Here is a 1148347-nt window from a genome sequence, read left to right on the forward strand (position 1 = left end):
AGAGAATTGAGTGTCTTTGGAACTCTCTTTCTCAAAAGCAGGGGAAGCAGAGTCTTTGAATATTTTTAAGGCAGAGCTAGATAGATTCTTGATTAACAAGGGGTGAAAGGCTATCAGCCATGATCTTATTGAATAATGAAGCAGGCTCGAGGGCCGAGTGGCCTACTCCTGCTCCTAATTCATATGTTTGTATGTAAACTAATCGGTCCCGCAGCATGTCATTTAATGTGTCCCTGAAGTCGCAGTGTTCTGTCAACTGCTTAAGGTTCGCTACATAGATTGTGATGGACTCTCCTGGAGCCCTAACTCTGGAATTAAATTTAAAACCCTGCATTATTACGGATGGCTTCGTCTGGAAGTATGTTTTCACAAGGTCCACTAATTCATTGTAGGACTTAGGTGCGCTCGGGGCCGTCAGGATGTGAATAAGATTGTATGTTTAACTGCCACAAACACTCAAAAGGATGGCTTTCTGCTTTTCCTCAGTGGTACATTCGTTCGCTACGAAATAAAATCCGAGGCGCTCTACATACTGGCTCCAGTCTTCCATAGTTGCATCATAAGGATCGATTATGCTGAAGAGTGGCATGACTGGTGAGTATATTTTTCTTTCTCTTAAGATTCAATGTACTCATGGTAACAAGGCGAGGTACAGCATTGGAGCTATTTTACCCTCATCGCCAAATGTAATGACCTGACGGAGCGGACAGCTTTCAACAAGAAACAGATAAACTTTATTACAGAGAGCTTTTCAGGTGCTACATGCTCGATCAAGACTCTCATAAGGAAGCCCCAAACCCCGGATTGTTCATGCTTCAAGCCCATTGATTACAGCCTCCCAGAACATCACATGTCGCCTGATAAGACAGGAGAAGCTATGCCTTCAACTACTACAACTTGCTTTGAGTTAAGACACAGGCAGCAGAGTTTTGGATGCCCTCCAGTTCACGGAAGGTAGAATGTGGGAGACCAAACAGGAGTGAGTTAGAGTAGTAAAGTCTAGAGGTAACAAAGGCATGAGGGTTTCAGCAGCAGATGAGTTGAGATAGGGGTGAAGTTGGATGATGTGACTGAGGCGGTCTTAGTGATAACTTGAATAACAGATTGGAAGCTCAACTTGGGTTCATATGTGACACCTAAATTGCCAACAGACTGATTTAATCTCAGGTTGTAGGCAAGGAGAGAGGGATGAAGTTAGTAACTTGAAAGCTGAGTTTGGAGTTTGGTCTGACAACAATGGCTACAGTCTTCCCAATATTTAATTGAAGGAAATTTTCATTGAGGATTAGAGAAGCAGACAGTTCAGGGTTCAATTATAAGAGCCAGAGGACAAGTTGATAAAAGTTATTTTATAAAAACACATGGGGGAAGGGGACGGGGAATGATGTTTCTCATCTGAAAAACTGGCAGTCTATAATTGAAAATTATTGAGGCACCTCAGCAACAACCTTGATATGGCATAGTGTGCACTTCGATTTACGCTTGGTCCAGTTGTACAAGGTGTTGAATAGCTTAATCAGCAATCCATAAAGAAACCACAAATGCTCACTCAAATAAATAGCCCAATAAGTTTATCAAGTGGAGCAGGGTGCTTATCCTGTTCTCCCAGGCAAACTCCAGCAGCTTAAGACCCCATCTAGATGCGACCTCCCATCTGGCTCAGCATGGGAGTTGGACAATTTCCTGCCCTCCAAAAACCAGTGAATAGTGTTGGGTGCACAATGTGGCATCCACAGCATTTAAAAAAGGCCCACTCCTCAAATAAATGACATGAGCAGGTGGGTGGAAAGGGTGGGTAGATCAGACTGCCTCCTCTTCTGCTGACTTTGCGCACTACTTAAAAGATAACAAATACAACTTGCATTTATATAGCAATTTTGACATTAGAAAGCCAGCCCAAAGCAATTTCACAGGAGTGTAAGATAAAAACTGATACTGAGCCAAAAAAAGAATTAGGAGGAGGGAAGACTAGAAGCTTGGTCAAAAAGGTAGCTTTTAAGTAGTGTCTGAAAAGGCAAAAGAATGGTAGAGAGATGGAGAGCTTTATGGAAGGAATTCCAGAATTTAGATTCTATTTGACTGAAGGGATGGCTGCTCTTAAACCTACCAAAGGAGTGAGGATCACATAAGATGGAGTTGGAAGAATGCAGAAACCTCAGAATTCTGGGGCTGAATGAGGTCATAGGGATGACAAGATGTGAGGCTATGAAGAGCTTTGAACATGATGGTGAGACTTTTAAGTTGGAAGCACTGACATTCTGTGAGCCAATGTAGGTCAGTGATTGTGAGGGGAGGGGCAGGGGAATGATGGATGAGTAGGACTTGGTATGGGGGTGTAGAATATTAGCAGAGTTTCAATGAGCTAATTGAAACAAGCTTGTTTCCAGATCAATTGCTCATGATATTTTCTGCTGGCTGCCCAAATGCATATAATGGTCCAATGGGGAGTCTTTCTCCCCTTTCTCCAGAGTCTGGTATGTGCTGCGCCTCTTCAAATGATGTAGATCAAATCAAGAGCTGAATAAAAGAGGGAGCAAACTTTCCTGTCCCTTTATTGTCCTACATATTGATTTTCTCAATTGCTCTACTACCATGTTCATCCTCCATGAGTGCTCATTTATCCAAGGACTATTACCCATAATTCTCAATGGATTCCTTCTATGTTGCCAAGATAGCTTTATGGGGCCATAGCTTCCGACTAGCCTCGGAAAGTGCTGGCCCACAGAAATTAGAAGTAATAAATACCTACTTACCTGGTCTTGAAAATTACGTTGCCACTTCCATTTGCTGAAGTTGGTGGGGCCTACGTCAAAAGACTCCTTGCAGGCCCCAGTGAAGTGTAGCTCCAGTGTATTCAAGGAGGCCATGCCACCTTTTTTGTGGCACTAACTACTGTAAAGCAGGTAAGTTTAAAGGGCCAGGGAAATTGACAGGCCAAGGAAGTATAAGTGTCTAAGGTAAGTGGATAGGGTTTGGGGGTTGGGTGTGTCCGAGGGCAGTCCGGGGAGGTCAGAGGTCCAGGCGGATGGGAAGTCCGGGGGCGGGATGGCATTGTCGGGAGACGGAGGGGGGGGTCCAAGGTCGGGGGTTGGGGAGGGTGGGTGATGGTCCTGAGGTCTGGAGGAGTGGGTAGTAGTCAGAGGTCCGAGAGGTGTCAGAGTTCGGGAGGGGTGCAGGGGGTCGGGCGTTGGGGGTGGGGGGGTTTGGGAGTCCTGTTGGGCGGTGTGAGGGGGAAGATCAGGGGTGTGAGGGTGTCCCATGGGGTCGGTCTGGGTCTTTACAATAGTTTTTTTTTTGTAAAAATATACTTTATTCATAAAAAATCTTCAATCACATTCAAAACCATTTCAAAAACAACATTACAAGGGTACAATCCAGGTTAAACTTTTACAAAATGTATCACCAGGTGCATCAGTACAAACAATATTACAATCATTTACAGCCTTTCATTTTGATCTGTACAGCCCGAGGGGCTCTAAACAGTTCCCAGTCTCTCGGTGCGCTGTGGTAGAAAGGTCTTAGACAGCGACCCTTCCCCATTGCGCCTTTGCGGCAGCTGCCCCAAGCTTTAGTGCGTCCCTCAGCACGTAGTCCTGGACTTTGGATTGTGCCAGTCCGCAACAATCGGTCGGGTACAACTCTTTGTGCTGGAAGACCAACAAGTTTCGGGCAGACCAAAGCGCGTCTTTCACCGAGTTGATGATCCTCCAGCTGCAGTCGATGTTTGTCTCGGTGTGTGTCCCTGGGAACAGCCCGTAGAGCACAGAGTCCTGTGTCACAGAACTGCTCGGGATGAACCTCGACAGCAACCACTGCATCTCTCTCCAGACTTTCTTTGCAAAGGCACAATCCACAAGGAGGTGAACAACGGTCTCTTCCCCACCACAGCCACCTCGAGGGCATCGTGCAGAGGGGGTGAGACTCCTGGCGTGTAGGAAGGATCTGACGGGGAGGGCCTTTCTCACCACCAGCCAAGCTACGTCTTGGTGCTTGTTGGAAAGTTCTGGCGATGAGGCATTCTGCCAAATGACTTTGACAGTCTGCTCGGGGAACCATCCCACAGGGTCCACCCTCTCCTTATCCCTCAGGGCCTCTAGGACGTTACGTGCTGACCACTGCCTGATGGACTTGTGGTCAAAGGTGTTTTTCTGCATAAATTTTTCCACCAGGGACAGGTGGTACGGCACGGTCCAACTACTTGGAGCGTTCCGCGGCAGCGTGGCCAGACCCATCCTTCGCAACACCGGGGACAGGTAGAACCTCAGCACGTAGTGACACTTGGTGTTTGCGTACTGAGGGTCTACGCACCGCTTGATGCAGCCACACACAAAGGTGGCCATCAGTATGAGGGCGATGTTGGGCACGTTTTTTCCCCCTTTATCTAGAGGCTTGTACATCGCGTCCCTGCAGACACGATCCATTTTCGACCTCCAGATAAAGCGGAAGATGGCTCGAGTGATCGCCATCGCGCAGGAGTGTGGAATGGGCCAGACCTGCGCCACGTACAGCAACAGCGAGAGTACCTCACACCTGATGACCAGGTTCTTACCCGCAATGGAGAGGGAGCGTCGCTCCCACATGCCCAGTTTCCTTTTCACCATAGCCACTCGCTCCTTCCAGTTTCTAACGCATGCCCCGGTCCCTCCGAACCATATCCCCAGCACCTTCAGGCCGTCAGCCCTGACAGTGAAGGGGACAAAGGATCGGTCAGCCCAGTTCCCAAAGAACATGGCCTCGCTCTTCCCACGATTTACCTTGGCTCCCGAGGCCAGTTCGAACTGGTCGCAGACGTGCATCAGTCTGCGCACCGACAGCGGATCCGAGCAGAAGACGGCGACGTCGTCCATGTACAGGGAGGCTTTTACCTGAGTGCCTCCACTGCCTGGGATCGTCACTCCTCTTATGCCCGGATCCTTCCTGATGGACTCGGCAAAGGGTTCTATGCAGCACACGAAAAGGACAGGCGAGAGAGGACAGCCCTGCCTGACTCCAGATTTAATCGGAAAGCTATCTGTTTCCCACCCATTGATTGAGACTGCGCTACTGATGTTAGTGTAGAGCAGTTGGATCCAATTTCGAATTCCCTCCCCAAACCCCATTTTGGAGAGCACATCCCCCATGTAGGTGTGCGATATTCTGTCAAAGGCCTTCTCCTGATCCAAGCTGATGAGGCAGGTATCCACACCCCTGTCCTGTACATAGGCAATCACATATATTACCCAGAAGTTAGAAGAGGTTTTAATTCTTCTAACTTTATCTGGGTAACTATTGGTATAACCCTGGTGGAAGTTTGTGATTTAAACCACACTTTTGGATGATTCCCATCACAGCACAATTATCCAGAGGAAGTCTGCAGTCCTGGATAATTGCCGTGCAAACTCTTACCTGAGAACTTCCCAGAGGGATTCCGCAGAGCATCTTTCGGGTAGCCCCCAAATCTGACGCTGGGGATCGTGGAAGTTGCGGGCCATTATTTAAATAAAGTGCATAATGCCCATTATTCTAAATTTCACAAACGCAAGATTAGAGTATCAGCTTCCATCAGATTTTACTTCTGTCCACCTACACCAATAGACAGAGACGATCATGAAGTGGTTTAACAAATCGTCCACCCAATGTATTTTGACACTTCCGAATTCTCCCCCAACCTCAACCCTTAATGAATTCAAATGATAGCTTCTCACCACTGATGCTTGAATGAAGATGGTAACAAGCTTGGCAGTAATCCTCTATCTAGACTACAACAGTAAATGCTGAACTACAAGTAAAAATTGGGTGCTTAGATAGAGAGGCCTTTTATCATACTTTTAAAAAAAATTTGAAGCCAACTCTGTCTAATTTCTAAAATAAGGCTGAACGGGCTGAAAATGACTTTAGAACAGAGTTCACCATGCAGACATTTGCAAAGAGACATGCAGCTACCCAAGACCTTTAAATTCACCTTATCACTCTTGTAACAGTATGACTCAAGTTATTTTCTATAAAGCACCAACTGAAATGCTCCAAAGTCATTCACAGTATCACATTATTTTAAATATTGTGGTACTCATCAAATCCTATGTCATATTGAATTGTTTTGAAGTTACATTTTCAATCATGGATTCATGCCTCAAAAATCCAAGTATCTGGGATCTTAACGCATTGCAGAACTGTTAATACATTAAGGAAGCATTTTTTAAAATCCATGTATGCCACACATTCATAATATATAGTATAATAATATAATATATATTAAAATTAATTATGATATGAATATGGAGTGCTGAAAAAAACATTTTTTTACCCCTAAAAATGAGAAGTTTTACGCGGGTTTCAAACAGAATAAAAGCATTGAGAATTGTTTACTTAATTACTATTACATTGCCAACACAAACTCGCAAGTGGTCTATGCTCCTCGTATTGATATACTCAGCATTGTTGCTATGGGAGATCCAATGTTCTATTACTGCTGAAGTCAGTTGCTATGCAACACAAAGAATGTGCTGCAGAGCTAAATATTACTGATAGGTCCTTGTGTCTCCATCGTTCCTCAAACATTACAGGGTAGAGTTTCCACTCAGTTGCGTTGGTTTTTCCCAGGCATTTCACCCCAAATTGGTATAATTCATGCAAAACATCATGGAATTTTAAGTGCAAATTACATTCAGCACAAATCAAGTTTCTGCAATCTCTTACACATTTAAAAAGTCACACCAGAAACCAGCTCCACCTACAAATCTGGCCACACCGTTGTGCTGTTATCAACGTTGGAAGTTACCACTAATTTTTCTTGTTTCCAGATCTTCGAGGAGGCTCTAAAATTAAGCTGTTCTTTTGGGTGCAGGAACATTTAAATTTTTTGGGATTTTTCTTTTAGTAAGTTAAGAAACAGGTTACTATACTGCAATGCATCTAGCAAATGGTTTTGTATATATTTTAAAAGTCATTCATTTTCAATAGTTTAAAATCAGGTTGCTCGCAAGTATAGGATTACCAGTAATTAATTATTTTTGTAATAAACGCAGTTTCAGCTGTACTAATCAAACTGCATAAGCTACTACTGTTTATTTTATATTGCGGGGCTATGCAGAGATGACACACCAGCTGTGTGTGTGTAAGAGCTTTGTTTACCAGAGTTTTTTTAAATGTCTGCTCTGTGCTTACAGGTCTCTCATGCTTCTAGCAACTTCAACAGTTTGTTTGCTTATTCTTTGAGTTCACACCAGGCTTCACTAATCAAGCACAGTGAGCATTAGTAGTAAACAGACTCAATCAAACACAGAACAACTGAACAGCTACAATTACTACTAAGTTATGTTTTGATATTCTGCCCAATTGTGCTGGTGCATAGCAGATTTTGCATTTGGCAATATGCAAGTAAAGTGTAAGTGGAAACTCAAGAGAAAATAAAATTTCTCAAAATGGGCACACTTTGTACCTGGACTGTCAATTGCACCCACAAAGCAAAAACTCTACACCATTTCTTAAGGTTTAAGTAAAGAATTTATTATATCTACTGGTCAATTTCTCATCATATCCAATTCTGTGATCATGTTCTTTGAAACAATTTTGCATTTATATAGTGCCTTTAATGAAGCCAGAGATTCAAAAGCATTCAGCAAAAAAAACATTTTTACAGAGTCACAGAAGGAGATATCATGATGGATGGCCAAAAGCTTGGCCAAAGACACGGGTTTTAAGGAGCACTGTAAAGGAGGAGAGAGAGGTAAAGTGGCAGAAAGGCTTAAGGAGGGAGTTCCAGAGCTTAAGGGCAGGAAGCACAGCCGCCAATGGTGGAGCAATTAAAGTTTAGGATGAACAAGAAGATAGAATTGGAGGAGGGCAGAGATGGTAAAGGCTCGCAGGGTTGAAGGAGGCTACACAGGTAGGGAGGGGAGAGCTCAATGAGCAGCCAGAAAGCAAAAATGAAGATTTTAAAAGTTGAGACATTCTCGGATCAGGGCCAATGTAGATCAGCAAGCACAAGGGTGAGCAAGACTTAGACTAGGTTGAGATATGGGCTGCAGATGTTTGGGTGAGTACAAGTTTATGTAGGGGTGAAGGTGGGAGTTCAACCAGGAGAACATTGGAATAGTCAAGTCTAGCGATAACAAAGGCATGGATGAAGGTTTCAGCAGATGAGGCAAGGCAGGGTCAGAGTCAAGCAATGTTACAAAGGTGAAATAAGTAGTCCTGGTGATGGAACGGATATGTGACCAGAAATTCATTGCAGGGACAAGCAGAACAAAATGTGAATGAAAGCAAAATATTGCGGATGCAGGAAATCTGAAATAAAAGCAGAAAAAGCTGGAAATATTCAGCAGGTCTGGCAGCATCTGTAGAAAAAGAAACAGTTAATTTTTCAAATCCAATATGACTCTTATTCAGACTAATAGGAATGGGAAGTTGGAGATGGGGTGCAATTTTGCAAGGACAGAGGGGTTAACAGTAAATTTGAAGGAATGGGGCCATAACTGGAGAAAGGAAACCAGTAACAATATCAGATTTACTTCATAAGATTTACACATGATAGTTTGTTTAAATCTTGAAATGGCATTTAGACACCAGGATTATAGGTCAACTGAGCACAGTATTTAGTTTTTATTTTAGTGAGCAAATGTTATATTCATTTTTCTTAATATCTTTTTTATTATGAAGTGTTCCTCAGGACACTTAATGGCCAACTAGCTCTTGGGGCTCAGCGATTAGTGCTCTAAAACAAGCTATTTTTGGGATGTTTTAACAAAAGCCAAAGTTTGTTCTACTGACTTCTGCTAGGTTATCTTTCCTGCCCCATTTCCCATGGCTCTACCCTAACTAGCCATGACTCATACCAGAGGAATTTCTAATCTTCATAAACCAGAAGGGACCGCGTTATCTTTAAAGAGGTGCTAATGCTCTCTGAGACAGCCGACAATTAAATTCCAAAGAAATGCACTAGCCCCCTTTGCATTTCCAAGGCAGAGCTCTGGCTAAAGGAGACGGTATATCTGCAAAGGACAAAAAGGGCCCTGACTCCTCTATTAAACACCTCAAGATTCCAGGCCTGGGAAAATACATCTTTTGTCCAACACCCAGGAGAAGAGTGGGAGGTACGTCACATGACCTCCCCCCAAGCATTTGGAACCTATAATATTGCCGTGTGGAACTGAACCCAGGCAGTCTACCATTTTTCCATCCAGCAGGTAGCAGCAGACAGAGCTTTGTCCAGGTCAATGGCCTGGCCCTCATCTATACTGAACTACTAGAACATTGAAGCTTCTGTATCTGTGCCTTCAAGACTAATTCATCTCCCATCATGGAAGTCCTCGCTTCTGCAAAGTCTGATTACCCTGCAACAGTTTTAGACTGCTAAGCTCTGAAGGAATACGCCACAGGACTTTTGGTTCTGGACTCTGGGACTCACATGAAACTATAACTCTTATTTTTATCATGGTCTTGCCTGTGCCCCTTTCTTTCCCTTATCCCTCTTTTATTGTTTGAGCGCAAAAAAATGGGCGGAGATTGCAAAACCCCTTTCCCGCGTTTTGTGTGTGTGTGAAATAAACCAACCCTCATATTTTACCTTATCTCGACTTTGCTGTGGGACTATTAATAGAGAATTGGATCATTCCGAACTGAAGGGTTGGGGAAAACACGCCACCACTTATAAAGAGGGAAATCAGAAATCAAAAACACCTTTCTGTTTACGGACAGGTAGTGAGAGGAGAAAAATCAGGGCTATTTAAATTAATTCCCCTCTGGTCCATAACAACAATTTAACACTAGAACTATATTACACAGTTAAGATCAATTCTGGTGTTGAAGTGAACTTTGGGCATAAGAATTGAAAACCACCCACAGTGGATCAGGTGTACATTTTGGTTACTTCAGACCACAAGTATGGTAAATGAAATGAAATAGTATTTTGTTTATACAGCAACAAGTTACATTTACATAGATTATAAATATTTAAAAAAAACAAGGAGCTACAGACAGATATATGGAAAACAGGCACAGCCAAAATAAAGCAGAGGTTAGAATAAATGGCCAAAATCTTGGTCAAAAAGATAAGAGGAGAAAGTCATCATGAGGTGGAGGCGCGGAGGGGTTTCTGTAGGTAACTATATCCACAGAGTCTAACTATGGTGGTACAAACATTAGCCCCAATGGTGGGGCAAAACAAAGCGGACAAAGAAAGCAGAACAAGAGGAATGGAGTGTGGGGTAAGGGGGGGCTTGGTTTCTTTAACTATCACATATACGTGATCCCCTTTAAGTGTTTTCTTTCAAGAAAAGCGAAGTTCCTCCAATCTTCCTCATAACTCAGACATTTAATGCTAGTAATCAACATATGAGTCTTCCCCAATCACTAAATGCATCTCTTGCACAGTACTCATCATCTCATGGTTGTTTATAGGACTTTACTGTGTGCAAATTGGTTGCTGTGCTTTCCTACATTAAAACAATATCTACACTTCAAAGCAAAACAGTACTGCAAAAGTACTGACTGCAAAGTGCTTTGGGATGTCCTCTAGTCATGAAAGGTGCTGTGTAAATTCAAATTCCTTCATATAGTTCACTATTCCTTTGGCTTCTTGACTGCTACTCTGCATTAGTTGGACATCTTATGCCAACAAATTCTTACCTTTCTTTCAGCTTCAGCATTAGCTATTTCAACACAATTCATGGAGTGTGTATATTGCCCATTGTCACTCCTTTGTGAGGTTAGTGGATCTGTCATTGCCTGTTTGATTTATCCCCCTTCTTTAGCATCACCTTTTCCCAATAATATTGGTACCTTTCCAGTGCCCCTGACTTTCTCATAATAGCTGTTAATATTTCACAATTCTTCTCCTAAGTCTCTCGGCACTCAGAAAAATACCATTTATCCTTTGGGACTGACTGTCTTTGAGAATCTTGGCCTGTCTAAGGCCTATTTACATTGCAGTCATTAATTTTGCCTGTTCACTAATGATGTATTTCCAATGACGTCTTCCCATGTCAATACTTGTAAAAAGTAATTGCTTGTTGTGCTCATTCTGTTTCGACCCCCACGCACCACACCTTTATGCATTTCACCTCTTCTCTGACTACCGTCTTACTGCTGAAGTACATAAGCATGTGATACTGTTTTGTTCAGCCTATACTTTATTTCCAGGTCTCTCTTTGTCTCTTTGATAATAAGACTAATGTACAGCAGCATGTTTCTATATTATTCTAGTAAACCACTTCCCCTGTATTCCAGAAGATTTTGTAGAGGCACATGTTTTTCTTTATTTCATTTTTGATTTGTCTATTACTACAAATTCAGGATCATGCTTGTTTAGTCTGGGCTTGTTGATTCTTGGTATGTATTCATCCTGCATGCTCAACATTATGCCTTCAAGGATGTTTAACTTATTGACTCCAAAATTACCACTGAACGACTTTTCCCAATCAACTTGGTCAAGTTGCCCCCTTATTTCTTTGAAGTTGGCTAATTATAAATCCCAGAGGATTTTGAACTTAATCATGCTGGTGTCACTATTCCCAAAGGATACCATAATATCCATTTTCTGTACACTGCCCAAGTCATTACCAAATACCAGGTCAAGATGAGAAATGCTTCTTTCTTGGCACACTATTACAATTGTCAACCCTTGACCCTAATCACTTGAGTTTTCCAATTTTTAGTTGATTGATTGAAGTCCCACATCAAAACAACTTTCCAGTACTAGCATACCCTTCCTATCTCATATAATCGCAGAATTTTTACACCGCAGAAACAGCCCATCATGTCTGCACCAGCCCTCCAAATGAGCAATTCACTTAGTACCATTCTCCCACCTTCTCAACATAACCCTACACATTAATTCTTTTCAAATAATAGTCTAATTCCCTTCTGAATGTCTCAATTGAACTTGCCTCCACCACTCTTACAGCCCCCAACCACACTCTGCATGAAAAAGTTTTTTTCTCATATCACGTTTGCTCCCTTTGCAAATTACTTTAAATCCGTGCCTTCCCGTTCTCAATCTTTTCACAAGTGGGAACAATCTCTTCCTATCTGTCCATACCCCTCAATTTTGAATACCTCGATCAAACCTCCTCCCAGCCTTCCCTTCTCCAAGGAAAACAGTCCAAACTCTCCAATCTACCTTCATACCAGAAATTCCTCATCCCTGGAACCATTCTCGTGAATCTTTCCGCACTCTCTCCAATGCCTTCACATCCCTCCTAAAGTGCGTTGCACAGAACTGGGCACAATACTCCAGCTGAGGCTGAACTAGTGCTTTATACAAGTTCAATGTAACCTCCTTGCTCTTGTACTCAATGCCCTATTAAAGCCTAGGGTACTGTATGCTTTATTAGCTGTGCTGTCAACCCGTCCTGCCACCTTGAATGACATGCAGATATACACCCAGATCCCTCTGCTCCTGCATCCCCTTTACAGTTGTACCCTATATTTTGTTTTGTCTCTCATATTTTTCCTACCAAGACGAATCAGTTCACATTTCTTCACGTTGAACTTCATTTGCCACCTGTCCAGTCCTTTCCACCAACTTGCCTATGTCTGTTTGAAGTTCTACTATCCACCACACAGTTCACAATGCTTCCACATTTTGAATCACCTGCAAACTTTGAAATTGTGACCAATACACCAAGGTCTAGGTCATTAGCATATATCAGTATAAACAAGGATCCCAACACTGACCCCTGGGGAACTCCACTACGAACCTTCCCCCAGCCTGAAAAACATCCAAAAACCACTACTTTCTGTTTCCTGTCACTCACCCAATTTTGTATCCATGCTGTTACTTTCCCTTTTATTCCATGAGTTATAACTTTGCTCACAAATCTATTATACGGCACTGTATCAAATGCCTTTTGGAAGTTCATGTACACCACATCAACAGCATTGCCCTCATCAACCCTCTCTACCTTTTCAAGAAACTCCAGCAAGTTAGTTAAACACTATTTTCCCTTAAGAAGTCCATGCTAACGTTCCTTAATTAACCTACATTTGTTCATGTGACTATTAATTTTGTCTCAAATTATTGTTTCTAGAAGTTTCCCCACCACCAAAATTAAACTGACTGGCCTGTAGTTGCTGGGCTTATCTTTACACCCTTTTTGAACAAGGGTGTAACGTTTGTATCTTCCAGCCCTCTGGCACCACTAGAGTCTAAGGAAGACTGAATAATTATGGCCAGTGCCTCTGCAATTTCCAGTCTTACTTCCCTCAGTATCCTTGGATGCCTCTCATGCGGTCCTGGTGCCCTATCAACTTTAAAAACAGGCTAAAATCTAATACCTCCTCCTTATCATTGTTAAACCCTTCTAGTGTTTGAGTTACCTCCTCTTTCACCATGACCTGGGTAGCATCTTTTCCCTTGGTAAAGATAGATGCAAAGCATTCGTTTAATACCTCACTTATGCCCTTTGCCTTAATGCATAAAATTCCTTTTTGGCCCCTAATCGACCCTACTCCTCCTTTTACCACCCTTTTACTGTTTACATGCCTATAGAAGATTTTGGATTCCCTTTTATGTTATCTGCCAGTCTCGTTTGAAAAGTAAATTGTCTTCCTACTTATGCTGATCTGGTAATCTGGAGGTTTACTGGGGTTAACCTGGGTTCATGCACAGTAGAGATGCCTAATGAGATTAGTTCATTGTGTAGCTTTCTTCCCCATAAGATGGACTTCATTAAAATCCACAGTGCCCCTAATATTGGGCTATGCCATCTCCTCCTTTTTCCTCATTCAATCTTCACTGAGCCCTCTATACCCTGAATGTTATACACATTCCCATCCTGTGAAGTTAGGAGCGAAATTAATCAGCCTTTTACTAAACAAGTATATAATAACATTACTGAACTTTTCTTAAACCCAATTAGTGAAAACATTCTCTAGGTATCAAGCAGCGCTAGCAGGTGCTCAGTACCAAGTGACATTTTTAGTTCCTCAGTGCGATCTGCATCAGTAAATCCTTGACATTATCCAATGCAAAAAGGCCCTGCTGTTCACTGTTGCTGTCAAGCCCTCAGCAGCATTTGATGGTAGGGTGTGTATAGCAACGCCTGATTGGGCCTGGTGGAATTCTTTAGGCTTACGTGCTTATAGCCCAAGCCTGAAACAAGCACTCCTTACACAGGCATTTTGTGAAGTCAAAGTAATAAGAGCAGTGTTAAGTTTTGTTGATCAACATTTTACAAAACTTTTCTGAGTTTCGTTACATTATGCAGTTTTAAAGCACTTGGCAGATTTTTATACAGGCATGGTGACCCAATTCATGGTGGCATCTCAGACATGTCTAATGTTGTATTTCAGAGGACTGGAATTGTGACTTATCTCTCAATGTTTATACTGCTAGATTCAATTCACCTTTACCAGTGGAAAACTTGCAAACTCAAAGCGGCTTAATATAGTGGTGTGAATGTTAAGAGTGGACCCACAGACAGGGCCAATATAAAATTAGTTTGTTTATTTTAGTACGGGCCAATTATTATAGGGTCACAAGCATACCTTCTAATGGTAGAACTTCAATTTTTATGCTAATGTGCTTGATTTTGTCTGTTTTATTTGCTCACAGCATGGTTTAAAGAACATGTGATTAGTCAATGGTGTTGCTGTAGCAAAGCATATAGCTTTGCTATATTTTGGGTAGTTGAGCTTATGGTCAAGCTAACATAATAAAATTTATTTTACTATTGTGTACCCTGCCTAATAAGGGCAGTCCCATACATTGATATTTATCCAGAGGTTTGTCAACTGCTACCAATTAACCAGCTAACATTGATGAAGTTCAGTTCCCAGGAAGCTCAAAAAGAAAACTCCTGGACTGGCTTGTTTTAAGAGTAGAATGTTTTGATGCTTGAGGGCTGTCTACTCTAACCTATTCTTGTGGAAAGACTGAAACTTGTTCCAATTTCAGTAATGAGATGTCTGAGGCAAGGAACAATAAATGCAATTTTTAGTTAACGAAAAAGTAAATAGCAGCATGGCGCTTTATATGGCATGAGCATAGGAGACCATTCGTAGTATTTCAATTTGCATCATCATGACATTTCACATGCAGGCAATTTCTCAAATAAATGAAACCAGGCTTTACTGCTTTGCAAGATGGAAATGAAGTGTACATACACAGCAATGTTATTTCTCAGCAATCCAGTCCAGTTGAAAGTCTGATTAATCTTGCAGCAATTACTTCACAAATATAATTTTTTTTAGTGATCATGTACGCATTACAAAAGCATATTTTCAAAAAATAATTATATACTATGGGTGTGTTGGCATAATTATAATTGTTCCTGTGGTTTGGATGATGATGAAACGTTCTATTTCTGGATCTCTCCATAGAATTATGTTCTTGAATGCCTAAGTGCCTACCTATCTTTCTAATCTTATTTGATTTTGAAGTTACCAATCTGAAGGAAATCAATATTACAATATTACTGCAGTTTAATTGTAATATGAAAAGAGACAGTAAAATGCTTTAAATAGTGCTAATCTGTTCATACAGACTGATATCATATACCTTTAAATGTTGTATCATAGAAATGTGAAAAAATGGTTTCATGGCTGGAAAGGATCTTGGGTACATCCAACCCACCTTCCTGCTGTCCTAGTAGGTGTAAATAACAAATATAGGAACAGGAGTAGTCTATTTAGCTCCTCAAGCCGGTTCCTCCACCATTTAATGAGATCATAGTTGATCTGTGACCTAACACCATATACCTGACTTTGGCCCATATCCTTTAATACCTTTGGTTAACAAAAAAAAATCTATTAATCTCAGCATTAAAATTAACAACGTCAATTGTCATTTACGGAACGAGTTTCAAATTTCTACCATCCTTTGCATGAATAGGTATTTCCTAACTTGATTCCTGGAAGGTCTGGCTTCAATTTTTAGACTATCCCCAAGAACCAGCAGAAATAGTATCTCTCCATCTCCCAATCAATTCCCTTAATATCCTGATCAAATTGCCGTTCCGCCTTATAAATTCCAGGCATTACAACCCGAGCATGAGCAATATTTCCTCATAATTTAATCCTTGGAGTCCAGGTAGGATTTGGGTAAATCTGTACTTTCCCCAAGCCCAATATATTCTTCCTCAGATGTGGTGCCCAATTCTGCTCACAGTACTCCAGTTACCAGGGCTTTGTATAGCTGTAACATAATTTCTAAACCCTTGTATTCTAATCCTCTAGAAAGGGCATTAGACATGTTGATTATTTCTGCACTTGTACATTTTAATGGCCTATGTACATAGACCCACAAGTTTCTTTGAACATCCACTGTTCTCCTTTTTCACCATTTAGAAAGTATCATGTACTATCCTTTTTTATGTCAAATGTCAGTAACATTACATTGCCTATATTGCAATCCATTTTCCACGGTTTTGCTGGGGAATTTGTTGCATGGGGATTGAAGTACAAGAATAAGGAAGTCTTTCTTACAGGGCTTTGGTGAGTGCACACATTATACAGTGTGCAGCTTCAGTCTCCATATTTAAAGCATTGGAGGCAGTGAAGATTCACTAGATTGGTTCCTGGGATGAGGGGCTGAATAAATGGGATCTATACTCTTTGGAGTTTCAATAAGGTGCCACCTAAAAGGTTACTGTACAAGATAAGAGCTCATGGTTTTGGGGTAATATATTAGCATGGATAGAGCACAGGCTACCTAACAGAACTGGGATAAATGGGTAATTTTCAGGTTGACAAACTAACTAGTGGGGTACCATAGGGATCAGTGTTGGAGTGTCAACTTTTCAGAATCTATATTAATGACGTGGATGAAGGGTATTGCAGTCAAATTTTCTCTCCTACAAAGATAAGTCGGAAAGCAAGTTGTGACGAGGATACAGAGTCTGTAAAGGGATATAGATAAGTTAAGAGCATGGGTAAAACTTTGACAGGAGTATCAGGTGGGAAAATGAGAGATTGTCCACTTTGGTGGGAAGAATATAAAAGCAGAATATTTTTTTCAATGGGAAGAGACATGGGTAGTATAGAGTGATCTGGATGTCCTTGTATATGAATCACAAAAAGGTAGCATGCAGGTGCAGCAATTAATTAGGAAGGCAAATGGAATGCTTGAAGAAAAACAAAATAAAGCAGATACTGGAAATCTGAAATAAAAACAAAGGGCAGGAAAAACTCAGCAAATCTGGCAGCATCTGTGGAGAGAGAAACCGAGTTAATGCTTTGAGTCTGATAGGACTCTTCATCGGAACTGAAGGGAGGTAGAAATGTCATGTGTTTCATGCTGTTGAAAGAGGAAAGGTAGAACAAAAGAAAGACCTGGGGCATAGGTTAGAGGACGGGAGAGATGAAACATCAAAGATGTAATCGAACATAAGACAAAATTGATGGAGGGTGATGGTTATAGTAAAGGAACAAAGTAATGGCCCAGAGTAAGTGATAATGGCAGAATAATGAACATCACTGTCTGAAAGCAAAAACATGTAAACAAGGTACAGACTGGCACTTGGCAAAAAAATATTACAAATCAAAATGGAGAGCAGATTTTATGGTCTGAGGTGTTGAACTCAGTCCAGAAGGCTGTAAAGTGGCTAATCTGAAAATGAGACGCTGGCTTCACTGGAATGTTGCAACAGGTCGAGGACAGAAGTACGAGCATGTGAGAAAGGTGGTGAATTAAAATGGCAAGAAACCAGAAAGTCAGGGTCATGCTTGTGGATTGAATAGAGATATTCCACAAAGAAGATGTTATACCTCCTGCAATTGCATGGAAAGGTGCTGCGGCATTGAATATGCGTCCTCAATGCATTGAGAGAGTTTGGTGAGCTGAGGGAGTTCGGTGAGGAGGGGAGGGTGGTGCTCCTTTGTTATTTCTAACTTTTTCACCCTGTAGGAACTGGTTCTTGCTCTACTACAGAGTAAAAGCTAGCTGTTTGGTGAGTATCTGGCAAATGGTCAAGGTCTATTCTATTCCTAAGGTTTAAAATAGTACAGGAATTCATGATAAGATTAATAAATGTATAAAAGAAAATAACTAAATGAATTAAATAATTAAGTATTTAAAGCATATTATGGCAGGACAGGTGATGTGTCATGGCTGCAGTATGTGGGAGCTCCTGAATACCAGTTTTACCCAGGGCAAGCACAACTGCAGTAAGTGTATGCGGCTTGAGGAGTTTCGGCTCACAGACAGTCATTGAGCTGGAGGCTGAGCTGCGGAAACCGCAACACATCAGGGAGGGAGGAAGTTACCCGGACATTTTGTACCAAGAGGTGGTCACACCCATTAGGATAGAGTCTGCTGATTTGGAAGGTGGTCAGGGACAGGAGGGTGTGACTGTAGCTGAGGCAGTAAGGTGACCCAGAGGGCAGGAATGTAGGAGTGTCAGCTTCTGCAACTGTCCAACAGGTGTGAGGTTCTTTCAGCTTGTTTGGATGAGAGTGGGGGCAGCAGGGTGGATGAGCTGACTGACCATGGCACTGTGGTACAGGAAGCCATTCAAGTGGAGGGAACAAAGGATTGAAGTGTTACTAGGGGACCATAATAGGAAGGAGCTTTGATATTGTTCTCTGTAGCAAGGAGCAAGAGTCCAGATGGCTATGTTGCCTGCAAGGTGCCAGAGTTCGGGACATTTGTTCAGGGCAGTAGAGGAACTGGCAATGGGAGGGGGTGGGTCCAGTGGTTGTGGTCCATGTAGGTACCAACAACATAAACAGGATGAGGAAGGGGGTTCTGCATAGTCAGTATGAGGAGCTAGGCACCAAATTAAGCAGCAGAACCTCAAAAATAATAATTTCTGGATTATTAACTCAGCCACGTGCAAATTGGCATAGGTCAAATAAGATTAGAGAAATTCATGCATGGCTCAAAGGCTGGTGTGGGAGAAGTGGGTTCTGGTTCGTGGGGCACTGGCACCCGTATTCGGGAAAGTGGGATCTGTACCATTGGGACGGTCGACACCTGAACCATGCTGGGGCTGGTGTCCTTATGAGCCGCATAACTAGAGAAGTAGAGAGGGTTTTAAACTGAATAGTGGGGGCAAGGGATCAAATTTGGGAAGATGTGGTAAACCAAAGGGACAAGGCAAGAGAGAAAGGTACTAATATGGGAAATGACAAACAGATTGTGACAGGAAGGGACAGAGAGTGCGAATCTAGGAGTAAATCAACAGATAAGGCTAATAAGAGGACAAAACTAAAAGCTCTGTATCTAAATGTACATAGCATTCGAAACAAACCAGATGAAATGGTAGCGCAGTAGAATAAGTAGATCTGATAGCCATTAGAGACATGGCTGAAGGATGACATAGATTGGTACCCGATTATGAAGGATGCATGACATTTAGGAAAGACAAAGTTAGGAAAAGGGGTGGTTCTGTTAATTAATGATGATATTAGCACGTAAGAGGGGGATGACCTTAACTCAGGAAACCAGGATGTAGAAGCAGTTTGGGTTGAGATGAGGAATGAGAAAAGCAAGGTCACTTGTGGGAGTGGTGTACAGACCCCCTAATTGTAACTACACTGTAAGACAGAGTATTAAAGAGATAATGGAAGCTTGTCAGAAAGGTATGGCAATAATCAGGAGGTATTTTAATCTACATATAGACTGGAAAAATCGGATGGGTAAAGGTAGCATAGATGAGGAGTTCATAAAATGTTTTCAGGATAGTTTCTTTTTTTAATTCATTTATGGGATGTGGGCGTTGCTGGCTAGGCCAGCATTAACTGCCCGTCCCTAATTGCCCTTGAGAAGATGATGATGAACTGCCTTCTTGAACCGCTGCAGTCCCTGTGGTGTAGGTACAACCACAATACTGTTAGGGAGGGAGGTCCAGGGTTTTGACCGAGCGACAGTGAAGGAACGGCGAAATATTTCCATTCAGAATGGTGAGCGGTTTAGAGGGGATAATGCCATTGAATGTCAAGGGGAGGTTGTTAGATTCTCTTTTGTTGGAGATGGTCATTCATGCCACACAAGTGCCAGGCAATGTTAGTTGCCACTTGTCATCCCAAGCCTGGATATTGTCCAGGTCTTGCTGGCTTTGGACACAGGCTGCTTCAATATCTGAGTCGTCGCAAATCCCCACTTCTGACCTTAAGTTGGAGGGAAGGTCATTGATGAAGCAGCTGAAGATGGCTGGGACCTAGGACACTACCCTGAGGAACTCCTGCAGCGATGTCCTGGAACTGAGATAATTGACCTCCAAAAACCACAACCATCTTCCTTTGTGCTAGGTATGACTTCAACCAGCAGAGGGTTTTCCCGCGATTTTCACTGACTCCAATTTTGCAAGGGCTTCTTGATGCCACACTCGGTCAAATGCTGCCTTGATGTCAAGGGCAGTCACTCTCACCTAACCTCTGGAGTTCAGCTCTTTTGTCCATGTTTGAACCAGCAAGTTAGAACAGCACCTTCTGAAGCCAACCAGAGAGCAGTCCATACTAGACCTAGTTTTGTGCAACGAGATAGGATTAATTGGTAACCTCACAGTGAAGACACCCCTAGGTTGCAGCAATCATAATATAATTGAATTTTACATTCATTTTGAGGGAGAAAGGAGTGCATCCAAGGCTAGTATTTTAAACTTTAATAAGGGCAATTATGAGAGCATGAAAGCGGAGCTAGCTAAAGTGAACTGGCAAATGAGGTTAAGGGATAGGTCAACAGAGGTTCAGTGACAGACATTTCAAGGGATATTTCAAAATACACAGAATATATACATTCCAATGAGAAATAAAAATTCCAATGGCAGGCCCCACCATCCGTGGTTAACTAAAAAAGTTAAAGACAGTATCAAACTTAAAGAAGAAGCATATAGTTGCACAAAGATTGGTGGCAGGTCAGAAGATTGGAAAGGATATAAAAAACAGCAAAGAATGACCAAAAAGATTAATAAGGAGGCAAAAATTAGAGTGCGCGAGAAAACTGGCTAGTAATATAAGCACGGATATTGAGAGTTTCTGTAGATATTTTGCAAGAAAAGAATTAAAGTGAGCATTAGTTCTATAGAGAATGCATCTGGGGAATTGATAATGGAGAGCAGTGGGATGGCAGATGAATTAAACAGGTATTTTGCATCAGTCTTCACTATAAAGGACACAAGTAACATCCCAGAAATAACTGCAAATCAGGAAATGGAAGGGAGGAAGGAACTCGGGAAAATTACAATCACCAGGGAAGTGGTATTGAGCAAATTGTTGGGGCTGCGGACTGACAAATCTTTGGGTCTGGATGGACTTCATCCTAAGGCCTTGAAAGAAGTGGCTAGTGAGATTGTTGATGCATTGGTCTTAATTTTCCAAAATTCTCTAGATTCTGGGATAGTTCCATTAGATTGGAAAATAGGAAATGTAACTCCTTTATTCAAAAAGGTAGGGAGACAGGAAGCAGATAACTACTGGTCAGTTAGCCTAACATCTGTCATAGGGAAAATATTAGAAGCTATTGTTGGAAGATGTTATAGCAGGGAACTTGTAAATTCAAGGCAAAAATGCAGAGTCAACATGCTTTTGTGAAAGGGAAATCATGTTTAAAAAATTTTTTGGAGTTCTTTGAAGCAATCACGTTCTGTGGATAAAGGGAAACCTGTGGATGTACTACACTTAGATTTCCAGAAGACATTTGATAAGGTGCCACATCAAAGGTTATTGCAGAAAATAAAAGCTCATGTTGTAGAGGTAACATATTGGCATGGATAGAAGATTGGCTAGCTAACAAGAAGCAGAAAGTTGACATAAATGGGTCTTTTCTGGTTGACAGGATGTGATGAGTGGTGTGCCACAGGGATCAGTGCTGGGGCCTCAACGTTTTACAACTTACACAAATGACTTGGATGAAGGGGCCAAAGGTATGGTTGCTAAATTTGGTGACAAAGATCGGGAGGAAAGTAAGTTCTGAAGAGGACATAAGGAGACTACAAAGAGACATAGATAGGTTAAGTGACCAAGCAAAGATCTGGCAAATGGAGTATAATGTGAGCAAATATGAAATTGTCCACTTTGGCAGGAAGAAGAAAAAAGCTTATTTTCTAAATGGTGAGAGATTGCAGAGCTCTGAGATGCAGAGGGATCTGGGTGTCCTAGCGCATGAATCATAAAAGGCTAGTATGTAGGTAGACCAAGTAATTAGGAAGGCTAATAGAATGTTATCATTTATTGTGAGGGGAATTGATTACAAAAGTAGGAAGGTTTTGCTTCAGTTGTAAAGGGCATTGGTGAAGCCACATCTGGAGTACTGTGTGCAGTACTGGTCTCCTTAGTTAAGAAAAGATGTAAATGCATTAGCAGTTCAGATAAGGTTTACCACACTAATACTAGGAATGGGTGGGTTGTCTTCTGAGGAAAGGTTGGACAGTTTAGGCTTGTATCCACTGGAGTTTAGAAGAGTAAGAGGCAACTTGATTGAAACCTTTAAGATCCTGAGTGGTCTTGACAGGGCGTATGTGGAAAGGATGTTTCCTTTTGCGAGAGAATCTAGAACCAGGTGTCACTGTTTAAAAATAAGGGGTCACTCGTTTAAGACAGAGATGAAGGGAAATTTTTTTCTCTCAGACGATCGTGAGTCTTTAGAGCTCTCTTCCTCAAAAGGCAGTGGAAGCAAAGTCTTAGGATATTTTTAAGGCAAAGCTAGATAGATTCTTGATTGCCAAGAGGGTGAAAGGTTATCAGGGTATGCAGGAATGTGGGGTTGAGGTTACTATCAGATCAGCCACGATCCTATTGAATGGCGAAGTAGGCTCAAGGAGCTGAGTGGCCTACTCCTGTTCCTGATTCGTGTGTTCGTATGGAAGGGGATAAGGTGTTGGGGTTGATAGAGGGGTGGGCCAGGATGTCACAGAGGGAACAGTCTCCTTGGAATGCAGACGGGGGAGGGGAGGGGAATGGAAGATGTATTTGGTGGTGGAAAAAGCAGAGGATGATCCTTTGAACATGGAGGCTGGTGGGGTGGAAAGTGAGGACAAGGGGAGCCCTATCATACTTCTGGAAGGGAAGGGAAGGGGTGAGAACAGAGGTGCAGCCAATGGGCTGGATACAGTTGAGTGCCCTGTCAACCACAGTGGGAGAGAATCCTTGGTTGAGGAAAAAGGAAAACATAACAGAAGTGCCGTTGTGAAAGGTTGCGTCTTCAGAACAGATCTGGCTGAGACGGAGAAACTGGGGGAATGGAATAGAATCCTTACAGGAAGCAGGGTGCAAGGAAGTGAGGTCGAGGTAGCTATAGGGGTCGGTGGGCTTGTGATAATTATTAGTAGACAGCCTATCCCCAGAAATGATGACAAAGAAGTTGAGGAAGGGAAGGGCAGTGTCAGAGATGGACCATGTGATTTTGAGAGAAGAGTGGATACTGGAAGTTGGAGAGGGGGCCTGAGTAGGACTGGAACAAGGGGTCTTCCACATACACCACAAATAGACAGGCATGACTAGGGCCCATGCAGGTACCCATAACAACCCCTTTAAATTGTCTCACTTCCTCCAAATAAAGGGAGAAAATGCCAAGTTCAGCCAGGAGGAGGAGGAGGGTGATGATGGATGGGACTGTTTGGGCGTCAGTTGAAAGAAGAAGCGGGGAACCCTCAGATCGACCAGGGTGGGGTAGCGGGGTAAATGGAGATGTAGACAGGTTGTTGTCCATGGTGAAGGAGACAGTTAAGTCTGGGAAATTGTTGAAATGATGTAGGATGTCAGAAGAATCATGAATGCAGGTGGGAAGAGACTGGACAAGGGGAGAAAAAATAAAGTCAAGATAGGAAGAAATAAGTTCACTGGGGCAAGAACAGGCTGAAACAATGGGTCGATCAGGACAGTCCTGTTTATGGATTTTGGGAAGGAGGTAGGAGCAGACTGTTCGGGATTGGGGACTATGAGAAGGAAAGGTCTCCATAGGAGATTAGATCAGTTACAGTCGTGGAAACATTTGCTTAATATTCTGTGGTGGGGTCATGGTTCAGGGGGAGGTTGGAAGAAGTGTCTGAGAGTTGGCACTCAGCCTCTGCAACAGGAGAGGACCACTCTTGTCAGTAGGTTTGATGATAATGTTGGGGTTTGAGAACAGGATGCAGCAAGTTCAGAGGGAGGCAGGTTAAGGGGAATGAGGGAGCAGTGTAAGACAGCCAATGCCGTGCTAACAGTTCACAATGAAAAGGTCAAGAGTTGGTAACAGAGCAGAGGGAGGGGTTCAGGTGGAGGGAGAATATTGAAGGGGGTTGAAAAGGTTCGCTGGTCAGGGTGAGGGGCCAACAAGGAGAACAGAAGAAGAGTTTAACATCATGCCGAGCCTGGGGGATAAAACTGAGTCCGATGCTAAGCACAGATTGTTCAGCATCAGGGAGGGGAAGGTCAGAGTGAATACATGGGAAAAGGTGGGTTTAGAAGGAGGGATGGAATCAGAGGAAAGGGAAAGGGGAGAAGGAGTTGAAGGGGCATCGGTACCCGTCAGTTGTTGGAGCTATGGGTTGTTGGCCTTTACTGCAAGGGGGATGGAGGATAAAAATAGGAAAGTCTTATTTCCTAAGACTTTCTGTACAGGGCATCAGTGACACCACACCTAGAGTACTGCATACAGTTGTGGTCTCCTTATTTAAGGGGAGACATACTTGCATTTGAGGTAGGTTGACTAGGCTCTCTTATGTGGAAAGATTGAGCAGGTTGGACCTATACTCATTGGAGTTTAGAAGAATGAGACGTGATCTTATTGAAACAGAAGATTCTGAGGGGACTTGACAGGGTAGATGCTGAGAGGATGATTCCTCTTATGAGGGAATCTAGAACTAGGAGGCACAGTCCAAATTAAGGGGTCTCTCATTTAAGATGGAGATGAGGAGGAATCTCTTCTCTTAGAGGGTTGCTAATCTTTCAAATGCACTACACCAGAGAACAGTGGAGGCTGGGGGCTAGGTCACTGAATATATTTATGGGCAAGTTAGACCGGTTTTTTATCTACAAAGGAGTCAAATGTTATGGGAGCAGGCAGGAGAGTGGATGCAGTTAAGGCCACAATCAGATTAGCCATGATTTTATTGAAAAGCAGAGCAGGCTCGAGGGACGAAGTGGCCTACACCTGCTTCTATTTCTTAAATTCTTCTGTTCTAAGTTTCTCTAATTCTTTTCCTCTGCTGAGATTAATTACCTTAAATTCCTCACTCTTTTTAGCCCCTTGCTTACCCTCTATTTCTGGTATGCAATTTGTTTCTTCTATCATATAGACAGACATAAAATATTTGTTCAATGTCTCTGCCAATTCCTCATTCACCATGATAAGTTCTCATCTCTGTCTCTAAAGGGACTAAATTCTTTTAGCTACTCTCCTCCTTTTTATATGCCCAGACAAGCTCTTACAATCTGTTTTTCTATTATTCCTGGCTAATTTATTTTCATTCTTTTCATTTTTTTTCCCATTTGTTTCACTTTTTGGTGGCCCTTTGCTGTCTTCTAAAACATTTCCAATTCTCAGGCTTCCTACTATTCTCTGCCACATTGTAAATCTCTTCTTTTAATCTAATACCATCCTTAACTAGTAAGCTATTCATGGATCTTTCTTGACAGTTTTTGCTTTAAATGGAATTTGTGAACATTTTGAATTGTTTCTTTAAAGGTTTATTTACTACCATTACTTTTAATCTATTGACCAAACCAAACTTAGCTAGCTCCCCCTTCAGACTTATGTAATCGGTTTTATTTAAGTTTAAGATTCTTGTTTGGGACTTAAATATGTCACTTTCAAATTTAATATGGAATTCAATTGAACTACGACCACATTTTCCCAGTGAACTATTTGTGATGTGATTACTAATGAACCCTGTCTCATTGCATAACATTGGATCTAAATAGTTTTATCCCTAGTAGGTCCCACAACATATTGTTCCAGGAACTGTCCCAAAAGCATTCTACAAACTCATTGTCCAGAGCACCTAATCATTGAAGTGATTTCATCCTTAATCATGAAGACTACTCCTGCCCCTTTATTGTTTTGCTCACATCACAGACAAAATTCACGTTTTTTTTTTATTGCCTGGGATCAGTATGTTTGTATGTAAAAGGTGTGCATTTTCTTACCCTCAGAGTGATAGTCCCAATTTAAATAACACCAGCAGCAAGCTTTGAGAGTTTTTTAAAAATGAGGTTATTTGTTGTCTCACACTTTCCCCAGAGGTTTAAAACGCGACGTCTCATTCACTCAACTCACACAAAGATTAAGATATGAAGAGGATGAAATCATACAATTACAATTTATGATTGTCTCAGTCTCTTTTGTGGCAGGCCTGTAGCTTCTTAGATGTGTTGATGCTTTAGTTGAAGTGAAGGTCTTGTACAGCAGAGGATTCTCAGTAAGCTGCAAGGCTTCTTGTCATTGAATACCCAGGAAGTTAGTTGTCAAGTGAACTCAAAGTTGGAACAGGCTGGGGAGAATCCTTCTCCCACTTGCTATTTATTACTTTGGCTGCTAACATGACTCACAGCTGGTCCAATGGCTTTCTGATGGAACTAAGTCTCTGCAGTCCAACTTTTTGTAGTTATTTTAAAAGCAGGCAGCAGCCTTCTTCCAAAAAAGGGGTGGTGGGTTGATTACACATCCTGTGTTGTTGTTTGACGCCTTAAAGTTCACATTCATCTAACATGCATTGAATTTTGATGTTTCTTTTGTCCATGGTGAAACAGAAGGCAAAGCCAGTTGGAATACTATAGTTCCATTGATAATGGTTCATCTTTAAACAATGCAATGTGTGAATTCCCCAGATGGCTGTGAATGTCCATTTTTAATTAGATATTTGTATGAGGCTCAGGACTGTCCAGAGTTCAAAATACCAAAGGGTACATGATTTGCAACAGCCATTTTAATAGTCTGTTTGTGTTCAAAATGTTTAAGTATTGGCTAAAGGTTCATAATATACTGGAACATGATATTTACTTTTCCTTAGACCTTATAATCTGGCACTTCAGGTTCCCTGTCCTGATTGTCTTGCAGCTACTTCTTGGAAATGGCTACCCATGTCATAGCCTCCAAATTGAATTTGTGCCTGCAGTTTATTTAATTTTTCCTGACTTGCTTACTCCTGTACACTCTTTCAATCCACACACAAGTTACAAGTGCTCACTCAGCTTCCTGCTCAAAGTAATTACCTACTATTCAGGCAATCATACAGCTGTTCTTCTCTTCAAGTACTGGCCAACTTGATCTTGAAGAGATCCAAGCTATTTGGTTCGATAATACTCCTTAATAAACTGGACTGTTCTGACCAAGTCTGGAGGCATGAATAAATTCCTCTTTCCCACATCTAATAGTTATAACAGAGTTGGTTATAACAGAGTTTGAGTTTTAAAAAGGATGCAATTTTTTCCAGTCCAATACATACTTGTCCGTATATAAAGCTATATGAAGAAATAAGCCAGCCAGATCTCTAGTTAACAAAGTAAGGAGTTAGTTTTATTGTTAAAAACTCACTCCGTTAAAAATAACACTTATTGAAAGGTAAAAACATGTCCCAAATCCTGCAACTAACACACATACACATATATCTATAAACATATATAGTTAGATGCATCACTTCAACTGCCATAACATTGCTTTTCTGCATGCTTACCTCATCTCACCTATCACCAAATCCCCCATCCATAAGTTCGTCACCTCTGAATTCAACAAGTCCAATCTTGTCCTGGCTGGTCTCCCACGCCTACCCTCCATAAATTTTAACTCCCCTCTTGAACTTTTAGAAAGCAAGTACTTTTCAAACTTGAAAGACTGTTCTTTCCTGTCCATTCTCAGCCTTGTATTGACTCGCCACTTGTTCATTTGCCTTCCTAACTCGTAGACATGTATGATAACAGGGAAGATAGGCCAAGCACATATTTTTGTCTAGATCTAACAATTTTCCATTGCAGCATTACAGTAGCCCAACTTGGAGTTGTCATCACTGCATCTTTTGCTCTCAATGTAGTCAATTATGTTTAAGTTTTACACCAAATTCTGATGTTGTTTGCTTAAAGAATCAAAAATCAAGAAAAGTCCACTTTGAGGGCATGAGAAATGGAACTAACTATCCAGGTCCACTGTAATAGTTATAACACGTTGGAAGGTATAATACATTGTGATTTAGAAGGGCTGTTTTGCAATCTGTCACAGACTTGAGTAGCTCTGCCAGTTCTGACGTGCTTCTTATAACTTACAAGGAATCCTGGATTGTAAATAAAAAACACCTGCCACAAAATGGACCTTTATATGGTCCCCGGAAGGTCATACGACAATATGTATTAGGTATGGAAATAAAGGTCTTGATGTATCCAGTTATGATGGAGATATTTAAATAGTGAAGGGAACTAATCTCCTGAGTACTTTTAAGAATTGGAATGCAGCACTTCCATTTAATTTTCCTCCATCTGTTGATTTATATGTCAGAATGTGTAAATAGTTCTGATATGAGCGCAAGAAGACAATTTCCTCTCCTGCAATACACAGGGGAAAAATGGGTTAAAAAGCTAGCTGCAGAGCAGTGCAGTGCGTGCTGTGAGAGTGACAGCACAAGTAGACCAATTAGTCACCTCTGCAGGTGCAGGTGCAGATGAAGTCTCTCCCTTTCCCTGTTGCTGGAGGCAAGGATCAACAGAAGCCCCTTCAGCTACCCTGCAGGACCAAGTACCTCCAAACCAACTGCAAAACTGCCAAAGTCAGCTCTACGGAATCACCCAACTTAGCGGCCACAACATACCACCATCTACATCTCTCAGACAAGCTAAAGGCTGATTTGTATATCTTTTTCAACTTTTATTTTTGGACTCAACTTCTCATTTCTGATCTATGCATATGTGTTCCTCTCCGCAGATGCTGCCAGACCTGCTGAGTTTTTCCAGGTATTTTTATTTTTGTTTTGGATTTCCAGCATCCGCAGTTTTTTGCTTTTATCTTAGTGTTTAATTGACTGCCACTTCTCTTCAAGGAATGCCTACCTTGAAGAAGTATTGCTCTTCTCTCCAACAGGATTTCCGTATCTCTCTTTTGCCTTGTTATGACATCTTTTGGCTATCTCCACCTATCACTGGCCCTCTATCCAGCTCTACCCTCCCCCCACCCCCCCTTAAACCAGCTTATATTTCACCTCTTTTCTATTTTTACTTAGTTCTGTTGAAGTCATACGGACTCGAAACGTTAACTGTGTTCCTCTCCGCAGATGCTGCCAGACTTGCTGAGTTTTTCCAGGTATTTTTATTTTTGCTATGTATATGTGTGTTGTGTTTTTATTATTTTTCTCACATTTTAGTAACTAATAAACTTTACTCTTTCTTTGACTCAAGAAAGCCTGGTTAAATTGGCTCCTTCTAAAAAATAAATACATTTGGACTGGGAAAAGGTATTCACAGAGGGTTGGGGGAGGGGGGGGGGATTCCTTTTAAATGAACCTTGTTGCAAGCAACCGAGGGGGCTGAATAAAGAAGGGGAGCCAGCTCATTCCTCCTCACCCAGGGGCATAACAAAATTGGGGTCCCATTTGGGAAGGTAACAAATTGGGGGACCTTGCCCAGGGACCAGTGGTAACAATTTACGTCACCATTTTTGATTGTACATCATCTGCACTCTGGCCCTGACTCCCCCCATGCACTGAACTCTGGGCCAGCCGCTGCCACGTTCTGATGCTGGAGCCACCGCTGCAGTCACCAGAGGCCCAGGCTTCAGAGAGAAAATGAGGCCCATTATCCAGAATCGGGGTGCAGGGCAGGGACGGAAAGCTGCTGGTCAGGTGATCAAATGTGAGTAAGTTAGTTGAGGGACGGGGGGGTAGGAGAGGGAGGAAGTGGGGCCTCTAGTTCCCTCTGCAGCCCGGCTCCATGAGCAGGCCCCTCACCCCCCCACCCTCCCCGGGTACTTGCACAGCATCCCATGGGACAGAGGCTCAGCCCTTGCAAACAGTCAGGGAAGGGACCAGGCTCTGGAGACTGAAAGACAGAGACAAGAATAGGAAAGGACAGAGAGAGGGAGAGAGAGACAGATACACACATTGGCAAAGGTGTTGGTGGGGGGGGAAGAGAGAGAAAGAGAGAGAGAGAGAGACAGAGAGAGAGAGAGAGAGAGAGAGAGAGAGACAGACAGATACACACACAGACAGACAGACAGAGTGAGAAAGGAAAGAGAAAGAGATTGGGAAAGGAAAGCAAGCAAGAAGTTAAGCTGAGTTTCAGGAGGGCTGTGGGTGAGACACAGAAGATGTGCTACTCAGGGCTTGTTTGGGTGATTCAGATCTAATTTGAGTTTATACAACATTTCTGTTATATTCGGTGGTGTATTTTATTTTGTAAGTTATTCCAGCTAAAAATGCACAGTGCTGCACATGTACGGTACAGTATTTCAACTTGTACATTGCTTTTTCAGGGCAAGAAATGTCCGAAGGAACCTAACTCAGACTTATACGGTGATTCCTATGGGAACCAATGATGCACAAAGCTATTTCATTTAAAGTTACAATTTTCAGCAATGCAACCACAACTTTAAAGTGAGGCCTTACTATATTCTGAAGAGCTTTAAAGTAACCCTACCAACACACTGAACCACATGATCTTAAGTGCGTTTTCTTTTGGTCAACATAATACACATATGTTTTTATGTTCCAAGGTCATGCACATTTTTTCCTCCAAATGGATGACCTAGCCTCTATACTGTTGATTATAGTAGACTAGGACAAAGCAAACTCCCCTTAAAAGCAATGTAGTATGCTGCAACTCAGTAACGTACATTTCGCCATCATCTCACCCTGGCAATCTGGCCCTCAAACCACAGAATATTACTTATTTGTATTTAAATTTCATACTCACTGGGCAGTCCTTTTTAAATTTTGTATTCCCAGCATTTGGAAAATTAATTTCTTAGTTGCTGCCGCTTTGGCAACTAAATTAGAAAAACAAGATTGGTTAACAACTGCAACACGGTTAGCAACTGCAAGACGAGAAACTTGGATTAATATAGCACCTTACATGTCGGTAAATGTCCCAAGTCACTGTAATTTATCTCTGGAGTACAAATATCCAAAGTAGTCAAATTATATTAAACTTACAAGGACCCCCTTATCCCCTCTCTCTGCCTCCTGCCAGACAGCCAATCTTCTATCCATGCTAGTACCTTGCCTCTAACACCATGGGCTCTTATTTTACTGAGCAGCCTCCTGTGTGGCACCTTGTCAAAGGCCTTCTGGAAGTCCAAGTAGATAACATCCATTGGCTCTCCTTTCTCTAACCTACTCGTTACCTCCTCAAAGAATTCTAACAGATTGGTCAGGCATGACCTCCTCTTGATGAAACCATGCTGACTTTGCCCGATTTTACCATGCACTTCCAAGTATTCTGAAATCTCATCCTTAATAATGGACTCTAAAATCTTACCAATGACCGAGGTCAGGCTAATCGGCCTGTAATTTCCCGTCTTTTGCCTCACTCCCTTCTTAAACAGGGGGGTTACATTAGCGATTTTCCAGTCCTCTGGGACCCTCCCTGACTCCAGTGATTCCTGAAAGATCACCACTAACGCCTCCACTATCTCTTCAGCTATCTCATTCAGAACTCTGGGTGTAATCCATCTGGTCCAGGTGATTTATCCACCTTCAGACCTTTCAGTTTTCCTAGCACCTTCTCCTTGGTAATGGCCACCATACTCACCTCTGCCCCCGACTCCCTTGAACTTTGGGGATGTTACTCGTGTCTCCCACCGTGAAGACTGACGCAAAGTACCTGTTCAGTTCCTCCGCCATTTCTTTGTTCCCCACTACTACTTCTGCAGCGTCATTTTCCAGAGGCGTTATGAAAAGAATGTGGAAACTTTGAAGAAACTGCAAAAATGATTTACAAGGATGATCCCAGAATTTACAGATCACAGCTTTCAGGAAATATTGAAGGGTTGGGGTGGGGGTTTACTTTAGAAAAGAGAAAACTCAGGGGTAACCTAACCTTTAAAACTATAAATGAGTTGAACAGGGTGGGTATGGAGATGTTCCCATGTATGGGACAATTAATGGGCATAAATAGTTACTATTAAATCCAATAGGTAAATGAAGAGAAATTTCCTTACTCAAAGTGGTTAGAATATGGACCTCACTACCACAGAAGTTGTCAATGCAAATAGCATAAATGCTTTCAAAAACAAAACTAGAGGGCATGAGAGAAATAGGAAAAGAAAGACTGAGATGAGGTAGATGTAATGTAAGATGACTCGTGCAGAGAACAAACATCAGTAAAAGCAAAATACTACGGATGCTGAAAATCTTAAAAACAAAAATTGCTGGAAAAACTCAGCAGGTCTGACAGCATCTGTGGAGAGGAAGACAGAGCCAACGTTTCGAGTCCGTATGACTCTTCATCAGAACATCAGTACAGACTAGTTGAGCAAATTGGCCTGTTTCTATGCTGCATATTCAACATATTTCTATGAATTACAATCAGACAAATATGACACCAAGCCAAAGGGGAAGTGTTAGGAAGGGTGGAAAAAAAAAACTTGGTCGAAGACATAGGTTTTAAACAACTTGAGGAATGCAAAGTAAATGAAACAGGGGTTTAAATTTTTTCATCTGTACTTTGCAGCTCTGGGGCAGAACTTAATTCCTCTCCCCCAACTCCCCCACCCCAGAACAGGTTGAGGCAGTAGTAGGCAGGGATCTGTCATCTTCCCAACAACCCTCCAATTAAGTCAGGGGTGTGGAAAGTTGAAGACAGCCTTCCCATTCACAGGCCAATTAATAGTCCACTTAAGGGCCTCATATTCTACCAGCAGTGGTGGATAATGGAGGGGGCGGGGGTAGTGCCATTCGCCACAAGGTAGGCTGCCTAGTAAAAGCTGGCAGCCTCCCTGCAGGCTCAGGCAAGGGGTGGCGCACCCTTCTGATTGGACACCCTGGTGCCCAAGGAGGCAGCCCCGATAGTGAGGGCAGCCTCTACTACAAGAGCCCCCCTACTCTTCTGAACAATTGCCCTGGCCCGCCCCCAAAATGCCAGGGCCTGCCTGACCTGCCTAACTGGCCCCTGCATGCCCGACCAACTTACCTGCACTCCAGTGCCTACTGCAGTCCCAGCAGTGGCCACCACTCCTAGTAACAACTGCTGGGACTGCAAAGCTGTCAACTTGCTGATTATCCAGCCGCTTTTGGATGCGAGACCTGCACCCTTAAAGAAAAAAAAACCCGGATACAAGCAGTTAACTGCTTGATTGACGTCAAATTCTGTCAGGGCTTTCGAAAATAATCTCAGTGGTGTTGCACACAGCTTTCTGGTCAGTGGATGGGGCCACTGCCAAACCATTAAATTCAGCCCATGGTGTGCATGTATGCAGCCCACAAAATCATTCTGTCTCTAACGCTGTCAGTTAAGGAACAGTTGTCCAAATTTTGTCAAATACTTTGTGGGGAAGAGTGGCATAGTGGTAATGTTGCTGGACTAGTAACCCAGAGGCCCAGGCTAATGGTTTGGGGACAAGGGTTCAAATCCCACCAGGGTGACTGTTGAAATTTAAATTCATAGGAACGCAGGAGTAGGCCATTCAGTCCATTGAGCCTACTCCACCATTTAATACAATCATGGCTGATCATCCATTTCAATGCCTTTTTTGCACACTATCCCCATATCCCTTTGTCATTGATAGGTTTCTAAATTCCAATCTCTGTTTTAAACATACTCAATGACTGAGCTTTCACAGCCCTCTGGGGTAAAGAATTCCAAAGATTCACAACCCTCCGAGTAAAATAATTAATATTCTCCTCATCTCGGTCCCAAGTGGATTCCCCCTTACTTTGAAATTGTGTCCCCTGGTTCTAGACTCCCCAGTCAGGGGAAACATCTTACCTGCATCGACCCTGTCTATCCCTTTTAAGTATTTTGTAGGTTTAATTAATACATCTGGAATTGAAACTTCATCTCAGTCAAAGTGACCATGAAACTATCATTGATTGTCTTAAAAACCCATCTGGTTCACTCATTTCCTTTAGGGAAGGAAATCTGCCATCTTTACCCTGTCTGGCTGACATGTGACTCCAAACCCACAGCAATGTGGTTGACTCATAACTAACCTCTGAAATGGCCTCACAAGCCACTCAGTTTAATGGCAATTAGGAGTGTCAACAAATGCTGGCCTTGCTAGTGACACCCACCTCCCATGAAAGAATTTGTTAAAAAACTTACATTTATCAAAATATTATCCAATAGTATTGCTCTCCATACACTTAACAATACTGTAAATCTGCCTGTGCTCTGTCGGGAACAACCACAGATTTACTAGTGCTTTGGGGAGTGAACTTTATGGCTCTCTCCAATATTTTGTGAAAACCATAAATGAGTGCTTTGTTTTATCAACTTCTTATTTTGTTCCCTTAAAGCTGAGAATACGCAGTAAAGTTGTGTGCAAACTGAATTGCCTGAAGTTATATTGGATATTCAGCAGTATTAGATGGTGAAGTGGAATTCACTGGACTCAGGGCAATTTCAAACCTTGGTAGCAGTAAAGCCAGAGCTAGGCTTTGGTTAGAACTGGGGCAGAAGTCCTGGAGTTTAAGAGTGCTTAGGGATCCTTTAGGATTGCATCACTTTGGTCAACAAACCTGGGATTTGGTGGAACCATGGTAAAGCTGTGTTTTTCCAGAATTGTTTGTTGGAAGGGTCAAGGGAATGGGATAGAGAGATGTTGAAATGTGGAATGAGAGTTCTTTATATATGAACCATGAGGAGAAGACCAGGGCAAGGGTCTGACAGAACTGGGGATTGGGTGGCCAGCAGAATTCATCTGTAACTTACAGATCTTTACAAACATTAAATTTGGTGATTTGGAAGGGCACATAAGTGTCTGTGTCTTTCACTGCTTTTTTTTCTCTCTGTCATATGATGCAATGATTTGAATGCTTAGATTTTCTAACTGAATCCAGGTGATAATTAAAGGTTTTGTTTGTTTTCAAAATTCACTGAATATTTTTAGTACTCAAATTAACTGAATTCCTTCTTTCAGTTACCCTGTGTGTCTCCCTCTCTGTCTCACAGGTGTCAGAAACAGAATGTTCACATTTTCTAACTATCAGCCAAACACAGATAATATGCAGGTAATGGAAAGTTTGGGGGTAAATTTGACCTTGTGCAATGATGTAAAATTTGACAAAGAACATCAATGCATCGGAAGATCAGAGTGGGTTAATTCGTCTCATTCCTGGGAATGAAAGGCTCATCTTATGAAGAAAGTTTGAGCAGTTGGGCCTATACCCATTGGAACTTAGAGGAATGAGGGGTGATCTTATTGACACATATAAAATCTTGAGGAGACTTGATAGAGTGGATACTGGGAGATGTTTCCTCTTGTGGGGGAGACTAGAACTAGGACACAGTTTAAAAATAAGAGGTTTCCCTTTTAAGACCGAGATAAGGAGAAATATTTTCACTGAGGGTCATTAGTCTGTGGGATTCTCTTCCCTAGAGAGTAGTAGAGGCTGGGTCACTGAATTTATTCAAGGCTAAGTTGGATAGATTTTTGATTGACAAGGGAGTCAAGGGTTATGGGGGGGGGAAGATCACAATCTGATTAGCCATGATCTTATTGATTGGCATGAGCAGCCATGAAGGTTTAAATGGCCTACTCCTGCTCCCAAGTCCTATGTTCCTATGTGATTGTGATTCAACAGCTCATTTTTAGGGCTAAGTTATATGGGAAACCATGGTCGTTGCCCAACCATCCCCATCCCAGCTAAAAAGTTCACAAGGGAGCCCGCCCAGATGAAGAACCGCTGCCCTACAGTCATTTGCCATTAATAGGCTGGAGGTGGGATTTCAGCCCCTTGGGGATAGGAAGCCCTGTCTCAGAGAGCTGTCAGCCAATCTGAGGCTGGCAGCTGCCCATGTACCAGTGGCGCCAACAGGGGCAGTGGCCACGGCCAGCACTGCATATTGGCGATGAGGAAGCAAGCTGCAATGGATCAGAACTCTGTGTTTGGGGGTTGCCAGGGAAGTCAACGAGGTGGTGTAGAGGCCGGGTTTCAGAGGCCATGAGGGGAAAGCAACCTCAGGGGGCGTTACATCTCAAGGAAGCCCTCTAATACGCCCAGGGAGCGAATTAAGGAGGGGACCCAACCCCCGCTCAGCACCAGCCTATAAGGGGAAACCTGCTGGGCTGGCTGCTTGATGTGGACCTCTGCCACCACCAGTTAAATGCCGGTGGCAGTGGAATGAGGCTCTTAAGTGGGCATTAATTGTGGGGCTAGAGGCAGGTGGGTAAGCAGGAGACAGCCGCCTGCTAGATTTAACGTGCCCCCCTGCCTTCAAACCCGCTGGCAGGGAAGCATTAAATCTAGCCCCAAATCTTTCTGGATTGAATTTAATGGAAATAAAAATCAGGAGAGATGCAAAACATGCTGTCAATTCACCATCACCATTTTATATCATTGTACAAAATCTAAATTACCCCTTTCTGTTTTATTTCAAATGTTAACCTCTTTTTTAAAGAAAATTCAAATTAAGATATGAAAACACACTGTGTCTCGCATTCTCTCTCAGCTTTATAACTTTCTAAAGTTTATACATATTAGCCTTGGTTCAGTGGTAGCACACTCACTTAAGAATCAGTAGGTCCTAGGTTCAGGTACCATTCCAGAAACTTGAGCACATAACCCTTGTTGACTCTTCTGTGGGATTGATACACTGCCAGAAACGCCATCTCACAGATAGGATGCTACAAGCCAACTGCATTATTTAAAGAAAAGCAGGGACGATTTTCTGGTGTCCTGTCAATATTTATCTCTCGACCAACTTTACTAAAACAGATTATCTGGTCATTATCGCATTGCCATTTGTGGTATCCTACTGTACACAAATTCAGTACCATGTTTCCTTACATTACAACAGTCACTACTTTTCAAAGTACTTCATTGGCTATAAAGCACTTTGGAACAATTCCGAGGCCATGAAAGTCACTACATAAATGCAAGTGTATTCTTTCTATATAGGTGTTTACAAACTACAAACCATTATTATACAATTGATAGCTTTTCGTTCTCGCATACACCTGCAGAGAAACACACATTTTATCAAAAACTCAATATAAATGTTATCTGAATAAAGCTTATTCTCTAGTTTTTCTTCAAATAATTTTCAAGAATGACCAAGTAGCATTTTGCTAGAGGCAGAGAAAAGCATTCTAGCATTTGGCTAGTTGTTGGTGGGGGGGGTTGAGGTGCAGTTGTTATAGCAGCAGATTAGATGCTTGTCTCAGATTTTGGATATTTAAGCTACAACAGGTATTTTCTTGAGTTCAGCCATCACCAATTTGCAACCGCTACCATCACCTTTTCTGCCAAACATGCAAATGAATAATAGCAAAGATAGTAAGAGTATCCTTATTCCGTAAAGCAGCTGCTTATATGCATTGTGTGACACCATCTGAATTATCCTCACTTTACAGATGGCTGAATAAAAATTCTCTCAAGTCAAGTCCCAGGCTTCAAACTCAAAAGTATTTTTATCTACAACAGCTATATGAATGAACAATAGCATTTTCACATTGAGACATATTTACCCTACGCTCTTCAATGCTTTAAACAAATATATAATTTGCTTTCTACCTAAATATAAGGACCAAAATTCAGTGATACTAAATTGTAATCTCCTCATGACCTGTGCTCCTGACCGCATCAATGGCCCAGATTTTGTGGTCAGCAGTGAAGTGACAGACTTCACTGACCTTGAAGAAAGCTGCTCACAAAGATCTAGCAAGCTCCGTGGCATGGATTTCACTTTTACCCATGTGAATTTCATTCTGGTGCCAGCTATAGGGATCTCTGGCATCCAGGGAAAATGATGTCATCAAATATGCTAAACAACCAATTGCACAGAACCCTGGCAGACAGCAAACCAGGAAGTAACAAGCAGGTTTAATCATTCACATTTTATAGTTTTCCACAAAACAAATTGAAGATTGGCACAGGCACATGGAACTAAGGTAGAAGGTGAAATATTATAACAAATTAAAATATTATTTTAAAAATCTATGAAATTTATAATCATGGAATGGAGAAATGTGGCATTCCACAAATATAAAATTACTTTTTCAGGGCCAGAGATGTAGTTTAACAGTAATTATGACTTAGTATACCATTTAAAAACAGTTACACCTCAATCAACAAGAGGTAACTTCTTCATGGGCTTTTACAGTGAAAATAATAGCACAAAAAGAGTAAGCTCATGCCAATTCAATTATTTCTAGATGATTTCCAGCCACACAAACTTCAACAGCACACCCTGTGGAGCATCACAGAGTTGCTGACAGTAGCTTCCTGAATGCATTTAACTGTGCATATGCGGATGGCAGAGGTTGCTGTCAATTTCATAAAATAATGACGGCGAACACTGACAGTTTTGTGCTCATTACAACTGCAAAATCTGGGCCAGTAAATCCAAATGGCAGTATCAATGCATACTGGAGCACTAGTTAGAAGGCAGAGAAAAAAATGGTGATGGGAAGTCACACTCATTTCAATGTCCGCAAAACCAGCTACTAAATGTTAATATCTTTGATTGGTCAAGTTTAGCAGAAGGCCAATTTCACTGTAGCTTTTAAATCTTTTGGAGTATTCCAAGCCACAATCCAGGCCTTCGTAAACACTGCTTTCGCTGCTCCACTGACTTGAATGTGGATATTTTGCCAGCTGTCAGGCTACTCAAGATAAAGGAAGCAGGTTTAGGGATAATTCCAGTAGATGACATCATCTGGCTGTAGACACCTTAAATATATAAATTAGGGACCTAATGTCTGTTGAAGGACCCCACCCATAAATTAATCGGTGATAATCAAGGGCCCTCAAAATTCTTCCACAGCCCTCGACAAAAGGCAGGTTAAAAACATCCCTGTGAACCCAGGAGAGCTGACTCCAAAGGAGTCACGATCATCAATCCCTGCAACTCTCTCCAATCTCCCCTGCTGGATCATGCCCGAGGGCTGCAGCAACGTGGCAGGTGGTCCAAAATATATGCCTTTGCTCAAAGGCACGAATAGCGTTAGCAACTTTGATGAGGCCCGACAATCGAATTCTATTGATCTTCGACCCTCTAAGAACAAGCCCAGACCAAAATTCACCCCTTCCTGAGGCAGCATGTGGTAATCCAAGACAGCATGTGGTATAATGAAAAACAAAAGTGTGATCTGCAGGAAGCAGGATCATGATGCGTTCAACTATAGATAGTTTTCCACTTAATACTGGATAGATATTTTATTCCTATTTTAAAGCAATGAAGTGGAAAAAGAAGCACGTTGTTTCCTTTATAAATACCCTCAAGAAGAAAAAATCAAACAATAAAGTTGGAAGCAAATAATTTCATTTGTTTATTCGAGTTGTCACTGTACCAAACAGTAAAGGTCATTAGTTTCAGATTAGCACATGATCTTCACTCAACCTGTGTATACAAGAGCAATTCCCACTGAACAAAATTGCACAACCTTTATTATTAGCTACTTGTTTGGGCAAGTCTAAACCTGTATGATAAGGTGAATTGATATGGCTTTTGTTGTTTAAGGTGACAATAGCTGAATCTACACAAAAATGCAATTATATTTAGATTCATTTCCATGAAAGGAGGTAAAATACAGCACAAGAGCAAATAAACACCTGAAAGAAAAACCTATAATACTTTCTATCAATATACTTCAGGGCAGACAATGGAAAAACAACGATAAATGTAGTTTAATTTATGCTTTTCAATACCGTTCACAATAATATCCAGGGACTTCCCCAATTGTTCGACACCGCAATATCCACATTTCATTGGTGCCTTGATAATGTTTTATAAGTACCTTGACGGATCTAGAGCTGGACAGTTTTTATACAAGTACAAAGGTAAAAATTTACTTTTACATCTATAGGCGTGGTGTTGCCTAGCCACTAATTCTTCATTTCTGACTTTCCTTCCCAAGAATATATTTTCTTTGTTGAGAAATAAGTAGTAGCATTATCCCATTTCCATTCATTGGTAGCATCTGTCAAGATGCTGAGTACCCAAGGTTTGTGAATCATGAATTCAATAATCTTTCTGCGAGAAAATAGGCAGTCACCACTGAGTCATTTTCAAACAGCTAATAAGTTGCTTAAACATAATTTCTTGCAAAACATATGCCAATGCAACTGTGCAGGCAGGAAATCAAAAGTCTTCATGGGAAGGTATTGCATCAAAAGCGGACTGTGGAGGAGACACATTTAAGGAGGAGGCAGATCAGGAAAGGACAGCAAGCCACAGCTATAGTCAGTCACGCAAGGTTGATGATTTGGTCAGATGCAAGTTTGATTGGCGAACCTCAAACAGAATGTGATGGAAACATAATTCTGAGGCAATGATCATTCCAAGGCTTCACAGGGGTTAGAAATGGGCAGTATTTGAATATGAAGAAGTAGCTCGGAAAAGATTTCTTTCTGGAGGAATGAGTAATGACAGCAGTTTTGTAGAATATAAGAAACGTTCTCCAGTATAGGAATAGGCTACTGTTATCAGCACATAAGCGATCTAAGAAAAAAGATAATAATCAGGGATTGGGGTGGTAAAGGGCCATCGAGAAGATAGTGGGCTTTGTAGACAACATTTTTTTTTATGATATTGGTGGGTAAATCATGAAGAAACTATAGAATTAGGATGAATGGAGGCTTGGACTAGAGGAAGTCAAATGTAAGACTGGAGTATGCAGTGCTGGGAGGGTCAGGGTAGGTGAGCACAGCACAATAGATGTCCTTAATTTGGGGCAAAAAAATTAAATTTTCTCAAGTTTGGAATCCAAGGTGAGAATGGAGGGTGCAGTTTGGAAAAGACACTTTGTAATAAAGGAGAGAAGTTGTAAGTAATATGATGACTCGGCCAAAAAGAGAAGTAGTAAAGCTTACAGCAGTTGAGCCATCAGAAGAGGAGGCAATAAAATTGTGAAGGAGATCAACATGGATCTGACGTCATCGAACTGGCAAACCAAAGCTGAATGGGGTTGGATTGTTGCAGGATACATGTAAATGGATTGAAATATTTTTATTCCATGATAGAATTTGGAACAAGCAGGGAATTCAGCAAAGAAAAGATGACAAAGTCAGTTGAGAGTCCCATCGATAACAGAAACCTTGGAAATTTGATACTACATGTAAGGAGAATGGTGGTCAAGTGTCTGGCAAAGCTGTGTTTATTTTATAGCTTTAATAAAATGTAGGAAGAGCAAGATGTTATGGGTACAATCCTTAAAACAAATAATCAAAAATTAATCCACAAAAGGTTAAAATAAACTTGTTTTGAAACATTTTACTTACACAGCTCAATAAATAACATTTTTCAATAAAATAGTTTTATAATGTAATCCAGCATGTGGGCTCACAGTTCACCCAATATCTCCAGTCTGGAGGCTGATCTCCAGTCAGAACTGAAGACATAAGCAATTTATGCCATGGAAATTCTTTTATGCTAATAATGCACCATTGAAGTTAACCAACAGACTAAAAATATAAAGCTCTCACGCCTAATAAGGTGGAGTGTTTATATCTACATATCACTATCATCCTCCAAACATTTTCCTTGCTTGTTTCACATTCAAGGAAATTTGTACTGTACATCAATTTTCAAACACCAATATTTCAAATGGTTTGGCAGTAAGACAATAATTGAAAGTGCAAACCCATTGTAATGCAATCAACCTATGTACTAGTCCTGACCTGTAGCTTGTTTAAAATCTTTGGTATTTTTGGATCGTACGGAAATGGTACTTTAGTCAGAACTGAATTGTTGGTTCACAGTTCAGACACCGAGCTTAGTATTTTAGTTTGCAGTTTACACGTAGTACAACCAAAATAAACTAAATAGCAACAATGCTCTGTTATTTGGTAGTCCAACCATTATGTGCAACACACAAAGTTTCTTTAAAGTGGAACTTACCCATTTTTTGTACTATTCTATAATGAAATAGGTTTCATAGTTATAGATCAATGTAGCAGAGACATTTAGCTCATCAAACTTGTGCCAGTGTTTTACTCCATGTGAGCCACCAAAACTAATTTCGCTCTCCTGGTCACTCCCTATACCATTCAATGTATTTTCCATGTACAAAGATAAAATTGGATATAGACTATTATACTTATCCTAAAAAGTTACTTTTCATGATCATAGATCTGCTTACATACAAGAGGATACATATTTATGTATTTCACTCAGCCTTGAAAAATTTATAGCTTTTTATAGATTATTATACTCTTAACTGATTTTTCGTTTACTATTTTTGTTGCCACCAACAGAGTCTCAGCAGTCTTTCTGCTATGTCATTTCAGTAACATGAATTTTGGGGAACATTCCCTAAATGCTAGAATAGCTCCAACAGCAATGGAATGAAATACAACACAATTTATATTATGGCTTCCCAGGGCTGGGCAACTCCCAAGAATTCGTAAAGCCAGTTTGATAGACTCTTCCCTCCACCAACTATTTCTAATGGTTCAATGGAGCTGCCTGGGAGCAGATGTGTGATATATTGTTGACTTACTGCAGCAGAGAAGGTTAGAGGAAATTTAATACAGGGTCTTAAAATTATGAAAGATTTTGATAGGGTGAATGGGGAAGGGCAATTTCCTTTTGGTTGGGGTATCAATGATGAGAGATCATCAACTTAAAATGGTCACTGAGTGAGGAGAAGAGTTAGGATAAATGTCTTCATGTGGGGAACGACTGAGGTCTTTGTACCTCTTTAGGAAGTTAGGCAGCGATGAGAGAAAGCAGAACAATGGGTTAAGTTTTGAATTGCTGCAGCAAAGACCCAGCACACACACATAAGCCAAATGGCCTCATGTGTTCTAAGGTTCTGTGGTTCCACGATACACATTTCACTATTGGTATTATTAGAAAAACTTAGCAAAGTGGGTGATCCTACTTGAGGTGCAACACAAGTCAAGTAACTTCACATAAGCTCTACTTTCTATCACCAAAGGAAATATCTGGAATCATATACAATTTCCTTCACTTCTGAAAATGATCATTGTAGCATCCATTACCACATCACAAGGAAGCCCAGACAATATAAATAAAGGGCATATGAATGTCAACATTTGGGATATGAATTATATCTTGAGTGGGTTAACTTAATTCACGGTGGAGTTGCAAACAAGTAGCAGCATACAAATCATGTCTTGTAGACTTTCAAATGTGCTTAGTTTATATATTAATTAGGTAGGTAATTAAAAATTCTAAGAATTAGATGAAAATATTAATTTCAGTGTGCAAACTAGATTGAATGCTAGCTCTAATAGCAATAATTTGCAATTATACGGCAGGTTTAACATGGTAAAATGTTGCAAGGTGATTCACAGGAGAGCTACAGACAAAATTTAAAACTAAACTACAAACGGTGGGCTGAATCTTCCAAAAAGTGTCAATTACCGTCAGATTGCCACTCCGCTCCTACTTTCTTACCGAATGCTGGAGCTCCACGTTTCTGACCTGGACTTTTGATCCAGGCCTCTTCAGAAATGTGGAGTGTTCTTGGAGTCCTTACTCAGTGCAGAATTGTCAGGGGAGGCTATGCCTCGCCTACTTTTTACGGCACAAGCTGCCGTGTTCTGGTAAGTCTTTATTCACTAACACACTGAAAAGATTTGGGACAGTTAAATAATTTTTCAGTGTGTTAGTGAATGAGTGAGTGGGTCAGGGGCGAGTCGGAGGGTCAGGGAAGTTGATAAGTCAAGGGGGTCAGAGAGGGGTCAGAAGGGCGGGAGAGGAGTCGGAAGATTGAGGTGGCAGTCGGGGGAAGCCGCAGCGGGTGGGTTCAGTGGAGAGCTGGGGGGGGATGTCAGTTCTATAGTTACCCTGGAGTTAGATCTATTTTCTTTTCAGTCTAACATTTCCTGGGTAACTATCCTTCCAAAGTCTCCGACTCTAACTCAGAGTTGGAGAAAACTTCCCGGGCAATTCCCGCAGAGTCCGTGCATTGGGACTTCTGAGGGGGCCCCAGCGCATCTTCTGTGGTATGTCTGGTCCCCAACTATCCGGTGACTGGAAGATCTGGGCCATCGAGTTGTGTACAAGGAAAGCTTAAGTACAGTGTGTTTCCCAATGCTTTAATTTATTTTCCCCTGTCTTTCTTGCTCGACAGCCATTCTGATTTGCAGCCTGCAGCAAAAGGGTACAACAAAGGACTGAGGTCTCAGGATGAGGATGAGGGAATAGATCACCAGGGTGGTGAGAGGTGACGGCGTTGTTGAGTAGAATATGATTTTAGGGTAGTTGCAATGGGGTGAGATCAGAGTTGTGTTCCTGGGAAAACAGAGTTCAGACAGATCAGAAGGAAGGGAGTTGACAGGATAGCTTGTTGAACCCAGAGGAAATACTCCTACTCCTCCTGGCCTACAAGCAGTGCTGTAAAGACATGTAACTTATGAATCCAGCCTTTCTCACCTTCTTTTACCAGCCAGGATTCCTGAGGCCCAAGAAACTCATCTGATAATAGTTAAAAATAGAAGGCATGTTAAAATGGAGGCACACAATGTCCTTAAAGTCTTTCCATAACTGATCCATCCCCTAAGAATGGATTGGTCACTTGCCCTCCGATCCACCTCTGTTAAAACGATAAAGTGGTTGGGGTTCAAGACTTATTAGGTTCAGGTTTGAAATGTTAAAAATTTTTACTTTCCTCCTGACCCAAATCCACCGGTTTTGAAGGGGGTTAAAGTTACCCTCACTAGGAAAGGTGACCAAAAGCTTGGTCAAAGGGTAGTTTTTTTTTAAGAAAGGAGCATCTAATAGAAGGAGAGGTGGAGAACAGAAAGGTTTAGGGATGCAACTCTAGAGCTCAGGGTGTCAGTTATTGAAAGTTTTAAGGCAGAGCCACCAGTTGCGAGATGAAGGAAATCAAAACGCCAGAATTAGAACACAAGGGATCTCAGAGGGTTGTGAGGCTGGAGGAGACTACAGAAATAGGGAGGGGCAATGCCATAGAGGAATTTGAACACAAGGATGAGAATTCTAAATCTGAGGTGATATTGGTCTGGGAGCCAATTGAGAAGCATTGTAGTGATGGGTGAAAGGGCCTTGGCTCGAGTCAGCATATAGTCAGCAGTATTTTGGGTGAGCTTGAGTTTATGGTGGGTAAAAGAGCGGAGGTCAGCACGGACAGCATTGGAGTCGTTGTGTCTGGAGGTAGCAATAGTATGCATAAGGACTTCAGCAGCAAATGAGCTAAGGTATGGACAGAGAGGGGAAACATTAAGAAATAGGCACTCTTGGTGAAGAGAATATGGAATCAGAAATTCAGTTCAAGCTTGAATAGGGTACCAAAAGGTAACTGTATGAGAACAGAAACAGAAGCCATTGCAAGTGACACTCGAGCTATAATTAAATAGATAAAAATGGAGCCAGGTGAAGTCCCATCCAACTGGACAGCAATGAAGAGGCATTGAAGAAGGATGGTGTAGCCAACTGTGCCAAAGGCTGCAGACGAGTGAAGGAGCATGAGGAGGGGTAGTTTACCTTAATCACAGTCACAAAGGATGCAATTGTGATTCTGATGAGAGCCATTTTGCTACTGCGAGAGAGGTAGAAACCTCATTTGAGGGGATTCAAATATAGAGTTCAGGTAAAGATCAGCACAAATTTGGGAGACGACAATACATTCAAGGACTTTGGAGTGGAAAGAAAGGTGGGGATGGGGTGGTTGTTTGCAAGGACAGTTGGTTTTTAAAGAGAGGGGTGATGACAGCATATTTAAAAGGAAAGAGGGACAACAGCTAAAGAGACAGAACCATTAACAATTTTGGCTAACACGGGACCAGGAGGGGACATTAGGTGGCCAGCAGTTTAGTGGGAATCAGGTCAAAGGAACACGACGTGGATCTCATGGATAGGATAAGCTCGAAGAGCATGATGGGAGACAAGAGAGAACTAGAGAAAGATTTGGATTCAGGGCTAGAGCATAGGGGGAAGCTTTAGAGAAAGTTTGGCCTGGTGGGCTAGTGGAGGATGTGGAAAAAGCAGCTGATTGGATGGTCTCAATCTTAGCTATTAAGAAATTCATGAGCTCCTCACACTCATTGGAGGTGAAAATGGTGGAGGCCATGGTAAAGTTATTATTCAGCATGTCCACCATTTCCTTATTAACATTGACAATAACACCATTATCAGTTTTTAAAGGGCCCTCTTTATCCCTCACCATGCGAGCAGCATGACAAATCATAGGCAATGTAGAGATCAAGAGATGGTGGTGAGGTAGAGCTCTGCATCCTTAGTGTACATGTGGAATCTGACGTTGTGTTTAAGATGATGTCACTGAGGAGCAGCATGAAATGAGAAATAAGAGAGGACCAAGGATGCTATTAGGGAGGGAGTTCCAGGATTTTGACCCAGTGACAGTGAAGGAAGGCTGGTGAGTGGCTTGGAGGGGAACTTCCAGGTAGTGGAGTTCCCACCTGTCTGCTGCCCTTGTAGATGGTAGTGGTCGTGCGTTTGGAAGGTGCTGTCTAAGGAGGTTTGGTGAAGACCTGCAGTGCATCTTGCAGATGGTACACACTGGTAGATGGATGGGTGTTTCTCAGACTGAGAGGTGATTTGTAGTGGTGTTACCCAAGTGTCAGTTTTGGGTCAATTACTCCTTGAAATCTGTATAATCTACTTAGACTTGGGAGTAGGGAACAGCATTATAAAACTTGCAGGTGTTACGAAACTTGGCAAAGTAGTAGACAGTGATGAGGATACTTCTAGGTTTCAGGGTGACAGGCAAGAATGGGGAGAAGAATGAAATGTGTAGATGAGCAGAGAGACCTTGATATCCATATGCAAATCCTTGAACTACACGTTCATAAAATGGTGAAACATCATATGGTTTACTAGGGTTTATAAATAGAAGAATAAAATATAAAAGCAAAGAGATCATGATACATCATTATAAGTCACTGCTTAGGCCTCAGCTCAAGTAAATGTGGACAATTCTGGGGGCCACATTTCAGGAAAGGTGCGAAAGCCTTAGCAAGGTTGGAGAGGAGATTTTCCATGATGTTACCTGGGATGACGGACTTCAATTTGCGGAGAGATTGTAAAAGTTCGGACTGTTCTCCTTGGAACAGACAAAGTTAAGAGGTGACCTAATAGTGATTAAGATGATGAAAAATGTTAATAGAGTAGGGAGAGAAAAAAAATTCTCTCTGATGAACGCATCAATAACTGGTGTTCACTGATTCAAAATCACTGACAAACAATCAGAGGGGAGACAAGGAGAAATTTCTTTACTCAGGTGTCAGGATCTGGAAATGCTCTACCTTGAAAAGATAATGAAAGCTGATTTCATAACTAATTTTAAAAAGGGAATTGGAAAGATATTTGATGATTAGGAATTTACAGGGCTATGGACAAAAAGCAGAATGTGGGACTAAGCACAACTGCTCTTTCAAAGAGCCAAGCACAGGCACAACATGTCAAATCAAAATTTATAGCACAGAAGGGGACTATGTTTCTATGAACCTAAAGAATAGCTTAAGACAGATAATAGTGAACCACGTCCCTGTTAAAGTGTATCATGCCACACAATGTTGACCAGTGTTTCAACCTCATATCCTTAAGAGCCCAGTGATAACTGAGCAATAAAGAATAATTTCTGTTAAATTATACAAGTGCAGTGAAACAATTATATAAATTTAACAAGCGTAGTTTGCTTTGTGAACCAGTATTTTTACTGCAGATGCTAGAAATCTAAAATAAAAACAGAAAATACTGGAATACTCAGCAGGTTTGGCAACATCTGTGGAGAGAGAAACAGAGTTAACATTCCAGTTCGTGACTCCATCAAAATCCAATTCTGTTTTTACCTGTGAAGTTGATGAGATCTTATTGACAATTCTGAAACGCACACATGATGGTCAACATAAAATGGCTGTTTGCATTGTCTTAGCATCTACAAATCAGAAAAACTATCCCTGCACTAACTTCTGGACTTGTTTTTAAGATTTCCAGCCTTTCAATACACAGATTATTGATATTCTTATCATTTCTCTATCTGCCGACAAATCATCAACTACAAAATTAATGTTTTATAATTAAGTTGTATAAGAGGGCAGGGGGCGGAGTGAATTTGGGAAGAAGCATGTGCGACTGTTCTGTACTGGACCATTACTAAGTAGCAAGCAGGCAGACAATCACCCTACCTTTCAACTCTGGTATCATCCATGTGAATCCTTTTTGCACTTTCTCCAGTGCCTCTATATTCTTGATATAATATGGAAACCAGAACTGTACACAGTGGTCTAACCATGCTTCAATATAAGTTTAACACAACTTATGTTTTTCAATTCTATTCCCTCTAGCATCATTTCTTTTCATGATTTGTGCATTTGTACCTCTAGATCCCTTTGCTCCTCTAGCCCATTTAGACTATTATTCAAGTAGTATGTGCTAGCAGTATTCTGCTCCCTGTTAGCAACTGTGGTCACTTTCATTTCCACTGTTACAGCTCTGCAGCAGGTACTTCAAGTCATTTTGGATGAAGTCACACAGCCCTTCAGACATCTCCTGGAGTGTCAGTTAAGGCCTGTATACAATTTCCTCCTGTGGCACTTCACCCTTTGAGCCTGCTGACTCTGGTTCTCTTGTTCTTCTTCCTCCATATCACAAAAAGCAGAAGAACAGCCATAAAATGAGTCAGCTTCCTCATTTTTTTCAAATAGCCTGTATAATGACTTCCTACGGCAGCAAGAGATGATGGCGGTTTCAATTCTCTCCTGGTCGGCTGATTTTCACTTGCTTCAGGTAACCAAGTGTCTGTGCGGTTCAAAATCTGGATCCAACGTAAAGTCATCCCAGAAACAAGTGCAATTGGAAGATAATCATATTGAAATCCAGGGACATGATCAGTTTTTTGGGTGGAGATTCATTCAGGGTTTGATGTACCGGCATAAAAGATAGAGTGTACTTGGGCGAATTGAATTTTTACATGCAACTCACTTAACAAAATTCCACTATCTTGTAAGCTGTATGTCATTTGTTTATGCCTATATTGTACATCTCTCTGGGCACCAAAGACAAGGAAACTCCAGGCCTGTATATATTTAAACACAGTATTTGGAATTTTTTGTTCGATAATACAAGGGCTTTAAATAATTTTTGAGCCTTTCTTGCCTTTCTTTTTCTTTTCTACACCTCCAGTTTTCCCACCAAAGGCAATTTCTGGGTAAACATCCTGGGTGCTTGCACAGTCTGAAAATCTGAAAGGCAGAAATAAAACTCAGCAAAATCTTTGTAACTAACTGAACATTAATCGAAAGGTACATTTGTTAACAAGGTTGACAAATAAGGCATCAGTGGTCCAGTTCTGAACAAAACAAATCCCAGCATTCCCTTGTAATTTGTAATTGTTTACAGTAAGTGCGCGTTCCCTTTTTAATTGAAGTAGGAATTCATCAGAGTGCATTTTATCATGCAGAAGATTAAATCTTAATAAAAAGAGAAGCTCCTGCTTGCAAACACAGCAAGTGAAGCTTAGGTGTGCTACACTGAGCCCTACTACTCACTCCAAAACATTGTACACTCTAGTAATATCTTTCATATGCTAACACGTTTACTGCAGCTTTAGCAACAATAAAAAGGCAACCTTCTTTAAAACAAAGTCAGAAAAACTGCAAATGTTGGAAACATGAAATAAAAACAGAAAATACTGACAATATACATCAAAGCTGTGGATTCAGGAATTGCGCCTTTAGAATGGAAAATGGCAAACATTGCATCATTATTTAAGAAGGGACAGAGGAAAAAACCAAATATCTACACACTTATCATGTTTAACATTTATTCTGGGGAACAGGGCTCAGAATAATTTTTTTTTGAGGGCTCTTACTGAGGTTTTCTCAAGGCCTTTTTTTATTTCCAGTGGCTCCTTTTTACGTTCTATGGGTTTTTTTTGTGTTTCAGGGGCTCTTTGAAGGTAAAGCAGGTCTAAAGATTGAAGTTAGAAACAAAACTGTTTTCAAATCAAGAATGTGCAAACTCAACCTACCCCTCCATTGAAGGATATTAAACAAGAGAATTGGTGCTGGGCAGGCTGCCAAGAATCTAATAACAATTAAATAGTTTTGCTTCATTCACCCCCCTCTACATCCCCCTTCCTCCACCACCAGTCCGTCATCCACCTCCAGTGGCTGATATTAAAGCAAACCCAAGGCTTGGAATGTCAGGCTCCTCTGGATCAACAATTTCCTCACATCAAAAACTATTTTTTTTAAAAAGAAAACAAGTGCAAAATGCCAGCAAAAGCTTGTATACAGACAAAACTTCTATAGCAGAGACATGTAAAGAAAAACCTAAGGGGGAAACACAAAAAAAAAATCCCCCCACTCCCACAATAATTTTTTCTCCTTCTACCCCAGATCTCTCTACTTTAAACTTTACTCAAAATAATTTACTGGACAATATGAGAGAGGATGAAAGCCACTGGAAAGGATTTCACTGTTATTTTGTTTGGTTATTGTTGTTCCAGCCAGTAATTTGGAAACTTGAAAGTCAGGCCCAGGAGGAAGGTTTTACAAGATAATGATTTTTTTTAAAAAGTTGGGAAATCATATATATAAATAAAATAAGGTGCAAATGTGAAAGTGAGCAACATTACCTGTTGTCCACACCCTTTCTCTCTCTCCCTCACCCAGAGAGGCCTCCTTCTCTCCACAATCCATTTTGGTAGGAAAAGCAAGCAGGATATGTTTTGAAAGGTGAGACTGGAAAGTGTGTGCAGAGGGACCTCCTGTCTTTGTACATGAATCACAGAAATTTAACATGCAGGCACAGCAAAAAATTAGAAGGCAAATGGTGTGAGCATTTGTCACAAAGGGATTGGAGTACAAGAGTAAGGCAGTCTGACTACAATTATTCAGGGCACTGGTGAGGCTGCACCTAGAGTACTCTGTACAGTTTTGGGCTCCTTACCTAAGAATGGACATACTTGCCCTAGAAGGACTGCAACAAAAATTCACTAGACTGGCTCCTAGGACGAGAGAGAGGCCTAACCTACTCTCTCTCTATCCTCTGAGGAGAAAGAGAGTAGGTTAGGCCTATTTTCCCACAGTCTAGAAGAATGAAAGTGACCTAACTGAAACACAAAATTCTTAGCATCTACTCTGTCAAAACCCCCGAGAAAATATTTTCCTGGCTGGGCAATCTAGAATATGGTGTCATTGTCTCATAATTAGGGGTCAGCCATTTAGGAGTGGGGCGAGGAGGAATTTCTTCACTCAAAGGGTCGTGCACCTTTCTTGCCCAACCTTCCCACTTGGGCCAGGTGAGAAAGGTGCAGTGCAGCGGGTTCTCGAGGCTCTCTGTTGAGGGTAGCTGAGTCAAAGGTAGGGAAGACACACCCTTTCTCTTCAGCACTAGCTAAAAAGCAGGTAAGTTTAAAGGTCCAGCCACTTTGAGAAGCCAGGGTGTAAGGTAAGTGGAATGGGTATTACATGGGACAGGAGGATGGAAGAGAAATGACAAAATGGATAACAAGGCTAGAAGAGGAAGTGAGGAAAGGCTCAGAGCACGATGGGGAATGAAAGATGCAGTAAGTCCCTGTTTAACATTGTTTTGCTATAATGTTGGTTAAGTTAATGGGGCCTGTAATCTCGTTGAGCATTGCAACATTAGTTTTAATGCATTTTCCCAGGTGGCCTGATTGACACCATTTTGAAGCAGCCTCTGCCCCTTCCTGACCTCTGACATGTGGCCTCTTTCCCTTCCTGACCTCCGACTTGTGGCGTCTCTCCGTGCCTGACCCACCCTCTCGCTGAAGCTCCCGCTCCCTGGCTCACCCTCTCACCACTTCCCTCTCCTGAACCTGCATTCCCATTCAAGATCCAGATCTGATCCAATACTGGAGCTCCTGAAAGTGTGAATCCCTACGGTGCAGAAGTGCCAAGCTGGGGCTGTGATAATCAAAGTTTTTAAATAGCTTGAAGCTGCTCCTGCTGCTTCACCACTCATCTCCAGAGCCTTCGCTCACAGCAAAGGGTCAGGAGAGGAAAGCAGTGAGCAAGAGCACACTGATGGTAAATTAAGAAAAAAATGAATTTGCAATAAAACACTGGAAAAGTGGCTTTAGTGTTATGCCTGGAAAACTGCCCATAATTTTAAAATCAGCTCTGAATTTAAGTGGCGCTATGTAATTTATAGGCATGCTCAGTTTTATGGGTGGAGATACATTCAGGTTGTCAGGAATCGATAGTCAGCCATATACATAAAAAAGTCAGGAGTATGCATATTGCAGCTAAATGTATATACTCATTCACCAAAATTCCATGATTATTTGAGCCAGATAATTGGCTTCCACCCTGGTTATGCATGCCTCTGAACACAAACACAGAGGAAATGCAAAGCCTTAGGATAGAACCGTCCAGTCCCCTTCGCGGCCGGCGTCATGGCGGGTGGCAGCGGACAATACGGTGAGAAGGCCAAAAATCGGTTTCACACCGTCATGAAAACAGTTTGTGATTATCCGCTCCACCCTTCATTGGCAGGCCATGTTTTCCACCACCTCACATCAGGAACCTAATTTCAATACTTTAGCATCTCATTATAAGCCCTGCTCTCCAGAATCATCCCCCCATGTCAAATTTACAGCCCACATCGGGCCACTTCGGAACGGCATGCTTCAAGACTGCCTTTAAAAGACGTACACCTGGCAAGCTGAACTTCAAATGGAACTTGGAGGTGAGTGCACACAACCTTGTGCAGCACTCGCAAGCATCGCCCATTGGACATCAAGGAAGGGGTGCTGCGCATTTGGCAGGGGGCACAGGGAAGTTGCTTTTGCCTGCTTGGAAAAGCTGGTCAAAAGTGAACATTCTTCCGTTGCTGACACCATTCAGTTGCAGCTCCATTGTCATGCTTGGAGTCGGGCCGCAAACATTTCTGCCCACTCAAGCGATGCAAAAGCATAAATGTGCCATCAAATGCTTCCACCCCTTTGGCACAGACTGCAAATTAATGTGTGTTTTAGGGGCAGCAGAGGAATTGGCCAACCGGGAATGCTGTACAATCCCCTTACAAAAGATGGCCATTGCACAGTCATAGGTGGAGGCGCTCAGAGCCCATTATCTTTAATAAGGTTTGGATCAGTATCCTTCATGGTTCAAACAGCGCAGTTTTGCAGTGTGGGTTAGGAGAATGCCTGTGCCTGAGCTGACAGCACAGCATGCAGTCCAATGGCTGAAGCTACTGCCACTGGTCAAGTGGTGTGGGGGGAGGAGCATGAGATTTCAGACAGCAATGAAGAAGTAAACTACACCCAGGCCTTCCAAGCGGTGGCCAGCGCTCTCCTGCATGCGTGAAGGGGTCTTCAGAGTTAACCAAGAGAGGTTCTTAGGACACATATGCTAACCCACACGTCTAACTCTTTGATCCTGCAGGAGGGGAACATCAAGATCATGGAGCCTGGTGATTTAGTGGTCTGCCTCATGGCTTAGAGGGAGCAGAAAAGAAGAAGAGTGCGGCAGAGGCACTTGGATTGGCAAAGGGAAATGCAACTCCCTAAAGATGAAGGGGCGGCAGAGCCTGCTGCACACTCAACTGAAAATGCACAGAGACACAGCGCTCATAGGCTAGACCCAGAATCTATGGACAGTGCCCATCATTCCTGCAGATGACTGATAACCAGTGTCACCAAAGTCTGTAGATGTCTAGGGAACTGGTCACTCGCATATGCCTCCTGCTGCAGGACTTGGCACCAGAGGAACATGGAGGGCATCCACTGCCAGTCACAGAATCACAGAATTGTTACAGTGAAGGAGGCAGCCATTCAGCCCATCATGTCTGCACAGGCTTTGAGCATTTTAACTTAGTGCCAATCTCCTGCCTTTTCCCCGTGACCCTGCAAATTTTTTCTATTTAAATAATCATCCAATGCCCTCTTGAATGCCTCAATTGAACCTGCCTCCACGACACTTCCAGGCAGTACATTCCAAACCCTAACTACTCGCTGTGTGAAAATGTTTTTCTCACCTCCCATTTGCTTCTTTTGCAAAACACTAAAACGTGCCTTCTGGCTCTCGATCTGTTTACGAGTGGGAACAGTTTCTCTCTATCTACTCTGTCCAGATTCCTCATGATTTTGAAAACTTCTATCAAATCTCCTCTTAGCCTTCTCCTCTCCAGGGAAAACAGTCCCGGTCTCTCCAAATATTTCCTCATAACTGGAGCGTTTCATCCCTGGGACCGTTCTCGTAAACCTCTTCTACGCTCTCTCCAGTGCATTCACATCCTTCCTATAGTGTGGCACCCAAAACTGTACACAGTACTCCGAGGTCTAACCAGTGTCTTATAGAAGTTCATCATAACCTCCCTGCTCTTGTACTCTATGCCCCTATCAATGAAGCCTAGAATACTGTATGTTTTAGAAACAGCTCTCTACCAGCCCTGCACCTTTAATGACTTATGTACATATACACCCAGGTCTCTCTGCTCCTTCACAGCCTATAGAATATAACGGGTGTGCTAAAGGTGTCCATGAAAGTGACCACGGCACTCAATTTCTACGCCAGTGGCTCCTTTCAGGACTCCACAGGTGACTTGTGCAGGATCTTGCAAGCCTCCGTACACAACTGCACCCAGGAGGTCACGGACACCAGTGTCACTAAGGCACAGAACTTTGTACATTTCGACCGGGAAAGCCAGGAAGCAAAAGCACTGGGGATTTGCGCAGATCTCTGGTTTTCCACAGGTGCAGGGTGCCATCGACTGCACTCACGTAGCGCTCAAGTCTCCGTGGCAACAAGCAGTCAACTATGTCAACTGCGAGGGCTTCCACTCACTGAATGTTCAGCTGATGTGCGACGACCACAAAAGCATCCTACAGGTCTGCGTACGATTCCCAGGGAGTGCCCACGACTCCTACAGCCTTAGCAGGTCTCAGATCCCTGACTTCTTCCAAAGTCCACAGAGGCATCACGGTTTGCTCCTTGGCGACAAAGGCTACCCTCAGAGGACGTGGCTGATGATACCCATGCGGCGGCCTCAGACTGAGGCAGAACGACGGTATAACAAGGCTTAAGTCGTGACCCCAACTTTCATGAAGTAAACAATAGGCATATTGAAAATAAGGTTCTGGTGGAGCACTGCAACACAGTCCACCAAGGGTGTCATGCATCATCATAGCTTGCTGCATGCTACACAACCTGGCACTGCAATGGGGGAGGACCTGACTGAGGAGGAGACGGAAGAGCTACACATCTACTCCAATGAGGAGGACATCGAAGGGGATGACGATGATGATGAGGTTCTTGAAGGCAAGAATGCCGATGATGAGGCAATAGCATTGACGAGATGAGGCAGGCACGCTTGGGAGACCTTCAGAGCTGCAAAATGCGTGGAGGATGATGACAAGATACAGTGATGACAGTCCTGACATCCTCACCTTACATCTGTGAGCATTTGACTCCTGTGTGGCTGATGGCAGTGCACATAACCTTAGTGCTCAGGCTCAGGGGACGCAGCGGAGGCCCTAATCATCACTAGATTCCAGGAGGATGATGATGATAAGCATTGAGGACACTCCATAGATCTTCACATTGCTTCTGTGAACGTCTGACTCCTGTCTGGCTGAGGGCAGCTCGCTTGCATTCTGTGATCAGGGTCATATCATGGAGACGTGTTTGTGAAACTTTAAATGCACCTGATCCTTTGTCAACTTTCAGCACCTGTCCCCTTCAGGAGCTCAGCATCACTGGTCACACATGCTGAAGAGATGGGGGCCAGCCCCATCTCAAAAGATGCTGAGAACACACAGACAGAACGACGGAACTCTGTGATGTCTGCCCACGACATTCTGGCAGCAATGACAAAGCACCATTGAGATGCAGGCATCACTGATGTATCCAGTGAGTATGAAGCCGGACCATCACTTTGATCTGAAGGTTACACACTGCACAGGGAAGAGGCCCTGGACTGAGACAATTGCCCTTATCTTGTGCAGGAACCAAGGTTTCACATCGGAGCGACATGAACACTGCTCATCGTAACAAAGAACCAAAGGCAAGGAGACATTCTTGGAAGTTTATTTACAACAGTGAACATTATGTACAAGTGATTGACATCCATGCCCATGCTGTGCAACTATATCCTTTTAAACTTCCTACCCTGCCGCTCCCCCAACATCCACAGAGGAGGTGGAGGTAGAGGTCTGCAATGACCTTGACGGGTGTCTTCTGGAGAGTCCCGGCCTGCTTTGGGTGTCCTGCTGTGGGCCAGCTGCACCCTGCTCAGATTGTGGAGCTGGAGCTGTGGGGATGATAGGAAAAGGGGGGCTTTGGATTGGTCGAACATTCCCAGAGTCACCTGGGTGGATGGCCCCAGGGTGTCAAGCTGCTGGTCCTCCTTCCTATGCGTGCGCGACGAACCCAGGCTGACTCCTTAGGGAGAAGGGCAAGTTGGAGTGAGATGGAGCTGCCCCATACCCCTCTCATGTTGACACCATCGGAGCCCAAACTATAGCACCAAAGATGAAGTTCATCCTGTGCGGCAGTGCAGAACCAAGGTCCTGGACCAAGGACTCCATGGCAGCCGCTATCCTACCAGTGTTGACCTCGGTGCGTCAGCATACCGGTGCTATCACCTCCGACTGAAGGCAGACAGATTCCTCCATCATCCTTGCAATCTGAGGAGTGCACCAGACATCCTTTCCTGGGGTTCCTGTGATTGTCTTTGCAGCTCTACCAACGGATTGAGGACCGAGTCCACAGGCTCATCATCTGACTCGGACACACTAGATTCCTTGGCTCCAGTCGTTCTCGGAGAGCTGGTGACCAAGGATGTCCCTGTCTCCACCTGATGTGGAACAGACTGTATGCTGCGTTCATCAGATTGTGATCCCAAGGCTACTCTACATCTAGATCCCAGGAAGGTGTGTGTCGCTGCGCTGGTGGAGGGTGTGGGTGAGCGCAGCGACATACACCTTGGTGGGACCTAGATGTAGAGTGACAGGTCTTCAATGGTGCTGCTCTCAGGGTCTTCAACCAAGGTGCTCATGACGCTGGGGTTGGCCTCAAGGTTGCCTGAGGGTGATGTGGCAGATGTATCTGGGAGAGAAAGTGGAGTTTATTAATACTTAGCAGCCAACTAACAATGGACTCAGTAGCATTGAGAGGGATCATGTGGTGCAGGATCCTCATGTAGGTGTTCACCGCCGACTGCACCGTCGCCACAGGAATGGTCAACGTTCTCTCCGGCCAACAACAATGCGTGACTCCTAAACTGAATGAGGACCTCGATGTCCGGCACTCCACCCCAAGTCTGGGACCTCCCCTGGCGATTGTGAGCACTATCTTGTCCTGCATAAAAACAGATGGAGAGAGTATGAGCAAGGCACATGCCAGGTCAAGATCGAAGGATGCCAGGCATGCGTGCGCGCTGATTGGAGCCATGGAGGGGATGAGGAGGCAGTCTCCAGAGGAGATGAGGCAAGATGGAGATTGTGAGTGAGTGAGTGAGTGAGTGAGTGAGTGAGTGAGTGAGTGAGTGAGTGAGTGAGTGAGTGAGTGAGTGAGTGAGTGAGTGAGAGTGTGAGAGGTGATGTCCCTTGAGCAGTGAAGGTGTGATGGGCTTGAGAGTGAGAGTTGAGATTGATGAGATCGCTGACTTATCCTCGCAGCAAGGATGAAATCATTCATCCGTTTTCTGTGCTGGATGGCCGACCTCTTGTGTGTAACATTGGCACAGACCACCTCTGCCACCACCTCCCAAGCCAGACTGGTGAGACTGATGGACCTCCTGCGGCCAGAGCGGGGGTAGAGGACATCATGACAAGCCTCCAAGGTGTCCAGAAGGCATCCCAGGGACACGTCACTGAATTGAAGGCTGCAATCTTCCTGGCTTTCGGAGCCATGTCATGACCAGAGCAGTTCTGGGATGTAAGCATTGAGAAGTGTGCGCGCAGCTCCATTTTAAATATGGTGCCCAGCGTGAGGAAGCAGCAAGATAATGGCATGGTGGGCCAATCGGAGGACACCCACCAATGATCTGGCATGGTTCCTGCAACTGCAAAATTTGAGGCAGGAAGATGATACAGTGTCAAAACCTGCCATTGCGGCTGGCAGGTAAAACGCCTTTTTTCACGCCCACTACCACACTTCGTGCAAATCTGGGACGATTAGTTTCCAGATCAGCACATGAACAACGGTCATAAGGACAAGATACCCAGAACATAGCACCATTCAAAATAAGGAGAGAAAATTGGGGAAAAATACAAACTCATAAAAAGGGAAAAATAAAATAATTGCGACAGTGCTGAGCAGACAAGGACATTACAAATTTTTAAACACTATTGATCTTTAAGATGGCTGACAGAAGTCACCTGACATTTGGAACTGCAAGTTGGCCAAGCTTCTGGAAGCTTCTAAAAGGTGGATTACAATGAACACACCTAGACCACATCCTTGCAGAATGTCAACCTGCCTTTCTCAGCACTTAAGCAAAACAGCAAGGACAGTAAGGCCACAAACAATCTGTCTCCAGGAATACCAGGTATCAAAGGAGAGCTAACAAAAATGATTATGCACAAGGTAAGTGCTAAGGACCCCTATCTGTAAGTTGATGGGTTAGACCAGGGAGGTAGAGGTTACTTTGTTAATATGGACAGACTATTGATTGCTTCCCATCTTGTATCAATGGCCAGTCGTCACATGACTAAAAGTTTGATTTTGCAAAGTCTTTTATTTTAAAATCCCGTTTATTTTGCAGACGGAAGAATGCAGAAAAATACATTACTGCAGAAACCAGGATATAACATTGGGCGTTTACAAAGATTCAAGGTTTAAAGTTTAAAGCAGGCTTGTCCAACCTTTTCACTTGTGGGGTGGGGGGGAAAGAGGGGGCATATTTCCATTTTCTTCTCACTCAAGGGGCCAATGAGCAAATTTCAGAAAGGTAAGATTTGGCACAACATTAAACATGAATTTCAAAATAAAGTTGGAGGTATTAAAATTAAAAGAAGAGTAAATAATAAAGATCACCATTAAAGTGTGAGAGGAATAGAGTCTGTTTGTCTGGCTCACTCCTAATCTCTTGGCACTCACCCTCACCCACCATGTGAGTGGGTGTGATTGTATGTTGATGTGTGTGGGGGCGAGAATGTGGGAATCCTGAGTCTGCGAGTGAGCCAGACACACCCACTTCCCACACTCACTCACTCTCTCTCTTCCACTCACTATCTCCCACACCACTGGGCAGCGAGTCTTTTCATCTTCACCATGCACCCCACCCACACCATCGCATCCAACCTCTTCCAGCCCAGCAGTGAGTCTCTCCCTCCTCCACCTGGCCCAGCACAGAGCAAGTCTCTTCCTCCCCTACCTGGCCCAACATGGAGCAAGTCTCTCCTGGCCCAGCATGGAGCGAGTCCCTCCCTCTTCCACCCAGCCCAGCACGGAAGCCTCTCTCTTCTTACACCATCACCCCACCCCCCCCAACCCCCCAACTTCTCCAGTGCCCACTTGCTATCGCCAGTGTTACTGCTCCTCTAATCACAGACTGCTTCTCTCCCACATTTGCTGCTGATGGGCTCACAGTATAGATACATTCCAATGAGAAAGAAAAATTCCAAGGGGAGGACCCACCATGCATGGTTAACTTAAAAAAATTTAAAGGTAGTATCAAACTTAAAGAAAAAGCATATAATTGCACAAAGATGGGTGGCAGGTCAGAAGGCTGGACAGAATACAAAAATCAAAGAATGACCACAAGATTGGTAAGGAAGGAAAATTAGAGTATGAGAGAAAGCTAGCTCAAAATATAAAGGCACATAGTAAGAGTATCTATAGACATTTTTAAAAGAAAAGAACTAACAAAGTGAGCATTGGTCCTATAGAAAGTGAGTCTGAGGAATTAATAATGGAAAATAAGAAGGTGGCAGATGAATTAAACAGGTATTTTGCATCAGTCTTCACTATAGAGGATGCAAGTAACATCCCAGAAATAGCTACAAATCAGGAAACGGAAGGGGGAAAATTACAATCACCAGGAAAGTGGTACTGAGAAAATTGTTGGGGGCTGCGGGCTGACAAATCCCCAGGTCCTGATGGGCTTCATCCTACGGTCTTAAAAGTGGTTAGTGAGATAGTTGATGCATCGGTCTTAATTTTCCAAAACTCCCTAAATTCGGGGAATGTATCTCCTTTATTCAAAAATGGAGGCAGGCAGAAAGCAGGAAACTATAGGCTAATTATCCTAAGATCTGTCATAGGGAAAATGTTAGAAGCTATTATTCAAGTTGTTATAGCAGGGAACTTGGAAAAGTTCAGGGTAATCAGGTTACTCAATTTATTGGAGCTCTTGAAAGAAGTCCAATATGTGGATAACGGAGAACCAGTGGATGAACTGCATTTCGATTTCCAGAAGGCATTTGATAAGGTGGCACATCAAAGGTTATTGCCAAAAATAAAAGCTCATGATGTGGGGGGGGTAACATATTGGCATGGATAGAAGATTAGCTAGCTAACAGGAAACAGCGGGTAGGCATTATTGGGTCTTCTTCTGGTTGGCAAGATGTAACGAGTGGGGTGCCACAGGGATCAGTGCTGGGGCCTCAACTTTTACAATTTATACAAATGACTTGAATGGAGGGGCCAAAGGTATGGCTGCTAAATTTGTTGATAATACAAAGTTGGATATTAAGATGCAAAGAGGACATAAGGAGGCTACAAAGGAATATAGATAAAGTGAGTAGCAAAGACCTGGCAAATGGAGTATAACGTGGGAAAGTGTAAAATTGTCCATTTAGGCAGGAAAAATAAAAAAAGGAGCATATTATCTAAATGGTGAGAGATTGCAGAGCTCTGGGATTCTGAGACCTACTGCATGAATCGAAAAAGGCTCGTATGCAAGTATAGCAAGTAATTAGGAAAGCGAATAGAATTTTATCATTCATCGCCAGAGGAATTGAATACAAAAATGGGGAAGTTACGCTTCAGTTAAATAGTGCATTGGCAAGGCCACATCTGGGAGTACTGTGTACATTATTTAAGGAACGATGTAAGTGCGTTGCAAGCAGTTCAGAGAATGTTTATTAGACTAATACCTGAAATGGGAGGGTTTTCTCATGAGGAAATGTTGGACTGGCTAGGCTTGTATCTGCTGGAGTTCAGAAGAGTAAGAGGCAACTTGACTGAAATATACAAGATCCTGAGGGGTCCTGAGGGATACAAATCCCTCTTACTCTTGACAGGGTCGATGTGGAGAAGACGTTTCCTCTTGTGGGAGAATCTAGTACTAGAAGCCACTGTTTAAAAATAAGGGGTACCCTATCTAGGACTGAGATGAGGAGAATTATTTCCTCTGAGGGTCATGAGTCTTTGGAACAGTCTTCCTCAAAAGGCAGTAGAAGCTGTGTCTTTGAATTTTCTAAGGCAGAGATAGATAGACTCTTGGTAAGTACAGGGTGAAAGGTTATCGGGGTAGGTGGGAATGTGGAGTTGAGGTTACAATCAGATCAGCCATGATCTCATTGAATGGTGGAGCAGGATCGAAGAGCTGAGTGGTCTAGCCCTGCTCCTAATTCATATGTTCATATCATCACCTATAGAGCTCGCACCATCTTCATGCCCACTTCATTTTGTGGCATCAATGCCACCTGAAAAAGCGAATCTTACAATACCAGTCTCCAGCCAGCCGACCATCAAATGCCTACGTGAAAGACTTCCCCATTGGGTTCTGACTTTGGAGCTCTCATGAACCAATATTCAGTTTTTCTGTGGTCCTCCTTTCCTCTATCCTTTCCCTTACTGTGTGAATGCAGAGTGGGAAGTTGCGAACTCTCCTTTATGCGAGTTAACTCTAACTCGCATTTGCTGTGAGGTTATTAGTAAAATTAGATCACACAAAACCAAAGGGTTGGGAAAATACACCACCACTTATTCTTAAAAGAAGTCCTGTTCAAACTGATCCCCTCCTGTCCATAATACAGGAGATGCAACACCTGCCCTTTTACCTCCTCTCTCCTCGCCATCCAAGGCCTCAAACACTCCTTCCAGGTGAAGCAGTGTTTTGAGTGTATTTCTTTCAATCTCGACTACTTTGTTCGCTGCTTACAATGTGGTTTTCTCTACATTGTGGAAACCAAATACAGATTGGGGTGATCGCTTTGCGGAACATCTCCATTCTGTCTGCAAGCATGACCCTGGGCTTCCAGTGGCCTGCCATTTTAATTCACCACCTTGCTCTCAGGCTGACACTTCTGTCCTCGGCCTCCTGCACTATTCTAGTGAAGCTCAACAAGCTTGAGGAACAGCACCTCATCTTTCAATTAGGCACTTTACAGCCTTCCAGAGTCAATGTTGTCTCTGACTGTAAACTAGTTTATTATCTTTCAGTCAGCAGCACACCTGCTCCAAGCATATCTTTTGTTTCTTTGGTTCTTTTCTTGCCCCATCACCATTCTCTCTTGCCCTGGAAGGCTAACTCTTCTGTTATTCAATCCTCCCTTTCATCTGATCACAGACCTTCCTTTTATTCTCGTCCCACCCATTCCTTGCTCAAAACCTATTATATTTTTAACTTTTCCCAGTTCTGATGAAAGATCACAAACCTGCTATGTTAACTGTTTCTCTCTCTATAGATGCTGCCAAGCCTGCTGAGTTTTTTTTTCAGCATTTTGTGTTTTTAATTCAGATTAGTTTCAGGAGAGTTGTGTCTGATGACTCTACCACCAATTCTGGGTGAAATGAGGGAGTATGCATAAAATACCAGAAACAGAGGAACAGAGTGCTCAAGAGAGATTATAAAACTTGTAGAGGTAGGGTGGCTGATCATCCTGGAAAGACATATAAATGAGTACTTGCATTTTTAAATGTAATATGTTTAGGTTGGGGAGTTAGTATAGGCCAGCAAGAATGGGGGTGGTGGAGCAAAGGGACAGTGTGGAATAAGACACGATCAGTGGAATTCTTAGCAATTTAAGTGTGCAACAAATTCAATTTCTTCCTGTAAACAAAGACTTTTTCCAACATGTCCTAGAAACAAATATATTTTCGTTATATACTCTTTAGCCACACCTACAAACGTTGTAGCAAGTGCAAAAAGTGCCTGCTAATTTCAGGCATCAAAATATCACATTAAAGTCATGCAGTTTCCAGCTGTTTGTGCCAACTAGAGATTTTGGCCAGAATCGTTCCTGCTTTGCACCAAATGCGGCAGCAGGCCTGAAAAACGATGTTTCATCCGCCGGCCGGAATGGCAGATTTTTAGGCCATATCGTCCCCTCACTGCAGTGTCCCGCCTCATTAATAATGCATTCAAGGGAAACACACCAGATTGCTGGTGGGCGGCCTTGGATTTGTCCGCCACGGTGTGACCTCAGCGTTTCCTTGCTCTGGGCACCATATTTAAAGCACACCACAGTGCAGCCTGCTTCATGTCTACAGGCCAGGACCGTTCCTGGCGACAGATGGCTCCAAAAACAAAGGTGACGCAGCCTCCAAATTTAGCAACGCCTCTCTGGGGCGCCTGCTGGATGCTGTGGAAGGCCACCGTGATGTCCTCTACCCCACTCTGGCCGCAGGAGGTCCAGAGTCACCAATCCGGCCTGGGAGGCAGTGACAACGGCGGTGAGCGCCAGTGAAGCACAAAGGAGGTCAGCCATCCAATGCAGGAAGATAATGAATGCTCTCATACATTCCACCAGATTAAGTCAACCACCTCATGACTCTCAACTCTCACACTCACAAACCCATCACACAACCACAGGGATCTCATACCTCAAGGGACACCACTAACTCACACACACCTTCACGTCTCCATCATGCTCATAACCTCTGGAGTTCAAGTCCTCATCCCATCCATGGCTCCACTCACTACACAAACATTCCAGTGGTGCCATTTATCCTGCTCACACACTCTCCATCTGTTTTCATGCAGGAGAAGCTGACTCACAGCAAGAGGGAGAGATCCCAGACTAGGGGTGGAGTGGCCCACATTAGGCCCCTCACTCACTTTGAGGAGTGTGCCATCACGCTGACTGAAGAGGATATGGACCTTGCCTGCGGTGTCGGTGAGGTCGGTGGCGAACACCCATGTGAGATTCCTGTACCACATCATCCCTCTCAACACAACTGTGAGTACTCTCTCTCCTGCTTTTGACTGCTGCCATACATTAATTATTTCTACTTTGGTTCACAGGGAGTTCTGCCAAGTGACCAATGCCCTCAGCCAGCCAGTCCCTCAGCTCCATCCAGGTCCTCTCCCCCAGCGGAGAGGACACATCCTCCATAGAAGAGCTGGAAATAAGCATCTTGGAAGACCCGTCACAGCACTCACCCAGACCCTCCACCAGCGCAGAGACACACACCTCGGTGGGATCTAGATCTAGAGCAGGATTGGGTTCGCAATCTGGTGCCCACCACACAGACAGGTGTCCGCAGCAGGAAGAGGCAGGTTCAGCCAGAAAAGGCATCTGTGAGGTCAGAGTCAGATGACAAGCCTCTGGTTTCGGCCTTCCAACTCACTTGTGGAGAGTTGGGGGAAGGTGAGGCAATGTCATGCACAACTGTTGGAATCCCTCAACAGAGTGGCACGCGAGTTGGAGGAGTGCATCCACCTACTCTCTGATGAAATGGTGTCCACACGTGCACATATATAGATCTCCATGGGAAGGATTGCAGATGCCATGGAGACCCTAGTCCAGCAGAACGTGGAGAGGCACGCAGACCTGTACTCCATTGCGGTAGCCATGGGTAAGTTCCTGTAGTGGCAAGGAGAGGGAGAAATGGGCACCTCAACATCCTTCCAGGTGCTCCTTCCCCTCAAGGAGTCAGGCCGGGGCCCTCGGGCACCCGAAGGGAGTAATGGCAGCTGGACATCCCTGGGTCATCTGCTCCTCAGGAATCTCAGATGCTGTCCACTCTCTTAGAGTCCTCTTTGCCTGTGCCCCCTCAACCTCATGCTCTGTCACTACAGAGGGAGCAGCTGGCCCACAGGGGAACAGCCAAAGCAAACCGGGACCCTCAAGGTTTTGGCTTTCCAGAGGACCCACACTGAAGTCATGAGAGGCAACAGGGCCAAACATTGCATAAGCTGTCCCTAACTCTGCTACGGATGTCAGGGCAGCACCTGGAAGAAGTGGTAGGCCTAGAAAAATTAAGAAATTCTGATCACAAGTGATTGCACAGGTGAACGCAGTTTGTCACTTTATAATCTGAAAATATATTCACTTTCACTGAATAATGTGTAATGTTGTCTTTCAGCTTCATTTACAGGCTTCGTGAGTCCTCCACCTGCATCTGTCTATCCCCTCCCCCCCCGCCTTTCAGAGCCTCGTGCAAGCACTCTCTCATGCCCAAGGAGCCTTCATCCAACTCATCTTACTGTCCCAAGCATGTTCAATGGTGCCTGTTGTGGCTCTCTTTCAGTTGTCCATCTGAGTTGACCTGCATCTCCGCCCACCCACTGATTGCACTCCCATGCGTGACCTGTGCCCATCCAACACAAGGCTCCGCTCACTTTCGATTTGAAAACTATGATCGTAGTCAAGTTGCTGATCAACTCCCCCATCCTATCCTCTCCAAGTCACCCATGCTCTTTCCCCCATCATAGTCACCTCCCCAACATTACTCTACAGCCCGAACCCATGTCATTCCAGGGTGTTCAAGTTCACCTTCCTGAAAATCCCACCCCCACCCACATTGACCTCCCCCTTCCCACCCCAGGGTCCATGTTTGCCTCCGAGTCTCCAGCAATCACCCTATCATCCTCGCTGCCCCTTCTAACGGTACCGACACACCCTCACTCTCCCACCCTACTGGTTCCCTCTGCCTCCTTACACATACACTATTCCCTCCGAGCATGCCCACCTTGAGCTCGCTCCCCAGGAAGCGTTCATTGACTCCCTTCCCTTGCACCTGGACATTCAATCCTCCCCCTTTACTCCTTCCTCCACCCCTACTCCATTCTCACACCTTCCCCCCTCCTTCTCCCAGACACCTTTCTCTTCCGAACGCCTTCCCTTACACCTTCCTCCCTACTTGCAGCATTCTTCCCCATTTTACCTTCCTCTGCCCCCAAACACCCACGTTCCCTCCACCCCCTCATTCCCCCACCCCAGGTACACCTTCCTTCCTCTCCCACTCATACCTAGACCTTCCTCCTCTACTCCCGCTATCCCACCCCTCCCCCTCCCCAAGGTCATCTATACCAGCCCATGGCAAAGTCCGTGAAGTTCCAAAGCAGACCCAAAGCATGAACGGAGACCATGAAAGATGGTGCAAGTCCATGGCAAAATCCGTGAAGGTCCAAAGGCTCAGTGAAGTCGAAGCTGCTGTGTGAAGACCTCCCACCTTCCAAGAGCTGCTTTGTGGTGCAGCCATACACAGGAGGAACCACTCAGCATGCAATGTACGTGTTCTCCAGGGTCCAGTAGCTGTAGGGCTCCAACATCATCTTCTCAGATGTCCTTGATTTGAGTAAGGCCCTAAAGCAAAGTCCAAACTTCTGTCACATCCCACTTGTCCAGGCCTGTTCTTGGTAGGCACGTTTTCCCTTTGGCGTAACTGTAAATTGGATGTGGGAGTAGATTCCAGTCGGGCCTTACTTTGCATCCCATTACCAGGATGCAAATTGGGTTCACACTGGCCTACAGCGGGATTCGCAATCCGCCATGTTGGACACCATCGGATGATCCTGCTGTCATTTCATGCTAGCATGAAACCAATTTCCAGTGAACAATTCCAGCCTTTGTTTTATCAGTTTATAATTTAGACAGTTCTTGAACTATCTGAGGCAATTCCTAAGTCAAGCTTTCAGTTCATTACATGGCACAAATATTAACTTCGATGTGAACGCCAGTAACATTTAAGATCTCAATAGTTGGTATCTGGAGGACAGCTGAGGAGAAAAAAAAATAAGCAAAAAGCCTTTCTTGTGAAAACTTGTGTTGATGTTCTTAATAAACTCTTCAGAATTGGGAATAAGCAGATTTAGTGATAATTAGGAATGGGATTCAAAGCTCAACTCAGAGTTAAACAGGATACTAAAGTTACTCAGCTAGATTCAGCCTGATCATGCAGCCTGGAGGAGAATGGAATTTGGTAGTTGGTGGTGAAGTTTTAAACTGGGCAGAATAAATTAATTAAAAACTCAGTGGCAGAAGAACACTATTTTACAAAGCAGGAATGTAAAACAAGCATTCACCGATTGCAGTGCAGTTTCAGATGCCACATTGTACTCGGTAAGCCTTGTCCAACACAAGAGCTTGAAACACAGTGGAACCCAGCTGTGAACATCCCTGTTTTACGCCTCTGTGCTTTATAATACTGGGTTTGATTTTGCAGTCAGTGGCAAAGGAACAGAGTCTGTCTTTTATCGCGCTCACAGCTGCCCATAGACTTTTCACAAGTTTTTTTTAGTGGCAACTTAAGGTATCTGGAGATTGTGTCAGCTTGGCATCCTTTACAGGTATGTGTGCACAGGGCACGCAATAACATATCTCTTCAACCAATGAGATTGAATAATCCTCAGAAACATGCAGAGTCTAAACCAGAAAGTATAAATTAGAATATTTAATTTGATGTAAAATCATGTACTGAAAGCAGAAAGGAAAAAAAATTGGGAGAGACACAGAGAGAGAGGAAAAAGTAAAAAAAAAATTCTGAAGGAATTGGACTCCATGCTTGTAAAATTAACTTAATAGTGATTCTGACTTACCATACCATTAAAAATTCACTTACACCTGAATACAGCATCTTTAACATTTTCTGCCATGTCTAGTGAGCAACTAGCAGGCAAGTACCTCAACTTCAAGCCTTGATGTGTTGGAATGCAAATTTTGTGAAGTACCAGTATAGCGAAGCTTGTAGAAAAGCAGAGAAAAATTTGACAGGAACTTACAGATTTCCACATTTAACAGCATATGTGCAGATGCCAAGAGCCGCTGACCAATTTATTCCATGATAACAGAGTGCCGATAGCCTCACAATTATTTCTATTACAGCATCTGCACTGTTATTTACAAGAATTTGAGTAAAATAAGTGTTGTGCGGATGGTTTTGTAGAATGGATCTAATTTAAGTCCAATAGCATCTACTAGAGGTTGTTACATTATTACAATAATTTTAACTTGACAGCTGAAATAAAGGAATTTTGAAATTAACAATAAGACAGGTAGTACTTCACAACAGCAACAACATTCCTATATATAGTGCTTTTAATGTAGAAAGAAATATCCCATAGCAATTGACGTGTATAGGAAAAAGGTGAACAACAAAACCTGCATTGATTCAGCACTTTTAACATAGAAAATTGTCCTTAGATGCTTCACAAAAACATAATCAAGACAAAAATGTACACAAAGATATGAAACAAAAAGATATTAGTAAGGGTGATCAAAATCTTGGCCAGAAAGGTAGTTTTTAAGGAGGGTCTTAAAGAAATCAAGGTATAGAGGTTTAGGGAATGAATTCCAGAGCAAAGAGCCTAAGTGACTGACAGCATGTTTATCAACAATGGTAGAAGTGAGGGATGCACAAAAGAGGCCATAATTGGAGGGGTGCAGAGTTCTGAGTGTTGTAGAGACGAAGGAGGTTACACAGATAGGGTGGGTGGGCTATGCTATAAAGGATTTAAGCAGAAAGCTGAGAATTTTAAATTTGAAATATTGAGGAAACTGGGAGCCTATTATGAGTCAGTGAGCAAAGAATGAATGTAGTGTAACTCACTTGCACTCAAAGTTATACAATCTTTTAGGCTGGATATTTGATCAGCACCAAGATTGTGCACATCAGTCCGTGTGACCCTGGGCTCCCGGTCACTTAGCGGTTTGATTCTTCACTCCACTCCCAGTCAGATCTCTGTTCCATTGAAGCTCAATATGAGCTTGAGGAACGCTATTGTATCTTTCAATTTGGCATTTTCCAGCCACCTGGACTAAATACTGATTCAACAATTCCAAACCATAAATTCTGTCCCCATTTTTAGTCATTTCTTTGGATAGCGATTGTTGGTGATGATTCTGTCTTCCTCACTTACAACTCCTCTCGACCCATCTTCTGATTCATTACTTATTCCATTACTTTCACTTTGTACCATCATCCCTTTAATCATTTAGTCTCTCCTGCATTCCACCCTATAAAGACCTTCTCTTTGGTCCTTTCTCCCACAGCCCCTCATTCCCCCCCTTTCCCTGCCTCTTAAAACTTGTTAGATATCTATTTTTTTCTAATTCTGACAAAAGTTGACCTTAAACAGTAACTCTGTTCCTCTCTTCACTGTTGTTCCCTGATCTCCTGAGCACTTCAGCCAATTTTTTTGTTTTTAATACAGATTTCCAGCATCTGCAGTACTTTGCCTTTATGTTGTGTCCTCAGAGGATATCAGACAGAGATTCTTGCACCACGTTAGTTCTGTCTTTCTCTCCACAGATGCTGTTAGACCTGCTGAGTTTTTCCAGCATTTTCTGTTTTTTATTTCAGATTTTCAGCATCCACAGTATTTTGCTTTAATGTTATAATCTTGTGCCACTGTTAGCTTACAAATTTAGATCAGGGTAGCCACTGCTGAGAGTCCTAAATACCAGTGGCCACCCCCAACCATGCAAATGGAACCTGTCCCACAATTTGGGGCAGGATCTACATCCTTGTGTGTGGACAGAGAGAGGCTTCAGTTTAAAATCTCATCCTCAAGATGGCACCTCTGACAGTATAGCACTCCCTCAGTACTACACTGGAATGTCAGCCTAGATTTTGTCTTCAAATCTCTGGACTGGGGCATGAACCACTTAAATACAGATATGCACAATTTAAGCATGCCAGGCAGGTATGTCAATTACAGAAGATAAAAATTATGACTTCCTGGAAGCAAAGAAGGCCAATGGCTGATACATAAATCAGAACTACCCTCTTCATTCCATTTCTGAGGCTAAAACATGATGTAACAGCGCTCAGCCTTGGAGAACGGACACATATTCTCATTTAAGTGAAAAAAATATGCTAGAAATCGGAGACAAAAACAGAAAATGCTGGAAACACAGAAGTCAGTTATCATCTGTGAAGGAATAGACAAGTTAACACTTAGGGCTGCAATCCAATAAAGGACTAATTAAGGACTCTAGACCAAAACATGAACTGATTTGTTCTCTCCACAGATGCTGACAGATCTATTATCCAGCTTCATTTTTTTGAAATAAAGTGTCAATAAACATTTAAGATTAAAGCTCTTACTAGACTATATACGTATAGAACAGTGCATTTCAAAAAAAGTAATCTATTGTTTATAAAGAGCTTTGATACGTACCGAGGACACGATAAGACTCCATATAAAGGTACAATCTTTCTTTGAGTATTTGGTCAATGTAGGTAACACTTCACACACAAGCTTCTCAGTTATTGTGACATTTTAGATTCTTAGACTATGTGTTAAATGCAATGTGAAATCAGGACCCAATGTTTTTGGAAATTCACCACAGCATGGATCTCTTTAGTAATAGCAAAGTACATGGCTGGAATTTTTTACATTGGCAGTGGCCCCACCCCCAGCCGAAAAGTCAGGGGCCAGTCCACTCCACAGGCCGAAGAAGCCAGGACCTGATTTTACAGCCATCAGGCTAAAAAATGGCTCAGGTCATGGCCTCCACCCCCAATTAGGTGGATATTCCACTTCCGAGAACTGCAGGCCAATCAGATGGCTGACGTCACTCCAATCCCACTCCCCACCGGGAGTGGTGGCCAGTGGGTGGGGGGGTCACATTCAGGACACCCCCTCTACCCCAAATCTGCAGCCAGGCCACCAAGGATATGGGTCACTTGAGGGCCTCAATTGGCCCAAGGGCAGTCCACTCCCACAACGCTCAGCAGTAAAATTCCAGTGGAGGTGAGTTAAACAATGAGCATGGTGCCCTCGCCATGCCAACCAATTTACAACCCCTCCCCACCACCCGCACTGCCAGCCCACTCCCAGGGTGGTGCATAAAATTACAGCCCTACATTTTCAAATAATGCAGCAGTTCTCATGGTACCACGTAAATTAGAAATCATGATTTACATTAAATAATGCAGTATCGGGGGTCTAAGTTATTTTACAGTAACACAATACCAGATAATATTATCCTCAAATTTTCACAATTGCCCGTGAAAGAAACTGAGCACAACACTCAGACCCTGAACCTAGGCTTATATTGTCTAACTTAACATACCATTTCACACAAACAAAATTGCAAATATAGAATTGGCAGTTATAATCCTAAACTTGATATGTTGTCTACTGAATTTCATAACTCACTGTTTACTATGTGAATGATGCAGGAAGGCTGAAAATATTGACCTTGAAATTATGTTCTAGGATGATACTGTGTAAGTGCTTAACTTATTTGCATGAAATTCCACATCCATTATTTTGGCAAAAGTATTCATACATTTAATTTAAAGAGGTTAATGTTTGCACTACAACAAAAAAAATTCAATCATCCCTATGCTATTATCCCATAGTGTAATTTCAAGGCCACTGGCTTCACAGCAGCACTTTACAATCTAAAAATAAGTTTGAATAAAGTGTTGAAATCCATGATCAATAGGCCAAGATAATTAGTGATTTAGCCTGTGTAACTAAATTAATTTTCAGATCTGTACCAAGCTAAGGTAAAACTTAAATTTAAATTGAATGGTGAAATTCTAAAACATCAAAGACACTGCACATTAAAAGCCAAAAGAATTTCAGAAAATCATGCTAGCACATTACAATGGGTGGAAATTTGATTTGAAATACATAATTGCTCAGCTCATATACTGTAAGCAAAGAAAAAAATCCAATTGTTTTTAAACTTTAACTTCACTAATGCATCCACCCTGACCATTAAGCCGAAAATGTATTCACACTAAATATAATTGTATCATCTACGAGTATATATGTTTGAAAACAATGCTCCCATTCTCTCCTCGAGACTTTAGATTGCTAAATTTCAATTGTTATTTTTCAGTAGAATCAGCAATTTATACTAATCCCAAATATAATGGGCTACTTAATTTCTCATTTTTCTAGACAAAAAGAAAGAGCATGTCCAATTAGGCTTCTTCCTATGCTGTTCTTAAGCCAGCTGCTAGGAGGTAGACAGGAACAATCTAATGAAACTCTCCACTTTTTTTTAACCTCCTTGTGGAAAGATGTTCAGTATCAATTCAGAACTTTCCAGATGAATCTGGCATCCAATTGCCGCCACAGAACAAACTTTCCTCCCTAAACCTCTGTCACTTTTTCCTCCTCAAAGAGGCTGCTTAAAATCTGCCTCTTTCATCAAGCTTTTGGCTATCTGCTCTAATATTGCTTTATGTGGCTCGATCTCAAATGTTGTTTGATAACACTCCTGTGAAGCACCTTGGGACATTTTACTGCATTAATAAGGTGCTGTACAAATACAAATTATTTTTAAAAAATACTTATTTATTACATTCCTTCTCACATTGTTGCAATAGTTTGCTAATTAATCATCTATTTACTCTACCTATAGTACAATAGCTTTGACATTTTTGTACTAACTGAGTTTTTAAACATTAAATGAACTGTTACCTGTGAACACAGCACTAATGTTCTGGAATCTTAAACAAAAACATCATTCACAAAATGTCAGTCTGGTTCAATGGTAGCATTCGTGTCTGAGTCTAAAGACTGCGGTTCAAGATTTATACAGGATTTACCCTAATCCAGGACTTCAGCACATAATTTAGGCTGGCACTGCAGTGCAATACTGAGGGAACCAACATTGTCCGAAATACCATCTTTCTGATGACAGATTAAATCAATACTCCATATTCAGGTGGATGGAAGAGATCCTGTGATGCAATTTGAAAAGGAGGGAGTGCATCCTGTTCAACATCTATCTTTTAAACAACATCAGCAAAACAGATTAACAGTTTAATTACCTCTTTTGTTTGTGAAAACTTGCTGTGCGCAGGATTTGTCTACCCAACAATAGCTGCTAAACTTCAAAGGCGGAATGCTCAGGATGTTCTGAGGGTGCAAAGGCTACTCAAGAAAAGTAAGGTCTCGCTTTAATTAAGATCCCAATAAATTGTTTACCTGTGTATTAGTGACAATATTTTAGTACGAGATTAAAGTGTCAAAATTTGTAGCAGATGGAATCTATTGTAATGGAGCAACTCATTTCTCTTATCTCCTGTGTCCAAGACTTATCATTTACTACTGCATATATTAAGAACAGTCTATGCTAATAGAAAGACAAGAATTGAGGCAACTTTTGATTTTATTTACAATAAACAAGTTATGAACCTGCATTTAATAATCCTTAGTGCAACACATAATACTCAGAATACAAGTGCAGCCTTGTAGTACAACAGTAGACTGCAAAACAACTCCTAACTACCCACAACCTATTCAGAAAGTATATATAATTTCAAACTCGCGGCACTGCAACTCCTTATGTTAAAACTGCAATACATATTGTACATTTTGACATCAGAAGATGGCTACTTGTTAAAGTTTTTGTCTGTCTAATGCTATCCATTCTAATATATCCAAGATTCATAAAGGAACTCAATTTCAATGACCCAAAATTTGTGTATTCACTTTGTTGATTTTCACACTTTCTGCATGGCTTCCGATTAATTATTGTACAGTGCATACATGTAGACCTTTGAAGCTTTGAAAAATACTTCCATAAACAGGGTTCGACTTATGTGCAAGGTAGAAAACATGAACCGCCAGTGTTGGTGTAGTTGGTCACTGTTTGGAAATGCGAAAAAATTTGTTCATTGATCACCATGCGCGGTATGCTCTGTTTTTTCAAAATTCTTTCATGGGATATGGGCTAGGCCAGCATTTATATTGTCCATCCCTAACTGCCCCTGAGAAGGTGGTGAACCGCCTTCTTGAACCGCTGCAGTTCATGTGGTGTGGGGAGGGAGTTCCAGGATTTTGACCTGAAGGAATGGTGATATTGTTCCAAGTCAGGATGGTATGTAGCTTGGAGGGGAACTTGCAGGCAGTGGTGTTTCTATACATTGGTTGCCCTTGTCCTTTTAGGTGGTAGAGGTCGCAGGTTTGGAAGGTTGCCTGTTGAAGGGGCCTTGGTGAGTTGCTGCAGTGCATCTTAAAGATGGTACACTGCTGCAACTGTGCGTCGGTGGGGGAGGGAGTGGATGTTGAAGCTGTTGGATGGTGTGTCAATCAAGCGGGCTGCTTTGCACTGGATGGTGTCAAGCTTTTCAAGTCTTGTTGGAGCTGCACTCATCCAGGCAAGTGGACAGCATTCCATCACACTCCTGACTTCTGCATTGTAGATGGTAGACAGACTTTGGGGAGGCAGAAGGCAAGTTACTCTGCGCAGAATTCCCAGCCTCTGACCTGCTTTTGTAGCTACAGTATTTATATGGCTGATCCGGTTCAGTTTCTAGTCAATGGTAACCCCCAGGATGTTGATAGTGGGGAATTAAGTGATGGTAGTGACATTGAATGTCAAGGAGAGATGATTGGATTCTCTCTTTTTGGAGATGGTTATTGCCTGGCATTTGTGTGTCCCGAATGTTACTTGCCACTTATCAGCCCAAGCCTGGATGTTATCCAGGTCTTGCTGCAAATGGACATGGAGTGCTTCAGTATCCGAGAAGGGAACATTGTACAGTCATCAGTAAACATTTCCACTTCTGACCTTATGATGGAGGGAAGGTCATTGCTGAAGCAGCTGAAGATGATTGGGCCTAGGACACTACCTTGAGGTACTCCTGCAGTGGTGTCCTGAGATGATTGACCTCCAACAACCACAATGATTTTCCTTTATGCTAGGTATGACTCCAACCAGTGGAGAGTTTTCCCGCCCCGCTGATTCCCATTGACTCCAGCTTTGCTAGGGTACCTTGATGCCACAGTCAGTCAAATGCTGCCTTGATATCAAGGGCAGTCACTTAAACTCCCATGCATCTGCTTGACTACACTGTCCATTTCGCCTGCTTGATCTCATGTGCCGACTTTTAAGGCGAGTAGAACCCTAAACCTCTATTTCTGAGCCGAAAAATTGAGGCCGACTACTAATGAGAGTATAGCCCTAAACATGCATTTATTAGCTGAAAAATAGGGTGTCAACTTATTTACCTAGTACAGGCCTAGTACATCCAAAAACCGGGATTGTTTTATATGCCAGGCTGGTTTATATGCTGAGAACTATGGCATGTAGCAGGAATCCACAGCAAAGATCATTTGCCAAGAGAGAAAAAGTTGAGTGTGTAAGAATGTGTTAACTGCAAGGCACAATGACCCAAAACCCAGGAAACTGACTTCACTCACAACAACAGTAATTATTTGAAACCTCCCTACAATATCGTTCATTCAGCTGAAAACATTGCTATTTGCAACAAGAAGGCAACAATTAACCCTTCAACTAGAAGGATGTTTCAATTCTAACACTGTACACCAGATGCAATGAACCAGTATTAGTGTTTGCAGAAATAGATTACTGTTTAAATGCAAAGTTAATATTTACCATTTATGTTAATCAAATGAATGCAATTCGTTCAGTAAAATTTTAAACTAATTTTAAAAACTTAATTAACAACCAAAAATGGATTCATACTGGATGATAAAACAACACACTTTAAATTGATTTCTGTTTCCGATTCGAACAATGCTAACAAAATAATTTATCCAAGATGATGGAACATGGTGCTTCCTTCACAGCTATAAAAGATTTATAAAATCATGACTGCACACATCATGTAGGTCTTTGGTGCAAACAAAGGAATGTTATATTTAATTATGTATGGAATGAGAAAAGTCGATTGGTAACAAGAACAATAACCTGTATACAGCTACTTTAACATAATAGAACATCACAGGAGGGTTATAAAACAAAATTTAACACCAAGCAACACATGGAAATATTAGGGCAGATGACCAGAGGTTGGTGTTAAGGAGCATCCTAAAGGAGGAAAGCAAGCTAAAGAGGCAAGGTGGTTTGAAGGCAAGAATGCCAAAGCGAAGGACCTCAGCAGCTGAAGGCACAACCACCAACAGTAGTGGAGCAATTGAAATTGGGGCCAGAATTGGAGGGGTGCAGTTATTCAGACAGTTGTGGGGCTGGAGGAGATTAGAGGAATGAGAGGCAAGGACAGTGAGGGATTTAAAAATAAAATTTAAAAATTTTAAATTGAAGCTTTGCTTAACCAGAAGCCAACCAGCAAGCACAGCAGTGATAGGTGAACAGGTCTTATTGTGAATTAGGACATGGGCAGCAGAAACTTGGATGACCTCAAGTTTACAGAAAATGAGAAAAGCTAGTAAAGACTGCATCGGAATCAGAAAGTCTAGAGATCAGAAGTCTAGAGATAACAATGGCATGGATGAGGGCTTCAGCAGAGTGAGCTGAGGCAGGGATAGTGTCAGACAATGTTACAAAGGTGCAAATAAGCAATCTTGGTGATCAAGGACTCGATTCAAAAGACCATGTTAAACTCTCATTTTCATGAACCCTCTTCATGTCTTGTGATGAATAACCATGATTAAAGCTTCCACAGTAAAACCCCAATATTTCTCCTTGTACATGGATGATGATGAAGCAAAAGTATAGGATCTTGCTTTAACCAGTCTTGAGCAACTTGCTCCAACTATTTGATGAAATTTCATCTCGAATTATACAAAGTCAATTAATGTTATTAGGCTACAATCGCATTAAAAAAGCTCATAGAGACACATTTGAGTTTACTCTCACTAAATCTAAGTCACAGTTCATTTAAGTCATAAATTATCCATCTGATCCAGAACTCCAAGCAATCTAAGCAGGCTCTAACAACTCTCTTGGGCAGGATAAGAGGGAAAAAAACCATCTGGTATGCAATCTTTACCCTCCCCACACTGCTACCATGACTTTTCATGCCTTTCAGTATCAATATCAATACTAATACGGTCCTCTTTTGTTCCTCCCAATCTGCAAATAAGCTGTCAAACATACTTGCACCCTGATGTTATCACTGCTGACACTCCAGTGCAGTACTGAGGGAGTACTACACTGTCAGAGGTGCCAACTTTCAGTTAAGATGTGAAAACAAGGCTCTATCACCCTCTGAGGTGGACATAAAAGGTTCAATGGCACTCCACAAAGAGAAGGGGCGTTCTCCCTGGTGTTCTGGCCAAGATGTATCCCTCAACCAATATCACTAAAACTGATCTGGTCATTGTCACATCGCTGTTCGTAGGCATTTGCTGTGCACTTCCGACGTTACAGTAATGACTACACTTCAAAAGTGTTTAATTAGCTGAAAAGCACTTTAGGACATCCTGATGTTGTGAAAGGTGCTACGGAAATGCAAGTCTTTCCTTTTTCCTTATGCCAACAGTTGCAGCTGAAAAAAAAATTCATGCCGTCAGTTAAACTGTGTTGACTTAACGATCAAAAGTACATCTGAATAAAGGAAGAGAGCCAGAAGGACAAAATGCACTACAGGGTTTTTAGTCTTCATCCTCATGATAGCAAAGAACTTCATAAAAACACACCAATAACAAACTCCAAGGATGAAACAAAGCATGAAAATTCTTCAACATTACTGGCTTCTAATGAAGCCCACGGACTGCTCAATTTTTACATTTTCTTTTCAAAGGAGCAAGGAATCTAAAGCAGAATATCAATTTGGGGTAACACGGGAAGAACACAACTGGATATTTGAAGAAATCTAATTTCCATCAAAAACCTTTAAGGACTGAAAGGAAAAAAATTGAATATAAAACCAGCATAACTTTAGGGGAAATTTCAAAGTATTTAAAAAGCTACCACTATGCCACTGCAGTGACTATAACTGAGGCTACAATGTTCAGATTAAAGTTGAAAGACAAAGCCCCATGAAAATTGAATTCACATACAATACTGAATTTAACCCCAGTACTGACAGCACAGTGTAGTATTAAAGGACACTTAAATGTTGGAAGTTCCATCCTTTTGCCATTTCATCTATCAAGTCTAGCAAGTGATGTTTTTTAATAGAACTGACCACAAATAGCAGAGTGTACCCAAAGCATCTTGACTGATAGCTTTCTGCACTTTCCCAAATGAAAACATAAGGGGCAGCTGTGTAAAGAAGATTATTGGAAATGAAATGTGTGCCATGTGGGCTATCCTTGTTAACCTGTTTCCTTCACCATACGGAAACAATTTTTATAAATTTTGTTTCGAAAGTAAACTGAATAAAACTAAACAGCAAAATTAAATTGCAAAAACAAGCTACATTTCCAAAGTCAAAGCAGGAAGAGATAAGAAATGCAAGACTCATAGCAATATTTAGGTGCTGCATATTCATACTCTTACAATTCAGAAAACTCCACAACAAAATGCTCGTGTACCTTTGAACTACCATGTCCATACCATATATTGTTTCATAAAAATGTAAATTTATATTAATCATAAATTTAGACCTTTAATGAAGAACCCAAGCTGCTTTGCAAGTGGAAATAGACAGCAAAGCACAAACCAAACCTTAGTAACTAAAAGCCCGTCAAAGAGTGGTTTTCAGAAGGTTTTAAAAAAGGAAAGAAAAGTAGAGAGAAAATGGGTTTAGAAAGGGGGTTCCAGTGCTAGAGGCAAGTTAGCTTCAGTTTAGAATGAAGACGGCAGGGAGGAGCTGTATTTCAACTCAGACCGGAGTGAAGTGCAAACAGAATATGAGCGGTTGCAGTTTAGGACAATTTGCAGTTGGTGGGCAGGAAATCAGAAATGAGGGAACTGGAACAGTCAAACCCAGGAGGTTGACAAAATCATGCACAAGGGTTTCAGTGATAGAGCGACTGATAAAGAAGCAGAGGTACATGATGTTGCGCTGGAGTAAATGCAGTTTAGGACAAGATATCAAGATTTTGTGTTGCCTGGTTTTATAACTCTTAAGACTACCTTTATGCAAGTAAGCATCCATGCTAAAACAATGTGAGAATCAGTTCCTCAGTACAAGTATTTAAATGTTTGTAATTTGCTACTATTTCTAAAAAATGTCTGGAAAGCAGCAGAAGGTCCTACAATAATGACGTACCTCAGTTTATTATTTTGATTATTAGCATAGAAAGATGGAATTTTCTGCTCAATGCATCTCAGAGGAAATTTTCATTTGGGCTAGTTCAATCAGGAAACCAAACTGTGATATGAAACATAAATAAGCAAGTGGAAACCAATCCAAAGACCAGACGATTATACAAATGCATGCTTTACACAAATAAACATATTATGTGAGATTTGTTTACATTAACAAGTGAGCAATCAGTACCTTACTTTCTAGCACAATTAAGAGCAGTTTCAGTGTGAAGTTCTTCCCCCATCTAGGTATTGTCAGCATTCTGGAAAATGGCATAAATATGTCCAAGCAATAGGAGCTACTTTTTTTTGGTTTAACCTTCATTTCCTTCCATTTTGAGTCTTACCTTCTATTCAAGGACAGACTCCATATATAGAGTCCCAGTAGGTCAACACCAGAGTCAGTCTTGGGTGCCAACCAGAGGGCATTTCAACCAGTACTTAACAGGTATTAAATTTTACCAATTGGGATGTCTATCAACTGGCATTCAAGCCAATCTACAGTATCCCTACAATCCCTTTACTCAATCCCCGTTGCTGGTATCAAAGCATCAGCTCAGTGAAGGGTCACAAAGACAACGAAATAGAAAATTAAAACTCAGGCCATCTCCTACCTTCTAGATAGGAGTTATTTCTAAGTATATTGTCTAGATACTACAAATGGATAGGTGGGGGTGTTTCATGTTGAAAGTACTCCCTTCAAAATTCTCTTTGAAACAGAAGGTACTGCACAAGAATATATTTTATCAAAATTATATCTTTTGCATGGGAAAGGTGGATAAGATCAAAACAGTTCACTATTACTCAATTTAATACAGAACCATTTGCTTTATTTATCCTTTAAGCAATATGGTAATATTGTCAGGCGAAGTTTTTTTCACTTAATTATTTTTGGAGAATTGAAGTGTGTGTTATAACTTCAAAACACTAAAAATATCTAATACTTAACTGGATGAGTGAAATCTGCAGCAGTACAACAGAGCTTCACATTACTAACCAAATGCAGATTACTTTCTACAAATATTTCTAATCATATACATTCCTATGTTCCCAAGTTAAAAAAGAGTTCCTCTTGAAACAAATGATCCCAACACTAATGGTTGGAAGTAGGTGGCAATGTCCTACAGTGGTCCATTCTAGGAAAGATTCTGTTTACTGTGTTTTTTTCATTCATTCATTCATGAATTCCTTCGTGGGAAAAGAACAGCGCTGGCAATGTCAGTATTTGTTGCCCATCCCTAATTGTCCTTGAGAAGGTGGCCTTCTTAAACTGCTGCGGTTCATGTTTTGTAGGTACACCCGTAGTGCTGTTAGGGAATACCAGGATTTTGACATAGCAACAGTGAGGGAACAGAGATGTAATTCCAAGTCAGGATGTAGTCTGGGAGGGAACTTGCAGGTGGTGGTGTTTCCATGTGTCTGCTGTCCTTGTCTTTCTAAGTGGTAGAAGTTGCAAGTTTGGAAAGTGCTAAGCCACCTTTGGCAGCAAGTTGCTGCAATGCATCTTGTAGATGGTAGTCTACTGCCAATGTGCGGCAGCGGTTGAGAGAGTGAATGCTTAAGGTGATGGATGGGGTGTCAATCAAGCAGACTGCTTTGTCCTGGATGGTGTTGAGCTTCCAGAGTGTTGTTGGAGCAGCACTCATCCAGGCAAGTGCAGGGTATTCCATCACACTCTTGACTTGTGCCTTGTAGACAGGCTTTGGGGACTCAGGAAATGATTTACTTGCCATAGAATTCCCAGCGTCTCTTCTGTTCTGTTCTTGCAGCCACAGTATTTGCATGGCTTGTCCAGTTCAGTTTCTAGTCAATGGCAGTCCCAGGATATTGATGTTTACCATGTGCATCAGCGATTTGAATATGCAACTATAGGGAGTGATGTGAAAATTTGCAGAGAATACTAAAATAGTTAGCATAGTAAATTCTGAGGACCAAAAGAATCTGCAAGAAGAAGCTGATAAGATGGTGTAGTAGGCAAAAGGATGGCAGATGGAATTCAATAGCAGCAAAGGCAAGGTAGCACATGTTGATTTAAAAAAAGTAAGGCTTATACTCAGAATGGAAAAAAGCAGAGATTTTGGAATTTACTTTTCTAAGAGATTATGGTGGGACGAGAAGCCATTGCAATACCCTGGTAATGATTAGATAAGTAAGAATGGAACCAGGTGACAGCAGTTCCATCCTGCAGAACAACATTAGAGGTACTGGAGGAAGGTGGTGTAGTTAACTGAATCAAAGACTGCAGAAAGGTCGAGAAGGACAAAGAGGGATAAGTTTACCTTTGTCACAGTCACAAAGAGTGTCATTTGTGACTTTGACAAGAGCTGTTTCGGTCTTTCAAATAAGTGATTCCAGAATAAAAATGGCACTGATTTAGGAGACGACAATACATTCAAGGCCTTGGAAGGGGAGAGGAAGATATGACAGTTGTTTGCAAGGACGGTGGAATTAAGAATTGTTTTATTTCGAGGAGGAAACAAAGACAGCAGATTTAAAGGAGAAGGACAGTGCCTGAAGAGAGACAACCATTAACAATATCAACTAACATCGGGACCATGAAGGAAAGTTGCATGGTCAACAGTTTAGTGGAAATAAGCACAAGGCAATAAGAGATATGTCTCATGGATTAGGTGATCTCACAGAGGGCATGGGGGGGATCATAGAAGAAAAATTAGATAAAGATGCAAGTTCAGGACTAGGGCAGGGGAAACATCAGAGTTCAACCCGGTGGGTTCATGGAAGGGAGTGATGCAGCAGAGTCAGCTAATCAGTTGGTCTCAAGTTTAGTGAAAAAGAAGTTTGTGAGCTCTTCACATTTACTGTTGAAGTTGAGGGTGGAGAAAACAGGGGAAGAGAGGTTTAAGAAGTCAGTTTTCAGCAGAGAAAAGAAGTCAGAAATGCCTTTGCATTCCAGAAGGATCCTGGAATAGTAAGCCATTTTAGCAGACAAAAGCAAGACCTGATATTGCTTTGTTATGCCCAGTGAGATATGGCAGTGAAAGGCTAAACCGGTTGTCCGCCATATCTGTTCAAGTCTGCAGCGACTGGACTTCAAGGAGCTAGATAAGGGGCATTCCCATAGGGGAACAGCCAGGGTGAGAAAAATTAATGGTTTTATTTGGGTGTTTGGATGGGAGGATAAATAAGGTAATGAACTCAGGGGAGTTGAGATGGAGGTTAAATCAACAAGGGTGAGAAGTCATTTGGTGCAGCGGCTGAGGGAAAAAAGCAGTCAAGATATCTTGGTGAGAACATCTTTATCATACTTGGCTGGGCAGTAGAGAACGACGATTTTAAATAAGGTGGAACAGGTGGGATTTCCAAGGGAGGAGAAAATGCCAAGGGATTGGTGGTGGTGGGAGGGGTTCAGGCCAAGGTATGATTTGAAGATAAGCACCACACTGACACCGTGATGATGTGACAGGGTAAATGGTGGAATGTATAGCCGGGCAGGGAGACTGCATTTAGGGAGAAGGTGCCATCATCTCTCATGTTTCATCATGTTCTGATAAAAGAGCATTGGCCTAAAAAAAGTGTTTCTCTGCCTGACCTGCTGAGTATTTCTAGCGTTTTCTGCTTTTATTTTAGTCTTCCAGCATCTGCAGTATTTTGTTTTTGTATTAGTGGAATGAGTGACTTAGATGGGAAGGAGATATGCAAGATTAGCCTCCAGCGAATGTGCGAGAGAGTAGAATGGTGCAACTGGAGTTGCTGCTCATAAAGAGTCTGCATCGCAACTTGATGAATCTTTTGGAGAATGCCAAGAGAGAGACACACAGAAGGAAGCTGTTGGTTTATCCAAGAAGGAGTCAAGCCTGGATCAACAGCAAAAAAGCAGGAAGGGTGAGGAGTACCAAAGGCTTGGTGTGGGGATTTGGGAGGGCAGAGTACCTGAGATAGGAGAAGAGAAGAAGGCATGACATGGCTAGGAGGGGTAACGAAAAGAAAGTTTAAAAAGGGAGAAAAAAGTGGAAATTAGAAGTGATGGGCTCAGGTCCAGAGAGGCAATTAAAACATGTACGCAAATCAACACAGGGAAGACTCAAGCTACATAGACCTGATTACATAGTTATTAGGATACAATAAAATCTGATAGCAAACAGGACATAGATAGGAGATCATAGGAGGGAGCCAGAATTAAACTCAGAGGTCCCATTGTGGGATTATGTTGGCATAGGGAGGATGGAGTCAGCATGGTGCATCAACAACTGTTGACCGAGTTCAAAGATAGGTGACATGAGTGAAATCCAGAAACTGGGCGAGATAGAGTATCAGCGGATGCACAGATGAAGATATTTCTGTGAGAACGAGGATCCAAGAGGTTTACAGAATCGGTTGCAGGGCAGAAAGATGATAGCGAAGTTAGAGATCTTCAAAATCCGGAAGGGGCAAGGATGTGTACTTTGACCTGAGCGAGTTACTGAGCAGGAACAGAAGCTGAAGAACCAGTATAACCAGTGGCCAGTCACAGGCTCAGCAGCAGATTGAAGAACAGGCTAGACAGGTAGGTGGTTGATGGAAAGGGATGGATGGATATTGTGACAGGACGTGGGCACATGGAAGTAAGGCAGAGGATAAACACCAACACAGACTTATTAAGGCAACTGGTCCGCTTCTAGACTGTAATTTCTATGGAACCACAAGGATTCCCAATCCTAAAACAGCACAATATGAGAAAGCACCATTACAGCTATGCAGAGAGGAGTGGTTTAGTTATGGAAAGTTAAACAGCCACTTTAGTACAAAGGATCCCCAAAATACCTTCAAAACTTAGCCGAAATTACACGTATACTTTGTCCAACACAACAAAATCCAAAAGCTTGACATAAGAATTTACTGATTGGAATCCTGTCTCTGACACAGCAGTAATCCAGGGATGTACTTTGAACTTTTTAAGAGGCAAAAAAATTGACCAACTGTGACAATTTTCAACTTCAATATGTCCAAGTGTGCCTATGAAATTCGAATGCATGTCAAACCAGTAATTACTGTAATGTGGGAAATAAAGTTTTTTTGCTCCCTCACTATAAAGCCAAAGCTTCTGCACACACCTACGCAAATATATTTTTGTGGTTGTGCACAAACTTCACATTGATGGAATGGAAGCCTCTGAGATTAACAAATACTCCTGGTTGAACATGGATGTACATGGATTACCATGCTTATATAAACAATGATGCCCTACGCCCGTGAGAAGCCAGCCAGAGACACAAACTTGAGTTCCCTCTCATTCTGACAGGTATCATCACAGGCGGAGTTCACACACTTCCCAGCCCTGGTAAACAACCCATCAGCCACCTAACCTCTGCATTTGTGGACCACCAACTGGGAGATCCTGAATGTGTATCTATCAGAGTCCTGGAAGGATCCAGGGGCAAAAAAAAGTGGAGGGTAGCTACTATTAATATACTAGGTCTAACAGGTTGCAGGTCTTCTTCTAGGAAGTGCAGATCTGCCACCAGCTGACATGATAACCGGAGCCTCCTGAAACATGCTGTTCCAACATGTCAAGGAAATTCAGCCTCTGCCTATATGGCCTGTGTTGTGGGTAGCGCATCTGACAAGCTGCATCCTTCTGCTGTCCAGATGCAGGTCACTCAACAGCAGGCTGCTGCCAGTCATAATGCTGCTCATCCATGGTCCAACTTCGGTCAGAAAAGGTTCCAACCATTCAAAAACCTCTAAAGGGTACAGAATGTACTCTAAACAAAAGCACCCATCCACTAGTGAGAAAGCAACTGAGAGTTCTAGGTATTTATTGCAGTATTTTTGTGTTTTAAATCAGCTTCCTCAATTGCCATTGCAGTTCTCACCATGCTTTTAATGGCATGTTTCAGGAAGCGCAAAATACCTGTGAATGTGGTATTAAGATTAAAAGTATGTTCAAATATCGCTCGAATTGCGTGACTACCATATGTTAATAAGCAATCCATCTCTCCAGAGGTGGTTGCGTGCAAACAGCCTAATGTACTCAAGTTAAACACAAGAATGCCAAATTCCAAACAATCACAACAATTTGTATAAGTTGTTGTGATCATTTAAAATTTGGTATTTTTGGGCTTTTCCTGATGAGTGCAAGACAAAAGCTTTTGTAACTTGTCTCTCTTTTCAGCATTATTTAAGAATATTCTAATAAACATAATGGAAAAAGTGAGATTTTTTTTGCCAATAGAATATCGGTATCAGTTCACAACTTACCATAGGGTTTCCCCAACAATACATTAAGCATGTGTTCCCCATCCTTATTATTTTAAAACAGCCTTTGATTTATTTTACTTAAAAAGAAAAATTGCCTGAATGAATGTTTCATATTTTTACGACCTGTTACAACTTACAGATGCCAAGGTTAATGCACTCTCTTTAGTTGCTTTTTTAATGTTGACACATTTCAAGCCCAGACCCATCATTTTAAATGCTATAATTCTCCCAAACCCAGCTACAATTAACATCTTGTCCACGTCCTTGCCTTTTTAAAAAAACTTTTAATTCTGCTGGCTACAATGGAGCAAAAGTTGAACCAGCAAAAACTGTGCCAATCACAAGCGCCAAACAGAGAATGCCCACATTACTAAAACATTTTGTTTCAATTAATCCTCCAATTAAAAAAACTGAATGCTCATTTATACAAGTTGACTCTTTAATTTCATAACTGTACTTACCTTTATCAATAACATAAAAGCTATAATAATATTTGGATTTTTTTCCCCCAATGTCATTGCTTTACTTCGCATATTTACACGTGATTGATGTTTCTTCTTCAGTTTTGTGGAACAATGTAATTCAGGCTAAAAACAGGTCATTTCACTTGAGACTTCAATGAAAGGCCACTGTGATGTACATACAACAGTATTTATGAACACCAAGTATAGTTCTGCCCACACACACTCAATTGAGCTTTTACAGCTTACTAAGATTCAATTATGCATTTGTATTTCAACCATCAATGTTTTGTGTGAATCAAAAAAAGCGTATTAAACACCTGAACCCAAACAAAGCTAGCAACAGTAATTAAATGTTCAACTGAATATATCCACGAATTCAACATAACTATAGTGTTAAGTAAATCAAAACATAAATAAATATCATAGAATCCACCACAAGCAACATTACTCGTTTCCTCTTGGCAAGTGTATTTAAAATAGTTTAAACAGAAAACGTAGCTTTCAAAGCACAAGCCACAACATTTAAACAAACACATGCACAGAAAACAACACTAGGCAAAAGTTAAAGTGCTGATAATGTTTCGATATAGCTCTGAATATTTTTAAAGCAAATGTGTCAGCTTAAAATAATTACTCGATCTTGCATTGATTACATTCCACATATATGTTAAGATAAAACCTTTACGTTCTTACATTTAAAATTAATTCCTTTTGGAATAGCAAAGACATCGTAAACCTTTCCCTCCACCCCTTGAAGCACAAAGAAACAAATCACCTATTAAAAGTCAAAGTTAAACACCACAGCCCTCGTAAATAAAATAAAACTGAATACTCTCTGCTGAAGACGTCTCGGTAGTAGACCAATCGATACCAATCTGTTGTCAAAAAGCCACGTAAAACAAATAAAATCAATCTCATCCCCTTCCCCGAAGAAGCCGGCATCAAACCGATCTTCACCCAGTGCCCAGAGTTGAACCAAATCTCAAACGTTATCATTTTCTAAAAGGAAATGAAATATTGATGTTATTTAAAATAAAACAGAAAATCCTTTTTCATTTCGCATATGAGAAGGGATATCTGGCTTTAAAAAGTGGGCGAACATACGCTCTAAAAATCAGTGATGTTAAACCAATAAATAAGCACACCATTAAAATCTCTCTCTCTTTATTAACTCACCGCCATTTTGCCCGGTTTTAATTAAAATAAACTCAAGAGAAATGCCTCCAAAATCCATGCCCACTAAAACGATCCGGGCAGAGACACAGGGGGAAATAAACCCACCCCAAGGAGATCCAATACCATCAAATGTTACACAAGGCCAGGGGGCAAACACCTGATCAACCACACTCACCAACACTTCACAGCTATGTACACTCCAAGTATTAACTCTTTGTTAAAACATCTTTTCAAATAAGGCAAGTAAAATCACGATCAGATCAGCAATCCGGGAAACATGTAACCAACAAATAAGAAATAAACGTACAACAGTGGGAATGGGGGGGAAAGGCAACAAATACCACCTGCACCCTCTACAAACACAGAGCTGAGGATTAATCCAAAAGCTAACAACCTTTTACAAATACAGTTTCCACATTTGATCTATATATGTATTATATATATACACACATACATACACACACACACACACATGTATAACATACACAAACACACACACCTAATACAATATGTTATATAATAAAGACAATGCAAAGAGGGGGAAACACCATTATCAACAACCTGCAAAACAATACAGACCAGGATAATTAATAATGTAAGGAAACAAAAAAAGGCATCAGGAAAGATCCACACAAGGCCCTAAATCGTGCGAAACCAGAGATGAGACAGAACATATATTTGGATCAGAAACCTATCATTATTTTAAATCATCTTTTTCTTTCAATCTTCCCCAGTAAATATAAATTAAAACCAGAAATAAATTAGCAGCAACCTGGAAAAAAAAATGCTGCAAACCCAGAGAGATAGAGGAGAGGTGGAGAACAGAGCGGTCCACGCTGCACAGTTTAAATATTAACAGCTTATTATTCAGATCCACCATTTCTAGGATGTGAGAAAAAAAGACGGTAAAAGAAAGAGAGCGAGGGGTTTGCAGAGAGAGAGCTGTCGGTGCTACAGGCTGGAAGAGCAGTTTGGGGCTGAGAGTAACTACAGATATATAATAATACTAATAATATTCACCTCGGTTGCTGTTGTTGTGAGGAGTTGTTGGTGGGTAACAGTCGCCAGGACTACGGCGCTTTATTCACAAGGCAACAGTTGCTATAACTGAAGCCGCCGCTGAAACCGCGCCTGATGGCAGGAAGCGGGCCCCGAGCGTCATCAGGGACACAAGTGCGGCTGCGCGAGAGGGAGAGGAGAGAGAGACACACGCACAGAGAGAGGGGATAAACCAGAGGAAGGAGCAAAGCAGAGGAGGGTAACCCAGGGGAGGGCAAACCAGGGGAACCAGAGGGAGGATGACCCAGGGGAGGGCAAACCAGGGGAACCAGAGGGAGGATGACCCAGGGAAGGGCAAACCAGGGGAATGGAAAAACCAGGAGAGTGGCATATCAGGAGGAGGGGCAAACCAGGGAAACAGAAGCCAACCCGGGGATGGAATCCAGGAAGTGGGGCAACCAGGGAAGGGAAAGCCAGGAGGCAGAGGCAAACTGAGGACATAGGGGATAGGAGAAAACTAAAGGGTGGAGCAAACCCATGGAGAGGGAAGGGATGGGACAAACCAAGAGGGCAGGGACAAACCAGGAGGGAGGGGAAACTGAGGGAAAGGGGCAAACTAGAGAAAGAGAAAACCAGGGCAGGGGCCAAACAGGAGGGAGGGACAGATATACAGGAGCAACCTGAGTGCAGGGGAGGGGTCAGGTGGACAGGAGCAACTTGAGGGGATGGGGCAGTTGGAGCCTGGCATTGGAGCAAGGGTAGTTAGAAGAGCACCAAACAAGCAGAGGAGCAGTTAAACAGGCAGTGCAAAGGTGAGGAGCTGTTACCAAGGGCCTGACATGAAGAGAGGAGAAGTTAGAGAAGCAAGATTCACACAGTTGCAAAAAAAGGGGTGTTCCTCTGAGGCTGGGGTTAAGGCATTCTTAGGGAAAGTAGATGGAGTGTTTCTCTCCATATGGCAATATTATATGTGACCTTTCTCTGCATTACAGTATGTTACATACAAACATATAAAATAGGAGCAGAAGTAGTCCATTTGACCACTCGAGCGTGCTTCACCATTCAATAAGATCATGGCTGATCAGTATGTATTTTTAATTCCACATTCCCATCTACTCCTGATAACCTTTGATTCCCTTGCCTAATAAGAATCTATCTACCTCTGCCTTAAAGATATTAAATCATCCCCCAACTCCACCGCCTTCTGAGGCAGAGTTCCAAAGTCGCACAACCCTCAAAGAGGAAAAAACTCCCCTTGTCTCTGCCCTAAATGGGCACCCCCTAATTTTAAAACAGTGCCCCCTAGTTCTGGATTCACCCACATGAGGAAGCATCATTTCCATATCCATCTTGTCAAGACTATTCAGGATCTTATATACTTCAATCAAGTAACCCCTCAATCTTCTAAACTCCAATCCCAGCCTGTCCAACCTATCCTCATAAGACAACCCACTCATTCCAGGTATCAATCTAAAAACCTCTTCTGAAGCACCTCTAATGCATTTACATCCTTCATTAAATAAGGGAACCAAAACTGCAAACAGTATTCAAGACCTAGTCTCACCAATGCCTCATATAACTGAGGCATAATATCCTTACTTTATGTTCAATTTCTTTCATAATGAAGGATAGCATTCCATTAGCCTTCTTAATTACTTGTTAAGTAACTTAGTTACTGCATACTAACTTTTTATGACTCATGCACTAGAACACCCAAGTCCCTCTGCACCTCGGAACTCTGCATTCATTCTTCACCTAACTAATACTCTCCTTTTTTATTCTTCCTGCTAAAGTGAACAACTACACATTCTCCCACGTTATACTCCATCTACCAGATTTTTTCCCACTTACTCAAACTATCTACATCCACCTGCAACCTCCTTATGTCCTCTTCACAACATACTTTCCTACCTATCTTTGTGTAATCTGCAAATTTAGCTACCGTGCCTTCTCTCCCCTCATCAAAGCCATTGATATAAATTGTAAAATGTTGAGGCCCGAGCACAGACTCCTGCCAGACTCCACTTATTACATTCTGCCAATCAGAAAATGACCCATGTATGCATACTGCCTGTTTTCAGCCAATCTTCCATCCGTGCTCATATGTCACCCCCTATACCATGAGCTTTTATTTTCTGCAATAACCTTTGATGTGACACCTTATCAAATACCTTCTGGAAATCCATCTACAGGCTCCTCTTTATGCAAGACGCAAGTTGCTCACGAGTATTCAATGTTAACATTGCTTGGCAAAAGTGCAAAGATTTTCTATTCCCTAGCACTTACATATTTTATTTTGACAATCTTCCATTGGCCTGAAAAAGGCAAACAAAGGAACAAAGAGGTTGCTACTGGCACTTTGGACAGATTCTAATCTGCAATGAGATGGAAAAAGTTTTAAAAACATTAGAGGAAGATAAATTACTTAAGATGGTAACAACAGTCATCATTTAATAATTTAAATAGGGTTAAATTTTCATGCTTAGGCCTCCCAGCACAGGAATTTGCATACTGAGAACAAATACAAAAAAAGGGCATATTCTACACACTACTTTTGATTTATTATAATTCATGGATAGTAAATTGGGGCATGCAATTCACAATGCACAAACCTCCATGCCTAGTGTAATAAAGGTCAAAACATTATCAAAAAGGAAAGAAAATTATTACAAAGTGAACTGCAACTTTGAAGTTAATAACCCAGGCTGAAAAAACTGCATTTTAGATTCATACAGCACAGAAGGAGACCATTCAGCCCATTAAGCCAATGCTGGCTGTTTTAAAGAGCTTTCTAATTAGTCTCACCCCTCTGCTCTTACCCCATAGCCCTGTAAAATCTTCCTTTTCTACTATATAACCAATTCCCTTTTGAAAGTTACTACTGAATCTGCTTCCAGCACCCATTCAAGCAATGCATTTGGGATCACTGAATAAAATTTCTCATTTCCCCTTTGGGTCTTTTGTCAATTATCTTAAAAATGTATGCCTTGGTTATTTATCCTGCAGCCAGTGGAAACAGTTTGTCCAGTTATTAGAAACACTTGGCAAATTTTGATCACCTACTTTTAAACAGAACCAAATGCAGTTAGGTAGGCACTAATGGAGGAAGGATGACAGAACTAAACAACATAAGAACCAGTGGCACACGAGAGATGTAATATCCTAAGTTGGAATCGCTACTTCTGATTTTTTTTTATTTGTTCATGGGATGTGAGCATCAGTGGCAAGACCAGCATTTATTGCCTATCCCTAATTGCCCTTGAGAAGGTATTGGTGAGTCATTTTCTTGAACCACTGCAGTCCATGTGGTGTACACCCACAGTGCTGATACGAAAGGAGTTCCAAGTTTTTGACCCAGCGACAGTGAAGGAACAGCGATATAGTTCCAGGGTAGGAACACTCACAGGTGTTGGTATTCCCATGTGTCTGTTAACCTTATCCTTCAAGATGATAGATTTTGAGGGTTTGGAATGTGTTAATGGAGGCTTGGAGAGTTGTCACAGTACATCTTTTAAATGGTACAATTGCTGCCACTGTGCAGGTGGAGAGAGTGGATATTTAAGATTGTGTATAGATGCCGATCATTCTGACTGCTTTGTCCTGGAGGGTGTTGAGCTTCTAGAGCATTGTTGGAGCTGCACACATCCAGGCAAGTGGACAGTATTCCATCACACTCCTGACTTGTGCTTTGTAGATGGAGGATAGGCTTTGGGAAGTCAGAAGGAATTACTCACTGCAGTATTCCCAGCCTCTAGCCTGTTCTTGTAGCCACAGTATGGCCGGTTTAGTTCAGTTTCTGGTTAGCCTCTAGGGTATTGATTGTGGTGAATTCAGCAATGGTAATGTCAAGGAGATTCTTTTTTGTTGGAAACGGTCATTGCTTGCATTGTGTGACGCAAATGATACATGTTGCTTATCAGCCCAAGCTTGAATGTTGCTCAGGCCTTGCTGCACGTGGTCATGGACTGCTTCAGATTCTGAGAAATCAATGAATGGGGGAGGCCATTTGGCCTATTGTGTCATGCCTGCTTTCTGTGAGAGTAATTCAGCTGGTCACGAACAGCATTGAACACTGTGTAAACATCCCCATTTCTGACCTTATGATGGACCTATTAAACTGACCTTATTTAAAGTACAGGTAGATCCAGAATAACGCAGGATGGAGCAGCAAAGCAGAAACCTGATGGAAGAGGGGGGCAAGCATTTGAGCAACAAACAAGGGGGAGCAGCAGTTGAACCAGCATTATGCTAGGGTGGAGTGCCTATTGGTTGTCCTATTTCCAGTTGCGCCCAAGTTCAAATTTGCTTCAGGCCGCTAAAATGAAAAATCTACTCTTTACCAGCTGTTAAAAGTCCTGAGGAACAATTTTATCTAGGCAATCTCATTCTAGTTTCTAATCAACAGAGCCCTAAACAGAATAACTAATCTCCAATTAGTACCATGTTGGATTCTAATAGAGAAAAGCCAAAAAAATGGCTGATAATAGGACAACCAATACAACCCAGTGAAAAGTAGGGTTGCTGTATTTCTTTTCTTCCCAAAGTTATCCTGCTTCTGTTTTCTCCTTATACAGTATTGTAATCAATGCAGTATTGCCAGTATGGCAAAAAAAAGTCCACAGTTTGATCATTTTTTACACAAAAACATTTTTTCTAAGCCCTGCCTTTCTCTATCTTGTCCTTATCTCGAGATCATGGCCTCTTGCCTTTGCTTAACGTACAAATGGAAATAATCTTTCACGTTTTATCTTAACTATTCCTTTTACCACTTCGAACACTTCTGAAAATTCCTCTACTCTCTTCACAGTTTGTTTGTTCTAACCTCTTCATATAATTCAGTTGCTTCATTTGGTATCATTCTGGTAACTGAATTGCACTTTCTCCAGGGCTAATATCACAAGATAATAATGGATGAAGAAAGTTATTTGGCCCATTTTAATTCATCCATCAGAAAATAATTAAAATCCCTCAATGTCACATCGGATTACATACGAACATATGAATTAGGAGCAGGAGTAGGCCACTCAGCCCCTTGAGCCTACTCCACCATTCAATAAGATCATGGCTGATCTGATTGTAACCTCAACTCCATAGTCCCGGATACCCCAAATAACCTTTCACCCACTTGCTTATCAAGAATCTATCTAACACTGCCTTAAAAATATTCAAAGATACTGCTTCTACCACCTTTTGAGGAAGAGAATTCCAAAGACTCACGACCCTCTGAGAGAACAAATTTCTCCTCATATCTGCCTTAAATGGCCGACCCCTTATTTTTAAATGGTGACCCCTAGTATTAGATTCTCCCACAAGAAGAAACATCCTCTTCACGTCCACCCTGTCATGATCCCTCAGCATCTTATATGTTTCAATCAAGTCGCCTATTTCTCTTCTAAGCTCCAGTGGATTCAACCCATTGGTTCTTAAACAACTACAGGATTTTTGACTCCACGACAATGTAATTTTATTCCATATAATAATCACATTTTGTGTGAATAAGTATTTCATGATATCAGTCCTAAATTCCCCTTTTACTTCTTTAAATTCATGTGCCCTGCTCTACTGTCACAATTCAAATTAAATTGAAATTCCAGGACTCATTTTTCCATTCTCTTAAATGTGCTATATACCTCTGTAAATTCACCTCTCAGGCACATCTTTACTGAGCTAAGAAGTGCAGATTCCTTTAGTCTTATCTCAGAATTCAAAATGTTGACTCTAGGAATCAGCCCTTTGGTACTTCTCTTCAGTGTCTCCATGCTTGAATACCTCCCCTGTGCCTTCACAATTAAACTGATTAAAGCATTCAAGGTGCAGACTGAGCAAAGCACTATAACATTTATTACAATTTCCTGTAAATTGTATTCAACTTCCTATTGGCTATTGGTCACTGTTCCTTATTGGTTGGACATTTATAGCATTGAGTCCAATAAAAATCTGAGGTCCCTTTCAATTATATCAAACGTATGTTTGTGCTCTATTTGCCTTCCTATTTGCATACTATACACTTGGTCTAATTAATCTCCACCTACTATTGTTTGATCCATTTATACGATTAACCCAACTCATGCTATGATTTTTGAGTTGTGTATTCCAATTCCAATACCCTTTCCATTATCTACAAATTTAACTACATTGTATTGAGTTTCAGATTCCAGTTCATTTATGTAAATTAGTGATTCCAACATTAAGTTCAGGGGCTGTCCATCTAATTCCTCTATTAATACTTGCTTTCTACTTTTTTTTATCCATTCTTATCCACTTCTTATCCATTCTCGAGAGTTAGCCTGACTCACCATAAAATCCCTTTTGTGAGTCTAGGTGCAACACTTTGTCGGACTTTCCACTGGCTCAGGATATACAGCTTCGGTTACAGAGATTTATTGGTTTTGAGCCACTTGAGCCTCTTTATGGTTTAATCTCGTTTATATTGCAGTCTTTAGTTTTGCCTAAGTTACTTTTGTTCAGGTATAGTATGTTGCTCATACCTTCTATTGTGAATACTTGGAGGAACTAATCATTCAAAATTATTACCACCTTGAGCGCATTCTCTGTTTTGAGCCCTTTTCCTGGTATTCAGCTCTTCAATAGTTGTAAAACTGAATTTTATTTTTACTAATATGTTCAGCTTCTGTTGCTAAACTTTTTTCAAGGCCTCTCTTTGCTCTTGCAATCACCCTTTTGCTAAGTTTTTGCATTTTTGTGATGAATTCCTTCCCCTTTCTCCCTGAAGGATTTGTAGAAGTTATTCTTCCACTTTCTTTCTCTAGAATATGTTTGTTAATCTATGTAGGGTCAAATTTGTTTAGACTTAGGTTGTTGATTTTAAACATGTGTTTATCCAGCATATCCAGTCAGCATGATAGCTTTAAAGGTTTTCAAGTAGACATCATCTAGTGTTCTAGAATGGCCTCATCAGTCTGTTTGCTTTATTTGATCTCTCACATCTTTGTGGTTAGACCTCAATCCTATGTTAGATATTTCTGGCCCTGATAGTATTAGACTTGAGTCATTCTGTGGTTGCCATCTGCCAAGGATACCACTCAGATCCTTGAGGCACAGCAAGACACCACCTAACTACTAATGAACCACGTGGCTCAGAGTCCTATAGAGATCACTGAATTGAGACAGCAACAGGGCCAAGAATGCCCCATCCAACCTCTCCAAGAAAATCTCATACTAAAGAAAATGACTGACATTGTGGAGGCATTTCTCTTGGCCTTCAAAAGATGTGCTGAGCAGTACAGATAGCAGCAAGATGAATGGGTTGGCATTGTGACTTCCTTCTTCGTGGCTGATGCTCAGAAGGCTTACTTTAACCTGGAGGCACAAACGGTGGCTAATGATTCAGAGTTGAATGTGGAGATCCTCGCCAGGCTGGCCTCAACTTAAATGTGTGGACTCATGAGTCAAATGCCTGGCCCTACCAAGGGCGCAAAGCACCCTGCTTTCAAATGTTTGACTGCAAAGATATGACCAAGAGGTGGCTTCAGCCTGACTGCAACTCCTCTGCAAGGATCATGAAGTTGCTGGTGATAGACCACTTTCTATGAGTCCTTCCACCTGTTACAGCCATGTGAAGAGGGATAAAAATGACTCCACTGTCCTACCACTCCAAATCTGACCATAACAGGTTTTTTTTGTGAATTTGTAAGGAGGAAGGTATTTACTCAAGACGGGATTTTCCACACCTGCCCGCCGCCGGTATCTTCTGGTCCTGTCGTAATTCAATGGACTTCTGGCTGGGGAGCTGCCTCGCCCGCGGTGGGTCCCACCCGCAACAGGGCCGGAAAATCCCGGCCTCAGTGTCTGTGCTTTGCAATGTCATTACATACTGATTGCAAAAAAACTAGCCTGGCAGGCTTTCTTGAGTTTAAAACAAAAAGAGTTAGTTTTCATTGAATTAAAAACCCATGCAAATAGAGATATGAAAAATATTTTAAAGTGTAATCCCACATGTCTTAAGCTTCGCAACACACCTGTGCACACACTCAAGCATGCAGAATTACAAGCTATACAGTAGGTAGTCACTTTCTTATCCAAATTAAAGTTCAATGCTGTAAGGTAAAAAAAAGAGAATTCACTGTTTATGAGCTGTGGAAGATTTTTCTCCATGGTGATCTAGAGATTTCAGGAGTTGAAGCCCGTGTAAAACTGCAACTGCTGGAGACAATTTTTAAAAAAAACGTAACCTGTATTTTCCAGAAGTCAATGATTTTTGAACCTGAGGTTCCTTTCGATGAAAACTTCTCTATCTCTGTGCTGGTTTTTAAACTGGACTAGAGATAGGGTCTTGACTTGGGAGAGAAGAGATGGGTATTTGTTATTGCTTTATTGGCAGCTTTTCCAGACTCCTGCTTTAACATCTTTGCATGCTGTATTAAAAGAAATTTCATAAATGGCTACTCTAGTCACACGACCTCTCTCCCCATAATGATTTCACAAGGTATTGACTTAGCTGATATCTGGACAGAATGTGAATTTTGATTTTTGGCTGAGGTGATTAGATTCTGTAATGTCCCAGCTATTAACTCCTTACTATCTATTGTACAACTTGATGAGATAGAAAGAACACATTTCCATGCAGCTATTGTCCTAGTAGACTTTCTGCCTCTGATTGAGAGGTACCCTTATAGAAATGCAAATATGAGGTCCAGTGCAGCTTCAGTAAATCTTTTGGAGTAGTTCTTGACCTCAGCAGGTGTGAAATTCCATGAGGATGTCACGGCATGTCTGAATTGTAATTCACATTGGAATTTTCCAGAAACTGGTCAACTTGCAATACCGGACATCAGGTGACTTGTGGCAGCCATCTTAAATGGGTGTCTTTTCTTGCTTTTAAAAAGTCCTTTCTACACAGTTTAATTTGTGTTTGATCAGACGGTGAAATTAGAGATTAATATCACTCATGCAAAAGTCACATCATCTTAACATCTCCACTCCAGAGGAATGAATTGTGAATTTCAATGTATGTTTCATTACAGCTTGCCAAATATTAGGAGAATTAAAAATAACATATGCACACCCATTCACACTTTTAATCTAATTGCATCCATTCTGCTCCACTGTGGTTTTGATACCCAGATGATCCTAAACTGAGTTAGAATCTGGATAACATGCTCTTACATTGCTTTGCCTTCCAGGGTGTTGGTTACAAACAGAACCTGGTTTCATTTGAAAAGATTAGGCTTGTATCAGTGTTCTAAATTTGCTTTATTCCTTTGGTATGACAGATACTTTTGTCAGAAACCATGTGCCTTTTCCTTGCTGTAACTCCAGATTAAGTATCATCTGAAGTGTTTGGTACTTTTAAATGGTAGTTAGCTCCCAGCTTTCTGGTAGTAGTCAAGTTGCTCTTGGTTACCTGTAAGGGTAGGGGTATTCTGTACCTCCCATTGGCTTTGCCTTTAAGACGCTTAGCACAGAAGCTATTATGCAAATTTTCCTGATTTCTAGCCCAGCCTGCTCTGATCAGCTTCAACCGCTTCCTGTCCACCTCTGTAACCTGTGAATTTATTAGCTCAAACTCAGGCACCTTTACAAAGCTGATTTCTAAGAGCTTGTAATTTATGGGCTGTAATTTAATTTTTGCATCCTGCAGGAATTCTGGACTAGTGTTTGGCACTTCACTTATAGTGAATTTTCCATCAACCCTACTGGCCTGGTTAAGGTTTAAAAATTGGTCTTAGTCATTTCGCTTACCAGTGGTTAACCCTACATGCACAACTATTCCATTTGTGGTGTCCACAAGTATGGTTTGGTTTGGAGCATATTCCCTTCCTTTCCTCCTTTATCTTGGGAATGGGCCTCCACCTAATCTGTTCCATGTCCCCTGGAGTACTAACGCCCCCAAGTGGATGTTCAGCTCCTGCTGTTGTCCCCTGTGGCTATTCAACTGAATGGTGCATCACCCTCACTCTTTCTTGGTCTATTTGGGAACTTCCCTGGTCCCCATTTAAAACTGCCACGAAGGTGTCAGTAAAACAGATCACTGGCTCTCTTCCTTCATCCTTTTTAACCTTTGCAGGTCTTCAGTGGACCTCTTTAACTTCTGTTGGCCTGGCTTCAGCCGTTTTAACTTCAAATAGTTGTTCCTTAGCTGCCACAACTCTCACAGATTCTATCCTAACCCATTTTATTTCGACTGGCCTGGCTTTGGCCTTTTTGGCAAATCCTCATGGGTTCTATCGCCCCTTGTAGGGCTTCCGAAACTCTCTCTGTTCCCTAACCTCAGCAGATCCCTGTTCTATCGCTACTTGTAGGGCTTCCGAAACTCTCCCAGTTCCCTGCACTTCGGCAGATTCCTGCTGGCTTTCTCCAGGCTTTTCAGCTTCTCTGAACTGTTCATGACTTTGCAGGAGTATTTTCCTCCAACCTTCCCTGGCTGCCTCTACCTCCTTACACTGTTCACACAGTCTTATCTCCCTTTCTTGCTGTCTTCTTTTGAAAGATTCCTCTCTCTCCCTTTCTTCTCTCTCTTTTCTTTCCTCTTTCCTCTCTTTTCAATGCTTGGAGTTCTAGCTCCATTCATTTCTGTTCTAGCTGTACTTCCGCTAAAGCAATTTTTTTCTTTTCACTTTTTTCAGGTTTACGATGCAATCCTCTGGTCATTCCAGTTACATGACCACTAGTGTTAACATTTTGCATTTTCTGGCTTTTGGGCACAACTCTAACTCCAACTTCTTCGCTACACTTTTTAACACCTCAACAAACAGAACCTTTAAATCCTCAAATGTAATTTCCAGCAGATCTATGAAGGGATTGACATCAAATGTGGACATTTCTGTTTGTACTATAGCACTGTACACAAGACTTTTAAAATTTATGCCTAGGGATTAATTTATTTCCTACTTCCAATTGACCTTAAATTCTAGATGTTAGCATCCAAATTTCTGTTATGGCCACATGAGGAGGGGTAAAAATGACTCCCACGTCCTACCACTCCAAGTCGAACTATTACATGTTTTTTTGTGAATTTGTAAGGATGAAGGTATTTTCTCAGTGCCTGTGCTTAACCATTTACATGCTGATTGCAGAGAAACTAGTCTGCAGGCTTTCTTTAGTTTAAAACAAAAAGCGGTTAGTTTTTATTGACTTAAAAACCCACCCAGGTAGAGATATAAAAGATATTTAAAAGGGTAATCCCACGTGTCTCAGCCTTTGCAACACACACACAAGCATTCAGAATTACAAGCTGTACAGTAGGTATTTACTTTCTTAGCCAAATTAAAGTTCAATGATGAAAGGCAAAAGAAAATGAGAGTTCACTGTTTGCAAGTCCTTGGGTGTGGCAGATTTTACTCCATGGTAACCTTGAAATTTCAGGAGTTGAAGCACGTGTAAAACTGCAATTGCTGGAGACAATTTAAAAAGAAAATGTAATTCAACTTTTCCAAAAGTCAATGATTTTTGAACCTAATGTTCTTTTTGATGAAAAGTTCTCTAACTCTATGCTGGATTTTAAACTGGAATAGAGATAGGATCTTGACTTGGGAGAGAAGAGAAGAGAGTTTGTTACTGCTTCATTGGCAGCTTTTCCAGGATCCTGTTTTAGCAGCTTGCATGCAGTATTAAAAGAGATTTCATAATTGGTTATTCCAGTCACATGACCTCTCTCCCTGTAATGATTTCACAAGGTATTTGCTTTGCTGATATCTGGACAGACGGCGACTTTTGTTTCTTGGCCGAGAAGGTTAGATTCTGTAATGTCCCAGCCATTAACTCCTGAATATTTATTGTCCAACTTGATAAGATAGGAAGAACACCTTTCCATGTAACTATTGTCCTATTAGACTTTCTGACTCTGCTTGAGAGGTAGCCTTATAGAAATGCAAATATCAAGTTCAGTGCAGTTTCAGTAAATCTTTTGAAGTCGTTCTTGACATCTGGACAATGTTAGGAAGCTTATTTGCATGCATTTGCATGTTATGAATGCTCATTAAAAGGCCAGCTTACCAGAAGCAAGTTCCCTCTCCAAATTAAATTCCCCACCAGTGGGTAATTAGAACGTTCAGTTCCACGGCTGTATATAAGTGTTGTGCAATTGGTGAGCTTCACTTCTTCCATGACTTTGAGATCACTTTCATGGGGATGTCACTTAACTTCACTCATATCGAGTGCTGGTAGCTAAAGCTGCACCAAGGCTGCACACGGGAGGCAGACTAAGTGGCGAAAGGGGGATGAGGGACAATGTCCAGGGAAGGAAGGGAAAGGGCCCGGGAAAGTGGGAGAAGAGAGTGTCTTAGAGGATGGGGTCAGTGGTGTTGACGGTGTGGTCCTGTGAGGTGAACTCAGGGTACTGTTGTTAGGAGGGAACAGTCACAGTCAGAGGTGGGAATGTGATGCGGTAGGGTGGCAGGTCTAGGGTGAGTGTTTAGTAGGTGAAAATGTCATTGGGATTGTCACTGAGAGGTAGGTGGCAGGTAGTCCGGATAACAGGAGGGGGCATAGTCAGGGTGGGCATGGGGGTGATAATGGGTATTGACTCTGAAGGGAGGGAAGGCATGTGGAGGTGAATCATAATAGGGTCCAGGGTAATGGGGGAGGGTTCAAGGGTAACAGAGGGGAGAGGAATGCTGATATTGGGTCGGTCAAGAGTGATGGGGAAGTTGGTCAATGACAAGGGGAGGGTAGAAGGTTGTGGAGCAATCCTGGAAGGTGACATGCACCATTTTTCAAATCTGACCTTGACTACGTTTTATTAAAGTGATACAATAACATCCTGACTGGGTAAACTGCAGACCCACTGACTTTCCAAAAATAATTGCCACATCATGCTCCATGTTAAGTTTAATTTGTGTCTTTACTAAGGGCCAGTTTCTGAATAAGGGGTCTCTCATTTAACCCAGAGATGAGCAGGAATTTTTCTTCACAGGGGCCATTAATCTTTGGAATTCTCTACCCCAGAGAGCAGTGGAGCTGGATCATTGAATATATTCAAGACTGAGTTACACAGATTTTGGATCTACAAGGAAAACAAAGGTTATGGGGGCAGCCAGGAAAGTGGAGGTGAGGCCATGATCAGATCAGCCATGATCTTATTGAATGGTGGATCAGGCTTAAAGGACCGAATGGCCTACTCATGCTCCTATTTCTTATGTTCTTTTTCATAGAGGTTTTCCTCAACAGCAGTGGTATCTCAGTAGCTCTCATAAAGTGTATTACTCCAGCTATTTCATGTGAAATTACACTCTCCTTAGTGACCTCAATGTGTTGTCATCACCAATGCTAAAGCAAACAGTATTCCTTAATCTTGTGTTGATCCTCACTATAGACTGAATCAAGATAACATTTCAGCCAATCTGTTTCACAATCTGTCAAAGTGCAAGCACTATCTAGCACAGCACAGTTAAACAACTAACAACTAAGCAACTAACATTCCCCAAAGACTAAAAGTTTGTGATCATTATAATTTGTTTGGATTCATCATTATTTTTTCCATTTCCTCAGAATTCTCTTTGTCATGTCATTTTGAGGACCCTGCCTCTCTGCAGGGCAGTTTGGGCAGTTCATTGCACACTTAAACCACATATTAACTGTTCCTTAGGAATTCCTAGCATTCATTTGCCCATTGTTGCTGTTCCAATTCTGTCTTTAGCTGTAACAGCGAAATCTGCTAAGGGTGCTTTCATCTGTATTCTGCCTATTTTTAATCCTTCCATTGTATTAGAGCCTGCATCCATATCTGGACCATTCCAAAATTTGGCAATCATTGAGCCCTCTATTCTTTGTGTCACCACCGAATGTCCCATTTGTTTTACAAAGGTTGAAGGAAATGACTGTTTCCCAGGAATTTTTTCAAGGCAGCAAATCTCTGTCCAACAGGGTCTCCATCTACAAGAACCGAACATCAATTAGAGCCAGGAGCCTACACATATGAGACAGCTAAGCACAATCCAGCAATTTAAATATGAATACTGATCCAGGTAACCCAAATTTAATGTTGTCAATCTTTTATACAATCTGTTAAAGTCCATGCTTTGTCCTTCTGTGCATTTACCATTGGAGCTTGGGTTATTAGACTTGTTAAAGAGACGTGTAAAATCATAACACTGCAATGAGTTTGTATTATTGTATCTGATTAGTTGTTTAATGCGTTTGTATTTACATGTCATGTGTGTCTCCTGTTTTTCTTTTGTTTTTAGGTAAATGTGACACATCACCAACTCCCCTCCAGTGTGGGTGCAATAAAATGGTAGTGGTGGAGAGTGGTAGGTTCTTAGGTTCTAAGGTGATAAGGCTGTGGGTGAGTGGGGTCAGTGGCAGAGTACAAAGGGACCCCCTCAAATCAGACTGGACATTGGAAACCAGGGGATCAGACAACCCTACATGCCATTGCCAATTCACTATTAGAGATCTACCAAAAGTCATTACTCTAAAGTCATGAGGATCCAGAGGAATTGCTTTGAGTATGTCGGCACCTTGAGTTCCCCGATGATGAAAATGCTTAGGGACAGGTGTTGGTAAGGAGGATCATTCAGCATCTTAATGGAGAAGAGATGGGGAAAAGGAAAGATCAGGGACTTCTGGTTTTCAAGAAACTGATGGATTTGTTGGCTGAACTTGAAATTGAGAAGCAACCATCTGGAAAAGTAGAAGGGAATCCTTAACTTATTCCTCCCCAACCAGCTCTAGCCCAAGCAAACTTATTCCAAATCTCTTAATGAGACCTCAAGATCTTAGGACTGATGGGGAACCTGGACAGAGAGAGACAGGCTGACATTCGCCAGCCTTGTCCACCACTGGCTGGCAGAAAGCAGAGAGTATGCATAAATGGGTCTTTTTTCTGATGAGCAGGATGTGACGAGTGGAGTCCCACAGGGGTCTGTACTGGGGCCTCAACTTTTTACAGTTTACATCAATGACTTAGATGAGGGGAGTGAAGACATGCTAGCTAAATTTGCAGATGACACAAAGATAGGTAGGAAAGTATGTTGTGAAGAGGACAGATGGATATAGATAAGTTGAGTGAATGGGCAAAGATCTGGCAAATGGAGTTTAATGTGGGAAAATGTGAAGTTGTTCACTTTGGCAGGAAGAACAAAAAAGCAGAGTACTACTTAAATGGAGAACTGCTGCATAATTCTGAGGTGCAGAGGAATCTAGATGTTCTAGTACATGAGTCACAAAAAGTTAGCATGCAGGTACAGCAAGTAATTAAGAAGGCTAATGGAATGCTAATTTTTATTATGAGAGGGATTGAACATAAAAGTAAGGATGTTATGCTTCAGTTATACAGGGCATTGGTGAGACTGCACCTCAAATACTCTGTGCAGTTTTGGTCTCCTTATTTAAGGAAGGATGTAAATGCATTGGAGGCAGTTCAAAGGAGGTTTACCAGATTGATAGCTGGAATGAGTGGGCTGCCTTATGAGGAAAGGTTGGACAGGCTGGGCTTGTTTCCACTGGAGTTTGGAAGAGTGAGGGGTGATTTGATTGAAGGATACAAGATCCTGAACGGCCTTGACAAGATGGACATCGAAAAGAAGTTTTCTCTTGTAGGTGAGTCCAGAACTAAGGGTTACTGTTTTAAAATTAGAGGTTGCCTTTTTAGGACAGAGATGAGGAGAATTTTTTTCCTCTCAGAGGGGTGTGCAACTTTGTAATTCTTTGCCTCAAAAGACGATGGAGGTGGGCGTCATTGAAAATTTAAAGATAGATTTCTATCTATCAAAGGTTATAGGGGTTAGATGGGCGTGTGGAAATCAAAACACAAGAAGATCAGCCATGATCTTATTGAATGGCAGAGTAGGCTCGAGGGGCTGAAGGGTCTACTCCTGTTTCTATTTCTTATGTTCTTATGAAAGCAGCATCAACGAGGGTCACTTTGACCAAGAAATCCTAGAGGCATTGCTATGTGCCATAGTCCCCAGTTCTTCTCTCAGAAGCTACCTTGAAGGTTGAGTTGGACTGACCCTACCTAGCCTACTTTGCATGTTGAAGTCCCACTTCAAGGGGAAAAGTGCAACAGAAGGTCAATTTTACCAGTCATGAGACATGATCTGGGCTTAAGCACGACCCCACTCTCATACAAAGCATGTTTCTGCATGCTCTCTTGACATGACTAAAGAATGAACCAGTTAAAAATGACCTTAGCCACTATTTAGGATATCCCAGAACAATCAATGAAGTACTGGTTGAGAAACTGAATGCTGCAGCTAGTCACGAGGCAGAGCGACATGAGAAGCTGGAAAGAGCAAACAGTGCTATGATCCATGAGATCCAAGAAATGAATCATAGCCAAGAGAAACAAAAATATCAAGAATAAAGGAAACTTTGTGAGGACACATCGATGTCTCAGATTATGGAGTTGAAAGCAGGTATGGCATGCTTGCCATTATGAAGAGGCACAGACTTACTGGAGGTGCTTGTCCCAGGAAAGAATAACCACAATCATCAATCTCAGAGACCAGCAACTACTATAAGGTGAAGAGGATGTCCTGGCTGCCAGCATTGAAATAATGGTAATAGTGACCACTGCTTTGTGTGCATCTCAGCTGAGCATTATGCTAGGGGGTGCTGACCAAAAAAGTTTAAGTCATCCCAAGGGAAATGGGGTAGGTTTGTTGCAACAGGACAGGCAGTAACTATGAGTGTTTCGCTACTGAAGTCTCAGATTTGTAGCATCTCTCCAACAAGGCAGGCAAGCATCTCCAGTTAGCTGGGCAGAGATCTATGACAAGCTGTACCATTGGGGAAGTGAAGGCAAGAGCACTATAGGATACAGGAGCCCAAGTCTCCATTATACTGAGAGAATGGAAAGAAATGCACTTAGCAAATGTCCCTGGAGACCATTGAGGGAACTCATGGGACCAAGCAATCTCAACCTTTCTGCAGCAAATGGGTTAGATATCCCTTTTGACAGATGGATTGAAGTTGTCTTCCAGCTGCCATTGAACCCAAATATCAAGATCACTGTACCATTTGGGGAGTATAGAATTAGGTGACTTAGTTTAAAAAGTATTGGTCTCCCAACTAAAACTGAGATGAAGAGAAATATTTTCCCTGACGGTTGTTAGTCTGTGGAATTCTCTTCCCCAGAGGTCGGTGAATATATTCAAGGCTGAGGTAGGTAGATTTTTGATCGATATTAGAGTCAAGGGTTATCGGGGGCAGACAGGAAAGTGGAGTTAGATCACATTCAAGTCAGCCATGACCTTATTGAATGCCAGATCAAGCTCAAGGGGCTGAATGGCCTACTCCTGTTCCTAATTCTATTGTTCTTCTGTCCCAATTCTTGTGATCCAAATCCTCAAAGACATCCCCATTATCTGCTACATGTAATAGAAGAGGTGGTAAGGAGAGATTCCAGCGAGTTACAACCAGATCAAGTAGTCCAAGCAGCATTTTTTGAGATGAGAAATAAAGTAGCGAATGCCTTCATCCACGAAGAGCTTTCTATGGATCTTGGATGCGCATCAGTTGGGAGGAAAGATGTCACCATTCCAAAATGCAGTGCTGTTGCTGTGCCCTGTAGAGTTCACTCATCCCTCTCAATTCAAGACCTCAGAACCATGTTCGAGCCAACTGGGTCTATGCAGTTAGCTGAAGATCTACATGCTGACCCTTAAATTGTGCGATTTCAGCAAAGGGAAGGTCCCTTTGCATACCTCCCTGTCCTTGAGTCCAACACAGCCAATTGTGTTCTGGTTCTTAAGATAAAAACCTCAATAGGCTCCCTACAAATGCTTGGTGCAGCTAAAGCTTTGCAGCGCACAACAGTGCTACATAAGATGATTTATAACACTGCCTCTCTAAAACCAGTACAGGAGGACAGGGCAGCAAGTTGGGTTAGTTCTTAAACAGAAGACCAACATCAGGCTGCCACCTGTTGTTGAGAGGAGACAGTAGAATTTGCAAGAGATGAGAATGATCTAGGATGCATCAATGACTTTCAGATGCATATTCGTCTCAAAGATGATCAGCCTGTGCAGAAGACGTACATGAGTATCTCCCCGCCACTGTACAGAGGGGGGTCAGAGCTTACCTTTAAGACTTGATAAATTGAGCTAGATTACTAAGCCCGAATCATCCTATTCATCCCCATTCACATGTGTCTGGAAGAAAGATGGGATCCTTCGCCTCTATACCAGACCCTAAAGAAATGTCATCTCTGACATTTATCCGTCTAAGCCTTTCTCAAGGGGGTATAGCAATGTTTATTACAGGAGGTATTATATCAGGATACAATTAATGTAACTTATTGCAAAGGACCCAGTAACAACTGGTTAGGCATTACAAATATTAATGCATTTGACATTAACCTTCAGCATTATCTGTACTTCTTTCATTGCATACATGTACATGATACAATCAAGAACAGCTTCAGTTTTGAGAAGCAACTATAAATGGTACCCCTACAACGTCTTTCTATTTCCACAACCTCTTCAAAATTGATCAAAATTGATCAAATGTCCGTTTTCCCACAAGGGAACTATAATCCCTGTTCGACAATAAGTCTACCTATAGAGAAAGCATACTAAGAGAATATCAATAATACCAACTGTGATAGGCAGTAGCCTACATTTATAATGAAGCAAACTTTCTCCATTTGCTTCTGAGCATGGTGAATATACTTTCTAGGGCTGCACGCATTTTACGAAAAAATTGGTATCCTGTGTCTCCAGATCATCTTACGAACTTGAGCTGCGTGGGTGATGACAACATGATTGTCCACAACATTTTTCTTCACTATGTATGCGTTTTGTTTTTTTTTTTAAAAGAGCAATGTTCAAGCAATACGTGGGGTTCCTGCTAGATCAGCAGTCAGCCATAAGGATTCTTCGGGTACGTATTTTGAGTTCCTGTTGACAAGCTCCCACATGAAACAAAACTGCTTGTACATGTAGATGATTTTCCTAGAATGTTGCCCTCTTTGCTGTTGTTCACAACTGGACTGGCTGATGGAGCAGTTGTGACTCTACAAAATGTTGACTGCTGGATATTGCATCTGTTGGGTTGCAGGCAGGTAATGAGGTTCCAGCTGGATAGGTGGTGTGGGCACTGGTGGCTTGATAGGTGGCTTGAACGGAGACTGGGGTGTAGGCAGAGAGGGATGAAGATGCGGTGGACTGTGTGCAGACAGATTCATACCAACTTACAGATAGGGAGGAGTAAGAATGGAGTTTATGTCTGTCTTCCCAAACTCCCAAGTTGGCTGACCTAAATCATTGCATGTGAATGTCTGAGGATGTCTCTTTATCGTTGATGAGTTCCTCCAGCCTTCTGTGAAATGGTTGCCCCTTCCATTGGGAAAGTGGTCTTGATTCCTATTTGGGTTTGAAGGGTGGGCATTCTCTTCCCTGTATTGTTGATCATTGCCACCTCCAATGAGGTCAGACATGTCACTATTGTTTTGCACCAGTGTTGCTTTGTCAGGTATCTCCTGCATACCAGCTTCAATTTGACCCACTTCACCTGCAGACAAGGCTTGGTGATGTCGTCTGGGCTTGAGTGTTCAATTTCCTCTGCCATTTGCTGTCCCAGATATTACTCTCTTTCCAACTGGGCATCAACGGAGTCATAATTCATCATAAGGGTAGATTTTCTGACTGGTTCTTTGCATTTGGTTAATCATTGAGCTGGTGTCTTTCTTGCAGGTGGCATGTAGCTGTCATCAACAAAAATCACATAGAAGTAGTATATGTCTGTGTCAAACTTTAAACCAGTCCCTTGCCTATGTTTACGTCATGTGCCAGCATTGACTTATCCTTTTATGAGATTACCTGATGAATTGCATGCTGTGAGTATGACTGCAAATTGCCGGGTACCCCAGGAGGAATGATGTTTTGACTAGTACTCAATCTCCTGTACTAAGTGGAGCACATGGAGCCTTCTTATCATGCTGCTTTTTGCCTCTTGCAGATGATTTAGCTACATTGTCAGACGCTATCTCATATGCCTGATGCATCTGCTCCCTCCATTTGTGTGTGTTACAAACAGAGGAAAGAGGCAAACCTGAACTCCTTTATTTTCTCACCATCTGTCTGTAAGCAGAGGTATTTTAATTTTTAACTTAAGCTGTGGTGTGTTTCCCAACACCCCTGGTTTATGAGGTCAATTTTTAAAGTGGCTCGCAGCAAACTCTCTTTTGAGTTAAATTGGAAGGATAGATTATTCATACATTCAAACCTGGTGGATGGTCGCAACTACATACACATGCACACAAGCACACGATAGGAAAGAAGAGTTTTTACAACTATGAAAAGCTTAAAAGAGAAAGAACCACAGATATGGATATCAATTCACGTGATTGCCAGAGTCCAGAAAGTCAGAGCCCAGTGAGGGTTCCTTCACCGAGGAGTTACAATTCAGGCGAGTTCAGCTAGCTGAAGCAGGAGTTACAGAACTCCTTTAAAGTTGATGGTGACGCAGTGAGATGAGGTTTGGATACAGAGACTTTGTCTGTTTAGCAGGTGATTGCAGGAATCTTCCAGAGAAACAGGCTTTGAGGAGGCTTAGACTTGATGCAGGCTGTTGGTCAGCCTGGAGTCCTACTGTAGTATTTTCAGGCTGGAGGTTAAACAGCAGATTGAATTGTGAGTCTAGAAATGTAATATTAAAACTTTACAAAGGCCAGAAGCTTAGGTCATGTGATGTGGCCCATTAATGAGTCAGCTGCAGGCTAACAAGCTCTTTCTATGCCTCTGGTTAAAATCCATTATTTACTTTAGGAGATAGATGGTGACGTTCAGTGCCTCTGCAGGTATAACATGTTTTGACAGCTCTCCCTTTGTTATAGGACCAGGCTGGGCAGATAGATCATCTGCTGGTGCCTAGTTTCGTTGATTAAAATGTGTCCTCACAATGAGAAGTGTGAAATTCCACAAGGATGAGAGTTGAGCTTTTGACCTGTAACAGCTGTTGGAAATTTCCAGAAACTGTAGCCAACTTGTGAATCATTGTGAACTTGTGACCTGTAGCAGCAATCTTTTTGTTCAGCCAAGTCCACTTTTTAATTAAGCAAAAAGGTAAGGTTTGATTTAAACAGTTTATGATCTCTTTCATGTCTTAGGGACATGACATGTGCATATTCATTGTGGCTCACTGTGGCTGACCCAAGCTTGGCGTTGCGAAGACCAACAGCCACGTCCACTGGTAGCCATAGTTATCTACCACAAAGAAGATAAAATGGAGAGTAACCGGTTAAGAGCCTGCTGGGTGCAGTTGTATGCATGCATAACTTTGTTGACATGACCTTTCCATCTGGACTTCTTGTGAGGAGAAGAATATGATGCATCCCCAACAGTGTCCTGTTAAAACCCTCTATTTTACCATTACCCGCTGTGTGGTACGGCATGTGTGGGATTTTTGGATTTTGCTGTACAGGTAGAGCTGGTGGAACAACTGCTTCTCAAATTCTTGTCCATGGTCGTGGTTTATTTTCTTGGGAAATCCAAACCTTAGTATAAAGTCGATGAACAAGTTGTCAGCTGCTGCCTTGGCTGATTTATTGGTAGTCAGGTAACCTTGTACAAGTATCATGTAATGATCCATGATCACCAATATGTACTCTCATCCCCCTGTATTCTTCTCAAGATGGAGAAAGTCTAAAGAGACTATGTCTGATGGGCTCAGTGGTGATGATTGGGTTGAAGGGTGCTTTGGGAGAGTTATTTGGTTTCTGTTGTTTCAGACAGGTACAAGATCGAATGGCAAAATGTTCAATATGTTGTTAAATATGTGGCCAGTAACAACGGTCTCTAACCAAACTAGTCACATGGTTGGCTCCAAGGTGTCCCATTTTATCATGCAGTTGTTGAAGGATCAAGTTATGGCACTCAGCTGGAAGTACTAGCTGTAGATGATTTGCAGATTTCCTGTGCAAGATGCCATTATTATCAACTTGTAAGCACTTCCATTCATGAAGGAGGTTGATAGTCTTTCCATGTAATCCGCATCTCACATTTCTACTGATGGATGAACTCTGCTGTTTTGCCTTGAGTATAAAGGTGATAGTTGGGTCTTGCTCATGGGCATCCCTTATCTCCATCTTGGTCCGTGGCTATGAGGGAGTGAAGGGAGCTGCCCTTTCATCTGGTAGATTTGATGATTGGGAAGTCAGGGCACTCAACCAGCCTACAGTACTATTGGATTGCACTTGTATTGCCCTTTCCATTGTTTGGATCATAGGTGGCGACATTTCCATGGTGCAATCTTCCTGGTATTTGCCAAAGTCTACAGGATTTCTAGGAAGAGCATCTGCCACACTGTTCTTCTTACCAGGGAGGTACCAGTTGGTAACATTGTAATCTGCCAGCTGAGCTACCCTTTGCTGACCCATTGCATTAAGCTTTGCTGTGGAGAGGTTGTAAGTAAGCGGATTATTGTCAGTGTAAACGGTGAAGACGAGTGCATGATAGAGGTAGTCTTTAAATTTTTCAATCACTGCCCACTTCAAAACTAAAAATTCTTAGCTTTCCTGAGTGTAGGTTGTGGCTGTTCTCTGAAAAGCTGAGTGTTTAGCATCTGTAGCCTATGACTTGCCTCTTTCCCTTCTGCTCTTGGTATAGAACAGCACCAAAGCCCTTGTTTGAAGCATTTGTGTACAGGTTGAAAGGCGCATTATAGTTTGGAACACCCATAACGGAAGAGTTATAAAATAGTTCATCAACATCCCTAGGACTTTCTGAGGGTCCTCCATTCGACTGATGCACTGGCGTGTTGGGACTTGACCATTGTTTTTGCTTACTGCCTTGCCCCAAGATTTCTTTGTCGACATTGATGGGAGTTCTTCTTCAGTGTTCTCACTAGGCTTTTGTAGTAGTTGAGACAGGGGCTTAGCAATGCTTGTGAAGTTAGGGATATATTGATGGTAGTATCCTAATATGCAAGAAGCTTCCTTATATCTCCCACAGTTGTTTATGATGGAGGCCTCCAACTGCAGCTACCTCTGCAGGATTCATCTTATAGCCCTTGCTTGAGATGATCCTACCCAAGTACCTTTGAACAAAGACCATTTGCTGGGTTTTAGCTTAATTCCACATTCCTGAAAGCATCTCAGTACTTGCTTGAGATCCATGATATGTGCCTCAAAGGAGTTACTGTACACTAGAATGTTATCCAGATAAACAATGACAATTTTCCCTGTCAAGTCACCAAGGTATGACCCCATGCCTCTTTGAAAAACTATGGTTGCATTTGCTAAACCAAGGGGATTGCAGTGCCATTCACATAAGCCCCATGGGGTGATGGTGGCAGTTGTTGCTTGACTTTCTTCTGCAGCAAATCCTCGGTGATAGGTTTTCCCAGGTCCACAGTGGCAAACCATGAACTTCTCCCAAGGTTGTCGAGGACATCCTGAATCTGACAAATTGGTTTGGGATTGTTCTGTTATTGAGTTTCTGATACAGAGGTGAAGGGTCCCATCTGGGGTGCCAGAATTTTTTTCAACCAGAGGGAGGCGTGTAGGGAAGGGGTAATGTGCCATATTAGCCTAAAACAAAAGAAGTAACAGGAGACATATGTGTATAGGTGAAGGAGAATAAGGGAGTGGCCTTTGATTTAATACACAATAGTACAATCCCTCAGTTAAGTACAAGCACATGAAACAACTAATCAGATGCAATAATACGAATTTATTGCAGTGTAATGATTTTACACGTCTCTCTAATGAGTCAAATAATCCAGGATCCAATACTAAGCCTAGCTTCACATAATCTAATCACAATAAACTTCTGTTGATACTGAAATAATCATAGTCATGGCTTATTGAACTTTGAATCTATGGACGGAATTTTACATCCCCGTTGGTGTCAGGCATCATGGTGGGCATGAGCAGACAGTATTGCAAAAAGGCCAAAAATCGGTTTCACGACATTGTGAAACCAGTTTGCGATCGTCTGCTCCACTCATCGATGGTGGGCCGTGTTTCCCGCCGCCGGACATTGGGAACGTCATTTTGATACATCTGCATATCAGAATCACTGCTTGCCAGAATCATCCCCCCACGCTGGATCATCTGGGCACATCAGCATGATGGTACACCAACGTGTTTCACAACAGCATTTAAAAGGCGTGCACCGGGCGAGCTGAACTTCGAGGGGAACTCAGAGATGACTGCATACTAACATTGTGCAGTGCTCACGAGGGTCGCCTGCTGGACTTCAACGTTGAGGCGCCGCGCATTCAGGCGCTTTTACCCGGCTGGCTGACAGCGCGGTGCCAGGCCAAGGGCTGCACTGCGGTTGGGGCAAGTTGGGGGGTGCAAGGGCTGCACTGTGTCTGCAAAGCAGCCCAGTCTGATGGTAGTGCAAATCACATGCGGGGAGCAGGGAGATGGGAAGCGACCATACATTAGGGAAACCTTGTATAAAGCGACCATTCCTCCGCAGCTGAGACAGCTCAGACGCAGCCACATTGACATGCTTGGAGTTGGGTCTCTAGCTTATCTGCCTATTCAAGCAACACAGAGGTGTGAAAGTGCCACCAAATACTCCAGAGCTTTTCACCCCTCCTGCACAGACTGCAAACTAATGAGTGTTTTAGTTGACCGCAGAACTGTTGGATGACTGGGCAAGTTGTATAATTTCCTTGCAAAAGCTGGCTATGGAGCAGTCATTGGTGGAGGCACTCACAGCCCCTTGCAATGTCATCATCCTGGTTTGGACAGTCTCCGCCATGGTTGAAGCTAACAATGCAGCCTTGCATTGCGGGTTAGGAGAATGCCTGCGCCAAAGCTGAGAGCACAGCATGCTGTCCAGTGGGCAAAGCTGGCGCCAATTGGTCAGGTGGAGTGGGGCGGATGTAGGTGTGGTTTCGGGCAGCCATGCAGCGCACTAAACTCTGGCCATCCAAGTGGTGGCTAGCACTCTCTGGGATGTGTTAAGGGGCCTTCAGACTTAACCAAGATAGATTCTCAGTACACCCATGCTAACCCACGTGTCTCTCACTTGCATCCTGCAGGAGGAGTACATCAGGAGCATGGAGCCTGGTGACCCAACTGTATGCCTCATGGCTTACAGGGAGCGGAGACAAAGGAGAAGAGAGTGACAGAGGTGCCTGGCTGGACAACAGGAGGTGTAGCATCCTCAAGAAGAAAGGGCGTCTGGAGCTCCTGCGCACACCACTGTAGAGCCACAGCAAGCTGTCGTTGGTTGGCGCTAGCTAGAGTCAGGGTCTATAGATGGCGCTTGTCATTCCTGCAGTTGATCAAGAACCAGTGTCGTCAAAGACTGCACATTCAGGAAACTAGTCAGTCACATCTGCCAGCTACTGCAGGATTTTATGCCATGGGGACATGGAGGGCATCCACTGCTAGTGGCCGTGAAAGTGAACGTGGTGCTCAATTTCTACACCAGTGGCTCCTTTCAGGGCTCCACAGGTGACCTCAGTGGGATATCGCAAGCCTCCACCCACAAATGCATCCAGGAGGTCACGGACACCATCTTTGTGAAGCATACAACTTTGTGAATTTTTCCAGGACCAGAAAAGCCAGTGAGAGCACTGGGATTTGCCCAGACCTCAGGTTTCCCACAGATGCAGGGTGCTATTGACTGCACTTATGTGGCGTTCAGTTATCCATGGCAACAAGCGGTCAACTATGTCAACCACAAGGGCTCCTACTTGCTGAATGTTCAGCTGGTGTATGACCACCATAAATGCATCCTACAGGTCTGCGCACAGTTCCCAGGGAGTGTCCATGACTCCTACATTCTCATTAGGTCTCAGATACCTGATGTCTTCCAGGGTACACAGAGGACAAGGGCTACCTGCAAGGATGTGGCTGATGACCCGTGCAGCGGCCTCAGAATGCAGCAAAGAGAAGGTAAAATGAGGCTCATGCTGCAACTTGCACTTTGGTGGAGGAAACCATCAGAATGTTGAAAATGAGGTTACGATGCCTGACTGGTCTGGTGGAGCCCTGCAATACAGTCCACAAATGGTATCACGCATCATTGTTGCCTGCTGCACCCTTTATAACCTGGCGCTGCAATGGTGAAAGGAGCTGGCTATCTCCTCCAAAGAAGAGGACATCGACGAGGATGAGAGTGACGAAGCCCTTGAAGGTGAGGATGACAGCGATGAGGCCATCGCACTGGCCAGACGTGACAGGCGCGCTCGGGAGGCTCTCATAGCTGCTAGATTCGTGGAGAATGATGATGACATGCAGTGTGGAGACATCATAGATCCTCACATTCTATCTGTGAGCATTTGACTCCTGCCTGGCTGTTGGCAGTGCACATACCCTCTGTGATAAGGCTCCTGTCACGGAGATGCAGCAGATGCCCATAGTCCCTACATTCCAGGCGGATGATAATGATGACATGGACTGGGAACACTCCATAGATCCTCAAATTGCTTATGTGAATCAAAAACAGAAAATGCTAGAAAAACTCAGCATGTCTGGCAGCATCTGTGGAGAGAGAAACAGAGTTAATGTTTCAAGTCCATAAGACCCTTCTACAGAGCTGAAGAGAAGTGGAAATGTGATGAAATTTATACTGTTTAAGGTGGGTGGAGCAGGTGGAGCTGGATAGAAGGCCAGCGATAGGTGGGGACAAAGGAGAGATTGACAAATATGTCATGAACTAAAGGACAAAGGGAGGGGGATGGGGTGGGGGGAGGGGGCAGTGGTGGGGACAAAAAGGGATAGAAAATGGGATCGAAGGGGGATAAATAGGTGGTAAAACCATAGATAAATGAATTAAAAAAATAAAAATAAGTGGATAAAAAATAAAAATGAATGTAGAAACAAAGGGGATTAGAAAAAAGGGGTGAGGATGGAGGAGAGAGTTCATGATCTGAAGTTGTTGAACTCAATGTTAAGTTCAGAAGGCTGTGAAGTGCCTAATTGGAAAATGAGGTGCTGTTCCTCCAGTTTGCATTGGGCTTCACTGGAACATTGCAGCAGGCCAAGGACGGACATGTGGGTACGAGCGCAGGGTGGTGTGTTGAAATGGCAAGCGTTTGGAAGGTCTGAGTCATGCTTGTGGACAGACCGGAGATGTCACACAAAGCGGTCACCCAGTCTGCGTTTGGACTCCCCGATGTAGAGGAGACCGCATTGGGAGCAGCGGATGCAGTAGACCAAATTAGACCAAATTTTCTAACCTTTTTTTCCCTCCGCCGCCCCCTCCCCCCATCCCATCCCCTACAGGGCCATCTGTTACTTGTTCCATGTTGTTCTTTCACACAATGCTACTGCTGTTCTACTATTATCACATTCTGCTTTCTTACCTTTATGCCGCTATCAGCACCTTTTTTTTAGCACTAACCACTGCCATTAACACTCCCTTTGTCCTTTAGTTCATGACATCTTTTTCAATCCCTCCTTTGCCCCCACCTATCGCTGGCCTTCTTTCCAGCTCCACTTGCCCCACCTCCCTTAGACAGTATAAATTTCATCATATTTCCACTTCCCTTCAGCTCTGAAGAAGGGTCATACGGACTCAAAACATTAACTCTGCTTCAATCTCCACAGATGCTTCCAGACCTGCTGAGTTTTTCCAGCATTTTCTGTTTTTGTTTCAGGTTTCCAGCATCTGCAGTATTTTGCTTTTAGCTTATGTGAATGTCTGACTCCTACCTGGCTGATGGCAGCTCGCTTGCACTCTGTGAACAGGGTCATATCATAGAGATGTAACGTGGAAACTTTAACGTCTCCTAGCCCTATGGCATCCTTCATGAGCTGAACCCTTCAGGACCACACTGTCACTGGACACAGATGCTGTTGAGATGGGAGCCAGCCACACCTCAAAGGTGCTGAGAGCACACAGAGAGAATGATGGAACTTTGTGCTACCAGCCCAGGACATTCTGGCAGCAATGGTAAGACCCATCGAGGGACAGGCATGACTGATCTGTCCAGTGACTGTGAAGGCTCATCAGTGTGTTGAGAAGGAAGAGGCCCTGGATGAAGACCTGCCTTTATCTTGTGCAGGGACCAAGGTTTCACATCTGAGTGACAAGAACACTGCTGATCGGCACAAGGAGCCATTGGCAAGGAGACATTTTGGGAGTTTATTTACAATAGTGAATTATGTACAAGTGGTTAACACCCATGCCCAGGCTGTGCAACTACATCTTCCTAAATACTTTATCCCTTATTTTGTTAATTTGTTTAATTGTTTGGCTCTGAAAGAGTTACATCTTCCTAAACCTTCCTAACCCTGCCGCTATGTCTTGGTGCTCCCCTGACATCCACAGCAGAGGTGGAGGCAGCCTGCTGACTGTGATGACCTTGACGGACATCCTTGGGAGGGCCGAGACCTGGAGGGCCCTGGCCTGCTTTTGGGGTCCTGTTGCGTGGCAGTGGCACCCTCCTCGGTCTGTGGTGTTGGAGCTGCTGGGTTCACAGGAAGAATTTGGACAGGCCGGACACTCCTGGAGTCACCTGGGTGAATGACCCGGGGTGTGCACCTGCTGATCCTCCTCCCTATGGGTGCCCAAGGGCCCCTGGCTGACTCTTTGAGGAGAAGGGGAAGATGGAGTGAGATCGAGCTACCCCGCACCCCTCTTGTGTTGACACTGTTGGAGGCCAACTAAGAGAGAGAGAGAGAGAGAGAGAGACAGATAGAGAGAGAGAGAGAGAGACAGAGAAAGAGAGACGATAGAGTTCAGCCTGTGCATGAGTGCAGGAGCGATGTCCTGGACCAAGGTCTCCACAGCGGCTGACATCCTACCAATGTTGACCTCGGTGCGTTGGCATGCCGGCATGATCATGTTAGCCTGAAGGCAGACGGACTCCTCTATCATGCCTTGCAATCTGAGGTGTGCAGTGGAATCCCTTCCTGATGTTCTCGAGTTTGCCTTTGCAGCTCCAGCAACTGTGACATGACCGAGTCCAGAGGCTCCTCATCTGACTCGGACACGGCAGATTTCTGGTCTCCAGCCGTCCTCCGACTGCCGGACACCTGGGAAATCCCTGCTGCCACCTGCTGTGAATCGGACAGTGCGATGTGCTCACCAGATTGTGATCATGAGGCTACACTAAAGCCAGGTCCCACCAAGGTGTGAGTCTTTGTGCTGGTGGAGGGTGTGGGTGAGCACTGTGACGGGTCTTCAATGAGACTGTCATCAGGTTCTTCTTCTGAGGTTTCTTTGGGGCTTGAGTCGAGGACCTGGGTTGTGGACCCCCTCGGCAGTTTACCAGATGTGCCTGTGTGAAAGCAAGGAGAGATAATTAGTGCATGGCAGGGGACTGCGGAACAGTGGAAGTTACTCACAGCATGGTTGTCTGATGGATGTTCCACTGCTGGATCCTCACTTGGTTGAACACCGCTGGCCTCACCGTCAGCACAGGAATGGCCCAGATTGTCACTGGCCAGCTGGAGGACTCTATTTTCAAAGTCTGTGAAGACCTTTATTTCAGGCATTCCTCCACCAGTCTGCAACCTCTCCCTTTTGTTGTGTGCCAGCTTGTCCTGCATGAAAACAGATGGAGAGAATATAAGCAGGATGTCTGCCAGGCCAGATGATAAGGATGCCTGGCACGTGTGGTTGGTGAGTGTTGCCATGGACAGGATGAGGACACTATCCACAGGGCAGATGAAGGTGTGTGTTGTCCCTTGAACTGGTAGTGAATGAGATCCCTGTGGATGTGTGATGGGTTTGTGAGTGCGTGAGTTGAGAGTAATGAGAATAGTGACTTATCCTGGTGGAATGGAGATCATTCATCCTCATTCAGCACTGGGTAGCTGTCACCTTTGCAGGACATTGGCACTGACTACCGTTGCTGCTGCCGCAGCCTCTGCCTCCCATGCAGGATTGGTGACCTTGCTTGCTGGCCTTTGCCCAGAGTGGGGATAGAGGACATTGCGGCGGGCATCCACTGCATCCAGTAGGTGCTCCAGGGAGGCTTCGCTAAATCAGGGGCCAACATGTTTCCTCCTTTCGGCAGCCATCAGTTCCCAGCAACTTCCTATCCCTTGAAGAGTGCTGGCTCTGTGCAGGGGCAGCCTTTAAATATGGCGCCCAGTTTACTGAAGGCCTGAGGTAACAGCGAGTTGGGCGAATCAGAGGCCCTGGCACGTTTCCCGCAAATGCATAATTAATGAGGTGGTTATGGGACAATATGGCGTGAAAACCCGCCATTGTGGCCAGTGGGCAAAAAGTCCTTTTTCACGCCCACTGCCACGCTAAGCGCAAATCTGGGACAATTCTGCCTTATGTCCCATGGATCATAAGGATTTAACTATAATAAACAAAGTGCTAAACATGTATTCTAGTATTGAACTCTATCTTCACTATATCTGTTATGGCTATCTAGCCATTGGAAATAATGAAATTGTAACTCGGTTCAATGCATGGTGTAATGCCAGCTTGTCTAAGTAAAATCAATGTGAATCATAGTTAACAACTCTCCAGAATATCTTAAACTAGGCTGGAATTGTCTATTTGTGTCATGGCGTGCGGGGATGGGGAACAATATGGCGAGAAGGCCATAAATTGGTTTCACGCCGTTGTGAAACTAGTTTGTGACCGTCCACTCCACCGGTCAATGGCGGGTCACTTTTCCCGCCACCTCACATCGGGAACCTAACTTCAATACTTTAGCATCTCATTATAAGCCCTGCTCTCCAGAATCATCTGCCCCATGCTGGATCATCCGTGCATGTTGACGTTATTGCACGCCGACGTGTTTCACACGTGCACTTGGCGAGCTGCACTTCACTCGGGACTTGAGATTTGTTTGCCTACCTTGCTTTGGGCAGCACTCGTGATCATCAGCGCCAGGCTTCACAGACAGCACTGCATCACTTTTAGGGAGGCTCACGGGCAGGTGTCTACCTACTGGACTAGTAGTAAGGGGGGGGTGGCTTTTCAACAGCTGTATGGCTATGGCTTGCTAGGGTAAGAGGGAGAAGTGGCCTCAGGCAAGGGAAGAGGCTGCATGGTGAGGGCTGTACTGGGGAAGGGTTGTATCCTAGGGTGTGTGTGGGGGCACATGTTGATCTGTGCACATGGGCTCAAGATGGTGAGGGCTGAGGAGGCAGTCTCCAGAGGAGATGAAGCCAGATGGAGATGCGAGGGTGTACGTGAGAGAGTAAATGGTGATGTCCCTTGAGCTGGCCGTGAGTGTGTGATGGCTTTGTGAATGTGTGAGTTTAGAGTGATAAGATGGTTGCCTTATCCTGGCGGCACAGATGAGATCATTCATCCATTTTCTGCACTGGATGGCTGACCTCTTGTATGCAGCATTGGCACTCACCACCTTAACCGGAGTGGTGAGACTGATGGGGCTCTTGTGGCCAGAGTTGGGGTAGAGGACATTGCGGCAGGCCTCCACAACATCCAGAATGCATCCCAGGGATGTGTTACTGAGTCGGGGCATGCACCTTTCTTGGCTTTTGGGACTATGTTTTCACCGGAGCAGTCCTGGGCTGCAAGCATTGAGAAGTGTGCGCGCGGCTGCACTGTAAATATGGCACCCTGCGTGAGGAAGTGGCGAGGTAATGGCATGGTGGGGAAATTGGAAGCCGCCCACCAGCAAGACGGTGTGTTTCCTGTGGCTGCATAATTAATGAGGCGGGAATGGGACGATATGGCAAGATAAAATGACTGCGCAAATCTGGACGACTCCACCCATAGTCAAACTTATACCTCTTGTAAGCATCTTTCATTATTTGGTTATCATATACAACAATTTATAAATAGAAATATATCACCTTATCTAGAACAAAAGAAAGAACAGGACATGTGTATAGTTTGAAGTAGCATATGGGAGTGGCAGGATGACTACTTCAGAGCACAGTATCTCTGACTCCTGGGCAGACTGGTCCATTGTCTTTATGAGGGTGTTTGGTTGTGGACCAGTCCATTGTCTGTATGGGGGTGTTTAGCTGGGAATTAACTTTTAAGGTAAAAAGCTAACAGAAGGTAGATTTGCAGCCAATTATGTATTAAGCACAGAATGTTGAATAAACAGTGATATACAAAAGAAAGGCAGGTGATTTCTTGAGGGTCCCACATGGAATGACCATCTGTTTTCTATTTATCCAAGTCTGATTATGCCTTGTTGGTACTTAATAGCTTGTAAATTTCATCCAAGAAACTCTTAACAGTCGGCCCAAACTTTCATCACTATCCAACTGATGAGCATTCAGCTCACAAAATACCTTACTTCTGATTTTACTTCTTGTAGGAAGCAACAAAGCTTGTCCACATAATCACTTCATTATTTCACTTGCATTACAATTCATACTCTTTGACACTCTTCACTCACTTTTCCAGAACCACTTTATCCAATTCAGGGTCATAGGGAGTCAGAGCCTATCCTGATAGGCAATGGCTGCTAGGCAGGCGCACCCAGGACAGGGAGTGAGTCATTCACAGGGCTCAACACTCACATGCACAAAGGGCCAATTTAACCATAGCCAATCCACCTAACCACATCTTTGGAAGGTGGGAGGAAACCAGAGCACCTGGCAGAAACCCACGCAGACACGGGGAGGATGTGCAAACTCCTCACAGACACCCGAGGTCAGAATCAAACCTGATCCCTGGAGCTGTGAGGCAGCAGCACTCACCACTGTGCCACCATGGCCCCCTTGCTCCTAGATATTGGAGGGTAATCATACCCCAACAATTTACATTTGCTTTCTGCCATTTATCACAATGGTTACAGGCATTCTAGTGTTTTGCCTGAATTCTTTTTTCTTAGTTTCCAACCTTCGCATTTGGGTAACTGTCATCTGCTATGATGTTCTAATCGAGAAAGAAGGATAGAACTGGAGCCAATCTGTATACACTTTTATGTTTATTTTGATTTACACATTATAAGCATACATTTCCTAGCCCAACCATGAACTATTTATAAAGGTTCAAGTGAATCACTAGTTAATGCCCACCATCTGCATAGAATTAAACACAATTAATATACAGTTAACACAGGTGACCTGGGAACATTTGTCATTCAAGCCCTGTTGTTTTGAGATGGAACACTAGGCATGAGAATGGGCAAGCTTATGCGAACAGCAGTGGCCTCTCCTAAGTGTGCTACCTCATGATGACTTGAAGCTGGGGGTGGGAGGAGGGAGGTTGGTCGAGGTGGGGCTATGTAGCAGGAGGATTAAGGGCTGACATATCAGCCACAGATTGATGAAAGCCCTGATCCCAGACAAAGGGTATGAACTGAAAGATGCACTGTGTGGTCCTTGCTTTATGTTGATTGGAACTTGGATTGTTTAAGGCTCTAGGACAATAGGACTTTGTTACAATATATGCACAAAAGTGTCCCCACAGTGATCTTTGGGTCACCCTAGTAGACATCACTTGCTTGTGCGAGAAATATCCACTTTGGAGTCAGTCATGGCTCAGTGGTTGCGCAGTCACCTCTGAGGAACCCACTCCAGGAACTTGAGCACAAAACTTGGGCTGACAATTCAGTGCAGTATTGGGCAAGCACTGCACTGTCAGAAGTGTTGCCTTTCTGACGAACTTTGACTCGGGTACCTGTAATTGTTTTTAAGAATGTTTGGAAAGGACCTTAAGAGCTTGCATCAATTGTAAATGAATCAATTGTAATTTTCTTGTATAATAAAAATTAATAGTCCATTAGGCCTGGCGATCCTTGACCTGGAAGCAGTTTCAACAGGAGGAAGTTAAGATGCGGATGCCATATGGTCAGATACAAAGGAGAGCTGCAGACACAAAAGAGAGCTCCAAGCAGACAAGCTGGACAGTGAAGACCCAAATGCAGACACAAAGTGAAAGCAAACAGAGACAGAAAGAGGGACACACTGAAGCCTTGTGAGGAGAAGAAACAAATCACTCTCAGGGAAATATCAGTTTTTCTGTTTGGCAGAAAAGGAGACAGGAGTTCTTGCAGGCAAATTGCAAGCTGCTAAAAATTTCTAAAACCTGGAAAGCTGTGCGAATATTTCAGGAACCCCAATGAGCTAGGTGTTTTACCAGAAGTGACCAAATCACGAACCAGGATGTTATTAGTTGGTCGGTGAAAAGGAAATCTGCATCGTGACACAATCAGGACTGTCAACTTTCAAGCATCAGTATCCTCCGATAACTTACAAACATCAGAACTCTACTCCCTTCACGTTAAAACAATATTTACAAACACTGTTCTTGTAACTTCCAAACTGCCCCCTCCTTGTCAATCACTCAAAGATGTATGTTCCCATATGATCAATTCCGCCCATTGTTAACTTTGAAAATCGCTACTCTGCCCTAAACACACATTTTTTATAGTACAAAAATCACATCTGTGGCAATGATTGCCACAAATCCTTTCTGCTTTTGATTGTACCTTCTTACATTTTGCAACAATCCCACATCCTGCATTCGTGAATAGACCATTAGCATATGAAAGTGTTTCAAAGGGGATGATTCTGGTTTATCTGCATCATCAGATTGGTGAATGAATTTCATTCTAATGAACCAGTTTTTCGAATTAGCAGTTCCAAGGGATGTGGGTGCGTACCTAGAGATCTTGGAACCTACATATCGTTAGCTTGTAAGTACTATTTACAGTTCTACAGCTTGGCCATAGGAGTTCAATGGTCGGGACAAATCATTTAACTCTTGGATAGGCGCATATCATTGTGTGGTCTGATGGCCTCTGCTGTCTCTTGACTAATATATGCAAGAAGTGTCATTGTGTCTGTGTTTCATTTCAAGGTTTATTTTTTAAGTTCAGCTCCAAAGTTCCATGGAATGCTGGAAAGCAAAACTTGGCCAATTTCTGAAAATTGTCCATACAAATGGCCTTTTCCTTTGCAGTACCGTATCTTGAATTTTAAATGTTGGCTTCTTTTAAGTTGAATATGTTCCTGCTGAAGGACTGACTACAGCCCTTTGGATGAGAAGTTAAACTAAGCGCCTGCCTCCCTATTCAGTGAAAGATCCTTTTGCACAATTCAGAGAATCATGGAAGAGAGACCAAGTCAGAATACATCCAATTCCTATCACCAGAAGTGACAAAAAGAAAAGCCCAAGGTGAAGGTCATGTCCAATTAGGTCTCAGAGGAAAGCCTAACCTAGCAAGGGAAGACTTGGGGTGGAATCGTCTCAGATTTGCACTAAGTGCAGTAGCTGTGGGTAAAATGATGTTTCACCTGCTGGCTGCAATGGTGGGTTTTCACAGCGTATCATCCCAAAATCGCTGCATTACTTATCCATTCCCGAGAAACACGTTTCCATGGCGGGCAGGCTCTCATTCGTCCACCATGCCATCACCTTGCCGCTTCATCACTCTGGGCGCCATATTTGAAGTCCAGCCACATGCATACATCTCAGTGCTTCCAGCCCATGACTACTACAGGGAAGATGTCCACGAAAGGCGAAAGTACTGCAGTCCCCAGGTTTAATGACGCATCACTGGAAGACTGTTTGGATGCTGTGGAGGCCTGCCATGATGTCCTCTACCCTACTTTGTCCTCAGGATGGGCAGTGGCATCACTAATCCAGCATGGCAGCGGTGGTCAATGTCAATGCTGCACAGAAGAAGCCATCCAATGCAGAAAGAGGATGAATGGATCCATTCGTTCAGTCAGGATATGACACCCATCTCATCACTCTAAACTCACACACTCAAGCCATCACACATTCACAGGCATCTCACTCACTGCCAGCTCAAGGGACATCACCACCCATTCTCACACACATATTCTCACATGTCCATCTGGCCTCATCTCCTCTGGAGACTGCCTCCTCAGTTCTCACCATCTTGAGACCACTTGCACAGCACAACATGTGCCCCAACACACACCCTGGGATACCCTCCTTCCCCAGTACAGTTCTCATCCTGCAACCTCTTCCATTGCCTGAGGCCACTTCTTCCCCTTCCTCAAGCAAGACCTTGCCCTGCAGCCATTGAAAAGCCACCCCTGCCTTATGGCTGGTTTGATAGGTAGAGATCTGCCCGTGAGCCCCTCTAAAAATGATAAGGTGCTGCCTGTGAAGCCTGGCGCTGATGACCATGAGTGTTGAGCAAAGCAAGGTAGGCAAACAAACCTTGAAGTCCCGAGCGAAGTGCAGCCTGCCAGGTGCATGTTGCTTATGTGCTATTATGAAACACGTAAGCGTGTTTTCCCGCCGACGTGGGCAGACAATCCAGCCGGGGGTGGGGGGGGGTGCGGTGATGAAGTCCGGAGTCCGGTGGGTTGGCCTTATAATGATATGCTGATGTATTACAATGAGGTTCCCGATGGCGGGAAACGCGGCCCACCATCGGTGGGCTGAGCGGACAATTGCAAGCCAGTTTCACACCATCTTGAAACTGATCACGCCATATTGTCCACTTACGCCATTGAACACGCCCGACGCTGGTAGGCATGGAAAATCCCAGTCTTGGTCATCTTAAGCTCAGAGTTGTTCAGAATCAGAAAGTTAAGTTAGCTCAATGATATGGAATTTTGTTGCATGGATTATTTTTATTATTCTTGAAGATGGGTTTAAAATGAAGTGAATTGAATTTTAATTGTAACTGCCAATCAATTGTCTATAAATTAAAACGTATATATAAGCTTTAATTATATAAATTAAAGCTTACCAACTTACTGGCCTTGTCTCTCAAACATTTTCATTTCTGCTGCTTAAGATTGGAGAAGCATTCCCAGTACACATTATATATGATTATATATTGGGCAATTCAGGCAAGTTTCTAAATTCACCCAAACTTGTCACCTAGAATTGATGGATTCAGCATAAAAAATCCCAGTGTCCTTGGGAGCTGTGGCTTTATACCCCTTTCTGACCCTGGACTCTCGGCATATAAGGTAATGTCTTAAATCGAGTCATCTGATTGGATTATCAACCCCACCCTGGCCATGCAAAGACAACCTGCATGTGGTCATTTCCTGCTTGTATGCCTTTAAAAGAAGGAAAAGAAAATAATGTGAAACTCCAATTGACTGGCAACCCTGACCCAAAGAGAATAGAACATCAGAAATTTGTTCAACTTCCTTCTATGCATGACCTCTGTAAGACTCTTAACCGGTGGATCTCACTACCCTCTAAGGTCCTCACCCCGTACTTGGTATCAATGACATGAAACAAACTATGGATACAATTTCCACTTAATGTGAAATGCCTTTATTAGCCCACTAAGCAATAGTATATACTTAGAACACCAGTTGCTTAGTAAGACCAGCGTGCAGGAGCTCACTCCCGGGTGGTCAGACTGCTGAATGAATTCCTCCGCACGGCTTCAAGTGGCTGACCAAATCACACTTCCTGATTGCAGTCCCAGTATCCTTGGGAGCTGTGGCTTTATACCCCTTTCTGACTCTGGACTCTCGGCATATAAAGTAATGTCTTAAATCGAGTCATCTGATTGGATTATCAACCCCACCCTGGCCATGCAAAGACAACCTGCATGTGGTCATTTCCTGCTCTCAGCAGAGGGTGTCTCCAGGTATCTGCCAGCAATGGATGTGATTTCTGTATCTTGGTAAGGCAGGAAGAAAGCCATTCACATATACCCGAGAGACCATTGTCTAGGTCAGTTTCTGCATTCAGGGTGTCTGGAGGTTATAGCCACCGCCCCAATGGCATGTTCTGACACGTCTGTGTCTGTGTATCCTTGTCCAGTACTTGAGTTGACGTCTTCGGTCAAAAACCTTCTCCCTTCATTCGATGTCCTCTGCACGCCATGTTCCTGCCACCTAGTCCTGAGCTCAGGACATTGGTCCACCTCACAACTGGTTACATTTCGACACAAGTATGAAGAGAATACATATTAAAAAGAAACAAAGGAAGGCCTTACAGTATCACAGAAATACACAAAATATCAAAATGCTTTAGAGCATCCACCCTTTATTTTATAATTTCGCCTTTGAACTTTACTACACTTGTGAATCTAATCCAACATTTTTATCTGCTCTTCTGCTCTCCTACGTTTGCATTGATGACAAAAATCATGCAGCAAATATACAACAATTAACGACTGTACAACAACCAGTACATGAGATATAATTTGTACCCAAGGATGTATTTCGTGGCTAAGACCAAGGTCCCACCAGGGGCTATCATCACCAATGTCTGGCATTTCTATCTTAATTTCCCTGTTCTTTTGTTGAAGGGTATAGAAATGTTTGTTGGAAGTTTTACTCCTCTGTAATAGTTCTATAAGATGTTTGGGTAACGGGGGTAAATCATACCCAAAACGGGCAACATACTCATGTAGCTGTCCTATCAAGTTATCCCTTACAGTAATATTCACTTGAGCATAAACATTCAATAATGCCCGTGCACCCAGTCTAACAGGTTGAGCTGGGGTAAGCCCTGTCCGGAATAGGACAGATCAGGTCCCCGTACTGATATTCCCGGTGTGTAGTTGTGACACAATATTCCCCCTTTCCTTTATATGTCACATATGTAGGGAACTCTGCTCCTTGGGTCACCATGATTGTGCAATTGGGCCCTTCCTGATCCCAAGTGAACCCGCAGGTTGGTGCTGCATTTTCGGTTACAGCGTACTGGCAAACAAAAGTATCCCTTCTCCGAACACACCCAGACAAATCCAGGGCTACCCAAGTAATCGCATCCACTTGTGTCAAGTACTTGGGGTATTGGTCATAACGTGATAGATCGCCCTGACTTGCTACCCAATATTTTCGACTCTAAAAAGAGGATTAGGTTCCTCCCCTTCCTTTAGGACAGGATAATACAGAACTAACCCTAGCATGCCCATAATAAAAACAGAAAATGCTGGAAAAGCTCAGCAGGTCTGACAGCATCTGTGGAAAGAGGAACAGAATTAATGTTTTGAGTCCGAAATACTTCTTCAGAGTTAAAGACAAGTAGAAATGTGATGGAATTTATACTGTTTAAGGGGGTTGGAACAGGTAAAGCAGGATAGGAGGTCAGCGATAGATGGGGGCTGAGGAGAGGTTGACAAAGGTGTCATGGACACAAGACAAAGGGAATGTTAATGGTGGTGGTAAGGGCTAAAGAAGGTGCTGATGGTGGCATAAAGGTAAGAAAGCAAAATATGTGATTAGCAGAACAAGGGTCCACACTCTGTGAAAGAATAACATAGAACAAATGACAGATGGCCCTTTTGGGGGTGGGATGGGTGGAGGGGATGGTGGTTGGGGAAAAAGGATACAGAAAGACCCTTGCTTTTATTTTACCCTTTCTTGACCAGACTGCCATGAGGTACCTTATCAAAAACCTTGCTAAAGACCTTGTAGACCACATCAAATACATTTACCCTCATCAACACTCCTGGGTTACATCGTCAAAAAATTCAATCAAATTTGTCAAACACGACCTGCCCCTAACAAATCCATGCTGACTGTGCCTGATTAATCTGTGTCTCTCCAAGTGGAGATATATTCTGTCCCTCAGAATTCTTTCTAGTAACTTCCTCACCACCGAGGTTAGACTGACTGTCCTGTAATTTCCTGGTCCACCCCTTCCTCCATTTTTTAATAATGGGACAACGTTAGCAGTCCTCCAGTCCTCTTGCACCTCACCTGTGGCCAGAAAGGATTTGAAAATTACTGCCAGGACCCCTGATATCTTTTTCCTTGCCTCCCTCAAAAGCCTGGGATACAGCTCGTCTAGGCTTGCCGATTTATCTACTTTTAAGGCCGCTAAACCCACTAGTACCTCCTTTCTCTCTATGTTAATTTCCCCTAATATTTCACAGTCCTCCACCCTGATGTCTATACCTGCATCATTTGATTTCCATTGTGAAGACCAATGCAAAGTATTCATTGAGGATTGTACCCATGTCTTCCAGGTCCACACACAGATTACGTCTATGGTCCTTAATTGGCCTTACACTTTCCCTAGTTATTCTCTTGCTCTTTATATATTTAAAAAACCCCTTTGGGTTTTCCTTTATTCTACTCACCAATGCTTTCTCATGCACTCTCTTAGCTTTCCTAATTTCCTTTTTAAGTTTCTCCCCTGCGCTTTTTATACTCCTCTAGGGACTCTGCCATATTGAGCCCTCAGTATCTGCCATAAACTTCTCTTTTTTAATCCTAACCTTTATGTCCCTTGACATCCAGGGTTCTCCGGACTTGGTTCCGCCCTTTGTCTTTAAGGAACATTTTTTCCTGCACTCTCGCTATTATCTGCTTGAATGCCTCCCACTGCTGACATAGTTTTATCTGCAAGGAGCTGAATCCAGTCCACTTGGGCCAAATCGTAATTCACCTTAGTAAAATTAGCCTTTCTCCAGTTTAGAACTTTTATTCCTGGCCCAAACTTATCCTTTTCCATAACTATCCTAAATCTAACTGAGTTATGGTCACTATCCCCAAAATGCTCCCCTACTGATATGCCTTCCATTTGCCCAGGCTCATTTCCGAATATTAGGTCCAGAACTGCCCCCTCCCTTGTTGGGCTTTCTATATACTGGATAAAAAAATTCTCCTGGATCCAACTTAAGAATTTTGCTCCCTCCCTATCTTGTACACAAGAAGTATCCCAGTTAATAATTGGGTAGTTAAAATCCCTACTATTACTGCCTTATTATTCTTACACTTCTCTGAAATTTGATTACATTTTTAACCTCCATCTCTCCTTGACTGTTTGGGGGGCATTAGTGTACACCCAACAGCATGTTTGCCCCTTTTGTGTTTTTTACTTCTACCCATATGGCCTCATTTGATGATCCTTAAAAAACACCATTCCTCCTCACAGCTATAAGTGATTCCTTGATCAATATTGCAACCCCCCCTCCTCTTCTATCCCCCTCTCTATCTCACCTGAATACCATATAACCAGGAATGTTGAACTGCCAATCCTGCCCTTCTTTTAGCCAAGTCTCGGCCATAGCTATGATATCATACTGCCATGTGCCTATCTGTGCCCTCAGCTCACCTGTCTTATTCCTCAGGATCCTTGCATTAAAATATATTCCACTTAGCTTTGCTAAACTCACTTCTTTCTTATCTAGCCTATGTTTCCTCTGCCTTCCAGACTCACGTACTACCATTTTAACTTATAATTCCATCTTAGCTTCTCCCCACTCTGAACTACTTTTCAGGATCCCACTCCCCTGCCAATTCAGTTTAAATCCGCCACAACAAACCTCCCTGTGAGGGTATTGGTCCCGTTCCTGTTCAGATGTAACCCGTCCAATTTGTACAGGTCCCACCTCCCCCAGAAATAGTCCCAATGCCCTAGGAATCTAAAGCCCTCCTTCCTGCACCATCTCTCCAGCCATGCATTCATCTGCTCTATCCTTCTGTTCCTACACTCACTACTGCGTGGCACCAGGAGTAATCCAGAGATTACTACCTTTGAAGTCCGGCTTTTCAATTTCCTACCTAACTCCCTAAAGTCTGCTTACAGGACCTAATTTCTCTTTCTTCCTATGCCATTGGTCCCACCATGGAACACAACCTCTGGCTGTTCACCCTCCCACTTCAGAATGCCTTGCAGCCGTTCTGTGATATCCTTGACCTAGGAGGCAACATACCATCCTGAAGCCACGACTATGGCTGCAGAAGCACCTGTGTACTCCCCTCACTAATGAATCCCCTACCACTATTGCCCTTCCACACTTCTTCCTCCCGCCCTGAGCAGCTGGACCACCCACAGTGCCATGGCCTTAGCTCTGGTTGGCCTCCACAGAGGAATCATCACTCTCACCATTTTCCAAGGCTGAAAAACGGTTTGCGAGTGAGATGCACTCGGGGGATTCCCCTACTACCTGCCTGGTCCCCTTCTTCTGTTTGATGATCACCCATTCCCTCTCTTCCTGCACTTCCTTAAGCAGTGGGGTGACCACGTCCTGAAAAGTGCTATCCATGAACCTCTCAGCCTCGTGAATGCACCGTAGTGCCCCCAGCTGCCGCTGAAGCTTCAAAACCTGGAGCTCAAGTTGCTCCAGTTGGAGGGACCTCCTGCACACATGGTCACCTAGACTGTCAGGAGCGCCTAGGATTTCCCACATAGTGCAAGATGTGCAAATCACAGGACTAAGCTCCCCAGACATATCTTAACAAAATAGAATATGGACCCTTGATTTTATTTTATCCTTACTCCTACTTGAGTATAGACTAGATGCTAGATCCTCTAGATAAACTAGATCCTCTAGGTGCTGCTGACTGCCTATCCCAGGGTCCTCCTCTCGCACTCTCCTCTAGGTGTTGCTGACTGTCTGTCACAAGGGTCCTCCTCTCACTCATCTTCTTTCATCAAAGTTCATTTCTTCATGTTTAATAAATGTTTTATTCTTTTGTTAAAAGTTCATCAGCTGATTCCTGTGACTCGCTTCAGTAGCTACTCTCTGTGTATCTAAACAAACAAAAATAAAAGTTAGGATCTATCAATCTGGGTTCCACCCTGGGATCAGGCTTGTTCAGAGATAATCTCAGCTGGGCATTGTAACTATTATTTATATCCTAGGGTTATTATTGACCAGAAACTGAACTGGATCAGCCATATAAATACTATGGCTACAAGAGCAGGTCAGAGGCTGGGAATTTTGTGCAGATTAACTCACCTCCTGACTCCCCAAAGCCTGCCCAGCATCTACTAGACACAAATCAGGAGTGCGATGGAATACTCCCCACTTGTCTGGATGAGTGCAACTCCAACAACACTCGAGAAGCTGAACACTATCCAGGACAAAACAGCCCACTTGATTGGCACCCCATTCACAAACATTCCCTCCCTCCACCACCATGCACAGTGGCAGCAGTGTGTACCATGTAGAAGATGCACTGCAGTAACTCACCAAGGCTCCTTCGACAGCACCTTCCAAACCTGTGAACTCTACCACTCAAAGGACAAGGACAGCATGGGAACCACCACCACCTGCAACTTCCCCTCCAAGTCACACTGCATCCTGAAATATATCGCCGTTCCTTCACTGTTGCTGAAAGTCCCTCCCTAACAGGACTGTGGATGTACCTACACCACATGGACTGCAGCGGTTCAAGAAGGCAACTCACGATCACCTTCTCAAGGGCAATTAGGGATGGGCAATAAATGCTGGCCTAGCTGCACAAACCCCATGAAAGAATTAAAAAATTGGAACTGTCCCGGTGTATGTGTTGAGTGGGTTTAATAATTATATCAGCAGATCAGGTAGCCCTTAGCATCCACTGTAGAAATTCCTGTGTCTGCACATATAAATGGTGGGTGAGGCGTGAGCCGGGGGCCGTGGTTTGTGTTTGGTATTTCTGACCTTTGCCTGTAACCATTGTAGAAGGGAGGGAAATGGGGGAAGAAGGTGGAAAGATAGCTGAGCTGCCAATGCTGGCACCACAATATGGCCCATCTCATTGTGTTTTTAGAATACAATGTATCAATAAACGGCATCTCTTTAAAATCCAGGAAAACTTTAGTTGTTTCTTTTAAAGGAAAAAATCGTGACCGAATTATCAATTTAAAGGAGCAGTAACCATTATTCATGGTTAAAGGCAGACTACTGCAACCTGGTCCAGGGCTTTCAGTGGGAGATGGCACAAAGTCCAGCCACTAATGCAAAGTGTGATTCTTCTAGAGATGAAATGGAAGTCTGTAATCTGTTTCAAAATGAATCTTTGCAGCGAGAAGCAGAAATGGAGAAAACCTTTGTCACTCCGCCAAGGACAGGAGCAAAAGCGTAATATCACGCAGCTTCCCACTTTGCATAACTCCTAAAACACATGATCTGGAGTGAGGAATGACTATTGATTAGGAGACTGGAAGAACTCTGCTCTTTTAACTCGGGCTATGCAACCTTTAGTGCCCACTTATACATTCAAAGTGAGCAGCAGTTCAATGTCTTATTTCGAAGGCAGACAGTGGAATCTTCCGCTCTGGAACCTAAGCCTGGTGGCAGGCGGGAAATTCAATGTGATTCCTGCTGAGCGGCAGGACAGCTGAACACCTAATTAATTATGCATCTGCGAGGAACACGGTGAATTTTGTAGCGGGGCGGGCAGGAAGTTGCTCACCTGACTGTTACCACATTGGGTTGAAGGTCCAGGCATCATATTGAAATGGCACCTGAACAGACATTCGCTCACTGCAGGCCAGGAGCTTCACGTTACTGCTCTGGAGTCCTGGCAGCTGCAGTTTGTACTGGAGAAGCTGGCAGATGTCCTGCCACTTTGAAGTATCTTAGTTACTGACTAACTGTGTGGTCAAGGTCAGACTTGAAAAATGGTGCATATCACCTTCCAGGCTCACTTCACCACTTTCTACCCTCCCCCTGTCACCCACCAATTCCCCCATCACTCTTGACCCGACCAATATCACCATTCTTCTCCCTCTGTCACCCTTGAACCTTCCCCCATTAACCTGGACCCTGTGACGATCCACCTCCACATGCCTTTCCTCCCCTCAGAGCTGACACCCGTTACCGTCCCCAAGCCCACCCTGACCCTTCCCCCTCCCATTATTCAAGTCACCTGTCTAGTACCCCTCAATGACACCCTCTATGAGACCTTGACCTACCAAGCTCTCACCCTAGATCTGCCACCCTACCTCATTCCACTCTCCCTTCTGACTGTGACTGTTCCATCCTATCACCAGTACCCTGAGATCACAACCTCAGGGCTCCACCATCGACACCACTGGAGTAGGGTCTTTTCGAGTGGGTGGAGTTTAAGGTCAGCACAAGTAGCTGACTAAAGGGATAGCCTAATAATTATTAGGCAACTGGTTGTTAACCATGCTGAGTTTTGTTTTCCTCTCTATGGTGAAACCCACACAGCAGCAGGTTTGTTCCCGACTCATGGGTCTCATAAAGTCAAGATCCCAACAAGGTCTGGAGCTGCCGTTCATTCTGTGCCATTTGCCATTGGCTGCAGTCAAAGGTAGGGATTAAGGAAGGGAGGGAGATGGAAGCCTCCAAGGGGAGCAGCTGGTGGATGGCAGCCAACTCCCGACTCCAAACCTCCATCCTCCCGGGTGAATGGTCATGGCTGACAAGGGCTCATGTGGTTAGTCTTTCTACGGTGCCAAGGCAATGGTGAGTCTAAGACTCCCGACGGTAGTGGAAGCAAGCAGAATAATGTCAGAGGGAGGCTTCTTGCACATGACTGTCATCGTCTTGGTCAAAGAGCAATGTTTCCATGCGCAGTCATTTCTGAATGGGAGTAAAACCCATCTCCAAGTCCTCCAGAATGTCCTTCAACTGGAAGGGGTGGGGTGGGAATGCAATGTCTAGATGGAGGCCAGGCAAAGGCTTCCCTGAACACTCTCCCCCAGTTGCCTGGATACTCTTCCCCCACCTTCCCCACTTAGCCTGATTCCTGTGTCCAGCCTTGGCACAGCCTTAGATATCAGCATTCAATGTGAGTGAAGCTATGTGAGGTACCTAAGAAGGCTACCTCAAAGTCATGGAAGTGGTGAAGCTCACCAGATGCACACCATTTATATACAGTTGTAACACTGAATGTTCTAATTACCCACTGGTGGGTAACTTATTTTGGAGAGGGAACTTAATCCCGGTGACATGGTCTTTTAGTGAGCATTCATGAAATGCTAATGCATGCAAATGAGGTTCCTGACATTGTTCATTGGGAGGCTCGACCCCCCTTGAAATTCGGAAGAACAAAATTCCAGCAGTTTATCCCACCGTTGGGAAACAGAATTTTTGTCTCCTGCCAAATTAAGTGCCCTTGCCCGCCCGACTCCTGATTCTGGCGGGACCGGAAGATTCCACCCAGAATGTCCAACAATGCAGCGCTCCGTCAATGTCACATTATGTTGCCGCTGATAATATGCTAAAATCCTGGAATAGGTCATGAATCCATTCATTTTTTATTCAGATATGAGTAATGTCAGTGAGTCAAATTAGCCTTTGATTCACTGTGAACAAATTTCACAAGAGGGCTATATGTATTTGAAGGCTGAGAAATCTGCAGGTACAATGGTATTTATTAGCATTATCATGCCACCTACTATAATCTGAAACGCTCCCTACATGCTTACATACAAGGAATGTTTCTGCATAGCCAGGTTATATTTTCCTTTGAGGCAAGCTTAAGTTAGAAGCAAGAATTCAGAGGGCCAAATCTTTCAGATTGTGGATGGAATCTATATTTCACATTCCCTCAAAAAGTACTTCTGCTGGTCGGGGAATGTAAAATGTGGGGGCACAGTCTCAGGATAAGGGGCCAATCATTTACAACTGAGATGAGGGGAAATTACTTCACTCAAAGGGTTGTGAATCTTTGGAATTCTCTGCCCCAGAGCATTGTGGGTACTCCATCATTGAATAAATTTAAGGCAGTGATAGGCAGATTTTTGGTCTCTCAGGAAATCAAGGGACATGTGGAACAGGCAGGGAAGTGGAATTGAAGCCCGGGATCAGTCATGATTATATTGAATGATGGAGCAGGCTCAAAGGGCCTCTACTCTCACTCCTGTTTCTTTTGTTCTTGTGTTCTTGCATTCCATGAAACCTTTTCAGCCAATCATCCAGAATTCAGTTAAAAAAATCAGCCTACTACCTTGTGCTATTTATAATGATGACAACTACTTTGTACATTTTCATAACACCTTTAATACAAAGAACGTACCTATGTACCTCACATTAATGAATGCCACAGCAAGTAGTGAAAGATTAGGTGGGAATGGCCACAGGCAGGGTGAAGAGATAGATTTTGAGAAAGTTTTCAAACAAAGGAGGGAAATGGATTTACAGAGGAAAGTCCAGACAGGAGCATCTAGACAGTTGAAGGTTCTGCTACCAATGCAGAAATGCAAGGGTGTGAGAGGAGAGCAGAAAGACCAGAGTTAGAGTGAGGTGGAGGAGATTAGGTGGGTAATAATTATAGAGCGATGTAAAGACAAGCAGCGGAATTTTCCATGTCCGCTGGTGTTGGGCGTGTTCAGCAGTGTGAGCGGACAATATGGCAAGAAGGCCAAAAATCAGTTTCACAATGTTGTGAATCTGGTTTGTGATCGTCCGCTCAGCCCATCGATGGCGGCTGCATTTCCCACCATCAGATGTCAGGAGCCTCATTGTAATACATCCGCATACCATTATAAGGCCAGCCCGCCAGAATCATACCCTCCCACCACACCCCTCCCCCACTGCAGGATCGTCCGCCCACATCGACTTGATTGCAGTTGTCGTGTTTCAAAACAGTATATGAAAGGTGTGCACTTGGCGAGCTGCACTTTGAGGGGAACTTGGAGGTGAGTGAACAGTAACGTTGTGCAGTGCTCACAAGGGTTGCCTGTTGGACTTCAAGGTTGAGGCAATTTGGTGGGGACGGGGAAAAGGGCTGCCCTGCAGTTGAGGTGCGTTGCAGGGGGCAAGGGCTGCCATGCAGTTGAGTCGTGTTGCATGGGGGTGGGGGTCAAGGGCTGCCCTACGATTGAAGGTAGTGCATGAGCACATGCAAGGTTAGCGGGGAAAGAAGTGGCTACACATTAGGGAATAATTTTACAAAGCAACCATTCCTCCGCTGCAGAGACTGTTCAGGCGCAGCCACATTGACGTGCATGGAGTCGGGTCTCTAGCTTGCCTGCCCACTCAAGCAACGCTGAAGCATGAAAGTGCCACCAAATGCTCCAGAGCTTTTCACCCCTTGGGCACAGGCTGCAAACTAATGAATGTTTTAGTAGACTGCAGAACAGTTGGACGACTGTGCATGTTGTACAATTTCCTCACTAAAGCTGGTCGTGGAGTAGTCACTGGTGGAGGCATTCACAGCCCCTTGCAAATGTCATGATCCTGTTTGGACCAGTCTCTCCCATGGCTCAAGCTATAACAGTGCAGCCTTGCAGTGTGGCTTAGGAGAATGCCTGTGCCTGAGCTGAGAGCACAGCATGCAGTCCAATGGGCAAAGCTGCTGCCAATCAGTCAAATGGAGTGGGGCAGAGGTGGGTGGGGTTTCGGGCAGCCATGCAGTGCACTAATCTCTGGCCATCCAAGTGGTGGCCAGCACTGTCTGGGATGCATTAAGGGGCCTTCAGACTTAACCAAGAGAGGTTCTGAGAACACCTAAGCTAACGCACGCATCTCTCTATTTCATCCTGTAGGAGGAGTACATCAGGAGCATGGAGCCTGGTGAACTATCTGTATGCCCCGTGGCGGACAGGGAGTGAAGACGACGGAAAAGAGAGCTACAGAGTTGACGGGCTTCACAGAGGGAGGAGTAGCACCGTCAGGAAGAGGAGGCGACTGGGGCTCCCGCACACACCACTGAAGAGCCACAGCGAGCCGTTGCTGGTCAGCGCCTAGCTAGACCCAGGGTCTATAGCCATCACATTTCATCTCTGCAGATGACCGATAATCAAGGTCGCTGAAGACTGTACATGTCTTGGGAACTGGTTGGTCACATCTGCCAGCTTCTACAGGATTAAGCGCCACGGAGACATGGATGGGATCCACTGCCAGTGGCCGTCAAAGTGATAGTGGGTTTCCCACAGGTGCAGGGTGCAGTGGACTGCGCTCACGTGGCGCTTAGATCTCCGTCGCCACAAGCAGTCAACTACGTCAACCACAAGGGATTCCACTCACTGAATGTTCAGCTGGTGTGTAACCACCACAAATGCATCTTCAGCCTTGCACACTGTTTCCAGGGAGTGTTCACGACTCCTACATTCTCAGTCGGTCGCAGATCCCTGATGTCTCTCAGCGTCAACAGAGGTGCAGGGATGGCTCCTCGGGGACAAGGGCAACACACAGAGGACATAGCTGATGACAGCCATGCAGCGGCCTCAGACTGCAGCAGGCTCATGTTGCAAATTGCAACCTGGTAGAGCAGACCATCAGGATGCTGAAAATGAGGTTCCGGTGCCTGGACTGGTCTGGTGAAGCCCTGCAATATAGTCCACAGAGGATACCACACATCATCGTTGCCTGCTGAGCCCTTTACAACCTAGTGCTGCAATGGGGAGAGTAGCTGGCTGAGGAGGAGATGGAGGAGCTGCAGGTCCCCTCCGATGAGGAAGATGTCGATGGGGATGAGGATGAGGAGGTCCTTGAAGGCAACAATGACAGTGATGAGGTCCTTGGACAGGCCAAACAAGGCCAACGTGCTTGAGAGGCCATCATAGCTGCTAAATTTGTGGAGGATGCTGACATGCAGTGAGGGGATACCATAGATCCTCACACTGCATCTATGAACATTTGACTCCAGTTTGGCTTATGGCACTGCACATATCCTCTGTGATGAGGCTCCTGTCATGGAGACATAGTGGAGGCCCTGACAGTAGCTCGATTGCAGGAGGATGATGACGACATGCAGTGAGGACGCTCCATAGATCTTCACACAGCCTCTAAGAATGTCTGACCCCTGTCTGGCCGAGGGCAGTTCGCTTGTGCTCTGTGATCAGGGTCATATCATGGAGACGCAGCCATGAAGCTTTAAAAGCATCTGATCCTTTGTCTGCCTTCAGCACCTGAGCCCTTCAGGAGCACAGCATCACTGGTCACAGATGCTGAAGAGATGGGGGGCCAGCCCCACCTTGAAGGCTCTGAGAGCACATAGAGAGGATGATGGAACTCTGTGACACCTGCCCACAACATTCTGGCAACAATGACAAGCACCATCCAGGTGCATCACTAATATGTCCAGGGAATGTGAGGCTGGACCATCACTTTGTCCTGAAGGCTGCACAAAGCACAGGGAAGAGGCCCTGGACTGAGACAGCTGCCTTTATCTTGCGCAGAAAGATTCCACATCTGAGTGACACGAACACTGCTGATCAGAACAAGAAGCCATAGGCAGGGAGACATTGTTAAGAGTGTATTTACAGTAGTGAACATTGTGTACAAGTGATTCATATCTGTGCCCAGGCGTTGCAGCTACATCTTCTTAACCTTCCTAACCCTGCGCTATGTCTTCGTGCTCCCCGGACATCCACAACAGAGATGGAGGCAGCCTGCTGACTGCAATACCCTGTCGGTGATGAACTTGGCAGGTGTCATCTGGTGGGCCGAGAACTGGAGGGCCCCAGCCTGCTTTCGAGGTCCTGCTGTGTGGCAGTGACACCCTCCTTGACCTGTGGAGCTGGAGCTGTTGGGGTCACAGGAAGAGGGGATTCGGATGGGCCAGACACTCCCAGAGTCACCTGGGCAGATGGCCCTGTGCACCTGCTGATCCTCCTTCCTACGGGTGCCTGAGGGCTCCTGGCTGACTCCTTGAAGAGAAGGGGAAGCTGGAGTGAGATTGAGCTGCCCCACACCCCTCTCGCGTTCACACTGTTGGAGGCCAACTATGACATCAGAGATGGAGTTCAGCCCGTGCAGGGGTGACGTCCTGGACCAAGGCCTCCATGGCGGCTGCCATCCTACCAGTGTTGACCTTGGTGCGTTGACATGCCAGTGCTATCGCCTCAGACTGAAGGCATGTCAGGTAAGTGAGCACAAGGGTGATAGGTGAACAGAACTTGGTATAAGGAAGGAGACAGGCAGGGAAGTTTTCAATAACCTTAAGCTTATGGAGGGTAGAATACTAGGCCAGAGAGCAGTGTGTTCGAATAGTCAAGTCTAGAGGTAACAAAGGCCTGAATGAGGGTTTTGGCAGCAGAAGAACTGAGGCTGGGGTGAAGTTATGGAAATAGAAGTAGGTGCTCTGAATGATGGTGTGGATATATGGCCAGAAACTCATCTCATATGACATGAAGGTTACAAACAGCCTCGTGTTAATTGCAAGGGAGAGGGATGGATAGGGAATGATGTTTGGAGTGGGGAACAAAGGCAATGTCTTTGGTCTTCCCAATATTTAATTGGAGGATTGTCTGCTCATCCTGTATTGGAATCCAGGTAATCAGTCCGATAACTTAACATCAGTGGGAGAGGCGAGAGAAGTAATGTGGTGAAGTCGGGTGTTGTCAATGTACATACGAAAACTAATGCTGTGTCTTGGATGATGCTGCTAAGGGTAGCATAATGAGAAGCCATTGCAAGGGATACTCTGGCTATGGTTAGATAGATAAGAATGGAACCAGGTGAGAGCAGTCCCACCCAGCTAGACAGCAGTGGGGTGGCATTGGAGGAGGATGGTGTGGTCAACCATGTCAACGGCTACAGACAGGTCGAGATGGATGAGGGAGGATAGTTTACTTTTGTCACAGTCATACAGGATGTAATTTGTGACTTTAATAAGCGTTGTTTTGGCACTCTATCAGGGGCAGAAGCCAGATCAGAGGAATTCATTCAAGCCTGGAATTCCTGGAAATGTGGGCACGGATTTGGGAGGCAACAACATGCTCAAAGTCTTTGGAGCCGAAAGGGAATTGGAATTGGAGCTGCAGTTTGCAAGGATGGTGGAATCAAGGGTTGATTTTTTGAGAGGGGTGATGATTGCAGATTTTAAAGTAGAAAGGGACAACACCTAAAGAGAACGAACCATTAACAATAACAGCTAACATGGGAGGGCAAGGGGCAGGGAAGAGGAGGTGCATCTCATAGAAAGGATGAGCTCAGAGAGGCATGGGGAGAGATAGAAGAGAACAAACAAACATATGAATTAGGAGCAGGAATAGGCCACTCACCCCCTCGAGTCTACTCCACCATTCAACAAGATCATGGCTGATCTGATTGTAACTTCAACTCCACATTCCCACCTATCCCCTTTTATATCTTGGGAAAATGAGTTTGTTGGCCAACCGAACTCTAACTGCACGCCTTCCTATGTTCTATCAATTGCTGCTTGTAATCAATAACCGGGAGAGACTGATGTAAGAATAAACAGTGATGGTTTATTGAGACATAGGACAGAGCACCAGATCATATGTGCTCACCCAGAAACCTCCAGAACTAGACTTACAGTTTCCAGTTGACCGTGCTGTACAGTGATTCATCAGTGCTCAAATGATCAGTACACTTGCTGCATTCTCTTAAAGGGACAGGGTACCTCACTTTACCACACCCCTGATAACCTTTCACTCCTTGCTTATCAAGAATCTATCTAGCTCTGCCTTAAAAATATTTAAAGACTCTGTTTCCACAATCCTTTGAGGAAAAGAGTTCCAAAGACTCATGACCCTCTAAGAGAAAGAATTTCTCTTCATCTCTGTCTTAAATGGGCGACCCCTTACTTTTAAACAGTGAGCCCTAGTTCTAGATTTTCCCACAACAGGAAACATCCTTTCCACATCCACCCTGTCAAGACCCCTCAGGATCTTATATGTTTCAAATATGTTGCCCCTGACTCTTCTAAGCTTCAGAAACGGGAGAAAGGTGTGAATTCAGGGCTTGGGCAGGGGGGGACCTTAAGAGGAAGTTTGGCTCAGACAGTCAGCAGAAGGGGAACATGGCAAAGGAAGCTGATTGGCTGACCTTGATTTTAGCGAAGAAGATGTCCATGATCCCCTTACATTTATTGTTCAAGGTGATGGTGGGGGAGACAAGGCAGAGGAATTTAAAACAACAGGGTTTTTTTATCTTTCATGGGTTGTGGGTGTCACAGGCAAGGCCAGCATTTGTTGTCCATCCCTAATTGCTCTTGAACTGAATGGCTTGCTAGACCATTTCAGAGGGCAGTTAAGAGTTAACCATATTACTGTGGATCTCGAGTCACATGTAGGCCAGGCAAAGATTGCAGATTTCCTTCTCTAAGGACATTAGTGAACCAGATGGGTTTTTATGACAATCACTGTTCGTTTCATGGTCACTGTTACCAAGACTAGCTTTTCAATTCCAGATTTTATTAACTAAAACATGGCCAGCTGCCATGGTGAGATTTGGATCCCAGTATACAGAGCATTAACCTAGGCCTCAGGATTGTTAACCCAGTGACATTACCATGACACCACGATCTCTCCTGAAGTGTGAAAAGAAGCCAGGGGTTAGCATTGGATTTGAGGATGATCCTGGAATAGTGAGCAGTTTACAGACAAGACCAAAACCTAATAATACTAGTGGTCCAGTCACACCTGGCGATGGATGGCTAAACCAGATGTCCATCGTATCCTTTCAATTCTGTACCCTTTGAACTTACTGGAGTGGAGATAAGGGAGGAATGGCCAGGGTGAAACAGAGTACAGATGCTATTTAAACTATAGGCAGAATTTTATGCCTCGTGGGCGAGCGCGCGCCTGACCCAATCAGGCATGAAATAGCATGAGGAGACATCAAGCGAGTGTCCTGACGTCATCCTGCACGCACGCAACCTTCAGGTCAGAGCCGAGCCCGCCATCAAGTAAGAGGCCATTTAAAGCCATTAAAAACCCAAGTAAACCCGCTTTTACATTGCCCATGCGATATCGCGCTCATCGTCCAGGCAAAATGGGCAGGCGGACAGCCCGCATTTCGCAAAACCTCATCCAAGGACGGAATAAAAAGAGTCAGCAGCATTGCCAGTGTGAGTAGTGAGGAGTTTAGGAGATAGTTTGCTAGCTGCTTATTTGAATTTGACAGCTTCAACTTTGTTCTGAGCTTCATTTTTAGCATTTCTAGGCTTCATTCCAGGACTCCATGCTGACTCCAAGGACCCCGTATGATTTTGACCATGTGGACCCTTCCAGGTATCAGACGGCCTTCTGTTACCCTGGTAATGCGGATCTGCTCTCTACTGGAGGCACCTCCTCTGAGGAGGAAGAGAGAGGAAAAAGGGAGAGGAGGCCAGGTGTCCCAATGCAGCTTCCAGAGGAGCAACCTATGGGAGGAGAGGCACAGGCACAAGGGGCGCAGGGCCAGCAAGTAGTCCAAGGCAGAAGATGCGACTATGCTGCTGCCAGGGTGTACAGGCGGTGATGCAGCTACCTCAATATGTCCGAGGTGCAATGCCGAAGGAGGCTCTGCCTCTCCAGGAGACAGTGACCTCCATTTGTCAGATGATTGGGCCTTAGACCACCTCCAACTGTGGGGATGGACACCCCATGTCAGTGGCTTTGAAGGTCACAGTGGCCCTCAACTTCTATGCCTCCGGCACTTTCCAGGGGTCAATGCGGGATCTTTGTGGAGTTTCCCAGTCAGCTGTTGTGTCAAACTGGTCACAGAAGCTCTGTCCAGTTGGGTAATGACATTTATTCATTTTCATATGGACGAGGCCAGCCAGGCTGAGTGAGCCAGAGGGTTTGCAGCGATTGCTGGGTTTCCCCACATTCAGGGTGCATTCGACTGCACACATGTGGCCATCAAGATGCCAGCGGGTCAGCCGGGTGCCTTCATCAACAGGAAGGGCTTCCACTCCATGAACGCCCAGATAGTTTGTGACCATAGGAGGCAAATTCTGCAAGTCTGTACAAGGTACCCTGACAGCTTCCATGACGTTTATATCCTCAGACACTCCCAGGTGCTGAGGTTATTCAGTGCTCCAGCCTGACTGGATGGATAGCTGCTGGGTGACAAGGGCGATCCATTGAAAAGGTGGTTTGTGACACCTCTCCGCCACCCAAGAACAGAGGCAGAGCAGTGTTATAATAGGAGACATACTTCCATAAGGGCGGTGATGGAGAGGACCAGAGGTTTTCTGAAGATGCACTTCTGATTACTGGACTGTTCAGGGGGAGCACTACAATACCTCCCCAGAGCGGGTGTCACTAAAAGTGGTCGCATGCTGCGCTTTCCACAATCTGGCACTGGCAAGTGGGGACCCACTGGAGGAAGAGGATGTTGACGCAGCTGCACAGGGCACAGAGGATGAATCCAGTAGTGAATCAGAAGAGGAGCACGGTGAGGAGAATGCTGAGGCATGGAGGCAGACTTCTGTATACTTCAGGGAGGCAGGGACACCAGGGACACCTTGATCCAATGCTCCTTCAGCTAGGCTGCCAAAGATCTGCTTCGACCTCATCCCAGGGTTACCTTCTCCATCCCGGATGTCTGAAATGACCCTTTCATTTGAAACCAATGTCCACTCAGTGCCTGCACAATAACGTTTAGAGTCACTCACATCCAGCATTACATATGGGCATACCCTGCACCAAAAAAATAAAAAGGTGAAGCATACTCAGGCCATTACAACAAAAATAAAATTTATCTCATTTTGACAATTCCAAACAAATTAACATAACCTTCTCTGATCTTCATTCCAGACCAGTTGGCGTACAAGCTGCCTATTGTCTCTGTGGGCTACTCTCAGGGCACTCTGGATAAACATTACAGAACAGAAGATCACCCAGGACCAGTTCCTCCTGTGCTCATGGTGCCTTAAACTTAGGTTTGTGAGTGCTACATCTTGACTACCCATCGCTGGCAATGGCATTGGAGGCAGCCTGCTGACTGTGCTGTCTTGTTGGCCTTGATGACCTTGGTGGTCGTCCTCTGGCCAGTGGAGCCTGTGCTGGCCCTGCCTGGGAGGGAGCAGTCAGTGCCACGGCTGGCATCTCTCCAGTCATCGCAGCCTCACTAGATGCCCCGGTCACTGGCAGAGGGGCGGAGGAGTTGCTGCCATCATCCAGAGTGCCCTGAGAGCAGCCCACAGAGACGATAGGCAGCTTGTACGCCAACGTGAGGTCGCTCTGGACCTTCCTGCTCGCCATTGATGGACGGGCACCTAGCTGGGATGCTGGGTGCCTCATCCATCTCCCACACTGGCACTGACCACCTGAAGGCATTGCCTATGTGACGGCTTGCAGGTCCGAGCACAACCCCAGGAACCCCTGATTCTATCCCTGGAGCTGCCTCTCCATGAGAGTCGGCACACTCTCAATGGAGGAGGCAGTGTGCTCGGCCATGACGGTCAACTCAGTGCTTATGCTCAGCAAGGACTCCTCCATCACGGAGACCATGGCATGCACACCCTCATGGATCTCTGCCGGATCCTCCTGCACATCTCGCTGGACATCCAGCATCTGCTGCCTAATGGACAACTCCAGAGGTTCATCATCTGCCTTCGACTGAGTATCGTCCTGGTTTCCAGTAGTCCTTCAAATGCCGGCATCCTGGGCACGCTCTGACTTTGCCTGCTCCTCAAGCATGTGTGAAGTGCCCTCACCGCTGTGCTCCGACCTTCTTGCCAAAGATCTAACGCCCACCGAGGTGCTGGTATCTGCGCTGGTGCCTGGTTCAGAGAGCAGGTGTGACTCAGGTGCATGTGAAGCCCGGTGGTCCTCTGGCATCAGGGGTGGCTCTTCAGACTCCTGCAATTGAGTGCGTGCTGGCAAATCTAAGGGAGAACAACAACATGACATTAGTTAAAGTCATCACACTGTCACTGTGCATGCCAGGCTCCCCGGTTAAACAATGGAGATCTGCATCATGGTGCCATCATCTTTCAATGATCAATGGAGACTCAAGTTTTGAGGCTTCCATCAATGATGAGACGACACAAGAATGTTTGCACCATCCGAAACTCTGACCTGTGCACTGCACTCTTACCTTCATCTGGCACTCCAGCCTCTCTGTGACTGGTTGATCGAGGTGCATGATGCCTCTCCAGCTCCAAGCTGTCCTGCTCAAATCTGGTTCTGATTAGGAAGTTTGGGGGGCCTCCACCTGTCCGCGACCTTTCAATGTTGTTGTGGGTTGTCTTCTCCTGAAAGGACAGAGCAGCATGGATCAGTCCACTCTCTACCTGCAGCGCTATTGCAGCCTGGCCAACCCCACCTGAGGAACGCCTTGCAGGGCTCGCCGATTCGTGACCCTGGAACCGCAAGGCACTCAGTCCAAGCAGCCAGAGCTCACCCACTAAGCCACCTCCGGCGTCATTGACAGTTGGCACTCAGACTCTAACACCTCTGAGCTCCACGGGGGGACATCCAGACCTGAACACTTCAATACACTGCTCCATGCCAACATGGTACTGACCCTTCCTGAGCACAGTAGGTCATTTAACCTTTTGCGGCATTGCACCCATGTGCGCCGCACAACATCGTAGCTGCTGACCTGGGCTGCCACCTCCTCCCAAGCTCTTTTTGTCATGTGCAGTGGCCTCCTCCTTTCATTTCTGGGGTTGAGGATGTCCCTCCAGGAGGACTGCGAGGCACTCATCCGAAAACCGGAGGGCCGACCTGCCCTCCTGCCTGGCATCTCCAGCCACACTTGAGACCATAGCTTCGGTCTTCAGAACACTGCAAATATGTTCTCCCCTGGCAGCCTTCAAGGAGTTGCCTGTGCCATTTTTAAACTGCCCGTTGGGTTTCCATTGGGTCTGTTAGCCTACAGGCCCCCGCCCGGCCCTTCTGGACCTTTGGGAAGATGCATTTCATGCTGGTCGGGCCTCAATTGGCCAGCCAGGGTGAAATTGCAGTCGGGGGCTGTTTGCGGGCACACTAATCGCGCATGCCCGCCAAGAGGAAAGTTCAGGCCTATGGCGTCAAAGATGGAAAGATGGAGGTGAAGGTATGGTTGAATAAACCAGTAGCTTCAGAAATGTTGTGGCAAATGGAAGGCCAAAACCTAGACAATTGGAAGTTTGAAAGTGCAGTTGTAAGTGAGTTGGGGGATAGCATTTGAAAAAAAAGAATAAAGTAATAGATTGAATAAAGCTGAGGGGATGAGAATGGAACTATGGAAGATTTACCAGGAAAAATTCTCCCAAAGAGAGATAACAGAGTTTAAATTAATATTTTAAAAGTTGATCAATAGTTGATTAAAAATCTAGCCCGTAATGAAATATCATAGATGAATAAATAGAAAAGATCAACATTAAAACTAAAAAGAGGTCGATTATAAACAAAAAAAGGGGAGAACAAATGGGAATGTGAAGAAATGAGGAAAGAAGTCAAAAAAAATTAAGAAAGCGAAGAGGAACTGCAAAATATATTATTAATGAATACGAAAATAAATAATACTGTTCTCCAGACACCTAAATAAGAAAAGAAAAATCATGATGGGATTAGGGGCACGAGATAAATACATTGGTAATGATAATTAAATGGTAAAAATACTTTTGAGACTAATAGGGTGGAGCTAACATTGGAAGAGATCTAAATAGATATAAAGGTATTTAAAACAGAAACGAGGCAGTTAATTGATAAACCAATTCAATTCAGAGGCAATCAGATCCCTGGTCTGGATGGATTCCATCCATGCATTGTAAAACAAGATCAGGAAAAGACAGCAAAAGCACTATTATAAATTCATTAGAAAAGGGAATAGTGCTATATCTGATTTCCTGTGGCGTCCCTTTGATTATTGACGTTCCTTCCTCGGTAGCTTTCAACTCAACCTGTCGCTTTTAAACAGCACCAGACATTTTCAACAAACAATGAGCAGAATTTTTCCGGCCCTTGGGAAACGGGGTGATTAGGGTGTGGCGGGGAGGAGCTGGAAAATAGTAGGCAGCTGTGCTGTGTCAGCTTCCTGAGGCAGTCCCGCCACTGGGGAGGCTTTCCAGTAGAGGGACTGGAACAGAGGCAGGCAACCAATTTAATTAATTAAAGGCCCTCCTTAGGCATTTTTGTTGGCAGCGGAAGGGCTTCTGGCAGATGGGGAATCCACCAACTTCATGGGGTCAACCTCCCTGCAGGAATTGGGGGCAATGGGGGGAGGTGGGGGGGGGGGGGGGGGGGGCTGGTGGTTGGTGGGGAAATCAGGTAGCCTCTGAGAGGAAGCCACAGGCAGGGAAGGCCCCAATGGGCCAATCGGAGGGACCTGACTGAAAGGCCCCTCTTGTTTTTAATTTTTGACTTACCTGTCCCAGGATGCCTCAAAATTGAGGCACCCTCTTGGATCCTGACCCACCTCAGCACCACCCATCTCTAGAGGGGATGCTGGAGGCTACTGAGCTGCCAGCCCTCTGATTGGGCCAGCAGCACCTACATCCTGCCCACTGTCCTTAATTGGACTGTGAGCCCGGACGCAGCAGTTAGGAAGCTGACTCTAGGTATATTGTTGAGCTACTCCTGCTGCTGGCAACGTACAAACATACGAACTTGTGAATTAGGAGCAGGAGTAGGCCACTCACCCCCTCGAGCCTGCTCCGCCATTCAATAAGTTCATGGCTGATATGATTGCAACCTCCTGCCTACCTCCGATAACCTTTCACTCCCCTTGTTTATCAAGAATCCATCTACCCCTGCCTTAAAAATATTCAAAATACTGCTTCCAATGCCTTTTGAGGAAGAGAGTTCCAAAGACTCATTACCCTCTGAGAGAAACAATTTCTCCTGACCTCTTGTCTTAAATTGGCGACCCCTTATATTTAAACAGTGACCCCTAGTTCTAGAAGTGTCAGCTCAGGACACCGACTTAATGTCAGGGTCCTGAAACCTGTGGTAAAATCCTGCTCAATAATTCAAAGGGCATAATTTTACGGTCCACGCTGGTGGGTTTGCAGGCAGGGGACCTGTAAAGTTCCATGGGCTGCCTTCTGTGTTAAGCATCAGTGTGGTGGCTCAATCGCCCCACTTTGCATAGCAGGCTCTGCTGCATTTTCTGCGGAGGAAGACAGTGGGCTGAGAAAGTGCACGATTCACCAGCCCCTGTTTTCTCCGGACCCTCTTGGCGGTAGCTGAGTTTTTTGTTTCTGCTTGCCTCTCCAATGCCCTTCCAAACAGTCATGGCCTCAGCGACTGTTTCCCAGTTGTCAGTGTCAATGTCCACCATCTTCATATCTTACTTGCAGGCGACTTTCTCTGGACACCCAGGATGTCGTGACCTAGTGGCCGATTCATTGTACATAAGGGCTTTGCTTATATGGCCATCGTCCATCTAATGAACATGGCTGAGCCGGCGCAGATGTGTGTATCCTGATGGAATTAGAATGCTCCAAGACCTCTGAGTTGGTGACCTTGTCCTGCCAAGAGATGCCGAGGATACGTCTGAGACAGCGAAAGTGGAAACTATTCAGCCTTTTCTCCTGCCTAGCATGTGTTGTCCAGGTCTCACTACTGCAGAGGAGCGTTCTAAGAGTGCAGGATTGGTAGACTTGCAGTTTGGTGTTCTCAGTCAGGTTGTTGTTGTTCCACACTCTCTTACTCAGCTGGGATAGAACAGCTGCAGCTTTTGCAATGCATGTGTTGATTTCAGCATCAAGTGACAGATTGCTGGTGATTGTGGAGCATAGATATGTGAAGCTATCAACAACTTCTAGTGTCACATTGTCAATGCTGATAGATGATAGTACAGCAACATCTTGGACCATGTCATTTCTCTTCCTAATGCTGATGATCAAAAAAACACTTTACAGGCCTGAGAGAGTCTGTCCATTTGCCGCTGCAGGTGTTCCTTAATATGGAATGTTAGTGCAACATTGTCAGCGTAGAGCAACTCTCTGATGAGGACTTGGTATATCCTTGTCTTGGATCTTAGGTGGGAAAGATTAAACAGCTTTCCATCAGTTCTGTTTTTTAAGCAGACACCCTTTGCAGGTGGCATGAAGGCACATGACAGCAGCAAAGTGAAGAATATGCCAAAGCTTGTTGGTGCTAGAACACAACCCTGTTTGATCCCTCTGCGGATCTCAAAGGGTTCTGATGTTGCTCTGTTGTAACTGATCTTATTCATCATGTTGTCAAGAGGGGATCACATTGAACAGCTTCAGAGGCAGTCAATTTTCACCAGCAGCTTAAATAGGCAGCCTCTGCTCACATGGTCGAATGCCTTGGTGTGATCGATGAAGGTAATATACAGTGGTCTTCTTTGTTCACAGCATTTCTCTTGCAGCTGCCAGACTGAGAAGATTATGTCAGTTGTAGATCTTCCAGTTCTGGAACCACACTGGGATTCAGGACAGAAGCATTCAGCCAGGATCTGCAGTCTGACAAGGACAACACATACAAATACTTTTCCCAAGATGCTCAACAGGGAGCTGCCTTGATAGTTGTTGCAATCACTGAGATTACTCTTGTTATTAGACATGGTCATAATCTTTGCACCACGCATATCCTGGGCACTTCCTCCTCCCTCTAACAGAGACAGAGTAGTTCATGCAAATGCTGCAGGAGTGTAGGTTTCTCATGCTTGATGAGTTCAAGTGGTATAGCAACAGCATTGGAGCATAGGAGCATAGGAACATAGGAGCAGGAGTAGGGCATTCAGCCTGTCGAGCCTGCTGCCGCCATTCAATACAATCATGGCTGATCATCCACTTCAATGCCTTTTTCCCACATTATCCCCTTATCTCTTTATGTCATTGGTATTTAGAAATCTGTCAATCTCTACTTTAAACATACTCAATGACTGAGCTTCCACAGCCCTCTGGGGTAGAGAATTCCAAAGATTCACAACCCTCTGAGTAAAGAAATTTCTCCCCATCTCGATCCTAAGTGGCTCCCCCCTTACTTTGAAACTGAGTCCCCTGGATCTAGGCCACCGAACCAGGGGAAATATCATACCTGCATCTGCCCTTTCTATACCTTTAAATTTTTTTGTGGGTTTCAATGAGACCGCCTCTCATTCTTTGAAACTCTAGAGAACACAGGTCCCGTCTCCTCAATCTCTCTTCAGAGGACAGCCCCACCATCGCAGGAACAAGTCTGGTGAACTTTTGTTGCACTGCCTCTGTGGCAATAATATCTTTCTAAGGTAAGAAGACCAAAACTATACACAGTGCTCCGGGGCACAGTTTTTGGGTCGTTGGGCCAGCCAGCGTGAAACATGCGCTGAGAACCTCATCAGCAAAAAGTGGGGGTGGGAGGAGTGCGGGCACTGAAGTGGGCACTGAAGTGGGCACAGAAGCCCGCGCATGCACAGGGGAGCATGCACTGAAAGTTCCCTGAAAGCAGGGAGCTGCTTCAGGGAGCTGAAGAATTGTAAAATCAAAAATAAAGAGCTTTAAAATCTGAAAAAAATGTCTCGACATGGGACTCACTCACAATAACATTAACAGAATAAAAATGCTGCGGTCTATGGCAAGCAAGTCAACAGTTTTACTAAACTCTTCCACTGTGAGTAGCCCGGCTCTGCCATGACAGGGAGGCTTTCTATGGTGCCCAGAGTTTCCTCGGTGACAATGTTCTCCCCAGGGTACAAGATAGTATTCCATCCATCTCACCAGCTGTTTATTGCAGTCAGTGATGATTTCTCCTGCCTTTCTTTTCAATTAAGCCATTTTCTTTGCTGATGAACCTGTTGCCTTTTTGATCCCTTCACATGTCCCTGACATTCCCTGTGTTGAAGGTCATCGGGATATTCCGGCACACTTGTAAGCAGTAATCATTAGCGCACCAGCTAGCAGTCTGTTGGACTTTGAGAGGTTCTTGATGCGTGCAGAGTTTGTCACTCAGATCTCTCTTGTAATTAATGAGAACAGACTGCCTGGCATCAATGACAAGTTCCATCACAGTGATGTTAACCTCGAACCACTCGAGATTTTTCCATTCTTGCTTCCCATATGTGGAGAGTGTGGTATTGTAGATGGTGTGTCGAAGTATGTTCCATTTTGCTTCTGCACTCTGTATGGGAATGCCAGAGGGTGCATGTTCAATCGAGTTGTGGAACTGTTGATTTGTTTCTGGGTAGGTAAAATGGCTGACATTGATAAGAGGACAGCATTTTTGCTTTAAATGAAACAGCTTCAAGTGTTGCATTCTCATTCTGGTGCACACCAGGGAGTGATCTGTATCACCGTCAGCGCTGTGGTAGCTTTGTGTGTTGAGAATGCTGTTCAGAGAGTAACATCTGGTGATGATTAGATCTGGCTGGTGCCAATGGCCATTTCTTGGATGTCTCCAGGACATCTTGTGACATGGCTCGTTTTGAAAAAAGGTATTAGTTACACAAAGCTCATAGTAGCACCAAAGCTCAAGTAATCCCTGTTGGTCCTCATTTATCTTTGACAGTCCATGATGTCTGAGGAAGGAGGGTGACGCCTCATTGTGTTGAAACCTCCAGTGGGTAAGATGTTCTGACTTATGGATTCTGCTGATAACAGTGTCAAGCTCCTCAAAGGGCTGGTCTTTTGCTTCTGTAGTTGAGCACAGTGTTGGAGCTTAGATACTTATGTGGTTAACTGGCCCTGTTTGAGTTGAGAGGGGGGTTGAAGAGAACACATTCTGAACCATTTGTGGTGGTGGTGGGGGGAGGGGGGGTGGGGCAGGGCGGGGGTTCTATTATCAAGAGTAGTGAGTTCCTTACAGTGAAGTCTAAACCTTGCCCACGTGTTTCCTCTGAACCCTTCCCCTGCCTGATGAACATGTAATGTTTTTCTTTCAGTGATCTGCTCCCGGCAAGCCTGGCCTCTTGTAGGGAAGCTATGTCCATGTTCAGTCTATCAAGTTGCATGTTGATCACGGCTATCTTGTGTGCTTTATCAGCCAGCTGCAAATTGTCTGTCAGTCCCGTACACATGGCCCTGACATTCCAGCTTGCCAATAAAAGAGTTGGCATCTTCTTTCCTTTTGTTTGTTTCATTTGTTTGCCTGGTGTGATGGATTCTGTCCACTTGGGATCTGATTGTAACCTCAACTTCACATTCCCACCTACCCCCAGTAACCTTTCACCCCCTTGCTTATCAAGAATCTACCTACTTTGCCTTAAAAATATTCAGAGACTCTGCTTTCCCCACTGTTGAATAGAGACTCAGTTCCAAGCACCCATTGAAGCAGATGGCGAGTCTGCACTTTACTAGTTGGGGGTTGCCTGACTTGAGGTAGGCGGTTGCTGATGAGTCAGACATGATGGTCCCGCCCATCAGCGACAGCCCATAGCACCTATTTCCTATGCCAATCGAGTTGGAATTATTACTCATAACTCCTGCCTCCCATGTTGTATTAACACTCTGCAACAAAACTGGAGCGTCCTCTCCAGGGTGCAAGCCTGAGCTAAATTTATGGAGACCCTGGGCTGCCCAAACATCAGGGTGTCCCTCTTGACCTTCCTAGTTGAGTCCAAAGGAATGCAAAGCACTGCGTTTGGCACTGGTTGGTTGGCGGTGCTGCTGGAAAGATGACATATTTAGACACCAGTCTGCCTTTGGGCTCCACTCCAGATTTTTTGTCAGGGTTTACTCCCTTAGTCTTCGACTTTCTCAAGGTATCCACAAGGCTGAGCTATTTGCCCATAGCTGGGAATTTGGTTCATGAGTGTCTGGTGTGTCCACAAACCAATGGGGCTTCACCCTGCCTGTCTGGGGGCCAAACCTCCTCCGGGTTCCTCTGGAATTTTAGCCAGTGGTCGCAAGGGACCCAATTTCCGTGTGTCATCACAAGGAGGCCTAGCTGAGGACTTGCCGAGGGAGAGGGCCTCCACATTTGGGTCTCTTTTTTTCGCATTGCTGCTGGCAGCGGTGTGGGCTGAAAATGAGAAACTAGCACTGAAAGCAGAAAGCTCTCTTCACCCAGACACTAAACGAACCACATCGACCTTTTGGACACACAAGTGACCAATTATAAGACCAGCAGGTCACCCTACTCAGGCCTTGGGTAGGAAGTAGGTTAGGTGGCGCCTGACTCAAGGGCCTCTTTTCTACATTGGGTGCCCCTCCCTTCCGAGGTCTTCCTCTCATGGTGCTCCCTCCACCCCTTGCCTCTCCATCAAGACCCCACCCCACAATCCCTCCGGGGCCTCAACTCCCCTCGCCGCCATGAGACCTCCCTAAATTTATCTGGTCTTGGATTACCTGGCAATTACTTGTAGTTCCAGTCCTGGCCACTGCTGCCACTGGCGGTGCTGGGACTACAGAGCTGTCGAACAATCATTGGAGGCAGATCTCTGGGGCGGGACTTCCGTCTGAGCAAGAGGCAGAAGTACCGTCTCTAGCCTATTAAATGGTTGTGTGGCTGCTATGATCAATGGGGATGCATTCCCCACCGACCCTGCCATCTGAAAATTTCTGCCCTAAATGCCTGCTTTACAATTGAACAATATTTACAGAAAAAAGTTGATCTTCCCACATCTCTGCCCCCTTGAACACAGTTTTCTCCCTTTTCTTGAAAACAGTGACTCTTGTTCAAGACAGTTTCACAGTTGCAGGCAGCCCTGATATCTCACACAAAGTGCTATTCTTCATGTGTTAGCCTAGGCAGAAAGTATTGGCAGTCTATTCAACCTTGTGGGGCATTACAGCATTTTGTCCTAAATCAATGTTCACAACAGTGCCCTTCTCCAAAATAGGGATCAACAGTGAGAATCTTGACTAGTTTTCCTCACCTTTATCCCAGGATATTATTGCCAGCTCTGAGGTCTTCACCATTATCTTAACTGAAATGGATTAAGTTAATACTGAACATAATCCAACATTTTTGTATTTTTTAAAATTTGAGTTGCATCATATAGATCATGGAGGATCCAAGAAATATGATAGAATTTTACTAAATTATTAACTTCAGATTTTATCTCTCCTGTGGTATCAGTCAAGTCCACCTCCTGAATTATTTAGTTTTTCTCCCCACTTTCAGGTTCCCACCTGTATGCCATGGAAGATTGTTGTCAATGCCATTCTGCAATCACACTCACTGGGTGGGAACCTGGAAACCAGGGAAGCAGCCTGGGTGGAGTTGACCATCATATTTTTTCTCACCTTTACTGATCCCTGTGCATCATTTTCTAAAGATGTTGGAAACTCTTCGTGCTCTGGGGACCGGGGTTCGAATCCCACCATGGTAGATGGCAAAATTTGAATTCAATAAAAAATATGGAATTAAAAACCTAATGATGACCAAGAAGCCATTGTCAATTGTCGTCAAAACCCAGCTGGTTCACTAATGTCCTTTACGGAAGGAAATCTGCTATCCTTACCTGGTCTGGCCTACATGTGACTCCAGACCCACAGCAATGTGGTTGACTCTTAAATGCTCTCTGAAATGGCCTAGCAAGCCACTCAGTTCTCAAGGGCAATTAGGGGTGGGCTATAAATGCTAGCCTAGCCAGCAACATCCACATTCCATGAACGATTAAAATAAAATAAATAAAAGGAACAAACTTGTGGCTTAACAACATGCGTTGCAGCACATACCAATACTATAACATCCTTTCCATCATCTTTTCTTGATCTATCTTTGTACTGTATTATTCTACATATTGTTTTACCAGCTTTAGACATGAAACCTCTGATTAAAAGTTGAATTATGCATGATCACTTATATATTCTTGAGCCAGCCGGCACCGTCAAGCCTCCCGTTTTCAGCAGTACTTCATTTCCTTCAACAGGTGTCACTGATGTTCTATTTCTTACCTTACATTGACCGCTTACTAACATTAAAGGTTAAACAGGAAACACCATTCATTTCAGAAGATTAACATTTCTCTGTAATGTTTGCTGCAGTTTTATAGTAGAGATTAACCAGGGAATGTGTCTCCTAGTTTCAGTTACAGCAGAAACATTTACATGCCTATTGTATGCTGAACTGCCCCATTAGCTGATTACAATCCGGTGTACCTGACAGTGATTAAATTGTGGATTTCCAGTAATTGATTTGTTTGTTCATTGTGAAATATGCAGCTTCTCTCAGCAGGATACATTTCAATATATTACACATAGAATGCATATTAATTTCAGGGAAACTCACTTTCTCTATTTTACGTCAGTTTATTTGTGTATAAACTTTATGAATGCATTTAGTTTTAGTTTAGTTTTCACTCGCAGATTACATCTGAATTGCCTGAGCATTCTTGACTAAAAATTTACATTTGCTCGTTGACTTTGCTGCACTGGCTTAACTAATGGAATGCATTGGGTGCACTCATGTTAAGTGAGGACACTTTTTGCAACCAGTAATTAAGGATTACTTACTTAAACTTTGGAGCCAGATAATCATTCAATAAATTTAATACATTGAACCTCATTTACTCAAGAGATTTTTTTTATTGGATTGAGTTTGGACTGAGAACTGATTACATTGAAGTGAAATCAAGCAGGCAACATTCATCTTAAATGAGCAAAATTGCCCTATGATTATCATTAACCAAAAATTTTATGGAATGCATTTGAAAAATACAAAAAATAAGCACATCATCATGTTTGCTAAATCAGTTGGGTTAACCATTGCAAAATGCTACTTGCCTTGCCACTCAAGTAACCGGTCATTCCATATTTTGTTGTAGGTTGTTATAAATTACCAAATGTTACCATATTATTTATTTAGTGGCCTTGTTGCAATCTTGGAAAGTCCCACTTTCCCCTTGCTTGAGTGGATTGTTTTTCAAATCTTTTTTGTAGAGCTACACGGAAACACTTAAAACTTTATTTGGATAGCATAAAGCCTCAGTTTTTACTGGCATCATAGTGTTTCATTTTTAAAAATCTTTCATGGGATTTGGGGTAGTGTTCAATTGCTTGGTGTTTGATTATGTGTGTCTATTAACTCTTCACTGTGTGTGTGTGTGTGTGCTATTAGTCAAGCCTGGGTGTGGTTACAGAGTGGGTCAAAATCCTGGGACTCCCTTCCTAACAGCACTGTGGGTATACCTACTCCACATGGATTGCAGCAGTTCAAGAAGTGGCTCACCATCACTTTCTCAAGGGCAATTAGGGATGGGCAATGAAATGCTAGCATAGCCAGCCATGCTTATATCCCATGAACAAATACATAAAAAACAGAAACAGAAGCTAAACTGAAGCAGGAAGCTGTAAGCATGAGTGCAGACATAAAAGTACAGTAAATAAAGCTCCTGTTTAGGAACTGGTGTGTCATCTCTACATCTTCGAGGCAATGCTAGCATTTATTTCCCATGCCTAGACCCAACACTTTGATTTACATGGTCTAAATGTTGTCAGCATTAATACAACAATAGCAATTTGTTGGTTATTTTATATTAAAATGAAATCAGTAGATTGTGGATATTTATACAATGAAATTTTAAAAAACTGTTTGTTGTCCAATTGAATAGCTAGACAGCATACGTGCCAAATGTAAAAAACATCTTCAAATAATTCTGATAACTGCTCATAATGTAGTTGGAACACACTGGGCTGCAAATGAATGTAACAGGTTCTACATTTGTGCTTGAATCCAAAGAACACACAGTTAAAATAATGTATGTGGTTACTGTTTTGCTTCTACCTGAGCTGGGGCCCCATGTATCTGACAGTTCAATCAGTTCAATCTTTTTTGTGTGGCTCAAATAGATTAGAAGGCTCCTGTGAACCAAAACTATTACCAAATTGCCGGGTTTCAAAGGAAACATCGGAAGAGGACGAGAACATTTGAAGCGCTTAGACCTTAGTTTGATCAGAGCTCCACTCAACAAACAAACAATGATTCCGAATCCTTACTCCCTAAATTCTTTGACTGGTTTATGTTGAAAGATACAATTTGTGTCTTTTGTACGGAATCCCTATATAATGTATAATTGGAGAGATTTTGAATATTTTAAAATGTATTTATTTTGAAAACAAATATAGTACAGGGATTTAATTAAGTTTAAAAAAAAGACAGATTTACCACTCCATCAAAGTGAGGAGAAGCAATTTAGGCCTCTGTATAGAAGAACATCAAGCTGGCTACTCATGAAATTGGATAGTGCACCAAGCCTCTTGATAGCCCATATCTTCAGTGATAATTCACAAAAATCCATTCAGATACACTGTAGGGTGAGACTTCATTTTCTACCATGATTTTCAGTCAAATGAATCTTAATTACTTAAATTACACATCACAACAAAACACCCTCCACATGAAATGCTGAATCCCAGCGGGAGCATTTTGAACAGGGTGGTCATTATGATTTGTCAGCTTGGCTTCCTTTTGCAGTTTTTTTTAGAAATCTTACTTTTGCTTTAGCTGGGTTAATTTATTTTAAAAAGCATGCTTACAAATGAAAGCTAAAGTGACATATTATAATTTGACAGTTTGGGATTGTACTGGGAAATTGTTGCAAGGTCGTACCCCATGGACTCAGACAATATTCTCTGATTCCACTGGAATTATTAAAATGTAAACAGCGTAAATGAGAAAGCCAGATCAGAGCACACTCAGTTGTCGAGGTCTGCATTGCTTTTGTCAATTGAGTTGTCTCTGTGTTTGCAATGACATTTCAAAGAACAGGATCAAACTTTAAAACGCTGATGCAAAAACAAAAATCACCATCAACAAGCTGTGCTTCCCTTTGAAAGTTTTATCTCAGAAAGCAAAGCAGAAAAAACTGTATTTTAGTCATCCCATAAGAATAGATAGTAGCAAAATGTAGCTCCTGCTCCAAAGATCGTCCTCCCTGAACAGTTCTCTTCAGAGTCCAGCAGACAGCATGCTTTCCAAATGGTTAATTTTTGTTGTGAACTGACCATCTTACAAAGACCCAGTGGGCACATTTTAATTCATACCCTTGAGTGGAAGTTTCACAGCCTTCCACAGCGACAGATACCAATTTGCAGGCTGACCAGCAAGGACACATCATCATTGGTGATTCTGGCAAAAACTTACAAAAGAATGCATCTGTGAATGAAGCTCATAGTTTCAGATTTGCCAGTCCTTTAGGGAGATTTTATCATTTCATACTTGTTCTTATGTTCTCAACATTCTCTTTATAATAGCGGGTCATGGACAACTTATGCAAGCCAAGAACAGGGATTGAACAACTTCTACCTCCACTGCCTCAGGCGAATATTGGGCATCTCCTGGCAAGGCAGAGTTCTGAATATGGAAGTACACCGGCATGCAGGGCATGCCAGCATGTCTGACCTTTTCAGTAAGCGGCCACTCTGTTGGCTGCGTCATGTGAGCCGAATGGGTGACAACCACATCCCCAAAGACATGCTCTCTGGCCAGCTTGCTATCGGCACGAGACACCTCTATGATACGAGGATGCCTGCAAGCAAGATCTTGCAAGCGGGATCGGAGCCAATGCATTGGAAGTTCTGACAGCTGACCCAAGTGCCTGGAGACAAGAAGGGCGTGGAAAAAGCAGTGGACAAAACAAGTGACCAAATAGCAGAAAAGAGATTTGGCGGGAAGGAAAAAATCATCAGTCAACCTCGGGCCAACACTATTCATCTGTACCAGCTGCAGAAGGGAGTGCCACTCATGAATCAGCCTCTACAGCTACATGAGGTGATGTTCAATCCGGATGTGACATACACTATGGGCACAGTCCATCGTCACCTGAGCTATGTTTATATAACTTGCACCAGTTTCTATTTTCTTCCTTTTACAGACTAAACATAACCCTATATACATTGCTTTTTAAAACATACTACAAATGGTCCTATCATCTTTCTTTCAATCTATTTGTCTACTTATCTCAGGTTTCTCTGTGACTGACTTACCTGCATACCAAGGAGCACATATAGAAATGTTTAAATCATTGTTCCTATGACAAATATAGGCTGGATTTTGCTGAGCAGCAAACAAATAGTGCCACTTATCCATAGGCTTACCATGGGGTTTTGCATAGTGAGACATCCAGATGGTGCACCACATCTACAGGGTACCTGAAACCTGTTTGAAAAGGGAAAGCAACTGTGAATTTCCTTAACCAATCAGACTGAAGAATCATTAATAATTGGCGCAATGCCTGAACCAGAAAGTGCCTGTTGGAATAATGAGTTCAATGTCAAATTAGGTCCAGAAAGTGAAAAAGAGAGGGAAGGAAAGAATTTAAAAAAGAGAAGAAAAATGGACAGATTTTTAAAATTGTAATATATCAATTTAAAATATCTCTAATGATTAAAATCTGAAGGAATTAAACTACACATTTGTAAAAGTTAATTTTCAGTACCAGAGAGGTTGCTTAGCAACAATTAACACTTTCTACATTGTTAAAGAATACTTGGACTAGGATGGGCCAGCCATACATTTTAGTGACAAACTTAGCCCATATCTACAAAATCAGTACAGGAACTTCATGATGTTGAACACTTTTGAATGGAGAGCCATACAATGCCTTTTCCACACAGTTTATGGAGGAGCTGCACATATTGGACAGCAACTTCCAGATTGTCATGTTTAACTGCCTATCTGTGTTCTCCGGAATTTGCTGCCAATTTGTGTATGGATAATTGTGAGCACTATTAGTCTCACTATTATTTTCACTGTAAAATCCAGTGGACATTGTCTTTTTCTCAGTCTTATTTTGTGGCTCTTTCTTTAAAACCTAGCCATTGTACTTACTTGTTTTAACAACAAATTAAAATAAAAGGTATATGCCAAGCTATCCTGATGTGATAAGAGAAAGACTTGCATTTATATTATAAAGTTTGTTAGCATCTACTAGATAATAATCTTATGAGGCAGCCCAATGAACATTTTTCAATTATGTATGGACACTATAATTGGTTCAGATTGTATTTGACAGTCCCTTTTTTGAATCTGCGTGACTAATCTTCAAGCCCATCAAGCCCCATTAACTATTCTGCTCAAAGTAGTAATCTCAGGAGAAACACTTTGGCCTGAATTTTTCCCTTGTCGGGTAGGCTCAGTGGGAAAGGGGTGGGGTGGTTGGGGAGCCGACTGCTGCCCGTGTTCGGCTCCGCACTGCGATTTCATGTGGGTGGGCCAATTAACTTCTTAGAGTTGTAATCTCTTATTTTGTTTGCCACCATTTACTTGCAGCTCACAACCATCTTTGCAAAGGCAAGTAGGGAAGTGCAATAAATGCTGGTGTTGCCAGCGATGTTCACATCTCAAGGACAAATATGAAAAAAGATGAAAGATGCTGCACTGTTAATGTGTCATTGTATTTTGCCGCCGTGACATTGCTAATTCATGTATTGTTCATTTAATAAATTTGATTTTACTTTAGATTTTAAATTAAGGCTGCTAGGATGCTTTATAATGTTGGAACATTGAAGTAAAATTTTATGACCTCCAAGGTAGTCCCAAAAATCTACCTTAAAACTGATTAACAAATAGGGTTTTGTTTTGTTTTACAGTGGCATGTTACCTGAATCTCAAGTTAAAGATCAACCTGCTTGGATGTATGGAAAGTTGGGACTCATCCATGAGATTGAGCTAAGATATGAGAGCCAAAGTAATTCATGATATGAAGATTCAAAGCAGTTCCTATTAATTTTTATATAATTCAAGCTAGAGGTATTAACCAATTTAGATATTCTGATTTAGAATTTATCTGGCAACGAGGTAACAGGAATCAGACAAGCTCTTTTCAAATGCCAGGTACAGAAAATTCAAACAGTGCATCGACAGGCAGAGGGATCTGGGTGTACAGGTCCACAGGTCACTGAAAGTGGCACCGCGGGTGGATAAGGTAGTCAGGAAGGCATATGGCATGCTTGCCTTCATCGGCAGGGGTATTGAGTATAAAAGCTGGGAAGTCATGCTGCAACTGTATAGAACCTTGGTTAGGCCACACTTGGAATATTGCGTGCAATTCTGGTCACCACATTATCAGAAGGATATGGAGGCATTGGAGAGGGTGCAGAGGAGGTTTACCAGGATGCTGCCTGGTCTGGAGGTTATTAGCTATGAGGAGAGTTGGAGAAACTCAGATTGTTCTCACTAGAGAGACGGAGATTGAGGGGCGACTTGATAGAAGTTTACAAAATTATGAGTGGCATGGACAGAGTAGATAGTCAGAAGCTTTTTCCCATTGTGGCAGAGTCAATTACTAGGGGAGATAGATTTAAGGTGAGAGGAGAAAACTTTAGAGGAGATGTGCGGGGCAAGTTTTTTACGCAGAGGGTAGTCAGTGTCTGGAATTCGCTGCCAGAGGAGGTGGTGGAAGCAGGTACGATAGTGGTGTTTAAGAGGCAGCTTGACAAATACATGAATAGGAAGGGAATAGAGGGATACGGACCCCGGAAGTGCAAAATGTTTTAGTATGACAGGCAATATGATTGGCGCAGGCTTGGAGGGCCGAAGGGCCTGTTCCTGTGCTGTACTTTTCTTTGTTCTTTCTTTGTTCTTTGAGAAGCCATGAGTAAAAATATAAACAGAATTAGAGCTGAGTTGCCTGGACTTTATTGGCACAATTGCTAGCATTGAGAGTCTGCAGTGGCTCACCAATGTAGATTGGACACTTCGGAATTAGCAGTTAATGTCTTATTCAAAGCATGCCTTTCTATTCTAGGAGTTTTGTAAACTAAGTCAATACAAATGCTTAGGAATTAAACTCAGCAATGCTTGGAAAATTTCAACAGGAGCTGTGTTGTTCTGGGTCCTAGTATGCACATACTGTTCAGTATAATGAGTGAGTTTTGTTTGTGGAAGCAACAAAATTATCTATTACTTTATAGTATCTCACCGTGAGTTGTGAGAATTGATTGGACTTTTAAAAATCTATGATTGAGCTTATGAAAAAAATACAATCCATTTTCTTCTATTTCCCCAAATTCCCCATAACTCCTTAAAAAAGGTTTGAAGGTTGCAAGGTTGGAACATTTTAAAATTCAGGAATTCCATTCTGAAGTGAAGACAGTGAAAGAAGGCTGAAATTGATACAGGCATTAGGAATGTGCTAAAAGAAATTGGGATGGGATACGTGGAATCTTTTCTTGTGTGCTTTCTGTTAACATTTTCAATCTGACTAGTCTTGGTGTTACAATTGTGAGGTTTATAAGAATAATATATTTTGCGAACGTAGCTTCAAATTTAGGCTAAAGGAAGGGGGTCATATGACTTGTTCTGAAGTCTGCCTGACAGTAAGCCGGGTGGTTTGATTGCTCGAAATCAAATGGAGGCTTAGATTGTTTTTATTCAATGAAGGTGCAAGGTGTTTACATTTGGAGACAAAGGCAGCCATCTCTGAATTTACAATGAGTAGACTGAGTCTCCCAAAGTCTCAGAAATGTATTGTAGGTATCAGGTTGTAAACAATTGTGCTGTACGCTGTCCATGTACTTCTAAGATGAAAGAAAGAATAGTTAATGTATTTCACATTGCCGGGGAAGAGGGCAGAGGAGGTCATTCTTCAGATCAGATTGCAGGCTTCCCTTACAAAACAATGGATATCAAAGACAGACAGCAGATTGTTGTGGTCAGCAGAGAAAAGAGGTTGCTTGACTTCGCGAGCTGCCACAGCTAGATGCGGGAGAGAGACAGTCTCTAGTCGAAGAGATGCATCCTGCATCCATTTAAGGATTCCGGGAGATTTGTCCCGGCATGGCCAGGGAGAAGGAGAATCATTGGAACAGGCTTTTCTGCTACTGGTGGATTTAAGGAACTCTCCAAAAACTGAGGAAAGTGTCTGGAGATGGTCACTCAAAGTTACTACTCAGCAAAATGAGTGTATGGGAACCCATTAGAAGCTGGAAGCAACTGTGGACTGTTTGCTAATTCCATGGAGGCGCTGAAATCTGCTGTCTATTGCACCTTCCTGATTCAATTGATAGGCCTCTTTTAATATATATCATGATCTTATGCTATAAAAAGATTTGGTAGGAAATGGTTGGAGCATGCACAGCATAAAATGGAGGAGTATCACTGCACCTCTCAACCTTATAAACTTAATATGGGCCACAGCTGCCCTGGAAATCTCACACTTCACGATCGAGCTGGTGGCATAGTGGTATTGTCGCTGGACTAGTAATCCAGAGACCCAGCACAAGGCTCTGCGAACCTGGGTTTAATCCCTCCATGGCAGATGGTGAAATTTGAATTCAATAAAAATCTGGAATTAAAAATCTAATGATGACCATGAAACATTGTCAATTGTAGTAAAAACCCATCTGGTTCACTAATGTCTTTTGGGGACGGAAATCTGATGTACTTACCTGGTCTGGCCTACATGTAACTTCAGACCCACAGCAATGTGTTTGGCTCTGAACTGCTCTCTGAAATGGTCTAGCAAGCCACTCAGTTGCATGAATCTGCTAAAAGATCAAAAAGGAATGGAACTAGATGGAGAACCCAGCAGTGACCTAGGCACCAGAAAAAACAATGGCAAACTCAGCCCTGTTGATCCTGCAAAGTCCGCCTGACTAGCATCTGGGGGCTAGTGCCAAAATTGGGAGAGCTGTCGCACAGACTAGTCAAGCAACAGCCCGACATAGTCATACTCACTGCCGTATAGACAATGTCCCAGACGCAACCATCACCATCTCTAGGTATGCCCTGTCCCACCGGCAGGACATAGCCACCAGAGGTGGCAGCACAGTGGGATACAGTTGGGAGGGAGTTGCCCTGGGAGTCCTCAACATCGACTCCGGACCCCATGAAGTCTCATGGCATCAGGTCAATCAAGGGGAAGGAAACCTCCTGCTGAATATGACGTACCGCCAGCCCCCCCCACACCCACCCGCAACCCCTCCCACCCACACCCCCTCAGCTGATGAATCAGTACTCCTCCATGTTGAAAAGAGTGGAGGATGCACTGAGGGTGGCAAGGGCTCAGAATGTACTCTAGGTGGGGGACTTCGATGTCCATCACCAAGAGTGGCTCGGTGGCACCACTACCGAACGAGCTGGCCGAATCCCAAAGGACATAGCTGCAAGGCTAGGTCTGCGGCAGCTGGTGAGGGAACCAACAAGAGGGAAGAACACATTTGACCTCACCCTCACCAAGCTGCCTGCCGCAGTTGCACCTATCAATGACAATATTGGTAGGAGTGACCACCTCACAGTCCTTGTGGAGATGAAGTCCTGTCTTCAATTGAACATACCCTCCATCGTGCTGTGTGGCACTACCACTGTGCTAACTGGAATAGATTTTGAACAGATCTAACAACTTAAGCCTGGGCAACCATGAGGCGCTGCGGGCCATCAGCAGCAGCAGAATTATACTCAACCACAATCTGTAACCTCATGGCCCAGCATATCCCCCACTCTACCATTACCATCAAGCCAGGGGATCAGCCCTGCTTCAATGAAGAGTGCAGGAGGCCATGCCAGGAGCAGTACCAGGTATACTTAAAAATGAAGTGTCCACCTGGTGAAGCTACAACACAGGACTATTTGCGTGCCAAACAGCATGAGCAGTAAGTGACAGACAGAGCTAAGTGATTCCACAACCAACGGATCAGATCTAAGCTTGGTAGTCCTGCTACATTCAGTCGTGAATGGTGGTGGACAATTAAGCAGCTCACTGGAGGAGGAGGCTCCACAAATATCCCCATCCTCAATGATGAAGGAGGCCAGCATATCAGTGCAAAGATAAGGCTGAAGCATTTGCAAGAATCTTCAGCCAGAAGGGTCGGGTGGATGATCCATCTTGGCCTGCTCTGGAGGTCCCCAGCATCACAGATGCCAGTCTTCAGCCAATTCGATTCACTCCACATGATATCAAGAAGCATCTGAAGGCACTGGATACTGCAAAGGCTATGGGCCCTGACAATACTCCAGCAATAGTACTGAAGACTTGTGCTCCAGAACTTGCTGCGCCCCAAGCCAAGCTGCTCCAGTACAGCTACAGCACTGGCATCTACGCGGATATGTGGAAAATTACCCAGGTATGTCCTGTACACAAAAGCAGGACAAATCTAACCCGGCCAGTTACTGCCCCATCAGTCTACTCTCCATCATCAGTAAAGTGATGGGAGGGGTCATCAGCAGTGCTATCAAGCAGCGCTTGCTTAGCAATAACCTGCTCACTGACGCCCAGTTTGGGTTCCACCAGGGCCACTCAGCTCCTGACTTCATTACAGCCTTGGTTCAAACATGGACAAAAGAGCTGAACTCCCGAGGTGAGGTAACAGTGACTGCCCTTGGCATCAAGGCAAGCATTTGACAGAATGTGGCATCAAGGAGACCTAGCAAAACTGGAGTCAATGGGAATCAGGAGGAAAGCTCTCTGCTGGTTGGATTCATAACTAGCACAAAGGAATATGGTTGTGGTTATTGGAGGTCAATCATCTCAGTTCCAGGACATCACTGCAGGAGTTCCTCAGGGTAGTCTCCAAGGCCCAACTATTTTCAGATGCTTCATTAATGACCTTCCTTCCATCATAAAGTCAGAAGTGAGGATGTTTGCTGATGATTGCACAACGTTCAGCACCATTCACAAAACCTCAGATACTGAGGTAGTCCATGTCTGAATGCAGCAAGACCTGGACAATCTCCAGGTTTGGGCTGACAAGTGGCAGGTAACATTCACATCACACAAGAGCCAGGCAATAACCATCTCCAACAAGAAAGAATCTAACTATCTCCCCTTGACATTCAATGACATTACCAACACTGAATTCCCCACTATCAGCATCCTAGGAGTTACCATTGACCAGAAACTGAATTGGACTAGCCATATAATTACTGTTGCTACAAGAGAAGGTCAGTGGCTAGGAATCCTGCGGTGAGTAACTCACCTCCTGGTTCCCCAAAGCTTGTCCATCACTACAAGGCACAAGTTAGGAGTGTGATGGAATACTCTCCACTTGCCTGGATGAAATCAGCTCCAAAAACACTCAAGAAGCTTGACACCATCCAGGACAAAGCAGTCCGCTTAATTGGCATCCCGTCCACAAACATTCAATCCCTCCACCACCGACGCACAGTGGCAGGAGTGTATACCATTTACAAGATGCACTGCAGGAACTCCTTAGGCAGCGCCTTCAAATTCCACAACCACTACCATCTAGAAGGACAAGGGCAGCAGGTTCACGGAAGTACCACCACTTGGAAGTTCCCCTCCAAGCCACTCACCATCCTGACCAGGAAATATATCGCTGTTCCTTCATTGTCTCTGGGTCAAAATCCTGGAACTCACTCCCTAATAGCATTGTAGGTGTACCTACACCACCTGGACTGTAGCAGCTCAAGAAGGCAACTCACCACCATCTTCTAAATGGCAATTAGGGTTGGGCAATAAATGCTGACCTAGCCCACGTTTTATGTCTTGGGTAAATGAGTTCGTTGGCCAACCAAACTCTAACTGCATGCCTTCCTATGTTCTATCAATTGCTGCTTGTAATCAATAATGGGAAAAGACTGAAGTAAGAATAAACAGTGGTGGCTTATTGAGACATAGGGCACAGCACCAGATCATACGTGCTCTCTCAGGAACCTCCAGAACTAGACTTACAGTTTCCAGTTGCCTGTGCTGTACAGTGATTCGTCAGTGCTGTCACATGATCAGTGCACTTGCAGTCTCTTAGGGGGACAGGGTATCTCACTTTACCACATCCCTTCCCTTTTACTTAAAAGTACAGCAACAAGCTTAAAAAACATTAAGGGAAAAATTACCCCCCGTTGGGGGGGAAGTGTGGGAGTGGTCGCGGGCGGATGCACCTCCGATGCACCCAGTCGGGAGTGCACCACCATTTTATGTGGGCGGGCCAATTAAGACCTGCTCGGAAGTGCTATGCGGTCCCTGTGCGGGTGGGGGGTGGGGGATTTCCCTCAGCTGGGAGTGCGCTCTTTCGCGCACGTGTGCGAAAGAGCGCACAGATCTCCCTGAGGCTAACCGCTGCTTTAGGGAGATCGGCTCATAATTAAAATTTGTAATACAAATGATAAAAAAATTTCCCTGATGTGTCCCCTCATTTGACACTGTTACATGAGTTGGGACATGTCCATAAAGTTTATTGAAACCTTTAATAAAACTTTAAATACCCTCATGAAATCTCATCCTGCCCGTGGATGAGATTTCCCGCTTTTTCCAAAGCCTGCCAGACCTCCCGGCCTGCCCGCCAATCTTAAGGTAGGACGGGCAGGCCCATTAATGACTTTAATTAGTTTTCAATGGCCTCACTAGGCCGTTGACAGGTCAGCGGGTGCGCAGCTGACTCGGCTGCCCCCTCCCCCCGTCAAACTGAAAATGGAAATGATGCGGGTTGACGTCGGCAGTTCCACCCAATGTCATCCCGCATCATTTTACGTGTCAGCGAGCAGGCCCTGCCCCTGCTCACTAACCGGAAGATCCTGCCCTAACTATTTACACAATAACTATTTACAGGTGAAGTCTCTCAGGAGGCCTTCTTTGAAGCGCTGAGCGTCGTAGCCCAACAACTTCGGCTGGTGTTTCCAAGACCTCCTCCTCAGGAGCAGTTGCCCACTATGTCCCTCAGTAGATGATTTCACCATTTTCCGGGTGGCAGTCACGTTGAGTCCTGCTGCCCCTCCCCTCCAAGCTGAAACAGATAAAGGGCAACAAGCACAAAGCAATACAGTGATGCTTTACATGATGTGTGAGGAGAGAGGGGAAAAGGAAAAAAAAAAATCTTTTGGCTTTCTTTTCGAGGACTGTCAATAATTTCTCTTTTTCCTCCTGCTTGTCCTTTTCTTGGGAGCACCGACCCGTATCTCTGTCTTCTCTAGTTTCGCTGTTGGCTGGACTAGACTCACATGCGAGCTGAACGTGAATGAGCTCAGTCGCTGGGTTTTCCGACAGCTCTTCTGAGAATTCAGGGCCTTCCAGCTTTAAAACTTCAGGGCTTTTACGCAGCTGCTGCTTAAGCTCTTTCCATTCTTTCCTATCCTCATTAATAGTTTCCTGGAGAATCACATATCGTTGCCCCTTCTCAGCTAATTCATTCCTTAACTCAACCTTAACAAGCTTAACTCTTCCTTTTCTTCTTCATATCTTTCTCATCACACAAATTGGGAGCTGATTGAATTTTGTAGCACACGAAAGTCCTTTAATAGATTTTCCATTTCCTTTTGAAGAATGCTGACTTCAGTTTGAACTCTGTCCCAGTGTAACACTTCTATGGGCTTCTCCCGTTGGGTCTTTGTGTACTTATTTTTTCTTGCAGCAACACTTTTGGTTTCGAATTGGGAACTTAGCAGGCTCTCAAGATTTATCTCTCCCAGCCAGTTCCTTCCGAGGAGGCTCGGTCCCATGCCTGACGTTACAAATAGGGGTAATTTTGCAGACTCTTCCTCATACTGCACCTTGAATCGACATACCCCTTTCACAGTTAATTCTTCGCCTGTGTATGTCCTCGGCTTTGTGTCCGAAACTTCTAACTTCAAAGGATGAGTTCCTTTACTCAGATTTCTAAATGTATGCTCTCCAATGATGGACATTGACCCTCCTGTATAAACTTCCATCTTAATGGGTTGTCCGTTAACTGTAATGACTACTTGGATTGACTCAGTTCTGCCCACTTTGAGGTTATATAATGAATGGATGTCTGATTCTATTTCTCCTGACTCTTCCATGAGGCATTTTTCATGATTTTTCCTTCTGCCTTTATAGTGTTGTTTTAGCCTTTCTCTGCAGTGCCACCTTATGTGGCCATATCAGTGGCAGAAAAAACACTCGACTTGTTTGAGTTGTTGTTTGCTTACTGGAGGCCTGGATGTATTTCTCTCATTCATTTGTGGGTTTTTACTGCAGTACCATTGTTTTTCAATGGTCTGGAGCTAAAGAGCGTTTCTCACCCTTCCATGGAGTCTGAAGTTTTCGCGTCTTTTGTTGCCAGATTGTCCCGCTCGGCCAGATACATGGTGCCATTTCCTGTATCTCTTATGACTTCAGAATTTCTAACAGCGCTCTTCATCGCGGTAGCTAATTCTAATGCCTTATTGAAGTCTAGACTAGGTTCGGCTAGCAAATGCCTTTGGAGAGTATCTCCAATCCCGCACATCAGCTAGTCTCTTAACATATCACTAATGGACATTCCGAATTTGCAATGCTCAGTTAATGCCTTTCAAATGGCCACATAGTCAGCTATTCTCTCCTCTGGAAACCTGTCCCTTGAATTGAACTTGAAGCGCAGCATAGTGACTGAGGGCTTTGGTCTCAGGTGGCTCTGTGCAATTTTTATTAACTTGTCAAAAGTCTTTGGGTCTGAGGCGCTAGGTGACGTAAGGCTGTGGATCAGCCCATACATTTTGCTCCCGCATGAGGACAAAAGAATCGCCCTCTTCTTCTCCTCCCCAACAATGTTGTTATCAGTAAAAAAGAACACTAGGCGTTTGACATACTGAGACCAGTCATCTGAAATGGGGTTAAATGGATTGACACCACCTGAACTGCAGCATTGTGAATGATTGCAAGGGGACTGCACTTTCCATAGGCTTTCCAGGTAATGACAAATTTAGGTGTTTGGCTTACCATGGAGTCTGGGGTCTCTTATAATTTTCTGCCCATAGCCATTTTTCATGTATTTATCAGTTTAAATACATTGCTGCTTTAAGAGCAGTGACCGTTTTTTAAAAACTCTGTCTCTGCAACTGTCAGCTTTTCTCTGCTGGGTTTTGCGTTCTTTTTCAGTTTTTGGTGGGATCCCAGTGATCGCGATTCTGCAGGGTTTTTATTTTAAATTTTAAACTGCAGCACTGCTTTCTGCTCTGATTGCCGGCTGTCACTTATTTTATAAGCTAAGTACAGATGCTCTTTCCAATGCTTTGCTCACCCATCTTGAAATTTATTTTCTTTTGTTCTTTGTCCTCTTCACCACTTTTATGTCTTGGGTAAATGAGTTCGTTGGCCAACCAAACTCTAACTGCATGCTTTCCTATGTTCTCATCAGTTGCTGCTTGCAATCAATAATGGGGAGAGACTGATGTAAGAATAAACAGTGATGGTTTATTGAGACATAGGGCAGAGCACCAGATCATATGTGCTCAATCAGGAACCTCCAAAACTAGACTTACAGTTCCCAGTTGCCCGTGCTGTACAGTGATTCGTTAGTGCTGTCACATGATCAGTACACTTGCATTCTCTTAAAGGGACAGGGTACTTCACTTTACCACACCGTGACACTCTCATCCTGTGAATGAATTAAAAAAAAAACCCTCCCATCCCTTTCTTCCCTTGTTACTTATCTTGTTGGCAGTGGCTCTATCATATTTAGCGCCCTGCAAGTCAACTGACAAATTTAATTGAGGCTGCACTCTCAGAATTATGGGGAAGGCACTATTTCACCACTGCAATAGATGGTCCACCAGCGCACTCTGCCTATAGGCTGACTTAAAGTCAAAATCATCCCCCCTTTAATCTCCATGTAGCTTCTAGAATCTCACCCAAGTAGCATTCTTCATACATGGGTGTATGCAATAAAGGTCAGCAGCTAATCAATAGCCAAAGCTGTTCCTGTCCTCAGCCGAGATTTTCACATACACCTCTCTAGTGGGGGTCACTGTACATAGTGATCAGGAGTCAGAACTCCCCACTTTCCCATTCTAATGATTGTTCAATGGTCACCTGGCAAAATGCTCTCTTAATGAAGCCAGGCTGTAATATCTCATTAATATTTCTCCCTTGGACCAGTGTTTCAGAAATGTAATAATGCCAGTGTCCAGTTCAATTCAGCATAACGTGAGTATGCTGTTTCAGAAATAAAGTGGGCACTGGACCAACAAAGCCAATTTAATGGTGGTAAAATTGCCAGTCAAGACTAGAACTGGTATTTGGTTTTCCTAGTTGAGAGTCCAGTGCTGTAATAAAATCATAGTATTGTATATATTGGAGCTGACTGTTAGAATTCCTTTATTTGAGGTAATTTATTATACCTCAGAGGAATTTTAAAACTGAAATAAAATGGGCATAAATTTACTATTAAAATTCAAAGCATGTAGATAATTTGATTATATTTGTACACAATGAAAGCCATTTTTCCAACCTTCATTTACCTGAACTGACATGTTATTGAAGCTGGCTGCATTCCCATTATCCCCTGTGTAATAGATTATTTCATTATGCTATATAAAAGTAGATGTAATGAATATGCTTTAATATAGTTCCACATTGGAAATGATATGTAATTCATTATGCAAATAATTCCCTGATCAAAACGACCTGAATAAATGGTGGCCCACTGTTTTAGCTTCGATGACTTTAAATATTTTGGAACTAACTACATCTTTATAGAATAAATCTGCGGAAGAGAAATAAATTTAATTAAAAATATATACTTGTACTTATACTCAAGTAGGCTAGTAAATAAACTTCTTTTTACCTCTGCAATTTAGTCTTACATCCGGCCCGAGACAATTAACATACATATGAACATATGAATTAGAAGCAAGAGTAGGCCATTTGGCCCCTTAAGTCTGCTCTGCTATTCAATAAGATCATGGCTGATCTGACTGTGGCATCAACTCCACATTCCCACCTACCCCAATAACCTTTGTTAGTCGAGAATCTATGTAGCTCAGCCTTAAAAATATTCAACGACCCAGGCTCCACCACTCTCTGGGGAAGAGAGTTCCAAAGATTCATGGCCCTCCAAGAGAAAAAAATTCTCAACTTCATCTTAAATGGGAGATCCCTTATTTTTAAACTGTGCCCCCTCATTCTAGTCTATCCCACAAGGGGAAACATCATTTCAGCATCCACCCTGTCAAGTTCCCTCAGGATATTATATGTTTTATTAAGGTCACCTCTCATTCTTCTAAACTCCAATGGACACAGGCTCATCCTACCCAACCTTTCCTCATAAAAAAAAACCCATCCCAGGTATCAGTCGAATGAACCATCTCTGAACTGCTTCTAATGCATTCATATCCTTTCTTAAATAAAGAGACCAAAACTGCATACATTACTTTAGATGTGATCTTCCAAGGCCTTTTACAACTGCAGTAAAACATCCCTACTTTTATATTCCATTCCCCTTGCAATAAACGACAACATTCTATTTGCCTTCCTAATCATTTGCTGTACCTGCATACTAACTTTTTGTGATTCATGTACCAGGACACCCAGATTCCTCTGTACCTCTGGGTTCCGTAATCTCTCTCCATTTAAATAATATGCTGTTTTTCTATTCTTCCTGTCAAAGTGGACAATTTTACATTTTCCCACATTAAACTCCATCTGCCAAATTTTTGCCCACTCACGGAACCTGTCTATATCCCTTTGCAGATTCCTTGCATCCTCTTCACAAAATATCTTCCTTTCTATCTTTGTGTCATCAGCAAATTTAGTAACCATGCATACGGTCCCTTCATCCAAGTCATTGATATAAATTGTAAATAGTTGAGGCCCCAAAACTGATCCCTGTGACACTCCACTTGACACATCTTGCCAACCAGAAAATGACCCATTTATGCCTACTCTCTGTTTACTATTAGCTAACCAATCCTCTATCCATGCTAATATATTACCCCCTACACCATGAGCTCTTAATTTGTGTAGATTTGAAGAGGCACCCTGTCAAATTCCTTCTGGAAATCTAAGTACAGCACATTCACAGGTTCCCCTTTTCCCATGTTGCTTGTTACTTCCTCAAAGCATCCAATAAATTAGTGAAACACTATTTCCCTTTTACAAAGCAATGTTGACTCTGCCTGATTGAACTGAGATTTCCTAAGTGCCCTGCACAACCTCCTTAATAATAGATTCCATCATTTTCCCAATGACAGATGTTAAGCTAACTGGCCTGTTGTTTCCTGCTTTCTGTTTCCCTCCTTCCTTGAATAGAGGAGTTACATTTGCTATTTTCCAATCTGACAGGACCTTTCCAGAATCTAGGGAATTTTGTAAAATTAAAACCAATGCATCTACAATCCCAGCAGCCACTTCTTTTAAGGCCCTAGGATGGAGTCCATCAGGACCTGGGGACTTGACAGCTTTTAGTCCTAACAATTTTCTTAGAACCTTTTCCCTTGTGATTATAATTGTTTTGAATTCCTTCAATCCTTTCACCTCTTGATTCACAATTATTTTTGGGATGTTACTACTATTTTCTACAGTGAAGAAAGACACAACATATCTATTCAATTCATGCCCCATTTCCTTATTTTCCATTATTAATTTTCCTCTCTCTAGAGGACCAACACTCACGTTGCTTACTCATTTCCTTTTCAAATACCCATATAAACTCTTACTACCTTATTCATATTTCTAGCTATCTTTCTCTCGTACTTTAATTTCTCCCTGATTATTAATCTTTTAGTCACTCTTTCCTGATCTTTGTATTCTGTCCAATCTTCTGACCTGCCACTCATCTATACTTTTTCTTTCAATTTGGTATTATCTTTAGCTTCCATTAAACACACATGGTGCATCCTTCCTTTCGAGTCTTTCTTTCTCACTGGAATGTATCCATTCAGAATACTCTGAAATATCTTCTTAAATGTCTGCCGTTGCATCTCGACTGACCTATCCCTTAACCTAATTTCTCAATTCACTTTAGCTGAGGTGAATGAGGTGAAAACCTTACAGTACAGTCTGTAAGAATCCTAGATGAGATATGTTTGGGCTGTTTTAACTCAAGTTTGAACAGGTAAAAATAAATAACATATAATTGTTGATCATTTACAACAAATTGGCAAACTAGGAGAAATCATCAGCATTGTTTGTGTGAGAATGGCAGTATTTCATTGATGCTCCAGGAAGTGCACTTCTAAGGATGTGCACAAACTACTCTGCTGGGACAAGTTAGAGAATATATTCTCTGAACTTAATAAACATGACACTTGGGGCAGAATTTTCCCCCTGTCAGAGGGGAAGTTTAGGAGCAGGTGCGTGGAAGCGCGCTTCCGACTGGCGCCCCCAATCAGGGCTGCGCCACCATTTTATGAGGGCGGGCCAATTAAGGCCCGCCCAGCGTGATGTCTGCCAGGAAGCGGGCGGGGGGGATTCCCTGAGCCGAGAGTGCGCTCTTTCGCGCATGCGCACGAAAGAGCGCACTTATCTCCCTGAGCCTAAGTACTGCCTCAGGGAGATCGGCTCCACAGTGAAAAATCATAAAAATAGAAAAAAAAAAATTTCCCTGACATATTCCCTCATGTGACACTGTCACATGAATTGGGACATGTCCATCACTTCCAAAGACACTTTTATTACATTTTTAAAAACCTACATGAAACCTCATCTCGCCCGTGGATGAGGTTTCACGCTTTTTCTAATGCCTGCCAGGGCTCCTGGCCTGCCTGCCAACCTTATGGTTGGATGGGCAGGTCCACTAATTACATTAATGAATTTGCCAATGGCCTCAATTGGCCATTGACAGGTTGGCAGGCGCACAGCTGATTCTGCTGAGCCCCCGGCTACCTGAAAATTTAAATGGGACGTGGTGACATGGGGAGTTCCGCCCGACGTCATCTCGCATCATTTTACACGTGGCGAGCGGGAAATCCTGGCCTAGATCTGGGAGAGATTGACACTGAGACTGGTGGAAGGATGTTCCATTAAATCACAAGCATTTGTAGAAATAAATATGAAAATTGAACATGGTTTGGTTTTCTAATAATTACTTCCATATTCAGAAACTATGCTAATTGTATTTTCTTAACCATGCCGTGTAAAATGTATAATTAGCACAAATATTTTTATGGATGTACGTCCAACCCTTATTTCTGACTATGGTTTCTTAATGGTCTCCTGCTTAATTTATTACACTCCTTGATTTAGGGAACAAATTGTACCAACTTTAACCACTTGATTTGGTGATGTGACAATACCAATAAAATTATGTGAATGAACCTTTAAAAACCGAGAAGTATTTCAGAATTTGTTCAAAGGTTGCTTATATTGGCAATTTTAAATTTACATCTGTGACAGGCCTCATTCTAAAGTAAGTTGTTTTAGTCTCAGTGATAGAGAGGATTACTTTTAGGTGCACATATTTCAAATATATGATTAAACTGTCAACTTTAATCTTAATTACTTTTTGGATCCCAAATTTATTCAGGTTTTGAAGACTTCTGTCATGTTTCAAGGTGTCTGATAAGATGCTCATCCTTGAAACATTGTGCAAAAGTGCTGTATGGTTTGAAACAAAATTGTTTTTAAAGTATTTGCACTGGAAAATCTGTTGTCACAATATTGAATAACAAGGAGACTATTTATCCCTTAAGTGCTGTCTCAAACGGGCACCTAGTGAGAGTGACATGGGGCTAGCATGCATTCATTATGCTGCCTGCTTTAACATTAATATCAGCCAACACAACAGATGAACTCCATTCACTGGCATCCAAGTGATGGTTACATGTTGACATTAGGAAACAGCTTGATCCACTCTATGTTGACTTTAAAATGAAGCTTGTCAAGTTTTTGAACTTAACCTTGCAGCAAACCATAGGTATAAAGAAATTACTCTTGAATTTGCAACATGCGCACAGGTGTGAAGGCTGCCCCCTAGAAATGGTCTCCTATCACTTGTCATAATATGGTCAGAAGTGGCTTGACTCCCAAATTATTGGCTGGAAATTGGATATCCCCACTTTGTGCCTTGCGATGCTCTAACACTGCACAATGCACCACACTACCATCACTTGCCCAGCAGTACTCTCTGGCACTCAAGGATCAAGCCTAATATCCAGAAATTTCACCTCAGCCTCTCACATGTATCTATGCTAGCAGCGTCACGCACACTTTTCATTGTCTCGATGTACATTCAGCTATTCAGCTATGGCAGGCACATCACCGAATCACTGTGCTATGCAACCACTGATGTTCTTCCCTCTCTTCTGCAGGACCATGTGATAAAGGAAGGAAGTAGAGCAGAACTGATGCGGGACAAGGATGCCTGCATCGCCTAAGCCCTACGGAGGAGATAATTGTCTGCATCATGGAGCCAGCTGCATTGGGTCCTGTGACATCCATTGCTGGCAGCATTGAGAATGATGGTATGTCCTGTTTTATGTCCCTTCTCAACTCCCATCTCACCCTCATTCATGATAAGCAAGCTCCCGATGATCTGACTTCTTCCTTTGCACACAACCAACTTTTCCTCAAACCAACCCCCCACTTCTGAATTCTTGCTGTGAGACACCCAAGAATTGCTGCCTGCCCAGACACAACTGCCCCAGGGGTAAAATTTTGCCCTTGGCAGGGGTGCTCGGTGGGGGTGGGCAGGGATGGTGGAGAAACTGACTGCCACCCGTGATTGGCTCCGCACTGCGATTTCACGCACACCGAGTGTAATATTCTGCCCCAGGAGTTCCAAGTGAGCAACACCACAACACAAATGAAGAAGTCTCTATCACTTGATCTGGCATTCACAACCACCGGTTCAGATACTGACAGTAGATGTACCTTGGAGGCTCGCATCAATCTGAGATCAGCATGTGGTGAGTCACTGAGGTACGAAGGGGCCAGTAGCCAGGCAGTGTAAAAGATGGTCCATTTGCCAGCTCACTGGAAGGCAAGGTTGCAAATGAGTTGCACTGCAGAGGGCTCAGCTAAGGACTTCAATGGCGCAACATGCAGGAAACCACTGAGGAGAATGCACACTATGTTTCCTGGGTGCATTGACTGGTCTGCCAGACAAACTCTTGCTACTGTTAGGGGTCATGGAGGAGTTTGGCTCCAACTTGGCAGATGGGATGGTGCAGAACTTTCCCTCTCCTCAGCCTCTGTGCCATCCCCCTGTCAAGTTTCATCTCCATAGACACAGCCACTGCTGCTCCATAGCTGTTGCAGTCTTTGTGTGGGCAGGTCACCTACTTCTCTGGCCACGCAAGTGAGGATGAAGCAACACTCTCTGGAAAATCCAGGGACTTACCAAAACATCTCCAAAAGCACTTCAGAGTAATTCCAGGCACTTTGCAATAGGTTTATTTTAAAACAATGACCTTACCTGCAAGTTAGGTTCCGGCCCATCCTGCAGCTTCACGGTTGTTTCTTTTTGAAGAGTGAATGATGGAGAGACTCCCTGCACATTCATCAACTAAATTTGGAATTGTGATGTCACATCAGCTGATTTGGCTGTGCAGCGTCAAGGTCTTCTCGTGCATGCAGCAGACGCACTTGTGTGTGGCCTCCATATCCAACAACATTGTATGGGCCACTCAGGAATCAGCTAACTGTGTGGGGAAGAGAGAGAGAGTAATGTATGGCCTCTTCAGCGCTGCTATAATCAGTGCTATATGAGGAAATTTTGCACCCCATATATCTACTTATGTTACCACAGCTACTGAGGGTGGGCGGAGGTAAATTTTTTTCCTCTATTTGTTTGTTGGTTTGTCCAAGGCCAGGATTTTTAGGATGGCGGGGTTTCCCTTCCTGCCATCTGAGGAGTCAGCGGAAAACACATCCGCACTGATACTGCCACCCCCTGCCTACAAACCTGCTGTGGGGGAAGGTAAAATTCTGCCCCTTTTGTCTGCAAACAATATATCTCAAAAACCTGTGTATGGATTTCAACAAAACTTGGTACACAGATTGACCCAAGGAAGAACTGATTAGGTTTTTGGTGAGGGTATGGACCTGGATCCGGCTTCTAGAATTTTTTAAATGTTATATTACTATTGGGAGATAATGCAAATTGACTTTGTTTAGAATGTTATGGGTTGATTTATTTAGAATGTCGTTGATTGTTTTAGAATGTTGTGGATTCTCTCAGCTGCTGTGATGCAATTTGTCACAGTTCTGAAAATGTGAGCAGAATTTTCAGATCAGGTTGTTCGATATGGATTAGCCGGAAGCCTCCTCACTGAGATGGCAACTCTTAATAAAGTGATTTATTTTTTCAGCTTTATAATTGCTGAGCATTAATCAAGCAGGGAAAAAACTTAAGGAAGAGCTGCATGATTGTAGTAACATTAACACAGCGTGGCATAGATGTGCACTCTACTGACTGCCCTCTTCATTTGTTTTAATATGTACCTGAAACTGTTTTGCTTTGGTGCAGAGCTGACAATCGAACATGCAGTTTAAGTATCATTAGGCTCTATGTCGGTTTACAAAGACAGAAATGTAGCACCAGTTTAGGAAGAAAAATGATATTGAAAGATTCTCAATGTTATAAATATTGTGAATGTAAAATTAATTCTTGGTGGATATAAGATAGAACTATCATCAGAGCTCCGACAAACAACATAAGCTGCTCAAACTTTGAGTTTGTTGTTTAAGACATGATGTGGGTCTTCATTTGAATTATTGGTTTGTATTTCACAGGTGGGTAACCATTAGCCTCGGATAATTTCGGTCAGTTCATGTACTGCATCTAATATCTTGAATTTATTCTGAATATATTTTATATATGGTGGAGTCACTGAACAAGTCACGCCACCAAGTATGTGTCTGCTCAGCATTATTATACTTGCATTTTTGTTTTGTTAAAAAATCAGGCATTAAGAGAAAGGAGCAGATCTTATTTAGTTAATTGATAATAACTTATGTATGGATTCCAAATCAAACATTGCGACCCAGTCTCTATATGTTCCAAGATTTCACAATGGCCTTGGTGATCACTTTTGTTTTTCTCTTGCCTTTGTATTTTATTGAAATTCAATGATCGTTATTTTACTGCTTGACATTCTTGGATACATTTTTCCCCTTCCATGATTAATTATTTCAACTAACATGACTCAATGAAGCAGCTAACCCAGTATGACTTCAGGGTACATACCATGCAGCATTGGTAAATTATCTTGCACAGACTATGAAAAAGAAAAAAAAATGGAGCAAGTTGGACACCTATTAACTTTCTGTGTAGCACCATGTGTGAATAGTGTGACTAGTGATAATACCCTAGTGAAAGTAAAAGTTGATTAGAGTACTTCTAGAACCTTGCTGTGTACAGCATCTGTCTTTACTTAACAAAGACATCTGGGTAAATTATTAACATTTCATCTGTCAGGTGTCCTTTGTCCTACCTCCTCTCTCCTTTCTGATAATTGGTCATTACCCAATAATACTGCCTTTGTTAAATACTTGCTGGGTGAAGTAACTCTAGGATAGTTGCCAGAATTTCTAAATTCACCCACAAGCAGCAAAAAGAGAATGTTTAGCCAGGAATCTTAATAGCATAAATGTATTTTCCTTTGTTTTGTGATAAGTCAGCACATTTCCTGCTTATTCTTGATGATGTAGAACAAAACATTTTGTTAATGAAAGTAATTCTTACTTTTTTTCAGGCTGTTTAATGTTATAAGGACTAGACTAGTCTGTCACTGGAAATTAACAATTAATGCACTCATACATGATATTGGTATTTTCTGGTCACTTTCAAAAGTCTGTTGTAGTACTTTCAAAAGAACATACAAGAAGGATCTTTGTCATACTTTAGCAAACTGGTCATCTACTTTGTGAATCATTAATTTTTTACCTTGGCAGATCAATTTAAAGTAGTTCACTGTAAATTTGCAAGTGACATGAAAGGATACGGTACACTGATTTTCATGAGTAGCTTTAAGCTAACTTTAATTAAAGATGCATTTACAATGATCAACAGGGGGACAGCTATGAAGCTGTCTGTTCCCATTTTGGTTTATTTATGGTGCAGTTAACTAATAATGACATTGTTCTGATGCGCCAAGTTTCTACTGAGCTTCCATTTTGCTTGGCAACTTAACTAGTTGGTTAAAAGCAGAAACTATTGAAAATGTATGATGGGTTTAATCAGTATCTGAAAAAGATAATTTGGCTGGAACACATATCAAACTTAGTTTGTGTGGGAGTCTTTGCCAGTCTTCTATGATATTGCATAGGTTGCTGAGTAGTATGTAAAGACATAAAGGATAGAGTAATGTTAACATGAAGCTTTTACTTTAATTTTGACAGATCACAAAAAATGTTATCCCAATAGGCAGGACATGCAGGACTAAAGATATTTTCATTGAGATTTCAGTCAGCCTTACATCTTCTTGGTTTGCGATCACCTCAATGACAAATGTGCCTACTACTCAGAATGAAGATAGATCAGTTAAGGAAGTATGAGTGTGAAAAGCTCAGATAACATTGAAGAGTCTCACTCTTTTCACAATGCCATTATCCCCATGCCTGAAAATCCATGGGAGTGGTAATGTTGTGTATAAATGCTGCGATGCCTCCATCTGGGACCTCATGTTGGCTTGCACCATCATCCCTATGGTTATTCAATCACTCTGCCCTCTATCCTATCATAGATTTATCCTTTTGTTCTTTTCTGTCTCTCCCTTTCCTTACCTTTGTACTTGTTTAAAACCTGTTGCATCTCTAACATTTTCAGTTTTGATGAAAGTCATCAATCTGAACTAACTGAAGCTAACTCTGTTTCTCCACAGATTCAGCCTGACCTGCTGAGTATTTCTAGAATTTTCAGTTTTTATTTCAGATTTCTAGCATTCGCGGTATTTCTCTTTTGTATCTACCATTGTATACATACAAGAAAGTTTGTGTATGTGGCCTGCCTGGGGAAGGGAATTTGCCAGGATTACCCCTGGAAAATTGATTTGATATTTTCTGCATGTCTTTTTTATTTAAGAAAAGTAATTTGGCACCTAGGCCTCAATCCTGATCAAATAGATCCTACTCTAAACCATGGTCATGAAGTTCACTTGGGGCAGAGCAGGCATGCTGTTGCTCACCACACACTAAGTCCAATGGAAAGCGTAAGAACTCACAATGTCGGGAATCCCTGCCCTGGCCCAACTGATTATTAATAGACTTATAACATGTAGGTAGAGGTACTGTTTTCACAAGACCAAACTTTGTTGGAAAGTCGGGACCCATCGTATTCTGCTTGTGGCTGAGTGTATGACTTGAAACAGTACGGTCCCATTAAAATTACATGAGGAGTATGCTGGAAAGACAATGGATTTTTGGGGCCTGTGCCTTTATTCAAAAGCCATTTCTTGATCCAAATATACCACCTAATCAGCACTTAAATGAAATCTTCATGCAATGGTGTCAATAGAAAAATTCCAAATTTTCAAAAATTTTGCTTTGGTGCTGTCTCTGCCTTCATAAAACATAACTTTGAACATAGAATAGTCCTTGATCCATGAAGAATTGTTCCAAATGCGTTTGTTTGAAAAAGCTATGACTTTAAAATCCTCTGTATAGTTGAAGACAATGTATGTAATTATACCAGAAGCTTGTGCACAGGTTATTGGCTGAAGTTATAGGCCTGAATTTCACGACCGTCATGTGCACGTGATCAGTGGGACTGGAAGCTGATGTGTTTTCTGCTCCTGCCTGTGATCACAAGCCAGAAGCGATTTCACACTGGCTGGCCAATTTATGGCTGGCCAATGTGAAACACGGCCGGACGTAGGCTCAATGCTACCGGCGGGGGTGGAAACTTGTCGGGTACCAGGTCCCTGAAGGCTGCCAGGAATTTCAAAGAACCCTGAGGAAACTGTCCAGTAAAGAGCTGAAAACATTGCATTTGCAAGGTGTCATGGCCTTAGCACCCGCTGGGCACGCCAGACGGGAGGGCAATGCTGCTGGGCACTCTGCTCCCCATTTCTCGGATGAGTGCCTGCGCACTCTAGTGGAGGCAGTGAGTGCCAGGCGTGATGTACTCATGCCGTGGGATGGCAAGAGGAGGCTACTGCACTAGATGAAGAAGGTGTGGATGGAGGTGGCAGATCAGGTGAGCGGGCATGACATGGTGTGGCACTTGCGGATCCAGTGTAGCAAAAACTTCAATGGTCTTCTGCACTCTGTAAGGGTGAGTACCATGTTGGCATGGAACTGTGTATAAATGTCTTGAAGGATGCCTGTTCTTCATGGCTCTCAGGTGTGTGAGATTTAGAGTGCCAAATGGCACATATACCTGTGCTGGCCAAGGCTGAGAGATCTTCCCGCTAACGTTGGGAGCATGGAAGAGTGAGGCTTGCTAATCTGATTGGCACCTCAACCTGGTTCTCCAGGGTTGGGGAGGGGGTAGGTGGGGGAGGCTGGTATGGTGTTGCAGGTAGAGCGTGGACAAATTAATGCACTTTAATCCATACAGGAGAAGAGATGCCATGATGCTGTGGAGCACACATGAACGGGTGGTGGGGTGGCCAACCTTCTCATACTCAGCAAGGTCGAGATTTACGCCCTGAAGTTGGAATGTGAGCATGGAGCAAAGTCCAGAGGTCGCGGAGAGGTAGGAGTCTTGGAGGAAGGTACGAGTCTAGTAGACAGGTGATGGACTAGGGGAGCTGCAAGAAATGTACGGTCATGTCAATGAGATGTTCAAACCATGAGTCCCCAGTGCTCGCCCAATCACAATGCCTTGGTGAGGCATTTGTCCATTGTGTCAACAAATCATTCTGCATGCAGAGTCACTTTGTAACGATGATATCTACTGACATGTTGCTTTCCTCCCTCAGATGTGCCATCTTCAAGATGCAGCAGAGATATCGAGGATCCTCCATTGACACCTGAGGAGGAGGAGCCTCTGATAGAAGCTCCCGCGTCACATCCTGTTTCATAACCAGGCACCAGCACAGATACATGCACGTCGGTGGGCATTAGGGTGTTGGCTCCGATGGTAGTGCACAGCGGGGAGGGCACTGGTAAAGCTGGTAGAGGGAGAGAGTGCAGAGGGTGCCGGCAGTCAGAAGGCTGATGGAAACCAGGAAAATGCTGAATCCGAGGCAGCTGATGAGCCTCTGGAGTCAGCAATCAGGCCGCAGATGCTGGATGTCCAGCTGGATGCACAGAAGGATCTGGCGGTGATCCCTGAGGGTCTATGTGCCATGGTCTCTGTCATGGAGGAGTCCATGTGGAGCATGAGCACTGCGTTGAACTGGAGCTCCAAGCACACTGCCTCCTCCATTGAGAAAGTGGCGACTCTCATGGAGAGGCAGCTCCGGGAACAACATTAGGAGTTTCTGAGATTGTGTTCGGACCTGCAAGCCTGAGAGATGGACGAGGCACCTAGTCTCTCTGCCAGGTGTCTGTCCATTAATAGTCAGCAGGGAGGTTCAAATGGACCTCATGCTGGCGGACTAGTTGCTTGTCGTCTCTGCAGGCTCCTCTCAGGGCACTCTGGACAACGGCAGCAGCTCCTCCGCCTTTATGCCAGTGACTGTGGTATCTGATGAGGCAGTGACGACTGAGGTGTGCTCATCCATGGCACTGGGCACACCCTTGCAGGCGGTGCCTTCACAGGATCCACCGGCCAGAGAATAAAGGCCAAGGCCATCAGATATAGCACTTGCAAATGGTAGTTGAAGTCACCATGAGCACAAGAAGGGGTTTTCATGGGTGAGATTATTTTATTTGATCAGTTTTATACATCATTTCTGTGTGACTGTTGACACTATATAATGTTATGTTCCTTTGTTTAAACCCTTGAGATGATATAAATATTGATTTTGTTTTCATGGCCAAGTGTTTCATAAGCGCTCGGACGGCAGTAGCTTATGATAGATAACTTTATTTAACTTAATTTATATAACTGCAAACTTTATTTCAGAGGTTGTGATTCAACAGTGGGGTCATAGTATGGCCTCATCAGGAATATTTAGTAAGAAGGAGGCACCCTTGGCTTGAGTTTTAAGCCATGCCTTGGATGCCTAGCTGAACATGTGGAGGATCAAAGCTTCCCTTGTGTCCCTGCCTCTCTGAAGGTTCCTCCTGCCTGCCTTCATGCCCTCATCCTGTGCCTCCCCTGGCTCCTCATCAGAACCATCAGTTGAGTCATCCTCAGTGGCCTGTGGAGCTGCTTCTCTATCCTCATCCTCCAATGGGTCCCCCCCTTTGCCAGAGCCAGGTCATGCAGAGCACAGCAGACAACAACTATAAGAGGCACACACTCTGGAGGATATTGCAGTGCACCCCTTGATTGGTCCAGGCATCTGAACCTCATCTTCAGAAGCCCAATGGTCCTCCCAATCACCGCCCTTCTGGAGGCATGACTTCGATTGTACCTTTCCTCCGCTTCTGTTCTTGGGTGCCAGGGTGGCATCATGAGCCACCTTTTGAAGTGATAGTCTTTTTCACCCAAGAGCCAACCATCCAGCCGAGCTGAAGCCACGAAAGGTCTTGGCACCTGGGAATGTCACAGGATGTAGGTATCATGGGAGCTGCCAGGGTACCTTGCACAGACTTGCAGAATCTAGCTCTTGTGGTCGCATACTATCTGCATGCTCATGGAATGGAACGTCTTTCTATTCATGAAGGCACCCGGCTCATCCGCTGGCATCTTGATGGCCACATGAGTACGGTCAATGGCACCCTGGATGCAGGGGAACCCAGCAATAGCTGCGAAGCCTCTGGCTTGCTCAGCCTGGCTGACCTCGTTGGTCCAGAATTTAATGAAGCTCATGGCCTGCCTGAAGACAGCATCAGTGACCAGCTTGATGCAACTGTAGGCAGCAGATTGGCACACACCACATAGTTCCCTCACTGACTCCTGGAAAGAGCCGGAGCCAAAAAAATTGAGGCCCACTGTGACCTTTAGAGCCACTGGCATAGGGTGCTCACCCACATAGTTGGAGGCCATCTTCGGACCAATCATCTGACATATGGAGGTTACAGTCTCCCTGGAGAGGCAGAGCCTCCTTTGGCACTGGACCTCAGCCATATTGAGGTAGCTGGAGTGCTGCTTGTATACTCTGGATACAGGATAGTGGCATCTTCTGCAGACCTTTCCACCTTAATTCCCTGCTGGCCCAGCACCCCATGTGGCTGTGCCTCTCCTCCCATAGTTCACTCTCTGCCTGTGGACACCTGGCCTCCTCTGCCTTCTGCCCCTCTCACCCTCTTCAGAGGAGATGCCACCAGTGGAGTATACTATACCCATTTGCTGCAATGCAACTGGCACTGTCTTGTACACTGAAGCGTGCATTCGGCACAAAGCCTCCGAGAAAGTTGGAGAGACAAAAGAGTTCTCAAAAAAAAAGCTAGCAAAGCAAGGAGTCCAGCAGAAAACACAGAAAAACGTTTTTAATTAGAAATAAACTAGCAGCAAATTCTCACCTAAACTCCTAACTACTAACACTGCAAGGCTTCACTCCTCTTTTATCCTGCCCTGGAATGAGAAATCCATCAAATCGGATTGGCCGCCTGCCCGTATTGCCCATGCGATGAGCACGAAATCACATGGACATCGTAAAATTCAATGCAATTGGCTTTTTGATGGGCTTAATTGTCCCATTAATTGCCAGCAGGCGCACTTTTGACTCATGCACATGCCCGCCGACCATAATATGGCACAAGCGCACGATAACATCGGGACATTCACCCAACGTGTTCTTGCATGATTTCACGCGAGTTTGGATCAGGTGTGTGCCCGCTACTAGCGCCTAAAATTCTGGCCATAAAATTGAAAATGGCACTGATCTATTTTTGACTGCATCACTGTAAAGGTTAAATTCTTCTGTTTTATAATGGACATTTTAAAATTGAAATATTGAACATTGTTGCATGAGGTCTAAAAGACTGATGAACTTTGACACCTTAAAAATTTGATGCTGTCAGGTTTAATCAAGGCTATGTGAGGGTCACATCATTCCACCTCAATATAGTACACCATGATGCATGGGTACAGTAGAAGAAGGGGAAAATAATTGCAGAGCTGTGAAGACAATGATTTCACAGCTCCCTTTGTGCCCTTTTTTATTGTAGGTGATTGGCGAGGCTGAAACATGTATTGATATGATTTTGTTTACTCAGATAACCGTATTTCCTTGACGAGAACGTAGGAGCTCTGCAATTTTAGCTGCTTTTAGAAGTCAGATAACTGAATTGGTTTACAAGGTGATGTAGGACGAATCAGGTTGGTCTGATGCCAAGCCTATGGTAAATAAATGGTGGCCTAGCCAGGACACCCACATCCCATGAACGAATAAAATAAAGTCTAGGGTAAGGACTGTATGGCCTTGCATGACCTCAATTTGCAGGCACACTGTGGTTCAAATGGCTGCTGACTTAAGCATTTGTCGGGACAGCTTGTGTGTTTATGGTTCACCATTATCATGTGGACAAATTGCTAATTCATTTCTTTTGTAGCCACCACTGATTTTGATTAAACTATTTAGATTTGACTTTTGCTTTATGTTAATCTCACAATTCTAAAATATTAATGATGCAGGTAAGAGTTAAAGAATGATAAATGGAAAACTGTAGAATGAGGAAATAATAAAGAAGGTGCAATGTGTAAATGTGCTTCCTCCATAGGTTGAATTATTAACTATCTCACATTGCTTAAAAACAATGACACAATAAATAAATGGAACTGTAAAACCATTTAAAATTATGGATACCAGCGATGGCATAATCCAAGGTTATATTACATCATTGGCAGTAATTTAGGTAAAAATAATTAGAGATGAGCCACTATCCACAAATATGGTTTTGTACACGGCTAGAATTGGGTAGTTCACCAAGCTAGAACAATCTCTTTCCTACATTAAAATCAAGTTGATATGATAGCAGTCTAATCTCTGCATTGAATGTAAATATTCTATGTAAAATAAACTCAGACAATCTCAAATTGTTTCAGGATGGACACGGATCCAAAACAGAATCAGTAAAATTGGCCATGTTTTGGCACTAAATTAATAATTGGATTAAAAAGTAATATTTTTAAACAATGGGAAATAGCTAGTAATTCTAACCAAGATACTGATGAAGCACACTTACACATTTCTAGGGGCAGAATTTTGCCCTTGTCGGGCGGGCTCGGCGGGGACGGGAGGGGCCGGTTGGGAAGCCGACTGCCGCCCGCGAAAGGGGCTGGACCGCAATTTTACGCTGGTGGGCCAATTGAGGCCCGCCCAGTGTGAAATGCGAGGAGCAGTGTTCAGCGCTGCCTGTGTGGGCGGGGGAGGAGGGCAAGTGGGAACTTCATGCATGCGCGCGAGTGCGTGCTTGAAAATCTCCCTGAGGCACAGAACTGCCTCAGGAAGATGAACAGTTTCAAAAATTAGAAGTAAAGATTTTACAAATGTTATAAAACATGCCCCCTCATGTGACTCTGTCACATCAGTAGTGATATGTTATAAATGAAATTTTAAAAAAGTTATTTTATTTTTATTTGATGTTGAAAGCCTCGTCGCGCCCGTGGCTGAGGTTTCCAAAAAAATGCCAAGACCGCCTGGTCTTTTTGCCTGCCCACCAACTGTAAAGGTGACAGAGGGAGAGGAATAGTTATATTGGCAGGGTCAATGGTGATGAGTGACTGGGGGGTAGAGCTTGGTGGAGCGAGCCTCGAATGTGACACACGCCATTTTGGTAATCTCAGCTATGCTTCGCTGTCCCTCTGAAACTGTGATCTTTCGAAGTGGGAGGAGGGTCTCTTCAGCTGGGTGGAGTTCAAGGTCAGCACAATTGGCCGACTAAAGGGACAACCTCATAATCAGGATGCAACTGGTTGTTGACCGTGCTCAGTTGTGCTCTCTCTATGGAGAAGCCCACATGGCAGCAGATTTGTTCCAAACTCATGGGACAACATCGAGATCTCAGCAAGGTGTGGAGCTGCCATTCATTCTGTGCCATTTGCCACCTGCTGCTGACAGAGGCAGGGGTGAAGGGAGGGAGGGTGGTGGAAGCCTCTAAGGACAATGGCTGGTGGACAGCAGCAAACTCCCCATTCCAAACCTCCATCATTCCGGGTGAATGGTCATGGCTAACAAGGGCTCATATTGTTAGTCTTTCTATGCTGTCAAGGCAATGGCCTCACTATAGAGCTTCGAGGATAATGGAGGAAAGCTGAATAGTGCCTGAGGGAGGGTTCATCACCCCAGTCAAAGAGCAATGCACAGTCATGTATGAACGGGAGGAGCACTGTTCCTCTAGGATGTCCTTCACCTGGAAGGGATGAAGTGGGGATGCCATGTCAAGACGGAAGCCAAGCATGTGGTTTAGCACTGGCTTGGTGGCTCTGAGATGGAGGCAAACCTGAAAAGAATATGCTCACTTATATTGCGATCCCAGCTGATGTTAATACTGCACAAGTCAGATCCCAGAGTGAAACCTGGCTTCATAGATCCTAACTTTTTTTTTAGAAACTGTGGACGGAAGTTACTGAACAAATTCATAGGAGGCTGCTGATGAACTTTGGATACAAAGAACAAAAATATTTACTAAACAAGAAAAAAATTAACTATATTAAACCAGACAAGAAGGCTTGAAAGATCTCAATACAAATACAAAGTATTTCAAATTCTCACTATTCCTTTACCCCAGCAATATCTTTACAGACATATAAACCAGTGAAGAATTACCACTAGCTTGACACAAAGTCTTCTCTGCTTGGAACTGGCCCAGTTGCAAACAGTTTTCTTCCAGTGAATTCTTGGGCATTCACTCGGTGCTTTTCATCCAACTTGTATCTCTCCAGGAGGCACGCAGAAAAATCAGACTCTAAACGCAATCTTCCAGTAGCACCTCTGCTAAACTGATCACTTTACTCAGTTCTACAACAGATTATTCAGTCAACTACTATCCCAATAGCCTTGTAATGTTTTCTTCTCAGAGAGCTAAAAATCCCTGTCTTCACTTTGACACACACTGAACTCTCTCTTCTGTCATTTTTCTGTATCTGTGTCCCTGGACTACTGTCGTTAGGCAACTGTAAAGTTTTTTTTTACTTTGTGTTTTCCTCCCCACAACTACTAAAGTTTTATCCCATCTGTTTACCTTCAGGGATTGGTATTGGTAAGACCTCATTAAAAATGTATACATGCAGAGACGCCCAAAAGACCTGACCTTTCAGTTAGGAGTCCATCCAGACTTCCTGCCGTCAAGGTTCACAGACAAAACCTAAATTAAACTGGAATCCTTTTTACCTTACTTAGCACACAAAAAAAATACATTCAACTCAAAAATTATACATTGTTCCTAACACTAGATTGATTGCTGCAATTTGTTCACAGGTCCACTGAGGCCTTGATGATGCGGGTACAGGCAACCATGTCTTTCTACCGGCTTTGTCCAGATGACAATGAGGAGGAACCAGTGCAGGTTGGCACAGGGCCAAGAGGAGCAATGGCCTGAACAGTAAGAGGCAGCAGGGCCTCTGCAGGATGCTGGTGACCAGGGGCCAGTGCATGGCGAGCATTGGCCTGACCACAGGTGTATTGCAGGTGGTGCAGCTATCTACAGATGAGCGAAAAGCAATGCCAAAGGCACTTAGAATGTCCTGGAATGCGGTTGCTTACATCTGCCAGCTTCTCCACAACAACTGTGGCTGCAAGCACTTAGAGGCAATCCCATCTGGGTGGCGTTGAAGGTCACTGCTGCCTTAAACTTCTTTGCTAATGGCTCCTTCCAGAGCTCCACTGAGGACCTATGTGGCACATCCCAGTCAGCGACACACATGTACATCCGGGAGGTGACAGATGCCATGTTCAGGAAAGCACACCAATTTTTCCCATCCTGCCTACACCCTAAAAACCAGGCTGCAAGTGCGTTGGGATTTGCAGCAATCGCAGGATTCCTGTAACTACAAGGGGCTATTGACTGCACACATGCGGCAACAGCCAGTCATATTCATCAGTAGGAAGGGTTTCCAGTCTTTGAATGTGCAGCATATACATGACCACACAAGACTAATCTTGCATGCTTGTGCTCTGTTCCCAGGGAGCTCTCAAGATTCCTACATTCTGAATCACTCCCAGGTGCCGCAAGTTTTTGAAGACCTCAACGATTGCAGTACTGGCTCCTCGGGGACAAGGGATATCCCCAGAAGACCTGGCTGATGATGCCAGTTCACCATCCGCAGAGATGCTGCTGAGGAGAGGTACAATGTTGCTCATGCCTCCACCAGGTCCACAATTGAGCAGATGTTAGGCTTCCTAAAAATTAGGTTCAGATGTTTGGACCGCTCAGTCAGACTTTCCAATACTCATCACAAAGAGTGTCCCGGAACATCATTGTCTGTGTGCCCTGCCCAACCTCGCACAACAACGGGGGAATGTCTTGCCTGAGGGAACATGGGTGACCGAGATGTCTCCTCTGATGATGAGGCGGTGAAGGGGATGGTGCTGACGAGTGCCAGGATGTCACGGAGCCACATGCAGAGGCCATTGCAAGGTTACGATGTTACAGATAGTCCCGTGATAAACTGATAGGTAAAAGGTTTCAGACAGAGTGGGCTGCTAGGACATTTCCTTGACTATTTTGTTTTCTATCCTCTCCTAACTGGAAGGCTCCAGCTCCTTTTTGGTTATAGACCTTACACTTTGCTCTAATGTAACTTGATTTATGATAGCTGAATTAAATTGCACTACTTAACATCTGCTCTGTGGCGGTTTGATCCTTTGCATGTGCCAAACTGTACTGATATATAGAGCCCTGGTGCTAAATTTATGGATTAGAACCTGCAATCTCTCCAGTCACCTGTGGCCTCAGGCACCTGTAATTAGAATTGAGATTTTTCTCATGTCCTCACAAAGTCCTTGTGCATGGCACCATGGGAGCAATATCAAATCTAACCTCAGCAGGGATGCACTCATATCACCTTCACACCTGTTCCCAATGGGGGAACAGACCTTGCAGAGAGCTCTTTCAGGCAGAACCAGATAGATAGGTACACAGGGAGGAGCAGCATAAGTGCACCATTTGGCCCTTCGGGATTGCTCCTCCATACAGATTGATCAGGGAAGATCATGTTCCTGTTCCCTGATCACCACTCGCCCATCATAAACCCATATCTCATGATACCTTTATCATGCTGAAGAGTTTCAAGGTTACTTTGGGGTCCACTCACTGAGAGTGCCTCACCTGCACTATGGGTTGCTGAGTAGCAACTACTCTGGGTCTTCCAATTACAGAGGCTCCTCAAAGTCTCAATCCTAGATAGCCTTAGTATTTGTATGAGACTGATCCACCATTGTGGACACCCCACCAAGTTAAACATCCTTCCTGCATGGACCCTGCAGATCCCGGTTAGAGCTGCTGAAGCTTCACATGGATAGCCTCACAATGCTAGGCACGGTTCAGCACACAGGCTCATTCTACTCTCTCTCACCTCATGGACTAAGACCCTGGTCCTTCAATGAGGTCCAGTGCACTTTGGTTGCAGACCCTTTATGTGAGGTTTACTGCAACCCTTGATAGGGAGACGAGCAGGCCAAACAAATCTTCGTGTGAGGTCTCACAAAGGCTTTAGTCAACTGCACTCACACCTCTTTAATCCTTCACTCAATCCCTCTTGCAGCCAAGGCTAAATTGCTTCCTTACTTGCAGCCTTCACCTGCATGTTACTCAAAATGACAAATCAACAAGGAAGCCCATTAATGATTGGATGTGCTCACCACAGCTTTCTCCACATATAGGGAAGCATCTGGCTTTCTTCTGTTAAGAAGACAATGTAGTGCTTCACTTTTTCAACCCTGAAACTGCATCTACAGTGTTCCTTGCCACTCACATAGCATGCTTAATTCTCCTTGAATACTCCATGCATCCACCCATGTACCAGATCAGGGCAACAGCAGCAGGAGATGCAATGACCTCACTGCTCACTCTGCACAGACGTCATTTTCAGAGGTCAGAACATGGTGAGTTGCAAGTAATAACTTACATGATGTGTGTCCAGGTTAAACACTCACAAATGATGGCTAGTGCTTAATCATGCACATGTGGGATTATAGAGTAATCACTATGTTGATAATGTGAAAGAGATGAATCTATAGGAGTTGATTATTAGACTATGATGTGGTCCCAAATTCCACACCCTTAAATGTCTGCATCCATCGAAGCAACTAGCAGCAAGATGGAATCCAGGACTCTTACAAATTGTGCAAGTGAACGTATACTTACAAGCACCAAAACTATATACAATAGTTGTACACCTGTGCCAGATGCTCCTCCTCCCTGTGGGTGCTCGATGGCATTGCTCTGACTCTTTGAGGAGAGGGGACACTTGAAGGGAGGTCAAGTGCCTCATCTCCCTTTCACCTAGGCATTGCTGCACTGCACATGTGACTAGACCAGGTCCCAGCACACATCCGGCAATCACTGTGTATTCTCCTGGACCTGGATCTCTTAGGCGGCCAAGGAGGCCATCAAGCACTAGCATGTCAGAGACACGCCAGCAGACAGAACATGGACAGAATCCTCCAGCCTTTGGTCCAGTCTGCGCATGGGCTCTGGCATCTCTGCCTGATGTTTCTCTGCCTGTCTTTGCACCTCCAACATATCTCTTATGGCTGAGTCCAAAGGCTCGTCATCTGCATGGGGCCGAGCAGGGTCTGGATCTCCAACAGTGCTCTGAGTATCAGAGCCATCAGTGTCAATTCCTTCACCAGCTGTGGGCCCATGATGACTTCTGCTGAGCTGAACAGAACAGTGTCTCCACTGGTTGAGGATACTGGTGAATGCCGTGCCAGTGCATCGTCTGAGGCTTCTGAGGCATCCTCCCCAGAGGTGAGATTGGAAATGCAGCTGTGGCTGGTCTCCGTTGTGGACCTGCCCCTTTTCTTGCAGGTACCTGGAATGGAGAAGTGAAAGATTTAGTGGTTGCCCAATCAGGATCCTTAATTAAAGCAGTGTGTTACTCTGAAGGCGCAGCTGGCAACTGCAGACTGGAGGCATCCTCACAGGATTCCTGGGGCAGTCCTATGCCGCCTTCAGCACAGGCACAGTCCTACTCCTCCCTGGCTACCTCAACGGCCTGCTCCTAGAAAGGGATGAGGACTCGAAGGTCTGGAATGCTGTCTCTGGTCTTGGTCTGGTCCCTCTTATCATGGGTGTTCGTGTCCTGCAGAAAGACAGAAGGGTTGATTGTCATCCCAATGGATGAATGAGTAGTTTAGGAGCATGCAAACCTATGCCAGCTCCAAGCCCTCTCCAGCAAGCGATTAAAAGGCAGGATGTCCTGCAACTGATAGAGAATTGAGGGCATGAAGTGGCTGCCACACATTGAGTGCACATGTCCCATCTGCTGCTGAGCCCTACAACCCAAACTCCTGTCTGACATCCCTATGCACTCACACACTTACACTGCCTGCTGCCCTTATGGGTGTCAGTTTGCTGTGTGTAGATGGTGCCATTTACCCTGGTGGAGCACAGCAGATCATTCATTCACTTCCAGCACTGCTGGGCAGTTCTGTGGTGGGGACTGCGGGCGCTAACCTCCACTGCGACCTCCGTCCAGGCTGCTGTGGTCAGATGGGAGGGCTTCCTGCTGCTATCCCTGGGAAACAGGACGTCCTGCCTTTCCCGGATGGCCTGGAGGACAATCTTCAGGGAGGCTTCGCGGAACTGTGGAGCCACATGTTGTCTGGTCTGTGACATCCTGGTCTTGGCAGAATCTGGAGCTCCTGGCTTGCAGTGAATGAATGGCTGCTCGGTTACCCTTTAAATATGGCGCCTGGACTTTCGACCCATGAGGTAATGGCGGGGACGGCGACTTACTGCTCATCCCCATCACGAGATTCAACGAATTCCGCACGGTTGCGTACGTAATGAGCTGAGCAGCGCAAGATCGCGCGTGGTCGGCCGTCCCACCCTCCCCCCCGCCCCAATGGAAATCACTCCCATTTCCGCCACCGAACTTAGACCCCAGGTAGAAGATTGCAGCCACTGTTTCTCATTTAATCTCTTGAAGGAAAGCTCTGCAATTTTTTTTCCTCATCTCTAAAGACATTTAATTTAATTGAAGATCTTATCTACCCTTATCATTTGCATTATATTCAACCCTGATCATTTTCAGTCTACTGGCACTTTCGTAGCTCCATTAAACCTGCACCCTTATGGACCATTGATGTAAGACATGATCCAGATCTCTAAAATGCTGAAAGGCTGGTCAATTTATCAGTACTATAATGATATTGTCACCTAATTGGATACAGTCCAAAAATTCAAACTCGGTTCATGCAGAAAACAAGCTGATTCATCTTTTCTTGTTTCATGTTTGATGTTAGTATAAAGCTGGATATGTTTCCTTCGAAAATAAAATCTGTTTTTTGTTTAGTTTGTGTAGCATAAAGGGTTAACAGGTGGATATGCTAATGTATGATACAGATGGTGATGTACCACTGACACCCGTCAGTCATGTGTTAGATTCTCTCTCAAGAGGTTGGAATCATGGCTCAGAGCAAGATGCCTACCCTGTAACCTGTTTAGATGTTGCACTAATGAACAAGTGTTAAGCAGATACCAGAGTATGTCTACATTCTGTCTACTAACCAAGTCACATGCTGAGAGTCCAAAATAGAAGGACCACCTCAGAACAGTTTGTTTCAAGTATAACAGTTTTAATAACATTATGTGGATATTCTCACATTCCCTGCATTTTAATTTATTGATAAGTTTTGGAAGAGAAGAAGTTTCTGTTGAAAGTGAAAGGAAAATACTGGGTTCACGCGTTTTTTTTATTCGTTCAAGGAATGTGGGTGTCGCTGGCTAGGGCAGCATTTATTGTCCATCCCTAGTTGCCCTTGAGAAGGTGGTGTTGAGCTGCCTTCTTGAACCGCTGCAGTCCATGTGGTGTAGGTACACCCACAGTGCTGTTAGGGAGGGAGTTCCAGGATTTTGACCCAGCGACAGTGAAGGAACGGCGATATATTTCCAAGTCAGGATGGTGAGCGGCTTGGAGGGGAACTTCCAGGTGGTGGTGTAACACAGGTTTTGGTATATTGTTTAAATTATTTTAAAAAACGGTTACTTTGAATTTCGTAAGGAGTCGTTCAAAAGAATCAGAGCATAAAATGAGTCAAAATACGGGTTTGTTCAATAAATTAAAGCAGGTATTGTGAATCATTGGACAGAACATCCAATGAGTGGCAATCACAGTCGGGCTGCCACTCCGTTCCCTTTTACATAACCAGGTCGGAAGCTGCACATTTCTCGCCTGCTCTTCCGACCAGGGCCTGGTGGAGATAGTGCAGCATACCTGGTGCCCGAGTCCTTCCAGTGCAGTGCAGCAGTGTCAAGGGATGTGAAGCCACACCCCCTTTTTATGGCACTGGCTGCTGTTCATCAAGTAAGATTAAAGGTCCCTGTGTTTAAATTCACTTTGAGAAGCCAAGGACAAAGTAAATGGATAGGATAGTTGGTTGGGGGTGGAAGGTTGTGGGGGGGAGGGGCGGAAGTGGAGAGGGGTGGTGGTAGGATGGATCAAGGGGTTGGGTGAAGTGTGGGACGAATCGGGTGGGTAGGATGGGTCAGGCGGGTAGTTTGAGTCGGGGAGGGCTTTGGATGGATCCCGGGGGGTGGGGGGGGTCGGTGGGGGTGGGGGTGCAGTCAGGGGGTGGTGGAATATTTTGGGGGGAATGGGGTTTAGTTGCATGGTAGTTGAGGAGTCAGGAGGGTAGTCGGGGTGGTTGGGGGCTGTCAGGAGGTCAGGGGGTGGGTGTTAGTGGGGTGGTCGGGGGTAGTCGTGGATTTGGGAGGGTACTCAGGTGGCCAGGGTGGAATTGGGGGCTGGGGGGTAGTTGAGGGCTTGAGGGATAGTCGGGGGAGGTCAGGGTTAGTCGGCGGGTGGGGGTTTGTCAGAGGTTGTGAGGATAGTTGGGAGGGTGGGGAAGTAGTCAGGTGGTGGGGAGGGTAATTTGACAGGTGAGAGGTAGTCAGGGTGTGGGGGATAGTTGGATGGCTGTGGGGGTGTGGTCAGTGGTTGGTGGAGGTCAGGGGTGTTGCGGGTGGTTGGGGTGGTGGGGAGGCTTGGTGGCTGTTGTCGAGTAGTTGGGGGTGTGGGGAGGGGTGAAGGAGTGATTTTAATCCTTCCAACTTTACCTGGATAACTCTGCTACTAGGAGAGTCAGAGCCATCTGAAGTGTCTGATTTAAATCAGAGTTTTGGATGGTTACCAGTGCAGGGTAATCGCCCAATGGAAGTTTAAATCTCTCAGGCAATTCCCGTGCAGTCCATGTGTGTGGACTTCTGGGAGGTACCCCAGTGCATCTTTTGGGTTAGCTCCGGGCTATGACTCCCACCCCAGGAGATCAGAAATTCTGGGCAATTTAATTTTTTTTCAGTATTGTTGAGCCAATCTTTCTCACTCTCTGTCATGCTTTCTGATAAAGAAAATAGTTTGATGCCAAAAGAAATATATTTCTTTCATATTGTACAAAAACACCTGAATTTTCAAAAAGACATTACGAAAATGGCTGCGGAGGCCTCGGTCTAGGGGTGCCGCCCCCAAAAACAGCAGGTTCCAGATTGCACACACGGTTCACAGAGGCAGCCCATGTAAAGCAGCAGCTGCCACCAATTGTGTCAAATTTTTGTCAGCTAGGAGTGGGACTATGAATCCTAATGCTTGTTGTTATAAGGGATTAAAAGGAGTTAAGTGTAGTGAAAGGTTTTCAATCAATGAGAGTGCTTTTTTAGAAATAGTGAATTCTTCAATAGACACTTAAGAACTATTTTATTTAATCTCAGCATTGGTCCTGAGGTCTGCCCCTGATGTATACTGGGTGAGTACGCATGGTAGGTGTAAGGGCAAAGGATGGTGGCTCGGGGCATTGGGGGGTGCATGAGTAGGCACTAAGTTCCATTGGGGCTGTAAAGGGCCATGGGTTTGGGTGGAGCAGCATAGGATGGCATGGAGGGGATTGAGGAGTCATGGGGGTGGGTGTGGGGCATGAGGTGGCATGTGGGTGATGACGGACTGTGAGTAGGAGGGATGGAATGCTGTTTCATGTTTTATTGTAAAGCTTTGACACAGTGCCGATGCACCAAGGCAGGCCTTCTGCCCAGCCTGCCTCCACACCCGTCAGTCCCTGCGCTCATTCTGGGGTCGCCCGCCGCAACTCCCATTTTCACCCGCCACCCACCCCCCTGGTCTAAAAATCTGATCTTTTGGAGCACTTTCTCCCGGCTCTGGTTTGCAGAGCCTTGAATTTCCCCAACTCTGCGCTGCCAACCCAGGAGCGAAAATTCAGGCCAAAGTTTCTAAATGATCAATTATAGATTAAGTTGAAAAGATAAATAATAATTGTACTGCACATTACTACAGAGGTGGGCACCACAATTTTAAAAATAATTTTAGCTGAAAAAATGATTGTAGTAACAGACTGGAAGATTGTTTAATTGATGAGGTTGCTACTTTAGAACTGGTTAATATTTTTAATTAGTTCTTTGCTCGTTCCTGGTGCTTCAGCTCATCTATTTCCAGGTTGACTAACTTGTAGACATATGGCCACATACAACTTCCAAAATTGACAATCTGGACCTTGAAGCCCAAGCAACTTCATCCTATTTCCGATTATTATCTATTTGTCGCTTTGCCTGTTTTGGATTTTGTGAGCTTGGCCACTTGAAAAAGGATGTTATTCCATTGCCTCATAAGTGGATATATCCTAAATCAGAACACTGAGGTTTTGATATCAGTGACTTTAAATATGTGCAAATATGTGCAAAACACTGATTTAAACTTCATCTGAAGCGGCTCATGAAGACAAAAACTTGGCTTTCTCCAATCCATTGTGTAACTAACCACAATGCCACACTTATATTGTAGGAACATTTGAATTGCTAAAAAGATGGAATATTTGAGGTAAATATTCCAGACAAATCTTGAATACCATAAACACACTTTGCTTTCATTGTGGAACCTTACATGATTATGATCTGAGTGTTGCATCTGCCTAAAGAATAACCTTAATTGCTTAAGCTTCCCTGCTCTACTCGCTAAACTATTTATCAGACATGCTTCCAGTATAGAAATCTCAAACATAACAGATTTTCAAGCTAAGTGAACTATTGGCAAATTTTCACCTGGGTGCATATCATTGACTTGACTTACTGAGGAAGGCCAAGTCAAGAATTGGGTGAAAAGAGTTGAATTTAGCAAAAAAAGAACTAACTTTAATCACTTTTATCCATTTCAAAAGTTTTATTTGGGGTAACTCCCATAGGAAAAAAGTACAAAAATGTTCACTCCAGGTGCTGCAGTTTTATGACAGTTATTTCACAGCAATATAATCTACATTTCTAATCAATTCCAGTCCTAGAACTTTGGCCAAGAATTATAAAAAACCTCATTAGCAAAGACTTTAAAGCATTTTCCTGTTTTTGATTATATAAAGAAGTAGCACAAGTACTCAGCAATAATAGTAAAACAAGTGGAAAAACTGCTTTATTTTTCAGTACATCCTTTACTGGTGCATTTCAGTTGTTTAAGTGCTGACAGATTTCCAGTTTCAATCTTGTACCATTTTCAGGGAAACAATTCTGCAATTTATTTTGTGCCCAAAGTAGTGAACTATTATAGCAAAAGAATAATATAAACTTAAGGAAAAATAATTTATCAAAATAGTAATAAACCACAAGACTACATTATATGTGTAAATGAAGATGTAGCCATTAATCTATCCTGTTGCGAATTCAAGCTCTAGCCACACAATTTACAGGATGTCATAAGTGTAGTATTGGACAAGAAAATCAACCAAATATACAACCAAAATTGTCGTTAAAAATCTACATATGCAGATCAATGAAATATATACAAGCTCTACAAAACCATGCAAAAACATGATACATTTTCACATCATTTCCTATCAAAAGTGCTTCCAGAACTATATTATGCAGAAAGCTCTAACATATGTACAAAATTGTTTTATTTAAAAATGTTTTTAACATGCATAATTACTATATTTATTATACCATTAGTATCCTCAATGGGAAAACACCATTATCTTGCCAGTGAGGACAATGCAATGTCATCTAGGAGAAACACAGCAAAAGAACCATTTATCATGAAATATATAAAATAATAATCAAAGCTAGAAAGAAGAGCAAAGCAGCATGTGAGCTAAACTGAATTGCAACATGGAGTTTACAGGGGACAGAAATCTCATCAGAGGAGAGTCACTCATGTTACAGAAATCAGGTTATATCTGACAAACATCGGCTGTTGTAATTATGGAAATGTGGCACACGATTCCTCATTTTTGATGCAACTTACAAAATATTTTATGTTGGCTACTGTCACAACTGATGTAAGAGACTACTTAATCTCAAGAAATGTAGGTGAATGGTTAATGTCCTTACAGTAGGGCATGACAAAGATTGAAAATAATGCAAAAGAAGATGCAATAGATTAATAGTGGTTAAGTGATATCAAGTTTGCATTTCAAAAGCTTGCCAATTGTGGAAGCAAGGGAAAATTGAGGGGAGTAAAGACTTCTATGGTTTTGAGGCCATGCCAAAGAATGAGTTGGAGAAGGAGACAATGTGATAATTCTTGATTTCAAAAGTCAGATAGTTTGAGGCAACACAGCTGTTGTGAGTACCAGGGGAGTAAAGTTCTGTGACAAGGAGTGAAGGTTTAATCTACATTCAATCCTTGCTCTGCTCAGTCCCTGATCTAGGCCAGCATTAAGCAGTGTCTCCAACTTGAATGATGACGAATCAGCAGGGACAGTCATGCCTGGAAGTCTTAACTGATCAACAACAGGAAGATTGCAGGGAAAGTAACAGGGTGAGTGCCTGATTAGCAGAGGTGTGAAGTCCAAGAGGACCTGAAGCTAAAGAATAGTTTACAACAAAATCATTTGTAAAAGGGAACCCAAGAATGACAAACGGCTAGTGCTGAAATAATTTTTAAAACTACAGAAATTGCTCATTAGTGGGTGGTGCACAAAACATTGGGTTGAATTTAACGGTAGTGGTGGCCCCAATGGCAGGCCAGAAAGCTGGTTGCGTGGGAGGTGAGGGGGGGTGGTGGTGGTGGGGGGGAGGGTGTTGTTGGTGGGGTGGGGGTGGGTGGAACTGTGATTCTATGATCATTGGGCAACTAACTGCTTGGCATTGCGGTTTCCATCCTTTCAAGGGTGAAGATCCGGCCTCAAAGACCTGCTGGCCAATCAGAGGGTCAGCAACACTGCAGTTCCAGCAGTACGACTGGGTGCTGTGGCCAATGCTGGGACTGGAGTGGGCCAGGGGCAGACACCAGGGAGGAGGCCTGGCAACCCAGATAAGTGGGTCAGCCTCCCCAGTGCCACAGGCAGGTGCAGAGGAGGGTTCTTGAAGACGGGGTGGGTATTTCTGAGGGAGCTGCCTTGCCTCTAATGGGCCCCTCCATGGATTACATGGTGCCTGATCAGGAGGGCCCCCCAAATTCACCAAGAGGCTCCCAGCTTTTATTGGGAAACCTCCCCAAGTTGTGTAGGACCCCCTCCCTCCTCGCTGCTGGTGGGATGAGGCCACTTAACAGGTTCAGTTGGCCTTTGGATAGGAAGACCATCTTTAACCTTCCCTGACCCTGACTGAATTGCAGGGAATCAGGAAAGCATAGGCACTCTAACCATGCCTACCCTCCTAATTCGATGGCCTCCTTGCCTCCCAGCCCTCCACTCCCCCCACAACACCCAAGGGCTAGATTAAATTTTGTCGTTGTGTACAAGATAAAATATGAAAAGATTGTGATATTTAGGTTTGATTGTGAGTAAGCCAAGGGCTAAAATGCCCCCACTTTCTTCCTCCTACAAAAATAGTCATCCATTTCAAATGCGTGCATGATTTCAGGCTGTGTAAATAAAAGTCATATTTTCACATTGATGAATGGCTCAGTGAAGTGGTGTCATCACTGCATGCTGAAGAATAGCTTTCAATACTTTACTTCAACTCTGGGCATCCACTTCAGCCAACTCTGGGCATCCACTTCAGCCAACTCTGGTGTCTGATTTCAAGCTTTAGGCTTCTCAATTAATTCAGACTGTCAATGGCAAAATTCTCACTAAAGTCAAAATCAGCACTGAAATCCCCAAGGCTTAGCTTTATTATAGGGTTTATGATCCTTGCATCTACCCTCCCCTTCATTCTGTGTGCCATCATAAAACAGAGAACTCACAATGCAAACTTGTTATGCATATTTTATTCAGTTACTTCTTATGAAACTGAAAATCCTTTCATATTGATCTGGCCCCATTCCATTAAATATTATCTAAGCCCAACAAGATCGGAGACATTATCCAATTTCTGTAAACCAAGCAATTTTCTCGAAATTAAACAATGCCCCTTGTAGGTTTTTTATGGCAGTTTCCTTTAGTTCTGTTTGGATGTTGAGTCATTTATCCAAAAGGAGAAACATATTTTACTGAATTGTCACACAATCATAAGCGTTATGAAGGGAGAGTTACTTATTTCTTCTAGTGATCCTATTGATTATATTTTATGCTTTTAGGCTGCTTGTTACTGGCAGCCTAGGTACAGGCCTTTTGTGTAAAGCCTTCTCTGAGGTGATACCAAAAATTCTGCTCCATTACAAATGGGGACAACAGGCTGTAAGAATAAATTCCTGTATTGTCACTGAAGCAGAATTTTGTGATGGTACACCAGTGGACATGTTACACAAAATGGCTGCTCCTAGACCATCTTGAACAGGTGGTTTCAGATCATAAAATATAATAATCAAGGGAAAGAGACTTTGGTCAGGATACATGTGATCCTATGATCAGAATACTGTTCCCCTCTAAACACATGTAGTAATTTGCATAAATTGTTGTGAATATTCAAGTGAACAAGTCCTTGAGAGGTATAAAGGGAAAAACTCTGAATATTGTTCTATGCTAATACATTTTGATTTCTAAGAGTGGAAGTGGCAACGTTTGGCCCACTAGGAACAGGCTAGAATAATCTGTACACTACGCGCATTCAGGGTGTGGAAAATTAGAGTGTTGTGGTACTATTCTGAGCACAGGATTAGTTTAAGAGGATAGAACAACACCAAAAGTGGATTAGATCATATGGGTAAACTGAAGTTACCTCATTCCTCTGGACAATCTTCTTCATGCATTTTGTGATCTCTGCATTATACCCCAACAGACAAGGTACTTCATTAATATAGTGCAGTGTGTGGGATGCTGTGTTACACCTCATTTCTTATTTTCATTTCAGAAATAGAACAATATAATTAAAAATAAATAGATAATGTGCAATTTTGTCCTCTGCACAACATAATGGACTGGAACTTGCTGGACTGGGGATTCTCGCGGCATGCACCGCTAGGTTGTTTACTGCTCCTTGCAGCTCAAAAATGTTTGCACTGCTGCACTTAGTGAAATATAGGACCAAAAGTCTCTTTCCTTAACCAATGAGATTTAAGGACAGAGAAAGAAACAAAGGAATGATGGAGAACAAGAGCGGATTATAGTCAAATTAGGAACAGGAAGAGGAATAAAAAGAGGAAAAGAAAAATTGATTGAGGTAGGGAGAGAAAAGAGAGAAAAGGAAAAGTAGTTTTTTTTTGCATTTTCATAATCTATACCAATAACTTGCAACATGCAGGAATGGAATTGAATAGTTTAAATTGATCACTTTCTGGGACAATACGGTTGATTGGCATTGCATTAACAATTATCACGTGGTTAAAAAGGTGCTTGTGCAGTTCAGTTCCAGTCCTAACTTTTGATGGCAAGTTTAATGGGCAATTAATGTGCATATCCAGCAAGTTCTTAATAATAACAGGGAGGTTATGAGAGTAGCGTAAATCAAGCAACAAGTTCTGGGGATTCGTAACTCATGGCATAATCTCCTATTTTTCTGAACCTGGTGGCCAATTTGCACATTAATAACAGCATGTGTTGTTAACATGCCATTATTTTTCCAGCAAGATCCGGCCCAATATCTTTATTAGTCTAAGTTGGACAGTGATTTGCAGGTGTGTGTACATTACTGTACATATATTGGAGCAATAAAGGTATTAGGCTTTAGTTAGGTTACAATTTCCATCGTGTATCTGTAAAAGCCATAGCATTCAACTCACACACTGCAAATCTAAGGATGTTAGTTTTTATTTTATTTGCTTGTTCTGTTTTTAATAAAACAAACTTGCAAAAGTATTTTGCGACACGTCTTTGAATAGAGAGGAACGGGAGTATAACCGTTGCTGAAACCTAGGGCTGTTTAATGCCAAAAATCAGGGAAAAACCCACATTCTTGTTCCTTCTAAGTTTTGTTACTGTGCTTGGAAAAAAACCTTGCCTGAAAAATGTAAATTTACACACTAATGATTTGAAAAGTGAGGAAATTTTTAAAAATCAGAAAAATACATAAAAAGTGTGAGATATGTAATACATGTGTAAATAGAAGATAGTGTAAAAACAAAACAAAAAAAAAAGATAACAGATCTGTTCTGGAAGCTTCTCTCCACATGCAATGCTACCTGTTTGAAGTAGTCTACTTCACTGTTTTTAAATGTTCAGGTTGCTTCAACACTAGGTGGTGCTATCATCCATTTTTACGGCATCCACTGTAAAAAGAAATGGGTGGTTGGGGTGCACATTATACACAGTTCCCATTGTACCATGGCCTTAGCTTTGGAAGCACTGTAGCACCATTTCTATAAGACTGGTTGTGAAAGCTCATCATTTTTTAAAAATGTTCAAGTTTGAGGAAAGAACAGATTAATTAAAGATAAACAATGACTCTATAAAGCAATGTACGACCATTCATATAAATCGTGATTCCCTTTTCTTTTCGAGTAGTTTTAATGTGGCTATGGGTGGATTAGCAGTACCTTGATTCCACGGCTACTTCACTTCCATGACATATTTTACACAGCTTTTGGGTTTCACTTTTCTCCTTTTCTCCTCAGGTGCTGGGCTTTGTGTGCAAAGGGAAACTAGGGGTGAACACTGTGCTTCTCTCAACTGGGAGAGGTAGGGACGCAGAGTTTGAATTCACCAGAATAACTTCATTCAGAATCAAAACTTTTAAGAATTGGTTCAAAACAAAACAAAAAAAAGAATGTGAGGAGACGCCTCCTTGTAGTTCGGCCCTGTTTTCAACCTTCTGTGTAAATGGAAGACAGCTGGCTGGGGCAACGATCAATTGCATTAATCTGGAGAAAACCACTGTCCTCAGGACAATTCCGTACAGAGTCACCAAAAACCCCAGGGGAAGTTGCTTGAAAGTCATAAGCTGCAAATTAGAAAAAAAATATTGTTAATGCTTTGCATAGAATAAGGACACACTAATTCCAAACTTTGGTATCTGGGGATCAAGGACCCACAGCTCCAAGTAGATCCCAGTTGAGTTCTTATGCAGAAGGTCCAGTAAAGTCCAAAACGTTGATGGGCCCTAAAACACCAGGGGCTAGACTTTCATGTCTCCGCGCGTGGTGGGCTGGCAAAAAATATGGCGAACTGGACCCAATCCAGGATTCACGCCCCATTCCTGTCACTGGCAATTTTAAGCGGCGTGGGATGATGGTGCAGGTAGAGAGCCCGCACGCAGTGGTCCTGACCGTACTGACTCCATTGCAGAGGTGGGCATTTTCGCAATTTTGATGGAGTCGGGCTCGCTTCTGAGGTGATGTGGTTCACATCAGCTCAGAGATGTCGTGAACCATGGGGAAACATTAGTCTGGAGTCGGGAGCCATTTGACAGGCAAGTTCAAACGGTGTTGCTGACATCACATGTCATAATGTAATATTGTATGTTAAGTTAAATATATTTTTAATGCAGTGATATATGATAGGGCTTTGTTCTTAAAAGGTAAGTGACCATTAAATTCACCAACATTTTGAAAATAGAAAAGTCTTCAGATGCATTAGAGTACATTATCAATTGGATAATATGCTCTTCTGTATTGAGCAACATTGATATTCAGATTTGATTATGTCAATTGTCCTCTGTTATTTAATCTTTTCATTGAAAGACAGCGCAGACATCTGTTTTCCTGCTTCAAAGTTTGGACAGATGGCTAACTTTTTTCAAAGGCTTTAATGTATTCAGCTCTGGAGATTTTTTTGACAATGAGAGAAAAATCAATGTTGTGATTATGGTGGCCCCAGTCTCTCTATTAACCAATGACCTGCTTGCTGTGATGAGCATAGTGATTATGTCTATGGTGGAAGTAGGGCCTAGTTTCGATTTTATATCAGCCCACTCATAAAGGTGTCTTTTTGGGCTATATTCTGAAGATGTTCTTAGCTGGTTGCGCCTACAGACAGTGTTACTTTTTATGTTTCCCTCCTCTGTTGGACGCTCAAAATGTTTGTCTGCTCATCCTATGTACAGGTGATCCTGTCCTGAATATGGATATTCTGGCACTTCTAGTGTCTGAGAGGGGTTGTGGATTTTTGTTCTAGATACCAGTGTCGTATGGAACAGAGGAATCTTTTCAATGTTTTAAATACAAGAGTCTGCACTTTCATTTGGTGTGTGTGAATGTTCTGCAAGTTGCTAGCAGTCTATTTCAAAACAGGAAGGCACAGAACTGTAGAAAGCTTATGGCAGAAGAAGAGGCCACTTGGCCCATTGTGTCTGTGCTGGCCGAAAGACGAGCCACGCAGCCTAATTCCACCTTCCAGCAACTGGTCCATAGCCCTGCAGGTTAAGGTACTTGAGGTGCATATCCAGACACTTTTTAAATGAGTTGAGGGTTTCTGCCTCTACTACTCCTTCAGGCAGTGAGTTCCAGACCCCTACAACCCTCTGAGTGAAAAAAAACTTTCCTCATATCCTCTCTAATCTTTCTACCAATCGCTTTAAGTCTATGCTCCCTAGTCACTGACCTCACTTCTGAAGTAAATAGGTCCTTCCTATCCATTCTATCCAGGCCCTTCACACTTTTGTACATCTCAATCAAATCTTCCCTCGGTCTCCTCTGTTCAAAGGAGACCAACCCCAGTCTATCCAATTTTTTCTCATGGTTACAATTTTCCAGCCCTGGCAACATCCTTGCAAATCTCCTCGGTACCCACTCTAGTGTAATTACATCCTTTCTGTAATGAGGTGACCAGAACTGCATGCAGTACTCAAGCTGTGGCCTAACTAATGTTTTATATAGTTCTAGCATAACCTCCACTGCTCTTATATTCTATGCTTCTGCTAATAAATGAAAGGATTCCATGTGCTTTCTTAACCACCCTAACATCCTGTCCTGCTACCTTCAGGGATCTGTGGACATTCACTCCAAGGTCTCTCACTTTCTCTACATCTCTCACTATTCTCCCATTTATTGTGTAATCCTTTACCTTGTTTGACCTCCCCAAATGCATCACATCACGTTTCTCTGGGTTGAATTGCATTTACCACTTGTCTGCCACCTGTCTAGTCACTGATATCTTCCTGCAGTCTACAGCAATCCTATTCGCTAACAACCATGCGGCTAATTGTGTTGTCTGCAAACTTCTTGATCATTCTCCCTACATTTATGGCCAAATCATTACCATATTCCTCAAAAAGCAGAGGGCCTAGTCCGAGCCCTATGGAACCCCACTGAAAACAGCCTTACAGTCACAGAACATCCATCAACACTTACCCTTTGTTTCCTGCCACTGAGCCAATTTTGTATCCAGCTTGCTATATTCCCCTGGATCCCATAGGTTTCTATTTTCATAACTAGCCTGCCATGTGGGACCTTATCAAAAGCCTTGCTAAAATCCATGTAGACCACGCCAACTGCACTACCCTCATCAATCCTCCTTGTTACTTACTCAAAAAATTCAATCAAATTAGTTAGACACTGCTTTCACTTAACAAATCCATGCTGACTGTCCTTGATTAATCTGTGCCTTACTAACTGACAGTGTATCCTGTCCCTTGGAATTGATTCCAATAACTTGCCCTCTACCAAGGTCAGACTGACTGGCCTTTAATTATTCGGTGTATCCCTCGCTCCCTTTTTACACAAAGATACAACATTAGCAGACATCCAATCCTCTGGCACCTCACCTGTATCCAGTGAGGATTGGACAATGATGGTCAGACCCTCTGTAAGTTCCTCCCTGGCTTCTTTTAACAGTCTGGGGCACATTTCATCCATCCCTGGTGAACTATCCACTTTCGAGGATACTAACCTCCTTAATTCTTCCTCTCTCCCTATGTTTATCACATCCAATACTTCACATTCCTCCTCAACTACAATGTCTGTATTGTCCCCCTCTTTTGTGAAGACAGGCACAAATTATTCATTAAGAACCATACGCACACCCTCTGCCTTGGTCTTTTATGGACCCTACTCTTTCCTTAATTATCCGCTTACTCTTAGGGCAGAACTTTACATCTCGTAGATGGGCGCGCACCCGACCTGATTGAGCATAAAATTGCACATGATATTTCGACCGGTGAGTGCACGCGGGTGCCGGAGCTGTGCCCGCCATTAATTGAGAGGCCACTTAAGGCCCTTAATAGTCCAATTGACGGTGATATTTCCTCGCCCGTGCACTTTCGCGCTTGTCGCACGGGCAAAACAGGCAGGCGGTCAGCCGGCTTTTTCAAAAACCTCATCCAAGGGCGGGATAAAAGGGGTCAGCAGCGTTGCCAGTGTGAGTAGTGAGGAGTTTTGGAGATAGTTTGCTGCTGGTTGCTTATTGGTACTTGGCAGCTTCATCTCTGTTCAGGGCTTCATTCTTAGCATTTCCAGGCTTCATTTCAGAACTTATTGGTATCTGCAAGGCCCCCGGAGGATTCAGACCCTTCCAGGTTTTAGACAGCTTTCCTTTACCCTGGTAATGGGGATTGTGGTCTCCCCTGGAGGCACCTCCTCTAAGGAGGGAGGGGCAGAAGGGAGAGGAGGCCAGGTGCCCCAATGCAGCTTCCAGGGGAGGGACCTGTGGAAGGAGGGGCACAGGGACAAGGGGCGCAGGGGAAGCAGGGAGTCCAAGGCGAAAGGGGCCATAGATGACGCCACTATCCAGCTGCCAGTGTTTACAGGCAGTGATGCAGCTACCTCAATATGTCTGAGGTGCAATGCTGAAGGAAGCTCCGCCTCTCAAGCGAGACCATGACCTTCATTTGCCAGATGATTGGGCCTGAGATCAGCTCCAACTGTGTGGGTGGACACCTCATGCCTGTGGCTTTGAAGGTCACAGTGGCCCTCAATCTCTATGCCCCCGGCTCTTTCCAGGGCTCAGTGGGGGATCTGTGTGGAGTCTCCCAATCAGCTGTCCACAGTTGCGCCAAGCTGGTGACAGAAGCTCTGTTCAGGCAGGTTCTGACCTTTATTCTTTACCGTATGGATGAGGCCAGCCAGGCTGAGCGAGCCAGAGACTTTGCAGCGATTGCAGGGTTCCCCCATGTCCAGGGTGCAATCGACTGTACACGTGGCCATCAAGGCACCAGGGGGTCAGCCGGGTGCCTTCGTCAACAGGAAGGGATTCCACTCCATGAACGTGCAGATAGTGTGTGACCACAGGATGCAGATTCTGCAACTCTGTGCAAGGCACCCTGGTAGCTCCCATGACGCTTACATCCTGAGACACTCCCAGGTGCCGAGGCTCTTCAGTCCGACTGGATGGGTGGCTTCTCGGTGACAAGGGCTATCCATTGAAGAGGTGGCTCAGAACGCCTCTCAGCCACCCAAGAACAGAGGCAGATAAGCGTCACAGTACAAGTCATGCCTCCTCAAGGGCGGGGTCGTAGAGAGGACCATAGGTCTTCTCAAATTGCACCTCCGATGCCTGGACCGTTCAGCGGGTGCACTACAATACGCCCCAGAGCAGGTGTCACTGATAGTGGTTGCATGCTGCGCTCTCCACAATCTGGCACTGGCAAGGAGGTACCCACTGGAGGAAGAGGATCTTGACGCAGCTGTACAGGCCACACATGATGAATCCAGTAGTGAGTCCAAAGATGAGCACAGTGAGGAGAATGCTGAATGCTTGGAGGCAGACCTCAGTAACCTGCAGGGAGGCAGGGACACCAGGGACGCTTTGATCCAATGCTCCTTCAGCTAGGCTAGATCAGCTTCAACCACATGCCAGGGCTGCCGCCTCCATCCCAGATGTCTGAAAGGACACTTTCATTGGAATACAAAGAACACTTAGTGCCTGTGCAATAAAGTTCAGAGCCACCTACATCCACCATTGCTACTGGTGTTCCCAGCACCAATAAAATAAAAAGGTGAAGCATACTCAGGCCATGATGACAAAAACACAATTTATCTCATTCTGACAGTTCAATAATATTTACATAAACATTTTTGGCCTTCAACCCCAGGTCAGTATACATAAAGTCAACATAAATTAACATAAAATCACTTGTGACCTGTCCCTCATGGTGCCTTTAATTTACCTTTTTGAGTGCTACATCTTGGTGCTCCCTCCTCGCTGGCACTGGCATTGGAGACATCCTGCTGACTCTGCTGTCTTGTTGGCCTTGATGGTCTTGGTGATCATCCCCTGGACAGTGGAGCCTGTGCTGGCCCTGCCTGGGAGGGAGCAGCCAGTGCCATGGCTGGCATCTCCCCAGTCGCCGCAGCCTCACCAGATGCCACAGTCACTGGCAGAGGGGCGGAGGAGCTGCTGCCATCATCTGGAGCACCCTGAGAGGAGCCTGCAGAGACAAAGGCAGCTCGTGCGCCAATGTGAGGTCGCTCTGGACCTCCCTGCTCACCATTGATGGACGGGCACCTAGCTGGGATACTGGGTGCCTCATCCATCTCCCACATGGACACTGACCACCTGAGGTCATTGCCTGTGTGAGGGCTTGCAGGTTTGAGCACAACCCCAGGAACCCCTGATTCTGTTCCTGGAGCTGCCTCTCCATGAGAGTCGCCACTCTCTCAATGGAGGAGGCAGTGCGCTCGGCCATGAGGGTCAACACGGTGCTGATGCTCCAGATGGACTCTTCCATCACAGAGACCATGGCACGCAGACCCTCAAGAATCTCTGCCAGATCCTCCCGCACATCTCGCTGGACATCCAGCATCTGCCGCCTAATGCTCATTATTTGCCTTCGACTCAGCACTGTCCTGGTCCCCAGCAGTCCTCCAACTGCTGCCGCCCTGGGCACTCTGCTTTCACCTGCACCTCAAGCGAGTGTGAAATCCCTCACCAATGTGCACCGAGATACTAGCTGCCGACCTAATGCCCACCAAGGTGCTGGTATCTGCGCTGGTGCCTGCTTCAGAGAGCGGGTGTGACGCAGGTGCAACAGAAGCTCGGTGGTCCTCCGGTGTCAGGAATGGCCCTTCGAGGTCCACAGAGAGCAAGCCTGATGGTGAACCTAAAAGGGAGAACAAGGACATATCATTAGCTGAAGACATCACACTGTCACCGTGCATGCCAGGCACCCTGGTGAGACCATAGAGGTCTGCATCATGGTGCCCTCGTCTTCCAATGATCAATGGGAACTCCAGGTTCGAGGCTCACATCAATGAAGGGACTACATTAGTCTGGTAGCACAATCTGAAATTCTCACCTCCGTGCACTACACTCTTACCTTCATCTGGCATTCCAGCCTCACCATGCCCGATTGCAGGGTCGTGTGCCAGCTCTCAGGGTCCAGGGCATCTTGCTCGTATTTGGAAAGGATTAAGAGGCTAGCGGGTCTGCGAACTTTCAATATTGTTGTGGGCCTCTTCTCCTGAAGCAACAGAGGAGGCATTGATTAGTCTACTGCAGTGCCATTGCAGCCTGACCAATCCCAGCTGAGGAGTACCTGGCAGGGCATATCCGAGTCGTGGCCCTTGAGCCGCATGGCACTCAGTCCAAGCAGCCAGGGCTTACCCCCTTGGCCAGCTCTGGCATCATTGACTGTTGGCACTCAGACGCTAGCACCCCTGAGCTCCACAGGGGTGGCGGGGTGGGGGGGGGGGGGGGCGGAGCCTGCGTGGATACACTTCAACACTTTCACACGCTGACTCATGCCAACATGGTACTCACCCTTCTTGAGCTCAGCAGGTCGTTGAAGCGCTTCTGGCACTGGACCCAGGTGCGCTGCACCACATCATGGCTGCTCACCGTTGCTGCAACCTCCCCCCATGCCCTCTTGGTGAGGTGAGGTGGCCTCTTCCTCCCATCCCTGGGGACAAGGGTGTCCATTCTGGCAGCCACCACCTCCAGGAGGACGGCAAGGCACTCATCAGAAAAGCAGGACCCAAGTGCTCACCGGACCTGCCCTCCCACCTGCTGTGTCCAGCCGCACTCGACTCCATAGCGAAAAGTACAGGAGACATCCTTCCATGGCAGCCTTCCAGGGGCTGCTGGGCCGCTTTTAAACTGGCCGCCGGATCAACATTGGATCTGGCGCCCGAAAGGCACCCACCCCCACTCGGCCCTTCCTGGCCAGTGTGGAGCTGTGTTTCACACCGGGGGGGCCTTAACTGGCCCGCCAGCATGAAATCGCAGCCGGGGCCTGGTCGCGGGTGGCAGGCCATTTCCCGGCCACTCCCGGGCTCACCCACCTGATGAGCTCCAAATTCTGGCCTTAATGTATTAATAAAACAATTTTGGGTTCTCCTTGATTTTGTTGCCAATATTCTTTCATGCCCTCTCTTTGCTTTCCTAATTTCCTTTTTGATTTCACCCCTCCTCTTTCTATACTCTTCTCGGCTTTCTGTAGTATTGAGTTCTCAGTGTCTGACATAAGCTTTCCTTTCCTGCCTTATCTTACCCTGTAAGCTCCTTGATATCATAAGACCATAAGACGTAGGAGCAGAAATTAGGCCATTCGGCCCATCGTGTCTGCTCCGCCATTCAATCATGGCTGATAAGTTTCTCAACTCCATTCTCCCGCCTTCTCCCAGTAACCTTTGATCCCTTTACCAATCAAGAACCTATCTATCTCGGGCTTAAATACACTCAATGACCTGTCCTCCACAGCCATCTGTGGCAATGAATTCCATAGATTCACCACTCTCTGGCTAAAGAAGTTTCTCCTCATCTCTGTTCTAATAGGTCTTCCCTTTACTCTGAGGCTGTGCCCACGGGTCCTAGTCTCTCCTACTAATGGAAACATCTTCCCCACGTCCACGCTATCCAGGCCTTTCAGTATTCTGTAAGTTTCAATCAGATCCCCCCTCATCCTTCTAAACTCCATCGAGTAAAGACCCAGAGTCCTCAAACGTTCCTCATATGTTAAGCCTTTCATTCCAGAGATCATTCTCGTGAACCTCCTCTGGACCCTCTCCAGGGCCAGCACATCCTTCCTGAGATACGGGGCCCAAAATTGCTCACAATATTCTAAATGTGGTCTGACCAGAGCCTTATAAAGCTTCAGCAGCACATTCCTGCTTTTATATTCTAGTCCTCTCGAAATAAATGCCAACATTGCATTTGCCTTCCTAACTACTGACTCAACCTGCAAGTTAACCTTAAGAGAATCCTGGACTAGGACTCCCAAGTCCCTTTGCACTCCAGATTTCTGAATTCTCTCCCCATTTAGAATATAGTCTATGCCTCTATTCTTCCTACCAAAGTGCATGACCTCACACTTGCCCAAGTTGTATCCCATCTGCCACTTCTTTGCCCATTCTCCTAACCTGTCCAAATCCTTCTGCAGCCTCCCCGCCTCTTCAATACTACCTGTCCCTCCACCTATCTTTGTATCATCTGCAAACTTAGCCAGGATGCCCTCAGTTCCTTCATCTAGATCATGAATGTATAAAGTGAAAAGTTGTGGTCCCAACACTGACCCCTGCGGAACTCCACTAGTCACCGGCCGCCATCCTGAGAAGGACCCCCTTATCCTCACTCTCTGCCTCCTGCCAGACAGCCAATCTTCTATCCATGCTAGTACCTTGCCTCTAACACCATGGGCTCTTATCTTACTGAGCAGCCTCCTGTGCGGCACCTTGTCAAAGGCCTTCTGGAAGTCCAAGTAGATAACATCCATTGGCTCTCCTTTGTCTAACCTACTCGTTACCTCCTCAAAGAATTCTAACAGATTTGTCAGGCATGACCTCCCCTTGATGAAACCATGCTGACTTTGCCCGATTTTACCATGCACTTCCAAGTATTCTGAAATCTCATCCTTAATAATGGACTCTAAAATCTTACCAACGACTGAGGTCAGGCTAATCGGCCTGACTTTTGTCTTTTGCCTCACTCCCTTCTTAAACAGGGGGGTTACATTAGTGATTTTCCAGTCCTCTGGGACCCTCCCTGACTCCAGTGATTCCTGAAAGATCACCACTATCTCTTCAGCTATCTCCTTCAGAACTCTGGGGTGTAATCCATCTGGTCCAGGCGATTTATCCACCTTCAGACCTTTCAGTTTTCCTAGCACCTTCTCCTTAGTAATGGCCACCATACTCACCTCTGCCCCCCGACTCTCTTGAACTTTGGGGGTGTCACTCGTGTCTTCCACTGTGAAGACTGACGCAAAGTACCTATTCAGTTCCTCCGCCATTTCTTTGTTCCCCAGGAGACTCTAGATTTGGCTGCCCTGCCCTTTTCCTTTGAGGGAGCATGCTTACTCTGAACCTCTTGAATCTCCCTTCTGAATGCCTCCTACTGCTCTGACACTGATTTACCCTCAAGTCGCTGTTTTCAGTCCACTTTTGCTAAATCACTCCTCAGCCTAGTAAAATTGGCCTGACCCTAAATTAGAACTAACTCCTGTTCTACCTATGTCCTTTTCCAAAATTATGTTCAAACTATCTGAATGATAATCACTACCACCAAAATACTCCCCCATTGTCACCCCTTCCATCTGCCCAGCATCAGTTCCTAAAACTAAGTCCAGAACTGTGCCCTCTCTTGTTGGACTTGCTACATACTGGCTAAAAAGGTTCTTCTGAATGCACCTTAAGAATCTGTTCCCTCCATTCCTTTCACACTAAAACTATCCCAGTTAATATTAGGGTAATAAAAATCCCACACTCTTACTGCCCTGCTGTTATTTGCATTTCTCAGAAATTTGCCTACATATTTGCTCTTCTATCTCCCACTGACTGTTTGGGGGGTTTATAATACACTCCCTGTAGTGTGACTGCCCCCTTTTTGTTCCTATGCTCAATCTGTGTGGCCTCAACTTATGATCTTTGTAACATATTCTCCCTCCTCATGCTGCAATTGCTTCTCTAACCAAAATTGCCACCCTCCCTCGCTTTTTATCCCCCTCTCTATCTCGTCTGAAATCTCTGTAACCAGGAATGTTGAGCTGCCATTCCCGTCCCTCTTTAAGCCTTGTTTCTCTAATAGTTATGATATTAAACTGCCATGTTTCTATCTGGGCCTTCAGCTCATCTGCTTTATTTGCTGCACTCTTTGCATTGAAGTATATACCCTTGCGCACTGCCAAACTCTCTTTTTTATTTTGTATATTTTGTTTCCTCTGCCTTCCAGACTCACTCACTGATTTTCTGCCTTGCATTATAATTTCTGATTTTGCCCCATCTGAGTCTATCCTTAGGTTCCCACCCCGCTGCCCAACTAGTTTAAACCTTCCCGAACAGCACTAGCAAACCTCTCAGCAAGGATATTAGTCCTGGCCCCAATGAGGTGCAAACCGTCCGGCTTGTACAGGTTCCACCAACCACCGAACTGGTCCCCATGCCCCAGGGATCTGAATCCTTCCCTCCTATACCATCTCTCCAGCCATGCATTCAACAGCTCTAACCTCCTATTTCTATGCTCACTAGTGCATATCACTGATAGTAATCTGGAGATTATGACTCCTGAGGTCCGTTTTTTTTAATGTCTTACCTAGCTCCCTAAGATCAGCCTTGAGGACCTCACCCCTGTTTCTACCTATGTCATTAGTACCAATGTGAACCATGACCTCTGGCTGTTTACCCTCCCCCCTAAGAATGTCCTGCAGCCGCTCTGTGATATCCTTGGCACTGGCACCACGGAGGCAACATATCATTCTGGAGTCACGTCTATGGCTTCAGAAACGCCAGTCTGTTTCTCTAATTATCGAATCCCCTACCACTATTCCTCTTCCACTCTTCTTCCTTCCTGCCCATGCAGATGAGCCGAACTTGGCTCTTGCTGCACTCCCCTGGGGAACCAGTGTCCAAAATGGAAAACCGGTTTGTGAGCGAATTAGACACAGAGGACTCCTGCACTATCTTCCTGGTCATCCTAGACTTTCTGGTGGTCACCCATTCCTTCTCTGCCTGCATGCTCCTAACCTGTGGTGTGACCATCTCCCTAAGTGTGCTATCCACGTAGTCCTCAGCGTCACGGGTGCACCACAGTGACCCCAACTGCCGTTCGAGTTCCAAAGCCTGGAGCTCAAGTTTCTGCAGCCAGTGACACTTCCTGCACACGTGCTCATCCAGGCCACGTGAAGTGTCTGTGACTCCCCACATGCCACAGTGCTGTGGAGCAAGTCTTAATTTCCAACTAGTACTGTGATGATAAAAAAGAAAGCAAAAGCAACTGAAAATGTTGACAATTTGAAATAGAAACACAAAATGCTGAAATTATATAACAGGTCAATGAGCACCTGAAAAACAAAAAGGCAACTTAATGTTTAAGGTGTAAGTCCTTTGTCAGAACTGGAAAGAAAAAGTTAAGCACGCTCTGAAGAGAACTGCATGAAGGGGCAGGAGAGAAACAACAACTAAGAAACCAAGAAAAAGGCAAAATACTGCAGATGCTGGAAATCTGAAACAAAAACAAAAAATACTGGTAAAACTCAGTAGGTCTGACAGCATCTGTGGAGAGAAAGACAGAATTAACATTTTGAGTCGGTATGGCTCTTCTTCAGAGCTTCTGAAGAAACCAAGAATGCTGCCTTCTGTCATAGATATTTACGCATTATAATATAGTACACAGTACAGAAACAGGCCATTCATCTAACAGACCCATGCTGGTGTTTATGCTGCATACAAGTTTCCTCCCATTCAATTTACCTCATATCAGCCTTTCAGCATATCATTCTGTTCCCTTTTCTCAAATTGACATATCTGGTTTCCTTTTGAAAACATCTAATGTCTTTCAGATGAAATTTTAAACCAAGGTACCATCTGCCTGCTTGGGTGGATGTAATGGCACGTTTGAAGAAGAGCAGGGGAGTAATCCCTGGCAATCAGGTCAATGTTTATCCCTCAGTCAATATCACACTAGGCAGACTATCTGTTCATTATCACATTGCTGTTTGTGGGAGTTCGCTTAGCACAAATTAGCTGCCACATTTCCTACATTACAACAGTGGCTACACTACAAAAAGTGCTTAATTGGCTGTAAAGCACTTTGAGGCATCTGGTGGTTGTGGAAAGCACTTTATAAGTGCAAGTCTTTCTTTTTTTCTAAGCTCTTTGACTCAACCATTTCCTGTGGTAGTGCGTTCCAAATTCTAACCACTCTCCGAGTGAAGACATTTTCCCTTATTTCTCTATTTCCTATCTACTATTTTATATTTAGGGCCCCTGGTTGTTGATTCTCCCACAACTGGAAACATTCTCTCCACATCTACTCTGTCCAATCCATTCATAATTTTCAAGATCCCTATCAGGTCACCTCTAAGTTTTCTCTTTTCTGTAGAAAAAAACACCCAACCTGTTCAATTTTTCCCAATAGCTGTAATCTCTCAGTTCTGGTATCATCTGGTACTTTTATGCATGTTCTCTGATGTTTCAATGTTTTTTTATGGTATAGAGGGCCAGAAATGTGGACAGTATTGGTCACAGTCACCATGGTCCTATGCAAGTTTATCAAACTTTACTACTTTTGAATTGTATACCCCTAGAAAAAAAGCCTCAGTGATTTGCTAGCATGTTTAATTGCTTTGCTGACTTGTGATGCTGCTTTTAATGATTTGTTTACCTGTATCGCTAGATCCCTTTGCTCTTCTACCCCATTTCTGTTGTTTTTATTTTGAAGATATAGGTGTTGTTTCTATATTTCCAACCAAAGTGCATCACCTCACATTTCCCATTTAGCTAGCCAGACTGCATGCTATCTAATGTCTTCTTGTCAAATATTGGCTTTCCCATGGCTTTGTTTGAGTAGTCCAGAACCTGCAGTGCAGTTCCTGATCTTTAGCATATTCCTACTGGAGCCTAAGTGGAACAAAAATCACTGACTGCTATAATATGGAAAATGTACTGAGGTAATACAGCACATAACCGACACATAGACCTGTGTCCACTTCGGGCACAGAGGCCGGAATTGTCCGACCCCGCTGGCGTCGGGAGTGTTTGGCAGCATGAGCAGACAATATGGCGAGAAGGCCAAAAATCGGTTTCAAGCCGTTGTGAAGCCAGTTTGTGATTGTCCGCTCCGCCCGTCAATGGCGGGCAGCGGTTCCGACCATCCAACATCGGGAACTTAATTTTAATGCGTTTGCATCTCACCATTGTGCCCACATGACAGAATCAACCCCCCCACATCAAATTTACCTCCCAGGTCAGCATGACTTCAAAATGATATGACTTACGACTGCCTTTAAAAGTGTGTACCAAGCGAGCTGAACTGCGAGGGGAACTTGGAGGTGAGTGCATACAACCTTGCGCAGTGTTTGGGAGGATCACCTGTAGGATATCAAGGAAGAGGTGCTGTGCATTCAGGAGGGGCACAGGCAAGCTTCTTTCTTGCAGCTGGCTTTCAGTGTAGTGCTGGGGCAAGGGCTCCAGTGCGGGTGGGAAAGCAGCACAGACTAATGGAAGTACACAAGTACATTTCGGGTGTTGGGGGGGAGGGTGAGGGGAGCATGAGGGAAGTGGCCATGCACTTGGAAAAGCTTGCCCAAGGTGAGCATTCTTTCACAGCTGAGACTGTTCAGCAGCAGCTCCACTGACATGCTTGGAGTTGGGCCTCTGAAACATTTCTGCCCACTCAAGCAACACAAAAGCATGAATGTGCCACCAAATACTCCAGAACCTTTCACTCCACGGGCACAGACTGCAAATTAATGTGTGTTTAGGGGGCTGTAGAACAATTGGCTGACTGGGCAACTTGTAGAATCCCCTTGTGTAAGGTGGCCATGGCACAGTCACTGGTGGAGGCGCTCACAGCCCCTTGTGATGTCTTTATTCAGGTTTGGAACAGTATTGCTCATTGTGCCAGCTAACAGCGCAGCCTTGCAGTGCAGGTTAAGAGAATGCCTGTGCCTGAGCTGAGAGCACAGCATGCAGTCCAGTGGCTGAAGCTGCCGTCAATCGATCAAGTGGAGTGGGGTGGAGGTGAGTTGGAGGCGGTCAGACACCCATGAAGCACACTACACACTGGCCATCCAAGTGGTGGCCAGCACTCTCTAGCAGGCGTGAAGGGCTATTGAGATGCAGCCGGAGACGGAGACTTAACCAAGAGAGGTCCTTAGGAGACATATGCAAATCCACACATCTCTCTCTTTGATCCTGCAGGAGGAGAACATCAGGATTATGGAGTCTGGTGATTTAGCAGTATGCCTCATGGCTTACAGGGAGCAGAGAAGAAAAAGAAAATGTGATGGAGGTGCCTGGCTCACCAATGGGAGGAGCATCACCCTCAAGATGAAGGTGCATGTGGGTCTCCTGCGCACACAGCTGAAGATCCACAGCAACCCATCGCTCATAGGCACCTCGCCAGCCGCAGGGTCTACAGGCAGCATGTGTCATTCCTGCAGATGGTTGAGAACCAGTGTCGCCAAAGATTGTGCATGTCTAGGGAACTGGTTAGTCGCATATGCCACCTGCCACAGGATTTGGCGCCATGGAGGGCATCCACTGTCAGTGGCTGTGAAAGTGACCGTGGCGCTCAATTTTTACGCCAGTAGCTCCTTCCAGGGCTCCACAGGTGACCTGTGTGGGCTCTCACAAGCCTCCACCCACAAGTGATTCCAGGAGGTCACAGACACCACCTTTGCAAAGGCACAGAGGTTTGTGCATTTCGAATGGGAAAGGCAGGAAGCAAGAGCACTGGGATTTGTGCAGGTCTCAGGCTTTCCACAGGTGCAGGGTGCCATCGACTGCGCTCACGTGGCGCTTAGATCTCTATGGCAACAAACAGTCAATTACGTCAACCACAAGGGCTTCCACTCACTGAATGTTCAGCTGGTGTGCGACCATCATAAGCACATCCTGCAGGTCTGCGCATGATTTCCAGGGAGTATCCACGACTTCTACATCCTCTGCCGGTCTCAGATCCCTGACATCTTCCAGAGGCTGCAGGATTGGCTCCTCGGAGACAAGGGCCCCACAGAGGACATGTCAATGATGCCCGTGTGCCCTCAGACTGTATCAGAGTGATGATATAATGAGGCTCATGCTGCAACACGGACTTTGGTGGAGCAATCGAGAGGCATATTGAAAATGAGGTTTCGGTGCCTTGAGAGGTCCGGTAGATCACTGTAATACAGTCCTCAGACGGTGTTGTACATCATGGTAGCTTGCTGAGATACGAGTGAATGTGTGATGGGCTTGTGAGTGTGTGAGTCGAGAGTAATGGGATGGTTGACCTACCCTGGCAGCAAGGATGAGATCATTCATTCTTTTTCTGCACTGGATAGCCGACCGCTTGTGTGCAGCATTGGCATTGACCACCTCTGCCACTACCTCCCAAGCCGGAGTGGTGAGATTGATGTGCCTCCTGCGGCCAGAGCAAGGGTGGAGGACATCATGGCAGGCTTCCATGGTGTCCAAAAGATGTCCCAGGGATGTGTAACTGAATTGGGGGGCTGCACTCTTCTTGGCTTTTGGGTCCACTTCTTCATTGGAGCAGCCCTGGGCTGCAAGCATCGAGAACTATGTGCGCAGCAACAGTTTAAATATGGTGCCCAGAGTGAGGAAGCGGTGAGGTAACGGCTTAGAGGTAACAAATTGGAGGCTGGCTGCCAGCGAGATGGCGTATTTCCCACGACTGCATAACTTATGAGGCGGGAAGGTAACATGGGCGAAAATCCACCATTGCGGCCGGTGGTAAAACATCATTTTTCACGCCCAATAACGCACTTACTGCAAATCTGGGACCATTCCACCCTCTTCAGCCAGTTTAGCCATACTCCCTGATTGCTTAGTCTTGCTGGTTCTCTACCTTCTCTCTTCCCTTGAGACCTTTTTAGAACTTTCTTCTTAGATCAACCTTTTGGTCACCCATTGTGATCTTTCTTTCTTAGTCTTTCCACACATTTGTCTGTGAGTTAACATGCGATAATTTTTACTTTGAAGGCATTGTCCTTCTGATAGTCTCTTGTTATATACCCTGGCACTGATCTGGTCATACCAACAACCGCCAAAATCCAGTGCAAAAAGATGAACTTCCTTATGAAACACTGACAACACGATACTTGACTGTCAGCTTAAAAAAGCTGATTATTGCCATGTATGTTGAAGCTGTCATGAGTATACAATTACATTTGGGACAAACCCACTATTGAATCTCCAGCAGCTAGTACTTCGAAGAATAATTTTTGTTGTTGTCCACTGACTGACTCTGGCTCCAATGCTCAAGTTAACATCAAAGTACATTATAAACACCCACCCAACTGATCCCTGTGCCAACAGTAGACAATTTTTATTTAATAGCTTAGAATTCCTGTATACCTATAGATTTCTATGGACCAGGAGTGAATACTTTAATTCCCATCTCTTTCCTCTTTCTCTTAGAGAAGGTGCAGAGGAGATTATCTAGAGTGATACCAGGGAGTGGGGTCTTTAGTTATGCATTGCAACTAAAGAAATTGGATTGCTCTCCTTGGAGCAGGGAGGTGTTAAAGGGAGATTTAATAGAGGCCTTCAAATTTATGAATGATTTTAATAGGATAGATAAGGAGAAAATGTTCCCATTGGTAGGAAGGCCGATAAATAGAGAACACAGATTTATGAAAATTAGCAAAATGACCAGGAAGCGGGGTGGGGGGTGGGGGTAGCATAGATGAGGATTTTTTTGAACAGTGAGTTGTTGTGATCGGGGATACAAGGCCTGAAAGGGTGGTGGAAGCAGATTCAATAGTAACTTTTAAAAGGAAAATATTTGCAAATGAAAATTTCACAGGGCAGTGGGATTAATTGGATAGCTTCTTCAGAGTTGGTACAGGCACGATGGGTCGAATGGCCTCCTCTGTGCATTTTCTATGATTCTGGCACATACAAACATATCAGAGAATTGGTCAACAGGGACTATAACTCCCTCAACCTTTTCCAATTGTTTGCCTTGTGATGTGGATTATGGTGATGCACTCTGGGTGTTGTAGCTCTACAAGGGTGAAAACTTTAACTCTCAAAGTGCATCTCTCTATATAGCAAGTGGAAGTCCACAGCATCCAAAGCTCAGGTAAACTTTATGGATAACTTTAGTGGTGTCTTTTTTTCAGTTTTTCTCATGTAACTGTGGCAATTGAATGCTTTATTGTCCCACTGACTGATGAAATTAGTTTGTTGTTTTCCATTTTCCAACACAAAAAGTGCTTTTTCTAAAAATAATTAGATTTTAAATGATATAGGGTGGCTACAGATTCCCCTCAACTACTTCCAGCCATTAGTAATCTAAACCATCAACTTTTTCCTTCATTATTTTTAATATAAAAATGTAAGAATTCTGTAGGTCATTATTATATTTTTCCTATAGGACCTATAAAATATTTATAGGTTTTTGGAACACATCCTATAGGATTGTATAAATCTATATATGTTCCTGTTACTGTTAGAGGGTGTACTAGGGCTCATTCAAATCCAATAGGCTAGATGATAAATTCTGCAGGATTTCTCCCCAGGGTCCTAACACAGAATCTCTAGTGGTCTGTGGACGTTTTGTAATGATGTTAACATTCAGGCCTTTGTACGTCCTTCTACAGTCATATACAAGGATAGTTGGACTTGAGATAAATATTTGTATAACACAAAAATCGAATGCCATGGTGGGATGTGGGATCCATGCTCCAAGACTTTGTGCAAGTTCATACCCATGGTACTCAGCCTGCTTATTTCCTAAATTAGAAGAGTTAGGTGCCAAGTGCTGTGATACTATATGCATGCCAATGCAAACAATGACATGTATCTTTAAGAAGTGGCTGGTGACATCACTGTGACATCACCATGCGTGAGGCTGAGGAAAAAGTACATCCTTCATGTTAGATGCTCACTCTTGCCTGTGCTCTCTATTGCAGATGTTCACTACTGTCTGTGACCCTGTATCAGCAAGACTCTATGTACATCTTATGAATCAGGCATATAGTCAAGTAATCATCCCATGTAACTGTTAGGACCAGGCCACATCAAGGCCTGTGCAGAGCTGTACATTGTTGTTGCTATAAATAAACTTCAGATCCTTGTGTTCGACCAGAACCCTCATCAGTCTCAATATCTTACTGAGTACAGATAGCGTAGAAACAGATCCATTGAGGTCTACATCGAGATCCTCTACATTTACGGTGGCAGCAGATTGCAACAGACCACATCATGGCTGGCAGTGGTGGTCACTTCCTAAAAGATATCACATCAGCAGAGGTAACTTCTGAAGATACCAGAATACAAGGCAGAAGACTACTTCAGCAGCAACATAAACTGCAGTGATTCCACTTACCCAGCTCCAATCCAGACACCTCGAGGGAAAGAGAGTCTGTAAGTACAGCATTTTAAGGGAAGTCACTCACAGGAAATCTTAGTTCAGGTGCTTTGTTTAAAAAAAAGTCCAGTTCTTCAACTGCATGGACTTGGAATCCAAAATTAGGCACAGAGACTAGTTGCAGAAGACATCCGAGTTCAGGAGCAAGTGAAGACCTCACTCCAAACTCAGTGATTCAGGTAGAAGGCTTCGATTTATCTGAACATCGAGATCAGCTATTTATAAGCCACTCATCCTAATAGTAAAGGCTAGAGTGTTGAATTTGTTTTTTAAAAAAGATAACCAGGCTGAGGGGACCAGGAGGGGCAAGTTCGAACAGCTCTTGGCAGAGTTCAGCATGACTGTTGGTCGGTTCCGCCATTTTGTTTTTCAGTTTAGGGGCCAAAACCAGCTTTCCTGCCCTGTCAATCAAGGTGTGGTAGCAACTCAGCAGAATAAAACTGTACAGTTTCAATACTGCAACAGAAACAGCAGGCAAAGCAAACGTTTCTGCAATCTAAAGATCTGCAACTTAAAATTCTTTCTCCCTATCTGCAGCCAGATTAAATGAAGCCAAGAATCTAAAGTGTTACTTTTAAAATATACAGCACAGCAAAAAAAACAAGGCTCATTTCTCCTTAGCAGCACCAACGTTATAAGCCAATTATAATATATTGTTGCAGAATTTGTTCGCCAAAGCACGGACAACAGAAAAGCAACAGGTGCAGATTGATGTTCAAAGTGATACAGCATACAGCAACTACATTTGTGTAGCACTCAGTGTAGCCAATAATCAAGAACACGACAATGACAAATAAAGGTTTGACTATGGAGATCTTGCAGAATTTCAACTTTTTAGACAGAAGATGTGCTTACATTTTGAAGTGCATCAGCTACAGGAACAAGAGAAAAAGCCGTCAAATTACTAATTGCTCTTGACAACAAGGGGCTAATGTGTGTAAAATCATCAAGTCTATCTAATGAAGACAAAAGGGACCCCGATAAAATCTTCAAACTCATCGAAGATCAATTAAAGGTCCACGTTAAACTCTAACATGTGAATTTAAAGTTATGTGGTACAGACAGCAGCCAAGTGAAAGTATTGATCAGGTGCCGGCACCAAGGAGCTGAATGCAACTTCAATGCCGATGACCTTGCGGAGAGATTGATAGAGCTTGTCATCACTTCAATGCCCATCAAGTCCTTCAGGAAAGCGCTGCTAGACAAAGCCAAAGGTTACTCAATAGATGCACTACTGGACAAAGGGAGAAAATTTGAGGCATTATTGACTGGCAAGCAGCATCTTCAAGCCCTCGATCACAAATCTACCATTTCCCCAGTAACCAAAACATCAAAGACATCCAATACCTTCATGCAGTGTGATCTTACACACTTACCCAGACAGTGTCCAGCTTTCCACATGTGCAAACTATGTTCCATCAAGGGACATTGAGCAAAAATGTATCACAAACGCAACAAACTAGACAAACCCAGAGTACAAAACTTACGACAAAAAAGGATTCCACAGAAATCCGACATAAACAACAGTTCTAAGGCTCATCCTGCAAAACGTAAACATATCAATGAAGTGAAACACACCCCCCCATACACCACAATGTACAGATCCAAGCCAAGCTCTACATGCTGTCAACCTCACTCATCACATGGACGGAGTCAGAAGAGCTGAAGCATTCACAACTGTAAACGTTAAGTAGCCACAAAACTATGGACAGTACACAATACAATCGATACTGGTGCAAGTGCAAACATCTTACCATTGCACATTCTCAACACTATATATACAGGAAAAGAGCACGGCACAGTCCAGTCAACATCTGACAGGCTTACTGCCTACAACGGGTCTGACATCCCATGCATTGAAACCATCACAATACAATGCCAATATGGAAGATCTAGGTGGACACTGGAGATTTTTGATGTTGTGGAAACCAGTGGCCCAACAATCATTGGTCTGCCAGCTTGCAGTGACATGCACATAGTTACTTTCCATGGTATGGCAGAGGCCACTATCGTGGCACTCAACAGTACCAAAGGAAGAATTGACTCCATAAGGGACCTTACAGCTATGTATCCAGATCGCTTCGATACCATCGGAGATTTCAGGACGATCTGAAGGCCGATGCTCAGCATCGATCCACCTAGAAAGTGTAGCATCCATATCCATGAAAAGTTGAATGCAGAATTGGACACAATGGTATGTAATAAAATCATCCAAAACGTCAAGCACCATACAGACTGGTGCAATTCAATTCCCTGGATACTAAAGAAGGATGGTTCACCACGTTTATGACTGGACCCGTGACGACTCAACATGGCATGAAAGCGATGTCCTTACAAAATCCCCACGCTTGAGGAACTGAATCCCAAGTTTGCGGGAGCAAGGTACTTCTTGAAGTTGGATGCAAAGAATGACTACTGGTCCATCCAATCGGCACCAACATCACAAGAACTCACTACTTTTCATATCCCATTTAGAAGGTATTGTTTCTTGCACTTGCGGTTTGGGCTCTCAGTGAGTCAAGACGTGTTTCAATAACACATGGACCACAATCATTAAAGACGTGCCCAGTTGCCTGCGCATTGCAGATGACATAGCAGTCCTTCGTAAAACGAAAGCAGAACATGATAACAACCTACACATGCTCAGGAAGGCAGCCAGAGAGCATGACCTTGTATTTAATAATGCCAAATGCCAAATCAATGTGAGCCAGATCAACTTTTTCAGTTCTATCTACTCCTCTCAAGGCATTCAACAGGAGCCAGTAAAAATAGACAGTGTACAAAAGATACCTACCCCACAACACAGAGACACAAAGGTGTCTTGGGTTTTTCAACTTTCTATCTCCATACATCGCGGGCTCTGCAGCCAAAGCTTCCCCACTCAGGGACCTGCTCAAGAAAGATATGCCATATGTAGGGCAAGAAGACCACCAGCACATTTTTCAGAGTTTGAAGGATGCCCTGTCTTTGAGCTCATGTGTCTTGCAATACTATGACCCCTCCAAACCCACTGTGCTCGGGATTGATGTGTCACAAAAGAATCACAGAATCTTTAAGGTGCAGAAGTAGGCCATTCAGACCATCGAGTCTGCACCAGCACTCTGAAAGAGCATTCTACCTTGTCCCACTCCCCTGCATTATCCCCGTAACCTTGCACATTCTTTTTCAGATAGCAATCCAATTCCCTTTTGAATACCTTGATTGAACCTGCCGCCACCGCCCTCTCAGAAAGTTTGTTCCAGACTCCAACCACCCTCTGAGTGAAATTTTTTTTTCCTCACATCACTTATACTCCTTTTGGCAATTATTTTGAATCTGTGGCCTCTCGTTCTTGATGCTCCCTTGAATGGGAACAGTTTCTCGCTATTTACCCTGTCCATACCCCTCAGGATCTTGAATACTTCTATCAAGTCTCCTCTCAATCTTCTTTTCTCCAAGGAAAACAATTCCAATCTCTCCAATCTATCCTCATAGCTACAGTTCTTCATCTCTGGAATTATTCTTGTGAATCTTCTCTGTACTCTTTCCAATGCCTTCACATCCTTCCTTAAGTATGGCGCCCAGAACTGGACCCAGTACTCCAAATGAGGCCTCACTAGTGTCTTATACAAGTTCAACATGACCTCTTTACTCTTGTACTCAATGCCTCTAATAATAAAGCCTAAGATACTATATGCTTTATTAACTGCTCGCTCAACATGCCCTATAATCTTCAATGACTTATGTACATGTACACTGAGGTCCCTTTGTTCATGCACCTCATTTAGAGTTTCTTCCTTTATTTTACACTGTCTTTCCATATTCTTCCTGACAAAATTAATCACCTCACACTTCTCTGGTTTGAACTTCATCTGCCACTTGTCTGCCCAATTCACCAACATGTCTATGTCCTTTTGAAGTTCAAGACTATCCTTATCACAGTTGACAACGTTTCCAATCTTTGTATCATCTGCAAATTTTGAAATCATGCCCTGAAAACCACGGCCTTGTCATTAATATGTATTAGGAAGAGCAATTCAAAGGGTCCCAACATTGACCCCTGGGGAACTCTACTACAAACCTTCCCCCAATCTGAAAAACATCCATTAACCACTACTCTTTGTTTCCTGTCACTCAGCCAATTTCTTCATTTTCCAAGTGCCTACTCTATTTTTATTCCATGAGCTAGAATTTTGCTTACAAGTTTGTTTTGTGGCATCGAATACCTTTTGAAAATCCATGTACACTACATCAGCAACGTTTCCCTTATCAACCTTCTCTGTTACCTCCTCAAAAAACTCCAGCAAGTTAGTTGAACATGATTTTCCCTTCATGAATCCATGCTGGCTTTCCTTAACTATCCTGCACTCATCTATGTGACTACTGATTTTGTCCCGAACTGTAGTTTCTAGAAGTTTCCCTACCACTGAAGTCAAATTGACTGGTCTTTAGTTGCTGGCTTTATCCTTGCACTACTTTTTGAACGAGGGTGTAACATTCGCAATTCTTCAGTCCTCTGACACTACCCTTGTGTCTAAGGAAGACTGGAAGGTTATCGCTAGTGCCTCTGCAATTTCAACTCTCACTTCCCTCAGTACCCCTTGGATGCATCTCACCGGTCCTGGTACCATATCAATTTTAAGTAATGATAGCCTTTTTAACACCTCCTTCTCAATTGTAAATTCTTTGAGTGTACCAGTTACTTCCTCTCTCACCTCGGCCTGGGTAGCACCTTCTTCCTTTGTAAAGACAGGCAAAGTACTCATTCAACACCTCTGCTATTTCTCCAGCCTCCACGTGCAAGTTCCCTTTTATATCAGCCCTACTCTTTCTTTTACCACCTTTTTATTATTTATATGCTTATAGAAGACATTGGGATTCCCTTATACATTAGCTGCCAGTCTCTTTTCATGCTCTCACCTTGCTTTTATTATTAGTTTTTTTCACTTCCCCTCTGGTCCTTCTATATTCAACCTGATTCTCCATTGTATTTTCTACCTGACATCTGTCGTACACGCACTTCTTCATTTTCATCCTCGCCTCTATCTCTCTTGGCAGCTAGGGCACCCTGGATTTATTTGTTTTACCTTTATCTTTCACGGGAATATACCTTGACATTGCCTGCAATACTTTTTCTTTGAAGGCAGACCATTGATCAGCCACTGTCTTTTCTGCCAACACTTGATTCCAACTCACATGGTTCAGATGCATTCTCATCCCATCAAAGTTGGCTTTCCCCCAGTTAATTGTCCCTGCTCTGGATTGTTCCTTGTCCTTTTCTGTGGCCAACTGTGTTGTCGCACTGCCCCACTGATATGTGATCCACTTGGTCCAACTCATTCCCCAGAACCAGGTCCAAAAGTGCATGTCCTCTCATTGGACTGGAAGCATACTGCTGCAGAAAATGATCTTGAACACATTCCAGGAACTCTTTCTCCTCTTGTCCCTTTGCACTATTCTGATCCCAGTCTATATTTGGATAATTGAAGTCCTCCATTGTAATTACTCTATAATTCTTGCACCTCTCTATAATTTCTTTGCAGATTGGTTTCTCTACATCCCTTACACTAGTTGGTGGTCTATATACTACACTGATCAATGTTATTGCACCTTTTTCATTCCTTATCTCTGCCCAGAGAGATTCCATCCTTGACCCCTCTGGAACATTCTCTCTCTCCAGGGTCTTGATGCGTGCTCACTACAGGATGACAAGCCTGTTGCTTTTGGCTCAAAGACTCTCACCACTGCATGAGCCAATTACTCTAACAGTGAATGTGAAACTCTTATGTTAGTATTTGGTATCCAACATTTCCATATCTGTTTGGAAAATACTTCACAGTCCAAACACACCACAAGCTGCTGGAGATGATTTGCCAGAAATCCCTCACCAGTGTGCCACCATGGCTCCAGCGTCTACTCATGAAGATTCCGGGTTACGACCTTGATGTCCAATATAAACCAGGCTCTAAAATGGAAATCTCTGACACCCTGAGTCAGTTACTCAGCCAGGCCAACAACACAGATGTGCTTCTAGACCTCCAAGTGGACAATATCGAATATGAGGTGGAAGACAAACTCCATGTTGACTTGATGCACTCCGGCCAAGGTCAAGCCGGAATGATACAACATGCCACCTAAGAAGACCCAAAGCTACAACAGCTGAAGCAAGTCATTATTGCTGGCTGGCCCGATCAATCAAGGATGTTCATGAAAGTATCAGGTCATTCTGGCACTACAAAGATGATCTTGGCATCTCCAGAAGCATTATATTTAAAGGCAAACAAGTCCTCATACCTCAGGCAACGCGTCAAACCATGTTAAATCACCCACATGCCAGACACATGGGCGCAGAATGAACAAAACGTCTTGCCAGAGAATTGGTTTATTGGCCAGGAGTTAACAAGGACATTGACAAATTGACACAGACATGCCATACCTGCCAGGTGCACCAACCACAGCAGGGCAGAGAACCATTGTTACCACATGAAATTCCCTCTGTCCCATGGTCGAAAATAGCCACTGATTTATTCCGTCTTGACGGTGAAGATTACATCTTGGTGACTGAGTATTTTATGAAATTCCCTTTCGTTTCCAGATCAAGGACACAACCAGCTTTATGGTTGCTGACACACTCACTGCGATTTTCAGCATGTTTGGTGTGCCTCAAACCATCATCTCAGACAATGGTCTTTAATATACAGGACAACCCTTCCAGGACATGTGCACAAAATGGGGTGTAAAACACGTCACATTTTCCCCGCACTACCCTCAGTCCAACAGGTTAGCAGAATGGGCCATCAAGATGGTCAAAGTGACACTTCTAAAGTGTGAGGCAACCAAGCAGGACTTCAGGTTTGCCATTCTCAACCTTCGTGCTGCACCACAGGCAGACAGTCTGCCCTCACCCGCCAATTTAATGTTTGGGAGACAAGTCTGTACCACTCTCCCGTCCCATTTACTCCCAATCCAGATGGAAGCTCATGATATTCTATTGGAACAGAGGGAGAGGATGTCCCAGCAGCACGACCAGAGGGCAACACCGTTAACACAGTCAAATGTAAGTCAAAGTATGCGCATACCGGATCACCACACAAAGACGTGTGTACAAGGAATGGTACTGCAAAAGTGCACACAGGTTGAGATGCCAAACGGACAGATCCTTGGAAGGAATTGTCAGCACATTCGCATGGCGCATGCTGAACCACAGAGGGATCAGACTGATGATGACTCACACACGCAGAGTGTTATTTCAGTCACAAGGGACCACACAAGTACCAACACTATAAGACGAGATGATCCCACAGTGAACAACTAAGAAACATAAACTGGGAATTCCCAACCATAGGACATAACACAACAGCTTGAAAACTACACAAGAACAAGATATGGTCATGTTGTACGCTCACCAAAGTGTTATCTTCATGTGTAAAGACTCTATACATGACTCAATCTTGTTATGCCTGATATTCACTGTTATGTTTGTTCTAATGAAGTTTTTCTTTTATCAAAAGGGAAAAGAGGGATGTTGTGATAAGCCTGCCAATGCAGACAATGACATGTACCTTTAAGAAGCTGCATAGTGGCAACACTGTGACATCACTGTATGTGAGGCTGGAAGATAAAAGTACAGCCTCCATGTTAGATGCTGACTATTGCCTGTGCTCTCTATTGCAGATGCTCACTACTGCCTGTGACCCTGTATCAGCAAGACTCTATGTACACCTTAAGAGTCAGGCATGTAGTCAAATGATCAGTCTGTGTAACTGTTAGGACCCAGGCCAGATCAAGGCCTGCGCAGAGCTGTACATTGTTGTTGCTAGTAATAAACTTCAGATACTTGTATTCGAACAGAACCCTTGTCGTCTCAATATCTTACTTAGTATAGATAGTACAGAGCCAGATCCCTTGAGGTCTACATCGAGATCCTCAACATATACAGTGGCAGCAGACTGCAATATACTATGTCGCCAAGCAAAAATCGGTAGCTGAGTTGCCCTCAGATGCTTTTTTAAAATTCATCCTCAGCAGCTGGTTCCAGAGAGCCACAGTCAGCGGCTTGGGAGCTGGTCAGCTGTGTCTATGGAATAGTTTAAGAATTTAAAACAAAAACTGAAAATTGAAAATATATCAGAATGTGGGAGGGAAGAGGAATTACACAATGGTTTTAATGTACCCAATCCCTTCCAATATATTGTTATTAAATAGCATTTTCATTTAGTCATTTATTTTATCTTTGTCTTTTTTATCTCTTTCTTTCTTTGTGTCTCCTCAAATTGTTTCTCCCTCAGTTGAGAAGATGAGCAAAAGAGTTGCTTCCAGGATTCCATGACCCCAGAGCAAACTGTTAGGATTACAGGAATGACTGAGGGTGGAATTTTCGGTGCCCACTGGCATCGGGCATCATGGCGGGCGTGAGCAGACAATATGGCGGGAATGTCAAAAAATTGATTTCATGACATCGTGAAACCAGTTTGCAGTCATCTGTTCCATCCGTCAATGGCGTGCCACGTTTCCCACTGTCGGAGGTCGGGAGCTTCATTTTAATACATCTGCATGTCATTAAAAGCCGAGGTAACTGGAATCATCGGCCCACGTCAAATTTACAGCTCACGTCGGCGGGAAAACATGCCAATGCAGAACACGTCTTGACAAGCGTGACCTGCAGAAGTCGGGACTTACCATCAGGGCCTTGCTCACATCGCGAAAATCCGAGGAGCAGAGGATGATGGAGCCCAACAGCAATGACCCTGGAGGAACGTCCGTCGCATGCTGGGTGGATTCTGATGGGCATGGCTCCACTGCGAAGCAGCTCACAGAAGGTGGAAAGTCGTTACTGAGGGTCTGCTTTGGGATTTCAGTGCCTTAGTCATGGTCTGTTATGGGTAGTCCTTAAAGGGGTGGAGAGGAAGAGGTTATGGGGTGGGAGAGGAAGGTGTGTTGGGGAGTGGGTGAAGTTGTGAGGTGGGGAATGAAGGTGTTGTGGGGGAGACGTTGGTGGAGGGGAAACAAAGGTATCTGGGGGGTGAGTTTGGGGGAGAACAAAAATGTTGGGGGGGTGAGGTTGGGGGAGAGGGAGTGCGAGGGAGGAGGGGATGATGGGGAGAATACGGCGGCTGGGGAGGTAGGTGTAAGGGGGAAGGAAGGTGTAATTGAAGGAGTTCGGAGGGAGGAAGGAGTGCAGAGAGGGGAAGGAGTCCAGGGGGAGGAAAGAGTCCAGGGGGAGGAAGGAGTCCAGAGAGGGGAAGGAGTAAGGGCAGGGGAAGCAATAAGGGTGGAAGAAGGAGTAAGGGTCGAGGAAGGAGTAAGGCTGGAGGAAAGAGTCTGGAGAGCAGAAAGAGTAAGGGTGGAAGAAGAAGTAAGACTGGGGGAAGGAGTCAGGAAGGGGGAAGGAATAAGCAGGGGAAGGAGTAAGCGGGGGAAGGAGTCTGGGTGTGGAGGAGTCCGGGGTGGGAAAGGAGTTCCAAGGACTGAAGGAGTTTCAAGGAGGGGGGGGGGATGAAGTCCGGAGTGGGGATGTCCAGATGAACATGCAAAGATGGGGTCTGTGGAGTTGATGACTGCCTCCTGGGGAGAAAACTGAGGGTAGGTGTGGTAGGAGGGAATGGTGAGAATGACAGGGCGGAATGAGGCGGTAGGGTGGGATGGTGAGTCTCCAACGGTATCAGTTGAAGGGATGGCGAGGGTGGTTGATGGGGATTTGGAGGCAGCCTCGGACCCTGGGGTTGGGAAGGAGGAGGTCAGGGAGGTTAATGTGGAGGGGGTTGGATTTTCAGGAAGGTAGGAAACGTGCACATTCACCTGGACATCTCTGAAAGAAAAGTGGCTAGTAGGTGATGGTGGGGAGGTAGAAGATGATGCCAGGGGGTTCGACAGTGATGGGGGAAAGGACATGGGTGACTGGGGGAGGGAAAAGTACGGGGAAACCTGAAGAAGAATGTTAAATGCACCATGCTTGCAAATCAGAAAGTGAAAGAAGACTCCTGGTGGGTGGGCACAGGTGCTGCAAGGGAGTGTGGTCATTGGGTGGGCCGAGATGCAGGTCAGTTCAGATGGACAACTGAAAATGAACCCCAGCAGGCAGCATTGAAAATGCTCGGGACATTGAGTGAGTATGATGGGGGAAGGATCCACATGCGTGGGAGAGTGCTTGTATGAGGCTCTGAAAGGCCCTGCCACACACACACTTCTCCCTCCAGGATCACCTGTGGGCTGGCTGCGTGCAGCTGAACTGCTATTGGTGGGGTGGGGGTGGTGGTGTTGGTGGGGAATGCAGGGGGATGACTTGCGACGCCTATAAATGAAGCTGAAAGACACCATTGCACATTATTCAGTGAAAGTTAATATATTTTCAGACTACAAAGTGAAAAAATGTGTTCACCCGTGTAACCACTTGTGATCAGAAATTCTTAACTTTTCTAGGCCTACCACTTCTTTTCAGTCATGCCCTGAATCTACAGCAGGGGTGGAGACAGACTGTGCAATGGTTGGCCCTGTTGTCTCTGATGACCTTGGCCTTGGTCCTCTGGAGGGCCATAACCTTAAGGGCCCCAGTTTGCTTTGGCTGTTCTCCTGTGGTCCAGCTGCTCCCTCTGCGGTGACAGAGGACAAGGTTGAGGGGGGTCACAGGCAAAGGGTACTTGGAGGGATAGGACTGCCTCTGAGGTTCCTGAATAGATGTCCCAGGGGTGTCCAGCTGCTGCTCCTCCTCCCATTGGGTGCCCAAGGGCCCCAGCCTGACTTCTTGAGGGGAAGGAGCACTTGGAGGGAAGTTGAGCTGACCCATTTCCCTCTCGCGTTGCCACTACAGGAACTCAGCCATGGCTACCACGATGGGGTGCAGGTCTCCGCGCATCTCTACGTTCTGCTGGACCAGGATCTCCATGGTGTTTGCCATCCTTCCCATGGAGGCCTCCATATGTGTACATGTGGGCAGCACTTCAGAGAGCAGGCGGCGCACTCCTCTGACTCGTGTGCCACTCTGTTGAGGGCTTCCAACAACTCTGCATGATGTTTCCCCGCTTTCTGCTGACTCTCCAGGATGAGCTGGAAGGCAGAGTCCAGAGACTCGTCATCTGACTCGGACCTCACAGATGCCTCTTCCCCAGCAGTCCTCTGAGAGCCGGGAGCTTGGCTGAACTTGCCTCCTCCTGCTGCGGACATGTGTCCATGCGGTGACCATCAAATTGTGAACTCGAGCCTGCTCTAGGTCTAGGCCCCACAGAGGTGTGTGTCACTGCGCTTGTGCAGGGTGTGGGTAAGCGCTGTGATGGGTCTTCCAGGCTGCTTATTTCCAGCTCTTTAATGGAGAAGGTAATCTCTTGGCTGGAGGACCTCGATGGAGTTGAGCTGGCTGAGGGTGTTGGTCACTTGGCAGAGCTCCCTGTGAACCAAAGTAGAAATAATTAGTGCATGGCAGCAGTGTCAAAAGCAGGAGAGAGAGAGAGAGCACTCACATTTGCATTGAGAAAGGGATGATGTGGTGCAGGATCCTCATGTGGGTGTTCCCTGTCAACCTCACCGTTGCCGAAGGCATGGTTCACATCCTCAACAGTCAGTGCGATGGGCAAAGTGAATGAGGGGTCTAATGTGGGCCACTCCCACCCCCGGTCAGAGACCTCTTACTGCTGATGTGAGCCAGCTTCTCCTGCATGAAAACAGTTGGAGACAGTGTGAGCAGGATGCATGGCACTGCATGGAATGTTTATGTGGTGAGTGGAGCCATGGACGGGATGAGGACACGAGCTCGAGAGGACATGAGCATGATGTAGATGTGAAGGTGTGTGTGAGAATTAGTGGTGTTGTCCCTTGAGGTCTGAGATCCTTGTGGATGTGTGACGGGATTTGTGAGTGTGTGAGTTGAGAGTGATGAGAAGAGTGACTTATCCTGGTGGAACGGATAAGACCATTCATCCTCTTTTGGCACTGGCTGGCTGTCCTCTTTTGCAAGGTGTTGGCACTGACCACCATTGCCACCGCCTCCCAAGCTGGATTGGTAATATTGCCCCTCCTGTGGCCAGAGCAGGGGAAGAGGACATCACGTTGGGCCTGCACGGCGTCTAAAAGGCGTTCAAGGACACATCACTAAACCGGAGGGTGTGGCGGGGGGGGCTGCAGTCTTCTTGCCTTTCGGGGCCATGCCTTTTGTGCAGTAGTGCTGGGCTGGAAGCACTGAGAGGTGTGCGCGCAGCTGCACTTTAAATATGACACCCGCTGTGATGAAGCGGCAAGGTGATGGCGTGGCAGGCGAATCAGAGGCCGCCTGCCATCGAAACAACATGTTTCCCAGGAATGCATGATTAATGAGGTGGGATTGGGATGATACGGTATGAAAAACTGTCATTGCGGCCGGCGGGTAAAACATCCTTTGTCCCTCCTGCTACTGCACTTTGTGCGAATCTGGGACGTTTCCACCTCCAGTGTGCCTCAGGCATTTCCTCACTTTCCAGTGAGTAAATGGGAAGCTTCTAACAGGTGCTTGGCCACGGTGATATCTGTGACAAATATGAAGCACTTCTGTCTTAATTTTGTCTGATTGTTTTTCATTTAAAATCAGGCACAAAACATGAGATTTTAAAAAGTCACCTCACAGCCTCAACCTATTATATGTGTTGTAAAGATTGTTGTAGTCTCCTTGGTAGCAGGCTTGAGAGATGCCTTACATATGATTTTCAAATATAGATGGACTTTGTAATTGATTCAGTTAGAAGTAGACCATGTTTCTCTTGATTGCAACTGGAAGTTATGAATGGTGTTTCTTGGCAACAGCTTAAGAGTTATAAAAAGGAATGACCAGATGACAGTCATTTCTGAATTAAACAAATAGAGAGGTACATAGATTTTAGATGGCTCCCCACAAATGTGCAAAAATGCAAGAAAAGAGGAGCTGTGTACATAACAGTAGCATATAGAGATTCAGTTAATATTTAAATTCACATTCTTTTTGATGCTGTCCCCTTTGAGAAGATAGATGATAGAATTTTGATAGTTATTTATTATATGTGTATAGATGCTCTATATTTGCCTGTACATTGTTCAATTAATAAACTGGCTTTATCATTTAAAACCAGAACGATGTCCGATGTGCTCTTCTATCATTTAAAAAATATCTGGAGATCGACCTCATGGAGACGTAGGAATCATTTTAGTGGCTTAAGTGGGGGAAGTCTGCCCTTTCGGGGAGAATTCTGCCATCCCTACCTGGTCTGGCCTACACGTGTCTCCAGGTCCACAGCAATATTGTTGACTCTTAACTACACTCTGAAATGGCCTAGCAAGCTATTCAGTTGTATCAAACCACTATAGAAAAAAGCACCTTGAGACATGGCCTGCAGTGGCTCAAGAAGGTGGCTCATCATCACCTTCTCAAGGGTAATTAGGGATGGGCAATCTGCCTATGCTTTGTAATCTTGGTATCAACCTTCCCTCTAAGTTGTGCAGGTGCATGGCAGCACAGCAATTGGACATGTGCACCACATGGGACAAACAGGTCACGCACAAGCAGTTGTCCCTTTAAGCTGTGCTAACCTTAAGGGGCTAAGCATTGCAAGAAACTGCCTGTGCACAACAAAGGGAAATTAGAGAGAACATTGCTTGTGCATAGAGTTTTTGCTTACTTAACAACTCTTTTATTAAAAAAGACAAATATATATATAATATTGGTATTTGAATGTGAGTGGAAGTTAAAGCTGTAAAAAAGTATCTGGCATATCTCCAAACTTAACTCTTGTTCTGGTACAATTGCATCCTGATAAATGTGTAACTAGTCTGCCAAGAAATGTTCCGCTTCAGTCAGGATTATGCTTCATCAGAATTTTTATCTAATTCAGATTAAAAAAATTGCCAGTTGGCAAACCCTTGTACCACAATCCATTTAATCTTACAGCATTTGAGCCTGAACAAAACAGAAAATGATTAATAAGTTACATTTCACACATAAGAGATTAGATTTCTAAAATATTCTGGCATTTTGAGGTAGAATATCACAGTTGGTTTGCTTTCATGGTGATGAAAATAAAAATAGGGTTGAATAAGACAGTATGTTGAATGATTTTGTCCAGAAGTTTATGATATAAATTAATTAAATAGACTACAATTCTACACAATGGGAGTGAATTGGAATCGATTCAGGACATGACAATGCAATGTGGGTATTATGAATTTAGGGACATGCCTTAGCTGCATGCTTGTATGCAGTGGCACACTTTAAGATCCCCTATAGAGCTGGGAGAGATTCACACTGTCCAATATCTACTTGAATATTAGCATAGTCCAGGGGTGTAACAACAGAAATTTTTTGTTGGATAATGAATTGAATATACCAATCAATTTCCCATATACCTGCCACGTATCTATCCAATATATTCAATGGTGGGCAGAAAACACAGGGTCCAATGAAGCGAGAAATGAATTGTTAAGCTTATGTCAGAACAAGTGGACATTCAGAACAAGACATCATCAGATTTAATCAGTGCAAATTGTTTTTCTGTAATATTAAAAAATAATGATCATGCTAGACTTTTACACATCAGCAGGCTACCTTGCTTGACTTGAATTAGAACAACTCCTAACTACCCTCTTGCTTTCTGTTTCTGAGCTTGCCAAATGTTTGTCCTTGGAGCCTTCTGTTTTAAAGCCTGACTGACTGCCTATGTCTTTATCTTTTATCACTCCTTGGTCAAAGCTAAGTAAAGCCTACAAGATGATTGCTGCCAAGTAACCAGGTCCAGGGACTTCATTGCACATTGGGTGTGAGGTGATAATGAATACAGAGTCAGATTAATTAATTTCTTATTGGACAAAACAAATGGGTTTCAGCATAGACAAGTGTGATGTCATCCATTTTGACCTAAAAAGGATAGAAATAGGGCCCTTTCTAAATGGTGAAAAAATAGAAACAGTGGAGTTCCAAAGAGGCTTAAGGGAGTCGTGGAGAAGGGTGTGTCCAGTTATGTAGCTAACTAAGCTGTCATAGACAAGTACAGAAAAAATCAAAAAGGCTCATGAAACGCTGACCTTTTATCTAGAGAATACAAGGGGGTAGAAGTCAAGCTTCAAACATACAAAGCCCTGGTGAGACAATACCCTGGGCAGAATTTCATGGTTTCCTGCCAACAAGTTTGAAGGTGAGGGGGGGTCTGTAAAATTGCTTGGGTGGCCTTCCTGCCACTTTCACGCCCACCCCTGACTTCTTCGTAGTTTTGGGGATGAGGCCTAGGGCAGTCCGTCTGCATTCGCCCCAATTGAAGCCCTTAAATGGCCAATTATTGGCCACTTAAAAGCCACTTCCTGCCTGATTTCGGCCATTCAATGAAGGTCAGCGACGGGGCGGGAGATGCCTGCTCAGGCCGAGGATGGGGAAAGGGGGAATAGGGGTGGTCCCCTTTCTAGAACAGACACCCTTTCCCCAAGTTATATACCCCTGAGTGCTCCCTCCAAGCCTGGTCTTGCCAGCACGACACCCACCACTGAGGCCTTGCCTCCCGTTCCCAACACGAGATCACGTACCTACCCGGTTCTGAGAGCTCCAGTACTTCGATTTCTGGGACTGTTTGTAATCCCAGTAGTTGACACCGCTCAAGATGGCGTTGCTAGGACTATAGAGCTGCTGGCCAATCAGATTGTCCAGCAGCTCTCTGAGGTGGGACTTCCTCCCAAGTGAGTGGTGGGATTCCACCTCTAGCCAATTAATGCTCCATGGCTGCATGGGTGATGTGATTGGCTGGATGCATTCCCCACTGCCTCTTTGGGTGGCGGTGTGGGAAACTGCACCATTCGAAAAATCCTACAACTGGAGTACGCTGAGCAGTTCTGAGCACCACAACTTACAAAAGCATTTGAGGATGTGCACTATATATTTACTGGAATGAAACCTGGGATGAAATCTCTTGCAGGCGACCAGGATCTTGGCTGCCAGCTAGAGAGCCATCGAGACCCCTGTATCACCTCTTTTAGGGAAGGCCCACTGCATTTTGTGTCACTCAGGTACTTGAGGCACCTTCCCCGGGGTTCAAGGACCATGGGCAGTGTGGAAGTCCTGCCCACCGAGAGCTGCTGGCCAATCAGAGGCTGGCAGCTCTTCTGTACTTGGCAGCACCACCGGGGAGGCAGTGGCTCCTGCCAATATGAAGCCCACCCAAGGGCTCAGATCAAAAAGGGACTCAGGCAGAGGTGAGTGATGGTGGGAAAGGAGTTAAGAGGTGGTGGTCATGGGGCAGGAGTAGTTAGGGGGGATCAGCAGCAAAGGCAAGAAAGTGATTTTCAAGGGGCCATCCTCAATCAGGCACTGAGTAATTTTGAACGAGGGGACCCTACCTGGGAGGCTGCAAGCAAACATGCCAGGGGTTGCTTGTTGTGCTCCCCATATGTCAAGCCAATACCAGCAGCTGTGGGATGAGGCCCTTAAGTGGGCATTAATTGCGCACTAAAGGAAGTCAATTGGTAGCAGGGCAGAAAGGCCACCAATAGGTTGTCTTGCCACGGACCTAATTATGGTGCAGGCAAGAAGATGGTGGGGTCCCCACCTGCCGCTCTCCTACCTGATTAAATACCACCCGCCCAACCAAACTTGCCATAGGCCTAGGCCTGAGGGGATCCTTCCATGGGTTAAGTTATGAGTGGGGTTATAAAAACCAAGGTTGTATTCCCTGGAATATAGAACGTTAATGGTTGATTTGGTCCAAGTTTTCAAGTTATTAAGGGGAACAGATAAGACAGTTAGAGAGAAACTATTTCTACTGGTTGGGGAGTCTAGGATTAGGGGGCATAGTCTAAAACTTAGTGACAGACTTTTCAGGTGTGAGATAAGGAGACATTTTGATACACAAAGCCTGGTCGAAATTTTGAACTCTCTTCTACAAACTACAATTAGTGCAAGATCAATGGTAAATTTTAAATGTGAAGTCAATAGATTTTTGTGAAACCAGATGTACTAAGGGATTGGGGCAAAGACCAAAAGTCACAGATCAGCCATGATCTCATTGAGTAACGGCAGAGCAGGCTTAACGGGCTAAACACTAGAACATAAGAATACAAGAAACAGGAGCAGGAGTGGACCAGGCGCCAAGCCATTCAATGTGATCGTGGCTGACCTTGGGCTATCAGTCCATTTTCTTGCCCACTCCCCATAACTTTTAATTCCCTGAGAGGCCAAAAGTCTGTCCATCCCAGCCTTAAATGTATTCAATGATGGAGCATCCACAACCCTCCAGGTTGGGGATTCCCAGGGGCAGGATTTTTAGTTTTGCGGGTGCCTGCGGTTGCTGGGCCCAGGAGCAGCCGGGGGGTGGGGGTGGGGGGGGGGGGGGGGAGGGGGGGTGGGGGTGGACCCTCAACCGTGATTGGCTCCAGCCGTGATTTCATCAATTAATGGCCAGCCAGCACTGTCAAGGTGGGGGCGGGAGGAGAGCGAGCGCTGAAGTGGGTGTGGGGGAGTGCTCACAGAAAGTTCCATGAAGGCGGAGAGCTGCCCCAGGGAGTTGAAGAATTTAAATGCCAAAAATAAAGATCATAAAAACCGTGGGGAAAAAAGCCCACACATCAGAATCAGTCGCCAATACATATACCAGACGGGCAGTGAAAAATCATAGTTGATTAATACCTTAATGGCCTTAATAGGCCTTTTAATTGTTGGTGGGCGCACTGCCGACTCTCGCGCGCGCTCGCTGACTGAAATATCGCGCGAGTGCACGATAGCATCGGGACGCTCGCCCAACATCATCATGCGTTATTTCACACTTGCTTGCGCCCGCACGCCAAGTGAAAAATTCTACCCCGAGATTCACAACCCTTTGAGTAAAGTAATTTTTTTTCATCCCTGTCCTAAATGATCGGTTCCTTATCCTGAGACTGTGCCCCCGTGTTTTAGATTCCCCGACCAGCGGAAACTATCTCTCAGTGTTTACCTTATCAAGTCCATTCAGAATTTTGTATGTTTCAATGAAACGGCCTCTGATTCTTCTAAACTCCAGAGAATAGAAGCCCAATTGACTTAGCCTCTCATCATAGGACAACCCATTCGTCCCAGGGACCAATTTAGTGAACCTTTGCTGCACTGCCTCCAATGCGAGTATATCCTTTCATAAATGTGGAGAGTAAAACTCAGCAGACAGTATTCTAGATGTAGTCTCACCCAAATCTTGTACAACTGTAGCAGTGCTTCTTTGTTCTTGTACTCCAAAACCCCTTGCAATGAAGGCCAACATGCCATTTGCCTTTGTCATGAAACTAACATTTTTTTTGCGTATTTTTCTGGTTTATTGTGAACTAGGTTTAGTTGGGCCTGTGTGTGATTTAATTACATTTTGTAGTCAAGCAGGCTACAAGCTTTAAATCACCAAAAGAAGCTCAATGCTTGACATGCTAATGAGTAAATATGGATGCTGGCTTAGCATGTAAGGTGTGAAGGGAATTTGCATTTTTAGATAAATGAAGGGATATTTGGATTTCACAGAATCACAGAACTTTAATGGTGCAGAAGGAGGCCTTTCAGCCCATCATGTCTGCACTGGCTCTCCAAATGAGCATTGTGACCTAGTGCCATTGCCCTGCTTTTTCCTAGTGCCCCTGCACATCGTTTCTTTTAAAATAATGCCCTCTTGAATGCCTCGATTGAACCTGCCTCAGCCACACTTCCAAGCAGTGCATTCCAGATCTGAACCACTTGTGTGAAGAAGTTTTTTCTCACGTCATATTTGCTTCCTTTAAAAATCACTTTAAATCTGTGCCTTCTCGTTCTTGATCATTTTACGAGCAGGAACAGCTTCTCCCTATCTACTCTGTCCAGCTCATTTCAAAGGGATCTTAGTCTGTTTATAACTAGGCAGATAAGCAAGGCTAAGGGCTGTGTTTATTTTTCCCAAAGGTTATTTTTAATATATTGGCAAGATTAAAGTTTTATGTTATATGGAAGATGCAGTTTCAAAGACAAATGGAACAACAGAATTTACATATAAAAAAGAGAGAAACATATATGAAGGAGAATGAAAGGTTATGTGTCAGAAGGCCATGTAAGATTTAACAGGCGTGTGAAATAGCCTTAAACGAAGCCTCCAGCATTTGTGCATAAATTTACTGTCTTACAAAACTGGAGCTAGAGGAAATTCATTTTGATAAAGAATCTTTAATTTCAGTTTTTACTTCTACTTCCTGTAATGCCTTATTCGCTGATGTACAATTTTTGTTAAACTCTCTGTCTCACTCCGCTTGGCTTTACCCACATCATTATACAGTTGTGATGTCTGGATATTTCTCATCGATTTCTAAATCTCCCTTCACCCAATCCGACTGCAACCACCCTATGCACCCCCCCCACACCCCCCCCACCCCCCCACCACTTGGCTAGTTTAAAGCCCTGTCCACAGCCCTACTTATATGATTGGCCAGGACGCTGGTCCTAGCCCTGTTCAAGTGGAGCCCATCCCATTGGATTAGCTGACTCTTCCCTGAGTACTGATTCACCATGAATTGAAACCCCTTCTTCCTATACCATACTTTGAGCCACACATTTAATTCTCTAGTCTGTTTAACCCTATGCAAATTGGCATAAATGGCCTACTCTTGTTCCCATGTTGGTGAAAACCACCTCAGTATCTAGTCAGTAGCAGATTAAACATCTTTTGTTTCAGTGTTTCAATCTCCCTTAAACTTGTGGGAAACACTTTGGTCCATAATCTTCTTGGATTTGCTTTCACTTCCATTCCACCATAGTGATTTTATCAGAAATGCAGTGGGAATTTTGTTTACCAAATTCCTGCAAAGTTAGGGTGGCAGAGTGGAAGCTGCTCTGAATGCTGTTTAAAGAATTAGCGTTTAAAAGTCACTGTTTTTCCAAATCCTTTGCGTGGAAAAATTGTCAAAATCCCAGAACACCATAGGAAAGTATAACCAGCTTGAGTTTCTTTGCCATTTCATGATGCATTTGGAACCATTTGTTTATATTACAACCATATTAATGCAGTTCCAATCATCTTTAGTTTTCTTTTCAATGGCCTTTGTCACATTTGGCTTTCTGTCTGATTTTGTAAAATGAAAAATAAACAAAGTATAAGAATGAAATGACAGTAATATTTTCATTAGATGATTTAGACATCTCCTGAACAGGTGTTGACATGGTTATTCAGCTTGAACACTTAAACACTTGGGGGGAAAAAAAAGTTTCTCAGTTTAAAATAATAATGTGAATGCTGATGTAGCTGTTAATGATGTTAAATTTGCTCACATTATGAAAATTATAACATTGCAGTTGAAAAATTGTACAGGAACTGGACAACCATCTAATTTTCAAATCAAAATTGTTACAAGGTACAAAACTGTATTCTTATTATCAATGGTTTTTCATATTTTGAAACTGCTTAAGTGTTTCAATCTTTAATTCACCATTCCTTTAATTCCCCCCATTTCATTAAACATTTTAACCCACACCATGCAATAATACAATGCTCCACCCCACCCCCTGGGCAGATGACTTTCTCTAAGTTTCCTGAAAATGTACCCCTGTAACCAAATTTTAGAGGTAAAGTTCACCTCCCTTGAACTTCCCTCTTTTCCATTAAGGAAACATTTTAAACCATCAGACATCACTAATGGTGCTTTTTAAAGTGATCTTTCATCTTTGATCCTTTTCCTATGGTCAACTGCAATCACAAGTCCTGGCCCTAGCATTGAAGATAGTTTAGTAACTGCAGCTTGAAAATTTCCTCTTTACGTCATTACATTTTTATGGTTCATTAGAGAATGGGGGAACGGTGGTATTCTTGCATTTCGTAAAAATAAACAGATATTTACCTGGAAAACTGGGATGAGCAGACAGTGCTCTGTGGAAGGCATCAAATCCAGCTTGTCCGACAGTTGTGGGAAGTAGACAGTCTTCAAATGAAGGCACCATATTGCGAGGACTAGCTTGGCATATATTTCTAGAAGTTTCATTATACTGGGGAGGGTAGAAAGTCTGTAGCTGGCCATAATAACCTATAAGGAGAAACAAAACAATTAGATAACCTAGCTTAATTGTAGAATTTTCTTTTTGTTGTGTTACTTACGAAATTCATCCACTAAACTCTGAAGGTTGTTACAACTTTCCTCACAATCAGGCAAAGAGAGAAAGCTGCCCCTAGATAGTGAAAGCTTGTCATTCTTCCAGTAGCTGCCAAGTATTAAAAAAGAAATGTAAACTGTAATGTCAGCAGGTTAGCCAAGATGGTGGAGCTTGGAAAGTAGTTTTGGACATATCAAAACTGGCATTTTGCCACTCTTTGCATGAGTGATGGGCAAATGAATCAAAACTTAAAGTGATCTAAAGTGCATTTTCAGGTATTCACAAATAACTTGGACAAAATCAGTTTTTTAACTCTGTCCAGTGCTCAACTCAAATAGGGAGAATCACTGTAGTGTAAGTGAAGTCAATTTATTTTATGACATTATGAGCGACAATTACAAAATGACATATTGAAAATATTGCATTCTCTATGTCTGAATGGAAAAAAGTGCTGGTCAACTTTAGAGACAACACTTCTTTGCACATGACTAAAGGCAGATGTTCCCAATGTTCAGCAGAAAATTACAATGAATTAAGTACTACACTTGCTGGAACTGGACTGCTTTGCAAAAGGTTACAGCTGAGTCCTATTACAGGAGAAAACTGCTTCTCTCGAAGCCAAGCCAGCTGGCAGGGCCAATCGGAACACATACTGAACACATCTTTCACATTGCCTTGTGCTCATTCTACATGTTTGCACCCTTCTACAACTTCCTATTCACAATTCAGAGAATCCTGCAATATTGTCCTATGCAATCAATCATAGCCTAGCATCAAGAAACCTAATAATGTGGAAGAAATGGTATCATGTCCCATATCATGTCCAGTTTGAAGGCAAGAATACAAAATGCTTTAACGATTTCAACAACAGCTATATTGAACAAATGAATGAGAAAACAAAATGCTCCCTCTCCCTATTCTTCTGGTATAATCAATGCTTTTGTTCTGCCTTAATTGTTTTGTTACATTTATATGGTTTATAACATTACTATATTTTGGGATTGTAGCTTAAATGTGGGTAAATGAAGTGGGTCATGTGATCTGTTCTGCAGTCTTCCTGAAAGTAAGTCTCGGTGGTTTGACTGTTAGAGATCAAAGGAAGGCTTAATTTTTTTTCTGAGAAAATAAGTACAAGGTATTTATGCTTGGAAACAATAATAGCAGTCTCTGATTTTATAATGCATAGGCTCTCAATGCAGAGTCTCCCAAAGTCCCATAAAGGTGTTGAAGGTACCGGGTTATAAGCAGTTGTGTTGTAAACTGTCCATTAACTTCTATGATGAAAGGGAGTTGGGGGTCAAGGAAAGCTAATTAGCATTTTTACCTAGATACATAGTTAATTATTTCACATTGCCAAGGCAAGAGGGCAGAGGAAGCCATTTTGAGATCAGGTTACAGATTTCCCTAGAAATCAATGACTATCATAGACAAAGGTTTTGTGTGGTAAGCAAAGAGAAGAGACTACTTGACTTTATGAGCTAGGATAGCCGGAAGCAGGAGGGAGATGGTCTCTAGTTGAAGGGACACATCCTATCGCCATCTATGGATTCTGGAAGATTTGTTCTAGCATGGCCAAGGGGAAAAGGAATCATTGGAACAGGCTTTACTGCTGCACCCAATCCATTGCTGTACAAACTGAAGAAAGTGCTTGGAGATGGCCACTTGAAGTTACTACTCAATGAAACAAGAACACATTGGAAGCTGGGAGAAGCTCTGAACTGCTCGCTATAAGTTTTGTAATTCCATTGGAAGTGCGACGTGCAGTAAGTATAAATGAGGAACGTTCCTCTCTGTAGTTTACAGAATAAGTTGTCTACAAAAGAGAAAACAGTGTTTAGTCAATATTGCTTTTCGTCATTTGTTACAGTGAAAGTTTTAAAACATGAAATCTTGCCATGTCATTCTTTCAGCTAGCAACTGGAAATTCTTTTTTTAAAGTTATTGGTCTCTATGGAGATCGTAACAAAATCCAATGTAATTCAGAGTTTTTGCACAACATGAGTACATTTTTACCATTTTGTATGTTACCATTAATTAATGATGGACAATAAAGTTTAGATTAAAATTTTCACAATGATGAAAAGACAATTCAATTGCAGATTTCTGGTTGTGTTTAATATAGAAGCAATGGAATTTACTTAAATCTATAATAAATTTCTGAGTTTGTTTATGCTGTCTTTTTTATTTCTGTATTAATTTTAATTATACATGCAAGCCTTCAAGAATGATCATGTAAGCAAGCATCTCTTCACCACCTACACAGGTGTTACAGACATATCACCTGTCATTCCCTGACTCAGCTTTAGATATCTTTCTGTTTCTTTCTCATTCTCACTACTTTTTCTCTTTATCCCGGGTGTGTCTCCCTTTATGTACCTTTGAGGGCAGTGTCCAAACTACAGCCTTCAGCCAAATGTGGTCTGCGAGACCCTTGATCAGGACTGCAAAGCCTTTGTTGATTCTTGACATTTTTTGTGCATAGCAAAAAAAGTAATCTTGAAAATTTTTTTAGCTTTTTTGGCTATATTTTCATAGGAATGGATTTTAAATGATATAAAAGCTGCACTTCTGCAGGATGACACTTTTCAGAGAGAAGTTTTTCTAAAACCGTCCAAAGAAGCAGAAGATGCAGAATCAAAAATGTGGAAACTAATCAAATGTGCCATTGAATCAGAAAGTGGTTACTGCACAGAGGAGGCCATTCAGCCCATCGTGACCATGTTAGCTCTCTGTAAGAGTAACTCAGCTAGTCCCACTCCCCCACCTTTTCCCCTTAGCCCTGCAAATTTTCATCTTTTCAGATAATAATCAATTCCCTTTTGAAAGCCATGATTGAATCTGTCACCACCATGCTCTCAGGCTGTGCATTCCTGATCCAAAACACTGGCTGTGTGTAAAAAAAATAAAAATCCTCGTGTCGCCTCTGGTTCTTTTGCCAATCACCTTAAATCAGTGTGCTCTGGTTCTTGAGTCTTCCATCAATGTGAACTGTTTCTCCCTCTACTATGTCCAGAGCCTTTATGATTTTGAACACCTCTATCAAATCTCGTCTCAGCTTTCTCTTCTCTAAGGAGAACAGCACCAACTTCGCCAATCTATCCTCGTAATTGAAGTCTGTCATCCCTGGAACCATGCTCGGAAAATTTTTATTTTTATTTTATTCATTCACGGGATGTGTGCTTCATTGGCTGGGCCAGCATTTATTGCTCATCCCTAGTTGCCCTTGAGAACGTGGTGGTGAGCTGCTTTCTTGAACCGCTGCAGTCCATGTGGTGTAGGTTCACCTACAGTGCTGTTAGGGAGTTCCAGGATTTTGACCCAGCGACAGTGAAGGAACGGTGATATATTTCCAAGTCAGATGGTGAGTGACTTGGAGGGGAAATTCCAGGTGATGGTGTTCCCATCTATCTGCTGCCCTTGTCCTTCTAGATGGTAGTGGTCGTGGGTTTGGAAGACGTTGTCTAAGGAGCCTTGGTGAATTCCTGCAGTGATTCTTGTAGATGGTACACATTTCTGCTTTTGTGTGTCGGCGGTGGAGGGAGTGAATGTTTTGTGGGTGTGGTGCCAATCAAGCAGGGTGCTTTGTCCTGGATGGTGTGAAGTTTCTTGAGTATTGTGGGAGCTGCACTCATCCAGGCAAGTGGGGAGTATTCTATCACATTTCTGACTTGTGCCTTGTAGATGGTGGACAAGCTTTGGGGACTCAGTAGGTGAGTTACTCGTCATACCCACTCTGCACCCACTCTAATGCCTTTACTTCCTTCCTAAAATGTGGTGGCCAAAATTGGACACAATACTCCGGGTGAGACCGAACCAGTGTTTTCTAAAGGTTCACCATAACTTCTTTGCTTTGTACTGTATGCATCAATTTATAAAGACCGGGTTCCCATCTCCTTTACTAATTGCTTTCTGAACGTGCCCTGCCAGCTTCAACGATTTGTGTACATATACTCCTATGCTCCTGCATCTTTTACAATTGTAGATTTTTATTCTTTCAAGGGACAAGAGAATCACTGGCTAGGCCAGCATTTGTTGCCAATCCCTAATTGCCCTTGAGAAGGTGGTGGTAAGCCATCTTCTTGAACCACTGCAGTCCATATGGTGTAGGTACACCCACAGTGCTGTTAGGGAAGAAGTTCCAGGTTTTTGACCCAGCGACAGTGAAGGTATGGCGATACAATTCCAAGTCAGGATAGTGAAGGGGGACTTGCAAGTGGTGGTATTCCCATGTGTCTGCTGACCTTGTCCTTCTAGCTGGTACAGTTCACGGGTTTGGAAGGTGCTGTTAAAGGTGGATTGGCGATTTGCTGCAGTGCATCATGTATATGGTGTACAATGCTGCCACTGTGCTGCAGTGGTGGAGGGAGTGAATGTTTAAGGTGGTGGATGGGGTGCTGATCAAGTGAGCTGCTTTGCCCTGGATGGTGTTGAACTTCTTGAGTGTTGTTGGGATTGCAGTCACCCAGGCAAGTGGAAATTATTCTATCATATTCCTGACCTGTGCCTTGTAGATGGTGGACAGGCTTTATGGAGTCAGGAAGTGAGTTACTCAGCACAGAATTCCTAGCCTCTGACCTGTTCTTGTAGCCACAGTAGGAACGTAGGAACAGGAGTAGGCCATTCAGCCCATATAGCCTGCTCTGCCATTCTATTATACCATTGCTAATCATCTACCTCAGCGTACAGGAAAGTGACAATCTCCATGTCCCTTGATACCATTAGTCTCCAGAAATATATCGATTTTGTCTTGAACATACTCAGTGATTGAGCTTTCACAGACCTCTGGGGTAGAGAATTCCAAAGATTCGCCATCCTCTGAGTGAAGAAATTCCTCCTCATCTTAGTCTTAAACGGCCTACCTCTTATCCTGAAATTACGTCCCTTGGTTTTAGACTCACTAGAATTTCAAAATAAGGGGAAGTCCACTTGGGACCGAGATGAGGAGAATTTGTTTTACTTGGGAGGATGTGAATCTTTGGAATTCCCTACCCCAGAGGACTGTGGAAGCTCAGTCACTGGGTATGTTTAAAGCAGAGATTGACAGATTTCTAAATACCAGTGACATAAAGGGATATGGGGACCATGTGGGAAAAAGGCATTGAAGTGGATGGTCAGCCATGATCCTTCTGGATGGTGGAGCAGGCTCAATGGGCTGATTGGCCTACTCCTGCTCCTATGTTCCTGTGCTCCTAGATTTGGCCTTTACCAACTACAACCACATACCTTGCTTTGTGCTAGGTATGACTCAAACCAGTGGTGAGCTTTCCCCTGATTACCATTGACTTCAATTTTGCCAGGGCTCTTGGATGCCACACTCAATCACATGTTGCGTTAATGTCAACGGCAGTCACCTTCACATCATCTCTCAAACACAGCTCTTTTGTCCATATTTGGATCAAGGATGGAATCTTCTGTTTCCACCAGCAATGGGAATCGTGACGGGCAGGGGAGAAAAAATTAGGCAGGAGGCCAAAAATCAGTTTCCTGATGGCAGGAAACTAGATTGGAATCTTGTTCTTTCAACTTTCTGGCAGCTTAAAGGTGGGTCGAGTGTCCTGCGGAGCTTTGTTGAGAAGTCCATTTGCATCTCATAAATACTCATTAAAAGGCAAACACACCAGAATCTTTTTCCCCTTCCAAATTAATCCAGTGCGAATTTAATATGTTCACTTTAATAACTGTACGTAAGTGGTGTGCACCTGGCGAGGTAGACTTCTTCCTGGACTTTGAGGTCAATGGACGTTGCTTTCACCTTCCTTATGCACCGTTACTGCGAGATATTGGCTACCCGTAGCACAAGTTGCGCCAAGGCTTGCAACAGGGAAGAGTGAGACTGAGGTAGGACCTGGGGTGGGGGGGAAGGAGGTTGCCAAGGAGCAGGGTGGAAGAGTGAATGACTGTCTGGGTGCCATCTAAATATGGCGGTCGGACATTGGAACCTAGGAGGTAACGGCGGGGTGAGCCACTTCTTGCCCACCCTGCTACAAGATTTGACGTGCTCCTTGCAAATGCATAATTAATGAGCTGAACAGTGCACGATCTTTTGTGTTCAGTTGCCCTGCTCTCCAGCACAGGTCATTCCAACTTCTACTCCCGCCACTGGTCTTAGGCCAGATTTTTCGGCTCAGCGAACAGAAGCGGGGCCCGCTCACCAAGGGGTAAAATGACGCGGGGTGACGTCGGGTGTGCGTCCCGACATCACCGCGCGTCATTTAGATTTTCAGTTCAGTGGGCGCGCAGACGATTCGGCTGCACGCCTGCCAAACTGTCAAAGGCCTATTAAGGCCATTTAAAAACTAATTAAACTGATAAACTGAGCTGCCCATCCAACCTTGAGGTTGGCAGCCTTCACATTTTTCATGGAACCTCATCCTTGGGCGGGGTGAGGTTTCATGAAATGTTTATAAATTGAATAAATTTTTGTAAAAATTCATTTACATGTCCCAGCTCATGTGACACTGTCACATGAGGGGACATATCTTAAAATATTTTCTTTTCTTTACTTAGATTTTTAAAACTTAAACTAATCTCCCTGAGGCACCTCTGTGCCTCAGGGAGATTTCTGCGCTCTTTCGAGTGCATGTGCGCAAAAGAGTGCAGGCCCCAACACAGGGAACACCCCCTCGCCCGCCCAGGGAGCACTCAACGCTTCCAGGTGAGCGTCACGCTGGGTGGGCCTTAATTGGCCCGCCCACATAAAATGGCGGTGCGGACTCGATTGGGGGCACTGATCGGGTCTGCGCCCGCCCCGACCCTCCCCCGCACAACCCCCCCGACGGGGAGAAAGTTCTCCCCTTAGTCTTCAGAACAGATGATTCCGTCCCAAGTTTTTAATGAGGTTAGGAGCCAAGTGACCCTGGCACAACCCAAACTAAGCGTCAGGGGGCAGGTTATTACTGTGTAAGTGCTGCTTGTTAGCACTGTCAACAACACCTTCCATCACTTTGCTGATGATTGAGAGCAGACCAATGGGACGGTAATTGTCCAGATTGGCTTTGTCCTGCTTTTTGTGGACAGGTCATCTCTGGGCAATTTTCCACATTGTTGGTTAGATGCCAGTGTTGCAGATGTGCTGGAACAGCTTAGCTAGGGGCACAGCTAATTCTGGAACAAAGGTTTTCAGTACCACAGCTGAAATGTTGTCAGAGCCCATAGGTTTTGCAGCATCCAGTGCCTGCAGTCATTTCGTGATATCATGTAGAGTGAGTCAAATTGGCTGAAGACTAGCATCTGTGGTGTTGGGAATTTAGGAGGAGGCCAAGATGGTGCAAGTGCCCCAGCCCTGTCCTTTGCACTGATGGGCTCCCCCATCATTTAGGGATATTTGTGGAGCCACCTCCTCCTCTGTTTAGTTGTTTAATTGTCCACCATCATTCACAACGGGATGTAACAGGACTGCAGAGCTTTGATCTGATCCATTGGTTGTGAGATTGTTTAGCTCTATCGCATGCTGTTTCCACTGCATCCTTTATTTGATATTGCCTTTCCTGGTTGGGCACTGAGACTAGACCAGATGCTAGTTCTGCTGTGTTGGGATCAAGTACTTCAATAAAAGCCTCTAAAATTGAGAATGTTTTAAGGGCAGATAAAACGTTTGAAAAACATAAACCTGGAGAATGCACACTTAAGTCTCTATCCTTAGGTGACCACAAAGCCATGAACTAGTCATTCTTAGTGATGTGTCACATGCTGACCTTCCTGATGGGCACTCTTGTGTAACTGGTTTCATATTTCTAATCGGTGGAAATGAGAAATGCTGTCCTTTAGTTTGCAGAGGCTAAGAATATAAAAAGGATTTTTAAAAGTACTTTGGCTGCTGAAACACTAGCTCTCGTGGTGATAGTGGATATAGGTTTCTATTTCTCAAATATTTTTAAGTAGTTTCTGTACAATAGGCATATAGAAGATAGTATACCCCATTGAATGTTATGTAGATAATCATTCAATGTGCGGTAATGTACACTCTCTGAAAAGTGAGTGAACAAAGGTTATGGATTGACCTTGATGATTGAAAAAAATACTGGGGAGAAAGGAAATTTCTACAATTTAAGGGATGGATGCAAGTCATCAACTGTCTATTTATTTTACAAAAAGAAATTCATGTACAAAGAAATTGTTAGGGGTTCTAGAAGAAGTGTGCCTTACAATGTAATGCTTTGTACAGAATATGGAGGTTTAGATTTAATTATTTTGCAATTTTAGCTGCACATATAAACTCTAATTTGTATTTAGAGATAAAGGAGAATCTGTTAATTGCTATTTAATTCTGTTTAGTTCTTTGAAGGGGTTGGGCATTAAATGGGGATTCATTTGGCCCTGATAAAGACACACAGACTTGAAGCTGTTTGGATTAGGATGCTTGTGATGTAGTGAATGTAATGTCCAACTCCGTAATTAACATTGTGTGAAGATTGACTCCACTTCTATCCTTCACTAACTGGCTTTCTGGATTAGAACGCCACAGTGTGTTATTTTTGTCTAAAGATATACAGTGAACTGCATGATAATACTTTTATTTTTATTTTTTAAAGCACTTTGTTGCAGATTTCCTCTTATTCCTAATTCTCACTTACAATTATCTTTGTTAAAAGTGTTTTGTTTTTATTTCTCTCTCTTGCTTTAACTAACTGACTATTTCTGTCTGTTAAGTTCTGTCATTTTTAGGCTCTCTCCCCACTCCTTTATTTTTGCTGTCTTTGGGTGGAATCTTGTGGAGGCGACGGGGGCCTGGCCGCAGAATGGTGAGCTGGTGAGACCTCTGCGTTGCCTCTTTCTGGGAAGATCTGTCCCATCTTATATCACTCAGGCACTTGACAGGCCAGCGGCAGTCCTTCCCCCAGGATCAAGGACCCCAAGGGCTGAAGAGCCACCCGCCAAGAACTGCTAGCCAATCAGAGATCTACAGCTTTTCTGTGCTCAGTAGTGCCACCAGGGAGGCAGTAGCTGCTGCTGGTACGACACCCACCTGAGGCCTCAGATCGAGGAGGGACCCAGGCACAGGTGAGTTATGGTGGGAAGGGGGTCATGGAGAGGAAAGGGATGGGGGTTGGCAGCAAGGGCAGGGGGTGTAGCCCTTAGTGGGCACCCTCCTTCCGAATGTCAGGTTCCTCATTCAGGCACTAACCACCTTTGAACAACAAAGGGCAGCTCCTAAAGCTAAGAGCCTTCAAGCAAACACACCAGGGTTTGCGTGGTGTGCTCCCTGCATAGGAAGCCACCTGCCCACTGCTGTATTAATACCAGCAGTGGCGGGATGAGGCCTTGAGATGTCAATTAATTGCCCACTTAAGGTCCTCAATTTGTGGTGGGGTGGGAAGGCAGTCCAGGAGCCTTCCTGCATGGGCTTAATTGGCATCAAGGTGGGAAGATGATGGAGTCCCCACCCTCCCACCTGATTAAATACCCTTGTGTCACCAAGCCCACCATGGGGAAAAGCACAAGATTCTGCCTTTTGTGTTCGTTCCATCTGGAACCATCCTACCACAGGACCTCATGTCCTTTGTTTTGCTCTTCCTTGGGTTGTATTTTACGTGCTCCTGCCGTGGATGTTTTTGGCGGTTGGGGGCAGGTGCCCACCCCCACCACCTTCCCACCCACTGCCATAGTATGGGGGGTGGGCACCAAAATTGGCAGCCCACCTGCCATATTTAAATAGATAATCAAGGGTCAATTAGGCTTGTTACCAAGCCAATTGACCTTGATAATAAGCTTCCCATACCAAAAAATGTTTGGTGTGGGCAATTGGGTGGGAATGGGCAGCCTGTTTTTAAAAAAAAATAAGTTCTTCAAAGGGCAGGAAGGAGGGGCTGCCATTTGCTGATTGGACGGTGGCCCTTCTAAGTTAGTAACCCCTCTCTTCCAACAGCCTTCCTATGCCCACAGCCTTAAACCTACCTCCTGCCCCACTTCCTGACCTGCCCAAACACTCCCTGCCCAAGACTTATCCGGCTCTGGGACCAATAGGCTTTCTTCCTCCTCCTCTTGCTGTTCCAGCAGCGATCACTAATGCACTCTTGGTGCTCCTGGGACTGATGGAGCTGCTGGCCAATCAGATTGTGTGAGCTCTTAAGGGCGGGACTTCCTCTGCAGTGAGGGGTGGAAGTCTCACTGTCAGACAATTTAGCCCACCTGCAGCGCATTATGGCTGTGGGGTGGGCTGGTGTGGAGCACTCTGTAATATTCAGCCCCTTACCTCAAATAACAGACACGTTTGGTTCTTTTATGAAGAACACCAGATGCAGAGCTTCATGCAACAGGAGTGCACTTCCGGGGATTTGGCCATGTGGCCTGTTTCATTGAATGCACTCTATTGGAAAGCTCTGCACCTGGTGTTCTTCATAAAGGAGTCAAATATTTGTTCAAACAGTTTTAAGATTTTCAGGTGTCCAAGTTCCAGGCTTAATTCTTCCAGCTTAGACCCACCATGCTGGTTCGCAAGTTATCTGCTTTACGCCTGCTTTCCATCGTCATACCAGCCTGCTGGGAGATTCCTGGACAGAAAACATAGAGATCCCTGGACTGAGACTCCATATCCCCTGGTCATGCCCCCTCTGATACTCGGGACCTTATTGCGAGTAGTTGGAGGCTCTTGCACAAATAAGGCATCAAATTAAAATGGCAATGAAATCCAGGTGGTATATCCAGGTTTCAGGCTATTTCCAGTCCTTGCACAATACACCTGACTGACTCCAAAACTATTAAAGCTTCACATAAGAGGATTAACGAGGAATACATTACAGTTTTGAAAACTGTGTATGAAGTAGCAAAGGAGAAATACTGCGAAGGAGAAAGGAAGGCACTGGAGTTCGATGTGGTCAAAAATATTTTGAAAATGCTATGTTTTTTGACATTTTAATGATCTGTGTAGCTGGACTCCCAAGTCTCTTTGGACCTTCATTGTTTTTAGCTTTTCACTATTTAGAAAGTACCCTGTTCTGTCTTTCTTAGGTCCACTGTGGATGACCTCAAATTTACTTATGTTGAAATCTGTTTACACTGTTTTTCCCATTCATTTAATCTATGAATATCTCATTGTAATTTTATGCTTCCATCTGCATTGCTTACTATACTGTCTATCTTTTTGGCATTGGCAAATTTGAATATGGGGTCTTCTATCCCATCATCTAAGTTGTTAATGAATATGGTGAATAGTTGAAGCTACAACACAGATCCCCATGGGAGATTGCTTGTCACATCCTGCCAATTAGAGTACTTGCCCATTATCTACTTTCTCTGCTGGGCCAATTTCCTGACCAGGTCAATAATTTGCCTTTAACTCCAGGAGTTTCAACTTTAGCAAACAGTCCCTTATGGGGGACTTTATCATTTGTCTTCAGGAAGTCCATATATATAACATCCAGAGACCTTCCCCTTCCATTACTTCAGAAACCTCTTCAAAAAAATCAATCAGTTCATCAAACATGACCTATTCTTTACAAATCTATGCTATCTTTCTCTGATTATCTGAACATTTTCAAGGTGTTCAGACACCCTATCCTTAATTATAGACTCTAGGGATTTCCCAACAACAGGTGTTAGGCTAACTAGTCTATAATTTTCTGGTATCTTTCTGTCATGTTTTAAATAGGGATGTGAAATGCATAATTTTCCAATATAAAGGAGCAGTTCCTGAATCAAGAGCACTTTGGAAGATAATGGAAGACATTTGCAATGTGAAATGCATAATTTTCCAATATAAAGGAACAGTTCCTGAATCAAGAGCGCTTTGGAAGATAATGGAAGACATTTGCAGTGTCTCACCTACTTCTATTAAAACCATAGGTGGAAACCATCTGGTCCTGGTAGTTTGTCACTTCTGAGTGTCATTAATTTCTCCATTAGTGTAATCTCTCTTATATTAATGTTGTTGGTGCCTTTTCCCTGATTCATTAATAGTTTCCTTGGTATGCTGACCTCTTCCTGTACAATTATTATTGACACAGAATAATTATTCAACATGTCTGCCATTTCCTTGTTTTCATTGATGATTCCAACATTATCAGTTTTTAAGGGGCTTCTGACTAATTTCCTTTTCCTAAGATACAAAAATTTATGTTCTGTAGGCTTGTAAGAAATTGAGGTATTTTCTGTATTTTATAAGGTTAGCTAAACAGCATTGATTCTCTCTCTGGAAAGAGGATGTTGATATTCCTAAGCTGATAAAATACTGTCTTCTGAACCCCCTTATCTATGCAAGTGTTTAGAAAGGACCAGGATATGACCCTCAGCAAGATGTAAATTAAAAAGCTGACATCGAGTAGGGTGACGCATAAGGTGGGTGGTAACTCCCCTGACATTTTGATTACCTGTCCTGTATCTATTGGTTGAAATAGTTAGATAGATGATTGACACTGGGTAAGCTACCAGCCCCCCAAAAGCATATATATACTGGTGGTAGGGGGCAGAGGTACCGGAGAGTTCCTGCTGAGGGATTGTATACTGCTGAGGTGTTGGGGAGGTTGCAGTACTCATTGCTACCCACCTTCTTAAAATGGACGAGAAGGAGGAGGATGTTGAGATCAACACGTTCTGTGTCAACTACTTGTCTGCCATCTCGAACCAGGAAATCGCATCTGTCACGGGTTGTATATTTTTTCTGTCTAATTAGTTAATGTATCATATCTAAACTGTTGTTTGTTCATAAACTCAATAAACCATCTTAAAACTACTTATGACTAGACGACTGCCTATTTAGGTACCTGTGGTCCCGAATCCCGAAATCTTACAGGTTGAACAACGCAGATCATGACGTAGGGCTGGAGGTGGTTGTAGTGGAGTGCGCAGAGAAGAATTTTTCTATTCAGCTGCGTTGGATAATAGGGACTCAGTGAAAGGTCAGGTACAACAGCATGAGCAGCATTTGACATAAAAAGAGAATTTGGGCAGTGTATTTTTTGACGGGTTGAAGTTTGTGCAGGGTGCAGCTCAGGTATCATTGAAGAAGTCATGTTTAGAAGTTACGTAAGTATGGATCAGTGTTTCAGCAGTAGTTGGGGTGCAATTGGGGCAGAAGTAGGCTGTATTGCAGAGATGGAAGAAGATGACTTTGGTGATGGATAGGTAATGGGGTTTGAAGCTCGGCTCAACATTCAAGATGACAAAGAGCTTCAACTTGAGAAAGTAGCCAGGAAGAGCAATATTTTGCATATGGGCTGTTTATTTTTGCATACACTATAAAAATAAATATTTCATTAATCAGAGAATGCTGTTTAAAGAATGCAATAGTCTGTAACATTATTTGTGTTCTAAAATTGTGAATTCTCAAAGGAACTGGATGTTGGCCTCATAAACTCTACAGAATGACCTTCAGAAAACTCAAGAGAGCTCTGAATGGGTACCCCTAAGGGCTATTAGAAGTAGGAGGCCAACTGATTTCTTAGTTATGTGCAAAGCCAACCAGTTTCACCAGTTGTGTTTGGCCAAAGTGCAACATTGTCAGGTCATTGTTGATCAGAGGGTTACCAGACAGCATACTGTCATAGATATTTTGAATGGTCTTATGAAATAATTATCTTCATTTAGAATCCCTTGGGTTTGTGACCAGGGTGTGATAAACAGTGCCTGTCAACTGTAATGCTTTATCTTGTCTGTTGGAGTACACCTTCTGGCTTCTAGGCTTCTTATGCCACAGGTGCAAAATTACAACTGGGAGGCATAAGAGGAATAACTTTAACTTAAGGCATAACTTTTCAAAATCATATTCCTAGTGGAAGAAGTTTCATGCTGGGAACATTAAATTATCGCTATAATGCGTGACAGTATCTTTTTTATTGCGCAATCTTATGTAGATTAGATTTAAAGCAGCATTGTAATGAAATCCTACTCTTTCCAATGGGTTAGGGCTGTATACGTAGCCTGCCCATAAATAGTGGCATTCCAGAAATATGTTATAAACAACAACATGCACTTGTATAGTGCATCTCATGGAAATGTAGTTTGAGCACTTTAGCTGCACTTTGAGAAGTTCCTGCATGTTTTTGGAGGTGAAAGAAAAGGATGAGAGAAGTGATGTGAGGGGGGTTCTCTTGCACCAAAGGATTATCCAAAGCCTCCATGAACAACATAGATGTCTGAAGAGAATAGGAACATAGGAGCAGGAGAAGGCCATTCAGCCTCTTGAGACTGCTCCACCATTCAACTAGATCACGGCTGATCTTCTCCCTCAATGCCATGCTCCCGCATTATCCCCATATCCCTTGATGTCACTGGCATCTAGAAATCTATCAACCTCTGCTTTGATGATTAAACCTACCCAGCCCTCCGGGGTAGAGAATTGCAAAAATTCACAGCTCCCTGACTGAAGAAATTCCTCCTCATCTGGGTCCTAAATGGTCTATCTCTTATCCTGAGACTCTGTCCCCTGGTTCTAGACACCCCCCCGCACCCCCCCAACCAGGGGAAACATTCGTCCTGCACCTACCCTGTCAAGTCTTGTAAGAATTTTGTACACTTCCATGAGGTCACATCTCATTCTTCTAAACTCTAGAGAATACAGGCCCAGTCTCTTCAGTCTCTCTTCATTGGACAATCCTGCCATCCCATGATTAGCCTGGTCAACCTTCGTTGCACCCCCTCTATGGCCAGTATATTCTTCCTTAAGTAAGGAGACTGAAATGGCACACATTACCCCAGGTGTAATCTCACCAAGGCGCTACACAGCTGCAGCAAGACTTGCATTTGCCTTCCTAATTGCTTGTTGCACCTGCATGTTTGCTTTCAGTGACTTATGAACAAGAACTCCCAGGTCCCTTTGGACATCAACACTTCATGATCTCTCCCCATTTAAGAAATACTCTGCATTTCTATTTTTCCTACCAAAGTGGATAACTTCACACTTTTCCACATTATATTCCATCTGCCATGTTCTTGCCCACTTACTTAGCCTGTCTAAATCCCCTTGAAGCCTCTTTGCTTCCTTCTCACAACTTTCATTCCCATAAAGTTTTGTGTCATCAGCAAACTTGGAAATATTACATTTGGTCCCCACATCCAAATCATTGATATAGATTGTGAATAGCTGGGATCCAAGCACTGATCCTTGTGGTACTCCACTTGTCACAGCCTGCCAACCTGGGAACAATACATTTATCCCTACTCTCTGTTTCTGTCCAATAATCAATCCTCAATCCATGCTAGTATATTACCCCCATGTGCTCTAATTTTGCTTACTAACCTCTTGTGTGGGACCTTATCAAAAGCCTTCTGAAAATCCAAATACACCATATCCACTGGCTCTCCCTTATCTATTCTGTTAGTAACATCCTCAAAAAACTCCAACAAGTTTGTCAAACATGATTTCCCTTTCATAAATCCATGTTGACTCTGCCCAATCCTACTATTGTTTTCTAAATGCCCAGTTATCACATCCTTTAGAATAGCCATTGTTTGTCTACCATCATACCTTTTAATGTAGTTCCTCAATCTACCTCAGCCAGCTTGCCCCTCATACCTTGGTAGTTTCCTTTGTTTAGATTAATGACTCCAGTTTTGGACTGAACTACATCACTTCCAAACTTCATGTAAAATTTTATATCATGGTCGCTTTTCCCTAAAGGCTCCTTTATAATGAGATTATTAATTCACCCTTTTTCATTACATAATACTAGATCTAAAATAGCCTCTGAGCCAAAGCTCCTCAAGCTGCAGACACTTACTCCAGACATGTTTGCCCTGGATCACACTGGCATTCAGGAGCTCCAACATCCTGCCCTGCGCTGCCATCCTTATTGTATCTTAATGAAGTAACTAATTAATTATTTTCTTAATTAATTTTGAATTAAATTAATTCTTCCTCTTACTCCACTTACTGTATTAATTTAAACTTTGGTAATCCAATAAACGATACCAGTTAAGAATAAAAGAAATAATGGACTCATTAGTTTCTTACTTACGTTCTGCTAGTATTTCTTAGTTACTTATAAGGTAGATACTTTAGGGTTATCTAAAAGTTTACATTTTTCTAAATTCCAGCTCCATACAGATTCACCAACCAATTGGCTTAAAGCCAAACTCAGCGGGCACTAGAAGCTGAATCTGCGTTCCTCCGCAGGTCCCAAGCAGGTCCACCTATCTGCTGCTTCTTCTCCCATCTCCCTCTGATTCAGTGACTTCCTGATGAAGTCTCTCTCATTACAGCCCCACTCTCCTCACTGAAGTCTATCTCTTTATACTCCTTCACAGGATGTGGTTTTTCAGGGAAGAATTGAAAGAGTTGTGCATCTGGAGCAATGTGGCCTCCAAACAGCTTCCAATACATATACAGCACCATCAGAAAAGGTTGCTTTGTCCTGAACTTTTATGTCTTAGGCTCCTTCCAAGCCACTGCAACAGTCAAAGCAGAGTATACAGATGCATCACAATGGTTGTGGTTGTTGGAGGTCAGTCACCTCAGCTTCAGGACATCACTGCAGGAGTTCCTCAAGGTAGTGTCCTCGGTCCAACCATTGTCAGCTGCTTCATCAATGACCTTCCTTCCATCATAAGGGCAGAAGTGGCTGATGCTTGCACAATGTTCAGCACCATTCACGACTCCTCAGATACTGAAGCAGTCCATATCCAAAAGCAGCAAGAACTGGACAATATCCAGGCTTGGGCTGACAAGTGGAAAGTAACATTTGCGCCACACAACTGCCAGGCAATGACCATCTCCAACAAGACAGAATCCAACCATCGCCCCTCGAGGGTCAATAGCATTACCATCACTGAATCCCTCACTATCAACATCCTGGGGGTTACCATTGACCAGAAACTGAACTGGACTAGCCATATAAATACTGTGGCTACACGAGCAGATCAGAGGCTAGGAATCATGCGACGAGTAACTCACCTCCTGACTCCCCAATGGCTGTCCACCATCCACAAGGCACAAGTCAGGAGTGTGATGGAATATTCCCCACTTGCCTGGATGAGTGCAGTTCCCACAACACTCAAGAAGGTTGACACCATCCTGGACAAAGCAATCACATCCACAAACATTCACTCCCTCCACCACCGACACAGCAGTGTGTACCAATTTACAAAGATGCACTGTAAGAATTCACCAAGGCTCCTTCGACAGCACCTTCTAAATCCACGACCACTACCATCTAGAAGGACAAGGGCAGCGGATAGATGGGAACACCACAACCTGGAAGTTCCCCTCCAAGTCACTCACCATCCTGACTTGGAAATATATCGCCATTCCTTCACTGTTGCTGGGTCAAAATCCTGGAACTCCCTTCCTAACAGCACTGTGGGTGTACCTACACCACATGGATTGCAGCGGTTCAAGAAGGCAGCTCACCACCACCTTCTCAAGGGCAACTAGGGATGGGCAAAAATGCTGGCCCATCCAGCGAAGCCCATGTCCTGTGAATGAATAAAAAAAAATCCACAATCTCACTATCCAAATATGTGTAACCTTGAAGAGGGTGCAGTTCATCCACCAGGGAAGGCCAGGTGATGATAATGACTCAGAGAATGCCAGTGCTGGAACAACTTTGCAGCCTGAAAGAATTGTATACCAGTTTTTCATAGAAGAGGAATTCACCAGGCAGGATTTTGTTGCTGCGGTGGTGCCCTGGCGGCATGCCAGAAATCTGGGGACAATCTGTCTTGGCCACTTTGGGGAGCTCCAACCAGTTTCTGTTGCAGCTAATGAGCTGCCATTAGGGCTCCTGTCTCTTTAAGGAGTGAGATCCCGCCTCTAAGATCTGCTGGCCAATCATCTGATAGCACATCAATCTCAGCAGCATCACTGGGATAGGTGGCCCAATGCGAGGGCAACACACAGCCAGCAGAAGCATCATGGATCTCGTCCGTGAAATAAGGTAAGCGGAGTTTGGATCGCCGGGACCATTCAAGCAATTGTGGGGGAGGGGGGATGGGGGGGTTGATTTGTGAGGGTAGGGGGAAGGCTGCCACCAGTGACTAGAAAGAAGCCCTTCAGTGGTCCTAATTAGTCATTTAAGTGTGCCAATTGGCCTCTGGGTGGGAGGCTGTCCTCCACCTCCCCTGCCACTGTGAGAATTCCATGATATTGAGAAGGCTACTCCATTCCTGCACATCCCACATGATTGTATGGACCTCCTGCCTCCCAACCCATTCCCAAGGGCCCCATTAAATTCCGCCATGTGCATTTAGCTAACCACCATGTCTGAAATTATAGCTGGAATTTTCAGGCGTCATGGCGGGCAAGGGGGAACAATATGGCGAGAAGGCCAAAAATTGGTTTCATACTGGTGTGAAAGCACAGTGGGATCCTCTGATGGTGTCTGCCATGGCAGAACGCCAATCCTGCTGGAGATTGGCATGAAACCGCTTTGCATCCCGCTAATGGGATGCAAAGTGAGGCTCGACCGGAATCGTCCCCCATGTCAGATTTATCATTACACTGGCAGAAAAATACACCAGAACAGAACACGTCCGGACTAGTGTGACATTACAGAAGTTGGGATTTACCATTAAGGCCATGCTCAGATCATGGACATCCGAGGAACATAAGGTGCCGGAGGCCTACAGCTATTGGACCCTGGAGGAACACATGCATCGCATATTGGGTGGATTCTCATGGACATGGCTCCACCGTGAAGCACCTCCCAGAGGTGGGAGGTCTCCATTGATGTCTGCAGTCTGCATTGGAACATCATGGTCTTGGCCATGGGCTGCTACGGATGATTGGTGATGACGGGGGGACAGGAAGGTCTAGCTGTGAGTGGGAGAGGAAGGTTTAAGTTTGACGGGGAGAGGAAGGTGTACAGGGAGGGGGGGGGGATGGGATGGGAAGCTGAGGTTGGGAGGGGAGGATGAAGGTGTTGGAGGGGGTGAGGTTGTGGGGGGTAACGAAGGTGTCAGGAAGGGGTGAGGTTGGGAGGGGAGAGGAGGTGTAATAGGGGAGAATGCGGCAAATGGGGAGGTAGGTGTAAGGGGGGAGGAAGGTGTAAAGGAAGGAGTTCAGGAGGGGGATGGAGTACAGAGTGGGGAAGGAGTCCGGGGAATGAGGAAAGAGTTTGGAGGGGAGGGGAGTCCAGCGAAAGGAAGGTGTCTGGGTGGAGGAGGGAGTGAGGGTGGAGGAGGGAGTAATGATGGAGGAGGGAGTAAGGGTGGGGGTGGAATGTCCAGGTGAACGTGCAAAGAGGGGGTCTGTGGAGTCAATAACTTCCTCCTGGGGAGCAATCTGATGGTGGGCGTGGTAGGAGGTAATGATGAGAATGAAAGGGTGAATGAGGGGCAAGAGAGCCGGAAGGGTGAGGGTGTGATGGTAGTAGTAGAAGGGATGGTGAGGGTGGATGGTGGGGATTCAGAGGCAGACACGGACCCTGGGGGTGGGAAGGAGCAGGTCAGGGAGGTCAATGTGGATGGGGGTGGGATTCATAGGAAGTTAGGGGACATGGAGATTCAACTGGACATCCTGGAAGGAAAAGGGTTCGGGTTGGTAGGTGACCATGGGGAGATGAAAGGTGATGCCAGAGGCATTGACAGTGATTGGGGGAAAGGACATGGGTGACTAGGGGAGGGGAAAGGATGGCGAGCAAAAGAGGGGGTCTGCGTGCAGCTGAACAGCTAGTGAGTGGGGTGGCAGGGGTGGTGGTGGAAAAGCAGTGGGAGGACTCACAAAGCCTGTAAATGAAGCTGAAAGACAATGAGCAGAATTTTGCCCTTGGTGGGCGAGTGGGCCCCACCGGCTTGGCGGTGGATGGGCAGCCAACCCCCACCGCTGAAACGGGGCCTGCCGCCATTTTGAGTGGCGGGCCAATTAAGGCCCATCCAGCGGCCTGCCCGACAGGAAGCGCTATACGCTTCCTGTGTTGGAGGCTGGGGGGGAGGAGAGGAGGGAGTCCCCAACTGTCAAAGTGCGCTCTTTCGTGCATGCGTGCAAAAGAACGCATTGCTCCCTGAGGCAAAGTCCTGTCTCAGGGAGTTTACTGACAGGTAAGAAAAGTCAAAAAATAGAGAAATATTAAAATTATTAACATGTCCCCCTCATGTGACAATGTCACACGAGATGGGACATGTTAATAAGAAACACATAAATTTTATTAAATTTTTAAAAAATGGACATGAAACTTCATCCCGCCAGTGGATGAAGTTTCATGAATAATCTGGAGCCCACTGGGGCTCCTGGCCTGCCCACCAGCCTTAAGCTTGGACGGGCAGGTCTTTAACAAGCCTTAATTGGCCATTGACAGGTCGGCGGGCGGACAGCTGATTTCGCTGTCCGCCCGCCTTCCTGAAGATTTAAATGGACCGGGATGACGTCAGGGGTTCCTCCCGACGTCATTTTTCCCTCGGTGAGCGGGCCCTGCCCCCAAATCGCCAAGGGGAAAGTCCTGGTGAATATTACACATTATTCAGTGAAAGCAAATATATTTTGGGTTACAAAATGACAAAATATGTTTACCCATGCAACCCCTTCTGATCAGAATTTCTTAACTTTTCTAGGCCTACCAATTCTTCTAGTTGCTGGCCTGACATTTGGAGCAATGGTGGAGACAGCCTGTGCTGGCCCTGTTGCCTCTGATGACTTGAGCATGCATCCTCTGGTGTGCTGAGGCCTTGGGGGCCCTGGCTTTCTTTGGCTGTCCTGTGGGCCAGCTGCTCCCTCTGCAGAGACAGAGGATGAGACTCAGGGGGTCACAGCTAAAGGGGACTCAGAGGGAATGGACAGCCTCTAAGGTTCCTGAGTGGATGACCCAGGGGTGTCCAGTTGCTGCTCCTCCTCCTTTTGGGTGTTCAAGGGCTCCGGCCTGACTCCTTGAGGGGAAGGAGCACCTGGAGGGATGTCGAGGTGCCCTGTTTCCCTCTTGCGTTGCCACAGCAGGAACTTACCTATGGTTACCGCGACAGAGTGCAGGTCTCTACGCATCTTGGCGTTCTGCTGGACCAGGGTCTCTGTGGCATCTGCCATCCTTTCCATGGAGACATCCATACGCACACATGTGGGCACTACTTCATCGGAGAGTAGGCGGACACACTCCTCTGACTCGCGTGCCACTCTGTTGAGGGCTTCCAACAGCTTGGTGTGATGTTCCCCCGCCTTCCGCTGACTCTCCAGGATGAGTTGGAAGGCTGAATCCAGAGGCTCATCATCTGACTCGGACCTCACAGATGCCTGTTCTGCAGCAGTCCTCTGAGTGCCATGGAGCTCGGCTGAACATGCCTCCTCCAGCTGTGGACATGTGACCGTGCAGTGACCACCAAATTGTGAACCCGTGCCTGCTCTAGATCTAAGTCCCACTGAGGTATGTGTCTCTGCGCGGGTGGAGTGCCTGGGTAAGCGCTGTAACAGGTCTTCCAGGCTGCTTGTTTCCAACTCTTCAATGGAGGAGGTTCCTCTTGGCTGGAGGAGAGGGCCTAGATGTAGCTGAGGGACTGGCTGGCTGAGGGTATCGGTCACTTGGCAGAGCTCCTTGTGACCCAAAGTAGAGGTAATTAGTGCATGTCAGCAGAGCCAAAAGCAGGAGAGAGAGAACTCACAGTTGCGTTGAGAGAGGAATGATGTGGTGCAGGACCCTCACGTGGGTATTCGCCGCCGACCTCGCCATCGCCGCAGGCACAGTCCACATCCTCACCAGTCAGCGCGATGGCATACTCCTCAAAGTGAGCGAGGGGCTTAATGTGGAGCACATAACCCCTGGTCTGGGACCTCGCCCTGCTGTTGTGAGCCATCTTCTCCAGCATGAAAACAGATGGAGAGAGTATGAGCAGGACACATGGCATGTGTGGAATGTTTGTGTGGTGAGTGGAGCCTGGACGGGATGACGATGCGAGCTCCAGAGGATATGAGCCTGATGGAGATGGGAGGATGTGTGTGAGAGTGTAAGAAGTGTGAGATCCCTGTGGATGTGTGATGTGTTTGTGAATGCGTGAATTGAGAGTGATGAGATGGTTGACTTACCCTGGCGGAATGGATAAGAGCATTCATCCTCTTCCTACACTGGATGGCTGACCTCCTCTGTGTTCCGGTGGCGCTGGCTGCCACTGTCACTGCCTCTCAGGCCAGGTTTGTGACTCTGGTGGACCTCCTGTGGCCAGAGCAGAGATAGAGGACATCGCTGCGGTCTTCCACTGCAGCCTTCCATTGCATCCAGCAAGCGCCCCAGAGAGGCTTCACTAAATTTGGGGGTTGCCAACTTCTTTGCTTTCAGGGCCATCTGTCACCTGGTCTGAAGGCATGAAATAGACATGCACTTTGGTGCGTTTTAAATATGGCACCCGGAGCAAGGAAGCACTGTGGTCATGGCATGGCGGGCAAATCCGAGCCAGCCCGCCAGTGATCTGGTGTGTTTTCCTTGCATGCATTATTAATGAGGCAGGACACACCAGGAATGGGATGACATGGCACGAAAACCCACCTTTGCAGCTGGTGGGTAAAATGTCTTATTTCCTGCTCCCACACTTTGTGCAAATTTGGGATGATTCCGCCGAATGCATCAAATCTTGTTCTCTAGCTCTTGTTTCCATATTGTTATTTTGCCTGTGTTTTTAAATTTCTGCAACTTTAACACACAAACCTTTGGAGTGTTTTGTTTTGTACTTACCAATTTCAAGTTGGTCTAACACTATGAGATTTACGCAAGATTATCCCTGGTTAAATATAGAGTCTGACCGGCATTTGGGGAGGCGGTGGTGGGTGCTTGGAAAGATATGAATTGTACAAGTCAGCAACCATTAAAAGCTGAAAAATGAAAGTGATAAGCTCATTGAGGCAACACTTTATTAGCCTTTAAAAAGCCCAAAAGATTTTTAATGCACATTATGGTGTCAACCTCGCAAATCGCATAACTAGGGAAGTAGAGAGGGCTTTAAACTAAACAAGTGGGGTAAGGGATCAAGCTTGGGTAGATTTGGAAATTCAAGGTGTAGAGTCAAGACAGGAGAGCAAAATAGTAATATGAGAAATGATGGTCGGAGAATGGCAGGAAGGGACAGAGAGAAAATACCTAAGAATACATCAGCAGTCAAAACTAGATATTACAAAGGTAACAAAAAGACAAAACTGAAGGCTCTCTATCTGAATGCACGTGGCTTACAAAGTAAATAAATTGCTGGCCCACATTAAAGTAAATAAATATGATCTGATAGCAATTACGGAGACATGGCTGCAGGATGACAAAAACTGGATCCTTAATATTGAAAGGTACATGACATTCAAGAAAAATTGGCAGCTAGGTAAAGGTGGAGAGGTAGCACTGTTAATCAAAGAGGGCATTGGTGCAATAGTTAGAGATGACCTTGGTTCAGGAGATCAGGACGTAGAATCGGTTTGGGTGGGGATGAGGAATAGTAAGGGAAATAAGTCATTAGTGGGAGTGGTCTATAGGCCCCCTAACAATAGCCATAGTGTAGGACAAAGTATTCAAGAGAAAATATTGTGTGCTTGTTAAAGGGGCGGCAATAATCATGGATGATTTTAATCTACACGTAGGGCAGAATTTTCTGCCTGCCAGGCAGGCGGGCCCGACCCAATCTCCGGTGGGTGGGGAGTCGATCCCCGACAGAGAAGCGTGCCTTGCCGCCATTTTACATGGGCGGGCCAATTAAGGCCCGCCCAGTGTGAGGCTAAGTGCTGCCTCAGGGAAATCGCTTACACTTCTAAAAATATGAAAATTAGAAAAAAAAAAATTCCCTAACATGTCCCCCTCATGTGACAATGTCACATGAGATGGGACATGTTCATAATTTATATTATAAATTTATTAAACTTTTTAAATCCCTACATGAAACCTCATCCCACCGCTGGATGAGGTTTCGTGTTTTTTCTTTTGCCTGCTGGGGCTCCTGGCCTGCCCGCCAACCTTAAGGTTGGATGGGCAGGTCCTTTAATTGTTTAAATGATCCTTTCAATGGCCTCAATTGGTCATTGACAGGTCGGTGGGTGCACAGCTGATTTTGCTGCGCCCCTGCCTTCCTGAAAATTTGAATGGGGCGGGATGACATTAGGGGTTCTGCCCGCCACCATCCCGTGTCATTTTACACATCGGTGAGCAGGCCCTGCCCCCTGCTCGCCGACAGCAAAGTTCAGCCCGTAAACTGGAAAAATCAGATTGGCAGTAATATCCTGGATGAGGAGCTCTTAGAATGGTTTTGAGATAGTTTCTTAGAGCAGCATGTTCTGGAACCAACCAGAGAGCAGGTTATATTAGGCTTGGTATTGTGTAACATGACAGGGTTAATTAATGGTATCAGCAACCACAATATGATTGAATTTTACATTCAATTTGAAAGGGAGAAGAGCGGGTCTGAGACTAATAGCTTAAACTTAAGTAAGGGCAACTATGTGGGGATGAAAACTGAGCTAGCTGAAGCGAACTAGGAAACTAGGCTAGAGGATAGATCAATAGAGAAGCAGTGGCAGACATTTATGGGAATATTTCAGAGTATTCAGAATAAGTACATTCCTACTATAAAGAAAAATTCTAAGGGGAGGACCCACCATCTATGGCTAACTGAAGATATTAAGGAAAGCATCAAAATTAAGGAAAAAGCATATAACTCCGTAAAGATGAGTGGCAAGACAAATGATGGGACAGAATATAAAGAACGGCAGAGAATGACGAAAAGGTTAATTAGGAGCAAGAAATTAGAGAATAAGAGGAAGCTAGCTAGAAATGTAAAAATGGATGGCAAGAGTTTCTACAGGTATTTAAAAAGGAAAAAAGTAAATGAGTGAAGTAAAAGTGAGTGTTGATCCTCCAGAGAGTGACAGTGGGGAGTTAATAGTAAATAGTAAGGAAATGGCAGAAGAAATGAACAAATATTTTGCTTCTGTGTTCACTGTAGAGGATACAAAAAACATTCCATAATAGCTGCAAATCAGGAGGTGAATGGAAGAAAGGAACTTGGTGAAATTGAAACACTAGGGAAACGGTACTGAGCAAATTGATGGGGCTGCAGGCTGGCAAGTCTCCGGGTCCCGAAGGACTACATTCTAGGGTCTTAAAAGAGTTGGCTAATGAGGTTAGAGGCTGGTGTTAATTTTTCAAAATTTGCTAGATTCTGGAAAGGTTCCATCAGATTGGAAAGTAGCAAATATAACCCCTCTATTAATGAAGGGAGGGAGACAGGAACAGGAAACTATGGGCCAGTTAGCTTGATGTCTGTCGTAGGGAAGTTATTAGAATTGATCATTAAGGAAGTTACAGCTGGGCACTTAGAAGAGCTCAAGGCAATAGTGAAGAGTCGTCATTGTGAAAGGAAAATTATGTTTAGCCAATTTATTGGAGTTTTTTGAAGGAGTAACATGCACAGTGGATAAAAGGGAGCCTGCAGACATACTGTACTTGGATTTCCAGAAGGCATTTGATAAGGTGCCACATCAAAGATTATCATGGGAAATAAAAGTATCTGGTGTAGAGGGTAACATATAATCATAGATAGAAGATTGGCTGGCTGGCAGAAAGCAGAGAGTATGCATAAATGGGTCTTTTTCTGATTGGCAGGATGTGATGAGTGGATTCCCACAGGGGTCTGTACTGGGGCCTCAACTTTTTATGATTTACATCAATGACTTAGATGAGGGGAGTGAAGACATGTGAGCTAAATTTGCAGATGACACAAAGGTAGGTAGGAAAGTATGTTGTTAAGATGACATGAGGAGGTTGCAGATGGGTATAGATAGGTTGAGTCAGTGGGCAAAGGTCTGGAAAATGGAGTTTAATGTGGGAAATGTGAAGTTGTTCACTTTGGCAGGAAGAACAAAAAAGCAGAGTATTACTTAAATGGAGAATGCTACATAATTCTCAGGTGCAGAGGGATCTAAGTGTTCTAGTACATGAGTCACAAAAAGTTAGTATGCAGGTATGCAGCAAGTAATTAAGAAGGCTAATGGAATGCTATCCTTTATTACGAGAGGGATTGAACATCAAAGTAAGGATGTTATGCTTTAGTAATACAGGGCATTGGTGAGACCACAGCTCAAATACTGTGTGCAGTTTTGGTTTCCTTATTTAAGGAAGGATGTAAATGCATTGGAGGCGGTTCAAAGGAAGTTTACTAGATTGATACCTGGAATGAGTCGGTTGTCTTATGAGGAAAGGTTGGACAGATTGGGTTTGTTTCACTTGAGTTTAGAAGAGTGAGGGGTGATTGATTGAAATATACAAGATCCTGAACGGCCTTGACAAGGTGGAGTTGAAAGGATATTTCCTCTTGTGGGTGAGTCCAAAACTACAATTAGGGTACGCCCTTTTAGGACTGAGATGAGGAGAAGTTTTTTCTCTCAGAGGGTTTTGCGACTTTGTAATTCTCTGCCTCATAAGGTGGTGGAGGCGGGGTCATTGAATATTTTTAAGGCAGAGGCAGATAGATTCTTTTTAGGCAAGGGGATCTAAGGTTATCGGGGTTAGATGGGAATGTGGAAATTGAAACACAAAAGATCAGCCATGAACTTATTCAATGGTAGAGCAGGCTCAAGGGGCCAAATGGTTTACTCCCTGTTCCTATTTTTTATGCTCTTATCTAACCATGGCTCAATTGTTGTCAGTGTCACCTCTACATCAGTAGTTTGTGGGCTCAAGTTTCACCCTAGGACTTGAGCATAAAAATCAAGGCTGACACTCCAATGTTGTACTGAGGGAACACGGCACTGTTGAAGGTACAGTATTTCAGATGAAATGTTAAACTGAAGTCCTGCCTTCCCATTCAGCTGGATACAAAAGATCCCATGACACTACTGCAAAGACGAACAGGGGAGATATCTATAGTGTTCTGGCCAGGGATGGTCTCTTCTACTTTGGCAGCCCATGCCCAGTGGAGAGATCCACAGGAGACATGGGCTGTCCACAGGTGAAGACCCCCGCCTGCCCAAAATCATAAACCCCCTACTCCCCCTCACTGGGGCCTTTCTGATAGATAAGGTGAGCACACCAGGGTCTACGTTCACTCCAGTGATGATCCTGTAGCCTGGGCCTACTGTAGTACTGGCAGTGACTACTACAACTGGTGGCGTTGCCAATACCGGACAGTTGCCTGCCTCTGATTGGCCAGCAGCTCTCAGAGGCGAGATATCCACCCTGAAGGCAATGATGACTCTAACTCTGACTAGGCAAGTGATTGACTGACACTAAGTCAGATCAGGGGTACATGATCTTTTTTCTTTCTATTGTGTCTTTTCCAATTGTTGTTTGAGCAAAACAATTGCTGGCAAATTCTAGTGTTTGACGCAATATATATGTAGCAATGTCATGAAGGTATAATAATTTTCTAATATTTTTCTGCTTTATTGTAAAGCAAGTTTATGGGGGGGTTGCGTTGTTCTGTCTCTGTCTACGACTTCATTACATTTTATAGCTAAGCAGACTGCAAGTTGAAGTTATCAAAAGAAGTAAGGTGTAGAAGCGTCTTTAATATGCTAATGAGTAAACATGGTTGGGGTCTTAGCATGTAAGGTGTAAAGGGATTTTGCATTTTTAGATAGATGAAGGGGGATTTGGATTTCAAAGAGGTTAATGAGAATAGTAGCATCATGAAAAGATTTATATAATAAGGAAGGTAAAGTTCCAAAGACATATTGAAACAATGGAATTTACACAATTAAAAAGGGTGAAACTTATAAAAAGGAGAATGAGGCAATGTGTCAGGGGTAGGTATTGTAAGGCCTAACAGAAGTGTCTGAAGCCTCCAGAATTTGTGCATAAACCTGCTGTCCACAGAAACTGAAGCTGCAGAGAGCCATTTTGAATTCCACTGTCCAGGGTATTGTGTTAATTTGCTGGATCTGTTTAAAATCTAAAATCTATTTTTGGACTGTTGCCTTAAAGGGGGTGTAACTGGGAGACAGGTTAATTAGGGATTTTAGGAGTTCTTATAGCAATAATTTGTAGAGCTATGTGTGTGCTTGAAATCTTTTCATTTGTTAATAAATATTTTAATTTGAGTTTTAAAAAAAAAATCTCTAAAGTCTTGGTGGACTTATTACTACTGAATTCAGTGCATGCATCTCAAAATAAATATAAATTGAAAACCGCTATGATAGCGGGATTGAGTTTCCCTCGTGGATTCGATCTGCTTGGCACACATCATCTGCTGTGTCATAACAAGTAAACAGTTTGTGACAAGGTATTGAGTGGCACAGCATCCAATTCCCCCTACTGAATGGCTTAATAAGTGGAGGTGTTGCTCTAAGAGGACACTTTGTCCTATTTGTCACGCTGGAGCATTCTCCCCAGAGTTTGAAGTGCTTGGCAAATTTTCTTTTTGACCAACTAATATTTTGAGGACACGTGGATGCTTCTTCATTTCAGAGCTTTTTTCTCACGATTATTATCGGCTTACTTTTAGGTCACAATGGTGCAAGTCCAGGAAAACTGGGCCATCATAATACTGCATATTGGCATGGGTACTCTTGACACGTAAGTAGGGAGGATCTTGCCCTTGCCTCATTTTCTGGGTTTCCACCATGTGCAGGGAATCAAGTTTACAAGCTAATTGGCTGGCAATCAAAAAGCAGAGCAAGCCAGCAGCTCCTAAAGGGATTCTCCAATCCCATAATGAGAAAGGAAGATTGAACCTGCATTTGTATAGTGCCTTTCATGTCCTTAGAACATCCCAAAGCACTTTGCACCAAACAACATCATTTTTTTGTGTAGTCACTATTGTAATATAAGGAATTGAGCAATTTACATGCAGCAAGGTGCCACAAAGATCAATGACATACACATTCAGTTAGTCTGTTTAAGTGTTGTTGGTTCAGGGACATTGGTAGGAACACTTGCCCTTCTTTGAATGATACTATGGGATCTTTCATAACTACCTGAGAGGGCAAAGGTCTTGGTTTAATATCTCATCTGTACAAGTTATTACAGTTGTGTGGAGGTGGTGGTGTGGCATACATATAGAACTTGTGTAATAATGGCTATGGGGAGGTTTCTTGCATTTAGCAGCAATGCCTTGAAGGTCCTGATATATGAAATGTGGTGAACCAGGGGTGATTTTCTTAAAATACAGGATTATCATTAAAAAAAAAATCTTTGGGCAAGTGAAAGCAGTGTCTCAGGTTTATTGGGAACAAATGATGTGTAGTAATATCAGTAGGTAAACATAGGTACATTGACATATATGTGTGCTTGTGCTCTTTATTTCTTTATACGAGGAATTGGCCTTGTGCGTTATACTTGGAAAGGTCATACTTGAAAAGTTATTACATAGCATTGCTCCCCTTTTGCAACATACTGCTCCATAGAAACTGTATGGCACATTGTCACTGGGGAATAATTTTCCATGCGCAGAGCTCTTGACAGGTCTGGCAGGAAGACCCATGCTAGGAAACAAATGTGGTAGGAGAGATCTAGGCCAGCAAGAGGCTTGGTCAAGGTAAATTCATTATGGGCTTTAAAACTAGAAAATCCCTGGTCAGAAAATCAGGTACGGTGAGAACTCAAAGTTTATTTCCTGAGACACATCAGCAATCATTGATGCTCTGTCTCGCAAGCAAAGCCCCAAAAATGCACTCTTTAATTTCACTACATACCTCAAGTTATTTAGAAGATTCCCATTGGTTTAGAAACTTTTCAAATGTTGTATATGAAGATGGCCTAGGTTTTCAATGGTCTTCTGTTGTCAAAGCTGCAACAGTGCCAAACCAAGCATGAGTGAACCCAATGTACTGTTTCAGCAGTACAAACAGTTCAACTTTACTGAAACATGCTGTCCTGTGTGCAGGTTCTCCTTCACTGCCAATTTTCACCTCTTTACTGCCACCAGTGTAACACATCATATTCATTTTTATGTGCCAAGAAGCTAATTTCCACCTTTTCAGCAATAAATTTGAATAACATCAGCTAACATCTGACAGAGAGTCAATCAGTGGGCCAGAAAATTCAATATTAATGACTCAGTTTTAAGTGTATGTGATTACTGCCAAAGAGCTGTCTACAGTGCCTTTTGCACCCAACAGTTCAAGTATCTGTCACATACTCTGGGTTCATTTCAAAGAATGAATTAATGGATTCAAAAATTTAAAAAGTTATTGTTTCCATAAAATTAGTATACCCAGATTGGGAATAATCTTGATTCTCTGACCTGTGCTCCCTCTGAGCATGGCTCCTCAGTGAGAGCATGGGGGTGATTAGTTCTGTATTAGTGAAGTTGGTCATGTTTGAAGAGAGGTAAGCTTATGGTGTTGGGGTGATATATTAGCATGGATAGAGGAATGACTAACTAACAGGAAATGGAGTCGAGATAAATGGTCATTTCCAGATTGGCAAACTATCTAGTGGAGTGCAGCAGGAATCAGTGCTGGGGCCTCAACTATTTACGATCTATATTAATGACTTGGATGAAGGGACCAACTGTACTGTAGCCAAATTTGTTGACAATATAAATATAGATAAGAAAGAAAGTTGTGAGGAAAGTACAAAAAGTGGAATCTCCAGACCCGCCAGCAGCATGAAACTTGGTGAGCGAGGGAACGTAAATTGGCATGAGGCCTAACGGCAGGATGAACTTTAGCAAACATGTTCTCGGGACTTTAAAGGCGGGTTAAAGGCAGAAGGGATAGTACAGTCTGTCTGGGTGCCCCTTAAATATGGTGCCCAGAACCTGAACCCTCACCCCTCAACAGAAATCACTCTCACTTCTGCGCCTGCCAAAGAACTTAGACTCCAGAATGGAAGATTCTGGCCAAAGAATGCTGTGGTACAAAGGGACCTGGGTGTCCTTGCTCATGAATCACAAAAAGTCAGCATGCAAGTACAGCAATTAATTAAGAAGACAAATGGAATGGTGGCCTTTATTGCAAGGGGGTTGGAATATAAAGGTAGGGAAATCTTGCTACAACCCTACAGGGCATCGGTGAGACCACACCCAGAGTACTGTGTAAAGTTTTGGTCACCTTACTTGAGGAGGAGTATGCTTGCATTGGAAACAGTTCAGAGAAGATTCACTAGGCTGATTTCTGGGATGAAGGAATTGTCCCCTGAGGAAAGGTTGATTAGGATGGACCTATACTCATTGGAGTTTTGAAGAATGAGAGGTGATCTTATTGAAACACACAGTATTCTGACGGGGCTTGACAGGGTAGATGCTGAGGGGATGCTTCTCCTTGTAGGGGAATCTGAAACTAGGGGGCATAGTTTCAAAATAAGAAGTCTCCTATATAAGATGGAGATGAGGAGGAATTTCTTCGCTCAAAGGGTCATTAATGTTCGGAACTCTCTTCCCCAGAGATTAGTGGGGAGTGGGTCATTGAATATATTCAATGATGAGTTAGATTTTTGATTGACAGGAGAGTCAAGGGTTATGGGGGACAGGCAGGAGAGTAGAATTAAGGCCACAACAGATCAGCCATAATTTTATTGGCTGGTGAAGTAGGTTCGAGGGACCACATAGCCTATTCCTATTTCTTCTGTTCTTATATTCTTACATTTAAGGAGACCTAAAACAGTTTATACATCTTTCTGAGTGCATATTATTACCTTTTAAATTGAGTTCTTTATCAACATCGATTGTACTGTTATAAGAATAATTTTGAGAATAAAACATTTTAAATCTATTTAGTCCCAAGATATTAAAATGAAACATTTATTGAATACATATATAGACGATCACTGAACGAGTCTGAAATGTTGACAGTTTAAGTTGTCAATCAGTCTTGAGTTCACAGCTGCAGTGGGGCGTAGGGTTGGTGAAGAGAAGCATTGGATTGTTAGTGGATAAGCTGTCTTAAATATATATCCTTAATTAGAAATAACTCAATAAAACAAACAGGGAAACACACAAAAATGTTCTCCCCTCTGGGAAATTAGGAAAGATGGAGATGGAGATAAAACTGAACATGACTTGTCAGGGAAAGACTCCAATTTTTCCAACCCCCAACTTGGAGAAAACAAGCAAGACAAATTTGGAAGGGATGGCGAGACAGTTTAGATTTCAAGCTGGTTTTTGCTTATATAACGTTAGTGCTTTTTATTGACTTATAATCATATAATTAAAGTCTGGAGAAAATATCAGCAATCTGCAGAAACACTGGAAACTGAATGGGGCTGGAGGGGGGTGTTGGTGATCTTGATTGACAAAAGCAGGGCAGAAACTTCAATTGTAGAACAAAATAAAAAATATTGCAACTTTCTTTTTAAAGTTTATATGTGCAATCTTACTTTAATATATGCTTAAGATTTCAGATAAGAACATATTTTTGTCATATATATCGGCAATTCCTAACCAATTCTTATGATGTCCTGGTGTATATAATTCAGCTTAAATTTGGAAATGCATTTTCTAACTGAACCGTTAGGGCACTCATTTATTTAATTTAAATATTCCGAAATGCAAATTTAAATTACTACAGTATTCTGAACAGACACTTAAGAAATGCTTACAATGACGTGCTTTTTGTGTAGAAAGTAATTGATGCATTTGAACCGGCACAAGCCAAATGATCTGCTACATTTCAATATCAGCAGAATCTGCAGCATAAAAGGCTGCCATATGTGATAGAATTTGTAAAACTATAAAAGACACACCACAAAGGATTATGTTGCAGGTTTGCAATCTATGTGGCGAATAGTAACCTCCAAAAGGGTCGGGTGGCATACAAAAATGTAAAAATCTGAAAGCTGCTCATAAGACACGGGCTTTCAGTTTTAACAAAGGCAGGATGACAGTGGGGGATTAGCTGGGGTGGGGTGGCTCTGGGCAACCAACCCACTTACAAGGAAACAGATATAGGATCATACGAACATGGTTCCCTTGGTCTACATACAAACATACGAACATATTAATTAGGAGTGGGAGTAGGTCACAAGGCCCTTTGAACCTGCTCCACCATTCAATAAGATCATGACTGATTTAATTTTAACCTCAACATCACATTCTTGCCTACCCCAATAACCTTTCACCCCCTTGCTTATCAAGAATTTATCTATCTCTGACTTAAGGATAGTCAAAGCCTCTGCCTCAACCACCTTTTGAGGAAGAGAATTCCAATGTCTCACAACCCTCTGAGAGAAAAAGGTTTTCCTCATCTCTGTCTTAAATGAGTGACTCCTTAATTTTAAATAGTAGCCCCTAGTTCTAGATTCTCCCATCAGAGGAAACATGCTTTCCACATCCACCATGTCAAGTCCACTCAGGATGTTATATGTTTCAATCAGGTCACCTATCAAGTTACTCTTCTAAACTCCAGAAGTCTAGCCTAGCCTGTCCAGCCTTTTCTCATAAGACAGCCTGCTCATTCCAGGTATTAATCTGGTAAACCTTCTCTGAACTGCTTCCAATGCATTTACATCTTTCCTGAAATAAGGAGACCAGTACTGTACACATTACTTCAGATGTGGTCTCACCGATTCCCTTTATAATTTATGCCCTGTATTTCATTTAAATATTATAATGTGCTATGCAGTTTAGATTAAACCACCATTTTAAATTTAACCCTATCCAGCTGGGTTTCTCAGGGCTCAGGAAACCCATCGGCTAAACGGAGGCTTGGGCTGCTGGATCTAGGAGGCATGTGCTTTCCACTTAGATGCTGGATCCAGTTTAGCTGCTTTCAACCCCTGCAATCAGACACCCCTTTGACTCTTCTGATCTCCCCTGCCTGACCCTTCTGATCTTCCACTCAACTCTTCCAGTCTCCCCCACAAGGTCTCTGATCTCCCCTTTGACCTCCAATTCGAACTTCCTTCCTAACTCTTACAATTACACTCCCACCCAAGGACTCCTATCTCCACCCTTCCTCACCCTTCTGATTTCCCTCCCATGGTCTCTGCTCCCTCCCTCCTTCCTCCCCTCTCTGCTCCCCCGCTGTGACCTGGTGTTGAAGGCTTATTACTTGACAACCAGCCAGCCTTTCAATCTGATTGCCTATGGACAGAATATGGAGGAAAAAAGTGCTGATCAGGGCTGGGTTTCCACACCATAAAACAGCACCCCCACATGCTCTCTCCATCCTTGAGCTAATCCCACCCTACATATGATACAGAACTGGAAGGTTCTGAACAATGTTAAATTTTAACACACAATGTATTAGAATATAAAACAAACACCTTTCCAATGTTCCAGTCATTACTATAAATATCAAAATTGGGACAATTACTTCAAACACCTGGTAGCAGGCCTCATGCTTTGGAAATTTGGTTTGGGTGTGCAGTGTAAATGGTCTTCTGGTCATTTTTCTTTGGAAAATCATGTGTAGCGAGTATCTGAATTTTCAAAACACACATCCCAATGGATGTGAATGTGTCTGGAATGGATTTGCAATGTGAAAGTATTGGGTGAAATTCCAAAGTATAGAAGAAGTAAGGAGTGGGTGTTGTGGTGTGGTGGTAGTGGGAGAATGTTGCTGGGGTTTAAGCATTTTGGGATTGAAGTGTAGGATATGGAAGCAATAGCGTTGTATTCTGAAATCTGGGAATAATATGTTGGTGTTGATGTAATAATAGGGTGGGGGTTTCTGGATTGTGGAAGTCATGTTGTTTTGTGTTGTTTGGATCTGGGGATGGGGCTGTGGGGTATGGGAGAACCTGGTTGGATGAAGGGGTGTGGAAGAGTTAGGAGGAGGTTGAAGAATCTGATAGCACTTGAAGATGGTGTGTTAAGGTTTGGAATGAGTGGGAGTGACAATATAAAGGATAATAGATGGCTGGGGGAGGGAGGGACTACCAGAAGCCAGTGATTTGGGGGTCTCACAAAGTAATAGGAGATTTTGTCGTTGAGGGCAGGTCTGCAGAGGAGGAGAGATGCACTGGCACTTGATGTGGCTTAGATGCCAGAGCAGCAACATGTGGGGAAGGGCAAGTGTCAGGAATAGTGACAGGCAGAAAAAATTACTTTGGAACAGCTTGGAGAGTCAGGATGGTTGGGAATGCAAGTGCCAAGATCTGACACAACAGAGCAGGAAAAGCCAAAGACAACTAATAACAGTGGTGAAAGGATTTAGAGAGTTGTGGAGGGGGAAAAGCATGGCAATCTAGAGTAGGTGGGTGTGGAGTTGGAGAGAGACAGTAGGACAAAGGGTGAGGAGGGAAAGGTGTGGGTGTTCAAGTGGGTGAGGGTTGGAGACAGGGGTACATACAAACATACATATGAGCATCTGAATTAGGAGCAGGAGTAGGCCATTTGGCTCTTCAAGCCTGCTCTGTTATTGGATAAGATCATGGCTGATCTGATGGTGGCCTGTACTTTCCTGTCTATCCCCTATACCCTTTGACTCCCTTTGTCAGTCAAGAAACTATCTAGCTCAGCCTTAAAAATGCTGCCTCCATTACTCTCCACAGAAGAGAATTCCACAGACTAATAATCCTCTGAGAGAAAAAAATTTGCCTCATCTCCATCTTAAATGGGAGACCCATTATTTTTAAACTGTGTCCCCCAGTTCTAGTCTCTCCCACAAGGGGAAACATTCTTTCAGCATCCACCCTGTTTAGTCCCCTGAAAGTCTTATATGTTTCAATAAGATCACCTCTCAATCTTCTAAACTCCAGTGGATACAGGCCCAACCTGTCCAACCAATTATATTCTTTCTTAAATAAGGAGACCAAAAGTGTACACAGTACTCTAGATGTGGTCTCACCAACACCTTGTAAACTGTAACAAAATATTCCTCCTTTTATAATCTATTCCCTTGCAATAAACAACGACATCCCATCTGCCTTCCTAATCACTTGCTGTAATTGCATACTAACTTTTTGTGATTCATGTACAGGATCCCTCTGTACCACAGAGTTCTGTAATCTCTCTCCACTTAAATAATATGTTGCCTTTCTATTCTACCTGCCAAAGTGGACAAGGCCATTGTCATGCTGAGCAGACATGAGAACATTACAAAATTTTAAAAACATGTATGCCCTCTTTAAAAGGGACACTGTTGAACATTAAGATGGCTGTTACAGGTCACCTGACTTTACAACTGCAATGTTGTCAAGCTTCCGGAAGGCTCCAAGTGGATGACAAGCAGACATACCCAGACATGAAAAGACTTTGAAATTTAATGAGTCCTCAAAGAGACAATGGCTTTCCCTGAAGGTGTGAAAATCCCAGACCCTTCTGAACACTGCATCTGATAAGGGGATTTTGGATTGCTAAATGGGATTACTACTTGCCTCACTTGGAAGATGTCTTGGCATTTTGTCCAGATCACATGGCCACTTTGGCTCTTCACTAAAGATATAACAGGAAAATTCAACCTGTAGATTCAGACCCACAGAGAACTATCATGAAAAGCTTTTAAAACAAAAACAGAATTACCTGGAAAAACTCAGCAGGTCTGGCAGCATCGGCGGAGAAGAAAAGAGTTGATGTTTCGAGTCCTCATGACCCTTCAACAGAACTTGTTTTGGATTTCCAGCATCCGCAGTTTTTTGTTTTTATGAAAAGCTTTTAACCCAGGGAGAGATCTAAAAATAGCTACCAGTCTGCTGTGAAGTAATTAGACAGCTAAAAGTGCCACACCTACAGAACAGAAGTCAGGAACCTCCTTTCCTCTCTGTAAGTCTTGATTCTGCTTACTAAGCAACCTCTGGCAATTCAACAGTGGAAACCAACACAGCTGCAGAGACAACGCTACAGCCTCAAGATCTTCACCAGATAACGCAACACCTTGACTTTAAAAAAATCAGGCCTGCACCAAATATGGACTAATCTTGATTTACATTTATAAGTATTGTTTAACCTTCATTTTAAACTAAGCTTTGTGTATATATGTGTTAGCAACTTTACCTTTTCTTAGGTAACTTCCAGAGCAATAGAGTGAAATAAACTAACTTTTTCTTTTTTAAGTAAAAAGGCTTTGCTGCTTGGTTATTCTTCAATTCAATTACCTACTCCAATATTTACATACATATACAAATACAATGTTCACAGGTGACTTTGGGGACCTTTGAGGACCTTTAAACTGTCTATTACATCACATTTTCCCACATTATACTCCAGGGTAGGGGATAATCCTTCTGCTCCCTTCTGAGGTTCATTCCCATGCTTTGCTGGAACATCCTATTTTGTGGAAACAGCAAAGTATCCTGATTAAATAATACAGCGCTTTCAAATGATCCCTGCACTCTCAGAAATTGGGTTCCTGGTGCAAGTTTAAGTGCTTTTACACCGTGGGCATCAGGCTTTTGCTATTGCAGGAACCAGGGTCAGAATTTAGAATTAGAGACTTTACCTTATCTTGGAGCAGGAGCATGAGGGGCAGAGGCTGGGGAAGGTGGGAATTGCCGATCAGTGGTGCTGGCATGAGGGTTGGGCTATTTTAACTTGCAGTCCTCATTAAATTGATTGAAGTCTAACTCCTGCCCAAATCCAGCAGGAAGGACAAAAGGTGGTACTTTAAGTGGCATCTATCGGAATATGGTCCCTGACCTAAGTTAATTTAACAGGGGGGACCTGGAGACAATCGTGACTGGGAGAGGGGGATGGGAAGTCTGGAACAGAAGAGGCCAAAGGTGAGTAGCCTGGAGAAGGACTCCTCCTGCCCTTCACCAATAAGTAACCCTGCAAAACATAAAACCTCTCAGGTCCCTGGGCTTCTTCTGGCCACGGTCCTGCTTGTTGTCAACTTTCACTTGTGGTGCGGGCACAGACTATCAATGCTGTGATTGGCAGTGGCACTGGGATCCAAATGATGTCATCCCAATATTTAAATATTCTTGAGGCCCCTGCCTGCCTGTGGTGGGTAGCCCCAATACTGTCAAAAATCTTGGAGTTAAGGTGGCAATGGACACAATCAAGTCAGGAACACAGTGGGTAGTGCCTGACTGCCATTTTAACTTCTCATCTGCCTTACTCACACCAGGCAGGCTGGGGTATAATTGGGCCTTAAACATCTAGCTTTCATCTGGCTTTCTTTCTGTCTTTTTTTTAAGTATGCTTATTAAGGCAGCTTTCAAGACATAGGCTCCTGACCTTCAGACTCTGGTGTTAATATGGTATTTTCTGTCATTCGTAAGGTTTCTCTGAACAATCCGAATGACTACCTTTTACTTAAAAAAAACTGTTGGAAGAAATTTATTTATGACCCAATTAGCAGCAAGAAATTTTCTTAGAATAAGTTTCCATATAACTCATTGGGTCAGAGAAATGTGATGCAAAAAGTATGATGTGATGGTTAGGTAATTTGTGCACATATGCCCCTCCAGTTATATGATTAGTTGATCTCCTGTGTCATATGTGGGCTGGTGGAGTGGTGGTGGTAAATGTTTACCTTCACCACATGGGCAACAATGCGGCAGACTAGATGGCTCATCTGTATAGGACCATTCCAAATTTTATTCTATTGAATTCAATTAAATGACAATTGGGTAGATTCTAAAACAGGCAGGCAATGTGTTCTCTCAGATTACTGGTGAAGACAAAAATTTATATAATGTGGTATTGTTCTTGCTCATTTTTATCATGTTTGAATTTCTGCATTTTTATCTGTTCCTCTACTGTTATAGTCTCTTTAACTTTCCCATGTTTGTTGCTTCTTTCTCCTCATTGTTCTTTTTCTTTTGGGTTTTGGGTGGGAGCTGTGAGAAAATGAGGTTGCAAGGGACAGCAGCTGCCATCCTTGGTGTCAGGTGTGAAGTGCTGGGTAGGGAGAGAAAATAAGGTAGTACAATAGGCAGAAGGTTGTGGATGAAGTATTTCAGATGCGGTGAGGGATCCAATAGAGCATTCATAATTATTTTGGACCAGATGTGATATGGGAATCCAGACAGAATGAAAGGTGGCTTTCAACTCCTAGGTGGATATATTCACCTTGAGTGCAGGGAAGCCAAAGAAAGCAATATGGTATAAATGGATTTGCAACTCTTTCACTGCATATCTATTGTGCGGTGTGATACTCTTCCAGTTCACACACCTGGCGCCCTGCTTTCTTGGATGGTGCTTCTTAGTAGCCCCATAGGCAGAATCTTCTGCGCTGCTGGTGGTGAGCTTGGAGGCGGAAAGGGCATGCAATGAAGCAGGATGGTGGCCTAATGGAATCCCGATGCTTTCCTGTTTCCGTCAGAATTAAGTTCTGGTGGGAAGGCCCATGGTTTACTGTCACACCCCCATCCAGTATTGAGGCCCTTAAGTTGCCAATTAATGACTACTTAAGGATCTCATCCCACTGCCACTGGTGTTAAGCCAGATACAGGCAGGTCTGTTGCCATGGGGCATGCAAGGCAGCTAAAACCATGTGGTCAGATTGTCACCTCTGAGGGTAGGGGGCTTGGGGGATGCTCAATCAAAGGCACTCAGTGCCTGATTGAGGCACTCAACATCAGGAAGGGGAGACCCTGCTGGAAGCCACCCTCTTGCACTTGCTGCCAACTCCCCAATGCTCTTCTCCCATGATCCCAACCACATGAACCCCGTCCCCTCCCCACCCCAAACATTACTTCCCCGTTCTGATGAAGAGTCATACGGACTCAAAACGTTAACTGTATTCCTCTCCGCAGATGCTGTCAGACCTGCTGAGTTTTTCCAGCTATTTTTATTTTTATTACTTCCCTGTGGCTTGGGTCATTCTGCAATCCTGGGACTCCGGTAATTATTTTTCCAGCAGTAGCCACTGCCGCCCCGTGGCGCTGCTGAACACGAGCTGTTGGTCTCTAATTGGCCAGCAGCTCTCAGTAGGTGAAACTTCCACCCTGGGTTCTTGATTCCAGTGGATGGTCTGTTGGTGGCCTCGCCACTGCCTGACTGGCTTGTGGTTTGGTGGGCCTTCCCAAAAAAGGCAATGTGAGTCTCCCATAGTCTCTCCAGCCAGCAGGCAACATCCCCGATGCCTCAACAAGATTCCAATCGTTGTGTCACCTATTATTCATCGTTTGATCATCCCATCATACTGTGTATTCTTCCATAGATTCACTTTATTATTATTGCATGTCACTTTCTTCAATGTGTGCTAATTCACACACCCTTGTTCCCATTATATAATTCTATTACCCACCTCCACTCTGTATGTTGGCTGCAGTGGTGTGTTACAGATCACTTGGGGAGTCAGAGATGCTGTGGCAAAATGCACTTTTTACATGAATGTTGTGGTCTGGAGCTATGAATAGTGATGGTACAGGCTCCAATGTTCTTTCCATCAAAACTATAAAGAACCCTCAGATTCTTTATCATGCCCTGGGTTTAGTTACCATTCACATGCATGTCCTGCTACTAGCTTGCATGAATTGATATAATTTTTATGGTTGCTATGATTCCAACTCCGTAGTTATCTATATATATTGTCAAAAATGAAACTTCTTACAACTGTGCACACTTTCTGTGCCACACTTACTTCTATCTATTTTTAAAAATTTTGTCACGCTTGCAATGCTTAGTAATAACTGAAGTCACTCGAAGTGACAGCTGTTTACATTACTTTTAATGGAATTACTTTGTCATTGTTGTTAAAATTACTATTTTTGCTGTCATTGCCTTTTAGTCCCCCCTACAGCTGGCAGCACTGTTCTCTCCTCTCTGTTACCCCATCACTTTCCATTCCCCCAACACTCACCATTGCCTCTCACTCCTCTATTTTCCATTTGCCCTGCCCCCCATTCATTTCCATACCCTTACCCCATCCAGCTTCCATATTGTCCATCCCTTGTATCAGTACCTCATCATTTCTTCTTTCCATCATGGGTCTCCTAGCTCCAATAACCTGATTAATGGGTAAACTATAAGTAATGGAATAGTGCAGTAATTTTTGAAATAGGACCTGCAACAGTGAAAAGGCCTGAAGTGGAGTAAGGGTGGATGGTTGGAACACAAAGTAGGATGTTAGCAAGAAGCTGAGTTGATATTTCTTCAGGGGCAATATTTGGAATGGACTTGCAACAACAGAATACGACTTGTAACAGTAGAAAGTCCTGAAGATTAATGGAACCAGAGTTTGGAGTGAAAGCCTTGCAGTAGCAGTCATTGGAAGTGGGAATGGTGGACCAAACAGCAACAATATAGAGCAAGAGGCAGTGCTGGATTTTGAGTGAATGCAAAGAAGGAGGAATAGAAGGAGGAACATTGGGGCTGGAGCATACAGGAAAGCCAGGGAAACTGTAAACAAAATTATGTGCCAAGAGAAAGCTGAAAAGTGTGGGACACAAAATTCATTGGGCAGGGGAAAGAAATACATTTTATAAAATAAAAAATTGAAATGCACTTATCTGGTTTGGGAAATGGCAAAAAGGGCACAATCTGGTGAGTAGAATTAGATGTCAACAGTCAGGGAGGACTAAAGCAATGACAGGTACAATGTGAGAGATTTATAAACTTCTACTGAACAGCTTCTACATATACAGTTTGGGTTGGTATGGAATGGTGAGGTTGGCAAGCATATACAAGAAATAAGGTTCATGAGTTAACATCCGGATGCTATAACTCTGATAAAAATTGAAAAAGAAAACATTTCAAAGTGATTTTAAATGTTTTCTTAAAAGAATCTCAATTAACGCCTAAACTGTTGAGCTGAAAATGCTTGCTTTGGAATATTCAAATTCAAAAGAAAATAAGATGATGGCAACAGCAAACATTGTTTTCACTATGTTCTTATGCTAAGTGCAACAGACAATGGAGAAGATTGAAGAAAAATCTCTAATTCTCAGCTTTTGGCTAGATTTATTTGTAAAGTACAGAAATGTTGCTGCAATGTTCAGAGTTACTGCATGAAAATGTGAGATGAGGCCTAAAAGTCCATGAGTAATGCCTTTAGAAAGACATTATGATCATTTGAAAGCCTTTTATTCTTCTTATGAAGAAAACACAGCTGCAAAACACAAGTAGTTTATGGAGTACATAGGACAGTCAATCTTGGACTGATTTCATGACTGCTTGCTATTTAAGCACTAACACTTGGAGATTCACATAAGCTTCCAAGACATCCAGTCTTCAGCAGGGAAACTGTTTACTGCTCTTTGTTGAAAAGGCATGTTGGCTATGGAACTGTTCTCGCCTGGTACAGCCAATTTAAACTAAACTGACAAGTTTAAGACTGCACATTGAGATAGATAAATGTCACTATTGTTTGGTACCAGATTGAGCTGAAAGTTCAGTGACCATGGCTACAGCTCTTTAAATCATTCTAAACAAGCTGGAACAGCAAGGTAGTGAACTGCAGGAGATGGTGACTGTAAGAACTGGCTTCCCACAGCCACCTGATATTATGAAATAAACCAAAACTGATGAAGCAGCACCATTGTGCTCTTTTTAATGCATTGAGATGAAACAACGAAGGATGATTAAAATTTTTCTCCATGCCTGAGTGGTGAAGCTCAACTCGAAACTAATAAACTATAGAAAGGCATATATCTTTCTAAGCTCAAAATTGTTAGAACTGCTGTGCACAGGAATGAGAATTTTGTACTTACTTAGGGTCATAGTTTTCATGAAGTGGGTAAATGACTAAAATTCAACTACTGATTATAAAATAAATAAAGAATTTACCATTGTATCAAAATTGATATGCAATTACATTACAAGTTATCCAGGCCAGGCCACATAAGCAGTAACTTCAGCATCGTTCAGGTATTATCAAATCTCTTGGTTTTAGTATTTTAAAAATCACTTAAATTCTGTTTATAGAGTAATAAGCCGTGAAACTGAGTTCCCTAACGTCGCTGCTTCTGATGTGAAAAAATGGTGCCTGCTGCTCTTCTGGCCACTTACAGCATGGCCTCATGCTGAGTAGAGTGCTACTGTGGGCGAGCCATGTCTGTGCCACAAAACTTCGCAATGGGCAGATCTTGACATCAAATAGCCATTCCAGCTGATTGGACACATGTTCTGGAAACCACAAAAGTCCGGTGAATGCCTGTTCAAGTCACATACAGTTCCACCCCCAACTAGTGCTATTTAACAGATCAATTATCCTTAGTTGTCTCATCCAATTATGGCAATGGATGGGCAACAAGTGCTGGCCTTGCCAGTGATGCCCACATCCCATGAAACAATAAGTAAGCTCACAGGTGAGATGCTTTTGACTCTGTTTTGCTCTGGCAGAGTTAATGCAAGAATTGTGGAGTGTTTACAGAAGTGTTGTGGTGAGTTGCTGGATTTAGTAATGTTGCTGTGCCCATATGGGGAAGGCAGACAAGTTTATCACCTGTCCAAATAAAGACTGCAACAGTTATGGGGGTTGTAGGTGCAGTGTCCCTGGGAAATGGAGCAGAGGCTGTAGAGAAGGGAAGCTCTGTACAGAAGCAGGAGAGCGCTACAGAATGCCATGCCCACCAAGGGTTTTCAGGGAGTACTTCACTTACCATCACCTGGATAGTAGCCCGGATCAATGCCTGGAACACCTAAGATTCACCAAGAACTGTGCTACATCCTTTAACAGGACCTGCAGCTTCATAGCAGGGCAAGGACAGCACTGCCAGTGGCGGTCAAGCTCACCATCGCTCTAAACTTCTAAGCAACCAGATCCTTTCAGGCAGGAGCAGGTGACATTGTTTACATATCCCAGGACGCCATCCACCATCACGTCTGAAAGGTGACAGAGGCTCTGTATGTGAGGAAAGGTGAGCTCGTCATTTTCTCTATAAACAAAGAAAAGCAGGATGAAAGGCCTGTGACTTGTCAGGATATCAGGATTCCCACTGGTGCAAGGTGCCATCAATTGCACGCAAGTGCCTCTGTGGACCTCATATGTCAATGGGGAAGTGTACTGGAATTGTAAAGGGTTCCACTCCATGAATGTCTAGTTGGCGTGTGACCATAAACCATCATGTTGGTGAATGATTGCTGTTCTGGCAACAGACATGATGCCTTCATCCTGATGTAGTTTGCCACTCTTGCCAGCTTCAGATCGCCATGGACCAGTGATTGGCTGCTTGGAAATGAAGGATACCAGTGTACATATGGCTGATGATCCTGCCCTCCTCCACCTGACCATGAGGTCAATGGTTGCACAATGAGAGCCATGCTGCCATCAGAAACACTGTGGAACAAACCACTGGCATTCTTAAGCAATGGTGCTGCTGCCTAGACTGCTCAGTGGGGAGCCTAACAACACTAACTGGAGTGTGTATCAGTGTTGGTCCGTTGCATCCTCAGCAACCTCCAATTTGTGAGGGTACAGCCACTGCCATCAGGCATACAGAGCCACTTCTGGAGGAGGAAGAGGGGGAGGATAAGGGGGAGGCATCTGGACCTCTTCACTCTGGACTGCTATCTGTGAGCATTTACTTAGACTCTGATTCCCTTTGGTCGTCATCCCTTCAGCACTACCGTTCCATTATTCCTCACCTTCTTATACACCGGCAATGTCCCATCACAGCATCCTCTTGGCCAAAATCCTGCAATTAAAACCACCAACAAAAGCCTCATGATGATATCTTAATCCAACAACACAAACATGAATGAACTATTCATGTTTGTGCATTTCCTTTGTGCCCTATCTGCAGGTACCTTTGTCTAGTCCAGTGCTCCTGCTCAGGGCTACCCTAGTGGTTGCAGCATGGCTGATGGAAAGCTGTTGACTTTCACTGCGGGAGCCTTGCAGGATGACCTTGAGCAATTCTGGGCTTTGGGAGCCCAACTCAGATTGCACCACCTTGCTCATGGAAAGCAGCAATCTCAGCTGGATAGATGGCAGGGAACAGAAAGTGCACTGGCTGGTTGGCAGTGATGGGGCCATGAATGCTGTTATCCTGTGAGGTGGACAGCTGCTCTGTGGCTCCATGGAGCTCCTGCCATTCTTATGGGCTGAAGCCTCAGCAATTCTGGTAATTGGTTGTGGGACAAATTGCTAGAGTGCTGTGGTAAGCCTGCATGCCGCTTTTAGCATCTTGGTGCAGCCAAGATGGCAGCAGTCTGAGCCTGCATGGTGCCAAGCATTGTTCTCATGACCTGCTCCTGAGCTTCCACTACAGCACTGAAATGTTGGATGGCCTCCGTTTGTGCTGCAACAGAAGCTGAGACTGTGGCTACCAGCTGCTGCATCACAATTGGGTCCACAAATGCTGTCATGGAGTTATCCCCAGCTTTCCAACTAAAAGGATGAACCCCGAGCTCTTTGTGATACCGTTGGCCCCAGTGGAGCTGGAGTCCTCCATGCTCCTTGACAGGCTGCTATGTAGGCCTGCTAATGATCCCAGCATCTCAGTGTGAATGCTCAGAAGTGTTCTCCTGTATGCCGTTCCATTGAAATCCTCATCCAAATCTCCTGCAGTATAACTCATGTGCAACTTCAGCCTCCAGGGACCTGGCACACGAACTATCCTTTCCCCTCCAGGCTTGGCTGCAGCCCACTTGTGCCCAGTGACACACCAGGTACAGAGCCCAACTCTATACTACCCTATTAAGTTTGGGCAGTGCCAGTATTTGAACTTGTAGCTGCAATGTCAGGTCAAATGAAGGTGCTTCTTCATCAGTAATGTTGTGTTTCTCGGACCCTTCCTACTGAGGCTGCTGTGGCTGGGTGGGCAGTAGTTCTTGGGTGTCTGAGGTAGAAAAATGGAAGAGGGTGGTTGGGCGAGGGAAGGGCTGGAGGGGAAAACAAGAGGTCCATGTTCACACCATCTGCAGCTTGCACTTTAAGTTAGATAGCAGGTGAGATGGGAGTTGAGAAGGAGCATAAGGCAGAAAAGTTATTGTAATTTTTAATGTTCACAGCAAAAGGAATATGGTGCACTATCTCCTCCGTCAGGCTCAGGAGATGTACATGTACCTGCACCTCCCCCTGCCCGAGCCATCACCAGCTTGGCACTGCTCCCAGCGATTATGTATGACCTCTCCTGTAAGGAACAGGGAAGAATGTCAGTGATTATGTTGTACTTGGATGATGTGCCTATCGTAGCTGAACAGCCGAAGGTATGTGGAAGTAGCTAGAGGTGTGTCTGAAGCTGGAAGATGTGTGAGGGTGTGAGACATATGAATGATAGGCCTCAGTCCTGACTCCTTTGGATTGCTGATAGGAGTGTGGAGTATTGAGAAACGTTAGAGGTTGGTGATGTGGTGGGTAAGTGATGTGATGTGAAGATACATTCACTGACATTGGTAACCCGTATGAGGTCACTGAATTTCTTTCCTGCTGCCAGCTCTTTGCAGAGAGATGCGGTGAGCTGATCTCCTGGACACCGGAACCATTCCACCTGGAGGTGTCCCCGGCCCCTCATGGACAAAATGGTCTCTCTCCTCCTCTTAACCTCATGGACTAAAACCTTCAGTGCAGTACCCATAAACCTGGCATCCTTCTCTCTTACCTGGTGCTCCACATGTTTTGCTGATAAAATTCCATGGCATTGGGAAGGTGAATTGCACACCAACCCTTGCCTTCCCTAACCATTTTATGCCCTCTTACCTTGTAATCCACTCCTGTAGGCCCCATTTTCCCAGGCAATTGTATGGGAAGTTAAATTACGTAAAGGTGATGTTGGGGGTCAGGATTCTGACATCAACCCACTCTCTTTCAGGTTTCATTGGGGTAGGTTCTGAGGCGAGTGAAGAACCCCCTTAGACCTGTCAGGACACTGATTAAGATACTTAAAAAGCCAATTAAGTACAGTTTTAATCATCATTTCTGGATTTAACAGCCAAGGCACCTGTTTCCTGACCTATCAGCAATTTGCCAGAGTCACTGAGGTGAGTGAACAGCAGGAAGGGCTTCTTTAGTGAAACTGACAAGATGTGAAGACTTTGATCAGTTACACCGAAGAGCCCCAGCTATGGTGAGATGAGGGGCTGCTGTTTGAAGTACTTCTTCTCTCAGAGTGAGTATGATCACTGCCTGACAGGTGAATGCCAACTTCTTGGAAGGTACTTCACTGGTCTAGTGCTTCACCTCCTTCAGCTTTATTTCCCTGCTGCTAGGCCTCATCATGTCTTGACAGCAGCTTATGTAGCTTTACATTGCACCTCTGATGAAGGAAGAGAGGAAAGGCAACACCAGCAGCAGTAGGAGCAACACCAACAGTAGCACCAGCTGCCTTCTCCTCAGCCACATGCCCCTCCACAGAGCAGAGAGGATGGACACTAATATCCAGCTGGAAGGAAGGGAGACCCCCCCCAACACAGGGTCTACAGGTCAAGGGTCAGCTCACTCAACATGTCTGAGCACCAGTGTTTCAAGGCTGAGGCTCTCATGGCTGGTCGCTGCTAACATCTGCAGCTTCCTGGAACAACAGCTCGTTGAAGATTAGGTGGGCAGACATTGTCATTGGCTGACAAGGTGTCTGTCACTCGAGGACCTCCCCCTCCCCTACCCCCCTCCCCCACCCCCTCACTCACCACTCCCCAGGCCTCTGCCTCTCACTGAGTTATGTGCTATGGTCTCCTGTAAGGAGGGAAGGCAAAGAGTTATGAGTGTTCGTAATGGCTAGTGTGGAGAGGAGGAAAGGGCAACATTTGAGGAGAGTGACTGTGAAGCAGCAGTGTGAGAGGGCAAAGAAGAGAATTTAGTAAATGTTGGCTACTCAGATTGGGAAGTGGGGAGGTGCCTCAAGAGAGGAATGAGTAGATCTGAAAGTTGTGTTGTCCTGAGGAGTGCTTTGCAGATGAATGCTGAGGGCTTGACACCTGAAAGTGTTATGTCACTCACCTTTCCTTCCCTCCTGAGCTCCTAGATCTTTTGGCGCACAGTCTCCCGGCTGGAGGGACCACACTTCTGCTACTGACTTCCTTGGTCACTTTCATCAACACCTGCCTGCCTGCAGAAGTTGTCCTCTTCCTCCTCTCCTTGGGAGAGCTCACCTCACTGCAGCCCCTCAGATCCCACAGCAGGACCTTCAGGTCTCATCTCCATTCCTGTGGTTGTTGCAGCCTCAAAAATTCTAGTGTTGGTGAGTTTTCCTAATCTGTGTTATGTCTCCTTTATTTGATGTCCTTCCTTTGAGAGAATGGATGTGTCATTCTGCCCGCCCTCCGTGATAGGTCGGGGAACTTAACTTAAAGAGCCTCAGCAAAATTTAAAATTGTGTATGTCTGCATATCTTTCTGTCTCAGAGAGGTGGGGCACTTTATTGTTTTGTGGTTTGTCTCGTGGCTTAATCTATACTGGGAAGGTTCCTCTACTCAGAAGTAACTCAGGTCTGACTCAGGTAGGTAACTTCAAAACTACTTTATTAACACTATATAGAGGATAGGTTAGAAGGTAAGTATATCTTTCTTGAGTACAAACTATTCCAACTGCTCTACAGACTCCTGATGTCAGCACATGACTCCTGATGTCACTGTTACATCATGATACACATCTCTATCTCATTACCATAACTATTAATCCATTGTACTACATGTCCCCCAAGTATGATGTCAACTTCTTTAATAACAATGTTAAACTATTTCTTAAACTATTTACATTACTTTTTCAAACTTCTGTAACCTCCTGGAGTATAAGAAGCATAATGACAAAATTCCTGTGGACATTGCAGGAAGTGAATAAGCTATGATTTCCCGACAACACTTCTGAAACGACTTTCAGTTTCTGTGGGCTGTGGTAACATTGTCACACCTACTTCAGTGTGATATTGCTCCACTGTAGGCAATGGGATGACTGTGACAGCATAAAAAGATAAGACAATAACATTTCCAGCAATGGAATGAATCTCCAGAAGTAAATCTAGACAAAGTTGTTGTGTCGGAGTCTTCAACCATAGAAGCTCTGAAGATCTGGCCTCTGCATCTGCACTGAGGCCAACATTAACAGAAAGAAGATTTTCTGATGAGGTTGAAGTGTGGGCATCAACTTACTTTCATCCAATCTAACAGGCAGTATCTCTCTGGCAGTGTGATGTTTTTTGGAATTAAGCATTTGGTTCTCCCTGGACAACTCTCTATGGCCAACCAATGATGTACAATGCATCTCATTGGTGGGTTCAGTGGGACAAAGATACAAATTCTGCTCTTCGACAGTAACACAGCTGACTACTCAAAAACAAAACAACAGAGACTTCATGTGCTTCAGTAGTAGATTCAAATAGCATATCAACCTCTAGGACCTCATCTTCCACAGGATCACTCAGTGTTACAACAGCTTCTTTCTCATAACCTTCTTCAGGAAAGAGCCAACCTAGATCCAGGAGGTCCTCTTTCGGATGGTCACTGTCTGCTAGTGTCTTCTCATTCCGGCCTATCTTCAAAAAGAACTGAAAGGCTCACAATCTCAATTTCCTCCTGAGGTCTAGTGGACGGTGTCACTGTAATGGAGAATGAATAACTGATCAAAGAATAAACCTCACCAGCTGCTGTTGGATGGAAAGTTGTCTGTTCCACACCTGATTTTGCAAGTTCCTCCATGAGAGGCATCTAGTTTTCCTGCTGTAGGTCATCAGCTGTTTCCTCCAGAATGCCTGGTTGTACACAAACATCTCCACTCACTAAAGATATGCTCTGATTGGAGATGACAAAGAGGGTCTCAACAATCTGTCACCCCTTGTGGTGGTTATTTGACCTTTTACTGGAAGATTTGTGCCACCTGGACCTTGCAATTTAATGTTGATGGCAGGAAGGATATTATCTTGAGCTGCTCTGGATGATTAGCTAGTTTCACAAGGCCAGCTCCAGTGTCAATTTTGAAGTCCGTGTTAAGGCCTTCAACTGCCACAGTGACTGACCAAATGTCTTGTTCATGACCCTTTAGTTTCATGGCTTTTGTTATTTCCAATTTTTTTGAATTTTCTGCATTTCATAGATGTTCTCTTGCCTTCTTCCTTTATTGAAATTGTTAGATTTACAGAACAGTTTGAAGTGTCCTGTCTTTCTGCATTGGAAACACTATGCCCCTTGCTGGGCAATCTTACTTTGGTGCTGCTTCTTTGCCTTGCAGAATAAGCACCTCAAGGTGGCTGCTGTGGGGTTTCCTGCCCTTTTGCTTATTTTGGCTGTCTTTTGAATGGGCACGGCTGCCGTTCTTGGGCCTACCCGATGAATGGAGTCATTCAATGCCTTGGTATCGCGACAGATTGTCGCCTGATTTAGCTCCCTTAAATTTGGCCTGCTAGCACTTGATAAATTACAAAGTTCCGTTTTAGGCCAAAATATGCATCAACGCTTTTAGGACAGTTTTGAAGTCTGCAGAGGTCTCTTCTACTCCCTGTCGCAAGAGGACATTGTCGGCGACAAGCCCCACTGTGTAGAGGAATAAACTAACCTGCTTATGCTCCTCTTTGGCATACATTCCCGACGCAGCTTGATAGGTCAGGAAATTTTGTTTCCACAACTCCCAATGCTGGTCTCTCTGTGGACCTTCGAGATTTTCGAATGACTGCAGAAGGCGCAATGACTGCTGGACTGATGCTAATGTCACTACCGATTCTCAGTGGGCCTCTCACCAAGGTGCCTCCGCAAATTCTTGCTACGAAGAAGTTTTTTTCCAGTTTCTCGCCATGGGTGTTCTGTCAATGGCACTAAACCATTGTTAGATTGGTGTCACCGCTGCTACCATGTTTTCTGGTTTGTCTTGTGGCCTAATCTATAATGGGAAGGTTTCCCTCTAATCATGAGTAACTCGGTCTGACTCAGGTAGGTTACATCAAAACTGCTTTATTAACACTATATAGAGGATAGGCTAGAAGGTAAGTGCATCTTTCCTGAGTACAGCCTATTCCATTTGCTCTACAGAGTCTCTAGCACATGACTGCTTATGTCACTGTTACATCATGATGCACATCACTATCTCTTTACTATATTAACCCGTTATACAGTGCTGCAATTATAATATTTAATTTCTACTTGGTTCTGGATGGATTTCACCGGACTTGGGAAGCCCAGCAGCAGAATGGATGGGTTGGGTTAAATCCAGCCCCAATCAGGTGGGAATGGAGGTGGGATCAAGAAAAAATTGACCACCAAGCCATGCTGCCAGAATTCCCATCTCTGTTTTCACCCTCTCCTCTTTTCTCAAGGGCAGGGGTGGGAACAGGCTCCAAAGAGGCCCTGTTCCTATTAAGGAGCTAATTAAGGAGCTCATTGTCTACTCACAAAGAGCTCGTCTCCAGTAAGTTTTTAAATTTTAAGCAAGGTGGTAGAGATTTTCCCCTCAGAGGCAGGAGTAGGGAAGCAGATTCAGTTTCGGGTCACGGACACACCTCTGGTATCAGACCAGCTGCAAGGAGGCGAGAATCACGTGAGGCAGGAAGAGTTTTAAAATGGTTTTGCCCCTTTGAATATAACAGATTCAAATTCAAATTCTCCCTGTATTGCACTTAGCCTTTGATAACTTAAAAGTTTTGAATTTATTCTCCCTGTATCTAGCTCTCAAAGAAGAAAATGGTTTCAGTTTGTGACTCGACAATCAATATGCCTTCAGCCTTATATTTTCACTTCAAGTAAAGAATGGATATCCCATCCTTTGAATCAGAAAGTATTATCGCTTTTGCCTTGCTTCACTTTTGGCCTATGAATTGTGGTTGAATGACATACTTTCTCTTCTTCCTAGGATATATCAATCTTCAGTTTTTTTATGTTATACTATTAATCAACGATTATATCATTTTGCTTTTTGATATCTAGAATTTTGAGAAACAAATATATTGGGTCCAATACTCTTGTCCTGAATCGGGACAAAATGACAGGAGCCTTTTAACCATGCCCACTCTGGAGTCAACCTGTCTTTGATCCCACCTCAGGTCTGCCTAACTGGACAGCAGACGCGTCTTCAGACCAATTGAGGCCCTGACCGGAAAATCCTGCTTCTTGGTAGGCTGGCAACAGAGGTGTGTCCGTGACCCGAAACTGAATCTGCTTCCCTACTCCTGCCTCTGAGGGGAAAATCCTGCCCACAAGAGCAGCCAGCTTCAGCAGGGAAGTTCTTTTTCTAGAGCACTGCTTGAGACCCAACAGAAGCAGGGTGCTTCTCCAGCCCTTCAACCAACCCTCTGCTCATCATGGCCTTTCTTTGTCTCCTTGGTCTGTTGAAGCCCTCACCAACCCGGACTGCTGGAGACCAACCCCACTGGCCCGCTGCTGCAGCTTTCTCTTGCTAATTGTCCCACCCAGAATCCGGCCAGCTTGTCAATCTGGGGAAAATGAAGATGTTGAAAATTGATGGTGTTGTTCTGGGGGGTGGGGTCTGTGGTCTGAAATTTTTTGAATTTTTGAATTCAAGTGATGGATTCTGATTAATTTAGAAAATTTATGTTTCACAACTAATAGATTTTTAATTTCAACAGAAGGAAAAATAGTGACATCTGAATCCCCTTTGTTCTGGTTCACAGAAGCACCCTATCCTTCTAGTTGTAGTTGGAGAAGACACTGCAGCCAACACCCAACTCTCCCACAGTTGCACTTTCTCATCCTCTGACTAGCTCATACTACAGCTCAACAATTAAACCTCAGACTTTTCTCCTCCCTCCTCAATTCAACTGTACTCCCACCTGTTGTAATATGCCTTTAAGGGATATAATAGCATGCCATCGCTTTAAGGGAAGTGTGTCATGTGATGCAGTCTCAGTTTCACTTCAGCCTGGAGCGGGGCACACAGACACAGCCCTGCAGCTCTGATGTCCTCAAGCTTTCTCTATATGTGTATATGTTCACATGAATTAATAAATTAACCTACAGCATATTTGCACAATCCTTTATGAGCGATTGGTGCCCTTTTGTCATTATAACACGCAGAACATGGTGTGCAGTCTTGGTTTCTTCTGAATAACATAGTGCTCAGCCTGGCAGCAAGATCAAGTACAGGTACGATATGGTGAACAGTCTTAGATCATGCTACATGGCATGAGATGACCCTCAATGTTTTGGTCTGACCACAACAGAGTTGCAGCATCACAGAGTGTTGAAACTGCAGCGTGGTGACTGCACAGCAAGCTCAAATAAAAAGCTGATAAGCAGATGGATCCCTCATTGTGAGTAAGCTGTGTTGAGATTATCAGCACCAGGTTAGCTCAGTCGGGAAAGGTGAGTGATCAGGTTGTGGGCTGGGTTGACACTGAGTGAGGGAGAGTCAACTGAATGGAAAACAAAACTAAAAATTGGGCCGGAGAAGGTTGCAATTATAACAAGCGGAGTTTCGGAAAAGCATTCAAAATGTTTAAACAGTGTAGACAGCTATGGCTTCTTGATTCAGATGTATCTGAACCAGAAAAGCAAGCTGTAAAAATTCACCTAGCAATTGGAAATGAAGGTCTACATAGGCTGAACACATCAGGATTAACGCAGAAGGGCTAAAGGATCCCTAAAAGCTATGGACTACATTGGAGGACCAGTTCAGAATCAGGCTAAACTTCCATATTCATTGCCCAGGGTTCATGTTATTTCAACAACAGCCCACAGAATGCATAGACCACTCCATCAGCTGATGCAGATACTGTGATTTCTCAAACGCAGAGCTAGCAGACAGAATTCATGCGTTGGTGATCACATCCACTCCCTTGGAAGCATTCCAGAGAGTTCTGCTAGACAAGCCCAAAACTTATAGCATCAAAGAACTACTCAAAGATGGACCTAATTACGAAGTGATCCTCGCAGCTTGATCAAGCTTACGGGCCCTAGATGATGAGACACTTATAAAAACACTTAAACCTAACAAGATATGTGGAAGGAGTTGGCATCTACATGCACCAAGGGGAATGCTCAGCTTTCCATCAATACTGCAAGGCATGTGGCAGAAAAGGCCATTGGCAGCAGCAGTGCACTAGCACAAAGGTTGATGCAACCACATAGAGACATGCATTGATCCAAACAGACCATATACAATGTGTACCTTCAAGCAGTAAAAATAACCATCCGGTATCGCATAAGAAACAAATACATGAGGTGATTGACAAACCAGAAAATGACGATGATGTGCACGATGAGACAAAGAACAATGAAAACATGTTTCACATCATCAATCTCATGGAAAACACAGACACCGTCCAAAGTGTTTGCCAAGATTCGAATTATCTTCCCTAAGACAGTTGGTAATTACTCATTATTGGCCAAGATTGACGCAGGGGCAAGTGCCAACATACTACCTCTGTTAATTCTGAAAGACATGTATCCACAGACATGGAAAGTCGTGGCAAAACCTACAACTGTGCAACCTTCAGTGTACAACAGTTCACTAATTCTGTGTGTAGGATCCATAGTCCTAGAGTGCAAGTATAGTTAATCCTCCTGGGTGCCACAGATGTTCTACATCATGGAGACTAAAGGCTTGGCAATCACAAGTCTACCAGCATGTCGTGAACTGACACTAGTGACAATCCACGGAATTAGTCAGACCTCATACAGCAGGTCAACCTCAGAAACTAATCCTATCACCTCAGTTCATTACCAAATTTAAAATTTCCAGAATATTTTGACATTATTAGCAGTCTCAAGTGAGCTGCAACACTACAGTTGCAGTAGAACGCAAGTCTGTCCACTGGTCTGGTATATTTTGCACAACGCAAATACCAACAGCTATAAGAAGAAGTGGTGAAAGATTTTACACTACAGAAACTGTGGAAAACTGTTATTGAAGAATGGCCTGATTCAATTCAGTATATCCAAGAACACGTGAGACCATTTTGACCTTATTGGGATGAGCAAGGCATCTCCCGGGGAGTCATTTTTAAAGGCACGCAGGTTATCATACTGGAATCTTTGCGACCCGATATTCTTCAACAACTTCATCACTGATGCATGGGCATGGATCAGACAAGAAGACTTGCAAGAGAGACAGTCTATTTGCTGGGTCTCAACAATGATATTGAAGTCATCATCAAGAAGTGCGAGGCATGTCAGGAGCATATGCCAAATCAGCACAAAGAAGCACTCATTGAACACAAAGTTCCTACCCATCCTTGGTCCAAAATCACATCCGAACTCTTTCGTGTCCATGGCACTAAGTTTATCGTCAATGTTGATTACTTTACCAAGTATCCCATTATTTGACAATCGCATAATATGTCAAGCACAACTGTTGCATACACTCTATGTGCTATTTTCAGTTTATTTGGTGTGCCTAGAAAGACCACTATGGATAATGGTCCGCAGTTTATTGGTAAGCCATTTCAGGATGTGTGTGAGAAGTGGAATATCGATCACACTACAACTTCTCCTCATTATCCTGGATCTAATGGCCTAGCTGGAAGAATAATTTGCATCGTGAAATCTCTAATTCTCAAATGTAGACAGGCCAAGCAAGATCTGCATATTGCAATGTTGTATCTGAGAGCGGCACCTTTAAGTGCAAATACTCCATCACCGGCAGAGCTTATGTCTGACAGACCAGTGCATATCAATTTACCTACTCTTACTCATTCTACTCTCTCAGAAACTAGAGAACAACTTTTAAAACTGCAAGAGAAGATGAGCAACATGCATGATAAAAATACAGGTACAGAATTGCTAAGTTTACAGTTGGGATACATCCAGTATCCCACAGAAGGTATGTGGCAACCAGCTGAGGTGACAAGGGTTTTTTCGGAAGTCCTATGAAGTCATTACACATAAAGGCGCAACAGTGAGACATAACCAAGGACAAATCAGGCCCATTCCAGCTCCTCAACCACTGTACAGTCCTATTGCATCTAGGGCTAGATCCCAAATGAAACTAGGCACAACATACAAGAATGACAACCCCAGATCACTGTGAGCAATTAAAGATTCCTGAAGACAAGGTTACCAACACAAGATCTGCGCGTACCAGCAGGTTACCTTTACACTTTAAAGACTCATAGATTCATCAGTTCTATGCACTCATGTAATGCTGACTAAACATGAACTTGTATTGTAAATAGTTGCACTTCGTTGGAAGGTGGGAAAATATCTTTAAAAAGAAAGGAGGATGTTGTAATATGCCTTTGAGGGATATCAGCATGAGGTTACTCGAAGGGAAGTATGTCAGGTAATCCGGTCTCAGTTTTACTTCGTCCTGAAGCAGAACACACACACAGCTCTGCAGCTCTGATGTCCTCAGCCTTTCTGTCCATGTATATATGTTCTTTGAACCTAGAATTAATAACTGAATCCACAACATGTTTGCACAATCCCTTATGAGTGATTGGTGCCTTTATATCATCATAACACACACAAAATGACATTCTTTGCTCTCTCCCCTTTAATTAAACCTGATATTCTTCTCCCATGCTTCTCCTAAACTCATTAAGCTATCAGCACACTGTTAATATTGTCACTCTTCTTTACCCCCCATCTCAAAGTGCCATTCTCAGTTTCTTGCCCTTTCATCCAAAGCTCAGCTTTGAACTTATATCCCTTTCCTCTATCCTTCAATGCCATCCATTTCCTTTCCATTCATTTCACCGTATCCATTTTCTTTTCATTGCCATCCATTTCTTCTCCTCACCATGTTCCCTCAATGAATGTTTCATTTTTCATTTCGTTACTATCAATTTTCCTCTCTCCTGCCTTTCCTCTTCACTGCTTTCAATTTCCAGTTCATTTCGCTCTTCCCTTTCCCCTTTATTCAGCCCTTCAGTTTCTCCACTTCTTACACCAGGAATGCATTGGTATCCTTGCAGCGAACGTTGCTGTTGCAAATTATGGGAAATATGTCAGGTGACATCATCCCTTTATTTCCGCCTTATTATAATATAATATGTGCTTGGAAATCCAGGAGAGGGTGCAGGTGGTGTTGAACCATCAGAATGGCACCTAGCGTGATCCCTGCCTGAGCAGGTATGAGATAAATAGGGATGTAAGGCAGAGGAACATCTGCCCTTAGGTTTTGGAATGTCTCTTTATTCAACATCATTCTCATCTGCCTCATTAATGCCACTAAAGTGGCATAAATGATGTGGAAAATCCTGCTCTGCGTCTCAGCAATGTTGTAAATTCAGAAAACGTGTCTGTCCCAGCATGAAGGCAAGATCGGTGTGCTTTGGCAACTTTGAAATTGATAGCAAGGTTTACAGTCTGTGAAGGCAAGCTCATGGCAACATTAGCCTCTGAAAAAAGGCCCAATGCAATAATGTTTGAAACTATAACAGGCCCGAAATGATTGTGGTCATATCAGCAGATTAATGTATTTAATGCATTCATATGATATCCTATGTTGCTATTTTAATGGTGTTAATCTGCTTGGGTCAAAGTCTGTATGGAAATAGAAAACAGAGGAATGTCATACAAATGTATTATGCATTCATTCGCTAATGCCAGTAACAGCAATTTCTCGAATCACATATTTTGGCTTTCTCTGAGATATTTATGTGGGCTCGATTTTCCACCCATTGACTAATAATGGGTCAAAATCTGGTACAGCTGTAAGTACACTAGGCCAATTTTACTTAAATTGACAAGAGCTAAATCAACAATTTCTTTTAATATGAGAATCCAAAGTAAAGTGCCAAGGCCTATAGTAGAGTGCACCATCAAGTTTGATAGGCATGAAAGAGAAGAGGAAGTAACTCAGGAAATTATAACTTGATGATTCCAGACTCAAATTTTATGTAGCATGGAGAAGATTGAAATTGCACTGCAATAGCATGGAAATTGTTTATATTGAAGCCATGTTACCTGAGGGAAGTTGATGCAGAATAAGTTCATCAGTAGGAGTGGATATTATTGGCTGACGGACTTAGAAAATTATTGAAAGGAGCGGGAGAAAGACTGTTGGAAATCCGTGAGTTCAGAAAAAGGGTCAGAGGATGAGCAACTAATTTTACAACAGATCAGAGCATGATGAGAGGAATCTGAATAGAAATTGACTGCACTGAAGAAGAACAGAGTCATAGTCATCAACAGCACAGAAGGAGGTCATTTGAGCCATTGAGCACATGTTGTTGTTAAAAAAAGCTGAAATGGATCATAATGGCTGGGGAGGGGAAAACAAGAAAGACAGGAGGGTTAAAAAGTAGTGAGGAGTGGTTTGTGGATGGAACAGCATAGAAGTTGGGAGTGACAATCTTGAGGAAAGGAGTGCATGAGGAACAACTGAGGAAGTGGAGAGAGAATTACATAGAATATACACCACAGACCTGGCCATTTGACCCAAACTAGTCAATGCCAGCTTTTATGCCTCACTTGTGCCTATTCCCACCTTCCTCATCTAACCGTATCAGCATAACCCTCTATTCCCTCCTCCCTCATATGCTTATCTAGTTTCCTCTTATATGTATTTAAACTATTTGCCATGTGATAGCAAGTTCCACATTGTCATCACACTCTAGGTAAAGAGGTTTCTTCTGAATTCCCTATTTGATTTCTTAGTGACTATCTTATATTGATGACCTCCAGAAGTGCTCAGAGTCCCAAAAGTCACTTAAGGTGGGGGGGAGGAGGGAAATAAGATTAGTACAGCTGTCACAATTCACTGAGGATAGAGCGCTGTAATATCATGTCTCACTGTTCCCCGAGCCGCGACAAATGTGAAAAGTTTGATCAGACCATCAAATTGCCCAATTCTACCTAACTGTTTAATTTAGGTTAACTGAATATGAGCACCAGGTTTGTAAACTTAACAAGTAAATAATTGTTTATTAAACAAATTGTCTTTTAACGGCGGCAAAAGAAAGAAATATGAACAGCTAACTTTTAAATCTATAACTTAAACCCAACCCCTTCTTAACCCCTATACACAAACACACACACGCACATAATACATACAAAACATGGATTTTAAGGGTGAGATAAAACAGCTCAACAGCACCAATCCGGAGTACAGGATTAGATGGGTTGATTTTGATTGATGTCTTCCCAAATTCCTTGCGGTTCATTGTTAATGACACAAAATGTTTTCCAGCACTTTAAGTCTGTAGTTCACTGGTTGAAAACTTGCTTTTCAATGTCTCTACTGATGATTTTCCCCTTTTCCTCTTGATAGGGGTTTTTTCCGAGAGAGCAAATTACAGAAGTATGAAGAAAAAGCGAGCTAGCTAGCCTTATAGATTTACTAGAATCTTACACACACAGGAGAGAGAGGTTTTAGGTGTGTTCTCTTTGTAGGCTAAGATCTCTCTGCTCATTGCTGTCACACAAAACTTTGTTCACCTGATCAGGAGCCAATTAAAATGTTGTTGCTAGTCAATTCCCCTTAGTTCAGGACCTCTTTCTGGCACCATTTTGTCCAATCTGGCACACTCTGTTCCAGGAGATAGCAACACTGTATATTCCTCATCCTGTTCTAGCGAACATGTCTTTCAACTTCAGCTATGGTAGTTTTTAAAGTCACAGTCCAATTTTTAAAACCACAGTCCCACAGAAATAAAGAAAAATAGAAAGTTATGTTCCTTACACAGGGAACTTTGCTTAATTGTTGTCATATTAACATCCAAGTTGCATGATGGAATGTTTAATTGATCACTGCATTGTGGACTCAATTTTAACTTCTCCATCTGGCAGAAACTGGGCAGGAGGGCAGTTAAAATGAGACCAGTTACTGTTGCTGGTATTTGCCTGGAGTGTCTTGATCTTACCCTGCCCTTTTGTTCTTTAAAAAATACAAAAAAAGCGAGCAGGATATTCAAAGAGAGAAAACGCAGCCCTTTTTAAAATACATGGATTGGGTCGGATGATATCATCAGGGAGCAGTTATGGATTACTCATTGGGCCAGTCTTGCTGACAACTAGATTGTGGCCTAGCAGGTTAAATCTGAAAAATTTGCTTTAAGATTTCCTTGTGGGCTAGGAGGAGTAGGAGTCCTCCTCTGGGCCTCAAAAGGAAGTCTCTGTTCTCCCTTGCCTTGAGTTCTGCCACTTCCCTCAATTGTGGCTAGAGAGTTCTTCCCCTGACTACAAGCTCCACCTTCTCCTGATTGCATCTAGAGTCAATTGACAGCCATGGACTATTCCCACAGTCTCTCTGCTGAGGCCTTCTGCCACTAAACTCCTGTTTCCTCCTGTGGGCCAGGCAGTGGATATAGCTGGGTTCAGAAGGGATTCCTGGAAAATTGATGTACATCGGATCCGGCCACTACGATCAGCTGGACCTCCTCCTGGACTGCCCAGGTTACTCATCCATTTCTGGGACAGCACACTCCCTTCCTGTCCACATTCTGAACAGTGCCCAGTGTGTTTGTAAAGAAATAAATCTGTGCCATGAAGGGGTGATTTTTCCTAGCCATTTCTTTGTTTTTCTAAGAAAAGGCCTGTATCAAGCATTGCAACATTCTGCCTGTTTCCAGCTGCCCTCATCTACATTTTCTGTCATTACTGTTTCAGTAATGCTGAACTTTATTTCTGGAACCAGGAATTCAACATTCTAAAAAAAAAATATTCAAAAGCACTTGGTGGCAGCCTCCTGTCTCGTGAGATGACAGTTTGCATTGTGGTGACCAACTCTGCATTAACTCAGTGCTATCCAAAAGCAGTAAGTTAAATAAGTAGAGATACCCGGGGTTGTCAGTCCCATGTTCCTTTTCACTGAATCTGCAAGGAGACAGCAAAATCAGTTCCCTACTCAACACTGTCTGATGTTTTAAGCTGCTTCCAAATACCGTTGCAGCTGCCATTTCTGGCCCCTTTCAGTGACGAGCTCCTGAATACAGGCAGTAACACCACCAATTACCTACTGAAAATATGTTAATATGCGTGACCGTGGAAAATTCACTGGGGTCAGCGCTGATGGCCTCAGGAAGGGAAAATACCTGACTCACCAATCTTCTTCTGTGGATTGCATAAGGGAAGGAAAATCCTAGCTTGTATCTCCTGTTCTGCATTCAAATAAATTTCCCTATTTGAGGTTTTAAATAATTCATTTAAAAAAAGTTTAACTAATTCTAGTTAAGAAGTCCTAAGTTGGAATTTCAACAGTTAAGAACTTTGCAAGAACAGGAAAAAAGTTACATGTAAATAGATTTGAACTTTGCAGAGTTGAGTTTTGTCATTTTTGACCACTTGAGGAAAATGGGAAATTGTAAACAGTTTACAATAGGGCATCGCAGAATTTTGCATCGATCAGCAGGATTTCCAGTGTGGATTTGGCTGTATTTTTGCTGTTAGTGTTCCTTATTTCTTACCTTGGACATGGATGCTGCTGGGTTGTGCTGAAGAGGCTGTGATTGGTGGGTAGGGTTTGAGGTGGGATCCTGAAAACTGCTGTATTTGGGGTGGCTGTGGTGTCCTTCTGTGCATCAAGGGTGGAGGTGCTGCAATTCTCCTGGGACTGATGTGATGAGGGGAAGGAGCTGAGGCTGCAAATCTGTCGGACAAATCAGAAATGGCATAATGAGATAAATTGACATTTTCACTTTACAAATTTATCCCCTATTTATGAGGGGCCTAATGCCTGCTTAAGATGAACTTTAAAAAGAATCATGGGGTGTCTTTAGTGCACTCAAAAAGTCCAAAGATATGAAAAATAGAGCACACAGCCCTGACGATTTCGCATTAGCTTTAGCATCTGGGAAACAATTGCAAGTCATTTTGTACTACAAAAGAATGGTTTCATTTAGTAGTACTTTATGGCATTTAAAATAGTTCATGAATTACTTACTGAGTTCCTGGCTTGCTGACATTGGTGACTATAGCCATTATTAATAGTCCCACTTGCCTTATAAAATGGGTATGTTGGACAGCTTTCAATCTACATTTGAGTTTCTCCAGTTATCAGAATTTTCCACTGGAAAACTGCAAACATACTGCTGCTAAAAAGAACAGTCAATAGCAGTTGACACCATATGGATGTTGTTTCAAAATGCTCATAGATTGCTCCCCTCTGTCCCTCCACTGTTAGGAGAAAATTGTGTTTCTTATGTCAGCATGGTGTTCAGATTCATGTGACTGAACAATGGTGGAATAGTGAATTGTTTGAATTGCCCTTTAACCATTTTTCCTGTTCAGTTTGTAGTACTGCCAGTTGAATTGGAAGCTACATTGGATGAATTGCAGCCACATTGGAAGCAGATACATTGATATTTACATCAGATGTGTTCTCATACCCCAATCTTCTGACAGTTTAGAATCTCTATATTTTCAACATGCTTACATGTAGCCTCATCTCAAAGTATGAACAGTTCTTGCAGTAGATGTGGATAGGACCAGAAATTATCCTTAAAAGTGCAACTATCTATCAGTTAGTGGTAGACTTTGAGCTTTTATACTTTAGTCCTTCCTGTATTATCATCTCTTTCAATCTCGTCAATTCAATTTCTTCCTCCTCCTTCTTAGGCTGCCCCTTGGGATCAAGGATGATTTGTTCCCACTCCGATTTGATGGGTTCTGAGATGGTTGATAAGTCCAATGTGTGATCTGCAGTCTCTGCCACATGTGGGGTAAATGGTGCTTGAAGCATTGGGCAGGTGGGTTGTTTGGAGGTTTGTGTGCTCCCTCCGACAGAGGGATTTTGTGCTACTTCAGTCTGGGAGAGAATATGCCAACTATGATTAAAAGTGCTTGGAACTAAATTACTGTGGATCAGGAATTGTACTTTGTGGGATGAGATTGATATGATCATTGTGCATTGTTGCAGCTGGGGTAGAGGTAACTTTACATTGCTTCTGGCCTGTGCTGCGTCTCATGTGGGTGCACTTAATACTGGCACTGTAATCACAGCTTAAGTAGCATTACACTCAAAGTATATTTTATTGGATGATGTGGAGTAGGTGTTCATACTTATGTGTAAATATTTAAATTCCAATCTGTACCATAAAGTTTTCTTTTTAAGTTTTGTATTTTAATAACAATCTTTGCTCACTTTTATTTTTCTCCCCTCAGGCCCCTGACTTTACCAGTCCATGTCTGAATTCTAAGGAGTGTCTGATCTTATATTTTGCGCCCTCTCTGTGGGGAAATGTTCGTCTTCTATCCAGCATTACCTGTGATGAGAAGGTGAGACTGGAAATTCACCATGTGGAGAATTGTGGATGCACCAAACCATTATACCATTGGCACTACTGGGGAGAACAAAGATATGCACAGTTGGTTTCATTAGTCTGTTGGCTTTAAAATTCCTGGCTGAAATGAGTTTTGGGAAATCACCACATGGTTCCTACAATCTACAAGCTTGTAGTGCAAACATTTCTCCTGGGTGCAATTTGGGAAAATGTCCCGTTTATTTTTGCTCAACCAATCTCCCAGAAATTCTGCAACTGCTATTTAACAGACTACATCCCAAACTACAGAAGAAGGGAAGGGGTATGGTACCACAGTACTCCTGGAAAATGTTTGCTTGTTCTGTCCCTGCATATCCAGATTCAGGGATCTTGAAGTCTTATTTATAAAGTGAGGTGAAGAAAGATTGCCCTCTTTAGTATTTGCACACTCCTCCCAGAAGAACGGTTGAATGAATCTTGGAGAGAAGAGTTGACAGGGTAAGTGCTACCAGCTAAACCCAAAAGAACAAGGCTTTAAATAAGGAAGGAGATGTCAGACCTCAGGAGATTTACCAAGGTAATCTATCTATCAAAAAACTGGTCTAAGTACATATGATACAAAGTGTTTCCTCACAACCTGTTACTTTTTTACTGCCATTTAGAAAAAAGCAGCTTTGTAGGGAAGCTTTTCTGGACTGTATCTGGTAATTTGAGAGGCACCTGTGCTGCAGCTTCCAATGATATGGTTCTAAACACATTGGGTTTAACTGTCATGAATCTCAAAATACCACTACAGAGATCAAAGCTTCTGATCTACAAAATATTCTCTTAACTGTTTTCAACAAGTTCCAGGATTAGGTTGAGAGAACCTTGAGGCTGAGATTCACATTATTTGTTGCTGTCCACAAATCTGCTCCCATGCAGATCACAAGGTACGCTGAAGGAAAGCCCAGCAGCAGCAGCATGGCCAGAGAATGGCATTCATAAGGCTATTATTTCTCAGGGCAAATTACATATTAAGCCTTCCCAGCAGGTAACAGTGGGTGTGTCAGAAAGTGACTGAATTAGTTGTAGAGCAAACTCAAAACCAGCACAAGGAAATAGAAGGCTATCAGAATCTCATGTAAAACCTACTGAAACTCGAAAACCAATGAAATTAGAATTATACACTGGTTGTGAGTTAGAGATTGCATAAAATACATGAGCACTGAGAGGACCTATCATGGGAAACTATGCAAACATAATTGACATGTGACAGTGAGCAAGTGAATAAATCGGTTACATTCTATTTCAATTTTATCCAGATGTTTATTTTTGATTGTGTAGAAAAAGGAAGCAGTATAGCAAAGCATGTGCCCTGATATTAGCTAGGTAAGTGAAGAGGATTGTGTTTAAGTTGCTTGGTACTGTGTGGATAGTTGTTTCTGAATGTCTCTTGGATGAAAGCTGGATGCATCAGTCTTCCTTATTGTACTATTGTTTTTGCAGTGGCATCATCTGGCCAGTGTTTGCATGCTGATCTGGCCTTGTTTTTAGTTTGGCTTCCGCCTCCTTAGCTAGGCCTTTTTATATTGCCATGTAGCTTGAACTTGCATCAGATGGCATTAATCTTGGAAACCTTGGTGGGGAGGAGCTAAACAGTCAAGTGCCTCTTGATCTGTGGGAATTTGAAGAACTGCTTCAAGGTGCAAAGAGCATTCTATATAAATTTCTGGTAGGTACATGAGTCTCATTGCATCTGTTCTCTGCTTCTTCCCAAAGGTATCATAAGAATTTCCTTGGCATGATGAAAGAGCATCCTTGTAGCCTGCCTTTGATTTCAAATAAGCCTAACTCACTGATGAAATGAATGGATCATGAAAACTGCCTGGCAAGTGAGCACTAATGACGATGATGCCAATGATGCTACTGTTACATAAACAACAACGTGCATTTATAGAACATTTTTAATCCATTAAATTTCCCAAGGCAATTCACTGGAGAAACAGATCTTAATCAGCTATAGAAGAGCTTGAAGAGGTGACAATAGACCATAGATATGCAACCAGAGTCTTTTGACCTAACTTTCACCCTTAAATATAACCTTATGGGTTTTATACAAATAATAAAGTTCCAGAAATGAACATGAATATGGATTTAATAGATGGATTTTAAAAACTTCTGACTCACGAGGAAGTAAAAGATAGTGGGTTACCACTAAAGTGAAAAGAGAAATAACTAAGTCCTGAATATTGGTTTAAACTTTGGTTGAATTGAACTTTTGTTATACCTATTTCATTTGTTTTTAGCTCACTCTATTCTTCAGTTGCAGGAATTCAATGTTTGAATAAATAAATTATATTAAAAAGTGCAGAAGAAATTCACTTTGATGGGATTAACCCAGTTTAGGAAAATACTTTAGAAAAATTAAAGACATTAAACTATAATCCTTTAAAGCTGACAGTTACACAAATTATTTTACAATGCAGTGCTAACATCACCATAGCAACTGTTTTATATTGCTGGCTAGGTTATGGTGAAATGCTAAGAGCAAGAGTGAAGAACATTGGTTTTGCCACAGAACAATGGGAGGCACTTCTCAAAATGAGGTGCTCATGGAAAACAACAGCACTGGTGCAAACACTAGGTACAGCACAGTGCTACCATCTGTTGTTCTTAATTTCTTGGTGTTACTAGCTCTACCAACATGTTTTATCCTATTACTGTGATTCTTCTGAGAGTTCTTCATTTCACACCCTTTCCCAATCAGAAACTCATTTTGGGTTGCAACAGGTTAAGATAAACTGTGAATAGTTCTGTTTTAATTGCAAGTGCTCCAGTGAACCAAGAGAATCTCTACTTTGATTCAGGGCTCACATCATTGGGAATGTGAATTCACCTGGCATAAAAGATGTTTTCCCTTGCCAGACATGAGTAGCTTTTCCAAGTGCATTTTTAAATACTGAAGATTGCACACAATAATTGATGGTTCATGCTTTTGGAACCCTGAAACATTTTATCTGGCTTGTTTACAGCTTTCAAAATAAAAATAACCCACAAAAATTACACAGGTTTGAGTAACACTACACACATGTAACCTAATAGTTCTGAACAATACCAAGGAGAATAGTGACTGAATTCCTTTCTGAAACACCACATCCAAAAGACAACATAGACCATTGTATGCAATAGTCATGACAGAAAGGAATGCTAAAACTTTGTTAAGCCACTAAGCTTGCTCCCCTCTTTGTGATTATTGAGAAAAATCAAGACATGGTATATCAGGCTGACCAGGAAACCACACCTTGCTCTCTTTTAATCATTTGATTGATGTTGCCACCCAAAAAATTATAGTATGAACAATTTTCCTTTTTTGGGAACCCATCTGAACCAGATCCTTCAATCTATGATCACAAATCTAAAAGTTGGTTGAGCTTAGGAAACTGCACTTTGACTGTCCAGCAGTGCTGCAGTTCAATTACTTCCAGCCCAGAAATGCTGAAACTGTCCTTTAAGGACATCTGTGCAAGCACTGCCTTGGACTTATTCTGATGAACAATTCAGAGTATCAGTGACAGACAGATCATTCTCAGCACCATTACTGACTGTAGTGTGCTAATTGACTGAGATAAGAGCTGCTGATTTCTGAGCCCATTGAATACTGAAATAGTTATTAGCTTAGACCTCTGAAGATCTTTTTCTGGGGGTGGAGGTAGTTAGAAGGTTGTCTAACGCTTAAGTTATAAGCTTCAGGAAAGTACGAAAATAATAAGACACATTACACTTTGTGGCGTGGGTGACTACTTTACTCCCTAAAAGCCAAACTGAGTTCAGTAAATTGTTTTGAAACTTGAACACTGAGATGGTTGGTTGGGTCAGCTTACTTGAAGGGCTCTTTTAACTATGTAAAGCCATCCACATTTAGAAAGCAAGACTCACATAATACTGGAAAAAATAATTCTGAATACATTCTCTATGGCAGCAATTGATATGCCACCTACAAACATAACACTGAAGAAGCTTGACACCATCCAGGACAAAGCAGACTGCTTGATTTTTAAAAATTAATTTACAGGATGTGGGCTTCGCTGGCTGGGCCAGCATTTATTTCCCATCCCTAGTTGTCTTTGAGAAGGTGGTGGTGAGCTGCTTTCTTGAAATGCTGCAGTCCACACCGACATGGTAGTGGTTGTGGATTTGGAAGGTGGCACCACATCCATAAACATTCGGTCCCTCCACCACCGAAGCACAGTAACAGCTGTGTGTACCATCTACAAGGTGCACTGCAGGAACTCACCAAGGCTCCATAGGCAGCACCTTCCAAACCCACGGCTACTACCATCTAGAAGGACAAGGGCAGCAGATAGATGGGAACATCACCACCTGGAAGTTCCCCTCCAAGTCACTCACCATCCTGACTTGGAAATATATCGCCATTCCTTCACTGTCACTGGGTCAAATCTGGAGCTCCCTTCCTAACAGCAGTGTGGGTGCACCTACTCCACATGGACTGAGTTGTTCAAGAAGACAGCTCACCACCACCTTCTTAAGGTGGACAACAGATGGACAATAAATGCTGGTCCAGCCAGTGAAGCCTTCATCCCTGAATGAATAAAAAAAAAAGGATGTCCCTGTTTCTGTAACCTCCTGAATGACAGAACACAAAATCCCACAAGAGAAGAAAACAATTGAATGCATTTTTAGCTTCACAAACCTCATATTGGCATTAAATACATTGGTCACATGAGAAATATCACCCAGTCTTTCTTCCTGATCTGTATTACTTACATAATCCTTTCATTTTAAGAATTAAACAAAAACTGGGGAATTTCACTGAGGCTTCAAGATACTATTAGTAGCAAATTACATATTGTTACTTATTTAAGGTTTTCCTTTTCTAGCTATGTGTTGATGGTTCAATGGGTACACCATTGATTAAAGTGATCCAGTATGACATATGTAAAATACAGTCAAAGCACCTTCATGAATAATGGTTGCCATATCAGTACATCCAAAAACATGTTGGTGCAAGAGGTACAGTGAAATATATTTTAAGAAGTGTTGCAACTTTTTCCCATAAATTTTTCAAATTAACTAATTCTTACATATGCTGACAGCATGATGTCTGGAAAAAAATTTTGGTAGGGTGCATATCTGGTTCTACAAAGCAGTGGTCATGTGAAGTACTATCAAGGTATTTTGATGAAAATTAACCAGAATGCAGTGTGCTTGGAATGTATCTTTCCCCTGAAGATATTAGTCCATCAATCTAAATTCAATCATAAGTGAACATCCATCACCAAACTCAAAAAAATCCTGATTTATTCCATCAGTTTACAAAGTTTTTGCTGAAGTACTAAAATGTAAATGTGTGTAAATTTAGAATTTAGAATTCATCTAAACAACTTCTTCAAAAGGCTATTTACAATGCTGCCAAAAACTACACATCAACACTTTCTGAATCCAGGTTATCTTTAAAGCTGGCAATGTCCTTCAGTATCTTTACAGGAACGAGTTACAGGTTGTAGTGGCAAGTATCACAATATAAGGGCAGATACTTCTACTGTTTCTGGGCCAATAATGGAGCCTGTCAATATTTTGGTCTTTTAAGTTAATGGATGGAAAAGCAAGGGGTGGCCACATTGAGTGGAGTGATCGTTTGTTTCCGTGGTTGCATTCCCACCTCTGAGTCAGTAGGTAAAGAGTTTGAGTCCTACTCTAGACAGCTTTGACAAGTAAAAATTAGAAAATAGTCTTTAAATACTGGACTGACATGCAGGAGAACACTTGGGCCTGAAGAAAGAGTTGTGGTTTGGGCCCCATTCTAGACAGCCCTATTGAGTTGAGCACTGGCTCTGAATACTGGCTTGATGTTGAGCAGGGATACTTGCTGTGAGTGCCTCCTTCCCTCAATGCTCCATTGTGACGGATAGGTGTGCTTCCTTAAACTTGGTTGCTGGCCATCTAGAAGGTACTCCAAAGATAAAAACCATGAAAAAGGCAATGCGAAACCACATCAGCTACTCTTCCCTAGTAAGTGGATCAAGAATCTCATGTCAGAAACTTTGAGTTAGGACTAGCCCAGGGGCAGAACACAATGGATTGATGGATCTTGCTAGTGTAATATTCTCCTCACCTAATTTTCCTCCATGCTCTGTGCTCAGGTGGTCTAATGATACCCAGGTGGATTAACAGGAGTATCTGCATCATACAATCAAATAATCTACAGAACAATGTCCTGCTGGGACCATTGAAGGGTTAATTCTGGAATCTGAATTCTTTCCCTTGCAGCAATCAGTCCCAGGCCTGTACTAAGTGTTCTTTTCAAAGCAATAAATTCTATGTGGGGCAAAATTGCATTGGATGATATTAGAGTATGTTCAAATAATTGGGTTAATGACTCAACTGACATAATGGACAGAGGGCATTTTGCAGTTCACACAACTTGGGCCAAAAAGGTTTGGAAAATTGCAAATATGACTCCCATCTTCAAATAAGGCATGAAGGATGCGCTAAGTATAGATCTGTAAGCTTAACTTCTACAGTTAGAAAAGTGTTTGAACGTACTATGAGGAGTAATATATGGCAGCATCTAGAGCAGAATAAGCTAATTCAAGACAGTTAGCATGGCTTTAAGAGCTGGAGGTTATGCTTGACTATTTCTTTGATGGCAGACCTAGTAGATAGAAGACAGTCAGGAAGGCATTTGGCACCATCACACATGGTAAGCTACAGCATTAATTCAAGTGCAGGGGATAGATGGAAATGAATTACAATGATCTGGCAAATGGTTATTTGAAAGAAATTAAGGTGCAATGCATGGAGACAATTATTTGGTTAGCAGACAGTTACCAGTGGAGTGTCATATGCTTCAGTACTGGGCCATTGTTATTCATGTTTTTTATATATGATCTAGAGGAAGAAATTGTATCCAAATTATCCACATTTGCAGATAATACCAAAGTAGGGGCAGTGGCAAATAATGATTATCAAAGTGTACAAATTCAAAAGGATTGTGACGAGATTGTTCAGTCGGTGAAGAAATTGTAGGTGCAGTTTAAAGCATGGAAATGTATGGTTACTAGGGATGGTTGATTTGGATATGTGCTAAAAGGGAATTACTTGAGGTATCAGTGTAGACGAAAAATCTTGGGGTTTTAGTCACTAAAACCATCAGCGCAAATTTACCATGCTGTTAACAATGTTTTGGAATGCAGAGCAAGGGACATAACACATAAATCCAGAGAGGTCATTTTCAAACTGCATTTGGCCTTGTTGAGACCATACCTAGAGCCCTTTCCGATCCCCCTTTTTTCCAATAATTTATATAGATTTTTCTTTTCCCACCTATTTCCATTATTTTTAAATGTATTTCCATCCACTGTTTTATCTCTACCTTTTAGCCTATTTAGATCCCTTCCCCCCCACCCCACCCCCACTAGGGCTATCTGTATTTGCTCGTCCTGCTTTCTACGCTTAATGTCACCTATTAGCACATTCCTTAGATAATATCACCACCTTCAACACCTCTTTGTTCTTTTGTCTATGACATCTTTTGTCTATCTCCACCTATCACTGGCCCTCTATCCAGCTCTACCTGTCCCACCCCCCCTTAAACCAGCTTATATTTCACCTCTTTTCTATTTTTCCTTAGTTCTGTTGAAGAGTCATATGGACTCGAAATGTTAACTGTGTTCCTCTGTGCAGATGCTGTCAGACCTGCTGAGTTTTTCCAGGTATTTTTATTTTTGTTTTGGATTTCCAGCATCCGCAGTTTTTTGCTTTTATCCTAGAGTACTGTGGTCAGATTTGGTTTCCCTATTTAAAAAAAAGGGTATTGAATTGTTAAATGAGAGTGCAAGATGTTTGATCATAAAACTTAAGTGAATGACACATGAGGATGGATTGATCTCTCCCACAACTTGAGCCTTTTCTTTATCGAAAAGAGGAGACTGAGAGGGGATAAAAGAGGAGTATTTAAAATTCTGAAATGTTTGGACAAAGGGATCCAAATTGGCTTCCTTGCTGTACACAGAGTGTAAGCACAAGGTACCATATTTACAAATTAAGCCGGGGGTCTGAAAACAGCGTGAGAGGAAAGGCAGTCGGGAGATTGAAAACAGCGCAAGTGGAGAGGCAGTCGGGAGATTGAAAACAGTATGAGTTGAGTGACAGTCAGGAGATTGAAAACAGCGTGAGACGAAATGCAGTCAGGAGATTGAAAACAGCGCAAGTGGAGAAAAAAAATCTAAAAGTGACAACACAGGAGTCCTGTAAGTTGATTGGCTGTTAAGTCTAGGCCTTTCCAGACCTGGCAAAGAGGAGATGATTGGTGAGTGACAAGTGAGTTATTACATGATACCATACTGTAGTAAACACTTTATATAAAGTTTAAGGTATGTCAGTGCAGCTTGGCCATGTGGAATGTGCATCCTGTGGGATGTGGGAAGTTATGCAGGCACAAAGTGCCCTCACTGACTACATCTGCAGGAAGCGTTACCAGCTGCAGAAACTTGAGTTCCAGGTTGTGGAACTCGAGCGGTAACTGGAGTCACTGTGGTACATCTGCAAGGCTGAGGATTACGTAGATAGCACAGTTAGAGAGGCAGTCACACTGTAGCTAATAAGTAGTCAGGCAGAGAGGGAATGGGTGGACACAGGTGTATCTAAGGGAAACAGGCAGGTAGTGCAGGAATCCCCTGAGGCTCTCGCACTCCCTAACTGCTTTTCCATTTTGGGTGCTGGTGAGCGAGATGATTCCTCAGGGGACTGTAAGTTTGTGCCACCATGGGTGGCTCAGCTGCACAGGAAGGGAGGAGGAAGAGTGGAAGAGCTATATAGTAGGGGATTCCATAGTTAGGGGAGCAGACAGGTGTTTCTGCGGCCATAGACGTGACTCCACGATGGTATGTTGCCTCCCTAGTGCCAGGGTCAAGGATGTCAGTGTGGCTGCAGGACATTCTTTTGAGGGAGGGTGAACAGCCAGAGGTTGTGGTCCACATTGGGACCAATGACATAGGTAGGAAAAGGGATGAGGCCCTGAAAACAGATTTTAGGGAGTTAGGAAGGTAAGTAAAAAGCAGGACCTCAAGAGCAGAAATCTCAGGATTACTCCCAGTGCCACATGCAAGTAAGCATAAGAATAGGATGACTGAATGGTTCAACATGTGGCTGGAGAAATGGAGTAGGAGGGAGGGCTTTAGATTCCTGAGGCATTGGGACCAGATCTGGAGCAGGTGGGATCTGTACAAGAAGGACGGGTTACACCTTAACAAGACTGGGACTAATGTCCTCACAGGAGGTTTGCTAGTGCTGTTGGGGAGGGTTTAAATTAGATTGGCAGGGTGATGGTGACCTGAGGGGAAATTCAGAGCAGAGAGGAGAAGCATTGGCAGTGGGAAGTAGAGAAGCAACAACTGATAATGAGGACATACCAGACAGTAGAATCTAGGTAAACAGAATACTTGGAGACTTTGATTGAGTTAGAGTAGGCAATAGTAAGCCATTAGATGGGGTCAGAGTAAGGGGGAAAGTAAAAAAGCCTAAATCAGGGCTAATGTGCGTGTACGTGAATGCACGGAGTGCGGATAATAAGATTGGTGAACTACAGGCACTGGTTGACAAATGGAATTATTATATTATTGTTGTAACAGAGACCTGGCTCAAAGGAGGGCAGACTGGGTGTTAAATATTCCTGGGTACAAGGTGTTTAGGAGAGACAGGAAAGGATGAAAAGGAGGGGTGGGGGGTAGTGGCAATATTGATTAAAGATGGCAGTACAGTAAGGGAGAGAGAAGGATGGAATCTCTCTGGCCAAAGTTAGGGAATGGGAAAAGTGCAATAACCTTGATCAGTATAGTATATAGACCACCAACTAGTGCAACACATGTGGAGAAACAAATTTGCAAAGAAATTACAGAGAGGTGCAAGAATTATAGAGTGGTTATAATGGAAGACTTCAATTATCCAAATATAGACTGGGATAGGAATAGTGCAAAGGGACAAGATGAGCAAGAGTTCCTGGAATGCATTCAAGATAATTTTCTGCAGAAGTATGTTTCCAATCCAACGAAAGGGCAGGCAATGTTGGACCTGGTTCTGAGGAATGAGTTGGCCCTAGTGCATCAAATATCAGTGGGAGAGCATTTAGGGGACAGTGACCATTGTATCATCAGGTTTAGGTTAATCATGGAAAAGGACAAGAAACAATCCAAAGCAGGGATAATTAACTGGGGAAAAGCCAACATCGATGGGATGAGAATGCATTTGTGTCATGTGAGTTGGAATTAAATGTTGGCAGTAAAGACGGTGGCCAAACAATGGGCCACCTTCAAAGGAATAGTGTTGCAGGCAATATTCCCTTGAAGGGGAAAGGTAGGACAAATAAATCCAGAACGCCCTGGATGCCAAGAGAGATAGAGGTGAAGATGAAAAGGAAGAAGTGCACGTACGACAGCTGTCATGTAGAAAAAACAAGGGAGAATCAGGCTGAATACAGAAGGATTAGAAGGGAAGTGAAAGAACTAATAAGAAAAGCAAGGAAAGAGCATGAAAAGAGACCGGCAACTAACATAAAAGGGTCCTCTATAAGCATATAAATAATAAAAGGGTGGTAAAAAGAGACACTAGGGTCGATTAGGGATTAAAAAAGGGACTTGCATGTGGAGGCAGGAGAAATAGCAGAGGTATTAAACAAGAACTTTGCATCTGTCTTTACAACGGAAGAAGATGCTACCCAGGCCGAGGTGAGAGAGGAGGTAACTGGTGTACTTGAAGAATTTACAATTGAGAAGGAGGAGGTGTTAGAAAGGCTATTTTTACTTAAAACAGATAAGGTACCAGGACTGGATGAGACACATCTGAAGGTACTGAGGGAAGTGAGAGTGGAAATTGCAGAGGCACTAGTGATAATCTTCCAGTCTTCCTTAGACACAGGGGAGGTGCCAGAGGACTGGAGAATTGCGAACATTACACCCTTATTCAAAAAAGGGGTGCAAGGATAAAGCTGGCAACTACAGAGCAGTCAGTATGACTTAGGTGGGGAAACTTGTGGAAATTACAGTTCAGGACAATATTAATAGCTACTCAGACAAGAGCAGGATAATTAATGAAAGCTAGCATGGATTCATTAAGGGAAAATCATGTTTAACTAACTTGCTGGAGTTTGAGGAGGTAACAGAGAAGATTGATAAGGACAATGCTGTTGATGTGGTGTATATGGATTTTCAAAAGGCATTTGATACAGTGGCACACAACAGACTTTTGAGCAAAATTCTAGCTCATGGGATAAAAGGGAAAGTAGGCACTTGGGTAAAAAGTGGCTGAGTGACATGAAGCAGAGAGTAGTGATAAATAGTTCTTTTTCAGATTGGATGAGGTTTGTAGTGGAGTTCCCCAGTGGTCAGTGTTGGGATCCTTGCTCTTCCTGATATATATTAATGATCTAGACTGTCGTGTGCAGGGCATGATTTCAAAATTTGCAGGTGAGACGAAGATTGGAAACATTGTCAACTGTGATGAGGAACTTCAAAAGGACCTAGACATGTTGCTGGATTGGGCAGACAAGTGGCAGATGAACCTCAATACAGAGAAGCGTGAGGTGATGAACTTTGGCAGGAAGAATATGGAGAGACAGTGTAAAATAAAGGGAGAAACTCTAAATGAGGAGCAGGAACAGAGGTACCTCAGTGTATATGTAGATAAGTCATTAAAGATGGCAGGGCATATTGAGAGAGCAATTAATAAAATATATAGTATCTTAGGCTTTGCCAATAGTAGCATTGAGTACAAGAGTAAGGAGGTCATGTTGAACTTGTATAAGATGCTAGTTAGGCCTCATCTGGAGTACTGCTTCCAGTTCTAGGTGCCATACTTGAGGAAGGATGTGAAGGCATTGGAGAGAGTACAGAGGAGATTTAGAAGAAAGATTCCAGGGATAAAGAACTGTAGCCATGAGGATAGATTGGAGAGGTTGGATTGTTTTCCTTGGAGAAAAGAAGGCTGAGGAGACACTTGATAGAGCCATTCAAGATCCTGAGGGGTACGGACAGGGTACATAGTGAGAAACTGTTCCCACTCAAGAGAGCATCAAGACATAGGAAGGGTGTGATTGCACTGGAGGGGGTGCAGAGGAGATACACCAGGATGTTGCCTGGGATGAAACGTTTAAGTTATGAAGAGAGGTTGTATAAACTTGGGTTGTTTTCGTTGGAGCAGAGAAGTCTAAGGGGCGACCTGATCGAGGTGTACAAGATTATGAGTGGCATGGACAGGGTGGATAGGGAGCAGCTGTTCCCCTTAGTTGAAGGGTCAGTCACAAGGGGACATAAGTTCAAGGTGAGGGGCAGGAGGTTTAGGGGGGATGTGAGGAAAAACTTTTTTACCCAGAGGGTGGTGACGGTCTGGAATGCACTGCCTGGGAGGGTGGTGGAGGTGGGTTGCCTCACATCCTTTAAAAAGTACCTGGATGAACACTTGGCACGTCATAACATTCAAGGCTAATGGGCCAAGTTCTGGTAAATGGGATTAGGTAGGTAGGTCAGGTGTTTCTCACATGTCGGTGCAGACTCAATGGGCCGAAGGGCCTCTTCTGCACTGTGATTCTGTCAAATAGGGGGCACAGATTCAAAATAATTGGCAAAAGGAGTAAAAGTGACATGAGGAAAAATTTTTTCATCTAGAGGGTGGTTGGAATCTGGAATGAACTTTCTGAGAGGGTGGTGGAGGCAGGTTCCATTGAGGTATTCAGAAGGTAATTGGATTGCTAACTGAAAAGAAAGAATGTGCAAGGTTACAGGGATAAAGCATGGGGGTGGGACTTGGTAGAACACTCTTTCAAAGAGCCAGTGCAGACTTGATGGGCCAAATGCCTCCTTCTGCACTGTAAGGATTCTGTGATTCTGTGAAGGAAAACAAAATAGGAAGTACAAGAGAAACATTTTTTAATTAAAAGGATGTTCAATATACAGAACAAGAAATCTCAATGGCCAGGGTCTTCTGTGGGGCAGCAAACATCATTGGATTGCATATCCGCTCAAACCTTTGTCTACCCCGATGCTGCTCCACATTTCTTGCCAGGTCTTCCGACCCCGGCTTCTCCAGAAATGCGGAGCTCAGTGTCCATCAGAGAACTCCATCACAATGCTGTCGAATTGGAGGAAGACAAGACACTAGCTGCCATATGGTAAGTTTAAAAGTCCACTGTGAATGTTAGTGAATGGCTGAATGGATGAATGAGTGAATGGGTAGGGTGGTAAGATGGGTAGGTGGGTGAGTTAAGTGGTAAGTGGGTAGGGTGCTAGGTGGGTAGGTGGTAGGCGGGTGAGGATAGATGGGTGAGGTAGTAGGTGGGTCGGGGGGGTTGTTGGGTCAGTTCAGGAGGGGTAGTCAGGTTTGGTTGGGAGGGTAGTCAGATGGTCGGGGGTTGGCTTGTTCGAGATGGTAATCGGGAGGAATTGGGGGGATAATCGGGTGGCGGTTAGTCGTGAGTTGAGGTGGAGTGGGGGGGAGGGCGGGGGCGGTCAGTCCTGTAGTTACCCAGGAGTTAGACTAGAATTTTTCTGTTTAGCATTTCCTGGGTAACTATTCAGGTAAGTATTGTGGAACTGTCCGAAGTTTCCAACTCCAGCTCAGAGTCGGAGACACTCACGGATGGTCGCGGGGAGCAATGGACTTGCCCGTTGGAAGTTCCCGGCAATTCCCACAGAGGCCAGTGTGTCAGGACTTCTGCAGAGTCCTTACGCGCACCTTGGGTTGTATGTCCAGTGTCTGAAGATCCAGAGACCAGAAGATCTGGGCCAATGGGTTTCAAGAAGGAACTGGACTCATTATCAACAATGGAATGCAGGCTTGTTAGAAATGCTTTAAGGGAATACTGAAGGTAGTACCCTGCCTGAAACTGTAACTATGTTACAATATTGATCTTTCAGGGCTCCAGGCCCTTACACCTGACATTTACAGCAGTGTGGAGATAACATCAGCTTGTGCTGGAATTACCACTTCTTCACAAAAGTGCTCTAATTGTTTACTGGAAACAAGACAGATTCGAAGGTTTTGTTGGCTAGTTGTTGTAATGACCTGATCACCAGATGATTGCTACATAGTTCAAACATTAAAAAACAAATGTTTTACATGTTTGTACAAATACCTAAACTATTTCTGAACAATATGAAGATAGAATATTATAATGAAACTACAGCTAGTTATGAACCTACATAACATTAAAGCAATCAGATGGTCCCACAAATGGTAAAGAAAAAAAATCAGATGCATTCATTCCTAAAGTTCCCCATTTGATCAGTGGTCAATGTTTGCTGGGCTTTCAAGGGATGTGTTGAACAAAGGCTGTTAGTTCCATGCAGAAGAAGAAATGAAAATTAGAAATGGAACCACAGTGTACAGCTTTTGCAGACTTCCTAGCAGCTGGTTTAGGGGCAGTCATGACAGAAGAAATGCAAATTATAACAGAAACAGAGTCCCACCTTGCTTCAAACTGTAAAATCTCTGATTTTTCATATGAAATGTTAAATAGACAAATATATTATGAATGCTGTTACCTGCAAATTATTGATGATGTATGTATGTTGGGCACAGTGCGGATAGATGAAAATCCTTGTTAATGAAGCATTAAAGAGATCGTCACATCAGATGTAAATTCAAATCGGCTTTCAGAGAAAAATTGGACAAGGCTGGAAAATGGGCATTGGAATTGCAATGGGAGTTCATTGCGACACAGGCAGCATGCAAACCTCACGCTGCCAACTAATATAAATAGCAGAAGTGTGATGTCCAGAATTCAACATTCTGCTGAGTGGCAGCACACCTCAGCAAGAGGCCGAAGTTTGTGCAAAGCAAGCACCACTTAAAGCTAGCCCGAACCAATTAAAGCCAGCAATGACTTGTTAAAGGGGAGATGCATTCTGACTGCAGTAGGTGCTGGGAGTGGCTGGAAAAGAGTGTCTGACCTGCAAGAAGTATGAATATGGTACAACAGGGCAGAGAGCTTGCTCCAAGATTTGTAATGCAGCACTAAAGACCTTGATGCAGGAGGTGGACAGGAGGAGAGAAGCCCTCTGGCTGAAGTCTGGCATCTGTGATGCTGGGGACCTCAGGAGGAGCCGAGATGGGTCATACGAATATTCATGTGAAAATACGAACATACGGATTAGGAGCAGCAGTAGGTTGCTCTGCCATTCATTAAGATCATACATGGCTGATCTGAATGTAACCTCAATCCCATATTCCTGCCTATCCCCAATAATCTTTCACCAGGTTGTTAATCAAGAATCCATCTAGCACTACCTTAAAAATATTCAAAGACACTGCTCCCACCGCCTTTTGGGGAAGAGTTCCAAAGACTCAGAACCCTCTGAGAGAAGAAACATCTCCTCATCTCTGTATTAAATGAGTGACCCCTTATTTTTAAACAGTGAGCCCTAGTTCTAGATTCTTCCACAAGAGGAAACATTCTCTCCACATCCACCCTGTCAGGACTCCTCAGGATCTTAAAGGTTTCAATTAAATTGTCTCTTACTCTTCTAAATTCCTGGCATGCCGTACTGCACTCTTCATTGAGCCAGGGATGATCCCTTGGCTTGGTGGTAATGGTAGAGTGGGAGATACGCTGCGCCATGAAGTTACAGATTGTGGTTGAGTACAATTCTGCTGCTGCTGATGGCATACAGCGCCTCATGAATGCCGGGTTTTGAGTTGATAGATCTTTTCGAAACCAATTCCATTTAGCACGATGGTAGTGCCACACATGATGGAGGATATCCTCAATGTGAAGATGGGACTTTGTCTCCACAAGGACTGTGCAGTGCGCATTCCTACTAATACTGTCAGCAGATGAATCTGCGACAGGTAGATTGGTGAGGATGAGGTCAAGTAGATATCTCCCTCTTGTTGGTTCCCTCACCACCTGCCGCAGACCCAGTCTAACAGCTATGTCTTTCAGGACTCAGCCAGCACGGTCAGTAGTGGTTCTACCGAGCCACTCTTGGTGACAGACATCAAAGACCCCCACCCAGAGCATATTCTGTGCTGTTGCCACCCACAGTGGTTCTTCCAATTGATGTTCAACATGAAGGGTAGTGATTTATCAGCTGAAGAGGTTGGGTGGGGGGGCAGTAGGTGATAATTAGCAGCTGGTTTTCTAGCCCATGTTTGACTTGATGCCATGAGACTTTATGGGGTTTGGAGTCAATGCTGAGGACTTACAGGGCAACTCGCCTGACTCTATACCACTGTGCCACCACCTCTGCTGAGTCTATCCTGCCAGTGGGTCAGGGCATACCTAGGGATGGTGACGGTGGTGTCTGGGTCTATAGGGTATAAATCAGTGAATACGACCATGTCAGACTGTTGCTAGTCTGTGGGACAGTTCTCCCAATTTTGGCACAAGCCCCGTTTGGTTTCATCCCTTTTTATAGACTTTGTAGTGGTTTGACACAAATACATCTTCAAATGCTGCATCCTCGTAAATGAACCACTAAAATCACACACTGCTCCATTCACCAGCCTCTTTCATTCACAATCTCTATCAACCACGACTCTTACTTCACATTCATAGCTTTACTAGACCCTCACACGCACATCTCACAGCTTTTATATATTGCCAGATATTTACCTATGACAGGTACATCATCCAAACACATTGCACTGCCCTCATTGATACACTTTCCTATCTCTTGCAGGACAAGGTGGTGCACAACTACAGTTAGCGGGAACTGACCACCAAGGCACAGGCATGGATGCATGCCCTCATTCAATGGAGGAAAAGGTACTTGCTATCATTGATGCCAGTGGTGGGGCTGAAACCATTGAAAATGATGGTATGTTGGGCAGACAGGGCAGGGAGAAAGGGTTGCGCAGTGCTAGTTCATTGGAAGGCAAGGTTGCACATGAGTTCTGGTGCAAAGGACTCAGATGGTGACTTTGATAGGGTAGTTTACAAATGAGAGATATGGTTGATGCTGCCTGCAGCAGACTGAAAGGATCCAGAGGCATAAAAAATTCAGGAGTTCGATGACTTTGAGTGTCACTGATGTAGCGTTATCCCTCTGGTCCAGCAGACAGTAGAGGTCAGTGACAGACTGCTTGGAGAAACACAGCCGCTTCCAACATTGCTCCTCAGAGGTCTAAGAAGGGAAATGTTGGCCTCTAGGCCTCTGCATGAGGTATGGCTTTCTGTTTGTAGTTGCTGTGACCCCCACCAGCTGTCTTCTGAGAGGCCCTGGTGGTGTTGAGGGTGTTTGTTGAGGCTGCTGTTGCTCCTTCTCCTCAAAGTCTTTCTCCAGAGAAAAGAAGCAAGAATGTCGTTCTTAGCAAATAGAGTCATCTGACCAAACAACAACTTGCCTTTATATAGTGTTTTTAATGTAGTAAAAATGGAAATCTTGTGGGGCAGTGGTAGTGTCCCTAGCTCTGGGCCAGAAGCTCTGGGTTCAAGTCCCACATTAGGACTTGTTGGCCAGAGAAGGAGTGTTCATGATGTGGTTCAATGGGCTGATAATCAGCTCGGGAATCCTCCCACCACCTCCCCACTATTCCCCAAAGGGAGAAAAAAATGTGTGAAAATGTCCCAACTAAGTTGCTTCACAGGAGCATTATCTAACTAAATTTGAAACTGAAACACAATAGGAGATATTAAACGGGTGGTTGACCAAATGCTTGGTCAAAGAGGTAGGTTTTAAGGGAGAGATTTAGGGCAGGATTTTCTACACCCGCCTGCTGCTGGGATCTTCCGCTCCTGCTGCAAGTTAATGGACTTCTGGCTGGGGAGCCACCTTGACCATGACGGGGCCGGAAAATCCCGGCCTCAGGGAGGGAATTCCAGAGCTTTGGGTTTAGGAAGCTGAAAGCATGACTGCCAATGGCACAGCAATTAAAATAAGATGCACAAGAGGCTCGAATTGGATGACCACGGATATCTCAGAGAATTGTAGGGCTGAAGAAGGTTACAGAGATGGGAAATGGGTGAGGCCATTGAGGGATTGGAAAACAAGGATGAGAATTTTAAAATTGAGATGTTGCTGGATTGTGAGCCAATGTAGGTTAGTGAGCATATGGGTGAATGGGGTTTCACCTGAGTTAAAATATGAGAATAGAGTTTCGATGAGCTCAAGCTTATGAGGGTGGAAGATGAGGGGCTGCCCTGGGGAACATTGGAATGGTCAAGTCTAGAGGTAACACTGGCATGGATGAACTAAAGGTTGCATGGCAATAAAAGTTTTGAAGTAAAAATCTTGAAGCTGAAGCTCTCATGGAAAATCAGATATCAGTGATTTTAGTGGGTTGGACATCATTTTAATTTGAAGCTTGCTTACCTGAGTCTGAGATAAATAACATGGTGTGAGAATGGTGTGCAGAGCCCTAGACACTGTTTTAACCCCTTATCTGCCCCATACCCGCTGGATGGGCTTGGCTGAAGTTGGGCCCATGTTGTGTTTTGCCTGAACCCATGTGTAAAAGGGTAAGTGGTGATTCTGTAACGTAGTCTCACATGCTCCTATTCACATAAAAAATATAGGATTTGTTTTATAGGAAACACAGGTCTGCCTATGGAAGCTGCTCTGTTCTATGAGCTTGAATTATCTCCCAACTTTTGCTTAATGGCCTGAAAATTGAAAGCAGACATGCTGACCTCCATGCTTGATTCTACAATTTGCACTCCAGTTGAGTAAGAGTTTATGCTCAGAGCAGTGCCTCACATTTTCATGGTTGTACTAATATGGTATTCCACAGATCACAGGCATCCCATAGTGGGTACATATCTGTGTAATAATCCAACCCTTTTTATGTTCGGGTTTTATTATTAAACACATGATCTTTACTTACAGGAACTTTTTGGGCCACTGCAAAATAAGTTATCTGATATCTGTTGGAAATGAGTCAACTATAATACTTAGTCAACTGACCTCCTTAAATTTCTGTTTGACAAAAAAAGAGAAAGAGCCCATGGAAGTCAATCTTACAACTGCTAATGTGGGGCAGTGTTGGTCCCCATTTCATTACTTACGTATAGATTATCCAAGGGAAAATACTATAACTGGTGTGGCATGCATTCCTGTTTTTATTTCACTATCCTAATATTATATTCATTTTACTCACAAGTCAGGAGTTTTAGGGAATACTCTCCAATTGCTTGGATGACGACACCATCCAGGGCAAAGCAGCCTGCTTGATTGGCACTCCATTCATCACCTTAAATATCCACTCTTTCCACTGCCAACACCCACTTCACTGCAGCAATTCACCAAGGCTTCTTTCACAGTACCTTCCAAACCCATGACCTCTACTACCTAGAAGGACAATGATAGCAGATGCATGGGAACACCACCACCTACATGCTCCCCTCAAAGTCACACACCATCCTGACTTGGAACAATATTGCCATTCCTTCATTGTCAGAGTCAAAATTCTGGAAACCCCTCCCCAAAAGCACTGTGGTATACCTGCACTACATGGACTGCATGTGTTCAAGAAGGAGGCTCACCTCACCCTTTTCAAGGGCAATTTAGGATTGCCAATAAAATGGTGGCCTAGCCAGCCATGCATGAATAAATAAAAAAAAACAGAAGCTAAACTGAAGCAAGAAGCCGTAAGCATAGGTGCAGACATTTTAAAGTGGTGTATAAGAGGCTTCTGTTTAGAAATAGAAACCTGTGTGTCATCTCTGCATTACTTTGAGGCACAAAACACAATGCTGGCAATGCCAGCATTTGTTGCCCATCCTGAGGCCTAACATTTTGGCCCAGACCTTCCGGTCTCCGGATAGTCAGAGACTGGGCATACCCCTAAGATGAGCTTACAGGATTCTTCGGAAGTCCCATTGCAAGGACTCTGTGGGAATTGCCCAGCAAGTTTGAACTTCCATAATAATAATGCTCTGAAGAAGAGTCATACAGACTCGAAATGTTAACTCTGTTTCTCTCTCCACAGATGATGCCAGACCTGCTGAGTTATTCCAGCACTTTCTGTTTCTATTTCAGACTTCCAGAGTTCACAGTATTTTGCTTTTATTTAAGTCTGAACTTCTGACGGGCAATTCTGCTCCCCAAAAAAGTATCCAACTCTGAATTAGAGTTGGAAACTTCAGAAAGTTCCACTTATTTACCTGGATAGTTACCCAGGAAATGTTAAACAGGGCCTGGTCTAACACCCACCTAGGTAACTATACAACTGACCTCCCAATCACTCACATTGACCCTCCCAACTACACCTCTGATGACATACCCGGCCCCCCCTACCTGACCTGAGTAGCCCTCACCTCCCAATTCCTGCCCCCTTGACCCCCCTGATTCGACCTGACTAGCCCCTACCATCTGACTATCCCCAGCCTCTGATCTGACCCAACTCCCCCGACCCATTTACCCATCTATCCACCAGCTGCCCTACCCACTCACCCACCTACCCACCTCACCACCTCACCAATCTACCCACCTACCACTGTACTCACTTGCCACCCTTACCCAATTACCTTGCCCACCCTATTCATCTGCCACCCTACCCACGAACCCACCTCACCAAACTACCCACCTAACACCCTATGCACCTCACCACCTACCAGTCTACTCACCAGCCACCCTTACTTCCCCTACTCCCTTACACACTTGCTTTTCATAGCTGTTTTCAAAGCACCTTTGAGACATTGGAACTTTTAACATACAGGAATACGGCAGCTAGTGCTGTAAAAAGGGGGCATGGCATCTGCGCGGATCCCCTGCGCTGCTCCCTACGAGGTTTTCTGCACTGGTTCAGATATGAAGGATCCCTCAGAAAAATTGGAGCAAGGTAACTGTATTTTTAGTCTGATCGGGGTCGGAAATAGGTTTTCCGATCCCGATTGGAAGATCTGGGGCAACGATTTACATGGTCTAAATGATTTACATGGTCTAAATGTTGTCACTGTTAATACAACAATTGCATTTTGTTGGCGGTTTTATATTAAAATGAAATTGGAAGAAAGTGGAGAGATCCTGTGAAAGAATTTTAAAAAAAAGATCACCTTGGAAAGATGATAGGCTGAGTGGACCCTGTCAGCAATTGACCCACGACCAGTGCTCAAATGGCCAAGCTATCCAGCAAGTTATTTTCATTTAATGGAGCACAAAAACTTCATTAAAAACTTTATGACAATTAACTTCTAATATCAGATGTAAACCAAGTATTGATATAAATAAAAGTAGCAAATTATGTCTTAATCTAACATTCACCTACCTCTCATTTCCCTCTTCTACCACAGGGAGTTGGGGTAGCTGTGTCTGTGGATTGTGGGGGCTCCCTTGCATATTGTGCACAGGGGATGGATGGTTTGGAGGATGGGAGGAAGAAATGATGCCTGTTGCTGTTCCACATCGACTTGAATGTGTGCTGGAAAACATTCCTGAAGAGAGATATAAAAATGTAGTATTACTTAATACAGGCAGAATTGCTCTCAGTAACAATACAGTCACTGTGAAATAAGGAAATTTCTGTCTCCTGGGAGTAACAAAAGTTCTCTTGGTATGAAAAATGATCAGATTTAATATTCAACAATTGGAAAAAAAAATTAGTGTATGTTCCCTTTCAATTAAAAATTGGATTTGAAAATAAAATTGCCAGTAAATTTTGGAAGAATGCTGCACAGCTTTCTCTTGTTGGATACCTTCCTTGATTTCTACTAGCCAGTTGAAGGATTTTCAATTATCTATGAAATATCCTAAGAAAATTTTGAGTGTCTACTGCTTGGAAAATGCATTACTATATGTAGATTCCAATATGTTTGCAGGTAAACCTATAAACTACATAGATCACAATGTATATAGATTGTAGTATAAATGCATTTGGATTACAATACATATTTAGATTATAGTGTAAATATGTGTGTAGATTATTGTGTAAATGTGTGCAGATTATGAATACACATAGTCTAGAATGTAAATATATGAAAGTACAGTGCAAAACATAGAAGATTAAATCTATGTTATTACATTTCAAGCCAGATTTATGGGGAGCCAGGAAGACTCCATGGACCTTTAAAATGGCAGGCAGGACCCGGATTTGGAAGTACTGTCCCTTCATTTCCAGCTGAAGACATTTTTGCCAGTAGGGGTAAGGGGGCAGGGTGTGATTTGCACAGGTGTGAATAATTAATCTGGTGGTCCATTTCAAATTGGTTGAGAATTCAAACAGACCACATTTTGGCTATTGCAAGAGCCTTAACCTGCAGTGTGGGAGTCATGAATTGATGGAGTAGATGTAAACATTTTTGTAGAGTGGATAAGGTGTATATAACTGTCATGATCTGAAATGTTTAAAGTCCCCTGCTCTTTAAATAAAAAAAGGCTGCAGCTGACAGTGAAAGTTTAAAAAAAATCTCTGTTGAACTGCTTTGATTGACAGGCATAGATTTGGAAAAAAAATACCATTTGTTTGTACAATTTCAACAGAGCTCTTTGTTGATGTTTCTCCAAGGGGCTATTATTATGCCATTACGAATGTTCAGCTGAGTTTCAAAAACTACAATTATCTCAGTAGTGGGTTCTGAATTCACAGATTGATTGACAGCTTAAAGAGGCTATTAGAGGATCAGATGTCTTTGATGTGGTTAGTAAAATTGATGTTTGATTTAAGAGATTAACCATGAGGAGACTTAAAAACTTTGAATAGGTCTTATGAATCGGAGTTTTTTCATTATCAAGTGTGTATGAGTGAGAGCTGTATTAGATTATCAAAAGTCTTTTTTCCATCTTTATTTAGCTACTGAGGTCTGTCCATGGTAGTTAGTGGGTGAATGGCTATGGAGGTAACATGGATGATATGAGAGGCCATGGTGAGGGGGGAGGTCTGGACATGAGTTAGTATTGAGCTGGCATGATTGAGGGGCCATGGGGGAGGGTGGGAGGCTGAGGGAGTGTGAGTGGTGAGGGCTAAAGGGCCTAACAACTTCTAACCCAACTGGGAAAAATTCCCAGAGAACTGAGAAATGCCTGCTAACCAGCCCGCCTTAGTACTTGCCCACCTACTGTCATGTCCCAGTATATTATGAAGTTTAGGTCAATACTTTATATTTGTAAAAACTACTAAAGGCTACAAAAAGATGGCAGCCCGAGGATCTCCTAATTTCTCTTGTGGATTGAAACACCCCCTGTCTCAAGAGGGAACAAAAGGAACTGTCCAGACTGATATTGACTCATTACCTTTCCTGAAACTAATTCAAAAGGGTAATTTCAAATTGAATGGGCCATTCAGATACAAAGACACTAGCTGTCTCAAATTCTCAAGTTATGAAAGTCATCACACAAGATGTATAATAGACCTGGCCATCCACCTTATTTGGAAAAGGACCTTGAGCTTCTAACAGGTCACATGGTGAGACAGAATTTTTGTTGCCTGCTTTTAAAACAGCAAAAAGCTGTTATGGAGAGAGATTTCACCTGAAGCCATCAACCGACGGCAAGACTTCCAGTTAGCCAAGATGAGAAACAGCAATATCTTCAAAGTGGGAGAAGGATTCTCCCTAACCTGTTCCAACTTCAAATTCAACTGAGAACCAACCTCTTGGAAAGTTGATTACAAGGGGCTTCTCAGATTACTGAAAATCCTCGCTGTACGAGACCTTCACTTCAACTAAGGCACCAACTCATCTAAGAAACCACAGGCCTGCCATGAAAGAGAGACTAATACAATCAATCATACATTTAATTGTATTATTTCTTTCCCTCCCCTGTATCTAATCTTTGTGTGATTGAGAGTACGGGTCAATAAAGTGATTGAGATGTCAAATTTTAAACCTCCAGGGCAAGTGTGTGATAATTCTTCAAATTCACAAAAATCTTGCTGCTGGAATTATTTAAATTGGGGCAGTTACTCTGAGGGTAAGATAGCACACCCACTTACATACAGAAACACTGATCATGGGCAGTAAAAGGAAACACATAAATTCTTTTGATGATACAACATTTTTCTTCCTGGGTCAGTGGGACCGACTCCATCCTGCACCCACACCACCGGAGTGAAAAATATGTGTACCAGAATACTTTTCACTGAGGTGGGTCTGGCGAGTCGGGAAATTTCCCAATTTGAGCTACTCACCTCAGTAGCCAAAATCTGGGCCCTTCATTTCTAAATTGTTGCTTTCTTGTTAAATTGCAAAACAAAATGTCTGAAAATTTGTTAATATAATAGGACTAAATTCAATGCTTTTGCATCCAACTTATAGGCCGGAAATCATGCAATGATACCTAATTTAGCAGGGCAGAAGCCTGCACTTAATCTGCATAACATTTGAGCCACTGCTAAAATGGTTGAGGCATTTTTTTTATATAGGCATCCCTGGTGGCCACCTGAAATGAACACAGGTCTCCTTTTGGAAGGTTAAATTTGTTTCACCTAGTCAAAGCTTGCACTGTGCTAGCTCTAACTAGTACTTTTTAGTGACAAGCAGCCTAACCAGCAGCCCTTAAAGGGACCACTGGCAACTTCTCTCAAAAAAAGGCCCTAAAATGTACAGGAGTGCAGTTTGTTGTGCAGTAGCAGGAGTGCTCAGCTTGGCTTCACAAAACAACAGAAGGCTATTGCTGTCTGGCTCGTCTTTGTCCTATGCCTGATCACCTCTGTGTCCCGGACTAACCTTTGGATCATGCCGCTGAAAGCTCACCTGAATCATTATGGTGAATCATTATTTTTATTGGAAAAGGATATTGTAAAATAAATCATGTAGCGTAGTCACTGAAAAAAGTTATCTAAAATTTTTACTCCATGGTGCCTCATAGTCTTGTTGTAAACCAGTGGAATCCATAAATACAGATACTGTACAATTATGCTTACATTTAATAAGTCGTTTACGTAAGAAGCAATTTCGAAATTCTTTGTGTCACAGCAATGCTTCTGACAATGAGAGGTGAACTGATTTATAAGTAACAAAATACACTTGTATTTTGCAGAACAATAACGACAAGCATGCTGCAATACATTTACATTCAGTGTTGCCTTAGGGGGTTATGTTCATTGTCTGGATCTTTTAGATTAGTAAAAGTCACCCCTTTTTTGCTGCTGAACTGCTTTTAAGTTAGTTTTGAGACACTTAAAATGAGTGACAGGTGGAACAATTGATTGGCCACAGCAGGAGAACATATCAGTAATTTTCATTATTTGTGTGACAGGGAGATTTTGTGATTAATCTGGAGCTGGTACTTGTGGTATTAATAAAAATTTAAGATTATAGGATCGGGTTATAGACTATTTTGCCTTTACACAATTTTAATATCAGATTATTATTTCTACAGAAACAAAACACAGTAACAGGCTGATATTAAATAAATCACTTTGCATTAAGGTCAACTTCTAAACACTATTAAAGCATATATTATTATTTAAAATTTGTTTTTATCAGGGAATTGCTAAACGTGTATATTTGCAGAGTCCATTAATGATCACATCAGCATCATTTGTCATTATTTCAGAATTCAATTGTGGTCATAAAAATTCATTTTAGTACACTGACCTTTCATAGGTCAACCGTTTCAATTCCTTACATGAGGTTTGACGGATAAGTGTATTTTAAATAGAACCAGTAGCCCTTTAAAAACACAATGAGAACATGAACTTCATTTCCTCCTGTTTCTCCCTGTTCAGATCTCAATAGTCACTGCATCTGCTGACATTATGAGGTTGGATGATTTGCCCCTAGACCTCAACAACTTTACTTTGCAGTCAGCTGAAAGGAGGCATGTGACAATGAGCCAAGGAGACTTTTCTTTATATGCCTTGGCCTTAATTTATTGTATCGCCCAGAGGTTTAAGGATACAAATTTGCACCCAGCAATATGTAGATACTTAAAACTATTATGGCCAGAATTTTATGTCTCCCTTCCCTTAGGCGGTGGGGGGGGGGTTGGGTGTAAAATTGGGCACCAAAGTGGCAGTACCATACCCTTAGCCTACCACCCCCATGGGTATTTACCCACATTAGGTGACCTGCTTGCCCACAGATGAATTGAGGCCCACTCAAGGGCCTCATATCACTGCCACTGTGATTTTACCTGCAGCGGGGAAGGCAATGCCATGTGTTCAATCCTCCAGGTTTCACCTGGTGGCCTATTATTTACTGGCTGAGGGGGCCCTTCCTGTTTGTGCACCCTATGCCCAAAGGAGGCCCCCTGCTAAGTAATTCCGCTATTGTGCTCCCCCACCCCATCCTGTCAACCCAGGTACCCCCAGCTCCCTCACAGTGAGATCCTGGATTTATCTTTATCCATAGGCTCCTCTTCCTTGTAGACTGCCTGAAGTTCCAGCAGTGGCCACTGCACCAGTGGCACTGCTGAGACCGGAGGGCTGCCAGCCTTTTGATTGGTTGGCAACTCTCAGAGGCGGGACTTTCTCCCAGATGGGCTGAAAATCCCACCTCAATCCAATTAATGGCCCGATGGCTGTAAAATGGCTGTGTAACCATGTAGAAGCTGGCTCAACCCTGGTTTATATGCTGGGTTTTGCAGGGCCACTGCGCCCCCCCCCCCCCCCCCCCACCTCCGGTCATAAAATTCAGCCCTTTGTTTCTGTACTCTGTGGTTCCGTGCCAATCCATCAGCAAGTCAACTTGTATCATTGATTATTTTTATTCAGAGGGGTCAAGTCTTGTAGTATCTACTGTATTTGATACTGTTGATTCTGCCCTCAGACACCATTCAGCACCACATATCCATCAGCTTTATTCCCTCTTACCCCACTGATGAGGTACTTCCTGAACATTTACCAAGATCTTAAATCTGCATTGTCTAATGGCCAATTCATAATTATCTTCTTCAGAGATGATCAAGTGAGTCAAATGGCTCACCTTCTGGGTCACAGTAGTTCTAAGATGACATGCCTGGGACAGCAGATTGTGTCACGACAGCGGATCACAACCCTGAATTACTTTCGGACATATTGACCTTTTTAAGTGTGTTTTAAAAAAGACCTACAAGTAAAAGCTGGCTGAGAATGTAAAGTAATCACTTTTTGGCTAACTAATCCAGAGAGAACATGGAATATCACACCTGAAAAAAGGTATCAAGGCCTACTTCAGACAGAGACATCTGAAAGGGAGAGATGCAATGCAAAAGACTGAACTTTAATCTCCTGTGGTTGTGGAGATAATGGAGACTGATTACTACATCTCAGCAGAAACCATCTCCTGTTGAGTTATATCTCAGAATGTGGAAATGGTCTGAGTTGAAAGAAAGCAGATTCTGGGCAAAAGGTATGTTTGTTTCTTCCCCTTCCAGGAATGCACAAGGGAATGGGTTAAAAAAACAGCTGCAAACCTGATCTGTATGTTCTTGATGCAGTGTGCTAGAGCGTGCTGTGAAGGTCACAGCAGAAGAACATCAACTAGACATTCCTGCAGCTTGCAGGTAAAAGTATCTCTCTCTCTTTGGCTGGAGGCAAGTCAACAAAGCCATAGTCGAAAAAGAAACAGGACAACTTCTTCAGCTAACTTGCAGAACCAAGTGTCTCCAAACCAACTACTCAACTGCCAAAGTCAGCTCTACCATAATCACCCAACTTAACAACCGCAATGTTTCATCAACTACTCCTCAAGGACAAGCCAAAGGCTGATTCATATATCTTCTTAACTTTTATTTTTGGACTCAGCTTCTCATTTCTGATCTGTGTGTATGTGTGTTGCATTTTTATGATTTTTTCTTGGGTTTTTAGTAACTAGTAAACTTTCTCTTTCTTTGACTCAAGAAAGCCTGGTTAAATTGGCTTCTTCTAAAACATAAATACACTTGGACTGGGAAAAGGAATCCAAGAGGGAAGGGATCCCTTTTAAATTAAATCTCTTGAGACCAACTGAGAGGTTGAATAAAGAAGGGGAGCCAGCTGATTCCTTCTCACCTGGGAGCATAACAAAATTGAGGTATCTCGTCCGGGATCATAACAAATTGTACAACCTCACCCAGGCACCAGTCGTAACAAATGGAATCAAGTCAGTTCTCAATGGCAGGCTGGCCAATCCAATATTTGATTCAGGCAAGTCCAGAGCATCAAATGATTGACTATCTGGCTTATTAATGAGCATTGGAGGGGTAGACCAGCCCTTTGGAGCTTGAATTCTGCCTAAGTGGCCCCAGTTAACCTTGCAAGTTAGTAATGGCTAAGGTGGTGCTTACTGAACACACAAGAAATTTACCAGTGCTTGGTGAATTTTGCCTTCTTAGCTGGATAAACACAAGCAGTACATCTATATATTATGAACATAAGAGATAGGAGCTGGGAAAGGCCATTTTGAGTCTGCTCCACCATTAACAAGATCATGGTTGATCTTCTACTTCAATTCCATCTCCCAGCACAAATACCCAACCATTTCTAAGCCTTGGCTCTTGCCTAACCTGGAGTAGGATGTCTGGATTTAATTTGGTTGTAAAAGGCCTTACAGAGAGAGCACACATTTTGTATGGAGCAAACAGAAACTGTGGCTTTGTCAACACCCAAAGGTGCATTACAATAGTATTATAAAGCAAAATTTGCCACCTAAGGATTTATTACAGCAGATGACCAAAAGCTTGGCCACAGAGGCAAGTTTTAAGGAGCATCTTAAAGGAGGAAAGTGAGCTAGAGAGACAGAGAGTTTTCGGAAGGGAATTCAGGAGCTCCAGGCCTCCAGCATGACTGCCAATGGCAAACCCTTCACTGTCAGGTCAGACTACCTGAAGGGGCTGAGGATATGTGTCAGAACTGGAGGGAGCATTTGCTAAGGTGAAACAGAAACTGGGCATGTGGGAGCAATGCCCATGGTTCATTGTGGGTGAGAACCAGGTCACCAGATGTGAGGCACTCTAGCCACTCTACATGGCACAGGTCTGGTCTATACCCTGCCCTTGAGCCATGGCGGTGAGCCTGAACTGACTTTTGCTTTATCTAGAGATCAAAAATGGAACGTGTGTGCAGGGGCACGATGTAAAAATGCCTAGATAAAGGGAAGAAAACATACCCAATGTCACCCTTGTACTGATGGTCGTCTTTGTGTGACACAAACACTAAGGGCTTGATTTTCAAAGGGCAGCGGGCTTGGGACTAGTGTGGGCAGGATTTGAAAAACATGGTTCTGGCATTGTCTCAGGATCCTTATGCCTCCGAGATAGTTTGCAATTTTCAAAGGGTCAGTTTGGGGGGGGGTAAGGAATGAGAAACCCACTCACCATCAATTAACGACTCCTTAAGCTCTTTAAGGAGCTTGTTAAGGGGCCTGTCTGGTTCAGAATTAAATTTTTGAACTTTATTTTGGTGAACCCGAAAAGTTTGGCGCACGTTAGTGAATGGCTGTTGGGTTTGCCACAGAGCCAATTAAAGCTTTTCTTGAGTATTCCCGAAAAAATACATTTTGTCGACACTTTTCATCTTGCACTCATCAGGACATCTGCCAGAATACCAACGTCGGGGAAACAGCAACTTTGTTTGTACGTGCTGATCAGTTGGCAAGTGGACTCAGCTTGGTAGAGGCATGGAGAAAGCACCAGTTAATTGTGACTGACAGGCAACTGCCAAGCATTGTTTGAAAATTTAAACCAGGCATCTTGACTCTGATTAGTCAAGGCATCGCCCTGAGGAATGAACCGATGATTGGTTACCTTATACCTTATCACTTATTTTGTTTAGCTGAAACAGGTGCAATGTGTGTACATGTTCTTTCTGCCTGCAAAGAACAGGGCCCTATGTATTAAATATGTAGCTTCCAGTACATGCAAATGTGCCACATTGCGAGCCTGACTGAATCTTAAATTGGTTGTCAACGTAATTTTTAGCACACTGGGGATTATTTAGCAAATGTTGTCCAATTGCAAAATCACATTTAATGTTGGACACTGTGTTTTGAGTTTTGCAAGCATGGGCTGGTTGTGTACGGTCTGTACCTTGCCCATTGTGAACAGCAGAAAGGACATGCTGTTTGTTACGATCCATTAATCTTTGGGATGTATGGCCTACATACCTAGCATCACACTGGCACTGAAATTCATATACCACATTACTCATTTGTGTGATAGACAGAACATCTTTTTGACTTAACAGCAGCATCCTGTCAGTGGTGAATACCACTTGTGATGCTATTGCATAGTAGCAGCGTGAAACAGCTAGCTTCACCTGTTGCTCAAATTTTTGAGACACCTTTCCTTTCCAGGCTAACCTGAGTTAGACCGGGCACTTTTCAGGGCTGAAAGTGATAGCCTTAGGCCCGTTCATGAGTTTGCGTGATATACAGTGCAAAATGATCTCATCAAGGTAGCCATTGTTCTGCAGGGTGTATTTGATGCACCCTTTTTCAGCATCAAGCTTGCATGGTAAGCAAAAGGCTTGGGCATATTTACAGGTTGCAGATAAGGCCAATCTTATAGCACATGGAACTGTAAGAATCCCGACGTGTGTATTGACCAGTGAAGGTAGGCTTGCAATAGACCGTGGTAGAGAACCCCCGGCAGGTTTCTCAACTGTACGTCATGGAAGGGGAGTTCATTTGACTGCTCCTTTTCAAAGGTGAATTTGAGCACAGGATGGAGCCCATTAAGACATGCAAGGAAATTATTACATGCAGCTGTGGATTTAAATATAGTAATTGTATCATCCACATATTGGAAATATGTGAAGGGTAGGAGTTTACGTGTCATTCCATCGAAGACACGTTTCCCATGGAATCCAACAAATATGTTTGTGAGAGCTGGGCCTAAAGGGGATCCCATGGCTACACCATATACTCGGGCATACATGGTGTTGTTAAAGCTAAACTCAACTGCGCAAGTTGAGTTCATAAGCTCAATGAATACTGATTTGTGCAATCTAGATTGCCATAATATAGTACTGTAGGATGGGTGCTGAGCTTGCCTCCTGGCCAATTAGGCCATTTGAATTTAAACATATCATTGCAACAGCAACCCAACTTGAGCATGTGGTTGGGACCTGGATTTCATTCAAGTGTCGGTTTCCCAACCTGTTGGATCCAGTGCCCTCGTTTGTTGGGGCTAAAGGATCTGGGTTGCACACTTGTTTCGGGGTGACCAAGTTGGTACCAAGGCAGAGGAGATCAGTAGATGGGTCTTAGAAGAAACACATTCTGTTTATTTACAAAAGGAACTCAACAGCTACACTTGTGTGCTTACAACTGAAAACTCTGTCTTTACTCTTCAGATTCTAACTCAAGATTACTGACTACAGAGGTAGCCCGCACTACTCTGGTATTGGGTACCGAGATCATGTGATCTTACATTATAACATTTGTCTTAAAGGTATATTACACATCAGATTACTACACAACCCTGCTTTGAAAATACAGCTTCAAATGACATGACGTGCTGAGGTTCCCGTGTTGTGAAGAACGTGTCTGGCCATGTTGCTGTGGAATGCTCCATTCAGTTGGAACTTGCAGTACCGCCTACGCCCCGTAGAAACATTTATTTGGAAAAACACCTTTGGCAGTGGTCCACAGGTAACGTCTTTGAGACCCTGAGGGAGTGGTTCCCTGAGCAGACTGTCAAATTAATTTGGCAGAATGCCTCATCACTAGAACTCCCAAACAATCACCAAGACATAGCAGTGGTGAGAAGGGCCCTCCCTGTCAGGACCCTCCTGTGCGCATGGAGTTTCAGTGCAAAGCAGTCCTGGAAAGAGATGCACTAAAGCTTGGGGTAGCCAAATCAAATGCTCAATGGGGAAAGGCCACTGCCACAGTATACTCAGGGGCTGGAAACCTGTAAAACCCTTTGAGCCAAATATACCAGAGAATGTTTGACATGAAATGTAAATGTACATTTTAAATATAACCTGTAATGGCAAGTTAGTGAAGCACCTCACATATTGTATTGAAAGAAACCAATCTGTACTGCACTTTATGTAATGTCAAACTTGAACTGTTATGTAATGTATGGTTACAAATTTTATGAAAAAAGTATATTTTTGAGAAAAAGAATAATGGTGGAAGAATTAAAACCAGAATGCGCAAGCAGCCGGAAGCAGACAAGCGCAGATATCTTGGAGGATTGTGGGGCTGCAGGAAGGGTAAGGCCATGAAGGAAACTGATAATGAGGATGAGAATTTTAAAACCGAAGTGTTACTTAACCAGAAACTACTGTCAGTCAGTGAGCACAGGAGTGATGGGCAAAATGGATTTTGTGCAATTAGGACATGGGCAACAAAGTTTTGGATAACCTCAAGTTTACAAAGGGTGAAGGGTGGGATGCTGGGTTAGGAGCATTTTGGCGTAGTCAAGTCGAGAGGTAACAAATTCATGGGTGAGGGTTTCCGTAGTGGGATCAAAATTGGGAATTGTTACAGAGGTATAATTTGTGGCCTTATTGATAATGGGGATATGTGGTCAGAAGCTCATCTCAGAGTCAAACATGGCAGCAAGGTTCAGCCTCAGGCAGTTGTCTCCATAGTCTGAAGTGTGCTTTTACAACATACAAAAAAAAGTTTGCAGTTTTTCCCATGATCCAGCTATCCATCTAACAAAAGTAATTTTCATTGCGTACATTGGTTTAGAATGTCTTCAGTAAGGGTGCATACTCAATGACTTTTTGTGTGTTTTACGAATCACTGCTGTGACAAAGACGCGCAACAGAATATTAATGAATTCTACTTTAAACACACAAATTTCGAGGAATATTTGACACTGAGTAGATTTAATTATGTTTACATTCGAATCATATCTTCCGTTGCCTGGATTTTTCTTTCAAGATCATAATTAACTTCATTTATGAGCCCACCCTGATCTGGTGACATAATGATCGTTTGAAAATTTAACAGACAATGACATTTTACTCAAGATATTAAAAGCTTTCTTGCAAAATTGTTGCTGGAAGATAATAAAAATTGGTCTCAATGATGTGAAGCAGAAAATCACACTGCATAAATAATCTAAATGCTCATATTAATGATACGTAAGAACACTTTTCCTTTATTAAATGTTCCAGGGAATAACAGGATCCTTTCTGACAAGAGATTAGAATTATGTTTACTTTTGAAACTCCCTAAAAATATAATTCAGTGCTGTATCAGAAGAGTTGTTTCAGTTTATTAAAGGATAAGTTGGTTCATTTAAATTTGCTTAACACCTATTTTGTTTGAGAGAGAAAAGGGCAAACAAAACTTGCTCTCTTGATAATATCACACTGAAGTGATGCAATAATGTACTTTGATGTTATTTGCATGTTGTCATGTTGTATTTTTGGAAACATAAATGAATGTAAAGCAAATCTTTTCTTTTATGAAAGTGGTGACCCTTTAATTTTCAGCATATGTTTTCACAAAACATAATCTGTTAGTTGTCAATAGTTCTTATTTTTAGTCCTTAAGCAGTTTTATTGATTAGATGAGAGGAAAATATTTTCACTCCTCTCTACATTCTACATTCTGGTAGAGGAAAATAGATAGTAACATATTACCACACAATATCTTCAGCTGCCGTATCACTAATTGATGACATTTATTGGGCATTTGTTGAATAAACTTAATCAATCAGCAATAACACTCGAGCAATGTCAACAGTCATGAATCATCGTGTTCATTAGATAGATATACTTAGTATACACGTCTACTGCTTGTTATGTGGTATATACAAGAATTATATGGTGGGTTTTCATTAATAATACAAATTGTCAAAATAAGCATACCTGAGATGATATGACAGGCTAGATTTTTTGAACTCGAGTTTTTTTGTATTCACTTACGGGATGTGGGTGTCACTGGCTAGGCCAGCATTTATTACCCATCCCTAATTGCCCTTGAGAAGGTGGTGGTGAGCTGCCTTCTTGAACTGCTGCAGCCTATGTGGTGTAGGTACATCCACAGTGCTGCTAGGGAGGGAGTTCCAGGATTTTGACCCAGTGGCAATGAAGGAATGGTGACATATTTCCAAGTCAGGAGGGTGAGTGGCTTGGAGGGGAACTTCCAGGTGGTGGTGTTCCCATGTGTCTGCTGCCCTTGTCCTTCTAGATGGTAGTGGTCATGGGTTTGGAAGGTGCTGCCTAAGGAGCCTTGATGAATTCCTGCAATGTATCTTGTAGATGGTACCACTGTTCGGCAGTGGTGGAAGGAATGAATGTTTGTGGATGTGGTGCCAATCAAGCAGGCTGCCTTGTCCTGGATGGTGTCAAGCTTCTTGAGTGTTGTTGGAGCTGCACTCATCCAGGCAAATGAAGAAGATTCCTTCACGCTCCTGACCTGTGCCTTGCAGATGGTGGATAGGCTTAGGGGAGTCAGGTGGTGAGTTAGCCGTCGCAGGATTACTAGCCTCTGACCTGCCCTTGTAGCCACAGTATTAATATAGAGTCATAGAGGTCTACAGCACAGAAAAAGGCCCTTCGGCCCATCGAGTCTGTGTTGGTCAAACAAGTACCTGACTATTCTAATCCCATTTTCCAGCACTAGGCCCATAGCCTTGTATGCCATGGCATTGCAAGTGCACATCCAAATACTTCTTAAATGTTATGAGGGTTTCTGCCTCTAACACCCTTTCAGGCAGTGAGTTCCAGATTCCCACCACCCTCTGGGTGAAAGAATTCTTGCTTATATCCCCTCTAAACTTCCTGCCCCTTACCTTAAATCTATGCCCCCTGGTTATTGATCCCTCCACCAAGGGGAAAAGTTCCTTCCTGTCTACCCTATCTATGCCCCTCATAGTTTTACACACCCCAATCATGTCCCCCCTCAATCTCCTCTGCTCCAGGGAAAATAACCCCAGTCTATCCAATCTCTCCTCATAACTAAAACTCTCCAGTCCAGGCAACATCCTGGTAAATCTCCTCTGCACTCTCTCTAGTGCAATCACATCCTTCCTATAATGCGGATTCCAGAACTCCACACAATACTCTAGCTGTGGCCTAAGCAGCATTTTATACTGTTTCAGCATAACCTCCCTGCTCTTATATTCTATGCCTCGGCTAATAAAGGCAAGTATCCCATATGCCTTCTTGACCACCTTATCTACCTGTCCCACTACCTTAAGGGACCTGTGGACATGCACGCCAAGGTCCCTCTGATCCTTAGTACTCCCCAGGGTCCTACCATTCATCGTGTATTCCCGTGTCTTGTTTGTCCTGCCTAAGTGCATCACCTCACACTTATCCAGATTAAATTCCATTTGCCACTGATCAGCCCATCTGACCAGTCTATATCCTGCTGTAATCTAAGGCTATCCTCCTCACTATTTACCACCCCACCAATTTTCGTGTCATCCACGAACTTACTGATCAACCCTTCTACATTCAAGTCTAAATCGTTTATATAAAGCACAAACAGCAAGGGATCCAACATCGATCCCTGTGGAACCCCACTGGACACAGGCATCCAGTCACAACACACCCTTCGACTGTCACCCTCTGCTTCCTGCCACTCAGCCAATTTTGGATCCAATTTGCCAAATTGCCTCAGATCCCATGGGCTCTTACCTTCGTTATCAGTCTCCCATGCGGGACCTTATCAAAAGCCTTGCTGAAGTCCAAGTAGACTATGTCAAATGCATTGCCCTCATCTACACACCTGATTACTTCTTTGAAAAATTCAATCAAATTGGTCAGACATGACCTCCCCTTAACAAAACCATGCTGTCTGTCCTTGTTTAATCCCTGCCTCTCCAAGTGTAGATTAATTCTGTCCCTCAGAATTGCTTCCAATAGTTTCCCCACCACTGAGGTTAGACTGACGGGCCTGTCGATCCTTGGTTTATCCTTTCCTCCCTTCTTGAATAACGGTACCACATTGGCTCTCCTCCAGTCCTCTGGCACCTCTCCTGTGGCCAGGGAGGTATTGAAAATCATTGCCAGTGCCCCTGCTATCTCCTCCTTTGCCTCACTCAACAGCTTGGGATATATTTCATCCAGGCCTGGAGATTTATCTACTTTTAAGTCTGCCAGACCACTTAGAACCTCCTCCCTTTCTATGCTAATTTCTTTAATTATATCACAGTCCTTCTGCCTGATTTCCATATCCACGTCATCCCTCTCACTTGTGAATGCCAACACAAAGTATTCATTTAGAACCCTACCTACGTCTTCTGGCTCCACACACAAATTACCACTATGGTCCTTAATGGGCCCTACTCTTTTCCTAGTTATCCTCTTACTCTTAATGTACTTGTAAAATAACTTATATTTTCCTTTATTTTACCTGCCAATGTTTTTTCATGCCCCCCTTTTGTTCTCCTAATTTCCTTTTTAAGTTCCCCTCTATACATTCTATTCTCCTCTAGAGCTTCCGCTGTTTTGAGCCCTCGGTATCTGCCATAAGCCTCCCTTTTTCTCTTTATCCAATCCTGTTTATCCCTCGACACCCAGGGATTTGTTGGTTGCACCCTTTATCTTTACTGGAATATGTTGGCCCTGTACTCTCCCTATTTCCTTCTTGAATGAATCCCACTGCTCTGATGCGGATTTACCTAAAAGTAGCTACTCACGGTCCACTCTGGCTAAATCATATCTGATCTTATTAAAATTGGCCTTCCCCTAATTTAGAACTCTGATTTCTGGCCCATCCTTGTCCTTTTCCATAACAACCTTGAATCTAACAGATTTATGATCACTATCTGCAAAATGCTCCCCACTGATACCTCTACCACTTGCCCAGCTTCATTCCCTAAAATTAAGTCCAGGACCGCCCCCCCTCTCTTGTAGGACCTTCTACATACTGGCTTAAAAAGCTCTCCTGGATGCATTTTAAGAATTCGGCTCTCTCTAAACCTATCACGCAATGGCTAACCTGGTTAATGTTGAGGAAGTTGAAATCCCCCTCTATTACTACCCTATTATTTTCTCTGAAATTTGCCTACATATCTGCTCTTCTATTTCCCTCTGACTGTTTGGGGGCCTATAGTACACTCCCAGGAATGTGATAGCTCCTTTTTTGTTTTTAAGTTCTACCCATATGGCTTCATTTGAGAAGCCTTCTAAGATGTCATCCCTCCTTACTGCTGTAATTGATTCTTTGATCAATATTGCGATACCCTCTCCTCTTTTACCTCCTTCCTTGTCTCGCCTGAAGACCCTGTATCCTGGAATATTGAACTGCCAATCCTGCCCCTCTCTCAACCATGTCTCTGTGACAGCAATGACATCATACTTCCATGTGTTAATTTGTGCCCTCAACTCATCTGCCTTATTCATCAGACTCCTTGTATTAAAATAAATAACATTCAACCTTGCCAAATTCCCTTGTGCCTTAACTGGCCTATAATTTCTATGCCTTCCAGACTCACTTGCTCTCTCTTCTAATTTTGGCTGTGCATCTCCCCCTGCTGAACCTCCTCTCAGGATCCCATCACCCTGCCAAGTTAGTTTAAACTTCCCGCCAACAGCATTAGCAAACCTCCCCGCAAGGATGTTGGTCCCATTCCGGTTCAGGTGCATTCATCTGGACTAACCTCCTATTTCTATACTCACTGGCACGTGGCACCAGAAGTAATCCAGAGATTACTACCTTTGAGGTCCTGTTTTTTAATCTGCTTCTTAGCTCCCTAAATTCTGCTTGCAGGACCTCATCCCTCTTTCTACCTATGTCGTTGGTACCAATATGTACCATGATCTCTGTCTGTTTGCCCTCCACCATTAGAATGCCCTGCAGCCGTTCAATGACATTCTTGACCCTGGCACCAGGGAGGCAACATACCATCCTGGAATCACATCTACGGTCACAGAAACGCCTGTATGTTCCCCCTACTATCGAGTCTCCTACCACTATTGCTCTTCCCCTCTTTTTCCTCCCTCGCTGTGGAGCTGAGCCACTCATAGTGCCATGAGCATGGCTGCACTCCCCAGAGGAACCGTCACTCTCACTGTTGTCCAACACAGAAAAACAGTTCTCGAGCGAGATGCACCCTGGGGATTTCCTGACTATCTGCCTGATACCTTTCTTCTGACTGATGGTCATCCATTCCCTCTCTGTCTGCACTTCAGTAAGATGTGGGGTGACCACATCTAAAAACGTGCTATCCACGAAACTCTCAGCCTTGTGGATGCACCTCAGTGCCTCCAGCTGCTGCTCAAGCTCCGAATCTTGGAGCTCAAGCCGCTGCAGCTGGTGGCACTTCCTGCATGTGTGGTCGGTCAGAGCGCAAAGAGCATCTGGGACTTCCCACATGTTGCAGGCGATACATAACATGGGACCAAGCTGCCTTGCCGTGCCTCTAGTTGAAAAAAAAATCCTTACTTTAAGTTAAATACAATAAAAGAACGTTAAATCATTTACGTACTTTAAATAAAAACTAGAACTCTTACCTTTCCTTAACTTAATCTATTTGAAACTGGAGAAAAACACTTACCCGTTACTCACCAATCAGCTCTCACCTTTGTGTTGACATCACTTTTTGAAGCTTCCCCACACTCATGCTGGTTCGGGTCTCTCTGCTGCTCTCTCATGCTGTCTTGTGATGTCACTCTTGTTATTTTCAACTAGAACTGACTGCAGGACACTCTTCCTAGACTGCTTTACCACAATGCTGATTGCAGGACACTCTTCCCAAAATCCGGGCCAATCAGCTATGGCTAGTCCAGTTCACTTTTGATAACCCCCAGGATGTTGATAGCGGGGGATTCAGAGATGGTAATGCCATTGAATGTCAAGGGGTGACTGTTAGATTCTCTCTTGTTGGAGAGGTCATTGCCTGGCTCTTATGTGGCACGAGTGTTAATTGCCACTTGTCAGCCCAAGCCTGGATATTGTCCATGTCCTGCTGCATTTGGTCATGGACTACTTCAGCATCTGAGGAGTCATGAATGGTGCTGAACATTATGCAATCATCAGCAAATATCCCCATTTCTGACCTTATAATGGAAGGAAGATTATTGATGAAGCAGTTGAAGATGGTTGGGCTGAGAACACTACCCTGAGGAACTCCTGCAGTGCTGTCCTGGAACTGGCATGATTGACCTCCAATAACCACAGCCATCTTCTTTTGTGCTAGATTTGACTTCAACCAGTGGAGATCACATGGTGAATTTATTGGGTGGGCTGTGGGTCATGCCCTCTGCCCCCCTTCCTGATAAAGTTGGTCGGAGGCCTGACCAAATTTTGTGGATAGGTCCCATTTGAATCTCCCCTGATTTCCATTGACTCCAATTTTGTTAGACCATCTCAGAGTTGTAAGGAAAAATATAATTGTTACTAATCAATGATAAAAGATGCTCTGTGTGTTAAATGGCAAATGTTGCAATCATTGTGGTTCAGGAGATACAAACAAAGCAGAAACAGCAAGAGGTTCTGTTTCCCCAGTCCTACCTGCCAGTGCTTGATTTTGGCCTGTTCTGCTGCTGCAGTTAAAAGCACCATTAATATGGCTGCTGACAGAGCAAATTTTGACACAAAGACCACAAATAGTCCACCTCCCGCCTCGTATAAGTGGACCTTCATATAGTTATAACTGTTTGCAGAAAAATAAATGCAACTGGTCAGCACCTTTATTGGTGCTGGAGCTGCTGGGTCTGACTTTAGTCTGTTATACTTTGCATTCAGCACATTCTCAGATGGCCACAGAAGGGATTTTAAAAAATTCTGTGAAAATTGTTGATGGTCCGTGACATCTCATGGGCCGAGGCAAGACGTCCCATCATATACGGCCAATTTTCACATGGTGACTTTATTGGGTGGGCTGTGGGTCATGCCCTCTGCCCCCCTTCCTGATAAAGTTGGTCGGAGGCCTGACCAAATTTTGTGGATAGGTCCCATTTGAATACAGCTAACACTAAACAGGTTCCTTATAGGCAACTTGACAATTGGGAGGGCAAGAAATCCAACAGGGTGGCTGGCACTTAAAGGGAGCAGCTGCCCCATAAGGAAGAAGGCACTTTCCAAAGGTGGTAAGTCCAGTGCAAGTTATTGAATCTACAGTCAGCTAGACATGGTCCTGGGCCCCTACTTGTCTGAGTCTTCCAGGGAGATGATTGTGCAACAAGTCAGCAGCAGCTTGAGATCCTGACACTGTAATTTGACCTCAATTTGCATGTATTAATGATACCCCTCCTGTTTCTGGTGAGATCCCCAGCTCTCTAAATCGAGCTTCAAAAATTGGAATGGGTAGAAATCTAGCAGTAAATCAGCAGTTCAGTTTCTTCTGCAATTTTGGTTGCTTTACTGCTCTGTTTTTAGGTATAATTTTCCCCTATTTCTTTTTACTGCTTTTCATGCTGCCTTTGCTATACTCAGCAGACTTGAAACATATATAACCCTTGAACAATTATTACAGAAAGAATGAGAGGGAACTGAAACCCCACTCCTTTCCCTTATTGTCTGTGACCAGTGTGCTTTTGGAAAGGAAGAAGTTTGTGTTTCTTAACCTCTGAGTGTATGGTCAAATGTATGGGCAACATGCTTTTCATGAGTTTAAATAAAGAGGATTATTTATTCACTGATTCATCCCGAAAAGTCTAACTCTACATCACTTAGTCGGCGCGCATACACATGTACATGCACACGCACTCGAGAAAGAATACGATTAAAGTGAATAGTCCTGGTAAAGAAGGTGTTATTCTACTCCTGAAGGGTAGTATAGGTGGATTCATTAGCCAGAGTTGTATGTCAGAATTATTGTAGGATTCCTTTGAAGAAACAGATTTTCAGCAGGTCATGAAGTTAGGAACTTATAGTCTTCTTACCCAGAGGTCAGTTTTCAGTTCTGGCGGACTTGAAAACTTGGCAAGTTTAATATGTTACAGTGTCTAGTTTTTAAAGGTGTAAATGTTACTGCTCTTTCTGTTCTGCTCTCTGTAGCTGTTGTTCACAGACTGACTTGTTTTCTCTCTGGTTCTTGAAGTGAAAGATTTGTTATTTGAAGGCAGTTTCAATCATATGGTCAATACTTATATCGTCCACCCAGAATTATTTAAATTAGAAACCATTGCTATACAATGGAGAATGGATGGTGGCCATTCAAACTTATTTATAATGTGACTGGTTTCTCTGTAGCTCTCATTGTTGCATTTTGAGCTCAGCAACAGTAAGTCTAGGAGTCTATAGATTTTGAGTTTTGGGTAAGTCCACAAACAATAGATGATTTTTGTCTTGGTATGTTCATTCAAGGAGGCACCCCCCCCACCCCCCCCCCCCACCCCAATGGTCAATCAATTAGAAACTTTCCAGAGACTTGAGGTAATCTGTGCAGAAATTGCAAAAGTAACCTATTTAGTAGCCTTTAATGTCCATTTTTAAAAAAGGCAGTTCCAGAAAATTCTCTACCGAATATAATCCATGTTTAAAGTTATGAATATGACATGCCTTCACTGGGCATGACACAGTTGGTGGTTCGAGAGAATGATTCAAAATATTAATCTGTGTCTTTCCTCATTATCAATGATACCTAACCTACTGTTTATTTCCAAGATTTTCTGATTTTACTTTACATTTCCAACACTTGTTAATGTTTTCTTTTACTGGGCTCAGGAAAATTAATTAGTCCCAGTGCTCGACGATGTTGGACATTTTCAGCTCACAAACTGTGATCCAGAAATAAACACCAATTCTACAGAAATGCAGGAGTAGCTTGATTATTGTAATATTAAGTCAATTGAACTAAAACAAGTGCACGCAATTTATAATTAACAAACCCTTGTTCCAAAAGAGACTGTCCCCTAGTCAACCCCAACCAATTGGAAAGGATAGAGGTGGAGAGAGTGATCGGAAACTCAGCACCCATTGGAGAGAGGGAAATGCTGGTGGCCCTCTTCAGGACAGAAAGGGTGGTCCTGAGATGAAAAGTGAGGCCAAGAAGCCTGTGTGTTTTAACTGCCGAAAGGTAGGGCACCTCCGGGAAAATTGATGTAGGTTACGGGAAAAACCAGTGGGATTTATTGGGGCAGAGAATGGGAGTTAGTCAGACAGCATAGCAGACCAGGCTATTGCTCTGACTGCTGCTGCGAATCGCTGTAGAGGCACTCCTGAGAGTGCAGATGAGGTTAAACAAATCCCTCAGAGCTACAGGACTTTGTATCCACAGGAAGGGTGGCCATATTTCCCCAAGGTGAGGCGAGTAAGCCTGTAATAGTAATGAGGGACACAGGGGCCAGCTAAACTCTACTACTGGGAAAAGGCATGACTTTCCAACTAGAAAGTGCAGCAAGTGCCAAGGTGTTGGTAAAGAGGATTGAAAGAGCGTACATACCCATCCCTTTATACCAGATGCATCTGGAGCTGAATTTTCCGGTTGGCATGCGGGGGCGGGCCCGACACGCCGACGAGTAAAACGATGTGCGATGACATCGGGCGTGCGTCCCGATGTAATCGTGCACCATCGCGATATTTCATTTGGAGGCCGTGCGCTGAAGTTGGCTGCACACCCACTGAAATGTCAACGGCCTAGGAAGGCCATTAAGAAATTAATTAAAATAGGTAAGAAAGCTGCCCGTCCAAGCTTAAGGTTGGCAAGCAGGCGAAAAGCCCAAGTGGCCTTTGCGTTTTTCAGGAAAACTCATCCGCGGGTTTCCTGAAGCTTTTATAAAATAAATAAATAAATTTCCCACCTTTACAAACATGTCACATGAGGAGACATGTTTAAATAAATTTTTACATCATTTATTAAACTGTTTCATGTTCCATTCAATCTCCCCGAGGCAGCTCTGTGCCTCAAGGGGTTTGTTGTACTCTTTCGAGCACATGTGCAAAAGAGCGCTGGCCCCAACTCTCCCTGCTCCCCCTGCTCGCATAGGTAGAGCTGAGCGCTACCAGCCATGTATTACGCTGGGCGGGCCTGCCCATGTAAAATAGCGGCACGCAGCCTGCTTCCGCCCAGCTGCCTACCATAGGGGAAAATCCTGGCCCTGGAGCGCAGTCTTGTGTCAGGACCGGTGACTGTGGGAATTGTCCTGAGTTTGCCTGTGGATGGGGCAACCTGCTCCTCGGCAGCGACCTGGTAGGATCAGAGGTAATAGCACCCTCAGCAGTCTCAGGGAAACCAGCTGAGGTCAGGGAGACAGAACAGCTGCAGGAGAAAGTGCCTGGCATTTTCCCTGACTGTGCGGTCAGTCAAGCTCTGTCAGTGGAGGCTGAAGTGGCACTGCAGACAGAAGACCCTACAGTCTGGTTATCTGAAACTTTCTTCAGAAGTCTGGAAAACCCTAAGGAGGGAAAAATAGATCTTTCTTCGTAGCGGCCCAGCAAGCTGACCCACTGTTAAAAACATTAGCTCAGACTGCTCACGTTGAAGCTGAGGCAGAAGCAGTCCCTGAATGCTACCACATTTAAAATGAGGTGCTGAAGAGGAAATGGAGACCCCCCTCATAGACCTGCAAACGAAGAGTGGGCAGTGATCCAACAGTTGGTGGTGTCACCGAGGTAAATTAGGGAAATATTGTGGCTAGCTCACAAAGTTCTGATGGCTGGGCATGTCAGTACATGCAAAACATAAGCCCGCATCAGCCAGCATTTTTTATTGGCCACACCTCCACAGGAATGTAGTAAGCTTTGGCAGGACCTGCCACACCTTCAAGGTTGTTGGAAAACCCCAGGCTGCAGTAAAACCTGCGGCAATGATTTTAGGGAAGCATTCAACAAGGTGTTAGTGGACTGTGTGGGGCCCCTGCCCAAAACAAAAGGGGGCCACCAGTATATTCTTACCATCTTGGACGTGGCTACCTATTTCCAAGAGGCTGTTCCCCTGAAAGCCATGTCTGCCAAAACAGTGGTGAGGGAATAGACCCAAATCTTTACCAGGTATGGTCTGCCCACTGGCATCCAGTCAGATAAGGGCTCAAATTTCATGTGCAAGATATTCCAGAAAGTCATGGGTAAACTGGGCGTGACCCAGCTGAAATCATCAGCGTATCGCCCCCAGCCCCAGGGGCACTAGAGCGGTACCACCAAGCCCTAAAAACAATGATCAGGGCGTACTGCCACAAGTACCCCCATGACTGGAATAAAGGACCAGGTTTCTTTCTGTTCGATACCTGGAACTCACCCTATGAGTCCACCGCTTTTACTCCGTTTGAATTAGTTTACGGGCACCAAGTGCAAGGGCCTCTGAAACTAATCAAGGAGAGGTTTTTAGAACAGGAGGAAGTCTCCATGTTAGACTATGTAACAGTGTTCCGGGAGCGACTCATGAGAGCCTGTGATGTGGCCTGAGAATACTTGAAAATCTCCCAGATGGTTGTAAAAAAACAGGCTGACAAACATGACAGGGACTGAAAATTTCAGCCAGGAGACTATGTATTAATGCTCCTACCAATACCAGGTGAACCCTTAAAAGCCCGGTTCAGTGGCCTATACAGGGTAGCAAAGCAACTCGGGGAAGTAAACTATCTAATTGAGACCACAGATCATGGGAAAAGGCAAAGCCTGTGTCATGTCAACATGATAAAGCAATATCACAGTCGAGAAGGGGACAAGCAGGTAACTCTCTGTCCCGTTGCCTCAGATCTAGAGGATGAGGGTAGCAGTGGGGATGAATTGGAGGGAGATGTGGGTGAGGCCCACATTGAACCCCCTATTACCTGACTAACCAACATTTAGATTCTAGCGAACTTAGACTCCTATTCACCCACCTAAGTGCTGAACAGTGAGCAGACTTGACGAGGCTGCTCAATATATTTAAAGGCTTATGCAGAGACAAGCCAGGCTGCAACACACTAGCCGTACACGAAGTGGATATGGGACAGGCCCCTCCAATAAGGCAATATCCCTATCATCTAGGCCCAGAAAAGTTGGCCCAGGTTCGGGAGGAGCTTAGCTACATGCTGCAGCAGCAACTAATAGAGACCAGCAACAGTAGCTGGAGCTCCCCAGTTATGCTCATGGCCAAGCCGGGCGGCTCCACAAGGATCTGCATTGACTACCAAAAAGTTAATGCAGTGGCCTGAGCCAATTCCTATCCGGTACCCTGGCTGGAAGACTGCATAGATAGAGTAGGTAAAGCAGCCTACATTACAAAGATAGATTTACTCAAGGAATACTGGCAGGCTCCCTTGACTGCCTGCACAAAGGAAATTTCTGCCTTCATAACTCTGGATGGGTTATACATGTGTCGATTCATGCCATTTGAATTCCAAAATGCCCCAGCCACCTTTCAAAGGCTGATGAACCAGGTAGTTGGGGGCTTATCCAATTGCGTAGTGTACCTAGACGGGCTCCTAGTGTACAGCGACACCTGGGGAACCCATTTAGAGCAACTGAAAGCCCTTGTCCAGAAAGTACAGTCAGCTGACCTAGTGGTCAATTTCGTAAAGAGTGAGTTCGCTAAGGTTCAGGTGACCTATCTAAGACATGTGGCTGAATTTTCCCCTTGTTGGGGGGGAAGTTGATGGGTGGGCGTGTGTGGACGCACTTCCGATCGGCGCCCCCAATTGGAGGCGTGGCGCCACTTTACATGGGTGGGCCAATTAAGGCCCGCCCAGCGTGATGTCTGCAGGGAAGCGCTATGCGCTCCCTGTGCGGGCGGGTGGGGATTCTTAAAATCGAGAGTGCGCCCTTTTGCGCATGCAGACGAAAGAGCGCACTCATCTCCCTGAGGCTAAGTGTAGCCTCAGGCAGGGAGATCGGCTCTAAATGTGAAAAAGCTCAAAATAGAAAAATAAAATTTCGCTAACAGTTCCCCTCATGTGACAATGAGTCACATGAGTTGGGACATGTTCCCCTCATGTGACAATGAGTCACATGAGTTGGGACATGTTCATAATTTCCAAAAAAACTTTATTAAAATTTTTAAGACCCAACATGAAACTTCATCCCGCCGGTGGATGAGGTTTCATCTTTTTTCTAGTTCGCGCCAAGGCTCCTGGCCTGCCCGCCAACCTTAAGGTTGGACATGCAGGTCCACTAATTACTTTAACTGCTCTGTCAATGGCCTCAATTGGCCATTGACAGGCTGGCGGGTGCGCAGTTAATTTTGCTGTGCCCCCACCTTCCTGAAAATTTAAATGGGGCATGGTGACGTAGGGAGTTTCGCCCGAAGTCACCATGTGTCATTTTATGCGTCAGCAAGTGGGCCCCGCCCCCGCTCACCGACGGTAAAATCCAGCCCATGTAGTGGGTCAAGGACAAGTACTGCCCAGGGCTGCAAAGGTACAAGCAGTAGCACAGTCCCCCATTCCCACAACGAAACGGGAAATCATGAGGTACTTGGGGATGTGTGGGTTCTACCGCAAGTTCATCCCAAACTTCAGCACAGTAGCCGCCCCGCAGACAGACCCACTACCGAAACAAGCAAAGGTAGTATGGACTGAGAAATGTCAGACAGCTTTCGAAAGGCTGAAAGCTATTTTAGTAGGCGAGCCTATGCTTGCATGTCCGAACTTTAACCAAACATTTAAAGTAGTCATTAATGCGTGTGACATAGGAAAGGGGCTATCCTCCTCCAGGAAGATGAATCAGGGATAGAGAAACCAGTCGGGTACCTCTCCGAAAATTTAAACAAATATCAGAAACGTTACTCCACAGTAAAGAAGGAAACCCTTGGTTTGTTACTGGTTCTCAAACACTTTGAGATATATGTCTGAAATGGATACAGGGAGTCCACAGTCTATACTGACCACAACCCGTTAACTTTAGTGGAAAAATTTAGGACACAGAATGCCAGGTTATTCTGTTGGAGGTTGCTTCTCCAACTGTACCACCTAAAAATCACCCACATTGCTGGGAAATCAAATGTGATTGCAGACACCCTGTCCAGAACTTGAAGATACCTGGTTAGAACTAAAAAGATAATATTGACCAAAGCTAGAAGAATGAATGTGTGTGTGAGTGTGTTTGTTGTTTTATATTTAATTTTTTTTCTCTCCTTTTGTAATGAAATAAGAATGAATCTCATTTAATTCGTCATGTGGGGAAGTGTCATCACCACGGATCCTATACCCGAATTACTTATGGACGTATTGAATTTTTAAGTAAGATATGTGTCTTTTAATAAAAGGGCATAAAAGCAACAGCTGGCTGAGACTTTAAGGTAACCACTTGCTGGAAAATTCCTATGTGGATTACTTGACCAACTAGTTCAGAGAGAATAGAATGTCACACCTAAAAGGTGTGAAACGGCCTACTTCAGACAGAGGCACTTCAAAAATAAAGATACAATGCAAACTGAACTGTTATCTCCTGTGGTTGTGGAGATAATGGAAAATGATTACCATCTCAGCTGAAACCATCTCCTGTTGAATAATATCCCAGACTGTGGACATGAGCTGAGTTAAAAAGAAACAGATCTGGGTGAAAGACATGTTTGTTTTTTCCCTTCCAGGAACACACAAGGAAAGACCAACGGCAACCCTAGATTTTAAAAAAGCCAACTGCAACCCTAGCTCTGTATGCTAGTCTGGTGTTCTGTTCCGGTGTGTGTGATGTAAAGGTCATAGCTGAAGAGCACCAAGTGGGCATCCCTGCGCTTGGAAGGATACAAAAAAATCTCTCTCTGATTGCTGGAAGCAAGTCACAAATCAGCAAGGCCACAGTCGAAAAGGAAACAGGACAACTCCGTTCAGCTAACCCGCAGAGCCAAGAATCTCCAAATCAACTACTCAACTACCAAAGTCAATACTACTGTAATCAACCCAACTTAATGGCTGCAACATTTCACCATTTGCTCCTCACAAGCAAGTCAAAGGACTGATTCATATGTCTTTTTAACTTTTATTTTTGACTCAATTTTTCATTTCTAATCTGTGGGTATGTGTGTTGCATTTTTATTATTTTTCCTTGCATTTAGTAACTAATAAAAATTATTTCTTTGACTCAAGACAGCCTGGTTAAATTGGCTCCTTTTAAAACATAAATACATTTGGGCTGGGAAAAAGGTATCCACAAGGGAAGGGATCCTTTTTAAATTAACCTTATTGTGACCAACCGAGGGGGCTGAATAAAGAAAGGGAGCCAGTTCATCGCTCCTCACCTGGGAGCATAAAAATTTGGGGTCTCTCGTCCGGGATCATAAAAAATTGTGGGACCTCACCTGGGGACTGGCCGTAACATGTGTCAGCTGCATTTAGAAAACATCATCTACATGGTCTTAATGTGACTGCTGGTGTCTGCCATCAAAAAGGTAATTGTAAAAAATGCTTGGCTGAATGTAGAGTAAGGAGGTGCAGGAATGCTGCTCTTGGTATTGCAGGTCCTGGAGACCATTGCCAGCTCCCACTTGACCCCCTTCTGATCATCTACCTCCTCTCCTGATCACTCCACCAACTCCTTCTGCTCTCTCTCCTAAGTGCCTTCATTCCTACCAGGCTCAACTTAAGCTATGTTGCCAGTGACACAAGAGCCCAAATTTGAAATTTTCACCAGTGATTGACCTGAGGATTCCCAGGAGGTATCTGCAGCTTGCCAATCTTGTTAAATGAGATCCAAGGCTTAATAATGGGTGTGCCTCAGGCCTACCAATTTAGGCACAGGGATTGGCACCTGCACTATATTCTAAGCCTAGGTTTTTATAGAGTGAAACATAACTTTAAAGATTGTCTTTTCAGCCAGTTAAAAGCCCTGACTTTGAAGATTCTTTAATGCATTTTTATGTGCCTAAATTGGCTCTGCCAACAGCTCTACCGTTTGGTTGCACCTGGAATCTGTGTTGCGCTCAGAGGGTTAAAGAAAATAATATACAAAGCTGGGAGTGAGTCTAAGGCAGTTCCGGCAATATTGATAAACTACTTTTGTTTTGCTTTTGTGGTTTGTGATTTCAGTAAGAATTGCTTGATTGAATTTAGTGAATTGAATTTCTTGAAGCTCACTGACAACCATCCCAGAAACATATACTGACTTACAATTAGAAAAGTATTTGATCTTAGAGCCTGATAGGGACTGGAAAGACCATGTGTTGGACAGATTGGTGGACTGTGAAATACTTTAGCACACTGAGATATTCAAGAACCCACAGGCAAATGTCAAGGATCCATTAGTCAATAATATTAAAATAAGAAAACAGAGACAGGGGATTTAGCCATTATGTGTCTGTGTTTCAAAGACTCATGTCTTGGACTAAATCCCTTTTAGCCGTAACAAAAAAATTCAATTATGATGCAGTACATAGCCAAATTCCCAGTTTTGAGAATTCAGGCTCTTGTTATTAAAATATATTAATTTTACTTTTTAAAAAAGAAGTCAGCAGGATATTGATGTTCATTCTTGCAATGTCTGCCATATGAAAAAACAGCTGGCTTGAGGAAGTGGATTCACCATTTTAATCCCTTCATCATCACAGCATTAATAATGTATGGAAAATGTTATTTTAGACAAAAGCTGAATTCCTTTCAGTCCTTTGATAGCCCTCGTTTATTATCCACCAGTGAGATGACTAGACAGGTCCTTTTGGCTGCATCAGGTGCCTGTCAGAGTGACAGGACAAGAGCCAGTTGTCCCCTACACCAAACTCTTAGCTAATTTGATGGTATACAATAGCACTCCATTACCAAGAAAACAAACACTTGTTGACTGACTGATTGCTACTGCGAATACTAAACATACAAATTTAGAAAGCCATTCTATTAATTAAAACATGAGACAGATAAAAGTTTCTGGGTCACTAAAATCTCTATTACGTTTTAGGTCATAGGCCTGAATTTGTGCCACGACAGAAAGTGTTTCTGGCTTATCCAAAATGGCATCGAAGACCCAAAACCAGAATTCCTGCTCCGAATCTGGTGTCCAGCATTTTTGCCAGGGGAAAATAGGGGTGGCTTCTGGTTTGTGCAACTGTGGTTCAGGGAAGCAGCTGCACATGCTAAAGTGCAGCTGCCTTCAGTCAGGAACAATTTTCACTAGTGGGTTGTCCAAACACGACTTATGGTTTTCAGGAGAAGGTCTAAAGCTGCCAGAGTTCTGTGGAGAGGTAGGGTACTCTTTCGTATAGGTGCAGGGACACCTTTGGGAGAGGTACTTGCCCTTTGGGAGAGATCGGGTGCCCTTTGGGAGAGGTGTGATGCCATTTGTGTCCATTGGGAAAAGTCATGTGCCCTTTGGAGTTGTTAAAAGTAGACAAGAATATGCATATAATGTAGATAAACTCATTGGAACTGTCAAGCTGATGAGAACTGTCAAGCTGTCAAGGCATTTAAACTCCTGGCCTTTAATTTTTTGGAAAAAAAACTGTCTCCAGTTTAAAAAAAATGGTGCTCACTATTTTGCTGTGCCTGTTGCCCTAAGCCTGAGGGATATCATTACAGGTTTTGTGCTGCATGTCTGATTCCACAACCTATCATTATCACAGTGGGGTGCCTGTCAGTTCATGGTTTGACTGACAGCGTCAAGTGCTTATAAAGTCTTTGAAGTAGAGCTATGAATGCAAATACTTGTTTTGAAAAGGCATTAAATAGTTGAAGGAAAATAATTGTAGTGAATGGGTTTTTAAAAAAAAATCAGAGTGTTTTTTTTTAAAGAGTGAATTCATCAATAGGCACTTAAGAACTTCATTTCATTTAATTTCAGCACGGGTCCTGAGATCCACCAATGGTGGATCTTGGGTGAGTTGGCATGGAGGATGCAAGGACAAAGAGTAGTGGGCATGGGGGCTTGGGTTGGCATGAGTTGGTATATGCACTATAAAGGGCCATGAGTGTGGGTAGAGGGGCATAGGTTGGCATGGGTTGACATGGATGGGGCATATAAAGTGGGAGCATATAAAGTGAGGGCTGGAGGGACATTTTTTTTTAAAGTTGGGACAAGGTCCTGGATTACCAAGGTGCGTTTTTCGCACAGCTCGCTTCCTCACACGGCAGCCCCAATAGCTGCCTCCATGCTCTTTCCAGGGGCAGCAGGCCTGACTCCAGGTAACACCTGCCAACCAGCGCCACCAGCACCACCACCTGCCCCACCACCACCACCCCCCACCCCCCGCCCCTCCCCCCAAAAATCTGATTGTCCAGGCACTTTCTCCCGAGGATGTGCATGTTGCTGGCTAAGGCAGTATTTATTGCCCATCCCTAATTGTCCTTGAGAAGGAGATGCTGAGCCCATGTAGTATTGAAACACCTACAGTGCTGTTAGGAAGGGAGTTCCAGGATTTTGACCCAGTGGCAGTGAAGGAATGGCAATATAGCTCCAAGTCAAGATAGTGTGTGTCTTGGATGGGCACTTGCAAGTGGTGATGTTCACTTGCTGCCATTGTCTTGGTGGTAGAGGTCACAGATTTGGAAGGTGCTGTCAAAGGAGCCTTGGTGAGTTGCTGCAGTGCATCTTGTAGATGGTACACACTGCTGCCACTGTATATCAGTGGTTGAGGGAGTGTTTATTGTGTTGGATGGGTTGCCAATCAAGTGGGCTGCTTTGTCCTGGATGGTGTCAAGCTTCTTGAGTGCTGTTGGAGCTGCACTTATCCAAGCAAGTGGAGAGTATTCCATTACACTTGTGCCTTGTATATGGTGGAAGGCTTTGGAGCATCAGGTGGTGAGTTACTTGTCGCTGAATTCCGAGTCTCTGACCTGCTTTTATAGCCACAGTATTCATATAGCTGGTCCAATTCAGTATTGGGTCAATGGTAACCTCCAGGATGTTGATAGTGGAGCACTCAGCGATGGTAATTCCACTGAATGTCAAGGGGAGATCGTTGGATTCTTTCTTGTTAGAAATGGTCATTGCCTAGCAGTTGTGTGACCGAATGATTCTTGCCACTTATTAGCCCAAGCCTGAAAGTTTTCCAGATCTTGCTGCATATGGACACAGACTGCTTCAGTAGCTGAGGAGTTGTGAATCATGCTGAACATTGTGCAGTCATCTGCGAACATACCCACTTCTGACCTAGGACACAACCCTAAGGAACTCCTGCTGTGATGTCCTGGAATTGAGATAATTGACCTCCATCTTCCTTTGTGGGAGGTATGACTCCAACCAGCAGAGAGTATATGTATATCCCCTCATTCTAGAATTCTGAACCAATGTTTGTTTTCATTTATTTTGTCCCATCTTTTAATAATTTTAAAAAGCTCTATCAAATCACTTTTTTTTTGGTTGTAATGAAAACAGCTCCAATTTTTCCAAGTCTTTCTTTGTATTTCTATGTTTTCATTCCAGGTAGCATGCCAGTCAGTCTGTGCCCTTTCCATTACCTAAATATCCTCTCCATAGTGTGGAGCCTAACATTGCATTCAGTACTCTAACGGTGGAGTCACTAAGGTACTAAGCTCCAACTCAATTAATAACATCATAAAAATTCTCATGAAATATGGGTTTTAAGGCAAGGGGTGCAGTGGTAAATTTTCCTTTCCCTTCTTGGGCAGCCGTCTGGCAGGGTGTTCACCTACTTGTTACAGAACCAGCCCATTTTTCATTCCATTAAAATTATACATGCAATTTCTCAATATTAGCTCCTGATGGGCGGTGTTTCACAGCATAAATCAACATTCAAAAACAAGGTGTTAAAATATATAAAAGGTAAGAACATATTTTATGTTTGTTAAGTTATGGAAATTTGGATGAAGTGATCTTTAGACCCTTGTGTGATAGAATAAAATGGATGACAGTGAGTTGACAGCTCGTTTTACATCTCCCCTGATTTTTCCATTGACTTCAAGACCTACCCTTCACAAAGCAATGTGAAGAGAATACGAATTTCCAGTCCACAAGATATTTGATCTCAGCCAGAACTAAAGCTAAGGAACCAGAGATATATGTTATAGCCATGGGAAATTCTTCACACAACAACGTTTCTTAGAAATATACAACCAACTGGGAGTTTAACAGGTCTTAAAATTTGAATTATCATTCCGCATGTATATTTCTCTCAGATGGACTTTCATAACTGAAATAGATTTTCCCAATGCCTCAGTAATCAGAGAGGTTAGGTTGTCGCTACCACAGTCTATCAATCTACATATGTTGTTGTTTCAGCTGAACTACTTCAACAAAAAAATCTTTATTTTGTTTAATCAACTCCTGAACAAAAGTATAGACATAGAAAATGAAAACATATTTAGGGCATATGTTAATCACTGAATAGACAGTAGGTCTGGCCAGTTAAATGGATTTTTTCATTGCTAACATAGAAATAATGGATACCTTTAAGTGTACAGCTGGCTGAAGTCATTTAAAAACTAATTAATAAATTTATCTAAAATTGAACAACAAAAACTGCAAGAATCTTTTTTATTTTATTACATCCTTTACTGCTCTTTGCAGAGCTTTTTTTATCAAGTGGCAAAACATGATATGGTGAGAACATCCTTGGATTTATGATAAGCCATCAAGGTACCTTGTTTAGAACTTGTTAAGATGAAGGAATGTTAATATGATGCATTGCTCAGTTTCATCTGAATGCAATGCATACCTGACTACTCAAATTGACGTACCACTTGACAAGATGAATTAAACTTGTAAAATAAGCTTTCTGTGAAAATACAGAAACCAGTATCACAGCAATGCACAACATATTATGTAATTGATTTTAATTCAGTCATGTTTGGAATTGCTCATGGTCATGTTAAAGTTCAAGTTCCAATTAAACCACCTTAGGGCTTTTTGTCTCAGTTAAAGCTAAAAAAAGAGAAAAATAATGTGTACATTGGTGGGTAAAATCCATTAAACTGCAGCAATTCATGCGATTAAAAGGGAAAAGAAATAGTGCTGTGGAAATTATGACAGGATATTATTGCCAGAGTATAATACCACTGTAAAGGTTCTGTGATTCTGTATAGAAATCAAGATTTCAGCAATGCTGTTTTGCTTAAGAAAATAGGTTAATTTTCTGAAAGTTGGTAGATGTATCTTTTATGTTTTGGAAAAAAGATTATATTTTTCTCTTTTCCTTTCCTGGTTGTCTTGTGTCATACTGAATGTGGTGAACAGATCTAACAGGCAGATGACCTGATAGATAAAGGGGAACCAGTAGATGTAATATATTTGGATTTCCAAAAGGCATTCGATAAGGTACCACACATAAGGCTACTTCATAAGATAAGGTTTTGGGGGTAGTACATTAGCATGTATAGAGGACTGGCTAACGAATAGACGACAGAAGGTTGGGATACGAGGGGTGCATTTTCAGGATGGCAACCTGTAACTTGTGGAGTGCCACAGGGATCAATGCTGGAGCCGCAATTATTTAAAATATATATTTATGACTTGGATGAGGGAAATGAATGTACTATCTCCAAGTTTGCAGATGACACAAAAATAGGTGGGAAGGCAAGTGGTCAGGATGACACAAAGAGTCTACAGAGGGATATAGACAGGTTAAGTGAGTGGGCAAAAATGTGGCAGATGGAATATAATGTGGGAAAGTGTGAGGTTATGCACTTTGGCAGGAAGAAAAGAGGAGCTGACTATTACTTAAATGGAGAAAGACTGAAGAAAGCTGCAGCACAGAGGGATTTGGTGGTCTTTGTGCATAAATCCCAACAAGCTAGCATACAAGTTCAGCAGGTAATAGGTAAGGCAAATGGAATGTTGGCCTTTATTTCAAAGGGAATGGAGTATAAAGATAAGGAAGTATTGCTAAAACTATACAAGGCACTAGTTAGACCACACCTAGAATACTGTGAACAGTTTTGGTCCTCTTGTCTAAGGAAAGATATACTGGCATTGGAGGCAGTTCAGAGAAGGTTCACTAGTTTGATCCCGGGGATGGGGGGATTTTTTTATGAGGAGAGGTTGAGTCAGTTGGGCCTGTACTTGCCCATTCGAGTTTAGAAGAATGAGAGGCGACCTTATTGAAACATATAAGATTCTTAGGGGGCTTGACAGGGTAGATGCTGAGAGGTTGTTTCCCCTTGTGGGAGAGTCTAGGACCAGAGAGCATAATCTCAGAGTAAGGGGTCACCCATTTAAAACAGAGATGAGGAGGAATTTCTGCTCTCAGAGGGTAGTCAATATGTGGAATTCTTTACCGTGGAGGGTTGTAGAGGCTGGGTCGCTCAGTATATTCAAGGCTGAGATAGACAGGTTTTTAATCAGTAAGGGAATCAAGTGTTCTGGGGAAAAGGCAGGAAAATGGAGTTGAGGATTATCAGATCAGCCATGATCTCATTGAATGGTGGAGCAGACTCAATGGGTTCCAATGTCTTATGGCGAAGAATTTTCCCGTCGGCGAGCGGGGGTGGGGCCTGCTCGCCGACGCATAAAACGATGCACGGTGATGTCAGGCGGGCGTCCCGACGTCATCACGCGTCATTTAGATTGTCAGTTCAGCGGGCGCGCAGCCGTGTCAACTGCACGCCCACCAAACTGTCAAAGGCCTATAAAGGCCATTAACAAAGTAATTGAAGCTGTTACGAATGCTGCCCATCCAACCTTAAGGTTGGCGAGCAGGTGAAGAGCCCAGGCGGCCTTCGCATTTTTCATGGAACTTCATCGACGGGCAGGATGAGGTTTCATGAAGGGTTTATTAATTGAATAAAATTTTTTGAATAAAATTAATGGACATGTCCCAGCTCATGTGACAGTTTCACATGAGAGGACATGTCCTTAAATTTTTTTGCCCTTTATTACATTTTTCAAGACTTACACTAATCTCCCTGAGGTACCTCCATGCCCCAGGGAGATTTCTGCGCACAAAAGAGCGCAGGCCCCGACTCAGGGAATCCCCCAGCCCGCACAGGGAGTGCACAGCGCTTCTGGGTGTGCATCACGCTAGGTGGGCCTTAATTGGCCCACCCATGTAAAATGACGGCGCACACCCAATTGGGGGCGCCGATCTGGTTCATGCTCGCTCCTGCCGGCCCCCGCACAACCCCCCCGATGGGGGGAAAATTCAGCCCATCGTCTTATGGACCAGCTCCAATGCCTTGCCAATGTTGCTCTGTAACTTGCATCTTTGAAGGACACTCTTCTAACTCTTATACTTGACAGGATATGAGAGGAAGCTCATTGTCTAATGAGGTAATTTTAATATCTACTGTAACTCATTCTTTCCCAGGATATCAAAACTGTGCAACTCCTTACCTCCCTCAGCTTTCCCTTACATTTACAATTGGTACACTTTTAAATCACAAGTTTGGTACTATTCTGTCACCAACACTTTGGCATATTCTTCTTTTTACTGCTATCATATGCTTTCAGGTTATCTGCAGAGGGTGTCTACTTAAAAACCAGAACTGATGGAAAGCTGTTCAACTTTGCTCGCCTGAGATCCAAGACAAAGACATGCCAAGTCCTCATCAGAGAGTTGCTCTACGCTGACAATGCTGTGCTAACATTCCACACCGAGGGACACCTGCAGTGGTAAATGGGCAGACTCTCTCACGACTGTAGAGTTTGGTTTGATCATCAGCATCAGGAAGACAAATGTCATAGTCCAGGATATTGCCACAGCGCCATCTATCAGCATTGACAATATGTCCCTGGAGATTGTTGATAGCTTCACATATTTAGGCTCTACAATCACCAGCAATCTGTCACTTGATCCTGAAATCAACACACGCATCACAAAAGCTGCAGTTGTTATGCCCAAGCTGAGTAAGAGAAGGTGGAACAAGAACAACCTGACTGAGAACACCAAACTGCAAGTTTACCAAGCCTGTGTCCTCAGTGCACTCCTCTACAGTGGTAAGACCTGGATACCATATGCTAGGCAGGAGAATAGGCTGAACAGTTTCCACCTTTGCTGTCTCAGACATATCCTTGGCATCTCTTGGTAGGACAAGGTCACCAACTCAAAGGTCCTGGAGTGTGATAAGTCCATCAGCATACACTGATTGCCAAGCCTATGACACCTGTGCTGACTTTGCCATGCTCATCGGATGGAGGATGGCTGTATACCCAAAGACCTTCTGTTTGGTGAACTGGCCACTGAGTCATGACCTCTTGGGTGTTCATTCCCCTGTTACAAAAGTACTTGCAAGTGAAATATGAAGATGGCGGACATTGATACTGACACTTGGGAGACAGTGGTTGATGGCTGTGACATCTAGAGGCTGACTGTTTAGAAGGGCATTGGAAGAGGTGAGCAGAAATGAAAAGCTCAGCTGGTTGAGAAGAGGGCCCAGAGAAAAGACAGGTCAGTGATTTAGTGCACTTTCTCACCCCACTGTCTTCCTCTAAAGCAAATGCAGCAGAGACTGTCATACCAGAGCAGTGCTCCTGAACCACAACAGGTGATACTTAATACAGATATGACAACCATGACATGAACCATTGTCTTATGAGATGGAAGGCTGCCATTGTTGGTACTTATCCACTCTCTGGTGATTTAGCTCTTTTTTACTTCTTTCAGAATTAGTGTTGCTCTGGATGATGGGTTTTTCACCTCAGTGACTCAACAAAAGAAAGTAGATAGATGAGAATATTTCATCACTTAATGTGGACAAATAGAGGACCTGAAATCAGCACCATCATAGGATATATTTTCATCTTCATTGCACGGGTAGTAATCTGGCGGAGTAGCTTGTCCAGTGTAATAGAATGAAGCTCAGTGGGGTTCTATAAGGAATAGGCAGTTCTCTATGGCAGATCCTCGCTCAGACAAATAAGGTGAAAATCTATTACCATGACTCAGATACTTTCCTGTCACCACCAACTTCAAACCTCTCTCCCCATTGCAGCTTTTCTTATCTTCTTTTATTTGGTCAATATGACTAAGCTAAGCATAAAGGCATATTATCATATAATTTTATTCTCCATCAGGATACATAGAAATTCAAAGTGCAAACCTATTACTCATATCGAAGAAATAGATCTATTGGTTATTTCTAGCTTATTTGAATAAGCGCATGAGAATAAGCACATTATTTGAATGAGAAATGTTTGTTCTACTTTGCAATATGCGGCAATTAAAGATGAAGTATATTCTTTTTAAGTGCCAAATGATCTTATAAGCTAGACAGTGAGATATTCATACATTTATTTGTGGCTTATATTTGTAGCTTGTTATCCCTGATTTATATTTTGGAACTGCTTAGTATAGGTGGGCTATTAAGTGCATATTTTTGTGGAATGATATCATGGAGTGCGGAGAAGTGATTGCTGCTATGCCAGATATAATCAACACATTTTGCTAGTCAGATTGAGATGGTCTTTAATTTAAGAGCCCGAATGTGTATATGAACAATGTTGATGTAATGTGTAATTTCTGTACGTCAGGAGTTACTTGCTGAATGTGTTTAGCATGACACTACAGAAACAAAGTAGGAGCTATTGGCCTTGTAGACAAAATTGAAAATGTCAACTAAAATAACAGGTTGATAATTCTCTGTTTGGTTTTGTGCATTCTGAAAGGTCGCCACATAAGCTTGAATAACACGAGGGAGAAAGAAATAGGAGGGTATCCAGGTAGGGTTACATGTAAAGGGATGGGTGGGGGCTTGCATGTAGCAAGACATTAACGTAGACAATTTGAGCAGAAAGGTTGGTTGCTGTGTTGTACATTCTGTGTAGTTTTCTGTATGAACTGAATTGTAAAAAGTACAAACAACTCTATCATAAATTATTACAAATAATGGAACTGAACAAAACTGATAATATTTGTTAAACTTGTTACTTATTTTGTTTAAATACTGCATTTATTGCATCAAATTCACCAGAATAATAGAGTCTCAAAGGATTGAGCTCTGATGACAGATTAAGAGCTGAATTTTCACTCCTGAGTCACGAGAAACTTCCCCAAATGGCTGGATTTTGGTTCTGGATCGGGGGGGCATAGGGGTGGGTGCTAACTTGAGATGGGCCTGCCGTCCCTTGAAACAGTGCAGACGTAGTCACAGGGGCTGCTGAGTGCCAAGGAGGGCTGGTTAAAAGGCCCTTCTCAGTGCTCTGGGAGTTCGTCCCAGTTATAATAAAAACAGTAAGGCCCTCTAGGCCTCACCCTTCACACCCGCTCACCCCAATATACTTCCTATGACCCATTCATGCAAACTCATGTCACGTCTTGTCCGTCCACCTATTGCTCATCCCACTTCATGCTCTCAATGCCAGACTATGTCCCTCTACCTACCCCCATGACCCCTCATACCCTCCATGCCAAATTATGTCCTCTACCCACCCCATGGCCCCTTATAACCTCCATGCCAATCTATGCTTCTCTACCCAGCCCCCATGGCCCTTCACACCCTCCATGTCAATCTGTGACCCCCACTCACCCCCATGGCACTTTATAGCTCCTTTACCAACTTAGTGCCAATTCATGCCAACCCATGCACTCCCACCCACCACCCTTTACCTTACACAGTTCATGCCAACTCATCCAGTAGCCACATTGGGCAGACCTCAGGAGCAATACTGAGAGGAAATAAAATTAAGTGTTTTTTTATTCATTCAAGGGATGTGAGCTTTGCTGACTAAGCCAGCATTTATTTATTTATTTTAAAAATTCACTTACGGGATGTGGGTGTCGCTGGCTTGGCAAACATTTATTGCCCAGCCCTAATTGTCCTTGAGAAGGTGGTGATGAGCTGCCTTTTTGAACTGCTGCAGTCCATGTGGAGTAGGTACATCCCCAGTGCTGTTAGGGAGGGAGTTCCAGGATTTTGACCCAGCAGCAGTGAAGGAACGACGATATATTTCCAAGTCAGGAGGGTGAGTGGCTTGGAAGGGAACTTCCAGGTGGTGGTGTTTCCATGTGTTTGCTGTCCTTGTCCTTCTAGATGTTTGTGGTTGTGGGTTTGGAAGGTGCTGAACAAGGAGCCTTGGTGAGTTTCTGCAGTGCATCTTGTAGATGGTACTCACTGCTGCCACTGTTCAGCGGTGGTGGAGGAAGTGAATGTTTGTGGATGTGGTGCCAATCGAGCGGGCTGCTTTGTCTTGGATGGTGTCAAGCTTCTTGAGTGTTGTTGGAGCTGGAGGGGAACTTCCAGGTGAGTGGTGCTTCCATGAATTAGTTGCCCATGTCCTTCTAGATGGTCGTGGTCGTGGGTTTTCCCCCTGACTCCCATTGACTCTAGTTTCGCTAGGGCTCCTTGATGCCACACTCGATCAAATGCTGCCTTGATGCCAAGGGCAATCAGTCTCACCTCACCTCTGCATTTCAGCTCTTTTGTCCATGTTTGAACCAAGGCTGTAATGAGGTCAGAAGCTGAGTGACACTGGCAGAACTCAAATCAAGTGTCAGTGAGCAGTTTATGGCTAAGCAGGTGCTGCTTGATAGCACTGTTGATGACCCCTTCCATCATTTTACTGATGCTCGAGAGTAGACTGATGGAGTGGTAATTGGCCGGGTTGGATTTGTTCTGCTTTTTGTGTACGGGACATACCTGGGCAATTTTCCACATTGCCGGGTAGATGCTAGTGTTGTAGCTGTACTGGAGCAGCTGGGCTAGAGGAATGGCAAGTTCTGGAGTACTACTGCTAGAATATTGTCAGGGTCCATAGTCTTTGCAGTATCCAGTGCCTTCAGCCGTTTCTTGATTTCACGTGGAGTGAACTGAATTGGCTGAAGACTGGCACCTGTGATGCTGGGGACCTCCAGAAGAGATTGAGATGGATCATCCACTTGGCACTTCTGGCTGAAGATTGTTGCGAATGCTTCAGCCCTATCTTTTGCACTGATGTGCTGGGCTGCTCCATCATTGAGGATGGGGATATTTGTGAAGCCTCCTCCTTCAGTGAGTTGTTTAATTGTCTACCATGATTCGCGACTGGATGTGGCAGGACTGCAGAACTTAGATCTGATCCGTTGGCGGTGTAATCTTTTTTTTTTTGTAAAAATATACTTTATTCATAAAAAATCTTCAGTCACATTCAAAACCATTTCAAAAACAACATTGCAAGGGTACAATCCAGGTTAAACTTTTACAAAATGTATCACCAGGTGCATCAGTACAAACAATATTACAATCATTTACAGCCTTTCATTTTGATCTGTACAGCCCGAGGGGCTCTAAACAGTTCCCAGTCTCTCGGTGCGCTGTGGTAGAAAGGTCTTAGACAGCGACCCTTCCCCATTGCGCCTTTGCGGCAGCTGCCCCAAGCTTTAGTGCGTCCCTCAGCACGTAGTCCTGGACTTTGGATTGTGCCAGTCCGCAACAATCGGTCGGGGACAACTCTTTGTGCTGGAAGACCAACAAGTTTCGGGCAGACCAAAGCGCGTCTTTCACCGAGTTGATGATCCTCCAGCTGCAGTTGATGTTTGTCTCGGTGTGTGTCCCTGGGAACAGCCCGTAGAGCACAGAGTCCTGTGTCACAGAACTGCTCGGGATGAACCTCGACAGCAACCACTGCATCTCTCTCCAGACTTTCTTTGCAAAGGCACAATCCACAAGGAGGTGAACAACGGTCTCTTCCCCACCACAGCCACCTCGAGGGCATCGTGCAGAGGGGGTGAGACTCCTGGCGTGTAGGAAGGATCTGACGGGGAGGGCCTTTCTCACCACCAGCCAAGCTACGTCTTGGTGCTTGTTGGAAAGTTCTGGCGATGAGGCATTCTGCCAAATGACTTTGACAGTCTGCTCGGGGAACCATCCCACAGGGTCCACCCTCTCCTTATCCCTCAGGGCCTCTAGGACGTTACGTGCTGACCACTGCCTGATGGACTTGTGGTCAAAGGTGTTTTTCTGCATAAATTTTTCCACCAGGGACAGGTGGTACGGCACGGTCCAACTACTTGGAGCGTTCCGCGGCAGCGTGGCCAGACCCATCCTTCGCAACACCGGGGCCAGGTAGAACCTCAGCACGTAGTGACACTTGGTGTTTGCGTACTGAGGGTCTACGCACCGCTTGATGCAGCCACACACAAAGGTGGCCATCAGTATGAGGGCGATGTTGGGCACGTTTTTTCCCCCTTTATCTAGAGGCTTGTACATCGCGTCCCTGCAGACACGATCCATTTTCGACCTCCAGATAAAGCGGAAGATGGCTCGAGTGATCGCCATCGCGCAGGAGTATGGAATGGGCCAGACCTGCGCCACGTACAGCAACAGCGAGAGTACCTCACACCTGATGACCAGGTTCTTACCCGCAATGGAGAGGGAGCGTCGCTCCCACATGCCCAGTTTCCTTTTCACCATAGCCACTCGCTCCTTCCAGTTTCTAACGCATGCCCCGGTCCCTCCGAACCATATCCCCAGCACCTTCAGGCCGTCAGCCCTGACAGTGAAGGGGACAAAGGATCGGTCAGCCCAGTTCCCAAAGAACATGGCCTCGCTCTTCCCACGATTTACCTTGGCTCCCGAGGCCAGTTCGAACTGGTCGCAGACGTGCATCAGTCTGCGCACCGACAGCGGATCCGAGCAGAAGACGGCGACGTCGTCCATGTACAGGGAGGCTTTTACCTGAGTGCCTCCACTGCCTGGGATCGTCACTCCTCTTATGCCCGGATCCTTCCTGATGGACTCGGCAAAGGGTTCTATGCAGCACACAAAAAGGACAGGCGAGAGAGGGCAGCCCTGCCTGACTCCAGATTTAATCGGAAAGCTATCTGTTTCCCACCCATTGATTGAGACTGCGCTACTGATGTTAGTGTAGAGCAGTTGGATCCAATTTCGAATTCCCTCCCCAAAGCCCATTTTGGAGAGCACATCCCCCATGTAGGTGTGCGATATTCTGTCAAAGGCCTTCTCCTGATCCAAGCTGATGAGGCAGGTATCCACACCCCTGTCCTGTACATAGGCAATCGTATCCCTGAGCAGCGCCAGGCTGTCAGAGATCTTCCTGCCTGGCACAGAGCAGGTCTGGTCAGGGTGAATCACCAATTCCAGAGCGGATTTGACCCGGTTGGCAATGACCTTGGACAGAATCTTATAGTCCATATTCAACAGTGAAATGGGTCGCCAATTCCTAATTTCCTCCCTTTCCCCCTTGTGCTTGTAGATGAGGGTGATGATGCCTTTCCTCATGGATTCTGACATGCTGCCGGCCAGGAGCATACTCTCGTACACTTCTAGCAGGTCTGGGCCGATCAAGTCCCACAGAGCCGAATACAACTCCGCCGGCAGGCCGTCGCTTCCGGGGGTTTTACTCTTCTCGAAGGACTCGAGGGCCTTAGTCAGTTCGTCAGGAGTTAGCGGTTTGTCTAGGCTCTCCCGCGTACTGTGGTCTAGGACCTCCGTGATAGAGGACAGGAAGGACTGGGAGGCCGTGCTGTCCGTGGGCTTCACGTCATACAGTCCGGCATAAAAGGATTTGCTGATCCTCAGAATGTCGGACCGTGATGACTTTACTGAGCCGTCTTCTTCCTTCAGGCTGCTGATCACAGAGCGCTCTCTGTGTACCTTTTGGAAGAAGAAACGTGAGCACGTCTCATCCTGCTCCACGGATCGGACTCTGGAACGGAAGATGATCTTGGAGGCCTCCGAGGCAAAGTGCGAGGCTTGCTGGCCCTTCACCTCTTGGAGCTCCTCCTTGACATCGACCCCCATCGACTGCAGCCGGAGCAGATTCTGCATCTTTTCCTGGAGTCGGGACATTTCCCTCTGTTCCTTTCTAGCTTTCTGGGTGCCTTTGCGGATGAAAAACCTCTTGATGCTTCCCTTGATCACTTCCCACCAGTGTGTCAGGGACTCAAAGAGGGGTTTCACGGTTCTCCAACCTTTGTAATCCCTCTTGAGCTCCTCAATGTTCTCTGGGGTCAGCAGTTGCACATTTAGCTTCCATGCCCCCCTGCCCACCCTCAGGTCTTCCTCCAAGTGGCAGTCCGCCAGTAGGAGGCAGTGGTCAGAGAAGAACACCGGCTTGACGTCGGTGGATCTGACTGTGAATGCACGGGACACAAACAGGAAGTCTATCCTGGAACGAATGGACCCGTCTGGCCGCGACCAGGTGTATCTACGCTGCGCTCCGTCTGCAGGGTTGCTGAAGACGTCGTGCAGCTTGGCATCCTTAACTGTTTCCATCAGGGATCTGGACGTAGCGTCCAATCTGCTTCCGGCCCTGCCGGATCGTCCAGCCGCATCGATGATGCAGTTGAAGTCCCCGCCCAGAATGACCGGCCTGGAGGTCGCCAGCAGCAGTGGGAGCTGCTGAAAAACCTCCAGCCGCTCAGCCCCTTGTGCCGGGCCGTACACGTTAATTAACCGGAGTGGAGCGTTCTTGTACATTACGTCTGCTACCAGGAGTCGCCCGCCCACCACCTCCTTGACCTCGGAGACGGTGAAGTTGCCTCCCCGCAGCAGAATACCCAGGCCGGAGGAACGAGAGTCGTTTCCGCCCGACCAGATCGATGGCCCGTGGGACCACCATCGTGACCATTGCCTGTAGGAGCTGAGGTGCGGTATCGCACACTCCTGCAGAAACAACAGGTCAGCTTTGACCTTGGCTAGGTAGTCCAAGGTCGCAACACATCGCGTAGTAGATTTAATGCTACGCACATTTATGGATACAATCTTTAAACCCATTTTAAAGCATTTATTCTCCTACCAAACCCACTGTCTCTGAGAGTCCCAGACCTTTAGTCTGCTCCTTCATACCCGTAGTGAGCTCAAATTCCTTCACTTTGGATGGGCTGAGGTAGATCTCCTTGGCCGTGTTCTGCTCCAGTGGCATCTGGAGGTTCACGTAGTGAGCGGATTTTGAGATGACCTTTGCTGGAGAAGTTTCTCCAAAACTCACCCCCTCTGGGGGGTTGCTGTTCCCGGCTTCCTGGAGCTGGGGTGCGATGATTGCCTCACTGCTCCCAGATTCCAGGGGCTGTGGTGCACTGGCCTCCTCAGGTTGCAGGCCAAGTTGGGGTGCGCTGGTCTCCTTGTTGTCTCCAATTTTCTGGAGCTCGGGTGTCTCGTCCTCCAACGCCCTGGAGCTTTGCCGCCTCTTCTGTCGGTGCCGCTCTGGCACTTCCTCATCCGAAGAGCTGCTGCCCTTGTCATCCGTGTCGGATGGGAGACGCCTCTTGCCGCTTCTCTGGGAAACGCCTTTGCTTCTTCTTCGCTCCCTCTTACTTTTCTTGTTCTTCACCGTCCGCCACTCCCCCTGCTGCTTTTCCACTGCTGCCTCCTCCTCCATTGATTCGCTGTCCTGAGGACTGGAAGGTTCAGGGGGTAGTGCTGTTGATTGGCTCTCTGTTGCCTCAATCTCTTTCTCCACCTTGTCTCTCTCTGTGTCCTCCTTTGTCCCGTTGAGCTCCCTGGGGGCCTTGGTGGTTGGAGTGACACGGAACATTTCTTCTGCTTCCCCGTGGTCGGCTTTGGCTGCCTGTGCGTAAGTACGGCAGCGTTTGGGGCAGGTCCTGTAGAGGTGACTTGCCTCGCCACACAGGTTGCAGCACTTGGCCTGTTTGCAGTCTTTTGTCTGGTGCCCTTCCTGTTTGCAGATCTTGCAGAGGGAGGCGCTGCAGTTGGCCGCCACATGACCAGCCTTGCCGCATGAGCGGCAATGCTTGGGTTGCCCAGCGTAGACCAGGTAGCCACGGTTTCCCCCGATTGCGAAACTGGAAGGAGGGTGGAAAATGGCTCCCTTACCATCGGTCTTTAGCGTGACCTTAAACAGGCGTTTGCCTGTCCAGATCCCCAAGTCGTCTCGAATCTCAGTGCCGCTCCCCACCTTATCGAAGTACCTGGTGAGGAAGGTGACCACGTCGGCGACAGGGACGAAGGGGTTGTACACATGCACCATCACCTCACGTTCCCGTTGCAACGGCAGAGAAAAGTGCGGCTCCGCCGTCAGGATCTTCATCTCCGGCAGGTCTCTCTTCTCCTCGAACACCCTCAGGAGCCGGACGCAGTCTGCCACTTGCTTGAACGTGACGTCAAAATAACCACCTTTGCGGGAGTCGTGCAGGGTGAAGATCTCCGTAGCTTGGAAGCCGCACGCCTTCAACAGGATCCTCCTGGTGAAGAAGCCCCGATCCATAGGTGATCCTCCTTCGTCGCTGTGGTTCACCGTGACTCGGACGGTGATAGGTAACCCACGGTATGAATTCGGATTGCGATTGGTTTTCGCCCTTCCATCCCGACCTTGCCATGGCAGGACCATGGTGTCGCCCCTGCAACACTACACTTGATCTTAGCCAAGAGGCCGAGAAGCGAGAAGCGTTGGCGGTGTAATCGCTTAGCTCTGACTACACTTGCTGCTTTTGCTGTTTGGCATACAAATAGTCCTTTGTTGTAGCTTCACCAGGTTTACACCTCATTTTTAGGTATGCCTGGTGCTGCTCCTGGCATGCCCTTCTGCATTCTTCATTGCACCAGGGTTGATCCCCTGGCTTGGTGGTAATGGTAGAGTGGGGGATATTCCGGTCCATGTGGTTACTGATTGTGGTTGAGTACAATTCTGCTGCAGCCCACAGTGCCTCATGGGTGCCTAGTCTTGAGTTTCTTGATCTGTTCGAAATGTATCTCATTTAGCACGGTGGTAATGTCACACAACATGATGGATGGTATCCTCAATGTGAAGGTGAGACTTTCTCTCTATAAGGGCTGCGCGGTGGTCACTCCTACCAATACTGTCATGGACAGACGCATCTGCGGCAGGCAAGTTGGTGAGAATGAGGTCAAGTATGCTTTTCCCTCTTGTTGGTTCCTTCACCCCCTGCTGCAGGCCCCGCCTAGCGGCTATGTCCCTTAGGACTCGGCTAGCTCAGTCTGTGATGGTGCTACCGAGCCAGTCTTGGTGATGGTCATTGAAGACCCCACCCAAAGTACATTCTGTGCCCTTTCTACCCTCATCCCTTCCTCCAAGTGCTGCTCAACATGCAGCAGCACTGATTCATCAGCTGAGGAGAGCGCGGTACGTGGTAATCAGCAGGAGATTTCCTCGCCCATGTTTGACCTGATGCCATGAGACTTCATGGGGGCTGGAGTCAATGCTGAGGACTCCCTCCTGACTGTATATCACTGTGTCTTCACCTCTGCTGGCTCTATCCTGCTGGTGGGACAGGACATACCCAGGGATGGTGATGGTGATGTCTGGGACATGATCTGTAAGGTATGATTCCGTGAGTATGACTATGTCAGGCTGTTGCTTGGCTAGTCTGTGAGACACCTCTCCCAATTTTGGAACAAGCCCTCAGATGTTAGGAAGGATGACTTTGCAGGGTTGACAGGGCTGGTTGGCTGTTGTTGTTTCTGGTGCCTAGGTCGATGCTGGATGGTCCGTCCGGTTTCATTCCTTTTTATTGATTTTGTAGTAGTTTGATACAACTGAGTGGCATTTAAAAATCAACCAAATTACTGAGGTTTGATACAAATGAGGGCACTTAAGAGTCAACCCAAATTACTGAGGATCTGGAGTTACATGTAGGCCAGACCAGGTGAACGTTAGTGGATATTAGTAAACCAGAGGGGTTTTTAATGACAATCGACAATGGTTTCATAGAAATTTTTTTTTCTGATTCCAGATTTTTATTGAATTCAAACTCCAGCATCTGCCGTGGTGGGATTCGAACCTGGGTCTCCAGAGCATTACCCTGGGTCTCTGGATTACCAGCCCAGCGACCTTAGCACTACGCCACTTCTTCCCCCTTATTGCCCATCCTAATTCCCCCGAGAAGGTGGTGGTGAGCTACCTTCTTAAACCGCTGCAGTCCATGTGGTGTTGGAAGAGAATTCCAGGATTTTGACCCAGTGATAGTGAAAGAACAGCGATATATTCCCAAGTCAGGATGGTGAGTGACTTGGAGGGAAACTTCAAGGTTCTGGTGTTCCAATGTATTTGCTGCACTTGACCTTCTAGATGGTAGTGGTGTGGGTTTGGAAGGTGCTGTCTAAGGAGCTTTGTTGAGTTCCTGCATTGCATCTTGTAGATGATGCACAGTGCTGCTACTGTGCGTCGGTAGTGGAGGGAGTGAATGTTTGCGGATTAGGTGCTAACTTAGCAGGCTGCGTTGTCCTGGATGGTGTCAAGCTTCTTGAGTGTTGTTGGAAGAGCACTCATCCAGGCAAGTGGGGAGCATTCCATCACATTCCTGACTTGTGCCTTATAGATGGTGGACAGGCTTTGGGGAGGCAGGAGGTGAGTTACTCGCCGCAGGATTCCTAGCCTCTGACCTGCTCTTATAGCCACAGTATTTATATGGCTTGTCCACTTCAGTTTCTGGTCAATGGTAGCCTACAGGATTTTGATTGTGGGAGTATTCAGCGATGGTAATGCCATTGAATGTTAAGGGATGATGGGTAGATTCTCTCTTGTTGGAGATGGTGATTGCCTGGCACTTATGTGGCATGAATGTGACTTGCCACTTGTCAGCCCAAGCCTGGATGTTGTCTAGGTCTTGCTGCATTTGGACATGGACTGCTTCAGTATCTGAGGAGTCACAAATGCTGAGCATTGTGCAATCATCAGCGAACATCCCCATTTCTCACCTTATGATGGTCATTGATGAAGCAGCTGAAGATGGTTGGGCCTAGGACACTACCCTGAGGAGCTCCTGCAGTGATGCCCTGGAGTGGAGATGACTGATCTCCAACAACCACAACCATTTTACTTTATGCTAGGTGTGACTCCAACCAGCGGAGAGTTTCCCCCTGATTCCCATTGACTCCAGTTTTGCTAGGACTCCTCGATGCCACACTTGGTCAAATGCGGTCTTGATGTCAAGGGCAGTCACTCTCACCTCACCCCTGGAGTTCAGCTCTTTTGTGCATGTTTGAACCAAGGCTATAATGAGGTCAGGAGCTGAGTGGCCCTGGTGGAACCCAAACTGAGCATCAGTGAGCAGGCTATTGCTAAGCAAGTGCTGCTTGATAGCACTGTTGATGACACCTTCCATCACCTTATTGATGATCGAGAGTAGACTGATGAGACGGTAGTTAGCCAGGTTGGATTTGTCCTGCTTTTTGTGTACATGACATACCTGGCAATTTTCCACATTGCTGAATAGATGCCAGTATTGTAGTTGTACTGGAATAGCTTTGCTAGGGGCATGTTTTGGAGCACAGGTCTTCAGTACTATTGCTTGAATGTTGTTAGGGCCAAAGCCTTTGCAGTATCCAGAGCCTTTAGCTGTTTCTTGATATCACGTGGAGGGACTCAAATTTGCTGAACACTGACATCTGTGATGCTGGGGACCTCTGGAGGAGGCCTATTAAAGACTTCATTATATTAAAAAAAACTATCATTGATAAAAGCCCACTCAGTACGTTTAAATCTCTTCAAGTGTTTAACCTCTTATTAAAACAAACATTTGTATTCATAGCCCCACATTAAAGACAGTTAGTCCCTTTATAACCTGTCTAAGCTGTCAGTCAAATTGTGAACTTACAGGCCCCCCTGCCGTGATAATAATAGGTTGTGAAAACAGCCAAGCAGCACTAATCCTATAATGATAACCCCCAGGCTGGTGTGAACAAACATCTATTGAAATTGCAAGCATTTTTTTCAACTGCGGGCTGTTTTTCCCCCCCAAAGTTTAAAGAGTAGGGGATTTAAATGACTTGACAGCTTGACAATTCTACAGATTTTATCCACTTCTTACTCACATTCACGTCTAATTTTAACAATACCCCAGCTGTACCTAAACCTCTCCAGAAAGGTATCTGACTTCTCCAAGGAACATCAGCAGGTTTAGACTTTTTCCTCCAATTCATAAATCCAAGTCACGTTTTGGAAACTTTGATGATGAAACCTACTTCTGAGTAAAGGCAGGTGCATTTTAAATATGCTGCTGCCTCCATGAACTGTGATGTATGAAATATGTCCCAATCCCATCTCCCTTCCACCACCCCTACCACCGCCCCACCCCGCCCTGCCCTCTCCCCACTCCGGTGAAAATGTTGGGTGCTGATTCAGAGGCGGGAATTCTGGAATCGGGGCTCTGGTACCATTTTGACTAAGGCGCAGAGCCCTTCCATATCTGTGAAAATTAGGGCCTAAATATGGGGTGTTCTAATTGAGCTGGTTAAAAGGAAGGATTGATGGGCAAGGTAGAGAAAAACTATTTTCTTTGTATTGCTGAAAAAAAGAGACATTTTTTGTTAAAGCTTTTTGTCTAGCACACATCGGGATAATTTGCAAGAAAATGCCAATGTCAGGGGAAACAACAAATTTATGACTGTATGAGAAGAGAGTACTGATTGGTGACAAGTGGATTCTGATTGGTAGAAGAATTGCCATGGAGAATGGACCAGTTGAAGGTGTCTGACATTTAACTGCCAAGAATTGTTTGCAATTTAAACCAGGCAGCTTGACTGATTTGTCAAGACATTGCCTTGGGGAATGAACCAACAAATGGCTGTCACTTATTTTGTTTAGCTAAAATAGGCACCACTGGTGCATTCTCCATGGCAAAGCCTGTACCAATCAGAGTCTACTTGCCAACCAATTAGAACTCTCTTCGCATACAGTATAAAGTTGTTGTTTCCCCTGATGTTGGTGTTTTATTGCGAATTGTCCTGAGGAATGCAAGACAGAAATTTTTGACAAAAAGTGTCTCTTCTTTTCAGTAATACTCAAGTTCTGTACTATTTTCTTTGTTGGGGGAGTTCAGGACAAAGAGACATAACCTTGAATTTAGAGCCAAGCCATTCTGGGGTGATGATAGGAAGTACTTCTCCATGAAAAGGAAAGCTGGAACTCTCTCCCCTAAAAGACTGTTGAGGCTAAGTCAACAGAAAATGCTAAAATTATATTGATGGATTATTGTTCTTCCAATATTAACCCAGACTCCCACTCCCTACAGAAAAATAGAGGCAAGGTAGAAAATCCTAGCCATTTTCTCCAGAAATTTGCATATATAAACTTCAGTATAAATTGACCTCAGACCCCTCCCCCAAAGAATTTTACCTCTATTCAACACATTTCTGAAAATGCATCTTAATCACTTGCACTATATTTACTTTCACTTTGAAAGAAAGCATGAGCTGGGCAAGTGGTAGAAATGTCAGTGGGGAGCATTTCGGGGAGATTGACCATAACTCTCTAAGATTTAAGGTAGTTATGGAAAAGGGCAAAGATGGACCTGAAATAAAGGTCCTGAATTGGGGCAAGGCCAATTTCAATATGATAATACAGGATCTGGCCAAAGTGGACTGGGAGCAGCGACTTGTAGGAAAGTCTACATCAGAGCAGTGGGAGTCATTCAAAAAGGAAATAGTGGACAGTTCAGGGCCAACATGTTCCCGTAAAGGTGAAGGGTAGGACCAACAAGTCCAGGGAACGCTGGACGTCAAGGGATATAGAAGATTGGATAAGGCAAAAAAAGGAAGCTTATGGCAGATACAGAGGGCTGGAAACAGCAGAAGCCCTAGAGGTGTGTAGAAAGTGTAGGGGGATACTTAAAAAAGTAATTAGGAGAGTGAAGAGGGGGCATGATAAAACACTATCAGGCCAGATAAAGGAAAATTCCAAGGCATTTTATAAATATATTAAGGGCAAGAGAATAACCGGGGAAAGGGTAGGGCTCATTACGGACCTAAGTGGCAATCTGTGTGTGGAGCTGGCGGACATCGGTGAGGTTTTAAATGATTACTTTTCATCTGTGTTCACTATGGATAAGGATGATGTAGGTGTAGAAATCAGGGAGGGGGACTGTGATATACTTAAACAAATTAGCATTGAAAGGGAGGAGGTATTAACGGTTTTAGTGGGATTAAAAGTGGATAAGGCCCAGATGAATTGTGTCCTAGGCTGCTATGTGAGGCAAGAGAGGAGATTGCAGGGGCTCTGACACTAATTTTCAAATCCTCTCTGGCCACAGGAGAGGTGCAGAGGACTGGAGGACAGAGGACAATGTGGTACCATTATTCAAGACGGGTGGTAGGGATAAACCAGGTAATCACAGGCCAGTGAGCCTAACATCAGTGAAAGGGAAAATTTGGAAAAAATTCTGAGGGACAGGATTAATCTCCACTTTGAGAGGCAGGGATTAATCAGGGTAGTCAGCATGGCTTTGTCAGGGGGAGATCATGTCTATCAAATTTGACTGAATTTTTCAAAGGTTAACTAGTTGTGTAGATAAGGGTAGTGCAGTTGATGTAGTCTACATGGACTTCAGTAAGGCTTTTGACAAGGTCCTGCATGGGAGAACGGCCACGAAGGTAAGAGCCCATGGGATCCAGGGCAATTTGGCAAATTGGATCCAAAATTGGCTTAGTGGCAGGAGGCAGAGGGTGATGGTCAAAGGTTGTTTTTGCAATTGGAAGCCTGTGACAAGTGGTGTACTGCAGGGATTGGTGCTGGGGTCCTTGCTGTTTGTAGTGTACATTAATGATTTAGATGTGAGTATAGGAGGTAGGATCAGTAAGTTCGTAGATGACACAAAAATTGGTGGTGTCGTAAATAGTGTGGAGGAAAGCATTAGATTACAGCGCAATCTAGATGGGCTGGTAAAATGGGCAGAGCAGTGGCAAATAGAATTTAATCCTGAAAAGTGTGAGGTGATGCACTTTGGGAGGACTAACACGGCAAGGAAATACACAATGAACGGTAGGACCCTAGGAAGCACAGAGGATCAGAGGGACCTTGGTGTACATGTCCATAGATCCTTGAAGGCAGCAGCACAGCTAGATAAGGTGGTTAAGAAGGCAAATGGGATACTTGCCTTTATTAGCCAAGGCATAATATATAAGAGCAGGGAAGTTAATTTGGAGCTGTATAAAATGCTAGTTAGGGCACAGCTGGAGTACTGTGTGCAGTTTTGGTCGCCACACTATAGGAAGGATGCGATTGCACTGGAGACAGTGCAGAGGAGTTTTACCAAGATGTTGCCTGGGCTGGAGCATTTCAGCTATGAAGAGAGACTGGATAGGCTAGGGTTGTTTTCCTTAGAGCAGAGAAGGCTGAGCGGGGGACCTGACAGAGGTATACAAAATTATGAGGGGCAAAGGTAGGGTAGATAGAAGAAACTTTTCCCCTTAGTGGAGGTGTCAATAATCAGCGGGCATAGATTTAAGGTAAGGGGCAGAAAGTTTAGAGGGGATTTGAGGAAAAATTTTTTCCCCCAGGGGGTGGTTGGAATCTGGAACACACTGCCTAAGTGGGTGGTAAGAGGCAGGAACCCTCACAACATTTAAGAAGTATTTAGATGAGCACTTGAAACGCCATAGCATACAGGGCTATGGGCTAAGTACTGGAAAATGGGATTAGAATAGATAGGTGCTTGATAGCTGGCACGGACACAATGGACTGAAGGGCCTGTTTCTGTGCTGTATAACTCCATGACTCTATGACAACAGAACCTGAAAACAATGTCTGGGCACCAGTTAATTGATGAGGAATAAAGATATGATAGACAGACCATTACTAGCACATATAAAGCAAAATCCACGAAGGACCACTCAAGATTATACATAAAACATGACATAGAATGGGTGGAAATTTCCGTGGCATTGGGTGTGTTTGGCGCTGTGAGTGGACAATATGGCAAGACGGCCAAAAATCAGTTTCACGACGTCATGAAACCCGTTTGCAATTGTCTGCTCTGCCCGTCAATGGCGGGCTGTGTTTCCTGCTGTCGAATGTCGTGAACTTCATTGCAGTACACCTGCACATTATTTTAAGCCCAGCTCGCTGAATCATGCCCCCACGCTGGATCATCCAAGCACATCTGTTTCACAACTGAACATAAGTGATGCACACCTAATGAGCTGCACTTCATAAGTACTTCGAGGTTTGTTTGTCTACCTTGTTTCAGGCGGCACTCGCGGTCATCAGCGCCAGGCTTTGCTGGCAGCACCACATCACTTTTAGGGGGGCTCATGGGCATGTCTCTACTTACGAGACCAACCATAAGGCAGGGGTGGCTTTTCAACAGCTGCAGGGCTAAGGGGGATAAGTGGTCTCAGGCAAGGGAAGAGGCTGCAGGGCTAGGGCATTACTGAGGAAAGGGTGTATCCCAGGATGCGTGTGGGGACACATGTTGATCAGTGCAAGTGGCCTCAAGATGGTGAGGGCTGAGGAGGCAGTCTCCAGAGGAGATGAGGCCAGATGGAGATGTGAGGGTGTGTGTGAGAGAGTGAATGGCGATGTCCCTTGAGTTGGTAGTGAGTGAGATGCCAATGAACATGTGATGGGCTTGTTAGTGTGTTGCCTTATCCTAGCTGCATGGATGATGTCATTCATCCTCTTTCTGCACTGGATGGTGAACCTCTTCTGTGCAGCGTTGGCACTCACCACCTCTGCAACCACCTCCTGAGCCGGAGTGGTGAAACTGATGGGCCTCCTACAGCCAGAATGGGGGTAAAGAACATCGTGGCAGGCTCTAATGGTGTCCAGAATGCATTCCAGGAATGCGTCACTGAATCGGAAGGCTGCAGTCTTCTTGCCTTTCAGGGCCGTGTTTTATGTGAAGCAGTTTTAAGTGGAAGCGCAGAGAAGTGCGCGACTGCACTTTAAATCTGCGTGATGAAGCAGTGAGGTGGTGGGTGAATTGGAGGCCACCTGCTAGCGAAACGGCTTGGTTCCCAAGAATGCACAATAATGGAATGTGGGACAATATGGCGTGAAAAGCCGCCATTGTGGCTGGCGGGCAAAACGTTCTTTTTCCTGCCCGCTACTATACTTAGTGCAAATCTAGGACAATTCCGCCCCATGATTAAACTCCACAAAGCCCAGCTTTTTTTTCCATTAGTAGAAGCCTTAGGACCTTTTAGGATGTAAACCACTTCAATGCAATTTACCAATTTTTATCATGCTATTTATTAAAACATGAATAAATATAAGTAAACAAAGCACTATTTATGTGCAATGTCTTCATCAATTTCTGATGGTGTCATTGCACCCCTTCTGCATGCGAACTCAATGGCGGGAATTTTACATGGAGGCGGTGGCCTCATCCATTGGCTAGAAAGTCGGGTCCAAGTCCGCCTCCACTAGCCCTGGAAGTCACGCCTTAATTTACTGGCAGGAAATCTTGGAAGTGCTGAGGACAATTGGAGAGATGTAGAATGGTTCACAAGGAATTTTCCACTGCAGTTTACCAGGGTTGTGTCAGTTCCCAGGTGCAACTCCAGTGGAAAATGTAGGTGTCCTTATGTAACATTATTAGAATGTTCACAGTTTACTACAATTTATTCCTGGATAACTACTGCACAAGCATGCATACATATACTACATATCGGTGTCCATCTCTGTGGCGAGTCATACTACATGGCATTATGAAGTTGAAACCTCATAGCGTGTTATTAGTGTCAGATGCAAAATTCCCTTGTCTGCTTTTTTAATCAAGGCATTAGTTCATCTTTTTGAAAATACATTACTCCTAACTCACTTTCAATTCTCAACAGGAAATTTCCACGACTACAGGAGGCCATTTAGTCTAACGCTCTAGTGCTGGTGCAGTTCCAAATTGGAGTTAATTTTTCTAATCCAAATTCCTTGATCCTTCCCCAATCTTATATATTTTTCTTTTCCAAGAGCTTATCTAATTCTTTCATAAATGTTGTGATTGATTCAGCTTCAATAGCCACATGTGATAAAGCATTCCATATTTTAATTATCATCACATTTTCCTGAACAAGACTATTCATTGTATACTGCCATCTATATTTGGAAAAAAATCTTGTATTTTTAACTCAATTTTATTCAATCCAAAAATCCTTTCTATTTATCATTCCTCAAAATAAGAAAGTGAGCAATTGTTTCATTTCCAGGCCTCTGCCAATTCTTTTTTGAAAGCTAATGGACTTAATTGGGCGAGTTGACTCTTCCATTACATGATAACTTTTCTCAAAATTAGGTGCTCACCATATGATAAGACATGAATGTAAATGAACGTTCTTGTTGATGCAGCTTATTAGCATCCAAGAACAAGCACGTGGTGGCGAGCTGATGTAGTGGGTTAAGTAAATGGTTCTTTGACCACCAGAGATTGGTATAATTCCAGCCAAGATTAATGGAAATAATGTCTCCTCTCTCTGCTGGTCACTAAGGTTCGATGTGAAAATAGATTTGAATTGTCTCAAACCCGTTCCAATTAATTTGCAGCAGAGCCCTGACATTAAGTTTGTATCAAATTAGCAATTTATAATTTGTTGAGGCCATAAGGATGTCACAGACAAAAACTGGAAAATGTCACATTGGTAAGCTGTAATTGATGCTTTTCTAAAGTAGGGTTTAAAGCATATTGTGGGGAAATTTCTTAGTTGGCTATTTGTAATGAAATTGGAAACATGCTCATTATACACTAATTTACAATTTTGCTATGAATGTTGATCAGCATGGTTTTGGCAGATCAGGAGGAGTTGTATTCTGCAGCTCTTTGCATTAAATTTGACTGGGGAATTTTCAATTTTAACTCTGGAGTCCTGATATTTCTGGAGAGGCAGAGAGGTGTGTTTGCACAAGGGAGGAGGCAAACCAGAAATGTGGGAATAGCTGCCTAAGTAGAATGGCAGTACCTCATTTTTATTGTTTTACTTTGTTTATTGCCCAGGAGCTGTCCAAATTGACCAGTGGGGGTGAACCCTGGCAACCAGGAGACATCATTGGGGAGGTTCAGACTGTTAATTGTGTCAGGAGGAGATAGAGCTGCTTCGATGGGGGGAGGGGGACAATGGATGGAGGTGGTTTGCCAAAAGCTTCAGAAGCTTGGCTTGTGGGGAAGCACTCCTGGCCCACAAGCAGTACTTACTTGCTGGTTCAACCTATTCCCAGGTCCCTATAGCTGCTGGGTTTCTGGGAGCCTAGAAAATCCAGCCGGCCAACATTAAATTTAAAAGCCTGCCAAAAGATTAGGGGCAGAATTTTCTGCCTGTCGGGTGGGCTGGCCCGACCCAATCTCCGGCGGGCGGGGAGCCGATCTCTGCCGGAGAAGCGGGCCCCGCCGCCATTTTACGTGGGCTATGCGCTATGCGCTTCCTGTGCGGGCGGGGGGGATTCCCCAAAAGTGAGAGTGCGCTCTTTTGCGCATGCACACGAAAGAGCGCACATCTCCCTGAGGCTAAGTGCTGCCTCAGAGAGATTGCTGACACTTTTAAAAAGATTAAAAATAGAAATTTTTAAAAATCCTTAACACATGTCACATGAGATGGGACATGTTCATAAATTACACTAAAACTTTATTAAACTGTTTAAAACCCTGCATGAACCCTCATCCTGCCGGTGGATAAGGTTTAATGTTTTTTCTATTGCCTGCTGGGGCTCCAACCTTAGGGTTCGATGGGCAGGTCCTTTAATTGTTTAAATGATCCTGTCAATGGCCTCAATTGGTCATTGACAGGTCGGCGGGCCCGCAGCTGATTTTGCTGCGCCCCCGCCTTCCTGAAAATTTAAATGGGGCGGGATGACGTCGGGGGTTCCAACATCATCCCGCGTCATTATACGCATCGGCAAGCGGGCCCCAACCCCTGCTCGCCGAAAGCAAAATCCTGCCCTAGGAGTGGGGACTCATTAACATATTATAATCATAGATCCGTCTCTCCAGACTGGATTACTCAGATGCCCCCAAATCTGTCGTGGTTACAATGGAACCGAGTGTTTTTGTCGTAGGTTGTAGGTTTTGTAAATTTGCCCATTTGACATCCGCCCCCAACATTTCACCCTCTCCTGTCCACTGTGGGAGGAGTTAAAATTACTCCCTAGGTATCTGAAATCGGAAAGAGATTTATTCCTAGCACAAACAGTCAGAAAAGGTAAGCCAGGGAAAACATGATGCTTTAGCAGGGTGACATTTTTTATTAATTCATGGGATGTTTATAGGTTCCTCACAGAGCAGAATGATAGCCAGCCAGCATCCCTTTATTTTGAATGGAGTAAATAATATCCTTGTTGACTAGGAGTGGCCAAGCATTTTGCCTTTGTGGAACTCTTAGGTGCATATGATTGGGTCTTGCAGGCAGTATCACTAGTCCCGGCATAATGTGGCTGAGTGGGGATTGAGCTGACCCAATGCTAAATGAAATATAGTCCACGGTTATTATGTTGTAATAGCATACTTAGGTAGCCACATCCACTCCTTTTGAGTAGCCCCTCATCAAGCATATATGTATAATGCTAATAATTGCAATAAAGAGACACAATCCTCCTAGAATATTTAGGTGGAAGTTCTACCATTGGAATTGTGCATTAATGGCAGATTGTTAGGATTACTTTTTTTTGCACTGTTTCCAACATTAATTCATTTTTTTGGTTTTCCAGTTAATGTTTAATGTATTTTTCTGTGTTTTCTGCATCATACCATAATGGAAATATAAATAGGAAAATGGATAAATTATTGTTATCAACATTGTAAGGAAACTGACAATGAATATTTCCAAGAGTTCTGTAGAACAAGAAGATCCTTAACGCAGATGGAATCTGTAAAGTGCTTCCCCAATGTTAACATTCATGCGACCTAAGAATGCACCACTGCATCCAAATGAATGCTGCATCAAAGAGCTGCTACCAAGTCACGGGTACCTTATTACACTCCACATGGGTACCTTAGTACACTCCAATCACAATATTCCATGTTTTCAACAGTACAAGATGAAATAAGGCATTGCAGGCAGAGCACAAGTTCTGGACTGGCTGTCCTCAAGTCAGAAATCATATTGTAGAGCTTATTTCCATCGATTGCAGGTGAACAGGAAACCATTTAGTGAACCGAGTCATTGGCCACCTCCAGCCAAACAGCAGCATATCATTAACACTCAAGTGACCATTTTATCCCTATCCACCCAGCGAATATTGGATTTTTTAAAAGTTTCATTTTACAGGATGTGGGCGACACTGGCCAGGCCAGGATTTACTGCCCATCCCTAACTGCCCTGGAGCAGGTGGTGCTGAGCTGCCTTCTTGAACCACTGCAGTCCATGTGGTGTAGGTACACCCACAGTGGTGTTCAAAAGGAGTTCAAGGATTGTGGGAGTGAATGTTTGTAGATGGGGTTCCAGTCAAGCGGGCTGCTTTGTCCTGGATGGTGTCAAGCTTCTTGAGTGTTTTTGGAGCTGCACTCATCCAGGCAAGTGGAGAATATTCCATCATACTCCTAGTTTGTGCCTTGTGGACAGGTTCTGGGGTGTCAGTAGGTGAGTTACTCGCCACAGGATTCCTAGCCTCTGACCTGCCCTTGTAGCCACGGTACTTATATGGCTAGCCCAGTTCAGTTTCTGGTCAATGATAACCCCCAAGATGTTGATAGTGGGGGGATTCAGCGATGGTGATGCTATTCAATGTCAAGAGGTGATGGTTAGATTCTCTCTTGCTGAAGATGGTCATTAGCTGGCACTTGTGTGGTGTGAATGTTACTTGCCATTTGTCAGCCTAAACCTGTATATTGTCCAGGTCTTGCTGCATTTGGACATGGACTGCTTCAGTATCTGAGCAATAGCGACTAGTGCTGAACATTGTGCCATCATCAGTGAACATCCCCACTTCTGACCTTATGATGGAAGGCAGATAAGCTGCTGAAGATGGTTGGGCCTAGGACACTACCCTGAGGAACTCCTGCAGTGATGTTCTGGAACTGAGCTGATTCACGTCCAACAACCACAACTATCTTCCTTTGTGCTAGGTATGACTCCAGTCAGCGGAGAGTTTTCCCCGATTCCCATTGACTCCAGTTTTGCTCGGGCTCCTTGATGCCACACTCAGTCAAATTTTGCCGTGACGTCAAGGGCAGTCACTCTCACCTCACCTCTGGAGTTCAGCTCTTTTGCCTATGGTTGAACCAAGGTTGTAATGAGGTCAGAAGCTGAGTGGCCCTGGCGGATTCCAAACTGAGCGTCAGTGAGCAGGTTATTGTTAAGCAAGTGCCGCTTGATAGCACTGTTGATGACCCCTTCTGTTACTTTACTGATGATGGAGAGTAGACTGATGGGGCAGTAATTGGCTGGGTTGGATTTGTCCTGCTTTTTCTGTATAGAACATACCTGGGCAATTTTCCACATTGTCGGGTCGAAACTTATGTTGTAGCTGGATGAAACAGCTTGGCTAGGGGTGTGGCAAGTTGTGGAGCACAGGTCTTCAGGACTACTGCGGAATGTTATCAGGGCCCATAGTCTTTGCAGTATCTGGTGCCTTCAGCTGTTTCTTGATATCATGTGGAGTGGAATCAAATTGGCATCTGTGATGCTGGGGACCTCTGGAGAAGGCTGAGATGGGTCACCATTTGGCAATTTTGGCTGAAGATTGTTGCGAATGCTTCAGCCTTATCTTTTGCAGTGATATTTCTGGGCTCCCCCATCATTGAGGATGGGGATATTTATGGAGTCTCCTCCTCCATTGAGTTGTCTAATTGTCCACCACCATCCATGACTGAATGTGGCATGCAAGTAGTCCTGTGTTATAGCTTCACCAGGTGGACACCTCATTTTTAGGTATGTCTGGTATGATTTTCCCTCTTGTTTGTTCCCTCACCACCTGCTACAGGCCCAATTTAGCAACTATGTCCTTTAGGACTCGTCCCCCCATTGAGGTCCCCCACCCAGAGTATATTCAGAGCCCTTGCCACCCTCAGTGCTTCCTCCAAGTGGTTTTCAACATACAGAAGTACTGATTCATCAGCTGAGGGGGTTGCAGTACATGGTAATCAGCAGGAGGTTTCCTTGTCCATGTTTGGCCTAGTGCCATGAGACTTCCTGGGGTACAGAGTCAATATCGAGGACTCTCAGGGCAACTCGCTCCCGACTGTATACCACTGTGCCGAAACCTCTGCTGGGTCTGTCCTGCTGATGGAACAGGTCATACCCAGGGATGGTGATGGTGGTGTCTGGGACATTGTCTCTAAGGTATGTTTCCTAGCCCCCAGATGTTAGTCAGGAGGATTTTACAGGGTTGACAGAGCTGAGTTTGCCATTATCATTTTTTTGTGCCTAGCTCAATGCTGGGTGGTCCATCCGGTTCTGACTTTTTAGCATCATGGTACAACTGAGGGTTTGCTAGGCAATTTCAGAGGGCAGTTAAGAGTCAACCACATTGCTGTTGGCTCTAGAGTCACATGTAGGACAGACCAGGTAAGGACGGCAGATTTCCTTCCCTACAGCGCATTAGTGAACCAGATGGGATTTTAACAACAATCGTTTAATGGTCATCATTAGACTTTTAATTCCAGATTTTTATTGGAATTTCACCATCTGCCGTGGTGGGATTCGAAACATGGTCCCCAGAGCATTACCCTGGGTTTCTCAATTACTAGTCCAGTGACAATATCACTATGCCACTGCCTCCCCTGATGAGTGGACAGTTAGAATCATTGTGAGGTTCATTCACCAAAATCCCTCAACCATCCTGCAAGCTACAATTTTAATCCTTTTTTTGAGAAGACGAGAAGAACACCCGCCATGTCCGGATTCAAATGCGTCAATGATAACATCATTGAGGTTCAACCTCTATGCTAGCCGTGGGTCCGAGTAGGAAAGCAGTTGTGGATTCTGTGCCAGAGCAATCTAGAGGGAAGAGGAATTGGGCCAGAATAAGCCTAAAATGGTGAGTCTTTTTCTTTTACGAGAGCATCCCTCTGGGTCCCAGAGGAAAGATTAGGCTCCCTGCCTCCCAATCTCCTCCTTACCCCAGGACCCTGCCCCACCCACTCTCCCCCCCACCTCATCCTGATCATCTTACCTGGATGCCAGGCACCATTCCTTCTGCCGCTCAACATTCTGTTCTGCCCCATTGGCCAACTGTTACGTCCTACAAGTATCGTGTTTGAAACCACTGCGGCCTTGCAGACTTGGCCTTGGAATAAAAACTTCCTGAGCCAACCATATTCGCCCTCATCTGTCCAATTCTCACCTCAAGTTACAATCAGGGCTTTGGTCTTTGGCTGTGCTCTCAACATTTGCACTGTGCCTCCTTCCACTTGGGTATTGTCTGATAGTTTGGATGATGCCAATTTGCTGCCCAGAGTTGTATGAAATAACAGACTGATGCATCTACTATTACAACTGCCTGTGTTGCACAGCCAGTTGGACCAGATTGTACTGGCCCATGCTGAGATTCTGCGGTCTCACCCAGAGCTGTTTGAGGTTGCCCTACCAGCAATATCCTTAATGGAAACTCAGCAACCTTTCACTTCTCAAGTTATGCTCACTCGGTCAAGCACACAAGGCAGGTATTAGTGGATTGCACAAGACAATTATTCTTGTTAACTGTTCAACTCAAAAGTAAGTTGTTGAATAGATTTTGCTTCGTTCATTTGGTGTTGGTGTTCATGATTGTCATGAGTTGAGGGCAAGACTGCAATGTATGGGGTGTTACCAAGTGGCGGAAACACAGAACTGAGCGCCTGTGTATTTTTCTATGCAAAATGAGCAAGTATCATGCACAATAAGTTAGAACTGTTCTTTCTTTTCTTTGGAAGTTGGTTGCTGTCCGAACAGTTCAATATGAATGGAATACAGACACAAAAAAAACCAGAAGGTATGTAAGTACTGCAATGAGATCCTCACTAACAAACCAAGCCAAACTGAGGGGTGTGTAATTTTCTGCTATGTGGGAGATAAAACACAGCTGTATGGTCATCCTTACTACCAATAACATGAGTGTTAGCTAAAGCTCTAATTTGTTAGAAAAACACCCATTGCACAGTTGGCACTGAATTAAGGATGGTGCAGGGATAAATTACGGGCTGAATTTTCATTGTGGGGGGTAGGGTACTGCATGGTTGCTTCACCCACACCCTGGCATAAAGGTCATGGGCTAGCCCATCTGTACTTGGTTGGCTCGCCACTGCAGCTGTTGGGCTGTTCATTGGCTTGAGGTAGGACTTGTAACCCCATCGGAGAGAAGGTCCCAAATCAGAGAGCTGCCGGCCAATCAAATGGCCAGCAGCATTCCTGTCTCAGCAGTGCCATTGTGAGTCCCGAAGAAGAGGAACTATGGAGCCCCAGCTTACAGGCAAGTCTGGGTCTCACCAGGGCTAGGCTGTCAGGCCCCAGCGAAGAGGGTGGGAGCCCAGGATTGACAGGACAGGGGGCAGGTGTAATGTGGTGGGGAGAAATACCTTGACGGGGGGCGGGGGTGGGGGCTCCGATGGGCACAGGATGCCTTACCAGGAGGCATCAACCCCTCCAGCTTGGCCATGATGCTGCCAGGTGACTCTTGGCACCTGTCTCCTTGCTTTCGGTACAATCCTGGTGGTGGTGGGAGGAGGTTTACGGCCTCAATTGGTCCATGAGTGAACAAGCTGCCTGATTCCTCTCTCTTGTGAGTTAAATACCCAGAACAAAAAACAGTAAAAACTGGGAAATAAGAATACTGGTACGAACTGTTTTTTCCTTCTGGGGTACCTGTACAGTGGGTAGAGTGGGAAGGCAACGCAAATGGCGCTGCTGCCATGGTGCCCAATTTTGCAATTTTGGCTGGTGAATAACATACCCTGAATCTTCTCTGAAATTAATGCTTTGCTGGGTTTAATTACTGCCCTTTTAGAAGTGTATATCATGCAAACTACTTTGGAGGTTTTTAAAAGCTTACCTGAATAGATGTCATGGGGTGGCCCTGGTGAACGGCCCATAGTGCCGTCCACAGCATCTTGTGGTGATGTAGCAGGCTGCAATGGTTGAATAGTGAGGCAGTCATTGAGCATTTCCTGGTCTGGCTCATTGCTGGATCTTAACTGCATACAGAATTAAAACAAATTGAGTAAAGAAGGAAACAGTGACCTTACACGAGAGGCATCAAAATCTGTAACTGAGTTAAAAAGGAAATATTATCAGTTGGGCATTGCCCATTAAGCATTTATTCTTGAAATGGATTGTTAACTGAAATAGACTGTGACAAGTTTTTTCACATTACAAACCATTCAAAGTGTTTTTAATGTGACTACTCATTGTTCCACGTAGGAATTTAAGAAAGACTTGCAAAGTGGTTACATAATCAAGATACGTACTTTCCAATGTCACAAAGTGAAAAACATTCATTTCTATTTGACCCATAATTTTGTCCTAGTTTAGTGACAGACTGACATTTCTGCATAAAGTATGGGAAGGTTAATCTCTCTGCATGCAAAAACATGGTTGAGCAGGTGGTGATAGGTTCTTAGTGCAGGAAATCAGATCAGATGCAACATGTGCATCTCCACCTCTCAGCAGTAAATTGTTATTAGACCACTGGGAGGCCATATTAAAAAACTGCTTTTTGTGCCACTGTATTGTTTAACTGTTTGGGATACGTGTGCTGCATGCAAATTGCCCTTTTTCAAGTTATGGCTCATAACTTTTGTGCCATTTCTTACTTTGCAGCTTTTGTAACATTCCCAAAAATATACAAATGCAGCAAAAATCATTAAGTTAAGTAAGCAGTCCTTTAACTTAAAGAATGTTTCTGAAATCTATTCCAGATTGGTGGAATGGAAGCTTAAGTGAGTTTGGGTTTTCTCAACCCAGACACACAAATTAAAGCCCTGGAACTAAGTAATTCAAAATTAGCAGTAAATTAAGTTGTAATAATTTGTATAGGAAATGGAAATGTCAAACCAGCGCAGCAGAGGCTGCAGTTCTGAACCTGGGGTTGTGCACATAAAATTTAATTTCTCATTTCTGATTGGGAGAAATAAAAATAGACGAGGAAGCAGTAGTCAGGATCTACAGATAATTTTGGGCAAAAGAGGGAGGAATGAAGTGAACATTTTTTTGAAAATTAGCATTTACTGAGGTTTAATCTTGCGAGTGCTATAATTAAATTGTGAATACAGGAAATACCGCCTAACTTGAGGATACAAAAGGGAACAGTGAAACACAGTTTACGACACCAGTGGGGATATCGAATAAATTACAAGAATTTTGCCATGAGTAACATCAGTCAATTCATGATTCCACTGTTCAACATCATATGTTCTATTTATACAACAAATGATTTTATATAACAGTTACACTGCACATTTGCATCTTTATGACATGGTTTCAGGTTTCCAGTCAGGTACCATCTCTTCTATGTATTAAGAAAATTTGAAAAACAGCTTTGAACGTGAAATTATCTTGAACACATCTTCCCGTTAGAGCTGAAAGAAACTGAGGCTAGTTAGAAGCTTGCCAGAGGCAGTCTGTGCCTGCAATTAATTGCCTGAACATGCAGTTCTGCTTTTCTCCATTGCATAGAAATATGACCAGACCGAGAAAGATGAGGTGAAACAACTTAGACAGCAGAGGGGTCAGTACACTACAGTGAAAAACCTAAAGCACACCATGCAAATATTTCACCGTATACACGTAGAGCCATGTTTTCTTCCACTGATGTGAACAGCCATTGTACTGACATCTCCCAATAATGCAACAGTAGTTGGAATGTACTGGCAGTATACATGTGTTCAGCAAACATTTGTGCAATTCTTTACTAAACCTTTAAATAGTGATGCCATTACTATCACAACTTATCATGAAAATGTCATTGCATTATTTGTGGCAGTATTTTGAGTGGCCGATGGGGGCAGGAACAGAGGTGGGCAGGCATGAAATTTCGTTCCACTAGCCAGTTGCAAGCTGCAGGTCCCCCTGAGAAGGGGATCACACCCCACAATGCTGGTCCGGCAACTGTGGCCATTTTTTATTTCAAACTTTTAAAGTTGCTGAGAGGGAACCTAAGATGGAGGTGTCCTCTCTCTCCCTTAACTGCAGTGGTGCGCTGCATTCCATATTGGAAGGTCCTCTATTGGCATTCCAGCTTCAAGAGCGTCCTTAGTTGAATGTCAAGTCATGGCTTCTGGCCACTAATTGGCCAATCCAGACAAAATCAATGTCTTTGATTGCTCCCGACAGGGTCTGCCGTTGGGACCTGCCTTTGACCCCAACGTTGCAGTTCCAACCTAAAATGCAAAATCCTGCCCTTGGTTTCCACACCATCATGATGATATTGAGGTGCAGCTCTTTATCCTCCTAATATTAGCAACAATTCTTTAATACAGAATGGAAACACATTCAATTTATATCTGCAGATATAATATCCGAATTCACACACGGGTGAGCAAGCCAACACTTAGTAATAGAGTCATAGAGGTCCACAGCACAGAAAAAGGCCCTTTGGCCCATCGAGTCTGCGCCGGTCAAACAAGTACCTAACTATTCTAATCCCATTTTTCAGCACTAGGCCCATAGCCTTATATGCCATGGCATCGCAAGTGCACATCCAAATACTTCTTAAATGTCATGAGGGTTTCTGCCTCTAACACCCTTTCAGGCAGTGAGTTCCAGATTCCCACCACCCTCTGGGGGAAAAAATTCCCCCTCACATCCCCTCTAAACCTCCTGCCCCTTACCTTAAATCTATGCCTCCTGGTTATTGATCCCTCCATCAAGGGGAAAAGTTCCTTCCTGTCTACCCTATCTATGCCCCTCATAGTTTTATACACCTCAATCATGTCCCCCCTCAATCTCCTCTGCTCCAGGGAAAATAACCCGTCTATCCAATCTCTCCTCATAACTAAAACTCTCCAGCCCAGGCAACATCCTGGTAAATCTCCTCTGCACTCTCTCTAGGGCAATCACATCCTTCTTATAATGCGGATTCCAGAACTGCATGCAATACTCTAGCTGTGGCCTAACCAGCGTTTTATACAGTTCCAGCATAACCTCCCTGCTCTTATATTCTATGCCTCGGCTAATAAAGGCAAGTATCACATATGCGTTCTTGACCACCTTATCTACCTGTCCTATTACCTTAAGGAACCGGTGGACATGCACACCAAGGTACCTCTGATCCTTGGTACTTCCCAGCGTCCTATCATTCATCATGTATTCCCGTGCCTTGTTTGTCCTGCCTAAGTGCATCACCTCACACTTATCCGGATTAAATTCCATTTGTCACTGATCTGACCAGCCCGCCTATATCCTCCTGGAATCTAAGGCTATCCTCCTCACTATTTACCACCCCACCAATTTTCGTGTCATCCACGAACTTACTGATCAACCCTTCTACTTTCAAGTCTAAATCGTTTATATATACCACAAACAGCAAGGGACCCAACACCGATCCCTGTGGAACCCCACTGGACACAGGCATCCAGTCACAAAGCACCCTTCGACTGTCACCCTCTGCTTCCTGCCACTCAGCCAATTCTGGATCCAATTTGCCAAATTGCCTTGGATCCCATGGACTCTTACCTTCGTACTTCAGCTGAGTAGATGCACACCTGAGCAGGAGATGCAAAATTGTGAGATGCAAGCATGAGTTCAAGCTAGACTGTGTGACTTAAAGCCAGCCTGCATCTCTTAATGGGATGGTGTATTCTGGCTGCAGCAGTTGCTGGAAGTGGGGAAAAATGTCATTTCAGGAAGAACATAAAAACATGGGCACAACAGGATAGACATTGTTCCAAGGTTCTCAAATGCTGCACTGCAGGTTGTAGTAGAGTACATCGCAACGCCTGATCCACAGCAGGCGGTGGCAGGGAGGTCCCAGGTTTTCGGCACCCAGAGGATTGCTGGAGGCCAGAAACCTGCTTAGTCAAGTCAGATGACGAACCTCTGGACCCGGTCATACCTCAATTACTGGAGCTGCAAAGATAAACTTGGGAACATTAGGAAGGAATGTCTGCTGCACTCCTCTGATTGCAAGGCACGGTGGAGGAGTCTGTCCACCTTCAGGTTGAGGTGATAGCGCCAGTATGCCAACGCACCGAGGTCAACACTGGTATGATGGTGGCTGCCATGGAGATCTTGGTCCAGGGCATCGTTCCTGCACTGCTGTGCGGGCTGACCTCCAAGACTGATGCCATCGTTGGCCTCCAACAGTGTGTACGCAAGATGGGTGCGGGGCAGCTTGAGCTCACTTCAGCTACCCCTTCTCCTCAAGGAGTCAGCCAGGAGGTCCTTGGGCACTCATGAGAAAAAGGATCAGCAAGTGCACACCCTGGTGCCATCAACTCCGGGTGTGTCCGGCCCATCCGAATCCCCCCTTCCTGTGACCCCAGCAGCTCCAGCTCCACAGGCCGAAGCAAGTGCCACTGCCACACACAGGACTCCGAAAGCAGGCGGGGCCCTTCAGGTCTTGGCCCACCAGAGGACACCCGTCAAGGTCATCACAAACAGGGCGTAGCAGTTAACAGGCTGCTTCCACCTCCACTGTGGATGTCGGGTGAGCACCAAGACATAGTGGCAGGGTTAGGAAAGTTAAGAGGTAGTTGCGCAGCCTGGGCACAGGCGTTAGTCACTTGTACTTAATGTTCACTATTGTAAATAAACTCCCAACAATGTCTCCCTGCCTATGGCTCCTTGTTATGATGAGCAGTGTTCATGTCACTCAGATGTGAAACCTTGGTTCCTGCACAAGATAAAAGCAGGTGTCTCAGTCTAGGGTCTCTTCCCTGTGCAGTGTGTAACCTTAAGACCAAAGTGATGGTCCGGCTTCATACTCAATGGACACATTCGTGATGCCTGTACCTGGAGGGTGCTTGTCATTGCCGCCAGAATGTTGTGGGCATGCGCTACAGAGTTCTGTCATTGTCTGTGTGCGCTTAGCACCTTTGAGGTGGAGCTGGCCCCCCATCTCTTCAGCATCTTTGATTGTGACATTGTGCTCCTGAAGGGGTCAGGTGCATTTAAAGTTTCTCAGCTGCAACTCCATGATACGACCCTGATCACAGAGCGCAAGTGAACTGCCCTCAACCAGACAGGAGTCAGACATTAACAGAGGCAAAGTGAAGATCTATGGAGTGTCCTCACTGCATGTTGTCATCATCCTCCTCAAATCTAGCGACTATTAAAGTCTCTGCTGCATCTCCATGGCATAAGCCTGAGCACTAACCTGTGCACTGCCATTAGCCACACAGGAATCAAACATTCACAGATGCAAGGTGAGGATGTCAGGACTGTCCTCATTGCATCTCGTCATCTTCTACGAATCTTGCGGCTATGAGGGCCTCCCGAGCATGCCTGCCTCATGTGGCCATTGTGATTTCCTCATTGCTAGCATCCTTGCCTTCGAGGACCTCATCACCGTCATCCCCTGCGATGTCCTCCTCATCGGGGAATACGTACAGCTCTTCCATCTCCTCCTTAGCCAAGCCCTCCCCTCATTGCAGCGCCAGGTTGTGGAGCATGCAGCAAGTGACGATGATACACGAGACCCTCTGAGGACTGTATTGCAGTGCTCCACCAGGCCTGTCAAGACACCGGAACCTCATTTTCAAAATGCCCATCGTTTTCTCCACCAATGTCACAGTTGCGACATGAGCCGCATGAGCCATGTCCTCTGTGGGTAGCCCTTGTCCCCGAGGAGCCAACCCTGCAGCCTCTTTGGACCCTGGAAGATGTCAGGGATCTGAGACCTGCTAAGGATGTTGGAGTTATGGATGCTCTGGAAATTGTGCGCAAACCTGTAGGATGTGTTTGTGGTGGTTGTACACCAGCTAAACTCATTCAGTGAGTGGAAACCCTTGTGGTTGACGTAGTTGATTGCTTATTGCCACAGAGATCTAAGCAGCTGGCCAACAAGTGATTCTGTAGGAAGAAGTGTGTGTGTGGCAGGGCCTTTTGGAGCCTCATGCAAGCACTCTTTCAAGAAAGTGGATCCTTCATGTTTCATACTCACTCAATGTCCTGAGCATTTTCAATGCTTCCTGCTGGGGTTCTCTTCCAGTTGTCCATCTGAACTAACCTGCATCTCCACCCACCCACTGATCACACTCCCATGCAGCACCTGATCTCGCCTGCCACGGCTGCCGTTTCACTTTCAATTTGTAAAGAATGGTCTGGATTCGGTTTTTTATGTCTTTTCCCCTCACCCAGTCACTCATTTCCCCCATCAAAGCTAACAAAATGCGCATGAAAGAGCGCATATCTCCCTGAGGCTAAGTGCTGCCTCAGGGAGATCGCTGATAGTTTTAAAAACCTTAAAAATACAAAAGAAAATCCTTAACATGTCCCCCTCATGTGACAATGTCACATGAGATGGGACATGTTCATAAATTACACTAAAACTTTATTAAACTTTTAAAATCCCTACATGAAACCTCATCCCGCCGGTGGATGAGATTTCATGTTTTCTCTATTTGCCGCCGGGCTCCTGGCCTGCCCGCCGACCTTAAGTTTGGATGGGCAGGTCCTTTAATTATTTCAAAGATCCTGTCAATGGCCTCAATTGGCTATTGACAGTTTGGCGGGCCCACAGCTGATTTTACTGCGCCCCCACCTTCCTGAAAATTTAAATGGGGTGGGATGAAGTCGGGGGGAACCCCCAACGTCATCCCGTGTCATTTTACGCGTCGGCGAGTGGGCCCCGCCGTCTGCTCGCCGACGGCAAAATTCAGCCCACAATCTTCTCTCGTGGAAGTGAGAGTTCTACCAACTAAGCCACACACTGTGTCAACTTCATCAATATGCATCATGCTATTAAGTAAGGAGGCTCACTACTCAAGCCTCAAGCAGAAGTTGAGTGCTCACTTAAAATTAACAGTCGGAAAAACATTTGCTATGTACAGTCAAATTTCTTATATGTGTTTCTGGTTGGGAAGGCTTCCTGCTGAGAGTGCAAAGTTTGGGGTTACCCCCAGTACTAAGTGGGTTGAACAATTGCAGATGAAATTTAGTATGAGCAAATGTAAAGTACTACATTTGGCAGAAAAAATTGGCCGCGTGAATGGCGAGAAAGAGCTATGGAAAAAGTTAAAAGAGATCCATGAGTATGAAGTAAATTCAACACTCAACACATTTAATCACTTTAGAGAAACAATCCATGATGCAAACAGAATACGGAACTGTGTGGTTAAAATGCATAATGCAAGTTGAAGGAAGACATACTCAAATCATAGAGTATTCTAGTCACATCACATCTTCGTATAGTGTCTACCTCTGAGGACTAAGACACAAGAAAGCCAATCAAGCCTTAAAAGCACCAGAAACAAGTCATGAAGTGGATCCCTCCAACAATATGAAGGAAGCAAAATGAGGAAACTTGAGTTTTTTTCAGCTTTAACAAAATATAACTGAGGTGATGTTTCAGATAAGAATGGCGCAGAAAAGAAACTCCAGGGCCAGGATTTTATAGTCGGTGTGCAGGGGTGGGCCCAACACGCTGGCGCGTAAAATGTTGCGCGATGATGTTGGGCGTGCATCCCGATGTCATTGTGCTGCCTCGCAATGTTTCGATTGGCGGGCGCGCACCGGGGTCGGCTGCACAACCGCCAATAATTGATAGGCCTATTGAGGCCATTAACAAAGTAATTAATTTCAAGTTTACGCTGCCTGTCTCACCTCATGGTTGGCAGGCAGGCGAAAAGGCCAATCGGCCTTTACGTTTCCTAGGAAACCTCATCCACAAGTGGGATGAGGATTCCTAAAGCTTTTACAAATTAAATAAAAAGCTTTTCTGAAAAGTAAAAACATGTCCCATCTCATGTGACATAGTCACATGAGGGGACATGTTTTATTAAATTTTTATTACATTCATTTATTTTTTTCAAAAGTGCTTCAATCTCCCTGAGGCAGCTTCACGCCTCAGGGAGATTGAAGCGCTCTTTCGCGCGCATGCGCGAAAGAGCGCTGGACCCGAGTCTCCCTTCTCCCCCCACCCACACAGGTCGCGCTCAGCGCTACCACTCGTGTATTACGTTGAGCAGGCCTTAATTGACCCGCTCGTGTAAAATGGCGGTGCAGAGCCAATCACGGGCGGCAGTCAGCTCCACGACTGCCCCCGCCGAGCCCGCCCGATGCAGGAAAAACTCAGGCCCAGAACATGACTTAAAAACTACATTGTGACAGCAGGGTAAGGGAGCACAGGTTCATAATAGCAATAGTCAAATTTGGAATCAATGTTAGTAGCAATAGTCAAATTTGGAACCAACGTCAAGAAACTCTAGTTTAAACGAAGAATGACCAACACACAGAATAGATATCTGGGGCCAGATTTTCATGCCTCCACCTGTGGCTGAATGAAAGCGGGCAGGATTTAAAAATGGTGGGTGGGACCCGATTCTAGGATTCTGACTCCTATTCCTGTTGTGTGGAATTTATACCGATGTGGGATAAGGGTGCAGGTAGAAAGCCAATACACAGCACTCCCGCCCTTGCCCACTCTATTGCCCAGGTGGGTATTTTAGATTCCCCCCTATTTCCATGGAGTTGGGCCTGTTTTGGTAGGAGATACAGTTCATAGCACTCGGAGGAGTCATGAATAATGAGGGAAACCTTGTCTAGAGAACCTTTTGGCAGGTAAGTTGAAAAGGCATTGACAAACTTCACATGTCATAATGTAATAGCGTATGATAAGTAAAATGTTTTAATACAGTGATTAATGATAGCGGTTTGTTTAAAAAAGGAACTGACCATTAAATTCACTAGAATTGTTTAAGTATTCAAATGTATTAGAGTATGTTATCCAAGGGATAAAGTGCTCTTGTGAATTCAAAAGTATTGAGATTCAGATTTTAATGTGTCATTTTTCCCCCTGTGATTTAATCTTTTCTCCGATTGACAACCCAGACATCTCATCTGTTCTACTACTTCAAAGGTTTTAATATATTTAGTTTTGTAATTGTTACAGTTATGTAATTGTTTTTTATTATGTATGTTTTGCTGAGTTCAAACCCCATTAATGGATTCAGCAAGGGGGACATGAGGAGGCATGATGGACAGGTGGAGGGTAAAGGGGTGAGTTGTGAAGGCTAGGGTGCCCAACACTCAAGTATTGAACCGGGACAATGTCTGAGTGAATGGAGGTGGGTCTTCTAACCTGCCAACTCAGCATCTGCCCACTCTGTTAACACCTCTGCTCTGCTTTGGGTGGCAGTGAACTTGATTCTAGTCTGTTCCCATGACCCTGCCATGAAAATAGCATGGAAAGGCATTTCAGGGCATGAGGTTGGATTGTGATATTGGGAAATGGCCTGCTTCAAATCCCACCTCAAGGATGGAAATGTGGGTCTCAGTTTGGTTTGTGGAGGCAAAATCAACTCTGGAATCACTGAAAAAAAATAATTGGAAGAAGTGATGCGAATGCATCTTATTTCTGGATGGATATGTTAAGATATGTCTAAGGATCTAACTCATTTGCATCAATTTTACAATTAAAGCATTTTGTTTTTATTCTTTAGGAGGTATATTTTTCTGAATATAACAGAGAGGAATTGAGTATTGGTCCTTCATCTCAATGCATTGACATTGTTGTTACGATCCCCGTGGGGGAACTGTAAACCAAAATAACAAAATTTTCTGAATGGCCTCCAAATAAACAAACTACTAACAAGATTTCACTTTTTGTAGCTTTTACATTAACACAAATCAGAACCAACGCAAATTACACATAAGTAAACAGGCAAATGATACTTCAAATAAAAAGGTAAATTTCACTTTAAATATTTGATATAACAAAGATACATCATACACAACCATAAGCACCCATATCACTCCCCCTACAAATGTGGCACTGTGTGCACTCTCAGTCTTTCCAACTCAATTGATTCAGTCCTTGAGTTGCATTCACCAACAGACGTATTCCATCCAAGGTCCCCAGATATGGTTAGCGCTGACACGGCATACATCTATCAACCCTCTCTCACTCGGGGTTCACATCAAGTGATGATGTAGCTTTGCAGAGTTCCTTTTCAACCCACCAAGCAAGAGTACCTAGTTCACGACCTGGCCGTCTGTTACAAACTCTCAGTTCTTTTGCATGCCTGAGCTATTCACACCACATTTAAGATTTCAGTCCCATTTAACTTGCTCACATCTTGCTTCCCCAAGAGCTTCTGGAATTCTATTTTTATTCTTAATGCCAAACAGAAAACTGACCTTTTCCTAGAGCTTTTTTAGCTTCTCCTCACAAGAATTCTGTGTTCCTCTTTTTGCCTCTGTCTGCTTTCTCTTTGTCTGCCTATGTGTACTGACTGTCTACTGACCTCTTGCTCTCCTTTGTGTCTTGCAACCACATGGCTTTCCCATGTTAACTTCCTTCCTGTTGGTACTGCTTCTGAGTCAACTGTTGCCAGGTCAGATGGGCTAGTATTGACATTTTCATTATTTTTCAGAGTTTTAAGGTTTCTTGCCATTTTCAGTAAAATTCAAAAACACAGAAGAATGTTATAAATAATCTTTGTAAGATCATTCATCAGATATGTTGAAACAATTCACAGTAGGTTACATAGAAATTCTGTAGACATTACATCCCATGCAAATTTGTTTCATTTTCTTATAATTGCAAGCAATTGATATGCGTTTCCAGCTTTGTGATTGGCAGCAACTAGAATTGTGATGCCATTGTAATTGCAAACAACATGTACTCAATATGTCTTATTGAGTAAAACTTCACTGACGTAAATTACATTTACAATATTTGTTTGGCATGTTAGATATTTTCATCTGGAATATTAATATATCTGAGACCAAACTGTTAAACTCTATCAGGAAGTGTCATGTGAGTAACTTTTAAATTAATAGCTAGGATATATTGAGACTACATGTCTAAATATTAATTATGTTTAATAGGAAAAATTTATCAGCTGTTGAAATAAACAGTTAGAAATGGACCAAATGACAACAGCTGTATTTTTTTTTCAGTGCTCTCATCTTGCATTTAACATTGTGCTAAATTTAATTTTAAGATCCAAAACCCTTCCAAACTTCAAACTGTCTGGGCTCGAGACCAGTTCTGGTCCCAACCATGCAAGGTCTTTTCCTGACACGCCCACCTCAATTTTTATGGTGCCAGCCAATTAATGGCCAAAGAGCAGACTTGTCACCCAATTAAGGATGGCGGACAGGCTCACCCAGCTGGAGGAGCAATGGGTGGCCCTCCAGCACTGGCACATCGATAGCCCCATCAGCCGTGGTGGGGATTGCTAATTCATAATGGAAGGTGAGAGGGCGCCTCAACATGGAAGGTCAGATACTTTTAAATTTAAAATGGCCACAGCTGCCTGGCTGTAATTGTGGAGGGGACATCCCTAAGCAGGAGAGACAGTGATCTCAGCTGTAGCATGGTGGCCATGAGGCATAGGGGTGTGGGTAAGTGGGTGGGGGGACTCCTTGTGGAATTATTCGTGGCTCCCCCATCTTTCCTGCCATGAGGAATGTCGACTGGAAATCCCAATCAATGAGGGAAAGGTTACTTGCATTCAGTTGACGCCCACCATTTGTGGGCAGATGGCTGTTCTGACCCTGACCTGGCCTGTCTAAAAATGGCTCAGGGTTGGATTGTGGCACCGAAGTGAAATGATGGCTGGTGGTGTGAGATTGTGGGCCCACGCTTATCCGATCCCAACTCCATGGCCGACTGAAAATCCCACCTCCTATTTTAAATGGAATCTAAAATAAAATATCAAAATTAAGGAACATGTATAAGTAAGGATAAAATATGAGCAGGAGGGAGTTCAAATTCTAATTATAAAGGAAGCTGTTTAAATACAAAGGAACTGAAATGGGTTAAACCAGATATTTCTGAAACAGTCTGAATGAATCTACCTGGGGCCATTTCAGATTCTTAATTAAAATCAATAGCTTAAACAATCAACACGGATTGAAATTCCCAGAAAACTACTATGTGGTGTATAGGCTGAACAATTGCCTGTGCCGACATGAACAAATAATACAAAGCACTGACACAGCTGAGACAGCAGGCTAAGCCTTACCAGCCCCTGGGTAGCAGGAATGGAGATGGTGATGATAGTAAAATAGCAAGGAGCCACGCTGGCATTTCTTCTCTTTATTCTTTCACGAGATGTGGGCGTCACTGGCAAGGTCAGAATTTGTTGCTCATACCGAATTGCCTTGAACTGAGTGGCTTGCTAGAGCATTTCAGAGGGCAGTTAGAAATCAACCACATTGCTGCGAGTCTGGAGTCACGTGTAGGTCAGAGGGGGTAAGGATGGCAGATTTCCTTCCTTAAAAAAATTAGTGAACCAGGTGGGTTTTGATAACAATCGATGGTAGTTGCAGTAATGGTGACGATGAAACTAGCTTTATATTAATGATTTATTAATTGAATTTAAATTCCACCAGCTGGGATTTGAACTCCTGCCCCCAGAGCATTAGCTTGGGCCTCTGGATTTCAGTGACATTACCACTACACCACCGTCTCCTCATTGCTGTCCTGCTGCCAGGTGGTTTCCCCAGTGAGAGGCAGGAGGAGGGCTGCGAGGCAGATTGTTGTCTGCTCCACAAAGGGGGGCAGCTGATTTGCATAATTATTGGCCTAATTAAAAGCCATTTTATTGGGCCCCTGGCTTTATGTCGATGGCAGAGCACCCCCCATGGCCCCATCAATCTGCACTGAGAGGTTTCCCCGCCATCCTATGGGAACTACCGCCTTTGGTCTCCTAAATTTTAATTGTCAAAGGCCTGTCCGAGAGTACCTCCATTTTGAGGCTCCCCAGGTCTCACAACAGTGCTCATCTTATCTAACAGGTGCTGTTGAGGCCAACTAGGAGGCTGCCAGTGGTAAAGCCACTGAGCCAGTTCCGCTGCCAGCCAGTGCAGGCTTGGGACCTAGTCTTTGCCCCAATGTCGGGGTACCAAAGTCCAATTTGATTGGCCAGCAGCTCTCTAGTCCCTGCAGCACCAGAAGCTGCAGTGGACAGGGCTGGGACTGCATGCAGACCCCGGAGCCTCAAGTCTTGGGATTCCAGGAATAGGTAGGTTTTGGGGGTCTCAGGGTGCAGAGGGTAGGGGAGGCCTGGAGGGTGTACAGTGGTGGATTGTGATGCTGGCGGAAATGCTGGGTGGTGGGGGGGGTGTGGGGTTTGTGGGGTGGAGGTCCTGCGGTTACCAGACTTTAAGGGGTGAGGGGGCTCCTGAAGTTAAAAGGGGGCTGCCGATGGAGACGCAACCCCCAGCCGAGGCCTGAATTTGATTATTTTCAGGCTTCCTCCATGCCCTGGAACTCCTCCTGCTAGCTTAAAAATTGAGGCTGTGCAGGAAACGGCCCTTAAGTGGTCAATAATTGGCTACTTAAGGGCCTCAACTGGGGAGAGGGCCCCGGCCTTCCCAGCATAAAATTGCAGGGAGGTTGGGGAGGCCGGGAGCCCAGCGGGAAGCACATCCATGGAATTTTACGCTCACCCCTCTCCTGACAAACCCGCCGGTGGGGGAGCGTAAAATTCTGCCCATGTTGTTATTCTGAAGGTTATAGCATCTTCCTGAAAAGCAAAGAATAACATTTTTGTTTCAAATGTATGTATCATTGTCACAATAAAACTCTGCACAGCCCTCGTCCTTTCCAACCAAATATAATTTGCTAAATGTCTTTTCATGATGGCAAGCCCGCCTGTATTATGTTACCTGGCTCCATATCAAATTCACACAACCTACTGTCAACTTTTATGCTTGAAATGTTTTGAGAACAATGTTTTGGGAACGTGCATTTTCTCAAAGCATTTAATTCAATTTTAGGTGCATTCAAAATGGTCTTGAAAGTCTAAGAAACTGCCTGAATACTTTTTAAAGCCAGGTTAGACACCAAATTGGAATTCTTTCTCCATGTGGTTCCAAGCACAGAAAAAGCACAGAAGTGAGATTGCCTTCTACATTACAACAGTGACAACATTTCAAAAGTACCTTATTGGCTGTAAGGCGCTCTGGGGTGTCTTGAGATCATGATAGGCACTATATGAATATGTCTCTTTTTTTCTTCCTTCCTCTGGGGATGTCTCAGCACTGCCCTCAGGAGTCAAAACAGAAACCAGTTTGAGAGCTTGGGCTGGATTTTACTGTGAGCAGCAAATGAATGACACCAGCCCTTCGTCAGATTTGCATTTGCCCGTAGATTTCCATGGGGTTTTGGATGACAAGTTACTTTCAGCGGGACAGCCTCTACAGGGCAAGCAACTGTGTACCCCCTGAAGTTGTGGAATTGAAGAATTGTTAATGAGCAGAGTCAGAACCAAGAAGTGTTAGGATAGTAATTTCAATGTCAAATCATGTATAAAAGTTAAATAAAGAGATGAAAAGAAAGATTGAATTGAGAAAGAGAGAGTTAAAAGAGGCAGAATGTTTCAAGGCAGCACGTGACTGAGTGTGGCAATAACCAGCCTAAGTAAATTCAGGTCTTCAAACAGTCCATGTCCAAATGCATCAAGACCTGGACAATATCCAGGCTTGGGCTGACAAGTTGCAAGTAACATTCGCGCCACGCAAGTGCCAGGCAATGGTCATCTATAACAAGAGGGAATCTAACCATCGCCCTTTGATGTTCAATGGCATTACCATCACTGAATCCCCCACTATTAACATCCTGGGGGTTACCATTGACTAGAAGAGCCATATAAATACTGTGGCTACAAAAGCAGGTCAGAGGCTAGGGATCCTGTGGCGAGTAATTCACCTCCTGACTCCCTAAAGCCTGTCCACCATCTACAAGGCACAAGTCAGGAGTGTGATGGAATACTCCCCACTTGCCTGGATGAGTGCAGCTCCCACAACACTCAAGAAGCTTGACACCACGCAGGACAAAGCAGCCCACTTGATTGGCACCACATCCACAAGCATTCACTCCCTCCACTACCGACACACAGTAGCAGCAGTGTGTACCATCTATGAGATGCACTGCAAGAATTCACCAAGGCTCCTTCGACAGCACCTTCCAAACCCACGACCACTACGATCTAGTAGGACAAGGGCAGCAGATAGATGGGAACACCACCATTTGGAAGTTCCCCTCCAAGTCACTCACCATCCTGACTTGGAAATATATCGTTGTTCCTTCACTGTCACTGGGTCAAAATCTTTGGAACTCCCTTCCTAACAGCACTGTGGGTGTACCTACATCACATGGACTGCAGCGGTTCAAGAAGGCAGCTCACCACCACCAGCAAAAAATGCTGGCCCAGCCAGCGAAGCCCACATCCCGTGAATGAATAAAAAAAGTCAATCAGCTGGAGGCAAACCTAACACAATGGAAGAGGGCTGTGGTTGTTGGAGGCTGATTATCTCAGGCTGAGGCCAGTGCCCTTGACATAACTATCTTCAGGTGCATTTTCAATGACTTTCCCTCCAATATAGGGCCAGGTGTGGGGATGACTGCTGATGATAATAGTGTTCAGTTCCATTTGCAGTTCCTCAGATAATGAAGCAATCCATGCCCATATGCAACAAGACTTAGACAACAATCAGGCTTGGGCAGATTATTGGCAAGTGACATCCATGCCACACAACTGCCAGGTAATGATAATCTCCAACAAGAATTAATCTAAACACTTCTTGACTTTCAGTGGCATTGGCATCATCGAATCTCCCTTCATTGACATTCTAGGGATTACCATTAACCAGAAACTTAGTTGGACCGGCCACATAAATATTGCAGCTCTCACGGTCAAAGGCTGTATATCCTTTAGCAAATGACTAATCTCCTGACTCCCAGAGCCTTTCCGCCACCTAAAAGGCACAAGCTGGGAGTGTGGTGGAATACTCTCAATTTTCCTAGATGGCAGCAGTTCCGTCAACACTCAAGATGCACAACACTATCCAGAACAAGGCATCCCACTTTAAGGGCATTGCATTCATATGGTTAAACATTGACACACTGCACCACGTGCAATCTGGCAGCAGTGTATACCATCTACAATATGCAGTCTAGCAACATGCCAAGACATTTTCAAGAGCAGCTCCCAAACTCATGACTAGAAGGCAGCTAGAAGGACAAGGGCAACAGGCACATGGGAACACCACCATCTGCAAACTCCCCTTCCAAGTCACTCGCCATCCTGAGTTGGAAGTATATTGTCCTTCCTTCATTGTCACTAGATCAAAATCCTGGAACAAGTCGGAGTTCCTTCGTCACAGTGACGGCAGTTGTTCAAGAAGGTGGCTCACCTACGCAAGATCAATAAATGCTGGCCTTGCCAACAATGCCCACATCCCATAAATGAATCAATTGAAGAAAAGGGTACTTAGGCTGGAACGACTTGACTTACCTTTTTGTGATGAGTTTAGTCCATATCTATGGCATCAGTACAGGAACTTCACACCATTCAATATATTTGAATGCGGGGGCCCCAGGTGGCAAGATGTCATTTTTGCAAAGCTTGCATTTCTGACATCTTGAATAGCAACTTCTGGAATTTTGCATTTGCTGGTCCATTGTTACTTACACTTTGTGCAAAGTGGAAACTGCCCTGAGATGTTGCTGCTTTGCTGTATGTCCTGCATCCTTGCAAAATTATTTTCCCAATGGGGTGTTGCTAACTAAGCAAAATAATTGCTAAACTGTCATTGGTTTGCTACTATGCATCAGCTGTGAGAATGCTTAGAGGTGGTGCCAAACCATGCTGTGCCCTGGCTCCAGAAATTATACAAAATCAGCCTTTTGCACTTTAAAATCAAAGGCAGTTCAACCTTAGAATTATTTATTTCATGAGAAACACGTATTTTTGATGATAGAAATAATTGACCATCTGCTCAGTTCGTTTCTAAATTAGAAATGCCATTGGTATCTGGAGACTGTGAACAAAGCTCTCATGTATTTAAATACAAATGTGCAGAGCTTTACATTCTCTTATTAAAGTGAGGGGCAAAAAAGCAGCATGACTGTGCTCCAAAAGTAAGTATACTAGTACCAAATATAATTTCAAAGCTATATTTTTTTGTAACGGTAGGGCAGAACAATTGACATAAACTTAATTAAAAATTCCACAATTTAATAAGCATGCTGTCGATGGATCCATTTTCTACATAGATCTTCAATGAGTCATTTTTAATTCTGTAATGCTTTATAACAACAGCTTTAAAACTCTGCTTAAAGAATTCTAACTTTGTAAATAATGTGAAATGCCAAGAAGTTAGATGGATTGAAATCCTGTTGTCCTGCCTCTTTGCTGGTTTCTACAAAAACCTCATTATTTCTATGTTGAAGATGCAAAAACCTTCTTTTGTGCTTTTACATGGTTATGAGGAAATAAGGTACAGCACATTGGAGAAATCTATCAAGCAGTCCCTCAGGTTACAATATATTTCTGCAGCCAAATTAATTGTGTAAGGTGTTGTGGTGCATTCATTCTGTCCATTCAAGCAAGTTCATTCCCATTTTAGGTTTTATTAAAGCTATTTCCATTTCCAATGTTTTATTCTGTTTAATTAAGGTGACTATCAGACTCTTGATTTATTCTAGTTTTTTTTTACAGAAACAGGGAGAATCAACTTTATTTTGGCTATGGTTATCTTCAAGTACTTCTCATATTGTGATAATGTATCCCAGCAACAATAACCAAAATTTTGAAGAATTGAGTCAATAGAAACTGTAACTTAAGCTTCATTTAATCTTATTCATCTCTTTAAAACATCCAATCTTATCTGACTGGGGAGAATATGAAGAAGCTTGTGAATATTTCTCTAATGCCTAAGAGTCCAAGTTGTTACCATAATACACAGCAGTACTGATTTCTAACAATATCCAAAATGGCGAAGTTTTTAAAATAATATTGGATTTGAAGAGTTTAACCAACATCATTGTCAAACTCAGCTTCCATTTGTTTTTTTTTATCAATCAAACTCTTCTGAGCTATTTGCAATGAAGAATAACTTTAATTTGTAATTTTCTCTACTATGGAGATTGAATGTGGCTTTGTGTGGAACTGGTAGTATTCCTTTTTTTGACATTCAGACCTTAACAATACTGCTTCAGGAAAAGTGGCAATTGCTTTATGTTCTGCAGAGTCACATCATTCATCATAGACAATTCTAATATTTGTATTTCTGAAATTTATGACTTGTAAAAGGTATAAGTGAATTTGAATTGTCCTTTATTTATAATAGTATTCAGCTCCATTAAATCATTACCGTTATACCAATTTCCCTATATGATATATTATATTACAAACTACTAAATTTAATTACTATAGTACTTTCATATAAATGTTAGGAGGAACTCTTTTACAAAATAATTAGGGACAAATTCTAGAGGCAGATTTAAATAAGGCAACATTTCAGCTTGGCCGGCAGGTATGCGCCCGACCTGCTCGAACGTAAAATGACATGCGTTGACATTGGGCGAGTGTCCCGACGTCAGAGTGCATTCGCGCAACTTTTCGTTCAGCGGGTGTGCGCCGGAGGCCGCAACACGCCTGCTAACAATTAAAAGGCCTGTTAAGGCCATTAAATTAACAATTAAATAGAATTTTTCATTGCCCGTCCAACCTTATGGTTGGCGGGCCAACGAAAAGGCCAAGCAGCCTTTGCGTTTTTTAGGAAGCTTCATCCACGGGCGGGGTGAGGTTTCCTAGGGCAAATAAAAATAAAACGTTTGAAATTAATTAATAACATGTCCCTGCTCATGTGACAGAGTCACACGAGGGGACATGTTTTATTACATTTTAAATGTCTTTTTTTTATATCACTCTTCATCTCCCTGAGGCATCTCTGTGCCTCAGGGAGATTGTGAAGCACGCACTCACGTGCATGCGTGAAGTTTGCACTCGCCCCGCTCGCACTTCCCCAACCTGCCTGCAGAGGCAGCGCTGAGCCCTGCTGCTTGCGTCTCATACTCGGCGGGCCTTAATTGGCCTGCCAGTGTGAAATTGCCTTCTGGCCTTGATCGCGGGTGGCGGTCAGCTTCCCGACCGCCTCCGCCAAGCCCGCCCGACATGGATGAAATTCTGCCCATAATGTTGCATTTTCTGCTTGTGAATGGTCCAAACCAAAGTGGACAAAACATCACTGGAGGAATTACTGTGCAAAATGGCCATTTTATCCTTCTGGAAGAGGCAAGTATTAGCATTTTCATAGTAACTTGAGCATTTTTTTCACTGGCCTTGCCTTTATAAATAACTTTTCCCCATCATTTGTTTGGTACTGTAGTGTAATTGTTTGAGTTGTCTGAGACCTGGTAAATTTCTACAATGATAGCTGTCTGATATAGAATTGCACAATTTCAGGGAAATAGACCACAATGCCAAGGGAAAAACTGGTTGCATAAATATACATGATTTTGGAAATACCTGTACATATTAGAATGGCATGGCACAGAACTATGCAGTTGGTGGAGTACTTCTTGAACATGATCTTGACATTCTAGTACTGTGTGGCTAAAGTTCAAGTAAGGTGTGAACTCTGACTTTTGTATCTAACTCAAATAGCACTTTAGATTTTTGTGTCTCAATGATGTTTTTGTAAAAATCAATTTGCTGGTGATTCAGAGCTGAAACTAATTCTTGTGCAGTCAATTGATGTTCTTATTTTTGGGATAATTATAAGAGCATAAGAAATAGGAGCAGGAGTAGGCCATTTGGCCCCTCAAGCCTGCCCCACCATTCAGTAAGATCATGGCTGATCTGCCCCAGGCCTCAACTCTTCTATCGTGCTAGCTCCTGATAGCCCTCAACTGCCCGATATTTCAAAAATTATCTACCTCCTCTTTAAATACTTTCAGTGTTCTAGCCTCCACAGCTCTCTGAAGTAGAGAATTCCAGACATTCACTATCCTCTGAGAGAAGAAATTCATTTGCATCTCAGTTTTAAATGAGTGTCCCCTTATTCTGTAACTAAGTCCCCTGGTTCGAGATTCCCCCACTAGTAGAAACATCTTCTCAACATCTACCCTGTCAAGCCCCCTCAGAATCTTGTACGTTTCAATAAGATCACCCCTCATTCTTCTAAGCTCTAATGAATAAAAGCCTAACCTGTTTAGCCGTTCTTGATAAGTCAACCCCTTCATCCCAGGAATCAGCCTCGTGAATCTCTTCTGAACTGCCTCCGATGCCAATATATACTCTCTTAAATATGGGGACCAAAACTGTACACAGTACTCCAGGTTCGCCCTCACCAACACCCTGTTCAGTTGTAACAAGGCTTCTCTATTTTTAAACTCCAACCCCTTAGCAATACAGGCCAAAATTCCAATTGCCCTCTTAATTTCTTGCTGCACCTGCATGCTAACTTTTAGTGTTTCATGCACAAGAACACCCAGATCCCTCTGTGCTGCACTTTTTTGGAGTCTCTCTCCATTTAAATAGTAGTTTGCCTTTTGATCCTTCCTACCAAAGTGCATGACCTCGTACTTTCCCACATTAAATTCCATCTACCAAGTTTTTGCCCACTCACTCAGTCTATCTATATCCCCTTGTAGCTTCTTCATGTCCTCACCACAACATGCCCTCCCACCTATTTTTGTATCATCAGCAAATTTGGATACATTACACTCTGCCCCCTCTTCCAAGTTATTAATATAGATAGTAAATAATTGAGGCGCTAGGACTGATCCATGTAGCACTCCACTAGTTACATCTTTCCAACCTGAAAAAGACCCATTAATCCTGACTGTCTTCTTTGTGTTAACCAATCCTCAATCCATGTAAATACATTACCCCCAAAACCGTGAGCTCTTATCTTGTGCAATAACCTTTTGTGTGGCTCCTTATCGAATGCCTTCCGGAAATCCAAATACACTGCATCTACCAGTTTCCCTTTATCAACTCTGCTTGTTATATCCTCAAAGAACTCCAGCAAATTTGTCAAACATGATTTCCCTTTCACAAAACCATGTTGACCCTATATGTTTGCGTTAAGCCTTTCTAAATGTCTTGCTATTTCTTCCTTAATAATGGACTTTAGCATTTTCCCAACGACAGATGTTAGACTGACTGGCCTATAGTTTCCTGCTTTTTGTCTCCCTCCCTTCTTGAACAGGGGTGTCATAGTAACGTGTTTCCAATCTGCTGGGACTCTCCTGGAATCCAGTGAGTTCTGGAATATTTCGACCAATGCCTCCGCTATCTCTGCAGCCACTTCTTTCCTCCTATTAGCTCCTTGCTTATCTGATATCTTTGGGATGTTTACAATGTCCTCCACTGTGAAGACCGATGCAAAATATTGGTTTAAATTATCTGCCGTTTCCCTGTCTCCCGTTATCAGTTCTCCAGTTGCATCCTCCAAGGGTCCCACGCTCATTTTAGCCACTCTCTTCTTATATACCCGTAGAAGCTCTTGCTGTTTGTTTTTATTATATACTGAATCATTCATTATTTTCTCTTATGTATGTTGCATAAAGTTGGAAATAATGTGTTGAATACTGGTTCAACACCTCAGTTACAAAACATGTTAGGCACTTATAGGCAATATTCTCTGTGATCCATAAAGGCACACATAGCTGTGCAGCAACTTGGAAGATACTGCACAGGCTGCTTGCAAGCTTTCCCCTTTATGTTACCACACATACACGACTGTGTACTAAAATGTAAAAGTACCACGCAGTGAAATGGACACAACAAAGAAATTTAGAGGTAACATTGCTTATTGGGTAATATCACATGGTTGGATTTCACAGTTACAGAGAATAAACAATGCTAGCAATATGTTACTAGTCTGTAATGTCCAAGGGCTTCAGGTGACATATTTTAATAAAGTTTGGAGTGTTTTAAAAACTGTCCAAGTCTATAAGGAAGAGTAGCTGTTACTTGAAAATAATGCACTTGATTTCATTGAAGTACAATTACTTATAAATATATATTATTACCGAAAGTGAGTTTGACTGTCATTATGACTAGCAGAAATTTACATAAAAACTCTTTGACACAAACAAAAATTATTTATTTGTCTTTGAAGGACCAAATGATCTCATTTAAGAAGTGGAATAAATCACAGGTATTCAGGTTTATCACGTTAATTATGTTGATTGTAAAGGGAAATCAGTCCAAAGTTAGTGGAATTTCACATTCTGCAACCTTTCAAAAAATGACAAGGGTTCCTGACCTCTCTCACACTTCCTGAATTGTTTTCATATTGCTAAAATTGCATTAAATAATAGATTGAGTGGGCAGTAAACTCCATCACAAGTAAGGTGCTTCTTTGTTACATATGAGGCATATTTTAATAACCCAGTTATACATCAGTTTTGCATTGATGAGACACAAATTTTATATTACACTGACAGTAATGCAACAATACAATTAGGGAAGGGAGTCACCAAACTGATAGACAGCTGGTACCATTTGAGCACTAGTGAGGAGAGTTTTCTTTATGTAACTGGTAGGTGTAGAGCTGGCATTATTACTAGGTATTGCTGTCTTGCACTACTCTAAAGAAAGTATTAATGTTTAAGCAGCACAGCAACGACATAATAAAAAATGATCAAAACGTTACATTTTGAAAAGCTTAATAGAATGAAGAGTCAATCAGTTATTTAGAATATATTTTAGACATTCTCCCTCTACAGGCAAAATAAACAAACTAGGTCCTGTTCTTTGTCCATAATGATATATAATTCACTTTGATAATTTTTTAAAGAAAATTCTTCTCTGCTTTTAATGTGCTGCAGGAGTAATATCCTGTGTAATCAGGGAAATAATAATGATTTTGGATGGCTTGATAAACCTCAATGTAACACCAGTTAATCTGGTCTAAACTTACAGGTCTTTTATAATATTTAGTGTTGGTTATTGTTCACATAAGTGCAGAACTATGTAATTATAAAAAAAACTAAAAAAAATACACAGGGCTAAACTTGTAAATTGATGCAAATGACATCATTAATTGCTGTCTTCCATGCCTTGATGTTATGTGTTGTACAAACATTGAGGCTGCATGCTATAACATCTAAAGTGTCAGTCGGAGCCAGTTTCTAATCACTTTCAAAGTGTGTTTTGTTGTTCTTCCTTGGCTGCACTAAAAAGAATTGGTCACTCATGGCCTGAAAAGTTTTACAACAAATTGTGTGATTAAATTCCTTAAACACTTTTGCCCACTACTAATCCTCTTTTCCAACATCCTTTTCAGTAAAAATTGCTGCACACCATGGTGCCTGATTTATATTTCATTCCTGAACAGGAAGTAGGGGGGATTAAAGTTTCGGGATTAGAACACTTACTCTTCATTGCATTTTTGCACAGAATGTATCCTAGATACCATATGCACTGCTCAATGACCCTGAGCCTTTTAGTGCACCTCTTTACACATACATAAAATATTTTAAATTAGCTTTAGGAATGTTCAAGTATCTTCTTTAGTGAGTTGAGTAGAACAAATTAGTACTGTTTCCTCATGGTATGTGCATTTTTTTTCAGTCTAACAGCAACAATTATGAACCATTGTTTGATGTGAGGAACACAAAGGCACAGAAAGCAATAAAATATAATAGGATAATTTTTCAGTAATGAGCTTCTATTTTCATGTTCTTTAATCAGAGGATTAAACAGTTAACTATTTCCTCCATGAGGAAGTTATGAATTTTAACTTTGGTATAACAAATGTAGTATACTGCGGGAAAGCATGGGCTTGATTTTTAATCACTCGTGGGGATGAGAACGCGAGTGTGCGGGTTTTGAAAATTACGCATCTGGATGGCATGTCGGTATCTTAATGGGGAGATGTGCTGCTAATTTCAAAGTTTGTTATTGGGCTGTGGAGTTAGTTAATGGCCAGAAGGTGATTTTCAAATTGCAGATCATGGCCAGAAGGTGATTTTCAAATTGCAGATTACCAAACACGAACAGTCTGGTGCACATTACTGTATAGCTGTTCCGTTCAATGCAGGAAGCCATCAAGCAATGTGTTTTCTGAGAAAAAGTTTTTGACAATAAGGGTTATAATGTCAGATTGGATACAATAACTTTTCACTTGGCTACTTCTCTGCACCATGAGGCTGCTGGCCTCTGATGTCCTGTCTCTTCTGTTCTGCAAGGCAGTGGCAGGCCCCATCATAGCTACCATCTGCCATTCAGGATTACCCTCAACAGGCAGCTCCCACCTTCTGGCAGCGCTCAATGTTACTAATTGGGTGCCAAGTTCAGTGTTGACCTAATTAGGGCACCTTCATATGAAGATAGCACCGTGTGAGTGACATAGAAGTGGCACAAAATTGGGGCCCGGAAATTATCTGGGCATCAGATTCCTGACCACAGATGGAAAATCCAGGCCATTGTTGACCTTAATAAAATATGAATGAGTAAAAAGACAATTTACCATTTCTGAATTTCTGTCAGATTATGTAGTATACAAATTATCTCCTTTCGAAAATATTAGTAGCTTATTTCTTACATGAAATGATGGAAAAACTGTTTGTGTTATTGTTAGTTCTGGAGATGATAGCCTAGCTATGGAGCAATTATTTCCAACTAAAAGGTTGAACTTTCCTAGCCATGATGACTTGATTGGAGAGGAATGAGCTGGGAAAATAGTGGGGAGCTGATCCAGACATCTTCCTTCTCCTGGACATGGGCAGCCAATTACGCTGGTTATAGCATCAATTAAGGCTGAATTTATGACCTCACTAGCACTTGGCTGCCAGCAGAGTGCCCCCACCATGTGTGAAAGCCTGCAGCTCAATGGAGACAGTCTGCCTGTGTCAGGCTGGGTGGTCATTGGGGCCAGAGGCTCCCTGATGCACTGACGGAGCCACGTGCATGAAAGGCCACAACTGTAGCTGATCCCAATACAGCAGAGGTGTTCCCTTTTCATCCCAATGGTCCTGCCAGCCTAGATTTTGTTTAGCTTTCCATTGCTTTGTAGATCATTGAGGTGTCCTTGTGGACCCGATCTGCTTCAGCAGCACCAACCTCTCGTGGTGAAGCTGTTGAGGCTCCAGAACTGCCGGCCCTCTGATTTGGCCTGCAGCATCAAGAGCCTACCCACCATTCTTAATAGGGCGGCGAACAGAAAGGCAGCCAGTTGGGAGGTCACACCCCGGAGGATTGCTAAGCTTATCTCACTACCGCCAAATGCAAGCTCAAAGCCCCCATTTTGTCATGACATTGGGACCCCGAAGCCCACAGCAAAATCCAGTCCAAAGATTCTACCCACAGGAAGTATTGCTCAGTAAATGCATAAACCACAATTGCATCACTAAATATGCAAATAAGCCAATATGATTGCACCCTATTTCTGGAGAAACACATCAATGGGTTCTATTTCTTCCATGTGGTGTTTTTAGCTGACCAGTTAATGTGTTCTCTATTTTTAATGCAGTTATTAGTGCATTAAAATAACTATGTTAACAATTCTGTTAAAATAGCATAGACTCTAAGATGTTAACCAGTGTGTTAAAAATAGTACACAGAGGAAATTAAACCCAGAAGTGGACTACTTGGAAATTTTAATATCAGCAGCAATGCTTAGACTCTGGCCGTGACAATAACTAATCTTTTGAATGTCCCAAATTCCATACGTTCAAATACCCGCACACAAAAAGATGGGGTGAGATTTTAAGAATTTTTGAAGTCGTGGTCACTGGTAGTCCAGATACTAAATGTGACAAAGTCGTCTTCGGAGCAAAAGAACTTTACTCAGATGGACATCCAAGGCCCATTGAGTGGTCAAGTTACTGTCTTGATTTTTTAAATATAACTTCTGTTTCTTAATAAATGCCCTGATTTACTACATCAAAATACCTCCTGTTGCCTTATTGGCTTGTCTTGTTGAACTAAATCTTGAATGAGCTATAAAACTCATATTGTGGCTGACACAGCTGCTGAGTCTTTTATGAGCTGAATTTGACCTGGGAAAGAGAGAAGAATGGCTGAACATGGGAGAGTTGGGGCATCTAAGTTTTCAGATGCTACTCTGGAGGTTTCGGTGGAGGAGGCAAAAAGGAGGAGAGATGTCTTCTATCCACAAGTGGGGGACAAGGCCCTCCAGACACAGAATGACGAGGCGCTGGGAGAAGATAACATGGAAGTCAATGTCAGGAGTTAAGCCCCAAGTATCTGGATGCAGTGAAGAAGTTCATGACCTCGCATGAATGCTCAAAGTCAGTGAATGCATCTTCAAATATATATCCCACCGACTGCATCACTAGCTCAAGCACTGCTCAAATCACCACATCCCCATCACTCATCTACTAATAATCTTTATCAGACAGGACTCATACCTAACATCCATATTTTTGCACCTCACACATTTAGCAATGCTGAATGTAACTGGACCAGCCATATAAATACTGTGGTTACAAAAGCAGGTCAGAGGCTGGGAATTCTGTGTTGGAGTAACTCATCTCCTGACTCCCTAAAGCCCATCTACCATTTACACGGCACAAGTTAGGAGCGTGATGGAATATTCTTCACTTGCCTGGATGATTGCAACTCCAACAGCACTCAAGAAGCTTGACACCATCCAGGACAAAGCAGTCTGCTTGACTGGCACCCCATCCACAAACATTCACTCCCTCCACCACCAATGCACAGTGGCAGTAGTGTGCACCATATATGAACATACAAATTAGGAGCAGGAGAAGGCTACTTGACACCTCCATCTTGCTCTGCCATTCAATGGAATCATGGCTGAGTTGTGACCTCAACTCCACATTCCTACCTACCACCGCTAACCTTTCACCCCCTTATCACGAACCTATCTAGCTCTGCCTTAAAAATATTCAAAGACTCTGCTTCCACCACCATTTGAGAGAGTTCCAAAGACTCACGACCCTCTGACAGATAAAAAATTTTCCTCATCTCTGTCTAAAATGGACGACCCTTTATTTTTAAACAGTAACCCAAGTTCTAAATTCTCCCACAAGAGGAAATATCCTTTTCACATTCACCCTCTCAAGACCCCTCAGGTTCTTATGTTTCAATCAAGCCACCTCTTACTCTTCTAAACTCCAACGGATACAAGCCTAGCCTGTCTGACCTTTCCCCGAAGCCCATTCCAGGTATTAGTCTGATAAACCTTCTCTGAATTGCTTCCAACTCATTTACATCTTTCTTTAAATAAGGAGAACAATACTGTACACAGTACTCCAAATGTGGTCTCACCAATGCCCTGTATAACTGAAGCATAACCTCCCTACTTTTGTATTCAATTCCCCTCACAATAAACGATAACATTCTATTATCTTTCCTAATTACGTACTGTACCTTCATACTAACCTTTTGTGATTCATGCACTTGGACCCCTAGATCCCACTGCATGTCAGAGCTCTGCAATCTCTCACCATTTAGATAATCTGCTTCTTTTTTATTCTTCCTGCCAAAATGGACAATGTGCTAATTATCACTTCCCTGATTATTGTAACTTTCTTGAGTTCCTCCCTTCCTTCCATTTCCTGATTTACAGCTATTTCTTGGATATTAATTGTATCCTCTACAGTAAAGACCGATGCAAAATACCTGTTCAATTCATCTGCCATCTCCTTATTTTCCATTATTAATTCCCCAGACTCACTTTCTATAGGACCAATGCTCATTTTGTTAACCCTTTTTTTCTAAGTAGCTACAGAAACTCTTAATATGTCTTTATATTTCTAGCTAAATTTCTCTCATACTCTGATTTTTCCTCATGAGTCGTTAAGACTTTCTTTGCTGTTCTTTATATTCTGCCTGATCTTCTGACCTGCCACCCATTTTTGCAGAATTATATGCTTTTTCTTTAAGTTTGATACTATCTTTAACTTTTTTAGTTAACCACGGATGGTGGGTCATCCCTTTGGAACTTTTCTTTCTTGTTGCAATATATCTATTCTGTGTATTCTGGAATATCCCCTTAAATGCCTGACGCTGCATCTTTATTGGCCTATCACTTAACCTAATTTGCCAGTCCACTTTAGGTAGCTCTTCTTTCATGCCCTCATAATTGCCCTTAAGTTTAAAATACTAGTCTTAGACCTCCTCTTCTCTCTATCAAACTGAATGTAAAATTCAACCATAGAAGATGCACTGCAACAAATTGCCAAGTCTGCTTTGACAGCACCTTCCGAACCTGTAAAGTCTACCATCTAGATGGACAAGGGCGATGGAAACACCACCACCTGCAATTTCCCCTCCAAGTCACACACCATCTTGACTTGGAACTATATGGCCTCTCCTTCACTGTCACTGAGTCAACTCCCTTCCTAACTGTACTGGGTTGTACCTACACCAGATGACTGCAGCAGTCGAAGAAGGCAGCAAACCATCACCATCTCAAGGTCAATTAGCGATGGGTGACAAATGCTGGCCTTGCCATTAATGTTCACATCCCATGTAAGCATGAAAGAAATTCTAGTGCATCTATGTCTGCGAGCAACTAATTTGTACAGGAGCCTTGAAGTCAGCAAAAAGTCTTCAGTTCATGCCACACTACTCTCTGTGGGTTGTTGAAACTTGAAATAACTTTAGAACACTGGTAGAATTGTAGCAACAGCCAGAAAAAGAAGTCATCCTACAACTAACATGTAAGTCGTTAATGATCCCTTTAAATAGCACTGTGGTACTTTTTAATTAAATCATGGGATGTGGGTATCACTGTCTAAATCAGCGTTTATTGTCTATCCCTAATTGCTCTTGAGAAGGTGGTGCTGAGCTGCCTTCTTGAAATGCTGCAGTTGATATGGTGCAGGTGCACCCACAGTGCTGTTGGGGAGGGAGTTCCAGCATTTTGACCCAGCAACAGTGAGGGAACAGTGATATATTTCCAAGTCAGGATGGTGAGTGACTTGGAGGGGAACTTCCAGGTGGTGGTGCTCCCATGTGTCTGCTGCCCTTGTCCTTCTAGATGATAGTGGGGTTTGGAAGGTGCTGTATAAGGAAGCTTGGTGAGTTTCTGCAGTGCATCTTGTAGATGGTACACACTGCTGCTACTGTGCATTGCTGGTGGAGGGAGTGAATGTTTATGGATGGGGTGCCAATCAAATGGGCTGCATTGTCCTGCATGGTGTCAAGCTTTTTGAGTGTTGCTGGAGCTGCACTCATTCAGGCAGTGGAGAGTATTCCATCACACTCCTGACTTACGCCTTGTAGATTGTTGGCAGGCTTTGGGGAGGTAGGAGGTGAGTTACTCTCCACAGAATTTCTTGCCTCTGACCTGCTCTTGTAACCACAGTATTTATATGGCTAGTCCAGTTCAGTTTCTGGTCAATGGTAATCCCCAGGATGTTGATAGTGGGGGATTCAGCAATGGTAATGCCATTGAATGTTAAGGGGCGATGGTTAGATTGTCTCTTGTTGGAGATGGTCATTGCCTGGCACTTGTGTGGCACAAATGTTACTTGCCACTTGTCAGCTCAAGCCTGGATATTGTCCAAGTCTTGCTGCATTTGGACACGGACTACTTCAGTATCTGAGGAGTTGCAAATGGTGCTGAACATTGTGCAATCATCAGAAAACATCCTCACTTCTGACCTTGTGATGGAAGGAAGGTAATTGACGAAGCAGCTGAAGACGGCTGGGCCTAGGACACTGAGGAACTCCCGCAGTGACATCCTGGGACTGATCTGATTGACCTCCAACAACCACAACCATCTTCCTTTGTGCTAGGTATGACTCCAGCCAATGGAGCTTCCCCCCTGATTCCCATTGACTCCAGTTTTGCTAGGGCTCCTTGATGCCACACTTGGTCAAATGCTACTTTGATGTCAAGGAGAGTCACTTGCACCTCACCTCCAGAGTTCAGCTCTTTTGTCCATGTTGAACGATGGTTGTAATGAGGTCAGGAGGTGAGTGACTCTGGCGGAACCCAAACTGAGTGTCAGTGAGCAGGTTATTGCTAAGCAGGTGCCGCTTGATAGCACGGTTGTTGCAGTGGAGGAGGTAGGAGGATGGAGGTCAATCATGCCGCTTACCAAGTGATCTGAGGCATAGATTTAAGTGTGAAACGCCAAAATGACAGAACTGCCATCAAATCAATGTTAGATGCTGATCGACATCATGATCTGTCTGCTCATTGTCCTTTTGGCAGATGTTAACTCTGTACAACCTAAGGTTTTTACCAAGAGGACTTCCGACATGCTTCAAATCAAAATGTTACTAAGCCCTGCATTGGAGCTTGTAGCGCCAACCCAATTTCTCTACCTTGGTACATTTCCATTTTCCGCTGTGAGCAATAAATTGTTTAATCTGGCAATTTGATCCTCATTTGCCGTGAACCAATGTGCTAATGAACCCTAATCATAGTTGTTCATTTTGTAATACATTTTCAAAATGTTCTCTTGTGCAGTGCATTGCTTTGTCAATAAAGAACTCCACCCAATTGGGTGGGATGTTTGCTGAAAAGTGGAAGTCAAATGGTAGGCTCATTCCTACTAAAGAACAAAAATTATTTTTTGCAGCTAATTTCTCTTTCTGTCATGCACATGCGCTCATCTGCACTTACAGACATAAATACTGTATGTACTAGTTATGTTAGGATTTTAAAATAAACAAATGATGTGAATTTATGGCATTCACCATCTACTAAGCCCAGTTCCATAGAACACATTCAATGCACAAGTTCTGCATTCTGAATCAAACTACCTTAAAAAACTGTACCCCAATTGTGCATTGGTGAATATTTTCAAGAGAATGGAGGATTTGTCTCACAGAAGCTTACAATGAAATGGACAGCTGAGTGATTTCAATATGGTAACTTTTGAGGGTTGTAGAGAGTATTGGATAATGTTCATTACCTGAACCTTGGACTGAATTTTCATAACAATAGAGAGCCTCTACGCCTCCTACCATTTCCGTGGAGTGGTCGGGGTGGGGGGAATGTGTGCGGGTTCTAATGTGTACATCCATGGTTCATGGCTGCCTCAGGCTGATCTGATTTTCGTTGGTGGGATCTACAAAAGCTTTGACACAGTGCTGGTGCACTACGTTAGGCCTTCTGCCCAGCCCGCCACCATTGCCCGCCATGATTCCCATCGCCATCCGGTCCACCACAACCCCATACTAAAAAGCTGACCTTCCAGGGCACTTTCTCCTGGGTAGGGTTTGCGGATCCGGCAATTGTCCCAACACTTTGCACCTGATCCGGAAGCAAAAATTCAGGCCCTTATGCCTGGTTTGTTGTCTTTTAACACGTAGCAGTCTGCATGCAGAACCTTTACTGTCAATTAGATTCATTTCCAATGTACTGAGTGTTTTTGTTGCTGCTGGAGGATTGCAACAGCTACTTCTATATTTTCATTAGTTATACTGCTATCAATAGACTTTGTAATATAGAACCTCAATTAAAAAAAAGTTTGCACATACATTGTATTGTTAATGAGTTTTATGTAGATGTGTGTGCGTCTCACAAACAACATGTATCACTCACTCAGTCCATTGCCATTGGTCATGCGACTTAACTTGCAGTCTTATTGAACAGTACAACAATAGAATTAATCTTGGATCTTTTTGAGAGTAAAACCTGTTTTTCAAACATACATTTTTGGAAGTAACTTGAGAAGTGCTTTTGTAATGTAATTGGTGACCTGAATCAACAATGTGCAGGTGACAACCTATTCTAGTTGCCTCACCATTGTGAATAGTTACACACTGTCCTTGTGCAATAATTGTGCATACTGGGTCTGAACTGTAACCCAGAAAGGTAAATTGTGTTCTGTACAATTTTTAAGGACATTTTCAAATCCACTTCTACTGAAAATAATGCTAAAGACAAATCAAAGAGCATTTGTAAACTCACTATATACATGAAGCCATGACTAACAGGATGTGACAGGAGAGGTCTTTAATCCATTTGTAGGACATTGGTAACCTACTGCTGCAAAATTGCTTCACTGAACCTTTATCACCATGGAATTTTTATGGTGATTTTCATTTTATGAATTTCACATTTTTGTATAAGGTTGCTTGGCCTCATGCCATCATTCAAGTTTAATTAAAGTCATAATTCAGTTTTGAGACAATTTATTGTTTCTTCAGCTTTTATTGTTATTAGCCGGGAATGTTTGTCCATGCCAAAGTGAGACTCAAGTTCTCAACTAAACTAAAACAACAAAGATGCCTCAGAAGCTTAGCATACTGATAGAGTCTGAGCTCACCCGGGCTTAAAATATTTGAACTTGTCTGCACTACAGAGGACAAACTGCTTACTGTACACTACAGAAATTATTCAGTGTTTCTAATCTATCTTCTAGATACTGATGGTGTATGGTGGCAGAAATGGAGTTTGAAAAATAATTCAACACATTATGAACAAACTTGTAGCATATTACAAGAAAGGAAACAAACTGTGATATTTGGACATTACCCAGGCACAGTTTAAGCCAAAAGCAAAAAACTGCGGATGCTGGAAATCCAAAACAAAAACAAAAATACCTGGAAAAACTCAGCAGGTCTGACAGCATCTGCGGAGAGGAACACAGTTAATGTTTTGAGTCCGTATGATTCTTCAACAGATCTGTTGAAGAGTCATACGGACTCAAAACATTATCTGTGTTCTTCTCCGCAGATGCTGTCAGACCTGCTGAGTTTTTCCAGCTATTTTTGTTTTTGTTTTGCACAGTTTAAGCCAGTTTGTACAATTATTTAAATCTTGAGAACATCCTAGAGCAATGAACATATATAGAGCCCTTTTGAAATCTTGCATTTCATATTATATGCCAGCCTTGAGTTCCTAAATAAAAGTGGATAAGAATGGAGTTTCTGATCCTGGGGCTTTGACAGCAGGACTGGTATGCAGCAATTGATGTGCCTCACTCACAATCCACATGCCCAACCTCACTGAAAGTTAAAGGATTGGACTAATTAGACATACAGTGTGAATTCCAGTATGGAATGTGCCTAATTCTTAGAGCTCGTAGAGTGAGCTGAGAAGGGAAATTCTGTCTGCTGCTGCAGTCGTGTAACACTGATTTGTGAACAGAGCAACTCAAAGGTAAGTGATGCATAACAGTTGGCTAGCCAATGAATTTGGAAGCTGAAAAAATCCAAAGGAAGAAGGGCTTAAACCTCCCATTAACGTGCAGCCAGGTGGAAGTGTCAAGAAGGTTGCCTTCATTGACATTAAAGAGCACCCTCCCGAAAGAAAGAAAACAATACAGTAGGAAGTTGAAGTGTTGTGGATGATGGCAAACCTTAAAAAAGCTGCAACGTAATGCTAACCAACAGTGTCACATGGCCAAGTGTATCATCCAAGCATGTAAGCAACAAAGGGCTGCCCGTTAACTTGCTACACATTTACTGAAGGTTCATTCTCAGTCCTTAACTTTCCAGTTTCTTCACTGTTGATCATGCTTGCTCATATTGCAGCACATTCAAAAAATGACTTACAACCGAAACTCTTGGGAGCTTAACATCTTAAAAGAACTTCATCCGGTAAATTATTGAAACACAAATGAGCTACAAGATGTATGGTGCCTATTGACATACAGGACTGGCTGCAGGCCGAGCACATGACTGTTACGTATGTGCTCCTTAAACTTACAATATCCTGATTCTATTATTCTGCTTGTAGGCCATGATGGAGTGTAATACAAGAGAATTCTTCTTCCTACATCTGACTGATGATCAGCCCAGAAAATAGATGTTCTGGACTCTATTTTAAGCTATCTTGAACATTCTTGCCTGTCAGAGCATCAAAGGAGGAGTGGAACATGAAACCCTATGCATGTCAGGTCTTGTTCCTCTTCTTGCTCACTACCACGTTGTCACCACATAGCCACAGATACAGTGTGCACAATGTTTTACAATAAAGCCCTTTATGAAGGTATCACATGGAATCAGCTTTCTAAAAGTATGTTCCTTTTCTGGAATTTTAGAGCTGTCTAAAGAGCAGTCTGAAGAGCCGTCTGCCAGCACTGACAGTGGCCCAGAATGTCATAGGGTTTCCTAACACCCTGTATTACTCTCACCAAGCTTTGCATAAGCAACAAAGCTGCACACATCCTGGGGGATTCAGCTTTAGGTGGCATCACCATGGTAAGTCAGAGTGCACAGGTAAGGAGGAGCAGGTGGAAAGACAAAGGACAAGAGCCAGTAGCCCAGATGGCCATATAGATGCTATCAGTGCCTCCTTGATTAGAGAAATTCAGCAAGCGTTGAGATTGCAAAACCGTAATCATACACTTGTACTGTTGCTATTCAGTGAGAAAAGAAATGAAAATACTGAAAAAAGCATCAGTCATTTTTCTGAAATATCAAAACCCAGTCAATTAGTGACCACTTCAGATCAGAAATCCGTCTGCTAGAGTGAAAGGCGGTGAAACTGAAAGTTGAGGTGAACCTGACAGTCACTGCTAACATTGTACTGCCACAATGGTGGGGATTGACTGCATGTCTATTTGCAGCACAGTTGTTTAACTGTCACTGCGCTGACCTAAAGGCATAGAGGCCAACAACTGAGGATGCTGCCCTCAGTTATTGCACAATATATTTGTGCCATAATTTAGAGGGGCATAATAGCAGGTGCAGAGTGTGTGGCTCTGGTGACAGCCGATCTCCTTGATAGGACTATTTTTCCATCTTTTATCACTTAAGCCTATAGATATTACAATTAAGGAACACTAAAATAGCCCCCAATAATAATTTTGAAATGATTTTGCGAAACAGAAAGGAAAGGCGGTAAGTTGGGTCCAAAATTGGCTCAGTGGCAGAAAACAGTGGGGAATTGGTCAACTGATGTCTTTGTGACTGGAAGCCTGTTTCAAGGGGGCTCTACAGGACTCAGAACTCATTCTGATATAGCCTTACATGCTATATATCAATGGTTAAGACTTAAAGTTAGGGATCATGATTAAAAATTCACAACTGACACGAAAATTGATCTTGTTGTCAATAGCGAGGAAGAAAGCTATAGGGTGGAGATTTGCACAAAGGCCCCATATTTGCACAAAGTGCAGTAGCAGGTGGGAAAAAGGACATTCTACCCACCAGCCGCAATGGCGGGTTTTCGCATTGTCTTGTCCCATTCCCGGTGTGTCCCGCCTCATTAATAATGTATTCCCAGGAAACACGCCGGATCGCTGGTAAGGCGGCTTCTGATTCGCTGTCACCTTAGGCCTTCAGTAATCCGGGCGCATTATTTAAAGGCACACTTGCATTGAGCACTCTCTAAGGGATCGGAAACTGCTGCAAAATCATGGTGGCCAAAGGCAGGAAATATGCTGCCCTCAAATGTAGCAACTCCTCCCTCAGGCACCTACTGGAAGCAGTGGAGGCCTGCTGTAACGTACTCTACACCCGTTCTGAGCGAAGGCCAGCAAGCAAATCCAGCATGGAAGGCGATGGCAGTGGTCGTCAGCACAAAACACAAAAGAGTGCAACCACCCAGTGCCAAGAAAGGATGAATGATCTCCTCCATTCTATCAGAGTAAGTCACTCTTCTCATCACTCCCAACTCACACACTCACAAACCCATCACACATCCACAGGATTTTACTCACTGCCAGTTCAAGGGACATCACCATTCACTCTCTCATACACACCTTCACCTGCCCTGCGGATCAGGTCCTCAACCCATCTATGGCACCACACACCATGATGAATGAGCCAATCCCTTCTCCCTGTTTTTGACAAAAAAGGAGGTAGGAGAGGACGTGAGACAGAGAGGTTTGGGGAGGGAATTTCAGAGGTTAGGGCCAAGGCTACTGAAGGCATGGCCCACAATGCTGCAGCAGTGAACAGGGGGATGTGCAAAAGGCCAGAATTGGAGGAGCATGGTGATCCTGGAGGTTTTGGGCTGGCGGAGGTTACCTCAAATATGTACATTTTGCTGAAAATCTGCTGCGCAGCTATGTACTTATATTCAATTGCAGACATCTGTGAGCACAACATTTGACTTAAACTGCAGTGACATTGTAAAATGCATTATGCTGCAGTGTTCCTCTCCATGTGACTCATTCTGCATTGATGTAGATTTTTGTTCCACTGAATTAATCAAGAAAACAATATATTGTTTATAGATAATGGATAGCAGGGAGTGGTTATAAGATTAGAATTTCACTAAGAGGTTCGAACAATGTCATAGATTATTAGGGCAGAACAATTTATGACAATTACCTAAACTGCAAAACAAAAGTACGGCCTTGAAATTATACTCATTTATCTGTATGACATATATGACAGAGTTCATTGGGGAATGGATTAGTTTGTTTTCTTTTTTCTGAACTGGCAATAAGTGTCTCAGCAGATGCCAGTGGTCAGTGTGTTTCATTTATTTAATTGTGATACTGTCATCTTGGAAGATTAATGACTGTGCCTCAATATTTGATGATTTGAAAATTATATTTACTCCACAATATAAAGAAATAATGCCTTTTATAACTTGCCAATGTGTGGTCATTTCACCTTGGAGTTAAAATGATTGTTTGGAAATTTTACCAAGAAAAGGTGTAAGTTTAATTGTAAGACTATATATTCATAATCTTTCTTGTTAAAATTGGCAAAGGAATTTCACCTTGTATGTTTCCAGTGTTTGTGCATTTAACTCGAGCTTGCAGTACTGCTAATAAATTAACTGAGGTCATTTTGTTGTAAGCTCGACTGTCCGGTGTTCAAAACCATAAGACTCCCATCACTAGAGTCTGTGCTACAGTTCATTGTGGAGGAGAGACTGAATTTCCACAACATTACTCCATGATGAGCTGACCACTAGCTCTTAAGACCCATTTTTAGCCAACTGTTAGAAATGTATAGACTGTTTCCATTGGAGTTTAGAGGAGTGAGGGGTGATTTGATTGAAGTATGCAAGATCCTGAATGTCCTTGACAAGCTGGACATTGAAAGGATGTTTCCTCTTATGGGTTAGTCCAGAACTAGGGGCAGCCTTTTAGGACAGAGATGAGGAGAATTTTTTTCTCTCAGGGGGTTGTGTGACTTCGGAACTCTCTGCCTCAGAAGGTGGTGGAGGCGGGGTCATTGAATATTTTTAAGGCAGAGGTAAATAGATTCTTGCTAGGGCGTAGATAGGAATGTGGAAATTGAAATGCAAGAAGATCAGCCATGATCTTGTTGAATGGTGGAGCAGGTTCGAGTGGCCGAATGGCCTACTCCTGCTCTTGTTTCTTATATTCTTACATTGTGACCTAGTATACAAAATGTAACCAGGTAAAACCTGGAAGGACTGCTGCTTGATCAGTCATGGCACAATAAGCTCAATCTTGGACAGAAAAGATAACTTGTCGACCTTGGCAGGGGAGAGGGTTGTGGAGGGTTGGGGAGAGTGTTGATTGGGGAGGGGGTGGTCATTTGCAGGGGAGTGGGCAATTGATTGAGTGGTCCGTCGGTTCCCAATTGGGGCGGGGGAAGATCAGGGGCCTGAGATGGTTGGGGATGGGTGGAGGGTGGGAGGTCAGAAGCCTCATGATGGAATTGAAAGACTCAGGGATAAAAGCATTTGGGGTGGGAATAATGACGCAAAATTCATCTGTGCCCACCGACTTCAATGCAGGCAGCACGTGAAGTCTACATTGCCTTGTGTTTTACATGATTGCATCAACCAGTCAGTAACCTCGTTGCTGATTAGCTGGATAGGCGGCCAGTTCAATCTAGCCTGCACTGCTTAAAACTAACCTGTCATTGAGGCTGGTGCAGAGGTTGTGAGCTCTTTGTGAGCTATATCAGAGAGAAAGACAGCAGAATGGCACAACAAGTGAGAGAGCGGGCTCCAAGATTTTTGGACACTAGACTGGATGCCTTGGTGGAAGAGGTGCAAGGGAAGAGAGATGGCATGCATCTATAATGGGTCAGTAAGGCCCTCCAGATATGTCTAGAAGGCAGTGGGAGCAGATAACCACAGAGGTTGATGCTAGGAGTCAAGGCCTGAGGACCAGGATGCAGCGTCGTAAATATTCAATGACCTCACGTGAATGGAGAAGGTCAGTGTATGCATCTTTGCATGCCATATCCTAGCAATTGCACCACTAGCATCAGACTTTGCTCAATTCAACACAGTCCCATCATTCATCTACCAACAATCTCTACCAATGAATTGGTGTCCCAGCCAGCTCACATTCCTGAGGAGCAAAGCCAGTGAACTGCCTCAGCACACCCACTTGGTGTTTGCAGCTTGTCTGCTCATTTCAAATGAAGCCCAGGCTTCAAAAGTATGGAGGCCTTGTCACTGCAGACACAGGCAATGAGCCAGTACATTCTACTGGTTAGCACCCAGAAATCAAAGTTGAGACACGAGAACAAGTTCACTGAAAATTGACACTAGGAACGTCAAACAGCAGAAAGGACTGTGCACGGAATTGCACTGGAATGAGTTGGCAAAGTTTCTCTTCAGACAAGCAAACATGTGTGTTGTTACAAGAGATTAATGGTTGAAGGAACCTAAAGTAGTGAATGGGATTTTATCAATGAGAGTGCTTTTTTAATATAGGAATTCAGCAGTAGAAACTTAGAACTTTATTTTATTTCCTCTCAGCATGGACTCTGAGGTCTGCTCCTGGTGGATACTGGGTGAGTTGGCATAGGTGTGTAAGGGAAACGGGGGGGGTGGGTGGGGGGCATGGGTTGGCATAGGAGTTGTAAAGTACCATGGGGGTTGGGTGAGGGGCATAGGTTGGCATGGAGGGTATGAGAGGCAATGGGAGGCTGGGTGGAGGGCATGAGGTGGTATGTTAGTATGGATGGAACATGGTGAATGTGTGGGCGGTGAGGGCTAGAGGGCTGTTTTTGGTTTCCTTTTTTTTTTACAGATGGGACAAAGTGCCAGATCTTTTGCCCTGCCTGCCTCTGCACCAGGAAACCCCTGTGCTGCTTCTGAACTGTTTCTGGGGGCGGCTGCCATAGCTCCTGTAACACCAGCCAATCCAAAACAAAGATCTGACCATCCGGGGCAGCTTCTCCTGAGTCATGTTTGCAGAGCGGGAATTTTCCCAACCCAAGAGTGAAAATTCAGGCCCAACTGTACCATTCCTCCACAGCCCTTGCTCAGACCATTTGATCTAGCATAGACCAAGGATTATAGCTGGACCTTAGCAGTCTGTCTGATTCAGGTTCACATTGAGAAATATGCTAATCAATTGATTGATAGACAGCCATTCTCTCCATTTTTGCACATTACGGCATCATCCATCCTTTCAATCTTAAACCTGCAGTCTTACAATTAAATATTAAGATTCTTGCACATTACTCCTTCCATTATTGGAGAATTCTAAATTATAGTCATTTCAGATTAAGGTGATATCAGGTGAGAATAGTTTTCCCTGTCAGATCCACAGAGCTTTTTATTGCCCTACATTGCTGAGCATTTAATAACACTGCATGAGAAATCTGTTCATCAATTATCTTTCTAGCACTCTCTCGTTTCTATGACTAACCTAGCAATTTAAAAAAGTTATATACTAACTTAAATAATAAAATAAGCTTATTGGAACCAGCGGTGGCATTTCTTATTCTTATATATAGCAAGAGTTGTGTATTCATTGTGCTCCTGAATAATCAGGGTCATAAATTCAAAACAGAGGGTTTGTATCTTGCATCAAAAGTATAGTTAAACTTTGAAATAAGATAAATACTTTTATTGTAACAAAAGAATAAACAGCCTTAGTTGTTCCTGTTCCATCACACTTCATTTCTTCAGTCCTCCCTAATTAACTCACCTTTTTTCTAGCCTGCTGTTCTTTTGTGGAATGTGCCTTCACATGCTTTCTGAGAGAGCTTGGGTCAGTGTACCGTTTAGTGCAGCCTGGGATCTGACATGCATATGGTTTCTAAAACAAAGAGGGAAAACAGCACCAGTTTTAGTACAGTGAAGGCTTGTTTGATGTGAGGCATCTAATCAAGAGCTGGTCAGGAGTATTCTGCTGTACTGTCCACCAGTCTGATCTCAAATAAATTAACTTCACCTGGATCAGGCATACACTTGAGTCAGGCATGCAAGAGCTCAACTATAAGTCAAAGGTTACTGAGAAACACCCGTTTCCCAATTGTGAATAGTTTAACAATACACCTCATAGGGCTGCATGCTAACCATTGAACAAAATGACATGCCTTCCTTAACAAAACAAACTTGCTATTAAAATTTGACTAAATTTTGTTCTTTTGTACCTTTTACCATCTTTGTGAATTTAATTTATTTTTCAGTGAAAGCTTGCAGCCGACTTCTGTAATTATTGTAATTATATACTTACAATTATTTCAGCCCCTGAGACTCTGCGGCATAGTCAGAAACGATTAGCAAGAGAAAGCATTTAGAGTTTCAGCTCAAGAAACAGCAGAAAGGTCCATGTAACAGTATCTGATCGCTATGAGAGAAAATAAAATCTGCTAGGAAAGACAGAAAACAAAGGTAGAAATAAGAAATTAGTCCCGACAAACACAGAGGGTATAGAATGTTGGTCATGTTTTCCCAAGCAATTTAGTTTAGTTAATTAACTAGTACAGTTGTCATCTAACATAACAACAATTTAAAGGGAAGTAACTCTCTGGGTAAGTACTATCTATGAACTATTACTTAAAGAGGAGACTAACTTTATGAGATAGTACAATCACGATTAGTTAATTTAGAGTGGAGAGTAACTCCTTATAGAATCTCACAACACAGGAGGCAATTTGGCCTACCATGCTTGTGCCATTTCCTTGTAAGACCAATCCAATTAGTCACATTCTCCTGTTCTTTCTCTAAAGCTCTGCAAATTCTTAATTTTCAAATGCATGTTCAATTCCCTTTTGAAGGTTACTATCAAATCTGCTTACATCACAATGCCTTCCAGATCATAACAACATGCTGCATTAAAAAAAATTCTCTGCATCTCCCCTTGTGCTCCTCTCCACCTCCCCACGTCCCAGTTCCTTTGTCAATTGGTATAAACTTGTGCCTCTAACTACCAACCCACTTGCCAGTGGAAACAGTTTCTTCTTATTTGCTCTAGCAAAACCTAACACCCCAGTTAAATCTACCCTTAACTTTCACTGCTCTAGGGAGATCATTTCCAGCTTCTCGAGTCTCTGCATAACTCAGGTCACTCATCCCTGGTATCATTCCAGTAGATCTCTGCACCCTCTCCAAGGCCTTGACATTCTTCCTAAAGTGTGCGGTCCAGAATTGTGTCCAAATAATTTGAGGAATGTAATTCTATCGAGCAGGACTCAAAAAACTTGCGCTTTGCTTGTTAGAACAATGAAACTTAAGGGATAAAATGACAGGCTGTTTAAAATTATGAAAATATTGAAGAAGATCGATAGAAGTAGAATTGTTTCCAGTAGTTAAGAGATCAGTAATCAAGGGTCATAGATATAAGATTAAATGTAAATTTAGAAGAGATTTAGAATAGAGCTCAGGAGACTTTTTTTTACATAGAGAGTTGTGAAGCTGTGGCATTCACTTCCTTAGTGGTTGAGACAGAACCAACGCCAATATTCAAGATTAGCTTGGACAGAGGGATGAAGCAAATGGGAATAGGATGGTTAAATGTAATTAGGGCTTCATGATCATATGGAGGGTAAATGCTGACTTGAACTGGTTAAGCTGATTTCTGTGTTGTCATTTCTACGTATTTCTACAGTTAATTCTTCTGGCAGCCAGCAGCAACTGAATAATCCCCTTTTTGCCTTGTTGCACTTTCAAGCTTCTACAATTTTCTCACATATTTAGTCTGTCAGTGAAGCCAACATAAAAATGCAAGATGTCTCTATATGATACATTGATCTTTACTGGATGTGAGGAGTAGAAATAGCCAGTGCAGGTTCTGAATCTAGCCCCGAATAACAAGATTCAGCCAGGTGAGTTAAAAGCCTTTTCAAGTTCTAGTATTCTTGAATTTTACTGGAGCTAAAATAATTAACATTAACAAAAAAGATGGGAACTGCATTGGAGGTTGTGCTCCCAAATCTCAATAGTTTACATTAGCAAATAAGTACATGAATTTTACAATGAGCAAAGAAATGGACTCTGATAATCTGGGCCTATCTTCACTTTTCTCGATCTTTGAACAGTATCACAGCCGCAATGACTGCATGAGCTCTTTGTCTTGTGCTGTTACATTTGGGAATATTGTCTATAATTACTGTTCTTGACTTAAGGGAATGAACAATTAGAACATTTTTTGGCATTCTTCATAATACTATTTTAACACATGCATTTCGATTCCATTCCATGAGTGCTTTGCCCAAAGGCCAGTCCTTGGCTCATTGCTTCATCCTGATCTGATTTCTTGTCAGTTTTTGTCAATGGTGGCTTGCCATTGCCTCCCACTCTCAGGATGAGAAGGCAGGTCCTAAATCTACCTCAGGCAGAATGAGAATCCAATCCGTGCTATTAGCATTATTCTGAACCGCATGCTCACTATTTATCTAACTGAGCCAACCAGCCCTTAACACATACATTAACTCATTTATTTTAAAATAGCAGTGTGTGTCTACAATCTTCTCAACTGAGATTTTGGAATTGTATCTCTTCTCCAGCAAGGACTGAATGGGATGAGAGAGAAAATTCGATTAATGTATTTGACTCACATGAAAAGCCAAAATCTAAACAAGTTTAAATATTTAATTGAATAAGTTTGAACTCACATAATAACAGATGAAAATAATTAACTGTTACCAATTATTTGTATTTGTAGCAGCAAATAAGGTTAAATAGTAAATATGCTGTATGTTATATAGTCTTAACATTATCTCCCAAGCAATGTTTGACAAAATATTAAATAACATGAAAGCATTTTATAACAAATGGGATATTTTATTTCTTGGCCAATAAGCAACATGAATTATAATAAAAGTAATATTTGTGCAGGGCCTTTCATGTGTTAGAACATGTGAAGAAGTTAAGAAATAAATTGCAGCAAGACCAAGATTATTTTTGAACTAGATTACAATGTATTTATTTACCATTAAGTTTAAAAGCTTTTATTTCTTAATAATAGTGCTGAATTCTGAATGAGAGACTCTTACTGTATCTAGATGTGTTCTCTGGTGCTTGGCACGGTCACTTGAGTTGCTAAAAGCTTTTTGGCATCCTGGATGCTGACAAAGGTAAGGTTTTTCCCCTGTGTGACTTCGTAGGTGAATCTTGAGATTTTCCAGTCTTGAAAAAGCCTTATTACAGCCTTCAAACTACAGGAAGAGATTTGAGAAACTATTGTTAGAAGAAAGGCGATTATACAAATTTCTATCAGGAAATGCCAGTGTTCTGCAGACTTCCACTTCTGATGATGGGTCACATTCAACACATTAACCCCTTATCTTTTCCTTTTGGAATGTGATGAACCTGCTGTGCGTTTCCAATATGAGACATTTTATTTCCAATTACCAATACTTGTCAGATTTCTTGGTATCTCTTCAGACATCCACAATAGGTATATTTATTTCAATTCCAATTTTTAAGGTGAACATCTGGGTTACCTTGTTAAAAGTATCAAAATCGTGGCAATATTTCTAAATATGTCAGCAACCATGTGTTAATGATATTTTTCAATTTTTTGTTTATTTTTAATAAATGCAGCCTATAGATAAGTATCTACAGAAGCTTAGCTTTGAAAAAAACAAAGCTGTTGCTCATGCTGTCATGAACAGCACGAGCAACAGAGACATTTAACTTTATTCGAAGGGAATGGATAACAAATGACTGGGGTTTGTTGGAAAAATAACTGCATGTTAAAGATGCACATCATTATTGTGAAAATTAGCCATCAAGATCAGGGGATTAGGAGATACATCGTGAGATGCGCATCTCCAGAACTTGCTGTCAATTTACATTCACACATACGGCATCTCAACCTTCATGTCTTCCCATATTTTTATCAACTTGCTGGATTTGCACATTGCAATGAGGAACCAAAAAAGTGAACTCTGGTAATTAATAACACAAGTAACCTTTTAACAATCTCATAATTGTTATTACAATACCAGTCAACTAATCTGGCTCTGAAAGGGAATAAATTAGTTTGTGGATTCCTTCAGGAATTGATTTCTTCTTAGAGATTTTATAAATGTCAAATTTGAAATATAAACTTTTAAAAAATTTTCTTTGTCTCTTTTTCTCTCTTAATCCATTTAACTTTCCCTCTCTTTATTTGTCTTTCTGTACTTGATTTGACAGTAATACATCCTGTTTCCTTTTCTGTTGTTTTTCATTTTTTTCTCAATCCTTAAAATAACATTGGCTAAGGAGGTAGATTGTTAGTCCCATCATCCACCAAAGTCCAAGATATCCTGTTGCCCTTGCCGCACAGTTATCAGCTTGCACATCCAGCAATTTTCAGCGCAAATATTTTTCAACAACTATGGCATTTATCTAGCGTATTTAATATAATAAAACATCACAAGGAACAAGCTGAATAGTGACAGAAAAGGTCTAACAAATAGGGCATGCTATAAAGTGCTCCGTTCCTACAAATCTGTGACCATCCTAGCAAATAGTTGATGAAAAGATGCCAAATAATGTACAAGGGTTTGAGCAAGAAGGGAATCATTTATAGAATGGATTCATTGGGTCAGATTTTCGTTGAGTCAGAAGGAGCCTGGAGCCATTAAAAATGGCAGGCGGGAACCGTTTCTGCCGGGGTGGGGTGGTGCTGGTAGGGATACGCATCTCTTAGTACTCCCCCTTAGCAATTTTCCTAGAGTCAGGTCAGCTTTGGTTTAACTCACTGCTCATTCGCTGAGCAAAGAGGGAATCTGGAGCCAGTCTTTCCTTAACATATTTATTCGTATTGCCCGGAGAACAAAGGCACACCCAGGACTCCCTTTTCTTCCATCCACCCTCTCCCCGCTCCCCCCACACACAGGTGGAAACAAATTCTTACATCTACTTAAGAATAATACCCTAACCTTCCTCCATTTTGTCACAGCTCTTCTCACTTACAACTAGAGCATGCACTTCATTGTGGCAAGATTGTAATATCAGCACACTTCTCCTTGACTTATGGTTAAGGGATTTCAGAGGAATCATGAACTATCATCTGCATTTGAGAACCTTTTGAAAGGTAAGTTCAATAGGTCTTATCCATGCCTACTCTATGCCCCCCACCCACTCCCACTCTTTTAATCCACATGTCAAGTCATGCCAACTCAGACATTGAATATATTCAAGATAGAGGTTGATAGATTTCTAGATATTAGAGATATCAGGGGATATGGGGATCGTGCAGGGAAATGGCATTGAGGTTGAAGATCAGCCATGATCTAATAGAATGCTGGAGCAGGCTCGAGGGCCCAAAAGGCCTAATCCTGTTCCTATTTCCTATGTTCCTTTCTTCATGCCCTTCACCATGCACAATGACCTGTCATACTCTCCATGCCAACAGAATTAATGAACCCTATAGTAACAACGGCATATGTGAAATTGCTTGGAAGAAAACTTTCATTCATAATTTTTGAAAAAGGAAAACACTGGTGGCCCTACAGCCCTATAAAAGTGTCAAACATACCATTGAAGTATCAATCACAGAAGCTTTAAGCACTTGGCACCTCAAGCTTGTGCAAATAAGCATTGAGGCATCAACAAAAGAGATCCCAGAAAAAAATAAACTTATTATAACCTCATAGAGGTATCAATCAAACGAAGTCAACAGTTTTCTGCACCTGTGTAAACAAACTTACCAGCACAATCCTTTTATAAGAGTCTGGGCTCTCAGCCAAGTTTTATGGGAGAACGGGTTGGCATTGAATTGGCATGGGGGCATGGAAGTGGCATGAGGAGTGGCTGGGGTGGGTGATAGGGTGTGAGGATTAGAGGGCCTACAGTGTAACCAAAGTCCCAGAGAATCAAGGCATGCCTTTTAACCAGTTTGGCTACCCCTTGGCCACTTCTGATCTGCTTCTGGGGGGCGACAGGCCTGAGTCTATCCTGTCCCTGCCTCACCGGAGTGAAAATAACACATAAAGAGGCACTTCAAACCAAGGCAGGAGTGTTGAATAGGGAATTTTCCCAAGTTGAGCTATCCACCTTGGTAGTGAAAATCCAGCCCATAAGAATACAAGAGCAAAGAAATAGGAGCACGAGTAAACCATATGGCCTGTCGAACCTGCTCCACCTTTCAATACAATCATGGCTGATCTTGGGCTTCAATTCCATTTTCCTGCCCACTCCCCATATCCCTTAATTCCCTGTGAGACCACAAATCTGCCCATTATTTTTTTAATATATTCGTTTGTGGGATGTGGGTGTTGCTGGCTAGGCCAGGATTTATTGCCCATCCCTAATTTCCCTTGTTCAGAGGGCATTTTTAAGAGTCAACCACATTGCTGTTGGTCTGGATCACATTTAGGCCAGACCAGGTGAAGACAGCAGATTTCCTTTTCCAAAGGAGATTAGTGAACCAGATGGGTTTTTACAACAATCAACAATGGTGTTGTGCTCATCATTAGACTTTTTAATTCCAGATATTTATTGAATTCAAATTCCACCATTTGCCTTGATGGGATTGGAACCTGGGTCCCCAGAGCATTAACCTGGGTCTCTGGATGACCAGTCCAGTGACAATATCACTACTTACTGCCAAGCTTTTCTGTTCAGTATAGAAATCAGTGCTGTATTTTTGTCCTCCCCCTCTACATGTTGCTCATTGGTAGCATCATCCACAAAAAAGGGATTCAGATTCCACATGTATAACGATGATGTCCACTCTACATTTCCATCATCTTCTCAACTCCTCCTACTTCCTCCCTGTTCTCAGATTGCTTGTTTAGATTCTAATCATTAATGAGTTCCAATCATCTCCAGTTAAAACACCAGGAAAACCAAAGCCATCATTTTCTACCCCTGCCACAAACTCCATACTACTGCCACCGATTCCATCCTCTTCCCTGGTCACTGTTTAAGGGTGAATAGACCAAAAACAACCTTGTCATCCTGTTCAACCTCAAGCTGAGCTTCCAATCCCACATCCTCTTCCACCTCTGTAACATCATTCAATTCTGCCAATGGGCAGAATTTTTCCGCCAGCGAGCTGGGGGCGGGGCCCACTTGCCGACGCGAAAATGACGCGGGATGACATCGGGGGGAACCCCCGACATCATCCCGCCCCATTTAAATCTTCAGGAAGGCGGGGGGACAGCACGATCAGCTGTCTACCCGCCGACCTGTCAATGGCCAATTGAGGCCATTGACAGGATAATTAAGCCAATTAAAGGCCCTGCCCGTCCAACCTTAAGGCTGGCGGGCAGGCCAGGAGCCTCCTGGCAGCAACTAGAGAAAACAGGAAACCTCATCCACCAGCGGGATGAGGTTTCATGTCTGTTTTAAAAAACTTTAATAAAGTTTATGTGATATTTATTAACATGTCCCATCTCGTGTGACATTGTCACATGAGGGGGACATGTTAATAATTTTTTAAATTTTCAACTTTCAAAAACTGTCAGCACTCTCCCTGAAGCAGCACTTTGCCTCAGGGAGATGTGTGCTCTTTTGTGCACATGCGGGAAAGAGCGCACTCTGACACTTGGGGAATCCCCCCCTCCCCGTGCCCGCACAGGAAGCGCATAGCGCTTCCCACCGGGCGTCACGCTGAGCGGGCCTTAATTGGCCTGCCTACTCAAAATGGCGACAAGGCCCGTTTTGGTGGCGGCAATCGGCTGCCTGCCCGCCGCCGAGCCGGTGGGGCCCGCCCGCCCGCCCATCAAGGGCAAAATTCTGCCCAATGTCTCAGCCTCTGCTGTTGAAATCTTCATCTATGCCTTTGCCAGTTACAGACACAACCATTACAAGAGTGCCCTCTTGGATGGTCTCCCATCCTTCACACTCAGTAAATTTCACAATTCTATCTCGCATATCCTATACTGCACCAAGTCCTGCTCACCCATCACTTTTGTCTTTGCTGACCTATATAACCTCCTGGCCTCACATCACCTCCAATTTAAAATGATCACATTTTTATTTAAACCTCTTTAATGTCTCAACTCTCCCTATCTCTGCAACCTCCTCCAGCCTTGCAAGCTCCTCCAACACACACTCCTCAAACTCTCTGTTCCTCTGACTCTTGCCTCCTCTGCACCCTGCCATCCCTTTGTCCAGCATTGGTGGTCATACTTTCACTCATCTCACCCCCACCCCGCACTCCCACCTGTCACTTGGTGGAATTCCCTCCATAATCCAATCCACTTCCCTCCTTCTTTAAAAATTCCTTAAACTCTCCTCTTTGACCAAGAACCTAATACAATGTTTTCCTCAGAGCAGCATTCATGAACTATTTAACAATGAAAACCCCTATTAAAATATGAAGTTGCTTTTGCTGTTGTTATTGAGCAGATGATTTTTTCTTTTTTACTTTGCTATTAAAATGAAACCTGACTGGTGTGACAGGAAAACAATTTGCACAGAATGCTCCTGTAGAGTATTTATAAAGGGCACCATTTTTCACTTAAAAATATAATCTGATTGTAAAAAAAAATGTCTTCAATTAATAAAAATGGGAAAATAATCTGGAGAAGTGGGACGTAACACAATCAATTGTGTGGAATTGATTAACTTCTGCTTCAAAATTCCTGTGGTTATTTGGAAGTAATATTTTGATCAAATTAAATAGGCTGGGGAAAATAACAAATGAGAATGCAAGACATACCATAAATCCAAGTATACAAGCCCACCCCTGTGATCTAGTACTGCCTTGTGTTGGCTCATGAACATGATGCACATTGGAGGGGTAGCACACAGAAAGGTACTAGGCCAGAAGAGAGTTATCTCCCTGGAAAGTAAAATTGGAGGGCAAGTGAATTTGGCTTATCTCATATGTCTTCTGCTGGTTAGTTAAGTACAATCATAGGCAGGGAAGCTGGTATCACTGAGTGATTTCCCTCAATTGAGGAACAGTCTTTGGGGGAGAAGGAAATAAACTTTTAGGGTTAAAAAGAAATGACTGGGGAAGTATCAGACAGAAATTTCCCCTCGTCGGGAGGGTTGTGCGGGGGCGGGTGGGAGCGAGCGCAAACCAGATCGGTACCCCCGATCGGGTGCGCGCTGCCATTTTACCTGGAAGCGCTCCCTGTGCGGGTGGGGGGGATTCCCTGAGTCAGGGCCTACGCTCTCTTGCGCATGCGTGCAAAAGAATGCAGAAATCTCCCTGAGGCACGGAGACGCCTCAGGGAGGTTAGTTTAAGTTTTGAAAAATGGAATAAAGGTAAAAAAAATTTAAGGACATGTTCCCTCATGTGAAACTGTCACATAAGCTGGGACATGTCCATTAATTTTTTCAAAAAGTTTTATGTAATTGATAAACCCTTCATGGAACCTCATCCCACCCGCAGATGAGGTTTCATGAAAATTGTGAAGGCCACCTGGGCTCTTCGCCTGCCCGCCAACCTTAAGGTTGGACAGGCAGCATTCTTAACAGCTTCAATTACTTTGTTAATGGCCTTAATAGGCCTTTGACAGTTCAGCTGTGTCAGTTGCATGCCCGCCAAACTGACAATCTAAATGGCGTGTGGTGACATCGAGATGCCTGCCCGATGTCACCCTGCGTCATTTTACGAGTCGGCGAGTGGGCCCCGCCCCCATTTGCCAACGGGAAAATTCTTTCCATAATATATGTTCAACTTAAACATTATTTTTTCTGTCATAGGCAGTGGATGGTCACTACTACGTGGCATACATGGTGCTATGTTTATAAATGTAAGCACAACAATTATTATGACACCAGGCATATTGGTTTCAGTTATCATTTACAGCCTTGGCCTAAATATGGAGGAAATTTCTGAATTTCAGAGGTTGAGTGAGAATGATTGCCCTTGATATCAAGGCAGCATTTCATACAGCGTGGCATCAAGGAGCCCTAGCAAACTGAAGTCAATGGAAATAAGGGAAAATCTCTCTACTAACTGGAGTCATACCTAGCACAAAGGAAGATGGTTGTGGCCATTGGAGGCCATTCATCTCAGCCCCAAGGCATCACTGCAGGAGTTTCTCAGTGTAGTGTCTGAAACCCAACCAACTTCAGCTGCTGCATCAATGACCTTTCCCCCCATCATAGGGAATGGAATGGAGGAATTTGCTCATGATTGCAGTATTCAGTCCCATTTGTGACTCCTCAGATAATGAATCAGTCTGTGTTCACCTTTCACAAGATGTGGACAACATTCAGGCTTGGGTTGACAATTGGCAAGTAACATTTACACCACTTAAGTGACAGGTAACAATCATCTCCAACTGAGAGTCTAACCATTTCCTCTTGATGTTCAATGGCTTTACTATCACTGAACCCTCCACCATGAACTTCCTGGGAGTCAGAATTGACTAGAAACTTAACTGGACCAGCCCCATAAATACTGGGGTTACAAAAGTCAGAAGCTGGCTATTCTGCAGCAAATAACTCACTTCATGGGGAGAATTTTGTCCCCGTTGGGGGGGTTGTGCGGGAGCGGGCACAGGAGTGTGTGCAGCCGATTACCACCTGCGATCAGCTAGGCGTTGCCATTTTACGTGGGTGGGCCAATTAAGACCGGCCCAGCGGGTGATGCGCGCCCGGAAGCGCTGAGCGCTCCCTGTGCGGGCAGTGGTGGTTGCCTGAGTCAGGGCCTGCGCTCTTTTGCGCATGCACGCGAAAGAGCTCAGAAATCTCCCTGAGGCACAGAGCCGCCTCAGGGAGATTAGTTTAAGTTTAAAAAATTTTAATAAAGGGAAAGAAAAGTTTTTAGGACATGTTCCCTCATGTGAAACTGTCACATGAGCTGGGACATGTTTATGAATTTTATTAAAAGTTTCTTCAAGCCTTTAAAAACCTTCATGAAACCTCATCCCACCCATGGATGAGGTTCTATGAAAAATGCGAAGGCCGCCTGGGCTCTTCGCCGGCACACCTTAAGGTTGGACGGCAGCTCAGTTTATTGTTTTAATTGATAGTTAACTGGCCTTAATAGGTCTTTGACAGTTTGGTGGGTGCGCAGCTGACTCGGGTGCGCGCCCGCTGAACTGAAAATCTGAATGATGTGCGGTGACGTCGGGACACACGCCTGACGTCACCGCACGTCATTTTATACCTCGGTGAGCAGGCCCCGCCCCCAATTCGCCGAGCCGAAGGTTCTGCCCCATGAGTCACCAAAATCTTTCCATCATCTGCAAGACACAAGTCAGGATTGTAATGGAATATATGAGGTAGTGCAGTATAGGATATGGAAGATAGTAAATTTTACAATTCTGAGCATGAAGGACCATTCAAGAGGGCACTGTAATGGCTGGACTGGGAACAGCAGTGGAGGGTTTCCTCCCTACACTGTTGACCTGGCTGCAAAAGCCAATTTTAAAAAATTTTAAATTTGAAAAAAAGTCAGAGAGGAGGTCCCTCCATTTTGAAGCACCCTCTCTCTTACTTACCTGCCATCATAGCCTGCTGCTCCTTTCAAGTTGGAATGCCTCTAACTGGCATTCCAGTTTTTGAGAACCTTAATTGGACAGAAAGCCTGCCTCTTGCCATTAATTGGCCGCTCTGGGGAAATCACATTGAGTGACTGTTTCCCATCCAGTGCCTGATGGCAGGATTCTGAGTCCAGAGGAAATATCCTTCCCTACATTCTGCTACACTTCTTCACTGGATCATATTGCTTGACTTAAAGTTAATTTACCAAACTTCTCAGTCCTGTATTCTATCCGTCTTACAGCCCTTGGCTGACTAATAGCCACTTGTTTTAGCAGCTCTCTTTTTTTAAAATTAGCCTGACTCCAGCTTCAGTCTCTGGTCAAACTGATTACCTCCCTACATTAGAATCCATCAGCCTAACCAACAATGACCCCTCCTGAGTTCAAATGAGCAGAGTTAACCAGCTGTGTGAAATACAGTATCAAGGGAACTTCAACCTAATCTTCCTTGTCTGCAGCATGCTGTTTGAGTTGTCCCATCTGAAACTTATTGTTTGGACAAACCACATAAGAGCAAGAGTTAGCCCAATAGTAACATTTCTTACACTAAGGTATCTTTGTATCTCAATGCCGTTGCAGCAGTCTGAAATTTGAAACACAAAGCTGGATAAATGACAAGCAAAGTAACCAATGAATTGAGATCAATATCATTAGTTAGATATGAATTATAAATAATGGATCTACAAAATTTATTCAGATTAATATATACTTTTCATCAAAAGGTTCGCTTACCTCCTCCTACACAACATTGCCTATCTCAGCCTATCTGCCACTGAACATCTCATCCATTCCTTTCTCACCGATTATTCCGCTACTCTACTAACTGGCATCCCATCCTCCATTCTTTGTAAAGTTTGGCTCATCCAAAGCTTTTCTGCCAATATCCAACCCAGTCCCAGTTTCAACTCACATATCAGCCCTGTTTTTTGCTGACCTACATAGACGCTTGGTCCTCCAATACTTCAATTTTAAAATTCTCATCCTCACGTTTAAGTCTTCTTTTCACGGCCTCATCTCTCCCTAATTGTTGTCTCAGTCCCAGCTCATCGCTGTAGGAGTTCCTCAGGGCAGTGTCTGAGACCCAACCAACTTCAGCTGCTGCATCAATGACTTTCCCTCTATCATAAGGTCCAAAATGGAGACGGTCTACTCACGATTACACTATTCAGTCCTATTGGTGACTAGTCCAGTGCTGTACACTTTATTTTTCAAATTCTGGCCTCTTCTGCAACCCTCTCCTTCACCCCATCATTGACATCTTCAAATGTCATGATCTCTGGAATACCCTTCCAAAACCAATTCACTCTGCAGCTTCTTCTTCAAGATTCTCTTTAATCCCAACCCTTTGAACAACACTTTGGTTATTCGTTCAAATATCTCCTCCATTTGCAACTGATAACGCTTCTATGAAATGGGTTGTGATGTTTTTCTATATCAATGGCATTATGTAATTTCCAAATTATTGATGTTGTCTTATAGTGCGCATGAGAAATTAAAATGGTAAAGAACTTTTTAGAATAGAGCTAGACATTTAATATTATTTTGTTATTTATATTCAGTATGTAAATACTGTTTTTTTTTATTTATTCATGGGATGTGGGTGTCACTGGCTAGGCCAGCATTTATTGCCCATCCCTAATTGCCCTGTTCAGAGGACATTTATAGGCCAGACCTGGTAAGGACGGCAGATTTCCTTCCCTAAAGGGCATTATTGAACCAGATGGGTTTGTATGACAATCGGCAATGGTTTCGTGGTCATCATCAGACTTCCCAGATTTATTTTATTTCATTCAAATTTCACCCTCTGTCATGGTAGGATTTGAACCTGGGGTTCCCAGAGCATTATTCTGGGTTTCTGGAATACCAGTCCAGTAATAATACTACTATGCCACTGCCTCCCCTCAGGATTAATCCATTGTTCTCTGATGTGGGATTAGAATGTTAATATTTGGAAAATATACATTTGTGTATATTACCATATACAATATGGTATGGATGTGGTGAAAGAAGTTCAACCTTGCTTTGCCTATTTTTTGGGTACAAAAAAAAGGGAAAAACTTTACAAAATCAGGCCATGATTTCTCAACTCTATCTGCACCTGAAGTTCGGTGGCTGCTATTTTGGATTGCACCCAGATGTTTGGTCCCTTGAATAAAAGTGATCAGGGGACTAATATCGGATTCAGGATACCAGTGTCCAATTGGGAAAAAAAACTGGTTGGCACATGTTGTGAAAATGCTCTGCTCAATCTTTCTGGATTTCTTTTTTATTCTTTCATGGGATGTAAGCATCGTTCACGAAGCCAGTATTTGGTTGCCAACCCTTAATTGCCACAACTGAGCGGCTAGCTAGGCTATTTCAGAGGGCAGTCAAGAGTCAACCACATTGCTGTGGGCCTGGAGTCACATTTAGGCCAGACTGGGTAAGGACAGCAGATTTCCTTCCCTAAAGTGCATTAATGAACCATATGGGTTTTTGAGACAATTGATGATAGTTTCACGGGCACCATTACTGAGACGAGCTTTCAATTCGAGACCTATTAATTGAATTTAAATTCCACCAAACGCCGTGGTGGAATTTAAAAAATAATGCCGTGGGATGTCTTATGTCCATCTGAGGTGGCAAATGGGGCCTTGGTTTAACTTCTTATTTGGAAGACAGTACCTCCAGTAGCACAATGCACCCTCAGTTTTACACTAAAGTGGCAGCCTGGATTGTGTGCTCAAGCCTCTAAAGTGGGCTTGAATCCACAACCTCCCAACTGAAGAGGTGAGAGAGCTACTGCTGTAACTGTAAACTGAAACGATTGTGAAATATTTAACTCCAATGACTTTCGAGAATTATCTTTTGATTAAACACTTCTGACCTATAAGTTATGTTATTTATGTGAACTTTTTAGGGTAATCAATTTTCAATCTTTATTGACAACCTTCTGCATTAGGTCATAAAAGGATAGTTGTTTCATCAGGCAACCAATACAGAATGGGATTCATTTCATATGTCCAATCAACAATCACACGTGATCCCAATTCATCTTATTAATATGTTATTTTGCTGCCCTTGCTTTATGCGTACACTCTGTTTAAAGGCTAACAGCATTGATATTCTTCAGATCAGGTTTCAGCACTGTCTCTGATGTCAGTGAAACTGAAAACATGAAGGATTGTGTGTCAAGTAGACCTATTCTATCCCATTTGACTTCAATTAGAAGCAGAAAGTACAAAGTCGACCAATTCCATCAGTCAAAGTCCCACACAGCCCTATTATTAGACACAGGTCAATGAGAGATGCTGTCTATATAGCTTGACAGGCAACTTTATACCCAAGACTGTATTAAAGCGTCTGACAACTTAATTACATACATGAACAAACTTGGAAAGATGAAGTGTTTTGCAATCCTACATTAGACTAACACTTGCAAAGCTATAGAAATAAGTCACAGTTTCAAAGCAAGCCAGTTTCATATTTTTCCTTCACCAACCTTGAAGGTTGCAAGTTAGATTGCAATTTATTATTCTTTTCATCACTATAGTTATAGGCCTGCCGCAGTTTAATCAATCAGTCACCAACACATTTGTAATTATATTACCAAGCTGTCTGTGGTGGACAGGAGTTCAAAGGAGAAACTTGCCATATATATGTCTGAGCTCCACATCAGCCATGATTGAGAGCCCAAGACCAGAAATGCCAGGCTTGATGCAAAGAATTTTTCTCCATGGACAGGTTAATTTGCATGTTTGGGGCACTATAGATGGAGTTATTGCCACAGGTTTCAAGAAAGCAGATCTTGGAACTTAAAGTACTTGAAGGCAAAGATAATTCATTCCTTTCTTTGCCCTTTAGGGTTATTTTTAATTAATAAAGTGTTAAGTTTGTTAAAACTCCTAAAAAAAGGACTTGCATTTATATGGCACTTTTCATGATCACTGGATCTTTCGAAGCACTTTACAGCCAATGAAGTACCTTTGAAGTGTAGTCACTGTTGTAACGTAGGAAATGTGGCAGCTAATTTGCATCCAGCAAACTCCCACAAACAGCAATGTAATAATCATCAGATAATTTGCTTTATGTGATCTTGATAGAGGGATAAATATGGCCAGGACACTAGGGATAACTCCCCTGCTCGTCTTCAAAATAATGCCATGGGATCTTTTAGACCCACCTGAGAAGGCAGCTGGTTCAAAAACATTTAAGACAAAAAATAATATCCAAAATAATGTCCTCAGTAAAACACAAAAATAATTTTAGCGAATCCAGGTTCAGGTTTAAACGGTGGGTGGAATCGTCCCAGAGTTGCACTAAGTGCTGTAGTGGGCAGGTAAAGCGATGTTTTACGCACCAGCTGTGATGGCGGGTTTTCACGCTGTACCATCCCAAACCTGCCACATTATTTATGAATTCCCAGGAAACACGCCATTTCCATGGTGGGTGGGCTCTCATTCGCCCGCCACACCATCACCTCGGCGCTTCATCACGCCGGGTGCCATATTTAAAGTCCAGTCTGCGCACACGTCAGTGCTACCAGCCCACGACTACTGCAGGGAAAGTGTCCATGAAAAGCAAAAAGACTGCAGCCCTCAGGTTTAATGACACTTCACTGGAATGCCATTTGGACGCTGTGGAGGCCCAGCGTGATGTCCTCTACCGCCCCCCCACCCCCCTGCCCCGGCCGTAGGACGGGCAGCGGCATCACCAATCCAGCATGGCAGGTGGTGGCAACATGGTCAGTGACAACGCTGTGCAGAAGAGGTTGGCCATCCAGTGCAGATAGAAGATGAATAATCTCATGCATGCAGCCAGGGTATGGCAAACATCTCATCACTCTAAACTCACATACTCAATCTCATCACACATTCACTGGCATCTCACTCAGTGCCAGTTCAAGGGACATCACCACCCATTCTCACATACATACCCTCACATGTCCATCTGGCCTCATCTCCCCTGGAGACTGCCTCTTCAGCCCTCAACATCTTGAGGCCACTTGCACACGCCCTGGGATACCCTCCTTCTCCAGTACAGCTCTCGTCCTGCAGCCTCTTTTCTTGTGTGAGGTCACTTCTCCCCATTCCCCAAGCAAGACCTTGTCCTGCTGCCATTGAAAAGCCACCCACATTTGGCTGATCTGGTAGGTAGAGACCTGCCCCCCTAAAAGTGATGTGGTGCTGTCTGTGAAGACTGGCACTGATGACTGCGAGTGCTGCCTGATGCAAGGCAGGCAAACACACCTTGAAGTCCCAAGCAAAGTGCAGCCCACCAGGCACACGTTGCTTATGTGTTGTTGTGAAACACATCGGTGTGTTTTCCCACCAACGTGGGCGGATGATCCAGCGGGGGCGGGATGAGTCCGGCATACTGGCCTTATAATGATATACTGATGTATTACAATGAGGTTCCCGATGTCCAAGGCAGGAACCGGGCTTGCCATTGGTGGGCTGAACAGATGATCGCAAACTGGTACGCTGTTGTGTGACCAATCGCGCCATATTATCTGCTCATGCCACCGAACACGCCTGATGCCAGTGGGCAAGGAAAATCCTGGCCAGTGTATTATCAGCCACTTTGAAGCTTCCATACATACAGATCAAATGAATAATTTGGCACATGATTTCATCACCAAACCACTCTTAAATTCATTTCTTTCATTTGCTTCATTTTGCATGAATGAGGGAAAACAGAAAAAGAAAGAAAACGTTGAAGAGCTTGCTGCTATTTAGCATTCCAAAGTTAATAATTCATGCAGCTGATTTTTCAAAAAAAAGCAAAAGTAGGAATGGTAAAACTCACTCCTAAGCCATGGGATGTTAAAATAGCAGCAAATGATTTTTGCTTTGAGATTAATGGCAACCCAGATTGCAAGAGAGGTAACAGCAGTTGTAAACAAAAAATACTATGATGACAACAGTGATGCAGTTTGTACAACATGCAATACTCATGCCTAATCTCCTCAGCTTTAAAATTAGGGTAACAAAAAAAAAAATCCTTTTTTCTTGGTCACCTTTCACAAACAGCAAATACACTGGGCTGTAAATTAGTTCTCTCAATGCATTTAACATAATTTCTAATGTAGACAGAAAAAAGGACCAACTGATCTCCAAATGTAAATGAAAAGCCAATCCTGTTAAAGGAGTAGCATTTCTCCAAAGCAGTTGTTAAGCAAAATTTTGACTCTTTTGTGAAAACAGAACCCTTAACTAATACAATGGTAAAATAGCTGATAAAATGTCAACTTTTTCATCCTGCTCTTTAAGAGGCATCAACCTGTTTTAGGTAAATGGGTTTATGCCTTAGCTGGAATAATAGAAAAAAAAATTCATACAATTAGGTCAAGTTTTTGTGTGTTGGTATCTCACAGTGTAATTTCAATACTGGATGTGATGACATAAATCATATTGTAATGACACTGTGGCCATTAGAGAGCATAAATGTTTCACAGAAATCCCATAGTGACACTTCTGCATAATTTGCATTGACATGTCGATTTGCAGATTTTAAGAATCTTCTTTCCCTAAGATGAAGGTGATTTCCTTTAAATATTTTGTTCAGACGTAATACTCTACAGGGAAAAACAAATTATGGCAGAACAGACAAATCGAAAATGCATGGAAGTGTCTTCCCCCTCCATCAAATGACGGATCTGGAGTGGTATGTTGGATTGGTAGGCTGGTTGTAGAGAACAAGTACAGCTTTAGTTTGTTCCACTGATTCACTAAAACCAGAAGTTTTCTTAATCAACAGTATAGATCCCGACAGAATAATTTTCTTTGTTCAGTAATGTTTTGTTAAGATTTTATTTGTGTTGTGGTTTAAAAATTAAATTACATGCTGAAGGTTTCACTTTAACCTAAAGCTGGTTTGTGCTACTCGTATTTGTGCAATCGCATACAAATTCAAACCATACAGAACCCCATAAAATGTAATTTCCTGACTGCATTCATTTCCTGTTTTCCTGGCTCTCTCTTAATGAGTCTCAAATAAAAGGATTATACCTATTTACATTACATGAATTGTGCTCAGAATATAAAGTGGAGACATTCTGAGCCCTTTAACAAGCTAAACATTTGATGCCAAATCAACTTACAACAAAATGCATCAGAAATTGTTTCAATCTACGTCTGCTTGGGCTTTCCCCACCCCCTCCCCCCTCACAATTTCAGCCTGCTTTGTTGTTGATTGCCTCAACATTGCAATTTAGTCTGGTTTTGATAAAGACAGGCTGGTATGATCTTTCCATGTCTCTGCTGTGTGCTGTCTTTAGGTGTCAACTTTTTTTTTGCAAACTTTCAATATTAAAACTATGAAGAGATTATATTTTTGTTAAATTAACAATTTTGAATTTAAAAATGTACTTACTGAATTCAGTCAGTCCTGTCAATATAAATATTTGAACATTTCAGATATTTGTAAATTAATTTTGAAATGTTGACATGGTGGATTCTTATTATGGCATATTTAATACAACAGACAAAAAAATAGACAATGGGTCAAATTCCTGTCACCCTGCATAAATGTGGGTGCAAAGTTGTAGCCTAACAGGTCAGATGTAAACCCATGTACTGTGCTTGGAAGGGGAAATCTGCATCAGATAAGATGGGTATGCATTCAGGACATTTTATAGCTATACATTTCCATTATTGGAGGAGGTAAAAACTTGGGTTTTTTAATAATTCTACAAATTTACGTTTTTTTTTATACATAAAGAAACTTTAGAGCCTGTTATTTATCTGAACTTAAATATACTTTTTAAAAATATTTTTGATTTCAGAAGATGAATTAATATTAGACATACTATACATAATTTTAACCTAACCCAGCCAGTTGCCAGTTCGCATTTCTCCCTATTAATTTTAATAGAGAGTAAAATGGGGAAGGGTGTTAAATCAGAATTCAACTAGTCTGTTCACTATCATGCGGGTTAAGTTAAAATTACCCCTCAATGAGTTAGTAAAGCGATGATGTTTGCTGTTAAGTAATGAACTCTTTATGGACAGATAAGATTTGATGGTCATGTACACACTGTTCACAGGGCATTCAATGCTTTTTGCATAGAATAAAATACTCTGCGAGTTTCATTAGTAACGTGAATTAGCCAGAAATGGAAATTGAGCTCAGCATGTTCACAAATGCTTTAAAATTATTACCTGTACTTTGCGAATGTGCTTGATTAAAGTGATATAAAAAACTGCTGCAATAAACAAAGGAACCAGTAAAAAGTTTTCACTTTTAGTTTATGCAGACATATTAAAGAATATAATTCATCAATAAAGTCACAGTAAAATAATCCAGGCAATGCTGGTTTGGCCACATGTAAAACAGATAACTTTGAACGCAGCAGACCTGACACCTTCTGCATTCAGGGAAAACCAATTTCCGGCTTGGATCCTAAAACAGGCACTAGGCCCTTTATTAGCATATTCAACATCCATTTTAGGCAATCAGCAGGGACACCTTTAACATGTCCGAACCAATGTGGCATGGAACGTTTTTACTGACTCGGTTCATGCACAGGAGATTGGCTCCGAAAATTGGGTCACTTTGCACCTGTTTTCTGCCTTGGGTGCCTTTGGAAGTAGAAATGATGATTTACATTGGAGTAGAAATGTAATCAAAGTTGATCACATTGTGAGCTCTTCATACTGCACTTAATTATCTGCTTGCATGGGGCAGAATTTTGTCCTTGTCTGGTGGGTGTGGCGGTCAGGCCCGGGAGCAGTTGCGAAGCCGACTGCCGCCCGCAATTGGGCCCCAACCGCGATAATACGCTGGCTGGTTAATTAACGGCCAGCCAGCGTGAAATGCGCACCGTGGTGCTCAGCGCTGCCGTCGTGGGGGCGGGAGGACCGTGAGCGCTGAAGTTCGCGCATGCACGTGGGTGCGTGCAGTAAAAGCTTGAAGATTTTTAACAATAAAAATAAAGATACTTAAGATAATGAAAACATGTCCCATGACTCTGTCACATGAGCAGGGACGTGTTAAATAGGAGTGTTAAAAGTTTAAATTTTCTTTAAAATTACTGGTTGAAACCTCATCCCGCCCGTGGATGAGGTTTCTCCAAAAAGGCAAAGCCCCTTTGTCCTTTTCGCCTGCCCGCCAACCGAACATTTGGACGGGCAGTAAAAAATTCCAATCAATTAATTGACTAAGGGCCCTTAATAGGGTGCTTGATTGTCGGCGGGGGGGCGCGTTGCCAACTCCTGCACGTGCCCACTGACCGAAATATGGTCCGAGTGTGCGATGATGAGTGATGTGTGCGAGTTGGGATGCTCGCCTGATGTCATCACGCATCATTTTATGCTCATTCGGGTTGGGCGTACGGCCACCCGACAAGGGAAAATTTCAGCCCATGAGTGCTGTACTGAGAGAATTTTGCATTGGTAGTGATGCTGTCCTTCAGATAAGACATTAAGCCAGCATCCTGTGTGATCCAGTGCTTTGAATGAGAATCCCAAGAAATTACTTAAAGAGGGGTAGGAATGTTATCTGGAATTGTGCGTATAACATTTCTCCCTCAAGCAGCACAACTGGAAATGGGCATCCACCTCAATGATGGCATTGATTACCTGTCCATTTTTGCTTGCCTATTGACAGTGCTACATTTCAAAAATCACTTACTGTGTGAAATGCTCTGAGATATTGTAACAATATGATAATTTTAGTTGTGTTGATAAAATGAGGTCTTAATACAAAAGAAGAAAATAGTGTTTGACAAGCAATAAGAAGTCATGCTATATGATTGGAATATAAATGCTGATCAATTGAAAAATCATTGTAGCCTCAGAAATGATAGCAGAGAATTCCACCAAATTTATTAAATAATATTTATGGTAGTATCAATCCCTAAAGGAACATGTTAATTATTTTAAAACTAAGTGGAAAAAGAGTAGATTTCAATATATCTAATCCATCAGTTTAAATAAAGTGGTATTTTGGAGAGTCTAGCTATATGGATTGTTTTTTTTTACTTATTTTCCAGCCACTTAGCTAAATAATTTTCACCATCAAAAGCCTTAGATTAACAACCATGTCATTGTAGACCTGTTCAACACATGTAATAAATCCAGAACGTAACTCTTTATTGTGCAGAGCCTGGAAGGACTCCTTATTACCTGTTAACCAAATCAAGGCACAAGTCCAGGGAGGAATTAACAGTCCTGATCTATACAAGAGAATTCTAAATGTACGCATATTAAATACAGCTGTCATATAGGCTAAGTAACATGTTTCCAGATAAATAACATTATCGTGCTCTTCATATTTGTTTTCAAGAATATCCTCTTTTTGCTGCAAATAGTCTACTCTAATCCTCATACACACATTTAACCAGTCTAACATCTGTTACTACAATTAAAAATAGATGTATGGACCTCACTCTTGGGTGAATCGTGTGTATATATTGTCCCTCATATTCCATGCATGTCTCTCCTTGGCCCTGGCATCCAGTAGAGGGTCATTTACATTCATGGCCTCCTTCTCAGGCTCATACAATTCATCCTCATCTGAGGAGTTTGCTGCTCCTGCTTGACTTGTTGTAATAAATGTCCACGTTGCATGGCTAGCAGGCCACCGCTATTCATGACTCTCTCTGTGTCACATACTGCAGAGCCCCTCCAGAATGGTCAAGGCAGTGGAAATGCATTTTGAGCAAGCCAGTGGTGTGTTCTGGTGGAGGCCTGAGCTTGAATGTATGACTTTTTTTGCTGCACTCTGGAGATGCCTCACTGGTGTCATCAACCATGTCTGCAGGGGCTAGCTTTTGTATCCAGCTCAACCCTGGGCTTGGGCCTCAAACATCTCTGGGAGCTGTGAGTTGTGCAAGGTGTATGCATTGCGATAGCTCCCTGGGAAACAAGCACAGACCTGCATAATTCTTTGCCTATAGTAGCAGATCAGATGCATATTCAACAAGTGAAACCCTCTGCGATTGACAAATGCAGCTAGCTAGTCCCTGGGAGCTCAAATGGTCACACGAGTGCAGTCCAGGGCTGGTGCAACCGCTAGTCACCTGGGGGCGGCAAGATTTGAGGGGCGGCAGCCATGGCACACCGGTACCAGCACTGCGGTAAAAACTGAATTAAAACTTTAAAACTATACGAGCAGCTTTCCACAAGTGCTCGAGGGCGGGGCAATATGTAGTTTCGGTTCAGTCCCTCTGGAATTTAGCAGTGAACAGCTCTTTCCCGGCCCCACCCAACCTCCCGCCTGTGTATGTTTGTTAATGATAGCCAGCCGACTGTTTCCATCCGCGTGCACGTGATCGCACACCAGACTGTCCGATTGTTTTCCCTTTCCTTGCTCCCTCCCAACACTGATGCTCCAATCATTTCCAGCCCTTTACTGCAATCCTGTGGCCCATTCTCTTCTCTGCAACATCCACTCATGCTTTCAATGTGCTGTTGGTTTTGATATATTGGCCGTGAGCAGCTGAATCACTCTTCAGCCCATTTTCAGTCACCTTCACCTGCAGCATTTCCTCTCCTTTTCCACAAATCCCATGACCCATTTACAGGCAGCTCAAAGTCAAGTAACAGCCTTTGGTGGTCTGAGAATTAATAAAAGGTTGAGCAGACAGGGGATTGGAAAAGCAGAAGGATTTTGTGACAGACTGGGATAAGGAATGGGTGATGACAGTGTAGAGTGAGCTTCCTCTAGTCAGACCAAATCCAGGGAGCACTTAATGTCATGTGGCATCATGGCAGATAGAGATGGAAGAAAATTGTCTGGAGTACAATATCATAAATGGAAGGCTGAAAAGGAAACGAACATACAAAGCAAGAAGATTCCTTTCTGAAGTATCTTTGTCCACAACATCAAGAAGATGAAAGTAGCTGTAGCTTTAAGGATCAACCTGAGACTGAAGCTGAGACAACAGTTTGCCTACAGTCTCACAAGTTGAAGTAGAGGTTGAGGAACATCTAAACGTTAAAGAAGATGCACCAAATGAAATTCGCCAGGATCGAGATTTGAAAGGATGTGGGCCTTCACCAGTTTGAACTATGGTGACCCTGTTACTTGGCCCAAATGTGATGATCATGTGCGACAAATCTTGGTGGGACATCGGCCAGAACAAGTTCAGCAGTTCAATTTCCCTACAGATTTAATCAAAGAAAATTCTCAAAAAATCATTACAAAAGGATACTTGCCAATGGAGAAAAAATGCACCATTGCTGGCTACAGTATTCATGTCAAAGGACTTTATGTATTGCTTCCATTGCAAGCTGTTTACCAATGGTGCACCATCTCTTTTTTCTGTCGAAGGTTTGAAAGATTGGAACAACATGCCTGCAATTCTAGCAGCAAACGAGAAAAGCAGTGAATGTTTGGAGAATTTTCAAATGAGGAAAGAACTTGAACTGCGATTGAAAAAGAAGAAAACCATTGAAGAAGAAAATTTTCACCACACTAAACAAGAAGAAATGTATTGGCAGCAAATCTTAGAATAACGGATTGCTTTGGTGAGAGTTTTTGGTATGCAAAGTCTGGCCTTTCAGGAAACAAATAAAAAACTGCACACTTCTGATAATGGGAACTTTCTGAAATTTGGAGAATATCTGGCGTTTTTTAACCCAGTTAGGGGCGAGCATCTTCATAAAATAAAAGACAATGGGACACATGTAAACCTCATTGGGAAAGATATACAGAATGAATTGATTCTGCACTTATCCAACACCAAAGAAAAAGTCATAACATCTGCTCATGTTGCCAAGTACTTTTCAATCATTTCAGATTGTATACCAAATGAAGGCCATGTTAAACAAGTGACCATGATAATTTGCTTTGTGCACATCACTGATAATTGTGAACCTGTGTGCAAAAAGGAACATTTCTTGGGATTTGTGCCATGACATGAGACAACTGGTGTTGGTATGACTACCCTTCAGTTAGAAGAGATGTCATTGCCTATTGAAAACTTACATGGACTAAGCTATGATAATGGAAGCAATATGAAGGGGAAAGAAAATGGTGTGCAACAAAGAATTCTGGATGTTAATCCATGAGCCTTGTTTGTTCCTTGCAGTGCACATGCTTTGAATTTTGTTGTTAATGATGCTGCAAAGTGTCACTTGGAGGCAACCACTTTCTTTGACCTAGCACAATATGTACTTCTTGTTGTAATATGCCTTTAAGAACTAACCACATGACATCACTAGAAGGGAAATGTATCATGTGATCCAGTCTTAGTTTCACTTTTGCTTTGAGAAGAGCACACCTGGCTCTGATGTCTTCAAGCTTTATACATGTGTATAACTGTTCTCATGTGTCTAGTCTTAATAAATGAACCAACAACGTGTTTACTAAACCCCTTATGAGCAACTGGTGTTTTGTGTCTTGTACAATAAATAAGTCCAAGATATTATATCATTATAATAACATGATGTTTCTCATCTTTAACGCATTATTGGAAGTTCTAATGCGCCATATGCCTAATCTTACAGTGAAACCATTAAGTGAAACTGGATGGGAAAGTCGAATTAGTGCCTTGAAACCTCTTTGCTATCAGCTAGGTGATATCGATGATGCACTGATGAAATCTCTGATGACAGTACCTGAACAGGCAATTCCTCATGAGTAGATGTACAAGTTCTTGCAAAAGGCATTTCTATTTTCAAGTTTGTGGTTTATCTTGTTGAGCAGTATGACATCCTCTTTGAGATTGAAATGACTAGCAAACGACTTCAGGTGAAGGAATTTGACCTACACAATGCCATTAAGCAACTCAGAGAAACCAAGAAATTTGTAGACTGCAGGAGTGATGAAGGGTTTGAGAAAACACTGGTAGATGCACAAGAATGTCTGAGGATTTGGAGATACCTGCACACTTTGAACCAGTTGCAGTCTGTATTAGGAGAAGGAGGAAGAAGTTCACATACGAAGCAGATGATGAGCCTTTTCAGAGCCCCAAGGAAAAATTCAACATGAACTTTTATTTTATAGTCCTTGACACAGCAATACAATTGGTTCCTGAAAGATTCACACAGATGCATCAAATTAGTTCTGTGTTTGGCTTTATCTATGATGTTCACAGTTTGCAGAATAGCACATCAAAGCAGATTATGGAACATTGCTTGAAGCTAGAGTAGGTTTTAAAACACGAGGACTCCAAAGATATTGATGCTTCGGAGTTGTGCAGTGAATTGCGAGCCATTGCAAGATGAGTTCCAAACTGTGCATCACCACAACGTATATTGAACTATGTATGCAAAAATAAGCTGAGAGAAATGTCCCCAACACTTAACCCTCCCTGTTTCTGTGGCCATTAGTGAGCAAAGCTTTTCCAAGCTAAAGTTAATCAAAACACATATTAGTTTGTCAATGATGCAAGAAAAACTGTTGGACCATCCACCTTGTCAATAGAACATGAAATTGCACAAAAAAATCAACCTAAAGGAACATTTGCTAAACTGAAAGCAAGGAAAGTTAAATTCTAAATCTTGAGCAACTTTGTTGCAGGAAAACACATTGGTTCCAAACTTCTGCGGAGTGGTAGCATTAAATTGCCTCTCTGCTCCTACTTCTTTGCCTTAAAATCTTCTTGATCCTGTCTCGCCCGACCTTCCGACTCAGGCCGAACAAGAGCTGTGCAGTGCAGCACACTCCTGAAGCCTTCAGTCAAGTGCTGCTGAATTGGAGTCAAGGAGGCAACGTCCCCTTTTTTACAGCACTGGCTGCCGTAAACCAGGTGAGTTTAAAGGTCCAGCCACTTTCAAGCCAGGGAGAAGGTAGGTTTGTCACATAAGTTGTTAGAATATTGGGTGGGCAGGAAGGTGGGGTGGCGGGGTTATGGGGGTCGGCCATTCGGGGGCTGGAGGGTGGATTGACCAGTTTGGGGCGGTGGGGGCGGGGAAGTGTTTGGTCAGACAGGGGAGGTGGCTAGACAGGTGGGGGGTGTTGAGCACTCGGTGGGCAGGTGTTGGCCAGTGGGGTGGTGGGGTGGGTCATGGCCAGTAGGAGGGGTGGAGGTTGTTAGCCAGTCTGGGAGGCTGGGTGTGGTATTGTCGGCCAGTCAGGGGTTGGGTGGGGGGGGGGGGGTCACATGGTCAGCAGGATGGGGGGATTGTAGTCTGGGGTTGGTGGAAGTCCTGTGGTGGGGGGGGGGGGGGGGGGGAGGGTGGGGGGAGAGGGGGGAGTTCGTCAGGGAGGGTGGGGTGAGTCCCCTGGGGGTTCGGGGTTCAGGGTTGTGGGGTGGGGGTGGGGGGGGAGTCCCCATGGGGGAGTCAATGTGGGTCTGTAAAATAGTTACCCAGAAGCTAGAAATGCTTTTAATTTAACTTTTTCTGGATAACTATTGCTATATGACAGTCGGAACCATCTGAATTTTGTGATTTGAATCATATTTTTCAGATGGTTCCCACTGCAGGGCATTTGCCCATGGGAAGTTTGCACTTCCCAGGCAATTGCAATGCAATCCTTACCTGGGAACCTCTGGTTGGGTGGGGGGGTTTCCCCAGCGCATCATTGGGGTGCCCCCCCAGATATGATGCCCTGGAGTTCGGAATATATGGCCCATAGTACAATATCCTATCATGTGAGCCATATTACACATAAATGTGCATTGTACATATAAATATCCTGTGAAAAGTATAAAACAATGAGAATGTACAATTGGTATTATAAAATTCTCCTTTTTTCTTATAAAATAAATCTGTAATTCAAAGGTTGTGCAGGATACAGCAGACCATGACGGCATGACATGCTAGCTGAAGAGTTCTGCAAGGCTCTTCTAGTGCAGAACAGGCATCAGAAGCATTGTTTATAATCTCAATAGGTTGCTCAATTACATTTTGTGTGGCTCTTGTTATATGCATGCGTTATATATGCGTGTGGGTTGTTCACCACACCTAAGTGATAAACCAGAGGATCAGTGATAACCCGTGTCATCCAGTAGCCAAACACTAGTCTCTCATGGTGGATCAAATGTTGGCACAGAATAAAGGCACCATGATTGCTACCAGAAAACCAAGCACTGATGAGCCAAGTATGGTCCCACGCCAGATAAAAGTTGGGGGAGTGGTAGTGTTTCTGGTTGTGGTACACCTCTGAATTTAGATGAGGCACTCATAAAGCAACCTGTGTGCAGTTAAAGGCTCGCTGCAGAATTGAGAATTTGCCAGGAAATTTCCTGGCAAAGCCAGGAAAGCTTTGACTGCTTTTCCCTTAAAAAAGAGAAGACAATGTATTTCCCTCTTTTCATATACATCAGCCACTTCCCTTAGACAGGAATGCACGCTAAACTGGGAGATGTTCCACCCTGGTAGGAGCCCAATGTAAAGAAGTAAATGGGAAAGTTTACCTTTACAGCCACTGGCAATGATGCCCTCATCCTGTTTGGAGGCTGCAAGGCATGTCAGATTTCAGTGTTGTTCCTGCTCTTCCTCACTTAAGAGCTCACATTTTCTCCTTTGGGGAAGGCCAGCCGAATTAAGTGCCCAATCAGGCACTTGAGTGGATAGCAGCAGGCCTTCCCCATGTTCAATAACCCAGGGACAGAAGTCCCACCCCCGAGAGCGACTGGCCAATCTGACGCTGGCAGCTTTGTGTTGCAGGCACTGCCAGCGGGAGTAGTGGCAGCTGCCAGCAATGCATCCACCAGAGGCCCAGGCTCAGCGAGGGACCTAGATCAAACGTAAGGGAAGGATGGGGGTCGAGGGATGGTGGTCAAAGGGACGGGAAGCGAGGGTCTGTAGCAAGGGAAGGGAGTAGTTTTCAGCAGCTCTCCCCATCCCAGGTCCCTTGATCAGACATTGAGTACATTTGAATGAAGGCCCACCCCCTAGGGAGCCCATAAGAGTTTGCTTTCCGGGCTGCCCACATAATGACTTCTCCATAATGACCGAAGGTAATGCTCTGTGGGCCCAGATTCGAATCCACCAAGTCAGATGGTGGAATTTGAATCAATAAAAATTTGGAATTAAAAGTCTAATGATCACCATGGAACCGTTTGTTGTCGATTGTAGTAAAAACCCATCTGGTTCACTAATGTCCTTTAGGGAAGGAAATCTGTGGTCCTTACCTGGTCTGGCCTACACGTGACTCCCGACCCATAGCAATGTGGTTGACTCTTAAATGCCTTCTGAAATGGCCTAGCAAGCCACTCAGTTGTATCATACCGCTACAAAGTCACAAAAAATGAATGAAACCAGAAGGACAACACTGCATCGAGCTCGGCACCGGAAATGACAATGGCAGACTCAGCCCTGTCGATCCTGCAAAGTCCTCCTTACTAACATCTGGGGCTAGTGCCAAAATTGGGAGTCTCACAGACTAGTCAAGCAACAGCCTGAAATAATCATCCTCACTCAATCATATCTTACAGATAATGACCCAGACACCACCATCACCATCCCTGGGTATGTCCTGTCCCACCGGCAGGACGGACCCAGCAGAGGTGGCGGCATAGTGGTATACAGTCTGGAGGGAGTTGCCCTGGGAGTCTTCAACATCAACTCCAGACCGCAAAAGGTCTCATGGCATCAGATCAAACATGGGCAAGGAAACCGCCTGCTGATTACCATGTACCACCCTCCCTCAGCTGATGAATCAGTGCTCCTCCATGTTGAACACCACTTAAGACCATAAGACCATAAGACATAGGGGCAGAAATTAGGCCATTCGGCCCACCGTGTCTGCTATGCAATTCAATCATGGCTGATAAGTTTTTCAACCCCATTCTCCCGCCTTCTCCCCATAACCTTTGATCCCCTTACCAATCAAGAACCTACCTATCTCAGTCTTAAATACACTCAATGACCTGGCCTCCACAGCCTTCTGTGGCAATGAATTCCATAGATCCACCACTCTCTGGCTAAAGAAGTTTCTCCTCATCTCTGTTCTAAAAGGTCTTCCCTTTACTCTGAGGCTGTGCCCTCAGGTCCTAGTCTCTCCTACTAATGGAAACATCTTCTCCACGTCCACTCTATCCAGGCCTTTCAGTATTCTGTAAGTTTTAATCAGATCCCCCCTCATACTTCTAAACTCCATCGAGTATAGACCCAGAGTCCTCAAATGTTCCTCATATATTAAGCCTTTCATTCCTGGGATCGTTCTCGTGAACCTCCTCTGGACCCTCTCCAGGGCCAGCACATCGTTCCTGAGATACGGGGCCCAAAATTGCTCACAATATTCTAAATGTGGTCTGACCAGAGCCTTATAAAGCCTCAGCAGCACATCCCTGCTTTTATATTCTAGTCCTCTCGAAATAAATGCAAACATTGCATTTGCCTTCCTAACTACCAACTCAACCTGCAAGTTAACCTTAAGAGAATCCTGTACTAGGACTCCCAAGTCCCTTTGCACTCCAGATTTCTGAATTCTCTCCCCATTTAGAAAATAGTCTATGCCTCTATTCTTCCTACCAAAGTGCATGACCTTACACTTCCCCACATTATATTCCATCTGCCACTTCTGTCCCTATTCTCCTAACCTGTCCATATCCTTCTGCAGCCTCCCCGCCTCCTCAATACTACCTGTCCCTCCACCTATCTTTGTATCATCTGCAAACTTAGCTAGGATGCCCTCAGTTCCTTCATCTAGATCATGAATGTATAAAGTGAAAAGTTGTGGTCCCAACACTGACCCCTGCGGAACTCCACTAGTCACCGGCCGCCATCCTGAGAAGGACCCCCTTATCCCCACTCTCTGCCTCCTGCCAGACAGCCAATCTTCTATCCATGCTAGTACCTTGCCTCTAACACCATGGGCTCTTATCTTACTGAGCAGCCTCCTGTGCGGCACCTTGTCAAAGGCCTTCTGGAAGTCCAAGTAGATAACATCTATTGGCTCTCCTTTGTCTAACCTACTTGTTACCTCCTCAAAGAATTCTAACAGATTTGTCAGGCATGACCTCCCCTTGATGAAACCATAATTTCCTGTTTTTTGCCTCACTCCCTTCTTAAACAGGGCGGTTACATTAGTGATTTTCCAGTCCTCTGGGACCCTCCCTGACTCCAGTGATTCCTGAAAGATCACCACCAACACCTCCACTATCTCTTCAGCTATCTCTTTCAGAACTCTGGGGTGTAATCCATCTGGCCCAGGTTATTTATCAACCTTCAGACCTTTCAGTTTTCCTAGCACCTTCTCCTTTGTAATGGCCACCATACTCACCTCTGCCCCCCGACTCTCTTGAACTTTGGGGATGTTACTCGTGTCTTCCACCGTGAAGACTGACGCAAAGTACCTATTCAGTTCCTCCGCCATTTCTTTGTTCCCCACTACTACTTCTCCAGCGTCATTTTCCAGCGGCTTGGAGGAAGCACTGAGAGTGGCAAGGACGTAGAATTTACTCTGGGTGGGGGACTTCAATGTCCATCACCAAGAGTGGCTCGGTAGCACTGCCACTTACCGAGCTGCCCAAGTCCTAAAGGACATAGCTGCTAGACTGGGTCCGCTGCAGGTGGTGAGGGAACCAACAAGAGGGAAAAACATACTTGAACTCATCCTCAACAGCCTGCATGCCACAGATGCATCCGGCCATGACAGTATCGGTAGGAGTGACCACCGCACAGTTGTTGTGGAGACGAAGTCCCGCCTTCACATTGAGGATAACCATCGTGTTGTGTGCCACTAGTACCATGCTAAATGGGATAGATTTCGAATAGATCTAGCAACTCAAGACTGGACATTCATGAGGCGCTGTGGGCTATCAGCAGCAGCAGAATTGTGCTCAAACATAGAAACATAGAAAATAGGAGCAGGAGTAGGCCATTCGGCCCTTCGAGCCTGCTCCGCCATTCATCATGATCATGGCTGATCATCTAACTCAATAGCCTGCTCCTGCTTTTTCCCCATACCTTTGATCCCTTTCGCCCCAAGAGCTATATCTAACTCCTTCTTGAAAACATACAATGTTTTGGCCTCAACTACTTTCTGTGGTAGCAAATTCCACAGGCTCACCACTCACTGGGTGAAGAAATTTCTCCTCATTTCAATCCTAAATGGTCTACCCCGTATCCCCAGACTGTGTCCCTGGCTCTGGACTCTCCCACCATCGGGAACACCCTTCCTGCATCTACCCTGTCTATTCCTGTTAAATTTTATAGGTTTCTACAAGATTCCCCCTCATTCTTCTGAACTCCAGCGAATATAATCCTAAGCGACTCAATCTCTCATATGTCAGTCCCGCCGTCCCAGGAATCAGTCTGGTAAACTTTCGCTGCACTCCCTCTATAGCAAGAACATCCTTCCTCGGATAAGCAGACCAAAACTGCACATAATATTCCAGGTGTGGTCTCACCAAGGCCCTGTATAATTGCAGCAAGACATCCCTGTTCCTGTACTCGAATCCTCTCGCTATGAAGGCCAACATACCATTTGCCTTCTTTACCGCCTGCTGCACCTGCATGCTTACCTTCAACGACTGGTGTACAAGGACACCCGGGTCTCATTGCACATTCCCCTCTCTCAATTGAGAGCCATTCAGATAATAATCTGCCTTCCTGTTTTTGCTACCAAAATGGATAACCTCACATTTATCCACATTATACTGCATCTGCCATGCATTTGCCCACTCGCTCAGCTGGTCCAAATCACACTGAAGCATCTCTGCATCCTCTTCACAGCTCACCCTCCTACCCAGCTTTGTGTCATCTGCAAATTTCAAGATATTACATTTAGTTCCCTCATCTAAATCATTAATATATATTGTGAATATATAAAATGTAAAACATAATATGTAACCTCTTGGCCTGGCATATCCCCCATTCTACCATTACCATCAAGCCAAGTGATCAACCCCCGTTCAATGAAAAGTGCAGGAGGACATGACAGGACCAGCACCAGACATACCTGAAAATGAGGTGTCAACCTGGTGAAGCTATAACTCAGGACTACTTGCATGCCAAACAGCATAAGCAACAAGTAATAGACAGAGCTAAGTGATCCCACAACCAACGGGTCAGACCTAAGCTCTGCAGTCCTGCCACATCCAGCCGCCAATCGTGGTGGATGATTAAACAACTCACTGGAGGACGAGGCTCCACAAATATCCCCATCCTCAATGATGGAGGAGCCCAGCACATCAGTGCAAAGGATAATGATGAAGCATTTGCTACAATCTTCAGCCAGAGGTGCCGAGTGGATGATCTATCTCGGCCTCCTCTGGAGGTCCCCAACATCACAGATGCCAGTCTTCAGACAATTCAATTCATTCCATGTGATATCAAGAAATGGCAGAAGGCACTGGATACTGCAAAAGCTATGGGCCCTGACAATATTCCGACAGTAGCACTGAAGACTTGTTCTCTAGTACTTGCCATGCCCCTAGCCAAGTTGTTCCATTACAGCTACAACGCTGGCATCTACCCCACTATGTGGAAAATTGCCCAGATAGGTCCTGTACACAAAAAGCAGGACAAATTCATCCCGGCCAATTAACGCCCCATCACTCTACCCTCGATCATCAGTAAAGTAATGGAAGGGGTCATCAACAGTGCTATCAGGTGGCACTTGTTTAGCAATAACCTGCTCACTGACGCCCAGGTTGAGTTCCGCCAGGGCCACTCAGCTCCTGACTTCATTACAGCCTTGGTTCAAACATGGGCAAAAGAGCTGAACTCCCGAGGTGGGGTGAGAGTGATTGCCCTTGACATCAAGACCGCATTTGACCGAGTGTGGCCTCAAGGAGCCTTAGTAAAACTGGGATCAATGGGAATCGGGGGAAAACTCTCCACTGTTTGGAGTCATACTCAGCACAAAGGAAGATGGTTGTGGTTATTGGAGGTCAGTCATCTCAGCTCCTGGACATCACTGCAGGAGTTCCTCAGGGTAGTGCCCTCACCCAACCATCTTCAGCTGTTTCATCAATGATCTTCCTTCTATCATAAGGTCAGAAGTGGGGATGTTTGCTGATGACTACACAATGTTTAGCACCATTCGCGACTCCTCAGATACTGAAGCAGTCCATGTTCAAATGCAGCAAGACCTGGACAATATCCAGGCATGGACTGACAAGTGGCAAATAACGTTCATGCCACAGGCAATTATCATCTCCAAGAGAGAATCCAACCCTCATCTCTTGATATTCAATGGCATTACCATCACCGAATATCCCACTATCAACATCCTGGGGGTTACCATTGACCAGAAACTGAACTGGACTAGCCATATACATGCTGTGGCTACAACAGCAGGTCAGGGGCTAGGAATCATGCAACAAGTAACTCACCTCCCGACTCTCCAAAGACTCACCAACTACAAGGCACAAGTCAGGAATGTGATGGAATACTCCCCACTTGCCTGGATGAGTGCAGCTCCAACAACACTCAAGAAGCTTGACACCATCCAGGACAAAGAAGCCCACTTGATTAGTACCACATCCACCAACATTCACTCCCTCCGCCACTGACGCACAGTAGCAGCAGTGTGTACCATCTACAAGATACACTGCAGGAATTCACCAAGGCTCCTTTGACAGCACCTTCCAAACCCACAACCACTACCATCTAGAAGGACAAGGGCAGCAGATGGCTGGGAACACCACCGCCTGGAAGTTCCCCTCCAAGCCACTCACTATCCTGACTTGGAAACATATCGCCATTCCTTCACTGTCGCTGGGTCAAAATCCTGGAACTCCCTCCCTAACAGCACTGTGGATGTACCTACGCCACATGGACTGCAGCAGTTAAAGAAGGCAGCTCACCTCCACCTTCTCAAGGGCAACTAGAGAAGGGCAATAAATGCTGGCCCAGCCAGCGAAGCCCACATCCCGTGAAAGATTAAATTTTGAAAAAGCAGACTGAAGCCCTTTAAGTAAGCATTAATTGTCCACTTAAGGGCTTCAACTGATGATAGGACGGGAAGGCTGTGCACAAACCTTCTAGCCCTGGATTTAATTGGGCAGAAGCAGGAAAATGGTGGGGATCCAACTGCAATCCTCTCCCCTGAGTAACTGCTCCCCCTTCCCCGTACCACCTCCAATCTCACTCAGGCAAGGGCATTAAATTTCGGCCGAGAAGTGGGTATGAGTGACGTGGATGCCATTCAGACCCTAAAAGGGCATCCATGGTGCCAAGAGCATAGGCACTACGCAGTATGATCTCTTCCACCCTGCTGTTTTCCCCCATCATAGTATTCCTGCTCCGAACTAACACGCATGTAATCAGTGTCACTCAAATAGTGCTTTGATAGTAATTTTCACTTACAATATTAAACCCAAATACACAGGCAGTAATGAATGCCAATAATTCTTTACTTGGCTGATAACAATTAAATGGCATTTTTGTGAGTTATGATTCCTTTAATGTTCTACAAACAAACATCAAATTGCCCTCAGATCATTCAGGTGAATACTTGGACTACTCAGATCAGGATTAGTACCTGCTGATTGCTATTGTTTGAATTTAAAGTGATGAAATTTAAAATGCACTTTTCAGCTATTAAATGATTATAAATATTTTGTCCTCAATGTATTTCTGTAATGTTATACCACACCTTGATAAAGCATATTTGATTGCAACTTTTCTTCGCATTAGAAAAACAAAATTTTCTGAGATACTCCATTCTGTTGTAGTCGTTTCCATTTCTGCGCAATGTCCATCAGGAATTCCACAAGAATTTTTGGATTCATAAGACATAATTTTATTGCAATACTCCCACTCACGGTGGGTGTTATGATGTACATGTTCCTTTAAATTGCCGTCCATCACTACCCAGCATGAGGTGTATAATCTCATGACTCTGGGATTACAGAATACAGTTTGGATTTTTTTTATTCATTCATGGGATGTGGACGTCACTGGCTAAGCCAGCATTTATTGCCCATCCCTAACTGCCCTTGTTCGGAGGACATTTAAGAGCCAGCCACATTGCTGTGGGTCTGGAGTCACATCTAGGTGAGACCAGGTAAGAACAGCAGATTTTCTTCCCTAAAGGGCATTCGTGGAACAGATGGGTTTTTACAACAATCAACAATGGCTTCATGGTCATCATTAGACTTTTAATACCAGATTTTTGTGAATTCAAATTCCACCATCTGCCATGGCAGGACTCGAACCTGGGTCCCAGATCATTAATTTAGGTACCTGGATTATTAGCCCAGCGACAACACCACTACGTCATCACCTCCCCTAATTTCAGATGTGTTTACACAGCCTCCCAGTTGACATTGTTTGTGTATAGTTGTCACGGCTGTGCAGTTATGATATTGTGGATTTTTGAGGAATATTGTTAAATGCACCTTCCAGCTTCAAAAAGCCTTTAAGTTTTAAAAGTCCTTCTGAGGTGGAAGTCATAGCAGACAGCTGTTTCCACAGACGAATGCTTAAACATTGTTCAACTGTTATCTCAGAATCAGTCACCAAGACTGATTCAATTAATTCAAGGATGCCTTGGACAATACAATTAATCTTCCAAAGGTGTGAAAGCTCAGGACTCCTTTAATACCGACAGGAAGAACTTCTTCAAAAGACTGCAATTTCATTAACTTCTTTGTTTTACTCACCTAAATTAACATATAAGCCATTTTTGTGATTTTGAACTGCATAAAGGAGGCTGCAAGAAGCCATTTTGTGAGGCAATGTGAGAGACAATACAAGCACACAACTCTCAGCTGAACCAGTCATGAACCACATGTGAGACCTGGGGTTCCATGCCATTGGGAGTTACAGAGTAACTCATCCCTGGTCTTCTGAAAATAAAACAGGCAATCTTCAGTGTCGGTACCTGCAGTTTCCAGTAATGTGATGGAACAGAACCTGACAGTGTATATTTTTATTAAAATATACCCTCATTCCTATTTCTTAATTTTAAACTGGGCCTTTTGGCTGTAGAAAGACCATTAAAATGGCTGACCCTTTGTCTATGAGTTCTTGTCTGTGAGTCACCAGAACAAAAGAAGCCACTTTGCAGTTTCAGAAATGTCACACTCGTCATTTCTAAGGAGCTACTAACAGACCACCTGGGGACAGCACAGTCCAACTTCAAAAGGAGCTACAGGCCATTTGTATTCGATAAACCAGGCCTGCCAGCGGAGTCAGAGAGTCTACAGAGACAATGACTTCCCAAACATCAGATCAACAAATAGCACCTCTTTCAACCCATAATGGCTGAAACGTTATCAGCCTGGAACACAAAGCCAACTTTCTAACACTGGATAAACATCCTTTGTTGAACATTGCCTTCCTAGGCTCCAAGCCCAGTCTCCTGCTTTAACATCTGACGAGCAGGCCGTGCGGGAGCAGCTCTGGGCAGGTTGGATACCTGGCCCCATCTACCCTGCCTCTGCTCCAAGTTCTGTACCATCACCTACAAACGGATTCATCCCTGCATGCTTATTTCATCTTGTGAAGTCAACACCATCAGAATAGTGATTTTTATATCTCTGGATTTTAGCCTGCTGACTTCCGTGAAGGAACTCCTCATGGGAATTTGATTCTGGACCCTGGAGCTCATGTGAACCAATGTTATTTTCTCTGTTGTCTCTGTATTGTAAAACCTTCTTTTCTCAATCCTTCTCTTTACTGTATGTGTGCAGAGGGGGACATTGTGGACCCTCCTTTTCATGGTTTTTGAATGTGTGCAATAAACTAGTTCACTCTATCTCACGTTTGCTGTGGGGTTATTAGTAGGAGTTGGATCGCACAAAAGCTGAGGGGTTGGGAAATACACCACTGCTTACTAAGAAGGAAACAAAACACCTTTGTTTACAGACGGGTGGTGAGAGGAAAAATCAGTGCTGTTTTAACAAACCCCCCCTCCCTCCTGTCGTATCAGTAATGAAACAAGTCTATAATCTCTCCCAGCATCTGCTGTACCTATCGAGTCCAACTATGAAGGAAAACTTGGAATATTCAACTTCACGAGCCATTGCAGCTGCTAAACCGAACCTCAAGTTTCAACTCCTTCACTTTGGAAGGAAGGAATTCAAGCAATGGGCCTGCAATGATATCTCACAGAGGCTGATTTGAAATTTCATATTTAAGTGCTTCTTTCTTTACTGTATTTTAATCTTTGTATCTCTGTTTTAATTAATAGCTTTCTCTTATTTAAGCAAAGGTGATAAAGATCAGTTTATTACAAAACTACTGCTGAAAGTTATTTAAGAACAAAGCTTGTCTGCTGGGTTATTTTTAAATCAATCCACTCACAAATTAAAGGGGACAACACACACAGACACATTCTTAGCCCCCAGACCACTTTGAGGAAGTGCCTTTTATGTGGTTGTGACAATAGCCTTATCTTCAAATAAATAATCTACACTACAAAAACAAAAATACTTGGAAAAACTCAGCAGGTCTGACAGCATCTGCGGAGAGGAACACAGTTAACATTTCGAGTCTGTATGACTCTTCAACAGAACTAAGGAAAAATAGAAAAGAGGTGAAATATAAGCTGGTTTAAGAGGGGGTGGGGTGGGACAGGTAGAGCTGGATAGAGGGCCGGTGATAGGTGGAGATAACGAAAAGATATCAAAGATAAAAGGACAAAGAGGTGTTGAAGCTGGTGATATTATCTAAGGAATGTGATAATAAAGGTACAGATAGCCCTAGTGGGGGTGGGGTGGGGGGAAGGGATCAAAACAGACTAAAAGGCAGAGATAAAACAATGGAAGGAAATACATTTAAAAATAATGGAAATAGGTGGGAAAAGAAAAATCTATATAAATTAGTGGAAAAAAAAGGGGTGGGATCAGAAAGGGGGTGAGGATGGAGGAGAGAGTTCATAATCTAAAATTGTTGAACTCGATAATCAGTCCGGAAGGCTGTAAAGTGCCTAATCGGAAGATGAGGTGCTGCTCCTCCAGTTTGCGTTGAGCTTCACTGGAACAATGCAGCAGGCCAAGGATGGACACGTGGGCATGAGAGCAGGGCGGAGTGTTGAAATGGCAAGCGACAGGGAGGTCTGGGTCATGCTTGCGGACAGATCGAAGGTGTTCCGCAAAGCAGTCACCCAGTCTGCGTTTGGTCTCTCCAATGTAGAGGAAACCGCATTGGGAGCAACGAATGCAGAAGACTAAATTGAGGGAAGTGCAAGTGAAATGCTGCTTCACTTGAAAGGAGTGTTTGGGCCCTTGGACGGTGAGGAGAGGGGAAGTAAAGGGCAGGTGTTGCACCTAATGCGGTTGCATGGGAAGGTGCCGTGGGAGGGGGTTGAGGTGTAGGAGGTGATGGAGAAGTGGACTAGGGCGTCCCAAAGGGAATGATCCCTGCGGAATGCCACCAGGGGGGGTGAAGGGAAGATGTGTTTGGTGGTGGCATCATGCTGGAGTTGGCGGAAATGGCGGAGGATGATCCTTTGAATGCGGAGGCTGGTGGGGTGATAAGTGAGGACAAGGGGGACCCTATCATGGTTCTGGGAGGGAGAGGAAGGTGTGAGGGCGGATGCGCGGGAGATGGGCCGGACACGGTTGAGGGCCCTGTCAACCACCATGGGTGGAAAACCTCAGTTAAGGAAGAAGGAAGACATGTCAGAGGAACTGTTTTTGAAAGTGGCATCATCAGAACAGATGTGACGGAGGCAAAGAAACTGAGAAAATGGGATGGACTCCTTACAGGAAGCGGGGTGTGAGGAGCTGTAGTCGAGGTAGCTGTGGGAGTCGGTAGGCTTGTAATGAATATTGGTGGACAGTCTATCACCAGAAATTGAGACAGAGAGGTCAAGGAAGGGAAGGGAAGTGTCAGAGATGGACCATGTGAAAATGATGCAGGGGTGGAAATTGGAAGCAAAATTAATAAATTTTTCCAGGTCCAGATGAGAGCATGAAGCAGCACCAAAGCAGTCATTGATGTACCGGAGAAAGAGTTGTGGGAGGGGGCCGGAGTAGGACTGGAATAAGGAATGTTCCACATACCCCATAAAGAGATAGTCATAACTGGGGCCCATGCGGGTACCCATAGCTACACCTTTTATTTGGAGGAAGTGAGAGGAGTTTATGGAGAAATTGTTCAGTGTGAGAACAAGTTCAGCTAGATGGAGGAGAGTAGTGGTGGATGGGGATTGTTCGGGCCTCTGTTTGAGGAAGAAACGGAGAGCGATCAGACCATCCCGGTGGGGGATGGAGATGTAGAGGGATTGGACGTCCATGATGAAGAGGAGGCGGTTGGGGCCAGGGAACTGGAAATTGTTGATATGATGTAGGGTGTCAGAGGAATCACGGATGTAGGTGGGAAGGGACTGGACAAGGGGAGAGAGAATGGAGTCAAGATAGCAAGAAATGAGTTCCGTGGGGCAGGAACAGGCTGACATGATCGGTCTGGCGGGACAGTCCTGTTTGTGGATTTTGGGTAGGAGGTAGGAGGAGGTAGAAGACCCATCCATCATTTTCACATGGTCCATCTCTGACACTTCCCTTCCCTTCCTTGACCTCTCTGTCTCAATTTCTGGTGATAGACTCTCCACCAATATTCATTACAAGCCTACCGACTCCCACAGCTACCTCGACTACAGCTCCTCACACCCTGCTTCCTGTAAGGAGTCCATCCCATTCTCTCAGTTTCTTCGCCTCCGTCGCATCTGTTCTGATGATGCCATTTTCAAAAACAGTTCCTCTGACATGTCTTCCTTCTTCCTTGACCGAGGTTTTCCACCCATGGTGGTTGACAGGGCCCTCAACCGTGTCCGGCCCATCTCCCGCACATCCACCCTCACACCTTCCTCTCCCTCCCAGAACCATGATAGGGTCCCCCTTGTCCTCACTTATCACCCCACCAGCCTCCGCATTCAAAGGATCATCCTCCGCCATTTCCGCCAACTCCAGCATGATGCCACCACCAAACACATCTTCCCTTCGCCCTCCCCCTGGTGGCATTCCGCAGGGATCGTTCCCTCTGGGACACCCTAGTCCACTTCTCCATCACCCCCTACACCTCAACCCCCTCCCACGGCACCTTCCCATGCAACCGCAGAAGGTGTAACACCAGCCCCTTTACTTCCCCTCTCCTCACCGTCCAAGGGCCCAAACACTCCTTTCAATTGAAGCAGCATTTCACTTGCACTTCCCTCAATTTAGTCTACTGCATTCATTGCTCCCAATGCGGTTTCCTCTACATTGGAGAGACCAAACGCAGACTGGGTGACCGCTTTGCGGAACACCTTCGGTCTGTCCGCAAGCATGACCCAGACCTCCCTGTTGCTTGCCATTTCAACACTCCACCCTGCTCTCATGCCCACATGTCCGTCCTTGACCTGTTGCATTGTTCTGGTGAAGCTCAACGCAAACTGGAGGAACAGCACCTCATCTTCCGATTAGGCACTTTACAGCCTTCCAGACTGAATATTGAGTTCAACAATTTTAGATCATGAACTCTCTCCTCCATCTCCACCCCTTTTCCGATCCCCCCTTTTTTCCACTAATTTATATAGATTTTTCTTTTCCCACCTATTTCCACTATTTTTAAATGTATTTCCTTCCACTGTTTTATCTCTGCCTTTTAGTCTATTTCGATCCCTTCCCCCACCCCACCCCCACTAGGGCTATCTGTACCTTTATTATCACATTCCTTAGATAATATCACCAGCTTCAACACCTCTTTGCCCTTTTGTCTATGACATCTTTTGGTTATCTCCACCTATCACTGGCCCTCTATCCAGCTCTAGCTGTCCCACCCCCCCTTAAACCAGCTTATATTTCACCTCTTTTCTATTTTTCCTTAGTTCTGTTGAAGAGTCACACAGACTCAAAACGTTAACTGTGTTCCTCTCCGCAAACGCTGTCAGACCTGCTGAGTTTTTCCAGGTATTTCTGTTTTTGTTTTGGATTTCCAGCATCCGCAGTTTTTTGCTTTTATCAAAGAATCTACACTATTGTTTTACCAATCCTTGGTATATGATTGGTATGTTTGTAACAAGTAGAAGAATACAACATGCTGGCAGTGGTGGTAGCCAATGATCTTTGAAGGTTTGACGAAGTATATAAACCTCAACCTTTTCAAACATAGCAAAAGAACTAGTGTGGAAGTGAAACAACTGTGAATTACTCACAGCATTGAAGTAAGTACGTGATTCTGCACCACTGCAGGAATCCTACACACAGTCCATTCATTCTGGGACATCACACCTCGCTCCAACCAGCAGTCATCAGGTCCCAGTCAGATCCCTGACCAGAGAGAGTAGTTCGCTTGATTTGAGCAAGGCACTTGTCTGTCAGTTTCAATGTCCCTGCAGGGTTAATGACTTCTAGAACAGGTCAATCTGCTGCTTCATGTTGAATCTGGAAGATTTCACATTCTGTTTCAGCATCTTCAACTTTCTTCATAGGGCGTGCTGTTCTCGACAGCATTTCAGCGATGTACATTTGTTTCTCTTGCTTGTATGTCACGCCCAGATGATATCTCTGTAAGTGAAGTAACATTCATTGTAGATGTTTTGGAGCATTTAGTAACAGTTTGAGGAAACTATTTTGAAGTGGTTTGTGGTCGGACTTCACTGTCACCTTATCTCTCCCATTGATGAAAATGCTCACAAGCAAAGACAATGGCCAGGCACTTTCTTTCTCAATCTGAGCGTAGCGTCATTCAGTTTATGTTAATGCCCTGGATGTAAATGCTACTACTTGTCTTTGCTGCATTAGGGCAGCTCCAAGACCTGTCTAACTGATGTCTCACTGCAACCAGCATACAGCATATACACAGCAGTCTCCAACCAAGATTACCATAAATAAGTCTGGACGTATAAGCAAACCACCAATACACTTCAGAGACTTATAAAATTATTGCTTTGTATAAGAGTATATTCAAACACAATGGTATTTTCTTTTTCGGTAATGTAAATAGTTTTTGATTCTGTAAGGATAAAGCTTGAATTTAGAAGAAAAAGGAGGATGTCGTTGTGTGGTGTACATGTACCTTTAAGGGCGCATATCTTAAACTGCTGCCCATTACTACCCAAAATGAGTTAGAATGTGATGTATAATCCCATGACCTTGTAGATAGGATACAGCAGCAGTCCTACAGGTCAGGCATGTCTACGTAGCCTCCCATTTAACATTGCCTGTATATAGTTTATTTTCAAATGAAGAATCCACATTATTGTTTTCCCTTGGTGCATGATTGGTACATTTGTGACAAGTAGAAGAACATAACAGTGGGGGGTGGCTGGCAGCAGGTCGGGAGCCTATTCACAGTGGGCTTTGCCATAACTCAGCTACACCATTAGCATTCCAGTTTTGGGATATCCCACCAATGACAGGTGCATGTTTGCATTCTGTCAACGGAAGGTTCTTTATTTAAAGGGACCCTGGCAGCAGTCAGAATGACTGCATCCTGCATTCCTTTTGAAGGCTGCAGGAAGAAATATGATGGCAGGTAGACATGGGAAGGCTGTCCCCCATTCTCTAACTCATAACTGGCAATGATATTGGAAGAGGTATGAGCCAGAACAAAAGTTCCGTTTTCTGTGGCCAGGAGGAAGTGGTCTGGTACCCAAACCAAATAGATGTGGCTGGAGGTATCAGAAGTAGTGAGCAGTAGCTGCATGGATCCTTGCAGCTCATGTAGCACTACAAGAGGTTTAATGGCCTGACAAGAACAGGAAAGGTGAATGGTATAATACTTTCAGGTACCAACTCTCACACTCGGCTTTCCCCAGCATTCTCCTCCACAGTAGTCCCCAATGCTCATTCCTCTCTCTCCAGGGTTTCCTCCCTCCCACAATTCCAAGACCTTCTGGGAATTTCTTACTGGATGCTTATCTGAGTGGTGAGAAACGGTGACTTTGGTTGTGGGTGAGGGCCACCCATTATTCTGCCCCTTTCCATCAGCCCATTGCTGCGTTGGGTAGCAGACTGACTGAGACCATTCAGATGAAGCCTGAGAGTCAAATTCTTTTGGGCCTAATGATGGGAAGGTGGAGTCTGTTTTCCATCCATTTGGCCCTCACCCTTCCCACCACCAAATTAAAATGAGGTCTTATGCCATTCAAAGCATAAAAATGCATTTCCATGTACTTCTAGTTCCTATTGATCATCTTTGTTCTGTAGGATTTACTGCATTAATTAGATTAGCCACTCAACAAATAGTTCACACATCGGAAAACAAAGTAAATCAATGAGACAAAACTGAAGTACTGGTTACCTAATTACTGGGGGTTGGTGGCATGGTGGTGCTGAGACAGAGAAACACAGATGTTTAAAGAAATATTTTCCAATTAAAATGCACCATTTATTTTGTAAAAGAAAGACTGTCTAGTAATATGGGATTTAGGGCATTTGAATGCTGGCTAAACAACATTTTTTGAGACTTTTTAATTTTGCTTTAAGAAAACTCCCAAACATTTACCCATGATGATAAAACCCATGCTGACATTTTTAATCAGTGAAGTTATTTGTGGAGTGGAGCCAATCCTCAATCTATGTTGTATCTTCCATTTAATAATAATTTTCTTCAGGTGTGCTCACACTCAATGCCACATGACAAACACTTTCTCCAGAGTTGGTTAAGAATTGGCAGCTTTCAACAGAACATGACTTGAGATTTAGTAGGAGTAACTGACACAAAGTTTCACATTGAATAAAGCATTTTAGATTTCTGAATGACGGATTTTTGCAAATGATTTACTTAATTCATTTTTTGGCACAAACTATATTTAAGTTAAGCCCAAAATTCTTCCTGAATTGCATTAACTAATATTTCAACTTGCTCCTGTACTCCTGTACCAATCAATTCCATTCAAGTTTATTCTAGAAGCCTTTGCCAAACACAACTGTTGCACCTGCATCTTGTTAATTTTGCACAGTCCAAAGGAGTTTGCATCTGTCTTAGGCTAATACTAAAAACACATGAAATGAATGTGGTTCAATTCAATTAAATACCATCTAAGTAAAAATACCATCCAAGGTAATATTTGATTAAATTATTCAAAGAGTAAATTAAATTAAAATGCAAATTCATAACAAACCCATGTCTCAAATTTGATAAAATGAAACTAGTTAGTTGTAACATGTCAAAAAGGGAATCCATCTATAGAGTTAGTTCCTTTTATAAAATTTTGATGTTGTCATATTCCTGAGCCATTTGTGTTTGTTTTGAGGCTGCCTTACACAGGGGACAGTGGGCCCAATTTTAACTCGCTCAATACCCATTCATTTACACAGAATTAAAGTCAGGCCCGAGTCTCTGTTTAAGTAGACCATATGCAGCTTTATTGAATAGTCGGAGGCTGGTTCATAGTTCTTACCTGGACTGCTGGGGAAAAACAATGGACAGAAACCAGAGGTAGGATTTTTAGACTCTGATCCAGGAAGTATGGAGGTGGACTGCATGCTGGCAACGTCTCCCCAGACCATTTTACAGGAGGCAGGATAGGGGTGGCGAGCCTACTTGCAGAAAGCAGTGGGTAGCCAATTAAAGGGAATTAAAAGACAATTTATGCCTATAGGCTGACTGGAATTTTCGATTGAGGCATCAGGAACTAGGCCAGCAGCTTGGAGGCTGCCTCCCAGCAGCAGAATAAGGGGCCAGCGCTCCAGGCAGGCTTTGAGGCCCTCCCTGACTGTCTAGTCACAGATTTGACAACAGGCTGCCCTGAGAAGAGGCACCCCCTCCAAACATTGGCCCAGCTGCTGAGTCTATTTTTTATTCAAAAGTTTAATAAGTTGGAGAGAGGACTTCTCCATCTTGAGGCACCCAATCTTTCTCTAAATTGAGCTTCAAGCTGCTGCTCTTTCTATGCTGGATTGCCTCCTATTGATCATCCAACTTCGAGGCTCTACCAATTTCAATTGGACGGCGTGCCCCTGGCCACTAATTGGCCAATTCAGGGAAAAACACTTCCGGATGACTGTTACCCACACAGTATGAGGTTGTGACCCCCATGTGACCCTGACATCAGAGTCCCAACTCAAAACCAAATTTCCTGCTCCAAAAGGATAAAAAATTGCAGAGGATGGACACCCAGTACTCTCATGCATCCACCAGCTATTGGTTAGACAGCATTTCCAGCAGAAGGCTGCAAAAGGCCACTTCATTTGGAAGATTGCAATTTCCGCTTTGGGGGTGGGTCTGAAAGCTAACAAATGGGAAAACAAGGTTAAAAATGGGAACAACAGTGATTATTTTGAAATGGAGCTACTTAAAGACTAACAAAATGAGCATTTCATAATGTAACAATATTGTGGCCAAATATAGGGTTAAGAAACAAAATACTCAAAATAGAACATTGCATTTATATGCTTCGTGACAAAAATTAAATTCATATATTTTTGGGATTTATTTACAGTTGCAAATTGTACAAAGTACCACGTAGAAACTATGAGAAAATGAATAGTATTTGGTAAAGTTATATAATGCACTTCAATCAATTTCAGAAATGTATCACTGATTCCAGTGATCTTGTGTCAATGAGCTTAAAATAAATTTTCCTGAAATTTTTGAAATAATGCATTGACCTTTTAAAAACACCTCAATATCTTTACCTTTTCTACAAACAATTTTCAGTGCATTTCAACAAGGTTTTGTCAATTGTGTTATGACATGGCAGATGATGTGTGCCAGGTGGATCGAATCCACAAGGGAAATTTGATCACGCGACCACAACTGTTTTGCAATTTGTATTTTATTGCGAGATGCGTGCCCTGAATTCAGAAGTAATAACAATACCATGACTTCAGAGGTTTTTAGAAAACTAAATTAAACATTTATTAACAAAAAGAAAAGATTTCAAGCACATACATAGGTCTACAAATTACTACTGTAGTAACACCTAAAACCCCTAATTAATCTGGCTTCCAGTTACGCCCCCATTAAGGCAACAGTAAAAAAACAATAGATTTAAACAGACCCAGGCAAAGCAACACAATACCCTGGACAGTCCAATTCTGAGAGAGTTTTCTCAGCTTCGGTTCCTGTAGACAACAACTTGATGCACAGAGGCTGGAGGCTTTTCACACTTGTTAGATCTTAAAATGTCTTCTTTCTGACATATAACCTCATCTCCTTTATACAGGTTTCTCCCTTTTTAATGCAAATTCCATTGTTCCAATATGTCTTTGGAACTTTACCCTACTCATAATACAAATAGTACTAATTTTATCAGTAACCTTTGGGAAAAATAAACACACTGTTTAGCTTAGCTTCTTCTAGCTAGGTGTAACATTCTACCATCACTTTGAAATTTAAACTAACCTAATGTATCTAAAAATACAAATTTTCCTTGCACTTCACATTCTAAAACTTCAGACATGTTCACGTATTTAGCATTTCAAACCTAGCTTCTTTTCAATGATTCAAAAACCTCCAGACCAGCTGTCTCCAATTCAATTAAAACCCCACACACATTTTTAAAATTATTTATTCACGGGATATGGGCTTTGCTGGCTGGGCCAGAATTTATTGCCCATCCCTGGTTGCCCTTGAGAAGGTGGTGGTGAGGTGCTTTCTTGAACCGTTGCAGTCCATGTGGCATAGGTACATCCACAGTACTGTTAGGAAGAGATTTCCAGGATTTTGACCCAGCGACAGTGAAGGAACGGTAATATATTTCCAAGTCAGGATGGGGAGTAACTTGGAGGGGAACTTACAGGTGGTGGCGTTCCCATCAATCTGCTGCCCTTGTCCTTCTAGAAGGCAGTGGTCGTGGGTTTGGAAGGTGTTGTTGAAGGAGCCTTGGTGAATTCCTGCAGTGCATCGGTGCCACTGCTGCTACTGTGCATCGGTGGCGGAGGGAGCGAATGTTTGTGGTTGTGGTGCTAATCAAGTGGGCTGCTTTGTCCTGGTTGGTGTCAAGCTTCTTGAGTGTTGTGGGAGCTGCTCTCATCCAGGCAAGTGGGGAGTGTTCCATCACACTCCTGACTTGTGCCTCGTACATGATGGACAGGCTTTGGGGAGTCAGGAGATGAGTTACTCGTCGCAGGATTCCTAGCCTCTGACTTGCTCTTGTAGCCACAGTATTTATATGGCTAGTCCAGTTCAGTTTCTGGTCAATGGTAACCTCCAGAATGTTGATAGTAGGGAATTCAGTGATGGTAATGCCATTGAACATCAAGGGATGATGGTTGCATTCTCTCTTGTTGGAGATGGTTATTGTATGGCACTTGTGTGGCATGAATGTTACTTGCCACTTGTCAGCCCATGCCTGGATACTGTCCATGTCTTGCTGCATTTGGACATGAACTGCTTCAGTATCTGAGGAGTCACGAATGGTGCTGAACATTATGTAATCATCAGCAAACATCCCCACTTCTGACCTTTTGATGGAAGGAAGGTCATTGATGAAGCAGCTGAAGATGGTTGGGCTGAGGACACTACCCTGAGGAACTCCTGCAGTGATGTCCTGGAGCTGAGATGACTGAACTCCAACAACCACAAACATCTTCCTTTGTGCTGGGTATGACTCCAACCAGAGGTGAGTTTTCCCCCGATTCCCACTGACTCCAGTTTTGCTAGGGCTCTTTGATGCCACACTCGGTCAAATGCAGCCTTTATGTCAAGGACAGTCACTCTCACCACACCTCTGACGTTCAGCTCTTATGTCCATGTTTGAACCAAGGCTGTAATGAAGTCAGGAGCTGAGTGGCCCTGGCAGAACCCAAACTGGGCGTCAGTGAGCAGGTTATCGCTAATCAAGTGCCGTTTGATAGCACTGTTGATGACCCCTTCCATTACTTTACTGATGATGGAGAGTAGACTGATGGGGGGCTTAATTGGCCAGGTTGGATTTGTCCTACATTTTGTGTACAGCGCATACCTGGGCAATTTTCCACATAGCCAGGTAGATGCCAGCATTGTAGCTATACTGGAACAGCTTGGCTAGGGGTGCAGCAAGTTCTGGAGCACAAGTCTTCAGTACTATTGCTGGAATATTGTCAGGGCCCATAGCCTTTGCAGTGTCCAGTGCCTTCAGCCGTTTCTTGATATCACATGGTGTGAATCGAATTGGTTGAAGACTGGCACCTGTGATGCTGGGGAGCTTCAGAGGAAACTGAGATGGATCATCCACTCGGCGCTTCTGGCTGAAGATTGTAGCAAATGCTTCAGCCTTATCTTTTGCACTGATGTGCTGGGTTGGTTGTGGGATCACTTAGCTCTGTCTATCGCTTGCTGCTTATGTTGTTTAGCATACAAGTAATCCTGTGTTATAGCTTCAGCAGGTTGACACCTCATTTTTAGGGATGCCTGGTGCTGCTCCTGAACCAGGGTTGATCCCCTGGCTTGATGGCAATGGTAGAGTGGGCGATATGTCGGCCCATGAGGTTGCAGATTGTGTTCGAGTACAATTCTGCTGCTGCTGATGGCCCACAGCACCTCATGGATTCCCAGCTTTGTGTTGCTAGATCTGTTCGAAATCTATTCCATTTAGCACAGTAGTAGTGCCACAAAACACGATGGAGAGTATCCTCAATGTGAAGGCGGAACTTCGTCTCCACAACGACTGTGCGGTGGTCACTCCTACCAATACTGTCATGGACAGATGCATTTGCAGCAGGCAGGTTTGTGAGGATGAGGTCAAGTATGTTTTTCCCTCTTGCTGGTTCCCTCACCACCTACCGCAGACCAAGTCTAGCAGCTATATCATTTGGGACTCGGCCAGCTTGGTCAGTCATGGTGCCACTCTTGGTGATGGACATTGAAGTTCCCCACCCAGAGTACTTGCATCACACACAGAGAAACTATCCAAACTCCACTATTAACCCACTTTTACAATAAATTACAATAATATTATGAAAATTATTATATTTTCATGACAATTGAAACATTAAATTAATAACAGAAAAGTAATTGAAATTGTATGACTGGTGATGTTAATTCTTTTGTTTTAAGATTTATCAGGATTAGTATGATTATTGATTATAACAATATGAAAAGTCACAATTACAGTAGGTTTCAAATGGCCCTGAACTTTTAAAGTTGTTCAGAAATTTTATCAGCAATCTTTCACCTTTAACAATGTATACACCTAAACTCTTATTTTATGGCTTTCCTTTCCAGACTGGGAGCATATTTTAGAAATTCAGGCATGCATTATTTTAAATAGTCAGAAAATCGAGGGGAGTGCACTGAATGTTCAACATCCACTTTCTCTCAGTGGTAGCAAGTTCTAGATCAGGGCTTCCCAAACTGTGGATGGTGACCCCTCCAGTGGGGCCACAAGGTGAGAATTTAGGGTTGCAATCTTTGAGGCAGCAATGGAACTCAGGCTAATTTCTGACCTCTGCAGGCCCTTTAATTTCTCACACTTTTTGTTGGTGGGCGTGACCTAATGGACTGCCCTCTAAGGCCCGATTGGTGCTGCAAAAAAAGCCTGTGAATACATAGGTGTTTGTTTTTTCACTGTGTCTCCTGCCAAAGCAATATGGCCGTCAGTGCTTGCGCACTGTTCAGCGCAGGCATCACTCTGCTACGCCCAGCCTGCCAGAAAACCTTTAAATAGTAATATGTTTATCCTTCAGTATCAACATCCCACTTTGCTATACAGCGCAAGGGAGAAAAAAAGAGTTAGAGATAGAGCCAGGGTCAGTTAGGATTGTGAAGGTGCAGTCTCATCCCTCACTGATATTGTCTCAGACACAAACACAGTATTAATCTCACATTCACCTATATTTAACCCTCTCTTCCCTGTTGTAGTGACTGCAGATTTCAGATAGAAATGTTTTTTAAGTGAATGACTTTGTGCAATGGTATTCCTGAGCACAGAACTTCCAGTTATTTATTTAGTAATTCAAATGAAATGAAGTGGTGTGAGACAGTTTTGTCTGTGGGCTCCAATGAATGCTGCTGCATAATGTCTGTCTCTTTTAGGTGAAATTTGGCTTCCTGTTCCACATGGCGGGGAAACACTAAACTCCACGTGTACGGCATTGGCAGCAAATGCACCTTATTTTTTGGAGAAACCCCGCCTTTTCTTCAAATCCCCCAGGAGAGAGATGGAGGGGTGAAGGGAGGTGAAGGGAGTGTGAAGAAAGGAGAGATGGGGTTGTGAAAGAAGGAGAAAATAGGGGGAGTGAAAGAGGGGGAGATGTGGGGCAGTGAAGGGGCAGGAGATGTGGCAGACTTAACTATTTTCCTCTCCCAGAAGTCTTTCCCCCACCCAGCTCAAAACTCTCATATTTCACACCCCGGGCCCCAAATTTTCACCCCAAAGTCACACAAAGTATGAGGCAGTAAAATGGGATCAGATTGGAAAAAGTTTGGGAAATACTGTCCTAGGTTCTAACCACTCTCCAGATAAAGAAGTTTCTCCTGAGTTCCCGATTGGATTTATTAATGAATTATCTTATACTTATAACTTGCTACTGCCCCATTCATTCTGAAACTAGGGCCTGAATCTTCTGGTTGACGTGCAGAGGTGGGCCCCTCTCAATGACGCGTGGTGACGTTGGCCGTGCATCCCGACATCACCGCATGTCATTCAAATATTCAGTTTGGTGGACACGCACCGGAGTCGGCTGCGCACCCGCTGAACTGTCAATGGCCTATTAAGGCCACTTAAATAACAATTAAGAGAATTAACAGCAGCCACGGGTGGGATGAGGCTTCATGAAAGCTTTATAAATCAAATAAAAATTTTTACTAAAATCCATTGACATGTCTCAGCTCATGTGACACTGCCACATGAGGGGACATGTCTGAACATTTTTTTTTTCTTTATTTCAAATAATAATAATCAAAGTAATCTCCCTGAGGCAGCTCTGTGCCTCAAGGAGATTTCTGCTCTCTTTCGCGCGCATGCACGAAAGAGCACAGGCCCCGGCTCTCCATCCTCCCCCAGCCTGCACAGGGAGCACTCAGCGCTTCCGGGTGCGCATCACGCTGGACGGGCCCTACTTGGCCCGCCCACATAAAATGACGGCGCGCAGCCGATCGTGGGCGGTGATCGGCTGCGCTCCCGCCCGTGCCCGCTTCCACTCAGCCCCCTCAACGGGGAGAAAATTCTCCCCGAGGTAATAGTGGGAGGAAATTTTCCCAGTCCATCAAGTAAGCCATGACAAGCAATGGTAATCTGATCTGGTATTTATAAATGATTCAGAAGTTGTACAGAAAATGGAACTTGTAGCATTCATGGGGGACAGAATCTTGGAGTCACAAATACCTAGGACTAGGATGCAGATGTATAACTTTTAAAGAGCTAAATTTGATGAAAGGATGGAACAACTGAAGTTAGTAAATAACTGGAGAGTGTTCAACACCTCAGTAGAAAAGATGGCATGCCATTAGTGATATAATCCTTGAATATATGGGATAAATGCATGTGCAAACACATAAGTGGAGCTGCAAGGCATGTTGACCTGAGGAGTGCTGATCAGGAGAATGTTGGGAAAGCCAGAGTGTGGGGCTAGGCATCTGAAAGTGTTATGCCACTCATCTTTCCAATCCCCCTGGAGCCTCTTGACGTATTGTCTCCAGATTGAAGGGAACCACACTCATCTGGTGACTTCCTTGGCCACTTCCATCCATGCCTGCTTGGTTGGAGAGGTTGACCTCTTCCTCCCGTGATTTGGAGAGTTCACCTCACTGCAGCCATTCAGATTCTGAAGGCCGACCTCCAAATAAGAGTGAGAGATCTGGGGGCAGCCTTCCTAGGTCTCCTCAACGTTCTCTGAGGCTGTGGTCACTACAGCCTCAAAAATTCAAGTGTTGGTGAACCCATGTAACCCATGCTGTGGTCCCATTAATTAGAAATCTGTCCTTTGATACGTCATGCTGCCTGCCTAGAGGTGGGATGCCAAAGTAATTGCTTCAGGAAAGAGCCTTGGCAAAGCCCATCCATTAAGGTATTGGCTTGCCGATGCCAAAAGTGGGTCCGCTGTTCCGGCAAGGACTAAGTGGACAAGATTCCGCCCTATGGAACAGCTCAGTTAACTTTGATAGATACAATCATTAATGCACAGTGTTTCAGTGACTTCAGTAAGCATGTAACTTAATTCAATCCAGAGTCTGGAACCCTATACAGCCAATTTCCAATTATGACTCACTTTTCAATCCAAAATATTCAGAACAGAACGCACAGTCAGTGTTTCAGACTATGAGAGTCTCACTGTTAGTGAGTTATCTTTAAACTATAATTTGGCAACTAGGATATTACACAAGTTTTTATATTGTAAATTATATTTTATATTTCCTAAACATGAATGAAATATGAAGTAGAACTGTAACACAAGCAAAAATGAACTGGCAAGAAGGGTCAAATCAGACATCTGTCTCTCTGCCAGCCAACATCTGCTGTCAAATATCATCACTGCAACTCTCTGACATATGTGCAGCTTTTCATATTGACCAGAATGATTCAATAGATAATCAGATAAAAGATGGGTATATCAAACTTCAAAGGCTTTAGAAACACCATATGAAACTGGTTATGTGTAATACAATATTTTTAGAGTGCTGAAATGATCGGACAATTTACAGATAAGTGCCATTGTACATTAAAGCATTTGGAACTGAAGTTCACAGATGTGTTCTTTAATTTATAGGAGCTGTTTGAAAAAGCCTGAATACTTACCTTTCAATCTGTCATATTTAAACTTCAGCATTGGACTTTCTAAAGAATATTTCCTCTTTTGATGGTAAAATGTGCCTACTGTTCTCATTGTGCAGCTATTAGGAAAACGACTCAAAACAATGTTTGCAGTGTGCTGTATTATTTTTGTCACCAAAACTTTAGTTTGTAAATGTAATTATATGGGCAGTCTTTTAAAGTGGCCATTCTACAATGACTGTTTTATTGCTGGATCTGCAGGTGAAGTTATAAAAACTGACTATAAACATTGGGGTGTTTGAATACTCAACCCCAAATAACACCATAATCACAATTTCCTGTATTTCACAGCCAGCTCACAATTCAGCTTGGATATTACTTAGCCAACAATTATGCATTCACCAAGAACAATTAGCTGCCTCAGACCTGACTTAGCTATCCATAACATAAACAGCACAATATTAGTGTTTAAATCACCTTTAAAGGGACCCCATAAACTCTCATGGTATTAAATCAAAAATGGGCTGCTGATGACCACCTACCATCCCCCCATAACTGATGAATTGATACTCCTTCATGTCACTTGGAAGAAGAACAAAAGAGCTGAGTTCCAGAGGTAAGGTGAGCATGTCTGTTCTTGACATCAAGACAGTATTTAAATGTGGCATCAAGGAGCCATAGCAAAATTGAAGTCAGTGAGAGTCAGGTGAAAACTCTCCATTGACAGGAATCATAACTGGTACAAAGGAAAATGGATATGGTTGTTGGAGACCAATATCCTCAACCCCAGGACGTTGCTGCAGGAGCTCCTCACGGTAATGTCCTAGGCCCAACCATCTTCAGCTGCTTCATCAATGACCTCCTCTTCATCATAAGGTCAGAACTAGAGGTGTTTGCTGATGATTGCACAATGCTCAGTACCATTTGCAACACTTCAGAAGCTGGTGTAGTCAAAAAATGTTATGTTCCTTCTGTCGGGTCACTTTGCTTGCAAACACAGTTGCACACCTATCTACCAGTTGGTGAGTTGGCAAACAATATACTGCAGACGCAGAGACCAATATGAGATGAATCACATGCTGTTTATTTACACAATTAACAGAGCACTAACACAATGGGCAGAATTTTACCCTTGGCATGTGGGCTCGGCAGGGGCGGTCGGGAAGCCAACCCCTGCCCGCGATCAGCAGTGCACTGCGATTTTATACGGGTGGGCCAATTAAGGCCCACCCAGCGTGAGACGTGCCTTTCAATGAGTGCAAAGGGGTGGATGGGGGCAGGGGCTTAATGTCCGCTGGGTCCAATGGCGATCTGGTGGCCAATTCAAATGTAGCCTTGGCAGCCCCTGGAAGGGGGACCTCAGAGGCATTACAGTGTGAGTGGCAAATGTCAATGAGGCAGGATCTGGCCAAGGGTATGAGCCCTGGCTGCTTGGACTGAAAGTCTTGCGGCTCCAGGGTAATGAATGTGCTGAGCCCAGCAAGGTGTTCCTCAGGTGGGATTGGCCAGGATGCAATGGCGCTACAGGTAGAGGGCGGACTAACCAATGCTCCTCTATCCTTCCAGGAGAAAACATCCCATAACAATGCAGAGAAGTTGCGGTCTGGCGGGGGACCCCCACACCTCCTCACCCTCAGTAGATATGAGCAGGAGGCCCTGGAACTAGAGAGGCACAATGCACCTCAGTCAAGTGGCCACAATGATGCTGGGGTCTAAGAGGCAGGTAAGAATGCAGTGCACTGAGGTGAGATTGGGGCTTTTGCAACCATTGCAGTGTAGTCTGTATATTGATGTGAGCCTCAAACCTGAAATTCCCATTAATAATGGAAAGATGAGGGCACCATAATGCAGATCTCTGTCTCATCAGGGTGCCAGGCATGTACACTGACAGTGTAATGAGTTAAACTAATGACATCTCCTTCTTCTCCCTTTTAGGCTCACCAGCAGCTCCTCGTTGTGAGGCGCCTGAAGGCCCACCCCTGATCCCTGAGGACTAGCATGCTGAGCATGTACCAGCGTCACACCCTCTCTGTCAGTCAGGCATCAGCACAGGTACCAGCACCTCAGCAGGCATAAGCTCGGTGTCTAGTATCTCGGTGCACATTGGTGAGGGCACTTCACACTCATTTGAGGTGCAGCCAGAGGCAGAGAGTGCCAAGGGCGCCGGCAGTTGGAGGACTGTTGGGGAACAGGACGATGCTCAGTCGTTGGCTGATGATGGGCTTCTGGAGTCGTCCCTGAGGTAGCGGCTGCTGGATGTCCAGAAGGGTGTGCGGAGATACATGAGGATATGTGTGCCATGATGTCCATTGTGGAGGAGACCATGTGGAGCATAAGCACTGCGTTGAACATCATGGCCGAGCTCACTGCCTCCTCCATGGAGACGGTGGCGACTCTCATGGAGAGGCTCCTCCAGGGACTCAATCAGGGGCTCCTGGGGATGCGCTCGGACCTGCAAGCCCTCACACTGGCAATGACCTCAGCTGGTCAGTGTCAGTGTGGGAGATGGATTGGGCACCCAGTATCCCAGCTAGGTGCCCGTCTATCAATGGTGAGTAGGGGGGGTCTAGAGCAACCTGACGTTGGCGCACGAGCTGCCTGTCGTCTCTGTGGGCTCCTCTCAGGGCGCTCTGGATGATGGCAGCAGCTCCTCCGCCCCTCTGCCAGTGACCATGGTATCTGATGAGGTTGCGGCAACTGGAGAGATGCCAGCCATGGCATTGGCTGCTCCCTCCCAGGTGGGGCCAGCACAGGCTCCACGGGTCAGGGGACACCCGCCAAGGTCATTAAGGCCAACAAGACAGCAGAGTGAGTAGGCTGTCTCCAATATCTGTGCCAGCTTTGGGGGAGCACCTAGACGGAGCACTTGCAAGCGAAACCTTAAAGCACCTTAAGCACAACACGGCCTGATGATGGGTGATATTTGTTTCCCCCATTTTTCTGGGGTTTTTTAATGGTGTGATGTAAAACACCGGGCAATGTTATTTCCTGCTATGCTTGTCACTCAAAAGTAAATGAGACTTTTTTTGCAACTGGCTTCTGGATGCTTCATTTGCCATGATGTTATGATCGACATGTGACTCCTTAAACTTTATTGTAGTGGTACATAGTGTATATTGTTGACCAAGGAACTGGTCCTGTCAGGGATCAAATAAGGAGCCTGCAGCCCTGGCATGTGGTGGTGGTTCTTATTTGGTAGGCTAGCTGAAGGAGCATGGGGATCAAAGCTTCCCAGGTGTCCCTACCCCCCTAGAGGTTACCCAGGTCTGCGTCTATGCCCTCAGCATTCTCCTGAGCATGCTTGTCCTCCCACGACGCTTACATTCTGAGACACTCCCAGGTGCCGGGGCTCTTCAGTGCTCCAGCCCGGCTGGATGGATGGCTGCTGGGTGACAAGGGCTATCCATGTCCTCCACTGCGTCCTCCCTTGCCAGTGCCAGATTGTGTAGAGCACAGCATGCAACCACTATCAGTGACACACGATCTGGGGGGTATTGCAGTGCACCCTTGAACGGTCCAGGCATCAGAAGCGCTTCTTGAGAAGACTGATGGTTCTCTCTACCACCGCCCTTGTGGAGGCGTGGCTCCTATTGTACCGCTGCTCGGCCTCTATTCTTGGGTGGCGGAAAGGCAACTTTTGAGCAGATAGCTCATGTCACCCAGCAGCCATCCATCCAGTTGGGCTGGAGCACTGAAGAACCTGGGAACCTGGGAGTGTCTCAGGATGTAAGCGTCATGGGAGCTGCCAGGGTACCTTGCACAGACTTGCAGAATCAGCATCCTGTGGTCACATACTGTCTGCATATTCATGGAGTGGAAGCCCTTCCGGTTGATGAAGGCACCGGGCTCACCTGCTGGCGTCTTGATGGCCACATGTGTGCAGTCTATTGCACCCTGGACACAGGGGAACCCAGCAATCATGGCAATGCCTCTGGCTCACTCTGCCTGGCTGGCCCCGTCCGTATGGTAATGAATGAATGTCAATGCACGCCTGAACAGAGCTTCTGTCACCAGCTCGACACAACTGTGGACAGCTGATTGGGAGACTCCACACAGCTTCCCCACTGAGCCCTGGAAAGAGCTGGAGGCATAGAAGTTGAGGGCCACCGTGACCTTCAGACCCACTGGCATGGGGTGTCCACCCACACAGTCAGAGCTGATCTCAGGGCTGATCCTCTGATAGATGGAGGCCACTGTCTCCCTTGAGAGATGGAGCCTCCTTCAGCATTGCACCTCAGATATATTGAGGTAGCTACATCATCGCCTGTAAACCCTGGCAGCAGGATTGTGGCGCCTTTTGTGGCTCTTTCTGCCTTGGCCTTCCTGTTGGCCCTGCGCCCCTTGTGCCTGTGCCTCTCCTCCCACAGGTCGCTCCCATGCAAGTTGAATAGAGGCACCTGGCCTCCTCCCCCTTCTGGCCCTCTCTTCCTCCTCAGAGGAGGTGTCTTCAGAGGAGACCACAATCCCCATTACCAGGGTAAGGGAAGGCTGTCTGATACTTGGAAGGCCCCGCGTGGTGTGAATCCTCCGGGGGCTTGGAAGACAACATTGAGTCCTGAACTTAAGCCTCTAAATGCTCTGAATGCAGCGCTGAAATGAAATGAAGCTTTCCTGTTCACAGAAGCAAGCAGCAGCAAGTGATATCCAAAACTACTCACTATTTGCTTTGTGAAGCCCACTGATCCCTCTTATCCTGCCCGCAGATGAGGTTTTGCAAATTGAGGCCTCCCCGCCTGCCTGTATTGCCCATGCGATGGCCTGAAAATCACACAGGCTACGTAACTCGGAATCAATTGATCTCTCAAGGGCTTTAACTGGCCACTTAATTAATGGTGGGTGCGCCTCCATGTTCATTGCGCGCCCACCTAGCGAAACATTGCGAGAGTGCGCGTTGACATTGGGATGCTCGTCCATCGTCAATGTGCTTTATTTCATGCATGGGCGTGTCGGACACGCACCTGCACACCACAGGTAAAGTTCTGCCCAATGTGTGTTTCTCCATCCAGACCCTATTCTAAACTACTGATTTACTTTGTAGCCTGTGCTACACAGCCATTGGGTCAATCTGCCCACATTGCCTTAAAGGCGTATTGCACCTCAGATTACCACATCCCTCCCCCTTTACTCAAACGTACAATTTACAATCATTATAACATATCAACTATTTACATAAATAAACTATTTACAAATTCAGTCTCTCTGGAGGCTTCTTCAAACTTGTTAAACGTCATAGTTCTATGACTTTGGATGGTTTATCTGAAGCCTCCCTCTCAGGAGTCATCTGTCCACTAGGCTCTCCAGTAGGAACTTGTAAGTTTGTTTCTTTGACTCTCAGGCTCAACGGATCCTACAGGCACTTCCAAACTAAGTAGAGTTCCTTCCACATGTAGTGTAGACTCTAACGGGAATTCTTGGCGCATCCTTTCTTGTAGATCTGTTTCCCTTTTCCTGACGTGATCTATGTGTCACCTATTTGTCCAACCTTTGACGGAACGGAGTCCTGTCACTGCACTAACTTCACCTGATAGCCATTTGGGCCCACCTCCAAAGTCCTTTGTAAAAACTGTGTCTCCATCAGTGAAGTTCCTTTCACGACTGTGGTAACCGTGCCCATTTTTCTGGGCCTCCTGACTTCCCTCTACCCTCCCCTCTAAATTCAAGACTCAAAGATGTCCTGAGACATCTCTTCATCAACAACTGTGCGGGGGCAATACCAATGGTCATGTGTGGCGTAGTCCTATAGCTGAGTAAGAAATGTGATAATCCAGTTGCAATAGAGACTCCATCCAGTTTTTTCATTCTAGACTTAAAGGTCTGGACTGCCTTCTCGGCCATACCATTGGATGCAGGGTGGTATGGCGAAGTCTTGACATATGTTATGCCATTAAGAATTGTAAATCTTTGGAATTCCCTGCTGATGAATGCCGTTCCATTATCAGATACTATTATCTCCGGTAACCCGCAAAACTCTGACGCAATCTGTCTATGGCGGTGGCAGATGTGGGTGATCTCACCTCATATACATCTATCCACTTCGAGTGAGTGTCTATAATGATTGTGCCCAAAAAAAGCATCATATAGTCAATGTGGAGGGGCACTCATGGCCTTCCTGGCCATTCCCAGGGATGCAATGCAGCCGAAGGGGGCAATTTCTGTTCACATTGGCACTGTATGCAGCTCTTGACAAAGTTTTCGATTTCTGTGTCCATCCCTGGCCACCATAAGTAACTGTGCACCAACATTTTCATTCTAGAGATGCCGGGGTGAGCACTATGCAAGTCGGTCAATAATGGGTTTCTTCCTCTTGGAGGCACAATGACTCTCGCTCCCCACAGCAAGATGCCATCCTGGCAGGTGAGCTCATATCTCCTATTAAAATAGGCCTTCATTTCATCAGACTTTGGCTCATTAAACCATCCCTGCAAGACTTGTTCCCTTACGTGAGACAAAACTGGATCACAGTCTGTCCACTCTCTTATTTGTTTGGGATGTACTGGTGACAAATCCAGAAAGTTTAATAGCAAGATAAGTTCTTGAGGAATTGGGACGTTCACATTGCTGTCTTTTTGAGGTAATCGGCTCAGTGCATAGGCATTTGCAATCTGGCTTCCCAGCTGGTGGATAAAAGTATATGCGTAAGCAGCTAGGATCAGTGCCCACCTTTGGATGCGTGCAGAGGCAATTGGAGGTAATGCTTTACCTTCCCTGAACAAGCCAAGTAGTGGCGTGTGGTCGGATACACTGATAAAGTGGCGACCATGGATGTATTGGTGGAACTTCTTAATGCCAAATACGATGGATAAGCCTTCTTTCTCTATTTTTGAGTACCTTCGTTCTGCAACACTGAATCTTCTTGAGACATAACTGATGGGCCGTTTGGAGCCATCTCCCATCTGGTGGGAGAGTACTGCCCCTACTCCATCAGGGGATGCATCGCAGGTCAAAATGAATTCTTTCTTTGGGTCGAAATGTACCAACAGGGCTGATGAATGTAGCACGTGCTTTACTGTCATAAAAGGCTTTTGCTGTGGATCTTTGCCAAGTCCACCGGTGGTTTCACTTGAGCAAACCGTATAATGGAGCCAGTACTGGTGATAAATTTAGGAGAAAACAGCCATAATAGTTAATCATCCCCAAGAAGGACTTGAGTTCTATAGTGTTTCTCGGTGCTGGCGCCTCACGAAAGCTCTCACCTTGTCTTCTGGGTGAAGGCCCTGCGAGTCAACCCTATGACCAAGGTAAACCACTTCTTTTGCTTGGAAGATACATTTTTTCTCTTTTCAAACGTACTCCGGCTTGTGAGAAATGCTTCAATACCTCTTCCAGGTTAGCCAGGTGTCTTCATCAGTTAGTCCTGTTCCTAGGACATCATTGAGATAAACCACCATATGGGGCAGACCTTGAAGTAAATTTTCCATAGTCCGTTGGGACAATGAGACTCCAAAGGGTAACCTGGTATATTGGTATTAGCCCCTGTGTGTGTTGATAGTCACAAAATCCTGAGAGGCCTTTTCTAGCTCAACTTGCTGGTAAGCGTGGTTCATGTTGAGTTTTGTATATGCAGTTCCCCCTGCCAGCTTGGAGTGCAATTCATTAATTTTCGGCATAGGATGCCTGTCAAGTCTGGTCATTTTGTTAACGGTCAACTTGTAGTCCCTGCATATTCGCACACTCAAGTCAGGCTTTAGTCCTGGAACTATGGGCGCTGCCCATTCGGAAAATTGTACAGGTTGTAAGACTCCCAACATTTCCAGCCTGTCTAATTCAACATCAACTTTTTCTCACAATGCATAGGGACTGACCTCGCCTTCAAGAATCTGGGGGGTTGCCCCGGGATCCACATGGATTTTAGCTTGCAGCCCCTGAATCTTCCCAAGCTCTTCCCTAAAAACAGAGGCATATTCCTGTAATAATTCTTGCAGGTCTTTCATTTTGAGTTGAAAAACCTCAGTCCACTCCAACTTTATTTCCTTAAGCCAGTTCCGGCCAAGTAGACTTGGACCCTCCCCTGCTACCACTATCAGGGGTAAATTAACAGACTGATTTCCATACTGTACAGGAACCTTGCACATACTTCTTACTCGTATGTCTTCACCAGAATTTTCCAGGTTTAATGAGTGGTCTTCTCCATTCAGATATTTGAACGTATGTTACCTATAATTGTCGTGGATGCCCCTGTATCCATCTCCATTTGGATGGGTTTCCCATTGACTTCCACAGTCACGTAGATCGTCTCTGTTTCTTCTGGTTCCTCTATTATGTGGAATTCACGATTTCTGCCTTATTGTTTGAAATTTTGTCTCAATCTTTATTTACAATATCGCATAATGTGCCCTTTATGATGGCATAGAAACACACGATTCTTTTAAATTGTCGTTCGTTTTCAGGCTGTCTGGTTCCATTTCTGCCATTAATAATGTGGGTTTTCTCTGTTAAACCATTGTCTTTTGCTGGTCTGTTAATGGTGGCTGTTTCCCACCTTTCCATAGAGCCCTGCGCTTCCGCACCATTTCTAACCGGTGCTTCCCTCCCGACACGAAGGATGGCGCCATTTTGTGCTCTCTTAATTGCTTCTGAATCCCTGACTGCATTTTCCATTGCGAGTGCCAACTCCAGCACTTTGCTGAAGTCTAAACTTGTTTCTGACAACAACCTTTTTTGAATGGAGTCTTCATTAATCCCACATACTAATCGGTCTTTTAACATTTCATTAATTGACATCCCAAACTCACAGTGTCAGTTGTTTTAAGGCAAGTGGCTGTCTCTTCAGGGGCGTGACACCTCGAATTAAATTTAAAACGCTGCTTTGTTACTGAGGATTTCAGCTGAAAGTGGCTTTTCACAAGATTTACCAACTCATCAAAGCTCTTGGAATCTGGGGCGTTGGGTGCCGTTAGACTACGAATTAGGCCGTATGTTTTACTGCCGCATGTCGATAAGAGGATCACCCGCCTCTTCTCCTCCCCTGATATGTCATTGGCCAAAAAGAAGAATACGAATAATGTGACCAGTCATCAATGGTCTGATCGAACGGTTCGATATGGCCAAACTGTGGCATACTGGAGGGAGATAACTTCGACAACAATGGTGAGGGCTGTACTTACAATCAGGCCTGCAAGGCTCAGCTGATTCACTTCAGTGGAATTTTCGCAGCTTTCCTTGGTGTCATCAACTGGTCATGTTTTGCCTCATCGCCAGTTGTTATCTTACTTCTGTCAGGTCGCTTTGCTCGCAAACATGGTTGCACGCCTATCTACCAGTGGGTAAGTTGGCAAACTATATACTGCAGACGCAGAGACCGATATAAGATGAAGCACAAGCTGTTTATTTACACAAGTAACAGAGCACTAACACAATGTGTGCTTCTCCAACCAGACCCTATTCTAAAACACTGATTAACATTGTAGTCCACGCTACACAGCCATTGAGTAATACAATCACGCGGTCAATCTGCTCACATTCTCTTAAAGGTGTATTGCACCTCAGATTACCACAAAAGCAATTGATTTTCATTTTTATGGCTTTGTTACACTAAACTGCTCTCTACAGAACTCAAGTGGCAATGGACAAGCAATATATTAAGACGTTTGTTGGCGCTCTGTCCAAAAATTAGATATTAAGACATTGCAATTAATGAGCAGTTATACATGTGAATAATCAATTGGCATGTTGAAACATCTAACGCTTACACCTTTCAAAAAATTGAAACTGGGAGTTCTAAAATACACAATTGACAGTGTGATCTGCCCTAGTACTCTAAATCAATTTGTTAATTCAGTGCAGTAAATTCAAACAGCTATGGAATAACATTGCAAACAAAATGGAAGTTGGTTCTTCATGCTTTTTAGAACCATAGAACCATTGAACACTACAGCACAGAAAACAGGCCATTCGGCTCTTCTAGTCTGTGCCGAAATATTATTCCGCTAGTCCCATTGACCTGCACCTCGTCCATAACCCTCCAGACCTCTCCCATCCATGTATCTATCTAATTTATTCTTAAAACTTAAGAGTGAGCCCGCATTTACCATGTCAGATGGTAGCTCGTTCCACACTCTCACCACTCTCTGAGTGAAGAAGTTCCCCCTAATGTTCCCCCTAAATCTTTCCCCTTTCACCCTAAAGCCATGTCCTCTCGTGTTTATTTCTCCTAATCTAAGTGGAAAGAGCCTACTCACATTTACTCTGTCTACACCCCTCACAATTTTGTAAACTTCGATCAAATCTCCCCTCATTCTTCTACGCTCCAAGGAATAAAGTCCTAACCTGTTTAATCTTTCCCTGTAACTCAACTCCTTAAGACCCGGCAACATCCTAGTAAATCTTCTCTGCACTCTCTCAATCTTACTGATACCCTTCCTGTCGTTAGGCGACCAGAACTGCACACAATACTCCAAAGTTGGCCTCACCAATGTCTTATACAACCTCACCATAACATCCCAACTCCTATACTCAATACTTTGATTTATGAAGGCCAGTATGCCAAAAGCTTTCTTTACAACCCTGTCTACCTGTGAGGCCACTTTCAGGGAATTATGTATCTGAACTCCCAGATCCCTTTGTTCCTCCGCACTCCTCAGTGCCCTACCATTTACTGTGTATGTCCTACCTTGGTTTGACCTTCCAAAATGTAACACCTCACACTTTTCCGCATTAAATTCCATCTGCCATTTTCTGGCCCATTTTTCCAGTTGGTCCAGATCTCCCTGCAAGCTTTGAAAGCCTTCCTCGCTGTCCACAACGCCTCCAATCTTAGTGTCATCAGCAAACTTGCTGATCCAATTCACCACATTATCATCCAAATCATTGATTTAGACAACAAACAACAATGGTCCCAGCACAGATCCCTGAGGCACACCACTAGTCACAGGCCTCCAGTCTGAGAAGCAATCATCCACTACCACTCTCTGTCTTCTCCCACACAGCCAATTTCGAATCCAGTTTACAACCTCTCCATGGATACCAAGTGTCTGAACCTTCTGAACTAACCTCCCATGTGGGACCTTGTCAAAGGCCTTACTAAAGTCCATGTAGACAATATCCACAGCCTTTCCTTCATCTACTTTCTTGGTAACCTCCTCGAAAAACTCTACAAGGTTCGTTAAACACGACCTACCATGCACAAAGCCATGATGACTATCCTTAATCAGCCCTTGACTGTTCAAATAATTATATATCCGATCTCTCAGAACACCTTCCAATAATTTACCTACTACTGACGTCAGGCTCACTGGCCTGTAATTACCTGGTTTACTTTTGGAGCCTTTTTTAAACAACGGAACAACATGAGCTACCCTCCAATCCTCCGGCACCTCACCCGTGGCTAAGGACATTTTAAATACTTCTGCCAGGGCCCCTGCAATTTCTACACTAGTCTCCCTCAAGGTCTGAGGGAATATCATGTCAGGCCCGGGGGATTTATCTACCTTTATTCGCTGTAAGGCAGCAAGCACCTCCTCCTCTTTAATCTCTATATGTTCCATGAAACTACTGCTTGTTTCCCTTCCTTCCTTATACACTATGCCAGTTTCCTGAGTAAATATTGATGCAAAAAAACTGTTTAAGATCTCCCCCATCTCGTGAGGCTCCACACATAGACGGCCACTCTGATCCTCAAGGGGACCAATTGTGTCCCTTACTATCCTTTTACTCTTAATATACTTGTAGAAATCCTTCGGGTTTACCTTCACATTATCTTCCAAAGCAACCTCATGTCTTCTTTTTGCCTTCCTGATTTCCTTTTTTAGTATTTTCTTACATTTTCTATACTCTACAAGTACCTCATTTGCTTCTTGTTGCCTATACCTGCTATACACCTCTCTCTTCTTCTTAACCAGATCGCCAATATCCCTTGAAAACCAAGGTTCCCTATGCCTGTTAACTTTGCCTTTAATCCTGACAGGAACATGCAAACTCTGCACTCTCAAAATTTCGCCTTTGAATGCCTTCCACTTACTGAACACATCCTTGCCAGAAAACAACTTATCCCAATCCATTCTTCCTAGATTCTTTCTCATTTCCACAAAATTGGCCTTTCTCCAATTTAGAATCTCAACTCGAGGACCAGACCTATCTTTATCCACAATTAGCTTAAAACTAATGACCATTGTGGTCACTGGACCCAAAATGTTCGCCTACACATACTCCTGTCACCTGACCTGTCTGGTTCCCTAATAGGAGATCAAGTATTGCATCCTCTCTCGTTGGTACCTCTATATATTGATTTAGAAAACTTTCCTGAACACATTTGACAAACTCCAAGCCATCCAGCCCTTTTACAGTATGGGAGTCCCAGTCAATATGTGGAAAGTTAACATCTCCTACTATCACAACTTTCTGTTTCTTACATCGGTCTGCTATCTCTCTACAGATTTGCTCCTCCAATTCTCTCTGACTATTGGGCGGTCTATAATACAACCCTATTAGTGTGGTCACACCTTTCCCATTCCTCAGCTCCACCCATATGGCCTCTGTAGACGAGCCCTCCGGGCTGTCCTGCTTATGCACAGTTGTGATATTTTCCCTGACTAGTAATGCCACTCCTCCCCCTTTCATCCCTCCCCCTCTATCACGTCTGAAACAACGGAACCCCGGAACATTGAGCTGCCGGTCCTGCCCCTCCTGCAACCAAGTCTCACTAATAGCAATAATGTCGTAACCCCACGTGCCAATCCACGCCCTAAGCTCATCTGCCTTTCCGACAATACTCCTTGCATTGAATTAGATGCACCTGAGAACATTTCTATCACATACGGACCATTGATTTCTGACTATACATGCATTCCTCGCTTGACCTTTATCCTCCTCCACCTCACTGTCTGCTCTAGCACTCTGGTTCCCCTCCCCCTGCAAATCTAGTTTAAACGCCCCGGAGCAGCACTAGCAAACCTACCCGCAAGGATGTTAGTCCCCCTCCAGTTCAGGTGCAAACCGTCCCGTCAGAACAGGTCCCACCTTCCCTGGAACAGAGCCCAATTTTCAAGAAACATGAAGCCCTCCCTCCTGCACCATCTCCTTAGCCACATATTTAGCTGCATTATCCTCTTATTTCTAGCCTCACTAGCACGTGGCAAGGGGAGCACTCCTGAGATCGTAACCCTGGAGGTCCTGTCCTTCAACTTTGCACCTAACTCCCTAAACTCTCTTTGCAGGACCTCCTCCTCCTTCCTATCCACGTCATTGGTCCCTACATGGACCATGACATCTGGCTGCTCACCCTCCCTCCTGAGAATACTGAGAACTCTGAGATATCGTGGACCCTGGCACCAGGGAGGCAACAGACCATCCGAGATTCTCGATCTCTCCCACAGAACCTCCTATCTGTCCCCTTAACTATCGAATCCCCTATCACTACTGCTCTCCTCTTTTCCCTCCCTCCTTTCTGAGCTGAGGGTCCAGCCTCGGTGCCAGAGACGCGACCACTACAACTTGTCCCTGGTAGGTCGTCCCCACCAACAGTATCCAAAATGGTATACCTATTGTTGATGGGAACGGCCACGGGGGTGCTCTGCTCTTTCTGTCTATTCCCTTTCCCTCTCCTGACATTCACCCAGCTGCCTGCCTCCTGACTTTTAGAGGTGACTGTCTCCCTGAAACTCCTGTCTATTACTGCCTCTGCCTCCCGTATGATTCGGAGTTCATCCAGCTCCAGTTCCATAACTCGGATTCTCAGGAGCTGCAGCTGGATACACCTTTTGCAGGTGTAGTCATCAGGGACAATTGTGCTGTCCATGACTTCCCACATGCTGCATTCGGAGCACTCGACTGCCCCAACTGCTGCCTCCATTACCTACTCCTAATTTACTTAAAAGGACTTTACCCGGCCCTACCCCACTGGGAGCAAGCTCGTACTCAGCCTCTGCTCGCCTAAGCCTCTCGAGCCAAAGCCTCAAAGCTTCACTGGGCCACTTGCCCACTGGCCGCTCACAGGCTGGCCGCTCCTCTTCAGCTTCCCCTCCTTTTATTTTCAATCTCCGCGCTCTTTTTCTCTTTTCTTTTCCTGAGTCTTGGTGACTGCGCTGACTTTTCCCAGAATGCTTCAGTCACTTCTCACCAGCGCCCTCTGTTGGATGCCCTTCCTCCTGTTGAGTGCAAGAGTCCTTCTCCTCGATTCCCTCCTGAGTCGTGGTGACTGCACTGACTTCTCCCAGAATGCTTCAGTCACTTCTCACCAGCGCCCTCTGTTTTGTATTCCTATTACTTTTCAATCCACAGCTTTTGTTTAGACAAAGTCTAAGGACAGAATTTTTAGCTCAGCATGCAGCCACATGCCCGACCTGCTCAAGTGTAAAATAGCGCATGATGATGTTGGGCGCGCGTCCCGACATCATCATGTGCTCGCGTGATATTTCGGTCGGCGGGCACGGAAGTGCACCCGCCGACAATTATGAGGGCAATTAAGCCCAATAAGGTTCCAATTGTCCCTGATTTTTCGTGCTCCATCCAACCTTAGGGTTGGCGGACGGGCAAATCTGCCAGGCGGACTTTGCATTTTTGAGAAATCTCATCCAAGGCCGGATGAGGTTTCCGTTATTAAATTAAAAAAATAAAAATGTATGGACAAAATTTTCATCATGTATATGTTCAGGTGACTGATTCTGATGCATGGACATTTTTTTCCGGATTTTAAAATCTTTATTTATTGGTTTTAAATTCTTCAGCTCCATGAGGTAGCTCTCTGCCTTCAGGGAGTTTTCATTTCACGCTCCCCCGCGCCCGCGCTTACGTCAGCACCTGCTCTCCTCCCACCCCCACCCCAGCAGCGCTGAGCATTTCAACGCGCGTTTCACGCTGGCTGGCCAGTAATTAGCCAGCCAGCATGAAATCAAGGTTGGAGGCCGATCACAGGCTGTGGTTCGTTTCCCGCACGCTGAACTAAAAATCTTGTCCTAAATCTCATTCTTTTTCAGCTAATGGATCTGCAAATATGTTTTACATATTTTCCACACTCTCTTCCAAAAACTGATTCAATGCTTTTACCACTAGCTTTAGCCAGTGGCTTCCTTCAGTTAAATTCATTTTTATAAAACTACCTCATCTATAGAAAAGATTAGCTGGAAATCCAATTTTCAGGGTTTATTACCATAGATGTTTTTCTGGCACAAATATGCAGTTCTTTTTCTTGTGTATTATCTACAACCTTGTCACACTCAACAATGATCAGCTGAATTAAGTCTCAGGTATGCTTGTGCCCCTCTATTTAACATACATTCTTTATGGCTTCTTCACTTTTACAATTGGTACAATGGAGAAAGGGAAGAATCAATCGAAGAACAGGGAGGAAATTGGATGAAGTACTGATAGCTATAGATGAGCATGGGTCTTGGTCAAAGAAATAGTCCTTTCCAATTTTGTCCAATACAATTGCTTAATCTTAATTCACATTTTGCCTGCAAATTTTTCATTTTGTGCACTTGTAGCAAATTTTTAAATTTTCTGTTGGAAAGGACAACACCGTTTCAGATACTCAAGAACTGAAACCTGGCTCGGCAGTGCTGGAAAAGCAAGAGGTGGAAGAGCAGCAAGACAATGATGAAGAAGAAACACTATCATTTGCTCTCAAACTCACAGCCACCAACTCGGATACAATCATACGTTAAAAAATAGCTTAAAAGGGGCGACTATCCACATGGTGAGAGACCGGACAAGACTGGACTGCATGCAGCCAGGGTAGAGAACAAATGTAATGCAGGTGCTAGCCTGGTAGAAGAAGACGCCACACACGAGTTCTGCTGAAGAGGTCTCAGATGAGGACTTTGATCGGGAGACCAAAAAGAGAAGGCAGATGGGTATGAACACAAAAATGGAACATTGCCAAGCCTACCAGAAAGCCTGCGTTCCACGTCAGGAGCATGGAGAAGTCCATTTACATTATGGCATGGGGCCTTGCACAGAGCTTGGAGAACATCTTGTCCAGCTAGGAAGTGGTGGCCAACTCCATGACAACACTGGTGGACCATTCCTGATGTAGTATCTGATAGTTGATGTCTCAGCATCCATTACAGCGCAAGCAGAGGCCACCCAACTATGGTGCTGCAGCTTGCTGCCACCATAGCCACAAATACCCATGTGCAAAGAGGCTTGCAGGGTGTCACAGCAGTCTCGCAAACTGTCCTCCAACAGATTGCTATGATTGCTGAGGTACAACTAAAGGTTATGCAAATATACAGCAGACAATGATGAGTCTTAACATGTGCTCTGCTGAGTTCTTCAGGGCTCCTCCAGAGCGATCCAGATAGCAAAAGCATTGTTTAAGCACCCCAATGGTCTACTTGATCATGTTTCATGTGGTAGCATTGCTCTCCTTATACGTATGCTGCCCACACATATGTGGTTTGCACACTGGAGTCATGAGACGTGTGGTCAGTGAGTAGTAGTTGTTGCTTGATACTTCTTGCCCAGTAGCTACTCTCTGGTTTACTGCGGTAGCTCAAATGCATATGGTACACTGGATTGCTGCAGAATGACGGCATCATGACTGTTGCAAGGATATTGGACGTTGGCCTCTTGGTACACTAAGTATGGTCATCAACTTGGCGGACATTTAGGACTGGAATCACTTCCAGTTGTTGTACATCTCAGAATTGACATTTGGTGCCCACAAAATGAGGTGTGTGCAGCCAATGGCACTGTCCACCATGAAGAAGTCTACAATCTAGTGCTCACTCTACCTGCTTCTCTCAGACAAATGAGATTTAAATGTATCCAGCTTTCTTTGCATAGAGTCTCATTGACTGTTCTTTTTTCATATTAGTTAGCAAACTTGGAGATATTGCAAATATTACTTGCTGCAGCCTGGAAGGAGCTTGGTGCATAAAAGCTCATGACCATGGTCACCTTCACAGCCACTGCCGACTGCCATTCTCACCCTGCTCTGAGGTTTTAGCTGCACCAGGTAGTACCTCCTTAGTGAGCAGAGATATCTCTCACACTGTTCCTCGTTGAGGTTCAGGCAGGAGAATGGTACACCCTGGGTGGACAATGATCTCCTGTGGAAAACCCTTCTCCCCATCCCTCTTCCTTTAACTTGTCCTCCTCTGTTGCCTTTGCTCATTCTCCTTGTCACACTGTGGGCCAAGATTGATGGAAACTATAGCACCCATGTCTGGGATCAAATGGTCTATGCAGAACCCTTGAAGTCAGGACAAAATCCTTCATTTGCTCACCTCTCTGCAGGTTTGAGCAATTTTAAATAACAGGACAACCCGCCAAACACTTCTACAAACTCAACAGCAGCCAGAGAGAAATCAATCTATCAGTTGATGATCCCTTTCAATAGTGCTGGTTTGGCAGGGGTGGGTGTTCTTTTTGCAGGTTAAGAGAGGATATTAGTTGAAGCATTAAGCTCCAAAATGGCAGCACAGCATCACACTCTGATTGACATCACAATCTGCCTATTTTTCATATTTCCAGCGCAAGCTCCCAGTGGCCTTGCAAATGCCCTACCCAAGATAGTGTCTGGCACAGGCTGCGCTAGTTATGTGTGTGTGCATTTTGGATGCCATTTTGGGACCAAAACAGGATCCATAGTACCAAAATTATTGGTACTACGAATCTGAATTTTGTGGCCTGTGTCTAGTTTTGGATGCTTTACTTTGAAAAAGCTGTAAGAAGCATGCAGAATTGATTCATTAAGGATGAGAGGCCTTAGTTTTCACGAGAGAAACTGGGACTGTTTTCCTTGGACCAAAGAGTGTTAAAAGACAATCTGATACATGTGTTCAAAATTATTTCCGTAATTAGAGGTCGTAAATTTAGGAATATAAGCACATAGGAATAGGTCATTTGGTGCCTCAGGCCTATTCAGGTCATCACCAAAAGAATGGAGAGGTTAGAAGTTTTCTTTTCAAAAATGTAGAGGATAGTTAAGAAATGGAAAGCCCTATCAGAAACAAATGGTCACAGCAGAATCCAAAACAGCTCTTAAAAGTCTACAAATATATGAGAAAGCAAAAATCAGAATGGTATGAAGAGCCATAGAATAAGTCTTAGTGGGGGCGGGGCCCGCTCACCGACGCATAAAAAGGAAGCGGGGATATGTTGGGCGTATGTACCGACGTCACCCCGCATCATTTAGATTCCCAGTTCGGTGGGCGTGCAGCCGGTCCAGCTGCGCGCCCGCCGAACTGTCAACAGCCTATTAAAGCCATTAAAAAACTAATTAAGATGATTAATGGACCTGCTTGTCCAATCGTAGGGTTGGCGGGCAGGCCAGGAGGCCTGGCGGGCTTCAGAAAATACATGAAACCTCATCCACGGACAGGATGAGGTTTCATGAGGGTGTTTAAATTTTTATGAAATGTTTCAATAAAAGTTATGGACATGTCCCAACTCATGTGACAGTGTCACATGAGGGGACATGGCAGGGAAATGTTTTAATCATCTTTATTTAAAGTTTTCAATCGGAGCCAATCTCCTTGAGGCAGCACTTTGCCTCAGGGAGATCTGCGCGCTCTTTCGCGCGCATGCGGGAAAAAGCACACTCCCGGCTGAGGGAATCCACCCCCCCCCCCCACCCCCGTCCGCACAGGGAGTGCACAGCGTTTCCTGGCGGATGTCACACTGGGCAGACCTTAATTGGCCTACCCACGTAAAATGGCGGCGCCCCCACCCCCCCGATTGGGGGCACCGATCAGAAGGCCGCCCGCCCGTGCCCACTCCCGCACTTTCCCCCCCACCCGACAGAGGGAAAATGTTGCCCTTAGTGGACAACTCTTTCAAAGAGCTACACAGGTGCACTGACTTGAATGGCACTTTGTGTGTTGTAAAATGATTCTATTTTATGATTCCCACTATTCATTCCTCTTCCCTCCATTCATCCTCTGAGTCCCAACTCCACCAATGTCCCGGAGCCAGTAGATACCCACAGTAGTAGGTCTTGTGAGAGCACCACAATTGCGGAGAGATGGACCTGGGTCCATCTAATAAGTAATATTACTGCAGAACAAGGAAATACAGACTTAAATCTTATTTCTTTGAAATGCTAGTTTGGGTGGAAGGCCACTGTGATTGATCAGAAACAATGCCTTGGTCACATACTTTGTTTATTGACTTCTCTCAGTACAGAATGTTCTTGTATGTGATCTTGTTATAAAGAAAGCATGACACTGTACTTTTCTAAATACATCACTATCAGTTTCTTCATGAAATAATTAAAATTGGAATGAATGTGCTACTTTGTCAATGAGGATGCAGAGAGAAAACAAAATCATTTCCCATTAGTCCGTGGTATTCAGCAAAAGAACAGCACTGGAATGATACAATTGTATCTATTACATGTCTTGTTAATTATTTTTGAAAGGAAAAACAAAATCAATTTAATACAAAAGGGTCAACTGGCATTGGCTTGGATAGTGGTGGGGGTTCCATAATTGGATTCTGATTTCAGGCTATGAAAGGAAGAATATTTTGAAGGTTCTTGTTCTTCATTGCTATCCAGTGATTTTTGCTGGAAAATAGGTGAGTGGGTGTCTAAGATAAATGCTAAGATAACTGGATCAGGCTCAGCTGTGGTGGCTCCCAAGGATGTGTAGTCAGCTGAAGCTTGTTGTCTCGACTCATGCACAAAGGTGGCTTGAGTGAGATACTCAGGGCTCCTGTTCCTTATAGAACCCTACAGTAGCTTCAGTGGAGGAGGGCCAAGGAGAGAAATAAGAGTGATGCATCCAAACAAAATAATATCAATGACATTAATTCAATGTATCGGTATGTTTTGTGAATCTGCAGAACCACTAAGGGCAACTATCCACTGTTTGATGTGCAATTGGCCTGCCAGTGAGGAACCCTAATTTTAACACATTCCATACTTGGCTGAGCTGACCAATTATTCTGCTGTTTCTATCAACACTGGAGACTTTTCTTCTCTGGGGTCATTAAGCTTGTCAAAACTAATTTGTCACCAAAACTGTGGACCCTCTGTGTATTTGACAGCAGCACAAGTATCCACCTGCTCTGTAAAACCATACCGGGCACAACAAGAAAAGTGAATGACTGATTAACTGCGGCATGCTATGTTCATAGGTCAATCTAGTGAACTTCAAAACCATTGGAGTAACAATAATCTCCAGTGCATGATATTGTGATGATACAAAAACCCAGTTTTATTTTAGTTAAAATAATAATCCTAATGCCTGTGGATTCAAGAGCATTAAAAATGGGATTAGACCATGGAAACAATCACTAGCTCCTGACTGACTCAATTATATTCATTCTTCATTATCTGCCTAACTTCCATAGTTTTCCAGTTACTTATTGATGTAATGAATACTGATGCAAGTAATTTTTTCTGAGCAAAAGACTTTTTAGAAGAAAATAACTGACTTAAAACTTTCCCAGTCCTACCCCTCCCCCTCCCCCTTTTGTAATGATGTCATTGGTTCCATAATCTGTTGCATCAGCATGTTTTTCCCTCCTTTCTTTGCTAATTGTTGCTCAAAACTTGGCAAACCTGATCTTAATGGAATTTAGCCATTTCTCACTGTATTCACAGCCAAAGCCTGCTGAGATCTGAATTTTAAGTTGTTTTCCTTTGTTTCTGCAATAGTTGATGTTATTGAGGTCCAGCCATGATTTATGCTGAGGTTATTCTCATATTTCATCCAGCCTCTGCTCTCTTTTCTTCTAAAATTCTTGACTGAATCAAACAAGGATTATTTGAAGCTTTACAAATTTAAGATGTTGTGACAGCACACGGCACAAAAATGACATTTTACAAATGACACACGAGTGACAAAAACTAGTGTTTTAATGCTGCAGCATGCAACAATAATTGTATATTTCATAATTGCTCCAGAAAAATAGTCTTGCTTTACTTGCAATATACATGCATTGTACTTGACCATGCAAATATTTAACAGAGTAGAAAGGAGGAAACTCAGTGGAATATAGAAAGGTAAAGACAAAGTTAATTAATTACTACAGAACTCATAGTTTCTGCTGGTGTAAAATTCATACCCATGGTCTGTACTCTAGGTGACAAAAGTACTAACGTAAGCATTCCCTAAATTTCTCTTCCTCCTAAAATTTTCAGACTTTTAAATCAATGTTTGGCATGACCTAATCACTACTTTCTTATTTACCTCATCTTCTCTGATACTTTTCAGCCATGATGTACAACAAATCCTTGCCTTTCTCTTTAATTTCTCAATACAAATTACCATGTAGAATTGTTGAGCAACAAGTCTAGTGGAAATCTGATAACACTTGTGAGATATGCAGTCTTCTCCTAAATGACATAGAAGTGTATTCAGGCACTATACCGTATCCCCCATTTATCTGACAGAAATAATAAATGATATAAAAGTAGTTGTTTTGTCAGCTGCTTTGCAGCAATAATCTTCACGTGGATTGACTGTAAGTCTCTGACATAGAAAAACCACTGCCAACAGAAAAAAAATTAAATAAGAATGAGTTACAATTGTTTGAAAATTGAATTCTCTTAGCATGTAATAATACAAATTTAATTTAATAGTTTATGTGATTTTGATGTTGAAAGATGTCAAAATTACAACTATGAAATTAAAGCCATATTAATTACATTCTAATGGTCTGATCTACAAAATGGGCAGAATTTTGCCCCTGTCAGGGAGGCTTGGCGGGGGTGGGCAGAGGCGGTCGGGAAGCCACCCACCACCCGCGATCGGGGCCGGGCTGCGATTTCACACTGGCAGGCCAATTAAGCCCGCCCAGCATGAAACGCGAGCGGTAGCGCTCAGCGCTGCCTGTGCGGGCGGGGGAGGAGGGCGAGCAGGGTGATCGGGGAATTTTGCGCATGCGCGCGAGTTCGCTGAGGCACAGAGCTGCCTCAGGGGGATGAACAGTTTTCCAAAAAAACAATGAAGGTTTATAAAATGTTATAAAACATGTTCCCCCTCATGTGACTCTGTCCCATGAGCAGGGATATGTTATTAATTAAATTTAAAAATTTTAATTTTATTTTTATTTGCTGTTGGAAACCTCATCCTGCCACTGGATGAGGTTTCCTGAAAAGTGCAAAGGCTGCTTGGCTTTTTTTGCCTGCCCACCAACCATAAGGTTGGACGGGCAGCAAAAAATTTAATTCAATTATCAGTTTAATGGCCTTAACAGGCAAGTTAATTGTCAGTGGGCGCATTGCCAGCTCTGGTGCGCGCCCACCAAATGAAACATTGCGCGACTGCGCATTGATGTCAGGTCGCTCACCTGATGTCAATGCGCGTCATTTTACGCTCGAGCAGGTCATGCACGTGGCCGCCCGCCGAGGTAAAGATTCTGCCCAATGTGTCTCAGAGTATTTTTTGAACATTTAAATGAGTTTTCGCCCAGGAAGCATCATAGAACCCCTAACAACAATGTATATTTATATAGCATCTTTAATGTAATGAAACATTCCAAGGCGCTTCACAAGAGCATTATAAAACAGTGTATGAGACTAAGCTACATGAGGAGATATTAGGTCAGATGACCAAAAGCTTAATCAAAGAGGTAAGTTTTAAGAAGTGTATTAAAGGAGGAAAGCAAGTTAGAGAGGTGGAGAGATGTAACGGGGGAATTCCAGAGCTTGGGGCCAAAGAAACTGAAGGCACCGCTATCATTGGTGGAACAATTATGATTTGGAATGCAGAAGAGACCAGAATTAGATGAACGCAAATATCTTGAAGGGCTGTGGGATTGGAGGAGATTACAGCGACAGGGAGGGGAAGGGCCATGGAGGGATTTGAAAACAAGGATGAGAATTTTAAACTCAAGACTTTGCTTGACCATGTTGGTCAGAGAGCACAGGGGTGATATTAGAATGGGACTTGCTGCGAGTTAAGACATGGTCAGCAGAGTTTATGAATTACGTCAAGTTATCGAAGGGTAGAATGTGGGAGACCAGCCAGGATTGCATTGGAATAGTTGAGTCTAGAGATAATGAAGGCAAGGATGAGAGTTTCAGCAGCAGATGATCTGATAGGGATGCAGTCCAGCAATGTGGCGATGGAAATAGGCAGTCTTAGAGATGGCACAAATATGAGGTTGGAAGCTTATCTCAGGAACAAATGTGACACCAAGTTGTGAACAGACTGACTTAATCTCAGGCTGTTGCCAGGGAGAGGGATGGAGTCAATAGTTAGGAAATGGAGTTTGGAGCGGGGGGCCGAAAACAATGGTTTCAGTCTTCCCAATATTTAATTGGAAAAAAATTATGCTCATCCGGTCCTGGATATTGGATAAGCAGTTTGGTAACTTATCAAGAATGAAGAGATGAGAGAAGTGGTGGTGAGGTAGAGCTGGATGTCACCAGCGTACATGTGAAAACTAATGTTGTGCCCTCAGATGATATCATTAAAGGGCAGCATGCAGATGAGAAATAGGAGGAGGCCAAGGATTGATAATTGTGGGGGGACACCAGAGGTAATGGTACGGGAGCAAGAAGAGGAGCCACATTGGTTTAGTAATGCAAAAAATTGGATAAAACATGAATGTTGATTGTATTTGATATTTGATATTTGATGAATTTATTGGTTAACATGGGCAACACAATGATAGTGGAAACCTGGCACAGCAAAACAGAGGAAAATAACTATCTGTGTATTTACAATGATCAGGCGTTGGCAAAGTGCTCTGCATTCTCCCTCTGTTTTGGTGCATCAAACTGATTATGAGAAGCCATATAAAAAGCTTGGCAGAGCAACTTACTATCTTGGCAAACTAGAATGGACCAAAAATGTTTTCTCCACCTGTACTCGGGTTCAGGCCAAAGGACTGATGTATTCTTTTTTTGAGCTGGTGATCAAACTTGAAGTGCAGCTTTTTTTAAAAATTGTTCTCATTAAGGTGAGGGATATTAGCGCTGGTGATTGGCAGTATCCCTATTCCAGCTGTCAAATAGGTTGAAGGTTGAACTGCTCTGCCCCAACCTCAGAATTGCACCCCCTGGTGCATTGTTGTGACAGTTGTTCCACTTGCTGTACCAGTTCTTTCATCTTTCTGAGTGAAATGGTCAATTTGTGCTAAATTAGGGACAGTTTTATGCTGTAGGCCCACATTGACTAGGAAATAGATTGAAACTGCCCAACTCACTGCACAGAGGAATCTTACAAACACCAGACAGAGGAAACTTCCATCATATCAGTTTGGATTTGAATTTGAAATGAGAGGGTTGAACTCATTATGCCTCTCAGTTCCCATGACGTTCAGTTTTAAAGGCAGCTAGCAACTCATTAAGAGCTGCTTTTCTCAGAAATCAGTTCCCATAACCTTGGCATGCTTCCAACACATCATGCAACAAGTACAGTCAAAATACTGTAATGAGTTGACTTGATGTTAAATCAATGATGCTCAAATGCCCGGCTAGGCAGCTCCAGTGGCATTGTGCAAGGATCATATTATCACTCCATCTTTACATTATCAGAGGAATGGTATTGCAATAGATTGGAATTGTAGGGAGATTGCATAAAAATGCATGAAAGAAGGGAATTATATAGTGCCTTTCATGATCTTAGGACATCTCAAAGTGCTTTACAACTAATGAAGTACTTCTGAATTTGAGTCGCCGACTACCATATAGATTTTGTAGTGTTGATTAACAGGGGAAGGTGGTGGCATAATGGTAATGTCACTGAACTATTAATCCAGAGGCCCAGGATCTGGGGGCAGGAGTTCAAATGCCTTCACAGCAGCTGGTGGAATTTAAATTCAATGAATAAATCTGGAATATAAAGCTAGACTCAGTAACGGTGACCAGGAAACTATCATCAATTATCGTAAAGATCCATCTGGTTCACTAATGTCCTTTAGGGGAGGAAATCTGGTATCCTCAGTTGGTCTGGCCGACATGTGACTCCAGACTGACAACAGTGTAGTTGACCTTTGAAATGTTAGGTTTGGGGCAATTAGGGATGGGCAACAAATGTTGGCTTTGCCAGTGATGCCCATATCCCATGGAAGAAAAAAGATTAGTTTCAATGTATAGCTTATTTAGCCACAAACAGATTAACTGTCAAAGAATAGAAAGCTGCTAGACTTTAATGCTTAAGGGAAATCAGGATTAAGTATCAGAAAAATTTGATAGTTACTCAGCTTGTTAATCAACAACATTGTATAACAAACTCATTATATGTTCTGTGTTTGTTACATTGCTGGTTCAGTGTGTTGATACCCTGTGCCACTGAAATAGGTCCAGGTTTGTGCCTGGAACTCCCCTTATAATATAGTATCAGATTGGTCTGTACAAACCATCCCTCTCAGGAGTTGAAGGATGCCACAATTGTTCACTTGTACAAAAGAAAAGGACAAAAATTGGGGCCTGACAACCATAGAGAACTTGCTGCTTGCAATAGCTGGTAAGATTCTTGCAAATGTTCTACTCAACAGAATTGGTAAGCCACTTACCAGAATGTGCACTGCCAGAAAGTCAAAGTAGGTTCAGGAAAGGCAGAGACACCTGTGGGAATCTTCACCATTCAGCAGATACAAGAGAAATGCCGCAAACAACAGATGGGGCACCACTGTGCCTTTCTTGACCTTATAAAGGCCTTTGACACAGTAAATAGAGAGGCCTTGTGAAAAATCTTAGCCAAACTTGCTGTCCTGATAGGGCTGTAAATCTGATACAGCAATTTCATGATGGCATGGCAGCCAGAGTCGCTGACTGTGGTGAACACACTGACCTTTGATGTAACAAGTGGTGTGAAGCAGGGGTATGTCATAGACCCTCTGTTCTTCAATATATTCTTTGTTGCCATGCTTTCTGGGACATTTGATGTAAATGTTGATGGAATATACATCCAATTCAGAACAGATCACAATCTCTTCAACCTGTGACGACTGAAATTCTCAACTAAGGGGTTAGAGATGAAGAAACAGGGATTGCTGTTTGTCAATGGCTGTGTCTTTCTGTCCCACTGTGAGTATGGCTTTCAAAGGATCATGGACTGTTTTTCAAAAGTAGCTGATGACTATGGGCTAATTATCAGCTTAAGGGAGACAGAGATGCTTCATCAACCACCATCAAATTCTGACTGTACCCCACCTACTATAACCATCAATGACACAACCCTGAAGGCTGTAGATAAGTTCACCAATCTCAGAAGCAGACTCTCCAGAATTGTCTGCATTGACAGCAAGGTGGCAAAAGAACCGTCAGAGCAAGCTCAGCATTTTCCTGCTTACGCAAGAGACTGTGGAAGAAATGAGCTATCAAACTTCCAGCAAAACCTCCTGTGTACAAATGATACCTACCCTCCTATATGCCTGAGAGACATGGACTAACTACTCCAGATATATTAAGCAATTGGACAGGTTCCACACGAGATGCATTCAGAACATCATGGACATCAAAATGGAAGGAAAAAGTGGTGAGATACTTCAAAGAGCAGAAATTCCTGGAATCGAAGTGTAGTATGTTGCAAGATCTGAGCATTTTGTTATATTACCCTCTCTGCTGCCCTCTGTGTTGGGAGGTGTAAATAAAGCTAGTTCAATAATGGCTGCCTGTAGTTGAGCATTTGCTCGTCTTAGTGTAATACACAACAGAGCATTCATCATCAGAGCACAGCACAGATGGAGTGCACAAGTAGAACGTGGACTGTTGATAAAATCCCTATGGCGGTCATGTACATGCGAACATGAGAAAAAGGAGCAGAAGTAGGTAATTTGGCCCCTCAAGTCTGCTCCGCCATTCATCGTTTGTGTTTCGAATTCCACATTCCCATCTACCCCCAATAACCTTTGATTCCCTTGCCTAAAAAGAATCTATCTACCTCTGCCTTAAAAATATTCAATGACCCTACCTTCACCGCCTTCTGAGGCAGGGAGTTCCAAAGTCGCACAACCCTCTGAGAGAAAAAAATTCTCCTCAGCTCTGTCCAAGGGAAACCCCTAATTTTAAAACAGTGCCCCTAGTCATGGGCTCACCCACAAGAGGAAACATCCTTTCCACATCCACCTTGTCAATACCATTCAGGATCTTATATACTTCAATCAAGTCAGCGCTCACTCTTCTAAACTCCAGTGGAAACAAGCCCAGTCTGCCTAACCTTTCCTCAAGACAACCTGCTCATTCCAGTTATCAATCTAGTAAACCACCTCTGGACTGCTTCCAATGCATTTACATCCTTCTTTGACAAAGGACACCAAAACTGCACACAATATTTGAGATGTGGTCTCACCAATGCCCTGTATAACTGAAGCATAACGCTCTTACTTTTATGTTCAATTTCTCTCATAATAAAGAATAGCATTCCATTTGCCATCTTAAGGTATTCACAATTTACACTTGGATATCACCTGCAATTTAAGCCAAGATTAAAGTTCAAAGACTTCTTGAAGGTGAACCTCAAGAAATGTGGCATGTGCACCACAGACTGGAAGAAAGATGCACAAGAAAGAACTACCTGGGGAGCAATCTCAAGGAATGATATTGTTTCCTTTGAGAAACAAAGAGTAGAGGCAATAAAGGACAAAAGACAAGCTAGAAAGGCCAGGCAGTCCCTGAAGGGAAACCGATGACAAAGACGGGTCTGTGCAAACAGCAACTCATCCAAACTGATATAGATGCTGGTTTAAGTGGTGTATTAAACAGTCTGGATGCTGGGCATAGAAAGAACAAAGCAAGATCTTGTGTTAATAAAGCATGTTATTACATCCTTAGGATATCCCAAAATGCCCTATATCAATGAATTATTTTTTTGAACTATAGTTGCTGTCATGTAGACAAGATAGCAGCCATTTTGGGCAGCAAGGTCCTACAGGAATTCAAATGATTTAACTATTAGATGGATAAAATAACAAACTACATACAAAAATCAAATAATCATCTCTGCTCAAATTAAGCCAAATGCTGCTGAAATCCTCATCCACCCTTTGGGCAGAATTTTCCGTGCTCGCTGGCGTCAGGCGTGTTTGGTGGCATGAGCAGACAATATGGTGAGAAGGCCAAAAATCAGTTTCACAATGTTGTGAAACCAGTTTGCAATTGTCCGCTCTGCCTGTCAATGACAGGCCCTGTTTCCTGCCATTGGATGTCAGGAACCTCCTTGTAATACATCGGCAGATCATTATAAGCCCAACCCGTTGGAAACAATCCCCCCACATTGGATCATCCGAGCACATCGGCGTGATTGCACGCCAATGTGTTTCACAAAAGCCTATGTAGGGCGTGCACGTGGCAGGCTGCACTTTGCTCGGGACTTCAATATTTGTCTGTCTACCTTGCTTCGGGCAGCATTTGCAGTCATCAGCGCCAAGCTTCACAGACAGCACCACATCACTTTTAGGGGGACTCACGGGCAGCTCTACCTACCAGACCAGCCATAAGGCGTGGGTGGCTTTTCAACTGCTTCAGGGCAAGGACTGCTTGGCGAAGGGGGAGAAGTGGCCTCAGGCAAAGGAAGAGGCTGCAGGGTGAGGGCTGAACTGGGGAAGGGGGATATCCCAGGGTGTGTGTGGGGCAAATGGCCTCAAGAAGGTGAGGGCTGAGGAGGCAGTCTCTAGAGGAGATGAGGCCAGATGGACATGTGAGACTATGTGTGTGAGAATAGGTGGTGATGTCCCTTGAGCTGGCAGTGAGTGAGATGAAAGTGAATGTGTGATGGGCTTGAGTGTGTGCGTTTAGAGTGATGAGATGGTTGCCATACCCTGGCTGCACAGTGAGATCATTTATCCTCTATCTGCATTGGATGGCCAACCTCTTCTGTGCAGCATTGGCACTGTTCACCACTGCCATCACCTACCAAGCCGGAGTGGTAATGTTGCTGCCCCCCCCTGCGACCAGAGCAGGGGTAGGGGACATCACAATGGGCCTCGATGGCATCCAAAAGGGACTCGAGGGACGTGTCACTAAACTGGGGTGGGGCTGCAGTCTTCTTGCCTTTCGGGGCCATGCCTGCTTTGCAGCAGTCCTGGGCTGGAAGCACTGAGAGGTTTGCGCACGGCTGTACTTTAAATGTGGCACCCAGTGTGATGAAGTGGCGAGGTGACAGCATGGCGGGCAAATTGGAGGCCGCCCGTCATCAAATGCATAATTAATGCGGCGGAATTGGGATGATATGGCGTGAGAAGGCACCATTGCTGCCGGTGGGTAAAACTTTCGCTTTTACCGCCCGCTACCGCACAGTGCAAATCTGGGACAAGAGTGCCCTTTGTCATCTGCAGCTGATGGCTCCAATGCCCTCTTTGCTGGTCTGCCATCCGACAAACTCCATAAACTCCAACTTATTCAAAACTTAACCACCCTTTTCTTGTCCAAAAAACCCTGCTCTTGCTGAGCTAACACACATTAATTTCAAAATTCAGAAGTGCCTGATAAAAAAATTTGGTTGCATAGTGCCTGTATTTTCAATGTTACAGGTGCCAGTTCAGATCCAACATCCAACACAGTGCATGCAAAAGAGAAGATTTGGCCGGAATCGTCCCAGAATTGCACTAAGTGCGGTAGTGGGTGTGAAAAATGATGTTTCGCCTGCTGGCTGCAAAAGCGGGTTTTCACGCAGCATCGTCTGCTTCTTGCTCATTAATTATGCAGCCACAGGAACCACAGGAACCATGCTGTCTTTCTGGTGGGTAGCCTTTGAATCAGCCGCCACGGCATTACCTCATCATTTCCTCATGCCGGGTGCCATATCTAAACTGCGGCCGTGCACAGTTCTCAATTCTTGCAGCCCAGGACTGCTCCAGTGAAGACATGGCCCTGAAAGCCAAGAAGAGCTCAGTGACTCACCAGTGGAATGCCCTTTGGAGTCCTGCCATGATGTCCTCCATCCCCGCTCTGTCCGCAGGAGGTCCAGCAATCTCACCACTCTGGCTTGGGAGGCGGTAGCAGTGATAGTCAATGCCAACACTGCACAGAAGAGGTTGGCCATCCAGTGCAGAAAGAGGATGAATGATCTGATCTGTGCTGCCAGGGTAAGACAACCATTTCATCACTCTTAACTCACACACTCACAAGGCTATCACATATTCAGAGGCATCTCATTCGCTGCCAGCTCTAGGTACATCACCACTCACTCATGTGTCCCCACCACACCCTGGGATACCCCCTTCCCCAGTATAGCCCTCACCCTGAAGCATCTTTACTTGCGTGAGGCCACTTCTTCCCCTTCCCCAAGCAAACTCTAGCCCTGCAGCTGTTGAAAAGCCTTCCCTGCCTTACAGCTGGTCTGATAGGTAGAGACCTGCCTGTGAGCCCCCTAAAAGTGATGTGGTGCTGCCTGCGAAGCCTGGTGCTGATGAATGTGAGTGCTGCCGGAAGGAAGGTAGGCAAACAAACCTCAAAGTCCCAAGCAAAGTGCAACTTGCCAAGTGCATGTTGCTTGTGTACAATTGTGACATGCCTGGATAATCCAGCATGTGGGGGATGGTTCCGGTGAGCAGGGCTTACACTGAGATGCTAAAGTACTGAAATTAGGTTCCCAATGTGCAGCAGTGGGAAACGCGACTTGCCGTTGACGAGTGGAGTGGACCATTGCAAACTAGTTTCATGACACGGTGTAAAACTGATTTTTGGCCTTCTCGCCATATTGTCCGCTCACACCACCAAACATGCCCGATGCCAACCGGAGCGGAAAATTCCGCCCTTTGTCTCGATTGCAGACTGCAATGGCTTCATGGGTGTCACATGCAAGTTCAGAGATGTACCGCAACTGGAGAGAATTTCATTCCCTCAGTGTCCAGCTGGAGTGTGGCTATAGGCTATAGTCAACACAAGATGCAGGTCAATGCCTGGGATCCGAGCAGCAGTTATGGCAGTCCACTGTGCAGCTGTATTTGAGCAACTACGACAAACCAGAGGGTGACTATTGGACAACAGGACTAGTCCTCTGACCAGTTGGCTCATGACTCTGGAATACGACCCACACATGCACACATGACTGTATGCATGTAACAAAAACTATTCTGCTACACTGAATGTTATTGATCAGACCATGTAGTACTTAAACAATGCTTCCACTTCCTGGATCACTCAGGGGGAGCCCTGCAGTAGTCACCAGAATGCATGCCATGACTTGGTCTGCTGCATCCTGCACAAGCTAACCATTACTGGGGCACAGCCCTGGCCACCTTGTGTAGGACAAGTGGAAGATGGGGGAGGAAGAAAGGCGGGTGAGGTGCAATAGAAGAAGTAGGAGGGAGGTACGAGGCAACCAACACATTACCTTTTTACCCAGGCTGTCTGTGATTGGCTCAGCTGACTACAGTACCAGTGAATGAAACCCAAATTCCCCATTTATCAAAAGTTCCACAACTTCCCCTGTTACAAACCATCACAGTGTCCTCTTGATCAGAGTGCTGAAATAAAAGCTACCACGAAACAAACAATCCAAAGCACCATCAAGCTACCCAATATTCCATACAAAAGTCAACTAATTACCCTTGTGTATTCCCTTAGCTCTGCTGTCCTCTGCCATTTCCTGGCCTAGTACTTCTACACAATTCTAGTCCAGTGGCTGCAGCATGATTTGTGGTAGGCTGCTAACTTTCAGTGGAGGAGAGTGCAGATGACCTTGCAAGATGACCTTGAGCAACTCTGGCCCTAGAAGACCTGGTTTTGGAGTGGCCACCTTGGCATAGGTGACAGCAGTCTGGGATGGATGGCTGACTGACAGGTACAGCAAGGGCACTGATGAAAAGGCAGTGGGGCTGTTTGTGCTTCATGGAGCCACTGTCACTCCAATGAGGCTGCACTCAGCATTCCTAGTGATGGCTAGGAGGACAGATTGCTGAACTGCAATGAGACCCTGCAAGCCCTTTTGAACACTGGTATTCACAGCTTTAATAGCAGCAGCACAACAACAAAAGCAAAATACTGTGGATGCTGGAAACCTGAAATAAAAAAAGCAAAAAAAATGCTCAAAGCACTCAGCAGGTCAAGGGGCATCCATGAAGAGAAACAGAGTTAATGTTTCAGGTCAATGACCTTTCATCAGAAAGATGATAGGAACAGTCTGAGCTGGTGTGGCAGCAAACTGAGCTGGACTGTAAGGGCAATTTGTTTTAAGTCCATGGCCCCTTTAAAACTTTTTTCATGGCTGTGCACGTGATAACTTAAAGGGGTTAACATATGTGCGGCTGGCACGAGAGCGTTTGGGTTGCTGCACAGCGTGAAGCTTGAGGGAACATTGGTTGGCAGTGTGTGCGAGCTGTGAGATATGGGTACGAGGCTTGCAGCCATGCTATATGTGGGGTGAGGTAAGGAATATGAATGTTAGGTTTATGCAGTGATTAACAGAGATTGTTGGTGGTGAATAATGGGGGAATGGTGCATTGCAGTGTGTAAGGTAGTTGGTGGGTTATGGCATTTAAAGATGCATGTACTAACCTTGACCATTCATATGAGATCATTAAACTTTTTGTAGCACTGCATCTAGGTCCTTGAGATTAGACTCCTGGCATTGACTGCCACAGCAATCTTTTCCTACTGCTGTCTGCTTGGTTCAGCCCCTGTGGATAGATTACACCTCTCCTCCTCTGTAGCTCCTCGATCAAGGCCTCCTGTGCAGTGTTAGAAAATCTTGGAGCCCAACCTCCGTCATGTTGTGCCTTCATTCAGTCTTCTTCTTGCTCACACTTGCTTCTGCAATGAGTCCCATCACTTGCTGTAGATATGCACTTCCCATTTAAGAGGTGCAGACTTGCTTTAAATAGTGTAGGTTAGCTTTAAGTATTGCCAGCGGCTCATGATTTTGCACCCCCTGCTTATGTGTGCAGCCACACAACAGAGTGCTTCGTGCTGGTTTTGGGCATGAAGTTTGCAATCCTGTGCCCATTTTCAAGCCTTGTTGAAATCCCATTCCATGTCTTCAATCTTCCCCTTTACTTATCTCTACGTCCCCTCCTACACCGTTTTGATCTCTGAATTTGACCTTTGCAGCATCCCTCCTTCCTTTGGTGCACCATTTCCTAAATCCTTCCCCCTTTCCACTTTAAAAAAAACTTCTCAAAACCTATCTTTCAGTGAAGCTTTCAGTGACTGCTCCTAATTTTGTTTCCTTGCCTCAACAGCCATTCCCTTATTTATTTCTATTTATGAAATGGTTTGGAAATTTTTATGTTAAAGTTGATATATAAGTGCAATTTGTTGCTTAAGTCTGAGATTTTGATACTTTTTTATTTAGAGATAAATCCTCAATATTTGTAGTTGTGTAAAAGTAGCCTAATTCCATGAGGTCAGTCTTGAATGATCAATGTTTAAATGTTGTATAGTTCTTAAATATACTGCTAGATAGACTGTCCCACACTGGTAAAATATGATAACTTCACTGGGGGAGGAGGGAGGGAAAATAAGGTTAGTAGTGAAACCTCTCCCCCAAGCTTCTTGGTAGTTAATACACAACAACATTGAAAGGTGTGAATATGTCAATAGCATAGATATCTAGGCCTGGATTTTCGCTGCGGAGGCGAGTAGCTCGAGTAGGGAAATTTCCTGACTGGGCAGACCCACATCAGTTTAAAGGCCCCTGTTAGACCCAACTTTTGCTCCAGGGAGGCAGGAACAGGATCAAGTTGGGTCTGCTGACCCAGAAGCAGGTCCAAGGCATCGAAGAGGGTGGGTAGGCTACCAGTCCTGCCTCAGTTCTCTGGGACTTTGTCACAGTTGTTTTAGAAGCTGTTAGGCCTTATAGGCCTCACCCCCACATGCTCCAACTCCCCAAGCCAACTCATGCCCCCAATCTATTTCCATCCCCCTCATACCCCATGCTACCTCCATAGCTACTCACCCAGTATCCACTATAGGCAAACCTCAGGAGCCATGTGGCAATAAAAAAAAAGCTTCTAACAATCAGTCTATTTTTCATGTTTAAAGAGTGGAGGATTTAAAAAACTTCAGATCATGACACTTAAATAGACTTTATCCACTCTTCAAGAGAGTTTATGTCTGCCCCATCAATTCGTGACTCCCACATTGTGAGTTAAGGCCATTGCAACAGTCAAAATGGGGTCAGTTTGAACTCAGCACTGAGTTCAAATGGCCTGCTGAGTTTGGGTTTCCATCCTGCGTGAATCATACCCTGCCCTTTCCCCTACTGGCAAAATTAGATCTGTCAGAAATGGGGGCAGGACTTCTGCATCTGTCCTGTCTGCCATTGTTAAAGGTCTGTGGACTCTTCTCAACTCTGCAAAAATCCAGCCCCTAATCTCAACTGTAGTAATGAGCATGTATTTAGGAATGCAGTAAGGTGAGATAAAATGTGGTTGTGAGAATTACGAAATATGCATTGAAAACATTTTGTCTGGGAAGCATAAATGCATGTGTAATGCTGCACCTTCAATAAAGGAAAGCTATGATCATCAGAAATAAGGCCACCCATATTGAGGAAGTACATGAGTCATGGAAAGGGATTCTCAGAGGGCCTGATGTTTTCCTCTTTGTTCAATACATTTGATTTAACAGCTGCATAATGATTCTCAGTTGCAATATTTAACATATGTTGTTATTTGGAAAACACAATCATCTTGGCCTTAAAACCTTTAAGGTCATTGATAAAGGCCACTGAGTCGAGTAGCTATAGCAGTAGAGCACTTGGACTCCCAACCAGAGAGCCTATGTTTAAGTCCCAGCCGAGACTGACACTTGAACCTAGGCTCACTGAATGAGTTTTATTAGTACTTGCTTTGTTAGTTGCAGTGTTTTTCAGGCAGGGAGCACTCCATCTTAGAGAAAGGAAAATGGAGGAAAAGGTGGTAGGTGAACACTTTTAGCTAAAGATACGATATGAAAGTAGACGGCAGTATAGAGGTCTTAATGTATTAGTAAATGAGGATAAAATTAATAAAACATAATTAGGTAAAAATCGTCATCATGTCTCTTCAAAATCAGAAAAAAATAGCACTGACTTTGTACATTTAGTAGAATATTGAAAGCGAGATGTGCTTTGGTATCTTTGAGCAAGTAGGGACTCTTTCATTGGGTTCACAAAAAAAAACAAAAGAAATAACACTATATTGCTGCTAATGTTGGCTGTGTGCCATAACAATTAACACGTCCACATTCCAGAACTACTTCAGAATAAGTCAACAAGAACATTTCAATCAACCAACAAGACTTGACCTGTTCTTGGTGACCCTAGCTTGAAACAATTTCATGTCCCTGAAATTACATCTTAATACTGCATAGTTTCTCTTTAACATGGATTTTTTTATAGTCAGTCTTTTTCTAAGAATATTATTCACTGCGTTTCAATTTCAGCTGAATGGCTTCTGCATGTGTGTGTGGATTTAGAACTGCAATAATAGTAGGCACTGCAGTAAAATAAAAAATTACTGTAGAAGCTTTAGAAGAATCACAAAATATTAAGTAAAAGGTGTCTAAATGATTCTTTTTGATAGATTTCAGTAAAAGCCAAGAAAAAAACTATTCAGCCATTAGAGGTACAGAATTCCTTTGTGGTCGTACATTTAGTTGATTTGAGTGTTTTGGACTGCTTGTATCCAGCTGTTAAGTCATTTAATATGAAAGCAAAATTCTGCTAGAATTGATAATATCATCATACAATAAACTGAGGCAACAAAATAAAGATGAACAAAACTTTTCTTGACAATGCACTCTATTATTTTTAGTTTCAAATAGTAAGCACAGTTAGCACAGAATTTAATTGTGCATTTGGATATGGTTGGTGCGAGTCACTTCAAACTACCGTAACAGTTCCAAATTTCAGTTTTGAAGCAGATATTCTCTGGGGATCAGTGTTAATAGTCTCTGTCTCAGAAGATCCTGCATTTTTTAAAGTTGGGTGTTTGTTGCTTAATATCTGATCTTAATATCTTCCAAAAGGAAGTTATTGAGAACAGTATCATATGAATGGAATATGAAATGTAGTAAGCTCTTGGGACTTCTCATTGAGATGTACTGACCATTAACCATGCTTGGCATCAGGATTCGGGAAGAATTTTGCACCTGCAAATCTCAGATTTAACTATTCTAATGTGGGTATTTTGTAAGCGCAACGTTTCAAAGCTGTGCTTAAACGTCATCGATTGAGGCATACAGTCAATGATCTGAACTTCTTTATGACATGTAACTAAAATGCACCAATCTGCGTGCTCTTCTGCTCTTCTAATGACTCTGTCTTTCTCCATTTTGTCTAGCTCGAGTCTCAATTTGACTTGTATATGGTTGCTGCACTTATGATGGACTAGCATTCTCCTGAAAGTGTAATGTTGCAGCTCCCTTGAAACTGCCAATTTTGTCAAAACATCCTGTTTATTTCGATGTTAGGTCATGAACTGAGATAACAGGAGTAATTTTTGAGGCTGATCTGCCTTGTGATGTGTGACTGATTCCATGGATTGTTACTAGTGTGAGGCCCCGATATGACAGTAGACCTGCAATCACTGTGCATTTAGTTTCCATGATGTAGAACATCCACGACACCCAGGAGGATAGGTTACACTTACACTTCAAGACTATGGATCCTGCACATGGATTTGGTGAACCACTGTATGCTGAAAGTTTCATAGTAGTAGGTTTCAGCATGGCCTTCTACATCTATGGATGCATGTCTTTTAGAATTTGCAGAGGTAATATGTTGGCACTTGCCCCTGTGTTGATCTTGGCCAATAATGAATAGTTATCAACTTTTTTAGGGCAGATAATTCAAATCTTGCCAACACTTCGGACAGAGTGATGGTATCTATGTTTTTCATGAGATTGACAGCATGAAATATATGTTCACCACTGTTCGTCTCATCGTACACATCAACCTCAGTTTCTGGTTTGTCAATAACCTTGTGTAAATGTTTCTGATGGGATACCAAATGGTCGTTCTTATTGCTTGAAGGTACCCATTGAGTACGGTCTGTTTGGATCAGGGCACAGCTCTTTGTAGCTGCATCAGCCTTTGCTCTGGTGCACTTATGCTGCCAGTGGCCCTTTCTGCCACATACCTTGGAGAATTGATGAAAGGCTGGGCATTTCCTTGGTTCATGTAAAATCCACACCTTCCACATGTCCTAGTGGATATGTCAACAACTGGGGTCATACTTAGGACCTATAAGCTTTGTCGACCTACGAGGATTGCTTTGTATTTACGTCCATCTTTGAGTACATCTTTAATGCTATACATTTTGGGTTTGTCTGGCAGATCATACTGGAATGCTTCCATGGATGCGATCACCAACTCAACAATTCTGTCTGCCATCTCTGTGTTGGAAAAATCACAGTATGTACCCTTTCCTCTGCATCTGCTGACGAAGTGGTCCATAGATTCTGTAGGTTGTTGTCGAAATGACATGAACTCTAGTTGATGAATACAGAAGTTTAATCTGATGCTGAACCAATCTTCCTATGTAGTCCATATCTTCTGGGGACCCTTTAGCTTTTCTTCTGTTAATCCTGACATGTTCAGTCTGTGTAGACCTTCATTCCCAATTGCTAGGTGAATTTTTATAGCTTGCTTGTCTGGTTCAGACGCACCTGAATCAAGAAACCATAGCTCTGTATGTTGTTTAAATATTTTGAATTTGGATAGTAGGTCAATATGCATCCCAATTCAAATTGGGGAATTTTGTGGACATTTGGACAATATCCCTTTGACCTTCCTTCTTTTGTAGTATCAGGGATGAGTGCTGCTGTAGCCGCTTTCACATGTTTTTCCGAAGCTCCGCACACAAATGTGAGTTGTGGTGGGAACGCCCCAAGGATTAATGGCAAATTTGCTCTTTATTCAATTTATTGTTCAGCAACTCCCAAAGCCACACAATACAATCAGAAATTTCTCTGGCCCAATTTGTATGATGGTTTTTTGTTTTTTTTTGTTTGACTCTCCCTTGTTCGCTATCAATCTGGCCCACACCCTGGTTACTTGCCTTTCCTGACCCAGTGCTGATCCTCTTGCCATGTTGTCCCACTCACAGAACTGAAGGGCTTTGCACTGCAACCTCACCACAAGGGATCCGTCTGCTTACCAGCTCTTTATTTGAGCACCAGCTTGGCACTGTGTCTTCAGAGCTTTTCTTCACAGTCGTCACGCTGCGTTTTCAACGCCCTCCGACGCTGCGACTTGATTGCGGTCTGACCAAAACGTCAAAGGTCTTCTCATGCCATGTAGCACGATCAAAGGCTGTTCACCATGTCATAACTGTACTTAAGCTTGCTGCCAAAAGTCTCACCACTGCTGATAACCATGTTGTGCTTTACAATGATATATAATGCCTTGGGCCTATTTACTGTGCAAGTCACAAGGTGCCAATTGTTGATAGGGGATTAGGTAAACATGTTGTGGGTTCATTTATTAAAACTAAGCACAGGAAAACAGTTAAACATAGGTATAAGGCTTGAAGGCCTCAGAGCTGTGTGTGTGCTCTGCTCAAAGTAAAGATGAAACTAAGACTGGATCCCACGACACATTTCATTCTAGCGATGTCAGGATGATATCCTTTAAAGGCATATTACAGCACCTTCCAATTCAAACCACTGGATTCCACAATCAATCTAAGCTCTGTAGTCCTGCAATATCCAGCCGTGATTGGTGGTAGGCAATTAAACAAATCACTGAAGGAGGTTGTTCCACAATATCCCCATCCTCAATGATGGGGGAGCCCAGCACATCAGTGCAAAAGACAAGGCTGAAGCATTTGCAACCATCTTCAGCCAGAAGTGCCAAGTGGATGATCCATCTTGACCTTCTCCTGTGGTCCCCAGCATTACAAATGCCAATCTTCAGCCAATTCGATATCAAGAAATGGCTGAAGGCACTGGATACTCAAAGGTTATTTGCCCCAACAACATTCTGGCAATAGTACTGAAGACCTGTGCTCCAGAACTAGCTGCACTCCTAGCCAAGATGTTCCAGTACAGCTACAAACTGGCATCTATCCAGTAATGTGGAAAATTGCCCACATATATCCTGTCCACGAAAAGCAGGACAAATCCAACTCAGCCAGTTACCGCCCCACTCACCATCATCAGCAAAGTGATGGAAAGGGTCATCAACAGTGCTATCAAGTGGGACTTAATTAGCAATAGCCCCTGCCCACTGACGCTCAGTTTGGGTTCTGCCAGAGTCACTCGGCTCCTGCTCTCATTATAGCCTTGGTCCAAACATGGACAAAAAAGAGATGAACTCAAGAGGTGAGGTGAGAGTGACTGCATTTAACATCAAGGCAGCATTTGACCTAGTGTGGCATCAAGGAGCCCTAGCAAAACTGAAGTCAATGAGAATTGGGTAAAAACTGTCCACTGGTTGGAATCATATCTAGCACAAAGGAAGGTGGTTGTGGTTGTTGTAGATCAATCATCTCAGTCCTGGAACATCACTGCAGGAGTTTCTCAGGATAGTGTTTTAGGCCCAACCATCTTCAGCTGCATCACCCAACTTCAGAAGTGAAAATGTTCAGAGACGATTGCATAATGTTCAGCATCATTCGTGACTCTTCAGACATTGAAGCAGTCCGCGCTTATATGCAGCAAGACCTGGAAAAAATTCAGGCTTTGGCTAATAAGTGGCAGGCAAAATTCACGCCACACAAGTGCCATGTAGTAACCATCTCCAACAAGAGAGAATCTAACCATTTCCGCTTGACATTAAATGGCATTACCATCGCTGAATCCCCTACTATCAACATCTTGTGGGTTACCAATGACCAGAAACTGAACTGAATCAGCCATATAAATACTCTGACAAACAAAGCGGTTTAGAGGCTGGGAGTTCTGTGGAGAGTAATCACCTCCCAAAGCCTATCCACCATCCACAAGTCTCAAGTCTGGAGTGTGATGGGATACTTGCCTGGGTGATTGCAGCTGCAACAACATTCAAGAAGCTGGACACCATCCAGGACAAAGCTGCCTGCTTCATTGGCACCTCATCCACCACCTTGAACATTCACTCCCGCCACCACAGAGGCAGCAGTATGTACCATCTACAAGATGTGCTGCAGGAACTCACCAAGGCTCCTTAGACAGCACTTTCCAAACTTGTAACTTCCAGCACCTATAAGGTCAAGGGCAGCAGACGTGTGGAAACCTCCAATTCACTCACCATCCTAACATGGAACTATATCGCAGTTCCTTCACTGTTGCCAGGTCAAAATCCTGGAACTCCTTTCCTAAAAGCACTGTAGGTGTTCCTACAACACATGTACCACAGCTGTTCAAGATGGTAGCTCACCACCACCTTCTCAAGGACAATTAGGGATGGCAAACAAATGCTGGCTGAGCCAGCAACACTCAAATCCTGTGAACGAATAAAAAGAACTCAGAGAGTTTAAAAGCTAGTTAAGAGTGCCTTCTGAAACAGATCAGCTTCAAGGTGGTGGGTACAGAGTGGGGAACCAGTTATGGCTCATCCATGGCATCACCCCAGCTCCATAAAAGGGTCAGCAGGGCAAAGGGGTTTCAGCTTTTAGTCATGAGGTGCCCTTGGCACAGCACCGAGTAGCATGGAAAATGGGCACTCAGCACCCGAGTTTTGAAGGGGGTTGCCTGGCATTCCTTGGTGGGGGCCAAAGAGCAGGGGGCAAGGCTGCCAAGGACATTTGGACAACCAGCTCCTCAGAAGGAAGGCTGTAGCTGACAAATGAGGGCACGACTGTCAGGTTTTAGATTTCAGTGGCGATGAGGGGTAACACCATCCACAGGAAAGGCAGGACACAGCAGGAGGGCCCAAGGGAGTAAAGAGGGGCAGGAGTGACACATGGAGGCCACACCTGCAGCACAAGGTCTACTGTCAAAGATAGAGTTAACTGGAACTAACTGAGAGCCAATGTCACAGGACACTGTGTCTCTTATTGTCGAAGACCTCGCACTTTGCAGCACTGGCTTCGCCCTGTCCGTGGCCATCAAAGTGATTTTGTAGCCTTGGCCTTCTTCACTTGTGGCTCCTTCCAAGCCCAGCTGTGGATCTTAGTGGCATTTTGTAATTAGCAGCACACTATTGCATCAAGGTTGTCACTGTTGCTTTCTTTGTCAGAGCTGTACAGCACATTCACTGAACAACAGATGTGGCATCGCAGAGACAGAGGGCATTGGGTTTTGCCTTCATTGAACCATAGAAGAGTTATGTTTTTTATTTAGAAAATAAATTTTATTAAAAAAATATAGTTCTGATCACCACATTACAGGAAGGACATAGTTGCTCTGGAGAAAGTACAGATGAGATAACAAAAATGTTGCCAGGGCTTGAAAATTGCAGCTATGAGGAAAGATTGGATAGGCTAGGGTTGGTTTCCTTGAGGAGATTGAGGGTTGACCTAATTGAGGTGTACAAAATTATGAGAGGTCTAGACAGGTTAGACAGGAGAGACCTGTATAATAAATGAATTAATTGATATAAAAGTTATTCATTGCTGGATTCCTCAAGATGAAGGACATCATCAACTTGGCCATCAATGGCACTGAGTGACTGACCAGTGAGATTCATCATCAGGAAGGCTCTTCCATTCCGTCAATGTCCAACTTTTGTGCAACCACAAGAAGAGTTTCCTCCATGCTTTCCCATGACTCCTTCATCTCCCACCAGTTCAAGCTGCCTCAGATCCTCACTCTAACCCCCAAAGAGCATTGATGGATCCTAAGGGAAAAGGGAAATTCCTTAAAGATATCTCTACTGCCCCCTGTACAGGAGCCTCAGACAGAGGCACAGGGGCAATACAATCAGTGCCACCTGCTCAGCAAGACATCAAGCTTCTAAAAATGCGATTCTGGCACCTGGGCCATTTAGGTGGTGCCCTCCAATATCCTTGTTCAAGGGTCTCGGTCATTGTGGTGGTCTGCTGCATGCTCCATAATGTGGCCCTCCAGAAAGGTGTGGACTTTGAGGACAGTGAAGGTCTGGAAGGAGACAACTCATCGGGGGAAGCGCATAAGCAGGACCAGGAGATAAGTAAGGAGGAGGAATTGGAGGCAGATGGAGATGACTCTGAATAGAGAGGTGCCGCTGTTGTATGATGAGATAGTCTCTTCCTGCCACCTACCAGGAAGAGGATCTTCCTCCTGTCTCTTGCCTCCAGCATTAGATCCAGGCCGGTGTCAATAAAGGGAGAGGCTGCTCTGCCCAGGTGCCAGGTCTCTGGCTTCACTACCCTCACTACCCTCTGGTGAATTGTAAGGCTCTGACAATAACTGGAGATCTGTCCCTCAGGACAAATAGCAGCCCCGGTGATGGTTGCCATGGGATGTCTAAATGAGTTCCACACTTCATCTAAACAACGTCCACGCCTGCCTCCACTGGCTCTAAGTGGACAGGAAACCTGTCTCCCTAATCAACTAAAGGTCACCCGCGCAAAAATCTGAACTTTAATAATTTTCCCACAAGAGGTGGATTTCTGACTCTAATACAGATCTGGCTCCTGTTTCCTGCCTCCCTGACGAAAATTCAGTCTGTTATGTTCAGCAGGATGGTACAGAGGCGGTTTCTTTGGATCTGCTAACAAAGAAAGGGATGATTGCTATTGGTGCTTCATGGAGACATGAGATCAATAAAATTACATCCTTCAAATCACTGTGAGCAATGCTGGGTGGAGGCCATGCATCTCATCCCTGGAGAAATGGATGTTTTTAGTTTGCCTTCTGGTATGTGCTAAAAGTACATTAGCAGCATTTGAGGAAGCAGACTATTCATTCAGCTTGGATGTGGGAGGGACCTCTCAGGTGAAACATTATGAGAAAAAGCAGAAGTTCACTTTCAAAGCACACCCTTGACAGACAAAACAAACCCCAAATCAGGAGAGCACTGCCATTCGTGTCTATTCAAATATACTGGGTCATAAAGAGCAATCATTTACCAATTTAGACTTTAAACTACTTTGTTATTCGCAATTTAAATGTGGTTGATTGACATCTCCTATTAAAACGTCTTTAGTTCCTCTTCAAAAAGCAAGTAGTCCTTTGTTGACATGGTGGTGTGAAATATACCATGGGCAGAAAGTCAGGGGAGTTCTGTGGCGGCGGGTGGGGGCGGGCGCGAACCCGATCGGCGCTCCCAATTGGGGACACGCCGCCATTTTACATGCGCAGCCAATTAAGGACCGCCCATTGTGACGCGGGTCCAGAAGCGCTAAGCGCTCCCTTTGCGGGCGGGAGGGGACTCTCTGAGTGGTTCCCTGTGCTCTTTCACGCAGAGATCTCCTTAGGCACGGAGGTGCCTCAGGGAGATCAGTTTAAGGTTTTAAAATTTAAATAAAGGGAAGAAAAAACTTTTAAAACATGTCCCCTCATGTGACAGTGTCAATGAATTTTTTCAAAATTTTTTTATTTAATTAATAAATCCTTCATGAAGCCTTATCCTGCCCGTGGATGAGGTTTCATGAAAGATGCGAAGGCTGCCTGGGCTATTCGCCTGCCCGCCAACCTTATAGCCACTGGGCTGGTCCTATTAAGCTTTTAGTCAATGGTGACACTCAGGATGTAGAAGGTGGCAGTCTCAGCAAAGATGGTCATAGAGTCATACTCATTACAGTACAGAAAGAAAGCAATTTGATCCATCAGCTCCATGTCAGCTCTCTGCACAGCAATCCAGTCAGTCCCACCCCCTAACTCTATCCTTGTAGCTCTGCAGGTTTATTTCTCTCAAGTGTCTATCCAATTTCCTTTTGGAAACATTTATCATTTCTGCTTCTTCCTCCCATGTAGGTAGAAGTTCTAGGTCATTGCTACTAGCTGTGTAAGAAAAGTTCTTCCTCACATCCCTCGTATCTCTTGCTCAAAATCTCTGTATCCCCTAGTCCTTGTACCAGCTGCCATAATCTTGTAAGCTTCCAGCATAATTCCCCTCAACTTCCTTTACTCCAAGGCGAACAACCCCAGTTCTCCAACCTAATCTGCTCGCTGACACCCAGTTTGGGTTCCGCTAGGGCCACTCAGCTCCTGACCTCATTACAGCCTTGGTTCAAACATGGACAAAAGAGCTGAACTCCAGAGGTGAGGTGAGAGTGACTGCCCTTGATTTCAAGGCTAGATTAGACTGGGTGTGGCATCAAGGGGGCCCTAGCAAAACTGGAGTTAACTGGAATCAGGGGGAAAACTCTCCACTGGTTGGGGTCATACCTAGCACAAAGGAAGATGGTTGTGGTTGTTGGAGGTCAGTTATCTCAACTCCAGGACATTATTGCAGGTGTTCCTCAGAGTAGTGTCCTCGGCCCAACCATCTTCAGCTGCTTCTTCAGTGACCTTCCTTCCATCAAAAGGTCAGAAGTGGGGATGTTCGCTGACGATTGCACAATGTTCAGCACCATTCGCAACTCCTCAGATACTGAAGCAGTCCATGTCCAAATGCAGCAAGACCTGGACAATATCCAGGCTTGGGCCGATAAGTGGCAAGTAACATTCACGCCACACAAGTGCCAGGCAATGACCATATCCAACAAAAGAGAATCCAGCCATCGCTTCTTGATGTTCAATGGCATTACCGTGACTGAATCCCTCACTATCAACATCCTGGGGTGGGGTTACCATTGACCAGAAACTGAACTGGACTAGCTATATAAATACAGTGGTTACAAGGGCAGGTCAGAGGCTAGGAATTGTGTGACGAGTAACTCACCTCCTGACTCCCCAAAGCCTGTCCACCATGTACAAGTTAGGAGTGTGATGGAATACTCTCCACTTGCCTGGATGAGTGTAGCTCTCACAACACCCAAGAAGCTTGACACTGTCCAGGACAAAGCAGCCCAGTTGATTGGCACCACATCCACAAACATTCACTCCCTCCACCACTGATGCACAGTAGTAGCAGTGTGTAACATCTACAAGATGCACTGCAGGAATTCACCTAGTGATCCTTCTATTGAAGATGTATTTCTATCATAAGTATCAATGAAAGAAGTCATTCTCATAAGAAAAACCTGTTTGATGTGCCTATTCCCATGCTCTGCTAGTTCCATGGACTTTGTGGGTGAAGGTTTGCACTCATAATTGAAAGCGACATGCTGAACAAGCCATTAGCCGATATTATATTGGGTTTTTATTTTCATTGTTCCAAAAATTAGATCATTAGTAATTGCTTTGGAACCAATATACATACAGCAAATGTGGGCTAATAAATGGTCGACTGTGAGTTCCATGGGTGTTTCATCAAATGATTCCAGTATGAAAGTGAATGTTACATAACTCATTTAAATGGCACTCACTAACAGATTTCTTCTAAATTCTCAAGCAGAATCTTGCTGCAGCATTATTCTCAGCAATATATTTACATGCTCCATTACTGAGTGATAAAGCATTGATTGGTAGCAGCAATTTCCCATACAATGAACTCTCAAATAGTAACTGCCAAGTGACGGCAAAGTGCTTACTTACAGAAACAGGGAAAAAAAAAACAAGATAGTTGAAGGGAGTGAATCCAACCATTGCTGCTTGATGTTCAATGGCATTACCATCACTAAATCTCCCACTATCAACATCCTGGGTTACCATTGACCAGAAACAGAACTGGACTAGCCATATAAATACTGTGGCTACAAGAGCAGGTCAGAGGCTAAGAATCATGTGACGAGTAACTCACCTCCTGACTCCTGAGGAGAGGCAGTGGCGTAGCAGTGTTGACAATGGACTAGTAATCCAGAGACCCAAGGTAATGCTCTGGGGACCTGGGTTTGAATCCCACTACAGCAGATGGTGGGATTTAAATTCAATAAAAATCTGGAATTAAAAGTCTAATGATGACCATGAAACCACTGTTGTTGTTGTAAAAACCCATATGGTTCACTTATGTCCATCAGGGAAGGAAATCTACCATTCTTACCTAGTCTGGCCTACATGTGACTCCAAATCCTTAAATCTTAGATCCTTTTTTGTGTCCTTAAATGCCCTCTGAAATGGCCTAGTAAGCCACTCTGTTATATCTAGCTGCTACGAAGTCTATAAGGAATGAAACTGGATGGACCACTCGGCATCGACTACAGCACCAAAAATGACAGCGGCAAACTCAGCCCTGTCGACCCTGCAAAGTCCTCCTTAACAGCTGAGGTTGGCAAGAGCTGTCCCACAGGCTAGTCAAGCAACAGCCTGATATAGTCATACTCATGGAATCAAACCTTATAATGTCCCAGACACCACCATCACCAGGAGGTGGCACAGTGATATGCAATCGGGAGTGAGTGCCCTGGCAGTCCTCGACAGTTACTCCAGAGCCCATGAAGTCTCATCAGGCCAAACATGGGCAAGGAAACCTCCTGCTGATTACCACGTAGCAACACCGCACCCCCGCTACCACCCCCGCCCCCTGCCCCCGCCCCCCGCCCCCCCACCCCCCACCCCCACCACACCCCCCCAACCCCACCCTCAGCTGATGAATCAGTACTTCTCTATGTTGAACACCACTTGGAGGAAGCACTGAGGGTGTCAAGGGCACAGAATGTACTCTGGATGGGGGATTTCAATGTCAGTCAACAAGAAGGCTTGGTACCACCACTACTAATCGAGCTGGTTAAGTTCGAAATATCATAGCTGCTAGACTAGGTCTGCAGCAGGTGGTGAACCAAGAGGGAAAAACATACTTGACCTCATCCTCACCAATCTGCCTGCCGCAGATGTATCAGTCCATGACAGTATTGGTAGGAGTGATAACCGCACAGACCTGGTGGAGACAAAGTCCCATCTTCACATTGAGGATACCCTCCATCGTGCTTTGTGGCTCTACCACCGTGCTAAGTGGGATAGATTTTGAACAGATCTAGAAACTCAAGACTGGGCATCCATGAGGTGCTGTGCGCCATCAGCAGCAGCAGAATTGTACTCAACCACAATCTGTAACCTCATGGCCTGGCATATCCCCCACTCTACCATTACCATCAAGCCAGTAGATCAATCCTGGTTCAATGAAGAGTGCAGGAGGGCATGCCAGGAGCAGCACCAGGCAAACATAAAAATGAGGTGTCAAACTGGTGGAGCTTCAACTCAGGACGACTTGCGTGCCAAACAGCATAAGCAACATGCGGCAGGTGGAGCTAAGCCATCCCACAACCAATGGATCAGACCTAAGCTCCAAAGTCCTGCCACATCCATTTGTGAATGGTGGAGGGAAATTAAACAACTCTTTGGAGGACAAGGCTCCACAAATATCCCCATCCTCAATGATGGACCAGCCCAGCACATCACGGCAAAAGATAAGGCTGAAGCATTTTCTACAATCTTCAGGCAGAAGTGCTGAGTGGATGATCCATCTCGGCCTCCTCCTGAGGTCCCCAGCATCACAGATGCCAGTCTTCAGCCAATTCAATTCACTCCATGTAATATCAAGAAATGGCTGAAGGCACTGGATACTGCAAAGGCTATGGGCCCTGACAATATCCCAGCAACAGTACTGAAGACTTGTGCTCCAGAACTTGCCGCACCCTTAGCCAAGCTGTTCCAGTACAACTACAACACTAGCATCTAACCAGCAATGTGGAAAATTGCCCAGGTACGTCCTGTACACAAAAAGCAGGACAAATCCAACTCAGCCAATTACTGCTCCCAGTCTAGTCTTGATCATCAGTAAAGTGATGGAAGGGGATACCAACAGTGCTATCAATTGGCACTTACTTAGAAATAACCTGCTCACTGACGCTCAGTTTGGGTTCCGCCAAGATTACTCAGCTCCTGACATCATTACGGCCTTGGTTCAAACATGGACAAAAGAGCTGAACTCCTGAGGTGAGGTGAGAGTGACTGCCCTTGACATCAAGGCAGCATTTGACCGAATATTGCATCAAGGAGCCCTAGCAAAACTGGTGTCAATGGGGATTGGGGAAAAACTGTCAGCTGGTTGGAGTCATACCTAGCACAAAGGAAGATGGTTGTGGATGTTGAAGGTCAATTATCTCAGTTCCAGGACATCACTTTTGGAGTTCCTCAGGTTAGTGTCCTTGGCCCAACCATCTTAAGCTGCTTCATTATTGACCTTCCTTCCATCATAAGGTCAGAAGTGGGTATGTTTGCTAATGATGCACAATGTTTAGCACCATTCACGACTCTTCAGACACTGAAGCAGTCCATGTCCAAATGCAGCAAGACCTGGACAATATCCAGGCTTGGGCTGACAAGTGGCAGGTAAAATTCATGCAAGTGCCAGGCAATGACCATCTTCAACAAGAGAGAATCTGACCATTTCCCCTTGACATTCAATGACATTATCATGACTGAACCCCCCCCAACTATCAACAACCTGGTGGTTACCAGTGACCAGAAACTGAACTGGACTAGCCTTTTACATGCTGTGGCTACAAAAGTGAGTCAGAGGCTAGGAACTCCGTGGTATGTAACTCACCTCCTGGCTCCCCAAAGCCTGTCCATCATCTACAAGGCACAAGTCAGGAGTATGATGGAATACCCTCCACTTGCTTGGCTGAATGCAGCTCCAACAATACTCAAGAAGCTTGACACCATCCAGGACAAAGCCCGCTTGATTAGCACCCCATCCACAAACATTCACTCACTCCACCGCTGATGCACAGTGGCAGCAGTGTATACCATCTACAAGATGCAATGCAAGAGCTCACCAAGGCTCCTTGGCCAGCACCTTCCAAACTCACCACTGGTATCCAGAAGGGCAAGGGCAGCGGACAAATGGGAACACCACCACCTGAAAGTTCCCCTCCAAACCACTCACCATGCTGACCTGGTAGTATATTGCTATTTCTTCATTCACTGTGTCAAAACCCTGGAATCCCCCCCACCCCCCCACCCACTAACAGCATTGTGGGTGTACCTACACCTTGTGGACTGCTGCAGTTCAAAAAGACAGCTCATCACCACCTTCCCAAGAGCAATAAGGGATGGGCAATAAATGCTAGCCTAGCCAGCAAAGCCCACATCCCATGAATCAATAGAAGAAAATGATCTTAGATAGTTATATTTTAATCATTCCTATAACACTTAATTCCATCAGGAAGGCTGGATTAACTTACATTCAAATAGCACTCCTTGACTTGTTTTACTAGCCAGCAAGAAAATTAGATGGAGCAGCAGTGAATCAAGGTGCTGTCCATTTGTCGAGGGCTTTTTAAAGGCATCAACGGTTGATTTATATGCTGGCATCTACCGTATGTGACATTTGTCAATAGCTCCATTTCACAGCATTACAGATTACAAATTCAGCATGTAGGGATTCAATGGTAGGGGCTGAACCCTATGAAACAGCAGGCTGGGTTCTATGCTGCTGCATCATTTTTCCTTTGCTCCATTTTATCTATTATGGAAATCAGAAAGTGTGTGAACTGAGAAAGGCACTCTTCAAGCTTAGAATTAGCTCTCAAATATATTAGGAAGACTACAATCGAAGAAAGTCAAGAATGATAGAATGAGGCATGCCCAGGAGTAAAGCAATCTGAATGAAGTAGAGATGCAGAAAATAAAAGCATTCAGTAAAACAGATGGAACGGAATTGAAATGAATACAAGTCAATAATAAATTGCAGTACTTCACAAGGGCATCTCACATAGTTAACCATTGGAAATATATATGGATTAAATTGTTCTCTGGATGTTGGTGAGAGGGTGCTGACCAAAATGATGCTATAGATGCCATCTTATCTGCACAATTAATTAAGGAGCCCTATTAAATAAACACATTTGTCAAAGTAGTACAGGCTGCTCACCAAACACCCACAGAACCTTACACTTAAGAACTCATTTCCAGTGTTTTTTTTAACCAGCTATTTTACTACTCTCAAGTACTATTGGTTGTACAACATAATCCTGCTAGGTTAGGATGCTTAAACAGTTATTTTTATTGCCTAGCCATGCTACTTTGTTAGAAATGGAATGGCTTAGAGTTCATTCAAAATTCTGGCTCCAAAAGAGTAAATTAACCACAAAGGTTTACTTTGGATTGGAATATAACTGCAGCAATTGAAACTAGTTTGATTTGGTTTGGACAGTGCAGGAATCTAGCAGGAGTAAAAGCCAGATGGGATTCCATATTCCATATTGATAATACATTAAACGTTGATTTAATGATAGGATGTGTCTTATTAGTGTAATCATGTTGCGTGCCTGGGGCAAACCATGCTTAAGATTGAAAACACTTTTTAACTTTTAGCAGAGCTACTATTAATAAACCAAAGTGCATTTGTTTTTTCTTTTGCTTTAACTGGAACTTTATACATTCCATGCACCAGAATTAGATTTGCCTCGTAACAGGAATAAATATGCTACTAACTGCAAAAAGATTTTCATTCCATAGACATATTGTGCGAGTGCCCTTTATTTCAATTCAGCCCCTCTTCTATCTTGAAGATATCTATACTGATTGCCCTTCTGTACCTCACTCAACTAGTCTTTCTTTATAAAAGCAAAAAACTGCGGATGCTGGAAATCCAAAACAAAAATAAAAATACAAATATAGAAATAAAAATACCTGGAAAAACTCAGCAGGTCTGGCAGCATCTGCGGAGAGGAACACAGTTAACGTTTCGAGTCCATATGACTCTTCAACAGAACTAAGTAAAATTAGAAAAGAGGTGAAATATAAGCTGGTTTAAGGGAGGTGGGGCAGGTAGAGCTGGATAGAGGGCCAGTGATAGGTGGAGATAGCCAAAAGATGTCACAGATAAAGGGACAAAGAGGTGTTGAACGTTATTATCTAAGGAATGTGATAATTAAGGGTAGAAAGCAGGACAAGCAAGGTACAGATAGCCCTAGTGGGGGTAGGGTGTGGTGAAGGGAAGGGATCGAAATAGGCTAAAAGGTAGAGATAAAACAATGGATGGAAATACATTTAAAAATAATGGAAATAGGTGGGAAAAGAAAAATCGGGGGGATTGGAAAGGGGGTGGAGATGGAGGAGAGAGTTCATGATCTAAAATTGTTGAACTCAATATTCAGTCCGGAAGGCTGTAAAGTGCCTAGTCGGAAGATGAGGTGCTGATCCTCCAGTTTCCGTTGAGCTTCACTGGAACAATGCAGCAGGCCAAGGATGGACATGTGGGCATGAAAGCAGGGTGGAGTGTTGAAATGGCAAGCAACAGGGAGGTCTGGGTCATGCTTGTGGACAGACCGAAGGTGTTCTGCAAAGCGGTCACCCAGCCTGCGTTTGGTCTCTCCAATGTAGAGGAAACCACATTGGGAGCAACGAATGCAGTAGATTAAATTGAGGGAAGTGCAAGTGAAATGCTGCTTCACTTGAAAGGAGTGTTTGGGCCCTTGGACGGTGAGGAGAGGGGAAGTAAAGTGGCAGGTGTTGTACCTTCTGTGGTTGCATGGGAAGGTGCCGTGGGAGGGGGTTGAGGTGTAGGGGTGATGGAGGAGTGGACCAGGATGTCCCAGAGGGAACGATCCCTGCGGAATGCCGCCAGGGCGGGTGAAGGGAAGATGTTTCTTTATGATTGACCTTAGACAGAAAATCTTGGCAGGGCTGCAGATGATGGGGATCCAACACAGTTAAGCCTCATCCTTCTTTAACCCAACCTCCACATGCACACACTTTAATAGGGTTCAGTGAACAGAGGTCGACAGAGGAATTATTGATGCCATTTACCTTCCCTAGCTGGGGTGAACTACATCCAATCATAGGAGCCCTGCTGTCACCTTGACTGAGATAACCTAACTTAATACAGGCCCCAAGACTTGAATCTGCGATCTTCAGGTCGGTATGGCTAACTTAAATATACGTCCAGCAAATGAGCAACTGGGATAGATCAGCACAGTGTCATTTGGCTAGTGATGAAGTATATGAAAATCATATAAAAATCTAAGGCACTGTAGTGGAGATCAATGTACCCTCTTTTTTTGTAGAGTGCAGGCAATTTTTCTCAATATGAGGGTGCCTTAATTTTTTTTGCGAGGCCCACGCATGCGCAGTAACTTAAAGGAGTTGAAATGTGCATGAGAACTTTTGAGTTGTTGCATGGTTATGCAGCTTAGAAGGAACATTAATAGGGGTGGCAACTGCTAGAACCTCTAATGACTAACAGTACATATTGTATGACATTAGTACAGCTAAAGAGAAATGAAGAAAATGAAAATACACTGATTTTGTTTTTTTGCAAAGTAAGTTAAAAATAAAACAAGGAAAAAAATGATGCATACATCAGATTGTCAACTTGAAAGTTAAAGAAAAAATCAGTAAAACATAAATGATTTGTGATTCTAGATCCATTCATTGGGGCATGTGGGTGATATAGCTAGAAGTTCAAGCTCTTAAAAGGGGAGATGTACTCTGGCTGCAGGCAGAGGAGAAATGCCTTGAAAGGTCTAAAATGGCTGGAAGAGGTACAGAGTGCTTCTCAATTTCTCAGGTGCAATATTGAATGTTCTGGTCCAGGCTAGATCACCAGGAAGGGGGACATCCTGCCCATTGTTCAGGGGGCAGAAAACACTCCAGGCAACATCCCAGCCGCCAGTGGGAAGAGGCCACTGGGGGTCAATACGTATTCTCAAACGCACCTCACAAAGCTGTCACTTACACACTCCCTTCTTTCTTGGAGGAGGTGGTTGAACACAACTTGCAGCTTGAGGAAGTGACCAGAGGAAGACACACCCTCTGCACACCCTCTCCCTTCTAAAGGGAAGCATGCTTGCCATCACTGATAAGGTGACATGTCATGGCTGTTACGAGTGACGACACTGGAGGAGGTACCATGCAGGCTTTCCTGACACTTTATATAATTTTTCTCTTCTTAAAACTTGAAAATGCAGTCAGGGGTTTACTGCAAAGCTTCTCCCAAGTGGTCCACTGGTTGTGTGAGCACACTGACGATTTGTTTGATGATATTTCTGGTGTCTTTTTAATATTCTTCAACAGGATGTAAGCTTCGCTGGCAAGGCCAGCATTTATTGCCCAATCCCGAATTGCCCTTAGAAGGTGATGCTGAGTGGCTTTCTTGAACCGCTGCAATCCATATGATGTAGGTACACCCATAGTGCTGTTTGAAAGGGAGTTCTAGGATTTTGATCCAGTAACAGTGAAGGAATGGTGATATAATTCCAAGTCAAGATGGTGTGTGGTTTTGAGGGGAACGTGCAGGTGGCATTTCCAGGCGTCTACTACCCTTGTCTTTCTAGATCGTAGAGATTGTGGGTTTGGAAGAGGCTGTCGAAGGAGCCTTGGTGAGTTGCTTCAGTGCATTTCGTAGATGGTACACATTGCTGCCACTGTGTGTCGGTGTGGAGGGAATGAATGTTTAAGGTGGTTGATGGAATGCTTATCAAGCAGGCTGCTTTATACTGGGTGGTGTTGAGCTTCTTGCATGTTGTTGGGCCGCACACGTCCAGGCAAGTGGAGAGTATTCCATCCACTGATTTGTGCTTGTAGATAGTGGACAAGTTTTGGGGAGTCAGGAAGTGAGTTATTCGCCTCAGAATTCCCAGCCTCTGACTTGCTCTTGTAACCACAGCATTTATATGGCTTGTCCAGTTCAGTTTCTGGTCATTGGCAACCCTCAGGATGTTAATGGTGGGGGATTCAAGTGATTGCAATGCTGTTGACTCTCAACGGGAGATGGTTATATTCTCTCTTGTTGGAGATGATCATTGTCTGAACATAGGAACATAAGAGCTGGAGAATGCCATTCGGCCCATCGAACTTGCTCCGTCATTCAGTTAGACCATGGCTGAACATCTACCTCAACTCAACTTTCCTGCGTTATCCCCAAATCCTTTGATGTCATAGGTATCCGGAAATCTATCAATTTCTCTTGAACTTGCTCAATGTTACTTGCCACTTATCAGCCCAAGCCTGAATATTGTACACGTCTTGCTGCTTATGAACACAGACTGCTTCAGTATCTGAGGATTCATGAATGGCACTGACCACAGTGCAATCATCAGTTAACATCCCCATTTCTGACTTTATGAAAGAGGGAAGGTTATTGATGAAGTCATTGAAGATGGTTAGGCCTAGGACATTTCCCCGAGGAACTCCAGCAGCGATGTCCTGGTGCTGAGATGATTGGTCTCCAACAACCATATTCCTTTGTGCTAGGTATGACTTCAACTAGTGGAAAGCTTTCCCCAATTCATATTGACTTCAGTTTTGCTAGGGCTCCTTGATGCCACACTTGGTTAAATGCTCTCATCTCACCCCTTGAGCACATTGTTTGGTCCATCTTTGGACCACGGCTGTAATGAGGTCAGGAGCCCCTGACGGAATCCAAATTGAGCAACAGTGAGCAGGTAAGTGCTGTGTGATAGCACTGTCAATGATACTTTGATGACACACTTTGCTGATGATTGAGAGTAGACTCACATGGCAGTAATTGGCTGAATTGGATTTGTCTTGTTTGTTTGTGGACAGGACATCCCTGGGCAATTACCACATTGTCAGGTAAAAGCCAATGTTGTAGCTGCACTGGAACAGCTTGGCTAGGGATGGGGCTAGTTCTGGAACAAGTCTTCAGTATTATTGCCTAAATATTGACAGGGCCCATAGCCTTTATAGTATCCAGCATCTTCAGCCATTTCTTGATAGCACATGCAGCGAATTGAATTGGCAGAAGACTGGCTTCTGTGATGCTGGGGTCCTCAGGAGGAGGCCAAGATGGATCATCCACTCGGCTCTTCTGGCTGAAGATTGTTCTAAATACTTTAGCCTTGTCTTTTGCACTGAATTGCTGGGCTCCCACATCATTGAGGATGGGGATATTTGTGGAGCCTCCTCCTCCTGTTAGTTGTTTAATTGTCCACCACCATTCAGGAATGGGTGTGGCAGGACTGCAAAGCTTTGATCTGATCCATTGGTTTTGGGATCGCTAAGCTGTGTCTATCGCTTGCTGCTTCCTCTGTCTGGCATGCAAGTAGCCCTGTGATGTAGCTTCACCAGGTTGGTACCTCATTTTCAGGTTTGCCTGATGCAGCACCTGGAAAACGCTTCTGCACTGCTCATTGAACCAGAGTTTATCCCCCAGCTTGATGGTAATGGCAAGAGCAAGGCCCTGAGGTTACAAATTGTGAGTGAATAAATTCTGCTACTGCTTATGGCCCACAGCACATCATGGATGCCCAGTTTTGAACTGCTAGATCTGTTCTGAATCTATTACATTTAGCATGGTGGTAGTGCCACAAAACATGATGGATAGTATCCTCAGTGTGGAAATGAGACATTATCTCCACAAATACTGTGCAGTGGTCACAGCTACCAATACCATAATGGATCTGCAGCAGGCAGATTGCTGAGGGCAATTGGTTTTTCCCTCTTATTTCCCTCACCACCTGTCACAGGCCCTGTTGGTCCTTTAGGACTTAGCCAGCACAATCAATAGCTTTACTGAGCCACTCTTGGTGATTGGCATTGAAGTCCCCCATCCAGAGTTTATTCTGTGCCCTTGTTACCCATGTGCTTCTTTCAGGCAGCGTTCAACATGGAGGAGTACTGCTTCATCAGCTGAGGGAGGATGGTAAGTGGTAATCAGCAGGAGGTTTCCTGGTCCATGTTTGACTTGATGCCATGAGACTTGATGGGATCTGGAGTCAATGCTAAGGACTCCCAAGGCAACTTCTTCCTGACCATATACCATTGTGCTGCCACCTCTGTCCTGCTGGTGGGATAGGACATACCCAGGCTTGGTGATGGAGATGTCTGGAAGTTTGGCTGTTGCTTGACTAATTTGTGGGTCAGCTCTCCAAAAATTGGCACAAGCCCCCAGATATTATTTAGGAGGGTTTTGCAGGGCCAACTGGCAGGTTGTGCCATTGTTGTTTACAGTGTCTCCGTTGATGCTGGGTGGTCCGTCTGGATTTATTCCTTTTCAACTTTTCTATAGTGGTTGGTACAACTGAGTGGCTTGTTAAGCCAATACAGAGGGCAGTTAAGAATCAACCACATTGTTGTGGATCTGGAATCACATGTAGTCTAGTGCAGGTAAGGACGGCAGATCTCCTCTCCTGAAGGACGCTAGTGAACCAGATGGGTTTTTACAACTACCTGATAGTTTCATGGTCACCATTAGTGAGACTAGGGACAATATATACAGCTCTGCATAGACCTTGATCTAGCCTGGTTCCTAACGGCTACATAGGCTGATTACTTGACTGTATGCCTGATTCATTAGGTATACATGGAGTCTTACTGATAGAGAGTCGCAGGTAGTAGTGAACGTCTGTAGTAGAGATCACAGGCAATAGTGAACATCTAACATGGAGGCTGTACCTTTAATCCTCCAGCCTTACAAACGGTGATGTCATAGTGATGTTACTGTGTAGCTTCTTAAAGGTACATGTCATTGTCTGCATTGGCAGGGATATCACAACATCCCTCTTTTCACATTTGATTAAAAAAATTTTTGTGAGAATATATATAACAGTGAATATCAGGCATAACAAGATTGAGTCATGGTATAGGGTCTCTACGCATGAGAATAACATTTTTGTAGGTGTATGGCGCAACCACGGGGAGAATTTTCTCCCCGTCGGGGGGGTTGTGCGGGGGCGAGCGTGCAGCTGATCGGTGCCCCTGATCGGCTGGGCGCTGCCATTTTACGTTGAGCCGCCTAGCATGACACGCATCCGGAAGCACTGTGCGCTCCCTGCACAGGCAGTGGCGGGTGGGGGGGGGGGTGTGTGTGTGAGGTGGTGGGGGTGGGGTGTTGTGGTTGCCTGAGTCGGGGGTGCACTCTTTTACGCATGTGCGCGAAAGAGTGCAGAAATCTCCCTGTGCCTCAGGGAGATAAGTTTTAAGGTTAAACAGTTTAATAAAGTGGTGAAAATTTTTTTATGACATGTCCCCTCATGTGAAATTGTCACATGAGCTGAGACATGTGCGTTAATTTTAATTTTGCTGTGGTTGATGCACCTGGCAGGTATGGCATGACTTTGTCAATCTGTCAATGTCCTTATTAATACCTGCCAAATAAACCGACTCTCTCACAAGGCATTTTGTTTGTTCTGCGCCCATGTGTCTGGCATGTAGGTGATTTAACATGATTTTACGCGTTGCCTGATTTATGAGGACTTGCTTGCTTTTGAATGTGATGCTTCTGGAGATGCCCAGTTCATCCCTGTAGTGCCAAAATGATCAGATACTTTTATGAATATCCGTGATGTGAACGGGCTGACCTGTGATAATAACTTGCTTCAGCTGTTGTAGTTGTCGGTCTTCTTGGGTGGCCTGTTGCATCATTTCAGCTTGACCTTGCTCAAAATGGACAAAGTCAATGTGGAGATTATCTTCCACCTCAAATTCGATATTGTCCACGTGGAGGTCTAGAGGCACATCTTTGTTGTTGGCTGGGTTGGATAACCGACTTAGGGTGTCCGAGATTACCTGTGTGTCTCTTATGGAATCAATGCCTCTTCCGGTGCTTTCCTGTGAAGTAGTAGTGGCCTCTGCCATGTCATGGATAGTAACCATGTGCATGTCACTGTACGCTGGCAGAGCAATGATTGCCAGACCACTGGTTTCCACAGCATAAAAAGTCTTCGGTGTCCACCTGGATCTTCCGTATTGACATTGTATTGTGACGGTGCCAATGCATGGGATGTCTGACCCGTTGTAGGCAGTAAGCCTGTCAGATGTCGACTGGACCACGCTGTGCCATTTTTCCATGTATGTGGTATTGAGAATGTGCAATGGTAAGAAGTTGGCGCTTGCACCAGTGTCGATTTTCGCATGTATGGTATACTGTCCATAGTGTTGCAGATACTTAACTTTTACAGTGGCAAATGCTTCAGCTTGTCTGACTCTGTCCACATGATAAATGAGGTTGACAATATGTACAGTTTGGCTTGGATCACTACACTGTGGTGGTGTATTGGGGTGACTTGCACTTCATTGACATGTTTACATTTTATGGGTTGAACCCTGGAGCTGTCATTTGTGTTGGATTTCTGTGGAATCCTTCTTTGTTCTGAGTTTCGTACTTTGGATGTGTCTGGTTTGTTGTGTTTGCGGCACATTTTTGCCCAATGCTCTCTGGTGAAACATATTTTGCACATGTCGAAAGATACTGGACATTGTCTGGGTAAGTGTGTAAGATCACACTGCATGCAGGTTTTGGGTGTCTATGAAGTTTTGGCTACTGGGGCAATGGTAGATTAGTGACTGAGGGTTTGAAGGTGCTGCTCGCCAGCCATTAATGCCTCAAATTTTCTCCCTTTGTCCAGTAGTGCATTTGTTGAGTAAGCTTTGGCTTTGTCTAGTAGAGCTTTCCTGAAAGACTTGATGGGTGTTGAAGCGATGACAAGCTCCATTAATCTCTCCGCAAGGTCATCAGCATTGAAGTTGTACTCAGCTCCTTTGTGCTGGCACCTGTTTATAAACTGATCGATGCTTTCACTTGGCTGTTGTCTATTTGAACCGTGAACTCTACCCTGTGAATTCTAAAGTTGGCTCCAACCTTTAGTTGATCTTCGATAAGCTTGAAGATTTTATCGGGGTCTTTTTGGTCTTCATCAGATAGATTTGATGTGGTTAAACGCATTAGCCCCTCGTTGCCAAGAGGAATTAATAATTTGGTGGCCTTTTTCTCTTATTCCTGTACCTTCTGGTCCATAATGTGTAAGCGCATCTTCTGTCTAAAGAGTTGAAATTCTACAAGAAGATCTCCTGCTCGCCAGTTCATTGTCAACTCTCTATTCGCCATTGTGATGTTCTTGGTTATTGGCTGCACTGGGTGCTACACAAATATAGTTACTGAGTGCTGTGTCTCTTTGGACGAGAATTTGCACTTGCTGTCTGTCTGCTGTCCCTGTGCTATTGCAGAACAAATGCTGCAACAATGTATCACTGTTGGCTCAGCAGTGTGCTGCTAAAGGAAAAAAGTGTGCCTCTCCCTTTGCTGTATACTTTAAAAGTACCACTTTAGATGCTTGGCTTCTTTTGGTCTGGCTTGAAATAAGAAGAAACTATTTTAAATTGCAGATCTTTGGATTGCAGAGATTTTCTCTTGTTCGTTGTTTCTGTTGCAGCATTGAAGCTGTGCCATTTTATTTTGCTGGGTTGCTACCATGCCTTGTTTGTTTGGGCAGGAAAGCTGGTTTTGGCGCCGAAAATGAAAAAAAGCGAAATGCCGGAACCAACCGACAGTCGTGCAGAGCTCAGCCGCAAGCTGTAGGAACTTTCCTCTCCTGGCCTTCTCAGCATGGGGTATGTATGCTTTTTTTCTGAACAAACTCGACGCTTCAGCCTTCACTGTTAGGATGAGTGGCTTACAATTAGCTGATCTCAATGTTCAGATAAAATGAAGCCTTCTCCCAAATCACTGGGCTTGGAGTGAGGTCTTCATTCACTTTTGAACTCGGATGTTTGTTGGAACTAGTCTCTGTGCCTAATGTCGGATGCCAAGTTCTTGTGGTTGAAGAACTGGACTGCTTTTGTTTTTAAACTGAAGCACCTGGACTGAGGTTTCCTGTGAGTGATTTCCCTTAAAGTGTTGTACTTACAGACTGTCCTTCCCTCGAGGAGTCTGGATTAGAGCTGGGTAAGTGGAATCACTACCGTCGGTGTTGCTGCTTAAGTAGTCTTCTGCGTGTGGTCTTGTATCTTCAGAAATTATCTTTGCTGCTGCAAGATCTTTAGAAGCGACCGCTACTGCCAACCATGTCGTAGTCTCTTATGGTCTGCTGCCACCATATACGTTGAGGGTTTCAATGTAGACTTCAAGGGATCGGTCTCTATGCTATCTATGCTTAGCAAGATATTGGGCGGAATCATCCTAGAGTGGCAATAAGTGTCTTAGCGAGCAAGAAAATGATATTTTACCCACCGGCCGCAATGGTGGCTTCTCATGCCATATAGACCCAAACGTGCTGCATTAATTATACATTCCCGGGAAACACGCTACTTCGATAGCAGGCATGCTCTCATTCGCCCGCCACGCCATCACCTTGCTGCTTCATCATGCCAGGCGCCACATTTAAAGTGCTGCCGCGTGCACACACCTCTCAGTGCTCCCAGCCCAGGACTGCTGCACAGAAGACAGGATGGCCCCGGAAGGCAAAAAGACTGCAGCCAACCACCCCCCCCACCCCACCCCCCGCCCCGGCCGCGGGTTAGTGAAGCGTACCTCGAGTGCCTTTTGGACTCCATGGAGGCACGCCGTGATATCCTCTACCCCCGCTCTAGCTGCAGAATGGGCAGCAGCATCACCAATCCAGCATGGCAGCGGTGGTCAGCACCAGTGCCCTGCAAAAGAGAACAGCCACCCAGTGCCGCAATAGGATGAAGGGTCTCATCCATTCCGCCATAGTAACTCACTCTTCCCATCACTCTCAACTCACACACTCACAAACCCATCACACACACACAGGGATCTTACACCTTAAGGGACAACACCACTAACTTTCACACACGCCCTCATATCTCCATCAGGCTCATATCATCTCGAGCTCACCTCCTCATCCAATTCATGTTGAAGGGTCATGAGGACTCGAAACGTCAACTGTGCTCCTCTCCACCGATGCTGCCAGACCTGCTGAGTTTTTCCAGGTATTTTTGTTTTGTTTTTGTTTTGGATTTCCAGCATCCACAGTTCTTCGCTTTTTAATTATCTCTACTTTAGTTTACAAGGAGCTCTGCCAAACGAACGACACCCTCAGCCAGCCAGTCCCTCAGCTCCATCCAGGTCCTCACCTCCAGCCAAGAGGAACCTCCTCCATTGTAGAGCTGGAAATAAGCAGCCAGGAAGACCTGTTACAGCACTTACACACGCCCTCCACCAGGAGAAGTGTGTGTTTGGCAGAGTCTTTTGGGACTCGTGCAAACATTCTTCCACGCATGTGGATCCTTCCTGTATCACACTCATCTCAATGTCCTGAGCATTTTCAATGCTGACTGCTGGGGTTTGCTTTCATTTGTCCATCTGAGCTGACCTGTCTCTCTGCCCACCCAATGATCAGACTCCCATGCAGCACCTGATCTCCCCCACCACCACTCTTGTTTCACTTTCGATTTAGACTGCATGGTGGTGATTCAGCTTTTCATTCGCTCCCCCATCCTTTCCCCTCCCCCAGTCACCCATTTCCTTTGCCCCATCACTGTTGAACCCCTGCCACCTCCCCTCCGTGACTCACCAGCCACAACCCTTTTCTTTCGAGAATGTCCAGGTAAACGTGCACATTCCCTTCCTTCCTGTAAATCTCACCCCCATCCATATTAACCTCCCCGACCTCCTCCTTCCCACTTCCAGAGTCGTGTCTGCCTCTGAGTTCCCACCAACAATCGTCGATGTCCCTTCTACTGCCACTGTCAAACCCTCACCCTCCCACCCTACTGCCTCATTCTGCGCTTGGTCATTCTCACCATTCCCTCGCACCACATCCATCCTCAGTTCACTCCCAGGAGATAGTCTTGGATTCATCAGAGTCCTCCCTTGCACGTTCACTGGGACATCTCCCCACCGGACACCTTTCCCCCTGGAACCCCTCCCCCTCCGGAACTCTTTCCTCCGCCCCAGACTCCCTTGCCCCCTTTAGTTTTTCGCCACCACCTCCCCTCAGTGTCCCCCCCCTCAGCTTAGTCCTTTCCTTCTTCCTGACTCCTTCAGACACCCTTACGTCTTCTGCCACCCTTAGTCCTTCTCCCCACTGTCTACTTCCTCCAGCCTTAGTTCTTCCTTCAGCCGTACTTCTTGCTCCATCTTTACTCCTTCCCCCTTCCCGACTCCTTCCTCCCCCCGGACTCCCTCCCTTCTCTGTACTTCTTCCTCCCCTGGACTCCCTCCGCTCTCCACACTCCCTCAGCCCCCTGGACTCCCTTAGCTCATTGCACTCCTTCCTCCCCCTGGGCTCCCTCTGCACTTCTTCCTTCCCCAGACCCCCTCCCCTCTCCGCACTCCTCCCCCCACCAAGCTCCTTCCCTTACACCTTCCACCCCCTTACATCTACCTCCACAGTTGACATCTTTCCCCCCATTAACCCCTCATCCCCGTACTCCCTCCCTCCAACCTCCACCCCCGACATCTTTGTTCCCCCCTTCCAACCTCACCCTCCTGACACCTTTGCTCCCCCCTCCCAACCTCACCCCCCGACATCTTTGTTCTCCCACTCCCAACCTCCCTCCTGACACATTTGTTGCCCCCCCTCCCAACCATTACTCCCTCTGACACCTCTTCCTCTCCCAGTCAATCCTAGGCCTTCCTCTCCCACCCCCCCCCCCCACCCAGTACATCTCCTCTTCCAGACACAGTTGGACCTTCCTCTCCACCCCCTTTGCAGCAGATCTATGTCCATGAGAATCGACCCAGCATGCCATGGATGTTCCCCCAATGTGCTGTTGCTGTTGGGCTCTAGCATTTTCTGCTCCTCGGACGTCGACGATGTAAGCAAGGCCCTGGCAGTAAGTCCTGCCTTCTGCACGTCACACTTATCATGCCGTGTTCTGCACCGGCGTGGTTTCCTGCCGATTTGGGCAGATGATCCAGGGGGAGGGGGTAATGATTCAAGCGGGCTGGCCTTATAATGATATGCAGATGTATTACAATGAAGTTACTGGAGTCCGATGGCAGGAAACGTGGCCCGCCATCAAAGGGCTGAGTGGACGATCTCAAACTGGTTTCACAACGTCGTGCCAGCGGGCACGGAAAATTCCACCCATTGAGAGTGACCAGGGTTCTGGTCAAACACAGTTACATGAAGTTTATTACTAGCAACAGCTATACACAGCTCTGCACAGGCTTTGATCTAGCCTGGGTCCTAACAGTTACATAGGCTGATTACTTGATTATATGCCTGACTCATAAGGTATTCATAAAGTCTTACTGATACAGAGTGACAGACAGTAGTGAACGTCTGCAGTAGAGATCACGGGCAATAGTGAACATCTAAGATGGAGGCTGTACCTTTTATCCTCCAGCCTTACACATGCTGATGTCATGGTGATGTCATACTGGTGTCACTATGCAGCTTCTTAAAGGTACATGTCATTGTCTGCATTGGCATGCATACACTATCACAACAGTGTGGATGATGCAAGAGGGAGGAGGAAGAAAATAAATTGATAAGCAAAAAGAAACAGATTACGATGAGAGAGGTAATAAAGGTAGGAAAGATATTTGTACTCAGAATTTCTGCCGATCTTCAACTGAAATTATGATAGATCAAGAAACACCCCTGGAAATTCTACTCTTTATCGCACACTGTCATCTAGAGTATATAAAACATGAAATCGGTTTACAAAGCCTTAATGTTCATCAAAAATTTATACTTGTGTGTCAACCCAAATACTTGATTTTCTTGAGGTGATTACATCTCTTAAGTGGGTCTATAGATGGTCTACTGGGGCCCCTCAAAGAAGCCTTGGCCTCCCTTTGCCAAGTGCTGGCTAGGCTATCATTTTGGTCAGTTGCAGGGGGAAACAGGTCTAAAAAAGTAATCAGGTCCTGCTGTTAAGTTCTGCAGGACCTCCATGTCCTCGGCCTTCCCAGGTCCTTCAGTTGTTTTTGGCCTCCTTGCACCTGCCCTATAAATAACTGCGCCATTATTTCAGTGAGCCTGAGGTCAATCTATGGAACAGACTTCCCAAGGAGACAATGGAAACAGTTAATATTAATTTATTCAATGCAAATTGACTGATTTCTTTCTGAAAATAGCATTTGTATGCACTCATAACAATACATGAATAATTTGAGACATAATAAGTATAATATGCCTGAGAGGAAAAAGATGACTCCAAACCAATGTGTCATTCCTAGGTCTGTTGCAAACTTATGGATGAAACAGGTTGATTGGTATTATCAGACAACAACTCCATTATCATTTATATGTGACCACCTAGGATTATCGAAGGCAAACTAGATATTTTTTCATCTAGCAATTCCTATGTTCCTAAAGTTTGATTAAATATCTTAGTGTTTCAAATGGTTGAAGAATACAAAGTGGTCAATTTATTTTTTCTTCACAATTTTTACTTGTTTTGTAATGTAAAATATGAATGAATAATGCAATAAGTTGAATATTATTTTCCCAGTGGGTGAAAAACACAATTGGTTCACATTGCAATAAATGTGCACAAGACTTGGCCATAGTTTTTATAAATAGCAGGAATCAAAGGTCATTCAGTGTTTCTATCTGTTCCCATATTATAGTTTAAATAACAACAGATTAATTTGGAGTAAATATGCAAACCCTAAACCTTTTCCATCTGTAAAACAAAAAGGCTCCTGCTGCCAACTCCTTTTCAGTTTGTTCACTATGAAATCAGTACACTGGTGCTGAATGCCAGAACACTTTTTGTATTGCAAATTTATTTTATATTGCAAATTCTTTTGTTGCTTTCCCACTGAAACAATTGTAATTACCTACTACCACAGTGAATGGATGAGAACATTAGTTTGCCATGTTCTTCCTCTCATGATTTGCTCTGCATTAAACAGCATGTGGCAACTTTATACCACCAATTTAGAAACAGCTGCATAAATAATCAAATACAGCAGATTTATTAGCATCTGTTAAAAAAGAAAGGTTTTAAATTAGGGCTTTTCGAATGCAAAGTACAGAACACCTAGGATTGTTCTTGGCCCAGATTCTGTATGTGAAGTCATGTCCATTTGTGCCAGCCAGTTACAAGGATCTTTGTCATGGCAACTTTAATAAGTCAGCTAAATGCTGTAATGTATAGAGATATTATTGCCTGCTGGGTCACCCTGCACTAACAAGCTACCAATTTTGGCGTTAGTGACACCTTCTTAAACAATATTAACTGCATCTAAATAATTTGTTGGCCTTAATGGCAAACTGAGTCTTTCTTTTCGGGTCTCATGCAGCCTCTGTGATTGAAGGGTCATTAGTCTTTGGAATTCTCTTAAACAGAGAACAGTGGAATATGGGTCATTGAATATATTCAAGGCTGAGTTAGGCAGATTTTTGATTGACAAGGGAGCTAAGGGTTCTGGGGGACAGGCAGGAAAGTGAAATTAAGGCCACAATCAGATTAGCCATGATCTTATCATAGCAGAGCAGGCACTACACCTGCTCCTATTTCTTATGATCTTATGAAGCAAACACCATAAAATGTAAATCATAAGCAAAGATGTAGAATGCGAAGGTCTCAAATCTATTCAACTTCCAGCAGCACTAAATAGATTTAACAGCATGCTGAGAAGAAATTTTATTTTTAGTCGTGGTAGAAAAAGGTTTTGGACTTCATTGTCATCGACCTTATTATACCACCCCTCTCCTGCACAGATCCCACTGCCCCAGCACTCACAGCCCATCCAGCACAAACCCACCCATGAAAGAGTTCTATGTGCTGTTGTTAGAAACACTGTTGTGATAAGATGTGCATGCACATTTAAGGGGTATATCTTAAACTACTGTCAATCAATACCACCTCAACAGGATATGATGTATTAGTCCCATGATTTGCAAGTAGTCTGTAAGCAGCAGTGGTCGAGGTCAGACATGTACCTCACAGCCTCCCAGTGAACATTATCTGTATATGTTCTTATCTTTAAAGAACCCACAATATTGTTTCATCAATTTCTGTGTATGATTGGTATGCTTACGTCAAAGAAGAAGAATGTAACACGCTGCAGTGATGGAAAAATTCATATTAGTCAGCATGGTGGCTGAGAAAAAAGATTTTCCAGATTGGGCCAACTAAAGCTAAGCCAACAAGTTTGATTTGGCTTTTAGACACAAAATTTCAGGTCAGCAAATTTAAAAAATAAAAATTAAACACCCCTTCTCCTCTTCCCCCACCCTCAATATACTTATTTTTATACAAGTTGTTATAATGTCCTCTAGAGATTTGTTTGCCCATTTTTCTATTTCAATTTAATCACTTTTTAACTGTATAAATTATTTGGTAAGGAACTGATCTAACTTTAATACCAATATATGGTTCTGGTTCAGATATCTAGCACACAACATGCATTATGCATTGGGAGCACTGTAGATTTATGTAAATAAATTGTGAGTCAGAGCCAGCTCATTTGTGTGCCTATGTGGTCAATACATCAGGAGTAAAATGTAGGTGACAATATGCAATGACTGCAATAGAACTTTATGTTACTCAACTCATGTTTTCTGGAGATTAACTGCCACTTACTTCACCCCAACTAAAGTTTCCGGAAATTTCCTTAAAATGTTATCCACTTTCTGTATGTAATATTATCAAGCAGCTTCAGTGACAGAACAACTCTTAAATGCAACCACAGTCAAACTCTACATCTTTGCTTATAATTTACATTTGTTTGTGTTAAAGGCTATTTAGAAATCCAATGTTATGACTGAGCATTTCTACATTTTTTGTAAGCAACTTGCTAACACCTCATTGTTTCAGAAAGTATTAAATTGGGCTTTGTCTCACTCATTGATTGGGCATTATGAGTGCTGATTGGGGATCAATGGCATTTACTTACACACATTTCTGCCACAAGTTGCACTGCACACCTTCTCGGTAAGGACTTCAGTACGTGTACACCTAATATTCACTAGATGAATGCAGAGCAGGCAGATCATGACGTCAATTAGGGTGCAAAGCTGATTGGACTCCAGCAATGCTATTTTGAAACTCAACCTCCAGCTGATACTCTTTGTTAAACTTGCATATATAAATATGCCTTAAGCAGCAGGAAGGACCATCTCAACTTGGCTATTTAAAGGAATCATAAACTACCTATAGGTTAGTTGCTGGTTGATTTATTTTGGCTGTTGCTATGTTCTACAAATGTTTTGTTCTTTTTAAGTTCCAAATTTTACAGGCAATGGTGCAGCAGGTGCTGAATGGTATTTGCTGACTTCAAGGTTTTTGCACAAACCAGTTACTCCCAGGCATGGATACACTAGTCGGCATTTCTCTTACAATACTGCATGAAATGGAGAATGAACAGAGGGCACGTAAAGAAGGACAAGTTGCTGGAAGAGGGTAGAAGGAGTCTCAGCAGGCAGCCAAATCCACCCAGTGTGTTGAGGGAGCAATTTTCTGACCTGAGCCCCAACAAGGAACAATATGTGGAGATCTCTGCACTTCAGTCACTGAATTTGCCACCAACTGCAATCACAACTGTAACCTCAGAGCAGGGCTAGGAATGCATTACCAGTAGCTATGAAGGTGACCCCGGCGATGAGCTTTTATACATCTGGCTCCTTTCAGGTTTGAGCTGCAGATACTTGCAACAGCTCAGTTTTCCATCCATTATTTTGTGAGGGAGATCACTGATACACTCAATTCGTTGACAGGTAACTACATTTCAGCCTCTCTTGCCAGAGAGAAGCAGGCAGAACAAACATGTGGCCTTGCTAAGATTGTCATCTTCCTCAAGGTGCAGGATGCCATTGACTGCATGCTTTATGGGCGTCGTATATCAAGTTTTCCAATTACTGGAACTGAAAGGGATTTAACTCCCTCAATGTCCAGCTGATATGCAACCATAGACAGCAAATTATGCAGGCGAATGCACAATGTCCTGGCAGCAGTCTTGATGCCTTCATTCTGCGGCAGTCCATTGTGCTGTGCCATCTACATTTGAACCACTACAACAAACCAAAGGCTGACCACAGGCTCAAAAGAGCTATCCACTGATGGAACATCTTATGACTCCAGTATTCAGCCCATGCACATGTGCACAACTTGCATATAAGGAAAGCAATGCTGCCACATAAAATGTGATCAAGAAGACTTCTGGTGGCTGAAGCAATGCTTCCACAGCCCAAAAAGCTCTGGAGGAGCACTGCAGTACATGGCAGAGCAGGTGCCAAGTTCATGATGGTCTGTTGCATGCAGCATAACCTTGTCATCATGAGGGGACACATCCCTTGCCACCAGCTATAGAGTGACCAGCTGAGGAGCAGTAGCATGAGGAGAATGAGGAAGAGAGGAGGTAACCTACAGAGCCTCTTTCTGCTCTGGTTGTCTTGGCATATACCAGATATCAGAGTGCAGTACTAGTAACTGCAATCACAAATCCTCATTCAACATCAGTCCCACACTTTACCTTCATTTTGTCACTGACCGTCACAGCTTCCATTTAGATACAATGCAATAATAAAAAACAGTACAAAATAAGATCATTAGATCATAAGAAATAAAAACAGGACTAGGCCATTCAGCCCCTTGTGTCTGCTCTGCCATTCAATAAGGTCATGCCTAACCTGATTATGGCCAGAACTGATTGCTGCCTAGCCCCCATAACCTTTGACATCCATGTTGGTCAAAAATCTATTTAACTCATCCTTGAATATAATCAATGAGCCAGCCTCTATTGCTCTCTGGGGGAGACAACTCCAAAGACTAACAACCCTCTGAGAGAAGAAATTCCTCCTCATCTCAATCTTACATGGGAGACCCCTTATTTTGAAACTGTGTCCCCTAGTTCTAGAATCCTCCATGAGGGGAAACATCATCTCAAAATCTACCCTGTCATGCCCCCTCAGAATCTTATCTGTTTCAGTAAGATCATCTCTCAAACTTCTAAACTCCAATGAGTGTAGGCCCAACCTGTTCAGCCTTCCCTCATGAGATAACCCTTCATCCCAGGAATCAACCTAGTGAACCTTCTCTAAACTGCATCCAGGGCAAGTATATCCCTCCTTCGGAGCCTAAAACTGTACATGGCCCTTGCTACCAGCTGTATCGTGAAAAGCTGAAGAGTGGAAGTATGAGGAAGATGAAGAAAGGGAGGATGAGGAAGAGAGGAGGCAAACTACACAACAATAGCATGCTCTAGCTCTAGCTTGCAAATATACAATATTAGTTGCATCTTTCTCGTCCACAGAAGTTATGATGTCCACTAAAAAATTAAATGCATTCGTTAGGCATAACTAACTATCGCCACATCATAGGAACATTAGAATAAAAGACCAGAGAATTGTTGGAATAACAACTGGTGAAATTTAAACTCAGTTAATTGATGAATAGGGAATAAAAAGCTAGTCTCACTGTTGATGATCATAAAACTACTGGATTGTCATAAAAACCCATGGTTCACTAATGTCCTTCAGGGAAGGAAATCTGCCATCCTTACCTGGTATGGTCTACATGTGACTCAAAGCCATAGCAATGTGGTTAACTCTTAACTATCCTCTGAAATGCCCTAGCAAGCCACTCAGTTATATCAAACTGTTGCAGAAAAGTCAAATAAGAATAAAACCGGACAGAGCACTGGCATAGACCTAGGCACTGAAAACGACAAAGGCACATTCTGTCCATTAAATCCTGCAAATCCCTCTTCACTGACATCTGGGGATTTGTGCCAGAATTGGCAGAGCTGTCCCACACACTAGTCAAGCAAAGACCTGACATAGTCATATTCACAACTTCATACCTTACAGCCAATGTTCCAGGTTCCTCCATCACTATTCCTAGGTATGTGCTGTCCCACCAGCAGGACAGACCTACCAGAGGTGTATCACAATGGTACACCATCAGGAGGGAGTGGCCTGGGAGTCCTCAATGTTGACTCTGGATTCCATGAAGTCTCATGACATCAGGTCAAACATGGGCAAGGAAATCACAGGCTGATTACCATCTATCAACCTCCCTCAACTGCTGAATCAGTGTTCCTCCACGTTGAACAATATGGAAGAAGCACTGAGGCCAGCAAGGGAACAGAACGTACTCTGGGGATTTCAATGTTCAAGAGGACTTCAACAGTTCCACTACAGAATAAGCTGGCTGAGGTCATGAAGGACAGATTGAGCCATAGGCAGGTGGTGAGAGAACCAACAAGAGAGAAAACCTATTTTACCTTTCCCTCACTAGTCAAGCTGTTGCATTTGCATCTGTCCATGGCAGTGTTTACAGCAGTGACCACCACACAGTCCATGTAGTGAAGATGAAGTCTTGTCTTCACACTGACGATATCCTCTATCGTGTTGTGTGGCATGACCAGTGTGTTGAATAGGATAGATTTAATACAGATCTTGCAGCTCGGAGTTCGGCATCCATGGGGCACTGAGCCGAAGCAGTAGAATTGTATTGAATCACAACCAACAACCACTTTTATTTGTATTGTGCCTTTAACATGATTAAAATGTCCCAAGACGCTTTACAGGTGCAATATCAGAACTAAGTATGACACTGAGCCACATAAGGTGATATTAGGTCAGATAGTAAAACACTTGGTCAAAGAGGTAAGTTTTCAGGAGTGTCTTAAAGGAGGAAAGTGAGGTAGAGAGGTGGAGAGGTTTAAGAAGGGAATCCCATAGCTTGGCACCTTGACAACTGCAGACATGGCCACTAATGGTGGAGCTATTAAAATCAGGGATTTTCAAGAGACCAGAATTAGATGAGCACAGATATCTTGCAGGACTGGAGGAGATTACAGAGGTAGGTAGGGGTGAGGCCATGGAGGAATTTGAAAACAAGGATGAAATTCTGAAAGCAAGACATTGCTTGACTGGGTGTCAATGTAGGGCAGCGAGCACAGGGGGGATGGGTGAATGGGACCTGGTGCAAGTTAAGACATGGATGACTTCAAGCTTACAGAGGGTAGAATGTGGGAGACCAGTCAGAGGTGCATGGAATTGTTAAGTGTAGAGGTAACAAAGGCATGAATGAGGGTTTCAGCAGCAGATTAATTGAGCCAGGGGTGAAGTTGGCAATGTTACAGGGGCGGATATAGTGATGGTGTGAATATGTGGTTGGAAGGTCCTCTCAGGATTAATTGTGTCACCAAGATTGCGAACAATCTGGTTTAGTCTCAGACAGTTGCCAGGGAGAGCGATGGAGCTGGTAGTTAGGGGATGGAGTTGGTAGTGGGGACAGAAAACTTTAGCTTTCGTCTTCCGTATATAAAATTGGAGGAAATTTCTGTTTATCCTGTTCTGGAGAAGCAGTATGTTAATTTATTAACAGTGGATGAGTTGGTGAAGTAGAGCGGTGAGATAGTCATCAGCGAAAATGTGAAAGCTAATACTGTACTTTAGGATGAAGTTGCTGTGGGGCAGCACGTAAATGATAAATAGGAGGGGGTCAAGGATAGGTCTTTGGGGAACACCAGAAGTGATAGTGTAGGAGCAGGAAGAGAAGCCATTACAACTGATTCTTTGAATACGATTATGTAGATAAGAATGGAACCAGGCGAGAGCAGTTCAACCCAGCGGGACAACAGTGGAGAGGCATTGGAGGAGATGGTGTGGTAAACCATGACAAAGGTTGCAGACAGGGTCAAGAAGGACAAGGAGGAAAATTTACCTTCGACACACATAGTATATCATTTGTGACTTTGACAAGAGCTGTTTCGGTTCTGTGGCAGGACTGAAACCTAATTGGAGATATTCAAACATCAAGCTCAGGGAAAGATGGGAATGGATTTGGGAGGCAACAACAAGCTGAAGGACATTGGAAAGGAAAGGGAAATTAGAGATGGGGCAGTAGTTTGCAGGGATGGTGGGGTCAAGGATTGGTATTTGAGGAGAGGGATGATGACAGCAGATTTAAAGAAGAAAGTGACAACACCTGAGGAGAGAAAACCATTAACAATATTGGCTAACATGGGGACATGCAGCTTAGTGGGAACAGAGTAGAGGGAGTACGTGTTAAATTTTATGGACAAGATGAGCTTGGAGAAGACACAAGATGAGATAGGAGAGAAACTGGACAAAGATGTGAGTTCAGGACGAGAGCATGTGAGGAGCTTTAGAGGAAGTTTGGCTCAGTGGACTAGTGAGGGATGGAACGCGGCAGTGGCAGCTGATATTGTCTCAATCTAAGTGACAAAGAAATCCATGAGCTGCTTTCTTTTATTGTTGGGGGTGAGGGTGGACAAGGCAGGGAAGAGGCGTTTAAAAAGATGGTTTGCAGTAAGGAAAAAAAGCCAGGGATTATCTTTGCATTCCAGGATGATAATGAACGGTTTTAGCAGACCAGAGCATGACTCAACAGTGTATTATATGCTCCAGCTAGAACTTAAACTAGCTGTCTACCATTGCCTCTCAAGTCTGTGTCCCTTGGACTTCAGTGAGCAGAGACAAGGACCATACACAGAGAAAATGGCCAGGGTAAGAAAGAGTAATTATTTTTCTGGGGAGTATGGCATCAAAAGTGGAAGTGAGGGTGTGGTTGAGCAAATCAATAGCTGCAGAAATGCTGTGGCAAACGGAGGGTCAAAGAATGGACCACTGGGATTTTGAAAGTGCAATTGTAAGTGATTTGGGGGATAATTCTTTCCAGGGATGAATACAGAAGGAGGCAGGGTTGAGAGATGGAAGTGGGATTTTGGTGCAGAATGACACAAGTAAGTGATCAGAGATGGCCTTATCTATCATTGATATAATGGGGCTAGCAAGACCACATGAGACAGCAAGGTCAAGGGGGTGGCCGAGAATATGGGTTGGGGAGTTTACATGGAGGGAGAGATTTAGGGAAGATAAGTCAGTAAACCCAGAGTAAAATTTGAGATGGAGGTTGAACTCTCAGAGGATGAGAAGTCATTTGGTGCAAAGGCTGGAGGAGGAAAGCAGTGAAGATATTTTGGCGAGGAAATGTTTATCATACTTGAGAAGATGGGAGAAAATGAGGATTTTAAATGAGAGGTGAGAGGAGTGGAACATATGAGATGCTGAAAGAAGGCAAAAATGCTAGAAGAGTACAGGGTCAGGCTAAGGTGTGATGTGAGGATGGATGCCAAACTGTCAACTCTCCAGTCTTGACGGGGCAAGTGGTATAGCCAGGTGGGAGGCTTGATTAAGGGTAAGGTGTCATCACCCCTCAGCCAGGTTTCCATTTAGCTGTGATGTCAATGCAATTATCCAGTGATGGTCACATTCCACGGACGAATAAAAAGTAAAATAGTCATTCAGATGGCAAGAGCCTGTTCCACCTTTCAGTCCAAGCCCAACTCCTGCTTTTGTTTCAACTGTCTGAGTTTCACCCTGTTTCAGTTCGTTTCATGACAACAACCTTAGCTATAAGCATGGAGAATTTCCACAACAGCCATGTAGACAGTGAGAATGGTGCATCCCATGAATAACACATACCTGAGTTAGTTATGTTGTAATGAGCTCCAACTTTGGATCAGGAGTCCACAGAGTGAGTTCCCAGAATGATCTGAATCACCTGCAGGGAGCTCACACCATTGGAGGGTGCAAAAACTCCTGCACTATTTAAAGGCTGCACCATGATTTTTACTTGCTGTGAAGTTAAATACAGTATAGATTGAAACTGTGACACAGCCACATAAAATAAAATCTGCACATCTCTCTGGAGGCAGAACAGCAGTTACTGTTGCAAGGTGTGTGTCAAATGAAAGTTGCCCTGTTTGTTACTCTTAGGAACTCTGGAGGTGATGTCCCCATGATGTTGAACAATATCTCATTGACATTCTTAAAAAGTTATGTTAAATATGTAGAACAGTCTGTTATATTTGCTTTTACTCATATGGTGGCATTTTTTAAAGATTGGGTGTGAGTAATTCTTCCATACACAATCAAGGTTATAAAAAGCCTCATAGAAATACCCCCCTCCTTTTCCCATCTACTTTCACCACTTTTTCTCTTCCCTTCCCTTGCTTCTCCCTTCCAATGGATTGACTCCTTTCTGGAGAATTCTTCCACGTGTACCAGTTGCCCACTGGTATCTTGCCAAGTGACATTCTTCAAATGTGAGGCTAGACAGTGAGTGTTGTCAACAATGGCAGCATCACGGCTGAGGCTGACCCTGTCCTCACGTGATGTGTGCACTTCCAACAGCAGCCGGCCAAAGCAATTGGGAATAGGAGCCCCGGCCAATTTTTCCCAGTTAACCCACAAAAGTTGTAGACATTTCTAGCACCAGTAGATCTGCCCTGGCTGACTCTACATAAGTTAGGGGCTGTACTTAAGATCTTCCTGGCCCGTATGACCTGGTCACTCCTAATTTTAACTGGTTAAGCCATTGGGCAGGCATTTTAAAATTAAAATAGAAAATAGAAAATGGTGTCAGACCATTAGTTTAACAATCTGAGAAATGGTTTTTGTCAGCAGTGCCATTTACAAGGTAATGTTATAAATAGTTTTACCCTGGCACATGAAAGTAATGGCAGCACCATGTGTCCATATCAGAAGTACTGCTATATTTTTATGAATTGTTCATACCAGCATCCTCCAGTTCTTACATCTAACAGGTGACTCAATTTTGATAACAAGATCACAGCACTCTAATGAGAGCTTATAGTAAAAAAAACGATGGAATGACTGAGTTGCCTATTTGATGACTGAGAAATGCTTGATGCATTGGCAAACCTGCCAGAGTCTGTTGTCATTGTCAAGGAACATGGCGGTGTCCTGCTCCAACTTGGCACAGGTATCGTGCAGAGCTTGGAGCCCATTTGTTCCAGCATGGGAGTGGTAGCCAACTCCAAGAGAGCACTTATGGACCTAGCCATGATACAATGTCTGATGCCCTATATCTCAGCTTCCAAGCTTCCATTGTAGCAAGGGTAGAAGCCATGCAACATCTGAGCACTGCAGTGAAAGTTCAGAGTGATGTCATGAGATCTCTGCTTGTTACCATGTTACTAACTTGGTGCCAAACAGGCTCAGGCTGCAGCCATCCTGGCTGTGGATATTAATACTCAAAGGGGCTTCCAGGGTCTCACAGCAGTCCAACAATCCATACTTCAATAATACTATGTAACGATCCCTGTAGAGACCATAACTACTAAAAAGAAATTCGAGCTTCCAGTGAATGACTGACCACACCAGATTTCAAATTTTAAGGGCAGAACTTTACATTCAGCGTGCAGGTGCGCGCCTGCCATGCTGGAACATAAAATGACGCACGGTGACATTGGGCGTGTGTCCCGACGTCATCGCAAAGTCGCACACCCGCCAAAAATTGATAGGCCTATTAAGGCCATTAACCAGATAATTAACCTGAATTTTACGCTGACATCCCTGCCCTCAACCTGCTCTGCTCTGCAGGTCAGGTTTGAGGACGTGGCACGGTTCAGTGACCAGCTCCTTGGTGAAGTGTAAATTGCAGACACTGCTTCTGGCTGAAGTGGAGAGGTATGAAAAGTGCTCTGTGAAGACACTAGGTGGATATGGACTTCTGTTGAGTGTCATCTTCTTTCTCTTGCGAATAAATTCTTCCCTCTGTTGCATGGATTCTATCTCAATGCCCAAGTGGAACTGCAACTAAAGCACCCATGACTCAAAGCAAATTTTCTGCTTAGAGGTCTTTCAAACCATACCATTCCTTGCAAAGGTTCAGCACCACACTCTGCTGACTAAAAAAATTTGTGTGAGTTTGACCAATAACAGAGTGCAAAGTGCTTCCACTAACTCTACCAAAGCAAAAGAAAGTCAAAAGCACCTCACCACAGATTTACAAGGTGATCTCTTTGAATGATAGGTCCCTTGTGCAGTTAAACATATGTTCAACTGTGTATGCTTCACAGAGAGCATTAACCAGACATACTGGGCTGAATTTTCGCAGAGTTGAGGAGACTCCGTGGACCTTGGTGGCCAGGATCCAATTCCAGGATTCCCGACACCCCCAATTTTCATCAAGGTGGGTAAGGGTGCGGATTGGTGGGGTTCGTGAGCACATACCCTGCATTCCCGGCCTGGCCGGCTCCATTGTGGGGATAGACATCACCTAGCCCTCTACAGTTTTTGTGGAATTGGGCCAGCTTTTTAAAGAGTTATGGTTCACAGCTCCTCAGAGCTGTCATGCTTCCAGTGCATACATGACATAAACCATAGTCTAGATGAGGAAACCTTTTGAAAGGTATGTACAAAATGTCTTACCCTTACCTCCTCTGCCAACCTCTGCCCCTCAATGTTTATTTACACAAGATAAAGGAGTGTCAAGGGCTTGCAGTTTCTGCTATTGATTAAAGGGCTAGTTGATTGACGCTCTAATAAGGCTGCAACAAAATGAATTCTTTGTAAGAAAGTTATGAATGAGTGATTGTTTTTTTAAAAAGTTTTTTCACATGACATTGTTACTATAGGGTTCATCGATTCTATACGGAGTGTATTCTGTAAATGGTAAATGGGTGTTAAAGTGCCATAGGTTGGCTTGGAGGGTATGAGTGGCCATTGCGGGTGGGTGGAAGGGCATTGGTTGGCATGGGGCTATGAGGGGCCATCAGTCGATATGGAGAAGACATGGTGAGTGTGTGGGGAGGGGGGTGAGGAGGTGTGAGGGCTAGAGGGCTGTTTTCTGTTTTCTTTTTATTGTAACTGGGACATGGCCCTGCACCATTTAAACAGCCCGCCTTCGCACCCAGCAGCCCCTGTGGTTGCCCCCGAACTCTTTCTGGGAGTGGTGGGCCTGAATCCAGCATGCACCCACAACCCTCACCCCTCCAGAATGAAAATCATGCCCCTTTAGGCACTTTCTCCAAAGGTAGGCACGCTGAGCCAAGAAATTTCCCAACTCTCGCTACCTGCCTCTAGGGTGAAAACCCAGCCCGTAAAGTTCAAAGTGACAGGTCAGGTGCCAAGTCAGCCTTAGATGTTGCCTAATGTCACAATCTACCCACTGTGCATGCTTCCAGCGCATATAGGACATACCCATGCTCTTGCCCTTCCTACAGAGCTGAATTTTGCAATCTATGTTTAATAACTACACATTTGCTTTCACTGCTAATCCAGTAACTACACCTTTGCCATCTCTGGTGTCCTAATAGTTGGTGTGCATCCAATTCACTAGTTTAGAGCTGGGCATGTATTTGATTACCGAGGTTATCATAAACATTAATCTGGTTTCTTAGTGGCCTCATGAATTCTTGCTTTGTGGAATGCCGACTACAAGCCCAAGGGTCATTTGTTTATACTTCAAATCTAAGCTTGAAGAATCAAAATGTCGATATTTTTGATCCAAATTAATTTCAATCTGGTATTCAAGCTCTGTACTGTATTTAACCTGTGGTAGACTTCACAGCACTTAACACTCATAATAAAAGTAATATTTATCTCAAATTATCTTCCCTCTTTCTTAGAAAGGGAAAAAAAGAAAGCAGCTTATTATGAATGTTTATCCATCCAAGTGGTAATGTTTGAATGTCAGATTGGCTGAAAAAGATTGGGCTGAATCTTCGGCTCGGCGAGTGGGGGCGGGGCTCACTCGCCAAGGCGTAAAATGACGCGGTGTGACGGTCGCGACGTCCCCGCGCGTCATTTAGATTTTCAGTTCAGCGGGCACACAGCCGACTCAGTTGCACGCCTGCTGAACTGTCAAAGGCCTGTTAAGGCCATTAATAAACTAATTAAGCCTATTGAGAAAGCTGCCCATCCAACCTTAAGATTGGCGGGCAGGCGAAGACCCCAGGTGGCCTTCACATTTTTCATGGAACCTCTGCCACTGGTGGGATGAGGTTTCATGAAGGGTTTATAAATTAAATAAATTTTTTCATTAAAGTTCATTGACATGTCCTGGCTCATGTGACACTGTCACATGAGAAAGGACATATTATAAATGAGATTTAAACATTTTTACTTTATTTTTAATTCCTGTTGGAAACCTCATCCCACCCATGGATGAGGTTTCATAAAAAATCCAAAGGCTGCTTGGCATTTCTGCCCGCCTGCCAACAGAATAGTTGGATGGGCAGCGGAAAATCTGATTTAATTAATTGATTAAGGGCCTTAATAGGCCTCTTAATTGTCAGTGAGCGTGCACAAAATATCACTAGAGTGCGCAATGACGTTGGGATGCTCGCCCGATGTTATCGCACACTATTTTACTCTCGTTCAGGGCGGGCGCACGCCCGACGAGAGAAAAATTCTGCCTTCTGTTACTGCATCTTAATGCACTGTGCTATACTGCATCTGTGTTGATCGCTTCTCTGGAAATCAGGTAGCTCAAAAGGTTCAGGTACATTTCTAGAGAATAGTTAATGATATGACACTAAAGACTCTTTGTTAGTTTCTGAAATTCCTATGTAAAGGTTATTTGGCTTCAGACTAGTCTCTGGTAAATGTAAGCCATTATGCTATAAAGAATTACTTTCTTCAAAAACTACAATATGAATGAACAAGTAAATAGTTAAACTGAGCGAAATTTCTCAGTTTCTCAAAGTTGTAAAATCTGCACATTCTGAAAAATCAATGAACATCCTATAATCTAGCTTAGCACAATGCTGGCAACTTTGTAAGATGATTGTTTGCACCTTGGTGAACATTTCTCTTTTCAACATCGCCTGGTGTGGCTCAGGAACCCGACACTGGCATAGCAGGCTCTGCTGCACTTGCTGCAATGAAGGCAATGGGCTGAGAAGGTGCAGGGTTTTCTGGTCTGTTTTCTCTGAGCTCACTTCTCGGTTAGTTGAGCTTTCTGTTTTTCCTGGTCTCCTCCAATGCCCGTCCAAACAGCCAGCCCCCAGAGGTCTCAGCCATAAGCAACTGTCCCCCAGTTCTGTGTTGATGTCAACTATCTTCATATCTCACTTACAGGTGTCCTTGCAGCGGAAGTATGGACATCCAGCAGATCGTAACCCAGTGATCAGATCGCTGTACAGCCATACAGACACTCTTTGGGTATAAGGCCATCATCCCTCCAATGCATAAACTTTACTTTTCACCTTTAACTGTATTGACGTGAGGTTTTACCAGATATCACAACAGTAATAATGTTAAATATTGCAAACAGTAAGCTCATGGAAGTGATTACAGGGAAGTGATGTAATCAAGGGCTTCAGATGACACAATAAGCTGTAGGTCAGAATACATCCTTAAAATCATAATTTTATACTTGTTTTTATTAACATCAAACAGATTTTCACCCTTAGGGTGTTTGTAGGTGCAGAAATACCCTTGTTTTTTGGTTCACCAGTTCTCAGCTCATGCTCTATACTGATAAAATTTTACCAATATTAAAGTAGTGAAGCTTCTAAAACATCATTAAGAATAGCTTTATCACTGTGGTATTAACCCCAACCTATTACTGTATTTACCTCAAACTTTTTTTCTAATTTCCCTTCTCTATTTATCTCCAACCTTTCTAAAGTACAGCTTTAATTTTACATGTTTTCTAACTAATATTGTGGTTATTTTAATATTGTTAAAATATAGGGTTAATAGCTTATTTTGTGAATTAAAAAGCATCCAAAACAAGGTGAAAGGTGCTAAATTAAAATAGCCTCTAAGAACCTCCTACACTGTTTGTACCATATTTTGCTACAGATATTTTAAAAGCATCTTTTAATTGAATTTCACTAAGTATGAGATACTGCTGAAAAAAAACTGCAGAGTTAAAGCACACAAAACCTAGTGAATAAATCTGTTTCCTCTTTTCCCCAGAGCTCAGCATTGATTTGGCTATCAGTTTGAATAATAAGAAACTGTAAATATTTAATATCTTCCAAAATGTTTGCTCATGTTGCCCAGCTTCTACCACAGAGATCTCAGGGGATTCTTGGTCATAGCTCATCTGAGCCAACAAAAGTTACATTTTAAAAAATTGGCAGAAAGCCTTTCTAATATGATACTTTCTTTTGTGCATTAGAAACATCCACCAAATATAAATGCTAGCTGTGTACTACACCAAATGCCCTCATTAGCATCCATAGTATAGGTGCTGTTCTTCATCTATAACATTTTCCAGTTCTGGTGCAAGATAATTGATCTGAAATGTTAACTCTGATTCTCTCCCTCCACTGATCCTGCCTGACCTGCTGAGTGTTTCCAGCATTTTGTTTTTACTTCAGATTTCCAGCATCTGTGTATTTTCCTTTTGTTTTAGAGATATAAACAGGTTCATTCAACAGTACAAGCATATCCAAAATGCCAGGAAAAGTTAATGGCAGGGCTTTTGGCAATACATGATAACCTGGTGGACCATGGCATTGAGTGGTGGAATATATGATTCCTCATAAAGAGTTCTTCATATTAAGTAGGTTGTCCAAAATAGGCACAGAGTGGAAGCACAGAGCTTTCCCAAAGAAGAAAAGCAAAAATAGAAGGCATATGCATCTTTTGCAGCATGCATTGCACTACTTACTGTGAGAAGAGAATGAATTGTAGATGTAGATGTAGATATAGTAGTCCAGGAAGAACACTGCGAGATATTGGACGGGATAGTCATAAAGAGAGAGGAAGTACTCGAAGGGTTGAAATCCTTGAAAGTTGATAAGTCACCAGGGCCAGGTGGATTATTTCCGAGGCTGCTGAAGGAAGTCAGGGAGGAGATAACAGATGCTCTGAGGATGATTTTCTAATCTTCACTAGATACAGGGAAGATACAGGGGAGGACTGGAGAAATGCAAATGTAGTTCCATTGTTTAAAAAGGGATCAAAGGAAATGCCAAACAATTATAGGCCAGTTAGTCTTACATCGGTGGTGAGCAAATTAGTAGAATCAATCCTGAGAGATAGGATTAACTGTCATGTGGAAAGGCATGGACTAGTCAAGGATGGTCAGCATGGATTTGTTAAAGGAAGATCTTGCCTCACAAATTTGATTGAATTATTTGAGGAAGTAACAAGAAGGGTTGATGAAGATAGTGCAGTGGATGTTGTGTACATGGATTTTAGCAAGGCATTTGACAAGGTCCCACATAGCAGATTGGTCAGGAAAGTAAAAGCCCATGGGATTCAGGGTAATGTGACAAAATGGATAAAAGATTGGCTTTGTAACAGGAAACAAAGAGTAATGGTCGATGGATGCCCTTGCGAATGGAAAGTTGTCTCAAGTGGTGTTCCGCAGGGCTCGGTGTTGGCACCCTTGTTGTTTGTGTTATATATTAACGACTTGGACGTGAACGTGGGGGGCACAATTGGGAAATTTGCAGATGAGACAAAGATTGGCCAAGTAGTGGATAGTGTAGAGGATAGCCATAATCTCCAAAATGATATAGATGGGTTGGTGGAGTGGGCAGTAAAGTGGCAGATGGATTTTAACATAGAGTAGTGTGAGGTCACACATTTAGGGAGGTCAAACAGTTACAGGGATTACACAATAAATGGGAATATACTAAGAGGGGTAGATGAAGTGAGAGATCTTGGCGTACAAGTACACAGGTCCCTGAAGGCAGCAGTTCAAGTAGCCAAGGTTGTAAAGAAGGCATATGGAATGCTCTCCTTCATTGGCAGAGGTATAGAATATAAAAGTCAGGATATAATGTTGGAATTGTATAAAACACTGGTGAGGCCACAACTGGAGTATTGTGTGCAGTTCTGGCCACCACATTACAGGAAGGACGTAATAGCTCTGGAGAGAGTGCAGAGGAGGTTTACAAGAATGTTGCCAGGGTTAGAAAAGTGTAGCTACGAGGAGAGATTGAATAGGTTGGGGTTATTTTCCTTAGAACAAAGAAGGCTGAGAGGTGACTTGATTGAGGTGTACATAATTAAGAGGGGAATCGATAGAGTGGACAGGATAAAATTGTTTCCCTTGGTGGAGAATCCTAGAACCAGGGGACATAGATTCAAGATAAGTGGCAGAAGGTGTAGGGGGGACATGAGGAAGAACTTTTTTACGCAGAGGGTAGTGGGTGTCTGGAATTCGCTGCCCAAGTTGGTGGTAGAGGCAGAAACTCTAAACTCTTTTAAAAAGTACCTGGATCTGCACCTTAAGTGCTGTAAACTGCAGGGCTATGGGCCAGGTGCAGGAAGGTGGGATTAGAAAGGGCACCTGGGTGTCCTCGGGCTGGCACGGACAAGATGGGCTGAATGGCCTCCTTCTGTGCTGTAACCTTTCTATGGTTCTGTGGTGCTAATTGCTTAGATAGTCAGTTGGGAAATAAATTGTGGCGATACATTGCAAAATGCTCCAAGAGTACTTTTACCTTTGGGACGTGGATTCAAACCAGAGGCAGGTGGAAAGAACACTCTGCTCACTCGATGGATGTGGTTTGAGGCCCGAATAGTTTTCATGGCTCGGCCTCATTACCATACCGACAGCAAGCTGCTTCTACATTTGTTGAAGCTTGTTGGTCGGAGAGGGTTGAAAATCTCCAAGTGCCACTTAAAAGCCGAGACAATAATACTTCTGACTCCAAAAAATAATTTATAGACCCTGTTTAATACATATTTGAGAGGCCTGCAGCTCTCCTTTTAAAGCCTACGTTTCACCCATTGGTCCTTCAACTTTGCATTGGGGGTCCTCATGATATCATAGGCTATCTTTTCCAAGACACCCATTGAAATGGCACAAATCTGGAGAGTGGTTGAAACAGGGTGCTGCACTGTCATTTTAGTCATACTACTGATTTTTTTTGTGGCTGTGGTCTACACAAAAAAATGGTCTAATTTCTTCAGGACAATATGTGGACTCACCTCATAAACACGGTGAGTTCAGGTTTCCTATTTCCGCGAAGATCAGGGAAGTATTCTTTAAAAAAGCATGTTAAACAACTTTTCTGCAAACAGTGAACATATGAAATCTTCTGGCTGTACTTATGTGTTTGCTTCTAATAGTGGAAAGAGAAAATTTTGTTCTGCCTGAATCGTTGTTTGATGCTGACACTGGGAGCTAAAAGTAGAAAAGTGCTTCTGCTATCTGGCACCAATGTTAGAATCACTTCTTTATTAAATGCAACATCACTGTTTCTTTTGTCTTTAACAGAGGCTTTTCTGAAAAGCGTACATGTATTAGATACTTTGTCAGTGAAGTTAGACACATATGATAGATGACCTTTGCTTGTAGAAAGCACTCAAACTTGGGAAAGCCTGCAGACCTGTAAAGATTAATCAAAATGCTAGCTTTACCTATCAAATCAAACTGACTACTCTTTGCACACCTATGTCAAAAGGGTCCCTTATTTGTTCTGGGCAGTTAAGATTCCATTCCTTGACACATAAGGAACCTGTAATTATCTCTGTCACTGTACTTTCTACATCTGATTAAATTGTTAACTAAATACATATCAAAGAGGAGATAATAATCAGCTCAAATTGATTCTGACAGTGACTGTTCCAAAATCATCACCTTACACCTTTCAGTTAAATGCTCTTTATGTAAAGAAATTTATGTTTCAAAGATTAAAGGTGTAACGTAATCTTTTCCCTGTCAGACCAAGAGACTATAGTAAAGAGATTCATTTAAGCGTGAATTGTCTTCCAGACCAGATAGTAATACACAAAAGGTTTTAGCAGTGTGTAGAAAACAAAATGTGTTAGTGATCAGCATTGTCTTTGTCTGCAATCTGCATCGAGATATATCCCATAATTTCTATAATGATCGCAGGTGTTCTGTTTTCACCCAAGTCACAGAACAAATAAAAATATGCATTTTATAAAGAGATCATATTTCAGATGTGACAGGCAGCCACAAAAGGAACATATGGCAAGAAGGTGATGGCAGAAATTAAAGCAAAGAAAGAGCCTGCATTTATATAGCACCTTTCCCAGCCTCAGTAAGTGCCCAAATGCTTTACAGATAATTAAGTACCTTTGAAGAGCACTCACCTTTGTAATGTAGGAAACACAGCAGCCAATTTGCAAAAAGCAAAGTCCCATAAATAGCAATGTAGTAACCAGCATTTATTTTAGGTGTTGGTTGAGGATGACAAATAAATTCTAACAAAGACAATGGGAAAAAAACTGCCCTACTCGTCTTTGAAATAATCCCCTGAGATCTTTCATGTCCACCTGAGAAGCTTAATGTCTGAAATAGTATAAGAAGATAAGAAATAGGAGCAAGAGAAGCCTATTCAGCCCCTTGAGCCTGCTCCATTATTTATTAAGATCATGGTTTATTCTCAGCCTCAACACAACCTTCATGCCTTATTCTTTGATTCCCTTAAAGTCCAAAAATCTATCAATCTATACCTTGGATTTACTCAATGACTAAACATTCACAGCCTTATGTGATAAGAGAATTCCAAAGATTCACAATCTTCTGAGTGAAAAAATTTCTCCTCATCTCGGACCGAGATGGTTGTCCCTTTATCCTGACACTATTCTTCATAGTTCTAGACGCCCCAGGCAGGGAAACAGCCTCTCAGCATGTACCCGGTCAAGCCCTCTATGTTTCAATGAGATCACCTCTCTGCCTTTTAACTCGAAAGAGTATAGGCTCCTTCTATTCAATCTCTTCCCATAGGACAATCCTCTTATCCAAGGGATCAATCTAAATGTTTTTGTACCCCCTCCAAGTTAAGTAAATCCTTCCTTAGGTATGGAACAAAAACTATATACAATACTCCAAATGTGCTCTTACCAGAGCTCTATATAATTTCTGCAAGACTTCCTTGCATTTCTACTGCAACTCTCTTGCAATAAAAGCAACACACCATTTGCCCTCCTAATTGTTTGCTGTACCGGCATGTTATCTTTCTGTGTTTCTTGGTACAAGGACACCATAATCCCTGTGAACACCAACATGTATTGTTGCTCACCATTTAAAAAATATTCAGTTTTTCTATTCTTCCTATCAAAGTGAACAACATCACATTTTCCCACATAATACTCCATCTGCCACATTCTTGCCCTCTGACCTAACCGACTTATATATAACCCTTTGCAGGCTCTTTGGGCACTCATTCTTGTGCCATTCCACTAGTAAAAGCCTGTTACCATAAAAATGGCTCAGTTTTTACCAAAAAAGGTGATAAAGAGGGAGTAAATAGAATATAAAATATTCTTTGTCTCCTAACCTTTAACTAATGCTCTATCCATGCTAATATATCATGCCCAATCTCATGGGCCGTTATCTTGTGAACAATCTTTCGTGTAGCACCTTATTACATCCACCGGTTCCCCTTTATGTGCCCTGCTGGTTACATAATCAAAAATACGATTTTCTTTTCATAAGACCGTGTTGACTCTGTCAAATCATAACTTGAATTTCTAATTGCCCTGTTATCACTTCCTTGATAATGGTTTCGAGCAATTTGCTGACATCTGAAGTCAGGCTAACTGGCCTGGAGTTCACTGGTTTCTCTCTTCTTTCTTCCTTGAATAACAGTGTTATATTTGGTAACTGTCAATCCACTGGGACCATTCCAGAATTTAGGGAATTTTGGAAGATCACAACCAGCGCGCACACCTCTTTTAGAACTCGGGTGTAGGCCGTCAGGTCTAGGGCATTTGTCAGTTTTCAGTCCCATTAATTTCTCCTGTACTTTTTCTTTGTGAATATTAATTACCTTAAGTTCCTCATTCTCATTAGACCATTGGTTCTCCACTATTTCTGGTATTTTTTTTTGTATCTTCTACTGTGAATACGCACACAAAATATTTGTTTAATGTCTCCATCAATTTTTTATTCCTCGTTATAAATTTCTACCGTCTCAGCCTCCAAGGGTTTGACAATTAGGAGAGAAATAAAAAAAATTAGGAAGGCAAGAAGAAAGAATGATCATAAATTATTACGGAACAAAAAACAAAATAGCAAGATGTTTTCAAGACACATCTTGCCTTGAGAAGTTGCAAGCGTGTTGCGCATTAAGCGTGAACACAGAAGCTGGACCTCCTGTCAGACCTGACTTGGAACTGAGGAGCAGGCACCTTTTTCCCGATATAAAAGCAAAATGCTGCGGATGCTGGAAATCTGAAACAAAAACAGAAGATGCTGGAAAAACGCAGCTGGTCTAACAGCATCCGTGGAGAAAAAAAAAGTTAACGTTTCAAGTCCTTATAAGGACTCGAAACGTTAACTCTTTTTTTTCTCCACAGGTGCTGTTAGACCTGCTGAGTTTTTCCACCTTTCTCCCAATGGCGCGTTGGGCAGGGGAGGGGGGTGGGGGGGGTGGGGGGTGCGGTGCAGTAGGGAGGGTGGTGGTCGTGGTCATCAATAAAAAAATGAAAGCTGGGATGGGAATAGGACTATTAAGTGATATATTTGGAAATAAACATCCTGACTTGGTAATATATCGCTGTTCCTTCACTGTCGCTGGGTCAAAATCCTGGAATTCTCTTCCTAACAGTACTGTGGGTGTACCTACACCACATGGACTGAAGCGGTTCAAGAAGGCAGCTCACCACCAACTTCTCAAGGGCAGCGAGGGATGGGCAATAAATGCTGGCCCAGCCAGCGAAACCCACATCCTGTGAATGAATAAATAAAAGTATAGGATAATACCACAGATACTGATAGAGAGATGGCCGAAATATTAAATAATTATTTTGCTCAATATTTTTACATACTTGTAAAAACTCTTACAAACTGTTACAATATTTCTGGCTAGTTTATTCCCATATTCTATTTGCTCCCTCTTTACCAAATTTTTCGACATCCTTTATTTTTATCTAAAATTCTCCCAATCCAGAGGTTTACTAATCTTCTTGGCAATGTTATAAGCCTCCCCTCTTAACCTAACAGTATCTGTAACCTCCTTAGTTAGCCATGGATGCATCTTTTTTCCCATGGAATTTTTATTTCTCAATGGCATGTAAATTTGATGAGAATTATGAAATATTTACTTAAATGTTTACCATTTCTCATCCACCATCATACCTTTTAATCTAACTTCCCAATTTACCTGAGCCATAAAGATAAAGTGAGAGGAATTCCTATTAAAAATGAGTTAATTCAGAGCTTTTCTGATTTCAAATTTACTGGCCTGAATTTTCGCAATCACAGAGAGTTCTCCTTTGTTGCATAAATAGAAGAGGTCGAAATATGAGAAGTCCTGCCTACAAACATGGCACCTACCATGTACTCTTGGCTGAGAACCAAGACATCCATTAGAGTACTGAAACACATTAGCCCGGAGAGGTGGTGGGGCGGGGGTGGGGGGGGCGGGGGCTGCAGTGTGGGGGTAACATCACTTGATTGAAAGCTCCAGCTCCCTGATCTCTTCTGTCAATTTCACTAAGTTTATTTACACAAGATAAGGAGACTTCAAGTTTCTGCTATTGATATTTTAAAGATTCTGGGTGATTGACACTTTTATTGGCCTGTAGGAAAAATGAATATTTTTAAGGAAGTGGAAAGTTATCAATGAATGACTGTTTTTATGTAAAGCTTTTGTTATACATCTTATTTCCCCTGACAGCACCTTCCAACCCTATGACCTCTAATACCTAGAAGGATAATGCAGTAGATGCGTGGGAACACCACCAACTGCAAGTTCCCCTCCAAGCCACACACTATCCTGATGTGGAACTATATTACCATTCTTTCACTGGGTCAAAGCCCTTGAACACCCTCCAGCTTTGTAGGTGTGCCTACACCGCATGGACTACAGCGGTTCAAGAAGGCAGCTCACCACCACACTCTCAAGGGCACTTAAGGATGGACAATAAAAATGCTGGCCTAGCCAGCAATGCCTATGTCCCGTGAAAGAATTGTAATAAAAACTATAGGGTTCATTGGTTCTACACGCTATATGGTAGGTCAATTGGCATGGAATTGCCATAGCTTGGCATGGGGTCATGAGGAGCCACAGGGGGTCGTTGGGGGGCATAGATTGCAATGGAAAACTTGAGGGGTGTTAGGGGGTGGGTGGGAGGCATACAGTGGCATGAGGGCCTTGGGGGTGGGTGGGGATTGTGAGAAGGCATGGATGGGTCATGGGGAGTATGTGGGAGTAAGGGGTGAAGGCTAGAGTGCCATACTTTTTTCTTTATAACTGGGATGAAATCCCACAGCATTGAGGCAGACCTTTTAAATGGCTTGCCTCGGCACCCAGCAGCTCCTGTGGCTGCCTCTTAATTCTCTCCTGGGCCAGCTGGCCCGACTTCAGGCAAATCCCCACCCACCCCCCCCAACCCCTACAGTGAAAATCCTGTCTTTGGTGGCACTTTCTCCCACTCTCTTGGGTGGGCCAAGCCTGGAATTTCCTGACTCTGGCTACCCGCCTCGAGGATGAAAATCCAGGCCAAACTGTCAAAAATGTGACTACATATGACTCCAAGCCCACAGTAATGTGGTTGATTCTTAACTATACTCTGAAATGGCCTAGCAAGCCATTCAATTGAAGGGCAATTAGCGTTGGCAACAAAATGCAGGCTCCGCCAGCAACACCCACATCCTATGAATGAATAAATAAACTGGCCTCTTAAATCTTTGAAAAAGGCTATGTGGAGTGTAATAAAAACCATTGCTTGTTATTTCACTCTATTTGTTGATGTAAGCCTGAGGGGTATCATTACTGGATTTGTGCTGCATGACTGATTTCACAACCTTGCATTTCACAGTTTGATTGACAGATCCAAGTGGTTATAGAATTTTTGAAGTAGGCTTATGAATTCCAATGCTTGTTGTATAAGTGATTGAGTTCTCAAATGAAATGTTTGGGATTATATAAATGAAGGAATATAAATATAGTGAATGTTTTTTAATATGAATGAGAGTGTCTTTTTAAAATATAAAGGGTGGAATCTTGTGCTCTCACTGGTGATGAAGCTTGGAGGGATGGTGGCATACCAGAACCCTGCCGCCTTCCTGCCTCCGCCTGAATTAAGTTCTGGACAGGAAGGCCCATGGTCAAGGTTATTGCTCTGCCATAAATTGAGGCCCTTAAGTGACCAATTAGGCCCTTCAGGCCCTCACCCCACTGCCGCTGGGATCATCCCAGCCGCAGGTGGGCCTGTTGCCATGCACAACAGGTAAACTTACGTGGGGACTGCTTGTCACTTCTGGGGGAACTTTTCACTGAGTGCCACCCCCTTTCCCTCTGGTCCCTCTCCATACCCCCCAAACATTACTTAACTGTGGCCTGGGTTGCTATGCGATCCTGGGACTCGGTGCCTGTCCTCCCAGCAGCAGCCACAGACTCCCCAGTCGTACTGCTGAGCGCAAGAGCAGCCAGCCTCTGATTGGCCGGCAGGTTTCAGTAGGCGAGACTTCTGCCCTCGGGGTCTTGATTCCAGGGGAAGGCCCGCTGGTGGCCTCTCCACTGCTTGATTGGCTTGTTGTTCAGCGGGGCAGTGTGGGTCTCTTGCTGGGTCTCCAGCCATGAGGCGAGACTGAAGATGCCTCAGTAAGATTCCACCCTAAGTCTGCAATAGACATTTGGAACTTTATTTTATTTAATCTCAGCATGGCTCCTGAGGCCTGCCCATGGTGGATACTGGGTGAGTTGGCATGATAGGTGGAAGGGCAAAGTGTGGTGGATGGGGGCATTGGTTGGCACTAAATTGGCACAGGGGCTCTAAAGGGCCATGGAGACTGGATAGGGGGGTTGGCATGGAAGGTATAAGGGGTCATGGGAGTGGGTGGTAGGCATTGGTTGGCATGGAAGGTATGAGTGGCATATGTTGGCATAGATGGGGCACGAGGAGAGTATTTGGGAGGGTGAGGGAGTGGTGAAGGGTGAGGACTGGAGGACTGTTTTTTTTTTGTTTTAACACTTTTTTAAAAATCTTTGACAAAGTCCTGATGCACCAAAACAGGCCTGCTGTCAACCCTGTCTCCACGCTCAGCAACCTGCGCCCTCACTCTGGGATCGCCTGGCCCAGCTCCCAGAGATCTCCGCCACCCCAGAATGAAAATCCCAACTTCTGGGGCACTTTCTCCCGGGTTGGGTTCGCGGAGCTGGGGAATGTCCTAACTCTGCTCCCAATGCGGGAGCAAAAAATCAGGCCATCATCTTAATTTGGATCAGCTGAAACTTCAAATCTGATTTAGAACTAAACTGCAAATCAACATAAGATATTTATTTCAGATAAGTGTATATTCCATGTGGGAGACAACCCATACATGATATCTGGACTTTCAATAGTTTAAGTGAATTAATATTAATCATGTCTGAATAGTACAATTGTGGCTATTTTACTTGACTACCTTCTGAAAGTGTCAGATAGTAATAAGCAGTCTATCCTCCTCCAACACATCTCTTCTGCAAATACATCTCCATGGCACCAATCTTACTTTTTGCTGTCACTCCACTTCCTTCAACAGTTTCTCCTCTTGACCTCTGGATGGACTCTCTGGCTCCATGTTCAGTCCCTCCTCTTCATTATTTACATGCTGTCCCATTGACTACATCATTAGTGGTGTCTGTTTGAGTTGTATAATGATGAAACTAATTTCACCTCTTTAACACTCCCCCCGCCCCCACACCATTACTGTTCCCATCCTCTTCAGCTGTACATCTGATACTATGTTCTGGATTAGGTGTGACTTCCTTCAGCTTAATGCTGGTAAGGTCAAAGCCATCACTTTGGTGATAGGACAGTTCTGTGCCACCATCCTAAATTCCACTAATCTACCACATTGCACCTCTAGGTTCACCCAAATGTGTGGAGCCTTATAGTCCTGCCTTCTTCCTTACTTCTGATCTACTTCTGAAACATTGCCTGCCATGCCCCTAATCTTCCCCTATAATTGCCAAAGCCTTAGTCCATGCCCTCATCATAGGCCTGAATTACTGATTGACGTTAGTGTTAGTATCTCTACCTCCAGTCTCTGCAACATAACTTTTCAAGAGTATAACAGCCTGCACCATCTTGTATACAAAGCTTGGCATCCTTGTTAAGCTCCAACAACTTCCCCCATTCTAACAGATTGATTATACAATTAGTGTTTTGAGGATAAAATCAGTTCACGGTCTGGCCCCACCACTCTTGAATCTCCATGAGAGACATGTTCCTACACACATTCCCTCTACTAATCAAACATCAGTCTACTTCTTTACATAACAAAAACAGAATTACCTGGAAAAACTCAGCAGGTCTGGCAGCATCGGCGGAGAAGAAAAGAGTTGACGTTTCGAGTCCTCATGACCCTTCTTTACATACACTGTCTCTGCTCCACAGGCAGCCATTCCTTCAGCTACTATACACCATCCAATGGTACTCCTTCCCTACATTTCAATAGCTAGGTACCTTCTTTCCTTCATTCAAAAACTCTTTAGAAGTCTTTGATTATACATTTTGTCACCTCTCTCTACCCTTGATTTTTACTTTTTTCCCTATTTAATGTTAACCTTTCCTGTAAAACTCTGCAAATTCTTCTACATGAGAAGCATTATGTCAGTGTAAATTATAAACATGATTATCTTACCTATTGAGATAAAAATATTTTAGCAACCCTCTGGCAAGACATCATTAAATTTGTTTTTGAACAAAGCCACTAGTTTGAATTATTTGCGACATGAGTGTATGCAAATAAAAATAAATTGACATATGTGTCTATCTTCCTAGCAGAACTTGGAAGTCACATAGAAGTGCTTAAATAATAATTGTTATTTTTCTAAAATCTATTTTAACTCAAAAATAATTTTGCAATGGACGGACTATTAAAGAGTGCAATACTAAAGGGATGATTTTTCAGGCCAATTCCAAAACTCTCATGTACAACTTTCACACAATTGGTAAGCACCTGTAAGTAGTTACCGGTGTTTTTTTCTTTCCCAAACTTTTAAGCACAGGAGGAACAATCACAAAACTGTATTGGACGCTTGAAATTCTTCGGCAGCCCTTCATTGTGTAAATCTATTGAAGTGCATGACGCTACAGAATAGTAATCCATTCAATGTCTCTTTGTCATTTATCTTGACAACAGTAGGGTAGTTATTATGCTCAATTATCTTTGCTATTGCTTCTGAGAAAGCTGCATTAACAGCTGTATTATTCTGTTAAACCATGACTGAATGGTATGTTCACACTAATGCCAGTTGCAAAAAAAGGTATCAAGCTTTTACATAAGGATCAGACCTCTTATAGACAAACTGAAATATACTAAGTCTGAATTGCATATTTGACATATAAAAGATTTTATATGAGTCAGGATCAGTGAGAATGGACAATTTTTAGGCTTTATCTTAATCAGGTTGTTAGCACAAATTCTGCATAAATTATTTATTCAGGCCAATCCTGGCTGTGAGGAGTAATTTTATTAATCTGCTCTTGACAGGCAAAGCTCCATACTGAGAGCATAAATTTGCAAAATTGTTCTTGTAACTTCAAACCCGAAATCAAATTAGACATCTTTGAAAGATTCTTTTGCTAAAATGATCAGAGATCCTGAAATTGCACCATGGAATACAAGAAAATTAAAGCTCAGTGCATTTGTCTGAAATTGCTCTCTCTGCCATTTATTTTAAATGACTCTGCTAAACTAGCAGATAGAAGAATTTCAATTCATATGCTAGCAATTTCAAAATTTAAAGGTTTTGTTTCTAATCCAACTGCAAGCTTTATATGAAATTGTCATGTTAAAAACATCCAAAGCTCTCCAATGAATCAGTTGGTTAAGGCAATGCAAACCTGCACCATTCAAGCCAAGGAGGTCTTATATTTGCTCTGACTTATTTGATTTCAGTTGGCATGTGCATCTTAGGTTAGGGGGAAAGGATGCAGTTGATAATTATTATTCAATGACCCCTGCAAAAATGCATGTTTGTGAACATCAGGTGAGGGAGATTTTGAATTGGCCTTGATTCTACAATTATACAGCATGTCAACAATCGTCTCAGGCTCACACATAAAAACGGTTGCTACTGCAAGTAAACCATATCCAAGCATGGAGGAGTGGAGATGATTGACAGAAAGAAGAGAGAAAAAATGAAATATTTGAGGGTAATCCAATGATACTGTGAAAAAGTTGTGTCTTGTGGTGATGGATTGGAATCTTAGTACCTGATGCATTAAGAACATAACAGACTTATCTTTCTTGTACTCTCACTCTGCTGTTACAAATTCCATCTTGAACGCTGCTGATGCTTTTGTGCTATTGTCCCACCATGGTACATTATTCTAAACATATTCTACATACATTCTAAACCCTATAATTAAAGAAGTCTTCCTAAATATTTTAAATTTACTTTTTAACAATTAAATTTTTGTACTTTTGTAATTTGAAGTAATATTCTGAGTCTGCCTGGTCTTAACCATTTACTATTTTATATTTCTCAATGAGGTTTCAACTTTGTAACCTTCTTTCAAGGCCAGAGGCTTCCAAACTTATTTTGCTGAGCCGCATTTAATTGAGAGATTCACTTTTCATGCATGCCTCCCCTTTCTAAGAAACAATAAGGGAACTAAACTGAGAGTCCCTGAATTTGGTTGTGAGTATTGTGATGTCCGATTACCCCACACCCCATCATGGTGATGCAGGCAGTGCACAAATCTCATGCTTCCTGCTCATTTTCATGATTATGACATACAGCTTGGCACTGAGCGCACTAGTGAGTGGCTACAGGAGGTTGAAGTTCTCATGGGACTATCGCCATTTAGAGCTAGCCTGCACTACTTAAAGTTACACTGCACCTCTTAAAGGTGAAAAGCATTCTGACTGCAGCAGGGGCTGAAACAGCTTGGACAAAATTGAAGATCTTCAGGAAGGATCTAAAATGTTGCAACAGGCAAGACAGCCACCCTGTTTTATTGATGCTGTGCTGGAATCACTGGTGCAGGAGGTTGACTGGAGGAGAGAGGGTCATAGGGAGCCAAGAAGCCCTCCAGACAGTTCAGAAGGCAATATCAGTAGGTAGTCAATGGCAGCAGCCTGGCACTGAGGACCTGGATACAATGCCACTAAAACTTGAATGCCTCATATGAGTGGTGAATATCAGTGAATGCATACTATCTGCCAAAACTTACCAACTGCACCATTAGCCTCGCATATTGCTTCAATCACCACATTTCCTTCACTCACCTGCCAACAGTAAATGTCAACCACAACTCAAATCTCACATTCATATGCTTCACCCCACCCTCACACACTTAGCACTGATACAAGCTTCATACTCACATCTCACAGCTTGCACATAACTACTGTCACGAAACTACCATACTTTTCATAATATTATTGTGTGGTATTGTAAAGTAGGCTGATGCTTGTGTGTGTGTGTATATGGTTCTGTCTGTGTGGCTGATTTAATTGAATTAGAGTCAGATAGAATCAAGGTTGAAATTATTAGAAGAGTTAGGTGTAAAAGGGTATTTGAAATGTTAATAAGTGAATGTTAATGAGGGTAAAGTCAGTCAATAGAGTGTGAATGAAATTAGCATTTTAAGATAAGTGAAGAGATGTTTGGTTTTCAAAGAAACATGATTAAGTTTTACAACTGACAGGATAAAAAGAGCAAGGCTATTACATTTATTTTTCCCAAAAAGGAAAGGCCATATTGACAAGATGAAAAAATTTTATAGTATGAGAAAAGTAAATCCCAAAGACATATGGAAACAATGGGATTTACAGATTAAAGAGGAAGGAATATATTTAATGAAGGATGGAAGGTTGCATCAGGGGTGCATGTATAAGGTCTAAAAGATACACTGTGTGAAACAGACTTGGGGAAACAGCCCTATCCACTTTACAGAAGTCTGCTGTTCCAATAACCAAAGTTGTATTAAAAAGTCTTTGGAATTCCATGTCAAGCGGATGCTGTGGCAACCTTGCTGGATTGCCTCTAAATTTAAAATCTATTTTGGATTATTTCCTTAAAGGGGGTGTGTAGTTGGGAGTCAGGTTAATTAGGAATTTTGGGATCTGTTATAATATTAAGTAACAGTGTAACTGTAATCTTGTATATGTGTTTTAATTCTTTTCTTTTGCTAATAACTTTTTTAATTTAATTTTTAAAATCTCTAAAGGTGTTAGTGGGCTCATTACTTCTGAATTTAATGTACAAATCTACTCGTAATAAATACAAATTCCAAAACCGTTGTGATAGGGTGGCCAAGATTCCCTCGTGGATTTGGTCAGCCTGGAAAATACTACCTGCCATATCATAACAAAATTGGGGGCTCTTTGCAGGATATTAGAAATTCATTGATTGGCTTGGAGTTGGTGAATCTTAAGGTTACGAGTACAAGAAGAACATTGAACTCAGGAGTTGGTGTTAAGGGATTTTAAAGTGGTGAGTCTGAAAATATGGCTTTAACCATTGATAAGACTTTTCTGGGAGTAGAAGATGTAACCCTGATTGGTTTTAAAAAAATAACTAAGGTTAAGTCAACAGAATTGGCTGATAAGTTGCAGTTGGGTTTAACCGCAAGTGCAAAGAAAGCAGACACAATTGAAGTCATAGCACAGCATTTGAAATTGGAAGGGACACCTGACACTAACGAGTCACAGCTGGAGATAGTGAGACTTCAGTTACAAATGAAGAAGCTTGAACTTGAACAAGCAATGGAAATGAAAAATCTTGAATCAGAGGAAAAAGAAAAAGAGAGACCATTTCAAAGGGAAATGAAAAAAAAATTAACCTTCAGTGGGAGAAATTATCAATGGAGGAAAGAGAAAAGGAAAGGGAAAGAGAATATCAGTTTAGAAGGCTGGAAGTTAAAAAAGAAATCTCAGATGCTGAGGAAGGTTCTGATGTGGAAATGACCACTCTTAACTTAAAACCCAGTGGGGAGATGTTTAAATTTGTGCTGGCTCTACCAAAGTTGGAGAAAAGGGATGTAGAGGCATTCTTTATTTCACTTGAGAAGATAGCTAAGCAGATGAAATGAACACAAGAAATCTGGACATTGCTTTTACAGTCTATGTTGGTAGGTAGAGCTCATGAGGTATATACACCGCTGTCAGCAGAGGTATCATTGGATTATGAGGCAGTAAAAAAAGGTTATTTTGAGTGCATATGAGCTGGTTCCTGAGGCCTGCAGACAGAAATTTAGGAATATAAGGAAACAGCCTGGTTAGACTTATATTGAGCTTGAGAGAGTAAAACAAAGTAATTTTGACCAGTGGATATGGGTATTAAAGGTAGAGACAACATATGCAGCTCTTAGAGAAGTAATTCTTTAGGAACAATTTAAAGATTCAATTCCTTCAGTAGTTAGAACTCATGTGGAGGAACAGAGGATTAAAATGGCAAGGCAAGCAGCAGAGATAGCTGATGATTATGAGTTAGTCCATAGATCTAAACCTTTCTTCATCACTCTTTTAAATCAGAGAAGGATAGGAAGTGGGAAGGTGACAGGAAGGTGGTTAGCTAAGTAAGAGAAGGAGCAGTTGAAAATTTTCTTGAATTTGCTCCTCAGGCCAAAAAGGAAGGTGCTGAAGATAGTGACACTCAAAAACTTAGGTGTTTTCATTGTAATAAGGCGGGGCACATGATGTCAATGTGCTGCAGGTTACAGGGAAAACCTGTTGCTGTAGTTGGAACAGAGAAAAATTCTGGAAATAAGAGTACTGTGGGTTTTGAGATTCAGAAACAGGAAAAAACAATGGTTTGTGTACAGGTGAAGCAGGAAGAATCAGTGATAGGTAAAGAAGTAGGAACCGTATTCACAGTTTACCTAAGGGAGTGCTGAAGGGTAGGTTATGGAAATGTTGAAAGATTTTGTGTGTCAAGGGAAAGTCTTTCCATTTGTACAGGGTAGAGCAGGCAGCGATATTAAAATTTTAAGGGATACAAGGGCTGGTCAATCCTTAATATTATGGGATAGTTCTATTTGTTATCCAGAGGGAGTATTACAGGAAAGAGTGGTAATAAGTGGAAGATACTAAACCTATTCCATTTTGGAAGAGAAATTTAAAATGTAAGTTGAAAACAGGTGAGGTGATTGTTGGAGTAGTGGAAAAATTGCCCATTTCAGGGTTTCAATTTATTTTAGGTAATGATATATTTGGGTCACAGATTGTGGTGATGCCTAGTGTAGTTGAGCAGCTTGTGGAGGCGCATCCAACAGAGGTGTTGCAGAAAGAACATCCTGGACTGTTTCCAGATTGTGTAGTAATGGGATCACAAACTCACAGGTTGAAACAGGAAGAGGGGGAGTTTAAAAGACAGGGGAAAGATGCTGATATTCAATTAGCTGGGTCCGTTTTTGGAAAGGTTGTACAGGAAGAGAAGATTGAAGTGAAAGTGTTTAATTCAGTTAAATTGGTAGAGTTACAGCAGAAGGATCCATGAATAAAGAAGTTATATCTGACAGCTTATTCAGAAGCAGAGGCACAATGTATTCCAGAATGTTATTATCTTAAAGGTAACGTGTTAATGAGGAAGTTGAGGCCGTTTCATATTTCAGCATATGAGGAATGGGAGGTAGTACATCAAATAATTATACCATCTGGATACAGAAATGAAATAAGTAGCTCATGAAATTCAAATAGTGGGACAGTTAAGAATTAGGAAAATGCAGGCGAAAATACAAAATCATTTTATTGGCCTGGACTGCATAAAGATGTAGTCAAATTTTGTAGATCATGTCACACATATCAGGTAACAGGAAAACCTCAAGCAGTGATTGAACCAGCACCTTTAATTCCGATTCAAACATTTGAGAAACTTTTTAACCAAGCTCCTGATTGATTGTGTAAGGGCCCTCCCTAAGACTAAAAGTCGAAATCAGTACTTGCTGACAACTATGTGCCTACAAGTTTTCTGGTAGCAATACCTTTATGAAATATTACAACAAAGAGAATTGTAGAGGAGTTGACTAAATTTTTTTACAAGGTACCGAAAGAAATACAGTTGGAGCAGGGTTCTAATGTCATGTCACAGCTGTTTAAGGAAGCAATGAACAGCCTGGGGATAAAGCAGTTTAAGTCATCAGTTTATCATCCTGAATCATCTTTAAGTGTTTGCATCAAACTTTGAAAACCATGATGAGGGCTTATAGTCAAGACTATACAGGATTGGGACGGGGAATTCCACTCTTGTTATCTGCTATTAGGGATGCTCCTAATGAATCAACAGGATTTAGTTCTTTTGAATTAGTCTATGGTCTTGAAGTAAGGGATCACTTAAGTTGATTCAGGAGAAGTTAATGGATCAGAATTCGGAAACTACTCTTCTGGATTATGTAACAACCTTCAGAGAATGATTGGATAGGCCATGTGAGTTAGCTGAAGAATATTTAAAGATATCACAGCAGGTGATGAAGGTGAAGGCAGATAAGAGAACCAAAGCTCGTACTTTTTTGTTGCTGGGGAAGAAGTGTTAGTTTTGTTACCAGTGTTAGGCGAACCATTAAAGGCAAGGTTCAGTGGACCTTACAGGACTGAAAAGAAACCGAGTGAAGTAAATCATTTAATAAATACCCCAGATGGCAGAAAGAAACAGAGGATGTGTTATGTAAATATGCTTAAAAAGTACTTTGACAGGGAAGATAACCAAAAGGAGGTATTAGTGGTGGTAGATAAAAGAAAAGAGGTAGAAATGAAAGATTCTGAAATTGAATTTCCTCTAATAAATTTCAGACAATGAGGGGGTACTTAAAAATTTAAATGTAATCTTGAGTTACCTTCCAGACAAGTGTCAATGTGATTTGAAAAAGCTATTGCAATCATACAAAGCTATTTGTGGGAATAAGTTGGGAAGGACAAATTTAGCTACACACAATGTAGATGTGAGTGATTCGGTTTCAATAAGGCAACATCCTTATAGGTTAAATCCAATGACATTATCACAAGTACAGAAAGAAATTGAATTCATGCTCCAGAATGACATTACAGAGCTTAGTTGCAGTAACTAGAGTTCACCTATTGTGATGGTATTGAAGCCGGATGGAATACAAAGACAGTGTGTGGATTATTGGAAAGAAAACACAGTGACAAAAGCAGATTCATATCCTATTCCACGTTGGAAGATAGTATTGAGAAAGTAGGACAATCAAAGTTTATCACAAAGATTGACTTGCTGTGAGGATATTGGCAAGTACCATTATTGGAGACAGCAAAAGAGATATCAGCTTTTGTGATGTTAGATGGACTATATCAGTTTAAAGTTATGCCATTTGGTATGAAGAATGCACCAGCAACATTTCAAAGACAGACAAACAAAGTGATTGCAGGGTTGAGCAATTATGCTCTTTATATTGACGACTTGGTAGTTTTCATTCAAATGTGGGATGAGTATTTACAACATCTGGAAGAACTGTTTGATCAACTGCAAGAAGCTAATTTGATGGTAAACTTGGCTAAGAGTGAATTTGCAAAAGCGCAAGTTACATATCTAGGCCATACCATTGGACCTGGTAAGGTGGCTCTGAGAGATGCGAAAGTAAAAGCCATTGTAAATTTCCCAGTACCTACAACAAAATGAAAAGTTTTGAGATTTCTGGGTATGAGTGGATTTGACTGGAAGTTTGTACCAAATTTAAGCAGTGTGGTTGATCCATTGACTGAACTACTAAAAAAGAACAAAAAGTTTCAATGGACGCATGAGTGTCAAATGCATTTGACAGTTTGGAAACTGTATGTTCACTATGACACCAAATTTGGCACCTAATTATGACAAGCAGTTTAAGCTGGTGGTGGATGCAAGCGCTTTAGATTAAAGAGGAATAAATATATTTAAAGAAGGTTGGAAGGTTGTATCAGAGGTGGCTGTGTAAGATCTAAAAGATACATTTATGGAGAGGTGGTGGCATAGTGGTATTGTCACTGGACTAGTATTCCAGAGACCCAGGGTAATGCTCTGGAGACCTGGGCTTGAATCCCACCACAGCAGATGGTGAAATTTGATTTCAATAAAAATCTGACCACAAAATCATTGCCGATCGTTGTAAAAATTTGTTAATGTCCTTTAGGGAAGGAAATCTGCCATCCTTACCTGGTCTGGCCTACATGTGACTCTAGACCCACAGCAATGTGGTTGACTCTTAAATACCCTCTGAACAAGGGCAATTAGGGATGGGAGCAACACCTGCATCCCATGAACGAATAAAAAAAAATGGGTATTGGTGCTGTATTGTTATAAGAAGATGAAATTGGAATTGAGAAGCCAATAGGATATTTTTCTGAATGCACATCAAAAAAGATACACAACCATTGAAAAGGCGACTCTAGGTCTGGTGTTAGCATTGCAGAATTTCATGGTTTATGTTGCAAGCAATTCATCAGAAACAATTGTTTATATAGACCACAGTCCTTTAAAATTTCTGGACAAATTTTGAAGCCAAAGTGCAAGATGATTCAGATGGAGTTTATTACTGCAACCGTTTAATTTACAGATTGGACATGTGGCTGGATGAGAAAATCTAATTGCAGGTGCATTGTTGAGATCTTAAAGCTCAAAGGAAATTGGACGTGTAAAACATGGACACTGGGCTGAAATGACCTCTATTGGTACAAAGGATTTGTATATATTGTTATGTTAATGCATGCATCTGGTAATGTAATAGCTTGTGTATATAGTTAAGCATAGTAAGTAATGTAAGATGGGTTGAGAAAATGAAGCCGTCTTTTAAAAGTATGACGGTTCATTTTTCTATAAGGATGGAGGTGTCAAGAAACTACCATATTTTTCATACTATTATTGTGGGTATTGCAATGTTTGTGTGTGTGTGTGTGTGTGTGTGTGTGTGTGGATGGTTCTGTCTGTGTGGTTGATTTTATTGAATTAGAGTCAGACTGCAAGGTTGAAATTATCAAAGGAGTTAGGTGTAAAAAGGGTATTTGAAAAGCTAATAAGCGAGCTAGGGGAAAGTCAGTAGATATGGTGTGAATGAAATTTGCATTTTAATCTCAGTGGAGAGGTGCTTGGTTTTCAAAGAAACATGATAAAGTTTTACAACTGACAGGATAAATAGGGCAAGGTTATTACATTTATTCTTCCCAAAAGGAAAAGGCCATATTGACAACATGAAAGATTTATATAATATGAGAAAAGTAAATCCCAAAGACATATGGAAACAATGGGATTTACAGATTAAAGAGAAAGAAATATATATAAAGAAGGATGGAAGGTTGTATCAAGGGCAGCCGTGTAAGATCTAAAAGATATACCATGTGAAACAGACTTGGGGAAACAGCCTTTATCCACTTTGCAGAAGTCTGCTGTTCCAGTAACCAAAGTTGTGTTAAAAAGCCCTTGGAATTCCAATTTTGATTGGGTGCTGTGGTAACCTTGCTGGATCACCTCGCTACATTGAAAATCTATTTTGGACTGTTGCTTTAAAGGGGGTGTGTAGTTAGGAGTCAGGTTAATTAGGAATTTTGGGATCTGTTATAATAGTAAGTAACGGTGTAACTGTAATCTTGTGTATGTGTTTTAATTCTTTTCTTTTGCTAATAAATGTTTTAATTTAATTTTTCAATCTCTAAAGGTGTTAGTGGACTCATTACTTCTGAATTCAATGCACAAACCTAATCGTAATAAATACAAATTCCAAAACCGCTGTGTTAGGGTAGCCATGTTTCCCTTGTGGATTTGGTCAGTCTGGCAAATATCACCTACCATATAATAACACTACCCACTATATAAACGTGGCAGACACATCATTCAAATGCATTGCAACATACTCACTGATATATTTCCCTCTCTTTTACGGGACAAGGTGGCCCAAAACAGGTGGCATCAACAGAAAAGTAACACTGCAAGTGCTGACCCCCATTGAGGAGATGGTGTTCAGGATAATTGGAGTGACTGTCACTGAGGCAATGACGAATGACATTGCTGAAACCATCCAGGATGACTGCACTCCTGCCTTATGCACCCTCTCAAATCTACAACCTCCAAGTGGTGTAACTGTGCACCTCTTGCTTTCCACCCCACTTTGCTCATCAACCCTCCCCTTGTGCGATTATGTTTTCAGATATCCTGAAACTTCCAACAGACCAGTCATTGGTGCTTGAAGCTAAAGGCCTAGAGGGAGAGCAGACTGAGGAAAATGACACACCATTACTCAATCTGATACTCACAGTCACCAGCAATCTGATACTGCCACAGCTTTTATTTAGAGGATAGCATAGAGGTGAAATCTGCACACAGTGAGTCACAGGGCACTTGTGGGCTCTCGCCAGGTAAGGGGAAAAGGAGAGTTTGAGTGCCAGCTCACCGGAGGGTGAGGACACACATCAATTCTGCTGCAGAAGACTCAGATGAGAACTTCGATGGGTCAGAGCACAGAAAAACACTGATGGGCATGCACACCAAAATGCTTGGTGTACTGGCAGGCCTGCGAAGGAGCCTACAGTCACTGTTAAGGAGTATGGAATAGCCTTGCTCCAAATTGGCACAGGATATTGTGCAGAGTTTGAAGCCCATCCTTTCTAGTATGGAAGTGGTGGCCAACTCCATCAGAGCACTTGTGAAGTTAGCTATGCTGCTGCGTTCGATGGCTGATGTCTCAGCTCAGTAGCACAAGCAAAAGCCCACCCAATGTCTGAGTGCTGCAATGCAATACTGCGGTCAGGAAATTTCTGCTTGTTGCCATGCATGCCCAGCTTGATGCCAAGTAAGCTCAGACTGCTGCCAACATTATTGTGGATACCAATGCACACTGGGCACACAGGCTCTCACTGCAGCCTAGCAAGCTGTGCTCCAGCAAATTACTTGGATTTCTTAGGCACTGCCCTGGGCAAATGGCAGTGCCTACATGATGCATGAACCTACTGTTTTTTCCTCAGAATGAAAGTGTTTGTATTTCCACCATTGCCACTCTACCCCCTGCCCCTTCCTTTGCCTGTCATTCTGTCAGGCCAGACTACTGCCACTCATTTTGAGTGGTGCAATCAGAACTTGAGCTTTCAAGGTCAGACCTAAGCAGCTCTCCTGCCATTTTTCACCCCAACCAGCTCCAAAACTAGTGCCAAAACTACGTGCATGGATAATTGGGGCTTTATTTTGTTGGTTAACATAAAATATTCTTTAAGATGTTATGAAGTCATACTTCATAAAAAATGACTTTATGAATTTACTGGCTGGAAACCACTAACTGATTTTTTAGCAAGACAAAAGCCACATTCCAAGGGCTTGCAATTACAGTCAACGATCGCTGTACATTTGCATCACTGTACCTCCTATGGCCACTTAACACCATTAAGTGGAGCCTACCTCTCTGCAAGAGCCCAAAGACAATCACCTTAAGGGAATGTGAATGAACCACATCTACTGTCTCCATTCACAGGAGATCCAGACTCAACTGGATGTGAACAATCATTAGAGGCAATCACTTGAGACAAAGGACTCTGGCTGAGAGAAGAATTCCCAGCCATAATTTAATCAAGTTACAACGGGAATCCATGACCATCTTTGGATCACCAGGCAGGTGAAGAGAGAGGGTCATGTGATAAGCCAGCTAACCCTTTGTGTGTTTAAGCACCTGTTTTCATTGCAGATCAGAACAAGCACATGAGACACTGAAGAAGCAAGATCCCTGTATTGTTCTTTCTCTTTCTCTCTCCAGATAATTTGGAATGTTGAAAGCCTGAATGCTGTTGTTTGACTCTCCATGTGTCGTAGACAGAGATTTTAAAAATTCAACCCCGCAGCAACTATCTTCAGAAGAACAGATAAATCACCTGTCCACATCTTTAAACCACTTGAAGCTGACCCAGAAGGACCACAGAATTCAGCCTGAAGCCAGCCAAGCCAAAGAGCTGTATATCTCTTTAACTTTACTGGACTTCAAATTGCTAATTTTATCCGCTCAATCTGTAATCTATTTGTGTGAGTGTGAACTTCAAAAGTGTGTGTGGGTGTCTGTGAGTATGAGCTTCAAGGGCAGAATTATTAGCTCGTTCTGCGGGTGTGCGCCCAACCCGATCAGATGCGAAATCGCGCGAGATGACATCAGGTAAGCATTCCAACATCATCACGTGCTCACATGATATTTCGGTCAGCAGGCACGCGCAAGCGTTGGAAGCATGCCCGCCGACAATTAAGAAGACAATTAAAGTTGCTAAAGTCCCAATTGTCCCCGATTTTCGTGGTCCGTTCAACTGTACAGTTGGTGGATGGGCAAGCCTGCCAGGCGGACTTTGCAGTTTTGATGAAACCTTATCCAAGGGTTGGATGAGGTTTCCGTTATTAAATAAAAACATACGGACATAATCTTCATCATATATATGTTCAGGTGACTGATTGTAATGCGTGGACATTTAAAAATCTTTATTTAATTGCTATCGAGTCTTCAGCTCCCTGAGGTAGCTCTCTGCCTTCAGGGGGCTTTCATTCCGCGCTCCCTTGCGCCTGCTCTGACATCAGGGCCTGCCCTCCTCCCGCCCCCATGCTGGCAGCGCTTCACATTGGCTAGCCGTTAATTGGCCAGCCAGCGTGAAATCACGGTCGGGGTCCGTTCCCCGGCCACTCCTGGGCCCGCCGATCACGGCCGCATGCCGATATAAAAATCCTGCCCATGTGTGTGTGTGGGCGTGTCCTTTATAGTCGCAGCACGTAAGCAGTTAAACACTCACTGAATTGGCAAGCGTATCCTCTTAAAAAAGCCTGTTGCGGTCAAATAAGAAGCAGGGAGCTATTCGATCGCTCCTCACCTGATTGCAACAAAGACAAAAAGCAACATAAATGGCACAGCTCCAATACCATGCAACAGAATAAACTTGAACATAAACTTGATGACTTTCTCTAATCTCATTGAGTAGGATAAACCTGACTGCTGGTTCATAAAAGTCACTCACTGGAGTGCGACTTTGAACAAGAATGCTGAGAGTTGGGTGAGTGAGGGAATCTTACCTCTTTCTAAAAATCAAATTTTGTTTGTATTTAACATCTAACTGAAATGTACTGTTTGAATTCTAAATGTCACCCAGGCTTAAGCAGGGATATACAAGCTCTCCACTGGAGAGCAGTTGAAGTGAATTAATTAAGGAAACTAGCTTAAACTGTTTTTTCTGTGCCTGAGGCTCAGCTAACTCTTTAGTTTCAGAGCATATAATTATAGTCCTCTCAGTGCAACTTAACACTGAAATGCAACTTTGAATGGAAATTGGGTGAGTGAGGGAATGAGATGAGAGGGGAAGGAAATGCTCCTTTGCTTTTTCCAATTTTTTCACCCTGTAGGAATTGGTTCCCACTCTACGGCAGAGAAGAAGCTTACTGTTTGGTGAATATCTGGTGAGTTTCTGGTAAGTGGTTAAGGTCTAGTCTGTTCCTAAGGTTTCAAATAATATATGAACTGGTAGTAAGATTAATAAAATATATAAAAAAATGAAAATAATTAATTGAATAAAATAATTAAATAGTTAATTAAAACACATTAAGGATGGCAGGACAGGTGATGTGTTATGGCTGCAGCATGTGGGGACTCCTGGAAAACATTGTGATCCAGGGCAAGCACGTCTGCAGTAAGTGTTTGAGGCTGAAGGAGCTTCGGCTCAGATTCACTGAGCTGGAGGTCGAACTGCAGACGCTGCGATGCTTTTCGAGAAAGTTACCTGGACATTTTGTACTAGAGGGCGGTCACACCCCTTAGGATGGGGTCGTCTGATTTGGTCAGTGATCAGGGACAGGAGGGTGTGACTGAGTGAGACAGGCAAGGTGCCCCAGAGGACAGGAGTGCAGGAGCTGCAGCTTTTGCAATTGTCCAACAGGTTTGAGGTTCTTCCAGCTTGTTTAGGTGAGAGTAGGGTCTGTAGGATGAATGAGCTGACTGACCCTGGCACTGTGTACAGGAAGCTATTCAAGCTGGGGGAGCAAAAAGGAATGCAGTGGTAGTTTGGGGCAGTATAGTGTGAGGGATTGATACTGTTCTCTACAGCAAAGTGCGAAAGTCCAGAAGTCTGTGTGCCTGCCCGGGGCAGAGTTCGGGAAATCTGCTCAGGGCTGGAGAGGATCTTGGAGTGAGAGGGGGACGATCCAGTCCTCATGGTCCATTTAGGTACCAAAGACATAGGCAGGATAAGGAAAAAGGTTCTGCATAGTCAGTTTGAGGAGCTAGACATCAAATTAAGAAGCAGAAGCTCAAAGGTAATAATCTCTGGATTATTACCTGAGCCATGTGCAAATTGGCATTGGGCAAATAAGATTAGAGAAACTAATACATGACTCAAAGACTGGCGTGGAAGAAGTGGGTTCTGGTTTGTGGGGTACTGGCGCCAGTACTGAGGAGATGGAGGCTGTACCATTTGGGACAGTCTACGCCAGAACCATGCTGGGACCAGTGTTCTAGTGAGCTGCATAACTAGGGATGTAGAGAGAATTTTAAACTAAATAGTAGTGGCAAGGGACCAAATTTAGGAAGATGTGGTAAATCAAAGAGTAGAGTCAAGGCAAGAGAGAAATGTACTAATATGGGAAATGATAAACAGACTGTGACAAATAGAGACAGAATACAAATCTAAGAGTAAATCAGCAGGTAAGGCTAGAGGTTACAAAATTAAAGGCTCTGTATCTGAATGCATGTGTCATTCAAAACAAAATAGATGAATTGATAGCTCAAATGGAAATAAATACATACAATCTGATGGCCATTACAGAGACATGGCCTGGGACCTGAATATTGAAGGCTATGTAACATTTAGGAAGGACAGGAAGCTAGGAAAGGTGGAGGGGTGGCTCTGTTGATTAATGATGGTTTTAGCACAATAGAGGGGAATGATCTAAGTTCAGCAAATCAGGATGTATAAGCGATTTGGATGGAGATGAGAAATGATAAAGGAAAGAATTCACTTGTGGGAGTGGTGTACAGGCCCCCTAACAGTAACAACATGGTAGGACAGGGTATAAAGGGGGAAATAATGGGAGCTTGTCAGAAAGGTGCAGTGATAATCATGGGAGATTTTAATCTACATATAGGCTGGAAAAATCAGATGGGCAAAGGTAGCCTAGCTGAGGGGTTCATAGAATGTTTTCGGGATAGTTTCTTAGAACAGCACATTCTGGAGCCAACCAGAGAGCGGGCTATACTAGGCCTGGTACTTTTTTTATTCATTCCTGGGATGTGAGCTTTGCTGGTGGGCCAGCATTTGTTGCCCATCCCTAATTGCCCTTGAGAAGGTGGTGGTAAGCTGCCTTCTTGAACTACTTCAGTCCATGTGGTGTAGGTACACCCACAGTGCTGTTAGGGAGGGAGTTCTAGGATTTTGACCCAGCAACAGTGAAGAAGCGGCAATATATTTCCAAGTCAGGATGGTGAGTGGCTTGGAGGGGTACTTCCAGGTGGCAGTGTTTCCAAGTATCTGCCGCTCTTGTCATTCTAGATGGTAGTAGACTTGGGTTTGAAGGTGCTATCCAAGGAGACTTGGTGAGTTCCTGCAGTACATCTTGTAGATGGTATGAACTGCTGCTACAGTGGAGGTATTACATATTTGTAGATGGGGTACCAATCAAGCAGGCTGGTTTGTCCTGGATGGTGTCCAGATTCTTGAGTGTTTTTCGAGCTGCACTCATCCAGGCAAGTGGGGAGTATCTTATCACACCCCTGGCCTGTGCCTTCTAGATGATGGACAGGCTTTGGGGAGTCAGCAGGTGAGTTACTCACCGCAGGATTCCTAGCGCCTTACCTGCTCTTGTAGCCACAGTATTTATATGGCTAGCCCAGTTCAGTTTCTGGTTAATCGTAACCCTCAGGACATTGATAGTGGGGGTATCAGCGATGGTAATGCCATGGAATGTCAAGGGGTGATGGTTAGATTCTCTCTTGTTGGAGATGGTCATTGCCTGGCACTTGTGTGGCGCGAATGTTACTTGCCATTTGTCAGCCCAAGCCTGGATATTGGCCAGGTCTTCATGCATTTTGACATGGACTGTGCTACAAGATAGGATTAATTAATGACCTCATAGTGAAGGCCCCCCTCAGTGGCAGCGATCATAATATAATTGTATTTTACATTCAGCTTGAGGGAGAGAAAAGGAGGTCCAAGACTAGTATTTTAAACTTAAATAAGGGTAATTATGAGGGCATGAAAGCAGAACTAACTAAAGTGGACTGGCAAATTAAGTTAAGGGATAGGTAACGAGAAATGCAGTGGCAAACATTTAAAGCGATATTTCAGAATACACAGAATAGATGTATTCAACTGAGAAAGAAAAATTCTAAGTGGATGGCCCACAGCCGTGGTTAACTAAAAAAGTTAAAGGTAGTATCAAAATTAAACAAAAAACATATCATTGTGCAAGGATGGGTGGCAGGTTAGAAGATTGGACAGAACACAAAAAAAAAGCAAAGAGTGACTATAAAATTAATAAGGAGGGAAAGATTACAGTATGAGAGAAAACTAGCTAGAAGCATAAAAACAGATAGAGTTTCTACAGATATTTAAAAAAAGAAAAACGCCAACAAAGTGAGTGTTGGTCCTATGTAAAGTGAGTCCAGGGAATTAATAATGGAAAGCAAAGAGATGACAGATGCATTGAACAGGTATTTTGCATCAGTCTTCACTATAGAGGATCCTAGTAACATCCAAGAAATAGCTGTAAATCAGGAAATGGAAGTGGGGGAGGAACTCAAAAAAATTACATTCACCAGAGAAGTGGTACTGAGCAATTTGTTGGAGCTGCAGGCTGATAAATCCTCGGATCCTGATGGACATCATCCTAGCGTCTTAAAAGAAGTGGCTTGTGAGATAGTTGATACATTGGTTTTAATTTTCCAAAAATCCCTAAAATTGGGGAAGGTTCAATTGGACTGGAAAATAGTGAATATAACTTGTTAATTCAAAAAGGGAGGGAGACAGAAAGCTGGAAACTACAGGCCAGTTAGCTTAACACCTGTTATAAGGAAAATGTTAGAAGCTATTATTAAAGATGTTATAGCAGGGCACTTAGATAAATTCAAGGTAATCAGGCAGTGTCAACATGGTTTTGTGAGAGGAAAATTATGTTTAACCAATTTATTGGAATTTTATGAAGAAGTAACATGTGCTGTGGATAAAGGGGAACTGGTGAATGTACTGTACTTAGATTTCCAGAAGGCATTTGATAAGGTACCCCATCAAAGGTTATTGTGGGAAAATAAAAGCTCATGATGTAAGGGGTTACAAATTGGCATGGATAGAAAATTGGCTAGCTAACAGGAAACAGAGAGTAGGCATAGATGGGTCATTTTCAGGTTGGCAAGATGTTACGAGTGATGTGCCACAGGGATCAGTGCTGAGGCCTCATTTTTTTTACAATTTATATAAATGCCTTGGATGAAGGGACCGAAGATATGGTTGCTAAATTCACTGGTGATACAAAGATAGGTAGGAAAGTAAGTTGTGAAGAGGACATAAGGAGGCTACACGGGAATATAGATAGGTTAAGTGAGTGGGCAAAGATCTGGCAAATGGAGTACAATGTGGGAAAATGTGAAATTGTCCATTTTGGCAGGAAGAATAAAAAGAAGCAGATTGTCTAAATTGTGAGAGAATGAAGAACTCCGAGATGCGGAGGGATCTGGGTGTCCTCGTGCACGAATCGCAAAAGGTTATTATGCAGGTACAGCAAATAATTAGGAAAGCTAATAGAATGTTACCATTTATTGCTAGGGGAATTGATTACAAAAGTAGGGAGATTATGCTTTGGTTATACAGGGCATTGGTGAGACCACATCTGGAATACTGTGTACAGTATTGTGTGAATGTAGAAACTGATTTGCAATTGAAATTCTCCAAATCAATCAGTGGTTCCAGGTGAGAGTCACTGCACTTGATACAAGACAGTATTTGAGTGCGGCATCAAGGATCCCTGGTAAAATTGAAGCCAATGGGAATCGGGGGAAACTCTCCACTGGTTGGTGTCTTACCTAGCACAGAGGAAGATGGTTGTTGTAGTTGTTAGAGGCCAATCAGTCCCAGGACAGATTTTGGTCTCCTTATTTAAAGAAGGATGTAAATATTTTGGTTGCAGTTCAGGGAAGGTTTACTAGGCTAATACCTAGCTCGGGAGGGTTATCTTATGAGGAAAGGACAGGCTAGGCTTTTATCTGTTGGAGTTTAGAAGAGTAAGAGGTGACTTGATTGAAACCTTTAAGATCCTGAGGGGTCTTGACAAAGTGGATGTGAAAAGGAAGTTTCCTCTTGTGGGAAAATCTAGAACTAGGGGTCGCTGTTTGAAAATAAGGGGTCGCCGATTTGAGACAGAGATGAGGAGAAATTTTCTCTCTCAGATAGTAGTGAGTCTTTGTAACTCTTTTCCTCAAAAGGTGGTGTAAGCAGAATCTTTGAATATTTTTAAGGCAGGGCTAGATAGATTCTTGATGAGCAAGGGGGTGAAAGGTTATCAGGGGTAGATGGGAATGTGGAGCTAAGATTACACTCAGATCAACCATGGTCTTATTGAATGGCAGAGCAGGTGCAAGGGGCTCAAGTGGCCTACTCCTGCTCCTAATTCACATATTCATATTTTTTTTTTCATTCTTTCTTGGGATGGGGGTGTCACTTGAAAGGCCAGCATTCGTTACCCATCCATAATTGCCCTTGAGAAGGTGGTGATAAGCTGCCGTCCATGTGGTGTAGGTACACCCATAATGCTGTTACAAATGGAGTTCCAGGAGTTTGATCCATCATCAGTGAAAAAATGGTGATATAGTTCCAGGTCAGGATGGCGTGTGGTTTGGAGGGGAACTTGGAAGTGTTGGTGTTCCCATGTATCTGCTCCCCTTGATCCTTCTAGATGGTACAGTTTGCATGTTTGGAAGCAGTGCATCTTGCATATGGTACACACTGTTGCCACTGTGCTTCAGTAGTGGAGGAAGTGAATGTTTAAGGTGGCGGATGGGATGCGGATCAAGCAGGCTGCTTTGTCCAGGACCGTGTCAAGCTCCTTGAGTGTTGTTGGGGCCTCACTCATTCAGGCAATCGCAGAGTATTCCATCACACTCCTGACTTGTGCCTTGTAGATGGTTGACAGGCTTAGAGGAGTCAGGAAGTGAGTTACTCGCTACAGAATTCCCAGCCACTGACCTGCTCTTGTAGCCACAGTATTTATATGGCTGGTCCAGTTCAGTTTCTGGTCAATTGTAATCCACAGGATGTTGATAGTGGGTGAATTCAGCGATGGTAATGCCATTGAGTGTCAAGGTGAGATGGTTAGATTCTTTCTTGTTGTAGATGGTCATTGCCTGGCACTTGTGTGGCATGAATGTTAATTGGTACTTACCAGCTGAAGCCTGAATGTTGTCTAGGTCTTGCTGCAAGTGAAAATGGACTGCTTCAGTACCTGAGGAGTTATGGATGGTGCTGAACATTGTGCAACCATCCACAAACATCCCCACTTTTGATCTTATGATGGAGGGAAGGTCATTGATGAAGCAGGTTAAGATGTTGGGCTTAGGACATTACCCTGAGAAACTCCTGCAGTGTTGTCCTGGGACTGATTGGCCTCTAACAACTACAACAACCATCTTCCTCTGTGCTAGGTATGACACCAACCAGTGGAGAGTTTCCCCCCGATTCCCATTGGCTTCAATTTTGCCAGGGATCCTTGATGCCGCACTCAAATACTGTCTTGTATCAAGTGCAGTGACTCTCACCTGGGACCACTGATTGATTTGGAGAATTTCAATTGCAAATCAGTTTCTACATTCAAACACTTCTCTATTTGCTTTTTCAAATAAAATCCCAATTCACACAGACATGCTGAAGCAAAATAGATAAGTATTTCAACAACACTTTGGAACAGCACAGGAAACACTTTTTTAAATTGAGAACCAGAGCTGATCAAGAGGCATGACTTCAAAATTGTCTCTTGATTCGCCTGCACTGGCGAACAAATTCTCTTCTTGCACATTACACCACCATTGTCGACAGTCCCTTCAGCAAATTCTGTCCCCAAACCTCTCTTACCTCCTTAAAACCTACCTCTTTGACAAATTTTTTAACACTTAGACAATATTGCCTTATGTGCCTGGATGTCAAATTATGTTTGATAATGCTCCTGTGAATTGCCTTGGGGTGCTTTATTATGTTAAAGATGCTCCACAAATAATAGTTGTCTCTGCTATTGTTGTTATAGATTCATGGTAAACCTGGGCTAGAAATACATTTCAGATTTAGGTGAAATCCTGCAGTTCATTTGTCTCTCAGCAAAATATTAGCAGAATCTTGTGTAAAGCTGACACAAGTGCCCCAGAATTACATCTTTAACTTCATTTCATGCCCACAATGGCAGAAGACAATGTGCAGAACACAATTTATTGTCTTGTGGCACATAACTATTCCACAGCTAAAGTCTGCTGGTGAAGCTCTATGCTTTTTCATGCATGGTGAAAATGCTGCCATTCTTACTTTGCATAGAAAGGTTAAACTGCATTGAGCCTGTCAACTCTACTGGCCAAATAGCCTAGTAAATCCTGGAGGCTTTGGTTGAAGAAATGATGGTGAAGAAAAGAAGTGATGATTCAGAGTTGATTAAAAACATGCAGTTCTCCTCTTAGTTTACAGATAAAGGGGCAGCTTTACCATGAGTTAGTCATCGAATTTTTGTGTGAAGTGAACTTGCCAGTGCAACAACCCCATCTTTCCATATAGCACTAGGAACAGATGTGAGTTCAAAAGCAAAATAATTGAGATGCTGGAAATCTGACATAAAAACAGAAAATGCAAGAAGTACACAGCAGGTTTGGCAACATCTCTGAAAAGAAAAGCAGAGTTAACGTTTCAGATCGATAACCCTGCATCAGTATTGAAACAACGTGAAATGTTAACTCTTTTTCTCTCGCCACAAAGGCATGAGGTCATTGGTTAAGCTTTTAAATAGTTTGCAACCTTGACAGCAACAGTCAGTATATTCTACAGCATTTTTGGCAAAACTTTTGTGGCTAACACCTCCCTTTGTATACAAAATTGACACTTGATGCCACATAAAGCAACAACTTTCACCTGAGCAGCAAGTCCACTGCTACATCCAGTCATGTCTATTGCCCCATTAGTTCAAATCTCAACAACAACTAGATGGGCACAATAATTTATTTATGTTTTAGTCTGTCACAAACCAGACTAAAGTTTTGAAATTTCCTCATCAGTAGTCCTGGTTAATTGGGACATAATGAAATAAGAATTCCTCTTTGATCCCAAATGAGCTGATATAACAAACAAAAAACTGCCATTTTTCCTTCGTTCTTCAATTGCTCCTGTCAGTACAAGGATTTCACCAATCACATGAGATTTTCCACTTCTTGCTATTTGATATGAGACTGTGCAGTGTGATTCAAGTACTTTGGCAGGGATAGCACTCTGCTCTTTGATTACATTCATTCTGTTCTTTCAGTTGAAAGAGCTTTTGTTTGAAAAAAAACTCATGCTTTACTTTTGAGGGAAGGATGTTTGGTGTCCAAATGAAGTTTTAGTTTGCTTGGCTTCATACTATCCTGAGCAAAAGCTTCAGCACAAACAACACATTGCAGTTGATGATTTTTGCAGAACTGGTAGACGTGAACCCCAGGTCCAAGTATGGAGGATCATATTTCATGTTTTTCATCTGTTCGGCTTTCCTTGTTTCTTACACAAACTCAACAGCCGTAAACCTATATTTCAAAATATGATCCATTCCTTCATATTTATCAATGCCAGACTCATGCCAGTTAAAACACACTCAGGGGCACTGAGGTGTTGGAACACTTTAATATTAAATGGCAGATCAGTGCAGCTATCAACTCAAAGCAGGTCTGACCCACAGTGCCACAATTTCCACCACAGGTAGGGCAAGGAGGCAGGTCCCAAATCCACCCCAACCAGAATGGAGAACAAACCCTGCGCTGTTGGTACCAGTCTGACCCACACCAGTCATCCAGCCAACTGAGCCACACCAGTCCCCAAGGAGTCCGAGTTGCTGTGGCAACATGTACCTTTACATTAAGATAAAAGCAAAGTACTGTGGATGCTGGAAATCTGAGATTGAAACTGAAAATGCTGTAAAAACTCAGCAGGTCTGTGGAGAGAGAAACAGAGTTAACGTTTCAAGTCTATATGACCCTTCTTCAGAGCGGAAGAAGGGTCATACAGACTCGAAACATTAATCCTGTTTCTCTCTCATAGATGCTGTCACACCTGCTGAGTTTTTCCTGCATTTTCTGTTACTATGTACTTTTACATGCAAGTTGTAGTACAGAGCTACAAATAGTGATGATCGAGGCTCCAATTTTCTTTTCATCACATGGCTGACCAGGAATCACTCCCGCTATTACCGCCTGTTATTGGTGCATGTTGGAAGGATTTTCAGATTGATACTCAACCTGTTTGGCCATGTTGTGAACGCACCTTCCTTGGTCATCAAGCCTGGAGTGTGACTTGAACCCAGAGCTTCTGGTTCAGAGGCTACCCACTGAGCCACAAGACATCCTTTGCAAGGATGATATGGACTGGTTAAAAAAAAATCATAGTATTGTGAAAAGATACTGCTCACCTGCTAGGTACCTGTATCTGCCACTGGTGTAGCCTCAAACTTTCCTACATTACTATGATAAAGTGGCCTTCAAAACTCTGAATTTCTTTATATTTTAAATTAAAGTTTACTTCAAAAGAATAAGTAAAGGTCGCCTTGCCAAGGATAACCCATTCATCACTTATGACAGATTTATTTTTACCGTTGTGCAATACTTTATATTTAGTTGTCATAAATTTCATTTTTCAATTGCCTGCCCAGCTGCAAAATCACTCTAAATGCTTCTGTAAATCCTCTGCTACATCTTCTGTATCTATTATTCTTTCTTGTTAGCAAATTTGACAAGCTTACATTTGGTTTTGATATCCAGGTCATTAATGTAGATTGAAAATCAAAGGGGAAAGATATTGCATTTTTGTGGAAAGCTCACATTAAAGGTAGTGTGGTGAAGTTTAAGGCTGCCTGACTTCTCCGCCATTGACAGTGGCAAATATTCCAGGATCAGTGTGATTATCATAAATTTGGTGGGCTCCTGGCTGGATTCCCACCTGCAATAGGGAGTCTGCCTCAGGGATTGAAATAGCTGTTAACAATTTGAAAAATTGCAGAACGTGGGAAAATTGTCAAACCTTTTAAATTTTAAATCCCTTGCTGTTTGCCAGGGCAATACTGGATGCCAGTAGCATGCAGCCCTGCCCCACCCCAAATCCACCCAAGGCTGGGCAGAAAAGGAATGGAAAATCTTGCTTCATGTATCCAAGCACTAATCCTTATAAAAAATCACTTAAAACCTTTTTTTAGTCTCACACTAAGGGCTGAATTTTCACCAGGGAGGCGGGAAGCAGCAGTCGGGTCTGTTTTTGGTCAGAAACCTGCCTCTGATGGAAAAGTGATTAAAGTTCTGATTTTCAGGGGGATGAGCCTTTAATTGATATGGAAATGGGTGTTCTATCCACTTAGAGCCAGTGGGAGAACAGCGTGGGTCAGATGAAGTGTGGGACTCATTCACACGGCAGCCATCTCTGAGACTGCTGGTTGTCCTAAGGAACGAAAACTGCTGATTGTGCCAAAGACTTCCAGTTAAGCACTCGGAAGCGAGATGTCACAGTATAGCCGGAGGCCTGGCACCTAGGGCATGTTAGACTCTCACTTCCTCGATGCCTACCTGAATTTAATGCTGGAGGCCTTGAGGCAGGGGACAGGGGTCTTCTTCCCAGAGGGTTGCAAGAGGAGACCATGCAGCAACCTCACTGTGCAGCAGGGGCACCTGTCTATTTAGCATTTCCTTCCTCCACCTGCAATACGTCCTCCTCTCTTACTTCCTTTTCTCCCTGGATGAACTGTCTCCTACCAGGGCCTCACTGTCCTCAAGGTCCACACCTTTCTGGGGGACCATGTTATGGGAGAGCACAGCAAACCACCATAATGACGGAGCCTTGCAGGATGGTATTCGAGAGCACCACCTGACCTGACCGGAATTGTATCTTCAGAAGCCTGAAGGCTTGCTCAATAGTTGTCCTACTGAGGTGGTGGTATTGGTTATGTTGCCTCTGTCTCTCTGTCTGGGGCTCCGGTAGGAGGAATCACTGCCCATCTCTTCAAGTAATGCCCCTTGTCCCCCAAGATCATCCTCTCATTTTGGGGTTTGGAGTGAAGAGCTGAAGCAGCCTTGACTGGCAGGGGTGTAGGAGTCATGATAGCTGCCAGGAAAGTAAGTGGCACACATAATGTCACTATGGTCTGTGGCTGATTATTGGAAGGAGAAGAAAATTAAGTTGTTCCAGACCACAGTGACTTTGACTGACTGGCAGGACATAGCGACCGACCAAATTTATGAGGTGCAAGGTTTTCAGCAATGAGGGTCACATGTCTGTGACCATCTGCCTGGGATGTCACAGCTTCCTGTGGCACTGGTTTCTGGTCATCTCCAGGTAGCTCCATCTCCAGTGGTCAATTCTGTGTTGATGATTTGGCATCCTTTGCCTTCCTGCTGTTCTTTCCTTTCCAATGCCCCCCTGATGCCTAGGGTTTTTCCCTTCCTGCTAAGAGCATTACCCCTCATCACCACAGGGCCCATTGACTGTTGTGCCCCCATTGCCATCTGGAGCCTTTCTTCTGGGCATGTGGCCACCCAGTTGTCTTTGGTAACCTTACCACCTGTCTTCTGCCCCCAATGCCAGGGGAGTGCCGATCATTTTCAAAACTCGGGTGCTCAGTGCCCATTTTCCCTGCCACCTGTACAGCACCAAGAGAACCCCTTTACCAATGTCCAGTTCTCCTTTTCCCCATTGATGCTCTTACAGGACCGGAATGGTACCCTAGGGCAGTCATGACCGGCTCCTCATAATGTACCTGCCTCCTCTTAGCTGTGCTGAAACCAACAGTTTCTACATCCTGTCTGCCCCTCTAAATATCCCATCTTGCTGCAGCCCTGTATTGTACCCTGGATACCTGCAAGTTTAGCTTAATTATACACTTTTCACGTGAAATTTGTCACGTAAAAATGTTTGAAATTGCAAACAAGCCATTTGATATATATATTTATGGCCTGAATTTTTCAGGCAGTGGGTGGGCTCGGTGGGAGCGGGTGGGGGTGGTTGCGGAGCCAATTGCCGCCTGTGATCAGCTCCGCGCTGCCATTTAATGTAGGCGGGGTCAATTAAAGCCCGCCCAGTGTAAGGTGCAAGCCTTAGCGCTCAGCACTACTTGTACGGCGGTGGGGTGGGGGGGGGAGGCGGTGGGAGGAGGGAGAGTCGGGGCCAGCGCTCTTTTGCGCATGTGTGCAAAAGAGCACTTCAATCTCCCTGAGGCACGGAGTTGCCTCAGGGAGATTGATTCGCTATTGTAATTAATGAATAGATACATTAAAAAGTTATTTAAACATGTCCCCTCATGTGACTGTATCACATGAGATGGGATATGTTTTTATACTTAGGAAAATTTTTTTATTCTATTAATAAAAGCTTTAGGAAACCTCATCCCACTCGTGGATGAGGTTCCCTAAAAAATGTGAAGGCCGCTTGGCCTTTTCACCTGCCCACCAACCTTAAGGTTGGATGGGCAGCATTAACAATTACCTGAATCACTTCCTTAATGGCCTTAATAGTCCATTTACATATCGGCTGGCGCGCAGCCGACTCCGGCATGTGCCCGCCGAATGAAACATTGCGAGACTGCGCAATGATGTTGGGATGCACGCCCGACGTCATCATGCGTCATTTTACGTGTTGGCATGTTGGGCCCACCCCCACACGCCGACTGAAAAATCCTGCCCTATATGTTTGTAATAATGTCACTGAAGTTGAACATCAGATCTGTGGGCCTGTCATTGAGTAAATGGAAAATTCTATTGGCCCACTGACCTCCATACCCTAATTCCTGATATGCACTCTGCCCCAGGAGTGCAAATTGTGTAAAATTTAGGCTTGTATCTCTGATACTACCATTAACTACATTATCCAAAAAATCTTCAAAGAAGTTAACAAAGTTTGTAGGATAGGATCTTTCCCTATTAAATGCATGCTGGTTGTTTCTTACTGCTATCACTCCAATTCATGCAGACCAGACCTTAAAATGGGTGCCATAACTTTAATTGTCGATATTCGGCTATTATTCATTTCACATTTTAATTAATTTATCTTTTTCAGTTTCAGCTTCATATTTTTATTTTCTATCTATGAGAAAATATAGTTACAGAGGCACAGACACTTTACTCAAACATTTCACCAAATGACTGAGAAAAAAAACACAGTTGCTACCAGCATCATAACCCTAGCCGTAACCCTAACCCTAACCCTAATCGCAACTTACAACTACTCCAAAAGGGTTAAATGGATGGGTCAATTTGGTTGTAAACTAGTCAAGTAACTCACAGAAGTGATTCTTACCAAGATATAAAAGTATTGATTTATGATTCTAGTTATAACAACAAGCTGTTAATAGGCAAGAAAAGGGCAGGAAATGCTGGTCACATCAAAGCATGCTAAAGCTAACTGTCAATAATTCTTTAAAAATTCCTTTCAAAATGGATTGTCACATTTGAAGGGACTTACATAACCCAGTTAATCCTATTTAACTGGACATTGACATTTGTCAGTAAAACACAAGATAGAGAAATACCACTCTTACCTATATCCTCAAAGTCTATTTAAATTCTTCCATAAATCTTCTGCTATGCTCTTTGTTTCTGTCATTCGTTTTTAATTATCAACAAATTTGACAAGGTTACATTTGACTTTGATGTCCAGGTCATTAATGTGTTTTGGAAATAACAGGGGCAAGGTTTTCCACTTTCGTGGAAAGTTCACATAAGTATGGTATGATGGATTTTACTTCCAAGCTTCCCTACCACTGATCATGACAAATATTCCAAGTCATCATTTTAATTTTGGTAGGGTTCTTGGTGGATTCCTACCACAGGGAGGAAAAGGAAAAAAAAAGGAAAAATTAAGCAGTGAGTGAAAATCCACCCTAAACTAGGCAGAAAGGGAATGGAAAATCTTCTTTTTGTGAAATTGAGCTGAATATATTTGGATAAGATATTAGACAACTCTAGTTTTGGATCCTGAAGCTTTCCGATCAGGAGGCAAGTAGTCTGATGTTAGCAATATTAAACTGCTTTGCTCAATGTTATGTGGGGCAGCATTTTCCGGTCAGCGAGCAGGGGCGGGGCCTGCTCGCCAACGCATAAAATGACGCGAGGTGACGTCGGGTGTGTGTCATGACGTCACTCCGGGTCATTTAGGTTTTCAGTTTGGCGGGCATGCAGCTGACTTGGCTGCATGCCCGCCGACCTGTCAACAGCCTATTAAGGCCATTAAAAAAGTAATTAAAATGATTAATGGATCTGCCTGTCCAACCTTAAGGTTGGCGGGCAGGTGAAGAGCCCAGGCGGCCTTCCGGAAAAGCATAAAACCTCATCCACGAGCGGGATGAGGTTTCATGAGGGATTTAAAATGTTCGGAAAATTTTTAAATAAAAGTAATGGACATGTCCCAGCTCATGTGACAGTGTCACATGAGGAGGGGCATGTCAGGAAATTTTTTTCTTACCTTTAATAAATTTTTAAAACTTCAAACGATCTCCCTGAGGCAGCACTTTGCCTCAGGGAGATCTGTGCACTCTTCCACGCGCATGCGCAAAAGAGCGCACAGACCTGCTCAGGGAATCCCCCCCGCCTGTACAGGGAGCGCACAGCACATCCAGGCAGATGTTACACTGGGTGGGCCTTAATTGGCATGCCCACGTAAAATGGTGGCACGCCCCCAACTGGGGGCGCCGATCGGGAACCCGCCCGCTCGCGCCCACTCCCGCACAACCCCCCCAACGGGGGGAAAATGCTGCCCATGGCTGTTGTATGTGCCTGCATGCCATTGCAAAGGTGCTCGGCAGAAGAAGGGTTAATGTGGGACTGGAGAATAGCACCGCCCATGGTATGATGTATCGAGTCACATGGTAATAGACTGAGAGAACAATCTAGATGGAACCTACCTGCATGGGGAGCAGAACCATGCATGGCAGTAACTGGGATTTGTACATAGTTAAAGACTACCAATAAAGTCTTCATGTTTAAACATACAAGTCTCAAGATCTCTTCAATGATACACAAAATGAACCTGTGGCACAAAATGGTGATCAGCAGTGATATGAAAGGTGGCATTTAAACAATGAACCCAGAACAGAAGCCCAAGATATTAAAACTAAAAGCAGCTGAAGCCTGACTAGAGAGATGTGCGCCTAAGAAGAAAAAGTGAAGAAACAGTTGAAGAAGCTTCATTACAGACTTGGAAGTTGAGGAATCCACCAGAATGAGTGGAGGTGCAAAGCAAGATGCTGAGTGATGCAGAATGAAGGAACCTGGACATATCACAAGACAACTGAGCAAAACTACAAAAAAGGAGCTGTACTTACATTGTAGAGTAGACAGCTGTGTCAGGGCTCAGCATATCCATAGGGCAGCTGGAGGAAAGCTGCAGTGTCAGCCAGCACTGTATAACACAAGGTGGCTGAGCTGAAGTAAAAAAAAGTTTAAAAGAAAAACAGCAGAATGGAGAAAAACCTGCAGAGTTCGAAGGAAAAAATCTATCTCAGTTGAGTCCCTAGCATCTTGTTTGAGGAGAAAAATTCCTGCACAGTTAAAGAAAAGAAACAGAGAAACCTGTAGAGTTAGACAAAAGGAGGAATAAACTGTAATTTTCTAAAGTTTAAAAAAAGGCCCACAATCACAGGGGGAGCCTGCCGAACCTGAAAAAGTGCAGGAAACTCACAGAAAGAAAACCGACAGCTGCAGAGACAGCCGGAGTAAAAAGAAAGGTTACTGCACAGCTAGCCTTAAAGGGGCAATGACATTTAAAGCTGCAGCTACTACAAAAAAAATGACCATGGACAGAAAATTAGATGAGCCAGGCCCATTTTGGATAAGGACCCGAGTGAGAGACTTATAGAAGAGAATCTTTAGTTTACAGGAAAATTACAAGATTAAATAAGGAATCCAAGAAGTACAAGTTGATTAGTTTTTATACATGTTTGGCTCATTTTCAGTTAAGTATTCCGCAACCAATGTATAGATCAATACTTGACAACATTTGGTGACATATTAAAAGGCTTTACCAGATGTTTTAAACTCCAAGTTGTGAAGAGAGACCATTGAATGTCTAGCACACGTACAATAAAGCTTCATGGGCAGCAAAAGACCCCTAAGGGAGGGCAACAAAAGACTCCAGAGAGAGGGCAACAGAAGACCCCAGAGTGAGGGTGATAATATTCAAGTAAACCACAAGATGGTTGCTGACCACATCAGTGCAATGAAATGCACGAGCTAAAGAGCTTAATGCAGAAGAAAGGAATATCTGAGAACCAGCTGAAAGGCTTAAAAATAGATTTTTTGAAAGTGCTGACAAGGTATCCAAACTGTAACAGCAAATAGTAGTGTGGAGCAAGCAGATGGCTGTGAATGAAGGAAGGCTATGAGGTAATCCAAAGAAGCAAAATGTGCAAAAAGTGAATGAAGCAATGAAGATTCTACAGGACAATGTTCGCACCAGAGCAGAACTGAAAGGTTCAAGCTAAATTGAAGTATTCAATGAACCAAGCTGTTTGAGATCTGAACAAACAAATTTCAGAGATGACACAAAGGTACCAGGAGGAAATAACAGCCCTCAATTCCATAGTTGGCAAATCAAAGTGGGAGTTGGGAAAACTCAACCAGATGTATGGCCAGACAAAACAGCAGGCAGAAAAAGCATGCAAAGAAGTTGTGACCTGAAAGACTCCTTGAAGAATCAATATGTAGCCATGGAAAAGCATGAGGAGCAAAAAAGGATGTTGAATATTTACTGTAAAAAAAGCTGCATTGGAATTAACAGTAGCAACAAAACAATGCACTGAGTCCCAGACTGAGTTGGCAAGAGGTCAACAAGAAAATAAACAGTTGAAAGAACAGCTGATAGTCCTTCAAGATCAAATGTGAAAGGAAGGCATAAACATTTAGCAACATGAAGAAATGAAGACTGCCTTAAACAGCAGCATGGAAGAACAGCAGAAGAAACTCAAGGAGAGACTGCTGAATTACAATAAAACTCAAGGTGAAACAAACAACTTTGCAAAGAAAAGGAAAACCTGTTGAAATACCTTCACACATTATAAGGATCCCTCAGGCCAAAGTTTGTTCCTCTGGAAAATTGTGAAGAGAAGCAAAATGCATTTGACTTCACTCTGAACAAACTGAAGAACAGTTGGCAGAGAAGACTCTGCAATGCCCCATATTCCTGGAGGAAGCTGAAAGTTACAAGAAGAAGACAGGAGAGCTGAAGAATCAAATGAATGACAATGAGGAGGCATTGAAAGGAAAAGCTGTAGAACGCTCCAAGTTGCGAGCAGGTAATGAAGCCATGAGAAGCACAATTACAGAGCCGAAACAAACTAAGACTTCACTGGAGACAGACCTGGCCAACAGGGAAACTAAAATGAAGGACAAGGACAACGTTCTGCTGCAGACGGAGAAAGAAAAGACAGAAATAAGATCGAAAGGTGTAAATACGACACTGAAGCACAAGCAACAAGAAGAAGAAAAAGCACTGCATATCTCAGATGTACTGAGAGCTATTGACCTGAAAGAAAAGATTCATACATACAAAACAATCCGAAAATAAAACAGCAAACAAATGTTTGGCTGAGATTGTGAAACAAGTGGAAATGAAGGTTCTATTTGTGAAACAAGTACATCCAGCAAGAATATGGCGGACACCATGGAAAAAAAAAATTCGAGTCTACTCTCAGAATGAATGGAATGCACATTCCCTTCGGAAGGAATGGGAGAAACCCACAATATCTGAAAAAAGCAGATGGGTTGTTAATAAAGAGAAATGCAACTTGAAGTAGTGCAAAAGACGAATCAAAAGGAGATAGCCAAGTACCAGAAACACTGAGTACTACTACCATTCCTCCAACCATGACATACTGAGGTGTAGAAGAACTGTCAAGTCTGAATTTATAAAGTCAGAGACTTGAGGTGGGGGAGAAGGGATAGCAAGTAAAGGTTGTATTACAAATGGTTATACTCCGTTGGAAGGGAGGAAAGTTTTCTTTTGGGAAGAAAGGGGGATCTTGTATGATGTTGCATGTGCCTGCATGCCATTGTAATGTAAAGGTACTTGGTAGAGCAAGAGTTAATGTGGGACTGTAGAATAACACATTGTATAGAGTCACATGGTAATGGACTGAGAGAACAATCTAGAAGTAACCTACCTACATGGGGAGCAGCACCATGCATGGCAGTAACTGGGATGTGTGCATTGTTAAGGACTACCAATAAAGTGTTCATGTTTAAACATACAAGTCTTAAGATCTCATCAATGAGACACCAAACAAATCCATAAAGCAACACTCAGCATTCTATGACCAAAGATATTTAATTCTTCCTTTGATCTTCTCTATTTGCTCCTTTGGCAGGTGCACATTGAGTTGTATTAAATGTCAGAAAGCTTAGCCCTCCCGGAGAAACTTGCTGTGTTGAATAATTGAATAGATGCATCACAATCTGCTATATTCAAATGACATCTGCCACCGTTGATCTGAATTATCAGTGAATCAGTGGTCTAGACACAAACGAGTATTTCTTGAAATTGCTCTGATTGTTGCTATGTCTGACATCAGCAGTTCCATAAGTAACTCTTAACATGGTTGTCAGATCATAGGGAAAGATTGGAATCAACATTCAGACAAATTGATGGTCAACTGGATTATCCATTGAACACCATAGTCCAGAGTTTGGGACATAGGAGCCAGGGTACAGGGTTTTATGTCAGTGACTGGACCATGATATTGGAAGAACCTAATCACAAATTTTGATTTGGGTCACTCACACTACCACTACCACAAAGAGCACAAAATACACATGAAATCACATTCCTTCTCTATTTCTCTGCTTGCTTACAAAATTAAACAGATCTGTGAACCAAACGAAACAGCACAGCAGTCAATTCAAGATGGACAACCAAATAAGGTGTGTAGGAAAATATAGATATCAATGCAAATCCCACCTCTGCAATACTGTCACCAGGTTTGTACAGCACTTCGATACCTATATGCGGTATAAGAAAAAAACTGCACTTAAACCAACAGTAATCTTGTATAACATATTTATTGCTCAACACCCAATTCATCACCTCAAATTATTCCCAATAGCAGTGTCAGAACTAAAAGCACCATTACTTTACATTAGATTAAAATGTTTTTTCCTGACACAATCCAAAAGGATTGAATTGAAAATTGTACACTGTTCATTATTTTCAGAATTCACACCGTCTTCAAACAAATAAAACACTCGCTTTGAATTATGCTTCCCTAAAATACTAGAACAACACAGTAATCAGCAACAAATGCTTGAGAGTTGCTGTTTCTTAATTGCTTGAACTTGGCTCTAATAACCAGAACATTCATAGGACAGAATTTTCTGCCCGTCGGGCAAGTGGGCTCGACCCAATCTTCGGCAGGCGGTGAGCAGATCCCCGCCGGAGAAGTGGGCCCCGCTGCCATTTTAAGTGGGCGGGCCAATTAAGGCCCACCCAGCGTGATGCCTGGTGGGAAGCGCTATGCGCTTCCTGTGCGGGCAGGGGGTGGGGGGGATTCCCCAAATGCGAGAGTGCGCTCTTTCGCGCATGCGCACAAAAGAGCGCACATCTCCCTGAGGCAAAGTGCTGCCTCAGGGTGATCACTGACATCTGTATAAACTTTAAAAATAGAAAAATAAAAAAAACCCTTAACATTTCCCCCTCATGTGACAATGTCACACGAGATGGGACATGTTAATACATTTCACCGAAACTTTAATAAACTTTTTTAAACCCTACATGAAACCTCATCCTGCCAGTGGATGAGGTTTCATGTTTTTTCAGAAACCCACCGGGGCTCCTGGCCTGCCCGCCAACCTTAAGGATGGACGGGCAGGTCCTTTAATTATTTTAATTATCCTGTCAATGGCCTCAATTGGCCATTGACAGGTTGGCGGGTGGACAGCTGATTTCGCTGTGCCCCCACCTTACTGAATATTTAAATTGGGCGGGATGACGTCGGGGATTCCCCGCGTCATTTTCGGGTCGGCGAGCGGGTCCCGCCCCCTGCGCGCCGACAGAAAAATTCAGCCCATAAACACTCTAGTGTCTTTCAATAGTTGTTATGCTTTTATGTGGTAAACTGTGAGAACAGAGAAGTGAAAATTATATTAAGTTATTTATTTGCTCAGTATTAATGACTTGCTTTCCCCTGTATTGGTAACAAATGTTCTAAACACATTTTATCAAGATGTTACTTTGCCTCAAATGCATACATTTTACTGGAAAACAGTAGGTGGGAAGTGTGAGTTAGTTATACAAATATAATGGAAAATATGAAATTCAAGTATGGTTTTAATAAATCAGCTACCTTAGTTCATGTGGTGTATGGAACTAATTATATTTTTTCAACAGTTCCTTACAGTAGTAACATTGGCTTAAACTATAAGATATAATTAATTTGGGGGTTTATTACCGAAGCGTTTTTTTCAATCTCAGAACCAATTGTAAGTAAAGGACTCAGTCCTCGCATTCATATTGTGAGCTCACATTTTTAATGTTATAATTAAGGGGGCTCCATAAGATGAAGCTTTTATTGGTTCAAATTCAGAAATCTCGTGTGATTAAGTAGTGGTTGAAGTCATGCTCAGTTGCAATAAAGATTATTGTTCCAAATTCTTTTGTTAGCTTATGGTCTGCTTCCGCAAACACTTTAACTGCTATTTTCAAATCCTATGTATTTATTTCAATGAGCAATGGCCCTTGACCTACAATATCCCCATCAATTTGTATTTCCTTTTTCTGTTGTTGAGACTCCCCACTTCTGCAGGTTTGTGTCTGCATTCTTGATTTGTGTAATGTATCATCCCCAGCCTAATGATCTACTTCTAGGGCTCCACAAGACCACCTTACTTAGGAGTTTATGTACACAGATCATTAAAATGTTGTGGTCAGGTACAAAAAATAATAAAAATTGTGAATAGTGCGTTAGCCATATAATTAGGGGGCTGGAACATAAAGAGGAGGAAGTTTTGCAATAGCTATGCATAGCCTGAGTTAAACTACATCTGCAGTGTTGTGTACAGTTCTGGGCACCACATCTTTGAAAGAATATATTGGTCTTGAGAAGGAATTTTTAAAAATTAATTCACAGGATGTGGGCTTCGCTGGCTGGGCCAGCATTTATTGAGCGTTATGGAAGCTGCACTCATCCAGGCAAGTGCGGAGTATTCCATCACGCTCCTGACTTGTGCCTTGTAGATGGTGGACAGGCTTTGGGGAGTCAGGAGGTGAGCTACTTGTTGCAGGATTCCTAGCCTCTGTCCTGCTTTTGTAGCCATAGTATTTATATGGCTAGTCCAGTTCAGTTTCTGGTCAATGGTAACCCCCAGGATGTTGAGGTATTCAGTGATGGTAGATGATAGTCATTGCCTGTCACTTGTGTGGCGTGAATGTTACTTGCCACTTGTCAGCCCAAGCCTGGATATTGTCCAGGTCTTGCTGCATTTGGACATGGACTTTCTTCAGTACCTGAGGAATCACGAATATTGCTGAACATTATGCAATCATCAGCAAACATCCCCACTTCTGACCTTATGATGGAAGGAAAGTCATTGATGAAGCAGCTGAAGATGGTTGGGTCAAGGACACTACCCTGAGGAACTCCTGCAGCGATGTCATGGAGCTGAGATGACTGACCTCCAACAACTACAACCATCTTCCTTTGTACTAGGCATGACTCCAACCAGTAGAGAGTTTTCCCCCTGATTCTCATTGACTCCAGTTTTGTTAGGGCTTCTTGATGCCACATGCAGTCAAATGCGGCCTTGATGCCAAGGGCAGCCACTGTCACCTCACCTCTGGAATTCAGCTATTTTGCCCATGTTTGAACCAAGGCTGTAATGAGGTCAGGAGCTGAGCGGCCCGGGCAGAACCCAAACTGGATGTCAATGAACAAGTTATTGCTAAGCAAGTGCTGCTTGATAGCACTGTTGATGACCCCTTCCATTACTGGAGTGCAATACAGATTCACCGGAATGTAACTATGGCTTTAAGAATTAGCTTATGAAGAAAGATTATATAAACTAGGCTTGGAATATAGAATTTTGAAGGATAATTTACTCGAGGTTCTTAGGATTCTGCAAGGAATTAATTCACCTTTGAAATACGGCAGATAATAGGTACCGTGTCTAATTAATGGCTGTCCGGCTGGTAAACAGAGTAACTTTTTCTGCTGGTGAGAGTGTCTAGGACAAAGGGATGTAACCTTAAAATCAGAGTCAAGAGAAAAGTTAGCAAGCATTTCTTTATGCAAGAGTTGTTAGAAGTGTGGAATTCTCTCCCACAAAAAGCAAGAATACTATCATAACTGATCATTTTAAACCTGAGATCAATAGATTTTTGCTAGTAAAGGGTATTGAGACCTATAGAGCCAAATTTGGTGGATGGAGTTAGTACACAGATTAGCCATGATCTCATTGAATGGTGGGATAGGCTTGAGGGGTTGAATGTCGTACCCCTGATCCTATGTTCCTGGTGGGTGGCTTCTCTTCTAGGTTAATTTCGTAAAGAGGAGCCCTTTATACAGTTATTATAAGGATAATTTAAAACTTTCCTTTTCTTTGTTGGATTCCTTGCAATTTAAGGTGAGTACCAGATGTTAAGAAGGTTAAATTTGCAAAGATGATAGATAACTAGGATTGGAATGATTGGGTGGGGATATTAGCAACACTGACGAAAAATAGAATGTTTAAAACTAGTTTTATGCAGAGGAGGTTCACTTGGTTGTTCCCTAGTTTAAGGGCCCTTAGTGATCCCAAAATTTTTCCTCTTTTTTGCTTCTCCTTGCATATAGTGTGACTGGGTGGGGACGCAATGATTGTTTGTCTCTGTTACACATTGCTATATTGTAACAGGCATTATAGACCAACTGGTTTATGCTTGGCCTTTCTTATCTGTTGACAATTCACAAATAGTGGTCTCACTAAGATCAGTAATTCAGCATATGGATACTTGTGTGAGTTCAACTATGAGTTGAATTTTACATATCTCGGCAGTAAGTGGGAGTCCATTCCGGAAGACAGTGGATCATCGACTCTGCCCTGCCTTTGAAAAATAGTGAATAATACATGTAGCAGCCAACTCACAGCTGCCTGTGGGGAGCCAACGAACAGCCTCGGGCAATGGTGCACTCAAACGGCTACTGAAGGTGGGATGTCCGATGACAGAAGGTCAGGTAATAACCCAGAAGGAGGTCATGGCCACTCATTTAAGGGTACCACTGGTATGAGATTGTGGCAGATGAGATTTTGAATTTATTTAAACCATTGCAGCAGGTAAGTGATGATTTTTAAATGTGTATGATTGTTCTAGTTGCGAGGGACCCTTGGCAGGGAAGAAATAGCATTGGAATGCACATGATGCATAACCCTGACGAATATCAAGTGTTTAGGGAGATATAGAACATCAGACCCTTAACTCTCTGTGTCTCTCCATAGATGGCCGAGAGAAGGGAGCCAGGAGCTGCGGAATGCAAAAGTTCAAGGATGGCTCCAAGTTTTGACGATGACTCCCTGCAAGCCCTTCTCCAGGCAGTAGTGTTAGGCAGGAGCTCCTCATGCCTGCTGAACAAAGCAGCCTGGACAGTGGTCACAGAGGAGGTGAGCAGTCTTGGGATCATCCAGCAAACCTGGATTCAGTGCTGCAAACACCCTTCTGAGATCTGCGAGGGTGAGTGTGTCACCAGTATGGAGATGGACATATATGGAAGGTTATGTTCAGGGTCCATTTTGGGATTATTTTATTTGGGTGTGTTGTCCAACTGTGTAAGGCGGCATGATGAACTCTTTCCACTCAGCATGGCAATGGGGTTTATGTTAGAGGGGGGGAATGCAAGACATATAAGTTGACAAAGAACATTGAGAAAAGTGTTAAAAACAAAAAACTACTGCGGATGCTGGAAATCCAAAACAAAAACAGAATTACCTGGAAAACTCAGCAGGTCTGGCAGCATCGGCGGAGAAGAAAAGAGTTGACGTTTCGAGTACTCATGACCCGTCATGAAACGTCAACTCTTTTCTTCTCCGCCGATGCTGCCAGACCTGCTGAGTTATTGAGAAAAGTGTGCTGCTTACAGAGTACATACATTTGAAGGCGTGATTGTAGTACAGAATCATCATCATTACAACTTGCCTCTTTAACTGCAGGAGAAAAGGATGCACAATGCCAGGGAGAGAAACAGAAACTGGAGGTGCATGAAGCTGGACAAGCTGTTAGGAATGAAGCATTGATGGTTTTTGACTTTTATAGGCTTACATGCATTGGGAAGGAAGGTTGTTATGTGTTGAAAGCTGATGTGACACTGACTCTCTTCACCCAAGGAATCTAGTGGTGTTAATGAGGAAGTGTTTCTCAGCACACTCACCTCAAAGGTTGAAGATGCCCCAAACTTTCCTTCCTTTTGTTTCCTACACAGGTACAACTTTGGCAGCTGCTGGCACTAGCCCTGAGGGGCTGACATTAACCTCTGAGGAGGAAGAGGATGCCTCAGAGGGTGCAGCATCACATCCATGGACCAGCGCAGAGACACACACCTCAGTGGGTATGCGCACCTCGGAAATAAGGGATATACAAACTAGTGAAAGCACATCACAGTTGCATGTACAGCTGTTGGAGACTGAGATGGACCAGGCCTCTGGCACTTGGAGAAGTGTTGGAGGTGACCTAAATGCTCAGTTCCAGGCTGATGACCAGCCTGTGGAGTCGTCAGTCAGGTGATAGATGCTGGATGTGCAATACGAGGTTCATAGAGATGTGGTGGAGATCCCAGACGGGTTGCGCCTTCTGGCACGGACATTGGAGGCGTCCGTCCAGGTCATGAGCAATGTGATCACTCGCTCTACGGAACCCACGGCTTTTTCCATTGACAGACTGACGACTGTCATGGAGGGCCAAACCCAGCAGATCACTGATGGGATACTGGGTATGCATTCTAACCTGCACTCCATCGCTTTGTCTCTGAGTTCTGTGGCCCAGAACCAGTACAAGAGGGGGACAAGGAGCCAGGAGCCACACCAGGTCCTGGTTCCTGTCAGGGAAGCAGGGAGGGCAAGCAGCTGACATCATTAGGCGACACCTTTCAGGACATTTCTGATGAGGACAGCTGTCTCTCCAACCATTTGCCATTGGTACAGATACCTTTGAGTGTCACGGTGACAATTAGGCTTCCAGTCATTCTGCAGGAGAATCTCCACACACCAGGGCCCTCATGGCCTCAGGCAACAAGAGGATGGCCGCCAAAGTCATCCCAGGCAAGGGGGCTTAGGGGTCAGCAGCCTGTTTCCAATGCAGCTGGCAGCAAGGGGAGAGCATCATCCCTCAGCACCCAGAAAAGATTCAAGAAAACCACTCATCAGTCACAATTTGATGCAGATGGGAGCCTTTCTTATTTTTGAGATTTGCACATCTGCATGAGTGATTGTGTACTTACACGATTGCTGTTTTTAAGATGTTAACTGGCTATATTCATTCATTTACTGTGTGTGAATATATGTGTAAGGATTCAAATGGTGCTCTTATTTGATTCCGTGATTATTTGCATCATTCCGATTGACTGTTTGTTTGGCTGAGTAACATTGTTCGTGTGTGACACTGTTATTCACATCATAGAGGTGGACCGAGAAGGTGCCATGAAGCTGATTGAGTTGGAGACTCAGCTACTGAAATCTGCTGATGATCAGAGCTTTGCTTGTAACAGCTATCAAGACCCTCCCTCGGACCAACTTGGATTTCTGCATGATTCGGCTCAGCCTCCCATTCCTGTGACTCCTCATCAGAGAGCTGGGCTCTCTCCCTTAACTCCTCCTCTGACAGGGCTTCCCCTTCTCTGAATGGTCAAGTTATGCAGTGCACAGCAGACTACTACCATGAGGGGGACTCTGGCTGGTGCATTTTGGAGTGCCCCAACTGATCTTTCCAGGCATGTGAATCTCATATTCAGCAGTCTAATGGTTTGCTCGATGATGGACCTGGTTGTTGCATGGCTTTCCCTGTAAGGTGATCAGGTTCTGTTCTTGCACTTTAAACTGGAGTCATCAGCCACTTCTTCATGGGGTAACCTCAATCACGGAGCAGCCATCCATTTGAAGTGTCCAGGCCCAAGAACATCCCTGGCACCTGGGTGTGTCTGAGGATATATGAGTCATGGCTGCTCCCCTGGTACCTTGCACAAACTTGCATGATTCACTGATTGTGCTCACACACTGTCTGTGCATTGATGGAGTGGTACCCCTTGTGGTTAATAAATGCCCCTGGCTGCCCTGCTGGTGCCTTGATGGCTACATGGGTACAATCAGTGACCCTTTGCATACTTGGGAAACCAGCCATGGCTGCAAAGCCTCTGGATCTTTCTAATTGGTTGCTGCTGTCAATAGTAAAGGAAATGAATTGATGGGCATGGCGAAACACAGTGAATACCTTTATGCAGCGATGAATGGCAGGCTGGGTGATCTCACTTGGGTCTCAACAGCCAGTCTAAATGACCCTGAGGCATATGCAAATGCGACTGTCACTTTTAATGCCACAGTCATCAGGTGGCCGCCTACACAATTTGAGGCTATCTCAGGTGCAAACATGCCACATAGGGATATGACAGTCTCTCGTGAAAGGCCAAGTCTGTGGAGATACTGTCGCGCTGTCATCTGAAGATATAACATTCACACCCTGTAAACGCGGTTGGCAGGGTATGGTCTCCGCGTTCATCCAAGTGCCTTCTGCTGCCTCCCCTCCACAGCCCCTTGCTCCTTCGTAGCTTGCCTACCTTCCTGCACTCATGCCATTCCTGCCCCTGGACAGCTGGCCTTCTCCTTGCTTCCTCATTGGTGTAGGTACCTCCCACAGTATATAAAACACCATAGGGGACACCGTTTCACAATGGAAATGGTGCTGTGCTCAAAGATGACTGGAGTGCCAAATTTTTGTAGCCTCCCCAGAGGGATAGCCCTGGTTATGATCAAAAGTTTATGAACAGCAACAATCTCCAAAAGAAATAACGATCAGCAGCCTCTCCTGCTACAGTCAGGCATAGATTCAACTCCAGCCTTTATATCTACCCTTTCATGAGAACATGAAAAATTTGTGCTTCTCACCGGGTGTGTTTCACGTGCACCCATCTTAAATTGTTTCAGGAACTCTTTATTGCAGTTAATTGGACTATTAACTAGCTTAAACGGCCTTTATTTAATCATTTCAAAATGGCGGGCAGGCTGCAGATTTCAGAGCCCGCCCACCTACCGTGTTATTGTGGACTGATATGACGACGTTGGGTTTGCGACCCAACATCATCACGCTGGAGATTATGCTTCTGAGGGACTCTGGCAGTTCTGCCTTCACAATGTAAAATTCAACCCTACGTGTTTGACATGGCAGAGTGCTTTATGACTTCAACATACTACTCTAACAATCCACCTGATTACTTATTTTCAAAAAATACTTGTTCTCCTGCTTCCTAAGGTCTCCCATGCACTGTTACCAACTGACAGAACAATTTTCAGTCTTTGAGGAATCACCCTAATGAATTCATCCTCTGCTTTTCTCTTTCTCTATAGACACACAACCTCTACTTTATTTGGCTATCTGCTAGGGGTGCAGGCATAATCAGGGGGGCTCATGTATGCTCAAATATCGGTATAAATTATATATCTATTCACCCTGTGGTACAGTGTATTAAAGCATCATTGCAATGCACCAATTAGAAGTGACTATTTGATCAAACCTCTTGGAAGGACACATTTTATCCAATGTAAATATGTGCACAAGACAAATTCTGAGTTATTTCCATTAACTGCCTTGATTAGAAAAAAAAAATACACAGAGATAGTTCTGTACACAGCTTTGTGTGTTTTTCACATGCTTCTGTTTTGATAGTTGGCTGGTGGATCAATATGTTTCATAGAGTAGAATCGGGAAATGCTCATCAATGGTTCTCCCACTTTGGTATTTATTAAAATCAATCCCTGCATTGTGGTGGTTACCAATGAACAAATGTATATGGCCTTGGAGAAGATCTACGGTTTCAGATTGGTACAGTTTTTTCCCCTTTAATAACTGCACCAGAAATTGCGTTTGTCCAATTAAAGCAAGACTGCTGCAATTTTCTAATAACTAAATTTTTTACGATATTATGGGCACGATTTTACAGCCCTGCCTCGGCGCGTCTCCTCCCCTGGCGGATGCGGCGAGCCATTTAAATCTCCATTCAGTTCGGCGGGACTGCAATATCCCAACAGCTAGGAGGGGCCGTAAAATCCTGGCCCATTTTGTGTTTTACATTTATTTGACAACAATACTGCTTCTAATATCAATAAAAACTAGCATTTCAATTCCATAATTAAAATATTTTTTGTGTATATGCAGTACAAGGAAGATCCTTGAAATGTTACAGCCTAGAAATTACTGTTGACAACAGTAGACAAAAGTTTAGTACAATTGTGTGGCAGTATTTGTCTGCTATTTGTAATGGAAGTTATTAATACCCTTATTTTAAATGGGTCTTTTAAAATAACATAGGTGATTGAAATAATAGCATTCTTTTTGCCCATAAGTATCACCAACATTGACAAATATGTTTGATATGGACAATGTTGATAGGCTACATATATGAACAGTGTTGGCATTTAATAAATATAACAACCCAGATACAGGTATGTTCACATAAAACAATGCTATTAATTGCTTAAAAGAGAATTCTGCTGCACACATCACCCCCAACTTTTGGCAATCTAATTCTCCACGCTTTGGTTGAAATATAGCTTTTATAGGTTTTGTGGTAGGAATAATGATGAGGCTCACAGAATTCATCATTATTAAGGAGTAAATTGGGCAGCAATATTGAACATCTGCCCTGTACAGTTTGACATGTTCAAGCTGCCCTATTCCTCCACAAACACCATTACAGCAGTATTGCACTGAGACAACAACAGCTGAAACTTGTATTTATATGGCACCTTTAACATAATAAAGCATCCAAGGCATTTTACTAAGGCATTAAAAAACATGGCACAGAGCCATTTAAGGAGATGTTAGGACAGATGACCAAAAGCTTGGTCAAATAAATTGGTTTTAAAGAGTGTATTAAAGGAAGAAAGCGAGGTAAAGAGGCAGAGAATTTTAGAGAGGGAATTTCAGAGCTTAGGGCCTAGGCACCTGGAGGCATGGACATCAATGCTGGATTGATTAAAGTCGAGGTTGCTTAAGAGGCTGAAATTAAAGGAGCATAGAGATCGCGGCGGGTTGTACTGATAGAGATTACAAAGATAAGGAGGGGCGAGGCCTTGGACAGATTTGAAAACAAGAATGAAATGAGTGAGTACGGGGAGATTGCATGTATAGCATTTGGTGCGAGTCAAGTTCATGGAGGGTGGAATGTGGGAGAACGGCCAGGGATGCATTAGAATAGTCAAGTCTGGAGGTAACAAAGGTATGATTGCATGTTTCAGCCGGAAGAGCTGAGGCAGAGGCAGACTCAGATGATGTTAAGGAGATGGAAATAGGTGGCCTTAGTGATGGTGCTGATATCATATTGAAAGCTCATCTCAGGGTCAAATATGACAATGAGATTACGAACAGACTCATCTGCTCTCAAACAGTTGCCAAGTAGAAGGATAGAGACAATGGCTAGTGAACGGAATTTGTGACAGGGACTGAAGACAATGGTTTTAGTCATCCCAATATTTATCTGGAAGATATTTCTGCTATGAGGGGCAGCATGCATAGGAGAAATAGGCAGGGTCTAAAGATAAATTCCTGAGGGACACCAGTGGGAACAGTACGTGAATAGGAAGAGAAGCCAAGATGACAATTATCTGGTTACAATTAGATGGATAGGAATAGAACCAGGCAAGTGCAGTGCCACCCAGCTGGATGTTGGTGGACAAGTATTAGAGGAGGATGATGTGATTAACTGTGTGAAAGGTTGCAGACAGGTTGAGATAGATGATGAGGGCTAATTTGTCTTTGGTACAGTCACATTGTATGTTATTTGTGACTTTCATAAGAACTTTTTCCATACTGTGGGAGAGGAGGAAACCTGATTGGAAGGATTCAAACATGAAGTTCTGGGAAAGATGGGTACAAATTCAGGACACTTGGCAATCAGACATATAGAGGGCACAAAGTTGCAGTATTAGGGCCCAATGTTTCTTCCTCAATAGGGACAAATGCTGAGAAGCTCATTGTTACTGGGGGACATAATGGTACTGCAACTTCCGGCAAGCTCACATGCTGAAATCTAGCATAAAGAGGTAAAGAGTTTTAGGGAGGGAATTTCAGAGCTTAGGGCCTAGGCAACTCAAGGCTGAATGGGTATGAGGAGCTCACGCTAACTGTCCTGAGGGGCAGGGACCATTAGTTTGTCTGTTTGCCACAGTTTCTTCCTTGCAAAAAGTTAGGGCTGATAATCACAAGCGTAAATTAAGGAGTAAGCACATTTTATCCCCATCCACAAAATAAACAGGCGTTGCAGGTGAATTGTGAATAGAAATGTTTTTCATGATACCCCCAAGCACCACCTGGCTCCTCGACCTATGCCCCCACTTCTGCAACTCCGGTTCTCCCCTCAACATCCCTGATTCCCTCCCAGTGGCTACTCACCCCCTACTCTGGCTCCAGGCACTTACTTTCTCCCATCCCAGATCCACTGAGCTTTGTTCCCCTCCATCGAGTGCTTTTAATATTGGTGGGACTGAAGAATGGGGGGATTCGGAGCAGAGGTGGGGGAGCTAGAGTGGGAAGGGAGCTGGAGGTGCAGGGGCTGACCTTGGGTGGGGGGGCCGGGTGTGAGCCAGAGGAGTGAGGGTGGGGAGCTGGAGGTGCCAAAGGTGGGCAGAGAAAGAGGACCCGGGGTGCCAGGGTTAGGGGATGAAAAGGAGTGGGTGGCATTTGTGTCCAAGAACAAACACTGGCAAACTTTTAAAACCTGTTATAAAATTGTTAAAAGTACTTAAGAGTTTATAAAAGTTTTAAAAAGTATCTTAACTGTTTGAAAATATTTTAAAATAATTTTAAAAAATTCTCTGCCGCTGTGCTGAAGAATGACCTCAAGCATATGCCTTCAGCTTGTGATGTCAAAAGGGAGTGCAGCTTTGCCAGCAATTTGCTACTCTGGAGCTCTCACAGGTTGTCCTACGTGGGCCCTGCTGCAGGAAGAAGTGGAGGTTTTTGCTGCAGCCTACAGACAAGGTAAGTTTGGATTTTTTGAACAGTCAGCGGTGAACACTGCAGATCCGCCAAACAGAAGGAAATCCGGGCCTAGATACCCACTAAATATGGAAGGAATTTAAGCTTTTGCCATGCAAGTGTAAGTGAATTTTTCACATTATTACCAAATTACTACCAAGCAACCTCGCTGGCAGTGAAAATTTATTTTCACAAGTGTCATTTCTTCAGATTTTAATTATTATTGGAGATATAGAAAAAAAATTGTCTGAGCTTTATGTGTTGATTTCACCTTTCCTGACATTAATTTGATTCCGGCACCAACAATGGGGGATCTCCAATGTCCAGCAACAGTGATATCATCAAGTAGGCTAAGCAACCAATCACATTTAAGATTTCTCACAGACTGCAAATCAGGAAGCAAAATGCAATGATTATCCTTCACTTTTTAATCATTTTACAAAGAGTGAAATAAAGCTTGGAAGATACACATGGGATTAAGATAGACGTTTAAATATCATAAACAGATTAATATGATAAAAGTTTTTTTTGAAGACCAATGGATTTTTTTATCAAAATGAAATTATCATTCTACAAATATAAAAATTGTTTTCCAGGGCCAAAGAGATTGTTCAGCAATAATAATTAAGTTAGTACATCGTTGAAAACCCAGTAACATTTTCAAGGGTTTTACAGCAAGACTAATAGCATAAGAGTTGAAGTTTATGTCAATTTAATTGATTTCTAAAATTTCCATCTATGAGGACTTCAACCATTGTCAATTATCATAAAAACCCATCTGGTTCACAAATGTCCTTTAGGGAAGGAAATCTGCCATCCTCACCTGGTCTGGCCTACATGTGACTCCAGACCCACAGCAATGTGGTTGACTCTTAAATGCCCTCTGAGCAAGGGCAATTAGGGATGGGCAATAAATGTTGACCTAGCCAGCAGTGTCCACATCCCATGAATGAATAAACTAAATTAAAGTGCACGCTCCAGAAGAGCAGGAAATCACTGACAGCAACTTCTGAATTTCCACATTTAACTGCGCATGTGCAGACACCAGAAGTTGCTATCAGTTTCTCAATTGTCATGACAGTGAACATTGACAGTTTTGCAGCCATTACAAATGCAAAATCCAACTAATAAAATACTTTTTGCCATATTTGCTTTCTACCTCTTTTAGTTCTCTCTCAATGTAATCTTTCTTCCCCTCTATTTATTTTACTTTCCGCACATGATTTTACATTGAATTAAATATGCTAGCTTACATTTAGACTTTCCGTGTCTCAGTGAGGATTCTTCAATGCCTTTGATTGCCCTGTTCACAGAGGTCCCAGATCCCCAGTACAGACTGCTGCACTATATCAGACCCTTGATAACCATAAGTTGCTGTACAAGAGATAACTGTCACCTAGGCAGACAGCTCTCAAATCTGGTTCTTGTAGTGGCTGTGAGCACAGGGAAACTTGAGGAAATTGTACTGAGATGTCAACAGGCAAGAAATACAGTTTTTCAACAAATGTCCCACTAAATGTAGGGTACAATAACAAAAACTCACCATTAAAAAATGTTGAACAATATTAATATTAATCTGGATCAGAAAATTGAAATAATTCTCATTTGACAAAAGAATTGTCTTAAAGCTTGACTTCACAATACTGACCATGCTTTGTCCTGCAGATTAATGTTTGATATATTAACAAAGCTTGCATCACACTCCTTAATCTTTCAGTGCAGAGGTCAGCGCACATCAGTATCACAGAGCAACCTAACCAGTGCAGTCTGCTTTAACACAAAATGATGTAAAATCACACAGTGATCAGTAAAATCACCCATGCAACTCATAGCATATATTAAAAGATGGAAAAAAGCATGGGAGGCATTTGTAACTTGTAACACATTTTAGGGATTCAGTTGAAGGTTCTCACAATGCTTGAATCCTTCAGTGAAATTATTGCCTTTGAATCACTAACAGGAATTGATTATTTCCTTTATAATTAAGAAACATATTAGATTCATTTGAGTTGCTACAGATGCACATAATCTATATTCCTGTCATTCTTCAACAAATTTGTTAAGCAAAGCAGGAATCTGGCATCTGCAAACCTCAAAATGGTTGCTATGAAGAATATTTTGCTAATGTAGAAGTTTTGAATTCCAGTTCACATCATTGTGTACTCTTATGTTGCATTTAGCTTGAAATTTCTAAGGCACAATATCACAAAGAAGTTATGCATCCATGTTTGACACCGTCTCTGTAACACGCTATTAATGGTCTTGCCTCTAGGGGAAGAGTGAAATATTGTTTGGTAACCACAACTCAACCTGCTACCAATTAGAAAAACTGACAGGATCTATGTAACACAGGTGTGCTAGATTTATTCAAGATGCCCTAATTTGGCACCATTTGAGAATGAGTAACAATGCACTGCAGGTACTGTTGCATAAATTTAATATGAAGAATAAATGTTATCTAATGAGGTAAGTTTCAGTTTTATTAGGTGTGTTAGAAACATTGTTAACTTGCCAGCTGAAGAAAAACTAACTAGCACTAGTAACATCTGGTTCAATTTCCAGAATCTATATTTCCATTTATTCTATAAATTCAGCAAAGTTATACTAGTACTGTTTTATTTATTTTCAACTGATGAGGTATACCTGGCAACTAAGGCTGGAATTTTCCATTCCCATTGGCGTCAGGTGTCATGGTGGGCTTCAGCGGACAAGATGGCAAGAAGTCCAAAAATCGGTTTCACGCCGTTGTGAAACCAGTTTGCGATCGTCTGCCACACCCATCAATGGCTGGCCGCATTTCCCATCGCCGCACATCGGGAACGTCATTTTAATACATCTGCATATAATAATAAGCCCTGCTCACTGGAATCATCTACCCATGCTGGATCATCCAGGCACGTTGGCCTGATTGTACATAAGCGATGTGCACCTGGCGAGCTGCACTTCGCTCAGGACTTCGAGGTTTGTTTGCTTACCTTTCTTCGGGCAGCACTCGCAGTCATCTGCGCCAGGCTTCACAGGCAACACCACATCACTTTTAGGGGGGGGGGGGCGCACCTACTAGACCAGCCGTAATGCAGGCATGGCTTTTCAACAGCTGCAGGGCTAGGGGTTGCTTGTGGAAGGGGGAGAAATGGCCTCAGGTAAAGGAAGAGGCTGCAGGGCTAGGGTATTACTGGGGAAGTGGGGTATCCCAGGGTGTACATGGAGCACATGTTGATCTGTGCAAGTGGCCTCAAGATGGTGAGGGCTAAGGAGGCAGTCTCCAGAGAAGATGATGCCAGTTGATGATGTGAGAGTGTGTGGGAGAGTGAGTGGTGATGTCCTTGAGCTGACAGTGAGTGAGGTGCCAGGGAATGTGTGATGGCCTTGTGGGAGTGTGAGTTGAGAGTGATGAGGTGGTTGCCTTACCCTGGCGGCATGGGTGAGGTCATTCATCCGTTTTCTGCACTGGATGGCTGACCTCTTGTGTGCAGCATTTGCACTGACCACCACTGCCACCGCCTCCCAAGCCAGAGTGGTGAGACTGATGGGCCTCCTGTGGCCAGAGTGGAGGTAGAAGACATCACGGAGGCTTCCCAAGGATGTGTCACTGAATCGGGGTGGGCGGAGGTGCTGCACACTTCTTGGCTTTTGGCGCCATGTCTTAACCTGTGCCCTCCTGGCCTGCAAGCATCGAGAAGTGTGCGCACAGCTGCAGTTCAAATATGGTGCCCTGTGTGAGGAAGCAGTGAGGGAGCAGCGTGGTGGGCAAATTGGAGGCCGCCTGCCGGCGAGACGATTTATTTCCTGTGGCTGTATAATTAATGAGGTGGGAATGGGGCGATACAGCACTGAAAGCCACCATTGCGGCCAGGGGGTTAAAAGTCCTTTTTCCTGCCTGCTACCACACACAGTGCAAATCTGAGATGAATCTGCCCAAGACTTTTAGGACAAGACTGTCACACAAAGAATTTAGGTACTACTCGCTGCACGTTGTATCTGAATAACACAGATGCCCATGATCTTTCCCTCTGTGTGCCAGCTGTGATTCAGTTGGTAACACTCCCATTTCTGAGTCAGAAGTTAGTGGGTTCAAGTCCCACTCCAAGCCTTTAGCACAAAACTCAAGGCTGAAACTCCAATGCAGTGCTGAGGAGAGCTGTCTTTTTGGAGGTGCTGTCTTTTAGATGAGATATTAAACTATGGCCTCTCATGTGGCTGCTTAAAAGGTACATTGGCACTGTTTTGAAGAAGAGCAGTGGCATTAACCCCAATGTCCCAGCCAATATTTAACCCTCAATCAAAAGCAGATTATCTGGTTATTATCAAACTGATATTTGTATGGGCTTGGTGTGTACAAATTTGCTGTCGTTTTTCCTACATTACACCAATGACTACACTCAAAACATATTTCATAGGGAACATAGGAACATTGATTTAGGAGCAGGAGTAGGCTATTTGGCCCCTTGAGCTTGCTCTGCCATTCAATAAGATCATGTCTGATCTAGTTGTGGTCCTAACACCACTTTCCTGTCTGTCCCCCATGTAACCCTTGACTCGCTTGTTCATCAAAAATCTGTCTAACTCTGTTTTGAATAAATTCAATGACCCAGCCTCCACAACTCTCTGAGGAAAAGAATTCCACATATTAATGACCCTCAGAGAAAAAAAAAATCTGCTTAAGTCAGTCTTAAAAGGGAGACCTCTTATTCTTAAACCATGCCCCCTTGTTCCCCCACAAGAGGAAACGTCCTCCCAGTATCCACCCTATCAAGACCCCTCAACTCTACCTGTCTTTGCTTTATTTCTTGTTACAACTGTACAGGGCATTGGTGAGGCCACACCTAGAGTACCGTGTACTGCTTTGGTCTCCTTATTTAAGGAAGGCTTTACAATATTTGCATCGGAGGCATTTCAGAGAAGGCTCACGGTGTTGATCCCTGGGATGAAGGAGTTGTCATATATGGAAAGGTTGAGCAGGTTGGACCTCTACGCATTGGAGTTTTAGAAGAATGAGAGGTGATCTTATTGAAACATATACAATTCTGAGGGGGCTTGGCAGAGTAGAATCTCCAAGGATGGGGGAATCTAGAACTAGGGGGCAAACTAAAGGATCTCTCAATTAAGATTGAGACAAGGAGGAATTTCTCCTCTTTGAGTTTTGTTAATCTTTGGAATCTACTAACCCAGAGAGCAGTGGAGACTGGGGCATTGAATATAATCAAGGTTGGGTTAGACAAATTTTCGATCTACAAGAGAGTCAAAGGTTATGGGGGGCAATCAGGAAAGTGGTGTTAAGGCCAAAATCAGATCAACCACGATCTTATTGAATGCCGCAGCGGGCTTGAGGGGCAAAATGGCTTACTCCTGCACCTACTTTTTATGTTCTTATCCCTGAAGACTCTTAACTAATATAAATCCAGCAGACTCAGTTTTGAAAATTAACTTCAATTTCCCAGCATCTTTCATAGAATCATAGAAGCTTGCAGAATGGAAGGATACCATTCGGCCAGTCCTACCTACGCTGGTTCTTTAAAGAACAGTCGTGCTTAGTCCGAAATCCCCGCTTTTTCACTGTCACCCAGACAAGTGTGTCCAAATCCCTGATCAGCAATTAACCTGAAAGTAATTGGTGATCCCTTTAAACAGTGCTGGTGGGGGAGGCTGCTTTCTGCTGCTGAATGCTGTTTAGCTGTGCATGTTTAAGAGACTGTGTTAGCTGCAGCATTACATTCTAAAATGGCTTTACTGACATCAAATCAGCATTACATGCTGATTGATGTCACAATTTACTAACTAGCTGCACGTGTATTAACACCTTCACTAAAAGGATGTTGAGCATGGCTAGCACCAAAAGTGTGCACGCATGCTGCGGACACCAGTTTGGAGGCAAAATGGCACCTGCAGTGCTGAAAAACTGTGTGTTATTAAGTCCAATTTCATGGCTGATGTTTTATGCTTCCAGTTTCCACTCTTGCACACTGATATTCATTTGTAGAACTTTAAACTCCCATACCACCTATGTTCCCTCTAACCTGCAAGCTTGAACAAAATGAATTTGAAGGTATCATACATTGAAATAAACAGACCTTGCACAAGAAAGAAAATTTGTGCCTCACAATTAGCTAGTGGATATTCATGTGCAAACTGTAATTGTCCTATGTTAGGAATATTGCACCCTAGCCCCACCCCATGGTTACCCTCCTCTGCCACATGGTTCATGTCGCCAATTTACTTTGCTTTGTTCTACCCATCAATTACACAGTTCTCTTCCATACACCAGATATGATCAGCCTTTTTGTTTCCTTTGATCTTTCTTTACTAACTCACTTGTTTGAATAATCAGATGTTCCTCTAAATCATAACAGCTTTGACCATATTGTAATGTTCAATTTAAGCACATGGACTGCATGAAGGTTAAAAAGCAAGGTTCCTTTATTCCACTGGCATCCAAACTGTAAAAACTGTCAAGGGAAAGCGTAACTTCAAGAAACAACTATTTAGAGAGAGTATTCACAGCCAATGTTCCAGACCTCTGTCCTGTTTGGGGCCTCGGCTCCTCAGCACAGCAATTAACAGGTGGGTTTGGACTTGTCTTGCTCCCATCTCTGTCCATGAGGCATCTCAGACTCAGGGGTGCTGCCAGTCAGTCTGACTAGGCCCCAATTCCCCTTCCTGGCTCTTCAGCCACCCTCAGGGGCTTCAAGCTGCCAAAGGCTCCTTCCACACTGCCACTCAAGTCCTGGCTGCTAGAAATCTCTCTCTGATCATGGCCTCTGGCATCACCCCTCAGCCTGCACGGAGGGGCCCACAGGAGCCAAGCAGTTTCCCTGCTCAGTGCTCACCTCCACCATCACCACCTGCTGCAGGAGGTCCCACTACAATATAGATTATCAGCCAGAGTTCAACAGATCATGTCATAGTTGAGCACTTTTAACTGCTTTTGAACTGGACAATGCACCTCACATTTTCCACTCTGGAGCCTTTATGATGCCAGCAAGAATTGTGGAGAAATGATTTTTTCAAAAAATCTATTCACCAGTTTTTCCACCACATCTAAATGAGGACAATGTGGAAGAACTATATGGTAGAGGAATGGTAACCTTGGGCCAGGGTTAGGGTGCAATATTCCTTACACAATTGTAGACAATTTCAAACCTTTCTCTCCACTGTTGAATCATAACTATATAAAAAAAACTATCTGATGGTCTATGTACTTTGGATGCTGTCAATTATGTAAGATGGTAGGAATTATATGCTGAATCTGCTAAATAATAAATTAAACTCAGAGGCAAATATAAATAAAAATGAAAGAGTTTTGATACACTGCACTATTGTTTAGTTTAATATAATTGCTATTTTTTGAAGCATGCGCTGAGGAGCTTCCATAGATATTTTTCAACACTGCACAAATACTGACTAGGCAACCAAATTTGCCCTTCTTTGGGTTAAAAAGTAAAACATTAAATCTGCTAAATTAATCATTATTTTTTCTTTCTTAGAGGTAGATCCACAATAAACAAACACGCCACATAACCTACGAAAAATGACATAGAATGAGGAATAGACTTTATGATTGTTCCTTTCCCATACCATATGCAAGCTGCTCTAACATTGACTCTACCCCATTTTTTGCTACATGTAAAGATTGTGCAAGTTTTCATCTGCACAAAATCTACATAAAACAATATCCTAAAGTGGCAATCTAACCTTACATCTACATTACACATTATTTACCAAGTGCCTTCCTATTATACTCAATAACCCGCTTTTCTGTGGCCCATGACCTAACTCGTACCAAGTCTCATTCACCCATTATCACTGTGCTCATTCATCTACATAGGCACCAATTTTATAACTCTCATCCTTGTTTTTAAGTCCCTCCATGGCCTCACCCCTTTCTAAATATGGAACCTCCTCCAGCCCTGCAACACCCCAAGATATCTGGACTCATCCAACTGCACATTTCTGATTGTAATTGCTCCATCATTGGCGTTCATGCCTTCAGCTGTCAAGCCCTAAGCTCTGGAACTCATTCCTAAAGCTCTCCTACTTCACTTGCCCCCTTTAAGGTGCTCCTTAACATCTAATTTTTTTTCCAAGCTTTTGGTCATCTGCCCTAATATCTCCTTATGTGGATTGGTGTCAGATTTTGTTTGGCAACAGCCCACGAAGTATATTTAATCTTCTCTCTCACCCCATCTCTCACATCCCCATGCTTGTGCCTTTCTCCTTTCAAGAACCAAAGAACTGTGACCTGGTCAGGCAGTGGAGGAAGAGCAAGACCACAGTGATGATGAAGACACAGCATCAACCCTTGATTTCAAACTCATAGTCTCTAGCTCAGATACTGACACTGAACATACCTCAGAGCAGAGCATAAAGGGGGATCTGTACATGGTGATACATGAGGCACAAATGTGCTGCAGTGAGGTTGTATATGCGTTCTACTACCAAGGACAGAAATGGGGGCTTTGGTGGACCAGGCTACAGAAAACAGCAGATGGTTGTAAACAGCAAAGTGCTTGGTACATTGGCAGGCCTGCCAGAAAGCCTGCATTCAAGTTCAAGGAGCATGGAGAAGTCTGAAGCCAACTTAGCACGGGGCCCTGATCAGAACTGGAGCCCAAGCTTTCCAGCATGGAACTAATGACCAACTCCATCAGCACACTTGTCAACCCAACCACGATGCAGTGTCCATGGCTAGTGTCTCAGCTTCCATTGCAGCACAAGCAGCTTGCACCAAAAGTCTGAGTGCTGCAGTGGAAGTTCAGACTGAAGTCAGTGCTAGGTCAGCTTGCTGCCACGGAAGCTCAGGCTATGCAATCATGGCTGTGGATATTAGTATTCAAAGGGGCTTGCAGAATGTCACAGCAGCCCCGCAATCTGTCCTCAGATTGTACGATTGCTGTGGTGTCACCGCAGGGGATTGGCAATGGCTGCAGGCAGCACAAACCTGCCCTCCTCTCTCAGGGTGACAGTATTCATGATCCCACCCCAGCCACTCTGCCCTTGCCCTTGCTGTTGCCTGTGAGCCACCTGGCCAGCTCAGATGCTCTCACCAATGCCAAGATTGTGCAGTCTGAAGCTAACCTTCTAGACTCAGCGCTGCATGAACTTATCCTCCAAGGTCTGCACACTAACCCTGGATGAAGATGACGTCTGGTATGCTTCCTGTCAAAAGTGTGTTCTGTACACATTTTGGAACACTAATGGTCCTCATGTCACCCAAAAAATGGGTGCTGCAAAGCTCCATTTTGCCCCCAAATCTGATGAAGAGTCATACAGACTCGAAACGTTAACTGTATTTCTCCGCAGATGCTGTCAGACCTGCTGAGTTTTTCCAGCTATTTTTTATTTTTGTTTCGGATTTCCAGCATCCACAGTATTTTGCTTTTATCTCTTTAAAAGGAGGACCATTTCTTATTCACAAACAGAAGTATTTTCCATAGCTTTCCTGATGGTTTGGTGGGTAAAGTTTAGCTTTTTGTGAAACTAAGCCCTTTAGAGCAGAAAGATGCCAGGTTTGTTCCTTGCCCTGCAGAAGGCTAGATAATTTGAGCCCAAGGCAGTGGTGGATATAACTATGAATGACATCTGGAATCCTGGCCTCCTGACTTATATTGATTTCTGTTGGAAAGTACACATGATGGGTGTTGAATGAGAACAGGATCAGGCTCAGCTTTATTGTATACCTGCCCATCTTCCCCTTGACACAGGGTCACATCCGAAGTACGTGGGAGAAGTATTGGAGGGTTGTTTTGCCAAGGAAACAAAATAACACTTGTGAACTAATATCTTCAGGGAGTAAAATAAGGAGAAAACACCAAAATTAAGTGACAAGCAAATATAACATTTTTTCAGTTTTTATGAAAGGTCACAGACCCGAAACCAGAACTCTGTTTTTTTCTCCACATATGCTGCCTAACCTGCCGAATAATTCCACCATTTGCTGAGTTTATTTCCGATTTCCAGCATCTCCAGTATTTCTCTTTGGCAAAAATTTTTTTTCTGTGTTTTGGACTATCTGTTGTTGTTATTGGGACTATGCTGTACTGTTTTATCACCATGGGAGGCCCTTCAGCTTCATAGGCTGCAATATGGGGAGAATAATGCCACTATAACCGTGTGATCTGTAGTCCTAATACATTTCATAGAGTTTTGGATCATATAATAATTACTAACTGTTTTACTTATACAGCATGACTCTCAGAGCTCAGAGTGTCTTTATAAGATAATAAAGGGAACAGATGGTTTTTGAATTGGCAGTTTATTCCAATTAAATAGGTTAGGGAGGATCAGCAGTCACAATTCTAAGTTGTATAAAGCCAGATCTGGGTTAGATGTCAGGAGGTGGTTCTTTTCCCAGAAAATAGTTGATCTCTGGAACAGACTCTCGGCACTGGATGCCAATTCACTGAATTCTTCCAAACAAAAGCTGGCCTTCTTCCTGGCTACGGCTGAGATCATCTCATATAAAAGGTAGATACTGCATAAAATTATCGAGGCATGAACCCTTGGAAAAGCCTTGACTGTCTATGGGAGGTCAGAGAGAAATTTTCCAGATTTCTTTTCCTCAAATTGTTTGGATGTTTTTTTTAATTTGGATTTGTGCATTTCCCAGGTCACATGGGGCTGGATTCTTAGGTTGACCGGCCAGCCTGGGATCGGCCGGGGAATGGACCGCTGACTGCGATTTGCCTCCGACTGCGATTTCGCGCTGAATGAGGGCTCCCTGAAGGCAGCGAAATTAGGAAAAGAATGTCCAAGCATCATAATCAGTCACCTGAACATATACATGATGAAAATGCTGTCCATGGATTTTTAAAATTTAATAATGGAAACCTCATCCCGCCCTTGGATGAGGTTTCACGAGAAATGCAAAGTCCACCTGGCCGATTCGCCCGTTCGCCAACTGTAAGGTTGGATGGACCACGAAAAATTGCAACTTTAATTACACTAATTGGCCTCTTAATTGTTGGCAGGCGTGCTTCTGATTTTTGCGAGTGCCTGCCGACCAAAATATCACATTCGCACGACGTCATCTTGCGTGATTTTGCACCCGATCGGGTCGGGCGTGCAGCCGCACGCCAACCTAAAAATTTTGCCCATGGTTGGGAGTATATATATGGTGATGGGCAGGGCATTGCAAAATGTGAGGGCTAATTGACCAGAGTACCTTCTCCTGTTCCTCATTGTTATGTTTCGCAGCAAAGCTTCAGACCACAAGTTAGAGGCACTGATGTCATATTTCCAAAAATGCAATATATGAAAATAAACCAATGGTATCTCCCTGCCAATGGAAATATTCAAGGTTAGAAAATGAATTACTTAGCAATAAGGTAACATACAATTCAGAGACATTGCTCAGAAATAAGAATAAACCAAGGGCGGAATCTTGTTGAGGCATCAGGGTCATGCCTGTGGCTGGAGATCTGGCAAGAGACCCCCGCTGCCTCTTTTTGGGTAGGCCCACTGAACCACACAGCAATCAGGCAGTGGTGAGACCAGTGGCGGACCTTCCTCTGGAATCAAGACCCCAGGCTAGAAGTTTCGCCTATTGAGAGCTGCTGGCCAAGTCTGCAGCTCTTGTGTCTGGCAGCATCACTGGGGAGGCTGTGGCTGCTGCCAGAAGGAAAGGCACTGGAGTCCCAGGGCCACAGAGAGACCCAGGCAACAGGTAAGTAATGCAGGGAGGGGGTTTTGTGGGATGGGCTTTGTGGGGAGAGGGGTGCAAGGGGCTCAGCAGCAAGGACAGTGGTGTGGCTCACAGCAGGCGCCCCTTCTAGATGTCCAGTCCCTTGATCAGGCAGTGAGTGCCTTTGATCGAGGGATCCCCCACCCCCTACTCCAGAAGTTTTATGAATTTAAAGTCCCTGAATTTGATATTCTTTATGGTGATGTTTTCAGAACATACAATCTTGCGTGAAGTTTACATCACAAGTTATTTATGGATGACAAAGGCAATTCAGCCAATTTTATTTCATCCATCCAGAAAGACTCCTAATTAATTTGATTTTAAACTACAGCATAAAACTGCCCAGAAATTAAGTGTTGATAAGACTGATTTCTGTATCACTTTGATGAAAATGTGCAGTATGAACATGTCACTATAGTCAAGAAATTAATTTCAGTTTCCCTGTGAAGTGACATGTCCAATATGCAGACTCATGACAAGCTAATGGCAAGCATGCATGTGCAGAATTCTTCATGCCAGCCAGTTACATTTAATGCTAGGAAAGAGACAAGTCAGGCTTGGCTCAGCAACACCTTGGCTAATGAGTCAGAAAGTTATGGATTCATGTCCCAATCCAAGGGCTTGAGCACTTAACCTCAGCTAACTCTTCAGCACAATACTGATGGGGTGCTGAACTGCCAGAGGTTTGGTCTTTCTGTAGGATGATAAACCAATGCTCCATCTAGCCCCACATATGGACATAAATTAATCAAAATAAGAAACCAATAGTGCCATTTGATAAATAGCAGGGAGTTCTCCTGATGTCTTGACTAATATTTGCAGTCAATACCACCAAACAGATTACCTGGCCTTCGTTATCTCATTGATCTGTGGGACCTAGTTGTGTGCAAATTGTTTGCCAGATTTCCCTACATTATTTCAAATGACTACATTTCAAAAAGTACTTCACTGGCTGTGTTACACTGTTGGACGTCCGAAAGTTGTGAAAGCCACTATGTGAATGAGCGTTCCGTGTCAGTGGAAAGCCAGAACAGCTTTGCACTGACGCTAAACATGACCAGCCTAAATGTATCAGAAGAAATTTAAGAGGTTAAACCTTTAGGTTGCAGCTCCTATGATGAACAGTGTTTAACAGGTATTTAAATAGTTATTTTGGGCTGCAGTACTTGTGTTGCATAAAATTGCTCATATCCATTCTCCAAATGTGCATCATTGCATCTGCCAATGCAGGAAAAATCTTATTTCTTTACTGTGTAAACAATGAAGAATATCACTCAATCTGGAATACAAAATGAATCTATTTTAGTATTGTACCAAATGTTCCATAACTTGAATTTCATTCATAAAAATCCATATAGTAATTAGAGAAGTATTAGACTTGCAATGATCATCCTTATCTAATCAGAGAACGTATTGCATATCCTCAGACTTCAAGCTAGAGCAGCTTTCAAGTTCCTATAAGTGGGTTAGTAAACCAATAATAACTACTTGACAAGTTTGCTAGAACAGAATTCTAAAGGATTAAAAACTTTGTTCACTCTTTGTCAATAAGAAGAACATCACTGCTAGAGTTCACGCTTTTAAATTTCATCTTTACTCTGCTGCCTGATGGTTTTCTATGGTGAGTGTTGAATAAAGTAACCTTCAGTAACAGAGCTAAATTCTCTAGTCTTCAAAGCCTTTCCGGGTTCATTGATGAGCAGAGTTGCAATGAAAGTGAGCAGTTAACAATTTGGACACATGGAATTAATACTTTTGAGTGTTGTGAAAATTTCCAACACTGGTAAGTTTCTTCCAGTGCAGTAAGTATAGGATGCTATAAATCTAAATTTCTCTCGATAATATTCAATGTTAGTAAATGAATTGCTTGGCCATATAGCAATATTTATTTTGTGGTGGTTTTTATCTTTGCATTGTGGCCAGGTAAATGCTGTGATTGTCAGCGACAGAGAAAAGATAAAGTGCATGATAGCTGTTCAAAGGGGAACTAAAGTTGTGCCCACTGGTATCACACTCAGATGAGTTCATAACACATGGCCTGGACAGAAAGGCACTATCTAGGTTGCCTTCTCCTCCTCCTCTTCATGTTCCTGCTCCATAGCCTTTCATTGCAAAGCTGGTGGCAAGAGCTATGCCTTTATAATACACAGTTGTGCAGCCTGGAGCAGATGATGATTAATTTTTGACACCCATCTAGTAAATACTGCAGGGCTCCTCCCAGAACAGCTCAGGCAGTGGAAGCATTATTGCAACATGGCAACAGTGTGCCTATCACATCTTGTGTGGCAGCATGGCTTTCATTGTATGCATGTAGTACATGGGTGTGTGGGCTGTACACTGGAGTCATCAGCTATATGGTCAGCAGGTAGCCCTTGTTGCCAAGTAACCACCCTTTGGTTTGCTCTGATAGCTCAAATGCAGCTGGCACAGTAGACTGCTGCAGAATGAAGGCATCCTGACTGTTGCCAGGCAATGACCTGTAGGATCCTCTGCATATGGTCACACATCAAATGTATACTGAAGAAGTAGAAACCTTTTCAGTTCTGGTATAGGGTAGAGTTGCCAGGTGGTACCTGCAAAGTGATGCGTGTGCAGTCAATGGCATCCTACGCCATGGGGAAGCCTGCAATCCTAGCACAGCCACAAGCTTGGTTTTTTTTTCCTTAGTTTTGTTGAAGAGTCATACGGACTCAAAACGTTAACTGTATTCGTCTCCGCAGATGCTGTCAGACCTGCTGAGTTTTTCCAGGTATTTTTATTTTTGCTTTTGTTTTGGATTTCCAGCATCTGCAGTTTTTTGCTTTTATATCACACAAGCTTGTTCCATCTGCTTGTCTTTTTTTTAAGACAAAATGGCATATAGTTAGCTCTGAATGAATAGAGAGTGACAGTGACCACCCTCATACAGCAGTGGATGGCAAACTGTGAGATGTTATAAACATCCCAGCTTCAGCCTGAAAGGAGCCAAACACATAAAACCATGCTCACCTTCACAATTGACAATTTTGTCCTCACCGTGCTCTGAGGTTGCCATTGTGGTTGCAGCAGGTGACAGATTTCAGTGAGGACAACCTTACTGAAACACAGACATCACATAAATTGTTTCTCACTAAGGTTCAGGTAGGTGTACTACTCCCAGAATGCTCTGGACATATCTGGCCTCCTTCTGAGAGCCCTTCTCCTCTTCCTCCACCCACATCTTCCACCAGCTTTTCCTGCTGTACATGGCCTCTTCTCATTCTCCTAGCCATGCTGTACTCCAAGGGGAATGTCTACTTGTGTACCTTTGCGTGCGAGCAACTGGTTTGCGCAGAAGCCTTGAGGTCAACAAAAATTCTTTGAGCACCTGCTACACCACTCTCTGTATACTTTGGCAATTTTAAACAACTATAGAAAGCACCAAACATTAGTAGAATTAAAGCTACCGCCAGAAGAAATTAACCAGTAACTAATAATTTCTTTAAATAGTGTTGGTGAGGCAAGTTGGGTGGGGGGGTGGTGGGATGGGGTACGATGTCCTTTCCACTGCTGAATGCATGTTTTTTTTATTTATTCATGGGATGTGGGCATCGTTGGCTAGACCAGCATTTATTGCCCATCCCTAATTGCCCTTGTAAAGGTGGTGCTGAGCTGCCTTCTTGAACTGCTGCAGCCGATGTGGTGTAGGTACACCCACAGAGCTGTTAGTGCTTTGTGCAGCTGTGTCAGGTCAAGACAGGGCAATAGCTGGAGCGCTGAGCTCCAAAATAGCAGTGCTGGCATCAAATCAGCATGAATGTCATGATTTGCTTGCTCGGCATAATTCGAACCAGTGTTCACTCCATGCCCACTAATGTCCTTACAAATAGGGGATTGGGCGCGGCTCACCTCAAAAGCATGCATGCATGCCATGGTCGCCATTTTGCAAAGAAATTGACAGCAATACTGCACAATTAATAGGTACCCCGGATCCAAATTTTGCACTGATTGCATTAAACATTTTGTCATAATTCCTGAATCCCAATAACTTTAAAAGATATACCCTTGCAGCGCTCATTATCATTTTGAAAACAAGGGTTGTGAAAGGTTCCACGGTATATCTTATTAAAGCATTTGTTAAATTCTAATAAACTTGCTTGCTGTACCTGACCCAAATTAAATCCACTTAATTTGCATCAATTTAATTTTGTTAACCACAACCAAGACTGTAAAACTAGAATCTGCTGCTTTATATCTTTCACTTTTCTGACCAGGGTGATTTTGTGCTAGTTGCTTGCATGTATGCATGAAAATATGTAGATAATTTTCAGTTTACACAGCCTGTACTTTCCTTATTTTCTTGAAGTTAAACAAATAGCATTTGATGCTATATCCTAGGTTCATCATTCAAATGAATTGGCAGAATTCTTGGGCTATAATTTGCAGTAAAAATAATAGTGAGGTGGACAGGGCTCCTGTTTACTTATATACTAATCAGACAACAACCTCCGGTTGATGACGTCTGGGATGCGCCACTTCCTATAATCTGTGTTAAAATTACATTTCGTTGTTTGGCTCTCCATCCAAATGTATTGGACAGCATGAAGATTCTGTTTTTACATTGTACATATGGATTTAACTCACCACAAAAAGTTAGGCCTTGTCCATTTCAGTCTAAGCACCTTTATAACATGTGATAAATCTTAATTACTGTCAAACAAACTCTCTGGCACTGAAAATTAACTTTTACAAATGTAGAGTCTCCACAGATTGTAATTGTTGGATATTGAAAAAGAAATTAAATATTCTTTAAAGGCTTGTTCTTTCTGTCTTTTTTTCTCTATTTGAACCCAGCCTTCCCTTCCCTCTTATTGGGCCATATTTTTGTGGAGTTGGGAGGACTCCACAAACATTTAGAGATGCCAGGCAGCTCCCGATTCCACGAATCCCACCCCCATTCCTAGTGCCTCCAATTCTCACTGGCATGGGAGAAGGGCACAAGCAGTGAGTCTGCACCCTGCATTTACGACCTGTATGGCTCCATTGCGAGTGTAGGCATCTTCTAGCCCCTTGCAATTTTTGTGGAGTCAAGTCAGCTTCTCAAAGATTTGTGGTTCATGGCCCTCAGGGAGATAACTTCAAAAGGTCTCACCTATGCCCTCCCATGCCAACTCATGTCCCCATATCCACTCCCCAATGGTCCCTCAAACGCTCTATGCCAACCCATGTCCCCTCTTCCATCCCCAATCACCCCTCATACCCTCCATGCCAACTCATCACTCATCCATGCCCATTCACCCAGTGTACACTCTGTACAGAATCAATGAACCTTATAGTAACAATGACATGTGTGGAAATGCTTAAAAAAGAAGCCATTCATAATTTTCTAAAAAGAAACTGCTGTCACTACATTATATGTGTCAATCAACTAGAACCTTAAGGTATCAACAACAGAAACTATAAGCACTTGACTCTTTATCTTGTGTAAATTAGCATTAGGCCAGTGACAAAATAGATCGCAGAGAAAAAAACATTGTAAACCTACCAATCAAGCAATGTTTTCCCTTGTTGTATCTGTTTCAACTTGATTGAGTGCCCAGACTTCTATTAGTTTGTTGAAACAGGTGCAAGGAAGGGAAAACAATGCTAATGAATAGGTTTACAACCTTTTTTTCTCTGAGATCTATTTTTTCACTGGGTCCAGACTCCAGGGGGACATTTAATTGATGCATTCACCCCAGTAAGGCGGAAGTGCTACCTGCAAGAGCTGCTGGCCTATCAGTGCCACCAGGAGTGGTGGCTACTGCCAATAGTTCACTTGGGCCTCACCAGGGATCATTGTTAGACCGCTAGATAAGTGAGCGCGGCATTAGGGTCGCGGGGAGGAAGTCACTGGCAAGGAGGAGGAGCAAGGTCAAAGGATAGGGCAGAGGGGTGGCTCTCAGTGCCCCTCCCCCACCCCATGCCCAGCCTCTCAATCAGGCACTAAGTGCCTTTGAATGAGGGACCCCAACCTTCTAGACCACAATGGGTTTGCTTGTTAATCTCCCCATGTGGTGAGTCCCCCACCTGCCACTGGTTGAATACCAGAGGCAGCAGGTGAGGCCCTTAATTGGGCACTGATTGTCCCCTTAAGGGCTGCCATTGGTATCCAGGTGGAAAGCTGTCCTCGAGATTTCCTTCCCCGGACTTAATCGTGAAAGGCAGGGAGGCAGCAGGGTCCCCACCCCTTACCTTCCCACCTGATCAAACAGCTCTCCCTGCCTCGGAACTCACCTCCAAGTGGGGTGGGGGTGTTGGGGGAGGGGGGCAGTAAATTCCACCCTTACAGTGCAGAAGGTCATAGAAATTAAGTTGGCAAGGGAAGTCTAATGAAAGGCTGATGCCGTTCATTCATTAGCTACAGTAAATTTTCGCCATTCTGTTTACAATTTCCACGTAGCTCTATTGAAAAACATATACGTGCTGCTTCCTTCAACAAAAAAAAAAGGCTTTCGTGTGCTTCAAGGTGATTCCCTTTTATTACATTTGATTACATGGGGCAGGATTTTCGGATCGATAGGCGGCTGCGATTGGTTGGCCCGGGAGTGGCCGGGGAATGGACCGCTGGCCGCCATCGGCCCCAACCGCAATTTCACACTGGCTGGCCAATTAACGGTGGGGGCTGGAGGAGGGCGAGCGCTGCAGCCAGCTCGGGCGTGGGGCAGCTCGGAATGAAAGCTCCCGGAAGGCAGAGAGCTGCCTCAGATGGCTGAATAATTTAAATTCAATAAAAACAGATTTTAAAATCCGGAAAAAGTGCCCACGCATCAGGGTGAGTCACCTAAACACATCGATGCTGAAATTTGTGGCCAAACATTTTTATCTTTTTTTCAATTAATCTCGTAAACCTCACCCCACCCTTGGATGAGGCTTCCTGACAAATGCAAAGGCTGCCTGGTCAATTAGCTCGCCTGCCAGCCGTAATGTTGGACGGGCAGTAAAAAATCTCAGCTAATTGCGCCATTAACGGGCTTAAAAGTGAGTGTGCAATGTCATCGAGATGCTCACCCAACGTCATCGCGCGCTATTTTATGCCTGAGCAAAAAATTCTGGCCATGATGTTTGTTGGCGTTTTTGGGATCACATTCTATAGTTTAGTTTAAAAAAGAAAGACTTGAATTTATATAGCACCTTTCAATGCCCAAGGTAGTCTTAAAGTGCTTTATAGTCAATGAAGTACTTCTGAAGTATAGTTATTGTCATAATGTATCTCGCAGTGAAATGTTGATTTTGATTCACCCCAGCTGTCTCTCATTGTCCATACTATTACTCAATATCAGATTGTTCCTCCACATGGGTTTCGATGGGTAACAATTTAAAGCTGGGAGATAAATCTCATTAGAGAGGCAATATGAAGAGATGCATATAGCCAAGGAGAGAAAGGGAGAGTGGAAGGATGATTCTCAACTATACTCAGGATATCAAGACTAGTTATAAGCAGACTGCAAGAAACACAAAAGCATCACCAAACTCACAAAATTCACCATCACAAGCCGAGGCCTAATGCTACTGAGGTGGGTAACGCAGGTCCCCGTTTGGCCTAATTTTCACTCCAGGGAGGCAGGGGTGGGATTGAGTTGGGCTCTCCAATGCCAGAAGCAGATCCTAGGCAGCCATAGGGGCAGTCAATTGCCAAGACAAGCTTGTTAGAAGGCCCGCCTCAGTTCTCTGAATTCGTCCTAGTTGTTTTAGATGCTGTTAGGCCCTCTAGCCCTCACCTCTCACACTTCTTCACACCCCCACCCACACCCCATGCCCCCTCATAACCCCCCATGCCACCTCCATGCAATTCCTGTCCACCACCCACCCACCTCACTCTTCCTCATACGTCCATACCAACTCCATGAAACTCATGTCCCCCAACCACTCCCCTTTGCTCTCTCATGTGCCCATGCACCTTATACCTCCATGCCATCTCCATAACCACTTATCCAGTATCCACCATGGGGACCCAGAAGGTAAAAAACAGTTCAGACCAGCACTCTAATTTCCCAGTTTTTAATGGTGTTCCATTTTAAAGAGTACAACACCAATTTGGACCTGTATTCTTATTTCCCAGTTTTTACTGTTTTTTCCTTCTGGGAAGACATCAGCAGCCATCTGGAGATTTTAAAAATTAACTTTTAACAATTTAATACAGCTCTCATTCATACACATTTGATGATGAAAGAAAATCCCATTCAAGAAACCCATTTAAAGCTTTTAAATCTCAAGCAGTCAATTTCTAATAAAAACAAACAAATTTCTATTCAGAACCCACATTAAAGATAGCTAATCCTTTAATATCTTCTTTAAACTGTCAATCAAACTGTGAGCTCAGAACCCCTTTGCTGAGATGATTGTGGTTTTTGAAACTCTGGCAAGCCTTCATAATAACATAATAATAACCATTGGGGAAATGTCAACAAAGACCTCTATTGAAATTGCATGTCCAGGTGGTAATTTTTTCTAACCTACGCCAGATGGCCTGTCAATCAATGCAGTCCAGCAGAAGGTTTTTTTTTAACTCCCACTGACAAGTTCATCCTGTTTTTTCATGTTTAAAGAGTGGGAGATAAAAAAACTTCAGATCATAACATTTAAACAGACCTTATCTGCCCTTCAAGAACATTTATATCTATTCCATCAATTCATCACTTCCACACTATGGGTTAAGGCCCTTGCAACAGACAAAATGGGGTCTCTGAACTCAGCACTAAGTTCAAATGGCCCTGCTGAGTTTGGGTTTCCCTCTTGTGTGAATCAAACCCTGCTCCCTTTCCTCTTCTAGTAAACATTGGGTCTATTGGAAATGCGGGTGGGACTTTGGCATCCGGGTTATGCCCACTTTGTTTAAAGGTCTTGACTGTAATAATCTGGCCCTCTCTCTCTCTCTTATGAGCTGGGCTTCTGACACCTTCAAACTTTTAATAGCATAATATTGAAATTAGTTTGGGTATTTAAAAGTCTTAATTATAAGGTCATCAAGAATCAAAATGAGAAACCAGTAAACCACATGCTTTAAGTATTACATTCTCTAGTTTGAAACTATAGTTGATATGAGACTCCCTGTGGTTGCTTGACAAGAGGTACATGCATTACACAATCGACTTGTATAATACATGTGGTTTAGCTTTTTAAATGTAATGACATACACTGCACTGATTATTAAAGACCTCAGTTCAATGTTTATAATGTCCTTCAGCAAAAACATTTTAACATTGCAGGATATCATGTCCGACTCAAGGGAAAGCAGCTCAACAGTAATATAATTATAAGTAAGGACATTTTTCAGTTTACCTTAACATCATTTGAAAAGGTCAGTTTCACCACACTGTGGCAAGAACTGAGTCTTCAAATATTAAATGTGCATTCCCATTCTCTATCATAAAGTAGCAAAAGTCTCTTTCAATCTGTAAAAATGATTGCTACAATGTAAGAGGAAAATATCCCTTAATACAGAGCTTCCCAACTTTTTCACAGTATGATTTCCCCCCCCGAGTTTTAATGCTTCAGACTTCATGTGAAGCCGGGGTGAAAATTTACAGGGTACGAGAGTTATTGTGCGGGGGTGTGGGGGGAGGCTTCAATTGTTGAGGAAGGGGAAAACAGATGAGTGTGCCCTATCTCCCCCTCTTTCAAGCCCTCATCTCCCCCCTCTTTCAACCCCCATCTCCCCCCTCCTTCAATTCCCATCTACCCTGTCCTTCAACCCTTAATCTCCCCTCCCCTTCAACGCCCATCTCCCCCTTCCTTCAACCTCATCTTCCCCCTCCTTCTACCCCATCTCCCCCTCCTTCAACCCTCATCCTCCCTCCTTCAACCCCCATCTCCCCCATCCTCACGCCCCAAAATCTCATCCCATGAGCCCTGTCTTAAAAGGCTGGTATCAAGCTAAACTGCCTGTCACCAATTTTCTTTGATTGTTCAACAGGAAGATAGAGGAACTCAGTAGCTCCTGAAAACAAACATGTGGATTGAGATGCATGGTCAATTTGTGTCTGTTCAAAGTAATACAGGAAGCATGCAAACTTTGTGCTTCCTGATAATTTAAATGATAGTAATGTGCAGCTAAATGTGCTGTTGAGTGCCTGCATACCTCCCCAGAGGGCTTAAGTTGGTAAGGCTAGCACCACTTAAAGCTAGCTTGCACTACCACAACACGGCAAAGGGCAAGGTCCCAGATTTTGTGATACTGTCCTCAAGGCCCTGATGCAGGATGTGGACAGGGCCAGGAGGCTCTCCAGACAAGTTCTTTAGAAGACGCAGAGGTCAGAAGACACGTGTGAGGCTAGTGGTCCCTTGCAAAGGAGCCACTAGCCTCAGATGCTGCTCCATTCACCACAGCCCCTTCACTCACCTACCAACAATCTCTACCTAGCATGGCTGGTACCTCACGTTCATAGTTTAAGCTCACCCTCACATACCTGACACGACTGCAAGCCTCCACGCCCACATCTCACACCTTGCGCATATGAATAATCCAGAGCCTATTTCCTGATAACATGGCAAACATCAGCAGAAAAACTAGAAATGATTAAATAGGAAATTCAAAAGATGTGCAATATTTTTCCCAAACAATGTCACCTCCTTCAAAACAAATGTTTGGTGAGCTGTACATGACGTTTTACATCCTGACTGGTCTAGTCCTTAAAAGTTTGGCCACAAACTTTACATTTTGATAAATAAAAAAATAAAAAAGAATTTTTTCTTAAAAAAACTGAAAACTGATTAAAAGCCAGAAGAATGCGTCTTTGAGTAAGAAAGGTATCATGCAATTACCTAAATTAAAGCAAATTCTGCATCTTGTACAAACCGACATCAGTTATATCATATGACATTAAAAAAATCTTTCAGCTGATTTCCTTGTGAGTTTATGCAAATCACTTCTAAAATTAATCCTTCTAAATCCTTCAATGCAAAATATCCGGGGCGGCAGATTACGAGTACTCAGTGTGACCCCTTACACAATATACCTCCTGCACGTCCAGTATTTCTGAATTAAACCAACCTTGACTCAATATCTGTAATTACAGATCTGCTTGAATTGTTGAAACAGCCAGGTGGATTTAACAACAACGCACAGATGTGGATGCACAAGGTCTGCATTAGGCCGAGACCTTCACCAGTGTGGCAGAAGAATTGTACAAGCCAGCAATATTGTTAGCTCTTATCATCAGAGACAATCCTGAGATTTGACTCATGGAAAGACATAAAATCACAGCAGTCCACTGGAAGCCCACTGTGCATTGCAGTGTGAACTATTTTCTTTGAATGGCCTATTTAGAGTGACGGAGTTTGGAAGTAGTTGACAAATGATCTGTTTCCAACACAGATCAAACTACAAATACACTCTATCTATTTAAGCATGCATCTGTCAGCTTTATTTTATTTTGACAGGTACATTTTTAATTTCCTTTATTCCTGAACTTTGAAATGGGGATGTATTCCAGGGAGCAGCAGTTAAGTTCACCTGGCCACCATAGAGTTTGGATACTTCACGAGCCCTGTAAAATCACACGATTACATCTTTGCTAATTTTGTATCTCAGAAAGGAGCATGAATTAAAAGTTCCATAAAAAGAGTGCAAAATGCTACATTGGGGGTGAATTTCTTCAGGCCTTCTCCCACTCTCCTTAATTTGAAAATAATAATTGAGATGTGGGCATTGATGGAAAGGCTAGCTATTATTGCCCTGAGATGGTGGTAGTGATCCTTCTTCTTAAACCACTGTAACATAGTTTTGATACAACTGGCTCCATCAAAATGGGCGAACAGCAAACCAGGTGGTCCCTTGCCCGCAGTCAGAAACTTGAACAAAGGATCAAACTTAAACAATTGTAATGTAAATGAAGTCTTCACATGCTAGTTGCATGATTTCATTTTGGCCACAAAATTGTCCATTGGGAAATCCGCAGGATCCAAATCAGGCACTTTTAGGGAGCCCTGCCTGAACTCAAGAGGCCCAAAATTCCAGTTTGGGCCAAGGCAGAGTCTCAGAGGATATCTGGAATAAAGATTGGAAAAAGCTATTTTCTGATGGCAGTGATAGTGGAGATGCAGTGGGGGTTGGGGGGAGTTGCATGGGTGGATCTTCAATAAAAAGGCATGTCAGGAGTGGGGATTCCTATGCTACCCTGAGAATTTTGCCCTTTATGCGTTTAAAAGACACAAGTAAAACTCAACAGCAGCGAGCTGGCGTGAGTGGATATAAAGCCTCTTGAATGGTCCCAAAGCTTATGTAGGTTCAGGATATTAGAGACTATTGAATATCTTCTATCTTGAGGCAAAATGGCTTTTTCATGGAGATGGAGACTGCCACAGCTATTAGCAAAGAAGAGGCTGCATTGGGTTGGATGTCAATGAAGTGCCCTTGCAGATGCCTGGCTTGCTCAATATGTTCATGACCTCATCCCCACAGTTTCGAATGGGGTTAACGGCCAAGTATCTGTGCATGGGGGAGTTTTAATCTGCCGTTCTTCTGCCAGCAGAGCAACCCCTGTGGAATTTTAAGTGAGAGGAGTTTATGTTTCACTAACAGATGACTAATATATTTTTTTCACGCTGGGTCATCTTCAGAGTTCTATCTGGTTAATAAGATAATTAAGGAACATTAGCAATCCCTTAGCATTCTATTAATATTGATTCGTTGGGTGGAGTGTGGAGGTTAACAACATTAAAATCGAGGCAATTGCTTAACAATAATGATCAAAACAATAAACTTCACTGAGTACTACAATGATTGGCATAACTTAATATCAAATGGGTTGAGATTTTGAGAAAGTATATTTAAATTATTAGTGCAAAAGCAAAATTCTGTGGATGCTGGGAATCTGAAAATGTAAGTAAAAACTGCTGGAAATACTCAGCAGGTCAGGCAGCATCTATGGAGAGAGGAACAGAATTAATGTTTCAGGTCAATTACCTTTCATTAGAACAGGCTATCATAGGTGTTGCGCATGTCTGATTGCACAAGAAAATTTAAAGGGACTGAGCACTTAAATAAATTACCCGCACACTACCAAAAGAATTAGAGAGAATGTAGTGGGGGGAGGGTGTAATTTCTGACATTAAAAGACTACAGTAGACAAGGATTGGTTAGTTGCAGGCAGATATCTATTAAACTATAGATATATTATGCACTGCGATTCACCTGTATCAGTTAACATGGTTTTAACAGTTGTGATTAAAGAGCAAATGCTATTATACCTTTGATAAAACTTCAAAAAACACTACTAAGCTGACAAAGATTTGTTTATATATGTGAGGTGATGGAGGGAAAATATTTAGTTGTTTTCTTTTCTCAAGTCTTCATGGGTTACAAGTCTCAAAGCTGTTTTGGGGAGAAGTAGGATCAGCTGGCTGAAGCTTAGGGTGGAGATGAGAATGAACATTCTGGATTCTGGAATTCTCAAAATTTCCAGCAGATTCCACAATAAAATAGATTACATGAGGCCCGTGAAAGACTCAGGCTTAATGCATCGAATGGCCTTTTCTCATTTGATGTCTCCTCTTACATTCTTTATCTGACATTTTACCCAAACAAATTGTTAATGCTTCTTTTCCTAACAGGACATGGGCAAAAAGCATTTGTTGCACCTAGGATCAAGTACCAAAAAAAAAGTTTTGTATGGCACAGTTTAAAACTGGAAAATAATTACCCGAAATATTTACGTAATTCAGTCCATTGATCACAGACATTCCAGACTCTTTAATGATGTCTGATTGAAAAATCAGGCTGATTTGTATAGCCTCTGGACTTTAGGGTTAGGTAAATGGTTATTGGAGTGGAATGCCAGGGATTGCAAATGGCTGCTAATTTTAGCTGCTATAAACCATCTTTGGAGAATAAATCTGGGTTTCCAAACTTTTCTAACTGGTTTAATATAGAAATATTCTGCAGTAGAGCTTCCTTGAATAGGAACCCCTTGGATTCATTCTCCCCCTTCCTACTACTTGACGTCTGCACACCCCTGTACATGAAATTTAGGAGCCACAGCTTCCTATTTGTATTAATGAACTTAGTGAAAACATATAGAAATTTACAGCACAGAAGGCTATTTGGTCCAATTTGTTTAGGCCACCACTTTGCTCAGTAACGTGATTCATTGTAATCTCAGTGCCCTGGCCTTATCCCTTAGCCATGTATCCTTTCTTATTTCAAATGTCAATTTACTCTTCTCTTTAAAAATGCAATGACCTCTGCCTCAACTACTCTGATTCTGCATATTAGTAGACAAGCACATTCATTGCCAGATAATATGATTTTAAAATAGGAAATATTTGGAACTGACCATTTTATATTAATTTGACATTATTATATAACATGAAAATCATTGACATATTAAAGTTAGTTTTTTCCAAGCCCATTTCAAACATAGTTTGGCAATATATATATATATCTCATGTACAGTAATTCATGTGTGGTCTATAAATCAATTCACCTTTATTATTTGATTTAGGTCTGTTTGAAAACTATTTTTAACATTTCCTTTGCATTTTAAATATGCTGCCGGTCTATTGGGCACAATAAGGGATATATCATCCTATCAGAAAGAGCACTTAAATCAAAGAATTGAAGGTAATAAGTAATACACTTAACAGCATTCTCCTTTAGAGATGGTGGCCAGGATTTTCCATGCCTCGGGCGGCTCGGCGGGAGCGGGCACAGGCGGCCGCGGAGCTGACTGCCGCCCGCGATCGGCTCAGTACCGCGATTTCACGTGGGTGGGCCAATTAAGGCCCACCCAGTGTAGATCACGAGTGGTAGCGCTTGGCTCTATCTGTGCGGACGGGGGGAGGAGGGAGAGTCGGGTCCAGTGCTCATTCGCACATGCGCGCGGAAGAGCGCTTCAATCACCCTGAGGCGTGGAACTGCCTCAGGGAGATTGAAGCACTTTTTAAATACATTATTAAAAGCATTAAAATTTTAATGAAACGTGACCCCTCATGCGACTGTATCACATGAGATGGGACATGTTTTTATTTTCAAAATAAAGTTTTTATGTAATCAGTATTAGCTTTAGGAAACCTCATCCCGCTCGTGGATGAGGTTTCCTAAAAAACATAAAGGCCGCTTGGCCTTTCACCTGCCCGCCAACCATTAGGTTGGATGGGCAGCGTAAATTTGAAGTTAATTAGTACATTAATGGCCTTAATAGGCCTTCCAATTATTGGCGGGTGCGCAGCTGACTCTGGTGCTGCCCGCTGAATGAAGTATTGCGAGACCGAGCGATGATGTTGGGACGCACGCCTAACGTCATCGTGTGTCATTTTACGTTCCGGCGTGTCGAACCCGCTCCTGCACGCCGAATGTAAAATTCTGCCCGATGGTAAATAATAATATTTATAACAATAATAATGGAGTTTTAGCGTGGCACACTGAAATTTTATTACATGTCTGTGGTAGTTTGAAATAGAGACAATTTGCAGATGACTTCAAGTTCCAATTCTGTCCTGAATACTACATTTTGATAAATGAGTCGTGAATTCTTCGGAATATACTTTTGTAGTTGGGTAGTTAAGTATAAAATTATATCTACAGGTAAACAACTCCTCGGGTGTTGTACATTGATGAATCAAGATAAAGTATAGTATTCAGGTCAAGCAGGGTTAAAGATTGGGGGATTTGAACCCAGGCATAGAAGGGTACAATAGAGAAGGCAAATGGGAGGGTGGGAGGGAAGAAGGGGAAAGCAGAGTGAGGGTCAAAGGAGAGAAGAAGTGAGGAGGGAGAGACAGAGCGGGAAGAGATAGGAGGGGAGAGCCAAAGGAGAGAAAGAGAGGAGGGAAGAGGGAAAAAGAGAATTTGAGAGGATGGGAACGGTAGAGGGGAGGATGGCCTAGTGTGGGTGAAAGGAAGAAAGGAAGTAGAGAGGATAAGATGGGAGGTGGAAAGGAAAGAAAGAGGATAAGATGGGAGTTGGCAAAGAAGAAAAGGAGGGCTAGGGCATAGAACAGGCAAGGAAATTATCACAACTGACAGGAATGGCCCAGATTTTCATCTGAGTTTGGGAAAGCAGCTAAACTTCTATGCTCACAATCAAAAAAAATCTTCTTAATGGGGATTTAGTGGGAAGGCTCCCTTTACCTGAAATTACATTCAGTGGTGGAGGAACTGAGAGGTATATAGACTTAAGACCTCACAACGAGGGTGGTAGGGTGGTATACAGGTAGGTGGGTGTTGTAGCATATTAAGTTTGTTTCAGTGCGCTGAAGCTTTTCAATATTTAGTGGCCACCAGGGCAGTGGAGGTGTCTCAAAATTAATATCGACAGGGAAGATTTAGTTAGTTAGTTTAAAGTTTTAATATATTTTATGTGTTAATTTCAATGTGTTGTGAAGGTAGCAATGCTGAAGTACATTAGTTTAGATAAGGACTTAGAAAGGTGCCAGTTCTTCTGGGAGCAAAATTGCATTAAGATTCATGCAACTTGGCCTGATGGTGTAGGACAAATTACTAAAAGTAGTCTATGATTGACCTTAGTTTTACCATGTAGAGAAAGGTTTAAAACCCTATCCATGTAATCAGAACCACTGTGCTGGACACCAGGCTAACTGAATCTGTAAAACTCCTCTAACACAAAGGCTCCTACACACACAAATGATACGAAAAGCAGTTTTTTGTTGGTTTTCCCAGTTACTGTGAAAGTTTTTGATAAGCTTGCACCACATTTACCGAATTTAACATAGGGGAGAATTTTCTCCCCATCGGGGGTTGGGGCGTTGGGTGGGAATGGGCTTGGGTGACCACGCAGCCGATCGCTGTCCGCGATTGGCTGCGCACCATCATTTTATGTGGGAGGGCCAATTAAGGCCCGCCCAGCGTGATGCGCACCTGGAAGCACTATGCGCTCCCTGTGCGGGCGGGCAGAATAGGCTGAGTCGTGGCCTGCGCTTTTTCACGCATGTGCGCAAAAAAGTGCAGAAATCTCCGAGGCACAGAGGAGATTAGTTTGATTTTGAAAAATTTTAATAAAGAAGAAAAAAACATTTAAGACACTGTCACATGAGCTGGGACGTGTCAATGAATTTTTATTACATTGTAAAAACCTTCATGAAACCATGGATGAGGTTTCATGATAAATGCGAAGGCCGTCTGGGCTCTTCGCTTGCCTGTCAACCTTAAAGGTTGGACGGGCAGCTTGGTTAATTATTTTAATTGGTATTTAAATGGCCTTATTAGGCCTTGACAGTTCGGTGGGTGCATAGCCAATTCCGGTGCCTGCCCATCAAACTGAGGATCTGAATGACGCATGGTGACGTTGGGGTCGCACACCCGATGTCACTGCGTGTCATTTTACGCGTCGGCAGGGGAAGCGGGGCCCGCCCTTCCCCCTCGCCGACCCGAAGATTCTGGCCATAATAGATATATTAAATTCTTACTTGCCATACTTGCTGTGATTATTAACCTTGCAATCCTGTAACATTTCCTTTGCCACACTTTGTTGGTAACACTTCATAATAAAACATTGCAGAGCTGCTTATGCTGCGGTAATTAATTCTGACAAGGCAGGAGTTCTGCCGGCCAGAAGTGTACTGCTAGTTGTCACAGAGTTTGCAGGGACATCTCATTATAATATTGACAGGAGCATCATGCACGTGGAAAACGGGTAAAAACATGTGGGATGGGGTAGGAAACGTGTTGCTGCAGAATTTAAAAGACTGCAGTAATTTGAGGTGGCAGCAGATTCACGGAGACACATCTAGTGAGTGGCCTCTTACCTCCTCCAGCTTTTGACAAGAATATTTGACCGCAGTGACCTCTCACAAAAGGATTTCTTGGACTTTCCCAAGACACTATGGAGTCACATAAGGCGCTGGGGGTTTGTAAGGAAAGTCTCAGTAAAGTTGTGGAAGAACAAGGAGGTGAATCTGGAATCTGACTGATGTGGACTCAGAGGTTGTGGTGGATAAAATGTAACAGAGGAGAGACTGCCTTTCAAGTCACAGGAAAGAAGGCCAGCTAACTGAGTCATGTGGATGGAGGCGGCAGGTTTTTAACACTAGCTGGAATTTATGGCCGGAACTTAATGCCTGTCCCGAGGTGAGTTTGGGAGTGGGGGGTCATTTAATTGGGCAAGAGGGTGGCGAGTGGAGACCCTGTCGCCCTCCCACCTCTAAGTAAGTCCGTGGCAGAAAGGCTTGCGGACAGCTTTCTTACCACATTACCTATTGAGTTCCTTAGGTGGGCAATTAATGCCCAATTAAAGGCTTCATCCCACCATGCTGGTCTTCAATCAGTGACGGGTAGGGGACTTGCCATGCAGGATGTCCGAAAAGCTAACCCTCAGTTGCTGATCGAGAGACCCAGCATTGGGAAGGGGTATGGTACTGAGAGCCACACCCTTGGCCATGCTGCCGAAACATCCCCCCCTGACCCATACCCTCCCATCATCATTCACATGCAGCCAGGGTCGCGGCATGATCCTGAGCCTTGGGTGGGTGCATTACCAGGAACAGCCACCGCCTCCCCAGTGGTGCTGTCGAGCAATGAAGAACTGTTGACCTCTGATTGGCGGGCAGCTCTTAGCAGGGGGCACTTCTGCCCCCCGGCCTTGATCCTGGGAGAGGCCTGCCGCTGCCCAATAAGTGCTTGATTGGCACTTAACGTGGTGGGTCTTCCCAAAAAGATGACGTGGGGCTCTTGTGGCTCTCTCTAGCTGGCAGGTGAGACCCCCATCACCTACTAAGGAAAACCCAGTAAAACTTGTAAATTAAGGTTACCAGTAAACCTGCCTGAGCTGGTCTTGTGTACCTTAGAATGGATCTCCAGTATTACTGGTGCCAGTATTACTACTTTTCACTGGAAATTGAAAATTTTGAACCATTTTTTCCTTATGCTTCTGGAATTTGGAACTCCCTTCACAAACCATTCTTGGATGTGTTGTACAAGTCCAACTTCTCAGAATATCAGAGCCCTTGACATACAAACAGGAATAGCCATTTAGCCCTTTGAGCCTTTTCTGCCATTCAATTAGGTCATGACTAATCTGTATAAAGTATCAGTTTAATTCAAGAACAATTGCTAATGACCTCCTCATGAAGTCTCCTGGCAGTCAAAGACGTGGTTCTCTGTGTACCATCCTCAGTTCCAGGTTTCTCCATATTTTGGCTAACTTGCTACTGGGATTCATTTATCAGTTGTTTCTGAGTGGAGTTGTGAAGAGCACAGCAGGTGATCACAATATGAGAGGCCTATTCAATAACATACTGGAACCCTGCTCCAGATTAATCAAGGCATCAAAACCTTGTCTTCAGAACTCCAACAGTCTTTTCAATGACCACTCTAATTGATAAATGGGCCTTGCTGCAGCACTGTTCTGTCGGTTGGTAATGCAGTTAAAGTGGTGTCATAAGCCATGGAAGCAAGGAGTTTCTCTCATCTCCCAGACATTATCCCAAAACTTATTGGTCCTTGCTGAATAGAGTTGGAAGGTTGGAGCTCCTCATGATGAAAGCATTGTGACAAGTCCCTGAAAATGTGTTATTTATTTGAAGGATTCATTATACAGGTCACAAGGTCCATAGGAGGGGACAATCATAGAGGGCAGACCTTGGGATGGGGGAATCTTCCAATAGGAAAAAGGGGCTCTGGAAAGCCCCACTCTTCCTGCTTGAGACCCAAGCAGGTTTACCTGCTGGGCTCCCCTCCCATCGCTGACCTCCTCCCACCAGCCGAAAAATAACTGCCAGGCAGGAAGTGGTCCTTAATTGGTCACTTAAATGCCTCAATTGGTGGAAGGGCGGTGGGGGAGGGGCAGTCTGAGGCCTTACCTGCCACCCATTAAATCGCAATGAGATCACAGCAGGCAGGTAAGGGCGGGAAAGCCATCCAAAGGACTGTATGGGCCCCCCGTTGCAACCTGTCCACATGGTTCTGCCCCAAGTTGCAGGTTAATGTTTAAATGAACTCAATGACTTCTATTAAGTATTCAACATAAAAGAAAATTAATAATAGTTATTAGTAAATAGATTTTCTTTTATCTGTAATTTTGAGTACATTCTTAAAGTCAATTTAAATTGCAAAATGCCAGATTCTTTGAAAATGTGGACTTTTCAGATGCTCTTCTCTCCAATTAGACATTTTTTAATGAATTAATCTGACTTCATTGTATCATAAGTTAAAAAAAACAGATCTTAAATATAGCCTGAGTAAATATTAATGCATTTCCTAAACTAACAGTTACATGAGGCTCTCTTGCGTCTGCACAACAATTGCCAGTAGTCAGGTATGTTTAGCATTTTTGTCGTAAGGCAACAAAGGTTTCCGTGGAAAGTTCTGTAACTCGTCCACAGAGAACAAGCCAATTACAGTGCTCATCACCCTACTCAGAATGCACTGCAGGAAAGAGAAACAATGCTGTCTCCTTGGTGATGAAAGAAATAGCAGTATTATGAGCTGGATTTCTCTACAACAGTAACATGCAATTTACCACGTGAAACAGAGGATTGATTTTGTCAGTAAACTGCTGAGAATTACTATACCTGTCAAATAGAGTAGAGTTTCTCTATAAGTATATTTCTATTAAAAATTGCATAAGAAATACAATTACTTGTTGTATTTTATGCATTATATATGCTATAAATTTTCATTCAGTTGCATTCCAAGGCATTATTTTCAATCCTTCCTGGAGGATAATAGTCTATAAAAAATGCATTCCACCATATCAACTACCACAGCTGGATTTGCACCTGTGTATACTGAAGAACTGATTTTATCCCATTTTTGTGGCTGAAATTTAACCACAAAATTCCTTTAAATTACAAAGAGTCATACCTGCTATGCATTGACTGAGAAATTTGCCACAGAATTTTACATTGTGTTCTAATATCTTGGGGTCATGCAAAAGTTAATTCTTTTTGCCCAGGCTAGACCCAAAAGTCTTTTTCCTTTTTTAGCTGGCATGTGATTTTCTTTGACGAATGAATTATTTATGCAGCAGTAATAAAGGATTTGACTTTGCTTTCTTGAGTGGACTGGAATTCTGTAAGTTTTTATGTTTTTCCTTTTCAGTTCTTGTTTTTGTTAATAGTAATGGACCGAGCAACCACATTTTATATTTGAAACAATTGTTAAGCTAAGGCATTGGTAAAGTCCTTCAATCTTGAACTAAACTTAAAATGTTAATTTTAAAAAAAGATTTGTTAAAAAATAGTTTATCCAATTTGACGTCAGTCCCAATTTCCACTTTCAACACTAATTGTGGCTTCTAATGATAAGCTTTGATGATCCGAGCTGGATTTCCTTACAACATAAAAGTTTCATGGCACGTTGATCTTTTTTCTTAAACAGATGTCCTTCTGCTGCCATTTTTCTTTTTTATTAGGCTGGATTTTCAAGAGGCGGGAAGGTCCCATTGGGAAATTTCCCAATTTGCCGATCTATCTCATTATAAATGGCCACTGCACACGCTGGCCAGGATTTTCCGTGCCCGCTGGCATCGGGCGTGGTCTGTGGTATGAGTGGACAATGTGACACAATTGGTTTCACGTTGGCGTGAAAACCAGTTTGCGATCGTCCGCTCAGCCCGCCGATGGTAGGTTGCATTTGCCACCATTGGACGTTGGGAACCTCATTGTAATACATCTGCATATCATTATTAGGTCAGCCCACTGGAATCGCCGCCCCCTGCATCCCCAACTGGATCGTCTGCCCACATCAGTGGGTAAGCACGCTGATGTGTTTCACAACAGCATATATAAGGCATGCACTTGGCGGCTGCACTTTGCTCAGGACGTCAAGTTTTGTTTGCCTACCTTGCTTCGGGTAGCACTCACAGTCATCAGTGCCAGGCTTCACAGACAGCACCACATTACGTTTAGGGAGGCTCATGGGCGGGTCTCTGCCTACCTGATCAGCCTTAAGACATGGGTGGTTTTTTGATGGCTGCAGGGCTAGGGCTTGCATGGGGAAAGGGAGAAGTGGCATCAGGCAAGTGAAGAGGCTGCAGGATGAGGTCTGTACTGCAGAAGGAGGGTATCCTAGTGTGTGTGTGGGGGGGGCACATGTTGATCTGTGCAAGTGGCCTCAAGATGGTGATGCCTGAGGAGGTAGTCTCCAGAGGAGATGAGGCCGGATGGGCATGTGAGGGTATGTGTGTGAGAATAGGTGGTGATGTCCTTTGAGCTTACAGTGAGTGAGATGCCAGTGAATGTGTGATAGGCTTGAGTAGTGTGAGTTTATAGTGGTGAGATGGTTGCCATACCCTGGCAGCACATATGATGTCATTTGTCCTCTTTCTGCATTGGATGGCCAACCTCTTCTGTGCGGCATTGGCACTGATCACCACTGCCATTGCCTCCCAAGCCGGAGTGGTAATGTTGCTGGCCCTCCTGCAGCCAGGACAGGGGTAGAAGACATCACAGTGGGCCTCTACAGCTTGCAAAAGGCACTCGAGGGCTGCAGCCTTCCTGCCTTTCGGGGCCATGTCTTCTTTGCAACAGTTCTGGCCTAGAAGCACTGAACGTGGCTGTACTTTAAATGTGGTGCCTGGTGTGACGACGTGGCGAGGTGATGGTGTGACAGGCGAATCGGAGCCCATCCACCATAGAAATGGCATGTATTGCGGGAATACATAATTAATGTGGCGGGTTTGGGACGATACAGCTTGAAAAGCTGCCACCATGGCCGGTGGGTAAAGCATAGTTTTTCCCACCCGCTTCTGCACTTAGTGCAAATCTGAGATGATTCTGTCCACTATTTTCGCTCCAAGGAAGTGGGGGCGGGATTGAGTTGAGCCTGCTGACTCAAAAGCAGTTTGGATGTAGCCATGGAAGCTGGTGAGTGTCAAGGCAGACTGGTTAGAAGGCTTGTTTTGGTTCTCTGGAACTTTGTCCCAGCTGTATTAAGGGCTGCTAGGCTGTTATAATAAGAATGACAATTCTTGAAATGCTCATGAAAGGAACACCTATTCAGAAACCTGCTTTGAAAAACAAGGTTGTTCTTACCACTTTATAAAAGTGTTAATCAGACAGTCATTTTTAGTTGTTTTTCCTCACTTTACACCTCTTAATCTTAATTAAATAAACATACAGAATTGAAAAAAGGGATCAAATAGAGAATAACTTATCATAGCTTCATGAAGATGTCAATCAAAGCTAACACAGATAATGTCAGATTTGGCAACTACATTTTTCAGGCATCTATTTCCCCAGATGGCCTCACCATGAATGCTTGGCTGAGCTCCAGGGCTTACTAATGGATTAGCCCAGTAGGAGTCTGTTTACTCAGGCTGAAGCGGGGTTTTAGATTTGATTGATTGACATGGTTATGAAATTATATCAAGTTATTATTTCTCTGATCTCTTTTTCCAATGTCTGTATGTTTATTTGGTCAAGATTAGGAGGTGTTAAGTGGAATAAAGCTTCTATTATTGAACCTACAAATGGCTGTGTCTGACTAACACTTTTCTAAGGATGTAAGACCAGCAATATTTTACAAGTAGATTTCTGAATCTGTGTTTTTTCATGTGAGCATTTTGAGACATGCCATTGTTGATATAAGGCTCATCAGTTCATTACATGGTGCATACTAGGTGAGTGGGCATGGAGGGTGCATGGAGGGGTCATGGGTAAGACTTTTTAAACATACCTTTCAAAAGGTTCCTGAATCCAAGCTCTGACAGGCTGTGAAGCATGAGTCCTCGAGAAGCTGACCCGACTCCATGAAAATTGCAGGGCAGGTATGAGATACCTACTCCTGATATGGAACTGGCCACGTAGGGAGTGCAGGGTGTGGGCTTGCTACCTGTACTCTTAACCCGCACTGGCAAAAATTGCCAGCGCCAGTAATGAGGGTGGGAATCCTGGAATCTGGACCTGCTTGCCATTTTTAAAGGCCTCCAGAGTTGGCCCGACTCCACAAAAATCTTGCCCATTGTCTCTGTTTGGATACTGGTTTTCCTCGACCTCTTAATTCCACTAGCATGCACAGTCATGTATACTAGTCATGCTTTGTATATGCTTGTATAAAAAATTCCAACTGCAATCATCATGGGCTCAATGGGCAAACTGAAGTACATCTGTTTCAAACAGTGATTTTTTTAAAAATAAAGCTTTCAGCCAGAGTACCTAACACTTGACTCATTGATAAAATGATTACATAATATGTGACTTATTGATAAAATGGTAAACTACCAACAGCTTCCTACAATGCTTATATTCTTTTATTAGATGTGAGTCACATATTACTTTTTTTCATTGGCATTGGTGAAGCCTCAGAGGCCGCAAGTGGCTTTGGCAAATGGCGACCATGCAGATGCCCGACTGATAACTTCAAAAGCAAAAATGTTGCCGCACTAGCATGAAGTACAGGCCTCATTTCCATCTCACTTTTATTTCAGTTACTTCTTAACTGCAAGTGAGGGACCACTCTTGAAATGATGCTTCTTCATTTTAAAAGTGCATATCCGAGTTTCGAAGGATTGGCTTTTACAAGCATTTTTTTATATAGATATGCGTGGTATCCACAAAATACTTTATTCGTGCCTTTTGGTCTGTGTTGCCCTCGGCATTATTTGACATTTTGGGTGTTCTGCCACTCGATTTATTTTCCAATGCTTCCCTTCAATACTATTAACTGATGTGCCATTTTAATGGTACTGAGCACAGGCATTCTTTGCTGGGTTCCAAATACATTGGATGCTTCAGGTTAGGAGGAACAGTTTGTGGGGGGCTGCTGGTGTCTGCAGCTATACTAATCATGGCAATTGAGGAAGAACTTTGTCTGGAAGCCTGAGCATCTGTTTGATTTCCAACACTCATCACTTCTACTTCCATTGGAAGAATGTCTTGCAGCTTTGGCACAACGAAAGAGCATGCACAAACTGACAATGGCTCCACACACTGTTTTAAATCGTACCTTCCATAGGTTTTGAGGTTCCCATCTTAGTATTCTGCTCATTTGTAGCCAGGTGCAAGAAACTTTAGTGGCTGCAGGATTAACCTCACTCAAGCTCCCTCAGTATAGCTTTTACTTTTTGGGCTGGATTTAACGCAGCCCATCGTGGTGGGAACGATGGCAGCTGGGCCCACTTAATCATGGGAAAGGCCCCGTGGCAGTCTCCTGGTGGCAGGAAACCATCCCCCAATTAAGTTGGAGGGTGGAAGGAGCTGACACAGGACCTGGCCACTGGCAACAGGATGTCAGTCGGCTTATTAATAAGCCAACTGATACCCATCATCCCTGAGGCCACCAGATTTCAGTGGTGGCTCAGAGATTTAGTGAGAGCTGCATGGCTTTCCCACACCTCCCAAAGGCTGCTCAGCAAATCCTACCAGGGTTGCCAGCATCCTGTGGGGGCAGGGTGGGCAGGTTTGGGGGGGCAGGGTTGTAGGTGGGAGTAGTTCCTCATTATCAGACACTCAGTGCCTGATCGGTGGACCCTGTATTGGGAAGTGGGGGGGGTGGGCACTGAGAGCCACCCCTGCCCTTGCCTCTGAACCCCCTACCCCCATGATGCCTACCTCATGACCCTCACACTGCCCTTACTCACCTTTGGTCTGGGATCCCACAACGTTCCGAGGTCTCTGTTGGTGCAGTGTCACCAGAAGGCACTGCTCCTGCTGGCGCTGGTGGTGACAAGTAGCTGCTGGCCTCTGATTGCCCAGCACCTCTCAGTGGGCAGGTTTTCCACCTCGGGCACTTTTGTCATGAGGGAAGTCTGGTGGTGGCCACTTAAGTGCCAGGTGGGCACTTGATTTCGTCAGGCCTCACCTACGGAACTAGTGGAGTGAGACGGCCGTCAGCTGCAAAGTCCAGCCCATTGTTTTATCGAAGCATATTCTTCAGCCCAAATTGTGTTACCCTTCTTTGGTGTACCAGCTGAAACACGACGCTCAATTTATGGGCGTCTTCACCGTATGACTGCTAATCAATTCTCTACTCTTCTGTACGGACCTGAACATCCCCTTTAATAACTAGCTGAAATCTTTTAAGAGATGATCCATTTCTGGATTTTCCAAACCACAGAAAATGCTGGAAAAACTCAGCCGGTATGACAGCATCTGTGGAGAAAAAAACAGAGTTAACGTTTTGAGTCCGTATGACCCTTCTTTACAGTCAAGGCGCTTCTGGCCAAGCTCCCAAACTTTGGCCTATTCAAATTAGCAGAGTGTTTTCCAATTGAAATATTGGCCTAGGTTAGCTCTCTAAGCTGAAGTTAGCTTGCGTATTGGGCCAGCTTAACCTCATTTACCCATTATTGGTTTGGAGGTGGGGGATCAAAAGACTGGCACAGGATATATGCCCTTGACAGCTATCTGGATACCTTGGAAAAACTTGCACCAGTTTCATCTATTGGACACTTAGCTGGTTTTAAGGAGCAATAGATAGGAGGAGAGAGAGATAGAGAAGTTTAGAAAGGGAATCCCAAAGCTTAGGGCTCAGGCAACTGAAGGCACTACCGTCAATGGTGGAGTGATTAAAACTGTGAATGCTCAGCAGGTCAGTTTTGGAGGGGTGCAGAGATCTTGAAGGGCTGGAGTAGGCTACAGAGGTAGGGAAGGATAAGGTCATGGAATAATTTGAAAACAAGGGTGAGAATTTTAAAATTGAGGCAGTTCCAGTCTAGGAGCAAATATAGGTCAGTGAGCACAGGGGTGATGGGTGAATGGGACTTGTGCGCTTTAGCATGTAGGTAGCAGAGTTTGGGACAACCTCAAATTTACCAGGGTCAGGATTTTACGTCCCACGGGCTGGAGTGCGCCTGACTCGATCAGGTGTAAAATAGAATGCCATGATGTCAAGTGAGGGTCCTGACGTCATCACGCACTCAGGAAATATTTTGGTTGGCTGGCGCACGTGAGCATCGGCAGCATGCCCGCTGACAATTAAGATGCCTATGGAGGCCATTAAAGTTCCAATTAGTGGTGATTTTTCGCTGCCCATCCAACGTTCTATTTGGCGGGTGGGCGAAATGGCCAGGCGGCCTTCAGATTTTTGAGGAAACCTCATCCAAGGGCGGTATGAGGCTTCCGGTATTAATTTAAAAATATAAAAACGTTTGGGCAGAATTTTTATTATCTCCATATTTAGGTGAGTGAGTCCAATGCGTGGACATCTTTTTCTGCATTTTTACTGCATTTTTCCATCCTTCTTTCTTGGTTTTAAATTCTTAATCTCCCTGAGGCAGCTCTCTGCCTTCCGGGAGCTTTCATTGCACGCTCCCCTGTGCATGAGCAGACTTCAGCACTCGCTCTCCTCCCGCCCCCACCCCAGCAGCGCTGAGCCTTTCAGCACACGTTTTATGCTGGCTGGCTATTAATTGGTCGGTGGCCAATCGTGGGTGGCGGCCTGTTTCCTGGCCGTTCCTGGGCCTGCCCACCGCGCCTGCCCGATAACCCAAAAATCCTGCCCCATGTGGGAGAATGTGAGAGACTGGCCAGAATTGCATTGGAATAGTCAAGTCTGCAAGTAACAAAGACATGGGTGAGGGTTTCAGCAGGAGATGAGCTGAGGCAGGGCAAAGCGTGCAATGTTACAAGGGTGGAAGTAGGCAATCTTAGTAATGGAGCACATATGTAGTTGGAAATTTATTTCAAAGATAAATGTGATATCAAGGTTGCAAGCAGCCTGGTTCAGTCTCAGAAACTTGCCAGGGAAAGGAATGGAGTTAATAGGTAGAGAACGGAGTTTGTTGTGGGGAACAAAGACAATGGCTTTTGCCTTATCAATATTTAGTTGGAAGAAATTCCTGTTTATCCAGTACTGGATGTCAGACAAGCAGTCTGACAGTTTAGAAACAGTGGAGGGGTCGAGAGAGGTGGTAGTGAGGTAAAGTTGGATGTTGTTAGCCTACACATGAAAACTAATGTTTATGGATTGGAGAAGCAGCATCACATTCAAGGTCTTAGGAGAGAAAAGGGTGGTTGGAGTTGGGGTATAGTTAGCAAGCACAAAACAGGTCAGGGTGGATTTTTTGAGGAGGAAGCTGCTGAAGGCATGTTTGAAGCGGACACTGACATTCTAAGGAATAGGAACTGTGAACAATATTAGCTAACGTGGGGACCAGGAAGTGAAGTTGGGTGGTCAGCCAAGGTGTGCTTGGAGAGGCCATGACGGGAGGGAAACTAAAGAAAGATGAGAGTTCAGGGCTCCAGAACAGGGGGGTGCTTAGAAGATGCTTGGCCTGATGGGCTAATGGAAAGGAGGAAAGTGGCAGAGGCAGCTGATTAGATGGTGTTAATCTTTATGACAAGGAAGTCTGTGAGCTCCTTGCAATTGTTGGAGGTGAGGATAGAGGAGATGGGGAAAGGGTTTTAAGAAGATGGTTTGCAGTGTTGGAGCTGATCCTAGAATAGGGAGCAGTTTTGGCAGAGGAGAGCAGGACCCAATAGTGCTTTATGTGATCTAGCCAGATCTGGTGATGAACAGTTAAACTAGCTGTCCGCCATTGACGTACAAGTCTGCGTACCTTGGACTTAAAAGAGCAGAAATGGCAGCGGTAATTTACTTGAAGAAGACAAGGGAATTAAAAGTGGAGGAGTGGGAATGTTTGAGTAGATCGTTAGCTACAGAAAAGGAATGCTGAATGGAATGCCAAAGACCAGACAGTTAGGAACTTGACGGTGCAGTTATAAGTGACTTAGACAAAAGCTTTTTCCAGGGTAGACACTGAAAGGAGTGAAGTTGGGAGAGGAATGAGATTCTTCATTTTTCATTTTAAAGTCTTCATCTCCCTGAGGCACCTCTGTGCCTTTAGGGAGCTTTCAATGAGCACACCCCGGCGCATGCGCAAACTTAAGCGCTCGCTCTCCTCCCATCCCCTGAGGCAGCACTGAGGCTCTCAGCATGCGTTTCACGCTGGCTGGCCGTTAACTGGCCAGCCAGTGTGAATTTGCGGTCGGTGGTCCGTGTCGCCACCACCTCGCGGACTGCCCGCTGCGCCCGGCCGATGAGGGGAAAATCCCACCCCTTGATTTTAATATATTCATGAGACTCCTTCCTGCCTGAGACAGGTATTCCGAATTTTAAAAACTGACATTAAGATGGTGGTGACAGGCACGAACGCTTCAGGAACACACAATCAGCATTTGAGCACCCATCTGTCCCACTTCAGTTAAAATCAGGCCTTAAAATACATAAATGTTTAATTTTTCCTGTTGTGGTTATAGAAATTTGTGAAGGGAGAAGTGAACTCTGATAGCGAAAAATGTATTTCCTTGAAAAGGTCTGAGGGTAGACCCCACACTCCCCTTTCTGGAAATCATAACTTAGGGACACCATTTGAATGTATTATCCTAAATTTTGAAGTGTATCGTGAATCAGCATTAAAGAGAGGGACACCTCAGAGGGAACTCAGCAAAACCAAGGAGTGTTACTGTTTGGTCTGTCCTTAGATCCCTGGGAGTTTAGAAAGTGTATCACTTAAATAGAATTGAGCTTGGTGACATTAAACTCACAGCAAATATGAACTAACATTAAGAAGTTACACGTTTCTGGCATGACTGTACCCCACAAAAGTATTATTCTTAGTGTACTCTTCACAATTATGCATGTTTTGAACTCCTTGCAAAATTACATTTTTTTTATTCATTCAGGGGATCTGAGCGTTTATTGCCCATTCCTAATTGCTCTTGAGAAGGTGGTGGTGAGCTGCCTTCATGACCAGCTGTAGTCCATGTGGCGTAGGTACACCCACAGTGCTGTTAGGGAGAGAGTTCCAGAACAAAGGGATTTGTTTACACTGTAGGATTGAAATAAAGGGGAGCAAGAATTTGCAATACTCAGTGACTTTATATCAGAACAGGATAAAAAGGCATGGGTCAAGATTTTCCAGTTGTTGGGTGGTCTCAGCAGTGGCGAGCGGGAGCGGCCGTGAAACGGACAGCCGCCTGTGATCGGGCCTCGACCGCGATTTCACGCTGCTGGCCAATTAACGGCCAGCCAGTGTGAAAGGCGCGCTGCAGCGCTGCCGGGGTGGGGGCGGGAGGAGTGCAAGTGCTGAAGTTCGCGCGGGTGCACACAGTAAAAGCTGCCTCAGGGAGCTGGAGATTTTTAAAATAAAAAATAAATAAATTAGAAATGTTAAAAACATGTCCTCTCATGTGACTCTGTCACATGAACAGGGACGTGTTGCAGTTGAGCTTGAAAAGTTAAAACATGTTTTTTAAACACTGGTCAAAACCTCATCCCACCAGTGAATGAGGTTTCGCCAAAAACACAAAGGCCACTTGGCCTTTTTGCCCACCCGCCAACCGAACTGTTGGACGGGCAGCGAAAAGTTTCAATTAATTTGTTCATTAAGGGCCTGAACAGGCGTGACTCAATTTACTTCTTTTACATTTACTTTGGTTTACTTCTATTAATTTTATATTACTTGGCTCTACTTAATAAACCTTAACAAAAGTACAGTTCCTACTTTATTTTAAACCTTAGGAATAGAATAAACCTTAAACACTCACTAGATACTCACCAGATACTCACCAAGCAGCTCGCTTCTTCTCTAAGCAATCAAATTGCTTCTTTGCTGTAATGTCACAGTTTGTTTTTTCCCACTCTCCTTTTGAACTTAACCCCAGGCCGGTTCCGAGCAGCCGGCAGGTCCGCCTCTCTGACTGCTCTTCCCGAAGGTGAGTGGTGTAGGCTGCACTCCCCGGGCATTTATTCTCTCCCCACTCCGTGTATCTCCCGCAGGTCCGCCTCTCCGACTGCTCTTCCCCCACCTCTTGAGAAAATACTCAGATACAAATCTTGGATTTGTTCTCATGTTATTGTTTTTATTATTTCTTATTTTTTTAACATTACTGGATATCTGCTTTTAAATGTACCCGCAATACACACCTCTGTGTATGAAAGGTGCAGGTACTCTAGATGTATAAACAAGAATTGTGGACATGAGAATTTGAAGTGTAAACAAGCAGCAGTCACAACCATTGTTATCAGCAGTATGATTGACTTCAGTTTTTTATGGAAAGGTCAGATAAAATCATCAGAAAAATGGGGCAGGTTTGTTAAAAATAACTACTTTGAAATTACATTTTAACAGTGAAAAGTTTTTGAAATGTTTTAATATGATTTTTTTTCTAAAGTACAGTGAACCCCTTCTATCCTTCAATTAGAATTCCAAAACTAAATATCAGCCAATAAGCTCTCTCTACCACCCCTTGTAGAATGCATGCAGTGAAGTAATCTGTGAGTTATTAAAATTTTTTTGGTATATCAAGGGGAGAGCTGATTTTATGGGTTTTTTTTTCATTTTGCCCCAGAAATGACTGCTGTCCTTTGTCCTATTATATGGCTAGGATTATTTCACACACAACTTTCATGTTTTATTGGTGGTAATTTTCCACGTGACTTGGAGTGCTTTTCCACCCACTAGTGAGTTGTATATTGACAATTAACTCCGTTCACAATTAAAGCTGAAATATGCAGAAAGAGCTTTTATATAGGTGCCATTCTCATTCAAATACTTCTAAATTAGTGTGCCTGGTTGTGGGTCACTCAAGGTCCATAATGTAGAGTTTAATCTCTTCTGTGGGCAAGAGATATCAGCCTGGACCATGGCCAGGCAACCATGGCAGGCTCAGAGTGGGAAAGAGGGAGGGGAGTCCGCTTCAACCTCTTCATTCCATGAGGGACACCCCCACCTGCATCAGTAATGACTGCCAGGCCACAGTAGTGGCCGCTGGCTGTCCTGTGGAGGGATTGCCCCTCCACAATCACAGCCAGGCAACTGTGGCATTTATAAATGTGAAATACGCAAGCATGATCTTGAGCTTCTTGTCCATTGTTACTTCAATTCTCCACCTTGCTTCCACTCTGACCTCTCTGCTCTTTTGGCCTGCTACAATATTACAATGAAGTTCAACCCAAGCTCGAGGAATAGCTCCTCATCTTTCAAATTGGCACTCTGCAGCCTTCTGGACTCAACTTTGAGTCCAACAATTTTAGATCATAATCTCTGCCTCCATTTAGTTACGTGTTTTTCTTCTCTCTGGTTCTGTTTTTTTTCTCATTTATTTCTTTATTCCTTTGCCTTGCATTTGGATGGCTGTTTTCCAGCCATTCATGCCTCCAGTAGACACATCTTTTGTCTCTTTACTTTACCCATTACCATTCCCTTTGGCTTTTGTACCATGAAAGCTTTTATCATTGAATCTCTCCTGCCCCCCACTCTATCATAGACCTCTCCTTTTGTTTTTCTTCCCTCCTCCTCCTCCCTTTCATTAGATCACAACGTATTACATTCCTAAATTTCCTCAGATCTGATGAAAAGTCACGGACCTGAAACATTGGCCCAGAACTTAAATCCCCAGGGGGGTCATACGTGGGAGGTAACCCAGAAGATGCACTGGGGACTCCCCAGAAATCCTCATGCAAGGACTGCATGGAAATTGCCTGGGAAGTTCAAACTTCTGATGGGCAATTGCTCTGCACCGGGAACCATCTGAAACTCCAATTTAAATCAGAGAGTTTGGATGGTTCCAACTCTCTTAGCAGAATAATTACCCAGGAAAAGTTAGAACGATTAAAACCACTTCTAACCCCTCTATACTAGTGATTCACCCTGACATCCACTAGACCCCATGACTACCCCCCTGCCCCCCCAACTACCATCCTACATCCCCAATTGCCATTCCGACTACTCTCCTCACACCCCAGCTGACAATCCTAGTCCAATGCGTCTGTCAAATCATTCCCCTGGTTTATAGAAACAGAGTCAGCTGGTTAGTGTTATATCAAGCAAAGCAGGAAGCTTAACCAACAATAAACTGTGACTATAAATATAGTTTTAATAAACTTTTCCAATGGAGATGTCAGTTAAATCTGCAAGTGTCCAAAATGTGAATGGAAATTGCATCACATGTTTGGCTAAAAGAATTGCTTTTCAATGCCAGCACTAGATTCTGGATGTAAAATGACTTATTAGCATCAATTTGTCATGGGAGATTTAATGTACTAACTATAAACATTTATTGGTTTCTTTAATTTGAAATGTATTTTACCTCTATATTCATATCTCCTGGTGTGCACTCCAAGGTTCTTCTACAGCTAGTCTTCAGTCACTGGCTAGGAGATGTGCAAATGTAGCTTGTAATAACATGCCTTTCTACATTTTCCTGTTCCCTACTGTAAAGTGTCCAGACTCTACTCAATGTCCCCTTCCCTGACACAGCCAGGATCAGGAAATAATTGGTATCCCACTATTCCAATGTAAAATAAATTGGATCACTGAGGCAAATGTCATGAAAAGAGTTTTTAGTTGAAATTAATTCAGGTTTTAATTTGACAACTGAAGACTGAATAGATTTTTTATAGTGCAACAAATGCAATTGGGTTGATACTCTCCATTTTATTAAAAAAGTGTAGTTGGGTATTTTAATCTGATGTACTTGCATGCTTAATAGAAGGTGTGGCTTGCTCTTCTGCCAATTCTTAACCATTGTCCATAATCAAGGATCATACATTCCTTAGCTGAGATATATTTATGCATCGTATCTTTAGCCGTAGTTTTCTTGAAAATTAATCATGCCTCGATCTCTCTCCAGATGGGTTTCTCCTCTAAATATGTGAATTGGGCTCTGATGATGTCATCAGAAACTGCCATTTTAATGATTGGCACGAGTGGGGAAGCCAATGTGACTTTCTTGTCATGCTAACCTAGTTGGAGGAGAAGGTCCATGAAACAATTTTTGCTTTTACACTGCTTTTGCAGCCAGGAAGATTCAGGAATTTAGGCCTCCCCTGCCTCCAGCAGGCTTCTGCCCTCTACTTGTATCCACCAAAAGCTCCAAAGAGATTGCTTGTCATTTGAATATGGGGCTGTCCAGACCAGGAGCGTGAGCCTAGAAAATATGAGGCTTGCAAGTCTTTGAGCAGTCTACTCTGACAACTTTCCTCCCAAGGAAGAGGTATCACACTACTCTGAAATCTTACAATGTTTGTTGGGTGAATACTGTAAATACTAATGAGGACATCCATCCAACCCTGGCATTTGTTGTGAAGGCAAACCAGCAGGGAGAAGATACATCGCCATAGGTGTGACAGGTGGTAAGTGTGCAATTGGAACTTCTATGTCATTAGCTTTCATAAATATAGTCTAACATGTTAGGTGCAGTGAGTGTTGGTTCAGTGGTAGGTTCCCACTTTTGCATAGGAAGGTTATGAGTTTGACTCCCACTCTGCACGGGAAAATGCATTGGAGCATCAACTGGGAGACTAGAAAATAGAATGGAACTTTGTTCTTCCAGGTTCTGTTTTATATAGCAAAGCATGTAAAATTCACAGGGTGTAGAGGATGAATCTTACATCCACTCTCATGTGCCACATCTAAGACAGTCCAAGCTTATCCTATGAATTCCACCTATTATATCCTAATGGCTCATAATCCTCAGCAGCTAAAGATAATGAATCTCTATTACTCCATTGCAGTTTTAAGAGTGAAAAAAAAATCAAGCTCTCTCTTAGGCTGTTCTATTCTCAGAAGAGCATGAAGCCTCTCAGATTACTCAGATCTGTCAGGATGATTGCCATTGAGGTTTTGCACAGTTAGATCACAAGTTTGCCACACATACACTATGTTGACTATGTTAGTCAACATTCTGTTATGTTTGTTGCTGCTTTCTATCAATTGAACATGTTGTGATTGAGTCTAAATTCTCCTACAGTTCTTTCAGCTTCATCATTAACTATTTCAACACAATTCATGCAGAGTATGTATTATCTACATTTTTCTTCCTATGCACATAGCATTTCACACCTGTTTGCATCAATTTTATCTGTCATTGTTATACCTACTTACATTTTTATCCAAATCATTTTCGAATGCCTCTATTCCATCCTTTCCAAATGGAATTGCTCTTGACTAGTTACTGATTACCCATGAACTTTACTTTGTTCTTGTGTTTTGTGTCACTAGCATAGAAGGAACAATAGCAACTTCTAATTCTCCTTGAATTAGATTGAACTAAATTTTAGGCCCAGAAAATGAATTTCAGCATTTTGAGTAACTACCTCCTGTTCAGGAGACTGGCCTGCAAAAATCAGGGTGGCTCAGAAAGAGGCTAGCCTACACCAGCTAATGTGAAATATTTCCCAGCCATGTTCTATCCTCAAAATAAGGATAACTATAACCCAGCCCATTACAACCATTTTAACCTGCTCCCAATCATCAGTAAAGTAATAGAAAGAATCATCATTGGTGTCATTTAGCAGCACCTACTCACTAATAAACTGCTCATTGATATGCAGTTCAGGTTCCACCAGAACTGGTGTCAGCTGTGGCTCAGTTCATAGCACCCTCGCCTTTGAATTAGAGGGTTGTGGGTTCATGCCCCACTCCCGGAAACCAAGAACTGTGATTATACTCGAAAGAGTTGCAATCTGTGACTGTTGATAACTCGAAAGAGTTTCCACCAGAACTGCTTGGCTTCAGGCCTTCACCTAGATGTACATCCAAGAGCTGACGCTAGAGAAGTGGGTGTAGCTCTCTTCAACACCAAACCAGTATTTGGCAAAAAAGAACTCTAGTAAGATTGATGTCAGTAGAAATCAAAGGGAAATCCCTCCAGAGGCTTCACTATACCTGATGAAAATGAAGATGTTTGTGGTTGTTGAAAAACAGTCATCACATCCCTAGCAGATCATTTCAAGGATTCCTCACTGAGATCATTTCAGCTGCTTAATCAATGACTTAATTCCCTCATAAAATCAGGAATGGACTGGTCACTGACAATTCCATAGTATTCAGCTCAATTGAGACTGCTATAATGAAGCAGTCCTTGTTTACATCACTTTTTAAACCATTATCAGGCTTGAGCTGGTAATTGTTAGGAAACAGTTGCACCTATAAGCATTGCATTCACCCACAAACTGTAACCATATCCCTCACAGGAAAAAGCCCAACCATTTCTCCTGACCTTCAATGACACCCACCACTGCAGAGATCCCCACCATCAACATTTTGTTGGGTAACTGATCTGTACCAGCCGTATCAACACCACTGACTCAAGAACAAGGCAGAGGCTATGATGAGTGTTTCACTTACGGAATCCTCAAAGTTTTTTCTCCCATTGACAAGTTTCAAGACAGGGAGACTTTGGCTTAGTGGTAATGTCACTAGACAAGTAATCCCAGGCTAATGCCCTGGGGACGCAGGTATAGATCCCACCAGAGCAGCTGGTGGAATTTAAATTCAATTGATTAATAAGAAAACTTGGAACTGGAAGCTAGTTTTGCCATGCAACTATCATCGACTGTTGGAAAAAAACATTTGGTTCACTATCTAGTAATGTCCTTTAAAGAAGGAAATCTGCTGTCCTTACCTGCTCTGGCCTACATGTGACTCCAGATCCACAGCAATGTGGCTGACTCTGCCCTCTGAAATGGCCTAGCAAGTTACTCAGTTGTACCAAATCTCTACAGAAAAGTTAAAAAGGAATAAAACTGATCAGACCACCTGGCTTCGACCTAGGCACTGGAAATGACAATGCCACTCCCAGCCCCATCGACCCTGCAAAACCTTCCTTACCAAGATCCGGGGACTTGCACCAAAATTGGGAGAGCTGTCTCACAGACCAGTCAAGCAATCACCAAATCATACCTTACAGCAATGTCCCAGGCACCACCATCACCAACCCTGGGTATGTCCTGCCCCACCGACAATACAGGCCAACAGAGGCAGCAACAAGTGGTATACATCCAGGAGTGAGTTTCCCTGGGAGTCCTCAACATCGACTCCGGACCCCATGAAATTTCATGGCATCATGGCATCAGGTCAAACATGGGCAAAGAAACCTCCTGCTGATTACCATCTCCTGCCGTCCCTCAGCTGATGAATCAGTACTCCTCCATGTTGAACACTACTTGGAGGAAGCACTGAGGGTGGCAAGGGCAGCGAATATGCTCTGGTGGGGGACTTCAATGCCCATCACCAAGAGTGGCTCAGTAGCACCATTATTGACTGAGCTAGCTGAGTCCTGAAGGACAAATCTGCTAGGCTGGGTCTGCAGCAAGTGGTGAGGGAACCAACAAGAGGAAAAATCTACCAATTGCAGATGATTTGTCTATGACATAACTGGTGGGAGTGACCAGCTCACAGTCCTTGTGGAGACAAGTGTCATCTTCACACTGAGCATACCCTCCATTGTGTTGTGTGGCACTACCACTGTGCTACATGAAATAAATTCAGAACAGATCTAGCAGCCCAAAATTGAGCATCTATGAAGTGCTGTGGGGCAGCAGCAGCATTGTATTCACCCACAATCTGTAACCTCATGACTTGGCATATCCCTCACTCTACCATTTCCATCAAACCAGGGAACCAACCCTGGTTCAATGGAGAGTGCAGGAGGACATGCCAGGAGCAGCACTAGGCATACCTAAAAATGATGAGGTGTGAACCTGGTGAAGCTACAACACAGACCTACTTGCATGCCAAGCAACAGAAGTAGCATGCGATAGAAAGAGCTAAGCAATCCCACAATCAACAAATCAGATCAAAGCTCTGTAGTCCTGTCACATACAGTCATGAAAGGTGGCAGACAATTGAACAATTAAGAGGAGGAGGAGGAGGTTCCTCAAATATCACCATCCTCAATGATGGGGAAGCTCAGCAAATCAGTGCACAAGTCAAGGCTAAAGCATTTGCAACCATCTTCAGCCAGAAGTGCTGAGTGGCTGGTCCCCAACATCACAGATGCCAGTCTTCAGCCAATTCGATTCACTCCACGTGATATCAAGAAACGGCTGAAGGCACTGGGTACAACAAAGGCCTGACTACATCTTGGCAATAGTTCTGAATACTTGTGCTCCAGAACTAGCTGCGGCCTTAGCCAAGCTATTCCAGTACAGTTACAACACTGACACCAGACAAAGAGGAAAATTTCCCAGGTATGTCCTATCCACAAAAACCAGGACCAATTCAATTTGGCTAATTATTGCCCGATCAGCTTCCTCTTGATCATCAGCAAAGAGATGGAAGGCATCATTGTCAGTGCTATCAAGTGGCACATTTGGCGCAATACCCTGTTCACTAATATTCACTTTGGCCTCTGCCAGGGCCACTCGGCTCCTGACCTCATTACAGCCTTAGTCCAAATATGGACAAAAGAGCTGAACTCCAGAGAAGAGGTGAGAGTGACTGCCCTTGACACCTAGGCAGCATTTGACTAATTGTAGCATCAAGGAGCCCTGGCAAAATTGAAAGTCAATGGGAATCAGGGGGAAAGCTTTCACTGATTGGAGTCATACCTAACACAAAGGAAGATTGCTGTGGTTTTTGGAGGCCGACCATCTTAGCCCCAAGAGATAGCTGCAGGAGTTCCTCAGGGTAGTGTCCTAAGCCCAACCATTAAATGCCAGTTTTGTCAGTGACACCCATGAAAGAATTTTTAAAAAATGCAAAACTTACTGCCCGCCTGAATGGATGCATCTGCAACAACACTCAGGAAGCATAAGGCTTACTTGGATAGAAAATGGAAAAACTGGGTGCGAAAATGCCAGGTTCATCTAGTTTGCCTTCTACCATCCTGATGGTCACACAATACAATGCCAATGGAGTTGCTGACTAATCATAGCAATGAATCTTATTAATTAACCTACAGACCCAGACTTGAGGTGAGAGAAACCCCAGACCTGGACAGCTTTGGGAACTGTAAATCCAAAGTCACCTGTTTCGGCCTAGCATTTTACACAAATCACATGTCATGTTTCGCATATTTATATACCGCATCCCCCCAAAGTGTTATTTTCTGAAATAAATCAATTTCATCTGTATTTGAATGAAATAAGTACAATTTGGTTCCACAGTGCGGTAAAGGTGGCTGTTCCTTTGATTCACCACTCATTCACTAAAAGAATGTTTCATTGTCAAAGATTAACTTTCTTGAGGAGCAACTGTCCCATCCTGCCACTGCCACTGGATTAAATGTCCACTCCCTACATCACTGAGGCATTATAGTTAAGATATGTATTATTTACACTTCAAAAGCACTTTCCACTCTTGTGGCATCTACCACTAAGAAGGTTAAAGGTAAAAATGTTATGGAAACGCTGTCACTTCTGACTACCTCTCCAAATTGCATGGCATCTCAAATTGGTCATATATTGCCATTCCTCCAGCATTGCAGGGTCAAAATTTAGGCATTCCATACAAAACACCAACATTGAAGTGCCATCACCGCAATGCTTCAAGGTGGAGGTTGTCCCTCTCAAGCCAGAGCTAGCGGGATAATAAATGTGGCTTTGACAGTATTGCCCACCCCCCAAGAACAAATAAAAGAAAAAAAACACATGATTGCTGCCATCCAGGGTGTTTGCAATGCTACTGTAACTATATGACAATCTTAATCATATGGATCTTGAAGGATAGTGAACATCCTATTTAAAACAATGCAACAAAAAACATGCACCTATGTGTGACTATTGGTGCTTGTTCAGATTTTTAAAATAACAAATGTTCTAAATAAGTTTTGATTGTATTTTTCTCTTCAACCTTCTCCCTTCCTCTTGTGAACCATTAACCATGTCCCATGTCTGCTGTGACTAATCATGTATGAGCTTTGACAGGATGAGTGGCAACTTATTTGACCATGAGGTATCAGAGTTAGTTTTTGTATTGTAACTTCCAGTCAAAAAACTGTAATTTTCTGATCAGGTTGTTTTCCTGCAATCTGCTGTGTTTTAAAAGCCAGATTGGTGACTTCTAATCATTTTTACTAGATTTTGTGTTTTACCTTTTTTAACCTTGGTTATGTTCCCCAATATAAATTTTGCTTTTCACTTGATTTCCTACTCGCAACATAGGAATAGCTTTTGAGGCAATAACTCTAATTTGAGTCAGTAGAATCTTGTGACCTGGGTCCAACACTTGCAGCTGCTTCATCAATGCCCTTCCCTCCATCATAAGTTCAGAAATGAGGATGTCGCTGACAATTGCACAGTCTTCAATCCCATTCACAATTCATCAGATACTGAAGCATTTGTGCCCGCATGCAGCAAGACCGGGACAACATTCAAGCTTGGATGAATAAGTGGCAAGCAATATTGATGACACACAAAGGCCAGACAATGACTATCTCCAACGGGAAAAGAGTTTAACCATCATCCAATACAATGGCTACAAGGACAAGTCAGAGGCTGGGAATTCTGCAGCGAGTAACTCATATCCTCAGAGCCTGTCCATCATCCTCAAGGCATAAATCAGGAGTGTGATGAAATACTCATCACTTGCCTAGATGAGTGCCAACAACACTCTAGAAGTTCAACACCACCCAGGACATTGGCACCACATCCACCACCGCCAACATTCACTCCTTCCATCACCGTTGCAGCTGTGTGTACCATGTACAAGATGTGCTGCAGCCATTCACCAAGGTTCCTCCAAACTTCCAAACTCTTTCACCTGGAAGGATAAAAGCAGTAGGTGCATGAGAACACCACCGCCATGTGCAAGTTCCCCTCCAAGTCACACAACATCCTGCCTTGGAAATGTATTGCAATTCCTTCATGGTCGCTGGGTCAAAATCCTGGAATTCGCACCTTGACAGGTAACAGCTGGTACCTACACAATGACTACTGTGGTTCAAGAAAGCAGCTCACCACCACTTTCTCAAGGTCAATTAGGGATTGACAATAAATGTTGGCCCAACCAATGATGCCCATATCCCATGAACAAAATAACAAAATAAAACCTTTAATCTTCAGGACTTGTAATCAATAGCATAAATATGTTAAAATGTTTCACCTGTGATTATAGGTTTTGATCCATAATTCATTCTTTGTTCTTTTAACAAATTAAGAAATAACCACATTGTCCTCTAGATCCTCAAATATTTTATGGTTGACTGTTTAAAGGATTTCAAACATTTTAATACTCTCCTACATTCCTACTGGTCATGAAACCATAGTTTCATCAAACAGTGTTGAAAGGGCTAGTTGTGGTATCTGAATATTTATCAAAAGCTGTAATGCCTCATAATTATTATCCCTGTCTATATGTGGGAGCTGATTATGCCAGTGTATAAAAACATTTTATTTTTAGCACATTTGTTCTGAAGTTTTCATAGAGAAGATCAACAGTATGCAGGACATAGTTTACTGATGTCTGCTTTTCCCTGCTGGTTTCCAGTCAATAGAAACAAATCCAAGGAGGATAACAGCAGAAATCAAAGATGTATTTATAGAATGCTGTATCCAAGCAACATGTAGTTCACTCACTAACTTAAACTGCCATTCCAGTGGATGCTGACTAAGCAAATTGGATAAGTGTTTGCTGAAAAATTTGTTTTTGTGTAGAAATATTTATGAACTCAGTATATTTTTTCACAAGAAGCTACTGAAATACAGTTAACTGAGATATATGTCAGAATCCTAGAGAATACAATTAATAAACAGTTCCTGTATACTCCATAACTACTAAGGCCATAAAGAATAATTCAAAAGAAAGACAATCAAACTTGCACAACACTACTTCAATAATATCAAAAATTTATATTTATTTAGTGCCTTTAGTGAAATAAAATGTCCCACGCTGCTTCACAGGACATTACAAAACAGGAGAGAATTTTCTCCCCGTCAGGCGTGCCGGTCGGGAGCACGATCGGCTGTGTGCCACCATTTTAAGTGGGCGAGCCAATTAAGGCCCACTCAGTATGACGCGCACCCGGAAGCGCAGAGCGCTACCTGTGCGGGCAGGGAGAGAAGGGAGAGTTGCGGCCTGCGCTCTTTCGCGCATGCGCAAGAAAGAGCGCAGAAATCTCCCTGAGGCACGGAGCTGCCTCAGGGAGATTAATTTCATTATGAAAATTTGAAAAAAAAATTAAAACCTTAATTCAGACATGTCCCGTCATGTGACACTGTCACATGAGCTGGGACATGTTTATGAATTTTTATAAAAATTTTTATTTCATTAATAAATCCTTCATGAGACTTCATCCCGCCCGTGGATGAGGTTTCATGAAAAATACGAAGGCCGCCTGGGCTCTTCGCCTGCTCGCCAACCTTAAGGTTGGACGGGCAGCCCTGACAACTACCTTAATTAGTTCATTAATGGCCTTAACAGGCCTTTGACAGTTCGGTGGTCACGCAGCCGACTCCGGTGCACACCCGCCGAACTGAAGATCGGGATGACACGCGGTGACATCGGGAAGCACGCCTGACGTCATCGCGCGTCATTTCATGTGTTGGCATGCGGGGCCCGCCCCAGCACGCCGAACAGAAGATTCTGCCCATAAAATTAGACACCGACTCTCATAAAGAGATACTGTAGTAAAGTGAGGTGAGCAAAAGCTTGGTGAAAGAGAGAGGTTTTAACACAACATAAGAGATAGGAGCTAGAGTACGTCATTTGGCCCTTTGAGCCTGCTCTGCCGTTTAGTAAAGTCATGGCTGATCTTCTACCTCAACTCCATTTTCCTCATATCCCATATAATTTTTAAAAATTTATTCTGTCATTGGGTGTAGGTGTCACTGGCAAGGTCAGCATTTGTTGCCCATTCCTAATTGCCCTTGAACTGAGTGGTTTGCTAGGTCATTTCAGAGGACAGTTATGAGTCAAACATTACTGTAGACCTGGGATTACATATAGGCCAGACCAGGTGGGGATGGCAGATTTCTTTCTCTAAAGCACATTAGTGAACCAGGTGTGTTTTTCCAACAATTGATGATATTTTCATGGTCACCATTAATTACTAAGGTTATGTTTATATTCAAGATTTATTAATTGAATTTAAATTCCATCAGCTGCCATAGTGGGATTTGAACCTGTGACCCCAGGGCATTAGCCTGGGCCTCTGGATGACTAGTCTGGTTATATTACCAATATGCCACAGTCCCCCAAAAAATCTAGTAACTTTTGCCTTGAACATGCTCACATCCAAAACTCTCTGGGGTAGAGAATTTCAAAGATCCATAACCCTTTGAATGAAGAAACTTCTCCTCATCCCAGTTTTAAATGGTGACGCTTTATTACTTTCACTATTGAAGGTGGGCAAAGGTAATGTTTTCATCCCTGTTTGTTAATCTATTTGTAAACAATATATCTCAAAAACTAACAGACAGATTTAAACTTAACTCGGTACATAGATAGAGTATGGCCAAGGAAGAATCCATTAGCTTTTGGTGATGATATGGATCTGGATCCTGGAATTTTCTTTAAAGAATCCGTTAACACTGGGAGATAGGTCAAATTGACTTTTGTTTAGAATATCGTGAGTTGTTTATTTAGAATGTTGTTGATTGTTTTAGAATATCATGGATTGCCTCAGCTGCCGTGGTTGAATTTGTCACAGCTGTCAAAATGTGAGCAGAGTTTTCAGTGCAACTTGTTGGATGTGGAATGGAAGCTCAGTGGGAAAGAAGCTCTTAATAGATATTTCTTTCAGCTTTAAACCAGGCAAGGAAAAGCTGCTTGAGTTAACACAGGGGACTGGATTTTCAGCTCGATGTGCAGGTGCACACCCAACACGCAGGAGGGTGAAATAGCACGGGATGACATCGGGTGAGTGTCACAATGTCATCGCGCACTCAATTGATATTTCAGTTGGTAGGTGCAGGTGGGAATCGGCAGTGCACTGGCGACAGTTAAGAGAGCTGTTAAGCCCATTAATAAACTAATTAAACTGAACTTTTCCCTGCCCGTCCAACCTTACGGTTAGTGGGCTGGCAAAAAGGCGAAGCAATCTTTGGATTTTTGAGGAAACCTTATCCACGGGTGGGATGAGGTTTCCGATGTTAATTAAAAATAAAATTAAAAAATTTAAATCTCATTTTTAACATGTCCCTGCTCATGGCCAGAATTTTCCCGTCGGCGATTTGGGGGCGGGGCCCGCTCACCAACGGGAAAATGACGTGGGTGACGTCGGGAGGAACCCCTGACATCATCCCGGTCCATTTAAATATTGAGGAAGGCGGGCAGACAGCGAAATCAGCTGTCCGCCCGCCAACCTGTCAATGGCCAATTAAGGCCATTGACAGGCTAATTAAGATCAGTAAAGACCTGCCCATCCAACCCTAAGGCTAGCGGGCAGGCCAGGAGCCCCAGCAGACTCCTGATAATACATGAAACCTCATCCACTGGCGGGATGAGGTTTAACGTCCGTTTTAAAAATGTTTAATAAAGTTTATGTCCTTTTTATTAACATGTCCCATCTCAAGTGACATTGTCACATGAGGGCGACATGTTAATAATTTTTATATTTTTCTATTTTTAATGTTTTTTACACTGTCAGTGATCTCCCTGAGACAGCACCTAGTCTTAGGGAGCAGTGCGCTCTTTCACACGCATGCGCAAAAGAGAGCACTTTGACAGATGGGGAATCCCTCCACCTCCCGCACAGGAAACGCATAGCGCTTCCTGTCGGGCAGGTCGCTGGGCGGGCTTTAATTGGCCCACCCACTCAAAATGGCGGCGGACCCCGTTTCGGCGGTGGAGTTCGGCTGCCCGCCTGCCACCGAGCCGGTGGGGCCCGCCCACCCATCAAGGTAAGAATTCTGGCCCATGTGACTGAGTCACAGGAGGGGACACGTTTACCTTAATTTTAAAATCTTTATTTTGAATATTAGAAATCTTCCGCTCCCTGAGGCAGCTCTCTGCCTTCAGGGAGCTTTCATTGCGCGCTCCCCTGCGCCTGCGCTGACTTCCACACTCGCCCTCCTCCCCACCCCCCACCCAGGCAGCGCTGAGCGTTTCAGCACGCGTTTCACGCTGGCTGGCCAATTAATGGCTAGCCAGCGTGAAATCGCAGTCAGGGCCCAATTGCGGGTGGCAGTTGGTTTCGTGGCCACTCCCGGGCCCACCAGCCCGACGAGGTAGAAGTCCTGCCCAGGAGGGATGTGTTCCACTGAGTGCCCTCTTCACTTGTTCTGAGACTGTGACCCAGGTTCTAGATTACCCAGCCTGGGGAAACATTTTCCCAGCATCTCCCATGTCAAATTCCTTAAGAATTTTATAGGTTTCAATTAGTTCACCTCTATTTCTCCTAAACTCTTGGAAACATAGGCCTACTCTCTATCCCTCATTCCAGGAATCAGTCTAGTGAGCCTTCATTGCACTAAGGCAATTATGTCCTTTATTTTTCCAACCAAAATGGCTAACTTCATGCTTCGCCATATTGTATTCTATCTGCCATGTTCCTGCCCACTCACTCAACCTCTCAATTATACCTCTGCAGCCTCTTTGCATCCTTCTCGAGGCTAACTTTCTCCTAACTTTGTATTATCAACAAAATTGGATAAGTTGCATTCAGTCCCGTTAGTTATAGCCTGCCAACCCGAAAATGTCCTGTTTATTCTTACGTCTTAATTACTGCCAATCAATTTCTCTGCACTGAGAATGAACTGTAACAATTGTGGAGATTTAAAATTATTTTTCATTTACTTTTCCATTCTGTCTCTACTTTATTTCTGTCTCTACTTCTCTTTCTGTAACTGATTTAATACTGAGTTCACTCTCTCTGATTTACAGTTCTCTGTGCTGCTAATTTCCTATTCATTTTGTCTGATTGGTTAAAGAGATACATAGTTACTTTCCCTGTTCACTCAGGTCCCAGATGGCCAGCCTCCCTCGCTGTGATGTTATCAGCTCCTGCTTTTAGTGACTTGCCAGGCAAAAAAAAATTACAAACCAAAACACGCAAGGGCATATCTAATTAAAGGCAGCCCTACTCCAGAAAATGATTGTCCAACAAATTCCATAAGTTTTTCTTAACTAGATTTTCAATTTTTTAATTCCAGGTTCTTCTAAATAACTGGTTATTGCTGGTTTTGTCTGCTATCCACTGGCTTTGTTGCACTCAATCTCCCATTCCAATTGCTTCATTTGCCTGATTTGTTTTTCCTGGTTTAAAGTGCTCAGGTCAGCACAGCAACACAGATGCCATTGTAACATCACAACATCTGTAGCTGTTAGATATTGACATCCGAAGGTCAATATTCATGCAATAATATTTTTTGCATATAATATGAATGAACCTTTGTTTTAAAAATATAGGAGATAAGAAGGCATATGAGAAAAGGTAATTTGATCTATCATGCTTGCTTGTTCTAGAGACTACAAATAACCCACTTTATTGTGGGGATTACCCAGACAGTTTACCACCTTGTAAAGTTTATTCCTGTATCCTAAGATAAATCTGACAAACCTTCAGAACATCTGCCTAAACTTACACCTGGCATAATTTGTTCTTGACCAGTTACCTTCGCTACTTCCATCATCTCAGAAGCTCATCAACCAGTTTGTTCTATAAAATGTTTATTTCATCTCTATTATTATGTAAATTGATGATCCTAAATATCTCTTCTAATAAGATTGGGCCTTATTTAAAATACTTTGTTGGTGCAGTATTAACTCTTACTGCTGGGGGATTGAATTCAATTGACTCTTAGAAATAACTGATAAACACTGAAATTTTAGCCCACATTTTGCTGTGTGCCATCTATGTGCAGCTGTCCTGTAGCAAATATGGTCTTTTCTTTTGGTCCATGCAGCATTTATTACTTTTGCACTGCCCATAGTTTCTACTGGCCGTAGCTGAGGAGGCAGAAAGACAATCTGCTGTGACTTAAGTCTGGCAGAGCCGTCTTATATTTATGGAATCAAAGAATATAACTCAGAAACGGAACTTTAGGCCCATCATATCTGGACTGGTGTTTTTCTCCACAAACCATTTAGCTAATGTTTTTCTTTTTCCTGGGCTTTCTGCAGCTCCTCCACTAAAATTGCAGCAGATGAGTGGGAGAAACGCCAGTGGAAATTAATCTCCTCGGTCCATCTTCAATGATTCAGTTTGGCTTTTTTATGGCCTTAACTACGTGTATCATTAACATTCAGTATGGTATTGCAGTAATTATGTTACTGGGTAAGCAATCCAGTGGCCTGGACTAGTAAGGCTAGCTCCAGAGGCCTGGAATAAGAGTGTGAGCTGAAATCATGTCTTGGCAGTTTGAGAAACTGAATACATCAAAAGTAAATTAGAAATATAAAGTTATTTAATAAAAAAAAGTCACAAAGAAGCTAATAGATTGTTGTAAAAACCCAAATTGTTCACTTCTATTCTAATCTTCTAAGAAAAATAAAGTGCTGTCCTAACCTGGACTGGCCCTATATGTGAAGCCAGTCTCATGCCAATATTGTTGACTCATAACTGTCCTCTAAAGTGGCTTAGCAAGCCACTGAGCTGTATCAAAACACTTAGGAATGGGCAATAAATATCATCCTTGCCAGCGACCCCCACATTCTGAGAATGAATAATGACCAGTATATTTGTACTACAAATTCCACCTACTCATTTACGACATTTAGAATTTAAAATATACTTATTTCCCTATTCCTACTTTGTATTTCGATACATTGGTCAACTACTTGCCTTCCTACCAGTATATCAATACAATCTTTCACAGTTCTCATCATAATTTGCCGCATTCCTCAATTTGGTATAATTCAGAATTTTAACATTGTTTGCGCAATTCCTCAATCCAAATTATTTTGTATATAGTAAACAACAGTGGCCCCCTGTGGAATATCAGTCAACACAAATTTTTGTCAGAAAAGCTTTCCATTTACCACTACCTTTACTTTGCATCTATCCCCTTGTCATCTTTTCAAAACCCATATAAAGCACTGTTTTTCGATTGCTAATCTTCTTCAAATAATTCTATAACTTGCCCTTTAGGAATGTACCCTGACTGACATTGATTAACTCACATTTTTTTAGAGAGCATCATAATTTAATTCTGTATTGTACATGGGCCAGGATGTTGACTAGTGCAGGTCATGTTGGGAATGGAGAGCTAAATTTCAAATGCCAGACCAAGAAATTCAAGTTTCCTCACATGCTGTGGCATTTGAACTCTACAGCGTACGTCATATGTCATTGACAGTTCCCCATCTAGAAGTCAACTTGACTGACAGGCTTCACTTCCAGTCGGGCAGGGAAGACCCTGGAGCCGAACTCAGTAGGTCTGGCAGCATCTGTGACAGCTGAAAGCTCTGACTTGGGTCGTACAGACCCAAAACGTTAACTCTGTTTCTTATCCACAGATGTTGCCAGACCTGCTGAGGTTTTTCCAGCATTTTATGTTTTAAATCCAAAAATTTGGTGGGGAGGAGTTCGATCCTGGGGGCCTTTGAATGAGGGGTGGTCTGATGAGTGGAGCTAAGAGTGCATGAAGGCTGAGAAGCACTGCTGCTCCTCCTGTCTCCAAGTAGTGCTGTAAAGGCATCTACCTTCTCTACGAAACATCTCTCTTGATCTGCCCAGGCGTGAGAACCAGGCTGCCCACTGTAAAACCAGCAAAACAGTTTAAATCAGAGGCTGCCTGCCTCATTAAAATATTTACATTGCTAATCCGGTTCCTGAGGAGCAGATTGGCTGCCAGCCCCTTGTCAGGTACAGTGGATAGGTTGGAGGCGGCTTGGGGTTGGGATTCAGATATTTAAAATTTTAATGCCTGTACCAACCACAACCCACACATTTTTGACTGTTAAAATTCAGCCTTAGATATTTACCAATTCAACTATTATTTCCCAGATTATTTTGGCCTCGGTTCTTGAAAGGATGTGTCACGTTTGTTGCCATCCAAATGGGGGAGGAGAACAGCTGGACAAGTGGAAGAAACCTGGTGCAGCAGCAGGATAATAAAATCTGTTGCTGCTTAAATAAGAAAGGGTAGCACTGAAGGAAACAAGCATCCTGGATGACAAAGAGGGTAGGCAGATTGAAGAAACGATTGACAATCTTCAGACCATTGGATGTCTTCCTAATGGAGATATAAAGCAGGGAATTGGCTTGCTTAGGACTGGAGTCCAGAGACCTGCTAATAACATATTGGGCAGAATTTTCGGGTTGGCAAGCAGGGGCGGGGCCCACTCGCCGACGCGTAAAATGATGCGCGGTGACATCGGGCGTGTCATTTAGATTTCCAGTTCGGCTGTGCGCCCGCTGCACTGTCAAAGGCCTATTAAGGCCTGTTAAAAACTAATTAAAATAGTTGAATGAGCTGTCCGTCCAACCATGTTCCTTGACATGTCCCTAAGGATCTAAGACGGATAAGGCAGAATCACAACAGACTCTAATGCCATCCTCAGTGCTAATATTGGACTAAGATTTGACACAATGCATTAATACCTGGAACAAGTGGCGGCACCTGGAGCATTTGCATCAGTCAACAACTACTTATATAGTGCAATACAACTGCACAATTGAACTTAATGAAATGTCCCAAGGTGTTTCACAGGAGCATTATAAAACAAAACATGACACCAAGTCACATAAGGAGATATTAGGTCAGATGACTAAAAGGTTCGTCAAAGTGGTAGGTTTTAAGGAAGAAAGCGAGGTAAAAAGATGGAGAGTGTAGGGAGGGTATTCCAGAACTTGAGGCCTAGGCAACTGAAGGCATGGCCACAAATGGTGGAGCAATTAAAATTGAGATTGCACTAGAAGCTGGAATTAGAGTTCCTTGGTGGGGATGCCTCCAGACCATTCAGTGTATCAAAAGTTGATGATTTGACCACTGGCCTTCAGACCATTTAGAGAGAACAATCAAAATCGGCTTGAGAGTTTTAAGACTTTCCCATGGATACCATCAGGTTTGTCTTTTCGCTGATCAATGAGCACTCAGATCCACAGCTCAACACACCACCTTCATGATGCCAGCTTCTCACTGGATGGTAGTTTTATTTGAATATTCCAGCTGTTCATTTCAGATGTCTGCTCATGTTGGTGGCAGGACACAGGACCAGGCAATCTACATGCCTGCAATGGCGACTCAGCCAGCTGAATAGTACTCCCATGACTCAAAATTCCTGAGAAATCTTATGATTGACCTAACATATTCTACACAACATGCTGGAGATCCAAAGTGATTCATATGTGGTATCACAGATAATCAAGCCACTTATTTTCTTAGTATTTGAAACTATATTATGATAGACACTGTCAATAAAGAGAGATGAATATGGAATTCATGTCAGTATGAGTGAGTCCTTTTATGTCTCACTAAATGACACCTCTAAATTACTTCAGCAATCATTTTTGGATGAAGTTTTCTCCGAAAAAACTCCTTAGTGGCCAACTTTCAGTAGATAATAGAGTTTCACAACACGGTGACACACGATGCACATAAATGCACTGCTGGCTCAATAAATGATGCATGATGTTCATGCTTTCTTGAACAAACATAGTACCACTTATTAACAAGTATGTGATGTCTGTTTGCCAAATTGTCATTAAACAAATATCTGGAACATGTTTAGACAAGTGCTGTTGAGTCAGTTAGGTCATAACAGAAGAGACTTTCCATTCCCAGTAACTAAAATGACTGCAAGTCCAAGTAAATTAGCAATTAAGAAAACAACAGTACCATTGTCTTCAGTCCATCACGTAGAACAGACCTGATTAGAATCAATGACGCTCTATTATAATGATAAAAGCATGCTTGTATCGCTGCACTTTTTAAAATGCATTTCTGAAATACAGAATGAGTTGTCAAGAATTTTATCTGACAAGGATGAATTATGACAACCTTGAACTGTGGCTTTACGTGTTATTGAAAAGGCATTTCCTGATGATTTTAATAACTGTATCAAGCCATTTATATTTGCAATACACTAGAAAAAATATCAGATGCTAATATAGAAAGTATGGATGTCATAATTTATAATCTGTTGTATAAAATGAGTAACGTTTGTACACAAATGCTTAACATGCTGATATGAAAATTCTTTATTCACTATTTTAACAGAGTTGTTAAAATGAATAAGTTAATCCTGTTAAAATAGTGAACAAAGGAATTCCATAACAGTGTGTTAGGCATGTTTAGATCAATACTTTTACAACTTATACAAGACAATTATTCAACTCCTGATGGTGCTTTGTATTGCGGGCTGAGAAATGCAAGGTTTACTTCCCTGTGACACAATGTGCCACTAATGTCCACCATAATAAACTGATGCTATTTAAAAGATGAACTAATTAACATGGTAGTTTAATACATTATCCTCTTAATTATGAAATCAAAGTTCAAATCAAGCCTAGATTGATGGGTTAAAAAGTCCTTCTCTGCTAGCCTGTTTGAAATGATTTTTGGAACTTTCAGTCCAGTTTTTATTTTGCATAAGGTCACAACAGAAAATGCCTACAAATTGAAACTGAAATAGGCACCTTCGCTCACAATTGTCCAGAAGGATGACTGCTCTGGGCTTTTTAAAAAAATTACACAACAGCAATAAAGGGTTTCTTCTGATATTTAATTTTAAGTCACAGCTGGGATTATATTCCTTTAATGGGTTTGTGCAGGAACATTGTGAACAAACGAAACTAAATATTTGATAGTGCCTGATAATGGGGGTGAGGATCACAATGCATGATTAACCTACACCCATTGAAAATAACACGAGACATGCACACTTTGTGCTGCCTGCTCAATTCAACAGTAGTGGTTTGTAGCCCAGTGCTAAATGCCCTGCTAAGTAGCTGCATGCTTGAGTAAGGGTCCAAGTTCATATGCGGATAGCACCAATTAAAGCCGGCATTTCTTAAAGTCAGCCTGCACCTCTGAAAAGGAAGGTGTCTTCAGGCTGCAGTGACTCATTCAGAAGGGAGAAACCTGAAAAATGGTGCACTTGGAAGGCTATGGCATTTGAAGATGCATTCACTGACCATGACCATTTGTGTCAAAAAGAGTATTACTATTGTTCTGCACTGGAGGCTGATAGCCATGGGGGTGAATGCCAGGAGTTTGGCTCCGAAGACCTGGATACAGTGATGGTAGAAGTTCAATGACCTCGCACAAATGGTCAAGGTCAGTGAATGTATGTTCAAATGCCACAGCCTACCAACTGACCATTAACTTTACCCACTGCTCAAAGCACCACAGCTCTATCACTTGCCGATCAACAATTTTGAGCATCATGCCTTGTGTTCAAATGCTCCTCCTCACCCTCCAATGCGTGCCACTTCTACAAGTCTAACACCTGCATCTCACAACTTCCACAGACTACAAGGTATGACAGGCACATCACTCAAACACATTGCAGCACATTAAACAACATTTTTCCTTCTCTCTTGCAGGACAAGGTGGCTCATAACAGGATACAGCAGCAATGAACTAGAAGAATACAGGCATAGCCGCATGTCCCCACCCCTTGGAGGAGACGGTGCATTATTTACCATCACAGAAGCTGTGGCAAGTGGCACGACTGAAGCCAACCAGGATGATGGTATGTACTTGCAGTAGGCACCTTCTGAAATCCTACTTCGCCCTCATCCTGCAATCTGGTATGACGAAGAAGCTATAGATGATACACTTGTCCTTCCCTCATCCCAATACTTTGTTGCACATTCATAGGAACAGGAATAAACCATTTAGCCCTCTGAGCCTGTTCAGGCATTCAGTAAGATCTTGGCTGATCAACAACGTGATTTGTTTTCATATATCCAATATCTGTTACCTGGTCAGCCAGTTGTACCTGAAGATGAAGGAATTTCCCACTGCAAGTGTCTATAACCACTCAATAATCCGTTCCCCCCACTCTAACCCACCCCTACCCAAATATATAGGAGTATTCAAAGTGGATCATAATACAAGATAACATCATGTGACATATTTATGATCCTTACTATCATCATAACATAAGGGACACCAGATAGTTCCTGGCAACCAGCATCTTAATCAACTACACTCCATTAAATTTAAATCTCTGCTCAGGGAATGTAATCAATTGTGGTCTGATCAGTTATACCACCAAACACACATACATTATTTTTATAAAAACTGATTCCTGTTCAGCTGCCCTGTAGCTACTAATCATCTTCTCCTTGGAGGGCATTCCACAGCAGGTGGGAATGCTACCCGGAGCCCACCAAAATGGGAAATTGGTTGAGGTCAGAAAAAAATTGAGGTCACCATTAGGACAAACCAGCGAATCAACCAGCTGAATAGTACTCCCATGACTCAAAATTCCTGAGAAATCTTATGATTGACCTAACATATTCTACACATGCTGGAGATCCAAAGTGATTCATATGTGGTATCACAGATAATCAAGCCACTTATTTTCTTAGTATTTGAAACTATATTATGATAGACACTGTCATTAAAGAGAGATAAACATGGAATTCATGTCAGCATGAGTGAATCCTTTTATGTCTCACTAAATCAGAACTGTAACAACCTATAGACTTGCATTTTGCAGTAGTAATGATGGCAAAACTGTCAGTGTTCATTGTCATTACTCAGTTGAAACTCGAGTCCACACACGTGCATTTAAATACGAAGATCCAGAAGTTGCTAACTGTAAATCAATGCTTCTGCAGACAGTGCGCTGGTGAGATCATTCCAGAATGAAATCAAGTCAAAATCATTGAACTGATGAGAACTTCCACATTTATGCTTTTTGTCTCACTGGTACAAACCCTGAAAAACATTATGGGAAGAATTTTCTGGTCAGCGAGCGGCCGACTCAGGAAATCGCCCCCCTGCCCGCACAGGGAGCACACAGCGCTTCCAGGTGTGTGTAACGCTGGGCGGGCCTTAATTGGCCCGCCCACGTAAAATGGTGGCGCGGACCTGATCAGGGGTGCCAATCGGGTTCGCGCCCGCTCCCGCCCATCCCCGCACAACCCCCCCCAACAGGGGGAAAATTCTGCCCTATACCTTGTTGAATGAGGTGTAACCCAAGATATTAACAGCATACAAAGTTCATAATTACTGCAAAATAGACTCACTGGTCTTAAAAGACTCATTTTAGATTTAGTGAATGTCAAATGTCTCCATTATGATGAAAGAAATTCCACATGTTCTTAACATTTTTTTGGTATGATATTTTAGCTACTGCCTTAATCCCATGTGTTTTTCCCAAACATTTATTTCACTACCTATAATTTTTTTGAAAAATCAAGTGAAGGGATTCAATGGATCTTACTTCCTGGATTGTGGTCTGAGAGAACACTTCTATGTGATTGGCCACTTGATGACATCAACATTGAACATCTGAAGATCACCTTGACTTGGCACTAAATTCAAACTGACATCGGGAAAAGTGAAATCCATGCCACTAAGATCGCTAAATCTTTGTGGGCAGCTTTCGGTGAGTCAACAGCAAGCACTGTTGCTTCACCATTGACAGTAATATCAAGGCCAATAGATTCATAATGTATGGGTAATTGTTATGAAAAGCCAATTACGACATGAATTACCTATGGGCATTTTGAAATTTTAAAGAAGACCTGTGTGTTTTTAAAGAAATACAAGCAAGAACACTGAGCAAAAGATGGCTGATAATGTAAAATGACACTTTTCTGGAAAAATTCCTATGTGCATTATACTGACAGACCTGTCCTAAGAGAACATGGAATGTCGCACCTGAAAAGATGTCATGGCCTTCTTCAAGCAGAGATAGGAAAGATGCAAAAGATTGAACTTTAATCTCCTGTGGTTGCAGAGACGAAAGGCTGATTACTATGTTTTAGCAGTCATCTAAAATCCATCTCCTGTTGATTTATACCTCAGAATGTGTAAAATGGCCAGAGATAAAAGAAAACAGGCTCTGGGTACAAGACAGGGCTGTTTTTCCCTTACAGGAATATACATGGAAAAATGTTAGAAAGCTAGCTGCAAAGCAGTGCTAGTGTGCCCGTGTGCTGATGTGCTGTGAGAGTGACAGTACAAGAAAATCAAATAGTCACCACTGCAGTTTCAGGCAAATACTCTCTCTCTTTCTCTTTCTCTGTTGCTGGAGGTGGGGGCACATAAAGCAGAAACCACAATCAAAAAGGAAATAGGACAGCTTCTTCAGCTAACCTGCAGAGCCAAATGTCTCCAAACCAATTGCGAACCAAAGTCAGCTCTACTGGAATCACCCAATTTACTGGCCACAATGAATTGCCATCTATGCCTCACGGACAAGCCAAAGACTGATTCATTTTTAAAAACTTTTATTTGGACTCTTAACTTCTCATTTCTGATCTTTGTATGTGTGTGTTGCATTTTTATTATTTTTCTCAGGTTTTAGTAACTAATAAACTTATTCTTTCTCTGACTTAAGAAAGCCTGGTTGAATTGGCCCCTTCTAAAAACAAATACATTTGTACTGGGAAAAGGTGTCCAACCAAGGGGGTTGAATAAAGAAGGGGAGCCAGCTCATTCCTCCTCACCCAGTGGCATAACAAAGTTGGGGTCCTTTTCGGGAAGTTAACGAATTGGGGAACCTCACCCGGGGACTGGTCGTAACAAATTGGAGGCTCAATGCCAGAATAGATAAAATGAAAGATTTAGAGTGGGGAGAGTAAATTGTTCCTTGTAACGCAATTTTTAAAAATGCAAAAAGTTTTTCTTGAGCCTACCCTACTAAGGTATAAAAATGTTCACATTTGATGCCAGTGTTTTTACAGACGGAAGGGATGTGAGTTATGAAAATTTAACAGTTCTGTCCCTCAAACAGTTAAAAGAGCTAACGAGGCACTTAGGGTTAGAATTTCACCCAAAAGCCAGAAAACTGAAAATTTTAAAAGGAGTGGCCAACAGACTACAGGTGGAAATTGTGGATGATGAAATGGATAGAGTAGCAGAAGAGAGGTTAAAATTGGAGCAGCAGAAATTAGAATTTCAGGAAAGAGAAAAGGAAAAGGAAAGAGAGAAAGAGGAAAGACACGAAAGGGCACGGAGAGAAGAGAAAGAATTTCAGGACAGAGGGAAAGGCGAGATTAAATTAAAACAGCTCGAGCTGAGGGGCAGGAATCCTACTATGTCCCTTGAAGACACCACTAGCTCAGACTAAAGGGCTGAAGCAATCCGGTTTGCTCATTTGATCCCTGTTTATTGAAGCAGAGGTGGGAGCCTTCTTTATATCTTTTGAACGGTTAGCATAGCAGTTAAAGTGGCCAGATAACATTGATCCCTACTACTGCAGAGTAAGCTTTCAGGAAAAGCTCGCAAGGTTTACTCCCTCTTGCCTGAGGAAAGTGCCACTGACTATGAGGCAGCAAAAAGGGCTATTTTAAGTGTGTACCAGCTAGTTCCGGAGGTGTACCATCAGAAATTCCGTACCCTCAAGAAACGGCCTGACCAGAGTCCCTGGAATTTGAAAGACTTAAGCGACTTGCTTTTGATCAGTGGGTGCATGCACTTAAAACAGAAGCCACTTATGAAAACCTCTGTGAAATAATTCTCCTTGAGGAGTTTAAAAACTCCATACCCTTTCCAAAAAAGAACACACATAGAGGAACAGAGAGTAACAGGGGTCAGGCAGGCAGCCATACTGGCTGATGATTATGAGCTGATCCACAAACCATTGTCCTAGAAGAGACCATTCCCTAGTCACCCCCAACCAACTGGAAAGGAGAGGTGGAGAGAATGATAGGAAACTGAGCACCCATGGGAGAGAAGGAAATGCTGGTGGCCCTCCTCACGACAGAAAGGGTGGCGCTGAGATGAAAAGTGAGGCCAAGAAGCCTGTGTGTTTTAATTGTTGAAAGGTAGGGCACCGGGCCAACTGCTGGAGGATACGGGAAAAACCAGAGGGATATATTGGGGCACATACACCCTGTGCAGAGAATGGGAGTCAGTCAGAGAGCATAGCAGACAAGGCTATGGCTCTGACTGCAGCTGCAAATCCCTCCTGAGAGTGCAGGTGAGGTTAAACAAATCCCAGGGAGTTACAAGGATTTTGTATCAGAAGGAAGGTGGCCACATTTCCCCAGGGTAAGGCAAGTAAGCCTATTGTAATACTGAGGGACACAGGGGCCAGCTAAACTCTACTGATGGGAAAAGGCATGACCTTCCCACTGGGGAGTGCTGTAAGTGCCAAGGTGTTGGTAAAGGAGACTGAAGGAGGGTACATCACCAGTCACTCTCTTACACATGCCTTCATTGTCCTCATCCCATCCATGGGACCAGTCAGCACCCATACATGCCAGGCACACTTATCATCTGGCCTGGCAGGCGTCCTGCTTACACTCTCTCTATCTGTCTTCATGCAGGAGAAGCTGGTGCACAACAAAAGGGAGATGTCACAGACTGGTGGAGGAATACCAGAAATCAACTTCCTCATGGACTTTAAAAATAGAGTCATCCAGCTGGCCAGTGACGATATGGGCCATTCCCGTGCTGACGGTGAGGTCGGCGGTGCTTAACGAAGTGAGGATCCAGCAGTGCAACATCCATCAGGCAACCATGCTGTGAGTGATGTGTCTGGTTTCACAGGCCGCTGCTGTGCACTAATTATCTCCCCTTGCTTCCGTAGGCACATCTGGGAAACAGCCGAGGGAGTCCACGACTCAGGATCTTGACTCAATCCCCAAAGACACCTCAGAAGAGGAATCTGCTGAAACCCTCATTGAAGACCCGTCACAGTGCTCACCCACACCCTCCACCAGTGCAGAGACACACACCTTGGTGGGACCTAGCTTTAGAATAACCTCAGGGTCACAATCTGATGAGCACATTGCACTGTCTGATCTACAGCAGATGGTGACAGGGACTTCCCAGGTCTCCGGCACTCAGAGGACTGTTTTAGTCTCTCTCTTGCTCTCTGTTGCTAGAATTGTGAGCACTTAAAGCAGAAGCCCCAATCAAAAAGTTAATAGTACGGCTTCTTCAGCTACCCTGCAGAACCAAATATCTCCAAACCAACTGTGAAACTACCAAAGTCAGCTCTACCGGAATCACCCAACTTAATGGCTGCAACGTGTCACTGTCTACGCCTCAAGGATAAGCAAAGGACGGATTTGTATATATTTTTTACTTTAATTTGGAACTCTTAACTTCTCAATTCTTATCTATGTATATGTGTGCTGTGTTTTTTATTATTTTTTCTCGAGTTTTTAGTCACTAATAAATTTACTCTTTCTTTGGCTCAAGAAAGCCTGGTTAAATTATCTCCTTCTAAAAAAATACAAATACATTTGGACTGGGAAAAGGTATCCTCAAGGGAAGGGATCCCTTTCAAATTAACATTGTTGCAATGAACTGAGGGTGTTGAAAAAGAAGGGGAGCCAGCTCATTCCTCCTCATCTGGGAGCATAACAAAATTGGGGTCCTCTTTGGAAAGTTAACAAATTGGGGGACCTCACCTGGGTTCCGGTCGTAGCATACAACATTTCTAAAGTACGAACAGTTTTCAGCACTGCCTGCTAACTTAATTACTGACTAGTTTCTGAGGTATCTTAAGCAGATATTATCTTTTGATGCCACTTCTCACCCAAGCAAATGCAATTGCAATGAACATACCCACAACAATCACTGGTAGATTGAGGAGGTTACTAGGATCTGGTTTTAGGGACAGCGCTGCTAAGTATTTGGGGACACAAATGGTCTATTCAGAGAGAGGCAGCATGAATTTGTAAAGGGGAAGTATGTTTAACAATCTAGTGATTTTTTTGAGGAAGAAACTAACATGGTGAAAAAGGATGTTATTTATACAGATTTTAAGAAGATATTGTACAAAGTTTTAATGAAAATAATGTTAACTAAAATAACAGTGCATGGAATTGGAGATAACTTATTGACTTGTATACAGAATTGATTAGAAGGTAGAAGACAGAGAATAAGGATAATGGATGTTTCCAAATTGACAGTGCTGTCCCAGGGAACTGTACTGGCCTACAGTTTCTCACTATATTGATAATGATTTGGATAAAAGAATAGAGAACTGTAATCTAAGTATACTAATGATTCTAAGTTAATTGACACAATACATAGTGTAGATGGGAGTAGATTAGGTGAGTGAGTGAAACTGCGGCAGATGGATTTCAGCATGGGAAGTGTGAGGTCATTCACTTTGGAAACATAGACCAATGTATTGTCAAAATGGTATGAAGTTCAGAACCATGGATGGATGGCAGAAGGATTTCAACATGGAGATGCCTTCTTACCAACTTATTTAAAGTTTCAATTTTAAAAATGATATAGCAGCCAGGCCATCAGTGTGTGTGTGGTGTGTGTTTTGCATGTGTTGGGGGGGTGGGGTGGGGCGGAGGGTGGGTGGGGTGGGGCGGAGGGGGGGTGGGGTGGGGCGGAGGGGGGGTGGAATTCCTCTACTGGGTGGCCATAGGCTGCACCTGCACCCAGGCAGACAGGGAGAGCCTTTAAGCCTTCCTGGAGTACTGATCCCCCAGGCTGCCACTGGATGACCATTTCTAGGCAGTTAAACTGCCACCCCCAGTCGACTCAGAAAACTGGATCCCAGTCAGCCTCCTTTAAATGTGATTAACAAGGCCCTTGATGAGCCTAATTGACTAACTGCCTCGTAGGGAAGCAGTCCTGCCAGTTCCGAACCTGCCTTGACAAAAAAGGCCAACACTGGGAATGGAATCAGGAAACTGGCACGCCAGTTGTTTTTGGACACCCTCTACCTCTTCTCCTGCCCTTGCCAGGGCCCAAAATTCAGCCCTAGGTTTATCCTCTTTGAGTGTAGAAGATAAAGTGGTGATCTAATTCAAGCACTTAAGATGATTAAAGGATTTAATAGACTTGGTAGATAAACCATTTCCTCTGCTGTGAGAATCAAGGATAATGGGGGCATAACAATATGAGAGCTTGGATGTTCAGGGGTGATGTCAAATTGCACCTATTCAGACAATGGTCTTGGAAATCTGGAACTCTCTCCCCCAAAAAGCTGCTGAAGCAAGGTCAAAAACTGAGACTGATAATTTTTTGTTAGGTAGGGGTGTTAAAGGTTAAGGAACCAAGCGAGGTTGATGGAGTGTTGCAATTTCCATAAAGACCGATAACTTTTTAAAAACTAAAGAATCCCAGGCAGCCAATGGAAAAAACCGATGGACAAAATTTTACATTTTAAAACTGTAACAAACCAACTAAAATCCACATTAATTAACAGGCAATGGATACTTCAAATAAAAAGGTAACCTTCACTTTAAGTACAACAAAGATACGTCTCACATAGTTACAAATGCTCAAACTACTTCCCGCGTAAATGTGGGACCATGTGCAATCTCTCAGTTCTTCCAACATGGCCTCTGCTATGTGGGATCTCTCACTTCCCTTCCAACCATTTAAGCCCTTGGGTCGCATTCACCAGCAGCCATATTCCATCCAAGTCCCTAGACAAGGTTACCAGTGACAATGTGCACATCTATGAACACTCTCCCACTTGGGTCATGACAGTCCTAAAGGCACAGAATTTCCAGAGAATCCCTCCTCTGATCCCTTTAAATGGTCGGTTGGGCTCTGGCAACACTGAAACAGCAGAAATGGGTCTTGTCTAATCCACAATTCCTTACCCTTCCTGTTTTCACTGTCCTTTCCAACTGAATAACACATACAGTAACACAGTCTCTGCTCCATTCTCAAAGCCTTGCTTCAATAACAGTTACATTCTTCCATTCAATGTAAATGTACCAATTATATGACATAGATTGGTAAAAAAAAATGTGGGTTCATTATTTGAGGATAAAATTATATGCAGATAGAGTTAGCTGGGAGACTATCGATAGCATATATGACATCGACCACTACTGCTTTTCTTTTGAATGCAAGTCATGGGACTGCTATATCACGTCCTGTCGAGGTGGTCGTGATTGACAGCGGTTTAAGATATGCTCCCTTAAAGGTGCATGTACCTCATTTCATATCAACCCCTTTTTTCTAAACTAATGACTTACCTTTGAAGAATCAAACTATTTACATGACAGCATCAGAAAGTAACATTATGTATGAATGACCATTACAGAAAGCAATAAATTTACCAGTCTCTGAAATGTATTGGCGGTTTGCTTATCTGCCCAGGCATAATTACAATGATCTTTTCTGGAGGCTGCTTGTGTTTTCAGAACACTGGTTAGGGGTGCTGTGTTGGTGTTGCATCTTAGACCATGTTCTGTTCACATTAAGATTACTCGATGTTTCTTGTTGTGGTATTGTTCTGACTTGGCAACTGTTTCATCACACTGTCATGTTGTTTGGTGTTCGTACTTGATAAGATCTTGGTTTTGGGTATATGCTGATGATTTCTGCTGAATTCCACGTGCCATCAGTTGGGTGTTGACGCACTCAAATTTCCTGTCCAATGTTCAGGTCGGGTAATTCATTACCCATATGCCGGTCATGGGCATCTTTTATCTTTCCCTGTTTTTTTGATCAGTGCGTCACGTACTCCTGGAAGTATCAATGAGTGATCACTGGGGAGGCTTGTCTGCACTTGACTGCCAAATAGTAATACCACATTGGTTCTGCAGTATAATGAAATGTGCATGTTTGGAGTGGGTATACATATTCAGTTCCAATGGTGCCATTTAACCTGTTGGCTGATGACCTGCAATGCAGAGTTAGATGGTCTTTTCCTAGTGTAAGCACAGGGTTTCCAATGGCAATCATTGTGGTCTGTGGTCTTCGCCCTTACCTTGACGATATCATGAATGGTAACCAAGACAAGTCCTTGCATGCCGGTAGACCTATGATTACTGGGCCCATATTGTCTAGAACTTAAAATATCTGGGGTGACCAGGGTGAGTTGTTGTAGCAACACTTGAGTGTAATATCTCCCAGGTATAGAATCTCTGAGCCATTGTACACGGTGAGGTTGGCAGTGGTTGGTTGAATCATTGCTTGCCACTTCTGTGGGTACATACATTTAAGTGTACTAAGTGGAAGGGTGTTTGCACCTGCACCAGTATCCAGTTTTGCATATAGGTTATGCTGACCCTGCATCTGTGAACATATAATCTGGATGGTGGCAATGGCTTCTGTCAGTAGTACTGTGCCAATACATTCTTTGATGTTCACTGTGCTAAATGTATGCTCACTTTGTGTGTTGATGTACTGGTCATCATCATCATGTAGCTTGGCTAGACATTTCATGGACCTTGTCTTGGCGTTGGCTGGTATATGCTCTTGATTGTTTGGAATGCTGTAGCTGCCTGGATTTTGGTTGTGGCTTCTCATGATGTCAAAGCATTTGTTCTGGCCTTTGCTTTCTGCATTGGTGCTTTCAATTTCCTCTTGTGCCATATGCCTTACATACAGTGTGAAAAAACAGACAATTTCTAGGTGCATGTATGAGGCCGCATCACTTACTAGGTTTGCCTGTATTGGCTGTGGTGCTAATTGTGGACAAAATACACATAACCTATAGACTTCGTCTATCCAGTAGTACGGCTTTGTACTTGCGTCAGCTTTGCATTAGTGCTTGCTCGCATGTAGGTCATGGGCATCTTTCCCTGCTTTTTGATTAGTGCATCAAGTACTCCTGGGATTATCAACGAGTGCTAACTGGCGAAGTTTGTCGGCACTTGTCTGCTGAATGGTAAACTTTGGGTTGGCCCAAGAGGTCTTTTTGGAATGCTTCTATCGTGGTGGATGCCATCTTGAGCTCGATTATTCTGTCGGCTGGCTCTGCCACTATAGAGACACAATCACGTCCCTTGTCTCTTCATCTATTTATGAATTAGTCAATGATTTCTGTCAGTTGTTGCCCAAAGGACATGAATTCTAGATGGTTTATTCTGAAGTTGAGCTTCACTTGTAATTCATCTTCAAGTGTTGACCATATTTTGCCTGGATTTTTAAAATAGTCGTCAGACAGACCTGACATCTTCAGTCTGTGGAGGCCTTCATTATCTATAGCAATTTTAATCTAAATGGCTTGTTTATCTGGTTCAGAAACATGGAGGTCCAGAAAACACAGCTCTACACATTGTCAGAACAAAATAAACTCAGATGATAGGTCTGCTGCCTTCCAATTAAGTGTTGGAGATTTTGTGCTAATTTTATAGCTTTTTGAAGCATTAGCTGTTCATAGGCTACTGCTTCACTGCAGTGATGGTGCTGTTCAGCTCTGTTTCTTTTTTCCCAGATTAACTTTAAGCTCCATCCACAAAACAGCGTTACAGGTGGGAAAATAAACCACAGGCTTCAGAAGAACAATTAAACAAATAAAAAATGATTTTCGCAGGCTTCTTCTGGCTGTTACCTGCTTTTGGATAGATTCTTCTTCCCTACCCAGTCTAAAGTATTTTAACTTCCCACTGACCTCCTGAAAAGAGAGTAAGCAGCAGCAATAGAGTCTCTCCTGTCTCTGAGTTCTGCTTAAAGTTAGACTTTCCAGAGTCAGTTAATTAATTAACGCCTATGCCTTCGTAGCAGATAGACTTATGCTAATTAAGCCCTCCCAAATTTGAACAATCTTATCAGGAACCGGTCCCTGCTAGCTGCTGAGCGAGGTACGATGATGTCCCAGAATGAAGGTACAGAGTGTAGGATTCCTAAAGAGCTGCAGAATCACTTACACGTGATAAGGCTTGATAGTTATTTCACTTTTACACTGGTTCTTTTCTTCTGCTGCATGTGAAGTGTCAAATGTTCAAAAACCATGTTGCCATCAAGTTACATTGTTCTATTTGATGTAAACGTACAAATCATACAATACTGATTGGTAATTCAATAATGTGGATTGTTTATTTGAAGATAATATTATATACAGATAGAGTTAACTGGACACTATGGATAGTATATCTGACCTCATCCACTGCTGCTTGTAAGCTAAATATAAGTCACAGGATTACTATATCACATCCTGCCAATGTGGTAGTGATTGACAGCAATTTAAGATATGTGCCTTTAAAGCTCCATGTACCTCATATCACAACAATACCAGGATCTATTCTAAAACTGCCAAACAGAAAACGGTTCTATTTGGAGGGAACCTTGCTTGTTTCCTCTTTACATGGATTCCCAGTGTGTACTGAACTGCCAAATAGAAAAACACAGGCTGACTCAACCCCACTGCAACTAGCTTTCTACTTACCCTTTGCTTCTTAGCTGTTCATCCCCATGGCAATGTCAGGTCACATGGGCATTTCTTAGAACCTACTGATATCATAATCAGGAAACCAATTAAACCTCTTTCAGAATTCTACCCTCCCCCACCCCTGTTAACTTTAGCCTTAAAGGGCATTGCAAAAATTAAAATACAGGCTTTTCCCAGCACACCAGTCATCACAGAAGTTAAGATATAGACCAGCCATGCTAACATTGATTGGTGGAACAGTCTCAAGAGGCTGAATTGCCTCCTCCTGTTCCAATGTTCTAGTATTAACTTGAATTGAGAAATTGAAACAATAAAACAAAGAATTATTGAAGTCTCCTTCACAGTTTTACAAACATTCTTTGTCCTCAACACAACTGTCCCATATAGTATTGTGGCTCCTGTAAAAATGCAATACTCTACCGGATATGTTCTACAAAGTAATAAAGGTCCGTATTGCTGCTCTAGATTGGAGCATGCTACAATGTTCATTTTACATTACACAGTATGAATTGACTTGAAATAACACCTTAAAACATACTATCTAAAAATAACAATGTCTCATTTTTGTCGAAGATTGGGCTTTATATTGGCTTCTATAATTCTGTCAGTACGTGCAGGGTTAAAAATCAATTTCTCTCGCAGAAATCATGCCCCAGCTTAACTTAATGCAACTGTTGCAAAATTATTCTGTTTGTTTCAGACCGATTTCTGAAAGAAGGGTTAAGCTGTTTAGTTCAAATACAAGTTGATTGATATCTTTTGTTTTAATTCAAAAAAGTTATTTAAATCTACCTGGGTAACCATGTCCATGTGATTCCTGACACCAATGACAAACTTCGAATGCAAGAGGGTTTTGGAAAAGGAAGAGTGCAATCTGGAGAACCAGTATAGGACAAGCTGTACCAAATGTATTCTATAGCCACCCTCAAACCCACATCTACATAGAGAGGTCTATGTACCTCACTTTGTCAGAGAAATAGTGCTTGTTGGAACTCATGCTAAAAAGAATGGTGTGCCAGGGGATCCAATGACACAAATATGATACGGAATGTCTGATTACTTATAATGTTGAATATATCTTTGGAAAATGCCCAATCATGATTTGTCATGCTTTCAATGACACTACATGAATGGTGGCAGTTTAGGTTGGACAACAGCCAGTAAAGCAAGAAGATAAAATAAAAAAATCAGTGTTGGTGCTCTCGGAGCACTACCACTTCAAGAATTACCACTTTCAAGAGAAGGGGTGAAGGCATAGAATTGGACTTGGCTGCACCCATCAGGTTGTCACCAGCCATTGTATACAGGCATTATCATGACTACTGTAATGGCCTTGAGGAACTTTCTTCACGGGTTTCACATCAGCAGAAAGGCAGATGCAGAACTGTGCCAACTACTGGCATGAAATTGATAAATAGCATGCAGCCAGTCGCTGTGGCTTCTTATTTGCCATCTCCTCCTTCTAGATATATTGCAATGTCGATCTAAGGGAATGGTTCCCTGGTTTGGCAAAGGAGACCCATCACACAACCTTCTCGTACAACATTAAGACTATTTAGGCAACTGTCAAATGAGAACTGGTGTTGAGCCACACCATCGGGTTTCTTTTCATTTTATTTTTGTCCACCACTTGTCACTGCCTCCGCTTTAAGCTTGGCAATTGTTGCCAAAGGGCTACAATGCCTTTTGAGCCTTTTCCCCCAATCTGGCACTTCCCTTTAATTTACAATTCACTGATGCAGAACTTTCCACTTCCACCTCTATTGTGCTCCTTGCAAATATCCAATTCTGTACTTGTAGCTGTGAATAATTATCCAAATGTTATGGCCCACAAGGATTGACTCCTATTAGCACATCACCATTCTGGCGAGATTGGCCCATATGTTTCTTAGATTGTTGATTTTGCAATACTAAATCATGGCTGGATTCCTTAATACAATGTCCACTGACCCTAAATAATCTGGCTGTTCAATTTACTTGATTGCAGTTACTTTTTTGCACTGTTGCTCAAAAATAGATGGAGTTTCATTTGGGTTTTCAATCATCATGATGATAGAGGTGTCAACATACTTATATGATTTTTGAAGAGAATAGGAGTTACTGATTGAAACATTTTTAAAAAACGTACATGCCTAAAGATCCATTTAGATTCTTCCCTTAGAAGTATTGTCTTAACCTAAATGCCATCTCCCCAACACTTATATTGACAGTAGCCCAGTTGCCACACATAGGGAGTTAATGCTGTGAGTTGAGTTTTGAGTTTGACGGTGGAATTGTGACTGGATTTATATTAACTGTTTACACTTACCTTCCAGAATTCCCTGTGGATTATGCAGGTCTTTTAACAGAGAGACACATTTTATTGTATTTCTCTGATGGCCTTGCCTATGATAATAATGTCAATCTAGCATCAAAGCTTTGTTTAGCAGTGGTGTTGCAAAAGTAGGTCCTGGGTCACATTATAATTTCATCTGATAGAAATGGATCTTTAAAAATTGGAAGTATATATTTTTTAAATGCCAGGTGAATATTTTCTAATGACTCTAAGGGATGATTTAAATCTAACTCATCTCTCAGGCTAATTGCAGAATCAGGAGCAATGCTGGTTTTATACCTGCCTGACTTTTCTCTCAATTGTGAATGATCAAGAGTAATAATGTGTGGGTGTAAATTAAGTGTCGGCCTGAGCTTGTGTGTTTCCCACCTGGCAATTTGTTAAAATTGCACCAAATATGTTGAACCAATAAATAGCTAAGAAGTCCACATTAAGCAGTTCTCAGGTTTCATCACTTGTCTGTACTAATTTATCTGGTCTTAAGCAGCAGAACAGGATGGATGCTACAATTGCCCCCAGATTCAATCATACTGTATAGTAAAAACAAGTTCTTGGCTATAATAGCTTCTGTGTGCTTATTGGTATGAGGACCAAATGCCAGGGATTTTGAACTATAGTCTCAGCATAAGATTTCTATTCAAAAAGTGACACTAGTTTTCCTTTGGATTCTACGAAAGAGCTCTGGGTCCTCTTTACATAAAAAAATACAAAAGAAAAGAGCTTAGTAAAAAAAGACCAGCACATCAAACAAATGTAGTTAACCTGAACAGTAAGTATTAATACTAGCAAGTATTTGAATTAGGAGCCAAAATATTAGGCTATCTTGTATACTTGAGTTAAATATTAGGGGCGTAAAAGACATTACAGCTTCTTTCAATGTAATTCTGCAGTGTTCTGTAAAATTCATTAAAAATTAAAATGATATATCAATGAGCCAAGGTCAGCTACCTGGAAAGTTTTTGATGTAACATGTAAATTTTGGTGAAATAGTCACAAGGGATTCAACTTGATAGCAAAATACTTTGTGGTAGGATCTCTAACAATAACTGAATATCAATGATAAATATCAAGGCGAGCTGATTAGATTCGTTCTTGTTGGAGATGGTCATTGCCTGGCACTTGTTTGGCGCATATGTTAATTGCCACTTATCAGCCCAAGCCTGAATGTTGTCCAGGTTTTTCTGCATATTGGCATGGACTACTTCTGTATCTGAGGAGTTGCGAATGGGACTGAACATTAAGCAATCATCAGAGGACATCCGAACATCTTGCCTTATGATGGAGGGAAAGTCATAGGTGAAGGAGCTGAAGATGGTTGGGTATAGAACACTACCCTGAGGAACTCCTGCAGCAATGTCTTAGGACTGAGATGATTGACTTCCTAAAATCACAACCATTTTCTTTTGTGCTAGGTATGACTCCAACAAGTGGAGGTCTTCCCTGCACCCCCGCACCCACCACACCCCCCCACCCCTCCCCAAGAGATTCCAAGTGACATCAATTTTGCCAGACCTCCTTGGTGCTGCACTTGTTCAAATGCTACCTTAATGTAAGGATTCCAATGCACACTATATACAAGATGCACTGCATCAACTCACCAAGGCTCCTTCTGCAGCACCCTCTACCACCTAGAAGGACAAGGGCAGTAGATGCCTGGAAACATCACCACCTGCAAGTTCCCCTCCAAGCCACACATCATCCTGACCTTGAAATATATTGCCATTTCTTCACTGTCGCTGAATCAAAATCCTAGAGCTCCCCTCCCAGTAGCACTGTGGGTGTACCTGGACCAGATGGGTTGAAGTGGTTCAAGAAGGTGGCTCACCACCACCTTCTCAAGGGCAATTAAGGAGGAGCAACAAAACACCACATTCCATGACAATTTTTTTTAAAGTTGGGTGTGAATGGAGATGGTTATATAATGATAATACACTGAGGGATTAATAACTGACATCAGCAACATAACTCTTGAAAAACTAACTACACTTGGGCCAGGATATTGAGGTCGGTGAGCAGGGGGCAGGGTCCGCTCGCCAACGTGTAAAATGATGCAGGATGAAGTCGGGCGGAACTCCCGGCGTCACCCCGCGTCATTTCAATTTTCAGGCCAGTGGAGGCGCAGCCGAATCAGCTGTGCGCCCGCCGGCCTGTCGACAGCCTATTGAGGCCATTGAAAAACTAATTCAACTAGTTAATGGACTTGCCTGTCCTACCTTAAGGTTGGTGGGCAGGCCGGGAGCGGGCGGGATGAGGTTTCATGTAGATTTTTAAAAATTTAATAAAAGTTTGAATAAAAGTGATGGACATGTCCCAACTCATGTGAGTGTCACATGAGGGAAAATGTCAGGAAAATTTTATTTTTGTGCATTGACCATTTTTGAATTTGGCGCCGATCTAAGTGCTGCCTCAGGGAGGTGAGTGCACTCTTTCGCGCGCATGTATGCACATGCATGAAAGAGCGCACTCCTGGCTTAGGGAATCCCACCCTCACCCGCACAGGGAGCGCATAGCGCTTCCTGGAGGATGTCACGCTGGGCGGGCCTTAATTGGCCCGCCCATGTAAAATGGCGGTGCACCAATTGGAGGCGCGCCTGCACGCGCCCGCTCCTGCACATCCCCCCCCGATGGGGGGAATATTCTTCCCTTGATTATGAAATATTGTAGCAAGCTTTTATCTAACTTAGTAAATAGTTTGCAAAACTCCAGAAGTTATGAGAAGGCTTAAAACAAAGTAACTTATTTTTAACAGCTATTACAGTCCATTATTTTATGGAATGGATTACTCTTCTTGAAAAGATCATGCCAAAATATCAGCTACATGTTCCTTAGGCATTGGGCGGTATCTTCTGCCCTCTCTAGTGACATGTTTGGAGGAAGGGAGGCCATTTAGTCAGGTGGAAGGGGGGCGTGAGCACTTCGTCACCTTCCCACCTCCACGCCGATCAAATCAGGGGTGGGAAGGTCCATGGTTGACCTTCCTGCCCCACCACCAGTTGAGGCCCTTATGTGAACAATAAATGACCACTTGAGGGCCTCATCCCCACAGCTGCCAGTATTAACACAGGTTCAGGTGGGCCTGTCGCCATCCGGCATGCACAACAAGTAACACTGTGCAGGCTGCTTACTGTCTCCCGGTGGCTAGTCCCCCCTTCAAAGGCACCCAGTGGCTGATTTAGGGATCTGACATTGGGCAATGGGGGTGGGCCTGCTGAGATACACACCCTCCCCTTGCTACAACCCTCCTACACCTTTCTACCCTGCGGCCCCCACCCCATGAAACACCTCCCACCATTATTTAGCTGTGGCCTGGGTTGCTCTGTGATCAAGGGCCTCCATTGGATGTCTTTCCAATACCTTCCCTGTGGTACTGCTGAAAAGAAGAGTGGACAGTCTCTGATTGGTCAGCAGCTCTTGGCAGGCAGAACCCCTTAACCCCCAGGGCCTTGATTCTGGGGAAAGAACCTGCCACTGGCCTCTCCACTGCCTCATTGGATTGTGGTTGGCAAGCCTTCCCCAAAGGAGGCAACGCAAGTCTCCTACCAGCTCTCCAAGCAAGACTCCTGTCACCTTCACAAAGTTTTGCCATATGTCACAGAAAATGATTAAAATACCCCAACTCAGCACACATAAAAAATCATTTCCAAGGACTGGATTTTCATATTGTGGGTGGGAATTGGGAAGCAAGTTCAATTCTGGGTTGCGAGCCCACCCCTGAAGCTAGCGTGCCATTAAGCGTGATTTTCATGAGATCAAGGTATTAAATGATCCTAGAAGATGATTTTTTTTATTCATTCATGGGATGTGGGTGTCGCTGGCTAGGCCAGCATTTATTGCCCATCCCTAATTGCCGTTGAGAAGGTGGTGGTGAGCTGCCTTCTTGAATCACTGCAGTCCCTGTGTTGTAGGTACACCCACACTGCTGTTAGGAAGGGAGTTTAAGGGCAGAATTTAGCCCTTATTGGGCGGGCTCGGCGGGGGTGGGCCAAGGCGGTCAGGAAGTAGACCGCCGCTCGTGATCGAGGCCGGAAGGCGATTTCATGCTGGCTGGCCAATTAAGGCCCACCCAGCGTGAAATGCGAGTGGCAGCGTTCAGCCTCTATGCGGGTGGGGGGAGCAGGGCGAGCACGAAGTTTGTGCACGCGTGCTTGAGAATTTCCCTGAGGCACAGAGGTGCCTCAGGGAGATGAAGAGTTTTGTATAAGAATAATAAAGATTAGAAAATGTGACTCTGTCATGTTATAAGTGAAGCTTGAAAAGTTTAATTTGATGTTGGAAGCCTCATCCCACTCTTGGGGGAGGTTTCCAAAAAAGTCCTTTTCACCTGCCCGCCAACCGTAAGGTTGGATGGGCAGCAAAAAATTTAAGGTAATTTATCTTTTAATGGCCTTAATATGCCTTTTAATTGCCGGTGGGCGCGCTGCCAACTCTGGCGTGTGCCCGCCTACTGAAATACCCAATTAGTGAAGCATCAACTTGGCTTTCCTCCCTGCAGTCCACTACCCCCATCCTTGGGAAAATCAGCAGAGTCAGGCCAGCATGCAGGCCTTTGACTCCATTTTTTTGTGTTGTCCTGCCTCTGTTCCATTCCAATTTGGGAGAGGAAAATTGGGTCCCTACTCTTTCTTCAATAAATGTTTGTTAAAATACATGTTTATATATGTGTAAACAACAGTTGTTAAAGGGAAGAGAATCCAGTAAAATGCCCAAAAAGAGAATTGGCAAAATGATTTATTTACAATAAAGGAATTGGTGAAAGAAGAAATGTTTGCATGCAAAAACATATCTGGCTAGTAGTTTACAGTTCTATGAAAATAACTCAATACACCAGTGAGTGGTTAATGGCCTGACTAAATTATTTATTTTGTGCTTATCAAGCTACAATTTAATCTACCCAGAAGTCAGTTATCAATATACCCAGTATCTTTTTGTCCTATTATTTCAACAAAAGTCATTCAATCATATTTTCACCATATTCAATAACAGTTCATTAGAACAGTAAAAGCATGATTGGTTGTACTCAGCCACGAGACATAATTTCCTTTCTAATGTGTACAAATCAAATTTGGAAATACACAATGGTACAAATCATTTTAAACATAGCATCGTGTCACTGAGTCAATTTTCAATGTTACTAACAATGAAGTCTAGCTATTATGGTTGCTTTCTATAACTAAACAGTGAGATTGGTCAAACAACTGGGGGTAGAAATTCACCTTGGGTGGTTGCTATCGCTTTGACTGCCTTTTAATGCCTCTGTCATATTTTCATTTCCATTGAATTAAACGGAACTGAATACCTGGCCAGGTATATAACAGGTGTACGTTGCGACACGACCATATTAGACAGGTGCCCAAGAAAGCTTTGTATGCTTTGTTTTTTTTTTCATAATGACAATATCCCTTTAAAATCTATTTTCTCCCTGATCCAAGCCATCGATGTTTCTCTAACACGGGGAAACTTCTTTTAAAAAAAAATAAGTAAAATCTGGTTCTGATTTTCCACAAAAAGCATAGTATAAAACAAGGCCAGTTGCTCAGGTATGCTAGATTGCATGCCACCTCATGGGAAATGAAATTAAAATTACTGAATGACAGATCTTAAATTGTGCTTTCTGAAGTAAAATAGTTTCTGGCAGGTATTCTTACTGACTGTTGCCAGTAGGACATCTGGAGAGGATTTCTCCCCTCTGTTTAACTTTTTTCTTCCCCATCCTTCCAGCAAATGTCATTCAAAAATTTCTGAAGATCATACTTCTATCATACCTGTTAAGAGTTTGATATACCAGATGCCTCATGGGATACATGCCAATGGCTCAGCAATGCTTCTTCTCTGACATGGCTAAACTTCCCCAGATGTTAGAAAACAGCATGTTTTTGTTTTCAGTTTCCAGTAGTGGAGATGTTACCATTCATTATGTTTATTTGAAATGATAGCACGCCATACTGTCAATTTAATCAGAGGAAACTTCACTTTGTCTCTTCATGTGATTCAAAGACATTGGTATTAGCAAGAGAACTTCTGTTATTTTTTTTGGTTTAAATCTGGAAGAAAATGTTTCAATCAGGCATGGGACTAAGAGTTACCCTGATCCACCTATATGAAATCTCATTGACAATGTAAATCAAATTCAGACTGTGAAATGCTGTTTCCTGGAACCGCATTTTATTGGTTACCTTACTCGATAGCCACTTACAAAAGCCTCATATTTCAATGAAGAGGGTAACACAATATAAAAAAAACTGAGAGATGGATATAATTCTATCCATATGGACAAAAATTAGATTGCATTCAGATTTACTAAACATGGTTCTCATGACTGGTAAAATGTCATTAGAGGAATTCAGTTCTAATTCAAATCATGAGCAAATGTTGCTTCTGGCTGTGCAATGTTACTAGTTCCAGATATATTAGGAATAACTGAAGAACTAAAATATGACAGGACATTTAAGAAGAATTTTTGTGTTATTCTACTTTTATGTCAGTTTCAACATACCAAAGGATGAGTTGGTGGCAATGTGGGTATAATGTTGTCCTTTGCCATCTGATATCTGGGTTTCCTTTCAAATAAAGATCAATGAGATTAAATTCTTCTCTTGCGACAGTAAGGGTGTAAAAGGAAATACATTTGAGGATTCTCAACCCCAAATTCTTTTACCTTTGCCCACAAAACTAAGCTGTCTCAAATGCTTCAAGCCTCCTTAGAGGCTGTGAGGTTAGATATTTAAAATAAATCATTCTGAAGATGTGAACTTCAAGAGTAGGGCTAGCATTTATTGTTCCTAACTAGTTACTTTGAAAAGTGATGTTCCGTCTTTTCTTGAATCACTGCAGTCCATGTGGCAAAGGTGCTCCCACAGTACTGTCTTGTCGGGAGTTCCAGGCTTTTGAACAAACAATGATGAAGAAATGGCAATATTTGTCCAAATCAGGATGGTATATGACTTCGAGGAGAGTTTAGAGGTGGTGGTGGTCTCATGCTTGGATTTGGTCGCAGATTTGGGAAATACTATCAGCAGTATGTTGCTGTTGTGTGTCCTGTAGGTAGTACACACTGCAGCCATGGCACACCAGAGGTGGAGGGGGTGGATATTCAGGCTAGTAGACAAGATGCAATCAAGCAGACTGTTTTAGCCTGGTTGGTGTTAAGACGCTTGGGTATTGTTGCAACAGCACCCATCCAAGCAAGTGGAGAGAATCCCACCACTCTCCTAACTTGTGCCTTTGTAAGTTGTGGCGATGCTTTGGGGTGTCATGAGGTGAGCCATTTGCTTCAGAACACCCGATCACTAAACTATCAACCATGCTATTTATACATTGACCTGTAAATTCTGAGCTTCCAGGAGCCGTGACTGAGGGGGTACCCCAAAAATGTGCTGGGGAACTCCCCCCAACCCCGGAAGTCCCCAGGTAAGAAGTGCCCAGAAATTGCCCAGGAAGTTCAAACTTCTGTTGGGTAATTGCCCTGGAATTGGTACCATCTGAAAGTATGATTCAAATCACAAACTTTGGATGGTTATGACTGTCTTACAGTAATACACACCCAGGAAAAGTTAGAAAAATTAAAACCACTTCTAACTCCTAGGTAATTATAGTACTGACCCCGCCCCACAGGACTTCTTCCTCAAACCCCCCACGGGACCCCCCCAACATCTTACTTCCCCCCCACCCCTCCACCCCCCCAACCGACTTCTGAAAGTGGCTGGACCTTTAAACTTAGCTGCTTTATGGCAGCTAATGCTGTTAAAAAAGGGGGCGAGGCTGCCTTACCTCCGACTCTCCAGCCCTCAACCGAAGGCCTCAGGGGCATGCTGCCGCAAACAGTTCTCTCCAGGCCTGAGTTGGAAGGTCAGGTGAGAATTTCCGCATAGTTCCTACTGACTTCAGCCTTACTTAAACAATTTTTTTGCTGTACTTGGATGAATGTTGCCTTGCTGTCAAGGCAGTTCCTCTCACTTCACTTTGAAATTCATCCACATTTGGATTAAGGCTACTGAAGTTTGGAGCACAGTGGTCCTGGCAAAACCCAATCTGAGCATTGGTGAGCAAGTTACAGGTAAGTAAATGTCTCTCGGTAGCATTGTTGATTATTCTTTCCATAAATTATCATGTTGGACCATGTTTTTCCAAGGCTATTGTGATAGGACATTTTTAGGTATCACAAGGGTAGTTGAATATTTCACTTTATATATTCTCTACATGCTTTTAGGGTATGATATTATCAGGGTAATATAAAGACAGATGATCTATGAAATCATGCTGCACTAAATCTGAAATGCTGATGTCACAGAATACAAGATTTTTCTGTCCTTTCTTTAATACAGCTAACCAATACATTAAGAGCAATGCATGTGCCCAGCTGACATCTTAGTTCTTGTAATATAAACTTCAAAGTAAATTCTTCATTCCTATTCTGGAATAATTTCAAATAAACATTTGGATTATGCAACAATTGATAGTTTCAGAAAATATTTGTGGCATTTTCCATCCTTTACTATTCAAAGAGAAATGAAAACAACCTGTGGGCTGAATTGACTGCTTTGCCAACAATCCTCAGGAAATGTGCAACACAGGGCTGGGTTTTAAGGGGTGCTGTTTGAGAAGCCTGAGAGGGGAAGGGTAAGTGCTTGGGAGGAGGTGCCTCCAGAGGACCCATGGGTCCTGCCCAACACCGACCCACACAGCTAAAGTTGCCAGGCTACCCTGTGGTGTAGGCCTCCCCCTGCCCTGGGTAAAATAGTGGCAGCAGCGGGATGAGGCCCTTAAGTGTCCATTAATTGGCCATGTACTTAAGGGCCTCAATAGGCCCGGGGCGGATGGGCCTCCAGGTGCCTCTACCGTATCCTATAAAAATTTGAGACAGGTCGGGGGAGGGCAGGTAGGTGGGCAGGCTACCCCACTTTCAAACCTGTCACTGGGGGAATGTAAAATCCAGCCCTCAGTGGTACACCTCATCTTCTCTATGATGGCTTGTATGGTGAACGTAGAAGATATTAAATTCTTGCTGGGTGAATCTATCTGAGATTGAGGGCTGGATTTTGGCAGAGGAGGTCGGATGTGGGAAATGGGTTCATTTTTAGTTGTGAATCCGCCCTGATGGGAAGAAGAGAAGGCTTCTGATTTTGGTGGAGGAGAGGGGTTAATTGGTAAGGAGTGGGGGATGGTGGCCAATTAATGGCCGGGTTGGGGGGAGGGAGAGTGGAGGTGGGTCACCAGGGAAATGGGCCATATTCTGGCCTGACTTGGCAGCCATTGCTTTGTCTGCCATCTGTGCATGGTTTAAAAAAATGAAAGCATCCAAATTGGCCAGGACAACTGGAGAGCTGGAACCTGGGATAGGACAGGGAAATGTTAGTGCTATTAAAATTTCATTGCTGTGGAATAAGTTTGCTTCAAAACTTCCACTTCTTTCAATTAAATAAGAAGTTTTCCACACTGCTGACCATTTTCCTGACAGGCTGGTGCTGTTCAGCTTTACAAAGCTCCCAACAGCTGTCTACCCATGCAAACTTCAGACCTTAGAAAGGGAGCTCTAAAGAAGTTGCTTAATCACCTAAATGCACTCAGTTAACAACACTGGCAACTTCACTTTCCCACTCTCCCGTCACTCTACTCCTGCCCTCAAGAAAATTGACAGGATCAGGAATGGAGGTGGGATGACGCATGATGTCAGCACCATTTTCTTTTGTTGACCACCTCCATTCCAGCCCGATCCTAGCAACGAATATCCGTCCCCTAAAATGCGATTGTAATCTAACCACACACAGGAGCGTCATCTTTATAATCTACTGTTCACATCATATAGAAGTGGCAACAGAACCACAAACACACGAACACATGGGACACATGAAAAATAATGTAGCACAATAATTTCACTGCAACCATTTCAAAATTTGTGTGTCTACTTATTTCCTGTCTACAATTAACATTTGCGTCCAGCCTTTAACACTTTAGTTTTACTTACTAGCTTAACTCGTACAAGAAATAGGAGTCACATTATAGAGCTGTTGCAACAGTGATGACCAAACCTCAGTGACAGACTGCAAACTATCAGGTGTGGTCACCTATGGACCACAAATCATATCCATAACTTCTTATCACAGTTCCTCTGTATAGCTTTCCAGAACTGAAAAATCTAGCAAGTACAACAATTTTTAATTCTCAATTATTAGGTTTGAAAATTTGGTGATTTTTTTTCTCCGAAACACCTACTGAACCATTCCCGACAAAAACTCTGTATTCTAACACTGTTTTCAAAGTCGCACCAAGTCTTGTACCTTTTCTGTACTGATGCTCTTTTTTAGTGCTCCACATTGTTTATTGAATCTTTCTTTCAATGGCTTCTAACTGATTTATCAAAATGATTTCTAATTGACTTGAGTGGATTCAAATCAATGTGATGCATATCCTGATAAATAACATAATACCAGTATTTTTAGTTCTTTGTTAATGATAAAACAATGGTTTAAATCGTAAAGCATCTGTCAATGTATGGGCCATTGTGCTTTTACCATATTTCTTGTGTTTAAAAAGTAATCTTGCATTTAAGGGGCATTATGCAGTACATCATTCCGTTGGGAGTGTACTCCAGGAAACTGTAGACATGAAATCTGTGATTTTCTTTTTGCTAACATGTGCTCCTTATGAGTTCCTTGCTGGGAGTGTTGACTCACAGATCATTCCCGAATGCAAACGACATACTTCAGACATTTCCTGCGTCATGAATCAACTTTGGTCAAGAGGGCTACAGCAGCCAACACCTTACACCAAATCCTTTCTTGGATCTGTTGCTTTGATTTACATAACATAATTCTGGTGATAATTCTCTCTCTGATTTTTCTGCTCCCTCCTTCCCTTTCTCTGGGGAAATGCCATAGCTTCCATTCAGTGTCTCCCTACGAAGAGGTTAAAATATGGGATTCAATAATGTGACTGCTAAAAAATCCAGATCCCATCACTGCATGGCATTATGATTGTTAATGGAGCACCACTGCTTATCCTGCTTATCCTTTAAACTTAAAAACAATGATTTTGTGCAATTTTTCCCTTTACGTCCTTATCATATAAATAATGCTTACTGTCATTAGTAACTAGGTGACTGCATGATTTTATGAAACAGTGTTAGAGATAATAAAACTGAACGTTCAGGTTTGACATCATACTTGTAACCACTGCTGCACAAAATAAATCCTTTGGAATGTTAATCCATAATAAATACATTGATGTTGTTTTCTTTGCATCAGAGTTATGTTATATTTGAGATACACATAAAAATCTCTAAAACTGTGGCACTCCATTATATTTGATAAGCAAAACATAAATTACTGTATTTTGAAAGTATTTTTTGCAGTAATCAAGATGGCAACCAAAACTGGATATGATGTTCATGATTAATCAGCTCTCGGTGCCTTAATGCCTAATGTCAATAAAATTGTTGATTTGTAAACAAATAAGGAGTATACTGAACTTTGCTTTGTCACCTACCGTACACTTGTTTGGCTTTTCTCCTGAATGCACCCTCATGTGGATCAACAGTTTGTAGCGAGCATTAAATGGCTTGTATCTGCGTGGACAACCAGCCCAGAAGCAAGTAAAGTCCTCTCCTTTACGCTGATCTATGTGCGCCTTTTCAATATGTCGCACAAGCTCCTCCTGTTCGTCATACATTGCACTGCAGTCTATCCAGCGGCAATAGTGTTTTCCGTTAACTCTTGATGGCTCACCGTCCTCATCCAGCTGTGTCCCTTGTGGTGATGGCTGCCCATGTGGATGGGAATGGGTCATGAGATGCTGGTGGGCATGGTAAGGTGGTGGAGGGCCCTGGGGCAGTGTAGGAATTTCCATGCCTGAAGAGAATTCATCCAGTTGATCATTTTTAAATACATCATACTGCTGATTACCAATCACTGAGATACCCTGTTGAACAACCATGTTGTTCATCACCATGGGGTGCACAGAAGATTGCTCCAGCTGTTGCATCCTCTGGTACACTCCATTACTGGCTTCAAGGTCAGTGAGTGTAAAGAGATTACGCTCTTTACCTGCTGTATTGTAGGCCTGAGGGATGCAACTACCTCTGACTCCTAGGAAATGTCCACACACTTCAGGCTGAGGGGAAACATCAGCCGGAGACCCCCTAGACCCATTGATGTATGCGACTAATGATGTTGGAGATGTGCGGATAATGAGGTCGATTCCAACTCCGTCTGAAAAAGGTGAGGTGGAAAGACCTCTTTTTCTTGATCGAGCAGAGTTAGATCGGGCAGAATTACGAGAGCTGTTCTCATTCCCAAACAGGTAGGACGGCAAAGAGTTTGAGGTGCTGTTATTTGACATGGCAGTTCCAGGTGGTATACTCAGCACATCCCCTAGTTCACTGCCATTCTGAGAACCTTGGTTCGATGGGAGGGATGGAAGGATTGGGTAACCATGAGGCCACTCTTGCTTCACATTCAACGTTGACTGGCTTTCTATAAGGCTTAGTGCAGTTGAGCCCAGTGATCCACCTGAGGTAATGGATCTAAAAAGTAAAAATAAAAATAACATGACAATGAAAAAAAAAATCAACGTTGTCTCAACTTTTTCCTCACAGGTGGCAAAACATCAGCTGTCACAAGAAATATCTGTTTCTGTGGAAAATTATGCTTTGAAGTTTCCTTAATCTAACCTAATTACACAATTTCCTTTCAGTGGGAAGGAGCCTAATTGTTGGAGACTGGAAGTTTAAGTTTCATGAAACAAAGCCCATTTAATTTGAAGCAATCAGAACGAGCTTAACTGTTTTATTATGTGCCATCCTTTGGATTGGCACAGGGACAGGACACAATTAATAAAACTTCAAGATTTATTCATACTGAAGATAGATTTTGACAATCTAAATTTTCAAAGAATTACCTTATTACAGGAGAAATATACAGTAGCATTTAAAAAAAACACTTGAATTGGTTCCTTTACAAAGAAAGCCATCTAAGTGGCAAAATGCAATCGCACTTAAAAACAGGCACGGGTATTGTGATGCATCATTAACCAGCAACCCTTTCCTTCCGATGCAGGCAATATGCAAACTTCATGCTGCCCATTTATTTCAACGATTGTAGTGTGCAACCAACGCTAAGCACACTGCTGAGTGGCTGCATGCCAGAGCAGGCATGAGAAGCAAGCATGAGTTTAAGCTAGCCTGCGCTCCTTAAAACCAGGCTGCACCTCCTAAAGGAGAGGTGTATTTTGTCTGGAGAAGGTGTTGGAAGTTATTCTAGCAGCCAGTTTGATCAGGGAAAGACACTGGAATGGCACTTCAAGACAAAGTGTGGGCTCCAAGTTTCACTAACAACACTGTAGGCCTTGTTGCAGGGGGTGGAGAGGAGGAGAGATGTCCTCCAACTGCAGGGGCCAGGAGGCTCTCCGGACAAACAGAACGCAGAGTGAGACCAGATGGCTGTGCAGATCAATGCTAGAAGTGTAGTCCAAGTAACCTGGATGCAGTGCTGAAAGTAGTTTAATTATCTCACACAAATGGTCAAGGTCAGTGAGTGCATCTTCAAATGCCATATCCTATCAATTGCACCACTAACTTCACACACTCCTCAATGCTCCACACCCTCATCATTCTCCCACCAACAATCTCTATCAATTACATTCAAAGCTTCACCTCACACTCACACACTTAGCACTGCTGCAAGCCTCGCACCCACACAGCTTGCATGCACTGTCAGCAATTCAACCATGACCGTCACAGCACCCAGAAACATTGCACCACTTGCCTCTCTCTTGCAGGACAAGGTACTGCATAACCATAGTCAGCAGCAGCGAGCCAGTGGGGACAGTTACGGATATATACCTTCCCCCTATGGAGGAGACCATACACTGGAACAACCATGACTGAGGTCTTGGCTAACAGAGGGTTAAAGCACCAAAAATTACTTTATGCTCCTACCTAATCCTCCTTCTTACATCCCACTTCCCCCTCATCCCATAATCTCTTCTGATTTACAAACTGCAGATGAAACAAGCATTGTTCTTGCACTCTCCTGTCCCCTTCCCTCACATCAACTCTATCCTGTGGTTTTCTTCTTTAAGGTGCCTAAGAATTGTAACTTGGTCAGGCAGTGGTGCAGAAGCATGATGTGCAAGAGGAAGAAGCGACTGCTGACGATGAAACGCCATTATTCCATCTCACATTTGTAGACACCCATTCAGATACTTGTGCTGCGTGTCCTTTAGAGGGGGGCTTAGAGGAGGGAGCTGCATGTGGTGTGTCACAAAGCACAGGTGGTCTGCAGCCAGGGCAGGGGATAAGGGCAGCACAGGTGCCAGCTTGCCAGAGGGTGATGAGGACATTGATGGGTGGCAAACAGCAAAAGGCTAATGGGTAAGCCCGCAGAAATGCTTGGTGCATTGATGGGCCTGCCTTAGGTCACTGTCATGGAGAATGGAGGAGTCCAGTATGAACTTTACGTACAGCTTTGCACAAAGCTTGGAGTCTATCATTTTCAGCGTGGCTGTGGAGGCAAACTTCATCAGCACATTTTCAGGCCTAACCATGATGACCAATGTCTCAGTTTCCATTGCAGAAGCCACCCAATGTCTGCGCACGCCAGGGGAAGCTCAGACTAAACACATGCAAGCTCAGCCTGTTGCCATGCAAATTCAGATTGCTGCCACATGGCTGCTGTTATTAATGGTCAAAAATTTGCAGTGTCTCACAGAATTCCAATAATTTGTCCATGAACACCTTACTAGGATTGCTGAGGTGCTGCCCCAGAGGAGTGGCAGTGCCTCTGTGTACACAAAACTACTGCCCTCTCTCAACCTGGCACCATGGGGAAGCCAACTATCCTGGGGAAGCTGCATGCACACTCCATCTGCTTCTCTCTGGAAAAACAGAAGACAATGTATTCCTTCTATCTGCATACAGTGTATCAGTTACCTCCCTTATACAACTGAGAATGACAAACTGGGTGATGTTGGATGTTCCACACTGGAAAGAGAACATAGGAAGTCAACTTCATGATACTGTTCTTGGCTATGCTGAGGCTGTCGACCTGTCTGTAACAGGTGGTGGATTTCAGTGAGCACTAACATAGTGACAAGGAGGCATCTACTGCACCATTCCTTACTAAATTTGTGGTAGAGAAACTGCTACCTCAACGCCTTGCGTAGATATCATCTCCTGCTGAGTCCTTCTCCTCCTCCCTCTTCAAATAGCTTGTCCTCCTCTCTGTCACCTCTGCTCATTCTCTCTGTTATGCTGCAGGCTAAGGGGAATGGAAACTCAAGAAAATGTGTTTGGGAGCAAGTAATCTAGGCAGAACTCGAAGTCAGAACCAAGGCCTTCACCATGTGCCACACCACTCCCTTTGGATTTCCCCAACTTTACATGACAATACAATGACCAAACACTTATACTAACTCAGCAGCAGTCAATAGAAATTAATGAGCCACTAGTTGGAGAATGGTTGATGATCTCTTTAATTAGCAGTGTTCTGGGGACTGTCCTGCTGCTGAAGCATATTCAGCTGTCCAAGGTTAAGACAGGTATCAACTTGAATGTTGTGATTGAAAATATCAACACTAAAGTTTAACCAGCTTTACATGCTGATTGACATCATAGTCTGCCTACTCTGCATGCTTCCAGCACACACCCCTAGCGCCAGTACTACTGATCTACCCAAGTAGTGTCTGCCGCGGCCCACACCAGAAGTGTGTGCACATGCTGTAGATGTCATTTTGGACGACAAGTGGCACCCATAGTGCCCAAAATATGGTCACTACAGAGGCAAATTTTGCAGCCCATGACTATAGCACACCAGTGAAACCTGGCAGGGGATAAGGCTTCAGAGAGACCTGCAGGCAGAAGGCCAAAGCCTTTCAAGTAAAGTGCCATAGGCCTTTTAAAGGAGCATTCTGTAGTTTCTTCATTTGGTTTCCCCTGGCACTAATGCTTTTGTGAGCCTTGTTGTTGCGTGAGATTGTTCATTTATTTAAATTGCCTCAAACAGTTTGGCACCAGGAAGCCTCCAAGCTGACGATTGTCTGAATCAACAAAGGAACCTGTGGACATATGCCAATCAGGTTAGGTTTTGCAGTGGTGTCTTTGAGCTCCTGCCAACATTGGCACCCCAATATCCAGTAACATTCTGGCATACCCTAATGGGCCAAACCTTGCTCAAGGAGGGCATCTTGCAGGATATACTGTTCATCTTTTCCCTGCGCCCTTCAACTCAAAATATTTTGCCCCTTAATTTGCTGGGAATGAGAGCTGATAATGGCATGATGAGAGTGGCAGATCCAATTGGGCATCTCCTTAACCAATGAGTTTTAGGATTCAGAAAGAAATGGAGGGTGAATTAGAGTCAAATCAGTTACAGAAAGAGAAATAATGAGAGGGAAAGAAAGATTGGACTGAGAGCAGGAGAAAGAAAAATAAGATACTGAAAGGAAAATTAAGAAAATAAATTAGGTACATCATAGCCACAGTTCCTGTCTTAAATGCTCTGACAAGGGCTGAAATTTATAGGACTGACATGGTTAGATTAAACATGCTTGGGATTGGACTGAGAGAACCCTGATATAGGCTTTCATGCACATTTTATGCAGGCCAGTAATATGTTCACCCACAGGTCCCTGGAAATCCTGGAGGTGGCTCAGGACAGAGCAAGAGTAGGCACAAATAAGCCTGTTGTCTGCCGAAGTAGTACAACACCTTTTCCATCTAGTTGCCTCAGATGACAAAAGAGGTATATGGGTCATGGATGCTCAAAGAATAGCCCTTAATTATTATGGATAGAGGTAATTAAAAGTAATAATCCCATGGTGTTCACTGCGAAGGGTTACTCACGGCGGATAACCAAATCAATGTAGGCATTAAAGCTTAATTCAAAGCTTAATTTATGTAGCCCAAGTATGATAACTGCTAGGTGACAGCTGAGAATATGACCTCTGGCAATTCATTCAGCTATTGTTTGTGGGACCTTGCTGTGTCTATTTTCTGCTGCATTTGCTTGAAAAACTAGAGTGAGTAAACTTCAGAAGTAATTAATTTGTTGTATAGCACTTCGGTGCATTCTAATAAAATGCTACATAAATGCAGCATCTTTCTTTTTTACTTAATTTAATTGGATCTTTGCCCTTTAACAATTAGCTCAGCTGCTTTTATCCTCACTGTTCAAAAATGTAACTTGTTGCTAAATTGTCGAAAAAGGCAGTAACGTCAAGTTTGCCAGGTTCTGCATGGCATTATCCAATAGTAGAACTTCTTCATATACAGAAGTGCAGAAGTGCGAAAACAATACCATCATTCAAAAATGCTGGAAATACGCAGCAGGTCAGGCAGCATATGGAGAACAGATTTAACTTTTCAAGTTGAGATGACCTTTCATCAAACTGCTCATCATCATATTGCTGTTACGAGAGTTTGCTGTGTGCAAATTGGCTATTGCGTATTCTACATTACAACAGTGACTACACTTCAACAGTGACTACACTTCAAAACTACTTAGCTATAAAGTTCTTTGGGATGTACTGTGGTGAAGACGGGTGCTACATAAATGCAAGTCTTTTTTTCTTATGGGGGTTTGGTGGCCATCGTACCCAAGATCCAACAATATCCACCTATATGCAGGAATTGTGACTTCCAATCTTGAGTAGGAATCAAGAACAATTTCCCATTCCCTAGGCAGTGGCACTGAGGTCAACTGAAATGTCTCTACCTGGCTGATATAAATTAATTCATACCGACCAATGATTGAACCTGGAATTCTTTTGGTCCTAACCAACTAAGCCATCAAGAAAGTGTTTACTTGGTAAGCATATAATTCTGAATCATTTAAAGTGGGTAAAAAAACTAATATCTTTCCAAATGAGTTTAAATCCGAGTCAACTAAAATTAAATTGAATTTTATTTTTTGCCCAGAATTTAAGATGAACATCACTGCAGAATGAAAGCACATTAAATAAAGTAATATTTTGTATTTTTAAAAAATAGATACATAGTTCACATAGTTACTAGAGCAAACTTTGGTTTTAGAAGCTATATTCGCTGCACTTCAGAAAGACTTTGAAAGATCTTTTAATCTTTTAATTTTATTAAATGTAATAAAATATATCTTAAAATTCTAATTTTTAAAACTTGTTTTGCAAGTTGTGAATGTACTAACTATAACATTAGTTGTTTCTGATGCGTGTTCAAACATGAATTTGATGAGGAACAAGTCCAGAGTCTTCTTTGATATTAAGCCAAAACAGTGAGGCCTGAATTTCACAGGATGGAAGGGCTCTGTCCATAGCCAAAATAGTGCTCAAGCTTCAAATCCAGAAGTCCCACCCCCGTATCTGGCACCGACTATTTTCGTCAGGGGTGGGGGTGTTGGGAGAATGGGAGCAGAATGTGTTTCACAGATCCATCATTCACGGAAGCAGCAGCACATTTAAAAGTGCAACTGCCTTTACTCAGGAGTAATTTTCATCACCCAGGCTTCTGAATCATGACTTGTGGTGTTTACGAATTTGAGGAAAAGCTCTAAACCTACCGGAGTTCTTTAGAGAGATCAGGTACCCTTTTGGGATTTTTAAGAGTAGGCATAAATGAACATTAAAGGATGGATAAGGTCTGTGGAACTGTCGAGATTCCAAGTCATTTAAAATCCCTGCTCTTTAAATTTTGAAAAAAAAAGCTTGCTCTGTCTCTCAATTGAAAAAAAAATAGTGCTTGCAATTTCAACAGGTCTTTGTTGGTATGAGCCTGAGGGTTATCATTATAGTATCAGAACTGCTTGACTGTTTCCACAACCTATCCTTATCACAATGGGATCCCTGTAATTCAGAGTTTTATTGGCAGCTCCAAGTGGTTGTAAAGGGATAAACTGTCTATGATGTGGGGCTATGTATACAAATGTTTATTTTTATGAGAGATTAAGCACTTGAAGGGATTTAAATTTATTGAGTGGGCTTTTATCAAAGAAAATGTTTTTTTTTAATATAGTGAAGTCTGTAATAGATGCTTATAACTTTATTTTATTTCATCTCAGCATGGCTCCTGAAGTCAGCCTGTGGAGGATACTGGATGAGTTGGCTTGGAGGCAGTAAGGGCAAAGTGTGGTGGTTCTGGGAGCATAGGTTGGCATGAGTTGGCACTAAGTTGGCATGGGGGCTATAAAAGGTCATGGTGATGAGTGAGGGGCATGGGTTGGCATGGAGGGCATGAGGGACCATGAGGGTGTGTGCAAGGCATGAGGTGGTATGAGTTGCCATGAATGGGGCATGGGGGGTGTGTAGGGGTGAGGGGGTGTGAAGGTGAGGCCCTTACAGTTGTTATTATAACTGGGATAAAGTTACAGAGCACTGAGGCCTGCCTCAGCACTCAGCAGACCCTATGGCTGCCTCTGCACTGTTTCCAGAGGCAGCGGGCCCAACTCCAGTTAGCACCAGCACCCCCCCAACACTTACCTGTTTGGAGAAGTTCTCCCGAGTCAGGTTTGGGGAGTCAGGAAATTTCCCAACTCTATGCTCCCAGCAGAAGGGAAAATTTGGGCCTAAATGTGCATAATGTAATAATATAATGTGGCCATGGCAGAGAAGGATATGGAAAAACAAGAAAGTAAACAAAGTAAGTACATCATTTATCATTATCACCTAATTCTACCCCACTTTATTTTACGTCATGTAAAATTTAAAAGCTTTTTCAGTGGATTGGTGGTGACAACACATCATTAAGTAAATTTTATTACTGACCCGAAGTACTCTGGGTGTACAGACAATTATTTTCTTTTCATGAACCGCAACCATTAAAGGGGTGAGGATGTCAGCATGTTCTTCAATGTTAATGGACAGAAAATCTTGTCCAGATTGCTGACCTCCACAGCTGAATTTCCATTATATATTCATAATGCATCAATTCAAAAAATCAACCTCTACATGTTTTCAAGTGCTGTTACCCTAGAAATAGCTTTTTATTTGAATATCAAGAACATTGTTCCATTACAGCAAATACATACTAATGAGGTGATTTACACATAGTCCCAGCATGGTTTCCATCACAGTGTGACTAAAATTAATGTAACATATTTACAGCATGGCAAAGAAATTGATGTTCTGCACAAGGTCTTCTGATCTAATGAGGATGCAGTGGACAACTAGTAGCTTGTTGGAAGTTTTTACATCAGCACATGTCTGCATGTACAAATATATATGTGTGCACTCACACACATAAATATAAAAGTTTTGCAGAATTTCAATTGGGGAAAAATGTGGAGAACATGTCAAAATCATAGGTTTTCAAGTGCATTACCAATAGCCAAAGAATAAAGTTTACAAATGACACAGAATAATATGTTCATAGGTTGGCCTTGAGCATGTTTGTATATTATCAAATCGTCTTACCTTAGAAATTTTTGAAATTCCTTTATAGATTAGTTAGGTCAGAAAAAAATTGTAATTAGCCGTTCAAGTGTCGAAGAGACAACTTGAAACAATATCCTTGCTTTGTTTCTCTGCCATCATGTGACTTCAAGGTACATAAATTTTGATTTTTCTCCCCCCCTAAAGATAACCATTTGCTTTCATTCTGTCAATGGATAACTGAAAGAAATCAGCTAAACTTGAAGGTTCTTTCCTGAGGGTCACTTTACGATCAAACAGTGAACTTTTATAAATTACAATAGAATTTCAGTTTGAAAGAACAGTGGGCACATTTTAAGACATTATTTTATTGTTATGGTTTCTCTTTTGGGTTGAGGCGCGTTGGTATCTCCAGACTGGGGTCATGGATTGGAAGGCCCCAGAAGTCCACTTATCAATTTGTTAATATTGGCTCTCTTACACATAGGAACTTTATGAGGGTGTCCACTAAAGGCAAGTGTCTATGGCCAGCTGATATTACATCTTCCTCATGACTTTTTCTCATGGGGATCCAGGATCTGCCCATACTAACACAAGTGTGGATGAGAATATTTAATTAAGATGACCAAGCCCTGACTCTGGGTAGTCTGGGGGGTAGGAAGGGTGGAAGGTTGGGGTGGGTGCTGGGGTCGGGGGAGTACGGGGGGTGGGGGGGGTGGGGGGGGGGTAATCAGCAGTGGTGCAAGAGTCCTCCTCTGCCTTATTTATGCTGGAGCTGTGTCTTTTTGGGCCTGTAAAGCTTACATAAGCATGGTGTTAATAAAATATTCAATTAATCCAAAATCCTGAAAATAGAATTGATATTCCATTTTTGAATACTAAGAAAATATTGTGTTATGTAATACTTAACCTTCTGTGTGCTTTATACATTGCAGACCACTGATATGCTCTGGTATCTAATACTGCCTTTAACATGAACTGATATTAGGGCCAGTTTCAAGGTGTCCCCAAGAGGAAATGGGAAGAGGGCGTGCTTGCAGACATATTGCACATGCTTGCAGACACAAGCATTCACATATCTTTACCATAAGAGCACAATGATACAGTGGCACCTTCCTCTGTTCTCAAAACCCCGATTTTCAGCAGCACTGAGAACACCCTTAGAGCCTATGCAGAACCCACCCATATTGCTGAGAGGGGGCAAGCAGCAAGAAGATGGAACAAGGAAAAATAAGTGAACATATCTTTTGCAGATATCTTTATGGCTGGAGGCCATATGGCTGATGTTTTTGGATAGCAGTTAGAAGGCCCCACAGGGAGCAGGCAATATTATGGCAGATGTATCAGACATGCAGCAATGGTTGGATTTCCACCCTTCTTCCTGGCACAAGGGGCAAACATATGCCCAGTATGCTGAATATGCTGAACCCATAAATTCAGGTGGGGTCAGGTGGAGTTCACATATACCCAGGTAGCTTGAGGAAAGTTGAGGTGAGGAAAATTGGCTCCATTATCTCCAGAATAAACATCAGGCTACAATGACCATTTAAGAGAACTAGTCAACTTCTTGTTTCATTTAATCATTCACAAATTATTAGAATTTGCTGGAGCTAGAGATAGCAGAGTGTAATATAACATGAAGGTTTCTTTAACAAAAGAATGAAAATGTCATTATTCATGAAGGCCTTGAAATTACACTGTTGTACTCTAGTATATTGTTCTGCTTATTTAAATTATGTATTTGCAACAAAATTATGAAAAAAAAACTTTTAGATTCACAAAGGCACATTGAGTTGGATTTTCCTCCACTACCCCAATCTTCACCTGAAAATGTGTGGGAGAGTGGTGTTGTATTCCCAGGTTTAATTAATACAAACTCACCAATCTCAAACAGGGCTGGTAAACTAAACATAGGGCAGGATCTTTAAGTCGGCAAGCGGGGGGGTGGGGCTCGCTCGCCGACGCGTAAAATGACACAGGATGACATTCGGCAGAACTCCCGATGTCACCCCCGCGCCATCTCCATTTTCAGGTTGGCGGGGGCGCAACCGAATCAGCTGTGGGCCCGCCGACCTGTCAACGGCCTACTGAGGCCATTTAAAAAGTCATTAACATAATTAATGGACCTGCCTGTCCAACCTTAGGGTTGGCGGGCAGGCCGGGAGTCCTGGCAGGCTTCAGAAAAAGCATGAAGCCTCATCCACGGGTGGGATGAGGTTTCATGAGGGTTTTTTTAAATTTAATAAATGTTTGAGTTAAAGTGATGGACAGTATCACATGAGAGGACATGTCAGGGAAATGTTTTTCAACATTTACCTTCAAAGTTTTAATTCTGAGCTGATCTCCCTGAGGCTGCACTTAGCCTCAGGAAGATCAGTGCACTCTTTTGCGCGCATGCGCAAAAGAACGCATTCCTGGCTGAGGGAATCCAACCCCCCCGCCCCCCCCACCCCGGCCCGCACAGGGAGTGCATAGTGCTTCCTGGTGGATGTCACGCTGGGTGGGTCTTAATTGGCCTGCCCACTTAAAATGGCGGCACGGCTCTGATTGGGGGCGCTGATCAGAGGGGCGCCGATTGGAGGCGCGCATGCTCGCACCGGCTCCTGCGCTTCTCCCCCGATGGGGGGAAAATTCTTCCCATGGGTTCAGTTTATTTGAAGATGTAGTAAAGAATTGCTCAGCAAACAGATTTACTATAAGCATGCAACAACTATTGTTAACGTTAGAGTTCAGCTGCAACTGCTTCACACCACATACTGCTTACAAAACTGAAAGCCACTCTGAACAATGTCTGCTGGTCACATGGTTTACATCCTGGCTACTTGCTCGTTAGCATATTCTCTCTTAAATGTCACAACAAGTGGTGGTGAAAAATAATAGCCCAAGCTTAGGTTTCCTTACTCTTGCCTGGAGCCCTGACAGCCACCCTTTTCCCCACCTAACATGTATAAATGCAGTTAGAGAATTTGCATCTGACTTCCCTCTTGGCCCAGCCACCTGGATGATATCTCTTCTGTTAGCACCTCTTACCACCTACAGGCAGGTGTTAGATAGTGACATAAGGAAAAGTGACATAAAGAATTCCTTGCCCTCAGATTTGGACGTAAAGCATTCATTATTGTAGACCTCTTTCTTCTTCAGGACTCTTTTAACATCCCTCATCAGCTGGTACAACAGTGGCATACTCACTCCATTTCTCTTTGGCTCTTGTGGATTTGCTATAGATGGTGGGAATCCCATTAGGAACTAACCCAAAATAGCCAATGGCCCATGACCAAGAAATATGGATCAGAGTTGCAGTGGAGTCAGAGGATCAGGCAGAAGTCCCACTGCCTCTGTTACTCCATGAGGAAAATTCACTCCATTATTATTACAATTGCCATAAATTAAATATCTAAAACTTACATCCAACAGGACTATTATTCAACTCAACAAGGAAGTGGTTATGTGACTATAAGGGCCTCAAATAAATGTCGTAATTTTCACTGGAATACATTGAGTATTGGCAAGGGAGGAGAGAAAAGACATTTAATGGTCCATGGAGTGGTGCATAAGTCACAACAATCTGCTGGAAGGGGGAGTAAGGTAAAGTAGTACATTCTGTACTCTCTGAAAAAGATAGTTATGAATGATCCCCTTATTCCTTGTGATTTTCAAAGGATGAATCAACAGAGAGTTCTAACCATAAATGAACTCAAGTAACTAAGGACTGTACCACAGAGTAATGGATATGCTGAATCTTTGAAAAGTTCAATAAAATAGATTGGCAGGAACTGCTAAAACCACCCACTCCACACCTTAGTTGTGTGAACCTAATAGCTTAAATTCATGCTTTAATAAAAGGCACCAATTTGATGCAAAAAATGAATAAGAAATCTTATTAGATTTTGATCTTGAAATCTGTATTGCACTCTACATTTTGAAGTGTTGCTTCTGTTTTGGGTGTGACAGAAGTAGTCTCATGCAACTTTGGCTTCAAACTAGCAACACTATAACTGAACCAATACCAAGTGACATTCATCTCTCTCTGGTGACTGAAAATTTCACCAACATTTGGTTGCAGTTTGGAGAACACTGACTGTAGATGAAGTAGGAGGATTGATTTGACATAGGGCAGCAGAATGACAGCAAATGTAATGTAAGAGTAAAGTACCATCCATACGAATGGAAAATAAGTGACACATAGGGCAGGATTTTACGAGTCGGTGAGCGGGGGCGGGGCCCGCTCGCCGACGTGTAAAATGATGCGCAGTGACATCGGGGGAACTCCCGACGTCACCGCACCCCATTTAAATTTTCAGGAAGGCGTGGGTGCAGCAAAATCAGCTGCGTGCCTGCCGACCTGTCAATAGCCAATTGAGGCCATTGACAGAGTCAATTAAGTAATTAAAGGACCTGCCCGTCCAACCTTAAGGTTGGCGGGCAGACCAGGGGTCCCGGCAGGAATTAGAAAAAACACGAAACCTCATCCACGGAAGGGATGAGATTTCATGTAGGTTTTAAAAAGTTTTAGAAAAGGTTTTGTAAAAATTATGGACATGTCCCAACTCATGTGACATTGTCACATGAGGGGACATGTTAGGGAAATTATATTTTTCTATTTTTAGGTTTTTAACATTTTGAGCTGCAAAAGAGCGCACGCTTGATTTTGGGATTCCCCTGCCCGCACAGGGAGCACACAGCGCTTCTGTGCAGACGTCATGCTGGGTGGGCCTTAATTGGCCCACCCACGTAAAATGGCGCCACGCCTCCGATCGGGGGTGCCAATCAGAAGTGCGCCTGTGCGCGCCCGCCCTTCAACTTCCCCCCTGACGGGGGGAAAATTCAGCCCATGATGTATTCCATGGTGATAAAATAACTAACGGTGAAATTAAGAGATACCTAGGAGTCTTAGTGAACTTAATATTCAATGCATATTTTAGACCACCCCCAGCTCTACCCTTTTCCAGGCTAAAAGCCTGAAGCACTAATTTTCTGTCAGCAACACACCAGCTGTATGTTAAAGAAGTGCTGCCCCAAGAATGAACCAAGTCTCTTGCCATACTAGGCACATGTGGGCAGCTGGTTGGCCTAAAACTGAATAGAAGGAAACTCAATCCTGGTTTCTCCCTGATTACAGATCACATCCAATTGTTTCTTCTTCTTTCTCTTGTCTCCCAAGGCCTCAAGCAGCCTGCCTCTCCTGTTGCATATGCACGTCTTTCTGCAGGGTGCAATTACGCAATAGGAATCTGTGCAGACAGTGTAATTGTCAACATCTTATCAGGGCTATACAGCAATATTCCCCTTATCTGTACAGTCAAAAGAATGTCTACTTCAGCATGTTTCACCAGAATTTTGGTGGCTTAATGAGTTTTATTGTACCTGCATTCTGGATCTGTTCACCAAGTATGCCCTTGGTTCTCTAACAATTATTCATCCAGTACATCCATTCCCAGAAATAATGGTGGCATAGTGGACTGGTGCAAAATGAAAGTTTTATGGCTATGGCCAGATGATGGCTAATTTACTTGCATCACTCTGTTCCAACAACATCTGGATATTAACAGAAAATTTCTCTACAAGCCGAAATATACCACATATTAATGCTAGGAGCTCCAGAGGCCTTTGGTGCACCATTTATAAGGCTCTGACCTTTTAGACAGGTATACAATATTATGCTGTTTCTTCTATTTCTTGAGAAAATTGATAACAGTGTTTCTTTGGCAAATGAGAGTCCATCATTTGTTCTATGGACTGCTGGACTGATGTGGAAAAAGTTACTGGTATTAGATTGGAAATATTCAGTCGTTCATACTGTAGCTCCCTGGGGCTGGTTAGCTCAGTTGGCTAGATGGCTAGCATGTGGTTTCAGATTAATGCCATCAGCCTGGGTTTGATTCCCATTCCAGCTGAGGTCGACTTGGGACCTGCCTCCTTGCCCTGCCCCTGACAGTAGCAGGCAATGTCAAACCACCACAGACAAAAACTGCCAAACAAAAGGCTCAGGATGAAAGATCAGCAGACAATGAACCAAGGCTTTTAAGCATAGCTTTAGATAGGGCTCTCAATGTGGTGAAAGTAGTCAGAGGTCAGACATGAGGAGAGGGTGTAACTTAGTGGCAGTTCCCTACCAAAGTTTAAGTAGTGAGGACAGATCTCTTTATATAGTCCCAAGTAGGTGTGTGTGCGTCAGAAGACTTGACTCGTGGGATGAGGATGAATAGGCACAAAACACCTGAAGTATAGCTGCACCTATATTTGTATGAATTCTTCCTTTTTGAAATCCATCATTGACACTGGAATACCAAATCTCATTTCCATGAACACTGGTTGCTGCAAATGGAACAACTACTGTCTGCAACTGCATTGTGGGAAAAGGATTCTGTAAAAAGAGTCTTGCTGCAAATGCCAAGAACAAATCTTTCACAAAAGATTATGCAGATACAGCTAGGTGAAAGCTAAAAAAATACCATTTTAAATCCAATACTAAATTTCCAATCAAAATCATAAAATCTTAAGTAGTAAATTGCAGAAATACCCATTTTAGATGGGTGTGCAGTACTGAAAATGTGAATTTATGAAAAAAATAATTGATTTTGGTACAGGGCCAATTTACAAAGGATTGTACAAAATTAGGAAGGGCTAATGATGTTCTCTATGTTTGGGCAAGATCTCCAAAAATGCTCACCATTTGAAGCTCATTAAATTTGTGCCCAACAAACCAGATGTTCAGACGTACTAGCCGATTTAGTGACAGCCTAAAATGAAAGCATATTAAACGCAGCAATTTCATATCTTCTTGTTTTGCTCAATGTTATCAATGCCCCTGTCTCAATCTGTGCCTATTATTTGAAACTTTATAAATATGAGAGATCTTATAATGATTCAGGGTTAGAATCTGGAATCAAAAGGTCAACTAAAGCAACAAATTAAAATCAAAAACATGACAAGACCTTGTATCTGAAGCAGGAATGTTTAGATTTGGGTGCATCTGACGACATATGGTGCGATTGAGGTGGTTGCTGTGAACAATTGCCTGGTTTGATAGAAGTCCTGTTCTCTGGAGCGTCATGGGACTGCTTGTAACCACTAGATTGTTGCTGGTGCCTTTCCCAATTGCTTTGCATTGTGGTCCAAACTCAGGGTTCCCTGAGGTATATATAAAAGTAAATGTTAGTTTGGCAACAGAATATATCAAAATATTATAAAATCGCACACAAGTGTTGTGCACATAAATGGAAAACATCTAGTATATATTAAATAATAGTATGCTTTCAGCTTAGACACAGAACAGTACAAGGGCAACTTCATCTAAAAGGTTTGCTTCGGGCCTGTCAACATGGATTCTAAAAAGTTCAAGCACATTATATCTCCGATCTTGTTGATATAATTATGTTGATATAAACTATGTTGATATAATTTTTGTTTCAAACTACAAATTAACTTTTAATGAAGCTTATACAGCTTTTTCAGCTTTGGAAGATATAATTAATAATTACGCTTATCATGTTCAATAATTATACATCATTGCTCTATTGATCATGACACCTTGTACTGTACCTGTGTTTACAAACCTGGTAAAGCAGTGTTTAAATGAATCGCTTCAGAACAGTGCTGCCCCATTGCTTTTTGAAAGTAAGTCCTTTGTTAAATGAGTATGTATTTATCCAAATAACAATGGCAATTCTCTGTATCTATATGATTGTATAATTGTACGAGAGCAGTGCTCCAAATTGTCTTTTGATTTGCCTGGTTATTGCTATTATTGGTCACATTATATACTAAAACTATTTTAAAAAGCAAGCATGCTGGATAACTCAACCATTTAAACTAAATAATCCAGAATTAAAGTTCTAAGGTAATTTTAACTAAGCTCAAGACCCAGCCTCAGACAAACCTAACACTCATGACCAGAAACAGAGGCTAGCAGGTAATGTGGACTAAATTCCATTTGTTTGCTATGGGACATAAACTAATCTGTATTAAAAAAAACTGTTACTTGCCAGAATTGCTCCTTCATACATTATTTGTCATAAATTATTTGAATGTCTGGTTATAATTCCAAGCTGTCCCACTGCATTTTACTCCACAGTGAGGTTCAAACCCTGATTTATTTACGTGGCAATGCTGATTTTACTCCATCTCTCCTCCCCACACCTTGTTGGGTATTCAACCAGCAGACCTGCCTGATATGCTAGACAATGCTAACTGGTGAAGTTACAACACAGGATACATGCATGCTGAAAAACAGAAGCAGCATGCTATAGACAGAACTAAGTGATCCATAAGATCATAAGAAATCCCAAGACCAATGGAGCAGATCAAAACAGTCCTGCCATGTCCGGTTGTGAATGGTGCAGAAAATTAAACAAGTGACAGGAGGAGAAGCAGCCATAAACATTTTCATCTTCAATGATGGTGGAACCTAGTACGTGAGTGCAAAAGACAAGACTGAAGCATTTGCAATCTTCTTCAGCCAGAAATGCCTACTAGATGATCCATCTTGACCTCCTTCTGAGCTGCTTACCATCACAAAACCTTTCAGTTAATCCAACTCACTCCATGTAATATTAAGAAAGTGTTGAGCGCACTGAATACAGCAAAGGCCATGGTCTCCGACAATAACCATGTTACACTGTTGAAGGCATGTGCTACAGAACTATGCATGCCTCCAGCCAGCTGTTCAAGTACAATTATAATACTGGCATCTACTTAATAAAGTGAAAAGTTACCTTGGTATGTCCTGTCTACAAAAAGGTAGACAAATCCAATCTGGCCAATTACAAACCCATCAGTCTACTCTCAATCATCAGCAACGTGATGGAAGGTATTGACAACATTTCTATCAAGCAGCACTCAACAATAAATAACCTAATCCACGATGCTCAATTTGGGTTCTGCTGGGAACACTCAACTCCAGGCTTCGTTACAGCCTTACTCCAAACATGGACAAAAGACCTGAATTCCAGAGGCATCAAGTCAACATTTGAATGAGTGTGGCATCAAGGAGCCCTAGTAAAATTGAAATTAATCAGAATCAGGGGAATATATCTCCATTGGTTCGAGTCACACCTACCACAAAGGAAGATGGGTGTGCTTGCTGGAGGCCATTTCAGCCTGAGGATATTATTCCAGGAGTTCCACAGGCTAGTGTCCAAGGCCCAACCATTTTCAACTGCTTCATCAATAACCTCCCTCCCTCATAATGCCAGAAGTGGGGACTTTGCTGATGATTGCACAGTGTTCAGTTCCATTCACAACTCCTCAAATAATTAAGTACTTTTTGCACACCCACAGCAAGACCAGACAACAATCAGGCTTGGGCTAATAAGTGTCATGTAACGTTCACGCTGCATAACTGCAGATAATGACCATCCCCAACAAGAGAGAATCTAACCACCCACCCTTGAAATTCAATGGTTTTACCATTGCTGTATCCCACACTATCAACATCCTGGAGGTTACCATTGACCAGAAACCTAACTGGAAATGCCATGCAAATATTGTGGCAATAACAGCAAACCAGAGTCTCAGTATTTTGAGGCAAGTAACTCACCTCCTGACTCTTCAAAGCATGTCCAGCATTTACAAGGCACAAGTCAGGAGTGTGATTGAATATTTTCCACCTGCTAGGATTAGTGCAACTCTGACAACAGTTAAGAAGCCCGACACCATCCAAGACAAAGCAGATTGGCACACCATCCACCATTCAGAACATTCATTCCCTTCACCACTGATGCATGGAGTGTTTACCATCTGCAAGTAACTGCAGTAACTCACCACGGTTACTTCAATAGCACCTTCCAAACCTGCAACTTTTAGAGCTTAGAAGGACAAGGGCAGCAGGTACTGGGAATACCTCCACCTGCAAGTTCCCCTCCAGGTCACACACCATCCTGACTTCCCATTCCTTTATTGTTGCTGGGTCAAATTCATGGACTGTAGCAGTTCAAGAAGGTGGCTCACCACTACCTTCACAAGGGCAACTAGGGATGGACAATAAATATATATATATATAAAAGCAAAAAACTGCGGATGCTGGAAATCCAAAACAAAAACAGAAACAGAAATACCTGGAAAAACTCAGCAGGTCTGGCAGCATCGGCGGAGGAGAGCACAGTTGACGTTTCGAGTACTCATGACCTCATGAGGACTCGAAACGTCAACTGTGCTCTCCTCCGCCGATGCTGCCAGACCTGCTAAGTTTTTCCATGGACAATAAATGCTTGCCTTACCTGTGATGCTCACATCCCATGAATACACAAAAAAGTGTAGCCAGCAGAAGGTTTTTTGGGAAATCCCTGTATTTGGACATTCAAGATTGAATGTAGAGGAAATTGAGGTGAGTGTCCTGAAAGTGGCTTTTTCCAGCTCATTTCCCTAAAACTGCTGGCACCATATCGTTTGCAAATGCAAACCTAAAGGCGGAATTGTTACAGATTTGCACTAAGTGTGGTGGTGGGCGGGAAATAGAACGTTTTGCCCGCCGGCTACAATGGCGACTTTTCATGCCATATCATCCCAATCCTGCCTCATTAATCATGCATTCCTGGAAAACATGCCGTTTCGCTGGATGGCGGCCTCTGATTCGCCCACCACGCAGTCACCTCGCCGCTTCCTCATGCCGAGTGCCATGTTTAAAGTGCAGCCGCGGGCACACCCCTCAGTGCTTCCAGTCCAGGATTGCTGCACAGAAGACATGGCCTCGAAAGGCAAGAAGACTGCAGCCCTCTGATTCAGTGATGCAACGGAAGAACGTCTTTTGGACGCCATGGAGGCCCACCGTGATGTCCCCTACCCCCGCTCTAGCTGCAGGAGCAACATCACCAATCTGACTTGGGAAGCAGTGGCAGCAGTGCTCAGTGCCAAAGCGCTGCAAAAGAGGACAACCACCCAGTTCCAAAAGAGGATGAATGATCTATCCCGTTCTGCCAGGGTAAGACACTCTTCTCATCACTCTCAACTCACACACTTAGAAACACATCCACAGGGACCGCACTCACTGCCAGTTCAGGGCACATCACCATTCACTCTCTCATACACCACTCACCATCTACACATGCCAGGCCTACTTACCATCTGGCCTGACAGGCATCCTGCTTACACTCTCTCCATCTGTCTTCATGCAGGACAAGATGGCACACAACAAAAGGGAGGGGTTGCAGACTGGTGGAATAGAGTCATCCAGCTGGCCGGCGAAGATCTGGACAGTTCCTGTGCTGACGGTGAGTTCGGAGGTGCCCAACCAAATGAGGATCCAGTGGTGCAACATCCATCAGACAACCACACTGTGAATGATGTCTCCTCTTTCATAGGCCACTGCCATGCACTAATTACCTCTCCTTGCTTTTGCAGGGATATCTGGGAAACAGCTGAGGGAGTCTACGCCCCGTCCTCGATTCAAGCCCCGAAGGCACTGCAGAAGTGGAATCTGCTGAAACCCACACTGAAGTCCTGTCACAGCACACACCCACATTCTCCACCAGCGCAGAGACACACACCTCGGTGGGACCTAGCTTTAGAGTAGCCTCAGGATCACATTGTAGTGAGCATATCGCACTGTCTGATCCATGGCAGGCAGAGGCAGGGACTTCCCAGAATTCCGGCACATGGAGGACCGCTGGAGATCAGAAATCTGCTGAGTCCGAGTCAGGTGACGAGCCTGTGGACTCATCATACTTCAGGAAGATCAGGAAGGGATGTCTGCTGCACTCCTCAGATTGCAGAGCATGATGGAGTAGTCTGTCCACCTTCAGTCTGAGGTGATAGCGCCGGCATGCCAATGCAGCGTCGTCAACACTGGTAGGATAGCAGCCGCCATGGAGACCTTGGTCCAAGACATCGGTCCTGCACTGCTGTGCGGGCTGAACTCCATCGCTGACGCCATAGTTGGCCTCCAACAGTGTCAATGCAAGAGGGGTGCGGGGCAGTTCGAACTCTCTCCCCCTTCTCCTCAAGGAATCAGCCAGGGGCCCTCAGTCACACATAGGGACAAGAATCAGCAGGTGCACACCCTAGGGCCATCAATCCAGGTGACTGTAGGAGTGTCCAGCCCATCCGAATCCCCTCTATCTCTCAACCCAGCAAGTCAGCTCCACAGGGCGAGGAGTGTGCCACTGCCACACAGCAGGACCCCAAAAGCAGGCTGGGGCCCCCTAGGACTCGGCCCTCCAAGGAATGCCTATCAGGCCATCACAGACAGGGCGTTGCAGTTAGCAAGCTGCCTCCGGCTCTGCTTTGGATGTCGGGGTATCACCAAGACTTAGCGGCAGGGTTAGGAAGATTAAGAAGGTGCAGTTGCACAGCCTGGGCACGTGTGTTAATCACTTATACATAATGTTCCCATTGTTGATAAACTCCCCAGAATGTCTCCTTGCCTACAGCTCCTTGTTATGATGAGCAGTGTTCTCATCACTCAGATGTGAAACTTTGGTCCCTTGTATGCCTTGGCCTTTCAAAGAAAATAGGAATAAATAGTGGGTTGCCTCTCATGTGAAATGACTCATTACAAGGTTAATTGTTAATCCTGTGGCAGGTTACTCCCATTGTCAGATTGCATATGGTTAAAATTTCTTGATCGTAGGAAGCATAATTTTGCCTATGGAAATATAGAAAGTAGACAATGGTAATGCAGTAGATGCAATTTATCTGGAGTTTCAAAAGATCTTTGATAAGTTGCCCTATAATAGACTAATGAATAAGATCAGAGGATATGGAGTCAGGGTACAAATGGCAGAATGGATTGATAATTGTCTTTAAGACAAAAAGCAGAGTGGGAGTAAAGGGTAATTATTCAGAATGGTAGAAGAAGGGAAGTGGTGTTCCCAAGGGATCAGTGCTGGGACCACTGCTGTTCACAACTTACATTAATGATTGGACTTTGGAATCAAAATCACAATTTTAAAATTTGCGGATGGCATCAAATTTTGAGGGGGGTACGATGGAGATGGTAGTCAATACTATGGAGGACTGCAACAAATTACAGGAGGACATTAATAAACTTGTAGAATGGACAAATGAAGATCAACACAGGCAATTGTGAGGTAATACATTTTGGTAGGAAGAATAGGGAGGTCACTTATTACTTTAAAGGTGCAAGTCTAGGGGGTGTGGTATGAAATATCATCATAAACGGTCCAGGGTGTGTTTAACAGAGGCTGCTAGAAACAGGAACTTCCACACATTTATTAATGGTATACAACCATGTACAGGATTAGATAAGCACAAGGCTCCTTCCAGAAGCATCTCTCTCTCTCTGAGTTCCAGTGACAAGTGATCTGATACCACTGATGTTGTATATTAGCTGTTAGCATAATAGCCTTTAACACTTTAAACAAAGGGATCCCTGAATACAAATGCACCAAACACTAAAAGCCACAAGCTAGCAAGGCCATAAACAAAAAGCAAACCAAGCGCTAAGCTTTATTTCTGGAGAAATGGGATTAAAAAATAAGAAAGTTATGCTAAACCTGTATCAAATCTTGGTTAGACCACATTTAAGAGTACTGCATGCAGTTCTGGTCACCGTTTTATGAAAATAATATAGAGACACTGGAGAGGGTGCAGAGAAGGTATAGAAATCAGGAAAGGATTGACAGGTTGCATCTCTTATCTTTTGAAAAAAGGTTGAGGGACAACTTAATAGAGGTCTGTAAAATTATGAAAGGTTTTGATAGGATAGATACAGAAAGAATATTTCTTGTTATAGGGAAGAGCATAACTAGAGGCCATCAATGTAAGATACACACCAAGAAAGCCAATAGGGAATTCCTTTACCCAAAGACTGATGAGAATGTGGAACTCGCTAAAACAGGGAGTGGTTGAAGTGACTATTATAGATGCACTTAAGGGGAAGCTAGACAAGCATTTGAGGGATAAGGGAATAGATGGTTATGATGGTAGATTTAGATGAAGAAAGATGGGAAGAAACTCAAGTGGAGCATAAACACTGGCATAGACTGGTTGGGCCAAGTGGCCTGTTTCTATGCTGTACATCCAATGTAAACTGTACTTTACATCAAAGATGAATAAAGAGAGCATGTAGGGAGGTCAATAATTAATAACAGTATTACAAAATTAAGCGTGAGATGTAAAGTTCAGCCAACACAATGTAAAATTTGAATGTTTAAGTAGAAAAGGTCTTTGGAGAATATTAACCCACAAAAAATGGATGGGTTTGGATTGAGTGACATGTAAGCATGTAAAAAATGTGAAACCTGCACCCAACCTACTCACTGATGGTTATAACACAGATAGGATGGGAGCACAACTGGAGGAAGGCAACCAACTCAATCGCAGGTGGATTGACCAATTAAATACTTCAAGAGTCTGTGAATGCTAGAGTAAACAATCATTTTAATCTTAACCCTGTCTGGCTGGGTTTCCTGGACCTTGGCTAACAAGAGGCAAAAGCTGCTTGATCCAGTAGGTAAGTTTCTTTCCACTTAAGTGCTGGATCCAGTTTACCTGCTTCACCCATCTGCTGAGTGACACCACCTCCAACCCTTCTGATCTAACCCCCTCCAACTCTTCCATTCTGCCCCCCCACTGAGGGACGTCTGATTTCCCCCCAACACCGACCTTTCCAATCTCCCCACAACATGTCAGAGGCCTCTCATCCTTCCTTTCCACTCCTTGACTGTAGCTTGGTGCCGAAGGCCAATCTACATTACAGGCAGAAGTTAAAATTGGCAGGGCCTGAAGGAAATCCTTTTTTCTGGGCTTTCCAACCTGTAAAGTTTCCCAGCTACCACCCCCGCACCACCACCCCAATCTCAAACCCACCCCTGACTATGAGCTCATTTTCAGTCTTCTGAGACGATTAATATAATTCTGACAATGCTTCAGCACCAACAGGAGCTCTCCCTTTGCTCTTTCCTTTTAACTAAAGCTTCTTATCTTTGGCATTATCTTAGCGAATCTCTTCTGTACTTGCTCACAATACATTGATCTTCTAAAATTTCATATGAGAAAGATATATTGGAGATTTAGTAGTTTGAGATAAGATGATCTGTTCCTATCACAATCAGCACAGAACAATGTATTATTTTTTTTATTTTGACCTAGTGACAAGCTGCAAACTGCAAAACTTGGCCTGGCCGTCTTATTTTTTAAAATTGAGCACAGCCAGCCAAGGATTTTTTTTAATATGGTTTATCCTACAGTTCAGTGTCTGGGAACTTTATGTATGAGGAAACCCTCATCTTTCTTGCCCGGATGCCTCATGCTATTATTTAAAAATGAAAATAAAGTTTTAATTCTTCTTAGTTCTGAGACTCTTAAAATCTCGCTATGAGTGGAACACTTTATTCCAGGTGCCTGCTTCTATTTATATCTTCTGTTCCTGGACCATGGACATGCACATGCTTTATTAAATAGAAGTAAAATGTTATTGTTAACTTTTTAAAAGATTTTATTCAACCACTCAAATAAACAACAAATTCTCATTGAACTTTTTATGCAGTGAGGATTATTTTGTTACTTTTTTTCGTGTCATAGCCAAATTATTGGAATCTGTTGAAGGCACAATTTGTTAATCATAAAAATGTAGGGCAACATAAAGACTTTATCGGTCACAACAATTTTGACCCAATTTGATTGCGTTAACATGTTTCTGTCTGTACTGGCACCGTCTTATGTATTTTTGAAGTGAAATGCTTTAGCAGATGATTTAATGCACTTGTACAACACAATTGCAAGCAGGGAACTGCTGAGATAAAGACAAATCATGGAATGAATGTAAGATTAGGAAAGAGTATACAAATATAGAGTCATTCAAAATTGACAGGCATGAAAAGACTAGTTGGTTCATCAGGTCTGCCCCACACTATGATGGCCAGAGTATCGTGGCTAAATATTTCATCTATCCCTCCCACCCCTGGTAAATAGAATCCATGATGACAGATTGGTGCAAAGAATTAGCGTTAGTCCAACTTGTTCTGATAATGTATCTCGCTACAAGACAAATGTAAATTCTTTATAATTGTTTGACAACTATAGTAAGATGAACTGATATAAAGGCAAAGCTATTTTCTTCTTGATTACAGTAATGAACCGGTTTGGTTTATGTGTAATTATTGAGGTTGGATCCTTATTAACTGGATTGTGCCGCTAACTTACTGAGTTTGCTCAATATGCATTGCTAATTAAAATATTTCCCATAGCTGCAGCTGCACCTGGAAAAGTCGCATGAATCAATGTGAATTGAGAAAATCCCTTTGGCCAGAGTGCATAAGTCAATCAATGTATATTATCTCTTTAAAGTAATTTTTATATCACAAAACAGAACAGGACTATCATAACATTGTTCTTCCTTTCAATCATTAATGCAAATGGATAAATATGTCTGACCAATTGATTATATTTGAAATTTCTCTTGGTTCAGGTAGCGGTAAGTTGACAGGATGATCAGCTGATTTCCAGTGAGAAATTGTACTGGCAAATTCATTTCCTGCCCAACATTGGTGGAATAGTTTTAATGGCTGGACTTCATTTAAATTCTGCTGAACAACAGGAGGAAAGTCATCGAGAAACAGTGAAAAATTGTGCAGAGCAGAAGCCGTGCGTTGATGCAAAATAAGTGAAGTAACTAGCTTTGGGGTTTGTATGGGGGTCTGAACCACTTCCAGTGGGGTTCAGAGGGGCACTCCTGCTCCTCTTGGTCCCATAAGGAAAATTAACCAAATGTACCTGTTTGGGCCTTTTCTCGCCCTGGCTTCTCACCCTGGCTTCATTTGGCAGGAAAGTGAGATCGGCTTCTCTGTTCAGGGAGTCAGTTAAAATTCAGAATGAAGAGCTGCTGGCAACTTTGCAAGTAACCTGGACTATTTAAACTGCCCACCTGACTGTTTTTCATTGGGTAGGTGGGGTTAAGGTCACTCCCATTATATTTTTCGCAACAAGTCATAAAATTAACAGTGTCACAGTCAGAGTTTGTGTTTTATTGTTGTCTGTGATCAAGGGCAGAATATTGCCGTTGGTGTGCAGGGGCGGGCCCGACACGCCGAAGCATAAAATGACGCGCGATGATGTCGGGCGTGCGTCCTGACCTCATCGCGTGTCATTTCGATATTTCGCTCGGCGGGCACGTGCCGGAGGCGGCTGCATGCCCACCGAACTGTCAACGGCCTAATAAGGCCATTAGAAAAGTAATTAAACTTGTTAACAACACTGCCAATCCAACCTTAAGGTTGGTGGGCAGGTGAAGAGCCCAAGTGGCCTTTTTCAAGAAACCTCATCCACGGGCGGGATGAGGTTTTCTGAAGCTTTTATAAAGTAAATAAACACATTTTCTTAACTTCACAAACATGTCCCAGCTCATGGGCAGAATTGTTCCCTTGATGGGCGGGCGGGCCCGACCGACTTGGCGGCGGGCGGGCAGCCGATCGCCACCGCCGAAACGGGCCCCACTGCCATTTTACGTGGGCGGGCCATTTAAGGCCAGCCCAGCGTGACATCTGGCGGGAAGCGCTATGCGCTTTCTGTGCGGGCGGGGGGATTCCCTAAAAGTGAGAGTGCGCTCTTTCGCACATGCGCACGAAAGGGCGCACATCTCCCTGAGGCTAAGTGCAGCCTCAGGGAGATCGCTTCCACTTTGAAAAATATCAAAAATAGAAAAAAAAATCCCTAACATGTCCCCCTCATGAGATGGGACATGTTCATAAATTACATTAAAGCTTTATTAAACTGTTTAAATCCCTACATGAAACCTCATCCCGCCGGTGGGGTCGAGGGTTCCGTCCGACGTCATCCTGCATCATTTTACACATCAGCGAGTGGGCCCCGTCCCCTGCTCGCCAACAGCAAAATTCTGCCCAACATCTTACACACTATCACACACACAATAAATAGATACAGATAAGGAAAAACAATATGATTATAATGTGGAATTATTTCAGTCTCTTTTATAGCAGGCCTGTAGTTTCTTGGATGAATTGATGCCTAAACTGGAGCAGAGGTCTTGTATAAAGAGGATTCTCAGTAAGCTGTGTGGCATCTTGTATTTGAATTGACAGGAGGTCAGCTCTCAAGTGAACTTGAAGTTGGAGCAGGTTGGGGGAGAATCCTTCTCCCACTTTCAAGGTATAGCTATTTTACCTTGTCGGCTTAGTTGCCTTGCAACTGGTTTGATGGCTTAGATGGCGCTTCTGTATGATATTTATCTTGACCTGAACAGCTTCTGCTGTTATTTTTAAAAGAACAGGTAACAAACATGATTGTCTTAACTATCTGGCCTGTGACAAGAACAAAGTCCTCCTTCCAAAAAAAGTGGTGGGTTGGGCTGATACACATCCTACGTTGTAGTCTTTCAGGCTTTGAGAGTTTGAGACATCCAAGTTCTTTGTGTTTGGATGGGGAAACCATCCCAATACAATGAAAGGTTAACACGATCCAGTTCATATTTATCCACCATCCATGGAGTTTTGATATCTCTGTTGTTCCTGGTGAAACATGGAGACCTGTTTTCTGCAAACACCTCTGCCTGTTGGTTTTGGTCCATTCTGAAACAATGAGATGCGTGAATCTCACCAGTGGCTGTGAGATTCTTTCACTCAGGTCTATATATAATTGGTCTCAGGCTTTATTGCTTAACCATTCAAATGCCAAAGAAGTTGCATGGTATGCTGCGGCATCTTAAGTTTTTGTGTCCATTTTGTAAAAATATAGCTTTAGAACTTGTAATATCTTCATACCTGTACTGGGCATGACAACGGGAAAACAAAAATTGGTACAGTACAACAAAACTGTATTTGTGATGCCCTGTGGAGAGGTAGGCAACTAGTGTTTGGTGCATTTTTTGTATTATCACTAAATCTACATTGCCATTGAGTGAAAATGATATCACTTATTTAATTATATATGTCATGTGCTCTTCGTAAGGTATAGCTTGTTAGTTATGGCTAATAACTACAATCAGTTAAAAGCTATAAAAGGCAAAACATAGTTTAAGAAGGCATTAATGATTATATTTCACCCCTTTTCTATTTTTCCTTAGTTCTGTTGAAGAGTCATGGGGACTCGAAACGTTAACTGTGCTCCCTTCCACAGATGCTGCCAGACCTGCTGAGTTTTTCTAGGTATTTTTGTTTTTATTAATGATTAAATGCTGGACATTTGATGAAGGCATTTGTGTCACTAACTGACTGCCTTCTCAATGATTTAATGCACCCCTAAGAAAGACTGTTCACGAGAGCTAAGAGGAGAAAAGGTCATATCTTGCAGTTGAGTCTTCTGAAGCGAAATTGAGGAAGTCCCCTTTGACTTTGAGATAAATATCAGGCAACATATATCAATCTTTTAATCAGAACTTTTGTACCATAAATGCAAAGGAAGCTTTAGAGTAGTTAAATCAACAATACTTGAACAATGACTGATCTGACTCCAAGTTCTTGAACCACAGGTTGTCAAAGTATTTTAAGTATTAAAATAATCATAGCCGAGGATATTGATATATATATCATGGATGAACTGACCCAGTCAGCAAACTTCAAATGGTACAGGTGACATTTTGAGTATGCAGAGTGTGAGAGAATAAAGTTAAATTTGGCAAAGCACAAAATTGGAGCTGGGATTGTATCTTGGGTGCAGGGTAAGCAAGGGTCTAGAGGAGTGAGCATCTCTGATGTGAGGCCTGGGCCTCATTTAGATAAACCAGGCCCAACTCCTGAACGATTCCACCAGCAATGACATCTGACCAGCAGATGGGTAGGGGATTGAGTAGGGTTGGGAGGACGCTTCAGCCGTGAATCTATGAGAACAGTCAACAGCAATGCAAGTGAAGGGGAGGGCTGTGTCGATACAATCAGGGAAAGCCTAGAACAGGGGAGCATATGATTCCTTGTGGAGCATAGAGGAGCTCTTAAAACTAAGGCTTTGGTCTTTAATTTTTACTGTTCCAAGAAATATTTTGCCCTTTTTTTTCTCCTTTTAAGTAATAACCTCCATTTTCCAGAATGTGTCTGGAAATTTACTGAAGTCTGTGTTTGATTTTCTTTTAAATAATATTTTATCAATTGTTTATTACCTAGTTTCTAAATATTGATCACTATTTCAAGGATGGTTGCATTAAAATATTGCAAATCAAGGCCCAAAAAATAATTAAGGAGTCAATGTGGAGAAAGCTTTACTCTCTACCAGCTCATGTTATACATAAACTGAAAAGGCACATAAATTTACCAATAAATACAAATCTAAGTAATAATACATTGCAAGGTGTTTTTGGACTTGCCATTGTGAGGGGATTGTAGAATTGCTTCTATGCTCCACCATTATTTGATGCCTTCAGTATTGCTAGGGAGAAACCTTGAAATACTGCACTGGGAGAGCTATAAAAACATGCTTAACTTAGGGAGATAAAGATAAATGAACTCCCAAAAGCATCTTACAAAAGAACAATTGAAAAAATATCGCATAATTAAAAAATAATCCTAAAAGGCACTCTATGCATTGCAGAAACAAAAGGCCCAAGAAAGTCTGTGTAACCTAATAGTTCCTTTGCCATTCTAATGAACACACAGGGAAAAGAATAACTAACCCAGGAAGTCTTGCAGAGGAAAGTATCACAGCCACTGTCCACACAAACACTTCCCTACTTACGGCAGTGAATAGCAATTTATAGTAGTAGCCTCCTCCTCACTAGGCCAGGAGTGCTAAGTACAGCCCCACTGCAGTCAAAATCAGCTAACTCAGTGCAGATCAGTGATTGAATCTAGAATCTTTAGTGGCGCAGGTATTCCTGGTTTCACCAACTGAGTCATTCTGGAAATCAGGATGCGGGCATCGCTGGCTAGACCAGCATTTTGTTGCCCATCCTTAATTGCCCTTGAGAAGGTGGTGGTGACCACCATCCTGAACCGCTACAGCCCATGTGTTATAGGAAAACCCACAGTGCTGTTAGGAAGCGAGTTCCAGGATTTTCACCCAGCAACAGTGAAGGAACGGTGCTATAGTTCCAAGTCAGGGTGGTGTGTGACTTGGAAAGGAACTTGCATGTGGTAGTGTTTTCATGAATCTGCTGCCCTTGTCCTTCTAAGGGATAGAAGCTGTGGGATTGGAAGGTGCTGTTGAAGGAGGCTTGGTGAGATGCTGCTGTGCATCTTGTAGATGGTACACTGCTGCCATTGTGTGTCAGTGGTGGAGAGAATGAATGTTGAAGGTGGTGGAAGGGGTGTGAATCAGGTGGGCTGCTTTATTCTGGATGGTGTCAAGCTTTTTGAGTGTTGTTAGAGCTGCACTCATCTAGGTAAATGGAGAATATCCCATCACACTCCTGACTTGTACCTTGTAGATGGTGGACAGGCACTGAGGAGTCGGCAGGTGAGTTACTCTCCACAGAATTCCCAGCCTCTGATCTGTAGCCACAGTATTTATATGGCAGGTCCAGTTCAGTTTCTGTTCAATGGTAACTCCCAGGATGTTGATAGTGGGGGGATTCAGAAATCATAATGCCATTAAATGTCAAGGGAAAATGGTTGGATTCTCGCTTGTTGGATATGGTCATTGCCTGGCACTTATATAGTGCGAATGTTACTTGCCACTTGTCAGCCCAAGCCTGGATATTGTCCATGTCTTGCTGCATATGGGCATGGACTGCTTCAGTATCTGAGAAGTTGCAAATGATGCTTAACATTGTGCAATCATCAGCGAACATCCTCACTCCTGACCTTATGGTGAAAGGAAGGTCATTGATGAAGTAGCTAAAGATTGTTGGGCCTAGGACACTACCCTGCGTAACTCCTGCAGTGATGTCCTGGAGCTGAGATGACAAACCTCCAACAATCACAACCATCTTCCTTTGTGCTAGGTATGACTCCAACCAGTGGGGAGTTTTCCTCCAGATTCCTATTGGCTTCAGTTTTTCTAGGGCTCCTTGAGGCCACACTCTGTCAAATTCGGCCTTGATGTCAAGGGCAGTCACTCACACCTCACCTCTGCCGCTAAAATATAGAATTAAAGAAGTGAACAATACAAGTGCCTGTTAATGCACAAGGCCAGTGAATAAAAGGCCACATAATCTGTTGTCCCGTGTTTAAAAGGGGAATGTAAGGCTGAATGGCCTGTTTGTGTGCTGTATATCCGATAGAATTCAATTTTTAAAAGGTGGCTTTTTCTCCGAAAGCTTCCCATTCTAGTGAAGCAACACACAAGACTGACAGTGCCTTCAGTGGAAAATGTCTATCCCAAGTGAACTGCTTTGGTTTGTTTAATTGCCTTTGTCCAGAGCTAATTAAACCATAAGGTTGCTTTGTAAGATTGCAAGCCTATTCAGAATGCTAAAGTATGCAGGTGAATAAACAGCAGATTTAGAGAAACCTGCCATCAAGGTCAAATTGGGGTCAGAAGCCTGCATCGTGTGGGGAATAGTCACCAGGCCATGATTTTCCAATTGGCCAATTAATGGATGTCGGGCAGGATGGGCTAGAGCTGGCTGGCAGCATGAAATTCCGTGCCTGCCTCCATACCTACCTCCATCGGGGTCAAAACTTTAGCCCCTAATCTCGGATTGTAAAGCTGTTACAAGAAATTTATGGAGCCAGAGTATTGCCTTCTATCAGGTCATGATTATAGCGTGGGCGCTACTGTACCCAGTCCCACGTTAACCCTTTCTATGCCAGACCCTTATACTGCATCTCCCCCCAGGTATTTATCCAACCTATACACAATGTAATAGTGTTTACCCAATGTATTTGCATTACTTTTATTATCCTTTCTCCCCCCGACTCAGAGTCTCTGTGCTTACAGGTTCAGGCAGTCTGGAATCTCTATAATTCTTTCAGATCTTGTCTTTACAACAGTTCGAGGTGTTGGACTGGGTAACCTTGATGAATAGGAAGTTCTTTTGGATGTGATCATTCTGGCATTTGGTCGTCGCCCTCACTTTCCTTCCAATGTATAGTGGGAGGGTTACCTTGAGGGGTGAAAAGGCTCCTCCTGCTCCTCCTGACTGTACCTTCCGGAGTACTGACAAGATATGACTGTGGCTGACCATCGGCCCTCTGGGCACTAACGCCCTCCCTATCAAGGTCCTTAGCCAGACTCTGTCGTCCTTGTGTAAACACGGCAGGTGTCTGGCGTTGTACCTTTTGTTGGAGGCGGAAAACTGCTTCTACCTGTTGCACTGCTCGCTGTCCTGGGTGTTTTGGCAGTCTTTCGCTGCCAACCCTGGTAATAGTTTCTGTGGCAGAATAGGGAGTTGTGTGCAGGGTTTTCTGCCCATCAGCAGTTCAGGTGGGGCTAAGTTGCACCATCATGGGGGTGGACCTGTAGGTTAACAGTACCATGGGAAGTCATTGTTCTTCCTCAGGAGACCTTTTATGGTCCAGATTCCTGTTTCTGCCTCGTCATTTGACTGTGAGTATCTTGGGGAGCTGGTACGGTGCTGGAAACCATACATGATGGCAAATTGGATGAAGTTTGCAAATTGTGGACTGTTGGCCGACACTATCTGGTCTGGGATGCCATGGCTTAGGAACGTTTCCTTCAATGCTCTCACCATCACCTCTGTGATTGTTGTGTACAATTGCTTCACCTCAATTCATTGGGAAAGGCCATCCACCACAATGAGGAAGGATCTGCCAGTGAAGATGAATAAATCGATGCCCAGCTGCTCCCACGGCCTGTTTGGGAACTGTGTGGGTTAAGGGGCTCCCTCTGCCTCTGCTGCATTGCGCACATACCTTGCAGTTTGCTATCATGTCCTCAATTGCCCTTGAAATGCCTGGTCACCACACTGCATATTAGGCCCATTCCCTGCATTTGGTCATACCCAGGTGTCCTTGGCATATTTTTTGGAGCATCTCCAGCTGGAAAGAGACTGGAATGACCAGGCACTCGTTGTATACCAGTAGATGGTTGATGATGGTTAAGCGCTTTTGCTGTTCAAGCCAAGTCTTTATGGTGCTACCGCTTGGGCTTTGCTGTGGCCACCCTTGTTGACAGTAATGGTGGATGAGAACACATTCCTCATCTCGCATTTGTTCCTGGCGGATTTGCTGGAGTTTTCCTGTGGTACACAGCAGGTGCCTCCTCACCAATTAGGAGTACGATTCAAGCTCTTCGATCAGGTTGACATCATGTTTCATTGGAAGGTCCACTGTGGCCCTGGAAAGTTTGTCAGCATTGTTTGTATTTTTTTTCCTGAATGTATATAAACCTCACGAGGTATAAACAAAATCTCTAGATTTGGGGGGCATCTTTGCCAGCTCCTTCTAATCTAACAGTGAGACCAGTAGCTTATTGAATGTTTCAGTGGTGACCTTTAGGCCAATAACGTAGTCCGAAAACTTCTTGCACACCCACATGACTGTGAGAGCTTCTTTTTTGATCACAGTGTAACTTGTCTCTGTGTGCGACAGTCCTCTCAATGCATAATGCGCTGGTTGGCGATATCCACCCAGTTGTTCCTGAAGTAAAACTGCTCTAAGGCCTGTGGATGAAGCATCCACTGCTATAGCGGCGAGGGATGGGCCAGGATGTCAGTTGGGAGCAGCATGGCTTTGTTGCAACCAAATGCTTGCTCTTGGCACGTGCCCATCACCATGCCTTGCCTTTCTTGAGGAGATGCTGAAGAGGGTCTGTAGCCTATGCCAGATTGAGTAAAAGCTTTGCCAACTTCTTCACCATACCCAGGAATCTCTGGAGGTCTGGAATCGAGGATGGGGTTAGGAACTTGCTGATAGCTTTTGCTTTTTGTGGGGCTGCCGTAATGCCTTTGTTACTGATGATGTGTCCTAAGAGCCAGATAGAGGTCTTGGAGAATTTGCATTTCTAATTTAGTGTGAGCCTTTTGACATGTTCTTCCACTGTCGTGCCATGGACCAAAACATTGTCCATATGGTAGAAAACAGCCTCTAAGCCTTGCAAAATGGCTGACAAATGGCATTGAAAGAATTGTCATGTAGAGGTGATTCCAAACAGTAAGTGGTTGGAGCAGAATCTGCCAAAGTGGGTGATGGATGTGGTCAGCAATCTGGATTTTTCGCGTAGTGGAAATTGCCAAAAGCCACTGTTAGCACCAAGCTTTGAAAACACTGCTTTAAGAGAGTTTGGTCAGGCTGTCGTCCACCGAGGACATCACATAGACTTCCTTATTGAGCTGTGTCAAGTCAATGCAGATATGGAAAGACATGTTCGATTTTGGAACTGGAACCATTCCAGAACACCATTCAGTTGGCTGAGTAAACAAGGGAGATGACACCCATTTTTGCCATTTCATCCAGATGTTGCTGCATTTGCTTCATGAGTAGATGGGTATTTTTTATGGTGTGAACCGGAACATAGGCTTAGAATCCTCCCTCAGTGTAATCCTCTATGCGGTCCTCAGTTGCGCCAATCCAGTAAAGAGTTTCGGGAATACCTTTTCAAATTTGGGACCAGGCCCTTGCTGGTTGCCCTCATCAATTGTCTGTTGGAGTTTGAGGTCAATGCAGGCTTTTTGTCTTTACAGGGAACACTCTTGGTTGGGAAGACGAACAGAGTCTCTCATATTCTTCTGTCTTTGTACCTGAGTGACACCTGCAGAATAACTTTCATCAGGAGTTTGATGCCACCTGCTCTGTACTGCTGTGTTGTGGGTGGCATCAGTTGTTAGGTCACCAGCCATGGTTCCTTGTCCTAGAGGACCATAACATTGGCTCCCGTGTCCAATTTAAAGTTTGTGAGTTAACCATTAACCTTGATATCCGCGTTCCAGAACAAAACTCCCTGATCTTTGGCCTCACCCAGGAAGCATGGTTGTTTTCCCTCTTGATACGATACCTTGACCTCATGAACATCTTAGGATGGCCTGCGCAACTCGTTGTTTTAGCTTTGCATAGCTTTCCAAAGTGTATGCGGTTGCAGTTAAAACACTGCTGAGACTGCCGGACACTGATCACGCCTACGGGGTTGCTTGGCTCCACGGTGCTGGCATTGTCACCTCCCCTTTAGTGGCTGGTTAGGGTATTGCTTCCCTTGGCCTGGAGTGTCCCTGCTCCTTTGCTGTTTTACTAGCTGGACAGTGGGGGTTGCTCTGTACCATGGCTTGCTTTTACCCACTAAGATGGGTCTGTGCTGTAAACTGATTTCAAATTTCCTGACAATTTGAATGGCCTTTCCAATGGTCAAATCTTCACTAGCTTGAAGCATGTCTGAGAGTGCATTGTCCACCACTCCGACAACAGTTCTGTCCCTCATTAGCTCTGATTTCAAGTCACCATAGTCACAACCGTCAGCCATTCTGTACAGTTCATTAATGAAGGAGTCAACTCATTCTCCTGGCTGTTGGACACATTTGTTAAACTTTGGTCTTTCAAGGATCTTGTTACTGGTCAAATTAAAATATCTGTCAATTTTTTTTATTCATTCATGGGATGTGGGAGTCGCTGGATAGGTCAGCATTTATTGCCCATCCCTAATTGCTCTTGAGAAGGTCAATTTTGTAAAAAAACTCTGGTTCACTAATGTACTTTAGGGAAGGAAATCTGTGACTCCAGACCCACAGCAATGTGGTTGACTCTTAAATGCCCTCTGAAATGGCCGAGCAAGCCACTCGGTTGTACCAAACCGCTACAAAGTCACAAAACGGGAATGAAACCGGACGAACCACCCGGCATCAACCTAGGCACGGGAAATGACAACTGCAATCTCAGCCCTGTCGACCCTGCAAAGTCCTCCTTACTAACATCTGGGGGCTAGTGTCAAAACTGGGAGAGCTGTCTCATAGACTAGTCAAGCAACAGCCTGACATAGTCATCCTCATGGAATCATATCTTACAGATAATATCCCAGACACCACCATCACCATCCCTGGGTATGTCCTGTTCCACTAGCAGGACAGACCCGGCAGAGGTGGCGGCAATGTGGTATACAGTCAGGAGAGAGTTGCCCTGGGAGTCCTCAACATCGGCTCCGGACCTTATGAGGTCTCATGGCATCGGGTCAAACATGGGCAAGGAAATCTCCTGCTGATTACCATGTACCACCCCCTTCCCCCTCAGCTGATGAATCAGTGCTCCTCCATGTTGAACATCACTTGAAGGTAGCACTGAGGGTGGCAAGGGTGCAGAGAGTACTCTGGGTGGGGGGCTTCAATGCCCATCAGCAAGAGTGGCTCGGCAGCACCACTACAGACTGGGCTGGCCAAGTCCTAAAGGACATAACTGCCAGACTGGGCCTGCAGGAGGTGGTGGGGGCACCAACAAGAGGGAAAAACACACTTGACCTCATCCTCACCAACCTGCCTACCGCAGATGCATCTCTCCATGACAATATTGGTAGGAGTGACCAACGCACGGTTGTTGTGGAGACAAAGTCCCACCTTCAAATTGAGGATACCCTCCATCGTGTTGTGTGGCACTACCAGCGTGCTAAATGGGATAGATTTTGAACAGATCAAGCAACTCAAGACTGGGCATTCATGAAGTGCTGTAGGCCATCAACAGCAGCAGAATTGTACTCAAACACAATCTGTAACCTCATGGCCCAACACATGCCCCATTCTACCATTACCATCAAGCCAAGGGATCAATCCTGGTTCAATGAAGAGTGCAGGAGGACACCCCAGGAGTAACACCAGGCATATCTAAAAATGAGGTGTCAATCTGGTGAAGCTACAACTCAGGGCTACTTGCATGCCAAACAGCATAAGCAGCAAGTGATAGACAGAGCTGAGCGATCCCACAACCAATGGATCAGATCTAAGCTTTGCTGTCCTGCCACATCCAGTCGTGAATGGTGGTGAACAATTAAATAACTCATTGGAAGAAGAGGCTCCACAAATATCCCCATCCTCAATAATGGAGGAGCCCAGCACATCAGTGCAAGACATAAGGCTGAAGCATTTGCTACAATCTCCAACCAGAAGTGCCAAGTGGATGATACATTTCGGCCTCCTTCGGTGGCCCCCAGCATCACAGGTGCCAGTCTTCAGCCAATTTGATTCACTCCACGTGATATCAAGAAATGGCTGAAGGCACAGGATACTGCAGAGTCTATGGGCCCTGACAATATTCAGGCAATAGTACTTGTCAGACTTGTGCTCCAGTACTTGCCGTGCCCCTAGCCAAGCCAGTGAAGCCCACATCCCATGAATGAATTTTAAAAAATTTTGTCTCTACCACACTTTCAGACAGTAAGTATCATGTCACTGCCATCATCTGAGTGAAACAATTTCCTTTCAAATCTCCTCTAAACCTCCTACCCCTTATCCTAAAGTTATATCCCTGGTTATGGATTGCTCAACCAAGGGGAATAGGGGCTTCTAATCCACTGTATCTAGACCCCTCATAATTGTAGACACTTCTATTAGGTCTCCCCTCAACCGTCCTTGTTCCACAGAAAACAACCAAAGCCTACCCATTCTTTACTCATAACTTAAAATTCTACAGCCCAGGCAATATCCTCGTAAATCTCCTCTGTAACCTCTCCCATGCAATCACATAATTCCTTTAATGCAGTGACCAGAACTGCATGCAGTGCTCCAGCTGTGGCCTAATTAATGTCTTATACAGCTCTGCAAAACGTCCCAGCTCTTATATTCTCAGCCTCTGCAAATAAAGGCAAGTATCTAATATGCCTTCTTCACCACTTTATCCACCTATCCAGGTACCTCCAGGGATCTGTGGACATGCACGCTGAGGACCCTCTATTCCTCTGTACCAGGGGTTCCTAAATTGTGTGTCATGACCTCCGATTGGGTTGTAGAGATCACATTTGGGGTTGCGAGATCCCCCTCCTCTGAGTAGCAATGGCGACTATGGAGAGGAGATGAGCCAGTCTGGAGGAACTGACAGGACAGCTCTGGACCCACTGGATCGATGCTGTCAACAGCAAGGGACAGGCGGTGAGCCCAGAGTGCCCTTTAACATAAGAAAACACTTTTAGTGGTGGGTTCAAATCAGCCCGTGATGATTGTGCACTGATTTGGTGCAGGCAGAGCCCAGCAAGTTTAACTCAGTCACGGACTGAGTGCAGGAAAACCATGAGGTCATGCGGCTGAGGCAGGAAGGTGAGTGGAAACTTTATGGTATTTCTGCCATAAGGTTTTTACAGACTCTACTCCAGGCACAAGAAACTAGACCAAAAAGAGGGAAGGGGAGAGAGGCTGGTGAGTGAGTGTGCATGTGGAAGGGAGAGGTGGGGGAGGAAAGAGAGACTGCTCAGTAAATGAGTTGGGAGAGGGGGTCTGGGAAGAGGGGCTGCTAAGTGAGTGAGTGAGCAAATGAGTAAATGTGGGGGAGGGTGTTAGGAAGATGGACTCTTGTGTGAATGAGTGAGTGGGAGGAGGTTGGGAAGAGGAGCTGCTGAGTGAGTTAGTAAGTGGGGGAAATGGAGCGGGTGGGGAAGAGGGGCTGCTTTGTGTATGAGGGGAGGGGCGGGGGTTGGGAAGAGAGGCTGCTGAATGATTGTGATGGGGAGGGAGGAGATTTTGTGTAGAATCGCTCTAATCATGGAACAGGATATCGTTGATAGTGGATTACATGATGCCCCAACTTTCACACTAAAGTGCTTCTTTAGTTATCCACAAGAAAAAGCCAAAAGCTATTTGGCCGATAAGAGCTCAATCTTCTAATACCCCAACTCTCCCTTCTCAGTATCCAATTGCATGTTGAATGTCTCTACTATTCTCCCTTGTAAGTTGTTCCAAACATATGTCACTCTTTGTACAATGAAGATCTTCACAATATGTTTTAAATTTCCTTTTCATTAATAATTTATGTCATCATCTGGCCCTATTTCCTGTGAACTAATATCTTTGGTAAGTTCCAGGTTCTATGATCCACTACTGGAAGAATGGTGGAGCAGGAATTACGCCTGCCCAATGGCCCTGGGAAAAAGGCCCAAGACCCACTAACAATTTGAGAGAAGCTTTGGAAAATGTGTTGGAGGGATAGGAGGTGGGGGAGGGGAGCTAGGAAGGAAATTTGAGGTCACAGCTGCAGAATTTAAAGCTGGACAGCTCTTAAAGCAGAACCAGAAAGCAGGAAGGTGATGGCATGAGTCCAGCAGGAATACTCCAATGGGAAAAAGGAAGAAGAGAACAGCAAAAATATGAGGGAATGTATAAAAATTCTTCTGACTGAAATTAGGCATAGGAGGAATACAACAGAGGCCTACCAACACAGCAGATACAAAAGGGCGAACACAGGCAATTAATTCCTAACCTACAAGAAGAGAAGGCAATTATTGTATTCAGATTCTAATCAACTGAGGCAAGAGTTTTCGAAGATCGTTTGTGCAGAAGAAGTGTTATAAAAGATAAAAAAAAAGATTTGATTTTCCTGATACACATGCTCTGAGGAGACCCTTATATGCACAGAATAAGGAAATGGCAGCTTGTTGGAAGCTCATTTCTTTTGTTCCTCCTTGCTCTGTCCTCCAGAGCTGGAAGCAAGGGAGCAGAAGCACGACAGGTGTGACCCTGAACAACAGTGACATCAAGCAGAGAGCTACAGGAGTTGATTCTGATGATTCTCCTGTCCATCAGTACAGCAGCATCAGAGTTGCTCTGGATCCCAAAAGAGCGCTGGGATATCGGACTGCTGATGGATAGGTTGAATTAATGATAGCAGTTTTCTACATACAGATCATTGACAAAAATTGTGTCTGTAGTCTCACACTAATTGGACATTAAGGGAGTGAAATCCTTTTGGTTGATGTAATGATATGGGTTGACAGTAGGAGCTCTGGCTTCCCCATGAGTGAAACCTATATTTCCAAGAAGTCATGGAAATCTAGTGAGCCATTGAAAATTAATGGTGCACACTCAATTATCTTGCTCATGTGTCAAATATTGTGAACTGGGTTAAACTAGTAAGGAGGGCATTAAATACTTCCCTTATGCAAGAATGAATCTGGCAGACGTTGCCTATTGCCTCATGGAATGGGCCAGTGGCCAAGAAATTAAACACAATAATGACTTTCTGGGATAGTTAGAGCTGTCTTGTTCCTCGAAGTTTGCAGACCCCCCTGAAAGATGGTTTCATAGCTCTTCCAAGACTTCTGTTGTGAATTGTAGCCATATTTCACTTAACCCAAGGACATTATTTAATTAAGATCTTATAGATTTACACATCTGATCTCTGGGGACCTGCAAGACTATGAATCTCCTGTGGTTCTGCCTTATGAGGCAGGACTTCTGCATTTTGTGCTGTTCGCTATTCTGCATGGATGCACGTATGCAGACAAACGCAGAGGTGCTGGCCACAATCTTCCAAACCTTAGATACAGGGGTGGTGCTAGAGGACTGAAGGGTTGCAAATCTTTGTTAAAAAAAGGCGAGAGGGATAAATATGGCCATTACAGGCCAGTCAGTTCGACATTTGGAACATTTACATGTTAGTAAGTTTTTTTTTAGCAACAACAATCTGGGAGAAAATTAACAGCTACTTGGACAAGCATGGACAAACAGAAGAGAGCTAGCACAGATCTGTTGAGAGCAAATAGTGTTTGACTAACTTGATTGATATTTTTGGTGAGATAACGGAAAGGGTGGAAGGAAGAGGCAGTAGCAGCATGGACACAAAATAGGCTAAGCATTAAAAATCAGAGTTTGGTGAGTGGATGTTTTTTCAGACTGTAGAGAGGTATACAGTGGTGTTCCCCACTGTTGTATTTGATATATATTAATGACTTGGACTCGGAGGCACAAGGCAGAATTTCAAAATTTGCAGATGACACAAAACTTGCTGGTGTAGTAAACAGTGACGGTCACCCTCCTTTAGTTGCTCTTAAGTAGTGGCATAAGCTAGATTGGCACATCCTAGAGTGAAAATGATGGAATTAAGCCGTAATGATGTCTTCCTGGCCTAACCCGTTACTTGTATGGCTGTGTCATAGATAGGATTAGCATGCCTCCTTCATTTCAGCAGAACTCAAATGGTGCGTTAAATCGGTGGTTCTTTTCTCCTCCCTAAGTTGTGCCCCCTCCTGAGATAGATCCGCTAGGTTTACATTCTACCAAATTATTGGACTTGTGGAGCTGATGTGCCTAGTTGAGGTCTCTCCTTGATCACCTTTTTGGACTGTAGAACTTGAATTTCTGCAAACTCTCCTCATAACTTGAGCTCTGTCTTCTGTATAGCATGGTGACTGGAACCAAACTCGTATTACCTCACCATGTGCCTCCAAGTCCAAGTCATTAATATATATCAAATACAACAGTGGGGAACACCACTGTATACCTTTCTACAGTCTGAAAAAACATCCACTCGCCAAACTCTGATTTTTAATGCTTAGCCTATTTTGGTTTAAGATCTTACATTCTCTTGTTCTGGATATATCACAGAACCACATAGTACAGAGGAGGCTGTCTGGCACATTGTATCAGGACCAGGTCTTTTCCCCACTTCTCAGCTCTTTGCTCATAAACATGCATATTTCACTTTTACAAGTAGAGATCTAATTCCTTTTTTGAGAATTACTATTGAATCTGGTTCCAACACCTTTTCAAGTAGTGTATTCCAGGTATATTCTGGAATAGTCTAACTAGTTTTCTAGTTACTTTACTACATTGTCTTCACTTTAAAAGTGATTAAATAAAACTAACTCTCCAGTCACTTTCTAAATTTCTCTAAGTCATCAATTCAAGACATCCTTGATTGATGTTGAATATTTTTTCAAGCAATTGGCAATATTTTACATTCATTACTGCATATCTGTTAATACCCCTATGTGGTAAAGTGGAATGCTATGTACCTTTAAGAGAGTGTAGTTAATTGACCACATGACTGCATTGACCAATCGCTATACAGCAGGGGCTACTTGGGAAACTGTAAGTCTCAAGCTGGAGGTGATTGAAGAAGCACATGTTGTGTTAGTATCCTGTTCTTAGTTCCAATAAACCACCAGAATTTGTTCAGTTAATCGGTCTCTCTGCCTACATTGTTTCAAGCACCAACTAACGTGTTAGTATCACGTTCGCTGGACAAAGTGAACTGGATAACCTAAAACGCAAAACCCTACCTAACAACGGCAATCAGAGTCTTGAAAATGTTAATTAACCCAGCATCCATAGCGAGCAAGTTCCAGATTTCCACAGCTTCCTGATTTCACTGCTGATTTGATTCGCTCCAACTTTAAAGATTGCGCCGCATTGTTTTGAACTTCCCCAGCATAATTTCTTGGTATCTACCCTATTGTAGAACCATACAAGGGATACAGTACATAAGGATGCCATCTTGCTTGCCCCTACTCTTTGGTAGAGCTATCCAATTAGTCCCACTCCCCTGCCCTCTACCCATTCCTGCAAATATTTTCTCCTTCAGCATTTGTCCAATTCCCTTTTGAAAGTTACTATTTAATTTGCTTTCACCACCCTTTCAGGCAGATAATAATAACTCGCTGTGTGTTAAAAAAGTTTCACTGTGTTGCCTCGTGTTCTTTTATCATTCGCCTTCTCGACACTTCCTTCATTGGAAAACCATTTGAAAACCCCCAAAGCTCCTTTTAACTTTCTCTGCTTCAAGGAGAGCATCATCAGATTCTCTGGTCTTTCCATATAACTGAAGTCTCTCATTTCTGGTACCATTCTAGTAAATCTCTTCTGCAACTTTGCTAAGGGCTGGATTTTCGCAGAGTTGGGGAGATTCTGTAGACCTTTTGAAAAGGATGGCCGAGACCCTATTCTGGGATTTCCAGCCCCATTCTCAGTGCTCCCAATTTTTGCGACCCACACCCTTATGCTGTTGAAAATTGGAGTTTCTGGGAATGGGGACTAGAACAGTTTGTGAGCTCACACCCTGCACCCCCAACCTGGCCGGCTCCATAGGGGGGATAGGCATCTTCTAGTGTCGTGAACCATAGTCTGGATGAGGGAATATTTTGAAAGGTAAGTTCAACAGGTCTTAGCCATGCCCCTTTGCCAACCTATGCCCCTCTATCCATTCCCAATGGCCCCTCATAGTTAAGAGCCCAGACTGTTGAAACAGCTATGCCCAAGCGAAAACATTGCTTGATTGACAGCTCTTTCTCTGTAAACTATTCTGTCAATTGCACAATGTTTAACACATAAAATAAAGAGGCATCAGGTGCTTGTAGTTTCAGCTATTGATACTTCAAAGGTCTGGGCGATTAACACTTCTAAAAAAGTTAGAAAGTTATGAATTAATGACTTTTTAAAAAGCATTTCCACATATACTATTGTTACTATAGGGCTTATTGATTCTGTAGAGTGTATACTGGGTTAATGGGCATTAAAGTGCAATAGGTTGGCATGGAGGGTACTAGGGGTCATTGGGGGTGGGTGGAGGGATATAGATTGGCATGGAAGGTATGAGGATCCATGAGGGATGGGTGGAGGGCCATAGGTTGACATGGAGGGTATGAAGGGCTATGAGGAGTGTGTGAGGGGGTGCGGGTGGTGATGGCAAGTGGGCTGTTTTTTGTTATACTGTTTTTATTACAACTGGGGTGAAGTCCCAGAGCACTGAGGTACGCCTTTTAACCACCCCGCCTTGGCAGTCAGCAGCCCCCGTAGCTGCCTCTGAACTCTTTCCAGGGGCAATGGGCCCAACTCATTATGACTCGCCTCTCCGGAATGAAAATCCCACCTTTGCAGACACTTTCTCTCAAGGTAGGCATGCTGAGCCAGGAAATTTCCTGATTCCCACTATCCACCCTGAGGATGAAAATCCAGTCCTAAGATCTTGGCATCCTTCCTAAGTATGGTGTTCAGATGCACTGCCGAAACTCACCAAGCCTCCTTAGACAACACCTTTCAAACCCATGACCGCTATCATCTAGAAGGACAAGGGCAGCAGACACATGGGAACACTGCCGCCTGAAGTTCCCATCCAAACCACTCACCATCCTGACTTAGAAATATATCGCCGTTCCTTCACTGTCGCTGCATCAAAATCCTGGAACTCCCTCCCTAACAGCACTGGGGGTGTAACGACACCACATGGACTGCAATGGTTCAAGAAGGCAGCTCACCACCATCTTCTCAAGGGCAATTATGGATGGGCAACAAATGCTGACCTAGCCAATGGTGCCCACAACCCATGAATGAATTAAAAAAAACAATACTTCAATTGAGGCCTAACACCTAACCAATGTTTAATAAAGGTTTAGCATAACTCCCTTACTTCTGTACTCTGTGCCTGTATTAATAAAGCCAAGGATCCCATATGCTTCTTTAATTAATAAACTTCTCAACTTGTTCTTCCAGCTTCAAAGATTTGTGTACACACACACTCAGATGCTCTATTAAAGATTGTACCATTTAGTTTATTTTGCCTCTTCTCAAACTTCCTATCAAAATAAACCACTTCACACTTCTTTGCATTAAATTACATTTCACTGACCTGTGTTGCCTGAGGTTTGTTACAAGTGATCTGCAAACTTTGAAATTATGCCCAGTATACTCAAGTCCATGTCATTATTATATATCCATAAGACCAGTGGTGCTAATACCGTCCCCTGGGTAACACCACTGCGCATTTCCCTGCAATCTCAAGAACAATCAGCACTACTTTCTGTTATCTCCCCTTAACAAATTCCATATCCACACTGTCATAGTTCGTGGGTAATTTATTTAATTCTGCGACCCCATTAATTTTGTTTTTGTGCGGTCATGCAGGTGCGGTTCTTTAAAGAGGCTGTATTTTGCAGTGCAGTCTAAAAGCATCAAGAGACCAGGCATGGAACAGAGTTCTCTCATGAATAATGTCACTACTTTAATGCTGTTTATGGTGAAGCTCAGAAGTGAAAGGATGGGAGGACACCCTGCCAACAACTGAGAACAAGCAATGTGTTTTCAGGGAAGTAACCATGGTATTGCAGAGGTCAGATAGTAAGTATGTGCTGGTGTTTCTTATTTGTTGTTGTTGTGCATAGAGTGCTTCAGGTAATACTGGACTGGATGGATATCATGGACTTCTATCTCACACTCTTCCTGTAAGCTTGTTGCTCAGTTAGGCTCATCATCTGCAGCTTCATGCTCATATGCAGCATGATGCAATATTCACAGTCACTTTTGCTGGAGTGAGAGCAGACCAGTCTAATCCATTGTTTCAGAATCACAAAGGTGAGTACTTGCATTGGTCTCATGAGTCATAGTCTCCCAACAGCCAGGTAGACATTAAGGTATCTCATTTGACAATTATTGGAGGGTTGGTTTTGGCATTATGAAGGAGTTATAGCTGTTCCCTTGATTGGCATGGCATTTTTGCAGTTGAGCATATTGAGTGAGTATAAGCCCTTCCTATTCCTGTGATAGGGAGCCCTGATAACCACCGTCTATCAACCTGCCATTTTACAGAAGCTCTGAAATCCTCAGCTGCTGTTGATTCCTTTCCTCCAGCAAAGAGATGAAATGATTACCATAGGTGAATGTGACATTTTCAATGCAGATGTGAACTACATACTTGCTGATGTAGCAGCTTTTAGTTTCAAGTGCCTGGAAATATTCTATGGCATTTTATCAAGCCATCTTGGAAGGGCTGACTGAGACTGATAACTGGAAGAAGCCTTTAGGAGTCCAAGCCAAGGCTGAGGCCTGTATCTCCACCAGTGACCCCCACACCTATCAACCTGTACATTGGTAGATCCAATTTGTCCTACTGTAGTGGCATCCCAGATGAACCCAGATGGTTAAACTTCTGGGCCAGAATATTACGCTTGTGGGGCGGGCACGCGCCCAACCCAAACGAGCGTAAAATGACACACGATGACGTCGCACTCATGCGATATTACAGTTGGCGGATGCGCGCAGGAGTTGGCAGCGCACCCACCAAGAATTAAAAGGCCTGTTAAGGCCATTAAAATCCCAATTAAATGTTATTTTTCGCTGACCGTCCAACCTTACGGTTGGTGGGCAGGCATAAAGGCCAAGCAGCCTTTGCACTTTTTAGGAAACCTCATCCACAGATGGGATAAGATTTCCAACTGCAATTAAAAATAAAATAAAATAAAAACGTTAACATTTCATTAAGAACACGTCTCTGCTCATGTGACAGAGTCACATGAGGGGGCATTTTTTTACCATTTTATAATTATTTATTTTTCATTTTTTATGCTTTCCTGCGCGCACTTGCACACATGCCCAAACTTGCATGCTCACCCTCCTCCCACCTCAATACAGGGAGTGCTGAGTGCTGCCGCATGCGTTTCACACTGAGCGGGCCTTAATTGGCCTGCCAGTGTGAAAGCGCAGTCTGGCCCCGATCGCGGGCAGCAGTCGGCTTCCGGACCGACCCCACCCACCCCCACTGAGCCCAGCTGATGAGGGAAATATTCTGCCTCGGGTCTGGAACTTCCACCCCCACCCTTGATCATCTGATTTACAGAAACATATTTTGTCTCAGCGGGCAAACTGGGCAATTTTGTGCTGCCGGCCTCCATGCCAGCTCACTGCCACAGTCCCAACCCCCTTTGAAATGAGGACAGCTCAGGGACGGATCATCTGCTCACTGGCAAGTGGTGGGCCGTCAATTAATGCCAATTATTTTCAACTAATGGGCCTATTAAGGCCCTGTTCCCGCGCCGACTCTGATTTTCAGTCAGCAACATGAGCAACCCACGTGGACTATGTCCAGGCCAAAGTGGTGGGTGCTGGGTGGAAGTGGGGGAGAAATGAAAGATCAAGCGAGCGACACCCCACCTCCCCGCCTCCCCACACCCCTCCCCCACCGACCACACCCCCTGTCCCCAACATTCGCCGGGTCACAGCTGTGGCTGCTGGGCATTTCTTGGAAGGGCTTCTTCCCTCTCCAGGATCATGGCCAGGTGGCTGTGGTGATTTAAATTATAAAAGCAAACTTCCCTGGCCTTCTCCCTCACAACTTCCATGCTCAGATTGGCAGCTCCCACCTCGACCAGTGAGGCTGCTGATCTCTAATGTTATGTTCTTTATCCATCCCCATGCCAAGTTAATTTAAGCCCTCCCCAATAGCTCTAGCAAACCGCACAACAAGGACATTGGTCCTGGCTCTGGTGGAGTGCAACCGACCTGGCTGTATAGGTCCCACCACCATCCTCCCCCCCACCACCCCCACCCCACAGAATCAGTCCCAAAGTCCTACGAATCTGAAGTTCTTCCTCCTGCACCATTTCTCCAGCCACACATTCATTTGCTCTATCCTCCTATTTCTATATTTAATAGAGTGTGGTACTGAGAATAATCTAGAGGTTGCTACCTTTAGTTTGCTAGTTTCTTTCCTGAATCCCCAAAATCTGCCTGTTGAACCTCCTTTCTATCTATGATGCTGGTATTGATATGGACCACAATTGCTGGCTGTTCACCCTTCTCCCCTCAGAGTGCTCTGCAACAGCTCAGTAACATCCTTGACCCTGGCAGCAGGGATGAAACATACCATCCTGGACTCATATCTGTGGCTGCAAAAATACCTATCTGTTCCAAAAACTATAGAACACCCTATCATATTGCTTTCTCAGTCTTCCTCCTGCCCTTCTGTGCCAGCCTTGGTGCCATGCTTGCAGTCCCCTGAGGAACACTCACTCCAGTCTTCATAACAGTACTATCAGTTGGAGAGTGAGATGCACTCCGGGAACTCTTGCACTACCTGCCTCGTCCTCCTAGATTACCTGGTGGCCGCCAATTCTCTTAAGCTGCAGGGTGACCATATCCAGAAATGTACTATCCACGTAGCTCTCAACTGCACAAATGCACTGAAATGATGCCAGCTGCTGCTCAAGCTCCAAAGCCCAGAGCTCAAGCTCCCCAGCTGAAGGTACATATGGTTGTCCAGGACATGAGAAGTTTCCTGGAGTTATCATATGAACAATTCGTATCAAATGAACACTTCCAAATTCTTTGGCGAGGATACTGAGGGAAAATAAATATGTAACTGATCATTATTCAATTGCATTCCATCTCTGGTGCTATAAATATGTCAGTATTTTTGGATCAAGCACTGGTACACTCTCTACTCCACAAACTGAGGTCACCCAAAACTCTGCTGCCCTTGTCCTAACTCATACCAAATCCCATTTACTCCTAACCCCTATGCTCGTCGACCTACACTAGCTCCTAAACAATGGTTAAGATTCACATGCTTGTTTTCGTATCCCTCCTGTCCTCTCCCGATTTCTGTAACATCCTCCAGCCCTACAACTCTGTGATATCTGCACGCTTCTAATTCTGGTCTCAAGCATTCACAATTTTAATTGCTTCACCATTGGTGGCTGTACCTTTAACTGCCCAGGCCCCAAACTCTAGAATTCCTTCCTAAACCTCTCTTTTTCTCTACTTCACTTTCCTCTTCCAAGACGCTCCTTAAAACCTACCTCTCTGACCAAGCTTTTGATCATCTAACCTAATATCTCCTAATGTGGCTCAGTGTCATATTTTGTTTTACATGCCTCTGTGAAGCGCCTTGGGCAATTTTATTATATTAAAGGTGCTATATCAATACACGTTGTTATGTAAATAAGGAATACTTGAAGACACTAATGTCATTACTGACTTGCGCTAGAGAATCAAAATTGAAAAATAATGTTCTTGGCAGAAGTAGAGGCACTTTAACCTTTGAAGATACTCTCAGCATCTAATGACAATTGTGATGTGATAAGATGGGTCTTCAAAAATCACAATGTGGTTAAGAAACCTGGGTTTATGAAAGGGAAATCAAGTTTAACAAATCTATTAGAATTTTTTGAGGATGTAACTTTAGGATAAGGGGGATCCAGTGGATGTAATGTATCTGGATTTTCAAAAGGCATTTGATAAGGTGCCACACAAAAGGTCATTACACAAAATAAGGACTCATGGGTTGAGGTTAATATATTAACATTGATTGATTTCTCTGTCTCTGTTTCTGGGGATAAGCTATCAAACAATATACATAAGCCCACTGATGCCTATATTTACCGTGACTACACCTCCTCAGTCTTGACAACACTTCCTCACACTCCACTTCCAGGGAGGACCCTATTCCATTCTCCCAGTTTCTCCATCACATCTGTTTGGAGGATACAACCTTCCATAGCAGTGCTTCCAATGTATCTTCCTTTTTCCTCAACCCAGAATTCCTCCCACCATGGTTGACAGGGCCCTCCTGTCCATTTTATTTCACACACTTTTGCCCTCCTACCCAGAGCCCCGATAGGGCTCTCCTTGCCTTCACCTTCCACCCCACCACTCTCCGTATTCAATGGATCATCCTCTGCTATTTCTGCCACCTTCAGCTAATGCCATCACCAAACCTATCTTCCCCTCCCCTTACAGCATTCCAAAGGGACAGTTTCCTCTGTGACACTCCGGTCAATTCCTCAACCACCCCAACATCCCGCTCTTTCCTATGGCACCATTCCATGTAAGCATTTTAACCTCCTCCCTCTGACTGTCCAAGGCTCCAAACACTCCTTCCAAGTGAAACAGCGATTAGTTGCTAATTATTAACACAGACAAATGAACTAGGGAAATTTAATTATAAAAAGCTGCTATACATCGGTCTTCAAATGAAGTCTCTTCAATCATACTGACCTATGATTTGCAGTGTGTTCAGATCCACTGTTGCTTATATAAGTCCCCATTTGAATTATTCTCGTTTCATTCATACAATGACAACAGGAAATTAGAACAAGCACTAAAAGTCAAAGGGAGAGCAATAAGAAAGGTATTGCAAAGTGAAATGAATGAATCTACTCCTAATATCCTCAACCAATACTTTTCCCACTCAGGGTATTCAGAACAGCAAATTAAACACATACCTGTGTCATTATACTATACATTTGAGATTACGAAGGTAAAGATGGCTTTTCTCCAGTTGGACTGATTTGAGCTATTTTTTTCTCCACTGATTCATGCAGCAGTAACATTTATATGTAAGGCAGTACACTTTCAAAATAAATACACAATGCTCAGGATGCCAATCACAAATACAGCTATTAATTAGTTTTGAGGATGAATAGCATAAGAGAAGAATTGAGTAATAAATTCACCACATTCAAAAAAGAATATCAAATTTATATCACCCACTGTAGTTTAGAGTGAAAGTGAATCTAAATCATTTTTTCTTACGTTTAACTTTAAATAAAACATTAATGTGTAAACTTTTCAAATTCGGGAGCCAAAGAAAATATAGGCCAGAATATTGCCGTTGGCGTGAGGGAGCGGGCCCGACATGCCAACACGTAAAATGGCGTGAGATGACGTCGGGTGTGCGTCCCAATGTCATTGCGCATCATTTCGATATTGCGTACGGCGGGCGTGCACCAGAGGCGGCTGCGCACCCGCCGAACTGTCAACGGCCTATTAAGGCCATTAAAAAAGTAACTTACCTTATTAACAACGCTTCCCGTCCAACCTTCAGGTTGGCGGGCAGGCAAAGAGCCCAAGCGGCCTTTGCGTTTTCCAGGAAACCTCATCCACAAGGTTTCCTAAAGGTTTTATAAAATTAATAAATAAATTTTGTAAACCTCACAAACATGTCCCAGCTCATGTGACACTGTTTAAATAATTTTTTACTTTATTTTTAAAATAGTTTTATTATCTACTTAATCTCCCTGAGGCAGCTCCATGCCTCAGGGAGCTTGCTGCGCTCTTTCACACGCATGCGTGCAAAAGAGCTCAGGTCCCAACTCTCCCTCCTCCTCCCGCCTACACAGGTAGTGCTGCGCTACCGGCTGCATGTTACGCTGGGCGGGCCTTAATTGGCCCACCTGGGTAAAATAGTGGCACGCAGCCGATCGCGGGTGGTGATCAGCTCTGCGCTGGCCTGCGCCCGTTCCCAAACAGCCCACCCACCTTAGGAAAAATTCACCCCATAATATACCAATGGTAACTAATAGGTTGGTCAAAGAGGAACATTATAAGGAGGGTCTCAAAGGAGAACAGAGGTGGAGAGGCAGAGAGATTACGCAAAGGAATTCCAGAGTGTGGGATGGTTAAGCACATGGCTGTCAATTGTGGGATGAAAGAAAAAAGGAATGCACAAAAGGTAAAGGAAAGGAAAATTTACAGGGAAGCTGTAGGACTTTAGCAAAGGGAGAAGCTTGAAAAGTATTAAACATGAAGGTTAGAATTTTAAATTGGAGGCATAGGGGAACTGTGAGCCAATGTAGGTCAGCAAGGACAGGAATGATTGTTGTAATTGTAGCTTTAAGGAATGTAGTAACTGTAGCTTTAAGACTTATTGTGTTGTATAGTATCACATAACAGTGTGAACGAATCAGCTCTAAGCATGAGGAACCTTAGAGTGAGAGTTCTTCTTCTAGTTGTGGAGCTTGATGGAAGCATGTAACTGCTGCTGCAGCCTGTAAACAAAGTTTGATGTTTCTAATGAGAAACCTGTCTGGAAAATCAAGTCCATAACAATTGGTAACTGAGACCTGATGTGGCATCAATTACAGACAACAGAATTTTGTATGTCAAAATTTAGAGAGTAGGGAATGGGGAGGCTGGCCATGAGCACATAGGAGTAGTTGCTTGGAGGTGACAGACTTGGATGATTGTCTCAGTTACAGATGGGCTGAGACAGAGGTTAAGGTGGATGCATTACAGAGGAGGGAGTAGGTCATCTTTGTGACAGAGGGCAAATGGGGTCAGAAGCTCGACACAGATTCAAATAGGGTACTGTGAAAAGCCTTTTAGCCTCAGACAATTGCTAAGCATTTGGAAGGAATTCATGGCATGGGTATTGAATTTATTGCCTGGCCAAAAACAATGCCCTCATCAACTATTTAACAGGAGGAAAGTGTAGTTTATCCAAGATGAGGAGAAAGAAGAAAGGGCCAAAGTAAGAACCTTGGTTGGTTCCAGACGTAACAGTGTGCAGACAGGAAGAGAAACCATTGTCATATATATGCTTGCTATGATTAGATAGGTTAAGAGTGGAGCAAAGAAAGGGCAATCCCACTCAGCTGGGCAATGGAGGAAAGGCATTGGAAGTCAATGTTGTAGTCAATAGTATTGAGGGCTACATTACAAAATATTACAAAGTATCGATGTGGCGGATTTCAGGATTGAAGAATAGAAGGTAAGAAAGGGTGAACATCAACTTACAAAGCATTCACAACACAGGAACAGGTCATTTAACCCAACAGATCCATATTGGGTGTTTATTCACTACACGGGTCTTCTCCCAGCCTCTTCTTCTAACCCCATGAATATGCTCTTCTAATCCTTTCGCTATCATGTGCTCATCTAGCATCTATGCTACTCACCTCAACTACTCCCTGGGCAACATTTTCCCCCTGTGCGGGAGCGGGTACGCTTCCATTCGGCACCCCCGATTGGGGGTGTGCTGCTATTTTACGTGGGTGGGCCAATTAAGACCTGCCCAGCGTGACGTGCGCCAGGAAGTGCTATGCGCTCCATGTGCGGGCGGGGGGGATTCCCTCAGCTGGGAGTGTGCTCTTTCGCTCATGCACGCTAAAGAGTGCACATATCTCCCTGAAGCAAAGTGCTGCCTCAGGGAGATTGGCACCGATTTAGAACTTTCAATAAAGATTAGAAAAAAATTTCCCTGCCATGTCCCCTCACGTGACACTGTCACATGAGCTGGGACATATCCATAACTTTTATTGTAAAATATTCTGCATTTTTTAAACCACTCATGAAATCTCATCCCACCCGTGGATGAGGTTTCATGTTTTTTCACAAGCCCGCCTGCTCCCGGCCTGCCCGCCAACCTTAAGGTTGGACGGGCAGGTCCATTAATGAGTTCAATTGGTTTTTTAATGGCCTTAATAGGCCGTTGACAGGTCGTGGGGCATCTGAGTTGGATGCGCGCCCGCCGAACTGACAATCTAAATGACGCAGGATGATGTCAGGACGCACACCTGATGTCACCCCGCATCATTTTACGTGTCAGCGAGCGGGCCCCACCCCCGCTCACTGACTGGAAGATGCTGGCCCCTGTATTAGCCTGTTCCATATTCTAGCTCCTATCTGGGAAAGAAGCTTCGCCTGCATTCCCTATTGGATTTATTAGTGACTATCACATATTTATGGCCCCAAGCGAGTGGGAGTATTATCAGTGGTACCTGTATGTTATTTAAGACTAAAAACAGTGAAAGGAATTGAATACAAACTATAGAAATAATGGCTGCTGTTAACAAACAACTCACATTTCTTACACTGTCAAGATTCAGAATAAAAATGGACACTGTGCTATATAGAATTGTATGCTTTATCTTTTACATCATCAGGAAAAACTGCTGCATATCCCCATTACCCCTCATAAAATCTGCCAGTTGCAAACAATGGCTAAATTTTCTGGGGAATGTTGAAGTCTTGTCATCAGGGCCGAAATGAGAGGTGATCCCACTATAGTGGCAGGGGGAGAGGGGGGGTGCAGTGGTCCGCTGGGGCATCATTTTGCCACCTCTGTGGTTAATGGAGTGCCCATAAAGGAAGGCTTCCTCATATCTCCCTGAACCTGCTGGGAGGCTGTCAGGGTTTACCTGGCAGTCTCCCCACATGGTGTTGGGCCCTCCCAAAGAGGGCAAAATGCCCACAGAGGCAGCAAATGGCCCTTAATTTTTCACTTAAGTGGCTTAATTGGTCACCTGGTAGGCGACCGAGCTGCCAAGCTTCCTGCTCCTGGCAATATGTGATGACGGTGAGATGATGTTGGGCTTTCCTTCAGATGCCTTCCCCTGCCATTCCATAGCCCTCCCAGCCTGTCTTCAATGGGCTGAGAAAATTCAGCCCATTGTATTAGCTGCATTTGAAGTTAGCCAGCCACTGTATTAAATGCAGCAATGAACAATTTGAAAATTTGAGGGAAATTATTATTTTCCTATATAAAACTCATCTTAGAATTTGACATATCAGCAAATGCTAAGCAATATAAAGAGGTTTAGGGTTCAATATGACTCATGGTTTAAACAAAGGACTTTCTGGGTGCTTCCAAGCACCAGTAGTGCCAGGTGCCAGCTTCTTGCTAATATGCCAGCAGCAAACCTCATTGACTGGAATGATAAGTAATTGTTTCATCACAAGAAAGAGTACACAAACAGCACTGATGAGATGAAAACCTATAAATATTAATTCTTTTGGTCAGTGCAAAGCTTAGCATTCATGTTACATGTCATAACTATTATATCAGTCGAGGAACAAAAATAGGTCAATGGAGGAAATCATGGAAGTTTAAAAAATTATATCCAATTTTTGGTACTGCAAAAGTTAACACAAATGAGACAAAGCAAAATACTAACTATGAATTCAAGCACTGCAAGATGAATCATGATGTTTATTATAAAATATGCTGAATGGAAATCTTTTCAATAAGTATCTCGAATGATTCATTTGGTTGACTAATTTTTTCAACAATGTTATTGCCAAGTCACCCAGGATTGTTTTATTTCTCAAGCCCCTTAGTTTCTTATTAGCAGTTTGCTGGCTATTTTTGATTCATATCTCCCCTCCTTTTCTTTTGTGATATGATTCTGTTTGAACAAATCAACACAGTGGGAAGAATTTTACATTTGTCGGATGGGCTCGGCGGGAGCGGGAGAGGGCAGTTGGGAACCTGACCGCCGTCCACCATCGGCTCCGCACCGCCATTTATCATGGGCAGGCCAGTTAAGGCCCACCCAGCGTAAGGCGCGACAGTGGTAACAGCGAGAAGGGGCGGGCGGGGGCGGGAGCTCAATGTCCGCCGGATCCAATGGCGACCCGACGGCCAATTCAAAAGTGACCGCAGCAGCCATGCGAAGGCTGCCAGTGACTCGGTGGAACCTCAGCATGGAGCACTTCAGTGCTGAACACGGCAGGCGGGAGGGCAGGTCAGCGGGGCAGTTGGCCCCGCGTTTTCCGACGAGTGTCTCGCTGCCCTCCTGGAGGAGCTGGTGGCACGAAGACAGTACTTGTCCCCAGGGATAGGAAGAGGAGGTCCCCACACCTCACCAAAAATTCTGGGGAGGAGGTGGCATCCAGGGTGAGCTCCCATGATGTGGTGAGGCGCACATGGGTGCAGTGCTGTAGGTGCTTCAATGATCCTCTGCGATTAGGAAGGGTGAGTACCGTGTTAGCATGGGTCACTTAGCACAGCAATTAGGAGCAGCCCCCGCCACCCCCCAGGCCTCAGGGTTCTTAGAGTGTGAGTGGCAAATGTCAATGAGGCAGCATCTGGGCAAAGGGGGTGAGCCCTGGCTGCTTGGACTGAGTGTCTTGCGGCTCCAGAGTCACGAATCGGCTGAGCCCTGCGAGGTATTCCTCAGGTAGGGTTGGCCAGGCTGCAATGGCAATGCAGGTACAGGGTGGACTAATCAATGCTCCTCTCTCCTTTCAACAGAAAACATTCCACAACAGTGCTGAAAGGTTGGGGACTGGTGGAGGACCGCCCCACCTTCTAATCTTGAGTAGATATGAGCAGGAGGCCCTGGAGCTGGAGAGGCACCATGCGCCTAGGTCAACCGGCCGCTGTGAGGTTGGGGTGCCACAGGGAGGTAAGACTGCAGTGCAGAATATCAGTAATAGCAACCATTCATCTCTATATTGATGTGAGCCTAATGACGTGTCCTTGTTCTTCCTTTCGGGCTCACCAGAAGCCCGTTGGGGTCAGGAGCTTGAAGGCCTGCTGCTCACCCTGGGGACACAGATGATAGAAACACACCAGCGTCACACCCTCTCAGCCAGGCAGACACCAGTGCAGATATCAGCACCTCGGTGGGCATTGGATCGGCGGATAGTATCTCAGTGCACAGCGGCGAGGGCACTTCACACTCACTTGAGGTGCAGGCGGAGGCAAAGATTGCCCAGGCCACCAGTAGTCAGAGGACTGCTGGGGACCAGGAACATGCTCAGTTGGTGGCTGATGTTGGGTCTCTGGAGTCGTCCCTGAGGCAGCAGATGCTGGAAGTCCAGCAGAGTGTGCGGGAGGATCTGGCGGAGATACATGAGGGGATGCGTGCCATGGTCTCCGTTGTGGAGGAGCCCATGCAGAGCATGAGCAATGCAATGATCCGCATGGCCGAGCGCAATGCATCCTCCATGGAGAGAGTGGTGACTCACGTAGGGAGGCTCCTCCAGGAGCTGAATCAGGGATTCCTGGGCATGCGCTCAGACCTGCAAGCGCTCACACTGGTAATGACCTCAGGTGGTCACCGTCAGTGTGGGAGATGGATTGGGCACCCGGTATCCCAGCTAAGTGCCCGTCCATCAATGGTGAGTAGGGAGGTCCAAAGCAACCTGATGTTGGCGCACGAGCTGCTTGTTGTCTCTGTGGGCTCCTCTCAGGGCACTCTGAGTGAGGGAAGCAGCTCCTCCGCCCCTCTGCCAGTGACTGTGGCATCCAATGAGGCTGTGATGATTGGGGAGATGCCAGCTGTAGCACTGGTTGCTCCCTCCCTGGCGGGGCCAGCACAGACTTCACGGGCCAGAGGACATCCACCAAGGTCATCAAGGCCAACAAGACAGCAGAGTGAGCAGGCTGTCTTGAATACCGGTGCCAGCGAGGGAGGAGCACCTAGACGTAGCACCCGCAAGCGAAAACTTAAAGCACCTTAAGCACAACACGGGCTTATCGCTGGTGATATTTTTTCCCCCACTTTTACGTTAATTATTATTAGGGGTGATGGAGAGTACGTTTCCATTTAATTTGTATTATGTATGCCAGGCACCATAGCATTAGATGTGTTTGTGTTCAACAAGCTTCTGGGTGCTTCATTAGTTCTGCAGGTGCAGGGTAACCCATGATGTTATGAGTGACTTATTTGTTATTGAACTTTATTGAAATGGCACATAGTGCATGTTGTTCACCAAGCAAATGTTCCTGTCAGGTATCGAGTATGGAGCTTGCAGCCCTGGCATGTGTTGGAGGTTCTTCTTTGGTAGGCTAGCTGAAGGAGCGTTGGATCAAAGCATCCCGTGTGTCCTTTCCTCCCTGGAGGTTGCCCAGTTCAGCATCTATCCCCTCAGCATTATGCTGACCATGCTTGTCCTCGGACTCACTACTGGGCTCATCGTCTGCTGCCAGAGCAGCTGCATCAACAACTTCTTCCTCCGCTGCGTCCTCCCTTTCCAGTGCCAGATTATGGAGAGCGCAGTATGCAACCACTATCAGTGACACACAATCTGGGGGGTATTGCAGTGTGCCCCCTGAACGGTCCAGGCATCAGACGTGCATCTTGAGAAGGCCTATGACTCTCTCTCTACCACCGCCCTTGTGGAGCCATGACTCCTATTGTCCGTGTGGTAACGAATGAAAGTCAATGCACGCCTGAATAGAGCCTCTGTCACCAGCTTGACACAACTGTGGACAGCTGATTGGGAGACTCCACAAAGATCATCCACCGACCCCTGGAAAGAGCCGGAGGCATAGAAGTTTAGGGCCACTGTGACCTTCAGCGCCATTGGCATGGGGTGTCCACCGACACTGTTGGAGCTGATCTCAGGGCCAATAATCTGACAGATGGAGGTCACTGTCTCCCTTGAGAGGCGGAGCCTCCTTCGGCATTGCACCTCAGACATATTGAGGTAACTGCATCGCCGCCTGTAAACCCTGGCAGCAGGATAGTGGCGTCTTCTGTGGCCCCTTCCGCCTTGCACTTCCTGTTGGCCCTGCGCCCCTTGTGCCTGTGTCTGTCCTCCCACAGGTCGTTCCCCTGGAGGCTGAAAAGGGGCACTTGGCCTTCCCCCTTTTCTGGAACTCTCTTCCTCCTCAGAGGAGGTACTTCCAGTGGAGGCCACAATCTCTTTTCCCAGGGTGAGGGCAGGCTGGAAGGCCTCAAGTGGTATGACTCCTCCGGAGTCCTGAACTGAAGCCTCTTATTTCTGTCAAAGCAGCTCTGAAGTGAAATGAAGTTGTCTTGTTCACAAGCAAGCAGCAGCAAGTTATAAGCTAAAGTACAAACAACTTGCATTAGCAAGCCCACTCACTCCTCTTATCCTGCCCTTGGGTGAGGTTTTTGAAAATATGGCCTACCCACCTGCCCGTTGCGCCCGTGTGACGCTCTGAAAATTGCACAGGCTGCTTAAAATCACCATACAGTTGGTGCCTCAAAGGCCTTAACTGGCCCGTTAATTAATGGCAGGCATGCCTCTATCCTCATCGCGCGCCCACCTAGCGAAATATCGCGACGGTGCGCAGTGACGTTGGGACGTACGCCCGACATCATCGCGTGTCATTTTACATTCCGGCATGTCGAATGTAAAATTCTGGCCAGTGTTATTACAAAAATATGATGAAAAGAATTTGACAAAAAAGACATTTGGACAAGACCATTAACATATTAGTAGTAGTTCTCCTGTGACGGTTAATAGGGGAACCTAAACAAAGGCTTCAGGAAGATGGGGAGGAGAGGACAAGGAATAATAGAATCAGAATGTGCCACTCATTGCCAGAAATTGTACATGCCTTGTTTTACATATCAGTATGGGTGCAGATTATGAACAACAAGTGTCAGAGAATGCTGGTAGAAGTAGCTTAAAAAGTGATCGTGGATGCATCGGATAGTGGATTTTCCAAAATTCCCTAGGTTTAGATTGGCTTGAAATAGTGCACATTAGCCTTGCATGAACTTGAGCCCCTGCTGAAGTGTGCAGTCACACAACAGTGAGTTTAGTGATGAGCTAAATGCTGCAATCATTTAAATTAGCAAGCAACACAAAGTTGACATGCTGCCTGCATCAGAAATAACCAATACCAGTTAATCATGTGCATCGCGATCCCTTGTGCCCAGCTTTCGGTGCTGTTAAATTTTGCCCCTACAAAGTTATGGGACATTATGTAAATGGCCACTATTTCAGCAGTGCATTCTGATTTTCTGATGGCTTGCACACACCAACAAACAAGCCTTCTGATTTCAAATTAATTTTACTGATATTGGTCAAAGGATAAATTTTGGCAAAGGCACCAAAAGAACCCTTCTGTGCTTCTTTGAATAGTGCCACTGAATTTTATACATCCGCTGAGTAGGCAGACGAGGCCTCAGTTTACTATCCCATCCAAAAGACGATAACTCCGACAGTGCAGCAGTCCCTCAATACTGGATAAGTGTCAACCTTGACTATACACTCACATCTCTGGACTGATGGTTGAACCCACGACCTTCCAAGTCAGAGAAGAGAATGCTGCAAATGAGTTAAGACTGACACTAAAGGATCTGTCATGCAAAATATCCATCACAATTGCAACTGATTGGCTCAAAAATCTGCTGTTTCATTAACTCCCCCGGATCATTCAAATATAGACTGCCTGTAAAAGATACCAATCACAAGCTAGCAAGTGGTGAGGCAAAGCTGCCAACTGAAAATCAGCAACATACACAAAAGCATACAATCAAATTGCTCATTTCTTTTTTGAAGCCACAAATAAAGATTCAGCTGCTACCAAAAAGAAAATTTCTCATATGTTTTCCCAATTTTCTTTGTCCTTTCCTCTTTCAGCTGGCTATATACACCAAATGGCTTAAGGTGAGGCTTTGTTGACAGTGGATATAGGGCATAAATTCTATGGTTCTGTTGTGGTTTTCTTTTTGTTTTTAAAATTATGCCAGGTTGATAAAGGACACAACCATTTAATTACTGTAATACAATTTACTGTTTTAGGGAAACAGATATATATTGATGGAAAAAGCTATGATACAAATAGCTTTTTCATACAACTAATCTACATTTTCAGTGAAATACTACTCCTCCAACAGGTTAAGTTGAAAATCAAGAGCTATTCCAGTTTTGGCAGAGAGAATAGAGACAACTGCTGGCTTCATATAAATTGCCGATGTGCTTTCAGTGGTTTCACGCTCGGTTAATGAGCTTAACTATTACTTTCATGGTTCGTTTAAAAGTTTTATGGCTCATTAAATAAAAATAAGTATTTCAGAAAATGTTTCCAGTTGGGATGCTTTTTTTCCCTTTGCTAGCAGAGATCCTTGATTACTGAGTCTGATAATGTTTATATAAATGATGTTTTAAAGTTCACAAAATATATATGCATTACTGCTCATATACATTCTCACAAATTAAGATATAACTTAAAATGATCTCCTTTATTGACTAATTTTAGCTATTTAGAGAAAAAAGATTTAATTCCTTCCAATTAACCACAGTTGTGTAATTCACAGGCTCAAGCAACTTGAAACATGATATTGAAATCAATTCATTCAATATTAAACAGCATTTCAAATAACAAGGGCTTATTCTAAGATGGTAAAAAATGCAGTGAAGATTCAAACTTTAACAGTGCCAGTGTGAGTCAGGATATTTGTAAAATCACAGGCTACAAATTTGCTGGATTGGGACAGAGTGCTAATTTGATTTCCATCTGCGGGTGTGGGAGCAGAATATAGGCCTGAAGCTGGTTCCATCAGGATTTTGTCCAGTTTAGAATGGATCTTTAAATTTGGATTACGGGAGGGTTTCAAGTCAGGGGACATTTGGGAAGGAATTTCCCATGCTCTGTAGGGGAATTTCTCCCTTTACGCATTTGAAAGTTCTCAGCAGAACTCACACCAATTGAGGCCTGTGTGTGAGTCCCCTACTATAGGTTACAAACCTTTACTAGAAAAAAGTCCCAAAGGGATTGCTTTTTTCATGGAGTTCTACATTCACACACTCAAATATTTTTTTCTGACCCGCCTTTATTCTTCTTGTGGTTGTTTTAAACTAGTGCTCTTTGTTACTGTCTTGCTAACAGGCCTATATTCGCATCACATAACACTACATTAATTGGAACACTTCTGTTGTGTCTCCTCTTAACCCCTTCGGCTTTAATGAAAAAGTCCAAAATTCTCAACTTCTTATATGACTATAGTCCTTCATCCTTGGTAATGAACTAGTGAATCTATGCAACACCATTTCCATTGCTGTTAGATCCTTTATATAAGGGGATGCCTACAGCTGTATTAAATGCTCCAACTGTGGCCTAATATTTTATACAAATGTTTAACATTAACTTCTTGCTTTGTGCTTTTAGTATGGCTTTATTCACTGAAGCTGCCAAATTGATGACCTATATATCTGTGCAAGATCCACCTGTTCTTCTACCCCATTTAAAAACTCAACATTTACATGCATTCCTTTTCCCTATTCTTACTTTTGAAATATTATTTCATATTGTTTAATATCAAACTGGGATTGCTATCTACTAGCCCATTCAGCTGTCTTATCTGTAGTCTGTCACAATCTTCAAAACGATCTGACTTACCCCTTTCAGAGCCATCATCAAATCATCAAACTTCATTAGTACTCCTTGCAATTTCAATATTGCTATCCGTATTCTTAAATTCAAATCATTTATGTAGATGATAATTAATAGCAGACTCAATATGGAACCATGTGGAACCCCATTCATTACCTTTCCATTCTGAAAACCTGTTATCCCTAGCTTTGCTTTCTGCCCTCCAATCACTTAATTGCACATTAGTTTGCTGTTCAATGGTATTCAGGTGGTGGACGCCTGATACATATAGAAGCAGGTTGAAACTTTAGTTAGTTGGTAGGAGGTGCACAATATGTAATGCCTGTTGCTGTAAATAAAAGTTTAAGTGGATAAAAGATTATGGGCGTAATCATCCCAGATTTGCATGAAGTGCGGTAGTGGGCGGGTAAAACAACATTTTTCCCGCCGGCCACAATGGTGACTTTTCATGCCGTATCATCCCAAAGCCGCAGCATTAATTATGCATTCCCAGGAAACACACCGTTTCCATGGCAGGTGGGGTCTCATTCGCCTGCCACACCATCACCTTGCTGCTTCATCACGCTGGGTGCCATATTTAAAGTCCAGCCGCCCACACACCTCTTGGTGCTTCCAGCCCACGGCTGCTGCAAAGAAGACATGGCCCTGAAAGGCAAAAAGACTGCAGTCCCCAGGTTCAATGATGTTTCCCGCGAACGCCTTTTGGATGCAGTGGAGGCTGCAGTGATGTCCTCTAACCCCACTCTGGCCACAGGATGGGGAGCAAACTCACTAACCTGGCTTGGGAGGTGGGGAAAGCGGTGGTCAGTGACAATACCCTGCAAAAGAGGACAACCACCCAGTGCTGCTACAGGATGAATGGTCTCATACGTTCCACCAAGATAATTCACTCTTCTCATCACTCACAAATCCATCACACATCCACAGGGATCTCACACCTCAAGGGACAACATGACTAACTCTCCCACACACCCTTACATCTCCATCAGGCTCATACCCTCTCGAGCTCATGTCCTCATCCTTCCCATGGCTCCACTCACCACACAAACGTTCCACGCCAGTGCCATGTGTCCTGTTTATACTCTCTCCATCTGTTTTCATGCAAGAGAAGCCTGCTCACATAAGCAGGAAGAGGTCACAGACCGGGGTGGGTGGAGTGGCCCACGTTAGGCCCCTCACTCGCTTTGAGGGTTGTGCCATTGCACTGACTGGTGAGGACATGGACTGTGCCTGCAGTGACAGTGAGGTTGGCGACGAACACCTCATAAGGATCCTGCACCACATCATCCCTCTCTTAACATAACTGTGAGCGCTCTCTCTCTCCTGTTTTTGACTCTGCTGACATGCACTAATTATCTCTACTTTGGTTCACAGGGAGCTCTGCCAAGCGACTGACACCGTCAGCCAGCCAGCCCCTCAGCTCCATCCACGTCCTCACCTCCAGCCAAGAGGACACCTCCTCAATTGAAGAGCTGGAAATAAGCATCCTGGAAGACCCATCACAGCGCTTACCCACACCCTGCACCAGCGCAGACACACTCACATTGGTGGATCCTAGATCTATAGCAGGCTCAGGTTCACAATCTGGTGGTCATCTCATGGACACATGTCCGCAGCAGGAGGCAGGTTCATGCGAGCTCCCCGGCATTCGGAGGACAGCTTGGGATCAGGCATCTATGAGGCCTGAGACAGATGATGAGTCTCTAGATTTGGCCTTCCAAATCATCCTGGAGTAAGCAGAAAACATGGGCCATCACACAGAGCTGTTGGAAGCCCTCAGCAGAGTGGCACGTGAGTCAGAGGAGTGTGTCCTCCTGCTCTCTGATGAAGTGGTGCCCACATGTGCGTGTATGGAGGTCTCCATGGGAAGGATGGTGGCCACCACGGAGACCCTGGTCCAGCAAAATGCAGGGATGCGTGCAGACCTGTACTCCATTAGGGGGGCTATGGGTGAGTTCCAGCAGTGGCAACACGAGAGGGAAACAGGGCATCTCAACATCCCTCCAGGTGCTCCTTCCACTCAAGGAGTCAGGACGGGGCCCCCGGGTAACCGAGGGGAGGAGAAGCGGCAGCTGGATACCCCTGGGTAATCCACTCAGGAATCTCAGAGGCTGTCCTCTCCTCCCGAGTCCCCTTTGCCTGTGGCCCCCTCAACCTCGTCCTCTGTCTCCGCAGAGGGAGCAGCCGGCCCACAAGTGATTCTGGAAGGAGAAGTGTATGTGTGGCAGGACCTTTCAGAGCCTCGTGCAAGCATTCTCCAATGCACGTGGATCCTTCATGTATCACACTCACCTCACTGTCCTGAGTATTTTCAATGCTGCCTGCTGGGGTTCTCTTTCAGTTGTCCATCTGAGCTGACCTGCATCTCCGTCCACCCAATGATCACACTCCCATACAGCACCTGATCTCACCCACCCTGACTCTCGTTTCACTTTCGATTTGGACTGCATGGTCTGGATTCGGTTTCTCGTGTGCTCCCCCATCTTTCCCCCTCCCCCAGTCACCCATTTCCTTTCCCCCATCACTGTTGACAATCTTGGCATCACTCCACCTCCCCTCTGTGACCTACCAGCCACAACCCTTTTCCTTCAGGGATGTCCTGGTGAACGTGCACATTCCATTCCTTCCTAAATGTCCAATCCACATCCACATTAACCTCCCCGACCTCCTCCGTCACACCCCCAGGGTCCCTGTCTGCCTTCGAGTCCCCACCAACCACCCTCGTCATCCCTTCTACCACTACTGTCAAACCCTCACCCTCCCATCCTGCCGCCTCACTCTGCCCAATGTCATTGTCACCATTTGCTCCTACCACGCTCACCCTCAGTTCACTCCCCAGGAGACAGTCCTGGACCCATCAGACCCCTCCCTTGCACATTCACCCGACATTTCTTCCTCCAGACCCCTACCTCCCACTCCCCCAGAACCCCTTCTCCCCATGGAATCCTTTTCCCCAGCCCTCCCACTTAGTCTCCCACACCCCTGGACTCCCCTCACTTACTCCCCTCACCCTTCCTGACTCCCTCAGACACCCTTACTTCTTCCACCACCCTTAGTCATTGCCCCCTCATGACTCCTTCCTCCAGCCTCACTTCTTCCTCCAGCCTTATTCCTTCTCCCTTCCTGATTCCCTCAGACACCCTCACTTCCTCCAGCTTTATTCCTTCCCCCTTCCCGACTCCTTCCTCCATGCTTATTTCTTCCTCCACCCTTAGTCCCTCCCCTCTCCACACTCCTTCCTCCCCACCAGACTCCTTCCCCGCTCTGCACTCCTTCTCCCCTCCGAACTCCTTCCATTACACATTCCACCCCGCTTACACCTACATCCCCAGCTGCTATCTTCTCCCCCGTTACCCCCTCCTGCTCCCCTACTCCCTCCACCCCCTCTCAACCTCACCCCCCGACACCTTCATTCCCCCCCTCCCAACCTCACCCCTCCAACACCACTTCCTCTCTCAGCCGATCCGAGACCTTCCTCTCCCACCCCTTGACTATCATCCGTTGCAAGCATCACTGGTAGCTTTCCAACTTCCATGAGCTGTTTCACAGCAAAGCCATGTCCATGGGTAGAATCTTACCTATGGTGGCCAGGTTGGGCAGGAGTGGGCAGGGGCGGGCGCAGAGCTGATCGCTGCCCACAATTGGCTGCGTGCCGCCATTTTACATAGGCGGGCCAATTAAGGCCCACTTAGCACAATGCACGGCCGGTAGTGCTCTGCGCTACCTGTGCTGGCGGGGAGAGGAGGGAGAGTCGTGCGCGCGAAAGAGTGCACACACGTGAAAGAATGCAGAAATCTCCCTGAGACACGAAACTGCCTCAGGGAGATCAAGTGGATAATAAAAGTTTTCAAAAAATAAAGGAAAAAATTATTTAAACATGTACCCTCATGTGACAGCGTAACATGAGCTGGGACATGTTTGTGAAATGGACAAAATTCATTTATTAATTTTATTAAACCTTCAGGAAACCTCATCCCGTCCGTGGATGAGGTTTCCTGGAAAACGCGAAGGCCGCTTGGGCTCTTCACCTGCCAGCTAACCTTTAAGTTGGATGGGCAGCATTGTTAATAAGGTAAATTGCTTTCTTAATGGCCTTATTGGCCGTTGACAGTTTGGCAGGCGTGCAGCCGCCTCCAGTGTGCTCCCGCCGAACGCAATATCGAAATGACGTGCGATGACATCAGGATGCACGCCCAATTTCATCGCACGTCATTTTATGCATTGGCGTGTCGGACCCACCCCCACACGCCAACGGCAATATTCTGCCCCATGAGAATCCACCCAGCATGCCATTTGACACATAACTGAGGAGGAGTATTACAATAAGGTTTCCAACATCTGTTGGCGGGGAACGGGCTGAATGGACGATCGCAAACTGATTTTATGATGTTGTGAAACCGATTTTTGGTCTTCTCGCCATTTTGTCCGCTCACACCACTCAACACGCCTGATGTGACCACTTATAAAGGGGGAAATTGGAAACCAAAAACACCTTTGTGTTTATGGACAGGTAGTGAGGGGAGGAATCAGGTCTGTTTAAATTCACCCCCCCTCCTGTCTGTAACAAGTACCTTTCAGAAATTTATGCCAACTTGATGGAGTGCTAATGTGCAACCCATAGAATCTGTCAGACAGAGGTTCACCCCACTCTCCTCACATGCAGAGTTCTTGCTGTTAGCAAGTTGTCAGCTGACAGGTGACAAGCTGCTTGGCAAGAGAGGAACAGGAATGCTGATATTGAATTCAAGAAGGTTACTCCTATTTACCTTTCAGTGATTATGCCAATATTGCCCATTGGTTCACAGAATAGTTTGTTGAATTTATTTTAGGACTTAATTTCTAAATTTACAAACATATATTGTGGTGAGAATATACATATATTGCCCTTTTTTCCAAATGACTTTTAACAACTGTGACCAGGTACAAAGAAAATAAACACTGTAAACTGTGCATCCACTTTGTTCTGGCATTTCAAATAATGCCATTAATGGCATTATTCTATTCACCTGTGTAAAAAATGAAAGATTATTTCATCATGATCTAAACAAAATCATCCATTTGTCCATTGCTTCTTATCGACCGTAGTTACAGGAGGGAAAACCCTGGGAAAATTATACGAACAGCCACAAATATTTAAAACCTGCATTGCTCTTATGTGCTTACATTCATCTCAGACCTGAAGGCATTTCTCTTTTCAGTTTTATTCTTTCATTTGCCTACGGCATGCTAATTAATTGAAATTTTCCAGTGCTTTTGTGGCACTGACAAAAACTCAATTCCTTCAACTTAAAGAGGTTCTATATACCTTCCAAAGGGCAGCACAAAGCCACTGGGAATAAGAGGTAGGATTAAGACCAATTTGAATGAGTCAGCCCCTGTAAGGACTACTCCAGTTCCTGCCCCTAGCCTACAGTCTTGCCAAATCTGATTTAATGGGGACTGACATCTTAACCACAGCTATTCTTTCTTCGAAGAGGAGGCTATTTTGTTGACATTGTTTAAGATCAGAAATTAGCCCTTGAACAGGCAGGCCTAGTTTAAAATAGGGAGAAAAAAAACAGATTTTGTTTTTGATAAAAAGTTTTGGCTGCTGATGAAACTAATGTGTACCTAACACTGCTTTTTGTCCACCTCATTGTTCTTCATAGTTGAAATGCACTTGACATTGTATAAGCATTATATATGTTACAGATTTTAACCTGTTTAGCAAAAGAAATAGGAAATGGCTCTTCCTCGGTTATGTGTCAGAGTAAATGCATGATAGCCTGTTGCTCTTGGATTCCATATAATACAACGGCCTGGCTCCAAAAAAGACCCATAAAAAGCACAACATACTCAGCTGAACTTTAACTAACTTCATTGAACATGCATAATTTAGCTTTGCCATATGACACAAAGCTTTAATTGTGCTTTATGTCAAGACACATAAAGGCAGTGATTTTGTACTAGCTATCAATCAGTGATTCAAGTTTGTACTCCATTAGGTTTGCATTATTAGAAGGCAACCAACAAGGCTAATTTTAACTCCACCTGCATAGTGGAAATAGGACAGGCATGTCATTAAAAATCACACGGTCTGTTCTCATTGTTTTCTATTTAAACTTGTTTCTCTAAGTAGGTAGCAAGAGCACTAGCAATGTTTTTCTTTAAATATGCAAATCAAAGCAAATCAAATAACCAAATAATCTCAATAATAATGGGTCAGAATTTATTGTTAGACTTGCTTGCGCTCATACACTTTCAATAAGTTTTAACTGAGATGAGGAGAAATTTCTTCACCCAGAGAGTGGTGAGCCTGTGGAATTCATTACCACAGAATGTAGTTGAGACCAAAACATTGTATGCTTTCAAGAAGGAGTTGGATATGGCTCTTGGGGCGAAAGGGATCAAAGGGTATGGGGAGAAAGCGGGAGCAGGCTATTGAGTTGGATGATCAGCCATGATCATAATGAATGGTAGAGCAGGCTCAAAGGGCCGAATGGCCTACTCCTGCTCCTATTTTCTATGTTTCTATGTTTCTAAAGCCTGGTGACGTAAATGGAGTCAACCAGAACTTTAACTGGTGATTTGAGCAAAGAAGCCATTCTTGCTTTCCCACTAGGTAAAGCTTGTGCAAAGAAGAGCTGAGGCCTGAGGTTCTCCAATAAAGAGATGTGCTTTTAATTTTTAAAAAAATTTTCCTGTAGGGCCAGGAGAAGACCAAGTCTTTCACCAAGTCCTACAAGGGACTTTTAAGTGTCTGGCTACTCAGTTCCCTCCTTTCCCATCACAAGTCACTCTCAAAACTCCTTTATCAAGATTGATCAGAATGCTGAGACCATTATTTTGACCCTGTTTGGTGATCTCCTGCTGCCCATCTAGCTAATATTCAGAAGATGCTGGAAAAACTCAGCAGGTCTAACAGCATCTGTGGAGTGAAAACCAGAGTTAGCGTTTTGAGTCCTTATGGCTCTTCTTCAGACAGTCATACAGACTCGAAACGTTAACTCTGTTTTTCTGTCCACAGATGCTGTTAGACCTGCAGAGTTTTTCCAGCATTTTCTGTTTGTGTTTCAGATTTCCAGCATCCACAGTATTTTGCTTTTAAGTTAATATTCAGAGCTGGTTTTGCGCAGGTGCCTGACTGGGATATACAGTTGGGGCCTGGGAGTTAAACATTGTATTTCGGTGCAGGAGGCGACAATCAGGAGGTGGGCTCATAAACCCGTACACGACATGAACCTGGAAATGAAAATCATTATTGTAGAGGCAGAAGCCTAATTGGACAGGGGTCAGGTCTGCTGGCCAATTATTGGCAGAGGAGATGGAAAAGGAAGCGGGGGGGCTGGGGCTGTGCCTCCAGATCAAACCACATTTAAACAAGCATCGGCAGCCATTACTGAGACTGTCATTTGAGACTAAGTAATTTCATTGTTTGCAAGTGCCTTAAAGGTAAGGTTTACTTACATGTTGTTAATTGTTTTGTTGTGTGGTCGGGGTCTAGGCGAGGGGTTTTGGGGATTGTCTATCCTCTCAAAGTATGCTGCTCAAATCCATAGTTTCTCATTTGGGCCTCTACATGAGGTTGAAGCTTCTCCACCTTCCAGATCTCTCTTACTTCTCAGGCATGTGATCTGATATCATAATTACATCAGCATAGTGTTTGCTTCTGATGTTAGTCTTTTACTCTACATTAAGTGCCGTTCAGTCTGCCAATGTGAAATCCTTTACTGATGTAAAATAAATTGTAACAAAATGTCTTTGCAAATCTCTGCTTCTCCAGCTGTACCTTGCTTGGTCAGAGCGTTGATCCTGTTTTTCAATGTAATTTGGATGGATGTTGGAATGCTGACATTGCTCATTTTCCTTGGTCTTGAATTTGAGTGCAGAATGTAATGGACAAATATTACCATTAAAAACAAAAATAATTAAACTTTTTTTGAAGGGGGTCTGTGGAGATATAAAAACTGAAGTAAATTGCTTTGCTCAAAAAGAAACAAATGAAGATTTTATTCCTAAATATTTTCTTGATAAATAATAATTGAGGTACACTTGACAGAAACCTAGGAATGTACATTCACAAGCCTTTCCAGGTGGCAGGACAAGCTAAGAAGACTGCTAAAAAGGGTATATGAGATCCTTGACTTTACAGAGAGCTTTGAATGCCCATTCATGATTGAGTGACTAACAGAGATTTATGCTTTGGTGACTTGGAGGAACTACTCTGAAGATAATGGAAGGAAGACTTTATGGAAAGGAAGGATTTGTAGCCCTGTTGAGTTGTGAACACCTCAAGCAGGAACTACCAGCAATTTACTTACCAAAACCATTGTCATTAATATCAACCTCAATGATCTGCTCTGGTGTTCCCAAACCTCTGCCTATGGTTGACCTCTGCAGTGTAATGTGTTAGATTGGATGTTGGACTGTGAATGGGTTAATTCTAATAATTTAATATGCTAATCACATACTACGTACATCACAGGAAGTGATGCAACATTACATGATTTTGTTTCTCGTACAGTTTCGTGGAAGATGTAAGCCAGAGCAGTAATATATGTTCCAGTAAAGCTCCTTATATACCTCTGCAGACTCATGTTTTGTATTAGTCTAGCAATACCAGGAATATCATATGGTGGCAGCGGTGGGATAAATAGTGATGGAGAAGTCTCCACCAGATTTGCCAGGTATGGCACCGCTTTGGGCCTCGCTGTGAAGATGAGCAGTGAGCAGGTCAGCATGCTGTTATATGCAAGGAATGATAGTGCAGATGATACCCTCATCACCAGGGTATCAATGAGGAGAAAACTACATACAATGAAGTAATAAAAGCACATGATACATACTTCAGTCTAAGAAAGAATACCATTGTTGAGCAGGCTATATTTAACAAATGCACCCAATGTCAAGGGGAAAGTGTTGATGCATTCATAAATGGCTTGTATAGACTTGCAGAGGACTGTGAGTATGGCAGCTTGAAAGATGAACTGGCTAGGGAAAGAATCATCATGGCATTGATGGATGATACCTTGTCTGACCACTTGCAGTCAAGAGATGATCTAATTAATCTTAGCAAAGACAATTCAACTGAACAGTCAAACTGAGGTCTAGAAACAAAATCAATCTGTGGTTCGAGGTGACAAGGAGAACCCTATCTCAAAAACAGCTGACTCACTAGAGTATGGCAAATATAAAAAAGAGAAAACCTGTCGTAAAAAAAGCCAGGAAGGGTGTCCATTGACAGCCTACTGACTTGCAACTGATTTTCAGAGTAGAGGAACTGGAAAGTCGAGAAGGTCAGCCCAAAATCCTCAGAGCTGAATTCCTACAGCTGTTCGCAGGACTGGGAAAGCAGAAGACATCTTACCAAACATTCAGAAACAAAGCCTATGTACCTGTTCACATCCAGAAAAGGTCCTCATCCACTCTTGCCAAAAGGTTAAGGAAATTGACTATGTTAAAACAGGGGGTTATTTCACCTGGGACAGAACCAATAAGCTGGTGCTCAGGGATGGTCCTAGTGCCAAAACCAACGGATCTATCAGAATTTGTGTAGATCTTACACAACTAAAAAAAGCAGATGAACATAAAACACAATGTCATCTGTGGATGAGAGCTTAGCTAAATTGGGAAAGAGTTCAACCTTCAAGAAGCTAGCTGAAAATAATGGCTTTTGGAAACTAACCCTCTTCATGTTCAACTGCTTTGTTCAGCTGTGTAAGACCTACACAAATTCTGATAGCTTAGTTGGAGTTGGGTTTTGGCACCCTGGGAAGGTTTGCTCACATCCTGGGAAGTTTTGCTTCAACAGACTATCCTTTGGCATCACATCAGCACCAGAAATCTTTCAAAGGACAATGTCAATGTCAAGCATCATAGCAAGACTGGATGGAGACGTATGTCACATGGATGATGTCCTGATCCATGGATCCACTCAGACATAACATGACACTAGAGTATGAGCTGTCCAGAGGGAGCAGGACTTGCACTCAACAATAAATGCGAATTCTCGCAGCCGACTATTAAGTTCCTTGGGCATTTTGTGGATGCATCCAGCGTCAGAGTTGATCCACAGAAGACAAGAGCAATCAAGGAGTTTCCAGCTCCTTGGAACGTGACTGAGCTCCAGAGGTTCATGGGAAATTTTCTGCCCAACCTAGCTGTCATCAATGAGCTCCTACGTCAGCTGTAGTGACAGGACAATATATGGTGCTGGGAGGAAGCACAACAAAAGTCTTTTGAGAAAAATCAAAGAGATGCTGATATCATTTGATATTTTAGTTCATTATGACCCAGAACCACCCACTATCATTTCTGCAGATGCATCTTCTGCAGGACTGGGAGCTGTACTCTTTCAGAAGTGCAGACCAGTTCACAATGCATCCCATTGACTGACAGAGATATGCAGTGATAGAGAAGCAAGCTCTAGCTGCTACATAGGCTTGCAAGAGGTTCTTTGTCTCCACTTAAAGATAGAGACAGACCACAAACCCTTAATGACACTCTTAAATTCTAAGGAGTTAGCAAAAATGCCTCCATGAGTAAAACGATCTAGACAGGATGGTGAGGTTTGATGCAATGACAGAGTGTGTTCCAGGGAAGCAGTAGAATACAGTAGATGCTTTGTCTTGCAACCAGTGGCAAGACCCAAATAAGGTTATGTAGCCCTTGTCTAAGAGGTAGAAACCTCTGCATCAACAACAACCACAACTCTACCAGCAACAACTCATCAAGCTAATGAAGTCAGAGATGCACAGAATTCTGATGAAGAATGTGCTCAGGTCAGAGAATACTGTGTCAAAGGATGGCCAGCATACATGCCACACAATCCCATTCACAGACAGTACTATGAACAGAGAGGACACATCAGTATAGTTGATGATTTACTCATTTCTGGTGAGTGAGTGGTCATTCCAAAAGTTCTGAGGCTCAACATACTACAACGATTGCGCCAAGAACATTTGGTCATTACAAAATGTCAAGCCAGAACACAATATTCCATTTCGTGGCAAGGTCGCTCAAAGTTGCTGAAAGAGATCATATCAAGCTATATTACTTGTGCGATTCATTATCAGGAGACAAGAGAACCGTTGATGTCACCTTCTTTCCAATGGTAACATCTTGGGATAGACCTCTTCAAACACAGAGGTAAAAATGTTCTGTATCATTGTAGACTACTACTCCAAATGGATAGAAATCAAGCAACTGCAGGGTCACTCTTCTGAAGCAGTGATTATAATGCTGAAGGAGATCTTTGCAACGTATGGAATCCCAGACCTTCTAATCTCAGAATATGGACCACAGTTTATCAATGGAAACTTTAAAGAGTTCATGGCATCATATGGATTTGTCCTTACTACCAGTTCACCAAGTTACCCTCAAGCCAGTTGTGAAGCTGAAAGAGGAGTGCGCACAGTGGATGTATTTCTGAAGAAGAATGATGACATCCGACTTACACTTCTGAGCTATCGTTCAACTCCATTCCAAAATGGTCTAGCATCATGTGAAATCCTCATGGGAAGAAGACTGAGAATTCAACTCTCTACTCTCATGCACACACTCATTTTGCAAATACAAGCTGATGACTTGGATAAAGCGAGAGAGAAAGAGGGCAAATATCATTCCAGCCAGATGTGGAACTATGCATGATAAACATCACAAGACATGCAACCTGCTGGACCTCCAAACAGGAAAGCAAGTTTTGATTCAAGACCAAGTTCGTTATGGGTAAGTGGTTGAACAGACACCACATCCATGGTCCTATCTCATCACAGATCACAGTATGGTGAGATGGGACAGAAATGCACTGGTTGCCATATAGAAACAGCCTCCTACCCATTGGAAGCGGTCATCTACCCAATCTACCCAACCAGAGATGTTGTATTCATCCACCAATCCAGATGACAACCTGACTGGTGAACCAGAATCATCTACCAATTCCCCTCCTGCCCAGCAGAGTCTCAGGGATACCCACAAAACTCAAACCCCTGATCTGTACCGAAGGAGAAGGGAGCTGTTCTGGTAGACTGCTGTTATCCATATAAGTAGAATGGAGCAAAGAAGAGCACCTAAGAGAAGAAAACAAGATTAACGACTGCAACACACCAGAGTTTAAAACTGTGGTTTCTTTGATCCTCACAACATAAAAATGGGAATCAGGGACTTGGGGGGGAGATGTAGTATAATGTGTTATATTGGATTGTTAATGGGTTAATTCTAATAATTTAATACACTAATCATATACTGTGTACATCATCACAGGAAGTGATGCAACATCACATGGTTGGGTCTCCTACAGCCTTGTGGAAGATATAAGCCAGAACTGTAAAAATATGGTCCAATAAATCTTCTGTTTCATATACCTCTGCAGGCTCAGTAAGTATTTTATATTAGTCTAACAATGCCAAGAATATTGTAACCTCAGGTTTGCTGCTTTTCCCCTTTCAATGCATGTCAGTTGCAGGGCTCAATGACTTACTGTTGTGCACTCGCCTCCTCTAAGCTGCCGTGTTCCAGGCACTGCAAGTGACCCCTCACAGTTGGCAAATAGCCATTGCAGGTGCAACATCTCTCCCAACTGCCTCTTAAAATACTGTAATTACCTTCTCACCATTGACACACAGGTTGTTGATCCACCCCTGGAATAGACTGAAGGGGGTAGGAAGATGTTAGGTACCAGCCTGGCAGCTTCTTTCCCCTCAATTTTCCCAGCCCTTCACCTCAAAACACGCCTTCAAATGCCTGGGAAAATCCCCTCCTCCTACACTGCTATTTTTTTCTTATACAATATTAAGTGTACACCTTAGGTTCTAAATCCAGAGAAAAGCATTAAAACTGCAATTAATTAAGATTCATTTCATTATGATTCAGCTGAAGTGAACAGCTCTTCCAAATTGCATTTTGTAAATGTTCAAATGTTGGAACGTATAACACCTTTGAAATGGTTGCGCCTGCATTCGCCTGTTCACGTATGGTCATAGGTACCATGTTAAATTCAAGCTGGGAACACATTAAAACAATCCGGTTGTGCAGCCTCCAAAATCATCATTTCAGCAGGTCAGAGTAAAACTTTCAGCCAGAAAACAGACCAAAAAACACAGGAGCTGGCCAGCAATGTCAAATGCAAAACCAACAACTAACCTGTAAGTAGTGAATGAGTGAATTAAATAGCACTGTTTAAGCAATGTTCCAGCCTATTTCTGAGAGAGTTTATCACTTGGCGATTCTGGCACAGGGGTAGACCAATATCAAAAAAACAACCCTGCAATATATATTGAATATTTTATTCTTTTAAATAATTCTGGACCCCTATAGAGCACCCTAATCCAACAGAGCAAGTGGCACACTTACAAACTGTAATAAACATGTACACCCTTGCACCATATTGAAAGCTTAAATGCCTGTTTTGTGCCTGATAAACAGGCATAGCGCCAGTTAATTTCCAGGGCCTGAATTTTACCTTCAGCGTGCGGGCGTGTGCCTGACTGCTGGAATGTAATATGACGCGCGATGACGCCAGGCGTGCGTCCCGAGGCCATCGCGCACTTGAGCGATATTTCGTTCGACGGGCACGCGCCGGAGTCAGCTGTGTGCCCACCAATAATTGAAAGGCCTATTAAGGCCATTAAGGACCTAATTAACTTGAATTTTACGCTGCCCGTCCAACCTAATGGTTGGCGGGCAGGCAAAAAGGTCATGCGGCATTTACATTTTTTAGGAAACCTCATCCACGAGTGGGATGAGGTTTCCTAAAGCTATTACAAATTAAATAAAAACTTCCTTTTGAAATTAAAAACATGTTCCATCTCATGTGACACAGTCACATGAGGGAACATGTTTTCATTGTATTTATTAATTTTTTCAAAAAGCTCTTCACTGTCCCTGAGGTAGCTCCGGGCATGCGCGAACTGCACACAAGGCTGACTCTCCTTCCTCCCCTTGCCTGCACAGATAGCGCTTAACGTTACCACTCGCGATCCACACAGGGCAGGCCTTAATTGGCCCGCCCACGTGAAATCGCGGTGCGGAGCCAATTGTGGGTGGCAATTGGCTCCCCGACCACTCCCGCTGAGCCCGTCTGACGCGGGAAAAATTCAGGCCCAGGACTTGATCTGTAGCCTGTTTTGAAACCATCAGGTGATTCCCATGGAAGCCAACAATTCAAAGTCTGATAAATTCTTTTCATGAATTCAGTATGTGTGCTGTACACTATTTATTCCTTAGTAATTTTAACTACTTTTAAAACTCTTTTTTTAAATTAGAGGGCTTGGTTTAGTCATTGTTCATTACGTTGATCTGGATGCCACACAATTCAACAAAATGTATTGTTTTAAAGATATTTTAAAACAAAATGTAATGACCCTGTGGTTTCTTTTAAAACTAATGGCATGTACATTTCTAAATGTGTTGCTGTGGAAGACTGTTTTATGTAGAAGATATCAAATCCAATATAATTTAAAGCTCATCAGCAACAAAATAAATGTTTCTTTTTAAAAGGAAGTTTTGAAAAGGAACTCCTGGATTTATCAAAATTCATACAGCCTTGATAGCAAAATAGGTCATTCATCTTACCACCAATAGAGTGTACATAATCTGAAACCTAACTGATGTTCAAGATATTTGTCTCAAATGTAATTCATTGCTACAATTTCAGAAAAAAAGTGCACGTGTATCCACAATTGATGCAATCAGGGTGTCATGAAATTAACCATTCAAAAGCTAAATCCCAGAGAGCCCAAGATTTGCTAGCACTGATTCTATTTCTTTTTAAAAAGAACATTAGGCATTTAGCATTCTTATGTGCACACAGGTTCTCTTGTAACAATCTGTTTATGAAGTGTTGATGTGAAAGATCTCATATAAAGTTTCATCAGTTGAGCTCTTTCTTCTGTTCATTCCCATGTTGGGTTGTGATCTTGCCTGTTGGGTAATGTTAATACTTGAAAAATGCTACCGTGGCGCTTATAATAACAGCATTATACTTCCGACATCATGCAAGTGAGGCACCATTAAACTGTGCCGCATTACTTGCACTTGCCATGTAATTACTTGGAACTCCAGTTTCAGTTCAACTTGGATCAAATAAAATGGCCTGCCAACCTAATTATCAGCTTGAGTCAGCAAGCCTGCAGGATGGCAAGAACTGTGCTGGTAAATAAACTGACTACAGCTTATTCACAGAGGTCATTTCCAATTGTTCTGGAACTCTCATAGTGCGAGTGCAAACTCAAGTCACTTGTGATCCTGGGCAAAATCTTCTGCCTGTCGGGTGGGACTGTTGGGAGCGGGCGAGGAGCCAATTGCCGCGCCACCATTTTACGTGGGTTGGTCAATTAAGGCCCGCCCAGTGTGATGCGCCCCCAGTAGTGCTCAGTGCGGGTGGGGGGAGGAGGGAGAGTCGGTGCCTGTGCTCCTTCGCGCATGTGCATGAAAGATTGCAGAAATCTCCCTGAGCCACGGAGCTGCCTCAGGGAGATTGAGTTCAATTTGAAATTTTAAAATAAAGAAAGATTGAAATTATTTAGACATGTCCCCTCATGTGACAGTGTCACGTGAGCTGGGACATGTTTGTGAAATGTGTAAAAAAAAAATAATAATTAATATATTAAAACCTCCGTGAAACCTCATCCGACCCGTGGAACTCCAGTTTCAGTTCAACTTGGATCAAATAAAATGGCCTGCCAACCTAATTATCAGCTTGAGTCAGCAAGCCTGCAGGATGAAAAACGCAAAGGCTACTTGGGCTCTTCGCCTGCCCCTCAACCTTAAGGTTGGACGGGCAGCTCTGTCAATTAGTTCAATTGGTTTATTAATGGCCTTAACAGGACTTTGACAGCTCGGTGGGTGTGCAGCCGCCTCCGGCGCTTGCCCACCGAAGGGAAGATTGGAATGACGCGCGGCGACATCGGGACGCACGCCCGACATCACCGCACATCATTTTACGTGTCAGCATGCCGAGAGAAAATTCTGCCCCATAGGTGTAACAGGAATTTTGGAAGAATCAGTACACTCAGGTCTTATGAAACCAATTTACCACCAGATTTATGGCAACATCTGTATAACTCTGAAAATTGGCAATCAGTATAGATTGGAGAAGCTAGAACAGTTTTTCTTGGAGAAGAGAAGGCTGAGAGGAGATTTGATAGAGGCATTCAAAATCATGAGGGGTCTGGGCAGAGTAGATAGGGAAAAACTGTTCCCACTCATGAAAGGATCGAGAACGAGACGGCACAGATTTAAAATAATTGACATAAGAAGCAAAAGCAACATGAGTAGAAGACTTGTTCACACAGTGAGTGGTTAAGGTCTGGAATGCACTGCCTAAGAATGTGGTGAAGGCAGGTTCAATCGAAGCATTGAAAATGGAATTAGGCTGTTACCTGTAATGAAGAATGTGCAGGGTTACGGGGAGATGGGAGATGGCACTGCATGAATTGCTCATTCGTCGAGCCAATGCAGACACAATGGGCTGAGTGGCCTTCTTTTGCACCATAATTCTGTGGTGCTGTGAAATTGGTCTTATAATGATGGCATCATAGATTATGTAGTAGTATAGTGAAAGCCATCAAATATATTAAGAACGACTGATAAGTGGGTTCATTAAAGACAAACAGAAGTTTTACTATAATGGACAGTAAGGAAATGGCAGGCATGTTAAATGAGCACTTTGTACCTGTTTCCCGGTGCAGGAAGTGGACAAAATACCAGTGGTACAAGAGAACATAAATATCAATCATGTGAGAAACCTTGTAGATTTAATATTTAAAAATGGGCATGGAGAAAATAATAGAACTTAAATCTTCAGAAACTGATCATATCCACCCAAGGTATTAAAGGGAATATGTAACAATAGTGACAAAATTGTATGTGCTTTGGTCATAATTTTTCAAAACTCTCTTACCATAGAACCATAGAAAAGTTACAGCACAGAAGGAGGCCATTCGACCCATCTTGTCCATGCCAGCCCGAGGACACCCAGGTGCCCTTTCTAATCCCACCTTCCTGCACCTGGCCCATAGCCCTGCAGCTTACAGCACTTTAGGTGAAGATCCAGGTAATTTTTAAAAGAGTTTAAAGTTTCTGTCTCTACCACCAACTTGGGCAATGAATTCCAGACACCCACTACCCTCTGCGTAAAAAAGTTCTTCCTCATGTCCCCCCTACACCTTCTGCCACTTAATCTTGAATCTATGTCCCCAGGTTCTAGAATTCTCCACCAAGGGAAACAATTTTATCCTGTCCACTCTATCTATTCCCCTCATAATTTTATACACCTCAATCAAGTTACCTCTCAGCCTTCTTTGTTCTAAGGAAAATAACCCCAAACTATCCAATCTCTCCTCATAGCTACACTTTTCTAACCCTGGCAACATTCTTGTAAACCTCCTCTGCACTCTCTCCAGAGCTATTACGTCCTTCTTGTAATGTGGTGACCAGAACCGCACACAATACTCCAGTTGTGGCCTCACCAGTGTTTTATACAATTCCAACATTATATCCTGACTTTTATATTCTATACCTCTGCCAATGAAGGAGAGCATTCCATATGTCTCCTTTACAACCTTGTCTACGTGAACTGCTGCCTTCAGGGACCTATGTACTTGTACGCCAAGATCTCTCACTTCATCTACCCCTCTTAGTATATTCCCATTTATTTTGTAATCCCTGTAACTGTTTGACCTCCCTAAATGTATGACCTCACACTTCTCTATGTTAAAATCCATCTGCCACTTTCCCGCACACTCCACCAACCCATCTATATTGTTTTGGAGATTATGGCTATCCTCTACACTATCCACTACTCGGCCAATCTTTGAGTAATTTCCCAATCGTGCCCCCCACGTTCACGTCCAAATCGGCAATATATAATACAAATAGCAAGGGTCCCAACATCGAGCCCTTGGAACACCACTTGAGACAACTTTCCATTCGCAAGGGCATCCATCGACCATTTCCTTTTGTTTCCTGTTTGCCACATTACCCTGAATCCCATGGGCTTTTACATTCCTGACCAATCAGCCATGTGGGACCTTGTCAAATGCCTTGCTAAAATCCATGTACACAACATCCACTGCACTACCTTCATCAACCCTTCTTGTCACTTCCTCAAAGAATTCAATCAAATTTGTGAGGCAAGACCTTCCTTTAACAAATCCATGCTGACCATCCCGGACTAGTCCATGCCTTTCCACATGACAGTTAATCCTATCTCTCAGGATTGATTCTACTAATTTGCTCACCACTGATGTAAGACTAACTGGCCTATAATTGTTTGGCATTTCCTTTGATCCCTTTTTAAACAATGGAACTACGTTTGCATTTCTGCAGTCTTCCGGTACCTCCCCTGTATCTAGTGAAGATCGGAAAATCATCCTCAGAGCATCTGTTATCTCCTCCCTGACTTCCTTCAGCAGCCTCCAACAACAATCCATCTGGCCCTGGTGACTTATCAACTTTCAAGGATTTCAACCCTTCAAGTACTTCCTCTCTTTTTATGACTATCCTGTCCAATATTTCGAAGTGTTCCTCCTGGACTACTATATCTACATCCTCCCTTTCCTTTGTAAACATGGAGACAAAATATTCATTCAAAACCCTTCCCACATCCTCTGCATCTACACACAAGTTTCCATCTTCATCTCTGATAGGTCCCACTTTTTCCTTAACTAACCTTTTAGCATTAATGTATTGGTAAAACATCTTTGGGTTATCTTTAACTTTACTTGCTAATCTTTTCTCATACCTTGAGAATTGTGCTTTTGAATTGTAAAATCACAAATGTCATTGCATTATTTAAGAAGGGTAGGAGGGAGAAACCAGATAATTACTGACCCATCCATTTAGCAGCAACCATGACGATCAAATGGAATTCATCACAGAGAAAGTGACTGACCATATAGACAAATGTAAGCTCATCAAAGAGGGTTGGCATGGAGGTGAACTGTAAGGCATGTCTGACTAATGTGGTTGGTTGAGGAAGTCACTGGGTGGAATTTTCCATCCCCGTTGGTGTCGGGAGTCATGGCGGGCGTGAGCAGACAATATGGCAGGAAGGCCAAAAATTGGTTTCACAACATTGTGTAAACAGTTTGCAATCGTCTGCTCCGCCTGTCAATGGTGGGCTACGTTTCCCACCGCCGATTGTGAGGAATATCGTTTTAATACACCCGCATATCATTATAACTCCAGCTCGCTGGAACCATGCCCCCAGGCTGGATCATCCGAGCACGTCAGCGTAACTGCACACCGACGTATTTCAAAACTGTACATGAGTGACATGCTCCTGGCAGGCTGCACTTCGCTCGGGACTTTGAAGTTTGTTTGCCTAACTTGCTTCAGGCAGCACTCACAGTCATCAGTGTCAGGCTTCGCAGGCAGCACCTTTTAGGGAGGCTCACAGGCAGGTCTCTACCTACCAGACCAGACGTAAGGCGGGGTTGGTATTTCAATGCCTGCAGGGCTAGGGCATGTTGGGAAAGGGGGAGAAGTGGCCTCAGGCAAGGGAAGAGGCTGCAGGACAAGGGCTGTACTGGGGAAGGAGGGTATCCTAGGGTGTGTGTGGGGGCACATGTTGATCTGTGCAAGTGGCCTCAAGATATTGACAACAAAAACAGAATTACTTGGAAAAACTCAGCAGGTCTGGCAGCATCGGCGGAGAAGAAAAGAGTTGACGTTTCGAGTCCTCATGACCCTTTCCTAAAGGCAAGAAGACTGCAGCCCCCTGATTCAGTGACACTGAAACGCCTTTTGGACACCGTGGAGGACTGCCAGATGTCCTCTATCCCCACCCTAGCCTCAGGAGGGGCAGCAATATCACCAATCCAGCTTGGGAGGCGGTAACAGCATTGGTCAGTGCCAGCGCCCTGCAAAAGAGGATAGCCACCCAGTGTAGGGAGGGGATGAAAGATCTCCTTTGTTCTGCCAAGGGAAGTCACTCTTCTTATCACTCTCAACTCAAACACTCACAAACCCATCACACATCCACAGGGACCTCACTCACTACCAGTTCAAGGGACATCACCATTCATTCTCACATACATAGCTTCATTGTCCTCATCCCATCCATGGCACCAATCACCACCCACACTTGCTAGGCATACTTATCAATTGGCCTGGCAGGCATCCTGCTTACACTCTCTCCATCTGTCTTCATGCAGGACAAGCTGGCACACAACAAAGAGAGGTCACAGACCGATGGAGGAATGCCTGAAATCAACGTCCTCACGGACTTTGAAAATAGAGTCATCCAGCTGGCCGGCGAAGATCTGGACCAGTCCTGTGCTGACGGTGAGGTCGGCGGTGCTCAATCAAGTGAGGATCCAGCAATGCAACATCCATCAGACAACCATGCTGTGAGTGATGTGCTCTGTTTCACAGGCCACTGCCATGCATTAACTATCTCTCCTTGCTTTCAAAGGCACATTTGCCAAACAGCCGACAGAGTCCATGACCCAGGTCCTGGATTCAAGCCCTGAAGGCACCTCAGAAGAAGAATCTGCTAAAACCCTCATTGAAGACCTGTCACAGCGCTCACTTGCACCCTCCATCAGCACAGAGACACAAACTTCGGTGGGACTAAGCTTTAGAGTAGCCTCGGGGTCACACTCTGGTGAGCACATTACACTTTCTGATCCACAGCAGGCAGCGGCAGGGACTTCCCAGGTCTCCAGTACTCGGAGAACTGCTGGAGGCCAGAAACCTGCTGAGTCCAAGTCAGATGAGGAGCCTCTGGACTCGATCATACCTCAGTTGCTGGAGCTGCAAAGGCAAGCTCAGAAACATCAAGAAAGGATGTCTGCTACACTCCTCAGATTGATAGGCACAATGGAGGAGTCTGTCTGCCATCAGTCTGAGCTGATAGCGCCGGCATGTCAACGGACCAAGGTCAACACTGGTAGGATTGTGGCTGCCATCGAGACCTTGGTCCAGGACATCGCTCCTGCACTGCTGCACAGGTTGAACTCCATCGCTGATGCCATAATTGGCCTTCATTAGTGTCAACGTGAGAGGGGCGTGGAGCAGCTCGATCTCACTCCAGCTTCCCCTTCTCCTGAAGGAGTCAGTCATGGGCACTCGAGGTCCATAGGGAGGAGGATCAGCAGGTGCACACCCTGGGGCCATCCACAAAAGTGATTCCGGGAGTGTCCGACCCATCCGGATCCCCTCTTCCTGTGACCCCAGCAACTCCAGCTTCACAGCTCGAGGAGGGTGCCACTGCCACACAGCAGGACCCTGAAAACAGGCTGGGGCCCTCCATGTCTCGGCCCTCCAGAGAAAGCCTGTCAAGGTCATCACAGACATGGCAAAGCACTCAGCAGGCTGCTTCCACCTCTGCTATGGATGTCAGGGAAGCACCAAGATGTAGCAGCAGAGTTAGGATGGTTAAGATGATGTAACTCTTTCGAATACATTCACAGTTCTTGACTTTTTTTTTGTTCAAAGTCCTGGAGTGGGACATGAACCCACAACCTTCTGACTCAAAGGTGAGGGTGCTATGAACTGAGCCACAGCTGACACCTCAGTTAAGATGATGTAATTGCACAGCCTGGGCACACGTGTTAATCACTTGTACAGAACATTCACTTTGTTCATAAACTCCCAAGAATGTATCCTTGCCTATGGCTCCTTGTGCTGATGAGCTGTTTTTGTGTCACTCAGACATGAAACCTTGGTCCCTGCACAAGATTAAGGTAGGTGTCTCAGTCCAGGGCCTCTTCCCTGTGCTTTTTGCAGCCTTCCCAGCACACTGATGGTGTGCCTTCACTGTCACTGGTCACATCAGTCATGCCTGCACCTCAATGGGGCTTATCATTGCTGCTAGAATGTCCTGGGCTAGCGGTGCAGAGAGTGTCATCATTCTCTCTCTGTGTGCGTTCCCACCCAAAAGGAAAAATCAGTAAAAACTGGGAAATAAGAGTCCTGGCTCGAACTGTTTTTCCCTTCTAGGCAGCACCTTTGACGTGCAGCTGGCCCCCCATCTTATCAGCATCTGTGTCTGGTAACAGGGTGTTCCTGAAGCGTTCAGCTCACAAAGGATGCCATAGGACCAGAAGTAGTTAAAGCTTCCCCGCTGCATTTCCATGATATAACCCTGTTCACAATGTGCAAGCATGGTGCCATCAGCCAGACAGGAGTTAAACAGTCACATAAGCTATGTGAGGATCTATGGAGTGTCCCCACTGCATGTCATCATCACCTCCTGAATGTAGGATCTATGGGCATCCTCTGCGTCTCCATGACAGGAGCCTGATCACAGAGGGTATGTGCGGTGCCATCAGCCAGACAGGAGTCAAATGTTCACAGATGCAATGTGAGGCTCTGTGGTATCTCCCCACTGCATGTCAACATTATCCTCCACAAATCTAGCAGCTATGGGAGCATCCCGAGTGCGCCTCCCTCCTCCGACCAGTGCGATGGCTTCATCGCCGTCATCCTCGCCTTCAAGCACATCCTCATCCTGATTCCCGTCGATGCCCTCCTCATCGGAGGAGACATGCCATCATCCATCTCCACCTCAGCCAACTCCTCTCCCTGTTACAATGCCAGGATGTGAAGGGTGCAACAGGCAACGATAATGCGTGACGCACACGCGCACACATGCACACGTGCACACACGGGGAGAAGGTGCAAACTCCACACAAACACCCAAGGTCAGCGTCGAACCCAGTCCCTGGAGCTATGAAGCAGCAGCGCTAACCACTGCACCACTGTGCTGCCTTCTCCCCTTCATTTTATCCGCAATTAAAGACAAAGCAATCTGCCTCGAAGATTACCTGGGCTTATGGCTAATTCATCAATGCAATCTTGTGACCCCTAAAGGCAGTAGGAAAGTTACAATCACTTACAATCACTGCATAAAGTCAGTGGGTTTATAATGAATACTCATTGATAGTCTGTCTCCAGAAATGGAGACAAGAGAATTTGAGGAAGGGAAGGCAAGTGTCAGAGATGGACCATGTGAAGATGAGAGAAGGGTGATTGAAAGCAAAGTTGATTACATTTTCCAGTTCCGGACAAGAGCAGGCACCAATACAGTCATAAGTGTACCAGAGAAAGAGGTGAGGGAGGGGGTTCAGAGTAGGCCTGGAATAAAGTGTTCCACATATGCCACAAAAAGACAGGCATGACTGGGAACCATGCATATCCACAGCAACAGCTTTTATTTGAAGGAAATGAGTGGTGTTGAAGGAGTAGTTGTTCAAAGGCAGAACAAGTTCAACCAGGCAGAGGGGTGCACTGATGGAGGGGGTCTGGACAGGTCTCAGTTCAAGGAAGAAGCGAAGAGCTCTCAGACCGTCCTGGGGGAGGATGGAAGTGTAGAGGGATTGGGCATCCATAACGAAGATAAGGCAGCTAGGGTGAGGAAATTGGAAACTGTTAAAGTGATGGAGGACATCGGAAAAGGCACAGATGTAGGTGAGAAGAGACCAGGCAATAGGAAGAAATCATTTTGTGGGACGTGAACAAGTTGAAATTATTGGTCTATCAGGACAGTCATGTTTGTGGATCTTCGGAACTTTTCCCAGTTCTGATGAAAGTCACCAGCCTGAAACATCAACTCTGTTTCTCTCTCACAGAAACTGCCAGAGCCGTGGAATATTTGCAGCATTTTCTGTGTTTTTATATATAAAACTTGAGAGGTTGTTTCTCTGTGCCTACATTCCTAATGCATTGCACTTAACATTCTGCAGCAATAAAAAATGCAAAGTAAATTTGCTAAAGAAACTTTGAAATAAGAATATTTTTGTTCCATTAATTCAAAAGCATACTACCTAAACAAATTAGAAGTAGCTGTGAAAATAAGTGTCATTGGACACCATTCCACATATTTTTTTGCACCATTCAATGTCACAAATGCTTACTGGGTGCTTCTCCGGCATAGCTACTGGACTACGGCCAGAAACGGAGGAATATCTGGTTCTGCCAGGAATCCACCCCATGGAGAGAAGATCAGGAAATTCTGGTGGGTGGAAAGACAAGTGGATCTTCTTCTTAACTCTCATGTCAATGGTATAGCTGGCAGAATTCCCAGGAATTCCCTTGTCAGAGCTCGTCCGAGACTTTACAAGTCAAAAGGCCTTTTGAAAGTCTCACATTTTATGAAGAAAAAATAATCGATCCCCAAATGAATCAATTATGTGTAAACAATGCCCTGGTGTCTCCAATGGCAACCCAAGACACAGAAAACTGATCTGGTCTTTGGGTCCTTCTAGGCCTCTTCTTCACCCATTGACGCAACTCTGCACAACTCGGATTTTCAGGAGTGATGTCTGAGTAGATACCATGAACGTTTCCTTCCAGGAGCTGGCAACTTGTGTCCTACGTGAATGTAGGGCAGAATTTTTAGGCCAGCGTGCACCTGACCCAGTTGGACGCGAAATTGCGTGAGATGATGTCGGGCGAGCGTCCTGACGTCATCCCACGCTCGCGCAATATTTTGGTCGGCGGGTGCACACAAAAGTCAGAAGTGCGCCCGTCAACAATTAGGAAGACAATTAAAGTTGTTACAGTTCTAATTGTCCCCGATTTTCGTGATCTATCCAACCTTACGGTTGGCAGACGGGCGAATCTGCCAGGCGGACTTTGCATTTTTGATGAAACCTCATCCAAGGGCGGGATGAGGTTTCCATTGTTAAATATAAATAAAAGTATGGACAGAATTTTCATAATGTATATGTTCAGGTGACTGATTCAGATGCGTGGACATTTTTTTTCCAGACTTTAAAATCTTTATTTAATTGTTTTGAAGTCCTCAGCTCACTGATGCAGGTCCCTCCTTCAGGGAGCTTTCATTCAGAGCTTGCTCGCACCTGCGCTTACGTCAGCGCCCACCCTCCTCCCGCCCCCACCCTGGCTACGATGAGCACTTCAGCATGCGCTTCATGATGGCTGGCCGTTAATTGGCCAGCCATCGTAAAATCGCAGTCGGGGGGCCAATCATGGGTGGCGGTCTGTTCCCTGGTCGGTCCCGGGCCCGCTGATTGTGCCCGCTCGCTGACATAAAAATCCTGCCCATATTTCAGCTCCAGGATTTGAGACAGGGTGTAATTCTGTCCACATACTAGTACTCTACCGTTGATGGAATGCCTTACAAGAATCCTGGAGTCTACATTTATCTTTTGCATTGTGAAAATATGTGGTAATTGAGAACATTCCATGAACAGAATGGTAATAATTTGTGACTAATCACTGTTATTAGGATATTGAAGATATTGTTAATATAGTTTTAACCAGCACAAACATTTTTCATGCTGATAAAAAATCATTGTGAAAATAAAGTTACACTGAGAGAATATATGGTTTCTAGCTGAAGCCACAAAACAACCAGATTAAGAGTTCGCCAGCAAGTGCTGTGAAAAGTATTCCCTGGTTCCTGAGGGTGCAACTTGAGAATATAGATGTTTGTTTTTATTAAAGAAGTAAATTGGAGTTTAATATTTTATCCTGAATATGTTTAATGTTTTTACAATACATAACTTTAATTTCCATTTATCTTCTTAGGGCTTTGCTTGGTATTATCCTCAATCCTAACTTTTACGCGGGACAGATATGCAGAACTTTGCAGCACCAAAATAGGGAATTCTTCCCAACTGCTCTACACTGGTGTTTATGCACCACATACACCTCCTCCGACTCTACTTGATTGCTCCCCATCAGCGAATCCTTCTATTCCTTTCTTATCCTGTGCTTATCTAGTTCTCCTGAAAATTCATTATTTATTCTTAGTAAGTGGAAAAGCAGAGACTATGTGGCAGTGATTTCCTGTGATCTGTGCCACGTGAGTGCTGCTTTCAGTTAATTTCTTTAATGCATAATGAAACCATGAACCAGTAATAAAATGATAAACCTCTTCTTTATGATGCATAGTGCCCAGAGTCACATTATGTTCAAAAATATATACAAATGTACAAGGACTCTTGTTCCCATTAGGACTAGAACCACAACTTTCCTAATTCTTCATTGTGATCAAATTATGTATTTATTTTATGATGCTAGATGGTAATCTTACCTAGCTCTCCTTAAGTGCATCTATGCTATTCAACGCAACTACTCCATGTTCCGTGCTCTCACCACTGCCTGGGTAAAAAAGTTTCTTCTGAATTCCTTATTGGATTTATTAATAACTATTTTATAAATTATTGCCCCCAGTTTTGGGTCCCTGTACAAGTGGAAACTTCCTCTCTATGTCTACCCTATTAACCCTTTCATAATTTTAAAGACCTCTCTTAGGTCAGCGATCAGCCTCTCTCTTCTAGAGAAAAAAGCTCCTGCCTATTCAGGCTTTCCCGATAGTTGAAACCTCAGACCACCACAAGGAGAATTTTTGACTAAGTTGTTCAAAATGTTTAGTTTGAAACTTAGAACAGGGTACTCAGGATTGCATTAGACAGAAGATATTAAAACAGAATAAATATAAAGTACTAGACTGTCAGTTTTTGTGTAAAAGGACAACTGTAGATCCACTGCTTCAAAGAGAAACATTAATTATAATCAGAAAACTACACCAAAATATAAAATAACCTAGCATTTAATGTCAGACAGAAAATAGATTTCAAATGGAAAGACGGAATTCTAAAAGTTGTAAAATTTGTTTTCATTATCCACTGAGACTTTGTTGATACAGTATTATGTCTTTACCTAGACCCTGCAGGCTCTTTTGGAGACTGATGGTTGTGTTTTCTTTCACATGAAGTGACATGAGCAGCTTGATATATCCAGGAAAGCAGGCTGATCGCTGAACGAGAGTGCCCATGTTACAGATTGCCATTCAAACTTTATTTATCTTAATGGGTTGGATGTTAGATGGATTTCATTAAAATATGGCACACTACTTCTTAGTAAGAAGTTGTGGAGTGCTTTAATGGGTGATGGGAAAGAGGAAAAACCTTAACTGCAACAGTCCAGCCTTGCAGAAGATATTAAATATTGCAGAAGATTAACTTGCCTGACCCTAGATTGGGATTGACAGCACCTGCGCAGAAGTCAATGGCCACCATGACTGTTAATGGGCCTCCCATATTAATTTGGTAAACCATTAATTTGCAGGCTTTAACATTTGTCACAAAATGCATAGCCTTGTGGTGGCATCACAAGTCAGTTAAGGTGGCATATTTGAAATTTTTTCAGAGAAGGTGAAGTTTCTATGTCAGATTCTATTATTTTCCACACAATGTTACCCCATTTTGCCTTGGAAAGGAGAACAAATTTGCTTTTGTCACAAAACATTTTATTGAAACAGATTTGGAAAGAAATGTTCTTGTGGATGTGTGCGAATGCTCGTAAGATGTTCCCTGTTTGTTTTATGGCACACAATCCCGAATAGTGACTCAGTGGGGGTCCTGTGTAGTCAAAGAGGATCAGACTGTTCCTGTTACTGGCAATGACTCAGTCAACTCTGCTATTGAGGAATAGACATTTTCACTTCCACAATTGATAAATGTTTTGTTTTGTAAAATAATGACAATGACAATAAAACTGAGGCTTTGAAAAGAAAAGGAACATCTAGCTGCCAGAATCAGAGCATGAAATCACTGACACTTTTGGTGCTAGAAGCAAAAAAAAACAAGAAAATTAATCATGATTGGTGGAAACTTTTCACACATGGATAACATATAAATTTACAAGGTGAGACAAATAATGTCAATTTGTCCCAATGCATATGAAGACAACAATTTTCAACTGCTGGCCACATGTTTATCACATGAAAATCTGGCAATAAGCAACTGAAATTTCGGGTAGTATTGTGGAGGCGGGAACCTCGCTTACTCCATTAACACCGAAATACTGTCTGATAAAATTTTCAGTTGGACCTATAAATGGGGGAGCAGTCCAATCAACAGGCAGGAGGTTTAACTGTATAATTTGGGGATCTTGTGTTGGTTTAGAATCCTGATAGTAATTTTCATGTGTAAGTGGGCAACACATTAAATGGCTTAAGCAGTGATCCTTAAGGGAATCTCTTAATGAAACACTCCTTTTTTTTTATTCTGTAGATTGAGGAGGAGCAAGAAACTCAGGACACATGCCTGTCCTTTTGAAGGCCACCCCAGGATTGGCTTCTTGAACATCTGAGGCTTGGCATGCCATCTGGTTCAATGTGGGAGCCATCCAGTTTCATATCTCCCCTGCCACACCTCTGTCAGGCAAATCCACTTGGCACCAAAACCTCGCCAGTAGCATCATGAGTCCCGGGTCACAAAATGGCTTGAACATCATCCTGGCAGTAAGAGGTGGGTAGTGTGGCTAGACCGCTGAATTTTTGTCTATTTTGGGCACTACTTGAAAATCATTACCATGGTTTGTACACTTTTTACCAGATGCCATTTGTTGGGCCGGACTTCAGAGGTGCGGTGTGGAAACACAATGGGGAGAATTTTCCCCCCCGTTGGGGGTATAGTGCGGGGGCAGGTGGGGGCAGGCGCGGACCCAATTGGCGCCCCCGATCGGGTCCGCACCACCATTTTAGGTGGGCAGATCAATTAAGGCGCATGCGCACGAAAAAGCACAGAAATCTCCCTGAGGCACCTCAGGGAGATTAGTTTAAGTTTTAAAACTCTAAATAAAGAAAAGAAAAAAATTTAAGACATGTCCCCTCAAGTGACAGTGTCACATGAGCTGGGACATGTCAATGAATTTTTAAAAAATTTTTATTCAATTTTTAAACACTTCATGAAACCTCGTCCTGCCCATGGATGAGGGTCCATGAAAAATGTAAAGGCCGCCTGGGCATTTCGCCTGCCCGCCAACCTTAAGGTTGGACAGGCAGCTCAGTTTATTAGTTTAATTAGTTTTTAAATGCCCTTAATAGGCCTTTGACAGTTCGGCGGCTGCCGAACTGAAAATCTAAATGAAACACAATGACGTTGGGACACACGCCCGACCTCACCCCGTGTCATTTTACACCTCGGCGAACGGAGCCCGCCCCTGCTCGCCAAGCCGAAAATTCTGGCCCATATGGAAAGTCACCGCCCTGGTCTCAACCCCTGTCACTCCATATTACTCTCCTAGAAAGAGGCAGGCAGAGACTCGGCCCCACATAAGAGCCGTTGGAAACTTGGCTTGAAGGTTGGGACCTGGTGTGCCAAGACCCTGGCCTAATTTGTAGCCCTTCCACACAATCTTGCCAGAGTTCTGGTGAGAATGCATCAGAAGGCCACAGAGTTTCAGCCCCTATGTTTAGTTGTGAACTAATCACAGCAATATTTTAGAAGTATTGAGCAATTGTAATTTGCCATACTCTGTCCTTAAATTGGTTCAAATTTAGAACAATCCTCAACTAGCTTTTTCTTATTCCTTCATGGGATGTGGGCTTCACTGGTTAGGCCAGCATTTATTGCCCATCCCTAGTTGCCCTTGAGAAGGTGGTGGTGAGCTGCCTTCTTGAACTTCTGCAGCCCACATGGTGTAGGTACACCCACAGTGTTGGTAGGAAGGGAGTTCCAGGATTTTGACCCAGCGACAGTGAAGGAATGGCGATATATTTCCAAGTCAGGATGGTGAGTGACTTGGAGGGGAACTCCCAGGTGGCAGTGTTCCCATCTATCTGCTGCCCTTGTCCTTCTAGGTGGTAGTGGTTGTGAGTTTGGAAGGTGCTGTCGAAGGGGCCTTGGTGAATTCCTGCAGTGCATCTTGTAGATAGTACACACTGCTGCTACTGTGTGTCGGTGGTGGAGGGAGTGAATGTTTGTGAATGTGGTGCCAATCAAGAGGATGCTTCGTCCTGGACAGTGTCAAGCTTCTTGAGTATTGTAGGAGCTGCATTCATCCAGGCAAGTGGGGAGTATTTCATCACATTCCTGATTTGTGCCTTGTAGATGGTGGACAGGCTTTGGGGAGTCAGGAGGCGAGTTACTCGTCACATGATTCCTAGTCTCTGACCTGCTCTTGTAGCCATAGTATTTATATGGCTAGTCCAGTTCAGTTTCTGGTCAATGGTAAGCCCTAGGATGTTGATAGTGGGGCATTAAGTGATGGTAATGCCATTGAACATCAAGGGGCGATGGTTGGATTCTCTCTTGTTGGAAATGGTCATTGCCTGACACTTGTGTGGCACGAAGGTTACTTGCCACTTGTCAGCCCAAGCCTTGGTATTGTCCATTGGTATTTTTCCTTAGTTCTGTTGAAGAGTCATACGGACTCGAAACGTTAACTGTATTCCTCTCCGCAGGTGCTGTCAGACCTGCTGAGTTTTTCCAGCTATTTTTATTTTTGTTTTTGTTTTGGATTTCCAGCATCCGCAGTTTTTTGCTTTTATCTTGGTATTGTCCGGGTCTTGCTGCATTTGGACATGGTCTGCTTCAGTGCCTGAGGAGTCGCAAATGGTGCTGAACATTGTGCAATCATCAGCGAACATCCCCGCTTCTGACTTTATGATAGAAGGTCATTGATGAAGCAGCTGCAGATGGTTGAGCCTAAGACACTACCCTGAGGAACTCCTGCAGTGATGTCCTGGAGCTGAGATGACTGACCTCCAACAACCACAACCATCTTCCTTTGTGCTAGGTATGACTCCAACCAGCGGAGAGTTTTCCCCCTAATTCCCATTGACTCCAGTTTTGCTAGGGTTCCTCGGTCAAATGCTGCCTTGACGTCAAGGGCAGTCACTCTCACCTCACCTTGGGAGTTCAGCTCTTTTGTACATGTTTGAACCAAGGCTGTAACGAGGTCAGGAGCTGAGTGGCCCTGGTGGAACCCAAACTGGGTGTCAGTGAGCAGGCTATTGCTCAGCAAGTGCCACTTGATAGTACTGTTGATGACCTCTTCCATTACTTTACTGATGATCGAGAGTAGACTGATGGGGCGGTAATTGGCTGGGTTGGATTTGTCTTGCTTTTTGTGTACAAGACATACCTGGGCAATTTTCCACATAGCCGGGTAGATGCCAGTATTGTAGCTGTACTGGAACAGCTCGTCTAGGGGCGCGGCAAGTTCTGGAGCACAAGTCTTCAGCACTATTGCCGGAATGTTGTCAGGGCCCATAGCCTTTGCAGTATCCAGTGCCTTCAGCCGTTTCTTGATATCACGTTATTTGAATGTATGTTGGTATCTATCAGCCTTCTGATTGGTTGTACTGATGACCTTGTGTTTTGACTATTGAGTGCTGACAGAAAACTGAACAATTCCTCGAGGGATTTGTCTTTAGGAATTAAGGCTTCAGGTAGTTCCACCAGGTTGGAGATAAATTTAGCAATGCTGTAGACAAGCCTGATGTTAGATCATTATTCCTAGCCCATTATATTTGAAACACATTCTGTTATGGGCAGCATTAAGAAAGCATCAACTTCACATTTCCGCTTCCAACCCTCTTTGACTTCATTCGAAACCAGAGGCATTCAGTGAAACTGACATACCTTATAACATTAAATAAAATGCAGTTCATAAACATGTAGGTTTTAGTAAAATTCAGTATAAGAAAACCTACATGTTTATGAAATGCATTTTATTATCCTTCAATGTTTCTTTTCAAGCTCCTGCTCCCTAAATTGAAAATGATCACATTCAGTGACATAAATAAATCTTAAAACGTTTTTGGCAGTGTGACATTTATTTCCCAAAAAGATTATTTTCAAGCATTGGGATGAAGCATCAAGAAAATCATGGGCCTGAATTTTCAGGAGCCCGCGCCATCCGAAGGGTCAGCCCTAATGCCATTTCATGCTCTAATGAGCGTTGATTGGCGTAAGGCAGGGCTTCCGCCATTAATCAGGAGGAATCCTGCCTTGGAGACCTGCCAGCCAATCAGATTGGCTGGCAGCTCTCCAGTCACTCCAGGAACAGCACTGCACTGGCTGGAAGAGGCACTGCAGGGAGCTGCCTGGAACTAAGTGCCAGGAGCCGGAGGAGAGCTAAGTGGCAGGGGTCGCAGGGTGGGGAGGATAGGGAAGGCCTGGAGAGTTGTGAGGGGGAGCGATCAAGGTCCCTTGGGGTAGGCCGCTGGGGAGAGAGATCCGGAGGTCACTGGGCCTTAAAGGGAAGGCCCCCCCAGTCAGGATGGGGCTTCTGATGGAAGCGACCCGCACTCCCCCCCCACCCCCCAACCCCCCCAACCCACTCAACTTCCCGCTCGAGATCGACCTCTGTTTGTTTCAGGTTTGGCCCCCTAATCTGCCATCCGCCCTCCAGCCTAAAAATTGATGCTGGGTGGGAAAAGGCCCTTAAGTGACACTTAAGTGGCCACTGAAGGGCCTTCATTGGGGCAAAGGCGGGCTTCCCGTCCAAGGCCCCGCCCGCCCCGTGTGAAATCATGACGAGGGTTGGGGTGGGGGGGATTGTAGGGAATCCCATCCATGCAATTTCACACTCCCGCCCCCTGCCTCAGAACCCGCTGGTGGGGCGGGGGTGTGCATGTAGTGTAAAATTCCGGCCATGCAATTCAAGAATGGAAAAATGCTTTTAAGGACAAAACTGACACATGGCTTGCAGAATTAAAGAAATTTCAAGTAGCTTTTAGTATGATTATACAATATTAATCTCTTGCATTATTAACAGTTAAACCTAAAGTGTTTGATTCAGACTAAAACATTCGTAAATTTGTGTAAGTGTTGCAAGGAAGTACATTTGACTATGGTTTTGACCTGCTATTGACCTTCTTCCAGATCCTGGGAATGCGGTCACATAAATAATTGGAGTGGCCATCCATGCCTGAAGCTTGAATTGGGCTGCATAGTAATTATAGTTCAGTTAAATGTAGGACTGTAGTTTTAAGAATAATCCTGTGTTGTAAGATCACATGATCTGTGTAAACCAATGAGTTAGCAGTGTGGGGAACCTCTAGGAAAGAGTTCTTCTTTAGTTATAGAGTTTGATGCAGGCGTATAGTTGCTGCTGCTGTCTTGTCAATAAAGTTAAATGTGCCCACTAAGAAAAGTTGCCTGAAAAATCAACTCTATAACAAACTGGCAATGAGGATAAATCAGATCCGTTGCTGTAACTCACCCAGCGATTGTGAGTATCTAAGTTCATTAAATGAAAGGAAGATATATTCAACCGTGATGCCACAGTTTGGCAGAATCGATCCCTTTGAGCCAGCCACAGATGACTGGTTTCAGTATATAGAATGTCTTGTGTTCTACTTTCAAGCCATCAAAATCATGGGGGAAGAAAAGAAAAGAGTGATTCTCCTGAGTATTTGTGGGAGCAAGACCTAAGTTTAATTCGAAGCTTGACAGCCTCAGTGCCCCAGATTCGAAGACTTTCAGTGAATCAGTAGACCTCATTAAGGGACATTTTCAACCCAAGCCCTCAGTCACAATGCAGAGGTTTAGATTCAATTCACGGAATAGAGCCCCAGGGGAGACCATTGCTACCTACGTGGAGAAATTAAAACAACTCATGGAACATTGTGATTTCGGTGAAACCCTGAATGACATGCTCAGAGATCATTTGGCATGTGGCATGCAGGAGGATGCTATTCAGTGAAGGTTACTGGCTGAAGTGAATCTTGATTTTAAGAAATCGTTAGAAATAGCGTTTGTGGTGGAAAGCGCTGTAAGGGATTCACAAGCGATTCAAGGGGCGCAAAATGGCGCTGTTCTCCTAGTTGGGCAGAAACAGTCAGCCGAAAGTGGAGTGAAAATCCAGGACTCCACCGTGAAGTGGGAAACAGCCCTCGCTAACTGAAAATTTAGAGGAAACAGCTTAGCAACAAAGTCGAAAACTAATTTTTGTCAACGTTGAAACGAATATGCTCCTAACAATTGGCAATCTAAAAAGGTAGAGTGTTATCTTTGTCACAGAAGTGGACACATATTGAAACTTGAAAAGTGAGATTTAAACAGGCTTCCAGACAATTGGAGTCCAATGAAGTATATAGTGTAGAAGAGCCAGAAACAACCAGTTCTGACATTTATTCATTATTCAACATGAAAGCTAGGAAGACAGAGCCAATATTTGTTACAGTGCAAGTGAATGGTAAACCCTTAAAAATGGAAGTGGACATGGGTGCTTCTACCGCTGTAATGGGAGAACACACTTTCAGATATTTAAATAAAGGTGATCAACAATTAAATTTGGAACAAACACCTACTAAGTTGAAAACGTACACAGGAGAAGAAATCCAGGTAAAAGGTGTCACCAGAATAGCTGTTCGTTATAGGCACAGCTACCAGTGATGGTGGTAGAAGGTGAAGGGTCAAGCCTTCTAGGACATGACTGGTTGAAAGAGATTAAAGTAAACTGGCCCGAAATCCTCCAGTTGCGAGCAGGGGTTCTGCCAGAGCTGATTAAAAAAATTGACACCACCTTCAAGGATTAACTGGGAAAAATCCAAGGCCTACAGGCCAAGATGCACGTGGATCCAGAAGCAACCCATCACTTCTTGAAAGCAAGACTGGTGCCATACTCCCTGAGAGAGAAGGTTGACACTGAGTTGAACTGGCTAGAGAGGCCGGGTGTCATAAAAGTGGTTCACTTCTTAGAGTGGGCAGCGCCTATAGTCCCTGTCCTTAAACCAGACCAGACCGTCCGGATCTGTGGGGACTATAAATTAATGATCAACAAAGCAGCCAAACTGGACAGGTACACTGTTCCCAAGATTGAAGACCTATATGCCAAACTAACAGGGGGGACAACATATAAAAAGCTTGACGTGAGTCACGCATATCAGCACTGGAGCTGGATGATACCTCCCGGGAATTCGTGAGCATAAATACCGACAAAGGGTTATACCAATATGCATGCCTGCCCTTCGGTGTTTCCTCGGCCTGTGCCATTTTCAGAGGACATGGAGAGCTTACCACTGGCACTACCTCAGGTTGTGGTCTATCTGGATAATGTACTGATAACTGGATTCACAGAAAAGGAACACTTAGCTAACCTAGAGGAAGTCCTGAAACGATTTTTAGAAGCAGGAGTGCACCTAAAGAAGGGAAAATGCACTTTTCAGACAAATAAAGTCATTTTGGGCCACCGGGTAGATGCCCAAGGGTTACACTCTTTTGAAGAGAAGGTTAAAGCAATCAGAGGCACTTGCACCTAAGTACATCTCTGAACTTAAATCATTTTTAGGAATGTTAAATTATTATGCCCAATTTCTACCAAATGTATCAACAGCTCTAGCCCATTTTCATTCACTGCCAAGAATAAATCAGCATTGGGTTTGGGAATCACCCAAAAAAGAAGCCTTCATGAAAGTAAAACAGCTCTTCCACTCTTCAAATTAGTTAGTGCATTATGACCAGATGAAGGAATTGGTGCTAACCTATGATGCGACCACCCCCCCCTCCCCCCCCCCCCACCCCACCCAAGGAGTGGGAGCGGTCCTATCTCACAAGATGGACGACAGCATAAAGAGGCCGATAGGCTATGTATCCAGGACGCTCACCACAGCTGATAAAGGATATTCTCAGGTCAAAAAGGAAGGTCTGTCAATTATTTTTGGTGTAAGAAAATTCCATCAATACATGCATGGGCGACATTTCACGATAGTATCAGACCACAAACCACTTTTGGGTCTGATTAGTGAGGAGAAGGCCATACCACCCATAGCTTCTGCACAAATACAAGGATGGGCCCTAATTTTGGCAACATATGAATACACCTTTGTACATAGACCAGGGATTCATATAGCAAATGCCGATGCGCTAAGTCACTTTCCTTTGCAAAAAAACAATGACCACGTCCCAATTCCCCAAGAGCTCGTATTAGTGATGATTTTCCTAGATTCCTCACCAGTCTGTGCCAGGCAGACAAGAAACTGGATGAGTCGTGATCTAGTCCTGTCTCGAGTGAGAGACCAAGTGTGACATGGTTGATCCCAGGAACCAGCATCTGATGAATTGAAGCCGTTTTTCAACCGAAGACACAAGATGAGCAATCAAGATGGTATTCTATTAAGGGGTGCATGAGTAGTAGTTCCTTCACAAGGAAGGGAACCACTCTTAGCAGAGCTACACAATGCCCATTTAGGAATTTCACGAATGAAGTCAATGGTATGAAGTTATCTTTGGTGGCCGGGGATGGACAGTGATATTGAAAAGGTGGTAAAGCACTATGTGCAATGTCAACAGCTACAGAAGTTGCCAGTGGCAGCCTCATTACACCCATGGGAGTGGCCTGGTAGACCTGAGTGAGATTGCATATAGATTATATTGGTCCTTTCCTTGGAGCCATGTTTCTACTGATTATAGATGCTCATTCCAAGTGGTTAGATGTTTATGAAATAAAGTCACCAAAATCAGGCGCTACTATAGAAAAACTACGCCAGAGCTTCACCATCCATGGATTGCCAGAGTGTAGTAATCTGATATGTAATGTACCTTTTAAGACAAGTGTTGTAATGTAAGGTCACATGATCTCAATACCCAACAGCAGAGTAGCGCAGGCTACCTGTGTGGGAAAGTCTTGAGTTAGACACTGAAGAGTGAAAACAGTTTTGAGTTGTGAGCACACAAGTGTAGCTGCTGAGTTTAGTTTGAAAATAAACAGCATGTGCTTATTCTAACAATGATCTCCTAGTGTTCCCTGTCTCTGTACCAGCTCGGCCACCCCGATGCAAGCACGCAACCCGGATCCTTTAGACCCAACAAACCAAACGGCACTGGATCCAACAAACTAGTGACAAGAGTAAAAGCATGAAATGCCATGGAAAAAAAATCAGGTACAAAGCAAGGAAGAACGAAGGAAATCAGAAGAACTGAATTCAGGCTGTACCTCGCACAGTAGTTGTAAGTAAAAGAAAATTTCCTTCTTGATCATCGAAGTAATCACCCCAGAGCACGCCGCAATTTGGAAGAGCGGAGCCTTTCGACCTAACCTTGGACGACTGGTCTCACTATGTTGAACGCCTCATGTTCTTCTTCCAGGCAAACGACATTGTGGGGGAAGAGAAGAGGCACGTGATCCTTCTGTCCACGTGTGAGAGCAAGACATACGAACTAATTCCCAATGCCCCAGACTTGAAAAGTTTTGATGGCTTAGTGAACCTTGTAAAGTATCATTACCAGCTCAAGCCATCGGTGACAATGCATCGGTTTAGATTTGACTCAATAATTAGAGCTGTGGGGGAGACAGTTGCTTGTTATGTGGCAAGTCTGAAGCAATTAACTGAATATTGCGAGTCTGGTACATCTATCAAGGATATGCTTAGAGATCATTTGGTGTGCGGTATAAACAAAAATTCGATTCAGAAGAGATTACTGGCTGAAACAAATTTAGATTTTCAGAAGGCATTGAAAATCGCTTTGGCAATGCAAGGTGTAGTGTGAGACTCAGGTGCCATGCGAGGAGTGTAAAATGGCACCGTCCTCCATGTTGGGCAGGGAACCTCAACCAAAAAGAGTGTGAAAGTGCAGAGCATCACTCAGAAGCAGGAAGCAGCCACCGCTAGCAAACAAATTAAAAGGGATAACTTAGCAGCAAAAACCTGGCAGAAACAGAGATGGAAGCAGACAACATTGTAATGAACCACAGTTTAAAAAGATTGAATGTTCCTTCTGCCATCAATATGGACACCTCATGAGACATTGTAAAGATGGAATCAGGCTGACTTGCAGACAAAAGCAAAAATCCAATGAGATAAACAACGTTGAAAAGCCTGAAGTAATAGATTCTGATAATAATTCGTTATATAATTTAAAGGCAGGAAGAACAGAGCCTATCTATGTAACCATGAGAGTGAATGAGAAGCCTACCAGAATGGAGGTGGATACTGGTGCAGCCACTATGATGATCGGTGGGCATACTTTAAAATACCTCAATCATGGAGAATGTAAGCTGAATTTAGAAGAAACTGTTGACAAATTAAGAACTTTCATGGGAGAAGACATACAAGTCAAGGGTGTATGTAAAATCACAGTACACTACGGAGCTCAAACAGTGAGATTAACCTTGATGGGAGTAGCAGGCAGAGGACCAAGCCTACTGGGATGAAACTGGCTGAGGGAAATCAACCCTGACTTGTCACAGAGATTCCAAAAGAAAAGTGAAAACCTGCCGAAAGACCTTCACACACTACCAGTTTCCCTGCTGTCTAAGTATGTACCTCTGGAAACGTATGAAGAGAAACAGAAAGAGTTCTGCACTTCTCTAAGTAAAATGAAGGATGCGTTGGCAGAGAAGACACAACAATGTTTGATTTTCCAGGAGGCAGTACACCAATGCAAAAAAAAGAGATGGAAGAGCTGAAAAATCAGCTAGGTGACACCAAAGAGGTTTTGGAGGCAAAAGTCGCAGAATTTTCTAGGAAGCAGACAAATGATGAAATTCTGGAAAACTCAACCACTGAGTTCACTCAAGTTGAGCTGGCAAAAATGAAAGTTGAAAAGAAGGCCAAGAATAAAGTCAGTGTCAGAATGAAGAATGTCCATCAAAAGAAGACACAGAAGCACAAATAATACCATTGATCTTGGCAGCATACATACATACTTTTATTCATAGACTTGGAAGTCAAATTGCAAATGCAGATGCACTCAGTCATTTATCCTTGCAAGTAAAAGATAAGGATGTTCCAATTCCTCAGGAATTCATTTTGCTATTAAACTTCCTGGACTCATCACCAATATGTGTGAGACAAATAAAAGATTGGACAATCCGAGACCCAGTCTTATCCACAGTGAGAAATCAAGTTCTTCACTGTTTGTCATAAAAACAAGAATTTGATTAAATGAAACCATATTTCCTGAGAAGCTATGAGATAACCAGCCAAGAAGATATTTTATTGTAGGGTGCTCGGATGATTGTTCCTCCAAAAGGATGAAAGTTGTTATCCGAACTTCACAGTGCACATCCCGGAATTTCCAAAATGAAGGCAATAGCACGTAGCTGTGTGCAGTGGCCGGGAATGGAGGGTGAAATAGAAAACTTAGTGAGAAGCTGTATGCAGTGTCAACCAGTACAAAAATTACCTGCAACAGCCACTTTACACTCCTGAGAGTGGCCAGGAAGGCCATGGGTACAAGTGCACATCAATTATGTGGGACCTTTTATGGAATCAATGTTTCTACTTATCATAGACGCTCATTCAAAATGGATGGACATATACGAAGTGAGGTCACCCACATCTTCAGCAACAGTAGACAAGCTGCGACAAAGTTTCGCAATTAATGGACTACCTGAAGTGCTAGTATCAGATAATGGAACAGCATTCACAAGTGCTGAATTTAACCGATTTACAAGCTTCAACGGTATTGTTCATGTGAAAACATCTCCATACCACCCTTCTTCAAATGGACTCGCCAGGAGAGCAGTTCAGATGTTCAAATCTGGTATGAAGAAATTGTCTGGAGATTCGCTAGCAACTAAATTAGCACGATTTCTTTTCCATTATAGAACCACCCCTCATTCGACAACAGGTGTCACACCAGCGGAATTGCTGATGAAGCGCCGTCTCCGATCGAGACTGAGCCTAATCATGACAAACTTGGGGGGGAATGTAGAAGGAAGGCAGCAAAGTCAGAAAATGGAACATGGTTGTCAGTCTGGACAGAACATTTAATGTAGGAGAGAAAGTATTTGTGAAAAATTTTACAGAAGGACCAGCATGGTTGTTCAGTGAGATAAGTGCAGTAACCGGACCTCTATCCTACTACGTGAAAGTCGAAGATCGAATAATTAGGAGACACATGGATTACATAAGAAGAGAAGAAACCAAATATCCAGAAATGATTCCACAAGTGTTCGAGACTGAATCAACATCTTCTGTTGAAAGAACTCAGCCAAGTACAAATGTGTTTGAAGGGCTGACTGTATCTGAAAGAATCAAGGAAACAGATTTACAGGTACCTACTGAAGAAGCAGATGCTCAGGTGACTCCTATAAAGGAGGTTCCAAATCAAACTTCAGAAGCTGTCGAGCTGAGATGTTCTACATGCATAAGGAAACCCCCAGAGAGACACTGATTTTGTAAATAACTGATCTGTGTAAATAACTTAATATATTTTAAAAATTGTAAAATATATTTTTCAGTAAAGGGAGAGGGATGTAGTAATTTGATATGTAATATACTTTTAAGGAAGTGTTGTAATGTAAGATCACATGATCTTAATACCCAATAGCAGAGTAGTGTGGGCTACCTCTGTGGGAGAGGCTTGAGTTAGACACTGAAGAGTGAAGACAGAGTATTGAGTTTTGAGCACACAAGTGTCACTGCTGAGTTTAGTTTGTAAATAAACAGCTTGTGTTCATTCCAACAATGATTTCCTGATGTTCTCTGTCTCTGTACCATCTAGGTGACCCTGAATCAACCATGTAACCTGGATCCTTTAGCCCCAACAAACCAAAGGGCACTGGATCCAACACAGAGGTAATCATCTCAGAAAATGGTACTGCATTTATGAGCGTTGAGTTTCAACGGTTTGTCTGCATCATTGCTATCAACCACGTGAAGACTGCATCATACCATCCATCATCTAACGGACTGGCGGAAAGAGCAGTACAAACCTTTAAGGCGGGAATGAAAAAGTTAACAGGTGAATCATTGGCAGCTAGACTTGCTCGTTTTCTATTTCACTATAGAACAACCCCCCACACTACGACAGGAGCAACACCTGCAGGATTACTGATGAGGCGCCATCTTCAGACAAGACTAATACTTCCAAATTTGGAGGTGAAGGTGGAGAAAAGTCAAGGGGACCAAAAAGTGACTCATGAATAGTTGTGAGCAACAATTTACTGTTAGAGAAGCAGTGTAAGTAAAGAATTTCGGTGGAGGACCGAAGTGGTTACCTGGTAAAGTAAGCTCTGTGACCGGACCATTGTCGTGCCACGTGGAAGTGGAGAGCTGGATCACCCGTCAGCATGTAGATCATTTAAGAAGGGAGATATCCCAACAAAATGATGTTCCACCTGTAACCATTGCTGAACTTGTGGTTCCTGTCGAAGTTGCTCAACCAACGATAGACCTGCCCAATGTCTCTGTCGGAGTGGAAGACACGGAACTACTTGCGCCTAATGAGGTACCTGATGTTAATACAGTTCCAGGGAATGTGTTTCCTACAGAAGAATCAGAAGTCGTGGAGCTACGACATTCCATACAGGCCAGGAGCCCACCTGAAAGACTGAACTTGTAATTTCATGACCCGTGTAAATATTATAATGTCATGAGATAAATATCCCTATAAATACAAAATGTACAGAGAAGTTAAAAGGGGAAGAATGTAGTAATTATAGTTTGGTTAAACATAGGACTGTAGCTTTAAGAATAATCCTGTGTTGTAACATCACATGATCTGTGTAAACCAATGAGTTAGCAGCACGGGGAACCTCTAGGAGAGAGTTCTTCTTTAGTTATAGAGTTTGATACAGGTGTGTAGTTGCTGCTGCTGTCTTGCAAATAAAGTTAAATGTGCTCATCAAAAAAAGTTGCCTGGAAAATCAACTCAATAACAGGCTGAAAGCAAGTGGTTGTAAATGTGATTGAAAAAAATATTTTTTCAGCTTTGAAAAAATTCTGAATACAGTACGCTCACAATGGAAGTTACACCTGCTCTCATAGACGAGATGGGCAGAGTTCCAGGTAGCCTGGGACTGCCGCTGGGAATCACTTGGAAACACTCCAAGCTGGATCATCACCGTGGCAGTAACATGGTTGATCCGGGTTTCGTCCAAACTGCAGCCACAACAGAATCTTACCTCACTTCCATGTACCCCTTGATCCCAGGAATTTCTAGCTCTTTATATCCAGTAAGGATGAGTTTTTAAAGGGAATTTTTATTCAGCCTCAGTTCTGCAACAGGCAGGAAGGCATTCCTTAAAACTCCATTTTTGAGCTATTTCATTGCCCACTGGGATTATTCTGCAGCAGATACCATGTCCATTATAGTTACAATGATTGTGAAGCTATTTTTGCAAGATGAGATCAAGTTTAAAATGCACACTAAGGAAATTATTTAAATTTTCCCATGAATATTTTATCAATCACGTAACTATATAATCTGTGAACATGTAACTTAGTGTGCTTATAACACTACAGATACTGAACATGTTCACCAAACATTTTTCAGGACTAATGTTTATTATTACTACTAGTTTGAATTGATTGATTGATTCCTTTAAGTCACAATAGATCATATTCTTAAAGGAAGGTTATTGTCACAAATGTCCAATTTCAAATTTTAATTTTGCTTCTTAAAGCCAGGGAAGACACTGAATCAAATCAAACAAACCCGAGCATCATAGTTCAGCTTTATCAACCGTATAATTTAAGCACATATGGGGTTTAACTTTCAATTCTTTGGCAGGGGCATAAAACGGACAATAGGAAATTTTCCACCTGAAGTTAATAGAAAGGAAATAGAGAAGGATGTACAATGGGCAATCAATCAACTCATGCCCATTTCAGCTCCCACTGAAGTTCAAAATTGTGTCCATTAATTTTAAAACTTGCCCTGCTGTTTTGCATTGACTTACTGATGTGAAGTCTAAGGAACTAAGAAATGGCCGAGACTGGTGAAGGGTTCCCAGACCTGTGTATCCTGAGCTGAGCAGCGGAGGTGACCCTGGAATCAGCTGGGTCACAGGACAACCACAAAATTGATAATGGAAAACCAGGAGTGTCATCAAAGGAGAGAACAAGTGCTGAGGCACATGAGTGCTTCTGGACCACATGAGATGTGATGTTTATGTATCCACCACTGGACACATGGAGCTCCACATCGGGCATGATTGGGATGAGGAGATGGGAAACCCTGAACACGTGGCAGCAAGGTCAGCAAAACGCACCCACCTCATAAGAGCACAAGTAAGCGAGTTAAGACGAACAGTTAGATGCACTTCGAGTTCATTAGTGTTTAAATTTTGCACAATTTAAGACTTTTTTATGCTGTGTCACTCAATAAATGTTAGAGTCACTGCTGGTGGTCATCTTTTCCATTCTTGCTGCCTTGTTAGATGTCTACATCGACATCCTTGCCCCAATAATGGGCTATTGCACTGTTGGAGTAGGCCAAATCTTGTCAGCTTCTCAGCTTTGTCATTGCGTGCTCTGAACCTGGGCACTAGGTGGTGGATTGCAAGATGGTGGAGGCCACAGCAGATTTGCATAAAGGTGACTCTTGATAGCACCAGTAACAAGAAATGGGTATGTATGAGATTGTCCTGAGCCTCCCTTGCGCGTCTCTCACTTCTCCTTGTTTTTGGTACAAAGGGCTCCTCATCCTGTGCTACCTGCTCAGCAGCCTCCTCCACATCCTCCTCATCAGAAAAGTAGTGGCAATCGATGATGTCCTCATTATGCAAGGCAAGGTTGTAGTAGATCACAATAATCCACAAGATCCTTGCTGGGACATACTGAAGTGCACCTTCAGATCGGCCTAGGAACCTGGATTTCATCTTCAGCAGCCCAAAAGCCTGCTAGATGGTTGCTCAGATGGACTTGTGGCAGGTTCTATACTTCTCTGCTGCAATGCATGGGTTCCTCACAGGCATGAGTAGCCCTGTCTTCAATGGGTAGCCTTTGTCTACAAGAATCCATCCCTGAAGGTGCACAGTTGGCCAGAACAGCTCTGCGGTGGTTGTGGACCATTACTACATTGATGGAATGAAGCCCTTTCTATTAACGAAGGCCACAGGCTGGTCCACAGGAACCTTGATGGCTACATGTGTGCAGCTGATCACACCCTCCACCAGGGGGAATCCAGTTATGGTTGTGAAGTCGATGGATTGTTCTGCCTGTCTGTGATGCAATAAAAATATTCGCTCACCCTCTTGAATAAGACATTGGTCACCTCCTTGATTCAGTGATGGGCTACAGCCTGCGAGATCCCACACATGCAGCGAGTGATTATGAGCTAGAATGTACTGAGAGGGTGGTGGAGGCAGATTCAATTATGGCTTTCAAAAGGGAATTGGATCATTATCTGAAAAGGAAACATTTGCAGGGCTACAGAAAAAAGGTGGGGGAATGGAACTAGCTGAATTGCTCTTGCAGAGAACCAGATATCTACCAAACCCCATGGATCTCAGCTCACCCTGAAGATTGGTGGATAAATCAATGACGTCTCTTGGGAGAGCCTCAATCTGTACTGAGACTGCTATTCGGACATCTGGAGTTAGTTGAGCCATGTATTCTCCTGCTGATAGGCCCTCCTTCACGAGAGAGGCTGTTGACCCATCCCTTTGTGCCTTTTGCTGGCATGCCAACCCAAAGGCTGGCCTCCTGCTGTCCTTGCTGTAGAATAATTGGTGGCTGGACCTCCTTCCCTCTGTGCTGCTCCTCCTCCTTGAGTGGGTGGGCACATAGACAGCATGGAGCAGTTCAATGGTAGATGGGCTCGCTCCTACTCATGCACCCACCTCGCTCAATTCCCTGGCTAGTCCATTGGGAGCAAGTGCCACTGACCCTCTGTAACCCTTGCAGCACACCCCCTCCGTTGGTGCTGCCACCTTTACCCCACTGCTGCCAACGTCCGACAATGGCCTGCATCTCCTTCCATGGCACGCTGGCTCCCTGGATGGTGGCTGACAGAGGCAGCACTAAGCTCTCATCTTCTTGCTGCCTCCTTTAACCAGGCTCTGGAGCTCTGTGGTTCTTGTATGCTATTCATAAAATTCTAAAAGCACTGTAAAATTCGAGTTAATTGCCATTTTAACTAATTTAATTGATGCTCCACCATATCATAACAAGAAGACCACCATCCATTATTCCTGCTGCACATAAAATTTAAAAATGGTGTCACGGCATTTTACAGACCCCACCTGACTACCCAGCCCTCTGGTGGACCAGTAAAATTCCAGCCGTAGAATATTTGTTACTTAGGGTATCTGCAAACAATCACAAAATCTAATGGAAGTGTAACTGCCTATAAGACAGATTGCAAGTTTTATAAGGCAACTGAAAGAAGGCAATTTTAAAACTGCCCCTCCGTAAGTAAATTGTCAAAAACATTAAGCCATAAAGCCATTTTCCTGGGCATGTGTTAAACCTTAACAAGTTCTCTTCAGCTCAAGTGAACAGCAAGTGTACTGACACAAAGAATAAAGTAAAAGATCTCTGAGGGGTGCACATGATGAATCATTTCCACTTAGAATAAATGATTCACAATGTTTTTGGTCATGGAACAAGGAGGTGAATCTCAAAGGGCATCACCTGTGGAGCCAGTGCTTGGCTTAGAAGCAAAAACGTAGACATTCAAAGATGTGTACTGAATTACAGGGAATGAGAGTTAAGTATCAACTTAACACTTCTGAGGGCTCCGCGAAGAGAGAAAATTATAAATATTTCAGATTATTCACAGATCGCACTGATCTGTTCATTCCTTTTTACATTCGTCAAGGTTTTATATTGTAAAGTTAGGTTGGGTGTATGATTGTGCTGTTAAAATATATCAATAAGTCATCATGAACTAACTTAAATGGGGTTGAACATTTATGTCCCTTCTGGCACACTCATTTATAACTTCAGTGGGAGGGTGCTGTAGAAACTGGAAAGTAGGCTCAGACCTATTTATGCTAGGCCCCAGCCTAACATCAGAATTTCCAGGGTGATCTGGTGGGATGGTGCCTCCTCCTGGCCAAACAAAACCATTGGCGAAAAGAAAGCACAGTTGAGACTGGGGACTTCTTATGTGGTAAGTTTCTACATTGCCAGCCCTCAGAGGTATCTGGTGTAGGATCAGCGAGGTACAAGCCCTCAATGAGCAGTTACTTTCTTTGTTCTAGTAAGTACCCCACCCTTCCCCAACCCCAGCCTGACTGGATCTCTGGCTGACAGGAGCACTAGATGTGTGCTAGTGTCTTCTAATAGAATGAGAATTAAGGAATGTCTCTTGACCACATGAACATTGATGGGGTCATTAGCAGAGATCCTGACAAGTATATGCTGCCCCTTCCCCTGATTTCTGCCATGGGTTTTTGGCCTTAATACTGCACTGATGTAGAAAATAATGTTCTTCTGCTTTTGAGGCTAAAGCATATTGTTGGAATTTATCTTTGAATCTAAACTAGCTAAATCTAAATGGTTTTGTATGGAAATGAACACCACAAAAGACAAGGTACATATACCGAATGAAATTATTGGTCTTTCCAGCATTTCAAAACTTCAAAACAAAGCATAAATAATAAGCAATAAATAACCACTATATTGCCAATATTTTCTTTCAAGACTACTTAAAAATACTTCTTAAGCGTTGCATTTAGTAAAGCAGAAAAAAATGATTGGCAAATCTTTTGGTATTTCCTTTTATCATCTTACGCCAGAGTTATAACTTCTTGTAGTTACATACAAAATTGACTGCCTTCGCTCAAAGTGACTACAGAATGGCTGGAGTGGCATGAAAAATGCCATACTGATGTAATAAGCGCTCCAATTTAGAGATCGGTGCTGAGGAACATTATTGGAAAATGCTATTAAGATTTTTATTCCACATCCAACTGTGCTATTTCTAACCTGTTTGGGCAGCTAAGAAATATATGGTCCCAAAAACAAAAGCTTCATCTGTTGGCAGTACATATCAGAAATTTCAGACTTATAGTAGTAGCTGGCTTTCTTCCTCCACCTCTAAATATTAGAGCTAGGGTTGTGACATTCCCAGGTTGTCTGAGTTTCCTGGAATTGAGGATTCATCACCTGAGCACTGGTTGGAGCAAGCTAAGAGAAAAATTTTAAACTCGCCTGGTGACCACGGCTTCTGATCTAGAACATAGAAACATAGAAACATAAAAAATGGGAGCAGGAGTAGGCCATTCGGCCCTTTGAGCCTGCTCCGCCATTCATTATGATCATGGCTGATCATCCAACTCAATAGCCTGCTCCCGCTTTCTCCTCATACCCTTTGATCCCTTTTGCCCCAAGAGCTATATCTAACTCCTTCTTGAAAACATACAATGTTTTGGCCTCAACTACTTTCTGTGGTAGTGAATTCCACAGGCTCACCACTCTCTGGGTGAAGAAATTTCTCATCTCAGTCCTAAATGGTCTACCCCGTATCCTCAGACTGTGACCCCTGGTTCTGGACTCCCCCTCCATCGGGAACATCCTTCCTACATCTACCCTGTCTAGTCCTGTTAGAATTTTATAGGTTTCTATGACATCCCCCTCTCATTCTTCTGAACTCCAGCGAATATAACCCTAACCGACTCAATCTGTCCTCATATGTCAGTCCCGCCATCCCAGGAATCAGACTGGTAAACCTTGTGTAGTTTGTTCTTTCCCAGCCCCTTCCAGACACAGTGCAGCTTTCCCCATGGAAAGCCCAGAGTGTTTCTGTGCCAAGCCTTGCACAGCTTACGCAAAAGAGCTACTTCAGCAGCACAGGTCACTGTGATCATCTGGCACTACCATTGTAGCTTTGCTGCTTTTAGTATTAGAAAGCACATCTGTGACAGGTAGACAATTCAGTTGGATGTGGAAGAAAGATTATGCACAGTTAAAACTTGATCAAGACTTCCCTCTGACTGGAAAGCAAGGAGTGATGTTTTCTCTTGCACCCACTTTTCCCAATGACAAAGCTCATGAACTACTCCTCACACATCACTCACATCATCCATTTTGCTGAAGCTGCCCCTGACCCCACTGGAACTTACAAATTCTTCGGTATGAAATGAGATGGTATCTCCTCAACAGTTCTTGACCATACCAATGCCAAAATTTCAAATGCACACCTAACTGGAACTAACAAAAAGATCCCTGTCTGACCTCGAAACTCTCATTCTCTATTATATTTTTCCCTGTCTATCAAGTGCTGCAATACTGTTACAGTTGTGCTATCTCTCTTTTCCTTTCTGAATTCTAGGTACATTTACATACTCTTTCTCCTTACTGCACTCTTGTAGTGAATATAAGCCTCATCTTTACACATTTAAAAGTGCATCTGCCTTTAAACAGAAGCAATTTGGTCACCCAGGTTTTGTGGAAATTATGAATTTGATTGAAAGATCTAAACCTACTGGAGTTATTTGTAGAGGTTGGGTACCCCTCTGGAATTGTTAAGGGTAGATAGAAGTGTGCTTAAAGGGTAAATAAGGTCAGTGGAACTGTCAAGCTGTCAAGTCATTTAAATACTCTGCTCTTTAAATTTTGAAAAAAAGAACAGCCAGCCTACAGTTGAATAATTAATCGTTTTTGCAATTTCAATACGTTTGTTGACATAAGTCTGAGTACTATCATGATAGTATTATTTCTCCTTGGCTGTTTCCACAACCTATCATTAGCACAGGGGTAGGGAGCTCTAAGTTCACAATTTTATTGACAGCTCCAAATAGTTATAAAGAGATTAACTGTCTTTGTGGGCTATGAATACAAATGTTTGCTTTGATTAGGGATTAAGTACTTGAAGGGTTTTAAATGTATTGAATCAATGCATTTATCAATGTATTTTATCAATACAGGTGATTTTTTTAATATAGTGAAGTCTGTAATAGATACTTAGAACTTTATTTTATTTCATCTCACCATTGGTCCTGAGGTAGATGCAGAGTGGGTTGGCAAGGAGGGTGTAAGGGCAAAGGGTGGTAGGTGGGAGGCATGGATTGGCATGAGTTAGCACTAAATTGACATAGGGGCTATAAAGGGCCATAGGGATGAGTCATGGGTTGGCATGAAGGGTATGAGAGGTCAAGGGGGATGGGTGGGAGGAGTGACGGTTGTTTTTTGTTGCACTGTTATTATTACAACTAGGACAAAGTCCCAGAGCAGCAAGGTGGGCTTTTTACACAGCCCACCTCTGCACTCGGCAGCCCATGCGGTTGCCTCTGGCATCAATGGACCTATATCCAGCTAGCGCCTGCGACCCCCACCCTCCCCTGGAATGGAAAACTGGTGGGTCGGGGAAGTTTCTCCCGAGTTGGGCTTGTGGGTCAGGAAATTTCCCAACTCTGCGTACCCAACTCGGGAGCAAAAATTCAGACCCAAAACTACAGGGGATCCAAACTTCATGAAACATTTGCTAACTGCGGGCAACTGTTATGAGATTAGATATCATGTGATCAGATGTTACATGATAAAACTTGTAGGAATACGCTGAACAAGACTTGGCGACACGCTCAAAACCCTGCCAGGGGATGGACTGGTACTGGATGTGCAACAAGACCATTCAAAAGAACCAATCACTAAATTTGGGTGCCCATTCATCACCCAGGTGGAAGGAGAACTGGAAATTAATCTACTTAGATGCACGAATGATAAACATGTCAGATCTGTAATGGCATTAAACTGCTTCATTCCCAGGCTCCCAAGTATTTAACCCATTTGTGTCTTTGTTATACTGGACCTACAGCAGTAGTGGAAAATGTTTGGCCCAAAAAATATATTATAGAATTGTTCCATTTCTTTGCAATTCAGGTTTCTCAATGAGCTGCAGTCCAAAAGCTGGAAATAAAATTTAGTGCACATTATTGCATCGCAACATCAGCGTATTACTAAACTTATATCTATTTACTGGTGCAAATCCAACCCCTCTGGCTGGGATTCGCATTAGTAAGTTTGTACAGCTGGGCTATGTCCACTCCACACTTTGGGTTCTCTGGTTTTTGGACCACTGGCTTTTGGACCACATGCAGACACATATGAGTAACAGATGACAGAGTCCATATGCCTTGGTGTGGAAGTGCTTTTTGGAAACCAAAGTGTTGCTCTGCATGAACTGTCCACTATGAGTGAGTCAGGCAAATGTAACATGGGCATCTCTATTCACAGATAAATTCACTTGCCTGTGAATCCTGCAGGAATCCAAATTCAGGAGTGAACAGATCCTCAATTTTCAGCCTATATCATTTTTTAATATAAAATTAACAAATCAAAATGGAGGATAAAAACCTGTGGTGCAAGCTTGGGTTTAAGAAGCCTGAAAACTGTAGGATCAAGAGAAGCACACAGGGAATAACATTTTCCACTCTGCCTGCAGATAAAATTCAGATTGTTTAGCAGAGCAAGTTATGTTTCCCTCACTATGCAGATGTAGATATGTGCATATACTTCTTCTGGAGTCTATCTGTTTGCTTTTCCTCTGTTGATCCTCATTCCTTTCTTGAAACCCCAGATAGGGGGATTCACATTGGGATGCTGTTAGTGGGCAACTTAAACTAAATCAATTGGCACAAAAGCTCATGAAAATGTAAATGCCAGCAGAGAGAAATCAGTAAGAAATTGCAGAAATACATTAATCTCTCTGTAATGCATATTTACCATGATCTTTGGTATGCTTGTTATTACCTAGCAACCTTCGACCTCCATTTCACAGTGTAACGATTGTCCTGCATGCCCAGACATTGGAAAGTAAAGCTCCTGTCTCATTGAAGCATTCACTTCTTACACTGCGGTTTATCACCCACAGGAAAGTGGGTCTCTGCCCATTTTCTAATCAAAATCATCTGATTTGTACTGTAAGCCAATCCACCCAACTGAATAGGCCAGGCTATGGAACTCCACAGGATTTAAAATCTTGAGAGGAATGAGCTGGACTAGAAAGGGGGATTGACTATCAAGTGATGACGTTTTTTCCCAGCATTCCATCTCAAAACATAAATGAGGAGCAAGAAGGATCTTACTGGATATGGGAGCAATATGTAAATTTTGGATGAGCTTTATCAAGAGTAACAAGTGCTTAATAGTGAAAGAAAAATGTTTGGTATGTGAGAGGAAGCTGAGCTTCTTGAATGCAAGTTTGACAATAGAGATGATGTGGGATGTGGCCTTGAGATCAGACGAGGTAGTAAACCCATCATAAATAAATGAAGGCAATGGAACCATCAAAGATAGTAGGTAGTAGCCGTTGGCATAACGTTATTGAAATTATGACAGTATCAGAGCTTATTCCTCTGCCTATAGATGCAAATATATAGGCATCTCACTTCACTGTGGAAAAGGGCCAATTTTCCTGTAGGTCCCCAGAGGATAGGAAACACGATATTTGTTCTGGTTATATATCGTTTCTGGTAAGAATATATAACTCCTGCCATCAATGGCAAGGCTATAATAGCAAGAAAATAAACTCTGAAAGTGCCCAGGACATGATTGTTCATGCAGCCTGAGATTTGTGTGGTGATGAGCTCCCTCTGTAGAAGGAATCACCACTGCAAGACCACCCTGCATAAATAATTAACTTCAAAGTAGGGACAGGGTCAGAGTCATGACAAGTTCAGGGCAGCAGGTGGAAACTGCACTAACCCACTTCTGGCAACAACATTACTCTAGAAGAAAATCATTACTGATATTTTGATGACGAGAGTTTGAAAAAGTGGAAAACACAAGCTTTTTTTTATTAGCCCTTCAACGGAGAGTGTTTGGAAACAGGCAAGGTGCAATGAAGAGACAAAACAGCACATATAAAGGCCAAGGATCCTTGCTGGAGAACTGCCCTCCCAGAACCTGAGCAAAAATGAAAAAGTGCTCATTTCTGTCATCATTCGCAAACTCAAAAAACTTGCTACATAAGTAATCTGGTCTCAGCACATGCAAAAAAACTAAATTTATATGAATGGAGGTACTCCTGTGTGTGTTGGGCATTAACTTGAACCAGAACCAGAGTGAAATCATCCCAAAGTGATTCTTGTCAGTGTTAGAGCTGTTAGTGTTGTATAATTGAAACTTCAAAAGGCATTTAATAAAATGCCACATAACAGACATAATCAGAAATTAAGACATGGAATTTAAGGGGCGGTGGTAACTTGGGCACATAATTAGCTCAGAGATAGGAGGCAGGGAGTAGTTGTGAATGGATGTTTCTCTGACTGGAGAGAAGTATGCATTATGATCCTCAGGCTGATATGAGGACCATTGGTTTTCTCATTATACATAAATTATCTGGATTTGGTACAGGGAATACAATTTTAAAGTCTGAAAATAATACAAAACTTGGCAACATAGTACATAGTGAGGAGGATAGTAGCAGGTTCCAGGAGGACATAAACAGACCGGTGAAATGGTCAGATATTTGGAAGATTGCAATTTAAAACAGATAACTGAAAATGATGCACCTTGAGGAGGTATGGAAGAGCAGAGGGACCTGTGATTGCAAATTCACAAATCTTTGAAAGAGGCAATGCCAGTTGATATGGTGGTTAAGAAAGTGTATGGAATCCTTGGGCAGGATTCTTTGGCCTCGCCTCTTGCCAGGATCGTCCGGTCCCGCTGAAAGTCAATGGATTTTTGGCTGGGCTGCTGAATCTCCCGCAGCGGGTCCCACTACGACTGGGCCAGAAAATCCCAGCACTTATCTTTGTAAATAATGACATTAAATTAAAAAAAAACAAGCAAGTCATGTGAAACCTTTGCAAATCCCTAGTTAGGCCTCAGCTGGAATATTGTGGCAGCAACACTTAGGAAGGATGCCTGGGCCTTGGAGACGGTAGACATGAAGTTTACAAAGTTAATATCAGGGATGAGGGACTTCAGCTATGTGGAGAGATTGGAAAGGTAGGGATTATTCTCCTTAGAGTAGAGTAATGTAAGAGGAACCCAAATTGAGGAATTCAAAATTGTGGAGAGTTTTGATAGAGCATGGAAGGAGAAAAAGTCCCCTTTGGCAAATGGGTTCTTGATAGATATAAAATAACTGGGGGGAAAATCAGATGGGGAAGGGAGGAGAACTTTCTTTTCATGCAGAAGGATCTGAAACACAGCATTTGAAAAGGCAGTGGAAATAGATTCCATCAGAAATCTTGAAGAGGACAAATTTGCAGAATTCTGGTAAAAATGCCAAATGCAGGACTAATCTAGGGAGCCCATTCAAAGAGCCTGCATGGACATGGCGACTGAATGGTCTACTTCTGTGCTGTAAAATTCTAATACTTGCAACTCAGCAGAGTTACACTGTACACATTGAGATTACACTTTTGCTCCTGCCCCTACCATCATTGACATCCTGCCTTGACTGTCTGACTGCATTTAAATGATGATGGTGGGTAATGCATGAACTAATTTCCCTGCCTCTCTACTGCTCTGCTGCTGACCCTGACTAAGATCAGAAGGATAGTGATACTGACTGTAACAGCAGGAAGAGTATCAGAAGAGTTTTTGTAAGCACAGTCTAATGACACTTTAAGTTATCATACTGGTAGCCTTCTTCAGTTCCTCTAGTTTAATATTTCTTTTTTAATTCAAGAATAGCATCATTATAAACACTTAAGGGTGAAGACAGATACTTAGAATAGGTCTACAGTTGATTCTAGCAGAGATTTGATTTAAGTGAATGTTGAGTGTAGTTCACAAAAAAGAACTACAGTGGATAGTGAGTAAAATATAAGAGTTGTTATTACATTTTAAACCACGTGTCACCCGATACAATGCTATAATTTTGGACATGATGTGAGAAGAACAGCGACCACTGACTCAATTGGCATGAAGCCATTTTCAAGAACAAAATTCTTGTCAATAATTTCTAGCCATGGATTTTTCTCTGCTATTCTCTCAGCAGTGAAGTGACGAAAATAGGAAGGGGAGGTCCACAGCTAGATTTCCATTCCTAAATCCACTGGTCAAAATTTTCTTCCTGCTCCCTGCAGGAATCCCAGCCACCTGTCCCACGTGTGTTCTGCCGTGAAAGATGGCAGAAGGAGCAGGGTAGAAAGTTGGTGAAACAGATTAATTTTCTTGCCTCCCTGCCCACAGTAAGAACACAGAAAAGTTGATAATGCTGACCATCGCACCAGGAACAGTGAGCAGAAGTTTACAGCCCCACCCATCGGCAGGATTTTCCAATACTGTCGAAGGCAACGGACTTTTGAATGGCTTACATCATTTTACCGCCCTGCCCCTGTCACAACAGGGCCATAAATCTCTGCCCAGTATCATAGCTAGTGAAGGAGACAGTACCAGTCAGTTCTGTCCCTCTCTTATGTCAATCTGATATTAGGATATGAGATTTGGGTTCATTCAGAACTTTTCTTACAAAATGCTGTTGAAAGTTTTCTACATCTTTATGTCACTCCTCTCCCTTCAAAGTATCCTGCTACTGGAAGCAAGATGTTGCTTCTGCAGTTATGGGTTCCCCCGGGAAGGCATTACCACCCTGCTTACATAATTAACAACAAGCAAAGGAAATGGGTCGGAGTGGTGACTTGTTCGAGACAGCAGGTGAAGATTCTGCTCGGACGCACTTCAGTCAGCAATGCTGCCCCAGAAGAAAATCATTACCACATGAGTTTTGCTGACTAGCCTATAGGATTAATTGGCACAAAGTTATTATGGTGTTGATTATTATTATTCTATTGGCAAAACCTGGAAAAGTTTAGAGAATGTCATGTCTACTCATATTAATAAAGGGCAGAAATTTTCGCTCGGCGGGCGCGTGCCCAACCCACTCGAGCATGAAATGATCGTGCTGATGTCAACGTGTAGTCACACGATAGTTCAGTTGGTGGGCGCGCGCTGCACCTGCCGACAATTAAAAGGCCTGTTAAGGCCATGCAATTAGCAATTAAATTAAACTTTTCGATAGGCAAAAAGGCCAAGCGGCCTTTGCATTGTTTTGGAAACCTCATCCACGAGTGAGATGAGGTTTCCAAAAGCAAATAATAATAAAATAAAAGTTTAGCACTCGAATTAATAACATGTCCCTGCTCAAGTGACAGAGTCACATGAGGGGCATGTTTTATTACATTTTTATTTTCTTTATTATTTTTTGGTATATCTCTTCATCTCCCTGAGGCAGCTCTGTGCCTCAGGGAGATTATGCAGCGCTCACTTACGCACATGCGCAAAGTTCATGCTTGGCCCGCTCGCACTCCCCCGCCCCCCCACCCGCACAGGCAGTGCTCAGCACTGCCGCTTGCGTTTCACGCTGGATGGGCCTTAATTGGCCCGCTAGTGTGAAATCGCGGTGTGGTGTCGATTTCCCCTGTCTACCCCCGCTGAGCCCACCCGCCAAGGGAAAAATTCTGCCCAAGGGGACAGTAATTTATGAAACTCGTCCATATACTTATCGATATGTTTTGCCTGGACAGGGATTAGTTTATCCTTGAATATACAGGGCTGCCATCTTTTGTGAAATCTAAAACTGAACCGTATCGAGTAATTTAGCTTGAATTCTAATGTTTTCTTCATTGAAGTTTTATTCAGGTTGGTTGGAATTTTCCAGTTGGCCTTTGGGCCTTCTGAGGCATCAGGGACGAAGACAGTTGCCTGGAGGCAGCCTCCCGGTGGCAGATGGGAATGCCAGCACTCCAGACAGACTTTCTGGCCCTCCCTACATGCCTGGCCACAGCTACAGTTGCAGGCCACACTGGCAGTGCGGCTGAGGCCATTTTTTAATTAAAAACTTTTAAACGCTGCAGAGACAGTGCCTCAAAATGGTGGAAGCCTCTCTCTCTCTTACCTTAATTGAACGGTGAGCCCAGTCTCTGGCCACTAATTGGCCAATTCAGGGGAGATCACCGCCAGGTGACTGTTTCCCTCACAATGTGGCGACATGACTCCATTTGACGCCAATGCCAGGGTCCTGACACAAAACTGAAAATCCTACTCCATTTAACTGTTCTGTGTTGAGAGTCACGGAAGGTAGACCCAAAGAATTGCCTTTATTTTAAAATTTAAACTTTTGCCTTTCTTCTAAATAATTATGCTGCCCAATCTAAAAAAAACAGATGGCACTTTACGAAATCTAGAATTTGTCAAAATCACAGAAGTTGCCAATGGCACAGTTTTGTTGATGTGAAACTAGCCAACTAACACTAACTTCACAAATAGATAGTTATTTACTAAAGTAGTTATTTTTCAGATTTATCAATTAGATTTCATGCAATCAAAGAAACCAACATCCGTCAACACTATGTAAATGAGACCTTTTAATTAAAATACATGCTAAAAGTAATGCTGAGTATTTTATCTTACACATGCTGATGAACAAAGGAGCCAGATTTTTTTCAGGCATATCAAACACTTAGGCCATTCAGCGCTGCCAATAGTAGTAAATGTTTAAATAGAAAACAGCAGATCTCATATTTAAGCTATATAACTAACGAAGTTTGTAGTAAAATATGTCCTTTGTTCTAGAAATGCTAATTGCCTGGCAGAAGGTACAAATGAAATTCTACCATTAAACAATTCCTGAACAAAAGCATAAGCTTATACTATAAAACTGCAGGAAACACAATAGATTATTTAAACCATAACTAAACTTGAGAATAAACTGTAAACTTTCTTTAACTTCTAAATTTCTCTTCAATAAAGAAAAGTAATAGACAAAAAAAAAACACATTTTGTAGGAAGGACACAAGCTCTAGGTCAAAAATCAGTAGAAGTAGTCTGGAACAATAAACTGCCACAGAAAGAGCAAGTTTCCAAATTGTGGTTGAGCTCTATTTCTTTCACTGCTAATGGCACAGGTAATATGTTGATTGATGTGCAATCATACATTTGCTTGCACCTCCTTACTCTCTCAATCTCATATTTCTTTCCCCCACAAGTTTTTGGTCATGTGCTCCACACAGTTGTTAAGTTCACCTAAAATGGCAGCTAGTGCAGAATGGGGCCAAAGTTTAAAGCTTCTAATTTGTGTTTATATTGTTTGATCTTGTTGCGGGGTGTTGGTTACATCTCGGTAGGTTTGATGACGCCTTTGTAGTCTTTAGCAGGTTAACTGTAAGTCTTCATTAACTACTAGAACTATTTACAAATGTATAGTAACAAGCACAAACTAGGAACTGTCTCCATGTGGAGACACGGCTCTGTCCAACACCACATTGACCCTGGTGCGGGTCATCTCTTGCGTCACTGTGTGGGTGGTGCTCTTTTCAGTCTCACATAAACCCTGTATGTGCCAGACCCTTATAATACAGTTCTGACCTCATCTTATCTCTAATTTCATCAAGAACCCCAAGCCCTGCTCTCCCATGAACCTCAAACTCTCCAAACCTCTCAGTAGCCACTTTTCCCATTGATGGGAGTGCTTTCAGTGACTCGGCCTCATGTTCCAGAAACCCATCACAACAATCCATTAATTCCATCGTTCCAGCAACAGAATACCCACTTAAAGTCAGTCCCCAAAAAGGTTCTTGATGTGACAATCATTGATATACTTTCAGCATGCTGGGAAGTCAGAGACAGGGTTGGGATAACGGGATTGAATGTACATTTTCACACAGTAATGGAGAAACGAGAGGTAATGAGCATGAACCTAAAGGAGTTTGGAGTGGAGTAGCAGAGCAGCTGGAGAGGTTAAAAAGTAAGGTCCTGGGAGTAGGCTTTGATCAGAAAGGCTGGTGTTAAGGACTGTGGGCCTAAAGGGGTTTCAGTGTGGAGCCACAGACTGGAGTGAGTATGAACATCACAGAGCGAGGTTAAAAAAAAGGTGATATCAGCAGAAAGAAAGGTGTCGACTGGTGAGCAGCTGGTTAGTTTTTTATATATACATGTCTTTATTAAATGTTTAGGTCTTTTATTCATTCAAGGAATGTGAGCATCGCTGGGAAGGCCAGTATTTGTTGCCCATCCCTACTTACTCTTGGGAAAGCGGTGGTAAGCCCAGAACTGCTGCAGTTCATGTGGTGTAGGTACACTCACAATGCTTTTTGGAAGACAGGAATGGCGATATAATTTCAAGCCTAACAGCAAACCAACAGATGAGACTAGAGGCTATGAAAGGAATAGAAGGATAAAACTAAAGGCTCTGATCTGAATGTGCGAAGCGTTCAAAACAAAACAGATGAACTGAGAGCGCGCATAGAAATAAATAAGTATAATTTGATAGCCATTACAGCAACATGGCTGCAGGAAGACCAAAACATTAAAGCGTATAGGACAGTTAGGAAGGACAGGAAGCGAGGAAAAGGGGTGGCTCTGTTAGTTAATTAGCACATTAGAGAGGGATGAACTAAGTTCAGGAAATCAAGATGTGGAAACAGTTTGGGTAGAGATGAGAAATGGTAAAGGCAAGAAATCACTTGTGGGAGTCGTGTAGAGGCCCTAATAGTAGCCACATGATAGGATGGAGCCTAAAGGAAGAAATAACGGGAGCTTGTCAGAAAGGCACGGCGATAATCATGGGGGATTTTAATCTACTTATAGACTGGAAAAGTTAGATGGGCAAAGGTAGCCTAGATGAGAAGTTCATAGAATGTTTTCAGGATAGTTTCTTAGAACAGCATGTTCTGGAGCCAACCAGAAAGCAGGCTATACTAGACCTGGTATTGTGCAACCATAATATGAATGAATTTTACATTCAGTTTGAGGGAGAGAGGAGCACATCCGAGACTATGGGCAGAATCGTCCGTGTCCACAGGCATCGGGCATGCTTGGCAGCATGAGTGGACAATTTAGCGAGAAGGCCAAAAAACAATTTCACAACGTTGTGAAACCAGTTTGCAATCGTCTGTTTGGCCCGTCGATGGTGGTCTGTGTTTCCGCCATCGGACATCGGGAATCTCATTGTAATACACCTATATATCATCATAAAGCTAAGCCACCAGATTCATCCCCCCACGCTGGATTGTCCTCCTCCATCGGCATGATTGCATGCCGATGTATTTCACAAATGCACGTAGGTGATGTGCACCTGGCGAGCTGCACTTCGCAGGGGACTTGTTTGCCTACCTTGCTTCAGGCAGCACTCGCGGTCATCAGTGCCAAGCTTTGCAGACAGCATCACAGCACTTTTAGGGGGACTCACGAGCAGCTCTCTGCCTATCAGACCAGCCTTAAGGCGAAGGATTTGTACAGCTGCAGGGCCAGCGCTTGCTTGGGATGGGGGAGAAGTGGCCTCAGGTAAGGGAAGAGGCTGTAGGGTGAGGGCTGTACTGAGGAAGAGGGATATCCCAAGGTTTGTGTGAGGGTACAAGCTGATCTGTGCAAGTGGCCTCAAGGTGGTGAGGACTGAGAAGGCAGCCTCCAGAGCAGGTGAGGCCAGATGGAGATGTGAGATTGTGTGTGAGAGAGTGAGTGGTGATGTCTTTTGAGCTGGCAGTGAGTGAGATGCCAGTGAATGTGTGATGGGCTTGAGTGTATAGGTTTAGAGTGATGAAATGGTTGCTTTACCATGGCAGCACAGAAAAGACCATTCATCCTCTATCTGCATTGGATGGCCAACCTCTTCTGTGCAGCATTGGCACTGATCACCACTGCCATCACCTACCAAGCTGGAGTGGTAATGTTGCTGCCTCTCCTGCAGCCAGAGGAGAGATAGAGGACATTGTGGTGGGCCTCCACAACATCCAAAAAGGCACTCAAGGGTGCGTCATTAAACCTTGGGGTTGCAGTCGTCTTGCCTCCCAGGGCCATGTCTTATTTGCGGCAGTCCTGGGCTGAAAGCACTGGGAGATGTGCTTGTGGCTGTACTTTAAATGTGGTGCCCTGTGTGATGAAGCAGCGAGGTGATGGCATGGCAGGCCAATCGGAGCCCACCCACCATTGAAACAGTACGTTTCCTAGGAATGCATAATTAAAGCAGTGGGTTTGGGAAGATACGGTGTGAGAAGCCGCCATTGTGGCTGACGGGTAAAACATCGTTTTATCCACCCACTACCGCACTTAGTGCAAATCTGGGATGATTCCACCCAATGTTTTTAAACTTAAATAAGGGCAGCTATAAGGACATGAAAGCAGGGCTGACTAAAGTGAATTGGTAAATAAGGTTAAGAGATAGGTCAATAGAGATGCTGTGGCAAACATTTAAGGGGATATTTCAGAATACACAGAATAGATACATTGCAATGAGTAAGAAGAAGTCCAAAGGGCGGACACACCATCTGTAGTTAACTAGAAAGGTTAAAGATGGTATCAAATTTAAAGAAAAAGCATATAATTGTGCAAAGATAGGTGGAAGGTCAGAAGATTGGACAGAATATAAGGAACACCAAAGGATGACTAAAAGATTAATAAGGAGGGAAAAATTAGAGTATGAGAGAAAGTTAGTCAGAAATATAAAAACAGATAGTAAGAGTTCCTATAAATATTTTTTAAAAGAAATGAGTTCACAAAGTGAGCATTGGTCCTATAGAAAGTGTGTCTGGAGAATTAATAATGGAAAACAAGGAAATGGTAGATGTATTGAACAGGTATTTGCATCAGTCTTTACTATAGAGGATACAAGTAACATCCCAGAAGCAGCTATAAATCAGGAAGTGGAAGAGAGAGAGGAATCACCGAGAAGTGGTACTGAGTAAATTGTTGGAGCTGAGGGCTGACAAGTGTCCGGGTCCTGATGAACTTCATCCTAGGGTATTAAAAGAAACGGCTAGTGAGATCATTTCGGTTTTATTGGTTTTAATTTTCCGAAGGTCCCATTTGATCGGAAGATAGAAAATGTAACTGTACTATTCAAAAAGGAAGGGAGACAGAAAGCAGGAAACTACAGGCCAGTTAGCTTAACCTCTGTCATAGGGAAAATGTTTGAAGCTATTATTAAAGAAGCTATAACAGGGCACTTGGATAAGTTCAAGGTAATCAGGCAGAGTAAACATGGTTTTGTGAAAGGGAAATCATGTTTAACCAACTTACTGGGGTTCTTTGAGGAAGTAATATGTCTGTGGATAAAGGGGAACTGACGGATGTATTGTATTTAGATTTCCAGAAGGCATTTGATAAAGTGCTACATCAAAGGTTATTGTGAAAAATAAAAGCTCATGGTACAGGGGGTAACATATTGGCATGGATAGAAAATTGGCTGGCTAACAGGAAGCAGAGAGTAGGCATAAATAGGTCTTTTTCAGGTTGGCAAGAAGTAACAAGTGGTGTGTCACAGGGATCAGTGCTGGGACCTCAACTGTTTACAAGTTAAATAAATGACTTGGATGAAGTGTTGGATGGGATGGTTGCCAAAATTGCTGATGACACAATGATAGGTAGGAAATGAAGTTGTGAAAAGGACAAAAAGAGGCTACAAAAATATGTAGATAAAGTGAATGGGCAAAGATCTGGCAAATGGAGTATAATGTGGGAAGAAGGGTAAAACTCCAAGAAGTATGACTAATGGGAAACAAAGCAGCAGGTTAGCATGTGGGGGGGTGAATTCAACTTCATGGAAAATTATGAAAAAACTGAAAAGAAAGGAGAGCCCAGAAGAGGCTATTAAAATCTCCAGAACACAAAATAGGACAGAGTGTTTGGAAAGGGCTAGGAATGTAACTTCAAGCACATCAGATAAAAGGACGACAATGAGAAAGGGGACGGGAAATACAGGACTGAAGGTGTTGTATCTGAATGCACGCAGTATACGAAATAAGGTAAATGAGCTTGTGGCGCAGATTGAAATTGGCAGGTATGATGTGGTGGGCGTGATGGGAGACATGGCTGCAAGGGGATCAGGACTGGGAGCTAAATATCCAAGGATATACATCCTATCGAAAAGATAGGCAGGTTGGCAGAGGGGGTGGGGTTGCTTTGTTAGTAAGAAATGAAATTAAATGGATAGCAAGAAACGACGTAGGGTCAGATGATGTAGAATCTGTGTGGGTAGAGTTGAGGAACGACAAAGGTAAAAAAGCCTTAATGGGCGTTATGTACAGGCCTCCAAACAGTAGTCAGGATGTAGGGCACAAGATACACCAGGAGATAGAAAAGGCGTGTAAGAAAGTCAAGGTTACAGTGATCATGGGGGATTTCAATATGCAGGTAGACTGGGAAAATCAGGTTGGTAGTGGATCCCAAGAAAAGGAATTTGTGGAATGTCTACGAGATGGCTTTTTGGAGCAGCTTGTGGTGGAGCCCACTAGGGAACAGGCAATTTTAGATTTAGTGATGTGTAATGAGGCAGATTTGATAAGGGAGGTAAGGTGAAGGAACCCTTAGGAGGAAGTGACCACAATATGATAGAATTTACCCTGCAATTTGGGAGGAAAAAGCTGGAATCAGATGTAATGGTATTACAGTTGAATAAAGGCAACTACAGAGGCATGAGGGAGGAGCTGGCCAGAATTGACTGGGAGATGAGCCTAACAGGAAAAACAGTGGAACAGCAATGGCAGGAGTTTCTGGGAGTAATTTGGGCGACACAGCAAAAATTCATCCCTAGGAAGAAGATGCATACTAAAGGGAGGACGAGGCAACCATGGCTGACAAGGGAAGTCAGGGACAGCATAAAAGCTAAAGAGAAAGCATACAACGTGGCGAAGAGCAGTGGGAAACCAGGGGATTGGGAAGTTTACAAAGACCAACAGAGGACAACTAAAAAAGAAATAAGGAGGGAGAAGATTAAATATGAGGGTAAACTAGCCCGTAATATAAAAGAAGATTGCAAGAGTTTTTTTTAGATATATAAAGGGTAAGGGAGAGGCAAAAGTGGACATTGGGCTGCTGGAAAATGACGCTGGAGAAGTAGTAGTGGGGAACAAAGAAATGGCAGAGGAACTGAATAGGTACTTTGCGTCAGTCTTCACGGTGGAAGACACGAGTAACATCCCCAAAGTTCATGAGAGTCGGGGGGGATGAGGTGAGCATGGTGGCCATTACCAAGGAGAAGGTGCTAGGAAAACTGAAAGGTCTGAAGGTGGATAAATCACCTGGACCAGATGGATTACACCCCAGAGTTCTAAAGGAGATAGCTGAAGAGATAGTGGAGGCGTTAGTGGTGATCTTTCAGGAATCACTGGAGTCAGGGAGGGTCCCAGAGGACTGGAAAATTGCTAATATAACCCCCCTGTTTAAGAAGGGAGTAAGGCAAAAGACGGGAAATTACAGGCCGATTAGCCTGACCTCGGTCGTTGGTAAGATTTTAGAGTCCATTATTAAGGATGAGATTTCAGAATACTTGGAAGTGCATGGTAAAATAGGGCAAAGTCAGCATGGTTTCATCAAGGGGTGGTCATGCCTGACAAATCTGTTAGAATTCTTTGAGGAGGTAACGAGTAGGTTAGGCAAAGGAGAGCCAATGGATGTTATCTACTTGGACTTCCAGAAGGCCTTTGACAAGTTGCCGCACAGGAAGCTGCTCAGAAAGATAAGAGCGCATGGTGTTAGAGGCAAGGTACCAGCATGGATAGAATATTGGCTGTCTGGCAGGAGGCAGGGAGCGGGGATAAGGGGGTCCTTCTCAGGATGGTGGCCGGTGACTAGTGGAGTTCCGCAGGGGTCAGCGTTGGGACCACAACTTTTCACTTTATACATTAATGATCTAGATGAAGGAACTGAGGGCATCCTGGCTAAGTTTGCAGATGATACAAAGATAGGTGGAGGGACAGGTAGTATTGAGGTAGCGGGGAGGCTGCAGAAGGATTTGGAAAGGTTAGGAGAATGGGCAAAGAAGTGACAGATGGAATATAACGTGGGCAAGTGTGAGGTCATGCACTTTGGTAGGAAGAATAGAGGCATAGACTATTTTCTAAATGGGGAGAGAATTCAGAAATCTGGAGTGCAAAGGGACTTGGGAGTCCTAGTCCAGGATTCTCTTAAGGTTAACTTACAGATTGAGTCGCTAGATAGGAAGGCAAATGCAATGTTGGCATTTATTTTGAGAGGACTAGAATATAAAAGCAGGAATGTGCTGCTGAGGCTTTATAAGGCTCTGGTCAGACCACATTTAGAATATTGGAAGCAATTTTGGGCCCCGTATCTCAGGAAGGATGTGCTGGCCCTGGAGATGGTCCAGAGGAGGTTCACGAGATCGATCCCAGGAATGAAAGGCTTAACATATGAGGAATGTTTGAGGACTCTGGGTCTATACTCGATGGAGTTTAGAAGGATGAGGGGGGATCTGATTGAAACTTGCAGAATACTGAAAGGCCTGGATAGAGCGGACGTGGGGAAGATGTTTCCATTAGTAGGAGAGACTAGGACCGAGGGCACAGCCTCAGAGTAAAGGGAAGACCTTTTAGAACAGAGATGAGGAGAAACTTCTTTAGCCAGAGAGTGGTGAATCTATGGAATTCATTGCCACAGATGGCTGTGGAGGCCAGGTCATTGAGTGTATTTAAGACCGAGATAGATAGGTTCTTGATTGGTAAGGGGATCTAAGATTACGGGGAGAAGGTGGGAGAATGGGGTTGAGAAACTTATCAGCCATGATTGAATGGCGGAGCAGACTCGATGGGCCAAATGGCCTAATTTCTGCTCCTATGTCTTATGGTCTTATGGTCTTATGGTATAAAATGTGAAATTGTTCATTTTGGCGGGAAGAATAAAATAAAATTAAAAAAAATTATGTAAATGGTGAGAGATTGCAAAGCTCTGAAATACAGAGGGATCTGGGAGTCTTAGTGCATGAATTGCAAAAGGCTATTATGCAGGTACAGCAAGTAATTAGGAAAGCTAATAGAATGTTATCATTTATTGCGAGGGGAATTGAATACAAAAGTAAGGAGGCTATGCTTCAGTTATACAGAGCACTAATGAGACCACATCTAGAGTACTGTGTGTAGTATTGGTCACCTTAATTAAGGAAAAATGTAAATGCATTGGAAGCAGTTCAGAGAATGGTTACCAGACTAATACCTGGAATTCGCAGGTTGTCTGATGAGGAAAGATTGGACAGGCTAGGCTTGTATCCGCTGGAATTTAGAAGAGTAGGAGGCAACTTGATTGAAACATATTAGATCCTGAGGAGTCTTGACAGGGTGGATGTGAAAAGGATGTTTCCTCTTGTGGGAGAATTTAGAACTAGGGGTCACTGTTTAAAAATAAGGGGTCGCCCATTTAAAACAGAGATGAGGCGAAATTTTTTCTTTCAGTGTGTTGAGAGCCTTTGGAACTCTCTTCCTGAAAAGGCAGTGGAAACAGAGTCTTTGAATATTTTTAAGGCAGAGGTGGATATATTCTTGGTAAGCAAGGCGGTGATAGGTTATTGGGGGTAGGCGGGATGCAGATTTGAGATTACTATCAGATCAGCCATGATCTTACTAAATGGCAGAGCAGGCTCAAGGGGCCAAATGGCCTACTCCTGCTCCTTGTCCATATATTTGTAAGAGGGAATGAGAAAAATATTGGCAAGTAAAATCAAGGAAAATCCAAAGATTTTTACACATACATAAAGAGGAAGAAGGTAACTAAAGAAAGATTAGGGTCTATTAGGGATGATATGGGTAGCCTGAGTGTGGAAGTGGAGGATGTTGCTATGGTTTTTAATGAATACTTTGCACATGTTTTCACAAAAGAGAGGGACAACATAAACATCCAAATTGGGGGGCGCCGGGAAAGAATTTTTTTTTTTTTATTTATTCATCAGCATCGCAGGCTGGGCCAGCATTTATTGCACATCCCTAATTGCCCTCACAAAAGCCACCACTGCATTCCACATGATGTAGGTACACCCACAGTGCAATTATGAAAGGAGTTTCAGGATTTTAACTCAGCAACAGTGAAGGAACAGCAATATAGTTCCAAGCCAGGATGACGTGTGGCTTGGAGGGGAACTTGCAGGTGGTGCTGTTCCCTTGTATATGCTGCCCTTGTCCTTCTAGATGGTAGAGGTTACAGGTTTGGAAGATGCTGTCAAAGGAGCCTTGGTGAGTGCTGCAGTGCATCTCATAGATGGTGCACACTGCTGCCACTGTGTGTCGGTGGTGGCGAGAGTGAATGTTTAAAAATGTGTGAGATATAAGGTGAAATTAACATTGAAAGAGAAAAAGTGCCCAGGGGTTTAACATCTTTAAAAGTGGACAAATCTCCCAGGTCTGGGTGAAATATATCCTAGTTTGAGAAGGGAAGCAAGAGAAGGAAGCTCTAACCATCATTTTCCAATATTCTCTGGTTAGAGGCATGAAACGAGAGGACGGAAGACAGCGAACACTGTACCATTGTACAAAAGGGGAGAACGGGCTAGTCCGAGTAATTACAGTCCAGTCAGTTTAACCTTGCAGTGGTAAAATTATTGGAAAAAAATCAGAGTGACAGGAGAAATCTTATTTATAAAGACACAAATTAATCAAAGATAGTCAACATGGATTTATTAAGGGAAGGTCATGTTTGACAAACATGATTGAATTTTTTTAGAAGATAACAGGGAGGGTTGATGAGGGTAGTGCATCTGTAATTTAAGACTTCAAATAATGTTCCACATGGCAGACTGGTCACAAAAGTAAAAGCCTAAGGAATCCAAGGCAAAGTTGCAAGTTGGATCCAAAATTGGCTCAGAGGGAGGAAGTCGGCTTTTGTGACCGGAAGCCTGTGTCCAGTGGGGTTAGGCAGGGCTCAGAACTAGGTCCCTTGCCTTTGTGGTATGTATAAACGATTTGGATTTGTAGGGGGTGTGATTAAGAAGTTTGCAGACAATACAAAAATTGGCCATGTGGCTGATAATGAAGAAAGATGCAGGGAGGTAGATTAATCAGATGGGTGGAACAGTGGTCAGTGGAGTTAAATCTGGAGAAGTGTAAGATAATGTATTTGGGTAAGGCGAACAAGACGAGGGAATACACAATAAATGGTAGGAGACTGAGAAGTGTAGAGGCACAGAAGGACCTTGAAGTATAAAACAAAAACAGAATTACCTGGAAAAACTCAGCAGGTCTGGCAGCATCGGCGGAGAAGAAATCAGTTGCTGCCAGACCTGCTGAGTTTTTCCAGGTAATTCTGTTTTTGTTTTGGATTTCCAGCATCCGCAGTAGCTTTTAGCTTTTTGTTTTTAACCTTGAAGTATATGTCCACAGATCCCTTAAGGTCACTGGAAAGGTAGAAAAGGTGGTCAAGAAGACATACGGGATACTTGCCTTTTTTTTGGTGAGGCAGAGAATAAAGAAGCTAGGAGGTAATGTTGGAACTATATAAACACTGGTTAAGCTACAGCTGGAGTATTGGTGCATTTCTGGTCACTTCACTATAGGAAGATGTGATTGCATGGTCAAGAGTACAGATAAAATTTACAAGAATGTTGTCTGGGCAGGAGAATTTTAAGTTGTGAACAAAGATTGGATAGGATAGGGTTGTTTTCCTTTGAACAAAGGAGGCTGAGAGGAGACCTAACTGAAGTGCATAAAATTATGAGGGGTCTGGATAGAGTGGATTGGAAGTCCCTATTCACCTTGGTTGAGGGGTCCATAACCAGGTGGCATAGATTTAGAGTAAGAGTTAGGAGGTTTACAGGAGATTCAAAAGGACCCAGGCATTAGTGGGAATCTGCAACTCACTGCTTGAAAGGGTAGAGGCAGAAACCTCATAACACTTAAAAAATACACTTGAATTTGTATTTGAAGTGATGGAACCTACAAGCCCATGAACCAAAAGCTGGAAAATGGGATCAGGCGAGATAGCTATTTTTCAGCCAGCATGACACAATGGGTTAAATGGTCTCCTTCCATACTTCAAATTTCTATAATTCCTATGTGTGGTGTCTTGGAGGGGAACTTGCAGGTGGTGGTGTTCCCATGCATCTGTTGCCCTTGTCCTTCCAGGTGGTGGAGGTTGTCGAAGGAGACTTGGCACTTTGCTGCAGTGTACCTTGTAGATGGTACACACTGTTGCCACTGTGTGTCAGTGGTGGAGGCAGTGAGTGTTTAAGGTAGTTGATGAGGTGCCAATCAAGCAAGTTGATTTGTCCTGGATGGTTTTGAGCTTCTTGAGTATTGTTGGAGTTCACACCCCTGACTGGTGCCTTATAGATGGTGGGCAATCTTTGGGGAGTCAAAACATGAGTTATCACAGAAATCCCAGCCTCTGATCTGTTCTTGTAGTCACGGTTTTATATGGCTGGTCTAGTTAAGTTTCTGATCAATAGTAACTGCCAGAGCGTTTATGTGGAGATTCAGCAATGCCATTGAACATTAAAAGGGAAAACGGTTAGATTATCTCCTGTTGGAGGTGGTCATTGCGTGGCACCTTTGCGAATATTACTTGTCACTTCTCAGCTCAAACCTGAATATTGTCCAGGTCTTGCTGAGTATGGGCACACTCTGCTTTAGTATCTGAGGAATTGCAAATGGTAGTGAACACTACAACCATTAGTGAACATCTCCGCTTCTGACTGTATGATGGAGGGAAGGTCATCGATGAAGCAGCTAAAGATGGTTGGGTACAGATGCGGGAAATGGGAAATGTCCAACTGATGTAATAGGAGTCCTTTTCTGAAGTAGTGGTTGAGGCATGTTGTTAGGGGAGATTATATTTTATCTGCATCTAATTTTACTGTATCTCATCTGAGCTTGCTTGATGCAATACTAGGTTACTGAAATAAGAAACTTTACTATCACTTTTTTTCCACTGTTAACATTCCTAATTTGGATAAGTTTAAAACTCAGAATGTAAAACAAATAAAGGGAAGATGGACTCATATCTCAAATGCTTGATAGTCCAACACTTTATTAGCCGAGGCATAGAATATAAGAGCAGGGAAGTTACGTTGGAGCTGTATAAAATGCTAGTTAGGCCACAGCTGGAGTACCGTGTGCAGTTCTGGTCGCCACACTATAGGAAGGATGTGATTGCACTGGAGAGGGTGCAGAGGAGATTCACCAGGATGTTGCCTGGACTGGAGTGTTTCAGCTATGAAGAGAGACTGGATAGGCTAGGGTTGTTTTCCTTAGAGCAGAGAAGGCTGAGGGGAGACCTGATAGAGGTATACAAAATTATGAGAGACATAGATAGGGTAGATAGGAAGAAACTTTTCCACTTATTGGAGGTGTCAATAACCAGGGGGCATCGATTTAAGGTAAGGGGCAGGAGGTTTAGAGGAAACATTTTTTCACCCGGAGGGTGGTTGGAATCCAGAACACACTGCCTGAAGGGGTGGTAGAGGCAGGAACTCTCACAATGTTTAAGAAGTATTTAGATGAGCACTTGAAACACCATAGAATATATGGCTACAGGCCAAGTGCTGTGGAATAGATAGGTGCTTGATGGCCGGCATGGACACGATGGGAAAAGGGCCTGCTTTTGTGCCGTATAACTCTATGACTCTATTGTATCTGAACCATTTTTGCTTAGAAATATTAATATTTGAAATTGGACATGGTTTTGATATGAAGAAAGGGCAGTGAGGTGTAGATTGGTGGCCCCTTTGATTGTGAGGAATTCTCTGCAGCAGCTCTTGACTAAACACTTCTTCTAAAATAGATTAGTTGGTGTAGTAAACAATATTACCGCCAAATAATTTAGAAATCATTTGTGCATAAATACAAATAATGGCTCAGATTTTGTGGTAAACGGCAAAGTGATGGTGCTCACCACTTGACTTTGAAGAAAGCTGCCCACAAAGATCTAGCAATCGCTGCGGCATAAATTTCACATTTGTATTCATAATTCACAGTGTTAATTTAACTCTGGTGCCACCTGTAGGGATCTCTTGCTTCCAGCAACAGTGATGTCATCAAGCAGGCTAAGCAGCCAAGCACATTGAAGGATTCTCACAGGCAGCAAACCAGAAAGCAACAAGCATCATCCACCTTTAATACATCTACAGGAGGCAAAATAAAGATTGGGACATAGCCACAAGATTCAGCTAGAAGCTGAAATATTGTAAACAAATTTAAAACTATACGGCAGAATTTTACAGCTCCCCCACTGGCGGGTTTGCAGGTGGGAGGGCCCATAAAATTCCTCCAACTGAATTTTCCTGTCGGCGATTTGGGGGCAGGGCCCGCTCGCCGATGGGAAAGTGACGCGAGATGACATCGGGAGGAACCCCCGACATCATCCCGGCCCCTTTAAATTTTTAGGAAGGCGGGCGGACAGTGAAATCAGCTGTCCGCCCGCCGACCTGTCAATGGCCAATTGAGGCCATTGACAGGATAATTAAGATAATTAAAGACCCTGCCCATCCAACCTTAAAGCTGGCGGGCAGGCCAGGAGCCCCAGCGGGCTTCCGATAATACATGAAACCTCATCCACTGGTGGGATGAGGTTTCATGTTCGTTTTTAAAAACTTTAATACATTTTATGTGATATTTATTAACATGTCCCATTTTGTGTGACATTGTCACATGAGGGGGACATGTTAATAATTTTTTAATTTTTCTATTTTTAAAGTTTTCTGGACTGTCACTAATCTCCCTGAGACAGTACTTTGTCTCAGGGAGCAGTGCGCATGCACGAAAGAGCGCACTTTGACAGATGGGGAATCCGTCCCCCCCCCCCCCCACCCCTCCGGAACAGGAAGCGCATAGCACTTCCTGTCGGGCAGAAGCTGGGCGGGCTTTAATTGGCCCATCCACTCAAAATGGTGGCGGGCCCCGTTTCGGTGGCGGGGGTCGGCTGTCCGCCCGCCGCTGAGCCATTGGGGCCCGCACGTCCACCAAGGGCAAAATTCTGCCCCTCGTGTGGCCCTCACTCTTGCCCCCAAACTGTCTGCAATTTTAGGTGGGGCAGGCAAGGCACAGGACTCACCCTTACGCTAATTGAGACCGTTGAGTGGTTAATTATTGAGCCTCTTCCCTCTTTTTCACTTTGGTTGGAGGAGTTCAGGGGCAGGGGAGAAGCCCAGCAGATTACCCTGTTTGGGTATCAGGGTAAAAGGTTCCAGGGGAGGGGCGAGCTCCTTCCTTAAGGGCCCCTTTTCTACATAGGGCACCACCAAGTGTATGTTCATATATATATATTTCATGAAGCCATTGGCCTAGAATTTCACACAGCAGGTTGCACACTTTTACAGGTTTTTCTTAAGTAGTAGCCAATTTATGCCTGCACCTCCAGAGAAGTTACAATGCTGATGACAATGGGGAAGAGTATAGATAAGACATTGCATACCCAAGATTGCATACTTTGTTATTGCATACTGCCATTATGCATGCCGCTGTCTGTCAGGGCGGAATCTTCCATTCCGAAGTCTAAGTTCAGCGGTGGAAGGAGATGTCAGAGTGTTTTCTGCTAGGGGAGTGAGGGGTGGGAGGGTGTGCAGGACAGCTGACCATGCGTAGTCTTACGCTGGTCAGCTCATCACTTACGCATCCGTGCGGAGCACAGTGAATCTCATAGCGAGGGCAGGCAGGAAGTCACCCTCCCCACTGCTACCTCATGGGGTCAAATGTCTGGGCACCATATTTAAAGGGCATCCAGGCAGCCTCCCTCCCTTCCCGCCTTAGCCTGCCTCCTAGGTCAAGCCTCTGCTCCACACTTCCACCCAAACCCCCCACCTGTCCCACACTCCCCACTTTCAGCCTTTGCGCAGCTTGTACCACCAGAACCCAACATGAGTCAAGTTGAGAGCGGTCCCCAGAAAGGCCAAAGCAGCGTCTAATGACCTCAAACTCGTGGAAGAAGTCAAGCTCACCAGGTGCGTTCCACGTATACAGTTGTAAAAGTGAGCATTCTAATTTCTCACTGGTGGGGAACTTAATTTGGAGGGGTAACTTAATTCCAGCGAGTTGGCCTTTTACTGAGCATGCATGAGATGCTAATGCGTGCAAAAGGGCTTCCCAACACTGTTCGTCAGGAAGCTCGACCTGCCTTTAAAGTCCCGAGGACAGAATTCCTACAGTTCATCCCGCCATCTGGGAACTGATTTTTGGCCTCTCGTCAAATTAAGTTCCCTCACCTGCCATGCTTCATGCTGCTGGTGGGACTGGAAGATTCCACCCTCTGTTTTTTAAGGATCTGATAGCTGTGATTAGGCCAGTTATCCTGCTGGTTACACAGCACCCAGATTCAAGGCTCAGTGGAATGGTATTAGACATTCAGCTGCCAGATACTACTATCTCTTTTGACAGCAGCACATGCCAGGCCTCCAGCCTACTTTTTCAGGGCAGCACATCAGTAGAGCATTGGAAGACCGTCTAGGAACAACCTGTAGAAATGTAGTTGGCAGCAGCTCTCCGGCAGGAAGAAAGGTATCACAGGAAATGGACCAACCTCAGTTGGGTGGCCCTTCTGTAAGTTACGAGCAGCCAGCCATGGACCCTTAGGTTGTACCTAGGAGAAGCACTAGAAAATGTGAAAGGGAGGCTCATGTAAACACCCAGGAGGGGTATCTCCAGTTAGGTCCAGTTTACTTTGAATTATATTGTAATAAAAATGAATGTGCAATAATGTTCAGCTTAGGAGGTTAGGAGTCATATTGGAAAAAGTAGCTTTATTTGGTAGTGAGTTATTCACTTAGGTGATTATTATTGGCATGCTCATGCATGAGTTGTCATATTATAGGATGGTTAGTGGACTAAGGAAATGTTGCTTTATTTGAAAGTCGGGAAGAGGGAGATAAGTTTCTCGTGTTAAAGGTAGATTTTGTTATAATGAGATCTGTTCTGATACCCTTTTTAATAGTCCCTTAAGTGACAGCCATCCTAATGCTTCCTTTCTGAAGCTCTAGCTCCAACAAAGATAGGGACTTCCCACTAGTAATATCAAAACCCAGTTTTTTAATATGGCAAAGTTGTGAAGGGCACAGCAGGCTACGTACGTGAGAGTAAGTGGGTAAGTGAGAGTGAAAATTTATTGGTGGTCACACCCTGCCAGAAGCAGGGGAAAAAAATCAGTTCTGTATAAGCAGAAATTCCTCAAGGGGATACATTGGCATCCTTTTTATTTTTCATGGAAAACTATGTAATGAGGAAAGCAGAAAACTACAATGAAAGCAAATATGGTTTAACCATCAAGACAAAAAAAAGTCAAAGATATCCAGCTAGACTTTGATTTTGCAGATCACATTCCTTTCTGCATTATTAGTAGAAGATGAACAGAAGTTATTAACTAAGATGAAAAAAAACACACAACTTGGAGTTCAAATGAATGAGAGAAAACCAAATAGTGAAAGACTGTTTAGAATTCAAATGGTTAATCAAATTAGATCTTCTCCTTGGGCACATTTTAAATTATTTTAGATGTAGAATTATGTTTATGTAGTATGCAAGTCACATAACTACATATATTGTCAGTTAAAACATTGCAAATGATATTTTGCTGTTTTGGCCCAATCTGCAAAAAAAAATACATAGTAAGTATTAAAATTGTATCTTGTTATTGAAGCAAGTATTCAATTTTGAATTACAAAGTGGTTTTGGCTACTCTACTGTTTAAATTATGTACATTCTATCTTCCCATGCTCCAATTTCAAAAGTAAACAATAATTGGTGATTTTGGAAGAAAATGATGGCTGTTGGACAACCATGCCTCCCTGCATCTGATTGCTTAGCATTAAAGTCTTTCAAATGTGCTGGTCCGAAATCTCTGAAAAAGTTCTCATATTCTCATCCAGGGAAATGAACATGTCAGGATACAGTACTTACAAAAACATGTCAGATTCTTTGTGTCACTATTACTTTAATTCAGGAAGGAAATATACTTGGTTTAAGTTTGGAGATCTTTTTAGCAAAAGGATTTTGTAAACTGTATGACCAAATGATTTTGGAGATGCATCCTTACATCAGAGATTTGCATTTTGATTGCCCAAAACCAAAGTCTGAGCAATTTCATCAGTAAAGAATTTCCATTTATACGACCATGAAAACCTGTTTTTTGAAAAAAAGGACAAAAAAGAAACCTTGTCACACAAGTAGCATAAACCAAAAGCTCTGCATTCAGTGTCTTGGTTTCCCATTACACTTGAGTTTTATATTTAGATTTGTTCCTAGATTGCATACAAACTTCTTGGGAGGAAACAGTTTGCCTAATGTTACTGATGACACAAAATCTAATTTGGAGACAGCTCCAGTGAACTTTTTCTAGATCAGCTCATTTACTATAATTTGTTTTCAATCTTCATGATAAGTTTCTTCATTCTCCCCTGCACATCTAACAAGTCCAATTAAAAGTATTCCCTTTTCGTTGAGCGTAACTTGCAGTTTTGGGATATTTGGGGTGATTCTGACACACAGTAAACAGTGGTGGTCACAGTGAGTGGGGCTAGATAGCTGCCTGCTCCCCTTCTGAGCCAAAACCAGACTTTTGCTGTTGAAGGGCCACAACATCCGGACAAGATTGTGTCCAATAATGGCCCACAGTTTTCAAATTAGTATTTCGCGCACTTCGCCACCACATCCAGCTTTCACCACTGCACCAGCTCCCCGAAATATCCACAGTCAAATGGGGAGGCTGAAAGAGGGATCCATACTGTAAAAGCTCTCCTAAAAAGGGAGGACTTCCTTACAGCACCTGCTCACATACAGGGTCACCCCTTTACAAAGCGGCCTGTCCCCATCCAAACACCTGATGGGCAGGAAACTCTGCACACAATTTCCAATCCTTCCAAAAAACTCATGCCAGGGGTGGTAACCAAGAATTCCCAGGGCATCCAGGCAAGAGAGCACTCTTACAGGCTTCTGCCTGTAATCAAGCTTCTGCCTACAATTGAAGATACCATGCCAAACACTAGCCAAAATTACAGCAAGGTGACAAGTTCTGGATTAAAGACATCAAGAAAGTACCATCATTAGGAAGGACAAGGACCAATATCATTCCTACCCAGATGCCAGAATGACCTCCAAACCTATAGGAAGAACCAGCAGCAGCAGAGAACACCACAGATCCGACAATAGTGAGTACGAGATACGGACGTGTTAAAAGACCTCCAGATCGCTTGAATCTTTGAATTCAAGGACTTGGAGGGGGAGATGGGGTAGTGATAAGGTAGTAATGACAACATGATTTTATGATAGTAATAACAATATGAGACACAACGTAAACATTGGATAAACACTTGGGGGGAGGTCTGGCACATATAGGGTAAATGTGGAACTGAGTACAATGTAGCCCACAGAGTGATGTAAGAGAGCACATGACCCACACCCAGGATCAGTTAAGTGTTGGATAGAGCCTTGTGTACCAGAAAGCATGGAGACCACGCCTAGCTTCTACCCTTTACTGTATAATTGTAAATAATTCTAAGAGTCAATAAAGACTTACACTTAATCTGTATATGACTACGAAAACTTCTGCAGACCTGCCGAATTGAAACCAACACCCTACAATGGGTACATCAAAAGTACATTAGGACTATATAACCATCATAGGATCCTGATTCACATGTTGTAAGTAGGCAGGCACCTGGACTACCCATATGAATGCTTTAGTGGAAGTGCTGGCAGGTGTATTGGTAGTGGAATCTGTGCAGTAAGTTCAGACCAGCAATTTTTAGGGTGCTAATGCATTGTTCCCATCAGGAAGAGGCTTTGAAAATTGAGGCCTTATTTCCATCTCTTCACAGGTCCACAATTAACTTTACCTTAAGGTCAGAAAAGTTAAGATATTTGTTGGCAACAATCTAAAGCCTACAGTAAAGACAAGTGGCAAAGTTCAAATAAAGTTATTTAGAAGAATGAGGCTCAGTTCAAGATAGCAATCTAAGATGTTAACAACCATGCTTTCAGAGGTTTTTATTACTAGTAGGGATATTTCCTCTTGCATGTCAACTAGGTTGGTTAGCAGGAACAAGTTGCATACATCTTACAATCCTGTACATATACGCTCAATATATCAAATTATTCAGCCTTTCTTTGTTATTCAGTAACTCTTACATTGCTGAAACATTGTATAGAAGTTTAAAGATTATAGATATCAGACAGTGGGTTATAAAGAAGTAATTCATTTTTGTGGTTCTGATAACACCACAGACTAAAAGGGCAAAGCTTGAGTAGTTTTTTTTAAACCAAGAGAACAGCAAGATTGAATAACTGTCTGAAACTCTAGATGAAAAAAATTGTAATACTTTAGACCTTATGATATTTTTGTATTAAATTGGAAGGAATTGAGAATTATACAACTGACATAGGACACATTTACAGACAGAAGCTGACTGTACAGGAAGAACAGATGTCACCTGATCCAAATGATGGCCCATGTTGGAAAGTATTTTGTCCTTATATCTACAGAGTAAGATGAAGATGAAGAAAGTACTGCAAGAATAACTTCACGAGGTATGGAACGAAACTACTCAATAACAACACCAAAAAAGGAAATGGTATTGATAAGGTAATGGAACCTCAGGTTGATCGGCCTGATTTTCTGGCACTGACACTGAAGCATAGCACTTGCTGATATCACACAGGGCTGAGTTTTTGGGATTTCCTGAGGTCAGCCAGATTATTTATGCACAATTAAATTTTGGGCTGGGTTTAGACTGCCAACTAGAGTAGAAATAAACATTCAGTTGAGGTTCTTAATGATTACAACTGCTGTTTAAAGGTACATGGGGGGAACCATCTATTCGCAATCCCGAGGCACCCATCCCACGGGTGTGTCTTGTGTGCTTGGCTGGAGATGCTTTAGAAACATGCTCTGGGAGGCTTCTAATTCAAACCAAACAAACTTTATTTACACGAGAGCTTCCATGGCTGCTTGTATCCAGCCAGTTCCTCATACAGCCATTTTTTTTCTAGGAAACCCCTCCATAGAATTTATTCCCCTGTGCTAGCCACACATTAGTTGAACAAATCACGTGACCCCTAGTCAGTTGAACTGATCCTAAAGTGATAGTCATCACAGTGCTGTACACCATAAATTAAGTGTCATATAGCCAAAGGTGACTGCAGGTGAGAAAAATAAACTAGAAATCTCAAAAGGCTTACCAAAGAAAGGCTAGCCAAAATTTCACTATCAATTAGATGGGCAAATTATGTATCCAACAAAGAGTTCCTCTCACCCTCTTAGACCATGGCTGAGGCTGTTGTAATAGTGTTTGTTTCAGAACGTGTCTGTTAAGGAAGTCTTCATAGTTTTCTATATGCTAATAGCATGTCTTTATTAACTATTTGTAACTATATACATATGTACAGTAAAGGAAACAGGCAAGGAGCTATTTCTATGTCTAGATCTTAACACGTCTCTGGCCAACACAGCACTCTCCCTAGGTCTGGGTCATGTGCCTTCTTACATTACCGTGTGGGCATTGCTGTACTCAATCCCGCATTAACCCTGTATACACCATACCCCTATTACTACTGAGGCTGCATGCTGAGTCATCACAAAACTGCTCCTTTGAAGTATCCTCATACTGCAGCAGTGCACATTTATTACTGCCACCTCAAACTGAAATTGTAGTCACATTACTGTTAGGAAAGGTGAGCCCAGAAATCAACCTGCCAAACAACCTGCTAGCTCAGAAGCAACCTGAAGATCTATAGTGAGTCCTTGAGCCACAATGTTATAAATACATTTCTCTTCTACTTCTGTAGGTACATCCCAAGAACCAGTCACCAATTCCAAGACAGCACCTCTTAGTATCCAATATCACTCATCCTTTTCACAAAAAGCATCAGCGCAATTGTATCCATCAAGAGATGTCCTCATATAGAGCAGAGGGATTCAGGCTTCATGTTGCATACATTTAAAACAACATTGCTATTTGATCTAAAATAAATATATATAAAAACAAAAAACTACTGCGGATGCTGGAAATCCAAAACAAAAACAGAATTACCTGGAAAAATTTAGCAGGTCTGGCAGCATCGGTGGAGAAGAAAAGAGTTGACGTTTCGAGTCCTCATGACCCTTCGGCAGAACTGAGTAAAGTTAGGAGAGGGGTGAAATATAAGCTGGTTTAAGGTTGGGGGGGCGGGGGGGGGGAGAGAATTTGGTGGGGGGGGGTGGTTGTAGGGACAAGCAAGCAGTGATAGGAGCAGATAATCAAAAGATGTCACAGACAAAAGGAACAAAGGGGTGTTAAAGGTGGTGATATTATCTAAGAAAATGTGCTAATTAAGAATGGATGGCAGGACACTCAAGGTACAGCTCTAGTGGGAGTGGGGTGGAAAGACTGATGACAGAGTATTACAGTTATAGATTTAAAAATAATGGAAATAGGTGGGAAAATAAAAATCTATATAAATTATTGGAAAAAACAAAAGGGAGGGGGAAGAAACGGGAAGTGGGTGGGGATGGGGGAGGGAGTTTAAGATCTAAAGTTGTTGAATTCAATATTCAGCCCGGAAGGCTGTAAAGTGCCTAGACGGAAGATGAGGTGCTGTTCCTCCAGTTTGCGTTGGGCTTCACTGGAACAATGCAGCAAGCCAAGGACAGACATGTGGGCAAGAGAGCAGGGTGGCGTGTTAAAATGGCAAGCGACAGGGAGGTTTGGGTTTTTCTTGCGGACAGACCGCAGGTGTTCTGCAAAGTGGTCGCCCAGTTTGCGTTTGGTCTCTCCAATGTAGAGGAGACCGCATTGGGAGCAATGAATGCAGTAGACTAAGTTAGGGGAAATGCAAGTGAAATGCTGCTTCACTTGAAAGGAGTGTTTGGGCCCTTGGACGGTGAGGAGAGAGGAAGTGAAGGGGCAGGTGTTGCATCTTCTGCGTGGGCATGGGGAGGTGCCATAGGTGGGGGTTGAGGAGTAGGGGGTGATGGAGGAGTGGACCAGGGTGTCCCGGAGGGAACGATCCCTACGGAATGCCGCCGGGGGGGGTGAAGGGAAGATGTGTTTGGTGGTGGCATCATGCTGGAGTTGGCGGAAATGGCGGAGGATGATTCTTTGAATGCGGAGGCTGGTGGGGTGATAAGTGAGGACAAGGGGGACCCTATCATGTTTCTGCTATTTGATCGCTAACTTTACAGTTTTATTACTATTAGAGTGCACCAAGTACCTTCATGACCTAATGGAAAAAGTGAAGGAGTATTACAAACAGTTGTGCTGGGCTATTTAACAGAGCTATAACCTAGAAGGTAGTGTGTGGCAACTTTAGGCAAAGTGCCTGCCGCAAAGTTTCAGTGAAAGAAGTTGGAACATGTTTTCACAAAATTTGCTGTTTATTTTGAGCTCCAATCTGCAAGAGAATTTACTGTCAAAATTGATCATGCTGAGAAAGATTTATTATGCAGGGATCATAGTCCTTATCATTAATAGGAGGAATCCCTGATGCAGCTCAGTGGGCATGCTTATGAGTACCACACAATAGGGCATTGTTAAAGTAGGCATGGTTGAGGTGTCTGATTCTTAGAATAATGGCTCAAATGGCTCATCCAGCACTCCACCCCAGAACCCTTCCCCAAACATATACACAGACACTCTTAAATGACAGAATTAGAGCCAGAAATCTGGCAGGATCAGCCAGCCACTTCACAAGGAAGCGCAGCTGTAGCATTTGTAGGGTCATCACAATCAAAACAGGTTCCCAACCGGCATCCATCCAATAACCAGTTATTTAACCTACCCCTGTCTGGAAAGGCACCAGAGAGGAGCATCAGATTGGCACATAGCTGGAGGTCTCCCCTGAGAGAGTCTCCCACATGGCTTTTATGTCTGTGATGAGCTTTTCCCACAGCAATACCTTCTGCCTGATTGTCAATGACTTGCTCTGCCCTTCACTGCGTATGAACCTCCTCAGCCACTCAGGACTGTGAAGTCGTGCAATGTGCTGAAAGCATCATGAACAGTATTTGAGAATGGGCACAGAGTGATGAATTTTGTGTTGTTGTCATTGACCACTTGGAAATTGATGGTGCGGAACCACTTGGGGGTCATGAAGGACATAGGCTGTGTGCAGGACCCAAATAGCACATGAAGTCCTGGACTGCAGAGGCATCTCATTCAGCTGCCAGGTTTCCAAGGAGAATTTTTTCTTCTTGTTTTCCCTGTGGATTGACTGCCGATGTCTCCTGTGGTAGGTTGGAATTAGCCTGAGGGCTTAGGCTCTGATGATCTTGTCTGTCACTTGCAGCGACAGTTTTATACATATCGGTTTCCATACTTAACTATATCAAAAGTGACTACATTCCAATAGTAAATTAATTGAAAATGAAGCACTTTGGGGCATTCCAAGGGCACAATAAGATTGCATATAAAAATTCATCCACTCATTCTGGCTTATATTATATATTTTTTATTGCTGGTTTCTAAACAAGTACACTATCCTTCGCATCTTATATTCCAATATTAGTTGAAGCATAAATGTCTGCTGTACAGCAGGAGCACAAAGTGGAAAATTTCCCCACATATTCCACATATTGTACCTTAGCTGCTGAAATCAAAATACAGTAAGGATTTTTCTCAGTTCTGCATTCCTCAGTGAAACACAATATACTGCACCAGCAAAATTGAATAAGGCAGTCTACATATTTTGTCCCTAATTGGATCTAGCAATGCAATTCTTGAATGTTTGTCTATTAGCTTTCACACAGAATGTATCACTCCAAATTCATCTTTCATAATAGTGCCTTTAAAATGTCCCAAGGGACTGAAAGGAGCATAATCACGCAAAGATTAACACTGAGGGACATTAGAACAGGTGGCCTTAGGCTTGGACAAATAATCTGTTTTATGGGCAGTCTTAAAGGAGTGGAAATGTGAGGAGGTTAAGATTGCCAAAGCTAAGAGCTTACACAGCTGAAGATTCATCTGCCAGTGGTAGACTGAAGGAAATAGGGGATGGAAAAGAGGCCAGAGTAGCAGGAAAACAGAGTTGTACGGCTAGGGGAAGTTGTAGAGATGGGGAGAGGACAAACCATGACGGGATTTGAATACAAAAATGATCATCTAAACCATAAGGTAGCAAGGGACTTGAAGCCAATATAGGTCAGCAAGGACAGAGTTGATGACTGAACAGGACAATGCAAGATGACTTATAAACAACAGAGCTTTGGATGAATTTAAATTTATGGAGGGTGAAATTTATGGGAAGTCAGCTAAGAAAGCTTTGGAATACTCAAAGCTGGAGGCACCAGAAGCATGGATGAGGATTTTAGCAATAGATAAATTGAGGCAGAGACAGATGATAGTAAAGGATGGAAGAAGGCGGGCTTGATGATAAAAATGATATTGGATCAGAAGCACAACTCAGGGTCAAATAGAACACCAAAATTGAGAACAGTTTGGCTGAGCCCGAGTTAATGGCCAAAGATTAGAATGGAATCAGTTCCTAAGAAATTTAATTTGTGGTGGTGTCTGAAGATGATGGCTTCAGTCTTTCTGTTATTGCTCATCCTGGACTGGCTCTTGGTCAACACTGAGTGTAGTGGAGGGGTTTTACAGAAGTAGCAATGGTGAGGTACAGTTGGGTATCATCAGTTTATATGTGGAACTTGACTTTTCAGGGGCAGCACATAGATCAGAAATAGGAGGGGTTCAAACTTAGATCCTTATGGAACTATACAGTAAATGATGCAAGGGCAGAAAGAGAAGCCATTGCAATAGATTTTCTGGCTCAACTGAATAGGCAAGAATGGATCCAGCTGAGAGCAGTCCCACTGAGCTGAGTAATGGAGGAGAGGTGTTGGAGAGGGATAGTTTGAGCAAAAGGCTGCAGATCGACCAAGAAGTTCAGGTGGGATAGTGCAGCACAGTCATTGGCAGAAAGGATGCTATCTGTGATTTTCATTGGGGATATCTTAGAGGCAAAAACCTGATTGAAGAGATTCAAACAGAGAGTTGCAGAAAAGATGGGCACAGATCTGTGGTGAGGGGTGCAACAAAACAACTTTGGAGAGGAAAGGAAGATTGAAGATGGGATGATCAAGATGGACTTTTTTAAGGAACAGGATGATGATGATGACAGATTTGAAATTGAGAGGAATGGTAAACAAGGAAATTGAATCATTTAAAATATTTAAGCCAAATGGCATGTCCAAAATCTTTGCGTTTTGGGCAGTTGCATTTTAATTTGGGATTTTGTTTTTGCCAATTCAGAAGTAGATTTAAAATAAGTTGATGAAATCATATTTCACTTGTTTTTATGCTCATTTTGACATTAAATCAAATATTTGTGCCACACTTTCTGAATTCAGTAATTGTTTTTTTAAAATCTAAACATTATAGTTAACTCCATAATTTTAATTACACTAAAAGTAGTTTACTGCCTTTTGAAAAGTATCCAAGAAGTCACAAACCAGCAGCCTCTACCACCTAGAAACACAACAGTAACAAGCTAATGGGAACACCATTACCTCCAAGTTGCATACCATCCTGACTTGGAAATATATCACCATTTCTTCATCACTGCTGGATCAAAACCCTGGAACTCCCTTCCCGAGAGCACCTTCACCACATGGACTTCAGCAGTTCAATTTGTTGGCTCACCTCCATCTTCTCAAGGACAATTACAATGGGCAATTAATACTGACCTTGCCAGCGAACCCATACCTCATGAATAAATAATTTACTTATTTGTATTGTGAAAAGCAAGTACCGTTAAAAATATAGATACTATGCTGTCAAAGCTTTTCGTCTTGCAATCATCAGGACAGATGCAAGGATACCAAATTTCAAAGGGAACAGCAATTTATACTGCATGAGAAATGGTGCAATTGGTTGGCAAGTGGACTCTGATTGGTTGAGGCGTTGCCATGAAGAATGCACCAGAGAAGAGTTACAGTTACCCCCCGTGCTTTTGTTTAAATTCAAAAAAGATAAATTGACTCTGATTAGTTGAGACATTGCCATGGTGAATGCACCAGGGAACAGTTATCTGCCATGCTTTTGGGGGGCAATACCTGGACATGTTTGTTCTGTTTGCAGAGGATAGGACCCTTTGTATGAATATATGTAGCTTCTAGCAACCATAGATGACCCACATTGTAAGCCAAACTGATGATCTTAAATTGGTTGTTAGCATAATTCTTAGCACACTTGGGATTGTTCAGTAAGTACTGCCCAATTGCAGAATCACATCTAATGTTGGACACTATGTTCTGAGTTTTGCAAGCATAGGCTGGTTGAGTACGATCAATATTCTGACTGTTGCAAACAGCTGAGGAGACGTGCTGTATGATACGATCCACCAGTCATTGGGACATACAGCCTATATACCTGACATCACACCAACAATGAAATTCATATACAGCATTACACATTTGTGTGGTAAGCAGAATGTTGTTTTGGCTTGATGGCAGCATCCTGTTCATAGAGAATACCAGTCATGTTGCTACTACAGAGTACCAGCATGGAACGCTGGGGTATAACTGTTCCCTGGTGAATTCTCCATGGCAATCCCTTGATTTGAGTCCACTTGCAAACCAATCACACCCTTTTCTCATGCAGTATAAATTGTTATTCCCTTTAAATTTAGTGTTCTTGCATCTGTCTGATGAGTACAAGATGAAAAGCTTCAACAGCAATACTCAAGTTCTGTATTATCAAACGACCAATTCAAATATATTGAATAATTTTTGCGAATGTACTTTAATACATTGCCTCCAAAATTTTGCATGCTGACCTACACTTAATAATGATCCTAAGAACTGAAATATTTATGGTAAGAGTTTTCAAGTGCAACCCAAGCTGATTACTAATTAACCCATTTGCACATACATAGAGATTCCAGCCGCCCTAAGGCTCCTCCAAACCTGTAGAGCTGTGTTCCTAACAAAACAAGTCTTTGGCAACTTGGGAAAAGTGTCCTTTTCTGACCAACTTCCTAGTTCTCACATAGATTAACAGTTAAATAGTTGCTGCTTTTCCATTGCCCAAAAATGACTAGCATTACCAGCAAGCTGAACTACTCAGGAGTAGGCATGACTCACATGACCTCAGTTTAGCTATGCCAGCATTCCTTGCACTCTCGCATGTAATCATATTGTTTTCAAAGGATAAGACTTTTTTGATCAGTGTGCGAAGGAAAAGTTAAAAAAAGAAACTTATTTTTTAAAAACACCTTATTAATGCAAATTTATATTTGCTAATTATCCAAACACTTATCCTTAAGATTAAGCTGGAAAATACCAAGGAATTGTCACAATAGAGGGTGTGTATTATAGACTACTGAACAGTGGAAAATAAATGAAGGATAATATTTGTAGACAGACTAAAGAGGTTTTGTGTATTGGAATATTTTAATTATCCAAATATAGACTGGGTTGAAGGAGAGGTTTGTGCTGAACAAGGGAGCCTTTATTTTACAGTGCTCAGAACTTTTTTCTTGATTAATATGTTCTTATCACAATAAGGAAAAAAAAAACAATACTTGATCAATTCTGAGCAATGAAGCAAAAAAAGGGGGAACACTTGAGAAGCACTGATCACCATATAATTCAGTTTAGTGCATAAACAGAAAAGCAGGAAAAAAGGCCAAGGACATGAAAGTTTCACTGAAAACAAAATCAAATTAATGTGAGATGAGCAAAAAGCTTTTCAAGATTAAATGAAAGGAAAAATTGACAAATAAAAATCATAGCTCAGCAATGAGGAATACTTAAAATGGGAAATGCAATGAATTACAAATCAAGTATATTCCAGTTAGGAAAATGGAGAATTTTCAAATATCAAAGGAAGTTTCGTGGATATGTGTGGCAAATAGATTAAATTTGATATTTGAAAGCATTTATTTCTACTTAAAGCATTTACTTACAGCTACTTATAAAAAGCATTTTGCATTTCAGAATATAATAAGTGGAAAATGTAGACAAATGTAAAGAATGTATGAAAGCTACATAAAGGGAGATTAGAAAAGGTTTAAGAGAGTTTGAAAAAAAATTGATAAAACATGTAGAAGATCTATATAAGGCTTTCTGTAGACACATTTGTGGTAGGATAGGGCCACTAAAAGATGAAGAAGGTGAGCTTGCAGTGGAGAATGAGATTTGGCAGAAATACAATGTACGCTGTTTGTCTCAGTTTTCACAGAGGAAAGAGATATTGTGATTATAGAATTCTCATAGCTGGATGTGATGCAAGTCATGGTGGTTACTGTTCAGCAAAAACCTTATAACAAAAATTACTGAAACTTAAGGTAGGTATATCACCAGGAGCTGATTTTACATCCAAGGGCTTTAAGAGATGCTAGTGGAGGCTATGTCACTTTCCAAATTTGTGCCATTAGAAATTGTGTAATAGAACTGAATAGTGCCAAATGTGATTTCCTTCTTCAAAAAAGGTTAATTAATAGGGCTAGCTTTTCCACTCAAGTTCTTTAATGTGACTTGGGCTGAATTTTCAAAGCTTGTTGGTTTGCTGGTTCCCCACTTAACCGATGGCTTCCAGGAATTCCCACTGAAAATGATAGAGATAAACAATATATTCACCATCATATGGGTAGCTGTACAGCAGTATGTGAAAATATCACCTAATGTACTTTTATGTCATTAATGCCAGTGATACAGGATGGTTGAGACACTTGTTCATCACTGGTATCCACAGCAAATTATTACATTTTTGAACCATGCTTAACTGGCAGAGGAAATTGCTTCAGAAGTTTGTTGCTGACATTCTTTACTTCCACCAGAGGCTGAAGCCCACCAAAATTATGCAAATGACACCATGGCGACAAAACTGTTAGTTAAGAGTGCATATTTGTGCTGGGGCGTGGTGGAGGGTGTTCTGCCACTCTGAAGAGATCCCTCAGTCCACTAAATTGGAAAATCTAGGCCCTAGTGCCTGTAAACTGGATGAAATTATTAGCCACTTATAGAAAGATAGACTAACTGGAACCAGTGAGCATGTATTTCTAATAAGTAGGCTTTGTTAGATTAAGCTTACAGAACTCTTTGAAGAACTAATAGATAAAGAAAATGCAGTGAATGTGGTTCATATGTATTTTCTAAAAGCATCAGATAAGACACCACAAAAGAGACATTAGGAAACATAATGGCATGTGGAATTAAAGGAATTATGGCTACATGCTTTAACATTCCATAACTTACTTACCTTTTTAATATTATTCACAGGAAGTGGGAATTGCTGGCAAAGTCAGCTTATATTACCCATCTCCAATTGCCCTTGAGAACATGTTGGTGAACCACCTTCTTGAACCCCTGCAGTCCATGAAGTGAAGGTAGTCCTACAGTGCTATTAGGCAGAGAGTTCCAGGATATTGATCCAGTGATAATGAAGGAGCAGCGATATATTTACAAGTTAGGGTGGTGTGTGACATGGAGAGAAGTTGCAGGTGATAGTATTTCTATGTGTCTGCTGTTCTTATCCTTCTAGGTGATAGAGGTCACAGATTTGGGAGATGCCTTGGTGAGTTACTGGAGTGCATCTTGTAGATGGTACACACTGCAGCCATGTTATGCCAGTGCTGCTGGAATGTTTTTATTAAGATGGTGGACTGGATGCTAATGAAGCAGGCTGCTTTGCCCTGGATAGTTTTGAGCTTCTTGTGTGTTGTTGGAGTTATCTCCATTCAGACAAAGGAGAGTATTCCATCACACTCCTGATTTGTGCCTTCCAGAGCCCAAGATCGGACAGTTCCCTCTTGCATGTGAGCAGTGTTACCTTCAGAAGAATGATGGACCTTACAAGACAGGTCTTCTCCCTAAACTATTAAATTTGTATCAGATTTGGGCAGTTCATCCAATGTACTATAAACAATGTCGGGGCCATTAATAAACAGTAGTGTCCAATTGTCTAAATAGCCAGAATTTAAAAAACCTTTGTCAAACAAGCCAGTTGTTGCATTCACAAACCAACAAATTCTGTTTAAGAATGGCAGAGGTGACATTAGATTCTACAGGCAGAATGTTTCCCATGGTGAGGTTTCCCACCCTGCCACTGGAGAAGTCAGCAGGGAACACACCCCACTGATCAGCCATTTACATCTCTGAGGAACAGCCAGATCTAGAGGGCTGGCAGCCCTGTAGACCTGGCAGTGTCACTGGAAGCAGTGGCTACAGCTGTGACTATAGACAGTCCTCAGGATCAAAGTGATTGAGTCCCAAGGCACAGGGCAGTGTGTGGTTTAACGACAAGGGGATGAAGGTGAGGTGGCTGGAGGTCGTGATGAGGACAGGTGGGAAGGAGCACCCAAGGAGCCCAGACATACTGGGGCAGTGGGTAGGGTGGGGGCGAGGGGTGTGGTGAAGTGAAAATGAGCCAGTATTGAAGGCACCCGCCCCCAACCCTGACTTGAGGCCTGAGCAGGTTAGCCTGCCGGGGTTCCTACTCCCCTCCCTGAGCCCCTACAACTATCCTCAAAATTGAGCCCAGGGCGAGAAATGATCATTAGTTAGCCACTTAAGGGCATCAATTGGGGCACGGCAAGCAGGCTGCCCTGGACTTTGCTCATCCCCTGTAAAATGATGGACAGGCGATGGATGGGAGGATGGCGGGATCATGGGAAGGCTACCCAAGGAATTTTACAGCCCCCTCCCCATATCCCACCCCCCACCTGCAAACCTGTTGACAGAGACCTATAAAAATCTGCCCTATATCTGTCAAAGGAAGCTATATATAATGAAGTCAGATTACACGATCTGAGAAAAATTAGGGAAATTTCCAATGAAACGTTTAAGGAAATAATTCAGGAAGTAATGAATTGTAATTCTGAGAAAAATAATATTAGTTTGGAAAATATTTGTTTGTTGCATAAGTTGGTATTCAAATGACTTGAGGAAACAAAATGTTACAGTGTGAAGCTTTTATAGGTTCATAAATCACTTCTTATAATTTTATTTTCAGCAAATTTTGCAAGTAACTGAATAGGGAATATAATCACAATATGTATAACCAAAAAGTAAAATACCAGAAAGTATAATACTTCCAAGGTAACATACAGAAATGTAGTTATTTGAGAATTAAGAGAATTATCTCGACTATATCAAGTTCATCCACATACCCAGAAGTACAATGTCCCTCATGGAGTGGTTCCAGATAGCTGTAGTAAAGCACTTAATCACACTAAAAGCAATGGAGCAACATTCAATCTTTTGCCAAGTTAGCATACAACCAGCCTGTAAAAGAGAAATTCCTGTGGAGGTATAAAAGCAAAGTAAATGCACTTTTCACATTGCTCAGTTGGTAAATAAATTGACTAATATAAACCAGAAATTCCAAGCTTGAACTCTGGTCCCTGCTGAGTTAGCTGGTTAATGGGTGGCAGGAAGTGTGTTACAATTAGCTTCAATAAAGAATAGCTACAAAAATAAAAGTTTTGTTGTAGATATGAACAATATCAAAATGAATTCCAGTTTCATCACTTTGGAAGACCATCATAATTGGGCTTCAAAACAAGTACTATATCCATTAAATATAGCTTATTGTTAGATACGCTGCATAAAAATCCATAAGATTGAAGATAGCCCCTCTTAAAAAAAAACAGTGAACCACAAAATACTCTTCACTTCAGTTTCACCAGCGATAGAATTACCCCACCTGAACACTACATTCAGGAAGCTAGGTTATATCGAAATGGGAAGTTACTAAATAAACCAATCCATGGGAAGTAGGGGCTGAAAACACTGGCAAATGCATGACCATGTATCATTACTATTGAACTACAAAATTTACTGGTGCAATTACACTGACTGCTTCCCAAAGCTCCCTTCACTTTCTGGATTATTCTATCCTCCCCCACATTCACTTCAGCGCACCCATCTTGATATGAAGCCTACCTCTGCTCCTCACTCCTGACCATGCAATTCCACTTTGAGCTTCATGCTACCTGACATCAACCTTTCTGTATCCTCAAGCACCAACCCTACTTCTATCAGTACCATTGCAATTAACTCTCATAAAAGAATGTACCTTTAACACCTCCAATCTTTCCAACTATTGACCTATTTATAACCTTTATTATCTCTCTAATATCTGACTTTTTTTTCCCAACCCTTTGTTGAAAATTTACCAATCTGGCTTCTGCCCTAACAAAACTGGTTAAAGTCAGGAACATTGTGCTTGTCTATATCTCCCTGCCCCCTCTAAAACACCTTTAACAGCTTAAATCAGGTCATTCTTTCTGAGAAAGTGAAACACAGTTTGCATTTATATAGTGCTTTTTATGGCCTCACGGCTTCAAAGCCAATGAAGGATTTTTCAATTGTAAGGGTGACTTTCAGGTTGGACAGCAGATAGACACAATATCAGTGATGTGCCCACCTGGCTGAGTCTTCCGGGCCCCCGAAGCTGTGAATGATAGCCAGGCAGCCCCCAAAATACCGACGTCGGGCAGCATGTCAATTTCAAGTCACCGACGCCAATGACAGCAATAATTACCAGGGTGGGGGAGGGCAGGACAGGAATCCTGCTCTCTCCCAATTTTGGCCAATTAAGTACGTTGAAAAACTCATTAAGAATATTGTCAGTGTTTGAATTTTAATTTTTTTTAAGAAGTGGACATAATACCCATGCCTTCAGAAATTGATCATTTGAAGGATGGTGAATTTAGAATAGGGAGCCAATCATGGCTTCACCAGGGCATCACCCCAGCCTCAGTAAGAGCTCAGGGAGGCATGGGGGGGGGGGGGGGGGGGGCACTAGGGAAGCAGATGCCCTTGGTGCAGCACAGGTGGCAGGCAGAGTGGGCACTCGGTGCTCAGGACTTGAATGGGGTGGCACTCCCTTACATCATGGGATCAGAAGAGTAAGGGTCAAAGCTGCCCAGGACAGCTGGGTGGTCACCTGTCCAGAAGGAAGGCAAGCAGCTGGCAATGGGGCACGACTGTCAGAGTTAGCGATGAAACACCCTTTGCAGTAGGGGCAGAACCCCAAGCATCAGGAAAGCATGGGAGAGGAAGAAGGCACAGAAAGGCAACAGAAGCAAATCTTCAATATAGGATTGACCAAAGCCAGAGCTTCCTGGAGATGATCAAAACCATTGCCGCAGGAGACTGCGACTCTCCAAGCAGACATCTGTGACCTCATTGAAGGCCTTGCACCTCACAGCACTGGTCACCCTATCCCAAAAGTGACCATGTAAGTCACTGTGGCCTTGAACTTCTTCGCTTCTGCCTCTTTCCAAGGACCAGCTGTGGACCTTAATAGCATCTCAAAAATAATTGCACAACACTGCATCTCATTGGTCACTGATGCCCTCATTGCCAGAGCTGGACAGCACATTAAATTAATGACAGACAGAGCATTGCAGGGACAGAGGGCATTGGGTTTTGACTCCATCACTGGATTCCCCCCGATTCAGGGGGGATTATTGATTACACCCAGGTGGCCATCAAGACACCCAGTGACCGGACACTGCCACGACAACAAAAGCTTCCTCCATGTGTACGATTACTCTCCTAGCAGCTGCCATGACTCCTTCATCATCCAGAAGTCCACACTGCCTCCCATCTTCACTCAAACCGCCAAAGTCAAGGAATGAATCCTAGAGGACAAAGGATGTCCTTGAAGAAGTGGCCACTCACCCACTCTGCGGAAGCCCCAGACAGAAACACAGAGCCAATACAGCCAATGTCACCTGCTCACTAAGACAGCCATTGAGCAGGCCACTAGGCTTCTGAGGATGTGATTCTGATGCCTGGACCGATTGGGTGGCACAATACTGTCCTTCAAGGTCATGGTCATTATGCTGGTCTGTTGTGTTCTCCGTAACATGGCCCTTGAGGACAACTCATGTGTTTTTCTTGATGGTTAGATGAAAACAGGTTTACAAAATATTTATTTTCAAGAAACAATCATTTTTTATTGTACAAATTTAGTTAAATATGTACAATTTTTTCCACATTTAAAAACTTGGAATCTGTACCGAACATCATGTAAGTTTATAAGATTGTTATATTTTGGGACTGTCTCTTTAATTGAAAGTAAAATGGAGGAATGAAAGGTGTCATTTGATCAGCTCTGAATTCTGCCCAATAACAAGTCTGGGAGACTTTGGTGTTGAAGTTTAAAGATGGGGTTTGGGGTTATCTTACTGGGAAGAAGATGTCTGATCTGATGTTCACACTTGTAGACAGTGGAAAAAGTATCTGTGCTGACTGTGAGTAGACTGTTAGTCTCCAAGTCTCACAGGGACATGTTAGGAATGTCAGGTTTTACAAATGGCTATGCTTTGAACTATCTGTGTAATACCAAGGTAGAATGGTGTTGGGAGTCAATAAAATAACTAATTAGCATTTTTACTTGGATACAAGGCGCATGTGATACACGTTGCCATGGAAATGGGTTTGAGAGGTGAAGAATTCATAATCCATAGCATAGTAATGGGTTATAAGGTTTCCTAAGACACCACTGAACCTCACAGACACAAGGCAGTCTGCAAGAATCTGAGAGAGAGCAAGACATCAAGGCAGCTAGTCCTCAACCTGAAGTAGAGAAAACGCTATTGTTGACCCTATTGTTCATCACACAGAACACTAGTGGGAGCTTGTGCTCAGATTGAAAAAAATCAATTTTGTGAGGAGTTAAAGAAGGCTGGACAAGTTGCCAGAAAGAAGAAACCTCCAGGGTAACCCTCACAGTGAAAGTCAGTTTTGGGATTAGAAGTTACATCTGGATGAGAAAGGAAAAAGGAAGCAGGCCATCAGGAGTGGAGAACAGCTTTGGACTGGTTCTGAAAAACAAGTGTCTGCTTAAGAAACAGTGTAAAGTATAACCATAGTGGGAGATTTTGGGCCATTTTAAAAGTTAGATGTGAAAATTTTTCTGGACTTTAGAGCATTCGCTGCCTACAAAATAATGTTTAGTCAATGGTGCTTTTAGTTTGTTTGTTACAATAAAAGTCTTAGCTTGAAATCTTGTGTGATCCTTTCAGTCACTGAAAATTCAAAATTGTTTTAAAGTTAACGGCCTCTACAGAAATCATAAACAGCAAGGTAGTCTGCCTTCTTCTTGAACTTAGGCAGTGTTTTTGGTGATAGTGATCCAACAATGGTGTTATAAATTATAATCTAGCTGTGCAAATTAAAATACTGATCCTACATTGCAGCCATCTAACTAAATATCATCACTGAGAAATAATGGCAGATTAAACAAATTTCAGGTGAAATTTGGGTAATCCATTCCGCAACGCCAGTCAATGGTCAAAGTATTACAGGGTCATGGGACATCACATGGAAAATCCTGCTAAAAGCATGATATAGTAGATATTACCAGAAGTGGACACTATATTGAAAAACCCAAACACTGTTGAATGAAAAGGTGACAGAGCATGCTACATTTATTATATGGATATTAGTCAAAAGTAATGAACAACAGAGCATTGATCTAGTTTTGGTTTGAAGCAAGTAAACTGCTTCAGCTATAATCAGTTTACAACATAATTCAAACTCATTGAATGGATCATTGCACAGCTATCCAATATTCTGTGTATTTCTATGTGTTACATAGCTTTTTAAAAAAATAATCAACTCAGAATATTGATGACCATATTTAGAGATTGTTGTTTACGGAGGGGAAGTTTTCAGACATCCTCAGAATATCTAAGCAGCCAGTTGTCCAGCGGTTGCTAACTGCTGACTCATTACATGCTTATTGTTAACCTAAAGTGTTATTGCTGCTCTCTCTCAAGATGGAAGTTCATTAAAAGAGCGTCTAGCTGAAGAGAAAATACTGGCACTCTGCAATTAAAAGTCTCATTTGCCCAGAAGGTTTTGAATTTGCAGTTATTCCAAAAGTAGTTTTAAAACTGACCAAAATAGGTTGAGAAAATGATACATAGATTTGTGAAAACATTTAATGCTGCTTTAGTTCCTTCCTTGGGTTTTGGTATTTCAGTGAGAATCAAACAATATTTTAATTTGGAGTACCAAAATACGTTTAAAGTGGCTTTATGAAAACAGAGGCAACATTTAAAAGGTTATTGTGGCTATATTGGAAAAGCATCAAAGAGGCTCAGCTCCTGGAACAAAAATCCCTAATCTATTTTTGTTGCACGTTTCATGCTTGCTGTATTTTACTTTTCTAAGCTTAACCACAATAAATTGATAAACCAATAATGATCTGTTTACCTGCATTAATTCACAATGATTGACATTTCAATAACTACCTTGCATCCCTACCCACGTTTTTGTATGTGTTGCAGATTTAGCTAGCACTGTGTGGTTTACAATAGTTTATAAAAGCAAAAAACTGCGGATGCTGGAAATCCAAAACAAAAATGGGGTATGTGGAACATTCCTTGTTCCAGTCCTACTCCGGCCCCCTCACACAACTCTTTCTCCGGTACATCAATGATTACTTCAGCGCTGCTTCATGCTCTCATCTAGACCTGGAAAAATTTATTAATTTTGCTTCCAATTTCCACCCCTCCATTATTTTCACATGGTCCATCTCTGACACTTCCCTTCCCTTCCTTGACCTCTCTGTCTCAATTTCTGGTAATAGACTGTCCACCAATATCCATTACAAGCCTACTGACTCCCACAGCTACCTCGACTACAGCTCCTCACACCCCACTTCCTGTCAGGACTCCATCCCATTCTCTCAGTTCCTTCGCCTCCGTTGCATCTGCTCTGATGATGCCACTTTCAAAAACAGTTCCTCTGACATGTCTTCCTTCTTCCTTAACTGAGGTTTTCCACCCACGGTGGTTGACAGGGCCCTCAACCGTGTCCGGCCCATCTCCCGCGCATCCGCCCTCGCACCTTCTTCTCCCTTCCAGAACCATGATAGGGTCCCCCTTGTCCTCACTTATCACCCCACCAGCCTCCGCATTCAAAGGATCATCCTCCGCCATTTCCGCCAACTCCAGCATTATGCCACCACCAAACACATCTTCCCTTCATCCCCCCGGCGGCATTCCACGGGGATCGTTCCCTCTGGGACACCCTGGTCCACTCCTCCATCACCCCATACACCTCAACCCCCCTCCCACGGCTCCTTCCCATGCAACCGCAGAAGGTGCAACACCTGCCCCTTTACTTCCCCTCTCCTCACCGCCCAAGGGCCCAAACACTCCTTTCAAGTGAAGCAGCATTTCACTTGCACTTCCCTCAATTTAGTCTACTGCATTCGTTGCTCCCAATGCGGTTTCCTTTACATTGGAGAGACCAAACGCAGACTGGGTGACCGCTTTGCAGAACACCTTCGGTCTGTCCGCAAGCATTACCCAGACCTCCCTGTCGCTTGCCATTTCAACACTCCACCCTGCTCTCATGCCCACATGTCCATCCTTGGTCTGCTGCATTGTTCCAGTGAAGCTCAGCGCAAACTGGAGGAACAGCACCTCATCTTCCGACTAGGCACTTTACAGCCTTCCGGACTGAATATTGAGTTCTACAATTTTAGATGATGAACTCTGTCCTCCATCCCCACCCCCTTTCCGATCCCCCCCTTTTTTTTTTCCAATAATTTATACAGAATTTTCTTTTCCCACCTATTTCCATTATTTTTAAATGTATTTCCATCCATTGTTTTATCTCTACCTTTTAGCCTTTTTCGATTCCTTCACCCCACCCCCACTAGGGCTATCTGTACCTTGCTTTGTCCTGCTTTCTACCCTTAATTAGCACATTCCTTAGATAATAGCACCACCTTCAACACCTCTTTGTCCTTTTGTCTGTGACATCTTTTGGTTATCTCCACCTATCACTGGCCCTCTATCCAGCTCACCCACCGCCCTCCCCCCCCCCCCCCCCCCACCCCCCCACCCCCGCCCCCTCCGCCCTTAAACCAGCTTATATTTCACCTATCTTCTATTTTTACTTAGTTCTGTTGAAGGGTCATTTGGACTTGAAACATTAACTGTGTTCCTCTCTGCAGATGCTGCCAGACCTACTGAGTTTTTCCAGGTATTTTTGTTTTTGTTTTACAATAGTTTATAGTTGGCAAGTTCTTTTGAGGCTACTAGCAGCATGAACATAATAATTTGCTATGCCTTAATGAAACAATTAAATGGTCCAGAAGCAAGCCACATTCAAATAAGTGCACACTTATCACATAAAATAAAATGCAGCAATTTTGCTACCAAAAAAAATGCTAATAGTTAACTTAATGCATTACTAGGAAGGACTTGTAATCATCAGCAAGCCCAGGTGCTTAACTGAAGATAACCTTGTTAAAAACTTTGTAATTCGCTAGCATAAATTTTCAAGAATACATATATTTTTTATATTAACCCTTACATTGTTGTATCTGATCAATAGATTGGATAGTTTGATTATCGGTTTTCATTCGGGCTTACAGTTCTATGAATTAGCAAAATTGAATGCAAAAGACATTAGTTTTTACAATGTTGGTGGAACACCCATATGGTAGTTTATTTGAGATTGGTCAATAGGAATGAGGTCTACACTAAATATGCATCTTAAAATGATGCCATTGGATTAATTTACGCTAGATAAATAGTTTTTAAATGGAGCTTCCCAATGGAACAATGGGCAGAATTTTCCGTGCCCATTGGTGTCAGGTGTCATGGTGGGCATGAACAGACAATATAGCATGAAGGCCAAAAATTAGCTTCACAATGTTATTAAACCAGTTTGCAATCGTCCACTCCGCCCATCAATGGCGGACTGCCTTTCCTGCCACCGGACGTTGGGAACTTTTTTTTTTAGTAAACCTGTATATTATTATAAGGCCTGCTTCGCCGGAATCATGCCCCCATGCTGGATCATTCGGGCACCATGTTTCACAACTGAACATAAATGATGTGCACCTGGTGAACTGCACTTCACCAGGACTTTGAGGTTTGTTTGCCTACCTTGCATCAGGCAGCACTCGCGGTCATCAGTGCCAAGCTTCGCAGGCAGCACCACATCACTTTTAGGGGGGCTCATGGGTAGGTCTCTACCTAGCAGACCAGCCATAAGGTCGGGGTGGCTTTTCTACGGCTGCAGGGTTACGGCTTGCTTGGGGAACGGGGAGAAGTGGCCTCAGGTAAGGAAAGATGCTGCAGGACAATGGCTATACTGGGGAAGGAGGGAATCCCAGGGTGTGTGTGGGGCCTCAAGAGGGTGAGGGCTGAGGAGGCAGTCTCCAGAGGAAATGCGTCCAGATGGAGATGTGAGGGTGTGTGTGAGGGAGTGAGCAGTGATGTCCCTTGAGCAGGCAGTGAGATGCCAGTGAATGTGTGATGGCCTTGTGAGTGTGTGAGTTTAGAGTGATGGGTTTGTTGCCTTACCCTGGCGGCACAGAAGAGATCATTCATCCACTTTCTGCACTGGATGACGAACCTCTTCCGTGCAGCGTTGGCACTGACCACTACTGCCACTGCCTCCCAAGCTGGGAATGCATGATTAATGAGGCAGAATTGGTGAAAAAACCTACCTTTGAGGCCAGCAGGTAAAATGTCCTTTTTTCCACCTGCTACCGCGCTTAGTGCGAATCTGGGATGATTCCGCCCAATGCGTCACAAGGTCCCAATTCTGACCCTTGCTTTACGTAACTTAGCTTATTTCAAAAAGGATAATTGACCTTAGTGTCCCTGTGCTAAAGATGAAAATTTCACCAAGGATCTAGTCTGATTGTCAACCAGTAACTCCTGCTGAAAAGTACAAGTGTACAGATATCAGGTGAGAATAGCACCATCTTGGTTATGATGTCTGCACAATCAAACAGCCTGCCAACATTCAGAGCAACTTTTGGCTAAGTTGGCAACTCCCCTTCTGAGTCAAAAGGTTTTGGATTCAAGCTGTACCCCAATATTTAAGCACATTAGTCATTTCAAAGCTAGGGGCTTCACTAAGCAGAGTTTCTGATAATTACTTGCAGCTCTTCATTAAGCACTGAAAACATGCAGAGTCAGATTAACATCAAATTACAATGTGAAGCATGTATTCTGCAACTAAGCAGTGTCCCAGTGCCAACCTAATTCTTGCTCCTTTTCTCTTTCCTCTAGGCCCTTTTCAACAGCCAGCGCCCTCCACGACGACATCTCAGAGGAAGAGAATATTTCTGTATGAGGCTGTCATACATTCCATCACATCCAAACTCAGAAGCTATCTTAGAGTGAGATATAAGGATTTGCACATTGTGATACACTCAGCACCACAGCATAATACTTGTCCACATGAACAGCGAGTGATATTGGAAGAATCCTTTCCCAGTTGAAATAAAATTGTGATCCCAAACATATCATAAGATGCTGATTTGCAAGTATTTATTAAGCACACACCTTTTTCCAATGGGTGCCTTTCTGATACATTTCAATGCTGGAGTTAGTAAAGTAATTGGAGGATTCCAATGGGAATAGGGCTGTAAGATTATTTTTGTAATTTTAACTGCTCACCTGCCCTGTTCCTGCTGCATGGGTAAGATTGAAAATCAAGGCTACAATACTAGTAAATCCAATAATTACCTTAATGCAAATTTGAACCAAAACATTTCAAACCTTGGACATAGCATTATCTGGAAAGGTGTCCCTGCAGCAGAACCTTTTTATTTAGGACAGAAAGGAATCCTGTTTACTTTAAGGAGTATGAATAAAAGACATAGGGTAGAATTTTATGCTCCCCTGTGGGCAGGGGATGTTGTAAAATGCCATGGGAGTCTTTCCTGGTGCCTACCTGCCTGCCCCTGCCCCCACTGCATTTTTATGAGTGGCATGGGAGGCGTTAGGCCCGCTCTTGTACCAATGGAGATCCTCCCCCACTTCCATCACCAACGTGGCCCCTGATTCCCCCTTGCCCTCCCACTTGCCGGAGCCAGCCAGCCAGCCTGGCTCCAACAATATCCTATACCCTCCCCCCAGCAACCCCAACCCCCCCAATACTTACCACCATGCAGCTCCAGTGATGATCCTTGTTGGGAATTGCGATAGCATAGTGGTATTGTTGCTGGACTAGTGAGACTGAGGGTAATGCTCTGGGGACGTGGGTTTGAATCCCGCCACAGCAGATGGTGGAATTTGAATTCCATAAAAATCTGGAATTAAAGGTCTAATGTTGACCATTGACAATTGTTGTAAAAACCCACCTAGTTCACTAATGTCCTTTACGGAAGGAAATCTGCTGCCCTTACCTGGTCTTGCCTACATGTGATTCCAGACCCACAGCAATGTGGTTGACTCTTAATGCCCTCTGAACAAGGACAATTAGGGATGGGCAATAAATTCTGACCTAGCCAGTGACACCCACATCCCATGAATGAATTTTTAAAAAGTCCCAACAGTCGTCACTGCTCCAGGTGGCTCTGCTGGGACCAGAGAGCTGAGGGCCATTTGATTGGCAGCAATGTGAAGGTGAGACTCCCTGCCCAGATGGGGACATTATTCTCACCACTAGGAAATTAATACCCTGATTAACTGATGTTAAATTTCTGTGAGGCAACGGGTCTGTGCTGGACAGGACGATATGCCTGCTTCTGCTTCTGCCCACGATACCCGGTCTCTGGATGTAAAATCCAGCAACAATAGAGAATGGGAAAGAATAAGCAGGATCTTTTGAAGAATTTTCATTGACAAAGCGTCACATAATTGTATGAGGGATATCCCACTATTTAATCCGAATAATCTGGAATTTTTTGTGGGAAAAATATGCATGAGCCGCATTTTGCATCTGATACTTTCAACTTAAGTATTAACATTTAATGTTTGTGATCCTTAATGGGCTCAACAGCCTAGAAACAGAAAAATTCCATAATACTAAATTGCTTCTCACTGACTCAAATAACAAGTAACAGCATACTATTATTTTTGTTGTAAGTTCAAAATGGAATATTGGAATCTCTTGTGCTTCTTTTGGCACCTTTTAAAAAGTGTTGATAACATGATTATTTAAGGTACAAGTTTTCCGCCAATGCCAAAAGCATATGTGCAAGAAAGATATGCTTGAAAATGTATTTGTGTCTTATTGCACAAATGTTGGATTGTATTAATTGTGAGAGCAACAAGAGGTTAAATGTGATGATAAAGGAGTCTGTTATCCAGCTAAAGTTCACTAATTAAATTCAATCATGGATTTAAGAAACCTACTTGAGTATTATATGATGTGGTCTTGTCTGATATAGACCAGAAACCTCCCATGTTTATTCGTTGACCTCTGGTAAGTTAACAAGCTTGAACTGGGCTGTAGTGTATGCAGTTGTGTTTAGTTTTATGGTTCTCAGACTAGGGAATGGAAATACTCCTAGACTTGCTCAACGATTCCTTGCTGAAAGTGTCTGTGTATCGATGTCACATGAGGACGGGATATTGTTCAGCTTTGATACCTTTTATGTTGAATAACCTGTAAATGCTCATTTGTTTAGGTGTATAGATGAAATACCAGAGGGCCGCTGGTGCCTGTGGAACTGTACACTTATCACGTTTGAAATGTCCCCAACATAAAAGAGGTCATAAACTGTTTAAATCAAACCTTACTTTCTGCTTATTTAAAAGTGGACTTTGCGAGACCAAAAACATGACTGCTACAGGTCTCATGATTTGAAAGTTTGGCCACAGTTCTGGAAACTTCCAACAGTAATTACAAGACAAAATTCAACACTTATCCTTGTGGAATCTCACACCTGTCATTGTGTGGATCCATTTCAATCAATAAAACAAGGGAGTAACAGATGGTCTGTCTCCCAGCCTCACTTATAACAAAGAGAGAGACATCAAAACTTGTTATACCTGCGGAGGTGCTAATAGCGACCATCTATATCCTAAGGTGAACAATGGATTTTAACCAGAGACTTAGAAATTGATTTTTAACCGTAAAGTGGCTCATCAATGGGCACCACCACATGACCTAAATTCCTTTGGCCTTTGGAAAGTTTTAATGTTACATTCCTGGATTCCCAGGGCAGTCTGCTGTTAACATCCAGTCTGTCAACACCAAAGTAGGGCTCCAGGTTGACAACAAAGCCTGTCTCAAGTTTAAATCTCCTTGAAGCCTGGTTCTCCAAAAGATTCCTGACATCACCTGTAGAGCAGATCAAGTCTCCATATACCAACCTCAACTTGCTGCATCATCACCAACTTTTAAGAAATTCAGCAACTCCTGCTTTCAGCTAGCTGAACCCACCTGAACTTTAACTCCTACGTGAAGGAACCCTCACTGGGCTCTGACATTCACATGAATTAATATCCATGTCTTTGTTTTTTTTTGTTTCAAGTTATTCCTAGTTGTAAAACTCTTTTCTTCCCTATCTCCTTCTTATGTGCTTGTGTCTGTGTGCAGTTGTGACAACCATCACAGGGTTTGAATGAATTAATAAACAATACTTCTGAATTAACCCTAAAGAGAGTTTGCTGTGAGTCATTAAAATTGTCTTCACAAACAGAGAGTTCGGGGAAAAACACCACAGTCTATTTCAAAAATTATAACGCCTCTGCTTAGGGACAGATAGCGAGAAATATAAAGGAGTTCAAATTGCCTCTCTCCCCTGTCCATAACACTTTCCAGAGAGAAGAAGTGAATTAAAAAAAAAGATTCTCAAGATAACCAGTGAATCAAGTTTACTTATTAGATGGTATTTCCACATGCAATGCACTGACTGCAAGACAGACTTCCACAACAAAAATACCAGAACCATCTAGCACCGCAATTGTGTAAAAGCTCCCACTACTAGGTGTGAACATAATTCTAGAATAATATGTTGAACTCATACAACTATGCCACACTAAAAAGGAAAATCACCTTTGCTCAGGCCGGGCTGTTTTATTATAAACTGATACATTTCTCTGTTCTTCAAAAACCTCAAAATAGCAGCTGATGGGAAATCAGTAACTGAGCCCAGTTTACACTTGCACTGTTGACTTTGAGAAAGACATTTCAGTGGTTATAATCCAGTTTTGACTTTGATGACCTGCAGTTTGGGGTCAGCTCAGGTTGGACTGAACCAAAAATCTGAATCATGTCCAGTTTGTTCTGTCCTAATAACTAACCTGCATGATATTGTGTACAAAACTCCTATGCATGACGGCAAACTGCATAATAACGATTTAAACAAAAAGCTCTGCAATCCATTTATATTAAGTACATACTTAAAAAATGACATAACATGCCCGTGTATATTCTAGTGTACTATTTCCTAGTCCCACATTATTATATTTTAATAAACCATAGCCCTGAAAAAAAGTAGATTGCTCATAGTTTTTTCTCTAATAGAAACCAGATAAAACTGCAATCTCTCTCTCTCTAATAAAAAACATGCTTGTTATAATGCTTCTTGCCTCCCTTCCCAAGAGGATTTTGCACTGGTCTTGCATACATTAGTCCTGATTGATCTGCATGTCACTTGGATAGGGATTCTAGCCATGTGATTTGTTTAGCACAGGTGCAGGAAGTAAAGATTACAAAAGATTAAGAGATTTGTCACCAACAATACTTGGTATTTTTTTGACTAAACTGTCTTAAAGCTCTAGATCATGCTATAATTACTTCTTGGGACAAGTGCCAGAAGTGCATATTTACAGTTCATGGAGGCCAAGGTTGAGTAAATCTATCATATTTAATTAGCTAATGTTTCACACAGTCTCAAGGGATAACCAATTAAGCAGTATAGAAAGTATCACACAAAAAGACAATCACTAAAAATATCTGTGGGGTGTGTTGAGATGCATCTACCTTGGGCCTCCACCACTTACCCCCACTGATGGATCCAGCCTCCCAGATGAAACATTTAGATGCTCTTGCAACCCCTCACAAAACTTGTAAAGAAAGCATTGGCTAGTCAAATTGAAGGTCAATGTGAGCCCCACACCTGCCCAAGGTGAGCCAGTATATTTGGTCATAACTAGGCACACCTTCACTGACCATATACTGGTCCCAAAGAAGGCCCAGATTGCAGGAAATCAAACAGTCAAAGGCCCTGGGCTAGATTTTCCTCATGGGAGTGTGTTTTGTGAGTTGGCCCATTTTTCAGCTTGTGAACTGCACTCCCAACTGATGTACGACTTTGCCTGGGATTTTTGGCCTTTCCCTGCAGGGTTTGGATTTTGGGTTCAGTTTGCGAACCAGTGTGGGAGGAATGTGCATGCCGAGGCAGCTTGGTGAGAAGGCCCACCTCAGTTCTCAGTGACAGCAGCACAGCTCCTAACCTTGATCAAAGGTTCCCTAAACTTCACCCCTCACCCCACCCCTGCCATCTTCTGCACCCCTCCGTGCACCACCTTGTATCCTCCATAGATATTCATCCAGTATCCACTATATTCAGTCCTCAGATTCTATGCAATATCAATGGAAAATATTTTACATTCCTTGGGGGAAAAAAAACATCTCTTACCATCTTATAAAAGCCTCCGTCAAACAGACTATCACCAGTACTGGGAAAAATGCATTCTGCCATGTGAAAAAAACTTTGCAATGCTTGTTGTCCTCTAAGCTTGTATCAACATGCCAGAAACCATATCAAAGGCACAAAATGTTTTGGCAACCTCTTTAAAATGCCATTCTTTCATGATGAATGGAAACCTGCTGTGCAGAAACTATCAGCACTTGAAACTCAGCCAAGCATTCATAATGGGCACGGCTGTCCAAACAATAGTGAATCCTCTGAAATGGAGTGAACAGAAGGTGCGCATTTCAATTTCATAGCAGAGTGCCTGTCAATCAATGGACAGAAGCAGTTGTTTCCCCCCCCTCTCCCATCCAAGTGTCAAAATGTTTTTTTTTTCCTTGCCAGAGCTGTCACTCCATTTAAGTCACAGCCCAAAAGATGACAGCGCAGGCTGACAGGACATTTAGTAACATCTTTCACTACATTATAGTACTTTATCAATCGGAAAAGCACTGTAATACATACGAACAATTACATAATGCCGGTCAATGTAAGGATCTACTTTCCTTTGCAGGACAGATCCATATGATGAATCGCTGCATTAAAAGCACATCCACATTACAATACAGCACCTAATAGTGATATTTGCATGTGTGAGAACAGTTTACATTTGCCACTCACAATGTTTCTGACTCCTCAGCGGGCTTTCCATTTTCTTCACAAGCTCTCAAATCAGCATGCTTTTAATGGGCTTCTAAAACCCCACACAGCCAGAAAAAAATGGTGTGCAGGAGGAAAACTGATTTTCCTCTCCCATTTAAACGGGGAACCCAACATCAACAGGACCGAGTGTGTATTTTGCATACTAGGCATTCCCAGCAAAAGCCAAAGAAAAATGGCACTGTGTTGGGAACACAGAGGGAAATCTGATTTCCTCCAAAAAGAATGTGGTCATTCGTGCAACAAATGTGCCTTTGCATCCACACAAAAATTCAGCCCTGTCTCCAATTCTGCACTACCCATTACATCAATGGTCTTGCCAGGGTTAGACTGAAGCTTTGACCCACAATGATAGCCAAAGCTTGGATACAGGAACAGGCCCAGTGAGTCCACCTACCAGCCATTTCATTGAACTCCCAAGATACGATTTGTGGGGCAAATAACAATATATCATTTTTCCATGTAATATATACTTTAAGTTTCAGGTGAAAATGGCAGACTTTTCTCCAATGTGCATTTAGGCAATGTTGATACTAAGTTACATTTTCCAAAATGAATATACATCAACACCAAGTGCTGTTAATCACCCTCCTTTATGAAGAAATGTAATTGCTGTCTAATTCACATTACAGGATAGACTAAAAACATGTATTTTTAAAAATATTTCTGACTATTTAAAGCACCTGTATTATAAATGCTAACTTGCTTAAGCTTCAATACTGCTGCTGTAACAATAAAAGAAAAATATTAAATGAGGTACTGCCCAAGCCAGTGGGAGATCGTGGTGTCATGCTAATGTCACTGGACTAGTAATTCCAAGGCTCAGGCTATTGCTCTGGGGCTCAGGTTTAAATTCTCTCATGGCAACTGGTGAAATTTAAATTCAATTAATAAATAAAAGGTCTGCAATTAAAAGCTAGCCTCAGTAAAGATGACCATGAAACCATTGTCAATTTTCACTAATGCCCTTTAGGGAAAGAAATCTGCTGTCCTTACCTGGTCTGGCCTACACGTGACTCCAGATCAACAGCAATGTGGTTGACTCATAACTCTCCTCTAAAATGGCCTGACAAGTCACTCAGTTCAAGGGAGACAATTAGACATCCAATAGAAGAATAAATAAAGCCTCCAATGCCTGATGTGACTCGATGGGCAGTGCCTTCAGGTTTTCAAGTTCAAAGAGGGGTAATGACTAAACTCTGCCAAATAGAGAATCATAAAATCATTTACGGCACAGAGGGTGACCATTCAGCCCATCAAGTCCATACAGCCTCCCCACGGAGCACTCGGTCCACTCACCCGCTCAGATGTAGAGATCTAAATTAAATGCTTTGCTCATGATTATTAAATTGTCAGCAATCCACTCAAATGGGAACATCCAATTTTATGGTAATGAAATAATTAAGCAATTTGGAAGTGGTTTCATTGCTACCTATCGAAAAGGGACTGATGGACTCGGCCAGAAAGCGGGCATCTTCATTCATTTCCCCAGGCTACACAGCCAAAGTTTTACGCTACAGCTGTCTTCTTCAAAGTGCTGTGTGTGATAGACTGTAACTGTACAAATGTGAGGATTGCTGATGTACACCTGTAAGAACACCTAGTGCCTCAATATGCTAGTGATGTGTGATACTCAGCAAAGGATCCCTCAAGTGAAATGCAGTGTACACCCTCACATATGATTTATTCATGTTGAATCAGTTATATGTTTCAGTTATTTGAAAAAAATAAACAAAAGGCTGTCAAGTTGAGCACCAAGGTTATTTATTGAAATTGAGGTAAATGACAGCTAGAACTAGTCTCTAATCCTAAAAAGCAACCAAACATCATTCATATGAGAGACAAGACCCAACTTCACTGAGCAGAAAATAAAAAGAGAAAATGCTGGGTACATTCAGCAGATCAGACAGCATCTGTGGACAAAGGAAAGTTAACATTGCAGTATACCCTTCATTTGAAGGGGAAGATGTTACAGATGAACAGTTTCTAAGGAGAAACAAAACAAGGGAAAAGATGAGGGAAAAGGACAGTGGAAAAGCAAAGAAAACAAATGCTTTTTAAAGTGATTAGGTGGTGAAGGAGAGATGATTAAGTGACAGGAGAGATGGCATAAGACAAATGAGACATGATGAGAGATATGCGAGACCCAGAGGATGGCTGAATGGTTAAAGCAGAAGAGCAGGACTGGGAAAGCAGGGGAAAATTTATATAAGTGAAACAGACTCTAGTGGCCTAGGACTGATTGGAATTAGCGCACATAGGATGGAGATAGTTGTTGGCAATGTAGAAACACTTACTGTAGTGTATTGTAAGAGCTAAGTATTTTGTTATACTGCCCTCTCTGTTGGGACGATGTAAATAAAGTCTTTTACATGGCTGCTTGTAATGTAGTTTTTTCTCAGTGCAATACACAACACTTCCTGCCATTTTAAATGTATTAAAATTGCAAAGAGAAGTTTGGTGCATATGTGTAAAGTATTGGTTTCATAACATCCTGGTTAACATAGTGTCAGTGGTGGCTCAGTTGGTATTATTCTCCCTTCTGAGACAGAAGATTGTGGATTTAGGTCTCACTCAAGTGACTTGAGCTGGCTTTTTAGACCCCACTGAGGATGGGAATATAGGCGGGTAGTTAGGGGATTTTGCACTGCTGGCCTGCATGCCGGTTCCCCACCTCCATTAAACCCTACCTCGTTCCCACTCACTCAAGGCCATTTTTTCCAGCCAGCCTTCAAGGGCAGATGGCAGGGGACAGTACCGCTAACTCCCGGCTAGCAGACCAGGGAGCCAGCACTCAGGGCAGGCTTAGAGGCTCCTCCATCTGCTTAAGCTCAGCAACAGTCACAGGCCGCCTTGTGGAGGGGTGAAACCCCAACCCCACTCCTGACAATGGTGGCCCAGCTGCAAAGGACATCTTTTGATTATAAATGTGAAGAAGCTGGAGAGAACAGACTCCATTTGGGGGCGCCTTCTCCCTCATTTACCTTTGCAGTAGTGTTCTTCATTGCTAGGCGAGCCAGTGATGGCTCCCATCGATGCAGAGTGAGGCGGAACAGAGTGCCGGGATCCCGGAGAGGAGAGGATGGCTGCAAGGTCCAGGGCCTCTGGGAGGAGAGGCTGACTGCTGAGTGTGTGTGTGGGAGTAAGATAGTGTGGCCTGCATTTTTCAGGCAGCGGGCAGGCTCAGCGGGAGCGGGCGGGGGTGGTTGCTGAGCCGATCGCCACCAGTGATCGGCTCCGCAACGCCATTTTACACGGGTGGGCCAATTAAGGCCCGCCCAGCGTCAGACGTAAGCGGTAGCGCTCAGCGCTACCTGTGCGGGCAGGGGAGGAGAGAGAGGTGGGGCCAGCGCTCTTTTGCGCATGCAGGTGAAAGAGCACTTCAATCTCCCTGAGGCACAGAGCTGCCTCAGGGAGATTGAAGGGCTCTTGAAATTATTAAATAAAAGGTTTAAAACTGTATTTAAACATGCCCCCTCATGTGACTGTGTCACATGAGATAGGACATGTTTTTATATTTATGAAAGTTTTAAAATTTATTTAATAAAAGCTTTAGGAAACCTCATTCCACTCGTGGATGAGGTTCCATAAAAATTGCAAAGATCACTTGGCCTTTTCGCCTGCCCGCGAACCTTAAGGTTGGATGGGCAGCATTTACAATTACCTTAATTAGTTCCTAACTAAGGGAGGAGGGAGGCGCCTGCCGGCATCTCGATGCAGTTGGCTATTGGAAGTGTTCAAGGGGCAGCTGCCATCATAGTAGGATGTGGTGTAAAAGAGTGAGCCACTGGGCTCACTGGGAGAGAGATACATTCAGCAGGTATATCGCTAACCCTAGCACTGAGGCACGGCCAAGTCAGTCCACTTCAAGCCTGCATTCCCCCAGAAAGAACAATGTATTCTGCCTTTGGATTAATGTCCTTTCTTCCTTCGTACTGTCTCAAGCAGGAGCGAATCAGGCAATGGCCTTTATTATAGTAGTCGATGTGGCTCTCACAGTGCAGTTTTATTGCTAAAGTGGCCCTTGCTTGACAAATAGTGAAGATCACTGATCTACAGCATCCTGCTGCCTCCTATTGGCCCTCCAGTTTCAAGAGTCCACCCACCACCCTTAATTGGATGGCAAGCCCGTCCTCTGGCCACTAATTGACCAAATTGGGAAAAATCACAAGTGAGTGACTGTTTCACACACAGTGTGGACTTCTGACCCCGATCTGAGCATGACAGTGGGTCCTGAAGCCTGCAGGTCAATCCTGCCCTCGAGTACAATAATGAAGGTTGACACTCCAATACAGCACTAAGGGAGTGTTGCACTGTCAGAGGTGCCGTACTTTGGATGTGACATTAAACTCAGGCCCTGACTTCCCTTTCAAAATCCCATGACACCAGTTTGAAGAAAAGCAGGGGAGTGATCCCTGGTGTTCTGGCCAATATTTATCCCTCAATCAACGTCAAAATACAAATTGTCTGGTCATTATCATATTGCTGTTTGTGAGAGCCTGTGTACAAATTGACTGCTGTGTTTCTGACATTACAACAGTGACTATACTTAAGTACTTCATTGGCTGTAATGCACTATATAATTGTAGGTCTTTCTTTCATTACCCAATAAAAAAATCAAACAACAGAGCTAATTGTATACACTTCAAAAAGCAATCTCAAAAAACCCAATTATTTTTGGTTATAATAATGTGCCCCAAACCTAAAAATAAAAATAATTTCCACAAAAAAACATTAATTGATTTAATGCTGGTGTTATACTGCAATAAAACAATGTTGGCTCCAAGTGAATGAAGTAAATCAACTGAGAAATTGCTCTGGCTGCCATCTATTGTGACATCATCCAGCAATGATTAATGACAAAATTAAATGTTCACACGGACAAATGCGGATTAATGAAGGAAAGCCAACATGGATTTGTTAAGGGCAAATTGTGTTTAGTTAACTGGCTGGAGTTTTTTGAAGAGGTAGCAGAGAGGGTTGATGAGGGTAATGCTGTTGATGTGATGTACATGGAAGGCATTGAGAAAGTGCCACATAACAGAATTGTGAGCAAAGTTATAGCTCATGAAATTAAAGCAGCATTAGCGACACGGATATAAAATGGCTGAGTGACAGGAAACAGAGAGTAGTATTAATGGGTGTTTTTCGGACTGGAGGAAGGTCTGTAGCGGAGTTCCCTATGGGTCGGTGTTGGGACCCTGGCTCTTCCTGATGTCTATTAAGGACCTGGGTCTTGTGTACAAGGCACAATTTCAAAATTTGCAGATGATATGAAACTTGAAGGCATTGTGAACATTGGAAGCATACAACATCCTAGGCTTTATTAATAGGGGCATAGAATATAAAAGCAAAGATGTTATGTTAAACTTGTATAGAACACTGGTTCAACCTCACCTGAAGTATTGCATCCAGTTCTGGCCTCCATACTTTAGGAAAGGTGTGAAGGCATTGGAGAGAGTGCAGAAAAGTTCACAAGAATGGTGCCAGGGATGAGGAACTTGAGTTATATAGACAGGTCGGAGAAGTTGAGACTGTTCTCCTTGGAGAGGAGAAGGTTGAGGGGAGATTTGATAGAGGTGTACAAAATCATGAGGGGCCTGGATGGAATAGAAAGGGAGAAACTGTTCCCATTGGTGGAAGGATCAAGAACCAGAAGGCACAGATTTAAGGTAATTGACAAAAGAAGCAATGGTGACCTGAGGAAAAACTTTTGCATGCAGTGAGTTAGGATCTGGAATGCTGCCTGAATGTGTGGTGGAGGCAGGTTCGATCAAGGCATTCAAGAGGGAATTGGATTGTCATCTGAGACGGAAAAATGTGCAGGGTTATGGGGAGAAGACAAGGGAGTGGCACTAGATAAATTGTTCCTTCAGACAGCCAGCATTAACACGACAGGTCAAGTGGCCTCCTTCTCTATTGTAACCATTCTATGGTTCTAAGTAAGGAGTGATTAATTCATTCATATGTATCCTGCTTGAAAGTAAGTCCTTGGCTGATTGTCTGCTGATGCTTCATCCTGAGCTATTTTCTTGGTAGTTATTGTCACTAGTGGCTTTTACTCTCAGGGGCAGGAAAAGGAAGCTGATCCCAATTCTAACTCAGCTGGAAAGGGACTTGAACCCTCTCTGTTGGCATTTTCTGAACAACATGCTAACCATCTAGCTAACAGAGCTACCCACCTCCTTTGCATGTGATATACCCTTGGATATATAACAGGGAAAAATTAATATGCAAACATATGAATTAGGAGGCCATTCGGCCCCTCAAGCCTGCTCTGCCATTCAATAAGATCATGACTGATCTGAATGTAACCTCAACCCCACATTCCTGCCTACCCCCGATAACCTTTCACCCACTTGTTAATCAAGAATCTATCTATCTATCTGCCTGACTGCCTTGAATTTTCTAAGCGCCATGCTATAATATCTTTAACAGCAGCCTCTAACATTTTCCCTATGACAGATGTTAGGCTAACTGGCCTATAGTTTCCTGCTTTCTGTATCCTTCCCTTTTTGAATAAAGGAGTTATATTTGCTGTTTTCAATCTAATGGAACCTTCCCAGAATCTAGGGAATTTTGGAAAATTAAAACCGGTGCAGCAACTATCCCACTAGTCACTTCTTTCAAGGCCTTAGGGTGAAATCCATCCGGACCTGGGGATTTGTCAGCCCGCAGTCCCAACAATTTGCTTAATACCACTTCCCTGGTGTTTGTAATTTTCCCGAGTTCCTCCCTCCCTTCCATTTCCTGATTTACAACTATTTCCGGGGTGTTACTCGTGTCCTCTATAGTGAAGACCAAAGCAAAATACCTGTTTAATTCATCCACCATCTCCCTACTTTCCATTATCAATTCCCCAGATGCACTTTCCATAGGGCCAACGCTTACTTTGTTAACTCCTTTCTTATTTAAATATCTATAAAAACTTTTAGGGCAGAATATTATGCTCAATGTGCGGGCGCACGCCCGACACGCCTGAGCGTAAAATGATGCGCGACGATGTCAGGTGAGTGTCCTGACGTTATCGCGCAGTCTCATGATATTTCGTACAGCAGGCGCGCGCCAGAATTGGCTGCGTGCCCGCCGACAATTAAAAGGCCTAGTAAGGCCATTAAGAAGCTAATTAAAGTAAAAATTTACGCTGCCTGTCCAACCTAACGGTTGGCAGGTGGGCGAAAAGGCCAAGTGGTCTTTACATTTTTTAGGAAACCTCATCCCCGGGTGAGATGAGGTTTCCTAAAACAAATAAACATCTTAAAACAGCGCCTCATCTCCCTTGAGATTGAAGCGCTCTTTTGCGCTCATGCACGAACTGCACACTAGGCCCACTCTCCCTCCTCACCGCCACCTTCCCCACACAGGCAGAGCTCAGTGCTGCCGCTCGCATTCTACGCAGGACGGCCCTTAATCGGCATCCCAACCGGTCCCGCCCGCCCCCGCCAAGCACGCCCGCCAAGGGCAAAATCCTGCCCTTATCTGTCTTTATTTTACTATCTAGCTTTCTCTCATACTCTAATTTTTCCCTCCTTCTTAATCTTTTTGTTCTTTATATTGTTTCCAATCTTCTGACCTGCCACCCACCTTTGCATAATTATATGCCTTTTCGTTAAGTTTGATACTGTCTTTAACTTTTTTAGTTAACCATGAATGGTGGGCCCTCCCCTTGGAATTTTTCTTTCTCATTGGAATGTATTCTGAAATATCCCTTTAAATGTCTGCCACTGAACTTTTATTGACCTACCCCTTAACCTCATTTGCCAGTTCACTTTAGCTAGTTCTGCTTTCATGCCCTCATAATTGCCCTTATTTAAGTTTAAAATACTAGTCTCGGATGCACTTGTTTCTTCCTCAAAGTGAATGTAAAATTCAATCATACTATGATTGTTTCTACCTAGGGTGCCTTCGCTAGGAGGTTATCAATTAATCCTATCTCGTTGCTCAATACCAGGTCTAGTATAACCTGCTCTCTGGTTGGCTCCAGAACGTGCTGTTCTAAGAAACTATCTCTCTCCCGCACCAGCCCTTGAGCCATGCATTCATTTCTCTAATCTTATTTGTTCTATGCCAATTTGCACGTGGCTCAGGTAATAACCCAGAAATTATACCTTTGAGGTTCCACTTAATTTGGTGCCTAGCTCATCATACTGACGATGCAGAGCCTCCTTCCTCTTCCTGCCTATGTCTTTGATACCTACATGGACTAATAGTGAAAAGTCAGAGTCAAGAATGGTAAGTGGGATAGTCTGCAAAATTGTGGAGAAAAGTGGCAGGACACCAGAGAGAGATTTTGACAGTGGTGTGGAAAGAAGGAGAGACAGACACACAGAAAAGAATATTAGGGAGCAGCAGAGAAAAGAAAATGAGGAAGAGAACACCATATAATGCTAAAGGGAGGAGAAAGGCTGAAATTAGTTCAGGAGTTGGTGAAAACATACATATACTGAAATAACAGCTTAAGGACAGTTAAGATAATTGTGGCAGAAATATAAACACCTTCAAATAAACCAATACTTCTCTGACCACCAAATGTGAGACAATGGTTCAGTTACTAGTTTTCTAGCCCCAGTTTCACAAGTGAGTTATGGATGTATTTCATCAGAGTGAAAGAAACTTGGTAGCACACCATATCCAACTTTAGAATTTTACTTCAGCATTTTATTATTCTAAGTACTGTTTCTGGGCCCCTATTTCAACTTGTACCAGAAAGCCAAAATATTGGAGGTGTTCACCAGTGCACTATTCTCTTTATTGGTGGAAAATATCACCATGAAGGACAGTAAAAGTTCCACTGATGCTCACAAGCTAAATAATCTCATCCTTGGATGAATGTTAAACGTTTTTGCTTATGTGTACTGATCAGTGCAGTAATAGCTGTGATTCTATTCATTTACGCATAACAGGCAAATCAGTAGTAAACAAGAGTAAATATTCAATATATATTGTGAAGCGCCTTTCAATCTCATATAATAATCACAGATGAATTGAAAACTCTGTTCCTTTCTATTACACAAACCCATGAAACAATTTAAGTATATCCTTAATTTTGAAGTCACTTTATCCATGGAACTTCTTTGTATTCTTTTTATTAATTCCAACAATAATAACTTACATTTATATAGCACTTTTAACATAACAAAACATTCCAAGGTGCTTCACAGAAACATTATAAAACAAAATATGACACCAGAACACATAAGTAGATATTAGGTCAGATGACAAAAACTTGGGCAAAGAGGTAAGTTTTAAGAAGTGTCTTAAAAGAGGAAAGCAAGGTAGAGAGGCAATTCCAGAACTTAGGACAGAGGCAACTGAAGGCACTGCCACCAATGGTATAGTGATTAAAATTGGGGATGTTCAAGAGGCCAGATTTAGGGGAGCACAGATATCTTAGAGGGTTGTAGGGCTGGAGGAGATTACACAGATAGGGAGGGATGAGGCCACAGAGGGATCTGAAAACAAAAATGAGAATTTTAAAATCGAGACATTGCTTGGCTGGGTGCCAATGTTGGTCAGTGAACACAAGGTAATGCAATAACTTCTGAACCAAAAGTCATAAAAAGAGTTTTTTTTTTAAATTACAGTTAAGCAATATTCATAGTTAAGAAAATAAGTTGTCCCATCCCCATTATTTGCATGAAGTGCAATTGAATCTCATTTTGCCCCATTAAAATAATATTTTTTAAAGGTAGGAAATATTAAGCAAGTCGGGGTGGAGGACTGATGGCAAAGTAATAGGTGTCCCTGAACTCTGAAGTGGAAGGGTGGGATAAGAATGAGCAGCAAAAGTTTAGACACACCTGGCATCTGGAGGATTGCAGGGGCGGGGAGGAGGGGAGGTGGGTAGAGGATGGGGGCACGGAAAGGGAAGACAATAAGTGAAGAAGTAGAAGGACAGATGCAATTATATTTGGTGTATTTCTAAGAGGCGGAGTGAAGATTGAAATGCACTGTGTCTACTCATCATTCACCAATAACTAATGATACAGTAAGTTCCAGTTTTAGTTGCTCCATTGTAAGTCATTTCGCTTTAACGTCAGTCAATTAAAGGGACCCGTATTCGCATTTAGTGTCGCAAGTGTTGCACCCGTCAGCATCATTTTGGAGCAACCTCTTTGCTCCCCAACTCTCCCTTTCACCACTGACCTCCTGTTTGCTGTCTCTGCTGTGCCCTAACCCTCCCTCTGACCGCTGGCCCTCTGATTCACGGCCTCTGCCACTTTCTGACCCTCCCTCGCGCCGCCTCTCCAGCTCACGGCTTGCCTCCTGCAATTCGGAGCTGCATCTCGCCCTACCTTTGTGACCATAATATGATAGAATTTACCCTGCAATTTGAGAGGAAAAAGCTGGAATCAGATGTAACGGTATTGCAATTGAATAAAGGTAACTACAGAGGCATGAGGGAGGAGCTGGCCAGAATTGACTGGGAGATGAGCCTAGCAGGAAAGACAGCGTAACAGCAATGGCAGGAGTTTCTGGGAGTAATTTGGGAGACACAGCAAAAATTCATCGCTAGGAAGAAGAAGCATACTAAAGGGAGGACGAGGCAACCATGGCTGACAAGGGAAGTCAGGGACAGCATAAAAGCTAAAGAGAAAGCATACAATGCGGTGAAGAGCAGTGGGATTGGGAAGCCTACAAAGATCAACAGAGGACAACTAAAAAAGAAATAAGGAGGGAGAAGATTAAATATGAGGGTAAACTAGCCCATAATATAAAAGAAGATTGCAAGAGTTTTTTTTAGATATATAAAGGGTAAGGGAGAGGCAAAAGTGGACATTGGGCCGCTGGAAAATGACGCTGGAGAAGTAGTAGTGGGGAACAAAGAAATGGCGGAGGAACTGAATAGGTACTTTGTGTCAGTCTTCACAGTGGAAGACACGAGTGACATCCCCAAAGTTGAAGAGAGTCGGGGGGCAGAGGTGAGTATGGTGGCCATTACCAAGTAGAAGGTGCTAGGAAAACTGAAAGGTCTGAAGGTGGATAAATCACCTGGACCAGATGGATTATACCCCAGAGTTCTGAAGGAGATAGCTGAAGAGATAGTGGAGGCGTTAGTGGTGATCTTTCAGGAATCACTGGAATCAGGGAGGGTCCTAGAGGACTGGAAAATCGCTAATGTAACCCCCCTGTTTAAGAAGGGAGTGAGGCAAAAGACGGGAAATTACAGGCCGATTAGCCTGACCTCGGTCGTTGGTAAGATTTTAGAGTCCATTATTAAGGTTGAGATTTCAGAATACTTGGAAGTGCATGGTAAAATTGGGCAAAGTCAGCATGGTTTCATCAAAGGGAGGTCATGTCTGACAAATCTGTTAGAATTCTTTGAGGAGGTAACGAGTAGGTTAGGCAAAGGAGAGCCAATGGATGTTATCTACTTGGACTTCCAGAAGGCCTTTGACAAGGTGCCGCACAGGAGGCTGCTCAGTAAGATAAGAGCCCATGGTGTTTGAGGCAAGGTACTAGCATGGATAGAAGATTGGCTGTATGGCAGGAGGCAGAGAGCGGGGATAAGGGGGTCCTTCTCAGGATGGCGGCTGGTGACTAGTGGAGTTCCGCAGGGGTCAGTGTTGGGACCACAACTTTTCACTTTATACATTCATGATCTAGATGAAGGAACTGAGGGCATCCTGGCTAAGTTTGCAGATGATACAAAGATAGATGGAAGGACAGGTAGTATTGAGGAGGTGGGAAGGCTGCAGAAGGATTTGGACAGGTTAGGAGAATGGGCAAAGAAGTGGCAGATGGAATACAATGTGGGCAAGTGTGAGGTCATGCACTTTGGTAGGAAGAATAGAGGCATAGACTATTTTCTAAATGGGGAGAGAATTCAGAAATCTGGAGTGGAAAGGGACTTGGGAGTCCTAGTGCAGGATTCTCTTAAGGTTAACTTACAGGTTGAGTCGGTAGTTCAGAAGGCAAATGCAATGTTGGCATTTATTTCGAGAGGACTAGAATATAAAAGCAGGAATGTGCTGCTGAGGCTTTATAAGGCTTTGGTCAGACCACATTTAGAATATTGTGAGCAATTTTGGGCCCCGTATCTCAGGAAGGATGTGCTGGCCCTGGAGAGGGTCCAGAGGAGGTTCACGAGAATGATCCCAGGAATGAAAGTCTTAACATATGAGGAACGTTTAAGGACTCTGGGTCTATACTCGATGGAGTTTAGAAGGATGAGGGGGGATCTGATTGAAACTTACAGAACACTGAAAGGCCTGGATAGAGTGGACGTGGGGAAGATGTTTCCATTAGTAGGAGAGACTAGGACCTGAGGGCACAGCCTCAGAGTAAAGGGAAGACCTTTTAGAACAGAGATGAGGAGAAACTTCTTTAGCCAGAGATTGGTGAATCTATGGAATTCATTGCCACAGAAGGCTGTGGAGGCCAGCTCATTGAGTGTATTTAAGACCGAGATAGATAGGTTCTTGATTGGTAAGGGGATCAAAGGTTACTGGGAGAAGGCGGGAGAAGGGTTGAGAAACTTAACAGCCATGATTGAATGGCAGAGCAGACTCGATGGGCCGAATGGCCTAATTTCTGCTCCTATGTCTTATGGTCTTATGGTCTACCTCTGCAGAGCTTTCACTGAGGGGAGATGGAAGCAGCAAGTGGGAGAGGGAGGTTCGGAGAGAGGAAGGCTCTGCAGGAACTGGGAAGGTCAGGGAGCAGCAGAGGCTGCGAACTCAAAGGTCAGCAGTGAGAGGGAACGTCAGGGAGTAGCTGAGCCGCAAGCCAGCGGGTTGGCGCGAGGAAGGGTCCGGGAACATAAGGTTCAGAGAGCAGGATCAGTGGCAAGCAGGAGGTAAGTGGAAAGTTAGTATATTTCTTTTATAGTTCTAAGTTTATTTTATTTAAAAGGTTACTTAATTTACCAATATAGGACCTTTGCAGTGTAAAATATTTCAACTTACAAAGTATAATGTTTTAACTTTTTTCTCTGATGAGGAAGATCATACAGAGCCTAACTATGGCTTTTACATTGGTTTTAATGGCAAAATTTGCTTCACTTTAACTTGTTTCACTTAAATTTGCACTTTTCAGTCTTTACAGGAACACAACTACAATTTTAAGTGAGGACTTACTGTGTAATAATAGTTCAATTGTAGAAAAAATTGTCCGGGTACTTCATAGAGGTATAAAGGGTTGGAGGAGAGTTAGGTGCTGTGACTAAAACTTGGTCAAAGATATGGGTTTTGAGAAAGCTTTTAAATATGGAGAGCAAGGTAGTGAGAGACAAGGATTTAGGAAGAGAGAGTTGTGAAAAACAATCCATGATGACAGAAGAGTCTGTCATAAAAGTGGAACATGAGATGGAACAACACACAGAAGGCTGGAGTCAGGGAACCAGAGGAGATGGGGAGGAAAATGCAAGTCTTAACAATGTTGCAGGATTGCAAGGAAATGAGGCAATGGAGTTCCTTTAGATGAGAATGAGGAATTAAAGTTTGATTTTGGGGAACAAGGAAAATCAGAAGATGAGGATGGTGAAATGAGGAGAGTTTAGTGTGGCATAGGATGCAGGAAGTGGAGCTTCTGATCAGTTGTGGTTTGTTCAGGATGGACTGCTGGTGGGGGGCTGAAAATATAGGATTTGGTCTTCCTGAGTTCAACTGGAGGAAAATATATCTCATCCATGACTTAGTTACAGCTGGGCAGCCTAATAGTATGTATATAGTTATGGGTCAAAGTGGTTGGGAGTTGGAGCTGGATAACCTCAGCTTATATGTGGAAGTTAATCCTGCTCACTGGGTCTAGGTGTCGAAAGCTGAGTTGAGGAGGCTACGCCATGAAGTACAAGAGAAAGCAATACATAAGATCAGAAATATTCCTGAGGCCCACCATGAAATAATACTGCATGGGGGAGGTGGTTAGTGTGAATGAAAGGCAGGATATTTATTATGTTATATCAATTTTGTTTTTTGGGTTATAGACAATGGGCAAGAAGCTTTCTTAATTAGTTCTCAGGCCAGGCCACAATCATTGCCTTAGCTGTCTCAAGAAGTCATCCTCATGAAGCAATAGGTCATTACACCACTTTAACACATTAAGAGACCATCACACAGTGAAGTACTGGAATTGTGTGTAGCCCAGGCCAGACAGTGGTAGCTGTTTCCCTTTCCTAAAGGATATTACTGAATCAATTTGCCATGATGGAATTTGAACTCAACTTTGTGTGTGTTAGGAAATACAATAATTCTTGTGTTGCCATGTCATCCTGTTAATGGGCTATATATGTCAGAAGAAAGTTTTAGATGGATGTGATTGTGGAGAATTTTTGCTGCTATGATAGTTAAGAATCTTTCTTGGTGTGCAGAAATGACAACGGCAAACTCAGCCCTGTCAACCTTGCAAAGTCCTCCTTACTAACATCTGGGGCTTGTGCCAAAATTGGGAGAGCTATCCCACAGACTAGTCAAGCAGCAAATATAGTCATACTTATGGAATCATACCTTACAATGTCCCAGGCAACCACCATCACCATCCCTGGATGTGTCCTGTCTCACTAACAAGACAGTCCCGGCAGAGGTGGCAGCAGCACAGTGGCAGCACAGTCAGGAGGAAGTTGCCCTAGGAGTCCTCACCATCGATCCTGGACCCCATGAAGTCTAAGGGAATCAGGTCAAACATGGGCAAGGAAACCTTCTGCTGGTTACCACCTACCGTCCCCTCTCAGCTGATGAATCAGTGCTCCTCCATGTTGTACACCACTTGGAGGAAGCACTGAGGGTGGAAAGTGCACAAAAGGTACTCTGGGTGGAGGAGTTCAGCTTGGTAGCACCACTACTGACCAAGCTAGCCTAGTCCTAAAGGACATAGCTGCTAGACTGGACTTCAGCGAGTAGTGAGGGAGCCAGCAAGAGGGAAAAATCTGCTTGGCCTCATCCTTACCAATCCACCTGTCACAGATGCATCTGTCCATAAAGTATTTGTAGGAGTGACCACTGCAAAGTCCTTCTAGAAATGAAGTCCTGCCTTCACATTGAGGATGCCCTCTATCGCATTGTGTGGCACTACCACTGTGCTAAATGGGATAGATTTCGAACAGATCTAGCAACTCAAAACTAGGCATCCATGAGGTGCTGTGGGCCATCAGCAGCAACAGAATCTGTAACATCATGGCCTGGCATATCCCCCACTCAACCTGGTTCATTGAAGAGTGCAGGAGGTCATGCCAGGAACAGCACCAGGTGTACCTAAAAATGAGGTGTCAACCTGGTGAAGTTACAACACAGAACTACTTACGTGCCAAACAACATAAGCAGCAAGTGACAGGCAAAGCTAAGTGATCCCACATCCAACAGATCAGATCCAAGCTCAGCAATTCTGTTGCTAGTGGATAATTAAGCAACTAACTAGAGGAGGAGGCTCTACAAATATCCCCATCCTTAATGATGGGGAAGCCCAGCACATTAGTGCAAATGACAAATGGAAGCATTTGCAGCCATCTCCTCAGCCAGAAGTGCCAAGTGGATGATTCATCTTGGCCTCCTCCAGAGGTCCCCAGCATCACAGATGCCAGTCTTCAGACAGTTCGATTCACTCCACATGATATCGAGAAACAACTGAAGGCACTGGATACTGCAAAGACAATGGGTCCTGACAATATTCTGGCAACAGTACTGAAAACTTATGCTCCAGAACTAGCTTCACCCCTATCCATGCTGTTCCAGTACAGCTACAACACTGGCTTCCACCCGGCTATGTGGAAAATTGTCCAACTACATCTTGTCCACAAAAAGCAGGACAAAACCAAACGGGCCAATTACTGCCCCATCAGTCTACTCTCGATCATTAGCAAAGTGATGAAAAGTGTCATTGACAGTGCTATCAAGCAACACTTACTCAGCAATATCCTACTCACTGATGCTCAGTTTGGGTTCCGCCAGGGCCACTCAGCTCCTGACCTCATTACAGCCTTGGGTCAAACATGTACAAAAGAGCTGAACTCCCAAGGTGAGGTGAGAGTGTCTGCCCTTGACATCAAGGTAGCATTTGACCGAGTATGGCATCAAGGAGCCCTAGCAAAACTGGAGTCAATGGGAATCAGGGGGAAAACTCTCCACTGGTTGGAGTCATACCTAGCACAAAGGAAGATGGCTGTGGTGGTTGGAGATCAATCATCTCAGCTCCAGGACATCATTGCAGGAGCTCCTCAAGGTAGTGTCCTAGACCCAACCATCTTCAGCTGCTTTATCAATGACCATCCTTCCATCATAAGATCAGAAGTGGGGATATTCATGGATGATTGCACAATGTTCAGCACCATTCATGATTCCTCAAACATTGAAGCAGTCCGTGTCCATATGCAGGAAGACCTGGACAATATTCAGCTGATAAGTGGCATTCATGTCACACAAGTACCAGGCAATAGCTATCTTCCCTTGGCATTCAACGGCATTACCATTGCTGCATGCCCTGCTATCAACATCCTGGGGGTTACCATTGACCAGAAATTGAACTGGACCAGCCATATAAATATCATGGCTACTAGAGCAGGTCAGAGGTTGGGAATTCTGCTTTGCGTAACTCAACTTCTGACTCCCTAAAGCTTGTCCATTATCTACAAGGCACAAGCCTGGAGTGTGATGGAGTACTCTGCACTTGTGTGGATGAGCGCAGCTCGAACAACACTCAAGAAGCCTGACACCATCCAGGACAAAGCAGCCCACCACCTTAAGCATTCACTCCTTCCACCACTGATGCACAGTGGCAGCAGTGTGTACCATCTACAAGATACACTACAACAACTCACTAAGGCTCTATTGACAGTACCTTCCAAGCCCGCAACCTCTACCACCTACAGGACAAGGGCAGTAGATGCAGATGGTGGTGTTTCCATGCAAGTTCCCCTCCAAGTCACACACCATCCTGACTTGGAACTATATCGTTGTTCCCTCAGTGTCGCAGGGTCAAAGTCCTGGAACTCCCTTCATAACAACAACATGAGTGTTCCTATAACATATGGACTGAAGCAGTTCAAGAAAACAGCACACCACCACCTTGAAGGCAAATAGGGATGGGCAATAAATGCTAGCCTAGCCAGTGACAGGCAAATCCATGAACGAACAGAAAAAAAATGGTCATCATCGTTCAAACCTGGTGCTGCTGGGACTATAGAGCTACCAGCCAATCACATTGGTGGGCAGCTCTTTAAGGCAGGACATCTGCCCCCATCTGGGGTGGGGAGGGGGGAGGGGGTGGAGGAGGTCTCACCCTGAGCCAATTAACCAAGTGTTCATGGGTGGCCTTCCACCCATGCAGGGGAGAGGGGGGATGCACTGACAGGGAACACTGCGCTTCTTAAATTCCATGGCATGTTTCAGATATGTATCAACACAAAACTAGCATAATAACTCGGGCAGTCAAGTTAGTAATCTGATTTTTGAATGTCTTACATGGTGTAAGACCTCTGCAAACATTGGTTTTATTTTACATGATGTATGGTATAACTCCAGCTCTGAACAGCAGATTTTAACAATACCAAAGGGATCCACTATGAGTTTTATAAAAACCTGATTTGCTTAGATTAAAAGGCTTCCTTCTGGTCCAGGTGGGCAATGAGCCCCATGTAAAATGGCAGCAGTACAGGAATGGCAGAAAGTCAACCACCTCTACTTTCAACTCCTCCACTGCCCTGTTTCCATCAGGTGGAGGCAGTTCAAACCTCCCTCACTGTTTAGGAGGGTCAATGCTTCACTTCCCACTCTACCCACAACCCCTCACACCCCCCTAATGATCAGCAATATAATTTTGGTACATTGCCTTTCATAAAATACTGGGGATCATTTATAGCATCCATCTGGCCATCCTGCAACCTTTCCTGTGTATCAGTAACTGAACATGCCTCATACAACTGGAATGTGTTGGCAAGATTTTCTGTGTGACGCACTTAGGATTTCAGTACAATAGTTCCAAGTATAACTTATACCCTGTTTGTGTGCCATGCTGCTTTATGACCATGAATGCTAAGCATTCAAAGGGATACAAATTGTCTGACAACTTGGGAGTGTGAACAGTTAAAGAGTACAATTCTGATAATATATTTTGCAGCGTGTTTACTTGAGACACCTATCTGCTTTATTTTGGCATCTCTCCTCAGTTCTGCCAACTTTTTCTACATCTGTAACCAGGTCCATTGGATATTGCAGAAAGCAATTAGCCAGTTAGCTATCTCTTGCCATGCTTTTTGGAAAAATTGGGATTGTCTTTGTGTGCTCTTTAGTAACTAGCTTTTGCTTCAGTGTACACAACAACTGTCATCAAATATGCCCCCATGCTTTCAGGAAACCTCCATTGATGAGGTGTAAATCTTTAAATCTTCTGTTGAATGCAAATGTAATTCATAGAATTTACTTACTTGAACTTCAAAATTATTCTTGGAATTGATGCATTTTAGTTGTAGACCTTTAGAAAAAATCTTAGTATTTCAGTTGCACTTTGCTCAGCATTGCTTTTGCAACCGACTGGAAGCTGCTTTGAAATAATATCTCACCATCTTACAAATTTCAGAGCTAAGTAAGCTATTTTTGTGAGCAAAATGCAAAGTGAATTAAAGTTCTATAAGATGTTAAAATCTCAGCATGCTTGCAATGCAAAATGCCATAATTCACTATGTTCAATACTGTGTGATTTTCCACTTTTTAAACATATGGAAAAATATTTACTTTCCTTCTGTGTACTCAGTCAAACTCTATAGTTTGTCTGTTAGCTGCAATTTCATTTTAACAAACAAATCCATAGTTTATAGTGAAATTATGGAGGAAAGTAGAAGAATCCTTTAGTCATTTTACTGTTGCAGAGCTCTGAAATCTCATTTCTGCGCACATAAACTCCTGGGGCAATACAGAGAAAACATGGGAGCTTGTCATATACAATTAGGGGTCAAAGTAAATATCCAATGTGACAGCAATATCAAACCATTTTTGTTCAATAGAACCAGCAGTGTCCCACTATAACCAGTGGTTGCCTTGGCAACACTCATAACGACATTTATGCTTTAATTTCTATAACATTGCTACAGCCTAATTGGCTTGGGGAATGCCAAATATTAGTAACATGGAACACAGGGACAGTTATAGAACAATCTGCTCCAATACAACAAGCATTTCTCTGGCTCAATTGAATTTATTTGCAATTAAGTACAAGCTCCTTTTAGCATCTAAAATTCATACAACTTTGTTCTGAACTACTAAACATGCAAGGGTTCAATCATTTGATGTGTTGGAATACTATTTTCTTTATCTATGCAAGTTCCTGTTCAGGTTCGACCAATAACTTAGAGGTACAGTATAGGGCTCCTCCTAACAACTGTGAAGACTGAAAATTGAGAAATTATTTCTTGCAATATTTGGTCATTTTCTCATTAATGGAAATCCAGAAGATAAAAAAACATGTAATTTGATGAGTGTAATTTAACCTCTTGGAAATCTGGATTATAAATCATTAAGAATGGAAACTGACGTGATGGGTGGCACTCGAGAGAGTTGGGTGGAAGACCAGTGAAGAAGGAGAATCGTGTTGCGACTAACCCAGGCCATCATTAAACAGTCACTTGAGTGCAAAACAAAGTATTGGTGAGGGGCTAACAAAACCTGCAAGGGCTGCTTGTATAACTGAATAATCACAGTGCACCACTTACTTTCAAAACATTGCATTCTGAAGTACACTATTTGCAATGTACTTTCTCCCCCATATTTATGTTTTGATTATTCTAAAGAACATCAAGTACTGTATATGTGTGAAACAACGTGCACAATGATTCCCTGTTTGGCTTATTTATGAGATATACAGTGAACTGCCGACTGAATGATCATTGCGCAAAATGAGATCTCAAATCAGTATTTATCAAAGTGGGAATGGATTCAAATACAAGTAACAAGTAACCAAAAGAACCAAGGAATTCAGGTGATGTCATAATAATATGTAACTGTTTATAGCCACCATTATAAATTCAAGACGTAATTATTTCCTTGGAAGTATTTCCATGTATTCTTTATCACAATGTATATCAAGGGGAATTTTATTCCACTGTTTTTGTTAGTGGCTAGTGTCATGGCAGACATCAACAGCCAGGATCCTCCATGCAGTTAATACATTATGATGTAAATTGAATGATTAATAATCATGATATAATCAGGGTGAGTCATCAAATGGTAATTTGCAGTTCAATACCTGAGAATAATAAATCACTATGTATTATTGTAAACCATCACATTTAAAAGTACTGGCTATCGATTCACTGCATATACGGTAGGAGTCCTGTGCTACAGTTACTAAGCAAAAGCTGCCAGTAATAGATTAGCAAGGGTCACTTATTATTTAACCAAGCATATTTTAACTTGCTGGCTGTATGCTGACATCACCACCAACATGCAAAGGCATGCTTAAGGCAGTGGATCAGGACAGGTCAGTTAATTACTAATCAATCATCCATTTATTCAAATACCCTTTACCCAACGCACGAAATAAGATGCTATTTGGGAAAGTAATGTCATGTTACGCATAAAACAAATATATTCTGACCTTAGCTGAGAAACACGCACCAGAGGTTCAAGAATTCTTCCGCTAGTTTTATCTGTATAGATTAATACAGACTTGGATGTTCCAGTAAAAAAAACAGCAAAACACATTTCAGTTAATGAAATACGTACCTTTTATGCTGCTGTTCGAAAAAATCCCTCCGAAATCCATGTGTTTTGGTTTTGAGGATAGGGCTGTTGAATGCCCGAGTGGCTGGGGTACTTGAAAAGTATGTTTTGTTACTACTTGCCTTCTCGGACTCAAAGCAGGTAAATGGATGGCATTGTCGGGCATGCTGCTGTTTTGGGGTGTCACTGTAGGATGCTGGCAGCCATTCAGAAACAGTTTTGTGTGCATATTGTTTGCCAGCATTCCAGTAGCGGGACTTGGTGTTGCGCTGTTTGAAGACGGGCATGGTGTTTCTGTCTGAATTATGATGGGGGGAATCTGTTGTCCGTTGATCAAGGCTGGCCCCTGAGGAGTACCTGTGCCCCTGTGGTTAATATTACAGGGTCTTCCATTCATGTTTAAGACGACTCGACAGCAATAAAATGCACTTAAATGATCCGCAATTGTGTCAATCCAGCAAGAGTTAATGAGAGTTCACTACATTATCCAAACCATGTCAGAGAATATCCTGTTAAAAGAACAGATACAACTATAAAAGCAAAATTTACCAGATACAATATAGGGATACTTATTGTCTGGACAAATACATCGATGGTTATCAGAGATAAAATGACTACCCTATTCTGACGAACAATCATTGCTACTATGTTTTTGATGCTATACCTTGGACTTTTTTGGTTCTGAAAATGTCATGAAGTCCGTGTTAAATAACTTCATTTGCATTTTTATCGGGAGTTAACGTGAATAGTTTGAGTAACGGTGTATGCACCTGGACTGAACGAAGTATTGTAAACGAAATGGCAACATCGTGAGCATCAATCTAATGCAAATTATGTGCATAATAATTACTTTATCGATTACAATGTCGGGTCAATGACTTTTTTTCAGTTTTTATACACAGGAACTGAAAGCAATCATAAGTCAGGTCTTACTTTTCCGCCTTATGGTTCAGGCTTGGTAAAATGTGTATATATATATATATATAGAGCGAGCCGAATGCACTATTCTTGGGAGCCTCTGTATGCTTAAAACATCAGCTTGATATTAAAGGCAAAGATCCGCTGACTGCGCCTGTGTACTTATCTGGTTTCTTTTAAAGAATTTTTTTACATTTTTAAGTCAATTTAATTGTTTTCATGATTGGGCCAATTGTACCATTCATGTTTCTGGAGTCCCCGGTAAGAAAACGGTAGAAATAGCCAGGGTCAGTAACCAGACCGGAAACATGAGAAATGTCTCATCTTGGTGCTAATTATTTCTATTATTCGGGGTTGCCATCCTGAGTTGCCGCCTTCTCTCAGTAGATTTTGCAAATTGTCACTCTTGCCATCTTAATTCATAAAAACTCAGTGTTATGGAATGTTGTCTATTATTGCAAGGGGAATGGAATGTAAAAGTAGGGGTCTTTTGCTAGAGTTGTGCAGGGTGTTGGTGAGACCACATCTAGAGTACGGTGAAAATGTTGGTTTCCTTATTTAAGAAAGGATATAAATGCGTTGGAAGGGGTTCAGAGAAGGTTCACTGGATTGATACCTGAGATGGGGAGTTATTTTATGAGGTGAGGTTAGACTGGCTGAGCCTGTATCCATTGGAGTTGAGAGATTGAGAGGTGATCTTATTGAAACATATGAGATCCTGAGGGGACTTGACAGAGTAGATGCTGAAAGGATGTTTCCCCTTGTGGAAGTGACTAGAAATAGGGGGCAGAGTTTAAAAATAAGGAGTCTCCCATTTAAGACGAAAATGAGAAGATTTTTTTTCCCTGAGGGTTGTGAAACTTTGGAGCTCTCTTTCCCAGACAGCAGTGGAGGCTGGGTCATTGAATATTTTTAAGGCAGAGGTAGGTAGATTTGGACTATCAAGGCAGTCAAACCTGGAGTTGGGGCCACAATCAGATCAGCCATGATCTTATTGAATTGCGGAGCAGGCTCGAGGGGCCGAATGGCCTACTCCTGCTCCCAATTCGTATGTTCGTAAATTATACTTCAGAATTTTGCAACAGTGGTATCACTTTGCAAACTCTACTAGATTATCTCCAAGAAGCATTAAATTGAACTGGGTATGAATCCAGATTAGTTGAGCGGATGGGTGTTAAGCAATTAAAGATAATCCGCCAAATTTTGCAGTGTGATCCTGTCATGGCAAAGGAGTGAGCACAGGCGCAATAAATCCAAAAAGTTACAATGTATCCTGTGAACAGCAACACGCTTTGTTATTTCTGTCAGATTTATTTAAAGGAAGCCCAAAAAAATTACAAACGATAGTGCCGGGAGTACATTGGAACTGGGTGGTCTACCTCTTGAGTTGAAGGCACTCGAGAAGAAAATCCTACCTAATAAACCAAATCCAGTTGATCGAGTGAGTCCCAGGACCTTAGTGGCAGGTGAAATATGAATCAACTGTGACAGAGGCAGTACGAGAACCAATTGGGTGACCTACGTGTCCCGTAAGAGGTCACAACTGAATGAAGGTGAGGGGGGGGTGGGGGGGGGTGCAATGAAATTAAGTTCACCTTCTGTTTTCATGTATAAAGTTTAGACAGGATTCGAGCAGACTGCAGAATGCCGGTAAGGAAAAGCGGAATTGAATTGTGTCAGGACTGACATGTCAAGGCTCAATAATGACAGAGAAGCGCAAGAAAGTGACATAGTACAAAGATACAGCCAGAGTGACACATTTCATGCAGGCTGTGTTGTTTTGGTGGGAGCTGTTGTCCAAGACCAGAATTTCGCCAGTAGACGTTTGAGAAACGGGATAAAAGGTTTGATAAAGTTCCAATTGAAAGAGCGAAAAAAAGCCCACATCCAATAAACAAAACCGTACAGCAAGTAGCTGACTAACCGGCACACTGAGGATGGGAAAGCTCCTGTCGGTGGAAAGAAACAGATTTACTCCAATAATAATCTTTTTAAAATATAAAGTGATTGCAGATTCTTTTAAAATCACACACACACAAAATACCAATGACATTGGCCCGCAGAATAAAACATTTTTTTAAATTGAAAATATTAAAGTGCACCAGAGGAAACTTGGGAACCTGGCATCCATTAGAATAAATAGACTGAATTAAGTTGGTACTTTAAAAGTAAACTGGCGGGAGCCTGTGTACCTGGCGGCGCGAGCTGGAGCGAACACCTTTAGGAGCAGAAAAGAGGCCGTGAACCCGCTCAGCGTCCTTCCAGCTGACAGGCCAGTGGAGGGAAAGGTCATTCAGCGCATTCAAAAGGTCAGGAGATATTTATATTTGTAAACAAAACTTTTATAAACATAACTTCCCAGCGTTAGTATCCGTAGTACCCCCACTACTATAAATATTATTATTTAGGTTATATTCTTTTAAATGTCGTAGTGTTATGATGTTTGAAATTGCATTAGTTTAAGAAAATAATCAGTTTATATAAAATATTTAACTACATTTTCTACATACATCAATACACACTGATCGCACAAAAGGAACAGAGGGGGAAAACTGATCTCGCACATTTGAAAGCGGTGGGTGTTATTTATAAATGCTGACGGAAAGAAAATTACTTCCCACACTCATTCAGTTGCACGCCTTCATTCCAAGGATAACAGACAAATACTTCAAAGAATTTCTCATATCAATATACAGACACAAGGGGCATGCTCCTTCTGCAATTCAAGCATTTGATCCATAGGCATCTTGTCAGGTTTGGGATTTAAATGGGAAAGTTTTCTGTTGGTTGGACGAGGGGCCACGTCCGTCTTGGGCAATTCGATCAGAAGGGAAGCCACAGAGCAGAGAACCACTGGCAGCTTGATCCGCACACCACGTTTTCTATTTTCAGTTTTATCCCTGCGTCAGATTTACCGTGCCTCCAATTAACTTTATCAGTTCACAGTGGCAACTGCCTGAGTTTTTTTATACACCCCTCTCTAAAAACAATTTGTGTTTCGCATAAAGCCTTTAGTCACCTACAGGCTGAGAAGTCCACCTGTTATAAATACACAACCCCAAGTCGATATTTACTTAGAAAGACTGGCTTACTTCCATAGTGTTTTATTATTTCTGAGAGCTTGGCAAAATATCGACTATCACTTTAGTCCCACGCCGATTGCATCGCTTCATAACAGGGATCGTATAATAAATCAACCTGCCTGTTTAAAGTAGCCCACATTGGCTTCTGTTTGTAGGCGTTCGAATAAGTGTTCCACTCATTAAAACACGCTTTTACTACTTGTCACCTATGTTTCGACAAGTTTCAGATCCACAGACTGGCGATAGCAACGTAATGGGGACACCTAAATCCATTATATCTATCATGACAGTTGACAGCAGCACTTCACACACATTCTCAAACATTCACGTTAGCAACTGCAGTTATTTGCACACGGATCACGGTGATATTAATAGAGTTGGGGCTTGTTTTTTGCAACTTGTTCAAATCAAGAGCCACTTACCGGGTAGTTAAAAATAATTGCACAACACACCGCAAACACCCTCATGACAGAGAGTATCTTTGGATCCAGGCGAATATTCCCCGGTGAAGTTATTCGGCGTTCAAAGATGGAGCTGTATCGCCAGTGAGTTTTCCCAGCAGATCTCACTCTGACCGTACAGAAGCTTTCCCCCTCTCTCTCTCTCACTTTTTTTGCGGAGGGGGAGGGGTTCTATAAGTTTTGGGATCACTGCTATATACTCGGTTCTACTGGTGAGACTTAGTGTTATGTTGTGAGCGTGGCTGTATCTATGCCAGTGACTGGAGCTGAGTGTGTATCTGTGCTCAGCCCAACTCGACTGCGGGGGCGGGTAATTGGTGACCGATTTGTGGAAACTCATTCAACCAAGGACTTGAGAGCTGCACCAGCTATTCGCTGAAAGAACTTAAGCATGTCTACTCTCCTGCATGCTACAGCTGAGTGTCGAACAACGACGATGTTTACAGATACATTCTGCGTTGGAAAGTTACTTTCGTTTATTTACCGTAAAAAAAAGTGCATGCAATTGAATGATTGGCGTGAGCGCAATATGCTTACTGATATCCGCATACTCGCTGTATTTACATACACGGATATAGTATCGCCAATTCAGTTAAAAACTTGCTTTCCCACTCCCCCGAAACTTTGATCGGCACTTGCGAACACTCAAAGTTGACAAATTAATAAGGCCCGTGCACTCAAGCCGATTTAAATAAGCGATAGCAGTAACTATTTTGCTGCGTTAATTGGAAAATTGTTTTACAAGAGAAAACGAGTACAGCTTGCGTTGTTCAATAACCATTGGAAATGGGAAAGACTGAACAATAAAAGAGTTAAGCTATAATACAAGGGTATTTGATCACCCATGGCGTTGCTCACAATATAAAATACCATTTAAGTTCTGCCCTACACATAGATGTGTTGCTTAATCGATGCCCACATTTGTGTGTGTATGCGCACAAGTACCTAGAGAAGCTAATAGAAGGGAAGAGCATGTTAGATCATCATCCCCTTCCAGTTTATGACCTTTACAGCACATTTTTGAAAGGCATTTTTGAATTCAAGAACTGCTTGCTCAACCCACTTATTCACTGTAACCAGGAATGACACACACACTTGGTTACCAAAACCCATTGAGCAACCTTGGATCAATGACAGATGAAATTCCTCACTTACATTGTAACCATGCACTAATTGTACGACTGATAAATCAGTGCTATAATAACCCACACTGAGGCTCCTGTAATTGTAATCATAGGGGAGATGGTGGTATAGCGGTAATGTCACTGGATTAATAATCCTGGAGGCCCAGGCTAATGCACTGTGGGTTCAAATCTAATTGGTGGAATTTGAATTCAGTTAATAAAGCTGGAAATGAAAGATAAACTCAGTAATGGTGACCATGAAACTATCATCATTTATCTTAAAAATCCATCTGGTTCACTAATATCCTTTAAGCATCTGCCATTTTTACATGGCCTGATTTACCTGTGATCCCAGACCCACAACAATGTGATTGTCCTCTGAAATGGCCTCACAAGCCACTAAGTTCAAGGGCAATTAGGGATGGGCAACAAATCCTGGTCTTGCCAGACGCTCACATCCTATGAAAAGAACTTTTAAAAAAGTCTCTTGTAATTCATATTGATGGATGGGCATGCTAGGAAGAGACACAATCATTTGGAATGGTCATAATTATTAGTGGACGTAATGTGCTAGAAAGTGTCATTTGAATTGATCATAACTTTAGCAAGTAAACGCAAAAATAAAAAGAAATGTTTTCTAATAATTATTGGATCTTCCAACATAGGAGAGATTTATCTCACATGTCTCGTGTTTTATTCTCCTTGTCTCTGGTGTTTTGCATCTCCCTTTGTCTTCTTTTCATGTTTCTCTTCTTTCCAGATCTCTCTCTCGGCTTTTGTTTTCAAGAAAAAGGAAGTGGCCTTCCGTCCAGTGGAGAAAGGAGCTGTTGGTTTCACTTGTATGTAGTCAATATGAGCAAAATGCAGTTTGCAGGATTCCTATTGCTGTAAACCCCACTCCTGCATTTCATACCTCCTGATTCATCCTTCTAGTGCATCCTCTACTACTTTTGACTTGATGCATTTCCTCCTCACTATCCATTTTGCATCATCCGCTCTCCATGCATGGAATATTAACACCTTAGTTTATAAATGAGGGATGAGATCTGCCCACCTGTGTGGTCTTACCAGAGGCAGCCAATTAACAGGGCACCTCTGGGAATCCCATCCTATTAAGGATGCCGGGGGGGGGGGGGGGGGGGGGGTGCGTTGGTGAAGGGGGGAATCTCTATGGGAACCCTGAGTCTCTGGGTGGAAGTGGCAGAATTTTATGGCCCCTCCCACCAGCAGGATGTTCCAGTCCCACTGATGCCAATGAACTTTTGAGCGACTCGCCAGCCTGGCCCCCGCCACATCAGGGCCATAAAATTCCTCCCACCAGGAGGTGTAGGTGCTGCTGCTGTAGGTGGGAAATCGTGCGGGCACCTCATAATGCCAGTGCCCTATGAAAACTTCAAAAAGATTGTTGAAATAAGAGTTGAAACAGCTTCCAGGCCATCATTATGAAGGAAGAACCCTTTCATTGGAAGGTCTGCAGTGGCAGTCGTGACCTTCTGGCACCCACAACTCTATGGCGGAGGAATTAAAAGGCCTGCCAATGTGATACCCCCTCCAAGCACCTGCTTCAGCCTCAGTGGGGAGTCCGTCTGTCGCCAGTTAGATCCTGGCAGCATCACTGAATTGTCCCTAAGTGGTCATTTAATTGATGACAATTAGTTACCTTGAACTGCTAGGCAGGTAGCCAGTGCCGGTATGACCCCACTTGCAGCAACATTGCTTGAAGACAAGGTTGTGGTGGGTAGACATCCCACCCCAACCTTTCTAAAATCCCCGCTGCCTCCAAAGCTGCTTCGGCAGGTTAGTAAGATAACACCCCATTAGTCCATCCCATTTTTACTATTCCCTTATCTACTGCCCATTTTGCTCACACTACTTGCTCATTGCCATCGTCACACTGATGCCTTGCATTTTGTACTGTAACCTTATACCCTGTATGCTCTCTCACCTGTGGCTGCCCTGTTACCACACCTCCCATTCCATTTCTTATACTTTCAGTCCCCTCCTCTGTGCTTGCATGTCATATCTCTCTATTCCATTCACTTACCCTTCATGTCCCTGTTTTCCTTTCACCCCGTATTATTCGATCTTTAAACTCCATTCTATGTCATTGTGGCCAACAGCCCCTCAGCTCGCCTTCTCTGCCTCTGACTCTTTATTCCCAGTCATTTTGAACACATCATCTGCCTACCATACACTGCAAGCAAAGGTAAACATTGTGATTTAACCCAATGAGAGAGCCTGAGAGCTGTGGAGAGGCCATCAGAAGAAATGCTGAGCCCATGCTTGGAAGACACTGTAGTGTGGAGGCAATACTAATAACTGAGTCAGCGCTGGGACATTAATCTGTAAGGATGTAGGTGATTTGTGTCCCTATGGAAGAAAAATTAAGACGAGCCAAAGAAAAGTTGCATCTGAGGAGCAGGAAAAACTGGACAAAGAGGGAAAAGTTTGGGATCCAACACGCCTACCTTTCAGAAGTAAAGTGCTGCTAATACCAGTGACACTAGAATAAAGTTTGGGGTGATGGTGCCTAGAGCAGCTGGAAGGATGGAAAATTGGGGATGGGATGTTTGGAATGAATCAGGACACAGCGAAAGAGATTGAGACACAATATCACAGACCAAGGGATCCCAGTGGAGACTAAAGCATTCCAAGAGAGGAGGGAAGGAAGATGAGAATAGGAGCACCACTAGTGGTGGACATACTGCAATTACACTGTAACAGGTAATTGTTTATGCTGAAAACTTCCATTGTAAGTGATTGCAAAGCCATATTCAGTTATAAATGTTGGCATAGCAACATTATTCAAATATAATGACAGGAAGATTTAAGGTTTGTGAAGAGATGCATGCCTTGGCAATATTTCAAATAATATATACATTATAGATATATATATGTAGACATGCCATCTCAACAATGTATGCACTGAAACATGCCTATTGCCACCAATACATAAATATATTCAGGTTTATAAAAATGTTATTTTACATGTATCTGTACAGGAACAAATTAATCACACATAAATCATACATCTATAAATTGACACTTTTTATATGTGTATTTATATTGTTAGTTGAATGTATAAATCCAATAGATAATTGTGATAGATTTATCACCAGGCTTGAACAAAATCGGATAACCAACATAATTTTTGAAGGACTATATTATTTTATTTTAGCCTTGACAATTTTATATGGAAAATGATTTTGCTCTTCAATTACCAGCAGGTTTAGATAAATTCCATGTTTTTTAGCTTCTAGCACAAGATGTTCTACCTGTGCAGCTTATTCTTTTAAAAAAAATAAAATAGTAATGTTTTTGTGCATTTTCCTCTGCCTGATAAGTCCAACAGTCAATTTGATGAAAGGATTGGTCTCTGATTGATCAATCAAAAGCTAATGGCTTCCACCATCAAACAATTAAATCCTAGAACTACTAAGGTTGACATTGTTTCATTCCAAGTATAGCGACATTAATCTTTGATTGTAAGTATCAAATTTAACCATTTGCACTAGACAATCTATCTTGGCTTTAGTGTCAACATCTCAATTGTGCATAGATTATACATGTAAAGCGGATTGAGTTTAATACTGTTCCTATCTTTATGTGAAATGGCTTCCCAGAAGACTATTCATTTAAAAATTTCATTAATATGAGTCAAAACTTGTGGGCATCCGCAAACACAATTTTAGTAAGATTCCACAGATTCATTTCAGGTTTCTACCTCTCCAACTCTTCGGCATTATAAATACTGTAATAATAAATGGTGTCAAGTTGTCTTGATAATTTCCATTAAAACTCTCTCCACTTCAGTTCCTTTTCAAATTGACAATGTATATTTGCAGTGACTATTTACCCACATGGCAACAGTCACCGCACTCCAAAATCAATTCACTGCAAGTGAAGTGTTTTTGCTTTGTGGGTAAGGTGGTGACATAGTGGCATTGTCACTGGACTGGTATTCCAGAAACCCGGGGTAATGCTCTGGGGATCATGGCAGATGGTGGTATTTGAATTCAATAAAAATCTCGAGTTAAGTCTAGCCAATGAAACCATTGCCAATTGTCATAAAAACCCATCCGGTTCACTAATGTCTATTAGGGAAGGAAATCTGCCGTCTTTACCTGGCCTGGCCTACATGCAACTCCAGACACACAGAAATGTGGTTGACTCTTGAAGATACTGTCAAAATTGTAATAAAGCCATTATATAAACCCAAGTCTATTTCTTTTTTTGGTGGCACATATATGAAGAAGAGCCACTAAGAGAGGTGTCACTACACAGTCAATGTATCATGGAGGTATGAATTTAGACTAGACTATGGCAGATTATTAATTATATTATCACTTTAAAGCACTAACTGAGGCAGTTCAGAAGGTTTAATTGATGTGCAAATGAGTTCAATTTTCTGGACCTAAAAAATTGGGAAATAAAAGAAAATATTTTTGTTGCATAGTCTGAATCCAACATTAGTGGTAGAGAAGTATTTATAAGCATGCAGACATTATCACTAACAACACCATGATACATTGATATTTCCATTATAAAGTATATAAAATTATTTCTATACAAAATAATATTTTGATTGGAACTACTGCCAATTGGAAGCTAAGGTTATTTTAGACTCTGGCACAAACACAGTAAGATGGCCTCCTTCTGTGCTGTGACCTTTCTGTTACTAAATTTTCTGTGTTTCTATGAAACAATATGGTATATACTGACAGACATTCATATAAATTATATCTATATGTATATATGATTTATCAAAAAATCACAAAGGCATGTGCTTTGCACACAAAACTTTACTTCCTTTTGCCACACTTTTACATTACTCATTTCTATTAAAAAATTGAATGGAACATTTTCATTCAAACATTTAGGCTGGCGGGTGTTGACTGAAACAAGCATATTAAAAATTATGACAACAGGATATAAGGTTGTCATGGGGCAGTTCATGTATGCAAGATTTTAAAAATTTACAGATGTAGACATCATTAACATCAGAGTTGACTTAGCAGTTGATGCAATTCTTTATTTTTGAATTCCTCTAACTATAGTTCTTCATTTAAAAGGTTTGTTGAAATGTGTTGCATCATCTCATGAAGAGAAGAACTTGTATGGTTAAAAAAAAATGTCATAATATGATGATTCTGTTTTCTTTAAATGCTTTCCATTTCACATTTTAGTCACCAAAACGTCAGCCTCTGAAAATGTGTTACATACAGAATGTTACAAACCAGCTAAAGGCAAAAAAACCCCATAGAAATGGCCTAATCATCACTCTTACAACTTGACCAGAAACTGAACTGGACTAGCCATAAAAATCCTTTGGCTACAAGAGCAGCTCAAAGGCTGGGAATCCTGCGGCAAGTAATTCACCTCCTGACTCCCCAAAGCCTGTCCATCATCTACAAGGCACAGGTCAGGAGTGTGATGGAATACTCGCCACTTGTCTGGATTATTGCAGCTCCAACAACACTCAAGAAGTTTGACACCATCCAGGACAAAGTGGCCCACTTGATTGGCACCACATCCACAAACATTCACACCCTCCACCACTGACACACAGTAGCAGCAGTGTATACTATCTACAAGATGCACTTCAGGAATTCACCAAGGCTCCTTAGACAGCACCTTCCAAACCCATGACCACCACCATCTAAAAGGACAAGGACAGCAGATAGATGTGAACACCATGGCTTGAAAGTTCCCCTCCAAGTCACTCACCATTCTGACTTGGAAATATATCGCTGTTCCTTCACTGTTGCTGGGTCAAAATCCTGGAACTCCCTTCCTAACATCAATATGGATGCACCTACACCACATGAACTGCAGTGGTTCAAGAAGGCAGCTCAGCACCACCTTCTCAAGGGCAATTAGGGATGGGCAATAAATGCTGGCCCAGCCAGTAAAGCCCACATCCCGTGAATAAATAAAAAAAACTTCAGCTGCAATGTAAGTAAACAAGAAGGAACACAGTGCACCATTAAACCAATCTGTTTCTTTTATATCTCTTTGCCTGACTAACTTCAATTGGTTCTCTACAGACCATTTTTTAACATTTGATAATGTAAATGATATGAAGATCTTTTGGCTGCCAGTTATATACTTGCCCTGGGACTGATGCACTCCTAACTTTGTTCCTGATTGACTTGACAGATCAAATTTGGGAAATAAAGTGTATCTTTTAGATCGTCAAAATATATACTCCATTGTTGTGCAACCTCCGAATCATTTCCAAGACACCGCTATGGAAAAGTGGATTTTCTTTAGCGGAATAATGTGCGTGTTAATGAATGTCCTCTAAACAAAGATAGTGAGCAAGAGTGTGAAGTTAATGGTTACTTTACAGTTTCTACCAACTGCAATGCACTAAAATCGTTAGATTGACGAGAACATGCTACACGAATTGGATCTATTTCTTTAACCAATCGGTTTCAGAAAACATCCAAAACTCAACGAAATAAATATGGCCGGATTACAGCTAAAATACAAGTGGGCGTAATCAGACCTATAATACTAATTTGCGACTCCCACGTTCAGTTGAATTTTGGCACAAATACGAAGATAATTAAAGGGAAAGTTTTGCGTGTGGACGTATTGCCAGGGTTCTGACCAAGGGTTCACTTGAGAAACCAGTTTTGACGCCGAGTCCACACCTGAAACATTAACAAGTCTGCAGTGGCCGTAGATGTCCCTTGATTTGCTAAGTGTTGCCAGCATTTATATTGCTTTTATCCAGCATATCAACAGCTGCACTTTTATAGTTTTTTGTTTATAAATTATTGTGTGCTTGTTATGCAAAAGTATTAGACGTCATCGCAGTATAAATTGGCGTTTTATACTACCTGTTCTTCACACTAACAAAGGCCATTAGTACCCCTTGGAGGGGTCGTGTTTAAAATTACGATTGATGTATGCCACAGGCTGCAATTGGCTTCAATTACACAACTTGCCTTTTCCTATAAAGAACAGCGCATGTTTTGGAATAAATGGTGTAATCCATTCATGCATTTTATATCAATTTTAAACCTTGCTCGTTGACTAATTCTGAAGCTAATAACACCCCTGAAGTTTATGGTTCTGCGCCAAAGCATTTTATGCAGGAAGGCATTTTAACATTCTACATCGCACAAAAATTGCCATTTAACGTGAATTGATATTTTGAACACAAATAATGCAATATACAACGAGATTATATCAATGAGAGTAATAATACGATGAATTAGCATATTTTCACTTTAGGTACAAGGATCTACTTGAAATTGGATTGCGCCTGTAAATTAATAAATAGTGTTACTATTGCATTTCAGTACATGATGTAGAGGTCGCCTGCTCATATTCAATTCCAACGAGATCTTTTCTGTATCCTGTTTTATTCTGGCTCACCTATTATAGATATGTGCAGCTTTAAGTCCGTAGCTGGGCCTTCAATTTAATTACACTAAACAATGTAATTCATTCATATAATATAAAAGCAAAATACTGCGGATGCTGGAAATCTGAAACAAAAACAAAAATTGCTGGAAAAACTCAACAGATCTGGCAGCAGATGTGGAAAGGAAGGCAGAGTTAACATTTCGAGTCCGTATGACTCCACAGATGCTGTCAGACCTGCTGAGTTTTTCCAGCAATTTTTGTTTTTGTAATTCATTCATATGTGTAATCTGTCTGCTGATGCTTCATCCTGAGCCGTTTTCTTGTCTGTTTTTCCAATAATGGCTTGCCATTACCTTCCACTCTCAAGGGCAGGGCAAGGAGGCAGTCCTCAAGTCTACCTGAGGCCCTATAGGATTGAACCCGCGCTTTGGCTGTTATTCTGATCCACACGCTAGCCATCTACAGTAATATATTTACATAACATCTTTCACACGATAAAAGTTCCAAGGCACTTATTTCACAGGAGAGTTGTCAAAAAGAATTTCACACATAAGGACAGGTGAACAAAATTTTGGTCAAGAACAGGTGACCTGGTCATTATCACATTGCTGCTTGTGGGAGAACGCTGTCTGCAAATTCCCTGCCACCTTTTCAACATTAGATCAGTAACTAGATTCAAAAATTGCCTGTAAAGCATTTTGACGTCAAAAATTGCCATAAATAAAATACAAGTCCTTCTGTTCCTTTTTACAAAAGGGAAGAACATGGGAGGCTGGCCAGGAGTGCATTGGAATAGTCAAGTGAAGAGATAACAAAGGCATTGATGAGGGCTTTGGCAGCAGATGAACTCAGGCCCCATGCTGCTTTATCAATAACTTTCCCTCTATCATAAGGTCAGAAATGGGGATGTTTGTGGATGATTGCACAATGTTCAGCACCATTCATGACCCCTCAAGACAGTGAAACAGTCCAAGACCATATGCAGCAAGACCTGTACAACATTTAGGCTTGGGCTGATAAGTGGCAGGTAACATTCATCCCATACAAGTGCCAGGCAATGATCATCTCCAGCAAGAGAGAATTCAACCATTTCCCCTTGACATTCAATGGTATTACCATCACTGAATCCCCACAATGGTGATTACAATTGACCAAAAACTGAACTGGACCAGCCATATAAACATGTGGCTATGAGAGCAGGTCAGAGGCTGGGAATCCTGTGCAGAGTAACTCACCCCAAAGACTGTCCATCTACAAGGCACAAATAAGGCGTGTGATGGAATATTCTCCACTTACCTGAATGATGGCAGATCAAGGAGCTCAACACCATCCAGGACAAAACAGCTTGCTTGATTGGCACCTCATCCACCACCTTCAGTATCCACTCCTTCCACCACTGATGCACATTGGCAACAGTGTGTACCATCTACAAGATGCACTGCAGCAACTCACCAAGGCTCCTTCAACGGGATATTCCAAACTCATGACCACTATCGCTTGAAGGACAAGGACAGCAGATAGATGGGAACACCACCACCAGTAAGTTCCCCTTCAAGCCACTCACCATCCTGACTTGGAAATATATCACTGCTCCTTCACTGCCTCTGAGTTAAAATCCTGGAACTCCCTCCCTAACAGCACTGTGGGTGTACCTACACCACATGGATTGTAGCAGTTCAAGAGGGTAGCTCACCACCATCTTCTCAAGGGCAACTAGGGATGGGTAACAAAATGCTGGTCTAGCCAGTGACACCCACATCCTGTGAAAGAATATTAAAAAATTGTGAAATACCATGAAAGTAGAAATAAGTGGTCTTAGTGGTGGCACAAATATGCATAATCCGAAGTTCATCTTTGGGTCAAATATGACACTATGAACAGATTTGTTCAGCCTCAGTTGCAAGGGAGAGGGATGGAGTCAGTGACCAGGCAATGGAGTTTGTGGCATTATCAAACACAATTAATCTTTATTTATAAAATTTAACAGGGATCCTGAGATCTGTGCGTACATCATGCTCAGTTGCAACGTACTTAATGAAACAAAACATTGACTTCTTGAGCAGCGTGGATGATTATAATTCATTTGATTTTAAAGCAATACCTCAATTCGAAAATGTACAGTACCTCAATAAGGCAATCAGTGTTAATAGCAATGGATAGGTAGACCGGTGCAGACTGATTTATGGCAAATACTACAACTGGAACAGATTTCAGGCTCACACGTTGCCTGAATTGTTAATTACGGCATTCTGTGTGTTGAAATCCACTTTATGTTATCATGTGTTAGGAAAATGATGTACCCTAGTCATTTGGCAGAACAAAAGTTAGAGAGACAAGCGTTATCAGATGGAAGGGAATGCAACGGCGTCTGGGAATTCTAGTAATCTTTAACTTTTGAATAATTTGTTTAACAAAAGCTTGACAGTTTGATGTGAAGTTATGGCAAGAAACTAGTTCCTGTAAATCGTTAGAAAGCGTTTTTTCTCCCTCTTAGTGCTGCACTGCACCAAACTTCCTTGTTCGCTTTGACGCAGTGTTCATTCCAGCTTCAGTTTCTATGTGCTTTTATCTTCTTGAAACCAAGCACGAAGCCGCTGTTGATTCGCTCCATTCTTCTACAATGAACTTCCCCAGTAACAATCCGTGGTTAAAACTCACGACAGACTACAATAGTTTCAGCAATCGTCTGAAGTGCTACTGCAGTAATTATATTCACACTTAGCATAATCAAAGTCACTATTTGGATGCTATAGCTGAGTTACTCAAGTGGTCACGTTCCTTGCAAAAATGTTTAAATGCCCTGATGACAAAAAAAGCTTTCTTACCTTCACGAGTTTTAAGAGGAGTTTTCAGTGTACAATACAAACTGAGGCAGGAATGACAGATATTGTCCTGATACTGTGGGATACTAGCTATGAATACCTGGCATATTCTTTTGACATTTCTCTCTTTGCTATTTAGTTTACCTGTTTAAGGGCACTTTTACATCGAAAGCTTAGCATTAGTGCCGAACAGTTTCAACTTTACCGTGACGTTAAACTGGTCGAGTGTAAATGGAGTTCAAAAGCCCGCCAAAAACCCTCGGAAATCCAGTGAAGTGGCAGTCCCTCTTGTCAGTTTGGGACTTGACTCTAGATTCAGACTGAATTTATGTGTGAAGCGAAACCAGTTGACCGTAGTGTGGATGCGCTCTTTAAATAAGAGGGTTAATAGCTGCTAAAATGGCATGTGAGGACATTTGAAACAAAGGATTAAAGCTGTTTTATACAGAGGGTAATTTCAGGCCGGTGTTTTTAAGGATTCAGGTATATTGCCACCTTTGGCACTGCAAAAATATTTATTAAATTATTTAATAAGGACATAATATCCCATCAAAACACAGGTTCTGTTCTCTCAGGATTAAGTGTTTGTATTAAGTATCTCTATCATGTTATTCTGGTGGAAATGCAGCTAATTAAAGCCCTCTCACTAAAATGTTTATAAGCATATATTAAAAATAGACATCGAAACGACTCAGTCCAGCTCAACAGTTTCCATTTTGCAGCAATGTGAAAAAGATGGAACAGCTCGGGAGACTTGTCCCAGCCTGACACCAGAATTACATATATAGGATTACATAGGGTGTGACACTTTCCTGCAGGACAGTCTCACACCGCTTATCCCTACTGCAGTAACAAGCCTCATTCACCATCCGTCAAAGAGTTCTCTGGAGCTCCCTTGTTTTGAATATGCGCAAGCTTCCACATGAATACGCAAGCGCAGGATCCTGCCCTGGTCCTGAGAATTCACTTCGCAGCCAGGCAACACTTATCAGGTTGCAATCCATCAGACCAGTAGCTACGGTACAAATGCAATGTAAGGGATGGAAGGCTGAAGACTCTAAATGCCGGCCTTTGAGAGAAAAATCCCCATTTTTGGCAGCCAAATTTCTGCTTAAAATGTAAGCCCACGTTTCTATGCATCGCACAGCACAATGCCATAAGTGAGCTTTAATTGACTGTCAGTTGATCTGCATCAGCTTTATATTGGCCCAGTCATCGTTTAACGCACAGAAGCAATTATTGGAAACGACACACCAAAGAAGGGATGGGGGAGGAGTCGAGCAGTTTTAATTAGGGCTACTGTTTCCAGCCTCTTCGCAGTGCTTCCGTTTTGCCTTTGTGGCAGGGTTGTTTGATAGCAGTTGAAGCGTGTTTGTTCGTTGCATTTACACAACTAGCCCTGCTTCAGCGAGGCCATGGCAACGCCATTGTTTATATCTGTATGACGTTGGAAGGTAACCTAGGAATACTCCGACAACTAACCAGAGTACTGCTAGTGACTTTTAAAAAGGCAACGCTTGAAGCGCACCTCATGCATTAAAACGCATTCTGCCTTTCACAGTGAAACTTCACATATCAATTTTCGCCCCTTTCCTTGGCATTGTTGACTATCAACTTAAATCTAAAATTTATTTCCCATACTGAAAGCCACACCAAAAACTGCCCTCAATTTTGATTTTCTATTCTTATAAACATCCAGCAGCTAGACAAAGGAAACATACCAAAATAGTTCCTTTCCCTCACAATCAATCGTAACGCATCCTCTCCCAAAGGCCTTGGAATTACATTGTACGCTTACAAGTGTAGAAGTGTTTTACATGTTTGTATAAAATTACATTACTAACAACTCCATTAATTTTCATTCCACCTATGCTAATTTTCGTGTAATTTCGAAACTCATAATTCTTTTCAATAATCAGTTGATCGCTTTGTTTTGGAGTTTCAACTTTACAGAAAGGGGTGTCGATTTTATTTGAAGCAGCCAACGAAAAATTGCCATTGTCAGCATAAACCAAACTAATATTTTAAATCGAAAACAACCGTTTAGATCGTTTTAACTATTATTTCTGTAAAATGTATCTTGAATTCTAATAAGAAAAGGTAATCAGAGTTATCCAATCCATATGCTGTGCAGCTCTTTCACAAACATGACATAAACTTGTTTTTATATAGTGACTTTAAGGTAGAAAAAAATCCCAGATAAAAGTGATATTGCAGTAAAGCACTAACATACAAGTTCAAGATGTTCTCCAGATAAAGCCTTCACTACTCTCCACGCGATTTGCTAAACTGCTTTGTAATCTTACTGAAAAAATATTTCAGTGTATGCAGTAATTTCTCACTATCATGTAGCATTTAGAAGCTTCCAAAATGTTTTATAACTGAACACCATTGGTTTATTTTGTTGATTTGTGCCAGCAATTATTTGTTAATTGGCTGCTTTCTCTGCTGTAGAACATCTCCCCTGTTGCCTCTGCCGTCACCTCCAACAATAAATGTGAGGAGCTCATCGACTTCCTTGTCACTAATGTTACGACAATGGACTAACAGTACTGATTACCTGCACCTAAGGAAGACCTGTGTGTTTTTAAAAAAGAAATACAAGACACTGAGCAAAAGATGGCTGATAATCTAAAGTGACCACTTTCTGGAAAATTCTGTTGTGGATTATACTTGACCGAGAGGACACGGAATGTCGCACCTGAAGGGCGTCATGGCTTTCTTCAAACATAGACACTTGAAAGGGAGATAGGCAAGATGCAAAAGACTGAACTTTAATCTCCTGTGGTTGGGGAGACAAAAGATTGATTTGCACATCTAAGCATACATCCAAAATCCATCTCCTGTTGATTTATATCTCTAAATGTGTAAATGGTCTAAGATGAAAAACATGGATTCAGGGTGTGAGTCATAGTTTTTTTCCCTTCCAGAATACACAGGGAAAAATCAGTTAAAAAGCTGGTGTGATGGTGTGTGACTATGTGTGACAGCAAACAAAAGGACAAGTCAGTCACCAGCACCACCACCCCACCCCCACCCCACCCCACCCCCCCCCTGACTCCTTAGATCTCTGAAGGCGAAGGGGCATGTTAGTGGGGTGGTGAAAAAAGCATATGGGCCACTTGCCTTTATCAATCGAGATGTAAATTACAAAAGTAGGGAGGTCATGTTGGAGTTGTATAGAACCTTGGTGAGGCCACAGCTGGAGTACTGTGTGCAGTACTGTGGTCACCACATTATAGGAAGGATGTGATTGCAGTGGAGGGGGTGCAGAGGAGATTCACCAGGATGTTGCCTGGGATGAAACATTTAAGTTATGAAGAGAGGTTGGATAGACTTGGGTTGTTTCGTTGAAGCAAAGAAGACTGAGGGGTGACCTGATCGAGGTGTACAAGATTATGAGGGGCATGGACAGGGTGGATAGGAAGCAGCTGTTCCCCTTAGTTGAAGGGCCAGTCACAAGGGGACATAAGTTCAAGGTGAGGGGCAGGAGGTTTAGGGGGGATGTGAGGAAAAACATTTTTACCCAGAAGGTGGTGATGGACTGGAATGCACTGCCTGGGAGGGTGGTGGAGGCGGGTTGCGTCACATCCTTTAAAAAGTACCTGGATGAGCACTTGGCACGTCATAACATTCAAGGCTATGGGCCAAGTGCTGGTAAATGGGATTAGGTAGGTAGGTCAGGTGTTTCTCACGTGTCGGTGCAGACTCGATGGGCTGAAGGGCCTCTTCTGCACTGTGATTCTGTGATTCTATGATTCTGTGTGATTCTGTGATTCCTGCAGCTTGCAGGTGAAGTATCACTCTCTCTCTCTCTCTCTTTGTTGCTGGAAGCAAAGTTTAGCATAAGCCACAATTTAAAGGAAATAGGACAGCCTTTCAGCCACCCGAAAGAACCAAGTGTCTCCAAACCAAGTGTCTCCAAACTAACTGCAAAACTGCCAAAGTCAGCTCTACCAGAATCACCCAACTTAACTGCTGCAATGCATCATCGTCTATGCCTCACAGACAAGCCAAAGACTGATTCATATATATATATTTAAAATTTATTTGGACTCTTAACTTCTCATTTCTGATCTGAGCGTATGTGTGTTGCATTTTCATTATTTTTCTTGAGTTTTAGTAACTAATAAAGTTACTTTTTCTTTTACTCAAGGAAGCTTGAGTAAATCGGCTCCTTCTAAAAAATAAATACATTTGGATTGGAATCCACAGGAAGAAGGGGTCCCTTTTAAATTAAAAGCAAAATACTGCTGATGCTGGAAATCTAGAACAAAAACAAAAATACCTGGAAAAACTCAGCAGGTCTGACAGCATCTGCGGAGAGGGATACAGTTGATGTTTTGAGTCCGTAGGACCCTTCATCAGAACTAAAAAATGTAGAAATTAGATTAAATATAAGCTAGTAGAGGGGGATGGGACAGGAGGAGCTCGGTAAGGGACCAGTGATAGGTGGAGGCCAAGAAGAGACTGCCAAAGATGTCATAGACAAAACGACAAAGGGATGTTGACTGTGGAGATACTATCTAAAGGATGTGATAATGGGTACATTAAGGGTAGCAAGAAGGACAAGCTAGTGCAGATGGCCCTAGTGGGGGTGAGGTGGGGGGAAGGGATCAAAATGGGCTAAAAGGTGGAGATGAAACAATAGATCAAAATAAATTTTAAAATAGGTGGGAAAAGAAAAATATATTTGTAAAAATATTATAAATTATTGGAAAAAGGAGGATCGGAAAGGGGGTGGGCATGGAGGAGAGAGTTCATGAACTGAAATTGTTGAACTCAATATTAAGTCCGGAAGACTGTAAAGTGCCTAGTCGGAAGATGAGGTGCTGTTCCTCCAGTTTGCGTTGAGCTTCACTGGCACATTGCAGCAGGCCAAGGATGGACATGTGGGCATGACAGCAGGGTGGTGTGTTGAAATGGCAAGCGACAGGGAGGTCTGGGTCATGCTTGCGGACAGACCGAAGGTGTTCCGCAAAGCGGTCACCCAGTCTGCATTTGGTCTCTCCAATGTAGAGGAGACCACATTGGGAGCAGCTAATGCAGTAGATTAAATTGAGGGAAGTGCAAGTGAAGTGCTGCTTCACTTGAAAGGAGTGTTTGGGCCCTTGGACGGTGAGGAGGGGGGAAGTAAAGGGGCAGGTGTTGCACCTTCTGCGGTTGCATGGGAAGGTGCCGTGGGAGGGAGTTGAGGTGTAGGGGGTGATGGAGGAGTGGACCAGAGTGGCCCGGAGGGAATGATCCATGTGGAATGCCACCAGGGGGGGTGAAGGAAAGATGTGTTTGGTGGTGGCATCATGCTGGAGTTGACGGAAATGGCGGAGGATGATCCTTTGAACGCGGAGGCTGGTGGGGTGATAAGTGAGGACAAGGGGAACCCTATCATGGCTCTGGGAGGGAGAAGAAGGCGTGAGGGCAGATGTGCGGGAGATGGGCCAGACACGGTTGAGGGTCCTGTCAACCACTGCGGGTGGAAAACCTCAGTTAAGGATGGAGTCCTTACAGGAAGCTGGGTGTGAGGAGCTGTAGACGAGGTAGCTGTGGGAGTCAGTAGGCTTGTAATGAATATTGGTGGACAGTCTATCACCAGAAATTGAGACTGAAAGGTCAAGGAAGGGAAGGGAAGTTTCAATGATGGACCACGTGAGGGGTGGAAATTGGAAGCAAAATGAATAAATTTTTCCAGATCCAGACAAGAGCATGAAGAGGCACTGAAGCAGTCATCGATTTACCGGAGAAAGAGTTGTGGGAGGGGTCCTGAGTAGGACTGGAATAAGGGATGTTCCACATGCCCCATAAAGAGACAGGCATAACTGGGGTCCATGAGGTTATCCATAGCCACACCTTTTATTTGGAGAAAGTGAGATGAGTTTAAGGAGAAATTGTTCAGTGAGAGAACAAGTTCAGCCAGACGGAGGAGAGTAGTGGTGGATGGGGATTGTTCGGGCCTCTGTTCGAGGAAGAAGCGGAGATCCCTCAGACCATCCCAGTGGGGGATGGAAGTCATTTTCTCTCAGTTCCTTCGCCTCCATCGCATCTGTTCTGATGATGCCACTTTCCAAAACAGTTCCTCTGACATGTCTTCCTTCTTCCTTAACTGAGGTTTTCCACCCACGGTAGTTGACAGGGCCCTCAACTGTGTCTGACCCATCTCCTGCGCATCCGCCCTCACACCTTCCTCTCCCTCCCAGAACCATTATAGGGTCCCCCTTGTCCTCACTTATCACCCCACCAGCCTCCGCATTGAAAGGATCATCCTCCGCCATTTCCGCCGACTCCAGCATGCTGCCACCACCAAACACATCTTCCCTTCACCCCCCTGGCGGCTTTCCGCATGGATCATTCCCTCCGGGACACCCTAGTCCACTCCTCCATCACCCCCTACACCTCAACCCCCTCCCACGGCACCTTCCCATGCAACTACAGAAGGTGCAACACCTGCCCCTTTACTTCCCCCCTCCTCACCGTCCAAGGGCTCAAACACTCCTTTCAAGTGAAGCAGCACTTCACTTGCACTTCCCTCAATTTAGTCTACTGCATTTTCTGCTCCCAATGCGGTCTCCTCTACATTGGAGAGACCGGACGCAGACTGGGTGATCGCTTTGTGGAACACCTTCGGTCTGTCCACAAGCATGACCCAGACCTCCCTGTCGCTTGCCATTTCAACACACCACCCTGCTGTCATGCCCACATGTCCGTCCTTGGCCTGCTGCAATGTGCCAGTGAAGCTCAACGCAAACTGGAGGAACAGCACCTCATCTTCCGTCTAGGCACTTTACAGTCTTCCGGGCTTAATATTGAGTTCAACAATTTCAGATCATTAACTCTCTCCGCCATGCCCACCCCCTTTCCAATCCCCCTTTTTCCAATAATTTATAATATTTTTACAAATATATTTTTCTTTTCCCACCTATTTTAAAATTTATTTTGATCTATTGTTTCATCTCCACTTTTTAGCCCATTTTGATCCCTTCCCCCCATCCCGCCCCCACTAGGGCCATCTGCCACTAGCTTGTCCTTCTTGCTACCCTTAATGTCCCCATTAGCACATCCTTTAGATAATATCACCACAGTCAACACCCCTTTGTCCTTTTGTCTATGACATCTTGGCAGTCTCTTCTTGTCCTCCACCTATCACTGGCCCCCTATTGAGCTCCTCCTGTTCCACCCCCCTCTACCAGCTTATATTTCATCTAATTTCTACATTTTTTAGTTCTGATGAAGGGTCATATGGACGCGAAACATCGACTGTATCCCTCTCCACAGATGCTGTCAGACCTGCTGAGTTTTTCCAGGTATTTTTGTTTTTGTTCCCTTTTAAATTAACCTTGTTGCAACCAACCAAGGGTTTGAATAAAGAAGTGGAGCCAACTCATTCCTCCTCACCCTGGATCATAATGAAATTGGAGTCCCATTCGGGAAGCTAACAAATTGGGGGACCTCATCTGGGGACTGGTCATAACACTAGGATGAGACCACCAATCAGCTGCCTCTGCTACTTCCCTCCCTTCCCCTAGGCCTAAGTTCCTCCAAAATTCTCTTCTGCTCTAGCATTGAATTTGTGTCATTATCTAGTGTTGCTCCTTTCTCCCTCATGTCCTTTCTGAACTCAACTTGTGCATGAGACTAACCACCTGTTCTCTTGATCCTATTACAACTAAACTTCTGACCAACCAACTCCCTTTCCTGGTCCCCATGTTAGCTGATTTTGTTAACTGTTCTCTTTGTTCAAGTACTGTTCCTCTCTGCTTCAAATCTGCCTTCATCATTCCTCTCCTAAAAAACAAACTTGATCTCAATGTTTTTGTAAAATACCGTCCCACCTCCAACCTCTCTTTCATCTCCAAAATCCTTGAATGTCCTTTTGCTTCCAAATTGTGCATCAATTTTTCCCAGAACTCAATGTTTAAATCCCTCCTATTAGGTTTCCGCCATGATGAGTGTGCCAAAATAACTCTTATCAAGATTGCGGATGACATCCTAAATAACTGTGACAAAGGTAAGCTATCCCTCCTTGTTCTTCTTGATCTGTCTGCAATCTTTGAAACCGTTTACCACACCATCCTCTTCCAATACCTCTCTAATGTTATCCAGCTAGATGGGATTGCTCTAAACTGGTTCCATTTTCACCTAACTAATCATATCTAGAGTATTGCTTGCAATGTCTGGCCTCTGACAGAGTTATTCTAACAAAGCTCCATTGACTAGCCAACAGAAAATAAACCCAGAGGCACAATGTGGCTTCAGAGCAGGCATATCCATGGTAGATATAATATCTCTCTGTCAACTTCTAGAGAAGCACAGAGAGCAGCAAATAACACTTTACATTGTTTTTGTGGATCTCACAAAAGCATTTGACACAGTGAGCAGGATGTGTCTCTACCGGATGCTAGAGAAAATCAGCTGTCCTCCCAATCTTCACAGTCTCATGTGGTGCTTCCATGATAACATGCACGGCACCATCCAGCTCACCGCTCCACCTCTGACAAATCTGAGATCAAGAAGGAGGTGAAACAGAGCTGCATCTTAGCCGCTACATCTCTGTCCTACTGACCTAACCTTTCCCTGCCAACCTGGAAGAAGTGTACCTTCACACATGATGGGAAACTCTTCAACCTATCAAGACTGAAAGCCAAGGCAAAAGTGAGGCATGTACTGACCAGAGAACTTGTGTATGCTGATGATACAGCACTGGTTGCTCAGACAGGAGACCAGCTAAAGACTCATGGAGTGTCTCATGCCTGTGACATGTTCTCCCTCACTTCAGGAACAAGAAAACTGCAGTTATGTGGCAGGCTGTTGTGTCTCCACTTGTGATCAGACCCAACAACACACCACTTTATGTAGTCAGTAAATTCTGCCACCTGGGACCTACGGTAACAGAGAAGCTGTCTTTTGATGAAGAGCTCAACACACGCTTTGGAAAGGCAGCCAATAACTTTAGCAGACTAAGAAAATGGGCATGGAAAAACAATGAACTGATGAACAGAACCAAGGTGCTTATCTATAAGGCTTGTATCCTCAGTGCATTGCTGTATGGCAGTGAAGCACGGATAACTTAAATCTATCAAGAAAAAAGGCACCACATCTTCTATCTCCAGTATCTATGACATATCCTTGGCATCAGACGGAAAGACAAAGTCACCAATGAAGCAGTCTTTCAAGGACAAACATGCCAAGCATGCTAGTGCCAATCAAGCAAAGAAAGCTTCACTGGCTTGGGTATGTGAGCAAAATGGAAGATGGCCACATCCCCAAGGACATGCTATTTGGAAGGTAGCCTGTGCCAAGAGACCAACAGGGTGCCCAAAGCTCCAGTTTAATGGTGCTATCAAAAGAGACATGAAAACCCTCAACATCAATCATGAAAAATGGGAAACTCCAGTTGTAGGACAATGTAAATGATGATATCAGCTGTGGGCAGGGCCACTGAGGTTTCGGAAGCTCCAAAGCAGACAGCCTTGCAAACAGAACTTCAGCAAGGTCATCCCACACCAATGGCAAGGGACAACTTCATGTGTGGCACTTGTGTCAGGCTATGCTTTTCTGGAATGGGCTTGTTCAGCCACCAGAAGAAGTGTAGCAAATGTTCTCATCTGACATCACTGCATGAATGAGGCTGCATTCCCATCATCTCTCACAGACGGAAGGATGCCAATCAATCATATCCAGAGTATCACATGCAATATCTTCTCTTTCTGCTCCTGCACCATTAACTCTGATGTCCTCCAGGGATCCATCCTTGGGCCATTCTATTTCTTATCCACATGCTGCTGCTCAGCAGCATTAGTTTTCACAAGTACACTGACGTCAATCAGTTCCACCTCAGCACCACCTTTCTTGACTCCTCCACTGTCTCTAAATTATCAGACTGCTTGTCTGACGTCTAGTATGGGAGCAGCAGAAATTTCCTCTACTTAAATACCCTCTGTATTGGTAAGACTGACAGCATTATCTTTGGTCCCATCTACAAACCCCATTCCCAAACTACCAACTCTCCATGGTAATTGTCTGAGACTGAACCAGAGCGTCACAACCTTGGTGTAATATTTGCCCCTGAGGCAATCGTCCCACCATATACCTGCTCCATCACTAAAATAGCTTATTTCCACCTCTATAATATTGCCAAACTCTGCCTTTACCTCAGCTTATCTACTGCAGAAACCCTCAATAAGGCCTTTGTTAGGTCTAGCCTTGACAATTCCAACATGCTCCTGGCTGGCCTTCCACATTCTATCCTCCATAAACTTGAGATCATCCAAGACATTGCTGCCCATGTCCTTACTCCCAACAAGTTGCATTCACCCATCACCTCTGTGCTCACTGACCTACACAAGCTCCTGGTTAAACAACACCTCAATTTTAAAATTTGCATCCTTGTTTTCAAATCCCTCAATGGCTTTGCCGCTTCATATCTCTGTAATTGTTTCCAGCCCCAAAACCCTCGTAGAGGTTGGTGCTTCTCTAACTCTGGACTCTTGAGCATCCCTGATTTTAATTACTCCATCATTGGTGGCTATGCCTTCAGCTGCTTAGGTCCTAAGCTCAGGATTAACTTCCCTAAACCTTTTCGCCTCTGTCTTTCTCCTTGTTAAGATGCTACTTAAAACCCATGTCTTTGACCAACCTTTCGGGCATCTGCCTTAATATCGCCTTCTGTGGCTCAGTGTAAAATCTTTCTTTATAAAACTCCTGCGAAGCATCTTGGGATGTTGTATTACATTAAAAGCACTGTAAAAATGCAAGTTGTTTTTGTTGTTTGTGGCCTGGTCCAAACTCTTGCATATGAGAATTCAACCTGGCCTGCACTATTGCTGCATGCTTCTGAGGGTTGGTAAATCTTGTATTTAAATGTTTTAAAAATGGATTCAATCATATTAAGAAAAGAACATTACACAGGATCAAGTGATGGGTATTCTCATCCAACCACAAGTTATTTTAAATTTTACCTATCTGGAAAAAAATGTAAATCATCAACTTTGAAGCAGCAGCAACACATTCTGCAACTTCTCTTTTGATGCATTTTGGGTTGTTATAGGTTTCTGTACTTTAAAATTGACTCTGTGGTCTGTAACTTCTGAACTCCGGGGCATCGTAACTTGGGGGTACCCCAAAGATGCACTGGGGACTCCCATCCCCACCCCCAACAACCGCCTCCCGGTAGTCCCCACTTAACACTGCTGGGGAATTGGCCTGCAATGGGAACCATCTGAAACTGCGATATAAATTGCAAACTTTGGCTAGTTCCGGCTGCCTTACAGTAATAGTTACCCATAAAAACTTAGAAGAATTAAAACCACTTCTAACTTCTTCACTAAGAGTTGTCCTCTGCATTAGAAACATTATAAAATGGAAGAAACTCAACAACTGTATTTCAATTCCACATACTGGGCAGAATTTTCTGCCTGCAGGGCGGGCGGGCCTGACCCAATCTCCGGCAGGCGGGGAGCCGATCCCTACTGGAGAAGCGGGCCCCACTGCCAATTTACATAGGCGGGCCTTCCAGCGTGACGTCTGGCGGGAAGCGCCATGCGCTTCCTGTGCGGGTGGGAGGGATTCCCCAAAAGCGAGAGTGCGCTCTTTCGCGCATGTGCACAAAAGAGCGCACATCTCCCTGAGGCTAAGTGCTGCCTCAGGGAGATTGCTTACGCTTTTAAAAATATGAAAATTAGAAAAGAAAAATTCCCTAACATGTCCCCCTCATGTGACAATGTCACATGAGATGGGACATGTTCATAATTTACATTATAAGTTTATTGAACTTTTTAAATCCTTACATGAGACCTCACCCCACCGGTGGATGAGGTTTCATGCTTTTTCTATTGCCCGCCAGGGCTCCTGGCCTGCCCGCCAACCTTAAGGTTGGACGGTCAGGTCCTTTAATTGTTTCAATGATCCTGTCAATGGCCTCAGTTGGCCGTTGACAGGTCGGCGGGCGCACAACTGATTTGGCTTTGCCCCCAACTTCCTGAAAATTTAAATGGGGCGGGATGACGTCGGGGGTTCCGCCTGAAGTCATCCCGCGTCGGCGAGCGGGCCCCACCCCCTGCTCGCCGACGGCAAAATTCTGCCCATTGTTTTAGAATTACCTATATTAGAGTAACAGAAGGGAGATGTGTTGCTCATAGTATTTATGGATCAGCTGAGCTTCTCCAACTTCCATTTATTATACTATCAAAAATGATTGAATGAAATACAGCTGTATAATAAAGAAAACATAACTTGAATTTCTATTGTACTTTCACAACTTCAGGACATTCCAAAGTGCTTTACATAATTTTAATACTCTTGAAGTGTTGTCACTGTTGTAATTTGGGAAATGATTTTTGTTTCCCTCACATATCAGGAATTTGAATAATAACTTTACTGCTTGATGATCTGGACCAAACTGTAATCATTCCAGAACATGCTTATAAAAAAACTGAAAAAGATTGCACAGTGTGTCACAGTTTTTGTTTTTGAAAAGACCATCATAATCTACCTGTAAAACAACTGGCAACAACCCCATATCTAATATAAACAAGACAGATTATATCCCAGGAAGGTATCAATAAAAACCTCCTGCAATATCAAACCAAACAATACTGTTAGCTCCAGGGTTTATCACTGATGGGAAATGCTAGGGTGGTAAAGGATCTTATGCAGGGGCAACATCCTCTATTCACCATTCCTACCACTATTGGCTGTATTGGCTGGGAGGGAGTGGGGGGAGGGGGAGGTGGGGGAGGAACCAGTTGTCATGGTCCATGTAGGTACTAACAACCTAGATAGGGCTAAGAAAGAGGTTCAGCTTAGGGAGTATAAATAGCTAGGGGCTAAATTGAAAAGCAGAACCTCAAAGGTAATACTGAGCCATGAGCTAATTGGCGTAGAGTAAATAAGATTACAGAGATGAATGCATGGCTAAAAAGGCTGGTGTGGGAGAAATGGGTTTTGGTTCATGGGATACTGGCACCAGTACTGGGGAAAGTGGGAGCCAGACCATTGGGACAGTCTTCACCGAACTGTATTGGGACCAGTGTTGTGGTGAATCTTATAACTAGGGCAGTAGAGAGGGCTTTAAACTAAATAGTGAGGGCAAGGGATCATGTGAAGTGAGATATGGTAAGTTAAAGGGAAATGACAAGATAATAGTACCATGTAACGATTTGGGTAATGATAACCACAGTGTGGCAGAAAGAGACTGATCATACAAACTTAAGAGTGCATCAGCAGATAAGGCCAGATATTGCAAAAATGGTAAAAAGACAGAGTTAAGGGTTCTGCATCTGAATGCATGCAGTTTTCATAGCAAAATGGATGAATTATTAGCATAGATAGAAGCAAGTATGTATATCCTGATAGACATCAGAGGGACATCGTTAAAAGGTGACCAAGACTTGGAACTGAACAATGAAGGGCATTTGACATTTTGGAATGAAGGGAAGCTAAAAATAAAAGGTGGTGGGGTAGCTCTGTAAATTAAGAATGAGATTAATGCAATAATGAGAGATGAACTTCACTCAAAAGAACAAGATGTAGAGTGAGTTTTATAGAGATAAGAAATAGAAAAGGTAAGAGGTCACTTGTGGTAATAGTTTATAAGCCCCCTATCGGTAGTCACACTGTAGGACAGAGTATACAGGAGGAAATAAACACAAAAAAGGTACTGCAATAATAATGGTAGACTTTAATCTTCATGTAGATTGGACAAATCAGATTGTCAAAGGTAGCCTGAAAAATGAGTTCATAGATTGTATTCAGGACAATTTCTTAGAGCAGTACATTCTAGAGTCAATCAGGGTGCAAGCTATTCTAGTCATGGTACTGTGCAATGAGACATGATTAATCAATAACTTCATAGTAAAGGAACATTTAGGGAACAATGATCTTATCATGATAGAATTACATGTTCAGTTTGAAGATGAGAAGTTTTGGTCAAAGACTTGTGTTTTAAACCTAAATAAAGATAATTATAGGCATATGAAGACAGAGTTGGCTAAAGTGAACTGGGAAATGAGATTAAAAGGTAGGACAGTAGAGATGCAGTGTCAGACTCTTAAGGAGATATTTAATATCTCTCAGCAAAGATTTAACCAAGTGAGAAAGGCTCTTTGAGAAGTGTGCACCATCTATGGCTAAATAAGGAAATTTAATAGTCAGCATGGTTTTGCTGGGTAAAGATCATGTCTTACTAACTTAATAGAATTTTTTGAGGCAGTAACAAGGAGGATTGATGAATGTAGTGTAGTAGATGTTGTCATGGGTTTCAGTAAGGCATTTGACAAGGTCCCACATGGCAGACTGGTCAGGAAGTTGAGATCTCATGGGATACAGGGGAAGGTGGCAGGTTGGATCCAAAATTGGCTCAGTGACAGGAAACAAAGGATAATGGTCGATGGATGTTTTTGAGAAAGGAAAATGGTTTCCAGTGGTGTTTCACAGGGCTCAGTGTTGGGGCCCTTGCTATTTGTTGTATATATTAAAGATTTAGATTTAAATGTGGGAGGCATGATTGGGAAATTTGCAGATTACACAAAAATTTACCGCGTAGTTGATAGTGAAGAGGATAGCTGTCGACTTCAGAATGACACCAATGGTTTGGTTGAGTGGGCAGGGAAGTGGCAAATGGAATTCAATCTGGAAAAGTGTGAGGTAATGCATTTGGGGAGGGAAAACAAAGCAAGGGAATATCCACTAAACGGGAAGTTATTGAGAGGAGTAGAGGAAGTGAGAGACCTTGGAGTGCATGTCCACAGGTCCCTGAAGGTGGCAGAAGAGGTGGATAAGGTGGTAAAGAAAGCAGATGGAATGCTTTCCTTTATTAGGTGAGGTATTGAATACAAAAGCAGGGATGTAATGGTGGAACTGTACATAATGCTGGTTAGGCCACAGCTGGAATTTTGTGTACAGTTCTGGTCACCGTATTACAGGAAAGATATAATTGCTCTGGAGAGAATGCAGAAGAGATTTACAAGAATGTTGCCAGGGCTTGAAAATTGCTTCTATGAGGGGAAATTTGATAGGCTAGAGTTGTTTTCCTTCAAACAGAGGAGGCTGAGGCTAATTGAGGTATACAAAATTATGAGGGGCCTAGATAGGATAGATAGTAAAGACTTGTTTCCCTAGTTGAGGAGTCAGTTACCAGGGAGCATAGATTTAAGGTGATTGTTAGAAGGATTAGAAAGGACATGAGGAAAACCTTTTCACCCAGAGGGTTGTGGGGTGGGTTGGGGTGGGGTGGGGAGGGTCTGGAATTCACTGCCTAAATTGATGGTTGAGGCTGAAATACCCAGCTCATTTAAAAGGTACCTGGATCTGCATTTGAAGTGCTGTAATCTGCAAGGCTACAGACTGGGTGCTGGAAAGTGGGATTAAAATGAGCAGCTAGTTTCTTTTTTCTCTTTTTGGCCGGCGCAGACTCAATGGGCTGAATGGCCTCTTTCTGCACTGCAACTTTTCTATGGCTCTAAAACATTGTACAATTATGCAAAGGTTAGTGGTAGGTCAGAAGATTGGACAGATTTTAAGAACCAGCAAAGAAAGATGACAAAGTAAAAAGGGAGAAATTAAATTATGAGAGAAAGCTAGCTATAAATATAAAAACAAATAGAGTAGTAAGAGTTCTACAGGTATTTAAAAAAGGAAAACAGTGACTAGAGAGTGAGTCTGTGGAATTAATAATGGAAAACAAGGAAATGGTGGAAGTGTTGAACAGTTATTTTGTAGAAAGGTCTTCCCAAAGATACTTGAAAATCAAGAGTTGAACGGGAAGGAGGAGGAATTTAAAACAATCACCATTACCAGGGAAAATTTACTGGGACAAGTCTCCAAGACCTGATGGCCTGCATCCTAGGGTCGTAAAATAAGTGGCTGTGGAGAAAGTAGAGGCATTGATTATAATTTTCCAAAATTCCTTAGATTCTGGAAGGGTCCCAGTGGAATGGAAAATAGCTAATATAACACCTTTATTCAAGAAAGGAAGGAGACAGAAGGCAGGAAACTATAGGCCAGTTAGCCGAACATCTGTCATAGGGAAATTGCTAGAATCCATTTTTAAGGAAGTTACAGCAGGATACTTAGAAAATCATCATGGGATCAGGCAGAGTCAACATGGTTGACTGTGTCCCTTTATAGACTCTTTGTCTCCTTTTGACAACTTAAGTTCCTACCTATCTTGGTGTCAACAGCAAACTTAGCTACCATACAGAGTCAATGTGGTTTTATGAAAGGGGAATCATGTTTAACTGATTTATTGGAGTTCTTGGAGGAAGTAACAATAGGTAGTCTGCATTGGAATATCTACCTTTGCACGTGCAAAGATTTATAACGATTATAACTTTTTGGGAGGAGAATGAGATTGATGAATGTCCTTTAACTGATGTTAATTAGCACAATGTACCTATCAAAAGAAAAAGGTCATAGTCATTGTTGGACGTCCCTTGATTAGAGGAAGACATCTACCCAGAGTTGCAAGTTTCTGCCATGTGTCTTCATGTGACTGAACAGATCAATCCTTAACCCATAGATCTTTGGGCTGGGCGACCCAGAGTGCAGGATTTGCTTCCTTCTCTTCCCTTCTCTGCCATTGCTCTGCCTCATCATTAAGATATTGTGACTCAAAGCATGCTGCAGCTTGATGATCAAGTATTCATCATTCTGAACAATTGGCAGCAAGCTCCACCCTGTCATTAATGTCAATGCTGCTGTGCTTCAAGAAGAGCTTCAGCATGTCTTTGAAGCATTTTCTTTGTTCTCCCCTGGAACGTTGGCCATTTGAGGGTTGAGAAAACAGGATTGTTGGGGGAGACGCTTTTCTGCCAGCCGGACACAGTGTCGAGTTCATTGTAGTTGATGTTGCAGGAGTTTTGCCTGAATGCTTGTGGAGCTGGCTTCAAGAAGGATACAAGCATTTGGTTGATGTTCCTCCCATTGAATCAAGAGGATGTGGCGGAGACATTATTGATAAAATTTCTCTAGCGCTGTTATGTGTCTCTGATACACAGTCCAGATCTCACTGCAGTACAGGAATGTGGTGATGACAACTGCTGTCCACTAGCCCTTTAGTTGACTTGCAGAGTACTTTGTTGTCAAGCACTCGCTGCTGTGGTCTGTAGAATGCTGAGCTGGCACAGCTGATCCAGTGCTGCATCTCCTCATCAATGGTGGCCTTTTGAGAGAGGTAGCTGCCAAGTATGGGAAGTATTCAATATTGTTAGGAACTAGATATAGTTTTAAGTAAGTTATGTTTGTTATTTGTGGGTGATAGAAACAAGATATAGCTTTCAGTTTAATGTGTACTATTTTTTATTTGTGCGTTAAGGTGAAACCTGAGTTTAGTTTCATTTTAGAGTTTTTTTTGATGGAGCCAGAAAGTCTCCAGGCCCTGTTTACATACACACATTTTTAATGAGGTTTTACAACTTATGAAGTGAAGAGATGGGCAACCAAGGGGTTCTGGTTTAAGGAGGTTAAAACAAACAAGTAGGAAAAAAACTGTGCTGTTGCCTAACAACACGGGATCAGAGAGAGACCCACAGAGACACATGGAGAAACAGAAGGGCAGACTTTAGTTCAGTTGGTGTGTGTATACCACAGAGTGAAGACAGAAAAAGGTCTAAGACTCTCTAGCTGGAAATGATGCCAGGCTGCTGAGGAAATGAGTTTAAGGAACTCATTTGTAATGCTCTAAAGTTAAAATAATAGTTAATTTAGAGTGAGTTTTCTGGATATCTCAAGGGAGAGACCAATTGTGGAAGGGCTTCTAGTGAATGTTCAGAAATCTACCGGGAATGAAATCTCTTTGCAACTGAACCAACTTTAGCCTTGGTGTGGAATTAATAGTACCCCTTCATTGGATTGTTAGGTCTGTAAGAGTATTGCTAGGATAAAAGAGACCAAGTGAGTTTGAATCATCTTTTCCTTGGTGTCTGTGCTGAAACTGTCCCAGCCAAACTGGGAAAAATACACCTGTGCCTTCAAGACCAATTTATCTCTAAGTGCCCTCTTCCATCATGGAAGTACTTGCTTCTGGAGAGCTGGATCACCCTGCAACAGTTTCAGCCTGCTAACCTCTGAAGGAATACACCATTGGACTTTTGATTTTGGACTCTGAACTAACGTGTAACCATAACTCTTATTTTTTATTGTGGTCTTGCCCTGTACCCCTTTCTTTCCCTTATCGTTCTTTTATTGTATGAGTGCAAAATGGGGTGGACATTGCAAAACCCCTTCCTGCATTTTGTGTATGTAAAATAAACCAACCCTCTAATTTTACCTTATATCTAGTTTGCTGTGAGGTTATTAATAGATGATTGGATCGCTCCAAACTGAAGGGTTGGGGAAAACACACCACCACTTATAAAAGGGCAAATCAGAAATCAAAACACCTTTCTGTTTTCGGATGTGTAGTGAGTGGAGAACTTCAGATATTTTTGGAGAAGTTCGACCTCAGTCCCTATCCAAAACAGATAGAAGGATCAGAACCAAACAATGTTTGGAGACCTGTATTTAATATAGCCGCCCTGGCTGCATAATGGCTGGAAAAGAGGAGGCTAGAGAAAGAGTTCCTGAAAAGAGTACGAGAGAACGAGCTCACCAGAAAAAGATACTGGAGATGAAATTAAAAGTTCAAGAAGCAGAGAGGGAATTCCAAAAGGAGGCAGAGGGAATTAGCTCTATTATGGGGAAGTAACTTGCTGGGGTTCCAAGCACCGTGTCCCGAGAAGCCAGAACAGTCCAGAGAAGCTGGTTAACCCATACAGTTTCTCCAAAACTGCAGTGTGACAGAAGGCTGAAAAAAGTTCAGAGGCCCTGCAGGGAGTGAAAGAACCCATCAGAGATGAGGTGGCTCAGGGAAAGCTACCTCGATTTAAAAAGGCTGAGACTAGGCCAGTAAAAGTAAAGGAGGACAGGAAAATGGATTTGAAAAGATATGAAAGGAGTGAGCCGGAACCGAATTGGCTAAATTAAACAGGGAACAGGGCCATTCCCAGGCAGCAAAACTAGCAGTGAGGGAGCTGCCTCACACAGTCAAAGAGCCACATGGCACAGCAGTAGAAGCTAGGCAGCCCCATGTCAGCCAGAGTGTCCCAGAGGAAATGGGACTGAATAGGGACCGGCCATCCCTACAGTAAATACACTGTGGGCGTCAATACCCTGTGGGCAAATCCACACTTGCCACCACCCAAAAAGCAAAGCAAGTGTTGTCGTTAACTCCCAGGCAGCAAAACGGGTGGGCAGTACTGAGCCGAGGAGCCTGGGGAAGCAAAAGGGCTGGAAGTAGCAAAGGGTGGAGGAGATGCAGCCAAAGAGGGGCTGGCAAAACCCTTCTCCCCGGGGATAAATAGGGGCACAGAAAGTCCCCAGACCCAGCCAGCAAATTTAAAAAGAAGGGAGCCAGTACCCCTTCCGGATGAGCAGGAGGTCTGCTGTCTGAAACCTTCTTTTCAATTTTTGAAGAGGGATGCCAGGAAAGTCTCCGAATAGATACGTGGTTGGTGAGAAAAGCTACCTTGCCCAGATCTAAAACAAAAGGAACCTGCGCCCCTGCTGGATGAACAGGAGCTCTGGCTACCCAAACTTGCCTTTCTGAATTTGAAGGCAGACCCAAGAGATTCCCCAAGTGTCCCAGAATTAAATCAGAACCAGAGAAGTCCTAGAGCAGGGCAAGATATTGTGAGGGAGATGCCCCATTTAGCCAAAGAACCTGAAAGAAGGCAGGTTATTAAGCCTGGAAAGGAAAAGGGTAAGGACCTGCCTGAAATATGGCCAGCAGAAATCTTCTTTTCAACATTAATTAGGGAAGAAGGGAGTTCCCAAACCCATGAGCAGATAGGGAGTGAGTTGCCTCCCCCCGTTGGAAAGCCACCATGGAGTGTAGCTGGAGCTGTGCCTCCACTGGAGGGCAGTGGTGTTCCAGAGGACATGGAACATGTTGCAAGAATGCCCCCTCCAAAGCCAAAGGTCCTGGCCAGGAAGCCAATGATTGGTTTTGCTGACCACTTTATGGCAAATTTAAATGTGGAGCAGAAAAGTTCCCAAATTGGCCCAGAAATAGTAAGGATGATGCCTCACCCATTTGATTAGCCACTCAAAGGTACAGCCAGAACTGGACAGCCACCTGAGGGCACTAGTGTCCCAAACAAAATGGGATAGGTTGGGAACCAACCCCTCCCCAGGGTAACAAATCAGAGAAAGACAGTAACCCTGAAACTCCAATGTCTTTGGGACTACCGCAAGGGGAGTTCAAGTGCAGTTAGAACCAAAGTAAACCCAGAGCCCAGTCAACTGGCAAGTGTCTACCAGGGGTTGGAACAAATCTGAGGGTGAGCAGGAAGGGTAAACTGAGAAAGAGGCTTTCCCAAATGTACCTTCAGCTGCCAGGCTGGCAGATCCTCGAGTCTCAAATGCCCAATCAGCAACCCTGACCCAAGAGCAGTGGCAGGATGTGGCCACCCTTCCCAGGAAATTTAAAGAAATTTCAGGGATCTGTTGGAGAATACCCCACTACCAGTCCATGACGTGGATGTGGGAGAACCCCACCGCAAACTCCACCACTGGGCTACCAGTTAGCCCAGGTCAGGCAGGAAACCCAATACCTGCTGGACCCCAATATAGCTGGAGCTGCCCGCAATACCCTGGAGTGGAATCTTGCAGCCTTTTAATCAACAAAAGAAATTACTCACATTGGCTGACACCCTGTCCCATGTGTAAACCTTGAGAATGCAGCAGGAAATTTACCTTTTCCCACTGCTAGCTGTGTGTGTTTGTTTTTCCAGGAGTGAATGAGAGAATGCATGTATCCTTCCTCACTTCCTATTCCTTCTTAAGACCATATATGTATAATATATACAAAAATGAAATGTAATTCAGTTCACTTTTCTCTGATGTGTCCCGTTCTGGAGAAGAAATATATATACAGCCTGACTACGGTATAAAATTATTTTTTTTCTGCTTTTCAAAATGGACAATTGCTGGGCTGATAAAATAGTTGTAGCTGATCACATACTCATAATTCTGGAAGATTCTAAGCTGTTCCAACGGACAAAGGCTACCACTTCATCCTCCTGAAATGTGACTTGCATTGTATAAACATTCCAGCCAAGCCAACACAACGGATTCATAGATGATATGTCTGCACCAGCTAGTTATGGGCAAAGGCAGACCTGTTTGGGGCTCATCATCTCCAATGTTGTACTAATGGTTCTTCCGTTACCTGCTGACTACACAATGGGTTTTAATGAGGTTGCTTCATTAACTGAATATCTCGACCTGAAACCACCCTGTCACATGGCTGAGACTTGAGCCATCTGAATTCCTTTAATTGTATAATTTTTGAATTTTATCTTCAGTTGCGGTTTAACCTCCGAAGAGAACCGGACTCCAGGCTAGCAGCCTGCCTTTGAGCTCTGTCATGAGGCTATTATTATATATAACATTATCGGAAAATTCTTTTAAAATAGAGGTTTAGTCTGTGAGCGTGTCTTAATTGGATTAAAACCAGCTAGTCTGGGTGCTTTGATATGTACTAGTTTTGAGATGTAAACAAAAAGGTAGAGTGCATTTGTATTTTTTGAATAAAGCATTCAAGAAGTGGGGTGAAAACTGATGCCTGATACCAAGCCATATGTTTATTCTACTAATAAAATTGGTACTATGAAAGAGGTTTTATTGTTAGAGAGGTTTTATTCAGAGGTTGTTGATACAATGAGAATTTACAGTGATAGGTATAACTTTAGTAGTTTCAGGTGTGCAAAGCAGAGGCAATGTAAGGTAGCTGCAAGCCTCCAACTGTCTCCACAGGAACCAAAGTGAAAAGAACTTCATATTGAATTCGTAAGGTGAAAATGGGAATTTGTTAAAAGTTATGATAGTAGTAACTTGTAGCCATGTGTATATATATTTTAACCTGTGCAAATTAATAAAATGTTTCATTTAGTTTAATGTAAAACCTCGAGAACTGATGGTCTAATTCCTCAATTTAGAGTCGCATCTCAAACATAACACTTAAAATTATAGGTTATGACAGTTGTTTAAAGTTTCCCTCTGGGATTTTTAAACAACTCCGCTTTACCAGTTGCATCGGTCATAACACCTCCATCTCTCTCCAAGTCTGATTTTTAGAATGAACCCTGTAATTTGCCTACAGAGTGAACTAATACCCAGGATACAAGGATACATAGCTACATCTATAATGGACTCAACCTGCAACTGAGTTCCTAGGACCAAGACCAGGGATTCTGCCAGACAAATCCATCTTAAAGAATTTTCCTTGGACATTGATTCTGGACTCACATGAACCATAACTTTTATTTTTATCGTGGTCTCTGCCCTGTATCCCTTTCTTTTTCTCATCCCTCTTTTATTGTATGAGTGCAAAAAGGGGCGGATGTTATGAAACACTTTCTTTGTATTTTGTGTGTGTGTGTAAAATAAACCAACCCTTTTATTTTACCTTATCTTGAGCTTGCTGTGGAGTTATTAATAGAAGATTAGATAACTCCAAAACTGAAGGGCTGGGGAAAATACACCACCACTTATAAAGGGGGAAATCAAAAATCAAAAACACCTTTTTGTTTACGGAAGGATAGTGAGTGGGGAATTCAGGGCTGTTTAAATTAATTCCCCTCCGGTCCGTAACAAATCTTTTTGTTGCCTAGAGTAATACTGCTAATATTTCTTGGTTAATAAATGTTTTATCTTTTTGTTAAAATGTCAACAGCAGACTCCTATGAATCTGTTTCAGTAAGTACCATTCATGGTTTAAAATAAATTATGGTCTATCAAGCCAGGTTCCATTCTGGGATCTGACTTGTCCATTAATAACTTCAGCTGAGATCATAGCAACATATTCCAGAGTCACTCCTTCAACATAAATGGGAGGTGGAACATTTGGCTGGCCAGGACCAAACCCATGACTGCTACCATCTAAAAGGACAAGGACAGCAGATAGATGGGAACACCACCACCTGCAAGTTCCCCTCCAAGCCACTCACTATTCTGGCTTGGAAATATATCGCTGTTCCTTCACTGGCGCTGGGTCAAAATCCTGGCACACCCTCCCTAACAGCACTGTGGGTGTACTTACACCACATGGACTGCAGCGGTTCAAGAAGGCAGCTCACCACCACCTTCACTCGGGACCTCTCTAGGGCAATTACGGAGGGGCAATAAATGCTTGCCTAGCCAGGAACACCCACATCCCATGAATGAATAAAAGAAAGGTATGATTGATACAGAAATTTTGCTTTGGCAAGGTTCAAGGACTGGCTGAGTTTCTTGTATTCAGAATTGAAGAGATCGAGAGTGACTTGCAAATCTGGAGCAAAGAGGGCAACAACAATGGAGTCATCTGCAAAATGTAGATCATGCACATCCATAGTGGTCAATCTAGTTTTGGCATGGATGAGACTGAGCTTGAAGAATTTTCCATCTAGAAGATGTTTAATACTGACTGCAGAGGGCAGTTGATCTTTGATGAGGTGAATAGCCACTGCCAGGTGGATTGTAAATAGTATGTGGGCTGTCACACAAACATGCTTGAGCATGGTCTAGATTTTGCAGGCATCTATTTCAGATCTCTGACTCAAAATGGTAGCAATCATATCATCATGAAGCAATTGCAGGATTGTGATAAAGTTTCTTGGGTAGAATTGGCTAAAGTGGAATGGAAAAATAGTTTAAAGGGTAAGATGGTAGAGAAACAGTGGCAGACATTTGAGGAGATATTTTATAATTCTCAACAAAGATATATTCCATTGAGAAAGACTCTAAGAGAATGATGCATCATCCGTAACTAACTAACAAAGTTAACTGTTGGAACTGCACTCATCCAGGCAAGTGGAGTGTATTCATCACAATCTTGACTTGTGCTTTGTAGATGGTGGACAGGCTTTGGGAAGGCAGGAGGTGGGTTACTCGCTGCAGGATTCCTAGCCTCTGATCTGTTCTTGTAGCCACAGTATTTATATGGCTGGTCCAGTTCAGTTTTTGGTCAATGGTAACCACCAGCATGTTGATAGTGGGGGGATTCAGTGATGGTAGTGCCATGAATGTCAAGGGAAGATAGTTAGATTCTCTCTTGTTGCAGGTGGTCATTACCTGGCACTTGTGTGGCACAATTATTACTTGCCACTTATCCACCCAAGCCTGAATGTTGTCCAGGTCTTGCTGCATATGGTCATGCTCTGATTCAGTATCTGAGCAGTCGCGAATGGTGCTGAATATTATGCAATCATCAGCGAGCATCCACACTTCTGACCTCATGGTGGAGGGAAGGTCATTGATGAAGCAGCTGATGATGGTTGGGACAAGGACACTACCCTGAGGAACTTCTGCAGTGATGTTCTGAGACTGAGATGATTGACCTCCAACAGCCACAACCATCTTCCTTTGTGCTAAGTATGACTCCAACCAGTGGAGAGTTTTCCCCCTGATTCCCATTGACTCCAGTTTTGCTAGAGCTCCTTGATGCCACACTTGGTCAAATACTGCCTTGATGTCAAGGGCAGTCACTCTCACCTCACCTCAAATGGACCCTGGTAGAAGACTGCACGTGATTTTGTTTAACGTGGGGACCTTGGGGTGCTGTCATTGCCCACATGATCTTGATTGGTAGGATTTTGATGATGTGTGAAACTACAAGTACCGGGACCACCTTGCTACTGCAGCCTTCACAGCTGGTGAGGCGCAGTCTTCCTTTCAAAACAAAACAAAAACAGAATTACCTGGAAAAACTCAGCAAGTCTGGCAGCATCGGCGGAGAAGAAATCAGTCAACGTTTCGAGCCCTCATAGCCCTTCGGCAGAACTGCAGCATAGTTTCAACAAGGGAGAAATATAAATTGGTTTAAGGTGGGTGGGGGGGGGGGAAGAGACACATTGAGGGTGTGGTGTGAGCAGATAATAATCAAAAGATGTCACAGGCAAAAGGGTCAAAGAGGTGTTGAAGGTGGTGGTCTTTGTCTGAGAAAAGTGCTAATTAAGAATGGAAAACAGGATATTCAAAGTACAGCTCTAGTGGGGGTGGGGTGGAAAGACTAAAGGTTTTAGTTTTAGATTTAAAAATAATGGAAATAGGTGGGGAAAGAAGAATCTATATAAATTATTGAAAAAAAAAAGCGGGTGGGGGGGGGGAAAAGAAACGGGGTGGGGATGGGGGGAGGGGGAGTTTAAGATCTAAAGTTGTTGAATTCAATATTCAGCCCAGAGGGCTGTAAAATGCCTAGTCGGAAGATGAGGTGCTGTTCCTCCAGTTTGCGTTGGGCTTCACTGGAACAATGCAGCAAGCCAAGGACAGACATATTGGCAAGAGAACAGGGTGGAGTGTTAAAATGGCAAGCGACAGGGAGGTTTGGGTCTTTCTTGCGGACAGACCGCAGGTGTTCCGCAAAACGGTGGCCCAGTTTGCGTTTGGTCTCTCCAATGTAGAGGAGACCGCATTGGGAGCAACGAATGCAGTAGACTAAGTTAGGGGAAATGCAAGTGAAATGCTGCTTCACTTGAAAGGAGTGTTTGGGCCCTTGGACGGTGAGGAGAGAGGAAGTGAAGGGGCAGGTGTTGCATCTTCTGCGTGGGCATGGGGAGGTGCCATAAGTGGGGGTTGAGGAGTAGGGGGTGATGGAGGAGTGGACCAGGGTGTCCCGGAGGGAACGATCCCTACGGAATGCCGTCAAGGGGGGTGAAGGGAAGATTTGTTTGGTGGTGGCGTCATGCTGGAGTTGGCGGAAATGGCGGAGGATGATCCTTTGAATGCGGAGGCTGGTGGGGTGATAAGTGAGGACAAGGGAGACCCTATCATGTTCCTGGGAAGGAGGAGAAGGCGTGAGGGAGGATGCGCGGGATATGGGCCGGACACGGTTGAGGGCCCTGTCAACGACCGTGGATGGAAAACCTCGGTTAAGGAAGAAGGAGGACATGTCAGAGGAGCTGTTTTTGAAGGTAGCGTCATCAGAACAGATGCGACGGAGGCGAAGGAACTGAGAGAATGGGATGGAGTCTTTACAGGAAGCGGGGTGTGAGGAGCTGTAGTCGAGGTAGCTGTGGGAGTCGGTAGGCTTGTAATGGATATTGGTGGACAGTCTATCATCAGAAATTGAGACAGAGAGGTCAAGGAAGGGAAGAGAAGTGTCAGAGATGGACCATGTGAAGATGATGGAGGGGTGGAGATTGGAAGCAAAATTAATAAATTTTTCCAGATCCCGACGAGAGCATGAAGCAGCACCGAAGTAATCATCGATGTACCGGAGAAAGAGTTGTGGGAGGGGGCCGGAGTAGGACTGGAACAAGGAATGTTCCACATACCCCATAAAGAGACAGGCATAGCTGGGGCCCATGCGGGTACCCATAGCCACACCTTTTATTTGGAGGACTGTTGAGGACCTTTTGGACCACACTTTGTCTGGCACCTCCCTCTGAATTTGCAACCAAGGGTGACCCTACCAGGAGCAAGGAGCTCCCAAAGGCATCGTTCAAGGGATTGTCGGAGCGCACAAGCCTCACAACCACGTCAAGGGGTGATCCCTAGAGGTCATATGGCTATATTGTCATGCATCAAAAGGCAAAGGCTGTATACATTATATAAACTAGCAGAAGCTTAGGGGAATGTTTGAAGCAACTAAACAGCTTTTGCTCAGAGAGCAATGTTAATAAATTGCACCTACTTCAGTTCTTAATTTCAGCCTTTGTGCAACGAATTGCATTGGTTTAATTTGGATTTTTTGAATGAAATAAATTGACCTGTAATTTTCACAATAAAATTGTGCCTACTTTATAAATCTATCTGCCACCTATATCTTTTATATATTAACCCTGGGATATAGGTGTGTATTTCATTGGGACCTTATATGTGCCGCCTACTACGATGTATAAAATCTATTGCCTCTGATGTAAGCTACGCCAGTAGGTGGCACTGTGGTAATATTTTTCAATGCTAAGAGTGTACTGTAAAACTTTGCTTGCCATAGATTCAACAGTTCTGATATACCACACTGTAGTTAGCTAGATAGTGTTTCTAGTGGTACAAAGCAACCTATTTCTTCCATTGTGCACACAAGATATTTCACTTCAAACGGACTATCATTGTGTCTTACATCCTGCAAATTTTGGTTTTTCATAGCTGATGTTTATATTTATAAGGTGGCAATGGACTTGTCTCATTTCTAGGTTGTCTGTGTAATGGAAAGCATTCTTATGCTGACAGGTCATTAGCCTAACTCATAACCCTTGCAAGAGGACCAATGGTCAGTTAGCCTTAGCCTGGTTCCTACCTTTCAACCTGCCTGGCTTGGGTGGGCATGTTCCCACCAGCAAAGCCCTTAGGATCATAAAAACACACAAACATTCCCACAGTGTTAAACTACAATCCATAGAGAAAGGTACAACATAGTATCGACTTCTTATCACTGAGTTATTTTGCATAAATAATTTAACAATTTGAGCCTTTTATCAACTTACTTTAGATGGAAGGGGGTGAAGTCCTGAAAGCAGATTTCAGTGAGCTAGAGAGAAGATTGAAAAGGAGGACCTCTTAAGCAGTAATGTCAGGATTACTTCTAGTCCCTTGTGCTAGTGAGCATAGAAATGGCCAGTAATATTCACGCCACTCAAGTGCCAGGCAATGAACATCTCCAACAAAGAATTTAACCATCTCCCCTTGACATTCAATGGCATTACCATCATTGAGTCCCCCACTGGATGTTAACTTTGACCAGAAACTGAACTTGAACAGCCATATAAATACTGTGATTACAAGAGCAACTCAGAGACTGGAAAATATGTGACAAGTAACTCACCTCCTGACTCCTCAAAGCATGTCCACTATCTAAAAGGCACAAGTCAGAAATGTGGTGGAATACTCTCCACTTGCCTGGATGAGTGCAGCACCAACAACACTCAAGAAGCTAGACACCATCCAGGACAAAGCAGCCGGCTTGATTGCCACCTCATCCACCACCATCTTAAATGTTCATTCCGTCCCCAACTGATGCACAGTACAGCAGTATGTACAACCTAGAAGATGTAATGCAGCATCTCACCAAGGCTTCTTTGACAGCACATTCCTAACCCATGACCTCTACCACCTAGAAGGACAAGGGCAGCAGATGCATGGGGGACACCTACAAATTCCCCTCTAAGCCACACACCACCATGACTTGGAACTATATCATTGTCCCTTCACTGTTGCTAGGTCTAAATCTGGAACTCCCTTCCTAACAGCACCCTAGGTGGACTGCAATGGTTCAAGAAGATGGCCCGCTACCACCTTCTCCAAAGCAATTAGGGTTGGCAATAAATGCTACTTAGCCATTGATGCCCACAACCTGTTAAATAATAAAAAATATTCATTGTAAAAGATTCATTTACTGGGAAATAGTGATCATAACACAAACAAATTCTGCATTCAGTTTGAAAATTACATACTCCAATTACAAACAAGATTCTTAAACTTGAACAAAGCCAATTACATTGTATGTGGGGATTTCTGGCTAAGCTGATTGGGTAAATAGACTAAGACATATGGTGGTACGTAAACAGTGAGAAATATTTAAGGAAATTATTCAAAATTTTCAACAAAAATACATTCCATTAAAAAACAAAAACTCAGAAAGAAAGATCCACCTGTGCCTTAATACGGGAGTTAAGGATCGTATTAGATTAAAGGTAGAGGCTTATAATGTTGCAAAGAATAGTAATGATTCCATACCAGAAATGGAGGCTAACCTAGGTGTTAAAAAGACTGAGGTAATTAAGATATCCAGAGAAAACAAAAATACTAGAGAAACTTAGGGGAGAATTTTTCCCTTGTCAGGCAGGCTCGGCGGGGTGGGCAGGGGTGGGTGGGGGCGGTTGAAAAACCAACCTCAATCTGGGCTGGACTGTGATTTCATGCTAGCAGGCCAATTAAGGTCTGCGCAGCGTGAGCCGCGCTGCCTGTGTGGGGGAGGGAGGAGGGTGAGCGTGAACATGGCGCATGCGCACGGGTGTGGGCTGGAAAACCTCTGTGAGGCACAGAGCTGCCTCAAGGCGATGAAGAGTTTAGAACATTAAAAATAAAGATTTCTAAAATGTTATAAAACATGTCCCCTAATGTGACTGTCGGTGTGAACAGGGACATGTTATTAATTAAGTTTAAAAAAATTTATTTTATTTTTATTTGCCGCTGGAAACCTCACCCTGCCTGTGGCAAAGGCCGCGTGGCCTTTTCGCCTGCCCGTCCAACCTTACAGTTGGCGGGCAGCGAAAAATGTCATTCAATTACCCTTTTAATGGCCTTAATAGGCCTTTTAATTGTCTGTGGACGCACTGCTGACTCCAGCATGTGACCAGTGACTGAAATATCGTGTGAGTGCGCGATGACGTCGGGACGCTCACCTGTCATCATCACGTATCACTTTACATGGTCGAGTCAGGCATACGCCCACCCGACGAGCGGAAAATTATCCCCTTAAGGTACTGAAAAAACTACTGAGAAATCTCCAGGACCTGATGGCCTACATCCTAAGGTTCTAGAGGTAGCGGATGAGCTGGCTGTGATTTTCCAAAATTCCCTAGATTTTGGAACAGTCCCGGCAGATTGGAAGTTAGCAAATGTAACGCTGCTATTTGAGGAAGGAGGAGGGAGAAAACAGGGAACTAAAGGCCAGTGAGCCTGACATCAGTCATTAGGAAAATGCTGGAATCTATTAAAGGGGAAGCCAGTAGATGTATTAAACTTGGATTTTCAAAAAGCACTCGATAAGGTGCCACACAAAAGGTTAATACACAACTCAAGGTTTCATGGAGTTGGGGTGATATGTGGGCATGGATAGTTAATGAACATGAAGCAGAGAGTAGGGATGAATGGGTCATTTTCAGGTTAACAAGCAATGCCTAGCCAATGGGATCAGTGTTGGGGCATCAACTTTTGTAATCTATATCAATGAGGGGACCGAATGTATGGTAGCTAAATTTGCTGATGACACCAAGATAGGTAGGAAAGTAAATTGTCAAGAGGAGGTAAAGAGTTCAAAAAAGTATGCAGATAGGTTACCAAGAAAGTATGCAGACAGGTGATCAAAGTGAACAACCTCACACTTCCCCACATTATACTCCATCTGCCACCTTGTTGCCCACTCACATAAGAATAGAAAAGAAAATTTTTTAAAAGGCATGAAACTTGTAAATATTGATATTCAGAGATACTTGGGTGTAATAAACCTGATGTACCAGGCAGGTTTCTTACTTGAAACAGGTATCTTTATTACAGAGTGCTAGCAGCTACATGCTTGAACCAGGTCCATGACTAGAGATCTCCACCCCTAAGATTACCTGCGTTTAGGGCTCATCTGTCAGTAAAATCACATGACCCCCAAAGGCAATTGGAAAGGTTTTACCTACTATCACTACATTGGGTATACTCTAAGGAACACAAAGAGTTAGCATGCAGGTACAGCCAGCAATTAGAGAAGCAAATGGCATGTTGGCCTTTACTGAAAGGGGATTGGAATACAATAATAAAGAAGCCTTGCAACAGTTGTGCAAGGCTTTGATGAGACCATAAATTTCTGCTTGCTAATTTTTCTCACTATACTTGCAATGGCAGCTGTACAGTGAAGATTTACTAGATTGTTCTCTGGGATGAGAGGGTTGTCCTATGATGAGGGGTTGCGTAATTTGGGCCTCTAATCTCTGGTGTTGAGAAGAATGAGAGGTGATTTCATGAAACATCCAAGATTATGAAGGGACTTGACAAGGTAGCTACAGAGATGTTGTTTCCTCTGGCTGGGAAATCTAGAAGAAGGGGGCGCAGTGTCAGGATAAGGGGCCTATCATTTAGGACTGGGATGAGGAGAAATGTATACACTCAAATGGTTGTGAATCTTTGGAATTCTCTACCCCAGAGGGTTGTGGATGTGCCATCATTGACTATATTTAAGGCTGGGATAGACAGATTTTTGGTATCTCAGGGAATGAAGAGACATGGAGAGTGGGCGATAAAGTGGAGTTAAAGCCCAAGATCAGCCATGATCAATAAGTGATGCATCATCAGGGGACTGTGACTGAGTAAGATATAGCCCAAGTAAGTAGCTAATTAGGTTCATGTGGTAAGTTCTGGTAACTCTTTTTTAGGTTTAAGTATAGATTAAGAGTCAGGCTATGACATAGAATTTAACTCTTCAAGTAAGTTAGACTACCCTGTTAAACATGGAACTGAAAGGTAGTGGCAGTTATCTGTCAATCAGCTTAAAATCGTTGTCTCAATTGGTCTTAATTACTATGGCAGGAAGCTAAACTAACTTATGACACATCAAAGGCTCTATATAAGAGGCAATATTAGTTGGATTTATCGGTATTCATAAGATTTATCAATAATTGTAAAGTCCAAGTAAAATAAAGTTAATATAAGTAAACCAAAATAAAATAAAGTTAAGGCATGGCAGGGCAGCTCGGTCACGTGGAATGTATGTCCTGTGGTATGTGTGAAGTTGTGGATGCTACCAGTGACACAGATGACCACATGTGCAGGAATTGTCATTAGCTGCAGAAACTTGAGCTCCGGGTTTTGGAGCTCAAGTGGCAGCTGGAGTCACTGTGGTGCATCTGTGAGGTTGAGAGCTACATTGATAGTACATTCAACAAGGTGGTCATGCAGCAGGTTAGGAGCATGGAGGCAGAAAGGGGATGGGTGACCACCAGGCAGCCCAAGAGAACCAGGCAGGTAGTGCAGGAGTCCCCTGAGGTCCTGCTTGCTAATTGGTTTTCTGTTTTGGATACTGGTGAGGGCATTGGTTCCTCAGGGGAGTGCAGTCAGAGCCAAGTTCATGGTATCACAGGCAGCTCAGCTGTATACAAGGGTAGGAAGAAGAGAAGAAGAGCAGTAGTGATAGGAGATTTGTTAGTTAGAGGAACAGACAGGCATTTCTGTGGTCGTAGATGTGACCCCAAGCTGGTATGTTGTCTCCCTGGTGCCAGGGTCAAGGATGTCACAGAGCAGCTGCAGGACATTCTTTTGGGGGAAGGTGAACAGCCAGAGGTTGTGGTCCACATTGGTACCAATGACTTAGGTAGGAAGGGGTGAAGCCCTGAAAGGTTTCAGGGAGCTAGGAAGGAGGACCTCTAAAGCAGTAATGTCAGGATTACTTCCAGTGCCATGTGCTAGTGAGCATAGAAATAGGAGAATTGAGTGGTTGAACATTTGGCTGGAGAACTGGTGTAGGAGGGAGGGCATCAGATTTCTAAGGCATTGGGGCTGGTTCTGGGGCAGGTGGGACTTGTAGAAGATGGACGGACTGATTCTTAGCGGGACTGGGACTAACATCCTTGCAGGGAGATTCACTAGTGCTGTCGGGGAGGGTTTAAACTAGCTTGGCAGTGGGGTGGTAACCAGAGAGGGGGCTCAGATTTGAGGGAAGCAAAACTGATAAAAGGAAGTAGAAAAGTAGAAAGCAAAAATAGAAGACAGATGAAGCATAAGCAAGCATCAAATAGGATCAGAATAGAGAATAATATTAAAAATGCAGAATTAAAGGTACTCTATCTGAATGCACGTAGCATTTGCAAAAAGGTTGATGATTTGAATGCACAAATTGAGGTAAATTGGTATAATTTAACTGCCATTGCTGAGACATGACTACAGGGTGACCAAGATTGGAAACTGAATATCCAAGGAGATTCAGCATTTATGAGGGTTAGGCAAAAAGGAAAAGGAGGTGGGGTCGTATTCTTAATAAGGGACAAGATCAGTACATTAGTAAGAAAGGATTTCAAATGGAAGGATCAAGATGTAGAATCAGTTTGGGTGGAGCTACGAATCAGCAAGCGGCAGCAAACATTGGCAGGAGTTGTTTTTAGGCCACCAAACTGTGGTGCTAATGTTGGGCATGGTATAAATCAGGAAATTAGAAATGCATGTAACATGGGTAATAGAGCAATAATGCGTGACTTCAATTTACACATAGACTGGGTTAACCAAATCAGCACTAATGCTATGGAGGAGGAATTCCTGGAGTGTGTACAAGATGGATTTCTAGAGCACTACATTGAGGAGCCAACTAGGGATTGGGCTATTATGGATTTAGTGTTGTGTAATTAGAAAGGGATAATTAATAACCCTGCTGTAAAGGAGCCTTTGGGAAATATTAACCATAATATGATAGCATTTTGCATTAAGTTTGAATGCAATATAGCTCATTCTGATACTAGAGTCTTAAATCTGAAGAAAGGAAATTATGAAGGTATGAGGGTTAAGTTGGCTCTGGCAGATTGGGAAAATATACTAAAGGATTTGATGGTAGACAGGTAATGGAAATACTATATGGTCTACAACAGATATACATTCCTCTATGGCACAAATACCCAAGGGGAAAGGTAAAGCAACTGTTGTTAACAAAAGACGTTAAAGATTGCATTAGATCAAAGGAAGTGGTGTTCCGAAATTGAGATAGTTTAAGCAAGTTACATTTGTATTTGTGTGTGTTAGGAATAAGGTATATCTCTAAGTTTAAGTTCAATTTATAGTTTTTTCTATTTGTGGGTTAAAAGGTGAAACCTGGGATCTAGTTTCATTTTTGAGTGAAGACAGCAGGTCTAAAGCTCTGTTTGTATATCTGCTTTTCTAACGAGATTTTTACAACTCTTGAAGGAGAGTCAAAACAAACAAGAGTGAGAAAAACTGTGCTGTTGCCTAATAACAGGGGTCCAGAGAGGGAGTCTCCACCCACACACACACATAGACAGAAAAAACTAAAACTAAAAGCAGTTTGAGTTCAGTTGGAAGCAACTGCCAGAGAGAGTGGACAGCAGGGGGACAGACAGCAAGTCCTAAACTGAAGTTGAAACCAGGATTCCCGAGAGACTGGACACTGAGAGAAGGAACTGCAGAGAGAGAGAGCAGATTACCGAAAAGAACTGAAAGGTCTCAAGGCCGAAGAGTGAGACAGAAAGAAAAGGTCCCAAGAAGACCTTGTAGTCAAAGGAAGAGCAGGAGCCTGGAAAAGGTCCTGCTCTGTGGAAGTGACAGTAAGAAGCAGAGAGGAAGTCTCCAAGCTTCAAGCTTATAGAGAAGAAAAACTGCAGGAAGCAGATCTAAAGCAATATAGGCTTGGGAGAAGCTGTAAGTTCCAAAGAGACAGCTGAAGGCCTGTAACGCTTCACTATGGGCATGTGAAGCAGTGGTGTTCTGTTGGCATGGCTGAGTCAGTGAGAGAGAGTGCGTGGAAGAAAGCTTGAATGCATGTGGTGATCCACGGGAGAGGAACATCGGAAGGAAAGTTTGAAACCCTGGAGGTGGACCCTTGTGGAAGGCTTATGAGAGAAAGCGTTGTTTGGGAGAAGATTCCAAAGTGAGCTCTTGGAGGATGGAGATTGGACAGAGCTCAGTGAGACCGGTTGGCTCATAGTGTGACAAGCGTCTGGGGGGAGTTGATGAGAGATCCAAAGCATCTGTTTGGGTGGTATCTGTCACTTGGATTTAGAGTGTGATGTGTTTGGCCACAGGGCCGCCATAGGTTTACATGGACTGTGTACTTACTGTGAACATTAGAATATAAGATAGCTTTTGTAACTTGTATTATCCTTACAAATATCTATGAAGTTTTAGTTGTGGGTGAAAGAGTATTGTAATATAGTTCATTTTTCCTGTTTAATATATGTTTTATTCTTTTGTTAAAAGTTCATCAGCTGACTCCTGTGACTCTGTTCAATAGCCACACTCCACATATCTAAACAAAAAAATAAAAGTTGGGATCTATCAAGCTGAGTTCCACCCTGAGATCTGGCTTGTCCAGTAGTAACATCAGCTGGGATTATAACAATGGCTTATAAGGATGCCAGAAAAAGCGATAAGCCTGAGGCTTGGGTGCAATTTAGAACCTTGGAAAGGAGGACCAAGAAGCTGATTAAGAAAGGGATAAAAAGAATATAAATGCAAACTATCAAGGAACATTAAGGCAGACTGTTAAAGCTTCTTTAGGTATGTAAAAAGGAAAAGATCAGCTAGGACAAATGTGGGCCCATTATAGGTGGGGACAGGAGAATTTAAAGTGGAGAACAGGGAAATGGTGGAGAAATTAAACAATTACTTTGCGTCTGTCTTCACGGAAGAAGATACAGAAAATCTCCTGGAAATACTAGGCAACCAAGGGACTTGCGAGACTGTGGAACTAAAAGAAATTAGTATTAGTAAAGAGGTAGTACTTTAAAAGTTAACTAGATTGAAGGTTGATAAATCGCCTGGACCAGATGAGTTTCACCCTGAATGTTGAAGGAGGTAGCTATAGAGATAGTGGATGCATTGATGGTTATCTTTCAAAGTTCTACAGATTCTGGAAAGATTCCTGCAGACTGGAAAGTAGCAAATGTAACCCCACTATATAAGAAGGGAGGAAGAGGGAGAATGGAGAACTACAGACCTGTTAGTTTGACGTCAGCAGTTGGGAAAATATTAGCATCTATTATAAAGGATGTGATAACTGGACATTCAGAAAAGAATGGCAAAATTGGGCAGACAACATTGATTTATGAGAGGGAAGTCATGTTTGACAAATTTGGAGTTTTTTGAGGATATTACTTGTAGCATTGATTAAAGGAGAACCTGTGGATGTGGTGTATTTGGATTTTCAGAAAGCTTTTGTTGAGGTCCCACATAAGAGGTTAGTAAATGAAATGATGATGCATGCGATTGGGGGAAATATACTAGTATGGATTGAGAATTGGTTAGCAGACAGAAAGCAGAGAGTAGGAACAATCATTCTCAAGATGGCAGGCTCAGTGCTAGGTCCACAATTGTTCGCAATCTACATAAATGATTTGGATGTGGGGACCAACTGTAATATTTCCAAATTTGCTGACAACACCAAAGTGGGTGGGTGTGTAAATTTTGAGGAGGAAGCAAGAAAGCTTCAAGAGGACTTAGACAGACTAAATGAATGGGCTAGAACATGGCAGATGGAATGTAATGTGAATAAGTGTGAAGTTATTCACTTCGGTAGAAAAAACAGAAAAACAGAATATTTTTTAAATGGTGAGATGTTGGGAATGCATGTGTCCTCGTTCATGAGTCACTAAAAGTTTGCATGCAGGGGCAGCAAGCAATTAGGAAGGCAAATGGTATGTTGGCCTTTATTGTTACGGGATTTGAGTACAAGAGTAAAGATGTCTTGCTGCAGTTGTATAGAACCTTGGCAAGACCATACTTGGAGTATCGTATACAGTTTTGGTCCCCTTAGCTAAGGAAGGATATACTTGCCATAGAAGGAGTGCAATGGAGGTTCACCAGATTAATCCCTAGGATGGTGGGATTGTTTTATGAGGAGAGGTTGAAGAGGCTGTGTCTGTATTCCCTAGAGTTTCGAAGAATGAAAGGTGACCTCATTGAAACTTACAAATTCTTACTGGACATGACAGGGCGGATGTAGATCAGATGTTTCCCCTGGCTGGTGACAGGGCAACCAGGGGACATAATCTCAGCTAGGGGGTTGGCCATTTATGACTGATATGAGGAGGAATTCCTTCACTCAGAGGGTGGTGAATCTTTGGAATTCTCTAACCCAGAAGGCTGTGGAAGCTCAATCATTGAGCATGTTCAAGTGAGAAATTGATAAATTTCTGGATACTAATGACATCAAGGATATGGGGATAATGCAGGCAAGTGGCATTGAGGTAGATGATCAGCCAGCATCTAATTGAATGGTGGAGCAGGCTCTCCTGCTCCTATTTCTTATGTTCTTGTGGAAGTAACTAATGCCCTGTTCAAGATGGTTGGAGAGTTTGTGCATTACAGGACTGACCCAGAGAGCCAGCCAGAGTGAGGAATCGTTGAACTGCAGCCAAGGAACATTATAACAAACACCATGGGTCAATAGGCAATCGAGCAGATGTTTGGCATGTTTAAAATTAGGTTCCACTGCCTGGACTGTTCCAGCTATGCATTACAACATGCCCTGGCGACGGTTTCCCGGCTAATTGTCATCTGCTGCAAAACCTCATAGAGCAGCTGGGGTTGGTCTTACAGGCAGATAAATTGGACAAGCTCCAGTCCTCATCTGATGAGAAGGATGTCAGGGAAGAAGCAGAGCAGGTAGTTCATCAGCTTGAGGCTCCTGCACCAGAGGTAAGAGCAATTGAGGGAGGTACGAAGGAGATCTATGACACCCTCATTCACAACCAATTCCAACAGGCATGATGCCCTTGACAAGCCCTCTGCATTAGACCTCAAACCCACAGGTCCTCTACAATTCATCACAATCATTACTCACCAGTATCGGTTACCAAGCGACTCCATTCTTGCTACCCCAATCATGGAGAGGGCAAGATACTACCTTTCCCCCTACAGGCTTGCAACTGATCATGCAAACATCCACACAGTTAGCAAGGAGAAAATATTATCATACATCAGACAGGAATAAAGAAAACAACAACAACACTATTTCATCACACACACCATAATCTATCATATAAAGGTTGACCACCTGTTCCACCCTGGTGCAGCTACATGCTCTTTCTCATGCATTTCCAAATACTGTGACTTGGTGCGAACCCAACATCTGCAGCTGAGGTGAGGGCAGGCTACTAAATGTGATGTCCCTTAGCATGAGATGGCCTTGGCGGCCGTCATGTTCTCATAATGATATAAGTCTTTGAGCTTATTTGCTGTAAAAGACATAATGCACTAATCATTCATAAAGGATTTGGTAAACATGTTCACTTAATAAGACTAAGCAGATGAGAACAGTTATGCATTGGTATAAATCTTGAAGACATCAGAGCTGCGTGTGTGTGCTCTACTCAAAGCAAAAGTGAAACTAAGACTGGATTATCTAACATGTGATGTGATGCCATCCCTTAAAGGCATTTTACAACTGCAGCTGTCCTCTGGCTGCCTAAGGCCTGGAGGGCGCCAGAATGATGAGGGGATCTTGCACAGGTCACAGGTTTAGGTGCAGCCTCTGGGGAGGAACTGGAATCACTGGCAGAAGGGCTGAGGAGCACCTGTTCATCCTTAGAGTGCCCTGAAAGGAGTCCCCAGGAGCGGTAGACAGGTTCTCCTCCTCCCTCTTGGTATGCAATGGCGCTTTCCTGACTATTGAAAGAGGAGGGATATCTGGAGGCGAGTCCAGGTACCTCAGCCCCCTTTCGCCTGGCCACTGCTGCATTGAGCTCATGGCCAAAGTGATGGTCCGATCGCATATCCAGTCATCACTGAGTGGTCTGCTGAATCTGGCTGTCCATAACAGTCGCCAACAGCTCCATGGAGGAAACCTTGTACTCATACACCTGAGATATGGAAAAACTCATGGTCTGAATGGACTCCTCCATCGTTTGCACATGGCTGCGCATAGTTTCTGGCAGCTCTGCCAGATGTTCTCCTACCTGTCACTGAATCTCCAGTAGGTTACATGTGGCTGTGACCAGAGATCAGGCATCAACCTGGAGTCCAGCAGGGGCCTGGCTTCCTCCATCCATCGACTGTCAGGGCCCTTGGTTGACACAGTCTCCATCAGGGGCTCCAGTGAGTCTGTGATTGTGCTCACCGGATTGTGACCCCGATTCTAAACATGATCACCCTCCCACCGAGGTGAATGTATCTGCTTTGTTGGAGGTTGCTGGGGAAAGATGTGATGCTCCACTCTCAGGCTTCAATGCCCTCCTCCTCAGGTGGACTACAGGGTCCTGCCGATACAGCAGGTCACCCCTCTGGAATGCGAAGACCGGTTAGGTTTATAACATTCACGTCCCCTCTTCCCATACCCCTCTGATGTGCACCTCCTTTCTCCCTAGTGGTTGACACCAAGCTTGAGGCCTCTTCACTCTCTTCTCTCTGTGCTCCTGCTTTGTTGTCCATAATTGCCCAGCCGCCCTGCACTCCCTAACCGGTTCTACAGTCGGTGTGCGGGATCGAATCTGCTGGTGTGATGGATCAAATGTCCACCTGTCTTTGTCCTTTCTTTGGAATCGTGGGCAATTTTCTCCTGGAGACAGAAGGGGAAAATGAGTTTTCGCTCAATGAAGGCTGACCTTCTTATCAGCTGGTATTCCTTTGGGACATAATGGGGTCTCCCAGATACCTTGACCACACTTCCACCTTAATCGGACTTAGAGGACACTGGCTCCAAAAGGCTACTCCGTGTCATCCACATGCGGTCAATTCTCATGATGCACCTGCTTCTGGGCCTTAGAATTCATTCACTCGCCTGCCCGGCCCACCTGTTGCTGAGACTCATTGTTTGTTGTCCACATGAGAACCACAGCAATTTAAACATTCTGTTATACTCATGCTGGTGGTGAGGAAGAGGTCTTTGACCCTCTTTCAGCACTAGACCCAAGTGCGCTTGTGAACCCGATGGCTGCTAACCTCTGCTGTAATCTCCACCCAGGCCTCCTTGGTCAGGCAGGAGCATCTCGTGATGCCTTCTGTAGGGAAGAGTACCTCATGCCATTCTCAGAGCAGAACCTGCAGGGAGGCATCGCTAAACCGTTGGGCCACCCTTTGTCTGCTCAGAGCCATTTGCCTGCTTTCTGCCCCCTGCTCTACGTCATTGACAGATTCCAAAAAACATGGATGAGTCTGGACATGTGAAAGCTGAGGCTGGAGGTCTGGTCAAGAAGGTGATTCCTTGCATCGTCTGTTAATGTTGCTGTTGGCTTGTAGGCACTGCAGGTAGGTCTGGGTGTCATTTAAAAAAGATGCCCGGTCATGTGAGTCACTGATGCCAGGCTTGGCATCTTCCTGCTTTCCCCCATCACATAATTAGCCAAGCCTTGTACCTCTGCCATGTTAATTGGCTGGCTGCTGTCTAATCATGTCTGGCCAGCCGTTAGCATCACGAGCAACAATGCTACCCACTTTGGGGTCTGCCACTGGGACCTATGCCAATAACATTAAATTCCGAGCTATTACTTTCCAAAATACGTCTTCTTTCAACATCATCCTATCTAAATGCACTTATCTGATATTTTCAATCCTTTATTCTCGTCCAAGACTACTCACAATCCCATAATCCTTTAGTTCCCTAAAATTACTCTTGTATAATCTCCTAAATCATCACATAACCAACACCTGCTCCCAAACATTATACCATCTCACTTCATTACCAACACTAGGTCATGTTCACTTCTTTATAGCAGTATAATCTAACTTGAAGACAAGTGAAGATTGGACCTGATAACACCCCATTTCCACCCCAAAAAGCAGGCCAGAGGTGAGTGGTAAATTTATCCAAAGTCCTTTGATATGAATAGGTTGTGTAATTGATGGAATGACATTGTGCACTGGAACTCCTGCTTCTCCTGTCTCCGTTTCCCCAAAGCAACAGAACATTGGTAAGATAGGAGAATCTAGCTGAGCGAAGTGGAATAATTGAGGCTCACAGAAATGTTCCAGGCCTGGGTTTGAAGCACCTCAAAAGTTAAATGGCAACCCAAGTGAAATCAATCCTCTTATAATTGGCTTATTTGGTTAGCTCTTCCAAATTTAGTAAAACGATGTGATCAAATGCAGTTCCATTATTTGTGTTTTCTTAAATATTTGTCCCACAGCTCTTTCTGGGTTTCTTGTTTATATCACCGGCGAATGTAAAGGAGCTGAGGGCATTCGTTTTGACCCAACAGACTAATGACTGGAAAACATAAGTTAATGTTGTGCGATTTGTATCAATTTGGATTTTGGTACTTTGTTTTTTGTTTTTTGTAAAAAAAACATTATTCACAGAGGAGTGGCTAAACAGTCAGTCTTCAACAAAGACAGGACAGATGAAACATTGTAAGAGTAGCTGATGCTTAAGCCAAACCTTATTGTTTATGCCAGGAAGCGTTGCTGCAGCTGCATCCTCACACTTCATGGAAATATAAAATATCCATGTGGAATGCCTGCAGCAAGCTTCACGCATCATTTCTGTTGCTTAATGGGTACTCTCCCAGACAGTGTCATTACCTAGAACGCTATGCCTTTTGTCCAAATGTTTAAATGCAGAATTAACCATCAACCATTAAATCAAGTTTTTGTCAGAGTTTATTAGGCCACTTAAAGTCTATGTTATTTCTCCATGGCCCTTGCATAAAATGCCTGAGCTGTTTTGTGCTTTCTGCAATCATAAGATGCAAACTGAAATGGCTTGAGTGACACACTTAGTCATAAACGGTACTTACACAATAGTACAGGTTTAGAAAATATCAAAATTTGAGCCTCACCTAGAGTAACAATCACTTTCCAGCACTGATTCGATGGGCCAAATGGCCTCCTCTCCGTGGCCTTGCCCCTCCCTATCTCTAATCTCCTTCAGCACCATAACCCTCCAAGATACCTCCACTCTTCTAATTCTGGCCTCTTGTGCATTCCCAATTATAATTGCTCCACAATTGGTGGCCACATTGTCAGGTTGCTGAGGCCCCAACCACTGGAATTACCACCATATGCCTCTCCATCTTGCTTTCCTCCTTTAAGACGCTTGTTAATGCCTGCACCTTTGACCAAACTTTTGATCATTTGACCAACTAGTACCTCCTTATGTGGCCCAGTGTCACACTTTGCTTTATATTGCTCTGTGAAGTGCTTTGGGGTGTTTCATTATGTTAAAGGCACTATATAAATATTAATTGTTGTTGTTTTTGTACCATTCTAAGACACTATGAAATTTCATGAAACATCTTTCGTCTTCACAGTTACAACCCATTGTTCTTTCTTTCTTTGGTTCCTTTTTATGTTAGCTGCCAATCTATTGTCCTACTATTACTTTGACCCTCATTTTCATTTTACTTCGCTGATGTAATTTTTACATTCAACCTAATCCTATCTAGTGATAAGCCAAATTTTGTCAGATGACTCCTTTTTCTGCTTCATCCTACTCGCTAACACCTTTGCTATCCAGGGAGCTCTGGTTTTGTTGCCATTCCTTTCTCCCTGGGGAGATTGTATGTGTTCTGTACCTGAACCATCTCCTCTTTAAAGGTTGCCCATTGCTCCATTACATTTCTGCCTGCCAATCTTTGTCTCTGATGTACCCAGCCAGATACTTCCTCAATTAGGTGAACTGAGCTCTCCTCTAGACTGCTCCTTGTCCTTCTCCATAAGTAATATAAACTTTACAATACTATGATCACTATTCCCAAGATGCTCCCTTCTCCATAACAAATATAAACTTTACAATACTACGATCACTATTCCCAAGATGCTCCCTGACTGTGACAGTCTCCACTTGACTTATTTCATTCTCCAGATCTAGATCCAATAATGCCTCCTTCCTCATTGGGCAGAAATCAAGGCATGTACTCAGAATGCACTCCTCTTTTCTGCCCTTAACACATTCATGGTCCCATACAATGCTGGAGTAGTTATGGTCACCCATTAGCCAGTTTACACAATCACAGGGTCATATTCTCTTTAACATTGAAAATACATATCACAGTGTCAGACTTACTGCAGGTGGTTAAGCATCAACTTCACTGAAAACTTATCAGTTGCCTGGAGGCAGAGGGCATGGCTAAAGAACCAAATGAATACTTTGCATCTGTCTTTACCAAGGAAGGTGCTACAAAATAAGAGGCATTTGAGATGCGGGATGAGCTAAAAATTGATAAAGAGGAAGTGTTAGAAAAGCTGGCTGCTGTTACTAGTGGGTTTTCCAACTTCCAGATTGCTTCCTAATGAGACCTTTTGCTTTTCTTATCCTCACTAAGCTGCTGCTTATCCTGGATGCCATAATTTGCCAGTTTCATTTCTATCCCTACTTTCTTTCATTAGAGAATTATCATAAACCAACCAGATAAACACATCAAAGGTGTTCAGATGTCATGACTGAATGCCATAGCAAAACATGAGAGTTTTTAATGCCCTCTCTCATTTCCCTTGCCTATCAGCAGAGAACAAGGGCTGCATGGATTTCACGTGTCTCCTCCGGGCGTGTTTTCGGCAAGGGTGCTGTGGGGGGAGGGGTGGTGGGGGTGATCATGTAAAATAAGGTGGGTGCCAACCACATAACCTTCCCATCCACCCCAAACTCACCCCCAAAGCATGGTAGGTGGGCAGGTGCTGAAACTGGCAGTCTGCCCGCCATATTTAAATAAATAATCAAGGGTCAATTGAGCTTGTTATCAAGCCAGTTGACCCCGATAATACATTGCCCATGCCATAATATGATTGGCGTGGGCAGTCGGGTGGGTAGGGGCAGGCTTTATTTTTTGAAACAACCTTTTAAAAGGATGGGGAGGAAGGAGGTGCTATCTTTAGGGGTGCACTTTGCGCATCAGGCAGCAGCCCCTCTAAGATAACAGCCCCCACCCCCTTTCTTCCAACCCGCCTGCTCTCCAAAACCCACAACCCCCAACCCCTGATACTCCCGTCCTAAACTGGCTGAACCCTCCCTGCCCAATACCTCAGATTTACCTCAGTCCGGGATCCACTGGGGCTTTCCTCTTGGAAACTGCTGCAGTCCCGGCAGCGCCCACGAATGCACTCTTGGCACTGCCAGGGCTGCTGGAGCTGCCAGCCAATCGGATTGGTCGGCAACTCCTGAAGGCGGGACATCCTTTCAAGCGAGGAGTGGAAGTCCCACACTGCACCAACTTAGCCTGCCCACAGCGCGTTATGGCTGCGGGCGGCTGGCATGGAGCGAGTCAACTTCCGGCTGACTTTGCTTCCGGGGGGCTGAGCTGTTCACCCCCTGCCCTATAATATGCAGCCCCATATTCTAAATGCACAATCAGAATACATTTTTATTGCTGTCACATTAAGCAGTCACATTGTTTCAGCCTAACATGGAATAATTTCCTGAGTAAAATATTCACGGAGAACGATTTACCTGCATAGACCTGTTGGCTGAAATGGTCTGTTTCTGTGCTGTAAATTCTATGTAATATTATATAATTTTGCAGTAAATTAAAAAATAAACTGCATCACAAATTTGTCGATATTTTGGTCATATTGTCCAAAGGAATAGAATAGTGAATATTTGTTCCTAAAACGTGAGTTAAGAAAATTAAAATAAAGCAGTTACTTATATTAAAACCATTGGCAAAAAATTGATGACAAATGAGGTGCGACATTAAAAATAGTGTTACCAAATTCAATAAAGTGACAAAAACTATTAAGAGTAGAGAAAAAATATCGAATAAGCGGATTTTACTGTGTTCTTAAGATCATGGGCACAAAGGGCAGCCACTTGGAGTGCTAGCTCCTTATTGTCCACAAGGTGGTGCTTTTTAAGGACTATCGCATGATGACAAGTGTGAGAGGCCTTTACCCATTAAATTAATTTAACAAGCATTAACTAAAATACTTACGATTTTAAACTGTTAAAAATGATAGCCTTTCATAAATGCTTACGAGCATATGGATTTTTGATTCTACTTTTAGCTATCGCTTTATAGCAGAAACAGTGAACTCCTGATTTTACTGAAACCACAGCAACCTCAGACAAATGGGTTCAGATTTTCCTCTGAATGGCAAAGCTGTGGCATTTGCCGCCGACTGCGCCAAAAAATCCGCACTTACCTTGTCTGCAGGTTGCATTGAAAACTTCCTCTTCTTCCTGCAGCAGGAATTAGTGTCAGGAAAAATAATGAGGTCTTCCAGTGTTGTGTATTACCAGCAGGGCCATGCCTCCTAGCAATGTCACGCACGCTGAAGACATGCCCCTTGAGGTCAGCCTTCAGCTCAATGACAGTTAAGACATATTAAATAATCTTTAATATTTTCAAAACAGGACACTTTTTAAAACCGTTGTAAACTTTTAAATACTTCTGTAACAGTTTTTATAAGTTGCTGGCGTCTATCCCTCGGATATTAATGCGAGGGGGGGTGGGGGTGGGGGGGAGCCAGATGAGACGAGGGTGCCAGCGGCAGTGAGCTGAAGGTGCCGCAGGGGAAACCAGAAAAAGTAGGGTTTCCTGGGGTGTTGTGGTGGGGAGTAGGGTGGTGCTGTGGGGAGAGCAGGGGGTGTTGGGTGGGGGAGGGAGCCAGGGCAGCCCAGGGTATGTGAGAGGGAGCCTCACTGTTAGCATAACATTTTTAACATTATTAACATTTTTATATCCATATACAGGAACAAAGTCTTCATCTACCCTGCCTGTTTACTGGCTTTAGCCTGTGCTTATCAGTCCAAACTTTTTAGATGTAAAAATCGGTCCAAGTTATAAGCAAAGAAATCAAATTCTCACACTAATGTCATCCGCTGTGGAATGGCAGGACTATCCTCCAGAGCCCATTCAGGTGCACCGCAGCTTCCGGATTTCAACATGTGAGTTCGCTGGAAGCTGTGTCCAGCCCTTTATAGCAGTGAATTTCTCATGTATTCACTGCTATTGAGGAAGGAAAATATGGGGCAAGAATTTTTAACTTACTTGAGAAATCTTATTTGCTGTGTTAACTCATCAAACTGACTGTTTCACATGATGTTCTCCATTCTATTTGTACAATTCAGTGATATTAAGTTGTACCATACTGTATCACATTAGTCATGTTCTGATTACATCTGCCTGAAGATGCAATATCAATTGCTGTAAAATCATCTTTCAACCTCGTCAGGAAGCCAGAAGTAGCCAAGGCGGGACCCTGGAGGAGACTTTTGAGAAGCCCAGGAGACCATCCAATTAAGGATTGCAGGCAATCTCTGCAGCAGAGAGGGCCAGTGGAACACACGAGGCTCAGAGTGGCTGGCAGCACCATAAGGAGAGGTGGGTGCTGCTGTTGTAGGCGGGAAACTGTGAGGGCACTTCAAGATAGAGGCACCCTCTAAAAACTTGTAAATGGTTCAAAATATACTGTGGCCACAGCGGCCCGGCCATAATTGCAGAGGGGGTACCCCTCAACAAGATAGTCTGCGACTGTGGCTATGACCCTTGCAACCCAACGTATCTGTGCTGGGCTCCATTGCAATTGGATCTCATTGGTTCAAACATGGACAAAAGAACGGAAATCCGGAGGTGAGGTGAGAGTGACTGCCCTTGACATCAAGGCCACATTTGACGAAGTGTGGCATCAAGGAGCCCTAGCAAAACTGGAGTCAATGGGAATCAGGGAGAAAACTCTCGACTGGTTGGAGTCATACCTAGCACAAAGGAAGATGGTTGTGGTTATTGGATGTCAGTCATCTCAGCTTCAGGACATCACTGCACGAGTTCCTCAGGGTGGTGTCCTCAGCCCACCCATTTTCAGCTGCTTCACCAATGACCTTCCTTCCATCATAAGGTCAGAAGTGGGGATGTTCACCGATGATTGCACAATGTTCAGCACCATTCGCGACTCCCAGATACTGAAGCAGTCCATGTTCAAATGCAGCAAGACCTGTACAATATTCAGGCTTGTGCTGACAAGTGGCAAGTAATATTCATGCCACACAAGTGCCAGGCAATGATCATCTCCACCAAGAGAGAATCTAACAATCACCCCTTGACGTTCAATGGCATTGCCATCACTAAATCCCTCACCATCAACATCCTGGGGATTACCAATGCCCAGAAACTGAATTGGACTAGCCATATAAATACTGTGGCCTCAAGGGCAGGTCAGATGCTAGGAATCCTGCGTCGAGTAACTCACCTCCTGACTCCTCAAAGCCTGTCCACCATCTACAAGGCACAAGTCAGGAGTGTGATGGAATACTCCCCACTTGCCTGGATGAGTGCAGCTCCAAAAACACTCAAGAAGCTTGACACCATCCAGGACAAAGCAGCCTGCTTGATTGCCATCACATCCATAAACATTCATCCCCTCCACCACCAATGCACAGTAGCAGCAGTGTGTACCATCTACAAGATGCACTGCAGGAATTCACCAAGGCTCCTTCGACAGCACCTTCCAAACCCATGACCACTACCATCTAGAAGGACAAGGGCAGCAGACACATGGGAACACCACCACCTGGAAGTTCCCCTCCAAGCCACTCACCATTCTGACTTGGAAATATATCACCGTTCCTTCACTGTCACTGGGTCAAATTCCTGGAACTCCCTCTCTAATAGCATTGTGGGTGTACCTACACCACATGGACTGCAGCAGTTCAAGAAGGCAGCTCACCACCACTCTCAAGGGCAACCAGGGATGGGCAATAAAGTGCTGGCCCAGCAGTAAAGCCCACATCCCATGAATGAATAATAAAAAAAATGCCTCTAGCCCCCACAAACCTGCTTCTGGAAGGTCGCTACCATTCTTCTAGGGACTCTAGCCACATCAAGGGGCCCATCCACCTCCTGGATAATCCAGATGATATGTGAAGAGTGTCCACAATTGGCATCTTGATTGGCATAATTGGCTACCCAGCACTGACGAGCAGGTAGTCATCACCTCCCAGAAGCCCCCTCCTTGAAAATAGGCAGGAGGTATGAACATGCTGGCAGACAAACACAGACTAGTAACAGTGTCACCAAGGTATTGTCGATATGCCCGCCTCCAAACCCTCCTCTGTCTCCGGATAAAAGGTCTGCCCACTAAGTTTTTCTCACCTTTGTTTTATTGGATTTGTTTTATGTTGTACATGACATTTAAAAAGTCAAAACCTATTGAAAGAAATAAAGTCCTCAAATGAGTGGAACCAAGATTGCTATCTGATTAATCGTACAAGTTGTCTGCACATATTTTATTTTTCTCTAAACCCATCCAATTTAGACACAGCAATACCTGTGAGCTATTTTATTCAATCTCTGCTGACTTTGAGAAAATCAGAAATTAATCAGCCAAGCCATCCTCCACTGATTTTGTTTCACATCTTCAATGGTGAACAATTACTGGCATTAAGATACTTTCACCTGCTGGTTGTAATTATTGCCAAGCAGAAAAACCTATTAAAAGTCAATTTGTACACTTACTGCCAAAAGAAATAACCGGATCATGATTATTCGCTTATTTTTATGAGGAGTAAGCTGTACAGTTATGTTCACTTTGTTAAAACCAGATATTGCCAATATTTAAAATTCTGATTTACCACAATGATTTTGTAGATCTCTTGGGAGGTTACTTAAATGTTGTAATAGTTGCTGAAATAAGTTCTAGTCTTTGAAAACTAGAGTCCTTAAACTTTTGGATTAAACTATGCATATACAATGACTGAATCCAACAATGAATAGTTTGAATGACAAGGTAAGCGAGCCCAATGTTTTAAGGCTGTACATCCACGCAGGAAATGGTTCCATTACTTCTTGATCCCACTTCTGACAATTATTTGGCCCAATCATTATTGATATTTTGTAAATCATTTAAGAATGAATGATTCCTTTCTCATGGGTTAGCAAATGAATGTTACAAAGTTTATTTTATTCCTCCTCTACTAATATAGAGGGGAGAAGCTATTCTGAAACAATGGAATTGCAGTTTTAGCAACATGCATACATCCTGATTCATTGAAATGGCATTACTATTTCATAACTAACATTTATCTTGAAATTAAGAATTTTTCTTTCAATCTGCTGTTCTCACAGCATCATCGGAAAAGTATAAATGGCTCATTTGACAAAGCCAACATATAACCCAGCCATAAAGTTAAAAAAAAAACAAAGGGCCAAAATGGAAACAAGGGGCAGAATCACCCCAGATTTGCACTAAATGCAGTAGCAGGCAGGAAAAAGGACATTTTATCTGCTGGCCGCAATGGCGGGTTTTCGCGCCGTATCGTTCCAATCTCACCTCATTAATTATGCATTCCCAGGAAACATGCCGAGTCGCTGGCGAGGCATCCTCTGATTCGCCTGCTCCACCGTCACCTCAGGCGCTCAGTAACCTGGGTGCCATATTTAAAGGCTGCCCATGCACAGAGATAGCACTCTTCAAAGGATAGGGAGAAAACATGCTACTCCCAGATTTAGCAACGCCTCCCTCGAGTGCCTACTGGACGCAGTGGAGGCCCGTGGCAATGTCCTCTACCCACACTGTGGGTGAAGACCAGCAAGCAAGGTCACCAATCCAGCATGGGAGGCAGTGGTCAGTGTTGGTAAGCGCCAACGCTCTGCAAAAGAGGACAGCCATCCAATGAAGGAAGAGGATGAATGGTCTATCCATTCCCCCAGGGTAAGTCATTCTTCTCATCACTCTCAGCTTACAGACTCACAAACCCTTCCCATATCCACAGGGATCATACATCTCAGGGGACAACACCACTAATTCTCACATACACCCTCACATCTTCATCAGGCTCATATCCTCTCGAGCTCGCGTCCTCATCCTGTCCATGGCTCCACTCACCACACAAACATTCCAAGCAGTATCATGCATCCTGCTCACACTGTCTCCATCTTTTTGCAGAAGAAGCTGGCTGACAGCAGTAGGGAGAGGTCCCAGACTCGGGGTGGAGTGGCCCACATTAAGCCCCTCATTCACTTTAAGGAACATGCCATTGTGCTGAGTGGTGAGGATCTGGACTGTGCCTGTGGCAATGATGAGGTTGGTGGCAAACACCCACCTGAGGATCTTGCACCACATCATCCCTCCCTCAACGTAACTGTGAGGGCTCCCTCTCCTGATTTTGACTCTGCTGCCATGCACTAATTATCCCGACTTTGGTTCACAGGGAGTTCTGCCAAGTAACCAACACCCTCAGCCAGCCAGTCCCTCAGCTCCATCCAGGTCCTCACCTCCAGCCAAGAGGACACCCCTCCATTGAAGAGCTGGAAATAAGCACCCTGGAAGATCTGATACAGCGTTTGCCCTCACCGTCCACCAGCACAGAGACAGACACCTCGGTGCAACCTAAATCTAGGGCAGGCTCGGGTTCACAACCTGGTGGTCACGGCATGGACACGTGTATGCAGCAGGAGGAAGCAGGTTCAGCTGAACTCCCCAGCACTCAGAGGACTGCTGGGGAAGAGGCATCTGAGAGATCTGAGTCAGATGACGAGCCTCTGGATTCGGCCTTCCAACTCATTTTGGAGAGTCAGCAGAAGGCACTCGAGTTGGAGGAGTGTGTCCGCCTGATCTCTGATGAAGTGGTGCCCACATGCATACATATGGAGGTCTCCAAGGGAAGGATGGCAGATGCCATGGAGACCCTGGTCCAGCAGAACGCGGAGATGCGTGCAGACCTGCACTCCATCACGGTACCCATGGGTGAGTTCCTGCAATGGCAACAAGAGGGAAATGGGGCACCTTGATGTCCTTCCAGGTACTCCTTCCCCTCAAGGAGTCAGGCTGGGGCCCTCGGGCACCTGAAGGGAGGAGGAAGAGCAGTTGGACACCCCTGCGCCATCGGCTCAGGAATCTCAGAGGTTGTCTGCTCCCTCCAAGTCCCCTTTGCCTGTGACTCCCTCAACCTCATTCTCTGTCACTGCAGAGGGAGCAGCTGCCTCACAGGGGGACAGCCAAAGCAAGCCGGGGCCCTCAAGGTTTCGGCTCTCCAGAGGAAGCATGCTGAAGTCATCAGCGGCAACCGGGCCAACCATTGCATAGGCTGTCTCCACCCCTGCTGCGGATATCAGGGCAGCACCCAGAAGAAGTGGTAGGCCTAGAAAAGTTAAGAATTTCTGATCACGCTTCTAGGGGTGAACACATTTTGTCACTTTATAAGCTGAAAATATATTCACTTTCACTGAATAATGAGTAGTGTTGTCTTTCAACTTCATTTACAGGCTTCGTGAGTCCTCTTCCTGCATACTCCCCACCCACTAGCAGTTCAATTGCATGCAGCTGGCCTCCAAGTGAAGCGAGAAGTGTGTGTGTGTGGCAGGGCCTTTCAGAGCCCCGTGCAAGCACTCTCCCATGCACGCAGATCCTTCTTCCATTACACTCATGTCATTGTCCCGAGCATTTTCAATGCTGCCTGCTGGGATTTGCTTTCAGTTGACCATCTGAGATGACCTGTATCTCTGCTCACCCACTGGAGCACCTGTGCCTGCCCAACATGAGGCTCCACTCACTTTCGATCTTTCAAGATGGCTGTAGTGAAGTATGTCTTCAGCTCCCCCGTCCTTTTCCCTCCCCCAGTCAACTATGTCCTTTCCCCCATCACTGTGATCCCTTGGCATCACCTTCCACCTTCCCATCTTCACCTACCAGCCAGAACAGTTTTCTTTCCGGGATGTCCAAGTGAACGTGCATGTTACCTATCTTCCCAAGAACCCCACCACCACCCACATCGACCTACCGGACCTCCTCCTTGCCACCCCCAGTGTCCGTGACTGACTCTTGAGTCCTCACCAACCACACTCGCCATCCCTTCTACTGCTACCATCGCCCCCTCACTCTCCCACTCTTCTGGTTCACTTTACCCTTTTTCATTCTTGCCATTCCCTCCTACCACACCCACCCTTATTTCACTCCCCAGGAGGCAGTCATTGACTCCACAGACCCCACCCTTGCATGTTCACCTGAACGTCCCCCCCCTTACTCCTTCCTCCACCCTTACTCCTTCCTCCACCCTTACTCCTTCCCCCCCCCCTTACCCCTTCGCCCCGGACTCCTTCCCCCTTATGATCTCCTTCCCCCTCTCTGACCTCCTTCCTCTCCCTGGACTCCTTCCCCACTTCTGACCTCCTGCCTCCCTTTGGACTCCTTCCCTGCTCTGAACTCCTTCCTTCCCTTGGACTCCTTCCCTGCTCTGAACTCCTTTCTCCCCCTGAAGTCCTGCCTCCCCTCTGAACTCCTTCCCTTACACCTACCTCCTCAGTTGTTGCATTCTCCCCCATTACACCCCCTCCTCCGTACTCCCACACCCCACCCAACATCTCAGCCTCACCCTGACACCTTCATTCCCCACTCCCAACCTCACTGCGCCCCCCCGACACCTTCATTCCCCCCCTCCCAACCTCACCGTGCTCCCAACACCTTCAATCCTTCCCACCAACCCCGATGCATCTTCCTCTCCCAGTCAAACCTAGATCTTCCTCTCCACCCCCTCAATGATCATCCGTACCAGACCTTGGCCAAGACACTAATGCCCCGAAGTGGGCACTAGACATCAACGGTGACCTTCCACCTTCTGTGAGCTGCTTCGTGGCGGAGCCATGTCCACCCAGCATGCGATGCACATGTTCCTCCACAGTCCAGTAGCTGTGCAGCTCCAGCATCTTCTGCTCTTCAGATGTCCACGAAGTGAGCAAGGCCCTAACAGTAAGCCCCGACTTCTGCACGTCATACTTGTCAAGACGTGTTCTGGGCCAACGTATTTTCCTGCCGATGTGGACAGAAAATTTGACATGGGGAAATGATTCCGGCCAGCAAGATTCATAATGAGATGCAGATGTATTAAAATGATGTTCCCAACATGCAGTGTCATGAAAGGCGGCCCGCCATTGTCGGGTGGAGTGGATGATTGCAAACTGGTTTTACAATGGCATGAAACTGATTTTTCCCGCTATATTGTCTGCTCATGCCTGCCATGATGCCTGACACCAGCAGGGATGGATAATTCCAGCCAGGGGTTCTACAATTGGCCTATGCATTCCAGGATTAGGAAAGGGGCAAGTTGTCCAGTTTCCTGGGTGGTGGAATACATGGATGTGGTGCAGTGAGGGAATCTGGCTTGCTGCCATGTTAGAATAGCCTGCTACCACTCACTTTCTAGATTTACACTTGAAGAATTGCTATTAGTTTGAAGTACTGCAAGGTGACCAATGTCTGTGGAACCATACTTCAGCATGAACCAATGCCTTCAGGAGAGCTGGAGAATGAAGAAAAAAAAAACAGAAAACGCTGGAAAAACTCAGCAGGTCGAACAGCATCTGTGGAGAGAAAAACAGAGTTAACGTTTCGAGTCCATATGAAGAAGAGTCATATGGACTCGAAACGTTAACTCTGTTTTTCTCTCCACAGATGCTGTTAGACCTGCTGAGTTTTTCCAACACTTTCTGTTTTTGTTTCAGGTTTCTCGCATCTGTAGTATTTTACTTTTATGGAGAATGAAGAATCCTGTTTCAGACACCATGAAGTAGGTTTCCAGTCCAGAGTCTTTATTACCAACTCTTAGCTGTGTGCATATTTACAGTAGAAAGTATAGGTGTTAAGCTGACCCCATTCTAGGTCTTAACCCAACTGTGTCCATCTCCAGACTACCCCTGGCTCTGTGTCAAGTGTCTCCTTACATCACTGTGTGGGCAGTACTGTACTCAGTCCCACATTAGCCATTTATGATCTAGACTCTTCTATTACAGGGGAAATATTGGAGGGGGTGAAAGTAGTAAAAAAGAAAGAATGGATAAAAACAAATAATAGCTATCAGCTTTTGAAAGGGTTAACTCACTGCTCTCCAGCCAGTGCTTGAAAATTAGCATTAAAAATAATCTCTGATTAATGCAAATTAACTCAGTTCTCTAGGCATTTGACTAAGTATGATAAATTGCTCTGAAATAGTATTAGTGTCACATTTTAATAAATCTGATTTAAACTGAATTGCTTGTGCATTCCTAAACTGATTTAGTTTAAATCACTCCTTTTAAATGAGCCTAAACCCCTGTCAAAAGCACAAAAATGTACACAATTCCTCCATTTATTCTTCTGTTTGGGAAAGAATAAACAATGAAGTGATCTGAAAATAAAATTGATTGAGGTCAAATCATATTCTTGTAATGTAAAAATATTTAAAACAATTGATAAAATTACAAATGTTTTAACCGCTATTTCCTATCACACAACCTGAGTGAAAAGTCTATGACAGCAAAACTCGACTCTTTAGTGCATGGTTTCCCGGCACCATGAGTGCTGTTTTGCCTTCAGAATGGCATCTGCGGCACATGCTTGCACTTCTGGTGGGAGTCGCTCTGGACGCCATTTTAGTGAGGGTAAAAGCAAAATATTGCGGATGCTGGAAATCTGAAATAAATGCATTTCTAGTATTTTCTTTTTTTATTTTAGTGAGGCGGTTAGTGCACGTTCATGGAGCTTCCAAAAAAAGTACACAGAGTTGGCAGGTAGTGATGTTAAAAAGCATGTATTGCTGATTAAACACCAACCCTGCCATTTTGGAACTCAATGTTCGTACTAATGCCCTCTCTTAAACACGCACAGCTGAACACGCATTCAGCAGCAGGAAGGACCCCCCACCAGCACTATTTAAAGAAATCATCAACAGCTTAGTTGCTGATTAATTTATATTGGCTGTTGCTGTGATTATAGAAGTGTTTGATAGTTTCTAGAATTCTTTAAAGTTGCTAAAGTCTATGGCGAATGTGGCATATGCTGAACGTCTTTGTCCTAATTTCAAGGATTCTTCACCAGGAATGGGTGTCTCACCATATGCAAATCCTGCCTCCGGTCTATCCTCTAAAATATGCACAGTTAAGTATCTGAGCTGTGGCCTGCGACAGTTTCTTCTTCGTCACGACTCGGTGCACTTTCTCCTCTTGTTCTTCCAGCACTGCCTGACCAGGTTACAGTCCCTGGGTATCTGAAAGAAGAAAGACACGAACAGGTTCGTGATGAAGGAAAAGGGAGAAAGCAAGAGGTGCATGTTTACATTATCCGCTGCTTGCAAATTAGGAGAGATTCTGGGTTGAGGGGCAAGTGGGATTTGAGAAGGAAGATTAGAAATACGGATACCGTCACCTTTGATGGTTTCAATCCTACCAATGGTCACAGCCTCAGCAAAGCCGTTCACGTGATGGCGTCCACAGGGAATGGTTTTGTGCTAACTTGTTCTGCAAGAGAAAGGGAAATGTGTCAGTGAGTACAGTGCAATCCAATTGGGTGATTTAGCTGTCATGGTGTATGCAGGCTGTGAGATGCAGGCGTGAAACTTGCAGCAGTGTGTGAGGAATGAGGTGATGTTCTGAATGTTAAGTATGATTCGTGATTGATAGAGATTGTTGGTAGGTGAATGATGGGGGTGTGTTACTTTGAGTGGCTGGTGAAGATATGTTTACTGACCTTGGCCACTCGTGTGAGATAATTGAACTTTTTACAGAACTACGTCTATCCTCAGGGCTTGACTTTTGGTGTTGACTGGCATGTCTTCTCAAAGTTTGTCTGGGGAGCTTCTTGCCTTCTGTGGATATATCACATCTCTCTTCCTCTCTGCCTCCCCCACCAAGGTCTCCAGTACTGCATCAAAGAACCTTGGAGCATTCTCCCTCCCCTGTTGCACAGTAATTCACTTTTCTTTCTGCTCAGATTCTCTTCCACAAACAGTTTCAGAATCTGCTCCAGCCAGAATGCACCTCCCAGAGGCTGGCTTTAGGTAGTGGTGCTGGCCTCATACAAGAGTGGGCCCCCTGCTGAGGTGTGCAGCCACTCAACAGTATCTACATGTAGCAAACATGCAAATTAGTAGGCAGCACAAAATTGGCATGCTGCCTGCATCAGAAGCAACAGGCATGAGTTAATTGTTCATCATTGTTTGGATAAATACTTTTGTACATTGCAGCTTTCCATACTCAAATGACCTCTGCTGTCATATGTAAATAAAGGCTTTCAGGTGGTGGCCATTTTATACTCCGCAGGGAACATGGTGTCAGAAGTGTGCAGTCGGGATCAGGGTGACCAACTCTGAGGAAGATAATTTAGGGACACTTTGGAGGAAGGGTTGCTAGTGAGACTGGAGACTAGGGAAGGGTTTTGCATGACTTTAAAGAAAGAATTAAGTTAAAATACTTTACTTCCATTCTGTCTCCTAGACTCCAACGACATTCTGGACACTGCTCCCTTGAAGCTCCATGCTGCTTCTCAACACACAAACACCTCTGCCCAACTTCCCTCCCACAAAGGACATACTCGAAACCCCTCTCCCAAACCCCAGCCCCACTCACTCACTCAGCAGCCCATTTCCCCAACCCCCTAACCCTACTCCCTCACTTGGCAGCCCTTCTCCCCAACGTCCTAACCCCGTTCATTTAGCAACCCCACTCGCCAACTATCTACACCCACACACCCAGCAGCTGCTCTTCCCAACCGCCCTACCAACCCCCACTCATTGAGCAGCCCCTCTCCCCGCAATCCCCAGGTCTGCCTGAGTCACGGGCCTGCTGGATGTCAGATGCCTCCGCTACTGACTCAGGCCTGTTGCCAGATCCACCTCTTGCCTCACAACTCAGGCCTGGCACCAGACACCCCCTGCACCCCGACTTGGGCATCCTGCTGGACCCTCAACCACACCCCCAACTTGGGCGTACTGCCGGATTCACCTCTTCCCCCAACCGACACATTCAGTTCAATAAAAACTCACAAAGATGAAGCGCTGACGAAGCACAGCTGTCTTTAAACTTGAAACATTTCAGGGCACTGGTTTCTTCATCCCCAGAGGTGGAGTCTTCTGTCTCCTGTCGTGGCTGCAGTCTGGTCCTTGGATGATGATGACCTGTATTGGAGAACAAATAGAATCACATTAAGAATGATCACAGTCTGAGTGCTTCACATTTCATCATGTGCCTCCTGTATGGCCAAATGCCACCAATAGAATGGTTAACCCTTGCTCCTTCCGCCCTTCGCCAGCGATTTCATCACATCTTCCTCGGCTGATGTGAGGAGCCTGACGTCAGCTATTCCTGTGCATCTCCTCTCCCTCGCTTGACCAAGTGATACATCAAGTGATACCTCACACCCTTGTCTGCATCTATCAAATACTGATAAAAACAAAAAGCTAAAAGCTACTGCGGATGCTGGAAATCCAAAACAAAAACAGAATTACCTGGAAAAACTCAGCAGGTCTGGCAGCATCGGCGGAGAAGAAATCAGTTGACGTTTCGAGCCTTCATGGCCATGAAGGGCCATGAAGGCTCGAAACGTTAACTGGTTTCTTCTCCGCCGATGCTGCCAGACCTGCTGAGTTTTTCCAGGTAATTCTGTTTTTGTTTCTATCACATACTGGCCTGTTAGTCCCACTTTGCATTCAAGTACACATAAAAGGCAAACTTCCACACACTTTGACCTCAATTTCCACGTAACACCATGGTTAATCACACAGTCACTCTTCTGGCAAAGCTGCCACTCGCACATATTCATTACTGATGACCCCACGACAGACTCCAGTTGAAGGTGTGGCACTGGCACTTACCCTGGCAGATTGAAGCAGATCGATTACCCACTTCCTGCATTGGACCCAGATTCCTGCATGGACCCCATGGTTGCTCACCTCCTCTGCCACTTCCATCCAGATGGAAGGGCCTTCTGATTCCATCTGCAAGAAAGAGCACCTCCCACCTTCCCCTGACAACCTGGAGGAGAACCTCCTGGGAGGCATCGCTGAACCGTGGGGCTTGTCTGCTGCAACGATCAGAAAGCATAAATTGACAGTGGGGTTGATTTCATGGAACCTGTAGTAAGAAGGGGGACTGATGTGGGGAAGAAATCTAAGGAAGGGCTGAGGGTTCTGATGGGTTCTTCCCATGGAACTGTGAAGAAAATCAGACTGCACCAATGGTTCATTCTGGCAGCAATGCAGAGTCTCCCTGTTTAAACAGGAGGCTCTTTTATAGCCTGCCAGTAACTGCAGTATTGTCAGCTGATGGTGGGTTTCACCAAAAAAAGGCAGCCTGCACAGACGAATTGCACGTTTTCCTATGCATGCTCCCGGCACTTTAAAATGTAATTGTAATAGCGTGGGAAATGGGAGAAAGAAAGAGAGTAGAAGTGGCACACAATTCTGGTTCTGCCATCGGGAACAGCACATGTGTGAACACCAAGTGTGTGCAATGTGTAGGGACAGACGAAAGTGGAATAGACTAGGAAGAACAAAGTTTTTTGTTCATGCATGATCATTTTCTTTATGGGCTATGTATGTGGTAGCGCATGTGATTTTTTTTTATGAAAGAAAGATGTGAGGGCATTAGGCAGTGCGGAAAAGATTCACAAGAATGGTGCCAGGGACAAGGAGCTTCATTTATACACATAGATTGGAGAGTTTGGGACTGTTTTCCTTGGAATAGGGAAGGTTGAGATTTAAGAGAGATATTCAAAATCATAAGGGATCTGGACAGAGTCAATAGGGAGAAACTGTTCCCACTGGTGGAAGGATTGAGAAGCAGAAGGCACAGATTTAAGGTCATTGGCAAAAGAAGCAACAGAGACATGAGGAGAAACTATTCACACAGCAAGTGGTTAAGATTTGGAATGCACTGCCTGAGAGTGTGGTGGAGGCAATCGAGGCATTCAACTGGGAATTGGATTATTATCTGAAAAGGAAGAATTTGCAGGGTTACTGTAATTTACACATTACATACCGGTGTTTCAAAAATGAAGACGCTTGCATGAAGTACCTGGTTGCCAGAAACACCAGAAGTTGCCCATTTCAGCTCCACTACATGCGTGGGTGTGGCCTGGTCGACCCTGGGTTAGACTACATGTAGACTATGTAAGTCCATTTCTAGGTACTATGTTTCTCATGATTATCAATGCACATTCCAAATGGGTGGACATGCTTGAAGTGAGATCACCTAATGCATCGGCAACCATTGACAAAGTGCGCCAGAGTTTCAGTGTTCATGGTTTACCTGAAGTTTTGAATCAGACACTGATACGACTTTCACTAGCACTGAATTTTAAAGACTTGTTAACCTAAATGGGATTAAACACATCAGGATATGTCGGGCACGCGTCCCGCTGTCACCCCGCGTCATTTAGTTTGGCAGTTTGGCAGGCACGCAGCCGAATTGGCTGCACAGCCGCCAAACTGTCAATGGCTTATTAAGGCCTTTAAAAAACCAGTTAACATGATTGATGGACCTGCCCGTCCAACCTTAGGTTGGCAGGCGGGCAGGCTGGGAGCCCAGGCAGGCCTTGGAAAAAGAATGAAACCTCATCCACGGGCGGGATGAGGTTTCATGAAGGTCATTAAATTTTTACGAAAGATTTCAATAAAAGTTAAGGACATGTCCCAACTCATGTGACAGTGTCACATGAGGGGACATGGCAGGGAAATTTTTTAAACCTCTTTATTTCAAGTTTTACATCAGAGGCGATCTCCCTGCGGCAGCACCTTGCCTCAGGGAGATCTGTGCACTCTTTCGCGCGCGTGTGTGAAAGAGTGCACCACAGGCTGACGGAATCCCACCCCCCCCCGCCTGCACAGGGAGCGCATAGCACTTCCTGGCGCACATCATGCTGGGCGGGCCTTAATTGGCTGCGTGCCCCTGACCTGGGGCACCGATCAGAGGCCCACTCGCCGGCGCCCGCTCCCGCTCTTCCCCCCCAACGGGGGGAAAATGTTGGCCACGAATTTCAAGATTCCTGTTCAGTTATCACTCAACTCCTCATGTGATCACTCGTTCAACACCTTCAGAATTGTTAATGAAGCGCGGACTTCATAAGAGATTGAGTCTAGTATTCCCTAATTTAGAGGTGAAGGTGGAGAGAAACCAGGGGAGTCAGTAAGTAAATCCATGACGTTCACAATAAAGATTGAGAGTTTACTGTGGCAGGGAGTTTTTGTAGGAAATTTTCAAATGAACCAAGATGGGTAGAATGGTCTCTGAAACAGCACCTTTACCTTATCAGGTAGAAGTGGAAAACAGGATTGTTAGGAAACGCATGGATCATTTCAGAAGTCGAGAAACCCTCCAACAACCAGTTACTCCACCTGAAATTGAAATCGAAACTTTGACAGCTGAAGTGCCAGATCAACGAAGAATAGGCATACCTGATGTCTCCGCTGAAGCAAATAATTCTGAATTCCAGTGTCTAGGGACATCCCTGAAACTGCAGTTCCTGTGCAAGTCGGTCCAACGAACAACCTCCTGTTATAGAGTTGTGTCACTCTACCTGAATTCGAAAACCTTTTCAAAGACTAAATTGTTAATGGCATTAACTGTATGTAATTGTATATACTATGGGTTAAAGTGTTTTGTAAATAAGAGGGCAAAACAAAAGTAAAGGGGAAGGAATGTAATGATTGTAAGTTAAACCATTTCTTATTGTTATGGGGATCATATGACTGTATAGACCAATCGGCCCTAAGTGCGCGGAATCTTAGGATGGAGCTTTTTAGCCTAAGTCTTGGAACAAGCATGTGGCCTCCTCCAAAGTCTGTTAATAAAGTTTACTGTTTCCTCCAAGAAACCCGTTCTGCACTCTCCAAGTTTATCACAGTAATGCGGAGAAGTTGAGGGAATGGTAGTTGGAGCTTTGCTCATTCGGAGAGCCAGTGCAGACATGTCGGGCCAAATTGCTTCCTTCTGCGCTGTAACAATTTTGTGCTTCTGTGAAAAGAGGGATTTTGGATAAATACCTTTGTATACTGTGGCTTGCCATACTCATGTGACCTCTTTGTCATGAAATGTAAATAAAGGTTTTAGGGCAGTAGCCATTTTACACACCGCAATCATAATCCTCTTACCCGATTTGGCTGGGGGGTTTGGGGGAGGTGGGTATGATGGTATTGAATTTTCCCACCAATGACATTAAGATTACATATTACATAGCTTGCAATGAACACTTCATAAATTTATCTGGCGCTCTTCTCTCCACTATTTTAGTTGAGGTCTTGATCAGTTTAAGATAAATGAATTAATATCTGCTAATATTGTGGACAAAGAAAGTTCAACCAAATGCAATTTTATTCATATGCTATTATCTGGCAATGTAGTTTCAGGGCCTAAGTTTCAATATGGAATGTAAAGACCCAATTTTACAACTCTCAGCATGGAACTTCATCCATCAAGAAAGAACATCTGGAAATTAGGGGCTTGTCTCTTCAAATTTCTGTTCACTGATTGTGGGGAGTGTTGCTGTGATTTCCCAAGAGACACTCCTGGCAGACAAAACTCTGTGCTGGAAGAGTGCACTCAAAAAACGGGTCCTTTTAATTTCCTGTAAACTTGTTGAGAGCACACTGATCCTCAAGAGGGCAGACTTGCACAACAGTGAGATGGATCATAGCCCAGATCTTCTGACCAGGATCAAGAAACTCTAGACAGAATTTTTCGCTGAGCAGGCGGGCTCGATTGTCAAATAGTGCATTATGAAGTTGGGCAAGGGTCCCGGCATCATTGCGCACTCCCGCGATATTTCAGTCGGTGCGTGCGCAGAAGTTTGAGCCGCACTTGCCATCAATTACGAGGCCAGTTAAGGCCATTAAAAAGGCAATTAAGGCAGATTTTACGTAGCCCGTGCAATTTTGCGCTTGTTGCACAGGCAAAACGGGCAAGTGGGCAGCCAACAATTTGATAAACCTCATCCAAGGGCGGGATAAAAAGGGTCAGCAGCATCGCCAGTGTGAGTAGTGAGGAGTTTAGGAGATAGTTTGCTGCTGGTTGCTTATTGATACTTGGCAGCTTCAACTCTGTTCAGGGCTTCATTGATAGGGTTTCTAGGTTTCATTTCAGGACTTATTGGTGTCTCCAAGGCCCCTGGAGGATTCAAACCGTGTGGACCCTTCCAGGTGTCAGACAGCCTCAGTTACCATGATAATGGGGATATCAGAGGCACCTCCTTTGAGGAGGAAGAGAGGGGCAGAAGGGAGGGTGTCCCAGTGCAGCTTCCAGGGGAGGGACCTGTGGGAGGAGAGGCGCAAGCACAAGAGGTGCAGGGCCAGCAGGAAGTCCAAGGCAGAAGGGACTGCGGATGACGCCACTATCCTGCTGTCAGGGTTTACAGGTAGCGATGCAGCTGCCTCAATATGTCTGAGGTGCAACACCGAAGGAGGCTCCACCTCTCAAGGGAGACTGTGACTTCCATTTGTCAGGTGAATGGGTCGAGATCAGCTCCGACTGTGTGTGGGGAAACCCCATGCCAGTGGCTCTGAAGGTCACAGTGGTCCTCAACTTCTATGCCTCCAGCTCTTTCAGGGGTCAGTGGGGGATCTGTGTGGAGTCTCCCAATCAGCTGTCCACAGTTGAGTCAAGCTGGGACAGAAGCTCTATTCAGGCGGGTACTGGCCTTTATTCTTTATCATACAGACGAGGCCAGCCAGGCTGAGCGAGCCAGAGAGTTTGCAGCAATTGCTGGGTTGCCCCGCGTCCAGGGTGCCATCGACTGCATACATGTGGCCATCAAGGTGCCAACAGGTCAGCTTCGTCATTAGGAAGGGATTCCACTCCATGAACGTACAGATAGTGTATGACCAAAGCATGCAGATTCTGCAAGTCTGTGGAAGGGACCCAGGCAGCTCCCATGATGCTTACATCCTGACACACTCCCAGGTGCCGAGGCTCTTCAGTGCTCCAGCCCAACTGGATGGATGGCTGCTGGGTGACAAGGGCTATCTGTTGAAAAGATGGCTTATGACGCCTCTCCGCCACCCAAGAACAGAGGCAGAGCAGTGTTACAATATGAGTCAGGCCTCCAAAAGAGCGGTGGTAGAGAGGACCACAGGTCTTCTCAAGAGGCGCTCCCAATGCCTGGACCATTCAGGGGCTGCACTACAATACCCCCCAGAGTGGGTGTCACTGATAGTGGTTGCATGCTGGCAATGGCAAGGGGGGCCCATGGGAGGAGGAGGATCTTGACACAGCTGCACAGACCACAGATGATGAATCCAGTAGTGAGTCAGAAGATAAGCACGGTGAGGAGAACGCCGGGGGTGTGGAGGCAGACCTCGGTAACCTCTAGTGAGGCAGGGACACCTTGATCCAACAGTCCATCAGCTAGGCTGCCAAAGATCTGCTTCCACCTCATGCCAGGGCTGCCACCTCTATACCGGATGTCTGAAATGACCCCTTCATTTGACCCCTTAATGCCTGTGCAATAACATATCCAGCCATTCACGTCCAGCATTACATGGTGTGCCCTGCACTAGGAAGAAAAAAGGTGAAGCATACCCAGGCTATCAGAACAAAAGCAAATTTAATGTTACTGTCACATTGAAAGCATAATGACATTACCATTACTGGTGTTGATGTCCACATCAGCAAGTGCATAAACCAAACATAAAGGAGCAGAAAATCACCTCGGAACTGTCCCTTTTGTGCTCATGGTGCCTTTAACTTACGTTTCTGAGTGCTACATCTTGGTGCCACGCCCCATGCCTTGCTGGCACCAGCACTGGAGACAGCCTGCTCACTGTGCTGTCTTGGCCTTGATGACCTTGGCTGTCGTTGTCTGGCCAGTGGAGCCTGTGCTGGCCCCGCCTGGGAGGGAGCGGCCAGTGCCATGGCTGGCATCTCCCCAGTCACTGCGGCCTCACCAGATGTGACGGTCACTGGCAGAGAGGCGGAAGAGCTGCTGACGTCATCCAGAGCGCCCTGAGAGGAGCCCGCAGAGACGACAAGCAGATCATGGCCAAAATAAGGTCGATCTGGACCTCCCTGCTTGCCATTGATGGACGGGCACCTAGCTGGGATACTGGGTGCCTCATCCATCTCCCACACTGGCACTGACCCTCTGAGGTCATTGCCTGTGTGAGGGCTTGGAGGTCAGAGTGCAACCCCAGGAACCCCTGATTCTGTTCCTGGAGCTGCCTCTCCATCAGAGTCACCACTGTCTCAACAGAGGAGGCAGTATGCTCGGCCATGAGGGTCAACACAGTGCTCATGCTCCACATGGACTCCTCCACAACGAAGACCGTGGCACGCAGACCCTCATGGATCTCCTCCAGATCCTTCTGCACATCCCGCTGGACATCCAGCATCTGCTGCCTAATGGACGACTCCAGATGCTCATCATCTGCCTTCGACTGAGCATCGTCCTGGTCTCCAGCAATCCTCCGACTGCCAGCGCCCTGGGCACTCTCTGTCTCTGCCTGCTCCTCAAGTGAGTATGAAGTGCCCTCACCAATGTGCACTGACATTCTTGCCACTGATCTAATGCCCACCAGGTGCTGGTATCTGCGCTGGTGCCTGGTTCAGAGAGCAGGTGCGACACAGGTGCAAATCAAGCCTGGTGGTCCTCTGGTGTCAGAGGTGGCCCTTCAGGGTCCAGAGAGTGAGTGCATGCTGCAAGTCGAAGGGAGAAGGAGGACATGTCATTAAAGTCATCACACTATAACTGTGCATGCCAGACACCCTGGTGAGACAATGGAGATCTGCATCATGGTGCCATCGACTTTCAATGATCAATGGGGACTCCAGGTTTGAGGCGCCCATCAATGAAGAGCGTACACTAGAACATTTTCACAACATGAAACTCTCACCTCAGTGCACTGCACTCACCCCTTCGTCTGGCACCCCCGCTTCTCCATACCCGGTTGCACGTGGAGTATTCTGGCTCTCCAGCTCAACGGTGTCCTGCTCGAACCTGGTCAGCGGCAGCAGGTTGGGCAGGTCTCCACCTGTATGTGACCTCTCTGATTGGTATGGCTTGTCTTCTCCTGAAAGGACAGAGGAGTACTGATTAGTCCACTCTCTACCCGCAGCACCATTGCAGCCTGGCCAACCCCAGTTGAGGACACCTCGCATGGCACACCCGAGTTGCGGCCTTTGAGCCGCAAGGCACTCAGTCCAATCAGCCAGGGCGCACCCACTTGGCCAGCTCCAGCGTCATTGACAGTTGGCACTCAGACTCTAGCACCCCTGAGGTCTATGGAGGGGGACGGCCAGACCTTAACACTTCACCACACTGATCCAGGCCAACACTCACCCTTCCTGAGCGCAGCAGGTCATTGAACCTCTTCCAGCACTGTACCCATGTGCGCTGCACCACGTCATGGCTGCTAACCAGCGCTGCCACCTCTTCCCATGCCCTCTTTGTGAGGTGTGGTGGCTTCCTCCTCCCATCTCTGGGGACAAGGGTGCCTGTCCTGGCAGCCACCTCCACCAGGAGGACCACGAGGCACTCATCCAAAAAGCTGGGGGGGAGGGTCAAGTGCCCACCTGACCTGCCCTCCCGCTGCACTCGACTCTATCACTTGAGTTTGTGAACACAGAACAGCCGTGGCCTTCCAGGGGCTGCCTGTGCCATTTTCAAACCGGTCGCCGGGTCGCCATTGGACTCAAGGGCCGACAGACCCCCGCCCCGGCTCGGCCCTTCCCGGCCAGTGGGGAGCCACGTTTCACGCTGGGCAGGCCTTAATGGTGTTGCTTTGCAAACAGCTACAGAGAGAAGGTAAGTGGTTAGGATGGAAGCTTGGCAGGGTGGCAGGTTGTTAGGGCAGTAGATAGGAAATGGAGATGATGGCAGGTGGGCAGCATGATGGGCGGGTGGGTCAGGGGGAGATGAGACAGATCAGGGCAGCGGCTAGTCAGGTTGGGTCAGGGATGGAGTTAGGGTGTCAGAAGGGTGAAGTTGGGATTTTTAAAAATTGTTCATTTAATAATTTATTATTCATTTGAGTGTCGCTTGCTAGGCCAGCATTTATTGCCCTTGTTCAAAGGGCACTTAAGAGTCAACCACATTGCTGTGGGTCTGGAGTCACATGTAGGCCAGACGAGGTAAAGGCAGCAGATTTCCTTCCCTAAAGGAAATTAGTGAACCTGATGGGTTTTTACAACAATTGACAATGGTTTCATGGTGATCACAAGGCTTCTAATTCCAGATTTTTAATGAATTCAAATTTCACCATGGTGGGATTCGAACCTGGGTCCCCAGAGCATTACACTGGGTCTCTGGAATACTAGTCCACTGACAATGCCACTACGCCACCATCTCTCCACATCAGGGATGTAATCGTGAAGGTCAGTGTGAGTGATTGGGGGTCAGTTGTACATTAGACTAGGTTTGCTCCTGTCTAACTTTTCCTGGGTAGCCATCCAGGTAAGTAAGTCGGAACCGTCTGAAGTTTCCGATTCTAACTCAGAGTTGGAGACTTTTTCGGAGGGTCCCAGGGAGCCAATCGGAAGTTCAAACTTCTTTGGCAATCCCATAGAGTCCGTGCATTGGGACTTCCGAGGGGTCCTGTAGCACATCTTCCCGGGGATGTCTCTGGGCCAGAAGAATTGCATGCAGCCAATGCGATTAATATGCTACTGTATCATATTGATACTGAGTTCAAATGAAAATGATATTCATGGTTGCACCAATATGAAAGCAAAACATTAGACAGAGGGAAAAAGTGCAATCGTCTAGTCAAAAATATGCATTGATCGTGCAAGTAATTGGATTAATAAATGAGTATGTTGCAACAGGAAACCAGTCAAGAACAGAGTTCCTTTACAAACATAAGGCATTCGTAGTATATCTTCCTGAATTCAAAATTCGGATTAAAATTTTTAATTATTCTAGAATTGTTATAATTTTACTTATACATGTTTTGAAGCCATTGTTCTATTTTGGCTGTGGTAATCCTGGACCAGTTTCTGCTTTCCATGATAAATGGACACAGTTAAGAAGTGCAATTCCTAATACATCCATAAATCCTTGAGAACTCTTGTAATGAAAATGCAATTAGACCTATTCACAAGATGACAAAATGGTTCTGGGCAGAAAAGGCCATTCAGCACATCTTCATTCAGGGAGAGAGATCCTGATCCCTACCTTCCATTGGAGCATTCATAACATCTTGTGTGTTTGGGTTGGAGAAGGAAAGGTAAGGGCAGGAATCTCTGGGCAATCCATTGATGATTTGGATGCCCATTTTATAAGGTATATGCTAAGATTTGGGTTTACACATTCCAACATGTGGATCATTCCCTGTGTCTAGATGTGGGCTGAAGGGTACTCAAAATTCCCACATTTTTCATATCATGAACAAGGATATGATTTTTGAACTTTTACCTGAAACCAGACAATGAGAGGAGACAGAATACGCATTCTTCCCTTTAAAACAATCAACACAAAACTAAAGCCCATCAAAATCTTGCATAAATAATCGCTACTAACTACGGGGGCAGGAAGACCACAATCAATGCAATTATGCGAACCCATCAATACTCCACACATACAATGGCTTTCAGTTCAAGACTAGTTACGGGGGCAGGAAGACAATGATAAACATCATGCAAGCCCATTAAAATCAATGAGACAACAATCACCTGGGGAAGCCCACCAAAATCAAACAAAGAACTAACCTTGATTTGGATTGAGATAAGAAATTTGAAAAAAAAACAGTATAACTGGGCCAGGAGATCTGAAGTGAGCAGCTTTTGGGCAGTGAGCAGTTGGGAGCGGTTGAAGCCGAGTTTAAGCAGAGAGCTGAACCAAGCAGGGAGGAGATCTGGAGGTTTGCAGGCCTGCAGGCAACATCACGGAGAGAGGCCCGGGGTGGCAGACTCAACCAAAGACAACAAGGCCACAACTGCAGCCCTCCACAAAGATCGACCACCCACAACCATGCCCTCCATCCAACTGAAGAACCTTTGCAGATTCCACAGACCAGGACCACGTGGGGACGGCAGGCCCCAGAGGACACAAAGAGCGTACCCCAAAACTGCAACCGGCTTACCTGGCTGGATATCGAACTGTCAAGGAACCCTAGTTGGTGAGCATGATCCCTGACCTCTCCTAGTTCAATTTAGTTAGGTTTTGGGGGTGGGTCAAGGGAAAGGGGATTAGTAGTGTGATTTTCGCTTGTTATGCCGTGTGTTCCCCATTCTTAATTAAGTGTACTTTCTAGGTCTATATAATCTCAGTGTAATACTAATGTTATAAGTTCATTTGTGACTTCAATAAACCCAGTTTTTTTTTCTTGCACCAAAACCAGTTGTCTGCTGTACTTTGTAACAACCCCTAAATAAGTACAAGGTCTAGAACCCAGGGAGTGGGAGCGATCCGAACCACTCAGAAGTCAGAGGTGAAGCTGACACACACCACCACCCCCTACAGGCTGGCACTAACCAAATTCACCTCCATGCTCTTTGTATCTTTAATGATAACTCTTTCATTACAACACAAATGAGCTAAATTAACAAAACCAGGGACAAAGTAAAAGGCAGCCCCTTAGAGGGAAACTGCAAAAACAAAAGTCAAAATTTAAAGGAAACTTACAAACATTAAACCAAAATGTGATTAAAGGGGTCAATAAAGCAACCGAGTCCCCGCAGTGCCCATCAAGCGTGGAAGGCGTCGACGGTGCCAGTGGACACCGCGTGCTCCTTCTGCAGGGACACCTGACCGCAAACATAGCCACAGAAGAGGTGCAAACAGTTGGGCTGGACGACCCCCTCAATCGCCAGCTGCCTGGACCTGTTGATGGCTCAATTTGGTCAGGTCCAGGAGCAGGTTCATGAGGGGGTCCTCCTCCCTCCTTGCGCTCCCCCCCGCAACCCCCCAACCCCACCCCGCACTAGGTGTCTGTAGATCAGGAGCATGGGGCTGAACTGCAAACAAAACAAAAGCAAAAGGATTTTCAAACAACTAAATAGTGGGTACAGCCTACAATAGCTTACATAAGCATGGTCCACAGACTCCACAAGGCCACAAAAGACATCCTGGGAGTCTGTGAACCAACACATCCTATGGTCATCCTGCTGCGTACAACTCCCTCCACCCCTGGTCTCCGATGGAAAGGGGGAGGACACCCCTGTAGAGGGCCCCCCACTGGCAACCTCTGCCGCCGGATGGCAACAAAGCACGTCAGGGCAAGAAGGTGAAGGGTAAGCAGCGGCAACCCACACAGGAATCCCCTCTGCACCATGCTAAAAGGCACGGAGGGCATTTCCACGAGGGGACTCAGGTTGCGGGGCTTTGGCTCCCAAGGGAGAGTTTGGGGCTTGGGACAAATGTGGAATTCTGTCCAAACAGGGATACGCTTGGACGGAAGACCATCACACACCTGAGCATCCTCAAAACCTCGTATGACATCAGGGCCAAGCATGACCATCCTAAGGCCATGGATAGCATTGGCCATGAGCCGGACGTCCACTGATGCGCAATGTGCCAACTCCTGTGGAAACATCGAGCCCACTCCTCTGCCACCCAGCATGTCCCCGATCCTGGTCACCCCGGCAGCCACAGTCCTCCTCTCCGCCAGCTACCGAAAGTGGCGGAGGTGCGGATTCCTGAGCAGTGGCCCTGTGACAGTAGCCACTACTCCTGACTGTGGAGAGCTGCGTCGCAAAGCGACCATGCTCCAGACTTTGATCAGGTCCTAGTAAAAGACAGGCAATGCCTGCAAGGAGCCATGAAGGCCCCTCCGGTCTAGAAACAGGAGCTGCACATTAATTCAGTCCGCGCACCTAGCGGAAAAAAATATATCGTCAGGGCAGACTATCTCGGAGGGGGCTCTATGTAAAGGTATCACTGCAGGGCCTGAAGGTGGAAAGTTGCCACCTGGGTGCATAAGCACACCAGTTTCTGTCCACCCTCCCTAAGCGGGAGACTCAGAACCTCAGCAGCGATCCAGTGCAGCCTTTTATCCCAGAAGAAGTCAACGAGAATGCTCTGGATTTTTGCAACAATCTTCGGGAGAGGGGTCCAATTGACCAGCCGGTACCACAACATGGCGGCGATCAGCTGGTTTATGAGCAGCACTCGACCCCAGTTGGACAGCACTCGGAGCAGTCCTGTCCAGCGCCACAGGCGAGTGGTGACTTTGGCCTCCAGCTCCTGCCAGTTCGCTGGCCAAGATTCCTAAGCAGTGCAAAGGTGGACCCCCAGGTAGAGGAGGCTGGTCTTGCTCCAGGTGAAAGGCCTAAGCTCCTCGGATAGCGGATCCATCTGCCACTGACCGACTATGAGCCCAGAACAAAAACAAAAATTGCTGGAAAAACTCAGCAGGTCTGACAGCATCTGTGGAGAGAAAAACAGAGTTAACATTTCGAGTCCGTATGACTCTTCTTCAGAACTAAAGAGAAGTAAGAATGTGGTGAAATATATACTGTTTCAGGGGGTGGGAGAGGTGAAGCTGGATAGAAGGCCGGCGATAGGTGGACGCAAAGGAGAGATTAACTCTGCCTTGATCCCACCCCCCAGGATCAAGGCCTGAGGAGTCCTCTCTTGTCTCCCCTAGGGACTCTGGGTCAGAGGGCGGCAGCGTCTTAGAGACCCGCTACCTCACCCCCCATTCCCCGGACGTTCTGCCCTCTGGGGCTTTGTCATGGGCATCTTTTCCAGAAGGACCACCGGCTTGAGGTCCTGCACCCCAATGTCGCTGGACCCAGGACCTCACGCAGAGACGCCACTGGGCCCAGCACTGAGGTGCCAATGGGCACAGGGTCAAATGCAACCGCGGCGCCAGGTCCAGATCTTTCTATTTCCCTGGAGCTGGTGTCTTTGTGGAAATCTGGTGTTCGGGCTGGGGCTGGGGGTGGGGTTGGGATGTTGCCTCAGCATGCCTGCCTTTCCTCCGCACCTTCTTGTGCCATGAATGCTCTCTCCCCCAACCTCGCCGGCTGCAGAGATGGCATTAGCCACCAGCGTCACCTCCCCTTGTGGAGAGGAAGATGGAGTGGTGGAAGGCTGGGCGGTGCCAGCCGTGGCCACCTGGGTGGTGCTGGCGGCCTTGGAGGTGAGGCAGTTCTTCCTAATGTGCCCCATCTTCTTGAAGGCATAGCACCGCACGCCATCTGCCATCCAAAAAACACAGCAGGCGGCCTGCTGATGCTCAATATTAAAACCCCCCTCCGTGCACTACTCCCAGGCCAGGCAGACAAAAACCTGGTGTCAGAAGAAGCACACTTGGCAGAATGCCGTCTCCTTGAAGCCGAGCGAGATTGGCGCCACCCCTGACCTGACTTCCCCCAGTTGTTGGAGGTGGCCTCCAGAGGGTCCGCCAGAAATGTCCCACCCACAGTGAGCCCCTTTTCAAGGGACAGGTGCATCGCTCGCTCCGACCTCAAGAAAAAGACGGCTTTGCCATACTTTTCTGAGGCTGCAACAATGGCTGAGGGACTGACGACCCCAGCCATAGCCTTGACGCATGCCTCAATTGTCATGTCGGGCTGAGTATGGTTTTGACCCCAAGGTGTTTTGTCACAAGTTTAAAAGGTGATGGGGCCGCAGGAGCAGATGAGGCCACTGCTCCTGCATAATGAAGAATGAGAAGGTGTCTTGATTCTCGGTTCTCTTCAGACAGGGGGAGGAGAATGTCTTCGCCCTTGGACAGCTGGGACTGCTAGCACACAGCCTTTCACTCTAACGTCTTCTTCACCGGGCAGCCCCAGCTAAACTGGACTTGAACAGAAGGCCCGTGGGGTGGGGTAAACGCACAAAGGTCTTTTTGGTTCACAAACACGCCCACACCCCTCAGATATTCCTCTTTCTCTCCCTCCCCCTGTCAAAACACAAGTCCAATACAGAGCTCCCTTCTTGTGTACACCTCTCATCGCACCACTCAAAATCTTCTCCCTCCTGGTCCACTCCTCTCCTTCCTCTCTCACAATGAAGTAGGCTTTCAGCCTCAGGCCTTGAGCTGCAGAGCCCCACCCTCTCCCCTTGCAGATGAGCAATCAGCAGCAGGACAGTCCCAGGCTTCAAATGAGGTTACAGGCCCCTGCAGATCCCCAAACATCAGTAGCAGCAGCTGGATGTAATGCAGGCTCTGCAGAAAGTTCTGTCCTTCTGCTCTTTCCCCCTCGTCCTCCTTTCAAGCAGCAAGCTTGTAGCAGTCTTCTTTCTCTGAGTGTAGGCTAGGGTAAAAGACACCACCCACAGCAGTAACAGCTTAATAGCAGCCGCAGCCACAGTGGGGGCAGCAATTCAGCAGCAATTAGCTACACCTGATCCCAAACATGGAGGTGTAATTGCAGAACCTGGCACAGGTGTTCACTATTGTAAATAAACTCCCAATGCCTCCCTGCCTAAAGCTCCTTGTTCTGATGAGCAGTGTTCGTGTCGCTCAGATGTGAAACCTTGATTCCTGCATAAGATAAAGGCAGGTGTCTCAGTCGAGGGCCTCTTCCCTGTGCAGTGTGTAAACTTCAGACCAAAGTGATGGTCCGGCTTCATACTCACTGGACACATTACTGATGCCTGCACCTCGATGGTGCTTGTCATTGCTGCCAGGATGTCGTGGATAGCCGTCACTGAGTTCCGTCATTCTCTCTGTGTGCTCTCAGCATCTTTAAAGTGGGGCTGGCCGCCATCTCTTGAGCATCTGTGACCAGTGATGCTGTGCTCCTGAAGGGAACAGGTGCTGAAGGCTAACAAAGGATAGGTACATTTAAAGTTTATTAACTTAAAGTTGATAAGGCATCGGGACCGGATGAGACGCATCCACAAATATTGAAGGAAGTGAGAATGGAAATTGCAGAAGCACTGGCAATAATCTTTCAATGTTCCCTGGATTCAGGGAAGGTGCTGGAGGACTTAAGAATTGCAAACATTGCGCCCTTGTTCGAAAAAGATTGTAAAGATCTCCCCTGCAATACAGGTCAGTCAGTTTAGCTTCAGTGGCAGGTAAACTTATGGAAGCAATTATTCGGGATAGAATTAATAGTCACATGAAAAAGTGTGGATTGATTCGGAAGAGTCAGCATAGATTTGTTAAAGGAAAATCATGTCTAACTAACTTGCTGCAGTGTTTTGAAGAGGTAACAGAGATGGTTGATGAGGGCAAGGCTGTTGATGTGGTGTATATGGACTTCTAAAAGGCGTTCAATACAGTGCCACACAACAGACTTGTGAGGAAAGTTATAGGACATGGAATCAAAGGGGCAGTAGCAATGTGGATACAAAATTGGCCTTGGGAAAAGAAACAGAGAGTCATGGTTAATGGGTATTTTTCAGGCTGGAAGAAGGTTTGTGGTGGAGTTCCCCAGGGGTCGGTATTGGCACCCTTGCAGGGAACAATTTCAAAGTTTGTGGATGACACAAAACTTGGGAGAATTGTAAACTGTGAGGAGGACAGTGTAGAACTTTAAAAGGACATTGACACATTGGTGGAGTGGGCAGATAGGTGGCAGATGAAGTTCAATGTGGAGAAGTGTGAGGTGATACACTTTGGTACAAAGAACATGGAGAGACAATATAAAATAAAGGATACTCTTATAAAGGGTGTGCAGGAACAGAGAGACCTAGGTGTATATGTACATAAGTCATTAAACGTGGCAGGAAAGATAGAGAGAGCCGTTTCTAATGCATACAGTTTTTTAGGCTTCATTAATAGGAGCATAGGGTACAAGAGCAGGGAGGTTATGATGAACTAATATAAGACACTGGATAGACCTCAGCTGGAGTATTGTGTACAGTTCTGGGTGCCACACTATAGGAAGAATGTGAACACATTGGGGAGAGTGCAGAAGAGGTTTAGGAGAATGGTTTCAGGGATGAGACACTTTAGTTATGGGGAAAGATTGGAGAAGTTGGGATTGTTTTCCTTGGAGAGGACAAGACTAAGAGGAGACTTGCTAGAAGTTTTCAAGGTCATGAGGAGTCTGGACAGAGTAGATAAGGAGGAACTGTTCCCACTCGTAAACGTATTGAGAACCAGAGGGCAGAGTTTCAACATGTTTTGCAAAAGAAGCAAATGCGAGGTGGGAAAAAACATTTTCACACATCAAGTAGTTAGGGTTTGGAACGCACTACCCTGGAAGTGTGGTGGAGGCAGGTTCAATTGAGGCATTCAAGAAGGCATTGGATGATTATTTAAATAAAAACAATGTGCAGGGTTATGAGGAAAAGGCAGCAGATTTCACTAAGTTAAAATACTGATGGGCCGAATGGCCTCCTACCCGTACCAATTCTGTGATTCTGTGAATATTGAGCGCTGCAGACACTTTCACAGCCACTGGCAGTGCATGTCCTCCATGTCCCTGTGGCAGCATATCCTGCAGCAGGTGGCATATGTGACCGACTAGTTCCCTAGACATGCGCAGTCTTTGGCGGCACTGGTTCTCAGCCATCTGCAGAAATGACAGGCGTTGTCTATAGGCCATGGGTCTAGTGAAGCACCTATGGACTCGCTGTGGATCTTCAGCTGGGTGCACAGCAGGCCCTGCCACCCCTCCCCCTTGAGGGAGGTGCTCCTCCCTTTGCTGAGCCAGGCGCCTCCGCCGCTGCTTCTCTGCTCTCTGTAAGCCATGAGGCATACCGTTAAATCACCAGGCTCCATGACCCTGATGTTCTCCTCCTGCAGGATCAAAGAGTGTGACATGTTGATTAGCAATTATGTCCTAAGAACCTCTCTTGGTTAAGTCTGAAGGCCCCTTCACGCATACAGCAGAGTGCTGGCCACCACTTAGATGGCTGTCCAAAACCCCACCCACCTCCGCCCCACTCCACCTGACCAATTAGCAGCTTTGCCCATTGGACCGCATGCAGTGCTCTCAGCTCAGGCACAGACATTCTCCTAACCTGCTCTGCAAGGCTGCACTGTTAGCTTGAACCATAATGGATACTGGTCCACACCCTAATAAAGACATTGCAAGGGGCTCCGAGGGCCTCCACCAGTAACTATGCCATGGCCACCTTTTGCAAGGAGATTCTACAACTTGCCCAGTCGGCCAATTGTTCTGCTGCCCCCTGAAATACATTAATTTGTAGCCTACACCCAAGGGGTAAAAGGTTCTGGAGCATTTGGTGGCACTTTCATGCTTTTGCATTGTTTGAGTGGTAGAAAAGCTTTAAAGGTCTGACTCCAAGCATGTCAATGGAACTGCTGCTGAACGGTCTCAGCTGCGGAAGAATGCTCACTTTTGACAAGCCTTTCCAAGTGCATAAAAACAAAAAACTAGGCACTTTACAGCCTTCCGGGCTGAATATTGAATTCAACAACTTTAGATCTTAAACTCCCTCCCCCCATCCCCACCCCGTTTCTTCCCCCTCCCTTTTGTTTTTTTCAATAATTTATATAGATTTTTCTTGTCCCACCTATTTCCATTATTTTTAAATCTACAACTAATACCTTGTCAATCTTTGCACCCCACCCCCACTAGAGCTGTACCTTGAGTGTCCTGCCATCCATTCTTAATTAGCACATTCTCTTAGATAATATCACCACCTTCAACACCTCTTTGATCCTTTTGTCTGTGACATCTTTTGATTCTCTGCTCCTATCACTGCTTGCTTGTCCCTACAACCACCCCACCCTCAACTTCTCTCCCCCCACCCCACCCCCCACCTTAAACCAGCTTATATTTCACCCCTCTCCTAACTACACTCAGTTCTGTTGAAGGATCATTGGACTCGAAACGTCAACTCTTTTCTTCTCCACCGATGCTGCCAGACCTGCTGAGTTTTTCCAGGTAATTCTGTTTTTGTTTCTGTCTTTCCAAGTGCATGGCCGCTTCCCTTCCCCACTTTGCCAACAACCCCCCCGTCTTGTGCTTGTTTATTTCCATCAGTCTGTGTTGCCTTACCTGTCCCTTCAACAACCAACTCCTCAGTAGCCTCACCCCCACTGGAGCCCTTGTCCCAGCACCACACTGAAAGCCAGCTGAGAAAAAGCGACTTGCTTGTGCCTCCCTCAAGATGCGTGCCACCTCTTCCTTGATGTCCTACGAGCGATGCTCATGAGCACTGCGCAAGATTGTGTGTACTCACCTCCAAGTTCCCCTTGAAGTTCATGTCGCCAGGTGCATGCCTTTTAAAGGCAGTCATGAAGCATGCTGTTCTGAAGTCATGCCAATGTGAGTGGTAAATTTGCTGTGGGGGAATGATTCCAGTGAGCAGAGCTTATAATGAGATGGTGAAGTATTGAAATTAGATTCCCGATGTGCTGAGGTGGGAAACGCTGCCTGCCATTGATGGGTGAAGCAGACAATTGCAAACTGGTTTCATGACAGCGTAAGACCAATTTTTGGCCTTCTCGCCATATTGTCCGCTCACGCCTGTCATGATGCCCACCGCCAATGGGACCAGACGATTCCACCCTTAGAACTTTATTTCATTTAATCTCAGCATGTGTCCTGAGCTCTGCCCATGGCGAATATTGGGTGAGTTGGCAACGTTAGTACAATAGCAAAGGGTGATGGGTGGGGGCATAGGTTGGCATGAGTTGGCACAAAGTTGGTATAGGGGCTTTAAAGGACCATGTGGAGTGAGTAGAGGGGCATAGGTTTACATGGAGTGTGTGAGGGGCCATGGGGGTCAGTAAAGGGGCATAAGGTGGCATAGGTTGGCATGGATGGGACATGGGGAGTGTGTGAGGGGGGGATGAGGGGTTGTGAAAGTTGAGGACTAGAGGGCTGTTTTTGGTCTTTTAGTTTTTTTTTAAATCTTGGAACAGTGCCGAATTCTCCCGACTCTGCACTCCTGACCCGGAGAGAAAATTCAGGCCTTACAGTTTAATCTTTAATGAAAGAAAAATATCTTTTTAACCTGGGTTACTGTAGCTTTCTGAAAAAAAATACAAGGCAAACTTTACCAACAATAATGCCTGACCTTTGTAAGATGATCATCCATCAATCCCTTATTTTCACTTGTAATCCCAGCCAATTTCCCAGGGTCTGACGATTGAAAATAATTAGGCAGTTGCTGAGGCCATTTTGGCGTCACGTTGATGCTGCCTCAGGCTGTGGGGAAGGAATTGCCGTGTCACCTTGCTACATTGTAGTGTGTCTGACAGGCTAAGCTGAATTTATGGCGCAAATAGGAGGAAATATGTCATATGATGTTCACTGGTGTGACTCAATGGAAAAATTGGTCATTAGATGCTGAAAACTACCAAGACAGAAACTCTATTCTCGTCACAAATGACAAGCACAAACTCAAGTTAGGGGTGGAATCTTGTGCCCTCCCGCATGTTGAATTTGGTGACCCAGGGGCATTTATTTGGGTGAGAGAATAACGGGTGGAGACCCTGCCACCTTCCCCCCTCCATCCTAATTAAGTCCTGGGTGGGAAGACTAGTGGATGACCTTGCCACCCTTTCACCAATGGAAGACCTTAAGTGGGCAATTAATGCCCACTTAAAGGCCTCATCTTGCCCCCTCCCACGGCACCTTCCCAGGCAACCGCAGAAGATGGAACCCCCCATCCCTTTACTTCCCCTCTCCTCACCGTCCAAGGGCCCAAACACTCCTTTCAAGTGAAGCAGCACTTCACTTGCACTTCCCTCAATTTAGTCTACTGCATTTGCTGCTCCCAATGCGGTCTCCTCTACATTGGAGAGACCAAACGCAGACTGGGTGACTGCTTTGCGGAACACCTTTGGTCTGTCTGCAAGCATGATCCAGACCTCCCCGTCGCTTGCCATTTCAACACACCACCCGACTAGGCACTTTACAATCTTCCGGACTTAATATTAAGTTCAACAATTTCAGATCATGAACTCTCTCCTCCATCCCCACCCCCTTTCCCATCCCCCTTTTTCCAAAAATTTATAATTTTTTTACAACTATATTTTTTTCTTTTCCCTCCTATTTTAAATTTATTTTGATCTTTTGTTTCATCTCCACCTTTTAGTCTATTTCGATTCCTTCCCCCCACCCCACCTGCACTAGGGCCATCTACCAATAGTTTGCTTCCCTTAATGTCCCCATTAGCACATCCTTTAGATAATATCACCACCATCAACACCCCTTTGTCCTTTTGTCTATGACTTCTTTGGCAGTCTCTTCTTGGCCTCCACCTATCACTGGCCCCCTATCGAGCTCTCCTGTCCCACCCCCTTCTCCCAGCTTATATTTCATCTTATCTCTATATGTCTTAGTTCTGATGAAAGGTCATACAGACTCGAAATGTCAACTGTATCCCTCTCCGCAGATGCTGTCAGACTGGCTGAGTTTTTCCAGGTATTTTTGTTTTTGTTCTTTGACAACTCATATTGCCTATCTGAAAAGAAATCTAAGTGCTGTGAACTGGTGACAATCTGTAGAGGCAATTTTTCAGTTGTTACCAGCTTAAACCTGACTTAATAAAGGCGGGCCGGTGGGGGCGGGGGGGTGCGGTGGTTGTGTGGAGCAGTAGTCAAAAATCGGGGGTTGTTGGTAACTCAATGGCCCTTGAATGCCCAAGGACAATATGATGCAATTGTCACGTGGGCTTGTAGGCGAGCACATTGCACTCTTGCCTGAGATGCTGCTTACATAGAGAATTCAGGATCCTGTTTTCAATTCTTTGGTACAAATAGGTTGAGTGTGTGCTGTGCATATGCTACTGATCTGTATCTGGTAGCGTGGTCTAACCAACAAACTGCTGGAGGCTGCTCCAGAAAAGGCCTAGAAATTTTTCTGGTTTGGGGGAATTTTTGTGGGACTAGGCTTGGCTTCATCATATCACGATTGGGCCTTGATCCTCTCTATTCCAGCTATTCAATGTTCCAGGACCACACTCAGCTGAATGGGAGATCAATTCTAAACTCACCACTCCAATCCAACATCACTATCTCAAATAGTAACTGCATTGAAGTTAACCAGTTACACCAGGAATAGTGCAACCGAGCACAAGCTTAGCATGTTTCATAGATATTGATTGTTTTTCTCCAAAGCAGTAGTTCAGCCAAAACCAATGTCTAAAATTCAACCTGTAGTGCTGATTCATGAAGCATGTTTTCATCGTTCTTTTTATTGTTTTCTTTCCCTACTTATAGACATCGGCCAACTTATGCAACCACAGTAAGTATTCCAATTTGTAAATACTACATTAAAAATGAAAGGAAAGAATATAAATAGTATCTCTTATTCACAATTCAAATCTGAAAAACATCGTAGACATTACAATGGTGAGTTAAAGGGAAAGCTAGATAAGTAAATGAAGAAAAAAGCAATAGAACAATACCTTGTTCGAGTTAGATGAAGAGGGGTGGTAGGAGGCACCTGAGGAGGATAAACACTGGCATCAACCTAAGATAAAAGCAAAATACTGTGGATGCTGTAAATCTGAAACAAAAAAAGAAAATGCTGGAAAAACTCAGCAGGTCTAACAGCACCTGTGAAGAGAGAGAGAAAAAACAGTTAATGTTTTGAGTCCGTATGACTTCTTCAGAGCTAAAGAGAAGTAAAGATATGATGAAATTTATACTGTTTAAGAGGGGTGGAGCAGGTGAAGCTGGATAGAAGGCCAATGATAGGTGGAGGCAAAGGAGAGATTGCCAGAGATATCATGGACAAAAAGACAAAGGGGTGTTAAGGGTGGTCCTGGCTAGGGGAGGTGCTGATGGTGGCATTGAGGTCAGAAAACAGAATGTGATAATGGCAGGACAAGGCACTGTGGAAAGAACAACATGAACAAGTGACAGATGGCCCTTGGGGGTGGGGTGGGGTGGGGGGGGGGGGCGGGGGGGGCGGTGGCGGGGTGGGGGGGCGAAGATGGTGGTGGGTAAAAAAGGTTGAAAATAGGATATAAGGTGGGGATAAAACAATTAATAAAAATGATAATAAATAAAAAAATAAAAATAAGTGGATGAAAAATAAAAATGAAAATGTATATTGAAAAAAAGGGTTAAAAAAGGCAATGAGGATGGAGGACACAGTTCATGGTCTGAAGTTGTTGAACTCAATGTAAAGTCCGGAAGACTGTTAAGTGCCTAATCAGAAGATGCTGTTCCTCCAGTTTGCGTTGGGCTTCACTGGAAAATTGCAGCAGGCCAAAGATGGACATGTGGTCATGAGAGCAGGATGGGGTATTGAAAGGGTAGGCGACAGGAAGGTCTAGGTCATGCTTGCGGACAGGCCGAAGATATTCCCCAAAGCGGTCACCCAGTCTGCGTTTGGTCTCTCCAATGTAGAGGAGACTGCATTGGGAGCAACAAATGCAGTAGACCAAATTGAAGGAGGTGCAAATGAAGGGCTGCTTCAGCTGAAAGGAGTGTTTGGGCCCTTGGATGGTAAGGAAGGAGGAGGCACAGGGGCAGGTGTTGCACCTTCTGTGATTGTATGAGAAGATGCTGTGAGATGGGGATGATGTGTTGGGGGTGATGAAGGAGTGGCTGGTGAGGAGGGAGGAGGTAATGGGGCAGGTGTTGCACCTTCTGCGATTGCATGGGAAGGTGCCATGTGAGGGGGATGATGTGTTGGGGGTGATGAAGGAGCGGACGGTGAGGAGGGAGGAGGTAAAGGGGCAGGTGTTGCACCTTCTACGATTGCATAGGAAGGTGCCGTGGGAGCGGGATGATGTGCTGGGGGTGATGGAGGAATGGACCAGGATGTCCCGGAGGGAATGGTCCCTATGGAATGCCGACAGTGGGGGGTGAAGTAAAGATGCGTATCATGCTGGAGTTGACGGAAATGGCAGAGGATGATCCTTTGAATGCGGAGGCTGGTGAGGTGATAAATGAGGACAAGGGGGACCCTATCATGGTTCTGGGAGGGAGACGAGGGTGTGGGGGCAGAGGAGATGGGTCAGACACGGTTGAGGGCCCTGTCAACTATCGTGGGTGGGAAACTTCGGTTAAGGATGAAGGAAGACATGTCAGAAGCGTCGTTTTGGAAAGTAGCATCATCAGAACAGATGTGATGGAGACAAAGGAACTGAGAGAATGGGATGGTGTCCTTACAGGAAGCAGGGTGTGAGGAGCTGTAGTCAAGGTAGCTGTGGGAGTAGTGAATATTGGTGGACAGTCTATCACCAGTAATTGAGACAGAGAGGTCAAGGAAGGGAAGGGAAGTGTCAGAGATAGACCATGTGAAGGTGATAGAGTGGTGGAAATTGGAAGCAAAATTGATAAATTTTTCCAGATCCAGGTGAGAGCATGAAGCAGCACCGAAACAATCATTAATGTACCGAGAAAAGACTTGTGGAGGGGGCCTAAGTAGGAGTGGAACAAGGAATGTTCCACATACCCCATAAAGAGACAGGCCTAACTGGGCCCATATGGGTACCCATAGCCACATCTTTTATTTGGAGTAAGTTTAAGGAGAAATTGTTCAGTGAAAGAACAAGTTCAGCCAGACAGAGGGGAGTGGCGGTGGATGGGGATTGTTTGGGCCTCGGTTTAAGGAAGAAGCGGAGAGCCCTCAGACCATCCTGGTGGGGGATGGACGTGTAGAGGGATTGGATATCCGTGGTGAGGAGGAGGCAGGTAGGGCAGGGAACTAGAAATTGTTGTTCTGACATAGGGCATCAGAAGAATAGTGGATGTAGGTAGGGAGAGACTGGACAAGGGGAGAGAGAACGGAGTCCAGATAGGAAGAAATGAGTTCCATAGGACAGGAACAAGGTGACACGATTGGTCTACCGGAACAGCCCTGTTTATGGATTTTGGGGAGGGGTTAGAAGCGGGCTGTCCAGGTTTGGGGTTGGAAGCTGTGGAGGGAAGATCTCCAGAGGCGATGAGGACAATGACAGCCTTGGAAACAATGGCTTGATGTTTGGTGGTGGGGTCATGGTCCAGGGAGAGGTAGGAGGAAGTGTCTTAGAGTTGGCACTCAGCCTCTGCGAGGTAGAGGTCAGTCAACAACAGCACCACCCTTGACAGCATGTTTGATAACAAAGTCAAGGTTGGACCTGAGAGAACAGAGTGCTGCAAGTTCAGAAGGAGGCATCCAACTGTTGGGCTGAATACATGTTTCTGTGCTGTGAAAACTTCTATATAACAATGTGAGCAGGGTTCTGGCATAGTGACAGAGATAAAATCAGTTGAAAGGAAACTGAAAATGAGAAAAGGCAACAAGTGGGCCAATATTATAGTTGAACCCCACTCTCCATTTATTAATTATTCACCTTGCCCTTTTCACTTGAATCCTGGTTTAAGATTTGTTGGTGCTCTCACCAGGTACAATATTGTGTTACTATCAACAGTATTGCCACCCCTTGCCACTGCTGAATAAAGCACAACCCTATTTGTTTAATGGAATGCAACAATATTAATAACATAACATGATCTTCACATACCTGCGCATAACTGATGCGCTGAAGTTCTATCATGTTTGTTGACTGAAATGTTAATGATTTTTGCTGGAAAACGGGATCTGCTAACAGCTTCACCGTATTAAAAGCTGATGATTTGCAAGTTGATTGGTTTCTATTTGTAGACAGTGGGCAGAATGGTCCCAGATTTGCACTAAGTGCGGTGGCGGGCGGGTAAAATGACGTTTTACCCACTGGCTGCGATGGTGGGTTTTCAAGCTGCATCATCCCAAACCCACCACATTATTTATGCACTCCCAGGAAACATGTGGTTTCCACAGCAGGTGGGCTCTCATTTGCCCGCGCCTGCCATCATCCTGCCACTGCATCATGCCGGGTGTCATGTTTAAAGTCCAGCCACAAGCACATATCTCAGTGCTTCCAGACCACTACTGCTGCATAGGAGACATGGCCCTGAAACTGAAGGAGACTGCAACCTCCAGGTTCAGCGACGCGTCCCTCGAGCGCTGTTTGGATGCCATGGAGGCCTGCTGGGATGTCCTCTACCCTGCTATGGCAACAGGATGGACAGCTACACCACTAACCCGGCTTGGGAGGTCATGACAGCAGTGGTCAAAGCCAATGCCCTTTAAAGAGGACAGCCACTTAGTGCTGCAAGAGGATGAATGATCTCCTCTGTTCCGCCAGGGTAAGTCACTCTTCTCATTGCTCTTAACTCACGCACTCTTAAAGGAGCTTAAGGTGAAGGAACCCTTAGGAGGAAGTGACCATAATATGATAGAATTTACCCTGCAATTTGAGAGGAAAAAGCTGGAATCAGATGTAATGGTATTACAGTGATTAAAAGCAACTACAGAGGCATGAGGGAGGAGCTGGCCAAAATTGACAGGGAAATGAGCCTAGCAGGAAAGACAGTGGAACAGCAATGGCAGGAGTTTCTGGGAGTAATTTGGGAGTCACACCAAAAATTCATCCCTAGGAAGAAGAAGCATACTAAAGGGAGGACGAGGCAACCATGGCTGACAAGGGAAGTCAGGGACAGCATAAAAGCTAAAGAGAAAGCATACAATGCGGCGAAGAGCAGTGGGAAACCAGGGGATTGGGAAGCCTACAAAGACCAACAGAGGACAACTAAAAAAGAAATAAGGAGGGAGAAGTTTAAATATGAGGGTAAACTAGCCAGTAATATAAAAGAAGATTGCAAGAGTTTTTTTAGATATATAAAGGGTAAGAGAGAGGCAAAAGTGGACATTGGGCCGCTGGAAAATGACGCTGGAGAAGTAGTAGTTGGGAACAAAGAAAAGGTGGAGGAACTGAATAGGTACTTTGCGTCAGTCTTCACGGTGGAAGACACGAGTAACACCCTCAAAGTTCAAGAGAGTCGTGGGGCAGAGATGAGTATGGTGGCCATTACCAAGGAGAAGATGCTAGGAAAACCGAAAGGTCTGAAGGTGGATAAATCACCTGGACCAGATGGATTATACCCCAGAGTTCTGAAGGAGATAGCTGAAGAGATATTGGAGGTGTTAGTGGTGATCTTTCAGGAATCACTGGAGTCAGGGAGGGTCCCAGAGGACTGGAAAATCGCTAATGTAACCCCCTGTTTAAGAAGGGAGTGAGGCAAAAGACGGGAAATTACAGGCCGATTAGCCTGATCTCAATCGTTGGTAAGATTTTAGAGTCCATTATTAAGGATGAGATTTCAGAATACTTGGAAGTGCATGGTAAAATAGGGCAAAGTCAGCATGGTTTCATCAAGGGGAGGTCATGCCTGACAAATCTGTTAGAATTCTTTGAGGAGGTAATGAGCAGGTTAGACAAAGGAGAGCCAATGGATGTTATCTACTTGGACTTCCAGAAGGCCTTTGATAAGGTGCCGCATAGGAGGCTGCTCAGTAGGATAAAAGCCCATGGTGTTAGAGGCAAGGTACTAGCATGGATAGAAGATTGGCTGTCTGGCAGGAGGCAGAGAGTGGGGATAAGGGGGTCCTTCTCAGGATGGCGGCCGGTGACTAGTGGAGTTCCGTAAGGGTCAGTGTTGGGACCACAACCTTTCACTTTATACACTAATGATCTAGATGAAGGAACTGAGGGAATTCCGGCTAAGTTTGCAGATGATACAAAGATAGGTGGAGGGACAGGTAGTATTGAGGAGGTGGGGAGGCTGAAGAAGGATTTAGACAGGTTAGGAGAATGACCAAAGAAGTGGCAGATGGAATACAACGTGGGCAAGTGTGAGGTTATGCACTTTGGTAGGAAGAATAGAGGCATAGACTATTTTCTAAATGGGGAGAGAATTCAGAAATCTGGAGTGGAAAGGGACTTGGGAGTCCTAGTGCAGGATTCTCTTAAGGTTAACTTGCAGGTTGAGTCTGTAGTTAGGAAGGCAAATGCAATGTTGGCATTTATTTTGAGAGGACTAGAATATAAAAGCAGCGATGTGCTGCTGAGGCTTTATAAGGCTTTGGTCAGACCACATTTAGAATATTGTGAGCAATTTTGGGCCTCGTATCTCAAAAAGGGTGTGCTGGCCCTGGATGGGGTCCAGAGGAGGTTCACGAGAATGATCCCAGGAATGAATGATCCCAGGAATGAAAGGCTTAACATATGAGGAACATTTGACGACTCTGGGTCTATACTCGATGGAGTTTAGAAGGATGAGGGGGGATCTGATTGAAACTTACAGAATACTGAAAGGCCTGGATAGAGAGGACGTGGGGAAGATGTTTCCATTAGTAGGAGAGACTAGGACCCGAGGGCACAGCCTCAGAGTAAAGGGAAGACCTTTTAGAACAGAGATGAGGAGAAACTTCTTTAGCCAGAGAGTGGTGAATCTATGGAATTCACTGCCACAGAAGGCTGTGGAGCCCAGGTCATTGAGTGTATTTAAGACCGAGATAGATAGGTTCTTGATTGGTAAGGGGATCAAAGGTTACAGGGAGAAGGCGGGAGAATGCGGTTGAGAAACATATCAGCCATGATTGAATGGCGGAGCAGACTCGATGGGCCGAATGGCCAAATTTCTGCTCCTATGTCTTATGGTTTTATTACTCACAAACGCATCACACACCCACAGGGCCCTCACTCACTGCCAGTTCAAGGGACATCGCCATTCGCTGTCTCACGCTCACTGTCATTGTCCTCATCCCATCCATGGGGCCACTCACCAGCCATACATGCCAGGCATACTTATTATCTGGCCTGGCAGGCATCCTGCTTACACTTTCTCTATCTCTATCCATGCAGGACAAGCTGGTACACAACAAGAGAGAGAGGTCGCAGGCCGGTGGCGGATGCCTGAAATCAAGGTCTTCACGGACTTTGAAAACAAAGCCATCCAGCTGGCTGGTGAGGATCTGGGCCGGTCCTGTCCTGATGGTGAGGTCAGCGCTGCTCTACCACGTGAGGATCCAGCAGTACAACAACAATCAGACAACCATGCTGTGAGTGATGTGTCCTGTTTCACAGGCCACTGCCATGCACTAATTATCTCCCCTTGCTTCCGCAGGCACATCTGCCAAACAGCCGACAAAGTCCACAACCCAGGGCCTCCAAACAAGCCCTGAAGAAACCTCTGAAGAGGAATCTAGAGGCACCCTCACTGAAGTCCCGTCACAGCATTCATCCACGCCCTTCACCAGTGCAGAGACAAACACCTCAGTGGGACCTAGCTTTAGAGTTACCTCGGGATCACAATCTGGTGAGCACATTGCATCCTCTGATCCACATCAGGTAGAGACAGGGACTTCCCAGGTGTCTGGCACTCAGAGGATTGCTGGAGGCCAGAACTTTGCTAAGTCCGAGTCAGATGATGAACCTCTTGGTCATGTCACAGTTGCTGGAGCTGTAAAGGCAAACTCGGGAACATCAGGAAGGGATGTCCACTGTGCTCCTTAGATTGCAAGGCACGATGGAGGAGTCCATCTACCTTCACTCTGAGGTGATAGTTCCAGCATGCCAACGCATCAAGGTCAGCAGTGGTAGGATGGTGGCTGCCATGGAGATCTTGGTCCAGGACTTTGCTCCTGCACTGCTGTGCTCAACTCCATCGCTAATGCCATTGTTGGCCTCCAGCAGTGCTGGGCAGATTGATTGCACTCCAGCTACCCCTTCTCCTCAAGGAGTCAGCCTAGGGCCCCTGGGCACCCACAGAGAGGAGGATCAGCAGGTGCACAGTCTGGGCCCATCCATCCAGGTGACTGTGAGAGCGTCCGGCCCAACCAACTCCCCTCTTCCTGTGGATTCAGCAGCTCCAGCTCTATAGGCCGAGGAGGGTGCCACTGCCACACAGCAGGATCCCGAAAGCAGGCCGGGGCCCTCCAATTCTCAGCCCTCCAGAGGGCGCCCACCAAGGTCATCATAGACAGGGCATCGCAGTCAGCAGGCTGCCTCCACCTCAGTTGTGGATTTTGGGGGAGAAACCTTTCTGCGCAAGATATAGGCAGGTGTCTCAGTCCAGGGCCTCTTCCCTGTACTCTGTGCAGCCTTCAGACCAAAGTGATGGTCCGGCCTCACACTCCCTGGACACATTACTGATGCCTGCACCTCGATGGTGCTTGTCATTGTTGCCAGAATGTCATGGGCAGGTGCCACAGAGTTCCATCATTCTCTCTGTGTGCTCTCAGCATCTTTAAGGTGGGGCTGGCTTCCATCTCTTCAGCATCTGTGACCATTGTATGCTGTGCTCCTGAAAGGCTCAGGTACTGAAGACAGACAAAGGATCAGATGCTTCTAAAGTTTCATGGCTGCCTAATTCTACATACATTTTTATATTTTGTCCACGTATTTTTATTTTTATCCATTTATCCATGGTTTTATCCCGCCTTCTATCCCATCTTCTATCCCTTTTTCTTCCTGGGTGTTACCTGCATGGATCATGTTCGTGTCCTACCTGAACCCAAAATATGGTGGGTCAGTATGGGATTTTGGATGGCAATAGGAATGGTCACCAGAAGTCAGGTGAGTGCTTAGCAGGGAGGTTGGAAGGGCGCCATGGTTGGGAGAGGGACACGAAACCTCGAGCAGGAGAAGTCCAAGGTTTCCTCCTGGGTTAGCACGATGGAAGATGGAAAGGAAAACAGAGAAAGATTGGGTTCAGGTTAGGGTGGGGCTATTGGGGCAGAGGTTGAGTTTAAAGGACAAATTTATTCCTGTGTGCCTTGCCTGAGAGCATGTCCTTGGCTCATTGTCTGCTGATGCTTCCTCCTGATCTGTTTTCTTGGCAATTTATTTATCAGTGGTGTCATTGCATTGCATTTTCAAGGGCAGGGTGAGGAAGTAGATTCCAAATCTACCTCAACTGGTACAGGATTTGAACCCATTCTGTTGGCGTTATGCTGAGCAATATACTAGCCATCTAGCCAACTGAGCTAATCGGCCCCAATAAAGGGCAAAAGGAAGGGCGAAGGCAGCAAAATCAATGGAGTGATCATCTGAATCTTTGTGACAAAGTCCATGAGCTCATTTCAATTGCTGTTGAAAGCGATGTTGTAAGTAATAGAGAAGAGAGGTTTAAGATGATGGGTGGCAGTAAAGGAAGGAAACTTGGGTTAACTTTGCTCTCCAGAATGGTTAAGGAGTGGGTGATTTTAGTGTCACCAAACTTGAAAACTTTTATTCGGATCTGGTGAAAGATGGCCAAACCAGCTATGCACTGAAGATAGTCAAGGCTGCTTCCTAACTAGACGGGTTGAGGGGATGAAAATAGAGACAATACTGGGGAAAATTACCAAAGTAGGGACAAAGGACTAAAGGCCTGCAAACAAAGTTGTAATAAACAGCCTTATCAATGATCAAAACCATAAGAATGGGGAAGCCACAGGTGTTTCAAAGGCTGATGGGGTGGCCACGGCTATTAGCTGTAGATTTATATAGAGGGCCTAAGGGCAATTAGGAGGACCGTGAATTGAAAGAAAAAATGACAAAGGGAGCTGAGATGGGTAATGAAATCATTGAGGATGAGGCATTGTTCAGTGCCAAGGCTGAAGGAGGAAAGGAGGGCGGCTGTTTTTGGGAGAAGCTCAAATTGGGCTTTGGGGTCACAGTAAAGACAAGGGCTTCAAAGTGGAGGTAAGAATGGAGGAACAAGGTGATGTATTCAAAGGAGGATTTGGTGTCTGAGAGGTAATGGGGGACACTAAGATATGACCTCTTGATAAGTCACACTAACACCATGGCAGTGTAGATGGGCCAGGTGACAGGAAGGAAAGGCTTTAGTAGAGACAAAGGGCTAGATTTTCATTTCAAGGCACCGGCCATGTTACCCAGGGCAAGGAGAAGGGTGTGGAGTTTGGGCCCCCGATCCCATCTTATCCCTGATTTTTAAAAATTCATTTATGGGATGTGGGCATTTATTACCCATCCCTAATTGCCCTTGAGAAGGCAGTGGTGAGCTGTCTTTTTGAACCGCTGCAGTCCCTGAGGTGTAGGTACACCCACAGTGCTGTTAGGGAGGGAGTTCCAGGATTTTGACCCAGCGACAGTGAAGGAACGGCAACAAACTTCCAAGTCAGGATGGTGAGTGGCTTGGAGGGGAACTTCCAGGTGGTGATGTTCCCAATAGTCTGCTGCCCTTGTCTTTCTAGATGGTAGAGGTCTGTAGTGGGTGGTGGTGTGTGTCAGCTTCACCTCTGACTTTTGAGCGGTCCGAATTGCTCCCACTCCCTGGTTTCTAGACATTGGACTTATTTGGGGGTTGTGACAAAGTGCAGCAGACAACTGGTTTTGGCGCAAGAAAAAAAACTGGGTTTATTGAAGTCACAAATAAATTTATAACATTAGGATTACACTCAGATTATACAGGCCTACAAAGTACACTTAGTTAAGAATGGGGAACACACGGAATAACGAGGGAAAATCACGTGAGTAATTCCCTTACCCTTGTCCCACCCCCAAAACCTAACTAAATTGAACTAGGAGAGGTCAGGGATCATGCTCACTAACCAGGGTTCCTTGACAGTTCAAAATCCAGCCAGGTAAGCCAGTTGCAGTTTTGGGGTACGCTCTTTGTGTCCTCTGGGGCCTGCCGTCCCCACGTGGTCCTGATCTGTGGAATCTGCGAAGGTTCTTCAGTTGGGTGGAGGGCGCGGTTGTGGGTGGTCGATCTTCGTGGAGGGCTGCGGTTGCGGCCTTGTTGTCTTCGGTTGAGCCTGCCACCCCGTGCCCCTCGCCGTGATGTTGTCTGCGAGCCTGCAAACCTCCAGATCTCCTCCCTCTGCTTGGCTCAGCTACTTCTCCCTGCTTAAACTCTGCTTCAACCACTCCAAAACTGCTCACCCTTCTCCCCTTCGTAACTGGTGGCCCAGTTATACTGTTTTTCGAATTTCTTATCTGTATCCAAATCAAGGTTAGTTCTTTGTCTCATTTTGGTGGGCTTCTTCAGGTGATTGTTGTCTCGTTGGTTTTAATGGGCTGGCATGATGTTTATCATTGTCTTCCTGTCCCCGTAACTAGTCTTGAACTGAAAGCCATTGTATATGTGGAGTATTGATATGTTCACATAAGTGCATTGATTGCTGCCTTCCTGCCTTAGTAGTTCATAGCGATTATTTATGCAAGATTTTGATGGGCTTTAGTTTCATGTAAGATGAAGTCTTTCTCTGAGTTGATTGTTTTGAAGGGAAGAATGCGTATTCTGTTTCCTCTCGTTGTCTGGTTTCAGGCAACAATCCACACTGTACTCAACAAGCCCGGGCATGTCCAGTCCCAGGCCTCCTGTTTGCAGGGTTCTACACTTAACTCAGCAGTTGGATCCTCTGCCATAAAAGTCCAAAAGTCATATCCTTGTTGATGATATGAAAAATGTGGGAATTTTGAGATCCCTTCAGCACCCCCCACCGTGATACTTAAACCTTGCTTCAAGTATCATACGGGAAAAAAAAACAAAATTCCTGACCCTCCATTGTCAATCTTCCCCTGTAATTACCTATCTAAGATCTCATGACACATACATTCCCCATTCTTTAAAATGTGGTGTACGTAAGCATGCATAGGCAAAATACAGTTATTTACATACATCCAAACATTTAGGGGGTCCAACACCCCACTTGGTGCACATACATCTTTATTAAAAGAAAACAACATGTAAAAGTCTTTCTTAAAAATAACCGAACACAAAAATAACAACAATCTTTATTCAGGAACACAAAAAATAAATATATGAAAGGTTCAAACAGGTGTATCTCTCTCCACCTTAGCATAATGCTTCTTCCAGGTCCTTTTGTTTTGGAACTCTAGGATTTTGCCTTTTCCCTTGCACTGAGAGCACAACAGGTACAACACTATTCCCAGCTGGCAAACCACGAGGATGTGGGAAGCCATTCTGACCCATGAAGGGACCTCTATGTTTTCGAAAATGTCCCACCAGGGTGGGACTGTGATACCTTGAATCTCTCCTTCTATCTCATATGCTTTCTGTTCCAAAGTATAGAAATACTTTTGTGATAACTCTACAGCTTTTAGTAGTTTAGTAAGATGTTCTGATAGAGGGGGAATTTCATAACCGAAATGTGTGACAGAGCTCTGCAGGTTGGTAATGCTTTCCCTAACAGTGAGGTGAACAGTGGAGGGTTCAGGAATGGGGACAATCTGTTCCTGGGCCACTTGAACTTCTGCCTAGGGTTTAAAACAAAAACTGCTGTCACTTACCAGACACCAGATGTGCTGTCCAAGCTGGTAGTGGGGCACACTTGTGGTGACACAATATGTCCCACCCCCTTATAAATGCTACCTGTGGGGAAACATGGCCTTGTGCCATTACCTCCACGGTACAGTTTATAGGCCATGCACCAGCAGTTTTAAACCTGCACTGTGGTCTAAAATAGGCGTTCAAGTGCTGGGGACACAGTACTATGTGTGCACCCCGGCTCGGACACCCAGAGAGGTCTGTACCTGTCATCATGTGCTCCCACTTTATGACGTAAGGTGGGACCGCTGCGAAACGGACGTGTGCACCCCCTTGAATGACTCCAATGTTCTCCACCCTATATACCGGTGCAGGTCGGGCTGTCCCACCCATGACCGGCATCCTCACTACTATACCCATGATGGTGTGGTTGGAGCGCCCACAATCTACTGGGACAGGGTAGGCTTCAGAGGCTAGGTGGAACTGACATGGGCTTAGTGAATTGTCAAATGGGTGGAGGGCTGCGAGGTGCTTGTTGCTGATCCAGGAGGAGACTAATCCTTGCTTTAAATCCTCCAGGTTGCTGTGGCCCTCACCCAGCAACCATGCCCCGTACAGCACGCACACCTCATTCCGTACAGCCTGGTCTGATGCATTCCTATCCTCTCGAATGAGTGCATTCACTGTTTTGGCGTGCCTTTCCAACTCAGCAATAATCTCCTTTAAATGGACCATCATGGCCTGGTCCTCGTGTAGCTCTGAGCCTATCACTGTGTTCTCCTCTGTTAAGATTTTTCGTAATTGTGTTTTTAAACCGTTTATTTGTGTCTGCAATTCTATGTCATCCAGACTGTCTATCACAGAGGATCCTGTATTATATGCTGTGAAAACATCATTCCAGGTTCCCCTTCTTTATCTTCCTGCATTGCTAAAGTACTCAGTGTGGGTAGTGTACAGTTCTGTTTTGTCTACATTGGCAAAATCGAACTCATAGAATTTCCTGAACATTTCTCTTACCAGGGCCTGGTATAGCTGTTCTGTCTCCTTGGGGCACCACTCAGGTAAGTGTACCTCTGTGAGGTTTAGAATCACGGAAGCTACCGCGTAGTGTACCCCCTGGTATAGCACCTTTTCGGTCGGCACTAGTACCAGCCCATTCCCTGGTCCGTTGGTGGTGGCAGGGCTCTTCTCCATATGTGTCCTTACTGTTGGGGCCGTGCGCAGGGGCTTTTGGGCGCATGCCACAAGTTCCGTGGCCTTAACTGAGGCTGGAGAGGATGGGGTTATGCAAGTGTGTAGGTGGGAATCCCATTCCACCCCTTTCCCCTTGTCCAGCCATGCTGCGGAAAAGATAATGGATACGGCCGTGGGGCAGGTCTTCCGCAATCCTCACATGCAGACATAGATTCCCTGTTCCGATTTCCACCACTTGTTCCAGCACACGCTTACCCCACCATGGTTCCTGGTAATGGTCCGATGGGTGTCGTTCCCCAGTCGCTCCCAGTCAGCTGTACCATCCCCCATGTTTCTGCTCAGCTTCCTGAGCCACCACCACCTTCCCAGGGGAATCTGTCCTCTGCAGGTCAGGCACACACGTTTCCCCTCAGTGACCCTGACCCTTGTGGCCACAACCTGTATGCTGGGGCAGGGGAGGGAGGCCTCACCGTAGGTGAACCCGGTCTGACTGGAGTATCGGGTGGAGTTAGATCCCAGCCACCCTGGCCATCTTCCCACATGGGAATAGGTAGTGATCTCCCCCACGTTACCTACGCTGCCCCTCGCAGTCACAACCGGTGCTCTCTCCCCTGAGCACCCAAAAATGTGGGAGTCCTCCACGTCACCTCGCCTCCCAGCGGCCATTCCTATCAGGGCGAGTAGGTGTATGCCCCCCATCGTATCAAAATCCTTTCTGTAGGGAGACATAAGAGCATATAGCCAGGTCCCGAACAGATTCGCTGGCTTGGGTAAAACATAGTCGAGTCTTGTGACCTCGACTCAATACAAACACTCTTAAACAATAAAACTACCAACCACCTTATTTAAAATTTAACTAAAATACCCAAACTTAACAATCTCAAAATTAAATAACAGAAGCTATGTACATCCGCGGCCCATCCCCGGGCGGCCAGGTTAATCCCTGGTCGGGCTACAGCATGCTACTCCCTTCGGTGTGGCCGCCCTGTCCTGTACCTTTGATCCCTCGCAGCCTGCAGCTGCTGGCTGGGGACCTCTGTCCTCAGATCGATCCCTGACTTGAGGGGTTGCCCTTTTAAACTGGGGAGCCGGTGACCACGGTTTCTTTAGCCGTGGCATTCGTCGGGACCTTCAAGGGACTCTGGTTGGTGGGGGTTTTCTGGCTGGTGGGTCTTCAACCCGAGCCACTGTCCCCTCTTGTGCGGTCTGTGGAATCTCCACTGCTGCTGGCTGGGGATTTCTATCCTCAGGCTGTACCTCTTCTAAACCTGTGTCAGGGGCGGGTAACTCTCTGCCCTCAGGTCCCACCTCATCTGAGTCCCAGATGAGCGGGGGAGTGTCCCAAACGGTGGGTGGGATGGCCCTTCCCTTAAAGCAAGCCACTGTACCTGCTTGTGCAGGCTGTGAGTTTGCTCCTGCTGCAGGCTGAGGATTTTTATCCTCAGACCTTGCCCCAACTGGCTGTTCCCTTCTCTCAGATTTAAAGAACTTACATTGGTTAATGTGGAACCATTTGATGCGCCGAGGCAGCTTTATGGCGTATACCATGGGGCTTGCCTTATCTACAATGCTGTAGGGCCCCATGTATAATGGTTCTAGACTGCCTACCCGAGCAAAACTCCTAACCATAACCTGATCCATTACCTCCAACTCGTGGTGTGTACAGGGTTCTAGCAGCAGTCGGTTACTCCGATGCTGTTTTCCCATGTTGCTAGCAGCCTGCCAGTGAACCTGTTTAAGGTGTTCAACCAGATTCCTGACGAAGCTGTCCCAGTTCACCTCTCTGAGCTGACCCTCCATGAGCTCGTGTGGGGAATACCCCGTGCTTTTTGACTGGCTGGCTCGGATCCCCATTAGGACCAATGGTAAGACTTCTACCCACTTTCTAGGTGAGTCTACTGTCTCTTTCCTCAGCCTTTCTTTCAAGGTTCTGTTCATCCTCTCTACAATCCCTGAGGACTGTGGGTTGTGTGCAACGTGCCATTTCCACTCTATGCCAAGTTCCATAAGGTTATTCTGCATGACCTGCCCGGTAAAGTGACTCCCTTGGTCGGACTCCACGTACTGTGGTAGCCCCTATCGTGAGAACACCTCCCTGACCAGGATCCTGGTTGTACTCAGAGCTGTGACTGTTCGGCAGGGGAAGGCTTCTACCCACTTTGTGAACACATCCACCAGTACTAGGCAGTACTTATAGCCTCCCTGGGCGGTGGGTAGGGGCCCGATGTAGTCGACCTGGATCGACTGCCATGGTCCCTCTACCCTCCTGATGTGTCCCATAGGTACCTTCATTTTGTGTGAGTCAGGGTTGTTAGCAGCACACACCAGACAACTGGCACAGAACTCGCGGACATCTTCCCTGAGTCCTGGCCACCATCCTGCCTGTTCCACCCACTGCCAGGTGGTCTCAGGCCCGGGATGCCCTGCTCCTGGACCCTCATGGGCCAGTTGAAGGAATTCCCTCCTGTGCTGCTGTGGTACTACCCATTGCTCTCCCTTAAACAGCATGCCTCCCTTTACAGAGAGGGCTGCTGTACTGTAAGGGCCCTCTACCCTTTTCCCTTCTGCCACTGCACTTAGGACTAACTTGAGGAAGGGGCCTTGGGTTTGGACCATCTTAAGGTCCGCGGTGAAAGTTACCCCTGCACTCCCACCGTGTCCCATTCCTGCCCGTGACTGCCGCTAAAGGACGGGACCCATATGGGTCCCAGAAAATGCTTGTGCAGGCACCCTCCTTAGCTAGCACGTCGGCCTGCCAGTTGCCCTCACTCCGGGGTTCTGCGGAGGAATTGGCTTTCACCTTATGAATGAAAACCCCCCCTTCCTCCCCCACTGCTGCTAAGATTTTCTCCAGCAAGGATTTCACTGTGAGGGTTCTCCCATCAGCGGAGGTGTATCCGCAGCGGGACCAGAAAGCCAGGTACCCCGTACACGAATTGCATGTGAACATGCTGTCCGAGCAAATCGTGTATGGGGTGGGGAAGATCTCGGGGTGTGTAACCACGTACACTACCACGGACAGTTCAGCCTGCTGGGCGCTCATGGTGCTGGGGAGCTTAATTGCCAGGGAAAGGTTTGCCGCTAGGTCATATACTCCACACCCCGTGAGTCGCTTACCAGCAGATACTGTGCTGGAGCCATCCACATAGATTTCACGGTCTGTGGGGTGTATCCGGGCCTGTAAACCTATGTTTACTTCCCAAACCCCTTCTATGGAACACCAGTGGGCTGTTCCAGGGTATACTAGGTTAGCTGCGAGCTTTGGCTCGCAGAGCCCTTTTACTTTTAGGTCCATCTGTGAGAGAAGCAAGGTCCAGCGAGCAATGTGGGCACTGCTCACTGTCCCATCCTTAATTCTCCCATCCAGGAGCATCTGGGTGGGCGTGTGATGGGTGAGGAGGGTGATCGGAGAGGTGCCTGTGAAGATCAGCGATCTTTTCACAGCCCAATGTGTAGCCAAGAGGTGCCTTTCACAATTGGAGTAGCTCTTCTCCACATCTGTGAGTATCCTGGAGGAGTAGACCACCGGTCTCAGCTTGCCATGCCGCTCTTGGAGCAGCACAGCATTCAGGCTGTCCCCGCTGGCTGCTGCCTCCAGGAAGAACTCTTTCCTTCCATCTATGGCCCCTAGAGCTGGTGCGGTCCGCAGATCTTTCTTGAGCCTGACAAATGCTGCCTGGTACCCCTCATCCCAAACCCACTCCACTTCCTTATGCAGGAGTCAGAGCAGAGGGGCTGCTGTGGCCACATAGTCCTCAATGAAGTCTCTGCAGTACCCGGTTAGCCGTAGAAACGATCTCACTCCCGTGACTGTGTTGGGGACTGGTAACTCCTGTACTGCTTCCCGTCTAGCTTTATCTATGGCCCTTTCCCCAGCACGTATTGTCAGGCCCAGGAATTTCACCTCCTGCTGGCCGATCTGCGCTTTCTTTGGGTTCACTTTAAAACCTTCGGGCCCAAGCAGTTCCAGCAGTTCGGCCAGAAGTGAGCCATGCTCCTCTCTCAAATCGGTGAAAAGGAGCAGGTTATCCACGTATTGTACCAGCCGCCTGGGCTGGCTGAAGCCCTTTAAACTGTTTGCCATGCATTGGTGGAAAATGCTGGGGCTATTGTGGAAGCCCTGAGACAGACAGTTCCAGGTGTACTGTTGCCCTTTAAAAGTAAAGGCAAACATGTACTGATCCTCTCTCCTTAAAGGGATGGACCAAAACCCGTTGGAGATATCCAGCACTATGAAAGTGGTCGCGGATGCTGGGATACTTCCTATCAGGTCGGCAACTGCTGCTACCGTGGGTGCACAGGCTGGGATGTTACTGTTGAGCACCCGATAATACACTATGGTCCTCCAGGAGTTGTCCGGTTTTCTAACCGGCCACAGTGGAGAGTTCACGTGGGTGGCTATCGGTCTCAGGAACCCCTGTTGCACTAAGGAGGACATGGCTGCTTCCATGTCTGGCTCCGCTTCCCTGGGGAAGTTATATTGCTTTTGTGGTCAGGCCATTGGGTCCCCATCTACACTGACCTCGAACCCGTTGACCCTCCCACAGTTGTGTTTGTGTGTGGTAAATGTGGCTAGGTGGGCTCGCACAAATGCCTGGAACTCCCTTGGGGTATTACTGACCATGAGTTTGAGGTTATAACCCTCTTTAGGCTTCATGGTACACAGGGGCCCCTTCCCCTGTTTCCCTGGGATGACTACTACTCCACCTTCCTTTCCTGTTTTTGCCTCCCAAAGGCAGTGATTCCTCAAATCCACTAGGATCCCGTGGCCTACAATAAAGTCGGCTTCCAGGATCCCTTTTCCACCCTCCACTTCCCACTTCATTAGGATACAGGTCCACTTAGAGCGGAGTGTTCCTAAACGAATGGTCAACGGGATGGAAAATGAGCCAGCCTGTTCTTTACCTGTATGGGACCCCGTTAGATAGAGGTGAGGTTAGTTGAATGGATCATGGTACATGACGTTCCCGTGTCCAACAGATAGGTCCCCTTTACCTCTTCTACCTCTATCTTAATGAGGGGTCTCTTCCATAAGTCGTAGGTAAGGGAACACAGGTAAACAGGCTGCGCTGGCTCCAGTCAGGGTTGTGGGTTAGATGGGGCTGATGGGGTCTGCGCGCCGGTGGTGGCTGCTACCCTCGCTGGGCCAGTCAATAGGATTCTCATGGTGTCCAAAAATGACTCGACTGTGGCGGGAGGGATTCCTGTCTCTGCCTTTTGGGCTGGGGTTGAGGAATTCTTTCCCTTGTTATCTTTCCAAGGATTCTTACACTCCAACCTCCAGTGTCCATTCTTCCCACACCCAAAACAGTTGAGCTTTGTGCTGGAAGGGTTATTCCCTTCCTGATGCCACTCCTTCCTACCCTGGCTGGGTTTCATTTCATGCACTTTCTCTTTAGGTGGGTGTGCATCAGTTCCTTTACCATTTCGGTAAGCTATGGTCAATTGTCTGATCACTGTCAGTTCGGTAGTTAGGAGATTCTTTGGGTCAAATCACATTCCTGCCGCGGCCCTGACCTGTGGCAAGCTGTTTGCCACCAGGCAACGGAGCCAGTGGGCCCGCTGATCCTGGTCCAGGTTAGCCCAGTTAGGCGTCCCACTGCATGTGCTGCTATACACCAGCCACAACCTGTCTGCAAAAGCCTGCGGGGGTTCTCCTACGAGCTGCACTGTTTTTTCCACCCGGGAGAAAGGACTTCCCTCATTCATCCCCATGGCCTCAAGAACTTCCTCCTTGAGCTCCCCATTATCACACTGTCCCATCTTACATTGGTCAGAGAGGGACTGGAAGAGCTTACTCTCCAGAGAGAATAGCAGCATTTTGACCTGTTCCGACTCATTGCACTCGTTGAGGCTTCTTGCATGTTCCACTTCCCTGAAGTGGGCCGAGGGAACCCCATTTGCCGCAAGTTTAGTTAAATGGCTTACCATGGCCCTAAGCTGTTGGGTGCCGTGGGGAACTACGAACTGGTTTTGGAGGGGTCCCTCATCCCCGTTATCAGCGGGTGGGCCGAAACTTTGCTGCCGGGCTGGTCACATTGGCCCCAGTCCCAGCCTCTCTTGCTGGGGGTTTTCCTCCTCAGCTTCTGCCCCTAATTCCAACCCTTTCTGCCAGATTTCGCTAAAGCTTGGCGTTACGGGTGGTGGCCGTGGGCCCTCCTGCTCCTCAACCGGGTAGTCCCGTGGCACTACCTGTGGTGTCCGAACCTTCCTCCCCAGGTTCCCTGTGAAGTCGACCTGGGCTGCATTAGGGCTTATGAGGCACACCATGCCTTTTGCCGTCCTTAGAGCAAGGTTCAGATTCTATCTGCTTCTACAAGGGGCCATGGTCTGCATCCTCAAACCCCTGTGTGCTCACTATCTTATCGGCTGCCTGTAAGCCTTTTACTTTCTCCTCCTGCTCTCTTACTTGTCTTGCTAGGCGGGCATTCTTTTCCCGCAACCCCAGCTCATTGTTCTTGGCCTCGGGGACCTGACACTGTAAATATTCCTGCTGGGTCCCCAATAACTGCAACCTTTCCTGGTTCAGAGCCTGCAATGCTAACAGTAACTTCTCCCCTGCTGGGGCCTTTGTTTGGACTTCCAGGGCTGACTCCCGAATCTCAGCTGCCTGTGCTTCAATGAGCCTGTCCAAAAGCTGGATCTGTTTCTTGAAACACATCAGCCAGACTGTCTTTTCTATGGATTTTTTATGATCCTTCCCTTCTGTCCATTTAGCTGCAGCATCTACCGGGCACCCAGCCTTTAACAGATTCGTGACCCATTTTTTTTCCATATTCACCTTACTGAACACATAATCTGAAATCGTCTCTTCCATTACAGTTCTCTCTTCCAAATCAGTGTCCACTGCATCGCAGCCCTTTTGCCAAGGTCCTGCCGCGGTCGCCGTTCTGTAGGGGGTGGTGTGTGTGTCAACTTCACCTCTGACTTCTGAGCGGTCCGAATCGCTCCCACTCCCTGGGTTCTAGACATTGGACTTATTTGGGGGTTGTGACAAAGTGCAGCAGACAACTGGTTTTGGTGCTAGAAAAAAAAACTGGATTTATTGAAGTCACAAATGAGTTTATAACATTAAGATTAAACTGAGATTATACAGACCTACAAAGTATACTTAGTTAAGAATGGGGAACACACAACATAATGAGGGAAAATCACGCTACTAATCCCCTTACCCTTGTCCCACCCCCAAAACCTAACTAAATTGAACTAGGAGAGGTCAGGGATCATGCTCACCAACCAGGGTTCCTTGACAGTTCGAAATCCAACCAGGTAAGCCGGTTGCAGTTTTGGGGTATGCTCTTTGTGTCCTCTGGGGCCTGCTGTCCCCACATGGTCCTGGTCTGTGGAGTCTGCGAAGGTTCTTCAGTTGGATGGAGGGCATGGTTGCGGGTGGTCGATCTTCATGGAGGGCTGCGGTTGTGGCCTTGTGGTCTTTGGTTGAGCCTGCCACCCGTGCCCCTTGCCGTGATGTTGCCTATGGGCCTGCAAACCTCCACATCTCCTTCCTCCGCTTGGCTCAGCTACCTCTCCCTGCTTAAACTCTGCTTCAACCGCTCTAAAACTGTTCACCCTTCTCCCCTTCGTAACTGGTGGCCCAGTTATACTGTTTTTCGAATTTCTTATCTGTATCCAAATCAAGGTTAGTTCTTTGTCTCATTTTGGTGGGCTTCTTCAGGTGATTGTTGTCTCGTTGGTTTTAATGGGCTCGCATGATGTTTATCGTTGTCTTCCTGTCCCCGTAACTAGTCTTGAACTGAAAGCCATTGTATATGTGGAGTATTGATAGGTTTGCATAAGTGCATTGATTGCTGCCTTCCTGTCTTACTAGTTCATAGCGATTATTTATGCAAGATTTTGATGGGCTTTAGTTTCATATAAAATGAAGTCTTTCTCTGAGTTGATTGTTTTGAAGGGAAGAATGCGTATTCTGTCTCCTCTCGTTGTCTGGTTTCAGGCAACAATCCACACTGCACTCAACAAGCCCGGGCATGTCCAGTCCCAGGCCTTCATGGGCCTAGCCTCCTGCCTGCAGGGTTCTACACTTAACTCAGCAGTTGGGTCCTCTGCCATAAAACTCCAAAAGTCATATCTTTGTTGATGATATGAAAAATGTGGGAATTTTGAGAACCCTTCAGGTCGTGGGTTTCGAAGGTGCGGTCTAAGGAAGCATGGTGAGTTTCTGCAATGCATCTTGTAGCTGGTACACACGGCTGTCACTGTTCATCGGTGGTGGAGGGGGTGAATGTTTGTGGAAAGGGTGCCAATCAAGTGGGCTGCTTTGTTCTGGATAGTGGAAAGCTTCTTCAGCATGTTGGAGATGCACTCATCCAGGCAAGTGGAGAGTATTCCATCACATTCCTGACTTGTGCCTTCTAGATGTTGGACAGGCTTTGGGGAATCTGGAAGTGATTTAATCACTGCAGGATTCCTAGCCTCTGACCTACTCTTGTAGCCACAGTATTTATATGGCTGGTCCAGTTCAGTTTCTGATCAATGGTAACCCCCCAGGATGTTGATAATGGGGGATTCAGCAATGGTAATGCCATTGAATGTCAAGGGGTGGTGGTTGGATTCTCTCTTGTTGGAGATGGTCATTGCCTGGCACTTCTGTGACACAAATGTTGTTTGTTACTTGTCAGCCCAAGCCTGGATATTGTCCAGGTCTTGCTGTATTTGGACGTAGGCTGCATCAGTATCTGAGGAGCCGCGAATGGTGCTCAACATTGTGCAATCATTAATGAACATCCTTACTTCTGACCTTAAGATGGAAGGAATCATTGATGAAGCATCTGAAAATGGTTGGGCCTAGGACACTACCTGAGGAACACTTGCAGTGATGTACTGGAGCTGAGATGACTGACCTCCAACAACCACAACCATCTTCCTTTGTGCTAGGTATGACTCCATCCAGCATAGAGTTTCCCCCACCCCCCCAGATTCCCATTGACTACAGTTTTGCTGGGGCTCCTTGATGCCACACTCGGTCAAATGCTGCTTTGATGTCAAGGGCAGTCACTCTCACCTCACCTATGGAGTTCAGCTCTTTTGCCCATGTTTTGACCAAGGTTGTAATGAGGTCAGAAGCTGAGTGACCTTGGCGGAACCCAAACTGAGTGTCGGTGAGCACGTTATTGCTAAGCAAGTGACTGCATCATAGCATTGTTGATGACACCTTCCATCACTTTACTGATGATCAAGAGTAGACTGATGGCCGGGTTGGATTTGTCCTGCTTTTTGTGTACAGCACATATCTGGGCAATTTTCCACATTGCTGGGTAGATGCCAGTGTTGTAGCTGTACTGGAACGGCTTGGCTAGGAGTGTGGCAAGTTTGGAGCACAAGTCTTCAGTTCTACTTCTGGAATATTGTCAGGGCCTATAGCCTTTGCAGTATCCAAGGCCTTCAACCACTTCTTGATATCATGTGGAGTGAATTGAATTGGCTGAAGACTGGCATCTGTGATCCTGGGCACCTCTGGGGAAGGCCGAGATGGATCATCCACTTGGCACTTCTGGCTGAAGACTGTTGCGAATGCATTTTGCAATGATATGCTGGGCTACTCCATCATTGAGGATGGGGTTTTTGTGGAGCCTCTTCCTCCAGTGAGTTGTTTAATTGCCCACCACCATTCACGACTGGATGTGGCAAGGCTGCAGAGCTTAGATCTGATCCATTGTTTGTAGAATCGCTTAGCTCTGTCTATCACTTGCTGCTTTTGCTGTTTGGCACATAAGTGGTCCTGTGTTGTAGCTTCACCATATTGAAACTTCATTTTTAGGTATGCCTTATGCTGGTCCTGCCATGCCCTTCTGCACCTGTCATTGAACCAGGGTTGATCCCTTGGCTTGATGGTAATGGTAGAGTGGGGGATATGCCGAGCCATAAGGTTACAGATTGTAGCTGAGTACAATTCTGCTGCTGCGGATGGCCCACAGTGCCTCGTGGATGCCCAGTCTTGAGTTGCTAGACCTATTCAAAATCTATCCAATTTAGCACTGTGGTAAAGCCACACAACACTTTGGAAGGTGTCCTCAATGTGAGGATGGGACTTTGTATCCACAAGGACTATGTGGTGGTCACTGCTACTGATACTGTCATGGACAGATGCATCAGCAGCAGGCAGGTTGGTGAGGATGAGGTCAAGTATGTTTTTCCCTCTTGTTGTTTCCCTCACCACCTGCCACTGATCCAGTCTAGCAGTTATGTCCTTTAGGACTTGGCCATTTGTGGTGGTGTTATGGAGCCACTCTTGGTGATGGACATTGAAGTCCCCACCCAGAGTGTATTCTGCACCCTTGCCACTCTCAGTGCTTCCTCCAAGTGTCGTTTAACATGGAGGAGCAATGATTCATCAGCTGAGTTGGGGTGGGACGGGGAGTGCGGTACGTGGTAATCAGTATGAGGTTTCCTTGCCCATGTTTGACCTGATGCCATGAGACTTCATGGGGTCTGGTGTCGATGTTGAGGACTCCCAGAGCAACTCCTCCTGACTGTATACCACTGTGCCACCACTTCTGCTGGGTTTGTCTTGCCAGTGGGACAGGACATACCCAGGGATGGTGATGGTGCCCGGCACATAATCTGTAAGGTATGGTTCCGTGAGGATGACTATGTCAGGCTGTTGCTTGACTATTCTTTGTGACAGCTGTCCAAATTTTAGCACAAGCCCCCAGATGTTTGTAAGGAGGACTTTGCAGGGTTGACAGGGCTGGGTTTTAGACTGATTCTGGGTGGTCCATCCAGCTTCATTGCTTTTAGACTTTTTAGCAGTTTGATACAACTGAGTAGCTTGTTAGGCCTTTCAGAGGGCATTTAAGAGTCACCCACATTGCTGCGGGTCTGGAGTCACATACAGGCCAGACCAGGTAAGGACAGCAAATTACCTCCCCTAAAGGATATTAGTGAACCATCTGGGTTTTTACGACAATCATCATTAGATCATCATTTGGCTTGAATTCAAATTCCACCATCTGCCATGATGGAAATTGAACCCAGGTTACACTAGGTCTCTGGATTACCAGTCCAGTGGCAATACCACTATGGCACTGCCTGCCCCAAGGCCAATTGAGATGTTTAAGGAGCTTATTGATAGCTTGTAAATGGGGGATTGAGGATGTTGAGATTTTCACGGGAGCGGATGGGCTTGTTTGTGCTGTCTAGGACAGACCAGCTGAATAGAGGTGGGTACCCAGTGGGGAATCAGTCATGGTCACTCCAGGAAAATTCCTGGGCCTGTAAAAGGGTGAAAAGTGCAGAGGGGGTTTGACCATTGGGAAACAGCCACCCTTGTGGAGCGTAAGTGATGGGGAGAGAGGGCAGTAAGCACTCAGGCAGTGGAGGTGGTCATCACCCTCCTGGCATCGTGAGGCACAAGGCAGCATCTGCCTATGGGGCTATAACTCTCAAATTTTTGGCCCAGTGGTGACGAAGAGCAACACTCTCCACAGGAAGGGAAAAACGTAAGGAATCAGTAGAGATGGGAGAGGGACCAGGCCATTCCCCCATCATAGGATCTACTGGTGAAAACAGAGCTACCTGAAAATGGCCAAGGACCTGTGCCACAGGACACTGTGACTCTCCAGGTAGATGGTCACAGACATCTGTGGCCTTGTTGCCAAAAACCTCATACCTCGCTATACTGCTCAGCATGCACTGCCTGTAGCCATAAAAGTCACTGTGGCCTTGAACTCCTTTGCCTCTGGCTTATTCCAAGGGTCAATCCGCTATGGACATTGATGGTATCTCACAAACAGCAGCACACCAAAGGATACTGATGCCCTGATGCCCTGTATGTCAGAGCTGGACAGTACATTTAGTTCATGACAGACGTGGCCTCGCAGGCACAGAGGTCAGTGGGTTTCACCACCATCTCTGGATTCCCCCAGCTATAAACATAATCAATTGCGCCCATTTGGCCACCAAGTCATCCAGTGAACAGCCACTCAGATTCATCCACAGGGAGGGCTTTTGCTCCCTCAGTGTTCAGCTGCTCTGCGACCAAAACCAGCGTTTCCTCCATGTGTACGCTTGCTTTCCTCGCAGCTGTCATGACTCCTTCATTCTCCATCAATCCAGGCTGCTGCAGCTCTTCACTCCACCCTCAGACTGCATGGATGGACCCTAGGGGATAAGGGATACTTCTTGAAGAGATGGTTACTAACCCTTCTACAAGAACCTCAGAAAGAGGCACAGAGGCAATACAACCAAAGCTATCTGCTTACCAGGTCCACAATTAAGCAAGTAATTGGGTTTCTCAAGATGCCTTTCCAGTGCCTTGGCTGGTCAGCTGACGTCCAGAGAGGTGTTGACCCTGAGAACGGGGAGTCCCTGGAAGAAGACAGCCCATAGGAGGAAGGGGAGGAGCAGCATGTGGAAGAGGAGGAGGATGTGGAAGAGGAGGAGGATGTGGAAGAGGAGGAAGATGAGGAGGCAGAGAGGGAGGATGCAGAACACTGAGCTGCTCCAGTTGTACCGGGAGGTATGGAACTCACTCTGAAGTGCTGTGTTAACATTTTCATCAAAGACACAGACAGGAGCATAAACCCCTTAGTGTCAATGAAGGATGCACTTCTGCCTGGAGGATTTGCCATCACCATTGAGGAACAATTGATCCTCTTCACTGCCTCACACCTCTGAGTCTTTTCCTGCTGTCAATAAAAGGAGTCCCAGAAGTGTCATTATTGATATAGTGCTCAGACAGGAAAACTCTGCCCAGTTACTGCTAGAAGACACCCCAGCGACCCACTCAGAGCTCTGTGACGTCAGTATGTAAGGGGTCATTAAGTGGTCTGTGCACACCCCCCTCCCATGCTCAGGAGCAGTATGCATCCCGAGGCTCCTCAGCTGGTGTGCCTGCTGGAGGATGAATACCCAGAGGCCTGTCCAGAGGTTTGCGAGTAGCACTAACCTTACCAAAGCCAATGAAGCTTTTTCCTGCACTGGATCTAGGTTCTTCTCACCATGCTTCTGCCACTGATTGTGGCAGCAATGTCCATCCATGTCTACTCGCTCTGTGTGGGCGGCCACCTCCTGCCATTCTCTGGGAAGAGGAACTTCCTCCTCTCCCTCATGGCTTCCAGCATCAACTTCAAGTCCATGTCTAAAAACAAGAGACTGCCCGGCCCCAGTTCCAGGCCTCTGCCTCTGCTGAGACATTACTGAAATGAAAAATCCAGCACCAAGTTTTCTGTGAGTCTTCACTGTCTGGTCACGGTGGCAAAATAGAAGCCTCACTCCTGTCTGCCATGGTGAGTTTAAATTAGGCACAATGTGAACATTAGTTAGTTTTCGAAGAAGAGGCTGCACTAGCAATAGTGGAAAGGAGTAAAGGTGAAGCCAGGTTTAAGGATGGTGCTCTGTGGACATGTATAAATGGGGTTCAACAATGCAAAAATGATTTTTGGATCAGAGGGACAACCCCAAAAAAACCATCATTTGACAGGCATAGCTGGAATCTTTGAAGGAAGGATGTTGTGTCTCATCTCCCTGCACCAGGGATGAAGTAAGGAAGACATTTTTAGCCTAAAAAAAATAGCCACATTAAGAACCCACAGTAAGACTGCATTTTACAGTACAGCTGAGATGGGCGCAGGATTTATCAGCCTTTTGTTAGCACATAGAACAAGAGAAAATATCATTATCATCAATGTCAAAACTATTCTGTTTGCAGCAATGGTCAGTCAATGCAAGAGTAGAAAGTTGTTGTTCAGTAGTACCATCATTCTACATCCACACAAGTGACAGTGTGCACTCCACAGAAGATCATGATGAATAGAAAGCACTACAGGTGACATAAGAGGCAAACGTTAGTTCTGGTGAAAGTCCAGAATGTTCTGCATGAACATCCAGCAGATCCACGTATCTAGCAGACCCCACCACTGATTTGAGCATCACAGGAACTTTTTCACAGGTAGGATTTTGCGCGACTGTGAAATTATACTTGCAATTGCAATAATTGAACAAGGATCTGCAATGCACACTGACAATACTCTCTGACATTCTTAGTGTTATCTACATCGAGTATCTTTCTGACCATCTAGCTCAGTGGAAGTTGAACGCTGGCAGTGATGTGGATGTAATCTTATAGAGTAAGTATTCCTGAGGCTATAAGGTTTACTTCCTAGGGAAATAAACACGTTGAAATAGGCACTGGATCTTCCAAAGAGCGGAAATCACCATGGATTTCTGCTTGCTCAAAAATTCCCCCGACTTGACACTGCTCTGTATTTCTTCTGGGACCTTCTGAGCCAGGCTTTTCCAGAAATGTGGACCGCAGCATTCCTCAGAGAACCTCGTCAAAGCAGACTAGAGTCGGAGGGAAAGTCAGGACATGCCCCCTTTTTATGGCACCAGCTGCTGTATGGTAAGTTTAAATGTTCAGTTTGAATGCTAGTGAATGGTTGAGTGAGTGAATATTAGTGAATGGGTGTACGACTGAGCGGATGATTGAGTGAAAGGGTAGGGCGGTAGGATAGGTAGGTAGGTGAGGTAAGTGGGTAGGTGAGGGGATGGATGAGGGGCATAAGAGAGTAAGTTGGTAAGGGATGAGGTGGGTATGGTGGGTGAGTTGGCAGCTGGGTGAGCTGGTAGGTGGGTTTGGTGGCAGGTGAGTAAGGTGGTAGGTAGATGAGGTGGCGGGTGGGTGAGGTGGTAGGTGGATGAGGTGGTAGTCAAGTTTGGGGGTAGTCGGGTGGTTGAGGGGGGTAGTCGGGTCGGGTCAGGAGGGTAGTAGTTTCGGGTCGAGGGGTAGTCAGATGTGGTACAGGTGGTCAGGGGGTAGTCAGGTGGTTGGGGGGTCATCGGGAGGTCGGGAGGAGTAATTGGGTCAGGTTGGGGGGTAGTTGGGTGGTTAAGGGGTACTCAGGTTGGGTTGGGGGTAGGCAGGCAGTCGGGGCAATAGTTGGGTGGTCTGGGGGATAGTCGGGTGGTCAGGGGGGCGGTCTTGCCTGGTTTGGGGGGTAGTCAGGTCGGGGTTAGTCATGTGGTCGGGGGTGTGGTTGGGTCTGGTTTGGGGGGTCGTCAGGGGGTAGTCGGGTGGTCAGGGGGCTGGTCGAGCCTGGTTTGGGGGTTTGTCGGATGGTCGGAGGGTAGCTGTGTGGTTTTGGGTGTTGGTCAGGTGGTCAGGGTTTGGTTGGGGGGTTGTTATGTTGAGTCAGGGAGTTAGTCAAGGTATTGGGATGATGGAACTTCTCAGGCAATTCCTACATAGGTCAGTATGTCAGGACTTCCACAGGATCCTAACGCACATCTCAGTCACATACCTGGCCTCTGATAATTCAGAAACTGGAAGATTTGGACTAGGATTTCAAACACTTTATGGGAGGTGAAAGGGCAATGTGATTGGGGTCCTTCATGGCACTTCAATGACATTATCTGCCTCTAATAAAGTGAGAGCACAGCATTTGTATCTCTTAGAGCCCACCAGTGGTCTGAAAGAGGGCATACCTGCAGCTTCGAATGATACCTTAGCATTTCATGGTCACACCTCATCACAATTTGGAGGCATTCAACAACATACCTTCCAGGTAGTGATAGCCACCTATTCCACTGTAAAGGCATCACTTTGGAGTAGAATTCAAGGAAGGAACAATGACACATTATGACAAACTATAAATGGCAATGCCGATTACACAAAAGAACAAATATAAATCAGCAACGTCCTAGGACTCCTTACTTTCATGTAGTCATATTCAGGCTTCTACTCTATGCTGCACCAATGTGTCATCATAGGCAGATCTTTTGGTTCACTGCACCTGACAAGGAGCAAATGTACTGTAATAGACAATAGCAGTGGAGTCAGCCTTCTTATTAAACTGCTCATGATTACAAAAGGATACTGGTGACTATCAGGAACTTGCTAAGGGGTTTGAAAAATAATTCATGGCTTTCTTGTATCCAACATCATTGCATGAAATGGAGTGCTCAGGCAAAATGTGAAATTTACATCAGATATTAGGATCCTTAGGAATTTCTGAGAACTGTGAAAAATACAATGGGAAACAGAATAGTATGCTACTATCACTGGCTGATGTGGTTTGGGCAGTACAGCGCTTATAATTCGATACATAAAGAAATTAGTCATCAAGGTGTGACAACAATGCCTTTTCCATGTCACATCACTTTCTGAAGCTTCAGAATCTTCTTCATATGTGCCCAGCTCCTCCCTTCTTTGCACTGCTGATCAACATACTGCTATCATTGGTCTGGCCTGTTCAGGAGCATATTGCAAAGCACTTCCTAACTGGATGAGGCAGCCTTTGCATTGCTTCAGGTCCTTAAAATTCTACCTGTCATACTCTTTGCTCTGATGTGTCCCTCAATTACTTATTCTCCGCTGCAAACTAAGAATTCTTCAGCGGTAACATGAGCTATTTTAACACAGTATAACCTTTGCCTAAAACCATCCTTACACTCTGCCACTTAGTGGCAAAGAAGATACTCTCACTATTGTGACAAAAAGAAGGCATCCGGTGAATTGCCAGGAAACTTGGAATTTATGTGCTGGTGGAATAAAACATGTCAGCATTTCTTATGCATATGTTCTATGTTTATTAAACTCAGCAATTCTTTGCAAGACGGGAATTTAGCAATTAGCAGCCACAGCAAAGGAAGCTTTCATTACCTCTCAATTGTCAGAATATTTCACAGATTAAACAGTCATTGAGAGCTAAGAGTACGGATCCATATACATACGTCAAGGGTTAGCATCATAGAAGATAATGGTAAAGTTTCCTACAATATAAAGGAGATTTTCCTACCTCCAAGAACAGATACACAAGATCGCCTGGACACAGCAATTATCAGAAGATCAGATAAGTAACTTAGTAAATGCCCAGTCTTGTAGTAGCTATCAAGTCATGTTAAAACTAATCAATGTGGTTAGTTGTGAAGTGCCTCAAATTGCAATATTTCATGTCTAAGGTGTTACATGATGAAATTAGGGACAATTTCAAATTTCAAGCGTTTGTAACTTTTCATTTTCTTTATGAAATTAATTTTATATTTAGCTTTTGCCAGATGGCCACAACCAAAATTATGCCATTAACCATATCTGCAAACTCTGACAGATCCACCCAACAGTCACCATGGAAACTGGCTCTGCAGACTCCAGCTAAGCAGATAAGTTGTAAATCAATGTCATGTGCTGGAAGGACACATGCAGCAAACCTGAACCTTTGATGAACTTCCAGTGGTAGGGCCATTAAGTGCTGGAAGTTCACCACAACTTAATCAGTAGAGCTGACCTAGGAACTCCTGGGAATTCAGACTGGCAAGAAGCTGATTTCCATTTATATTCACTATGATCCAGCCTTATCACCTTAGCCTTTGAGTTTGAAAATATATCCTTCAGTATGAGGAGACTATTCAACCATAGGAGACATCATAACCATACCTTGCCCTCATTTACCATCACACTTCCATTGTCCTAAACGGATTACTGGATTTTTCTATATTTTTCCCCTTCCTGAGCTAGCCTTCTAAGGCCAATTGCTAATCTCAATTTGCCTTGATTAAGATAAGCAAATTCAAGCAAGACCAGCGATTGAAATTAAAACTTTTCATGTGTATCACCATATGACACATTTGCCTAATGAAGCATAAATGAACGTGGAGTGCTAATGCCTGCTGAGCATATTCTCTATATGCCTTTTTAAAATCTTTCTCAACGTGCCCTGCCATCTTCAATGATTTGTGCACATATACCCCAGGTCTCTCTGTGGACCCCCTTTAGAATTGTACCCTTTAGTTTGTGTTGTCTCTTCTCGTTCTTCCGATCAGAATGTATCACTTTGCTCTTCTCCGCATTAAATTTCATCCATCACGTGTCAACCCATTCTGTCAGCCTGCTTGTGTCATCTTGAAGACAATCACTGTTCTCCTCACAGTTCAAAATATTTCCCAGTTTTGTGTCATCTGCAGATTTTGAAATTGTGTCCTGCACATTCAAGTCAAGGTCATTAATATAGATAGTCTGCAAAACAGTCTGTTTCCTCTCACTGAGCCAATTTTGTATCCTATTCTCTCACTGTCCCTTTTATTTCATGGGCTCCAACTTTGTTGGCAAGCTTATTATGTGGCACTTCATCAAACACCTTTGGAAGTCCGTATACACAACTACCACTTGTTCCCTTTCTGGGTCAGAGAGGTCTTTTTTTCTAGCAGATCTTATCGAGTTTTACTTGGAGCTGGTGTACTTGGTCATCGCCTTTGTCACCTCTGACACGGTGTGCTTGGCCAGTTCTCCGGGCAGCAGCAGGTGCATGGTGGGCTGGATCTCCCAGGAGCTGATGGTCTTCTGCTTGTTGTAGTGGGCCAGGCGGGAAGCCTCGCCCACAATGCACTTGAAAGTGTCGACCATGAATGAGTTCATGGTGCTCAAGGCCTGGGAGGAGATGCCGGTGTCCGGGTGAACCTGCTTCATCACTTTGTAGATGCAGATAGAGTAATCTCCTTCCTGGCTCTTTTCCATTTCTTGCCGCTCTTCGGCGGGGCCTTCTTAATGATTCTCTTGGTGCCTTTCTTGCCAGCTCCGGCTTTCTTGTCCTCTGCCATGATGACGTTACGCTTCAGAATATCGAATGACATTTCATTAACAATTATCACATTGTTTTAAAGGTACTTACACCGTTAATTGCCAGCACTAGTTTTCTGTGGAAAGCTTAATGAGCAATTAATGTGCTATTCCAGCAAATTCTTTTAAATGGCAGGGAGGCTAACAGTATGTGATAGCATTTGTGTGAAGCAAATGGTGGAGTGATGTGAATTGACCAACGAGTTCTGGAGGTTCACAAATCATAGTGTGGTTGGAATTTTCAAGTCATAGATCCCATTGAAACGACCCCAGAAGGAAAAAAGAATTTGGAACTGCACTCTTATTCCCCAGTTTTTACTGGTGTTCCATTTTAAGGTATACAAGATCAGTTCAGACCAGTGCTCTTATTTACCAGTTTTTACTGTTTTTACACTCTGGAAGAGAATCTCTAGTGGATTGGGAGCTAACTGAGAGCTGTGCCAGGCTTTGAGGACGTGAGCAGCAGCAATGTGGTCCCTCCAACCTGGAGACAGTGCACCAAGAGGATCCAGTACAGATGAGTGGCATAACATTTTCAGGTGGCAAGTCCTACACTCTGGCTTTTTTAATATTCTCCTGTGCAACATTCTTCATGACAACAGACCTTGCAGCTCCACTCGTTCCCCTCTCTCCAGCCAGCTGGGGAGTCAATACTCAAAATCACCCCACCCTATTGCCCTCTCATAACCAGGCCATAACCCTTGCCCCCTTGGCAGTTTAACATATGTTACTCTCAGCTTTCCCTCCTTGCAGGAGAAGGCAGTGCACAACTTCAGCAGAAGCAAAGACTTGGGTGTGAGGGGATGCAGCGGGGTGGCGTGGGGGTGGTTAAGTAGCTTTGGAGTGGCAGCTAGCTTGATGGCCACTGGCAATGTGTGCCCAGATGACCCACTGGGAGGTCTTATATCAGGAGGCTGCAGATGTCAACAACTATCTGCTGTGCAAGCTAAGCTCCCTGAAGCACTGGTGCTCATACATGTCAGGAGAGCTGATCCTTTCTGCCGGTCAACCTTGATTGGGGTTCTTGCATCACTGGAGCTGGATCTCTGTGTCCACTGCCTCTGACCTGAGGAGAAAGCAGGTGGTGATGCTGCTGCTGGTGTTGCTCCTGCTGATGCTGCTGCTGGTGTCGCTCCTGCTGGTGCTGCTGCTGCTGGTGTTGCTCCTGCTGATGCTGCTGCTGATGCTGGTGCTGGTGCTGGGCGCTGCTCAGTTTGTTCCCTATCAAAGGTCCACGGTAGAGCTGCATAAGCTGTTCCCATGCCACAGTGAAGACTGATAGCAGGAAAGTGTAGATCAAGGTGAGTGAAGTCAGGTGAGCTAACTAAAGGACACTAATGTCCTTTAGGGAAGGAAATCAGCTGTTCTTAGCTAGTCTCACCTAGATGTGACTCCAGACCCACAGAAATATGGTTGACCCTCAACTGCCTCGGTGGCATTGCAAGCCATTCAGTTGCAGAAAACTATTACAGAAAAGGCAGAAAGGAATAAAACCGGGTGGACCACCTGGTATTAGGCATCGGAAACGACAATGGCAATCCCAGCCCTGTTGACCCTGCAAAGTCTTCCGTACTAACTTATGCGAGCTTGTGCCAAAATTGGGAGACCTGTCCCACAAACTAGTCAGGCAACAGTCTGACATAGACATACTCACCGAATCATACCTTACAGACAATGTTCCAGACACAATCACTATCCCTGGGTATGTTCTGTCCCATCAGGACAGATCCACCAGATCAGAGGTGACAGCACAGCGGCATACAGTTGGGAGGGAGTTGCTCTGGGAGTCCTCAACATTGACTGTGGACCCCTTGAAGTCTCATGGCATCAGGTCAAACATGGGCAAGGAAACCTCCTACTGATTACCATGTACCACCCCCTCTGCTGATGAATCAGTGCTGCTCCATGTTGAACACCAGTTGGAGGAAGCACTGAGGGTGGCAAGGGCACAGAATATACACTGGGTGGGGGACTTCAATGTCCATCACTAAGAGTGGCTTGGTAGCACAATCACTGTCTGAGCTAGCCAAGTCCTAAAGGACATAGCTGCTAGACTGGGCCTGCTGCAGGTGGTGAGAGAACCAACAAGAGGGAAAAACCTACTTGACTTCATCCTCACCAATCTACCTGTCACAGCTGTATCTGTCCATGACAGTATTGGTAGGAGTGACTACCGCACAGTCCTTTTGGAGGCGACATTCTGTCTTCACACTGAATATACCCTCTATCATGTTGTGTGACAATACCACCATGCTAACTTTGATAGATTCAAATCTAGTATCTCAAAACTGGTGTTCCATGAGGTGCTGCGGGCCATCAGCAACAGCAGAATTGTATTCAACCACAATCTGTAATCTTATGGCCCTGCATATGCCTCACTCTAGCATTACCATCAAAGGATCAAAACTGGCTAAATTAAGAGTGCAGGAAGGCATACCAGGGGCACAACTAGGTATACCTGAAAATGAGATGTCTAACTGGAGAAGCTCCAAAACAGGACTACATGAATGCCAAACAGAGGAAGCAGCATGCTATAGACAGGCTAAGCAATCTCACAACCAACAGTTCAGGTCAAAGTTCTGCAGTCCTGCCACATCCAGTCATGAACAGAGGTGGATAATTGAACAACTAACAGGAGGAGGAGGCTCCACAAATATCCCCATCCTCAACAATGGGGAACCCAGCACATCAGTGCAAAAGACAAGACTGAAGCCTTTGTAACAATCTCCAGCCAGAAATGCTGAGTAGATGATCCATCTGGGCCTCTTCCTGTGGTCCATAGTATCACAGATGACAGTCTTCATCCAATTCAATTCACACTGTAGATATGAAAAAATGGCTGAAGGCATTGGATACTGCAAACGTTATGGGCCCTGATAATATCCCCAAGTACAGTGGACTTCTGCTCCAGAATTAGCCACGCCTCTAGCCAAGCAGTTCCAGTACAGCTACAACACTGGTATCTACCAGACAATGTGGAAAATTGCCCGGGTACATTCTGTCCACAAAAAGCAGGACAAATTCAAACCAGCCACTTATCGCCTCATCAGCTTCCTTTCAATCATCGGCAAAATGATGCTTGATGTCATCAAGGTGCTATCAAGCAGCACTTGCTTAGCAATAACCTGATCACTGATGCTCAGTTTGGATTCTGCCAGAATCACTCACCTCCCAACCACATTGCAGCCTTGACCCAAACATAGACAATAGAGCTGAACTCAAGAGGGGAGGTGAGAGTGACTGCCCTTGACATCAAGGCAGTATTTGACCGAGTGTGGCATTAATGAGCTGTGGCAAAATTGAAGTCAATGGGAATCAGGGGGAAAATTCTCCTCTGGTTGGATTCATACTTAGCACAAAATAAGGTGGCTATGGTTGTTGGAGGTCAATCATCCACATCAGAGGACTTCGTTGTCGGAGTTCCTAAGGGTGGTATCCTAGGCCCAACCATTTTCAGCTGCTTCATCAATGACCTTCACTTCATCATAAGGCCAGAAGTGGGGCTGTTTGCTGATGATTGCACAATGTTCAGTGCCATTCGTGACTCTTCAGATAGTGAAGCAGTCCGTGCCAAATATGCAGCAAGAGCTGAACAACATTCAGGCTTGAACTGATAAGTGGCAAGTAACATTTGCAGCACACAAGTGCCAGGCAATGACCATCTCCAACAAGAAACAAGCTAATCATCTCCCCTTGACATTCAATTGCTTTACCATCGCTGAATCCCCACTATCAATATCCTGGGGGCTTACCAAACCCACAATCCCTACCACCTAGAAGGACAAGGGCAGCGGATGCATGGAAACACCACCCCCTTCAAGTTCTCCTCCGAGCCACACACCATCTTGACTTGGAACTATATCACTGTCCCAGGATCAAAATCTAGGAACTCCCTTCCCTGCACTTCTGTGGGTGTAATTGTATGGGATGGTTGACAATGGTTCGAGAAGGTGACTCATGTCCACCTTCTCAAGGACAAATAGGGATGGGTAACAAATGCTAGAGTGCATGGTGAAGCAGTAGAGGACAATGAGTCAAGGATCTGGCTTTGGGCAGAGCACACGTGAATGGAATAAATGAACAAATACTGGCCTTAACAGCAATGCCCACATCCCATGGAAGAATAAAAAACTTCCAAGGTGTTTACAATCACTTGTAAAGCAATGAAAACACACTTTGGGAAGGAGTTGTGTGAGCAGCAGCCTCTCATCTGGCCATGGCTGCAAATCTTCAGTTTTACTGTTTGAAGCCTTCCCAGGATGTCAGTTTCACTGAAGAAGTACTCTTCTCTGTGCACTCATCTGCTTTACCATAGTGAATTGCTCAGGGTTCAGGAAATAGGAAAGCTGGCTGTTAAAGCCAGAATGTTTAGCTGAAACAGCAGTTAATGATTTGTTTGAATATTTTAATGACTTACCCAAGAGCTCCAAGGAGAGCCCCTACTCACCTGCAAACACACCCAGGTGAAATCTTAAAGTGGATGGGATGATGTCGGGATCCCAACCCTATGTCACTTCTCATAGAGTTATAGAGGTCTACAGCACAGAAAAAGGCCCTTCGACCCATCAAGTCTGCACCGGTACAACAAGTACTTAACTATTCTAATCCCATTTTCCAGCACAGTGGGGTTCCTTGTGGAACCCCACTGGACACAGGCATCCAGTCACAAAAACACCCCTCGACCATCATCCTCTGCTTCCTGCCACTCAGCCAATGCTGGATCCAATTTGCCAAATTGCCTTGGATCCCATGGGCTCGTACCTTCGTTACAAGTCTCCCATGCGGGACCTTATCAAAAGCCTTGCTGAAGTCCAATGCAATGCCCTCATCTACACACCTGGTCACCTTTTCGAAAAATTCAATCAAATTGGTCAGACATGACCCTCCCTTAACAAAACCATGCTGACTTTCCTTGATTAATCTCTGCCTCTCCAAGTGTAGATTAATTCTGTCCCTCAGAATCGCTTCCAATAGTTTCTCCACCACTGAGGTTGGACTGACTGACCTGTAGTTCCCTGGTTTATCCCTTCTTCCCTTCTTGAATAATGGTACCACATTGGCTGTCCACCAGTCCTCTGGCACCTCTCCTGTGGTCAGGGAGGTATTGAAAAATATTGCCAGTGCCCCTGCTATCTCCTCCCTTGCCTCACTCAACAGCCTGGGATACATTTCATCCAGGCCTGGAGATTTATCTACTTTTAAGTCTGCCAGATCACTTAGAACCTCCTCCCATTCTATGCTAATTTCTTTAATTATATCACAGTCCTTCTGTCTGGTTTCCATACCCACGTCGTCCCTCTCACTTGTGAACACCGACACAAAGTATTCATTTAGAACCCTACCCATGTCTTCCAGCTCCACACACAAATTACCACTATGATCCTTAATGGGCCCTACTCTTTTCTTAGTTATCCTCTTACTCTTAATGTATTTGTAAAATAACTTTGATTTTCTTTTATTTTACCTGCCAATGTTTTTTTCATGCTCCCCCCTCCTTTTGCTCTCCGAATCTTCTAAGGGCTTTAACTCCATGCACCTACCATATCTGCCTTCCCTTGCTTGTTAAACATCACCCTTGTTTCTGTACTCGTCTGAACTTGTTGATTTGTGTATTAATAGTAGTGTGCATCACTATATGCCATTATTTGTCCAGCTGTTTTTGGCCTATAATCTCATTACCCAGACTGAGAACTATTTACAAATGTTCAATTGAAGCAAATAAGTATAATTGACAGGCAACCTTTTGACTCAGAATGGTTCACCTTCTGGTAAGAAGGCAAGTGCTTCAGTGCTGAAATATCTGTGTTATTTTTACGACGAGTGAACTGCTTCTCAATGTTGGACCATTTTCTGATGCTTGCAATTATGATAGATGGCCAAATCCCACTGAGTCTAGACACTTTAACAATGAAATTGATTCCTGTTTTGAAAACTTTTGACATTTAATAGAAAGTAAGATATTCATAAACAGCCGTTCTGTCGGAATGCTTTAGCTAATGTTGGCTGAGTCAATTTTTGATATATTACATCCGCACACGTAAACAGGTTTAGTAATTCAGGACTGATCATTTAATGAACTGTGGCCTTCAGAAGTAGAGGGACAGAAGAGCATAAATTTGAAAGAAAGCAGATTCCAGAATTCTAAGTTAATTTGGAGTGAGAGTCACACATTTTGGCTTAAATATGTAATCCACTTCAGTGTCACTACTGCATTTAATTAAATAGGCTTGAGCTCAATTTCACTCTTTTTAATCATAAATATCACATAACATTTCCCCAATTTTGATAGTTCTTCACAAACGTCACATTTGGTATTGTAAATAAGCAGAGAAAAATATTTTCCTTTTCAAAAGTCCCATTTTATATTCAATTTCAAGCATTTTTGTTTCAACATTTATAATGAAAAAGGATCTCAGTAATATATATGCCAGTGGATGATGGCTTGATTCTACTGGTTGTCCGCGGAAGGTGCAGAATCTGTGATTAAATGATGGACGGGGCATTTTAAAAAGCGTGGTTCAATGTGGCCATTGTTAGGTTCCTCTCACTGCATTCGGAGGGGGCGGTACTTAGTTACAACTGAGTGCATGAAGTGGTTGGATTATTGATTTGTCTGCAGTGACGGAATACAGTGCAGTGGAGTGGAGGCAGCAGCATTTCACACTGACTTCAGTACTGTCTTTTTACTGTGTATGTGTGTGTTTGAAAATGCATGTATTTCCTCTGCATTCTAACCGTGAAATAGACATGGGGAAGAAATTGGTAAATGGATGTGATTTTAGAGCTCTTCTGAAGAAGAACTGGTTGCTCATGGGCACAATTGTCGCTGTAGTCTTAGGTAAGCATTGCATCTGTAGATTCCTGAATCATTTTGTTTTTATACGATGGTCATTCCTTTGTAAAAGAACGGATTCGTTCTGGGTAATTACTAGTAATATTAGTATGTAGAATTATGCATAAAATTGAAATATATGCTAGATCTTGTCGGTTTTAAGATCCCTGTGGTTATATTAACGCCCTTATAGCACATCTGATTTTGTTTTGCATGCTTAAATTGCAGGCTTTAACAAAATATACGTAATTCCATTATCTTAGCCTCTATTACAACTGCATAATAACAAATGCCTGAAAGCAATTTCTTATTGTGGAACATGTCTCACTGGAATTGAAGTACCTGTACAAGCCTGTAAATGTAAGAGTTGTTAGACCCAATAGAGCTCCTATTAGTTGATATGCATCGATTTTAATCTCCTCATTTAATTTTATTTTCCCCACACTATTTATTAGGTTACCTCATGTTACTTATTATTCCCAGAAGGTGAGCAAACAACCTTCTCTCAGGCTGATGTCTTGGTACTCTGAGAGATTTGCATGAGTGATATGGATTAAGATGTTGTCTGACTAACGTGTGGAATGGATTTCCAAGGTAGTGGAGACGCTAAAATCATTTGAGAAATTGGGATTTGTTGTGGAGGACCGTACTTCTACATAACTAATTTAAGATGGGCTGGATGGCATGTTTTATCAGTACCTTCCTTGTGATATGACAGTATACATACTCTCTCAGTCTGTTGGGAGAAGGAATTTTATCTTTATTGAGCGTTTCCACAGAGAGAGAGTATACAAAGCCCCCTTTGACTTAAAGAGCTTGCCCCTGAGGAACTAATAAAGGTCGAAGATATATATTAACTAATATGGCATATAATTTCCTAATTAAACACCTGAAAAACTAATAATACTAAAGAGAAATACAGCGGATCCTGGAAACCTGAAATAAAAACTGAAAATACATAGCCGATCTGACAGTATCTGTGGAGCAAGAAACAGTTAATATTTCTGACAACAGATCCTTCATGCAAACTACATCTGTTCTTAACCTTCATTCTGTAGCCTTTGTATTCCATGTGTAGGAGCATCTCTCTAAACTGGTGGCTGTACTCTGACATTGTGTAAGTAACACACCCAGCCAAGCCTTTTCTCTGAGATGAATGCAAGATTTATTACAGTGCATTGATCCCAGTTCACCTCTATTCTTGGTATTGTTTACATAAAGTTACTTTAGTGCCAAAGTTAAGCTTGTATCAGCATTAACCCAGTATTCTAATGTTGGTATATTACCAAAGTGAACTTCTCTTTTAAAATCAGCACTTGAAACTACCTATAATCAGCCAGATTCACATTTTGTTGCCTCAGATGGATTCAGCCCCTGCTTTATCGCACAAAAACAAATGCATGGCTTGTATGTTTCAGTGCCTGTGCCCAGCTGAAATGAATGGCACACACTGAACATTCATTATGCCCAGTGACTTTCTGAATTTTGGTGGAAATTGGAGGTACAATCCTGAGGATATAAGCAAAGATATTACACTGCTATTCCAAGTGGAAGAGTCAGGGAAGTTTCCCTACATATGATATAGTTGCAAAAATTATACTTGGAGCAATAGAATCGATGGGTTGTAATAATATGTGCTTCCACAGAGAGAATGGGAAGTCATGTTTGACAAATTTATGAGAGTTCTTTAAAGGTGTAACAAACATGGTGGATAAAGGGGTACCAGTATATGCCTTGTATTTGGATTTCCAATAAACATTCAATAAGGTGCGACTGATGAAACAATTTTTTCCTGTGTCTGCATGTGCTATAAAAGTTAGCAGCCTGTGGAGGTTGTAACAGTTAAAGTACAGGATGTTCCAATGCTTGTTTCATTTGTTTCTGCCTAGTAACCTATTGCATGAATCACAAAAGGTTAGTAAGCAGTACAGCAAATAATTAGGAAAGTTAATAGAATATTATCAAATTGGATACAAAAGTAGAGTTTTTGTTTTAGTTAAACAGGGCATTGGTGAGACCACATCTGGAGTACTGTGTACATTATTGGTCTCTTTATTTAAGGAAGGATATAAATATGTTGGAAGCAGTTCAGTGAAGGTTTATTAGACTAATACCTGGAATGAGGAAAGGCTGGACAGGCTAGGCTTGTATCCGCTGGAGTTCAGAAGACTAAGAAGTGACTTGATTGAAACATATAAGATCCTGAGGGGACTTAACAGGGTGGATGTGGAAAGGATGTTCCCTCTTGCGGGAGAATCTAGAACTAGGGGTAACTGTTTAAAAATGAGGGGCACCCATTTAAGACAGAGATGAGAAGTTTTTACTCAGAGGTGGAAGCAGAGTCTTTGAATATTTTTAAAGCAGAGGTAGATAGATTCTTGATAAGCAAGAAGGTGAAAGATTAATGGTTATCAGCAGTAGATAGGAATGTGGAGTTGAGGTTACAATCGGATTAGCCGTGATTTTATTGAATGGCAGAGTAAACTCGAGAGCCCGAGTGGCTTACTCCTGCTCCTAATTCATATGTAACAAGGGCAGGACCCTTTTAGGCTGTTGTGATAGGTCACCAGATAAGTTCAAAGGTCAGCGAACAGCAGTTCTGACACAGTCAACTTTAGTGAGTCAGTTTCAATGAAAAGTCAAGTGTTCCAGGGAGAGAGGACAGGGAGAGGTCCAAAAAGGAAGTCCCAGATAGGGGACAGAGACAGGTCCCAGTTAAGTTAAGGGAAAAAAAAGGGATGAGCAGAGAAACAGGCTCCAGACAAGAAAAGAGCTTCAGGTATCAGACTTTAACTGAAGAGGGATCAGGAGAAGCCCTGAAGTTCTAAGAAGGCAGGAGAAGGGTGTTGACTCTGTGCTGTGGGCTGTTGGGGGAAAGGTGTCCTTTTGGAGCAGCAGTGTTCTGCTTAGCCCGGCCGAGGAGCTGAAGTTCTGCTTGTAAGTTAGTGCTTGAGTTCATACTCAGGAATCCAGGGGAACGGAATCTCATGGCATGAGATTGAAACCCTGCAATGTGGGCCATTGTTAATGTCATCCGAGTTGGTGTGACTTTTGGAGAGAATTCCAAGGCATGATCTTCCAAGGTGAATACTGGAATCCCTTGTGAGAGAGACAGAGTTTCAGTGAGATTGGTTGACTCTCAGTATTTACTGATGTCTGGGAGGATTGTTGAGAAATCCGTTGACTCTGTTTTGGTTGCATCTGTCATTTATTGTTTACATGTACCTCATATGTTTGAGTGTAAGATAGATATTGTAGATTGTTGACCTTGTATAGTAAAGTTTTTTTTTGTTTGTTCAAAACCCATGGAATATTGTGGCTTTATTCACTGAACAAGTGCCTTGAGTCCCAAACTTTACCTACTTTAAACAAAATGTTATCAGTCCATAATTAACAGCTTAGGGGTTTAGCCTCGGATCAGAACACTACACAAAAGGTTACTGCACAAGATAAGAGCTTATGGTGTTGAGGGTGATATATTAACATAGATAGAGGACTGACTACCTAACAGGCAACAGGGAGTCCTGATAATTGGATCAGTTTCAGGTTGACAAACTGTAACATAGTGGAGTGTCACAGGGATCAGTGGCATTCTCAACTCATTTCAACTATTTACGATGTATATTAATGACTTGGATGAAGGGACAGATGGTGTTGTAGCCAAATTTTATGATGATACAAAGATAAATAGGAAAGCAAGTTGTGGGAGGACATAAAGAGTCTGCAAAGGGCTATGGATAAGTTAATTGAGTGGGAAAAAAATTGGCAGATGGAGTATAATATGAGAAAATGTGAGGTCCACTTTGTTGGGAAGAATAGAAAAGCAGAGTATTATTTAAATGGAGAGACAGTGCAGAATGCTAACGCACAGAGGGATCTCAGTGCCCTTGTACATGAGTCACAAGAAATTAGCAATCAGGTACTGCAAATAATCAAGCAGGCAAATGGAATGTTGGCCTTTGTTGCAAGGGGCATGAAGTATAAAAGTCTTGCTACTACTGTACAGGACATTGGTGAGACCGCAACGAGAGTATTGTTTCTAGTTTTGGTCTCCTTACTTATGGAGGGATATACTTGCAGCTTTCTTTTCACCAAGGAAAACAGTCCCAACCTCTCCAATCTATCCTCATAGCTACAGTTCTTCATCCCTGGAATCATTCTTGTGAATCTCCTCTGTATTCTCTCCAATGTCTTCACATCTTTCCTCAAGTACGGTGCCCAGAACTGGAAGCAGTACTCCAAATGAGGCCTAACTAGCATCTTATACAAGTTTAACATGACCTCCTTACTCTTGTACTCAATGCCCCTATTAATAAAGCCTAAGATACTATATGCTTTATTAACTGCTCTCTCAACATGCCCTGCCATCTTCCATGATCTATGTAGGTGTACTCCGAAGTCCCTCTGTTCCTGCACCTCATTTAGAGGCTCTTCCTTTATCTTGTACTGTCTTACCATATCTTTCCTGCCAAACAAATCACCTCACACTTCTTGGCGTTGAACGTCATCTGCAACTTGTCTGCCCAATCCACCAACATGTCTATATCCTTTTGAAGTTCAAGACCAACCTGGTCACATTTTACAACATTTCCAATCTTTGTATCATCCATAAATTTTGAAATCATGCCCTGCACACCACAGTACAGGTCATTAATATATATCAGGAAGAGCAAGGATCCCAACACTGACCTCTGAGGAACTCCACTACAAACCTTCCTCCAACCTGAAACACAACCATTTATCACTACTCTCTGGGCTGATTTTTCCCCCTGTTGGGGGGTGGGGGGGTTGTGCGGTGACAGGCATGAACCCGATCGGCGCCCCCAATCGGGGACGCACCGCCGTTTTTTGCGGGCGGGCCAATTAAGGCCTGCCCAGTGTGACGCACACCCGGAAGTGCTGAGCGCTCCCTGTGCGGACGGGGGCGATTCTTTGAGTCGTTCCCTGCACTTTTTTGTGCATGCGCGTGAAAGAGCGCAAAGATCTCCCTGGGGCACGGAGGTGCCTCAGGGAGATCGGTTTGACATGGGTAAATTTAAATAAAGGGAAATAAAAACTTTTAAAACATGTCCCTTGATGTGACACTGTCACGTGAGCTGGGCCATGTGAAAGAATTATTTAAAAAATTTTTATTGACTTTTAACACACTTCATGAAACCTCACGCCGCCGGTGGATGAGGTTCCATGAAGAGCCGCCTGGGCTCTTCGCCTGTCCGCCAACCTTAAGGTTGGATGGGCAGCTCAGCTAATCTCTATTACTTAATTACTATTTAAATGGCCTTAAAAAGCCTTTGCCAGTTCGGCGGGTGCGCAGCCGAGACGGCTGCGTGCCTGCCGAACTGAAAATCTAAATGACGTGCAGTGATGTCAGGACGTCCGCCCGATGTCACTGTGCGTCATTTTATGCATCGGCAAGCGGGCCCCGCCCCCGCCTGCCAACCGGAGAATTCTGCCCTCTGTTTCCCACCACTCAGCCAATTTCTTATCCAAGTGCCTACTTTCCCTTTTATTCCATGACCCAGAATTTTGCCCACAAGTCTGTTGTGTGCCATTGTATCAAATGGCTTTTGAAAATCCATATACATCACATCAACAGCGTTTCCTTTATCAATGTTCTCTGTTGCCTCCTCAAAAAACTCCAGCAAGTTAGTTAAATATGATTCCCCCTAATGCTGGCTTTCCTTAATTATTCTGTCTAAGTGATTATTGATTTTATCCTGTACTATAGTATCCAGAAGTTTACCTGCCACTGAGGTCAAACTGACTGGCCTGTAGTTGCCAGCTTTATCTTTGCACCCCTTTTTGAACAAGGTTGTAACATTCGCAATTCTCCAGTCCTCTGGCACCTCCCCTGTGTCTAAGGAAGGCTGGAAGATTATCAGTAGTGCCTTTGCAATTTCCACTCTCAGTTCCCTCTTATACAGTGAGTATATGTAAAAACATGATTTTTGGGGCTGAGAAAATGGGGTTGTTTTAAATGCCAGGTCAACTTATACACCAAGGGCAGAATATTGCACTCATCGGGTGGGTGCGCGCCCAACCTGAACGAGCATAAAATGATGCGCAATATTTTGGTCAGCGGGCGCGCGCGGGAGTCGGCAGCACGTCTGCCAATGATTAACAGGCCTATTAAGGCTATTAATGTAAAAATTAAGTTAAATTTTTCGCTGCCCATCCAACCTTACAGTTGACGGGCAGGTGAAAAGGCCAAGCGGCCTTTAAATTTTTTTGGAAACCTCATCCACGGGCGGGATGAGGTTTCCAACAGCAAATAAAAATGTTTAAATTTCATTCATAACACATCCCTGCTCATGCGACAGAGTCACATGAGGGGACATGTTTTTAACATTTATAAAATCTTTCTTCTTTATTTTCAAAAATCCTCATCTCCCTGAGGCAGCTGTGCCACAGGGAGCTTTTCCTGTACACACCTGTGCGCATGCATGAACCTCCGTGCTCACTCTCCTCCCCCCCCACAACACAGGCAGCGCTGAGCGCTGCAGTGCACACTTTATGCTTGGCGGGCCTTAATTGGCCCGCCAGTGTGAAATCGTGGTCGGGCCCCGATTGCGTGTGGCGATTGCTTTTGCGGCCGCTCCTGCTCGCCCCCGCCGAGCCTGCCCAACGACGGCAAAATTTTGCCCCAAGGTATACAGTATTCAAGGCTGTGTTTGACAGATTTTTGATCTACAGGGGGCTCAAGGGTTGGGGCAAGGTGGGCAGAGCTGGGCATGCAGGAAAGTGACGTTAAGGCCACAATCAGGTCAGCTTACCGAATGGCGGAACAGGCACAATGGCCTGTTCCTGTACCTATTTCTTATGAACTTGTGTACAAATTCCAAAAGCAAAGATGCAAGTCTATTTATGTGGAAAGCAAAAGCAGCAAGAAGTGCTAAATATAAGAGAAAACACTGCAAACACTCAGCAAGGCAGGCAGCACCTGTCAAGGGAGAAACTGGTGATGTTTCCGATCGCTTCATAGATGCGGCCTGGCCTGCTGAGTGTTTCCAGTAATTTCTCTTTTTATTTCAGATTTGCAGAAACCACAATATTTTACTTTTATTCCACTGAGAAATATATTACTTCTGCTAGAGATTCTCTAATCCCTTTTCCAAAGGGAATTTAGAAATGGCTTATAAAGGGTTGCATAAGAGCATTATGGATTGAGTTGCTCACCCATTTTCTTCTCCTTATCACAGAGGAAACTTTGAATTCCAGTGTTAAGTTTGCAATCCACGTGCACCACCCAACATCACTTTTCTTCCTGACTACCCACTTGTACATAGGATATATTCATTGGAAAAGGAATCCTGCCAACCCTTCAGTCTCCCACTATGGAATAAATGGGTGGAAAGGTGATGGTTTAAACAATGGCTATCTCAGTGATGTATCTTAAATAGCCAAAGCAAAACTAGATTAGTATTATGCAGGATTAAAGTTTAGGACATTGTTGTCCAGTGTATTAACCACATGTGGATAATTGTGAATCCAAATTCACAAACAAGAAATGGACAGCATCATTCGGCATGTAACCTTAATGCTTATAATCATGGGCTGGATTTTACCATCGGCGAGCGGGGGCAGGGCCCGCTCGCCAAAGCATAAAATGACACGCGGTGATGTCGGGCAGAAATCCCGACGTTACCCCGCCCCATTTAAATTTTCAGGAAGCTGGGGGCACAGCAAAATCAGCTGCAGGCCCGCTGACCTGTCAATGGCCAATTGAGGTCATTGACAGAGCAGTTAAAGTAATTAGTGGACCTGCCCGTCCAACCTTAAGAGGCCCGGTGCGAACTAGAAAAAACATGAAATCCCATCCACGGGTGGGATGAGGTTTCATGTACGGTTTTAAAAATTTTAAGAAAGTTTTTTTGGAAATTATGAACATGTCCCGACTCATGTGTCCCAACTCATTGTCACATGAGGGGACATGTTAGGGAAATTTTATTTTTCTATTTTGAGCTTTTTCACATTTAGAGCTGATCTCTCTGAGGCTGCACTTAGCCTCAGGGAGATGAGTGCACTCTTACGCCCACGTAAAATGGTGCCATGCCTCCGATCTGGAGGCGCCGATCGGAAGCGCATCCGCATGCGCCTGCCCATCAACTCCCCCTCCCGACGGGGGGAAAATTCAGCCCCATGTGTGCATGTGCACTTTAACCTTTTTGTGCATTTGTTTGTAGCATGGTAAGATGGAAAGGAGAGTGTCTGAGGGATTTTTGACCATTAGGAGTACTGACTGATATTGCTGTAGCCACAGTTCTGGCTAATCAGCAATTCCTGCTGGACACTGGCTTAAATTCTCTCCGTTCACATCTTCAAAACTTATATAATTTATTAGTAATTGTAAGGTTTTATTAGCTGTAGTAAGATTTACTAGCAGTAATAAAGGTTTTTGGGAGTAGTAATATTTACTAATTGTAAATTAATAAGAAAAATAATTTAATTAACACATAATAAAGATGGCAGGGCAGGTGATGTGTTCCAACTGCAAAATGTGAGAACTCCTAGACACCAGAGTGATCCAGAGAAACAGGTCTGTAATAATTGTCTGCAGCTTGAAGGGTTTGGCTCAGAGCCATTAAACTGGAGGTTAACCTGCAGACACTCTGATGCATCAGGGAGGGGGTAATGTTACCTGGATACTTTGTAAACGGGGCAGTCACGTCCCTTAACTTCTGATTTGGTCAGTGGTCAGGGACAGGAGGGCGTGACTGTGAGTGAGGCAGGTAATGGGACCCAGAAGGTAGATGTGGAGGAGCCTCAGCCTTTGCAATTGTCCAACAGGTTCTAGGTGCTTACAGTCTGTATGGATGGAAGTAGAGGCTGCAGGGTGGATGAGTGAACTGACCATGGTAGTAGGGGAAGTATAGTCATGGGAATAGACACAGTTCTCTGTAGCCAAGAGCTGGAGCCCATAAGGCTATGTTTCCTGCCTGGTGTCAGAATCACAGAATCACACAGTGCAGAAGAGGCCCTTCGGCCTATTGAGTCTGCATCGACACGTGAGAAACACCTGACCTTCCTACCTAATCCCATTTACCTGCACTTGGCCCATAGCCTTGAATGTTATGACGTGTCAAGTGCTCATCCAGGTACTTTTTAAAGGAGGTGAGGCAACCTGCCTCCACCACCCTCCCAGGCAATGCATTCCAGACCATCACCACCCTCTGGGAAAAAGGTTTTTCCTCACATCCCCGCTAAGCCTCCCGCCCCTCACCTTGAACTTGTGTCCCCTCGTGACTGACCCTTCAACTAAGGGGAACAGCTGCTCCCTATCCACCCTGTCCATGCCCCTCATAATCTTCACCTCGGTCAGGTCGCCCCTCAGTCTTCTCTGCTCCAACGAAAACAACCCAAGTCTATCCAACCTCTCTTCATAACTTAGATGTTTCATCCCAGGCAACATCCTGGTGAATCTCCTCTGCACCCCCTCCAGTGCAATCACATCCTTCCTATAATGTGGCGATCACATTATACCACACAGTACTCCAGCTGTGGCCTCGCCAAGGTTCTATACAACTCCAAAATGACCTCCCTACTTTTGTAATCTGTGCCTCGATTGATAAAGGCAAGTGTTCCATATGCCTTTTTCACAACCCCACTAACATGCCCCTCCGCCTTCAGAGATCTATGGACACACATGCCAAGGTCCCTTTGTTCCTCAGAACTTCCTAGTGTCATGCCGTTCATTGAATACTTCCTTGTCAAATTACTCCTTCCAAAGTGTATCACCTCACACTTTTCAGAGTTAAATTCCATCTGCCACTTATCTGCCCATTTGACCATCCTGTCTATATCTTCCTGTAGCCCAAGACACTCAACCTCACTGTTAACCACCCGGCCAATCTTTGTGTCATTCGCAAACTTACTAATCCTTCCCCAACATAGTCATCTATGTCGTTTATATAAATGACGAATTATAGGGGACCCAGCACAGATCCCTGTGGTACGCCACTGGACACTGGCTTCCAGTCACGAAACCATCCTTCTGTCATCACCCTCTGTCTCCTACAACTAAGCCAATTTTGAATCCACCTTATCAAATTACCCTGTATCCCATGTGCATTTGCCTTCTTTATAAGTCTCCAAAGGCTTTGCTGAAATCCACATAAACTACATCAAGTGCACTACCCTCATCTACAACACCTGGCCACCTCCTCAGAAAATTCAATCAAATTTGTTAGGCATGACCTCCCTCTGACAAAGCCATGCTGACTATCCCTGATCAAACCTTGCCTCTCCAAGTGGAGGTAGATTCTCTCCTTCAAAATTTTCTCCAATAGTTTCCCTACCACTGACCTGAGACTCACTGGTCTGTATTTTGGGACATCTGCTCTGGGCTAGGGAGAAACTTGCGGCGAGAGGGAGAGGACTCAGTGGTTGTGGTCCATGTATGTAGGTACCAAAGACATAGGTAGGACTAGGGAAGAGGTTCCACTGAGGAAGTATGAACAGCTGGGGGCTAAATTAAAAAGCAGAACCTCAAAGGTAATAGTCTATGGATTATTACCTGGGCCGCGAGCAAATTGGTGCAAGGTAAATAAGCTTAGGGTGTTAGACCATAAGACTTAGGAGCAGAAGTAGGCGATTCGGCCCATCAAGTTTGCTCCGCCATTCAATGAGATCATGGCTGATTTGATCATCCTCAACTCCATTTTCTTGCCTTTTCCCTATAACCCTTGATTCCCTTACTGATTAAAAATCTGTCTATTTCCGCCTTGAATATACTTAATGATCCAGCTTCTACAGCCCTCTGAGGCAAAGAATTCCACAGATTAACTACCCTCTGAGAGAAAAATTCCTCCTCATCTCTGTTTTAAATGGGCGATCCCTCACTCTGAGATTATGCCCTCTGGTCCTGGATTCTCCCACAAGGGGAAACAACCTCTCAGCATCTACCTGTCAAGTCCCCTAAGAATCTTATATTTTTCAATCAGGTCGCCTCTCATTCTTCTAAACTCCAATGATTACAGGTCCAACCTATTCAACCTCTCCTCATAAGAAAATCCCTCCATGCCTGGAATCAACTTAGTGAACCTTCTCTGGACTGCCTCCAGTGCCAGTATATCTTTCCTTAGATAAGGGGATCAAAACTGTTCACAGTATTCTAGGTATGGTCTAACTAGTGCCTTGTATAGTTTTAGCAAGACCTCTCTATTTTTATACTCCATTCCTTTTGAAAGAAAGGCCAACATTCCATTTGTCTTCCCTATTACCTGCTGAACTGTTGGATTCATGCACAAGGACTCCCAAATCCCTCTGTGCTGCAGCCTTCTGCAGTCTTTCTCCATTTAAATAATTATCAGCTCCTCTTTTTTTCCTGCCAAAGTGCATAACCTCACATTTTCCCACATTATATTCCAAATGCCACTTTTTTGCCCATTCACTTAACCTGTCTATATCCCTTTGTAAATTCTTTGTGTCATCCTCACCACTTGCCTTCCTACCTATTTTTGTGTCATCCACAAATTTGGCGAGAGTTGAATGTGTGGATCAAAGATTGGTGTGGACGAAATGGGTTTCGATTCATTGGACGCTGGCACCAGTATTGGGGAAAGTGAGAACTGTACCGTTGGGACGGTCTTCACCTGAGCCACGCTGGGTCAAGTGTTCTGTTGAGTTGTATAACGAGGGAGGTAGAGAGGGCTTTAAACTAAATGGTGGGGGCAAGGGATCGAGTATGGGAAGATATGACCTATTAAAGTGAGAAGACAAGGCAAGAGAGCAAGGTAGCAGCAATAAGAAATGTAATCAGAGTATGGCAGGAAGAGACAGAGAGTCCAAACTTAAGAGTGCACCAGCAGATAAGGCCAGAGATTGCAAAAATGGTAAAAAGACAGAGTTAAAGGCTCTGTATCTGAATGGACGTAGAATTCACAACAAAACAAATGAATTAACATCACAAATAGAAATAAATATGTATAACCTGAAAGCCACTACAGAGGCATGGCTGCAGGATGATGGCTAGGACCTGAATATTCAAGAATACGTGTCATTTCAGGAGGACAGGAAGCTAGGAAAAGGAGGAGGGGTAGCTCTGTTAATTAAGGATGACATTAATACGATAGAGTTGACCTAAGTTGTAAAGACCAAGATGTAGAATCCGTTTGGGTTAAGATAAGAAATAGTAAACCCACAAAGTCACTTGTGGGAGCAGTTTATAGGTCCCCTAACAGTAAACACACTATAGGACAGAGTATACAGGGAGAAATAATGGGAGCTTTGTGACAGAAGTACAGTGATAATCATGGGTGATTTTAATTCTGATATAGATTAGGTGAATCAGATTGGCAAAGGTAGCCTAGAAGATGAATTCATATAGTGTTTTTGGGGCAATTTCTTAGTGTAGCACATGCTAGAGCCAATCAGAGAACAGGCTATTCTAGATCTGGCAATGTGCAATGAGACATTATCAATTAATGACCTCATAGTAAAAGCAGTAATTATAACGTGAAAGAATTTCATGTTCAGTTTGAGCAAGAGAAGAGTGGGTCTAAAACTAGTGTTTTTAACATAAATAAGGGCAATAACAAGGGTATGAAGACAGAGCTGGCCAAAGTGAACTGGGAAATTAGGTTAAGGGATAAGTCAATAGAGATGCAGTGGTAGACATTTAATGAGATATTTTGTAACACTCAGCAAAGATACTTTCCAGTGAGAAAGAAAGACTCTAGGGGAAGGATTACCATTCAAGCTAACTAAGGAAGTTAAAATTGGTATAAAGTTAAAAGAAAAAGTTTACAATTCTGCAAAGATTAGTGGCAGATTAGAAAATTGGACAGAATATAAAAAGCAGCAGAAAATTATTAAAAATAATGAGAGAGAAATTAGACTACAAAGAAAGGGTGCTAGAAATATAAAAACAGATAGTAAGAGTTTCTACAGGTATTTAAAAAGGAAAAGAGGAAGTCAAGTGAACGTTGGTCCCCTACAGAGTGAGTCTGGGGAATCAATAATGGAAAATAAGGAAATGGCTGATGAATTGAACAGATATTTGTCTCTGTCTTCACTGTAGAGAATACAAATAACATCCCAGAAATAAGTGTGCCTCAAGAGGTAAAAGGGAGGGAGGATCTTAAACAATTACAACCTCTAGGGAAAGAGTAATGAGAAATTATTACAACTAAAGTCTGACAAGTCCTCAGGCCCTGATGGATTTCACCCTAGGGTCTTAAAAGAAGTGGCTGCTAAGATAGTAGATGCATTGGTTTCAATTTTCCAAAATGTCCTAGATTCTGGAAAGGTTCCATCAGATTGGAAAATAGCAAATATAACTCCGCTGTTCAAGATAGGAGGGAGACAGAAAGCAGGAAACTACAGACCGGTTAGCTCCCCACCTGTCATAGCGAAAAGGCTGGAATCTATGATTAAGGAGGTTATAATGGGCCACATAAAATCTTGATGCAATCAAGCAGCGTCAGCATGTATTTTTGAAAAGGAAATCATGTTTGACTAATTTATTAGAGTTCTTTAGGAAGTAACATGCAGCATGGATAAAGGGGAACCTGTGAAAGTGGTGTACTTAGATTTCCAGAAGGCATTTGACAAGGTGCCACATCAAATTACACAAATTAAAAGCTCATAGTGTAAGGGGGAGCATATTAGCATGGATAGAGGATTGGTTAGCTAATAGGAAACAGAGAGTAGGCATAAATAGGTCATTTTCAGATTGGCAATATGTAACAAGTGTAGTGCCACAGGATCAGTGCTGGGGCCTCAACTATTTACAATCTTGATTGTATTGATGACTTGGATGACAGGACCGAATGTGTGATTGCTAAATTTGCTGATGACACAAAGGTAGGCAGGAAAATAAGTTGTAAAGGGGACATATGGGGTAAAATCTTTAGCTTGACGGGCAGGTCCGCACCCAACCTGGCTGAGTGTAAAATGACGCACGATGACTTTGGGCGAGCGTCCAGAACATCATCGTGCAGTCGCATGATATTTCAGTCGGTGGGCGCGTGCCGGAGTCGGCAACGCGCCCGCCTACAATTAAAAGGCCTATTAAGGCCATTAAAAAGTTAATTAAAAGAAATTTTCGCTGCCCATCCAACCTTAGAGTGGTGGGCAGGCGAAAAGGCCAAGCGGCCTTTGCACTTTTTTGGTAGTGTCATCCACGGGCGGGTGAGGTTTCTGAAAGCAAATTAAAATAAAATGAAAACTTTAATTTTTCATTAATAACATACCCCTGCTCATGTGACAGAGTCACATGAGGGGGCATGTTTTTTAAACATTTATAAAATCTTTAATCTTTTTTTCTGAAATCTGTTCATCTCCCTGAGGCTGCTCTGTGCCTCAAGGAGATTTGCAGATGGCACTCGTGCGCATGCGCAAAAGTTCGCGCTCACCTCACTCACTGCCCCCATCCGCACACTGCCACTCGCGTTTTACACTGCGTGGACCTTAATTGGCCCACCAGCGTGAAATCGCCTTCCAGCCCCAATTGCGGTCGGCTTGCCGTCTGCCCCGCCGAGCCCGCCCGACATCTGTGAAATTCTGCCCCTGGAGCCATTGCAACGGAGTTAGATAGCTGAAGAGAATGGGCAAAAACCTGGCAGAGGGAGTATAATGTAATAAAATAGGAACATGTCCACTTTGACAGGAAGAATAGAAAAAAGCAGTATGTTATTTAAATGGAGAGAGATTGCAGAACTCTGATGTACGGAGGGATCTGAATATTCTGGTAGTTGAATCACAAAAAAATTAGTATGCAGGTACAATGATTAGGAAGGCAAATTGAATGTTCTCGTTTATTACAAGGGGAATGGAATATGAAAGTAGGGTTGTTTTGCTACAGTTGTATAGTGTCTAGATATGAGACCCACATCCAGAGTATTGTGTACAGTTTTGGTCTCCTTATTTAAAAAAGGACATAATTGCTTGAGCAGCAGTTTAGAGAAGATTCACTTGACTGATTCCTGGAATGAGGGGGTTATCTTATGAGGAAAGGTTAGACAGATTGGACAGATATCCATTGAAGTTTAGAAGAATGGGAGGTGAGTTTATTGAAACATATAAGATTCTGAGGGGGCTTGAGAGGGTCGATGCTGAAAGGATGCTCCCCCTTGTGGGAAAGACTAGAACTGGGGGACACGGCTGAAAAATAAAGGGTCTCCCACTTAAGATGGAGATGAGGAGAATTTTTTTCTCTCAGAGGGTCATGAGTCTGCAGAACTCCAGAGTGATGGAGGCTGAGTCATTGTATATTTTTAAGGCTGAGTTAGATAGTTTCTTGATTGACAAGGGAGTCAAAGGGTATAGGAGATAGGAAGATAAGTGGAATTGAGGCCACAATCAGATCAGCTATGATCTTATTGAATGGTGGAGAAGGCTCGAGGGGCCAAATACCCTACTCCTGCTCCTAATTTGTATGGTTGCATTTCCACCTTTGCTATGCAGTTCAAAAATAATTCCCTTACTCTCTGTCAATTAATACTATCAAGTAATAATATGAGTTACATTTGAATATCACTATTGCCCATGACACCAGAATTTTTAAAAAATGTAAGCCGAGGTAAAAGTATTATGTTGCTATATATATAAAACACCAAAGCATATTCTAAGTCTGTAACTCATGAATTGACATTAGTAAGCCACGACACTCAGTCATTTCAACCTCTCAATATGCAAAAACGACGCAGACTTAATTATACCTCTATTTGATGCATTCTAAACCATGTGAAATGCTGAATATAAAATAGGTGGAGTTATGTCATTGGAGATTATGCACTATCTTCTATGTGACTGTCAAATTTTGGGATTTTTGAAGAACTTTTATTCACAAAAAGGATTTGAGGATTTTTTTGTACTTGAAAAGCAGTGCTTTAAAACAGTGAATTCAGGCAGGTTTTTTGAAAAGAAACATAATTGCAGACATTGAAGATGTTTATTGAAACCTAATGATCCATGTGAGGGAACATCACAGCACAATAGTGTATTTCAAGCTAAAACAACAAAGATCTATTGCTTCTCCCCAGGCTTGTCAGCCAGAATAGAGGGACATGAAGCAATTGGTCATTTATTTGCGGGTGATCAACTAATATTTACACTCATTGCGATGATATGAATGACCCAAATTAATGAAAGAAAACTTTCCTGTCTATGCTGCTTGTATGATTTTACGTGGTATGAGTTTGTATAGTTTGCACCTTTATTCTGGTCGGCACAAACCCACATATTTTAGTTTCTTTACAAGAATAAACCCCCTCTTCATCTCTGATGTAGTTGTGACTATGGTGGGATTTTCCAGCCCCATCTGCTGCCGGGATCATCTGGTCCTGCCGAAAGTCAATGGACTTCTGACTGGGCCGTTGAATCTCCCGCAGCGGGTCCTGTCATGACGGGGTCGGAAAATCCCAGCCTGTATATAAATGCAGAATGCTTTGGCGATTTTAATCACATGGCATGGCATGAGATGCCTGGCAAATGTATTCTTGGGTGAGAGGGTAGTCAGTTTTATTAAAAGCCTGCTAGCGAATTCCTGCAGGGGAAGGAATTCACCCCCTGCCCCCAACTTTGTTTCTTAGGATCAGGATAACAAGGAAAGAAATAACAATCCCACTTTGTGAGGAAATTTGGTTTTGATTTTCCTCTGAAGCTGATCTTTTGGGTAAGAGTTGGAAGCTAAAAGTGGAGGAGTCAGATCTTGCAAATAAAAGTTGCCCAGATGCCGAAGATCTAGAGATTACAACTATCAGGAAAGATTGAACAGGCTGGATCTCTTTTCCCTAGACTGCAAAGTGACCTGATAGAGATCTTTAAGATTATGAAGCAGCTTGATAGTGTAGAATACGGTAGATGTTTCCCCCTGTTAGCTAAAGGGCATAAATGTAAGATAGTCAGTAATAAATGCAATAAAATTTATGAGAAACTTCCTCACCCGGAGAGTGGTGGGAATGTAGAACTTGCTACCACATGAAGTGGTTGAGGTGAATAGCATAGATGAATTTAAGGGGGTGCTAGGCAAACACCTGAGGGAGAAAGGAACAGAAAGGCTCCTTAGCAGGATGAGATCAAGTAAGGTAGGAGGAGGCTCATCTGGATCATAAGCACAAACACTCACCATATGGAGAGAGAAACAGAGTTAACTTTTCGAGTCCGTATGACTCTTCAGAGCTCTGAAGAAGAGTCACACGGACTCAAAAAGTTAACTCTGTTTCTCCATAGATGCTGCCAGACCTGCTGAGCTTTTCCAGCATTTTCTGTTTTTGTTTCAGATTTCCAGCATCCGCAGTATTTTGCTTTCATACAAGCATTCACCAGTTGGGCTGAATGGTTTGTTTTTGTGCTGTACATTCGATGTAATTCTATGTAAAATGCTATCCGATCCACAAAAGGAATAAGGCATGTTTCTTTTAGCATTTTTTGAGGACATGAGCTTGCGTTAAGTCTGTGGAATTTGTTTTAGCTGTTACTTTATCTAGTTCCTTGCTATCTGTGAAAAAAACAGCTTAATGTTTCATATCTGGCCTGGTTTGATTCGGCAAGTATATCAGTTCACCTTTGAAAAGATTGGAGAAATGCACCTTTCACTGGTTGGCAGCCCAGCAGACAATATCTACCCAATTTCTTCAAAACGTGTCAAACTAAAACTTAAGAACAGAGGACAAGAAGAAAACCAGGGTCAAACCTAGTCTGAAAAATAGAGAGATAATTTGATGAAATTGCACTCCCAGGGTGACACCTCTTCTGCCAGAATTAATGCATCGAACATTAATGAATGCAAAATCAAAGGAAAAGGCCATCAAATTGCCCCCAATAGGTAAAATAAAACTAAAATCCAAGATTCAGAATGAAGATTAGAACTATAATTCATATTATTTTTGATACTGCTGCAGGAGCCTGCCAGTGCAACTTTGTCAGCTGCCATATGTCTGATATTAAGAACTGGCCTGGAAACATTTACACATTTTTTTTTATTTGTCCATGGAATATGGACATCACTGACAAGGCCAACTTTTATTGCCCTATCCTTAATTGCCCTTGAATTGAGTGGCTTTCTCAGCCATTTAAGAAGGCAATTCAAAGTCAACCATGTTACTGTGGATCTGTCACATGTAGTAAGGATGGCAGATTTCCTTCATTTGTGAACCAGATGGGTTTTTACAACAATCAATGATAGCTTTATGGCTATATTTATTAGCTGAGTTTACATTTCGCCAACAGCCATGATGAGATTTGAACCTGTGACCAGAGCATTAGCCAGGTCCTTGGGATTACTAGCCCTGTGACATTATCACTATGCCACCAACAATCACCTTCCTTTGTGCTATATATGACTCCAGCTGGTGAAGAGTTTTCCCACAATCCCCATTGACTTCAATTTTGCTAGGGCTACTTAATGCTACATTCGGTCAAATGTTGCCTTGATGTCAAGCACAGTCACCCTTACCTCATCTCAGGAATTCAGCTCTTTTGTCTATATTTGGACTATGGCTGTAATGAGGTCTGAAGCCCACTGGTCCTGTTGGAACCCAAACTAAGTATCAGTGAGCAGGTTATTTGTGAGTGAGTGCTGCTTGTTCACAATGTTGACAGTACATTCAATCACTTTGCCAATGATTGAGAGTAGACTAATGAGATGGCAATTGGCTGAATTGGATTTGTCCTGCTTGGTTTGGATAGGATATACCTGGGCAATTTTCCACATTGTCAGGTAGGTACCAGTCTTGTGGCAGTACTAGAACAGCTTGGCTAAAGGCATGGCTGGTTCTGGAGCACAAATCTTCAGTACGGTAGCTAGGATGATTTTGGGGCCCATAGCCTTTGCCGTATCCAGTACACTCAGATATTTCTAGATATCAGGTAGCGTGAATCAAATTAGCTGAAGACTGGCACCTGTGATGGTGGGAATCTCGGGAGGAGGCCGAGATGGGTCACCCACTCAACACTTCTGGCTGAAGGTGGTTGTAAGTTCTTCAGCTCTGCCTTTTGCATTCACTTGCTAAGCTCCGCCATCATTTGGGATGGAATGTGTCAGGACTGCAGAGCTTTGACTCAGTGCAGGACTGCACTCCCTTATGGGAGTGTTTATCTCTATTGCATGCTGCTTTGACTGTTTAGCATACATGTAGTCCTGTGTTGTAGTTTCACCAAGTTGGTACCTCATTTTTAGGTATGCCTTGTTCTCGCCCTCCCACATTCTTTATTTAACCTGTGTTGGTTAACTGACTTGATGAGAGTGATAGAGTGAGGGATATAACTCATAGACTCATAGACGTTTACAGCACAGAAGGAGGCCATTCGGCCCATCGTGTCCACGCCGGTCAACAAAAATCTGACTACACTAATCCCACTTTCCAGCGCTTGGCTCATAGCCCTGAAGGCTATGGCAACGTAAGTGAATATCTAAATGCTTCTTAAATGTTACAAGAGTTTCTAACTCAACCAACCTTTCAGGCAGTGAGTTCCAGACTCCCACCACCCTCTGGGTGAAATAATTTCTCCTCAACTATCCTCTTATCCTTCTACCTCTTACCACAAAATCTATGCCCCCTGGTTATTGACCTCTCTACTAATGGAGAAAATGCCTTCCTATCTACTGTATCTATGCCCCTCATAATCTTATACACCTCTATCAGGTCCCCTCTCAACTTTCACTGCTCTAAGGAAAACAACCCCAGCCTATCCAACCTTTCCTCATAGCTCAGACTCTCCAGCCCAGGCAGCATCCTGGTAAATCTCCTCTGCATCCTCTCCAGTGCAATCATATCCTTCCTATAATGTGGTGACCAGAATTGTACGCAGTACCCCAGTTGTGGCCTAACTAGCGATTTATACAGTTCCAGCATAACTTCCCTGCTCTTGTATTCTACGCCTTGGCTAATAAAGGCAAGTATCCCATATGCCTTCTTAACCACCTTATCTACCTGCCCTGCTACCTTCAGGGAACTGTGGATATGCACAGCAAGGTCTCTCTGATCTTCAGCACTTTCCAGGGCCCCACCATTCATAATGTAATCTCTTGCCTTGTTAGCCCTCTCCAAGTGCATTACCTCACACTTTTCTAGGTTGAATTCCATTTGCCACTGCTCTGCCCACCTGACCAATCCATTGATATCCTCCTACAGTTTATGGCTATCCTCCTCACTATTTACCATCCTACCAATTTTCGTGTCATCTGCGAACTTCTTGATCATACCCCCTACATACCCCCTACATGGCCCCTATATGCTGGGCCATGGGTTACAGATTGTGCTTGAAATACAATTCTGCTGTTGCTGATGCCCACAGCACCTCATGAATGCCCAGCTTTAAACTACTAGATCTGTTCTGAATTTATCCCATTTAAGCATGGTCGTAGTACCTCACAATATGATAGAGGATGTCCTCAGTGTGAAGGCAGGACTTTGTCTCTACAGGGCTGTGTGGTGTTTACTCCTACCAATACTATCATGGATAGATGCATCTACAGCAGTTAGATTGGTGAGGACAAGGTCAAGAAGGTTTTTTCATCATGTTGTTTCTCTCACCACATGCCACAGGCCCAGTGTGGCAGATATACCTTTCAGGATTCAGCCAGCTTAATCAGTAGTGATGCTACCAAGTCATGCTTGGTGCTGGACAATGCAGTCCCCCTCTAAGACTACATTATGTACCTTTGCTAGCCTCAATGCTTCTTTCAAATTGCTTTTGGCATGTAATAGTATTGATTCATCAGTTGAGGGAGTGGTAGTTGGTAATCAGCAGGAGATTTCCTTGATAAAAACAAAAAACTACTGCGGATGCTGGAAATTCAAAACAAAAACAGAATTACCTGGAAAAACTCAGCAGGTCTGGCAGCATCGGCGGAGAAGAAAAGAGTTGACGTTTCGATTCCTCATGACCCTTCAGCAGAACTTCAGTTCTACTGAAGGGTCATGAGGACTCGAAACGTCAACTCTTTTCTTCTCCGCCGATGCTGCCAGACCTGCTGAGTTTTTCCAGGTAATTCTGTTTTTGTTTAGGAGATTTCCTTGTCCAGTTTGACCTGATGCTATGAGTCTTTATGGGGTCTAGAGGAGTCAATGCTGAGGACTCCCAGCATCATCCACTCCCCACTATGCACTACTGTGCCAGGTCTGTTCAGCAGGTGGGACAGGACATACCCCGGGATGGTGATGGAGGAGTCTGGGACATTGTTTATAAGATATGATTTGATGAGTATGACTATGTCAGGCTGTTGCTTGACGAGTCTGTGGGGCAGTATTCCCAATGTTTATACAAGTTCCCAGATGTTAGTAAGGAGGACTTTGCAAAGTTGACTTGGCAGGGTCTGGCTTTGTCATTTGCAGTGATGAGGTTGATGCCAGGTGGCCCTTCTGGTTTTATTGTTATTTAACTTTTTGGTAGTGGCTTGATACAATTGAGTGTCTTATTGGGTCACTTCAGAAGGCGTTTAAGAGTCAACCATATTGCTGTGGGTAAAGAGTCACATGTAGTCCAGACTCTCCCAAAAGGATAGCAGTGAACCAGATTTTTTTTTAAGCCATTTGATAGCTTCATGGTCATCATTACTGAGACAAACCCAGCAGCTGATATTTATTTAATCAATTGAATTTAAGTTCCTCAGTTGCTATAATGGGATTTGAACTCATATTCAGAGCATTATTCCAGGTCTCTGGGTTACTCAGCCAATGCTACCATTCCCATATTTTAATCCTGAAGCAGGTGCTTATCATCTGGGTATGTATTGCCAAGTGACATCAAGTTGTAGACAGTCATACTATGCTCCTAACCTGTCCAAAATTATGCTTTGTTTAATGTTTAATCAAAACCTGACAACCTTTCAAAAATTAAACTTTGATCACAAAATAAATTTTAAAAAAGGAGAATGCAAGAAGATTTTTAAAATCTTGCACGTTGTATTTGGTTCAGCGAGTACTTTAGAGAATAGGTCTGTACCACTATATCTCAGCAATGGCCCTGATCCCTCAACTTTCCCTGGTGAATGTTATTTTCCCAAGTTGCTCCCTCACTTCCATTTCCTGTTTTACAGCTATTTCCAGGATGTTACTTGTACCCTCCATAATGAAGACCGGTGCAAAATACCGTTCAATTAATCTCCCATCTCCTTATTTTCCATTATTAATTCCCCAGACTCACTTTCTATAAGACCAACGCTCACTTTGTCAACTCTTCTTTTTAAATATCTTTAGATATATAGGACCTGGCGAAGGATGGGGGAATTGATGAGGGCAGGTGACACTGTAGCCTCAAGGATGGCCATTGCCATCGGGGTCCTTCTGTAGGCCAAAAATTGCCTGAATAGAAGGGCTGCCTGAGCCCACAGGGCATTCGCGAGAGTTCATCTGGCATTTTCCCCAAAAGGCAGAGGGCCCACCCACTTCTCATAAAATGTCTATGGCAGCAGCAGATGATCTTATTTTGCCAATTAAATAGTTTTAATTGATGTATGGGTAGGAGGGCTGTCCTCTACTTTCCCCACTGTTGGAAAATGGCATGGTGGTGGGAAAACGATGGGTTCAACCCTCTTGAATAACAAGTTCTAACGTTTTCCCTATGGCAGATGTTAAGCTAACTGGCCTGTAGTTTCCTGCTTTCTGTCTCCCTCCCTTTTTGGAGAAAGGAGTTAGATTTGCTATCTTCCAAGCCAATGGAACTTTCCCTGAATCTAAGGAGTTTCGGAAAATTAAAACCAATGCATCAGGTATCTCACTAGCCACTTCTTTTAAGTGGCACTTGGAAAAATTCAGGGTAATTAGGCAGAGTCAACATGGTTTTATGAAAGGGAAATCATGTTTAACCAATTTATTGGAGTTCTTTGAAGAAGTAATGTATATGTAGATAAACAACCTTCCCTCGCCATTTTACAAGCCCCCCTCTCTCCCTACCCTTTCCAAGAGGGCTGGTAAAATGCAGCCTAATGGGTCTAGCAGGGCTGTCCTGTTTGTTGGTCTTGAGAAGGAGGTAGAAGTGAGCTGGGATTGGGGGACCATGAGGTTGGAGGCCATGTAGGGAAAATCTCCAGAGGAGATGAGCTCAGTGACTGTCTGGAAAATGACAGTTTGATGTTTGATAATGGATAATCTTCTTGGTCGGTTTACCAGACAACAACAGTGCCATCCTCATCAGCAGGCTTAATGTCAACATTAGGATTGGTCCTGAGAGAATGAAGTGCTGAAAGTTTAGAAGTGGGTAGGTTAGAGTGAGGGAGCAGGGTGGAAAAATTGACACAGCAAATGTCAAGGCAGCAGTTCCAAATGAGAAAATCTAGAGAGGCAAAGAGACCAGAGGGAGTGGTCCAGGTGGAACGAGAATTCTGAAGATTGGAGAAAGGATAAACTGACCAAAATGTATAGAATATAACATTCTCATACTCTACTGAGTACCTACGGCTTACTTAGCAAATTAATAATTGAAAATTGTCAAGTGCTTTCATTGAAGTCTGACAGATTCCAAAAACAGAAAATGAAATGCATACCAGAACAAAGAGATTGAGGTGTTTTTATTTCATTCATGTGATGTGGGCATCACTGGCGAGGCCAGCATTTGTTGCCCATCATTAATTCCCCTGAGAAGATGCTGGTGAGCTGCGTTCTCAAATTGCTGCAGTCCATGTGGTGTAGGTACATTCACAGTGCTGTTTGGAAGGGAGTTCCAGGATTTTGACCCTGCGACAGTGAAGGAACGGCGATATATTTCCAAGTCCGGGTGGTGAGTGGCTTGGAGGGGAACTTCCAGGTGGTGGTGTTCCAATCTATCTGCTGCCCTTGTCCTTCTTGATGGTAGCGGTCATGGGTTTGGAAAGTGCTGTCTAAGGTGTTAGCAAAGGTTATTGAACTGAAGGCTTGAAGTCTGAGAATGTGACTGAAAAGAAAAGAATGAAAGAGAGAATTTGAAAGCTGAACCAAAAAACTGAACATTTGATAGTAATGAACCTACAAAGGGGAAACAGTAAAAGAAAAGAAATACTGTGAGAGTTGAGAAATTGCTTAGAAGAGAACAGTGCAATGGGTTAACACAGCACCATTTCACAGACCCACTAGAGGTGCAGCACAGCGATATACAGTTGGGTGGGAGTGGCCCTGGGGGTCCTCAACATCAACCGTAGCCCCCATGAAGTCTCATGGCATCAGGTCAAACATGGGCAAGGAATTTTCCTGCTGATTACCACATACTGCCCTCCTTCAGCTGATGAATCAATACTCCTCCATGTTGAACATCACAGGTAATGGCCATCTCCAGCAAGAGTCTAATCACCTCCCCATGCCTTTCAACAACACTATCATTGCCAAATTCCTCATCATCAACATCCTGGAACACCCTGCCTAGGTGTTGGGTGTACCTACATCTCGCGGACTACGATGATTCAAGAATTCAACTCACCACCATTTTCTCAAGGGCAATTATGGATGGGCTTGCCAGCGATGTCCACATCTCTGAATGAATAATAGAAAACATGATGTGGGACTTGGGCTTGGACACTGGCGAGGCTAATGGATTGAAAGCATATTGGCTATTGACATGTTTTTTGAAGTGAGGTTGTACTGTCTCAATAAAGTTCCTATAGGGTATAAATCCACATAACAAAATTAACAGATAATCTTCAAAAATGACATTGGTTAAAACTCATTAATTCACAATTTTTGTCATAAGGTACAAAAGTGGCTGGGTACAGAAAAAAGTATACAGTGAGGATTCTCTTTTCAATTTCAAATTGAGGAGAATTTGCATTTTTTAGTAGCTATTAATAACCATTAGATTATTTTTGAAGTACAGTGACAGCTATTAGATAGGTAAACCTGGCAGCCAACTTGTGCATAGCAACATCTTACGAACAACAGATGAATGAATGACCCGATAATATATGCTTTATTACTTTAAAGATGTTATATAAGTGCAATTTATTATTATTGATTATAGTTTAAGAACTTTGAGATTGAATTGAAAATCCCTGTCAGTGAGAAAACGGACTTGGAGATACCATGGCACTATGTGGAGACAAAACTTTGGAGGATTCCATCATACGTGTGTTTCCTGCAGGTCAGGAGTATAACTTGAGGACTGGTTAATGGATCTCTTGTATTCAAACAATATGGTCTGTATCCTCTTGCCAGGCATCTCAACTTGTCTTTGTCATCCCTTTGTTTTCCTCTTCCAAAACTTGGAACAATTCCAAGGATGTGCATGCGCCAGCTAGGGAGATGAAAGGATATTTATATTAATTGATTTTTAATCATACATGAACTGCAAGTTTTTAACATGAGGCTTGTGTAGGTGATAGAGGGCTGAGAATGAATGTGTCTGCTTTACTCACAGCACACAGTTCAGGGCTAATTGCATTACTCACGGCTATGGCTTTTTATTACATATAACTGATCAACATGCTGTAAGTCAAATGATAAAACAGTATTACTGTGATATTATTTCTTATTCAACAATTTTGAAAACCTTTATATCTCTTATCAAATCTAAAGTGTCAGAACAGGTGGGCTGTAGATTTGGGCTTTTGAGGGATTAATTAAAGGAGCGCCCAGGCTGACTGCTGAATGGCCACCAAAGCTTGGGCCTCGTTAATCCGACTGGTGAGTTACTGATCCCAACTAAGGATCCTGAGACAGCTCACCAGTTAGGAGCTGCAGAAACATTGGCAGGTTGAAACAGAGGTGGCAGCTGCAGCTAGGTCCTTGTGCAGGGGAGGGTGGGTGATATCTGAAATATTTTTGGGCCAGAAGAGCACTCTAGTCACTTGTAGCCTCACACAAATAAATACAGACTTTGTAGGAGCCACTTTGGCTGGACCCCCAGTTGACACTGGACAAAGCAGTGCACCCACTACTAGTGCTCCCCCAAAATTATATCTGGGGTCGTATGTACGTCATAAAACCCAATTTGCATTTTAACTGAATTCTGAAGAAGTTTCATATTCAACTTGAAATGTTAACTTTGTTTCGGTCTCCACAGATACTGCCTGACCTGCTGAGCATTTCCAGCACTTTCTGTTTTCATTTTGCATTTTAACTGGCCTATTGCCTGATTCGGGGATTGTTTCCACAGCCGACTAGTACGCTCAGGAAGAGTATTCCCAAGGCCACAGCAAAGCTGAAAATTGGGGTGGGGCTGGGGGCGTGGGGTCGGTTTTTCTTCATGATTTTTGGATTGCTATTTCCCCATTTCTGAATAGCTGGAAACCTGAAAATTCAGCCCTTGATGCTGGCTCAGCCATTCTTAATGTGGTGCATTTGGACAATTTTGATAGTTGCAATGTCAATGATTTGTTTGGCTGCATGCTGCCCTCTTTGCTCATCAATAACCTATTTGTTTCTTATGCGCCACTTTAAAGCTATCAAATCACTGATTTATTTTAACTCATCTGCATCAAATTGGAGTTCAGAAATTGTGTTGATTTCACAGACAGAAAAATGAATTGTGAGCTTTACGTATTGCTTTACTAATATACACAGCCAATTGGTATTAAAATGTCTCCACGGTACAACTACCTGGTCTGCCTTAGATAGATTGTTGTATACAGGTATTTGGCCAACGCTGTAAGCAGTCTGTGCATCTTGCATTCTGAAATGTGCTCATGCTGCACAATATCTAATTCTACAATAGTCTAATCCAGGGGTGTAACAACATGACCTCCTTGTGATCTGACTGGGTATCCATATGCCCTTGCACACTTGTCCAATGATGTTAAAGGCAGCCTTGATGATTCACTTGGTGAAATACAGCAGCCAGAAATGAATCATTAAGTTGCTTAATTTAACAGAAAAGAAATAAGCATACAAAGTAAACTATATTTATTTAGCTCAGTTTAATTTCTCTCCTCAAAAGGAGGAACGATGGAACTGTAATTGTGAGCAAATTTATATTTGTCCCAGATACTTTCTAACTGCAAAATCTGACCGCCTGCATTTAGCTTCCAGCTCCAGAAAAAGAAACATGCCTTTCAGTTCTTTCTTTAAAACCTGACTGGCCCCGAACATTTAATCAATTCCACTCCAAGGAAGCAGAAGGATAGGGATAATAAGCTGTAATGTCAAATTAGTGGAAAGGAAAATATTTTCCATTTCGGTGCCTGAACCCAAATGCTAGTTTCATGCTCCAGCGATTGGTTAAACATTACTCACATGGTGTATGCATAACTGGAATTGTCCTCACTTCAATAAGTAACATTATTTGTTCGTCAGAGGTAAGAAAATGTATTGTTTAACATTCCACTGATACTGGTTAATAGGCTTGGGAAAATACAATAGACCCTTATTTGAAATAGACTGTGTGATGCAACACTCCTCAAACTACCTTGTTTAGCTTTAACACAAATCTTCAATTCCTATGGCTTTGTGACCCTTTCATTAAAAAAAACTTGGTGAATTTACTTTGCACCACAACATTTTAAAACAGATCAGTCCCAAGATTCATTCAGTCGAGTAAAAAATGGTCAGAAGTCCCATTGTGTAATAGGTTTCAAATGTCTCTAGAAGTGATAAAGAATCTCAGATGCTGACCTTAATAATATTCTGCTTTACAGGTATTGTGATAGGGGTTCTGATGCGCGAATTTGTTGTTTTGTCGAACCTAGACAAATACTACTTTGGGTTTCCTGGAGAAATCCTGATGAGAATGCTGAAGATGATCATTTTACCTTTAATTGTCTCCAGTATAATTACAGGTAAATAATCTTATTGAGTTGCATTACTGAATGAGTGTATTGAAACCAGAGAGATTGACTCTTTGAACCTTTGATTTTTATTTCAATGTGTGTTAATTGTATTGAAATGGACTAAATGCATTACTGATACAAATTTTCAACTTGTCCCCTTTCCTCTTTCCACACTTAAAACTGGCATTACAATCAGCCTTCCAATACAGAAACTAATCATTTTTCATTTCTGTTGAATTCAGTGGCAGTTGCTATAGTGGGCGATCAATCCATAATGCTAGGATCACAACTGGCAGCAAATCAGGGGCAATAAGGGCCCCTTGATGTTCAATGGCATTACCATCACAGAATCCCTCACCATCAACATCCTGGGGGTTACCATTGACCAAAAACTGAACTGGACTAGTCATGTAAATACTGTGGCTACAAGAGCAGGTCAGAGGCTAGGAATTGTGCAACGAGTAACTCACCCCCTGACTCCCCAAAGCCTGTCCACCATCTGCAAGGCACAAGTCAGGAGTGTAACGGAATACTCCCCACTTGCCTGGATGAGTACAGCTCCCACAACACTGAAGAAGCCAGACACCATCCAAGATAAAGCAGTCCGCTTGATTGGCACCATATCCACAAACATTCACTCCTCCCACCACCGACGCACAGTAGCAGCAGTGTGTACCAATCTACAAGATGCACTGCAGGAATTCGCCAAGGCTCCTTAGACAGCACCTTCTAAACCCATGACCTCTACCACCTAGAAGGACAAGGGCAGCAGATAGATGGGAACACCACCACCTGGAAGCTCCCCTCCAAGTCACTCACCATCCTGACTTGGAACTATATTGCCGTTCCTTCACAGTCGCGGGGTCAAAATCCTGGAACTCCCTTCCTAACAGCACTGTGGGTGTACCTACACCACATGGACTGCAGCGATTCAAGAAGGCAGCTCACCACCACCTCCTCAAGGCAACTAGGGATGGGCAATAAATGCTGGCCCAACCAGTGACACCAACATCCCGTGAATGAATTTTTAAAAAATTAGTAATGGGCAATAAATGCAGGTCTAGCCAGCGACGCCAACATCCCGTGAATAAATAAATTTTAAAAATCTACTAGGCAGAACTTTACGCCTCATGGGCGGGCGCACACCCCACCCAATCGGGCGTAAAATAGTGCGAGAAGACATCGGGCAAGCGTCCCGACGACATCCCACACGCACGTGATCTTCAGGTCGGCGGGCGTGCGCGGGAATCGGAGCTGCACTCGCCATCAATTAAGAGGCTACTAAGGTCATTAAAAACCCAATTGAACCTGATTTTATGTTGCCTGTGTGATTTCCCGCTCATTGCATGGGCAAAACAGGCAGGCGGGCAGTCCACATTTTGCAAAACCTCATCCAAGGGTGGGATAAAAGGGGTCAGCAGCATTGCCTGTGTGAGCAGTGAAAAGTTAGGAGACAGTTTGCTGCTGGTTGCTTATTTGAACATGACAGCTTCATCTCTGTTCTGAGCTTCATTCTTAGCATTTCTAGGCTTTATTTCAGGACTCATTGATGTCTCCAAGGCCCCTGGAGGATTTTGACCACGTGGACCCTTCCAGGTATCAGACAGCCTCTGTTACCCTGGTAATGGGGATTGTGGTCTCCGCTGGAGGCACCTCCTCTGAGGAGGAAGAGAGGGGCAGAAGGGAGAGGAGGCCAGATGTCCCAAACCAGCTTCTAGGGGAGCGACCAGGTACAAGGGGCGCAGGGCCTGCAGGTAGTCCAATGCGGAATGGGCTGCAGAAGACGCCACTATCCTGCTGCCAGGGTTTACAGGCAGCGATGCAGCTACCTCAATATGTCTGAGGTGCAATGCCGAAGGAGGCTCCACTTCTCCAGGGAGACCACAAGTGACCTCCATTTATCAGATGATTGGGCCTGAGATCACGTCCAATTGTGGGGGTGGACACCCCATGCCAGTGGCCCTGAAGCTCACAGTGGCCCTCAACTTCTATGCCTCCGGCTCTTTCCAGGGGTCAATGGGGGATCTGTGTGGAGTGTCCCAATCAGTTGTCCACACTTGCGTCAAGTTGGTGACAGAAGTTCTGTTCAGGCGGGCCATGACATTTATTCATTTCCATATGGATGAGGCCAGCCAGACAGAGTGAGCCAGAGGCTTCGCGGTGATTGTTGGCTTCCCCCACATCCAGAGTACAATCGACTGCACAGGCAGAGCAGCGTTATAATAGGAGTCATGCCTCCACAATGACGGTGATGGAGAGGGCTGTGCATCTTCTGAAGATGCATTTCCGATGCCTGGACCGTTCAGGGGCAGCACTACAATGCCCTCCTGAGCGGGTATCACTGATAGTGGTTGCATGCTGCGCTCTCCACAATCTGACACTGGCAAGGGGGGACCCACTGGAGGAAGAGAATCTTGAGGCAGCTCTACATGCCACAGAGGATGAATCCAGTAGTGAGTCAGAAGAAGAGCACGGTGAGGAGAATACTGAGGGCATGGAGGCAGACCTCGGTAACCTCCAGGGAGGCAGGGACACCAGGGACGCCTTGATCCAGGGCTTCTTCAGCTAGGCTGCCAAAGATCTGCTTCCACCTCATGTCAGGGGTACGACCTCCATCCCGGATTTTGAAATGACCCTTTCATTTGATCCCAAAGTCCACTCAGTACCTGTGCAATAAAGTTTAGAGCCACTCACGTCCAGCATTACATACTGGCGTACCCTGCACCAAAAAATAAAAAGGTGAGGCATACTCAGGCCATTATGACAAAAACAAAATTTATCTCATTTTGTCAATCCAAAAAAAATTGACATAACCTTCTCTGGTCTTCATTCCCAGACCAGTAAACATAAACAAAACATTACACAACTGAAGATCACCTGTGACCATTCCCTCTTGTGCTCATGGTGCCTTAAACTTACATTTGCGAGTTCTACGTCTTGGTGCTCCCCCCTCACTACCAGTGGCATTGCAGACAGCCTGCTGACTTTCGTGTCTTGTTGGCCTTGATGACCTTGGCGGTCATCGTCTGGCCAGTGGAGCCTGTGCTGGCCCCGCCTGGGATGGAGCAGTGAATGCCACAGCTGGCATCCCCCCAGTCATCGCAGCCTCACCAGATGCCACACTCACTAGCAGGGGGGCGGAGGAGCTGCTGCCATCATCCGGAGCACCCTGAGAGGAGCCCGCATAGACGACAAACAGTTCGTGTGCCAACATGAGATTGCTTTGGGCCTCCCTGCTTGCCGTTGATGGACAGGCATCTAGCTGGGATACTGGGTGCCTCTCCCAACTCCCACACTGGCACTGACCACTTGAGGTCATTGCCTGTGTGAGGGCTTGCACGTCAGAGCACAACCCCAGGAACCCCTGATTCTGTCCCTGGAGCTGCCCCTCCATGAAAGTCACCACTCTCTCAATGGAGGAGGCAGTTCGCTCGGCCAAGAGGGTCAACATAGTGCTCAAGTTCCGCATGAACTCCTCCACAACAGAGACCATGGCACACATATCCTCATGGATCACCGCCAGATCCTCCTGCATATCATGCTGGATATCCAGCATCTGCCGCCTAATGGACAACTCCAGAGGCTCATCATCTGCTTTCGACTGAGCATCGTCCTGGTCTCCAGCAGTCCTCCGACTGCTGGCACCCTGGGCACTCTCTGCCTCTGCCTGCTCCTCAAGCGAGTATGAAGTGCCCTCACTGCTGTGCTCTGACATTCTAGCTGAGAATCTAATGCCCACCGAGGTGCTGGAATCTGCGCTGGTGCCTGGTTCAGAGAGTGGGTGTAACGCAGATGCATGTGAAGCCTAGCAGTTCTCTGGCATGGGGGTGGCTTTTCGGGGTCCAACGATTGAGTGCGTGCTGGTGAATCTAAGGGAGAACAACAACATGTCATTAGTTTAAGTCATCACAATGTCACTGTGCATGCCAGGCACCCTGGTGAGACAATGGAGATCTGCATCACGGTGCCATCGTCTTTCAATGAACAATGGGGACTCCAGTTTTGAGGCTCCCATCAATGATGAGGCTACACAAGAATATTTGCACTATCCAAAACTCTCACCTCTGTGCACTGCACTCTTACCTTCGTCTGACACCCCAGCCTCTCCACGGTCAGTTGACCAAGGTGGGTGATGCCTCTCCAGCTCCAAGGCATCCTGCTCGTATCTGGATAGGATTAGGATGTTTGGGGGCCTCTGCCTGTCCGAGACCTTTCAATGTTGTTGTGGGTCGTCTTCTCCTGAACGGACAGAGGAGCATTGATTAGTTCACTCTCTACCTGTAGGGCCATTGCAGTCTGGCCAACCCCACCTGAGGAGCAGCTTGCAGGGTACATCCGAGTTGTGGTCCTTGAGCCACAATGCACTCAGTCCAAGCAGCCAGGGCTCACCCCTTTGACCAGCTCCAGCATCATTGACATTTGGCACTCAGATTCTAACACCCCTGAGCTCCACAGGGGGACAGCCAGACCTTAACACTTCTCCACACTGATCCATGCCAACACGGTACTCACCCTTCTTGAGCACAGCAGGTCATTAAACCCTTTGCAGCATTGCGCCCACGTGCGCTGCATAACGTTGTGCCTGCTGAGCTCAGCTGCCACCTCCTCCAAAGCTCTTTTTGTTAGGTGCAGTGGCCCCCTCCTTCCATCTCTGGGGACAAGGTTGTCCCTCTTGGCAGTCGCTTCATCCAGGAGGACCACGGGGCACTCGTCTGAAAACCAGGGGGACCGAGTGCCCACCCAACCTGTCCTCCCGTCTGGTGTCTCCAGCTGCACTTGAAGCCATAGCTTTGGTCTTCAGAACACTGCAATTATGTTCTTCCCTGGCAGCCTTCAAGGAGCTGCCTGTGCCTTTTTAAAACTGGCCACCGGATCGCCATTGGATCCAGCCGACAGGCCCCCGCCCGGCCCTTCCCAACCATTGGGAAGACGTGTTTCACGCTGAGCGGACCTCAATTGGCCCATATCCCCATATGAAATGTCCCAAAAGCCATTCCTGATAGAAAAGAGGGAATTAGTAGATGATTTGATAGAGGTGTTTAAAATTATCAAGTGATCGAACATATTAGATAGAAACAGATCCAAATTGTTTCTAGTAGATGAAGGGTCTAGAATAAAATATAAGATTAAGTATAAATGATTTAGGACAGAGAGCATGAAGATCCTTTTTACACAGAAGTTTGTGAGGTTGTGGATTGTATGACCAAAGTTAATGACTGAAACACAGAATGTTTATTTATAGATGGCATGTGTGACTTAACGAAAGAGAAATAACATGTGCATAGGATGGGTATATGGGATTAGGACTGTTGCTCATATGGGAAATACCCATCAACATAGATTAGTTGAGCCAAGCAGCCTGCTTACATGAAGTAATTTCAAGATAATTCGGTGTAAGGGATTTCACATAAAATGAAACCAAGTGCAGTGACTGCAACCAGATCAAAAATTTGCATGCAGCAAGATCCCTCAAATAGCAATGAGATGAATAAATAGCTGCCTTGTGTTTGATGGTATTGGTTGAATGTTGACCAGAACAACAGGAGAACTCCCTGTTATTCTTTTGACCACTGAAGCAGGCAGTTAAGAGTCTCAATTTATTATCTCATCTGAACCAGCCTCCGTACTGCATTAACTTGTCAACCTACACTGTATTGATGTTTATGGCCTGGAGAAGAGTTTGAACTCTCAAACCAGTGGTGCAGGGGTAAGAATGAAACCAAGTGCGTGAATGGTTTTGATGACATATGGAAGTATCCCAATTAATTAACTTTCTAATGTTGCAATTATTTTAAAGCCTCATACAGCCTTCATTATACTCTTACCCAGAGGTTGTAGGTTTAAGCCCTACTCTGGATAATTGAGTGCATAATCTAAGATGACACTTCACGGCAGCTTTGAGGAGGTGCTGACTTTCAGATTAGATATTAAACAAAGGACCTGTCTGCCCTCTCAGGTGCATTTGAAAGATCCCATAACACTTTTCAAGGAAGAGCAGGGGAGTTCATCTGACATCCTAAAAAACATGTATCCCTCAAACAACATCACAAAAACAAATGATCAGGTTAATTATCTTACTGCTGGGACGTTGTGGGGCCTGGCTGTGTGCAAATTTGTTTTCCTGCACTATAATAGTGATTACATTGACTATGAAGCATTTTATGATGTCCTGAGCTCATGAAAGATGTGATATAATTGCAAGTCCTTTCTTTGTAAAATTAAATAAAGAAGAACTGGTAAATTATTATTTTAAGAGATTTGGACAATGAAAGAGCAGTGTAATACATTGGAGCACTAACAGATGCTAGACAACAGATATGCTTTTAGATATTTTAAGTAGTTAACAAATAGCTCATTTAAGATATCTTTGCACCAGATTTAAGTATAGCATTGTGCTAATAAAGTTCCTGAACTTTTCTCCACAGGAGTCGCTATGTTGGATTCAGGTGTCTCTAGAAAAATTGGAACACGAGCAATGATATACTATTTTTCAACCACTATAACTGCTGTAATTCTAGGTAATAAATTATGCTGTATAATATTACATATACCATTAAATTTTCTATTGTTTTACTTCCAAAATCCATGAACCTGGTCATACTGTGCAGCAACATTGTAAATGTGCTCAAAAAGAATCCTGAAAGGAATAGCAATTTCCCTATAGATTTAATCTTGCCACCCAGTGATTATTCTAGCATAAGGTAAATCAGCTTGCTGCTTAACTGCTTCTGTAGTAAAGCACTGATATGGACATGCCTTGGAGTTCATTACTGGCATTAAATCATGAGATTTCTGTTTCATACACAATTAAATGATGATTGCATCTCATTCCATCAACCTCCATTCACTGAACAAAATTTAAATGTACTTTTAAAAGCAGGCCTCATATACAAATGATATATTTTCTTTGTACAAGGAATTGTATTGGTGATGGCCATCAAACCTGGTGTCTCCCAAAAAGCTGATGAAATTGGCAGGCGCGGAAGTATCCCAGAGGTCACCACTGTCGATGCCATGTTAGATCTCCTTAGGTGAGTAATTCACTGAGATGTGTTTTTTTCTAATTCATTCATGGGATGTGAGCGTCACTGGTTAGGCCAGGATTTATTGCCCATCCCTAATTGCCCTTGAGAAGGTTGTGGTGACCCACCTTTTTGAACCGCTAAATGTCAGCTTATTGGTCTAGGAGTATGATTCTCGCTTAGGGATATTCATGTGTCATCGATGCAATAATTTGTAGTTCTTCACTTCTACATACATTATCAACATCCACATTTTGTGTGAGTATAGCTTAACCACACTTCATGCCCCATCACACCACATGCCAAAGTGCTACATAATAACTCACAAATATTACTTTTTAACCAGCTTGGCTTTTAACAAAACGCATGTGTCTTTTCAAAATTATACTTATTGCAAGACAGAAGTTGGATATGGGCATTTTCTTTTATGAATAGGCTGTAATGCATTTGTTTTATGCTAAAAATGCTGTAACATCAGCAGATGATTTCATCAATAGGCTGTAAAAATTATTAAATATGCATAAGATTGGCAGACATCAATCCAAGCTCAGATGTTTGGTCTTCAACCTGATTCTAATGGACTAAAGCAGTATCCAGTTGTGCAAATCAATTTATGATTCTAGAACTTCAGAGCATGCAAAAAAGCTTCCTTTTTTATGAACTGAACAAATCACAAAGCTTTTAGCATGGGGAGAATTGATCCTTTTTGTGTCAAAAAATTCATGTTGAGAAGATTGGAAAGCATGGAATAGAAAAGGCCATTTGTCCAATCAAAACAGCTCCTTCCACAGATTCACCCTTTAATGGACTCCACCATATACAGTTAATCTTTTGAGGAAAAGTTCTGAATGAATATACTTTAATTTTCAAAACTTACCAAATAAAATTCTGCAATATTCATAATTCTCACCACCCTACTATCCAGCACTGGTTTGCTGCCTTCCACAGATAACAATCACCAAACAGCGAAGTCATCATCATGTTTGTGACAAATTCCATGGAATTGTCAATATTTTTTTTTATTCGTTCATGGGATGTGAGCGTCACTGGCTAGGCCAGCATTTATTCCCCATCCCTAATTGCCCTTGAGAAGGTGGTAGTGAGCTGCCTTCTTGAACTACTGAAGTCCATGTGGTGTAGGTACACCCACAGTGCTGTCAGGGAGGGAGTTCTAGGATTTTGACCCAGGGAAGGAAGCATTAGATCATTTACAGGCATCTATCTTACTTTTACCAGAATTCAAATGAATTCCAGGTAGATCAAAGTCTGATGGAACAATTGAACCTCTGAAGTGGAAATAGAAAGAAAAAAAGATTGATTCAAAATCATGGAAACCAGGGCGGCCCTATTGAAACAAAACTATGGGGAGAATTTTTCCCTTATCGGGGCAGGCGGGGGAGGTCAGGAAGCCAACTGCCGCCTGCGATTGGGGCTGGACCGTGATTGCACACTGGTGGGCCAGTTAAAGCCCACCCAGTGTGAAACGCGAGAGGTAGCGCTCAGTGCTGCCTGTGTGGGGGGTGGGGGGGGAAGGAGGGTGAGCGCAAACTTCACGCATTTGAAAATTTGAAAGATGAACATCATTCAAAATTTTTATAAAGGGTTTTACAATATCATAAAACATGTCCCCTCATGTGACTCCGTTATTAATTAAATGTTAAAATTTTTATTTTATTTTTATTTGCTGTTGGAAACCTCATCCCGCCCATGGATGAGGTTTCCTAAAAAATGTAAAGGCTGCTTGGCCTTTTCACCTGCCCGCCAACCATAAGGTTGCATGGGCAGCAAAAAATTTCTTTCAATTATGACTTTAATTGTCGGTGGGGGTGCGCTGCCGACCGAAATATCGCGCATTAACGCCGGGATGCTTGCCTGACGACATCGCATGTCATTTTATGCTCGGTCAAGTCGGTAGCGCTCGCCCACCAAGCTAAAAATTCTCTCCTATAAGTGAGGGCTGGAGCATATTAAACAATGTTTATAAACAGAGTCTGATCACATTCACTGTGAGGAGCAGAGTGAAGTTTTTAAAGATTAAAAGGTCGAAATTGTATGGTGTAAATTATAAAATTAGACCATAAGTACGAAATGCAGATCAGGAAATGGGATCAAATGCCACCACTATAATGATAATAAATTCCATCAGGACAGCGGTCACTTCTTAGGCCATCCCTTAAATCCTGGTAGGAGTCTGGGACTGCGTCAAGAACATTCCAAAGCTACTCCAGTAATCTATCCAGATAGACCTCAGTTTGGCTCAGTAGTATTTATGTCTGCAGAGAACTGCTATGGGTCCCAGATGTACAGTAGTAAATGGCATTTAACCCCAGAGGGATCAATTTGCTGCTGCATTGAGGGCTTAGGTCTCACCAATGCTGCTAGGTCTGCTGAGTTTTTCCAGCGTTTTCTGCTTTTATTTCAGATTTCCAGCATCCACAGCATTTTGCTTTTATTTTGGCATGTTTGGAGTTGGTGGTCAGGGGTACAGGGTGGGGGTGGAGGCAGGAGATGTCCCAATGGAGCCAGGTTCTGGCCAATAGGATGGGGGTCTACATTTGCGAGCTGTGGTCCTGTGTGTCTAAGGGAGGCAGCTGAACCAGACGTGGAAGGTCAATAGACAGAGGGGACATCAAGCTTCATGCAGGGCAAGTCCATCTGGAGGGAGGCAGGTTGAGAGTATCCGAGGGATACCAAGGGCAGGTCAAGGATGATGGAGGGAGGCTCCTGAATGACAGCAGGCAGCTCAAAGGTGAGGGGGGAGGGTCAGGGGTGAGAGACAGAAGGTCGAGGGTCACTGGCACTGGGTCAAGGTGATGGTTAGAGGCTTGAGGATGATTGCAGGAAGGATGAAAGTGATGTTGGAAGGATCAAGGAATTGGAGGAAGCTCAGGGTGACGAGGGCAGAGGTGGATGGATTGCAACTGCAGAGTCACACTGCGTTTCCATTGACATGGCTGCTAACACAGGTTGACTTGGCAGGAGAGGAGGTTGTTGTGAGAGGAGGCCACTGTGGGATGGGAGGAGTTCTGGGTGTGGTCCATGTGAGGGTCATGCATTCCCATTGGTCAAGTGCAGCTGCTTTAGGAATGAAGGCCATGTAAACAGAGGAGCTCATATCTTTGCCTGCCTTCTTCACATTTTGGATTCACAATGGGCCTCATACACCCAATATTTTAGAACTTCGGGTGGTGGAGGAGAGGATTCGTCAGAGGAGGGCCTTGGCCACATAACACCACAGGCCACAAGGCCGCCAAGAGGGGAGGAGCTCAGGAGGAAACCAATCAGGGCCGTCTTCTTTGCCAAAGAACATTAGCACATCAATGCATGTTCAAAATGTGTACCAACTGCCTCCAAATGCTTGAGAGGCAATACCAAAGACAGCTAAGGCTTTTTCGGAGGCAGTCACCGACCTGTGTGTGCTCCTTCAACAAGACCTGCAGCCCAACGGATTTGGAGGGAGCCCAATGCCAGTCGCCCTCAAGGTGACTGTGGTGCTGAATTTCTGTGCCAGCGGATCATTCCAGGAGTCCATAGGGGACACACCTGGCATATTCCAGGCTGCAATGCAAAGGTGCATTAGGGAAATGACAAATTCCTTCTTCGGAAGGGTCAATGAATTTGCTCAGTTCACACCCAATGTAGATAGCCAGGTTGCAAAGTTGACTTTGTGGCCATCGCGCGGTTCCCACGAGTGCAGGGGGTAATTGACTGCACTTAAGTGGCCATTAGAGCTCCCTGGGAGCAGCCAGTTGCATTTGCCAATTGGAAGTGGTTTCAACTAGTCTGTGACCACAGAAAATGAATTATGCAGATGTGTGCTCATTTCCCAGGAAACTCTAATGACTCCTACATTTTGCATGACTCTCCGCTCCCAGAGCTATTTGAGGCCCCTACCCAAGTGCAAGCTTGGATTCTGGCTAACAGGGGCTATCCCCTGAGGATGTGGCTCATGACACCAGTGTGTTATCCCCATAGAGGACTGTTACAACGTAGCATACGGATCGACCAGGGCAATCATGGCTTGCTGAAAATGCACTTCTGCTGCCTTGACCGTTCCGACAGAGCATTGTAAAATGTGCCACAGAGGATATCCAGGATTATCCTGGTCTGCTATGAATTGCACAATGTGGCATTGCAACAGGAACAGGAATTTCCAGGCGAGGACAGGGAGCAGCTGCTCTCATCAGAGGTGGATGATGAAGAGGAACATGAGGAAGAGACCAGAGATCCTGTGGCACCTTTGCAAGCTGCCAGGGCAATGGAAAGATGTGCCAGGGCTGTCAAAGAGAATCTCATCTATTATCGGTTTGTGCAGGAATGAGGCACCTATCTGACCAGCAGTATATTGCCTGCAAACCATTACCTGCTCTGAATGTGTGCCTACCTCTGCCAGCCTCCACCCAGAGCTACCTCACTACTCACATCCTCTAACCCCTAGAAGGCCAAGGGAAGCAGACCTTTATCACTCAAAATCAAAAGATAAGTCTGCCTCGTAGGATACAGGCTTCGCACTTGTACATAAGTCACTGAAGCTATTATGTGTGAATTTTCTCTTCCTTGCCCACAGTGACAGAGCCATGGGTGCACAAACAGCGCATCACTTCTCATGCTAGCAAGTAACCTCGGCCAATCTCCTTGGAACGACATACATGGCAGGGCCACCAGAGGTTGCATGTTCAACCATGTCGCATTGCTTTGAGAATACAAATCAAGTCACATACATGACCATGCAATAAAGACTGGAACACGAACATACCACAACATTGTTGCTTCCACAATTGAGATGACCCTCAGTATCCTTCATTTATCAAAGATTGACAATCATGAAGCATGACAGTACAATATTCCCTCTGAATAAGCACGTCCCAAAAATGCACGATGCACACAATTATCAAGTGAAACAAATATAATGTGAGCTTTATACATGTGCAGAAGTGTGCAGTGTCTCAACAGCTCTGCTACCATTGTGCCCACAAAATATCTTAACTTCCCTCTTACACTCACCAGGCTTTGGTGCGACCCTGACATCCACAGCTGAGGAGGAGGCAGAGTGGTGTCCCGTTTCAAGTGATGACCTTGGTGAATGTCCTCTGGTAGGCCAAGGCCTTGAAGGCTCCAGCCTACCAGGGTCTCCTGCATGGGTGCAGAGGCACCCTCCTCAGCCCTGCCTACTGGTGGCACTGGGGTCACCGGCAGAGGGGATGAGGAGTGGCCACTCACCGGGGAGTGCCCTGGGTGGATCCCCCTGAAATGGCTGGCTGGTGCTTCTCCTCCCTCTTGTTGAGCAGAGGCATCTCCCTGTATCCCTGAGGAGAAGGGATACCTGGAGGGAGATCCAGGTGCCTCATTCCCCTTTTGCCTAGCCACTGCTGTACTGAGTTCATGGCTAGAGTGACGGAATGCAGGTTTGAGCACATGAGTCGTATGAGAGACCAGGCTCTTCATGGAGGTTACCAGCCTCTCTGTGGAGGAAGCCATGCACTCACATGCCAGAGCCATGGCAGAACTCAGGGCTTGAATGGACTCCTCCACCATCTGCACAAGGTTCCCCATAGTCCCTGGCACCACCTCCAGAAGTTTCCCTGCCTTTCTATGCATCCCCAGCAGGCTTATTTTGGCCTAAACCAGAGGCCCGTCGTCAGCTGATGTGGGCCCTATCCCCAACAGTCCTACTATCAGGAACCTCGGCTGACACAGCTTCCTGTTAAATATCTATGAAGTGTTCAACAGCATGTTCCACAGATTCTACATGCAAACCCTCTGAGACCAGTATGAGTGTAACTGTGCTGGTGAAGGGGGCAAGAGAAGTAGATGATGGTGCATCCTCTGGGTATTGTTGGGCATCATCCTCAGAGGTGGCGTTGTTACTTTCTTCAATGGGCTGGGACCTTTGCACCCTTTGGCGATGAACTGAGGTAAAGAAAGATATTAAGGAGAAGCCCAGTCAATAAGGACACCACAGTTTCACGCGTCTCACTTTTATGTGCATGTCTCAACATCAGGTTGGAGGCATTATCAATTTGTTGCCAGGCTAATCTGGTCTCATCATCTGCAATGAATGGCTGCTCCCCCATAATCTCCATGGCCTCTTCCTCAAATGGCGTCAAAACCTTCAACCCTGGAACACCTCCTCCACCCTTGGTCCTCACTTTGGCATTGAATGCTACCTTATCCTGCATGACAAAGTGGGGACTTAAAGCCACGTTAAGAAACACCTTACTCCCATGTCCTCTTGTACCCCCATGCCACATACTGGCCCCACATTCTAACTTGTAACCAATTGCCTTATCATGCACATGGAAAAGAACAGAGATAAGGCAGGAGTAAAAGTCTTGAACTGGAGGAAGGCAAATTTTGCAGAAATGAGAAGGGACTTGGCTGAGGTGGACTGGACAGCACTGCTGGAGGATAAAACTGGAAAACCAGTGGGAACCGCTAAAAAGCAAGATCCTAATTGTACAAAGTAGACATGTCCCCTACAAAAATAAGAGTGGTTGGTACTGCCAAATCTAGACCCCCCTGGTTGTCTAGAGGAATACAGAGGAAGATCAAGCAGAAAAAGAAAGCGTACGATAGGCACAAAGAACTAAGCACTGCAGATAGCCTAGACAAATATAGGAAGTGCAGGGACGATGTAAAAAAGGAAATAAGGAAATCAAAGAGAGGGCATGAAAAAAGATTAGCAAGTAAAGTTAAAGATAACCCAAAGATATTTTACCAATACATTAATGCTAAAAGGTTAGTTAAGGAAAAAGTGGGACCTATCATAGATGAAGATGGAAACTTGTGTGTAGATGTAGAGGCTGTGGGAAGGGTTTTGAATGAATATTTTGTCTTTGTGTTTACAAAGGAAAGGGAGGATGTAGATATAGTAGTCTAGGAGGAACACTGCAAGATATTGGATGGGATAGTCATAAAGAGAGAGGAAGTACTCGAAGAGTTGAAATCCTTGAAAGTTGATAAGTCACCAGGGCCAGATGGATTGTTTCCGAGGCTGCTGAAGGAAGGAGATGGCAGATGCTCTGAGGATGATTTTCCAATCTTCACTAGATACAGGGGAGGTACCGGAGGACTGGAGAAATGCAAACGTAGTTCCATTGTTTAAAAAGGGATCAAAGGAAATGCCAAACAATTATAGGCCAGTTAATCTTACATCGGTGGTGAGCAAATTAGTAGAATCAATCTGAGAGATAGGATTAACTGTCATGTGGAAAGGCATGGACTAGTCAGGGATGGTCAGCATGGATTTGTTAAAGGAAGATCTTGCCTCACAAATTACATGGATTTTAGCAAGGCATTTGACAAGGTCCCACATGGCAGATTGGTCAGGAAAGTAAAAGCCCATGGGATTCAGGGTAATGTGGCCAACACAAGCACTAGGACTTCTAGGCTTGGGCCTCCCTGCTACACCTAAGCATGTTGTGCTTAAATTCTGTAAATAAATTGAGTTAGTTCATTCAGAATCTGAGTCCAGTTCAAATGTAATGTTTTGATGGCATCATCTCCCAGAGTGATTTGGAAGAAAGGGCAGTGTGGTAGGCATTGCCATTGGATTTTGTGAGCCCTATATGTACAAGGGTTTTTCAAGGGTAGGAAAATAAGTGGAGCATTAGGAACATGATCTAGGCTGACTGGAAATATCATGAGTTGAAAGGAGGTATAGCTCACTATAATAGCCAGGCTTAAAATAGACTGATGGTAGTCAATTGTGAGCATTACTAGTCTTTATTCAAATCATTTTGCAGAAATTAATCAATACAACATTATTACTTTGGGTGGGAGTTTGTTCCACATATCCACTTCTCTGTGAAATACTCTTATAATTAATGTTTTTTTCACACAGGAATGCATTCCCAGAAAATCTGGTGCAGGCCAGCTTTCAGCAGGTAATTGAGCTGCTGTTTTCCTCTGAGTGTTTGAAAACCATCAGATTCAGCCAGTTCCGCAGCTTTGAATTCATTTGCTTTTGTTTAAAATTGCCACCAGATAATTGATTGGAAAATCGAAAATTACCCCCATAAAAATATTGCAAAATCCTACAACAATCCTGCCATTGTTTTAAATAAAACCACAAATGATATACCAGGAATAAAAACAGAAAGCTTCTGTATCAGCCAAATAAACAAATGCTACATCCTTAAATATCCTTTAAATATTGATACTTGCCAAGACAGTGTAAAGTAATCTTAATTGCCAAATTATATCCAAGTAAAAATCCAGCATTAGAGCATAAAAAAAATCAAATATCAAATAAGCTTTAACATTTTCTTCTTGTGTCTCCAGCCCATCAGCGGGCACAATCTTTTTCCATTGATGTAAACGTCACCATTTTACCCACATAAAATAATAAAAATATTTATTGATGTTTTCAAAATAATCTTATTCAACAAAGACCTATCATTTCAAGGCTTCTATCTAAAAGGCCACTCCAATGATGTTGCTGCAGCATGTCAACTTTTTCCATAATGGCTCTGGAGCTGCTCTCAGTTCAGCCAAGAGTCATGGTCCCCATTAATTTCTTACAACTGTGATGTTTCCTTTTGTGCTGGTGAAAGCAACCCCTCTCATTTGCAACATGCCAGAACAGCTAAAGCCGGCCAGACACATTGTAAAGCAGCTCTGATGAAAGGTCATCAACCTGAAACATTAACTGTGCCTGACCTGCTGAGCTTTTGCAGCATCTTTTGTTCCTATTTCAGACTTCCACCATTGGCACTATTTTGCTTATTCACTATAAAGCTCCCTGAAATCTTCCCTAAAAACATGCCTGGGTTCCAATCTCAGAAGAGCCACCCTGTGTCATCACGTGACACCTCTGAAAGAGATTGTCAACTATTATCAATTTTGTGCTATGTGTGCGTGGCAACTAAGAACTGGGTTGAGACTGTATCAACTAACTTCACACATAGCCAACAGTTTAGAGGGGACATTCATCTCAACAGACTAGGCTGGATGAACTCTGATCCAAGAGATGAAAGGCCATATTTTCACACTGATACTAGACATCAATAACCTTTCTTTTCCCTTAAAATATTTTATATTTGCTCAGGTTACATTTGGCTGGTATTTTAAAATAAAACTGAATTGAGTTGTTTTGATAATTATTTACAGCCTTATACAATATCATGATCAATATTATTGTAATTCGAACAAAACATGTTGTCTACGACCTTTTTTGTTTGTTTTTTCAGTATAAAACCAAACGAGTAGAAATTGAACCTGTAAATAAATCCAGTACTACTACTGGCCCAAACGTTACGATGACAACGCAAGTGAATGAGGTAACATAGAATTGCTTTGATGAACGGTCAACTTGACCTGAAACGTCAATTCTGTTTCCCTGTCTCTCCACAGACGCTGCCTGACCTGCTGAATATTTCAAGCATTTTTTGCTTTTATTTCAGGTTTCCAAGTATTTTGCTTTTGTATTTGTTGTAGAGTAACTTCCTTCCTACTCATTGGTGTCACAATAGTTCCCAAGCAATTGTTATGAAATGTGAAATCAAGATCCAAGTTTCTAAATGTGCTCAGTCTGCGCTGAGTTGGGATAGCATCTCTGAGTGCCAATACACAGCATCAGAATGAAGAGAAACAACTTCAGTCTCCCAGTGTCTCAGAGAATCAATACACAGCATCGCAGTCTCCAAGCACCTCAGAGCACCTATACAGTACATAAATTCACAGAGTGGAGTGATACAGCTTCCACTATTTTTTTTCGACAGCTTTATTTAAAATGGAACAGTTGTGAACTGCGGACCTGGGAAGTGTATGGTTTGGTAGGACGATAGAAGGAAAGTAGAGAAACTAAACAGTTTTTCATGCTCTACTTTTTAAAGATCAAAAAGGATCATTAAAGTGAATTTTGCATTAACATGCAGTCTAAACAGCAGGGAGAATTTCATCAGGGTAAACATTTGGATCCATAAAATCAGTAAAAGCTAGTTCTCATTTTGAAATCTATAAATAGGTTCACAGCTTAAAAAAGATCCAGATCCCATTTAATAATCCTTTGTCTCATTTTCTGAGTCATCGAGTTATACAGCACAGAAACAAACGCTTCAGCCCATCATGTTAATGCCGGCCATTAAGAACCTATCTATTCTAATCCCATTTTCCAGTACTTGGCCCGTAGACCTGTATGCTATGGTGTTTCCAGTGCTCATCTAAATACTTCTTAAATGGTGTGAAGGTTCCTGCCTCTACCACCCTCACAGGCAGTGTGTTCTAGATTCCAACCACCCTCTGGGTAAAAACATTTTTCCTCAAATCCCCTCTAAACCTCCTGCCCCTTACCTTAAATCTATCGCCCCTGGCTATTGACATCTCCACTAAGGGGAAAAGTTTCTTCCTATATACCCTATCTATGCCCCTCATAATTTTGTATACCTCTATCAGGTGCCCCCTCAGCCTTCTCTGCTCTAAGGAAAATAACCCTAGCCTGTCCAGTCTCTCTTCATAGCTGAAACGCTCCAGCCCAGGCAACATCCTGGTGAATCTCCTCTGCACCCTCTCCAGTGCTGCTGAAAGTTATGCTTAAAGATGAGCATGCCAGTGATGTCACTCTGGCTGCAGCACAAAACATACATCATGGTACAATGCATGCTTATCTCCAGACTTGATTTTTGATAAGAAAATAATGAGGATTTTCTTTTTGCCCCTCAAGTCCAAGAGGAAATTATTTTTTTTTAAGTGATTCACTCTCAAAAGTCTAGAAATCTGAGCGTTATTATCGATTAAAAAGTTATTTTGATGGAACCTCAATTTAAGGGAGGAAATGAAGAAGATTTTTGTTAGACAATCTCAGTTATTCGCTTTAATAAATTCACTGGTTTTCATGAAATTCTACGTGTATGAGTGCCCTCATTACAGTCTTGGTTTAAACATGGACAAAAGAGCTGAACCCCAGGGGTGAGGTGAGAGTGGCTGCCTTTGACATCAAGGCAGCATTTGACTGAGTGTGGCATCAAGTAGCGCTAGCCAAAAAAATACCTTGTGCTACATTTGCTGGAGCATCAATGAGCTGTGCATAAATTTAGGATGTGCAGCCACACTTTTCCATATTCTCACAAGTGGAAGTTTGGTAGATTAACTGTACTAGCTGGGAAAAGGTAGTAAACAGAAGCCTGGAAATTCCCTTCTGATAGGGAGGTATAAAGGATAATGAACCACACTGGGACTCCTATTGACTGGAGGTGGGGTAGCATTAGCAGAAGTTACCAGTCTTGCAGTCTCTTGTCCTCTCGAACACACAGATACAAACTTCTTTGTCTGCTGGCTACACAGCAGAAGTTATAAGGCTTTCTGATAAGTGAGTTGCAAAAACACTGAAGCTTAGAAAAAAACACTGAAGCCCACATCTTCCCTAATTAATCGTGTGAAGACAAAGTTTATGCTTTTTCAAAGTATCTGAGCAAAACATAAACAAGAAAGGCTATATCCTTTAAATGAGTGCCACGCTTTTCTTATAGCAACCTTTTAAAGCTAAGAGCTGATGATCGAGAAAACCTATGAATTTTGGTAAGGTTTGTCAAAGAAGAAAGTATGAATATAATGCAGAGGCTCACAAGGTTTGGTCCCACATCATGCAGCAACACAGGATCTCCCAGTCGCCTGCCCCCTCCCCCATATTCCACTCTATGCCAAGAATTCTGATAGCATGTGCATCACATACAAATATCAGTCAATTTTTCTGCCTCTGGCAATTAAGCTCTATCTCAGCAGTCTCTCCAATGATGTTTTCCCCACTGTCCTATGTCTCTAAAGCACTGTTCATGTCACACAACAAAAGTGTTAATTCCCAAACGGTTGCCTCCCTTATAGGGTGGAATTTTCTGTGCCCGTTGACGTTGGGCGGCATGACGGACATGAACGGACAATATGGCAGGAAGGCCAAAAATCCAGTTTCACACTGTTGTGAAACCAGTTTGCGATCGGCCGCTCTGCCATCAGTGGCGGGCCGCCTTTCCCATTGCCACACGTCAGGAACGCCATTTTAATACACCTGCATATGATTATAAGCCAGAATCATCCCTCCACACCACATTTACCGCCCACGTCGGCGGGAAAACACGCCAGTGCAGAACATGTGTTGATGAGTGTGACATACATCAGGACTTACCGTCAGGGCCTTGCTCACATCGTGGACATCTGAGGAACAGACGATGCATGAATACATAATTAATGAGGCAGGATTGGGATGATATGGCGCGAAAAGCCACCATTGTGGCCAGTGGGTAAAATGTTCTTTTTCCCGCCCGCTACTGCACTTAGTGCAAATCTGGGAAGATTCCATCCATAGAGCAGCTACTGAGTCATATAGAGCAGAAAGATCCTACGATTGATACCTGACCTCGCCTGGTGTGCACTGCAGTCATCTTCAATATCCTTGGGTTAGAGGAGGAATTCAGTCCCAGGGTTTGATCTTCCTAAATGTCATTCAATGACCCTCCCTGCTAAGAAGTCAAGAGACACTTTCTATTCTTGAAAACTTGGCTGTGATTCCCTGTAAACCACAGAAACATTGATGTTAAATAAAATTGTGAGAGTCTGTCCTAGTAGGGTTCTGTGCATGTGATCCCTCTTTATTTTTAATCATATTGCATTTGTGAGCCCTGGTGTTTGGGTGCATGTCCATTAGTGTTATTAAATACAAAGAAAACGTGTTGATTCATTGAAAACAAATCATCTACAAATAACATAAATGGACTACAATTCTTAATTTAATCTGTTCAAAAATCTTCATAGACTAAAAAGAGTGACTACAAAGTGGTTGGCACATACTCTAATGGACTCAATGTGCTGGGCCTCATTGTCTTCTGCCTAGTGTTTGGGATTATTATTGGACAGATGGGTGAAAAAGGCAAAATTCTCCTAGACTTCTTTGATGCATTGAATGAAGCCACCATGAAAATAGTACAGATCATCATGTGGTGAGTAGGATGTTGCACAAAATTATTCTCTACATTATTTCAACATCATCTTTCTTGTGCTAACTGAGAGAAACATTGGAACACTGTGGATTGGCTTTCTTCCTTGGCCATAACAAGAACTAGACACTGCTGTCAGGTTTCTGATTCCTTATTGCCCTTAATGCAAGAATCAGCTTTAGCAAGGAATGGATTGATCTCTGAGATCAAGGGATCATAACTCTTCTTGTTATCGATGGCCCAAATTTCTCCTTTAATAATTGTTTCCATTGTTCTTGGAGGCACAGTCAGTGAAAAAGCTACATTTAACCCCCACTATCGTCACTGGAATCAGGTTCCTAGGTAGCATTCCACATTTCAACATCCAAAATGTCATGTCAACTATAATTTAGGAGAAGAGTAGGCTAAATATTTAAAAGGCAAACAAAAAGCTACTTACCCCCTGGAACAAGACTTCAGCCATTGTAGTTTGGTGCCATTGAAGAACATTGGCTAATATTGTGTATAAAATTCACATATTTGAATGTAGTTTTACTATTGTAAAGGGAACTTTCCTACTGAAGTATTTGAACTACAAATAAAATTAAATTCACTATTATTTCTGAAGTGCGTGTCAGAAATATGAATATACCAAAGTCCACATTAAATTAACTATTATTTCTGAAATATGTGGTCAGAAATGAAAATGTACCAAAGTTCACTTGAAATTACTTTTTCTAATATGACCACTTCTCAATTTTTTTTTAGGTATATGCCAATAGGTGTATTATTTATTATAGCTGCAAAAATAATGCAAGTGGATGACTGGGAAATTTTCCATAGACTTGGACTTTATATGGCTACAGTGTTGATTGGGTATGTATCACAGATCTTTAAAGTGCTTTTGAAAATTACTGAAGCAAATTTTGAAAAGTTATTAAAGCAGTTATCATTTAAAGTAGGAGAGTGCAGGTTATTGAGTTGTTTCAAAGAAAATATGTAAACTATAGTTACTTTCTAGAGTTATATATTAAAGGTGGATTCTAATCTTTCAGTGATGATGCAGGTTTGAATCTTGCACAATTGGGTGGTTATGTATGTTAATAAGCTGCCCCGTTATCAGACACATCTTAAATATATTGCACATGGACAGGACAATAGTTGTTGCGGTCTCTACATTAAATAAGTAGAAGCAGCCTTAATACACGTTGCGCTGTACAAGAATCCAGAAAGTAAAACTGTCTTCGAATTCATCATTAATTCAAATTGGTTTGAGTACTTCATGACATGAGGACTGAGTATTTGACAGTGGTTATGTGCGTTTGGGTTAAGAAGTGAGTTGTATTGTAATATAAATGGTGTGTACATTTGTGTATGTGTGAACTAGGAGCATAAGGATGTAAAGTTGAATGCTGTTTCACCCTCCAGTACTATTAGTCTTTGCCTTGCTGAGCACACACAATATAAACTTTTAGTAGAAAAGATTTAAATATTGACTACAATAACAACTTGCATTTATATAGTGTCTTTAATATAGTAAAATATCCCAAGGTGCTTCACAGGAGCATAACTCACCTTAGTTCAATGGTGTTTGCAACTAGGCTGGAGATCATTTTGCGTATTGCCCTACTGTACTGTGTATCAGTGGATCTTTTGAAAACTTTATAATGTTGGTTGGAGCAGGGGTGTAAAAATAGAGAAAAAGAGAATGATGGAATTTGAAAATATACAATTGAGGTCCTCAATAATGAATTAATGCGCAACTATGTGGTGTTTGACTTAAATTATGCCATGTGGAATGATTCTGTATTGGATTTTATTAGTATTTATTGGACGTAATGTAACTTAAGACCTGATTCGTTTTAACTCTGTTTTAATTTTCTTTTGCAGATTAGCCATCCATGGTATTATTATTCTACCCATGATCTATTTTATTGTGGTACGGAAAAACCCCTTCCGGTTCATTGGAGGAATGGCTGAGGCGTTACTGACATCTGTCATGATTTCATCCAGGTAACAGTAATGCAGTACAATCCAGTAAGCAGTATTCGGTTAGGAATTTACAGTCTTTACACAAAAGAGAAAAGTTACTTTTATTCTGCAGCAGGATCTAATTAGGAGGCTTACCCATTAAAATCCCATTAAAATTCAAAATACTAAGTCCCTGAAGACTTGTTGATTTAATGCCATTCATGATCTGTTACTGAACCATACAGATCAAGTAGGCTGCAAGTTTAATTCCTGCATGCTGATTTAACAGTGCTCAGCTGGAGCCGTAGTGAGTATGCTATAATTGTCTTTAGCCAGGAAGGGAGATAGTCATCCTAGGATCGTGCTTCTGTTTGCTATTTGGCGAACCCATTGGAAAGTGCATGTGAATGGATGTTGGGCAAGTACAGGATCAGGCTTGATTGCAATGTTCCTTGCTGTTGCACGGGTTACTGAATGTCCATGTTTATTCACTCAATATCTTCCAATATGTGAGTAATGACCTCTTAGATGAAGTACCAGAGAGCCTTCAGAGTCATATTTCCTAAGGAGCTAATAGACAGTGGATTTTTTGCAGAAGTGATTCTGAAAATTTTCTGGAGCAACCTTTATCTCCCACTATAATAGTGCTAAAGTGATTACTTAAATTAAAGATAAACCAAATAACGTAAACATTGTTCCAAATATGCCTTGGGATTGGTGTTGTAATCGGCCAAATATGCTGGTCTGTTTGTGTCCATGTGGTGAAAGCGGAAGGTGGATTTGTGAGAAAGAGGGTGGAGAAGATAGATACTCCTGTTTGACTTACCTCATTGAAGTTACAAAATTGATACTTCCAAAAGAGCATAGGATTAGACAAAGATGTGAAAATGCTTGTTTTAGAGACTTTTGCTTTGGCAGTAACACACATTCTTTCATGCAGCTCCGCAACTCTGCCAGTAACATTCCGATGCGCGGAGGAAAAAAACAAAGTGGACAAAAGGATCACAAGATTTGTGTTGCCAGTGGGTGCCACAATAAACATGGATGGAACAGCTCTGTATGAAGCAGTTGCTGCAATATTTATTGCTCAGCTTAATGACTATCCATTGGATGTAGGACAGATAGTCACTATCAGGTGAGACCTCCATCTCAGGCTTTAATCAAAGTATAAGCATTTTTGTTGCTTTTTAAGGTGATGGTGCCATTAAAATTACAACATTGTCTTGTTTGAATTGAACCATTTCCCTCCACTTTTATTGCAAAATGCACTTGAAGAAATTGTCGTAAAGTTAAAATGTTTCTAGTGAATGGTGCTAATTATATCTGCCAATCTCAAGGGGACACTACACCAAGTGACCTTCTCCTTCCAATCACACACTTACTTATTGGGTGGATTTTATTAGTGCTGCACCATTCCTGATGGAACTGGAAGTGAGCACCACCTCCTCTCGCTTTTTCCCATTTTCCACGCGATTACAATTAAAATTTAAAGTGCTGGCAGCTTGAACAGGAGACACATGCAATTCCACAGCAGGGGAAGCTTTTCAGTGGTAAACCCTGCATCAGCGGACAAAGCTATAAAAGAGCCCCTGGTCAAACAAGGAAGTTCTGCGTCACAGCCAGACCTTTCCTACCCAACTGCATTGCCATTGACATCAGGCTTATTGAGAGCGCAGAGGTAGCACGGATGTTTTTTCAATTTTAAATTTCACTTGTAAATAATTTACATTACATTGGATTCACTTTATTCATGTTTGCATCATCGTTTGAGACTAGTTTAGTCAGAGAGCTGAATGTATTGGCACACCTCATAGTTGGCACACATTAATGCTTACAGAGGAGTTAGGGACATTTCCTTTATTGTGGAAGAAATGTTGTGTTTTTCTTTGTTCACTGATTGTTTATTGTTAGTGTCCAGTGTTGTATTTACCACTCTATGGGACATGACTATGTCTGTGGCCCTCCCTTTAATGCATTGTGAAGAACATTGCCCAAGATCACTCTGAGTCCAGGTAAGGACTCTGTAAGATCTCTGCCAGCCAACACCCTGAGACGGATCCACATTTAGACAGCACTGACCCCACCCTTTAGGCCCCTCATCTTCTTACCTTGCCTGACTGCCCCCCTCCAGGACCCCAGGCCCTTCCCATTTCACTCCTCCATGCCCCCGAACCCACCCTCTGTGCCCCCTTAGATCCCTCTTCCACTCTTCCATGCACTCAAACTCCAAACATGCAACCCCCACACCCACCTCCTCTCATCCTTGACTTGTTCTTTCCAGTCCTGAGCCTCCAGGCAAGCTGCCATTCTCCTGCTCCCCTCTCTTTTGCCACAGAGTTCAACAAGGAAAACTGCTGACCTCAGACACAACTGCAAAAAGCCACCTTTAAACAAGTGTGAACAGGGTGTCATGAGATTCTTGTACACTGCTGACTTTATCTTGAAGGTAGGACATAATTTTTAAAAGTTTAGGCTAATGAGCATTCATGGCATGTAAATGTATTACAAGTATGAACCCACCACAGGACAGCCTGAGGCCCAACATACCGCTGACTTGATCACTGCATCTCAACCCGCTGTCGGGAAATCGAAAATTTGCATTCCGCCTAATTCAGTCATCCCGCATTCCATTTTCCCGTTCTTGTGTTATTATCACAGCCCGGGTTCCTTAAATAGAAGGGACTGGAAACCATTCTGTTGCAAACTAGTGAACATTTATCGACTATTTACACTATTTACAGAGACAGCCTTTAGCAGGACTCCATTAGAACTTTCTTCCCTCAGGCTCCAGTTACATGTGATCTGACATCACTGAGATGCATTTATTAGCATAATAGCTATTAACCCTTTATACTATACCTCACCTCAAGTCTTTCGTTCTACCCATTAACATTAACTATTTTCACATCTTACTTCCCCTCACCCCTCACAGTCTCTCTGCCGGTAAAGCATTGTCCAGGAATTCCTCCTGTGACAAATCACCGATACCAGTGGCATCTTGGTTATTACCCTCTTCCACTCTTTCCCAAAAAAACAAATTATGGTCTAAAATGTCATCTTGCGGCTGGTTAACTTCATCCTTGGTGCACCTGCCTCTCGCTTCACCTGGCCTCTCCTTGAAGAGAAATGAAAGATCTACGCTGTCCTCCTGTGGTGGTAGGGATGGAGTTTTCTCCATGAAGACTGGTTCACAGCTTTTTGAGTCAACTTGAGTTCCTTCTGCAACTAGTGAATAAAGAAGATGGAAAGCCATATGAGCTTCTTTGCTCAACAAGGAACAGTGTTGTTCAGAAATGACATATAAGGCGGAATTTTATGACCCCCGTCGTGGTGGGGATGGGGCCGTAAATGCGGCGAGCCGTTCAAAAGTCCATTGACTTTGGCGGGACTGTAAAACCCCGCTGGCGTAAAATTCCGGCCATAGAATATCGGTGAGCGCTATACCATTATAACAAAATCCATATCTCCTCACAGCTTGTTCTTCAGTATCTTGGACTCTTGCAGATTGGAATGGCCTGTCTTCTAATTTTTGACCTGAAGCATACTATTTTAAAATGACCCCTCTTGCAGCAGGTGTGGCACTGAGTATTAATGTCTGGGTGAGGTTCACACCGATGAGGTTTATCCCCTTCACAACTTGGACATGGAACAATAACACCGACCATGCCTTCTTCACACTGGCTTTATTTTCTGGTAGACGTGCTGGTAGCCCGATGGTTCACAAGTTGGACCGAGTTACTGGTCTGCCCCTAGAAAGGCTTCTTATCATCACCAAAGAATAGCCTGTTTTGTTTGCAAAGTTCAGTCCTGGGCCCAACCATCTTCAGCTGCTTCATCATTGACCTTCCTTCCATCATAAGGTCAGGAGTGGGGATGTTTGCTGATAATTGCACAATGTTGAGCACCGTTCACGACTTCTCAGATACTGAAGCAGTCCATGTCCAAATGCAGCAAGACCTGGACAATATCCAGGCTTGGGTTGACAAGTGCCAAGTAACATTCGAGCCACACGAGTGCTAGGCAACAACCATCTCCAGCAAGAGATAATCTGACCATCACCCCTTGATGTTCAATGGCATTACCATCACTGAATCCCCCACTTTCAACATTTTGGGAGCTACCATTGACCAGAAACTGAACTGTACTAGCCATATAAATACTGTGGCTACAAGAGCAGTTCAGAGGCTAGGAATCCTGCGACAAGTAACTTACCTCCTGACTCACCAAATCCTGTCCACTGTCTACAAGGCACAATTCAGGAGAGTGATGGAATACTACCCACTTGCCTGGATGAGTGCAGCTCCCACGACACTCAAGAAGCTTAACAGTGTCCAGGACAAAGAAGCCCACTTAATTGGCACCGCATCGTCAAGCATTCACTCCCTCCACCACCGATGCACAGTGGCAGCAGTGTGTACCACCTACAAGATGCACTGCAGGAATTCACCAAGGCTTCTTAGACAGAACCTTCCAAACCCATGACCACTAGCATCTAGGAGGACGAGGGCAGCAGATAGATGGGAACACCACCACCTGGAAGTTCCAGTCCAAGCCACTCACCATCCTGATTTGGAAGCATATCACCGTTCCTTCACTGTCACTGTGTCAAAATCCTGGAACTCCCTCCCTAACAGCATTGTGGGTGTAACTACATCACATGGACTGCAACGGTTCAAGAATGCAGCTGGCCACCAGCTTCTCAAAGGCAGTTAGGGATGGGCAATAAATGCTGGCCCAGCGAGTGAAATCCACATCCTGTGAATGAATAAAAAAAACCTGCCTGGTTAAGTGTACTGCTTTAGATAAAGTAAGATCTTCTCTGAACTGAAAGAAGGCTGACAGTGCCTCATCTATCACTCCCACTATGATGCAGTCTCTGATGAGCTCCTCTGTCAAGGCCCCTTATTTACAGTTTTCTGCGAAGCAGTACAGGTCATTTATAAAATAATCAATATTCTCTTCGGGTTCCTGGCTGGGCCAATTGAATTTGGTCCGGTCTATTATATTATTGCGCTGAAGGCTAAAGTAGGAATCGTAGGCTTAGATGACCTCTTTGTATTTAGTGGTTTCTTCCTCAACCCCTTGTCTCTTAAATTATCACCGGCACAGCTGCCAATTGAATAAAGGGCATTGACATGATCCTTATCTGGTTTGTGAGCAAGTCCGGAGGCAGTCCAGCATTGAATGAATCGGCCCACCAGTTTCTCCAATGTGTAGCTTGGTTGAGGCCCTCCACGATGTCCAGTGGCTCATGCAGAGGTAAGACTTCTCCATAGCTTTATGCACTTGTAGTTGGCTGTGCGGCACCGGTAGCAATTAGTTGCTCCGATTGCTGCTGCAGGCATTTCTCAAATGTGCTCTGCAAGGCTGATGGCTTTCACTTATACCACCTTTACCAGCATCGACAGGATCCTTAATAAACAGTTCGCAGACCACTGCCACCATTATTATCATGACTGGGCTCTGGGTGCCTTGCGTGGAAGAGAGCTGGAAACCATGCCGTTGCAAACTACTGAAGATTTATCGACGATTTACACCATTTACAGAGACGAACTTTGGCAGAACTCCATTAGAACCTTCTTGCCTCAGGTTCCAGTTACATGTGACCTGACATCATCGATGATGCACCCTAGCTATTAGCATGATACCTATTAACCCTTTATACTACAGTAGGCTCCATAAAATCCACCACCCTGTTTTTTTCTCCCCTCAGAACACGACAGCATTCAGCTTCTACCTAGTAGCAACAGCTAATCGTTTCCACCTTCAAGTTTAAAAATGGTGTCAATGTCCTATTGACATTGTAGGATCACAGTTTCCATATCTTAATGAGGCTGCTGCCTCATTAAACTGAACTGGACTAGCCATTTAAATACCGTGGCTACAAGAGCAGGTCAGAGGCTAGAAATCGTGCGATGAGTAACTCACTTCCTGACTCCCCAAAGCCTGTCCACCATCTACAAGGCGCAAGTCAGGATGGAATACTCCCCACTTGCCTGGATGAGTGCAGCTCCCATAATACTCAAGAAGCTTGACACCATCCAGGAAAAAGCAGCCCGCTTGATTGGCACCACATCCACAAATATTCACTCCCTCCACCACTGACACACAGTAGCAGCAGAGTGTACCACCTACAAGATGCACTGCAGGAATTCACCAAGGCTCCTTAGACAGCACCTTCCAAACCCACGACCACTACCACCTAGAAGCGCAAAGGCAGCAGATAGATGGGAACACCACCACCTGGAGGTTCCCCTCCTAGTCAATCACCATCCTGACTTGGAAATATATTGCCATTCCTTCACTGTCGCCGGGTCAAAATCCTGGAACTCCCTCCCTAACAGCACTGTAGGTGTACCTACACCACATGGACTGCAACGGTTCAAGACGGCAGCTCAACACCACCTTCTCAAGGGCAACAAGGGATGGGCAATAAATGCTGGCCCAGCCAGCAAATCCCACATCCCGTGAATTAATAAAAAAGAACTTCAGACAAGCACCTGGGCCACCCTTGTGAAGATATTGTGCAGAATGGCAGCAGACAGGATCTGACTGGGAATGAGATGGTAAGAGTAGCACTGTGATTTTAGAGCTGCTACTGTCTCATTCCCATTGACCTCAGCAAGTCCAATTCACCCTATGATACCACAGTTCCTATGTGAACATTTGTCCAATTTCATGGTACTCAATTAAGTGATAAAATATGGCAAGCAATGTTATCTATCTTTTAGTGCAAGGATTAATAGTGATTATAGAATCTACAAACATTAATTTATTTGAACTACTCTAAGATACAGTATAAAAGAAAAGGTAATGAATCCATCCAAGTGAAATCGTAAGAGAATTATGGCTTTAGAGAGAAAGAATTTTGTTCCTGCTCTAGTTTTCCATCTGATTATTCTCCCCAATCTCTTTTCTTCTGATGTTCAGGTGCATTAGTACCTAAAAAAAAGGCCTATTCTTCATGTGTAAGCCCGGACAATGAGTACTGATGAACTATTGAACTAAAGGGAATCATCTATAGAAATAGATGACTGAATAATGGCTTCTTCAACCAATTCCCACTTCTGCTGGCATTACTGGATAGCATAGGGAACAGGAAACTTAGACAGCCTATTTTTCTTCATTATTCCAAGAATCCTCAGGCTAATTATGGCATTCCCATCTTTGTCCTTGGCTGAATGAGCGCCACAAATCAGGTAATTCCCAGTTTCAATGTCATACCAGCCTGTATAATTACCCACTTAGCCCTTCAGGGTAGACATGCTACCTGTGTCAAGCTGTGACAGCATTTTACAATTTTTCTTACAGAAGTAAAAGCAACAAATTATGTAGGGTATAATCATAATGTTTTTCAATTGGACTTTAAAATGTCTATTTATTTCTAGCGTTACAGCAACGGCAGCTAGTGTGGGAGCAGCTGGAGTTCCTCAGGCTGGAATGGTCACCATGGTGATTGTTCTTACTGCAGTTGGATTACCTGCTAATGATGTCACTCTGATCATTGCTGTAGATTGGCTTCTGTAAGTGTCCATGAGGATAAAAGTATTCTTTCTTTTGTGAAAAGTATATATTTTTAATCATAATTCTGGAATAGAAAAGAGAATTGTATTCAGTGATCAAGATGTATGTTATTTAAAGCACCATTTTTACTGTTTTTTATTTAGGTTAATAATAATTCTAGAGCATGCAGGTCAAAAAACCACATCATTCAAAATGTGGCAGTGTGCCTGTGGGATCAGTATCTATATCAAAAAAGAGCCTATTGTTATGCCATGGGATCTCTCCAATATTAGCCAGGCTGCAGTCTGGACAGGCATTTTTCAGGTATCAGTCACACTTTATACAACAGGTGGGGAATTGATCACCCTTGACCATCATAGAAAGGCAGCAACAAGACAGGGCCATCCAGTTTTAAGAGATTGCTGGCTTCCCTAAGGTCCTGCATGCAAGCAATGGTGCTCAAGTTGCTTTGCAAACTTTCTCAACTACTCTATAAATAAGAGCTTCCACTTCATCATTATACATATAGCATATGCCAAAATGTCAATTGGAATATGCTCAGACTTGTCACAATGCATTTATCTATCAAAAGTGAGCCCTTCTGCACTGCACCAGGGAAGCCGATTATGCCAATGCATGGCTTCTGAATGACAAAGTTTAGCATTGTTCCCATGGTTAACTAATAACAGTAGTAGAGGAGTGCTACAACAAGCACATGCCTCTGCTAGGCTGATCATTAAGACGAGCTGCCTGGCCTTAAATAAATCTGTTGCTCCGTAGGCAGGTTGGTTTGCAGCATTATATATATTTGTAACTTGCAGCACCCTTCACAACTGCACCACTCACAAAGATCTAGATGTTAATGTTACTGAGGAGGTAGCCCTAGCTTTATTGTATGCATAATTAATGGCAGTAAATGTCACAGTAACCTGCAAACTTGAAATTTGCAGCTATTGCTTCATATGGCATTAGAACGCATTTCATTACTGAAGTCTTCTTTTCTGAATAATACAGTCTACCTTTGACACCACTTTGTGTTATTTGTATGTTAATGGTATGCAGGTTGCTCTCCCCACTTGCAAATAAATGATCATTCCCTCAGTCCACAACCCATCTTACAACATGCCAACAGAATTACCCTCTGCGTGAGCATGTCAATAATCATTGCCTGATTTAACACGCAGCATCAAATAAATGTGCTCTTTTTTAGGATGACTCAAACTACAATGAATAACAAAGCCCAATGTCAGTGCACATTCTATTTTATTAGATTAAAGTCCTAAGCGGTATACTCCAGAAAGACAGGTGGTGAAGGATAGCACAACTGGCCAATCTTTACATATTTTCATAAACCTTTATTTACAGAGTTACACATTACAAGCATGCACCTCCTCACCCAACAATCACAGTTTCAGCCTGTCCCTTTTTAAAAGGGCACAAGTGAATCCCCAGTTAATGCCACCACCTGCATAGAATTAAATATAATTTAAATACAATTAATACAAAGTGAACAGAAACTAATATTTCCTACAACTATGATTTCCCTTGGATAGTTGCATGTCATTTTCTTTTACCTATGTCCTTTTCATTTCTCCTGGGTGTAGTCTGACAGCCAGTCAAGAGATGACTGCTCATCTTCTACAGGATGAGGTTGAGGTGGCCTTCTTCTCATGGAGCTTGCTCCCGACTGTATATCTGCAGCTAGTTTCTGGGTAGTCTGATATCACCTGTTAGGTTCTGTAAGTGTGGTGTTCTGAAAGTAAACTCACCTGATGTCTACAAAAAGCTTTCTGGGTTTTGCATTCAATGAGAACTGCAGACTTAAGAGTCACATCTGTCATTTGCTGCACATCCTTAAAGATTGAACTCAATGCCTGCACTAATGGATGAGATTCTTGGAACATTCATCTTTTCAGGCCTTGGGTCCTAAAACTCCAAAGCCATAGGCTGCGTTCCTCTCAGCTTTCACTGGGAATATGGCACATCCTCACAAAGTTTGCAGTCCTTTGGCTCCCACATGCTCTGTGAATCACTCTGTGCCACATCCTCACTGGTGCTATCAAATTGCTCATGAGGCACCTGGAAGTGAAATGCAAGTGATGCCCTGGATTACATTGAGGAACTGAGGAGTTTAGATCAAAGGAACATAGGGAAGATTATGCTGCATAGACTCCTATGTGGCCTAATCTCCATAATCCTGTTCCTCCTCATCACCATTATCACAGTCAGTGATGAAGAAAAGTATGCCCTGTTGCTTTTCTTCATCTTCCTAACCCTCCAACCAGTTACTCAAGATGCTGTGGTGGATCTGTAGGAAAGGAGTGTACAAGCTAAGAATTAATGGATCTTACCTACTTGGGAATAACAAAACAGAAGGTATCAAAGCGTGTGGATGGGTGATTTGTCACAGAAATGTCATAGCGATAATGTTCTCTCACTAACCTGGTGCTGGCAATATGCCTCTGATCATGTCACCTCCCATGGCAAGAGCAGAGGGCCTCTCCATGGAGCAAGTGACTTTCATTTCATAGGCTGTGAAGTGCTTCAGGATGGAGATGTATCATCCAGCGGCCTACCTCTCATGGGTATTGTGTGCCATTTTCTCCTGCAACCAGAATTAGTAAGTTAGGTGAAGACTGGCAATTGATGAAAGCATGCCAAGTGGCAGTGGAGAGTTGAAGTAAGAGATATAGTGGTATCAGCATGTTAAAGTGAAAGAAGGGTATTTTACAGTTGTCAGTAATCACAGTTAGGGAAATGGGTAGCCATACTCTAAAATTCCAAGTTAATGCTCCTTAGTCAGAGCACTTTGTGACAGGCTAAACGTATAACCATCACTTTTAGAAATTGATGAATAGGGTGGTAGTTGAAATGCCCAAGTAAAAGAAAGAGGATAGTGGTCAATGTGTTACCTTGTCTGTCCTGGTCAGTTGTATTTTTTGTAGCATCGGTTTATAATCCTGGGGTGAGAGGATGACTCAGTGCTGGTTCCATATGCCTAGAACTTGGAAACTATGACATTTTGATAGATTTCTACCACCAGCACCCAGCAGTCTGCATCTTCTGGGCTCAAGTTCATTGAGGAAAGTGGTCATGCCTCTGAAATTGTGGCATCTTCTTCTCCATGTCTGTACTGTGCCCTGGAACCTTGTTTAGCTGCTTATGTGGTCCTGTATTAAACATTTTTGAAAAGCGTCACAAAAAATATAATGAGGAATTCAGATTAGCTAGCAGTTATCTGAGTGAACCAAAGAGTGTCCTTTACTGACCTGTCGGTCCCCTAGCTGGCTGCTATGATCTTCAATCAGAATTGGCATCCTCCAGTCTGCACAATAATTTCGCCAACTCAGAATACTATTCTCACTTTTCATATGTTATATGGCAAGCAAAATGCTAATGTATATACTACAAATGAGCTGTAAATGCTGTGTAGACCATCAACTCCTACCATTAGCATAAGAGTGGTGTGACAGACCATACAGAGATCCTAGACAACAGACAATGGCATTTTGGAGCATTGTAATAAAGCAATATAATTTTTAGGGCTCTATGATATTCCCAAGTTTGACTCAGCTTCTCAAAGATTAATATTCAGGGAAATGTAACATTTTTGGCTCACTTTAGCTTACAAACATGAAATTAGGCAAACGGTATATCTACTTGAGAATGTTAATTAAACAATGATGTGGATCATTGTGTAAAATTCAAGCATTTCATGTTATTGTAATGGATTTTTTTTTTAATGATACCTGAACAACCAGACATTGGTTCATTTGTTGCAACCAGCAGATGGCTTAACATTTGGGCAGCCACATTTTGTTTGCTAGTTCAGGGGCTAATCCCCCTCCCCTCATGCACTTCATTCTTATGGGGCTATTGTAGTACAAGGGTGTCTGGCATAGCAAGGGTTAATGTTTGGGAAACAGTACCACCCACAGTGTGATGTAAAGAGAAACATGATTTAACAAATTACTGCAAAAAACTAAAACCAAGGAGGTCGGGATCATCACCTCCATGGGAGCCTGACAAAAGACAGCCATTACGGGAAAGCTCTTTGAAAAACAGTTACTGCAGCACCATCTTTAAAAGCTGCACAGCATTAAAACCTATACTCACCTGAACTTAAAGCAACCATGGACAACATATCAACATTACCAGACCAATTTGGATTTATCCAAGGACCAAACACAAAATTGGAGACTTTGGCGGAAAAGATTCTTAAAATACATGATAGCTTCAGGATTAGAAAAGATAGAAGCTGAACAAGAGAATGCCCTACTTTATTCAGTAGGTTCGAACATATGAACATACAAATTAGGAGCAGGGAGAGAAAAAAAAAATCCTCATCTTTGTCTGAAATCGGTGACCACTCATTTTTAAATAGTGACCCCTAGTTCTAGATTCTCCCACAAGAGGAAAGGTCCTTTCCGCATCCTCCCTGTTGTGCCCCCTCAGGATCTTATACATTTCAATCAAGTCACCTCTTACTCTTCTAAACTCCAGTGGATACAAGCCTGGTCTGACCAACCTTTCCTCATAAGACAACCTGCCCCTTCCAGGTATTAACCTAGTAAACCTCCTCTGAACGGTTTTTAATATATTTACATCTTTCCTCAAATAAGGAGACCAATACTGTACACAATACTCCAGATATAGCCTCAGCAGTGCCCTGCAAAACTGAAGCATAACCTCCCTACTTTTGTATTCAATTCCCCTTGCAATAGATGATAACATTCTATTAGCTTTCCTAATTACTTCTTGTACCTGCATACTAACTTTTTATGATTTATGCACTGGGACACCCAGATCCCTCTATCTCAGAGCTCTGCAATCTCTCACCATTTAGATAGTATTCCTCCTTTTTATTTGTCCTGCCAAAATGGACAACCTCATATTTCCCCACATTATAATCCATTTGCCAGGTCTTTGCCCACTCACCTAACCTTTCTATATCCTTTTGTAACCTCCTTGGGCAGAATTTTGCCCTTGATGGGCGGGCGGGCCCCACTGGCTCGGCGGCAGATGGGCAGCCAATTGCTGCTGCTGAAACGGGCCCCGCTGCCATTTTAAGTGGGTGGGCCAATTAAGGCCCGCCCAGCGGGCGCCTGACGGGAAGCGCTATGCGCTTCCTGTGCAGGGGGGGGAGGGATTCCCTAACTGTCAAAGTGCGCTCTTTCGCGCATGCACGTGAAAGAGCGTACATCTCCCTGAGACTAAGTGCTGCCTCAGGGAGATCACTGACATTGTTTCAAACTTCAGAAATAGAATAATAAAAAAATTATTAACATGTCCCCCTCATGTGACAATGTCACACAAGATGGGACATGTTAATAAATATTACAAAAACTTTATTAAACTTTCTTAAAACAGACATGAAACCTCATTCCGCCAGTGGATGAGGTTTCATGTTTTTTCAGAAGCCCGCTGGGGTTCCTGGCCTGCCAGCCAGCCTTAAGGTCGGATGAGCAGGGCCTTTAACTGGCTTAATGATCCTGTCAATGGCCTCAATTGGCCATTGACAGGTCGGTGGGTGGACAGCTGATCGCGATGTCCGCCCACCTTCCTGAATATTTAAATGGGGCGAGATGACATCGGAGGTTCCCCCCAATGTCATCCCGCATTATTTTCATGTCGGTGAGCGGGCCCCGCTCCTAGCTCATCAACGGAAAAATTCTGCCCCTTATGTCCTCTTCACAATTTACTTACCTATCTATCTTTGTGTCATCAGTAAACTTAGCAACAATGCCATCAGTCCCTTCATCCATTTCATTTATATGAATTGTAAAGAGCTGAAGCCCCAACACTGAGCCCGGTGGCACACCACTCGTCACATCCTGCCAAACAGAAAATGAACCATTTATGCCTGTTCTCTGTTTCCTGCTAGCCAATCTTTTATCCATGCCAATATGTTACCCCATACAGTTTTTATTTTCCGCAATTACCTTTGATGGACACCTTATCAAATGCCTTCTGAAAATCTAAATGCAGCACATCCACCAATTCCTCTTTATCCACAGCACATATTGCTGCTTCAAAGAACAATAAATTGGTTAAACATGTTTTACCTTTCACAAAACCATGTGGACTCTGCCTTGAATTTATCTAAATGCTCCGCCATAACTTCTTTAATAATAGCTGATGATATTATTATGAGGCAAGGAATAAACAAATCCTCAGATAAATTTGATGAAGTTCTAAAATCATTCAGAACATATTTTAACCCAAGAAGCAACAAACTTTTAGAGAGCGAAATTCAACAAACCTGTCCAACAGCCTGGAGAACTGATTGACTCCTTTATAAACAAATTATACAGATTAGCTGAAGGCTGTGTCTACGGTGACCTTAAGTCAGAACTCATAAGGGACAGAATTGTTGTCAGAGTGGCTGACGATGCCCTTTCAGATATACTATAGGCCAAGGAAGATCTGACACTAGAAAGGCCATCCAAATAGTCAGTCTGAAATCTGCCAACAGGACCAATTAATTTTACATGGCGAAAGCAAGCCAAGGCACAGAGCAAGCCAACTGTCCAGCTAGTAAAGCAACAAAGGGGCAGAGAGATTCTAGGCCAAGGAAGACATTGACTAAACTGACTACATGAGGGTTGGCAACCATGTAAGCACTGTGGAGCCAAACGACCTCATAGACAAGAGCAATATCCGGCAATCGCATTGTTGTGTTTAAACTGCAACGGCCTGGGATACTTCGGCATGCAAAGCTGAGACACCTAGAAGGGCGGAAGATCTCAATAAAATCCATGGAGATTGAGGTACTCCACCAGGGAGAGACCTTTCCATGCTTCTTGGGTGAGGTCAGGATTCCTGGATTCTATTTTTGGAATGCAGACATCTCAGTAAACAGTCACCTCACCAAAATCAATTATATTTTTTATTCATTCATGGCATGTGGGCTTCGCTGGCTGGGCCAGCATTTATTGCCCATCCCTTGTTGCCTTTGAGAAGGTGGTGGTAAGCTGCCTTCTTGAACCCTGCAGTCCATGTAGTGTAGGTACACCCACAGTGTGGTTAGGAAGGGAGTTCCAGGATTTTAACCCAGCAACAGTGAAGGAATGCGATATATTTCCAAGTCAGGATGGTGAGTGACTTGGAGTGACTTCCAGTTGGTGATATTCCTGTCTATCTGCTGCCCTTGTCCTTCTAGGTGGTAGTGGTCGTGGGTTTGGAAGGTGCTGTCCAAGGAGTCTTGGTGAATTCTTGCAGTGCATCTTGTAGATGGTACACACTGCTGCTACTGTGCGTTGGTGGTGGAGGGAATGAATGTTTGTGGATGTGGTGCCAATCAAGCAGGCTGCTTTGTCCTGGATGGTGTCAAACTTCTTGAGTGTTTTTGGAGGTGCACTCATCCAGGCAAGTGGGGAGTGTTCCATCACACTCCTGACTTGTGCCTTGTGGATGGTGGAAAGGCTTTGGGGAGTCAGTAGGTGAGTTACTCGTCGCATGATTCCTAGCCTCTGACCTGCTCTTGTAGCCACAGCGTTTATATGGCTAGTCCAGTTCAGTTTCTGGTCAATGGTAACCCCCAAGATGTTGATGGTAATGCCATTGAATGTCATGGGGCAATGGTTAGATTCTTTCTTGCTGAAGATGGTCATTGCCTGCCACTTGTGTGGTGTGAATGTTAACTTTCCCAAGCCTGGATATTGTCCAGGCCTTGCTGCATTTGGACATGGACTGCTTCAGTATCTGAGGAGTCGCGAATGATGCTGAACATTTTGCAATAATTAGCGAACACCCCCGCTTCTGACCTTATGATGGAAGGAAGGTCATTGATGAAGCAGCTGAAGATGGTTGGGCCTTGGGCACTACCCTGAGGAACTTCTGCAGTGATGTCCTGGAGCTGAGATGACTGACCTCAGACAACCACAACCATCATCCTTTGTGCTAGGTATGACTCGAACCAGCGGAAAATTTTCCCCTGATTCCCATTGACTCCAGTTTTGCTAGAGCTCCTTGATGCTACACTCGGTCAAATGCTGCCTTGATGTCAAGGGTAGTCACTTTCATCTCACCTCGGAAGATCAGTTATTTTGTCCATGTTTGAACCAAGGCTGTAATGAGGTCAGGATAGCATGATAGCACTATTGATGACCCCTTCCGTTACTTTACTGATGATGGAGAGTAGACTGATGGGGCGGTAATTGGCTGGGTTGGATTTGTCCTGCTTTTTGTGTGCAGGACGTAACTGGGTAATTTTACACATAGCTGGATAGATGCCAGTGTTGTAGCTGTACCGGAACAGCCTGGCTAGAGGCACGGCAAGTTCTGGAGCATAAGTCTTCAGTACTATTGCCGGAACATTGTCAGGGCCGTAGACTTTGCAATATCCAGTGCCTTCAGCCGTTTCTTGATATCACATGGAGTGAATTGAATTGGCCGAAGACTGGCGTCTGTGATGCTGGGGATCTCTACAGTAGGCCGAAATAGATCATGCACTCAGCACTTCTGAATGAAGATTGTTGTGAATGCTTCAGCCTTATCTTTTGCACTGCTGTGCTGGGTTCCTCCTTCATTAAGGATGCAGATATTTGTGGAGCCTTCTCCTTCAGTGAGTTGTTTAATTGTCCACCACCATTCACGACTGGATGTGGCAGTACTGCAGAACTTACATCTGATCCGTTGGCTGTTGGATCGCTTATCTCTGTCTATCACTTGCTTCTTATGCTGTTTGTCATGCAAATAGTCCTGTGTTGTAGCTTCACCAGCTTGACACCTCATTTTTAGGTATGCTTGGTGCTGCTCCAAATTGGACACGGGAGCCAGTGTTAGGGTCCTGTCAGATAAGGAACCATGGCCGAGAGACCGCTGGTTATGAACAACAGGCACTCCACTGCTTGGGCCTGGAGGAACCTATTTCCAGTCATAGGCATGATCCTCAAACCACAAGCAGATATTCGATGTCATGTGCGTCATCAATATCAATCTTTTTCTCTCTTGAGCAGAGATGCCTGTCCTTAGAACAGCAGAAGAGATCAAGACAACCTCTGATGACAACTACATGGAACTACAATTTCCTGAGAGGCCCACCAGTAAAGAGACTTTCGATTGCGACTTCAGCTCTGAATTGTCTTCGCTCTTGCAGTGCTACTTTGTCCAATTTCTTTGCAAGCGACAGAAGCTCCTCTTTGACCAAACACTCAGATAATCACCGCTGTACCTCGAGTGGGAGACATAGGGGAAAATGACCAGCAACGGAAGACTGAACCCCAACCCCAGGCTGTAAATGTACATAGTTGTGGGTTATCAATAAACACTTGGGCCTGAATTTTCCCCCCCTTGGGCGGGTTGTGCGGGGGCAGACGGGAGCGAGCGCGAACCCAATCGGTGCCCCCAACTGGGTCTGTGCCACCATTTTACTTGGGCAGGACAATTAAGGCCTGCCCAGCGTGACGCTTGCCCAGAAGCGCTGAGCGCTCCCTGTGCTGGCAGGGGGGGGGTGTGCTCTTTCCCGCATGCGCACGCAAGAGTGCAGAAATCTCCCTGAGGCATCAGTTTAAGGTTTTAAAATTTAAGTAAAGGAAAAAAAATATTAAAACATGTCCCCTCATGTGACAGTGTTATTTTTAAAATATATATATATATTTTTTTTATATATTTTTCTTTTCCCACCTATTCCTATTATTTTTAAATGTATTTCCATCCATTGTTTTATCTCTACCTTTTAGCTTATTTTGATTCCTTTCCCCCCACCCCACCCCCACTAGGGCTATCTGCACCTTGCTCGTCCTGCTTTCTACCCTTAATGTCACCTATTAGCACATTCCTTAGCTAATATCACCACCATCAACATCCCTTTGTCCTTTTGTCTATGACATCTTTGGCAATCTCTTCTTTGCCTCCACCTATCACTGGCCCTCTATCCAGCTCTACCTGTCCCACCCCCCTCAAACAGCTTATATTTCACCTCATTTCTATTTTTCCTTAGTTCTGATGAAGAGTCATACGGACTCAAAACATTAACTATATTCCTCTCCGCAGATGCTGTCAGACCTACTGAGTTTTTCCAGCTATTTTTGTTTTTGTGTCACATGAGCTGGGTCATGTCAATGAATTTTTAAAATAATTTTTATTGAATTTTAAAACGCTTCATGAAACCTCATCCCGCCCATGGGTGAGGTTTCATGAAAAATGCGAAGGCCGCCTGGGCTCTTAGCCTGCCCGCCAACCTTAAGGTTGGACGGGCAGCTCATTTAATTGTTTTGATTAGCTTTTAACAGGTCTTAATAGGCCTTTGACAATTCGGTGGACCGCAGCGCACATCATTTTACGCGTCGGCGAGCAGGCCCTGCCCCCACTCGCCGACAGGAAAATTCTTCCCTTAATGTCCAACTATACAAGACTCAGAAACTTTTCATGACACCTACTGAACATAACAACAGCTATCTTTTTCTCTATACCAGTCTGTCAGACAGATTAAGAGTTTATAATCAAAGTAGAAATTTATTTTGTTGTTGATTAGTTAGCTTCAAGGTTTCCTTTTGATCAGAGCGTCAGTAAAGTTTATATTCTTCTTATTTCTATGGAACAAAATTAATAGATCTCACTGTGAGAACTGTATTCTGTTTATTTAAGATTATGAGTGAAATAAAACCAATTTGTTTGGTTGCTAGGATCTCTTTCCTGAAGGTAAGCGAAGGCACATGGTGCTGTGTGGAATATTGCAGTAGCAGAATGCACAAGTATATTTTATGATCTCTGGATCTTTCTATTGTTTAACTAAATATTGAGCAGCAGAAAGGTGCAATCAGGTTCTTTGGAGACATGAGATTCACTTACAAATGTGACTGATGCTGAACTCAAAAGAATAGCAACACAAAAGCCAAAATGTTTGTAATGATCTCTCTATGCCAAAAAGTGCTTTTGGCAACCGAGATATTGATAGCTTAGACTAAATAGAGAGCATTTTACAGTAGGTTATTCCAAAAGTGTATCAAAAGATCATGGATGTCCAGATTACTTCAGAAACATAGCCTGAGTTTCTAGGAGGGTGGAGGCTCGGGAACACATCCCCGCTGACTCCAACAGTCCTGCTGCCATTTTATGCTCTAGCGAACATTGATTGGCATAAGGTGGGACTTCTGTCCCTCACTCGGGAGGAAGTCCTACCTTGGGGAGTTGCTGGTCAATCAGATTGGCTGGTAGCTCTCCATTCCCTCTAGGGCTGCAGTGGCTGGAAAAGGCACTGCACGGAGCTGCCTGAGACTAAGTCCCTGGAACTGGGGCAAAAGTCAACGGTAACAGGGCGGGCAGGGTATGGAAAGCCTGGGGGGGTTGTGAGGGGGTGTGATCAGATATGGGGGATTATACGAGGAGGGAGGTGGTAAGGAGGTCTGGAGGCCACCAAGCCTTAAGGGGAGGGTATCCCCAGTCAGAAGGCGACATCTGATTGAGGCGATCCCTCTCCGCCTGAGATTGAGCTTTATTCCCGGGTTCCCCCCACCGAGCTTTCATCTGCCCACCAGCCTAAAAATTGAGGCTGGGTCGGAAACAGGCCTTAAGTGGCCACTAATTGGCCACTTGAGGGCCTCAATTGGGGCAAGGGCGGGCTTCCCATCCAAGGCCCTGCCCGCCCTGGCTTAAAATTGCTGTGAGGTCAGGGCTGGTGGGAACCCGGAGGGAACCCCGTCCTTGCAATTTCACACTCCCCCGTTACCCCCCCAGTCCACCCCCCCCATCTCAGAACCCACCAGGGCCAGAGGGGAGCATGAAATTCTGGCCCATTTCTTTTTACAAACAGAATGGTCAGCAATAGTCAACTTCATTTTGTACAGATACTCTATCTGCAATTGATCCATAACCTTTTTGTGTTTGCTTCTTCAGGGATCGGTTTCGGACTATGGTGAATGTACTTGGAGATTCTTTGGGAGCTGGAATTGTGGAGAAGCTGTCCAGGAATGAATTGCAACAGGGGGAATTCTCAAGTGGCATCAATATCGTGAATCCATTTGCTTTGGAAACTGCTGCATCAGAGAAAGAGGAAGCAAAGATAAAAGAATCATATATCAACGGGGCATTTGATGTTGATAAATCAGACTCTGTAGCTGTCACAGAAACATCACAATTTTGATTAAGAATGAGTTGAGAATGACAATTTGTGAATAAGAAAAATGTAAGGATTACCTTGCAAAGCTGTAAATTTGAATCAATTCATAAATATATTCTCATCAATAATGAGTATCTTAAGATAAACGTTTGAAAATATAATATACACTGGCCATTGAACACCTTGATAATCAACTGTAAATTATTCCTCCATTTGCTTGCAAGCAAGGTAGGTTAATACTCCATTCTGAATGTATGGAGTGCGCTAGAGCAATCATGCAAGACAGCTGTTGGAACTGAAACAAAGCCTAGACTGAATAAGCTCTCCTCCTTGAAATTAAAACATTACATTCTATTAAAAACAAATATTAGGTGCCAAGAATTAATATTGGGTAGCATTCCTAAATCATAATTCAGATAATGATTCTTAAATGTGTGCTTAAGCTTTTGCTATTGTCTTAACTCTCAATTAGTCTGTCTCATAATTATTCTGGGTTGACAACATGTTCTAAACAATGGCCGGAATTTTCCAGCCCCCCACCCCCCATGGCAGGTTCCTCCACAGCGGGGCTGGCGAGCTATCGAAATCTCCATTCATATTGGCGGGACCAGAAGATCCTGCTGGTGTGAGGGGCTGGAAAATTCTGGCCAATGTCTCAAAGAGCGCAAGAAAAACCTTTATTGTTAAGAGGAAATAATGATTATGTTATTGCATGTGCAATGAAATCTATCTGAAACCTGCCTTAAAGTCCATCTGTCTATTTTAACCAATAGTGACAGTCACAATGATAAGTTGTACACCTATATTCGCATTAATGCAACACACATTCCCTGACGTAAGTGTGAAAACCCCAGGCTAGGTGGATAATTCAAAATGGTTCTGACTGCATTCATTCCTCAAAGCACTGACTGAGGTGGTGACATGACATAAATTTCATCAGGGATTCTCCAGCTTTGCCACTGTAACTTCGGTGGAAGTTTGGTGGAAATCCTGTTTGTTTTTATCAATAGAGTTTCTGACACAGTTCTCCTGGCATCATGGCAGAAGAGTGGGAGAAACCCCAAGGAAATTCATCCGCAATATGTTGGTTCCAATATAAATAAAGAGCTCCAAAATATCCAATTTGCTTCACGACTTTACAATGTCACTGTTCATGGAGCACTGTTAATGTCTACCTACAAATGACAGTTGAATTAGACTACACTGAAATTCCAAACATAAACTGGCAGATGATGTACCAATATTTAGTTAATACCTGGCATATATTCGCCGCGTATAATTGGTTTACTGGCATCTTCCAAAACTTAGATGCCACTGTACTTGTCTAGGTATACATGTGCCGTATAATGCAGAGCCTATGTACATTGCTGCTATTGGCACACTGCTGCCCTGAGTTTGTAAAAAGATAAAGTAAATTGTCTAGTGGAGGTGAACTAACATTAGGCAGTGCATCTCAGCAGCTGAGCTTTGCATTCATGTTTGGAACAATATTAGTGTGTGAATTATTTATCCTGGCTCCTGTTTTAGGATTTGATTGCCCAAAGACTGTCTCAATTTGAGATGCTATGAACAAGTTCCACTTTGATTTCTGACATCTGATCTTGATTTTACTGTATATAACTGACATGAGAATCAATGGTGCGTGCATTATGTACATTTCACCTGATATGGAAACAGAAAATGCTGGACATACTCAGCAGAACAGGCAGCATCTGCGGAGAGAGAAACAGCACCAATGTGTCAAGTCATTGGCATTTCATCAGAACTGGATCAAATGGCGCTGCTGTCTGAAAAAAAAATGAGAGCAGTTGTTATGATCCAAATTGTTAAACTCATTGTTGAGTTCAGAAAGCTGTAAAGTTCTGAGTAGAAAGATAAGATGGTGTTCTTTGAGCTTCCTTTGACTTCATTTGATAGTATTGGAGGCCAAGGATAGAATGATCAGAGTGAGAATGGTACAGAGAATTAAAAAGGCAACCAGAAGCTCAGGGTTATGCTTGTGGACCAAATGGAGCTATTTAGAAAAATGATTACCCAATTCGCGTTTCCTCTCCCCGATACATATGAGACTCCTCATTGGCAGCGAACAGTATACTAATTTGAAAGAAATTCATGTAAGTCACTGTTTCACCTGGAAGGAGTGGTTGGGCCCCAGACAGTGGGAAAGGAGGAGGTAAAAGGGCAGGTGAAACCTGCTCACCTGAAATGTTGATGCTGTTTTCCTCTCCACAGATTATGTCTGACTTGGTGAGTATTTCCAGCATTTCCTGCTTTTGTTTCAGATTTCCAGAATTTGCCGTATTTTGCTTTTGACTTTATTTTCATCTTTTGTGTCCTTTTGGATTCTGCCATTTTCTCATTCTCATTTCCTCTGCTCTTTCTTTTCTCTTACTTAGCATTGAAAGGTGTTGATGTTCTTGCAGAAAACATCAATAGTGCTGAAGATAGAAATGCTTTTGCTTGGTCTTTGTACCTGAAATAAAACTTACACATACGTCATATAAGTAATGTAGGGTTCAACATGGAAAGCAAGGAATGTCCGAAATTATCCAGGGCACAATGCCAGATACCATTTTTATTTAATTTATATATTGTGTATTGTAGGGATCTAATTATTGATTTAGAACATTTTAATACATTGGATTCACAAGCATACCCAGAGTATTAGGACTTAGGATTTTGAATCTCTGGTGACTTTGACAGGGTCCAGGAAGGGAGAAAAAGGAATAGGTAAATGATGGAGAAAATAGGAAATTATTTATGGGACAGGAAAATGCACTTGAAATGCTTGAAGACTATTCCAAAGGTTTTTTTTAAAACACACAAAGGAAAACAACAATGAATGCCACTCAATTAGGTACAATCAGAAAACTGCTGATCATACCTTAAAAATTCTGAAGCAACTGTCCAACAAAATTTTGATAGAATACATTTTAGTTCCATTTTGAAAACCTAGGCTAAAAAATATGACGTTGCCCAATTAATGTAAGGTCGGCGGAGCAATTGCTTTGCCCTTTGGTCCATTCTAGCCTGAAGCCAGAGCCAAATTCAGCTTTGGATCTCATTTAAGTGCCACCCATGAGATGTGGGTGCTCCATTATAGTTTGCCCATGTGAAAGGGTGGGAAATGGGCTGCTTTGTATGCGGTGCATGCCGACAAGTAGGGTATGGGGGAGGAGGGGCCTCAAAAGTGCTGGCAGCTGGGAATTGTTATCGCCCCAGGAGAACAACACCTGTCCCATAAATATAAAAGTTAATGGTTTCTTTGGGTCATTTTTTGAGAAATACCCATTTAAGTACCACTAGGTAGGCCACTCAAGGCCTGGTACAACTGGATTGAGCATGACCAACACAAGGCTGTATGCCAAAGTAGGACTCTGATTTGCAGCTATCCCAGTTCAGTTAGCTCACCTATTTGTACCTGAAGTTTGCAATTAGAGTCCTATATTGACAAAGAGCCTTAATTTGCCAATTCAAGCAGACATGTCAGCCGTGGTTCAGTGAGTAACAGTCTTGCCTCTGAGTTACAAGATTTGAGTTTAAGTCTCCAGGGCTTAAGTACTAAAATCAAGGCTGACACTCCAGTGCATTACTGAAGGAGTGCTGCACAGTCAAAGCTGCAGTCTTTTGGATGAGTCATTTAACCGAGGCCCCACCTGCCCTTGGATGGATGCAAAAGATCCCATGTCATTATTTTGAAAAAAGAGTAGGGGAGTTCGCCCTGGTTTCCCAGCCAATCGTTATCCCTCAAACAACATCACACAAAAATAACAGATCTGGTCATTATGACAATGCTGCTTATGGGTGTTTTCTGTGTGTATATTGGCTGCCACGTTTCCTACATTACAATAGTGATTACATTTCAAAAGTACTCCATTGGCTGTCTGAGACATTTAGTGGTTGTGAAAAGCGCTATATAAATGTAGGTCTTTTTTTTGTTGCTTACTCCAGGTGACTATATGTTACATCAGTGCTGCATGGATAAGTCATTAAATCATAGGGAAACATCACATCTGAACCTGGCTCTGTCTTCAGCTGACGTTGACAGAGTTGCATTTTCCAGAGCTGGAATTGCAAGTTTAGCTGATACTTTTCCCTTTGTCCAGAGACAGTAATGCTATTTGCAGCACTCTACTGCTATCCTGGGGGAGTTCAGTTAACTCATCATAGATGAAAGATCAAGACTAGAATGTTCCTAATCTTTAAGGTTCACCAACACATATAGCATATCTATCCAGTTTTCTAAATTGTGCACCCCATACATGCATTTTTTAATATTTATAACAGATTCATTTTGTATGTTAACATTAACACAAAGTCAATGTCATTTAACTTTGGCTTCTCTTCAGAGTTCTGGAAGGGAATGGCATTATTCAAAATTACTGACTTGGCTAAATCTAACCATACCATTTCAACTGTGACAAATGTAGGGTTGGCATCAACTACCATAAAGAAGTCGGCAGGAGTGGGCTGCAATCTCAGATGGGAGTAGGCTAGCTGCTCAGCCATTTCCAGTGGAAATCAGCAGCTAGCTGATGAGAGGTAGATGCAGATCAGGCAATCTGGAGACCATGCAACAGCATTGAGATAAGACTGATGGCAGCAAGGTTTGCGGTGGAATGATGTTATGGGAGGGTGTTGCAGCCAGCTAGTTATCCTAGGTCCTGGAGGAGCAGCTTTGCCTGGGGTGAAGAGTTGGAGGGCGTTTTGGCTGTGGCTGGTGCTCCACTTAGGATGTACATCATGGGACCTCGATTTGCATTTACAGAATCCATCTGGAGCCTCACCTTCCGCCAAAATCAGCAGTGATAAGATTGCAGACAAGTGGGAAATGGAGCTGCTCCATTTTAATTGTTGCGCTGCACCATCCTGGCAAATTGGAAAGAATTAAAATTGTCCTTTTTATTGTACATAAATGCTTTCAAAGAGTTGTAGTCTTAATTAACACATTTTAATAAAGCATATTCAAAACATGCAAAGTTCAATTAACAGATTTAATCATTGCAGAGGCTTCTGTGTAAAACAAAAAGTTAAAAAAAAATTACAAATGCAAGATTGACGTTTTCTCTTGAACCTTGGGATATTTTTATGGTAGATAAAGGTGTTGCATTTTTGATAAAAAGACTTAAGTAAGCTTCATTGTATTAATTTGTGGATAGAAAATACTAATGCAGATGTATCACCAGGAATAACAATGCATGTACAGTTAATTTAGAGGTAACTTTGCTTGCAAATATCTACATGAACAAGATGATAGTCCTGATTACTTGAAAAGCAATTCATCTGCTATTGGAGTTCTGTGGAAAAAAAATTGTAGCTGCTCTTGCTTCACCATCTGAACCTTGTCTGAAGTTTGGTGTAAGCAAGGGTTTGTTGCAGGTGATTCACCCATTGTAAAGAGTCTGAGCAGACCAAACTCATGATTAGAGGAGACATTTGAAATAATTGTAAAATAAAATGTTCCGGAGATTAAAGGAAAAAAGAGGGATCTGTATTAAAGTCTAAACAATTGTAAGAAATGCATTGGAGCTGTTTTAAACTTAGAACAATGAGAGAATTCTGTGGAATACAAGTGGAAATAAACATGTTTAAAGATACTTCATATGTAAATTTCAATGGATTAATTGTGTTGGAGCTGGGAGATAGGGATCATCAATTTATTTGTAAATCTTGTTTCTGTTGAATAAAGACACTACTGTATATGTGCACAATGACTCTTTGGATCAATATGAACCATAATTTATCATAGACATAGATCACAACTTTATGCTCGCTATGCTGTGGGAGAAATATTAACTCCTTCTTGGACTGTTACTTTGCGCTGTGAGAGTTTCTTGGTCTGCAGATTGTGGTCTGTGAGTATCCACATGAAGGAAAAGATAACTTAAATGATGCCTGACTCTCAGAGCCTTCAATCTTGTCTCTTTCACGTGTTCATGCTCCTCCTCTTTATAATATCAAAAATACGGATATTCCCATTGAAAAATCCCTATTTAGAATGCAAAGTGGTACTTTGAACAGAGCTGAGTTAAAGTTCAGCAAAAGTCTTGGTTCAGCCCCAGAAAGAATGGAAAGATTACTTTACAGATAAACAACCACCCTTAGCACACAAAATGGCTGCTTCAACGTGGTATCCAATTCAGAGATACCTTGCATCAGCTCATCATGCCACTAACATATGGTGGTGGTGATTATATGGAGTGGGTTTGGGGCTTAAATGGAAGGGAATAGGTCAGAGGGGTTAACCACACTCCTTTGACCCCATTCACATGTGGTGGAAAAGGTTTGTTTCTGGCCTTAAAGGAAACTTGGATTGTTTGCAAAAAATAGAATTCAAATGCAATTTCTTTGTGGTGTATTGATCCTTTAAGAATGCTATTTCCTATGTTTACTGCCCCAAGCACTCTGGGTATGAAGGGACTCAAGATATGACATTAAGGTGGGAAAGTAGAGTTAATGTAGAAGTTGATGTAGAAGTTCAGTCGTGTTCATATTGATGTTTTTTTTTGTGAAGGGTCATACGGCCTATTCCTGCTCCTATTTCTCATCTTATTCTTTCATGGGATGTGGGTGTCGCTGATGAGGGCAGCATTTATTGCCCATCCCTAATTGCCCTCGAGAAGGTGGTGGTGAGCCACCTTCTTGAACCGCTGCAGTTCATGTGTTTTAGGAACACCCACAGTGCTGTTAGAGAGGAAGTTCCAAATTTTGACCCAGCAACAGTGAAGGAACAGGGATATAGTTCCAAGTCAGGTTGGTGTGTGGCTTGGAGGGGAACTTGCAGGTGGTGGTGTTCCCATGCATCTGCTGCTCTTGTTCTTGCTTAAAGGTCATGGATGTGGAAGGTGCTGTCAAAGGAGCTTTGTTGAGTTGCTGCAGTGCATCTTATAGAAAGTATACACTGCTGCCACTGTGCGCCCGTGGTGGAGGGAATGAGTGTTGAGTATTGCTGAGAAAAGACATTTTGTCAATGCTTTTCATCTTGCACTCATCAGGACAATCACACGAATACCAATGTCAGGGGAAGCAACATATCATACTGTAAGAGAAGAGAATGCTGATTGGTTGGCAAGTGGACTTTGATTGGTAGAAGCATTGCCATGGAGAATGCACCAGTTAATGTTGATTGACAGTTACCAGTCAGGAATTGTTTGAAATGTAAACCAGGTAGCTTGATAATGATTGGTTAAGGTTTTGCCCTGAGGAATGAACCCGCAAATGGCTATCGCTTATTTTGTTTGGCTGAAACAGGCGCAATGTATGTACATGTTCTTTCTGTCTGCAAAGAACAGGGCCCTGTGAATGAATATATGTAGCTTCCAATACACATAAATGCACCACACTGTGAGACCAACTGACAATTTTAAATTGGTTGACAGCACAATTTTTAGCACACTGAGAATTATTCGGCAAATGTCCAATTGCGGAACCACATCTAATGTTGGACACTGTGTTTTGACTTTTGCAAGCACGGACTGGTTGGGTATGGTGTGTACCTTGCCTGTTGTGAACAATGGAAGGGACATGCAGTTTAAATGTTGAAGGTGATAGATGGGGTACCAATCAAGCAGACTGGTTTGTTCAGGATGATGTTAAGCTTCTTTAGTGTTGCTGGAGCTGCACACATCCAGGCAAGTGGAGAGTATTCCATTGCACTCCTGACTTGTGCCTTTGGGGAGTCAGGAAGTGAGTTATTCACTGCAGAAATCCCAGCCTCTGACCTGCACTTGTAGCCACAATATTTATATGGCTGGTTTAGTTCAGTTCCTGGTCAGTGGTAACCCCAGGATGTTGATAGTGGGAAATTCAGCAATAGTAAACCATTGAATGTCAATGGGAGATGGTTGAATTCTCTCTTGTTGGAGATGGTCATTGCCTGGCACTTGTGTGGCATGAATGTTACTTGCCACTTATCTGCCCAAGCCTGAATATTGTCCAAGTCTTGTTGCATATGGACACAGACTGCTTCAGTATCTCAGCATCCGTTTTTGAGGTCTTGTTGCATATAGTCACGGACTGCTTCAGTATCTGAGGAGTCGCAAGTGGTGCTGAACATTGTGCAATCATCAGCGAACATCCCCACTTCTGACCTTATGATGGAGGGATAGACATTGATGAAGCAGCTGAAGATGGTTGGGTCAAGGACACTACCCTGAGGTACTCCTGCAGTGATGCCCTGAGACTGTGATGATTGACCTCCAACAACTACAACCATATTCCTTGGTGAAAAGTATGACTCCAACAAGTGGAGTGTTTTCCCTCTGATTCCCATTGACTCCAGTTTTGCTAGGGCTCTTTGATGCTACACTCGGCCAAATGCTACCTTAATGGACAGTCACTCTCACCTCACCTCTTGAGTTCTGCTCTTTTGATCAAGGCTGTAATGAGGTCAGGAGCTGAACCTAAGCAGAACCCAAACTGAGCATCAGTGAGCAGGTTAAGTCTGTGTAAGTGCTGCTTATTAGCATTGTCGGTGACACATTCCATCACTTAGCTGATGATCGAGAATAGACTCTTGGCCGGTAATGGTTGGGTAGGATTTGTTCTGCTTCTTGTGGCCAGGACATATCGGGGCAATTTTCCACATTGCCAGGTAAATGCCAGTGTTCTGACTGTGCTGGAGCTGCTTGGCTATGGGTGCGGCTAGTTCAGGAGCTCAGGAGAGACGGTCGCGTAGGGGTAATTCACTGGACTAGTAATCCAGAGGCCCAGAATAATGCTCTGACAACACTGGCTCAAATTCCATCACAGCAGCTGGTGTAATTTAAATTCAATTAACAAAACCTGGAATGAAGAAAGCTAGTCTCTGTAAGAGTGGCCATGAAATCATCATCGATTGTTGTAAAGATCCATCTGGTTCACAAACAATGTCCTTTAGGGAAGGAAATCTGTCACCCTTATGTGATCTGACCTACATGTTAGTCCAGACCCACAGTAATAGACTTTTAACTGTTCTCTGAAATGGCCTAACAAGCCACTCAGTTTAAGGGCAATTAGAGGTGGGCAATGCCAGTACTGTTGCTGGAATGTTGTTAGGGTCCATAGCCTTTGAAGTGTCCAATGGATTCTGCCGTTTCTTGATATCATGTGGAGTGTATCAAATTTGTTGAAGACCAACTGAAGATCTGTGATGCTGAGGAATTCAGGAGGTTGCCGAGATGATCGTGCACTTGGCAATTTTGGCTGAGATGGTTGCAAATGCTTTCTCTTTTTGGACCAGTGTGCTAGGCTCCCCATCATTGAGGATGGGGATATTTTTGGAATCTCCTCCTCCATACGAACATAGATATGAACATACAAATTAGGAGCAGGAGTAGGCAGTTCAGCCCCTCGAACCTGCTCTGCCATTCAATAAGATTATGACTGATCTGAATGTAACCTCAACTCCACATTCCTGCCTACCCCCGACAACCTTTCACCCCCTTGCTAAACACGAATCTATCTAGTTCTTCCTTAAAAATATTCAATGACCCTGCTTCCACCCCCTTTTGAGTAAGAGAGTTCCAAAGACTCACAACTCTTTTCGAGAAAACATTTCTCCTCATCTCTGTCTTAAAAAAGCAATCCATTATTTTTAAACAGTGACCCCTAGTTCTAGATTCTCCCACAAGAGGAAACATTCTCTCCACAGGCACCATGTCAAGACCCCTCAGGATCTTAAAGGTTTCAATTAAGCCACCTCTTACTGTTCTAAACTCCAGTGGATACAAGCCTAACCTGTCCAGCCTTTCCTCATAAGCCAACCTGCCTATTCCTGGTATTAGTCTAGTAAACCTCCTCTGAACTGCTTCTAATGCATTTATATCTTCCTTTAAATAAGCAGACTAGTACTATACACAATACTTCAGATGTGGTCTCACAAATGCCCTGTACAACTGAAGCATAACCTCCCTACTTTTCTAATCAATCCCCCTCATAATAAATTATACCATTCTATTAGATTTCCTAATGACATGCTGTACCTGCATACATATTACGATTCATGCACTAGGACACCAGATATCTCTGAATGTCAGAGCTCTGCAATCTTTCACCATTCAGATAATAAGCTTCTTCTACTTTCTTCCTGCCAAAATGAATGATTTCACATTTGCCCACATTATACTCCATTTGCCAGATCTTTGCCCACTCACTTAACCTATCTATGTCACTTTGTAGCCTCCTTATGTCCTCTTCATAATTTACTTTCCTACTTATCTTTGTGTCATCAGCAAATTTAGCAACCATTCCTTTGGTGCCTTCATCCAAGTTATTTACATAAATTGTAAAAAGTTGAGGGCCCAGCACTGATCCCTGTGGCACACCACTCATCACATCCTGCCGACCAGAAAATGACCCATTTATGCCAACTCTTTGCTTCCTGTTAGCTAGCCAATCTTCTATCCATGTCAATATGTTACCCCTACAACATGAGCTTTCATTTTCTGCAATAGTGTTTGATGTGGCACTTTATCAAATGCCTTCTGGAAATCTAAGTACAGTACATCCACCAGTTCCCCTTTATCCACAGTATGTGACTCCTTCAAAAGACTCCAATAAGTTGGTTAAACATGATTTCCCTGTTACAAAACCATGTTGGCTCTGTCTGATTGCCTTGAATGTTTCCAAGTGCCCGGCTATAACATCTTTAATAATAGATTCTAACTTTTTCCCTATGACAGGTGTTAGGCTAACTGGCCTATAATTTCCTGCTTTCTGTCTCCCTTCCTTTTTGAATAAAGGAGTTATATTTGCCATTTTCCAATCTAATGGAACCTTCCCCAAATCTAGGGAATTTTGAAAAATTAAACCAATGCATCAACTATCTCACTAGTCAATTCTTTCAAGGCCTTAGGGTGAAGTCCATGCAGACCAACAATTTGATTAATACCACTTCCCTGGTGATTGTAATTTTCCTGAGTTCCTCCCTCCCTCCCATTTCCTGATTTACAGCTATTTCCAGGATGTTACTTGTGCCCTCTATAGTGAAGATCGAAGCAAAATACCTGTTTATTTTGTCTGCTATCTCCCTACTTTCAATTATCAATTTCCCCAGATGCACTCTCTATAGGACCAACACTCTCTTTGTTATCTCTTGTTTAAATATCTATAAAAACTTTTACTATCTGTCTTTATATTACTAGCTAGCTTTCTCCCATAGACTAATTTTTCCCTCCTTATTAATCTTTTCGTCATTCTTTGCTGTTCTTTATATTCTTTTCAATCTTCTGACCTGCCACCCATCTTTACATAATTATATGCAATTTCTTTAAGTTCAATACTGTCTGTAATTTTTTTAGTTAACCATGGATGGTGGGCCCTCCCCTTGGAATTTTTCTTTCTCATTGGAATGTATATATTCTGTGTATTCTGAAATATCCCTTTATATGTCTGCCACTGAACTTCTATTGATATATCCCTTAACCTCATTTGCCAGTTCACTTTAGCTAACCCTGCTTTCATGCCCTCAAAATTACCTTTATTTAAGTTCAAAATACTGGTCTTGAACGCATTTGTTTCTCCCTCAAAATGAATGTAAAATTCAATCCTATTATGATCGTTGCTACCTAAGGGTGCCTTCGTTAGGAGATTATCAATTAATCCTATCGTATAGTTCAATACCAGGTCTAGTACAGCCTGTTCTCTGGTTGACTCCAGGACATGCTGTTCCAAGAAACTATCGCAAAAACACTCCATTAATTCCTCATCAATGCTACCATTGCCTATCTGATTTTTCCAGTCTATATGCAGATTAAAATCCTTCATGATTATTGCTGTACCTTTCTGGCAAGTTCCCACTATCTCTTCTTTCATATTCTGACCAACTGTGAAGTTACAATTAGGAGGCCTGTACACTACTACCACAAGTGACTTCTGGACTTTATCATTCCTCATCTCACCCCAAACTGCTTCTACACCCTGGTGTCCTGAACTTAGGTCATTCCTCGCTAATGTGCTAATAACATCATTAATTAACAAAGCCACCCCTCCATCTTTTCCTAACTTCCTGTCCTTCCCAAATGTCACGTACCCTTCAATATTCAGGTCCCAATCTATGTCATCCTGTAGCCATGCCTCTGTAATGGCTATCAGATAGTACTTAATTATTTCTATTTGCGCGATCAGGTCATCTGTTTTGATTTGAATGCTACGTGCGTTTAGGTACAGAGCCTTTAGTTTTGTCCTTTTATTATTTTTTGTAGCTTCTAGCTTTATCTGCTGATTTATTCTTAGATTTGTACTCGTGGCTCAAAGATTGGTGTGGGAGGAACGGGTTTCAGTTCATGGGGCACTGGCACCAGTACTGGGGTAGAAGGGAGCTGTTCAGGTGGGATGGACTTCACTTGAACCATGCTGGGACCAATGTCCTGGCAAATCGAATAACTAGGGCTGTAGAGAGGACTTTAAACTAAATAGAGGGGGGGAGGGTTCTGGAGAGGGGAAATGTACGCTTACAAAGCAAAAGGGTATGGCGGCATTGCAGGGCAGCTATTTAGGTAATGATACCCAGAGTGTGACAGGAAAGGATGAGTGTACAAACATAAAAGAAAAACAGCAGCAAATAGGGTCAAAGGGAGAAAAAATGGTAAAAAGGCAAAATTAATGGCTCTTTACTTAAATGCACGCAGTATTCAGAACAAAATAAATGAATTAACAGCACAAATAGACGTTAATGGGTACGATCTTAAAGCAATTACAGAAATGTGGTTACAAGGAGATCAAAGCTGGGAACTAAATATTCAGCAGTATGCGACTTTTCAAAAGGACAGGCAGGAAGGAAAGGGTGGCGGGGTAGCTTTGTTAGTACAAGGAATATGTATGATAGCAAGAAATTATCTTGGATCAGAAGATGTAGAATCCATATGGGTGGAGGTAAGAAATAACAAGGGGAAGAAGACACTGGTGGAAGTCGTCTATAGGCCCCCTAACAGTAGCAATACTGTAGGACAGAGAATAAATCAGGAGATAATGGGGGCATGTAAAAAAGGCATTGCATTAATCATGGGTGACTTTAATCTTCATATAGATTGGGAAAATCAAATTGGCAGAGGTAGCCATGAGCAAGAATTCATAGAGTGTATTCGGGACAGTTTCCTAGAACAATATGTTATGGATCTAACCAGGGATCAGGCTATTTTGGATCTGGTAGTGTGTAATGAGACAGGTTTAATAAATGATCTGAGAGTAAAAGATCCCCCAGGAAACAGTGACCATAACATGATAGAATTTAGCATTCAGTTTAAGATTGAGAAACTTGGATCGGAAACAACTGTGCTAAACTTAAATAAGGATAATTACAAAGGAATGAGGACAGAGTTGGTTGGAGTGGACTGGGAAAGGGGTTTAGCAGAAAAGACAGATGATGAACAATGGCAGACATTTAAGAAAATAGGTTGTGACTCACAACAAAGATATATCCCAGTGAAGAAGAAGGATTCTAGGAAGGGGATAAACCAGCCATGGTTAACCAAGGAAGTTAAGGATAGTATCAAATTGAAAGAACAAACAATGTGGCAAAGATTGATGGTAAGCCAGAGGATTGGGAAAGTTTAAAAACCAACAAAAGATGACAAAAAAATAATAATGAGGGAGAAAATAAACTTTGAGGGTAAACTAGGAAGTAATACAAAAGCGGGCAGTAAGAGCTTCTTTCAATATATAAAAAAGGAGGGAGAGGCCAAAGTGAACATAAGCCCCTTAAAAAATGAGACTAGGGAAATAATAATGGGGAACCAGGAAATGGCAGAGGAGTTGAAAAAGTACTTTGCATCAGTCTCCACAGTAGAAGACACTAATAGGATTCCAAAAATATTAAATAATCAAGAGGCAAAGGGCAGGGGAAGGAAATAAATACAATAACTATCACTAGAAAAAAAGTACTAGGGAAACTAATGGGGCTAAAGGCCAATAAGTTCCTTGGACATGATGGGTTGCATCCTAGGATATTAAAGGAAGTAGCTACACAGATAGTGGATGCATTGGTACTAATCTTCCAAGGACTCTTGGATTCTGGAAAAGTCCCAGAAGATTGGAAAACTGCCAATGTAACGCCCTTATTCAAAAAAAGGGAGGGAGGCATGTTAGCTTAACATCCATCATGGGGAAACAAGTAGGATAGATAAAGGGGAATGAGTAGATGTAATATATTTGGATTTCCAAAAGGTGTTTAGTAAGGTACCGCACTTAAGGCTACTTAATAAGATAAGAGCCCATGGTACTGGGGGTACTATATTAGCATGGATAGAGGATTGGCTAACTATTAGAAGACAGAGGGCAGAATGTTATGGCTGACGTGCGGGTGGTGGAGCCCATAAGTGGTGGAGTCAGCGCATAAAATGTCGTATGCTGATGCCGCGCGAGTGTCCCGATGTCATCGCACGATATCGCAATATTTAGGTGGGCGGGCGGTATGAAGCGCAACGCATGCCCGTCATGAATTAAAGGGCTTGTTAAGGCCCTTAACTCTGCAATTGAAGCCGATTTTGAGGAGCCCGTGCGATCTTTGCCTCGGCGCACGGGTCCAATGGGCAGGCGGCTAACTGATTTTTTAACAAACCTCATCCACGGGCGGGATATGTGGGCTCAGAGGGGTTGTTCATGTTTTTTCTGAAGTATTTAATGCAGAAAGTGTTTTAAACTTGCCTGTGTAATTGGTAACAGTTCAGATCGATTTCCAATAGCTTTCTCCGTACTTTGAAGCTTCAGCCCAGCAGTCTGCAGACAGTAATCTTTATCGGGCCTGCCAGAGGCCTCCATTTAGCCTGGGTATAGGCTCTGACATCTCCACTGGAGGCAGCTCCTCTGAGGAGGAGGGAGGGATAGAATAAGAAGGAGGCCAGGAGTGAACAATCAGCCTCCAGGAGAGCCACCTTTGTGAGGCCAGGTGCAGGCACAAGGGGTGCAGGGCCAAGAGGTTGTCCAAGGTGGAAGGGGCTGCAGAAGACGCCACTATCCTGCTGCCAGGGTATACAGGCGGCGAAGCAGTTACCTCAATATGACTGAAGTGCAGTGACGAAGGAGGCTCTGTCTGCCAAGGGAGACAGTCAACTATATCTGTCAGATGATTGGCCCTGAGATCTCTCCTAACTGTGTGGGTGGACACCACATGACAGCGGCTCTGAAGCTCACAGTTGCCCTCCACTTCTATGCAGCTGGCTCCTTCCAGGGCTCGGTGGGTGTTCTTTGCGATGTCTCCCAATCAGCTGTCCACACTTGTGTCAAGCAGGTTACAGACGCTCTGTTCTGACGGGCATTGACCTTCATTCACTTCTGCTGCGGCCAGGCAAGTCAGACACACCGAGCCAGAGGCTTCGCGGCCATTGCTGTCTTCCCCCGCATCCAGGGTGCTATAGACTGCACACATGTGGCCATCAAGGCGCCAGCAGGTGTGCTCGGTGCCTTCATCAACAGGAAGGGCTTCCACTCCATGAACGTGCAGATAGTGTGTGATCACAGGATGCTGATTCTACAAGTTTGTGCAAGGTACCCAGGCAGCTCCCACAATGCCGACATCCTCAGACACTCCCAGGTTCCAGGGCTCTTCAGTGCTCCGGCTCAGCTGGATGGATGGCTGCTGGGTGACAAGGGCTATCCCCTCAGAAGGTGGCTCATGATACCTCTCCGCCATCCAAAAACAGAAGCTGAGCAGCGGTACAATAGGAGCCAGGGCACCAAAAGGGCTGTGGTGGAGAGAGCCATCAGTCTTCTGAAGATGCGCTTCAGTTGCCTGGACCGCTCAGGGGGTGCACTCCAGTGCCCCCCAGATTGCTTCTCTCTGGTAGTGGTAGCGTGCTGTGCCCTGCACAATCTTGCACTGGAAAGGGGCGATGCAGTTGACGATGAAGACCTTGACGCCCTGGATGAGGCGGCACATGATGAATCCAGCAGTGGCTCAGAGGATGAGGAAGCACAGGGCGATGATGAGGGGCAGCACGCCAACCCACTACTACACCAAGGAGGCAGGGGCACCCGGGATACTTTAATCCAACGAACCTTCAGCTAGCTCCACACACATGGATCAGCAGGACCAGCATTGCCTGGCTCTTCCACATGTGGCACTTAGATGTTACATCTTCCACCTCATCAGCTGCAACTAAGGGCTTAGTACAGAAACATCAATGTCCACACAAACACTCATGAGATGTCTGTGAAACATACAAATGCAGCACAAAGGAAACACCCTCAGCAATGGTCAGAAAAGTGGACTTTATTCCCACCAAAATAAAGCACAAATGTCACTCTGACATACATAATGATATATTCCCTAATCTAAGGCCAACACAAAATCACCAGTGACATACCCATGGCGTGCCTAACGTGCCTTATGCTTATGTTTGCGGGTGCTACGTCTACGTGCCGCCCCATCGCTCAGAGTGGCTTGTGAGACAGCCTGCTGACTCTGCTGTCCTGTTGGCCTCGATGACCTTGGCGGGCATCCTCTGGCCCGTGGAGCCTGTGATGGCCCCGCCTGGGAGGGAGTGGCCAGTTCCAAAACTGGCACCTCCCCAGTTGTCGCAGCCTCAAAGGATGCCCTCATCCGGAGCGCCCTGAGGGGAGCTCGCAGCGACGACAAGCAGCTGCTGCGCCGACATGAGGTTGCTTCGAACCTCCCTGCTCACCGCAGGTGGATGGGCACCGAGCGGCGACACTTGGTGCCCAAAACATCTCCCACTTTGCGAATGACCACCTATGGCCATTAGCGCTGTGAGGGCTTTCAGGTCAGAGCGTAACCCAATCAGAAGATTCTCAATCTGCTGGAAACCCCTCTCCATGAGAGTCGTCAATCTCTCAGTGGAGGAAGCCTGAAGCTCTGTCCTGAGGTTCATGCCATCACTGACACTCTGCCTGGATTCCTCCACCACAGAGACCAAGTGAAGCACACCCTCATGCAACTCTGCCAGATGCTCCCGTGCACCCTGCCACTTGTCCTGCGGCTGCTGCATGGCTGACATCTCCAGAGGCACATCATCACTGCCAGACTCAACATGTGCCTGGTCCCCTGCAGTCCTCCGGCTGCTGGTGCCATTGGCACTCTCTGTCCGTGCCATCTCCTCCAGCAATTGTGAAGTGCCCTCTCCACTGTGCCCCGGGACACCAACCAATGTCATAATTCCCACTGAATTGTTTGTGTCTGCGCTGGTGCCTGGCTCGCTGAAAGGAGGTGACGCAAGTTGCAAGTCTTGGCCCTCAGGTGTGGATGGGGGGCTCCGGTCTTGTTGGCCGCGGCCATGCGGTGGTGATGCTGAAATTAACAACAAGGACAGTGCATCAGTTAGTGTTCAGTCAGTAACACCTTTTATCCCTTTCCCCTCCAGCCTCATAAGTCACTCACCCTTCAAGAACCTAAGGAGACGAACATTAGTGGGGTGGTAAATAGTCAAGAGGAGGCCCAAATATTACACGCGCTTACAGACAGGCTGGTCAGATGGCCTGAGGAATGCCACATGGAATGTTATGTGGATAAGTGTTCGGTTAAGCACTTGGGCAAGACAAGCAAGATACGGGAATACATGAGTAATGGTAGGACCGTGGGAAGTCACGATGATTACAGGGACCTTGCTGGGCAGACCCGTTAAGGTAGCAGAACAGGAACATACGGCGTTTAACAAGGTTGAAGCCAGACTTGACTTTATTAGCCCAGGAATAGAATGTAGGAAAAGGGAGGTCATGTTGCAAGTGCAGAAAACGCTGTCGAGGCCACATCTACACTTGTGCATCCAGTTGTGACCTGCGTTTCATTGGAGGGATGGCATTGGAATGGGGAGACTGCAGAGGTTCTTGACCTGGATGCATGCTGGCCTGGAGAGTTACGGTGATGAGGAAACATTGCTTACACTTGCCGTTGAGCACAGGAGATTGACAGGTCACGTTATTCACCTTCATACCGTTATGAGGGGCATAGAACGGGTGGGCAGAAGGCAACATTTCCCCTTGGCGCAGGGATGACTAACGTGGTGGCATTTATTTAAGTTGAGTGCCATGAGGTAGACAGGTGAGGCACTGAGGACCTTTTGGACAGAGTAATGTGGGACTACTGGTGATCAGTCCCCAGAAGGTAGTACGGCTGGTCCCAACCCCCTCCCCCAATGGACACCTTGGACACATTCGGCGTCCATCACTTTGAATAACACATGGGTCTTAGTGCCCATGGCAAGGAGGCGCAACTAGCTGTGGCGCCAATGCCAACAGATGGCTCTTGGCCACAACAACTTGAAGCTCTCCTTCCGCCATCTCATCACCATCAATAAGACATGTGTTGGAGTTCTGAGTGTGTGTCTAGCTGCCTCCCCTGCAGGTTGCCCCCACGCTACTCAAATGTGACAAACACCAACATATGCTGTGAGGAGAACCCATCTTCTCTTCAACGACTAAGGCTGATGTAAGCATAGTCACTATCTGTTTGCCCACCCAGCGTGCGCCAAATGCCCAATGCAGTAACGACACTAAGACGTGGGGCTGGGGGGTGGCCTCAAAGGCTAAGGCTACCTGGTGGGTCAAATGGCCAAGGCTGACATGGTACTCACCCTTCCAGAGTGCAACAAATCATTGAAGCACTTGCAGCACTGTGTTCCTGTGCCCCTCTCAGCATCTTGAGAGCTAACAGCCTCCGCCACCTCCTGCCACGCCTGCCTAGTGATGTGGGGGGCCCTCCTCCTCCCATCCTCCGTAAACAAGACATCCCAATGGTTGGACACCTCTTCGAGGAGGACAGCAAGGCAGGCATCTGAGAACCCAGGGGCACAGTGGCCTATCCTGCAGCCTGCCCCCCTCCTCCTCCTCTGCCCTCACCTCTTGTGCTTCCCTGTGACTGACCGTGGCGAACACCCTAAAGGAGGCTGCCTGGCCACTCTTTATACAGACTGCTGGTTCCCCATTGGAACCAGTGGTATGAACATGCCCGCTGCTGATTTAATTTTCCCGATGAACACAGGAACCGGAACCCCCGCTGGGCGGGCCTTAATTGGCCCACCCGTGCAAAGTGACGGCGCGGCCCATTTCGGCGGTGGAGATCGGCTGCCCACCCATCAAGCGCAAAATTCAGCCCAGAGAGCTGGGATAAGTGGGGCATTTTCAGGATGGCAACCTGTAACTAGTGGAATGCCACAGGGATCAGTGCTGGGGCCACAATTATTTACAATATTTATTAATGTCTTAGATGAGGGAAGTGAATGCACTATCACTAAGTTTGCGAATGACAACAAAATAGATGAGAAGGCAAGTGGTGAGGATGACACAAAGAGTCTACAGAGGGATATAGACAGGTTAAGTGAGTGGGCAAAAACTTGGCAGATGGAATATAATGTGGGAAACTGTGAGGTTATGCACTTTGGCAGGAAGAATAGAGGAGCTGAATATTATTTACATGGAGAAAGACTGCAGAAGGCTGCAGCACAGAGGGATTTGGGAGTCTTTGTGCATAAATCAAAAAAGCTGACATACAAGTTCAGCAGGTAATAGGGAAGACAAATGGAATGTTGGCCTTTATTTCAAAGGGAATGGAGTATAAATATAGGGAAGTCTTGCTAAAACTATACAAAGCACTAGTTAGACCACACCAAGAATACTGTGAACAGTTTTGGTCCCCTTATCTAAGGGGATAAATATACACTGACATTGAAGGCAGTCGAGAGAAGGTTCACTAGGTTGGTCCAGGGTATGGAGAGTGGTCTCGCCCTGTTGCAGCAGTAGAGGCTAAAAGGGTTAGGAATGACTGGTAAGTAGTGGATAAGGCTGGGTAAGTATTTACTACTTTTATCGCTTATAGTTTAAGGTTTTTTTGTGGTTTATAGTTTGTATATTCTGTAGTAATGAGGATCAGGAAAGAAGGGCCCTAGAGTAATTGATTTAAAAGGTTTAATTTAAAGGGATAAGTCATGGCAGGAGGGCTCAAAGCCGTGGTGTGCTCCTCGTGCTCCATATGGGAAGCTGGGGACATTTCCAGTGGCCGGGACCAGCATGTGTGCAGGAAGTGTGTCCAGCTACAGCTCCTGGAAGCTCTGGTTTCAGAGCTGAAATGATGGCTGGGGACACTGTGGAGCATCTGCGAGTTTGAGAGCATCGTGGATAGCACGTTTAGAGAGGTGGTCACACCAAAGATGAAGGGACTTGAGGAAGGAAGGGAATGGGTGACCACTAGGCAGTCCAAGAGAAACAGGCAGGTAATTCAGGAATCCCCTGGGATCCTGCTCGCAAATCGGTATTCCATTTTGGAGGCTGATGAGGGTGCTGGTTCCTCCAGGGAGTGCGAACAGAGCCAAGCTTCTGGCACCACAAGCAGCCTGCCTGTATAGGAGGGGAGGAAGGGAGGAAGAGCAATAGTAATAGGGGATTCTATAGTCAGGGGAACAGATAGGCGCTACTGTGGCCGTCAACGTGACTCCAGGATGGTATGTTGCCTCCCTGGTACCAGGGTCCGGGATGTCACTGAACAGCTGCAGGGCATCCTGAAGGGGGAGGGTGATGAGGCAGAGGTCATGGTACATGTTGGTACCAATGACATAGGTAGAAAGAGGGATGAGGTCTTGCATCAAGAATTCAGGGAGTTAGGCAGTAGACTAAAAAGCAAGACCTCTCGGGTTGTAATCTCTGGATTATTCCCAGTGCCACATGCTAGCGAGCTCAGAAACAGGAGAATAGCACGGATGAATACGTGGCTTAAGAGTTGGTGCAGGAGGGAGGGTTTTAGATTCCTAGATCACTGGGACCGTTTCTGGGGAAGATGGGACCTGTACAAGTGGGACGGTCAACACCTGAACCAGAGCGGGACTAACATCCTTGTGGGTGGGTTTGCTAGTGCTGTTGGGAGGAGTTTAAACTAATTTGGCAGGGGGAGGGGGCACAGAATGTTAGCAGAATAGGGACACATCATAATATAGCAAAACAATCAAGTCAGAGGGAGTACAGCTGCATTAAGCTTCAAGAGAGTAAGGCAAGGCTGGATGGCCTCTACTTTAATGCCAGGAGTATTACAGGTAAAACGGATGAATTAAGGGTGAGGATTGACACGTAGAATTGTGATATAGTAGCCATCACTGAGATGTGGTTGAGGGAAGGGAAGGATTGGCAGCTCAACATTCCGGGATATAGAATCTTCAGGCGAGACAGGGGAGGGGGTAAAAGAGGAGGAGGCGTTGCATTATTAGCCAAGGAGTCAGTTACTGCAGTAAGGAGAGATGATATCTTGGAGGGGGCATCGGATGAAGCTTTGTGGGTAGAGCTTAGGAATAAAAAAGGGGTAGCCACATTGTTAGGTGTTTATTATAGACCCCCAGATAGTCAGCAGGAAATTGAGGAGCAAATATGTGCACAATTTGTGGAGGTGTGTAAAAACAATAACAATAGGGTAATTATATTAGATGATTTCAACTTTCCCAACATTAATTGGGATAGAAATAGTGTTAAGGGCTTGGATGGAGTGGATTTCTTGAAATGTGTACAGGAGAACTTTTTAGGTCAGTATGTAGAAGGTCCAACAAGGGGCGGTGCAAGCTGGACCTAATTCTGGGGAATGAAGTCGGACAGGTGGCTGAGGTGGTGGTGGGGGACCATTTTAGCGATAGCGACCGCAACATGGTACAGTTTAAGTTTGTTATGGACAAAGAAATCAACAAGTTGCAAAAAAATGTTTTGGATTGGGGGAGAGCAGATTTTAGTAAAATAAGGCAGGACCTGGCCAAGGTAGACTGGGAACAGCTCCTTGTGGGGAAATCCACAGAGGAACAGTGGGGGGTGTTCAAAAAGGAAATGGGGAGGGTACAGGCTCAACATGTTCCCTCTGGGGTGATAGGAAGGAGTAACAAGCCCAGAGAACCATGGATGGCCAGAGATATTCAGGATATGATGAGAAGGAAAAGAGAGGCTTTTAGCAGGTACAAGGGAAGCAAATCAGCAGAGGCATTAATGGAGTACAGACAGTGCAGGGTGGAGCTTAAGAAAGCAATTAGGAGAGCAAAGAGGGATGTGAGAAAGCTCTGGCTGATAAAAGTAGGGAAAATCCCAAGATATTCTGTAAGTATATCAATGGGAAGAGGATAACCAGGGAAAGAGTAGGGCCCATAAGGGACCAAGGGGGCAGTCTATGGGTGGAGCCAGAGGACATCGCTAGAGTGTTGAATGAATACTTCACATCCGTCTTCTCCCAAGAGAATGAGGATGAAGGTATCAAACTCGGGGAGAGAGACTGTGAGGTTCTTAAGCAAATTAATATAGGGAGTGACAAGGTATTGGAGGTGTTGGCAGGCTTAAAAGTGGACAAATTTTCAGGTCCAGATGATTTGTGTCCCAGACTGCTGAGGGAGGCAAGGGAGGAGATCGCAGGGGCTCTGACCCAAATTTTTAATTCCTCTCTTGCCACAGGGGAGGTGCCAGAGGACTGGAGAACAGCTAATGTGGTTCTGCTATTTCAGAAAGGTTGTAGAGATAAGCCAAGGAACTACAGGCCAGTGAGTCTCATGTCAGTGGTAGGGAAACTATTAGAGAAAATTCTGAAGGAGAGTATCTATCTCCACTTGGAGAGGCAAGGTTTGATCAGGGATAGTCAGCTTGGCTTTGTCAGAGGGAGGTCAAGCCTAACAAATTTGACTGAATTTTTTGAGGAGGTGACCAGGTGTGTAGATGAGGGTAGTGCAGTTGATGCAGTTTATATGGATTTCAGCAAAGCCTTTGACAAGGTCCCACATGGGAGACTTAAATGCACATGAGATACAGGGTAATTTGATAAGGTGGATTCAAAATTAGCTTAGTTGTAGGAGGCAGAGGGTGATGACAGAAGGATGCTTTAGTGACTGGAAGCCAGTGTCCAGTGGCGTACCACAGGGTTCTGTGCTGGGTCCCCTATTATTTGTCATTTATGTAAATGACATAGATGACTGTGTGGGGGGTAGGATTAGTAAGTTTGCGGATGACACAAAGATTGGCTGGGTGGTTAACAGTGAGGTTGAGTGTCTTGGGCTACAGTAAGATATAGACGGGATGGTCAAATGGGCATATAAGGAGCAGCTGTTCCCTTTAGTTGAAGGGTCAGTCACATGGGGGCATAAGTTCAAGGTGAGGGGCAGGAGGTTTAGGGGGGATGTGAGGAAAAACTTTTTTACCCAGAGGGTGGTGACAGTCTGGAATGCACTGCCTGGGAGGGTGGTGGAGGCGGGTTGCCTCACATCCTTTAAAAAGTACCTGGATGAGCACTTGGCACGTCATAACATTCAAGGCTATGGGCCAAGTGCTGGTAAATGGGATTAGATAGGTAGGTCATGTATTTTTCACATGTCGGTGCAGACTCGATGTGCCAAAGGGCCTCTTCTGCACTGTGATTCTGTGAACACGATGGAGGATATCCTCAATGTGAAGATGGGACTTTGTCTCCACAAGATCAGTGCTGTGATCACTCCTACACATACTGCCATGGACAGATGCATCTGCAGCAGGCAGATTGTTGAGGGCGAGTTCAAGTAGATTTTTCCTCTCTTGTTGGTTCCCTCACCACCTGCCACAGACCCAGTCTAACAGCTATGTCCTTTAGGACTCAGCCAGCTCGGTCAGCGGTGGTGCTACCATGCCACTCTCTGTGATGGAAATTGAGGCCCTCCCACCTAGCGTACATTTTGTACTCTTGTCACCCTCAGTGTTTCCCTCAATTGGTGTTCAAAATGAAGGAGTACTGTTGAATCAGCTGAGAGTGGGATGCGGGGGGTGAGGGGGTGGCTGTGAGGTAGGTGGTAGCCGGCAGGAGGTTTCCTTGCCATCTTTGACTTGATGCCATGAGCCTTCATGGGGTCCAGAGTCAATGTTGAGGAATCCTAGGGCAACTCCCTCCAGACTGTATACCACTGTGCTGCCAGGTCTGCTGGATCTGTCCTGTTGGTGGGACAGGACATACCCAGGAATGAAGATGGTGCTGTCTGAAACATTATCTGTGGACTTCAGCAGTTCAAAAAGGCAGCTCGCCACCATCTTCTCATGGGCAACTAGGGATGGGCAATAAATGTTGGCCCATGAATTTTTAAAAAGAAATCTGTAAGGTATGATTCTGTGAGAATGTCTATGTCAGGCTGTTGCTTGATTAGTCTGAGACAGCTCTCCCAATTTTGGCACAAGCCCCCAGATGTTAGTATGGAGGACTTTGCAAGGTCCACAGGGCTGGGTGTGGCATTGTCATTTCCAGTGCCGAGGTCGATGCCAGGTGGTCTATTGCTTTCATTCTTTCAGGCTTCGTAGCGGTTTGGTATAACTGAATGGATTGCTAGGCCATTTCAGAGGGCATTTAAGAGTCAAATACATTGTTGTGGATCCACATGTAGGCCAGACCACTTAAAGATGGCAAATATCCTTCCCTAAAGGACATTAGTGAAGAGATGGGTTTTTACGACAATGGTTTCATGGTGACCATTACTGGGGCTTGCTCTTTTAATTCCAGGTTTATTAGTTGAATTTAAATCCCACTTGCTGCTGTGGTGGGATTTGGACTTGTGTCCCCAGATCATTATCCTGGGCTAGTCCAGTGACATTACCACTATGCCACCACCTCCCCTCATGTTCTTAAAAGCAGGCAGTAACTTAGAGGAGAATCCAAGCATACATATTTGAAGTGGTCAGACAAAATCATGGCAAGGTGCCTCAGAGATACCAGCTTTGGCTTCAAACAGAGCGGTACTGATGTTCTGCAGTTACATTTATTATTTAACTCCAAAGACCATTCCTGAGTATGAGCTGACCTTTCTTTGCAGTGAATGCTGTTAATAATTTTATTGGTTGCACCTTATACTTATTGGCCAACCTTACACTTTCTTCACTTTCATTCAGAAGGATCCTACTTCTCTTGCACACATTTTCTTTTCCAATTTTTCTTATGCTCTGATAATGCTTTTTTGTTCTTTCTAAATGGGTGAAAATTAATTAAGGAATACAGAAACAAGGTGATTATCATATTTTGGTATTATGTTTTGGTAATAGTAAATAAACATACAGTTCTACCTGGCTGAGAGTGATGCATCTCATTAACTGACTCATGCTACTTCAAAAAATTGACAGATTCACTGAAATATGCTCCCTAAACTAGCCTTCCATATCTCCCCAACATAAGGGAGTGGGTGAAAGAGCTGGAATTTAAAGGGCCAGTGCAAACAGGGAATCATGCTAGAATCAGGTTCCATCCCAAATTCCTGCACTTGCATCAGGCAGGGATCAATTTTTATGTCCACTCTAGGCCTCAGGTTTACAAGATCTATGACTTCATGAGGCAGTGAGCCATAGCTACCCCATTGTAAGAAATTAATTTGTGTTAGACATCCAGCTATGCGACTTCTATGGCCTACCCCAGTAGCTTGGCTCTGGAGATTGTACTTTACACACTTGGTAACAAGTCAGAAAGCTTCAATTTACCTTTTGAGGGATAGTGATGTTTTGTCGCTGGAGCTAAAGTTGTTTTGATGGTTCTTGATGGCCCGTATAAACATTTCCATATTATATCAAAACACATGTCAGAAACTTCAGGAAAATTCTACAGACAATTAACTACAGAAGCACCTTTTGGCAGAATGTAAAGGGTGGAGGCATGTTACATTTAGAGGTCAATTATATGCAACATTAGAAATGGACAGAACATATGCAGCCAAATTATTTGTTCACAATATGACAGATCAGCTCCATTTCAGTGCACCATTGGCCTAGCAAACACAATGGCCGAAATTTTCCATTCCCTCATGCAGGCGGGATCTTCTGGTCCCGCCGATGTGAACAGAGATTTCGATATCTCGCCTGCCCTGCTGCGGGGGAATCTGCCGCAGGGGAGCTGGAAAATTCCGGCCAATAATTATGTGCACAGGATGAGAAATGGCTTTAATCTTTACAATCGTTCCCACACTAACATTGCATAGTTCCACATAAATAATAAACTCTTACTAGGTTCATCGAGCAGGACCTGTAAGTGATTGGAAATTTTGTGGATTTGAAAAAGCTATAAAAAGCAACAAAGGAATAGAAAGAAAGTAGTAAGAAGAGCAAGGAGGAAATGAAAAAAAAACTCACAAGGGATTTCAAAGTTAATTACAAAAGATTTTGTTGTAAAGTTGGTGTCTCACTAAGAGGTCTGGAGGCATGTGTAATTGAACATAAACTGTTTATTATTATCGCACGACAATTTACATATCTCCAAGATATAGCCCATCTAGGTGCTATCTTCCTGCCGACTTCTCTCAAACTCTGGACAGAATCATCCCAGATTTGCACTACATGCGGTAGTGGCTGGGAAAAATTGTGTTTTACCTGCCGGCCGCAATGGCAGATTCTCACGTCATATCGTCCCAATCCCACCGCATTAATTGTCCATTTCAGGGAAACACCTCACCATTTCGATGGCAGGCAGTCTCCTATTTGCCCGCCACACTGTCACCTCGCTGCTTCATCATGCCAGGCACCACATTTAAAGTACAGTCCTGCTCACTGCTTCCAGCCCAGGACTGCTGCAAATAAGGCATGGCCCTGAAAGGCAAGAAGACCACAGCCCCCAGGTTTAGTGACGCATCCCTCGAGTGCCTTTTGGACACCGTGGAGGCCCACTGTGATGTCCTCTACCCCTGCCCTGGCCACAGGAGGGGCAGCTGCATTACCACTCTGGCTTAGTTGGTGATGGCAGTGGTGAGCAGTGCCAATGCTGCACAGAAGAGATTGGTCATCCAATGCAGATACAAGATAAATGATCTCATCCTTGCTGCCAGGGTATGGCATCTATCTCATCACTCTAAACTCACACACTCAAGCCCATCACACATACACTGGCATCTCACTCACTGCCTCTCAAGGGTCATCACCACCCATTCTCTCACACATACTCTCACACGTCCATCTGGCCTGACCTGAGACTGCCTCCTCAGCCCTCACCATCTTGAGGTCACTTGATCAGATCAACATGTTCCCCCGCACACACCCTGGAATACTCTCCTTCCCCAGTATAGCTCTCGTCCTGCAGCTCTTCCCTTGCCTGATGCCACTTCCCCTCCTTCCTCAAGCAAGACCTAGCCCTGAAGACATTGAAAAGCCACTCCCGCCTTATGGCTGATCTGGTAGGTAGAGACCTGCCCATGATCCCCCCTAAAAGCAATGTGGTGCTATCTGTGACATCTGGCACGGATGACTGCAAATGCTGATTGAAGCAAGGTAGGCAAACAAACCTTGAAGTCCCGAGCGAAGTGCAGTCCACCAAGTGCAAACCTTATATATGCTGTTGTGAAACTTGTCAGCGTGTTTAGCCGCTGACGTGGGCAAAAAATTATGCAGGGATTGATGATTCTGGTGGGCTGGCCTCATAATGATATGCAGATGTATTACAATGAGGTTCCTGATGTCCGATGGCCGGAAGCGTGGCCCGCTATCGACAGGCTGAGCGGAAGATCGCAAATGACTTTGTGAAATCAATCTCGCCATATTGTCCACTCACACCAACGAACACACCTGACGTCAGTGGGCATGGAAAATTCCACCCTCTGACTACATAGTCTACCATCATATGACATAATGTAGGTGGTAGTGTTCTCCAGTGCTACATTAGCCCTTGCTATGTCAATCACCCTTATACTACACCTCCACCAAGTCTTTACCCAACATATTTACAACACAATCTTTCTTTATGTGTTACCCCTTCTCCCCACTAAGTCTCTGACTTTATAAGCTCAGATGGCCTGGAGGCTTGACTATTCTTCCAGACCTTGTTCCGGTTCCAGTTACAGAGTACAAGGTTCAGTTGCTTTGGGCAGATCTTGTTGGTTCAGAGTTGAAATCGTAGGATTCTGTGTTTGTGGCACTTGGTCATCTCCATCTGTTTCTCTTAAATGTATAGTAGGGAGATCACCTCAGGGGATGAAAAGGAGAGTCCTCCTGCCCCACCTGATCATGCCTGCCAGGGTATGTATCAGGTATGAACTGGGTTGATCATCGTCTCTCCAGGCAATGACGCCCTCTCTTTCAAAGCACCTAATCCAAACCTGGTCACCTTTGTGTAACTGGGGCAGGTTTCTAGTGTGGTATCACCTATTGTAGGCGGATGTCTAGCTCTGCCTGTAGGACTGTTCTCTGTCCTAAAACTTCTGGTAATCCTTGACTGCCAACCCTGGGATTAATTTCTTTGTCACCATTAGGAGTTGAGTGCAAAGTTTTCTGCCCATTAGGAGCTCTGTCTATCAGGAGCCCATCCATATTGCAGTGGGACAGATCTATATGTTAAAAGCGCTATTTGGAAGTCTTAGGCCGGGGTTTTCTGTACCCGCTGGCATCGGGCATGTTCAGTGGCATGAGCGGACAATATGGCGAGAAGGCCAAAAATCAATTTCACGATGTTGTGAAACCAGTTTGCGATCATCCACTCTGCCCGCCAATGACGGGCCACGTTTCCCCTATCTGACACCAGGAACCTCATTGTAATACATCAACGTATCATTATAAGGCCAGTCCACTGGAATCATTCACCCCCGCTGGTTCATCCACCCACATGTTGCATGTCGACATGTTTCACAACCGCATATATAAGGCATGCACTTGCCGGGCTCCACTTTGAGAGGAACTCGGCGGTGAGTGCACAGTAACATTGTGGAGCGCTCGCCCAGGACACTAGTTGGACTTCAAGGCTGAGGCGTGTTGTGGGGGGCGGTGGGGGAAGGGCTGCCCTGCAGTTGACGTGGCTTGGGCGGCGGATGGGAGGCGGCAAGGGCTGCCCTGCAGTTGAAGGTAGCGCACAAGCATGTGCGGGGTGGGGGCTGGTGGGCGAGGGAAGTGACCATGCATTAAGGAAACCTTGTACAAAGTGACCATTCCTCTGCAGCTGAGATAGTTCAGTTGCAGCCATACCGATATGATTGGAGTCGGGTTTCTACCTTATCTTTCCATTCAAGCAACATAGAGGCATCAAAGTGCCACCAAGTTCTCCAAAGCTTTTCACCCCTCGGGCACAGGCAGCAAAATAATAGCATTTTAGTAGACTGCAGAATAGTTGGATGGCTGGGCACATTGTACAATCTCCTTACTAAAGCTGGCCATGCAGCAGTCACTGGTGGAGGTGCTCACAGCCCCTCGCAATGCCATTATCCCGATTTGGATCAGTCTCCCCAATGGTTCAAGCTAACAGTACAGCCTTTCAATGCAGGTTAGGAGAATGCCTGCGCCTGAGCTGATCAAAATATCATCCATACGGCAGATGACAGCCTTGAGACCTTGTAAAATGGTCGATATTGTGCGTTGAAAAATCTCGGGTGCTGAGGTAATGCCAAATGGCCAGTGGTTGAAAACACCGTGCTTTTGGAGAGCTTGGTCACCCTGTCGTCCACCAAGGACATCAGGTGGACTTCTCTTGCCACTACCTTGTTGAGCTGTGTCAGGTCGACACAGATACAAATAGGCTTGTTTGGCTTTGGAAGTGGGAGAATCCCGGAACACCGTTCCCTCAGCTGCGTGACAGAAGAAATGACTCCCATTTTGGTCATCTCATCTAGTTGTTGCTGCACTTGTTTCATAAATGGGTGTGGTGTGGACAGGCACAGGGGGTTAGTATCCTCTCTCAACGAGAGGACCGTAACACATTGGCTCCCAGGTCTAAATTGAAATTGGTGAGGTAACCATTTACAGAGATGTCAGCATTCCAAAAGTAGAATCCAGGATCCTTGATCTCACCCAAGAAACACAGTTGGACTTCTTCCTGGTGTAGTACCTCAATCTCATGGACCATTTTGGGATCCTTCACACACCTCAAGGTCCTCAACTTACACAGCTTTCCAGCGTGCCAGTCGGTTGCAGTTGAAACGCTGCAGAGATTGCTGGACATTGCTCTCGCCTGTGAGGTCTTTTAGCTCCAGAATGCTGAATGTCTCCCACCATCTTGTGGTCCGTTTGGGTCTCCTTGGCCTGGAGTCTCCCTGCTCTTTTGTTGCTTTATGAGCTGGACAGTTAGGTTTGCTCTATACCATGGCTTAAACTTGCCATGTAAAAGGGTGTTGAAGGTGGAGTTCAGACTGCCAGCCTATTTGGATGAGTCAGATCTTCTTTTGTCTGTCTTACATCAGAAAGGGCATCATCAGCTCTAACTTAAAGTTTCTGTATTCACAGCCTTCAGCCAATCTGCATAACTAATTTTTGAAAGAGTCAACATTTTCTTCAGGCTGCTAGACTTGATTGTTGAATTTTGCATGCTCTAAAATCTTCTTACTTCTTAAAATAAAATAGGTATCACAGGATTTCAGAACATCTTCAAGCAGTTCTGAAGATTAATTTATTTCTTGCCTCGCAATGATGTCATCGGCTATAGGACCTACTGAGTACAGTAGTGTATTCATTTGTTCAGTCCTTATCTTCTTACCTAATCCTGAAGCTATCGTCTATCTTAAATAATTATTTTTTCAATGCCCCCTATTCTGCACTTGGTCTGAAAATTGTTATCAGCCCAAATTGATCAGGTAAGGTTGATTTATTATCCATGACTGTACAGCTTTCAATATTGTGTCTGTTTTAAAGGTGGTCTGCAGGAACCATTTTTTTTCCCTCTTCTTCCCAGACTTGTTGGGTTTTGACAGGCTCATGCTGCAATCACGGACCTGATTTCAAAGGGATCAATTTTTTGCAGTAAACCTTTAAATCGAAGGCTTAGGCCTTTCAGAACATTTTTGGAGTATTATAAGCCAATTTAAAGATGATTTGTTGCTCTCACTGAGGGTTTAGAACTTCTTTGTGTTTCCTCCAAAGAAACTCAGCCGTCACTTGGTATGGCGCCAACTCTGAGCCAGGGCTGGCTGTGGTGATTAAAGAAATGGACTGCTCTCCCTGGTTAATGCCCTGAATACTGTTAAAGGCTAGTTCAGCGTTTGTATTAATTTTTTAAAAAATTCATTCACAGGATGTGGGCTTCACTGGCTGGGCCAGCATTTATTGCCCATCCCTTGTTGCCCTTGAGAAGGTGCTGGTGAGCTGCCTTCTTGAACCGCTGCAGTCCATGTGGTGTAGGTACACCCACAGTGCTGTTAGGAAGGGAGTTCCAGGATTTTGACCCAGCGACAGTGAAGGAATGGCAATATATTTCCAAGCCAGAATGCTGAGTGACTTGGAGGGGAAGTTCCAGGTGGTGGTGTTCCCATCTATCTGCTGCCCTTGTCCTTCTAGATGATAGTGGTTGTGGGTTTGGAAGGTGCTGTCTAAGGAGCCTTGGTGAATTCCTGTCGTGCACCTTGTAGATGGTATACACTGCTGTTGTTGTGCATTGGTGGTGGAGTTTGTGGATGTGGTGCCAATCAACTGGCTGCTTTGTCCTAGATGGTATCAAGCTTCTTGAGTGTTGTAGGAGTTGCACTCATCCAGGCAAGTGGGAAGTATTCCACCAAACTCCTGACTTGTGCATCGTAAATGGTGGACAGGCTTTGGGGAGTCAGCAGGTGAGTTACTTTTTGCAAGATTCCTAGCCTCTGATCTGCTCTTGTGGCCATAGTATTTATATGACTAGTCCAGTTCAGTTTCTAAATTATGGTAATTCCCAGGATGTTGATAGTGGGGGATTCAGTGATGGTAATGCCAATGAACATCAAGGGGCAATGGTTGGATTCTCTCTTGTTGGAGATGGTCATTGCCTGACACTTTGTGGCCCGAATGTTATTTGCCACTTGTCGGCCCAAGCCTGAATATTGTCCAGGTCTTGCTACATTTGGACATAGACTGCTTCAGTATTTGAGGAGTGAATGGTGCTGAAAATTGTGCAATCATCAGCGAACATCCCCACTTCTGACCTTATGATGGGAAGGAAGGCCATTGATGAAGCAGCTGAAGATGGTTGGGCTGAGGACACTACCCTGAGGAACTCCTGCAATGATGTCCTGGAGCTGAGATGACTGGCCTCCAACAACCAAAATCATCTTCCTTTGTGCTAGGTATGACTCCAACCAGTGGAGAGATTTCCCCCTGATTCCCATTGACTGAAGTTTTGCTAAGGCTCCTGACCATACTCAGTCAAATGCTGCCTTGATATCAAGAGCAGTCATTCTCATCTCATCTCGGAAGTTCAGCTCTTTTGTCCATGCTTAAACCAAGGGTGTAATGAGGTCAGGAGCTCAGTGGCCTTGGCAGAACCCAAACTGGGCATCAGTGAGCAGGTTGTTGTTAAGCAAGTGCCACTTGATAGCACTGTTGATGACCCCTTCCATTACTTTACTGATGAGCGAGAGGAGACTGATGGGGCGGTAATTGGCTGGGTTGGATTTGTCCTTTTTGTGTAGAGGACATACCTGGGCAATTTTCCACATAGCCGGGTAGATGCCAGTGTTGTAGCTGTACTGGAACAGCTTGGCTAGGGGTGCGGAATGTTCTGGAGCACAAGTCTTCAGTGCTATTGCGGAATATTGTCAGGGTCCATAAGCCTTTGCAGTATCCAGTGCCTTCAGTCATTTCTTGATATCACTTGAAGTGAATCAAATTGGCTGGAGACTGGCATCTGTGACGCTGGGGACCTCCTGTGGAGGCCAAGGTGGATCATCCACTCGGCACTTCTGGCTGAAGATTGTAACAAATGTTTCAGCCTTATCTCTTACATTGGGCTCCCTCATCATTGAGGATGGGATATTTGTGGAACCTCCTCCTCCAGTGAGTTGTTTAATTGTCTATCACCATTCACGACTGTATATGGCAGGACTGCAGAGCTTAGATCTGATCTGTTGATTGTGGGATTGCTTAGCTCTGTCTATCATTTGCTGCTTATGCTGTTTGGCATGCAAATAGTCCTGTGTTATAGCTTCACCAGGTTGACACCTCATTTTTAGGTATGCATGGTGCTGATCCTGGCATGTCCTCCTGCACTCTTCGTTGAACCAGGGTTGATCCCCTGGCTTGGTGATAATGGTAGAGTAGGGGATATACCAAGCCATAAGATTGTGTTTGAGTACAATTCTGCTGATGGCCCACAGTGCCTTATGGATGCCCAGACTTGAGTTGTTAGATCTGTTCAAAATCTACCCCATTTAACACGATTCTAGTGCCACACAACACAATTGAAGGTATCTTCAATGGGAAGGTAGGACTTCGTCTCAACAACGACTGTGCAGTGGTCATGGGGTACTGTCATGGACAGATGCATTTGCGGCAGGAAGGTTGGTGAGGATGGGGGTTCAGGTAGGTTTTTCTCTCTTGTTGGTTCCCTCACCATCTGCCACAGGCCTAGTCTAGCAGCTATGTCCTTTAGGGCTTGGCCAGCTCTATCAGTAGTGGCCAGTCTTGATGATGGACATTGAAGTACTCTACCCAGAGTACATTCTGCACCCTTGCCACTCTCAGTGCTTCCTCCAAATGGTGCTCAACATGGAGGAGCGCTGATTCACCAGCTGAGGGAGGTCAGGACGTGGTAATCAGCAGGAGCTTTTCCTTGCCATGAGACTTCATGGGATCCAGAGTCATGTTGAGAACTCCCAGGGCAACTCCCTCCTGACTGTATGCTGGGACAGGACATATCCAGGGATGGTGATGGTGGTGGTGTCTAGGACATTATGTGTAAGATATGATTCCGTGAGGATGATTATGTCAGGCTATTGCTTGACTAGGCTATGAGACAGTTCTCCCAATTTTGGCACTAGCTCCCGGATGTTAGTAAGGAGGACTATTGCAGGGTCGACAGGGATGAGTTTGTTGTTGTCGTTTCCAGTGCCTAGGTTGATGCTGGGTTGTCTGTCTAGTGTCATTCCTTTTCTGAGATTGTAGCAGTTTGATACAACTGAGTGGCTTGCAAAGGGAATTTAAGAGTCAGCCACATTGCCGAGGGTCTGGAGTCACAGGTATCGACAGCAGATTTCTTTCCCTCAAGGGCATTAATGAACCAATTGGGTTTTTATAACAATTGGCAATGGTTTCATGGTCATTATTAGACTTTTCATTTCAGATTTTTTTTATTAAATTCAAATTCCACCATCTGATGTGGTCGGATTTGAACCTGGGTCCCCAGAGCATTACCCTGGGTCTCTGGATTACCCTGGGTCTGTGGATTACTAGTCCAGCGACAATACCGCTATGCCATCACCTCCCTCTTTTTGCTCATCCTTGCGATCTGGCTAGGTCCTTTGACTCTGCAATCAATCAGCACTCACAATGGATCTCCATGTGGTCTCATAGAGTCCTTTAGCTGCACTGTGGATTATTTTTCTGCCCTTGTAACTTCCATGTCTGCAATGGAGCTTCTTTTAAGGCAATCTCCAATTATGCTTCAGTTCATGTGCAATCCAGTCAGATCAGAATGCTGGTCCTTTAGTTTTTCCAGCTTCTGGGGTCCTTTGCCAGCTTCTCTGGGGTTCTGGATTCGTTCATTAGCTGTCACCATATTCTAAGGTTGATTGGTGTCTCTCTAAGAGATCTGGAGTGTGGTTGAACATAAACGGTTTATCGTTAATGCACAACTATATACATATCTCCAAGGTAAAGCTCTATATAGATGCTATCTTCCTGCCGAGTTCTCTCAGACTCTCTCTACACAGTCTACCATCATGAGTCTACATCATAATGTGGGTCCGTACTGTTCTCTAGTCCCATGTTAACCCTTGTTATGCTGAACATGCTTATGCTACAAATTTCAGAAATATATTAAAAGAAAGAGAGTTATATAGTGGGAAAATGGGCTCATTAAACATGGCTGCATGCAAAATTATAATGGGTAATAACAAAGTGTCAGACTTGCTTTCATAGTGAAACATAGAAACATAGAAACTAGGAGCAGGAGTAGGCCATTCGGCCCTTCGAGCCTGCTCCGCCATTCATTATGATCATGGCTGATCATCCAACTCAATACCCTGCTTCCGCTTTCTCCCCAGTAGAATTGGACAAAATATTAGCAACACAAGGGAACCTAAAAATAAGTCATGGAGCAGAATGTAGGGTATTTAATATAGGGAATTAAAAAGTAATAGTAAAAATAATGGGACTTAAAATAGACAGATCTCCAGGACCTGATAGTTTCCACCCATGGTATTTCAATGAAATAGATGAAAAAAATGGAGCTAAATTAGTCAAAATTTTCCAAAGCTCTCTAAATTCAGGAATTGTGCCTTTGTATTGTAAAATCATAAACTTCGCTCCATTACTTAAGAAGGGAGGGAGAGAGAAATTAGGGCCCAAATCTTTAGTGGAGTGGCAGAGTCAGATTCCCACTCCACTCCTCGTTACTTACCCTGAAATGCAGTATTAAAGTTCCCAGAAGTTAATTCTTCTAACTTTTCCTGAGTGACTATTTCAGTAAGACAGTTGGAACCATCCAAACACTGCAATTTAAATAGGAAAATCGGATGGCTCCCAGTGCAGGGAACTTCCCAGGTAATTGCCGTGCAATCCTCACAAAGGGACTTCCCCCAGCATATCTTTTGGGTACCTGGTATGATGCCCTGGAAATCAGAAGTTATGGGTTTAGATAACAACAGACCTGTCAGTTTATCGTGAATTGTGGGGAAGTAACTGGAAGCTATTATCAGGGAAGATACTATCTGAAAGAATCTTCAAAAATAGTTGGAGTAGCTTCGTTAGTTTAACTTCTCCTGCTTTTATTTGTATTGTTTGCTTGTTGTTCATTGATGTTTGGTTGGTTTATCTAACCTTCATTATTTTTTATTGGAGGTTTATGAACTCACATTGCCCACATTTGGTTTGGTACAGTTCCTATCTATTCATATGCTATGCTGCTGTTTATGCACATGAAACTTCAACAAATTGAATAAAAATATGACACAGGGATTTTCATTTAATCAGATACAATACCAATATAATACATTGATACTCAATATATGGTGGACAAAACACAGACGGGAGCTAATACCCTGAAAATATTCCAGGACCTGGATAAGTTGGATCCTGGTATTTCATGGGAATTCCTGTGGGATGGAGCTTCCTCCTACCCTTTGCAAGGCTATTGATGCAGGATGGCCAGAAATGTCCTATACTGAGGGTTCCCAAATTCCCAGCTGGGGAAAGATCAGGGGCGAATCAGTGGCTTGTACAGCCAATTAGAAGAAGGGATCCAGCCCTCTGAGAGATGTGTGTGGACGACCTATCTGTGGGTCCAGAACAAAATTGTGGCCTGAAACCTCCAGTATTTAAGATTTTTTTTAAAGCAGTCCATTAAAAAATGGCTAAGGGGGGCATGTTTTTCCTTTTTAAGTCAGAGCAGCAACATCCCCTGTAAACTTGGTGCAGTATGCCCCACATTACAATATTTGGAGTAGGTCAAGCTCCCAAAATGTAAGATCTGCCATTAGAATGCCAAATAAGGAACCCTCTTCAATACTAGAAATTTATCTGGGGTCAACAGTGGAGTTTCCACTGGGCAAGATCCCAGCCTAATTACCAGGATCGCAAGTCCATGAATTTTAGGGGCCATTGCATTTTCCAAAGTATCCCTGCCTTAACCCTCTCTCACCGCTTTCAAAATCAACTTCTGGCTTGTGCCTTTAAATAAACTCTATATTTTCCCCTCCGCTCAATGTCCATTTCATTTTCGAATTTATAAAATGCTCTCTGACATTTTTCTGATGGGGGAGGCTATCTAAATGCAAGCTGATGTTGTTGTGCTTTACCTCATCATGGTACCTGGCACTTGTGAGCAAAACCACAGCACTAATGATTCAAGTAAGAATAGGTTACAAGGCAGGTTTTCATTCGGCTATCAGTCAATTCACGGAAAGACAAAATCAATTCTAATACAGTATCACCTGAAAGTTAAAGACTGTGGATCTGGTTTGATGATCTGGAAAATTATCAGCAATGTCTGCACAATTGTTGGAGCACTCAGCTTGCTTGGAAACCCAGTAATGTAATGTATTTCATTTGGCTATCCATTAATCTCCATCTTAAAGAGCACCGTCGACACCAGTGATATAATTTCAATTTTTTTTTTGCTTGCATTGCATTAGTCGATACATCTCCTATGGAAATCTGCTTCAAAGATTTTTGCGGTTCCACAAGCATTTTTCTGTTTTATTTCATTGACAATTTACCTATCTTAACCATGTTTTCCAAACAGAGTGGTTTTTATTATTTACTTCAAACAAATGAGGCAATTAAGGTTAAAGGATCCTTTTTCTTTGGAGCAGCTCCAATCTTCCCTTTGTTAACCTTCAAAATACTCCACTTGGCTGGATTTGACTACATTCTGAAGGTCATTAAATCCACTCAGCCACAAGTGGAAGATATGATGAATGCAACAATATTGAAAAGATATTTTAGACAGTTGTCAATTAATGTAAGCTACTTCATGTAGTAAACAATTTAGAGACAGAGACTCGTAAGCTTTATTGATTGTGTGTGCTGGTGTCAGGCATTGGGAGCAGAGGTGAGATTGGGGCTGGGGAACAGATTGGGATGGCAATGATGGGGGAAGTGATCAGGTATTTTAATGTGAGGCCAGAAGGTGCACTCTCGTTCTTCCCAGCTCCACAATTTTATAATTTACTAACCAAGATATTCTAATCCATTTTGCTTCAGTGCTTTTGTTCAGAAGTAACCAATTTGAACTGGTGTGTGCACATGGCTTGGAGAATGTTGTTGTTCTACTTTTTAAAAAGAGGGGTGAATCTGAGAACTTTTGCCCTGTCTCCTTTTCAAACTAGCAGAGATAGGTAACCCTTTCTGCTAGCAGCTTAGCTCACCATAGAGCTTTAGTTTGTTGAATGAAAATTTAAATACATTATATTGGGCTTTATGAAGTTTTAAGTTTCTGAGGTAGCAGGTATGTTTGGACGAATTAACCCATTCAGCTCTGAGCAGAATGGACTGTTTGGGCTGAATTTTATGGCCCCATTGCAGCAGGGCAAGGCCGTAAAATGCAGCGGGCCATTCAAAAGTCCATTGACTTCGGCGGGACCGTAAAATCCTGCCAGTGTAAAATTCCAACCCTTGTGTGTGTTTTTCTAAATAGATGACAGTAGTGTCCAATATAGGTATCCAATATTGCAACAACATTTCCAGCAGCTTCAAGAATTTGGGAACTTATCTGCAAACTAAATGTCACAGCACAGTCATGGACTAAAGGCTCTGCCTTAAAAATAGCAACTGAAACCATTAGGTTAGAAGAAGGCCAAGAACACTCCAGTGGAAGTCAGGAAAGTGTAGATTAGATAAGTAATTTGGTAATTTTCTCTTGGAGACGTTTGTGTTCTTGTCTGTGAGTTTTTAAGGAAGACTGGCCACTGCCCAAGGCATTGGGACCATACAGAGGTGGGTAAGCAAAGGTTTAAGGTTTTGCAACAGACATCACAACCAACAGCAATTCCCCCCCACCCTCCCCCCACAAAACGCATCTTGATCTTTTGATAAGATTACCTGAAAATCCATGAGCGGCATGACTTTGGGATACTGGTGTAAGTGCATTGGTGTGATCTGTCACATGTGAATTGACTAACATGGAAGAAGGTCATGGTGCAATGCACTGAAGAGCAGGTCTCAAACATGCTTAACTACTGGACATGAAATGGTTAACATGGCCAATGTTGTAAGAAGACATTTTAAATAATCAAGATATTGACACACACTCCATGGAGAAACTGACTTTAAAAGAGTTAAACACACTGGTAATGGTCACAGGGAATAAAAATAGCCGAAAGAATTTGTATTGGGACAGTTGAAGGACGAAGGGAATTGTCCCAGATTTCCCTAAGTGCAGTGGTAGACGTAAAATAATATGTTTCACCCAATGGCCACAGTGGCAGATTTACGCGCCGAGTCCCAACTCACTAATGATGCATTCACAGGAAACACGGCATTGCTGGTGGATGGGCTTGGATTTATCCTCTACGCTGTGACCTAAACGCTTTCTTACTCTGGGGGCCATATTTAAAGCACACCAGAGCACATGCTGACTTCATGTTAACAGACCACCACTAGTCCAGGTCACTTGATGAGGGGACTGGACAGAGTAGATAAGGAGAAGCTGTGCCCGCTCGTAAAAGGATCAAGAATGAGAGGGCACAGATTTAAAGTGATTTGCAAAAGAAGCAAATGTGATATGAAAAAAAACCTTTTCATACAATGAGTTGTTCAGATCTGGAATGCACTGCCTGGAAATGTGGTGGAGGCAGATTCAATCGAGGCATTCAAGAGGGCGTGAGATGATTATTTGAATAGAAACAATGTGCAGGGGTACGGGGAAAAGGCAAGGCCATGGCACTATGTCATAATGCTCATTTGGAGAGCTGGTGCAGACACGATGGACCAAATGGCCTCTTTCTGTGCCATTAAAATTCTATGATTCTGTGATTCTGTGACAGTTGGCATCGAAAGTAAAGGTGACAGCAGTACCAAATTTAGTGACGCCTCTCTGGAGCGCCTGCTGGACGCAGCGGACGGCCGCCGTGATGTCCTCTACCCCAGCTCTGGCAGCAGGAGATCCACCAGAGTCACCAATCCGGCCTGGGAGGAGGTGTCAGTGGTGGTCAGTGCCACTGGAACACAGAGGTCAGCCATCCAGTGCAGGAAGAGGATGAATGGTCTCATCCGTTCCACCAGGGTAAGTCAACCACCTCATCTTTCTCAACTCACACACTCTCAAACCCATCACACATCCACAGGGATCTCACACCTCAAGGGACAACACCACTAACTCTCACACACACCCTCATATCTCCATCAGGGTCATATCCTCTGGAGCTCACGTCCTCAACCCATCCATGGCTCCGCTCACCACACAAACATTCCACACAGTGCCATGTGCTCTGCTCACACTCTTTCCATCTGTTTTCATGCCGGAGAAGCTGGCTCACAGCAGGAGGGAGAGGTCCCAGACCGGGGGTGAAGTGGCCCACATTAGGCCCCTCACTCACTTTGAGGAGCACGCCCATCGCGCTGACTGACGAGGATGTGGACCGTGCCTGTTGTGACGGTAAGGTTGGTGGTGAACACTCACCTGAGGATCCTGCACTTCGTCATCCCTCTCTCAATGCAAATGTGAGTGCTCTCTCTTTCTCCTGATTTTGACTCTACTGACATGCATTAATTATCTCTATTTCGGTTCACCGGGAGCTCAGCCAGACAGTCCCTCAGCTCCATCCAGGTCCTCACCTCCAGCCAAGAGGACACCTTTTCAATTTAACAGCTGGAAATAAACAGCCTGGGAGACAATTCACAGCGCTTACCCACCCTCCACCAGTGCACCTCGGTGGGATCTAGATCTAGAGCAGGCTTGGGTTCACAATCTGGTCGTCACCGCATGGACACATATCCGAAGCAGTAGGGGGCAGGAACAGCAATCCGGAGGACTGCTGGGGAAGAGGCATCTGTGAGGTCTGAGTCAGATGATGAGCCTCTGGATTTGGCCTTTCAACTCATCGTGAGGAGTCAGCAGGAGGCAGGGGAATGGCATCACCTTCCAACTTCACACAGAGCTGTTGGAAACCCTCAATAGAGGAGCACATGAGTTGGAGGAGTGCGTCCGCCTGCTGTCTGCTGAAATGGTGCCCATATGCGCGCGTATGAATATCTCCATGGGAAGGGTGGCAGATGCCATGGAAACCCTGGTCCAGCAGAATGTGGAGATGCATGCAGACATGCACTCCATCACAGTAGCCATGGGTGAGTTCCTGCAGTAACAATGCAAGGGGAAACAGGACACCTTGACGTCCTTTCCCCTCAAGGAATCAGGCCGGAGCCTTTTGTCACCCAAACTAGCTGGACACCCCTGGGTTATCCACTCAGGAATCTCAGAGGCTGTCCTCTCCCTCCGAGTCCCCTTTGCCTGTGAGCCCCTCAACCTCGTCCTCTGTCACCACAGAGGGAGCAGCTGGCCCACAGGAGAACAGTCAAAGCAAGCCAGGGCCCTTTGTTGCCTCTGAAGTCATCAGAGGCAACAAAGCCAATCATTGCACAGAGTGTCTCCACCCCTGCTGCGGGTGTCAAGGCAGCACCTAGAAGGAGTAGGGCTAGAAAAGTTAAAAAATTCTGATCACGTGGTTGCACAGGTGAACACATTTTGTCACCTTATGATCTGAAAATATATTCACTTTCACTGAACAATGTGTAATGGTGTCTTTCAGCTTCATTGACAGGCTTTGCCCTTCACACCCCTGCCCCCCCCGCCTCCAGCCACATGCAGCTGGACCACGACTGATTCTGGAAGGAGAAGGCTATACATGTCCAGGCCTTTTGGAGCCTTGTGTAAGTATTCTCCCACGCGTGCAGAGCCTTCATCCATCACAGTCATCTTACTGTCCCAAGCATTTTCAATGCTGCCTGCTGGGGTTCGCTTTCAGTTGTCCATCTGTGCTGACCTGCATCTCCGCCCACCCACTGATCACACTCCCATGCAGCACCTGTGCCCGTCCAACACAAGGCTCCACCCACTTTTGATTTCGACAAACATGGTCCTGGTCAGGTATATTGTCAGCTCCTCCATCCATTCCCCTCCGCCAGTCACCCATGTCCTTTCCCCCATCTCTGTTGACTCCCCTGGCATCACCTTCCACCTCCCTACTGTCGCCTACCAACCTGAACCCAAATCTTTCTAGGATATACAGGTGAACATGCATGTTCCCTACCTTCCTGAAAATCCCACCTCCATCCACACTGACCTCCCCAATGTCCTCCTTCCCACCACAAGGGTCCATGTCTGCCTCCGATTCCCCATCAACCACCCTCGCTTTCCCTTCTACCACTACCGATGTACCCTCTCTCTCCTATCAGTTCGGTCCCCAGGAGGCAGTTATTGATGCCACAGACCCCTCCCTTGCACTTTCACCTGGACATCCACCCCCCCTTACTGACTCCTCCACCCTTACTCTCTCCTCCCCACAACACCTTCTCCCCTCTGAACTCCCTCCTCCCCCCTTACACCCACTTACCCACTTCCCTACTTGCATTTTCCCCCGTTACACCCTCCCCTATGTACACCCTCCTCACCCCTCCCAACCTCACGTTCCCTGACACCTTCATTCCCCCCCACAACCTCACCCGCCTTGATACCTTCGGCCCCACCCCCAACCTCACCTTCCTCTTCCAGTCACACCTAGACCTTCCTCTCCCACCCCACACTGTACAGGTTCCCCTCCCACTCACAGCTGACCTTCCTCTACAGCCCACCCCCCTCACCGATCATCCATAGCAGCCCATGGCCAAGGCTGCGATGTTCTTAAACAGGCCCAAAACATCAATGGATGCTCCCACCTTCTGTGAGCTTCATGGTGGAGCCAGGTCCATGAGGGTCCACCCAGCATGTGATGCACGTGTTCCTCCAGGGTCTGGTAGCTGTAGGGCTCCAGCATAATTTTCTCCTCGGATGTCTGCGATCTGAAGGTGAGTTCCGACTTCTACATGTCACGCTTGTCCAAACATGTTCGAGGCCGGTGAGTTTACTTGCTGGTGTAATGGTAAATCGGGCGTGGGGGGACAATTCCGGTCATTTTTTACTTTGCATGCCATTAGCGGGATGCAAATCGGGTTCACACTGTCCTCCAGTGGGATTCGTGTTCCGCCAGGGTGGACACAATCGGATGGCCCCGCTGTGATTTCACGCTGGCATGAAACCGATTTCTGCCCCTGATGCCGAATTGTCCCCTCCCTCCCCACCCGCCATGAAGCCCACCGCCAACGGGACTAGACGTTTCCTTCCTGCGCATTACAATGGCACTAGTGGGGCCTGGTAACATGGGGTTATGATATTTGGTGAAGGAAAGTCGGACACATGGGAACCTAGTACCTGCGGTCTTTTGGCTACCTCATTTAAAAAAGGAAGTAGAATGAGGAGGTTAAGGAAGAAGTTCCAGTGCAGGAGATGATAGTCACTAAGCGATGACTGATTTCACAGATTTTGTGAGGAATCAGTGCAACTGCACTTCATCCTTGAGGTGGGGTCCGTAGGATTTGGTGGGTTTTATTTAATCCTTTATGGCCAGAAGTTTCCCGTTGATGTGCGGGGGCGGGCCCCGCACACCCGTGTGTAAAATGATGCGCAATGACGTTGGGCGAGCGTCCTGATATCGCCGCGCGCCATCGCGATATTTCGTTGGGCAGGCGTGCGATGATATCGGATGCGTGCCCGCCATTAATTAACCGGTCACTTAAGGTCCTTGAGGCACCAATCGACCGTGATTTATCGCCACCTGTGTGATCTTTGGGTCAGCGTAGGGGCACACGGGCAGGCGGGTAGGACACATTTGTATAAACCTCATCCACGGACAGGATAAGAAGGCTCAGTGGGGTTGCGAGTGTGCTCTGTCAAATATTGTTTTTTCAAAGCTACTGATACTTGCCTGTGTGATCTGCAATACTTCAAAACGCATACCAGCTGCTTGGTCTGGACTCACAACCTTCAGGTCAGCACTCTGCAGTGAGGAATCTTTTTTGGGCCTGCAAGTTTCAGGAAGCCTTCCCTTAGCCTGGAAATGGGGGCTGAACTCCCCACTGGAGGCACCTCCTCTGAGGAGGAAGGGAGAGCTAGAAGGGGGAGGAGGACAGGAGTGCACATTCAGCCTCCAGGGGAGCCACCTTTGAGAGGACAGGTGCAGGCACAAGGGGTGCAAGGCCAAGAGGTAGTCCAAAATGAAAGGAGCCGCAGAAGACGTCGCTATCCTGCTGCCAGAGTATACAGGTGGTGAAGCAGCTACCTCAAGATGACTGAGGCGCAGTGCCAAAGGAGGCTCCGTTTCTCAAGGGAGACAGTCAACTATATCTGTCAGATAGTTGGTTCTGAGATCTCCGCGAACTGTGTGGGTGGACACCCCATACTAGTGGCTCTAAAGCTCACAGTTGCCCTCCACTTCTATGCCTCTGGCTCCTTCCAAGGGCCAGTGGGTGATCTTTGCGGTGTCTCCCAATCAGCTGTCCACACTTGTGTCAAGCAGGTTACAGACGCTCTGTTCAGGCATGCATTGACCTTCATCCACTACCATTGGGACCAGGCAAATCAGATACAGCGAGCCAGAGGCTTCGCGGCCATTGCTGGCTTCCCCCGTGTCCAGGGTGCAATAGACTGCACACATGTGGCCATCGAGGCACCAGCGGGTGAGCCTGGTGCCTTTGTCAACAGGAAGGGCTTCCACTCCATGAACGTGCAGATAGTGTGTGATCACAGGATGCTGATTCTACAAGTCTGTGCTAGGTACCCAGGCAGCTCCCATGACACCTACATCCTCAGACACTCCCAGATGCCGGGGCTCTTCAGTGCTCCAGCCCGGCTGGATGGATGGCTGCTGGGTGACAGGGCTAACCCCTCAGGATGTGGCTCATGACACCTCTACGCCATCCAAGAACAGAAGCTGAGCAGTGGTGCAAAAGGAGCCATGCCTCCACAAGGGCTGTGGTGGAGGGCACCATCGAACTTCTCAAGATGCGCTTCCGATGCCTGGACCACTCAGGGGGCACACTCCAGTACCCCCCTGATCGTGTGTCACTGATAGTAGTTGCATGCTGCGCTCTCCACAATCTTGCGCTGGAAAGGGGGGGATGCAGTGGACGATGAAGATGTAGAAACAGTGGCTGCGGCTGCACATGATGAGTCCAGCAGTGAGTCTGAGGATGAGCATGCACAGGGAAATGCTGAGAGGGTAGACGCTGACCCGGGCATACTCCAGGGAGGCAGGGACACCCAGGAGGCTTTAATCCAACGACCCTTCTGCTAGCACACCACATATGGACCTCCAGGACAAGCCTGGGCTGCAGGCTCCATACTCAATAGCTAAGCGCAATATCTGCCTAGATAGGAACATTAACTAAGGGCCTTGTTAATAAAGCTGAATGTCCCACAAATCACTCATAATATTTTTGGAAACCATCCACCTGCAGAAGAGGCACCCTCAGCCATGGTGACATGTCTGAATTTAATGTTACAACTAAAGGAACTTAAGAAAACAAAATGACAAAGGTGTTAAACATCACACCAACTCATAAAGGCCTCATTGCGGGCCAACACAAAAGCACCAGTGATAAACCCGAGGTGGGCCTAAGGTGCCTTATGTTTACGTTTTCACGTGCTACGTCTTGGTGCTGCCCCCTCACTGGGAGTGGCATCTGAGACATCCTGCTCACTCTGCTGTCCTGTTGGCCTCGATGACCTTTGCAGCCGTCCTCTGGCCCGTGGAGCCTGTGCTGGCCCCGCCTGGAAGGGAGATGCCAGTTCCACAGCTGGCATCTCCCCAGTCATCGCAGCCTCACCGGGTGCAACGGTTACTGACAGAGGGGCAGAGGAGCTGCCGCCCTCATCCGGAGTGCCCTGAGAGGAGTCCGCAGAGACGACAGGCAGCTGCTGCGCTGACATGAGGTCGCTTCGGACCTCCCTGCTCACCGTGGATGGATGGGCACCGAGCAGGAAAACTTGGTGCCCAGACCATCTTCCACACTGGCACTGGCCAGCTGAGGTCAATGCCGATGTGAGGGCTTGCTGGTCAAAGCGCATCCCCAGGATGGTCTCCTGGAGGAGTATCTCCATGAGAGTCACCACTCTCTCCATGGAGGACACATACCGCTCGGCCATGAGGCTCATTGCTTCAGCGATAGCCTGCAGAGACTCCTCCATCACGGACACCAAGCCAAGCATAGCCTCATGTATCTTCCCCAGATGCCCCCTCACACCCGGCCACATTTCCTGTGGTTGCTGCGTCGCGGACAACTCCAGAGGCACATCATCAGGCACTGACTGAGCATGTGCCTGGTGCCCTGCAGTCCTCCGACTGCTGGCATCATGGGCACTCTCTGTCCCTGCCAGCTCTTCCAGTGACTGTGAAGTGCCCTCACCACTGTGCCCTGGGACACTAGCCGAGGTCTAACTCCCACTGAGGTGCTAGTATCAGCGCTGGTGCCTGCCTGACAGAGATGGTGTGACGCTGGTGAGTCCGTGACTTCATGGCCCTCAGGTGTGAGAGGGGGCCCCTGCTGCTTCTCCTCCTGGTCCTGCTCCACTGATGCTGAAAGGAAGAACAAGGAGATTGGATCAGTTAACGTGGAGACATTGTCAATGTGCATCCCTGTCTGGGGGGGATGGCACCTGTGCAAGCCAGACAGGTTGCATCTGAACAGAGCTGGGAATGAGTTCCTTGAGGGTCATTTTGCTAGTGCTGTTGGGAAGAGTTTAAACTAACTCAGCAGGGGTGTGGGAACCAGGAGAGAATATTAGAAAGTAATACCAGGGTGCACGGAATGCTGGGAGAGGCAGATAGAACTAAAATAGAGAGTTGTAAGTTAATAGATGGAGTCGGAGTAAAGGAGCAAGTCATGGGGCGAAATTTTACGGCAGCGGGATTTTACATTCCCGCCGAATCCAATGAGGTTTAGAATGTCTCACTGCATTTTACGGCCCCGTCCCCACTGAAATGGGGCTGTAAAATTCTGCCCATGAAGTCTAAATCAGAACTACACTGCATGTATGTGAATACGTAGAGTATAGTTAATAAAACTGGGGAGTTACAGGCACAGATTGCCTTGTGGGATTGTGGTGTTGTGGCGATAACGGAGACCTGGCTCAAGGAAGGGTAGATCTGGGTGTTAAATATTCTTGGCTACAAGGTGTTCAGAAAAGATAGGAAAGGAAAAAAAAGGAGGAAGGGTGGTGTTTTTGGTTAAGGAGAGTATTGCAGTACTGGAGAAAGAGGATGTGTCAGAGGATTCAAGGACAGAATTGTTTTGGCTAGAGCTAAGGAATAAGAAGGGTGCAATTACATTGCTCGGTGTAATGCATAGACCGCCAGCTAGTGGGAAGGATACAGAGGAACAAATCTGTAAGGAAATTATAGTGAGGTGTAAACATCATAGAGTAGTTATAATGGGGGACTTTAATTATCAGTATATAAACTGGGATAGTGTAGTATAAGGGGCAATGAGGGACAAGCATTCCTAGATTGTGTTCAGGAGAATTTCCTACAGCAGTATGTGTCCAGTCCAACAAGAAAGGAGGCACTGCTAGACCTGGTTCTGGGAATGAGGTGGGCCAAGTAGATCAATTGACAGTGGGGAAACATTTAGGGGACAGTGATCATTGTATCATAAGGCTTAGGATGACAGTGGAAAATTACATTGGTCAATCCAGAGTAAGAATAATCAACTGGCAGAGAGTGGACTTCAATGGGGCAAGAACGGAGCTGGGCCAGATAGACTGGAGCCAAAGGTTGGCGGGAAAAACAGTAGCTGAAGAATGGGCTACCTTCAAAGGGAAGATGGTTTGGGCACAGTCAAGGTATATTCCCTCAAAAAGGAAACAAACAAATCCAGAGCTCCCTGGATGACAAAGGATATTGAAATTAAGTTAAAGAAGAAAAAGTGTGTTTACGTTAGGTGTCAGGTAGCAAATACAATTAAAAACCAAGCTGAATGCAGAAGGTTCAGAAGGGATGTGAAAAAGCAAATACAAGAAGCAAAGAAAAAAGACTGGCAGCTAACATAAAAGGAAATCCCAAAGTATTCTATAAGCACATCAATAGTAAAAGGGTGGTAAAAGGAGGAGTAGGGCTGATTAGGGACCAAAAAGGGGATTTACACATAGAGGCAAGAGGCATGGCTGAAGTGTTAAATGAATACTTTGCATTTGTCTTTATCTACGAGGCAGATGCTGCCCAAGCCATGGTGACAGAGGAGGAAACTCAGTCGCTAGAAGGGTTTAAAATTGATAAGGAGAAGGTATTGGGTAGGCTGTTGTTACTTAAAGTTAATAAGGCACCAGGACTGGATAAGATGCATCCAATAATATTAAAGGAAGTGAGAGTGGAAATTGCAGAAGAACTGACAATAATTTTTCAATAATCTCTGGATTCGGAGGAGGTGCCGGAGGACTGGAGAATTGCAAACATTATGCCCTTGTTCAAAAAAGGTTGTAAAGATCTGCCCTGCAACTACAGACCAGTCAGTTTAACTTTGGCGGTGGAAAAACCTCAGAAACAATTATCTGGGATTGAATTAATAGTCACATGGAAAAATGTGGATTGATTCAGAAGAATCAGCATGGATTTGTTAAAGGAAAATCATGTCTAACTAACTTGCTGGAGTTTTTTTGAAGAGGTAACAGAGATGGTTAAAAGCAAAATACTGCAGATGCTGGAAATCTGAAACAAAGGTGTTTCTTTGATATGGTTGATGAGGGACCAACCAACGGAGATGGTTGATGAGGGCAAGGCCATTGATGTGGTGTATATGGACTTCCAAAAGGCATTCAATACAGTGCCACACAACAGACTTGTGAGAAAAGTTATAGGTAATGGAATAAAAGGGGCAGTAGCAATGCAGATACAAAATTGGCTGAGGGAAAAGAAGCAAAGAGGTTAATGGGTATTTTTCAGGCAGGAAGAAGGTCTGTGGTGGAGTTCCCTAAGATTCGGTATTGGGACCCTTGTTTTTCCTGTTATATATAAATGATCTAGATATTGGTGTGCAGGGGACAAGTTCAAAGTTTGCAGATGACACAAAACTTGGGAGAATTGTAAACTGTGAGGAGGACAATGTAGAACTTCAAAAGGACATTGATACATTGGTGGAGTGGGCAAATTGTTGGCAGATGAAGTTCAATGCAGAGAAGTGTGAGGTGATACACTTTGGTACAAAGGACATGGAGAGACTGTATAAAATAAAGGATACTATTCTAAAGGGTGCGCAGGAGCAGAGAGACTTGGGTGTATACGTACATAAATCATTAACGGTGGCAGGACAGGTAGAGAGAGCTGTTACTAAAGCATACAGTGGTCTAGGCTTCATTAATAGGGGCATAGAGTACAAGAGCAGAGAGCAGTGATGAACTTATATAAGACATTGGTTAGGCCTCAGCTGGAGTATTGCGTACAGTTCTGGGCATCACATTATAGGAAGAATGTGAACGCATTGGAGAGAGTGCAGAAGAGGTTTAGGAGAATGGTTCCAGAGATGACAGAAAGATTAGAGAAGTTGGGACTGTTTTCCTTGGAGAGAAGGCTAAGAGGAGACTTGATAGAAGTTTTCAATATCATGAGGGGTCTGGACAGAGTAGATAGGGAGAAGCTGTTGCCACTCGTAAATGGATCAAGAACCAGAGGGCACAGTTTTAAAGTGTTTTTCAAAGGGAGAAAATGTGAGGTGAGGAAAAACTTTTTCACACAGCGAGTTGTTAGGGTTTAGAATGCACTGCCTGGAGGTGTGGTGGAGGCGGGTCCAACTGAGGCATTCAAGAGGGCATTGGATGATTATTTAAATAGAAACAATGTGCAGGGTTACGGAGAAATGGCATAAGAATGGCACTAAGTTAAAATGTTCAGAGAGCCGGTGGAGACACGATGGGCTGAATGGCCTCCTTCTACACTGTAACAATTCTGCAACCCTGTTTCACAACTGTGAAATGGATGGGGTATCAATAAATTTCTAGGCAAATGTATTTTGAGAAAATTGCATGGAATTGTAGAAAATAGTGAACTCAAAGGTTTGAAAATTAACTTGCCGATTGGAACATGGGTTCACTAAGTGTACTACAAATTCATATCTGCAATATTCCTTAGCCTCTATTTTTAGTTATAATCAAATTCAATGAGAATTATATTTACGCTTGGTGAGGGAGATCTCGCAGTAGTAGTCTGGACAGACAGAAAAATGAAAGTAGAGGCTGCAGCTTGAGTAGATTACACAATGAAATAAAGGCCACAGAATAGTTCTGGAACAGAACTTTGGACCCTTGACAGATTTAATGATAAGTTGTGTAACCCATTAATAATGATATAATAATAGGCCTTGGAGTAAAGTAAACCAAACAGCTATTATAATTGCTAGAAGATATCTTTTTCAACTCTCATTGACATAGGTTGGTTGTCTTTTTCAAATGTTTAAAGGGCTAGGGATTTAAATAACTTCACAACTTGAGTTTTTTTACCTCCACTGACACAGGCAGGCTTTTAAAATTGTTTTAAATGGTTGGGGATTTAAATAACCTCACAGATTGATAGTTCAACATACCTGATCCATCCACCATGAGCATTTATGTCTCCTGCCAGTGAAAATGGGATCTGTTGGAAATGGGGGCATGACTTTCTGATCTGGGTCCCATCTGCCATTTGTAAAGGTCTGCGGAGTCATCATGATTCCTCAAAATCCAGCTCTGGGACTTTGTCACAGTTTTTTTGGTTAAATGTTAGGCCCTCTGGTCCTCACACCCTTATCTCCCATGCACTCCCCATGCCCTATCCCTATCAACTCAGGTGCCCTACCTGCCCCCATGCTCCTACCTTCCATGCTAACTCATGCACCCTATTCACTCCCATGACCCATCCATGCCAACGCATGTCTCCCAGCCACTCCCATGGCTCTTTTCACCACCCCCCCCTCCCCTGCTCCGCACCCCCCGCGAACTTAATGCAATCCATTCCCACCTACTCCCATGGTCCCTTATAGCCTCCATGTCAACTTAATGCCAATTCATGACAATCCCTGCTCCCTGCCCACCCTCACTTCCCTTACAACCTCCATGTCAGTATCCACCATAGGTAGACCTCAGGTTGAAATGGGATGATGTTGAGATTAAATAAAGGTCTAAATATCTATTACAGCCTTCACTATATTAATAAAGATACTCCAATTCATGAAAACTCATCCAAAACTTTAAAACACCCTCAAATACTTAATCTCTTATCAAAACAAATAGACTTGTATTCATAACCCCATGTCAAATAGAACAAATCCTTTAATGACCTCTTTGAGCTGTCGATCAAACTGCCAATCCTACTGGGGGTATTGTAGTTTGCGGAAAGCAGCCAAGCATTAATAATAATATGATAGCCCTCTGGGTAATGTTCACAAACAGCCACTGTAACTGCTAGAACAGATTTTTTCAACTCTCTCTGCCACAGGGAGGCTGTTTCTTAAAAGAATTTAAAGGGCTGGGGATTTAAATAACTTCACAGCTTGAGAGTTTTGCATACCTTATCTGCCCTTCATGAGCATTTACGTCTCCTACATATATTTGAGGCTCCCAAGCTGCAGGAGAAGGCCCTTGTCACAGAATAAATGGGGTCTGTTTGAACTCAGAACCAACTTCAAATAGCCTTGCTAAGTTTGGTTTCCCTCCTGCGTGAGTCATGCTATGCCCCCAGTCCCCTACCGGCGAAAATGGAATCTGTCGGAAATGGGGGCAGCACTTCTGGATCGGGGGTCGCTTCGCCATTTCTAAAGGTCTTCGACTCATGAAAATCCATCTCCCGGTAATGTGATTGATCCCTTGCAATTACTCTTCTCATTTCAAAGGAATTCTGTTTGGGCCACTAAATCCATTAAATCATTGCAATAATTTAAAAACCAATAAAGGAAAAGATGGAAACCTTTGTATAAAGAATATTAACCAAAAGCTTTGCATCAGTGGCACTTTGCATGTTAACATTTATTTTATAAATATACAAATAATTGTATCTTTGCAAAAATCCATACTGACTGAGACGCATATTTTGATTCTATTTTAAACATGAGTAAATAAAAACCACAATGACAAATAATTAATAAAACGAACAAGTAATGTTACATTTTAAAGCTTGATACATTGGAGATTCACCTGGGTTTGTCTTGTAGATGAACATTTTTAACTTTATGTGATCCTGGACTGGCTATATTAATCATGATTATAAAGTGAATGTTTGTTAAATACTTTTTTGATCTCTCCTGCCATTCAAACATGCATGCTACTTCTGCAAAATAGTAACATTTTGAGAGACAATTACAATTCTTACATAATAAACAGCATATATGAAAAACGCCGCAGAATACCACTATTGGAGAAAATAAGACAAATAATTAAAAGATAGATAATGCAAGTAACATCGAATCTCCACAAATATTTAACTTTTAAACCATATTAAATGTGTTCCCAACCTGCACTGGTTATTGCAAGTTAAACAGGCAAACTTTATTATTAATAAAGAAAAGAAAACAAACAGATATAGAAAATGCTGGAAAAACTCAGCAGGTCTAACAGCATCTGTGGAGAGAAAAACAGAATCAAGGTTTCGAGTCCTTATGACTCTTCTTCAGAACAGAGCTCTTCAGAGCTCTGAAGAAGTCACAGGGACTCGAAACGTTAACTGTTTTTCTCTCCACAGATGCTGTTAGACCTGCTGAGTTTTTCCAGCATTTTCTGTTTTTGTTTCAGAATCCAAACTTTGAATTCTAATGTTACATTTATATACAAGTTAATAGCCAAGTATAATAGGAAAAAGAACCCAAAGTTCTTGGAGTTCTGCTCTGCTGAAGCATTACAAAACAGAATTCCCAGCCATCCATGGAGTTTATTGGATACATTAGCATTTGTCATTTTGGATATTAATGTCTATAAGAAGACTTGCTGTCAAGCTGAACTACTTTGGTCCTTCTACCTCAGCCACTGATGACTTATCTTGTGCCCTGCTTTTTGCTATTTGGAGCCAATGGGGGAAAAAGAGACAAATTAAGGGAAGATAGACATAAATATTAAATAATTTTTAACCTTTAATTTAATATTTGTCTTTGTCATTTTGGAATATTTTCTCATTACAAAACATTATTCCCAATGTATTAGTGGCAATAGTGATAGTAAGTGTCTATTCAGCTTCAGTGTGTGACAAGAAATGCTTAAATAAATGTACCGAAGTATACAATGTTTTGTGGAGAAACTTGGGCTAGAAGAATTAAAATATTATGGAAAGTTTGAAAATTTGTGAGGCAAATGTTTTTTTCAATTACTGCCTTTTTTCTTTAATATAAATGTTTGGTTTCGTACATTTGACCTTATATGTCTCCAAAACAATTCTTTTTTTACAAAGATTTCAGTAGCTTTCCAGTTTGCAATGACATGTCTTTCTAGGGCTGACAATGTGCTTCTAGTTGCACAGCATCAGGATATCTTCTGGTAGATCAGCAGAGCAAACAGCTGACTTTGCAAAGTTATGTAAAGCCAAGTAATTTTTAAAAAATGTGCTCATGATATTGACCCTTGTTGTGCATTGTAGAGCAGGCTGGATTATGGACTGCAATCTTGCTGCAGAGCTATTGGGAAAAATTGTAGGGAGGCGGTGACTTCACTGCAGGGACAGGGTATCTTTTAAAATTTATCTTTATATGTATATGTTTTATGTGGGAGGCAATGGCGTAGTGGTATTGTTGCTGGACTTGTTAATCCCGAGGCCCAGGGTAATGCTCTGGGGACCTGGGTTCAAATCCCACAATGGCAGATAGAGGAAATTGAATCCAATAACAATCTGGAATTAAAAGTCTAATGATGCCAGACCTGGTCTGGCCTAGCCTAAATGTCCTCTAAAATGGCCTAACAAGTCACTCAGTTGTATCAAACCACTACAAAGCCTCAAAAAAGGAATGAAACTGGACAGACGAATGACAACGTGTTGGCCCTGCGAAGTTCTGCTTACTAACATCTGGGGCTAGTGCCAAGAGAGCTGTCTCCCAGATTAGTCGAGCAACAGCCTGACATATTCATGTTCATGGAATCATATCTTATCGATAATGTCGCAGAAATCACCATCCCTGGGTATGTCTGTCTCAGCGGCAGGACTGACCCAGCAGAGGTGGCAGCACAGTGGTATACAGTTTGGAGGGAATTGCCCTGGCAGTCCTCCACATTGACCCCAGGCCCCATGAAGTCTCATTGCAAGGAAACCTCCTGCTGATTACCACATACCACACTATGCTGATGAACAGTGCTCCTCAATGTAGAGCATCACTTGGAGGAAGTGCTGAGGGTGCAGAATGTACTCTGGATGGGAGCCTTCAATGTCCATCACCAAGAGTGGTTTGGTAGCATCACCACTGGCCGAGTCCTAAATGACATAGCCGGTAGACTGGGTCTACGGCAGGTGGTGAGGGAACCGAACCAACTTGACATCATATCACCAACCTGCCTGCTGCAGATGCATCTGTCCATGACAGTAGGAGTGACCACTGCAATGCTGTTGTGGAGATGAAGTCCTGCCTTCACATTGAGGATACCCTCCATCATGTTGTGTGACACAACCATCGTGCTAAATGGAATAGATTTCAAACAGATCTAGCAACTTAAGGCTGGGCATCCATGAGGTGCTGTGGGCCATCAACAGCAGCTCAATTGTACTCGAACACAATCTGTAACCTCATGGCCCAGCATATCCCCCACTCTACCATTACCATCAAGCCTGGGGATTAATCCTGGTTCAATGAAGAGCAGCACCAAGCATGCCTAAAAATGAAGTGTTAACCTAGTGAAGCTTGCATGCCACACACCATAAGCAGCAAGTGATAGACAGAGCTAAGCGATCCCACAGCCAACAGATCAGATCTAGGCTCTGCAGTCCTGCCACATTCAGTCATGAATGGTGGTAAACAATTCACTGGAGGAGGCTCCTCAAATATCCTCATCCTCAATGGTGGAGGAACCCAGCATGTTAGTGCAAAAGATAAGGCTGAATCATCTTCAGCTAGAAATGTCAAGTGGATGATCCATCACGGCCTCCTCCAGAGGTCCCCAGCATCAAAGATGCCAGTCTCCAGCCAATTCGATTCACTCCACGTGATATCAAGAAATGCCTGAAGGCACTGGATACTGCAAAGGCTATGGGATCTGATAATATTCTTGCAATAGACTTGTGCTCCAGGATTTCCCGTTCCCCTAGCGAAGCTGTTCCAGTACAGCTACCAACACTGGCATCTACCCGGCTATGTGGAAAATTGCCCAGGAATGTCCTGTACACAAAAAGTAAGACAAATCCAACCCAGCCAATTACCGTCCCATCAGTCTACTCTCGATCATCAGTAAAGTAATGGAAGGGGTCATCAACAGTGCTATCAAGTGGCACTTGCTTAGTAATAACCTGCTCACTTACGCCCAGTTTGGGTTCTGCCAGGGCCACTCAGCTCCTGACCTCATTACAGCCTTGGTTCAAATATGGACAAAAGAGCTGAACTCCAGAGGTGAGCTTAGAGTGACTGCCCTTGACATCAAGGCCGCATTTGACCAAGTGTGGCATCAAGGAGCCCTAGAAAAACTGGAGTTAATGGGAGTCATATCTAGCACAAAACATGATGGTTGTGGTTATTGGAGGTCAGTCATCTCAGCTCCAGGACATCACTGCACGAGTTCCTCAGGGTAGTGCCCTTGGTCCAATCATCTTCAGCAGCTTCATCAATCACCTTCCTTTTGGCATTTCTTGCGAAAAGAATAGAGTATAAAAATAGGGAAGTGTTGTTGCAACTGTTCAAGGCATTGGTGAGACCACACCTGGAGTACTGTGCACAGCTTTGGTCCCCTTACTTGAGGAAGGATGTAGTTGTATTGGAGACGGTTCAGGGGAGGTCCACTAGACTGATTCCAGAGATGCGGGGCTTGTCTTATGAGGAGAGATTGAGCAGTTTAGGCCTATACTCGCTAGAGTTTAGAAGGATGAGAGGAGATCTATTTGAGGTATAAAAGATGCTAAAGGGGATAGACAAAGTAGATGTGGAGCGAATGTTTCCCCTTGTGGGGCATTCTAGAACGAGAGGCCATAGTTTTAGGCTAAGGGGTGGTAGATTTAAATCAGAGATGAGGAGGAATTACTTTTCTCAAAGGGTCGTGCATCTGTGGAATTCACTACCTCAGAGTGCAGTGGATGCCGGGATGCTGAGTAAATTTAAGGGGGAGGTAGACAGATTTTTAATTAGTAACGGGTTGAAAGATTAAGGGGAGAAGGTGGGAAATTGGAGTTGAGGCCGAAATGAGATCAGCCATGATCGGATTGAATGGCGGGGCAGGCTTGAGGGGCTGAATTGCCTACTCCTGCTCCTAGTTTTTATGTTCTTTTGTTCTTATTAGAAGTGGGGATGTTGGCTGATGATTACACAATGTTCAGCACCATTCCTAACTCCTCAAATGCTGAAGCAGTCCATGACCAAATGCAGCAAGACTTGGACAATATCCAGGCTTGGACTGACAAGTGGCAAGTAACATTCGCGCCACACAAGTGTCAGGCAATGACCATCTCCAACAAGAGAGAATCTAACCATCATCCTTTGATGTTCAATGGCTTTACCATCACTGAATCCCCCACTATCAACATCCTGTGGGTTACCATTGACCAGCAACTGAACTGGGCTAGCCATATACATACTGTGGCTACAAGAGCAGGTCAGAGGCTAGGAATCCAGCGCCGAGTAACTCACCTCATGACTCCCTAAAGCCTTTCCACCATCTACAAGTCAGGAGTGTGATGGAATATCCCCACTTGCCTGGATGAGTGCAGCTCCCACAACACTCAAGAAGTTTGACACCGCCCAGGACAAAGCAGCCCAATTGATTCTCACCTTTTCCACAAACATTCACTCTCTCCACCACCGACGCACATTAACAACAGTGTGTACCATCTACAAGATGCGCTGCAGAAATTCACCAAAGGTCCATCGACAGCACCTTCCAAATCCACGACCACTATCATCTAGCAGGGCAAGGGCAGCAGATAGATGGGAACACCACCAACTGTAAGTTCCCCTCCAAGTCATTCAGCATCCTGACTTGGAAATATATCATTGTTCCTTCACTGTCGCTGGGTCAAAATACTGGAACTCCCTTCCTAAAAGCATTGTGGGTCTACCTACACCACAGGGACTGCAGCGGTTCAAGAGGCAGCTCACCACCACCTTCTCAAGGGCAACTACGGATGGGCAAGAAATACTGGCTGAACCAGCGAAGTCCACATCCCGTGAATGAATAAAAAAAGTATATACTTTAAATATTTTAAAAAATATACAGCTTTTCCGAAGTCTGTAGCTCAGATTTTAACCTAACCAACCCAGGTGAGATTGGGCACATTCGGGTTAGCTGCCCAACTTGCATTTGTTTGATTTCACGCTCCACTAACCGTAATGGAGCTGAAAATTGTGAGGATGTAAATCGAACATCCACCTCTAACCAGGCCTTCTGTGAGGGATGAAGAAATAAAATGGTAGGGTGCCAAAAAAAACTTGAGGGTCAAAAAATGAACAGTTCCAAAACAACCCTAAACTTCAAGCCAACTGTGGAGCACTGCAGGCCTTGAGCTCCTTCTTGATATTTGATAATGTCAATGTGGTTCTGTAAAAGATGATTTTGAAGTGGGCATTCAAGAGCTCTCTTTCCATGAGGTGGCAGAGCACCATGCTGGATGGAGGGTGGAAGGAGAGCTGATTATTGTGTACAGTGTCTTCAAGGTGCTGGTACAGATGTGGAAGAGATGGTATCATAGAATCACCGAATTGCTACAGCATAGCAGAAGGTCATTTGGCCCATTGTGTTTGCGCTAGCTCTCCGAATGAGCAATGCACCTAGTGCCATTCCCCACCTTCTCCCTTAACCAAGCACATTCTTACTTTTCAAATAATCCAATTCTCTCTTGAATGCCTTGATTGAAACTGCCTCCATCACATTCTCAGGCAGTGCATTCCAAATCTTAACCACTTAGTTTCTCATGTCTCCATTGCTTCTTTAACCAAAAACCTTAAATCTGTGCCCTCGCATTCTTGATCCTTCCACCAGAAGAACAGTTTTTTTCCCCACCTATTCTGTCCAGGACCCTCATGATTTTGAATATCTCTATCAAATCTCCTCTCAACCTTCTCTTCTCTGAGCAAAACAGTCCCAACTTCTCCAATCTGTATACATAACTAAAGTTCCTTATCCCTGGAACCTTTCTTGTGAATCTTTTCTGCACTCTCTCTAATGCCTTCACATCTTTCCTAAAGTTTGGCATCCATAACTGGACGCAATACTCTGGTTGAGGCCAAGTCAATGTTTTATACAAGCTTAACATAACCTCCTTGCTCTTGTACTCTATACCCCTATGAATAAAGCCTAGGATACTGTATGCTTTATTAACCTATCTCTCAACCTGTCCTGCCATATTTAATGACTTTTGAAGAAATACACTCAAGTTCCTCTTCTCCTGTACCTCCTTTAGAATTGTGTCCTTTACTTTATATTGGGCGGAAACTTCCGGTCCCTTTGGCAGCGGGCGTCATGGCGAGCGTGAGCGGACAATATGGCGAGAAGGCCAAAAATCGGTTTTATGCCATTGGGAAACCAGTTTGCGATCGTACACTCTGCCTGTCAATGGCGAGCAATGTTGCCCATGGTCCAACATCGGGAATTTAATTTTAATTCATTTGCATCCCATCACTGTGCTCGCATGCCGGAATCAACTCCCTAAGTCAAATTTACCTTCCAGGTCAGCATGACTTCAAAATAGCGTGAGTTATGACTGCCTTTAAAAGGTGTGCACCTGACGAGCTGAACTTCAAGGGGAATTTGGAGGTGAGTACACAACTTTGAGCAGCACTTGTGAGGATCACCTGTAGGAGATCAAGGAAGGGGTGCTGCGCATTCGGGGGTGTTGCATAGGCAAGTTGCTTTTTCCTGGCTGGCTTTCAGTGTGGTGCTGGGGCAAGGCCTCCGGTGCTGGCGGGGCTGGGGTGGGCGGGGGTGGGGGGGGAGGGGGGGGGGGGCGGTGCGACAAGGCAAAACAGACTCAAGGAAGTACAAAGGCACATGCTGGTGGAAGGGGCTGGGGGGCAGGGAGGGTGAGGGAAGCAGCCATGCACTTGGGGAAGCTTGCCAAAAGTGAGCACTCTTCTGCATCATTCAGCAGCAGCTCCACTGACATGCTTGGAGTCAGGCCTCTAAAGTATTTCTGCCCACTCAAGCAACACAAAAGCATGAATGCGCCACTAAATGCTCCAGAACTTTTCACTCCATGGGCACAGACTGCAAATTATCGTGCATTTTAGGGGGCTGCAAACAACTGGATGACTGGCCAAGTTATAGAATCCCCTTGCGAAAGCGCCATGGCGCAGTCATGGGTGGAGATGCTCAGAGTCCCTTGCAATGTCTTTATGAAGGTTTGGACCAGTCTCCCCCATGGTTCAAGCTAACAGTGCAGCCTTGCAGTGTGGGTTAGGAGAATGCCAGTGCCTGAGCTGAGAGCCCAGCATGCAGTCCAGTGGCCGAAGCTGCTGCCAAACGGTCAGGTGGGGTAGGGCGGGGGTGGGTGGGGGTTCGGACAGCCATGAAATGCACTACACACTGGCCACCCAAGTGGTGGTCAGCACTCTCTGGCATGCGTGAAGGGGCTTTGAGACTCAACCAAGAGAGGTCCTTAGGTCATATATGCTAACCCATGCATCTCTCTCTTTGATCCTGCAGGAGGAGAACATCAGGATCATGGAGACTGGTGATCTGGTAGTATGCCTCATGGCTTACAGGGAGCAGAGAGGAGAAAAGTGCAAAAGAGGCACCTAGCTCGCCAATGGGAGGATCACCAACCTCAAGATGAAAGTGTGGCAGAGACTCTTGCACACACAGCTGAAAATCCACAGCGAGCCGTCGTTTGCAGGCATCTTGCTAGACCCAGGTCTACAGATGGCACTTGTCATTCCTACAGATGACCGAGAACCAGTGTCGCTGAAGACTGTGCATGTCTAGGGAACTGGTCGGTCACAAATGCCAACTACTGCAGGATTTGATGCCACAGGGACATGGAGGGCATCCATTGTCAGCGGCCGTGAAAGTGACCACAGTGTTCAATTTTTACGCCAGTGGCTTTCAGGGCTCCACAGGTAACCTGTGCGGGATCTC

General features: G+C 43.7%; 3 protein-coding genes across 3 annotated transcripts in view; 1 reads left to right on the top strand and 2 right to left on the bottom strand.

Annotated features, from left to right (window-relative positions):
• Positions 1 to 87906, bottom strand: part of LOC144697377 (transcription factor RFX3-like) — a 433584-nt gene extending 345678 nt beyond the window's left edge. The window contains exons 1-2 of the mRNA XM_078569355.1: positions 87754 to 87906; positions 86390 to 86556 (exon numbers count right to left, since the gene is read on the bottom strand). Of these exons, the coding sequence (XP_078425481.1) occupies positions 86390 to 86553 (164 nt within the window). The 5' untranslated portion in view covers positions 86554 to 86556; positions 87754 to 87906. The remainder of the gene's footprint in view (positions 1 to 86389; positions 86557 to 87753) is intronic.
• A 114280-nt stretch (positions 87907 to 202186) lies between these two features.
• Positions 202187 to 892250, bottom strand: LOC144697391 (zinc finger protein GLIS3-like). Its single transcript, XM_078569373.1, has 11 exons — positions 891981 to 892250; positions 887561 to 888066; positions 719878 to 720073; positions 704093 to 705128; positions 430010 to 430171; positions 426718 to 426828; positions 387130 to 387271; positions 325383 to 325548; positions 302391 to 302572; positions 241449 to 241631; positions 202187 to 202446 (listed from the first exon to the last, which is right to left on the bottom strand). Exons 2-11 carry the CDS (start codon positions 887952 to 887954, stop codon positions 202310 to 202312), a joined length of 2709 nt encoding a protein of 902 aa, XP_078425499.1. The 5' UTR covers positions 887955 to 888066; positions 891981 to 892250; the 3' UTR covers positions 202187 to 202309.
• A 127428-nt stretch (positions 892251 to 1019678) lies between these two features.
• slc1a1 (solute carrier family 1 member 1) lies at positions 1019679 to 1089035 on the top strand. The gene is made up of 12 exons (XM_078569383.1): positions 1019679 to 1019805; positions 1047281 to 1047421; positions 1053838 to 1053930; positions 1054329 to 1054443; positions 1062278 to 1062320; positions 1063626 to 1063715; positions 1067179 to 1067363; positions 1068108 to 1068215; positions 1069230 to 1069352; positions 1070251 to 1070445; positions 1076699 to 1076833; positions 1088652 to 1089035. The coding sequence occupies exons 1-12, from the start codon at positions 1019715 to 1019717 to the stop codon at positions 1088896 to 1088898; spliced, it is 1566 nt and encodes a 521-aa protein (XP_078425509.1). The 5' UTR covers positions 1019679 to 1019714; the 3' UTR covers positions 1088899 to 1089035.
• The last annotated feature ends 59312 nt before the right edge of the window (positions 1089036 to 1148347 follow it).

The sequence above is a fragment of the Cetorhinus maximus genome, chromosome 2, assembly GCF_964194155.1.
Source record: "Cetorhinus maximus chromosome 2, sCetMax3.hap1.1, whole genome shotgun sequence".
Taxonomy (NCBI): domain Eukaryota; kingdom Metazoa; phylum Chordata; class Chondrichthyes; order Lamniformes; family Cetorhinidae; genus Cetorhinus; species Cetorhinus maximus.

Excerpts from the sequence above, each read along its gene's own strand:
- LOC144697391 (XM_078569373.1), bottom strand. The coding sequence starts at position 887,954 with ATGAATGGAAGACCCTGTAATATTAACCACAGGGGCACAGGTACTCCT. Across the intron at positions 720,074-887,560 it reads TTCGAACAGCAGCATAAAAG|GGAACCCTGAGTTTGGACCA; the intron begins GTACGTATTTCA and ends TATATACCTCAG. Across the intron at positions 241,632-302,390 it reads CAGCAGCATCCATGTCCAAG|GTTATTATGGCCAGCTACAG; the intron begins GTAAGAAATAAG and ends TTCTCCTTATAG.
- slc1a1 (XM_078569383.1), top strand. The coding sequence starts at position 1,019,715 with ATGGGGAAGAAATTGGTAAATGGATGTGATTTTAGAGCTCTTCTGAAG. Across the intron at positions 1,053,931-1,054,328 it reads TATAACTGCTGTAATTCTAG|GAATTGTATTGGTGATGGCC; the intron begins GTAATAAATTAT and ends TCTTTGTACAAG. Across the intron at positions 1,063,716-1,067,178 it reads TGACAACGCAAGTGAATGAG|ACTAAAAAGAGTGACTACAA; the intron begins GTAACATAGAAT and ends AAATCTTCATAG.